General features: G+C 40.4%; 4 protein-coding genes and 1 long non-coding RNA gene across 9 annotated transcripts; 3 read left to right on the top strand and 2 right to left on the bottom strand.

Moving 5' to 3' along the window:
* Window positions 1-35,074: 35,074 nt before the first annotated feature.
* On the bottom strand, window positions 35,075-559,773 carry LOC136873928 (transcription factor CP2). Its single transcript, XM_067147290.2, has 16 exons — window positions 559,423-559,773; window positions 410,673-411,055; window positions 409,316-410,466; window positions 303,273-303,381; window positions 244,548-244,622; window positions 226,578-226,741; window positions 221,328-221,457; window positions 218,503-218,647; window positions 217,136-217,348; window positions 203,608-203,754; window positions 189,181-189,291; window positions 180,462-180,556; window positions 65,238-65,415; window positions 57,373-57,569; window positions 57,050-57,294; window positions 35,075-38,854 (listed from the first exon to the last, which is right to left on the bottom strand). The coding sequence occupies exons 3-16, from the start codon at window positions 409,911-409,913 to the stop codon at window positions 38,805-38,807; spliced, it is 2,457 nt and encodes an 818-aa protein (XP_067003391.2). The 5' UTR covers window positions 409,914-410,466; window positions 410,673-411,055; window positions 559,423-559,773; the 3' UTR covers window positions 35,075-38,804.
* LOC136873929 (probable inactive tRNA-specific adenosine deaminase-like protein 3) lies at window positions 507,842-613,302 on the bottom strand. 3 transcript variants are annotated; one of them, XM_067147291.2, is made up of 3 exons: window positions 613,197-613,302; window positions 602,789-602,876; window positions 507,842-510,065 (listed from the first exon to the last, which is right to left on the bottom strand). In XM_067147291.2, exon 3 carries the CDS (start codon window positions 510,043-510,045, stop codon window positions 508,777-508,779), a length of 1,269 nt encoding a protein of 422 aa, XP_067003392.2. In that variant the 5' UTR covers window positions 510,046-510,065; window positions 602,789-602,876; window positions 613,197-613,302; the 3' UTR covers window positions 507,842-508,776. The 3 variants fall into 3 exon arrangements, 2 of the variants coding, with proteins under 2 accessions (XP_067003392.2, XP_067003393.2); XR_010860201.2 differs by lacking the exon at window positions 507,842-510,065 and adding an exon at window positions 593,958-594,211; XM_067147292.2 differs by lacking the exons at window positions 602,789-602,876; window positions 613,197-613,302 and adding an exon at window positions 546,400-546,530.
* Window positions 613,303-675,028: 61,726 nt separating this feature from the next.
* On the top strand, window positions 675,029-786,747 carry LOC136874797 (G patch domain-containing protein 4). The gene is made up of 5 exons (XM_067148469.2): window positions 675,029-675,113; window positions 707,959-708,125; window positions 722,477-722,587; window positions 744,852-744,988; window positions 785,163-786,747. Exons 1-5 carry the CDS (start codon window positions 675,050-675,052, stop codon window positions 786,745-786,747), a joined length of 2,064 nt encoding a protein of 687 aa, XP_067004570.2. The 5' UTR covers window positions 675,029-675,049.
* Window positions 786,748-812,950: 26,203 nt separating this feature from the next.
* LOC137500917 (uncharacterized) lies at window positions 812,951-819,056 on the top strand. Of its 2 annotated transcripts, XR_011018271.1 has the most exons (3): window positions 812,951-813,046; window positions 813,518-813,780; window positions 816,190-819,056. It is a non-coding gene; the product is annotated as an uncharacterized lncRNA (long non-coding RNA). The 2 variants fall into 2 exon arrangements; XR_011018270.1 differs by having other exon boundaries at window positions 812,959-813,780.
* An 85,184-nt stretch (window positions 819,057-904,240) lies between these two features.
* On the top strand, window positions 904,241-1,006,898 carry LOC136874795 (coiled-coil domain-containing protein 13). Of its 2 annotated transcripts, none has more exons than XM_067148466.2 (9): window positions 904,241-904,307; window positions 933,301-933,439; window positions 945,054-945,307; window positions 964,580-964,690; window positions 964,776-964,879; window positions 994,439-994,517; window positions 997,932-998,072; window positions 1,003,170-1,003,324; window positions 1,006,583-1,006,898. In XM_067148466.2, the coding sequence occupies exons 1-9, from the start codon at window positions 904,305-904,307 to the stop codon at window positions 1,006,758-1,006,760; spliced, it is 1,164 nt and encodes a 387-aa protein (XP_067004567.2). In that variant the 5' UTR covers window positions 904,241-904,304; the 3' UTR covers window positions 1,006,761-1,006,898. The 2 variants fall into 2 exon arrangements, with proteins under 2 accessions (XP_067004567.2, XP_067004568.2); XM_067148467.2 differs by lacking the exon at window positions 904,241-904,307 and adding an exon at window positions 938,580-939,214 and having other exon boundaries at window positions 933,274-933,439.
* The last annotated feature ends 250 nt before the right edge of the window (window positions 1,006,899-1,007,148 follow it).

The raw sequence follows: 1,007,148 nt of genomic DNA, 5'->3' as shown, positions 1-1,007,148 counted from the left end.
ACAATCTCGACTCCACTCCTATTCCCGTTATTATCCCCGCTGTCCGCTTAGGTCTCTCACCCCATGCTCGCTTGGCAGTTACAGGAACCACCTGGTTTATTCACAGATGACTGACTTCTCAAAATGCTCCCTTTAAACTCTGCCGACATGATTCAACAAATACGATATTCTAACCAACAAAATGCACAGATATGCTTCAAGATGCCCACACTAATTATACGCGTCGCCAATTATACCGCTATGGATTTCTATGAATTTCTTTCCATTCTCAACATTATAAATATTCCTCGGGCTATCATATCCCGGCTTCAATGACAGGACTCTAACCTGATTCGCACATCTCATCTCAATTCATATAAAACATTCCTCGGGCTTCAGTGTCCCGGCTTCAATGACAGGTCCAACCTGATTCACAAAACTAACCTCTGTTTCCCAGCTCCACAATTATCATCGACCAAGAACTGGAATAAAATCCCCACTAGAAATCCCAACATCTAATATCGCACAATGCATTACTCATGAATAACTTCGCATAAATGATATCGTATTTAATAACTTGATTTTTACGAGAAATGACTGAAACATTCTACTAGATCTTTTTATTGTCAGTCAGACATAGTTTAAAATGGGCATTGAAAAAAAGAACGTTTCTCTCCGTGACCAAATTCATCTCCCTTGGCTCTCACCCGACAGCGCGCTTCCTCTCGATTGAAAATGAGTAACCATGGATTATTATTATTAACGTCAAATTGCAGACAGAAGAATTTTACATCGAATGAACATCTTACTTCGACATCACAAAATACAGGCAGTACACTCACACGGATGACGATCTACATTGGACGTGATATCACTTCGGAACCCTTATCAATAACTTTTTACAACATTATACGGCTCTCGCAAGACTTCAAAATTTATCCAAGTGGAAAATAAAACAAATGACTCTTTTAGTCGTACTCTCACATTTACAAAACTTAGTAGGGCGACCACTGTGTCGTATATCCCCATTCAAATACACTTTTAGAAATCACGATACGAGATATAAGAGGTAGTAAGATGGGAGGTCACCTACCTCATGTCGTCACGCCAGTATTCATCTTAGGGCTCACCTGTGACCCTGGCATTTTATTTAGCCATCATTACATTCATGGCTGTACATCTCATTATGTTTCTTCAGGTTTCCTGGAATAAAGCATAAAAAAAAAGAAAATACCCTTCACTTGTTTGCGGAGCGCACACGATGGATTGTAATTATTCCCGCACACGAATTACTTAATCACATTAGAATATTTCAGTACTTTGGCCGTCCTATCTGGTACACTTATTTCTCTCAAAAAAACTATCTCCCCATGGAGTCAAGACTTAGCCGCAATGGCTAAAATCTGCAGTCGAACTCAGTCTACTTTCGTTGATTTGATTTCGCAGAGCAGCTCAACAATTTCGTCCGCTTTGTATCACAAATGCCGGAGAAGGAAGCTTCGTCATGGCGTCCCTTCATATTTATAGCAGTTACCCCCTCTCTTCGGATCTCTCCCTTTGCCGCCAAGAAAATTTCTATAAATTTTCTGACTTACCTAAACTGCAATTTCAAGAGTTTTGAAAGTGACTACATGCTTGCTACATTTCTGACGGTAGTGTTCATGGACATTTAAAAATTTTACGGGTTCGATTTGTGAGATGATTGACCTCCTTTGATAGGCACTATATTTTTTTGACTTGGCGTTGTCACGCCGTGTACACGCGCTTTGAAATAGTTCATAAAAATGACTTGAGATTCTTCCGCCGTCGACACGTGTGGTTGACGTCACGTACCCCAGAGCGTGGGACCGAAGGTAATCACCCCCTCGTCACGTGTCAAATCCATGCTATCAAGAATCCAACTTTTAGTTTAATTGTTACATTATGCATAATGTTCTTAGGGCACAAAGGTCATGGGTTCAATACAGGGATGCTGTAGTAGAAACAGCAAAGGAGTGCCTAGGAACAACTGTTTGAAAAAATGGGAAATAAAGAACATCTTGGTGGAATGGTGAGGTGAGAGAAGCTTATAAACGTAAAAAGAAATGGCTCCAAACAAGGGCCGATGCAGACAGGGAATTGTACGCAGATGAAAGAAACAGAGCTAAACAAATAGTTGTTGAATCCAAAAAGAAGTCGTGGGAAGATTTTGGTAATAAGCTGGAAAGGCTAGGTCAAGCAGCAGGGAAACCTTTCAGGACAGTAATAAAGAATCTTAGGAAGGGAGGGAAAACGGAAATGAACAGTGTTTTGAGTAATTCAGGTAAACTCATAATAGATCCCAGGAATCACTGGACAGGTGGAGGGAATATTTTGAACATCTTCTCAACGTAAAACGAAATCTTCCTGTTGGTGTCACGACCAACCGAACTCATGGGAAGGAGGAAAATGATGTTGATGAAATTACGCGCGAGGAACTGGAAAAGGTGGTAAATAAACTCCATTTTCATAAAGCAGCAGGAATAGATGAAATTAGACCTGAAATGGTGAAGTATATTGGGAAGGCAGGGATGAAAGGACTTCATAGAGTAATAAGATTAGCATGGTGTGTTGGTAAGGTTCCTTCAGATTGGACAAAAGCAATAATTGAACTTATCTATAAGCAAGGGAACAGGAAGGATTGCAACAACTATCGAGGTATCCCATTGATTAGTACACCCGACAAAGTATTCACTGGCATCTTGGAATGGGCGGTGCGATCAGGGGTTGAGAGGAAGCTGAATAAAAACCAGTGTGGTTGCAGACCTCAGAGAGGCTGTCAGGATCAGATTTTCAGTGTACGCCAGGTAATTGAAAAATGCTACGAGAGGAATAGACAGTTATGTTTAGAGAAAGCATATGACAGGGCACTGAGGGAAAAGATGTTCGCCATACTGGGAACTATGGGATTAAAGGTACATTATTCAAATCAATCAAAGGCATTTATGTTGACAGTTGGTCTGCAGTGAGAAGTGATGGTAGAATGAGTTCTTGGTTCAGGGTACTTACAGGGGATAGACAAGGCTGTAATCTTCCACCTCTGTTATTCGTAGTTTACATGGATCATCTGCTGAAAGGGATAAAGTGGCAGGGAGGGATTCAGGTGGGTGGAAGTGTAGTACGCAGTCTGGCTTATGCTGACGACTTGGTCTTAATGGCAGATTGTGCCGAAAGCCTGCAGTCTAATATCTTTGAACTTGCATATAGGTGCAATGAGTATGGTATGAAAATTAGCCTTTCGAAGACTACTTGATATCAATAGGTAAGAAATCCAAGAGAATTGAATGTCAGATTGGTGATACAAAGCTGGAACAGGTAGATAATTTTAAGTACACTGACTGAAAGTGACAATGCAACACCAAGGAGGAGTGGTTCGAAAGGGATGAAAGTTGGGGGAAAAACAGAGACGGCACGGACGAATAATTTATGTTTATTTCAAACCGATATGCAGGTTACACAATGCGCACGGCATCGACTCAGTAGGATGTAGGACCACCGCGAGCGGCGATGCACGCAGAAACACGTCGAGGTACAGAGTCAATAAGAGTGCGGATGGTGTCCTGAGGGATGGTTCTCCATTCTCTGTCAACCATTTGCCTCAGTTGGTCGTCCGTACGAGGCTGGGGCAGAGTTTGCAAACGGCGTCCAATGAGATCCCACACGTGTTCGATTGGTGAGAGATCCGGAGAGTACGCTGGCCACGGAAGCATCTATACACCTCGTAGAGCCTGTTGGGAGATGCGAGCAGTGTGTGGGCGGGCATTATCCTGCTGAAACAGAGCATTGGGCAGCCCCTGAAGGTACGGGAGTGCCACCGGCCGCAGCACATGCTGCACGTAGCGGTGGGCATTTAACGTGCCTTGAATACGCACTAGAGGTGACGTGGAATCATACGCAATAGCGCCCCAAACCATGATGCCGCGTTGTCTAGCGGTACGGCGCTCTACACTCGTCTGCGGTGACTATCACTGACAGAACAGAAGCGTGACTCATCGGAGAACACGACGTTCCGCCATTCCCTCATCCAAGTCGCTCTAGCCCGGCACCATGCCAGGCGTGCACGTCTATGCTGTGGAGTCAATGGTAGTCTTCTGAGCGCACGCCGGGAGTGCAGGCCTCCTTCAACCAATCGACGGGAAATTGTTCTGGTCGATATTGGAACAGCCAGGGTGTCTTGCACATGCTGAAGAATGGCGGTTGACGTGGCGTGCGGGGCTGCCACCGCTTGGCGGCGGATGCGCCGATCCTCGCGTGCTGACGTCACTCGGGCTGCGCCTGGACCCCTCGCACGTGCCACGTGTCCCTGCGCCAACCATCTTCGCCACAGGCGCTGCACCGTGGACACATCCCTATGGGTATCGGCTGCGATTTGACGAAGCGACCAACCTGCCCTTCTCAGCCCGATCACCATACCCCTCGTAAAGTCGTCTGTCTGCTGGAAATGCCTCCGTTGACGGCGGCCTGGCATTCTTAGCTATACACGTGTCCTGTGGCACACAACAACACGTTCTACAATGGCTGTCGGCTGAGAAATCACGGTACGAAGTGGGCCATTTGCCAACGCCGTGTCCCATTTATCGTTCGCTACGTGCGCAGCACAGCGGCGCATTTCACATCATGAGCATACCTCAGTGACGTCAGTCTACCCTGCAATTGGCATAAAGTTCTGACCACTCCTTCTTGGTGTTGCATTTGCTCTGTCAGTCAGTGTATTTAGGATGTGTGTTCTCCCAGGATGCTAATATAGTAAGTGAGATTGAATCGAAGTGCAGTAAACCTAATGCTGTGAGCTCGCAGTTGCGATCAACAGTATTCTGTAAGAAGGAAGTCAGCTCCCGAAGGAAACTATCTTTAGATCGGTCTGTTTTCAGACCAACTCTGCTTTCGGGAGCGAATGCTGGGTGGACTCAATATATCTTATTCATAAGTTAGAAGTAACAGACATGAAAGTAGCGAAAGTGATTGCTGGTACAAACAGGTGAAAACAATGGCAGGAGGGTACTCGGAATGAGGAGATAAAGGCTAAGTTAGGAATGAACTCGATGTATGAAGCGGTGCGCATAAGCCGGCTTCGGTGGTGGGGACATGTGAGTCTAGTGGAGGAGGATAGGTTACCTAGGATTATAATGGACTCTGTTATGGAGGGTAATAGAAGTAGAGGGAGTCCAAGAGGGCGATGGTTACACTCAGTTTATAACGATTTAAAGATAAGAGGTACAGAACTAAATTAATCCACAGCACTATTTGCAATTAGAGTATTGTAGTGACATTTAGTAATTTCACAAAGGCTTGCAGACTGGTCTATAATTATGAGGCATGTTCATATGTACGTCAATGGAACTAATTATAACCTTATTGAAATTGGCACCTTGCATTCCGGGAATAGTGGGTTCGAACCCCACTGTCGGCAAACCTGAAGATAGTATCACATTTTCACACCAGACAAATTCTGGGGCTGTACCTTAATTAGGGCACTGCCGCTTCCTACCCACTCTTAGCCCTTTCCTATCCCACCACCGCCAGGACAGAAAAGGAAGTCCACAACCTACGTAAAGTTTTAGGAAGCCAGGAAAGATCCTACATATTGATAGTTAACAAAACCTAAATATTACATTCTAAAGGGATCGTAGAAATCTTTTTTAGACACTTACACACACACACACACACACACACACACACACACACACACACACACACACACACACACACACCGGACGATCACATGGTTGGAATTCTGCCTACCTCATTTTAGAACCCTCAGCCGCGTATTGTGCGTCGGAATTATTATTATTATTATTGATTATGATTATTATTTTATTATAATTGTACTGTGATTTCCGTGGTGCAGAGACAGGGAGAAGCGAGATGGGGTGAAAGAGGGGTGGGGGCGAACCGAAATATAAAGATCAAGTAAATTTATTAAAATTTTAGAATGTTTTATTTTCTCTTGTTATCCAATAAGGTAACCAGTAACGAATAACGAAAATAGAGCATTATTGTCATTATCATCATCATCACCGTACGAGTCGTTATCATCACTGTAATTACTATCTCTATAATGCGGAACCTGCGCGGGAGACACGCTACGAAGAAGCAAAAGAAAAAAAAAAGACGAAGAGAAGAAAAGGAAGAAGGAAAAAGGAATTTCAGGACCCTCTAGTTTCTTCTTATTCTTCAAACTTTTTTAAGAAGTAGATAAGGAAGAAGAAGAGGAAGAAGGAGTTTTTAGGACCCTCCTGTAAATCATTCTCTTCTTGTTCTTCAGTCTTCCTTAAAAAGAAGGAAAAAAGAAGTTAACGAAGTAGTAGAAGGAAAGGAGAAGAAGAGGAAGAGGAATGACAATTTTAAGACCATCCTGTATATTTTCTCTTCTTGTTTTCCAATCTTTCTGAAGTAGTGAAGAAGAAGAAGAAGAAGAAGAAGAAGAAGAAGAAGAAGAAGAAGAGAAAAGACAATGAGGAAGCAGAATTTTAAGACCCTCCTGTATATTTTTCTCTTCTTTTTCTCCAATCTTCTTCCTTAAGAAGAATAAGTTAGCGAAAAAATAGTAGAAAAAGAGGAATAGAAAACAACAAGGAGGAAGGAAATTTTCTTTTCTTGTTCTTCAATCTTACTTAAAAGAAGAAGTATAAAAAGAAAGGAAGAAGAGAAGAGGAGCGGCACGAAGGACGATTGTAAGACCCTCGTGTATGTTTTCCTAAAAAGAAAATTGTGAAGTTAACGAAAAAGTAGAAGAAGAGAAGAAGAAGAGATAACGACAAGGATGAAGGATAATTTTAACACCCTCCTGTATATTTTCTCCTTGTTCTCCAATCTTCCTTAAGAAGAAGTTAACAAAGAAGTAGAAGAAGAGCGGGAGGGAGGACAATTTTAAGTCGCTCGTGTATATTTTCTCTTCTTGTTCTCCAATCTTCCTTAAGAAGAAAAAGAGAAGAAGAAGAGATAGTTAACAAAGAAGGAAAAGAAGAAAAGAGGTGGAGGGGAGGAAGGAGAATTTTAGGACCCTTGTCAATTTACATAAATATTTCGATCAGAAGCACATGTATTATTTCTATTTATTGCACTATGATGTATTTCTCGCCAGACGGCTCATTGTATTGACAGATGTCGTTCATGAAGGTCTATTTCACGAAAGCAAGTCGTTTCTCTTGCAAAGATATTAGTAGACAGGTGTCAAATTTGAAGATCTACATGTAAAATTTCTTCCAACAGGGTTAACAATTTCTTTCAAAAGCTTTTTGTTTTCTAACAGGTGCTCAAGAAACTGAACACAGATGAGATATTTAAAACCGTGCAGAATCAACACTGTATCTTTCACTTTTTCAATCGTGAACTTGTTTCTGGCTTCAGACCACTATGCAAATATCGAAGAAGACACGTGAAATATTTGCATTGTGGAGAATAAAACGGAATTTTTAGCAACTGTGAGTGGCGTGAATCACTAGGCGACTGAAATATTTCCACCTCACTTGACTGATTTCTCTTGTTTCTTTTCATATTGTTTCAAAAATGACCGGGCGAGCTGGCCGTGCGGTTAGGAGGGCACGGCTGTGAGCCTGCATCCGGGAGATAGTGGGTTCGAATCCCACTGTCGGCAGCTCTGAAGATGGTTTTCAATTGTTTTCCATTTTCACACCAGGAAAATGCTGGGTCTGTACCTTAATTAAGGCCACGGCCGTTTCCTTCCAACTCCTAGGCCTTTCCTATCCCACCGTCGCCATAAGACCTATCTGTGCCGGTGCGACGTAAAGCCACTAGCAAAAAAAGTTTCAAATATGTTATCAAATTACATAATTTATCAAGACGTACCTATTAAGGTATGTCCATAATTCTTAGATCTGTTTGACAGTGAATTTTCATCTGAATTTCGATAAGTCATTCTTTTTTCTACTGGTTTAACGTCACATTAACACGTACAGGTTTTTAGCATCACAGAGATGGAAAAATGTTAGTTTTGGGAAAGAAGCAGCTGTTGCATTATTTAACGCACAGCTCCGATATATGTCGGGAGTAAAAATGGTAAACCACGGAAAAAATCATCTACAAGGTATATCTAAATTTTACCGACAAAAACAAATCAGAGATGATTTTCGTGTTATGTGTTTTATCCCGTCAATTCGATTGCACCATCGTTATTAAGATAATCGATGTTAAAGATGGAACTATAAAAATATTAGCGACCCCAATTCTACTGTAAGTGTTATTCTGCGTCTCCAAATAAAAAAGAGATAACTTTTCCTAAAAATCCACATGGATACTTCTTCTGGTCTTAAATGTGCAGGAAGTATAATAATCCTGTATCAAAGACGACTCCTTACAGAGTAGCATATGGTGACCAGTGTATGGTAATCCATCTTCTGAGAGCATGAAAACAAATAGGTATTATAAACACAGTTATACCGAGTTCGATAGCTGCAGTCGCTTAAGTGCAGCCAGTATCCAGTATTCGGGAGATAGTGGGTTCGAACCCCACTGTCGGCAGGGCTGAAGATGGTTTTCCGTGGTTCCCATTTTCTCATCAGGCAAATGCTGGGAAGGCACACAGCAGCTTCCTTGTCACTCCTAGCCCTTTCCTGTCCCATCGTCGCCATAATACCTATCTGTCTCGGTACGACGTAAAGCAACTTGTTAAAAAAAACACGGCTATAGTATTACAATAACGTACAAGAATTTACGTAATGCGTCTACTTAAAAAAAGGTTACCATGATAAGAATTCGGGGCATGAAAGCTTTATCAAAACTTTTCAGTATGTTTCAATACTCCTAGAAGGTTTGTGACAACGGTGGTAATCTTTAAACGCTTACTCTGCTCTTCAGTGATTATGAACGTTATATATGTGAAAGTCATAAAACATATAACGGAATCTACTGCATCCTTAAAACTCTAGAAATTTCCAACAATGACCTACTCACTTCCATGGTTTCCACTGCTCCCTAGGTTCCAAGGTAATGTTTTCTATCGCAGTTTTTGAGGCAGCATTGCTGCTCTTCGCACTACAGGAGATATCCGCACTCTCACAGAACCAGGAACGTCATGGTTTGCCATATCCCATCGAAAGCGCCACCGAACAACTGGAACCACGCTTCGGTTCACGGGCTATCCAGGAAGCTAAAGGTTCTCCGCCGGGGAGTGACGCAGGCGCTGGTGACACAAACAAGCAACTGGCGCTGAAGGATCTACCGTTAGCTGGGTATGGCCCCGGACTAAGCAGAATGTATACATATGAGGATAGCGATGTATATAGAGGTCGCAATCTGTTCCGAAGAATGTTACCAGATTACACTCAGGACTTAAAAGGAGTGGGGAATCCCCCCAATTACGGTTTAGAAATCATCGTTGCCAATATCAGAAAAACTCCCGGCCATTTTTCTTCAGTCGCTTTTCGGAAGTTGGAGCCAATAGATGCCAGGCAAGAACTATCGAACATATACCAGTCTGGTCCTCATAGTGATTCGAGGAGAACTGCTGAAGACACCACAGAAATTACTGACGACAAATCTATACAACCTCGTAACATTTCTCCTAATCTTGGACAAAATCACGTGTTAGAACCACCCGTAAAATTCTACGTTACGCGGGGTGAGATGGTAGCATTACCAGATAATATGTTTTACGGACAGTTTGAACCGAAGCATCAATACACCATTCCTTCACCCCTTAATGGAGTGGCCCCTCCAGGGTTCACGACAGTTCTTGCCAAGAATATAGTTCTATCAGAAAGTCCATATGAAGAAAACTTTCAGGTGAAACCAGAAGAAAGTGAATACAACGACGACATTCTTGCTCAAACAGGAGGAAGTATTCAACAAACTTGTCGACCAAACATGGGAGGAAGGACCCAGGGTACTACAACATCAGATGAAAATGAAAACTTTCTTAGGAAAACAGAAGGAAGAGAACAAGATAACTTTCGTACAAAAGCAAGAGAAAGATTACAAGGCAACTTATTTGCAAAACCAGAAGAAAGAAAGCAATATAACTATGCCACGACAATAGCAGAACGTCTTCGTACAATAATAGATGGAATAAGAAATAACACCTTTCATGTAAAGTCACGAGAAGGAGCTCATGATGATTTCCGCACAATTATGGGTGAGAAGGAACGGAAGAAGTTCCGTACAAAAATGGGAGACGGTGCAGAAGACAATTTTCCCTCAGGACCAAAAATGCAAGATAGCTTCCCGGTAGTACAAAGAATGCCAGACACTTTTCCCACAGGGCAAAACATGCAAGATAACTTTCCCACAGGACAAAACATGCAAGATAACTTTCCCACAGGACAAAACATGCAAGATAACTTCCCCACCGAAGAAACGATGCAAGACAATATTCTAACGGGACAAAGGACTCAAGACAACTTTCCCAAGGGGCAAGGGGTGGAGGATAAATTTCCCAAAGCAGAATCGGTGCAAGATAATATTCTAATGGGACAAAGAACTCAAGACAACATTCCCTCAGGACAAATAATGCAAAGCAACTTTCCCGTATGGAAAAGTGTGCAAGACAATATTCCCAAAGAACAAGGGGCACAAGGTAAGTTTCCCACAGGACGAAGGATTCAAAACAAATTTCCCACTGGACAAAGGATGCCAGACAACTTTCGCAAAGGACAAAGGATGCAAGGCAACCTTTCCACGGGACAAAAGGTGCAACAAAACCTTCCGACTGGAAAAAGGGTTCAAAACAAACTTCCCACAGGACAAAGGGTTCAAGACAACCTTCCCACAGGGCAAAGGGTGCAAGACATACTTCCCGCAGGACAACGGATGCAAGACAACCTTCCAACAGGACAAATGATGCAAGACAACCTTCCCACAGGGCAAAGTGTTCAAGACAATTTTCGCGTGAAGACAGGAGGAAGAGCTCAAAACCGTACACAAATGGGATTAGGCCTACAAGGTAATCTCCCTGTGAATACAGGAGATCGTCCAAGGATGGGAGAAAGGATCCAAGACAAATATCGTTCAAAGACAGGTGAAAGTTTTGAGGATCTTCTACGAAAACAGGCCCGCATGAACCTCACAAAGCCTTTTCCACAGAAGAACGTCTTGCATCATAACCTTGCGAAGGGCAGTAATAAGACACATACAAATGAGAATATGGGTAGAGAAGAGTTGCCTCGCAAAGGCAGCCCTACAGCTGAGCCCTTCCCTTTAACGAATATGGCACATAGAACACACAGCAAGAAAGGAAGCACACGACCTTATCCAACACCGAGGCCCATCGTATGGTACTCTAAGCACACGATCGCACTGCCTCGCAACAAAGAACCTCTGGTTATATTTCATCCTGTATACCCGCATTATAACTCGACCGGGAGTTACGAATATCTGGAACAACCTTCAAGCGACAGACTAAGTGAAGAAAAACTGCAAACCCAACCTCATGTAATATTGGTCTGAATGTTGGAATAAAAATAACCATTTTAAAATAAAAGGTAAAAACCGACCCAAGGTCGTAACAGGATTTTTTTTCGTTGGGGTTAGGATTTTTCGGAGCGGGGGCTTCAAAAAACGAACATTATTGGAGCAAATAAAACGTTATAGTTTAAGTTATAAACTATATATTTAATCCAATCAAAAATGTTCAAACTGTCTTTGAATAGTACTTACATTTTACTACTCAACAGGTTAAGTGGAAAGGTTAGTTAATTCATAGCTGTACAATGAGCGCTATATCCCATGCGTGCCATGCAAGACAAAAAGTTCTTTACTTTGTCTAAACATCAATCAAATTCCCAATCGCTCACTACTGATCTACATTAAGGGCAGTCGTCCAGGTGGCAGATTCCCTATCTGTTGTTTTCTTAGCATTTTCTTAAATGGTTGCAAAGAAATGGGAAATTCATTGAACATCACCCTTGGTAAGTAATTTCAATCCCTAACTCCACTTCCTATAAACGAATATTTGCCCCAATTTGTCCTCTTGATTTCCAACTGTATCTTCATATTGTGATCTTTCCTAATTTTGAAGACACCACTCAAAATTATTCGTCTACTAATGTCATTCCACGCCATTTCTCCGCTGACAGCTCGGAACATATCACTTAGTCGATCCGTTCGTCACCTTTCTTCACAGTATTCCCAGCCCAAACTCTGCAACATTTTTGTAACGCTACTCTTTTGTCTGAAATCACCAAGAACAAATCAAACTGCTTTTCTTTGGATTTTTTCAGTTCTTGAATCAAGTAATCATGGTGAGAGTCCCATACACTGGAACCATGCTCGTTGGGGTCTTATCAGAGATTTATATGCCCTCTCTTTTAGATCCTTACTACAACCTCTAAATACCCTCCTAACAACGTGCAGATATCTGTATCCTTTATTTATAATCCCATTTATGTGATTACCCTAATGAAGATCTTTCCTTATGATAACCTAAATAAGTTTTCACTATAATTGAAGGGGTCGGGGCAAAAGAGTGCCAAGCAACATTTTCTTAACTTTAAGGGAGAGCAGTTAGAAAGTTTGTTCAAATCGTGAAATCGTTGAAAAGTTCAGTAATATTCATTGTATGTGATTTGCAGGCATAATTTCTTTTGGGCTGCTATTTGTAGAGTAAAAGTCAATACATTTAATACCACGTCACAGAATACTGTGGCTTGGCACTTTATTGCCCCAGTGGGAGTGACGCTTATCTTAGGAATATTATTTTATGATAATGAAACAATGTCTGATATTTCAACTATTTTAATCAGAATTGAAAACTAACACCAATCTTCAATTAAAATAACATTTCCACCAATAATATTTAAATTGGTAACAGCGGAAATCGGGGTAGAACTGGCAACTGAAAAGAAATTTAAATAAATCAACATAAACCCATCACGGAAAAAGGTTTGTTTGTATCTTTTAACTCTGCTGTTTTTTTTTTCAAAATATGGACTTATAACTGCACATGCATAACATTAAAACTAAAAGATCAGCTGCTCCTTTCCTACACTTCTTCAACTTCATTAGTGTCTTCAAAATCAGGAATCAAGCTGAGATAAAACTGGTGATGGACAGGTGGGACGTAGTCCAGCAGTTTCAACACATCTTGCAGTTTAGTTTTCTTTATTTTTCGCACAGTAGTGTACTTTCGTTTCAAGCTCAACGTTGTGGTGTTGCCTCTTTTTCGCACCCTACAGTATTCTTGTTCTTAGTTTGATAAACCATGGATTACTTGCTTCAAATTTGATCAAATTATGTCTGTGAATTTAAATTCCATGCCACTTACACATGTTTTGTTACTGGTGTTTAGGAGTCCAACTTTGAATGCTACCAGGTCATAAAAGCCGTCTTGTTTCATGTCTATTACACTGAACTTCTTCTTTCTCCCACATTCTTGAATGATACATTTCTAGTCGGCAGCGTCGTACACAGGCGGTTGATTTCGTTGGTACTTCTCAATTTTAACAAAGTCTCTATCTGATAGCAAGAATGTGTGGCCAGATATTAAAAAACAGTGTTCGATCTCATTAAATCGTTTAGTGTGAATTAAATATGGCCAGGGTGCCATTATATTCCAGTTTTTATTCTGGCCCCCGCAGTTATCAAAAAAAATCACAAGCTTTTTAGCATCGACGGCGTTTGTTCTCAGATACTTCAAATCTGCACTACCTATTTCGTCACTGCCTCTCCTACAATACTCTCATCCCACAAAAACATGCACACTAAGTCTTTACCACAGGCATGAATGCCTACATTGTATGTCCACAATTTCCGTAGCTTGGCTATCCTTCAGGTGTCCTGTATCTCCGTTTTACAGAATAGCTCCAATACATCCAAATAAATAAGCATTTTGCTTATCAAAATCAGCGAAATCCCAAAACCCATTAAATATTGGCAATATCTGTTGTTCTTCAAGTTCAAAACATCTCAGGGGACAGCGACATAGCTCTCCAACTTTTGCTCCTGGAACAACTTTTCCGGTCTTACGCGCTACATATTCTCTTCCTTCGTTTCGCCTCTTCTTATTCATCTGTATCGTAATAGGTCTATTTCTCTTCCTAGAATTCGGGCCTTTCTCAGGCGAATGTTACGGTATCCTTGAATGATCCAGGATATCCTAAACAGTGCAAAACACCAAGTCTTAGTACGAGAAATACCCATGTTGTATCCTCTGTTATTTAAGTAATAACGATACTTTAACAAAATGACGCACTAGTTTTTCTGTTAACTCGTATAAACCTCTGGTCGCAAGTGACAGTGTAACCTTTCTTGAGAAAAATGATGACTGACAGCAACAGATTTAAAATTGGAGCAATATAGTGCCAAGCCACATAATGAATATTTGCGAATGTTGGTCAACAAAGGCCTTAAACGAACTTGAGTAAACGTTGAACTGAAAAATCCACTTGCTATAGATCCAAGAGTGTGTTATAACGGTTCCTAAAACGTAACCTAATGACTTAATAAGTTACATAACCCAAGCAACAATGGCGGAAACTTTAGTTATGGTCAAAATAATGCCAAGCAGCACTTACCTCACTTCCATTTTGAGAGGAAATTTCACATGCTATCTGAGGAAGATAGTCAGCGTCTACATCAGGATCACTGAGATATTCTTCAGAATTACTCGAAAACACAAGCTTCCTCCTACAATCCATGGTAATCTGCGTCTCCTGGTTGCTTGACACTGTTTTGCTCCGAGTATTTCCAAGAACTGTTGGGGGCAACAAGATGAAAGTCACATGCAGTGCCACTTGAATGTGTTTCTATGCAAGTTTCCAGTGTTTATTGATAGCTTATCATAATCCTCAACAAATGGCACCGACAGTTCAGTTTTGACAAAAATGTTGCTTGGCACTCTTTTGCCCCGACCCCTCCAATTATTAAAAATGTTTACAGGTTTGATATATTTTTGAAAAATCTTCCAGAGGTTCGGTAACATGAAAGTATTTATGTTCACTAAAAATCGATTATTTAAAGAAAATACCATCCATGTAATATTTTGTATGTAATAGTTCGTCTCTTTTAACATATTAGACTTCTGTGTGAATTGCATTCAATTACCGCTTACATTTGTAAAGTTATGAATTAAAATACACTCCATAAGGATCCACTTTTAGAATATTCTGAATTTTGTAAAGTTAAGCCGAAGTATTTTTCAATGAGTAGGTCTGCTATTATGAATTTACTACTTGTTTTTGACGTTGGTAATGATACCGAAATAGGGGGCCAGTTCACATATTTTGACATTTTTATATTACCACGTCATTCTTCAAGTCTGTCCGTCACAAAATATTTTTCAAAAGTACCTATTCAATGTTGTCTTTTGTCATAGTTTTATAAGGGATACGTTCATACTTTTATGAAATTTTAGAATAAATATACTTTACTAATACGTACTTTTAGAGGGGAAAGATTTTTTAAGGGATACGTTCATATTTTTATGAAATTTTAGAATAAATATACTTTACTAATACGTACTTTTAGAGGGGAAAGCTTTTTTTTTTTTTTTTTTTTTTTTTTGCTTATACAGAAAATTTCGGTAAGAAAGCGTTAATATTGCACACACGCATCAAAAAAGTTTTGCATCACCTCGGACAAAAGAGTTCCTGACTCTATAAAAAAAGAAAAAGAGGCACACGAGATACCATTTCAGTGTTATGTATTGCTCAACAAAACAACAAATGAAAGCCTCTACACAATAAGGCTTTGTTTTTAGTTTGAGTTTTGAATACAGCACACACCAGTACATTTAATACCGGGTAACACGTTCCCTTGCTTTGATGTATGTACTGTGTGTCCAATCCTTGTCCTATCTCCCTACGGGGTGGGTATGAAGTGAGATCAATCTTCGTAACGAGTTTTTACGACCGGATGTCCTTCCTGATTTGTCAACCTCATCAGAGGAATTAGAGATAAAATGAACGACGTTATTTATTTATCGTATGGTAAGTATACAAAATAAAATTTACAATATATACAAGGACAAGAATGTTGGTATCGTTCACATTTACAAATCAATATCCAGTTGCTGTAGCCATTCTTTTTTTTTTTTTTTTGCTAGGGGCTTTACGTCGCACCGACACAGATAGGTCTTATGGCGACGATGGGATAGGAAAGGCCTAAGAGTTGGAAGAAAGCGGCCGTGGCCTTAATTAAGGTACAGCCCCAGCATTTGCCTGGTGTGAAAATGGGAAACCACGGAAAACCATCTTCAGGGCTGCCGATAGTGGGATTCGAACCTACTATCTCCCGGATGCAAGCTCACAGCCGCGTGCCTCTACGCGCACGGCCAACTCGCCCGGTTGTAGCCATTCTAAGAAGGGAGGTGTAGCACTGATGACATCTCGGGCTGGTGCATCATACTTTCTCAGAGGGCACTCCTCAATACCCGGTAATGTGCTGCACTGACTGGAAAGGTGCTCCGCAGTCACAGGAAGGGGGTTCTCGAAGTCCTCATATGTAGCATGACATTACATCTAGCGTGGCCTGTTTTTAAATGGTTGAGTTTAGACCATTGGTGTCTCTTCAGGTGAAATCCTGGGAATCCAGTTGTGGGGTCAATGGATGCCTTGGTGTTTCACACGTGGAGAGCTCCAGCTTTGACACAATTTTTCCTAAATATTGAAGTCAGTTATGTTATGCCATATTGGGTTCCTTGATTTAAGACTAGAAGGGGGTAGGTCAATGGTGTGATATGATAATAGGAATGGAGAGGGTGGACGGTGCCGGCACATAGACTTTTCCTGATCGAATATCACCAAGGGATCTTCCCAAGGCTTTACGCCACATCCGACGGACGAATCACCATCAACAGCGTCATATGCCCTCACTCCATACGAACACCGTGGAGAGGTTTGGAATTTAATCCAGTTTTTTTATCACGTAATCTAGTGATTAGAAAGTGTATACCACCTCCTCTCCTACCCTGCCTTCCAACATTCTGATGGCGAACATTTTTCCGACCAGCGGGACTCGACCCGGCTAACCACGGTGCCAGACCATATAGACTTCACACCTTAACGATCGTGACCCCCAGGCGACGTCCCCTTGTTTTGATGCATGCCTGAATTCCTCTTGGCATTCTGCCCACTAGTTCATCAATGTAATGTTGGTCCAAATTGTCCCATTGCTCGATGGTGATTCGGCTTAGATCTCGCAAAGTGGTTGGTGAGTCGTGATGTCCATACGCAGTATTCTTTAATTTATCTCAGACATGTTCGATAGGGTTCATGTGCGGCAACATAGTAGCAACTCCAGTTGAACGATATCGTAATCACGTTAACGAGAACCGCACGATGGATGCGCGCATTATCGTCCAGTAAGACAAAATCTCCTCCCTAATGCTGGCGATGCGATGTCAATATGGGTCGGAAGATTTTGTCCTTGTATCGTACAAACGTGACATTGCCTGCATGACTAAGAGTGGCGTACGGTGGCCCTACACAATGCCACCTCAAAACATCAGGGAACCACTACCTTGCTGCATGAGCTGGACAGTGTGTCAGACGTGAAGCGTGACTAGATTGCCTCCAAACACGTTACTAGCGATCGTCAGGAACAAGGCTTATGCGATACTCATCGGTGGAAAGGACTTTATGCCGACACTGAAGAAACCATTCGGCATAATGTTGGGCCCATCTGTACCGCACCCCAAGATGTCTAGGTTTGAGAGCTGGGCCTCACCATGGACGTCGAGAGTGAAGTTGTGCCTCGCGCAACCTGTTTCTTACAGTTTGATTTGAAACACGATGACCTGTGGTTACCTGAAGATCATTACTCAGTATTGTGGCATTGGATTCAGGGTTATTACGAGCTAAAATTTTAAGATAACTGTCATCGACTGCAGTCGTAGCCCTTGGACGATCTATGCGAGGCAAGTTATCAACAGTTCCTGTCTCCATATACTGCTTCCATGTTCGAACCACATAACTTTGATTAAACGGTGAACTTTTGGTGGTTTAGGATAGATGTCATCACATAGTTGCTCTAGGGAGCCGGTGGTACTTGCTCCGCTCGGGACGGATGTTTGTCACGTGACATGAGAGCAGCAGTCAGGCGGGTTTGCATACCGTGGCCGTACTGTACTTGAGCCACTGGCCTACAGTACATACTACGTCATGCACTTCCCCTGCGGGGAGCAAACTGGCTCCGAAGGCATTTCGCTCTCGATTGACGATGCCTGGTTTTTTTTTTTTTTTTTCTTTCTATGGGCTTTACGTCGCACCGACACAGATAGGTTCCGGATGCAAGCTCACAGCCGCGCGCCTCTACACGCACGGCCAACTCGCCCGGTGATGCCTGGTTTAGGAGACCTATTTTGGATTGAAATCCACTATACAACTCTCCACGTGACGAGACATTGATGAGAGTTTTCTCAGCGAAGGCTTTGTATACATCGGGCATCAAGATACCCCGATCAGACTATACAAACGCAGCCTGCTAAGTAGAAGGGCTACTAGCCGATGTTTGACTGCTTTGAAAGGTATCATGACTCTTCAAACGGCAAATCGTGTCCAATGTATTTTTTGTTTGGGACCTGAATGAAATTCTCCCAGGCGCAAGATTATATTTTGGTACCAATCAATGGGCGCTAAAATATTGCATTCAATAAACTATAATCAGAAAGATGAGATCTTTTCCATCCATCGTAAATCGAAGGAATGTCCAGGCTCAAAAATGAAAAGAAAGATTCTGCGTGGACGGAGATACAGACCTCCTACCACTTTTCTTCCTGCTGTACACACTATGCTATTCGTTGTGGATGGAATATCAGCACGACAACGAGAAGTTCACGAGCTGCTCGAGACATGCGCTCTCGTTTCCCATCCCCAGTTGTCACAGGTATCTGGAGCCATGCTGCTTCCAGTGCATCCCACAGACACTGGAGGGTGTGCGCGCGAGGAAGAAGATGGATGACGGCAGGGCCATAACCAGAACCCCCATGAAATTTTTACCAAAAGAAAATAAACAGAAACTGACAATAAACTAAATAAACATTCAGAGACATAATTGTAGAACCAACAGACCTGTAAATCACTTGTATCAGAGTTTTTAAAATGACAAGTCATTCATGCACCCTAATTGTGTTTTACCATCATTTGTAAACTATAACCCACCTCCATCGGCCGATCCTGGCTGCGTTACTGGATGATGGACAGAGATGGACGAGTCGAAGATCTCCACGAAGTAAAATGAAATGGCGTATGGCTTTTAGTGCCGGGAGTGTCCTAGGACATGTTCGGCTCGCCAGATGCAGATCTTTTGATTTGACACCCGTAGGCGACCTACGCGTCGTGATGAGGATAAAATAGTGATGAAGACGACACATGCATCCAGCCCCTGTGCCAGCGAAATCAACCAATGATGGTTAAATGATTTTTTAAATTCCCGACCCTGCTGGGAATCGAACGCGGGTCCCCTGTGACCAAAGGCCAGCACGCTAACCATTTAGTCATGGAGCCGGACTCCACGAGGTAAAGCATGTTCCACAGGTCAAGGCTCTTTCTCGATGACCTTGTCCAGAATACTGAAGTTCTGTTCCAAGAGGGAGGTCGAGCACAAAGTCGCTGCCGAATGACCGCCGTGGAGTTCGATGGAAACTGGAACCGTGACGCCTGGATGGAAATGCAAAGAGACGGGGATCGTCATCTTCCTCTGTTCCCCCTTGCCAACCTGTCTGCAGTGCACGAGGCCACGGAATCTGCACCAGAGAGGACGCCATGTGAAAGAAAGCTGCGCCTTCCGGTGGTTTTAGCGTTCGGCCGACCTGTCCAGTTTAGTGGCTCCCCTCACTAACCCCCGCCCCCCACACAGACATCCGGTGCCCTGGCCCCCTCCCCGCCCATTACGTCCCTGAATGTGTGCCCCAGGACAGCCACTATATCATTTCAACGAACTTCAGTCAATAAAGTTCCTTGTAAACTGTTTTCAACAAGAAAATTATTGACTTGACAGATCTTACTTGAAGCCTATTTTTATCCTTTGTCCACAAACAGTTAATCTGTGAGAACTGTGAAACCTCACCTTTACTGAAGTGCAGAAGTTAACTCTCCGCAGTATGTCTAGAAGAGGAAGGACAACCTCCCCCTCCTTTTAAAAAAAATTCGTTACGTCGTGCCGACACAGATAGGTCTTATGACGACGATGAGATAGGAAAGGGCTAGGAGTGGGAAGGAAGCGACCGTTGCCGTGGGTTGCCCAGCAACCCCCACAAACAGGAAGAAGAAAGATTGAAAAAGATAAAGAAGGAATTGTTTATCATAGTTCTTAACACTAGAGCCCTCATTTTCAGCTTCCGCTTTACTGTCTGTGAGTTGTGACGTCATTTCAAGGTATTTTTGTCTCTACATTACCAACGGGGGTGGGGGTGGGGGGGGGGGAAGGAACCAGGTTATTGTAAATAAAGATTTTTTGTGAGTAAATTAATTCCATCCCCTGGTTTATGGAGATTGGACAGGTGAACTAGATGACTGCATGTAGGGGTGAAGTACAGTGGGGACTTTGAGGGCCCTGCGACCGCTACGATAGCTGTGAAGGCCTGTCAGCAACTCTGAAAAGCGGTGGCAATAGCTCTGGTTAAGACGCAGCACGTCATTATGCTTGTTAGGTACTGACCAAAATGGTAAATAATAATAATAATAATAATAATAATAATCTTATAGCATTAGTATAGTATTATTTGAAGTAATTCCACATGCTGTATATGAGTTGATTATGTTTATAAGTAAAGAAGACATTAGGAGTAGAATTTTGTAAATAATATAAATGTATTAAGGATGAGTTGTGTGTTTAACAGTAAAATTGTTAGTGTAAATTATTTACTACCGCATTTTAGGAAAATTTTAAATTTAACTTAGGTAGTGCTTGATAATAATGTAATTTGTATACCGTTTGCCACCGAGGCAGACACCTCATTTGCAAATAAAGAGATTTTGATTTGATTTGAAGAAACATTTGTTTTCTTGATTGCAGAGGTAACTTACTTTGCTAAAGATCGCTTTAACCAGTGGCGGTGGGTTCTCAGGAGCACAGGAGCACGTGAACACCCAGTTTTAATACATATTTACGCATTCATGGATAATTTAAAACTTTCCTTTCTTTCGACCTGATTTCGACAATCGATCGCACTCGACTTATATCGAAGCTCCGCTACACCGACAGTCGTTCGTTTTGACTGACAGTGCAGCGAGCACACTGGATAATGCGCTATTGTGCTGAAGACTATACGCATGCGCAAAGCAGATGACGTCATGGTTTTCTGCACTGATATTCCCATTAGCGAGGAGCACGGTAAGGTACATGCCTTGTCGTCTAGAGCCACCCTCAACCCAGTGGCAGTATTACACTTAACCACAAGGGTCCGCCACCTCCCCTATTACGGTTAGCCACAGCCTCCCAAGAGCTAACATTGCATTGCATTACCGGCAGATTTCGCTAGTACCCTAATTTTGAATAGGCATTTTCTAGCTCGTTGTGAACAGGTGTTTGTAATCGCGGGAAGAAGTTTTCTTTACCTTGTGACTGGAAAATCTTTTCAGGTGAAATTAATTTAAGTATTGTGTTCTGCTTCTGTGTTTGTATGGTTTGTGACCGTGGTATTCTTTGTGTAAGAGGAAATGAATTCGGTTCAGGTAACTTTAACCAATCAGGATACGGTAAGTTAGAAATTAAAAGGCTTGGACCGGACAGACCGGATTTGATTATCGAAAAAGTTACAAAAACTGACAAACGCGAGTATAGGCGTAAGTTTAAGAGAGACGTGTACGAAACACGCAAGTGGCTCTGTGGATGTAGATCTAGGAATGCGCTTTTTTGTTTGCCATGTTTATTGTTAAGCAAAGAAAGAAGTGTATGGAATTTAGTTGGGTGCACAGACCTTGCTCATTTGAGTAGAAAAATAAATAAACATGAAAATTCTCATGCACACAAAAACGCGAGTATTGAATTCTCAATCCTAGGCCGTGTCAATATCACCACGCAACTGGATTCCGCTTACTGTGAATCGATTAAGAAACATAATGAGCAAGTCGATGCAAATAGGTATATACTGTCTAGATTAATCGACTGTGTTAAGTTTTGTGGAGCTTTCGAACTGTCATTGCGTGGCCACGACGAAAGCGAAAATTCTGATAATCCTGGGATTTTCAGGGGACTAGTAAACTTTGTAAGCTCTATTGACAATGCAATGAAAGAGCATATGAAAGTGCTACCGTTTTTAAAGGTACTTCCCACACTATTCAAAATGAGCTTCTTGATTGCATGTTGAGCGTGTGCAGAGATGAAATATCTAATGAGATTCATGCCGCTCATTATTTGGCTTTTATGGCTGATGAAACGACAGATGTTTCTACATTGCAACAAATGGTAATTGTTTATAGATATGAAGTTGGAGGGGTTCCGGTTGAAAGGTACTGGGGATTTGTCAACCCGAAAGCTCATGACGCGGAGTCTATTTTTGGAATTGTTCATGCTAAATTAGAACGCCAAGTTGGGAGTCACAGACAGAAGGTTATTGGACAATGCTGCGACGGAGCGGCAGTATTAAGTGGGGGTAGAAACGGGGTGCAGGCCAGAATAAGGGAGATTTACCCTCAAGCGTATTACATCCATTGTTATGCTCATCAGTTCAATTTAATTTTACGGAAAGCGGCATCTATAAATAGTTCGTGTAGGATCTATTTTTCCAACCTACCAGCCTTTCCAGCATTCTTTTCTCGATCAGCGCAGAGAACGAAAGTTTTAGATTCGCTGGTAGAGAAGAGGCTTCCGAAGACTATAACCACCAGATGGAATTTCTCAGCTCGTTTAGTCCAAACCGTATATGAGAACACGGACAATTTAATAGAATGTCTCGAAGAAATTCGAAATTCATCTCATGTTGACGATGTTACGAGGCGGGAGAGCTCCGGGCTTCTGTACAGTTTGAGAGATACGGAATTTATGTTTTGGCTACAATTCTTTCACCGTTTGATGCCACATGCAGACATTCTTTTCAAATTACTACAGCACAGATATATCGATGCAGTTAAAGTGAAAGAACATATTTCAGAATTCCGAAGGCATGTTGGGAAAGTCAGAGACTGCACCACGGACTTGGACGCTGATATATCCTCCAATGATCAACTCGCTCAAAGGAGGCGAAAAACTCAGATCGTTCAGTAGCTCTAAAGAAGTATGTGATGTAATAACTGTTCACATGGAAGAACGATTTTCATTCCGTTCTCACTTACTGGCTTCTAGTCTGGTTGATGTACGTGCGTTTGGTGTCTATTCAGACTCTTTTCCAGAAAGAGAACTAAATACAGTGGCGTATATGTATCCCTGCCTAAATAAGACACAGCTGAAGACTGAACTAGAAGTATTGTATACGGGAAACGACTTCCAGAAAGCTGATGGGGCCATTTCCATGTTGCAGTTTCTGCTTGACAATGAACTAGATAGGGACACATTTCCCACAAGTATGCGAATTACTCCGAATTGTTGTCACAACCCCAATGACGACAGCGGAGCCTGAGAGGTGTTTTTCTACTTTGAAACGAATTAAAATGTTTCTGAGGAACACCATGACTGGAGAACGACTGTCAGCGCTGGCTATGCTTGCTACTGAGAAGAGATTTGTCAACATCAGTGACTTCAATCGTAAAGTGATTGAGAAATTTGCGCGATTGAAGAACAGAAGGATTGCTTTCCTGTACCAATAATCAGCATTTACGTGAGTTGCTAATCTATATTCTTTCCTTTAAATAAATAGTGTTGTTGGTTGTACTGCATGCTATAAATTGTTTAGAGAAGTGGCTATAATTTGCAAAATGAGAATAATTACCATGTGATACAGTAGAACCCTTACTAACCGAGATAATGTGGAGACTATTGGGGTCAATTCGGAAATATTTATTTTAAAAAAATTACCCGTAAATGCGGTACACATTCCTTCTATGCTTCTCGTCATATCCAGGTGAATTTCGTGCTGTTTAAAAACCAGGAATAGTGCTCGCATCCTTCAGGTTCACAGTGCAGTAAAGCTATTATGAATTTTACTATTGTTCTATGTTGTAACCAAGGTTGAGATTTACAAAACACAACTTTATTATTCGCTTCAAATGCAAAATACACTATTTACACAAATAAAACTGAAATTTAACTTGAAGCAAAATGAATTAGGAATCTTGAGAAAGAGTCTATCTTTTGTACACTATATACAAGTTTGCAGTATTTACATCCACTACCATCTAGAAAAGATAGTCCTTGTGATAAGAAAAGTCGATAGTCGAAAACTATCCGAAGTACTGACATAAATGTTTTTGGAAAGTCCTTCCTTGCTGAGTTCATAAAAGCAAGTTCAATGTTGGAAGAATTCTTACTTGGCGAAACCAAGGGAGCTTGCATTAATTAGGGAAATATAACGGTATGTAATAGTATGACTGGATATGGGCAGCGGAAGAGGAGCGGTGACCAGAGGTGAGACCTCGTACTGCCAGAAATTCAGTCCACCTGGCCGAAGCACATTTTCAAGAGGAGTAGCCTCCGTGCTCGACGTAGGGTGTATTCTGGAGCTGGACACCGGGGCAAGTGGGCATCTGGACAGCTTGCTTGCTTCAATGTTTTCATTCCCCACCCTGAAGGGGTGGGGCGGGCCACCTAGAGGGTGTCGCCCTCTCTCTGGCCAGGAGAGATGACGGGGTTGAGAAGGAGTGAAAAAAGAGGGAGATGGGGAAAAGGCGGTTTGAAATAGTAAAGGAGATGGGATAAAGGAAGTGTAGGTTCTCTAGCGCTTTATTGGCAGATTTGTATTTGCTGTGCTTTATTGACAAAGATACAATATATTAGATACAGAGCTTTACATGATGGTGTGACGGAAAAGATGGAGGGCTAGAAGATTGTAAAAAGAGGAGAAGTTAAGAAGGGAAGTGAGGATAAGGGTGAAAAGGTCCGGGTTGGGTAAGGGAGGCGTAAAGTAGTTGAGAGGTGGTGGAGTGGTGAGATGAGGACGAGGAGATTGGGGTGATGGAACGGGCCGGGGACGGCCGCGAGGCGTGGGCATACGGTGCGAAGGGAGTGGAGAAGAATGGGAGGGTTCAACCCGATGATAGCGGCCATAGATGTGGATTCCTTGATCGATGAGGCGCTGAACGTCGGCGTGCGTCGGCAGCTGGAGTCTCACCAGAAATGTGGGACCGTCGGAGTTATAAATACGGGATGCTTGCTTGACAGGTACTCCTGCCTGGCGAAGTGCACGTGTGATGGCAGCAGGCGGTACGTTAGGGTCCATACCGCGCAGAACACAGCTGTAAGTTGAGGTACGATCAGATGGCGGTAATGGCGAAGATGGATGTGCCGCATTTTCAGAAGGATCGGTAGAAGTTCCCTCGGTAGATGGTGGTTGAGACGTTTCCTGGTGACTTGTCTGCTCAGAGTTGGGAGGGAGAGGAAGAGAGGTCAGGAGAGGAGATGGATGGGACGAGGTAGTAGTAGTAATAGAAATGATGGGATAAAGTTGCGTAGAAGTAACAGTGATAGTGGGAGTTGTCGTGGTAGGGACCGGTACGGTAGGCGAAATGTTGGGAGAAATGGTAGTGAGGCAACAAGAAGGCGATGGAAGTGGGGGTGGATTATATGGAGGAGGCAAGCGAGTGGCAGGCGGAGCAGGTGTTTGAGCGCTGATGTTTGCTGGGGCAGGCGATACTCGATGACGTCTGCGCTGGATAACCACGCCGATAGTTTGGACAGAGTTGCATGTACTGGCAGAGTGGAAGTGAAGAAGTATCTCCGGTGCGGGAACAGAGCCGTAATAAAGACGAGTGACACTGAAGACACCGAGCGGGCGAAGTTCAGTAGCAATGTCTTCAACCGATAGAGCTGGGTCAACATCACTGACTAGGAGAGTATACATGGCTGGGGATGGCCGTCAACCCAACTTGGGGACAGCCGATATGCTAATTAGCTCGGCGAAGGACGAAGTATAGATGTGGCGTCCCCTCGGCCGATCAAAAATAAAGGATGAGACGAAGAAGCGATGCGTGCTGTGTAGTGTATCTCCTCGCCTCTTGCCCTCCTGTGTTGTCGACAGAGCTTCTTCTGTCTGGACAGGCTGGGAGTTCCTCTTTATAGTACACACACGATGGTTCAGGCACGCGCACTGAGGGCTGCGCGTCGAGGCTAGAAGAATGACACTTGGCGCGCGTGTAGCTGGCTGGCGGAGCGAGAAGGGAGCGCCGGACATACAACATTCTACACTAAGACAGCCGGCCCGCGGTGTAGAGGTAGCGTTCCTGCCTCTTACCCGGAGGCCCCGGATTCGATTCCCGGCCAGGTCTGGATCTGAGGGCTGGGTCGAGGTCTACTCAGCCTACGTGATTACAATTGCGAAGCTATCTGACGGTGAGATGGCGGTCAAAGCCAAAAATAACGGCCGAGAGGATTTGTCGTGCTAACCACACGACACCTCGTAATCTGCAGACCACCGGGCTGAGCAGCAGTCGCTTGGTAGGCCATGGAGTTTGGTTTGGTTCTACACTAACACCCAGGTGAACTTCGTGCTATTTAAAAACCAAGAATAATGCTCGCATCCTTCAATATTTGCAGTGTAGTAAAGTTATTGTGAATTTTACTTTTGTTCTACACTACGGTAACAAATTAGTTTCGTATAAAATTTATCCTCGGTTACAGGGGTTCTACCAAATTATTTGTGAAGAAAGAACCGTACAAGGAACTGTTAGTGAAATGATTTATGTACCTATGTTACTTTTTTGCTGATTTGAGACATGAACAAAATGTTGTTGTGAACTCCCTAAAAATTTTGTCACGAGCCGCCACTGGCTTTAACTACACCTGTTTTTACATGTAGGCCCTACCGTATACCAGAACGTTCTCTTTCCACCTTGAGAAGATTAAACACTTACCTGAGCAGTACTATGGCGCAAGGAAAATTGAACGACAATGCAATCATGCAAGTTCATAATCAAGAAACAAAAAATAAAGTTACCCTCGAAACTGTGGCGAATATTTTCATCAAACTATCGACTGTTCGGAGTAAAACATTCGTTATGAGTGAGCATTAAAAGTCGCGCAAAGATTTTAATTTTGTGCTAAAGACTTGCAGTTTCTCGTTTAATATTAAAACGACAAACTTGCTTTTCTTAAAACTCTGTTTGGTATCGTTCGACGAGAAAACTAGACTGCTTCTTTTTTTTTTTTTTTTTTACCAGAATTTGTATTTGTTTATTTTCCATCATTTTAATTCACATATACGGAATTTCAAATATAAAATTATTTCATGATTAAAACACACCTTTACCCTTTAGGCTTATGTGGATTTTATGTTGATTGTATCAATCAATCAACTGATCTGCATTTAGGGCAGTCCCCCAGGTGGCAGATTCCCTATCTGTTGCTTTCCTAGCCTTTTCTTAAATTATTTCAAAGAAATTGGAAATTTATTGAAAATCTCCCTTGGCAAGTTATTATAATCCCTAACTCCCCTTCCTATAAATGAATATTTGCCCCAATTTGTCCTCTTGAATTCCAACTTTATCGTCATATTGTGATCTTTCCTACTTTTAAAGACGCCACTCAAACTTATTCGTCTACACGCCATTTCTCCGCTGACAGCTCGGAACATACCACTTAGGACCGGTTCGACTAGAGGTGTGTCGGTACTGGCGTACCGGTACGCGTCACCTATTCTCCGAATGGAGCAGTGACAACCTGCTCCAGGATCCTCTTCTCTACCGGTCCACTGCTACTGTGACAGTCTTGCGCTGCGACTCGCAGTTTGCTGCTACCCAACGAGCTAGAAAGAGTCTAGCTCGTTGCTGCTACCGGTCCACTGCTGTCTGCTACTGTGACCAGACTGTGACGGTCTTGCGCTGCGACTCGCAGTTTGCTGTACCGGGAAGTGTTGTTACTGCTATTCGCAAACGGTCCAGTGACACAGCCATCGTCGTCCCGTACCGTTAGGGAGGTTGTGACAAGAACAGAACGGAGACATACCGGTATGGTGTTCAATATTTCATGCGAACGAAAGAAATCCACAGTAATCTACTTCAGCATTAAAACGTTTCTACAAATAATAATAATAATAATATAAAATTATTGTGATTATTATTAATGACTGTTTTCCTTAACATAGTCCGGCTCCATAGCTAAATGGTTAGCGTGCTGGCCTTTGGTCACTGGGGTCCCGGGTTCGATTCCCGGTAGGGTCGGGAATTTTAACCATCATTGGTTAATTTCACTGGCAGTGGGGCTGGGTGTATGTGTCGTCTTCATCATCATTTCATCCTCATCACGACGCGCAGGTCACCTACGGGTGTCAAATCGAAAGACCTGCACCTGGCGAGCCGAACATGTCCTCGGACACTCCCGGCACTAAAAGCCATACGCCATTTCATTTCCTTAACATAGTTAAAATATAGTTAAACGTCACTTTTAATAATATAGCTAATCATTTAATCTGGCGAATATGATCAATGAACATTTTAAAATCACAACAATGAATACTTTTTAAAACGTCAGATATTTCAAAATGATCATCGGCGATTTCTAAACAACATTATAGGTCATTCACATGTCAGAATCTTAGGGAAGAATTGCACACAAAATATTTTCATTTTCCTAGTTGGAAAGTAACTGGGTAAAAGTAATCGGATTACTTGTAACAATTGCATTAAAAAATACTTGTAATCGTTACTTTTTCCAGAAAGTCTACTTGTAATTTACTTCTTGAAATAAAATTGTGCCGGGCGGAGTAGCTTGGTCGGTACAGCGCTGGCCTTCTAACCCCAACTTGGCAGGTTCGATCCTGGTTCAGTCGGGTGGTATTTGAAGGTGCTCAAATAGGTACGCCAGCCTCGTATCGGTAGATTTAGAGGCACGTAAAGGAACTCATGCGGGACTAAATTTCGGCATCTCGGTGTCTCCGAAAATCGTAATAACAGTTAGTGGGACGTAAAGCAAATAACATTAGTAGATTTACTGGCAAGTTAAAGAACTCCTGTTGAACAAAATTCCGGCACCTCGGCGTCTCCGAAAACCGTAAAATGTACTTATTGGGGCGTAAAACAAATAACATTATTATGTATGTATTTATTAATTGAAGATAAAAAATATTTTCGATTCTTTCAACCTACCACCAGTGTGCCATTATCGAATCAGATAAGACAGGCGTGATCATGACATAATCGAAGAACAGAGCAAATCGTGCGTCCGCTGACTACGTAAGCCTATTGCGCTATGTTCCTCAGCTCCATTTGTGCTTGTGCCGGTTGTCACTGGACCGTTAGCGTGTCACCGCGGAGCCATGCTCCTCAGCTGGACCGGCAGCGTGTCACCGCGCTCTGCATGCTATGCCATGCTCCTCAGCTCCATCTGTGGTTGGATCGGTTTGTCACTGGACCGGCAACGTGTCACTGGAGCAGTTGGAGCAGTAACACATTATTTCCGGACCGTCACACCTCCAGGTTCGACCATCTGCTGGTAAAGTGGCTGGCAACTGCCCGGGAGGTAAACTACCTGGGGGTGTAAATCAGCTGGTACTTTGGCTTGCATGCAACCACCTCCGCGCAAGCGCTAGGTAGCTACCCGCAGCTAGACACTGATATATGGTGTTGGCTAGACTGATTTTCAGCGACTCCTCGCTTTCGAGTGTAGTGCTATCTATCGTCACATGTATGAAGCTCATTTCGATTGTCTTATTTTTCTGTGCTTCCATCTGCTGATTATCGCCAAAAAGCCTAATAAGGGGAGTCTTAAGAATTATGGACGATATATGTTAAGCTTTCGTGATTTTCAAAATCAGTACCTAATTGGGATTAAAATCTCAAGATTAAATTTTTTTCTTTCTTTCTTTCTTTCCTTCTTAATCTGCTTACCCTCCAGGGTTGGTTTTCCCCTCGGACTCAGTGAGGGATCTCATCTCTACCGCCTCAAGGGCAGTGTTCTGGAGCGTGAGACATTGGGTCGGGGGATACAACTGGGGAGAATGGTCAGTACCTCACCCAGGTGGCCTCACCTGCTATGCTGAACAGGGGCCTTGGTGGGGGATGGGAAGATTGGAAGGGATAGACAAGGAAGATGGAAGGAAGCGGCCGTGGCCTTAAGATAGGTACCATCCCAGCATTTACCTGGAGGAGAAGTGGGAAACCACGGAAAACCACTTCCAGGATGGCTGAGGTGGGAATCGAACCCACCTCTACTCAGTTGACCTCCCGAGGCTGAGTGGACCCCGCTCCACTTTTCAAATTTCGTGGCAAAGCCGGGAATCGAACCCGGGCCTCCGGGGGTGGTAGCAGCGGAATACATTTTCTTACGCCAGTCTAACCTGTCATGTAAGACAGCGTTTTTGGAAAGTATTCTCGTAGTAGACTGGTCAAGTCGCTCGCTCCGTAATAGAAGGTACGCAGGTTTACATCGTCTTTCTAATTTACATTTAAAAATTTATTTACGTTCCCTGCCATTGTTCTTAACTCTCTTTTACGCGCTTCCATATATTATCGGCACACTTTATCTTGGTGCATTTGTGTAGGGGGGTGAAGAGTAAGGAGGGAGCTGTCCTGGTTTCAGTAATGCTGCCAACTGAATAAAAATGAAATCTGAATTGAATCGAGCGATATTAAGTTTCTAAACCGTTATTATCTTAAGCCAATAACTGTGTCACATACACGTTATATAACATTACATAACATTTCTCGATGCGAATCTTGTTCCTAGCATGAATTCTATAGTTTGGCTTTGCTGTGTAAACAACAGTACTAGTATGTAAAGTGTACGCCAGATGGCGCACAACGACGCTTAAGCGATTCATAGTTTGTGTTTCAAAGGTTGCCAGTACAAATCTCGAAGATTGCCGAAGTCGAGCGATTCAGCACTAGGGTGTAAATGCGCCAAGATAAAGTGTGCCGATAATACGTATATACACACACACATCTTCCTTACGGACTTATTGCCTTTGAGCATTCTATCTGCATGCTTCTGTGAATTGATTAAGTATCTCCATGATGCTCTATTTGCAACTAGCTCTGTGACCTCGTTTACTCGTAGTTCCACGTGCTTCCATTTATTGATAATGTATTTCATTCTAATATTTAATTTTATGAAGATAAAGTTGGAAGGTACTGTAAATGTAAAGAACTAATCAGGCTAAATATCCATTCATAGGAAGAGGAATTCGGGAATGGAATAGTTTCCAATTTCTTCAAAATCATTTACAAGAAGACTATGTGAACAACTGATAGGGAATCTGCTACCTGGGAGACAGTCCTATATCCTATATTAATCATATCACTTTCTATAAGTAGCACACATATAAAGAATTTTCCTCGTAGACATAATATAGTGATTAAACATTTCAATGAAATATATTATTAACAAAATGAAAATATTGAATGAAATGAAATGCTGTGTGGCCTACTGAGAGGCCTGGTGCAGGTCTTTTGATCTGACTCCCATAGGCAATCTGCGCATCTTGACGAGGATGAAATGATGAAGACGGCGCATACATGCAGTCCCCATGCCAGGGAAATTAACCAATTATGGTTAAAATTCCCTACCCTGCCAGGAATCAAACCCAGGACCCCTGTGACCAAAGGCCAGCACGCTAACCATTTAGCCATGGAGCCGAACAAATATTAAATGTAAGAACAACACGCTTTAGATAGAAATGCTTGAGCACTTTTATGAACTCCTGTTTACTGGTTGTATTGGCAGGCAGGAATGTTCGTTCTACATATTTCAGGTTCACATTTTTTAGGCGAGCTGGACAGTTGTCGACAAAAAGCAGGATTTTGCAACTAGCTTTTACTATATTTTGGTCCAATTCTTCGAGCTAATTAACAAACAAGTCACTATAGTCATTCAGGCACGTGCTTGATTTTTATATTCACTAAGCAGATGTTTAATGTTCTTAAAACACCGGGGTCCAGCCGACTTCCCCAACATTAACAAAGGTCATTTTTCAGATCCATCGGCATTTGCAGCTGGAAGCACACTTACCCTTTCTTTGCTTAATTTCCCACCATGATGTTTCTCCTCTTTGAACACATATGACTTGTCAGGCATTAACTTAAGGAATAAGCCACATTCATCCGCGTTATACACGTCACATAGTTTTAAATGAGTCTAGGTAGCAGTTTCCTTTGCCAGTCCTTTACATCACTGTCCCTAACCGACTCTGATTTACCACTGATTTGACAATATACTATGCCATGCCTTTGTTTGAATCTGTCAAGCCAAACATCCAAAGCACTAAGTCTGTATTTAATTTGCCTGGTATTTCTCATGCTTTTTCTAGTATGATCCAGCCGCTTAATGGGATTGAAGCCTCACAGATTGGTGAACCAATTCAATAATAATTTCCTCCATGTCTTCATAGTTTCCCAGTCTCACATTTTTACATGTACAACCACCGTTCGTTGCGTCGGTAATAGCGCCCCTATTTTTTATTTAAAATGTTCTTAAGCTGGATGAAGGGATACCCACAGATCCTGGAAAATTCTTTTGATTCAGTGTAGAATTTTTGTTGTACTCGTGGAGAATTTGTAGTTTTTCCACATATAAAAAGAGATTTTTGCTTTGTCATTTTGAAATATTCACAACTGCACCAATGGGAATTCAGAAAACGACTAATAAGACAGGACAGTACTGAACTGTACTGACAAGTAGACTTGATTGTTTAATCCCTTTCCAGGAAAGAAGAGTACTGCTAGGTAAAATTTTGACAATGTTGGCTGGAGGATTTCTCCATTTAAGGTGTGAAATTTCTTTCATCTATTCGAAATATAATGACCTCCAGCACAGGGAGACCAACAACTTCTTCACCATGCCATATAAAACATCTCAAACACAGTATAGATAATTTTCCCCTCTTTTATAGACATGGAAAAGGCATTATAACCAGAATTTAGAAGCATTATAATAGGGTAAAATTATGCAATATTATATATGACCCATCCAGGGACGTTACAAAAAGGGTTTAATAACAGGGACAGCATTATAAACGGGGCGTACTGTACTTTGTATTAGCCTCTCAGACCTTGAGTCTGCTCCTTACTCAGTGTACTGCTGGCAATATATGAGCCCGTTGTACTGCACCAAGTGGCCACATAATTTCACAAATATAGGGCACTCGTATAGTCACCGGACTCTAAACTTGGAAAATCGTAGCTCACGTATATGACAGAATAAGTTGGCAAGCTTAGTTATGAGATGTTATCAGACATTGTAGAACCAGTTGTAGTGTTGTCAGAACAGCTGTTGCCTTGCACAGAGTGAGACATACAATGTCAAACGGGCGACAATGCATTTCATAGTTTCCCGGTCTCACATTTTTACATGTACAACCACCATTCGTGGTTCCAGCAAGATGGCGCCATTCGTCATATTGCTGACATCATCTTAGAGATATTGCAAGATTTTTTTGGTGATCAAGTAATCTCAAGAAATTTGTGGCCTCCTTGTTCACCAGATTTAACCTCTCTAGACTTCTTTGGGTGGGTGGGTATTTGAAAGAAAGATTATACAGAGAAAATCTGCATTTCTTACATGAACTCAAAGAAGCAATTTCTAAATATACTGGAGAAATAACACCAAAAATTTTAAGAGAAGTGTTGCAAAACGTGTAAATATGTGCCTGCAAGAAAATGGTTGTTGCTTTCAAAATCTATGGTGACCTGGAACAATGGAAACGCAATGTGTGGGAAGCAAGTAAGTGTTATATCTGAACATTCATTAATCTACACTTCCAGAATACATCCACTGGAGTTTTAAAAAAGTTTTCTTCACTTGAAGGTATGTGGAACTCATCATCATCATCATCTGGGTATCTGTCCAGCAGGCAGAGTAGGACTTTTGTGGATAATATGCCTCCATCGGTTCCTGGCATTATAGAGTTCCTCTCCTTTCACATCCTGCAGCGTTGTTCCTTTCTCGATAAGGTCTGCATTTATTTGGTCCAGCCACCTTCTTCTGGGCTGTCCCAACAGGTCTCCTTCCAGATACTGCCATTTCCAAGTATCGTCTGGGGGTTCTAGTCTCTTCCATCCTTTGCACATGCCCAAACCATTTCAACAGTGCAATGCGTAGTCTTTCTTCCATTGTACAGGTCACTTGCATGTCATTTCTAATGCACTCATTCCTAATTCTATCTCTTCTTGTTATTTGCATAGCAGAGTGCAAAAATTTCATTTCACATGCTTGCAGTTTGCCAATGTCTCTTTTCAATAACACACAGGTCTCCAACCCATATGTCATGAATGGCAGGAGGTTTTGAACATTGTTTGTTTGGCTTTTACAGGAACTGCTTTGTCCCTCACTAGATTTCGTACCTGATAGAAGAACGTGGAACCTTTTGTCACTGTTCTGGATTTTCAATTTAGCACTCCCCTGGTTTGATATAATAATTCCAAGACAGCTGAAGCTTTCTATACATTCAATTCTCCATGAAGTCTGAGGTGACATTCACTGGGTGTTCTACTCAATTTCATTGCTACTGTTTTCTTCTTACTCACAATTAACTTATATTCCTCAAATATGTTGACCCAGCAATCTAATTTCCTCTGGACTTCTTGCTCTGTTTGTGTATAATCACTAGATTTGTTTGTGAAATAAAACTTCAGAAGAAAATCATAAATTTTGAGTCTGGTGACTTGATGAACACCCTGTATTAGCTGGTCAACAGTGATGTCTTCATATGTGCAGTATGTTCTTAATCTACATCATGCATTGTAAATTTTGCACACAAACAAGTTCTAAGTTGTACAGTTTAACACCGATGTATAAGGAACTTAACATCAGTCATCGGCACTCAAAAAATTGTTAAACAAACAAAAATATAATAATTTCAAACTTAGGCAAATCTATGGTACAGAAGCCCATGAGGGCCTTGGCTTGACTGCTGTCTAATAAGAATGCCTACAGATATTGGAGAGCCACGTGGTCAGTGATATAAGTATAAAAGTGACAGGAATGCTATCCTTGCAACACGTGGCTGGTGCATTTCAAACTTCAGTAGCTCCAAATATTAAAATCTTAAATGACTTGACTGTCATCTCATAGTCAGGTCACTTTGCATCACTGAGAAGCATTATAAGCAGAAACAGAGAAGACTCAAGAAAGAGAGTTCCGTCAGAATAAAGGAAACACAAGTGCATTAGTTCGTCAAGATACAGTATATTGTAACCAATGGCATAACTACATAGATGACAATAATAAGCTTAAAGTGTCAAGAAACACATGTAAAGCAATAAAATCTCAAATTTTCAACAAGATTTGATAACAGGAGGAGCAATGCGACTTACTGTCTACTTAAATACTTGGAATTCTTAACAGACATCCTGGTAATAAGTTTGAGAAATAATGCATTAAAAATAAAACAATGACAATAAGCTTTCTGGCAAAATTCTACGTTGAACCAGATATGCCACACACCTACTGTGGCTTGATTAAAAATGGCCATGAGAAAATCCTTTCCCCCCCCCAAGTGCTATGAGTAAAGAAAGGGAAAAATTACAATTAATTCTGATCACAGAATGTTTAAACTACCAGGTTAGTCTGAAAGTTCTATTCCTATGGAAGAGGCTGCCCGAAAGTTGATAAGTCTGCTACTGCAGAACCCTGTCAAGAGAATGCTTACTGGCAAAGGCTTGCGCTCTTGTTGTTGAATCCGGACACAATTTCTAACAAAATACTGAAACCTTCAATTACCAGGAAGACTGCCCTTTGCCAAATGAAAATCAGAATTTTCCTGTTCGTTATTACCAGTGTGGAAATTTTCAAAAGACTGGTTCATACACACTTCTTGAAAGGAAAAGAATTCACTTCCATTAAACATTTGCAGGTGCACCTCCAAAATAGAGCTGTTCACTCCTATTCTAATCAAGGCCACATCCTTAACTGCAATTTCATAGTTAGTATAAGAACAAATTTTTGAAGAAAAATGTAAATGGTGATAGCACATGGATTCTTCAAATCAATGTTGTGATGTCAGGTGGGTAGTAGAGAAAATGAGACAAGGAGTTGCCAATGCAGCCTTACAGAAAGTAGCAGTGAAATCTTCACTTATGGGAGTTTTCTCAATCTCCAAAAACACAAAGATGTATTTGAAATTAGTGCAATGTATGCAAGTTTCTTGTACCATATATGCTTACTGTTATACAGTATTAGGTTTGGCAACCAGAGTACAGTAACAACGAACAAACTGCATCCACAGTTTACAATCTTTCACCTGCCCTTTTCATATGAAGTTCAGTTATACTTTCAAAATATGTTAACCTGCTATCTTCCAGCAACAAGTCACAACAAAGCAGAAATCAGTTTTGTTAGCCAAGCTGATATGTATGGCAGGAGTAGACAAGCCACATTCATTCTGAATTACACTTTCCTTTATATTACATTAACAAATACCTCCTTTACAATTCAAAAACATTTGTTTTCTAGTACCTGATCACATAAAAATTAGAAATCTCAATTGAGGTGAAAAACAGAACAAACTCTGGTACTATTAACAGGGACTGCCAAATACCTACATCACATGATTACATCAGCTCACAAATGGTAATGGCATACCATTTCTTGTCATCTTTCTTTAGACTTCTATAAACCTTGGTTTTTTTAATACTCTTGTTATTTATGGATGGTACGTGAGACAGTATCTTACTGCCATTCAAGTCATTTATTTCTGTGCATAAAACTCGAGATGAACTCCATGAACTTGCTTCATTTTCTTTGCTGTGTTAAAATACCTAAGTGTACAGGACTAGTATTAGTGAAATGGAAAAATGCACAGGTAACCTCTAATGACATTTCCTGTCATTATTGAAGCTCTATTCATCTTATGTGTGAGTTGGCAACACCAACCACAATTTTTGAAAATGTATTTAAGGAGTTCTGAGCATCTAAAATACCCAATTCTGCCATTATCAACCAACTGGACCATCAATTTGTTGTCCCCAACATTCCTTTCAACAGGTACTACAAAACAGAAACACAAATAAAAAAATATACCTGTCTTTACAACTAAACCTCCATTTATCTACTAAATTCTGCACAAATGTAGACACTCTGGAGGCAGGGTACTTACAACTACCACACAAATTGGTATCTTTGAAAATGGAGAATCCAACATTTGCACCACAACACTTGCAGTGTCCTATACACTGTAGAAGTAAATACTGAAATTTACAGCACGAGTGTGGTCTTGGCAACATCATCATCTTATTATTCTAAGAGGACAATGAAATAAATTAACCATCAATTTGTTCTCAATGCACAATTAACACCAACATACAGCATTTCAAATACTTGTATTTTATACTCCAACAAACATACAATATACCACTCTTTCCTCTTCAAGAGAGAGAGAGTGAACGTCACATAACAAAAACATTCACTACATTTCAGAATATTTTAAAAACTTTCTGCTAGAATATTTAAACATTTAAATTGAAACATTTAACAAAACTTACATGTTATAGCTGTCTGTCAACTACAGAGGTACCATTCCAAGAAATTACCATTGTAAAACTATACTTACAAAATTGTAGATATCCTTCCAATATTAATTTAATGTCAATATATTTGTAACATAAAAATATATGTATATAATTGCACTTTCAACATTGTAAGCAGAAACATACAAGTACTGAGGAGGACAAGCGGTAATTCCTTATACAGGCGCCGTAGCGTCCTAACATACAGATCAATCTGTCCACGTCTTTCTTACGTATTAAACACAGAAGGCAAACATTACCATTACTTCGTAGCTGAGTATATTTCCATATTACCAACAAGATATCTTTGCATCATGGCGTTGGCTTCCTTGATGCACTTCTTTAAAATCACGAAGGAGCTGTGTGATGGATGAGACTTTGCCAAAATTTCAATCAGCAGGAGTGAAAGACCATGTGTGAGGAGTGGACAAACTGTAAGGGGCTTAGTTACTTAAGTATTAGACACCACATTTGTGGTCACTCCAAGACCATGTTCCATGATTTGGTGCTTACATAAGGAAGTTTTACCGTTCTTTATCTAGTATCAAGCATGTAACATTCTATTTTTAAAATGTAACTGCTACAGGATAGCATACACAGGTACTTGCACAGCATCAGTTAGATGCTCTGATATATACAGAGACAAAAAGAAAGTGTAACAACAGTAGTTCCAAAGTGTAATTTGTAGGATATTCCAGGACTTTGAGTTACAACTAATTTTAATTTCAAATAAGTGTGTTTTGATATCATGGGTATATGTGGGGTCTTTGAGAACTACTGCTGGAAGATATAACAGCATTAGCAAGATCAATTTCCAACTGCATTTTACAATTGTACAAAACATGGTAAATACATACCATGATGTTTATAAATTTTACAATAAGTACAGTACTCCTGAAATTTCAAATTCCTGGAACTTAGCCAAATTTTCAGATAATAGAGGATGAGCAGTTAATATTTAAAAATTTCTTATTATCAAGATTCATCTAATAAAAAAATACATTATTTGTGTATATTTTACAAGATAACCAAAAAACTCTGCAGTGAAAGATTCCAATGAAAGTAAATATACAAATCACTGTGTTGTTTCATAAATATAAAAATACTACTGGTACCTTACACAAGAGTGAACAGATATACAATCAATTTTAAATTGTTCCAGTGACCCCCAGGTAGGGTAACATTTGTTCTCTCATTTTCAAAATACATACCAAAAAAAGGTGATCTTACACTGGAGGTAGAACAGACATTTTGCTCTAATACATTTTTCCTGCTCTACAATCATCACCAAGTACAGTACATATGGTTATAACCTAAACAGATCATAATGGTACAAATGCAGAAGAGAAACAAGAAAACACTTGTAATTCTTGTTTTAAATCTCTTCGCTCCTTAGTGTGGTGTTGGTTTCAAGAGGAGACGGTACTGCTCTCCCGAAGGATCTGAAATAAAATAAATCCTTTCAGAAAAGGGACTGGGATACACTCCATCAACACCAATTTAAAATACACTTTGAAGATTAATTAAAAGATCAACAAATAGCTGCAAGCTATATTCAATTTATATTAATTTTAAAATAGAAGGGTAACAGAAGCACTAGTTGGATGTGCAGAAAAGGTGTGTGGTAGAACATCAGGAAATGTGAAAGACAAAGAAACACACTGGTGGAATGATAGGGTAAAGATTAAAGTGAAGGAAAAGAAAATGGCATGGAAGGCATGGAAAACATCTAAGACTGAAGAAAGTAGAAGAAAATATGTGGAGGCAAAGAATTTGGCCAAGAAAGTAGTGGAGGAAGAAAAGAGGAAAAGCTGGGCCTTATTCACACAGAAATTGAGAGATGATACGCAGGGCAGCAAGAAATTACTGTATGGTATCTTAAGAAACAAAAAGAGAGATCAAGTAAACACCAGATTTGTGAAGGATGAAGGTGGCATAATTTTAACAAAGCCAGAAGAAATAAGAAATAGATGGAGAGAGTATTTTCAGAAGCTGCTGAACATAAGAACGGATGACAGTCATTCAATGGACGACCAGGAAAGACAATTAGTTGACGAAGAAATGGATAAAGAAATTACAATGAATGAAATTGAAATGGCAGTAAGAAAGATGAAGAATGGAAAAACTGCTGGAATAGATGAAATTTCAGTGGAGATGATAAAGGCAGCTGGAGCTGTAGGCCTGCAGTGGACATATCGGGTTCTCAGGAATGTCTGGGAGAATAAGGAGGTCCCTGAGGATTGGCAAAAAGGAATAATCATCCCAATTTTCAAGAAAGGTGATAAGAAAGTTTTGAAGAACTACAGGGGAATTACTCTAATATCCCATGTTGCTAAGATAATGGAAAGAATACTGGAAAGTAGAATAAGGTTGAGGGTTGAGAAGCAGATACAGGAAAATCAGTTTGGTTTCAGAAGTGGAAGATCAACAATAGAGCCCATTTTCATTATGAGACAACTAATGGAAAAGCATTGGGAGTACGGGAATGATATGGTGATGACATTCATTGATATTGAAAAGGCATATGACAGTGTCCCTAGGACGAAAGTTTGGGACAGTCTGGTGCAAAAAGGAATTGGACAGGGATTAATAAAAATGATCATGGCATTGTATAAGGAATGTTGTAGTTGCGTGCAAACACAAGTTGGCAGGACAAGTTGGTTCAAAATAACTAGTGGGCTGAGACAGGGAAGTGTTCTATCACCAATCCTGTTTACAATAGTAATGGATGACATCATGAGAACAGCAAAAGCAGCATATGGAGGAAGAGAAATGAACACGATGTTATTTACAGATGATATTGTGATTTGGGGAGAAGACGACAGGAAGGTTCAAGAACAGTTGAATGTGGTGAATGGGAAGATTGAAGAATGTGGATTGAAAATAAGTGTAGAAAAGAGTAAAACCCTTGTTATGACGAGAGGGGAGAAAGAAGGGAAAGGTCAGATTAGACTTGCAGACAAGCCCCTGGAAGTAGTGGAAACTTTTAAATACCTGGGGAGTGAATTAATGGAGAATGCTCGACTGGATGCTGAGATTAGTAAAAGGATTCAAGCTGGAAGTTGTTTCTATCATAGTGTAAGAAATATGTTATGGGACAAAGATGTGCCAATGGAAGCAAAGGATACTATGTACAAGATGTATTACGTACCCATAACAACTTATGGAGCAGAAACTTGGACAATGACAAAGAAGGATGAGAGTCGAATACAGGCAGCTGAAATGAAATTCTTGAGGAGTATGATACAGAAGAGTAGACGAGACAAAATAAGGAATGAGAAAATCCGGGAAGAAATTGGAGTGGAAAAAATGAATGATAGAATAGAGAAGAGCCGACTAAGATGGTTTGGGCACATAAAGCGAATGAGCGACGAAAGAATGCCAAAAAAGGTGATGGAAATGCAAGTCCAAGGAAGGAGAGGCCGTGGACGACCACGATTGAGATGGAAGGATACCATCCAACGCAGCATTATAGAAAGAAACCTGGACTGGGACACAGTGTTGGAGGAGGAGTGGTGGAAAGACCGAAGAAAGTGGAGAGGAACCATATTTGCCCCTACCCGGCTACAGCTGGATAAAGGGAAATGATGATGATGATGGTAACAGAAAAAGATAAAAGGGCTTTATAACAGTTTGACATTCTGAAGATATCTGTTTCAAACACATTAATGGGAGCCCTTTCACATTGTCAGAAGCCAATATTTAATTACCATCAATTTCATTCTCCTAGGAAGAGAACAGATATTCCGATCAGTACACAGCAAGAAGGGTGATCTGCAACCTGTACACAAATCAAATACCATTGATTTGCATTTAAGGCCTTTGCCCAGGTGGCAGATTCCCTATCAGTTGTTTGGCTAGTCATTTCTGAAATAATTTCCAAGAATTTGGAAATTTATCAAACATCTTCCATGGTAAATTATTCCAATAACTAACTCCTCTTCCTATAAACAAATATTTGCCCCAATTTGTACTCTAGAATTCCAACTTCATTTTCATATTGTGATCTTTCCCACTTTTAAAACACCACACAAACTTACTCATCTACTAATATCATTCCAAGCTATCTCTCCATTGACAGCTGATGATTTATAAATAACAACTTGAGAAGTCCCCTATTCTACACAACAATTTTTAAGGCCCCATTTTAATAACACCTGACAACCAGCGATGTATAAGGTTCCCCATGATAAGTAATCGCTTCAAAATCAAGATCCAAGTCAAGATTCTTTTTTAAAAGCATATTTTTAAAAGTGTATTTTAATTAGGACTGATATAAGCAAGAATATGTTGTTTTAGGTTTCACTGACTTTAATGTTTTTAATCATTGTGTACTAGATAAGAAGCTCACATAAGCTTAAGCATCAGGAATACTCCTTAAAACCTGTGTTTATTTTAATATTAATTTTAATCTTGTCATCATTTGTATAGCAGCTGATGATGTCTGAATATTGGATGAAACACGTGCCGTTAATGAGATAATAATCAATAGATGATTTTGTGTATTGAACAGATGGACCCTCAAGTGTACTCGCTTACACGTAGTATTTTTCAATACAGATTACAACAATGAGATTTGTAACATACTGCTCGGTCGAGCAGTTCGTCTCCTTTCTCCGAAGTCTTCCCAGCCCAAACTTTGCAACATTTTCAGAACACTATTCTTTTTTCAGAAATAACCCACAACAAATAGAGCTGCTTTTCTTTGGATTCTTTCAAGTTCTCAAATGAAGTAATCCTGGTGAAGGTCATATACTGGAACCATACTCTACATCCCTAAATACCCTGCAAACCAATCCTGTTTATGTAATTACTTCAATGAAGATCTTCCCTTATATTACCGTATTTACGCGAATAGTCCCTACATTTATTTTTAACATTTTGAGGCACGAAATTGGGGTGCAGGTTTTATTTGCGTCAAGGTTGACAACACGGTCCTGGCTTACCTAGTTTTCGATCTTGGGTGTACAGTTATGCTTTGTGTAACCGCAGATGGAAGAAAACTGTCGACATATGTCATATTTAAACGGAAAACAATTCAGACTTTTAATTCTAAACTACCTTTACGTTAAAAAAAAAAAAAGTATTTTAGAGAGTAATTTAAATTCACAATTTATTGGTATAGCTCCTTCATGCAAACAGTAATCAAATAAGTACTTTGGATATGGGTACTATGTTCTGACCCATTGCATACCTGCCAACTTTACAAAACCAAAAATCAGGAGATTTTGATATGAAAATCAGGAGAAATCAGGAGATACAAATGGTCAAACCTGCTTATTCTACATGTCTTGCACAATACAGGAGTACTATGGTATATATAATAACAGTTGAAGGGTACACGGGAAAAAGGGGGAATGTCGTAATAATTAAATTATAATTAAATAAGATAATTAAATTTGAAAGTTTCAACCTTTAATACTGTCTACAATAATCAATAATACATGTACATAAAGTATTATATTATGTAACGTTAGCCTAATGTATTGGTATTGTAAATAGATAATGAAAATATAGAATTAAGTTTTATAATTGAAAAAAAAAAAAAAATGGAAAATGAAGTAAATACACATTTGTTGCGAAAATAAAGGGGAATATCAGTCTTATGAACACATTATCACAGAAATAAAGGGGAATGCCACTTTTAACAAAACCTAACAAATAACCCGTCAATTAATAGTGAGGAAGTGTATCAATGAATGATCTTCCCTAATGGTCCACAATATGATCTAAGGAAAATTTTGCTGTAGAGATTGGATGTAAACCTGAAATATAAATATATTACATATTTAAAATCTCAATCTTGCCAGCATGTTTGCAAATGTTTAGCAACTTCATGTACACTAACTCTTGCACTTACGTTCATAAGATGCCTCTGGAAGAACAAACTCACTAACTGGTGTTTCTGGGAAGTGTGTAGTTGATTTTGGAGCATTTACAACAGGTCGTTCCCAATGGCCATTGTAACTGACTCTGTATTCCATGAATCATGGATGCTCAATGGAGATGACAAGTTCCCTTATAGGTCTTGTTTTAAAAGGGCAAACTTTTCTGTACAAGGGAATAAAAAATTTGGTCCACAGACGAATCATTGGTTGATCAACATCGATTACATGGAAAGGGAAGGGCTTATTTCTGGCACTTCTAAAATAATTCGCCGTTTTCTGGCATTTCAGCTGCAAATTTCTGATTAATTAGTGCCATGTTTCTATTGAACTCTAAGTACGAGTGCCCACGAATTGGAAATACTATTTTCACAGACTCGAGGCATTTGGCATGATGTACTATAAAGCGGAGAAATCTGAAAACAGTCCCGTTCTTGTTCTGTCCACATGCAGAATGACAGAAGATTGTCAAGTGTTTTATCTCGTCCCCAAGTTCACAAAATATAAAATGAAGTAACACAGAACACACTTCATCTGCTGCTTTATGTGCAGCTGTCTTTGAGTATGTATAGAATACCGAGTGTCCACTAGACAAAACAGGTATATTGAAGGAGAACAGTGACAGCTGTCTACGGTAATCATGTCGTTAGTGGATAAATTAGGTATGCATAAATTCTTTTGGAAATCCATCACTATTGTCACATACCAAACTGACATTCCCGCTTTGTTTCTTATTCTGTGGTGAGATTCCCCTTTCATCAATTGTACATGTATTCTTAAACTTGTTATATCATCATCATCATCATCATCATCTTCCTTCCAAGTATTGGGCCATGTGACCCGTTACGGTCTTGCATTTTACTTTTTGCAAGACTTGAAAGCAGTCAAATGTCCTTCCGACGGGTTGCTAGCCTGAAGGAAGTAAGACCATTGGTGGGGCTGCCACCTCTCAGCTAATGGACGAGCTGAAATCACAGCATTTCCTCCATAATGGATGTAACGGTTATACCGCCGTGACTCTGTCAACAGGGCTGCGAACAGGTTTTCATCTTGGGAAGGTGAGGTTGGCCTTTGGGCATGTGGCCCGTTACGGTCTTGCATTTTCTTTCCATCGCTTCATTGGACGTCCTATAGATCTCTGTCCTCTTGGCTGATAGTGTAGGATCTCCTTTGGTAGTCTTCCAGATTCCATCCTTTGAACATGACGTTTCCAGTTTTGTTGGTAATCATAGATGTAATTGATTACTGATTTCACATTCAGTCCCTTAAGCACATCTTCATTTCTTATATGATCCCATTTCGTATAGCCTGCTGTTCTGCGCATGAATGTCATTTCACGTGCTGTAATTCTGGAAATGTCTTGAGTTCTTATTGTCCATGCCTCACTGCCGTAGCAAAGGGTTGGTCTGGCTAAAGTGTTATAAAGACGTAAGCGAGTGTGTTTCTGGACAAGAGATGGCTTCATGATATGATTGATGATTCCTGTTGTTCTGGTAAATTTGGTTATTTTTGCAGAGATATCAATTTCCCCTTGGTAAGATAAATTGTATCCCAGATAATTGAATTCGTTGACTCTTTCCAAAATTTTATTATCTAAACTGATTTTACTCGGGACAGGGTCCTTCCCCTTAAAGGCCATTATTTTGCTCTTTTGTGGTGAAATGATCATGTCAAATTTTGAAGAGACTTTCTGGAGATTAAATACTGACCACTGAAGATCTTCTGATGATGCTACCAATGCAACATCATCAGCAAAGAGTATGGCATCTAGATGTGTGAGATATCTGCTGACTGGGATTGATCCATGCCTTTCATGCCTCCATTCCTGTATTATGTTGTTCATATAGATTATGAACAACAAAGGAGAAAGTCCACAACCTTGTCTCACACCTCTGCTGATCGGTTTCCATTCAGTCTGATGATTACCTAACTTTATTGCAATAAGGTTGTCACTGTACATGTTGTATATGTTATCTATTAACTGTTGTGGGACATTATCTTCTGCTAAGATATTAAGAAGTCTGTTTCTGTTAACTAGGTCAAAGGCTTTCTTAAAATCAACAAATGCTATGTGAGTTTTCAAGTTAAATTCCCTGCGTTTTTCGACTAAGATTTTCAAGGTAAAGTAAGCATCAGCACATGAGCGCCCCTTTCGAAATCCATGTTGTTCATTTCCAATCACATTTTCATAATACCTGAATAATTTTTCTCTGACAATATTTGAGTAAATTTCGTAACCTGAGTTGAGTATACTTATCCCTCTGTAATTTCCACAATCTTTCACACTGCCCTTCTTATGAAGAGGAATAACTATAGCTTTTTACCAATTCTCTGGTGGTCTGTTGCCATTCCAAATTAAATTGATGAATTTGAGAAATCTTTGCTTGAAGATGTCACTGTAATACTTGAATAATTCTGCATTTATTGAATCTTCTCCAGATGCTTTTCCATTTCTAAGTTTTTTGAGTATTAGCTCCAGTTCTTCGAGTGTAATGGTTTCCGAAGACTTGTTAAGAGATGTTGGCAGAAGAAATGGCTCAATATTTGAACCTCTCCAAAGGTTCCAGAAATAAATGAGAGGTATTGCATTAATGCGTATGTCTTCTTTTACATCATTATTTAGTTTCTTGAGTATTTTATAGGTCTGTGGTTGTCGTCTTGTTATATCAGTCTCCAGTTGTGAAACAAAGTTTTCCCAACTCTTTCTGTGCTTTTTCCGCACTTCCCTTTTTGCTATTGCTCTCTTGTGGTGATACTCTATTTTATCTTCTAATTTGCCAGTTGACAAAAATTTTTTATAAGCATTTCTTTTGTCTGAAATAACCTTTTCAATCTCTTCATCCCAGATTCTTAAACCCTTTTTCCTCTGCCATATATATTTCCATGACAATTCCCTTTACTTGGTTATACATTGTCTTAAACTATTCTCCTGACCATAAAGTATATATGGGTAGTGATAATTCATTTTTTGTTTTGCACTGACATTCCCCTTTTTCCCGTGTAACCTTCAGTTATTGTCTCAAAAAGGGACTGTTGCTATAAGAGGCTACAAGGCTAAACATTACACATCTCTATTCCGTCACAGAAAGTATGTTAGTGAGATGATCGGTCTCTGAGAAGCCTTCTGAAAATATTATGAACTCATGCTCCACACGTGTGAATCAGTCATGCACTTAGATGGCATTACTTAGCAAATGCATAGATTCATATATTGCAACAGGCGCCCGCGCGATTATGCAAAGTGCGATGCTATTTTTATCAAGTAATAAATTAAAAATTTGCCAGAATGGTCTCCAAATGAATCCTAAAAATCTCTAGAAAAGTCACTAGTCACTATCTTTGAAATTCTGTCACTACATTACTAAAATAGACCCCAAATCTAGTGACTAGTCTCTAGAATCGACCAGACTGATGTGAATGAACACGAACATAGCACGCGAGAACGAGAGATTTACAATCTATATACGCGTCGCGATATACAGGTTTCAATAAACATCGCACATTCGCGTGCATTTCTCATATTAATATACGTCGATATTTCACTTGAAAGTGGCCAATGAGCGAAGGACATTCAGCCACTGGCGTACAATACTGAAATGGCCGAATTTGAAAACAAATGTTTGAAGTTCACCAAAAAATAAGCTAAAATCGGGAGAAATAATACAATAATCGGGAGGTGGGAAAACTGTCGAAAAACGGGAGTCTCCCGCCTAAATCGGGAAAGTTGGCGGGTATGCATTGTCTTTAGTATATCCCCAGAAATCTTACAAAGTCCAGCTGCTTTACTAGTTTTCAACTTTTGTATCTTACTGTAATGTCTTTGTTACAGTTTAGGTAAATATCAAAACCGTTTTGAACTCTTTATTTCTTTCCAACCTGCACTTCCTTCTTAGTCTCTTTACTTCTCTGTTATAATATAGGAGGTCCTTACAATTCCTTACTACCTTTAAAGGTACATCCCCCCTTTTTTCACATTCCTCAACAATATTTTAAACTTATCAAACAGACTGTTTACATTTTTATTTACCATTTTCAACCAATCATACTTTTTTTCAACTCCTCAACTCCCATCATGCTTGACTCAACAATATGGTACTGCCTAACAGTCTTACCTTTACGACATTCCTTTCTACCATATTTACTTTTAATTATGACAAAGACAGCTTCATGATTACTAGTACCATCTATCACTCCAGTTTCTCTATAGAGCTCATCTGGTTTTAACAGCACCACATCTAGTAGGTTCCATCACTTTCTGATTCAGCTGTCCTTCCCTTATTAACTTATTCACCATTTGTAAGTAATAAATTTCGTTGTGGTCCATATTAACGAATGATCACTAACAAAAAGAGGGAAAGGAAGGTCCACCTATTTGGTAGGTTCAGATCACCCGCTACAATAACGATCTTTTCCATGTCATTCCCCACATAACTGATTATCTTATCAAATAATTCTGCATCAGCGTTAGTGCCAGCCTTGCTAGGTCTGTACACCCCAAAAACATCAGGTTGCCTCTTATCTTTAGAGATTAGTCTTACACCTACAATTTCATGTTCCTCATCCTTAACTTTTACATAGCTTACAAATTCCAATTTCACCATTATGAACAATCCCCCTCATATGGTTCCTAAACTGTCTCTACGATAAACACTCCAGTTCCGTGAGAAAATTTCTGCACCAATAATATAATTTCTCATTCAATCATTCATTCATTCATATCTTAAAGGCAAGGGCCTTGTCGCTGCAACCACATTTGTCTCTCCTCTGCTGAGCGTTTCAGGTCAACATATTTTTTCAAATTCAGCCTGTCTATCACGGAATCCAGATACTTCTTCCTCGGCCTTCCTCTTCCCTTCTTACCCAGAACTTTTCCTTCCAGCCTAGCCGTGAGGAATGTGTTATGTCGAAGTATGTGGCCAAGGAATTTGGTTTTCCTCTTTTCTACAGTGTTGATCAATTCCCTTGTTTTGTCTATTTCCGTAACAACCGTTTTGTTTGACTTTTTCTCTGTCCAACTAATTTTCAGCATCCTCCTCCATATCCACATTTCCATTGCTTCCAGGCGTTTTATATCCTGTTTTCCTAAGACCCATGCTTCGCAACCATACAACAAAACACTCCACACAACATTTTGGCAAATTCTTTCCTAATTTTAATGTTAATGTTCCTGCTTGTCAGAAGCTGTTTCTTGTTACTGAAGGCTTGTTTTGCTCGAGCAATCCTCCTCCTGATTTCTGTGGTGCACCTGTTATCCTGAGTGATAATGCTTCTCAAGTAGCAAAATGACCTACTTGTTGTACATTTTCATCACCTACCTTAATGTTTATTGGTATTTCCTCAGTTGATTTCTTGGCAATTAATACTTTTGTTTTTGAGGTGTTCAATTTCAATTTTGATTCTTATAGTGTTGATGTTAAAACTCTTAGCATTTTACTTATTCCCTCTCTGAATCTGCAATTAATGCAATATCGGCAAACCTTATTTGTTGTCCGTTAATTTTAATTCCTTTGGTTTTTTTCTTAAGCTTTGATATGGCCTCCTCAATGAACATGTTGAAAAAATTGGAAATAGCGCACAACCTTGTCCCACTCCCCTTCTAAAGGTTGCTGTCTTAACATTACCATTAATTTCTATTGTTGTGCTTTGATTTTTGTACAGGAGTAAAATGAGTCTTCTGTCCCTCCAGTCCAACATTCTTCATGTTCCTAAAGAGTTGTTTCCAGTTTACTTTGTCAAAGGCTTTCTCTATATCTACAAATGCAATGTATGCTTTCCTGTTAACACTCAATCTTCTTTCTAGAATAGTTCTTTAATGCTAGAAGAGCTTCTCTTGTTCGCTTCCCTGTTGTAAAACCAAACTGATCTTGCGATGTATATTATTCAATTTTCTTTTTAATCCTGTTCTTAATTATATTAGCAGTATTTTGGATACGTGCGATAGCAGAGTTAGTGTTCTATAGTTGGAACAGTCAGTAGCATTTCCTATCTTTGGTAAGGTAACTGTCCTACTTTAAGTAAAGTCTCCAGGAATTTTGCCATTGTAATAGCATCTTGCAATGATATTATACAGTTGTTGTTTCATTCTTTCTCCTATTCCCTTGAGAAGTTCTGCTGGTATGACACCCGGTCCGGTTGCTTTCTTGTCCTTTAATTGTTTTAGTGCTAGGTCAAATTCTTCACATGTGATTATTGGGCCTATATTGACTTCTTCCTCCATCTGTTCAGGTTCAAGATAGTCTGGAATTGCCATTACTTCTTCATCCCAGTACAGCCTAGGTCTTCAAGATATTCCTTCCAGCGTTCTGCGATATCTTCACTATCAATAAGTATCCTTTATAACTGAACTACTTGTTTTGGGTTTATATTGGAGTGATTTGATCATGCCATATGCTCTATCTGTTCTTCCTCCTATTATATCATTCTCTACAGTATGCGTAATTTCCTTCATCCATACTTCTTTTGCCTCCCTACATTTTGTCACAATGAGATTCTTTGTTTTTCTGTACTGATCTTGGCTTAATGCTGTGTTTATTTTCTTATACTGGTTTCGTTTCTGAATGAGGTCTAATATCTCTTCAGTAATCCATGGTTTTCTTTGCTCTAGTCTTCTATTCCCTAAAGTTCTATGTGCTATCTCAGAAATTTCTTGTTTCATCATTTCCCAGTCCATCTCACAATTATTATATTCCATGAGTGCATTTGTATTCTCTGCATATTTCTGTTTAATTTGTTTATTTTGCAAACTGTTTAAATCCCATCTGACTTACTTCTTTCTGATTATCTTTTTAAGTCTGAAATTGCACTTTGCCATCACAAGTGTGTGATCACTGTCCACTTCAGCGCCAGGATAGCTGTGGCTTGATTTGATTTCTATACCTAGCTTTAACTAATATGAAATCAATTTGGTATCTTTGCATGTCTCCGGGACTTTTCCAGGTATATCATCTTCTCAAAGGAACTTCTAACATGGTGTTAGTTATTACCATATCATACTGTTCACAAAAATCTAGTGGCCTTTCACCTCGGCTGTTTTTCTCTCCCACTCCAAATTTCCCTATTCCCATTCTGTCTCGTTCTGAGCCAACCACAGCACTGATATCTCCCATAATCACCAGATTTTCTTCATCATCAATAAGTTTTAGTGGCTCATCAAGACACTCATACAGCTCTTCAACCTCATCTTCATTACTGTTCGATATTGGAAAGTACACTTGTATAATGGTCATATCCCTAGGTTTTGCTTTGATCTTCACAATCAGTATTCTGTCATTTACATGATAGGTGTTCTCAATATTCTTTGCCCAGTTCTTCCCTAGAATTAGTCCCACACCGTATTGACCAGGTATTGTTCCTCCGCTATAGATGATCCTAAATGCATCACTAATGAAATCACCATTTCCTTGCCATCGTGTTTCACGAAGTCCTAAAATATCAATATTATTAACTTCTATCACTCTTTTTACCTCTTCTAACTTCCCGGATGTCATTAGTGTTCTGACATTCCACGCTGCGATTCTCATCTGTTCATACTGTCCTTTGCAAGGATTTTTCTGACTGACGACCTGGGAAGCCTTGCAAGTCCGTCTTCCCCTGCCGGATCTTGAGTTCCGATGCTCATGATCAGTAATTATTTGCTCAAGTAGAGACGATTACATGGTTGCATTACGAGGGATAATAATGCAGTGGTTTCCTATTGCCTTCTGCATCCCAATGCCGTTGACCAAAACAAGTTGGTTCATCCACCTTTAGGGGCAATTTCTCACGCCATGGGCAATAGGGTGCCCGAAACCTCCACCCGCTCACCCACCCTACGAAGAGAGCGTTGGCACTTGGCAGAGGGATCTCCTTATACCAGGAGACTCTCGGTCCCATCATTCATTAGCTGCCTGTATGTAATAACATTGTCATAACATACATCCTCTGCCCCCTCTCTACCACGGGGAGGTGAATGCCTGGAATTCCCCAGAATTGTAACTAGGACCATAGAGGCATTTCCTAGTTCCTCTGCCATGATTAAATTCCTATTAGGCTACAATATCTGGTAAATATATATCTATCAAATTATACTCTGCACTGCTTTACTTCTAAATTCATGTTTTGGCCAATTTTGGCTCTGTCTGGTGATTATCCGTAGAGCCCTGCGCGTATATACAAAATAATATCTGCATCCGCACTTTCTTCACCCGCATCCGCAGATGTTGTAAATATGTAACTACAGTTATTACATCCATGGTATTGAAACTGATATGTTACCATAATACAATAGGCCTGACACCTGGCACCAGAACACCTACAGTCACAGGATTATGAGGGATTTTCTCTTGCGACAATTACTGACGTATTGATCTTTGTTCCTTCCTTCCATTAATTGCAGGCAGGAGCCAGGTAGGCTCAGGTCAGATTTACGGCTTTATGGTCTCAAGGCTCTTTATGTATCACCATTCCCCCAATCGCCTAATCACCAGGAAAAATAAGAGCATACCTAAGTGAAAATCAATAAACGTCGTTATTTAGAAACTAAGAGCAAAATTATCCGCACTGCCATACACTTTGTATCCGCCAAGACACTAACTTCACGGATATCCGCATCTGTGCAGGACTCCAGTTATGTGCTGAAACACAGACATCCAACCAATCCCAAGCTGCCATTCATATCAACTTATGTCAGTAGAGTGTGATCTTGAAACCTAGCTGCCAACTCTAATACAGTAGAAGTCCGCTATAGCGAGTACGGCATATAACGAGAACCCCGTTATAACGATGACTTTTGTCCGTCCCTTCAAATGCCTATATTAAACTGTGTATTATGCTTCGGTTACAGCGAGAGCCCTGTCACTAACGCATTCGTTATTACGAGCGATTATATGCGCTCGATTTTATCCGTTGCTGATATTCATGCACCCAGTCATTATACTGCATGCGATCGATCGTCTTCAGTACCGTATAGCTTTCTCGCTATGCCCACCAGCGAGCTCTCTCGTCGACATTCAAAGGCAATGTCGGAGTAGTTTAGTAATACCCGTCGACTGCTCTTCCGCAAAGAAAATGGAAATGAAATACGAGAACATGTTTTCGTAATAAATGAATAAATAACGTGTCCGATAACTGTTGTTAACTCGTTAAAGATAAACGCTGAATAAACAATCGCTTAGTTTTGATGCTAAATACCGCAATTAAGTAACAACTAGATACACCTACACCTCAAGATATGGCAGAGTGCATCATTGATTACGAGGTTAGTTTATATTTTCTCACGTCCGTTAGATTACGGAAAGGCTATTATCATGTAAATTTATAGCGAGAAGGTTATAATTTCTCTACTGGCACTTGAAGTATGTTTTCATTATACGTACAGTACACATAAGTTAGGATAGGTGACGCTATTTGAATAACAAAACTGAAACGTCTGCCACAAAATGCGATCGATCATCTTAGGTACGGTATAGTTTTAGCGCGATGTGCATTTGCAAGCTCTCTCGTCAACATTCGAAGGCGATATTGGAGTCGATTAATAATACCCGTCGACTGCTGTTCTCTAATGAAAAATTCGAAATGAAAGAGGATAACACGTTTTCGTAATAAAAGCGTAAATAACGTGGCCGACAGCAGTTGTTAACTCGTTAAAAATAAAGGCTAAAGTAAACAATCTCTTAATTTTAATGGTATACCGTATACTGAAATTAAGTAAGAATGTGATATACCTTAAGATATGGCAGGGTACATCCCTGATTTCAGAGGATAGTTTATATTTTCTCGCATCTAGTTAAACTTTGGAAAGCTGTTGCCATGTCGATATTTAGAGTGGAGGTTATCATTTCTCTACATGCGTTTCTAATAGGTTTTCATGATACATATACAGTTAGGTTAGGTGATGCCATTTGAAGAAGAAAACTGAAATGTTTGCCATAGAAGCCTCTGGAGTGATGCCGTATTTCCCCAAATCGAAGACAACGTGTTTTTCTCAGAATCTCATGTGAAAAATCAACGGTCGTTTTGCATTCGCGGCCTGATAGTAATGAACACCACTGGCAACTACCGCAGTAACCACAATGTTCCTTTTCACCCTCCCCCCCGCGCGCACACACAAAATTCGTTGACAATAAACGACCGTCTCTTTATCATACATCGCGAGCCGTGGCAACAGGTTGTACAGCGCCTAAGTGTACCGTCACTGGATATCGGGCAATAGTGAAGAGAGAATGACATTCTATTATCCTCTACAAAAACGTTTCTCAAATCTGCAGAATGGCATCAAAACATGCGAGCCATCGAATTCTTAGAAAGGCCACGGCTACTCAGTAGCAGAGTTATAACGCGTCTGTTGTACCTGACGCTTAGTAAAATTAAGTGTTATAGACAAGACGAATATTTTCGTGATGGATCGTCGTATTGTAAAGATACGTGGAACAGGTATTGAAGGCAAATTTTCAACGGGTTCTCGTCGATGTTATTATGCCAATTTTAAGTTAATGGCTATTAAGTACTCCAAAATGTATAATAATTGTGCAGCCGCAAGAAAATATGGCATAGGCCTAACTAAAGCCAATATTCGGCATTACCGTGAAGACAAAGATAGCTTAAAAATGCGTTCAGTGGCCCGCAACAAGGGCGCTTTAAAGAAGTCGAAGATGAAATTGTGAGGTATGTGCACAAAAATGCAAGGGCGGAATTGCCATACCGCGGCTCAATAAACTCCTTCGTTGACTTTCAAAGCCCGCGATTTAAGACCTATACATCGCTAGCCGCTGAAGTTGGCCGAATCCGGCAAGCAAGACGTGCGTATAGCGGCAGCCAGTTATATCTGACACTGAGCGAAAGTAACAGTTTTATAGCAAGCAAGAATATTTTCCTGGTGGATCGTCGTATCGTAGAAATGCATGGAGTGTGTATTACCGGCACATTTTCAACAAGTTCCCTTCGATATTATGATGCCAATTTTAAGTTAATGGTTAAACCCGCTGAAATAAAGCATAATTGTACAGCCGCAAAAAGTACGGCATAACTAAAGAAAATGTTTGGCGTCTACAAATAGTCTAAAATGCGTACTGTATAAGAAAGACATTCATATTATTTTACAAAGCACTTTTTAAGCCTGATGAAAAATGTTTGAAGGAAAAAGTGGGGGTCGTCTTGGATTCGGAAAAATACGGTAATACATATTTTCAGAAAGAAATTAAACACACACTTTCACGTAGTATCGGATTTCGAAAAACAACAAACAAGTAAGCCGTTGTGTGGATATTATCCGCGAAAACTCAAGTTTTGAACAAACTCATTGCCATTTCATACTGATTTTAATGTGTATGGGGGTTTCCTCGACTTCTACAAAAATCGGATATAACGACAATCCGCTATAGCGAGTAAATTTTTCGCCGTTATGAATTCTCGCTATAACGGACTTCTACATTTACATTCATCACATGGTTGAATTATCTCGCTCAGCATGTATGGTATTCGGTACGGTTCCCGATCTTTTGCATTTTTCTTAATTAGTGTTTTTCATATTAGTCTTTATCTCTCTAGTATAGTACAGTTTAGCATAGCATAAGTTAGTACAATACAGGTTTAATAGTTCAGTGTATAAAATAGCTGCAGTTTTATTTACATCCGTGTATTAGTTAGTGTACCGGCCTCGTAGTGTAGGGGTTACGTGTCTGCCTCTTACCCGGAGACCCCGGGTTCGATTCCCAGCCAGGTCAGAGATTTTTACCAGGATCTAAGGGCTGGTTCGAGATCCACTCAGCCTACGTGATCAGAATTGAGGAACTATCTGACTGTGAGATAGCAACCCTGGTCTAGAAAGCCAAGAATAATGGCCGAGAGGATTCGTCGTGCTGGCCACACGACACTTCATCATCTGCTGGCCTTCGGGCTGAGCACCGGTCGCTTGGTAGGCCAGGCTCTTCAGGGCTGTAGTGCGGTGGGGTTAGATTGATTGGTTAGTGTACTTAGTTTGTGCATGTTTAGCATGTCTCAGTATAGTTTGGGAAAAACAAGTGTCAAGAAAGTGACTCTAACAGGCCCTAACCTCTTCCTGTGCCAACCATTAACGTTGAGTAATGTGTTATTTCCTCATTCTCTTTTACTCTTAATAATGTATTTTCTTTTTAGTGTCGGATGTCGTAAGTGTAGATTTTGTGAATTTGTTTTCAATCCCAATTCATTAGCTTTTCTTAGTATGGTATTACATTTTACAAGGGCTATTTACCACAGTCGTATTACATCACCTGTTCTCGCAGCAGTAGCGTGCTGTCAACAGAGGTAAGGCGATGCTCATTTGTTTTACAAAACGTCTATTTAGAAGTAAAGCCGCGCGGAGTGTAATTCTATTCCTTTCTTTACAATAATATTTCTACAGTTTAACACTCACAATTTTATGTCCTCCTTATTTGACTTCATGCTTCCTATACCGTCATCACTACTCCCTAGTCCATCCCGTTTCTTTAAGCATAATGAAAAAACTATCCTTTAAATACAGTATCAAGAAGAAACTACTGAACACTGCAGCCCCACTTGCTGAAATACCAGTTTTGATGGATGAAGAAAGCAAACTGAAAGCGCTGAGAGAAGATATTGGTATTTTTCTCCTGTCTTTGGTTGGAGGGTGTGAGGAAACATATTTTTACCTCTCATCATCATCATCATCATCATCATCATCATCATTTCTTCGCTCCAGCAAGCTGGGTGTGGTTGTGTACGAGCCTCCTCCAGTTTGTCCTATCCATCCACAGATTATGTTCATATTTGCGATGTCAGTTTACATCTCTGATTTCAAGGTCTTTGAAAATCTGCTCTTCCTAAACATCACTAGGTCTTCCTCTTGGTTTCTTTCCAGGAACACTGCGGTCAAAGTATGCTCGAGTAGTCCTATGGGGATCCATTCTTTTCGTGTGACCATACCATTGCAATCTCTTCACTTCAAGGCTCTGCAGCAAGGTTCTTTCCAATCCAAGCTGTTGTCGAATATCCACACTCCTTATTTTATCCAATTTTTTTCTTTTTTTTTTAACCTCTATTTACCAAAATTATTAAGAATACAGGTTATTTAAAACCTTTTTCATTCTTCCAAACAATAAGTAGGGAAGGAGACAGATGGTGAGTCCCTATTTCTCTAAGAGGGATTATAAGTCAACAACAACCAACGTCTCTTCAAATAGTAAAGGTGCAACCCGACCTTCAAGAACAGGGAAGTCCATTTTCACAGTGAAGGTGTGTCGCATAATTATGAAAATTAAAAAGCTTGTTTTAGCTGTTTTCAATACAATAAAATATTTTTTTAAAGAAGCAAATGGACATTATACCTTAAAATAGGCAAACGAAGGCAAAATTATCTTTCTAGTATACAAACTTAAGATCCTGAAATTAACATACATTAAATTGTTTGCATTATATTTGTAAAAATAAACCATAGATATTGTGCCTATTACTGTATGCAGTTTCTAGTTATAACAGTAAATCACAGTAATTTCAGCCATATGGTTGACTGTCTTTAGTCATTGACTCTGGAGATCGATGTCACTATAATGCTGTGGTTTCAAAAGCTCTCAAACAAGGCAATTCATTTAGTTTAGTTTAGTTTAGTTTAGTTTAGTATAAACAATACACAACATTACATACTGTACTACCAAAGCATACTGGCATTTTTTTAATATACTGTGAGCAACTTACTGTACTTGCCATAAGATTTACTTGAACTTAAAACCACTGCGTATTTTCACCCTCACCTTGATGAAAACAAATTACTAAACATACCTTGCAAAATTTCAATAGTGAACATGGCTTCATCCTTGAAGTTCCGCACCACTTCATCGGTAATGAGAACGTGGATGCCATTAGGTCCTTGCAGATACACGTCACGGACCTGATCTGGTACGACCCCAAGCAAGAGAGCCAATTTACCGGCCATCTCTGCACACGAGAGGCTGTCTAGGTAGAGAGCATGATAAACAGAGCTCTGCTCCACACATAGGTACATGGTAAGGCGAGGGGCAATAGTCCTGTCAAACAAAATAAGTATTATAATACAACCAAGCTAGGGCAGAGAAAAGTGTAACTTATCAAAATCTAATTCTTACTTTGAATGCAATGCATTGTAGAGGCGAATACCATCTGGCAAGCCACAAATCTGAATCAGATCATCACGTGAAAGACGTAACAAATCTGCCCCCGAGAAACTGGCAAACGTACGCAAGTAAGAACTAAAACGATGAGTCTGTAACCATTGGGCTGTCTGCTGCGAAGATGCTTCACTGGCGAGAGGTTGTAGATATAACTGCAACACAAAATGTTAAGTACACAATTAATTCACTTCCACCATCTCATAGACATTAATTTGCTTCTTGTCAATCAGCAATAATAAGTCTGTGGAACATTCTTATCCCACTTTACAAGAAATGAATATGCTTCGGCTATAACATTTTATTTCAATTCTATTTCAATTCCTCTCCGCACACTTAACAGAGTATTCCAAATTTATTCGCACACCGGCCACACTTTTTATACCAATTTTAAGCTCCAAAAATAGGGGGTGCGGTTGTTATGAGGAAAATTTTCAGACAAAATTTTTAAGAGACCTACAACCATTAAAAATATTATTGCAGAGATATTTACATAATAACAAAGAGATGCCGCTCAATTGCCAGTACAGCTTTTGACTAGTACATCATTATATCACGGCCAGAGACTGGTACATCCACTGTCAAATTAAGCAAGGCAAATATTGTGTAAAACCATAGTTAAAATGAGCAGTGATTTTAATACAGCTTCACTGAAGGCTGTGATGAAATTTAATGGTCTATCGTTATGAATGACGACGTCAAGTCACTTTGTACATCACGTGCTGTGGAAATATTAACTGCAATTTTATAATATTTAGCCCTTGAAACAAGTTACCATGTGCCTTTAAAACAATAATAACTGTACTAAATGCCAAAATAATAGTCGAAACTTAAAACATTACTCAGGGAACGTGCTCAAAGGACGACATGTTTTGACAGCTTACTTGAACATCATCACGATTAAAGGCGAGTGCGATTAATTTCAATCGTGTATTTATTTCTCTAAACTGCAAATCTGACGTCAAATTTGTAGTCAGCCGGATGAACTAGTAGAAGATGTGCACGCTGTGTTCCTGCGTCAGCTTGTTTGCATGCCAACTCTGTGATTCAGCCTTCTCTTTCTCGCGTGTTTTCGTGAAGGCCACTGTGAGCTTGAACGCATCCCGTGCTGAGATGGCAGTGTGCCACGCATTTATGACTGACACGTTACTGATACGGCATTGTCAATAAAACACAAAATTTATCAGTAACACAGTAGTGCATACTGTATGAAAATAGTAGGCCTAACGCTACCTGTGTTGTTGAACTTATCTCACGAAATACACTGACTGACAGTGACAATGCAACACCAAGGAGGAGTGGTTCGAAAGGGATGAAAGTTGGGGAAAAAACAGAGACGGCACGGATGAATAATTGATGTTTATTTCAAACCGATATGCAGGTTACACAATGCGCACGGCATCGACTCAGTAGGATGTAGGACCACCGCGAGCGGCGATGCACGCAGAAACACGTCGAGGTACAGAGTCAATAAGAGTGCGGATGGTGTCCTGAGGGGTGGTTCTCCATTCTCTGTCAACCATTTGCCACAGTTGGTCGTCCGTACGAGGCTGGGGCAGAGTTTGCAAACGGCGTCCAATGAGATCCCACACGTGTTCGATTGGTGAGAGATCCGGAGAGTTCGCTGGCCACGGAAGCATCTGTACACCTCGTAGAGCCTGTTGGGAGATGCGAGCAGTGTGTGGGCGGGCATTATCCTGCTGAAACAGAGCATTGGGCAGCCCCTGAAGGTACGGGAGTGCCACCGGCCGCAGCACATGCTGCACGTAGCGGTGGGCATTTAACGTGCCTTGAATACGCACTAGAGGTGACGTGGAATCATCGCAATAGCGCCCCAAACCATGATGCCGCGTTGTCTAGCGGTAGGGGGCTCCCCAGTTACTGCCGGATTTGACCTTTCTCCACGCCGACGCCACACTCGTCTGCGGTGACTATCACTGACAGAACAGAAGCGTGACTCATCGGAGAACACAACGTTCCGCCATTCCCTCATCCAAGTCGCTCTAGCCCGGCACCATGCCAGGCGTGCACGTCTATGCTGTGGAGTCAATGGTAGTCTTCTGAGCGGACGCCGGGAGTGCAGGCCTCCTTCAACCAATCGACGGGAAATTGTTCTGGTCGATATTGGAACAGCCAGGGTGTCTTGCACATGCTGAAGAATGGCGGTTGACGTGGCGTGCGGGGCTGCCACCGCTTGGCGGCGGATGCGCCGATCCTCGCGTGCTGACTTCACTCGGGCTGCGCCTGGACCCCTCGCACGTGCCACATGTCCCTGCGCCAACCATCTTCGCCACAGGCGCTGCACCGTGGACACATCCCTATGGGTATCGGCTGCGATTTGACGAAGCGATCAACCTGCCCTTCTCAGCCCGATCACCATACTCCTCGTAAAGTCGTCTGTTTGCTGGAAATGCCTCCGTTGACGGCGGCCTGGCATTCTTAGCTATACACGTGTCCTGTGGCACACGACAACACGTTCTACAATGACTGTCGGCTGAGAAATCACGGTACAGAGTGGGCCATTCGCCAACGCCGTGTCCCATTTATCGTTCGCTACGTGCGCAGCACAGCGGCGCATTTCACATCATGAGCATACCTCAGTGACGTCAGTCTACCCTGCAATTGGCATAAAGTTCTGACCACTCCTTCTTGGTGTTGCATTTGCTCTGTCTGTCAGTGTATTTTACCGGCCACAAACAAAAGATTTTAACCTATTTACAAACGTACAAAAAATAAAGAAAGTTTGAAACTGTACATACAGGCTATTTATTTGTAATTTATTTGTAATTTACCAAAACTGTAGGCCTTTCAATTGCAGAGGAGCTAGAATGTTTACATTTAAAAAGCTTAGGAAAAAATCTATACAGTATATAAAAGAGAACATGTCCTGACAGACTGACCGACTCATTCATCATTAATAATACCAATATAATGGTCCGTTATTGGACATCATAAATTTTCCAGCTAACTCATTCTTGGTTGCCTGCGTTTCGCCCTCATGTGCTAAGTTATGCTCATCAGTTGGGACTTAACACACCACCCAAGACGCAAGGCTAGTGCATACCGTGGAGGCCACTGCATAAGCTACTTGAAGCCACCAGCAGTGCCAATGCACTATGAGAGCTATGTCTCATTTCCAAAAAATTGATGCCTGCCTGGCTATCAGATAATACAAATGTTGATTCCCATAGGGAGTTTAAAATATTTGTCCCGAATGAGTAAATTTATAATACCAATATAATGGTCCGTTATTGGACATTATAAATTTATTATGTCCAAATGTTACAGACGTAAAAATTAGTATTTGGAATCTCCTGTAAAAGTATAGAAACATAGGTGATTTGTTGTCGGAAATTCCACTTAAGGGGAACTAAAGGGGGGGCGGGGGTGAAATTTTAAAATGAGCATGTCTACAGTATATCTCAAAAACTTAACATTACAGAAGTGAAAAATTGTATTTTTTTATCTCTATTAAAAAGAAAAATGTATTTTTTGTTTTCAGAAAAAAACACTTGGGTGGGGGTAAAAATCACTGAAAATGGGGTTGAATTTTTTTTAATAGGATACTGAAGATGTTACAGACGTAAATACCGTATTTGGAATCTCCTTTAGAAATAAAGAAATACACATTTTTTGTTTTTGGAAATCCACCTAAAGGGGGGGATTGAAAAATTAGTTGAATTATTTGTATGAAGATACTATTATTTCAAAAACAAAAGATGTTGCAGACATGAAAATTGGTATTTGGAATCTGCTTTAAAAGTAAAGAAACCTGTATTCCTTTGATTTCGGAAAATCCAATGAAGGGGGGGTGAAAGATGTGAAAAATTGAATTAATTGTATGAGGATACCTATATCTAATAAAAACTTCAGTTGTTACAGACGTGAAAATTGGTAACTTATTTGGATCTCCTTTAAAAACAAAGAAAAATGCATTTTGGGGTAAAAATCATCTTGGCGGGCAGGGGTGAAAAGGAGTTGAATTTCTTTTATGAGAACACATATTTCAAAAACTGAAGATGTTACAGTCGTGATAACTGGTTTTTAGAAGATCCTTTACTAATGAAGAAACAAGTTTTTTTTCCCCAGAAAGTTCACTTAAGGTGGGGAGTGTGAAAGGAAGTGAAAAAAATGTGAATTCTTTTTATGGTGATACTTATATTACAAAACTGAAGGTAACAGACATGAACATTTAAACATAAAAATTAACATCTAAACAAAGAAACATGCCATCTTTTTTTGGGGGGGAGGGAGGAAATCAACTTAACGGAGGTGGGGTGAAAAAGGAGTTGAGACCATTTGATTTTACTGTTCATAATGTACTTGATTCTGATCATAAACCGATTTTTTTAATCTTTCCTGGGTTCGTTTTCAAGAGCGCTCTTTTCCTTTGGAGAACTTAAAGTTAGAATATACAGTAGATTCTCCTGGCATATAAATAAATATTTGAACACATTTGAAATAAATGATAGGAAGGATATTGACTGTGCAATTGTTCACCTCTATAGGCACCGTGCATGTTGCTCTAGCGGCTGGGCGGAGAGCAACACGTGAGGCAGACTCCAGACTTGCAGTAGCTGTTCTGTTATGACTGAGCGTGTAGTTACTCTGATGATAATGGCAGAGAAAAGGAAGTCAAGTAAACGCAACTGTTGTGTTGTCAGAATATGTTCCAATACTTATGCAAATACAGGAAGTGAAGTACAATGTTATTGTTTTCCAAAACAAGTGATAGAAGTGGACCAAAGGAGGCGATGGATACAAGCAGTTAATCGAATGAAGTAAGCAGGCCTACACATACGTACTGCACATGTTTTGACTCATGGATACCAGTCGGGAATTTGAAGTTCTTCAGTAATGTTTTGCGTTAAAATATAACGTATGGAGGCAGTTTACGGCCGTCAGGAGTAATGACCAACATCACCGTACAACGTAACTTTTCGTTGCCGGTAGTTTTAATTAGAAGACTTGCCACTCCCTTGTAAAAAAGCAGTAGTGTTCCTTGCCATGTGAAAACACTCAAGGGTTTGGTCAGCATTGCCAATCTGCGAGAGAAGATATGAGTTCTGCTGCTTAAACCTGACCACATGCCTGTGAAAGTCTAACTTTATAGGAGCAGTCATTAGGCATTTTTCTGGCACAAAGACATTTCCACAGCGATGATAGGTTATTATGCCGCATAAACCAAGTAATCCACTTGCAACTTGCCTTGAATAAGTTTTCCAGAATATCGCGGGATCTCACAATTTCCTGTGATTTTAGTTGTAACAATTCGTGATCTCTCTCGCCCATTCCAGTAACACTTCCTCAACTTGTGCTGTTTTGGGCCATGAACGTTCTGCTTTCTCCAATTTCCAACAGAACAGAACAAAACAGAAAACTCACGACTCGCTACTTCCTTATTTTTTCCCTGCGAAATTCACCACGTTTAGCTCGAATTTAACTTTCCCCATGAGAAATATTTACTAACAAGCTCCACATGGTTGAGTTCAGACTGTGCGCAGAAGTTTATCTCCCGTATGCAGTTATCAGACTGTGCCTCTTTTAAGGGCTTTTGATAAGTTCACCTTCATACACCCCAGCGTCAGTGGGTAGGGTCGGACACATCCCACTCTGATGAGTCTAGTGTCAGACCTAAGATGAAACGCTGGTTAATAGAGCAAACACCTGAAAAGCCTTACGTCTGATATGTTTTTTGAAGTAGCCCTTCCCGTTTGTTACAGAAAAACGCACATTCTTGCGACAAGCACACCAACTGGATGTGCGGCTCTTAATCCGCGCAAAAATGTATGCGAATATTCATTCAAAAAAATTAGGTGTGACTGATATGCAAGTAAATACAGTATATGAACAAAACACATTTTTATTATAGATTGTTATGCCTATCAGCCTTTAGTCTGCAAGCCTCTGTGAATTTACTAAATACCACCTCCATACTCTATTTGTGCCCATCTCTGTGGTCTCATTTAGTTCCATATCTCGTATCTTTAAATTATTAGAACCTAAGTCTAACCATCGTCTTGGTCTCCCTCTGCTTCTCTTACCCCCTCACCCGACCGAGTCCATTATTCCCCTAGGTAATCTATCCCCTTCCATTTACCTCACATGACCCCAGTGCCGAAGCCAGTTTATGCTTACAGCTTCATCAACAGAGTTCATTCCTAGCTTAGCCTTAATTTCCTCATTCCAAGTACCCTCCTCCAAATGTTCCCACCTGTTTGTACCAGCACTGATTCTCGCTATTTTCATGTCTTATTTCTAAATTATGAATAAGATATCCTGCGTCCGTCCAGCTTTCACTCCTGTAAAGCAAAATTGGTCTGAAAACAGACTGGCGTAAAGATAGTTTTGTTCCAAGAGTCGACTTCTTTCCAACAGAATACCGTTGATCACAACTGCAAGCTCTCTCATTAGCATTGCTGCACCCTGATTCAGTCTCACTTACTATAGTACCATCCTGCGAGAATATACATTCTAAATACTTGAAATGATCTACCTGTTCCATTTTGTATTCCCAACCTGATATTCACTTCTCATTTTTTTCTCACTACTGACACTACTTTAGTCCTGGAATGGTTAATTTTCATATTAAACTCATTGCATGTATTTTCTAGTTCCAAGATATTAGATTGCAGGCTTTCAGCACAGTCTGCCATGAAGACCAAGTAATTGGCACAGGCCAAACTGCTTACCTTATTTCCAACAACTGTATATATTTCAGTAGATAATCCATGTAAACAATGAACAACAAAGGTGAAAGATTACAGCCTTATTTAACCCCTGTAAGTACCTTCAACCAAGAATTAATTCTAACATCAATTCTCACTGCTGCCCAATTGTCAACATAAACTGCCTTTAATTGCTTTTCAATCAATCACTACTGATCAGCATTTAGGGTGGTAGCCCAGGTGGCAGATTCCCTATCTGTTGTCTTCCTAGCCTTTTCTTAAATTACTGCAAAGAAATTGGAACCGTCATCCCATAATTTCCCAGTGCTGCTAACATCTTTTTCTTCGGTAGTCTGCCATATGACTTCCTTAGACCTAAAAAAAAAAAACATAACTGTCTATTCCTCTCGTAGCATTTTTAAAATACCTGACACATTCTGAAAATATGATCCTGACAACCCCTTTGTGCTCTGAAACCACACTAGTTTTCTTCCACCTTACTCTCAACCATTAACTGCACACTCCAGTGAGCACCTTTCCTGGTACACTGATCAATTAAATACCTGGATAGTTGTTGCAATTCTTCTTGTTACCTTGTAAAAGATTTTTCCCATTATTAGTTGGGGATTGCAATTCAAATGTTGAGACAAACTGTTTACATGACTTCACAAGCCATATGTTACAGCTGTATTAAAACAAGATCGTATTGAACCACATTAAAAAAACTGGCTTGGTTCTGCCCACTGCCTTCTAGATTACCACTGTTCGTAACTCTCAGAAGAGTTAATGTGTTAACCAACGTTTCTCATGGAAAGTTTGAAGAAACGCAAGATTCTTAACACCCTGTTAAACTTTTAACACTAAGTTAACAAACAACTTGATATTAATAGTATATATATTTAACAACTGTCAATGAAATTGGGCCTGTGCCTGCCTACATGATGGAAAAACTTACTTTTGGTGGTTTCGGGCATTATAGTTTGGAACTTTTCCTATTTTATCGATAAAGGATCTACTTTACCAGACGTTAACAGTATGAATTTTAAGCCAAGGGGCATTGTTTGAACCAAGAAAGTAGTAAAAAATAAAAAGCTTACAATCAGGTAAATACAGTATATGGTCAAGTGTTCTTATCACCAAAAGCCACATACATACCGGAACCTCCTGAGAACTAGGGAGAGCTGAATGTTCTGGGAGCACTGGATTCACTGCAGGTGGTGTAAGAGACACCAAGCTAGAAACCACAGGCTTTGATTCCTCTTTAGGAGCCACAGAGACCGGATTCAGGTTCGCTCCATTGGTAGGAGTGGTACTCGTGCGCCCTTGGGCAACACTGTAAACAAAAACAAAAATTTTCCTTTCTTTTTAAGTGGCATTGACACAGATAGGTCTTATGGTAACGATGGGATAGGAAAGGGCTAGGTGTGGGAGGGAAGCTAAATTGGCCTTAAGTAAGATACAACTCCAGCATTTGCCTGATGTGAAAATGGGAAAACATATAGTACTCGGTACATAAGGCTATAAAATTAAAAAGCAAATACCGTATCGCTGCCCTATTCTCTTTTATTAATGGCTCATCACTGCTGCTAACTTGGCTAGTTACATAGTGAAATCACAAGACATGAACATCAAAAAAACTAACCTCAATATAATTATTAATAATGGAGGTTCCCTTACCTACGTAAATGATCAATCAAGATAATCATAAGTCTGTTTTGAATATCAGTGAGGAATTGAGGAAATAAACACTCTCTCTCTTTCACTCTCGCTTGATTTAATGTTATATATTTCTGCCTTTATTTTGATGTACGCATTAGTATAACCGTATTCTTCGGTGTTTGCATTGTATTTACACAATTTTGCTCCCTTCTTGAAATCTGCTATTACATGTCAGACTTAAGTGAAACCACGCTGTAATAATGCACACAAGCAAATATATTACATGTACATATGTCGTAAGTCAATAAGAATACACAAAGGCTAAGTCTGCAAACCGTACAGCCATGACAAGGTTAGGTTGATAACAAAATTTTCTTCCATTTCAACTGAACTGATCTTTATAGAGGAGGTAACATTGCTTTCCTTTTTGAAAGAGTTTTTCTTGCTTCTTATACATCCTAGTTGAGTCCTATACATATGAAATGGATGAAATAAGACTGTATTAGTAAAATGCTGTGTTTGACATTTAACACCAACTGCCAGTGATAATATTTAGGACTCTGAACACTGATGATGATAATCAACCCAGTACTCATTTCTGGTACAAGCTGGCCATATCCCTCACTACAAATGGAACTCTCCTATCCTACCTCCAGTTATGGAGAACTGAGCCCACGTATTCCTTTACCACACTGATTAGGCAGCCCCTTTAACATTGATGACTTGTTGCAATCCTTCCTGTTCCCTCGTAAAAGATGGTTTCCCACTCTTAGTTGGGGATTGCAATTAAAATGTTGAGACAAAATGTATCGATAAACAAATTGCTTCACTGAAGTGAATTTTCCTACAAGAAACTCTTTACAGTCTAGAATAAATATTCTTTGTCTAACGGTTTTACAATGTTGGCCAAGATGTCAGGGAATTTCCACTGTCTCTTTGGGAATGGTTTAACCATTGTTCACTGAAGTCTACAAGAGTGAGAGTGAAAATAAAGACACAAATGCCATTTTTCTACGGGAAACTTGCCCTTAAGTTGCACCTCCTATCTGTAAATCATAGAGGCAAGTGAAAGAGAAACTCCCGATTGTAAAATAGATTGTCAATAGGTTTTAAATATGAAACACTCAAGTTTATGAAATTGAAGGAAACAAAACTGCAAACAAAGCACGAGTGTTTGAATGAAAATGGTTTTACAAAAATGAAACTCAAGTACACATTGGACTAATTGGTATTAGGGATAATAAATAGGCCTACTGTATATGTAGGCCTATCTATTAGCCTTTCAAAAAATAAAATTAAAAACACTATGACTGTATGCTTTATTATGACTAGGAAGATAAAAAAAAAAAATTCTAGGCCAAGGTGCTTCAAAAATATTGATATGTTTCAGAATCTTCATCCTCTGACATGGGTATACTAAACTGTTGCTCATTTAGTACCATCCATGTGTGGCTAAAGAAATGCTGCAGACCTGAACAATGTTACCTCCTGCTTTAAACAGACAATGATCACCGCCGTATGCGAACACCAATGACTGGCAGAAGTTGTTGCCTGATTACGAACTGTGTAACAAGTTTAGGCCTAAATTCCATAAACCTAAGTCCTGTTCAAAAGCCACATACCGTGGGCTATACTGGGTATAAGCAGAATGCTGTTTGTGTCACGTTTTGTGAACAGACTTGGGAGACATCTTCTAAAGTGCTACATCAACTCTATTCTAGACTACCACAACAAAGAGCAGAGACATGAATTAAACACAGACCACGCAGACTCCTTCATGGGAGACATCTTCTAAAGTGCTACGTCAACTCGATTCTAGAGTAGCGCTACACCAAACTCTATTCTAGACTATTGCAACAAAGAGCAAAGACAAGAATTAAACACAGACCACCCAGAAAGCAGTCATTTAACTACTAACACACAAGTTTAGGGTAGAAAGTGAGATGTCTGCACTGAAAAACTGCTGCAGTAACTGAATTTTTGCATAAACGCTATACTAAACTTGGCAAAGTACTACTCTTGTTTACTTTATGTGAATTCTAGTTAAGGATTATTCAGAGGGTAAGATATTTTAAATACAATACACCCACCTTCAGATTAATATTAGAAGAAGAGGGATAACTTTAGTATAAATATGAAAGAGAGTACTGGTATTTCATTTCTTGATTCTGATAGATACTGCACATGAAATAAACAACTATACTGAATCCAATACTATAGGCAGTGCAAATGCAGCTAAGTTTGCATTACTGGTGCTCCTCACGTTACGTGAGAGCATCTAGTACTGGCTACAAAGAAAGTATAAAACTTTCGATTCAATTCCATCATGGTTTTACAACAAAGTTTAACGCTATTTCGAACATTTTCATATGGTTACTTTGCCAAATACTAGCGTACCTATAACAGAAATCTAAGCCTCTCTGTACCATTTACTTAAATGTTACAGAAGATGAAACAAATAATTGAAATACAAAAACCGAGACTACCGCTAATAGCCCCCGTAAGAAACACCGAAGTTTCTTAGTGTACCATTCCTTGTTCTCATAAATATCTCGGCACAGATCAACTAAAACTTAACTTCTGAAATTCAATCCTGGAATCTGAATCTTAGGAGATGATCGCCTAACGGTCTTATCCTGTCGAAAAACTAGGACTGTGTCAAGGTCACATCATATGTTTAAAATAAATAAATCTTACAGTGCAATTGTCCGTAGCCTTCCACGTCTACGGATGGGTGTTCGTCCAGGTCGTTGCTTCAGATAGTAAACAATGCGGCGATCTCCGTAGCTACTCGTCCTAGGCCGGCGAAGAGTGACGGCAACCCGCTTGCCCAGCAACCTCAACTCCAGGCGACGCCCATTTGAAGCACTTGATAAGATGTGATAGAATCGTGCGTTGACAACATAGTCATGGTCTGCTATCGTGACCGTATTCACCAACACCAACATGACGATAGGTTGGATCCTTCCTTTATTCACGTTTAAAACAAAAAACAGAGGTCTCTATTGAGTGACTGTCATTCGACCATTTGACATCAAGAGTTTCTCATTACGGTATTATTATTGTTATTATTATTTTAGATGTGTTTAACTACTAGTCTTATACGAGAAGTTCATCTAAATCTTGAACGTTTTTTCTTTCGATGGAAGACTAAAAGATTTTTGACACCTTGATGAAAAACGACACTCTGTATGCCTATTCAATAAAATCACGCAAAAGTTTCTTCTACACGTTACCAATCCAAAAATGGCATTATTTCTTTTAAATCACGTAAATCTGACCACAATACCAGCGGCGTATAAAATCATGAAAAATTTACACATACTCTTCCTAGTTTGGATTTTCCAGATCCAAACGTCACGTGCTTATTTCGAGATTTACCCGGACCCAGCAATGCAATGCACTGTCGATCGAATCACCACGTCTTGCGTAGCCCGGAGCGTTCAGAATTCTTCATAAAATAATTTGAGCAGCACTTGTCAGAGGTGTACGTATAGTTTATTATGTGAGGCCTGCCGCATACCGGTAACGCCTGCCTCCCTCAATAACAACCGCCGTCGAGATGTCGTTCTTGGGTCCGTCTAATAACCACAACAATAGGCCGGGCCCTCTTCTTTTTGTTGCGGGACGGTTTAATTGCTTGTCAGCTAACGAAATGATCCTGACGGACGAAACAGCAGTCCTGGATAGCAGCGCCAGCCTTGCCAAGGAAGGGGACTCGAACCAGCATTCCCAGTTGTTAACGATGTAGCGTCTCAGTTTTGAAGATTTCTCACTCCTGTTGATGCTTCGAAAAGCAAACAGAAAATGAAAACGTTTTCTTGTAGGAAGAAGACTTCGTAAGCCACCGACAATCATTCGATGTTGCCACTGTTAAGTAGTAGTAAGGGATCAGTATTTCTTGTTTCTGGGCGTAGCACTCAGATGAGATGAATCTATACATATGCATCCACTAAATGTGCAATTTTTCTTACACTCGTCAATTTTCGAGTAATCAAACCACTAAAACTTAATTGATACATATACGTAAGAGAAAAGTTTCACTGCCACACACCACAACACTAAGCCTTGGAATAACAGAGACAACGAGCCCAATGGTTGTTATAGCTTAGAACGGCTTCCAACTGGCTGAACTGGCATGAAACTGGCACAAACCAGTTGTTCCCTTGCTGTGGCCTCTTGCTCGGATAATTCCGGCGCCGTTCGGCTTTGTAGCGAACGATGGACGACTGCCATTACGTACAGTCAATGCAACTCCGTCTTGCTGTTTATTTTATTTTTTCCAACACACTCGCTATACAGCATGTTTACCACATCGCACGGACGGCTTCTAACGAGCGGAAAAGAAGAATTACGAGAATCAAGAATAACCAATCGTTACAGACACAGTAAAATCCGATATAGCGAATACCCCGCCCCTTTGCCTCATTCACAATAAACATGCAACGTGCTTTAATCCACGTCGCAGATGGAGGTCAACAAACGAAACTGAAATTAACTGGTTAAATAATGCACGTTCGTATTACCCTAAATAATCCCAGTAGTAATATGAAGGAGATAAGAATAAAAATGAGCCAAAATTATCGCTTGATTAAGAAACTTGGCATGAAGACTACATTTACATCATAGCCACGGGACCTCTTACGTTTACGTGGAATCCGAAATAGATGGGCTTTACTTTTCATTTCTAAAACCCCCACAAGCATCGACCGGGTTTCAAACGGCGGTCGCTTGGCTATCAAGCTCCTCTGGAGACATTTTTCTATAAATATTGTATCAGTATAGTACGCGAACCTTTTCTTGATACCTGAGCTCCCTAGTGCTGAATCGGAACTTGGTACTTAACGCCCTTGAAAGGGCTTTGGCCTGCCCAGCGACCGCTGCTCAGCCCGAAGGCCTGCAGATTCCGAGGGACCGTGTGGTCAGCACGACGCATCCTCTCGGCCGTTATTCTGGACTTTCGAGACCGGGGCCGCCATCTCACCGTCAGATAGTTCCTCAATTCTAATCACGTAGGCTGAGTGGACCTCGAACCAGCCCTCAGGTCGAGAGAAAAATCCCTGATCTGGCCGGGAATCGAACCCGGGGCCTCCGGGCGAGAGGCAGGCACGCTGCCCCTACACCAAGGGGCCGGCTCTCGCTTACTATACAGTACTTTTTTTTTTTTTTTTTTTCATGTCGAGTAAATACATATGACAAGGTGTGCACAACCTCCGGTTCGAAAATGATCGCAAGTGGGGAGCGAAAGATCTTTACATTAAGTTCACTAAATATACATTGCGTTAAACGTATGAAATACTCCAAAATAAATAACGGAAATGGAGTGCTCGTTTTTGATTTTCAACTTGATGAGGAGAATATACTAATTAAAACAGCTGACAACTCCACAACAGGAAACCGTGTCGAACATGAAAGTCGTTAACATCAGAACATGAGGTAGACGACAGCAATGTTTTAACTTCCCTCCAAAAGAATCAAAGGAATAAGCTGAGAAAAATCCATATTGCGAACGAATATCACTTCAGCACGTGCCTTGACTAAAGGTCATTCCACCGACCTCGATAGCTGCAGTCGCTTAAGTGCGGCCAGTATCCAGTAATCGGGAGATAGTGGGTTCGAACTCCAATGTCGGCAGCTCTGAAGGTGGTTTTCCGTGGTTTCCCCATTTTCACACCAGGCAAATGCTGGAGCTGTACCTTAATTAAGGCCACGGCCGCTTCCTTCCCATTCCTAGGCCTTTCCTATCCCATCGTCGCCATAAGACCTATCTGTGTCGGTGCGACGTAAAACAAATAGAAAAAAAAAAGTAATTCCTACAACTCATTCCTGAAAATGAAATGTTTAGTGTTTATTAATGTGATATCTGTTCTTGTGGTTAACTGGTACGCACATCTTGGAAGTTCCACCTCAGCATCGATTAGTAAATTGTCCAAAAAAATGTAGATCCTCCTCCCCTTGTTCAGATGAAACAATATTTTCATTGTAACCCTTTGTAATTCTTTTACAACACTTGTGCAGGCCTTTCGAATTGACTCCAGAAAAGCGACCTGCGCGTCTATGAGAATGGAGCCCTACCGGTGATGAATTCTAATTGTTAATCGGAATTAAACAATTAAGGTTAAAATTCCTCACCCGGTCGGGAATCGAACCCGGGACCCCTCGGACCAGAGGCCAGCATGCTAACCAAATAGCCATACAGCCAGACAATCGTCGTTTAGAGACTAAACATCATGATAGTTTTATTTCTTTTGCTGGAAGTAAGCCACAGGAATGATTTATCCTCTCGTGGATTATCGATATTTCTTGTCAATCATATCTTATCACCTTCACAAACAATTAAAACAATTTTATTTTCTCATCTCACAATTGTTTTGGGAACTAATTTCAAAAATTCGAACTAGTTTACAGTCCATTAGAGACGTGGGGTAAGGAGAAATACCGAGGATGTTTGCCAAGTCGTATTTCCTCTTAAATCAACATTTAACACCATTAATTAGCACAAAGATGAGGAAACGATGTCACATTTGCATTATTACATTTTTAGTTTGAAACACTCTTTATATGGAAAACAAAACATGTAAAGGTAAACTCGTGTCCTCGTCCCGAGGTGGTGCAACTCTTTTCAGGCACATTCCCGATGGAGGTAAGCTGCATGTACCATTTTAACCACATACCAGCCCTCCTGCCATTCTTACATTTCTGGCAGTACTGGGGATCGAACCCGGGCCTTCCAGGACGGCAGCTAATAGTGCTAACCGTTACGCTACGGAGGCGGAAAACATATGAAAACATTGGATAAATGAAGAAGGTTGAGAAATAATAATCCTTCCACTGCAAATGCTGATTGTGTTCCTCAGCAGATTTAGGGGGAAGGGGGCTAGTTTCTATTCTCTGATGAATTTGTTTGGTCTCGTGGTTCATCGTATCGCTCTGCTGAACAGACACACACCACACCATACAGACATGAGTAACGTAATCCTTGTATGTATTTGTCCAACACTCTTGCCGAATATAAGAGGCTGGTACTTAGAAACTTTGCATAATCTTTACCTAGAAAATATCTCTCTTCAGTGGAAGTGACAGAAGTGAACATTTTGCAGTCGTCACATGACAGGCGAGACACTTCCAAGACAGCAACAAAAATGAAGACAACTGCATCATCAGGCTAATACATCAAATGAAAATACAACGGTAAATAGACTCTACGATCGATTTTAACATAGGTAGGCATATTGAACTTACGGCAGAGTCAACTATGATTCCCAAAACTATGTTCAAACTTGCGAGAACGAGGTAAATTTCATGAACATGTGTTGTCTGCCTAGAGTTCCAAATAATGTGCACCGTTCGATCGATAAAGAATATAAAATACTGAGGCCGAATAAATTAAATCAAACGAGAGTGGCTGCGTGGTTTGGGTCACGTAGCTATCGGCTTGCATTCAGGAGATAGTGAGTTCGAACCGCACTGTCGCCAGCCCTGAAGATGGTTTTCCGAGGTTTCCTCATTTTCACACCAGGCAAATGCTAGGGCTGTACCTTAATTAAGGCCACGGCCGCTTCCTTCCTATCCTTCCTTCCTTTACTATCCCATCGTCACCATAAACGCACTAGTATAAACTAGGAACGAGGGTTCAATTCCCTGTTAGGAAATTCAGTAAATTTAGAACACTTCACGAGTTGTACACTAGCGTGCAGAAAATCTGACCCATACCCATAGATCGCAATAATGCTTTTTCTTCTGCAAGGTTTCAGCATTTACGCAACTAACACTTGACCGAGCTCGATAGCTGCAGTCGCTTAAGTGCGGCCAGAATCCAGTATTCGGGAGATAGTAGGTTCGAACCCCACTGTCGGCAGCCCTGAAAATGGTTTTCCGTGCTTTCCCATTTTCACACCAGGCAAATGCTGGGGCTGTACCTTAACTAAGGCCACGGCCGCTTCCTTCCCACTCCTAGCCCTTCCTTGTCCCATCGTCGCCATAAGACTTATCTGTGTCGGTGCGACTTAAAGCAACTAGCTAGCAACTAACACTTGACTCCATTCAGCCCTTACTACGTCTCTCTATGGCTGGCTTGAAGTGAATTCAGAGAAATAAATACGAACCAATGAACGATATTACATTCGGAATAAAATGAAAAAGGGTCAGAAACAGCCTCCCTCAGTGAAATTTGCTATAACAGGAGTAAATAAGGATAAATAGGCTATATCAATGTTAGAGACTCGACCTTTTAGAAGGTCTTTTTAGGGGTTAGTAAGTAACATGTCAATCATGTTGCTAGAAGCATGCAAGAGCAAAAAGGAGGTTGACAGCAGAGAAAGCGGGGCTGTTAGACATTTCATTACCAGTCTAAATCGCCGTTCCAAGTTGATTTCCAAGTTGATTTCCGAGGGCGAAGTCTATCAGGCATGAATAGCGAGATCTTACATTTTCGTGGCCTGTTCGGAGAACTAGAAATATACAACAGATGAATGTTATTTAAAATCTGTAGTGCTTATTTCTAACTCGTGTGAATAGAAAGTGAATAGAAACTGACAGTACCAGAAATGTTACTCGAAAACAATAGCTGTAACTTCTTTAAGGTTCACTATTTTCTCAGCCTATTGTATATATATTTTATAACTTCGGGCCGGAGCACGTGTTGAGAAGATCTTGCATAAAATAACTAACGTAACGTCTAAAAGTCTTTATCCCCTTATCACATATACAATGCATTCCAGAAAATAACTATCCAAGTGGCATTATCCAAAACGCACTTTATGATAGTTATAAGTTGTTCTTCCTCTCCTTCTCCTTATTTTTCTTTTGCGAAATAGAAGCTTTTAAGTGTTTAACACTCAAGTGGTTTTCACTTGCGGTTAAATTTTTCCGCACGATGCTACACAGACATCGTAATATCTCGGACAGCATGTCAACTGCCATGACAGTCACAAGCCTTTGACCAGAGGCGGCAAGGTGGATAATAGGGATTGTGTATCCGTCATCGTTTTTCGGGCGGGAGAGATGGTCCATGAGCAGGAGACGATCACAAGACTCTCCTCTCAGCAATCCTGGTCAACCAACGCGATGTGCTATCAGTCCCAACGGCAGAACTCCATCCTTTCACACAAATGTCCGTAACTTAGATAATTTACAAACTAAGAAAGCTGTAGCTGACATCGTAATCATAGCTAGGGGTCGATGATTTTCACTTCAAACATTTCACATGTGTTGTTGACACCTTTAAAGTACTCTTCATTCGTACCCTGGCACTCCTGATGATTTGTTCGCTCTCACACCTGGTTTATCTGAATGGCTGAGAAGGATGGACTTTAAAGTTAGATTCTGCCTTGTGTATTCTATATATATTGTATAAAATCTCCATACGATTAAATAAATAAACATGTGTTGTTCAGGATTCGAACTGTGGCCACCTTGATAAAAAGCAAGTCACAATGACGCTCGGCGATCCCGCGCAGTTTACAAACGATTACAACAGTAGTTTTTATGTATTTATTTCCATCTTGTACTCCTTCTTCAAAACTGTGCCCATACCATTCAGCAATTTCTCTAGATCTTCTGCAAACTCAGATAAAATGACAATACCATTGGTACTCTCAGAGTTTTGATTCCTCTCCTCGAATTGTAATTCCTCTTCCAAATTCCTCTTTGATTTCTTTTACTGCCCGTTCTATATATAAAAAATGTAAAGGAGAGAGGACGAGCTGCAGTTTTGCCTCATTCCCTTCTGAATTCCTACTTCCTTTTCATAGTCCTCGATTTTTATGACAGCAGACTGATTTTTGTACAGATCGTAGATAATCCTCTTTTTTCGGTATCTGATCCCGATCACCTTCAGAATCTCAAATACAGTAGCTTGATCCAATCAACGTTATCGACTGCATTTTCTAGATCTACAAATGCCATGTACAGTACATTCTTTTTACGTCCTTACGTCCTTCTAATTCGGTCCTCTAAGACTAGACGTAAAGTCCGGATTGCTTTATATGTTCCTACATTTCTTCTGAAGTTAAACTAATCTTCCCTTAGCTCAGCTTCAACTCGTCATTTCATTCTTCTGTAAATAATACGTGTAATTTTTTTCAAGCGCGAGATACTAAACTAATGCATCATACATCTTACACGACCGAGCTCGATAACTGCAATCGCTTAATTGCGGCCAGTATCCAGTATTCGGGAGATAGTGGGTTCGAACCCCACTGTCGGCAGCCCTGAAGATGGATTTCCGTGGTTTCCCTTTTTTTTTTTACAGGTTGCTTTACGTCGCACCGACACAGATAGATCTTATGGCGATGTTCGGACAGGAAGGGGCTAGGAATGGGAAGGAAGCGGCCGTGGCCTTAAGTAAGGTATAGCCCCAGCATTTGCCTGGAGTGGAAATGGGAAGCCACGGAAAACCAACTTCAGGGCTGCCGACAGTGGGATTCGAACCCACTATCTCCCGAATACTGGATACTAGCCGCACTTAAGCGACTGCAGCTATCGAGCTCGGCAGGTTTCCCATTTTTCACACCAGGCAAATGCCGGGGCTGTACCTTAATTAAGGCCACGGCCGCTTCCTTCCCACTCCTAGCTCCTTCCTGTCCCATCGTCGCCATAAGACCTACCTGCGTCGGAGCGACGTAAAGCCACTACTAGTAAAAAAAATCTTACACACGAATCCATTGTGTTTCCTTCAGCCTTTTCATTTAGTCCTTATTATTATTATTATTATTATTATTATTATTATTATTATTATTATTATTATTATTATTATTATTATTATTACTATAACTATTATTGTTGTTTGATTCAATTCCATAGTCTGATTTCGTTATGTATTAATTATCGTTTGCTTCATTGTATTTAATTTATTATGTATGTGTGTTAGCATTGAAATAATGTAGAGTGAGAGTTGCTGCCTAATATCAGATATGGATATATTTTGTGAAATAACTTTAAAACATTGCAACACATGGTGTAATACTGTTACAGTAACTGTCGAGTCATCGCTCTGTCATTGTTTGCATTTAGGACCATGAGATAATTCAGGAAGTTCCTACTTTGCCTGAGGCTATTTCAACACAAACTGTAATACTTTGGAGCTGGGTGGGAGTGAGATCATGTACTCTTAACTCTGACGTGGGTGTTATACCATGTGACAGCTTGTGTCTATATATAGAGGAGTATCTTATAGCGGCAGTTCAGTTGGAAGGAAAGGTTTGCCATAGAGTGTTACGGTCAGATGGATGGAGCCTTGGTCGATGGATAGTCAATTGGAGTCAATTGGAAGGAGACGGTTGGTGAACAGTGAGATAGTCAGTCGTATGGAGAGTGAGGCCACAGTTGGTCAGTCAGTCAGTTGAAGATAGAACAGTGATATGGATACGTAATCGTCAGTGACCAAATAGATTAAATGTTCGGAGTGTGTTTTGTATATCTGTTCGGTCGAGTTCTTGTATTAGTTCGGTGACAGCCGAATACTGAGTCGTCGTAATACAGACGAACAGTTATCAGTGAATTACTTGCAAAGTTGATTGTGAAGTGTGAATATAATTTCAAGCCATGCTATATCTCGATTCTGAAACTAAAAGGATACTTCACCAAACTAGGTTTGAGATACCTACAGCTGATACCAATTCAAAGAAGTACGTCGTAATAACACTCAAAGTGCTCAAGGTACAGTCAAGTGAAACAGTGAGGGATAAATTTCTTGTACAACTTTTAAATGTCCGGTCAAGAGGATTTCAAATTTAATGCCTAGAGTTTCTTTCAGTTGTAATTTCAGAATTTTATATTATCATCTATATTATCGCAACAAACCTTGCCATTTAAATTATAAATTTAAAGAATATATTTTGTTTAGTATCAAATACAAGTAATTGTATTATTTCAATATTAGATCAGATAACCTCAAATTGTTTTTGCTAGTGCCTTTACGTCGCACCGACACAGAGAGGTCTTATGGCGACGATGGGATAGGAAAGTCCTAGGAGTTGGAAGGAAGCGGCCGTGGCCGTAATTAAGGTACAGCCCCAGCATTTACCTGGTGTGAAAATGGTAAACCACGGAAAACCATCTTCAGGGCTGCCGAGAGCGGGATTCGAACCCACTATTCCCCGGACTCAAAGACCTCAAATTGTAGTGGAGAAACCAAACTTCAATGTCCTTTTCCCGGAACCTATATGCTATGCTGTCAAAGTAAGCTTATTACTTCACACCCTAGAGAAATTCAAGATTCTCATTCTATTACCGTCACATTTATTTGTAGCTGGCGCCCATCAACAGTTGTACGTGTAATTATTTAGGTAAATACTAAGTGTGAGTACATAGTCCGACGACTGAATATTTTATTTCATGAATATTTTAATTCTGTTTAATTTTAAATCAGTGACCGACCACACCTTGCATTCCTCCTCTTTTTTTTTTCCCCCTCAACTTCTCACGGCATTTCATGCCATCAAGTTGTGATCAGAGTCCATGTCTGCTCCTGGGAAGGTCTTGCAATCCAACACCTAGTTTCTGAATCTCGGCGTAATCACAATAATGTCAGTTTCATGCCTTCCAGTGTCTTCAGGTCTTGTTCACGCATACAGCCGTCGTTTGCAGAGTCTGAACCAAGTATTAGCCAGGACTAAATTATGATCGGTGCAGAATTCTACCAGCCGATTTCCTCTTTCATTTCTCTGTACCAGTCCGAATTCTCCTACTGCATTACCTTCTCTTACTTGGCCTACCACTGCATTCCAGTCTTCCACCACAATTACATTCTCGTCTCCTTTTACATAGGTACTGTATTAAATCGTTTATCTCTTCATACATATGATTTCATCATCATCTGCCGAACTAGAAGGCATATAAATCTGCACTCTTGTGTTGGGCATCGGCTTGGTAAAATGAAATGAAATGGCGTATGGCTTTTAGTGCCGGGAGTGTCCGAGGACATGTTCGGCTCGCCAGGTACAGGTCTTTCGATGTGAGTCCCTTAGGCGACCTACGCGTCGTGATGAGGATGAAATGATGATGAAGACAACACATACACCCAGCCTCCGTGCTAGCGCAATTAACCGATGATGGATAAAATTCCCGACCCTGCCGGGACCCCTGTGACCAAAGGCCAACACGCTAACCATTTAGCTATGGAGCTGGACATTGGCTTGGTGACTGTCTTGATAACAATAATCCGTTTACTATGTTGATCATATAGCTTACCATTGTCCTATTTTTCGTATTCATTATTAAACTAACTCTTGGATTTCCCCCGTTGGGTTATGTGTTGATAATTCTGTAGTCGCCTAACCAAAAGTTCTGTTATTCCCGTCAACGTACTTCGCTTATACCAACTACGTCAACTTTAGTCTATCCATTTCCCTTTTCAGATTCTCTAACCTACCACAACGATTCAAACGTCTAACATTCCACGCTCCGACTCGCAGATGTCAGTATTCATCTTCCTGATGACTGCCCCCTGCCAGTTATCTTATAAATAAAATTCTAGGGTGTCCACTGTCTATAATGTTATTTATTTCACCGAATTTTGGTATGTTTATCTGTTTTAGGTCACCCGAGATCAAATAAGTAGTTTTTAGCTTTCGTGTCTGTCTGTCTGTCTGTCTGTCTGTCTGTCTGTCTGTCTGTCTGTCTGTCTGTCTGTCTGTCTGTCTGTCTGTCTGTCTGTCTGTTCCACCACCACGGGTAAACGGATTAATAGATCTCAACCAAACTCCATAATTAGAGTCTACTCATCCAAGATTAGGTTTCGACATGCATATCATTTAAAAATCACTGAATAAACTGGCGGCTTATAGGAAGACTAGAAGATGTTATTTTTTTCTTTTCTTTCAGTTTTCTCTCACACTAATGATTATATGTCGACCAAACGTCATATTTAGAGTGTACTCATTCAGGAGCATGTTCCAATATGCATATCTTTTACAAATCGCTGAACAGACTGGTGGTTTATAGGAAGACCAGAAGATTCCATGTTTAGAGTCTACATATTCAGGATCAGTATTGTATATGCATAAGTTATCATTTAAAAATCACAGAATAGAATAGGGGTCTATAGGGGACCAGAAAACGATGGTTCAATTTTTTCTTACATTATTGATTATATTTCGACCAAACATCATATTGAGAGTCTACTTATCCAGGAGCAGGTTTCGATATGCATAAATTCACTGAACTGGGGGTTTATAGGAAGACCACAAGAGCTTCTTTTTTCAATTTTCTCTTACACTATTGACTATATCTCTACCAAACTTCATATTTAGAATCAAATCGTCCAGGAGCAGGTTTAGATATGCATATAATTTAAAAACCACAGAAAAGACTGAGTGTTTCTAAGAATAAAAGAAGGGTTCTTAATTTTTTTTACACTATTGATTATATACTTATATTTAGAGTCAAATCGTCCAGAAGCACGTTTTGATACGCATATCATTTAAAAATCACTTAACAGACTGCGGATTTATCGGAAGATAAGAAGAGGTTTATTTTCAATTTCTTCTTACGCTATTGATTATATGTAAATCTGTAGACTATATGTGAAACGCAATTTTTGTTAAGTACATAATGTCGCTTACTCTTCAAATGACGGAGAAAAATACTATTTTCTACGGGCTTCATGCTCTGCACCTTTGCACAATTACAGTTATTTGAAGGATCTATAACAGGAGGAAATCGGTGGATGCATAATATTTCTCTCGGCTTGAAAATTAACTCCACCTAATGTATCTGAACACCGAGGAAACATGAGGTAGAACCTTCCTTCGGCGTCTGCCTGTATATTCTTAAAAGTGGAGAACTGGTGGACTTATTTCAACCAAACTATTTATTTGGAATCTATTCACTCCGGGCTGTGTTATCAGGTGCATATGAAGTCATGGTAATCACACAGAGTTGGTATTTATAGGAAGACTAACTATATTACCCGGCGCTGCCCGGGCATTTTAATGATTGTTTACTTTGAGGTATTTTGTTTGTTTGTCCAACCCTTGTCCCGTTTCTCTACGGCAGGGCCTGTCAGAGTACATGCGCCTGGTGCATGCATTGTGCACGGTGCAAAAGACGACTTCGCTTGGTTGATCAGAGTGCAGACCCACTCCTCGATTTGGAGCAACAGCGCTGTCTTTCTCTTTCCCCACGCCGGTCTCGCTCGCTCCGCCTGTCTCCCTCTTCCTCACTCGCTCCGAGCCGAGTTGAGCCGAGCTTAGCCGAGTAGCCCAGAGACGAAGCGTTGGTCCGAGCCGAACCGAATGGGACCGATGCACTGTACACAGGAACTCTGCGCCTCAATTTGCACGCGTGAGATTTTGAGCGTTTGAGAAGCCCTGCTCTACGGGGCCGGGTATGAGATGAGATGAATCTGTCGTGGCGGGTTTTTATGACCAGATCCTTTCCTGACGTCAACCTCATTAGAGGAGTTAATGAGATGAAACGAATGATGTAATACTGATAGTAAGAAGAAAGAGGGTTAAACCCGATGCCGGCACATAGCTTACTCCTGTCGAATAGCACCAAGGGGTATGCTCAAGGCTTAACGTCCCCATCCGACGGACGAATCACTACCAACAGCGTCATATGCCCTCACTCCATATGAGCACTGCGGAGAGGTTTGGAATTTAATCTAGGCTTCTGGCACGTAATCTAGTGATTAGAAATTGTATACCACCACCTCCCCTACCCTGCCAGCCAACATTCTGATGGCGACATTTTTTATTTATTTATTTATTTATTTATTATTTTTTTTTTTTTTTTGGCCAACGGGATTCTAACCGGCTAACCACGGTGTCAGACCGTTTAGACTTCAACGCCTTAACGATCATGGCCATCAGGCGGGCACTTTTAGGTACCGTATTTGATTACCTATTAATTATGCGTGAAGAGAATTTTTGTAGATTTCGTTATTGTAACGTTGACTGATTAAGAACAATTTTGTAGTTTAGGAGTAATTGTCATGTGTTTTATTTCAAGTCTTATAGATTATTTTCCTTCTCGTTAATCAAACTGATCTCGGTAAGTTTGGACATCTTTTTCATCACCACTTTTCGCCATGCCTACGCAGCTGAACTGATACTTAAACGGCATCCATAGTGCCACAATACAACTCAGCAACCGTGGAAACTATCGATTCGACGCTAATTTATGGTCGTTTCCGATTATTCTTGTACATCAATCCCTCCCCTGGGTTTGCTAGAAGGCGTTTCTTCTTCTTATTCTTTATCTGTTTACCCTTCAGGGTTGTTTTTTCCTCAACGGCAGTGTCCTGGAGCTTCAGACTCTGGGTCGGGGGTACAACTGGGGAGGATGACCAGTACCCCACCAGGCGGCCTCACCTGCTATGCTGAACAGGGGTCTTGCGGGGGACGGGAAGATTGGAAGGGATAGACAAGGAAGAGGGAAGGAAACGATCGTAGCCTGAAGTTAGGTGCCATCCCGGCATTTGCCTAGAGGAGAAGTGGAAAACCAGGGAAACCACTTCCAGGATGGCTGAGGTGGAAATCGAACGCACCTCTACTCAGTCGACCTCCCGAAGCTGAGTGGACCCCGTTCCAGCCCTCGGACCACTTTTCACATTTCGTGGCAGAGCCGGGAATCAAACCCAGGCCTCCGGGGGTGGCAGCTAATCACACTAACCACTACACCACAGAGGCAGACTAGAAGGCGTTTTACTCCTCCACTATCTTTTCGAGGGAGTAAATCACATTTGTGCGAAGTTTGGTTGGGAACTATTCTAGAAAATATTTTACACACGTACATCTAAAATTTTGGTAATTTTCTCTTTCACACCTTTTACTTTTAGGATGTCCGGCTCCATGGCTAAATGGTTAGCGTGCTGGCCTTTGTCACAGGGGTCCCGGGTTCGATTCCCAGCAGGGTCGGCAATTTTAACTATCATTGGTTAATTTCGCTGGCACGAGGGCTGGGTGTATGTGTCGTCTTCATCATCATTTCATCCTCATCACGAGGCGCAGGTCACCTACGAGCGTCAAATCAAAAATCTGCACCTGGCGAGCAGAACATGTCCTCGTTCACTCCCGGCACTAAAGACCATACGCCATTCCATTTCATTTACTTTTAGGATTTGTATTATCTGTTTCGAGTGGTTTTTTTTTTAAGTTTTCTTAATAGTGACGGTGCTTGATTGTTTATGAACTCTTCTGTAAATTTGTACATTTAGAAATATTGTTTTGTGTATAATTTTACGTTTTAGCATGAAATTATTTTGATTTACATTAAAATATTTCCTAGTGGCAGCCCAAATTATCTGGGAAGCAGCTGATCCTTTCAAACAATAATAAAGATAAGTTATAACGTAATATATTTACGCGTCGCATTATATATATAAACTGAAACTGTCAACAATCAGGCGAGTGACACCGAAAACTGTGTAAACAACATTAATCTCTGTGAATATGGACGTTTTCTTTATCACCCCTTCTAAATCACCATGCCGACGGGTGCTGAACTTGGACTTAAATGACATCCGAAGTGTCATTACTCATCCCAGTGACCGCGGAAACTATGGATTCGACACTAATATCGGCTGGTTTCGATTATTTTACATGTCAACCTCTCCCCTAGCGGTGTCTTACCCCTACAGTACCTTTTCGAGACAGTAACTCATATACGTACCGAGTTTACATAGAGCAGTGATGGCATCTTAAAGGCATCCGGAGTGTCGGTATTCATCTAAGCGACCCCGAAAACTATGGATTCGACAGTAATATTCGTCGTTTTCGAGTATTTCTTAGTATCATCCCCTCCACCAGGGATGCTAGGGGTGTCTTACCGCACGTATTATTTTCATACAGTATAGTAAGTCATGTGTGCACTAATTTTACTTGAGAGCTATGCTGGAATATAACACATGCATCCATAATCTCGGTCAGTTTGGACATCCTTTTTTCACTCCTTCTCAACCTCCATTCCGACTGGGCCTTAACTAAGACTTCAACGCCACCCAAAGAGTCACGATGTTAGGGGAGTCCTGCCCCCACAGTCATTTTTGTTAGTTTGTTAGTTAGTTAGTTAGTTTGTTTGTTTGTTTGTTTGTTTGTTTGTTTGTTTGTTTGAAAGCTATGCTGAAACATACATTCATACATTTTGGATATTTACTTTTTCACCCCTTCTCAGCCCCGTGCCGATGCGGGTGAACTTGGACTTAAACGACATGCGGAGTGTCACTGTTCATCTCAGCAGCGAAACCGAAATCTATGGATTCTACTTTAATACTGGTCGTTTTCTATTACTTTTATATTTCATCCCTTTTCCACTCCCGTTCAGAGGAATGCACACGCATAAATCCATAAACTAAGCCATTTTGGACTTTTTTCATCCCCATGCCGATGACGACTGAACTTGTACTTAAACGACATGCGGAGTGTCACTGTTCATCTCAGCGACCCCAAAACCTACGGTTTCGACACTATTTTCGATTATTTTTACATATGTCACACCCTTCCCGACTACAACCCGTAGGGGTGGCATACCTCCACAGTGATTTTTTCGGGACAGTCATATGTGTAGCAGAATCTCTTCTTGGCCTTGCCTACATTTACGCACGTGCTTACTTCGAACACCAGGCTATTCTCTCTCTCTTTGCGTTTAGGCCATCTGTGGACCACGGTGCTTGTGTTCTAGCTGTGTTTTTGTCTTCGTCTGCCCCTTTTAGCATACTGGATTGTGTTCTTAGTGGCCTCTTGAGCCTTCCTGTTGGCCCAGTATTCCTTCATTTTCTCGCTGAATTCTTTCCTGCGCTCCTCTGACCAATTCCCGGCTCCTTTGTGGCTATTCCACTGCAGATTCCTTGAGCTGACGTTGCCATGGTTACTGCAGGTCATTTCTTCAACCAATTCCTAGAGTAGTGTGATGCCAATATCTCCAAAACAGGTGGTTTTAGGCCTTTAAAACATGGTTTTCGGGGTTCGTAGGGCATTGCCGAGTTTTGTTCTACGCGTCATGTGGCTTAAAATGTCCTTTACGACAAACTGAACATTTCGCCTATTTGAGCCTATGTTAATGTGTCAAAGGGTCTAAATCTAGTGAATGGAGAGGGATGTTAAATTTTCTTATAGATGGGGTTACCCACAGTGTAATCAGAGGTAATCAGTCTCCCTGGCTCTCGGATCGAGTATTTCAGTCCCCTTGACAAAGAATACTGCAATGTATTCGAAACGTCGGTAAACTGCACGTAATGTACAGAAAACAACAACACGGCTCAACCAGCAAAAAGAAATAAATAATTCTGCACACCATGGAAGTTTCACTTCTAAGGTAAGTATACAAAATTTGGTTAAGATTGGTAGAACGGTATGGATTTGTATAAGGAACAGACGGACATACAGACATATATTCTGCTTTATATATATAATTCCCAAATATTATATATATATATATACTATTCCCAAATATTAAAAACAAATATTTTCATTGACATTAGGTCTATCAAAATATTGTATATAACAAACGTTTAAGAATATGTTATTTCCGTTCCTTTATGCCATGTACATTATTTATCGTACGACGGATAATAACGCAGAATGTTACGAAAAATTGGATTTTTATTCCAAGGCCCTCGGAGCATGTCGTGCATGTCACGTCAAGGTGGGTAACTGGAAAAACTAAAGAGACATTTTACTCTTTTCGGTAGAGCATATATTAAGACAGGTATCATCAACGCCAAGGTGCCGCGCAAGTGGTCGGAGATACAATATGCAATCCAGAGAACCACGGAGAATTTCGCACAACTTCGGACCAGGAACTGTACCGTACAATAAATTCGGAAATCGTCCTCATTCTCTCTCGTATTTGTTCAGCTTCATCTATTTTCGTTACTGCATCGGGCTATCGTAGGAAAATATAATTTTAACATGTCGCATTAAATGTGTGAAAAGAGCCATATTACTTCGCATAAATTCCTGAAGGAAACATGTAATCCACTGCAAATTCCCGTGCGAAGAACGGGTACAAATGCTAATTTATTGAATAAAAAATAACGTATGGCATTCTCCACCTATATAATGCGAGTCATATATTACTATATCACCGCTATTTATCAAAGTTAAGTTTAGAAGTTCAGACGGTATAACAGTTCTACGCAGCACACATTCCTTCATAACGTAATTGAAATAATTTTTAAACACAAAATCAGCCCATTCCCTTACGCTGATGGATTCAACCGCTTGGTGTATTTATATCCTTGCGTAGTAGTATAATTGGATGGTTCTGCGGCACCTCCGCCGCCGCACGCCTCCTCCTCCTCCGCCGCCTCCGCCGCCCGCGGGAAATTTGAATTTTGGCGGGAAATTTGAATTTTGGCGGGAAATTTGAATTTGTAAACAAAGCCACGTGCTTTTTGACAGCTGTCATCGACAACAACGCATCGCTAACCTCACTGCTGCCATCTTGACGGGCCTGAACCTCACTAGTACCAACTTAACCTAACTAGCATGTGGTAAACAAAGCCACGTGTTTTTTGACAGCCACGTGCTTTTTGACAGACAACAACGCATCGCTAACCTCAGTACTGCCATCTTGACGGGCCTAAACCTCAGTAGTGCCAACTTAACCTCACTAGCGCGAGGTAAACAAAGCCACGTGCTTTTTTGACAGCCACGTGCTTTTTGACAGATTTGTAAACAAAGCCACGTGCTTTTTGACAGACAACAACGCATCGCTAACCTCAGTACTGCCATCTTGACGGGCCTAAACCTTAGTGGTACCAACTTAACCTAACTAGCGCGAGGTAAACAAAGCCACGTGCTTTTTGACAGATTTGTAAACAAAGCCACGTGCTTTTTGACAGACAACAACGCATCGCTAACCTCAGTACTGCCATCTTGACGGGCCTAAACCTCAGTAGTGCCAACTTAACCTAACTAGCGCGAGGTAAACAAAGCCACGTGCTTTTTGACAGCCACGTGCTTTTTTGACAGCTGTCATCCGCCATCTTTAAACCACAGAGCACTGTGCTGCCCTCTTTATCGTAGTAGATGTAAAATTCGTCACCTGTCATCGGCAGTGCTGCCATCTTGACGAGCCTAAACCTTAGTACTACCAACTTAACCTCACTAGCGTGAGATAAACAAAGCCACGTGCTTTTTTGACAGCTGTCATCCACCATCTTTAAAGTACAGAGCACCGTGCTGCCCTCTTTTTCGCAGTAGCTGTAAATTCGTCACCTGTCATCCGCAGTGCTGCCATCTTGGCGGGCCTAAACCTTAGTGCTACCAACTTAATCTCACTAGCGCGAGATTTGAATCGGTAAACAAACCCACGTGCTTTTCTGACAGCTGTCATCCGCCATCTTTAATCAACAGAACACCATGCTGCCCTCTATATCTTTGAAATGTGGTGGCGGATAATTTGAAAAATGCTTTTTTGATAGCAGCCATCTTTGAGCACCGTGCTGCACTCTATGTGGTAGCGGCAATTTGAAAACTTCTAAGTGCCCCTGTTTGGAAACAAACCACGTGCTTTTTTGACAGCTACATCCGCCATCTTTAATCAAGGGAGCACCGTACCGCACTCTATGTGGTGGCGGCAATTTGAAAAATTCCACGTGCTCTTGTTTGGAAACAATGCTACATGCTTATTTGACAGCTACCGTCCGCCATCTTTAATCTATAGAGCACAGCGCTGCCCTCTTTAGTTTGAAATGTGGTGGCGGATAATTTGAAAAATGCTTTTTGACAGCAGCCATCTTTGAGCACCGTGCTGCCCTCTTTGTGGTGGCAGGCAATTCCACATGACAGCAGCCATCTTTAATTAAGAGAGCACCGTGCTGCCCTCTATATGGTGGCGGCAAATTCTACATGCTCTTGTTTGGAAACAAACCCACGCGCTTTTTTGACAGCCGTCATCCGCCATCTTTAATCAACAGAGCACAGTGCTACCCTCTTTAGCTAGATACCTTTGAAATGTGGTGGCGGCAAATTCCACGTGCTCTTGTTTGGAAACAAAGCCACGTGCTTTTTGACAGCTGTCATCCACCATCTTTAATCAATAGAGCACTGTGCTGCCCTCTTTAGCTAGATACCTTTAAAATGTGGTGGCGTCAAATTCCACGTGCTCTTGTTTGGAAACAAAGCCACGTGCTTTTTGACAGCTGTCATCCACCATCTTTAATCAATAGAGCACTGTGCTGCGGGCAATTTCGCCAGCTGTCATCCGCCATCTTTAATCCACAGAGCACGGTGCTGCCCTCTGTATTAGCGAGTAATTTGAAAAGTTCTGTTAGCTGTCATCCACCATATTTATTCAAGAGAGCACCGTGCTGCCATCTTTAGCTAGATACCTTTGAAATGTGGCAGTGGCAAATTCCACGTGCTTTACAAACTCACGCGCAGCTGTCATCCGCCATCTTACATCGCAAACCTCAGTGCTACACTCTTTAGTTGAAATATGGTGGCGGATAATTGAAAAAGAAAAATTCTACAGCAGCCATCTCTCGACGCTAATTGCACAAGATGGCGGCTATACATGACTCCTTAAAGGTGCTTATGCAAGATGGCCGCTATACATAGACTCCCTTGGGATGCTTGCGTAAGATGGCAGTTATACAAGGCTCCTTATGAGGGATGCTTGCGCGAGATGGCGGTTGCTCTTATGAGGTGGCTTAAGGGTCCTTGGCTAGAGATGCCCTACGGATGCTTGCGCAAGATGGCGGACGCAAGATGGCGGCTATACACGACTCCTTATGAGACGCCTTAAGGGTGCTTGCGCAAGATGGCTGCTGCTCTTAGCTTAGAGGCTAACGTGTCATGCTAGTTCGATTCATTAAATTTGGGGCTTAAATGCAAAATGTTAAATATCTCGAAAACGGTGCATCGTAGAGCAAAACGGACAAAATTTTTCCGCTCAATACCTCGGTTCGCAGTATGGGGAACAAGTAAAACATAGTCTAATGATGAGATCGACGGTTCGGTTCCTACTTAGGCCCTTTGGCATTCACTCTGTTTTAGCTTGTATTGAAGCAAGTCTTCGTAACATGATCAGGTCTAGCTATGGTAGAGAGTATAACGTGCCGTGCAGGTTCGATTCATTAAATTTAGGGCTTAAATGCAAAATGTTAAATATCTCGAAAACGGATAAAATTTTTCTACCTGATACCTAGGTTTGCAGTATCAGGAGCATAAGAAAAACATAGTCTAATGATGAGATCGACGGTTCGATCCCTACTTAGGCCCTTTGGCATTGGCAGCTATCTAATTCTACAAGATGGCGGCTATACATAGCTTCTTATGAAACAGCTTAAGAGCGCTTGCACAAGATGGCTGCTGCTCTTATGAGACTCCCTAGGGGTGCTTGCGCAAGGTAGCAGTGACAAGACGGTGACTATACACAGCTGCTTATGATACGGCCTAGAGGTGCTCACACAAGATGGTGGCTGCTCTGATGAAGAAAGTTAGCTTTGCATCGTGCAGGTATCTTTACAGCACTAAACCTCATACCTTTGAAATGTGGTGGCAGGTAATTTGAAAAATTCGACGTGCTTTTTCATAAGCTGTTAAGGCCTCCTCTTATGTCAAGGCATAGCTCTATCGAACGAGTTTAAACCTGCATCGGGATAGCTAGAGTAAGCGCGTGCTGCAGTGATGACGTCATTATGCATGTTTAGACTTGCAAATCACAGAAGAAACGTAACAAGGCTGGAATCGAAAACTGCACTCTATGCTGTTAACTTTATCATGTGATCGAAACATTGATTGAAGTATTTAGAACACGCAATAAGTAGAACCAAACACTGTACTCGATACAACATGTGTTTAGAACATGTCAGGGGATATCTTTGTTCTAAGAAGATTAGTTTACCGCACATTCCTTGGCTAAAGGGCTAATGGGCTAAAGGGCTAATGGGCTAAAGGGCTAATGGGCTAAAGGGCTAATGGGCTAGAGGGCTGAAGGGCTAAAGGTGCAACAACCTCATCGATCGCTATCAGCAAGAACGCTTGTACTTTGTTAAGTGTAGAAAATCAATCTTTATTGGTAAATGGTTTTATGTTCAGAACAAGGAATGGAACCTAGGGGTTACGTCTTACCTAATAAAATCCCCGAGGTGCGATGAGTTACGTTTTTCGAACTAGTGTTTGGAACACTGAACTTTTCAAGATGGCAAGAGTGAGGTTAGCAATGTTCTGTTGTTGGATTTTAAATTCCGCGCTACAACATGCATAAGGTGGCAGCCCTTGAGGTTTACTCCCGTAAAGATGGCAAGAGTGAGGTTAGCAATGTTCCGTTGTTGGATTTTTAAAATTCCCCGCTATAACATGCAAAAGGTGGCAGCCTTGAGGTTTACCGCCGTAAAGATGGCAGCAGTGAGGTTAGCGACGCTCTATTGTCCTTCAAAGTGAGGTTAGGGTTCGTCAAGAAGACAGCTGTCAAAAAAAGCACGTGGCTATGTTTACCAAACAAGAGCACGTGGTCGTGACGTCACGGTCACGTAGTATGCTGCCTCAGCATGCAAAGTTCAATGTCTACACCTACGTAGTTAACACTCTGCTATGTTCACAAGATTTTTATACATCACTATTCTTTATGCTTTAAGTTCATTCACATAGGCTATGCTAAGATAGCAGCACAAACACATGCGAACTTTGTACATTCTAATGGAATAAGTTTAGTACTGTGTGCGTCATGGATACATGATGTGTGCACGCATTTAATCTTGACTATACGTAATGCTGCTGCTTTGTTTACAAGATTTTTATACATTGCTATTCTTTATGCTTTAAGTTCGTGCACGTACAAGCGATACTCGTACGCTCTAGCAGGAGAAGTTTAGTACGATATTCGATACATACATTATCGATAGGTGATGTGTACACGCTTTAGAACATAGCTCATCTTTATGCTTTAAGTTCATGCACATGGGTTAGGGATACACAAAAGCGATTGCTACATGCTCTAGCGGAAGAAGTCTAGTACGATAGTCGATGCATGTAAAATCGATAGGTTATGCTAAGATAGCAGCACACATACATGATTTTAGCATAATCTAGTGGGAAAAATTTAGTATGATAGTCGTTTCGTGCAAAATCATTAGGTAATGTGTAAACGCTTTGAAACAAGGCTATTCTTTGTACTTTAAGTTCATGCGTACAGGTTATGCTAAGATAGCAGCACAATCTAGCGCAAGAAGTTTAGTACGAGAGTCGATGCATGTAAAATCGATAAGTAATGAGTACACGCTTTAAAACATGGTTATTCTTCGTACTTTAAGTTCATGCGTATAGGTTAGGCTAAGACAGCAGCATAGTCTAGCGTAAGAAGTTTAGTACGAGAGTCGATGCATGCAAAATCGATAGGTGATGTGTACACACTTTGAAACATGGCTATTCTTTGTACTTTCAGTTCATGCATCTTAGTTATGCTAAGATAGCAGCACAATCTAGCGGAAGAAGTTTAGTACGATATTTGTTGCATGCAAATCGATAGGTGATGTGTACACACTTTGAAACATGGCTATTCTTTTTACTTTAAGGTCATGCGTATAGGTTATGCTAGGATAGCAGCACAATCTAGCGGGAGGAGATTAGTACGAGAGTCAATGCATGCAAAATCCATAGGTAATGTGTACATGCTTTGAAACATGGCTATTCTTTGTACTTTTAAGTTCATGTGTATAAGTTATGCTAAGATGCCAGCACAATCTAGCGGAAGAAGTTTAGTACGAGAGTCAATGCATGCAAAATCGATAGGTAATGTGTACACGCTTTGAAACATGGCTATTCTTTGTACTTTAAGTTCATGCGTACAGGTTATGCTAAGATAGCAGCACAACCTAGCGGAAGAAGTTTAGTACAATATTTGTTGCATGCAAAATCGATAGGTGATGTGTACACACTTTGAAACATGGCTATTCTTTTTACTTTAAGGTCATGCGTATTAGTTATGCTAAGATAGTAGCACGATCTAGCGGAAGGAGTTTAGTACGAGAGTCAATACATGCAAATTCGATAGTTGATGTGTACACGCTTTAAAACATGGTTATTCTTTGTACCTTTAAGTTCATGTGTATAAGTTATGCTAAGATACCAGCACAATCTAGCGGACGAAGTTCAGTACGAGATTCGATGCATGCAAAATCGATAGGTGATGGGTACACACCTTTTTACTTTAAGGTCATGCGTATAGGTTATGTTAAGATAGCAGCACAATCTAGCGGAAGGAGTTTAGTACGATATTTGATGCATGCAAAATCAATAAGTAATGTGTACACGCTTTGAAACATGGCTATTCTTTCTACTTTTAAGTTCATGTGTATAAGTTATGCTAAGAGAGCAGTACAATCTAGAGGAAGAAGTTTAGTACGATATTTGTTGCATGCAAAATCAATAAGTAATGTGTACACGCTTTGAGACATAGCTATTCTTTGTACTTTAAGTTCATGCGTATAAGTTATGCTAAGATAGCAGCACAATCTACCTGCAGAAGTTTAGTACGAGAGTCGATACATGCAAAGTCGATAGGTGATGTGTACACGCTTTGAAACATGGCTATTCTTTGTACTTTAAAGTCATGCTAAGATAGCAGCACAATCTAGCGGAAGAAGTTTAGTACGAGAGTTGATGCATGCAAATTCGATAGGTGATGTGTACACGCTTTGAAACATAGCTATTCATTGTACTTTAAAGTCATGCTAAGATAGCAGCATGATCTAGCGGATGAAGTTTAGTTCGATGGTCGATGTATGTAAAATCGATAGGTGATGTGTACACGCTTTGAAACATAGCAATTCATACCGCTGCTCTGTTCCCAAGACTTTTAAGAATAGCTAATCCTAATGCTGCTCTTAACGACGTCGAGCTAAGGATTGATTACGTGACCGTGACGTCACGACCACGTGCTCTTGTTTGGTAAACATAGCCACGTGCTTTTTTTGACAGCTGTCTTCTTGACGAACCCTAACCTCACTTTGAAGGACAATGGAGCGTCGCTAACCTCACTGCTGCCATCTTTACGGCGGTAAACCTCAAGGCTGCCACCTTTTGCATGTTATAGCGGGGAATTTTAAAAATCCAACAACGGAACATTGCTAACCTCACTCTTGCCATCTTTACGGGAGTAAACCTCAAGGGCTGCCACCTTATGCATGTTGTAGCGCGGAATTTAAAATCCAACAACAGAACATTGCTAACCTCACTCTTGCCATCTTGAAAAGTTCAGTGTTCCAAACACTAGTTCGAAAAACGTAACTCATCGCACCTCGGGGATTTTATTAGGTAAGACGTAACCCCTAGGTTCCATTCCTTGTTCTGAACATAAAACCATTTACCAATAAAGATTAATTTTCTACACTTAACAAAGTACAAGCGTTCTTGCTGATAGCGATCGATGAGGTTGTTGCACCTTTAGCCCTTTAGCACTCTAGCCCATTAGCCCTTTAGCCCATTAGCCCTTTAGCCCATTAGCCCTTTAGCCCATTAGCCCTTTAGCCAAGGAATGTGCGGTAAACTAATCTTCTTAGAACAAAGATATCCCCTGACATGTTCTAAACACATGTTGTATCGAGTACAGTGTTTGGTTCTACTTACTGCGTGTTCTAAATACTTCAATCAATGTTTCGATCACATGATAAAGTTAACAGCATAGAGTGCAGTTTTCGATTCCAGCCTTGTTACGTTTCTTCTGTGATTTGCAAGTCTAAACATGCATAATGACGTCATCACTGCAGCACGCGCTTACTCTAGCTATCCCGATGCAGGTTTAAACTCGTTCGATAGAGCTATGCCTTGACATAAGAGGAGGCCTTAACAGCTTATGAAAAAGCACGTCGAATTTTTCAAATTACCTGCCACCACATTTCAAAGGTATGAGGTTTAGTGCTGTAAAGATACCTGCACGATGCAAAGCTAACTTTCTTCATCAGAGCAGCCACCATCTTGTGTGAGCACCTCTAGGCCGTATCATAAGCAGCTGTGTATAGTCACCGTCTTGTCACTGCTACCTTGCGCAAGCACCCCTAGGGAGTCTCATAAGAGCAGCAGCCATCTTGTGCAAGCGCTCTTAAGCTGTTTCATAAGAAGCTATGTATAGCCGCCATCTTGTAGAATTAGATAGCTGCCAATGCCAAAGGGCCTAAGTAGGGATCGAACCGTCGATCTCATCATTAGACTATGTTTTTCTTATGCTCCTGATACTGCAAACCTAGGTATCAGGTAGAAAAATTTTATCCGTTTTCGAGATATTTAACATTTTGCATTTAAGCCCTAAATTTAATGAATCGAACCTGCACGGCACGTTATACTCTCTACCATAGCTAGACCTGATCATGTTACGAAGACTTGCTTCAATACAAGCTAAAACAGAGTGAATGCCAAAGGGCCTAAGTAGGAACCGAACCGTCGATCTCATCATTAGACTATGTTTTACTTGTTCCCCATACTGCGAACCGAGGTATTGAGCGGAAAAATTTTGTCCGTTTTGCTCTACGATGCACCGTTTTCGAGATATTTAACATTTTGCATTTAAGCCCCAAATTTAATGAATCGAACTAGCATGACACGTTAGCCTCTAAGCTAAGAGCAGCAGCCATCTTGCGCAAGCACCCTTAAGGCGTCTCATAAGGAGTCGTGTATAGCCGCCATCTTGCGTCCGCCATCTTGCGCAAGCATCCGTAGGGCATCTCTAGCCAAGGACCCTTAAGCCACCTCATAAGAGCAACCGCCATCTCGCGCAAGCATCCCTCATAAGGAGCCTTGTATAACTGCCATCTTACGCAAGCATCCCAAGGGAGTCTATGTATAGCGGCCATCTTGCATAAGCACCTTTAAGGAGTCATGTATAGCCGCCATCTTGTGCAATTAGCGTCGAGAGATGGCTGCTGTAGAATTTTTCTTTTTCAATTATCCGCCACCATATTTCAACTAAAGAGTGTAGCACTGAGGTTTGCGATGTAAGATGGCGGATGACAGCTGCGCGTGAGTTTGTAAAGCACGTGGAATTTGCCACTGCCACATTTCAAAGGTATCTAGCTAAAGATGGCAGCACGGTGCTCTCTTGAATAAAGATGGTGGATGACAGCTAACAGAACTTTTCAAATTACTCGCTACTACAGAGGGCAGCACCGTGCTCTGTGGATTAAAGATGGCGGATGACAGCTGGCGAAATTGCCCGCAGCACAGTGCTCTATTGATTAAAGATGGTGGATGACAGCTGTCAAAAAGCACGTGGCTTTGTTTCCAAACAAGAGCACGTGGAATTTGACGCCACCACATTTTAAAGGTATCTAGCTAAAGAGGGCAGCACAGTGCTCTATTGATTAAAGATGGTGGATGACAGCTGTCAAAAAGCACGTGGCTTTGTTTCCAAACAAGAGCACGTGGAATTTGCCGCCACCACATTTCAAAGGTATCTAGCTAAAGAGGGTAGCACTGTGCTCTGTTGATTAAAGATGGCGGATGACGGCTGTCAAAAAAGCGCGTGGGTTTGTTTCCAAACAAGCGCATGTAGAATTTGCCGCCACCATATAGAGGGCAGCACGGTGCTCTCTTAATTAAAGATGGCTGCTGTCATGTGGAATTGCCTGCCACCACAAAGAGGGCAGCACGGTGCTCAAAGATGGCTGCTGTCAAAAAGCATTTTTCAAATTATCCGCCACCACATTTCAAACTAAAGAGGGCAGCGCTGTGCTCTATAGATTAAAGATGGCGGACGGTAGCTGTCAAATAAGCATGTAGCATTGTTTCCAAACAAGAGCACGTGGAATTTTTCAAATTGCCGCCACCACATAGAGTGCGGTACGGTGCTCCCTTGATTAAAGATGGCGGATGTAGCTGTCAAAAAAGCACGTGGTTTGTTTCCAAACAGGGGCACTTAGAAGTTTTCAAATTGCCGCTACCACATAGAGTGCAGCACGGTGCTCAAAGATGGCTGCTATCAAAAAAGCATTTTTCAAATTATCCGCCACCACATTTCAAAGATATAGAGGGCAGCATGGTGTTCTGTTGATTAAAGATGGCGGATGACAGCTGTCAGAAAAGCACGTGGGTTTGTTTACCGATTCAAATCTCGCGCTAGTGAGATTAAGTTGGTAGCACTAAGGTTTAGGCCCGCCAAGATGGCAGCACTGCGGATGACAGGTGACGAATTTACAGCTACTGCGAAAAAGAGGGCAGCACGGTGCTCTGTACTTTAAAGATGGTGGATGACAGCTGTCAAAAAAGCACGTGGCTTTGTTTATCTCACGCTAGTGAGGTTAAGTTGGTAGTACTAAGGTTTAGGCTCGTCAAGATGGCAGCACTGCCGATGACAGGTGACGAATTTTACATCTACTACGATAAAGAGGGCAGCACAGTGCTCTGTGGTTTAAAGATGGCGGATGACAGCTGTCAAAAAAGCACGTGGCTGTCAAAAAGCACGTGGCTTTGTTTACCTCGCGCTAGTTAGGTTAAGTTGGCACTACTGAGGTTTAGGCCCGTCAAGATGGCAGTACTGAGGTTAGCGATGCGTTGTTGTCTGTCAAAAAGCACGTGGCTTTGTTTACAAATCTGTCAAAAAGCACGTGGCTTTGTTTACCTCACGCTAGTTAGGTTAAGTTGGTACCACTAAGGTTTAGGCCCGTCAAGATGGCAGTACTGAGGTTAGCGATGCGTTGTTGTCTGTCAAAAAGCACGTGGCTTTGTTTACAAATCTGTCAAAAAGCACGTGGCTGTCAAAAAAGCACGTGGCTTTGTTTACCTCGCGCTAGTGAGGTTAAGTTGGCACTACTGAGGTTTAGGCCCGTCAAGATGGCAGTACTGAGGTTAGCGATGCGTTGTTGTCTGTCAAAAAGCACGTGGCTGTCAAAAAACACGTGGCTTTGTTTACCACATGCTAGTTAGGTTAAGTTGGTACTAGTGAGGTTTAGGCCCGTCAAGATGGCAGCAGTGAGGTTAGCGATGCGTTGTTGTCGATGACAGCTGTCAAAAAGCACGTGGCTTTGTTTACAAATTCAAATCTCCCGCCAAAATTCAAATTACCCGCCAAAATTCAAATTTCCCGCGGGCGGCGGAGGCGGCGGAGGAGGAGGAGGCGTGCGGCGGCGGAGGTGCCGCAGAACCATCCAATTATACTACTTTGCGTGACTTCCAGTCTTGTTGCAACTATATTTTTTGCACATTATTTTTATAACTGTGCTTACGTCGTACCGACACAGATAGGTCTTATGGCGACAATGGGATATGAAAGTGCTAGCAGTGGGAAGGAAGTGTCTATGGCCTTAAGGTTCAGCCCCAGCATTTTCCTCGTGTGAACATGGGAAACAACGGAAAACCATCTTTAGGGCTGCCGACAGTAGGGTTCGAACCCACTATCTGCCGAATGCAAACTCAAAGCTGCACGTCCCTAACCGCACGGCCAACTCGCTCGGTAAAATAAATTATCATTTGAGGTGACGTGAAGATAAAAAAAGGGAACAAAAATATTACGCAAATAACATACACTTTATTTTCTACCTGAAATTAATGCCTAAACATTCTGAACTCTAGCGAAATGTTATATCATCCGTTCGCAAAACATGACGCCTTGAAATCATGTAGCAACGTCGTTTTACCATGTAACTATGTTAATGTGTCGTGGGAATCAGGGGAATCAATGCATAAAAGTAGGTAACAGTGCAGTAATTAATGTCTTAAACACCGAACCGGATGGCGTGTGTACTCTGCTCTCTTCGTACTACCAGTATGTTTCCAGCAGAGTAGCGTAGCGGATGCGGTTAGGCGTTCGTCTAGCAATCAACGGAATGTCCCAGGGGCGGTTCGAATCCTGCATCGTTAAAATAGTTTTGCGTCGGTATGATGTTTGAATACGTAAACACAGGCCCACATTTGCCACATTCAAACAGTAGCATGACGCTGTTATTCATCTTCTGCCCTGCGCATACTCCGCTGGTTAGGGCCTGAATGTACTGTAATATCTTCTGTCATTCGTCATGTTTTCCAGAGAGGAATACGTTGACATGCTCCTCATTTATGGGGAAGCAAGGCTAACCGCGTGCGAGGCACTACGTCTGTACCAGGAACGGTATCCCGGCAGGCAACACCCAGCTGCTACGACATTCCGCCGTGTTGAAAGACGCCTAACGACGACAGGCGTGATTTACAACCAGCCACCAGTCCGCGATAGGCCCGTTACATCGGGTGAAACAGAAGTGGCCGTTCTGCAGACAGCTCGTAATAATCCACACAGTACAAGGACGACTGCACGACAGGTGAACACCGGCCAGCCATCCGTCTGGCGAATACTGCATGAACATAAATTTCACCCATACCATCTTGGGCTACACCAAGAGCTCTATGGGCGGGATTTCGAAGCTCGAATGGAGTTCTGTCGGTGGCTATTACACTGACTGACAGTGACAATGCAACACCAAGGAGGAGTGGTTCGAAAGGGATGAAAGTTGGGGAAAAAACAGACACGGCACGGACGAATAATTTATGTTTATTTCAAACCGATATGCAGGTTACACAATGCGCACGGCATCGACTCAGTAGGATGTAGGACCACCGCGAGCGGCGATGCACGCAGAAACACGTCGAGGTACAGAGTCAATAAGAGTGCGGATGGTGTCCTGAGGGATGGTTCTCCATTCTCTGTCAACCATTTGCCACAGTTGGTCGTCCGTACGAGGCTGGGGCAGAGTTTGCAAACGGCGTCCAATGAGATCCCACACGTGTTCGATTGGTGAGAGATCCGGAGAGTACGCTGGCCACGGAAGCATCTGTACACCTCGTAGAGCCTGTTGGGAGATGCGAGCAGTGTGTGGGCGGGCATTATCCTGCTGAAACAGAGCACTGGGCAGCCCCTGAAGGTACGGGAGTGCCACCGGCCGCAGCACATGCTGCACGTAGCGGTGGGCATTTAACGTGCCTTGAATACGCACTAGAGGTGACGTGGAATCATACGCAATAGCGCCCCAAACCATGATGCCGCGTTGTCTAGCGGTAGGGCGCTCCACAGTTACTGCCGGATTTGACCTTTCTCCACGCCGACGCCACACGCGTCTGCGGTGACTATCACTGACAGAACAGAAGCGTGACTCATCGGAGAACACGACGTTCCACCATTCCCTCATCCAAGTCGCTCTAGCCCGGCACCATGCCAGGCGTGCACGTCTATGCTGTGGAGTCAATGGTAGTCTTCTGAGCGGACGCCGGGAGTGCAGGCCTCCTTCAACCAATCGACGGGAAATTGTTCTGGTCGATATTGGAACAGCCAGGGTGTCTTGCACATGCTGAAGAATGGCGGTTGACGTGGCGTGCGGGGCTGCCACCGCTTGGCGGCGGATGCGCCGATCCTCGCGTGCTGACGTCACTCGGGCTGCGCCTGGACCCCTCGCACGTGCCACATGTCCCTGCGCCAACCATCTTCGCCACAGGCGCTGCACCGTGGACACATCCCTATGGGTATCGGCTGCGATTTGACGAAGCGATCAACCTGCCCTTCTCAGCCCGATCACCATACCCCTCGTAAAGTCGTCTGTCTGCTGGAAATGCCTCCGTTGACGGCGGCCTGGCATTCTTAGCTATACACGTGTCCTGTAGCACACGACAACACGTTCTACAATGACTGTCGGCTGAGAAATCACGTACGAAGTGGGCCATTCGCCAACGCCGTGTCCCATTTATCGTTCGCTACGTGCGCAGCACAGCGGCGCATTTCACATCATGAGCATACCTCAGTGACGTCAGTCTACCCTGCAATTGGCATAAAGTTCTGACCACTCCTTCTTGGTGTTGCATTTGCTCTGTCAGTCAGTGTACATAGGCTGGACAATGATGCAGCATTCGTATCGCATATCTTGTTCTCGGACGATTCGCGCTTTCACAATAATGGGAATGTCAATCGCCACAACATGCACTATTGGAGTCTGAGCAATCCTCACTGGGTGCGACAGGCGGCCCATCAAGTACGTTGGGGAGTAAATGTTTGGTATGGTACCTTGGGGGATCGCCCGATTGAACCTTATTTCTTTGAGGGCCATTGGACCGGCCCACGCTACCTGCACTTTCTGCGTCAGGAACTCCCACTGCTGCTGGAGGATGTGCTCTTGCACGATCGTTTGACGATGTGGTTGCAACAGGATGGAGCTCCACCACATTCGACGATGTGGTTGCAACAGGATGGAGCTCCACCACATTCGACTTTGCCCGTTCATAACCAACTGAACGAGGAACGCTGTATAGTACAAAAACACAGCTACGACGAGACTCGAACTCACGTCGTCGAGGTTCGCACACACGTATGGTGACCATTCGGCTACCGCCCCGGTTGACTGGGGTGTAACTCTCCAAGTATATAAATAGGGCCTATGCGTTGCACTGGAATCAGGGATTTATCAATTTTTCGGAAATTATTAGGTTGCGGATCTGACATGTTTAAGTAAACTGTGTTCGCCTTTTAGTGTTCTATCTCCTCCACTTAGTCCGAAGCGGATCCCACGTCATGACATCTGAGCTCATTTTCGAAATCGAAAGCGTATTGAGATAAAACACTTCTACACGAGTTACTGTTAAGTGCCCCCCAGGAGATACATCGAAGCTCGTTGAAATCGGTTGCCCGCAGGGTGTGGCTTCTCCTGGTTAGCCCATGCCTCTTTATTATAGTCATGGACGAATGACAAAGCACATACAAGATGAAGCCCTAAGGCGCCTGCTCTTCGCTGACAATATACTGTTTGTGAGTGAAAGGTGAAAGTGTAGGGACATTACACGGAAAGGTTAATTCCTGGCAGAATTCAGTAGAAGGAAAGGGGTTTGAGATTAGCGGAACGAAGACAGGATACTTTTCCATGAGAATATGTAATGAAGGATTAAACATTGCAAAATAATTAGCTAAAAACAATAAATACCTTCAAATATCTTGAATCAGTAATGTAAACATTGATAGGGATATTACGAATCAGACAATGAGATAAACCATAGCTGGGTGAAGTGATAGACAGCTATAGGAGTGATATATGATAGCAAGGTCTCACGCCACCTGAAGGGGTGAAATGTATAAAATATTTGTCCGTCCAGCTATTCTTGGAATGCTAAGCTACAAAGAAACTCCACTTGGCTGAGGTGAGGACGTTAAGATCGTCCCGTGGAGTGACTAGGCTTAATGAAATTCGAAATGACGTTATGCGAAAATCTCCCAGAATACCAATTTCACAGAAATTAAGGGAACACCGTTTAATATGGTTTCGCCGTCTTCAATGACGACCAGAGGACGACCAAAAGGACCTAGACAGCAACAATGCTGATGTAAACGAATTCCAAGATAGAAGGTACTGACAGAGGGCAACCAGAAAAGCCCACCCCATCTGAGTGAAGAGAAATAAGAAATGCACACAAGCGAGGAAGAGAAAGCATTTTCTAATTTCTCTTTGATACTGGAATAAAAGCCCGTCCAGAAACATATGATAACGTGTTCAGCAATCGTGGCGATTCAATTAAAAAATAAACCACTTTTCCCTTTGCGAATATCAAATGCTCATAAATATGTCTCCCAGCTAAGTTGTACTTTCTATTGAAACAATAATCATCATCACTACCACCACCACTTCCAGCTAATTTCAGATGGTAATCAGCCATAAGACATAGCCTGCACGGTTGCTAGGTAACAATGTCTGACCATCCATCCGGGATAAAAAAATGCAGTTGTTCTCACGACTGCAGCACGATCTATGGTGGTTACCAATGAACGAAGGTGTATCGTAACACTAATGTAAATCCAATGTCGTTAGCTGCAACATTCATTGCCTAAAATGTGAAGCAATAATCGCATTCAACAACACTTTTAATGGCTGAAGCAAGATGGTCTGTGCGGATAAAACTAAATGTAAGGGAAACGCTGGCTTCCGTCAGCAAGAGCACTGTGAGGATATCTGTCGGCCGTCGTCGAATGATCATATCTGCAGATGTTATATCTTGGGTCTTTTTGTGAGAAACAGTTTAAAAGAAAAATCGGTATGGAAATAATAGAAAGAATTTAAGAATACAGCATAAATAAAAAACAAGGCCGGCAAATAAATAAATAAATAAATAAATAAATAAATAAATAAACAAGAAATTGAACACATAACTCAAGAATACAAACCTCCGCTTTACCCTTACACAAAACAAACCAACAACACGCATATTTTCAACTGAGGAAAGGGCACGAAGATCGGAGCGTCTGAAGAAGTACTGGGAGGACCGCAAAGCCCGAACAATCCCTTCAAAGAGACCTGAACGTCGGACTGACTAAAGTGATCCTATGTGGTCATAAAAGAAGAAGAAGAAGAAGAAGAAGAAGAAGAAGAAGAAGAAGAAGCCAGAAACAAACAGTAAAAGGGGTATTACATTATTAATGATTATTCTAGCACGCAATGCACAAAAAACAATGAACTGGATGAGTTTCTTGCTGATGCCGCACTGCACTTTTTACACTTTGATATGGGTTCATACCGACAGAGGAGCGCTGATGGCGCGCCGGTACTGCTCACACTACCTATCCCTTCGGAGAACAGGTGCCACATACGGATAACTATGGTGGGTATCTACACCAAAATCTGTAACCTGATTCCTTTATAATTGCTCTCTCCAAAGGTAACTCCTGTCAGTTTACCAGGATGATTTTCAACGCTCATTGTTTAGCGTCCGTATCTAAAAATCCCCTTTCCTCATTGTATTCGGATTTCTCTATCTCGACAATGACCACTAAAACTGAACCCTTACTATAGGGACCGTGCGTAACAACAAATTTTCGACTGCAGCGCCCCTAGCGGAAGAGACGATTATTCATCGGTAGGAGAAACACCAGAATAACATCAGCTGTCGTTGTTTACTTATTGAAATGGGTTGCGAATACGTATAATTTGAATTAATCAGCTATGTCGAATGTTGTTATTCTTGTGGGTTTTCAGAAAATTATGTGGAGTTCTCAGTATTTTAGGAATTCTACTTTGAGGAAAGGAAGAGAGCTTAATGATAGCCATAACATATCTCAGGTGGAAGAAAAACTTTCAAAAGAAGTATCTGGTTTATGTTTGAGAGAGACAAATGTTAGTCGAACCCCATATAATATTAACATCAAGATAAGAATTTTAAAAAATCTTAATTTAGATCCTTTGTTTACATGAACGAATCCGATCCACGAAATATCACGGCATTATTTGTCCCAAATGGAAGATAATTATTGTTTTTACTCAAAGTGTAAAATCTGCGGTAAATTAGGAAAAAGTACGAAATATTTTACTTGAAGAGAGTAATATGGATACATACTTTACTACCTTACAACTATTTTTTCAGCTACGTCGCAGCGCTTCCGTACGTGTTTTGTTTGTCTAACACTTTCGTGTGTAAAATCGTCAGAGTTTCTGAATCACATTTTGAATTATCACTGGGTAAATATAAATTACAAAATAGTACATTTACATTTCCCTGGTCATATGAAAATGGTAAATTATCAGTCTGAATACCTATACTACAAACAGTTAGGGGAGATTGTGATTCAGGAACAGAATTCATGTTTTCTTGCATTTCACTTTGTCTCCCTTTCCTCCTCTTGTACCTGATTGTCAGATTCCTCTGTATTTCGCCCTCATTAGTTCTTCTTGGTAACATATGCAAAGTAGGTTTATATCCAGGGCTATCAGGGTCTCTGGTAGGTGTTGCATCAGTGAAGTGTCGGATGCAGATTCTGGAATTACTGGCAGGAACCCACAGTTTTCCATCCAGTATTGAACGTTTTAAAGAAGTTATCCATGCTTCCCTTATGATTTTATGGGCAGCTGCGGCTGGAAAAGGAAAAAGAAATCGTTCCTGGTGGGCTGTTTTAGTAGGTATAATTACAACCGTACACGGAACAGTTCACGTGGCATTTCCTGCGTTTACTGGTACGGTACTGTGAGTATCGTTCATGCTTAGAGAATATACTGAAAGAACCTAATCAAAATGTAGGCTACCTCAGTAAGCAATGTGAACAGTCAAAGACTTACAGCTAGTAAAATAAAAAATAAAAACACTATTCTATAACTCGATGCTGAAAAATGCTCCTACCGCTCCTACCAGTTACTTCAGATTAAGCCACCAGATGGCAGCACTCGCTATACGCACGGTCCCTACAGCTGTAATTCGTGAGCAGTTGATTCTTAACATGTTGGAACGTACACCATGGGACCTACTGAGCAGTTCCTCTCAAAATCTTTCATACACAAAGATTATTTCTGCGAAAAATAAGCATCGAAGGAACCCTTATGAAGAGAAATATAGGACTGTCATACTTCAATAATCTAAGTGTGGAAAGATAAATGCGCACTCGCTCACATATCCTTGAGAGTCAAATATATTTACACAGACAAAACATTAATCACATTTTACACCTTGTGATGTCCGACTCGTCAGCGTACTGGGCTTCAGTTCAGAGGGTCTCGGGTTCGATTCCCGGTCGGGTCGGGGATTTTAACCTTCATTGGTTAATTCCAATGGCCGGGGACTGGGTGTTTGTGCTGTCCCCAACATCCCTGCAACTCACACATAACACTATCCTCCACCACAATAACACGCAGTTACATGGCAGATGCCGCCCACCCTCATCGGAGGGTCTGCCTTACAAGGGCTGCACTCGGCTACAAATATCCACATGAAATTATTAATTATATTACACCTTATGATTCATTATTTCTTGTCTGGAAACTTCATCCTTATAGTGTTTTCTGTATCGAGCTAATTATGTAATCCATTAAACCTTACATCTCATTAAGTATATCTTATTACATTTTCATTCTTACCGCACTTTCTTTCTTAATCTGTTTACCCTCCAGGGTTTTTCCCTCGGATTCAGCGAGGGATCCCACCTCTACCACCTCAAGGGAAGTGTCCTGGAGATTCAGACAACAGGTCGGGGATGAAACTGGGGAGGAGGGCCAGTACCTCACCCAGGCTGCCTCACCTGCTATGCTGAACAGGGGCCTTGTGGGGGGATGGGAAGATTGGAAGGGATTGGCAAGGAAGAGGGAAGGAAGCGGTCGTGGCCTTAAGTTAGGTACCATCCCGGCATTTGCCTGGAGGAGAAGTGGGAAACCACACGGAAAACGGGAATCAAACCCATCTCAACTCAGTTGACCTCCCGAGGCTAAGTGGACCCCGTTCCAGCCCTCGTAACACTTTTCAATTTTCGTGGCAGAGCCGGGAATCGAACCTGGGCCTCCGGGGGTGGCAGCTAATCACGCTAGCCACTACACCACAGAGGCGGACAACATAACATCTAACTTTTCTTAAATTATATAATTTTATCGAGAAAAATATCATATTTTATTTTTCTGCTTCTAAAAATATGCTATGATGGGAGGGCTCACATGTTAAAATAGTGTGGTAGCAAATCACATCCTACAAATCACAGAATACTGGGCTAGGTGGGTTCAGCACGCCCAGCTCAATTTTCTAAGACATTTCGAAAACGGCCTTGAACAGCAAATAGCAGGGAGAGTTGGGAGCTCTGTTTCCACCAGTTTTTACCGGTTCTAAACCCACCAAGTGCAGTTTGCGCTGCATGTCAGAAGCGCAGTATACCCTTGGCAAAGAAAGGGATGAGCCTCACTAGTTAAAAAGAGAAATAAATACTGTAGTCCGGTATTCAAGTTCAGAGTCCGACTCCATGGCCAAATGGTTAGCTTGCTAGCCTTTGGTCACAGGGGTCCCGGGTTCTATTCCCGGCAGAGTCGGGAATTTTAGCCACAATTGGTTAATTCCCCTGACACGGGGATTGGGTGTATCGTCTTCATCATCATTTCATACTCATCACGACGGGCGTCAAATCTAAAGACCTGCACCAGGCCTCTCCGGAGGACACACGCCATTATTATTATTATTATTATTATTATTATTATTATTATTATTATTATTATTATTATTATTATTATTATCATCATCATCATCATCCATTTCAGAGCATATAATTTTGATTTATTATGGGGCATATCTTTCTTTCTTTAATCTGCTTACTCTCCAGGGTTGGATTTTCCCTCGGATCCAGCCAGGGGCAGTGTCCTGGATCGTGGGACATTGGGTCGGGGATACAACTGGGGAGGATGACCAGTACCTCGCCCAGGCGGCCTCATCTGCTTTGATGAACAGGGCCTTGGTGGGGGATGGGAAGATTAGAAGGGATAGACAAGGAAGAAGGAAGGAAGCGGCCGTTGCGTAAGTTAGGTACAATTCCGGCATTTGCCAGGAGGAGAAGTGGGAAACCACGGAAAACCATTTCCAGGATGGCTGAGGTGGGAATTGAACCCATCTCTACTCAGCTGACCTCCCGAGGTTGAGTGGACCCCGTTCCAGCCCTCGTACCACTTTTCAAATTTCGTGGCAGAGCCGGGAATCGAACCTGGGCCTCCGGGGGTGGCAGCTAATCACATTAGCCACTACACCACAGAGGCGGACGGGCGTATCTTCATTATGTCAAAGGTAGACAAGGTACACTGGACCCAGAAAGAGGGAGAAATACTGGCTTTAAAATAATCCCTCTGGGTAAGTTGCCCCAAGAGGCAGTTTTCAGGTTTCAGGACGCTGACGCCTCCCGTCCTCAGAGTTGCCTTTTCCTTAATCTTACTCAAATCCCAGTAAATTTCTCGAGCGGTTCTGTTTATCAATTATAGATTTCGTACTTTTACAATTTTTGGAGGGTTCAGGTTCTCTCTTTTACCCAGTAAGTTTGCCTTTGTCAATCCTACAACGACGTATCATAACCTGTGAGAACTAGAATGTACAGTTGCAAATGACAGCGGTGATTCCCCTACGAAAAAATTAATACTTCCATTAGGAAACAGTGGTAAACAATTTTAAAGATGGCCAATGCTACTCCTGAATATTCCAGGATGACAAGACACGAGAGATACCAGAGGTCATGCGGTATTTTACAAGTTCCTTCAACAATCTTCTATGCTCAGCGGATGCAAAAGTTTCAAGGTGGACGTGGGGACTAATATACGAGAACAACAATGGTTGTAGGTATGAACTTTGGGGGAAGTGTAGGTAATTAATAAATATTCATGTAATGTTACTGGTTCTTACGTCCCACTATCTAATTTAATGGTTTTCGGAAACGCCGAGGTATGTAATTTTGATCCACAGGAGTTTCTTTACGTGTTAGCAAATCTATCGATTCATGGCTGATGTATATGAGCACCTTCAATATCACCGGAATCGAACCCGCCAACTTGAGCTCACAAAGCCAGCACTCTACCGTCTGAATCACTCAGCCTGACAGAAACGCATCTATTCCCAGGGAAGACAAAGCCAAGCTGAGAAGTAAGTTGGATGAAAGTGTGGGTATAAATCTCGGTAAATGGTACGTTCTTGTGATACGAATGCATTATGTCGTAGAAAGTAAGAAGTGCAAAGAGACCGACCCATGTAATGACATCAAGTTAAGGTGTTCCAACCACGAGATACCACAGAGGCTTAGTAGTCAAGTGACTTGCAGACTGAACACAAAATGAACGCGCAGGCACCAACGCTCTTCTTAAAAAAAAAAAAAAAAAAACATCGAAGATTACTTTACCAGCAGGTACCCAGAGCATCACTTTGCAACAAAAGGCAACACCGTCGCGGGCTGATAAAAGATCGATTAGGTTACGTATAAACAGTGTATATTACATCTTATCTCTATTGTCACATAGACTCGAGCTATCTGTAGAGTTGTCTACTATTCTGGTGTGTATATGTGCGATATTAATGGCGACTACGACTTTGGCTTTAAGAACGGCAACAGCCAGGATTTAAAACGGAAAACTATAATAAGACATTTCAAGGATGGCCCCCAGAAGGCTCAGCCCCATGTATTGTGCCCCGCTTTACACCACCACAGATGGGTTTTCGGCTATGAGAGGGAAGTAATTCAAAGTACAGCTCTAACACTTGCCTGGTGTGAAAACGAAAAACCACGGAAAACTACTACTAATAATGTTATTTGCTTTACGTCTCACTAACTACATTTACGGTTTTCGGAGACGCCGAGGTGCTGGAATTTAGTCCCGCAGGAGTTCTTTTAGGTGCCAGTAAATCTACCGACACCAGGCTGACGTATTTGAGCATCTTCAAATACCACCGGACTGAGCCAGGATCGAACCTGGCCTCAACCCTCTGAGCCACTCAGCCCGGCGGAAAACTGCTGTATATTTTAGGGTTGCTGACGGTGGGGCTCGAATACATCTCCTGAAGGCAAGCTTTAGCGCCGGTCTCGTATAGCCAACTCGCTCGGAAGTTTAGTAATATCTCATTATATACAGTTATCTTCCAGGCATTTAGTTAAAGAGCGCGAGAACTACAGACTCGAGCCGCGTCTCCAGTAACTGCCATGCTAGATCCAAACTACATTAAACCGAGCAAGTGGCTGTGCGGTTTGGGTCACGTAGCTATCAGCTTGCATTCGGGTGATAGTGGGTTCGAACCCCACTGTCGGCAGCCCTGAAGATGGTTTTCCATGATTTCCCATTTTTACACCAGACAAATGCTGGGGCTGTACTTAATTAAGGCCACGGTCGCCTCCTTCCTACCCCCATCTCATTGTCGCCATAAGACTTATCTCTATCGGTGCGACATAAAGCAGAATGTAATATAATATATACTTTATGTTAGTACCGTCGGGGTTCTCCTTGGCGACCATTACCGTGACCACCGGTCTATCGGTGGTCACGCCATTACACTCCCTTGGATTACATACCATGTTCGAACATTTCCATCCTATGCTGTGCAGACAAAAGGACTATTAATTGCAGCTGGAGAGGTAACAACGGGCGATGTCCGGTTAGACACCGGTTCTCACCGGATCGTTGAGTAACAACCTTTCTCCTTGTCCATACAATGGAGTGAGAATGCTCAAATACTATGCTCAGGAGTTAAAATGGAAAAATATAATAAGACATTTCAACGATGGTTCCCAGGATTCAAATGGAAAACTATAATACGACATTTCAAGGTTTAATGACAATAGTTGGCAAAAGACTCATACTTTCCGCCAATTCTTATGTTTCAAGAAGAGCTATTTGCTTTACGTCGCACAGACATACAGTAGATAGGCCTTGTGGCGACGATGGGACAGGAAAGGTCTAGGAATGGGAAGGAAGCGGCCGTGGCCTTAATTAAGGTACAACTCCAGCATTTGTCTGGTGTGAAAATGGGATATTTCAAGAAGCAAATGAAACGGGCATGTCTATACTGTACAATATTCGAAATCTATCCAGGTTCATGCTATATTTTGTTATATCTTCAATTCAAATTATAATGTGTCCAATCAGTCAAATAGATTATACTTGCTTTCATCAGAAAACAGAAAAATTCCATTGGCTTATCTTTGTAGGCTTTGTCAAACTCCAAGCGTTTCTTCCTATCAGCCTCGCTTACTGTATGTAGGACTTGTTCTTCGGGAGTTCGGTCGCAGAGTGTAGCAGTGTGCAGTACAGTTAATACCAGTGGAAAGGGACATGATACAAACAAACCCGTATCAAAATGGCATCTCTAAAACAGCCACTGTCTAGGGTATTGTTATACAATCAGTGAGAAGTACAGAGAAATGATATACGGTACAGAAAGAGAGAGAAAAAGTGTTTTACACAGCTTACTTAAAGCAGGAGTACGTCATCCACAATAACTCAAAGGTTAAAAGAAATCGTGTAGCTATTACAGCAGGATGCAGCCCTGGTGTTCGGCGGCGTCTATCGTGTATAACGAACTGCATGTTACTGTGGTGGATCACAGTATTCAGTGCGAGTTGTAGGAATGCCGGGGACAGCCTGAAGAGCCAGTCCCCGAGTCAAGATAATTGACTATACGCCATTAAAATTCCAGGATACAGCAGGTAATCGAATCCGGGTCCCTAGGCCCAACGGCAGTACCATGGAGCCGAACAACTGAAAGTGGCATTATGCCGCTGCTTAATTCGGTGCATACAAGATATGAAAATACCGGCACAAACACTGGGTGGTTATAAATACTGTATGTCGAAGATGGGAACCACCACATCACACTATCTCATAGTTTTCGTAACAGTCAAATGGGGCCACGAGCAATGTAACTTTTTTTTTGTTGTTGCTATTTGGTTTACGTCGCACTGACACAGATAGGTCTTATGGCGACTATGGGATAGGAAAGACCTAGGAATGGGAACGAAGCGGTCGTGGCCTTAATTAAGGTACAGCCCCAGCATTTGCCTGGTGTGAAAACGGGAAACCGCGGAAAACCATTTTCAGGGCTGCCGACAGTGGGGTTCGAACCTACTATCTCCCGAATACCGGATACTGGCCGCACTTAAGCGACTGCAGCTATCGAGCTCGGTAACTAATGTTGTAAGGCATTACTTATGGAATTTCATGTTCTTGGACTCTTAGTACAAGTGTGCGCAATCGTATACCGTGCGTCCTCAATTTAAAATGGACTAACAAGACGAAGTTTCTAGGAACATGTCAGTAGGACATAACAGAGAGGCATAAGATACAATCCCAAATTGAAAGGCATCCCAATGATCCAGAATTCTTCTCCCTAGAGTATTTTTAGTATCTTATTTTTTCTTTACGTAGGAGCCTCCGTGGCTCAGACGGCAGCGCCTCGGCCTCTCACCGCTGGATACCGTGGTTCAAAACCAGATCACTTCATGTGAGATTTGTGCTGGACAAAGCGGAGGCGGGACAGGTTTTTCTCCGGGTACTCCAGTTTTCCCTGTCATCTTTCATTCCAGGAACACTCTCCAATATCATTTTATAGCATCTATCAGTCATTAATAAATCACTTTGGGAGTGGTGACCCCATCGTACTAATAGCCTATATATGATTCATTAATTACATCCCTGACCCGGTCAATGACTGGCAAACAGGTTGTAGGTTTTCATTTGCTTTACGTCGCACCGACACAGATAGATCTTATGGCGACGATGGGATAGGGAAGGCCTAGGAGTGGGAAGGAAGCGGCCGTGGCCTTAATTAAGGTACAGCACCAGCATTTGCCTGGTGTGAAAATGGGAAACCAAGGAAAACCATCTTTAGGGCTGCCGACAGTGGGATTCGAACCCACTATCTCCCGATGCCAGCTCACAGCTGCGCGACTCTAACCGCACGACCAACTCGCCCGGTTTTTTTTTTAGTCACTACCTAGAGTGCTGTTATGCAATCATTCCTTGATGGCCAACAATTAGAAGTGCAGGAAAAACTATTTACAGTGACTAAATATATATATTTTGCACAGCATTTCGTCTTCAAGTGTATGATGTGGTTGAAGACTGCGAAAATAGAGAAGATAATACGACCATTCTCCGTACCAAAGGAATAAGAAATTTATCGGTTACGTTTTTTTTTTTTTTTTTTTTTTTGCTTTACGTCGCACCGACACAGATATGTCTTATGGCGACGATGGGATAGGAAAGGTCTAGGAAGTGGAAGGAAGCGGCCGTGGCCTTAATTAAGGTACAGCACCAGCATTTGCCTGGTGTGAAAATGGGAAACCACGGAAAACCATCTTCAGGGCTGCCGACAGTGGGGCTCGAACCCACTATCTCCCGATTACTGGATACTGGCCGCACTTAAACGACTGCAACTATCGAGCTCGGTGGTTACGTTTTTTCAAAGCATGTAGAGCGTGTCTAAAAAAAGAATATGCAAAGTGACAGATCAACAAAATATTTGCAGAAGAACGCGAGTAATGGATAATCCCAACTTCCGCTGATTAATCATCCATCCAGTATGACACATACTGTAAATACCGTGACGGAAAGTTAAGAAGACAGCATTTGGTTGGTGAGTGATTAGACATCAGTGAGAAACATGCGGTCGAAAACATAGGAGGTACCGCAGTTGAATAGTTTCTTCACATTCGCGAGGTAAGTGCTGTCTTCAGAATGGACATGACATCGTCTTTCATTTTTACTGCGGTACGTCATGTGATGACTATTTTAAAAACAGATATGAGACCAAATCTACAGACAAACTGCGAATAAGTGGCCCAAAGGCTTTGTTTGCTATGGACAGAGAGGCGTCAAATAATCCACTCTACCATCTACTCTACAGCATCGGGCAAAAACTTTAGTACCCAAAGCATCCGAAATGTACTGCACAATGCTACACTTCGCAGCCGAACTCCGAACATAGGTTTGTGTGGCGGAGACCCAAATAAGAATTGAGAAATCAAAACCTCAATTCCACAGCGAAGCACGGTGGCAGGCACGTCATGGTCTGGGGTTGGTTGCGGTTTCTGGGGTGGGAAACTTGCCACTTATTCATGGAACCTGGACTTCCACGAAGTAAATTGAGGTGTTGCAGCATAATATCCCACTCAGTGCTGAGAAACTGAGTATTATACTGTAGATAGTTACAACTTCGAACATGACAACGATTCGAAGCAAATTGCCAGGGTTATAAAGTTGCGGTTGCTTCATACCACTCCAAATAGGCTTGCGACCCCACCGCAATTATCCAATCTCAATCTAATTGAGAATATGAGCCATTTACTGAGTATATAAGTCACGAAACTTTGCCGATCAAGGAAGGAAGACCTTGAGAAAGCCCTTATGGTAGAATGATCGAAAATGTCTTCCGAAATTACAAAGTTGCTGTATTTCATGCCGTGAAGACTAACTGGTGCAAAGGGATTGTAGTACACTATTAAAGAAGTGAGTGGTGATTTGGTGAATCCTTTGAGTTTAACTTATTGAGTGTGCAAATGCTTTGTTTTCATCACGAAAGCGAAGTTGGCTGGTTTTCTTCCATTATATGATAGCAAGTAAGTTATAGAAAGGACGCGCCTTGAAGTTTAGTTTACGATTGTTATTACATGTACTTTTAAACTGTTTTCATCGGGCGAGTTGGCCGTACGGTTAAGGGCGCGAATCTGTCAGCTTGCATCCGGGAGATAGAGGGTTCGAACCCCACTGTCGGCTGCCCTGGAGATGGTTTTCCGCGGTTTCCCATTTTCACACCAGGCAAATGCTGGGGCTGTACGTTCATTAAGGCCACGGTTGCTTCCTTCCCACTTCTAGGCCTTTCCTATCCAATCGTCTATGTCGGTGCGATGTAAAACAAAATTGTAAGAAAAACCGTTTTCTCACGTACCGGTACTTTAGAAATAATCGAAGAATGCTGGAAAGTACGAACTTGTTTTTCTCGCTGTCTGAACATTTTGAAGGATTGTACTAGGACTTATTCTGAAGAGCAAGAAAACCGTCTGTGGACACGAAGAATAATAATTCTGTAATCAACGACTTATTTTTCAAAAAATTTCAATGGTAAACTGCGTCGTTCACGATGTTGCAAAGTTAATCCAGAGAGTGCGATCAACTGACCAAACTAATATGATGATTTCAGCCTTTTCCGATCATGGTAAAGTCAGGCTCTGTTCGAAAAGTGCTATTACCGTCCATTTAGACAGTATATAAACTGGATTTCGCCACTGGGAGTCACTAATTTTTGGTTCCAAAAATTCTAATGATATTCAAGTCGAGTTCTATAAAGCTCCTGGAGCACTTTTGTAATGGTATTTAATAATTACGTTATTTGCTTTACGTCCCACTAACTACTTTTACGGTTTTCGGAGACGCCTGTAATGGTATTTAGTATCATTTAAGAATCTCATTTTAAGTTCCTTTACTGTTGTGTACTATGTATTTGATGTATGTTGTGTAATTCACCTGTTGCCATTTCTTGATGACAGCAGTACATTTGGCACAGGCCACAGCAAAGTGTAGCTTCCACAGAAGTCCCAGTCTCATTTATAGCTGTGACACTACGGAAGTTCCTGGGGTATGGGTGGTGCTGAGTAATGACATTCAGAGCACGACTAGTATGTCTGAGTGTTATGAAAAGTGTTGCTCATAGGGCCAGTCGTGCTGCAATAGCACTTTGTGGCCCAGTGAGGAAAGCAATGGCAAACTACCTCACTCATCTTGACTAGTACGCCTCATTAAGGTTATGCCATTGGTTTTTTCGGTTTCCCTATAACCACACAACCTTTGGTGGTGCTATTTGAGGATCCAACCAGCCTCTGGGCTGATGACCTAACAGACAGACATGTGTAGTTCGGCTCCATGGCTAAATGATTAGCGTGCTGGCCTTTGGTCACAGGGGTCCCGAGTTCGATTCCCGACAGGCTCGGGAATTTTAACCTTAATTGGTAAAGTTCGCTGGCACGGGGGCTGGGTGTATGTGTCGTCTTCATAATTATTTCATCCTCATCACGACACGCAGGTCGCCTACGGGTGTCAAATCAAAAAGACCTGCATCTGGCGAGCCGAACTTGTCCTCGGACATTCCCGGCACTAAAAGCCATACGCCATTTCATTTCATTACATTACATTACAAACATGTGTAATATGAAAAGAACAGAGCAAGTTGCAATATAGTCTTATATTTACCGGTACCTACATCACAAAAAATGATTGCGCCTAGTAACTTTTCATTTTTTAGTAATATCACATGTTCACTAACTATAATTAAGAATATAGAAGTTCAACATTCGGCGTGTATGATGAAATGAAGTTGAGTTGGGATGGACATGACACAGTGGATGGGGTGGGCATACAAGATAACATGACATATCGTCGTTGCCGGGACAAAACCTCCTATGTGATAATATTTTTGGAGATATACTGACCCGCAGCACAAACATTATGAAGGGCGAGAATGCCTTGACCATATTCACACAATATTGCACCTTAGATGACAGAACCTTACCGGCCAAAGTTCTAAGCTAAAATATTTCACATAGGAGGTTTTGTCCCGGCAGCGACGATATTTTCCTCTCAAGACCATGGCTACCAATCACAAACACAATAGTACAGACTTATACATCAGAGACAACAAGTATCACCATATCCTAATGCAGGAATGTACGGAAAGGAACGTAGAACTCTCTCTGGACCTCAGTTTGCAGGCAAGTACTCGTGTTCATTTCCCAGAGAGACTAATCAGTAAGTTCAATTACCTTCCGTAGCGAAAACCGTTTCTGAGAGCGGCCACGATCTGATCCTCCACCCTCGTAGTGCTCGGCAAGCATGTCAACGAGCCTCGTGAATTTCGATTAGTGACTGTGCTCACAGCCTTTTCTCTCACGCGAGGTTACGAGGTTCGACTCTTGGCTCTGTTAGTCTACCAATTTAAGACAGTTTACCGATCCCACAATGAGGTGGTAATAACGCCAAAGAAAAAAGAAAAAAAAAAGAAGAGGTATTGCTATGAGGACGATTTAGAACCAGCCTGACGAATAGTCTGAAAACGCGAGCTCAGCTTGGCTGCCCTGTGCCCCCTCCCCTTCAATGGCAGTGGTGAAGGAACAGTTCCCCGGTTTATTTCACCTGAGCTACGGCTGCGTGTGAATCAATAGTGTGTAACTTTCATGATATTTCCTCAGACCTTTCCAGATACAAAATAACGTGTCCTTAGAGAATTTCCCATTTTGTTTGTTTGTTTGTTTGTTTGTTTGTTTGTTTGTTTGTTTGTTTGTTTGTTTGTTTGTTTGTTTGTTGCTTGCGCATGGGCGCGAAAACTGCTGAACCTAGTCAGCTGAAATATGGTAAGAATATAGCTTGAAATTCCGAGTCGCGTAAGGAATAATATTGTTTTTGATATGTTTCACTGTTTAGAACTAGTGGGGGATGTACAGGGGTATGTCACTAATTTGGGCAATATTTGCCCTACATCTACAAAAATAACGGGTAAACGGTTGGCCTTATCGAAAAATGAAGTCCACAGTGTGCTCTTGAAACTACATTTTCTACAAGAAACGGCATACGCATTTTCCTCGTAACTCACGGTTTCCGAGAACATTCAGCTTTCTTGAGTGTTTAGCTGTGGACGCCTTCACTAATGAAACGGCAACTCATTTCGTGGGCAAGTAGAGATCACGATATGTTCATAATTCGTGGAAAGTCGTTGGTCGTTTGTGAACAGACCAGCTGAAAAATAAGCGCGCTATTCTGCGAAAAGCGTTTGGAGGCTACAGTTGAGAGTGCTAAGCGTGCGTTTGCACATTATTTTGAGAACTGCTTTGGGCTGTAGCTTATTTATTCAGCCATTTTTATTATCATCGACATGGCACAATATTTATAGTCCGTGTTATCTTTTTAGTATTGTTTGGGTTTGGGATTCATATTTAGTGGGTTTATAATTTACATTTCATTTTGCGTCATTATCATTGTCATCGTAACATACACTGAGTGACCAAAAGTCACGGGAAGACACTGATTGTGATGTTAATAACGAGTTTCTCCTCCGCGAGCCCTCAAAACGGCAGCAATACCGCGAGGCGTCGACTCTACAAGGTGTTGGAATCGTTCTGGAGGGATCTGGGACCCACGCATCTTGCACTGCGACCCACAACTGGTCTTGTGTATTTGGTGCGGGGTTCATGGAGCGTACACCAGCATCGACAGCATCCCATCCCAGGGCCAATCCATGGTCGCAACTTCACTGGAGTGCTCCTCCAACCACCTGCGTGCCACCACAGAATGGTGATATGGCGCATTATCCTGTTGAAACATGGCATCTCCATCAGGACACTCTAGGGCCAGAAAGGGATGCAGATGGTCTGAGAGAATGTCGACATACGGAGCTCGATAGCTGTAGTTGCTTAAGTGCGGCCAGTATCCAGTATTCGGGAGATAGTGGGTTCGAACCCCGCCAGGCACACCAGGCAAATGCTGGGGCTGTACCTTAATGAAGGCCACGGCCGCTTCCTTCCCATTCCTAGCCCTTTCCTGTCCCATCGTCGCCATAAGACCTATCTGTGTCAGTGCGACGTAAAGCAACTTGCAAACAAAAAAAATTTTAAAAAATCCACATAACATGCACCTGTCAGCACTCCCTGCAGCTGGACAATGGGGCCTACTGGCCTTCGGTTCAGAGGGTCCCGGGTTCGATTCCCGGCCAGGTCGGGGATTTTAACCTTAATTGGTTAATTCCAATGGCCCTGGGGCTGGGTGTTTGTGCTGTCCCCAACATACCTGCAACTCACACACAACACATAACACTATCCTTCACCTACAAATGGCACATGCCGCCCACCCTCATCGGAGGGTCTGCCTTACAAGGGCTGCACTCGGCTAGAAATAGCCACACGAAATTAAATTTTTAAAATCTGAACAAAGGGACTGCTCGTTATTGTGAAATTATTTAAAAGGTTTTATTTGACTGCTTCTCTGGTTTAACGTCCGGCTCCATGGCTAAATGGTTGGCGTGCTGGCCTTTGGTCACAGGGGTCGAGGATTCGATTCCCGGCAGGGTCGGGAATTTTAACCTTAATTGGTTAATTTCGCTGGCACGGGGATGGGTGTATGTGTCGTCTTCATCATCATTTCATCCTCATCACGACGCGCAGGTTGGCTACGGGAGTCAAATCAAAAGACCTGCATCTGGCGAGCCGAACTTGTCCTCGGACACACCCGGCACTAAAAGCCATTTCATTTTCTGGTTTAACGGTTAAGCTGCTGAACTGCCAACCATGAACCACTTATATGTTCGTACCGGTACTTAATTTTTAATTGTTTTTATTTTTCCGTTTGAAAAAATCAAACCGCACAACTGATAAACCTATTATTAACTTAGCGCAAAGAAAGCTTGTTGCAAACGGAGTTGACTGTTATTACAACTTCATATTGGCATTATATACTGCTGTCGAATAAATGTGAGACAAAAGTTAAATGTTCTGCAAAATACAGTATATGCAGAATACTATGTCAGGTACACTACACATCAAGAAAGTATCATTTTCTTACTAAAGTACAGTATTATATTTTGGTATAAATTTTCTTCTTCTTCTTCTAAATCTGTTTACACTCCAGGGTTGGTTTTACCCTCGGACTCAGCGAGGGATCCCAGCTCTACCACCTCAAGGGCAGTGTCCCGGAGCGTGAGACATTGAGTCAGAGGATACAACTGGGGAGAATGATCAGTACCTCGCCCAGGCGGCCTTACCTGCTATGCTGAACAGGGGCCTTACTGGGGACGGGAAGATTGGAAGGGATAGACAAGGAAGAGGGAAGAAAGAGGCCGTGGCCTTAAGTTAGGTATTTACCTGGAGAAGAAGTGGGAAACCACGGAAAACCACTTCCAGGATGGCTGAGGAGGGAATCGAACCCACATCTACTCAGTTGACCACCCGGGGCTGAGTGGATCCCGTTCCAGCCCTCGTACCACTTTTCAAATTTCATGGCAGAGCCGGGAATCGAACCCGGGCCTCCGGGAGTGGCAGCTAATCACACTAACCATTACCCCACAGAGGCGGACATCAATTTTAATTGTAATTATTTTAAAATAATCTGGTGCAGGTCTTTTCTGAAGAACGTGTCTCGGTGTTGCGAGAGACGGCAAGGGCAAGTATATTTTACAGCTGTGCTGTGTTACAATGAACACAATAAACTGCTGGTGGTTGCAACCAAGTGGCAATTCCTCTACGTACAAATAGTAATAAATATACATATATTTTGACTGATTATACAAAACCATGCAGAATCCGAATCCGAACTAGTTTGCTACCCTGTGTGTGGCGCCCAAAGGGCGGCGCCAGTGGAATTGTATGCTGGGACCTCCGACCTGATGTGGTCCTACGTCACTTACATACGGGTGGTACAATTGCTTGATACAACTTAGTTGTCTTCAACATGTTGTTTGCTGCAATAATTCCAGTATTTCAGTATGACTAGGAAGGATTGCGTTGGTTGAGATTTTGAGATGCGGTGGTGGGAAGTTTGAAATGTGGAGGTGGCGATAAATGTGGCCATAAGGGGTGGTTAATAGGTTGTAGACCATATGGAGGACAAGGGTCTGAGGGAATACTGGCGTATTAGGAGGCACCTGCCATCTGTCGTGCAGCCAGTTAGGTCTGGAATTGGTTTGTAAGGAGGGATAGGAGATATTTGATTAGTTCTTTAGTGGGAAAAGTTTGCGAAAATGACAAGTGTTTCTATTTAGGTTTAGACTAAGGAGAGACGGAATATCTGTTTTGGATGGTTGAGCTGTTAGGTGTTTATTTCCACTATAGTGAGCCCTGACTGCGTTTTTGAAATATGGGCAGCCAGGGTAGGAAGCTGCATGTTTTCCAGAGCAATTTGCACATTCTGGCTGGTCGCGTGGAACTGGGCAAACAGAATTATGATGAGGATCCCCCGCATTTGTTGCAGCGGGTCTCATTGGGACAATTTGCTGCTGTGTGATTTAACTTGAGACATTTATAGCACATACATACCAAGGGAGGTTGTAGGCGAGCTTTAGTTGAGGAGGTGTGGGTTTGATTCTCAATGGGTGCAGTGTTGATACCAGAAGACGACGCAGTTTGTGGTTGAGCGACAGGTGAGTTTTTAGGATTTGTTGGTATTTGGGTACCAGTTTGGGTGGTTAGTAACGTTTTCTGTGGAGTTTCTGACACTGGGGAGTCAGTTTGAGTGGTTTGAGAGGCATTAGGTTGGCTGCCTTAGCTACTAGTTTGAATTTCTTTATGTTTCATTTTTTCGGATTTTTCTTTTGGAATTTCCCTGGTTTGGGTGAAAGCTAGGCGGGTAGATGGAAGTGAGGTTTGTATGCACTTGTCCTCAGGAGCCTGGAGAGGTGTCGTTTGGGAACTACAGTTACGTAGTACCTGAGATATCGACGACGGTTCTTCTTCTTCTGATTCTCAGAATATGAAAATTTTCTTCTTCTTTGTCTTTTTCTGGTGCAGATGTTTGGAGAGAGTGCTTTGGTTGGATGACAAGAGGTTGGGGAGTGTCTGGAAGTGCCAACAGTCGGTATAGTATGTCTCGTAAGTGAGATTTTAGGATAGGGTTAATCATCAACATATTATTGTGTGATTCCTCTATCAGTGCGACGTGTGTTGTTATTAGGTCTGCTCAGTGGCGAAGCTATTAGTTTATTAATGGGTAGGCAGTAAATCTTACCTTAAAGTTTCTTGTACAGTAGTTCCAAACGTCTAGTTGTCTTGGTTGCAAAATGGTCAATCACTCGGTCCTTCAATACTTGATCACTCACCAATTTCTTCACAAGCATTTTCTCGATAGAAATGGTACGAAGACTGCCGAGTCTTTCATTGTTCATTGAATTACGCAAGTATGTTTTTATCCTCTTCAGAGTGCTCATACTCCCTTCAGTGGTCACAGGAAATGTTAATATTAAAGGAATCAATTTTGACATTTTCACAACCGGGCGAGTTGGCCGTGAGGTTAGAAGCGCGCAGCTGTGAGCTCGCATCCGGGAGATAGTGGGTTCGAACCCCACTGTCGGCAGCCCTGAAGATGGTTTTCCGTGGTTTCCCACTTTCACACCAGGCAAATCTACCTTAATTAAGGCCACGGCCGCTTCCTTCCCATTCCTTGGCCTTTCCTGTCCCATCGTCGCCATAAGACCTATATGTGTCCGTGCGACGTAAAACAAAGAGCAATAATAATAATAATAATAATAATAATAATAATAATACATTTCCACATACACTGGTTCGAGGTCATTGAGGACAATGTAATGTAAACGTTTTAGTGGACAAATGTTTTTCTATAACGAAATAAATCTTCATCAATTCACTTGCTAGTCTTTTCGTATTAAAACAGCGGCATATGTTCATAAGACTTTTCAGTTTAACAGCAGGGAAGCTCTCTTTGTAAACTATGAACTGAGTTGGATCCAACAACTCAAACTAGACGCTTTGAAAATCGCCAAACCGTATTTCCATTTGCATAATTAAGGTGTCAAGACCTCCATATGTTAACATTTTGAGCTTTTGGAATGTCCTGTCGCCTACATTTATCTCGTTATTTATTTTGCGACATTTTACAACGCAAGATGACACTGTATATTCTGATCGCAGGACCTTGAGGATACAGTGGTTTTTCTAATTTCATTATTGCACAGAATTGCATCAGGTGTGCTTTTATGTTGCAGTAGAGCAACGATATGGTCTCTATAAACAAAAATATATCTACAGAGACAGAGCAAATAAATTAATTGGGCCTTCTTGAGTATGTTAAGCAGCCCTACAGCAGAATTTACGACTCCCTGTCCCAACCCTCATCATTCTCTGCAATGTCTTCAAAAACCTGTCTTAGATCATCATAGTGTGAAAATACTGTGTGGACTGCTCTCGAGTGAAAGCTCCAACGGGTAGCGCATGCTTGTGGAAGTCTGAATCCTTTGGGTTCCAGAGGATGAGCTCTTTTTGAAGATCTACTAAAAATGAATGAAACGCTGTCAGATTATGAATGAAGAGCCTGCCTGATATTATTGTCTCGTTTACACAACTAACAGTCCATGTCTGAATTGTCACAAATACAGCCAATAATGCATGGATTGTCTACTAATTCAAAAGAAAAGCACACACTTAACAATAGGGTACTTCATTGTCACCTTCGCGCGGGGAGTTACTACGCTCTCAAATAGCAAAGAGGCTTGCCTCTCTGGGCTCTAGACCTAGCGGAGATAGAGTGCGGGCGGTAAACATACCCTTCCTCCACCACCCCGCGCCATTCACAAGCTGACGGAAGGGAAATAAAACAAAAAGTCCTGGGTGAGACAAGTTAGAGACTGCCTCCCTGTCAGAACAAGTAGTCTGCTGTCGCCATCTAGCGGGGCGATCAGCGAAGCACATTATCTGCTGTCATCATGTAGCACATAACAAAAAGAGATTATTGTTGACTTAACCCTTTGGCACTCAGCCTATATGCAGGTGTTTGCTCGAAGACACTCAGACTAATTTTTGTGATTTTCCAAAGCAAATTACAAAAATTCAACACGTAATGAGCTTAACACACATTAAAATAAAATTAATCACACTAACACAGGAAACTATGAGCATTTCAGAAATGAATATACTTTGGACGTATTGTTATTGGTTAAGCCCCCAAAAATTATTAAATTTCGAAAAAAAAAATTAAAAAAAAATTATTGTTTTCAATGACAGAAAAATTAGACATTGTTGCGTCTTCCTTCTTTACTCTTAGACGTGAATGAAAGAACATTCAATTCTGAATAATTTGATATCAATATGATGTGTGTGCTGCAATTTACTCATGAAGCATTGCACAAAGTTATTCAGTGTACATGTAACGGTCATCGATGTCAGGTCCTCGCGGTCAGATGCACGGTGAGCAGTTACGACCGTGTCACTTCCCACATAACGAGAATCACTTTCGGCAAAAGAAGGACATTACTACTGTCTAAATCATCAGAAAATTCAAGGATATCGGCCTCATTCGACTTTGAATATGGCCTAGCCATTACGATAAAAAGATGACGCAAGCACGTGCAACAACGGAGTTATGAAAAGGAGTAAAATTGTAGTTTACGAAGTACTTCGAACACACGATATACCAAAGAAACGAAATAAACTATAAACAAAACTCATAGCAAGATCAACTTGTTGTATTCATAAGCCAATCAAAACAGATCCACGCAATAACAACTTCAAATAACCACAACAAAAACTTTCACGGTCAACAGATTTCATTTGTCGAAAATAAAAATATTTTGTAGGGCTGGTGGAAATATCTGTTGAGTTAAACGCAAATTCAACGCTTTAAGGTACCGTCACGATCAACTGTTACGATTTAACAGCTACACAAATGACCAAAATCCGTAAATAAGACAGAGCCGATGTATCGGCGCCGTGAGCGTTTTCGCCATAACCTCTCGCGCCGATAGATCGGCGCGATGAGTGCGAAAGGGTTAACACAATAACAACGGCAGATACATTTGTTACGATATTTATGTTTAATCGTATTTCTTAGGGTAGGCATTGCCTCAAATGACTCCAAGTAGTTTCGCCACTGGGTCTGCTATAGATTCAAGTATTGTGCACATATTCAAAGGCACAGGTCCTTGGATACCCAATGGGATCATTGCTATGCTGCAGTTTGGTGATACAGGAAAGATTGAGTTATTCATGACATATCTGAATGGATGCTCATAGTTGTGATTTTCTAAGTCTGTATAGGAATAGGATGTGGTGGTAGTTTTATGAGATAGTGCTGGTGAAGGCGACCGTATCGATTGGGAGGAAGTTTGGCTAGGGGATGAGAGAAACTGGTTAACTTGGTTACGTATTTCATCGAAATCCGGGAAATCGAAGGGTAAGGGTTGAGCAGGGGCCTGGCTCCTCGATTCACCAGCCTTGCTCGATTTTCTGGGCTTGGGAGGCATGTTTGGGGTTTTCTTGGCGAAAGTGAGTCTTACTGGATAGGATTTTTTTGAGGGATAAAGTTGAAATACTGGAATCTGGAAGGTCTAACGCTATATAGCGGACCAGGTTAATGGTGCTCAGCTGGTAACCAGAGTCGTGTCAGGCTAGTTATTTAACGTGGATTACGCCACGGGGAGTGACATTAGTTTTTTTTTTTTTTTTTTTTTTTTTTTTTTTTTTTTTTTTGCGAGGTGTCTTGAAGACCCGGACCACTGCAGGCCCCGCAGGCCCTAACGTTACGCCCCTGATTTGAAGGCTGCTTCGAGTTCCGCCCAGTCCAAATTTCAATTTGCTATACGTCGCACCAACACAGATAGGTCTTATGACGATGGGATAGTAAAAGGTCTAGGAGTGAGAATGAAACGGCCGGTGGCCTTAATTAAATGCCCCTGCATTTTCCTGGTGTGAAAATGGGAAACTATGGAAAACCATCTTCAGGGCTACCGACAGTGGGATTCAAACCCACTATCTCCCGAACGCAAGCTCAGAGTTGCGCGAACCTAACCGCACGGCCAACTCGCTCAGCCTACATGGGAACAACTGAGGAGCTATTTGATTATGAGATGGCGTCACCAGTCTAGAAAGCCAAGAATAACGGCCGAGAGGATTCTTCGCGCAAACTACGTGTCACCTCGTTATCTGTAGATCTTCGAGCTGAGTAGCGGTCACTTGGTGGGTCAAGAAAATCAGATATGAAGCGCCATGGGGTTTGGTTTAATTTTTCAAAAATCATGACACCAGGTCACAGTATAGTCGATAAGCCCCTTAAAATTCATGACGATTCGCAACACTCGTGGAAAAAGACTATGCAATCGTCGCACGAGGATGGAAGGATCATTCCACAAACATGCTGTTTATTGCGTGCTTTTGCAGCTTCAAACAATCTAACTGATCGTTGTGCGAACTGATCGGCTGTGGTATATCTAAATAAATGCTATAAAACATTCATTAGAGATATCACATGGAATTTAAAGGTCGAGGTGAAAGGGGCATTCATTAGCAGTGCGCCTCCTGCGACCCAGGAACGCGTCTTCATTGTCAATGAATCGGTCAGATCATTGACAAATGAAAGCAGAACCACTGTTCAAATCCTGTTCTATGCAGATTTTAGAATTCACAGTTTCACTGTACCTATGTACGTATGTGTCTCGTCTGATACGATAATCTTATCGGACAAAAAAATAGTCACCCCTGGAGAAATCGTTACAAGCCTCATTTAATACTGTGTAACTCCGTCTATGGACTTGATAACCGCCTGAATTCGGTTAGGAAGCGAGTCCACAAGGTTGTGCAGGTACGTCACGTCCAGGTTAACCTGAATCCGCCCAGCGTGCCATATATGGCACGGCAAACTACACAGTCTTCTTGGACTCTTATTATTGTAACCGCGCGCACTGTATCCAACGCTAAAAGTTACAACTTTATTCTCAAAAAATTCAATCTTGGGCGGATCCAGGTTAAGCCACTCGCTGAGAATTTGATCGTGCAATTCCACCAAATTTTGGGGATGCTGATGTCGGCGTTTTACACGCTCTTCCAACATGTCCCACAGATTTTCAATGGGATTTTGCAGGCCAATCGAGATGTAAAAGAGTGGGGCAGTGTTCATAAAACCAGTCACATATGTTCAGGCCCGATGAACTTTGTTGTTGTCATCTTGAAAAATTCGGGGTGTCAACAGCATATTCATCATGCAGAATTTGATTGAAAGGCAACACCTGTCATCCAGAATGTTTATTTAAGCATGATGGTTCATGTTAGTGGTCACCTCAGCGAGTGGGCCCAATCCGAGATACGTGAAAAAAAATCACAAACCCACCTCCGGCTTGAACCTGACCTTGCACACATCCAGGATAAAATGCTTCGTTTGTCCTTCGGTGCATTCGACGACGTGCGTCATTCGAATACAAGTAAAAACGCGATTCGTCAGACCACACTACGTTCCGCCAGTCAGCTACTGTCCACGTTCGGTGATTTAGCCCACTGAAGATGCGCAGCTTTATGTGCGTGTGTGAGCAATGAACTCTTGCGAGGTGACCGACTCCAAATGTTCATTGCATGCCGTTCCCGTCGCAATGTTCTCTCGCTAACAGGTTGGGATGGACCTTCGTTCACTGACTACAATTCCTGTCGGGTTTGGAAGCGATTTTCATTCACGAGCCATGAAACGGGTCTCGGGTCCCTCTCAATCGGGATCTTTTTTTTTTTTTTCTATGGGCTTTACGTCGCACCGACACAGATAGGTCTTATGGCGACGATGGGATAGGAAAGGCCTAGGAATTGGTAGGAAGCGGCCGTGGCCTTAAGGTACAGCCCCAGCATTTGCCTGGTGTGAAAATGGGAAACCACGGAAAACCATCTTCAGGGCTGCCGATAGTGGGATTCGAACCTACTATCTCTACGCGCACGGCCAACTCGCCCGGTAATCAGGATCTTTGTCCGACCGCAATTCTGACGTCGTGTTTCGTGGTCACGTGTAGTACACCACTGCTTGCTGCGAAACACCAACAAATCCAGCAACTTCACGCACCGTATGTGCATGGGCACGGATGAACACGACTGCCCCTTTTTCCACTCTGTGACATCCTAACATCTACCCATGTTGATGTGATGTACACTGTCCGCTTGAAACATCGATATCTCACTGACCGCTACTGCCTAAGGGTACGTCCAAGATGCACGCTGGCTTTCTGAGTCAGACAGTCGGCGCCGAGTCGACATAAGTATGTCCTGTGTTTTTAAGCGGGACTGGCCATAATGCACAATGCACCTGCGCGCAGGAAGCCTGCGCACTGGTGGTCTGACTCAGATATTTACCGGAATGATTCGTTCATTCTGGTTTCAGACAACCTGCCGCGCAGGCTGTTCTACGTAAGCCTGTGTTCAAATTTTAACAAAATAAAACAAAACGTATCCGAACTCATTCTGAAATATTCAAAAATCTGTTTTCGTCGACAAGTAACTGTGGAAAAAGGTGTTTGTACTCCCCGTAAATATATCTTAATTCATTTATTGCGTGTATATCACTTCTCATTCGTTTTAACTTGGTTGTAACATTGTCACTTTGCAGCAATAGAGCTGCAGCCTGTTCTCTTGTTAGTTCCATGCTACACTGATCAGTTGTATTTCATATCTTTTCTTTCGTGGCAGCTCTGTCTGCGCTGACAACCAGCTTTCATAATGGCCACATCCCACCTGCCACCTGCCACTCGGAGTCAGACATTCAGCGCCGACTGGCTGACTCAGAAAACCAGCTTGCATCTTGGACGTACCCTTATGTTCACGTTGAGCACATAACTCGTTCGCTGCGCCATCTGTACAGACTTTAACGATCCATCCGTGCGAGCGCACTAGGGTGACTAATTTTGGTCCGGCGAGCTTTATGTTAAGCTGGCGACCCCGTGGTGTAGGGGTAGCGTGCTTACCTCTTACCCGGAGGCCCCGGGTTCGATTCCCGGCAGGTCAGGGATTTTTTTACCTGGACATGAGGGCTAGTTCGAGGTCCACTCAGCCTACGTGATTAGAACTGAGGAGCTATATGCCGGTGTGATAGCGGCCCCGTTCTAGAAAGCCAAGAATAACGGCCGAGAGGATTCGTCGTGCTGACCACACGACACCTCGTAATCTGCAGGCCTTCGGGCTGAGCAGAGGTCACTTAGTAGGCCAAGGTCCTTCAAGGGCTATAGTGCCATGGGGTTTGTTTGAGCTTATGTTAAGCATGTAGTCTGCCTGAATGACACACCTGTAAAAAGGGTGACAAACACAAAGCTTGTTCATTCACTCGTGTAGTAGAAGTGAATACATCTGCTTTTACTAATCTCACTCGCAACTTATTACAGTGACGAGCACGTTGAACTGTTACTCATCTATGCAGATACATGAGAGAAGTCATAACAGTCGCAACACCTATAAGGCATTTCTTAAGTGAAGAAAACCGACAGCCAATACTTTCTGAAACCTTGAACGACGTTTGTATTCAACTAGGGCACTTAGAAGGAAACCTCCAATTAGAGATATTCCTCTGAAATCTGGTCATAATGAAGATGTTCTTCTAGAACGTCCCTAATACTGGTACACAGATACTTGTACAATCAGAATATCAGGCTGTTTGTTATGTGAGTATTATATAACAATACATTTGATTCGCACAGGAGCTCCACAATTCGATTTGACTTCAACGCTCTGCGAACGTGCATTACACAAAGTGGGCAACGATGCAGCCTTATTTTATCAACAGTCCTATTTTCGGATGGAGTACGACAATGGTTTATGTAACATCCTATATAAAGGGACAATTTTCAGTCCCAAATAAGAATTCATTATTTGAAAATACGAAGAGGAAATAGATGGTAAGTAAAAGGAGGTTCTGTCCGGTAAATGAACCTGCCCCTAAACGGCCTGATTTCATAGCCATAGAGGTTCATGCACCTGTCGTCTTAGCCATGAGTTGGAAGTTCGCAGTCTATATGGATCTGTTCATAGGTTTCATGTACGCATCCTGTTATCACAGCTGTGATCGTTTCATGCATTCATTAATCTCTACAACTTAATTACCACTCGCGCTAACGATTCTGTTGATAATATCGAGCTTAAACTCTTACATCGTTGTAGTAATCCTGTATAGAAACAGGGACCGATAGTTTTAGGTAGTCTATAAACTAAAGGTTATATAAAATTACATTTAAAGGGGCTGGTGGAACACACTGTATATTCTGATAACCATCTTCCTCCTGTTTTGATCTCACCAGTTATTTCCGAACAAGTTATATAGGAAAACATCATAAAAAGAACTCCGGTAATCACGAGCGGAAGCGCCGAAAATCATTACGTTCTCAAATTAGGTTATGCCCGCAGATGTTCGTTACACAGCCAGGAAATGATGCACTTTCAGGGGAATCGCTCTAAGGATTGAGCAATCGTGATACATCATTCATAACGAGCTCGCAAAGTGAAAAGCTTTCCGTTTTGCAAAAACACGAATGCGTAATTTAGTCTTACTTTCACTAATTTGTAGCGATTGCATTACAAGCAAACTGGCTTATTGTTTGCATTATTCTCCCGCGGTAACATTGCACAGAAAGCGGAGAAAACTTGCCAACTCCGGCAATGACCAGACACACTGACGACACGACAAGAGACGTCACCAGGTAATGCAGTCACAACACGCGTTTTACAGCAGGCAATGGATTATAAAGAGGAATGAGATCTTATTCAAACTGGCGAGATTAGGAACGGGCTAAAATAAAGGCGCCAATATTAGCCTTACAGTGCAGAAACGAGCTACAATAGTTGAACATACGTGCTAGTGGGTGCTAGACTGGGATTTCTTCCTCTTTACAAATGTATATTCAAGACAACTCAGGCGGCGTATATACTACGAAAAAAATGTGTTTTGCAAACTATTTATCCCGTGAAAAAATCTCGATTTTCAAGAATTTGGAATAATATCCTGCGTTTATGTACATTTGAAAATATAATGTCACTCCCTGAAGTACTAAAAGTACAATTATTTTCAAACATATCTGCTTGTATTTACATATATATTATTTATACTCTTGTCTTGCATCGCCAGCCAAAATCACGACAGTATAAATAGGTTTAAGACATTTTCCACCCTTAATTATTTAAGTCCAGTCGAAGGTTCAAGCCGCCATATAAGTGAAGCTGTTTGGAAGACTAATTACGAATTTAATTTCTTAAGACTTTATTTTTCATGTGTAGCACTCGATCGGATCCTTTAGTTATTACAGTCATCTTCTGAAATAGAGCAACTTTTCTATAGACTACCAATTTAACGTGACTGGAAATTCTGATATCATAACCCACAGGACCTACAGTTTGACGTGACTAATTTCAAAACTTCCATTTGCATCGGCCGCTATTCGAACAGTGCCTGAGAAATTATTGTAAATACCATGCCCTCTTCTGGTTGAAACTGCAACTACATGACATTCAATACATAGAGTCTTAAAAAATCCCAAACACGTCGTGATGTGTTCAGTACTCTGTATAGGACGGCAAGATCATCTACTCGCTAATCTGTTCTCATCGCGTCTCGGAGATTGTTGTAGTCATCCGTTAATTTCACCCCATGTTTCAATTTTCGCAATGGTCGAGGATAGCACGGTACCGATGTAAAGAGATTCGCTGGTAATAACTCATACATTAAATTGTTTTCTTCGTGGTTTATGAATTTTTGAGGTTTATAAAAACGTTGCCATTTCAGTCTACAACCACGGGCGTCGGACGACCTATGCATCGCACAGACCCTCTTCATTTTCGTATGGGAGATACATCAGGTGTTCTTGAACGGAAATGTTATTATGATATATCCAAATCGCAAATTTTACATCGAAATAATTAAAGAGGTTGCTGATAGAGAGGAAATTCCCCCCTCTTAAATCATAGGAAAAAACCGAGCGAGATGACCGTGCGGATAGGGCCGCATAGCTGTGACCTTGCATTCGGAAGATTGTGGGTTTAAATCCCAACATCAGCAGCCCTGAAGATGGTTTTCCGCAGTTGTTCCATTTTCATACTAGGTAAATGCTGGGACTGTACCTTAATTAAGGCCACGGGAACCAACTTCTCAATACTAGCCATTTTCCAGTCTTGCGTCACCGAAAACTTTCGATGTGTAAGTGCGGCGTTAAACCACCAGCAAAAAAATCATAGGAGAAAAAATAAATATATTCGTAGGGAGGAAGCACAATGGCAGGAACAGCCATCGCTTCGTTGCCTTCCTTCATTTTCCTTCCTGTGTTGCTCTGGTGCAAGGCTCGTGTAATCACTCACTCTGTGAAACGCCGGCAGCTCACTTATGTAGTAAAGTCATCTACAGTATTTATTTGTTGCGTGGGTGTTTTTAAGCTTTAAATCAGTGCGCACTTGTCTTGTGTTGAATGAGAGTTGGTTGTATATTGCATAGTATTTACGTGTTTTCTATTATTTTCGTACTTTACAGAAGTTGTTATGAAGAGTTTGGTGCGGAGCGCAGCGATACGTCATGGCATAACTTGTACTGATAAAAAAATTGCCGTGTGTTTTATTCGTGCTTGACTTTGTTATTTAGCTGTTCATTTTAAAGCGCATTTTAAATTTACCACTATTTTTACGACCACATTTAATTTTTACTATTATTTTTGTGAGCGTAATGACAGCACCGTAGTGCCCCGCGATTGCCTGGGGAGATTTAGCAAATACAATTAAATGCATCCCTCGCCCCTCGCGGCAATTTTCTGTCCCAAATTGCGTTACACTTCAATGCTGAGGTTTTTACTTGCCATAGTGTACCTCTGATTCCGTACAAACTAAAAATAGCTCCTGTAAACCCTCCGTCTCCCTTAGTTCATAAAAGTAATTTGCTGCTTAGTTTCTTCCGCTTTTTATCTTGAACTTAAATACTGAATTTCACTAATATATGTGCCGCCGTTTACCCGTGATGGTGTTGAGCAGAGCCGTTCGATATGGCAACCTTGTTATCATAAGAGCAATGCTGTTTTCTTAACACGGAATGAACTATAGCAAGGACACCGAAACGCTGTACGTTTTCTCTAGCTACTTATCTACAGAGTATGTCCTCCAACTTTTCTATATTAATTATAAATCGTCATTACTTGTATTATACTACAATATTAAACTACAACCTTAATCAACGACATTCCTCCTTTGTTTTCTAAGCCACCAGCCACAATATTATGAAGATAGAAGGGCTGTTCACTATCAGATGATTACAAACTTTGTTTCTTCCGTTCGATCGAGTTGCCCCACGAGCCGACAACATGGCATATAGTGTATACCGCAGAGTAAAGAAGAGACAAATCTGGAGAAAGGAGGAATATTACAATAAATTATAACTTCATTAACTACTAGCTGATGTACCCGTGCTTCGCTACGGGATTCTCAGAAAGACTTGTCTTCGTGGTTTTCCTAACTGAAGTCAACTTAGACCATTACAAAACCTTCAGTAGGAGTGTAGTAATTAAAATTAATGTTATCATACAAAATACTCGATCAAATGAAAAAACGCACATTTTCACAATTTAACGAACAGTTCTACGGTGCCGATCTAACAGTACAAAGTTCCAGTGCTGGAATGACCAGGCCGCAGAAAGCCGTGAACACTCCTCTGCCATTATTCCGCTAAATATGCACACTGCTCATTCCAATCAGTGCCTCAGAGTAGGGATTGAATAGCTCGAATGCTATGATGAACCAGCGAGTTACGTACCAGTAATATCAGAAAATTTATGAACCAGGGGAATGGCATGCTAAAGAAGAAAGTTGTCCAACTCCTCATCTACTTCCCGCCAATATTCAGGCAGGCTGTTATACTCGACACGACCAGGCCAGTTGGCCGTGCGGTTAGGGGCGGCTGTGAGCTTGTATGCTGGAGGTAGTGGGTTCGAACCCCACTGTCGACAGCCCTGAAGATGGTTTTCCGTGGTCTCCCATTTTCACACCAGGCAAATGCTAGGGCTGTACCGTAATTAAGGCAACGGACAATTCCTTCCCATCCTAGACCAGCATTTACCTGGTGTGAAAATGGGAAACCACGGAAAACCATCTTCAGGGCTGCCGACAGTGGGCTTCGAACCCACTATCTCCCGGATGCAAGCTCACAGCTGCGCGCTCCTAACCGCACGACCAACTCGCCCAGTATTATTGTTATTATTATTATTATTATTATTATTATTATTATTATTATTATTATTATTATTATTACTATACCGGGGGTACACCTTCCCCGGCCAGATAAACTGCGCGCTTTCTATAAGGCCATCTAGGTAATCTACCTTGAACAGATGTTATGCAAGATAGTTTGTGTTCTCAACTGTTAGTTGTCTGTACCATAACTTTAATTGCTCCATCTTGTGAGGTAAACTACAATTAATCCTTGAAGAAATTTGTAATGTGGAAGTTTTTCAACCTGGTTCTCAGGATTTCGATTGCTTTTTCTTTAATGTATCTAAGTTGTCTACACTTCTGCTGCTTCCTTCTTCTATAGCTACTAACCAATCCGAAATTTGTAAATATTTTCGCTAGCCAATTAAAATTGGGGGTGTGTACAGAAATCCAGCCTATCTGTAAAGAGTTCTGGAAACTTCCCCTCAAAATACGATAAAAAAGCTGAGCGCTTTAGAGCCGTATTGTCATCTTCATCGCTCCAGTTTAGTGAGTGCGGCGTGTTCTTCGGGGGCAGAGGCCGCGGTCAGCGTTCGGAAGGCCCAGCAACTCAAGAAAATGGCAGAATTTTGTTAACATGTAACAGCTCTAGCAGACAGCTTGAGGGGAAGGTTTCAAACATCATGTAATGTAAGGGGAAAAGGACTGATTACCCTCTGTTGATTTCCATTCAACTTGGTATGGGGCGGCTAAAGTTTCTAATCATCTAAAATTCTTAACACTCTTTTGAATTTAATGTTTCTCATTTAGTCCCCCCGGCGTAGAATGGGCTTAGCTTCTGTATCTTTGGGCCATAAGCCCACCTAGGGTTTTAAAATATTCTAGAAGGAGTACAAGTGTTTCGGTTTCTAGCCTTTTGTTCATGGCCAATCATATTAAACCTTTTCTTTTTACATTAAGGCCATTTAGTATGGGCACTCATTGCCCCTGTTTATGCGGTAATTGTTTATGGACCAGTGTGTAACAAACTGTTAAGTAATAAATAAGCCCACATCAGGGCAACGATGTGTAAATACGGACATGATATAGGCTTTTGGGTTCATGCCGTGTCAAGAAAATAAGGTGAAATTCTTTACGTTTCACAGATAACTTTGTTCTGCGTCTTGAGAAGAAAATCTCGACAGTTCACGGGAAGGAGAAAGGCTTCTCAGACAGTGAGGTTTGAATTTAGACGTTATAACAGAAGTGGAAGTGGTACGTTCATTCGTCACCGGACGTGGTACAGCGCTAGCGTTCGAAGCCGAAGCTGACGGAACCATCCGAATCAGTCTGAGAGGGAGTCACATAACATAACAGGTGTACACTGTACACATATGACAGTATGACAGTGACACAAGCCTGGGATGAAACTTTACTTTAATTAAGAACAACCTACAGGTTGTAAGTGCGCTATTAAAAGCTGATGCCTCTGTGAGGCTGGCCTACGATTTAGTTGGAGCCAGACTCCCTTGTAGTGTGAAGGATAGGAGCAAATTGTGCTCTTGTAAATTTTGTACCTGCCAAGAGCAATCCAGCTCTTTTCTGTGGAAATTAGTATTTGTAATTCTCTAAAGTTATACCCGATATTTTTTGGACTTTAAGTCATGTTGTATGAGCTGAATAGCTCACTGTTATTCTTTTTAACTGTTATTTGTTCTATATTTTCTATCTATCCAATGTTAAACTTAAAAAGAAGGAAAGAAATAACGTTTCAAAATTTGCGTTAACTTATGCTGTAGTTAATTCCTTGTCCGGCCATTCACCCCGGCAGCTTCTTACACCTCTGTGATCCACAATATTTCCATTATTATTATTATTATTATTATTATTATTATTATTATTATTATTATTATTAACATTGGACCTAAAATGCTCCTAAAACTGACCAACATGTAACATCCACGCGCTCTCATTGGTACAGTACTAAATGCCGCACAAAAATCAAAGCGTTATCGAGTTAATAGACCTGTTTTTAAAGGTATTTAAATAGGTTATTTACTACATCATTATAGACTCTCATGTCTTTCAGCATTTTCACTAAAATCTGTGTCTAACCAGCGTCGCCTTGATCTTCCTCTATTTTCCTACCAGCCATGGCCGAGTCCCTTATTCTCCTCGGTAACCTGGCCTCCTCCATTCGCCTCACATGACTCTACTATCGAAGCCATTTTATACGTACAGCTTCATTTATCGTTCATTCGTATTCGTAATTAAGCCATATCTCCCCACTTCGATTATCCTCCTGCCATTGTTACCACCTGTTTCTACCAGCAATTATTCTCGCTACTTTCATGTCTGTTACTTCCAACTTAGGAATAAGATGTCTTGTGTCAACCCAGCTTTCTCTCCCGTACAGCAAAGTCGGTCTGAAAATTTACTTACATAATTTACTAAAACGGATTAAATTAAAAGCTGTATTAATGAACTTTAGAAGAAAGCAAGAAAGGAACTCGGGACGAGGCGGTTTCTAGTTGCGGATCAATATTGGACTTAGTACGTCAGACCTGTGGCCTTGAATCACACCTAGGTCCATCTCAACCCACGATTCGCACTTCGCATCACATACTGATAATAATTAAAGTAATTGGCAGACCTCGAATTTCAAGCACAGTGAGGTTAAATCCCAACATCACTAGACTCGGAAACAATATTTTGTACGCTCATTCCAGCTCGAAATAATAATTCATGAAAGCATTACCGTCATGTTTTCGCTGGATACGAAAAAGACAATACATCAGAATAAGAGAGGCCATAATAATAGTAGATAAATGTGATACTTGCAGAGGTCTATGAACAGTGTAAAAAGTAATTTCAATTTACACTGATATTTGTATGTGGGGAACATGTTTTTTCAGGGAGGAGTTTTCTGAGTTTCAAGGTTGAAGTGACGCTAAACACATGGCATATTATTATTATTATTATTATTATTATTATTATTATTATTATTATTATTATTATTATTATTATTACTGTCGGGAAATAATTTAGTAAAAGTAATCAGATTACTTGTAACGATTACATTCTTAGTAATTTTCACTTGTAATTTATTTCCTGAGCTCATTTTACCACAAAGTAAATTTGAACAATTACTGTGAATGATGTGTCCCTGGCCTCCGTTTAAAGCAATTTTATGTTGTATATAAATGCATGTTTCGGTCGTTTTTATTATTTTGGTCATAGTTTGGTCCTTTTTAATTTGAGCATTTTTGTTTAAACTGAGGCGTCGTTTTTAAGAAGGTTTATGTTATCTACGTCGAGTTTCAAGCGAAGAATTTCAAAATACTTTAGCAGATGTATTTTTCTTTCTTCTCCCGAAAGAGATAGGCAGCAGGTCCAGAAGACGTGATTCCGAGAACGTGATGCAGTACGAACGTACACCGACAGATACCAAAAAGGATGCTAATAGTTCGTTTTACTGGTTGCCCTTACGGAGAACAGAGTGAGAACTGCGCCTCAGGGCTACACTACTGAATGCACGTATAAAGTTTTAATTTACCTACTGTAGCTCTGCCAGCTTACATGATTAAATGGGTCTGCTGTATTATTGCTAATAATGAAATTCATTTCTTGTAATAACTTTTTGGCACGTTCATTGTTAGTAATACTCTAATACTTGCTACCTGTCTCAATGGCAGTACCAAAATGAGGCGTACTAGGCAAGATGAGGAGTGAGGTAGTTTGCCATTGCTTTCCTCACTGGGCCAGACAGTGCTATTGTAGCACAACTAACCCTATGAACAAAACCTTTCATGACACTCAGATACACTGGTTGTGCTCTGCATGTCATTAATCAGCACCACCCATACCCCAGCAGCTTCCATATTGTCACAGCCATGGATGAGACTGGACTTCAGCGGAAGCTACACTTTGCTCTGGCCTGTGCCAAGAGATGGATGCAAAAGTACTGTATCCATCAAGAAATGACAGCAGGCACACTTGCTACCTATCCCTGAAATATTTAAGTCGTATTTTATCTTTAGTTAGGTCATATTTAGCTAATTTTTAGGGCATATTTGCTTGCTTGCATATTTCGTATTTCTTTAGGTCATAAATTTCAGAGCCCTACTGATGACAGTGTTGTGCGTTCCTTAACGTCCCAGGGGCCAAGGTACCATTGCAGTAACTGAAAACACTCCTAACTTGTTGCCAATTCAGGTACAGTATAAGAACACCTGTTTCTCCTAATGCAGTCACGGGAAACCACTTCGATCAATAAACAACAGAGGTCGGGCAACTATAAACAAAACATTACTTGAATGTGCCGCGGCAGCGAAGGCAAGAACGGCAGCCTTTACTGGCGGACCGGGCCAAGGACATTCTCTTTGGCCAAGGACGCCTCCACTGTAGTCCAAGGTCGCTAAAATAGTCTTTCCATTCATTTCCATTTTACAGTAGTTGAAACAGGTTTCTAATGGAATGGTGTACGGCGGAAAACTGTACGACACAGTGGAATATTCTGGAATGCTAAATTAGTGCAAGACAAGAACACTCGTTACCCGTCAAATACCAGGCCATGGCAAAGGCACCCTCGGTCACCATATCTCGACCAGACCCGTGATATGACTGCTACCATTTCGCATTAGGTAATTCCTTTTCGGGCTAAAATTGACTTGGCACGTCTCTGAAGAACTATCGCAGTTGAAGTGACGCTAAACAGATGGCATATTCTTCTTATCATCATCATCATCATCATCATCATCATCATCATCATCATCATTATTATTATTATTATTATTATTATTATTATTATTATTATTATTGTCGGGAAGTAACTGAGTAAACGTAATCGGATTACTTGTAACGATTACATTCTTAGTAATGTTCACTTGTAATCGTTACTTTTTTTAGAAAAAGTAATATTTAATTGTAATATACTTGAAATAAATTGTACTTGTTACTTTCTAGTAATATTTTCGTGTGGCTATTTCTAGCCGGGTGCAGCCCTTGTAAGGCAGACCCTCCGATGAGGGTGGGCGGCATCCGCCATGTGTAGGTAACTGCGTGTTATTGTGGTGGAGGATAGTGTTAAGTGTGGTGTGTGAGTTGCAAGGATGTTGGGGACAGCACAAACACCCAGCCCCCGGGCTACTGGAATTAACCAATGAAGGTTAAAATCCCCGACCCGGCCGGGAATCGAACCCGGGACCCTCTGAACCGAAGGCCAGTACCATTCAGCCAACGAGTCGGACTACTTTCTAGTAATTGATATACACAGTATATATACATCTCAGGGAAGCAGAAACGGGACAAAGCGATGAAAATAACTTTTCAGTTCTGTTATAGCAGAAACGGTAACTGGTACTGTCTTACCTCCCCTGTACTTCGAAAGACATCATTTTTACACCTACGATGTTCTTAACATTAAACACAGGTGCCCTGTACGGCGTCTTTTCAGTAAATGCAGAGATATACTACCCCAACCCCCACCCCCTAAAAGATGTCGAGACTTAGTGATGAGGATTTTAAGTACCAATTATTTTATGGTAAAATAAATGGCAAATTATTTGAAACGTCAGAAATCATTAACTAAAGCGAAAATGATTTGAAAAGATCATTTCGAAAGTTCCAAACTGTCATGTTTAGTCCAATAATAATAATAATAATAATAATAATAATAATAATAATAATAATAATAATAATAATAATAATAATAATAATAATAATAATGACTTTTCATCCCACTAACTACTTTTACGGTTTTCGGAGACGCCGAGGTGCCGAAATTTAGTCCCGCGGGAGTTCTTTTACGTGCCAGTACCGACACAAGACTGACGTATTTGAGCACCTTCAAATACCACCGGACTGAGCCAGGATCGAACCTGCCAAGTTTGGGTCAGAAGGCCAGCGCCTCAACCGTCTGAGCCAATCAATCCGGCATATTTAGTCTCACCTAGTGATCATAGCCACTTAATGTCTCTATGCTTTAAAAACACACACAAAATTAGTAATATATTTTCCTTGCAAGCTATGGTATTGTTACAGCCCCATGCGTAAAAATTAAAAGATGTCCGTGAATTCCTTAAGATTAGCGTTAAGTAAAATAATTGTAATGTTACTGATTACTTGTTGAAAAAGAGTAAAACCTTCGTGGCTCAAACGCCAGCAAACCGGCCTCTCACACTGGGTTCCGTGGTTCAAACCCCGATCACTCTGTGTGAGATTTGTGCTGGACAAAGCGGAGACGGGACAGGTTTTCTCCTGGTACTCCGGTTTTCCCTGTCATCTTTAATTCCAGCAACACTCCCCAATATTGTTTCATTTCATCTGTCAGTCATTAATCCTTGCCTGAGAGGAGTGCGACAGGCTTCGGCAGCCGGCACAATTCCTATCCTCGCCATTATATGGGGCTTAATTTATTTCGTGGATGCCTATCAAACAATGTAATGTAAACAAAACACGTGAATACATTGTCATTAGGTCGAATGACTGGAAACAGGCTGTCGATTTTCATTCTCTCTTTTTTACTTGTTAAAAAGGTCATTTGTAATTGTAACTGAGAGAATGGAGCCGAGATGTTCGAATGTCACTGATGAACATACATCCTTTTTCGTCGCATCGACACACAGGGTCTTATGGCGACGATGGAGTAGGAAAGGGCTAGGAGTGGGGTGGAAGCGGCCGTACATACAGCTCCAGCATTTGCCTGGTGTGAAAATGGGAAAACACGGAAACCCATCTTCAGGGCTACCGACAGTGGGGCTCGAACCCAGTATCTCCCGAATGCAAGCTCACAGCTGCGCGGCCTTAACAGAACGGCCAACTAGCTCGGTACCTCGGGGATGCCTATCACATAATGTAATGTAAACAAAACACGTGAATAAATGGTCAACACCGAACCTAATCTAACATACTCATACAAATGCAGTGCCATTATTGCAGTAGCCTACGGTATAATAATTCCCTGAAGTGCGTGCACTGTCAGTTATCAATGAAGTAGAAACAACGTTAGATACCGAAGTAAAGACCTGGCGTATTTTAACTGTCATTTAGACGACGAAGTGTGTTCTAGTACCGCAGAATTCAGATCACATAATTATGTCTGACAAGTGTTTTAGAATAATTTCTTCCTTTCTCCTGTGAGATACAGGCAGGGTTGCCAGACGTCCCGGATTTTACGGAACAGTACCGCATTCTTGTTAAATGTCCCGCGTCCAGGGACAGTTCCTATCCATGACGGCAATTGTCCCTTATTTTAAACCTCGAGAGAAATACGCGGTCCGCCTCTGTGGTGTAGTAGTTAGTGTGATGAGCTGCCACCCCCGAAGGCCCGGGTTCGATTCCCAGCTCTGCCATAAAATTTGAAAAGTGGTATGAGGGCTGGAACGGAGTCCACTCAATCTCGGGAGGTCAACTGAGTAGAGGTGGGTTTGATTCCCACCTCAGCCATCCTGAAAATGTTTTTCCGTGGTTTCCCACTTCTCCTCCAGGCAAATTCCGGGATGGTACCTAACTTAAGGCCACGGCAGCTTCATTCCCTCTTCCTTGTATATCCCTTCCAATCTTCCCATCCCGCCGCAAGGCCCCTGTTCAGCACAGCAGGTGAGGCCGCCTGGGCGAGGAACTGGTCATCATCCCCAGTTGTATCCCCGACCCAGAGTCTGAAGCTCCAGGACAATGCCCTTGTGGCGGTAGAGGTGGGATCCCTCGCTGAGTCCGAGGGAAAAACCGACCCTGGAGGGTAAACAGAAGAAGAAGAAGAAGAAGAAGAAGAAGAAGGAGAAGAAGAAGAAGAAGAAGAAGAAGAAGAAGAAGAAGAGAATACGCCAGTGTTTTCACCTCTGATACGTAACAAGAGCTTTCTATCTTTCTTTCTTTCTTTCTTTCTTTCTTTCTTTCTTTCTTTCTTTCTTTCTTTCTTTCAAAGAAGATAGATTTCTTCACTCCTTAGTTTCTTTATCTGGTGTGAATTCGTAGATTTTTAAAATTGATTTTTTTTTTTTTTTTTCAATTCTTGGGTAGTCCGAGTCCACCGCATGTTCGTGTGAAATTGTCAGCTGTGAGAAATATTATGTTGACTTGATTAGGTCTGAGCTGTTCATTTCTGTAAATCTTTCTTCAATGCCATGCAAAGATTTTATGGAAACCCCACCAAAAAAACCTTGTTAACAGCACTTCAGAGAAATGAAAAATATATTGAAATGGAAAGAAATGGTATGAATAATGCACTAAGTTTTTCCCTTTTTGTTTTACGTCACACCGACAGAGGCAGGTCTTACGGTGACGATGGGATAGAAAAGGGCTAGGACTGGAATCGACCGTAGCCTTAAAACAGGCTTTAAAAAACCAGCATTTGCCTGGTATAAAATGGGAAACCACAGAAAAAAACATCTTCAGGGCTGCTGATAGTGGGATTCGCACCCATCGTTTCCCAAATACAAGCTCATAGCTACATGACTCAAACCGCGCGGCCAACTTGCTCGGTATTCCTACTGTAATTTTCAGTCTGTATATAAATGTTGAGGTGGTGGTGATTATTGTTTTAAGAGGAAGTACAACTGGGCAACCATCCTCTGTATAACACTAATCAGAGAGAAAAAAATGGAAGGGATCCGACACTTCGGCCAAAGGAAGACAAGGGCCACGAAGGGCGTGGAAATGCAAGACTTCCTAGGTCTCGATATCTAATACCGCGGGGTCGGAAAAGAACAAGAGTTCACCAAGGGAGGTTCGGATAGGATAGCTGGAAGTGAGGAGCCTGGCACCAGTAAGCGGAAGTAATGCCACGGCACAGCTAAAGGGCCCGAGGTCGCCAACCCACGCTCCCAAGTTCAGAGCCCTCGGGGCTTAAATGTTAAGACATGCATTAATAAACTGTACTATGATGTCAAGAAAATCATAAGCGTATAATTTTGAAACGAAGTTTATAACTTGTAGAATACGAGCCTGCTGATTTCCTCGATCGCACATCTGTCCCGTATTTTGATTTCAGGTGTCTGACAACCCTGGATACAGGTAACAACACAAAGTTACAAGCAAAAAGTTTTTATTTCAATCAAGGTCAATAGTTCGGAGGAAGCCTGGAGGACTAAATGCTGCCTAGTGCTCATGCAATGTATACTGCAAATTAAATGTTGATCATCAGCTTTTTGTCCACAACGACACCAGCAACTTGATAAAAGCATATCCCCTATAGTGGTCCTCCCACAACTAACTCCACTGACCCTGTCTAGAAAATCGCGATGCGGAGGAATGTCCAGCAGGAGCGAAGTCCTCCGAGACTGCGTTCGAGAGACTGTAAGTCGTCTTGGTGGACCTAGTTTGATGTTTATACAACACGATTTCACCAAAATGGACAAAAATATTCGTTAAGTATATATCGAGTTATACATACATTGTTATCGTTTACCACCAATCCGGTCTAGAAAGCCAATAACGGCCGAGAGGATTCGTCATGCTGACCACACAACCCCTCGTAATCTGCAGGCCTTCGGGCTGAGCAGCGGTCGCTTCGTAGGCCAAGGCCCTTCAGGGCTGTAGTGCCATGGGGTTGGTTAGTTAGTTTACCACCAATATTCTCCGAACCGTTGAATTAAATCATGTTTTTCTTTCTTCTAGACCGGGTGAGTTAGCCGTGCGGTTAGGTGTGCGCGGTTGTGACCTTGCATCCGATAGATAGTGGGTTCGAATCCCACTATCGGCAGCCCTGAAGATGGTTTTCCGTGGTTTCCCATTTTCACACCAGGCAAATGCTGGGGCTGTACCTTAATTAAGGCCACGGCCGCTTCCTTCCAACTCCTAGGCCTTTCCTATCCCATCGTCGCCATAAGACCTATGTGTGTCAGTGCGACATAAAGCCACTAGCTTTCTTCTAGATGAACAGTGGCAAGGCACTTGTAGGAGGCGTCCAACATGACACAGTTAAGCTTGATAAAGCTGTAATAACCGCTTAAACATGATTACTGATACCAGTGTACCCATTCTTAATTGTGCACATAGAACAGTGTAACGTTCATCTACGAATAGCGTTATGTTTTTTACAGTTTGCTTTACGCCGCACCGACACAGATAGGTCTTGTGGTGACGATGAGATTGGAAAGGGTTAGGAGTGGGAAGGAAGCGGCCGTGGCCTTAATTAAGGTACAGCACTCGCCTGGTTTGAAAATGGGAAACTACGGAAAACCATATTCAGGGCTGTCAACAGTGCGGTTCGAACCCACTATCTCCCGGATGCAAGCTCACAGCTGCGCACCCTCTAATCGCACGGCCAACTCACTCGGTTATGGCGTTATTAGTTGCCACCCTGAGAGGGCCGATCAGGGATTGGTAGGGTGAGGTGGGAGACGTATGTGGTAACGTAACTCACCCCCCATTGGAGCTGAACCTCCTCGGGGAAATTCTACTACTTTGGTGCCCCTTAAACCAAACTGTTAGCAGTCATTCAGTCTAAGGTGACATGCACTATATGGAGTAGACGTTGAGAAAGAAGACTCCCGGAGGAGAAAGAGAGTTCAACCAGGGACAGTCTAGGTACCATTGCTTACCTGAGGATGAGTACTTGCCTACTGTTGTTGACATCCAATTTGTTAAAGTTGGTTTAAAAGACAAAACATCTAAGAAGGGCGAAGAGGTTCGATCTCTAGTGTGTGAAAGTACGAACTCATAGTCCTCATACGATCAGGGTAGAAAAAAAAAGGACAAAATTGGATCAAAGAAAGTTAGACAAGGAATTGAAAGAGAAGAGTCTAACAGAAGTAAAGTATTTTGTCTTCCAGTTTTAACGTCGCACTAACTTAGATACGTTTTAGACGAAAATAATGAAGGAAAGGAAGCGGCAGAGCCTTAAGTTAGTTACAGCCCCAGCATTTGTCAGGTGTAACAATGGAAAAACAAGGAAAGCTATCTTCACAACTGCCGATAGTAGGGTTCGAGCCCAGCATCTCGCGAATACAAACTAACAGCTATGCGACCCGAACCGTGCAGCCATCTTGCTCGGTGTAGATACCTCCACCAATATAATCTAATGCGTGACAAGCTTCAATATCGACAATGTTGATTGATCTTTTACAGAGGCTAACATCTATGTCATCGCAATATCAAGCGCGGCCGTGATGTTACACATTTCTACGATATGCCCTCCTGTTGGAGATTCCTCTGCAACATGTGTTCTTCAATCAACTAACAACACAACTTCCGTCCTTGTCTGCGATACTTGAAGGTCGGTGTCACCCATGCAATATAAGATAAATGCAGGACTGGAGCCAAACAGCTCAAGTGGAAACAGCCGTGGCGGGATTCAAGAGGATTACTGATAAGCTGCAGCAAGGAGCAAGGATTCGTAACAACATGCAGCGTAACATTTGTACAGTAATGTCTTGGAACATCGTGGTCTACACAAGATGTTTAAGGGGAAGTATACAAAGGCAATTATCCCCTTTTAAGATCAAAGGGGGAAAATGGAACAGTTTCGGCGCTTCGAAGAATTAGGACATCAGCAAAGGTAAAATAAATTGCGGCTCCGGAATGGTCAGCATACTGGCCTTCGGTTCAGAGCGAGGTTCGATTCTCGGTCGGGCCGAGGATTTTAACTGCGTGTAATTAATTTTAATTCCTCTAGCTCGGAGACTAGGTGTTTATGTCCGTCTTAATACATTTCACTTCCTCTACAGAAAACACATCACACAACCAACCACTAAAGAAACACACAGTGAATACGTCTCTCCACATAGGACACCGGGAAGGGTATCCGGCCGTAAAACTGTACCAATTCCAATAAACTGTAAAAAGGGCCAGGAATAAGCGAAGGGAAGGTAAGGGCGTGAGAATGAACGCCCTAAACCTTCCGAAACTAATACCGTCGAGGTCAGAAGAGAACAAGACGAGGCGAACGGAAGTCAGATAGGAAATTAAAAAACGAGGAGTCTGGCAGAAGTGGAAGCAATACCAGACTCAGCTGAGGGTTCCGTAGTTACCCACTTAGGCTGCCAAAATTGAGAACACCCTGGAGGTTATCCCGTTTAGTCATCTCTCACAGGGAAATTCTGCCTGATAGGATGTGTGCTACTCCAATGAGATCCAGTGAGAATAGCACAAGGCAGGGGCGGCCATGATTTACTGTACTACCATGGTCGATAGCACCAAATTACACTGAGTGGCCGAAAGTCACGGGAAAAAAGTGACGTGTATGACCCTTGAGCGTTGCGGCTAGCCGCGGTGTAGTTGAGCAGTCTGTCACAGACACCAGCGTCTTGAAGATGGAAATACGTCGCGAGTTAACCGACTTTGAACGTGGGATGATCATCGGCACACGGCGAATGGGTCATACCATTGCGGAGATTACACGCGAATTCGGGTTTCCGAGGTCAACAGTGTCGAGGGTGGATCTTCAATATCGCAGAGAGAGTGTTACCACTAGCGTAAACCGCTGCATGGGAAGACCACGGTTGTTTAACGAACGGACATCACGTCGCCTCCGTAGAACCATACTGGACGCTCGACGGGCTTCTGGGAGTCAGATCACCACCCAGTTGAATGTTGGGAGTCAGGAACCCATTTCTACCAGGACTGCAAGGAGGCAACTGCTTCACCAGCCGACGACCACAAGTGTGTCCCTTCGCTGACACCTCGACACAGAGCTCAACGGCGTGCATGGGCCTGCTTACATCGGCAATGGATCATGGAACAGTGGCGGCATGTGGTATGGTCCAATGAATCCCGGTTGCAGTTGTATCGAGATGATGGGCGTATGACGTCTTCTCATGACGACGGTTCAGTCAGTGCTCCTGTATGGCTCTGAAATCTGGGCTGAATCCTTGAGATTTGCTTGGTATCGGAGAAGGATAGCTGCCGTACAACGGAGAGCAGCTTGACGTAATGCATGTGCATACCGCACGGTTTCCGAACCTGCAATCCTCACGGTGGCAGCAACAGCCCCAATAGACCTACTTGCATTGGAGCGACAAGAAATCTGGCGTATCCAGGGAGAGCTGGGAAAGAAATGTGCAAAGAAGCGTGCCTTCAGTCAACGGATGAGGTGACGGCAACTCAGATGGGGAAAGTGACTCTCGGGGTAAATGGACCAAGCGACTGATACCACGCTTGGATATCTGGGTTGAAAGGGTCCATGATGAAGTAAACTATTACCTCATGCAGCTTCTAACAGGACATGGATATTTTCGGAAATTCCTGCATAGAGTGGGCAGAGCGAATGACGCAGCATGCATATACTGTGAAGACATCGACGACGTATTTCACACCTTCTTTGTGTGCGGCCATTGGACGATACAGAGAAGATGTGTGGAAACTGAACTAGGAGAATTGACAACGGATAATATTATTTCTACGATGCTACGAAACCAGGAATCCTGGGATCGCGTGGCAGTGTATGTGGCGGATGTCCTTCGTCAGAAGAAGAAAGATTTGGAAGCGTACGAACGTTCGTAAAGGAGAAATGAAGAAAGAAGAAGTCTGAAAGACAAAGCACGATATCACCTTGAAGTAATGCGAGAGCGATTCCGAGGTGATGATACACATCGTGGGAAAAGGGTGTGTGGTTTTTAGTGGGTAAGAATCCCACACACTTGTGGAGTGTGGACCCTTCACAAGTGTCTTTTGAAGATTTTCCACAGTCCCTCGTAAAAATATATTATTATTATTATTATTATTATTATTATTATTATTATTATTATTATTATTATTATTATTATTATTATTATTATTATATGGCTTTCTTATGGTACATCGCTTCTGCTACTGGAATTTCAAGGTAGGTTTCGGCATAAGAAGTGTGGGAATTACCTTATGAGAGGTACTGGAGTAAGATGGCGTAGACGAGCAAAAAACCGAGTCGATTGGATATTTATGATCAAGGAGGTTAAGGTTCTCAGAGGGCCGCGACTCCATGAAATAAGTAAGTGTTGCTTCACGATAATGTTAGACACCTCACGTCTTCTGTGAAACAATGGCTCATCCGTGCAAACTGTAATTTCTTCGATATAACCCAGATATAACCCAGACATGGCAATCTGTGTTTCCTGAGGAAACACCTCACGTGTCAACATTTAGTTCCGGCGGCGAAATGCGGAGTGTCGTCCTGATTGCGAACAAGTGGATACCTGAAGGGGATGATTTGGGTTTGACACACATTAACGAGTCCAGATTGCGAACAAGTGGGAAATATCAAGTTGCCCCATCCGCTTCACTAGAAATGTTGTCTTGGATATGAACAAAATTCTAATTTGATGGGCTGCAGAAAAATTAACCCACAGTTGGTACACCAAGTTCTGGTACACACAATTGGAATACTGGGTAATACACAAAGAAAGTTAAAGGCATGTAAGAAAAAACCCACTTGGGGCTGTACCTTAATTAAGGCCACGGCCGCTTCCTTCCAACTCCTAGGCCTTTCCTATCCCATCGTCGCCATAATACCTATCTGTATCGGTGTGACGTAAAGCCACTAGCAAGAAGAGAAATAATAATAATAATAATAATAATAATAATAATAATAATAATAATAATAACCTGTTAATAATACAACTCTCACTAATCCACCATAAACAACTACCCCTCTAGTTATGTTATACATTAAAAAAGATAACCTTCTAAATGGTAAGATTGCCTCAAACTAAATTATTAAACATTTTCAATAAGAAAAATATTTTTTTAAAATATGGTTAGGTTAACTAAAACATCCCAATGTACCAGTTAATGTTAATACTACTAGAACAAAAATTACATATGAGACTGTTTTGAAAACTGTATCTGTTTTATGTATCTCATGTCAACACTAATGTCTTGTTCGCAATCAAGACACAACCAAATGCGGACCTATGTGGCAGATAGTCTCCTCTCTCCGCCCGGAGATTTCTTCCAGCAAAGCAAACAAAGGTTTTCCCACCAGTAGGAAAAATCAAGGCGTACGGTAACTGCATTTAACGGGTACCGGTACACCATTCATCTTTTAATTTGACTAAACCTTATAATAAAAAATAATAAAAAACCATGTACTTCAAAAGATAACACACAAGTTGGAAACTAATCTAAACTTAAACATTCTTGTTCAGTCCACACATCCTCATAAGATATCAGAAGTATTCTCGTCATTGGCTAGATCCATGTGGACGGAGGATAATTGTTCCTCAGGTGTCTTCACCTTTCATTAGCATAAAAATATGGCAACTATCCATGATGGTTAGGATGACGACCGCCACTCTGATGTAAGCGAGCCACTTGAGTACCAGCTAAATTTGCTGTAACCAGAAGAAATAACCTATATTCATATGGGACCCTTCCAAAAGGTCGAGCTACCTTGTAACAGTCCAGGCTTCTCCAGCCCTACTAATTTAATATAATATCATTTTACGCGATATCATTTGATATCAAGTTTATCCGCCATCGGCAATTATTTGTAATAACATATTTATTCAACGTCAATCATTTGTAATCAAGGCTTTTTGGAATCATATTGTATATATGATAACATCGTTTTATTATTTAAATTATTATATTATGTAGGATAAGAATTCATTATGTTGTAAATACGGTCAATATGTTGAGACATAGTTGTTTTCATTTCATCTCATGTTTGTGTATACGGAGGGTTATTCTTGAAGCTTGGGATTTTGCGTGAGTCATGGGTTTATTTTATGACCAAGGCTAGTAAACAGCGACCCGTGCGCGAGGCTTGCAAGCTGGTCAGCTATATCATCGCCACGCCTTCTGAACTTGTCGAGGAGGAAGAGAAAGGGAGTTGATGCTTCGATCTATCGAATCAGATACTTCGTTGTATATGAGTTTTGAGATTGAACTGTTACCAAGAGTGGGGGTGAGCCCGGATATATACTGATTCTCAACACGAGAACGGGACCTTAGGATCTTACAACCTTACAACCTAACTACGTGAACTCCATCACTACTACTTCTACTGTGAACATCTACTCTGAACGACGTGATTTGATTTTTGAAACAGTGTGTGGTCGCTCCGCGACATAGTTATTTTTGTACAATGTGTTGTCGCTTCGGTTATGTTATCGGATCTACGAGAAACGAAACAAGCTTATGGCTTGTGTGATATTCAGTAAATATTGTGGACGAAGAACTATGTTTAGTTCAAGTCTACGGAATTTTGGTACAAGTCGGTACCGTATAAATAGTATAGCTCAGTTGGATTGAGATTTCTACTAATATGGAAAAATTCATATCTCTGAATTTTCTCCTCTTACGATCAACGCTGATCAGTCTTTACAAGTATAGGGCCAATGTCTAATTTAAAGACTAGGCATGTAGGGAGTGCTAGTCCAGATAGCCCGTACCATATCAGAGAAGGAAGGAAGGATGTCCATGGAGCAAATTCTACATCGAGAAGAAGAGAACGAGTAACCACGGAAACCAGATGACTTCAACGGAAGCTGCAATTGGTGAGCTTCAATTAGATAAAGCAAGCAATAGTAAATTCAGTAAATTATAAATTCCTCCACGCTTTAAGGAAACTTTTCCGATTCATCTCATTTTTTTGTATAATAAATTCATTTGTATTTTATATTGCGTTAATTTTCTTTCTTAAGCGATACTTAATGGTTAATTATTTAAAATCCTACCCCTGTGATTTCAGTATAAGTCTCTATGCTAGTAAATATAAATTTTGGTTTACAGTTTTATTTAAAACTGTAACCATGGCGCCCAAACATTACATAGAGAAATGGGGAACCATGGAATGTTAATTGTTTCTATTTGCGTGGCAATTTGCGGGCAAGCCACAAATAGTTTATTTAATATTCATGTGTCCCAAGATAATAACTTTCATCTCCCCAAGTGTTTTATGACGAGAGGGAACAGTTACAACCTCACCCGCATGGTGAAGCGTCTGTTAACCGTGAGTTAGCCACATCTAAGGTATATCCATCATTGGTAGTTGTTTACTCATGGTGTCCCATTAGCCTCAAGCTGGTACAAGTAAGAAGTTTTGAACGCACGTTTCGTCGAATCTACCTATAATAAAGGGCTTATATGCCTTATTATCAGCTCATCATATGAGTACCTCTAAAAGTAGGCTACGACAAATCTGTTGGATTTTAAGAACGAATTCCCCGAACGTACCGATGGATCTGAGTCGGCTGTTGGAGGGATGGGAGGCAATTGCAACCCGAGGTCACTTGTTTCATTTGCTAGCAAAGCGTTCTCACAATGTGCAATGGCAATAACGAATGATGAACAAGGTTTAAAATAGCATTGGCTGATAACAGTTGTGTCTCATGATAGGCTATCTGTTGAGTGCATGTTGCAGCTAATACTAGTTTGCACAAGGACAGCAGAAAAATAAAGCCGAGATAAGACCAGCCAAGTTTATCAATCACCATACATTAAAAGAAGCTACCTCTTCCTACACAAATGAATATAAGAAATAGGAATTTCCTTGTGGCTGTATCAAACTATGGCGAAGAATTTGAAAATCTTGTCATGGAAAAACACTAAAACTCGTAGCAGCATAACATACACTCCTTTAATGGATGATCTTAGATCCATCTAACAGATATCGTAGAAAACTAGCGGAGTGAAGATGTATAACATGTAATGAATTTTGGAAACACAAGAGGCAAGAATTATGGAGACCGTGTAAGAGAAGGCCTGGCCAGCCTGGACACCAATAAAGTTATCTATATCTATCTATCTATCTATTTATCTATCTCTCTATCTATTACAGAATGCTAAATTTACACGAGATGAAGTAAACAAGAACTCTTACAGATGCTACTAAATGCCGTTAAAATGTACCCCGACATCTCGACATGATCCACGAACGACAGCGCAACCTGCCAACATACGGGAAAAATCCTTATGAACAACATGACGTTGGGTACTAAGCTAAGATAAAATCTACTGCTTTCAATAGTGTGCCATTGAAAGAGGTTTTATAGTACATTTACTTTCAAATTAGATCAAATATAAGTGATGGTAAAGACATGGTAATTAGTTTTCTAGATATAGAAAAGGATTTTAAAAGTTACTCATGTCTACAAGAATTATCTATTCATGACTGCACGTCGTGTCCCCCAGGTGAACAGCAAATGGCACCTATTTAACAGTATGAAAAATTCGTTGGATTTGTTGAGCGTTTCCCTGAACGTACCGATGGATCCAATGATTCGGCTTAACTTAAGAAAACTATTGCGGAAGAAAATGTTGATATCCTATTTATTTATTTATTTATTTATTATTATTATATTATAAATAAATAAATATTCAATAAATAGCGCCTAAAGAACTCCTCTATTGGCAAAACAGTGAAACTGAAACTATACGTGCTTAGAACTTGACTCTGAAGATGTCACCACTAAAATCTGATATAATTTTGTTATTGTGAAGTTTCCTGAACTGTGTGAATTTCTAACTTGTTTTGTTTTCCATTCGTCAAGAAGTTTGGACATTCTCTTATAGATGACACTACCAAAAAACTATGATCATTCACCCTGGTGGGTGGTATAAGAACTTATAATTCAACGAAGTTTTGTGTTCATAAGTTTTCTTTTTCTGATTGATGTTCATTTGTTTTTGGGTTGGCAATATTTCCTTTTTATTTCCGTCAGTTTTGAATCTAGCCAATCCCTAATTTCTGTAATTAATTTTCTACCAATCACACTCTTCTTCTTCTTCTTCTTCTTCTTCTTCTTCTTCTTCTTCGATTTTGAGTGTAATTTTTAAAGTGGCCAATAAAAGTGAGAGGGAGTGGCTAGTTTAATCTTGAATGGTCTCGAACTTTCCCCGAGGGTTTATAAACTGCGGATTTTCACGTCTCTGAGCCAATTGATCGTCATCTTACTGAGTGTGTGTGTCAAGCAGGAGGCGGGCGGCCTCTTCTTCAGCTTCTAGATCTTCTACAAGGTAATGGCCATATAACAACTTCATTTCTTGCTAGCTCCGCAGTTCAACCCGAGGGAAAGGTCCGAATCATTAACTATGTAACCTACTTTTCTAATAATGTAACACTCTGTCGGCTAATGTAAAAACTTCATAAAACCTGTAACTGTAAATCGGGGATAGAGAGTGAAGTACCCTCTCGAGCTCCCCTTCATTTTGGTCTGAGGTGCCACGTTTTTGTAATCTTTCGTTTCTGCAATGTATTAAAGTTATTTCCATGCGAGCAACCTCAATAGTTTGGGAATAGCCCCTGTTTCGTCGGCCAAGCGCCCTATACGTTTCAAAGTTTTTTTGGAGCTCAGTCTTCCACTCCATTCAAATTGTACTCGGGCCGTTTATTTAACCTGTTCTTTTTTCACTAAGGCCCGGTAGGTTGGGTACTAGATACCTCTGTGTAATGAGATTTCTCTTTGTAAACAGTACCTTGTAAGGCCAGGTATTATTATATTTTCATGCAATGTTGCCTTGAGTAGGCTTGGAAAACTGAGAGCCTGTTAGCTCTTTTTCAAAGTAAGACTACTGTATGCCTCTTGAAGGCTAGATGTTGTAATTTTAGGAGCAAGTGCTCATTGAATTAGGGGATTTCTGCCCTTGTATAAATTTGTGCTTTTTGTAAATTTGAGCTAGGAGCTCAGGAAAAGTAAAGCGAGGGCTTGAAGCCTCTGTTAAAACCACTAATCTTGGATTTTCCCCAATCTTGTTTAATGTTTGTTACTTGTACCTGTAAGAGCTGTTAAATTTTGTGTTCTGAAAATATAACCTTCAGTTTAAGTTTAAGTTAACATTGTAGTTAGACCCATTTACCCCAGCACCTTCTTTCACCTCTGCGATCCACAAAAATCCCCAGAACAAATACAATATAAAATTAGTACTTAAATTGATTTTAATAATTGTATTGTTTAGGTGACACTCAAGATCGAATTGTCGTCTTGAACAATAGGGGTATCAATAACATACTCATCATGCAGATGTTCTGAGTAGTGGAAAAAGGGGCAGTCGTTTTTCAAATACATGTTTAAATAAACAAGCTGGTTCATGTTAGTGATCAACTCAGTGAGCGGATCCAATCCATGATACGAAAAACATCCCCAAAACATCACAGACCCACTTCTGGCTTGAATCTGCCCTTGCACACAGCCAGGATGAAATGCTTCATTTAGCCTTCGGTGCACTTGACGACGTGCGTCACTGGAATACAGGTAAAAAGGGGATTCGTCAGACCACATTAAATTCCGCCAGTCAGCTACTGTCCACGTTCGATGATTTCTAGCCCACTGAAGACGCGCATCTTTATGTGCCTGTGTGAGCAATGGCCTCTTGCGAAGTGACCGACTCCAGATGTTCATTGCATGCAGTCCCCGTCGCAATGTTCTCTCGCTAACAGGTTGGGATGGGCCTTCATTCACTGACTATAGCAATTCCCGTCGGGTTTCGAAGCGATTTTGATTCACAAGCCCTGAACAAGCCCTGAAACGTGTTTCCGGTCCCTCTCAATCAGGATCTTTTCCGACCAAAATTCTGACGTCGTATTCCGTGGTCATGTGTAGTACACCACTGCTTGTAGACACGTTGAAGGGTCCGCTGCGAAATGGATGTGACCAGTGAGAGAGAATGTGTAAGCAGGTCCTGGGAGGTTACCCCAGTGACCGTCATGTCTTGACGGGTTTTAGCTAGTTTACATTTAATTCGCTTAGGCCTACATAAGCCTACATGTTATTTTTTGTAATTAGATATTAGGTATGTACAGTGAAAATTATGCATATACCATAATTATAGAATACCACATTATATGCATCCACGTAACTTTGCTCAAATGTCCCGGTTCATCTCTCTGTGAAGATACTATCCACGTCTACTTGTCTACTCCGAATAACGCACTGCTCGCTTCTAATAAAATTAGTGATATCAATGTTCCAGTCGTAAAATCAAGCAAAGTTTCTATAAAAACTGAAAGTGTGTAAACACATGGACTTTTCAACTCATAATTACATTTCTTTATTTTCCAGAAATCTGTAGGAAGACGTTGTCGTACTTTGCTGTCTGTAATAATAATAATAATAATAATAATAATAATAATAATAATAATAATAATAATAATAATAATAATATAATTCATTTTCCTTTAACTACATAACTTTTGGAGTTCAAAGGGTTGACCACGGACGCTACCTTCCCACATCTCTAGCCCTTTTCTATCCCATAAGTCACCACAAGACCTATCTGTATCGATGCGACGTAAAGCAAATGTGAAAACACTGCCTTTTTATTTCTGCTCATAATCATGAAATGTCGTATAGCTTTTAATGCTGGGATATCCCAGGACGGGTTCGGCTCGCCAGTTGCAGGTCTTTCTATTTGACGTCAGTAGGCGACCTGCGCGTCGTGATGAGGATGAAATGATGATGAAGACAACACATACACCCAGTCCCCGTGCCATAGGAATTAACCAATTAAGGTTAAAATCCCCGACCCGGCCGGGAATCGAACCCGGGACCTTCTGAACCGAAGGCCAGTACGCTGACCGTTCAGCCAACGAGTCGGACTGCTCATATTCATATTTTGTGGGTATAACAAATTGTGTCTTTCACATACTCAAACCGTGGTATATTGTACTAGGCAGTCTGTAGAAGCATACAGTTCAATGAGATCTATAGACTTAAGGCTGAATAATGATTAGTCAATACTGAAAGCCTAAAACAGAAATCCAGGGGAATGGTTTCCGTCTGGACTCCAGCCGGCTCTGGACTTGATCGTGTAGGAATGAACTGGTTATATCACGCAACACTTCCTAGCAGAACCGGTGGGCAGCTGCTTTCCGGTATCAACCGGTCCCGCCTGACAAAGATTACTGGCCGTGAATAACCAACCATCAGACTGTCGAAACGACCTGTCAGGCGACCTTCGATAGATCGGCGTGAACAACTAGCACTTCGATATTCTCAAACTCGGAAACGAATACGCAAATATTGATACGCAGTGAGAACGCGATATAACGGTTCCCCGTCTGAACTAGGTTATAGCAGTAGGAGTTTCCTTTTATGGATTTGGATATTACAATTAGACCGGGTGGAATGACCGCTCATGTTTACGCGCTGCGACTATGGCGCCGACCTCTGCATTCGGAAGACGTATGGGTTCGAACCCCACCGTCGGTTGCCCTGAGAATGGTTTTCTGTGATTTCCTATTTCCTGCAAATGCCGTGACAGTTCCTATTCGTACGCCACAGTCGATTCCTTCCATCTCCTTACCTAATTTAATTTATTTCATCTTCATTATGTCGGCGTCAAGAAGGGCATCTGACCGTTAAAAAAGTACCATATCTCATCTCATCCCCGACTCCGCATCAAGAAACGGGGCCAAGAGGTACACGAAACATACATACTGTATATTCAAATAAGCAATCAGTTCAACAAAGACCCTCTGAATGCTTCTTGTGTGTGTGGAAGTACTGACGTACACGTATGACCAACTGAATTACAGATAGCTGCTGTAATGGGGGAAATGGCGCTGTGTTCGGGCCAGCGAATGTAATACGAGGGCGTGGAATTTAACAGCGAGGACGCCAGCCATCATACGGGCTGTATAACAGTTGACGACAGGATAGGTAAGACATGAAACCTCAGCGCACATGATCGCTACAAGATTGTCGAAACCAGATGTATGGGCCACTCCATCTCTGAAATAATGCAGACACTGGGTTTTCGAAGGGCCACCGTATCAAGACTGTACCATGAGTACATGGATTCGGTGAGAACCACCACCGCGAGGTTCAACAGTCGACGCGTTGATGACATGATTCGCAGTCGGCTAGCTCGGTTCGTTGTTGTTGTCCAGCTTTGAATTGACAAGCGAGCATAGATGGAGTGGTCAGAGTGCTGCAGATCGCTTGTCAATTCAATGCTGGACAAGAACGACGTGTGAGCAGCTTTACTATCAAGAACCATCTCTCGCCGTGGGGTGCAGAAGAAGGCGTCCCACGAGGGTATTTCTGCTGAACATCCGTCACAAGGTACAACGACTGCCATGGGCAAATGAATAGGAACACAGCAATTGGACACTCGAGGCATGGAAGAAGGTCGCCTGGACAGATGAGTCGAGGTACCAGTTGGTACACGACGATGGCCGAGTACGAATGCGTCGACAACCACACGCGGCAATGGATCCCTCTTGCCAGCAGGGTTCAGGCCAATGATGGTGGTATCCTCGTAAGGAGACTGTTCACATGGTATGAAATGGGACCTTGGTACATCTGACAAAGTCCCTCATCGCCGAACGTTACAGGAACCTATTAGCAGATCATGTTCACCCTTTAGTTCGCCTCTAGAAACTTGCAGGCGACCTGCACCTATAGCAAGACAATGATCCAAGCCGTCGCTCCGGAAGTGTGACTGACTGGTTCGATGAGCACTTCACTCTATTAGCAGTTACGATATGGGAGTTATTGTCTATGAATATTAATTCTCCGAAATGTCATCAGTATGATTCTGCAATGAGTTAGAGGAAAATATGCCAATTCTGAGGGGGTTCCATGTTTCTCTGAATAACCATGAGAGGCGTACGAGGTAACTCCCATACAATGCCACCCCAAAATATCACCGGGTCTCCCCCTTCATGCAATAGGGAACATGCATGATCCGGGGTTTTAATTAAAAATATGCTAATCTGATTCAAAATTTCATGCAGAATTCAAAAATGTGATCAGAATGTACAAATAATAACTCCAAACGTGATAAAAATCTACGAAAATGTCACGTCACGCAAGCACGCGATCTCATTGGTCTGACGTCATCGTACAGGTTGACTGAATTAGCAGACGAAGTAACACATAGTGTGCTGTGAGAAGCAGGATACACTTCGCGTATTTCTACTTTACGTTAGTGTCTAGTATGGTTAAATTCGAGGTCTATACATTGGATAATAATCTGAGTGGTATATTTTAGACTTAAAATGAATCCTGCGCAGACAGTGAGGCAGAAAACTTATAAATGGTGTAGAGTTCCGATGTGCAATAGCACATCGCATACCATACCAAACAAATTGTTTATAAATGTTCCAAAGACGCTAAAACTAGGGAGAAATGGATTTTGGCGAGCCGGAGAAATGCTGGTGATATATCGGAAAAGTCTACAGTTTTTTTTTTTTTTTGAAGATTTTAACGTAAGATGAATTTGTTTGAATTTTCAAATCACTTTTCCATGTCAGCTGTTCTAGTGGTAAAACTTTAAATTTTAATGTATGATGCTTTATTTAAATGCTTCAATTACATCTTGGAATATGAAAGTAATGAACAGTGCATTAAATAATGCTGATTATTAAAGTATTCTCCAAACCTAACCTATGTTTTGGGTGATCCATGTCAAGATAATAAATCAAAGGGGTTATGAACCATTTTGACAGCTCTAATTCTACCAATATATCTTGGCATGGGACAGTTATGTATGTCTTTATTGAAGAGCTTAATTGGTAAAGAAATTTAGGCTATATCTAAATACTCTATAATGTAACAAAGAATAGGCGTGTACATCATGAAAGGAAACAACGTGAATTTAACAAATGTATAACTCTACACAAAACCAATGCTTGTCTGTTGGGGTCTTATAAGTTAACAATGCTCAATTATAATAATTATCATAATATTAATGAAATAAATAACATAATTGCACACAGGTGAAAACAGTGATGTAGGTGTTTAAAATATTATCCAACTTAGCCTAAGTTTTAGGTTATACAAGCAAAGTCAATAAACCGAAGGGTAAAAATACCGCGCGAGTTGGCCGTGAGGTTAAGAGCGCGCAGCTGTGAGCTCGCATCCAGGAGATAGTGGGTTTTGAACCCCACTGCCGGCAGCCCTGAAGATGGTTTTCCGTGGTTTCCCATTTTCACACCAGGCAAGTGCTGAGGCTGTACCTAAGGCCACGGCCGCTTTGTTCCCATTCCTAGGCCTTTCCTGTCCCATCGTCGCCATAAGACCTATATGTGACGGTGTGACGTAAAGCAAAAAAAAAAGTCACAGCACCCAAAGACATTCCTGTATTGAGCGACTAAAATGTCACCGGGACACTTTTCTTTCCTGATATGCTCAGCTTGTTAAAAGCCAAATGTAATTAATGTTATTGGCTTCACGCACCGCTAACTACTTCTACGATTTTCGGAGACGCCGATGTGCAGGAATTTAGTCCTGCAGGAGTTCTTTTACGTGCCAGTAAATCTACCGATACGAGGCTGACGTATTTGAGCACCTTCAACTACCACCGGACTGAACCAGGATCGAACCTGCCAAGTTGGGGTCAGAAGGCCAGCACCTCAACAGTCTGAACCACTCAGCCCGACTTGTGAAAACTAGATGAAGTCATATTTATCTTTATCATGTTTAACTTTTTCCCTCCACAAAGATATTTAATTCTCTTTTATGGGCCCTGGAAGTGGGTAGGCCAGTTGTCCCAACCATAAATATATATTTTTTGGGGAATGATAGATTATAGCCCTATAGTACTATGATCTTTCTTTCCTTCTTTCTTTCTGTCTTTCTTTCTTTCTTAATCTGCGTATCCTTCAGGGTTGGTTTTCTCTCGGACTCAGCGAGGGATTTCACCTCTACCACTTCAAGGGCAGTGTCCTGGAACGTGAGACTTTGAGTATGGGATGAAACTGGTGAGGAGGGCCATTACCTCGCCCAGGCGGCCTCACCTGTTATGCTCAACAGGGGCCTTGTTGGAGGATGGGAGGATCGGAAGGGATAGACAAGGAAGAGGGAAGGAAACGGCCGTGGCCTTAGGTGCCTGGAGGAGAAGTAGGAAAATACGAAAAACCACTTCGAGGATGGCTGAGGTGGGATTCGAAACCCTTCTACTCAGTTGACCTCCCGAGGCTGAGTAGACCCCGTTCCAGTCCTCGTACTATTTGTTTTCAACTTTCATGGCAGAGCCGGGAATCGAAACCGGGCCTCCGGGAGTGGCACACATTAACCACTACACCACAGAAGCAGACTAGTACTATAATGCTACCTATATGTTTATGTTAGTGCTGAAATCCGATTTCTTACTTTACTAATGCTGAAAGCCCGAAAATGTAATGTTGTTCTTTAATAGGGGAATCAGTCTAGAAGGAAATGTTGAAAGTGATGTGATATCTATCCACGTTCGTTGTTATCCTAATACTATGGATTACAGTACATTGCACGTATATAAAAGACGCCACTTACAAACTTGCTTGTTATCCGCGAATTTCTGCGGGCACAAAAGTCACATTTTTCAAGAATGATGACATCTACACATGGTAGATTGTCTGACTGTGCTGTTTCGAACCTTTCTTCTGTCATTTCGAAGTTATTCGCGATCGTGAATAATAAACAATCGGCTTTTAGCAACGGCTATGCACAACGGCTGATAGAGCTCCATGCGGTACTGGATCGTGACGTCACAGCGCGCCGCTTACGTCAGAGGCCGTTTCACTCGCCTTGCGGAAAGGCACTATTAAATATTTTTTTAATGGTAGAAAACAAGGCAACATACCACAATGTAATACGTTTACGTACTATTTCATTGGTGTACTTTTCAAAAAAAATATTTTTGAAAATGATGCATGTTCCCAATTCACTGAGACTCGTAGCATTTTTCGACGATTGTCAGTAACAAGCCTCATCAGTAAAGAATATGATCAGCATATCTGCATACTGATATGTCCATTTGTACCGTCAACGTGTATATGTTTCCCGAAGTTCCACAGTATTAAGTGGCCACCAAGAAATCAAGCAAAGACCTTAGGATTAATGCGAGGTGAAAATCGCAGCACTAACAGTCCGGTTATTTCAACCATGTGATGACGCCACCCTCAGCACTTAATAATGATTTATGACAATGTTGGTCCGGCCGGGCTGAGTAGCTCAGACGGTAGAGCGCTGGCCTTCTGAGCCCAAATTGGCAGGTTCGATCCTGGCTCACTCCGGTGGTATTTGAAGGTGCTCAAATACGTCAGCCTTGCGTCGGTGGATTTACTGGCACGCGAAAGAACTGCGGAATAAAATTCCGATGCCTCGGCAGCTCCGAAAGCCATAAAAGTAGTTAGTGAGACGTGAAACCAGTAACATATTATTATTAATATCGGTCGGAATAACTAATTTCTATGAATACAAGGAAACATATTATGTTCATAAACTTGTGATTTCACTGCAATTCTTAAGAGGGAACAACAAAACATTTTAATCACTTCACTAGCACTTACCTCTCCCGATTCTTTTACTATAGATAACTAACTTCACATTCGGTTATAACTTTAACACGACCACGACAAGCAGAAAAATAAAGCTTAACATGGAAGACGTATTCTAAATGAAGGCCTAGTAAAACATACACGTCTGTCTTTGTCACAGTACAGTGTTGACAACAGGGCGGCAATGCTTCCTTTCTGATTGTAGGACTTCAATTGGTATGCAATGTTGTCAACCGTTAGAAAAAAAAGTGCAAGGAAGTGAAAAAAAAAAAGAAAAAAAAAGAAAGGACTTCTCATCACTACCTAGTCTCATCCTAGTGATGTGTCAAAAGTGAGGATCATGTTGTGAATGTCTTGTCATGCAGTGTAGTATATCCTCAGTTGCACAACAGTTCGCCTACACTGAACTATTATAAACTTTCTTCCACTAAAGTTAGATATTTCTGGGGTCGCTGGAGCCACCCAGGCTCATTTTGGTTTTGGCCGGGGGTTTAACGCCAAGATGCCCTTCTTGAAGCCATATAATCTTTGACATGAAAATCTCGACCCAGGATTGACCGGGATTCGAACCTTAGCCTTCCGGGTGGGAAGCCAGCAACTAAGCTACCGAGCTAAGCACGCCCCCTACATTGAACTATTAAGTGTAGATTCCATTTCTGTGTTCGATTTCAATGAAATTACTTAGCATTAAAGCTAACAGGAATACGTTACTGAAGCGAAAGTCACTGAGAATGTCGTTCATTATCAATATGTATGCTGAATATTGAGCCAGAAGGCTGGTTGGATCCTCAACAGCTCCACCATTAGCTGCCACAGATGGCCTCGGCGTCACTGAAGAGGCATACTAGGGAAATGAGGAGTGAGTTAGTTTCCCCTTGCTTTCCTCAATGAGCCAGAAGTTGTTAACACATATCACGCATTTGTTCCAGGCCGCACCAGAAAACACAGTGTACTGTAAACACTAGGTCTCGCCACCAAATACACCAATATCAACAATCAACTCCAAAAGTCGGTTATTTCATTGGAGCTCTTGTTTTTCTCACGTTGCTATCTCTCCTTTGGTTAGCCGACAGCATCTTTCTCGATGGGTTACAGGTAAAGTGATCCCAAGTTCGTGGTAGCTGGCAAAAATCTAGACACTCCATGTCACAACCGTTGAAGAGCTTAGTTGGCGCACTCTCATGTCCAACAAACCAAATTAGCACTGACAGAGAAACTGCCTTGGTGAAGAACAGCAGCACAGTCGAAACTTCAAAACTGTTATATATTCTACTTGAACGGGACCACTTCAGAAATCATGCAACGACCTTAAACCAAGAGATTATTATTATTATTATTATTATTATTATTATTATTATTATTATTATTATTATTATTATTATTATTATTATTATTATTATTATTATTATTATTATTATTATTATTATTATTTCTTCGTTATGCCCTTTCAAAGAGCGCGTCTGAACTTATTCGTGGCCTGATGGTTTTGACCTTCTTATTCTCCCAAAATCTCTTCATGAATGCACTGTGTTGCATCTTGCGTTCAGTGGACCACTTCCTACCAGTTTTCTTTTTAGGATTTTCCCACGAATTCGTGCTTGGTTACTATAGTGCTAAAAGCTCCACGATCTTCTACGATGTCACCCGTGATGTTCATTTCTTGGAGGTCGGCCTTAAGTTTCTTCTAGCCAGTTTATGTTGTCCTTCTTTGAGCTGATTACTTTAAATAATATTTTGCTGAGTCTGTCGCTGTCCATTCTATAGGTATGGCCATAAAATTCCAGGCGTCTCTTGCGTACGGCATCAGAGAACCTGTCGGTTAATGAATCCAGGTCAGTTGTTCTCCTCTTAATCCACATTCCATTTTCTCGCGTGGGAACATAAATTTTCCGGAGAATTTTCATTTCTTGTCTTTCAATTTCTATAATTTTAGTGACCTCCAAGGGATATGGTTTCTGAGGCGTATAGAGCTTCCGGCAAAACAACTGTCTTGTAATTTTGCATTACGCGATATGACTCTCTTGCTGTAGTAATTCCACGTTAGTCTGTACGCATTATGGAGTTTAGTGGCTCTTTCAATGTTGGCCCTACTGTCTAGTTCCCGTGCTAGAATGATTTCTCCAAGGTATTTGAAGGATGACACCTGTGAAATTAGCCTTCCATCTCTAAGGAGTTTTTTGCTATGTTGATGTAGATTTTCCATGAACTGTTTTTTTTTTCGTACGATATTTGGAGGCCTGCCTTTGATGCTATATTGTGTAATCTCTATACGGCGTATCTGGTTTTACCTCTGGTCTTAGTAATGATTGTTAGGTAATCAGGAAAGGTTAAACATTTCACCTTGACATTACTTTCCAAGTTTCCGACGCTTACACCTTTGAAGTCCCTTTCCCATTACCGTATCTAATAACTTTGTCTGGAACTAAGTTAAACAGAATAGGGGAGATGCAGTCACCTTGACAAACGCCCGTACATATTTCAAAAGGTTCAGAAATTTCCCCAAGGAATTTCACTCTATAAGTCATATTCATGAGAGTTTGCCAGATTAGTTCTCTGGTTTTCCTATCCACTCTGAGTTCTTCTAGAGTATCAAAAACAGTCTGTTTGTCCACAGAATCATATGCCTTCTTAAAGTCCACAAAAGTGACGATCGTGCTGGTAGTTTGACGGGTCCTTAATATAGTCTTCCAATTCCATATTTGCTCAGCGCATGATCGACCTTTCCTGAAACCCGCTTAGTACTCGCCTGGATCCTGTGATTGGAAGTGCCTGCGGGATCGTTTCAGATTCTCAGATTTCTACTAGGATTGTATGAATTCTGCTTACGAGGTCATCTCCTAGTTTCCACATCTCCGTGGTGATGCCATCCTCTCCAGGGGCTTTATTATGTTTATACGATCGGATGATCTCTGCTGTTTCGTGTATTGTAGGGGGTTGTGAATCAGGGTTCGGCATGGGCTTTCCGAAGTTCAGTCTTTCTTTTGGAACATCACAGTAGAGGAGGTCTCGGAAGTAGTCAGGTACAATTGTGCAGTTATCTTTGGTGTTCGTTTCTAATGTTCCATCTGCTCGATGGAAACATAAAGATGGTGGCTGATAACCGGATAAATTCTCACGGAAGATTTTGTAGAAATTCCTAGTGTTATTTTTGAGGAATTCTTGCTCGATTTCTACGAGTCTGTTTTACTCAAACGCTCGTTTCTCCCGGCAGATTAATTCTGAGGTAATTTTCTGCACCTTTAAGAAGGCCTCCCATTTTTCAGTTGTTTCATGTCCATTCCACTGATTCTAACGCTTTTATCCGATCATCAATGGCTTTATCATAGGTCATGTTCCACCATCCATGTTTTCGTTTCCTCGGAGGCTGTCCTAGCTTCAGGGCTGTGGCCAGCCCTTGGGATCCTGCTCTTGTGTCTTGTAAGAAGATGCTTATGTTCTGTTTAAGGCATTCTGGATCAACTCTTTGAGATCTGTTGTGTTTAGGTTTGGATCGGCTGGTCGGAATCTCACTTTTGTGATAGATGGTCGTCTGAGTCGACAACCCCTTCCGTACTCTGACATTTTGGATCTCGCACAGATTATTTCTGGAGATTCCAACGTGATCATTCTGGAATTCCCCTCATAACGGGCTCGGCGATTTCCACGTTTTCTTTCTGTGTAGAGGTTTCACAAAGTATGTAGACAGAGTTTCAAAGCGAAAGTTTTACAAAAGTCTATAAGGCGTTCTCGGTTGTTATTCGTCCTCCGATGTGCCGAGTGATGGCCTACAATCCATGTGTGTTTCCTCTCTCTGCCAATCTGTGTGTTAAAATCAACTACTAAAATTCTCACATGATGTTTTGGAATCGTGCTAGTGGTTTCTTCTAAGAGTTCCCAGAAAGCTTCAGCTTTCTGCGAGTTTTTCTTGTTGTCATTGTTTGTGGGAGCGTGGGCGTTGACCAAAGAGTAAGCTTTGTTGCTCGATTTCACAGTAAGTACTGAGATTCTTTCAGATGGGGATGTAAAATCAAGTACTGAATTGATGATTGTCTTTTTTTTTTAGCAAAGGCTGTCCCTAGTTGTGGTAGCTTCCCGTAGATTCTGATGGCAGGTTTACCTCTAAATATCCTGTACTCTTCAGAGTGAAAATTATTTTCATCTCGAAACGCGTTTCCTGGAATGCGGCTGTTTGAATGTCAAACTTGTCCAGGGTATCCGTGAGCTGTTTAAGCTTCCCTGTTTTCCTGTTGACATTAATTGTACCTAAGTAGGTACGAAGAGAGTTTGAGAAACTCCTGATCCCCCAGAATCCGATGATAGGGAGAAACCGGACTAGGTGTGTCCGGAACCTGGGGTAGTTACTGTGATAACGTGTTATCCATCATGCCAATGTTGCAAGTTGAAGATACATGCAGGGGTGATCGTAATGGTATAATCACAAGATTACAACTCACATTACCGAAATCGAGATATGCCTCTTGGTGTCGTCTGGCTAAATTCTCTTTTGCGGTGGACCAAATATGTAATCAAAACCAACCCTCTTCCTTTACGCGGGCTTGGGACCCGCAACAGCAACCACTGAACTACTCGGTCCATCCAGTGACTGCTGCAGGCGGATATTATTATTATTATCATTATCATTATCATCATCATCCCGTTCTTTTGAGCTTGGCTGTGGAAATGAGCTTACCTGATCATTGGTTAGCATCGTTTAAATCTGTTATATCACTACCAGAATTTCATAACATATTTTTAATATGCAAAGTTTAACAGCAAATCCGAAAGAACGGACATTTCAGAACAGATAGGTTTCCTCGGGCCCAAGGCACATGCACTGATCTGTGCGAGAATTTCATGTTGAGCCACCAACTTCAGCCCATATCACCTACAGAGCGCTGGAACGAGTTTATTTCCAGCAGTTTAAAAATAATTCCGCCCACCCAGTATGTCCTTTCCTTCTCAGCGAAGTGTGATGGTGCAGTACAGGCACAGAAAGAACAGCAGAGAGGGACGCCGGGAACAAGCTCTTCCTAACTCAATTCATTTACTCACGCCCCCAAAATAGAACGGGGAAGCCGCAACGTTTGGAATTCTAATTTAAAGTTTTCTACATTAACTCTCAAACTGTCCTAAGACACCGTTCCAGTTCTGGGACAAGCACACGGGATTGATACACATCATCCTAACATGAACCTACCCTAAACATTATATACCTACCGATAAACAATAAAGAAACTGACGCATCTCCGGAGATGTGAAATATAAGGCCACTTCGAATATGCTCGGCTGTGTTTTGCAACACAGCAGGTAGTTCTCACTTCTTGTGTCAGTCGCTCTCACAGTCCCCACTCCTTTCTCTCTCCTCGTTACATGCACTTGCAAACAGTACTATGAAATTACGAGGACATGGCACGCTCCTATGTAACACAGTACCGAGCTCGACAGCTGCAGTCGCTTAAGTGCGGCCAGTATCCAGTATTCGGGAGATAGTGGGTTCGAACCCCACTGTCGAAAGCCCTGAAGATGGTTTTCGGTAGTTTCCCAATTTCACACCAGGCAAATGTTGGGGCTGTACCCTAATTAAGGCCACGGCCGCTTCCTTCCCATTCCCTTTCCTATCCCACCGTCGCCATAATACCTATCTGTGTCGGTGCGACGTAAAGCAACTGAAAAAAAAATGAACACAGTGGGGCAGCTGAAGGCTACAAAATTCGTGCCTACCATAACAGCTAAGGTTCGAATACTGAATCACATGCGTCAAGAGATCAAGTACTGACTCTGATCCAACATCACAATTCTAGCATTCGTGAAACAGCGTTTCAACCAAGGCTGCTTACAGATGGATACAGCAGTGGCGGGTGTCAGGGGATATTTGACGTCTACCGGTCACTGGTTTAAAGCGGGTTTTTACTAGGGAAGAAGATAAGTTAGTTGAAACTCGATGGGACAACCCGTTCTTAAACTCGACAGAGCTCCTGCAGACGAACAAGTTTCCTGGATGTCCACATACGGTCCGTAAACGATTACCAGAAACCGGACTCCAGTGGAAAAACGGCCGCCAAAGAGTCCCTCTCTCCTATAAACAGATGGTCGATCGGTGCACCTTTGCCAAATTGGAGTTAAATTGTAATTGGGATCATGTGAAGAGACTTCTTTCAGTTCCGTGAAGGTCGAGCCGGTTCATGTTTACAGGAAACGGAGAGACCGATACGACAAAATATGTATAGCCTAGTGTTCACGCAGTTGTAGCGGTCTTATAGTACCTTACAGTGTCTATTTTCGCAAAAAAAAAAAAGTCTTCCCAGAACTGATCAGACAGTTGAAATAAATGACAGCAGTTCATCTGACTTTGTCTTAACATAATTTGATTAGGACATATATTTTATTTACAAGAGTCTTTCGTCTCTGGAAGGCCTCTCTTGTTACATTCCTTCCACGCCAGCAACATGACATAGCTGCCTCAATCACAATTTTATGGATCCAGCATTCCTTCTAGTCATCTTCAGCTCCTTCATATGTGGGCAGCCAGCGGTTTGGAATGTACAATTTTAAGGAGAGTGAAGGAAATATTCAAGTTGGCATGTGTCCGTTTTGGTAGAGAAATTTGAGATTCTGATGAATGAACCATGGGATCCAATTAATTTTACCAAAGGGATAGGACATACCTTCTGATACATGCTTTTATTGAGATCTACTCTGAGGTGCTGAATGTAATCGATGAGAGTCTTATATGCTAATGCACTTCGCTTTCACTTCATGGAACAGTACGATATCTTGTTCCAGTTGATGGTGAGCTTCATTTTCTAACAACTGCAAGTCTTGCTCTACTTCCCTTTAAGCATTTGTGATCACCAGTTGTCGCTGAACTCTGTTACTGAGCCGTCTTTCCTATTTCTGCTGAGCAATCTGTATTTCGTTTGAAGACGTATAGCAAATTCCTCATTCTGCTAGCGCCAGCAAATATTCCTCAGTGTCTGGGTTTTCTCATATAAATGAAATTATCTTTCTATCAGTTTCATTTTATCCATCCAATGATGCTTCAGTTCAGCGGTATTTTCTAATCCTCTGAGAGTAGAACTTTGGCGCATGATCAGCATCACACACTGAATTTCGAGCAACACTCTTCTTAAGTTTGTTGGCTAAGAGCCTGTCTCTCGCTATGAAGCAGTGTTGTTGTGCTAAATTGGTTAAAATGTAGAGTGCTGGCTAGCTGTCCCAACATAGTGGGTTTCATCCTGCCTCAGTTCGATGACATGTGAAGAGGCGTCGCTTGTGGAAAGCTGTAATGCTAGTGTCAGTAGATCTACCTGTACATAAATGAGCTTTTGCGGCACAAAATACCCGGCTTCTAAGTGTCTTCAGAAACCTTGAGATCTAAAACAACTTTATTACAAGCAGCCTCAGACACCCTAGATTTACAATGACTCTCTGCAAGCTGAACCTGGCTGCTATCAGTATCGCTTTCCAGATGTCTTCATAAATCTGTCCGTATTTGAATCAGCTTCATGTTCAAAAGCATTTTGAGATGCCGTAGACATGGTCTGGTGTATTTAAGCTTTGAGCGATGATTTTCCAAGGGCAGATCGTTTTTTTGGTGGCCATAGTAAAAGGCACCAACTCTCAAAATTGTCAAAACCTACCCAATGACTCTAAATAAGTTCATTAATATACAACTATGCGACTAAATCAGCAAAATCATAGACTGCAAAGAAAAATTGCATGAGAGAAATAGTGCATAGTATCACTCAAAGAAAGGAGAGTCCAGGCTTTGGGATTACCACTCTCATACATACTGAGAAATTAGAGCAGAAATTAAGACAGTTAAGAAAGTTGACAATAACTGGAAGATATCTGAGGATAGTCGGATAGGACAAACATGTGAGTACCATGTGGATGTATTGAAAAAAAAAAAGAAATGTTTCTCACTAAATTCTAATCATGAGTAACGGATTTCTGAAAGCGGTAACAGAGAAGAAATGTAGGCGCAGCACATGTTAAGTATTCAAATAAGGTGATTTAAACCTAAAGAGGTAAGGCAGAGATAAGAAATTAAAGCAGAAAACTAAAGTAGAGGAGAAATACAGTAACAATTATAGCAAATGCCAGAAAACACCTTACGGTGTAAAATAATGTGCTGCACGCTGCGGTACTGTTCAAATACTAACAACCACGCTTATCACTACTCAAAGACGATTGTAATCTCCCATGGTATTCACCAAATATATCTCAGGATGGCAGCTTGACGCCTCTCTCACCTTCTACCTAACAACCATGAGTTTACAGGAATGATGACGAAAAAGGCATTATGCTACTTCCCTACGCTTGCCATGGCAACTGTAGATTCACTATTGGTCTGTGAGGGTGGCTGCCACAGTATGCACAGCAGAGCATGAAACCCGTAGAGACCGAGTAAGTTGGCCGTGCGGTTAGGGGCGCACAGATGTGAGCTTGCATTCCGGAGATAGTGGGTTCGAACCCACTAAGATTTGCCAAGGGAGCCTACTGTTATTCATATGGAAACATGCCATCTGAGTCAATGACCAACGATAGAAGTTTCCACACTACTAAAAGATGCCAACCTTTAAAGTGGTTATCCATAGTGGCAGTGTCTGCTGCAGATAATGAAAGGTTATGTTCAATCAAGATACATGAGAAATAGTACTGTATTCAGACTGTGTAACACTATTACTGTCACTTTTTGAAGCAGCTTGCCCTTCGATGTATCCAAATACTAATGTTTTTTTGTATTTCACATGGCGTGGACAGTCATCGCGTCCTCCGTGTTTAACTGAAAAATCACATAAAACACGTGTCTTGGTAAAATGTCCATGGTTCTAGGCAACTTTCCATGTACTACTTTCAGAAATACCGATTTGTTGTAAATTGTTTTTGTCCACAATCACTTGGCTCTTCAATGTCTTTACTTTTACACATCTTTCTATTTTATTTAATGGTGCTCTTCACTTCACTAGAATAAATGTTTGCACAATATGACATAAATCTGCAGCAATAGCAGGCAACGGAAGTGTTAATCAGCATAGGCAACTCATTACTAAATCAGAGGTAATAGAACAGAAACTGAACACACATGCTGGCAATCTGCATTCAACAAAGAATGTCAATGAATGTTACGCCCTGTGTTAATGTTTGTAGACAAATGTCGCTATCTGGTACATGAACTGCTTTCCAACAGTGAGTCTCCTGTTTACAAAAAACCTTTTTTTTTAATGTTCGTGACGAAATGAAGAATTTATTTAAGAGCATTATGATTTCGTGAAATCCGTAATAATCATAACCGCTTGCGTATTGCCATAGTATAAGTGAGAAAATTGTAGAAACTACGGAAAATCCATAGTAGTTTGCATCTCTGCACTACTAATACTTGCTTTCTCTAAAACTGTAAGATTGGTGATATGTCGTCCCAATTGTTGTTCAAAATGGAGCGCTCAAGCTTCTTTATGTCATGGTCATATAAGGTTCAGTCTTCACATCAATAAGGCAGTGTTAAGATTACTACACTTTGGTAGACCCAGAGTTTAATACAGACTGTTAAATCTTTCTTCCTGAAGATGCTCTAGGATAGTTGTCCAAGTGCCATACGAGCTGTCTGCCTCTATAGCGTAATGGTAAGCGCTATTAGCCGCCAACCCTGGTGATCTGGGCTCAATTCCTGGCACTGTCAGAAATTCAAGATTGGCAGGTTGGTACAGGATTAAAATGGTACACACAGCTCACCTCCCATGGGGGTGTGCCTGAGAAGAGCTGCATTCTCTCAGGACGAGGACACAAATTTACTTTTACTTAACATGAAGTATATATTCCACGTCCTGTTCCAAACTACATCACTTAGACAAAATGCTCCCAAGATATGAAAAGTGGTCAACTTGTTCATCTATAATATCTGAAATAGGGATATTGAATTCTGCAATGGTTATTCCTGGAGCAGGCTGTGAGAGTACCTTGCTTTTACTGAGCATTGATGGTGAGGTCAAAACGATCGTAAGCACTTTTGAAATAGTTGGCAGATTGTTATAACTTATCGGATGTGCACGCAGGTGATGCAATGTCATCAGCATACTGCATTTCAGTTACAATGGACAATTCGTGTGAGCAAAGTCTGTCCAAGTTGAAGAGTCCTCCATCAAAGTGATGCTTGATCTCTATGCCAGGATCATCATAATCAGCATAATCTGAGATGACTCATCTTGAACAGGATGATCAAAAACACACTGTTCTCACACATCGCAAACCTAAATCAGGTAATAAACTACAAAATATTAGCAGTAGTTTTAAAAAGTTTTGTGACATGATATTGTAATTTCAATTCTGCTCTCACCCCTATGATAATATGCAGAAATCTCAACTTAGAATTTTCATTAAATTCTCCAGTCCAATTTAGTAATGGTAATTAATGACAGGGCAAGGACTAATGTTCAAAAATAAAATGGAAAAAACATAATTCAACTATGCTCAACAGTGAGTGTACTGTAATGTAACGCATGGAAACCATTCCACAAAGCAGTTGACAATGAAAACTTGCTCTCTTTCCTGTCTGATCCTGATTACCTTTAGAAAGATTTTAGCAATCTATGTCAAATAAAGAGAACATGAAATAAAACTGTCAGTTACTATAACTTGGGACAGCCAGTCTTCTATCTTACTATGTTTTATAGATATTTACAGGAAGAACAGACATTAACAAAATCATTATGAACACTTTACCTATGGACAAATTATAATCTCAGCACAAAGGATTCGACTCTTCAGACACAGTCATTGTGCCAGTCTTCTGTATTATTATATCTTATAGACATTTATGTGATCCCTTAATACATGAAGAACAGACATGAATGAAAACATTATAATTAACACTTCATCTATGGATAAATAATAATCTCAGCACACAGGATTCAACTCTTCCGACACTGTCATTGATCACTTATCAGTATATTTGAGGTAAACTGTTATCTCACAAAATATCCTACAAACTGGGGTCTTGGTGACAAACCATGTTAGTAGATGAGTTGATGTGTACAGTGCTTCCAAAAGAGGATCGGAAACAATGAAACGAGGTAAAAGTCTTTGATATCTAGAACAACGTCTACCAATTATTAAATAATCTTCTGCAGTTCTTTTAGAGAAAATACTCTCTAAACGTTCATGTGATGAAAAACAGTAAGCAGTCTGGCTTATGCTGATGACTTGGTCTTAATGGCAGATTGCACCGAAAGCCTGCAGACTAATATCTTGGAACTTGAAAATATGTGCATTAAGTATGATATGAAAATTAACCTTTCCAACTGATGACAGTAGGTAAGAAATCTAAGAGAACTGAATGTCAGGTTGGGAATACAAAGCTGGAACAGGTAAATCATTTCAAGTATTTAGGATGTGTGTTCTTCCAGAATGGTAGTGTAGTTTGAGATTGAATCAAAGTGCAGCAAAGCTAATGCAGTGAGTTCACAGCTGCAATCAACAGTATTCTGTAAGGAGGGAGTCAGCTCTCGGATTAAACTATCTTAACACTGGTCTGTTTTCAGACTAACTTTGCTTTATGCGAGTGAAAGCTGGGTGGACTCACAATATCTTATTCATGAGTTAGTACTAACAGACATGAAAGCAGCAAGAAAAGTTGATGGTACAAACTGATGGGAACAATGGCAGGATGGTACTCTGAATGAGGAGATAAAGGCTAAGTTAAGAATGAACTCCAAGGATAAAGCTGTACACACAAACCAATTTTGGTGGTGGGGCCATGTGAGGCGAATGAAGGAGGACAGGTTATCTAGGAGAATGGACTCTGTTATGGAGGGTAAGACAAGTAGAGGGAGACCAAGAAGATGATGGTAGACTCAGTTTCTAATGATTTAAAAGTAAGAGGTATAGAATTAAATAAGACTAGGTTAGAAATAGAGGATTGTGGTGACAGAAAATTCACAGAGGCTTGCAGACTGAACACTGAACGGCACGATAGTCTATAATGAAGATGTATGCATATTCTAATTTATTATTATTCCTATTATATTAGCTAATTCGACAGCAAGAAACCATGCAAAGAATCAGGACTTTATAACATGCTTCACAGAAAATAAATATTTATTTGAATTGAGTTGAAATGGTTGATTCATCTACAACTTGTCTATTTTACTTTATTTAATTTGAGTAATTGCTGAACCAGTGAGTTATCTTTGGTGAGTATCTAACCTGCAATGCTATGAATGTTCAATTTAATGCTATGGCCATTGGAAGTTACTTTATTTTTCAACACATTTGAAACTTCATTTTACGCTTGTGCATGAAGTAATACTATGAAAAGACTGAGGCTCAAGACAGAGTAAAAAGAAACCTTTTCTTCATAATTCCTTTTATGTAATACAGTATAATGTTCCATGTAATGATTTCCTGCAACTGATGTTCTTGTACTACTGTATGTGGTATTTTCTGGTACTTATGCAAATCCTAATTAAGAAATACATGGCACATCTTTTCCAAACATGGATAATTCCACATGACAATCAATTAGATCACAGTCTTAAATGTTGCAATGGCTTTCAAAAATATAAAATCATAAATAAATAAGGTGCAAACATGTTTTCTTTTGTTTCCTGGCAATATCCATGTTTGGACTTGTATCGTTTCCCAAAACACAGTTCACATATATTGCCTATAATAATATTGAAGAAATAAGTTTTCTTACTGTGAAAGAATTTCTGAAATTTGTAATGTGGTTTCCAAGATTGCCTTCAAAAATTGTCTCTCTTTACAATGTTAGTATAGGTAACACTTATAAATGAAGATACACTATTTCATAATATTACACACATATCACAATAATGAACTCATGGCAAGCTAGTAACAACACTCAATCTCAAGGACGACACAGCTACGTTCAAGACAAGACTGAAAAATATAGCTCTAAAAGTATTGCTGTGTGCCACGCTGTGCCCTAAACTTGGCACGTTTACCAAAATTGACCGTATCCATCTGTCAGCGACATCTCAACCCGTATGCCAACTTCCAGTGATGTAATCATGAAGGAACTAGCAGGAAAGAGAATCCATGTTGACCATATAGCAAACATTTCTCGTGTGAGTTCTACCAGTGTACAGAGAACTGGAAACATATGGTTTGGACTATAAGGCCTGCTATACTATGGGCTGGCCAAATGACCTGAAAGCAATACCTGGCCCAAAGAACAGTGACAAGAGTGAATGTGTGTGGTTGTTTAACAAATCTAAGAGCAGAAGGATACATGGATAGTTACAAGGTAATTCCTATTAATTGTCTACTGTCACTGGTAGAAAACGAATTGAAACTGCTCCCTACTGTAATGGAGAATAGGTTCTGGAAATGGAGTGTCGTGATGCGAGACCCACAAAACTTCTTCAGGATCAATCAAACTCCAACAACCTTCTGTGGCTACATATCTACTCCAGAAATGGGCTACCAGATACCTGATTGATAGTGTAAGGCCGTGGTATTCAAACTTTTGGTTGGCATACCCCCAAAATCCAATTGTTTTACCTTTGTACCCCACCCCCCATGGGTATATAAATGATTGTTGTTGGATGCCATATAATATTGACTACAATCATTATCACCATCATCACCTCCCCAGCTTATCCCGCAGAGTTCCTGCACACACTGAGAGATAAAAGAGTTGTGGCCAGGGATTTGCCCTTTTTGACACCAGGAATCAAAGCACGGTCAGTAGGATGACAAAGCAGCTAAGCCACGACACCACTCTGTTCCCCAATAATAACAATAATGTATATTGTATTATAACCTTCCAATGGATTCCTGATCAGAAATTCAGGAACCATTGAAGTTTATAATAAAGAAGAAATCTACGAAAATCACATAATGGTATACGTCCAGTCATTATACATCCAGACACACTAGTAAGTCGAGAGAACTCGCTCAACTGAATAATAAATGGAATAGAATTTTGGAGATATAGATAAATTCATAAGCTCAGAACCTTGTGGTATACATATACGTAATTCATGCCCAAAAAAAAAAAGTAATGTCTGTGTAAGCAAATACTACTACATGCATAGCTCAATGAAAGAGTGAAGTAAATATCTATGTGTGACGTCTAATTTCTATAACAAGATATACGATGGAGGCCATGGAATGGATTGAATGATACAGGCTAGTTTGGTTTTATCTACGTTGGTTATACATTTATCTACTTGTCACAGAATAAATCCGAGTACTCGAATAGTCATCTTACGAAGCAATCGATTGGTACATAACCTGAGAAGATGAAACGGACTGTTAAGCGTGTTCCTTTACTTTAGTTCCCAATTATAAGAATCTTTCATATCAAAGAGCTTATCCATAAAGGTCAAAAACATATGGAAAGGAGGTTACCGGCTAATGATTTATGATGAACTAAAAGAACACAAGCTGATATTATTATTAAAAATCTGAATAGGGTTTTGTTTTAAGAAAACAATGTGTTTATGAGCAGATTGAACATCAACTAAGACAGGTACGATGGAAAGAGATCTGATTATAAATTATTCAAATCTGAATAGCTGATATCTAGGAAATATGAGAACTGAATTGTAAATCATAGGATGGAATTTAATTAAGGATAATAAGGCGAGTGTTGAGTTAAAATACTGGTAGATTTATATTGGTATATGACATTGTATTAATACTATTGTACAAGTTTTCATGATGCTGATGTATGTAATGGATTATTATTGTAAGATGTCAACCAACAAGACCATGCAGGGGCCAATGACCTTCGATGTTAGGCCCCTTTAAACAACAAGCATCATCATCATCAAGACCATGCAGGGCTAAACCCAGAATGGTGTCCTGGAGGGTCTGGAAATGTGTTGAAAGTATCCAATCCTTAATACTTAACAGCTGAGATGATGGAGCTCAATTTCCTTAATCCTGTCTGTCTTTTAGGTCATCAGCCCAGAGACTGGTTGGATCCTCAAACAGCACCACCCAAGGCTATGCAGTTATAGAGAAACCGCAAAAACCAATGGCAGAGCCCAAATGAGGCGTACTAGGCAAGATGAGGAATTACGTAGTTTGCCATTGCTTTCTTCACTGGACCAGAAGGTTCTACTGCAGCACGACTGATCCTATGAGCAACACCTTTCATAACACTCAGACACTATTCGTGCTCCAAATGTCATTACTCAGCACCACCCATACCCCAGCAACTTCTATATTGATGAGACTGGGACTTCAGTGGAAGCTACACTTTGCTCTGGCCTGTGCCAAGTGACAGATACAAAAATACTGCATCCATCAAGAAATGGCAACAGCATCAGCATGATAAGTACCTCAAAGGGATTGTCTTTCATTATTCTATTACGTAGCTGCTTTATAGTAGTTTATTTCCCGATGTCAGAATGCGACACGATTTAAAGAAGACAACTTGAGTGATATAATAGGATTGTTGCTAAATAATTTCACGATATCTTATGGAATGTGATGAGTTTGTTATAAAGATACTATGGGAATCCTCATTATCCGTGTGCTACTTATTTGGTTTTGCACGCAATCGTGAGTGCTACACAGGAATTTTACTAACATGTGTCTATTATATTTATGAAATATCATCTTCGTAAATTGATTTTCCAACAGACCATTTAATGCGTAGATATTTCGTATTGGAATGATAATAATAATGTAATCAACGTGTGTCAAGGTTGAGAATCTTCCACATTATAATTTCATGTCAGGTATGCAAGTCTTCACTAGAAAAATACTTATATTTACCACATTGATTATGGTGATTTTCACGCGCATTTTAAATGAAAGAGTCTTCTTCGGAGATGAATATGCTTGTATACTGTCGACAATAGATTAGGATTGAGCCTGACGCACATGTAAAAAAGATAGGAATATTGAAGATAGGGTCATCAATATAAATGAAAGGGTAATGTGTGTGATATTTTGTTGTGTAATAGTTCATTGGGAATAAAGCATTATGAATAAGATAATGCAATCTTCGAGAACCCCAATGAGATTAATGTGAAAGGAGTGGTGCTCGTCATGCGAAGGATTTGATTAATGCTGAGAATAGACAAGCATTTAAGGGTGGATAGTTGATTTTCGAAATGATAATTCCCGAAGTATACTGATGTAGATCATGTGAATAGTCGTTATATATGATAATCAGTGACGCGGTTATGAGGCTAAATTTTTGCATTTGAGTATTTAATTGTGGTTGGAAGATCCTCGATAATCACTTAGAAATGCAGATTATGATGTAACTGGACATGGTGTTAGTGTCATATCATGTGATGCCTAATTTAGTATTTCCTGCTAAGTAGTCGTTTATGTAGCACGTAGCATTCATAGTCATTGGTAGGAGGTTAGATTTTACAGGTTGTCACGGACGATACCGGATGCTATGGAATCATCATAATTCCAGATCATTCTTATTCTAGATGATATTGGTATTTAGATACTTGTTCATTTAGCTGCAGCAATTTAGAAGTCCAGGAGTATGCTGATCCCGCCCTACAACTTTGTTTATTATTTGTTAGAAATGAGCTACGATCTTTATTAATGAATAACACAATGTTGGATGTAGACTATTGTTAAAACTCAAGTTGTCAACTAGATTTCATTAAACCATGCAATGATTTTGATAGTAATAGAATACCGGAAGACATGATTTTTGGGCCAACAAAAACAGATATCAACGAATAAATATTTTCATATTTCTTGTCATGGATTGAATCAGATGATGTGATTAATTAAAGTCATGATCAGTTATTTAAGTCTTTAGCAAAGTCATGTTGGTTTTTGATGAATTATTTGATATACAAAGTTAATGTTAGAATAATCGCCAATATGTTTAACCAATTGTATAATGTTATTGCATTTGTTGCGATTGATACAGTAACCAACAAAGTATAGAGACATTTAATTATTTGAGTTTATTACCATTATATACAATTTTATGATTATCCGATCATGTTGTCAGACTCAATTAATATTACTGGTTATATTTTGTAGAGAAATAAGTGAATTAAATCGGAATCTTTGTTATTCTTATTTGTAGATTAAGATTTAGAATAATTTCAAGTAGTTATAAGAAAATGCATTCTTGTGGTGTTGATTAAGGCTCAACAGTAAACGGTGTGACCCTTAACCAATACTCGTCAAACTTACGTGCCCGTGAGTGGACTTTCATGGATCTCCGTTGACACTAGCCAAGGCATATCCATAATTTCATTCAAACCATTAGTCAACGTAACATGTAAAGTCACAGTACCGGTGTATATATTGTCATTGGGCAAAGGAAATCTCGTAACTATGTGATAGTACATATATCACACCCCTGAATTATATGTAGAAGTTATAGATATTATTGTCAGTATTCAATTTTTATTATTATTATTATTATTATTTCATTTGTATATTTTGCCATTTATATTGGTAAGCTGGAAGATATCCACATATGTAGGTATGAGTAATTTGTTTTGCACGAGTGGGAAAACATTGCTGTAATAACTCTGGTAATTTGAATGAGTCATATGGCTACCCCAGTGTCTGTTGTGATGTACTTGTGTCAGGAAATTCCATTACTCATGTATATATCCCAGCCTGATGAGATAAGCTTGTTGTTGTACCAAGGAAGTTTGGTGATTCATGTAAAACTCCCGAGTGTTTGTTATTCTCTTGGAAGCAAGGAGAAGTTCAGGGCTTGGTCTTGACTAGAGATCACTCATGATTGGTGGGCAAGGACCAATCCAGACGTATCATCTGAGAGGAGGGGGATGTTGATGTCTATAAAGGTTGATGATACGGCGGCAACCAAAAAGATGGTATGAGACATTGTAAATGAAACATTGTAAGGGTGATTGTAGAGGAGATTGTAAAGGAACGAGAAGGAAGATAACTACAACTACAACTACAACTACAACTGAGGCACTGTACGGGAAGGAAGTGGTGCTGATACACGGTACTGGAGTGACACGGCTGCAATGGACTGGACTTCAAACGTTTGTGGAGCGTAGTCTTGTTATGTTCGTAGAAAGTGGCTGATTGTGGAGAGTGCTTGCGCATTATGTATTGTAGCACTTGTGGCGGCCTAGCATTATATGTTGGTGAAAGCTATCTCAGACTTTCCATAAATTTATATGTTGAGGATCGACAGACGTGTGTATATATCTTTACAACAAGTGTTAAAATATGTGAACACAGTAGTACAAGGTACAGTATCTGTGTGATGTGATAACTGCCGATTATGAGAATCGGTAAATCGAACTGATATAGAGACAGTGAAGGGTATTTATCTTCATACATGTACATTGTTCATCGGACTATCTACAAATGGTAACTTAGTTCTCGCTTTCGTTTTCCCACGATTTTCATTATTATTGTTGTTGTTGTTGTAAATATGGAGTCTTCCAGCAATATTTTATGTGTGTATTATATGTATAATGTTGTATGTTGATGAGGTGCTCATGCACGGAATTTGTTCAGAATATAGTTAGCTATTTTAGAATCAGTGTTATTGATGAACCTAGGTGCAGTTCCTACCTAATTAATCGTTTTCAGGAGGTTAGGTAAGGCCTGCAGCAGATGTACCAGTACGCAGCATTATGTACACGCCCTGGGATATACAGTTTATCATGCTCTTATCTAAATTCGAGGGATCCATTCTGGTGAACTCTGGCGCCCATACTACGGACATTTCGGTTAATTATGCTTTTTAATTTTATTAAGTTTTTGAGTAATTTTATTTATATATTTTTATTCATGATTTTATTTATATTTATCAGTATTCATCAAAAATGTAACAACTACTTCGGAGTACAGTTTACAGAAGGAGCCCCAAACTGAGCGGTCAGCAATGGCCGGGAAACTGTTCCTGACATTTTCACTGCTTAACGATAGCTCAGTTATTCGACCATTGGAACCTTCTGTTCCCTTCTCAGGCAATGCGGCAAGCCTTCACAAGACAGATGGAAAAACGTAGTTTCCTCGTGAGTGGAACTACAAGGTTTTCATTGCGTAGCAACAATAAGAGCACAATTATATTAATGCAACAATTACTACTGTAATATATATATATATTGCTACTGAAAAATATTGAATTGAATGAGTGGATTTCAAAATTTAAAAAAAAAAAAATTAAAAAAAAAAAGAGCAATGCAGCATGGGTAAGCATTTTTACATACCTAGTTAATAGGAGGTAAACTGACACACATTTTAGAATTAATACTTCAGAAAGGGGACTCTGTAGTGGTAGACAAAAACACTAAGTCAAAACAAGATTTTATTGAAGATGTGCAGGCTCTACTCTTTTCTGAATTGCTCACTAAAATCGGTTAGAAGCTACGATAAATTTGCGTACCCCTCGAGACGACCCCACGTACCATATTTTGAATACCACTGGTGTAAGGAAAGACCAATGAAATGTTATATATTTAAGAGCAACATTATAAAAAAATATATAGAGGAAGTTACAAAAGGTTTTATGATCTAAAGAACGCTTATTTATAACCAATGTACCTCTTTAAACTACTTCAAGCAAACAGAAGTAGAAATTATTTTGTCCATTTGTTATGTCATACCAATATAATTTTAGGAAATTCACTTTTTAAATTAAGTAGTAATTCATAAAAGAAATTCCTAATGCTAAGTAATATTAGTGTTGTGAAAGTAATTTCTGATCTTTCATGTCTTAAATTATTGTAGTGTAATGGAGATATTACTGGTTCTCTTATTAACGATTCTCTTGTCTTATAGATAAGCTGCTGCAGTTAGCAGCGACTTACAAAGTATCATCAATAATTACAGGTACATAATCTAAATATTATGTAATTGATTGGCTAACTCACACAAGATACTGCAGGCAACTTGGCAGGAAGTACATGCACACATTAGCATTTAGGAGGCAAGTTACCACATAATTGAAAGAATAATCATCCATTATGTCTCAGTTAAGTGCTTTCTTATCTCCTACAAACCTTTGCGATTTCTTACGAGTTTCATACACATTGTTTTGCAAAGCCTGCCTGTTGGCCGTGATCGTTTTGGCATGAAGTATGTATGGTCTGACACCATGGTTAGCCTGTTGGTCGAAAAACATTTCACCATCATAACGTTGGCCAGCACGTTAGGAAAGGGGGTGGTATATAATTTCTAATAACTAGATTGCATATCAAAGTCCTCAATTCAATTCTTCTTCTTCTTACAATTTTCTTTATGTCGCACCGACTTATGGCGACAACGGTGCAAGAAAGTGATTGGAGTGGGAAGGAAGTGGCTGTGGCCTTAAATAAGTTACAGCTCCAGCATTTGCCTGGTGTGAAAGTGGGAAACCACGGAAAACCATTTTCAGGGCTGGCGACAGTGGTGTTCAAACTCACTACCTCGCGAATGCAAGCTCATGGTTGTGCAACCCTAACTGCATGTCCAACTTGCTTGGTGACTCAGTTTCAAACCTCTTCACAGTGTTCATGTGGAGAAGGGCATATTACACTGTTGATGGTGATTTGTCCATCACATGGGGATATTAAGGGCAGACCCCTTGACACTATCCAACAGGAGTAGGCTATGTGCCGCCACTCTATTTCACCCTCTCCCTTCCTACTATCAATTATCACATCATTCATTTCATCTCCTTAACTCCTCTGATGAGGTTGACATCAGGAAGGGCATCACATCATTAAAACTTGCTATGGAGATTCATCTCGCTTCTTACCTGACCCCACAGAGAAACAGGAGAAAGGTTGGAAACAAATGCAGTCTATTTTGCAACATTGTAATGTTCATTAATTGAAACATCATGAAAACAGGCTTTTTTACATCATTAATCCTTTGTGGTCCAGTTTACATCACATCAGTCTAGTCCAAATGATTCAATTTTTTCATTTTCTTCTTGGCCCTTTTATTCCCACTTCTTGGGGTCAGCACTGTATGTGGAAGTGACCAGTTTTAGGGCTGGATGCCCATCCTGGCACCAAGCCTATGAGGACAGATGTTTTGTGTTTCTGTGGTGGTTGGTAGTATGTTGTGTGTATATGAAGACGTTATTAAGATGATCACAAAAACCCAGTTGTCAAGCCAGAGTAATTAACCATACATGGCAACTGAACCCAGAACCCTCTGACCCAAGGCCAGTGCGCTGACAATTCAGCCAAGGAGTCTGACATGGACTGAACAATGATATTAACTGTTATTTAGTCTAAGATATCTAGTGATACATATTATGCCAGAAATGAAGATTCACTTAGTAATCTTTGTCTTCATTCATACTGAATCATTTATTTCAATACTATGCACTGTATAAACACAGCTGTAAACAGAAAATAATGTCTTCAAATCTGTTTGTAGTACCTGCACCAAGATGTAAGCAAAGCTGAGTGTAGCTGACTAACTGAAGCAAAACTGTGGCAATACACAGTCAACTGTTTCTCATACTATTTCCATGGAAAAAACTGAACATATTCCTTCATACTCGGGAAGTATCTCTGGGAACAGCACAAAGTTGATTTAATTATAAAAAGGTGGGAGTAGCTCAACAAAATAAATGTAAAGTGATGCTCGACGTTGGACCTGTAACAACAGACCCCGCTGTTGAGTGTAGGGTTAATTTGGAATTTTAGTGATAAATATCTGGTGTGCTGGAGCACAGTTGGTTGTTATTTGCATTCAGCTACAAGCAAAAAGGAGAGAGACCTCTCTCTTTAAAATCCCAGAGGGACTACACTACTAGAAGAGCTCGTACCTTAGTTTTCTACTGTTTGGCTCAAAGATCTAGATTATTTATTGAGATTACCATATGAAGGGTACAAACATAACAGCTAACCCATTCATCATTCACATGTGCTATGGTTACGCTAGCCAGCAACAGAGCTTGAATATCTAAAAAGACAAGAATATATTTTACTCACTGTGAATCTGAAGGACTGAAGGCTACTGTAGAAGCAACAGTGGACGTCACAGTGGGCACTACCGGATGTGGAACAACAATAGCATCTGAAGGAATCTATAAAGAAGAAACAAGTAGTTTAATTCAATTAACTGGGAATCAGTTTTTATAGCATGAAGAGCAGTGAGATTGTAGTGCGGTCAACGGAAACAACCATTTGGAAGAACATACAAATAGGTGGAAAAAATGGCAGAAGGATTGTAATGGAGGTACATGTAATGAACATGTAATGAATAAACACTTTTGACAAAATTGGGAGTATATGGTAATATGATGGAAATGGAGGAGTAGACTAATGGACCTAGCCATAGAGGACATGACAGACTTTGTCTTTAATTACTTCAAAGAAATAATAATGTTAAGAGCAAACAAAACATTAAGGAGATGTTTAAGAATCTTACTCTTACAAGGGAAAACCTTGACGTCAAATGCTGTGAACCGCATGAAAAAGTGCTTAGAATATAAATAGTTCGTCACACAAACAGCTGTCTGTGACTTTTCCATGCAAAACTCAGCAGCTGCCTGCTAAAACCATTAGATAGAGGCATGTTGTATCTGTACTGATGAGTATAGCTGCAGTATGAGTGTGTGGGGACCACATAAGTAATGTACTCTTTGACACTGAGTTGGCTTGAGTAGTCATTGGAGAGGAGTGGTGAACATGTTTTTAATGCCTTAGGGCATTTTAATGAACTAGATAATTATACCCTATGATTTTGAATATGAATAATATAAGTATAAAATAAATTAATAGTTCCGACAATTTGGTGACCCTGACGTGATAATCGCCTAACTGTACACATTCACTGAACTTCAGTAACAAAGTTTCTATGGTAAACCCCAACAAAGTCAATGAAAATAAACACGTTGAAAAGGTGAGTGTTTGGGCAGATAAACCTGAAATATGGTTTTGTCAAGTAGAGGCGCAATTTAAGCTTAGCAGAATTACTAAAGAGACAACAAAGTTCAATCATCTCATGGTTCAGTTACACCTCAAAGTTGTGGACAACATCTGGGATGTTGTTTCATCTAGTGAAACAAACAAATATAGTGTAGCTAAAAAACAGCTTTTGATCATTTACAAGGAAAGTGAGGAAAGGCAAAATAAAATTAAAAAGTTAGTGCGTGAAATTGAGTTACAAGGCTTGAAACCCAGTCAACTGCTTTGTAAAATGAAGGGACTAGCAGGACTAGCAGATAAACTCCTCCAGACCTTGTGGTTAGATAAATTACCCCAAGAAATAAGAAGTGTGTTAGTTATTGCAAATGGTGATGAAAGTAAATTAGCAGAAATCAGTGACAAGATTTGAGAGATGAAGACAAGTAATCATGTTGATGAGCCACACTGCCATATCAACCTTTTTCCTCAATGAAATAATGGACAAAATTAATCATCTGGAACAGGAAATGAATCTTAACAGATTTTGAAGTAGATCACACAGTCATAGCCGTAGCCATTGCAGGTTGAGGTTTCAGCATCATGGGAAGTACTGTAACTGTCATTACAGATTTGGCTCAAGGTGCAAACTGGAAAAATGTGTACCCCCATGCAAATGAAATGAACAGGAAAACCCCAAGTAGCAGCTGGATGTGCTGCCAATAAACTTCCACAAGGCTGTTGTAACTATAGCCTTTTTGTACAGGATCGTCATTCAGGGCAACATTTCCTGGTAGATAGCAGAGCATATGTATCTCTTGTACCTGTAACTAGAAAGAGTGAGCAACAACAATCAGACTTTAAACTCTATGCAGCTAATGGATTGCAGATTTTCACCTTTGGATTTAAATTGATGAACACTGATTTAGGGCTGAAGTGAACATTTGAATGGTCATTTATCATAGCAGAAATGTCCACAGGAATATTTGGGTGCAGATTTTATTCACTAGTTTGAATTGCTCATTGATCTTAAAAATAAGGAGCTTATCAATATGAATACCAAACTAACTATTCCCACTGAGCTAATGGTAGTATCAGAGGCAGATTCAATTAGTGCCATACAAATAAGGTGCCAGTTTTCTGAGCTTGGCATGATTGTGGTGACTATCATCAACACAATGACTGCACTGTGCCAGATCGTTATCCTGAACCTACTTCAAGTCTACTATCAGATACCAATGGCTGAAGAGGATTAACCTAAATCAGCTATAATAACACCATTTGGGTTATTTGAGTTCAATTTCATGCTACTTGGTTTGCAGAATGCACCCAGTATATTTCAACACTTCATTAACAAAGTCTTACGTGGACTAGACTTCAGTTGTGCCTACATAAATGGCACCTCAGTTGCATCTAGTTCACAAGAAGAGTACGCAAAACATCTTGATATTTTGTTTAGAAGATTAAATCTGTATGGGCTATGCTTGAATGTAAGCAAATCTACTTTTGGAGTCAATGAAATTGCTTTCCTCAGCTACTCTATACTTAGTTATTGGAGCTCATACATAGTGATTTGTGTGGTCCTATGGAGATAATCTCATCTGAATGATCAAGTTATTTTTTAACCTTCATACACAATTATTACAAAATAGCATCTATTAATTTTCTAAAAACAAAAAAATCATGTTAAAGATGCATGTTTAAAATTTATTAATTTTGTAGAGAGGCAGACAGGAAAAAAAGATCAAAACTATTTGTTCTGATAATGGGACTGAATATGTTAAACACAAAAATTCTAACAGGCAATGGAATTCACTGTCAACTTACTATACCATACACTCTACAATAGAATGGAGCTGCAGAAAGACTTAATAGAACCCTGAATGGAAAAGCTCGATGTTTATTGCGGGCAGAAGCAGTTTCAACCTATATCTACAATCAGTCACCGACAAAAGGTTTATCTCACGTAATAGTGTTTGAAAGTATTGCTATGGCCCATATACCGAAAGAAAAACGTCAGAAATGAAGTGCAAAGTTTGAAAAATGTATCCTTGTCAGATATTCAATTGCAACAAAAGGATATATACTTGTGAAGAAAAAGCCTAAAGAAATGATCATACGGAAGGATGTCGCCTTCATTAAGAATACAAAAGAAAAACGAACCACAGATGAAGAATCTAAGAACCCAACCGCAATCAACTGCATTCGAACAAATGAAACTAAAGTGGGAGAAGCATTGAATTTATTCACATTGTTAACCAGTAATGGTGTCCGACTCGTTGGCTGAACGGTCAGCGTTCTGGCCTTCGGTTCAGAGGGTCCCGGGTTCAATTCCCGGCCGTGTCGGGGATTTTAACCTTAATTGGTTAATTCCAATGGCCCGGGGCCTGGGTGTTTGTGCTGTCCCCAACATCCCTGCAACTCACACACCACACACAACACTATCCTCCACCACAATAACACGCAGTTACCTACAAATGGCAGATGCCGCCCACCCTCATCAGAGGGTCTGCCTTGCAAGGGCTGCACTCGGCTAGAAATAGCCACATGAAATTAAATTAAAAACCAGTAATGGTTCTGAAACTGAAGAAGAGGAATCAAATTTTGGAAGCCATTCTGACTTTGAACCAACACAAACGAATGTAGTTCACAAGAATGACAGAGAATTAGAATGACCTCTTCATTCAACCAGAAGCCAACCTCCAAAGAAACTGGAAGATTATATGTTATCTCTAAAATATCAGATCTTCAAACAGAAGAAGGGGCACTTGCTAGACCAGACGGTGAATAATGGCTCAAAGCAATGAAAGAAGAAATGAAATCTCTAAAGGGTAATCATACTTGGGAGCCAACCAACATTCCTGAAGGAAGAAGTGTTCGTGACTCCAAATGGGTATTCAAGATAGAACAAGGTGACAAAGATGAGAATTTGCATTATATATATATTTTTTTGCTAGGGGCTTTACGTCGCACCGACACAGATAGGTCTTATGGCGACGATGGGATAGGAAAGGCCTAGGAGTTGGAAGGAAGCGGCCGTGGCCTTAATTAAGGTACAGCCTTAATTAACTTGCATTATAAAGCCCATTTAGTTGTCAAAGGAAGTACTCAAAAGAAGGGTATAGACTATGAGGGTATCTATGTACCTGTAATATGGCACTCTTCAATTCGCTACCTCCTAGGATTAGCTGTAAAATATGATCTAGAAATCGATCACATGGATGTTGTCACTACTTTTTTTCATGGAGATCTATCAGAAGAAATCTACATAAGACAACCGAAGGGATTCAGCAAACAAGGTTCAGGGGATGAGGTCTGCAGACTGCTGAAGGCTTTGAAGCAAACAGGTAAAGAGTCGTATTAAACACTCAATTCAACCTTGAAGCAAATGGATTCTCTAAGGTTAAAAATAGATCCATGTATCTCCATAAGAACGAGCGGAACATAAGATCATCATAATTGGGGTCTGTTAATTTTTTCAAACAACATTCAGTTGAAAATTGACACCAAAGAAGGCAAAGAATTTCTGAATGAAAGACTTAGGTGAGACAAAAAATTGTCTCAGCATGAGCATTACTCTTGATAGATAACAAATAAATAAATGGCGTGTGGCCTCCAAAGAGGCCTGGTGCAGGTCTTTTGAATTGACGTCCGTAGGTGACCTGCGCGTCATGATGAGGATGAAATGATGATGAAGACAGCACATACACCCAGTCCCCGTGCAGGGGAATTAACCAAAAGTTTAAAATTACTGACCCTGCGGGAATTGAACCTGGGACCCCTGTGACCAAAGGCCAGCACACTAACCATTTAGCCATGGAGCCGAACATTACTTGCGATAGGAAGAGTGGAAAACTGTGAATCGATCAGTCAACCTACATTGAAGACTTTTAAGGGTACAATGAATGGTTCACCTTTACAATTCTAGAAAATTGTGTTTAATTAAAATGACATTAACAAATTTCGGGACATGTTTCATCCTTCTTTTTGGACATCATCAGCCGAAAATTCCTATAAGATTAGGAAAATAGACAGGGTCACAAATTGATACACATTAAAATACGTTTTGGGATGCCGAAAATGTCAAGTTAAAATACACAATATAATTTGAAGAATGTTCTTAGCTCAATTGCTTTTTTGTTCTGTTGAACTGAGGAGGATAAAATTATTGAACACACATAATGGTTCCATTAAAAGTTGTGGTTGATGATTGGGTTCTTCTTGTCTTGGAGTGATGTATTGTTAATAATTCTTAGTTTAAAAAAATTAAAGGGCAGGCAGAATGTTTGACTTAAAACGCATGAAAGGAGATAGACTGTGCATAGTTGAATAGTCATCCTCGTCTGCCCCAGAGAGGTGAGACTCGATGCGTGTGTTAAAGCTGATGCATAGGATGACTATTCAACTGTGGCACAATCATTCTCCTTTCATGCACTTAAAAGTAAAATATTCTGCCCGCCTTTAATTTTTTTAAACTAAGAATTATTAGCAATACATCATAATCATCATGCCAACACAAGGCGAACTAAACCATAGACCACAACTTTTAATGGAACTATTGTATGTGTTCAATAATTTTATCTTCCTCAATTCAATAGGACAAAAAAGCAATTGAGCTCCTACATTTTAAGAACATTTTAAAAACCATATCGAGGATTTCACTTGACGTTTTTGGCATCCCGAAATGTATTTTAAAGTGTATCAATTTGTGACCTTGTCTATTTTTCTTATCTTATAAGAATTTTCAGCTGATGATGTCTGAAAAAAGAAGGACAAAACACATCCCAAAACTTAGTAATGTCATTTTAATTAAACACAATTTTTTAGTATTGTAAAAGTGAAATCTTTGACTGTACTCTTAAAAAGTATACTATCGACAATACGCGCTTTGTACTGAAATTCATTTTATGCAACTACATTGAAGAAGTAATCCAAAACTTCAGCTTGAATGATAGCAGCGTAGGTAGCTTCTACTCCACGAGACAAAGGTCAGATACTGACCAAAGATATGTCTCCCAAAAATGTAAGGAAATCAAAGAGATGGTTCCCTAACCGGAAGCAGCTGGGAGCATATTGTATGCATGTCAGGGAACAAGACCCAACATTACTTACACCATAAGTCATGTCAGCCAATTTAATAACAACCCAGGCAAGGTACACTGGACATCAGTCAAGCAAATTTTGCGGTATTTAAAGGGAACGTTAGATGCAAAACTTGAATTTTCAAGAAATCTCGCAGAAGAAAAGCAGATATCATGATGGAGATAGGGGAAATGAGGAAGACAGACATTCTGCAAGAGCTTATGTATTCAACTTCCAGCGAAATCTCATGGAGAAGAAAGAAAAAGCGCACTATCACACTTTCTACAACAGAACCAGAGAACATGGCGCTTAGTTCGATAACCCAGGAGGCAATCTGGATACAAAATCTTTCAAAGGATTTGGAGGCCAAATTTGCAAATACATCTATTGTAATAGCATGTGACAATCGCAGTGCTATTGATCTATCTGAAACAAGTGCTTATCGAGCCAGAAGCAAGCACATACACATTAGGCACATTTTGTCTGAAAGATGTTAGAGAACAAGATCACTGATTAACAGCATGTTTCATAAGAACAGCTGATAGCTGATTCAATGACAAAAGCTCTTATAAAGGAAAAGCATCAGAGCTGCACTCGGAAGATGGTGCTGGCAATTTCACCCAAACCTGTTCTACTGGGGGTGTTGAAAGTGAGAACAATTTATTCTTGTTATCAGAGGGCAGCACAGGTCATTAACCTATTTGTTCTTAGACAGGTGCATACATTTACTTCAATAACCTCTATGGATACTATTGTAATTTGTTCTTTGCCGTGATTGTTACATTCTATCGTTCAATAAAACTTAAGTTTATGTTAGCACCAATTATCATGTACATTACTATAAATTCCTTCACTGTCACATGCAGAGTTCAAGGTCAATACTGAATGGTTCGTTAATAATTTGTAAAAAAAAAAAAAAAAAAAGAAAAGATCTTAAACCTAGGTTAGGCGCGTGGATTCCAGGTGTCATCCAGTCAGCTTTCGACAGCGATTATTAAAAACTCTGAGCAACTACGCATGCACAGCTTTGTGTACCTGTCTGATGATCTCTTTTCTAATCACCCATTAAGTCACAGCTGCAGTGTTGCAACAATGACTTTGCTGTTAGCCAGTCTATTTGCTTGGAGGACCACTGTCATCCATGCGTCGAAACACAGCCCTTGGTAAGTTATGCTGATTGAATGCAAACTGACCACTTCCATGAAGGATTCTCTATACAATACATTGTAAGTTAGTTATTGTTACACAAAACATGTCTGTAATATCATTGTCGTTTTACTGAAGTACTGCAAACCCACAGAGACGAGAAAGTGAGGACACTTTTTACAGAATGTTGCTTAGGTGCTGCTGAAACCTCAGATTGAAAGGAGAGTGAAACATCCTCACATTCCCAATGATATAAGAAAACAAGCCTAGTTACTCCTTGGATTGGCAATTGGATCGCCAGTCAAGGAACGCCAATCCAATAGAGGCCGCTGTCATCAATGTAGACGAAGTTGGAATAAGACAACAAGAAGATGGTGTACAAAGTGCCAAACTGGACTATCTAATTGATATCTGTGGTGATTGTTTTCAAGACTAGGCAAAGTTGAACATCCATAAACACGGAAGTTTTCACATTATTTGAAAATGATACAGGATCCGCGGCTCAGACATCAGCCTATCACCGCTGGGTTCTGTGGTTCAAATCCCAGTCACTCCATGTGATATTTGTGCTGGACAAAGCAGAGGCGAGACAGGTTTTTCTCCGGGTACTCCGGTTTTCCCTGTCATCTTTCATTCCAGTAACACTCTCCACTATCATCTCATTTCATCTGTCAGTTATTAGTCATTGCCCCAGAGGAGTGCGACTGGCTTCGGCAGCCGACACAATTTCTATCCTCGCCACAAGATGGGGGCTTCATTCATTCCATCCCTGACCCGGTCATTGACTGGAAAACAAGTTGTAGGTTTTATATTATTTTGAAAATAATACATATTTAGGACCAAAAATGTCAGTGAAAGTCAAGACAAAAATATTTCCATGTATTTGGCATCTTTTTCTTAATAGGCCCTGCCATACTGTTTGAATGATCAGATATGTTGTATTAAAGTAAAATTATCTGGTATTAGGTATTTACTGTAGTTAATAAATAAGTAGTAAACTTTCTGAAGTTAGTAAGCTGCTAATACAACATGAGTTACAGAATGGATGACAGGTGTCATCCACGTGCCTAAACCTGTTGCACATGCTGAACACAGGGTTAAATATCAATTTACTGTTAAAATAGAAGAACGAAGCAACAGAAAGACATTCACAATGAAATAACTTTCCTATTTATACATTTTACCATGTCGCTATGTATAAATTAAAACATAATGAGAAGACGTTTTAAAACAGGTTGAAATTTGTTTGTATAGTAAAATTAACTAACACAGAAATATGATGTAGAGAAAGGCCAAACAAGGATAGAAGGCACATATTCATCATTGAAGCAGAATATTATGAGATTTTCTATTGAGAAATAAGAGGGATTGAACCTCTGTTTAAATCTAAAGTTAAGGAAGATTATACACTGTGTAATGAACTGACAATTATTCAATAAAATTGGCTGGTATCCACCTTAGTTTGCTTTGAAAATAATTAATTAATATGGATAAATTACATCCCTCTTCTTTTTTTTCTAGATTGCTTATAAACCCTTTGTGAAAACCCTCACAATACAGTACAGTGCTTACTCACATCATTTAGTACTGTGCATTCGTAGGACGGCTGGAACTTCTCCTGCTCAGATGGTGGCCGCTTTAGGATCTTTTCACGGTCTTGTTTATGTTTGCGGTCTGCGCCTTTTAGCTGAAATTTAAATAAAAATGTGTGATTAACGACCATCATCATCATCATCATCATCATCATCATCATCATCATCATCATCATCATCATCATCAATGTTGACCTAATATATACAAGTATGATATGAGTGAGCGACATTCATTATAGTCCTTACTGGATACAAGCCATTATTTACTCAACACTTCTCACTGCCAATTGGAGTTAATAAAGTTCACCCTTTAAAGACAAGAACTAAAGAAGAAATACTCAATTACAAGTTAAGAATCTCAATTCCCAAGATTCCATTTGATGTCCACTGTACTTATGGAGAGAGTTGTCTGCCACCGAAAACTCACATTGTCTCACTCAAGTCTGTTCAACTTCAGATTTCATTGAAATTTTTTTATACGAACTGTGTAAACATTTTAAATTTGAACAGCAACCATGTTCATCAAGACATAGTGTCATAATGATGTTTTTGCAGAATTTGTATCAAGACATTACCACAACATTCAACCTATGGGCTTTTTGATATCGAATTGCTCGCATTTCTGTACCTAATGCCATAAGTTTTAGTCTTTATCTGGATATTCTATCTAACATGGAATGCTGTGTGTCATATTTTCATTTAGCAATATTAACTCAATATGTAATTCTGCAAGTTAAATAACATAGAGGGCTAAAATTTTAATTGAAATTTAGGACTAATTAAATTATGTATTAATCTTCAAACAAGAAGTAGCTGAAAGGCTCAGTAAACTTGTGAATATTTTTTTTTTTTAATGAGTTCAGTTAGATTTTGTTTAAAAGAGTGGAATGACAAAATCTAAATAATTTAAAAATCTCCATTAGATTGCGAGATATGACGATCCTAAGTTTTAGGTAGAAGATCGAGATCATTGTAGTCTTACGCCAGGATATTGTGCACCACTTCCGTCTGTCTACGAGTGTTTCTCAGTGTTAGCACATTGTTTGGAATGAATAATCATGACCAGTAAAGTGAAGCCTTATCAATTTGAACAAAAGTGCACAACATCTAGACTAGGAAATGAACCATTGGCATCTGTTATTTTGGAAAGACAGGAAAACATCGACTGGTGTAATTGCGAACATTGTCAAGCGATGTCACTGCCGCTGAAAATCTGCTGTTAAAGAGAATGAAACAATAAATTGAATGTGCTGAAGTATGACGTGTGTTGTTTGGCATGAGGACTTTTCTAATGTTGTCTTAAATTACAGTGTGTTTATTATCGCACATTGTATTCATATGGATAAAACGAATATCCCATATGTGAGAGAAGGACTGGCTATGAAAACTAATGCTAACAGGTGGTCATAGCCTTTCACCAGTTTCTGTACTGGGTCAATTCATGGACTCCTTTAGCAAGAGAGAAGATAAAAGTTATACCATCTTTGTTGTGAAGGAAATCCAAGAACAATATCCCCAAGAAGGATGTTCAGTACATACATAGGATTCCAGGCTGCTGAGGAGCAAGAACCATAATACTTTGATTAATAACAAATTTAAAAGTATTAGAATATTTCAAATATTCATAATATTCGTAGATGCACGTTTTGGAAGAGGAACAGATTTCATTTCCCTCATATTTAGCACAGGCACGGAACCTAGCGACTATGGGAATCAACATGTATATCATCCAATGGCCAAGCAGGCATCAATTTTTGGTAGTGAGACAAAGTCTCTCATGGTGCATTGGCAGTGCCGAGGGCGAAACGCTGGCAACCAAGAATGAGTTAGCTGGAAAATTTATAATGTCCAATAATGGACCATTTATACTGGTATTATAATTTTTTATAACCAAACTCAATATCTCTCTGGAGATTTCTGTCTACTGGGGAATTTGTGAAAACCTACACCTTCGTTCGATGTTTTCAAAATGCTTGCATGGTTACAACCATACAGAAAACAGTAAACCATCTTTTAACTTAGGTATCGTTTACAGTACTTAAATATGCCAAACCAACAGTTACATTGTCTGATTTTGCTACACCTACTAACAGCGCACAGGAGGCGGCTCACCAACAGGGATGTCACTCACTCAAGCGCTGTGGCCGCTTCCCGCTTATATCTCCTGAATCAAATATAATAATGCAATAGGGTTTTCAGCACGTTGATTAAAACTTAATCCTGCATTCAATGACTTAAGAAAATAAGAGTACAAAATAAATTGCCTGGGCCTTGAAGATGCCCCATATACAGGACGAGACATGTACTACTAGTTTATATACTAGTGATTAATTTCACTGAATATATTTTGTATTGAAAAGTTGGACTATTTCATCTATTCATTTGTACTATGTATTTCCAGATGGCATGATGCAAAGTGCCATCTGTACAATAGAGGTACCTTCTCTGCGCATTACATGACCATACCGCCAAAGTCGGGCTCGGGCATTTTGTCTACAATCGGGGCATTTCCCATGATTTTCCAGATTTCTATGCTGGTGACAAGATCTAGCCGAGTCAAGTCAAGTGCCCAGTGAAGCATGCGCATCTCCATGACATGAAGTGCTTGTTCATACTTTACTGCCGTTGGCCAGCATTCAGAGCCATACAGAGCGACTAGGCGAACAACAGTCCTGTAAATCTTGGACATCAGGTGTACTGGTATCCTACGATCACAGAGAACACCAGTAGTTTGCCGCCACTTTATCCAGGCTGCAGTTACTCATGCATGGGCATCTGGAATAGTGTCACACACAGCACTGACCAAAGAACCAAGATACTTAGCTGTTCTACTTTATTGACATACTGGCCATCTATCTGAATGGTTTCATTCGTCTGCGGACCGCACTCCATGTACTCAATTTTCTTGGTATTCAATCAAAGTCCATGTGTTGTTAGTCTTTCATTCCACTTCTGAATCTGTTCTCAAATTTGTTGATGCTCCTCAGCAGCCTGTAGGACATTGTCAGCATAAGGGAATGGCCATGGGAGTGATGACCGGATATCATTGGAGGTGACTGTGTCTATAAATAAAATGAAGAGAAGCGGTTACAGGGCCGATCCCTGGAGGACACCAACCAGAATGGGAAATGACAGTGAAATTCCAGCAGGGCATCGGGTGGCGCTGGTAGAGCTTTGATAGAGCAAATTTATCCAACGGACGTACTTCTCAGGGATGCCGTGTGATCTAAGTACATGCTAAATTAGTTCATGAGGAACGTGGTCAAAGGCCTTTTCCAAATCCAGGAAAGCTATGTGGAGTGGCCTGGTGTTCCTTTCCCAGTGTCTTTCCATAAGCAACCGAGCTGCATGTATGGAATCAATCATTCTACATCCTTTCACAAATCCACACTGGTTCGTAGTTACGTTGACAATACTCCGTAGGCGCTGATCTATGATGCATTCAAAGAGCTTCATAGCATGACATGGTAGACAAATAGGCTGATGGTTTGTGTAATCACTGATGTCACCCTTGCACTTCCAAATAGGCACAGTAATGCTTGTTGACCAGGGCGATGGTAGCACTTTTTCTACGATAAACTGGTTGAACAAGGTTGCAATGAGCTCAGCACCTTCTTGTCCAGGCATTTTCCATGCTTCAGCTGGAATATCATCAGGTCCAGTGGCCTCGCCAGGTTTTATTTTCTGCGTGACCTCCTGAACATTCAAGAAGTTGTAAGTGGGGCAGGTCCTGAGATTGGTGTTGCACTGTAGATTGGAAGATAAGCATTCTTCACTGCAGTTCTTGGAAAAGTGCCTATTCCAGTGTTTCAGGATTGCATTAGATTTTGGAGTACATTGTTCGCTTCATCCTTGATATACATCACATGACCAATATCTTGGCTAAGGCAATGACGTGATCAAGCCAAATGGTAAAGACCTTTTTCTCCTTCTGATGTATCCAAACACTCATACAGATCCTTAAGATGAGCAGCCTTAGCTATAGCTACAGCTTTTTTGGCTTCGGTCTTAACTCTCCTATATTGTTCGAGGTCATTATCAATGCCAGCATCTCGCCAAATTTTGTAAGCACACTTATCTTTTATCACAGCCTGCACTTCATCATTCCACCACCATGTTTGTTTATTTATATATGTTTTACCTGGTTTTGTTGTTTCCAGAATAGTAGATGTGGCACCATGTGTATGTTCTACGAGGTCTTCCCAAACCATATTAGCTGGCTGACCTGTATCTGAATGTGGTGCGCTGAGAAGGGCAGCTGCTAGATCTTCCTTGTGGTTAGGTAATTTCTACCATTTGATAAGATATGGTTCTGTTGTTTTCAGTCATGTTTCCTGCACAAGGTCAAGGTGAAAATTCAAAACTAGAAGTCTGTACTGAAGTGCAATGCAGTCTGATGGGATGACTTTGGCATCGGACACTCTCGAGCTCATACCGACGGAGTGACCAATATTCAACCTGAGTGCTTTGAACTAAAATGTGGTATTTTGGTATCAATTTTCATTGCTATAATTATTTTTTAATTTGATGCAGGTCTTTTGTGGAAAGCTTGTCGTGGTATTGAGAGATACAGCAAGGGCAAGCGCTCATTACAGCTGTGCTGTTTTATACTCAACATAATTATAATGACTGCTGCTAAATGCAACTAAATGGTAATAAAGAAATTTTTCTACTGATTTTACAAAAGAGCCCTGACCGTTTCTGGTGCAGAGTGACATTAGGCTAGATATACATTATTTTTGCGTGGAGTCTGCAGGGCCCCATAAAGGTCCGGGTTCACCTGCATTGCAGACCCTGCAGGCACTAACGTTATGCCCCTGAGTAGGTCTTATTTTGACTTTGTTGGATATAGACCAAAAGTATCACCAGAGATCTGTTACATAACAACGCACAACATAAGAGTGCCAAAATGGACTAGCATCCGGAGGCCAACACTCTACAACTGATTTATACAGGGAGCTAATGTAATGTAAACAATACCTTTGCCACAGAACTGTTTCATCCAACAGTGACCGACAGCTTTCCAATATATATATATTTATAAATAAATAAGAATTTTGACTGTACATTGCTCAGAATTTAAAATGAATGGTATTTCTGTATCGGCCATGTCCCAGTAAGAAGGAAATGCAATTTTTAATTTTCCATCATGTCTGTGTGTCTGTCTGTCTGTCTGTCTGTCTGTCTGTCTGTCTGTCTGTCTGTCTGTCTGCCTGTCCGCCTGTTCACACATCACGAGTAAATGGCAAACCAGAATTAAATGAAAATCGGTATGTGAAGTTGGGCAATAAGGTGCTACACTTTAGGCTATAAATAATTTCATTCATGCTGAGTGAAGGCCTAAAATTAAACTCTCAAAAATCTATGGTGGTCCTACCTATAAATAAGATATAAAAATGTTACAGAGAATAGAATTTCCGATCATTTCTGTGATACAGTTTTATTGTACCAACAATAAAAAAATTCATGAATTTAGACTTTTGTTGCTCAGTCCATATCAATACCAAGCATCACTAACATGGAAATATTGTTCAATCATGTTAACTGGCTATGGTAGTGGTTTTTATCATGATTGCCATTAGGTAAAAAAAACAAAAAAAAACAACATGGGGTTATCAGCCCATATCGAAGAAGAAAATTTTGAAAATCATTATAAAAGTGAGAAAAAAATTGTCAAGGAATGATTTCTTGCAGAATAAGACAAGAGGGAGTCATGAAATGACGAAGGACTTCCTTTACATTATATGCCTTAATATCCCAGAGTCGGAAGAAAACTAAATGTGAAGGCCTCCAATATCGAAAGCCCATAAAATTGATCAACAACATTACAATGACTATTGTTTGTTGTGGTGGGCTTTATTTCTTCTGCTATCACTCATCTCCGATAGATAGGATTATTGTTGCATCCCGAGTAGAACTGCCTGTCTGAATACTGGTGGGAAGTAGCTGGGGAGTTAGATAACTTTCTTTCTTAGCACGCCATTCCAATGGTTCATACATTTTCTGATAACAACTTGCACGCGACACATTTTTCATCATAGTATTCTGGCTATTTCATCCCTACTCTGAGGCACTGATACGAATGAGGACTGTGTAAACTTAACGGAATAAGGCAGAGGAGTGTTCACGCCTGTCTGCAGCTGGGTCATTCTGGCTTGGGAACTTCATACTGTTAGAATGCCGGTGTTGTATTGTTTGTGAAACGTAACAAACTGTGCCATTTTACATTTGATCAAACATTTCCTGCAATAGTATTGCCTTTAACCACAACAGTCCAGTCATTGTATTCTGATAAGAATACTGAAGTAATTGTATTGACCAGTCACAATTATAGGGTTGAAAGTTTCCACCTAATCAACACAACACAGTCGAGTCTAAACATAATTTTTCCGATATCGAAGGTGACATGAAAATTCTTAAAATAACTTCCAAAGGCACTTTGCTCAACATCACTGAGAATTTTACATACATATGGATCAATATGTCAATCCAAGTCACAATCTTAATAAAATAACAGAAAAAACTAATATTCTTTATAATGCAACTATTCCACTACTTAAAAATCAGTATTTGAAAGATATCATTAAACAACAACAAAAACACACTCTCAGAACCCTCAGGACACACCCCCTCCCAGCCAATCTACTCCAAGCCTCCCCTCTATTGCTCCAAACATTAGCCCTCACTGAACGAGGAGCAGTTTAGAGCATGCCTCCAACAGAACAACAAGCAACCAGCCTGGAAAACGAGAGAGTAAGTCATGCAAATAATTCTCATTCACCTTCAACACTCAGTAGACATTCTTTAACACTAGTTTTTCTTTTTTCATTTTAGACTTCCCATGCTACCATGCAATCCGTCATCAACAGTTCTCAATTAAAGCACCTATATCAAGGAATGTTCTCATCTAATCCAGCCACATAACAATAATCCATAAGAGTTAATACTGTACTGTATATCAACAAGACATCAGACTCAGTTTTATATCAATGAGCATCTGTTTTGAAGTGGAGTAAATTTTACCACGTTTTACTTAAACATCACGATAATATTGTACATTCATGTATTCTAACCACATATATTTCACTACAGATACTGATCTAAATACACTGACTGACAGAGCAAATGCAACACCAAGAAGGAGTGGTCAGAACTTTATGCCAATTGCAGGGTAGACTGACGTCACTGAGGTATGCTCATGATGTGAAATGCGCCGCTGTGCTGCGCACGTAGCCAACGATAAATGGGACACGGCGTTGGCGAATGGCCCACTTCGTACCGTGATTTCTCAGCCGACAGTCGTTGTAGAACGTGTTGTCGTGTGCCACAGGACACGTGTATAGCTAAGAATGCCAGGCCGCCGTCAACGGAGGCATTTCCAGCAGACAGACGACTTTACGAGGGGTATGGTGATCGGGCTGAAAAGGGCAGGTTGGTCGCTTCGTCAAATCGCAGCCGATACCCATAGGGATGTGTCCACGGTGCAGCGCCTGTGGCGAAGATGGTTGGCGCAGGGACATGTGGCACGTGCGAGGGGTCCAGGCGCAGCCCGAGTGACGTCAGCACGCGAGGATCGGCGCATCCGCCGCCAAGTGGTGGCAGCCCCGCACGCCACGTCAACCGCCATTCTTCAGCATGTGCAAGACACCCTGGCTGTTCCAATATCGACCAGAACAATTTCCCGTCGATTGGTTGAAGGAGGCCTGCACTCCCGGCGTCCGCTCAGAAGACTACCATTGACTCCACAGCATAGACGTGCACGCCTGGCATGGTGCCGGGCTAGAGCGACTTGGATGAGGGAATGGCGGAACGTCGTGTTCTCCGATGAGTCACGCTTCTGTTCTGTCAGTGATAGTCACCGCAGACGAGTGTGGCGTCGGCGTGGAGAAAGGTCAAATCCGGCAGTAACTGTGGACCGCCCTACCGCTAGACAACGCGGCATCATGGTTTGGGGCGCTATTGCGTATGATTCCACGTCACCTCTAGTGCGTATTCAAGGCACGTTAAATGCCCACCGCTACGTGCAGCATGTGCTGCGGCCGGTGGCACTCCCGTACCTTCAGGGGCTGCCCAGTGCTCTGTTTCAGCAGGATAATGCCCGCCCACACACTGCTCGCATCTCCCAACAGGCTCTACGAGGTGTACAGATGCTTCCGTGGCCAGCGTACTCTCCGGATCTCTCACCAATCGAACACGTGTGGGATCTCATTGGACGCCGTTTGCAAACTCTGCCCCAGCCTCGTACGGACGACCAACTGTGGCAAATGGTTGACAGAGAATGGAGAACCATCCCTCAGGACACCATCCGCACTCTTATTGACTCTGTACCTTGACGTGTTTCTGCGTGCATCGCCGCTCGCGGTGGTCCTACATCCTACTGAGTCGATGCCGTGAGCATTGTGTAACCTGCATATCGGTTTGAAATAAACATCAATTATTCTTCCGTGCCGACTCTGTTTTTTCCCCAACTTTCATCCCTTTCGAACCACTCCTCCTTGGTGTTGCATTTGCTCTGTCAGTCAGTGTATTTTACTAATGTGTGCCCATCTTACTGGCATGTACGTAAAGCCATATAGATGAAGCTTTTCCCTATTAACATTAGAATACAAGACCACGCACGTAAACTTTAAGTGCAACTTAATAACTAAAATATAAGAATGTGCAAATGAACTTCAAGAATGAAACTCTAGACATGAACTGTATGTAAATCTTAGAATAAGTAATGTTTTAAATCAATGTTTTTGCTAGTTTGTTACTTGATGTTCATGATATCTTTGGCAGCTGAAGGTAATCTCCTTATGAAATTTAAACTAGTAAAAGAAAGTAACTTATTGATTAGGTGGAAACTCCCAACCCTATAATTGTGACTGTTATTTCACGAATTTTGAGACTATGAGAAAATGTATATTTAATTTCATTCTGAAGAAATTATAACATCAATCCAAAGGCTTTTGTGGCAAATGTTTCAGTTTCTTATTCAAACAGCATCACCTAACCTAACCTAACCTAACCTAACCTAACCTAACCTAACCTAACTGTATATGTATCATGAACACATATTTGAGGAGCATCGTTTCAAATCATATTACGTACACAGATTATAATTTTACAGGAAGTTAAAAAACGTTTTACTTCCTAACCAAATAAGACATGTCAACATTCTAAACGGCAAAATCTAGGTATTGAGGTTATGTTCCTGAATCAGTCATGATTGAAATCATTTCCCAATACATGAAGGCGTCATTCTAATTATAAAATTTCACTTAATACGTTTTGAACCAATTCGCTGAACAAAATACGTTTTGATACAAACTTTTATTCACATAATACGATTTGAAATGTTCATTTGATTCCAAAGATTGTTATTGACTTTATTGTTAGCTACAGCGCATCATGTACAGTAAGTTAAGTTATTATTAACACATTGTTAATGCTATATGGATGTTTACAGTCTTGCAAGTAATCCTTCTTCGTCATGCAAACAGTCACAGTCGTCATTTTGAGACGGCCTACCAGTATCTGACGTTGAACCGATGTTCAGTGCTGAAACATAAAGTTGTAAACTGTCGAACTTCTTCCGGTTGTCTCCAAATCTGGTTTTCAGCAGGTTCTCGACGTACAGTTTTTAACGTCAGGTAATGCTCTCGGTTTATCGATTACGGGCGGTTCAGCCTTTTGCTTCGTTTCAAAAGGGTTACGAATCGCTTTGAGGGGTCATCAAACCTGTACGTCGGTTCCATCTTTATGTAATGTGGTACTGACCACTTTTCTCGCTTTTCTTCAGAATTACCGTCTTGTTAAAATGCTTGGCGAGGATCTTGTAGTCCCTTATAACCATTCTTTTCCTCGATGTTTTACAGTCCCCACAGACTGATAGATATCTGGGTATTCCTCGAGAGTAACGATGTCGGAGCACTTACGAAGAAACTTTTCTACAACACCAAAAGCCTTGTCTGCGTGTAAAAAGGAATGTTCTGTGACAGGAAAGATGACAACAATCATGGAAGTGTTAGCGGGTGCTTTGGTTTGTAACCATAAACTAAAGCATGGATAGTATGCGTTCTTGTTTTGGCCTCCACATCCGTCTGCGAACAGCCTGATACAGGTGATCGATTTATCGAAATGTACCTCATCTAAAAACGAAGTAACAGCTGATGACACCTCGTTTTGCCCTCTTTCAGCCTCAGTCTCATTCCATACATAAAATTTCGGATTCTGATTACTGACATCGCTAACACACAGTGCGCAAAATGATATTTGGAGCGAATAGAAGCGGTTGTGCCTGTTGCACATCAAAGCAGAAGAACATTGTGTCAGCAGGTCGTTCCCTCATAAGTTTGTGAAAAGCCTGAGAGCGAATTTTATCTGCTCCCACATCAGCTTAGTAAATGGTTCTTTTTATCGCTATCTTTATTATATTTAATCTGAAACAGCATTCGAGCGCAGCAACTACGACCTTCCGTGGATGGTGTCCCAAACCCAATGTTGAACTGTGTACGGAAAATATTCTGGAAGAATCACTTTTTCACTTTCAGGTCCGCGGAAACACTCTCCTGCGGGTAAGTAGCCCTCCATGGTGATCGAAAGTCAACAGGCATGCAAGCAATACCACACTGTAAAGTACGATATAAAAATAGCGGGAACAAACAACAAAAGAGCGGGATAAATACAGGCTGGGAAACATTATCGTGAACATAATACGTTTTGAACCGTTCGCCGTGGTGCACATAATACGATTTGCTCCGAATCATGGTTTTCAGCACTGAATTCCTATGGGAAAGAATACGAAATGACCCGATCTAACTCAACAGCGTTAAAGAGCATACCCTAATTGGCGGGAAACCATATCAAAACATATTCTGACCTCGACTGCGTTTAATACGTTTTGAAACGATGCTCCTCATTTCAAATACCCATAGAGAAATAATAACCTCCTCGCTATAAATTTACATGGGAATAGCCTTTCCAAAATATAACCCGATGCAAAAAAATTTAAACTATCCTATGAAACCAGTGACGCACTTGCTATATTTAGGGGATCACATTCTTACTTAATTTCAGTATAGAACATTAAAATTAAGCGATCGTTTTTTTTTTTGTTTTTTTTTGCGTCACACTGACACAGATAGGTCTTATGGCGACGATGGGATAGGAAAGGCCTAGGAGTTGGAAAGAAGCGGCCGTGGCCTTAATTATGGTACAGCCCCGGCATTCGCCTGGTGTGAAAATGGGAAACCACGAAAAACCATCTTCAAGGCTGCCAACAGTGGGACTCGAACCCACTATCTCCCGATAAGCGATCGTTTACTCCAGCTTTTATTTCTATTGAGTTAATATTGCTATCGGCCATGTTATTTACGCATTTATTGCAGAAACATGTTCTCCTCTTTCATTTCTAATTTTCTTTATGGAACAGCAGTCGACGGGTATTATAATCAACTCTGACATGGCCTTCGAATATCGATAAGAGAGCTCGCAAGTGCACATAGCGAGAAAGTAATATCGAAGATGTACTATCGCATTTTGTGGCAAATGTTTCAGATTTTACTCAAACTGCGTCACCTAACCTAACTTAACCATACTACATGTATCATGAAAACATATTTCAAGTGCCAGTAGAGAAATTATAACCTTCTCGCTATACATTTACATAAGCCTTTCTGAAATTTAACCAGACGCAAGAAAATATAAATTAACCTCTGAAAGCAATGACGCACTCTGCCATCTCTTTAGGTGCATCCCATTCTTACTTTATTTCAGTACAGTAAAACCTCGTTAATTCAAAGTCGTTGGGACTCAAAAATCGGACTTCGAATTAACCGCCAATTCGCAATTCAGAAGTACCAACCCTCGCTGCGTTACAAAATATCCTAAGGCCCATTACTGCATGCAGTTAACCTTGATTCACAGTTTATACCTTTCAAATGCCATGAAAAAAGAACTATTTCCAAAATGTATCCAAGAAGGTGCATTTACAGTATTCAAATAATGCACTTGGATATCTCGCTGGCAAACATAACCTCACGCAACGAAAGAAAGAAAGAAAGAAAGAAAGAAAGAAAAAAAAAAAAAGCACGATTCAAAGATGAGAAATCTATGCTGGCTCCCATGTGCAAGTACTTTTATTCATTGAATTACTATACTGTAAGCATTTTAGATGCCTTGTATTTACACAGAAAGTGCCTGATGTCCTTAAAATCGAACTTTCCTTTTTTTTTTTTTGCTATGGGCTTTACGTCGCACCGACACAGATAGGTCTTATGGCGACGATGGGATAGGAAAGGCCTAGGAGTTGGAAGGAAGCGGCCGTGGCCTTAATTAAGGTACAGCCCCAGCATTTGCCTGGTGTGAAAATGGGAAACCACGGAAAACCATCTTCAGGGCTGCTGATAGTGGGATCCGAACCTACTATCTCCCGGATGCAAGCTCACAGCCGCGCGCCTCTACGCGCACGGCCAACTCGCCCGGTCGAACTTTCCTATGACTATCCTTGTACGATTTCCCGCCATGGCACTTCTCTTGTACTTCAGAAATGTAAACACTTGCCGCGTCACAAAGTATTCTAAGACTCATTAATACATGCAATCACCTTGATTTACGGTTTAAACCTTTCAAATGCCATGGGAAAAAGCTATTTCCAACATGTATCCAACAAGGTGCATTTACTATGTTCAAATAATGCATTTGGGTAAATAACTTACAAACATAACCTCATGCAACGAAAGAAAAATATTACACAATTCAAAGACGAGGATAAATTATGCTGGTTCCCCTGTGCAAATGCATTATTTTTTGGATTTCTGTACTGTTTGCATTTTTAAATGCTTTGTACTGGCATGGAAAGTGCCCGACGCCCATAACATTGTGGCTTATCAATCTTTCCTATGACGAGGGGATACGGTTTCTCGCTTCCATGTGCATTGCAACGCACTACACACTTGTACGATTCTCCGGCTGGCACTTTCTCCTTTAAAACCATATGATCGTTTGGGCTCGCATTAAAATAAAGAAATGCAGTTTCATCAATGACAATAATGTTCGGTGCCTACGAATTTATTATATGAGCCACGTATTTTTTTTTTTTTCGTCAACTGTCGGCATCGCCAGTGTTCGCGGATTATGTTTTCCCGCACACTGCCCATTTCGTGATATTACGGCGTTCCTTAAAAGTTTGAATACAAAAGAATTCAGATTTCATTGAACTTAGTAATCATGAAGTGCACTGTAGATCTACCGAAGTGAGTGTAAATGCGGAAAGCTACGGTACCACTCCACGTTCCGGAACACGCATTCTATTATGACGCGGATAAATTTCGAGTTGAAATTACTCTGTAACATACTACTGTTTTAAAATGTAAAGGCAGTTTCGAATTAAAAGTCTAAATTTCGGTAATGGGGCCGACATTGTACTTCGAATTACGAATTATCCATATTTTGAATTAAACAATTTAAATAACATGCAAAACTGTATCTCATGTTTCCGGGAACGAGACCTTCTTCGAATTAGGCGAGATTTTGAATTAACCGATTTTGAATTATCGAGGTTCTACTGTATATAGCATTAAAATTAAGTGATCGTTTACTTTAATCTTTATTTCTAACTAGTTAACAACGGCTGTCAGACACGTTATTTGTGCATTTATTACGATAATATGTTCTGTTCTTTCATTTCTATTTTTCTTTACGGAACACCACTTGACGGGTATTACTAGTCGACTCCAACATCTCCTTCAAATGTCAACAAAAGAGCTCGTTAGTGGGCATGTCGAGGAAATTATACCAAAGATGATTGATCGAACGCAATATAATTGCTGGAATGCATTAATATCAGAACAGAAAAAATCGCACACGCTCAATCGCTCGTAATAACAGATGCATCAGTGACAGGTCTCTCGCTGTAACCAAAGGATAATACACAGTTTAATATAGGAATTTTCAAGGGACAGACAAAACCTGTCATTATATCGGGGTTCTTGTAATATGCCTACTCGCTATAGCGGACTTCTACTGTATATGCAATGATATTCAACCAAATTATATAATTTAAAAAAAAAGGTCAATCTTATGTCTTAACAATGTCAATAAATGCAAGCAAGAAAAAACGGGGTGCAGAAAGTATTCCTATAGCGAACAGGGACAGCCACCCCAGAATCTCATCTTCAAGCCCATGCTTCCACTCTTGCTACACCAGAGTAAAGAGGTTAACAACCTCTTGAATCACCAACAAAACTGTGTTCTCAGAGAGTAGTTTGCTCACCCTATAGGTGCCAAATTAAGTGGAAAGGGAGGATCAAGTATGTTCATTGTTCAATATTTCAGCAAACATTAGAGATAAGAGGCAATGATGTTCTCTATTCTACAGAACAGCAGCATAACACACAGCTCTTCAAGGAGCAAGTTTTCTGACTCACCTTGAACACTTTTATTTGACATGCAGCTGCATGGAGACGCTTCAAACCAGATTCTCCTTGAAGGAACGTCTCCACTTGGATACGGAAAGGCACACCCTTCTCACCTCCGTGCTTCTTTGGGGTGAACTCTGTACTGATGCAGTTCACCTGTAAAGAGATTGTTATATGTTTACACAGAGTTATAGGATATCTCCCTTCGAGCACAGAGAAGTACGGCCATTTAATGCGGCAATAAGGTCGAGGAATTCTGTAGAGATATTAAAGAATACAAACTTCATTTCCCTTGGGAATGAAATTCTGCACTATAAATATTAAAGCTTGGTCACCTGACAACTGAAAATGTTGTGCCTTGCTTTAATATATGTAATGTTGGGCGTAATGCATTAATAAGCGGTTATGTTTTAACATAGCTCGTTTATTACATGCTCAACATAACCCAACATCCAAAAAACTAAACATACTACACATAACCACAATACTCCGATATTCTCCATGATCGATATCTCGATACAAGAGGTTACATAACACTACAATAGTATATTAGCTGTTGTTTACTGGTCGTTGACAGGTTAGTTTCTATAATTGTAGCAGTAATGCCATATAGTGGGTGTAAGTGGCAGCAGAAGAGATAAAGCACATCTCAACAAACAACAATGGTCAGCCAGTGTAAATGGGGTTAGGACATTGTAGGCCATCACATTTTCTTTTCTTCCAGTTTGGTGAAACAAGACATTCAAGGCCTAGGCTTTATTAAGTGTAGATTATTAAAAGCAATCAAAGATACTTGTGTTGACAATTGGGCTGCTGTGAGAACTGATGATAGTTTAAGGTGCTTACAGGGGTTACATAAAGCTGTAATCATTCACTTTTGTTTTCATACACTGGCAGAAAAAGTAATCCCAACACCAAGAAGGTGTTGTACTGGATAAACAAAATTCGGGAGGCATGTTTGCACATCTGAAATTTAAATTTAAATTTACGCCCTAGTCGATGAAGATTGTTGCTACTACCACCAACATGACCTTGCAAAGCAAGTTTGCTTAAAATATGCACTGTACACTTCATGAGTGTTAGTCACTGTCCAGTGTTGACATTGTGAGGTAGGTGAGAGTCATAAAAGCTTTAAAGATGATGAAGAAGGCAGTATCAGCAGCTTACTGAGTTTGAACAAGTGCGTGTAAGAGGGCTCTGCACTACTGCAGAAAGACTTGGCAGGAATGTATCTACATTGCATCGGTATTGGCAGCAATGGTCACAGGAAGGCACTGTCTCAAGAAGACTGGGTTTCGGCCTCACATGGGCCACTATGGACAGGAAGACCACCATATATGCCTCATGGATGTGGTGGATTTTACTACATCTGCAGCAGCCATTAGAGCTTCAGTTGGTACCAGTCACAAAGCAAATTGTAGCAAATCAATTACTTGAGGGGCAGCTCCAAGTCAGACGTCATGTAGCGTTCATCATTACAAATTTTTACAAACTTTAGTATTCATGCCACTAACTCCAAATCACTGCCATCTGCGACTTCAGTGGTGTCAAGCTACAGTTCATTCGAGGGCGGAGTAGGGATATGTCGTGTTCTCAGATGAGAGCCATTTCTGTCTTCGCGCCAGTGAAGGCCATTGGTTGGTAAGGAGGAGGCCAGGTGAGCACTTGGAACCATGTTGTCTGCACAGTCGACACAATGGATGTATACCAGGAGTTATGGTCTGGGGTACAATTTCCTTTGATAGCTGGAGCACTCTCATCATTATCCCATGAGCCTTGACAGAGGATTTGTATTTCACACTGGTGATTGAACCAGTTGTGCTGCCATTTGTTTAAGGTATTGAAAGGGTTGTTTTACATCAGGATAATGCTCATCCTCATATTGTTGCTGTTACCCAATATGACGACCAGTTGCCTCGGCCTGCGAGATCATCAGACCTTGCGCCCATTGAGCACGTATGAGACATTATAGGACGACAAATCCAGCGTCATCCAGTACCGGCAATAATCATTGTTGATTTGGCACCTGTATGACATGACTGCATTCAAAATTGTGGCAACTACAGCATTCATTAATGTACCACCATGTAACATGTTTTCTTGTGCATACTTTAACCTGAGACCTGGAGACTTTAATCAAATGCATATGTTACCTAGACAATTGCTTAGCCTAAACTGCATTCCTCTAAACTAATGTCTTTTTGGTGTTGGGATTTCATTTTTTACCAGTGTAGTGTAGTGTACATGGATCATCTACTGAAAAATTTAACCCTCTCATGCATGATGTCCTCATATGAGGACATCCGAATTTTTAGGCGTTATTTATTCTCTAGAGTTTCTAAAGACGGAGTTTAAGTTATTAAAAGTTTATTTTAGGTTGGTAAGAGTGGAAAACATAAGTTTTAAGAGAACCAGCAGGTGTAAGCATTTAATTGGCATTATTGAAAACATGATATTCGTCGTTCGCCAAGTTGTGAGAAGTCATCATAGTTTCCAATTGTTTTGAGCTGTTTCTATCTTGAAAATGCCAGAGGTAAGTGTGTGGTTCTTCATTTTGTACATTCTACTGTCATTACCACTATAATTCAGCTTATTCTGGTTTGTAGTCTTAGCACAATATTGGTATAATACAGGCGTCCACATATGAGGACATCATGCATCAAACTACCAAGTGTTATTTTTGAGGTTAGCTTGTATTCTCAACTGCTTCATCCAATATTTATTTTCCAGGATTCTCCAAGTGGTGTATAATGTTATCAGATGAGCGAGTGATGTTTGTAGGACAAGAATATAGTAGTTTACAACAATCCCACCAGATATCAGTATTCAACTTACCCCTTGGGCTGAAACTGATATCTGGTTTTTAGGGACCTGCAGAGAAAATAGGCTGAAGGATGCTACTAAAAAATTGAAAGATGTCAAGGACCTAAAGAAAGAGGGTCGAGGAAGCTCATCAGTTACAACATCAACAGATGGCATCACAGTAATCCGGTGGGTTGATAATTCGGCAGTTCATATCATTTCTTCCTATGCAGGCTTAGAACCAGTTGGTAAGGCCAGAAGATGATGTAGAAAAGAGAAGAAATTCATTGAAATTGACAGACCGAAGGGTATAGAAATACATAACGGCCATATGGGTGGTGTTGATCTCAGGAATTCCTTGGTGGCTCTTTACAGGAATGATATATGGAACTGCAGATGGTGCATGAGGATTTTTTTACCATATGCTAAATGCCACAGTTGTAAATGCTAGGTTACTATGGAAAATGGACTGTAAGACCCCTATGGGCCTGCTCGAGTTCAGGAGTCGAGTGGTGACAGGACTCATCTTCAGTGGTAAGGCAGAAGTAGCACCACGGAAGAATGGCAAGAATGGCCCATCACCACCACTCAAGAAACAGGCTACACATACTGTGCCTGCTGAAAAGAGGATGGATGGAGCAGAATAGGTCACTATCCGCGGAAAACACAGGCTGGAAATGCTAACAGATGCCGTGACAAAAACTGCGCAAGTAAAACCCGGTATATTTGTGGAAAATGTAATGTACCACTATGTCCAGAGTGTTTTCAGAGTTTTCATACCTTTGCCTGAAATATGAACATGTGAAGTACATCAGTTACATATAAATGCCCCCGTAGGACCAGTGTGATTTTGCTGTACTCATACAATTGCCTCAGATGTAAAAAGTTCTTGTAAATACTAGTATAATAAACCAAAGTAGTAAATGTATCACGTGTTGACATTATTCCACTAAATGCATGATGTCCTCATATGAGGACATCAAATTCCCGCCAAGTATGGTAACTTCATTTTGTGTTTTAAGTTTGTATCATCTGATAGGGTCATTTTAACCAGGAAAATCACATTAAAATATTTTTAATTTATTTATTTTTAAATTCATGCATGAGAGGGTTAAAGTAGCAGAGAGGGATTCAGTTACACTGAACAGCATGAAAAATGCAACACTTCAATTTCTTTAAAAACTGAAATTTATTTTAAATTTATGACACTTTTATGACACTAATTCACTTTCTTATGATAGAACATTGTGGTACAGTCCCATCGAAGTGTCTAATGATGAAAAGAAAAGACTATTATAAACAAATTGAACAAATTAAGCCAGAGATGCACATTTTAAGGAAATATTGAGTAAGCTCATAAAAGTAATGCACTTCTGTTTTGACGTTATACACTTCACACTTTCACTTCACATACCTCGGAAATGATCTTGGCGACCTCTGTTTTCATCTTCAAAAGCGTGTAGTGCCACCCCTTGCACCAGTGACGGCATTCAACCTTTAAGGCATGCTCCTGATTAATACGGTAATGTCCTGTTGAGGAATCATCTCCCATTCTTCCAGGAGGGCATTCCGTAAGTCCTGTAGGGTCTCTGGATAGTGCTGATGAGCTTTTCTCCCCAGCTGGTGCCAAACGTGCTCAACTGGATTCAAATTAGGACTTCAAGCAGGCCAAGCCACAGCACAAATCCCTGTTTCATCCAAGAACTCTTGCACAATTATCGCAACATGTGGGCATGATTGTGATACATTAGTGTAAAATCATCACCAATAAATGGAGCAAAAGGCATAACATGCTCCAAAAGGATTTCCTCCACATACTAATGTGCGGTAAGGTTCTCATTCTCCACGAAGACAAAATCTGTCCATGCAGCTGTATTGATTCCTACCCACACCATCACAGAATCACTCTAAAAAGGCATCCTGAATGAGAATGTGCAAGGGGAATACCTTTCCTCTGGCCTTCTCCAGACTCTCTCTCTTCAGCCAGGTGATCGGAGGCCAAATCGCGACTCATCGGTGAACAACATTTGATCCCATTGTTGTACTGTCCAGCCAAGATGTTCTCTTGTGAAACGTAGTCGAGCTATGTGATGCTCTCTGGTGAGTTCCGGACATGCAGCAGGTCTTTTGGACTTAAGAGTGACTTCTTCCTGTCTTCTTCGAACGGTTATCTCACTAACACTGACCCCTTGAACTTGGTGGAGTCTATTTCGGGCTTCAACAGCGGTGATGTGATGGTTGCGGAGACTTGAAGTTGTAAGAAGCGGTCATCTCTCTCTGATGTTGCTCTTCTCGGGCCTAACCCTGGTCTCCTTCAAAAGCCTCCAGTTTCCCTGTACCTTTGTATAGTTCTGGAAATCATGGAAGGTGTCATCCTTAACACTTCTGCAACATAATGCATGCTGCGACAATCTTCTATCAAAGCAACAGCTTTCACAGGTTGTACAGGGCTTAACGGCATGTTTACTCCAGAAATCTGATTAAGACAATCACAGAAAGATCCTACAAACACGTGTGATTGAAAGGGGAACAATTGGACTGTGTTATGCATCACTTGACCAAGTGCAAATTCTCAATTTTCCAGATATCTGCACCACCTGGTAGCCAAGGCTTCAAACTACGTGGAAAAAAATATTCGTACTCTTGAACATCATTTATATAAAAAATAAATTGATTAGGACCATGCGCCAATCTAAATATCACCTGAAGATATTTCTGCATCAAATGACAAAAGAAACTCTCATACAGTTGAATTTTGCATCACCTGACTAAACGACATTTGGCGGTCGCTTGGTCATGTTACGCATATTGCTCTTTCCCGCCTTGTTATTCCTGTGACAACAGTGAAGTTTCTCCGTGATTGTCTACCGTCTTCATATCAACAAAATTATTTAGTGAGTGCTTATTAACACTATTCACTTCTGTTTTGGCATGGATCACTTTAGATCTTCCTCAAGAGCTCAACAAATCGTCGAGTTACCAAGGAAGGAAATCTACTTGCAAACATTATTACAGGTTAGTTGTTCAGCATATATCACAGTACCACTAGCATACATGATAAATGCATGCTACTTATGCATTGTTTTTCAAATAGTTTCACCATTCTATATTCTCTTCTCATTACGCAGGAAGATGAGCCGGATTTACATCCGCAGACACCAGCTATTGCAACACCCATTCACGAATCCCCAAAAGATGTAATTTTTTCCAGCAGTCTGACAGAGCTGAGTCCAATGAAATGCTGCCATGCTACCCAAAGTACTGTTCTGAGGTGTAATATAGCCACAACTGGCAACCTTCAGAATGATTATTCAGATTTAGAACTGAGATGCTCTAGTGATTCAAACTTTGTTGAGGGCAGAATGGATGCAACAACATTGTTGAAGGTAAGTACGATTTAGTTAATGGAAAAGAAACACCATCATATCCTATAGCATGGCCAGACAGATACTGTAGATCAGAGTCGGGTAACGTTTTTCTAGGAAGAAATACATTCTTACTCCACAATATAGTATTTCTGTTTTACAGAAAAATTCACAGTCTGACGATCAGCAGCAGCCCGTTCCTGCATTACTGGATGAACATCAATTATCTCATTCCCATACAGACGTTAGTTCCGATGATAGTAATGCTAGTGATGAACATGTTTTAGGCTCCAGCATCTCTAATTATGCAGCTAGCCAGACCCATTGTTCAACTCCTCAGCCGATGAATGAAGCATCTCAAATATCGGAAGCTCAAAACAATGATTCTCTGGGAGAAGGGAGACCAAGAAAAGATCGGAAAAGAAAATATCCACTTCAGAATTGAAGAATTAGGAAGATGAAATGTGTTCAAAATGAAACCTATATCACACAGCGGGGAAATCTTAAAGAACCCAAAGACTTTAGAGAATACATTTGTTCATGTAAATGTCTGAACAAGATAGGAATTGATGCATTGAAAGAAGAGTTTAAAAACTTCTATAGTACTACATCACATGATGCAAAAACAGCTCTTATTTGTGCCATGGTAACAACAAAAGACGTCAAACGGAACAGAGTAAAGGACTCCAACAAAAGAACAGCCACAAGAACTTACACCATCCGCGGTGTCAAAATATTCAAAAGTTTCTTCTTGCAAACATTTAGGATTTCCAGTGGAAAGGTTCATCTGGCAATTAAGAAGATACAATCACCAAAAGACGTTGTGGATCGTCGTGGATTGGCTGGTGGAAGGAATAAACTCCCTGAAAATAAACTGAAAGAAGTCATAGACCACATAAAGAAGTTTCCACGTTACAAATCTCACTATAGGAGAAGCGAAACACAAGCAGAATTTCTTGCCCCTGAAAAAACGGTCAATTTCATGTATGATATGGACAAGGACGAGATTTCAAATCCTGTATCAAAAGCAAGCTATAAGAAGATATTCCTCACGTTCAACAACAAAAGGAAGCGACTGAAAAAGGACACATGTAATGTTTGTGACACCCTGGAAGTTCAGATCCAAAACACAACTGGATGCAAAGAAGCCAAGAATTTAAAAACAAAAAAAGAAAATCTTGAACAAGCCAAAATTGCGTAGGATATGAGATCATCGGACATGTCAAAGGCAAAACAAGATAGCACCCTGGAAGTTCTTTGCTTTGACCTAGAGAAAACCTTGCCATTGCCTAGAATTCCTACAAATACAGTCTTTTATAAAAGGCAGTTATGGCTTTATAACTTAGGAATACACAGCGGTAAGGATGAAAGAGGACACTGCTATGTCTGGTTAGAGGGTGAGGCAGGCCGAGGTTCACAGGAGGTATCCTCATGCTTGATAAAATATTTAATGGGATAAAATATTTAATGGAACAGCTACCAGCTGTTGAAGAAGTCATCTTGTGGTCAGATTCCTGTGGAGGATAGAACCGAAACATAAAAATGGTTTTGATGTTAAAAGCTATCTTAGAACAGCATCCCACAGTGAAAAAAATCACTCAACGTTTCCCTGCTCCAGGACACAGCTTTCTCCCCAATGACAGTGATTTCGGGGACATAGTGTGTGCACTGAAACATCAACAAAGATTGTATACAGCAGAAGACTACATCAATGTGATGAAATTGTGTAGGAAGAGGAATCCCTTAGTTGTTCACAGAATGAAGTCTGAGGATTTTAAAAGTACAGATTTACTTGAGAAACAAATCATGAATCGGAAGACAAATAATTTGAGAGAGAAGATAAACTGGCTGAAAGTAAAAGAGATAGAGCTACATAAAGACAAACCATTTAGCATCTTCTTCAAGCAGGAATATAAAGGACAGCCAGTTGAGATAAACATTCAGAAGAAGAAAGCTGTTGGTCGTCCTTCACAATATGGCGTGACCCGCTATTTTAGCAATGTGTTAACACTTCTGTGGCTGAATGGAAAACCCATTTCAGAAGCGAAGCTCAGCGACATACGCTCTTTGATGTCACTTATTCCAAAAGATGCCACTGATTTTTATCGTAAACTCTGCAGTCATCCGGGTATTGAAGACGATATTGATGAATTTGATTGCCAGCAACTTGATTTTGTTGTTGAAGATGAAACTTAGATGAAGCTGATGATACTTCCCATTCCTGTGTCAGACTGAACATCCAGAAGTGTATTTCAATTTCTGTTATTAGTGATATAAAGTAGATAGACCGGCACAAGTGCAACCCATCTGTAAAATGTCAGTATGTAATAGTATGGATAATATGTTCCTTTATATGTGTGGTAATGGTATTGTAGAATAATAAACAGAAGTTTTGTTCAACATTACTCATAAAACTGTTTATACGTCTGTTTACCTAGATTATTACCCTTTCGTAGTAACAATCCCCAATGTAAAACATAAATAAAAGCATAACATTAATATGCATCTATATGCGAAATAGAGAGAATGAATTAGGGTACTTCAGAAAGTTAAAATTGACTAAGCGACATTTTATGGATAATCAGACACTTAATGACTTGTTATGCAGTTGGTGATTGGTCTGTAAATAGAACTGACCTTAGTCCTTCTTATGGTGAAAAAATCTGCCAATTCATTCAAGACTTGAATTTATATACTAACAAACACATTCACGTCAATATCTCGAAATGACAATTTGGCGCTTGGTCAAGTCATGCATAACACCATCCAATTAAAGGTACAACAATAAGCGCTACAAGAGCGGGAAAACATTATTGGTTCACATCCAGCAATGTGTTTTCCAGGTTGTGCAGGGAAAAAACAACTGAGGCTAGTGTAATAAACAATCAACACTTCATTGTTTGCTCGCAAAGCAACGCCAATAACATACCCCTTCTTAAAAACTGGTTGAAGTGCTTCACTTTGATTAAATAGAAAATTACACAATGATTACACATCATTTATTGGGTGTTGCGTTTCTTGTGCAGTTCAGTGTAGTTGAAAATGTAGTAAGTTTCAGACCAATTGTGCGTACGGGAGTGAACGCTGGGTGCACTCAGATATATTATTCACAAGTTAGAAGTAACAGACAAGAAAGTAGTGAGAATGATCACGGGTACAAACAAGTGGGAACAATGGCACAAAAGTACTCGTAATGAAGAAATATGGGCTAAATTAGGAATGAACTCAATTGATGAAGCTGTACGAATAAACTGGCTTCGGTGGTGGGGTCATGCGAGGCAAATGGACAGAAACCTAGCAAAATAATGGACTCTGTCATGGAGGGTAAGAGAAGTGAAGGGAGACCAAGAGAACGATAGTTACACTCAGTTTATAATGATTTAAAAGTAAGAGATATGGCAATAAACGAGGCCACCGAGCTACAGCCTGTCCCAGCGAACTTGGAAGACAAAGTGAACACGAGCAGCTGTCTCGCTCTACTGCCGCAAACATGTGCATGGAACGCTACTAACATTTGTGAAAAATAATAAATAAATAAACAAACAAACAAACAAACAAACATTGCTTATAGTAAATAAAATAACGAAAATCTAACTGAACATAACATATCAGCATAACTGGCTTAACGATTAGTCACTGTCTACGACAAAGCGTTCCATCATATCCTCTGCAAGGTCATCGAGTTTCCGCATGTTGACTTCCTCAGCATTGATGACATGTTGGTCACAGGACTTCCACCGATCTGGCGTGACATTCTGCAGCCCTTAAAACAACTGCACCCTAACGGCATCAATTGTAAACTTAACGTTATTTTGTGCCACGTGACCTTTAATCTGGCTCCACGCATGTTCTACAAGATTTAAGGAACAATGATAGGATGGCAATCACAGAACTTTTCTTCCAGATTCTATAGCGGCCCTACCTATGCAGTACTCATTACAAGCAACACCAATGCACGCTGGAATTAAAGGCAAAAGCTCTAATTTTATGCTGTTTACTTCATAGTGATTTCCTTTCATTTTAGCCATTTTTAATGTTTGCCTTAGTCCTAGATTTATTGGGTAATCTCTCAACCTTAAGGGAAGGATAAGGGGCATTATCTAACACTATCACAGCATTATTCTCGAGTTTAGGTAGAACATCTTTAAACCACTTTTCAAACACATTACTGTCCATCTCCTCGTGATAATCCTTTGTGGAAACAGTAGCAGTCCTCCATCAATGAACGCATTTTCACTTCCAATGTGAAGAACAATGAATCTCTTTTCCCTTTCTGGAGGGATTTTTTAAACCACTCCTCAAGAAACACCTGCTTACCAGACTTATTGAGGTCCTTCCACACTTTTGACGTAGTGTGTCCTGCACTTGTCAAGATAGTAAATAGGCCTAGAATTTGCACAAAATTTTATTTTCCACAAATACTTGCACCTCCACAACACTATTTCATCCTCAATTAATGCCCACTGGCGATTTCGTACAACGAATGTAAAATTCACGTGCAGAGTTGAGCGAAATAAATTAGGCAAATTATTCAGTAAATTTCATTCCTACAATATTTTCTTTATGAATACCATCTGTTGTAAAATTGTCATACTTCTCAGTCAACTGTTTCTCTTTTCTCTTTTCACCACCTTCCCACTAGTCTTTACCTCACTCCTTGCATGATAGTATATACTCTAGAACAGTGGTATTCAACCTTTTTGGTTGACGTACCCTCAAAATCGAATTATTTTACCATCATAACCCCGAAGTACGAGTATATTGTGATTATACCAGAAATACCAAATTATTGTTGCTGGATGCCAAATAATATTAACTAAAATAATAATTTTCTTCTTCCATACCTTATCCCGCTTACTCAGAGTCCCTGCACGTACTGAGGCAGGAAATAGTTTTGTCCAGGGATTTAAGGTCGCATGCCCTCCCTGACACCATGGGATTTTCAACTGAAAATCCTACCCCAGAAACACCAGGAATCAAAACAAGTTCACCAAGATGAAGGCAAGCAGCTAAGCCACTACACCACCCTGTTCCCAAATAATAAGAATAATGTATTGTATATAATAGTCGCTGGGCAAAGGAAACCTCATAACTCCTTCGGAGTAAAGTTTACAGAAGAAGCCCAAAACTGAGCGGTCAGCAATGGCCGGGAACTGTTCCTGGCATTTTCATTGCTTAATGATTGCCCAATTATTCGACCATCGGAGACTTCTGCTCCCTTCTCAGGCAATGCAGCAAACCTGCACAAGGCAGATGGAGAAACGTGGTTTATTCGTGAGTGGAATTACAAGGTTTTCATTGCCCAGCAACGATATATGTACAAGGATAATTCTTAACGCAACAATTACTACTGTACTACATACACTGCTATGGAAGAAAAATTGAAGTGAATGAGTGGATTTTAAAACAAACAATTAAAAAATGATCAATGGATCAATGAGTGTATGTATGTATCAATGGAATGTACATGAGCAAGTTTACATACCTAGTCCATGGGAGGTACAAACTGACACATATTTTAGAATGAATAGTTTGGAAAGGGAACTCTGTATTGGTAGACCAAAACACTAAATCTAAACAAGACTTTTAAAATGATCTGGCTCAACTCTTTCCTGAACTGCTCACTGGAAACAGAAATTACGATCATTTTGCGTACCCCTTGAGACGACCCCGCGTACCCCTAATGGTATGCGTACCGCACTTTGACTACCACTGCTCTACAACACAAGCCTCAATATTTTCACAGGAACACAAATAACACACAGTACTCACAATATCTTGACACGGAATGTCTCACTCACCATTGCATGTTACGTGACATGGATCATATTAGCCCGGAGCTCTTCCGGCTGCAGGGCCGCGCTCCTAACGTTTGCAGATATTGTAACAAGTATACTGTACATTTAAGTCAGGGCCTCTCAGGGTGCATGCGTCTGGTGCATGCACTGTGCACGGTGCAAAAGACGACTTCGCTTGGTTGCCAAGAGTGCAGACCCCCACTCCTCGATTTAGAGCAATAGCGCTGTCTCTCTCTTTCCCCACACCTGTCTCGCTCGCTCTCCCTGTCTCCCTCTTCCTCACTTGCTCCGTAGTGCTCCAAATCCGAGCCGAGTTGAGCCGAGTTTAGCCGAGTAGCAAAGAGACGAAGCGTTGTTCCGAGCCGACCCGAGTGGAACCGATGCGCAATGCACGGAGATCTTGCACCTCGATTTGCACACGTGAGATTTTGGGCGTTTGAGAGGCCCTGATTTAAGCAAACCTAGCACAACCAGATAACTCAAGAATACAGTAATAAGTTTATGCTTATTATTTCTATTCAATAATAAGTACTAAGAAGAAAACAATTCGTCTAATTTCTGATTTGTGCAGTATGAAATTCATACATAGCCAACCTTCCCTCTCACTCCTTCCTATGCTCTTTCTCCCTTCAGTACGTTTAACCCGTCTCACAAGTATGCTGGGATAGACTGTACTTACAAATAGGCAGATTGTGGAGGTGTTTAGTAAATGTACAGAGGCTTGCAGACTGAATGCTGAAAGGTATAATTATCTATAATATATAGGTAGGTAGGTAGGTAGGTAGGTACCCCTAAACTTAAATGCAGAGTTTAAAGAATACCTGTTAAACCATTATCCTGTGATATCATAACAAACAAACAAACAAACAAACAAACAAACAAACAAACACACACACACTGAGTTGAACTTACACTCCACCTTTGTATACCTATTCTGAGATAATAATGAAATATGAGGCAAAAATTGAAGTGTACAGACAAAATTATAATTTTATTTATAGAGAATTCTAGAACTAAGAACAATCCTTTGTACCTTGATTCAAGTGGGGTTTCAAAGAGGTTAAAATTGTCTGTGCAAGAACCCTTATTATTGGAGGCACTGTACAACCAAAATTATCTGTCAGGTTGGCTGGCATGAGAAAGATAATAATAATAATAATAATAATAATAATAATAATAATAATAATAATAATAATAATAATAATAATAATAATAATAATAATAATAATAATAATAATGTTATTTGTTTTACGTCCCACCAACTACTTTTACGGTCTTCGGAGACGCCGAGGTGCCGGAATTTAGTCCCACAGGAGTTCTTTTTACGTGCCAGTAAATCTACCGACACAAGGCTGTCGTATTTGAGCACCTTCAAATACCACAGGACTGAGCCAGGATCGAACCTGCCAAGTTGGGGTTAGAAGGCCAGCGCCTTATCCGTCTGAGCCACTCAGCCCGGCCGCATGAGAAAGAAATCTACAATATCTCTATTCATATATTTATGGTTATGTTTATGTTTATCTTACAGAACATGTGCATATAACCTATTAAAATACTTTAAACACAATCTACCTTGATGTAAACGCCTACTTCTTTGGTAGGATCCCAGAGGAACTCAACAGTGTTCAGCAACTGTGGATCTTGAACAACATCAAGCAAACCATACGAGAGAGGTACATCAACCTCTACAATGCGGTCCCCTGGTCTTGATGCCTGCCAAGCAGCCATTTGTTCACGCTCCATGTATTGCAAGCGACGTTCGTGAAAGCAGATACGGATAGCGCTCTGGAATTATACCACAGAACATATTTTATCATGGTTGCATGTTATCATTCACATAGATACTCAGACACAACAGCTGAGGGAGGAGTCAGTTCATATAAAGGCAACAAAGTTCACCAATTAGCTTAGTCCTAAAGTATGTTAAAATACTCAATTGCTGTGAAAACAGAAGTAACAAAATGAACATGGATAGCATACTAGTATGAGATATGACAAAAAAAAAAAAAAATTTAGAGAGAAGTATAAATTTTTTAAGTTTTCTGTAAAGTGGAATCACTGGATTATCATCACCTAGAAGCTGTGGGATGTCCTTCCAAATTCTGGTAAAATCAATCATTGATCTGCATTTAGGGCTGTCATCCACGTGGCAGATTCCCTATCAATTGTTTACCTATTTATTAAAAGATTTCAAAGAACTTGGAAATTTATTGTACATTTTCTTTGATAAATTATTCCAATCCCTTATTCCTCTCCCTATCAAAGAATATTTGTCCCAATTTTTCCTTTTGAATTCCCATTTTTCACATTATGATCTTTCCTTCCTTTAAAAGCTCCACTCAAGCTTACCCATCTACTAATGTCATTCCACACCATCACTCCACTGACAGCTTGTAATATAGTGCTTAGTTGAGCAGCTTATCTCCTTACTCCCAAGTCTTCCCAGCCCAAAGTTGGGAACATTTTTGTAACACTATTCTTTTGTCAGAAATCATCCAATACAAATTTGCTGCTTTTCTTTGATCTTTTCCAGTTCTCACATCAAGTAATCTAGGTGTTGGTCCCATACACTGGAACCAGGCTCTAATTAGGGTATTACCAGAGACTTATATGCCCTCTCCTTTACATTCCTACTACAATACCTTAATACCCTCAACCATATGAGAGATCTGTAACTTTATTTACAACCTTTAAATATGATTACCCCAATGAAGATCTGTCCTAGGTACTTAATGTGATCCCCATGATCACTCCATCATCACAGTAACTAAAACTGAGAGGACTGTTGCTCTTGGTGAAGCTTACATCCTGACTTTTCATCCAGTTCATACCATTATCTGTTCTCCATTTCAGAGCACTGTCGAGGACTTTTTGTAGTATCTCACAATCCTGTAACTTATTTATTACAGCCAGCAGAAAAACATACAACACTTCTCTACCTTGAGAATCTTCCCCCGGTAAGCTGACAGTTCCCCCAACTTCTTCAGCTTGATTTCATAGGACTGTCCCTGGTTCAGGTAGGTCAGAGTCTCTTCATTAACCTTGGTAGCAATGGACGTGGCTGCAGCCAGTACGTATTGAAATCTGCACAGTCATCAGATCTGATCGTTAACATCACAAAAGTTGTAAAATACAAGGGATTAAAATACAGGCTTCGCTCGTGCATTGCCCACGACATGAGAAACAAGAATAATCTTTGAGTGTTAGCATGATCATTAAAGTAAGCAGCAACTTACCTCTACTCCCTACCAACTCATTAACATTGACTCAATTCTGCACGTATCAGAATTGGAAAAGGTTGTAAAATGAGTTAACAATAACGTTAAACTGGGGAAATTTTTAACTGATTACGTTATTCTATATTTATATTTAATGATGAAAATGGAGTAAAGTAAATGAAATTGTCTTTTTGATATGACATGTTTCTTCCTCACTTTTACCTTTCATCTATCATTGATTGTCTCTAAGATTGTACAAAAATGAATTCAAAAATGAAATCAGGAATAGTTATCTCACAAATATCTCAGGTTATGTCCAATGATACAGAAGTCCAAACCAAACAAGTAGCTGTGCGGTTTGGGTCATGTAGCTATCAGCTTGAATTCAGGAGATAGTGGGATCGAACCTCACTGGCAGCAGCCCTGAAGATGGTTTTCCATGATTTCCAATTTTCACACCAGGCAAATACCGTGGCTGCACCTTAATTAAGACTACAGTTAATTCCTTCCCACTCCTAGCCCTTTACTATCCCATCATTGCTATAAGACCTATATGTGTCGGTACAATGTAAAACAAATTAGAAAAAGAAAGAACAGAAGTAAATTACCTCTCGAAAACATATAAATGTATTCATAATTCTAGGAAAATGGGACAATGGTTACTTGTCTAACCAATTCTTCTACTTTGCCCTGGCTGTATCACTCAGCATCAGCTCTTCTGATCCACAGAGAGTACGGTTTCCCTCTACTTCTGCATCTGGGCAACAGGGATGTCCTTCCTTCTTAAGGTGGTTTTAGCTGCTCATGACCATATTGCTCTTGGGGATCCGTCTGTCGCACAAAAAACGTCAGTGATTGCTACTTCATCTAGCCAACACTGGTGTGATGTTCAACACTGTTGTCGATTGTGGCATCAGTGGTAATGGCAGAGCCAAGATAATTGAAGCTGTCACTCATCATCCAGTGGTTCACCAGCTAGGAATACAGTGTTGTGCAGGACAAACAACTCTGGCTCTGTAAAATTGAAGAACATTTATTCTGTCTTCTTACAGGTGACCCTAAGTTCGTTTCTCTCCAGCAATGCTCTCCTCTACTCCAAAGCTGCCTCAACTTCTTCATGCACTTCACTGACCAGAATGATATCATCTGCATATAGCAAGATCCATGGTAGTTCTGGCATAAGCGGTTCTGTCAATTAGTTAATAATAATGTTAAACAGAATTGGACTCAGTGCAGATTCTTAATATATACCTACTTGAACAGGAAAACTTTCAGACACACCTGAACTAGTTTTCATTTTGGTAGAGGGATGAACATATATCTCTTGAATCAGCCCCGCATACTTTTCCAGGATGTTTTGGTGTCCAAATGCCACCCAGGCGATCTCTCGGGGAACATGGTCAAAGGCTGTCTCCAGGTCGATGAACACCATGTAAAGTTCCTTATGTAGTACATAGTGTTTCTCTAACAAAGATTTGTCTCAATGGCAAGTTACCAAATTTTGAGGGTGCGTGAAGTGAACTAACCTATGGGATATTTAAAAAAAACACCAGACAGACACTATTCATTGGATTAAATTAACTGATGTGTCATTAGGATAATTGTGGCCAGATAATAAATGTTATAAAATATTTGTAGGGAAAGAATTGAATCCTACTTAAAGTAGTCTCAATATTCTTGCGGTTACACATAAACTTAGTTTTGAATCACATGATGATGATGATGATGATGATGATGACAAACAGTAGCTTGACTTATTGCTGCCTGATTGCTCTTCTTCCCTTTCCTCAGAACATAAAACTTGTCTTGAAAACAATGAATGATAAGTGAACTCAAATTAGTTATTCAACTTGTAAAATAATGTGCTCTTCAATAACTTCAGACAAAAAGTCTTAATAAATTTATCTTCAAGAAGTTGGAGCTCTTTATTTTCTCAAGCCAACCCAAGCACAATGCAGGAAAGCAGCATATTTCAGTCACATCTTCTGAAATTCGAAACACCGCCAGATACAACTGATCAATAAAAGACGAGATAAAAGGGAAATATAGACAAGAGCTGAATTTATCCTGGGTGCGGAACCCCTGACAGTGGTCCGATATCCACGATCAACTCTGATATGGAAAACACAAAATAGGAAAAATTACCCCATAATGATTGTCAGCCTTCTGTGAGGAGATGGTACAAGAATAAGAAAAGTTACTAATGTTGTTCAAGAGGTTGGAGCTCAAGTTCTTCTTCTTATTCTTATTCTTCTTCTTCTTCTTCTTCTTCTTCTTCTTCTTCTTCTTCTTCTTCTTCTTCTAATGAAAGGCATTGTCTTACTCTTTTTCCCTTACTATCATTAACACAATATAAAAGATGTATCTGCTGGGATCAAAGTCAGAGGTAAGAGAGAAGGGAATCATATCATGATCATACGAAAACGTCCAAATATCTGATTACTTTCTGGAATGGTAACTGATTCTTTTGAGTATAACACAAATGTCACAGTTGTGACATAATGGTCTGGGCAATACACGAGCACCTTATGGCACATACAGCTTACCTGCAGTCAATGTTATCTTGTTGGCCATCAGAAGGCAAGGATGAAGATACAGGAGAACTCACTGACGAGTTGTTTTGGCTCAGGACAGTGGACAGACTGCCAGTAGTAGATCCCACCATAGCCTGACTACCTGTATGTGGAGAAAGAGAGGAACTTTACATGTAACACCATTTTAAATATCTCTTTCTGTTGCTCTCTCTGCCCACATTGTGTTTACCTTTCCTAGTTTTACTGAATGGTTGTACACTTCTCTGTTCCCTTAGAATAAAACATATATTCATTACCAGCCCATATGGAACAAAAATACAAGCCAATTTATGTCACTTTCCTGGGTATTTGACAGAGGAAAGGGAATAGTCATTTGATTAAACTAGAATTATTAGAATTATTATTTGATGACTGTGTGTACAGATATTTTTTCATCTAATTCTATATAATTATTTAATAAATTTGTCACTGTGAAGGAAAAGCTTTGTAACATCAAAACTTGATGCGAAGAGGTGGCTGCAGGAGAAACCTGAATCTGAAAGTTGGATGACGCATAGGAAAGCAGATCACAGAATTAAGAAAAGATAGCAGCAGCAGGCATTCAATGCTGTTGCTGCTGTCTGTCAGTACACACTACACAGATGTAATAGGAACAGTGACTCTAATGTGACATGAATCGGATCACTGTATCGATTCATTAATGTGAACGGAATCAAATGAATTGATTTAGTGAAATGAATCTAATATCCTATTACTAGTCAGCATGACCAGATTGAGGTGGTTTGGGCATGTAATGAGGATGGAGCCAACAAGGACAGCTTATGTTAACTTGGAAAAACATGTGGAAGGAAAATGGATGGTGGGAAGACCAAGAACCCACTGGATGGATATCATAAAGAGGGACACTGCAGATCGGGGAAGGACATTGGAGGACGCCATTAACAAGAGAATGTACTCAATAAAACAGAGTGGAAGAGGCTCTCCAACAGTACTCAGGAAACTGGAACTGTAAAATGATGATGATGACAACAGGTGAAAGAGAATAAAATACAACAGTAAACATAAACAGCTACATGTAATACTGGAGCAGCAATTACAAGTTACTACAGTGCATCTCTATCTTAAAAGACAGTATACGTTAAATGGGGCCCACTGATGCCAGCTTTATTGCACATACAAAATAGTGCAAGGCCAGGCACATGATGTGACAAAACTCTATACAGGCATGTTTTTAGTGAGAAACCTCAAAATTTCTGATTTATTTGTTAGTTACATGTAATTATACGTCATCCCTTACAAATCGAATGATGGTACAATTATTTAGGTATGATATGGTATCAACTTCGTTCTCTATTATAAGCTAGAGTCACTCTATAGACCTTCAACATCATTGCAGCAGATGATCACAATATGCTACTACAGATGAGTAAATTGCCCAGAGAACATCTGAATGATTTATATGAGGTAGAATATATATCAGCAGATATAGTTGGGATGGACAGTATGGAACACTCAATCGATTTTATAATAACAGACCGAGAATGGGAAAGATAAGTCATGAATACGAAGATAATCCCCAGTGAAAGTATGGAGGATGATCACAGATTATTAATTGTGGAATTAAAACAAGTAAAAATCCCTAAAATTGTATTGAAGAAACCAAAGATCAGGATTTGGGAATTGGAGGAGGAGGATAAAACAACGGCATTCCAAGACTGTATAAAAAGGAAGTTGCCTAACACGGAAATACAAAGTGAAGAAGAAGAGTGGGGACAATTTAAGACAGACATTCGTGGAAGCTGCATTTGTGGTATGTGGAAAAACAAAGGCAAAGGTTAAGGGAAAGGAGACACGGTGGTGGACAGACAAAATAAAAAAAGAAAGAAAAGAAAGGAACAAGGTTAAGAAAGAAATGGATAAAGAAAAGCAATATTCCTTGTTATATATGTAGGCCTATGCCTTATCTGTTAAATGAAACTTAAAGCTGCCAAGCTGTGATTGTAAAGGGCAGTCCCTCCTTGAGCCACTAGCTCACTGGGATATTCTATAATAAATAAATAAATAAAATAAATAAATAAATAAATAAATAAATAAATAAAAACGTATCAGGGGGATGAGTATATAGATAGAAAAGTTACATGTGGAATACAAAAGATTGAAACTACAAGGAAAGAGCAGTATGAAGGAAGAAAAGGAGAAGTGTTGGGGAGAGTTTACTAACAAAATTGGGCAAGATAGTCGAGGAAATCAGAAACTATTATACATAGTAATAAAATCAAAAAGAATAAATCAAGAAAAAATCAAGGCATTAGAGAGAGAAGATGGATCGATAGTGCATGACGAAAAGGATCTTCAGAACGTGATCGCAAAGTATTTTCAAAAACTTTATAAGGAGGATGACTGCTCGGAAGAAGAAGGAGATAAGAAAATGGAAACAATAGATGGAGAAAAAGAAGAGAACCCAATAACATGGCAGGAAGCATTGGACTACAGTGGCTATACCGAGCCCTCACTGCTATATGGAAGGATAAAAGGATACCTGAAGATTGGCGATAAGGAAGCATTGTACCGTTGTTCAAAAATGGAAATAGGAAGAAATGTGAAAATTATAGAGGTATAACCCTATTATCACATGGGCTAAAAATAATGGAGAAAGTCATAGACAAAAGACAGGGATATAATAGAAACACAGTTAGAGGAAAAACAATATGGCTTTAGACCAAAAAGATCAATAAGAGACTTGATATTTACAGTGCAAATGATAATGGAAAAACATTTGGAAAGGAACAAGGAAATCATCTTCGTATTTTTGGATTTGGAAAAAGCTTATGACACAGTTAAGAGAAAACATGTATGGGAATGCCTACTGAAAAGGAATGTACCAAAATCATTAATTAACAAGATAAAAATGTTGTATCATGAGAGTAAAAGCAGTGTACAAGTGGGGAGTGGTGACAAACATTTTATACAAAAAAAGGTCTCAAGCAAGGAAGTGCACTGTCACCATTATTGTTTATTATATTGATGGATGAAATCATAAAACGTGTAAAACAGAGTATCTGTAGAAATGAAGTGAATGCTTTGGTATTTGCAGATGGTGTGGTGATTTGGGGAAAGGGAGAAAAGGAAGTACAAAGGAGACTGGACGTTTGGAATGAAAATCTGAAGGAATGATAATTAGTGAAAAGAAAACTGTAGTAATGCACTGTGGAAAAGAGAAAAAGAGAAGCCAAGTGAACATAGACGGAGAACAGTTAGAGAATGTAGAACAGTTTACATATCTGGGTAGCATTATTAATGGAAGTAATGAAATCAACTCTGAATTAATAACAGACTAAGTAAAGGTACAGCATTTTATTGTCAAGGCAGAGAGCTTTTATGAGATGACAAAGTACCCAAGAGAACGAAATTAACATTATATAAACATTATTTCATACCAATTGTAACATACGGACTAGAAATGTTGGTAACTAATAAAAGACAAGATAGTAAGATCCAAGCAGTAGAAATGAAATTTTTAAGAACATCGGTTAAAAATACAAAAAGAGAATTCAAAATATTAAAATCAGAGAAGAGCTAAATATTAAATATAGAACTGTTAGTACAGAAGATTCAGAAAGCAAGGCTGAGATGGTCCCGACATGTAAAAAGAATGGGAAGGGAACAGGTAGCAAGAAGGGAATTGGAAAGAGAAGTCAAGTAAAAGAGACCAAGTTGGAAGACAGAGAAGAAGGTGGATGGATCATATTTGGAAGGACGTTAGAGAAGCTGGATTGGATCTGGTGGAAGTAATGGAGCAGGAAAAATAGAAGGACAGAAAGGAGTGGAGGCGGCTTGTTGACCACACCCAGGCAACTGGAGTGGGACACTGATGATGATGATGATGATGGTAAAGTTCAAAGCATGCATTAAAATTGAATGGCACATTATTTGTTCTTTGCCTGTTAAACCAAGCAAAGCTTTCTCAATGTCATCACTTTGGTAACAAAGCAAGAGTAAAAAAGGACAAAGCTAACTGCTGGGCATGTGAGTACGAGTGAAAAAAAAAAAAAGTGAAAGGCAAATGCTATATCAACTTCATTCTCTATTGTAAGCTAGAGACACTCTATAGACCTTCATCATCATTGCAGCAAATGATCACAGTATGCTACAGATGAGTATATTGCCTAGAGAACATCTGAATGATTTACATGAGGTAGAAAAATTGAAACGCTCCAAGAAGGGTGTATCATATCATAAGGAAGAGCTATTGCTTTATCCAGTGGAAAGAAAGAGCGCTACAAGCCAAGAGGAAACAAGGAACATCGACACAAGATATTGGTAACAACAGTCAACGGGGGATACCCTATACAGTAGTGTTATTGATATAAGGACAAGGTAGAAGAACATTTATTCTGAAAATCAGCTAATCTGAAAATATAGTGGACTTGTCATACGCAGAAGTCTTGACTGATATTGAAGGACAGATGGATGGACTGTAACTACCAAATGCCTCTATAATGAAGCAATACTTTGTATAGTTGTATACATGGAATCTTACTGATACAGCAACAGTGATTTATGCCGATAATCGAAAATTACAACACCCCTTATCTCATTCTAGTAATTCCCTTGTGTTGATTGCCAGTTTAAACATACCCTTGATTTGCAGCATCTAATGAGGTTCGGATAGCTAAAGGAGTAAGTTACAAGGCAGTATGCCTCAATTACTCGGATGCAATTTTTCTTTACTCCTCCCCTTTCACTTTTAACCTAGATATAACCTTTCTTCATAAGTTATTGTTTGTGTACCAGAATTTACTTCAAACCAATACGAAACTGGCTCATCAAGGGGCTGGTGTGGCCAGCCAATATTAAAGCAGGTTCTAACAAAATTAGATGAGAAAAAGCACTATTGGAAACTCAATGCACTGGTACAATTCCATGCTCTGGACTGTATCAGTTCCAAGGCACCACTGACTCCAAATTCAGGAGCAGGAACAACAAAGCCAAACTGACCCTGCTTGGGTGTTGATAAAACTGTTGAAAAGTAAGGATCAGTCTGTTTATTCTTGTAGAAAATTCTGAGAATATACTCAGCAGTGTGTTAACATCCATCACAGCTGATCGGCTAAAGACTGTGCTGGAAGAAGAAGAGTCTCCTCTACATAGTATGGCAATGCATATATCGATTGTCTATGGCAGAGATATAACCAATGTATAACTGCTGTATAAGGTTCCTTTTTCTACGTAAGTGCAACAAAAGTTAATTACACTACTTACCTGAGGTGTCAAGCTGGTGGCGCTGAGCCTGAGTGGTGGTTGATACTCCATTCCCAGAGAATGCACTGTTGCTGTGCTGCTGTAGTAGCTGGTGGAGCTGGGAGGCCACACCAGTGTTGGAGTCTGCCTCTCCCACCCCTGATGTTGGAGACTGCTGAGGCAACCTGACCAAAAACAATCCTCGTAAATAACATTGGAGAGAAGGGAAGCCAACTAAATACCCAACCTAGGGGAAATTTTGTTACTACATGCACAGGTAATTACAGGAACTTCAAGTGCTTTGTTTAGAGCAAACAATGCATCCGGAGGTATTCATTTAGACTGTAGACTTTGAATTGGAAATGTTAGTGCTGTCTGATGGAATGAATGCATATCTTTTATGCCCCTCTACAAATATCTTTACTGTGCTCTTTGGGGGTTACATATACTATATACATCTGCAAGTTGGATGTTTTATTCTATTAACAGAGCATAGTGTTGGATTGGATAAAGAGGTTTGTTGGCATGAGTGAATTAGCTAAGCACACTGTCCCCTGAACAGGACAATAACTTCATCAAAATACCTGTGACATGTTCTGTGTGTTAAAGTTGTGACTTCCCCTTTCGGAGAACAATCATTGAACGAGAAATGCAACCATGCAAGCTAAGGGCGCCAATCTTTAAGTTGATGACTTAAAGATAAAAATTTATAATCAAGCTTGGACGGACTCTTATCACAGGGGTGGGGTGACAGTGCACTAATCATTAAGCAGGAGAATTAGAAATCAAAAGGCTAATTAAGGCAGATTGATTAAAGTGAACTATGAAAATACTATTTATTATCTTGAATATAAATGACGACGGTTTAACGAGAACTGAATTTAAAATAGGAAATGAATTTAACAAAAAGTTGAATGACTCTACTTCGCGAAAACTTGCAATATTTTTAACTCGCTTGCTCACCATGTAGTCTTGTTCTGCTGGTCCTTGGAAAACTTCCATCCTTGTAGCTGGAACATCACCGGTCGTCTTTGAGATATCTTCATCTGCAGCTAAGTACCATTCCTGCCTTGCAAATTGCAACAACCACTAATTGGATGATGGCTTCGACACTAACACTCCCTATTATGCTCTATCCCATATATTGGAGATGAGCCCTAAGTCATAGTTAGAAAAACCTCCTTGGGTTATGTGGAGAGGATACCCAATTAATAATCCTTCCAACTTTACTGAAAATGTGCCCTGAAGTTTCATTTCTATCTAGTTTAATACTACCTATTGTCTTAGACTGGTACAAACCGGTCTAGTAGCCGAGCTGTACGTACTTCCTGATGAGAGTGGCTATACACCCCTCATTCAGAAATTCCTAAGTACCACATCGTGGTAACAAAGTAATTAATGTAGAAGTGATAAACTATCATACTAGTCCACTATGGTACAACAACCATAAGACAAGTTCACAGACCTACAGCGATATACAAGATCGTAGAATCAAGAAGAAGAATAATAACGATGAATGCAGAAGACGAAGAATCAAGAAGAATCAAGCCAAGAGCTCCAACACGCCCTTTTATAACCTTCTCTGGCGCTAATTACAGGTCGCTACACGTGGTCCAATCAGTTGACACGTCTCTCCCCACTCCAGATATTAGAGTTGATGGGTCTTAACCATGATATCAACTGTTCTTCTATTAGCCCTTTCACTCAGTATCCATGGCAACATGACGCTCCTTTGAAAATATAGGCGGTGATCAGTTTGAATTATTCTGGTCGAAATACGGTAGCTGTCGTTATAACGCTTGAACACGTGCTCGCTTTTCCCAGAATTTGATGTCTAAATTTGTCCTTCCTTCTTCCTCGGTGATGTGGCAAGATAGAGGAAATCTACTGCAAGTTCAATTTAAACGAATGTCGCAAGAATCTACATGAATATTAGGATATTCAGCCCTCGTTTACAAGTCGTAGTTACAAAGTAATGAAATGATAGTGAGCAAATGATTAAACATGAATTATAATAAAATTACATACCAAGATAAATATCATGACGTTAAATTCCTGAATTAATTACACATAATAAAATTAACATAATTACACTGTGACGTCTGGAACGTTACAAAGTATAAATGTAGAAACGAAGTTATGGGGAGTGTTTGCCATTGAAAGTGCACCCCCCCCCCCCCCTGCTGCACACACTCTTTCCTTTTGGCATTGTAAGTGCTTAAAAAGTGATGAAAATGACAAAGAGATCCGAGCCATTCTCAAAACATTATATTCCGGATACTGATGTGCTGCCAATCACCCCACAACTATACTTTCTTGACGGAGTGAAGTATGAACAGAACAAAAATACTATAGGATAATCAGCACATTAAAATGTTGAAGTGGAAAGACTCTTTAAACGATCACTTCCAGTTTTACACAAGGAAGTGGTTCTACTACTGAATACTGCTTCCACCAAGGTGCTTCACAGAGATGCCCCACTTCATCCACCACCAAGCTTGGTCATTACTTTCTTCAATTCAGACAGCAAATGACTTAACATTTTTCTGAGTTGTTATAAAACTTACACTATTTGTTGAATGCCTTATGTTTTTTCCTACCAGGCGAGTTGGCTGTGCAGTTAGGAGCCGCAGCTGTGAGCTTGCATCTGGGAGATAGTGGGTTTGAACCCCACTGTCGGCAGCCCTGAAGATGGTTTGCCATGGCTTCACATTTTCACACCAAGCAAATGCTGGGGCTATACCTTAATTAAGGCCACGGCTGCTTCCTTCCCACTCCCAGCCATTTCCTATCCCATCGTCACCATAAGACCTATCTGTGTCTGTGATATGTAAAGCAACTAGCAAAAGAAAAAGTTTTTTCCTTTCCTATATTCTTTACTTCCCTCTGACACAGTCAGGTCTTATGGCAATGATGGGATAGGAAAAGGCTGGGAAGGAAAGACTTGAAAGAAAGTGATCATTATCTTAAGGTACAGCCACAGTATTTGCTTGGTGTGAAAATGGGAAACCAGAGAAAACCAGGGCTGCCAACAGTGGAGTTCAAAGCCACTGTCTACCAAATGCAAGTTGGCAGCTATGTGAACCAAACCACATAGACACTCACTCGGTGTCTGTCTTACAATGGCCTGTCACTGTTTATCCTACTGTGTGCTTTCCACATGGCTTGATTTGTAAACTGCTTATTCCTTTCCCTAATTTAATATAAGCTGCTGTACCATCAGACACTTGCTGTTTGTCTAGCAAATATTTTCAAAATACTAAAGAAACTGAACTTCACACTTAGTGGTTTTACTCACGGTAAAAGCTCAAGGGGAGAACAGCAATGTGAACACACAGTTTCTATCTGTTACTGAAGTCAGTAGATGAATTAGCTAAGAATATTAATAAAAGTCTGCTTCTTACACTCACAATAGGTTATATTAAAAACACATTTCAAACCAGGAACTGCTAAAAGCCCACAAGCTTCTGGTTATACTGACTGAGTAATATCAATGGCAATGAAAAAGTTCCTTGTCCTTCAGTGCTTTCATGTTTATCTTTGTCTCCTTTTCTGTAGCTGCTTCTTCCCAGGTAGCAGTAACACTGTACCAGTAATTACCATACTATATTCTCCCCTCCCCAATTTTCTCCAATACAGATGTCTTGAAAATATGGTCATCATGAAATTTGCCATTATTCAATCACTCAATTAATATAAAAATGTATTTACGATTACTTATATAGCCTACTTCAAACCTGCAATATTAAAAAAAGCAAAAAAAACATGATAAGATAAATTTGATGCAAAGAAACAAATTTCATGAAAATAACATTTGCATGCACTAATGAGACTGGGAATTTAAAAGTAGCAAAATATCCACAGCATAATAGAACATAATCTCTACCACCAAACTCTGCATGCAAAAGGTGCAAGGGTCGTGAAGGGAATGAGACAAGAAAACACCCTTTATAGTTTTAAGCAGTGTGATGGTACATATCACACTCCCACACAGGATTATTATTATTATTATTATTATTATTATTATTATTATTATTATTATTATTATTATTATTATTATTATTATTATTAGTTTATTAAGGTATAAATATCTGAAACTGGAAGATATTAGTAATTTGTTTTTTACAGGCAGTTGAGAAACACACGGCTATTTCCAGGTTTTGAAAAACATCCAAGGGAAACTTTAGCGAGTCATGCGGAGAGTCCAGCCTGACACGTGCATTTCCTGATCTCGGGTGTGGTTGGAATATAGCCATGTGTTACCATGGCACAGTATATCTCTCACTCATGATTGGACAGACAGGCCGGCAGGAACTTGGATATCAAAAAGATGGTAGGGGGGAGAAATCTGAGATACTTTTGGAGAACACGATCGAGGAAGATTACTACGATGAATCTGCAAAATAACGGTGAACATTAACAAGTGTATTTTTGATTATGGATGAACAGAGCAGTGTTATTTGCTTGTTAATACTTTTACAACTCTTGTTCTAAGGTACTGATCTTAATATTCATATCTTATGGTAACTTACATTAATCTATGGCCCAGTTTCAAGGCATAGACTAACAGAAGAGGTACAGTATCCAAGTGTTATATCATGTGTTGATGGTGATAGCCGGCAACTAGTGTTGATACACAGAAACAGTGAAGGGCAATTATCTAAATATATTCTTTGCAACTGTTGGTTATCGGGCTCACTACAAATGGCAGTGAGACCTCATTGTTGTACTCTTTTCCTTTCTATTCTAGGATTTTTTAATATACTACCTGATGTACCCGTGCTTCGCTACGGAATTCTAAATTTTATACAGAATTCTAGGTTAGGTAGTGTAAACATTGTGAGCAAGATTGTATTAAGTTGCATAGCTCTTAACGTTGCCCTAGAAGCATGACGGGCATGTCACCAATGTCTTTTCTCATATGAAGACTGGGCTGAGTAATTTTCATTGTAATGGTAGGCCAGCTTGCCTACTGTCAGTCACAATCAGGTTGGGGAGTTTTCATTGTAATGGCAGACACTCACTCTCCGCCTGCCTTTATAGATTCTCAGAAAGACTCTCTTACTGGTTTTCCCAACTGAAATGAACTTGGGTCATTACAATGACGTCAGTAGGAATGGCGCGATTAAAAGCAATGCCTTCATATGAAATACTCGATCAAATGAAAAACCACACATTTTCTCACTTTTAACGAACAGTACTATGCTGCCGAACTAACAGTCCAATGCTACAGAGCTGGAATAACCAAGACGCAGACATCCGTGATCCGTGAACAATCTTCTTCCTTTTTTTGGGGGGGGGGGGGGGGGCGAGGGAGGTCAAATAGTGGATAGTCCCAGGGCAAAAACTATGCCTGTTTACTTATCTGTTTCCTGGGAGTACCCGATGAGTCAGAAAATCTCAATTTACTACACTGGCGGAGGAAAGAACTATCTGACATGGATGCAATTTTTCCTCCAAGCCAGAGAAGAAACCACATCTCTGCTAATTTGGAATAAAATTAATGTAAATTTAATGAAAGTGAAGAGGAAGAAGCTTTTCCTAAGAAATGGCTCTTTTCAGGGTTGAATTTTGAGTTATTTAGTGAATTGTGGTACTATAATTTGGAATAGGGCTAAATTGTAATTCCAGACCAGTTCATACTACTACTACTACTACTACTCCTACTACTACTACTACTAACTGAGCCTCTGACTTAAGTGCGTACACTGCTCATTCAAAACAGCGCGTCAGAGTAGGTATCGAATACTATGATGAACCAGTGTGTTACGTACCAGCAGTATCAGAAAATGCATGAACCAGAGGATTGGCATGCTAAAGAAGAAAGTTATCTAACTCCTCAGCTATTTCCCGCCAATATTCAGTTAGGCTGTTATACTCGGTACGCAGCAGTAATCCCATCTATCGGAGTTGAATGTTAGCATAAGAGACAAAGAACATTACAACAAACAACGGTCAGTGTAATGTTATTGTTGATCTATGTTACGCGCTTTCGATATTGTAGGCCTTCACATTATTAATTGTCTTCCGGTTCTGAAATAACACTCTTATCGTAGTCGGTATGGTAAAACTGAATAAAACATAAATGATCGGAAATTATATTCTCTGTAACTTTTGTTATGTAGTACTTTTCCATAGGACCAAGAGCATAGGTATTTAAAAATTAAATTTTAGGTGCCTTCCCCTAAACTACCATTTCACCCAGGGTGAATAACATTGTTTATAGCTTAAACTGTAGTTTCTTATTCCCGGCTCTATATACCGATTTTCATTAAATTCTGTTTACCCATTTTGTCGGGGCTCAGCGTTGATATGGACTTAGCAACAAAAATCCAAATTCATGAATATCTGTGTTATCATAGCCGGTACAGTAAAAATGCATAAGACGTAAATGATCAGAAATTTAATTCTATATAACTTTAGTTATGTAGTATGTATCGATATGACCACTAATAATATAAATATTTGAGAATTGAATTTTAGGCCTTCCCCTAAACTACCATTTCACTCAGCGTGAATAAAATAATTTATAGCCTAGATTGTAGCGGCTCACCCCCCGACTCTACATACCAATTTTTATTAAATTCTCTTCAGCCGTTTTCTAGTGATGCATGTACAGACAGACAGACAGACAGACAGACAGACAGACAGACAGACAGACAGACAGACAGAAATTACAGAAAAGTAAAAACTGCATTTTCTTGTTACTGTGGACATGATCGATACAGAAATACCATTCTTTTCAAATTCTGAGCAATGTACAGACAAAACTCTTATTTTATATATATAGATATACCGAGTCTTCCAGCAGTTGTAAATATTTGTTGAGTGTTTTGCTATTTTATATGCACTGTGTAGTGAGGAAGTGCTTATGTAGAGATAATGGTTAGATATGAATATAGATTGTTTATTTTCAATTATTGGAGAAGTATTGGAGAACCCAGGTGCATTTCCTACCCATTTATTTACTTTCAGTGGGTTAGGTAAGGCCCAATCAGCATAACACCATTCCATTGATTCCACTGTTGAATGTGCTTGTGAATGGTCATCTGCTGAGAGTGCTCTTGCATTATTGTAGTGATAAATTAGTTAAAACCTATTGAAATTGTTTAACTTCGTGTGTGTGTATGATCCATTTAGCGCTATTTATATATTGATGTTTATTGCTTGTTGGTAGAAATTGGAAGCAGTGATATTTATTTGAATTTTATAACAAGTAGATCAGTTGGGATTTGGTAGATTATGTTTTCTAGGTTAAGTAGGCTAGCTAGGTGTGCCTTGTTTCGAATTTAGGTTTAGGAAATACTTTAGGACATAATATTAACTTTAAATTATTTTTTTAAACATCTGTAGGTTTGTTGGTTTAACTTAATACAAAAGCAGATTATCATAAGGTGTTGTAACTTCCACAGCTTTTCCAGTATTTCGTATAGATATCAGTTCAAACTATCACGAATTAAATAACACAATACACCTGTAAACTTCAAACTTAAAATAAGTTACAGACAATACACGGTATTTCGCTGGATCTGTTGACGATTGTTGCTGCATTCCGACGAGATCAAGGAGTACATGCACATGGTAGTTGTGTAAACAAATACAAGAAATCAGCTGAGAACTGTAATCCGATAATTTGTAGTCTAAGTTCCCGGCATACTTTTGTACTTTGCACCTTCGTTTATTCACCTGGTAAAAGTTAATAATCAAATTCCTATATCCCAATAATATTGCAGTTCAAACCCCTGATGTAGTTCTGACAGAAATTATTGTAGACAACCTCTTATTTTTCATTATTTAAGGACACTTTCATTCCTCCATCCTGCATAATAGAGAAAATAATAGGAATCCACCAGCTGTAAAAATCATATAGGCTTAACCACATTTCAGTTGAGAATTGTAGTGTAGATATGGTATATTTAGATAGTGCTGTATCTTGCCTCCTATATTCGTGTGTATCTATTAGAGCGCAGTAAGATAAAATAGTTCTACTGTAATAATAATTGGTATAGGCATTTTGATTTGTTGGTAATCTTTGAATAGTTCTTGCAAATTTCAAACTTGCAATTTTGATTTCTGTTTGTGCTTAGGTAGTATCATATTGTAATTAGGATACGTCTGAACGTAGTTTAAAATGATTGTAGTGTACTGTAGTATGCGAGTAATATCTTATTAGAAATTAGCGTGCTTATTCTATTATTGCAAAATCTTTGTGTAGTATAATAGAGGTATCCATAGAAACTCTCATAATATAATTTTGTTGTTGTAATTAGGACAGGCTTAACTGCAGTTTAGAATTGTGTAATTCTTGTGTATTCTTTTCAGTATTCGTTAATTAACGGCAGTTTTTTTATCCTGTTAGGGTGTTATAGGATACAAATAGAGTACGACTAAGTAGTATTGTAGTGTAGTAGTATATTAATTACCTTATTGTAGTGTGATCTTTGTGTACTATCCTAGACAATATTTCTTTCCTTTAATTTTTCTTGCACATAATAAGTAATTTTATATTTTTTTCTTTCTTTTCATATTCTGTAAAGAATGGCTATGGAGTGCAAGTGTAGGAACTGTGGGGGTGGCCAGGCATTAAGGAGTATGAGGGAGGAGTTGGAGAGTTTGAGGGAGATAATTAGGATTCTCTCAGAAGACAGGAAGGAAGGTAGGCCTCCCTCCAACAATGTACAGCATACAGTAGATGTAAAAGAGGGATAGGAAGGAAAGGGGGAAAATGTAGAAGACAGGTGGTCTAATGTTCTAAAGGGAAGGAGATTGCAGGCTAAGGGTTCTATTCAGGATCAAAATTCAGGACAGGTGTCTGTGAGAAATTGTTATGACACACTGCAGGAAGAACAGCAAAGGGATGATGAGGAACAGGGACCCGTTACTGAGAATTGTGGAAGTAGGAGGAAAAGGTAGGAAAGGGAAATGTAGACTAGAGGATAGGAAGATACAGGTGGAGCAGGGACATGGGAGGAAGAAAAGGGAGGAGGAAGTAGCTTCTGCAGCTGTCTGGAAAGATAGGGCTGAGCAGGAGGGGAGAGGATCAAATGAGGTGGGTAGGGTTGAGGCTCTGGCCATGGGGGATTCCACTGATAGACATGTGGGGAAAATGTGTGGAGGAAAGGGAACTAGGGTAGAGTGTTATCCAGGAATTAGGTTGAGGCAGATTTTGAGGAAAGTAGAAGAGACGGAGGAGGGGAAGGAGAATTTTTTTTGCTAGTTGCTTCACATCGCGCCACACAGATAGGTCTTATGGCGACGATGGGACAAGGAAGGGCTAGGAGTGGGAAGGAAGCGGCCGTGGCCTTAATTAAGGTACAGCCCCAGCATTTGCCTGGTGTGAAAATGGGAAACCATGGAAAAGCATTTTCAGGGCTGCCGACAGTGGGGTTCGAACCTACAATCTCCCGATTACTGGATACTGGCGGGGAAGGAGAAGGTGGTAGTGTTTCACGTTGGTACCAACAACGTAGGGCAAGCAGGTGTAAGTACCAACATAGTTGGGAATGTCTGGGATCTGGTAAATGCAGCACAGGTGAAGTAGGAACCGGAGATAGTTACCAGTGGAATATTGTGTAGGAGGGATACTGACTGGAGGGTGATTGGCGATTTAAATGAAACCATGGAGTGGGTATGTTGAAAACTGGGAGTGAGATTTCTATATCCTAATGGGTGGTAGGAGATAGGGATCTGCTCTCAGTTGGCCTTCACTTAAACTGCAGTGGCACGTATACATTACGAAATTTGTTTAGGAGGGTTATAGGGAGGTACATTCAGGGAAACGGGGTAGTCTAGGGAGCGGTGATAAGGGTACAGGGATCTTGAAGTCAAGTAGTGATGACATAAAAATGTTAGTGTTGAACTGTAGAAGTACTGTAAAGAAAGGAATAGAATTAAGTAATTAAATATATATATTTTTACCAGATATTGTAATAGGAGTTGAATCATGGCTGAGAAATTATATAATTGATGCATAAATTTTCTCAAGGAACTGGAGTGTCTATAGTAGAGATAGGATAGAAATGATGGGAGGGGGGTATTCATTCCGGTGAAAGAAGAATTTGTAAGCTATGAAAAAGTTAAAGATGACAAACATGAAATTCTAGGTGTAAGGCTCATTTCTAAAGATAATAGGCAACTAACATGATGTCTATGGAGTGTACAAACCATGAAAGGGTAGCGCTAACGCTGATTCAGAATTGTTAGATAACGTAATCAGCTATGTGGGAAACAACATGGAAAGGAATCTGATTGTAGTGGGAGATATGAATTTACCAAATGTCAATTGAGAAGGTAATGCTAATGACAGGAAGCATGACCAACAAATGGCAAATAAGTTTATATGGGAAGGACCATTGATTCAGAAAGTGATGGAACCAACAAGAGTGAAGAATATCCTAGATGTAGTGCTAGTAAAACTTGATGAGCTCTATAGAGAAACTGAAGTAATAGATGGTATTAATGATCATAAAGCTGTTTTTGTTGTAGTTAAAAATAAATGTGGTAGGAAGGAAGGTTGTAAAAGTAGGACTATTAGGCAGTACCATATGGCTGATACAGCAGGCATGAGAAAGTTTAAAAAAAAGTAAAAATGATCAGTGGAAAACGATAAATAAAAATGTGAACAGACTCTGGGATGGGTTTAAAGCAATTGTTGAAGAATGGTTTTTTTATTTTTTATTTTTGCTAGTTGCTTTACGTCGCACCGACACAGATAGGTCTTATGGCGATGATGGGACGGGAAAGGGCTAGGAGTTGGAAGGAATCGGCCATGGCCTTAATTAAGGTACAGCCCCAGCATTTGCCTGGTGTGAAAATGGGAAACCACGGAAAACCATTTTCAGGGCTGCCGACAGTGGGGTTCGAACCTACTATCTCCCGAATACTGGATACTGGCCGCACTTAAGCGACTGCAGCTATCGAGCTCGGTGTTGAAGAATGTGAAAACAGGTTTGTACCTTTAAAGATGGTAAGGAATGGTAAAGATCCACTATACTAAGAAGGAGGAGCAGACTGGAAAGAAATAGAGTTAGAAATGGCTGTGGAAGTAAGGAGAAACTGAAGGAACTTACTAGGAAATCGAATCTAGCAAAAAAGTTAGCTAAGGATAACATGATGGCAAGCATAATTGGCAGTCATACAAATTGTAGTGAAAAATGGAAGGGTTTGTATAGGTACTTTAAGGCAGAAACATGTTCCAAGAAGGACATTCCGAGAATCATTAATGAACAAGGGGAGTGTGTATATGAGGATCTTCAAACGGCAGAAGTATTCAGTCAACAGTATGTAAAGAGTGTTGGTTACAAGGTTAGTGTCCAGATAGAGGAGGTGACTAATGCTAAAGAAGAATTAAAATTTAAATATGATAACAGTGACATTTACAACAAGATACAAAAGTTGAAAACTAGAATAGTGGCTGGAACTGATAAGATTTCTGGGGATATACTAAAGACAATGAATTGGGATATAGTACCATATCTGAAGTAGGCCTACTTATTTGATTATAGTTTGCATGAAGGAGCTATACCAAATGAATGGAAAGAGTGTTACAGTAGCCCTTGTGTATAAAGGAAAGGGTAATAGACATCAAGCTGAAAATTACAGGCCAGTAAGTTTGACATGCATTGCATGTAAGCTTTGGGAAAGCATTCTTTCTGATTATATTAGACATGCTTGCGAAATTAATAACTGGTTCGATAGAAGGCATTTCGAGTTTAGGAAAGGTTATTCCACTGAAGCGCAACTTGTAGGATTCCAGAAAGATATAGCAGTGACTGAATGGGTTGCTATATTTCTAGAAAATAGATCTCTGAGAATTAGAGTAGACAAAGCTTTATCTGATGCTGTAGGAATTCCTCAAGGCAGCATTATTGGACCTTTATATTTTCTTATATATATAAATGATATGAGTAGAGAAGTGGAATCAGAGATAAAGCTTTTTGCAGATGATGTTATTCTGTATAGAGTAATAAATAAGTTACAAGAATGTGAGCAACTGCAAAATGACCTCGTTAATGTTGTGAGATGGACAGCAGGCAATGGTAGGATGATAAACGAGGTTAAAAGTCAGGTTGTGAGTTTCGCAAATACGAAAAGTTCTCTCCACTTTAATTACTGCGTTGATGGGGTGAAAATTCCTTACGGGAATTGCTGTAAATACCTAGGTGTTGATATAAGGAAAGATCTTCATTGTGGTAATCACATAAATGGAATTGTAAATAAAGGGTACAGATCTCTGCACATGGTTATGAGTAGGGCTTGGAAGTTCATGCATTTGCATGTTTTTTAGGGCTTAAAAATGTATGCTTATACATTATGTTCACAAATTATGGATTTTCAATCATTTGAACATGCATTTATGGTGCATATAACTGCATATTTTCGAGATTTTGATAAATGCATCGTATTTTAATATTTTAGCGCCTATATGGCATATTTTAATCAGTTTAATGGTTTTTAAAGTAATTTTAATCAGCTTTTTTCATCTGGTTGATGTTGGCAGTAATGTAGTGCTTGATGGGGCAACTTGTCATGTGGTGAAGAGTTCAGTGAGAAAAGATTTCAAATAGTTCAACACATAAACACAGCAAAACAAGGAGAATTTAACTAGCAAACTCGCAAATAAAGATCCTGTTAAAAAACAACTATCAGAGTGTTTAGGAGGTAGGATTAGTGAATTTTCTTACGACTTGTGCCAAGCATTCTTAGCTGCTGATATTCCCTTGTATAAAATTAATAACCTCACATTAAAACATTTTCTTGCCAAATACACTCGACAACATGTGCCTGAAGCAAGTATCTACATTGCGTAAGACTTACGTAGGACATTGTTACAATAACATATTGTCATATTACAAATGGAATTAGAGGATCAGTTTGTGTGGTTGTCTATTGATGAAACCACTGATTCTGGGGGCCGATTTATTGCTAATGTAATTGTGGGTGCTTTTTTTTTTTTTTTTTTTTTTTTTTTCAAGTTGCTTTACATCGCACCGACACAGAAAAGTCTTATGGCAACGATGGGAGAGGAAAGGGCTAGGAGTGGGAAGGAAGCAGCCGTGGCCTTATTTAAGGTACAGCCCCAGCATTTGCCAGGTGTGAAAATGGAAAATCATCTTCAGGGCTACCGACAGTGGGGTTCAAACCCACTATCTCCCGAATACTGGATACTGGCCACACTTAAGCGACTGCAGCCATCAAGCTCGGTGGGCGCCTTAAATAAGGAACAAAAGACGACACCATATCTTCTTAATGTGTGTGAATTGCCGGCCACTAACAATGTAACTCTAACGTAGTGTGTGATGGACTCATTGAAATTATTATGGCCATCTGGAATCAAATACGACCGGATGCTTTTATTTGTTACCACTGCAAGTACTTATATGTTAAAATCAGGACAAACACTGAAAGGCATGTTTCCTAACTTAATTAATATAACTTGTTTGGCACATGCTCTCAATCGCATTGCTGAGACAATACGCAATTCTTTTCCATTGGTAGAGTGATTTGTGGCCTGTACAAAGAAAATTTTAGTTAAATCTCCTTCAAGAGTCAAGTTGTTTAGATCGACAGCAACCAATATCCCACTTCCTCCTGCACCAGTGTTAACACGATGGGGAACATGGCTGGATGGAGCTTTGTATTATGCTCAGCACATAGAAGTATTCAAAGAGGTTGTTAATTCAATGGACTCGAATGAAGCTGCATCAATAAAAACAGTGCAAAATGTTCTGTCAGGCATTGAGTTAGAAGAGAATATTGTTTTTTAAATGCCCATTTTTCTTTTCTGCCAACAGCCATAACGTCACTGGAAGCTGTAGGATCTCCCTTAAAGGAAAAAAAATTAAAATGGCGTATGGCTTTTAGTGCCAGGAGTGTCTGAGGACATGTTTGGCTCTCCAGGTACAGGTCTTTTGATTTAACTCCCGTAGGCAACCTGCGCTTTACAAACCATTATTCTCGTCGACGTAATGCGTCGTAATGAAGATGAAATGATGATGAAGACGACACATACATCCAGCCCTCATGCCAGCGAAATTAACCAATAATGGTTAAAATTCCCGACCCTACCGAGAATCGAGCCCGGGACTCCTGTGGCCAAAGGCCAGCATGCTAACCATTTAGCCACAGAGCTGGACCCTTAAAGGAAATAGTTACCGTTTTTTTTTTTTTAAATTATATCCAATCTAAATTCGGTTCCTGGTAGTAAAGGACAAAAAATGAAAGAAAAAAATAAATTATGTAACTTCAAAAAATCCTGGTTATAAACAGTTGTGCGATATTAGGGACTTTCACGAAGGAAAACCGTCTGTCACACCAAGAGACTTGCCTCTTTCTGTGGAGCAGTTATCATCATTTAAATATGCCCCAATAACATCTTGTAATGTGGACAGAAGTTTCTCACGTTACAAAAGTGTTTTGCGAGACATCAGACGATATTTTTCAGTTGAAATTTGTGCAAAGTGATGGTTGTGAACTACAATTCATCACTCAGCATTGACAGCGGGACCATTTCTGTTTCAACCTCAAAGGAATAAATGTAATTTTATTATTATCAATACTAACCTCACTTGTCTACGGCCATTTTTTCATTTTAATAGTGCATATTTATTGGCATATTTTCAAGTTTTTAAGAGCATATTTGCATGCATATTTCTTAGTTTTTAGGGCATGAACTTCCGAGCCTTAGTTATGAGGGTGTTTAAGGATTGTAGAAAGGATGTAAAGGAGAGGGCATATAAGTCTCTGGTAAGACCCCAACTAGAGTATGGTTCCAGTGTACGGACCCTCACCAGGATTACTTGATTCAAAAACTGGAAAAAATCCACAGAAAAGCAGCTTGATTTGTTCTGGATGATTCCCGACAAAAGAGTAGCATTACAAAAATGTTGCAAAGTTTGGGCTGGGAAGACTTGGGAGAAAGACGATGTGCTGCTCGACTAAGTGGTATGTGATACCAATATAGTTGGTCCGTTATTGGACATTATATTATTTCAGGCTCCCTATGGGAATCAACATCTATATCATAAGTGGTATGTTCCGAGATGTCAGCGGAGAGATGGCGTGAAGTGACATTAGTAGCCGAATAAGTTTGAGCGGTGTCTTTAAAAGTAGGAAAGATCAAAATATGAAGATAAAGTTGGAATTCAAGAGGACAAATTGGGACAAATATTTGTTTATAGGAAGGGGAGTTAGGTATTGGAATAACTTACAAAGGGAGATGTTCAATAAATTTTCAATTTCTTCAAAATCATTTAAGAAAAGACTAGGAAAACAACAGATAGGGAATCTGCCACCTAGGTGACTGCCCTAAATGCAGATCAGTATTGATTGATACCAGTTTTCAGCTCCATGAACATGACCCGAGTGGAATCTTTTATGCTCTACCATTTATTATAAGTTGTTATTAATATTCTAAATTGAGAGATCCTATGGTGACATCTAGCGCCCATTTACCTGCATTTCTGGCAAATTATTTACGTATTTATTCATTTATTTAGGATCGTTTCAACCTCCTATGGGTTACAATTACACAACTTCCTTGACTGTTGATGTTCTTTCTCTTTTACGCCAATACTCCTTTATTCTCTGGCTCGCTTCTACTCGTTCTTCATCTGAGAAATTATTATTATTGTTATTATTATTATTATTATTATTATTATTATTATTATTATTATTATTATTATTATTATTATTATCATTATCATCATTTATTTGTTTATTCACTCATTTTGAATTTTATTTCACTGGAAATTGCCAAGTGATATTTACACTCAAATATGATACAATAATTATATCAAGGAAATTTAATATTTTATTTACCGGTATACTACAGTTAGCGTCCAACAGTATGGCAGATATTTTAAGTGGGCCGGCACAAGGTTGCACTTGACAGTTGTAATTCATGTTGGCACCACTACAAAAATGAAATGAAGAACGTCACCCGTCAATCAGAATCACCAATCTACTACTTTTTATGTCAGATACAGTTACGCATTTTATTCATGTTAATTCGTATTTCATTCCGTATAGTGCTTATAATCTTTTATTTGCTTACACAAATATGAGCATTTAAATGAATGTTATAAGGTTTAAGCGAGCCACAAAATAATTAGGAACTATTTTCAGTTGCTTGTTGTTGGCAATATTGGTAGTATAGTGGTGCTATCTATATCTAGCTTGACTACCATATTGAAATGTTGCCGTTTAGTATGTCGTCGCTAGCACGTGGTCAGGTGTGATTTGCGCGTTTGTGAAAGGTTTCTTTTCTTTGTGAGATAATCGTGAAATTTTATTTTAACGAACGCAGTGCTATGTCAGGAAACGACAACATAGTTATGAATCGCGAAGTGATAATCCTTTGCGCCGTGGAGTGGCTCTTAATAGTCAGGCATTAGAATTAGTGGGGAGAACTCGTGAGTTTTACGAGGGGGAGAGGAAATGCGTACGCTTGTATAGCCGTCTCTGTGTTCCTGCAGATCAAGTTGTGGAACACATATATCAAACAATTTGGCTTCCAAACCGTACTGCTATTCAGACAGGTGTTCGTCTCCAAGAACAGAAGGAAAAAGGGACTGGGACTGGGGAACATAGCAGTAGTGGAAACGGGGCTGATAGTAGGGACTTGTTTCACAGCACTCCGGGAAAGAAACGAATTATGCTATATCCTGTAATAGGAATTAATTATTTCCAGCCTGATGTAATACAAAGACAAAAGTACGATTATTACAGCTCAAAGTCCCTTCTGCCATTGTTATGGACAATGCATCTTACCACTCCGTAATAATGGACAAGACTCCTACTTCGAGCGCCCGTAAAGAAATGTTAAACCTCATTGAGTGGTACCGGTACGGTATGGGGTGAAGTAAAACATTACGTACGCACTAATAACTAGTCCTTCACAATTACTGAAGTGGAAGGACTGCTCCGGGAGGGTATCGAATGGATGCGGCTTTGCGGAGGAAGAAAGTTAGACATGTCGCAACATTCATTAACTCGGGAATGGCAATACATGGCATCAGTAGTGACTGTCAGGAGTTGATAATCTGCCTAGGCGACGATGACAATAACAACGAAGGTGACGGTAGTGATAGCAGTGATCTGGAAGGTATTGAGCCTCTACCTCTATGAAACAGGTATGAAAATAAGGTTTCTGAATTTTCGTAATTTTTTTAGATTTTACTTGAAACCTTTTGTGTTAGCACCGGTGTATATTATTCTAACATTTATTCGTGTATTTAAAGTGAGATTCTTGTCGGCCGATTTCTTTCGTATTTTCTAACATCGCGAAAATACGAACTTCGTAGTAAATGCATCTCGTATCATTTTGTGTGATGAAATATTTTATTGTAAACTTAATCGGTGTGTTGAAAGTTCGATTTTTGTCGGCCGATTTAATTTGTTTGTACCGAGCTCGATAGCTGCAGTCGCTTAAGTGCGGCCAGTATCCAGTAATCGGGAGATCGTGGGTTCGAGCCCCACTGTCGGCAGCCCTGAAGATGGTTTTCCGTGGTTTCCCATTTTCACACTAGGCAAATGCCGGGGCTGTACCTTAATTAAGGCCACGGCCGCTTCCTTCCATTTCCTAGGCCTTTCCCATCCCATCGTCGCCATAAGACATATCTGTGTCGGTGCGACGTAAAACAAATAGCAAAAAGATTTAATTTGTATTGTGTATCATCGCGATGACATTAAAATAATTTCTCCTATGTTTTTAAAAACCCACGTGTCGTGCAATCAGCTGTTGTTGCGGCGGCAACATCGCTTCGTACGCCATTGCAGTGTGACCAACATTGTGCGCAGCTGTCATGTGCAACCTTACGCCGGCCCACCTATAGATTACAATTGTCTACCAACAGTAGGGCAATAGTTAGGGGAATATCACTGCAGTAAGCCATAACGTAAAAACTCAGTTCCTAAGTAATGTCAAGCTTCCTATCTAAAATAACAAACTTGAATCATACCAGGTACTCAATTAATATTAATTTTACATACCCATCATTATTAGCTGATGGAGATGGAGCTTCCTGCTTGAACACTGTCAGCGAAGGTAATGCCAACAGGGTCTCACTGCAACATGATAGATTATCACAATTAATATTACACTCCTAAATGAAGGCGCTTCCTAGTAATTAGCCAGTTTAATCCAGCCCACTTATGCTTGTCTATAAGGTTATTAAAAAACAATTACATTTTAATCTGTTCTAATATTAACATGCAACAAGTTATCAACAACAATAAGTAAATATGAAAAAAATACATCAATGAAAAGGATGTTATGAATAATTTTCTAGTGTGATCATTGATTGGTTGTCTCAACAGGCAGAAATGCTGCTAAATTCATTTTCTCTATAAGATAAGGTACAAAATCCATGCCCATGCAATGAGTTTTGTACAAACAATATTATGAGATATTTGTAGTAGGCCTATGTGATCAAATAGCGATATCAATCGAGAGTGATACAAATACTGGAGAGTTGCCATGGGGTTGTTGTAAATAACATATACAGAGTCCACCAAAAAAATGTATACTGATACACTCCTTATGGAACAAAAACTATTTATTATTATTATTATTATTATTATTATTATTATTATTATTATTATTATTATTATTATTATTATTTATGTATTTATTTGAAATATTGATCACACCTGTAGTATTGTTTTCAGTAAAGCATATGGTTACATCAACTGTTCAAAATGTTCGCCGTTGGCTGCCAGACATACAGCTGAATGACGAGCGGTCACCGCAACTACATCGGTCAACACTGCAATGAAGATTGCTGCACATGCCGCTGTAATCTCCTGGTGAAGGGCCTCCAGCATACGTGGCTTACATCGACAGTTTCCCACAAATAAAAGTCCATGGGGGTAAGATCTGGCGACCGTGGGGGGAACTCAGTGGGCCCTCTTTGTCCAATCCAATGTCCCTGCAGACTGTCATCCAGGAAAGTTCGTATTGCAAAATGGTAGCATGTACTTTTGAACTGATTCTCCCACTTTCTGTACCTGAGCTGATTCCCCCTCTTTATGTACAGCATAAATTATATTTTTCGTACCTGTAAATTAGTTATCAAAAAATTCTTTTAATTCACGATAATTGTTAAAATCACTCTCCTTCTTCTGTCTTGTTTCAAACAAATGTAAAACTCTGGGCCCAATGTACAGCAACAAATTATCCATTTGCACTTTTTTCTCACACTGATCCAATCTCGCTGCAAGCCTGAAACTATCATAATGTTGAATCCAAGCCGGCCAGTCATTCTTGTTAAAGGAAAAGCCGTTAGGTGATGGTTCTGGATTTACTACAATGGAAAGAGATTGTAGTTGAGTATTAATGCTGTGTTGAGATTTGAACAACGATTGCATTTGAGCCAATTGTTCTTCAAATTCTTAATTTTGCCTTCCATGGTCTAATTCAGTAATTTCACTTAGCTTACAAGGATAATTTTATCTACTGTAAATTAATAAATTTACAGCATGATGTATTTGTATTATAGGTTACTATATTGCAGGTGGAAGTTGTCCCAATACTGCATTATTATATTCGTACATTCAAAGGAGTTTCTTTATGTGAAACTCAACCAATGTAGTAACAATGCAGCATTGTGGAAAACAAAACCCCATATGTAGAATTTAATTCTTGTTTATCTTGAAAAGTTATTCTCTGCAAAATTCTTCTTTTCCATCACTTGGAACCATGTGTTAATCTATATAAGATAAAATAACATGTCCTGACTGCCTAACTGACTGACTGATTCATCATCGCCGAGACAAAACTGCTGGACATAAAGAAATAAAATTTTGGGGATACATTTATATTAGGATGTAGGTGCTCACTAAGGGAGGATTTTTGGATATTTCGTTGCTAAGGGGGTGAAAAGAGGGGGTGAATTTTCTAATGAGGATATCTATATCTCAAAAACTTAAAAGTTTACACACATAAAAATTGGTATTTGGAATCTAGTTTAAAAATAAAGAAACATGCATTTTTTTGTTTTCAGAAAATCCCATTGGGGAGGGGGGGGGGGGATGAAAAAGGGGGAAAAGATGTTGAACGCCTATTATGAGCAGACTTATATCTCAAAAACTGAAGATGTTACAGACATGAAAATTGGTATTTGGAATCTCCTTTGAAAATAAAGAAACATGTATTTTTGTGCTGTTGTGTAATCCAATGAATAGGGGGTGAACAGGAGTGACAAGCGGGGTGAATATTTAAACGACTATGTCTGCAAATTATCTCAGACACGTAATATATTACAGATCTGAAAACTGGTATTTGGAATTTACTGTAAAAGTGAAGAAACATAAATATTATTTTCGGAAAATCCACTTAAGCGGAACTGAAAAAGGGCCGAATTTTTAAAATTAGCTTATCTCAAACACTTAACATGTTGCAGACGTGAAAATTGGTATTTGGAATCTCCATTAAAAATAAGGAAAGATGTATACTTTGATTTTTGGAAAAAAAACCTTAACGGAGGGGGGGGGGTCGGTGAAAGAATTGAAAAATTAGTTGAATTATTTGTATGATTATGTATAGATACCAAAAATCTAAAGATGTTACAAACGTGAAAACTGGTATTTGGAATCTCCTTTAAAAATAAACACGCATTTGAGGGGATCAATTTGGCAGGGGGGGGGGGATGAAAACGGATATGAATTCCTTTTACGAGAATAGACATATTTCAAAAACTGAGGATCTTACAGTCGTGATAATTGGTCTTTGGAAGTTCTTTTAAAGAAACGGGTACCGTTTGTTTTTAGAAAATTCACTTGAGTGGGGAGTGTGAAAGGAAGTAATAAAATTGAATTCTTTTTCTGGAGAAACTTATATCTCAAAACTGAAAGTTACAGACGTGGAAATTGGTATTTGGAATCTCCTTTTAAAATAAAGAAACAGGCATTTCTTGATTGGGGAAAAAGAACTTAACGGGCGGAGGTGGAGTGAAAAAGGAGTTGAATTATTTTCATGAAGATACTTATATCTAAAAAACTGAAGATGTTACAGACACGAAAATTTGTATTTGGAATTTTCTTTCAAAGTAAAGAAACACGTAATAGCTTGTGTTTGGAAAATGCACTTAAGGATGGTGAATTAATTGAAAAATTAGTTTAATTTTGTATGAGAATACTCATATCACCAAAACTAAAGATGTTACAGACGTGAAAATTAGTATTTGGAATCTCCTTTAAAAATAAAGAAACACGGATTTTTGGGGGTTAATCATCTTGAGGGCGGGGGCGGTGAAAAGGAGTTTATTCCTTTTTATGACGATACATGTACCGGTATCTCAAAACTAAAGATGTTACAGTCGTGATAATTGGCATTTGGACGCTCCTTTATAAATAAAGAATCAAGTATTTTTGGTTTTCGGAAAATTCACTTAAGGGGAGGGTGAAAGGAAGTGAGAAAATGTAATTCTTTTTATGGAAAAAGATCTCAAAAACTTAAGGTTACACACGTGAAAATTTGTACTTGGAATCTCTTTTAAAAATAAAGAAAAACGCATTTTTTTGGAGGGAGGGGAATCAACTTAATGGGCTGGGGTGAAAAAGGAGTTGAATTATTTTTATGCGGATACCTATATCTCAAAACCTGAAGATGTTAGAGGCATGAATATTTTGTATTTCGAATCTTCTTTCAAAGTAAAGAAACGCGTGACCTTTTGTCTTCGGAAAATCCACTTGGGGGGGGGGGGTGAATGAACTGAAAAATTAGTTGAATTCTTTGTACGAGGATACTTATATCACAAAAGCTAAAGATTGGAATCTCCTTTAAAAATAAAGGAACACGTACTTTTGGGGAGGGGGGAATCAACTTAACGGGTAAGAAACGGGGGGGGGGGTAGGGGAGGGAACGGGTTGAAATACTTTTATGAGAATACTTATATCTCAAAAACTGAAGAAGTTACAGACGTGAAAATTAGTATTTGGAATCTCCTTTTAAAATTAAAAAACCCGCATTTTTTTTGTTTTTTTTTTTTGGAAAATCGACGTAAGGGGTGTGGGGTTGAAAATAAGTAAATAAGGAGTTGAAATGTGTTTATGAGGATACTTCATCTCAAAACCTGAAGCTATTACAGACGTGAAAGTTGGTACAGTATTTTGAATTTCCTTCAAAATAAAGGAACATGTATTTTTTTGTTTTCGGAAAGTCTACTTAAGGCGGGAGAGGGGTGGAAAGAAGTCACGAAGAAGTTTCTTATGAGTATATATTTATCTCAAAAGCTGAAGGGGTTACAGACGTACAGACATGAAAACTGGTATTTTGAATCTCCTTTAAAAAATAATTAAACCCGTATTTTTTGTTTCCAGAAAATCCAGTTGGGGCTGAAAAGAATTGGAAAAGCGGGTGAATTTTTAAAATGAATACCTGTATATCTGCATTATATGTCAAAAACTTAACATCCTAGAGACAAGAAACTTGGTATTTGGAAAGTCCTTGAAAAATAGTTGAATTATATTTTATGAGGATACTTATATCTTAAAAACTGAAGATGTTACAGACGTGAAAATTGGTATTTGGAATCTCCTTTTAAAAATAAAGAAACACGCATTTTTGCTTTCGGAAAATACACTTAGATGGGGCTTGGGGAAGGACTGATCACAGGGTTGAATTTTTTTTATAGGGATAGTTATATATATCTCAAAAACTGAAGATGTTACAGATGTGGGAATAGATATTTGGAATCTGCTTTAAAAATAAAAGTATTTATTTTTTCGACTTGAGAGAAGACTGATTCTCACATGTACAATTCTATGTCGCATGGTCGTTTTAGACCCAAAAGGTAATACCACAAACATGGTTTACGAAGAATTTTTGGGGTAAAGGAAAGTCAATTTTTGGGTGAGCTTTTATACTGTAGCAATTTTCAGATAATGTCTTAGTACAATGCCGAGGAACGATTACTTTCATCAAATTACGAAACCCACGCAAGCGAAGCCGCGGGTAATTGCTAGTTAGTCTATATAGTTTAGATAGGCAAGACAGGACAGTTTTACTAAAGGCAGGATAGATTACACAGAGTCCGCCAGAAAATTGTACACACTCTTTGTCAGACTGTATCAGGATATTGATATTGTTAATTATTTTGAAGTACAACAGAACCTCATTAATGAAAGTCTGGATTAAACAAAATAACTTATGAAATGAGCCATGACATTTAAACACTCTATTCAGTAAAAATAACGTGTACAGTACAGTATTTTAAATTTAAGAAACATAATGGTTATTTAGTATACAAGATATGTATTTTGTTGGGTATTCAGCCCGAAGGCTGGTTTGATCCTCCACAGCTCCGCCAACAGCTGAAAGAGCCTAGGCGTCACTGAAGAGGCGTACTAAGGAAATGAGGAGTGAGGTAGTTTCCCGAGCAAGGGGGATTGCTATTGCATATCAGTCTGCCAAGCCCACTGAAATGCATGAACCAACCGATCCTATGAGCGATATTTTCACACCATTCATAACAGGGACTGGCTGCATAAGGAATGGCATTACTAGCATCGCTCATACCTCAGTCACATACAAGATATAATACACTATAATACAAATCAGAAAATTTGTTGAACCTAAACTTGAGGAAGAGCAACATGGATTTAGAGTGAACAGATCAATGCCAGGCCTCATTTTTTCGATAAGAATGCTCTTTCACAACTAAGTATTTTTTTTATTTTCCACCTTGTCGATACATTCGTTGCTTTAAAGCAACTTATTGGTTAAAAGTGGTACATGTTTCATATATTATTAACATCTTCAGCCACAGTGGGCTTAAATCACTAATAAACAACAACAACAACAACAACAACAACAATAATAATAATAATAATAATAATAATAATAATAATAATAATAATAATAATAATAATAATTGTACCTCTACGACGCAAGTTCAAATCTTGCGCCAATTGAAACTTCTCTACTGGAGAAACCCGGAACTTTAACTGAACTAACTCTACTGGTTATCAGAAGATGTCTCTGTGTGTTTTTGATTTGCTTTTGTTTTTCATTGATCAAGAAGTGTGGACATTCTCTAACAGATGTCTACCAAAAACTATGATAACGAACTCTGGTGTAAAGGAATGAACCTTCTTGGAGAAATGTTGTATTCATAAGTTTTGTCTTTACTAAATTTTGTTCTGTGGTTTGTGGGTTGGCCATATTAATCCTTTCCTTCCGCCTGTTTTGAAGTTAGCCAATCAGTAATTTATGTAATTAATGTTCCTCCAATCATAGCTTTCTTCTTCGAATTTCCATGTGTAACTCTTAGTCAACCCATAAAAATTGAGGGGGTGTGTCTACTCATTCCTGAAAGGTCTCGAATTTTCCACGAGGGTATAAAACTGCTGATTTTCTTGTCTCCGGGCCACTCTTATAACATCTTGCTCAGTGTGTGAATATGTAGCAGGGGGCGGAAAGCACCTCGTTCTTCAGGCAGCCGTTCTTCAACAAGGTAATGGCCTTTTAACATCTGTATTTCTTGCTAGCTCAGCAGTTTAATTCTCGGGGAAGGTTCGAAACCTTTAACATGTAACCCATCTCTTTAAAATGTAAATCCCTTTTCACTCTATGTAAAAACTACAAATTCTGTAACTGTAATTCGGGGATAGAGAGTGCTTTACCCTCTCGAGCTCCCCTTCATTTTTGGAATTTGAGGTGACTACGTTTTCGTAACTGTTTTTCTCTTCCTTCTTAATGTGTTAAATTTATTTTGCAGACTAGTCACCTCCATAGATTGGGATTAGCCCCTGTATTATTGGCCGAGAGCCACTTAGGTTTTAAAATGTGTATTTAGGAGTGCAAGTCCACGCCTCCAATCCTCTCTGTACTTTGGGCCAGTAACTTAACTTGTTGTTTTTTTTTCTTCATTGCGAAGGCCCTGTAGGTTGGGTACTAGTTACCCCTGTTTATTTATAAGTATACCTTAAGGGCAGTTAAGTGTAAAGTCTGTTTATGGCCTTCTGATAGGCTTGAATTATTGAGAGCGGGGCTGCTCCTTCCTAACTTTGATCTCTGTGAGCCTCTAGGAGGCTTAACCTTGTAATTAGGAGCAAGTGCTCCTTGGTATGATGGGGTTTTCTGCCCCTTAGTTAAAAAGGTACCTTGGCAAAGTTGGGCTTGAAGCTCAAAGATGTAAGGTGGGGCTTGAAGCCCAGGACTTGTAACGGACATTGGACTTGTTCTTTCATTTGGAAAATCATACTTGTACCTGGATTTTGCCTTATGGTAATTTCACCTAGTGAAAACGTGTTTAATTGCCTCTAAATTTTTACTTTCCTGGTCTTGGACCTTATTGTTGGTTATTGGTTGACTTGCTGTTATTTGTTGAAGTCTAAAGCTTTGTTAAATCTTGTTAAGTTTGGATATTTTTGAAAATATAACCTTTATTGAAATTTTAAATTCATCTTGTGGCCTTGTAGTTAGACCCATTCTAGCCCGCACCTTCTTTCACCTCTGCCTTCCACGCTAAACTCCGTAACAATAATAATAATAATAATAATAATAATAACAATAATAATAACAATAATAATAATTGTACCAGGGGTACACCTTCCCTGGCTATTTAAACTGCGCGCCTTCTCTATGGCCATCTGTGACAACTGACTTGAACTTGCAAACTCCGAAGAAATTTCATCTTTTTCTGTTAGATGGCTCTACCATCGACTATTTAGTATACAAGATATGTATGTATGTTGCGTATTCAGCCCGAAGGCTGGTTTGATCCTCCACAGCTCCGCCAACTAAAAACTAACCTAGAGCTTAGGAAATTTCATTTTTGTTATTGGTAAACCTTTTTCTGTGGATTGTTTCTTGTTAATGTACCAAAGTTAGCAACACTTCAGCTGGTTCCTGCTCGATTGTAATCAACCTGTCAGTTACTTGGCAATGTGTTCTCTAGCCAATTAAAACCGGGGACGTGGACAGGAATCCAGCCTATTAGTAAAGAGTTCAAGAATCTTCCTCTTATGGTACTTTAAAGGCAGGGCACTTTAGGGTTGTCTTGTCTGAACTGCTCCAGTGCTCGGGAGTGCGACTTGACCTAAGGGAGGCAGCAGCGAGGCCTGCGTGAGGAAGATTAAAATTATTATTATTATTATTATTATTATTATTATTATTATTATTATTATTATTATTATTATTATTATTATTATTATTATTATTATTATTATTTACAGCTCTGCTATCGGCTGCGTGTGAGGGGGCGCAGCCGCTTGTACAACGAGCACTTCAACACGTGCTAAAATCTCAGTGCCGATATTTGCTTATTTTCAAATATTGTTTGTAATTTTAATCAGTACAGTTCCACTGCACATCGCGAGTCACTCGTCACATACAATCAAACGCGGCGAAATTGGTGAGTGTTCTTGGTGGTATTAGTACTGTGTGACAACCATCGTCACAGAACCCCCACCCTTATATCCCCTATCTGGAAAGAAAAACTGCAGGCAGACACATTTAAAGTTATATGAGCTAATGCACCACACAAGGACAGGAACTCCTTATTCAAGAACTTCAATGTTGGTAAATACGAACGCCGGTGCAATTGAGCCGATTCTGGATCTTTAAGATTTCAATCTTCTACAAAATATTCCTAGTTTATTTATAAGGTACCTCAGAGATATCATTAGACGACTATGGTTCAAAACTCAGTTACTCCGAAGATAATAATATACATAGAGTAAATAAAACCAGTTGAGCTCTATAAAGAAACTGAAGTAGTGGAAGTGATCCCGAAGCAGTTTTTGTCGCAGTTAAAATTACATGTGAGAGAAAGGAGGGTCGTAAAAGTAGGGCTATTAGGCAGTACCATATGGGTGATAAAAGAAGCATGAGGGAGTTTTAAAAAAGGTAAAATGATCAGTGGAAAGTGGTAAATAAATATGTAAACAGACTGTGGGATGGGTTCAGAGCAATTGTTGAGGAATGTGAAAATAGGTATGTACCTTTAAAGGTGGTTGTACCGGGAGCTACCCCACAACGCCGCACATTTAAATCTAGCGCCTGAAAGAACTCCTCTACTGGAGAAACCGTGAAATTGAAACTAGGCCAACGTATAAATTTACTCAGAAGATGTCACCACAGAAATCTGAGGTAATTTTGTTATTGTGAAGTTTCCTGAACTGACTGTATTTCTACTTGTTTTGTTTGCCATTCATCAAGAAGTTTGGACTTTCTTCCATAGATGTCACTGCAAAAGACTATGATCATGCAAACTGGTGCGAAGTGAAAGAAATTTTGATTTAAAGAAGTTTTGTATTCATAAGTTCTTTTTTTTACTAATTGATGTTCATTTATTTTTGGGTTGGCAATATTTACCTTTTCTTTCCGCCAGTTTTGAATTTAGCCAATTCCTAATTTCTGTAATTAATTTTCTACCAATCACAGTCTTCTTCTTCGATCCTGAGAGTTACTTCTGAAATCTACCAATAAAATTCTGTGGGTGTGTCTTGATTATTCATGAATGATCTCGAACTTTCCCCGAGGGTTTATAAACTGCGGATTTTCTCGTCCCTTGGCCAATTGATCGTCATCTTACTGAGTATGTGTGTCAAGCAGGAGGCGGGAGGCCTCTTCGATAGCTGCTAGAACTTCTATAAGGTAATGGCCACATAACATTTTTCTTTCTTTCTTTCTTTCTTTCTTTCTTGCTAGCTCCGCAGTTTAACCCGAGGGAAAGGTCCGAAATCGTTAACCATGTAACCTTCGTTTCTTAAAATGTAACTTTCTGCCGGCTAATGTAATTACTTCATAAAATCTCCAACTGTAAATCGGGGATAGGGAGTGCTGTACCCTCTCGAGCTCCCCTTCATCTTGGTTTGAGGTGCCACGTTTTGTTTTCTGCAATGTATTAAAGTGATTTCCCTGCGTGCTACCTCAGTAGTTTGGGAATAGCCCCTGTTTCATCGGCCTAGTTCCCTTTAGGCTTTAAGAATTCATATCTAGGAGTGCAAGTACACGCCTCCATTCAATTTGTGTTTCGGGCCATTTACTTAACCTGTTCTTTTCCGCAAAGGCCCAATAGGTTGGGTACTAGATACCCCTTTTTCAAATTTGTAAGTTGTGCCTTGATGGCGAGTGTTTGTAATTTTCTGATATTGCCCTGAATAGGCTTGGAAAACTGAGAGCAAGTCAGCTCTTTTCAAGTGTTGTAAAAGTGCCTCTGGGAGGCTTGATATTGTAAGTTGGGAGCAAGTGCTCCATGTATTGAGGGATTTCTGCCCTTGAGTAAATTTATGCTCTTTTGTAAATTTGAGCTAGGAGCTCAAGATTTGTAAAGCGAGGGGCTTGAAGCCCGGATTTTTAAACTGTCACTAAATTTTGAATTTTCTTGTCTTGTCTAAAATTTGTCATTGTCCCTGACGTTTCATTGTTATGAAAATTTGCTAAGGTTGAATTTAATAAAATATAACCTTCATTTTAAGTTCTAAATTCTTTTCTTGATACTGTAGTTAGACCCATTCATCCCGGCACCTTCTTTCACCTCTGCGGTCCACAAATACCCCGGAACAGTGGTAAGGAATAGTTAAGACCCATTATATTATAAAAGAGAAATAAAGAGACTAAGAATGACGTGCAGGTTGGAAAGAAATAGAGTTAGAAATGGTTGTGGTAGTAAGGAGAAACTGAAGGAACTTACTAGAAAATTGAATCCAGCAAAGAGTCAGCTAAGGGTAACATGATGGCAAGAAAAATTGCCAGTCACACAAATATTAGTGAAAAATGGAATGGTATGTGTAGGTACTTTATGGCAGAAACAGGTTCAAAGAAGGACTTTCCAGGAAGTATTAATGAACAAGGGGAGTGTGTATGTGAGGGTCTTCAAAAGACAGAAGTATTCAGTTAGCAGTATGTAAAGATTGTTGGTTACAAGGATAATTTCCAGAGAGAGGAGGTGACTAATATTAACGAAGTATTGAAATGTACTTACGATAACATAGACATTAACAATAAGATACAAAAGTAGGAAACTAGAAAAGCTGCTGGAATTGATAAGATTTCTGGGGACAAACTAAAGACAATGGGATGGGATATTATACCATATCTGAAGTACTTATTTGATTACTGTTTGCATGAAGGAGCTATACCAAATAAATGGAGAGATGCTATAGTAGTCCGAGTGTATAAAGGGAAGGGTGATAAAAATAAAGCCGAAAATTACAGGCCAGTCAGTTTGACATGTGTTGCATGTAAACTTTGGGAAAGCATTATTTCTTATTATATTAGACATGTTTGCGAAATTAATAACTGGCTCGATAGAAGGCAGTTCGGGCTTAGGAAAGGTTATTCCACTGAAGCTCAACTTGCAGGATTCCAGCAAGATATAGCAGATACTTAAATGCAGGAGGTCAAATGGACTGTATCGCGATTGACCTGTTTATGACATTTGATAGGATAGATCATGGGAGACTACAGGCAAAATACGTGCAATTGCATTAAACAAAAGAGTGACTAAATGGGTGGCTATATTTCCAGAAAATAGAACTCAGAGAGGTAGAGTGGGTGAAGCATTATCTGATCATGCGATCATTAGGAGGGGAATTTCTCAAGGCGGTATTATCGGACCTTTCCATGTTTTTTTACACAGAAATGATATGAGTAAAGTACTGCAATCGGAAATGAGGCTTTTTGTGGATAATTTTAGACTGTATAGAGTAGATCCTAATAAATAAGTTACAAGATTGTGAGCAACTGCAAAAAGACTCCGACAATGTTTGAAATGGACAGCAGGCAATGGTATGATGATAAACGGGGTTAAAAGTCACGTTGTGAGTTTCAATAATAGGAAAAGTCCACTCAGTTTTAATTACTGCGCTGATGGGGTGAAATTTCCTTATGGGGATCACTTTTAAGTGCAAAGCAACTCGATTTGTTCTGGGCGATTTCCAACAAAACAAAAGTAGCGTTACAAAAATGTTGCAAAGTTTGGGTTGGGAAGACCTGGGAGAAAGGAGACGAGCAGCTCCTCTAAAAAAAGCTGTTTCTTACGTGGTATGTTCCGAGCTGTCGGTGGAGAGATGGCGTTGAATGACGTTAGCATTCAAGGTGTGTTTTAAAAGGTAGGAAAGATCACGCAATATGAAGATAAAGTTTGAATTCAAGAGGATAAATTGGGGTAAATATTCGTTTATAGGAAGAGGAGCTGGATTGGAGTAATTTACCAAGGGAGGTATTCAATGAATTTCCAAATTATTTGCAATCATTTAAGAAAAGACTAGATAAACAACAGATAAGCAGTCTGCTACCTGGGCGACTGCCCTCAATGCAGATCAGTGGTCACTGATTGATTAATTGATTGATTGATTGATTCATTCATTGATAAAATTATAATTTTGTCTATACACTTCGGATTTTTTGCCTTATACATTTTATTTTTCTAGGATTAGGTGTACAGGCATCGTCTACTATGCAGACCGATGCAAACAAATGCAGAGTCGGCTGCCTCCTCCAGGGGGATGGGATTACTAGAAAAAGCGCAGTATTTTCCTCGTCCAGTAGTGGACAAATATTCTGTAATCAGGAGGCCTCCATTCTATCACAAGTCAACAGAGTGACCCGGTAACCCGCAGGCATAAATGCCTCCAGAAAAAAAAAAAAAAAAAAAAAAAAAAAAGCACATGTAATGGGCTACCGTGCAAACTGTTGCTTGCAAGTGTAAAGGAAAATGATCTATCGAAATGAGAAGAAAAGCATGAGGGAACGCTCACTCGGAGGATGAGAAGAAAATGAATCATAAAAAGGGAAATTGACATGAAAGGTTCGGCCTCGAAGGCCCTAATATCGCAGATCCGAAATAAAATAAAATGCGATGGCCTATAATGTTCTACTGTAAGCCACAAAAACTTACCAATAAAAACGGACTGACTACTGTTGTTTTCAGACATGCTTTGTCTCTTCTGCTGCAACTCTACCTCGCTCCATGGTATTAATGCTGCAATTACAAAAACTAGGCCATCAATGACTGATAAACAACAGCTAGTCGGAAATAGAAACATAATTCTTGTGTGTCTCAAACTGCACGAAAACGGTATGGTATGTTGCATGCTTCTTCTTCTTCTTCTTCTTCTTCTTCTTCCAGCCGTTTATTGGGTTCTGCGTTAGCTCTTTACCCAGTAACCACATTTTGTATCTTACGGCACAGTTGACTGTTACGTACTTGCACTTGTAGATTAGGTTATGGGATTTGAGTTTGTTGTTAGCATGAAGACTTTGTGAGGTTATTAACGTTTATTTATCTATTGTCTGGTGTCCGACTCATTGGCTGAATGGTCAACGTTGAGGCCTTCAGTTCAGAGGATCCCGGGTTCGATTTCCGGCCGGGTCGGGGATTTTAATCGCCTCTGATTAATTCTTCTGGTCCGGGGACAGGGTGATTGTGTCTGTCCCAACACTTTACTCTTCATAATCAGACAACACACTACACTATACAAACCACCACAGAAACATGCAACAGTGATTAAATCCCTCCATATAGGATTGGCGTTAGGAAGGGCATCCGGTCATAAAACAGGACCAAATCCACATGTGCGACACAGTTCACACCCGCGACCCCACAGGTGTGGGAAAAGTGGTAGAAAAAGAAGATTTATCTGTTGTCAGGTAGTAATTGTAGTTATGAGTGGTTTCTTCCATTTAGTAACCTTAACATTGTGTTCCTTCGTCTTCAAATGGTTGTGTAGTATGGAATATTAATTTTCTTATAATGATTAGATGGATTCGTTTGATTATGTTTAGACACACCTCATTTGTTATTAGTGCTACAATACCGGCTGAGTTGTTATTCTATTCATGAATTGCTGGCCTGAGTGGCTCAGACGGTTGAGGCGCTGGCCTTCTGACCCCAACTTGGCAGGTTCGATCGTGACTCAGTCCGGTGGTACTTGAAGGTGCTCAAATACATCAGCCTCGTGTCGGTGGATTTAGATTTTAACTTCATATTCGTCCATTCATTCTTCGTCATCAAGTTTTGAGTTCTGACCTGTGGATGAATTTTTGAATTTTAAATTGCCTTATATTTCGTCTCATTTCGTACCATTAGGGGCCGATTACCTAGATGTTAAGCCCCCTTAAACAACAAGCATCATCATAAAAATAGGCTTGAAGAATTTTATTAACCATGATTGGATTATTTTTCAAATTTGCGGGTACTAGGTCGAAGTTTGTGGTAATAATAGTAGGTTGGTGTGAATCTATGATGTACTGATATGAGTATGCCAGTAATGACTTTGTTTGAACGATATTCTTTCTGAATGGGATGAGAGTGGTATATGCTTTTAAAAGAGCAGGTATATTGATTGATTTTAATTCCCGCCTTTGCTGATATTCACTTAGAAGTTGTAGCTTAGGTAATATGGGGTGGTGAGAAAAAGATAACTTTTTTGATAAATATCAGGCAGATAAGTATTCTCTTCGTAAAAAAGTGGTTGCTCTGCTGTTTCTACTAATAATGCATTGGTTGGATTTGTTTAATGATGTGTATTGAAGTGTGTCTATTTTGTTAAGTTGTTACGTTAGTCATGTCAAAGAAATGACACTCATATTCCATACTTGCTCTGATAGATTTTTGTATAGGTTCAGCAATGTATCTGGATTTGAACCCGAATTCCTCCGTGTTAATGATTTGATAATTTGGATGTAATTCTCAATTTTATTTTTCAGTTGGCTGAAATGTGTTTTCCAATTACGTTTATTGTCAATACGGATTCCTAAATATTTGGTGCTGGATTGAATGGAAATGTGTTAATCCTCGTAAGAGATTGGGGATTTTTTGGATGTAGATTAATGCTACGCTCTTGGAATGTTTCATTTCTAAGCCATTATTTCTCATCCAAATGTCTATAGGAGTGAGAACTTGATTTAATGATTGGCGACATACATCAACATTGTTTTTGCGTAGGATAGATAAGTATGTCATCAGCATATTGTAATATCCGCGCACATGAGCTTACTATTTTTTCCAGTTCACTTGTATAGCCTATATGGTGAATAACATTCCGCTAAGTATGTCACCTTGTAGTAGTCCAACATTCGCATAGCATGTACTGGAGATGATTCGGTGATTTTTCGAATGAAATTCCGATTGATTGATTAATTAATTATATATAATTATATATAGGACTATGATTGGGAAATTCATTGTCTGGAGTTTTTGTAGTAGGAGTAAAGATCGACATTGTCGTATGCTCCTCGAATATTGAGGAAAATAGCTACTGTATCTTGTTTGCGGCATCGTACTAATAACTGCATATGAATGAAAAGGATACTTCTCCCTTTCAACCACGGATGACAAGGAGAGAGCATTCATTTACTGTAATACATCTTTTAAATAAAAAAAGTACTGAAGCTATTCCAAAAAACAAAATCTTACAAAAATAATTAAAATATTATAAATACATATATCCTTTAAATCCTTCTTGGTCGTAGTTTTAATCATTAAACTTAGACTTTTTGGGATACTTCCTAGACTTTAAACTAAGCCATGGAGTCTATAGGATACCTCCTCAGTACTAGCTACATGTATTTTGTCTCAGATGAATTCACGAGGCTGACTGAATCCCATTCCAGTCCTTGGATGGGCTGGAAATTGAAGCCAGAACCTCTGAGCAAGAGGCAGGAAAACTACCGTACACCACGGAGCAGAAATACGTTGTCGAAGTGAGCTGTTCATAAGGTAGAAGCACTGGCCTTTTGACTCCAGGTTGGTGGGAGCAATTCCGGCTCTGTCCGGTGGTATTTAAAGCAATTCGATGGTATTTGAAGGTGTTCAAATACACCAACCTCATCTTTGTAGATTCACCGGCACGTAAAATAATTCCTGTGAGACCAAATTTCGGCACCTCGGATTCTCCGAAAAGCGAAAAAATAGTGAGATTAGCGAGGTTTAGGGAGACCTTCATTGTCACGCCCCATGTGACCCTTCCCTTTTATCTTCTGATTACTGGGGATCAGAGGGAATGGTAAGTATTGTACTTCCTCTTAAAACAGTCACCGTACAATTACTACTGAAAACGTATTATTATTATTATTATTATTATTATTATTATTATTATTATTATTATTATTATTATTATTATTATTATTATTATTATTATTATTATTATAACAAGAACGATCATCCAACAGACTCTCACCAACACAATCTCAAAAGTGAAGTTCAGAGCAGGCCCCGATTTACAAATGGGCAGACTGGGCATTTTTGAGGGGCGGCGGCCGGCGGATCGAGTAATTAGGGCCTGCGTGAATTACGTCTTAAATTCATTACACTCAAATTACTTTTACTTTCCACAAATTATTCCAATTATTTCATTAGTCTGTATAAAACACTTTAAACTATTCTAGTTTTAAAACCTGAATTTAATCTATATATTTACATTTTATGAAAAAATTAAATGCATTATTTAACTCGTGCGGGTGCTGGGTGGGCAATTGCAGTTGGTGGCTTAGGAACCGTGTTGTTCTAGGAAGCCACTGTCCTGTTTGTCATTGGCTCGTGACAGTTCGTGTGCGTATTGTTGTTTACATCCGCTCACCATCAACCTGTCCGACTCGTTGGCTGAACGGTCAGCGTACTGGCCTTCGGTTCAGAGGGTCCCGGGTTCGATTCCCGGCCGGGTCGGGGATTTTGACCTTCATTGGTCAATTCCAATGGCTCGGGGACTGGGTGTTTGTGCTGTCCCCAACATCCCTGCAACTCACACACCACACATAACACTATCCTCCACCACAATAACACGCAGTTATCTACACATGGCAGATGCCGCCCACCTTCATCGGTGGGTCTGCCATACAAGGGCTGCACTCGGCTAGAAATAGCCACACGAAATTATTATTACAATCAACCTGATAATCTCACCTAGCCAACTCATTGTCTCGTGTAATTATTACATGTTTTTCAGTACTTAACCGTCCGACTCGTTGGCTGAATGGTCAGCGTACTGGCCTTCTGTTCAGAGGATCCCGGGTTCGATTCCCGGCCGGGTCGGGGATTTTAACCATCATTGGTTAATTCCAATGGCTCGGGGGCTGGGTGTTTGTGCGGTTCCCAACATTCCTGCAACTCACACACCACACATAACACTATCCTCCACCACATTAACACGCAGTTACCTACACATGGCAGATGCCGCCCACCCTCATCGGAGGGTCTGCCTTACAAGGGCTGCACCCGGCTAGAAATAGCCACACGAAATTATTATAGTACTTAACCAAGAGTAAAAAGTTAAATGGTGCTGAATACAAAAAACGCGCTGTTAAAAAGCAGAGTGATGAACTTGAACTTCTAAAAGTGCCTAAAATGGGAAATTTCTTTTCTTTGACTCGTTCAACTCCAACCTCGGAATCGGAATGCCAAGTTGACTTAATAAAACCTTCGACTTTGTCATCGGTTCCATTTAACTTTACACAAGAAGACTTACAAGGCCTAGATATACAGACTGATCAGCCCTGTGTTAATATTAAATTGAACGATGAGGCAGCCGTTTGGAACTATTTCACAATCACAACCTGAGGTAACCTTACCCTATTCATTTTCTATAGATAATCCTGCTACTTGGAATGTCAAGTTAAATTCAGTAGTTGACGTATTGGTGGATTTTTGAAATCTCTGCGAACTTACAATGATGGTAAAAGAACATTGTCTCGAAATATGTTTAAGAGTACTCTTCCTAAGGGAGACGTTGTTTTAAGAGATTGGTTATTGTATTCACAGTCAACTGGGAAAGTATTCTGTATTCAATGCTGTTTATTTCAACCAGACAATGAAAAATACATTTTTCTACCGGTTTTAATGACTGGAAACACAGCTACGAACTACTGAAACATTATGAACATTCTCATGATCACAGGCGTAATGTTCCTACGTACATCACCAGACAAAAACAGTTAATGCAGGTTGATAAAATTCTGTTTACACTGTATGAAGAAGAGGTAAACTACTGGCGAAGTGTACCGTATTCTCAAGAATAGTTTCTGTTGTACGATTTTTGGCAGTTGGGTGTTTACCTTTCCAAGGAGACAATGAGCATTTAGGATCAACTTCAAATAGTTTGTATCTTGGACGCCTCGAGTTGATCAGTGAATATGACCCTTTCCTTGCCCAGCATATCGGAAAATATGGTAACAGAGGTCAAGGGCACATCTCATACCTGTCTTCTTAAATATGTACTGCATCTGTTTAAGTTATGGGGTGTTATGTGCTTAAAACTGTAGTTGATGAAGTAAAAGAAGATAGGTACTCTCCCATCGTAGATTCGACGCCTAATTGCTCTCACACTGACCAGTTTGCTATTGTTTTACGATATGTACCTCAAACAGAGCCAAAGCCTGTAGAACGACTTACTAAGCTTCTGTCTGAAATATCACATACATCTGCTGGACTAGAAAAAAGCTGTAGTTGACTGTTTTGAGAGTTTTGAAATCAACATCAAGAATTGTAGGGGCCAATGTTATGATAATGCTTTCAATATGTCAGGAGCTTACTCAGGTCTTCAGTCCCGAATAAAGCAGCAAAGTCCCCTTGCTGAATACATACCGTGTGCAGCACATTCATTAAATCTTGTTGGTTCGGCTGCCGCAGAATGCTGCACTGCCACAGTGGTTTTCTTTGCCTTCGTCCAGGAGTTGTACAATTACTTTTCTGTGTCAACGTACAGGAGGAATATTTTGAAGCAATTCTTGGCAAAACACGGTACGCCAGTGTTAAAATCTTTATCAGAAACCAGATGGTCTGCAAGAGAAGACTCTGTCAGAGGTTTGTTAAAAGGTTATGAAGAAATACGATAATCGTTGAGGCAGCTATCTGAAGACTCCAGTGTAAAACCTGCTTGTAGACTTGACGCACAAAACATTGAAACTAAATTTCAGAATTTCTAGACCACTTTTCTGTTAGTTGTATGGAATGACATTTTGGAATGTGTTGACAAGTGTTCTAAAAACTTGCAGTATGAAAATCTTAATCGTGAAGGAGGAGTAAAAGAATGAAAACCTTGGAAGGATTCGTCATCGCGAAAAGGAATGAGTTTGACATTTATGAGCAATCTGCTTTGAAAATAGGTGGATGTGATGATCCAAGCTACTCAAGAGTAAGAGAACGGAACATTCATATCTGCAGATGAAACACGTGGGATTGAAGGAGATCTAGATGCAAGAACAAATTTAAAAAATAATGTGTTCCTTAAAATAATGGACATACTTATAGGAAACTTAGCAAGAAGGAAAGAAGCATATGAAAACGTAGCTTCTCTACTACTGACTTGCTCATCCGAATCATCAGAAGTGAAGAACGCTGCTTTGAAACTTAGTTCACTGTACCCTGAAGACATCGGTCAACATTTTGTAAATGTGTGTGTACACTTTCAAATATATGTTGAAATCGAGGGATTCCAAAACTTGCCTAAAATGTATTCTTATATTAAAAAAAGCAATTTATCAAGTACTTTTTCCCAACCTTGAAATTGCAGTTGGGATGTTATTGACCTTACCAATAACCAACTGTACTGCAGAAAGGGATTTTTTAGTTTTAAGCAGAGTAAAAAATGCCAAGAGGGCAACTCTTTTTAATGAAAACTTAAGCTCATTAGTCTTTATGTGCAGTGAAAAGATTTAACTTTGAAAACCAACTTTGATGAAATTGTTCAAGAGTTTGCCAGGAAAAAATCAAGTAAAAAATATTTTATGTAAAGTAGTATTATATATAAGGGGCTGCCTGGCCGAGGCGGTAAAGGCGTGCTCGGAACTCCTGAAAGGACGTGGGTTCGATTCCCCGTCAGGAAGTCGTAACATTTAAGAAACGAGATTTCCACTTCTGGAGGTGCACATAGCCCTGAGGTTCACTCAGCCTACACCAAAAATGAGTACCAGGTTAATTCCTGGGGGCAAAGGTGGCCGGGCGTAGAACCACTCTACCCCATCAAGTGCCGAGGTTACGAATAGTTGAAGCCTTTACCTTCCACCGCTCAAGGGCCTTCATGGCCTGTACGGAGATAAATTTGCTTTGCTTTCTTTGCCAGTATTATATACAAGTAGCCTATAAACAAAACTTATATTTTTAAATGTGATCGAAATAAACTACAATAAATTAATGACAATGTATATGTGTCTTATTTCTAAAGTTATTTACTTACACACAAACTATCAAACTGAACCAACGGCTCTTTAAATAAAAATAAAAACAGCCTGATTCTTATTTGGCTGTTGACTCTATTTAGCTTGATAAATTTAATTACGAAATTTTATTTGCATAATGTGCTGTTTTAAAAGTCATAATCTTGGAAACTGTAATCTTTAATTTGAAAATAAAATTTTTTTGAGGAACAGAAAAACGAGCGGGAGGGGGGGGGGGCGGCTAAATATTGTTGGCCCAGGGCGCTAACTACTTGAAATCGGGGCCTGGCAGAGGAGAGACTTCGGATGCCTTTGAAATACGGACAGGAGTTAGGCAGGGAGATGGTCTCTCACCTCTGTTGTTCGACTGCGTTCTTGAGAAAGTGATCCGTGAATGGCGCAAAGAAATGAGTTATGAAGTAGTCGAAAGCGGAGTTAGACTAGGCCACAAGAACGAGAACCTTTCAATTGACTGTCTAGCATTTGCAGACGATCTTGCAGTTTCCGCTGATTTCTTGGATGTGGCCACGAAGCAGATCAACCAGCTTCAAACACAAGCTGCAAAGGCGGGCCTCCAGACCTCCTTTAAGAAAACGAAATTCATTGCAAACATCAAACTGGCGCCAAGTGAACTTAGAAGGGACTCACGGAAAAGTCAAGCGGGTTGAAAAATATAAGTATCTTGGTGAATCGATAGAACCTAACATGTCCGAAAAAGAAGGTTTTACATCACACCTGAATAAAATTGTAATGGCTTACCATCTGACTAAAAATGTCTATAACAAAAGATGTATATCTCTGAAGCAAAAATCGAACACTATTGTACTGTCATCCGGCCAGAGGTTCTATATGCAGCGGAATATCTCGTCAAGAACAAAAAAGGTACGATGGATAAATTGGACGCGAAGGAAAGGAACATTTTGAGGAAAATCTTAGGTACAGTCAAGGATAATAGCGAGTTTAGGAGACGGCACAACCAGGAGTTGCACTGGCATGTGGAGGAAATAACCGACGTAATGCGGGAAAGGAATATTATTTTTTATGGACACATGATCCGAATGAAGTCAACACGGTTAACCAACCACATTTCCACTTTCCTCCAAGAGAAAAGGGGCAAAGGGGGCAAGGTTCAGTGAGGTACAGAAAGATGTGCAGGAGATTGGGATCTCATTTGAAGATGTCCAGGGGCGTGACCCACTTAAGAAAAAACTCAAAGAACATCAGAGTTTCCAACCAAAGCCGAAGCTGAAAACTGGAAAGGCATGGACGAAAGAGCGAAAGGAGCAACACCGTCTACGAATGAAGGAATACTGGACCAACATTAAAGCTCAAAGGAAACAGTTGAAATGACGTGGTCCTTAGTTGGCCGAAACGAAACAAGAAGATTAGTATTATTAAAATACAAGTATAGTAAAGGTGTAAGCAGTGATTGCCAAAATTAATCATTGGATTGAATCGAAGATATTTCAATAAACTAATTTAATGGTTATGTTTCTCAAACTAGGAACTTAAACTTCAATGCTTATGTAAACAATTCTTACATATCTCCAAATCGTTTAACTTAACAACTGTACGTCCAGGATTCCGAGATTCGAATCCTGGCGTTCAGCAGATATACTGGATCCCCAGTCAGTGAAATACCCGGCAGTTTCTAACTCACGCAAGCAGATGAATCTAATGACCAATGCTGTTCGAAGCAGCTAACACAAACAAGGCCAACTTATTACTATTTAGCTCTCAATTATAATTATCTTGTAAATTAATCAAGAGTTGACAGAGATAGTTGGGTTCATTATTGACTCAATTCTACTTGCTTTCCAATTCTAGCCCCATTTAATCACAAAATACACAGTCATGAAATTAATCCTGTAAGGTGTAGTCGTTGGTGTTTCCATTCTATACACATTTCCTTCCCAATTCTGGCCCTATTTAATTACAAAATACACTGTGAGTAGAGCAGTGGAGAATGAAAAGACATCCACTGTATCCCCTATCTGTAATTCCCCAGAAGCTCTTAACCTGGCGATAAGGGTCACAGCTGAGTCTGGTATTGCTTCCACTAACTTGTGCCAGGCTACTAGCTTTCATCTTCCTGTACGACCTCCTTTGGCCAACTCTCGTTTCCTTCTCATCCTGACGGTGTGAGATTAACGAGGTTTAGGGTGACCCTTCCCCTTTATCTTCTGGCTAGCAAGATATCCGTTCTTCCCTACGGTTTTAAACCGTCAAAGAGTTACATTTTGGAGAGTCCACTGCCAGCTGAATCTGTAAGATACACCCTCAGTTCGTACGTCAGACAGATTTGATGGAGTAATTATTATTTTTTTCTGATCAAGCACCCATTTGAACCCCATACGGAAGAAAATGAAATGGCGTACCATGGCTTTTAGTGCCGAGAGTGGCCAAGGACAAGGTTCAGCTTGCCAGGTGCAGGTCTTTTGAATTGACCCCCCTCCACTTAGGCGACCTAGGCGTTGTGATGATGATGAAATGATGATGAAGACGACACATACACCCACCCTCCCTTTACAACCCCTTAAGTTGATTTCCCCTCCCCCATGTGTTTATTTTTAAAGGAGATTCCAAATACCAATTTTCACGTCCGTAACATCCTTTGTTTCTGAGATATAGATATCCTCATACAAAGAATTAAACTGTTTTAAATTCATTTACCCCCCTCCCAATTGACTTTCTGAAAACAAAAGAATACGTGTTTCTTTATTTTTAAAGGAGATTCCAAATACCAATATCCACGTTTGTAACATCTTCAGTATTTGATATATAAGTATCTTCATAAAAGGAACTCAGCTCTTGCTTCACTTTTTTTTTTACCTAGATCCACCACCTTAAGTGGATTTTACGAAAACAAAAAAAACGTGTTTCTTTATTTTTAAAAAAGATTCAAAATACAAATTTTTATGTCTGTAACATGTTTCATGCTTCTGAGGTATTAGTATCCTCATAAAAAGAATTCAACCCCTTTTTCAGTCCTTTTTACAATCCACTTAAGTCGATTTTCCGTAAACAAAAAATATGCGCTTCTTTATTTTTAAAGGAGATACCAAATACCAATGTTGATGTCTGTAACATTTTCAGTTTCTGAGATACCAGCATCCTAATAAAAATAATTCAACCCGTTTTTTCAGTCCTTAAGTATTTTTTTTCGAAAACATACGTGTTACTTCATTTTTAAAGACATTAAAAATACCGATTTTCACGTCTGTAACGTTACGTTTTTGAGATAAACTGTAGATATACCGTACTCATTAAAAATTCATCCCCTTTGTCACTCCTGTTCACCCTCCATTAAGTTGATTTCCCAAAGACAAAAACATACGTGTTTCTTTATTTTTAAAGGAGATTCCAAATATCAATTATCTTTACTAACATCTTCAGTTTTTGAGATATAAGTATCCTCATAAAAGGTATTGAACATATTTTTTCACCCCCTTAAGAGAATTTTTCGAAAATAAAAAATACGTGATTCTTTACTTTTAAAGGTGATTCCAAATACCAATTTTCACGTCTATAAAGTGTTAATTTTTCGAGATATAGATACACTCATTTTAAAAATTCACCTCCCCTTTTCACCCGCTTAGCGACGGAATATCCAAAAATCCTCCGTTAGTGAGCATTTATATTGTAATAGAAATGCATCCCCACAATTTCATTTCTTTATGTCCAGCTCGGCGATGATGAATCAGTCAGTCAGTCAGTCAGTCAGTCAGTCAGTCAGTCAGTCAGGACATGTTATTTTATACAATAGATTACTGGGGATCAGAAGGAATGGTTACCTAGTATTGTACTTCCTCTTAAAACAATCACCGTACTAACTAATACAACCGGTATTTAAAAAAAAAAAACACTTTTTGGTTATAAACCGACTGATCGAAGTAGCCTTGTACATGTGTTTTAGTAGAAAAAACATTGGAATAACCGATCATGTCGGAATCAGTTCACTTACGGAAAGTGGTAAGTAGTGTATGACGTTGACCCATGAATTCGAGGTTAAATCCACCTGTCGACAATAGGCTACTTAAAATGAACTAAAGTGGGTTTTTTTTTTTTTTTTTTTTTTTTTTGCTTTACGTCGCACCGACACAGATAGGTCTTATGGCGACGATGGGACAGGGAAGGTCTAGGAGTGGGAAGGAAGCGGCCGTGGCCTTAATTAAGGTACAGCCCCAGCATTTGCCTGGTGTGAAAATGGGAAACCACGGAAAACCATCTCCAGGGCTGCCAACTAAAGTGGTGGGGTATATATTCTAAAAACACACAATTTCTACAGCACCCTGGGTTATCAGACAAAAATAGCACGTTCGAGAAGAGCACATGTCCTAACTCCTCAATAAAACGAAATGGCCCGCGACGTGGATAAGTTTTGAAAAAAAAACTTGGGCTGAGTGGCTCAGACATTGTGGCGTGAGGCGCTGGCCCTGGCACGTGAAAGAACTCCTGCGGAACTAAATTCCGGCCTCGGCGTCTCCAAAAACCGTCAAAGGTAGTTCGTGGGACGTAAAGCAAAATATTATTATTATTATTATTATTATTATTATTATTATTATTATTATTATTATTATTATTATTATTATTGCTAGAGGCTTTACGTCGCACCGACACAGATAGGTCTTATCGCGACGATGGGATAGGAAAGGCCAAGGAGTTGGAAGGAAGCGGCCGTGGCCTTAATTATGGTACAGCCCCAGCATTTGCCTGGGAAACCACGGAAAACCATCTTCAGGGCTGCTGACAGTGGGATTCGAACCCACTATCTCCCGGATGCAAGCTCACAGCCACGCGCCACTAACCACACGGCCAACTCGCCCGGTTGTTGTTATTATTATTATTATCATTATTATTATTATCATCATCATCATCATCATCATCATCATCATCATCTGTTTACCCTCCAGGTTCGGCTTTTCCCTCGGACTCAGCGAGGGATCCCACCTCTACCGCCTCAAGGGCAGTGTCCTGGAGCTTCAGACTCTTGGTCGGGGGATACAACTGGGGAGAATGACCAGTACCTCGCCCAGGCGGCCTCACCTGCTATGCTGAACAGGGGCCTTGTGGAGGGATGGGAAGATTGAAAGAGATAGACAAGGAAGAGGGAAGGAAGCGGCCGTGGCCTTAAGTTAGGTACCATCCCGGCATTCGCCTGGAGGAGAAGTGGGAAACCACGGAAAACCACTTCGAGGATGGCTGAGGTGGGAATCGAACCCAACTCTACTCATTTGACCTCCCGAGGCTGAGTGGACCCCGTTCCAGCCCTCGTACCACTTTTCAAATTTTCGTGGCAGAGCCGGGAATCGAACCCGGACCTCCGGGGGTGGCAGCTAATCACGCTAACCACTACACCACAGAGGCGGACTATTATTATTATTATTATTATTATTATTATTATTATTATTATTATTATTATTATAGTTTTGAAAAGGCTTGACCTGGGCTGATGAAAATATTACTGGAGTGACTCAAAGTATGTAATATCAATTCATTTGGATTTGAGTGATAGAGGTATATTTCCCAAAACAAAAACACACACACACATCTCCAGCAGCTATTCCGCGCGAGATTCAAACTGTCCAATATTACTATCAAATAACTGCACTGTTATTTTCCTTCATTTCGTGGTAAACAAGAGTTATTCTACAATATTTGGAGCTACTTAGTTTAGGTTCACTTGCAACGTTTGACGTGTGGGGGTCTGCTTTCCTAAAATTGCTGTCAAGTATAGCAAATGATCAAATCGACAAGTTTTGCTATAGAAATATAGCAATTTAAACGTGTAAAAATGGTATTAACTTAAAATTTAATGATCAAATATAAAATTATAATTTACCTTTTATGTAATTCGTCCACAAACTGGTGCAGCATGTCAAGGTAAAAGGAAGAACCATGCCGCGAATAGTCATACTCTCACGTAGAAGAAAGTTTGCATAAAAATAACTGAAATTATACATTCACGTGACTACGTATCGTATTCATTACAATCGAGAAATCTTTATTGAGTGAGGTGCACGCACAGGAAATACACAATACAATTTCACCGTTCAACCGGTGTCTTTACTACTGACGTAGCAACCGGTTCATACTGGTTTATCAACAAGGCCTTCTCTTCTCCACCGACCGACAATCACCCCCCACTACTCGATCAAGTGACACCCGCCCGAGAGCGCGGCGCATGCGCGAAAAGGGTGGCCAAACAAAACACAGTAATCACTGGTGTACGCGTACCATGACTCCAACAATAATCATTATTAAACCAGAACAATAAACCGCGATCATGGTCTGGGCTTTCGCGACTATCAGCAGAAATGATAGAAAATCAGGTCAAATAAAAATAAAAGACAAAAGTGGGCCACGAGCAACATGTTATCGTAAACTGGTTCCCGAGATGAACCAGTTCACTATGTTCACTGTACCTTTGTAGCCGAGGCCACTGTTCAGAGATGCAATGTTCAAATCCCGGTGTTGACAGTGTAAATGTACTAATCTGCTGAAGCGTTTTCATCCTCATGTTGAAGCAACTCTGAGACAGCAGCATGTTTCAGTAACTGGGGATCCCACACCGTAGCGTAACGGTTACCACTATCAGCTGCCGTGCTCTGGTGGCCCAGATTCGATTCCCGGTTCTGCCAGATATTTAAGAATGACGGGAGGGTTGATCCGTGATCAACTGGAATACTATGATGAAACAGTGTTACGTACCCGTAGCTGTATGAATACGTATGGACCAGAGGAATGGGAGGATGGTTGCCTAGTTGTACTTCCTCTTAAAACAATAATCACCACCACTACCAGAGGAATGGCATGCTAAAAACGGAAGTTATCTAACACCCCAGCTACTTCCCGCTAATACTCAGACAGGTAGTTTTACTCGGGACGCAGCAGTAATCCCATTTATCACAGATTGACTGGAGAAGAGACAAAGCACATTGTCTGACTCATTGGCTGAATGGTCAGCGTTCAAGCCTTCAGTTCAGAGGGTCCGGGGTTCGATCCCGGCCGGGTCGAGGATTTTAATCGCCTCTGATTAATTCTTCTGGCCCCGGGACTGGGTGTTTGTGTTTGTCCCAACACTTTCCTCCTTATATTCAAACAGTACACTACACTACCAACCACCACAAAAACACGCAATATTGATTACATTCCTCCATATAGGGTTTGCGTCAGGAAGGGCATCCGGCCGTAAAACAGGGCCAAATCCACATTTGCGACACAGTTCGCACCCGCGACCCCACGGGTGTGGGAAAAGCGGTAGAAAAAAGAAGAAGGGACAAAGCACATCACAACAATGGTCAATGTAATGTTACTGTTGATCAATTTTATGGGCTTTTGATAGATAGGCATTCGCATTTAGTTTTCTTCCGACTCTGTCATAGTAGGGCAAGTAATGTAAAGGGAGCAGTCCTTCCCCGTTTCATGACAACCCTCTGGTCTTATTCTTCAAGCGATCTTTTCTTTACGATGTTTTTCTCAATTTTTATCTCCTTCACAGTTTTCCTTGTCGATATGGGCTGATGACAATGCGGTTTTACACCTTAAGGCAATCACGACAAAAACCACCATCGCAAGGTAACACGATTGAAAAATACAAATAAAGTAATCCAAATAAACTTAATACAATAAATTCTAAGCTCAGCAATATAGACAATAAATGTTTACGTTCAGAACAAAAAGTTCATACTTCTATTAAAAATACTAAAATCAAGGTAACTCAACTTATATTTATTACCATTGTTTTAGTAGTTTAATAAAACCACTGGTCTTGTAAAACTCAGAGGAAAAAAATTCTTCTCACTAATCCCCAAAATTAATCTTTTGACACTAAACTACCCTCTGAATCATAAATTTGAGTATCCTTGTTTTCAATTTTCTCAAGAGTTTAATTTTTATGCATGTTAGCGATTTGGACTAAGCAACAAAAATCTAAACTCATTAATTCTACTGTATTATCACAGTCGGTATAGTAAAACTGTAGATATGACATAAATGATCAGAAATTGTATTCTGTATAACGTTTGTTACTTAGTATTTATTAATAGGACCAATAATAGCATAGATGTTTGAGAATTAAATTTTAAGTCTTCCCCTAAACCACCACTTCACCCCACGTGAACAAAATTATTTCTAGCCTAGATAGTAGTGCCTAGATAGTTAGGCGTCTTCTGACCCCAACTTGGCAGGTTCGATCGTAGCTCAGTCCGGTGGTATTTGAAGGTGCTCAGATACGTCAGCCTCGTGCCGGTAGATTTACTGGCACGTAAAAGAACTCCTGCGGAACTAATTTCCGGCACCTCGGTGTCTCCGAAAACTGTAAAAGTAGTTAGTGGGACGTAAAGCAAGTAACATTATTTATTCATTCTCGCTATGCCAATAAATACATACATACATACATACATACATACATACATACATACATACATACATACATACATACATACATACATACTGTACATACACCGGGCGAGGTGGCCGTGCGGTTAGGGGAGCGCAGTTGTGAGCTAGCATCCGGTAAATAGAGGGTGTGAACCCCACTGTCGGCAGCCTTGAAGATGGGTTTCTGTGGTTTCCCATTTTCCCATTAGGTAAATGGTGGGGCTGTATCTTAATTAAGACCATGGCCGCTTCCTTCCCACTACTAGCCCTTTCCTATTCCATCGTCGCCTTAAGACTTATCTGTGTCAGTGCGACGTAAAGCAAGTTGTTGGTAGACAGAGATATGACGGAAAATTAAAAAGTTACTGTGGACACGACCGATATAGAAATGTCATTGCTTTTTAATTTGAGCAATGTACAGACAAAACTCTTATTTGATATACCCATAGATTAAACCAACTCCTGCATTTCCCATGTCTGATTTTACATTTAAGAAAATGGAAATTGCAACACCATGAAGGCATTGGTTGTTTATGTTGATTTTCAAGGTATGGAACGATGCCATGTAGGTATGTAAACGATCAAAGTTTCAGACCCATTGGATTGTTGCTACAGGTCTCCCCACGTAATTGGTCGCGGAGGAATCAACTCCAGTATACGAACTCTGGTGTAGCGTAGTTGACTTGCAGTCTGTGCAGTGAAGTGTTCCCCGTCAAACATGCCTGGACGACAGAGAAGAGAACGCTATCAACAACTGTCGCCGTTTGAGAGGGCTCGGATAATTGGACTGTGTGAGGCTGGATTATCGCTAAGGACTGTCGCTGCACGTGTTGGTCCACAGGCATCTACGGTACAACGTGTATGGCAGAAGTGGTCAAATGAAGGTACCCACACTCGTAGACCTGGCACAGGCCCAGCGAGACGGACAACTGTGAGAGAGGATCGCCGCATCATTCGGATGGCCCGGGTGGAACCCCATGCAACAGCAGCGCAAATTCGAGCAGCTGTGGCACCCCACGTTACACAACAAACAGTTGGTAATCGTTTGCGTGCAGCTGGCTTACGAGCCCGTGTCCCTGCAGAAGGTGTTTCATTGACCCCACAACAGGCTCGCCTGGTGTCGAGAAAGATGGACGTGGGTCGACGAATGGTATAGGGTCGTCTTTAGTGATGAATCGCGCTTCTATCCTGCCCGCAGTGATCGCCGGAATCGTGTGCGCCGACGCACCGGGGAGAGAGGGGCCGCGCAGATCGTATTGTCGAGAGGCACACAGGGCCAACACCAAGCATTATGATCTGGGGAGCTAGTGGCTTTAATGTGAAATCACAATCAGTGTTTGTTGAGGGCACTATGACTGCTCGACAGTACGTTGATAGGGTACTCAATCCAGTGGTTGTCCCTATGATGGCGAACATTGCTAATGGGATGTTTCAGCAGGACAATGCCCGGGTTCACACTGCACGCATCTCCAGAGAAGCTCTCCACGACATCACAACCTTAGAATGGCCCGCCAGATCCCCGGACCTCAGTCCTATTGAGCATGTGTGGGACATGATGGGTCGACAACTGGCCAACCGTCCTCAGCCACCCACAGCTCTGGAACGACTGACCTCTGCAGTGCAGCAAGCATGGGCCACAATTCCTCAGGAAGCGATCCAGGGCCTTATTGACTCCATGCCTGTATTGCAGCTCGTGGTGGGCACATCCTGTATTGATTGTTGTCCAAACTTGCGGTCAGAGGGACCTGAAAGTGTAATCATCGAATCACAACCGAACACTCGTCCTGCATGTTCAATTGCAGCAATGTAGCACCACTCCTTCTGGGTGTTGCAATTTCCATTTTCTTCAGTGTATGTTGATAATTCTGTAGTCGCCTGACCAAAAATCCTGTTCTTTCTGCCAACGTACTTCACTTATACCAACTACATCTAACTTTAGTCTATCCATTTCCCTTCTCAGATAATCTAACCTACCACAATGATTTCAACTTCTAACGTTCTACGCTCTGACTCGCAGAATGTCAGTATTCATCTTCCTGATGATTGCCCCTTCCCATGTAGTCCCCACCCGGAGATCCGAATGGGAGAATATTTTACCTCGGAATAGTTTACCCACGAGGAAGCCATCATCAGCACATCATTCATTCATACAGAGAGCTTCATGTCCTCGGGAATTAGTTACGGCTGTAGTTTACCGTTGCTTTCAGCCGAGTAGCAATATCAAGAGCTAAGCCTCGTTAAATGTTATTTCAAAGCCATATCAGTCAATCATCCAGACGTCCACCCTTGCAACTTTCGAAAGGCTGATACCCCGCTTTCGATGAACCATTTGTTAGTGCCTGGTCTCTAGACAGATACCCATCCGATATAGTTGCACCTAAGGCTCAGCTATCTGCTTCATTGGGACGCGCAAGCTTTCCCACACCGACAAGGCCACATGGTTCACAGGGAAGGATGGTAAATATATAACTATTAAATGACCTATTTTTACTCCTTTCTTTACAATACTTATAACAGCTTAATTTTTTTATGTCATCCTTATTTTTCTCATCACTCATCACCGCTCCCTAGTCCACCCCGTTTTCCTGAATGTACCTCCCTATAACTATTCTAAACAAACCCTTAACTTATGCGTACTATTTCGGGTTCAAGTGATGGTCATCAAGCCACCCAGTAGGAGCTACAAATCTCACTCCCAATTTCACACATACCCACTTTATAGTCTCAATCCCCGATCACCCTCCAGTCAGTATCTTTCCCATGCAGTATCCCACTGATAACAATATCCGCTCCCTTGAGCTCCTCCTGTGCTGCCACAACCAGATCCCACACATTTCCAAGTATGGTGGTATCTATTTCTGCTTGTGTTATGTTGATGGCACCAACGTGAAAAACTACCACCTTCTCCTCCTCCTTTCTGCTGTCCTCAACATCTGCCTTAACCTAATTCCTGGATAACATTTTACCCTGGTTTCCTTTCCTCCGCACACTTTCCCCACGCTTCTAACAATAGTTTCTCTTTTTTTTTTCTAGTTGTTTTACGTCGCACCGACGCAGATAGGTCTTACGGCGAAGATGGGACAGGAAGGGGCTAGGAGTGGGAAGGAAGCGGCGGCGGCCTTAATTAAGGTACAGCCCCAGCATTTGCCTGGTGTGAAAATGGGAAACCACGGAAAACCATTTTCAGGGCTGCCGACAGTGGGGTTCGAGCCTACTATCTCCCGAATACTGGATACTGGCCGCACTTAAGCGACTGCAGCTATCGAGCTCGGTCCAATAATTTCTTCTTCAATCAATACTGCATTTAGGGCAGTCGCTCAGGTGGCAGATTCTCTATCTGTTGTTTTCCTAGCCTTTTCCTAAATGATTTCAAAGAAATTGGAAATTTATTGAACATCTCCCTTGGTAAGTTATTCCAGTCCCTAACTCCCCTTCCTATAAATGAATATTTGCCCCAGTTTGTCCTCTTGAATTCATTAGATCTTCGTTAGATCCCCTCCCCTGACGACTGCAGTAACGACTTCCTCCTCTATTTTCACCCTCTCGCTATTCTCTACGTTTTTTCCCCCTGCCGTTCCCTTTCCTCTTACTTCCCCCTCCTATGTTCTATGCTGCTCTACTTGCAGTGACTCTTACCCATTCCTCAACGATACCTCTGCTAAACTCTCCCTCATTTAGTCCTCAATTTCCTTCCCCTTAAAACATTAGCCCATTCCTTCCTCCCCTTGTCTACCAACCGTACCCAGTACATTGTTTGAGGTTGACGTACCTTCATTCCAATCCTATTTATCTCTGTCAAATTCTGTGTCCCTTCCCTCATACTTCTAAATGCTCGTTAACATACGTGCATTCCTCAGACATCCTTTAATATAATTGCTGTATTTATTTAATCTGGGAAATATTACGAAAGAAACAACAAACATAAAGTAACGTATTCTGTTTTTTAAAGAACCAAAGGAAAGAAATGCTGTTTAGTGTATACTACACAAAAACTACACGAGAGTAAAGCAAGCAAGATACTAACTAATAACATAACAACACTATAGTACTACTCAGGTATTTTGTGATTTTAAAAATACTAGGAATAACTGGGTAACTAATACTGTACGAATGTGATTTAAACTAAATACTTAGGCTGATTATTATTATTATTGTTTTAACCTAGACACTATGCTCTTACACGAATGGACTCTGCCGTTAAGTTCAATGCTGAAATATAGAAAGGATTACACATCAATAAAGCAAGCAAGATACTATTTAATAAAATAACTACACTACATTGTAAACTGCACTTACGCGAATCCTATAACGGGAATAATAGAACTGAAGTTAAAACTAAATACTCAATAGAGAATTATTATTATTATTATTATTATTATTATTATTATTATTATTATTATTAACTGATTTGTTTTCGGAATCTCCACTTAAGGGGAACTAAAGAGGGGGTGAAATTTTAAAATGAGCATGTCTACAGTAGGGCCTATCTATATCTCAAGAACTTAACATTGTACAGAAGTGAAAAATGGTATTTTTAATTTCTATGAAAAATATAGAAACATGTATTCGGAAAAAAACACTTGGGTGGGGGTAAAAATGACTGAAAATGGGGTTGAATTATTTGTATTAGGATACTGATATCTCAAAAATGAAGATGTCGCAGACGTGAAAATTGGTATTTGGAATCTGCTTTAAAAGTAAAGAAACACATATTCCTTTGATTTCGGAAAATCCATTGAAGTGGGGGCGAGGGGGGATGAATGAATTGAACAATTATTTGAATTAATTGTATGAGGATGCATCTAATAAAAACTGAAATTCTTACAGACGTGAAAATTGGTATTCGGATCTCCTTTAAAAACAAAGAAAAACGCATTTTGGGGGAAAATCATATTGGGGGACGGGGGTGAAAAGGTGTTGAATTCCTTTTATGAGGACACATATCTCAAAAACTGACGATGTTACAGTCGTGATAATTGGTATTTAGAAGATATTTTACTAATAAAGAAACAAGTGTTTCTCCCGGAAAATTCACTTAAGGGGGGGGGGGGGTTGTGGAAGGAAGTGAAAAAAGTGAATTCTTTTTATGGGGATACTTATATCTCAAAACAGAAGGTAACAGACGTGAGCATTGGTATTTGGAATCTCCTTTGAACATAAATAAACACGCCTTCTTTTTTTCTGGGGGGGGGGGAAATCAAGTTAACGGCAGTGGGGTGAAAAAGGAGTTGAGACCAATTGATTTTACTGTTCATAATGTACTTGATTCTGATCAATCAATCAATCAATCAATCAATCAATCAATACTGATCTGCATTTAGGGCAGTCGCCCAGGTGGCAGATTCCCTATTTGTTGTTTTCCTAGCCTTTTCCTAAATGATTTCAAAGAAATTGGAAATTTATTGAACATCTCCCTTGGTAAGTTATTCCAGCCCCTCACTCCCCTTCCTATAAATGAATATTTGCCCCAGTTTGTCCTCTTGAATTCCAACTTTATCTTCATATTGTGATCATCCTACTTTTATCAACGCCATTCAAACTTATTCGTCTACTAATGTCATTCCACGCCATCTCTCCGCTGACAGCTCGGAACATACCACTTAGTCGAGCAGCTCTTCTTCTTTCTCTCAATTCTTCCCAACCCAAACATTGAAACATTTTTGTAACGCTACTCTTTTGTCGGAAATCACCCAGAACAAATCGAGCTGCTTTTCTTTGGATTTTTTCCAGTTCTTGAATCAGGTAATCCTGGTGAGGGTCCCATACACTGGAACCATACTCTAGTTGGGGTCTTACCAGAGACTTATATGCCCTCTCCTTTACATCCTTACTACAACCCCTAAACACCCTCATAACCATGTGCAGAGATCTGTACCCTTTATTTACAATCCCATTTATATGATTACCCCAATGAAGATCTTTCCTTATATTAACACCTAGATACTTACAATGATCCCCAAAAGGAACTTTCACCCCATCAACGCAGTAATTAAAACTGAGAGGACTTTTCCTATTTGTGAAACTCACAACCTGACTTTTAACCCCGTTTATCAACATACCATTGCCTGCTGCCCATCTCACAACATTTTCGAAGTCACGTTGCAGTTGCTCACAATCTTGTAACTTATTTATCACTCTATAGAGAATAACATCATCCGCAAAAAGCCTTACCTCCGATTCCACTCCTTTATTCATATCATTTATATATATAAGAAAACATAAAGGTCGGATAATACTGCCTTGAGGAATTCCCCTCTTAATTATTACAGGGTCAGATCCTCATTTTTGCCAGTAGTCTCCCATGATCCACCCTATCAAATGCTTTGGACAGGTCAATCGCGATACCGTCCATTTGACCTCCAGAATCCAAGATATCTGCTATATCTTGCTGGAATCCTACAAGTTGAGCTTCAGTGGAATAACCTTTCCTAAAACCGAATTGCCTTCTATCGAATCAGTTATTAATTTAACAAACATGTCTAATATAATCAGAAAGAATACCTTCCCAAAGCTTACATACAATGCATGTCAAACTTACTGGCCTGTAATTTTCAGCTTTGTGTCTATCACCCTTTCCTTATAAATCGATCTTTTTTAATCTTTCCTGGGCTCGTTTTCAAGAGCCATATTTTCCTTTGGAGAAGTTAAAAAGTTAGATTACAGTAGAATCTCCTGGCATTTAAATAAAAGTTTAAACATATTTGAAGTAAACGATAGGAATTGTATTGACCGTGCAATTTTTCACCTCTGTAATAAGGCCAATAATGCACGGAAGTTTATCATTCGTATCGCCAGAAATCCCGCGCACTTGCCCATGCACGACAATGGTGCTGGTCATATTGTCAGCAAAGACAATGGCAGCAGATGTAATTTACCGTCAAGTAGCGGTCTTGCATCTTGCTGCAGGCTCCAGAACACCACCACCACCACCAATAATAATAATAATAATAATAATAATAATAATAATAATAATAATAATAATAATAATAATAATAATAATAATAATGTTCTGGGCCGTCGTCAAAATGTGCGGACCGCGCTGGAAACGGGTCCTGGCCAGACAATGACTACGAATGCAGTCCGGTCGCGGGTTCAGTACCGCCAAGGCAGCAAAGACGACACCACGCCGGATCTCCTCAAGGATTTGATCCATAATAAAAATGCTTATAGGAAAAGATGGCAAAGATTTAGGGACACAATTCACCGGGCGGAATACCTGGAGCTAGCCTGGGAACTATGAAATCGATTGCTGGAAAGAAAGATTGCAAAATGAGAGGAACTTTGCCGTAATCTCTCAGAAAACGAGTCAGATCGCGAATTTTGGCGGATTCTCTCAGAAAACATGTCAGATTGCGAATTTTGGCGGATTATATATAAAACATTAAGCATTCAATTATAAATTTGTATAATATCGTAGCGAAGCACGGGTATCTTGCTAGTTATTTAAACATGAGAGGTATGGAACTAAACGAAGCCACAGAGATAGTTACAGATAGAAGTTTGTGGAGGCATTTAGTAAATTCACAAAGGCTTCCCGACAGAACGCTGAAAGTCATAACAGTTTATAACGAAGATGTATGTATATTAATCATACGGTGCTCAGATACTTAGTACTGCAAGTGCATGGTGCTCATATGAGAAGCCCTGATCTGCATAATGATACGAACCAAATGGAGATATACCTCGGAGAGTACCAACAAGATAGTTTGAAGAGAAACAAATGTAGCTATTACGCGAGTTGATAATTTTTGTAGGTAGGTCTCGATACAAACGAGACTGACACGGTGCCCGTGGGAGTGCATCTCGTAACGGGGTTTATCCGTGAATTCGCGTATAGAAAACCGCCAAAGCTAAGCTCGATGTTACAACATCGCAGTAAACGCAAAGGTAGAGAGAAAAAGTCACTGTAGACCAACTTCTTATGCGTCCTTCCAGCTTGTTAGCCGTATTCTAGGCATAGTGAGAACAAGTCGCCCACACAGTGATAGTCACTTATTCGCAGTTGTAATAACTGCAAAATGTTCTAAGAAGTAGTAAGATACTGTATGTAGACATAGCAATACATTTTGCATCACCCACGAAATGACATGTAACACGAACCTAATTCATGTAACTAAATGAGGCTCAAAAAAATCACAAACAAAAACATGTCTCTCGAATGCAAGCGCTTTGCCCCAATGACTCATCGGTTAATTTTCTATACTTTGCCAATATAAGGGTCATTTCCATTATTTTAAGCGTTGCCCTAAACGCTGCTGATACTTTCTTAGATCTGCGCAAATTTGTGCTGGACAAATGTAGACAGTGAGACAATTAACATGTTATTACTAAAGGGATATAAAGTCTGATGTACAGTACTAGAAATAAGTAATGGCACACATAAATCGTCGACTTTCCAGATAGTAGCCCTTGTGAATGCCCAAGGACGAAACAGTACTATTTGCAAGGTGCCGCAGACAGAGTGACTTATTAGCAGTGCGTCGACCATTACTGTACCCCGTACCCAAATACATGTGAAAAGAGAACGAGAAAGAAAACGTGATTTCGTATTAGTAATAGTAACCACAACTCATCTCGTCAGAAGTAGTCAAAGTAACGTCTAGTGTGAGAGGGAGACAATGACATAAATAATACACGTATGGCTTCAGTTGGCTCAGAAGTAACGTGCTCGCTCATGAACACTGACCTCGAAGGTTCGAACCTCGCTGTTCACTTTTTACCAATCATTTCAATTACAATCATTCTATTTTACTATTTCGGACTAGTATTCTACGTGAAAGATACGCGCTCCAGCACCTGAGCTACGGGGACGCGCTGAACAAAGGAGATGTTCGCTTGTCGTGAAAGTTGGGAAATGATTTTTGCGGGTAATGAGCTAGACTAACACTAATTTTACAGCGAGGTGCTTAACGTGGTTTTAATATTTGGTTTATATTTCTCTTTCCTCTAGCTCAATAATCCGCGAATTATATTGTTGTTATAGCATTGTAGAAGAGTATAGACCGCAATTTTGTCTGTTTGACGTTTTTTAAAATTTGCTTTACGTCGCACCAACAAAGGTCATATGGCGACGATGGGATAGGAGAGGACTAGGAATAGGAAGGAAGTGGCCGTGGCCTTAATTAAGGTACAGCCCCGGGATTTGCCTGGTGTGGTAGGAAACCACGGAAAACCATCTTCAGGGCTCCCGATAGTGGGATCCAAACCCACTATCTCCCGGATGCAAGCTCAAAGCTGCGCGCTCCTAACCGCATGGCCAACTCGCTCGGTTGATGATACTGTAAAGCCAGTCAACATAATCGACCCGTTGCCTAGTTACTAAGGTGAGGCGCTTGTGTTTGTTTATTTATTTATGAAATACTTCCTCTCATGTAGAGGTTGCCTTTACATTTACATCAGTTTTTAGAAAGGGAACGGATACAATCTAGGGAACCTAGGGTTACCTAATTGTAACAATTATGTTTTCGTCTTTCTTTCTTAATCCGTTAAAAAACTAGGGTTCGTTTTTCCATCGGACTCAGTGAGAGATCCCACCTAGGGCGGTGTCCTGGAGCGTGATACTTTTGGTCGGGGGATAGAATTGGGAAGGAAGCGGCCGTGGCCTTAAGTTAGGTACCATCACGGCATTTGCTTGAAGAAGAAGTGAGAAACCACGGAAAACCATTTCGAGGCTGGTGAGGTGGGAATCGAACACCCCTCTACTCAGTTGACCTCCCGAAGCTGAAAGGACCCCGTTCCAGTCCTCGTACCGCTTCTCAAATTTCGTGGCAGAGCCGGGAATCGAACCCGGGCCTCCGGGGCTGGCACCTAATCACACTAACTACTATACCACAGAGGCAGACAATGATTTTTTTTTTTTTTTTAGAATTCAATATATCCGTGCGTTGCGAAATAAGACAACAAGCTCATCAAATGAATCAAAAACGATGGGGGAGGAATATGGTAGAAGAAATAAAATATAATCAAGTGCAACGAAAGACTGAAAACAACAGAATAGAGATGAAGATGAAGGAAAGGTGTGTAAAACGAAAAAGAAAAATGTGTGCGGGCCAGGCGGGGGCGTAACGAAGGACGTGCAAGAACGGAAGTTGAAGATACGAGAGTGAAAACTCCATATGACAATGATGGCAATTTCCCCTAACGTTGTGATTGGTAGAGACAGACATCTGCTTCCAAAAATTGGCGGCAAAAGCGGGAATTGTTCCCCTCACTTCAATCATCAGACCCACTACGTCGATTTCCTCTAGCTTTCTACGTAGATAGCGTTTTACCCTGGAAATAGGTAAGTATTTTAATTCTGTTATTCATTTTTCAACTACTTTTACGGTTTTCGAAGACCCGAGGTGCCCGAATTTTGTCTCGTAGGAATTATTTTACGTGCCAGTAAATCTACCGACACGAGGCTGACGTATCTGAGCTCCTTCAAATACCACCGGAGTGATCCAGGATCGAACCTGCCAAGTTGGGGTCAGAAAGCCAGCGCCTCAACTGTCTGAGCCACTCAGCCCGTCTCAATAGGATTCATATATCAGTGATAGGCAAGGAGAGGGTCTTAATGCCGAAAGTTTCACATTCTCTGCAAGTATGCCTACGCTGTACGTAATATTCTTTTTTGTTTATTGTTTTGGATGAAAACCAGCGTGGTTTCGGACCACAGATCAGGATCAGCTTTTCAGTATGCGCCAGTTAATTGAAAAAATGTTACGAGAGGAATAGACAGTTGTGTTTATGTTCCGTAGATCTAGAGAAAATATATGACAGGGTACGGAGGGAAAAGATGTTCGCCGTACTGGGGGACTATGGAATTAAGGGTAGATTATTAAAATCAACGAAGGCATTTATGTTGACAATTGGGCTACCGTGAGAATTGGTAGAATGAGTTCTTGGTTCAGGGTACTTACAGGTGTGAGAAAAGGCTGTAATTTTTCACTTTTGCTGTTCGTAGTTTACATGGATCATCTGCGGAAAGGTATAAAGTGGCAGGAAAGGACGTGTCGTCTCAAAACTCACGAGTCTCAAAACTCACGAATTCCAGGAAGAGGATTAGTAAGAACAGGTTTCTCTACCTGGACCAGTCTCAAAACTCACGAGCAGGGCCAGTTCTTCTTTGAATGGATAAATGTCCACCCTATTAGTCATGGGATAATGGAATACTTTTAATAATCGAATAACTTTTATCCGGTTATTTAAACAATCGAATGAGTTTCAAATATCATTCAGTTATATCGCACAGAATAATCGAATGCGTACTGAGTAATTTTTTTGGTTTACGTGTGTCGGGTAGACAATCTACTGAAATAAGCAAATAGATGAACTCTTACTAAAAATAGAAATACGCCTTTTTTCCCGAATGAATCTGCAAGTGTTGAAACTAAATGAGCGAATAAACTGTTTTGACCTTTAATATCTCTAAAAAAAATTCCCTATTGAAGTAAATGCCGCCTTCTGGCTGCATAATGGAACTAAGTCCCAGTACTACTAAATGACAGTTTGTTTTAACTAGCAATGGGCAATATACCTACTTTGATTTTATGTCGTCCGTCTGCATGCATAAATTGTTAGCATGCTGGCCTTTGGTCCAAGGGGTCCAGGGGGCCCCGGGTTCGATTTCCGGTCTGGTCAGAGTTTTTAACTTTCATTAGTTAAATTCCTATGGCTCGGGGACTGAGTGTTCGTGCCGTCTTCAGCATTGACCTTCATCTTATGAAGGGCCTCATCCTCACAGACGTACAGGACACCTATATGGCGTCAACTCTAAAGACCTGCACCAGACCTCCCCGGAGGCCACACGTCATTATTATAAATTTAAGTGAAAGGTAAGCAAATGCATTATATTAGCTTTAAGACAACAGAAAAATATTTTAATAATAATAATAATAATAATAATAATAATAATAATAATAATATAACTCGGTCACTTTCATTCACCAGCCATTATTTGTCCCCTGTGGATTGGGGTGTCAGAATAACATCCACAGTATGCCCTGCCTGTGGTAAGGGAAGCGTGAGTCACCGGGCACCTTATCCCTCCTGCGGTCATCGCACGCACCTGCTGTCCGGACTCCGGAGTCGTGAATTTTGAGACTCATTAGAATGTTCACTTTAGCAACCAGTTTGTAATCGTGAGTTTTGATACTATTTGTAACTAATTTTAGCCCGTGAATTTTGAAACTCGTGAGTTTTGAGTCGTAACCGAGAAGGATTCAGTTAGGTGGAAATGTAGTAAGCAGTTTGGCCTATGCTGACGACTTGGTCTCAATGGCAGATTGTGCCGAAAGCCTGCAGTCTAATATCTTGCAACTTGAAAATAGGTGCAATGAGTATGGTATGAAAATGAGCCTTTCGAAGCCTAACATGATGTCAGTAGGTAAGAAATTCAACAGAATTAAATGTCAAATTGGTGATTCAAAGCTAGAACAGGTAGATAATTTCAAGTAATTAGGTTGTGTGTTCTCCCAAGATGGTAATATAGTAAGTGAAATTGAATCAAGATGCAGTAAAGTTAATGCAGTGAGCTCGCAGTTGCGATCAACAGTATACTGTAAGGAGGAAGTCAGCTCCCGGACGAAACTAGCTTTACATCGGTCTGTTTTCAGATCAACTTTGCTTTACGGGAGCGAACGCTGGGTGGACTCAGGATATCTTATCCATAAGATAGAAGTTACAAACATGAAAGTAGCGAGAATGATTGTAAACGTTTAGTAAATTCACATAGACTTGCAGACTGAACGCTGAAAGGCATAACGGTCTACAATGATAATGTATGCATGTCAATTTGTTTTCTCCATGATAATAACAAAGGGGGTTAGCAGCCTTTCGGAAGTTGCAAGGGCGGTAGTCTAGATGATTGATATGGCCTTGTAATAATGCACAACATGGCTTAGCTGTGTTGATACTGCTAAACGGCTGAAAACAACCGGAAACTACAGCCGTAACTTACTCCCGGGGACATGCAGATCTCTCTGTATGCATAATGTACTGATTATGGCTTCCTCTCGGGTAAAATATTCAGGAGGTAAACTAGTCCCCCATTCGGATCTCCGGGTGGGGACTACACGAGAGGAAGCGATCAGCAGGAAGATGGATACTGACATTCTGCGAGTCGGAGCGTGGACTATTAGAAGTTTGAATCGTTGTGATAGGTTAGAGAATCTGAAAAGGGAGATGGATAGACTAAAGTTAGATGTAGTTGGTATAAGTGAAGTACGTTGGCAGGAAGAACAGGATTTTTGGTCAGGCGACTACCGAATTATCAACACAAAATCAAACAGGGGAAATGCAGGAGTTGGTTTAATAATGAATAAGAAAATAGGGCAGCGGGTAAGCTACTACGACCGGCATAGTGAAAGAATTATTGTAATCAAGATAGACACCAAACCAATGCCCACCACAATAGTGTAGGTCAGAGGATGATGAGGAAATCGAAAGAATATATGAAAATATAGAAGATTTAATACAATATGTAACAGGTGACGAGAATCTAATTGTGATGGGAGACTGGAATGCAGTGGTAGGCCAAGAAGAAGGAGTTATACAATAGGAGAATTCGGACTGGGACAAAGAAACGAAAGAGGAAGTCGGCTGGTTGAATTCTGCACTGATCATAATTTAGTCCTTGCCAATACTTGGTTTAAACACCACAAACGACGTCTGTATACGTGGACGAGACCTGGAGACACTGGAAGGTATCAAATAGACTTCATTATGATTAGGCAGAGATTCAGAAACCGGGTGTTGGATTGCAAAACTTTCCCAGGAGCAGACGTGGACTCTGACCACAACTTGTTGGTCATGTAATGCCATCTGAAGTCGAACAAATTGAAGAAAGGAAAGAAAGCAGAAAGATGGGATCTAGACAAGTTGAAAGAAAAGAGTGTGAGATATTGTTTCAAGGAACATGTTGCACAAGGGCTAAATGAAAAGGCTGAAGGAAACACAATAGAGGAAGAGTGGATAGTGTGCCATTTCACTGTCACGTAAAGTTCCGTCCGTAGTAAGAACAAAGATGGAGTCTTAAACTTCCGAATACTAAATATCAAAACGTCTGGCGATACCGCAAGCTAAGGTGACATTTACATCAGGCGCTTGAGAAAGGATTAAGATACAGGAGGCAGTGCAAAAAGAACGAAAGGAGAAGATTGTTACGGACAATTATTGAGAAAAAAGAAAACAAATTGGAAGAGAGCTACTTTTCAACTGAATCATATACGGAAGGCAACATCGTTTCTAAATAAAGAGGGTATCTACAAGAGATTCATCCAGCGGAAACAAGGAGTGGATTTTACTGAAAACTGCGCTGCAGATCATTAATAGAAGATTTTTATTTCGCTCCACGAAATTTAAATACTTGGAAATCCAAGTACAAGGCTACGACAGGCTTACCTCACCACAACCTTTGCTGACGTATTACTTGATATCGTCAAACCTAAAGAATTAAAGAAGTGGGATTTCAATAGTAAACTCTAGAAAGAATATCTGAACATAATCTGTTTGTTTCGAACGTCATATTCAATCATTACCCCAGAGTTCTAGTTGTCGATAAAATCAACTCTTTCAAGGAGACAATCTTTCGCTATAAGCTGATAATAACACAGCTTTTCCTATGATGATAAAGTTAATTAAAATTATATGTTATTCTGTTTCAACTAGTCCAGAAATGAGCAAGATGTTCTAAGAAGATGAAAGGCTAGACTGCCCAAGTGAGCGCCGTCAGATGATATTGCCTGCCGCAAGATGACCAAGCCCAGAGGAGACGTATTCGAGCCTTCCCAGTTTACATAGGGAAATGAAAGGAGGCGTGTCCATATGTCCTGTCATCTGGACATAACCGGCTACAGGAATTGCGGAAATTCAGATAAGTCTTTCTTTTAAACTAATGTATTAATGATTGATGTTCGTTTCTTTGTTCATTACAAGTTTACCGAGTTATTCAGTGTATAAATAATGAGACGACGTAAATAGTGGATTATGGACTAGGTTAGAGGTGGTCAGGTAATCTTCACATTCTAAATGTCAAATCCCTAGATAGGTGGTCAGTCAGTGATAAAAGCCTACGCTCGAAATATGATCCATTTAATGTGAGAAAAGTTGATTTCGCTAACGTGATGGTAAATGGTGTACCATGTCAAGAGTAAACTCAGGTATGTGTGTGCGATGGTTATAATCAAAGAATGTAAAATTAGACAATCCGTAGGAAATGCTTGCCAGATGAATATGTGTGTTTACAATAATTTAGGGTTATGACAGAATCGAGGTCATAATGTTGTGAATAAGTCCACAAACCATGGTAGAAATAATAGATACTTCGTGAGAGTGAGGAATAAAATATATTAGGTAAATGAAATATGTTGTATGTTTAACGAGTAGTATAATAGTTATTTAAAGAGATGTTGATATGAGATTGGTGATTAAGAATGGTGATAGTTATTGATTCGTCGTGAATACGATCATGGTTATGTAGTGGTTGAGTTTTATGGAATGGTAATGAGTTCGTTGTGTTTCCTTTGATTATTTCGTTAGTGAGCAAGCATAAATAGGTTAATATATAATCGGAGTGACACCTGTTGTTTAACCAGTATATCTGAAAGTACCAATAATTTCACGGTTAGGAGGATGAAGTCGAGCATGTTCATACCACCACAGATATTTTTCAATTCTGAATTTATTCTCAAGTAAAAGGAATGTAGTATACTTCTTAGGCAAAATCCCATATCACTGATGGCTGACTATAGGTGCATGAGTTATCACCATGTGACAGAATTTTCACACAAAGTAGACCACATTAGCCAATGCGTTTCAGATGGAACTAAGATAGTCTCCACTACAGAATATGATGAAATTGCACTAGTACTCATTTAGAGTAACCAGTATACTCAGGTTAAGAGTAGTATTTAAGCTTACAGGTACTATGTTAAATATTTATTGAACGTATGCATTAATTTAAAAAAAAAGACTTATCGGTATTCACGCAGCAAAATAAAGAAACAAACATTCATACCTCTTAAGATCCGGTACTTGTTATAATACTAGGAAAGGATTCTCCCAAGTTAATCTGAGTGTGTATCTGTATCACTATGAACTGAGAGAGAAAAGAATTACCATATTTAAGTAGGCCAATATAGGCTCGAACTAAGAGAGAACAATTAATTCAAAGGCTTCAGAATGTAATATGTATTATGATTCCAATTTTATAAGATTTGGTTCTAAACATGAAAGTGCGTCCTGCATATTTGAAAACCACCCTCAATCTACAGCTTTATATACAGTGTATTATAATGTAAATATTATTTCTCGTTATGCATCTGACCTTATTTTAACTTAGTATTTCCAATCTAATATTTTCAATTTAATATTTTTAATCTGGTATTTCCTTTTTTAATCTAATATTTTGAACCCAACATTTCTAACCTTATACTCCTAATTTAGCATTTCTGAGCTAAAGGCTTAGTAATATTTAATTTGATAATTTACCTTACGTACCTTAATGATCTTTCGTTGAATTTCATTCCTGACTTTAGTCAATTTTTCGACCAATCAAGGTTCTAGCACTTGATATATTACAGATACAATATTCTTGTTGAGGAGTATTTTAACTCAAATGATCATTCTATTACTAGGCACGACTGAGGTCGGAAATATTGAGCACTAGCGTACTTATGGTGAACTTCACCAACTTCTTAGTCCGATACTGACATTTTTTTTATTCCTTTCATACCAAAAAAGAAAACAAAGGTATTCTAAGCCAAATAGTGTTAATGGAGGATTTTAATGGAATATTTAGGAATTACATCAAACATTCTGATAGGAGATATATTATATTTTAGGAATTCAAGGCTAATCCCGTTGAGTATGAATATAATATTTAGATGAAGCCTGCAAAGTCCTTAATTAGAGTCTAAGGGAGAATAATTCAATGTCCAATACTTGGAATGAAAGGAATGCATAATAAATATGGCATGTGAAACATGAATTCTTCTTTCCATGTGTATCATAGTATAGCGACCTAGTTTTTAAGTGTGTATGTCGTAACAACTTGATAGTTATAAGGAATTCTAGCCAGTAACGTGTAGGAGACGTCCTTCGACGTGGTTTAGGGATTCCTTAGGTTTAATATGACGTGTTTTTCTCAACATTCGGAACTCATAGCCCAGGTAGATGATTATGTTAACCGTTACGATCGCCAGTTAAGCTAGCTTGGATCTTATGTGTCCTCCCCTGGACGCAGGGACGGCGCAATAGTCATGAAAAATGAAGTCGGTAGGGCTGCTGAAGAAATGTTAGGAAGGAAGAAAAGATCAACTAAGAATCAGTGGATAACTCAGGAGATACTAGACTTGACTGATGTACGACGAAAATACAAGAATGCTAGAAATGAATAGGGCAGAAAATAATTCAGGCGATTAAAGAATCAAGTGGATAGAAAGTGCAAGGTAGGTAAGGAAGAATGGCTGAAGGAGAGTGCAAGGATGTCGAAGGTTGTATGGTCCTGTGAAAGATAAATGCTGTATACAGGGAAATCAAGGAAACCTTTGGAGAAAGGAAATCTAGCTGTACGAACATTAAGAGCTCAGACGGAAAGCCACTTCTAAAGAAAGAAGACAAAGCAGAAAGATAGCAGGAACATATCCAACAGTTGTATCAAGGTAAAGATGTAGATAATTTGGTTCTGGAACAAGAAGAGTTTGTTGATGCTGATGAAATGGGAGACCCAATTTTGAGGTCAGAGTCTGACAGAGCTGTTAGTGACCTAAATAGGAACAAGGCACCTGGAATTGATGACATTCCCTCTGAATTACTGACTGCCTTAGGAGAAACCAGCATGGCAAGGTTATTCCATTTAGTGTGTAAGATGTATGAGACAGGAGAAGTCCCATCAGATTTTTGAATGAATGTTGTTATAAATATTCCCAAGAAAGCCGGTGTTGACAGGTGTGAAAACTACCGCACCATTAGTTTAGTATCTCATGCCTGCAAAATTTTAACACGTATTATTTACAGAAAAATGAAAAAAAAAAGTTGAAGCTGAGTTGGGAGAAGATCAATTTGGCTTCAGAAGAAAAGTAGGAACACGTGAAACAATCCTGACTTTACGTTTGATCTTAGAAGATCGAATCAAGAACAAGCCCACGTACATGGCATTCGTAGATCAAGAAAAGGCATTCGATAATACTGATTGGACCAAGCTATTTAAGAGTCTGAAGGTGATTGGGATCAGATACCGATAAAAAAGAATTATCTACAATCTGTATAAAAATCAGCCTGCAGTGACAAGAATTGAGGTCTTTGAAAAAGAAGCAGCAATCCAGAAAGGAGTGAGGCAAGGATGCAGTTTGTCCCCGCTCCTTTTCAATGTTTACATAGAACAGGAAGTAAAGGAAATCAAAGAGGAACTTGGAAAGGGAATCACAATCCAAGGAGTGGAAATGAAAACCTTGAGATTTGCCGATGATATTGTTATTTTATCTGAGACTGCAGAAGATCTCGAGAAGTTGCTGAATGGTGTGGACGAAGTCTTGGGTAAGGAGCACAAGATGAAAATAAATAAGTCCAAAACAAAAGTAATGAAGTGCAGTCGAACGAAGGCAGGTAATGCAGGAAATATTAGATTAAGAAATGAAGTCTTAAAGGAAGTAGATGAATATTGTTACTTGGGCAGTAAAATAACTAACGATGGCAGAAGTAAGGACATAAAATGCAGACTAGCACAAGCAAGGAAGAGCTTTCTTAAGAAAAGAAATTTGCTCACTTCAAACATTGATATCGGAATTAGAAAGATGTTTTGGAAGACTTTCGTGTGGAGCGTGGCATTGTATGGAAGTGAAACATGGACGATAACTAGCTCAGAAAGAAAGAGAATAGAAGCTTTTGAAATGTATTGTTACAGAAGAATGCTGAAGGTGAGATGGATAGATCGAATGACGAATTAAGAGATACTGAATCGAACTGGTGAGAGGAGATCGATTTAGCTAAATTTGACGAGAAGAAGATATAGAATGTTAGGACACATCTTAAGACACCCAGGATATGTTCAATTGATTTTTGAAGGAAGTGTAGGTGGTAAGAACGGTAGGGGTAGACGAAGGTGTGAATATTGTACCGGAAGGTACACCTCAACGCCGCGCATTCAAAATTAGCGCCTAAATGAACTCCTCTATCGAATTAAAGTGGAAACTACTACAACTGGAACTTAGAACTTTAAGCAGAAGATGTCACCACTAAAATGTTGAGTAATTTTGTTATTGTGAAGTTTCCTAAACTGAGTGAATTTCTCCTTGTTTTGTTTAGTATTCATCAAGAAGTTTGGACATTTTTCCACAGAAGACACTACCATAAAAACTATGATTATGCACCCTGGTGCAAGGTGAAAGAACTTATAATTTAAAGAAGTTGTGTACTTCTAGGTTTTCCATAACTGATCTATGTTCATTTATTTTTGGGTTGGCAATACTTTCTTTTTCTTTCCGCCAGTTTTGAATCTGGCCAATGAAGATTTTCTGTAATTAATTTTCAACCTATCACAGGCTTCTTGTTCGATAATGAGTGTAACGTTTGAACTCAACCAATAAAATTGAGAGGGTGTGGCTAGTTTAGTCTTGAATGATCTCGAACCTTCCCTGAGGGTTTATAAACTGCGGCTTTTCACGTTTCTTGGCCAATTGATTGACGTCTATCTGAGTGTGTGTGTTTAGCAGGAGGCGGGCGGCCTCTTTCGTCGGCAGCTAGAACATCTATAAGGTAATGGCCACATAAATTACATCTTTCTTGTTGTAGCTACCTCCGCAACTTAATCCGAGGAGAAAGGTCCGAATCTTTACTTATGTAACCTACTTTTCTGAAATGTAACTTTCTTCCGTCTAATGTAAAAATTTCATTAAATCTTTAACGGTAAATCGGGAATAGAGAGTGATGTACCCTCTCGAGCTCCCCTTTATCTTGGTTTGAGGTGACTACGTTTGGTAACTGTTTTTCCTTCTGTAATGTGTTAAAAGTAATTTCTATACGAATCACCTCAGTAGTTTGGGAATAGCCCCTGTTTCATCGGCCTAGAGCCCTTTAGGTTTTTAAGTTTTCATTGTCTTGGAGCGCAGTGTATACCTCCATTCCTTTTGTGTTTGGGCCAGTTATTTAACCTGTTCTTTTCCATGAAGGTCCCGTAGGTTGGGTATTAAATACCCCTGTATAAAATCATTTTTCAAATGGTAAGTTGTGCCTTGAGAAGCCAGCGATTGTAAGCTGATGTTGCCTTGAGTAGGCTTGGAAAACTGAGAGCCTGTTAGCTCTTTTTCAAAGTTTTTGTAAGATTAACGAGTGACTCTAGAAGGCTAAAAATTGTATTTTGGGAGCAAGTGCTCCGTGAATTGGGGATTTCTGCCCTTGAATCAATTTGTGCTCTTTTGTCAATTTTTAGCTGGGAGCTCAGAAATTGTACAGCGAGGGGTGTGAAGCCCAGGATATGTAAAGTTCACTAATTTTGGATTTTCCTTGTCTTGTTTTAAGATTGTCATTGTACCTGATGTTTCATTGTTACAAAAAATTGTTACGTCCTAAAAGAAATATAACCTTTGTTAAAGTTTTCAACCAATTCTTGATATCGTACTTAGACCCATTCAAGCCCGCACTCGTAACAAATATGACAAGAAGATTAAAGCAGATGTAGGATGCAATAGTTACGCAGAAATGAAAAGGTTAGCACAGGATAGGGTGGCATGGAGAGCTGAACAAAGCAGTCTATGGACTGATGACTCAAACAACAACAATGACAACGTTTTCAGGAATATTCGGTAACGTAACAGCTGTTCTCGAAATAAAAAGTTCAAACTGTCTGAAGCCATCTCTTCGTGATAATCTTCTGAGGATTTGGAACGGAAGGTAAGCAGAGCATTCGGCACGAACGCTCTTCCCGCTAGTGTTGGCTATTGAATGCATGATTCGAAGCAGTGTATCGATTCATTCAAGTGTCAGAGTGAATCGATTCACAGGAACGGCGAGCTCACGGCACACGATTCAGCTTACTCCCAGCGGACAGTGCTGATTGGCGCACTCACGGCTCACTAGCGGGACACTGGACGTTTGCTGGGAGCCGAGCTTCAGCTGCAGCGCGACAGTGGATCATGGATCATGGCACACCGAAAGAATCGTGCGCAAGCACGGCCAAGTGAGACACAAGCTACCATATGTGGACAGTAAGTGAGCCGACTGACGCAATAACTTAACCAACAGTATGCTGAATCAGAAAACCAGTGGGCTACTGTACATCTCGGGTAGCCTATACAAAATATGACGATTTTAAAAAAATCCTCTGCTGATAGAAAAATACATATTTTCAAAAATGACTGAGCGAGTTGGACGTGCGGTTAGTATCGCGTAGCTATGCGCACACATTCGGGGGATGATGGGTTCGAATCTCACCTTCGGCAGCCGTTACGATGGTTTTCCGTAGTTTCCCCATTTTCACACCAGGAAATGCTGGGACTGTACCTTCATTAAGGCCATGGCTACTACCTTCCTAATCCCAGACCGTTCATACCTGCGTCGCCGGAAACCTTTTATGTATTAGAGTGACTAGCATTTTTTTCTAAGAAAGGAGTTCATAGTATGAAGACCAGATGGCAGCAGCGAGCATTGAATGCTGTTACTGCTGTCTTACCAGTACATACTACACAGATGCAGTAGGAGCGGTGACTCTAATGTGCCATGAACCGGATCACTGTATCGATTCAGTAACGTGAACGGAATCAAATGAATCGATTCAGTAAAATGAATCGAATCTCCCATCACTACTTCCCGCACGCACTACAATGAAATGTGTCGACAGCAGGATCTGCAGCTGTGATTGGTGGCCTCAAGACCGTACCTTGCATTAAAACTTGTGTAGCGGCGGGGCAACTCACATCTCAAAGTCGACGAAAGAACTGGGTAGGTGGGTGGGCCGTGTAAGTGTTCAAAGTTATACTTTCTGGACTCTGATACACCTCGTTAATGGAACGGACGGTTTTCTGTAACTCCGCCTGTCAACATTCATTACCTATGGCTAAGAATAGCAATGTGATACAATGAGACGACCCAGCTGCTACCTTTGCAGTGTGATCCTCACCTGTAGACACGTGTATACGTCGCACCACTGGAAAGGAGCTTCCTTTACGCACTGCAATTAATTGTTCACAAGACACTGCCCATCTACTTCAAGTGAGTATAGCAAGTGGACCGAAGTATCAAAAGAAAAATACGCCAAAGAAGACTAAATTCAGAATGTAAATAAAAGTCCTACCTGCAGACCGATGCGGTCTTATTATTATTATTATTATTATTATTATTATTATTATTATTATTATCATTGTTATTATTATTATTATTAATTTTCCAAAAATTGTTGCTACAATTTGTCGACGACAGATGGAGAAAGAGCCCCCCCCCCCATACAGCTCTCAAGAGTTGTTAATAATAATAATGTTATTCTTTTTAAGTCCCACAACTACTTTTCACTGTTTTCGGAGTCGCCGAGGTGCGGGAATTTAGTCAAGTATGAGTTCTTTAACGTGCCAGTAAATCTACCGACACGAGGCTAACGTATTTGAGCACCGTCAAATACCACTGGACTGAGTCAGAATCGAACCTGCCAAGCTGGGGTCAGAAGGCTGGCCAGCGCCTCAATCATCTGAGCCACTCAGCCCGGCATTGAAGAGTTCCTTGCGATAAAAGGTTACCCCCAATGGCTTCATTATGGAAACATACATGACCTATGACAGATATGTGGGTCACTATAGGTCACATCTATCGATAAAGAATTACGTCACAAGCTTTAAGATGCAGAGCAATGATAGTCACAAGCGCATGGGCGTACAAACACCGAGCAATTTGAACTAATTCCTTAATACTCGTATTAGTTTTGTATTCCTTGACTATTTGTTACTGTTATTATTGTTGTTGTCCGCCTGTGTGGTGTAGTGGTTAGTGTGATTAGGTGCCACTTTTGGAGTAGTGATGGGACATTCGATTCATTTTACTGAATCGATTCATTTGATTCCGTTCACGTTACTGAATCGGTACAGTTATCCGATTCACGGCTTATTGGTCACCGCTCCTACTGCATCTGTGTAGTATGTGCTGGTAAGACAGCAGCAACAGCATTCAGTGCTCGCAGCTGCCATCTGGTCTTCATACTAAGAACTCCTTTCTTAGAAAAAATGCTAGTTATTCTAATACATCGAAGGTTTCCGGCGACGCAGGGTGGGAAAGGTTAGGATTAGGAAGGTAGCAGCCATGGCCTGAATTAAGGTACAGCCCCAGCATTTCCTGGTGTGAAAATGGGGAAACTACGGAAAACCATCTTAACGGCTGCCGACGGTGGGATTCGAACCCACCATCCCCTGAATGCAAGCGCATAGCCACGCGATATTAACCGCACGACAACTCGCTCAGTCATTTTTGAAAATATGTATTTTTCTATCAGCTGAGGATTTTTTTAATCGTCATATTTTGTAAAGGCTACCCGAGATGTACAGTAGCCCGCTGGTTTTCTGATTCAACATACTGTTATTGCGTCTGTCCACATATGATTGAAGTCTTGTGCAACGATGTGACATATGAACTGAGAGAATACTGAGCCGTTCTTCCCAATATAAAACAGGTACTTTTGAAAGGTCATGAGCATGACTCTTAGTCATAGGGCAGGCTAGAGTCGAGTTTAATTGTCAAATGTCAACTAAGTTATAATACTAAGATTCATTAAAATAATAAATAGTATAACCTAATAGCCTACCTACTTACTAGCTACTTCAGAATTATGTTGTGACTACCTTTTTAACACTGCAAATAAATCCATATATTATTTAAACCTCCCTGTAAGAAGAGGACAGTGAATGCAAATGGGTATTATTTTCAAATGAGCTGAGCTCGAGAGTCCATTATAGCATACGATTCTTTCAGTGTAGCATGGCTCACTGTATGTCTCGCTGCAGTGAGCCGATAAGGAGCCGTGCGTATCTTGTGTCTCACTGAGCCGTGCTCGTTCACAATTCTTTCGGTGTGCCATGGCTCACTGTAAGTCTCGCTGCTGCGGAAGCTCGGCTCTCCGCGTGTCCAGTGAGCCGATAAGGAGCCATGTGTATCATGTGTCTCACTGAGCCGCGCTCGTTCACGATTCTTTCGATGTGCCATGATTCACTGTCTCACTGAGCCGCGCTCGTTCACGATTCTTTCGATGTGCCATGATTCACTGTCTCGCTGCAGCGGAAGCTCGGCTTCCCGTCAACGTCCAGTGAGTGCGCCACTCAGCACTGTCCGCTGGGAGTAAGCTGAATCGTGTGCCGTGAGCTCGCCGTTCCTGTGAATCGATTCACTCGGACACTTCAATGAATCGATACACTGCTTCGAATCATGCATTCAGTAGCCAACACTATTTTGGAGGCCCGAGTCCACTCAGCCTCAGAAGGTCAAGTGTGTAGAGGAGGGTTCGATTCCCCCCTCAGCCCTATTTGTTTTTTAAGTTTTTTATTTTTGTTTATTGTGGCGATAATTTTGGTAATTATAGGATTTTATTTTATCCTCGAAGTGGTTTTCCGTAGTTTCGCACTTCTCCTCCAAACAAATGCCGCGATGGTACCCAACTTAAGACCACGGCCGGTTCCTTCCCTCTTCCTTCTCTATCCCTTACCCCCATAAGGCATCTGATCAACATCGCAGGTGAGGCCGCCTGGGCGAGGCACTGGTCCTCCTTCCCAGTTGTACCCCCACGACCCAAAGTCTTACGCTCCAGGACACTGCGCTTGAGGCGGTAGAGGAGGGATCCCTCGCCAAGGTCAAGGGAAAAATCAACCCTGGAGGGTAGACTGATTAAGAAAGTTTTTTATTTATTTATTTATTTATTTATTTATTTATTTATTCATTCATTCATTCGTGTCAGTAGCACAATATAGATTACAGATGCATACTACAAAATTAAATAAAATACATGAAATTACAATACTTAAATAAAATTATACAATTATTTACAAAATATCGGCCCAGAATTTGGCTACGTTGGCCACGTTAACAGCATGTATTTACATGCGATATTGTCATGCATCGGGGTATATCCTGAACGACGGACTAGCACTCACTCCAGTAGCACTATTGCAACCTCAGTATGGTTAAAAAGAAGGAAGAAATTATTATTATTATTATTATTATTATTATTATTATTATTATTATTATTATTATTATTATTGTTGTTGTTGTTGTTGTATAACAAGAAATTTGGGCTTGTTTTGAAGCACTCAGTCGTGGTATGCACTGAGCCATCACGCCCCGCCAGACGTAACGCCGGCGATTAGTTTTGTTCGGGACAACAGCTACGTGATGAAGGGATTCACGAGCTATTCACGGTCTTGTTAAGCAAAAGGTTATTTCACGAATTCGCTTCAGCATAGAACAGCGACGGTGGTTGTACCGGAGGTACACCCGCTCAGCGCATTTCAATTAAGCGCTTTTTAGAAGGCTATCTATAACATGAACAATGAAACTCATTTCGGAATAAGTCTGAACATTTATCGACAGATGTCTCTATTATAAACTTATGTGTGCCCTCTGGTGCGAGGATGAACTATCAATTTTCAAAGTAATTTTGTGTGTCAAGGTTTCCTAAACTGAATTGTTTGTAGACTGTTTCTGGTATTCTAAGGTTACTAGCTCTTCTATCTCTTCCCGCCTTCTAAAAGGTTCAACCAACCAGGAATTTAGGTAATTTATTTTGTCCAGAGATTTCTGGAACTTTCCTCTCCGCTATAAAAGCTGGAACCTGTTGAGCCGTGTTGTCTTTTCGATCGCTCCAGTCCAGCAGCAGAATGTGGACAAAGAAGATAGGTTGAACTGAAAGAAGACATTATCGAATGAAACCAAAGTAAGATTTGGTTCAGCTCTAATTACTTCCGAAGTCGGGAAAACACAATGTTGATATCGCTGAAAGCGCCACACAACATCTAATTCTCACATACAGTCTTAACTGCTAATGAACAATCTTGTTCACTGAATGTTTACCTCTGACAAGGGAACATCGGTAATGGTTAAGTCGCCGATCGCGATGAAACTTGGAAAACACGTACGCGTACACGTAAAAAAAGATGTCGGCATCAATTTTGTGTGCCAACATTCATTAGGGCGTTAACTATGGGGCCTAAAAATTCCACGCGATCAGCGATGAATACCTGCTGGCCAATGTTAAGCCGGCACACTGCGTACCTGGAGACACACCTCTGCACCTCCTCCCCTCCCCACTCCAATTGGTTCGCCATCGCACGTTTCCCTTCGCCCCGCGCTTGCCGGCTGCTTAGCTGTTGAACGGGACCGGCTCTATACTTTGCTTGTTTTCGTACTATAATTATTAAAATCCTTTAAATAACGTTCCGTTTCACACATAATGATAATAAATAACCTAAACTAATATACCCATATTTTATGGAAATATTATATTTTTATTCCTGCTAATTCCGGTGAGTTGTCACATTCGTGGGTACAACTCCGAGTTAAGTACCACCGGGCGTGGTCAAACGTGGGATGGGGTACCGCGTCCTACCTACGGTTAAATTATTATTTACTTCTAAAACGCCTTAAAGCTGTCGGTAGTGTCCTTTAGAGTGGGCATATGGAATTAATTAAATTAAATCACCCACCACTAAATAAATCTCCCACCTTTAAACAACGTTAAATACCTTTTTATGTAAAGAAATTACGTGCCTGGGTAGAGGATCTCAATGAATGTCCAGATTTTCTTTTTATGTCCTCTTCACCCCACCCATTTTGTGTACGCTATCAGTTGTGTCATAACGAAACGACATCCCAGACGACAACAACAACAATTATAAACTCCGGGTTTAAAACTACTGGTATTTTCCGTTTTGCGTACTCTGGTATAAGGAATAGGCCTATAGGTAGAATTATGTTATCTGTGCGTGTACTGAACGATTTATTTATGTTTTGCAGTGACAGGCACAACACATTTCAATTGCAGCAATGGTTGTCGAATATAAATAAATTTAATGCATAGGCAATTTTGATATGAGCATGACATGGAATGTAGTAAATTCTGACGTAATAAGAAAAGCCTTGAAAAATAAAAAAGATGTGCATTTATATACGCAGTAGATACACAGTAATTACAGGCAGACCTGTAGTCTTACTTTACCGGTTCTTTCAACAAGTACCGATATTGAAGTATCACACTACAGTCTTCTGGGTATAATGGTAGTTACATACGCAAAAAGTTAAATGGCTATTGTACGAACTGATACAACAACAAACAATTACAAGGCAACACAATAAATGACTCCGTATACATTACATCGAGCAAACTCCCCGTCAATAACTGATAGTAAACAAAAACAATCTTTGGTCTATTCGAAACATTAAAAAATAATGAAAAGAAAACCGAAACAAAACAATTAACAACAGGCACCATACGTTTTTTGCTAGTTGCTTTACGTCGCACCGACACAGATAGGTCTTTTTTTTTTGCTAGTTGCTTTACGTCGCACCGACACAGATAGGTCTTATGGCGACGATGGGACAGGGAAGGGCTAGGAGTGGGAAGGAAGCGGCCGTGGCCTTAATTAAGGCACAGCCCCAGCATTTGCCTGGTGTGAAAATGGGAAACCACGGAAAACCATTTTCAGGGCTGCCGACAGTGGGGTTCGAACCTACTATCTCCCGAATACTGGACACTGGCCGCACTTAAGCGACTGCAGCTATCGAGCTCGGTATCGTGAGATGTGAAAAGGAGCTAGGTAATGTTTATTAAGGTTTGTATGACGAGAACGGAGACATTCTTCATTGTCAACCGGTCCAAACAGGCGCATTCACTCTCCAATAACTTGCTATGGAGCACCTTCATCTGGTTTTCGTCCTACGAAGACGGACGTGTGTTCCTTTGGTGCTCCGATAGCACGCGTCCCGTCAGCGTCTCCTTTTCAGGAAGTATAAGGTGGCAGTTGCGGGAGGAGTTGTCTAGATTACTTCCAGGATGAACATGATGAAGTCCTGGAAGTTTACACTCAGCCTACTAGTGTTCGTGCGATCTATCCTGCAGATGAAATACCGATCTCAGCTAAGTCCAGAATGACAACAGCAACTATCCCGAGACAAACTCCACTTATCATGTCTAGGTAATCATGGTACGGGGTTGGAATATCCAGCAGAAGTGAAATGCAGAAGTGCTCCGAGACCATTTTCGAGAGGTCAGGGAAGGATATGGGGAGATCGGTAGTACAACTATTTCTAGTCTCTTAGAGGTGAAGCTTCCACGGTATGTAGAATTATTTAGTTTATTTTTCGGGTTGAGCCGTGTTGTTGTTATCTGTACATTACGTACAGTTTGCCGACGTTTCGAATACATTGCAGTATTCTTTTTCAAGGCGACTGAAATACCCCTACTCGATCCGAGGTAGTCAGTCTCCAAGGCTGTGACACATACCTTCCACAATTCTCACGAGACAGCCAGGGGGCTTACGTCAGCCAGAAAGGCTAGGATATAAAACACCAAGGTCAGGAACCAACCTTATAGTGTAATTACTGCCTGGGAGACTGACTACCTCGGATCGAGTAGGGGTATTTCAGTCGCCTCCGAAAAAGAATGCAGCAATGTATTCGAAACGTCAGCAAACTGTACGTAATGTACAGAAAACACGATTCAACCCGGAAAATAAACTAAATATTTCTAGTCTCCTGACAGAAAAAACAAACGGATCACAATTACTAATAAGAAACTATTTACATTGTAATCTACTAGTCCACACGAGACAGAAAAATACCTTTAATTTCCCCGATATGCTGTACGGTAAGACTGTCCCACAATGTGCTGGACTATTTGCCTTGAAGCTCCACAACCGCATTCTGCAAATTAAAGTTTTCTCGACTTATGCTGTAGGTCGGCGTATCTGCCATTGTGAGTTCGAATCCCTCTGATTTGCCCGTAACACACTGTAGGTTGCAAGGCACTGGAGACAAACATACTTGCTTCCAGACCTGAATCAGACTGAAGCTGTTGTCAGCTAGGATCCTCATTTAAGTGTATTTAAATGTGATATAATGAAGCAAGGATCACTGCTCTGATCACGAAGTCTACAGATTCGAAATCAGCGATTGTCTGTGTCCAGACAGAACCGTAATTCGCCTATTAATACCACTCGTCGCCAATCCGCACGCTAACGCGTTGTCTGTTCCTAGAAGAATTTCAAACTGCTAGTGGCTTGGATATGGTAAGCCTACTGGTGGACACAGACGTAAGTGCAGCGACGGCCGTGAAGAACTTACAGCCTATCGCACAATGAAACGATCCTCCCTACGGATGGTCTGCCCAGGGGCTGCTTGGCCGAAGCTGTTCCCCGTCAGGAAGTCGACAAATTTAAGAAACGAGATGTCCACTTCCGGAGGTGCACATGGAATTAAGGTTCACTCAGCCTACAAAAAAAATTAGTACGAGGTTAATTCCTGGAACAAATGCGGCCGGGCGTAGAGCTAACCATTCTATCTCACCAAGAGTCGCGGTTACGGATAGTGGAAGCCTTTACCTTCAACACCTCCCGGGGCCTCCACGGCTTGATAGTTTGCCGGGATCAACTCGAGCCTTCTCGACACCTGTGTGTACTCTCGCCTTTCCATTGCGTTCGACACTGACGCACAGTGTAGTCAGAACGGTTCAGGCGGTAAGCACTGAGTTGAAACGTCCAACTTTGCCTCTCTTAGTCCCCCAACGACACCGCATCTCTCAAACTCATCGAGCTGGTTGCCTACGTGCCGACGGGGCACGTTGCATGTTCACTCAGATTAGATCTGTGGCTCATACTGTTCCTGGGGCCGTGTACGGCCCCTAGTGGCACTTCCATGCAAGCAATCAGCATTACACAGAAATGGCACACAGGCCTGCCTAGGGCGATACTGTGGGGCAACATTCGATGCACACACGCGATTCGTTCATGGTGCGGTTTTTACTTTTTCAAAAGAGTGTACTTAAAATGTAAAGTTTTAAGTTATTATCTGGCCATGCAGTTAGAACCTGAAAGACGAGAAATGTATATGAATATGTCACTACTTTTATCGTTTCCTTTTTTGTACCTCCCTGCCGCACTCTAGCCTTCTTTTATCACGAGTCATCGCTGATTACTACTGTACTATGAGGCACAAGTAAAGGGAACACTGTATAAGAAGTTTCCACAGAGGCTACTCCTTTCTCTAGGACCATTCAATTACGAAAAATGTGTACTCACCTCATGTTGTAGGAATTAGTGGAAGTGGACAAGTCCACTCCCAAACCCAGTCCGCTGGCATCAAGTTCTGCTTCCAAGTCCTCCACCTGCCAGCCACCCAGCCGGGGTCCTGTAAAGTCCAAAAGCATAACATTGGAACAACAGAGGAAAATATAAGGACAGAAAAATACACTTCAAAGTATGCTAGCAATCTCATAGCAAAAAACGAAAATAAGTTTGAAACATACAGTATCTAGGATGAAAAAACGAGCAGTTACCACACAAAATGAACAAAGAATGTTTGATAACACACTGCAGTTACCCGTTAAGGGGACGTAAAGTTCGTCTAACATTAAGGCAGAAGGAGCATTACTGTTTTCAAGGTGCCATAATTGAACCAAAAAGCAGTAACGTTATTAAAAGCCAGGGGCCTGTTCCACGAACGAACTTTGCAACTTTTCAACTTTGCACTTTTCACTTTTCAAATTTCTGTTCCACCATGGTCTAGGTTGTACTTTTCAATTTTTTCGCAAAGTGAAAAGTCTTTGCGAATGAGTGATAGATCGAGTTTATTCCATGAGCAAACTGTATAGGCCTAATACTCTACGATTTTAATGCTTTACTTTTCGCGGCGAATTTGACGGTATAATTGTCGTACAGTTTACGTTTTTATCATGGGAAAAAAGGTTATTACAAGTAGCTGGCTGTGCTGGAAGTTGTCAAGGAGAAACGTGACATACTTTTTCGACAACTTTAAAGACAACCTCTCAAATTATGACACATCAATATTAACGAGAGTAGGCTGCCGTCAACACATTCACACACAGAAGGAAATTCACCCTTCATTAGAAATGCCGTCGCTATATTGAGTGGATTATCAGGCTAACGTACTGTTAGGAAATATTACATTTACTATAACATCTACGACTTTGGTAACAGTTCGCAAATAATGGTTTTGATGTCCCATGCATTGGTGTAACACCGTGCAGCTGGGCACCATTTACTAACCAATGTAAGCATATAAGAATTTGTTCTTTTCCGGAAAGGGATTGACTTCTTTTTGTTACATGTTTCAATAAATGTCCGATCATTTCAAGAATATAATGAGCCTGTGTTGGGGTAATACGAAATCGCTCGCGAAAGTTCGTCGAAGTGAGGTTATGAAAATTAATCTCGTCTTTGTACGTTCTCTTATTGGATTCTTCATCACTGTCCTCACTTGATGCTAATAAAAGCTCACGTCGTAACGTGTTTATATCACTAAACCAAATTCTACGCCGAGAAACTAGTGTACATACTTGTTAATTAGCATATGGCAAGGGAATCATCTCTTTGCAAGATTTATGAAAACTTTTCACTTCATTTCTTTGCACTTTGCATTTCTGTACCAATGGAGGAACATAACAGGCTTGAAAAGTGAAAAGATTCCTAACTTTTCACTTTTCACTTTGCAAGTTAAATTTGAAAAGTGATGGTGGAACAAAATCTGAACTGAAAAGTGCAAAGTGAAAAGTGAAAAGTTGCAAAGTTCGTTCGTGGAATAGGCCCCAGGTAGTAAGAGATACAGTATAATATTCGCCACTCAAGAGGGTACAACGAACGTAGAGTCGAGACTACAGAATCGTCTCCATGCATCTGTTTTTTGTTTGTTTGTTTGTTTTTTGCTAGTTGCTTTACGTCGCACCGACACAGATAGGTCTTATGGCGACGGTGGGATAGGAAAGGGCTAGGAGTGGGAAGGGAGCGGCCATGGCCTTAATTAAGGTACTGCCCCAGCATTTGCCTGGTGTGGAAATGGGAAACCACGGAAAACCATCTTCAGGGCTGCCGACAGTGGGGTTCGAACCCACTATCTCCCGGATCCAAGCTCACAGCTGCGCGCTCCTAACCGCACGGCCAACTCGCCCGGTCATCTGGTTTTCAACAGAGTTTTCTTTTATCTAATGTTGGTAGAACCTCCTTATAATCTGTTGGCCACACCACCCCTTTGATAAACCAGCCTCTTATTGGTTTGAAATGAAATCCGGCACCTTTGAACGAAGATCAGCTATACGTGAGAAATGGGAGAGGTAAAAAAAAGTTTTTCTTTTTCTTTTGTTTACACATTACTTTATGTCGCACTGACATAAACAGGTCTTATGGCGAAGATGGGATAGGAAAGGGCTAGGAGTGGGAAGGAAGCGGCCGTGGGCTTAAGGTATAGCCTCAGAATTTGCGTGGTGTGTAAAAAGGAAACCACGGAAAACCATATTCAGGGTTGCCGACAGTGGGAAGAAAACCTGACTATTTGAAACACATTTCCTTGTAAAGTGTGACTACACCAGGCCTGTGGAAAAGTATTCCTGAGCCGTGAGGAGACGTATTCCCTCCCCTCCCTAGCTGCAGAAACTCAGGGGCACATATACAAATAGGTTAGCTGTAGGAGTGGCGGGTCGTAAAGTCATATTAGTTAGAACTTATACTTTTCTTAATAAAGGGTATTTGGAAAATTCCATTACAAATTTATAGGGTAAGTAGAGGGGACTGAGTTGATAAGGATTTGAATACGCACCCACGTCCAGAAACGGTACGTTTCCTTGTTACATACAATTTTGTTCGCAGCCGATCGTCGTTGATCTCTGAGCGAATTGGACGGTCGATAACAAGACGAAAATCGTTTACTCGATCGATTAAGACGATGCTAACTCTTCTTGTTGAACCATCTGCGAAAGGCATCCTACTTCTTCGTAAACCTTGAGGATGTCGCATTTACAACACTTCGGTGCAGAAAACTGACTGTATATCACAAAGTGAATTCTAATGATAAAATACCGATCGTGTAATTTAACTGGTGGTTTTTCAAATTGTCGTTTTACAAAATCCTTCACTGATAAAGCTTATATTGCCGAAAGAAATACACTGAGTGGCCAAAAGTTATAAGAAGACACTGAATGTAATGTTAATAAAGTGTTGCTCCTCTGCGATCCCTCAAAACGGCAGCAATGCGGCGAGGCATCGACTCTACAAGGTGTTGGAATCGTTCTGGAGAGATCTGGACCAATGCATCTTGCATTGCTACCCACAACTGGCCTTGTGTAGTTTGTGCGGTGTTCATGGAGCGTTCACCAGTATCGACAGTATCCCATAAATGCTCGATTGGATTAAGATCGAGAAATCTGGAGGGCCAATCTATGGTCGTAACTTCGCTGGACTGTTCCTCCATCCACCTGCGTGCCATCACAGAGCGGTGACATGGCGCATTGTCCTGATGAAACATGGCATCTACATCAGGGTACTCTAGGGCCAGAAAGGGATGCAGATGGTCTGAAAAAATGTCCACATAACGTCCACCTGTCAGCGATCCCTGCAGCCGGACAATGGGGCCTAATTGCGACCATGAGAACACCGCCCAGACTAGAATTGAGCGACCTTCCGTCTGGACACAACCTTGTTGACACTCAGGATCCTTAGCTTTATGGTGCATATACCACATTCCCACGCGCCCATCAGTTCAACACAACTGGAACCGGGATTCATCGGACCATACCACATGCCGCTACCGTTCCATGGCCCATTGCCGATGTTCGCGGGCACATGCACGTCGTTGACCTCTGTGTCGAGGTGTCAGCAAAGGGACACGAATTGGTCGTCGGCTGGTGAAGCCTATGCGGTGCAGTTGCCTCCTTACAGTCCTGGTAGAAATGGGTTCCTGACTCCCAACATTCAACTGAGGGTGATCTGACTCCCAGAAGCCCGTCGAGCGCCCAGTACGGTTGTGCGGACGCGACGTGATTCCGTCCGTTAAACACCTGTGGTCTTCCTGTGCGGCGGTTTTCGCGGGTGGTAACTTTCTCTCTGCGATATTGAAGATCCACCCTCGACACTGCTGACCTCGGAAACCCGAATTCGCGTGTAATCTCCGCAATGCTATGATCCATGCGCCGTGATCATTCCACGTTCAAAGTCGGTTAATTCACGATGTGTTGCCATCTTCACGACACTGGTGTCTGTGACAGACTGTTCAACTACGCCGCAACTAGCCGCAATGCTCAGGGGTCATACAGGGCACATTTTCTAATGGGACACTCCTTCCCGTGACTTTTTTTTTTGCTAGGGGCTTTACGTCGCACCGACACAGATAGGTCTTATGGCGACGATGGGATAGGAAAGGCCTAGGAGTTGGAAGGAAGCGGCCGTGGCGTTAATTAAGGTACAGCCCCAGCATTTGCCTGGTATGAAAATGGGAAACCACGGAAAACCATCTTCAGGGATGCCGATAGTGGGATTCGAACCTACTATCTCCCGGATGCAAGCTCACAGCCGCGCGCCTCTACGCGCACGGCCAACTCGCCCGGTCCCGTGACTTTTGGCCACTCAGTGTATATACTTCAATAGGCTGGCAATACTTTGATGCTTTCGGTGAAAATATCTGAAGTGTAACACCTCTGTTTGGAACATACTCCAAGAGATGCCTCGAATTTTCGGGTGGGAATAGTTCGTACTCACTTTGAAGACTTGACCTGATAAGGAATCACACAGTAATAGGCTTTCACTTACATGTCATTCAAGGAATGACGTTCGTTCGTCCTTTATCCACTTTTGCTTGCCTCCACACGAACGTTTCGTAAACATGTTGCTTCAAGATTATTTGAAACATTTATGTCGAAAGTACCTTGTGTCTCTTGAAAACAGATATGTAACTTGTTAGCTAATCGTCCACTCATTGATAAAGCCACATCAATTACATAGCTGTATGTCGAGCTACGAACAGACTGAAACACAAGCTGTAGGTTTCTCTCCTCTGAGAGATAGTGTTGACATTAACGACATTTCATAATGAAATTGACTTCGTTCATTGTTCCAAACATGTACTTTGTCCAAAATTCCCTATGTTATACATCTGTACACTTCCTCCACAAACTCTTGTTACCTTCCGACGTGTACGAATATAGTAATATGCCTGGATGAAATGCCATATTCAGCCTTAAGATTGTCGATAAAAGTAATCAAAGCTCTAAAATTGTCCAGGCCATTTTAAACGCTTCTAATGCCTACATGTGCAGATGTCAATAACAAAGTAATTCCATATGTCAATGATCAATCAAATTGCGACATTACATGCTCTGTTAAATTTTGTAATTGTGACAGCCTGTCTCCTTTGAAGTGAGCTTCTCGTCGTTTGTTCGTCACACGCATTACTTGCAATCCATTCATTGCGCCTCATTAGTGTGCTGTAGGAGTTGAAGCTACATTGTAATAATCTTCATAAATGTTAACCACTATGCCATCACCAATATCTTCAAATACATTGGGCCTCGAATTTTCGGGTGGGAATAGTCGTACTCACTTTGAAGACTTGATGATTCTTGTTGCTCTGGAGACGAAAGTCTTATACTGCTTGAACAGCCATCTTCACATGCGGCTTTTCGTCTCCTTCAAATTCAAGATAGCTATCCAGCGTATCGCCATGCATTTCTGTGTCATCTCCATTATATTTCTGCATTACTGTGCTATAAGATATTCGCGAACTCCATATCCTCGATTCCGTCTGCGTTTCCACATTCAGCAAGCCTGTAATATTTTGACAGCATTCATGTGATTAATTCTCCTCATGATGCCAACGTACACAGTTTACACTGTAACCCGTAACCGAACACTCCAAGAGATGCATTCGTAATGTAGCTATACTTGTCAGAACACATACAACATGCCACAGTCTAATGGCGTTACGAGGCAACTGCTGAGTTTTGCATGACGATGTCACAGACATTTTTTTGTTTGTTTTTTGTGATAATCTATATTCTAAGCGTGTTTTCGCGCGGCTCAGAGCGTTTGAGGTCAAGGGTGTCCCTTGTAAATACAGCTATTCGACATCCAAAGCACGATTTACAGAAGCCATTTTGGAACTGATAACAATCGTTAGACATTTAGCAAAAGAGAAGAAGTATGTTAAATAACACGTAGGTTAACAAATTGTTAGCATTAACATTTGTTGATGGAACGCAATTCTGTTCATTCAGATTTCAAAACGATCTAACAATGCGTTCAGTATTAACAACTGTCGATGAAACCCGGCATCATAATCACGAACAACTTTTCTAGAACCGAAGATACGAGATGAAGATTCGTTTTCACGCTGACTGAAAGCTGAGTCTCACCGATATTCAACTAATATCCATTACAACATAGCTCAGGGCTGCCAGCTATGACACGACGCCTCAAATCTTAACCGACTACTAATAGTTTCATATCGAACATTTCTATATGGCGAGCGTCTCTCTTCCCGATCCAGAGATGACCATGAAGTGTAGACCTATGTTATGTTCAGGTCTCAAAATGACTTCATTCTTGTAATCTATAAACGTACAATAAAATCAAACCGGAAATCTTCGAAAATGAAAAAAATTACCTCAAAAGTAATATATCGATATTCCTCTTCAAGTAGGTAACAGTTTTTTCAGAAAATTATATTTTTAGCAAGACTATTTCTATGTCTCAAATGTCAAAGAACAGAAACATAATAATGTTCCACAAAAGTTTCACAATGCTGCGTAATGAAAAGTTATTTTGCCTTTCTGTCAGGTCTCGCTCTCATATTTACAGTTTTAATTGCCGATTCAGCAGTTCAAATGATCTCTCGTCATGTCCACCTATATGCATTAAGTCAGGTGACAAAAAATCACACGCTACAGATTAACGATAAATACCATCAAACAAACATAAAACCTCCCAATTTACCACTTTTTTTTCAGATTTAATGGGAAACCATTGACGGCGGCAACCCTGGTTATGTTGGATACACTCGCAATGAGCGATCGATTCTGGAAATGTTTACTCGACTCCAATGTGCACATTTCCGGCTGATATTCAATAGCACGTAGGCTCTAGAAGTCTAGATAAAGCGATGACTGATGTTCGCCATATTGGCACTAGATCCCATCGAGATAGCAGACCGAATTCACGGCTAGTGTTGCTATGGCTGCACCGCATTACTCGCGTTTATACAATATGCGGGCGCTAACACAATAAACGTACACGAAATATAAACTTTAAGATGTCCATTTGACAAAAAATGACTTTTGAATTATTTCCTTCCATGTACCATTCCAGGAATATTTGAACAGAACAAGCTGGTCAACACACTAATTTAATGGCTTAACGTTATTCCCTGAAAAGATTCGAATTTAGGTAATCCTGAAAATGACATACAAAGTATTAAGATATAGCTGAAACTATTATTCATTTAAAATTACTTTATTTGTTACTTTATATATAATATTTTGTGTATACAATATAGGCATTGGTTTGATTCCGCTTACAATTCATCAATAGAAATATCGTCATCAATTTCTAATAATTCATGCCAATCGCTTTCAGAATCAAAACTCGCCCATGAAGGCGTTAGCTGTTGGAAAACTAATTTGGACGATAGCAACTTTTTCCTTATTTCCTTTGTACGGAAAAAGAAGCAGCACATAATGTAATGAAACACTGATTTTCCCAGACGGTTATATCTGTGACCACTGCTGCATCCTAAGTCCGTGCGTTCGACAAAAATAGGACCTATACGGCCCAAGCATGCGAAAAAAATATCCCCCAAATTTTTTTGTCCTGATCGCAATTTTTCTGAGAAAACCTCGACCTAAATATGTGTACTCGAGTTTGGAGGTTGTTTATAACCAATAGGCTTACAGAAAATCCAGTTAACAGCATCATTTTCCTCGTTTCATTTCGCGTTAGGACATGTAGATTTGGGATTTTTAATGTGTATTTTAATGTTTGTTTTATCACAGGTGGAACGCAAAAAATGCCCGTTTGAAACGTGTTTCAACAATTCGTCAAATTTAGGACATTGTTTCTCAAAAACCCGATGTATGATTTAATCCAAATTTTAAAACATTATAGACCTACATTCATACATTTTGGAATTTTATGTTTTCAAGAAAAAAAAATTATATCAATTTTGCAAGGTAACTTTTTCTCGGCTCGGGTTGGTTGTAAAATTGCGTTCTTGGTCGCGTTGTGATCTTTATATATCCAATGGTTATGCTGTATGGCTGTGAAATACGTAAGCGAATTCACTTTGTATATGTTTGTATTGGGTAGAATGACATGATCAGTAACTGGCCGGAGCAGTTCCTGGCCCTGCGACGTTACCACGATAGCGCGGGACACCGCGCCTCGATCGGAGTTGAATCTGCTCATTACGAGTCGCATGTGCAGTAACATTTACTACGCCGTTTGCTAAACATTTTCCTCTGGTATTTAATAATTGCCTGTGATTATGATCATCATTAAAACAAATGGTATTAAGAGGTCATGAAAAACACTTCCCATTAGCTTCTCCCATGTGGGCTTTGACCTCCATTACCAGCTTTAAAATTTCTTTATTTTGGTTGCATAATATTTTTTTTAACTTTATACATAATATTTTGTGTGTATCTTACTATTTACAATATAGTCGTTGGTTTGATTCCGCTTACAATTCATCACTAGAAATATCGTCATCAATTTCTAATAATTCATGCCAATCGCTTTCAGAATCAAAACTTTTTAAAGACTGGCCACAACTGGCTGAACTTGAATGACTCAGGAAGGTGGTCTATTCCACAATATTCTTTTTCAATTTCTATGGAATGTTTAATATATTTTTGCCAGAGATCAGGCGTTACGGAACGTACGGTTTCTTCACATAGACATAGGCATAGCCAGGCTGCCAGTAGCTCGCTGTGAAATGAACGATATCGAACTGATCTGGGCCTTTGTAAAGAACAAACTTGCACAAATAAACCGAGCAAACGCTGAAGATAAGGGAAAACTGCATTATAGACCTATGCCAAGAAACCTTGTGTTCTGTAACGCCTGAGCCCTAGAAGAAAGTATAAAACATCCCATCGAAATTCGAAAAGAATATTGGGGAAAAGACCACCTTCCTGAGGAGATTCAAGTACAATCAGTTATAGTCAGTCGTAAAACTCTGATTCTGTAAGCGATTGGCATGAATTAGAAATTGATAACGATATTTCTAGTGATGAACTGTAAGCTGACGCAAACCAAAGTAGCCTATATATTGTAAACAGTAAGATATACGCAAATGAAAAATGTTAACCAATAATATACATCTATAAATAAAACAGAAACCGTATAAAAACCACAATAACCGGGCGAGTTGGCCGTGCGGTTAGGGGGGGGCGGCTGTAAGCTTGCGTCCGGGAGATAGTGGGTTCGAATCCCACTGTCGGCAGCCCTGAAGATGGTTTTCCGTGGTTTCCTATTTTCACACCAGGCAAATGCTGAGGCTGTGCCTTAATTATGGCCACGGCCGCTTCGTTCCAACTCCTAGGCCTTTCCTATCCCATCATCGCCATAAGACATATCTGTGTCGGTGCGACGTAAAGCCACTAGCAAAAAACCACAATACATTTTTAAAAGCTGACATAGAGGTATAAATAAAGCAAAAACAACATAAAACCAAAATACACTTTTAAAACTGCCATTGGTTTTCCAAAAACCGCATGAGAAAAGCTGATGGGAAGTGTTTTGCATGACCTCTTTATACCATTTGATTTAATGCTAATCACAGGTAATTATTAAATAGCGGAGTAAAATTTTAAGCAAAGGGCAAAGCAAATGTTACTGAACATTGTTATTATTTTCAATCTGCTTCAATTTGACTCTGCATGCAGCTAATTCAATTTTGGTTCTAATTAAATACCTACCAGAGCTTTTAACTTGTCTTCTCAAATTTAAAATAATTCTAGAATCATCTACGACACCATCAGCTACTTTAGATCTACAGGGTAAATTGTGATTAGGTTCTTTTATTTCTATATTATCGTCGCCATTAGGTGCTTTAGATGTGGAGGACAAATTGATTCTATTACACTATAAGCTTTTGCTGTTAATATTGCCAACATGTTCTTTGAATAATTCTCGTTCCAGTAGAGCTTTTTGAATTTTAAGTGACTTGCTTAAATAGGACGGCAAGTTTGCAAAAAATGTGTGGGACAGTTCTTGGCTTTAAGCTCCACCTTATTCTCGGAATTTCAACTTTTCCCCCAGTCAACAATAAACGAGTCCACCTTTGTGGCATTCACAAATCCTAGACTTACGCGAAGCACCATGTCTTTCCTTGCGATTGCTCTGGTCCACTTTGAGAAATTTTCATTTTCAGGTGGTGAGAAGAAATGCTTATCTGATCTGTAACCAGATCGACATCCCGGCACAAAGCACGACGTCATTTTCACACTCACTATATTCCCAACTATAGTTAATATACTTACAAATCACTCACGTAACAAAACACACGCGCACCCGGTACAAACATTGCCACCAACAGGTCCAAGCAATCGTTACGCTGCAGTGGCAACTCTCCGCATAATAACCATTGGTTTTCCACTGGTGATGGAAAGCGAGTCGAAGTACTCTCGCTTCCTATTTCTATTCGCTATGATTCAGGTACAGCAGGTAAAGCTAGAAACTTCCCCACATCACACACTACTGACTCCATATTCTCCCTATATATAAACATAAAAAGTATGGCCCGGCTCTTTGGCTAAATGGTCAGCGTCGACACCTTCGGTTCGGAGGATCCCAGGTTCCATTCCCGGCCGAATCAAGGACTTTAGCAGCGTCTGGTTAATTCTTCCGACTTGGGGACTAGATGTGTGTGTTTGTCCCGATACACATCCCTTCTTAAACATAGAACACACCACCCTACCAACCCCCACACAAACATATAATGGTGAATACATCCCTCCACATAGTGTTGGCGTCAGGAAGGGCAACGCTCGTAAAACTGGACTCAATAAATAAATAAATAAATAAATAAATAAATAAATAAATAAATAAATAAATAAATAAATAAATAAATAAATAAATAAATAAATAAATAAATAAATAAATAAATAAATAAATAAATAAATAAATAAATAAATAAATAAATAAATGTGTGTGCACGCCCACGCGACACACAGTTAGCACCCGCGACCCCATAAGGGTGTGGGGAAAGCGGCAGAGGAAGAGTTAGAGGAAAGGGCACAGGAAAAATCTACTAATCATAGTTCAGGACGACTCTCTAGGGTCTCAACTTACAAACTGGCTCAACCAAGGAGTGAGGACTCCCCACCCACCGTGAACCGTGACAGACGGAAAGAGACTGTAAGACGCAGTCAGATTCTGGCAATGACTTGAGAAATATAACCCAACGCTTCAACATTTAAATTATATTACATTATATCAATTGTCAATTGTATGCCTTTGCTGGCGAGATGTAGTGTTTACACTGCACTATGTCTTCTGGTATGGGCTATATTAAATTTGTTACTTTCATTGACCTGCCTCAGTCTCATCCTTGGCTTTGACAATATGAAAGTGACTGAGGTATGAGTGATGCTAGTAATACCATTGCTTATACAGCCAGTCCCTGTTATGAATGGTGTGAAGATATCGCTCATAGGGTCGGTTGGTGCATGCATTTCAGTGGGCTTGGTAGACTGATATGTAATAGCAACGGCTGGCTCGGTGAGGAAAGCAACGGGAAACTACCTCACTCCTCATTTCCCTAGTACGCCTCTTCAGTGACGCCTAGGCTATATGACAGCTGTTGGTGGATTTGAAGTGGATCAAACCAGCCTTCGGGCTGAATACCCAACATACATATATATCAATTGTTGCAAAGTAAAGCCATCTCCGTACACGCATGAAGGTCCTGAGAGAAGCGGAAAGTAAAGGTTTCCACTATCCGTAACCTCAGCACTAACTGAGACAGAGTGGTCACTCTACGCCCGGCTGCCTCTGCTCCTAGGAATTAACCTGGTACTCATTTTTGGTTACGCTGAATGAACCTCAAGACTACGCACTGCTCCAAAAGTGAAAATCTCGTTTCTTAAACACTTCTCAACTTGCTGACTGAAAGTCAAAACCACGTCCTTCCGGGTGAACCAAGCATGAGTTTACTTCCTCAGCTGGGCAGCCCCTATATGAAATTATTTTTGGAAAGATGAATTTCATACAGCTTATGTTCATATTCTTCTGATCTAACGACCATCAACACTAGAATTTACTGATTTAAAGATTACTTATTTAATGATTGTAAAATATATGATTTCTGAGATCAAGATTAAACGCTGAACGCGTTTAATTGCTCATCCTCTTTTAACACAGAGTTCAGTGCAGACCGCCACGTCAGGTTGCACGTTTTAAGAGAGCTGTGCCAGCGTCGTTAATGAGTGTGCTAACGAACCGTCTTTAACACTGCACGATGGTAGATAGGATTTCGGTCGACGCTGCAACACAAAAGGGATGGGGCTTTGTAAGAAACCGCGGAAAATGGAAACTTGAACGATGAAAATCCTAAGTGAAAGCATCGTGTTCAAAAACTTGATCAACCGAGCTCGATAGCTGCAGTCGCTTAAGTGCGGCCAGTATCCAGTATTCGGGAGATAGTAGGTTCGAATCCCACTGTCGGCAGCCCTGAAAATGGTTTTCCGTGGTTTCCCATTTTCACACCAGGCAAATGCTGGGGCTGTACCTTAATTAAGGCCACGGCCACTTCCTTCCCCACTCCTAGCCCTTCCCTGTCCCATCGTCGCCATAAGACCTATCTGTGTCGGTGGGCGACGTAAAAAAAATTAAAAAAAAAAACCCTTGATCAAATTGAAGGAGTACTATAATGTTATCCAAAGATATTTCAGCTTCGCCTCGTTAAAGAAACAGGTGTTGAATTCTGGGAGGTTGGTCAGTTCCTTTCCGTTCCTCCTCTAGCCAACAGCATGTGGCTATCCATCCAAATACTGACCACGTTTCTTAATAGGGCCTATAGCAGATTTCACAGGATTCGGTGTTTCTATATGGCTACGACGTCGGCAGTGAATTTATGTCCGTTACATAAAATGATCCCTCATATTCTGCAGCTGATATTATAAGAATGTTTGCAACTGCTGCAAGTAGTTTTTTCCTAATTGGCTTTACGTCGCACCGACACAGATAGGTCTTATGGCTAGGAAAGGTTTAGGAGTGGGAAGGAAGCGGCCTTAGTTAAGGTACAACCCCAGCATTTTCCTGGTGTGAAATTGGAAACCGCGGAATGCAAGCATGATGAGGAAAATCATCACTAATATGTTGATGGCACCCATTTTCTTGAAACGAAATCCTTCTAATGCCCAATCAGGTACTGGACCAGGGACTATACGACCCGTCTCGTTGCCTCCCCGCCTCGCCCCGCTTCTCCCGAGAGGGAGGGGCGTGGCGCGTATTGACAGAGATCAGTCCCTCTTGTAGAGTTGTTCAGGTCGCTCGGTGCAAGCAAACTGGTCGAAAAGCAGCTGGTCTCCGCTCATTTTATCTGCGGGTGTGGAGGTAGAGAGAATGTTTGTCAACCTTCTTTGGGCTGAGAAAGGGAGGTACTTTAACCTTGGGAATGTAATGTATTTGTTACGCTGCTGGGAGAGGCTACGGGCCTCATTGATTGGAAAGAGTAAGCTTTCTGAAGGAATGTTAAAGAATGAGACTTGTTTTAAATGTAATTCGTCATATTGTGTTTTATGGACATTGCTTACGAGGCTGAGCCTCGGTTTTCTGGTATAATCAGATTCGTTGGTTGGGCAGTTAGTATAATTTTTCCCTCATTGAAGTTGAATTTGTATGTGGCCTAAAGCCCCTGAAGTTGTTGAATATTTGAGAATTGGGTTGTGATATACTCCTCTCATGTTATGAAAATAATTTCGTTCCCTCTGGGAAGCTGGCTCCCCGGTTCCGCGGTCCTTTCCAGATTCTTGATTTCCTTACCCCGGTCACCCTGTTGGTGAGGGACCCCGTGACGGAGGGAGTTTTTCGCGTCCATCTTTCGCAGGTTCAATCCGCTCAGTGTATTTTCTCTGCTTTGATTCGTTGGCGAGAACCTGCGCAGTCTGTTTGTTAATTTCTGCGGGGATGTGTTTCCCCTATTGGTTTACTAACTCCTGGATTTGGAGGGGGGGTATATCTCTCTTAGTCTGTAAGTTTTTTAATTTGATATGTGAGCCCTCCTGCAGCCCTACCTTGCCTCCCGCCTCCACACCCGGTGCGCTAGCCTGGGTCGTTTCCTTCCATCTCGACCCTTCGACCTTATCGGCTTTTGTGAGACAAAACTGCTGGCCTTAAACGTCTGTGTTTCAGCATTATGGAGTTTTCACCTTCGCCCGTCGCTCCGTGAGAAGGGCCCCTCATGTGGGCGTGTCTTGGCGAGCACTGACTCCGTCGGCCATCCTTCAGGGCCGTTCTTCTACATGTTCTGTGCTGTCCAGCATCCGCTGCCAGTTGTTGCACGCATCTTCTATCTGGCTTTCTGCACGTTGGTGTGGCTATTTGCCGCGCGCTCGGCATTTTCACTGACTTTGAGCCACGCCTGCTTGTCTCACCTTGGACTTGGAAGCCGGTACCTCCTGGGATGTTGGCTCTCATGGATTTTCTTTCATCGCTTATTCGTCAAGCAACATATGTGTATCATTCTAATTTAATATTAAGTAAGTTGTTGTTGTTTGTGTATCGCAAGGGAGGACTCTTTCTTCAAGAGTTTTCAAGTGTGAAGCAAACAGTTACTTATCTATTGAAAGAATTAACTTTTTCAACAAGAGCTCTCATGTGCAAGAAATGAACTTTCCCAACCTTGTTGGGGACTTAGGGAGGGAGGTCTGTACCATGAGTTACGCTCCCTCGCCGTTCATTTCTGTTTTCGGCTTTATTTATTTGCCCAGATTTATCTGTGTGTGTGTATTTTATATTTATGTGTGTATTATTTTTCCTCGTTGCTTTATAAAATGTATTTCGTCCCTTCCCCCTTTATGACCCCAAGGAAAAGGGACATTATTTCCGCCCTGATGGTTTTTTCCATCTTAACGTTGGCAAGAGTTCCTCCGATCTTCACACCCGTCTCGTTGCCTCCCAGCCTCGCCCCGCTTCTCCCGAGAGGGAGGGGCGTGGCGCGTATTGACAGAGATCAGTCCCTCTTGTAGAGAGTTGTTCAGATCGCTCGGTGCAAGCAAGCTGTCTGGTCGAGAAGCAGCTGGTCTCCGCTCATTTCATATGCGGGTGTGGAGGTAGAGAGAATGTTTGTCAACCTTCTTTGGGCTGAGAAAGGGAGGTACTTTAACCTTGGGAATGTAATGTATTTGTTACGCTGCTAGGAGAGGCTACGGACCTCATTGATTGGAAAGAGTAAGCTTTCTGAAGGAATGTTAAAGAATGAGACTTGTTTTTAATGTAATTCGTCATGTTGTGTTTTAAGGACATTGCTTACGAGGCTGGTATAATCAGATTCGTTAGTTGGGCAGTTAGTATAATTTGCCCTCATTGAAGTTGAATTTGTATGTGGCCTAAAGCCCCTGAAGTTGTTGAATATTTGAGAATTGGGTTGTGATATACCCCTCTCATGTTATGAAAAGAACAGTGGAGATTTTGTATTATGTAAGGGCAGGTCCTACCCCGCCCCCATTGAAACGAAGTTTATTCTTGTTAGAATGCTTTGCAGTAATAAATATTTAGCATAGCAAATGGCCTCGGTTTTCACTGACTTCACTACCGCCCCTTTTGTTACGTGACTGGTACATGGCTCTGATCTTAAAGCCCACACCTTCCTTAATTCCACTTCCGCTGCCAATTCTTGGTGCAGATTTCACATCCGAATTTTCAATTTTACAATTTAAACGTGTTTTTAAGTGGAAACACAAGGCATTTTACAAAACCTCCAAGAGTGACGGAATTTGGGCAATTACTTTCAACTTACTAGAGAATATTTTCTTCCTACCCGTTTCCCCCTACTTTTTGTGATCAGCACACGCGTGTGGATTTGGCTCAGTTTTACGGCCGGATGCCCTTCCTGATGCCAACCCTATGTGAAGGGACGTATTCACTATTGCGTGTTTCTGTGGAGGTCAGTAGTGTGATCTGTTGTGTGTAGATGAACATGTAAATTGAGATCAACACAGACAGCCACCCTCTGAGCAATAGGAATTACAGATACACAGTTACAAAAATTGACCCAGCCGGAATTCTAACCTGGGGCCCCTCTAAACCGAAAGCCACAGCGGTAACTGTTCAGCCAATAAGCTGGACTGGACAAGAGAATAAATGGTTCAAATACGGCTGTCTTACCAAAATGTCCATTACTTCAACCAATCAATGATTTATATTTAAGGCTGTCGCCTAGGAGGAAATGTATCAAATGTATCAAATGACTAATTTATCGTCCTATAAATTTGCCCAATTTTTTTCCTACTGAATACTGATCTACATTTAGGACAGTCGCCCAAGTGGCAGATTCCCTATCTGTTGTTTTCCTAGCATTTTCTTATATGATTTCAAAGAAATTGGATATTTATTGAACATCTCCCTTGGTAAGTTGTTCCAATCCCTAACTCACCTTCCTATAAACAGATATTTGTCCCAATTCGTCCTCTTGAATTCCAACTTTATCTTCATATTGTGATCTTTCCTACTTTTAAAGACACCACACAAGTTTATTCGTCTAGTAATGTCATTCCGCGCCATCTGCCCGTTGACAGCTCGGAACATACCACTTAGTCGAGCAGCTCGTCTTCTTTCTCCCAAGTCTTCCCAGCCCAAACTTCGCAACATTTTTGTTACACTACTCTTTTGTCGGAAATCACCCAGGACAAATCGAGCTGCTTTTCTTTGGATTATTTTTTCCAGTTCTTGAATCAAGTAATAATGGTGAGGGTCCCATACACTGGAAGTATACTCTAGTTGGAGTCTTACCAGAAACTTTGTGCCCTCTCCTTTACATGCTTACTACAACCCCTAAATACCCTCATAACCACGTGCAGAGATCTGTACCTTTATTTACAGTCACATTTATGTGATTACCCCAAAGAAGATCTTTCCTTATATTAACACCTAGGTACTTACAGTGATCCCCATAAGAAACTATCACCCTATCAACGCAGTAATTAAAACTGAGAAGACTTTTCCTATTTGTGAAACTCACAAACTGACTTTTAATCCCATTTATCATTATACCATTGCCTGCTGTCCATCTCACAACATTATCGAGGTCATTTCCATGGCTAAATGGTTAGCGTGCTGGCCTTTGGTCAGAGGGGTCCCGGGTACGATTCCAGGCAGGGCGGGGAATTTTAACCATCATTGGTTAATTTCGCTGGCACGGGGACTGGGTGTACGTGTCGTCTTCGTCATCATTTCATCCTCATCATGACGCGCAGGTCGCCTACGGGTTTCAAATCAAAAGACCTGCACTTGACGAGCCGAATGTGTCCTCGGACACTCCCGGCACTAAAAGCCATACGCCATTCCATTTTTAATCGTGGTCATTTTGCAGTTCCTCACAATCTTGTAACTTATTTATTACTCTATACAGAACAACATCATCTGCAAAAAGCCTTATCTGTTATTCCACTTCTTTACTCATTTAATTTATATATATATATATAGGTAAAGAAAACATAAAGGTCCAATACTGCCTTGAGGAATTCCCATCTTAATTATTACAGCGTCAGATAAAGCTTCCTCCTACTTTAATTCTCTGAGATCTATTTTCTAGAAATATAGCAACCCATTCAGTCGCTCTTTTGTCTAGTCCAATTGCACTCATTTTTTCCAGTAGGCTTCCATGATCCACCCTATCAAATGCTTTAGACAGGTCAATCTCGATACAGTAATACAGTCCATTTGAGCTCCTAAATCCAAAATATCTGATATATCTTGCTGGAATCCTGCAAGCTGAGCTTCAGTGGAATTACCTTTCCTAAACCCAAACTGCCTTCTATCGAACCAGTTATTAATTTCGCAAACATGTCTAATATAATAAGAAATAATGCTTTCCCAAAGCTTACATGCAACACATGTCAAACTGACTGGCCTGTAATTTTCGGCTTTATTTTTATCACCCTTCCCTGTATACACACGGGCTACTATAGCATCTCTCCATTCATTTCGTATAGCTCCTTCATGCAAACAATAATCAAATAAGTACTTCAGATATGGTACTATATCCCAACCCATTGTCTTTAGTATATCCCCAGAAATCTTATCAATTCCAGCCGCTTTTCTAGTTTACAATTTTTGTATCTTATTGAAAATGTCATTGTTATCAGCTGTAAATGTTAATACTTCTTTACCGTTAATCACATCATCTATGTGGACATTATCCTGTTAACCAACAATCTTTACATACTGCTGACTGAATACTTATGCCTTTTGAAGATCCTCACATACACACTCCACTAGTTCATTAATGATTTCTGGAATGTCCTTTTTGGAACCTGTTTCTGTCTTAAAGTACCTATACATACCCTTCCATTTTTCACTAAAATTTTTACGACCGCCAATTATGCTTGCCATCATGTTATCCTTAACTGACTTCTTTGCTAGATTCAGTTTCCTAGTAAGTTCCTTCAATTTCTCCTTACTTCTACAGCCATTTCTAAGTCTATTTCTTTCCAATCTGCACCTCCTTAGTCTCTGTATTTCTCTATTATAATAGGGTGGGTCTTTACCATTCCTCAGAACCTTTAAAGGTACAAACCTGTTTTCACATACCTCAACAATTTCTTTAAACCCATCCCAGAGTCTGTTTACATTTTTATTTACTGTTGTACTCACCACCTATTTTGATCGGTCCTAGTATCTTTCTCAAGATTTTCCTGTCCTGGACCTCCAATTTGTCCAACAATCCTTTCCTGTTCAGTATCAAGCATTTTGTGGCGTATAGGACTTCTGGGGGGATAACTGTCTGGTAGTGCCTCAATTTGGTGTTACGAGAGTGACATTTCTTGTTTTAAGGTTCTTGGTCAGTCGATATGCTAGCTCTAGGCTGTTAATCCGGGTTGTTAGTGCTACTCTTTCTGACATATTAGGTTTCAGCCATTCTCCCAGGTACTTAAATCTTTTGACTTTCTTAATCTGGCCCTGTTCCAACTGTAGTTCGCTGTGAGTATCACTGATGATGGTGAAGTATTTTGTCTTTTCTAGAGATACCTGTAATCCCACACTGGCAGCCTAGTGTGTAAGTGCATTGACTGTTTCATGCTACTTCTACTGAGTTGGCCAGAAGTTCCAGGCCATCTATGAACGCCAAACAGTCTACTAATAGTCCATTCCGTTTGTAACCTAGGTAAGTAACGGTTAGTGTTATTAGCTGCCGTCCTCGGAGGCCTGTGTTCGATTCCCGGTAATGCCAGAAATTTAAGAATGTCAGGACGACTGGCATGTGGTTGAAAGGGTACCTGCAGCTCACCTCCATTGAGGCTGAGCCTGAAAAGAGCTGCTCCACCTCGGCATGAGGACACGAGTTTGCTTACTTACTGCTTGGAATCTTTTGTTCTTCCAGTTCTTATTTTGGTCATGATTTCTGTCAACCGCATTCCCTTCCCAGTTAACATTTGGTAAAATCAGATCACCCGTTACAATAACGTTCCTTTCTGTATCTTTCCCCACACAGCTGATCATCTTATCACATAATTCCGCACCGGGCGAGTTGCCCGTGCGGTTAAGTACGCGCAGCTGTGAGCTTGCATCCGGGAGATAGTGAGTTCTAACCCCACTGTCGGCAGCCCTAAAGAAGGTTCCGTGGTTTCCCATTTTCACAACAGGCAAATGCTGGGGCTGTACCTTAATTAAGGCCACGGCCGCTTCCTTCCCACTCCTAGGCGTGTCCCATCCCATCGTCATCACAAGACCTGTCTGTGTCGGTGTGACGTAAAAAACAAATTGTAAAAAAAAAAACAGTTCGGCATAAGCGTCAGCGCCATCCTCGCCAGATCTACACACCTTAAAAACATCAAATTGCCTATTATCCTTAGAGATAAGTCTCACACGTAGAATTTACCGAGCGAGTTCGCAATGCGGATAGGGTTACGTAGCTGTGAGCTTACATTCGGGAGATGGCGGGTTTGAATACCGAACCTGAAAATGGTTCTTTGTGGTTTTTTATTTTCACGCCAGGCAAATGCTGGGGATGTACCTTAATTATGGCCACTGTCGCTACCTTCCTAATCCTAGCTCCTTCCCATCCTTGGGTCTCTGAAAACCTTCGATGGGTTACTGCAACGTTAAACCACAAGCAAAACAGATGATACATAGAATTCCATATTTCTCATACCGGTACTGAAAAGTGTCTTAGCTTACGAATTATTATTTCATCTGTATGAATACTTCTCCTCCTATCTTTCCTGACCTGTCTCTACGATAACCACTTCAGTTCCCAGAGGAAAATTTCCGCACCAATAATATCACTTCTTAGCCACGATTCAATTTCTATTTATCTGGTAAGTATGTATCTATTAAATTAATTCTAGCTCTTTCTTTACAATATTTCTACAGTTTAATACTAACAATTTTATCTCATCCTTACTTGCCTTCCAACACCCTATTCTCTTATCACCCAGTCCAGGTTGTTTCCCTGAATGTACCTCCCTACAACTCTTCTCAACAAACCCCTAACTTATATGTACCATTGCGGTTCAAGTGAAGGCCATCTGTACGCAGATCCGTATCTCCTACCCACACATTAGGATGTACAAATCTCACTCCCAGTTTCCCACATACCCATTCCATAGTCGCATTTAGATCCCCAATCACCCTCCATTCAGTATTCTTCCTACACAGTAGGGGCTATCTCACTGATAATCACTGCTTTCGTAGACTTCTCCCGTAACTAGATCCCACACATCCCCAACTATGTTAGTACCTATTACTGCTTGTTCTACGCAGTTGGTACCAACGTGGAAAATTACCACCTTCTCCTCGCCCTCCTCCTTCCCTTCTGCTTCCCTCAACATCTGCTTTAACATCATTTCTGGATAATACTCTGCCATGACCCACCTCACTAGATCCCCTTCTCTCCTGATCTCCCTTAACTTCCCTGACATCTTCTGAACCTACTTCCTCCTCCCTTCTCTCCCTCTCAATGCCCTGTTCCATCTCCCTCTTCCTACCCTCTACTCTACGTTCTCCTTTCCTCTTGTCCCGTTTCGCCTGTGTAACAGTTCCCAGATCTCCTCATCCTTATGCTGTTCTACCTGTAGTGAATCATAGTGATTCCTCACCGAACCTCCCCTAAGCTCACTCCCTGAGGAAAACCCTTATCCGCCATTTTCTTCCCCTTAAAACATTAAGCCACCTGTCGTTCACAACTGCTCCCATTCCTCTCCCTCCCTTTTGCCTACCTACAGTGTCCTGTACTTTGATTGTGGGAGGTCTACCTTAATTCCTGATCTCCGTTACAAGTCTAATTATCTCCCTCAAACTCGCTATCTCTTTCCTCATCCTGCTTAGTTCCCATTTACACCCACAGTCCTTACACCTGTCTCTCTCAGCCATTCTTTTATCTCTTCAAAGAAGTAAAATAATATGGAAATATCAACAGAAGTAAAATAGGGCACACCTATTATATGAATATAAGTAGGTAGGGTATATATGTCAGACTACACAAAGATTTCATGACAATAACGCAAGCAAGGTACTAACTAATAAAATAAGTACACTGCAATTGAGGCGATCGACATAAAAAGAGCACACAGACCTACCTTTTGCGTAGAATGTACAGGTTTGTCCGCCATTTTCTCTAGTTAATAATGGTGAACGATTCAGCGGGATATGTTGAAAACTGATGTTGTTACACCTGTTTAAAGTTAGCCGTGAAACTTTTCCCAGTTCGTGTCACAGCTTCTCACAGTGTGACAGGAACTTTGGACTTATCAGACAATACATTAACCAGAAGGAAGTGATTGAGAATGCCAAGCCTTATCTTACCGCAATGTTACTGTGCCGCAGAAACCCGTCTCCATTTTTCAAGTTACAATAGACGTGGATCAGACTGGGATAAATATTTATCACCATTCTTTTTTTTACACGTCAGAATCCAGAAATAATATCCCATTCACAATTATGCAGTATGTGATCATAAACACAATGAGAGGTGGTCATGTGTTGTGTTCTCACACCTTCACTGCAAATTTCAACCTCTTTCGCATATGGAAATGTCCTTACAGACAAGAAAACTTTGGAAAGACCGCTCCCCTGGACATCAACCACAAAAAAGTGAAGGATATAAGGAGCCTGTACAAATTTTTGTCTGGAGACGATGTTGCGTTTATTGAGGAGATTTAATTTCGTGTGGCTGTTTCTAGCCGAGTGCAGCCCTTGTAAGGCAGACCCTCCGATGAGGGTGGGCGGCATCTGCCATTTGTAGGTAACTGCGTGTTATTGTGGTGGAGGATAGTGTTATGTGTGGTGTGTGAGTTGCAGGGATGTTGGGGACAGCACAAACACCCAGCCCCCGGGCCATTGGAATTAACCAATTAAGGTTAAAATCCCCGACCCGGCCGGGAATCGAACCCGGGACCCTCTGAACCGAAGGCCAGAACGCTGACCATTCAGCCAACGAGTCGGACATTGAGGAGATGATAAACCAAGACTGAGCAGTAAATGAAGTAAGGCCTTTTGATACACTGACTGACAGAGCAAATGCAACACCAAGGAGTGATGGTTCGAAAGGGATGAAAGTTGGGGAAAAAAGAGACGGCACGGACGAATAATTGATGTTTATTTCAAACCGATATGCAGGTTACACAATGCGCACGGCATCGACTCAGTAGGATGTAGGACCACCGCGAGCGGCGATGCACGCAGAAACACGTCGAGGTACAGAGTCAATAAGAGTGCGGATGGTGTCCTGAGGGATGGTTCTCCATTCTCTGTCAACCATTTGCCACAGTTGGTCGTCCGTACGAGGCTGGGGCAGAGTTTGCAAACGGCGTCCAATGAGATCCCACACGTGTTCGATTGGTGAGAGATCCGGAGAGTACGCTGGCCACGGAAGCATCTGTACAACTCGTAGAGACTGTTGGGAGATGCGAGCAGTGTGTGGGCGGGCATTATTCTGCTGAAACAGAGCATTGGGCAGCCCCTGAAGGTACGGGAGTGCCACCGGCCGCAGCACATGCTGCACGTAGCGGTGGGCATTTAACGTGCCTTGAATACGCACTAGAGGTGACGTGGAATCATACGCAATAGCGCCCCAAACCATGATGCCGCGTTGTCTAGCGGTAGGGCGCTCCACAGTTACTGCCGGATTTGACCTTTATCCACGCCGACGCCACACTCGTCTGCGGTGACTGTCACTGACAGAACAGAAGCGTGACTCATCGGAGAACACGACGTTCCGCCATTCCCTCATCCAAGTCGCTCTAGCCCGGCACCATGCCAGGCGTGCACGTCTATGCTGTGGAGTCAATGGTAGTCTTCTGAGCGGACGCCGGGAGTGCAGGCCTCCTTCAACCAATCGACGGGAAATTGTTCTGGTCGATATTGGAACAGCCAGGGTGTCTTGCACACGCTGAAGAATGGCGGTTGACGTGGCGTGCGGGGCTGCCACCGCTTGGCGGCGGATGCGCCGATCCTCGCGTGCTGACGTCACTCGGGCTGCGCCTGGACCCCTCGCACGTGCCACATGTCCCTGCGCCAACCATCTTCGCCACAGGCGCTGCACCGTGGACACATCCCTATGGGTATCGTCTGCGATTTGACGAAGCGACCAACCTGCCCTTCTCAGCCCGATCACCATACCCCTCGTAAAGTCGTCTGTCTGCTGGAAATGCCTCCGTTGACGGCGGCCTGGCATTCTTAGCTATACACGTATCCTGTGGCACACGACAACACGTTCTACAATGACTGTCGGCTGAGAAATCACGGTACGAAGTGGGCCATTCGCCAACGCCGTGTCCCATTTATCGTTCGCTACGTGCGCAGCACAGCGGCGCATTTCACATCATGAGCATACCTCAGTGACGTCAGTCTACCCTGCAATTGGCATAAAGTTCTGACCACTCCTTCTTGGTGTTGCATTTGCTCTGTCAGTCAGTGTATTATTCTCTGGCAATGTTAACAAACCAAGACTAAACAGAAAATTATATTCTCTGACAATACATTGTAGCCACTTAATTTTTCCACAAACTCATTCTTTGGTATATTGGATTATACTTAATTTAAAGTGCTGTATTTAGGTCTTGTTTATTGCATTTTACACTGAAAATCCTGTCTGCGTAAAAAGGGCTCATAAAATTGATTTAGAAGTTCTTATTTATTTAATTCTTGAGCTATATAAGTCATATTTTACACGAATTATTCATACCAGAATTAAATATTCTAAATATTAACAAACACCAAAGTAAGGAAAAGAAACACCGAAGAAAAACAAAGACAAATATTTCATTTTCTTTTTTCTCCTAAACGAGTTTTCACCTATGTGCCCTTTTTACGTCGACCGCCTCAATTATTCTACTTAGACGTATCCTAATTATAAAATACTCGAAATAACAGGCTAACTATAGAAATCTGTAGTTGCACCAAATACGTATATATAGATATTATTATTATTTATTTTATAAGAACTAGTGCTACTACACGCAAAGAGAAAAATCAAGCAAGATACTGCCTAATAAAAATAGCTACACTACAATTCTAAACTGCACTTAAGCCTATCATAATTACAACAGGTTAACTGAAACAATATAATTCCATAATTCCAGAGAGATGTTTTCCCCTACTACACAAAGATTATGCAAACAAAAATCAAGCACGATAATCTATACTGTCAATAAAAATGAGATGGTGTTTGTTTGTTTGTTTGTTTGTTTGTTTGTTCCGGATATAGGTTCGAAAACTACCGGACCGACTGAGCTGAAATTTGGTAATGATATAGTTTGAAATCTCAAGTCATCAAGGGTTACTTTTGATTTCGATATATTTCACCATTTATAAAAACGAAGTGCAGCATGTGGCCTTGAAGTTATATTTTCTACAAGAAAGGTCAGTTGAAATTTCTTCGTAAGAAACGGTTTTCGAGAAAATTCAGCGTTCTTGTATTTTTGATTGTGGTTCCGGGCGAAATAACTAAAGTAACGGGTAAACGGTTGGCCCTATCATAAAATGAAGTCAACCATGTGGCCTTGAAATTAAATTTTGTACAGGAAACGTCATGTGTATTATTTGTAACTAACGTTTTTGAGCAAATTCAGCTTTCTTGTGTTTTAGTCTGTGGTCGCCTTCACTAACGAATCGGTTACTCATTTCGCGCGTAGGCAGGAGGTCACGTGAAGCCATGTTCGTCATCATCTGTGTAAAAATTCATTATTCGTTTGATGACAAGCCAGCTGAAGTATGAGCGTGCTATTCTGTGTAAAGCGCTTAGAGGCTATACTCCCTGTCATGTAAGCTTATACACTAAGGATAAAACCTTACTCTTTCTCCCGTATTAATACTAAAGGTAGTGATTTATGGTTATTTTCTAACCGTTCGGTTCGACTCAGTGTCGCTAATCACACAGTTCAAGGACCCTACTTGCCGATACTACGTCTTACAGTCACTGTTAATCTTGCACGTTGGCACTATATAGTCTCTTTTTTTGGTGACTTGCGAGATTTATGTATTACCACTGCCGTATTGTGAAAATTACTGGTGTTACATTTGTGGATATAAGTGAAGTTTATTTTCTTTTTCTACAGGATTATAAATCTGTTTGTGTAATACCACGTAAGTAGAATTGTGGCATGTTCAAATAATACATTTAATAACGTAGGCGATGTTAAATGACGAAAGCAGTATTTTAATAACACGGTCTTATTTCGTCCAATTCGTGCACTTAGGATGCATAAGCAAGAAAAATCTGCAAGAACTCCTCCGAACAGGAAAGCAGCATTACCTCCTCTATAAAGAGCAGTTCAGTTGAAATGAAGGAAATTTCGTGATCAACCCAATATAACCTTCTCTTGTCATGATTTTACGGTTTGCAGACTTAAGGCTCGCTCCCACCTAGTGGAATCGAATCGAACCGAAGAGCCGAAATTTCCACTCGACCGCTCACATCTAGCGGAAGAGAATCGAACGGGATTGTACGGAAAAATGCAGGCCAGCAATGGACGGTCTGATAGAAGGTGTGAGAAGGCAGAAAATTACGAGAGATCGGAGAAGTATTGTGTGCATGAAATTGACAAGAGAACCAAACGGAGAGTATTCAAACTTATTTGAATGTTCAATGCGTGATGAAGCTACTGTAAGTCTCGACGGTAGGCCTGTTTTAGAGTTACTGTATTGTAATTTCAACAACTATTTCAGATAGTATAATTTAACAGAAAAGTTTAACTTTACAGGAGGAAATTCTACCTCACATGCAATGGGAGTCCGTGATAATTTTTAAAACTCCTTTAATGCAGTAGATTTCGTCCCGTGGCAGGATGAAATCATTAATTGAGGTAGCCTCAACATTATTTTTTACAATTTGCTTTCCTTCGCACCGACATAGATAGATCTTATGGCGACGATGGGATAGGAAAGGGCTGGGACCAGCATTCGTTTGGTATGAAAATGGGGAAACCACGGAAAACCAACTTCAGGCCTGCCGACAGTGGATTTCGAACCCACTATCACCCGAATAAAAACTCACACCTACGGGACCATAACCGCACAGCCAACTCTCTGTAGTATTAATTAAAGACCGTGAAGAGAATATATCGTCTTATAGAGTAACCTACTATTTCTTAGGAACACATATTCGACAGTTTGAAACCTAGGGAATGCCACTTACGAAATCGTTCACTGTAAATATAATAACCACTTAAAGATACATCTCATGTGAGATGTGATGTCAATTATCGTACTGATTGTATGTGGAGGTACAAACATTATTTTTTACGTTGTTGCACTAATGCTTGTGAGTCTTGTAGTAGAGAAAATTATATTTTTGAACTAAAGTGATAAGTTTTTTTGTGTCTAGTATTAATAAGTTAAATAAACTATCACAAAACAGAACGTTCCCGACCGTATCCAACAAACAGCTGAAGCTGACACACATTTGCCGCCAAATGGTCGTCCGAAAGATCTCAACCCGACCGTTTACGAAGTTTCACGAATCTTGATAATTCTGTTCGATTCCGCTCCGCCAGTCGAAAAATATTCTTGGCAGAGAATCCTGTTCCGTTCGGTTCGATTCGACTCGACTCGTGGCGATCGCCATCTCTATCTCCCATTTAAACACATGTTAAAAACAAATTCTGTTCGGTTCGATTCCATTCCATTCCATTCCATTAGGTGAGAGCGGGCCTTTAGACTTTTTGTATTATTGACTTAAGGCAAATGCACATGCAATATATTACAGCGTGGTTCCACTTCAATCCGACAAGGAATTTCAAGAAGGGAGCTGAATTATTTACACAAGGCAAACACCGAAGAATACGGGTAAAGCAATACGCATATCAAAATAAAGGCAAAGATATATAACATTAAATTAAGTGAGGATGAGAGAGAGTGTTTATTTCCTTTATTCCTCATTGAGCTTGAAAACCGGCTTTACGAATATTTTGACTGATCATTTACTTGGACAAGGGAAACCCCATTATTGATACTTACACTAGGTTAGTTTGTTGATGGTTATGTCCAGAGCCATCTAGGGTTAAAGCCGGAAGGTACGCTTGGCAACGCTGTACCTATCTATCAAGCGGAGGCCGAGAGAAAAAGGGGCGTGTCCAATTCTGAATGACTTCAGACATCTATATTTAGACCAACACGATGATTATAATAAATGCACACTCTTCGTAAAAATAATACTAAGAAACCAACCCACACATCAGTGAATGCATTCACTGTAGTTAGAAACACACATTTTACATGAATAAAAAGAAAATATTTTAAGAACAGTATTCACAAGCTCAATTGCTGTGAAACCGAGATCGATAGCTGCAGTCGCTTAAGTGCGGCCAGTACCCAGTATTCGGGAGATAGTAGGTTCGAACCCCACTGTCAGCAGCCCTGAAAATGGTTTTCCGTGGTTTCCCGTTTTCACACCAGGCAAATGCTGGGGCTGTACCTTAATTAAGGCTGTACCGGGCGGTACACCTCTACTCTGTTTATTTAAAAGTTGCGCCAGTTGAAACTCCTCTTCTGGAGGAAGTCTGAACTTTATCTACACTATTAATCTACTAATTTCTCAGAAGATGTCACTACCTGGAAATTTTTGAGTTTGTGAACTGTGTCATTTTTGATGTGTTTTTGTTTCGCTTGAAGTAAGAAGTGTGAACTTTCTCTTCTAGAGGACACTACTGAAGATCAACAATAGTGCGACCTAGTGCGAAATCAAAGAACTATTTTGTTGGAGAAATTTTTATTTCAAGAGTTTGTTCTTTGTTAAATTTCTTTCTGTCATGGTTTAAGTTGGCTGTATACCCCTCTTTTTCCCCTTATTTTGGATCTAGCCAATCCCGAATTTCTTTAATTAATTTTCCACCAATAATGTGTTTCTTTTTCCTCTATGTAGGGGTTTCTTTTCCCTAGCCAATAAAAACTTTGAGGGAGGGTGTTTTATTTCCCCTAACGCCTAGAATCTTCCGCGAGAGGTTATAAACTGCTGATTTTTGGGTCTCCGAGCCACTTCTGTTCCATCTTTCAGTGTATTAAGTACATAGCAGGAGGCGGGAAGCGCCTCTTTCTTCTTCAGCCGTTCAACACCAGGTAATGGCCTATTAATAAATTCTTTTCTTGCTAGGTCGGCAGTTTAACACTCGCGGCGGGTTCGAAGCATTTCCATCATGTAACCTTTTCCTAAAATGTAATTACTCTTTTCATCTTTTTCTTGTAAGGCTACATATTGGGATAGAGAGTGCTACCCCTCTCGAGCTCCCACTCATATTTGTTTTGAGGTGAACTTATTTTCTCAAACTATTCTTCGTTTATGTAATGTAAAGTGTTCTTCTCTAAGTCACCTCTGTAGTATGGGATTAGCCCTTGCGTTAGCGGCCCAGAGCCAGATTAGGTTTAAAAAAAAAAAAAAAAGTGTATTAGGAGTGCAAGATCGCCTCCTCTCAAATTGTTATTTTAGAGGTCATGTAATCAACCTTCTTTTCATGTAATAGACCTCTGTAGGTTGGGTATTTTACCCCTGTGAATACGTCCTTAAAGGACAGCTTGAAGGTAGAGTTTGGTGTGGCCTTTGAGAGGCTTAAATTTTAAGAGCGGATCGCTCTTTTGAAAATGGAGTGTCATATGCCTCGTGGAGGCTTTTCTGTGTAATTCGGAGCCAGGGGCTCCTAGGGATGAATGGGGTTTTCTGCCCCTCTGTTAAAACTTGTGTTTGTGGTAAAACTGAGCTGATCGCTGAAGTCAGGGCGTGAAGCCCAAAACCTGTAAATATTGTAACTCCCCTTGTTTTGCTACATTGTACCTGCCATGTCTGTTATTGCTTTGTTTTTGAAAAGAAAATATAACCTTGTTAAATTTTAAATTAATTTTACATGCACTATAATTTCGTAGCTTGAAACCCATTCACACCCGCACCTTCTTTTACGCATAACTACCGCTAAAACACGGTAACAAGTGGTAGCAGAGCGTGGTTGAATGGGTCTCAATTTAGCCCCTTTTGACGGCTAAACATTGCTTTGATTCGAACTCTAACAATTGTCTCAGTTGCTGGAATTTTTTGAGTTTTTCAAAATTGTTCTGTCATCATGCCCGGCCCTCGCGATGTTCTCCTCCTTAACTATTTGCGCAAAGAGGAGTTGATATATGAGTTAACTATCAGAAACGTTCAGTCTGGAGGCACGGTTGCAATAGACACTAACAAGCTTAGAGAGTCCCTTGATTTGCCCATTTCCATCCCCAATTTGGGAGAGAAAGAAATTGATGACTCTCTTTCCACGATTGTCGAGAATATTACTGGGCTAGCATCTGTAGTCAGCTTTTTTGATGAAAACGATCCGTCTCCTAATCAAATTAAGCGTGTGCAAGGCAGGCTATATCACTTTTCAAATAGAGTTAATGATCTGTTGTCTCTGAAGGTGAATGACGTTCAGAGGAAGCAAGCTAATACGCTCCTTGAAACTATCTCTGAATTGTCTAGTAAAGTCACTCAATTGTTAACTGGGGAAGTTCCTCCCAAATCTGATCAGCCCACCGTTGTGAATGTAAGTAGTGAGAAAGAACCTGCTAAGGGAGAAGGCAATAGGATAACCGTTGCTGCTCAAACTATCTCTGCCCCATTGGACAACGAGTCTGAACGCCGCACATCGTTGAACAATGTACGTGCTGAATTAACTTCCTTGCCATTGAAACCTTTACCTACTATGTCGCCCGGGTTTAGCAGCTTGCCTCATCCATTGGCAATGTTGCTCAGAGGTATATCCAAGTTTTCCGTTAATACCACCAGTGACGTAATTTCATTTTTAAGATTTCTAGTGGAATTTCAGGATCATGCTCTTGTTTTTTCTCTTTCGCCATGTCAAATTTTGCAAATTATCTATCCGTATGCTATTGGTATTCTCTCTGATAAAATCGTAAGAGCCATTGCCGAGCAATCATCTATTGAGGATTTCCATGCCCATTTGCTAGCTAACTTCATCCCGGCTAGGGCCAGGTCCTCCCTGATTCAGAAGTACTATTACCGTGTACAGCGCTTGGATGAAAACTTGGCTGATTTCATTCAAGATATCAAATTCTACACTAGGGTGTTTGCTCTGCACTTTCCTGAAGATCAGATTGTGCAGGCTATTGTAGAAGGTATTTCGCCATCCTACAGGTCATATTTGTGTTTCGCGGCGTGTCCGCAAACCTTCTCTGAACTTGAAGCATTGGCCGTCTCAGCGGAAGGAGTTAGATACGCCGATTCTTTGCGTGTCGCGAAAGAACCCCCGCCTTCCTTTAGTAACACTCGGCCTCAACCTCGCCGACCAGTCAATCTCCGTAAATGTTATGCTTGCGGGTCGCCTGACCATCTGCGCAACAAGTGTCCACTGATCAAGCCAAGTGGGACTAGGAATGGAGCTGGTTCATCACAAGGCTGCTTTAAATGTGGGGCTTTCTCACATATCGCCAAGAATTGCCCAAACTCAAATAGCACCCCCTCCTGCTCTGGTGCAAATTCCACCCATGCCAATAATAAAAAGTGACTAGCGGCTTCGGCTGAGTCGACTAATTCTGCTTTCCAAGGCTCAGCCCCGGGCAAAAGGGTCGAGAATTCAGGGAATGAGCAATCTTCAAATTCTTTTTTTGAATGCCCCAGAGAGTGTCTTAGGATTGCGGCGGATACCCCCGCACCGGTTCCTTTTCTTAGGATTGAGTTGAATAACGAGCCTATAACAGCTCTCTTAGATTCAGGCAGCGTTTGTTCCATTATTTCGGCTGATTGGTATTCTAAATTGAAATCTGTTTGTAAACTCCCTGACTATGACTCATCTCCTGTTAAATATGTTTCGGCTAATTCATCTCCATTAGAAATTCTAGGTTCCTTACTGGTCAAAATTCGTGTTTTTAAGTTTACATGGAAAGTTAAATTGTTTGTGGCCAAGCAATTGTCTTGCCCCATTATATTGGGAGCTGACTTTATTTCTCACACTGGTCTCGTGCTCGATCTCCAGAGTAGGTCGTGCACATTCAAATTTGCGTCCAATTGTAGAATTCCCTTGTTAAAGTGTAATTCTGTATCATGTTCATCTATTTCGCCTACCCAGGATGAGATGTTGTTAGACCTTAGACATCTACCTGAGGAGCAGGCTGATAGTATTCGGAAACTGTGTCAGTCGTTTCCCGAGGTGTTCTCTGATACTCTTGGTGTTACTGACCTTATTGAATACAAAATTGAGGTCACGGACTCGATTCCTGTCCGTTTTCCACCGTATAGGCTATCTCCACCTAAAATGAAGGCTCTGAAAGAAATCATCGATCAGATGTTGAAGGACGGTATTATTAGGCCCTCTAAGTCTGCGTATTCTTCGCCTATTTTTCTAGTACCGAAACCTCAAGGAGGTTTCAGGCCTGTCATTGATTACAGGGCTCTCAATCGGAAGGTGGTGTTACAATCTGTGCCCCTTCCCGACCTTCATTCTTGTTTTTCATGGTTTCGTAAGGCCAAGTTCTTCACCATCTTGGACTTAAATCAGGCCTATAATCAAATTCCCCTTGCCGAAGAGTCTAAACACCTTACAGCGTTTGCCACGGACTGGAATTTATACGAATACAACCGCGTGCCTTTCGGGCTCCCCACGGGGGCAGCTGTGCTCACTAGGCTACTAGATAGGGTCTTTTCCGACATCAAATTTGAGTACTTATATCACTACTTAGATGATGTCGTCGTATTTTCAGAGACCTTTGAAGAACATCTAGATCATCTGCGAGAAGTTCTCGATCGCCTTCGTAAGGCTGGGTTAACTGTTAAGTTGTCCAAGGTTGCCTTTGCTAAGCCCTCTATGTCATTCCTAGGGCATATTGTGTCACCCGATGGAGTAGCAGTCGATCATTCTAGAACACAGGCCATCCGTGATTTTAAACCTCCCAAGGACATCAAAGGTATCGCCAGGTTCATTGGTATGGTGAATTTCTTCAGGAAGTTCATTCCTAACTTTGCTAATAGAGCGGCGCCCTTAAACCTTCTTCGTAGGAAAGGCATCAAATTCGAGTGGGGACCTTCTCAACAAGCCGCTTTTGAAGATCTGAAATTAGCTCTCTGTAATGCCCCTGTTCTTGCTATGCCTGATTTCTCGAAGAAATTCATCGTCCAAACCGACGCGTCATCGTCAGCTGTAGCTGCAGTCCTTCTTCAAGAGACTGAACTAGGGAGGCGTCCCATCGCCTATGCATCTAGGACTCTATCGGTTCAAGAAGCCAAGTACTCCATATATGAGCTTGAAGGTTTGGCAGTCTTATTCGCCTTAGAAAAGTTCCGTCTCTATCTGGAACACGTCAAATTCGATCTGGAGACAGATAATCAAGCCTTAAGCTGGGTCTTAGGTAGGCCGCGTCGTACAGGTCGTATAGCCCGTTGGGCCATCCGTATTTCTGCCTTCCAATTCGATGTACGGCATATCAGAGGTACTGAAAATGTTGTTGCCGATGGACTCAGCCGTATGTTTCATAACGACGTAGAGACCCACGAACCGGTCGACAGTTCATCACCTTCCGAGTCCATACTATCTGGTGTTAATGCCATCTTAACAGATGCTCCCATGCTTTTTAGGGATATTGAGAAATACCAACGTGAAGATCCAACGCTGGCTCCTATAATGGAAACCCTTTCTTCTGGGGAACATGCTGTCCCTTATGTTCTAAGGAATGGTGTTCTATGTTGCCCTTCGAGGCATGATAAGTTGATGAAAGTTGTTGTTCCAGCGGTTCTTGTACCTATGATCTTCAAATACTATCATGAGACCCCATTGGGGGGGCACCTGGGTATCTTTAAAACTCGTGAAAAGATTCGTGAAATGTTCATATGGAAAGGTATGGACGGTGAAATTCGGGAACTTGTAAAAGCTTGTAAATCTTGTTTGATCAGTAAACCCACCATGTCCACTAAAGTAGGCCTTTTGTCTTCTCATCAAGCGTCGCGCCCCATGGAACGCCTGTATATCGATTATGTGGGACCCTTCCCCCAGTCAAAGGGTAATGCCAACAAGTTCATCTTTGTGTGTGTAGATGGTTTTACAAGATTTTCCTGGTTATTTCCGACTAAGCTGGCTACCGCTCAGTCCACCATTACTTGCCTAAATTCTATTTTTGCTTCTTTTGGTCCGTGTCAATACATTGTATCTGATAATGCTAAAGCTTTTACATCAAATCTGTTTCGTAAATTCTGTTTTGACTTGTCCATCTCTCATGTAACTACATCTGCTTATTACCCTCAACCATCTCTGGCTGAACGGGTTAACCGTAATCTCAGGTCCGCACTTATTGCCTATCATCATGAAGATCATTCTAGGTGGGACACGTCCCTGCATTGGTTAGCTTTTGCTTTGAATTCGGCGGTTCATGAATCTCACAAGTTTACTCCAGCTTCCTTGATGTTCAAGTTTGTTCCCAACTCGCCGCTCTCTAACCTCTGGTCTTTGAATGACATTCTACCCGAGACAATAGATCCGGATAACATTAAAGATCTTTGGAAGAAGGCTAAAGCTAATCTTAAAGTATCTCATGAAAAGGTTAGGGAAAGGTATGATCGTGGACGGAGACCCACCACCTTGAAGGTAGGTGACCAGGTTATGGTCAAAAATTTTGTTCCCGCGGGCAAGCTTGCCCCCAGATTTCATGGGCCTTGTATCATTCTCGATTTTCTTACGCCGGTTACCTTATTGCTAAGTAATCCAGCCACCGAGAGGATATTTAGGGTTCACCTGTCCCAGGTGAAACCGGTGTAATTTCTGTGTTAACTTGCTTCATATTATTTTGAAAGGATATGAAGGTTATATATTTTTTTTTTTGAGTTTCACTTTTAAGGCATTCTGCCCCTTCTATAGGATTTTGTTTCTTATGTAAGCATGTTTGTGAAACCTGCCCCGACCCATTAAACTGCCATCCTGTCTTTGCCACGGCCATTACCACGCTCCCGTCTCCTGCTCCACCTTACACTGTGGCTTCATAATAGTAAATGCCATGGATATCTACACGCCGCTGGCCCCTCAACCTCTCCACAAGCCTGTACCCTCAAAGAAGATGATAGTCCAACACAATTCTGCCGCCTAGCTTTAATGTTTCAGCGCCCCCGCAGCCGCGCAGCACCGTGCAGCGACTGGGGAGGGGGATGGGCCCCCTCCTCTCCAGCGAGGACGACATGTGCACGGCGAGCCGGAGCTCTCCCCCCGGCCAAGGCTGATGTGCGGCGCACGTCCTGCTACATGCCCGCAGCCTGTATCTGTTCACCGCGGGCGCGGCGTACTTCAACACCTCTGCTCCCCTCATAGTGCGGGCGAGCGGTATCTCAGGGTACTTAAGGGGTCCGAGCGGCCTCCGTTGGACGCAAGCTGCAACGGCCGGTCTGGCCATCCGACTCAATCTACATCAACTACATGGACAGTCACCATAAGTAATGATTACACTTGGGAATTCAACACCGTATTTGGTGGACATTGCCAAATTTTTCATCACCTTCAAGTATTAAAAGTTTATCTTCAGAAATTCAACTTCTAAAAACAGAAAGACTTTACTTCACCTGCAACAACAAATTGTGAAACTGAATCACACAACATTCTGAAAATCTTGTAATCTATTTTCATATTCACTTTATAACTTGGAACTTGTTTCAAACTGATTTCATGTGTCACCCCTGGAGGAACTTTTGGGGGGGGAGGTCTGTACCGGGCGGTACACCTCTACTCTGTTTATTTAAAAGTTGCGCCAGTTGAAACTCCTCTTCTGGAGGAAGTCTGAACTTTATCTACACTATTAATCTACTAATTTCTCAGAAGATGTCACTACCTGGAAATTTTTGAGTTTGTGAACTGTGTCATTTTTGATGTGTTTTTGTTTCGCTTGAAGTAAGAAGTGTGAACTTTCTCTTCTAGAGGACACTACTGAAGATCAACAATAGTGCGACCTAGTGCGAAATCAAAGAACTATTTTGTTGGAGAAATTTTTATTTCAAGAGTTTGTTCTTTGTTAAATTTCTTTCTGTCATGGTTTAAGTTGGCTGTATACCCCTCTTTTTCCCCTTATTTTGGATCTAGCCAATCCCGAATTTCTTTAATTAATTTTCCACCAATAATGTGTTTCTTTTTCCTCTATGTAGGGGTTTCTTTTCCCTAGCCAATAAAAACTTTGAGGGAGGGTGTTTTATTTCCCCTAACGCCTAGAATCTTCCGCGAGAGGTTATAAACTGCTGATTTTTGGGTCTCCGAGCCACTTCTGTTCCATCTTTCAGTGTATTAAGTACATAGCAGGAGGCGGGAAGCGCCTCTTTCTTCTTCAGCCGTTCAACACCAGGTAATGGCCTATTAATAAATTCTTTTCTTGCTAGGTCGGCAGTTTAACACTCGCGGCGGGTTCGAAGCATTTCCATCATGTAACCTTTTCCTAAAATGTAATTACTCTTTTCATCTTTTTCTTGTAAGGCTACATATTGGGATAGAGAGTGCTACCCCTCTCGAGCTCCCACTCATATTTGTTTTGAGGTGAACTTATTTTCTCAAACTATTCTTCGTTTATGTAATGTAAAGTGTTCTTCTCTAAGTCACCTCTGTAGTATGGGATTAGCCCTTGCGTTAGCGGCCCAGAGCCAGATTAGGTTTTAAAAAAAAAAAACAAAGTGTATTAGGAGTGCAAGATCGCCTCCTCTCAAATTGTTATTTTAGAGGTCATGTAATCAACCTTCTTTTCATGTAATAGACCTCTGTAGGTTGGGTATTTTACCCCTGTGAATACGTCCTTAAAGGACAGCTTGAAGGTAGAGTTTGGTGTGGCCTTTGAGAGGCTTAAATTTTAAGAGCGGATCGCTCTTTTGAAAATGGAGTGTCATATGCCTCGTGGAGGCTTTTCTGTGTAATTCGGAGCCAGGGGCTCCTAGGGATGAATGGGGTTTTCTGCCCCTCTGTTAAAACTTGTGTTTGTGGTAAAACTGAGCTGATCGCTGAAGTCAGGGCGTGAAGCCCAAAACCTGTAAATATTGTAACTCCCCTTGTTTTGCTACATTGTACCTGCCATGTCTGTTATTGCTTTGTTTTTGAAAAGAAAATATAACCTTGTTAAATTTTAAATTAATTTTACATGCACTATAATTTCGTAGCTTGAAACCCATTCACACCCGCACCTTCTTTTACGCATAACTACCGCTAAAACACGGTAACAAAGGCCACGGCCGCTTCCTTCCAACTCCTATCCCTTCCCTGCCCCATCGTCGCCATAAGACCTATCTGTGTCGGTGCGACGTAAAGCAACTATCAAAAAAAAAAAAATGCTGTGAAGAATTGACGGCTTCCTCCACTTAATGCTTTTATCCTCACTGCTGATATAACTCGTGTTCTTCAACTGCTTTCTATCATTATTTAAGACGACACTGGAAAATGTAGACAGTAAACAATCTTACCAGACCATTATTTTCACGCCCACAACGAGGGCGTTCAAACCAGAACTATTAATTTTCATATCTTCCTAAGGCAGCTCTGGATGGAGAGAAGAGATTTTTGATTTTCAAAATCCAGGTACCTAGTCTTCTGATAGCAAGAAGGTAAATATTCCTGTCACTGTTATGCAGACACACAACACAATCTGATGACACCACTAACCCACCTCTCTGAATTCTTCAAAATGGGATTTATCTGGTTTAATACTCTGCAGGAGACCTAAACAGTTGTCACAGTTTATCCTTCTGGATATTGTTTTTACCGTACATCCAGAAATGTATATTACCCCTGACATTTCAAAATGCCCACCAAAAACTTTACATGACAAAAGCGAGTCTTAATTGTTTATTACTTGCATATTGGGCCTAACAACAACTGTCTAGGGGCAGTTTTCCCCAAATGAGTTTAAACTAAGTTTATTTTAATCTGGTTTAAGTCGGAGTTTAAACTAACATTCATTTTTCCCCATATTGGTTTAAACTTTGTATCAAGTTTAAACTTGGTTCAAAGTTAAACCTTCTAGATTGTAGGTTTGAACTGCTGTTTATATTCAACCTTCTTGACATTTTATTAACGTATTTGTGATTTTCCTAGTACTGTAGAAGGGTTAGTTTTGACTACCAGTAGTGCGGCACTTTAATAGAAAACGTACTAAAATTATAACCTAGTAATAGCATTAGAAAAATGGGAGAATTTATTGAAGTCTTTGGTTAAATAGGAAATAATTTTGATGCGCAAGTGAGGTTAAGAAACCGCATTCCAACAATAGTTTACAATCTTGGAAAATCGGATGTAACGGAGTTTTTTGATGGATTTATAATTCATAAGCGAACAGCAAGGATTGTCTAGTATCGAAGAAGGATTCATTTAAAACGTCAACTGCAGGAAATAATGCTATTTCGCTAGAAGCAATTATTCTGGTTGCTTTAAGATATGATGCAGCAGGCATTTTTCTTATTAACAACGGGGACCACAGACCTTAAATTGCAGTCTCCTTATAATATTATATATTGTAAAATACTGTTGGTGGTATGAATACTGTAATATGAAGCATAAAAATATTCCTGCATAAGTCGTGTAATACGTCCGATCTTCATGCGGTGTCTGGTGGCTGTGGTCGCTAAAGCGTTAGGTCAGCATCGTCCGAATCCGTGACTAGACGGTTCGAATCCAGTTTGTCGAAAATACTTTTACCATCAGAATGTTGACCGGCACGGTAGGAGAGGCGGTGGTATACGTTTTCTAATCGCTAGATTATATATTTATAGGATCAGAAAAACAAAGTGTTTCATGCTTGCTAGTAAACTTGTAATAGAATAAATTATAGTTAAGAATGTTTCATCGTAACTATTGCCAGCATACCAGCAACAGAAATATTAATGCTATAGGGAGAAGAGTATTATGCATACAGTACGACATATCGCGAACTTGGTTATGTTATAAACGAATATGGAATCAAGTAATACATCTCCAAATAATACATCCTCAGTGGTCCGTCTGCTGGATCCAAGGTTTGTGAGATTTACCCCGGCCGAGGGCGATGGATTTTAATAGGAGATAGATCCCGAGCATGCTTGGAATTTGTTTACTTGAAATTCATATAAATGTTGATTTTCTGAGGAAAGGAATAGCCTACCGTAGGCCTATTGCTTAAAGACCAGGATTTTAATATTTCAACGTTCCCGTGTATTCCGTAAGACAACGCAGACATCAAAAGACACGTATTAGGCCCACGGTACTTGTTTATGGTAAAGCATGACAGAGAAAAAAAAGAAAAAAAAGCGCGTTCCAAGAAATTGTAGACTGCAATGGGTAAAATTATATGACACAACACTTCGCACAGATGTAAACAATTTATTTATCAGTAAAGCTAATATCCCGCCAAATTTCTTCTTTATTCATTACGTACGATAGCATTAATTCGCCACAAACAGCTGATATTATTACAAAAATGTCGGTCATTGAATTACTTGGCTCTGATTGGCCAATTCCAATCGACCATGCCTTCGACTATTCTTTCAGTGCAGCCAACGTTACCGCCAACGACAGCTCGCCCGTTTAAACTAAACGAGTGTCAGAAATTGGTGGAGAAAATGGACGCAAGTTTAAACTAGGTACTAAAGTTAAACGGGTTTCATTTATACCAGGTTTAACTCGATTTGGAGAAAATGGCCCTAAGATGGAATGATACATTTCTAATTGGCTACAACCAAACTGCACTTTTCCATACCACCACTAACGCAAGCTTAAAACTCCCTTAATCCTAATTTTCATCTCACTTTCTAGGACTATAAGTGTAGTAACATTATAGTTATAACCCCTAAGCTATCGGTACTTCTTTCTAAGTTATCACTTTGAAACTTCCAAACAGTAAATAATTTGCTTTCACAGTTCCAAACGAAAATTTTTGAGCAACTCTTCACCCTTTTAGTGCAAAGTTCGAATTGTTCCCTTAAAAATATGAGGTAAGACAAAAGAGTCTGTTCTTTCAATGATTACCTCACGAAACTCTATGACCTTGTCGAACATTTTTAATACATTTATCTGTACACATTCAACACTAACACTACTAGGAGTGGCTCCTATATAATTTAATAAATATTCATTTTGTTGAGACCACATGGATATTTTACCATCAGCTAAATAAGTCCTTTCTTTTACCGACACCTGATGACTATTAACATACATAGTGGTATTCATATCTTGGTGAATTTTGAGTAAATGGTTTACGTTTGGCAAATCATCCATCTTCTTATTTTCCCTGCTCTTCATTTCCAGTCTCCTGGATATGGCAAATATTTTGGCAAATTTGGAAAAATAACTGAACATACATTAGGAAGAATCTCATTAGGTTTAGGTGGTAGTATAGTATAGATTCCCGGCCGGGAATCGAACCCGGGACCCTCTGAACCGAAGGCTAGTCCACTGACCATTCAGCCAACGAGTCGGACAAACTCGTGTCCTCATCCCGAGGTGGTTCATCTCTTTTCAGGCACACCCCCAATGGAGGTGAGCTGCATGTGCCACTTCAACCAGAGACCAGGCCTCCTGCCATTCATAAATTTCTGGCAATACCGGGAATCGAACCCGTACCCCCGAGGACGGCAGCTAATAACATTACGGAGGCGGGCATTCAATCACTTATCTTGTTATATATAGCCTACTCGAACATATCCGCGAAAAAATGAAACAAAACACAAGATGAAGTTCACTACACATCAACATACACGTATAGCTCCCGCGCTTTCACCCTGGCCTCCGCTGCACGTTGTCAGATTTACATGACTGCGGCTTGTATGTTATGTCTCGTAATTTTAATTTGTAACTAGTCAAGCTGGCAGCAATGATGAACCATTAAAAAAAGATAATCGGGCGGCGCTATAGCCTTACGTAACGAGTACTATACAGTATTATTGCTGTGGCTGCTAAGCGTCCTTACCCTAACTGCTGTGGGGTGTACTGTATTTATTCAGCCATTTTCATTGTCCTCGTCATCGTATTACATTTACATTCCATTTTTATATCCCTTTTTAATACTGTGTAGGTTTACGATTCATATTTAGTGGGTTTATAATTCGCATTTCATTTAGCGTCATTATCATATTTACATTCCGTGTTTCTATCTTTTTAATATTGTGTACGTTTAGTATTCATATTTAGTAGGTATAGATTTCACATTTCATTTTGCGCAGTCTTAGAATCCACATCTCCGGACTGAGATCGAGGCCCGTGGTCGTCAAACCACGTCTCACAATAGAACATTAGAAAAGATTTGACTATAAGTAAAAACGGAGACTGTAAAAAATATAATAATAATAATAATAATAATAATAATAATAATAATAATAATAATAATAATAATAATAATAATAAAAGTAAAATAATAACTAATAACTAAATAAGAGAAATGCAATGAGATATGTAAAATGAAAACGTTGTAAATTCCAGTAATGTACGCTATACCCTTTTTCTCTTGCCTCCTCAAACTTGGCTACTATTTGTTGTTTGACGACACTTACTTGTGTGCGGTTTCCCCTCACCACGGTTACACCTTTCCGTTTCTTTGCTTCATGTTACAACACCACTCCAATATTACTTTTTGTTTTCAGTTTCGGATACCGTTTCTGAAACTTTTCATACGTACTGTATCCACAGCTATGATAATCGTCAACAAAGTTGTGTACTTTTTACTCCTCGAAGATTGTGACGACACTAGACACTTCGCGCTTTGTGGGAGGTGAAAGTTCATATTTACTGTGGCTGCTACCTTGGAACTGGAACTACCTACACCTACTGTATTCAATGCACTGCTTATCGTTATCATAACTACGACCTTAAGTTACAATGTCACTTTGTAAGAAGTTTTAATATTTGTTCATGCAAATGACTAAACCTCCACACCAGCCCCATTTCCATTGTGCACCTTACATCGTACGTTCAGGTGGTGGTGATTGTTTTGTGAGAAAGAACAACTTGGCAACCATCCTCATCATCGTATGTTCAGTTTCACCAATCGGAAAACATTAATTGGATTGATTGCTACTCGCCGGACTGAATATCTCAGGCAGTAAAGCGCTGGCTTTCTGAGCTGAAGTTAGCAGGTTCGATCCTGGCTCAGTTCGGTGGTATGGTCCTTAAATACGTCACCCTCGTATCGGTAGGTTTACTGACACAAAAAGAACTCCTGCGGGACAGAATTCCGGCACCTCAGCGACTCCGTAAACAAAACAAGTGACCTTCAACTGCATTCTAGTGCGGTTCTGCTTGTTCGAACCCGGGGGTGTTCCTTGTTTGATTTGATTTGATTTGATTTATTTATTTATAATCAACCAATTCTCCTCGTACAGTAAAACCACATGAAATATACAAGTTCGATCAACAAATCTGCACAACTTTCATTACGCGTACAGTCGTTCTAAAGAGAACAAGCGCATGGTTTTATGCACGTTCCTCACAGGTACACTTTTCTCACGAACGACTGAAAATATACGGTGGAAATATTTATTGTGGATATCCGCAGAGTTTGTATCCACGCGAGAGGTGAATTAAATTTTGATAACAACTAAAATTAAGTACGATAAAATAAAATATTAATTGGGAGGAACATACCATCCGCTCATTCTTTTTCGAGCAATTATACAGTTTTCCGGTACAGCTAATTTGGCATTACCCTGTTTTGTCCCCTTAATATTGCTATGTTACTGTACAACAGCCAAATACTATATACACCATGGGTATCCCTGAATTTAAATGCCGAGTTTCGGGAGAACTCAGGTGAACCGATTTCGCGTAATATAACAAACAAACAGTGTCAAAGGTAAACTGAACACACTTTCAACTTTTGTACACTTAATCAGAAGTTCAGTATGAGGCAAAACTTTGAAGTGTACAATCAAAATTATTATTTTATTTATATAGACATTCTAGTAAAAATGACTGTAAGCACAAGATTATAAAATGAGCCCTCCTTTCTGTTTCAATCTACAGAACGGTATTAGCACATTTATAATGTTACGAAGTGTTTAAAAAAATCACCAGTTCTACTTAGGAGCATTTCACGCTGATATTGAGCTAATGCGTAGGAGAAGACAGCTTGAAGAGAGGAAAATAAAACTTAATGTAATAGTAAAGATAAAGATTCGAGAGTAGACAGCAAACAGACCAGGCTGACCAACATGCCCTTTTGTACTTAGATAAGGTAATTATCAACAATGCCAAGAGCTCTGAACTAAAGGTGAACCTTTCCTTAAGAGCATCTTCCTCACGTTCTGTGTCACCAAGTCTATTAATGAAGTCTCCCACACCGGTTCTTTCTCTGGAGAGGCTGAAATATGTAGAAGCGACAATATACCAATTACCATCTGAAGACTCTGCTGTGGAAGCGTAAATATGAACTATATTAATGGGTACAGGTTTACATTTAACGAGAATTCGACCATTAACAAACTGTATTCCTTCACAAGATAATTTTATTTGGCACCAACTGCTATTCCATTACGACTTAAAAATTCCAGATTTGATGATAAGCTGAATGCCGCTAATCTCGTTGCGTAGTCAACATTTAAAGAAGTGGTGAATGGGTTTCTAGGAAACAAAAAAGTACGAAATAGTGATATAAATATTAACACTCTATTAAATAACTACAGGATGCCACTAAACGTTCATTTTCTACACTCACACTTCTTTCCTGAAAATTTGGGTGCAGTTAGTGACAGCATGGGAACATTTTCGTCAAGATATACTACAAATGGAACGTAGATATAAAGGTAGATGGGATCCCTCCTTGATGAGCGACTATTGTTGGTTTCTTCTGCAAGAAGATCCATCTTCGCATAAAAGAAAATCTCATACAAAAAGCTTCCAAACTGCTGCAGAATACAAAGTTTAAAGGTAGTGCACTACATCTATTCTGTAATTTTTGTATAGTAGATTAATAATAACTTTAAACTTCTGAATTTTAGCCAGGGGTGTCCAACCACACCTGTGAAGTATTACGATAAGTTTAATAAAACAGGGTACCATACCTAGAGAACTGAGGGTGGTGGAGGAAAACGGCTGACTGACTCTGGCCTAATTATTATAAATCAGGTACTTTCATGCCAGTTCTTTGATTTTATTAAATTTGTTCAGTTGTGTTATCTTTCTTTCTCAGCTAGTTATTGTACTTGTTTCACTTCCATATTCGAGATATAAGTTTTCAAAAAAAAAGTGTTTTGTGATCACATTTTCTCGTAATAAGAATGTGACTGTGCATAACTACAGTATAAATGGTGAGATCTTGCAGAGGTAAACGATCTGGGTGTTATGCTTGATTCAAAACTTTCATTCAACCGTCATATTCATAAATTTACAAATGACGGAGTTAAACAATTAGTGTTTATTATTAGAAATACTCGGGACCTTAGGGATGAATATACTTTTAAAATCTTATTCAGTCATCTTGTTAGAAGTAAACTAGAATATGCATGCGTAGTGTGGGCTCCTCAGTAGATGTGTACAATTAACGAAATAGAAAAAAATACAAAACAAATTTTTGCGATATTTATATTTTTTAAAATATAACAGATCATCATATCATCAAAGAGTTTCTTATTGAGCTCTATTAAATGAATTTGGCTTAATTCAGCTCAGTACACGTAGAATATCGGCTTAACAGATATTTCTTTACAAGAAAGAATCAACTTCAATACCAAGAGGGTAACTCTACGTTTGAGAGCATTTTACTGCCCCTTCTCAAGCACCTCACATCATAAAAATTCACCTGTTGTAAAAATGTGTGAAGTATATAACAGAATATCTTCAGACATCAGACAAATAGATTTTGCTTTCTCACTTCCTTTATTTTCAAAAAAATGGTAAAGCAATATTTACATTAAAATGAACACTTTATTGGAGGAAATTAATTCAGCACTGAAATATGACGTATGTAATGCCACTATTATTTTTCCAATGTATATGTGTTTGTGTATTTACTATTCTTATGAATATTTTTCCTATTTTCTCTGCTAATTTTCTCTCCTTTAACTTTGATATTTTATATGTTTGTATGTTTTATTGAAAATATGTTTAAATTATTCTTAGTATAGTCATGGCGATCTTGGTTTTTGTTATATATTATTTTGTACATATATGTACCATTTATATATTGAATGTATTTTGTACCATCCATTGTAATTGGGGATATACCCTGTTATGTATAAATAAATAAATAAATAAATAAATAAATAAATAAATAAATAAATAAATAAATAAATAAATAAATAAATAAATAAATAAATAAATTTTTCTAACTTATACATCAATGTTCGAAGTGAGTAAACTTCCTTTCTTAACAAAAGCCTTCCTTGCTTGTGCTAGTCTGAGTTCTATGTCCTGCTTACTTCTGCCATCTTTAGTTATTCTACTAGCCAAGTAACAATATTCACCTACTTCCTTAGAGATTTAATTTACTAATGTAATATTTCCTGCATCATCTGACTTCGTTCGACTGCACTCTGTTATTTTTGTTTTGGATTTATTTACTGCCATCTTGTACTCCTTGTCGAAGGCTGTGTCCATACCATTCAGCAACTTCCCCAACTCTTCTGCAGACTCAGATAAAATAACAATATCATCGGCAAAGCTCACAGTTTAGATTTCCTCTCCTTCGACTGCGATTCCCTTTCCGAATGCTTATTTGATTTCCTTTACAGTCTGTTCTATATAAACACTAAAAAGGAGAGGAGGACAAATTGCAGCCTTGCCTCACTCATTTCTGGATTGCTGCTTCTTTCTGATAGCAATCGATTCTTATCACTGCAGGCTGATTTTTGTACAGATTGCAGATAATTATTCCTTCTCGGTATCTGATCCCTATCACCTTCAGAATCTCAAACAGCTTGGTCCAATCAACATTACTGAATGCCTTTCCTAGATCGAAGAATGCCATGTTCGCGGGCTTCTAAGATCAAAAGTAAAATCAGGACTGCTTCACGTGTTCCTACATTTCTTCTGAAGCCAAAATGATCTTCTCCCAACTCAGCTTCAACTTGTCTTTCTATTCTTCCATGTCCGGCTCCATGGCTAAATGATTAGCGTGCTGGCCTTTGGCCACAGGGGTCCCGGGTTCGATTCCCGGCTGGGTCAAGGATTTTAACCATCATTGGTTAATTTCGCTGGCACGGGGGCTGGGTCTTCATCATCATTTCATCGTCATCATGACGCGCGGGCATCAAATCGAACGACCTGCATCTGGCGAACCGAACATGTCCTCGGACACTCCCGGCACTAAAAGCCATACGCCATTTCATTTTCATTTCATTCTTCCATACTTGAAATGGCGTATGGCTTTAGTGCCGAGAATGTCCGAGAACAAGCTCGGCTTGATAGGTTCAGATCTTTTGAACTGTCGAACGCAGGCGACCTGCGCGTTGTGATGAGGATGGTTAAAATTCCCGACCCTGCCGAGAATCGAACCGGGGATCCCTGTGACCAAAGGCCAGCACGCTAACCATTTAGCCATGGAGCCGGGCCTTCCATACATAAATGGGATCTTAAACAAACCTCGGTAAGCTGGTTATTAATAACACTATTTTCTTCAAGAAGAATGGTATAGTGTTCAGAGAAATCATTGTTACCTTGTAAGGTTGCGTCATTCATAACACAACAAATGGAGTTATGCACAACAGAATAACTTCTTATCTTGCCCGTGCCCCATATGTGCGATAACGGACAGTCTGTTCAGGTTTAAACCAGATAGGTTTGGCACTTACTGTTAACGTGCTCATACTTCCTGATAAATACACTAACGCTTCGCACTATCAGAAGAAAATTAGAATATCGAATTGAAGTAAATCTCATTTTGACGTCTGAAACAGCAACATCCGTGTATCTCCAACTTACGATAGCTGCTAACCTGGCCGCAGGTGGCGTTGACGGGTTAGGTTACAGCTGAGGTTCATAACCATTTCAGATTGTGAGCATCACCCATGTACATTACTAACAATGATACATCACCGATTTCATTGCGCTTTGGAGAGACGAAAGAACATTTCTAATTGTTTAAACTGATATGTACAAAGCTCTGGGCACAAATTACCCCCCCCCCCCCTCTCCTTTCGTTTTAGAGATTTTCACGGTTATTGACAATTGTATCGTGTCAAGTACTGTAGCTACTAAGAACCACTGCGCCTGTGCCATAAGGCGGCTCAGTGCTTGGTCGCGGGAAATACATTTTACAGACCTCGGTTCGAAACCCATTGCCCAAGAACATTTTTGTCTTTAATTATTATAATATTTGGTCTTTATTCATTATTATTATTATATTATTTAATACGGTAACATTATTTATTTAATAAAACTCACAAAATAACAAAGCGATTTAAAATAGTAATGCGTTGTTGTTTTTTGAGTCATCAGCCCACAGACTGGTTTGACGCAGCTATCCATGTCACCCTATCTTGTACTAACCTTTTCATTTCTACATAATAACTATTTCATATATATACATCAAAAACGTTTTGCATAATACGGATTAGTATAGAAAATAAACATTTAGCCTTGTGTGTTAGCTTCTACAATGCCATTCATGATCTTGTAAAGTTTATCGTTTTGAAACATGCGTGTGATCGTCCGCTGTTTCGAGACCAATTGCCCCCCACCCATTTCACCTTGTTGAGTAGACAGCACATGTCACGGCCTGTACGCATTCGATGCTTGTTAGTCACGTCAACATGCCTAGACGATCCATCACTGTTTAACCGGGCACGCATCGTCGCACTGATCCAACAAGGCCCAACTCAGACACTTGTGGCAAACCGTCTTGAAGTAAACCAAAGTGACGTGTCGCGAGTATGGAGGAGGTATCAGCGGACACATTTCGTGTCTGATCATCTCCGTACAGGTCGTCCTCCCTCCACAACAGTAGCTCAAGACCGTTCTGTTGTGATAAGCGCCACAAGGTGACCACTGGCTAACGCCACAACGCTCCGTTCTGACTTGCGACGGGCTTCAGGGGTACAGATTTCCACCCAGATTGTTAGAAATCGTTTGCATGCGAGAGGCCTACACACAAGGAGGCCCTTCCGTTGTGTCCCCCTCCTTGATCGCCACAAAACTGTTCGTCAGAGGTGGGTCCAAATACACCGCGAATGGGGACGTGCAGACTGCAGAGTGGCGTTTTGTGCTGTTCGCGAACGAAACCAGGATCGCCTTACATCCCTACAGTTGTCGAACAAGGATGTGGAGGCGTCAGGGATCTCGCGCCAGGTTGCAGCATGTCCAAGAAGTGCACGCATTCCGCGGAGGGTCCGTCATATTTTGGGCCGGGATCATGCTGGGACGGCGGACGCCGTTCGTACCTATTGACGGTATAATGACTGGAGAGCGTTATATTCGTGAGGTACTGCGATCAATTGTGCGTCCATTCCGTGAAGAAACCGGCGATGAATTTATTCTTGCGGATGACAATGCAAGACCACATCGAGCGGAGGTGGTACAAAACTTCCTCCAGGAAAGCTCAGCCCTCCCATAACCCGTCAAGAGATCATGGAGGCCGCCGTCGAAGAGCGGGATCGCCTGCCTCAAAAGGACCTGGACAATTTGATCTGCGGTATGCTACAGCGAATAAGAGCCTTGATGGACGTTCATGGTGGCCATGTTCCTTATTGCAACGTCACAGGATGGCAAGATCAAAAAAACATATCAATCCCTGTTTAACAGGCCAAATGTTTTTCTGTACGTAGTTTGTAATTTTATTTTTCCACATGAATAAAGTCTGCAGGATATTTGTCAGAATGCAGTCTATTTTGCAATAACCTAGCACACAATGCCGCATAAGCTCTGCATCATGGCAAACAAGTGTTATACAAAACTTTTTGTGATGAGTATACTTTAATGTGTTTGTCATGTTCATGCCCTTCATGCCGTTCTTACAGCTTACACTTCCGTCAAAAACTAACCGAACAATTCCTGGGTGTGAGGATGGTTGCCCAGTTTTACTTCACCTTCAAATAGTAATCACCACTACGTCAGCACCACTTTGAAGATGTGTCCTATCATTCTCTCCTTCTGGTCGAATTTCACCAAATCGTTCTCCTCTGACCAATTGAAGTCAGTATCTCTTCATCCGTTGTTCTATCTACCCATCTAATCTTCAGCATTCTTATGTAACATCACATTTCAAAAGTCTTCATTATCTTTCTTTCTGAGCTAGTTATTATCCATGTTTCACTTCCATACAATGCCACGCTCCAGACGAAAGTATTAAAAACATCTTTATAATTCCTATACCAATGTTCCAAGTGAGCAAATTTATTTTCTTAAGGGCTTCCTAGCTTATGCTAGTCTGCATTTTATGTACCCCTTCCTTCTACCATAGTTAGTTATTCTGCTTCCCAAGTACCAACATTCATATACTTCCTTTAAGTCTTCATTTCCTAATCTATTATTCCCTGCATATTCTGACATCGTTCATCCGCAAAACACAGTGGTCAACACGTGTGTGTTGCGTTCATGTTAAGAAAGGTGAAAAGAAACTTGATTAGTGACCATTGTGAAACAAAAATAAATAGGATAAAAAGCAAACATTATAACAATTAAAGACAATAACGTTTTGTAGGCAACAGCTTTCAAACTTGGGTCCGTAGAATGTGATTCCCGCGCCTTGGGAGCCGGCGGCCAACACTACCACTGATCTGCAGAGGGGGCTTGGCGTAGCCGTGATTATAATACGACTTGCGGCTCCCCTGCGGTTAGTCTACACTTCTTGCTTCCATTCTGCACGTCATCTAACGCTACGCTTTGGAACCTTATGCAGCAATGATAAACTTAGTTTTAGAGGCTTTTACCGCTTCCTGGATTGTGAATGTGGCACTACCTGTAACCAATCAGCGCCTGGCCTGATATGTACAAAAGAAACGTTATTTTCTTCAGCCAGTGTGTCTTGTACTCCGTCGGAAGTCATTCTCTCCGTGCATCGCTAGCGGGCAGGAGGGCTGATACGTGACTCAAAAACTCTTCACTCCACGACTCACCTCCTAGTTGAGGGGGATACGAGGGGGGATCAAATATAAACGGGATTTTATTTTTTATTTAAATTTATTTAATGAAAAACACAAGGCAATTGCAAATTATTTTTCCACATAGTGTCTTGCTTTGGAAAAGCATTTGTCCCAGCCTATGGGCAGCTTTTTGATTCCCTCAACGTAAAAAGAACAAGGTCGTGTCACCAGCCAGTTGCGCACGAAGTCCCCATTAATGCCCACTGGGTCAAAAACAACCCAGTGACTTTAAAATTATATTAGTAACTGTCTATCCATTGCCGACGTTTGTTACCCGGTCTGCTGCACTCTCTATAATGCACTTCGCACATTGTCACTCTTGGTACACTATAGGAAATTTTCATTCTTGAGCTAGATGTGCAAGTGTGTTGGTGAGTCGAAAAGTCTTCTCCAGCTAGCATGTCGAGCTTCAGAAAAACTTAAGTACAGCTGAATTTGTTTAAGTTTTATATCATTGAATAATATATTTTGCATTTGTATACTACTGAGATTATTTAGCATATATACAATCTATCGCACATCTTATGGTTTAATGGCTATAACTGGCCGAATTATGGATGGGTCGAAAACGACCCAGTGGGCAGGATGTAAAAGTAACATTTTTGTTGAAGTTGGGTAGTTATGAATATCATGCACTCTTATGATGCCATATCATTATTACACAATTGCAGCATTTATGTAAGATTAGAGCAAATATTTTAGAAATATGAATTCTATGATCACTGCTGTATTTAGGAAATCACAGTAAAAATATCACAGTCATTCTGAATATCTCATCTGTTACATGCCGTATTTACTGACCTAATTCCAATCCATATCTTTTCCTGTTAATAGTGGCCTATCGACTCATGAAGTAATAGCACTGCTAGAAGAGGAATATATTCCAGGTGATATCGATATCTACATCTCGCCTGCAGATGATCAGGGAGTCGACACAGATGGTGACTCCGGAGAAGATGAATGCAACGACCCAGATCGTTTGAGTCGTGGGCAATTGGAAGCCTCTGCAGAAATTATCAGTGGTGCGAATGAAACTGTTGAAAATATTCCTCCATGCTTCGCAGCTCCTTCGGCAGACAAAGAGACTGTCTTTACAGGTACACAAGGATCCAAAGGGGGACCAGTGCACCAGCATCCAAAAAAGGCAGGAACAAATAGGATATGGAAATTAGGGGATTCCATAACTGCTCCTCACAAAAACTTTTTACCATGTTGTGTACCACCGCTTACTGTGAGTGAAAAAAGTTATCCATTTGATTTTTTAAACTATACTTACATGACGAACTTATCCTTGATATAGTGAAGCACACGGTTATATATCTATGCAGTTTCTAAGAATAATCCAACTTTTGCAGTGTCTCTTGCGGATATGAATACATTCATTGGTATATTGTTATTAAGTGGTTACGCGGTACTGCCCAGACGACTAATGTATTGGGAGACACAAAATGATGTACATAATGATTTAGTGTCAAATGCAATGAGACGTAACAGTTATGAAGAAATTTTCCGATATCTTCATGTAGCAGACAACAGTAATCTTCCTGCAGGAGACAAGTCGGGTAAAGTCCGACCTATGCTAAAGTATTTGAATGAGTCCTTTAAAAAAAACTTTCCCATCCAGAAAGATCTCTCCGCTGATGAATGTACGATACCCTATTTTGGAAGGCACGGCTGCAAGCAGTTTATACGAGGCAAGCCAGTGCGCTTTGGATTCAAAGCATGGGTTTTAGCAAATCCTAATGGATATGGTGTTCACATGGATATTTATCAGGGTCGAAAGACTGGAGACGCGACGACACATGCCACTAAATTAGGTGAGTCTGTTGTTCTGGGATTTTGTGATGTTCTACAAGCCACTTACCCTAAAGCAACATTCTCCTTATATTTTGATAACTTCTTCTTTCCGTTAGGCTCCTTACCGAGCTTGGCAAGAGGGGATTGCATGGAACCGGGACCGTTAGAGAAAACAGAACTGAGAAATGTCCTTTGACAGACGCTAAGACATTAGGAAAAGAAGCAAGAAGCACATATGATTCTCGTGCGGATGAAGACAATACCATAATTGCTCTCTAATGAACATGGGGTACTACCACTTCAGCGAGCAAAGAGGAAAGGAAGAAGATCGAAGTGAGTCAACCCTTTTTGTTTTCTAAATATAACAAGGGAATGGGCGGTGTTGACCAGCTGGATAACAACGTTTCAAATTACAGGATCTCCATGAGAGGAAAAAAGAGGGTACATTCCAATTATTTTGTGGTTGCTGGATGTGTCGATGAACAACGCCTGGCTTCTGAGTAGAAGGGTAGGGTTGTCCCTGGATGCTCTAGGATTTCGAAGAGCTGTAGTCCGAGCCTTGTTAACAATGTATGGTAAACCATGCCTGAGTCCCGGACCTCATCAACATTTGCAGTGTAGAAGGAGAGTTGAAGATCCTATCCGGACCAATGCAGCTCAACATATTATTCTCACTGATCAGCCGCGTAGAAGATGTGCCCAGTACTCCAACAAAACAGTGAAAGCCTGTAAAAAGTGCTCTGTTCCACGGCATGACAAGTGTTTTGCAGCTTTCCATCATATGTAATTCCTGTGTATTGTGAAACCTCAAAAGGTTTAAACAGTGAATGTGAAACAACTTTTAAAACTAATTCAGAACAAGTGAACTCTGAGTAACATGTGTTATTTGTAACTTTATTAGATAAGAATATACTTATTTTGTTCAAGATTATTCCTGCATTTAAAATAATTAATCATAAAAGCTTGATCACAACTACATAAGAGGTCATGCCCACTGGGTCGTTTTCGACCCGTGCTATTTTCACCATACAGAATACGCAACACCGTAAAATTTGTACTAATTGTTATGTTTGAGTCTCATGTACAAAATATAAGCATAAATGATCAAAATAAGCGGGGAAAAAGTTACGGGCATAAATGGGAATACGACTTGCGGCTCTCCTGCGGTTAGTGTACACTTCTTGCTTCCATTCTGCACGTCATCTAGCGCTACGCTTTGGAAACTTATGCAGCAATGATAAACTTAGTTTTAGAGGCTTTTACCGCTTCCTGGATTGTGAATGTGGCACTACCTGTAACCAATCAGCGCCTGGCCTGATATGTACAAAAGAAACGTTATTTTCCTCAGCCAGTGTGTCTTGTACTCCGTCGGAAGTCATTCTCTCCATGCATCGCTAGCGGGCAGGAGGGCTGATACGTGACTCTTCACTCCACGACTCACCTCCTAGCTGAGGGAGATACGAGAGGGGATCAAATATAAACGGGATTTTATTTTTTATTTAAATTTATTTAATGAAAAAACACAAGGCAATTACAATTTATTATTCCACATCGTTTCCTGCTTTGGAAATGCATTTGTCCCAGCGTATGAGCAGTTGTTTGATGCCCTCATCGTAAAAAGAACAGGGTCGTTCACCAGCAGTTGCGCACGACGTCTTCCACACTCTGGTCATCTTCAAATCGTTGGCCTCCTGGAGCTTCCTTAAGCGGTCCAAACAAATAAGTGGAAATCGCATGGCGATAAGTCCGGGTTGTAAGGAGGATGATCAAGTGCAGCCCGGTACATTTCCTGTAGCTTGGAGGCAGTTAGAGCTGCAGTATGGGACCGCGCATTGTAAAATCAATTGGTCTCGTCTTTTGCGGCGATATGCAACCCTCGCCTTGGTCAACAGCTCGCAGTAGTAAGCAGCATTGATTGTGTGTCGCTCATGCGAGAAATCAATCAGCAAAATGCCTCGCCGATCGAAAGAAAAATCCTTGCCAGCTGACAGTCGAGTCCTGGCTTTCACTGGTGCTGCCTACCCTTTCTTCCGCCATTGCTTACACACACGCGTCCTTGACAATGTTTGATCACCGAACCGTGCAGTCAATCTCTGGCAAATTTCCGCCGCTGTAACTCCTTCACGAGCGAGGAATTTTATAATTATGCGTTGCGCAGTGAAGTGGTGCACCTGTTGCTCCGACATCTTGAGCGTTACTGACGAAACGGCGGGAAATACCTAAAAGCACGCTCTCCCCACTCTTAACAGTCTCGCCTAAGCATAGCAGAAGCGCGGGGCCAGTCCTACCAACTGTTGATCTTCAAAAAATCCCGTTTATATTTGATTGACCTTCGTATATTATGGACTTTTAACGTTGTAATTATGTAAATGTTAGAGTAAGACCTTTGGATTTTAAAATACTTCATGTAGGGAATTGCTAGCTCATTTGACGAATTACCACGCTAGTGTAGATTCGCCTTATAGTACGTACTTCGTCATGCGGGGTTAACTTAAAGCATCTTATCTAATTGTAAACTTCATAACGATGTGCGAGTGTTTTACCCTCGGTATCCAGCTCTCTTTTTCTTACTGCGACTAGGTATTTTCGAAACTTAAACTCTCATTAACCGTTTAGAATTTTAGCTTCCTCCCTCCTAGTCACAGCAGAGTTGGGCTTATGCACAGATTAAATTGGACACTCGTGCCCCATTACGTAATACTCTCATGTCTGCCTTTCGGGATTTTATGCTTAATCCCTAAACCTTTGCTATTTTTGGCTTTCTCTAAAACTATTTTTCTTCCAAGTTTGCAGTTAATTTTCCTTCGCCAATTATGTAGGTTACAGTAGCTGCTGATTTCTAAGGAGAAAATTCCAAGTAGGATTTCATTTCTGGAACTTTTTTTTTTTTTTGTTGCTAGTTGCTTTACGTCGCACCGATACAGATAGGTCTTATGGCGACGATGGGACAGGGAAGGCCTAGGAATGGAGAGGAAGCGTCCGTGGCCTTAATTAAGGTACAGCCCCAGCATTTGCCTGGTGTGAAAATGGGAAACGACGGAAAACCATCTTCAGGGTTGCCGACAGTAGGGTTCGAACCCACTATCTCCCGGATGCGAGCTCACAGCTGTGCGCTCCTAACCGCACGGCCAACTCGCCCGGTGGAACTATTTCGAGGTGGGTTTTTTAAAAGTACGAGTTTAATATTCGACTACCTCTGTGGTACGTGAATGTACCAGATCGAAATATTTTGTAAGATGGGGCTTGAAAGTCCACACTACGTAGGACGAATTCTTCACAACTTTCGTAATTTACTTACAGGTTCCCATTTTCAGTGAGACTGGTTTTCATCCTTATTAATTATACAGAGTTATTACTTGAACTCACTTTATGAAATTGTTATCGCATTTAAACATTCGTTATATACTGTATATACCCTATTTATTGGTTAAAAAGCAGAAAGAGTCAATGTTGCTAAATACATGGTAGAAAACTGAATAGTTGTATTGTTCTCGTAACTACGTCGTCCAGTCTTAAGGCCCTGTCGTTTCCATGAAGTCACCCTCTGTTGTAAACGTCATTAAAACGGGAGGATATTGCCGCCCTAAGCTATACGAGTACATCACTTTAAACCAAACATTTAAGAACATGCACTGATGAGTAGAAACATCTATGAATTCGAGGTCCACACATATTATTCTCTTGAATAACCTCAACTTTCATCAAGTCCACAATGATTTGACATGAGTTATACCAACTTAAACAACTGTTCATTTCATTCAAAAATACGAAAACGCCTATCATATTCGTTCAAAATATCTTGATTTGCTAACTGGAAAATTTTAGGACAATGAGGCAGGACTCGGCCAAGTCAAAATTGAGAGAGAGAGAGAGAGAGAGAGAGAGAGAGAGAGAGAGAGAGTTCTGAGTTACTTGCTGAAGAAAGGAATTCGAATTTTCTTTCCAATAAGATGAAATGGCGTATGGCTTTTAGTGCCGGGAGTGCCCGAGGACAAGTTCGGCTCGTCTTTTGATTTGACTCCCGTAGGCGACCTGCGCGTCCTGATGAGGATGAAATGATGATGAAGACGACACATACACCCAGCCCTCGTGCCAGCGAAATTAACCAATTAAGGTTAAAATTCCCAACCCTGCCGGGAATCGAACCCGGGACCCCTGTGGCCAAAGGCCAGCACGCTAATCATTTAGCCATGGAGCCGGGCTTTCCAATAAGATTAGACTATTGTTAGCATAACTAACTTAACCATTTTGAAGCAGCTGAATGAATGAAAACCGAGCAGTCGCTTAAGTGCGGCCAGTATCCAGTATTAGGGAGATAGTAGGTTCGAACCCCACTGTCGGCAGCCCTGAAAATGGTTTCCGTGGTTTCCCATTTTTACACCAGGCGAATGCTGGGGCTGTACCTTAATTAAGGCTTCCTTCCCACTCCTAGCCATCGTCGCCGTGAGACCTATCTGTGTCGGTGCGACGCAAAACAACTAGCAAAAAAGAAAAAAAATGAATGAAAACCTACAACCTGTTTTCCAGTCAATGACCGGGTCAGGGATGGGATGAATGAAGCCCCCAACTTGCGACGAGGATAGGAATTGTGCCGGCTGCCGAGGCCTGTCGCAATGATTAATGACTGACAGATGAAATGAAATTATAGTGGATAGTGTTGCTGGAATGAAAGATGACAGGGAAAACCGGAGTACCCGGAGAAAAACCTGTCCCGCCTCCGCTTTGTCCAACACAAATCTTACATGAAGTGACCGTTGCTTCCCATTTTCAAACCAGGCAAATGCTGCGGCTGTAACTTAATTAAGGCCACGAGCGCTTCGTTCCTACACCTCGCCCTTTCCTACCCTATAGTCGCCATAAGAGCCATCTATGTCGGTGCGACGTAAAACAAATTGTAAAAATAAAGATGAAAAAACCTCACTCAAGAAGGAGGAAAGAAGAGCTCAAGCAGGAAGGGAAAGTGAAAAACGGAAAAACGGAAATTACCACTACGATATACAGTGGCGGTCAAAATAATAGAGCCACCTCTACTGACGAGATGAAGAACTAGGATATCTATTAGTTCGCAAAATCTCCACGAGTGCCGTGTTGTCAGTCCCTTTTAGACAATATCAGGGAAGACGTCGCTGCTGTCTGTAGTCGTGCGAAAGGAAGCGTTTGAGCTAGACGTTCGAAAAGAAGCATAAAGGTAAGAATCTTATGGGTCAAAATAATAGAGCCGTTATACAGAAGTCCCGTTCAAATTGATTTTTTGCAGTTGTTTTGGGGGCTAGCGATATTATTTGTCAACAAACCTCCACTCAATATTATTTTGTATGTAAACTGACGTTTGGTTTTGTTTACATTCTTCTAGATGGGCAGAGCAGAGCATACAAGTGATGATGGTCGTATAGTAATGTTCCGGATGTTCAAAAGTGGGATATCCATGAATTAAATAGCCAAAGATTTACACGTTTCGCGAAAACGAGTCCAGTACGCCATTAGACTGGCAAAACAAACAAAGCCGCAGGTGGGGAACAGGGGGCGACCTCGTGTAACTACTCCTCGCGTAGACAGACTCATCACTAGGGAAGTAAAAAAACCCATTTTTGTCACCACCACGACTGAAAGCCATTTTGTTTAGCGAAAAAAATTATGTTCAACCATCAACTTCAACGATTCAAAGACGACTGAGATCCGCAAAATTGAATGGGCGCATTGCGAGACAGGAGCCACATGTTTGAAAAGCTAATGTTCGGAAAAGGTTGGCCTTCGCCCGGAGAAATGAACACAAACCCAATATTTGACGGAGGAACATCCTTTGGTCCGATGAATCCAAGTATAATAGGTTTGCCTCAGACGGAAAAATCTATGTGCGCAGCCCACCAAACCAGGAATTTAATCCCAAGTACACTTTAAAAACTGTGAAATACGGTGGCGGAAGTGTTACGGTATGGGGATGTTTTTCATGGTATGGCCTTGGTCCAATACACCGTATCAACGGCATAATGAACGCAGAAATGTACAACGACATCTTAGCAAATGTGATGCTGCCTTATGCTGAAGAGGAAATGCCGCTGAAATGGAAATTTCAGCACGATAACGATCCAAAGCATACTGCAAGGTTCATAAGGCAGTTTTTTCAAAATCACCATATCGAAGTATTAGAGTGGCCACCTCAATCCCCTGACGCATCATCCATCGTGAACTTATGGGAGATCGTAGGCAATAGAATTGACCGCTCAAAAGCTACGTCTTTAGATAAACTTTGGGAAGAAATCCAGAGAGCCTTGTATGCGATCAGCAGCGACGAATGCAGGCGTTTAGTCGACTCTATGGGTAAGAGGTGCAGGGAAATCCTCAAAAATAAGGGTTACACCACGAAGTACTAATGCACTCCTATGCAAAAACGACTGTTCCTGTAAATTTCATAACACTTAGATCAAGTACAAAATATTTGTGTCAATTGGCTCTATTTTTTTGACCCTGTGGTCTGGTATTATTTTGAATATTATTGATTAGTTTCAGTAGTGTTATCTATATAACTGACTGTGGTACAATGTGACTCTGTTGTAATGGTTCCTGTACAACGTAAAATTATGTTTCCATCATAGTACAAACATGTCTAGTAATAAATTTGCATTTTATTCTAAACCTTTGCCAGGTGGCTCTATTATTTTGACCACCACTGTATTTGCAGACGAAGCTCTAGGAAAGTTACAGTAAATAAAAGACACAGACAACTAAAATCAAAACATTAGTAATACAAATAAGACAAGAATGATTGGGATGATTTTGGAGAATACAAGGAGGAAACTGCCCCAGGGAAAAAACATTCTTCATATAAGCCTTAAAAGGACATAAAGAGGAAAGGAATGTTCCTTAAAACTTATCAAGGACAAAGGATGAAATGATAGGTACATCGAAAGAATATTTCGCAGAGCTGTTAAATGAGGTAATATAACCTTCAAGTTCTTTAGTCTGTCAAACACAATAGATAAATTCGTAGAACATTAGTACTGTACGTACTTGAAAAAGAAAACAGCATATTATTGAAAGAATTACGGGTGTCATATGTATGTATGTATGTATGTATGTATGTATGTATGTATGTATGTATGTATGTATGTACAACATTGTTTATTTGTGTTTATTTATCAATGATCATGAATGGATGGCATTATGAGCAACTGGAGAAGTAATTTGAACGTTAAAATTCTTTGCCTAACGCCGTTTTAAATTTCACATTCAAACCACTTTTTCTCTTGTTCATAATATCACCCATATATAATCAGTGAATAGTTTACGTCCGCCTCTGTGGTGTAGTGGTTAGTGTGATTAGATGCCATCCCCGAAGGCCCGGGTTCGATTCCCGGCTCTGCAACGAAATTTGAAAAGTGGTACGGGGGCTGGAACGGGGTCCACTCAGCCTCGGGAGGTCAACTGAGTAGAGGTGGGTTCGATTCCCACCTCAGCCATCCTGGAAGTGGTTTTCCGTGGTTTCCCACTTCTCCAGGCAAATGCTGGGATGGTACCTAATTTAAGGCCACGGCCGCTTCCTTCCCCTCTTCCTTGTCTATCCCTTCCAATCTTTTCCATCCCCTCGCAAGGCCCATGTTCAACATAGGTGAGGCCGCCTGGGCGAGGTACTGGTCATCCTCCCCAGTTGTATCCCTCGACCCTGAGTCTGAAGCTCCAGCACACTGCCCTTGAGGTGGGATCGCTCGCCGAGTCCGAGGGAAAAACCTACCCTGGAGGGTAAGCAGATTAAGAAGAAGAAGAATAGTTGACGTCCGCCTCTATGGTGTAGTGGTTACTGTGATTAGCTGCCACCCCCGGAGGCCCAGGTTCGATTCTTGGCTCTGCCACGAAATTTGAAAAGTTGTATGAGGGCTGGAACGGGGTCCACTCAGCCTCAGGAGGTCAACTAAGTAGAGAGGGGTTCGATTCTCACCTCAGCCAACCTCGAAGTGGTTTTCCGGGATTTCCCACTTCTCTTCCAGGCAAAAACAAACAAAACGTAAACTGAACCTATTTTCGACTTTTGTATGCCTAAACCAATACAAAAACGAAGTATGGGGAAAAATTGAATTGCAAACACAACATTATAATGTTATTTCAATAGATGTATAATCTAATTTGCAATTCAGTCGCAGACCCAATACATTATAATTACATAAATTTACTATTATTTAACGTCAATGCTAGTCATACATGTCATGAAGATGAATATTACGATGTATCGAGGAGTCTTAACAGAGACGTTCCTCCTAGAAGCCCATATACGTTGGCACGGTCATGTAATGCGCTGTCTCCTTCCCAAACCTGAGAAAGGACGTTACATCCATCACGCATAGGTGTAACCCTGCACCGTTAACAAGGAAGCTGGGTGGGGACACACCAGCTGCAACGAAACTTGGTAGAATAGTCAATTTGGAAACCATAAATGTAATAACAATAATCATTTTGCCATAAAATAATCTTCACGTACCGGTACCTAAAAAATTAAAAATTAAAAAAAAAAGAAAGACATGTGTTGCTGCAGTTATAACTGGAACGTGGCGTATGGAAGGCTCGATTGCAATGCAATTTGGTAAGATGATTAATAACACTATCGTTAATTTCACGGTAAAATGATTACTATCAAGTTTAGAATACCGGTACGTTAACTGATCATTCACCCAAGTTTAACTGAAATCTGGCTGGTCCAATCCGAATAGTTCCCTTCTAAGAAGATTGGGAAATAATATAATCCCTCTGCACGTTCAAAAGCCTTACCTATCCCCGCAAGTTTACTTTGACTGAGGAAGCCGGCGTGGTAAAGACGTGAGGTGAAAACGAGATGCATTTGGTCCAGAGGTTCCCTCAGCCTACAACAGAACTGAGTACCAGGTTACAAAGGAGTCTTCATAGTCTGTATGGAGATAGTCAGTGAAACTAATGATGACGTTGAGCAGCCTCACAGCTGGGTAGTTGAGCAACATGTGATAGCCAAATCGCGCCGCGCCGCTTGAGGAAGGCCAAGGAAGAGAAAGCTGCTCTGTTCCCCATCCAGTGTGTGACAAGGTCGTCTGGTCGCGCACCTTGCGTTTCCCCAGACTTCTTGCCGTTGAGTGACAGTAAGCACCCATTTTACACTGGAGATATCTACCGTGGATGCCAGCTTGTACGATCATTATGGTGGCATACGGTAATTTTGAAAAATAATTTTATCAGCCAGCCCCGCGGTGTAGGGGTAGCGTGCCTGCCTCTTACCTGCAGGCCCTGGGTTCGATTCCCGGCCAAGTTAGGGATGCCTACCTACATCTGAGGGCTGGTTCGAGGTCCACTCAGCCTACGTGATTACAACTGAGAAGCTATCTGACGGTGAGATAGCGGTCTCGGTATAAAAAGCTAAGAATAACGGTCGAGAGGATTCGTCGTGCTGACCACATGACACCTCGTAATTTGCAGGCATTCGGGCTGAGCAGCGGTCGCTTGGTAGTCCATGGCCCTCCGGGGCTGTTGCGCCATGGGGTTTGGTTTGGTTTTGGTTTATATTATCGCCCTTGCGTTCTCACTGTATGATTCCCTCTTGTTCCCACCCTAACTGTGGCAAGGTTAATGCTTATCACGATGTAAAGAAATAGCGTATGGCTTTTAGTGCCGGGAGTGTCCGAGGACATGTTCGGCTCGCCAGGTGCAGGTCTTTTGATTTGACCCCCGTAGGTGACCTGCACATGGTGATGAGGATGAAATGTTGATGAAGACGACACATACACCCAGCCCCTGGGCCAGCGAAATTAACCAATGATGGTTAAAATTCCCGACCCTGCCGAGAATCGAACCCGGGACCCCTGTGGCCAAGGGCCAGCACGCTAACCATTTAGCCATGGAGCCGGACATCACGATGTAAAAGCAATGAACAGGAACCATGTGGAAATAATTTCCCTCTGTAGCAATCGACGACAGAAAAGTTTCTTTTTGCTAGGGGCTTTACGTCGCACCGACACAGATAGGTCTATGGCGACGAAGGGATAGGAAAGGCCTATGAGATGGAAAGAAGCAGCCGTGGCCTTAATTAAGGTACAGCCCCAGCATTTGCCTGCTGTGAAAATGGGAAACCACGGAAAACCATATTCAGGGCTGCCGTCAGTGGGATTCGAACCCACTATCTCCCGGATGCAAGCTCACAGCCGCGCGCCTCTACGCGCACGGCCAACTCGCCCGGTGATGGGAAAAGTAGCACCTGGTCCCTACCTACAAGGATACTGCTGAAGCATACTGAAGCTTACCGAAAAATCGAGGCGAATCCGTGAAGACGCTAACTGTAGAGTCTTTTAATCTGGTGTCAGGGAATTCTCCCTTCTAACACAAATTCAGGCAGTTACCGTCTGGCCCTAACGCCTCGTACAGTTCCGCTGGCAGAATGCCGATGCCGTGCACCTGCTTATCTTCATCATCCTGGCGGTATGTAATAAGTTCATTAAATGTATTTTTTTCTAAAACGCACGATAATATTGGTTAAAAATCCATAAGTTTGAAGACTCGGTACGATACTTTAATTCGAGGTTGGAAATCTTGATCAAGCTATGTCATATAACGGAGGAATGCTGATGTGATGAGTTTCCTTCCAAACAACTACAACCTAGGGTACAAACAGACACCGCAGGCATCCAAGAAGAAAAACCAGTCAGATCTTTTCAACAAATGCAGAAAAATAAACCTTGAGAGTAATGTTTCAAATAACTGTCGCTGGACAAAGCCACCCAGCGTTCTGCTTTATTAGAACTGGAAGGGCTGGAAGTAGGCACACTCGCCGAGTATAGCCTAATATGACAATCTCATTTAGGCGAGTCTAAGCGCGGGCTGATGGCTTCAGTTGAATAGTCATAGTAAACGGCGATGGTCAAATGAACAGCTGGACTTCAGTAGTTCCCCCGAGCAACGCAAGGTACAACCACTTGCTGTGAATTCCTTTCTCGTTTATCAAATTATTTATTGTGCATTTACCAACTAGATTTTAGAATCATTCAATCGTTATAATGAACTGCCTTCTTTACGTATATCCAGGGGACCAGGACCAGGGGGGGTAAAAAAATCAACCTTCCCAACAGAACAAATATGACCAAGGCCACCGTAGTTTAGTTGGACAGAGCATCTGAAGAGAAATTGGAAGGTTGTGAGTTCGGATCCCATTGACATCCGGTTGGCTACTTCTGTTTCGTACTTAACATCTCTTCGGTATGTACAGCGGAGTGGCCGTCGGCTGTCCTGAGAATGATTTTCTGTGGTTTTCCATTTTCACCACCGGGCAAATGCCCGAACAGTTTCTGTTCATATGCCACAGTTGAATTCCTTCCACCTCCTTACTCAAGTTCATTCACCATCATCCATTTCATCTTCAGCTCCACAACTGAGGTTGGCGCCAGGAAGGGCATCCGTCCGTAAAAACGTGTCATATAAATTCATCTCACCTCGTCCCCGACCCAACAAGACTAAGGGGTAGACATACATCTCTTCGGTACGCACTAGCTCCTACAAGTACTGAACACGTTAAAAGATTATTTCGAGACGTCGCTAAAACTTTAAAACAAGTTTCGAATTCATTCGGAAAAGGATATCATACGAGGCGGTGAGCTGCTGTTCTCACCGTCAACTATTTTTGTTTCTGGGGAAACCATCGGATAAGTCGGCATAATTCGTTTCCCAGGCAGTTTATTCCGGCTTTCAACTGCTAATTATTTGCTATTTGTTTCGTGGGTTTTGTTATACTGAAGAAACATTACGAACAGAATGCATCCATCTTCAAACTTACCTCTTAGAGGAAGAACATAATAGTCCATTATTACCATTTTTAAACAAACTTCTGATATTTGTGGCATATCCAAATACCATCATCGGCAAATGCAAAACGGCTTGCTACTTTCCAACGAATCGAATCCCTCCCTAATAAGAAATGACCCACGTGAATGAAAAATAATATTTGTCATTGCTGCTATGCTATACGAGATATATGTAGAACAAGTAGAACTGTCCATTCTCCTCAAAGCATTTGTCTATTACTCGACGAACACTGAGAACCCCTTTACATTCTGATTTTTTTTGTCGTATTTCATCAACTTGTGTTGCCTTTTGACACCATTGCTTGTTTACAATTCTCTCCGCTTCCTTAAATGTGATCCTTTTGCTATCATCATTCTCATTTAAACGCTGTGATACAAAATATAATACTACTCTGAACTAGGTTTTCAAAATATTCCTTCTATTCCTATAATCCTTCCCTAGGATCTTCAATATGAACAACTAAGTTACCCACCTTTCCTCTAAAATTCCTTATAACGCCAGACTAACCATTTTCGCATTATTTTTGGACAGAAGAAGTGTTTGCTAATTCCTTTCCTTTTTTTTTTGTTCTGTACTTATTCGAAACCACTTCTGATATACTTTTCTTTTTACATCAACATGCCAGCATGCCTGCATCATGAAAGCACAATGTACGCTTTTCTCCATCTTTGTAAGCTACACTGCTGTTCAGACATCATAATTACTGTATGTTCTCCGTCGCTGAATGCCATCCATTTACTTGGAATATCTCGGAGTTGCTCTTTGAGGTTTATGCTTCGCATTTCTGTGCACTTCATTATCTGTCTGAAGACACAGCCGAGATCCGTAGTGTGTACTGTCTGTCTGTTGCTTTCTTAGATCTGTCTCAGCCTCATCTTTGGCTTTGACAATATGAAAGTCACTGAGGTATGAACGATAGTAAGAACGCTATTCCTTGAGTCACTATAATGAATGGTCTGAAATATAACTCATAGGGTTAGTTGGTGTATGCCTTTCAGTAGGCTTGACAGACTGATTTGCAAAAGCATTTTCTGGCTCATTGAGGAAACCAACGGGAAACCTCGCTCATTTCTCTAGTACACCTTTTCAGTGATGAGACCATCTATAATAACTGAAGATGGAGCTGTTGGGGATCCAACAACCCTTCGAGCTGAGGATTCGACATGCATACGTCTGGAGACAGATCGATCTCCGTTGAGCATCTTAGGCACAACAATACTAAATTAGTGGCATATTATAAAAATCATATATAGCCGAACGTCCCTTACAGGGTTAATTAAAGATCGAGCAAGTTGTGTTCAGAAGCCAGTCAACACGTCCTTTGAACAGTAGAGGGAAGAAACTAAAATTAAAGTATTGGTTCATCTCGCATTATAGCATTACTCTAAACAATTTCCATCTCTGACTGGCGGTAAATGTTAATAATCAACAAGAATGTTGACCTCGCGAGGAATCGGTAGACGCTTAGATCGTGATTATCCAAGTATCTCACGGGCTTTACTTGGCCATAGACAGACGTTATCACTTCTTGCTGAACATTCTCCTTGTGCTGCTCCCATCTGGTGTAAGTCAGCAAACAAGGTCACACAGAGGTTATCGCTCCTTGTTACATTGTATCTCAGCAGAAACTGGTCGTGTATGTGGCCTCTGATGTGACGATTTACAGATCTTACCAAGAGCAAAAACTCTCACCCAGTGCCTTCAGAACAGAATGGCATTCGTAAAAGAGAAAGTGCCATTTGAATTACGTGGCAAAGAGATAACTGGAATGTACTCTAATTTAGCCTAGAAATACAGAGGATTCTCGTGCATACCAGGTGGGAATTACAACACACCAAATTCAGTGAAGTCAAAAAGAGGTCGGACTGTTTGAAAAAACGTGGTATGTTAAACTTGGAAGTTTACATTACTTGTCGACTTTCTAAAACAGATGGGCGTAATTTTTCCATTAAAAAAATAAGAGAACAATTACTAATTCGACGGATTGGAGGTGGTCTGCAAAACTGAATGCCGGTGCTTTCCGCTTAAAACGCGCAGCTTTGCTCAAAGCAACCCCAAATTAAAGATTCTGAAGTTAGCAGGAATCCTGAAAAGTCCCGAACGCGTTCTTCATGAGTATTTACTGAAGACAATGTGGGCCTACATTTCTTCTTACTACGTATGGGTATCGACAGCTGCTTGGATATGAAAGGAATGGAGGTTCACAAAAGCAGTGTCTCTCATCTTAATGTTGTTCCGCTGCGCGTCAGGTCTCGCCTGAACTTTACACGACAATTGTGCCATACGTCCTGTTTCCATGCAATTTGGTGACTACAACGCACTCAAAATCATATGGACAGCTTCACCGTATAATATTTTAATATTGCTGGAAAGACGTGAAAACACGATCAGTATAGACATGATATTGTATAGGCTTTTGGGCTTGTGCCGTGTATCTTAAACGAGAAGCCTTTCTCCTGGACAGTCGAGAATTCTTCTGAGGACGCAGAGCACAGTTTCTGCGAAACGTTAAGAATTTCACCTTATTGTCTTGACACGGCACAAGCCCAATGTCTATAAGTACAGGCCGTGAAAGCATTAATGGCAACGATCAATTTCCATCCAAATATCAATTACTAATCAGGACGTGTGCTACTTCTTCTCTGCTAGGGGTCTAGTGCGCAATTTGCTTACTTCTACTCCTCTGTATCTCTCAGCTCTTTAGCCCAGCTATTTATTTTAAACTTCAGTATTTAGGAAGGATATCAGAGAAACCAAAACCAATACACAAAAAATGGATGGAGCTAAAATTCATCAGGTAAAGAAGTACCGGTATCTGAGAAGTATGATTACAGAGGACAACAGATGCATGATGGAAGTGAAGAGAAGAATAGCCCAGCCAAAAGGCATTTATGCCAAAGAGAAATATTTTAAATAATGAGCATATAGACATCGAAATTGGGAAATATTTTTCAAAATCATTTGTGTAGAGCACACTGCTTTATGGGAGTGATTATAATGATCGTCATTTTAAGGGGCATACCATCTACGTCATTGGCCTTATAGAACTGAAAGCTGGATATAAAGAAAACGGGAGAAGAACGGCTTTGAAATACCAGAAATGTAGATGCGGTGCAAAATGACAAGAACGAGCTGGACTGAAAGAAAAACAAATCTCATGAATTATTAAAAGAAGTAAAAGAGGACAGAAGGTTGCCAAAAGAAATGGAAAGTAGGAAAATTCTTCACGTAAATACATGTTTGTTTTTGTATTAGTTAAAGTTAAAATGTCATTGTTACGCTTACGACTTATGATATTTGGAGTGGATTAAGATACATTTCCATATTTGTCCATATTTCGAGGTATAGTACATATTTCCTTATATAGTTTAGAAAACTTGAGTATATTTACATTATTGAACATTTTATTTTAAATATGTTCCATATTTTTATGGTTTCAAACATTCCTGTCAGATAACCGTTTAAAATTTAGTTTACTAGCATATGAATTTCAAAGCTGGATTCTTGAATTTCTGCGGAGTGCTTAAAGAAAGTTTTGTGGCATGCGCATTCTTTTCAACCCCCGTGACAACAGATTCCTTACACCTGCCCACAACAAGTCTGATCCAGGCAATTAACAGAGCATTAGTGCCAATTAGATTAACCTGTTCTATTCAGTAGGCCTTATTCATGAAACTCCACCTTCAGTGTGGTTTTGTATTTGTTCGTTCGGTGTATTAAATAGTTAAATGCGACCAGATCTTAAGTCCTCACCTGTAAAATTACGATTGTATGTAAGTGATTTTTCGAATTAAGGACTGTCAACAGATGGTAATTTTTTTGTGCAATGCCTGCAAGAAAACAGTGTCAAGTTCTCAGCGATTCTTAGTGTAACAACACACTTCGACAGAAAAACTCAAGGCCAACAAATATTTCTATCCTATATGCAAGTGAATGTGAATAGTGAATTTAGTACGGATGTTTATATAGCCCTTATCGACAGAGATACCATTCTACAAGAGAAAACCCTCGCTTCACGGTGCGGAGTATACCAGACCAGTCAATATTACGGAAGAGCAATGTATCATTGAATGGTGAGCCTTCTATTAACATGCGAGGTCTTGGATACATTTAACAACAGCATAGCCGATAATCCATGGCAATTATATGGCCAAATGGTATTAGATATGAAAATGAACTAGTGTTTCTGAATGATGCAGCTCCGTATATGGTCAAAGCTGGTGAAGTATGGGAAGTTTTATATCCCAAATCGATTCACTTCACTTACTCAGCCCATGCTCTTCATTGGTGTGCAGAATTTATTCGAGCTAGATACCCTAAAATGGACCTCTTGATATTTTCCATGAAGAATGTGTTTTCGAAGGCTCCTAGCAAGATTCAGATTTTGATAGATATGTACCCTGATATGCTAACGTCATCCAAACCAATCATAACTCGATGAGGAACGTGGAAACTGGCAACAGCACACTACGCGGTTAACATTGAAGCCATCGAGAATGGCTTAATTTTTCAACTGAATCCGCAAAGTCAGTTGTTGGTGACAAAACAGTGAAAAATAGCATAGCTTGCATCCAAGCAAACTCGTGTGCAACACAACAGCATTAAATGCTCTGCAAAAGCAAGAAACCACTCTGCCCAAACGTCTTGCCATTCTAAGGGAAGTGACTGAACGTCTCAACTGCTGCAGTGGAAAGGTTGGGGAAGTTGCAAAAGTGAAGTTAAAGACAATGCTAGGCAAGAATCCATGATACAGTGATATGTGCAAAATCAGTGCAATTTTAATTGGTGAATCAAGTATGAAACTAGATCTGGATTTATCTCATGAAGATGTTGCAAGATTTAGAATGATCCATACAACTTCTTGTGGTGTTGAGAGGAGTTTCAGTTAGTACAAACCAATTTAAGAGACAATAGATGCAGTTACACTTTCGAAAATTTAAAACAGTGTTCTTTAACACACTACTTCATAAATAGGTAATTCTCGTTAAAAGATTAAGGTGACCCCCACCGAAAAAATTGTAGCAGCAGTTCAAAATAAAATCCCAATTATATATGTAAGAAGGTTAAACTTTTGTTATGCGACTTTCCTTTAAATTGGTGTGTCATGTACAGTATATAGCCCATATTTTACTCTATATTTTGAGAATTTATAGCCCACATGTATGTATTTAGCCATTTTTATTACATACAAATTCTAGCCCTGTTGATCACTAATATTTTCTAAGGCAAAGTGTTAGGAGAAAGACGGACTGGTCGACTTAGGAAAAAGTATCTGGAGTGTATCAGAAGGATAATGGGATGTGAAAGTTACACGAAGCAGAAGGTAGAGAAGAGTGGTCATATCGAAAATGCGGAGCCTTCAGAAGACGAATTAATCTCGGAAATATCAAAATACTCACTATATCAATTCATACGATTTCCGAATTCTATACTTGGTGTGTGTTAACACCCTAAATTGCTAATATGATTTCGAAGAACAGAAGACCTCACGCTCCATGACACTGCCCTTGAGGCGGTAGAGATGGGATCCCTCGCTGAGTCCGGGAGAAAAACCAACTCTGGAGGGTAAACAGATTAAGAAGAAGAAGAAGAAGAAGAAATTTCTCCTTTGCTAGGTCCATGTATCAATTTACAGTGATGACACACAGGTAGGGGAGAGCCTTGTTGACCATAAGGAGACATTTCAAGTTATTCGGTGTTCGTAAAAGTTTTTAAGGATCTTTAGGGTTATACGTGTTATTTGGGTTGCCTATCTCCGAAAAACAATAAGGGTGGCTCACCAGTCCCATATTTTTTCGGAGATAGGCAACCCAAATAACAGGCACAATCTAAAGATCCTTATAATTTAGTTTTATGAACACCAAATAACTTGAAATTTCTCCTTACGGTCGATAAGGCTCTCCGCTACCTGTGTGTCATCACTGTAAATTGATCCATGGACCTAGCAAAGGAGAAACTACTGTGCACATTTCCGCGCCAAATACTAAGGACCATTCTGCACACATGCGATTTACTTTCTTTCTTAATCTGTTTACCCTCCAGGGTTGGTTTTCCCCCCGGACTCAGCGAAGGATCCCATATCTACCGCCTCAAGGACAGTGTCCTGGAGCGTGAGACATTGGGTCGAGGATACAACTGGGGAGGATGACCAGTACCTCGCCCAGGCGGCTTCACCTGCTATGCTGAACAGAGGCCTTGCTGGGGGATGGGAAGATGGGAAGGGGTAGAGAAGGAAGAGGGAAGGAAGCGGCCGTGGCCTTAAGTTAGGTACCATCCCGGCATCTGCGTGGAGAAGTGGGAAAGCACGAAAAAACACTCCCAGGATGGCTGAGGTGGGAATCGAACCCACTCAATTGACCTTCCGAGGCTGAGTGGACCCCGTTCCAGCCCTCGTACCACTTTTCAAATTTCGTGGCAGAGCCGGGAATAGAACCCGGGCCTCCGGAGGTGGCAGCTAATCACACTAACCACTACACCCATGTGATTTACTACGCCTTGAAATAAAACAGGTACCCGTAATACGATCGAATTAATAGGTTATGCCAAGTGTTCTGTAATGTAAAGAAGTTAAATGAACACTGTAAAACATCAATGAAGACTTTGACACGGATATTAACTTTAGAGGTGAAACGGCCATACACTAGTACTAAACCTCTAGCAAGTATCATGTATTCCGACTTCGTGGCCGAATCGGTTAACGGCTGGAGCATAAGCTGTGTGAGTATCGGTAGTGTAGTGGTTCGAATCTAGCATAAGGCAAGTGTTTTGAACGACAGAAGTGTTCCATTTTAACGGGGATACAATAATAATAAATATATTTTTCCTATTGGTTTTAAGGGATGCGCTTTGATTTGGCGTCTTTCCCTTAAGGATGGGTGAGAGAAGGATTGGGAAGGAGATCGGCCTTGGTCTTTTATTAAGGTACTGTCCCGGCATTTGCCTGGTGGTGAAAATGAGAAACCGAAGGAAACCATTTTCAGGATAGCCAGCATGGAATCCGAATCTACAACCTCCCAAGTCCAACGTACACAAATAATAATCAACACCTATGAGGTCACATCACAGCACTTACTCATTTCCTCGCGATGTATCTATCATGAGTACGTCGAGTTTTATAGAGGAAGTAGGTCGTATTAATATACATACCACGTGCTCCGCAATGGTAAACGTTGAATGAACACTGTAAAGCGTCATTGAAGACTTTGACACGGATATTAACTTTCGATGTCGAACGGCTGCACTTAAGTAATAATCCTTTAGCGAGCGTCTTGTACGTTGTATTTGTGGCTGAGTCGGTTAAATGCCGGTGACACAAGGTGTCTGAACAAGGTAACAGGCAGGTTCGATTCCAACCTTACGCATGGTTTTTAAGTTTTGACCGACAGATCGCGCCCCATTTTAATGGACACACAGTGTTTATGTACACTTATCAGGTCACATCACAGCACGTATTCATTCACTCACGATGTATTCCAGTGACGAGTACGTTGATATGTTACTCATTTATGGGGAAACAAGGCAGAACGAAGACCAGCCGCAAGGTCTCTATAAAGAGCATTTTTCTGACAGAAGACTGCCGAATACCAATACGTTCCGAAACCTTGAACGGAGATCGCGGTCAACTGCGACGCTTGGAAGGCTAGCTTCTGATAGAAATGCTCCTGGTCCAAATGAAGAGGCTGTTTTGGACGCTGTCCATAATAACTGTCATATTAGCACTCGGACATTTGCCCAACACACTAACATCAACCGATCATCAGTCATGTGTATATTGCATAACAATAAATTTCACCCATACCATGACGTGACGTGACTTCGATAGGACAGAAACATTTTTTCAATGGGTATTACGCAGGGTGACCAGTAATGCAGCCTTTATGTCAAGAGTCCTGTTTTCAGACCAATCACGATTTCACAACAATGGCGTCATGAATCGTCACAAGATGCACTGTTGCAGCGCGTAGAATTCCCATTGGATAATACAGGGTCCATTTCGGGTGCAGCGGAGAGTATTAGTTGATGAAGAACGTGACACTGCGCGAGCGATTACGAATGTGGTTTCAACAGGACGGAGCTCCACTTCACGGATCAGTAGTCGTCCGGAACTATCTTCATGCTTCATAACCAAATACATGGATAGGAAGGGGCGAATCCGTTCACTGGCCCACCAGATCACCCGATCTAATGCCACTTGACTTCTTCCTGCTGGGTCACTTATATCAGGCAGTTTCTGCACAGGATCCTGAAGATCCTGGTCACCTTCGGCAACTGATCACCGAGGCATGCCAATCCGTTACACCTGAATGTTACAACGTGCAAGGATGTCTTTTAAAACGTCGTGCTGAAATCTGCATAAACCAATGTGGTCAACATTTCGAACACTTGTTACAATGAATATGCAAAGTACACTACTTCCTACCTACAGGCCAGCATGTCGTAGTCCAACATGGCTACAGAACATCGGATAAAAACAGTCCTTTTCACGACCAAATAAAAATTCACTCGTTGGAATAGGATGGCATGTGGTCATATTACAGTCACTGTAAACGGCGTTAATCGAAAAACAAAAACGTACGAGCCTGCGAATCGAACCTACTACGACATGTTGGCTGATACAATAGCAGTGATACGAAATTTAGCCACCTTAGCTACCGCGAGCCGTGATACATAGCTAGCACGTTGTAGTCCTTATAGACACGTCCTGTAAGACAGCGTTATTCGCAGCTGTAATCGTTTTATACATTCAATACAGTTGTAAAAGAGCAGATACTAATGTTTTTTCGGATGACTGTGATGTACGCGTTAGTTGGAATAATAATAATAATAATAATAATAATAATAATAATAATAATAATAATAATAATAATATTTGCTTTACGTCCCACTAACTCTAACTACTTTTACGGTCTTCGGAGTCGCCGAGGTGCCGGAATTTTGTCCCGCAGGAGTTCTTTTGGGTGCCAGTAAATCTACTGACACGAGGCTGAGGTATTTGAGCACCCTCAAATACCACCGGACTAAGCCAGGATCAAACCTGCCAAGGTGGGGTCGGAAGGCCAGCGCCTCAACCGTCTGAACCACTTAGCCCAGCGTTAGTTGGATTACCTACCTCCGAAAAAAAAAAATAAGGGGCTGGTGAACCACCCGGTATGTATCGTATATTTATATAGAAGCCGGCCCCCTGTTGTAGGGGTAGCGTGCCTGCCTCTCGCTCGGAGGCCCCGGGTTCGATTAACGGCCAGGTCAGGGATTTTTCTCTCGACCTGAGGGCTGGTTCGACGTCCACTCAGCCAACGTGATTAGAATTGAGGAGCTATCTGACGGTGAGATGGCGGCCCCGGTCCCGAAAGCCCAGAATAACGGCCGAGAGGATACGTCGTGCTGACCACACGACCCCTCGTAATCTGCAGGCCTTCGGGCTGAGCAGCGGTCGCTGGCCAGACCAAGGCCCTTTCAAGGGAGAGAGAGAGAGAGAGAGAGATTGTAAATTTCTTCCTTTAATGTGTTTTTATAACTATGTACAGTTTAGTATTGGGCCTGTAGTGTGTATATAATCCGTAATATATTGTTGAACAGCATATACATTGCAGTGTTATAAGACAGGGTTTGGCAGAATAGCAGGCTTCATGGCCTGAGCCCACCATAAAAAAAGGCATTATAAATTAATAAATACAATAATTAATTCCATGTTAAAATGCAGGCATCCCACTTTGAATTTTGCTGCGTGGAATCCAAAATCTAAAAATCAAACTTCAAAAACCTTAAGTACTAGCACATTTTAAAAGGCAGAATTTTATTTTTCGCACAAAACTAAGTACTAATTGATATACTGTATAACATGTCAGATGCAAAATGTCTGTTCACTAGTGCTTCTAGCTCGAGGACTGGATGTTTTGTACGTCTTCACACACATCTTCATTTACACACACCCCATCACACTACCAACTTCCAAAGAGACAATAGCGAATGCATCCCTCCACATAAGGTAGGCGTCAAGAAAGAGATCCGGCCCTAGAACTGAGCTTAATCCACACATAGTGTCGATCCCAAGTAACTGAAATAATGTCAACAATAAAAACAAGAATAAGAAGAATAAAGACGGACATGCAGCATTGTATTTGCAACACCAGGTAAACAGGTCGTCCCTACTTGTCTACAATACAGAACCCTCCCCCAAATGAACGGGAGATCAGCACTTTCCGGCGTAGTTTACAAGTGGAAGATGCACTGTTTCTGTTGCCAGGTAACAAGAGTGAGAATTTGATGAACATCGTAGCAAAGGGTGACGACGGTAGAATAACACCGATGGTACCCCTACCTGTCGTAAGAGGCAACTAACAGGGCCCCAGAGTTTCTTAACTTGGGAGCGTGGGTTAGCGACCACGAGGCCTTTAGCTGCGTCCTGTCATTGCTTCAACTTACTTTACCAGGCTCCTCACTTTCATCTATCCTATCCGACCTCCCTTAACTCTTGTTCCTTTCCGACCCCGACAGTATTAGCTTTACGAATTCTAGGGAGTCTTTCATTTCCACGCCCTTCGTGGCCCTTGTCTTCCTGTGGCCGATACCTTCATGTCTCGAAGTGTCGGACGCTTTCCATTCTTTCCCTCTGATTAGAGTTAAGAGGGCATGATTGCTCACTCAGACCAACCAACCGAGCAAAGGACGGGTAGCCATTGGTACATCTCTACATTCTGGAGACGGAAAGGGAATGGTCCCCGCCGTCGGCTCTCCTGAGAGTTGTTTTTCGCGGTTTTCCATTCTCATGTACTAAGGCAAATGCCGGGACAGTTGTTAGTATAGGCCACGACCGCCAACACCCTCATCTTCACCATTCATCTCCACCACCATCACAAATCTCCGGGCCTGAGATACGGAGTCACCATCTAAGAGGCCCACCTCCCCGTTCAGGGGAGGAATGATAACAGTTTAGTAGTACTGTAGAGGTAAATCATTGGTATAGGCAATGCTAGTAACATCGTAGTTCCTTATGTAGCCTGTCCTTGTCGCGAATGGTGTGAAAGTGTCACCCATAGGGTCGACCAGTGTGCGGAGGGCTTGTCAGACTAATATGTATTAGCAATGTTCTGATTTAATGAAGAGAGCAACAGAAACTTCCTCATTCCTCATTTCCTTAGCACGCCTTTTTAGTGAAGACTAGGCTATGACTGCTATTGGGGAGCTACTGAGCATCCAACCAGCCTTCGGACTGAGTATTAAAGAAGTAAATGAGTGGTACTATTTGGATAATAGAATAACCACTGATGATAGAAGTACAGATGACAATATGTAGAGTAACCCACCAAGGAAAATATTTCCGAAGAAAAGAAATCTGATCACCTCAAATATAGAATACTTGAAAGACTTGTCCAAAGTTTTGGGTGTGGAGCATGACATTGTAGTATGGAAGTGAAACATAATAACAGGAAGAAAGATGATGATGATGATGATGCTTGTTGTTTTAAGGGGCCTAACATCGAAGGTCACCGTCCCCTAATGGTACGAAATGAAAGAACAAAAATTTCAAAGGCATCCACTGACCAAAATAAAAATAAAATATGTCATGAAGAATGAATGGATGGATGGACAGGAACCCAACAAGAAACAAAACAAACAAACAAACAAAAAACAGTGGATCGGACTCAATACAGATCGAAAATAACATTATTACCGGTCAAGGAACCACTTATAAAGCACAATGATGCTTGGTGTCTAAAGAGGGTGCAAAATCCACGTCTAAGGCCCCACATAATGGTACATGTCGCGAGTAAAATAGAACCATGGTATGTGTCATGTTGGGGTATTAATCAGAAGTAGCGAATACTCACGGTGTTCCACAAAAGATGGTACTACTGTACTCACAAGTATTGCAATACGTACAAGTAACGCAGACCTATGGTGTGTCTCACACAATGGCGCAACTCATAGCCAACGCAAATCGAGAAGGTTCCTCACCTAGGTGTACTAAACACGGGCGCCGGTATTCCCGTGGTGTTCCTCACATAGTGGGTACTAATCACAGGCAACGCAGACCCACGGTGCTGCTCATATAGGGGTACAACTCACAGGCTACGCCCAGACCCGCGGTGTTGCTCACATGGGTACGACGCACGGGTACTGGAATCCACCAGGCCAGGCTTTTACTGTTACTAATCACAAACCTATTTCGTACCGAATTTAGTGGTACTACTCGCAAGTACAGGCAACCTATGGTGTTCCCCGCGTGATGGTACGATTCAAAATTAGTTTCATGGTTCTAATTCAGTCAGCCCTCGGTCGCCCCTTTTAGACGCCTCTTACGACAGGCAGGGGATACCGCGGGTGTATTCTACATGTGCGTCCCCCACCCGCAGGGGCTAAGGAAGAAAGAAAATAGAATTCCTTGAAACGTGGTGTTACTAAAAATGCTGGAGGTGTGATGGGAATATTACTTCAGATATAATCAAGTTAGTGAGAGGAGAACGATTTCGTGAAATTTAAGTGATGTACTCGTGCAATATACATCAGTGAAGTGTGTGATGTTATATTCTTACAAGAACAAGTGTTCTACCCTCGGACGGATGATGACCTCCTCTTTGTGGTACATTTTGTTTTTTTTTGGGACTTGCTCCACTTCCAGTCTAATATTTAATATCTGATCTAATATCCCAATTACTTGATCGGTGGAGTGTTGTTGCATGTCTCCAGGCCAAAGCAAAGTGTAGCTTCCACTGTACTCTGTCCCATTTATGACTGGCAAAGTAAGGCAGCAGCTGAATTATGGATGGACTTTAACACGACTGTGTTTTGGATGTTATGAAAGGTGCTACTCATAGATTTAGTTGTGCTCTAATAGCACTTTATGGTTCAATGAGGTGCTATTTGAGAATCCAACCAGCTTCTGTGCTGTTCACACACACTCTTCTTACCATCTCGATATGGCACTCATCTTACCTTCCACATTCCTTCACCTTTGTTTGATAACTTGTGTGACTGTGCCGCCTGCACACGAGCGCTTGTATATATTGGGAAGGAAGGATTGTGGCTTATGTGCTATATTCAATAGGAGCTTTTAAGATGACCAAGAGTTGCATTTGAACCGACTTCCCTAAGAAGTAAGGCAACTTACACGCCGCTTCAGAATTCGTCAATCAAGTTTGGAGCCGACATTCTATGCTCAGGTTGAAGGATGGAATCCTGTCACATTCAATTCACACTAAGGAGAAATGTGCGGGTGGCACGTTTAAGATCGTTTGAGCCAGAAGTTACGACGTCCGTTCAAACCGTAAAACGTTGAGACAACATTACGTATAGCCTGTAAAAAAAATAACGGAACTTCGATAATACCGCGCAAACGCGAATTCTTGGTGGTTTCTGGTAAGTGGCACTGTCTAGTGGTATCCTTCCTAAGTAACTAACAATTGTCCACGTTATTCTGAAACAGTTAACGCTCAGCAGCTGGTTGTTTGCGATTGTGTTTAGTATATGTTGGGATTGTCGAGATGTCTGAATATTAAGAGCAACATACCCACATCGTTTCTGCTTCAAACTGAGGAAAACGTTCACAGGAACGTATCAAAACAGTTTATGGCGATTCGCCGAGACCGAAGAAACTTGAAGGTGTTGTGGAAAGACTGATGTTGATATCAACAGAGTTGTGCACCACGAATTTTTACCTGATGATCGAGCGGTGAACTGCTGGTATTATCTCCAAGTCTTCAGAAGTTTGGGAGAAAATGTCAGAAAAAACTATCAGATTTGCAATTTTCGGAGTATCCACCATGACAATGCGCCAGGTCACGCATCGTTGTTGATTCGTGCATTTTTTATGAACATGAAGATAAGTGAGCTCTCCCATCCACTTTACTTACTTAACCTAACCCCGGGAGAGTTATTTTTTCTGTTCCAAACTGAAAGCCATCTGAAAGGACGGCGATTTCAGTATATTGAAGAGATCAGACTGAAATCGTAAGCGGAACTGCGCGCGATCCCACTAATTGCTTACCAGAACTGGTTCTGCCGTATGCAGCAAAACAAACGACTATGAAATGTTATTTAATTGCATTGGCACAGTATGTGTTCAAAATGTGTACCATAACGTGCCAGACATTGATCATAACGTTTATAAAGATCAATTAATTCTTAATGTTATTTGTTTTACGTCCCACTAACTACTCTTTTAAGGTTTTCGGACACGCCGAGGTGCCGGAATTTAGTCCCGCAGGAGTTCTTTTACATGCCAATAAATCTACCGACACGAGGCTGACGCATCTGAGCACCTTCAAATACCACCGGACTGAGCCAGGATCGAACCTGCCAAGTTCGGGTCAGAAGGCCAGCGCCTTAATCGTCTGAGCCACTCACCCCGGCTTTATAAAGATTACTGAACATGGTGATGAAGAAAGGTTGCTACATGGACAAAAAAATGACGTTATCTTCTCGCGTAATTCGGTAATATTTATAAATGGTTCATCCGTCTTGAAAATCAACATGCCCCATGCGTAATGGATTCTGTATAACGACATCAGCCCTAAAAACAAGTTGTTTGTCGGTTGATGTAGCCATCAAGGTGAATATGGCTTTCATTTTAATACCATATGTTGTAAGCCTACAACAAATAAAGTATGAGAGTATTCCAAAGAGACAAAGCTAACTAGGCTGCAGATAAGCCCATAGGGAGTTATTTTCAAAGTACGGTTATTTTTTAACATGCGTCGTATGTGTCGACACACGTGATCCGGTTAGCTTTCAAAGTGATACATATGGAGTGAGACAAAGAGAGAGAGAGAGAGAGAGAGAGAGAGAAGAGCAAAGTTTAGTATTTGTCATAACACATTTAAAACTCCTCGGAGGGTTTGAGGTGTCCGATTCTACATAGCCCCTGATCATACAGGCCCGTAATGATCCCTTGGTCGAACAGTTGCAGTGTGGAACATGTCCAGGCGCTACTCAACTCCGCTCAAAATACTCCACTGGAATGGCATGACGGAATACAATATGGCCGCGATATTTCTAGCCTCTAATATGATGACTTGATGAGAGACTGAAGCTGGCATTATTATGTTAGTGTATTGGTTCAGGCTGGAAAGTGGTCCCCCAGGATTACAATGGTATTCGCCTTCTATTCCGACACAATCGGCAAGGCCAACAAACGGGCGTCTCTTTACAATTTGCTGTACATCGCACCGACACAGATAGGTCTTATCAGCGGCGATGGGATAGGAAAGGCCTGGGAATGGGTAGGATGCAGTCGTGGCCTTAATTAAGGTACAGTCCAGCATTTGCCTGGCTTGAAAATGGGAAACCACGGAAAACTATCTTCAGGGCTGTCGACAGTGGGGTTAGAACCCACTATCTCCCGGACGCAAGCTCCAACTGCGCGTCCTTAACCGCACGGTCAACTCACCCGGTCGGCGTCTTTTTAAGGTCTGACGTTACAACCTGACTAATGTATGCTCGTACGTGTTTTGTCAAGTTGTGGAGGAGGACCACTGTAGGAAAGTTCGCTTTTACCTCAACAGTTTTAAGTTAACAACGGATATTCAGTATTCATTACCCATACACATGGGAAAAATACAAATATTAAAAATAAAAAATAGAATTCCCAGAAGGGAGGGTGTGATCCCGCTGCAACACTGGGGCGAAACGTAGGTAATTTCACGAGTGGAAAGGTCTAAAGAGCTTGAATACTGTAACAGCATTAATAAAGTTCCTACTAATTCAGAATAAAACATTTGTATTATTCTGACAAGGCCCCATTCGTAATGGAAGAAGGAAATCCCCTAAAATTCCACCGTTATTGACCAAGTCGCGGCCATTCCCCTCGGTGTCAAGGTCGCGGCCAGGCGGCCATCACTTGGGCGGCACGTGACGTTTCGTGACGCGACGGCTGCCATGTAACCTAGCAACCAGTGACGTCATAGCCTGCTGTTTATGTTCCCTGGCGCTGGCGAGTGAGCGAGACAACACGCCAATACTAATATCCTTATCCTGCCCAAGACCATACCTAAGGTGTTAGTAGTCGACTACGACGGACGTACCTCAAATTTCCTTAAAAAATTACGAATTGTATTTATCGAGTGTTTTATATTTGTAGATACGTGAACTGTATAATAAAATGCGGCTTTCTGTTTTTATCAAAATCACATTCCAAAGGTCTTAAATTTGTATTTTTAAATGTCCTTTCTACCTAGAGGCCGGCCCCGTGGTGTAGGGGTAGCCTGCCTGCCCCTCGTCCGGAGGCGCCGGGTTCGATTCCCAGCCAGGTCAGGGATTTTTCTCTCGACCTGAGAGCTGGTTCGAGGTCCACTCAGCCTACGTGATTAGAATTGAGGATCTATCTGATGGTGAGATGGCAGCCTCGGTCTCGAAAGCCCAGAATAACGGCCGAGAGGATGCGTCGCGCTGACCACACGGCCCCTCGTAATCTGCAGGTCTTCGGGCTGAGCAGCGGTCGCTGGGCAGGCCAGAGCCCTTTCAAGGTCGTTAAGTGCCGTGGGTTTTTTTCCTACGTAGAGACGCCATACCCCGTCCTAATTCGAAGCAGACCGAGCTCGATAGCTGCAGTCGCTTAAGTGCGGCCAGTATCCAGTATTCGGGAGATAGTAGGTTCGAACCCCACTGTCGGCAGCCCTGAAAATGGTTTTCCGTGGTTTCCCATTTTCACACCAGGCAAATGCTGGGGCTGTACCTTAATTAAGGCCACGGCCACTTCCTTCCCACTCCTAGCCCTTTCCTGTCCCATCGTCGCCGTAAGACCTATCTGTGTCGGTGCGACGTAAAACAACTAGCAAAAAAAAAAAAAAAAATTCGAAGCAGCATTTTATTCCTTCACAAATGGGTAGTTAGAGGTGCTACATTTATGTGCATACCTTTATTTTGATGGCAATTCATTAGTACATGATTAGCAGGCGCCGTTATCTGAAGAACCATATAGTAACGATACTATAATTACGAAATAACAATGTATAGGACATATTTATAAAAGAATGGGGACGATAGGTTCATGTCATAAAAGGGAAAATACTATAGCACGGTGGAGCACTTGGAGCCAGAAATAGACTTCTTTCATCTGAAATAGGCAGGTTGCAGGACTATTGTCGTAAGGTAATACTGAATACTGTATGAGCAGCATTTCTTCTCAAGATTTCTACGTATGAGTAGTCCAAACATCATATATAGGGCTGTTTACTCAAATAAAGGAAATCTATACACATCAAGGTCTTCCAAAAGAAGTGGTGCTCCTTATCGATCAATGTGCAGAGATCTTGCCCACCCTGATTTTCTGAAAGGGTGCTTGCATGGGAAAAAATCAGTATGTTAATGAAACGTTCAACAGTATAATTTGGAACCGGGTGCCTAAAGGCGTTAACTAAAATGCAGAGGTAAACTTTCATCTATTAAAAAAAAAAAAATCCTCCTCAATTTAGATGTCAATATACGACTATACACTAGAGGTAAATTCTGTACATCAATACTGACTTTGTATCAACACAGGTATGAGTACATGATGTGATAACATTTCATGTGGAAAATGCAAGAAAAGTCAGGATACTAGAAAACCTAGGGATTCAACGGGCGTATTTCAGTTGGCACGTTTCATGCTTTCGACTCTCGACACATTCAAATGGAAGACAGGTGTTTATGGTAGAAGCTAATGTAAATAAAAAGAAAGAGACAAGCGAAAATAATTCCAGAGGGCAGGGGAGAGCGGAAGTAGGAATATACAGAAATAAGTACTTGCAGTACATTTAAACATAATATATCTAAATATGCCCTGTTTCTTTCACTATATAGACATATACGATCAGAGGGGAAATGTCCCTAATATTTTTGCTCAACTTTTGAAGAATGAAAAGAAAATCTTAAGATAGGCAGTACGTTAGCCCCTTAACATTGACACCGTCTTGCTATCTTCAAATTTAAGTTTTAAGCACTCAGTTCGCGATTTGGATAATAGTTAACTCAATACGGGAAAGCAATCGACCGCATTACTATGAAATTCAACATCTTACGCTGATACTTTATGCCGTACCACATTGTAATAATTAATTATTAAACACTGCAATTAAATGCATATACTTTCGATACGCACAAGGAGACGTTTGCGACAGTAAATGTGCAGCCCAGTTTAGGCATCCCCATCAAAAGAACCCAAATTATTGTAGATCCTACAGAACGGATGGCTGGCGTTAGTTGGAACATTTGGTTAAAGAAGTTCAGGGTTCGATTCGCGGCCGGCTCAGGGATATTAATCTTCATTGGTTATTTCGTCTTGTTCGGGGACAGAGAACATTCGATTTCGTCCTACGTACGACCCCATCCTCACAGACGGACATGTCGCCCATGGGTGTCATTTCGAAAGACCTCTCCGTAGGCCATATGTAATAATAATAATAATAATAATAATAATAATAATAATAATATTATCTCTTATTATTATTATTACTACTACCACCTGGTACCTAATGCGTTGGAAACGGAATTGGTAAAAAAATAATGTTCTTTATTTAACGTCTATTCGCCGACAAGTAGTCGTACACATGCACTACGTTAGTGTTCATTAAAATAAGAGGGATTATTAATAGACGAGTTTGCTACGGTACTTCAAGCACAGCAAATACTGTATCGGATGGTGTCTGTCCTTCGCTAGATACGTGTCAGCGCGCGCATTGTTGTCCGGGCGCCAACGACCAATCCAATGAGCGGTCAAGGCAAAGGAGAACCCCCGTTTGTAAACATAATTTCAGTAAATATGCTAGGCTTAATGTAGCTACTAATATAAGACACGACCCGCCATATTTATCCAATGACGTACTGGAATGAATTAAATTTGCGATTTCAGCGGGTTGTCTACGCGGGTCGAGACGTGTAACTTTTAGCTTGTATTCGGGAGACAGTGGGTTCGAGCCCCACTGTCGAAAGCACTGAAAATGGTTTTCCGTGGTTTCTCATTTTCACGAGGCAAATGCTACGGCTATGCCTTAAGGCCACAGTCGCTACCTTCCCAATCCCAGCCCTCCTATTCCATTGCCGCCATTAGACCTCTCTGAGTCGGTGCGACGTAAATCAATTCATGTCAGCGGCGAAGTTCAAGGACAATACAAGAGAAATGCATACATTGACTAATTAACAACTTATGGACATTGCACTTGGAAGCAATCCAACGCATGAAAGGGAGGGAACAAACTTCCGAGTGCTCGAATGACCAATCAACAAGAGACTAATTACATACTTGCCTGAATTGGTCTAAAAACGGGACTGGTCCAAAAAACTGAGTCGGTAGTGATCCTGACTCACTAGACGGGTGAGTAAGACGAGCTGCGGTGAGGCCCAGTTAGCGAGTGAAACGCAGGACCCGGTTGTAGCCCGAAGTCAAATAAACAGTGCTGTCAAATAGAGAGAGAATTGGTATTGGTATTGGTATGAGCGACGGAAATAACAGTCGCCATAGTGAAATTCGGTGCCTTCTTTTGAAGAAATCTCGAAGAATTTGGAGTGTAAAATTTATTTTATCACTATAGCACTCAATCCTTAGAAGTAGGAGTGCGAGGCTGTAATCTGCCTTGCTTTAAACTTTTCTTTTTTTTAAGTAACAGTGCCTTCCTTCCTCAATTTATTCAAGACAACCTATATTATTTTCCCCAAATAAGTTAAGAATGTTTCTTCGAAATACTCTACGATCATTCATACTAACATATTAGGCCTACAAAGAAATCCTTAAAATATATACAGTCATGGGAAAAAGTATACGTACACCTTAAACGTTAAGCAATATTGTCGTTTGTAATCGACGCGTTGTCCATAGGCCGCTAGAAATTTCATCACTTTCCTATATTTCGGTATTTCACGAAACATGACTATGAATACGTACCGGAAATAACAATAGTACTTTGGAAATGCTTGTTTTAACAAGCATATCATCCAATGATTTCGAAATATAGACGTATAAAAAGTATTCGTACAGGTGTAAAATATTCAGATCTAAAACCTTGATGACATCACTTGCAACGCAGGTAAGCAGTAAAGGTCACGTCTTTTACCAAGTCAGTTGTGCTTCAATCGTTGTAAACAACAAGTGATACAGTCTATCAGTAAGATGGGCAGCAAAATGAAAGAAAGAACAGAAGAAGGGAGAATGATTATAACTCGGGCTCATAATTCCTGTAAATCTCTCTCGGAAATATCTAAATTTGTGAAGAGACCAAGATCTACAATTCAGGGAATTATTGACAGGTATGGTGAGAGAAAATCTTTCAAAAATGCACGTAGATGTGGACGTCCATGCACACTAGACGAACGAACTGAAAGACTATACATCAGGAAACTTAAGAAAAATCCTAGAAACAGTGCTGCAAAACTGAGGTCTGAACTAGGAAATGATTTAAAACTTCATATCTGTGCTTCCATAATTCAAAAGGTTTTATATACGAATGACTACCATTGTAGAAATGCCAGGCGAAAACCTTTAATTACCCCAGCAAATAGGAAGAAAAGACTACAATATGCTGCAGACTATAAACATGCTTCTCTAGAATTATGGTATCCAGTTATATTTACGGATGAAAGAAAAATTCACTACTTTTCAAGAACATTGCAAAAAGGGGCGGAGGAAAAAGAACAGAACTCGAAGGAAAAATCTGCTTCCTTCAGTGAAGCATGGTGGAGGTTGTTTAATGGTTTTTGGGGTGCATGAGCTCAGCTGAAGTAGGTTCCTTAGAATTCATAGATGGAAAGGTGGACCCTAAATATTGTACTGAAGTTTTGAAGAAACGTCTAGTATCTAGTGCCGAAAAAATGGGACTTCTGGGTGATTATGTAGTCATGCAGGATAATGATCCAAACCATACGGCCCTGGATACACGACTGTCGATTTTATAAAACACACCCACATATATGGAACACCCCCCTACCAATCCCCGAATCTGAATCCGATTGAAGATGTGCGGGATTATCGTAAAGAGAGACTGGGCACAAGAAATATTTCATCAAAGCCAGCTTTGAAAATGGCTCTCTTGGAAGAATGGGGTAAGATTGACCCCACCTTCACCCCCAAGCTAGTTCATTCAATGCCTAGGCGGCTTGAGGCCATTGTAAAATCAAAAGGATTGCCAACAAATACTAAATATGCACTAAAATCAGTGGGGAATGAAAGTAAAACCGGACTGTACGAATACTTTTTATGAGTATGAAATCAAGGCATTTTCATTTATTTATGCATTACTGGCAGGGACGTCCATCAATTGTATGTTTTATGGTGTATATGTCTTTACATAGTGTACAGAAAGCTAACCTATTTATGTTATATAACGTACATGGCAATAAGTGTACTAAATAAAGTATTTTTTGTTTCAGTATTAAGTGTACGAATACTTTTTCCTATGACTGTACATCTGAATGATGTTCTGTTTGTCTCTTTCACGTACAAGCTACCTGACCCATCGAACACAACGTTAGCAAGCTTATAGCTGGTACAAGCGGTTAAAATATACTTTACTTACAATCCTGCCGTATTTTACGGGGACCATACAGTGAGTGAAAGAAAGTGCGAACTAATTCAGAGGAAAATGTACCCTGGGACCCTTAAAAGTGAATACACAGGCCAAATGGTTAGTCCTATTGACAACTGGAGCCTGCTACGTGTACTTTTCAATTTTCTACAAAAAAAAGTGTTTGTTCCTAATATTTCCCCAGAAAATATGCTATTCTTCGTTTTGGCGCACGCTTTAACCGATGAGAACCAAAATAACGGGTTAACTGTTAGTCCTACAAACAAAAGGAGCATACACAGGCCACAGGATTTAGAATAACATTTCCAATACGAATGCTTACATATACGTTCTTCGTAACTCAACGATTTGCCAGAAAACTGCGTTGTTTTACGTATTAAAGAAGCATTTCGAGCTTGCAACCCAAGGCGCTCATATTCATTGCAGAGTCTAAAAAACCTTAGGTAAAAACCATGGACCAACATTGTAAAATCTTCTGAAAATGAAGACCACAGCAAGGATTAGAATTTAATAGTAATCCATAATATATGCTACAATATGTATTTTCAATTAGTAGAAAAGCTTTAGATAGTGTTTTAAGAAATCACACACGCTTTCTCTGCGGCAGATTCAGATCGTATGGTTTCAAAAATACAGACGTTATAGTCCTATCCCTGGCAGTGGCAGCTTCAACGTTGACCACTTAATACATTCGATTTCTGAAAACAGAACGAAGTGACGAAAACTTCTCCACTGTGTGGATACATTCAATAATTTTTATGTTTTACCGTGGTTTCCCATGTTCACACCAGACAAATGCTGGGGCTGTACCTTAATTAAGATTACGGCCGCCCCCTACCCATTCTTAGCCCTTTGCTATCCCATCATTGCTTTAATACCTAACTTTGTCGGTGCGACGTAAAGCAACTTGTAAAAAATTATATAATACAAAAAGTATAGCTGCGAAGAGACTCGAACTCACGTCTTCAAGGTTCCCAAACAAGTATGACGACCACTCGGCCACCGCTCCGGTTGATTGCGGTGTAGCCTTCCAAATATATACGCACTGCTTTGGAATCGGAGATTCATCAATTTTTCGGAAATGCAGGCCTGACATGTTTAAATAAAATTTCATTCGCCTTTTAGTGCTCTATCTCCTCCACTTGGTCCGAAGCGGAGCCTGCGTCATGACATTTCACCTCAATTTTTTCGAAAACGGAAACGTATTGACCTAAGCTCTACTACACGAGTTACTGTTAAGTGTCCCCCAAAAGGTGCATTGAAGCTCGTTGAAATAGGTTGAACGCAGGGTCTGGCCTCTCCTTGTTTGTAGAAGAAGAAATTGAGAACCTGAGGAAGCCCAACTACCACCGACTTCAAATTCATTTCCGCTTCCGAACTGCTCTCCGGTATCAAGAAACTAGAAAAGGGAACATCTCCAGGGTTGGACCAAATATCAGCCACTTTTTTCTAAAACCTTGCCAAAAATGCCCTGACGTGCACTGCTCGCCGGTATCAAGAAACTAGAAAAGGGAACATCTCCAGACTTGGACCAAATATCAGCCTTTTTTCAAAAAACCTTCCCAAAAATGCCCTGACGTGCATCGTCAAACTCTTCAACTATATCTTTCGCTTCGTCCACTTCCCTTGCCATGGAAACTGACCAAAGTTACAATGCTACGCCAAACTCCCTCGGATCCTGCATTCCCACAGAACTGACAACCAATTTTCCTACAATCCATCCTCTCCAAACTTTTCGAAGTCCTTCTTCTCAACAGAATCAACGTCATCATTGAAGACAAGCATACCCTGAACGGCGAGCAGTTCGGCTTCAGAAGTGAGCATTCTATCACTCACCAACTCGTGAGGCTCACCGAAGAAATCACAAGAAAGTTCAACCATAGGAGGCACACGGGAGTCTCTTCTATATATATCGCGCGTGTTTCACAGGGTATGACATCAAGGCCTTATCTATAAGCTCAAATTATTGGAACTCCGCTATTTTTGATTCACCGCATCTTTAGCTGCCTTGCATACAATTTAAGGTGGAGGTCAACGGCACTGTATCGAACCCCCACACCAAAGGAGCTGGTGTCCCGCAGGGTTGGATTGTATCTACCATACTTTTCAATTGATATATGTCAGACATACCCCGTCCACCGCGTGAGAAAATTGCATGTATGCAGATGACATTGCTACATCCTCTGTATCTAGGCAACCACCCAGAGTCCAAAACTACCTCCAAGAAGCCCTCTCCACTTTCGAACCCTGGCTACCAAAGAGGAGAATCAAAATCAATGTCGTCAAGAGTAGAGCCCTTCTTTCTCCAGGAGCACTATAACTGGCCCCCAACCACTAGACTTTTTCGGTGAAGTGATCCGGTGGTCAAATGTAACCAAATGTAACCTTGGACAGAGAGTTGACATTCAAAGAGTATGTCATTCACATTTCGGCCCAGGCCATTAAGCGCCTTTCTAAAATTAAACCACTAATGAAAGCCGGCAATAGGCTAAACCTAGAAAACAGAGACTCGCTGTACAAATCTTCCATACGGCCAATTCTTTAATAAGCCACTCCAATCTGGTGGATCGAAGCCAAAACTAATCTTGACAGAATTCAACGCATCTAGAACACAGCCCTACGCATGATTTCTGGCACGCTATGGTCTGAACGGAATCGAGATACCCATGACAACTTACACATGAATGAAATTTACACCAGAATCCAGAAGATAAACAGGAAATTCTATTCTGGTGTAAATTCGAACCTCAGTGAGCTAATTTCCTCACTGGACAACTACGAAGCCGACGGCCTCGGATACAAAATGCTTAGATCCCCGCTCAACTAAACATCCACCCGCTAGGGTGCAGGTCACATTCTGGACAGCTCAATTCCGTTCAAAAGTAACACCAATTCCAAATGTATGCAGCTAAGTGGAAAATAACTGTCACGAAATTGCACTCAAGGCCTACGAAGTGCTGTAATAGCTCAATATATTTTTTTTTCACTGCAGAATCTAATTTATGAGCTGCAGGGAAGAGAGTTGCTGCAGAAATATTTAAAGAGCTTTTATCAGCGTCTCCACAGCGAACCACAAAAATTAAGAAATGGAGGGGATCGAGTTCTTCATCAGATGTTGTCTAGTACAGCGATAAAGTGGCAATGACATTTTTCCTCGATGCCAGACAGACTGTACATCAGCATAAACTTTTTCAGTCTCAGGCCAAAACAACAAAGTGCAATATTTATCCTCCTTATTACAAAATGATTCAAAACTTTAAAACGTTGTGTTATCCAAAAGCAATTACAGTGTCTCAAAAAGAATTTCATCCGCACTGGTGATTTTTTTTATTATTATTTTTTATTTTACAATTTGCTTTACGTCACACCAACACAGATAGGTCTTATGGCGACGATGGGACAGGAAAGGCCTAGGAGTTGAAGGAAGCGGTCGTGGCCTTAATTAAGGTACAGCCCCAGCATTTTCCTGGCGTGAAAATGGGAAACCACGAAAAATCATCTTCAGGGATGCCGACAGTGGGATTCGAACCCACTATCTCCCGGATGCAAGCTCACAGCCGCGAGTCCCTAATCGCACGGCCAACTCGTCCGGTACATTTATTCCTCTTATTAGCGCAAATATGAATCAATATGTCAAAAGTTTATAAGTTCGGTTACAGTCATAAATATGGTTTTAATAGAATCAAACGGAGCCATTTTGATATCTCTATTTTAATTTAGCGTTTACATATTCAAGTGTAATTTTCTCTACGGGGATTTCCTACGGTCGACAGCATTGATTTTTCACCTCATTCAAAAACATACCTGTATTATTTATTTCCATGTCCTCCACATACAAAGATCACTCATTTAGGACCTTATTTTTACAATTTTGCTTTACGTCATAGCGACACAGATATGTCTTAAGGCGACAGTGGGATGTGAAAGGACTAGGAGTGGAAAGGAAGCGACCGTGGTACAGCCCCCAGCATTTGCCTGGTGTGAAAATGGGAAACCATGGAAAACCATCTTTGGGGCTGCCAACAGTAGGATTCGAACCCTACATTTAGTATCAATTGCAGGTCTGTTAACAAGGCCAACTTCAGTGCGATTGAAAAACGAGTCAGCGAGCGAAACAGTTGGGATTTCTTTATCCTATACTGTATAGTTATAACAAATGGCTGGCGAAGACTTAAAATTCATGCTTCACAACATTCCTTGAACAGTCAAGAACATAAGCCAGCACAGATTTCGGCCCAAGTCAACAAGTCGAAAAGTTATTTCCGTCCAGTTAGATAGGAAAAACTGCCCACTGTGCGAGGGATTCGAACACAGCATCTCCTGATTGCAAGCTCACAGGACCCTAACCGCACGGCCAACTCGCTCCTTAAGAGAAAGTCTTGCTGATCAAATGCTGTAATGACTCGTCGAGGCATGTTTACACAATGAAAAGGCCTCAAGCTATAATCTGTGCATGCCATGTCCAATTCTGTAGGTTTATTCATTTTATTTTCCGTGTAAAATTATGCACTTGATCAACTGTAAGTAGTTGCGATTAGTACCATAATGCAATAACGTTTGATCGCAACGTTGAAAATGATCCGAAAGCACCCTATGAAATTAATTATACTACCGTTACAATTACAGTGTACTCTTGCGGATTGTGTTACTTCCACGTACATTCATCGGGTGACATTGCATTGCGTTCCGATGTCTCTGTTTAAGGAGACTACTGTCTCAGCGGATTTCCTCCAGAACCACACAAAAAGCATCTGGTGCAAAAAGCTCTTGAGGTGCATACTTCTACGGTTCTCGAAGCCACCGGTAAATCTACCAGCACGAAGCCAGCGTCTATGAGCACATTCAAATACCACCGGACTGAAGCTACGATGGAAAGCGCCCTACGGCCTGACGAGGAAAGTGTGTGTGTTCGAACGCTCCAAATTGCATCGAAATCGGTAGGAAAATTTAATTATGGTCACTGACAGCGGCTGTAGGTTTCTTTCTTTCTTAATCTGTTTACCCTCTAGGGTTGGTTTTCCCACGGACTCAGCGAGGGATCCCACCTCTACCACCGCAAGGGCAGTGTCCTGGAGTGTGGGACATTGGGTCGGGGGATACAACTGGGGAGAAGGACCAGTACCTCGCCCAGGCGGCCTCATCTGCTATGCTGAACAGGGGCCTTGTGGGGGCTAGGAAGATTGGAAGGGATAGACAAGGAAGAGGAAAGGAAGCGGCCGTGGCCTTAAGTGAGGTACCATCCCGGCAGTTGCCTGGGGGAGAAGTGGGAAACTACGGAAAACCACTTCCAGGATGGCTGAGGTGGGAATCGAACCCACTTCTACTCATTTGTCATCTCGAGGCTGAGTGGACCCCGTTCCAGCCCTCGTACCACTTTTCAAATTACGTGGCAGAGCCGGGAATCGAACCCGGGCCTCCGGGGCTGGCAGCTAATTACACTAACCACTACACCACAGAGGCGGACTGTAGGTTCCTTTTCCGTGTAAAATTACGCATCTGATCAAACGAATAACTTGAAGTACTTGCGGTATCATTATGCAACGTTGAAAATAACCAGAAAACACCTTAAGGAAATTAAGTATATTATCGATACAAGTGTAATACCATCGTTATAACGCTATGTGTGTTATGAGTGTAGTTGGCGCAATGAAGAGGATGGCATTAAAACGAGGGCACGTTTTAAAACATTAATTTGAATGACTTATGCTACGTAGTGATATACTATACAGGGATTTTCTGGAATAGTATTCATTCAACATTTAATTTATATAGGCATTTTGTATTCGTACAATAGTACCATGACAGATGCAAATTTTATACAGTTATCATACGCAAAGTAAAGTACATTCATTCACGTCTGAAAAACGATTTCAATGGAGCTTACAGATACACAGTCAGCTCCTGCCAAGCTCTTTATCCTCAAATTGCTTTGTGCAGGGTTCCAAATCTATTCTCAAAACAGCCTGCAATGATAAACCACAAGAAAGAATGGGTAAAAGCCATGTTCCTATTTGAAGATATATTTTCCGGGTTCCTGCTGATGATTTTAAGTCAGACTTTTAACACCGTACGACATTTCTGTGCGAATGGCGGGGGTGGCATTATATCGAGATAGTTACTATGCTAATCTCATCAGGAATATGTGTTCGCTGCTCATCGTGGGCGATAACAGAGGGCGGCAATGGCACATCAAGGCGATTACTTACCTAATGTAGACATTCAAGTGTTAATATGGTCGAGACGTGTCTCCGTATATCTTCAGTCAATATCAAAATGAAGACGGAGCTTTTCAATAGAGTGGTCAGTGCACAATGCAGCGTAATAATAATAATAATAATAATAATAATAATAATAATAATAATAATAATAATGGCGTATGGCCTCCGGAGAGGTCTGGTGCAGGTCTTTCTCTAGTAGACGGCCTATTAGGCGACCTGCATGTCTGTGAAGATGAGGGCCCTACCTAGGATGATTTCGAATGTTGAATACGCCACACACACCCAGCCGGGGCCGATGACCTTCGATGTTAGGCCCCTTTAAACAACAAGCATCATCATCATCACACACCCAGCCCCCGAGTCACTGGAATTGACCAATTAAGGTTAAAATCCCCGACCCGGCCGGGAATCGAACCCGGGACCCTATGAACCGAAGGCCAGTACGCTGACCATTCATCCAGCGAGTCGGACAGCGTAACAATGAGTACATGTGATAATAGCCAGGTCACTTCACATACCATCTTAACGCTGCGACTAAACGCCATAGAATAATGCTACTAACCGCAACTACCTGCAGTTACTAGTTTGATCAAAAGTGTCATTTTACAGGAGAACACCCCAGCCGTTTCAAGCGACATACAGTATGCACCTATTCTATTCGTACGGGCTGATTGTCTTAGTACCTCAACGCACTGCCAGAAAATAATAAACTGAAATGGACTTTATTCACCGAAAATATATTAAACAAAGCCTTCAGAAGACATATATCTACTATATCTGTTTACAATCATGTTTACAAAACATACAGCTTCTAATAAAGAAAAGTGTACCAATAATCTTGTATCTTTCCTATTCGTACAAGCAAACTGAACATTTGAAATAAACAAAAAAATGAAGGGTTCATGGAACATGTTAGTATCTAGTCGAATGTCCCGTAGCCTTTATAACTGCCCGACATCGTCACCGCATGGAATATACTAATTTCTTGAACATGTCCGGGCTGATTTTCTCTCATTCCTGAAGAATCACACTTTCAAGTTCCTCTTTCGTACGCACACATTGCCTACGGATATTCCTCTTCAACGTAGCCCAAAGATGTTCGATGGGATTTAAATCCGGAGACTAGGGAGATGTTCTAAGCTGATTAGGAATGTTCCAGATCAACCATGTCTTATCAATGTCAGCAGTGTATTTTGGGTCATTATCATCCTGGAGGATATAAACAGGTGGCATATCCATTTCTTCGGCACTCTGCTTCACGTTTGTCCTCAGGATTGCAATATAGTCTGCCTTGTTGATTATTCCGTCAATGAAATGAAATGGCGTATGGCTTTTAGTGCCGGGAGTGTTCGAGGACAAGTTCGGCTCGCCAAGTGCAGGTCTTTTGATTTGACACCCGTAGGTGACCTGCGCGTCGGGATGAAGATGAAATGATGATGGAGACGACACATACACCCAGCCCCCGTGCCAGCGAAATTAACCAATTAAGGTTAAAATTCCCGACCCTGCCGGGAATCGAACCCGGGACCCCTGTGACCAAAGGCCAGAACGCTAACCACTTAGCCATGGAGCCGGACATTCCGTCAATGAAATGTATGTTACCCACACCTCTGGCTGACATAAAGCCCATAAGCATTACAGACCCACCACCGTATTTTACAGCTGTGAGTGTATATGCCACATCATTGTCCGTACACATTTTTCTCCATATTCTGTGGATGCCATCTGATCCGAAAATGTTTATTTTTGTCTCAACAGACCAGATAACATCATTCCCGAATTCGTTCTCCTTATTCATATGCTCCTTAGCGAATGTCAGTCTAAGCCATCTGTTTTTTTTGCTTACGTATGGCCTTTTCCGAGGGATTCTTGTTGCTTGTTGTTTTAAGGGGCCTAACATCGAAGGTCATCGGCCCCCGAGGGATTCTTCCATAGTACCCATGCCGATACAGGATCCGACGGATGGTGGAGTTGCTGAGCTCCTTTCCAGTTCGTTCCTCCGTGAGTTGCCTCAATAATGGTGCACTTAATTTGGAATCGAACTGAAAGGGAAGAACGGCTTGTTGTTCGGCTGATAAAATCAAACACTTTCTCCTGGGCACCAATGGCGTGTTGTTAATAGTGCCTTTGTATTTAAATTAATCAACCACATATTGGCACCGTAGAGTGTGTTCTATTGACCAACTGTCCAATCTTTCGTAATGAAAATCATTTCAAGTGGCAGTTTAAATATAGTGTTCTTACGCTTCGCATTTAACTCTTCACTCCTACCCATGTCCACCACTGATATACTAGGAAGGAGACTAATGCACTTGACCAGTCGTACACCGTCACTGAGACTTTTCCGTGCATAGCAAACAAACGGTGCGCATCATTCTGTCCATGTGTACGAATACAAGAGGTACACCCGTTTGTCGATGCCGACACATCCATATCAAATCTTCCTGCCTGTATGTAAGTAAGTATGGTTTTGACTAACGAATTATCATTGACAAACCGTGTTTTTGCCCGTAATGAACGTTTTATTTCTGTTTTTCAATCGTTAATGTGAATATACGAGACTTGATAAGAAATTGAAGCCTGTACGAATAACAGAGCCACATACTGTATTTCAGCTTTCCTGCCAACGTTCATGCAATTCGAAGCGTTCGAACACGAATATTTCCTTCGTGAGTCACTCAGCCGATAAGCTCAGCTTGTCAAAGGAACACAATTGGTTCGAGTAAACACTGACCCTGGGCCTACAGTGGCATTTTCTGTTAGGATAAAAGGCGAAGTATAAATTTATTAAACTAACAGTCGAACAGATCACTTTATCCTTATAGTAGCGATAAAATAAAAATACTTATAATCGACAGACAAAGCATGTCAAACCACATGAAATAAGAACAAGTTGCAGTCAGTTGATCACATAATAGAGTATACCTGAGATCATTAATAACAAACTGTGGGTGGATGAAGTGAAGATATAAAAATGAGAGCTGGCATGGCTGATAGTGTGATGGGACAAATGACTAAAATCTGGAAAAGTCATATGACAACAGACAACAGAGTTCGTTAAGTTAAGACTCTAGTGTTCTCCGTATTACTGTATGCATCAGAATATTAATCCCTAAAAATAACGGACCTGAAACATATTGATACCTTCGAAATGTACTACTGGAGGCTGATGCTGAGAATCCTTAGACTGACATTAGTACCAATCAGTCAATAATAAATGAGCTCAAACTGAAAGTACGCTAAGTACAATAGTAGCCTACCAGGTGTATGCATGAGTTTTTGCCAGTTTTGTGGTAAAGAAAACACGTAATTGCCGGGCTGAGTGACTCAGACGGTTAAGGCGCTGGCCTTCTAACCCCAACTTGGCAGGTTCGATCCTGGCTCAGTCCGGTGGTATTTGAATGTGCTCAAATACGACAGCCCCGTGTCGGTAGATTTACTGACACGTAAAAGAACTCCTGCGGGACTAAATTCCGGCACGTCGGCGTCTCCGAAGACCTTAAAAAGTAGTTAGTGGGAGGTAAAGCAAATAACATTATTATTAAAAACACGTAATTTTCAAGGGAAATTAATTTTTGTTTATTCAAACTATTAATTAAATTAATGTTATTTGTTTTACGTCCCACTAACTACTTTTTAAGGTCTTCGGAGACGCCGAGGTGCCGGAATTTAGTCCCACAGGAGTTCTTTAACGTGCCAGTAAATCTACCGACACGGGGCTGTCGTATTTGAGCACCTTCAAATACCACCGGACTGAGCCAGGATCGAACCTGCCAAGTTGGGGTTAGAAGGCCAGCGCCTTAACCGTCTGAGCCACTCAGCCCGGCATTCAAACTATTGGCCATCAGCTTCTACATACTTCGTTCATCTTTCAGGTAATTTTGCTATTTTTCTTTACGTCGCGCCGACACAGATAGGTCTTATGGCGACGATTCTTTCAGGTAAGTTATGAATACCATGCCAGAAAAACTGCTTGTCTTTTGCGGCAAACCATTCGTCGAGCCATTTTCCAACTACCCCGATATAGCTGAAGCGTTCCTCTGCGAGCGCGTGTCCCACTGATGCGAAGAGAAGGCGCCAAGTCGGGGCACTACGGTGGGTGCGGAAGGATGTCCCATGCAAGGGATTTCAAGGTGTCTTTCGCTGGTTTTGCTGTGCGAGACGGTGCATTGTCGTGTAACAAATCACTTTGCCATGCCTTCTTGCCCATTCCGGTCGTCTTTCGATTAATGCGTGATTTAAATTAATCATGTGTTGGCAATAGCGTTGTGCATTAATGGTTTCGCAGGGCTTCAAGGGTTCATAATACACAATATCACTCTGGTTCCACCAGACACAAAGCATGGTCTTCTTGCCAAAGCTATATGGCCTTGGTGTTGAAGGACCGGCTTCGCCAGGTGACAACCACGATTTTTCTCCGCTTCGGGTTTTCAAAATAAATCCATTTCTCGTTACCGGTCACAATTCGGTACAGAAATGATTTTCTTTCGTGGCGTTGAAGCAGCATTTCACAAGTGACTTTGCAATTTTCCATTTGCCGTTCATTTAAATCGTGTGGGATCCATTTATCGAGTTTATTGGTCTTTCGCATTGATCGTAAACGTCTGCTGACTGCATCTTGTGACACATTTAATGCTTGTGCCCATTGCTGTTGAGTTTGAGTTGGGTCATCATCCAGTACTTCACATTGAAATCACCACGTTTAAATTGTCGAAATCATGTCTCATATGTTCTAATCGACCGAGCGTATTCACCATATGTTTCTACCAGCAAACGATGACTTTCCACGGCTTTTTTTCTTTTGATTAAATAGGAAAATTAATGCGTGCCACAAATGTTCTTTTTCAGGCACAAACGTCGACATGATCACTAACCGATGCAACACAGACGCTAGTGTTTGACAGACTCAACTTGTGTATGTTGGTAGGTTAATGTCAGACGAACAAACTGTGTCAAATTCATACGCTGCGTACTGTTCGCTGGCGCCTTACGTCGCACCGACACAGATAGGTCTTATGGCGACGATGGGACAGGGAAGAGCTAGGAGTGGGAAGGAGGCGGCCGTGGCCTTAATTTAGGTACAGCCCCAGCATTTGCCTGGTGTAAAAATGGGAAACCACGGAAAACCATCTTCAGGGCTGCCGACAGTGGGGTTCGAACCCACTATCTCCCGAATACTGGCCGCACTTAAGCGACTGCAGGTATCGAGCTCGGTGCGCCATCCCTTGGTGCAACCGCAAAAGACTTATGCACACACCTGGTAGAGCAGTGCATTACCAAGTACAATATATATAATTCAAGGGATGGTGAAGGACAAAGACAGAGTAGAGCTCCTACAAAATACGTGGATCAATATGCGAAGGGAAATTAATTACCATTGGCAGTCGGTAACAGAGGCTAACAATATACAGAAGATATTACAGAATCTTTCCAATCTATTTTTACCCCCGAAATCCATTGAACAGGGACGTTCCACGTTTTGAAATGATCAGTTAAACTTGTACTAACAATCCGACTCTTTCTAAGCCTCCGGAAATAATAACGCTTGGGAACAAGGAAGGGCGTTATTAAAACAGTAGAACTTGGTTAATTCGAATTCATGAATAATTCGAACATTTCTCACGATGCCTTGGCGTTCCTACACGACACAATGTTAAAACTTAGTTTTCAATTCAAAAAATCGTATTGTTTAAATCGAGGTAAAAATATCATATTATAATAATTCTTGTAATATCAAAACATGCTGTTTAAGGATGGTGCGACGCTGCCTGAGTGGAAACGAATGTTAGTGTAGAATCGTGCTGGAAAAGGAACTGTCCTCCAATGCAGGCGTTCACGGCCGCAGGTCAAAAAATCACGGCAAGAAAGAACCTATGGTTTATTGGCCTGTGAACGTGAAAGCCTTAATTTGCATTATACCTCAATGGGAGTACATTTTTTTAAATAATGGAGAACCATTTCTCCTCTAGCAGGTTAGCAATTCTTATTCGCTAACTAGGCAGGACGGTGTACACAGTCACCCATCTCGAGCGACAGTTTGGATTTCGAAGAGGATGTTCAACGGTCCAACAACTCATCAGAATTGTAAATGTCATTACAAAAACACTGAACACAAAGAGAGGACGAGATATCCTGTACCTGCACGTAGCTCAAGCGTTCGACCGGGTATAACAGAGGGTCCATTCTACAAGTATTCTACAAGCTACATATGAAAGGCTTCCAGACTGTCTACTGGAGGTTAATAGACAGTTATCTCACCAACAGGACATTCTATGCGGAGAAAGCTGGAGAAAAATGGGCAATCCGGCAAGTGAGTGCGGAAGTAGCTCAAGGCTCCATACTTGGCCCCTACTTCTTTTTACACTTCTGCGCCGACACTCCCACTACTGACAGGACGGAGCTGGCCTTATACGCGGACGATGCTGCTATAATATCAGGAGCTACACGAGACCTACAGGAGGCAATAACTCACCTTGAAATGTGGTGCAACATGTGGCGAGTTAAGATTAACGCTCCCAAGTCCACAGCCGTGTACTACACCAAGAGTGGTGGTGGTGGTGGTGGTCATTATTGTTTTAAGAGGAGAAAAACTAGGCAATCATCCTCTATATAACACTAATCAGAGAGAAAATATGAAAGGGATCCGACACTTCGAAAAATGAAGATATCGGCCAAAGGAAGACAAGGGCCACGAAAGGCGTGACAATGAAAGACTCCCTAGGATTCGCAACCTAATACCGTCGGGGTCGAGTTGACCAAAGTAGGTCAGATAGGATAGATGAAAGTGAGGAGCCTGGCACAAATAGGCCTAAGTGGAAGTAATGCCAGGACTCAGCCAATGGCCCCGTGGTTGCCAACCCACGCTCCCAAGTTGAGAGCCCCAGGGGCTCCTTTACTCGCCTCTTACGACAGGCAGGGGATACCGTGGGTGTTATTCTACCGCCCCCACCCACAGATATGAGCAGAAACTCAAGACAAAATAAACCTTTAACGGGGAAGAGATACCCTGCTCAACGGAGGCCCAGTACCTGGGGGTCATGCTATGCTAGACCAGACCTTGCAGTACAAGGCCCATTTCGAATATCTCCTAGAAAAGTTACGAAATCACCAATCCGCTGAATGCCTGCTGAACAGGGAATCAGAGACAGACATGAGAAACAAACGCCTCAACAGTGTGGGGCACGGATAAGGAGTGCTATATTAAGACGTTACAAAAATACCAGAACAAAGTCCTCCGGACAATCGTCAATGCTCCTTACCATCTGGGAAACCGAAACATACACAAACAGTTCCGGATACCCACCATCAAGGAGGAAATAGTAAGGGCAGCCAAGCATTTCTACAGGCTTGGACAGGAACACGCTAGCAAGACAATCAGACAAACCCACGAGATGGACGCTAGTTTATAAGCATCCCAAACCGCTTATTAACGAGCAAAATCAATCAGATATGTACAATTGTAAATACAATTGTGTGTACAGGGTGGTCGGAAACAACGTGAAACGGGTATATAAGCGTTAGAGGGTTAGTCATACTGGTAAGTAATTTGAAAGAAATAATTCGATATCTCACACCGTTGTCATTTAATCAGCTGCTTAAGTTAGGCAATCAGATCACTTCGCGGGCGAATTCAAATGGGCTTTGCGAGGCGGTGTACGTGGCATGAGAGCACCAGTCGAAGAATGAGACTTCGCCAAAGGAGGGGCTTGAATACAGATCTCCGAGCTAAGAGGGTAGCGCCAAAGCAAGTACGTTACGGCGACACTGGCTGAAAGCAACAGTGTGTTTGTGTTTGATGCTGATTTCTCGGCATGGCTCGCAAGCTGTTCTTAAGTCAAATGCTACCAATCTTCAAGTGATAGCAGTCGTAAAACGATGTTCAGGTTCGCGGTAACCTATCTCCTTCCATCCAAAATTCTCCCTTCATCAGCGCACATCTCTTGGCCAGAGAAAGGGCGGAACATTTTAGGTGGCCCACTCCAACCCTTTAGGGTGGGGAATGAAAAATTTAATGACGGTCTGCCACTGTTGCAGTGTCTTGGAAAGGCATGCTGTGGGCCGGCACCCCCCCCCCGCCCCAAACCCCTCACACACACACACACACACACACACAGAGAGAGAGAGGGAGAGAGAGAGAGAGAGAGAGAGACTAATAACCCATTTCTTTTTTGCTAGAACTGTAGTTGTGAAGCTAAGAAAAAGTTCAAGCTCTGGCCATCTGAGAGTATGTTCCGGGAACAATCTTCTAGATACTTTTTGCCGGGCTGGGTGAGACGCTGGCTCAGTCCGGTGGCATTTGAAGGTCTTCGAATACGCCAGCCTCGTGTCGGTAGATTTACTGGCACGTAAAATAAATCACGCGGGACTAAATTCCGGCACCTGGGCGTCACCGAAAACCGTAAAAAAAGTTAGTGGGACGTAAATCCAATAACATTATTATTATTGTTGTTATTATTATTACCTTTAACTTTGAGTTTCGATACCAGGAAAATCCGCTCTTGAGGCCTAAACTCAGAATTTCACGTGGAGTTGACTGGCAGCTGTCAGCAGGTGAAATGTGTGCAGGACTGATACCAGCCTGGTCCATTTAAATTGTGAAGTGCATTGCGTTATTCAGAACTGTTTGCGAACCGAGCGAGTGGTTGCGCGGTTTGAGTCACGTAGCTGTCCACTTGCATTCGTTCGAAGATAGTGGGTTCGAGCCCCGCTGTCGGCAGCCATGAAGATGGTTTTCCGTGGTTTCCCATTTTTACACCAGGTAAATGTTGGGTCTGTACCTAAATCAAAGCCATGGTCGCTTCCTTTCCACTCCCAGACATTTACTGTCCCATTGTTGCTATATGACCTATCTTTGTCGATGCGACGAAAAGGAAATTTAAAATAATTGTTTGCATGCTTCTCCCCATCACATCTCTGCTTAAAAGAAAATGTAGTGTTATTGTTTCACCATATTCTACCGTCATTAAAACTCGAATTTAGCCTCCGTGGCTCAGCTGGCAGGGCGCCTCTCACCGTGGTTCAAATCCCGGTCACTCCGGTTTTCCCTTGTCATCTTTCATTCCAGCAACAATCCCCAAATCATTTCATTTTTATCTGTCAGTCATTAAGCATTGCCCCAGAGGAGTGCGACAAGCTTCGGCAGCCGGCACAATTCCTATCCTCGCCGCTAGATGGGGTTTCATTCATTCTATCCCTGACCCGGTCGAATGACTGGAAACAGCTGTGGAGTTTTCATTTTCATTAAAAACTCGAGTAGCACTAAAGAAGTGCATAGACCGTTTTGAATTCAAGATTCGTATATGTACGGTGATGAGTGGTATTGTTTAATTCAAATCGTCATCAATTCGATTTTTTTCTGGACCTTTCAAATTCGAATTAACCAAGTTCTATTCTCGGGCTCGGTTTAAATCGGATCCGGTCTCAGAATCTCGCGCCATGCAGACATCTAGAGCCAAGGAGTACCGATATCTTCATTAAGCTTCATTAAGACTTCTGGTTCTTAAAATTGGGAGGGAATTGAATACTATATTGTAGAAGGGTTAGGTTTAGTGGACATAGAAATGAAGTACCATCTCCTGCAGGAATGTCTAAGGAAGAAAACTTCGCGGTGAACCGTGCGATCAGTTATTTTTAAGAAAAGTCTCGTTAGTGTTAAAATTATCGGAGTAGCGCAGGTGGAGGAGAAAGGCTCTAGAGACATATTTATCTTCCTTCAATACCATAACTCATGACTATGATCTACGAATATGTTTCAAAACTGGTGACAAAAATCAAAATAAATTACTGGACGTGAAGTCCGAGCACAATGTTAGGAAACTAACCGTTCAAGCTGTAGAACTTCATGCCTCTTCTCATCCCATTCAACTTGAACTTGAGGTGTCTTCTTTCATGATGCTGAGGCATTCTACACACAACACAGCTGACACACTATCACATTCTTATTACACACCCACACACACTAATCTTGTTTCTGATCTACTATCACTATGTTATTACACGACACACCATGAGTAATACAGAGCACCAGAGAACACTTCAAACCGACTCTCCTCTCCGAGTGATAAGAATTGAAGAATTCCCTTCTCTGCCTCTGTCATCATGGAGCAGATAAGCACCCAATAGCAGACATAACTCAATGCCATCTAACGACTACACACTTAACTAATACACAACCGACTTCATATTTTGTCGCAAGCGATAACGATACAAACAAATTAGGGATAGGTAATGATCATATGTTCTGGCTTTTCCTGGTAGATGGCTACTTGAGTTTCTCTCTGTCCGACTTCAAGTGAAGTTCATAACTTAAAATACTGGTCCTTTCTGATAAAACTCTGTTTTGACCTGCCATCAATCATCATGAATGGCATGAACAGCAGGGAAACACATTACACCCACTCGTAATTATTATTATTATGATTGTTATTATCCCAGTCACTTTTACGGGTTTCGGAGACGCCGAGATGTCGGAATTTTGCCCAACAGGAATTATTTTACGTTCAAAAATCTAGCCACATGGGCCTGGCGTATTTGAGCACCTTCAGATGTCATTGGACTGAGCTGAAATCGAACCCGTCAACTTGGATACTGAGAACCAGCGCTCTGTTACCTGAGCCATTCTTCCCGGCAGACCTACCCGTATTTCATTTAAAATTTCCTAAGGAGTCACATTTGAGATTGTGCCAAGGCACTCACCACTAGACGGTAGTGCAATTGTAACAATGATATTAGTACTCAGGTCACCATAATACAATCAGGTAGCACATATTATTATTATTATTATTATTATTATTATTATTATTATTATTATTATTATTATTATTATTTCGTTATGCCCATTCATAGAGCGCGTAGGAACTTGTTCACTGGCTGATGACTTTTGCCTTCCTTTTCTCCCAAAATCTCTTCATGAACTCACTGTCTTGCCTCTTCCGTTCTTCTGACCACCTTGTACCAGTCCTGCTGCTAGATTTGACCACAAATGTGTGTTTATTTACTGAGGTCTTGAAGACTGCGATTTTTCATGATGTCTTCCCTGATGTTCAATTCATTCAGGTCTTCTGTTGTTTCATCCAGCCAATTCCTTCTCCTGTTTTGGGAATTTATAACATTGAATTATTATTATTATTATTATTAATGTTATTTGCTTTTACGTCCCACTAACTACTTTTTAACGTCTTCGGAGACGCCGAGGTGCCGGAATTTAGTCCCGCAAGTGTTCTTTAACGTGCCAGTAAATCTACCGACACGGAGCTGTCGTATTTTAGCACCTTCAAATACCACCGGACTGAGCCAGGATCGAACCTGCCAAGTTGGGGTTAGAAGGCCAGCACCTCAACCGTCTGAGCCAATCAGCCCGGCATTATTATTATTATTATTATTATTATTATTATTGAAAAGGTTTAATTATCACGATAAATTATTGTTATGGTCTTAGAGATGATATAGGCTATTGCTATATAAAAAGTGATCACACCACGGGATTAGTTGAGTTTCGATTAAATTGGCCGACGTCTTGAGCTGCTGCTTCATTTACAAGCGCACTACTGAAGAAAAAAAAAAAAAAAAGGAGTGAGTCAGCTGCGAAGTTCCAGGCACGTAGCCTGTTTTCGAGAGATGGTGAATTCGAACCTCACTCCGTAGTTTCCCGTTTTAACGCCCTAGTCCTTCCTTCCTAGTCCTACGCTTTTCCTCTGTCATTGTCGCCAAAAAAAGAAGTCTAAGTTGGTGCGACATTAAACCGCTAGTAAAATTAATAAAAAGAAAAGCGGCCTACAAGTACGTTGTCGATCTTCTGACTCAATAAATTCTGCCCGATGCCACAGTGAACGGCAGTCTTCAATTAGGCAACATGGCACGCATAATCACAAACCTCAAACTCATCGGTGGTGAAGGAAATAATTAAGGAGGCCATTCAATTTTTAAAAAAAATGTTGATCGTCAAAGGAAATGACTGCCTATTTCATTTGGTGCAGCAGAGATAAAACAGTACGTGCAGTGTCGAGGTCTGTACGTGACTAGACAGCAGCTCTCTAGCACCTTCGGACACATGTCCCAAGTTCTTAATATATGTTAAGAAAAATATAATACATTTTATCTGTTGCTTTTTCCCACATCTTGTTGGGCTTGCGTGCGTAAACTGAGTCGCATATGAGGACTTGGACCTGTTCTACGGTTGGATGCCATTCCTGACACCAATTCTATGTCGAAGGATGCATTCACCGAGCAAGTGGCTAAGCGATTTGGGTCACGTAGTTATCAGCTTGCACTCAGGAGATAGTGGGTTCGAACCCCACTGTCGGCAGCCCATTTTCACACTAGGCATATCGCGGAAAACCATCTTTAGGGCTGACGACAATGGGGTTCGAATCCACTATCTCCCGAATGCAAGCTCACAGCTGCGCGCCCCTAACGCACGGCCAACTCACTCGGTAAATTACTTCTCAATGAAGATGATAATTAAATATCGTAACATTACACTGTATTCTGTTCCACCGCAGTAAGCTGTTCAAGAAATATTATGTTCCACGGGAGACCCTGAAAAGAATTGACGTGCTTACATACTGAGCGGCAAAATTACCGCCGCTTGTCAGCTCATTTGTAAGGAGTTTGAGGTAAGAAGTGCGCTTTTAACCTCGTTTATGGCTACTGAAATTTCAATCTGTCCAGTGTGTAATAAAGGTGAGTTTGCTTTATATATAGTTCTTTAATGTAAGTAGTAAAACTTTTATAACACAAAATGGAGCGACAAAAAGTTCTGGCACTCTGGTTACTCCGTACCGGGCGAGTTGGCCGAGCGGTTAGCAGCGCGCAGCTGTGACCTCGCATCCGGGAGATAGTGGGTTCGAACCCCACTGTCGGCAGGCCTGAAGATGGTTTTCTGTGGTTTCCCCATTTTCACACCAGCCAAATGCTGGGGTTCTACCTTAATTAAGGACACGGCCGCTTCCTTCCCATTCCTAGACCTATCTGTGTCGGTGCGACGTAAAGCAAAATAGCAAAAAAAAAAAAAAAAAAAAAAAAAAAAAAAAAAAAAAAAAGTTATTCCATCACCGAAGGAATAGTCAATGACAGAAGCGCAGAAGTTGCAGATTTTTATACATTATTTGAAGAAGCAGCCTACAATGCAATGGGAATAATAATAATAATAATAATAATAATAATAATAATAATAATAATAATAATAATTGTATCGGTTGGTACACCTATACGCCATACATTTGAAATTTCCGCCTTAAAGTACGCCTCTACAGCTGAAACTCTGAACTTTAAAACTGAATTAATTCAACCGTTTATCTGAAGATGTCACTGTGTTAATTTCGAATTGTTTTTGTTTACCAATTATCAAGAAGTGTGGACATTCCCTCACAGATGTCTCTACCAAAAACTATGATCATGCACCCTGGTGCGAAGTGATGGAACTTTTCTTGAAGATATTTTATACTCATAAGTTTTCCTATAACTAAATTTCGTTCTTTCATTTGTAGGTTGGCAATATAAATCTTTCTTTCCGCCAGTTTTGAACTTAGCCAATCCCGAATCTCTTTAATTAATTTTGGACCAATCGTGTCCTTCTTCCTCAATTTTGGATCTGTAACTTTTAGACGACCAATAAACGTCTGTGGGTGTGTCTTAATTATTCATGAAAGGTCTCGAATCTTCCACGAGGGTATAAAAACTGCTGATTATCCGGGCTCTCCGCCACTTCAACAACATCTCGCTTAGTGTATGGAAGTATAGCAGGGGGCAGGTTGCGCCTCTTCCTTCGAGCAGCAGCTCTTCAGCAAAGGTAATGGCCCTTTAACATCTTTATTTCTTTCTTGCTCAGCAGTTTAACCCCCGGGGAAGGTTCGAAACCTTTTCAAAGTATCCTACCTGTTTAAAAATGTAACTGAGGGCCGGATTATGTACACATTTTCTTATTACTTTAACTGTAAATCGGGGATAGAGAGTGCTTTACCCTCTTGAGCTCCCCTTCAATTTGGATTTGAGGTGACTACGTTTTCATAACCGATTTTCTTCTCTTCATTAACGTGTTAAATTATTTTTCTTGTACGAGTCACCTCTATAGTATGGGAATAGCCCCTGTGTATCGGCTTAGCGCTACTTAGGTTTTAACAAGCTTTCATGTAGGAGTGCAAGTTCTCGCCTCCATTCAGCTTTGTATTTTGGGCCATTAACTTAACCCGTTTTTGTTTTCCTTCCTGCAAAGGCCCAGTTGATTGGGTACGAGATACCCCTGTTCCAGTATAAGTTGTGCCTTGATGGCAGTTCAGTGTAATAATCTGTTACTGCCTTTAATAGGCTTGGACGATTGAGAGCGGCTCAACTCTTTCTGGTATTTTGAAAGGTGCCTCCAGGAGGCTTGACATTACGAGGTGGGAGCAAGTGCTCCATGTAATTAGGGGTTTTCTGCCCTTTGGTAATTTGTGGTTGTGAGCCGTGAGCTCAAGGATTGTCAAATTGGGGCTCGAAGCCCAGGATTTGTAAAGACACCTTAACTTGTGTTTTCGCTTGTAAAATTTATTATTGTACCTGAATATTCATTGTTATTTCACCTAGTGAAAAATTGTTAAATCTTGTTGTCTATTGAAAATATAACCTTTATTTAAATTTTAAATTCATCTTTCGGACTTGTAGTTACACCCATTCCAGCCCGCACCTTCTTTCACCTCTGCTGATCCACCACAACACGGTAAAAATAATAATAATAATAATAATAATAATAATAATAATAATAATAATAATAATAATAATAATCACAGTAGACAGTTTTCAAAATTCTATCAGTGCATATAATTCTGAGTGTGTTCATTTTACTCTGAATCTTCGTCACTGACTGCAACCTGTAGGGCAGTGAAGCAACAGTTTGTATCATCGTTGTTACCAGTACAAAAGAAAATGAGAGACATACATTTCTTTTTTACAAGTTACTTTACGTCGCACCAACACAGATAGGTCTTATGGCGACGACAGGATAAGAACGGACTAAGAATGGTAAGTAAGCGACCGTGGCCTTAATTAAGGTACAGTCCAGCATTTGCCTGGTGTGAAAAGAGGAAACAACGGAAAACAATTTTCAGGGCTGCCGACAGTCTGGTTCGCACCCACTATCTCACAAATGCCAGCTGACAGCTTCGTGGCGCAAACCACGCAGTCACTAGCTCAGTAAGGGCCTAAAAATCCGAGCTCTACTCTTCCTTCTTTCGAACATTCACTCTTATTAGCATTAACCTCAGAAAACCCAAGCTTTTCTTCTTGGCACAATTCGTGTATTTTCAGTTACCGCTAATGACGACACACAAGAAAAAATGAAGGACAGAAAAACACTACCACGATAACATGAGCAAATCTTACCTGCATCCTGTTTGCGGGATTTCTCTCTCAGTTTGGCCACCTTTTCCTCCAACAATTGGAGCTGAAGTTGTTGTTGAGTCTGCTGCTGCTGCTGAGTCTGTTGCTGCTGCTGTTGTTGTTGCTGCTGTGGTTGCTGGGGAACCATCTTGACCTGAGAGGCTCCGTCTTCGGATTGGTTACATATTTTTCTCTTCCTAGAGATAGCAGCATTGTTACTGGCTACAATTTTACTGTTGCTGACCCCGGCGATGGTAGCTGTGGTGAAGGCCAACTTGAACTCATTAGGCCATGCGAACATATCTGCTGATGTGTCGTCTGTGATTACTTCGGGATTGCTGCAATCTGATCCCGGGCTTACATGGTTGGACCAAATCTGTCCAGGTTTATTACTGGCAGCCTCTTCATCTAGGATAGCCAAGATCTGTTGACCTGACTGCTGTTGCTGCTGTGGTTGTTGTTGCTGCTGCTGTTGTGTGTTGCTTTGATTTCCTTGCATCTCTTCCTGTATAAAAGGTTGCTGATCATGAAACGGTAAATCCATGATTCTAGCCACATCACTCAATATGACCTGAAGTTCCATTCCTTGCAGTATAGGCATCTGCCTTAGAGAATTTGAACTTAAAGAAAGGGATTAGCAAGAGCTAGCTTTACGATCACTTTTGGAAGTGCACATCTAGTGCACTGTCAGATTACTTAATTTTCAGTGCCAGTCTTACTTTTCAGGCAGTGAACAACCTAGTTTTCATACATCAAAAGCACACAATGCAAGAACTGATGAAAGAACTCTCCAGATATGACTTCCTTCTATAGGTTGGTCTAGTTCTTCAATCATGTGTACACTTGGTCAAGGAGAGAAATTAATTTCACCTAAAAGTACTTGTTCACCAATATCGACTTCTCTCCAGGACAGTAATTTCCTTTGCACTAAGAGCTAGTATTCTTGATTCCTTCCGCACCAAGTTACACTTAAGATACCGTTCAGTTCCAATGATGAGGAATAAAGATTGCATAAATTCCTTGTGAGATTCACTAAAAGAAGACGCAGGACAACAACGACGATGGTGACTACGATAGCGACAACTTCTACAGCTTCGATCCAAGCCGCCAAGAGAACTTCCAACCCGACACACCACCATCACCTCAGAAGCACACTAGTCCCGAGAAAAAAAGAAACGAAATTCTCTAAGTTGACAAGTCCAAGATACAGAGTGTTAAAGACACAACTCTTGAAAGTAAAAAACGTAAAGAAAATAAAGCAACCCCATATTAAACAGAATAAAAGACTGATCTTAACTCTAAAAGCTATAGTTTACTGATGCTTCATTTCAAGAAAATATTCAACACAAGAGATATATACTTGTAAATGCAGGCACCGCTGAATTTCTCAATCACTTTGCAGGCAACGGCGTCTTTTGAGTGTGCGTGTAAAGAAATCCTCGATGGAACAGTGTGATGAGCAACAACACGCTGAACAGCTGATAGGAGTGGACGTTGAAGTCCACAACCTCCAGACTAAAGCTTGGAGTAATCAATGAAGAACCAGCTCTGGCTACACACGCTGCCGCAGCCCAGGTGCAACAACGAACTGCTCCTCTTTCTCTCGCGCTTCGGGATCCAGAAGCAATGACGGCCAGGTAGAACTCGACGGCTAGCCTTCAGCCGCTGGTGTTCGCAGGCTTGGTACAGAGGCGGTTGGTCGTCACAAGAGGTACGGTGCTCGTCCAAATACATTCAGCGGTTCTGAAACATAAGACAAACATAGCCTCATGAGCATACAGTTACGACAGTTTGTTTGATACAATTCCTTTTGAATCTCCCTTGTAAAGTTACCATCAACCTTAATTGGTTCAGAAAGAAACATGATTGACAAAATCTACATTTCCAGTTCAATGTGGTGGCTTTGTTGCTCCAATGATACTGAGTAGCTCAACTTCTAACTGCACAAATGAATAATTAATTCAGTGTGCTTACTGTCGTGTGTATTATTACTAACGACTCAAAGACGTGTATAATTACAGCTAAACCGGGCGAGTTGGCCGTGCGCGTAGAGGCGCACGGCTGTGAGCTTGCATCCGGGAGATAGTAGGTTCGAATCCCACTATCGGCAGCCCTGAAGATGGTTTTCCGTGGTTTCCCATTTTCACACCAGGCAAATGCGGGGGCTGTACCTTAATTAAGGCCACGGCCGCTTCCTTCCAACTCCTAGGCCTTTCCTATCCCATCGTCGCCATAAGACCTATCTGTGTCGGTGCGACGTAAAGCCCCTAGCAAAAAAAAAATAATAATAATAATAATTACAGCTAAAATGAGCACAATAAACACTCTTTAAAACTAAACTTTCCGGTTATTGAATATTATACCAACGCAGGAAATGAAATGTCGTATGGCTTTTAGTGCCGGGATATCCCAGGATGGGTTCGGCTCGCCAGGTGCAGGTCTTTCTGTTTGATTGCCGTAGGCAACCTGCGCGTCGTGATGAGGATGAAATGATGATGAAGACAACACATTCACCCAGCCCCCGTGCCATTGGAATTAACCAATTAAGGTTAAAATCCCCGACATGGCCGGGAATCGAACCCGGGACCCTCTGAACGGAAGGCCAGTACGCTGACCGATCAGCCAACGAGTCGGACACCAACGCAGGGAAACCTTCCTAAGGCACTTCCGTGATACAGACAGATACGTCATGGCAAAAGTGTATCATTTAAGAAGGATCTCCTTTTTTCTGTACCCCGGTTAAAAACATAGATTATACAGTTTAATTTTGTCTTAACGATAATTTTACAACGCAATTTTACATTCGGATTGTACAAAGACTGTACCATAAAGACATACAGTACTTATCTTTTCCGGCACAACACTGCCTGAAAGAGTAGAATTATAGTGTGATGAATTTACTTCATGTGGTCGTAATGATCATCTTAGGGGAAGTTTCTGCATTACGCAGTATGCTACCAGTCCTTACTAATTATTTTCTAGATCTTAATATGCCTCCGACATAAATCTGACAAATTCTTAGGCTGGGTCTTAACAAGCTTACTGGCACTTCAAAGGGTACTACAGCACAATCATTGCGATGCTCTGCTCTTAGACTTGTATATCCAATTACCGAATACTGCTTCCCCAAATCATTTAAAACAGCGATCATTTAGCTGAACAGTATGATGCGGATCATTTCTGGGACTGTCAAATTTACTGCAACATACTGGTTACCATTTCTTTCCCACGTCACTCCACCAGATTTGCGCCTTTCGAATGTGGCATTTTTGAGAATGCAATAAATAACATCTCACCCAACACTTCTAGCAATCCGTAGGGATATCAAGTATCTTAGTATCAATGGCCTAAAGTATCGCCACCCACCTTATCTTTTATTTAGTGATGGGACTGATGGCTATTAGTGCCAGGACTGTCCGAGGACATGTTCGGATAGCCTGGTGCAAGCCCTTCTATTTGACACCCATGAACGACCCGCGCGTCTGAGTGTAGGACGACAACAACGACGTGGGGAGAAGGTGAAATCCGGTGTCGACACATTGCTTACCCTTGCCAAATAACACGATTGAATAACCACCAACAGCGTCACATGACCGCCCTCCATATGAACATTGCGGAAAAGTGATTAGCAATAATTGTATAGCCTACCACCGCCTCGCTCACGCTGTCGGTCAGCATTCTGGTGGTGAAATGTTTTCAACCAACGGGACTCGAACCGGCTAACCACGGTGTTAGACCATATAGACTTGACGCCTTCACGATCATGACCACTGAAATGAAATGTCGTATGGCTTTTAGTGCCGGGATATCCCAGAACGGGTTTGGCTCGCCAGGTGCAGGTCTTTCTATTTGACTCCTGTAGGCGACCTGCGCGTCGTGATGAGGATGAAATGATGATGAAGACAACACATACACCCAGCCTCCGGGCCATTGGAATTAACCAATTAAGGTTAAAATCCCCGACCCGGCCGGGAATCGAACCCGGGACCCTCTGAACAGAAGGCCAGTACGCTGACCGTTCAGCCAACGAGTCGGACATCATGACCACTAATCAATGGGAACAACCAAACAGTTGACAGAGGTAAACGTCACTCCGAAGAATAGAAACAGCAGTGGTCATACTGTATGTAGCTCCCGACTGATTTAGAGTTTAAGCTGTTCGTCTTGCAGGAGGCAGGAGTTACCCATCACTGAACAAGTTTCGCACTAAATATGACCACTGTGCATATTTGTTCCATAAGAGAGCTTTCGGAGCTCAACCGAATGTGACTGTAGATCATATTATCCTTGCTGAATCTCCGCTGCACTCATATCAGGGATCACAAACAAACATTGTGAAGGTACCATCACCCCTAATCCAGTGGCTGAATAAACTCAGTGTGCAGCTCTGAAGTTGTGATTTTGTACTTTCGGCAAGTTTATTGGCGTCTCGCTGCTGTCGTATATATGGTTAATTATTCTACAGTGGAACCTTGGATTGCGAGCATAATTCGTTTCGGCAACATGCTTGTAATCTAAAGCGCTCGTATATCAAAGCAAGTTTTCCCATAAGAAACAATTGAAACGCGGATGATTCGTCCACAACACAAAAATATTTATTCGCATACCATTTCTAAAACAAAATATAACGTAAAACATATTAAAGTGAACTTTTTCTTACAATAAAATCATTTTTGGTGTGAGGGAGACGAGAGATGACATGAGACGAGTTACTGTGTAGCACGAATCTCACGAACGGAATCACTGCTGTCTGTTGGCTCACTGGAATTCTTTTCTTCTCGTGCAACTTTAACGAGGAATCTGTCCAATGACTGCTGCTTTTGCCTCTTTTTAAGGATTTCACGAAAATGTGACATTGCATGCCACTGAACTGATTCATCGCTCACACTGCTACAGCCTTATTCGGGTGGTGTTTGTGTACACAATTTTGCACCGTTTCCCACATTTCGCACTTCTCCCGAATCTCAGTTGATTCCATTGACATTTCCTCCTCCTCTTCCCCGGACGAGATCTCCATAACCTCCTCCTGTTGTTCGCGATGCAGGTCGATCAGTTCGTTGGTGGTCACTTCCTGGCTATGTTCTTGCACCAGCTCTTGAATGTTTACGTCATTCACCTCCAGCCCCATAGTCTTCCCTAAGGACACAATTTCATCGACAATCGGCGGCTCATTGTCATCAACAATCCCCTCAAAGTCACGTCCAAGAACACAGTCAGGCCACAGCCTTCCCCAAGCGGAAGTGAGAGTTCTCTTGGTGACTCCATCCCAGGCTTTACCGATGATCTTCAGGCAGTTCACGATGGGAAAATGATTTCTCCCAAACTCTCGGAGGGTACGGTTTGGTTCTTCGGTCACTTCGAAGCATCACTCAAATAGTGCTTTGGTGTATAGCTTCTTGAAGTTCGAAATAACTTGCTGATCCAGAGGCTGGAGTAGTGTTGGGAGGAAGGAACTTAACCTTAAAGAACTTGAATTCCTCCAATAAGTCGTCCTCAGAGCCTCAAGGCCTGGAGGATGAGCAGGAGCATTGTCCATAATCACCAAGACTTTGAGCGGCAGATTATTTTCTGAAAGGTATTTCTTCACTACAGGACCAAGGACCTCGTTCATCCATTCAACAAACGAACAGGGGAGGGGAAATCGTAGGCACACGTGACGCTCATACTGCGGAACCTCACTCGCTTATCAAGTTACAAATTATTTTAAATATTTGCTCGTCTTGCAAAACACTCGTAGACCAAGTTACTCGCATTCCGAGGTTTCACTGTATTTCTTAATCTTGTAAAGCAAAGGCATCTCCGTACAGGCCATGAAGGCTCTAGGAGAAGTGGATGGTAAAGACTTCCACTATTCGTAACCTCGGCATCCAGTGGGATGGAGTGGCTAACTCTATTCCCGGCCGCCACTGCTCCCGGGAATTAACCTGGTTAGCAGTTTTGGTGAAGGTCGACTGAACATCAGAGCCATGTGTCATTCTACCTAGGAAAGGAAATCACGTTTCTTAATTTTCCGACTTCCTGAGGAGCAATCGAACCCACGTCCTTTAGGGTGGACGAGCACGCATGTACTACCTCGGATATTCTTAGTCCTGTAGTCATAAGCTAAATTAATGAATTAGTTCAACAAAGTTGGCATCTTACTGCTGTATATATGGTTACTTATTCTAGTTCTTAATTCTGTAAAGCAAAATACATAAAAATCGCGTATTATAATTCATTTTCTGACGCAAGTGGCAAATGATCCAGTGTTTGTATCTCACATTTTATTTTCGGACGAGACACGATTTCATAATAATGGCTCCGTGAATCGTCATAATATGCACTACTAGAGTGTTGAAAATCCTCACTGGGTAAGGCAGGCAGCATTTCAGGCACGATGGGATGTAAATGTCTGGTGTGGTATACTGGGTGATCACCTAATTGGACCATATTTCTTTGAGGATCATTTGACAGGAGCCCGGTACCCACAGTTTCTTCAAGACCAACTACCACTGCTGCTAGAGGATGTGCCCTTGGGTGAGCGTGTAACCATATGGTATCAATACGACGGAGCCCCCCCCCCCTCACATGTCAGTAGATGTTCGCAACTACCTGAACGTTACACATCCCGGTCGATGGATAGGAAGGGGAGGACCAGTCACCTGGTCTGCCAGATCGCCCGATTTGACGCCACTGGACTTCCTATGGAGCTATTTGGAGGATATAGCGTACGCTCAGCAGCCGGAAAATCCTGAAAGCCTTCGAAACCTTATTACGGAAGCTTGTGAAACCGTAACACCTACAATGTTACAAAGAGCCAGAATGGCAGTTCAACGGCGTTCAGTGAGTGATTAAAGGCGATTGTTGCTTGGCATACGGCAAAGAACACACCATAACGACATCAGTGACGTTGGATAGGATGCCTAACAGCATAAAACGTCAGGCGCGGCTGACTCATCCGGTATACACTGATCAGCCAGAACATTATGACCACCTTCCTAATAGCCGGTGTGTCCACCTTTGGCACAGATAACAGCGGCGACGCGTCTTGGCATGGAAGCAATGAGGCCTTGGTAGGTCGTTGGAAGGAGTTGGCAGAACATCTGCACACACAAGTCCCCTAATTCCCGTAAAATTCCGGGGAAGGGGGCGATGAGCTCTGACGCCACATTCAATCACATCCCAGATGTGTTCGATCGGGTTAAGATCTGGCAAGTTGGGGGCCAGCACATCAATTCCAACTCGCTACAGTGCTCCTCGAAACACTCCATCACACTCCTGGCCTTGTGACAAGGCGCATTAACTTGTTAAAAAATGCCACTGACATTGGGAAACATGATTGTCATGAAGGGGTTTACGTGGTCCGCAACAGGTGTACGATACTTGTCGGCGATCATGGTGCCTTGCACGAGCTTCACTGGACTCTTGGATGCCCACGTGAACGTTCCCCAGAGCATAATTGATCCGCCGCCAGCTTGTCTCCGACCCGCAGTAGAGGTGTCAAGGAGCTGTTCCCCTGGAACGCGACGGATTCCCACCCTCCCATCAGCATGATGAAAAAGGTATAGGGATTCATCAGACCATGTAACGTTCTGCCACTGCGCCAACGTCCAGTGACGATGGTAACGTGCCCATTTCAGTCGTAGCTGCCAATGTCGTGGTGTTAACAATGGCACATGCTTGGGTCGTCGGCTGCGGAGGTTCATCCTTAGGAGTGTTCGGTACACTGTGTGTTCAGACACACTTGTACTCTGCCCAGCATTAAAGTCTGATGTTAGTTCCACCACAGTTCGCCGCCTGTCCTGTTTTACCAGTCTGCGCAGCCTACGACGCCCGACATCTGTAATGAGGGGTGGCCGCCCAACCCCTCGACGTTTGGACGTGGTTTCACCTTGGTTTCGCCACTTGTTGAAGACACTCACCACAGCACTCCTCGAACACCCGACAAGTCGTGAAGTTTTCGAAATGCTCGTGCCGAGCCTCCGAACCATCACAAACTGCCCTCGGTCAAACTCAGACAGATCGCGCGCCTTACCCATTCTACCCACGGAAAGTACGCTCACTGACACTAAATGCACCCGTGCGTGTGTCTGACTAGCAGTCATTCCTCGTCAGGTGACGCTGCTATCGCCTGGACGGTTTTATATCGATAGTAAGTAGGTGGCCATGATGTTCTGGCTGATCAGTGTATTACTGATGGTGGTTACGGTAATTTCTTGTTTTACGTTGTTTTTACCCTCCAGATTCATTTGATGCTTACGATATTTTTCCAGTATGTGGAGTAGAGTCCGACTGACGTATAAACATAGTAACATAGTAGCCTCTCCAGGGATGATATGCTAGTTTACGAGCTATGTACTCTGCAGTCAGGAATTTTCTTTATTATAGCGTTTACTCTTGAATAAAGACTTGCAATTGGAGCTATACAAAGATATCGTCCTACTCTTGCCTCGAGATAAAATGGCGAGTCATAACGGATAACCATAGCAATGGTTAAAGATGGTGTCCATATTCACTAACGTATTTACTAACCCCTTGTATTGGGAGCCCAAGTTTCTGGATCCAACCTCAGTACAAGTCGAACCACATTTAGATGGGAGTGACATTCGTATACAAGACGTTAACATTAAAGGTGTCAATATTAAGTTCAAATATTTATTTATTTATTTATTTATTTATTTATTTATTTATTTATTTATTTATATCGACAGAGCCAACTGTCGGCTACGAATACGCAAGGTACATGACATTTATGTCCTTTTCCTTTCATGTTCCCCGAAGGTTTTTCAACCTCAGGTCCCTCCCCTATCTTTTTTCTATCGTGATGTTCCGCAGTTTAGCTAGTTGTTACTCCAAATTATTCCTCGATTACGCAAAGTTCTATCGAAAAGTTAGTCTGTCTTGAATTATTAGAATTAGTATTGTCTACACGAAAATTGTATTTTTCTTATAGAGAATGTCCGTGATGTGAATTTGAAACACTACACACTCGGAATGATACATGCTTCATGCCTGAGATGGATGGTATACATCATAGCTCCTTGTTATTTGGTTATTTGTCTCCAAAGGTCAAGCTGTAAGCTAATAGATTCTAATTTGCTGTCCGTGAAGTGAGTGGTCTTCCTCTTCATGGTGGACGCCCGTTCCCATAGAGATATAAAGTGAGATTCTTCACATCGTCAGTCATTAAGTAGTCTGGTCCGCGACGTGGGCCAGCTGCCAGAGTCCACCCTCGATGAGCCCCATGTGGAAATGTGACTCCGGAACATAGCATTCATGCGCGAGTTTCACGTAGCAAGGATGGGACAAGAGATGTTATAATCGGTACTGTCATGAGTCACTCTCACAAATAGAGCAGCATCACAGTGCCTTAATTATAAGAATGTTACATCTAAATTTCAAAGCACAAGAAACAAAAATGCTCATCCTCTGCATGTTACAACTCCAGCCACGTATTTTCTTTCAATGCTAAGTTTGATTTAGAGGTCACATTTATCTTTCGAATAATTCTTTTATACTGCATTTAAAAGGTTTCATTTATAGTAAAAAATCTGTCTACATATCTATGTATTCACCGTAACTTCATTTCCTTACTTTCAGTTGGACTGGTAGTCCTATTATTTTAAAATCAGAGTATGGCTAACTAGAATGAATGTACTGTAGTTATTTTATCAGACAGAATCTTGCTTTCTTTATTAACGTTAACTCTTTATGTAGTAAACAGTATTTTCTTCCTCTGACATATATTATTCACAGAACAGGCTATTTTATTTCTGTTCATATTTACAAATTATTAAATATTTCTTTGAAGATAAAATAATGGCTGCGGAAGGCAATGTAGGAACTGTAGGAATGAGTGATAATTAAGAAAAGTGGAGGAAGAGAGAGCGAGTTTGACAGAGATAATTAGGTTTTAAGGAGAGAGGGCAGGTCTCCTAAATACTGTATATGTAAAGGATAGAATACTTAGGCAAGAGGAAGTGGAAGGAAGGGGAGAAGATGTAGAAGACATGCGGGCAAATGTTTTAAGGGAAGGAAAATGAGGGCTAAGAATTCTCCTTAGGGAGTGAGTTCAGGAGAGGTATCGATTACGAATCGGTATGAGTCACTGCAGGTAGAAAAGCATAGGAAAGATGGGGAACAGGGAAGTGACAAATAGAAAGAACGAGGCAACAGGAAAGGGAACGGTCTAAAAGAGCAACGTACAGGATAGTAAGAGGGAGGTGGAACAAGGCCGTGACAGGCAGAGAACGGAGAAAGAAGTGGGTTCTGCAGGCGCAAGGGAAGACCAGGAGAGGACGGGATCTAATGAGATGGATGGGGCTGAGGTTTTCGTCATGAGCGACTCTATCGTTAGGCATGTGGGGAAAGTATTTGGCGGAAAGGAAACCAGGGTGGACTATTATCCAGGAATTAGGTTAAGGCAGAGGTTGAGGAAAACAGAAGAGAAGGAGGAAGGCAAGGACAAGGTGATAATATTTCACGTTGGCACCAACAACGTAAAACAAGTAGGAATAGGTACGAACATAGTTGGGGATGTGTGCGATCTGGTTACGGGAGAAGTTTACGGAAACAGTAATTATCAATGGGATACTGTGTAGGAGGAACACTGAAATGAGGGTGACTGGGGATTTAAATGAGACTAGGGAATGGGTATGTGGGAAACTGGGAGTGGGATTTGTACATTCTAATGGGCGGGTAGGAGATAGGGATCTGCGTTCAGATGGCCTTCACTTGAACCGCAATGGTACATACAGTATAAGTTAAAGAGTTATAGGGAGGTACATTCAGTGAAACGGGCTGGGCTAGGAAGTGGTGGTAACAGTATAAAGTGCTGGAAGGCAAATAAGGATGACATAAATTTGTTAGCATTAAACTGTAGGAATACTGTAAAGAAGGAATGGAATTAAGTAATTTAACAGGTGTATATTTACCAGATATTGTAATAGGAGTTGAGGCTTCTTAGAATATAGATTCAAAATATCTGCTGGTTTTACAACCTATTGAGTCGATTTTCACTCGTTTATTGTCAGTTCCTGTTTATTTTATTTTGTAAAATTCCTTGGGGCAGGGGCGTCTAACACCGCCAACATGTATGTGAGTCAACACTGGTGTGCTTGGTTAAGCCTAGAATGGTAACAATTCGCCTCATAGACGTACACGCAAATGTAAATGCCCGCCAAAGCGAGTGACCTTGACAAGGCATCCCTACCCTCCAGCTATGCTTCAAACAGCCCTCGGTGAGTAATAATCCCTCTTAAGTAATGTAGTTCGGCTGAGAGGCGCATAGTTACCATCAATCGGTGTGATTCTTTCTAGTTTATTTCATGGGAGTTTTTATCAAATTTGTTGTAGGCTATTTTTCTTTTACTTGAGTTACTTCTGGAACAAGAATTTACTTTCAACAAGCTAGTAAGACTGTCTTGAGAGTCTAGTTTTTTTACTGGTGTTTATTTTTATGTACCACTTGTGCCTTGTATATCTTGTGTTGGAAATAGAATAATTAATTCAAGTTTCAGAAAGAAAATATCATTGAATTCACCTCTATACTTAGTGATGTAGTTAACATGAAGAACGTTTGAGAAAAGAAAGACAGGAGACAGTACAGACGTTGTTTTGCGCCGTGTGCGCCTTGGAAGCTTATAGTTACCAATAAGCGTTAAATTTCCTTGTTACCATTCTAGGGTTAAGGCTTCATTCACCGTGTTTAATTTAACAGTTATATATATACTCGCTTTCGCTCGTTGGGGGCTCCGGCCACAAACCCCCAATTCCTCAACATTACAAGTGGTCTCCTGGAAAATTACTGTGACGAACCGGTACTTCGTTACGAAAAACGGATTGCGCCACCAGACGGCCCGTATATTCGCGTACATATTTGATCCTATAATATTTTCTCGTACCGTATATTCACGATTTATAGCAAAGATAGCGTTTGGACGAGTTGCAAATTACGTACGATTCTCACAAGATAAGAAATTATTTTCCTAACGTAACGGGAAGCTACAGTCTTGAAACTTGGTAGGTTTATCGTGGTTGAAACGCTCTATATTCCCGTTATTTGATGTTTTGTCGTATTTGCATCGAGTTGACCGTAGATTCGTTTAGAAACTTGGATTAGGAGTACAGTGTTTACGTATTACTTCCGTTGCTAGAATCATACATTTTGCTCACATGTGACCCACAAACGTTCCAATGAGCCTGCCAAATTTAATGATTCTATCGGTCTTATAAGTGTGCAAAACAGTTAAATTAATTACGGAAAATGTAAAAAAAGGCCGTTAAATCTGAAAAATGCAGCTCTATCCAAGGCATAAGGGATCAAGTTTGACTAAAATTTCCGGGACCGAAGTTGTAGATCTCTTCATGATGGGATCCGAACGTCTTGTCCATTTGGCGGTACGACTTACAGTTTAGCCACCAAAATCCTCGAAACGTTAGTTAACACCATCATGAAAATTGCTTCCAGATTTCGATAATTTCTGGAGATAAAATCGTTAAACAATGCAACTCTTTCGAATTTCTCCGTCGGTTGCAGGCCAAAGTTGTAACTGCGACAAATTTTAATTTTCTGGCGCACTGCAACATATCGTCCACAATTTAGTTTAAGGGAAGGGAAATAAAAATAACAAAAAATCAACATTTGGAACTTTTCCACAATACAGCCTAATAGCTATCATATTGCCAAATATCAAGTTTCTAGCTCATGCCGAAGTTGGAAAACGGTTTTATATATATAATATAGAGCCAGGCAATGTGCACGCTAAATAGTGCAGACTTTGATTTGGAAATTTATTGCGACAAAACGGTACGTCATATCAAGGTATGGATTGCGCCATCAGACGACTCCTTTAGTCGCCTACATTACTATCTTAGGCATATTCTCGTATCTCGCTTATTTATACCAAAGAAGGAGGTGAACGTTTCGATCCATGTCAAATTTCGTCCGCTTTAAACAAGTTGAAAAATGATTTTGCCAAATTAGCAGACAGCTACAGTCTTGAAATTTGGCACGCTGGACGATGATGCAACGACCTACAATTTTGGTTATTTGAGGTTTTGACGTATCTCAATGGTCTTCACCATAAATTGATTAATAAACATACATTATGCTGAAATTAGGTTAGTGTTTCTACATATTCCTTCAGTTTCTCATACATTCAAGGCAGCTAGAATAATGAAAGTCGGTCTACATATGGCTAATGGTCGTGCCAGGGAGCGTGCTGAATTTAGTGCATCTATCTGTTTTATGGGTGTGTGAATCAGTAAAAAAATATCTGAAAATTTAACAAAATTGACCAAAACCGGGGAAATGAAGCTCAATCTAAGGTAGAAGAGGTCGAGATACGACAAAAAGTCATAGGACCAAAGTTGTAGATATCTTCATTTTAACATCACGAAGTTCAATCCGTTTATGATAGCAATTACCGTTCAGCCACAAAATAGCTCGAAACGGAAGTCTGCACCGTCAATAAATTTGGCTTCATATTTCGATTTTTCAGTGGGTAAAATATTCAAAATTTGAACTTGTCGCAATTTCTTCGTCGGTTACAGGCTTGGAGCTAGAGCACTGCCAAATTTTAATTTTGCGGGGCACTGCATCATGGCGTCTGCCATTTTGTTTGGGGGAGGGGGCAGAAATTATAATTTGAATTTTTTGGAATTTTTCCGTAGGTTGCAGGCTAATAGTTATCAGATTGCCGAATTTCAACTTCATAGTTCATCTGGAAGGGCCTAACACGAAATTTGAGTCTAAATTTTGATTGGGCGGGGAGGGGGCTAAATATGAAAAAATTTGAACTTTTTGGAATTTTTCCTAATAGCTATCACACTGAAGAATCTCAAGTTGCTAGATCATCTGGGGGGGGGGGGGGATAAATATGAAAAAATTGAACTTGTTGGATTTTTCCTTGGGTTGCAGCCTAATTATTAAAAGACTGCTGAATTTCAAGTTCCTAGCTCATCTGGAAGGGTCTAACCCGAAATTTGAGTCCGATATTTTGATTCGGTGGGGGGAGCTAATATGAAAAATTAAAAATTTTTGGAATTTTTGCTTGGGTTACAGCCTAATATGTATCAGATTGCCGGCTGCAAGGGTCTAAAACGAAATTTGAGTCCGATAATTTGATTGGGCGTGGGGGCTAAACATGAAAAATTTGAACTTCTTGGAATTTTCCTTGGGTTACAGTCTAATAGGTATCAGATTGCCGGCTGGAAGGGTCTAACACGAAATTTGAGTCCGATAATTTGATTGGGCGGAAGGGTGTAACACGAAATTTGAGTCCGATATTTTGATTCGGTGTTGGGCTAAATATTAAAAATTTGAATTTTCGGAATATTTCCTTGCGTTGCAGCCTACTAGCTATCAGACTGCCGAATTTCAAGTTCCTAGCCCATGTGGAAGGGCCCAACCCGAAATTGGAGTCCGATATTTTGATTCGGTGGGGGGGGGGCTAAATATGACAAATTTGTACCTTTTGGAAGTTTTCCTTGGGTTACACCCTAATAGCTATCAGATTGCCGAATTACAAGTTCCTAGCTCATCTGGAAGGGTCCTACCCATAATGTGAGACCGATATTTCATTCGGTTGGGGGGGGGGGAGCTAAATATGAAAAATTACAACTTTTTGGAATTTTTCCTTGGGTTACAGCCTAATAGGTATCAGATTACCGGCTGCAAGAGTGTAACATAAAATTTGAATCCGATAATTTGATTAGGCGTGGGGGGGGGAGCTAACATGAAAAATTTGATCGTTTTGGAATTTTTCCTTGGATTACATCCTAATTGGTATCAGATTGCCGAATTTCAAGTTCCTAGCCCATCTGGACGGGTCTAGCCCGAAATTGGAATCCGATATTTTGATCCGGTGGGGTGGGGGTGGAGCTAAATATGAAAAATTTGTACATTTTGGAGTTTTTCCTTGGGTTACAGCCTAATAGCTCTCAGATTTCCGAATTTCAAGTTCCTGCCTAATCAGAAAGGGTCCTACCAAAATTTGAGTCTGAACTTCATAGATTTTTGTCTTGGGTTGCAGCCTAATAGCTATCAGATTGCCGAATTACAAGTTGCTACCTCGTCTGGAAGGGTCCTACCTGAAGTTTGAGTCCGACATTTTGATTCGGTGTCGGGGAGCTAAATATGAAAAATTACAACTTTATGGATTTTTTCCTTGGGTTACAGCCTAATAGCTATCAGATTGCCGAATTACAAGTTCCTAGCTCATCTGGAAGGGTCCTACCCGAAATTTGAGTCCGATATTTTGATTCGGTGGGGGGAGTTAAATATGAAAAATTAGAACTTTTTGGAATTTTTCCTTGGGTTACAGTCTAATAGGTATCAGATTTCCGGCTGCAAGGGTGTAACACGAAATTTGAGTCCGATAATAAGATTGGGCGTGGGGGGGGGGTGCGGCTAACATGAAAGATTTGATCTTTTCAGAATTTTTCCTTGGGTTTCAGCCTAATAGGTATCAGATTGCCGAATTTCAAGTTCCTAGCCCATCTGGAAGGGTCTAACCCGAAATTGGAGTCCGATATTTTGATATTCGGTGGGGGGGGGGGCCAAAATATGACAAATTTGTACTTTTTGCAATTTTTCCTTGGGTTACAGCCTAATAGCTAACAGATTTCCGAATTTCAAGTTGCTGCGTCATCAGAAAGGGTCCTACCCGAAATCTGAGTCTGAACTTTATGGATTCTTTCCTTGGGTTACAGCCTAATATCTATCAGACTGCCCAATTACAAGTTCCTAGCTCATCTGGAAGGGTCCTAATCGAAATTTGAGTCCGATATTTTGCTTCGGTGGGGGTAGGGGAATTAAAAATGAAAAATTAGAACTTTTTGGAATTTTTCCTTGGGTTACAGCCTAATAGGTATCAGATTGCCAGCTGGAAGGGTCTAACACGAAATCTGAGTCCGATAATTTGATTGGGCGGAAGGGTGTAAGGGTATAACACGAAATTTGAGTCCGATATTTTGATTCGGGGAGGGGGGGCTAAATATGAAAATTGTGTACTTTTAGGAATTGTTCCTTGGGTTATATCCTCATAGCTATCAGAATGCCGAATTTCAAGTTCCTCGCTCATCTGGAAGGGTCCTACCCGAAATTTGAGTCCGATATTTTGTTTCGGGGGCTAAATATGAAAAATTTGAACTTTTTGGAATTTTTCCTTGGGTTATATCCTAATAGCTATCAGACTGCCGAATTTCAAGTTCCTAGCTCAACTGGAAGGGTCTAAACAGAAATTTAAGTCCGATATATTGATTCGGTGATGGGGGGACTAAATATGAAAATTTTTAACTTTTTGGAATTTTTCCTTGGGTTGCAGCCTAATAGCTATCAGACTCCATAATTTCAAGTTCCTAGCTTACCTGGAAGTGGACATTAATGTCAGTCAGTCAGTCAGTCAGTCAGTCAGTCAGTCAGTCAGTCAGTCAGTCAGTTAGCCTTGTGGCTTTAGATACTAGCAAATGTACCCGTGCTTCGCTAAGGTATTCTACATTGTATTCGAATACCGAAGTAAATACTGTACATGCAGCAAATAAGATTGTTTTAAAATTGCATGTCTCTTAGCGTTATCCGAGAAACAGCATGGGAAGGTCCCCATACGCTGTTTCCAATGTGAAGTGTTTCTTACGGATTTGTGATATAATGGCTGGCTCACTTGCCTACTACCATTCACAATCGAGTTGGGAAGTTTACATTATAATTGCAGGCCCCACTGCCTACTGCGTGGTCACAATCGATTTGGGGAGTTTTCGTTACAATGGCAGCCTCCTTTTCCTACTTCCAGACAGATAACAGTCGAGGAGTTTTTATTATAATGGCAGGCAACTACCCTACTATCAGTCGAAATTGAGTTGTGCAGTTATCATTATAATGTCAGGCCCCTTTTCCTATTGCCAGCAGCTTACCGCCAGTCACACCAAGTTGGTGAGTTTCCATCAAAATAGCAGGCCATTATGCCTAATGCCAGTCACATTTTAGATGGGGACATTTGTTTATAATTGCGGGCACCCTTGCCTACTTCCAAACACAATCGGGTAGGGGAGTTTTAAACAAAACTGCATGCTCCCTTGCCTTCTGCAAGTCAAATCGAGAAGTGAACTATTCATTACAATGGTAGGCCTTCCTTACTAATGCCAGTTACACAGGAGTTAGAGAAGGACCCCATTCCTACTGCCAGTCAAATTCGGTGCGGGGAGTACTGATTACAATAGCAGACACATCCTTTCTCGATCGCTACAAATCGACATCAGTGAATATATATACCGGTAAGTTAGATCGACATACGAAAGTATATGCTTGTTTACAATATTGCAGACCTTCATTTACAGATTAACTGCTGCTAAACGTATGTCATATCGACAAACGATTATACCATAAGACGCCGGATTTAGTGGCCTAAATGGCTAGTCCTATGATATATCATCTATTCTTGGATCAGATTGAGTTAGAAACGTTGAAAAGGGTAAAGTATTCGTAAGATTATCTCACAATCCATTACTTTTCGGATAATTATGTGACAGCTACATACATAGCATTTGGCTCACATATGGCTACTGGGTGGGCCAATTTTCGTGAAAAGTTTAATGATTCTATATTTCTTATAAGTGATTGAAAGTATGAATTATGCATGTGAAAAGTCCAAATTTACTTAACATCGATTAATAGAGAAAAATCAAACGTAAAAATGATACAGATACGACAAAAAGTCATAAGACCAAGGTTGTAGATCATTCCAGATTAAACGGAGATTGTGCAATCCGTTATGTGATAGGACCTCTCGAATGTCTGCACCATCATTAAAATTGCCTCCATATTTCAATATTCTTCGGGGATAAAAAGTGAAAAATCGAAAGATCTTGGAAGTTTTCCGTCCGTTACAGGCTAAAACGTATAATTTTTTCAAATTTCCATTTTCTTTTTCGTCTGGCAGATTATGCCGCAATCTGGATTTTGGGCGAGGAGGGTAAAAATTAGAACTTTCAGGAAACTAAACCAAAAAATATGCAGATGGTGATCATTAGCCCTTAAACGGGTACTGTGCGAAAATTTCGCCCAAACAGTCAATGCAGAGGCACACAGTCGTTACGATTTTATTTATATTGATAGATAAGGAATCTGTTCCACGTACAACACCTTTTGGGTTATGTCCGCTGGACTTAACCTGCAAAACTGACCATTCATGATATCTCCCTTATTAATCCTCCTGACGAAAATATGCACATGAAAAAAAGTTTTAGAGATGGAATTCCATCACGTTTTGTCGATTTCCAGTCAGGTTGGTCTTGTACTGTACATATTGTGGAAGAGTAAAATCACAATTTCGTTTCCCTATAAACCACCAGTCCATTCCGGGAACATGAAATGTTATTGACCTTTAAAACCTACCTTTGGGCAGATGGATGCTAAATATAAAGTTTGGTTCGAATATCTTCAGTAGTTTTCAAATTGTAAGAAATACACTTTACACGCACCCGCTCTTGAGTTAAGACTTGTACCGAAAAACGGTGCGTGCACATGGGGCTGTACCTTAATTAAGACCACGGCCGCTGACCCCCAGTCAGTACAGGGATTTAGAAACAATATTTGCCCTAAAACCTACCCAAGGACATGTGGATTCTAAATATGAAGTTTGGTGGAAATATATCCATTATGCCGCGTATATACGGAGTAATTAAGGAAAACAATAATACAGTTAAGAAAATGAAATTAATAGAAAATGGATTATAACTGAGGATAGGCGGATAACGGCAAATATGTAAATGCAAACTGACTGTATTGGAAAATGAAATGCCCCTCAAAAAAATATGCTGGTGTGAGTTATGGATATAATAAAGCGGTAACAGAGGAGAAATTTAGGCGCAGTGATGCTTAGGTAAACAGATAAGAAGATGACTAATGGTGTTATTAATCTATTCGAAGGCGGTTATAACCTCCAACGATATTCCGCCAATATCCCCCAGATAGGCCGATTGCCGCCTCTCTTGCCTTCCACCCAAGGAACAACCACGAATTTAAAAGCATGACGAGGAAAATGGCAATACGTTATGTACCTGCTGGCAAGCAGTCAGAGACGTTGCCATGGTAACCTGTAGGTTCGTTGTCGGTCTGTCGGTCACTCAATGCAGAGCATGATACCCGCAGAAAATAGTAAATTTCTCCGTCATGTGAAGAGTAAGGCGAGTAAGGCACATTATGAGCATAACGAAAGTTGTTTATAATGAAGAGACGTTTCACGTACGGTCCATGGAGTTTACAGAAAATCATAGTATAAGACCGTTCTGGTTTTCCTATAAACCCCCCGTCTATTCAAAGATTTTAAAATGATATGCATATCGAAACCTTCCCCAGGATTAGTATACTCTAAATACGAAGTTTGGTTGAAATCTATCCAGTCGTTTCGACGTGATGGTGGAACAGACAGACAAACAGACAGACACCATAAGTAAAAACCACCGACTCGGTCTTGAGTTGACCTAAAACGAATAAATATCTGAAAAATAGGCAAAACAAAATAAATTACAGACAGCGGACCCCCTACAACTTTATTTATATAGATATATATCGTTTACATTTTTAATAAGGTTAACCGTTAAGGCTGCGTACTGACGGGATAGGACAGGGCTAGGAGTGGGAAGGAAACGGCCGTAGCCTTAATTAACGTGGCGACAGTGGGGTTCGAACCCGAACACATTTTCTCATGTATCATATCAGTAGAGTTTGCCCCTCGTGCCACACGTATAACCGAGGAAGCTGTTATGAAACTCGTGAGTAAGTTTGTCTCTCTATTGTCTGCGACGTGCGTGTCTAGTTGCTCTCTCCGTAGGAGAGTGTGCTTGGCAAGGAACAGTATTAAAAATATACAACCCCCACACATTACAGCCTAAGTGCCAAGGTTATTTTGACTGTCATTGTTGCGAAGGCAGTTTTCTCTGTGTCTCTTGAACACGGTTACATGAATGATGTCGATTACACTAAGATCTTCATAGCAGACAGTTTGACTTAACTGCAATCTATGATATCTGCATCGAAAGGATTTCGGAATGTTCCCGACATAATTCCTTTCTTAAAACAACAAAGATAGAAAGAGATTGTTTCGGATTTGGATTAACGTTTAACGTTGTCCTAGTCCAAGTAACGGATTATACTTTTCAGTTTTCATCATACGATAAAACGTATTTCGGATTCCGATTCAGGCTCGAATGAAAATTCATCAGCTAAAAATTCAAGTGACATTTCTTAGAATATTCCTAGTAATAGTAGTGAATCAAATTTATATAATCCCGAGCTCGATAGCTGCAGTCGCTTAAATGTGGCCAGTATCCAGTATTCGGGAGATAGTAGGTTCGAACCGCACTGTCGGCAGCCCTGAAGATGGTTTTCCGTGGTTTCCGATTTTCACCCCAGGCAAATGCTGGGGCTGTACCTTAATTAAGACCACGGCCGCTTCCTTCCCACTCCTAGCCCTTCCCTGTCCCATCGTCGCAATAAGACCCATCTGTGTCGGTGCAATGTAAAGCAAATAACAAAAAAAAAAAAAAAAAAGTTTATCTATTAAACCAACCACAAGCTCAAACAAAGAATCTGAAGCAGACCGAAATACAGTATCGGGAAACAAGCATGATATGAAATGTGAGGTAAATTTAAAAAGTCATCAAGAAACACTTTTAACCATTGTATTGTCCATTACAAAGTTTAGAAACTCTATTGGGGACGGAAATATTCGAATTTTGGTAAGGTTTATGATAATTGCATAAGTCGGAAAAATTAAGAATCGTGATTTCGCCTTCTGGAGCCGCACATGGTCCTGAGGTTTATTTAGCCTACACCAAAAATGAGTAGGCCCTACGAGGTTAATTCCTTGGGGAAAGGGAACCCCGATATAAGAGCTAACCACTCTAACCCACTTACCAGAAACATTTTCCAGGTTTGAACAACCAGAATCCGATTTGAAGGTCGCTTACGCTAGTCGAGTGTTGTGTTAGGGATGAGTTGCCAACGGAGTCACCTGGTGTGAAAATGGGAAACCACGGAAAATCATATTCACGGCTGCGGGCAGTGGGATTCCAACCCGCTATCTTCCGAAAGTACGCTGATAGCTATGTGACTCAAGCAGGGCAGCCACTTGCTCGGTGTTTTCGGAACTGCTTGGATTTATAGTTCATGACCCTCCTCTTATAACTTGTGGTAAATGAAATAGGTATGACTTTTAGTGCCGGGAGTGTCCGAAGACATGTTCGGCTCGTCAGGTGCAGGTCTTTAGATTTGACACCAGTAGGCGACCTGCGCGTTGTGATGAGGATGCAACGATGATGAAGACAACGCATACACCCAGCCCCCGTGCCAGCGAAATTAACCAATAGTGGTTAAAATTCCCGACCCTGCCGGGAATCGAACTCGGGACCACTGTGACCAAAGGCCAGCACGCTAAGCATTTAGCCATGGAGCCGGACATAACTTGTGGTACGATACGATAATACAAGAACAAGGAGAACATTATCCACCAAACAAAATATGTTTCGGATAGCATTTTGGCGTTGGTGATAACTAGGGCCCGGATTTTTAGGTTCTTAAAAACCACGTTTTAGTTTTTTAAATAGCTCAAATAGTTTTTTTAGGTTTTTATCTTCCTGAAATAGTTTTTAATGATCATTTCCATCATTACTGAAGTTATACTATTCATTCAATTTTTTTGTACTTTATTGTAACCTTCATGCCTCTCCAGTACAAAACTATACCACTCATTTCAAAATATGGGACAGAATGGCTTAATGAAAGCATTTCAAACACATCATACCAACTGAAATTAAAAATAACATAAAATATTTATGCGCAAATACAATGAATGGTTCAATGTAGGTTAAATTTTTGTCACTTCCAATGCATCAAGAAACATTTTCAGAAGCACAGAACACAGTTTTCACTTGCTGTTACATTGTACAACTAAATACATTTCCAGATTTTTCAGAGTAAAACTTTTTCTGTTATCTCTCAAAATATTCTTATAGCAGGAAAATGTACGCTCCACACAACAAGAAGTCCTTGGAGCAAGCTTCATTGAAGCAATAGCTCTCGGTCCCCATGGTACCTCGCTAGCAATTTCTTCTCCCTGAAGTATTGCAGACACACTGTTCACTGCTGAAAATCGAGGGTTCCGCTGTAGAATTTTGGTGAGCTTGAGTGAATAGGCTTCACCCACTGGTCCTGGTATTTCCTTCTTCGAAATGGAGTCCACAACTTCTATTGAATCTTTTAATGGCAACGATGCCGACTCAACACGCTCAATAGCTGCAAGAAGATCAGCAAAGTGTGCCATAATGAAGGCAAGTGAAACAGCGTTCTTGTTCGTGAGAGCTGTTTTTGCCTACACTATGCAGAGTGCATCATCGACATCAAAAGAATTTATAACATTTTTAATGTCTTCAAAGTGATTGGCATAGTATAGGGCTGCATTGAGCCCTGTCTCCCGAGTGATTATGGGTTTGGGAGGAAGAAGAGTTTGAGGCAACATTTCCTTGAATGTGAGAATGCAGCTAGGAGCTTTAAGAAACACCTTTCTCACAGAATAAACAACACTGTTTACTCATGGACAATTATTTCTAACCTCTTCAGCCAATCTGTGTAAGCCATGGCCTATGCAAGTTACACGCAGCATGTTAAGGCAGAAACTCTTCAATACTTCACCAGCTTTGATCATATATGCCGCACTATCACTCAAAAGAAGTAAAAACTTGCCATCCTGTTTTTCTCTTGCCCAAAGAATGCGAAGAGCATCTCGGACGGTGCAAGCTATGGTGAGCGTATTCCACGGCACTTTTGCCGAAACCAGCGCTTCACATAAACGGGTATTACCGAGCTCGATAGCTGCAGACACTTAAGTGCGGCCAGTATCCAGTAATCGGGGGATAGTGGGTTCGAACCCCACTGTCGGCAGCCCTGAAGATGGTTTTCCATTTTCACGCCAGGCAAATGCCGGGGCTGTACCTTAATTAAGGCCACGGCCGCTTCCTTCCAGTTTCTAGGCCTTTCCTATCCCATCGTCGCAGTAAGACATATCTGTGTCGGTGCGACGTAAAAGAAATAGCAAAAAAAACCTTACTTTTCATTATAGTAATGGGGATTTTTTTTATTGGAAGTATGCTAAATAATTCCTTACCTGCTTTTGGCAGACTTGGCAAAATTATATTTTGTCATCTGTAGTAAAGTCCGGATCGTTACCAATCCACTGGCGAATCAACCAACTTCCAGAAGACTTGCCTTTAGGCATCGCTACTTCTGAGATGCGTAAGCTTCTTAAACTGCCTTCAATAATAAATTGATTTGTAGGGAAAATTAATTTTAGTCTGTCGCATAATAATGTGTATAGAGCTAAACAGTGAACAGCGCCGTAGCTGGCGGTAGTCGTCCGTACACAATGAGAGATGCACTGAAGCTGGCAAGTTAGGCGGGCTTGTACCTGATAGATACAGGTCAGGGGGTTGTCTCTTGATTTGTGCTGTACCCTAGTGGAATAGTAACGTATCACGTTGTTTCGCTCGCACTACAAACCACTTCCAGTTCCAAACCATGAAGTCATTTCAAAAAGTCTTGAATAATGTTTATTTTTAAAAAATCATTCAATTTCATTAATATTTGGTACTTCTATTTCAAAATAACGTAATACTGTCTTGAATAGCCCATTTAGTTTTTTTTAGATTTTAATGTCTTATTTAGTTATCTTTAGGTTTTATAAGATTCGAGTAATTTACTCCATTGGTAATGAAATGGATAAGTAAGTTAAAATACTGCAGTTAACTAGCAAGGAATAAAATAGTTTAAAACCTAAAAATCCGGGCCCTAGTGATAACAGTAGGTATAATAATAATAATAATAATAATAATAATAATAATAATAATAATAATAATAATAATAATAATAATAATCTGACAGTACAGTTTATATTTAACTAATAGCCGGGCTGAGTAGCTCAGATGGTTGAGGTGCCGATCTTCTGACCCCAACTTGACAGGTTCGATCCTGGCTCAGTCCGGTGGTATTTGAAGGTGCTCAAATACGTCAGCCTCGTGTCGGTAGATTTACTGGCACGTAAAAGAACTCCTGCGGGACAAAATTCCGGCACCTTGGCGTCTCCGAAAACCGTAAAAAGTAGTCAGTGGGACGTCAAGCAAATGACATTATTATTATTATTATTATTATTATTATTATTATCATTATTATTATTATTAAATAACTTCAATGAAATAAAACGGATAAAGCGGCGAGTGCATAGTATGTTTTACAACAAACATTTTACCTATTATTGTGCATTAAGTGCAATATTACAACTAATGTTTTACCAATTATTATTTATAGACCTAATATCAATAATAGATTCTAACAGAATACTATTAAAAGTAGCCATTATAAAGTTCGAGTACATAAAAACAAAAGTGAGTGCATAGAGTATATTATTACAACAAATATTTTACCAATTATTGTTAATAATAATAATAATAACGCACAGTGTGCACCCGTGTCCCCACCATAACGCAGATAAAGCGGTGGAAGAAGTAGAAGAAGCGGGTATCTTCCATAGCCTAATATTTTCTTACTAATCCATGTGAAACATGAGCGAATGGTAATTTGGGCGTAATTCGTATGGCTCATTCATGTAACTTCATTCATGGTGGTCACTATCCCGGTTTAATTTTTTGGACACAGTATAACCAACATGTATGTGTTTGGTTGCGGCTTCATTCACCGTGTTTATTTTAAACAGTTTAATTGTTTATTTTTATTTATTTTTCATGGCTTTAGCATTGTTGGATTTGTTTTCATCTGTCATGGTTTTAGCCTTATTAAACTCAGAATGATTCCTCATCGATATCTGTTTACCATCTTCCTGATCTCGACAAATAAAGACATGAAATTAAATGCCCGTGGTCTATTATGCCGACACTTTCTAACTTGACTCGTTGTATTATGCTCGTCGTGTTCGTTAATGATACTTCATACTTCAACCCTCTTAAAATCCCACAGAGAAAATGAGAATAAACATATTGTATTATTCATGTCATTTTTCCGAGCTTTGCTATATGGAGTCGCGTTGCGAGGCTTCAAGCGAACCGACCCCGATGTTTGAAGTCGATCACTCTCGATTCCAGGCTTCAGTCGCGCACATCCTTAGTGTTAGTGATTGGACGTAGTACTCGCGCATAAACCAAGAAGAAGAAGAAGAAGAAGAAGAAGAAGAAGAAGAAGAAGAATAAGAAGAAGAAGAAGAAGAAGAAGATATTTATGTGTTATCACACGTCTTGTTGTCTGTGTATGTAGAGATACAAAACACAATCATTCGACGAATAACTTCCAATCTAATTAATGTTTTAAGATTGGTGAAAATGAAAATACGGCATAAGGTACACAATGAAAATGGTGTTGGTATGGATGATGAGTTTATTCGCATGTTCTCTAACGTCCTTAATTATGAACAAACATGAAAACTTACAAAGTGAAAGTGTCGTAACGTTAAATCGTAGTTATGAAAACGATAAGCACCGTATTGAATGCAGTGCGTTCAACAGAAGAATGTAGAACCACTCATAAAGAGCAAAGTGTCAAGTGTCGTCGTTAATATTTACTGAGAGAACATTAGACAATATTTCTGACGATTTTTTTTTTTTTTTTTTTGCTTTACGTTGCACCGACATAGATGTCTTACGGCGACGATGGGATAGGAAAGGCCTAGGAATTGTAAGGAACCGGCCGTGGCCTTAATTAAGGTACAGCCCCGGCATTTGCCTGGTGTGAAAATGGGAAACCACGGAAAACCATCTTCAGGCCTGCCGACAGTGGGGCTCGAACCCACTATCTTACGATTACAGTCGAGGATACAACACATATGAAAAGATATTGAAGAGGTATCCGAAACTCTAAACAAAAAGTAATATTGAAGTGGTGTTGGAAAATGAAGCAGAGAAACGGATAGGTGTAAACCATGGTGAAGGGAAACCGCACAAAACAACAAACTGTAGCCAAGCTTGGTGAGGCAAGAGAAAAAGGGTATAGCGCACATTACTGGATTTTACAACATTGGGCAATTGAAAAAGCCAGAACTATCGGACTTTTAAGTTTCAAACCTTCAATACATTTTATTTCATATACCTATGTTTGTTCTATTACTAAGACGCTCGTGTAATTACATTTCCAAAACGATGTCTCCTCCATGCCTCTCTGTAATCCTGGAGGAGTCCACTGCTCAGCAGTCCAACGGTGCTTAACAAACCTACGGATACTATGGATGAGCCTAGAATCCTACGATGTTTAAATATTCGTAGAGCTTGCCTTCCTTGTTCACACTGCTGAAGGCTTCTATTAAATTAATCATTGTTCTTGTTACTGTGTTACCAGAATATGGGCGTCGATGATCCTTGCAAAAATCTTGATACGCGCAAACGGAACATGATAATATTTCACATATGCCCTTTATTTTGCAGGGGTTATGGCGACTGGACAGTCGTACGTACAATTTTCGCAAATAACTTTCATTCAAAGGATATAATTTGGCCTTTCACCTTTTTAAGTTCAATAGATTATATTAATTTCAAATTAATCTACTCGTTGAGTATGTAGAGTCCTTGTTCCTAATCCTGTGTGAACTGGAAGAATTTTCCATGTTACAAGATCGTTCCCATCAACTGACCTTTGATAACTTCCTTCTGAAGGGCAGATTTTGTGAACGATTCGAAAAAGTGTTTTCCCGCGACAGTATTCAATGCATAAACGAGAAGATCCGCCTCTGTGGTATAGTGGTTAGTGTGATCCACCCCGGAGGCCTGGGGTCGATTCCCGACTCTGCCACGAAATTTGAAAAGGGGTACGAGGGATGGAACGGAGTCCTCTTAGCCTCGAGAGGTCAACTGCGTACAGCGGGGTTCGATTCCCTCCTCAGCCATCCTCGAAGTGGTTTTCCGTGGTTTCCCAATTCTCCTAGAGCAAATGCAGGGATGGTACCTAACGTAAGGGAACGGTCTTCCTTATCTATCCCTTCTCATCTTCCCCCCCCCCCCACAAGGCCCCTGTTCAGCATAGCAGGTGAGGCCGCCTGGGCGAGGTACTGGTCCTCCCCCAGTTGTATCCCCCGAACCAAGTCTCACGCTTCAGGACACTGCCCTTGAGGCGGTAGAGGTGGGTCCGAGGTAAAAACCAACCCTAGAGGGTAAACGGATTAAGAAAGAATAAACGAGGAGGGGAGATGTTAAGAAGTTCGCCCTCCGTACTCGCAAACACGTCGCTCAAATTCTTTGCTCGATTTTATTCGATGCTTGTTATCAAAAGGAAAGAAGTGTGAATTCAATAGAGTTATCTAACATAACTGCTCAAAGTCAAAAAGAAACAAGAAAACTTTCGTCTAAAGCTGAGCTTCGCAGCGCACCACATAAAACGAGATGGGTCGCAGATGCGAACTGTGTCGTACCATGTGCATTTGGCCCTGTTTTTATGACCGTATGCCCTCCTTGATCCAATCCTGTGTGTTCACTATTGCTTGTTTCTGAGATGGTTGGTGATGTAACGTATTGTGTGTATATATGAAGAGGTATATATTGAGACAAACACAAACATCTTGAGAGGAATTAACCAGACCCTCTGAACCGAAGGCGGCACCGAAGCCTTAAACCAGGAGTGAGGCAGTTCACTGGGCCAGAAAGCACTGTTGCTGCACGACGGGCACTCTGTGTAGCACCTTTCATGAGAGCCAAACGCAAGGAGCTTCCATACTATCACAGGCATAAATGAGACTCAGACTTCGGAGAAAGCTACATTTTCCTTTGCCTGTGCCAAGAGACATAGGCAAAAATACTGTACCCGTCAAGATGCAGTTTTTCCTACCCGCAATGAAAATGAAGTATGTGAAAAAAATTAAATGTGCATGCACATAATTCAGAGAACAACAGAATTAGGGCGGTTTTATTCTCTTTCTAGATAAATACGATGTTCGTGAAAAGCAAAGTTATCTCCGTACAGGCCATGCAGTCCTTCGAGGGATGGAAGGTAAAGGATTTCACTGGGGGAGGAGAGGTAGAGTGGTTAGCTCTACGCTCGGCCGCCTTTGCCCCCAGGGCCGTGTGCATCTCCGGAAGTGGAAAATTTTTCTAAATGTTTCTACTTCCTGAGGGGAAATCGAACCCACGTCCTTCTGGGTGAACCGAGCACGCCTTTACCGCCAGGCAGCCTTTAAGACGTTTGTGGCACACTTGTTTTGATCATCGCAACAGCTGATGAAAGTTCCCACTCGCAGTACACAGGCTTTAAATCGTTGGATATTATCCAAACGAACATTGCGCAATATTTAGCTGCCAGTGCGTCATGTAGTTGTGCAGTAAGGTCAAAGATGTCCTCTAGCTCCAGCAAGCGAGCTTGATATCTTTACACATAGGACCGAGCGTTGTACATCGAATGTGACTAAAACATTTCCTCTGTGGATCAGTGGTAGAGTGCTCGCCTTCGGATCCCAAGATCGTGAGTTCAAACCCAGTAGAGATAGTTGGATTTTGAAAGGCGGAAAAAAAGTCAATTTGGCATTCGATGTCGTTCTTTGTCGGTATGAACAATGCAACTGGTAACACATCTGGTGTTTTAATTAAAAGTCAGTCATCGATCGCCCAACAGAGACCCGCTTCTTTGCTATCTGACAGAGTAAAATGGAACTTCGAAACTGACGCGAAATTACCCTAGATGATGTCAAATTAAAATACCTGTACACGATAGCGTGTTCAAAGGACTATGTCACTCACAATTTGACATGACAGAATGCAATGTCGCTGTGAACGTGTAGTAAGAAAGATGGGGCTGAACTTCAGCGTGTACCCACACATTACACAATTTAACGTGCCGATTTGAAACGCCACCAAATTCCACCAACCACAGATTTTTTAAAATTTTTATTCTAAATTTTTGTTCGGGGCGTCGACCCATGTGGATCTTTTGCCCCTACTGGCATACTGTATGAACCTGCGTGTAATTGGAATGGTGGTAGTGTGGAATGTTGTGTGTGAGGAAGTGAAGATTAAGGACGTCACAAACACGCAGTCCCCAGGCCAGGGATATTAATCATTACAATTAAAAACCCCTGACCCGGCCGGGAATCGAACCCGGGGCCGCCGGGTGACAGGTGGACGCGTTGCCCCCTACACCGCGGGACCGGACACCATAGATAGGATCGAACCCTTTGACTTGGGAAAAGGATAACAACTAACTGACCGTGCCATTGAGCTTAGCTGATTTGGAAGAAATTTAAGGTTGAATAGTACATGTGGCTTTACGTCGCAACGACACTAACTAGGCGTAGGAAGGAAGCGGCTGTGGCCTTAATTAAGGTACAGCCCCAGATGTGCCTGGTGTGAAAATGGGAAACCACGGAAACCATCTTCAGGGTTGCCGACAGTGAGGTTCGAACCCACTATCTCCCGAATGCAAACTCACAGCTGCGCGCCCCTAACCACACGCCCAACTCACTCGCTAATAATGGGATACTGAAGGTTGACAGAAGATGGAGCAAAGTAGGAGATGACCATGTCAGCATAACTGATGTTACAGTGCTCACACGGGGTTGAAGACTTGTAGCTGAACAAAATATTATATAGTACAACAGTGTGCAGTGTTGTAAGAACTGTGCTAAGAAAATTGTATTTTCAGACTCTGAAAAAAGCTGATTCTGATCCATGGCGAATGTACGGAAAATGCAGCACAAGCCTGTACGTTGTTTGCAGAAAGGTACCCGGACAAAAAACACCCGTCGCGCAACAATTATTTGAAACAGGTAGTGTAACACCACACAAAGGTGTCCGTAACAAACCCATCACAGGAGAAGCAGGTGAAGTTGGTGTGCTAGCTTGTGCTGCCGTGAACCCGCACACTAGTTTACGTGCTGCTGCTAGGGGCAGTAGAATGAGTCCAAGTAGCGTAATACGCATACTGCATCGACACAAATGTCACCCATATAAAATGCCGCTTCATCAAGAAGTACATGGAAATGACTTTCATTATCAAGTGAATTTATGGGCATTGCCAGAGAATGCATTACAGTTCTACCTCTTTACCGATGAAGTAGGCTTTACACATCACGGGTCAGTTAATTTACGAAACATGCATTAATGGTCCTCGGAGAGTCAATGTATGGTGCGGGGTAACTGGCGACCAGCTCATTGGACCTAACGTCATCGAAGGCATCCAAACAGCTTGAAAAGTACATAGAATTCCTACACAATTATTGCCAACTTTGCTAGAAAATGTCCCGCTGGAAACTCAGACAAGGATGTGGTATCAGCATGTGGCATAGCACTCTGCAATTTACACTAGGCAGACCCTTGACAGAATGTTCGATGGACGTTTCACACAACGTGGTGGGCACGTAAACTGGCCGACCCGTTCTTCTGATCTTACATCCTTAGACTTCTTTCTGTGGGGAAGGTTAAAAAAGGAGGTCTACCAGAATTCGCCTACAACTCCGAGGACATGAAACATCGCATAGAGGCAGTCTGCGGTGGGATTACAGACATGTTGCGCCGTGTTATCCATTCATTACGCGACCGATTACAAATGTATGAGGAAAATTATGGGCAACACGAACATTTAATTGTGTAATTGTATGTGTACAATTCTCTGAGAAAGGTATTCCACATAGAGCATAGAATTCTTATAGCTGAGACGGGCAAAGCGTACCCAGCGGCATTCAAAGAGTTCGGCAAACGTTTGATCTTCCTGGCCACTCACTTGCCTAGCAGGGGGTGATTTATGACGGCAGTGGGCTTTAAAACGGAAGTTCGCATTCCCCTTCAGAAATCCTCACAACTCTGTTGCCAATGCACCTCTTGTTAAATAGACGTCAGTCTCTTTTTTCAGCTCAGACAATTCACACTTGCTTTGTTCGCTGTTTGAAAGTTTTGGATTATTTCTTTGCTTCGTTAATTAATATTTGTGAAGTGTGTTGCTTTTCATTTCACTTCATGCAGTGATGTGGAGACCATGGGAATCACACCTGGAAATTCTACAACCGGGGAGAATGACCAGTACCTCGCCCAGGCGGCCTCACCTGCTATGCTGAACAGGGGCCTTGGTGGGGGATTGGAAGATTGGAAGGGATAGGCAGGGAAGAGGGAAGGAAGCGGCCGTGGCCCTAAGTTAGGTACCATCCCGGCATTTGCCAGGATGGCTGAGGTGGGAATCGAACCCACCTCTACTCAGTTGACCTCCCGAGGTTGAGTGGACCCCGTTCCAGCCCTCGTACCACTTTTCAAATTTCGTGGCAGAGCTGGGAATCGAATGCGGGCCTCCGGGGGTGGCAGCTAATCACACTAATCACTACACTACAGAGGCGGACAATTATTATTATTATTATTATTATTATTATTATTATTCCAGTCCCTAGTTCGTGATTTTACTTTTCCTTTGCTGGGCGAGTTGGCCGTGTGGTTAGGGGCGCGCCGCTGTGAGCTTGCATCGGGGAGATAATGGGTTCAAGCCCCACTGTCAGCAGCTCTGAAGATGGTTCTCCGTGGTTTCCCATTTTCACACCAGGAAAATGCTGGGGAAGTACCTTAATTAAGGCTACGGGCACTTCCTTCCCACTCCTAGGCCTTTCCTAGCCCATCGTAGCCATAACACCTATCTGTGTCGGTGCGACATAAAACAAATTGTAAATAATTGTTGTACTTTTCCTTTCTTAACTGAAAGCGAGACACTGATATCTGCAGCATGAAATTACGTATAATATTTTAATAGGCCTACTTTGGTATCAATTTAAGTTTAGTCTTTGTCGAGTTTATTTGCCAATTCATTCTTCCTGTTTTTCTTTCTTTCTTTCTTTCTTTCTTTCTTTCTTTCAACATCTGCGACCACCGCACGTGTTAACCACGAAACAAATTATTCTGCGATATCGGTGTGTGCTGTGGTTCATGATCAAGTTTTTATATTTATATTTTTACTTTAGAATAAATTAAATGTTAACATGTTTAAATAATCGACGCAAAATATGACAACCTTGCTTTTGACAGAGCTCACTTGCCTTTTAAACGACACGCGCCTCTTGTGTCCAGAGGAAAGAAACCGACTGACAACCCTCATTATCACTAGGGCGGGCAAAATGACAACCCTCATTATTACCAGGGTGGGCCAAGTTTTGAGATCAGAGGATACCGCGTGGGTATGCTTTGAGCGTCAGGACTATACAAGAACAAAGTTAATACATTGTTGGCATGTGCATGTGATGCACTGATTATGTTTATTTCTTATAAAACAGCCCATACTACTAAGTTTCATAATCACCGTTCTGCCTTCGTCCCATATTCTCCGACAGACACATGATTGAACTGCTGAGAACTATATCTCAAGCGTCGACTTTACATGACAATTACTGTATGTTGTATGTTGGGTATTCAGCCCGAAGGCTCGTTTGATCCTCTGCAGCTCCGCCAACAACTGTCATAAATAGCCTAGGCATCACTGAAGAGGCGTACTAGGGAAATGAGGAGTGAGGTAGTTTCCTGTTGCTTTCCTCGCCGAGCCAGCCGTTGTTATTACATATCAGTCTGCCAAGCCCACTGAAATGCATGCACCAACTGAACCTATGAGCGATATTTTCACACCATTCATAACAGGGACTAGCTGCATAAAGAATGGTATTACTAGCATCACTCATACCTCAGTCACTTTCATATTGTCAAAGTCAAGGATGAGACTGAGACAGGTCAATGAAAGTAACAAATTTGATATAGCCCATACCAGAAGACATAGTGCACTGTAAACACTACATCTCGCCAGCAAAGGCATATTACAATTACTAGGGAATGAATTTACGTATTACATTGTAACAAACGACATTATTAATTTCTCTTTTCCTGCTTTCAATCATGATAAAGATAATAGAGGTTTGCATTATAAATACGTAAGTTTATGTTGGAAATTGTATTTCCATACATTTAAAATTAATTGTATATACTAATTTCACGAGCCCTAGTCGATTTTTTTTAATGCCTTGTTGTTTAAGAAATATTGCTGGTGGTAATGTTATACGTATATTATAGTTAATTTTGGAAGTAAGTAACTGTCTATTAATACTATAGCTATGGGTCATTCGAAGATGGATACGAAAATCATAAAATCACAGGGGTGGCTTTTATCGACTTACCTGCTGCATATGATACAGTTAATCAACGTATACTGTTGCGCAAATTATACAACATGACAAAGGATTACAAGATGACTCAAATCATTAGCAATCTTCTCCAAAATCGCAGGTTCTTCGTCGGATGCAAGCTCACAGCTGCGCGCCCCTAACTGCACGACCAACTCGCCCGGTCACAAGCTACTGCCCTGGTCTCTGCTACTGTCAATAATCAACACCTGATTAATGGAGATGGTAGCCTAAGGTTTGGGAAATTAGGTCACCCCCAAGCCTATACAGATGCCGGCCCCAATGCTATTATTATTATTATTATTAAATAAAAACGTCGAATTTTACGTACGCCTCTGTGGTGTAGTGGTTAGTGTGATTAGCTGCCACCCCGGAGGCCCGGGTTCAATTTCCGGCTCTGGAACGGGATCCACTCAGCCTCGGGAGGTCAAGTGTGTAGAGGTGGGTTCGATTTCTACCTCAGCCATCCTCGAAGCTGTTTTCCGTGGTTTCCCACTTCTCCTCCAGGCAAATGCCGGGATGGTACCTAACTTAAGGCCACGGCCGCTTCCTTCCCTCTTCCTTGTCTATCCCTTCCAATCTTCCCATCCCCCCGCAAGGCCCCTGTTCAGCATAGCAGGTGAGGTCGCCTGGGCGAGGTACTGGTCATCCTCCCCACTTGTATCCCTCCACCCAGAGTCTGAAGCTCCAGTACACTGCCCTCGAGTCGGTAGAGGTGGGATCCCTCGCTGAGTCCGAGGGAAAAACCGACCGTGGAGGATAAACAGATAAATTAGCTTACTCGGGAGATCAATGGTGGCGAACGGCCCATGATCACGGGTTCGATTCCAACCAACACTAAACCTGAATGATAAGATTTCATTTTAATAGATCTAGCAATAAAATGAAAACTATATTGCTCCTATAACAGCAGCCCTGCAGTGTCTTCCCAGAAGGATGTAGAAAGAAACGGAAGCAAAATATCAGCACTCTGTTATCCATACGATTAAGTCAGAAGAATGAGGTGAGGAAGTATATGGGATGAGTAACGCATGGTTGATAGTAAGCAGTGGCGATCTGACGGAGCGAAGCCTAGCCAAATACAGTAGAGACAATACGCGACACTTCCGGATTTAGCCTTCTTAAAATGGGAGAAAATTCGGAAGTGGCGTGACCTGGAAATTCGCGCTAAATTCAAATATCGATGGAAATGTATATACGGAAATGGATAAATAAATTACATCTAGAAAGAAAGTGTTACTAAAATATTAACTTCAAAGTTGCTAAAGCAATTCTGGATGAATGAAGAATTATTTAACAGGTTATTATTTAAAGACTGAAATTAGACATATAATGTGAAATGGACTGCTGTGAAAGGGCTTGATCTTTCATTTATGCCTTACTTTTTTAGCTTTAGCATACCTGCCTGATCTTTCACGGCTAGATTTGTCTTTTTTTCTCATTTAAAAGCATTGTATCATCACATTAGGACACCTGTCAATAAAAATATCGGCACACTCCTTACACATATGATTCAATGAATTTACATTTAAGAACTGGGCAATTTTCCTTTTAACTTGAAGCCTACTAACAGAAAGAAAATCTATAAATTTAACCGCAAAAACATACTAAAATTTCCTTATAAGCAATACTTTCCTTTACATTAAGGTAAAGCAAATTTGCATCGTCATATTGTTTCAACAAAATATGTACATTTCTTAAATCACCCATGTTTTCTTCAGTACTTGACAACGCATTGCGGCGTTCCAAATGAGGTAACTTGGAACACAACCAGCCACACACATATGCATATGCATTTTCCTGAATTAAATCAAAACCCACTGATCACACCTACAACAACACGTCGGTATTGAAGGTTAACTGCTGCACTATACAATAAAATAAGCTCATTATATTTTAGGCCAGTTAAAATATGGGTCGCGCAGGTCAGAAATTTATGAAGTACTATAAAAATCTCTTTGTAACTGGAAGAATATATATGCAAACACAGTATCTACTTACATTTTCTTGTCACGAGGGAAACGGAAGAAAGACCGCGAATCCTTCTGCACTTCATAGTTATTGCAGCCAAACGCAGCACATATCTTTCCACTCATATTGGCAGGAGATATAAAGGAACGACACACGATACTATTTACTTATGTCAACTTAATGCAAACGCATAAATAAAGCCCAAAACTTCACAAACAAATACACGTGCTCTTATGACAGAATCAGTAACTCCAGGTCACTCCGCTAGATAGAGCTCTAATCGCTGTCCCTCGATATCTCGCGGAGTGTCACGTATTGTCTCTACTGTATTTGGCCTAGCACACCTATCACCCCAGTCTCCGCTCCAATCCGATATACAGCAGCAAGCCGCATATGGCGAGTGCACGGGGGGGGGGGGGGGGGTAGGGGGCGAGAGTCTGGGGTCCAATATCAGTCTCCGATGCCTTGCTCTCAGATATACGTGCGACGTTTTTTCTCACTGCTTTCAAGTTTTGTAAATGGAACAAAGTGTCAGATGCTTACATTATAATGTGCTTTAGATTTCCATAATTTTCAATTGGGGTTTGGGCTTCAGTGATAGCCTTGGTAGCCCTCAGTATACGCCACTGTTTATATTATAACTATGTTATTAGGCACTCGAGAACTTACTAGAAGGTATTTTGTAACATATCTTTTTAGAAGCCTAGCCAGGCACATATATAAGGAGGTGATCTTGATGGTACAGACGAGTTACTACTTAGTTGGAGTTATGGTTTAACAGAAATTATACTTGCACTGCCTTCGTAATGTACAGGCCGTACTGTACCTCTGATGACGTCACGCAAAGAGGCGAACTGTTTCTTCCGTCCGACCTGTGCAATGCAAGGATATGATACGTCTGTAATTATGAAATATTCACAAATGTTGTATTAATATAACAGGTGAGATCATAAACACCTGTAATCGCATCATAACTCATAAGTCAGTTCTATGTAATTTTAGGGAGAATTAAGTTTGAAGTATGATCTACGCGGTCAAAGCTTGAGGGTTTTACTCGTCAATGTACCCAATAAATACAGTAATGGTTATGCATTAATACAAATATGGAGACAACAAACGTACACTAATAATAATAGACTTTACCTCCATACCTCTAGATGACCATAAATACAGTAGCTTTCTTGATTTGTTCTTGATACTTCTGGCATTATTCTTCAGACCCTTTCTTCCAAAAAACATTTACCATTTTTTGTTTAGGAATAGCCCATGTTTTCCCAAATATTAATGCAATGACCAGCAAGATCTGTTAGTTACTTCCCACATTCACGGAAATTGCCGAGGAATAATTTCTTAGTTATTACTTAAGTAGTAATTATTAAGTTGCATTGCTTCTAACATCTAAATGTATCTGCGAGCAATAGTTTAATTTATAAAATGTTAAATGTATGCATAAAAATGCTAGAGTCATTTAACAGAAGGTTACGATTTATAAATTGCATTTAATTCTACATTTTTAGACCGTGTTTTGCTTTTACTCGCATTAATTTTGAGGAGAAAATGCAGGGCGTACTCAACATTACTAACCCAAGAAATAACAGTATGCGAGTTCAGTGTTTTACTGTCCACTTTTATGCTTGTTCTGTATCAACAATAAAACGCCCTGCTGTAAATCTGTGTAACAAGAAAGTCAAAAGCAGAACTCATCATCAGTTCGGGAAAATGAGGGAAACGTACTCCTTTATTCTTTGTAACAGGTACAAATTCGATTGGGTTTTCAGTTTTCATAAAGGCAACGTGCCTTCAAACGAAGGAAAAGAAAATATTAGTGCATATTTGCTTGTATAGATTTATTTTCGCCGTAATACGCACACGTCCTAGCATTGTATGGAGACAATCGTGTGAACTTTTACACACTGTATTTAAATTCAATTATTAAATTTTCCACAAAAACGTGTTATACGATAACAATTAAATGAATAAATTCCACGAGAAGTATTACGCCCTTTAATTTATATCACTCATCACATGAAGGTACTATACCTAACTTAAACTATGAGGTATCATTACCTCAATAACAGCTGTTTACGTAAATCCTGATGTGATGAATTTAAAGAACAGTCAATATAAATAAAAATTGATATCTTACAAAAGTCACAATTTCCCAAAGAATGCTCCTAATTCTTATGAATTACATTCACAAGTACAACTTACAACATTCGCTTAGCACGCCTCAATTGCAGCGGATGGGCTTGACACGCTTTCTACAGTACGGCCTGTATATTACGAAGGCAGTGACACTTGTGACCTCGTGTTGTGGACGACATGCTTGTCAGTAGTCATCTGTTTCAAGGCTGTAATCTCCATGTGCTCCGTGAGAGGCAGTTGTTAAAATGGTGGTTTGTTGCGACGGCAGTTAATTAGGTTATGTGCGTGTTTAATGCGTAATGTGTAGAAAAATAGTTCTAAATAAATAAGTGTACCAACTGACAGCATTTTGTGTGCGCATTTGTGGAAACGTCATCTTCTAGGATCATATCCTTAAGAGGGATTACTCAAGAACACCACATAACAGAATTAGATCCCCCCCCCCCCCAAAAAAAAATATCGCAGCCGATTTTCCTCAAAGGATTTTGAAGTTTATGAGGAAGTTACTTGTATTGTTGAAGGTGGTAGTAACCGGCGGGTTGACAGCACAGCTACTGACCGTCATAAGAAGACTGTTTACATACTAGACTCCTGTAAGATCTGATCTATCCTCCAGTCAGCCAGAGAGATTGATTTAGAAAAGAAGACAATTTATGAGCTTACAGTTCAATATTTCAAAGAACTTTACCATATTAATAATATTAGAGTAATTGGACTATTAATAGGCGCTCGGGGAACAATCACAAGATTCGTTGCTACCTTATTAAAATCAGTAGGGTTCACGTAGCTGCCCCCCTCTGTGGGTGGAGGCGGTAGAATAACACCCACGGTATCCCCTGGATGTCGTAAGAGGCGACTAAAAGTGGCCGCAAGAGCTCTGAACTTTGAAGCGTGGATTGGCGACCACGGTGCCCTTAGCTGAGTCCAGGAATTGCTTCCACTTACTTGTGCCAGGCTCCTCACTCTCACCTACCCTATCTGATCTCCCTTGGTCAACTGTTGTTCTTGAATGACCCCGACGGCATTAGAGCACTCGAGGCCTAGGGAGTCTTTCATTTTCACACCCTTCGGTGCCCTTGTCTTTGGTCGATACCATCATTTTCGAAGTGTCGGATCCCATTCTGTCTGATTAGTTTCATATGTTATATAGAGGATGGATGCCTAGTTGTACTTCTCTTAAAACAATAATCACCACCACCTCACGTAGCTGTCAGCATGACGGGAGATAAAGGGTTCGAACCCCACTGTCGGCAGCCCTGAAGATGGTTTTCCGTGGTGTCCCATTTTCACACTAAGCAAATGCTGGTGCTATATCTTAATTAAGGCCATGACCGCTTCCTCTATCTGTGTTGGTGCGACTTAAAGCAAAAAAGAAACCTGTCCCTGCACCAAAAGTATATTTAAAAAATCTCTTTCTCCACTTGCTGATGATGCAATGGCTGTCATAAATTGAGATTTTACATCTTTTTCAGATTGCCATATTTCATTATGCTTGAACATTGTTAGACGGATATTTAAAACAATCAAATTATGATTTAAGTAACGGAACTAATTTGTTTCAAATCATGATTAAAGATTAATAATAACAATGTTATTGGTCTTAAGTCCCACTAACTACTTTCGCGGTTTTCAGGGACGCCAAGTGCCGGAATTAAGTCCCGCAGGAGTTCTTTTACGTGCCAGTAAATCTACCGCCACGAGGCTGACGTAATCTGATAACTTTCAAATATCACTGGACTGAGCCAGGATCGAAATTGGGGTCAGAAGGCCAGCGCCTCAACCGTCTGAGCCACTCAGCCCGGGAGATAAAAGATAAAATCAGTGAATCTTGACTAACCCTGGTGGTAGTGAATATTGTTTTAAGGGGAAGTACAAGTAGGCAAAAATCTTCCTTAAATCTTGACGACACGGACGAACCTAAGAGCACAGTAACAATAATCAATTCAGATATATTATTACTTTCAATAGTTTAGCCTTAATTTACGTAAACTCATACAACACGCGAGTTTAGACGCGTTTCAAACTTACATCATTTCGGAAACAGTATTTTCTAATTCATATTACATCTATTTTCAAGTAGACAGAATGAACATAAAATATGATTCATAAATTTACAATTTCAAACTCGTGCAACATAGATTTCACCACCGTGATCAGCAAAATAAGAAACAAAGAAACCAAACAACAACTTCATTGTACTTGGTGGACACAAGTCCGGGTTGCACACGACTTTATGCGTGGAAAGATATGAGAAGTTTCAAGTGTTACTTTAAATTCGATTCATCAAAAATCCTCAAATGTCCCCCAAGAAAATCCAGTGCGACACATCCAATTAAGGAGCCACTCAGTCCGCTGCTGACTTTCGAAGAGAGGGGACCCTTGAAAATGCCGAACACAGTCTTCAGCGAATCGTCGGGAGACCACATCCCTTCTGAACCACGGCCTACAAGCCAGGAAAATATATATACAGGTTAGCAGTTATACAATGTAAGTAAAGTTAGATGAAATGCTTGCTGTATCCTTGACAGCCAGTGTACACCTGTAATTTGGGCAGAATTCTCATGTTCACCAGAACTTACCATAAAATTGCTGTGAATCTTTTCACAGCAAATTTGAATGGACAGTTTTATCCTCCACACAACAATATATTCCAACTGACAGATGTCCTCAAGGAGATTCAGTGCGATGTATAACGCCAACATACTGTCGTAACCACTTATCAAACACTCCTCAATACCCACTCCAGACATATCAACTCTTCTCACCCAGAAGAACTGGAAACAGGATTCTCCACCACGTTGCACCGACTATACAGTCGCAACCAACGTACTATTATAAGCTGAGAAAAGCAAACTACCTATCCGCTGTCATGGGTCATATTCTATCCTCTTTGCATAGGACCCTCATTGAGGCCGGCGGTCCCAACTTTCTTGTGTCATTTGTGTGCGGGGGCACACAAGGGGTTCGCAAACGAGCTTCGACTTGGCAATCAAATTAACGGAGATAGAACCAGACCTAAATAAACATTTCGCAAAATATGTGCAGAAGTGGATTCTGAGGTTAAAAGAAGGCAGTATAACTAGATATCCATCCTTGTAACACGTCTGTTTTAATTGTTTACCATCCACGATTTAAACATAACTTTAGACTTAATTTCATTATAACGTGTCATTTATTTATTTTACCTTGAAACTGGTTAAAAACGGAAGGGAATTGTTGTTTACTGGAGAACTAACTCCTGTACTGGCCCTTCAAGAGTTTGGGAACCAAGTTGAGGGACTCGTCGAAAATGATTGGGAATCAACTAACGGATAATGTGAACCAACTTCAGTCCAGCCGGGAAAGCAGATGAGATGATTTAAGAATGCGTTCTTGTTATTGTGACCTTTTTTCTAGTGATTTAAGGTCGCATAACATAAAGGTTTTCGGCGACGGTAGGATGGGGAAGACAGCGGCCGTGGCCTTAATTTAAGGTACAGCCCCAGCATTTACCTGGTGTGAAAATGGGAAACCACGGACAAAAATCCTCAGGGTTGCCGACGGTGGGTTTCGAACGCACCATCTCCCGAAAGCAAGCTCACAGCTATGCGACCCGTTATTATTACAAAAAAGGAACAATGAATTATTTTGTCCACATGACACGTGCCTTGGCACATGTTCAACATGGACTGAAGCCTGTCAGTAGCCGTCCTTTCCAACAGCATTTTGCGTGCTTCGCATCTTGGACCTGAGCCACTTCAAAGTGGTCCTCCTGGTGTAATACAAAGGTCTAGTGATGTGTGTGAGGTTTCTCAGCCAGACTGTGTTTCCTTTCTCCCTGCTGATCAGTGTTAGAAAGCCGTGGGTTCGAACCCGACAGAGGAAGTAGGAGTTTTGAATGGCGAAAAAAATCTATCAGGCACCACATACCGTATGGAGTCATCATGTTAAAGATCTCAGGTGACGAATTCGGTGCTTATCCACCAAAATGAAAACTCAGCAATAGGTCGCCCAACAGAGCTCTTGTGTCTATCATTTGGTAGAGTAAAACTGAACGTCGAAACTTGACATGCAGGCAACGTAATACGTCTGAAGTTCGGTAAAGTTTTTACAGTAGATACGCGCGTTCCTTTATCAATGCATGGTGGGTGGTAGTGTAAGTTTAAATATGATGCCAGAAAAAAATTACCGGGAGAGTTGGCCGTGCGGTTAAGGGCACGGAGCTGTGAACTCGCATCCGGAAGATAGTGGGTTCGAATCCCACTGTCGGCAGCCCTGAAGATGGTTTTCCGTGGTTTCACATTTTCACACCAGGCAAATGCTGGGTCTGTACTTTAATTAAGGCCACAGCCGCTTCCTTTCCCATTCCTAGTCCTTTCCTGTCCCATCGTCGCCATAAGACCTATCTGTGTCGGTGCGACGTAAAGCAAATAGCAAAAAAAAACCTAAAAAAAACACGGTAAACGAGGTCGGAACAGTGGTAGTTCATTTAGCTTTTTAGTTTCATATTTGACTGTAGTTTCATTGAAAAATGGTGTTTGTTCTCGGAGGTAGTGAAGGAACTTCTTCACGTCTGTTATCGGTGACAATGTTCACTAAATCAATTCAATTAAACATGGATTTCTAAAATTTTCGATGATAATGTGTGTCATATAGGGTCTGTATCAAATTATGAAGCTTAGGAATGGTCTCCGTTATTGACCGTCCAGTATCAGCGATCACGGAGTCTTATTCAACTTCAGGAGAAGGCAATTCTAGCCTCGGTCAGTAATTAGATCATATGGGTTTGTAGCCCTTTTCATAAAACAGCAGATTCGGAAAACTAAACAGTCATCCCCATACAGTTCATGATGTCCCTGGAAAAATGGAAGGAACTAAGCGGGTTACCCGTATGCCTTGTCAATTCTGTCACCAAGAATTGATGGGGTTCTCGTTACTGCTGTGTGAGTGAAAGCCCGAGTTACGCGCCTCTCTGGATCCGGAAGAAGACATTTCTACTTTCTTCAGCGCAAATCGAGCGGAGCAGGACAGAAGCGCGAAACACCATAAAGTAGTGGGAAATAATCAGCACATATGCATTCGGGTAATGGTCAGTTTACTATACTAAGATGTGACTTTCATGAGTAATACTGTCAGGATCGAACGAGTTGACTAGGCTGTTTGAGTCACGTAGCTGTCAGTTTGCATTCGGGAAATAGTGGGCTCGAAACCCACACTCGGCAGCTCTGAAGATGGTTTTCCGTGGTTTCCCAAGTTTACATCAGGCAAATGCTGAGGCTGTATCCTAATAAAGATCACGGTCGCTTCCGTCCTAGTCCACTCCTCTCCCATAGTCGCCATAAGACCTACCTGTCTGTGTCGGTGCGCCGTAAAACAAATAGCAAAAGTGAAAAAAAAAAAAATCTGGAAGAGATGTGGCAACATACGGTATATAAACACTCCAGTAGAGAACATACTCAGTTGACTTCAGTCTTTACTTAGTGATCTGTGGAACATCATGGATAGGTCTGTTGCGTAGGCTGTTGTGAAAGTTTTAGTGAGTTTATTCTCCACATTCGAATTTTTTGTGCGTAAAATAATTAAAAGCGTGGACTACTTAATTTACTCAGAGTTACACAGAAAAAGTAGAAATAGTTCATGGAGATGTACAAACAAATAACGCAAATGGGGTAGTTTCTGAAATTATTGCTGGAATCTAGTAACAATAACAACACAACTATACTGAGAGAACTGAAGCTGACTCTTAAGTACACATTTATAAACATGTACATAGGCCTACACGCAAAGGAAACAAAATGTTTGAGCATTAATTTTTGTTAATGAACTTCATTAATTACAATCAGAAACGACGGAGCTCGATAGCTGCAGTTGCTCAAGTGTGGCCAGTGTCCATTATTCGGGAGATCGTGGGTTCGAACCCCACTGTCGGCAGCTCTGAATATGGCTTTCCGTGGTTTCCCATTTTCACACCAGGCAAATGCTGGGGCTGTACCTTCCCACTCCTATCCCTCTCCTGTGCCATCGACCCATAAGACCTATCTATGTCGGTGCGACGTAAAATAACTTGTAAAAAAAAAACAGAAACGCATTTAAAGATTAACTGCCGCCGACCAAGCATCAAAGAGAAGAAAACAAAAAGTGGAAGTTCCTAAAAAAAATATAGCGTTCAAGTTTCAACCAAATGAAGAGTAGATGTTGCCACTTTTCACAGCAGGGTGATTACCATGTGTTGTGTCTGGCTCCATGGCTAAATGATTAGCGTGCTGGTCTTTGGTCCAGTGGATCCCGGGTTCGATTCCTGGCTGGTTCGGGTATTCTAACCTTCATTAGTTAATTCCGATCGCTCAGGAGCTGGGCGTGTACGCCGTCTTCATCATTAGAATTCGTCATATATAGGGCCCCATCATCATATTCGCACAGGTCGTATATACGGTATCAACTCGAAATACCTGCACCAGACCTCTCCGGAGGCCACACGTCGTCGTCATTATTATTATTATTATTATTATTATTATTATTATTATTATTATTATTATTATTATTATTATTATTATTATGTTTTGTTACAACATTACTGGCTCTGTGTTATTCCTCAAATTTTCGCGCTTTTGGACTGCCATTAACGTGATGTTCGTGCTTATCAGTTGCACTCGAATCGAGTACGCCTTCAATGAACGAATCAATCAATCATCATTGATCTGCATTTAGGACTGTCGTCCAGGTGGCAGATTCCCTATCAATTATTTACCTGGTATTTTCATAAATGATTTCAAAGAATTTTGTATTTTATCGAACATTTTTCTTGATAAATTAGCCCATTCCCTAATTCCTCTTCCTAGAAATGAATACAATATTTGCCCCAATTTGTCCTCTTGAATGGCAACTTTATCTTCATACTAGCAGCAGTGCCCGTCACGCCTGGTATCTATTTGTGTCACCCACCTCCGAAGAGATGGGTGGTATGATGGGTACCGATACCGGTGCACTCCTGGCGCTCCTCTGTCGGTCAGGTATATGTGTTATTTCGTTGACGGGACAATCACTTAGCACGTGCATGATGACATTTTTGTTCACTCCTCATACTGCTCGCCAGATTCTGAGGCAAATAAGAAGGCATGTCTCTCCCTTTCAGCGGCGTGTCGAGACATACTCCCTTTCTTACTCTCTGTGGCCCTTTGAAGTTTCATATATACTGCATTATTGGTGATTTGATTTCTTCCTTCGGGGATATAAGAAAACCAAAGGTCGAGCCACTGTCCACGATCATCCTGTCCGCCCTCGCGCACATTTCGCTTCTGGTGCTGTTGATTTTTTTAAAGAGGAAATACAACTGGGCAACACTAATCAGAGTAAAAATGTGGAAGGGGTCTGACTCTTGAAAGAATTAAGGAATCGGCAAAGGAAATGAAAAGAACCACGAAGGCCATGAAAATGAAAAACTCCCTAAGGCCTCACAAACCTAATACCGTCGTGACTTGGTGAAACAGCGTTTTTTTTTTTTTTTTAATTTTGCTGAGTACCTACAGTTTTGTTAACAATTCTTAGGCCACAGCCGATTCCTTCCATCTTCTTACCCAATTTCATTCATCATCTTCATCAACTCCTCAACTGAGGTTGTCGTCAAGGACATCCGGTCGTAAAAAAAGCCATGTATATTCATCTCACCTCATCCCCGACCCCGTATCAATAAATGGGATTAAGAGGTAAACAAACAAAACTGGCAGATGTACAAAGCCTCTAAAACGTTTTCCATAGCAACTCTCTTTACAGTCTATCTCCATAGTGTCAGTTACCGGTTCTTGGACTTAAACTTTCACACGACTGCCACTGATATTTCCCTTATTTATCAATGCATCAGAAAAAGTATATAACAAAAATTCTAAATAAATGTTGCCATGAACCAATTTTGAGTAAAACCAACGGTAAGAGACAGACGAAAGAATTTTATGCTTCAGACTCCTTCTGAAGCACCCGTGCTGATAACATTTTTATAACTTATATTGCAGCTAGGATCCTACTCGACCTTATTCTAAACTGAAATACCAAGTTTCATTCAAGTTAATTCACCCATTTTCCCGCGATTCTGTACTTCAGACAAATATTAAACTGAGCTCGACATAGGTCATTCATGTCAGAATGCAATATTTACCAATGGGAATGTTGCGGTTTAAAGAATGCTATCATATGAAATGCTCGATCAAATGAAAAAATGGCACAGTTTCCCACTTTCCACGAAAGTGGACTCAGTTCGAGTAGAGTTGTCAGCGAGTGACAGCTGGAGTTGAGAGGGGCAGTCTGTGGAGTGTTCGTTTCTCGAACTGAGAATTGTCCTGTTTGTCTGTCGTCGCGTGTGTGCCTCTTGGGGCCGACTGCTGTAGTAGAACATTGGGTGTTCTGGTGCAGCGTGAAGGGGTCACTGTGTGCCGACATGTGTAGGCTGCGAACGTAGTTCCACCGGGCCTGCGGACAGCGAACCTCATTCTGAGCTACGAGACTGTCGTGCGCCGGCTGCGAACTGTGACAATGCCAACAAGTGTGACTGAGCGGCTGAGTGAGTCTGTAGCGTAAGTGATCGGATTCTGTATATAAACAGTGAGAAACTCAGAGAGAGAGCGCGCGGACTGTGTATGTGTCCTGTGTATTTGCTAAGTTGTGAGCTCAGTAATCCTGTGTGTTAATGTGTAGTCTTAATAATTAGATAATACATTTTAGAAATAGAACACTACCAGGTTTTGAACTTATTTATTTACCCCGCCAACTCGTTACAATATATACATGCGTACAGTGCAGACAGAAATGACGGAAAGTTAAAAATAGCGCTTCCTTCTTACTGTGGACACGACCTATACAGAAATACCATTCCTTTTTAATACTGAGTTATATATAGATTTTTTTCTAGTGGCTATACATCGCACCGACACAGATAGGTCTTATAACGACGATGGGATAGGAAAAGCCTAGGAGTGGGAAGGAAGCGGTCGTGGCCTTAATTAAGGTACAGCCCCAGCATTTGCCTGGTGTGAAAATGGGAAACCACGGAAAACCATCTTCAGGGCTGCCGACAGTGGGATTCAAACCCACTATCTCCCGGATTCAAGCTCACAGCCGCGCGCCCCTAACCGCACGGCCAACTCGCCCGGTGAGTTATATATAGATGATGATCATCCTTCCTTCCTTTAAAAGTTCCACTCAAGGTTATTCGTCTACTTGTATTTATTTATTTATTTATTTATTTACTTATTTATTTATTTATTTCGAATGGCAGAAATATAAAAGTTTACAGTGATAAAACGGTATTTACAACTATATACATTTGAGTAGTCTTAACCGAGCTCGATAGCTGCAGTCGCTTAAGTGCGGCCAGTATCCAGTATTCGGGAGATAGTAGGTTCTAACCCCACTGTCGGCAGCCCTGAAAATGGTTTTTCGTGGTTTCCCATTTTCACACCAGGAAAATGCTGGGGCTGTACCTTAATTAAGGCCACGGCCGCTTCCTTCCCACTCCTAGCCCTTTCCTGTCCCATCGTCGCCATAAGACCTATCTGTGTCGGTGCGACGTAAAGCAACTAGCAAAAAAAAAAAAAGTCTTAAAACATACAGAATTAGACTTAGATTACATGATGTAGTAGTGTCAGATTTCAATGTCCAACATGCTTAACCATCGTACAGCTTTATCAGTGGCCTCATGGAAATCCTGCATTGTTCCGTTGAACTTCCAGAGTGGTCAATCCATAGCGATATACTGGAGAGTCTGGGGCACTGTCACAGTAAGGGTTCTCAGTTACCTTCCACTTGTGCTTCCAGTATTGACATCTGCCATGTTGGGTTCTTATTCTATTTAACGAAGTTCAGATTTTTCAGGGTAGGTTGAAACGAGAAGGACGGTTAACTGGATCCAGGATTAAGCCTACTTTGTCTGGGTTTGAAGAGAACCACATACTGCGCCATGTTTGGTTCACGTTAAATTGTTTTTGGATCAGTCCCTCACCCCACCTAGTACCCATGATGAATCTGAGACGTTGATGCGAGCAGTCCCGATGTGCTGGCAGGAGATAATTTTCACGGCATTTAAGCCATTCTCTTTTCAGTGCCATTTGTCTGCTAAGATGAGGGGGAGGAATGTTAGGAAGTACTGGTAGCCATTCCAAAGGTGTAGACTGGATGGTCCCTGATACAGTCCTCATTGTGTTATTCAACTGAGTATCGATTTTCTTTATGTGAGCACTATTAAATCATACTGGACTACAATATTCAGCTGTTGGGTAAACTAAAGCAAGAGCTGTTGTTACTAAGATAGATACAGTTGTACCCCAGTCTGTTCTGAGAATCTGTGTGGGTTTTTTTTTTCTATTTGTTTTAGGTCGCACCGACACAGACAGGTCTTACGGAGACGATAGGACGGGAAAGGCCTAGGAATAGGAAGGAAGCGGCTGTGGCCTTAATTAAGGTACGCCCCAGCATTTGCCTGGTGTGAAAATGGGAAACCACGGAAAACCATCTTCAGGGCTGCCGACAGTGGGGTTCGAACCCACTATCTCCCGGATGCGAGCTCACAGCTGAGCGCTTCTAACCGCACGGCCAACTGGCCCGGTGAGAATTTGTGTAGGATGTTGTTACGGGTTTTGACCTTTACAGATGTCCTGTTGAAATGTTCTCTATAGGTCAATGATTGATCAAATACAGCGCCTAGATATTTTGGATGAGGATTAAACTTCAGTAGCTGTCCATTGAATTGTACTTGAGAGATAAGCCGCTTGCAGTGAAAGCAGGTGATCTCGGTTTTGAATATGTTTGGTTTCAATCGCCAAGCAGTGAAGAACTTATTAAGTTTGATGAGATAATCTGTAAGAGTAACTTCAGCTGTTCTAAAATCACTGGACCGTACAGTTACAGCAACGTTGTCGGCATATATAAATTTTCTAATATTTGTGGAAGGTAGGTTTGCCGTCTATAAGTTGAAGAACAACGCGGCAAGGACTGAGCCCTGAGGTAATCTATTGTTTAATAAGACCTACTTATATTACCATTTTGATGCACTTGAAACATTCTTTTGGATATCATGTTGTTCAGTAGTGAGGTGAGGGTCTTGCAAGGAATTATTTTCAGGAATTTCAGGATTATTCTCCGCTGACAGCTCGGAACATCCCGCTCAGACGAGCAGCTCGCCTCCTAAACACCGAAGTCCCCCAACACAAAGTTTGCAACATTTTCGTAGCACCTTTTGTTGGAAATCACCCAGAACAAATCGAGCTGCTTTTGTACAAACTGTAAACATGTTCTGATCAATGTCTCACTACTAATGCCCTAGTTTTCACTGGTGGTATACAAACTTAGTACACATTTTAAAAACTACTTTTAAGTTGGCCGTGCGGTTGAGAGCGCGCAGCTGTGAGCTCGCATCCGGGAGATAGTGGGTTCGAACACCGCTGTCGGCAGCCCTGAAGATGGTTTTCCGTGGTTTCCCATTTTCACAACAGGCAAATGCTTGGGCTGTACCTTCATTAAGGCTACGGCCGCTTCCTTCCTATTCTTAGGCCTTTGCTGTCCCATCGTCGCCATAAAACCTATCTCTGTCGGCGCGACGTAAAGCAACTAGCAAAGAAAAAAACTTTTTTTTATATATTCTTATTGCTTCAAGAGGTCCAAATTTAAAGTTGTAATATCAGATAATGTCGACTGAAAAATAAATTACAAGTACGAAAATTGTGTGTTTTTTTTTTTTTTTTTTTTTTTAACAGCTTTTAATCAAACATCTGCATATCTTGAAATAATGGCCGTAGAAACGTCCCTTAATGTTCTATGTACAGCACATTTACACACGTTTAAAATTGATCCGCCGGGCTGAGTGGCTCACACGGTTGAGGCGCTGGCCTTCTGACCCCAACTTGGCAGGTTCGATCCTGGCTCATTCTGGTGGTATTTGAAGGTGCAAAAATACGCCTGCCTCGTGTCGGTAGATTTACTGGCAAGTAAAAGAACTCCTGCGGGACTAAATTCTGGCACCTCGGCGTCTCCGAAAACCGTAAAAGTAGTTAGTGGGACGTAAAACAAATAGCATTATTATTATTACTAAAATTCATCCACACAATATTTGCTCTTAACACCTTAGTTTAGCAGATATTTAACAACATTCGACGAAAAGTCACAACCTTAGCAACTTTTTGATAAAAACATGATTGTTTGAAAGCTTGTATCCCAATCACTGCGTAAGCTACAAAGCTGAATTTGGGCTCAAATTGTAGCAAAATTACTCTATGTTAAATTTGGAATGAATGTATGTTTTGTTAGACCAGCCGTTTATGGAGATATTTTGGAAAAGGAGAGAAAAGGTCAAATATTTTGATGTTTTTCCAATGACAAGTGGGGCGCGGCGGCGCCCCAAGGTCGAAAACTTGGATTTTATATTTCAGGCTCAACACTAATGACGTACCAAAAATGAATGAAAATGAAGAATGAAAACTACCGACCTTTCACACAGCAAACCCCTATATTCAGCACGATTTTACTGCACTAAATGAATATTCACGTGATTTAATGAATGACATCCGAAGTTTCAAATTTGTCACAGTTGTCAGTATAATTCATTTGTGCTCCACACTTGCAAAACTACTTCTTACTCTTACTCATTTGGAAACAGCGCGAATGCTCTCTGTGCTGAGTGACACCAAAACTAAAAGGAGGAATTAAATGGGACCAGAACTTCTTAATTCAGTTTTAGTTATCAATTATTTCCCGAAGGTGCGAGCAAAGACAGTAGAACTTCTGATATCTCGGATCAGCCTAAATCACTCCATAACGAAAATATGGATAACTTCAGGAAAGCATGACCAAATTCATCTGGTGAGATCAAAAATACTCCTTTAATCAAACAATAGTTAACATTTTGATGAAAGAAAACACGTTCAGTCTTAATATCTAGAGTAAAAATAATTTCGCAGGGACTGAAGATAAAATTTAGGGACATTCTGGTTTGTTATGGGGTCACGACCTAGAAAAGAATTGCTAACACCATTGCATTCTCCTCTCGCAGCGAGTCGGTAATCAGAACTCATGACGTAACAATGAATAGTGTGCTCGGATAATTAAGAAAGGGGCCATATTTTATTTAAGGAGATGATAAACACTAGAGTAGGCTCTCTTATTCCTCAGTCCTCATTCTGTCGAGAAACGACATTAATCCAGCTGCGAACAAAAGGAGATGTCACTACTTGTAACTCCAATCGTGAAACGCGTGCTTACAAAAATACCACTAATTTCTATATTTATCGAGGCAGTAACATAATAAAAATCTCATTCAAAACATCCGAACAACTACATAAAAGCTCCTACGATTACCACGCTGACATGTTCAGCGACCTCTGCGGCTAGCAACACGATACTGCCACGCGCTATCTCTTAATTTGACTTACAAAACAGCTGTCCAGACGAAGAAAAATTGTGTCTGTTGAACAACACGACAAGCATAACCGTAGCTCATCGTCATCGTACAAGTTATCAGCGTTAAGGAGGTGCAGGTTGGAAAGAAATAGAGTTAGAAATTGCTGTGGAAGTAAGGAGAAATTGAAGGAACTTACTAGGAAATTGAATCTAGCAAAGAAGTCAGCTAAGGATAACATGATGGCAAGCATAATTGGCGGTCATACAAATTTTAGTGAAGAATGGAAGAGTATAAATAGGTACTTTAAGGCAAAAACAGGTTCCAAGAAGGATATTCCAGGAATCATTATGAACAAGGGGTGTATGCGAGGATCTTCCAAAGGCAGAAGTATTCAGTCAGCAGAATGTAAAGATTGTTGGTTACAAGGATAATGTCCAGATAGAAGAGGTGACTAATACTAAAGAAGTATTAAAATTTACTTATGACAACAATGACATTTACAGTAACACACAAAAGTTGAAAACTAGAAAAGCAGCTGGAAATGATAAGGTTTCTGGGGATATACTAAAGGCAATGGGTTGGGGTATAGTACCATATCTGAAGTACTTATTTCATTATTGTTTGCTGGAAGGAGCAATACCAAATGAATGGAGAGTTGCTATAGTAGCCCCTGTGTATAAAGGAAAGGGTGATAGACATAAAGCTGAAAACTGCAGGCCAATCAGTTTGACATGCATTGCATGTAAGCTTTGGGAAGGCATTCTTTCTGATCATATTAGATATGTTTGCGAAATTAATAACTGGTTCGATAGAAAACAGTTCGGGTTTAGGTAAGTTTATTCCACTGAAGCTCAACTTGAAGGATTCCAGCAAGATATAGCAGATATGCTGGATTCAGGAGGTCAATTGGACCGTATCGCGATAGACCTATCTGAGGCATTTGATAGGGTAGATCATGGAAGACTACTGGCAAAAAAATGAGTGAAATTGGACTAGACAAAAGAGTGACTGAATGGGTGGCTATGTTTCTAGAAAATAGAACTCAGAGAATGTTAGAGCAGGCAAAGCTTTATCTGTCCCTGTAATAATTAAGAGGGGAATTCCTCAAGGCATTATTATTGGACCTTTATGTTTTCTTATATATTTTCTTACATATATATCAATGCTATGTGTAAAGAAGTGAAATCTGAGATAAGGCTTTTTGCAGATGATGTTATTCTGTACAGAGTAATAAATAAGTTACAAGATTGTGAGAAACTGCAAAATGACGTCGATAATGTTGTGAGATGGACAGTAGGCAATGGTATGATAAACGGGGTTAAAAGTCAGGTTGTGAGTTTCACAAATAGGAAAAGTCCTCTCAGCTATAATAACTGCGTTGATGAGGTGAAAGTTCCCTTTGGGGATCATTGTAAGTATCTAGGTCTTAATATAAGGAAAGATCTTCATTGGAGTAATCACATGGTTATGCGGGTATTTAGGGGTTGTAGTAAGAATGTAAAGGAGAGGATATGTAAGTCTCTACCCCAACTACAGTATGATGCCCTCACCAGGATTACTTGATTCAAGAACTTGAAAAAATCAAAGAAAAGCAGCTCGATTTGTTCTGGGTGATTTCCGACAAAAGAGTAGCGTTACAAAAATGTTGCAAAGTTTGGGCTGGGAAGACTTGGGAGAAAGGTAACGAGCTGTTCGACTAAGTGGTATGTTCCGAGCTGTCAGTGGAGAGATGGCGTGGAATGACATCAGTGGACGAATAAGTTTGAGTGGTGTCTTTAAAAGTAGGAAAGGTCAGAATATAAAGTTGGAATTCAAGAGGACAAATTGAGGCAAATATTCGTTTATACGAAGGTGAATTAAGGATTGGAATAACTTGCCAAAGGATATGTTCAATAAATTTCCAACTTCTTTGCAATCATTTAAGAAAAGGCTAGGAAAACAACAGATGGGGAATCTGCCATTTGGGCGACTGCCCTAAATGCAGATCAGTAGTGATTGATTGGTTAAATCATATCGTTCAAAAGCATGGAGTACCTTATCAGAAAACAGCACTAACACTAATTCATAGCGATTTATTGAAAGGAACTCTCGTGTCCGGATCTCTTCTCTATACTTCAGCAACTTTTTAAGACTTAAATCTTACTTTGCTGGTTGTCCTAAGTGTAGAAGCAAATGAAACGTAAGCTGGCGTGGTGATCGCCATGGTATTTCTCGAATTTCCTAAATCTTTTCAACTGTTAATATTGTCGATTATTCAAAAGCTTTTCTATTTACCATGGAACCCAGAACTATGAATATATCTGGAACGTTCAGCGAGTTGTATATTATCTGGCTCCAAGGGAGGCTAATAAAGCAATGCCCAATAATATTATGACCAACATACCTGCAAGAAATATCGTATGAAGAACCAGGTTTTGATCGCGATAAGTGCAAACGCAAGAGTAGGGTTGCTGAACTGGTGGACAGGAAAGGAAAGAATAGTTGAACAGTTTCACCAGTTCACGGTCCAATTAGCATCATTTTATATAACCAGTATATTCAAATTTAGCACAATGTAGAGCCCAAACTCCGTGCTTTAGGAGGAGGCGACGCCGTAGCGCAAGTTACAGTCCGTGCGTTTACGTGTGAAGACCGCGGACGGGAAGGAAGTTTTATTTCAAACTTACTGGTAAAGAAACCGGAGATAGCGTCATCCAGCCCGGGAGAGAGAGAAAAGTGATCGCGCGGGGATGACAGAGAGATTTGAATTTTTTCACGTGGAGCAAATAGTGCCAACTACGCATAGCCAAATATGAGCACTGCAGCCCTGGCAGGAGGTTATTAGATCAAGCTATTACCCCACGAGCGCCAGTTATACCATTCATTGGACACTAAAATATGTTGATTTAATTTATGGAAGGCTACTTGCACCATTGCGGTGAGAAGCAAGCAACTTTACGGTTTCTTCACTCAAATTCTAACGACCGTTGACGTCAAACGGCTAGTACACAACGACAGTTTGTAGAGAGAACGGGGATGTACCACCCGTAACGGAAACAGGCCTTTTCTATAAAGGAGAGCCGGCCGAGGAGCTCAGCCCTTGTGACTGACAGACCAGTGCAAAGTGCATATCGCTCGCGTGAAACCTCGAGACAACTTGCCTAAATTAGAGTACACCGGGCGAGTTGGCCGTGCGCGTAAAGGCGCGCGGCTGTGAGCTTGCATCCGGGAGATAGTAGGTTCGGATCCCACTATCGGCAGCCTGAAGATGGTTTTCCGTGGTTTCCCATTTTCATACCAGGCAAATGCTGGGGCTGTACCTTAATTAAGGCCACGGCCGCTTCCTTCCAACTCCTAGGCCTTTCCTATCCCATCGTCGCCATAAGACCTATCTGTGTCGGTGCGACGTAAAGCTCCTAGCAAAAAAAATAATTAGAGTACATTAAACAAAGTGATAGTAGAGTAGTTAACAGGATGTAAACTAGCTCGCCCGAGCATGTACTGTGAAACGAGGATAGCTAAATTAGATCTAGTTCGCCATTTTTTTGCGGTTCGCGGAATGTTATCTGCCTAATCAACTTGTGGTGACCGGTTTCTTACTGTAATAGGCTCTACTTGTGACAGGACTAACTCATACGCAAGGGATTATCTAAACGATCTCGCCTAGGTCACAACAGTGTGCGCATATACATACAAGGCAGCAAGGAAGAATATTTACTTGCAGCAGTCAGTTTCCAGGACGTGCAGAGAAGACAAGAAAGAAGCAGTGACGGGCTGAGGCAATGGCGGAGGATATCAGATGAGTTAAACTGCAAACGCGCCAGCCATGTGTTTTATTAGCTTTGCTTAAGAACGTATGAGGGTAATACTGTATTAGTTTAGTGGTTGTTATGCGTTTCTTATGTAGTTTCTTTAAGCGCCATTTTTGAGTGCTAGGGTTATTGATGTCATTGTCTTCAGTTAGATTCGGAGATAAGATCACCTCTAGTGTTTCGAACGGGGAACCTGGTAGCGAATACCATGTAGTTAATGCCAGGACGTGCATGAGTTGCATGAAGCATGTTGGTTATGTAGACCAAAGATATCCACGAAACGTCAGTGTAATATTTGTCCCAAATGGAACGTAATTGCTTTCACACCAATAAAGTGAAAATTCCGCGGTAAATTAAGAAATACCGTCGTTACTAGAGAAATATGTATACGTACTTACGGGCCGCAGACAGGACTCCTTTATGTTGTATTCCGCTGTTCGTGCCGTCTTTTCTTTCCTTCTCGAGGTCCAGGGCTTGCACCGACGAATGAGAGTGCTATGTCTGTGAATTGTCATTATTTTTGTCCATATGACTAGCGCGGGCAATTCAAACAGCAAAGTAGCATAATCCCTGGACCAATAAGTATATTACTTCTTTGTTTAAATGAAAATAGCATGATCCCTGAACCAATGAATATATCATTTTATGATTGAGTTAGGGCACAAAACGAATGAGCAACATGAAGAAAACGACACCTAATTAATTCAAACAACTTCAGTGAGCAAAGACATCACAAACGAAAGTGTTAGACAAACAAAACACATACGAAAGCGCTGCGACGTAGCAGAAGAAATAGTTGTAAGGTAGTAAAGTATGTATCCATATTATTGCCTGCAAGTAAAATATTTTGTACTATTTCTTAATTTACCGCAGATTTTACACTTTCTTTGAGTAAAATGAATTATTATATTCCATTTGGGACAAATATTACAGTGACAATCCGTGCATACCTTTAGTCTACATAACCAAGCTCAGCTTGGAGCGAGACCACTGAAGTAATTTCCACCGTTGTGATGAGCGAGGATCATTTAGAATTATATGCAACCGGCCGATCCGTAGCCGAGGGTGTACTACCGCCACGAGATAACAGTTGAATTAGCCGTGTGAGGGCTTAGTTACCAGGCCGAGAGTGAGCCGATACGTTCATGAGATTAGCCGAGAGAAGGCTTAGATAATGGGCCGAGAGCGAGTTCGAATCTGTATATTCGAGATGCGAGACGCCAGAAGCACTAATAAGTATATGTGTGAATTACGGGTTAGTGTGAGCCCTGACGTGGCGTTTATTGTGATGCAAATGTTGGAATGCGAAGAGGGCTTATTTGTGTCGCTTTTCTGCCGATGTGGCAGGTGCTCATTTCTGTAAGCCACAAGGATAAATATTTGTGAGGAATTCAGGTAGTTCCATATCAGCGACCTGAGACGTGGTAAATGAATATGTGTACACACGGTACAGTTATCTTTCTGATCGACGCAGTTAAAGCTCCATTTCGTTACTCAATCACTTACTGTACAGCTGATGATGACAAGCCTAGTCGACCGACATCTGCCATGTGCGCAGGATACAGTTGGTGATATCCTGAGTTCGCGACCAGGATACAGGCGAAGACATCGAGTGTATTTATTTCTTTTTTCTGGATGTATTTCATTGTATATTGTTTTGTTAGTGTGTGTGCATTTCATTTTTTCTTTGTTATTTGTGTGCGGCGTTGAATAATGGGAATACAGCACGAGCTGGATTTGTGCTTGCGAGGTACCGTCCTCTCTAGTTACCCAGGCAGATCCCGTGATATTAAATTCAGTGCTCTTTTGGGGGATGTGTGTCAGTCCCAAGACAGTTTATTTTATATGTTTACCGACTGGATTGGGTTTGTTAAACTGGGGCGATATATGCGAGTCTATTATGTCAGTTGCAGTGTATAGTTAATATGAGGCTGCGTGCCACCCGTAGGTTTGAATTCATCTGTACACTCTGCAAAAATACAACGATACCACCGTAATTTCCACTCACGATGTTTTTGATTTGGGTTCGAGACCCGTGCTTCGACTCACACTTTGTGACGTCAAATTTCCTGTATAATTTTGTAAATTTGATATTGTTAAAAAAATTATCTTGCAAAGTTATCATACTTTCCCATACGTTTTTGATGATAAATTGGTTCCACCCTTTATTTCATGACTTCTCATTCAGGAAATATGTATTCTAGATCCTGTCCTATTGATTTGAAGTTAATTTTAGATAGATTTTGAGACCCACTTTTCAGCCGAACGTTCCACGCAGCTTCTCCGCTGAGCTAGGCCAAAACTTAGAGGACAGGGGAAGGTACACAGTATAATACCATATTTTGAATTGTCTGGGAATTGAAAGTTAGCTGTTGGAAGTAGCGAGTGCCCGATTCCTCTTTCAATAATTCGCCTGGAAATAATGTGAATGAGCTCTTTGCAGGCGCCCCGTATCTCCTTACAAATTTTAGAACAGTACACCTAGTACCTAGAGACAGGCACAATAGTAGATAGTTTCCACAAAGGCAAGCCGAAAAATTCATAGCCGAGGCAGGATTTATCATTATACCCCCCCCCCCCCAAAGATAAAGTTAAATGCAGAGACAGAATTTAGTTTTATAGTTAAAACAGTGAGATGGAAACTTCTACGATTACGAATGTTCGGCTAGGAAATACAAAACAGCGGACTTTAAAACTGATACATTTCATTAGTTTGAAGCTAAAATAAATGTTAAGAGAAGTGATCCACTAATGTTCTCTAGTGTGAAGGATAGGAATCTGAAAGGTCAATACAATCTTGAAAATAATTAAACAAACAAAATATTTTTAAAACATTATTAATAATGCTACTTGTTTTACGTCCCACTAACTACTCTTTTACGGTTTTCGGAGACGCCAAGGTGCCGGAATTTAGTCCCGCAGGAGTTCTTTTACGTGCCAGTAAATCTACCGACACGAGGCTGAGGTATTTGAGCACTTTCAAATACCACCGGACTGAGCCAGGATCGAACCTGCCAAGTTGGGGTCAGAAGGCAAGCGCCTTAACCGTCCGAGCCACTCAGCCCGGCTAAAACATTATTAGACTACTTGTTCTTAAGAGTCAAGATATCAAATATTTGTATAATCTACTTGAGAATTGTGAACGAACTGTAATGATACTATATTATTTATCTGCCATTAAAATGTACCATATGTATAGTCATAAAAAAAATGAGCGCAAGGCCAATGAACCAATGCATTACGACCACCCAGACACGAAATATTTAGCGCGCCTGTAGCGGGAAAGAGTAACACGTGCCATGCTGGGCATGCAAGACAGGTCTACAGTCTTGCTGTTAGTAGTGCAACCGGCGCCAGAATGGTAAGTGGAGGAAAATTGTGATGAGACCGCGCCTTGGTACCAGTATCTCTGAAAAGGAGCGGCTTGTAGGCTGCTCTCGTGCCATTGTTGTGAGCACGTATCGAAAGTGTTGCAAAGGTGGGCAAACAACGTGTCGTCCACCTGCGTGTCGATAGCGGCTTATTGTTACCACAGGTCAGCGGAGGCTGTCGCGCATTGTTCGGAGCGACAGTTCCAGAAATCGCCAACAGGCCACGCCAAGTTTCCCAGTACACAGTTCATCGAACACCGCAGCGCATGAGACTGCGGAGTCGACGATCCAGTCGTAGTACCCCAATGTTTACTGCACTCCACCATACGCAACACATGAGGTGAGCACAAAATCAACGCCACTGGATGGTGGATAATTGGAAAGAGGTCGCATGGTATGATGAATCCAGATCCTCGTTCACCACGTCGACGGCCGGGTGTGTGTACGCCGACTTCCATCAGAGGCTATGTCAACTGTCAATGTTTTAATTATCATCATGTTATTTTGTACTTCCTCATAAAACAATGATCACCACTACCACTTGTTGAGTATAGGTTTAATTAAAATATATTAAAATTAATTTAAGTCCATTTATTATATGGTAGTCATAGAGTATGAGTTCAATGAATTTTAACGGATACTAAAAGTCGATAATAATAATAATGTCCTGCTCCATGGCTAAATGGTTAGCGTGATGGCCTTTGGCCTAGGGGGGTTCGGGTTCGATTCCCGGCCGGGTCGGGGATTTTAACCTTCATTGGTTAATTCCAATGGCTTGGAGGCCGAGTGTGTGTATGTCGTCTTCAGCATTAGAATTCATCACAGGTAGAGTTTCAACCTCACCGAAGCGCAGGTCGCCTATACGGCGTCAACTCGAAAGACCTGCACCAGGACTCTTCGGAGGCCACACATCATTATAATGATTAAAAGAAGAAGAAGAAATCCATTATCACATAATGCGTAAAGCATTAACGTAAATTTAAATATTTCTAAATGAGCGGTAATTAGGTAGAGAACTTCACAATCTTGGGTGTATGTCGAAGCTTTCTTCAGGTGATGGTGTGAGACGAGGCCGTCTCGTTTTGTCCGCTGTTACAGTATTTTGTACTGACAGTGACGTTTAGAAGCCCGGCAGGTTGCAAAGGAAAACGCAGGAAGTGTTGAAGAGGGGTAATCCCTTTTGTTAACGGTCTGCAAGTGCAAACAACGAGTGAGGGACAGCTGGAAGATATAAACATCCTATCTTCTGAGGTAATAGAGTATCTCGGAATTCGGATTTCATGAAAATGTACGACGGTGTCCCTTAGAAAATAGATGCAGATTTCAGTGGTCAACTCGGAAAATATGTAGGGGAAGCTGGCGTCTCTGTTATGTTTCATGAAGAGTGACATGAAGCTCACTCCGATTTACGTCAGCATGCTATTCACGTGATGGCACACTGAAGAACTCATCTTCGTCACAGTTACTTAACTGGAGTAGAGTCCTGTAACTTAATTTGATACACCCGGAAAACATTCATGCTCAGACAGGCTGGCTTCCCAAAAGTATTTACTCTTAAAACAATTATCACCATCAACATCTGAAGTGTTTCTATTCCTGTTTTAGTTTATTAAAAATTCTCGCGCACTTTGTAAGTTCGCCCCTTTTGTTAGATGTATGTATTCAGTATTACGCGTGTTGAACGTAGTCCATAATACATCGTCTTGAACTACACCAACAGCCAAAGAAAGCGTAACACTTCGATGTTTTCAAATTATATGGATTTAATGAACACACAAATTATACTCTGATGAACAACTGAATTAAAGATAGCTGCCATTTTGGCAAAATGGTGCTGTGGTCGGCCCGATGAATGTAGTAGTTCGGCGTGGTACATGACTGTGATGTCGTCAGACCTTGTACTGGGCGTGTGAGTTAGTGATGGAGACGGGGCGAGTAGAACTGTAGAGTAACTCGGTTCTTCAGGTTTACGTGACGACACATCGGAGCACCGATTCAACTCGAATACTCCGTATAGCGCTGCGGGTGCTTCAGTAAACCTTCCAGCCAGGCTACACTCGCAACACCACTGTGCTGTTGTTCAGACTCCAGACTGAGATGTCTGTTCTGTATGTGTTTCCTTATACTACATATACCTTTGTTTATATTTTCTACCGATATTTGTAATAAGAAAGAAGCAATAATGCCATGAAAGTCCTCCCAAGCATGGCAGTATTTTACTAGCAGTCCAGGTAGAAAATCCGCTACTTGTAAAATTTGCAATCAAATCTATTGTGCAGGTGGAGGAACGTCAAATTTATGGAATCACATAAAAAGGGCGCATCGTAAGGACATGGTACAAATACAGTTGCACACCGTGAAAGTAATTCCATTCCTACGTATGGATGAGACAGTGCAGGAAAAAAATAAGTTGCATAGGAGTTTGACTACTTTTGTATGCGAAAACATGCAGTCACTGAGGGTTGTAGAGGATAAAGCCAGACCTGTAGCTTAGATCCTTTCCAACAGAACAAAAAAGAACTAGGCCACCATAGCTCAATTGGTACTACCAACGCGACCTCGGATCCCACTGGTGTCCGATTGGCCATTTTTTTCTGTGCTTAACATATCTTCGACACGTACCAAATGTACGTAACACGACCTAATAGGTTGAAGGTCGATGTCGATTACAATGCGGTCGTGAAAATTCAATATTCATTGACCCTTAAGTGAACTTGTTCTTGCTTACCTTAGCGTACCTGCTATATTTGTGCCCGCATAGGAGATGTTTTCATATGCTGGACAAATTCTTTCAGACCGAAGGTCGTCGCTTTCTGCTAAACGAGCTGAAACACTGATATTTCTGAATGGAAATTCCTCCTATATAACACATGTTCCATGCAATGCAGAACACTAACGGTACTTCCCATACTGTCTGTGTACAACGTGTTGTGTCTTCATTTTAATGCTTGTCACAAGATGAAGAATTGAGTTCATTTGTATAATTTACTTATTTCCATTACTGATGTTATCTTAACAGATTTTTCGTTTAACTCCTTACCACATAGTTATAAATGAAATGTTTGACATTATATGAGTTTAGGCACATTTCAAAGCACTAGATTTCGTTTCGTCAATTATCACATTATGGAATACGGTACGTTTATCCATGTGCATTAATATTTATTGCATTTATGTATTCATTTGCATGTTTATTTCTTTATTTATGTCTACTTGATATGCCTCATATTAAGCACAGATTTGTAATTGCACTGTTTGTTACATTATGTGTTAAATTTATATTACATTATAAAAATTGTGCAAATAACAAATAATAGAAAGTATGGAGCATTGTACAACTGATAATAATTGATAAGCTTCTTTATAAATGTAAACTGTAGCTTAGAAGGTCAATATAAAGTTTAAATTTACCGCTATAAAGTTGTACTCGGTTTAACCGAGTAATGACGTCACAGTACTTGCTCCGAACCGAGCCGCTCCGTCCCCACCACTACTGTGAGTAACAGGTGAGCACAGGATCGGTAAGAGGCGAGACCTCAGCGCGTTTGATCGCGGCTATATTTTCGGTACCGTATGTACGGACTATTCCATCTCGATAATGATGATGTTTGTTGTTTAAAGGGGCCTAGCAGCTGTAACGAAACGATATGATAATTAAAATTTTAAAATATATCCACTGACTACAATTTAAAATAAATGATGATGAAAAATGATTATGAGATTAAAATAATCAGTGGATCTCATTCCCAATGCCTTATTTTCTAATAAAATTATAAAAAATAGAGATTACATTGGAATAAGGCATTACCGTAAAGTACAGAGATATTTATCATTCAAATTAAAAGTTAAAACAACACATTAAATACGCAAACACGTATTCCATCTCGGAAGTCATGCAGGAAATGGGCCCTCCATGAGCCACCGTGTCCAAAGTGTACCACGAATACGTACTGTAGATTCGGACAAAACCACCATAGCCGGGTCAAATGCAGAGGGGCATGATGATGGCAGTGATTACCGTCGACTGACTTGGATGGTAAGAGTGGAGAGACGGGTCACAGTGCAACAGATTACTCGCGAATTCAATGGTAGATAATAACACATACCTGCCAACTTTTAGAACCCCAAAATAGGAAGATTTTTTAATTCTTGGATTTCATCACATATATTCCACCATGGTCTAGGTGAAAAAAGGTCAGGATAAAAGGCATACATATCTACAGTTACAATGCGAATTGACCATTAAATTTAAAATCTTAAGCTAAGAAAACAAAAATGGTTACAAGAAAATGTACCAAATCATTCTCATTTATGACACATACATTTCTCTTCATAAAATTAATCATTAATATATTTGTCACACCGATACACGCAACAAAATGCACAATACCGTATTTTCTTGCGTAATTAACGCACTGTTTGAGGAAAATACAGGCGAAAACTTTGGATGCGTAAATTACTGAACGAATTCAGATATTAATAAATTATTTACAATTCATTTACATGTAAAAGATACATCAAATGTAATATAAACAAAATTGGTTCAACTCATTTGCGGTTATCGTCATTTGGCGTAAAATTCCAGCGTGAGATTTTTTCTATAAAGTCAAATAGGGTACATCAGGTAAGTTAGACACGTGGGTTTGAAGTACCGACACTGGAAAATATTCTTCCCATCACGAGCTGACAATACGACCTGAACTGAAATAAACATCAACTATTAAAAGTACAATTCATGTAATGTCATAACAATGACATACCGGCATAAAAAGAAAACTATCCAACACAAGAAGAGCCGGGCATCGAAGGAGGGACCCTGCTACAGTACCCTAAACCGTTCGTATCCAATCTTGTACAAGTGACGCGTCTATCCACCCTTTTTCCTGAATACGAACGTGGATCACTCGCGAAAATTTTGCTTTTGGCATTGTTTTTCGTTTTGGAGCAATGTAAGGTGCAAGCTTTCTGCCATCAGCTGTTACAGCAAGAATTGCAACACATCGTTGTGTTTTGCTTCCGGTAGCGCGTACGATAACACTGTGTTCCTTTCTTATCGATTGTTCGACTTTGTGGCATATCGAAACTGATTGGCGTCTGACCTGTGGTTCCTATAAGGGAGATCAAATATTTATTCACTTTACGCTTCTCAATCACAAAACGATGAAAATGGTTGAAATCATTCGTCATTTTTTGGCATAATGTTGTTTTTCATCGAAGAGAAAGTCCATCTCTCCATAAAATTAATCAAGCCTTGGCTAACCTTCAAATCCGAGACACTGATTCCATGTGCAGCGGCTCATTCTTTAAAATACAGCATTTCGCGAGAAACGGCTTATCCAGCGTTGCGTAACAAAATCATATATTTAAGCAGATCTTCCTCTACTTGCGGAAACTAGCCGCTTTTTGGTCCGCGAAATGCTTTGCGAGCGAGACTTGTTGGCCGCTTGAAGTGCACTTCTGTTACAGCGGTAGCGCACGTTTCATTTGGACACTGAATACTTGCTGCCCGTTGTCCTATTCCCCTATGTTTCTGCGTAACAGATCACCGCGAGTCTGTATGATGCAGTATTACTCGAATACTGTGGACTGAAACATTTTTGAGATCACACAATGTCCCGTACCCGAAACACTTGTAAAACTCGTGCAGTGGGATTTCCTGCCGACTATTAACAGCATGTTGCCCTGTATTTGGAATGCCCGCTTTCGCAATAGGAAGCCTGCTACTTGAGTAGTTTATATCTTTATTTCGAAACCCACCCGGGGCTGCGTGATGGGGATGTTCGAAGTTGTGGGTGCATCAAATAGGCCTACGTCGACATTTCTTTTTCTCCACTTTGGTCCCAAAAATATTGGGATGCGTAAATTATGCAAGGGTATTAATTACGCGAGAAAATACAATAGTTTCCTTTATCAGACGGTAAAATTAACGGAAATGTATAGGTATTTCTGAACACTTGGGAGATAACGTTTGTTATATTTTTTTTTACCATAACGAGAAAAGAAAATACCAGAAACCGTCACCGACACAACCCCCTTAAAAACATTCAACTCATTAGCATTATGCATTTACAACTCATTAACATTATGCATTTAAATATGCGAAACTACCACATACAAAACATATGTCCCATGCATTATTAACATACGATTTTGACAGAAAGGGGGAGGGGGCATAGAAATGCAAGTAAAAACACGTGGCCTACAACTCCGACGAGACTACGCACAGAAACGATGTTAACAGCGCGCGAACAATACAATAACAAACTCATTCTTTCGTCCCGATTAACTGAGTCGCTACCGCGCGCTAGCCTGTCTTGCTTGCAGGACGATTGGCCCGATACACGAAGGCGAAGGACGAAACACTCACGAAATAAAGCATCAAATAAATACGCTTGAAAATGAGGTTTCGTAAATTACAAAAGCACATAAGAATTTAGCCTTGACCCTAGGGGAAGAGTATTGGCCGTACTAGAGGTTATATTGGTCAAAAATAGGAAGAAGTAAAAATAAATCGGAAAATCGGAAGACGAGTTAAAAACCGGAAAGTTTCCGGGTAAATCGGAAGGGTTGGCAGGTACGATAACAAAGAGTGAGCAGCCATACCATCCAGAACCACCTCTTCGCAATGAGGAACTTGGGTACCACTGTTCACCTCACGTCACAAGACAAATAGATATCGCCTGAACAAAGAAGTAGTGGTACCAGTGTGTACACGCCTATGGCAGGGAACGAGTGCGTCACCAAGCACTCGAGGAGTGAATTCTCTTGTCGGCAGGGTATATCATCGTATGGGGACCGTTCACGTGGGATGAAATGGGACTCCTGGTACATCTGACAACGTCCCTCACCGACGAGCGATAAAGGAACCTGCTGACAGATCATGCACTCCATTTGTTCACCTCCAGCACACAGCAGTTGATTTATACGTACAGTAAGACACCGTCCAGTAACTCCCAAATTGTGGTTGATTGATTCAATGAACAGTCCATGGATATGAGGATCCTTGCCTGGTCCGTAAGGTCACCAAACCTCAACCCTATTGAGCACACTTTTAGGATGCTGCTCCGAACAATCTCTGTGCATTACGGGAGTCTGTGCAATGGCCATGGAACAATACCTATGACTTCCTACGCTTCCGATATATTGCGGAGTCCCTGCCATGCCGCAATGCCATCATTATCAGGGTGAAAGGGGATGCTACACGCAACTATCTAGGTATCTCGGTATCTCTAATTCAATTGCTCATCAGAGTCAATTACAATAAATCATTAACTTCTTCTTCCACTGCATTTCCTACAACTTGGTGAAGTCGCGAGTGCGAACTGGGTCACACAAGTTGCCTTGGCCTTTTTTTTTTTTAAATGGCCGAAAGCCCCTCCTGACACCAGCTCTATGTGGAAGGATACATTCACTATTGCTTGTTCCTATGGTGGTTGATACAGTGATGTGATGTTTGTATAGGAAAAGGTGTGGCCTGAGACAAATACAAACACCCAGCCCCGAATTGGAGGAGTTGAAGTGGTCAAAATACCTAAACCGGCCGGGAATCGAAACCGGGACCCTCTGAACCGAAAGCATCGATGCTGACGATTCAGTTAAAGAGCCAGACATATAATAAGTATAAAGATGAATAAAAATCAAATCATAATGAATATATTGTAAACATGCATTTCAGAAACTCGATTTTTCTTAAGTGTTACGCATTTTTCATCAAGTGTGTGTTCATCAGACTGTATGTCAAGCTCCAGTTCTATTGGGACTCTCAATATCTTCAGGAGATAATTTTCTATGAGTGCGCTAATAACCCTCCAGACTCAATGTGATTAGCATTTTGTAAGCTTCATTATTAAGCCATAAGTTATCCTAAAGGCATATTTTTTGTAATAATAGTATAGAATTTTAACGCAATGCTATTTTTCTGTATAAACTGTAGATCAGATAATCCAGTTGTCTTTATTTCTCAGTTAACAATATAAAGATCTACAAAAGCCGTTTTCGGGTGTGAGTGAGGTAAGACGTACCATCGGAAGTGAATTCTCGAATAATCAGACACAACCTAAGATCGATTCACCTGTGACTTATTTATTAATCTAGAATACGTCTGTAATTTCGTTTCCATACTTGGGCCGAAGAGCGTAACAAAAACATGAAAGTTTTAAAACATAAATATTCTAGGCAACATGTGTGACGACGGTGTTCAGTATGTCCTCGAAGGACCGGCCTCCGGCGTGGTAACACGTTGCGTAAGATGCCGCTTGATTCGAATCAGTGAGTTCTACAACTATACGGCGAAAAAGACATCAAACAAATAATATTTGTGAAAATTGTGCGAGGATGAGCGAAAAATGTCGTTCCTTCGCTAAATGTAGCGGCATATGGACAATAAATGGCTTCAAAATCACCGAAACGTATTCAAAAGCATACGGTGGCTTGTCAGATTTCCAGAAAGTCCAAAATCGCCAATGCCGTTCGTCAAAAGGCTCATCGGGACCGTTTCAAAGTTAAGGCGGCCGAGCATCGTGAAGCAAGTTCCACGACAGTGGAGCCCCAGACAAGCACATCCACCTTCCCAGTGGTGGAAAATGATTTGGAACTCATAGATGTAGATACTGATCACCCTGATGGTAATAAAGAATGTCCGATGCGTTCATGAAAGCTCCCATGACTCAGCGTAGAACAGGACAAAACAACTTTATTCAGAATAAAGTGAGGCTGTCCTCTTCAGGAAATGCAATGATGCACAGATTTTTATCAGTAATAAAAGGTTAACAATAAAGCGAAAATTAAATTTATTTTTACATTATTGTTACAGTTTTTAACTACAGGAGGTTTTACATTTGGTCTCAAATCTCGTATATATATGGTGACTGATGATTCTGATAGAATTTATTACTGTGGTTTCGCAGGTGCCTATCAATTCCTGTCCGTCTAGTTAAAACTTAAAATTTAAAAAAATTGAGATCAGCATCTCAGACTGTTTCTCTTGCTCCAAAAAGAAGACCATAAACCTCAAATTCGCGATTTCCATACAAGTAAGAGAAATTTTTGTTGTAATAATCTTCACACTTCCCATATGTTGCTAGTTTCTCTCTTCAAAATGAAATAGACTCTTCAGAATCATTGTTTTTAAAACGAATAGTCGGGTCCACAACGAGGGCTTTATAGCCATTTTTGTGAAAAGCTACGATATCACTGAAACTACGGTATCTCTATCACAATCCACTGTGAAGACTTCTTGAAAGCAGCCAAATCCTTTATTAGCCAGTAGTTTCTTGTGTTTATGCTTGACTCGGGTGGTGAGAGTTGATAAGTAACCAATTATGAGAACAGCTGCCGATTACATGGAAAGGGGTTTCTGTCTCTCTACTGCAGGGCCTCTCAAACGCCCAAACTCTCACGCGTGCAGAGCGAGGTGCATAGGCTCTGTGCACTGTGCATCGGTACGCTTCGCCTCAACTCGGCCTGACTCGGATGGTGTAGTGTGCTGAGAGCGACGAAGCGTTTGGTGGTAGACGACGTGTTTATCAGTGAAATAGACAAGCGCACGACAACAACATAATAATGGAGCAACCTGTTTCGAAGAAAGCAAAGGCTTCCGAAAGTCCATTTCAATCGAACTGGGAACTTTCGTATTTTTTTTTGTTTGTTTGTCGTGACGATAACGCCAAATGCTTAATCTGTGGGACGATAATTATGTGCGTAAGAAAATCATCTATTGAAAGACACTACAACAGACTACATTCGGAAAATTATTGTGAAATCATAGGAGACGTCAGAGAGAAAGAATTAAGGAAGTTGAAACAGCTTGAAGAAGAGCATTCTATATCCACAAATGAGTTTTGTTCCAGTACTGTAGCATTTTCATTTTGGTTACGGGTTCTGCATTTTTTAAAAATTATGTTTACATTCCTCTCAAACATGTATGTGTATTTCTAATTCACTTTTTTAATTTTTTTAATAACACTGGTAACCTTGTCCCATACAACTGTGCGTCTCCGCTCACCACACGTAAACATTTCGCAGTGGGGGAGAAACAGCAGTGAAGGTGAGGAACGCGGAGACAGGCCGAACCGGGAGACAGGTGTAGGGAGAGAGGAGTGGGGACCTGCACTCTGGTCAACCAAGCGAAGTCGTCTTTTGCACCGTGCACAGTGCATGCACCACGCGCATGCACCCTGAGAGGCCCTGCTCTACTGCATCTGCACAGAGGTTCGACTCACTGCTCACACCAGTTACTCCACGAAGGCTTGCACTGCTGGTATTAAGTTTATTGCTGATGTTGATACTCCACCTTTCAGTGAAACGATTTTGTTGGTCTTTGGGAACACTTGAAACTTTATAACACCTACACTCTGCCATTGCTGATCACTCCATCCATGAAATTATTTAATTCTAAGATCCTGACGCATTGTTTAGATGTGCTGAAATAGTGCCACATTCTTCCAGACAAAATTGCATTTCACCATCAAAGTCTACAATTTTGTCTACTAAAGGGTAAGCTAATGCCCTTAACTTCTGCATTACAGAGAAACGTTTAAGAAATTATTTCCAAGTAAAATTTATAATTGCTAGGTACGCCTCTTAGCCGTCGAAATGAATAGAATATTTGGGTAGATATTATCCGCTGGAAGCAAAATTATATTTTTGACACTGCTTCTAATCATGAGAACTATACAATTAGATATCACAAATAGAATTTTAGAAAGAGCTGTCATTTGTGAGGGGGAAGGTCAGCACTGGAAAGAGGTACCGGTTGACAATCTACAGTTTCTGGTTAGGCTTCAATAACGGGGAGACTGTTAGGCTCTTTTCTTTTAAGATTGTCATGAAATGAGTTAGTACGTCTCTATCAAATATTACTTCACGAGATATGCTGTATCCCAGATATTTAATTCTCCCTCCAGCTCCAACAGCCTTAATTGTGCTCCCATTAATGACAATCTCTTCTTGACGGAGCATCCCTTTAGAAATGCCTATTGCATTTCATCTGTTCATATTAATGTTAAGTACATTTTTAAATCTTGGCAAAGTTCAATGTTTCTCACAGCAGAAGGTAGATCTCGGCTGGTCATCTGCAAATCCAGTTATACACACAACATCAAGGTCATCTACTAATATATAACCAAATTTATTCCTGAAATTAAGGTTACATATTTCCTGATAAAGAAAACTTACGGCGATATTAAAAAATCAGATGTGACAAGGGACCACAATGGACCACCTTATGGTATAGGCCTACCTCTCGTAATTTCAATGGATTCTCACCTTTTATCTCCAACAGAAAGAAAAATAATATTATTCTTTAGTAAATTTACTACTCAGCGCAGTAAATTTCTTGAAATGCCCATAGTCATTCAACTTCTTTGGATGTGATCATGACCAACGCTATCAAATGCCTCAGAAATCTAAAAACATTCGCCAGTAATACTGACGTCAGTCTTTTTCCATATGTACGTTGCTTCTCATATCACAGACTCACTGTGCATTGACTGTCTTGAAGATAAGTAAAATTGTTTAGAATTGAAAAATAACATGTCACAGACAACATCTCAAACCGATTGCCCATACCGACTAGAACATAGGATATGTTATTTCGATAATACCTATCATACAGTACGTATTCTACGTCAAAACGTTTGGTCATTACATCCGGCAGAGCCCCATTCGATTTTTTTAAATTTACATTTATTTGAAAGTTTATCTTCCTGGCGTCCAACGTTAATTTTATATGGTCTCAGGACTTCACAAAAATTAAGCATACGGGACTGATGACATGAAACAACAACAAAACCATGGATTTTAAGTACCTTTCCTCTCATTGCCAGTTAACCTCCGTTGCTCCACAAGCAGTGGGCGTGACTCGCATTCATTACATCACCGTGACAAGTGCGTGAGACGTGCTGCCCACGAGGGCGGAGTTGCAAACACAACATGCAAAAAACACCTGCCGGTTACTCACCTTGCCAACATTACACTCGTCAATTTTCGTTGAGAAAAGGCACATCATCAAGGAAATGTTCCCTTTTCAAAACATGACCCACATCCTTGGAGGAACGAGTAACACTGAACTATTTTATGATATTATTGTACTTGTAAAAGTATCACCTAATGTGAATTTTCGATTAATTAAACAATACAACACTTTTTAACAGATTAATCACATTGAAGTTATTAATGAGACACTTAAGCGTGCTGTTCGTAAACACAATGGTTCACATTTGTGGTATAATACATGAAATATATGAACAATTCCCGATCAACTACGAAAAGTTTTTCGTTCTAAATGTTTAGTACTGGTCACACGACATTTTTGTTTTATCACTGACTCGTCTCATCAGAAACTTGTCCATTCTGATCTTATTACCTCAAACACAAAATAAGAATGAAAAGGCATTACGTCTCCAAGCGTATCAACAACTGACTCCATGAGAAGCTCTGCTGCATGGATTCTTATCCGTAGGGCCTATTATGAATCCCTGATGGCGGAGGATAAAATACATGCACGGTACACAAAAGACGACTGAAAGGACTCCTATCCAACTCTTGTTCTTTCTGACGCTACCGTAATAGGTGTCCGGCTCCATGGCTAAATGGTTAGCGTGCTGGCCTTTGGTCACAGGGGTCCCGGATTCGATTTCCGGCAGAGTCGGGAATTTTGACCATAATTGGCTAATTCCCCTGGCACGGGATCTGGGTGTATGTGCCGTCTTCATCATCATTTCATCCTCATCACGACGCGCAGGTCGCCTACGGGAGTCAAGTTAAAAGACTGGAAGCCACACGACATTTCATTTCACCGTAATAGGTTTACGAGTTCTGTGCTACACTTCTTCTTCTTGTTGATATTTTCATTCTTTCTCTAATTTAGAGAAGATGGTTATGTCATTTGTTTGACTTCGTTTACACACGACTATTCTCAGCGGTACACATTCTCAGTTGCTCGACCTTACCGGGAGAGTTGGCCGTCCGGTTAGGGGCGCGCAGCTGTGAGCTCGCATCCGGGAGATAGTGGGTTCGAATCCGACTGTCGGCAACCCTGAAGATGGTTTTCCGTGGTTTCCCATTTTTACACCCGGCAAATGCTGGGGCTGTACCTTAAAGCCACGACCGCTTCCTTCCCATTCCTAGGCCTTTCCTGTTCCATCGTCGCCGTAAGACCTCTTTGTGTCGGTGCTACGTAAAACAAATTGCAAAAGTTGCTCGACCCAACAAAATGAGAACGGTGGTGCGATACGTATTTAATTTCGTGCGTCTCGTCGATAATTAAGAGACAGTTGTTTTAAGAACCACGCGTTCATCTCCTGAGCTTAACGCTGCGGGCCCCGTTCTCGGAGGAGACGTTCAAGAACCCATTTTTAGGGCCAAATTCAGACAGTTCGATGCCCCTTCGGACTAAAAGAATCAGGTTTGAGTTTTGTCCACACTAGGAGTTGCCTTGATATTTTGTTGAGACCGTAACAAATGTCTGCATTCAGTCACCCTGAACTTAACACACAAGTCGAATTCCTCAATGTAAAACGTTTTAACGGAAAGGAAGAGCGATACAGAAATCAATGGCGGAGATGGTGCATTTAAATACTATCAACTAGGCCTATATCAGTATATTCAAGTGACCACAAAGACCCTATTACACTTGAGCCTTATGTATAGATACGATATAGTACCAGGCGTTGACAGGACAATCGCTTAGCATGTACATGATAACATTTTTGTCCTTCCCTCCCATTGTTCCCCAGTTTCTACTGTACAAACGTGGGCATGTCTCTGCCTGTCAGTGGCTAGTCGTGAAACACACTTCCTTGCTCTTCGTCGCCTTTTGCAGTTTCATACCTTTTTGCGCTAATGCTGATCTTAATTTGATCTCTTCTGGTACAAAAGAAATCCGAGTGCCTACTCGGTTAACTTTCAAAAAAATACTGAAAGGTGTACAAATCCTTCTAAAATGTTGCCAGAACGATCTCTATAGCAACTCTCCTTACAGTCTACCGGATCTAGGACATAAACATTCACATGATGCCACTGATATTCCCTTATTTTCCACTGTAACCGAAAAAAGGTATAGAACAAAAATTTTCCATGAGCTATTTTCGTGTAAAACCAACTGTAAGAGAGATACATCGAGTTTTATGCTTCAGGCCCCTTCTGAAGCAACCTCTCTTGGTGACATTTTGGACAACTTATAGCTAAGATCCTACTCGGCCTTATTCTAGAGTGAAATAACCAAGTTTCATTAAAACACAACGATCCATTTTCTCGTGATGCTGTAACAGACACAGACAAATATAAAACTGAACTCGACTAGGGGGCATATTTCTATGACAAGTCATATTTTTTCCTTAACATTATATCGCGTAGTCTCGTATTTGAACACGTTTCCAAGCATGATAAAATTAAACAGGTTATATTGGGCATATGAATGCATATTTAGAATTTTTTAAACTTTCTGGCATATTTTGAACAAAATCTCGTTATAACGATATATTTTGGTCATTTTCATTTGAACTTCGTTTTAAAAAAAAATCAGAGTAAGGTCTAGAAATTATTTTTAGGATTGACTGGTATATGCCTTTGCTGGTGGGACCTAATGTTTACAGTGCACTATGTCCTCTGGTATAGGCTAGAGCAATTTTGTTACTTTCATTCATCTGTCTCAGTCTCATCATTGACTTTGACAATGTGAAAGTGACTGAGGTATGAGCGATGCTAGTAATGCCATTCCTCATGCAGCCAGTCCCTACTATTAACCCTCAAACACACGCGTATGGGGTGGAATCCACCCCCAGGTCATTTTATTTCCTAGTGAAATGTACAAATAACTCTCCTGTGCTCTCCCCGCTCTTACATCTTTCTGGCTGGATCCCCGCAGACAGAGTCATTCTTATATAATCTATCTTAAAATCTCCAAATAATACAGTAATTCATATTTTACAATACAATGATATGTATGATATATATGATATGTATGATATATGATATGTATTTGGCGCGTGTGCTTGAGGGTTAATGGTGTGAAAATGTTGCTCATAGGGTCGGATGATGCATGCATTTCAGTGGACTTGGCAGACTCATATGTAATAGCAATTTCTGGCTCGGTGAGGAAAGCAACGGGAAACTACCTCACTCCTCATTTCCCTAGTGCGCCTCTTCAGTGATGCCTAGGCCATCTATGACAGCTGATGGCGGAGCTGTTGAGGATCCAATCAGCCTTAGGGCTGAGGACCAAACATACACAGACTGGTATATACTTCCACTGAATAACAATTGAAAATAGTGTATGGAATGTTTCTAACAGGTATTATTTGCTGATTGGGTCAATTCCTGGAAACCGGGCTATTTTTTTACAGAAACAAAGGCAATTCTGTTGTTATTTGTCTGCAGATTTCCAGGATTTTTCTCCAAATGATTAATATATTTTGTCCCATTTTGGGTTACCCAGTTGCCGTGTTATGTGAGAGCTGAAGAGAAAGAACCATGTCGTCAGCTGAAAAGTTAGTTAGTCCATGATGATAGAAGGTATTGAAGCCGGAACTTCTGGTGGAAAATATAAAATCCATGTGGTAGTTCGAGATATTCAGGGCCTTTTTAATGAGATCAAGTGACTGATGAATTATGTGCAGCCACATTGAAATGAGTGAGCGAATTAGTTATGCGAATGAAAATCTAGAAAGTCTCAGTTGAGATTTAAACAGACGACGTGTTAAAGAAGGAGAGACCCGCGTGTAGTAGTAGTAGTAGTAGTAGTAGTAGTAGTAGTAGTAGTTTTGCTAGTTGCTTTACGTCGCACAGACACAGACAGGTCTTATGGCGACGATGGGACAGGAAAGGCCTAGGAATGGGAAGGAAGCGGCCATGGCGTTAATTAAGGTACAGTCCCATCATTCGCCTGGTGTGAAAATGGGAAACCACGGAAAACCATCTTCAGGGCTGCGAGCTCACAGCTGCGCGCTCCTAACCGCAAGTAGTAGTAGTAGTAGTAGTAGTAGTAGTAGTAGTAGTAGTAGTAGTAGTAGTAGTAGTAGTATCTTCAATCGTTGCAGGAAATGAGTTCAGATCTCGTTGATATCCACCAACAGTGGTTTCCTACGGCAACCAGATGTATTCAGTGTATTATTTTTCTTTGCGTATTAGTTGTGTCATCCGCATTCTCGGTCGTTTTGGACATTTTCTTTGTCACCCCTTCTCACCCCCATGCCGAAGGGGACTGAACGAAGACTTCAACGACATCTGGAGTGTCACTACTCATGTCAGCGACTCCAAAAACTATGGATTCGACAATAATATCGGTCATTTATGATTTTTTTGCATTTCACCTCTTCCCCTGGGGGTGCTAGGGGTGTCTTAGGCCCTCCCCGGAAGAAATTCTTCCGGACAGTCATATGTGTACCCATTTTTTAAACAGATATGCTGGACCATACATACACACATACATTCGCAATTTCGGTCGTTTTGGACATGTTTTTCACCTCTTCTAACCCTCAAGCCGATTGGGGAAGAACATGGACTTACACGACATCCGGAGTGTCACCATTTATGTCAGCGACCTCGAAAACTATGGAATCGACACTAATATCGCCTGTTTTTAGTTCTTTAGTTCTTCGTACATACAATGACTTTTGTATATATATATTATGATACACAGACGAACACCTCGCATGAATTGTCACATCGTCCCTTCCACAGAATATCTAATTAAGTAGATGATATATTTACAAGTTTAACCAATGTCAGTTGTGAGCTTGAGTCAGGCAATCTAACTAGGCCATAGCGACGACTAGAACTTGTTCTCGGGTCGGAGGGAACTACTGTATATATTAATTGTACGGTGGGCATGTTTGGGGTTAAGGTAGGCCCGGTTCCTCAGCTAAGTAACATAAGGCGCCTAAAGTATTGAACGTAACACTAAGAGACAAGGACAATGTGGCACTGTTTACAGAGGATCAAATGCTCTGTATCGTATGAATCATGCGAACGAGAACATTGCGACAGCCATTACCCAACAAAAAAAAAAAAAAAAAAGTGACGGGTAAAGCCGTTAAGCTGACGCCAGTAAAATAAGAACTAGAACACGGTTGTAGCAATATTACTCAAAATTCCATGTTTTACGACACTACATGCAGGAGTGAATCGCGAAATTCGGGAATATGTCTTTTGAGGAGTTGCTTTGGTCCCAAAAGAATCCTTGGCCGCAAGTATTTTGTTCGTTACATACTGCGAAATGTCCCTCTTTTCGCGAAAATCCTGTTTAAATCACGAAGTCGACAGTTTAATGCATGAAATTTCTCAACATATATCTTTAAATAATGAAACTAATATTATGATTAGTATGTGCTAAACCCCGCCGGCCCCGCGGTGTAGGAGTAGCGTGAGGCTGCGGGCTCGATTACCGGCCAGGTCAGGGATTTTTACCAGCATCTGAGGGCTGGTTCAAGGTCCACTCAGCCTACGTGATTACAACTGAGGAGCTATCTGACGGTGAGATGGCGACCCCTGTCAAGAAAGCCAAGAATAACGGCCGAGAGGATTCATCGTGCTGACCACACGACACCTCGTAATCTGCACGCCTTCGGGCTGAGCAGCGGTCGCTTGATAGGCCATGGTCCTTTGAGGCTGCTGCGCCATGGGGTTCGGTTTGGTTATGTGCTAACCCCACCATCAGGCACCTAATCGATAGAAGATATTCATGAACGTATTAAAACTGCGTTGATTGAACAGTTTGGTGATGAGAGTTTTAGTAATAAGAAGTACAGGTTCTCTCTCTGACAGTGAGTAACATCATACATAAATGTGTGATTGAATCTTCTTTCAAGATTGACTTTAAACCACAACCTGATTCGATTGGACAGTTGCTTGTATTTTCACCAAGAGAAATAACACCGAACGTACGTCATGAGTCTCATCAATCTACAGGATATATCATAACTATGCCGAAAAAAAAGGATGCTCTTCGTGTTATGTAAAGAACGATGGTGCAATCGGATTGGCGGAGAAAATTTTTATTTTCGAGAAAATGACGAACTTGCCGTATTTGCTATGCCAGAGAGTCACCCGGTGTCTGTTGCAGACAGAGGTAATGCTCAGTGCGAATGTACAGTACAAGTTTCACGTTCGTTTCGCATAGTCACAGCAGGCAGTGTAGTTTGTTCTGTACCAATAGGGAACATGCATGATCCGGGGTTTTAATTAAAAATATGCTAATCTGATTCAAAATTTCATGCAGAATTCAAAAATGTGATCAGAATGTACAAATAATAACTCCAAACATGATAAAAATCTACGAAAATGTCACGTCACGCAAGTACGCGATCTCATTGGTCTGACGTCATCGTACAGGTTGACTGAATTAGCAGACGAAATAACACATAGTGTGCTGTGAGAAGCAGGATACACTTCGCGTATTTCTACTTTACGTTAGTGTCTGGTATGGTTAACTTCGAGGTCTATACATTGGATAATAATCTGAGTGGTATATTGTAGACTTAAAATGAATCCTGCGCAGACAGTGAGGCAGAAAACTTATAAATGGTGTAGAGTTCCGATGTGCAATAGCACATCGCATACCATACCAAACAAATTGTTTATAAACGTTCCAAAGACGCTAAAAGTAGGGAGAAATGGATTTTGGCGAGCCGGAGAAATGCTGGTGATATATCGGAAAAGTCTACAGTTTATTTTTTGAAGATTTTTTTTTTTTTTTGCTAGGGGCTTTACGTCGCACCGACACAGATAGGTCTTATGGCGACGATGGGATAGGAAGGGCCTAGGAGTTGAAAGGAAGCGGCCGTGGCCTTAATTAAGGTACAGCCCCAGCATTTGCCGGGTGTGAAAATGGGAAACCACGGAAAACCATCTTCAGGGCTGCCGATAGTGGGATTCGAACCTACTATCTCCCGGATGCAAGCTCACAGCCGCTTTTGAAGATTTTAACGTAAGATGAATTTGTTTGAATTTTCAAATCACTTTTCCATGTCAGTTGTTCTAGTGGTAAAACTTTGTATTCTCCAAACCTAACCTATGTTTCGGGTGATCCATGTCAAGATAATAAATCAAAGGGGTTATGAACCATTTTGACAGCTCTAATTCTACCAATATATCTTGGCATGGGACAGTTATGTATGTCTTTATTGAAGAGCTTGATTTGTAAAGAAATTTAGGCTATATCTAAATACTATATAATGTAACAAAGAACAGGCGTGTACATCATGAAAGGAAACAACGTGAATTTAACAAATGTATAACTCTACACAAAACCAATGCTTGTCTGTTGGGGTCTTGTAAGTTAACAATGCTCAATTATAATAATTATCATAATATTAATGAAATAAATAACATAATTGCACACAGGTGAAAATAGTGATGTAGGTGTTTAAAATATCCAACTTAGCCTAAGTTTTAGGTTATACAAGCCAAGTCATTAAACCGAAGGGTAAAAATACCGCGCGAGTTGACCGTGCGGTTAGGAGCGCGCAGCTGTGAGCTCGCATCCGGGAGATAGTGGGTTTTGAACCCCACTGCCGGCAGCCCTGAAGATGGTTTCCCGTGGTTTCACATTTTCACACCAGGCAAATGCTGAGGCTGTACCTAAGGCCACGGCCACTTTGTTTCCATTCCTAGGCCTTTCCTGCCCCATCGTCGCCATATGACCTATATGTGACGGTGTGACGTAAAGCAAACAGCAAAAAAAAAAAAAAGTCACAGCACCCAAAGACTTTCCTGTATTGAGCGACTAAAATGTCACCAGGACACTTTTCTTTCCTAATATGCTCAGCTTATTAAAAGCCAAATGTAATTAATGTTATTGGCTTCACGCCCCGCTAACTACTTCTACGATTTTCGGAGACGCCGATGTGCAGGAATTTAGTCCTGCAGGAGTTCTATTACGTGCCAGTAAATCTACCGACACGAGGCTGACGTATTTGAGCACCTTCAACTACCACCGGACTGAACCAGGATCGAACCTGCCAAGTTGGGGTCAGAAGGCCAGCACCTCAACAGTCTGAACCACTCAGCCCGACTTGTGAAAACTAGATGAAGTCATATTTATCTTTATCATGTTTAACTTTTTCCCTCCACAAAGATACTTAATTCTCTTTCATGGGCCCCGGAAGTGGGTAGGCCAGTTGTCCCAACCATAAATATATATATTTTTTGGGAATGATAGATTATAGCCCTATAGTACTATGATCTTTCTTTCTTTCCTTCTTTCTTTCTTAATCAGTTTATCCTTCACGGTTGGTTTTCTCTCGGACTCGGCGAGGGATTTCACCTCTACCACTTCAAGGGCAGTGTCCTGGAACGTGAGACTTTGAGTATGGTGATGAAACTGGTGAGGAGGGCCATTACCTCGCCCAGGCGGCTTCACCTCTTATGCTCAACAGGGGCCTTGTTGGAGAATGGGAGGATCGGAAGGGATAGACAAGGAAGAGGGAAGGAAACGGCCGTGGCCTTACGTGCCTGGGGGAGAAATAGGAATATACGAAAAACCACTTCGAGGATGGCTGAGGTGGGATTCGAAACCCTTCTACTCAGTTGACCTCCCGAGGCTGAGTAGACCCCGTTCCAGCCCTCGTACTATTTGTTTTCAACTTTCATGGTAGAGCCGGGAATCGAAACCGGGCCTCCGGGAGTGGCACACATTAACCACTACACCACAGAAGCGGACTAGTACTATAATGCTACCTATATGTTTATGTTAGTGCTGAAATCCGATTTCTTACTTTACTAATGCTGAAAGCCCGAAAATGTCATGTTATTCTTTAACAGGGGAATCAGTCTAGAAGGAAATGTTGAAAGTGATGTTATTTCTATCCAGGTTTGTTGTTATCCTAATAATATGGGTTACAGTACATTGCACGTATATAAAAGACGCCACTTACAAACTTGCTTGTTATCCGCGAATTTCTGCGACCACAAAAGTCACATTTTTCAAGAATGATGACATCTACACATGGTAGATTGTCTGACTGTGCTGTTTTGAACCTTTCTTCTGTCATTTCGAAGTTATTCGCGATCATGAATAATAAACAATCGGCTTTTAGCAACGGCTGATGCACAACGGCTGATAGAGCTCCATGCGGTACTGGATCGTGACGTCACAGCGCGCCGCTTACGTCAGAGGCCGTTTCACTCGCCTTGCGGAAAGGCACTATTAAATATTTTTTTAATGGTAGAAAACAAGGCAACATACCACAGTGTAATACGTTTACGTACTATTTCATTGGTGTACTTTTCAAAAAAAATATTTTTGAAATTGATGCATGTTCCCAATTGACTACTGTACTACGTTTGCGGCAGAAATTGGGGAGAATGGCTCCGTTTCGGTATACAAACAAAGAAAGGCTTTAAGGCGCAGCAAATGGGAACGCGAGAGAAGCCCCACTACACCGTTGAGAACAGTGAATCGAAGTAGGAGGGGGGGCATATTGAATATCTACTGCAACCCTGTCCAACGCGGCGCCCACGGGTGCCCTTTTACGGCGCCCTTCGCAATTAATTTCCAAAGTAAATTTTACTTAATATTTGAAAACAATACTTTTGCATCTCAATAAATATTTTTACTTTTCTCTTAAAAATACCGTTCTCAAAATCAGGAAATTTGTTATATCCGTACCTCCAAATACACAAAGAGCTTTGAGTAAGCCATAAATGTGATCTAGGCCTAGCTGACTCGTGTCCGCAATTAGTGAAGAGATAGAAGAAAGGTTCAGAAAGAGAGCTATTCGACATGTAAGTAGTTGCGACAAAGGGAAATCCTCCACAAACCTCTCACTGTGGAGGGGGGGGGGGGGGTAGCACCAGGTATAAGGCCGCATATTTATTCTGCCAAACAGAACCGCTTCCTTATGATTCACTTGATTGCATTGCCATAAACTACCTACCATGATAGAGTTTCACCAGGACGACAATGGGACACCCAATTTGCCCACAAAGTAACTTTAATCCCAACGAAGCTGTGCCGTAAACAATGAACAAACGATTTATGAAAGTCTTGCAATTGGAACGTTTCCAGTTCCTAGCTTTCAGGCGAACATTCAGCATTACTTGTGAGCTTATGCAGGGCTTATGGAATATGTTTTGAGTGCCTTATGTTGTGATAAGTTGTACATTCAACATGTTTCGTGTGCTTTCCTTCATCACTATTTAAACTTTAAAATATTCAGTTTATAATCAGTTACATTTAATTAAACATAACTCTTCTTAACATGGCTAAAAGGCAAAGAAAGTATAACTTTAACAGTGAATGGGAGGACCAGTATTGCTTTATTGAAAACAAAGGAAAGTCTGTGTGTTTATTGTGTAATGCTAGCGTGTCTGTTCCTAAAAGAAGTAATGTACAGCGACATTTTTTGACTAATCACAAAAAAAATTACAGTGAATTTCCTGTTAATTCTGAATTAAGAAAACACAAAGTGAAAGACCTAAAATCTAAATTAGCTTTGCAACAATGTGCGTTTAAGAAGCCAGTTCAGCAAACGCGTAACAATAGCTTCTTACAAAGTTTGTTACGTCCTAGCTAAAAGGAAAAAAGCTGTCAGTGATGGGGAAGTAGTGAAAGAAGCTATGCTAAATGCCGCTGAATCTCTGTTCGAATATCACAAAGATAAATCTCAATTGGTATCTTCATTCAAAGGACTTCAGCTGTCTCACCAAACTGTTGCTAGGCGGGTTGAACAGATTTCTAATAACATGGAATCTCAATTACATCAGAATTTGAAATCGTGTGAACATTTTTCACTCCAGTTTGATGAAAGTGCTGATATGTCTGACACTGCTGAGTTGTGTGTATTTGCTAGAATGGTTTTCAATGATTTTACAGTAAAGGAAGAATTTGTCAAGCTATTGCCACTTCATGGACGTACTAGGGGAGAAGATATATTTAATGCTTTCGTTAAATTCACCACTGTCAAAGCTTGTCGCTGTAACAACAGATGGGGCACCGTCTATGACAGGTAGAAATAATGGATTTCTTTCTCTTTGCGCTAAGGATGAATAATTTCCAAAATTTATTTCTTATCGTTGTATTATTCACCAAGAAGCTTTATGCGCAAAGGTTTTAAAGTTCGATCATGTCATGAAAATAGTAACTCGTGCCGTGAATTATGTAAGATCGTCATCTACTCGTCATCGATTGTTCAGAATGTCAGATTCGGAGTATGGTGACGCCATCCTTCATGCAGACGTAAGGTGGTTCAGTGGGGGGGGGGCACTCGAACGGTTTTGCTGCCTGTTGGATGAGATACGAGACTTCATGAAATCATATCCTGGGAAATATTATCACGAAATTAATGATATATCTTGGCTGATCGAATTAGCATTCTTGGCAGACATCACCTCAAAATTAAATGAGTTAAATCTCGAACTGCAAGGAGAAGATTATAATATTTCAGGTATGATAAGTATTGTTAATGCATTTGAAAAGAAACTTAAGGTATGGATTGTCCATTTAAATAGAAATTCCCTTTCACATTTTCCAAATTTGAAATCTATGGCAGATACAGTAAATGGCGGCAAACGTGATTTTTCATCTCTTGCTAAACATCTTGAAACTCTTGGGTCCGAATATGGTAGCAGATTTAGCCAGTTTTCAATGCTTGAACCAGTGATCATGTTTGTCAGTAATCCCTTCGCTTCTGTTGACGTTTGTGAGCTTGGAGGGAGGGTGTGTGAAATATTCGAAAATTATAATCCTGAAGAATTAGAAACGGAAATTTTAAGCCTTCAGTCAGACCTTTCTTTGAAATCCTCCTACGCAACAAGTGGCAATTTCTGGCCTCTCGTGGACAGTAAAAAATATCCCATTGCCCGCAGTGTTGCTCTGAAGATGCAATCTTGTTTTAGTTCAACCTATCTTTGTGAAGTCGCGTTTTCGACTATGAACGTAATAAAAAACAAATACCGATCCTGCCTGACAGACTAACACCTGGATGACGCGTTAGGAGCAGCCTGTTCCAGTTATACACCAGACTTTCCTCAACTTGCAGCGAGCATGCAGTGCCAGATTTCACATTAATTATGTGAGTAAATATATTTTCATATAATTTTTAATTCTAGAATTATACATACATACATACATACATACATACATACATACATACATACATTATCATTATAGACTGTTATGCCTTTCAGCGTTCAGTCTGCAAGCCTCTGTGAATTTACTAAACGCCGCCACAATCCGCGATTTGCAACTAGTGTTGTGGCCTCATTTAGTTCTATACCTCTTATCTTTAAATCGTTAGAAACTGAGTCTAACCATCGTCGTCTTGGTCTACTTCTACTTCTCTTACCCTCCATAACAGAGTCGATTATTCTCCTAGGTAACATATCCTCCTCCAATCGCCTCACATGACCCCCACCACCGAAGCCGGTTTATGCGTACAGCTTCATCCATCGAGTTCATTCCTAAATTAGCCTTTATCTCCTCGTTCCGAGTACCCTCCTGTCATTGTTCCCACCTGTTTGTCCCAGCAATCATTCTTGCTACATTCATGTCTGTTACTTCTAACTTATGAATAAGATATCCTGAGTCCACCCAGCTTTCGCTCCCATAAAGCAAAGTTGGTCTGAAAACAGACCGGTGTAAAGAGTTTCGACTGGGAGCTGACTTTTTTCTTACAGAATACTGTTGATCGCAACTGCGAGCTTACTGCATTACCTTTACGACACCTTGATTCAATCTCACTTGCTATATTACCATCCTGGGAGAACACACGACCTAAATACTTGAAATTATCGACCTGTTCTAGCTTTGTATCACCAATCTGACGTTCAATTCTGTTGAATTTCTTACCTACTGACATCAATTTAATCTTCGAGAGGCTAATTTTCATACCATACTCATTACACCTATTTTCAAGTTCCAAGATATTAGACTGCAGGCTTTCAGCACAATCTGCCATTAAGACCAAGTCGTCAGCATAGGCCAGACGACTTACTAAATTTCCACCTAACTGAATCCCTCCCTGCCATTTTATACCTTTCAGCAGATGATCCATGTAAACTACGAACAGCAAAGGTGAAAGATTACAGCCTTGTCTAACCCCTGTAAGTACCCTGAACCAAGAACTCATTCTACCATCAATTCTTACTGAAGCCCATTTGTCAACATACATGCCTTTGATTGGTTTTAATAATCTACCTTTAATTCCATGGTCCCCCAAAATAGCAAACATCTTTTCCCTCGGTACCCTGTCATATGCTTTCTCTAGATCTACGAAACATAAACACAACTGCCTATTCCTCTCGTAGCATTTTTCAATTACCTGGCGCATACTGAAAATCTGATACTGCCAGCCTCTCTGTGGTCTGAAACCACACTGGTTTTCATCCAACTTCCTCTCAACGACTGATCGCAGCTTACTTTCCAAGATGCCAGTGAATACTTTGCCTGGAATACTAATCAATGAGATACCTCGATAGTTGTTGCAATCCTTCCTGTTCCCTTTCTTATAGATAGGTGCAATTATTGCTTTTGTCCAATCTGAAGGTACCTTACCAATACTCCATACTAATCTTACTACTCTATGAAGCCATTTCATCCCTGCCTTCCAACTATACTTCACCATTGCAGGTCTATTTTCATCTATTCCTGCTGCTTTATGAAAATGGAGTTTATTTACCATCCTTTCCACTTCCTCAAGCGTAATTTCATCAACATCATTTTCCTCCTCCCCATGAGCTTGGCTGTTCGCACCACCACCAGGATTATTTTCTTTTACAATGAGAAGATGTTCAAAATATTCCCTCCACCTCTCCAGTGATTCCCTGGGATCTATTATGAGTCCACCTGAATTACTCAAAACACTGTTCATTTCCTTTTTCCCTCCCTTCCTAAGATTTTTTATTACAGTCCAGAAAGGTTTCCCTGCTGCTTGACCTAGCATTTCCAGGTTATTACCAAAATCTTCCCATGACTTCTTTGTGGATTCAACAAATATAGTAAGGGGGTCTAATAAGGCCCACTTACAGATAGACTGCCGTTTGCTCTTAAAGTAAGAGAGTTACAAGAATTTGTTTCAAAGAAACGGCAAATGCGAAAATCAAATAGTGGGCCTTAATACCTGCTGGGCCTTATTACCACAACCTATCAGTATTATTGGACTTTCTCCTAAAGTGTGAATAGAATAAATTATTATTATTATTATTATTATTATTATTAGCGTATGGCAAGGAAATTATATACATAATATACAATATATACACAATAACAAAAACACTGATTCACTTCAGGCATTATTATCTCTTATATCTGAATGTCCAACTTTTCAGTCCACTGTAGTGCTTCCGCTGTTGGACATAGGAAGTCTTCCAAACTACCTGGATAAGCCCGTACAACTATAGTAAGGGGTCTAATAAGGCCCATTTACAAATAGACTGCCGTTTGCTCTTAAAGTTTTCTGGTGCTGTGCATACACGTTCACATACACATAATACATGATGGAAATATTTAAAACTTATTCATTGTGGACATGACCGATACAAATAACATATTTTTTAAATCCTGGCCGAAGTACAGACAAACATCTTATTATATTTATACAAACTTGTTTCTTTCAAAAAAAGGCCGTAAGTAAAAAAGTAATAAATTTCATTCAAACACCAAACTTTAAGCAGTTCTACTAATTTAAAAGTCCTAGGTGCAGAAATTTCGTAGATATAGGGAAATGATTATCGAAATTTTAACATTAACGAGATAGGACATTCCAACTTCCCTTAAATGGAGCAGAGAAGTACCGCAGCTACTAGGTCTAAAGCCTAACACATAAAAAATGTGAGTTTTAAGGTCGATTAAACACGAGCGCTAGGGGATTCGATGAGACGAAGGCTAACAAAATTACTGAAAAATATATCTCTGCTACGGTTAAAAAATAAAGAGCAATCTTGAGAGTGGGGAAAGAGAATAGAATTCTGTATCACTTAAACCAGAATGCAGTGGGTCACGGATGTGTGAGGCAAAGGCATTGATTTTCACTCAGAAAAGAACCGTAACAGCTGAGGAGTAGTTTTGGGAACAGGCTACTTAATTACTTAGAATGAGGTTACCACTCGACACTCTTCTACAGAAGTCACGAAAGAGGTGATAAAGAGCTCGATGAAATTGAGAATGCAATCGACATTAGACGTATTGCTGACTGAAATCGAGGGTGAGAATTTATGAGGTAACGCCGTCTGGATCACGAAACAGATTGCAGCATACATTCCTTAATTCTAAACTATATTCTATCATTATTTCAAGTTATTTACATTAATATACCACCTCCTGTGACGCAGAGTCCGCTTGTTCGATCACGGAACACCGATTCCTGCACGTCACTAGGACACATATCAAACATTTTCAAGTTTTGGTCGACTTTTGATCACCGGTCTTTAATCATAAAGCGACTACTATAGGCTCCACAGTTTAAAGGTTTCTTAATAATAATAATGTTATTTGCTTTACGTCCCACTAACTACTTTTACGGTTTTCGAAGACGCCGAGGTGCCGGAATTTTGTCCCGCAGGAGTTCTTTTACGTGCCAGTAAATCTACCGACACGAGGCTGACGTATTTGAGCACCTTCAAATACCACCGGACTGAGCCAGGATCGAACCTGCCAAGTTGGGGTCAGAAGGCCAGCGCCTCAACCGTCTGAGCCACTCAGCCCGGCTAACGATTTCTTAAATTACATTTCAGCCATGCTTGACACCTTTTGTACTTTGAATTAAAGCTAATTAACAGCATGCATCGGGAAGGGAGTGAATAATCACTACCGATCTGCATTCATTTAGGGCAGGTGGCAAATTTCCTACCCGTTGTTTTCCTACATTTTGTTAAATGATTTCAAAGAAATTGGAAATTTATTGAATATCTCCCTTGGTAAGTTACTCCAATCCCTAACTCCCGTTCCTATACACAAATATTTACCCCAATTTGTCCTTGTGAATTCCAACTTTATCTTCATATTGTGATCTTTTCTCCTTTTGAAGACGCCATTCAAACGTATTCGTCTAATAATGTCATTCCACGCCATCTCTCCACTGACGAGCAGCTAGTCTCCTTTCTCCCAAGTCTTCCTAGCCCGAACTTCGCAACATTTTTGTAACGCTACTCTTTTATCGAAATCACCCAAAACAAATCGAGCTGTATTTCTTTGGATTTTTTCCAGTTCTTGAATCAAGTAATCCTGATGATTATCCCATACACTGGAACCATACTCTACATGGGGTCTTACCAGAGACTTGCATTCCCTCTCCTTAACATTCTTACTACAACCCCTAAATACCCTCATAACCATGTGCAGAGATCTGTACCTTTTATTTACAATCACATGTATGTGATTATCCCAATGAAGATCTTTCCTTACATCAACACCTAGGTACTTACAGTGATCCCCAAAAGGAACTTTCACCTCATCAACGCAGTAATTAAAACTGAGAGTACTCTTCCTCATTGTGAAACTCACAACCTGATATTTAACCCGGTTTATTATCATACCATTGCCTGCTGTCCATCTCAGAACATTATCGAGGTCATTTTGCAGTTGCTAACACTCTTGTAACTTATTTATTACTTTATACAGAATAACATCATCCGCAAAAAGCTTTATGTCTGAGTCCACATCTTTACTCATATCATTTATTTACATACATAAGAAAACACAAACATCCAACAATGCTGCCTTGAGGAATTCCCCTCTTAATTATTACAGGGTCAGATAAAGCTTCGCCTACTCTAATTCTCTGAGTTATATTTTCTAGAAATATAACCACCCATTCAGTCACTCTTTTGTCTAGTCCAATAGCACTCATTTTTTCCATAGTATCCCATGATCCACTCTGTAAAATGTCTTAGACAGGTCAATCGTCATACAGTCCATTTGACCTCTTGAATCCAAGATATCCACAATATCTTGCTGGAGTCCTACACGTGGAAAGGAAATTGACCATCACATCACTGACGTTCGTTAGGATGCCTAGCAGAAAGAGTCCGGCGCAGCCGTCTCATCCGGTATGGGCCGTGCTCGTAGCCTAGTATACACCCTCGCTGTGATTGCCAGTATGGCATTAATACTTTAACTTTGTTCTTGTTTGGGCCAATATGACCTTTACTCTCTTTATTTGCTGTATACTTTATGTAAGAGAAGTGAAAATATGTTCGACAGAACGCTAACTATGCTGAATAGTATATTCAGAATTAACTTCGTTATTTGTAATCAGTCGAAGTACACTCGGGTTGAATATGTATTTTTTTTTTTGTACTTCCTACAATGATAGGCTTCCTAAATCATAAAGAGTATACCATAACACACATTGAATGTATGTTTAAACATGAGTTTTCTGGAGTTAATATTTCTCGTATGCAGTACTACCGGTATACAGATGAATTCTTTAATGACCAAGACGGTTAAATTACAGTATGGATTCTTGAGGATGCCCACACTTTTGAAATCTCAACAAAGAATTTTGATCTAGTTCCTATCGCTCCGCTGAAAAGTCCCACAAGCCTTATACAGGAGATGTTACATGATCCTTGGTAGGTTCATAGATGACTCGCTTCTCCGCGTCTACCTCTGCTGGCTGACTACAGTCGACCTCGCATCTAATGATGGGGTCGAGAATATATTCAAAGTCCTTTTCTCGGTCAAATGCGATTATATCCATTCTCCGGCTACTTCCACCGTCAGCAACACATCGCCACCTCTTCATGTACCTCGTAACGTTTCTGCGAAAATGCTGCTGCAATTCTAGATCTTATTTGCTGTGCCTAACATTCCTAAGCAACTTCCCCTCGTGGATATTAACCAAGAATATGAGCTAGGGTTTCAGGTTCACTGCGGTGTCTGCAGTGCACTCCATTCCGGCTACGTCCAGGGAGGGCCCGTACGGGAACCACGTTGTATTGCGTTTTCAGCGCGCCTTTACACTCTGATCCGGAGAGTCCATTTAGGGTGTCGATCCACCGGTTAGCTAATGTGCATTCCTGATAGAGAATGGCTCCTTTACCGTGAGTTCTTAATGCACACCATTTGCTATATTCTTATTGCCTTGGCTAAACAAGTATTAGGATGTGTGTTCTCCCAAGATGGTAATATAGTAAGTGAGATTGAACCAAGGTGCACTAAAGCTAATGCAGTGAGCTCGCAGTTGCAATCAACAGTATTCTGTAAGAAGGAAGTCAGCTCCCGTAAGAAACTATCTTAACATCGGTCTGTTTTCAGACCAACTTTGCTTTACGGAAGCGAAAGCTGGGTGGACTCAGGATATCTTATTCATAATTTAGAAATAACAGACATGAAAGTAGCGAGAATGATTGCTGATACAAACAGGTGGGAACAATGGCAGGAGGGTACTCTGAATGAGGAGATAATGGCTGTTAGGAATGAACTCGATGGATGAAGCTGTACGCTTAAACCGGCTTGGCGGTGGGGTCATGTGAGGTGAATGGAGGAGGATAGGTTACCCATACGAGAATAATTGACTGTTATGGAGGGTAAGAGAAGTAGAGAGAGACAAAGACGACGATGGTTAGACTCAGTTCCTAACGATTTAAAGATAAGAGGTATAGAACTAAATGAGGCCACAGCACTGGTTGCAAATAGAGGATTGTGGCGACGTTTAGTAAATTCACAGAGGCTTGCAGACTGAACGGTGAAAGGCATAACGCTCTATAATGATAATGTACGTATGTATGTTTCTCTTAACTTTCATTCTTTTGGGAACTTTAACTTACCTGTCTTCAGACCTATATTTGCTCTCTGCAAAGTTTGTGAAGTATATAAATTTTGAAAAGTTTTGTTGCTGAGTTTTGTAAATATGAATTACAGATCATAAACTTGTTGCTAAACAATTTCGATCCACTTTCGCTTCCCCTCTGGCTAATTCCTTTCCCAAGGGTTCTATGCTAGTAAATTCTCAGGAACTAATGGAGATGAATGATACTGAATGAAACTGGGTAACGAGGTGGAAGAAATCGGCTGTGGCCTATGAATAGGAACTGTATCGGCTATTGCCTGAAAATAGAAAACCACAAAATTGCATTCTCAGGATATCCGACGTTTCGAACCCAACGCGCGCGGAGCTTGGCTACACAGTCGTAGTGCGTTTACATGTGCGATCATTCCCTTCGGTATTTCAACCAGCAGTTATTTAAACATAAAACTTTGTTGTCCAGAAGGCATAGTCTTCTGAACAAGAATATTTAGAAGATGATTTAAAGAACGATACGGTAGATGTACATTATTGTATTCTCTGTGGTTGCTAAACTGTCATTTTGCATCCGGGAGAAAATAGGTTCGAACCCCACTCTCGGTAGCCCTGAAGATGGTTTTCCGTTGTTTCTCATTTTCATAGCGGGCAAGTGCTGGGGCTGTACCTTAATTAAGGCCACGGCCGCTTCCTTCCAACTCTCAGGCCTTTCCTATCTCATTGTCGCCATAAGACCTATCTGTGTCGGTGCGACGTAAAGCAGATAAGAAAAAAAAAACTGCCATTGATGGCAGTAGCGTAGCTAGGACCGACTGATGGGAGAGGGTGTTACGGTTACAAAATGATTATAGGAAGGACATAATGAAGGTGCTTGCGCATGAGTGTCATGATAACACTGATACAAGTGAAATATGTTGATATTCACATTGCAGTACACACCAAAATCTTACATTAAAATACATAACAAGAACAACATGGTCAAGGTAAACACTTTTATAGTGAATGGTATGTTCGGATTACAATCTAAAATTCAACTTTTGGGCTTCTTAGAAAATAAATTCAAGAGATTTGTTGGTTTTACAAGTATGCCTCTGTGAATATTCAAAAGAACCAACCCGCCCAGTCAACTTTCACTTGTTCATTGTCAGTTGCTGTTTATTTTCGTTCGTAAAAATTCCATGGGGTGGGGTCCGAACCTCAGTAACACCTTCCCCCCTCTCATCCCGTCTAAGCCCCTGATTGACAGTCATTACGTATTTTGACTGAGTCACGTGTTTACGGAACTGAGCCACACACTGTTGTAAATGTATTTTTAATTACAATTTGTTTTATTTCGCACCGACACAGATAGGTCGTATGGTGACGATGGGATAGGCAAGGCCTAGGAGTGGGAAGAAATCGGTCGTGGACTTAATTAAGGTACAGCCCCAGCATTTGCCTGGTGTGAAGATGGGAAACCACGGAAAATCACCTTCAGGGTTGCCGACAGTGGGATTCGAACCATCTATCTCCCGGATGCAAGCTCACAGCTGCGCGCAGCTAACCGCACAGCCAAAATGTATTTTGACAATAAACCATCACTCTGCTCTACCTTTGTAACCTGCATGTACCTTATAGTTCCGTAGTATGTGACAGTGAGAATAGTCTAGACTATTACAAATTGTAAACATGTGCTAAACTGTAATTAGTTGTTTAAATGATAACGAATATCTGAAAATCAGAATGATTGTAACACTTGAAATCGATTAAATTAAATTATGGTTTCCTTTTGGGCACACAATTTTTTATATACAGGCATTTGTATAAGTGGAGGTACATACTTCCGCTACTGCACCATCACTGCATTGTCCTACATAAGAAGCTTGCAGTGGTGTCTCAAACCTGGCCAGAGAGTAGGCGTAACCTACTAGGTGGGCCGCCCTACCCCTTCAGGGAGGGGAATGAAAGCTTGTAAGTAGTAGTAGTGTCTCAACAGCGCACTAGCCCCAGGCGCAATCCCACTGATGAGTAGGTCCCATATTCTTTTGTAATTTCATATTCTATTCCTTTACTTCTAAGACAACTGAAAAATATCGACGAATTGTCTTTCTGATAGGGTTATACCTGCGTTTCATTTAACATATTTGTACACATATAGTACATATTTTACGATGAATGTAACATTTTCGTACATACAGGGTCTCTCATACAAACTCAGACCGAACGCACGGTGTTTGTACTCTGTGCTATGTCGCACGGTGTTTGTACTCTGTGCTATGTCGCACGGTGTTTGTACTCTGTGCTATGTCAGCTGCCTCAGCCGAACTTATGTCGCGTGCGGCCGTCCTGCTTTAAGCTTGTACACAATTTTATATGAAATCTTACCTTATAAAAGATGCTGGAAGTGTCGTCCTTCTTGGGTTATACAGGCACTGTATCCGGTAACTAGTGATGGGCAACGCTCTCGAAACCGATTCTCCTGTGCTGCAATTTGTGCGACGTTCCAGTAACACTGAGTGTATGCATGATAGTGTATCAGCATATATTGCGTGAAATAACGTTCTCATATGGAAACGTGTGTGCCGATAAATTTCGTCAAAAAGCTGGAAAGGTACCGCATGTTCAACTAAGAACCTTTTAATACCATTAACGAATGTGAAAAGAGGAAGTCAGAATATTACACTGTTCACGACTTATTTAAGGTCATCTTAGCTAAATAACCCTGCACAATTTGTGAATAACTGCAGATAGGATGAACACCTACCCGGATACTAGAGGCGTGCACTATTCGAACGTGGGACGGGGCAAGATGCGCCTTTCTGCATATGCGGCCACCATTACGCGTGAGTGGAAAGTATAACCTAAATTGCCCGACTTTGCTCCAATTCTTTAGACAGGGTAGTGATGCTCAATGTTCTCGAGACCAATATTCTTCAGTGCCGCGATCTATGCGACGTCCCAGTAACTAAGAGCGTAAACTTCATAGTATAGCATCAGTATTCTCATATGGAAACGTGTGTGTCGATAAATTTTGTCAAAAGCCTCGTCAAGTACTGCATGTTCAACTACGAGCCCCTCAATACCATTAACGAAAGTGAAAACACAATGTCAGTATCTTAAATGGTTCACGAGTTATTTGAGATGGACATCTTAGCTGAATAACTCTCTATAATTTGTTAATAACTGTAGAAAGAATGTACGCCTACCTGGATACATCGTAATTGTTGTCGACAGGATAGCTTCTTATGACACAGGCCGGGCCGGAGGTGTTCTCTGTGACGATTCTCCTTCAGCGATATTATGCGTTTTTAAGTGCCGGTGCATCCCAGAAGTATTTCTGCTGACGTAATTTTCTTCTTTTGAGTAAACAACATAGCGGGCTGTGCTATGTGGCATATCTTCAATATAACCTACATCCACCACTTACGTTGCGTTTCGGACATCGTCTTAAAGTTGTCGTGTACAATTACACACAATTACACATTGAGCCGTCATATATGGAATTATGACGCGAATACTCTATAACATTACACGGAATGATTTCCTTCGTCCCCAAAATATTGGTAAAACACAAGCTGTGGTCGTATGATATTGAATTTGGGGTCTGATAACGATGTACTCCTACCTGTCGAAGAATTGGAGCAAACTCAGGCATTTAAAATTACACTTCCACTCATGCGTAATGGTGGTTGCATATCCAACAAGTCGCATTTTGCCCCGTCTCGAGTTCGAATAATGGACACCTCTAGTATCCAGGTAGGTGTACCTACAATAGGTGTAAGTTTCTCCGCGTAGCTTACTCATTCGTATACTTACCGCTGCATACAATGCCAGAATGCGTAACCTTTATAATTATGTTATACTGTGTCAAAATAGACTTCGGTAGAAATGACGGCCCTAGTCGCTTGTTGACATGTATTTACGGAATGGAGAAGGTCCGGGGTTGGCATACTCGGCAAAAACAACATTCAGCTCTGTCTATCTGTAGACCTACGACACGCTGCTCGCCACATAATGTGGGAACATCACTCTCGAGACCCCATCTCAGACTGCCCATCGCTACTGGTAACCACATTCTGGCTGAAGCTAGCGAGTTCTGCCACTGTAATGTTTCTGATTTCATCCGTAATGTTTTCTTTCAGTTTCTCCAATGTGTGGGGATTAGTTCGATGCACTTCTTTTTTCAGTTTACCCCACAAATAAAAATCACATAGTGTTAGATCTGGAGAACGAGGGCAAAATAGACCAGCACTGATCACTCTGTCCGCAAACACTTCCAATATTGTAAGAAAGGAATCTTCTGCTATATGAGCAGGGGCTGTAACTTGTTGAAACCACCCACGCGATTTTTCTTCTTCTGTTAACTGATCGAAGAACGGCGTCAAAATGTCATCTTGGTACCTCTCTGCAATTACTGCCGCCTCGAAAAAAAGAGGCCTAATTATTCGTCTTGCACTAACAGCATACCGAACACCAATCTTCCTATCATAATGAGGGACTTCATAAACAACATTAGGATTTTCTACATACCAACAGCGAGAGTTATGACTGACTGTTCACACGACGATTAAGGTGAAACCAGAACTTTTACATACGACAATACGGCGTTGCAATGATAACTGTCTCGCCACGTTAAGAGCTGAGATTCAGACTGGCGACTAATGCTTGCCAGGTCGAACACGTACTGGCTGCTTGCGAGGTCAGGGACCATACTGCAGCTGCCGTAGCACAGAGTACAAACACCGTGCATTCGGTCTGGATTTATATGAGACCCTGTATAGTCTAGGCAATATTCACTTCATTTGGTAAGGTTTATTTTTTCATTATCAAGACATAAGGAAGTTACCTATAACATAAATTGTGTAAAATACTCCGCGATTTACAGTGCAACACGCATGGTGGCCATGATAGTTAAGGCGTCAAGTCTATATGGTATGACACCGTGGTTAGCCGTCTCCTGATGAAGAAAGGCAAGGTTCCTTTCGAAACGCGTTGAGAGTGTTTTTATAATTAATTACACGGCATAAGCCCCAAAATATACCTCATGAATAGCTGTAACTCATTTCACCGTCAAGATCGTCTTTTCATATATATGCTGGCCAGGCTTCCAAAAAGATACGTTACAAAAAAAAACCTTCTTGAATACTCTAGAGTGCCCAATACATGTAAACCCCGTTATACGCGGATTCGTTATCCGCGAATTTCGTTTTAAGTCTAGTGCTGTCATCTGTTAACAGTATGTGGAAACTGTAATGCCCTAAGGTGGGTACAGACATGCGTTTCGAACTCTGCAACGTACACTACATTGTGCGCCAGTTGAACGGTGCAAGCGCATCTTCTGTTTGTCGAGACGTGAATCGTCAGTTCCGGTCAGTAGAGCTGTGTAGTTGCATTTGACAGGTTTCGTATTTAAAATGCCGGGTAAAAAGAAAGAAGTGTGTACGAAAGTCGTATTCGTTAGAAACATAGTTAGAAGTTTTGGATCACTATGAGAAAGGTGAGCGTATTGTAGCCGCTTCCAGTCACGTTGGTCGAAAAATGTTTTACCATCAGAATGTTGGCCAGCAGGATAGGAGAGGTTGTGGTATACAATTTCTAATCACTAGAATGCGTGCCATAAGCCTGGATTCAATTCCAAACCTCTCAATTGCGTTCATATGGAGTGAGGGCTTATGTCGCTGTTGAGAGTGATTCGCCCGTCGGATGGAGACGTTAAAGCCTTGAGCAGAACACTTTATGTTATCTCGACAGAAGTAGGTTATTTGCCGGCACCGGGTTCCACTTCATCCCTTTTTTACTGACATATATCACACCATTCATTTCATCTCATTAACTCTTCTGATGAGGTTGGCGTCAGGAAGGGCATCCAGCTGTATACACTCGCTACGAAGATTCATCTCACTTCACACTCGACCCCACGGAGAAACGGGGCAAGGGTTGGATTTACAATGCATTAGCATCCTTTTTATGCATCGGAAGTATTCTAAGTAGCCCTTCATTTGAGTAACTATACTTACTGTCAAAATAGAAAAGAACAGGCTACGTAAATTATCTAAAGCAACAATTATAACTTTATCCTAAATCATGGTGATATTTAAAACAACTTTATCGTCTCGTATCATAACCAAAAGTCATAATAAAAGGAATAAACTAATATTTTTGTAAATTTAATGCACTAATACTACTAAATATTTATGAACATTACATACTTAATTATTTTATGAATATTGCATATTTAATTACATATTTCTCTGATATTTACTATCTTTTTATGCACTTTGACATTACATAAAAATCAGGGCCTACTGATGAGCCCTACACTGGGGCGAAACGCTGGTAATTTCACGACTGAAACGGCCTAAGGGCCTGAATGTTTCTGGAGAAGTTGCTTCTTCGGCTACACACTCCACGCATCACGTTGCCACGCCTCCTTCCTTCCTGCCAACAGTAAACGTGGCAGACCTGCTTTCAAGTGTCTTCAAAGATGGCAGGTCATCCACCAGTCTATGTAGTATAAAATAGGTCGTCGGTGTGAAGCGGAGTTCAACCAGTTAGAGTTTGGTGAACACGATCGCTACCCCAGCTGCAAGAAATAGTAAGCAATCGCAGTCCCGCCACATCACCATTTCCAAATTGGTATTCACGGCACCATCATAACAAAACCTACAGCAGATTTTAAACAATGTACTTATAGTTTCACCCGGTGACGTTCATAATCGTAGCGTTAAGTTTTCTCAGAAATATAATGTGTTTTAACTGAAAATCCTAACTTAAACTGACTGAACAAAAGTTAGCAGGTATTTAACTCGCTTACTGCGTGTAGATCAGCGATGGCAGACAGATGTGAGGAAAGTATTCCTCATGACGAATTACACTGTTATATTCACGAGGAATGCCACGGAACTCGCGAAAACTACACCTATAATCCAAGAAGAACACTACAAAAATTCACAATCCCTATCACCAATACAGGCAAACCTATTTGTACACAGCAACAAAATATGAATTTCTTGTCCTTCGCGCTTGGCTCTGCGTTCACGCTGGGTAACCTAAATATTTTCCGCGTGTTCTGAAAAAAAACATTTTCTACACGTGTTATGAATAAATATATCCCAAAAACTTCATACATGGCCGAAATCAAAAAATATTTTTTTATTGAAACTAAGTTCACAAACTAGCCCTGTTTGTATTAGAAAGACGATGTGCAAGTGGCTATACTGTTAATATATTGTTCTTTTCCTTGTAGCCTCTTGTGTGTGACGCTAAACACTTCGGGTGTTAACTGTTACAACTGAGGAGTGTCTGTTCAAAAGGTGCTATTTCCACCTCACAAATTTTTAGAATTTCGTCCATATGCATTGCACTATTTGAATACTATAGAATGTCATGAGTCATGAGCAATCCACAACAGAATTATGTAATCCTGGGTATGTTCCATGTGCCTTTTATTAAACGTTTCCTTGCGTTTTTCCACACGTTTCTTAGGGTGAAAATAGCGTATTTTGAACGGATACTCCGTAACTGATTAGTGGCGCGACCCTACCATTAGCTAGCTGGTCTGTCGCCATAATGCGCTGTAAATCTCTAGCTCCAGATAGGCCAATGGCCCACAAACATACCGTCGAGCCAGAGCAAGGTGGCTTGAATTCCGAATTCCGACCTTTTTTGCACCTGTAACGAAACTCAGGTCGCTGGTGAGAACTGGAGTGCTGCGCAGCGAGCGGATGGTTGGAACAGCTGTACTTAGCTATTTGAAGTTTTTTTTAACTTGATAAACATTCTATGGAATAATATTAAAATTGTAAGTGCAAAATTATTTGCCCAGCAGCGTTGTGGTAGATAGAGTTCAGTGCACGCCACTGCGTCATAGTATGAAATAAAATAAAACTTCTGTAATTTTAAGCTCACCGGGCCAAAAAAGTTAGTCACGCTAGTGCGCACGCACAGATGGATCGTTAAGCTTATATACATGGCGCAGCGAACGAGTCCCGTGATCAACAGCACACTTACTGCCTCTACATGAGCATAAGGCAGTGAGACATTGACGTTCCAAGCGGAAAGTGCACGTCAACGTGGGTAGATGTAAGGATGTGAGAGAGTAGCAAAAAGGGGCAATCGTGTTTGGCCGTGCCCCATACGGTGCGTAAAGTTGCTAGATTTGTTGGTGTTTCGCAGCTGACTCTTCAACGTGTCTACTTGCAGACGTGTACTACACGTGGCCACGAAACACGTCAGAATTGTGGTCGGAAAAAGATTCTGACTATGAGGGACCGAAAACGCGTTTCGCGGCTTGTGAATCAAAATCGCTCCCAAACCAGACAGGAATTGCTCCAGTGAGTGAATGAAGGTCTATCCCAACCTGTTAGTAAGAGAACACCATACAATGAACATTTGGAGTCTGTCACCTCGCAAGAGGCCATTGCTCACAGAGGCACATTAAGCTGCTCGTCTTCAACGGGCTAGAAATCTTTATTATTATTATTATTATTATTATTATTATTATTGCTATTTGCTTTACGTCGCACCGACACAGATATGTCTTATGGCGACGATGGGACAGGGAAGGGCTAGGAGTGGGAAGGAAGCGGCCGTAGCCTTAATTAAGGTACAGCCCCAGAATTTGCGTGGTGTGAAAATGGGTAACCACGGAAAACCATTTTCAGGACTGCCGACAGTGGGGTTCGAACCTACTATCTCCCGAATACTGGATATTGGCCGCACTTTAGCGACTGCAGCTATCGAGCTCGATAGAAATCATCGAACATGGACAGTAGCTGACTGGCGAAACGCAATGTGGTCTGACGAATTACGCTTTTTCCTGTAATCCAACGACGCACGTTATCGAATGCACCGAAGGTCAAATGATGTACTACATCCCGGATGTGTGCAAGGTCAGACTCAAGCCGGAGGTGGGTCTGTGATGTCTTGGGGGTGATTTTCGTATCATGGTTGGTCCCGATCAATGAAGTGGCCACTAACATGGTCCATTATATTTATTTAAACATTCTGAATGATCAGATATTGCCTTTCAGTCAACATCTGCATGATGAGTACGCTACTGATACCCAGATTTTTCAACATGACAACAGCAAAGTTCATTGAGCTGGACACGATGCGACTGGTTTTATGAACACTCCCCTCACTCTATTATATCTCGATTGGCCTGCAAAATCACCTGACTTGAATCTATAGAAAATCTGTGGGACATGTTGGAAGAGCGGGTAAAACACCGACATCAGCACCCCGAAATTTGGTAGAATCGCGTGATCAAATCCTTAGCAGTGGCTTTACTCGGATTCGACGTACTTGCACAACCTTGTGGACTCACTTCCTAACCGGTTATCAAGAGGCGGAGTTACACAGTATTAAGTGATGCTTGTAATGATTTCTCCAGGGGTAACTATTTCTTTTGTCCGGTGAGCTTAGATTGCGTGCGCTTTTTTACCGTACAAGGAATAATAATGAAGATATTCGCGATTATTACATTACACAAACTTCAGAAAAATGAGTTCTATCAAAATACATTACATTACATTGTTGTTTAAAGGGGCCTAACGTCTAGATCATCACACCTAGAAAAATCAATTGCCGATTTTATATCTGATATATGAACTTATTATTGGCAAGTCCATCAACGGCGAAAATCGCTAACATGGACATATTCTTCAGTCGTCATAGTAACGAGTTAACCGGAGAAGGTGGTGTTATTGTCGTGGTTGTTTTTACAAGGCACAAAACCGCGTGTATATCAATCCATTTTGATAATTAAACTAACGATTATGGATAAGAAACTAACAAGGAATGGCCACTCGAAAAATGAGGGAGAAAGGTATCGCAAAGTGGCTTCCATGTCAACAGGAAAGGTACCTAATTAGCCTTTCTTAACCCTATGCTTATAGGCTGCTCAAAAGTACTTTAATGATTCACTAAATTTTCAGATAATATATAATCTTAATTACCAAATAGTTATTAATTTAAACAAAATTTAAACAAATGTTGCCAAGATAAATCAATTATTGATAGAACATCAATAAAGAGCTTAAACACAGCACAAGGTAGATGATATACGAGAAAATACTCAGTCAAGACGATTTTATTTCCTTCAAGCAATGTAGAGGAGGAAGATAATGGGAAGGAAAAAAAAACATCAGGTAATGCAGTACTTATTATCATACTTGTAATATCACATGTCAAAGTTTAGACGTTACTAGTCTAATCCTGCCAGGTAAGTTAGATGCAACACTAAATCACATCAGTAATAGTTCAACTTCCAACAGATAAGTTCCTTCGATGGAAGGATGTCAATACTTCAGCGTCCGTTCTCAATAAACAACACACGTAATAACACGATTATTCTTTGTTTGATATTATGTTGTCAAATACGATAGTCGGGATCTTTTCTACTTCCTGCTAAATTAAGTAGGGAGGAAAATTGTTAACGAAAAGGATCTACAAGCTACTGTAAAGCGAATTCCATTCCACGTTATTATTTAACACATAGAAATTTAGGCAGAGGTACTTATCCTTCTTCCTGTAGAAGGCACTGAGTTTTCCATAATTTATTAGTTTGTGCTTCGTAACACTGGTTACACTGTTACTCTACCAGTCGCTTGGAATGACCTCATTCTGCTGCAAGAGGCTCACAATGGTTGATGGATATAATGTATTGTTATTTCTCTTCCAATCCTGACAGTCCTCATTCTTTGAGGGGTTGCAATTATATTTCCTAAAACACTGATCCAAGCAAACGTTCTCTTATTTATGATCACAGAGATACTGGCATTTCAAACAATGTAAATCAGGAGTATTCCTTGTCCTTAAACTCAAGAGCCATTACATGGGACGACGATATTTACTCCAATACTTATTACCTCATCCATGAACAGTTAATGCTTAAAACAAGTAGTCAAGATGTTAAAATGTCTCGTTTTCCAGGCTTAAAGACGGTCTAGCTCCGAACAAAGACATTCTACTTAATTCTATAGAGCTATCTTACGATGGCCCTGTACTACCACAGCTCATTTCATTACAAGTATTTCCTGCAACTCCCGGCATCTGTCCTCAAGAAGTCCTCGGAACACCTCATAGTGATGATTCAAGCCAGGCAACACATGCATTTTGACTTTGGTTCCTAACCCACCGTGCGGAGCCGAGCAACCGTAAAACACTCTGCGCACCCGACTATGTACCAGCGCCATGGCGCACATGATGCAAGGTTCCCGTGTCACATAAACATCATAGCCTGTACACAAATACGGACCTGTCTTAGGAACACATTCCTCACCCGGTTTCCTCTTCTTCCTCGGTGTGTCCGTTACGCTTCCATCGGCTTTTTTCCTAGAGACAATGTATTGACCTTCAGGATGCTGCCATGCCCCTCCCCCTTGGCTTAACGCGATGAGGTCTACAAGAACCATAACAGCGTGTTTCAGTGGATGAGCTGATCGCTCGTCATAAGCTAGCGCCAACAACTGTCCCGAGCCCGGGTCCACAACTCCCGCGCCCACGGCAGCCCCTTGGCTCGCCGCCTTCTCTACGCAAAGAGCCATGTACTTCTCGTGCTGCTGGCATTCACTTGAAGTGAACAACGACCCCGATAACACTTTCTCCAGGTACTTGTTCTCATGAAAATTACAAGGCCAGAGAGCGAGCGCATTTTTAAACTGGTTCCTAGTCTTTGGCGGCGCAGCCGCCACTTGTCGTACCTCAGGTTCTCCTCGCAAACCAGTGACGTCTAGCCCCACACCTTGCAGTCTCTGCAAGCACGCCATGCCGGACTCTCCCTCAGTTAAAACGTCCAGAATCACAGTACCATCCTTAGCAACACGCTTAAGATGATGCAAACCTGGAAGAGGTTTTAAGCGACATAACTCCTGGATCAACCGTGAAATATGCTTACGATCCAATATCACATCTACGAATACTTTCACCAAAGGCAGATCTTTTAATAGCTCATCCGCTAGAACAGGTTCTAGGTGGTGCTTAGTTGTTTGTGCTTCAACTACATCAGACGAGATTCTTTGGTCTTTCTTTCCAGTAAGTATTTCGCCAGTCGAGACATCCCTTTTATCTGTGGTATCCTTTGACGTGACCTCAACTTCAGGATCTAAACCGGAGCCATCTCTCCTACAACTCGACGGAACTTTTCGACGAACTTCTCCATCCAGGGCGAGAAGAGTTTCACAAGTCCTTCCAACCAAGGACGTTTGTTCAGTGCCATGGGAGTCCACAGAATCGTTCAGGTGGCTGGGGGAATGGTCCAATTTCATCTTCTTGGGAGTGTTCATGTTCACGAAGTAAACTTCATCTGCAAACACAAGAACACACGTACGGATGACGTGTTATTACTTACGAGAAGTTCCCTTTGATAAGACTTGCAGGTATGGATACGTTTATAAGTACATATTTCAAAATACACATTCTGTTTCTTGTCAACATAAGACAACAAGAAAATTCGGTCAAAGAAAAAAGTTTTCCCCTGACAGCCAAACACATCTATCTCTTCTAGGTAAATTGTTTACCTATGACTATTTTACTGAAACATCAATTAGCATGCCAAAGGAGATTCGGAGCAAAACTGTCCTAGAGGAGGCAAAACCAAAAATACTCGACAGTGTTTCAGACAATGTAAAAGAGAAGGACACGTTTTTCTATTGGCCGTACATCTTTATTCCGTATATTACTACACTTCACCCTACCGAAGTGCACATCGTATAAAGACGAAGACGAACAAAAGTCAACAAGTTGTAATACACAGTAATCTGCGAACACATCGATAAAACATTTAACAATGTGCTCTTTGCATTTATACCGACCACGACAGCAACTCTCATGTTTTCTTCCGTCACTATTTCACAACTTCCTTTCTACAAGTTTAAGTTCCAGCAATCAAAAAACTTGTTGCATAAACATAAAAAGATGCATTACGGAAACTGCGAACTTTCACATACTGTATTTAAACTCGCAAGTCTTTACATTGATGAGCAATTAAATTAAAGATAGCTGCTGTTGTGGAAAAACGGCGCTATGGTCGGCCAGGTAAATGTACGGCGTAGCCCGTGACTGCGATGTCGCGAAACCTCGTCACAGCCGTGTAAGTAACGACTGACTACAAGGTGGGCACGACACGAGATCTCTGCGCATTTGATTGCAGCCGGATTATCGATGCCAGGCGTATGTATCATTCCGTCCCCGAAGTCGTGTACGCATTAGTCTTTCCACGGGTCACCATGTCAAGGGTGTTCTATGAGTATATGGATTCGGGGAAAACCATCACCACCATTGTCAAATGCCGCGGAATACAACGTGTTGATAACGAAGGTCGCCGTTGGCCAGCTCGGATGATAAGAGGCGATAGACGGGCCTAGAGTGCAGCAGATCACTAGCGAATTCAATGTTGGACTACAACGAAGTGTGAGCAGTCATGTCATCCTAAACCATCTCCTCGCAATGGGGTACGAGTCACCGAACCACAGGGGTTCCTCTGTTCACCGCACGTCAGAATACACAATGACTGTCACAGGCACAGGAACGCCACCTTAGGACTTTTCAAATATGGAAACAGGTCGTCGTGACAGATGAGTCAAGGTACCAGTTGGTACACGACGATGGCTAGGTGCGAGTGTGTCATCCAGCACGTGAGACAACGTGTCCCACTTGCCAGTAGGTTACAGATCAGCTAATGGCGGCGGTATCCTCGCACGAGGACTGTTCACGTGGGGTGAAATGGAACCCCTGGTATATTTCCCAACGTCTCTCAGTGGCGAACGTTATAGGAACCTGCTGTCTGATCATGTCCACCCATTTGTTCGCCTCCAGCACCCTGCAGGAAACCTCTACGTGTACACTACTCGTCATGTAAACGCGTACACTAAGAGCACAACCTTACACTTTCTCCCCTCTCAATACTGAAGGTAGTGATTACTAGTTATTTTCTAACTGCTGGGTTTGATTCAGTGTCACTAAACGTACACTGTCGGGACCCCACTCGCCAATACAACGTCTTACCGTTCATCTCGCATGTTAGCACTATGCAGGCCTAGTCATAATTCTGTTGTAACTTGCGAGATTATACGCGTGAGATGACGAACGCACAACGCTCCAACCCACTATCTTCCGAAAACTGGATATTGGTCGTATTTAAGCGACTGCAGCTATCGAGCTCGGTCGTCTTGAGTTCCTGTCCATTTAATGACACAGTACGGAATTCACATCATTGTATAAGATCTATGATTGCTGAAGACCTAAGAGGAAAGCATTATACAGTCTACGAGGAGGTACATGGATTGTCTCAGGCTGGGTCAAGCCGCCGGACTGACATGATAGCTACGGTATACCACCGGGCTCAAGTAAAGGGTTCATAATAGACCCCATAATTAGAACCGAGGCATCATCAACTCAACCACATGAAGTACACAAGGAGAAATGTGGTATATATGAGCCTACAATTCCATATTACGCTGAGAAATATAATCTGAACTCCATAGAAGTTTTAGGACCGATGATAGGAGGAAAAGGCATCACACATCTCACAACTTTTGTAAAAAAAAATTAATTTGGATAACCAATTTATTAAGGACACTGGGTTAGCAGCCCTGAAAGACCCGTTAAAAATAGTACGAAATCATTTATACTCTTAGCTATATCTTTGTGCTATAAGAAGATCCTCGTGGATTTCAAAATTACTGACTGATACGATTTTTATTAAGTAATAAGTAGGCTATAATATGGTATACCTTATGGTATACTTATTTTATACGACCCTTATGGTTGTCAATCAACTTTTTATGTAAGCTTTGTCTTTCTGGCAGCCTACAAATGGAGGAAGCAGAAATAAAAGGATTTTTCTCTCTCTCTCTGTCTAATTTAACTGATATCTAAGAAGTAATGACAATTTGCAAGAACTTCTCCAAAAATGAATCGCCGTCATCATATCATAAATATCTACGAGGAAGTGAAAAAAGGAAGATATAGCAAACATACACTGCAATGATATGCCAATGATAAGAGTTGCAACATTATCGAGGGTAAGAATGTAGTTTAATCTAGTTTCTGACACAATGAGAATCAGTTGAAATGGAAAGAAATTTCGTACGTAGTGTGTTTGTGTGTATTATTACAGCGGGGTTTCATTTCAGTCCAAAGAATAATAAATTTCAAGAGGGGGTCATCCATATACGTACCGTACGGTGCTAATAGTGAAAAATTTAAGATGTTTATGCATTTCTATTAATGTACCCTGCGAGAGAAACAAGCCGCTGCCTATAGAGCTTTCATCATCGAAGGTAAATTACTATTCACCGCTTACCTCAGGTCTGAAAAATGTCCATGGGCGAGTGGTAGTACATAAGACAGGAGGTGAATTTACTTTTACGAGAGACGGTTCATGTTCTAACACACCTCCACTCACCACTGTCGCTAACACGTGACACCTGACCTTGTTTACTATACACTGCGTTGTTCTTTCCCTCTGTAAAATTTAGTCCAGAATACTGTCATCTTAAATATGATTACTAACACGTTTTTTTCTGCATTAGATATTAAAAAATCATTTGCTAAACAAAATGATTTGCAAGAAAGTAGCACGTGTGTTATCGCGCGACCAAACGCAACTAGCTTAACAGTAAAGTAGAAGTCATATTACTGCACTGAACTAGCGGTGCTTGAATTCTAAGGGAGAGAAAAAAATGCTGAGCGATGACATATTTACTGCAGTAGGCGTATGACACATACACTACATAACGTGGGAATTAAAGCTTATTCATTCTCACGTCGATAACGATGCCTGCTCAATGCTTCTACAGCAACAATGAGTGACAAAACGAAACCTTATCTCTCTAGAAGGAAAAGTGAATTTTATTCGAGAAGCTACCCTAACCAATAAAAATCAAAAGCACTTGCTACTGGTCTTCCCTTATTGTACATTTACTTTTGTGACTACTTATAAATAGCGTTATCATACATTTTTCTCAATTAAGCACTGTTCACAGAAATGTTCCACAAAAATATCATGGTGGGGGAAAAAGTCTATTATAATTCCAGAGCTGTAAAAGCCCGTTTAAACTTTTAAAAATGTAAATACAAGCAATTCTAGGTAGTACTTCAAATTCCTAACCGCATAAACAAGTTTCTACTATGCATATGTGTGAATGCCAGCTTCGTGTTCTCGGGTGGTAGTGGGCAACCATCCTCCCTTAACACTAATCATGGGAAAATGGTAGAGGTCAAATACTTAGAAGAATGATGGTAACCAAAAAAAGAAGAGCATGAAAATGAAAGACATCAAAACTAGAAAAGGGACACTTTGAATATTTCAACACTTAAAAAATGGAAAGACCACTACTAGTACTCTCTACATAAAAGTTGAATAACATATGATTATAGTGTATATAATTATTTTTGAACCGAGCGAATTGGCCGTGCGGATATTCCACAAAAGAGAATCCCTAGATTCCACAAAGATAATTCAAATCGCATCCGACTCTTTGGTTGAATGGTCAGCGTTGAGGCCTTCGGTTCAGAGGGTTCCGGGTTCGATTCCCGGTCGGGTCGGGGATCTTAATGACGACGATGTTTGTTGTTTAAAGGGGCCTAACAGCTAGGCCATCGGCCCCCTAATGGTACGAGGTGTAACGAAATAAAAATTAAAACTTCGATTGTATCCACTGACTAGAATCTAAAACGAATGGTGACGAGATCTGAAACAAAAATCAATCAGTGGATCCATTTCACAATGTCTTAATTACTGGGATGATGCTTACTATCCAAAGAGGTCCAAATCAAGGTCACCGGCCCTTCACAATGGTACTAATCACTACTAAAACAGAACCATGGTGGTCCTCCTACAGTGGTACTAATCACAGGTAACGTAGACTCATGGTATTTCTCGCATCGTGATACTAATCACAGACAATGTAAAACCATGGCATGTCACATACAATGGTACCACTCGCAGGTAGCACAAACCCATGGCGTTTCGCGCATAAGGACACCACGAACAAGCAACGCAGACCTAGGTGTACTAAACACAGGCGCCGGTATTCCCGTGGTGTTCCACACTTCGTGGAACTAATCACAGATCACGTATACTCGTGGGGTCGCTCACATAGTGGTAGGTACTAATCATAGGTAATGCAGACTCACGGCCCATCACACATTATGGTAACACCCACAGGCAACACAATCCCATCCCATGGTGTTTCTCACATAATAATACTAATCTCTCTGGCAACGCACACCAATGGTTTTCCTCAAACAGTGGTACTAATCACGGGCGCCGCCATTCCCACGGTGTTCTCGCATGGTGTTGCACATAAAGTGGTACTACTCATAGGTAACGCAGACCATACTGAACACAGTGGAACGGCCCAGTGGAATAAACACGACGACCTCTTTCAGAAGCAACACTCAGACCCATAATGTTCCACACAGAATGGTACTGCTCCTATATAATATGGACCCTCGCAAGGTGGTACTAGTGGCAAGTACCGCACGTAATGGTACTAATCACAAGTAATCTCATGGTTCTAATGTCATCATCCCTTGGTCGCCCCTTTTAGTCGTCTCTTACGACAGGCATGGGATACCGTAGGTGTAGTCTACGTCTCCGTCCCTCAGACACAGGGGGTAGAGAGGGAAAAAGGAAAAAGAACGGATCCGACACATCGAAAAATGAAATACAAAACAAAGAAAGACAAGGGCCACGAAAGGCGTGAAAGACTCCCTTGGCCTCGAATGCTCTAATACCATCGGGGTCGGAAAAGAACAAGAGTTGACCGAGGTTTTTTTTTTTTTGCTAGGGGCTTTACGTCGCACCGACACAGATAGGTCTTATGGCGACGATGGGATGGGAAAGGCCTAGGAGTTGGAAGGAAGCGGCCGTGGCCTCAATTAAGGTACAGTCCCAGCATTTTCCTGGTGTGAAAATGGGAAACCACGGAAAACCATCTTCAGGGCTGCCGATAGTGGGATTCGAACCTACTATCTCCCGGATGCAAGCTCACAGCCGCGCGCCTCAACACGCACGAGTTGACCAAGGGAGGTCGGACAGGATAGATGAAAGTGAAGAACCTGGCACAAGTGGAAGCAATGCCAGGACTCGGCTAAAGGCCTCGTGGTCGCCAACCTAAGCTCTCAAGTAGAGAGCCCCTGGGGCCCTTTTTAGTCGCCTCTTACGACAGGCAGTTGATACCATGTGTGTATTCTTCATCAGCGTCCCCCACCCACAGGGGGTGGGGATTTTAATATCACGTGATTAATTCTTCTGGCTCGGGGACTGGGTATTTATGTTTCTCCCAACACTCTCCTCATATTCAGATAACAAACCACACTACCAACAACAACGGGAATACGCAACAGTGATTACACCCCTCCATACAGGGTTGGTGTCAGGAAGGGTATCCGGCCGTAAAACAGGGCCAGCCGGGCTGAGTGGCTCAGACGGTTAAGGCGCTGGCCTTCTGATCCCAATTTGGCAGGTTCGATCTTGGCTCAGTCCGGTGGTATTTGAAGGTGCTCAAATACGTCAGCGTCGTATCGGTAGCTTTACTGGCAGGCAAAAGAACTCCTGCGGGACTAAATTCCGGCACCACGGCGTCTCCGAAAACCGTAAAAGTAGTTAGGGAGACGTTAAGCCAATAACATTATTATTATTATTATTATTATTATTATTATTATTATTATTATTATTATTATTATTATTATTATTATTATTATTATTATTATTATTATTATTGTTAAAACAGGGCCAAATCCACATGTGCGACACAACTCGCGCCCGCGACCCCACAGGTTTGGGAGAAGAGGAAGAAGAAGAAAAAGAAGAAGTTAAGCATGATCACATCAACATATTTGCGCAAACAGCTGTGCTTAATAACGAAGATTTGTAAATCTATGCACAGACGTTTGCTCACCGAACTAAAGCTAAATTATGCAGTGCGACTTGCAAGTACGCAAACAATAGAAGATTCATATAATAAAATCTGGAAGAGCCCGAAGGTCCTATGGAGCTCCGTAATATCTATTATATTAATTCCACATGGGCCATACTGCAAATACTAAGAAGAAGAAGAAGAAGAAGAAGAAGAAGAAGAAGAAGAAGAAGAATATGCACATATTTTTATGGCAACGTTATATTCGCGTAACACCACTAATAATAATAATAATAATAATAATAATAATGTTATTGGCTTAACGTCTCCCTAACTACTTTTACGCTTCGTTCTCCCTTAGCCAACGCCAACGGCCGTAGCCGTGTTGAAACACCAGATCCCGAGAGATCTCCGAAGTTAAGCAACATTGGGCGTGGTCAGGAGTTGGATGGGTTGCCACGCGCTGTTGGCGGGGGGTAAGGGAATGGAGGAGCGGAAAGGAACTGGCCACCCTACCGCACGTAAACTCCGGCTCAGGACCACCTCTGCGGAGGTTCGGACCTGCCTTCGGGCAGAACAACCCTTACTTACTCCCTTAGCCAACCGTCACGAGCGGAACAAGTAGTGTCTGCTCCCTAGAGCAACGAGCTGATGACCCATGCCTTAGTACAGGGATGGCGAACCTATGACACGCGAACACGACTGTTGTGGCACGTCAGACAACATACTAACATATTTTAATGCTTTTAACAAGTAATAAATACGTCGAAAATCTAGCAGCTTTGCTTATTACGCGTTAATAAAGAAGTATGTTTCAATCTTTCCTATCCCATCGTCCCCATAAGACCTATCTGTGTCGGTGCAACGTAACAATTCTATGACCATATTTCTTCACAAATTTTATTAGGTTAAAGCAAACATATACCGTATTCTTAAAATTTACCTGTTTTCAAAAATATACTTTTCTGCGAAGTTTGGAAAATAAAATCATGAAACATTCAGTCAAATGAATTCATATGTAATGCTATCTAATACTTAAATGAAATGAAAATGAGGGGTTTCTTGATTATTTTAAAGGAAATTAACCGACGGCACACTAGAGAGTAAAAAGCAATAAACAAGACCTTAACTGACACGCTACCGGGCGAGTTGGCCGTGCGGTTAGGGGCGCGCAGCTTGCATCCGGGAGATAGTGGGTTCGAACCCCACTGTCGGCAGCCCTGAAGACGGTTTTCCGTAGTTTCCCATTTTCACACCAGGCAAATGCTGGGACTTTACCTTCATTAAGGCCACGGCCGCTTTCTTCCCACTCATAGGTCCTTCATATCCCATCGTCCCCATAAGACCTATCTGTGTCGGTGCAACGTAAAGCAAATAGCAACACACAAAAAAAGACTGACACGCTAGTAGGTAAAGGTTTGCCACTCCTGCCTTAGTAGATGGACCACAACCTGTTGCCAGCTCATTGTGTTTGTGAATATCTTCTGAATAGGAGGTATAAAATAGGTGTGTTTTACGTAGCATAAAGAATATTATAGCGTGTAGTTCTTCATGCCTAGAGTAAAGCAAAGCATGGCGTATATATTAAATAATTGTTTCCCGTTACGGTGACAAAGTTTTCTCCAGGGATGGGAATATGCTTTTCTGCAAGTTATGCGAAGTAAGAGTGGCAGCTCAAAAGAAGTTTACCATAGACCAACACGTGAAGAGAGAACACATTTGACGTCTGTGTACCAAGTGCATGGCACCATATTCGAAATATTGTGAATTAAAACAGTTGTGTTTACATCTCCTGAAAATTATACTTTTTTGGACATGACGCCTTTTCTAATTCACAGGCTACGTCATAATAAATAAATAAATACATAAATAAATAGACATTCGTTTGTAAAGAAGAGGAGTCTGGAAATGGCTTAAAAGGACCTTCATACTAAAACAGATTTAAATTCGTAGTATTGGGACGTTATTCTACCGACTTAAGACAGGGATTTTAGGGGCGCGCAGCTGTGAGTTTGCATCCGGGAGATAGTGGGTTCGAACCCAACTGTCGGCAGCCCTGAAGATGGTTTGCCGTGGTTTCCCATTTTCACACCAGGCACATGCTCGGGCTGTACCTTAATTAAGGCCACGGCGGCTTCCTTCCCACTCCTAGGCCTTTCTTATCCCCTCGTCGCCGTAAGACCTATCTGTGTCCGTGCGACGTAAAGCCAATTTTAAAAAAGACAGGTATTCGACGAAGAAGAGCTTAGTTTGGAACATTTCGTTTTAGCAATCTTCACAATACATATCGTATTCATCAGACATCAACTTTCAAGTGTACGAGTATATCCTCGCGGTAACTTCACTCAGATTTTGTGATGTGTAGGAAGGGTTGAGCTGCTTCTCTGGGAACTTATTGCCAGCATAATATGTGGTGTCGTCAACACGACCTGCTGACGTCAGCAGCGTGCTTTATCTGTTGGCCGGACTGTGCCAGTCTCTCGTCTGTGTGTGGGCGATTCCGAACTTGTCCCGTGCTTTGAAATGTGTGGAGGTATACGTTTTTAGCTGCTCTGTAACAAGGGATACATGATCACATTTTGTGAGGTGAGTGGAGTGACAAGACCACTCCTTTATTCATTGTATGGGCAGCGAGAGTGCCATGCAATCCCCATGTTCATTGCAATGACCGTGAGGGTCAATGCGCGAACTTTTTGGCCCATCGACCTTAATGGTCTTGAGTGGATATGATTGGTCTATTTAAAAGACTGAGTTATGTGCCATTAACGAAAAATGTACTCGTCGCCAACTTTGGGAAGAAGTATGGAACAACTACGGATAGAATTTAAAGGTCCTATAAAATAGAAAAAATCCACTTTAAAATGCAATTATGACCTAAAAATCTCAAAAATGCCCTATAAATATATATAATGCCCTTTTTCAAACATTTTATTTTAACAGAAGTTTTTAAAGGTAAATTCAAGATTACATTATATAAATCAATACTTTCTTTGCTATTTGCTTTACGTCGCACTGACACAGATAGGTCTTATGGCGACGATGGGACAGGAAAGGGCTAGGAATGAGAAGGAACTGGCCGTTGCCTTAATTAAGGTACAGCCCCGGCATTTGCCTGGTGTGAAAATGGGAAACTACGGAAAACCAGTTTCAGGGCTGCCGACAGTGGGGTTCGAACCCACTATCTCCCGAATACTGGATACTGGCCGCACTTAAGCGACTGCAGCTATCGAGCTCGGTAATTAATACATTTTAGCAAAGATGCCGGCTCTGCGGTGTAGGGGTAGCGTTTCTGCCCCTTACCTGAAGGCCGCGGGTTCGATTCCCGGCCACGTCAAGGACTTTTACCTGGATCTGAGGTTTGGTTCGAGGTCCACACAGCCTACGTGATTACAGTTGATGAGCTATCCGACGGTGAGACAGCGGCGCCAGCCTAAAAGTATAACGACCGAGAAGATTCGTCGTGCGGACCACACGACACTTCTCAATCTGCGGGCGCTTGGTAGACCAAGGCCTTTCGGGGCTGTTGCGCCATGGGGTGTGGTTTCACTTTTAGCAAAGATATAGTTTATTTAATGAAGTCACTCAAATAGAATTTTTATTTATTCTATACACAACTGATAAAGGTGGGTTTTTCTTCATTTTACTGGCAAATATTGAGTGTTCATTTCATCATCCCTGAAATGCAAATGCACAATAAACATCATTTTTACATTTTCAAAAGAAAATGACTACCGATTGTCTATTGACATAGCCTTGACCTCGGGTGTCCTAATATAGCCGAGCCTGAAGAAAACTGTGACGGCCTGCAATGTCCCAAGCGCATAAACATGATCATGATCAACAATAACATTCTACTGACTACTGTTAGTTGAGATGTACCTGGCCGCTTTTGCTTCCATGCATCTCCAATATATGGCATTGCTGTTAGCTGGTGTGTATATGTGCTGTAATAGTGTATATAGTTTCGCAGTTAGTGCACGAGGCCGTGTGTTATAGAATGGATAAAAGAACAGAGTTGCGTGACGAACTAAAAAGCGTAAGTGTATTTCTCGGACTGCAAGGGTATTCTCTGCGTAAAATTGGATGCAAAGTAAATAAACCGCATTCCAAAATACACTGTGGTGTTGAACAAATTCAGATATAGAGGAGCCACAACGAATTTGCCAAGGAAAGCAAAAGAAAAGATACTGAATAGGCGGGATGAATGTTATATTGTGAAACAAGAAAAACGAATCCACAGTTAAGTGCGCCAAAGATTCGCGTAATGCTGAAGGAAGTACGGAGAAGAAAATGTCAAGTCATAAAATTCGTAGTATATTGTAGTAATATGATTATCACGGTAGACGACCACGGAAAAGGCCGTTTCTTGCTAACAAAAATTGATGAACCAGAATGTTGCAGAGAGTTTGAAAACAAGGATTGTACGTTCTGGAACAAAGTTATTTGGTCAGAAGAGACCAAAGTATCTCTATACAGTTTGGATGGAAGACTTATGTATGGAGAAAAGTAAATACAGCCAATATACCTGCAAATAAGCTACCCATCCTAAATCATCGATTTCTATCAAATATGATTGCATATCAATTGCATCATGGACAGATGAGGTTATTTAAAGATTTTAAAGACCAATGTCAAACAGAGTGCATTAAAAATGGGGTTGGGGTCTTGCTACATCTTTCAGCAAGATAATGACTCCAAGCACATAGCTGATATTTGCAAGCAGTGGCTGATATGGAACGTACCAATGCAACTGCGAACTCCTGCCCAATGCTCTGATTTGAACCACATAGAACATTTGTGGGTCGATCTAAAAAGAAGGGTTCATGCAAGGAAACCTCAAACACTTGAACAGTTAAGTAGTTAACAAAGAATGGGGTAAAACCGACCCTAAAAGATGTGATAAACTGGTTCATTCCATGCAGCGAAGGTGCAAGGCAGTTTTCAAGGCCAGAGGACATTCATCGGGGTATTAAATCCAAGATAACAAGTGTTTTTGAGTGAACTTTTCATTTTCTTCTGTAAGTGTACATTGCTTTTATTTGTGTTAAATTGTAAGATCACAGAGCTGTTTTTTATTATTTACATTGTTTATTAGTGTATCTATTGCGATATGGGCAATAAAATACAACAAATAATTGTATACAAAAATTTAACCGTTATTTCGTTGCAATAAGTTGATATACAAACAAGACTGTTATGCACTGTATCTGCATGCGGTCATTTCCAGACAACACAAGCACACACAAGCATACAGTGGGCCATTTCCAATAAATGAAATAGAAGATGTTCGGAAAATTCTACACTGCATACCTACAGATCACAAAACATTTTATGTAGAGGCATATTTTTTTCGTATTAACAATATGCGTGACAAGAAATACTTTGAAGCGATTTTGAGATATCTTAACGAAATCATATGACTCTGGTTAAGAAATGAGTTATACTGTTTTCGGGAATTACAACGAACTAAAGCGACAAGGCCGGTTTAAAGCGAAATTTACTTATTTTGCGATAAGTGCGAACATGCAGCGAAATTCATGGAAAATAACGATCTTGAAATTGTATTCCAATATCACTCACGTGTGAGAAGGGAAACAGAAGACAGAATAAGGATTTCTCATTTTGATATTAGTATCTCTTCGTATTAAATTCTAAAATCCCTTTATGGAACGGCCATATAGGATGCAAGCTATGGCCATGTAGCGTGAAAGGGTAATTTGTTAAGAAATCTTTATTAAAGCTATATTACACAGTAGTTATAATCAAGATTACATAAGGAATAATGAATGATTAACAATATAGTTTCTCTTTATTTATCATTCACATAAATAATTCACAAATCTCACGAATTAAAACTTTTATGAATCATTTTCGGAAATAATGCGAAATTAAAGCGATGGGGTCAGCCCATATCTATACAACATAAGGAGAACACGCAATCCCGTTCAAACATTTTTCATTAATGTTGAAGAAGACTTTTTCCCTCAGCCCAAAAAGTTCTGGTCATTTTTCTCCAAAGCCACATCTCCACTGCCTCCAGATGTTTGTGGTCTTTTTTTAACAACATCCAGCTCTCGCAGCCGTATAGAAGCACACTCCAGATGAAAGCTGTTCCTTAATATTATGTTGTTGCTTTTTCACGCAGAATCATTTCCTTACATTTGTTGACTTAACAAGTTATTTCTTTCCATGAGAATATTGGTTTCCTTCGCTTCTTCCACCATTGTTTAAACATCTATATACATAAAATTATAATGTTGTACGTACACTTCAAATTTTAGCCTCGAACTTCATTTTCGTCTCGGATTAGGTATACAAAAGTGGAATGCAAGTTCAACTTAATTTTTGTTTGTCTGTTTGTTTGTTTGTTTCTTACATAGCGGGAAAACGGCTCAACAGAATTTAAACTCTGTATTTAAAGTTAGGGATAGCTAGATTGTGCGCTAGGCTATATACTATGTGATTGGTATACAGTGGCATCGCGATATTAAGGGGACCAAAACAGGAAATATCAAATATCTTTTTATAGTTCACGCGTTTATACTGTGCGAGGACTAATAACCGAGAAATTCACAATTATTACATGTTCGCCGCAAACTTCCAAATATCTCCAGAAATATTAGTTCTATTTAAAAATGTGTAAATGACAACAGTGATAGGTAATCTAATTTATAATCATATATATGCATACGCTTTTACCGTACGAGCTACACTGATGTAGAAAATCACGATCTTTTTCGAGCTATCCTGAAGTAAAAAATCACGACCTTTTTTTATCGGCGAGCCTATCAACGGTGAACGTTGCCAACATGGATACATTGTTCACTCGCCTCGTAACGAACTAACTGGCGATGGTAAAGGTTGTTGTGATTGTTTCTACTATTCGTCTCGACACAGCACCCGGCCCGGATAAAGTGTCGATTCGAGTCTTGAAACATCTAAAGGCAGGAAAATGTATCGCATGATTCGTTTTACAATTGCGCCAGATGCTTTTAGGATTGGAAGAACAATCCTAATTTTTAAATGTGGGGCCGAAAATAATTTTTAAAATTGGAGGCCTAAACCGATTTTTTCTGTTATAAGAAGAATCATAGAACGAGTTCTAGACAAGAAGCTTCGTAATTACATAAGTTTTTCATCCTATCAGAGAGTATTTGTTCCATCTCCCGGTACCCACATAAATACATATTTGATCAATGGCTGTATCAAAAAAGCTAAGTCTATGAAAATGAACCGCTGCAATGCTTTACTAAATGTCACTAAAGCCTTATCTCTAGCTTCTTAAGAATGCCTGAAAATTTAAGGACTTGAGTTGTTAATGTTAGTAGATAACCGAATTCAAATCGAAGTAGGTCTCAATAAGTAAAAAATCATCTAGCTAAAAAGAGGAGTTACTCAAGGCAGTCCTATTTCTCCTTGTCTGTTCTTTTTTGCTAGTTGTTTTACGTCGCACCGACACAGATAGCTCTTTCGGCGACGATGGGACAGGAAAGGGCTAGGAGTGGGAAGGAAGCGGCCGTGGCTTTAATTAAGGTACAGCCCCAGCATTTGCCTGGTGTGAAAATGGAAAACCACGGAAAACCATCCTCAGGGCTGCCGACAGTGGGATTCTGTTTAGCTTTTGCCGATGACATAGTCCTGATAGCAAAAGACGAACCCAGTATCAGCAGTATTATCTTCCAAATAGAAAACTTTTTAACATCAACTGGTCTAAGATTCAATCCAGTTAAAAACAAATTAATTTGTATTAGAAGCGGAAAACTGTCTCTTACTGAAATTCTCACTATAGACGGGTCCATTATACGTTCATTGATATCTAATTAAGAACATTTTAAATAGCTTGGAACTAATTTCAATGATGAGAATGTGTTCGACGAGGCAACCAAAATTGCTGACTTAACGACAAACATTACGAAGTTTTGCACATCTCCTTTGCTGAAACCGGATAAAAAATATATCTATCATAAATCTATATATATAAAATAACATGTCCTGACTGGCTGACTCATCACCGCCGAGCAAAAACTACTAGACAAAAAGAAATGAAATTTTGGGGATACATTTGTAATAGAGTGTAAGTGCTCGCTAACGGAGGATTTTTGGATATTCCGTCGCTAAGAGGGTGAAAGGTGGATGAATTGTTTAAACGAGTATATCTCAAAAACAGACGTAAAAATTGGTACTTGGAATCTCCATTAAAAATAAATTAGGGTACGTATTTTTTGTTTTCGGAAAATTCCATTAAGCGGAATGAAAAAGGTGAATGGTTTAATACCTTTTATGAGAATACTTATATCTCAACACGTATTTTTTGTTTTCGAAATAAACAGTGGGGGGGGGGGTGTAAAAGGGACTGAAAATGAGGTTGAACTCTTTTTATTAGAATACTGATATCTCAAAAATCGAATATGTTACAGACGTCAAAATTGGTTTTTGGAATCTCTTTAAAATTAAAAAACGTATCTTTTGTTTTCGGAAAATCCATTTAAGGGTAGGGGGTGAAAGAATTGAAAAATTTGTTGAATTATTTGTTTGAGGATACTCCCAAAAACAAAAGATGTTGCATATATGAAAATTGGTACTAGGAATACCTATTCCTTTGGCTTCAGAAAATACAATTAAGGGAATGGGTGAAAGAACTGAAAATTAATTGAATTATATGTATGAGGATACTTATATCTAATAAAGGCTAACGTTGTTACAGACGTGAGAACTGGTATTGAGAATCTCCTTTAAAAATAAAGAAACACGAATTTTGGGGAGAAAATCAACTTGGGGGTGGGGGTAGTGAAAAGGAGTTGAATTCCCTTCATAAGGACACATATATCTTAAAATCTTAAGATGTTACAGTCACGATAATTGGTAAAATCCCTAATCTTACCAATTCTAGACTACTGCGACACTGTACTTACGGACATATCTCAAGACAGTAACAAGATGCTTGAACGGAGTTTGAACACCTGTATTCGATTCATATTTAAGCTGCGATATGGTTCTCACATTTCACCTTATTACAGGGAGTTGTCATGGCTTCGTGTTCATGAGCGTCGCAGTCTCCACATGTTGTCTCTTCTGCATGGAGTTCTAAACACAGGTGTACCGAATTATCTCTCTTCAAAATTTAATTACCTCTCCTCCTATCATAACCACGATACACGATCTGGCTCCTGTTTAACAATATCTCTCAGTCACTCCAGGACCTACAACCGTTCCTTTGTAGTCACTGCCGCGAGGCTGTGGAATACCCTACCTGCTACCATTAGGGATTTGCGTTCTCGTAGGAGATTTAAGATGGATTGCCGAAATCACTTTCTGAATACCTCTAGCTGACTTTTCGATGTGTGTAGTGTGAATGAGTGCGTGAATGAGCATATATTCATAATAATTAGAAATATATTTGCCAGTTATAGGTTTTTTTTTCTGTGTTTCCGTCTCTTATTATCACTAGTGTTAGTTTTATATTTATTATCATGTACACTTAGATTGTAGTGTTGTACATTCTATAGTAGTTTTTTATTACAATCTCCAAATTTTCTATTAGTACCATATTATTTTAAAAGATCTGTTGCATTTAAATATTATATGTACGTTAATCATTTTAAATATTGTGGTTAAGTGTAAGAGAGGGCCTTGAGCCCTAACTTCGCCACGAATAAAGACGAATTACTTACTTACTTACTTACTTACTTATAATTGGTATTTGTAAGCTACTTTATAAATAAACACTTTTTTTGTGAAAAAAGATGAATTCTTTTTATGGGGATACTTATATCCCAACAGCTGAAGGTTACAGACGTGAAAATTGGTATTTGGAATCTACTTTAAAAATAAAGAAACATGTATTTCTTGCTTTCGGAAAATCCATTGAGGTGGGAGTGGGGGTTCGTTGAATGAACCGGTGAAAGTGCCTAACCTCTTAAAGCAATCACATCTCAGAGTCTAGAACAAGACAGGCAGTAATTCGCCAGTTGCCCGTACACAAAAACCTTGCACTAGGCTACTCAATCTTGAAAACCACGGACAGGAACTGCCAAACACTTGCCTCACTCAAGCCAAACTAAAGCTAATAACACCAGTGATGTCATATTAGTGTCCAGGGGCACCATTAGCTTATCATCAAGGATGTCAGAACTCGAATCGCGGCGAGTGCACACACGTATAAAATGTTACTGGTTTTCCGTCCCACGAGCTACTTATACGATTTTCAAAGACGCCAAGGTACCTGAATTCTGTCCCGTATGAGTTCCTTTTACATGCCGATAAATGTACCGGCACGAGGCTGGGGTATTTAAACAACCAGAATGGAACTGGGATCGTACCCGCCACCTTGCGGTCAGAAAAAGCCAGCGCTCAGCTCAACGTATACATGTATGTTTCATGGCCGTGGTTTGGATTCCAAGCATAACTGAAGGCACCGTTGTTCACAGCCGCAAGTTTAGCACTGGCGCAAACCTGCGACCTTGCTTTCAATGAGCATCACGATTAATGTGTTCTCCTTCAGCTGCTTTTCCCATTCTCTGGTAGGGTCGCGGGTGCGGTGTCGCACATGTAGACCTGGCCTTGTTGGTTGGTAGTGTGATGCGCTGTGTATATGAAGAGGTATGCATTGACACAAACACGAAGACCCAGTCTCTGAGTCAGAAGAGTTAACCAGACGTGACTTAACTCCCAGATCAGCAGAGAATTGAACCCAGGACCCTCTGAACCGAAGGTGACGACGCTGACCATTGACCCACGATCACAGGATATAGTTTGATTCAGCATAATGCTGTAACAGTATAACTTCAGTGACTTAATTTTTTAAGATACGCTGGAGAGCTAAAGATTCTTAAGTGGGTCAAAAAAAGTACTAAACACCAACCACCTGCCGGTGAATTCTATTCCGCAATCCTGGGAATAATACTGCTCGTTAATAGGTCTGTCTAGTGCCGTAAAAGGAACTGGCCTAATTTCTCTTTTTTCACAGGAGCCTCCGTGGCCCAGGCGGCAGCGCGCCAGCCTCTCACCGTTGGGTTCCGTGGTTCAAATCCCGGTCACTCCATGTGAGATTTATGCTGAGCAAAGCGGAGGCGGGACAGGTTTTTCTCCGGGTACTCCGGTTTCCCCTGTCTTATTTCATTCCAGCAACACTCTTCAATATCATTTCATTTCATCTGTCATTCATTAGTCACTGCCCCAGAGAAGTGCGACAGGCTTCGGCAGCCGGCACAATTCCTATCCTCGCCGCTAGATGGGGGCTTAATTCATTCATTCCATTCCTGACCCGGTCGAATGACTGGAAACAGGTAGTGGATTTTCAATTCTCTTTTTCACAACCACGAGTAATAGAAACAATTCGAAATAAAGGCCGAAATATTTTCACAATGTGAGTAATAAAGATGGCAGTCGTGGCGACTATTGGTCTAAGAGGAAGTAGAAATGTGTAACCATCATCTGTTAACACACACGCAAAAAGAACGTACGAGCCTTCGAAGAACGAGGGTATCGACAAAAAGAAAGATGAAGGACAACGAAGGGAGTGAAAATGATTAACACCCTAGGCCTCGCGAAACAAATTCCGTCCGGGTCGGAAGAGAACAAGAGTTGACCAAGGAATGTCGGATAGTAAAGCCGATGGTAAGGAGTCTGGTACAAGTAACTGGAAAAGCAATACCAGATTCAGTAAAGGAACACGTGGTCACTAACCCGCGCTTCCTAATTGAGAGCTCCTGGGGTTGAGTTTAATGAAAGAGCTCCTTAGCTGGTAATGCGTACAAAAAGACGTAAAAGGATACAAACGATGTTCGTAAACAATGGTCGTAAACCTCAATTCCTACGCGTGTTGTTTAAATCTTCAAATACTCTCCTAAGGAACAGTTCATTACAAAATAAACGGTTATGCGGGGTGTGGACCTCTGTGTTTGAAGAAAGGTAATGTGGATAAAACCCGAAGTTATGTTGTCCTGCCATGGCCTTGAATGTTACCATGGGAACGACAAAACAAACGCGACGACCTTCATTCCCCGCAGCGCAGCTCCTACTGCCTCATGATATGGAATTACTAACCATCTCCAGCGTGGTCAACGCAAATAAGGTAACCATAAATATCCATGTAGACAGACTTTTGCTTCTAGACTTTCACCCTTATTGCGGGCTTTGAGAGAGCAATGTTTCGTGATCGCTGACTGTTTTAAGGGGAAGCCCCACGAGGTAAACAGCCCGTGTAAATCCCCAATGTAAGAAAAACGCAAGTTATCCTCGAAAAAAAGAGAGGGGCCATTTAGGCCAGTTTTACACTACCAAAGAAATGCGTCAAAGCTTTTTTGTAAAATATCTCGGAAATGGCAGATCTTAAGCTCAGGTGAAATATTACTACAACGGAATTGCTTATTCCAGAGAAAGAGATAAATGCTCATAAAAGTCTATTTATGAAACAAAATTTTTCACCTTTAGTGACATCTTTAAATGTATGCTGAATATTACTAGATTTCATTGAGGAATTCGGGTAATGTACTGCAGACTTGAATAACGTCCTCCCATTGCCACAAACGGCGCAGAGTGCGGCCCAACACCCATTTTGCGGGAAAAAATCGACAGTAGCGTAATATAATCCGAAGGAGCAGACTATGATGCTGAATCGAATGATTCCATTTCCGGAATGCTAGGACTAACGGCACTCAAGATCCACACACAAAGTGTTAATTTTGAACTGAGTGAACCTGTGAAGCATACAATGGATGATTCTAGCCAGGAATGTCTTTAAAAATATTAAGAATATTCGGATTTCAACTCTGTTTAACACAATACACAAATAAATAAAAATACAGAGAAATGAATTCCAAACACAATATTTTATTATTTTAAATTATAAACACAGTAGCTGCAGATTTATGCCAACGATACAATTGATAAAAGGAAAGAGAGAGGGTGACAAAACAAGTCAATATATTAACAATTTAAAAAAAAATTATATTTATAAAGTGAAATGATAAGTATTTTTCTCAAGTAGGGAAAAAGGATGTTCATTCTATTCAAAAAAAGTCTTCAAAAATCTCTATTTACAAACTGAAATTAAAACTTAAGTTTTTTCAAGTGAGAAGATGAATTTTCATTCTATTAACTTTTTGCTACGTTTCACCTCGCACAATGGGTTTTCCCAACGCAGTCAACCATCTTAAAACGGTGCTGTGGCTACATTTTGTGCCGTATTGCAATAACAATTAGAGGGTAGGCCTAAGTAGTTTATAGCAGTAATTTGGCGAAAATAATTAATCACCGGAGATTCATTTATAAGTCTAGATACTGTATGCGTAATTCGAAGAAAAAAAATCACTATTTTCCTCAAATTATCCCCCTTGGATATATATTTGTTTGCCAGTCAACTGTTTGTTGCATGCCCGAGTGTATTCGTAAAAGCTGTACCGGTAACACGTTGGTTAAATTTTTTGAATAATATAAAACGGTACTTTACTTTTCTATAAACCGCAGTAAACTCCACGAGATTCACTTTTATCCGTTTTCAATATAATTTATCCATTACAAACAATTTTGAATTGCAAAACCATTATCGCAGCCGGGTCCTACGGCTCATTTATTCTAGGAAGGTTGTGTGTACTCCCAGGATGGTAATATAGTAAGTGAGATTGAATCAAGGGGTCGTAAAGCTAATGCAGTGAGCTCGCAACGATCAGCAGTATTCTGTAAGAAGGAAGTCAGCTACCAGACGAAACTATCTTTACATCGGTCTGTTTTCAGACCAACTTTGCTTTACGGGAGCGAAAGCTGGGTGGACTCAGGCTATCTTATTCGTAAGTTAGAAGTAACAGACATGAAAGTAGCAAGAATGATTGCTGGTACAAACAGGTGGGAACAATGGTAGGAGGGTACTCGGAATGAGGAGATAAAGGCTAATTTAGGAATGAACTCGATGGATGAAGCTGTACGCATAACCCGCCTTCGGTGGTGGGGTCATGTGAGGCGAATGCTAGGGGGTTTACGTCGCACCGACACAGATAGGTCTTATGGCGACGATGGGATAGGAACGGCCTAGGAGTTGGAAGGAAGCGGCCGTGGCCTTAATTAAGGTACAGCCCCAGCATTTGCCTGGTGTGAAAATGGGAAACCACGGAAAACCATCTTCAGGGCTGCCGATAGTGGGATTCGAACCTACTATCTCCCGGATGCAAGCTCACAGCCGCGCGCCTCTACGCGCACGGCCAACTCGCCCGGTGTGAGGCGAATGGAGGAGGATAGGTTACCTAGGAGAATAATGGACTCTACTATGGAGGGTAAGAGAAGTAGAGGGAGACCAAGACGACGATGGTTAGACTCTGTTTCTAACGATTTAAAGATAAGAGGTATAGAACTAAATGAGGCCACAACACTAGTTGCAAATAGAGGATTGTGGCGACGTTTAGTAAATTCTCAGAGGCTTGCAGACTGAACGCTGAAAGGCATAACAGTCTATAATGATGATGTATGTATGTATGTATGTATGTATGTATGTATGTATGTATGTATGTATGTATGTATGTAACGTGTAGAAAATAGGTCAAATTGTCGCTTTCATGAAATTTTATCAAAAATGGTGACACTTTTAAAGCAACGAACTTACGAAGTATCTTAATCCATATTTAAATACGTTACGTAACTTTTCATGTCCTCGTACTGCATTCTTGTGATTTTCCAGGTAAGGATTGGACGGCCAATTAAAACTAATAGGGATAGGTGAGAAAATCACATGACTCGCGCAATAAGGCAAGCTTACAAATATATGTACAGTAGTTTTACTGATGGCGATATTGCTCGCAATAGGGCACATTCCGAACTTTATCTCTTTTATAATAATCAATCATATTTTACTAACTACGGAAACAGATCATTTTTTTGTTTTTTGTTTTTGTTTGTTTGTTAGAATTTGCTAATTATTATCAATGAATTACAGCAACGTAAATCTAACAACCAACATTCTGAGAAAGTAGCAGGACAACCCTTGTGTATAAGTGATGGTGTAGTGCGTGGGATACAGAGTACACGACACGTGCCGAGTCCTGCCCTGGGTGAACAAAGCTACCTTGAGGACGGCGCATTGCATTCCTCCCGGGGCCTGCCAAGTGACGTCCCAGCCTCCCAAATATAACGCTCGCGGGGTCACCGTTCTCTTCACTTCTTTGTAACTAAACGATATGTTTTACTCGACCGTTTAAGTAGTCACGGTCATTCAATTATTTCCTTGATTTAATTACAAACTCCCAATTTATGTGAATGGACAAGTGAAATGATGGAATTCTGGATGCTGTCAGCTTTCTAGGTAATGTGTGTTGGTAAAGGCATGGATATAACAACCATATTATTATTATTATTATTATTATTATTATTATTATTATTATTATTATTATTATTATTATTATTATTATTATAAGTTGCTTTACATCGCACCGAAACAGACAGGTCTTATAGCGACGACGGGATAGGAAAGGGCTAGGAGTAGGAAGGAAGCAGCCGTGGCCTTAATTAAGGTACAGCTCCAGCATTTTCCTGGTGTGAAAAATAGGAAACCACGGAAAACCATCTTCAGGGCTGCCGACAGTGGGGCTCGAATCCACTATCTCCCGAATGCAAGCTCATAGATGCGCGCGCCTAACAGCACGGCTAAACTTGCTAGGCAACAACCAAATTCAAGTAAGTGAAGACTGCAGTAGCAAAACGCTCGAGCTGATAATCTCAACGCCAGTGGAGTAGTCACGGTTATTCAATTATTACGTTGATTTTATTACGAAATCCCAATGTTAATGGGCAAGTGAAATAGAACATAACTATTGCATGAATGCTGAAAATACCACCACGAAATAGTCGTCGTATGACTTTCAACTACCAGTCAGTTCATGAACAGGTCAAATAACTACCTGGGGAGGTCAGACTAAAAGGAAAGTTCACGATCCGGTCAACTGCGGAAGCCCAGACTGATCTGACAGCTGAATTTTAAAAACCGTACGAATAGGTGCATAGTTTGCAATGGCCAGGAACTTAATCTAATTAGGCACCTCAGTTATTATTATTATTATTATTATTATTATTATTATTATTATTATTATTATTATTATTATTATTATTGTACCGGGCGGTACAACTCTACTCTGTTTATTTAAAAGTTGCGCCAGTTGAAACTCCTCTTCTGGAGGAAGGTTGAACTTTATCTATTCTATTAATTCTCTACTTTCTCAGAAGATGTCACCACGTGGAAAATTTTGAGTTTGTGAACTGTGTCACTTTTGATGTGTTTTTGTTTCGCTTGAAGTAAGAAGTGTAAACTTTCTCTTCTAGAGGACACTACTGAAGATCAACAATAGTGCGACCTAGTGCGGACTTAAAGAACTATTTTGTTGGAGAAATTTTTATTTCAAGAGTTTGTTCTTTGTTAAATTTCCTTCTGTCATTGTTTAAGTTGGCTGTATACCCCTCTTTTTCCCCTTAGTTTGGATCTAGCCAATCCCGAATTTCTTTAATTAATTTTCCACCAATAATGTGTTTCTTCTTCCTCTATGTAGGGGTTTCTTTTCCCGAACCAATAAAAACTTTGAGGGAGGGTGTTTTATTTCCCCTAACGCCTAGAATCTTCCGCGAGAGGATATAAACTGCTGATTTTGGGGTCTCCGGGCCACTTCTGTTCCATCTTTCAGTGTATTAAGTACATAGCAGGAGGCGGGAAGCGCCTCTTTCTTCTTCAGCCGTTCAACACCAGGTAATGGCCTATTAATAACTTCTTTTCTTGCTAGGTCGGCAGTTTAACACTCGCGGCGGGTTCGAAGCATTTCCATCATGTAACCTTTTCCTAAAATGTAATTACTCTTTTCATCTTTTTCTTGTAAAGCTACATATTGGGATAGAGAGTGCTAACCCTCTCGAGCTCCCACTCACATTTGTTTGAGGTGAACTTATTTTCTCAAACTATTCTTCGTTTATGTAATGTAAAGTGTTCTTCTCTAAGTCACCTCTGTAGTATGGGATTAGCCCTTGCGTTAGTGGCCCAGAGCCAGATTAGGTTTAAAAAAAACAAAGTGTATTAGGAGTGCAAGATCGCCTCCTCTCAAATCGTTATTTTAGAGGTCATGTAATCAACCTTCTTTTCATGGAATAGACCTCTGTAGGCTGGGTATTTTACCCCTGTGAATACGTCCTTAAAGGACAGCTTGAAGGTAGAGTTTGGTGTGGCCTTTGAGAGGCTTAAATTTTAAGAGCGGATCGCTCTTTTGAAAATGGAGTGTAATATGCCTCGTGGAGGCTTTTCTGTGTAATTCGGAGCCAGGGGCTCCTAGGGATGAATGGGGTTTTCTGCCCCTCTGTTAAAACTTGTGTTTGTGGTAAAACTGAGCTGATCGCAGAAGTCAGGGCGTGAAGCCCAAAACCTGTAAATATTGTATCTCCCCTTGTTTTGCTACATTGTACCTGCCATGTCTGTTATTGCTTTGTTTTTGAAAAGAAAATATAACCTAGTTAAATTGTAAATTACTTTTACATTAACTTTGATTCCGTAGTTTGAAACCCATTCACGCCCGCACCTTCTTTCACCTCTACCTACCACGGATATCTCCGTAACAAGTGGTAGCAGAGCGTGGTTGAATGGGTCTCAATTTAGCCCCTTTTGACGGCTAAACATTGCTTTAATTCGAACTCTAACAATTTTCTCAGTTGCTGGAATTTTTTGAGTTTTTCAAAATTGTTCTGTCATCATGCCCGGCCCTCGCGATGTTCTCCTCCTTAACTACTTGCGCAAAGAGGAGTTGATATATGAGTTAACTATCAGAAACGTTCAATCTGGAGGCACGGTTGCAATAGACACTAACAAGCTTAGAGAGTCCCTTGATTTGCCCATTTCCATCCCCAATTTGGGAGAGAAAGAAATTGATGACTCTCTTTCCACGATTGTCGAGAATATTACTGGGCTAGCATCGGTAGTCAGCTTTTTTGATGAAAACGATCCATCTCCTAATCAAATTAAGCGTGTGCAAGGCAGGCTGTATCACTTTGCAAATAGAGTTAATGATCTATTGTCTCTAAAGGTGAATGACGTTCAGAGGAAGCAAGCTAATACGCTCCTTGAAACTATTTCTGAATTGTCTAATAAGGTCACTCAATTGCTAACCGGCGAAGCTCCTCCCAAAACTGATCAACCCGCCACGGTGAATGTAGGTAACGAGGAAGAGCCTCCTCAGGGAGAAGTCAATAGGATAACCGTTGCTGCTCAAACTATCTCTGCCCCATCGAACAACGAATCTGAACGCCGTGCGTCATTGAGTAACATCCGCTCTGAATTAACTTCTTTGCCCTTGAAACCTTTAACGACTATGTCACCTGGGTTCAGCAGCTTGCCTCATCCATTGGCAATGTTGCTTAGAGGTATCTCTAAGTTTTCCGTCAACACCACCAGTGACGTAATTTCATTTTTAAGATTTCTAGTGGAATTTCAGGATCATGCCCTTGTGTTTTCTCTTTCCCCATGTCAAATTTTGCAAATTATCTATCCTTATGCTATTGGTGTTCTATCTGACAAAATAGTTAGAGCCATTGCCGAGCAATATTCTATTGAGGATTTCCATGCCCATTTGCTAGCTAACTTCATCCCGGCTAGGGCCAGGTCCTCCCTTATTCAGAAATACTATTATCGGGTACAGCGCTTGGATGAAAACCTGGCAGACTTCATCCAAGATATTAAGTTTTATACTAGGGTGTTTGCTCTTCACTTCCCTGAGGATCAAATTGTACAAGCTATTGTGGAAGGTATTTCACCATCCTATAGGTCATATTTGTGTTTCGCGGCGTGCCCGCAAACGTTCTCGGAACTTGAAGCATTGGCAGTCTCAGCGGAAGGAGTTAGATACGCCGATTCTTTGCGTGTCGCGAAAGAACCCCCGCCTTCCTTTAGTAACACTCGGCCTCCACCTCGCCGACCAGTCAATCCCCGTAAATGTTATGCTTGCGGGTCGCCTGACCATCTGCGGAATAAGTGTCCTCTGAGCAAGTCAAGTGGGACAAGGAATGGAGCAGGGTCATCACAAGGCTGTTTTAAGTGTGGGGCCTTCTCACATATCGCCAAGAATTGCCCAAACTCAAATAGCACCCCCTCCTGCTCAACTTCTGGTGCAAATTCCAGCTATGCCAATAATAAAAAGTGACTAGTGGCGTCGGCTGAGCCGACTAATCCATCTTCCCGAGACTCAGCCCCTAGTAAACAGGTTGTAAATGCAGAGAACGACCAGCCTTCAAATTCATCTTTTGAATGCCCTAAAGAGTGTCTTAGGATTGCGGCGGATACCCCCGCACCTGTTCCTTTTCTTAAGATTGAGTTAAATAACGAGCCTATAACAGCTCTCTTAGATTCAGGCAGTGTTTGTTCCATTATTTCGGCTGATTGGTATTCTAAATTGAAATCTGTTTGTAAACTCCCTGACTATGTCTCTTCTCCTGTTCAATACGTTTCGGCTAATTCATCTCCATTAGAAATTCTAGGTTCCTTACTGGTCAAAATTCGGATTTTCAAATTTACATGGAAAATTAAATTGTTTGTGGCCAAGCAATTGTCTTGTCCCATTATATTGGGAGCTGACCTTATTTCTCACACTGGTCTTGTGCTCGATCTCCAGAGTAGGTCGTGCACATTCAAATTTGCGTCCAATTGTAGAATTCCCTTGTTAAAGTGTAATTCTGTATCATGTTCATCTATTTCGCCTACCCAGGATGAGATGTTGTTAGACCTTAGACATCTACCTGAGGAGCAGGCTGATAGTATTCGTAAATTATGTCAGTCGTTTCCCGAGGTGTTCTCTGATACTCTTGGTGTTACTGACCTTATTGAATACAAAATTGAGGTCACGGATTCGATTCCTGTCCGTTTTCCACCGTATAGGCTATCTCCACCTAAAATGAAGGCTCTGAAAGAAATCATCGATCAGATGTTGAAGGATGGTATTATTAGGCCCTCTAAGTCAGCGTATTCTTCGCCTATTTTTCTAGTCCCGAAACCCCAAGGAGGCTTCAGGCCTGTCATTGATTACAGGGCTCTCAATCGGAAGGTGGTGTTGCAATCTGTGCCCCTTCCCGACCTTCATTCTTGCTTTTCATGGTTTCGTAAGGCCAAGTTCTTCACTATCTTGGACTTGAATCAGGCCTATAATCAAATTCCCCTTGCCGAGGAGTCTAAACATCTTACAGCGTTTGCCACGGACTGGAATTTATACGAATACAACCGCGTGCCTTTCGGGCTCCCCACGGGGGCAGCTGTGCTCACTAGACTACTAGATAGGGTCTTTTCCGACATCAAATTTGAGTACTTATATCACTACTTGGATGATGTCGTCGTATTTTCCGAGACTTTTGAAGAACATCTAGATCATCTGCGAGAAGTTCTGAATCGCCTTCGTAAGGCTGGGTTAACTGTCAAGTTGTCCAAGGTTGCCTTTGCTAAGCCCTCTATGTCATTCCTAGGGCATATTGTGTCACCTGATGGTGTAGCAGTCGATCATTCTAGAACACAGGCCATCCGTGATTTTAAACCTCCTAAGGACATCAAAGGTATCGCTAGATTCATTGGTATGGTGAATTTCTTCAGGAAGTTTATTCCTAACTTCGCTAATAGAGCGGCGCCCTTAAACCTTCTTCGTAGGAAAGGCATCAAATTCGAGTGGGGACCTTCTCAACAAGCCGCTTTCGAAGATCTTAAATTAGCTCTCTGTAATGCCCCTGTACTTGCTATGCCTGATTTCTCGAAGAAATTCATCGTCCAAACGGACGCGTCGTCGTCAGCTGTAGCTGCAGTCCTTCTTCAAGAGACTGAACTAGGGAGGCGTCCCATCGCCTATGCATCTAGGACTCTATCGGCTCAAGAAGCCAAGTATTCCATCTATGAGCTCGAAGGGTTGGCAGTCTTATTCGCCTTAGAAAAGTTCCGTCTCTATCTGGAACATGTCAAATTCGACCTGGAGACAGATAATCAAGCCTTAAGCTGGGTCTTAGGTAGGCCGCGTCGTACTGGTCGTATAGCCCGTTGGGCCATCCGTATTTCTGCCTTCCAATTTGAGGTACGACATATCAGAGGTACCGAAAATGTTGTTGCTGATGGACTCAGCCGTATGTTTCATAACGACGTCGAGACCCACGAACCGGTCGATAGTTCATCACCTTCCGAGTCCATACTATCTGGTGTTAATGCCATCTTAACAGATGCTCCCATGCTTTTTAGGGATATTGAGAAATACCAACGTGAAGATCCGACGCTGGCTCCTATAATGGAAACCCTTTCTTCTGGGGAACATGTTGTCCCTTATGTTCTGAGGAATGGTGTTCTATGTTGCCCTTCGAGGCATGATAAGTTGATGAAAGTTGTTGTTCCAGCGGTTCTTGTACCTATGATCTTCAAATACTATCATGAGACCCCATTGGGGGGGCATCTTGGAATCTTTAAAACTCGTGAAAAGATTCGTGAAATGTTCATATGGAAAGGTATGGACGGTGAAATTCGAGAACTTGTAAAAGCTTGTAAATCTTGTTTGATCAGTAAACCCACCATGTCCACTAAAGTAGGCCTTTTGTCTTCTCATCAAGCGTCGCGCCCCATGGAACGCCTGTATATCGATTATGTGGGACCCTTCCCCCAGTCAAAGGGTAATGCCAACAAGTTCATCTTTGTGTGTGTAGATGGTTTTACAAGATTTTCCTGGTTATTTCCGACTAAGCTGGCTACCGCTCAGTCCACCATTACTTGCCTAAATTCTATTTTTGCTTCTTTTGGTCCGTGCCAATACATTGTATCTGATAATGCTAAAGCTTTTACATCAAATCTGTTTCGTAAATTCTGTTTTGACTTGTCCATCTCTCATGTAACTACATCTGCTTATTACCCTCAACCATCTCTGGCTGAACGGGTTAACCGCAATCTCAGGTCCGCACTTATTGCCTATCATCATGAAGATCATTCTAGGTGGGACACGTCCCTGCATTGGTTAGCTTTTGCTTTGAATTCGGCGGTTCATGAATCTCACAAATTTACTCCAGCTTCTTTGATGTTTAAGTTCGTTCCCAACTCGCCGCTCTCTAACCTCTGGTCTTTGAATGACATTCTGCCCGAGACAATAGATCCGGACAACATTAAAGATCTTTGGAAGAAGGCTAAAGCCAATCTTAAAGTGTCTCATGAAAAGGTTAGGGAAAGGTATGATCGTGGACGGAGACCCACCACTTTGAAGGTAGGTGACCAGGTTATGGTCAAAAATTTTGTTCCCGCGGGCAAGCTTGCCCCCAGATTTCATGGGCCTTGTATCATTCTCGATTTTCTTACGCCGGTTACCTTATTGCTAAGTAATCCAGCCACCGAGAGGATATTTAGAGTTCACCTGTCCCAGGTGAAACCGGTGTAATTTCTGTGTTAACTTGCTCCATATTATTTTGAAAGGATATGAAGGTTATATTTTTTTTTAGTTTCACTTTTAAGGCATTCTGCCCCTTCTGTAATATTTTGGTTTTAGATGTAAGCCTTATGTAAAACCCGCCCCGACCCGTTAAACTGCCATCCTGTTCTTGCCACGGCCATTACCACGCTCCCGTCTCCTGCTCCACTCTACACAGTGGCTTAATGAATACCATGAATATCTGCACGCCGCTGGCCCCTCACTCTCTCTACAAGCCTGTACCCTCAAAGAAAATCATAGTCCAACACAATTCTGCCGCCTAGCTTTAATGTTTCAGCGCCCCCGCAGCCGCGCAGCACCGTGCAGCGACTGGGGAGGGGGATGGGCCCCCTCCTCTCCAGCGAGGACGACATGTGCACGGCGAGCCGGAGCTCTCCTCCTGGCCAAGGCTGATGTGCGGCGCACGACCTACTACATGCCCGCAGCCTGTATCGGTTCACCGCGGGCGCGGCGTACTTCAACACCTCTGCTCCCCTCATAGTGCGGGCGAGCGGTATCTCAGGGTACTTGAGGGGTCCGAGCGGCCTCCGTTGGACGCAAGCTGCAACGGCCGGTCTGGCCATCCGACTCAATCTACATCAACTACATGGACAGTCACCATAAGCAATAATTACATTTGGGAATTTAACAACAATATTTGGTGGACATTGCAAAACTTTTCTTCACTTTTAAGCATTAAAGGTTTATCTTCAGAAATTCAACTACTACAAACAGAAAGACTTTACTGCACCTGCAACAACAAAATTTTGAAATTGAAACCAACCAAATTACTAAAATCTTATAAATGCTTCCGCAATTAATCTTAATATCAACATCATTACTTGGACTTTGTTTCAAACTGATTTCATGTGTCACCCCTGGAGGAACTTTTGGGGGGGGAGGTCTGTACCGGGCGGTACACCTCTACTCTGTTTATTTAAAAGTTGCGCCAGTTGAAACTCCTCTTCTGGAGGAAGGTTGAACTTTATCTATTCTATTAATTCTCTACTTTCTCAGAAGATGTCACCACGTGGAAAATTTTGAGTTTGTGAACTGTGTCACTTTTGATGTGTTTTTGTTTCGCTTGAAGTAAGAAGTGTAAACTTTCTCTTCTAGAGGACACTACTGAAGATCAACAATAGTGCGACCTAGTGCGGACTTAAAGAACTATTTTGTTGGAGAAATTTTTATTTCAAGAGTTTGTTCTTTGTTAAATTTCCTTCTGTCATTGTTTAAGTTGGCTGTATACCCCTCTTTTTCCCCTTAGTTTGGATCTAGCCAATCCCGAATTTCTTTAATTAATTTTCCACCAATAATGTGTTTCTTCTTCCTCTATGTAGGGGTTTCTTTTCCCGAACCAATAAAAACTTTGAGGGAGGGTGTTTTATTTCCCCTAACGCCTAGAATCTTCCGCGAGAGGATATAAACTGCTGATTTTGGGGTCTCCGGGCCACTTCTGTTCCATCTTTCAGTGTATTAAGTACATAGCAGGAGGCGGGAAGCGCCTCTTTCTTCTTCAGCCGTTCAACACCAGGTAATGGCCTATTAATAACTTCTTTTCTTGCTAGGTCGGCAGTTTAACACTCGCGGCGGGTTCGAAGCATTTCCATCATGTAACCTTTTCCTAAAATGTAATTACTCTTTTCATCTTTTTCTTGTAAAGCTACATATTGGGATAGAGAGTGCTAACCCTCTCGAGCTCCCACTCACATTTGTTTGAGGTGAACTTATTTTCTCAAACTATTCTTCGTTTATGTAATGTAAAGTGTTCTTCTCTAAGTCACCTCTGTAGTATGGGATTAGCCCTTGCGTTAGTGGCCCAGAGCCAGATTAGGTTTAAAAAAAACAAAGTGTATTAGGAGTGCAAGATCGCCTCCTCTCAAATCGTTATTTTAGAGGTCATGTAATCAACCTTCTTTTCATGGAATAGACCTCTGTAGGTTGGGTATTTTACCCCTGTGAATACGTCCTTAAAGGACAGCTTGAAGGTAGAGTTTGGTGTGGCCTTTGAGAGGCTTAAATTTTAAGAGCGAATCGCTCTTTTGAAAATGGAGTGTAATATGCCTCGTGGAGGCTTTTCTGTGTAATTCGGAGCCAGGGGCTCCTAGGGATGAATGGGGTTTTCTGCCCCTCTGTTAAAACTTGTGTTTGTGGTAAAACTGAGCTGATCGCAGAAGTCAGGGCGTGAAGCCCAAAACCTGTAAATATTGTATCTCCCCTTGTTTTGCTACATTGTACCTGCCATGTCTGTTATTGCTTTGTTTTTGAAAAGAAAATATAACCTAGTTAAATTTTAAATTACTTTTACATTAACTTTGATTCCGTAGTTTGAAACCCATTCACGCCCGCACCTTCTTTCACCTCTACCTACCACGGATATCTCCGTAACAATTATTATTGGAGCTTCCGTGGCTCAGGCGGTAGCGCGCCGGCCTCTCACCGCTGGGTTCCGTGGTTCAAATCCCAGTCACTCCAGGTCAGATTTGTGCTGGACAAAGCGGAGAAGGGACAGGTTTTCTCCGGGTACTCCGGTTTTCGATGCCGTATTTCATTCCAGCAACACACTCCAATTTCATTTCATTTCATCTGTCATTCATTAATCATTGCCCCAGAAGAGTGCGACAGGCTTCGGCAGCCGGCACAATTCCTATCCTCGCCGCTAGATGGGGCTTCATCGTTCATTCCATTCCTGACCCTGTCGAATGACTGGAAACAGGCTGTGGATTTTCATTATTATTATTATTATTATTATTATTATTATTATCATTATCATTCGTGAAGTTCCGCACCATTCTTTAAAATACGGACCACCACGGATATCTGTACTTGATTTTAACTTCGGCCTAGTCCCATCAGCAGCTCTTTAAATGCCTTGTCATGTTTTTAATTTCAATTTTTATTATTTCTGCCATATATTCATAACTGAAAGTAACGGCGTTCTGAATCCTAAGAGTGAAGGCTCTCCAGATCAGTAGTAGTGTTGGCCTCCGAATCCCACGTTTGCGGGTTCAACTATGGCAATTTTTTCAAGGGTGGAAGGACGTCTATTTAGCACTACGATTTCGGCATGCACAAGATCTCTCGTGACACATGTTTACCGAACAAAACTACTGAACACTCATCTACAGATAGCCCAACAGAGATCCACTTCACCGAGCGAGTTGACCGCGCGGTTGGCGGTTGGGGTCGTGTACCTGTGAGCTTGCATTAGGGAGATGGTGGGTTCAAATCCCAGCGTCGGCAGCCTTGAAGACCCATGGTTTCCCCATTTTCACACCAGGCAAATGCTCGGGCTGTACTTTAATTAAGGCCACGGCCCTCGATATCATTGCTTCGCCAAAAACCTTCAATGAATTAGTGCGAATTTAAACCACTAGCACAAAAGAAAAAGGAAGAGATCCGTTTCCCTGCCATCTAAGGGAAACGTCGAAACTGACACGCGGGTAGCCTAGATGGCATCAGATCAAAATGCCTGCACACAGTTGAGACCAGACGATTGTTGTTGTTCTTTTTCTATTATTATTATTATCATTATTATTATTATTATTATTATTATTATTATTTCCAGCTCCATGACTACATGGTTCGCATGCCGATCTTTGGTCCGAGAAGTGCCGGGTTCGATTCCTGGACAGGTCCGAAGTTTTAATTTTCATTGGTTAATTCCCCTGGCTCGGGGGCGGAGAGTTTGTGCCGTCTTCAACATTATAATTTATCTTAGGCAGGGTCCCATTCTCACAGACGCGTAATTCGCCTATGCCGCACCAAATCGAAAGACCTGTACCAGGCATCTCCGGAGGGCACACGTTAAAAAATTATCATCAGCCACGTCATAAAAACTTTTATGAGACTATTACATCAAACAGTAAAACAGGGACATGATTTTCGAGGACATCATTTTCAAAAAATTCTTGACATCGGCATTCCATTGTATTTTATTTGTTCTGATTTTCCGATTATTTCGTCCATTCTTTTGTATTTTGTCTTCCCCTTGATATCTGCAGGGTTCAAATGAATCCATTTTAAAAACAAGCAGATGATTTTCAAAAAAGTCCTGACGTTGCAAATGAGGAAATATTATCTTGTCAAAATGCATGAAAATATAACTTTGAGGGGAAAGTGTCACCACCAAATATTTGCCTGTGCCTCTACTAGAGAAAACCCAGCCACTGGCCGACTCATGGAGTCTGGTTTCAATGATTTATTGCTGACTCCATATCGTACGCTGTCGGCATGTAAAAGTTCACTGGCGACACATCTGGCGTCGCATGTTCGGGATTTTCCTACTAAAGAAAAAAAATACAGACCATAGCACCGACACAGATATGTCTTATGGCGACGATGGGATTGGAAAGGGCTAGGAATGGGAAGGGAGGGGCCGTGCCCGAGGTCTGGAGCAATATGATATTTCTTTTCCTTAGATAATTTAATATATGTGTACTTGCCCCAAAATTTATTAATACATCGTGCGGTTAGGGCCGCGCAGCTGTGAGCTTGCATCCGGGAGACAGTGGGTTCGAATCCCACTGTCGGCAGCCCTGAAGATGATTTTCCGTGGTTTCCCATTTTCACACCAGGCAAATGCTGGGCCTGTACCGTAATTAAGGCCACGGACGTTTCCTTCCAATTCTTAGCCCTTTCCTATAACATCGTCGCCGTAAGTAAAAATTTACTACAACGATTTATACTCTTTGCCATATGTTTCGATCAATTGAGTAAATATCTGTGAATAGCAGAGAAACATACAATTATATACGAAATGAAATAATTCATAAATTGGTTTGTTCATTTTTTTATTCATCACAAATTTCAAAACTAAAAGATTAAAACATTGTTTTCAAGAACACATGAATTAATAAAAGCAGAAGGATTATTGTACACATTTAACTTCTTAAGGCTTAGTGGATATCCTTATCTGTTAGGCCTATCACAAATTAACTTATCATCACCATCCACTCCCGCACATTGTCCATGAGCCCATTGTTTTCACATTTGACACATAACCCAAACTTCGCCACGCAAAGATCGTAAAAAGGTATCACAGCAATCATTCTCAATTATCATTATCATCTTTATCGGAACTCTCATTCCTAGGTGACTGCTTCGTCTTCTTACCATTTCTTTTCGTATAGCTCTATCTTCTTTGTTTCGGCTTTTTGTCCTCATCTCTCTTCCTTTTTCCATCCACTAAGACATCTTTATACGGGCTATTGGTCAAAGCTGCCGCAACACCTCTTTAAGCATAGAGGTATCTTGATTTTAGGCATGGGTCTAGCGTCAGCTGGTGATACTGAACCAAATTATGTTTTACCAGCCGTAGACCCAGATCTAGATGTTCCACTCGATCATGGTTGGGGAGAATCGTGATCTGGAAGGTCAGGTGCTCAACAGAAGTTGTATTAGGTGATACAGGCCTTGCCGAACCACCAGACGTGACATTTTACCTCGAAAATCTCAAATGGAATAATCAGGAATACATCCCGGTCTATCTTGGTGAAAGGCGAAGCAGCTTGAGTGCTGTGCCATCACGCCCTGTTGCGGGACTGCACTGTAATAATAATAATAATAATAATAATAATAATAATAATAATAATAATAATAATAACAACAACGGGGCATTACGATCTCCATGGGGTATAATGCACTGATCGTGTTGTCGCATTTGCTCCTATCACAGATAACACAATGCAAGTACGAAATGCCATGCATTCAGTGTAAACGAAATGAAGCGTCAGCAAACATCTGCATTAAATGCTCAAGACAGTTAAATACTCGTGAATAAATTCAGTTGTAAACTGTGGGACATTAAAAAAAAAAAAAGATCTGTTACCTTAGATCAAGATGACTTGAAACAGCGTTCTCACGCATAAACTTTTCAAAAATAAAGCACAGCGAATCTACCTCAACACAGATATAACCTCAACTGAAGACTCAGTCTTCGAATTCTCCAAACGATGGCACCACCAATCGAGCAGATATCTACAATGATCGTTTTTTCCCGTTGGATCATTTAGCCCTGGTATCCCCTACATCTATAGTCCTTCGGGTACATCTTAGAATTGCCAGAGAATTCCTTGTTCTACCACATCTTGGGAAGTGACACATTCCACCAGTATTATACATGAGAGTGGGTGTGAAAGAAACCAGGTACGAAGAATACAGAAAAGAATGGCCAATGGCTCCTTCGAAGCGGTCATTTAGACGGATCGAGCTACCCTGTTCGGATGGACATAAAATATTAATTTCTTTTCTTCGGCCACTTTTCACACATCTTCGGCTAAGCGATATTATTATTATTATTATTATTATTTACAATATTGCTTTGCGTCCACCGACAGATATAGGTCTTATGGCGACGATGGGACGGGAAAGGCCTAGGAATGGGAAGCAAGCGACCGCGGCCTTAATTAAGGTACAGCCCCAGCATTTGTCTGGTGTGAAAATGGGAAACCACGGAAAACCATCTTCAGGGCTGCCGACAGTGGGGTTCGAACCAAGTATCACCCGAATGCAAGCTGACAGCTACGTGACCGAAACCGTGCAGCCACTCATTCGGTAGCAGTATGTTTCGAAGTATCGGCGAAGACGTGGCGTGAAATGACATTCGTAGACAAATAAGCTTGAGCAGTGTTTTTAAAAGCAGGAAACATAATTTACTAAGGGAGATGTTCGATAAATTTCCAACTTCTTTGAAATCGTTTAAGAAAAAACAAGTTAAAGTTAGGTAAACAACTGATAGGGATTCTGCCACCACGGCGACAGCCTAAATGCTGATCAGTGGTAAACTATAAAATTTAAAAAAAAAATGTGACTTGGAGACGTAATATGTAAAAACGCCACATTTCTGGACATTGTGAACCAACGGAGATCAATCCTTCCCGCAATCCGTAACCGTCGTTCACATGGTGGGGTCACACAATCCGCCACTCCAGTTTAATGAGAACTGTGGCAGTGGGCTTCAATGAAATATCTTCCTTAAGCAAATTATATATTATATCCAGGCACAGAAATACGTATCACTGAAGGAAGTTGCAAATAACAAGATGATCTGCAAAAGGTGTTACGGCAATTGTTCAATTTTACGACTGCAAACTAATTATGATAATAATCAGCTATCACTGGCAGTTTCATACCTCGCCAAGTAAAGTAAACTCATGTTCTCATCCTGAGATTGTGCATCTCTTTTCAAACACACCCAAATGGAGGCAAGCTGCATGTACCATTTTAATTACATACCAAACCTCCTGCCATTCTTAAATTTCTGGCAGTACCGGGAATCGAACCCGGGCCACCGAGGACGGCAGCTAATGGTGCTAAGAGAATCGTTACGCTAAGGAAGCTGTCTATACTGTACCTCGCCGAAATGATGAATGAAGATGACATCTTCAACCTTCGTCTTTTAAAGGAAAGCTCCAACAGACTGAAATTCAGCGCAAGATCGCAACATACTGATGGTAAAACGTACCGTTGTCATGTTGATTATACACCACATTCAACTGGGTATTCGGGTATCAAGCGAAGCTACTACTGCGAGTGTGCTAGAGTAGAACGCAGCCCGGAAGGCGGTTTGAAGAGGGTTGCGCAGTAACATTCGCGCGCTTTGTAGTATGACGTGTTTTCCGCTGAGCCAATAGAATCATTTCAGTAAGAGGTGCCTGTTTGTGCGGGTCACGAGTGAATGTTTAGAGTTTTATTTGTAAATATCATAATCAACGAATTTAGGGAACTATTTGCATGTGTACGATAGATCCAGGAAGAGCAAAAAGACAAGTATTCCGTCGACAGGCGAGGGAAATGGTATTTAAAGTGTATTTGTATTTGGTAAGCATGCAGCAGCAGGCGTTCATAGGCGGAGAAGGTGAGGAACGCCATGTTGCCACGCTTCAAAAGAAGACAGGACCTGCGTGTGGTATCGGCCTGCAAACAGTACAGAGGATAAAACAAGCTTCGGAAATAAAAATAATGCGGTGTTCAGGTCGCCAGAGAAGAACCCTTAGAGGAAGAAGCCAGTGACGGTCCTCGATGATTTCAATAAAAATGTTCTGCGTACAACAAAATTTGATATGTATAAAAATGGCGAATATCCTACGGCATTGAAACTGGACCATCCATTTACCTTCCTTAATATCTCGAAACTTTTCCTCAACACTTTCGCGGGGTTTGATGTTAAAAATTAATTTGGACTTTCACGAAACTTTTAAGCCCACAAAACATATAGATCATCGCTTTGGAATTCAAGATATAACTGGATGAAAAAATGTTTACACATTCATGTTGTTATGCTGTCTGCCCTTCGCCTTTAATTTCTCTCACCTTATTTTTACTTTCCTTAATATCTCGAAAATTTTCAACACCTTCGCGAGGTTTGATATTAAAAATTAATTTAGACTTTAAGAAAACGTTTAAGCCCACAAAAATATAGGTCATCGCTTTGGAATTCAAGATATAACTGGATGAAAAAATGTTTACACATTCATGTTGTTATGCTGTCTGCCCTTCGCCTTTAATTTCTCTCACCTTATTTTTACTTTCCTTAATATCTCGAAAATATTCCTCAACACCTTCGCGGGGTTTGATATTAAAAATTAATTTGGACTTTCACAAAACTTTTAAGCCCACAAAACATATAGGTCATCGCTTTGGAATTAAAGATATAACTGGATGAAAAAATGTTTACACATTCATGTTGTTATGCTGTCTGCCCTTCGCCTTTAATTTCTCTCACCTTATATTTACCTTCCTTAATACCTCGAAAATTTTCCTCAACACTTTCGCGGAGTTTGATGTTAAAAATTAATTTCGATTTTCAGAAAACCATTAAGCCCCCCAAAAAATTATAGGTCATCGCTTTGGAATTAAAGATATAACTGGATGAAAAAATGTTTACACATACATGCTGTTATGAGTAGCCACATTGGCATTACCGCACCTCATACTTCTGTCTCTCTCTGCGCAACGAAACCGCCTTCCGGGCTGCGTTCTACTCTAATGGTAACAGAACCATATGGTGGCATTCCCACATCGCCACTATAATACACAACCTTTACTATGCTTGTTATCATTCATAAATCGTTCGTCCAGTCCACGGTTTTTCTGTGAAGGACACAAAAATGTCCAGTAATCTATGACAAAAGCTACGATGATTAAACAGAATTGCTGCTTTTCTTTTGTTGTGTCTGAGGACGATAATCGGTTATTGCATGCACTGTTCAGCGATCTATTGTGTTTATACTGGTTAGCTGTGCAAAAACACAATTGTGCAATCTGACGCATATGTGTCAAAAAAGCTTTATTGTAGTTTAGAAACAGTACATTATTTAATTACGGTACTATGTAGACGAACACAGGACACGCTGCTACTCTGTCTTTTCTAGGGCAGGCAACCCGTGCTGCAACGACGGTTTTTAATAGGTATTGTTTTCACTATGCCGCACCCGACGGAGAGGGTTGTGACTGATACCACACAGGCCTACTAGGGTTTATGAGGTACCAACCACAGACAAATGATGTTAGTCACTCGAATATTTCTATTTGTTCTTACCACTATTATTCCATCAAATACAAGGGCATTTGGCCATCTAAATATCGGAATTCCATCATGGTCCCTTAACCAAAGAAAGTAAATGCAACCAATTGTAGTGTGTACAGAACAATTAGTTTGGTTCCTCAGGTATACAAATTCATGCTCCAAATCATAAATAAAAACTAGAAAAGGCAGTCTATGACTACATCCAAGAAACATGTTTGTTTCCATTGAGCAATTGATACCCCGAGATGACAATGGCACTCAAACAATTATCGGAGAAGGTATGAGCAGGAGCCGAAATCTGTACATATGCTTAGTTGATTATGAAAAGAAATTTGATCGTTTCCTGGCATAAATTATCCCCGTTATTAAGGAATACAGGAGTGGAAGAATAACTCACCTCATCATATGGGACCTCTACAAAGCTCAAAATGCAGATGAATCCTGAGAGAAGGCCTTACTAATTCAATCCCTATCCGTAAAGGAGTAAGACAAAGAAGTCTTCTCTCCCCGATTCTGTTTAATGCTTCTGAAAGTTGATGATTGTGGAAGCTCTGGAAGACACAAGTTTAGGAGTGAAAATCAATGGAATAACCATAAAAATCATCATGTTTCCGGTTGATCAGGCCATTCTAGCAGGCAGCCCATGTACCTTGCAGGCACTGCTGTCAAGAGTTGCATCAACGGTGCAGAACTACGGTATGAAAATAAATACCTCAAAAGGTTTGATAATCTCGAAATTTCCAAAACCTCTTCGATTAAAAATTGATGATTCAGATATAGAACAATTCAAGTCTTTCACTTACCTAGGTCAAAACACAACATAGGGCGGAAGACCACTGAAGTTAAATGCTGTACTGTTCAAGCGAAAACAGCTTTCATGCAGAAGAGCTTACTGTGCACATGTAAAACTTAGTATTTCCCTTAAAATGAGAATGCTATATGCATTTGTATGGACAGTTGCCTTTTACGTCGGTGAAACGCTTACAAAATTGCTTTTTTTATGCTTTCAAATAGGTCGTTTGATCTCCCTAGCGTTTTGACCGGCCATTTAAAATCTTGTAAGCTTTCGAGGAAATATATGCTACTGTTAAGTTAGTGCGTTTCTGATCTGGAAGTCAGCTTTCACTCGCCATTAACTTACGGAATGCCGGGCTGAGTGGCTCAGACGGTTGAGGCGCCGGTTTTCTGACCCCAGCGTGGCAGGTTCGATCCTGGCTCAGTCCGGTGGTATTTGAAGGTGCTCAAATACGTCAGCCTCGTGTCGGTAGATGTATGGGCATGTAAAAGAACTCCTGCCGGCCCCGTGGTGTAGGGGTAGCGTGCCTGCCTCTTAACCGGAGGACCCGGGTTCGATTCGCAGCCAGGTCAGGGATTTTTACCTGGAGTTGATTCGAGGTCCGCTCAGCCTACGTGATTAGAATTGAGGAGCTATCTGACGGTGAGATGGAGGACCCGGTCTAGAAAGCCAAAGATAACGACCGAGAGGATTCGTCGTGCTGACCACACGATACCTCGTAATCTGCAGGCCTTCGGGCTGAGCAGCGGTCGCTTGATAGCCCAAGGCCCTTCAAGGGTTGTAGTACCATGGAGTCAAAAGAACTCCTGCAGGATTAAACTCCGGCACCTCGTCGTTCCGAAAACCGTAAAAAGTAGTTAGTGGGATGTAAAGCCAATAAGAGTATTATTATTAACTTACACAATATCTACAAAGAGTACCAGGGCCTACGTACACCAGGAAATGTACATTACATAAAATATTCAATATCTCGGCAACTACTTGACCGATTATTTATTAATTTAGGCCGTTGATTTTAATATTCGTCAATTTCAGTCCCGAATATACATTAAGCAAGAACCCTTCATTTTATATTCTAGATAATAATCTTCCTTCGATTTAAAAAAGACAATGATTCCGAGGTATATGTTACTAGCCATTTTAGACGCGGTGCAATTAAAACAGTTTGACATTTCTCCTGAAAATAACTCTGTGAAAGAGAATACTTTATATCACAGACATTATTTTCCAAGTATCGGCAATCATCCAATGTTTATACACTCATTTCTGGTACGGTACTATATATGGAGAGCTAATGTGGCGTATCGCCAGCCCAAAGGCTTAGAAGGCGTGCAAACCTCTGGATTCGTTTCACAGCCTTTCCAGGGATTTTAATGGGCTTTATAAACGAAAAAAGAAAAAAACTCTGGATTTTAGGTTTATCTGATAGAACACATCTTCCTTCGTCTCTGTGCCAATGTTCATGCAATCATTCCCAGTTTTTATTTTTAGATATGTTTTTGTTTTAATTGAAAAGGTGTATGCTCCAGTCAGGATAGTGGGCGTGGCATATGGCATAATATGAGCTCAACACTGCCTGTACGCGGCATGATGTTTGTTATCTGGAGTTGCATTATTAACTACACTCATGTTCATAAAAACTAGAACACTTTGAAAGACTAGAGATAGGAGTTCATATTCACAGGACATGTGCATTAGTATGTTCTGAAGAAATGATTAGCATTGGAACCATGTCGGCCCTCAGGTTCAAGGTCCACATCGATTTCTCGGCGCACCACCACCGACTGATTAAATGTGCCTGCGGCTCTCGTTGTCGCTATAAACCGAAGGTAATGGATCAGTGTGACTTGAGCAGATGTGCAGGATGCCTCGCAGACGTATGCGAGAACCGTACCGTCAAATGAGTGAGTTTGAAGGAGGGCACATTTTTGGCATGAAATGAAATGGCGTATGGCTTTTAGTGCCGGGATGTGTCCTGGGACTTCGGCTCGCCAGGTGGAGGTCTTCAGAAGACCGTAGAACACGACGAGATGGGTCTGGTTGCACCCCCCCCCCCCCCCCCAGAGAAGATCGACGCCTCATCCGAATGGCAATGCAGGATAGATCTGCGTCCTCCTCGGCTCTGGCGCTACAGTGGAACACATCGTACATTATCAGGATTGACAGTCCGTCGCCGTTTATTACGGCCTGGGTTACCGGCGCGTCGTCCACTTCTCCGCCTAACTTTGACTAATGTGCATAAACATGCTAGACTGCAATGTATGGAACGACGTCACTAGGAACAGGAATGTCAGCAGTTAGTGTTTTCGGACGAATCCAGGTTCTGTTTGTTTGAAAATGATGGCCGCATTTTGGTTCGACGCAGACAGGGTGAGAGGCATCACATTGACTGCATTCGCAAAAGATATACAGAGCCAACTCAAGGCCTAATGGTGTGGGGTGTTATTGGATACAACCACAAATCACAGCTGGTGCGTGTCCGGGGCACTATGCCCAGTTTGACCTACGTGAATGTCATCCTGCGACCCGTAGCCATACCGTTTCCGCACGACACCCCAGACGCCATATTTCAGCAGGACAATGCGCGACCACATGTTGCTGCACGAACACGTGCCTTCTTCTTGTCACGGGATGTCAAGACTGTTACCCTGGCCCGCCCACGGCGACTAGCGGATAGGAAAGGCCTAGGAGTGGGAAGGAAGCGGCCGTGGCCTTAATTAAGGTACAGCATTTACCGTGTGAAAATGGGAAACCATGGAAAGTCATTTTCAGGGCTGCCAACAGTGGGGTTTGAACCTACTATCTCCCGGATGCATGCTCACAGCTGCGCGCCCCTAACCGCACGGCCAACTCACTCGGTAAGATAATGTATCACTTAAATGTGGTAAATAAATATCCTCACACAACATAATCGGCTGAGAATATCGTCTCATCAAAGTCAACTTCTGCACACTGTGGTAATAGTCCACGCAATAGGGGATTTTATCTGGAAAAATTCATGGTAGGTAGTTCTGGAAATTGCCTTACTTTATGTTTTCTGGGTCGCTGAATCAGAATTTTTAACTTCCTACCACAACCCCCAGAAATTTTGAGAAAACCCCTCAACAATTTGGCCTGAAAAATAATTTCTTTTGGTGTATTTTTTGGGAAATAATACCTAGAAATATGGAAAGTAGATTAAATAAGCAGCAAGAAAGCCCTATAACATTTTGACAGAGGACGTACGGGGAAGGGGTTGCGTGCGGGCCTCGGAATATGGGCCTCGGTGTCGCGGGGGCAGGGCTGCATGCGGTAAGTTATGCATTTCCACTCATGTCGTTTACGTTCGCTCTCCGTCTCCAGCCTCCACTCTTTTAACTCTCCTCTCACCACTACTCTATTCTTCTTTTCATCATCTGGAAGTCCCCGACCTCCCACCTCTTCCCAAACAAGACATACCGAGCTCGATAGCTGCAGTCGCTTAATGCAGCCAGTATCCATTATTCTGGAGATAGTGGGTTCGAACCCCACTGTCGGCAGCCCCGAAGATGGTTTTCCGTAGTTTCCCATTTTCACACCTTAATTAAGACCACGGCCACTTCCTTCCCATTCCTAGCCCTTTCCTGTCCCATCGTCGCCATAAGACCTATCTGTGTCGGCGCAACATAAAAAACTTGAAAACAAAATGCATTCATTATCATTATACACTATTATGCCTTTCAGCGTTCAGTCTGCAAGCCTCTGTGAATTTACTAAACGTCGCCACCATCCTCGATTTGCAACTAGTGTTGTGGCCTCATTTAGTTCTATACCTACCTCTTATCTTTAAATCGTTAGAAACCGAGTCTAACCATCGTCGTCTTGGTCTACCTCTACTTCTTTTACCCTCCATAGCAGAGTCCATTATTCTCCTAGGTAACCTATTCTCCTCCATTCGTCTCACATGACCCCACCACCGAAGCCGGTTTATGCGTAGAACTTCATCCATCGAGTTCATTCCTAAATTAGCATTTATCTCCTCATTCCGAGCACCCTCCTGCCATTGTTCCCACCTGTTTGTACCAGCAATCATTCTTGCTACTTTCATGTCTGTTACTTCTAACTTACGAATAAGATATCCTGAGTCCACCCAGCTTTCGCTCCCGTAAAGCAAAGTTGGTCTGAAAACAGACCGATGTTAAGATAGTTTCATCTGGGAGCTCACTTCCTTCTTACAGAAAAAACAAAACATAAGATAAAGAGGAAGGAGTACTTTCCATTTTAAAACCTTGTAAATAGGGCTTTTTTTCAGTCAAAGTTTGGAATTTATGACAAAACCCAAGAAAATGCATACGTGCAATAATGTTACAAGGCAGTGGAAACATGATATAGTAGTGCAGCGCTTAGGTCGTTGCTCAAGTCTAACCGAAAAGGAAGGAAAATAAAGAACAGAGATGCTTCTTTCGTTCGTATTAATTTCATCTGTACCGGTCAGGACTATTTTCGTGAAAACTTAAGATTTTTAAGTAAAAGGTGGAGGGTGGAGACGGGAAAGCGAGCGTAAACGACATCAGAGGCGTCTAGTATCAAAACAGGCCAAGTCATAAAATTTACGAAAATGAGTTTTTCACAAGAAGTACTGTATAGCATTATCAGGTGAAACAAGAATATGCTTTAAAATCGTCCATGTCTTCATGTTACAGAGCACCGAATTCTTGGTCGTGCAACGGAATGAGCCAAGTCATGCAGGCAGATCAAGTGCAAGAAAGAGAACAAGAGACACTCTACAGTGGAAATCACAACAACGAAAGCGAGAGTGGTAAGAATAATATTTCATTTTATTTTACTACAGATTATCAAAGTTTCTCGCACAAAATTCTCTTCGTGTAAAAGGTGAGGTATTTTACAATAATGATCTTGGGAAGTACCGAAGTTTGTGTAAAAGAGGAAAATCGCAGGCTCAAATGACACCTCACACAGTGGCCCTGTCTCTAAAACAGAAGACATTAAAAATCTCCTGCAGAACCACTTTGGCTCAACATGGCAAGATCATCCATCACTGCAGTTTTAAAAACTATAATATTAGGAAGTGAAACAGCTTTCACTGCTCATGAGAGTTCCAAAACCGGCTCTGAAGTTTGCATCAATAGTCCACGTGAAATGCCTGACATTGTATTATTAAAAAGAGCAAACTGAGACTTAAAACCACAATATCACTTAGTATGTGTGAACAGTACCTATCTTAATAATGATTTTATTAATGTAAGTGACTATTATTGCTTATCTTTTCTTTTACTGTGTTAAAGATCTACCTGAACTACATACTTTTAGTGAGAGAAATCCTATTTTGTATTCTTCTCAGTTTCCTGATGTTCTTCTTCATATATTATTGTCCCATGTATGCTGAAATGCTTTTTTGTAATTGCAATAAAGAAAAGTACCAGTAATTACAATGTCAATTTATTTTCATTAAATTGCTTTTTTCAATAGGGTTTGGAATTTAAATTGAATAAAGTTTTAGAAAAAAGCCTAAAATTACACAAAATTGCAACAAAAACGTCCAAGCCAAAATTTATATTAACAAAAAAAAATGGGTTCATTACGAGTCAGATTTCTCAAAACAGCGGAACTTCAAAATTAAGCCACTAAGGATATAACAACGAAAAAAATGTTTTTGACTATCATTGCTTTGCCTCTACAGGTTTTTCATCCATATTGAAAAATATGCCTTCAGTGACTTGGCCGGTTTTGATACTAGACGCCTCCGCGTAGTTCGGCGGAGTTGCATAACTTAGGGCATCAGCCCCGCAGCGCCGAGGCCCATATTCCGTGGATCGCACGCACCCGGTTCGTCCCACGTCAAAATATCATAGAACCTTTTTTGTTGCAAATTTTGTCTACTTCCCGTTTTTCCGGGTATTATTTCCCAAAAATACACACAAAAAAGGCTTTTTTAAACCGATTTTGGGTGACTTTCTCAAAATTTCGGAGCGTTGCGAGAAAATTTATTGGTAGGAAATTAAAAATTTGGATTCAGCGAACCAATAAACGTAATATATGCCAATTTTCATAACTACCATTAATTTGTCCAGGTCCCTGTAGGGTCTCTATTGCCTGAACTATAAACAGAATAATTAACAGGTCACTGCTGAAGGTACCTATTCGGTACCATCACAGAATATGAAATAGTAAATGGGGTCAGGTAGGGGATGTGTCTGCAGTGTTGTATCCAAAACTTACGCTTGCTCTGCGGTTCGGTGACAGAGTGTCGGCCTCCGGATCACAAAAAAAATGCAGGTTCAAATGCGACAGGGGTAACCGGATTTTCGAAGGGCGAAATAAAGTACATTCGACTTACAATGTAGGCTTGGAAATGATCTCTAGTGACAGATTCGACGTTTACTCAACAAAATTAATTTAAAATCCAGCCAGAGATCATCCAAGTTTTCTCTAGCATATGGCAGAAAAAATGGAACGTCGAAGTTAAAATTGGCAGCCTAATCAATAGCGGCGATTAGAAATTAGAAGTGTGTGTGTGTGTGTTGATTGGGGGGGAAAGGGCAAATAATGTACAGACAACAAAAAGTACCCGAGTTTGTGGGATATAATGGGCGGAAGGGAGAAGGGAGAAGGGAGAAGGGGGAGGGAGTGTAGCGAGGTATATACATCAAAACTGAAGAAAAGCTACAAAGTGGTAGGTTTTTTTGATGCTCTCTGAGCGAATTTCGACAGAGAGGTAAAGGTTGACAATTTACCAACCTAAGTGCGGTAATAATAGCTAATTCTTTGAGACGTTGATTCAATACTATACAATAAAACTTTCACCAAAGGAACAATATCGCACATGTATTACAATTAAATAGAAGTACGGTGTGTTGACTACGCACTAAGAACTAACAGACACTAAAGAGATTGCCAGACTGAAAAATGCGCGCGGCAAACGGGTGAATCATCTCAGTGTCCATGACACTGGAAAAAAAAAAAAAAAATCCCTGCTTCCCTTCCTCATAGAACATGCAAAGTCTCCACTACTTGCTTTCGCGCGATACAAATCGGTTAGTCGCGACGAACGACATTTTGTGCGTGTTTCCGCGAATAATTTTGTTAATAATTAAGGAAAATAAAGGATAAAATTAAGCATACCTAGCCAACAGCTGGAAACTGCATATGATGACGATGAAAGGAAAAAATTCGCTAAGACAACAGGGCTTGTACAAATTGCTTTTTTTTAAAATAATTCCTAGTTTCAGCCGGCTAAAATGGAATAAAAATGTGATATCTTCTCCACAAGGTGGGGGGCGAGACTACGATTATTAAACGTATTCACTATAGAAAAACGTTTCAGCGTTCAGTCTGCAAGCCTCTGTGAATTAAGCGCCTCCACAATCACCTATTTGCAGCTAGCTCTGTTGTCTCGTCGCCCTGGTCTCCCTCTACCTCCCTTGCCCTCCTCTGCCAAATCTATTCTCTTAGCTAACTCATCCTTCTCCATTCGCCTCACATGACCCTGCCACCGAAGCTGGTTTATGCGTACAGCTTCATCCAACGAGTATATTCTTACTTCTGCCAATCTTCCCACCTGTTTGTACCAGCAAACATTCTCGCTACTTTAATGGCTGTTGCTTCGAACGTATGAATAAGATATCTAGTTACCCAGCGTTTACTCCCGTACAGCAAAATCGATCTGAACACAGATGCAAACATAGTTTTGTCCGAGAGTAATTACGTCGTTATTATTAATATTATCATCACAACTTGTAACCCAGTTCAAACGGACACTGGAATTCTTACAACTTATAAAAACGAAAATCAGAGTTGAGTCGAGTATATGAAGGCCGCCACCCGTTATTCACATTAGGCTTTGTCACGAATGCCTACTATAAAAATGTTATTTAAAAAGTAACTTTCCCTCTCGAAACTTGAACTCTCGGACTTTCGACGAGGATTTCCTTGTTAAAAATTTTTCAGGTTCATAAATGACCTCTGGCAATGTTTGATCGGCGTAAAGCATATGTTAAGTCGTAGGGAACGACTTCATGTTTATTAAGGTCAAGTTCAAGATCACAAGCAATCTGTGAAGATTTGAATTTCCAGACGCAGGATACGAAAGAATGCCTAAGGAAATGTAATAATCAGGGGGCGGATTTCTATGACCTAAAAATGTAAGAAATATGTATGCATTTATGACCTAAAAACCATAAAAATATGACCTATAAAATTAAAAATACGACTTAATGAATAGCACCTACATTACATACAGAAAGACTTTTATTGCGATTACTACAGGCTGAAATTAATGCACAGTTAACAGATAGATTTATATATTTTTTTTTTTTGCTAGGGGCTTTACGTCGCACCGACACAGATGGGTCTTATGGTGACGATGGGATAGGAAAGGCCTAGGAGTTGGAAGGAAGCGGCCGTGGCCTTAATTAAGGTACAGCCCCCAGCATTTGCCTGGTGTGAAAATGGGAAACCACGGAAAACCATCTTCAGGGCTGCCGATAGTGGGATTCGAACCTAATATCTCCCGGATGCAAGCTCACAGCCTCGCGTCTCTACGCGCACGGCCAACTCGCCCGGTGATAGATAATTTTAAGTACCTAGGTTGTGTGTTCTTCCCGGATGGTAATATATTAAGTGAGATTGAATCAAGGTGCAGTAAAAAGCTAAAGCAGTGAGCTCGTAGTTACGATCAACAGTATTCTTTAAGAAGGAAGTCAGCTCCCGAACTAAACTATCTTTATATCGATCTGGAAACAGACCAACTTTGCTTTACGGGAGCGAAAGCTGGGTGGACTCAGGATATCTTATTCATAAGTTAGAAATAACAGACATGAAAGTAGCGAAAATGATTGCTGGGTCTGATGTCACATGATGTAACGGGGGCGTACGTGAATGGAGTTAAATCGCCTGAAGAAAATTCCTGGAAAGCTGCAGAAAAATAACTGCAGAACTGCCTCTGCTTCCGTGAAAACAATAGCCCGGTTTCCAAGAAATGACCCAGCTAGCAAACAATAGTTCGTAACTGATAAAAACATTCCATACCCTACTTTTCAGTGGTTCTTCACTAGAAGTATATTCCAGTCTATCCCGAAAAATAATTTCTAGAGCTTACTCTGATTTTTACAAAACGATATCCAAATGAAACTTCACAAAATATGTCGTTATAACGAGATTTTGTTCAAAATATGCCACAAAACTAGACAAAGCCTAAATATGCATTTATATGCCCAATAAAACCTATTTAATTTTGATATTCATGCTTGGAAACAGCTATAAAATACAAGACTAGGCCCTATATGATATACTGGTAAGAAAAATAATATGACTTGTCATAGAAATCCACCTCCTACAGTAGTAATAATAAACCACATGTAGTCTCTGTACAATTTCTTCGTTCCTAATGTTGCTAAAAGGTACTGTACCATGCTATGAATACACTCTTAAGAAAGCAGAACAACACTACAACCACATGAATATACTGTAAGTAGGCCTACCCCAATACGGAAGGTAAACATAAAAAAGAAATATGATACCGACAGATCGCAGATCGAAACAAGAACTAGAAATCAGAACTTACGAATCGGAGAAGGAAGGTTGTAAAAACGAAATATAATACCGAACAGAAAGAAGTTATTACACCTACCGCGTAAAGTCACGTGTGTGGGCTTTGAAAGATGACCAAATATTTTGTATAATGATATTCTTAAAACTGATGACTGTCTAACAACGAAATTGACTGGGTAACTCATGCCTATTACGCACGTTCCTCAATATTGTGTCCGACCTTCAACCCTTGGTTATCTCAACACATCACAAGAAGAATAAGAAATGAACAAAATATGTCCACTAATATTAAAGCAATAAACATTGTTCCGCGGAAGACTGGCCGAGTGAAATGACAACACTTTTCATCATATTAAAATACAGCTTCACTGCAATTCTAACGTCGATTCAGCGATATCGAATCCCTATTTTTACCTTTATATTGGAAATGATATTTTGCGGAAATTACACAACGAAGGAAAATAGAATACTAATCACAACTGTAATCGTTAACATAAAAGAGTACATGCTTTAGAAAAGCTTACCTTGTAAGACGACTAGAACAGAGCAACCTTCAAATCCTTGATAAAGAAGTCACGTGGTATCGCCGTAATGTTTGTTTGGTTTTATCACCACTTTATTGCTGACGTTCTTTCAGATAACTGCAAAAAATGCACTGGTTTTCGTTTCAATTTATGAAGTCTAAATACGAAATTAAAAGACAAAAAAACTAAAATGACACTTCACGGCCAATACCAAGAGATTTGCCACTTTTCTTCTTTCTCATGCTATCACAAGCACTAACAACGTACACTAAACTTGATCATCTGGCTCGGTATCAGAACACGGTGCTGAGTTACCACTGCTCTGTTGCCACGGAGACTGAGAGAGTTTCGTCTGACTGCCTCGTGGGAGCGCTAGTGATCACACTGTAGCGTGCCAATTGGAAACGAAATGACGGAATTTTCCACGCAGTACGCGCAAGTCTATTCAATGAATGTTTGACACTTCGCGCACGCCATATCGTAATGTGACCACCGGAACAGGAATTTAACAGCTCGACTCACTTTACTCCACAAGGGCTCCAACTTGACCGGAATCAACAAATTTTCACAGTATGTCCCAGAGGTTAACCAGCAAGAGCCTGGCAAGTTTTAACACGTAAAGGTCCGCACAGTAAACCTCCAATGATGGGAAGAGTACAAGAATAAAGTAATTTGGCTCGATCACAGTTACTTGAGAAATATTTTAATCAATTACGATTATATTTTTAAAGTAATCAGTAAAATTACAATTACTTTACAGAATGTTAGTCTTAAGGAAATCACTGACTCTCATCGCCTGGGGCTCGAGTAATACAAAATTTTGCAAGGAAAATGAATAATATTACTTTATTCTGTACGGGTTTGTTTGGCATAGATGCATTAAGTGTCTATCGTAGCGCCTTAGTAGCGTAACGGCTAGTGTCATTAGCTGCCGTCCTAGAGGGCCCGGGTTCGATTCCCGGATCTGCCGGAAATTTAAAAACTGGCAAGAGGGCTGGTATGTGGTTGAAATAGTACATGCAGCTCACCTCCACTGGGGATGTGCCTGAAAAGAGCTCGGGACTAGGACACGAGTTTACCAGGTGAGACTAAACATGATACCTTGTAATTTACCCATCATTTTTATTTTGGTTTTAGCGCTTGAAATGATTTTTATTTAATAATGTTATTGATTTTACGTCCCAACGACTAGCTACCTTTACGGTTTTCGGAGACGCCGAGGTGTCGGAATTTTCCCCGCAGATCTTTTACATGCCAGTAAATCTACCGATACGAGGCTGACGTATTCGAGGACCTTCAAATACCACCGGACTGAGCCAGGATCGAAACCCGCCCGAGCTACTCAGTCCGGCGATTTTCCATTTACTTTGCAAATAAATTAATTGGTTCTTAACGTTCTCACCGCTAATCCTTGACGTCTTTACAGGAGGAAATACATCTTTGCATTTACTGATATGACGTCCTACAGGGGAACTTGAAGGAATGTCTGTGTTAAATTTGAAGAACATAATTGGAATGCCTTTGTAAGTACTGAAATGTTAAGAAAGTACCTCACTGGTAAAGTTACTGGTTCTGCTGTAGTAGAATTGAAAAAGTTATCTTCATCATTTTCTTACGTGTCTGCTTCCGTGCCATATATCATTTACTAGAATGTAACGATTACAATTTTATTTCTAGAAGTAAATTACAAGTAAGAATTGTAAATAGTAAAAGTAACGATTAGAAGTGAAAGTACTAAGAATGTAATCGTTACAGGTAATTCGATTACTTTCAATTACCGTACGCGCACCTTTTAGCGATACATGGACACCCCAGTGCTGAATAGGTCGACCTCGGGTATCTTCGAGATTCGTAATGGCAACCTTTGAAACACAAACTATGAATCGCTTATGCATCGCTGTGTGACATCTGGCGTACACTTTACGTACTAGTACTGTTGTTGTTTACACAGCAAAGCCAAACTATAGAATTCATGCTGGGAACAAGATTCGCGTCGAGAAATGTTATATAATGTTATATAAAGTGTGTATGACACAGCTGTTGGCTTCAGATAATAAAGGTTTAGAAAATTCATATCAATCGATCATATTATCGATTCAATTCAGATTTCATTTTCATTCAGTTGGCAGTATAACCGGAACCGTGAGAGCTCCCTCCTTCCTCCACACCCCGTACAAAGAAATATCGCTAAAAGGTGCGCGGACTATGCTTCCAACTCTGGTAATCTCCAATACTAAAGAAGGATCTAAGACAAATGCAGTATTCTACAACAACTAAGAATAAATTGTTATCAAAATTACGAACAAGGAAAAGAAACGAACCTTGCTCACAATGCAACGAATAACTTGGCAAAAATCGACGAAAACGAAATGATCCTTTTCTCTCCATTCTAAACAGCCGAGACTTCTCAATTTTCATTACGGGGTCGAAATGTGTATGAGTGTGCTGCACATAATTTTTTGTCATCAACTGGGGATTACCTCTGAAAAGAAACCCTTCACCTTCATAGTTCTTAAGCAACTTAAACAATAGCTTTGCTGTAAGACACACAGTTTGAGAAAAATTACATATCATGTAGACAATACACTAGTAAGGAAGTGCACAAATCTCCTTTAACACACCATTTCCAGGAAAACGCCATCTAGTTACACGGATTAAAGGAAAGTTATGCAAAATTCAGCAATGAAGAAGCTGGTGGGCATTTCTTTCCCACGACAATCACCAGTAACAGTTTGCAAATAATGAGGTGATATTTGTTAGAAATAACTTTAATAAATTATTACCCTTACGGTCTTGATCTCTAGCAACTTCCGCAGAATAATTTCCTATTGTGGTGAGATTTTCGAATCAGGTTTGGATTCTGTAGCTCACCTTTAAGAAATTAAATTACTTATGTTAAGAGCATGTTTAAGCTTTCATTAAGGAACAGATGAACATCGTCAAAATAATATGGGTACCAGGGCAGGTTCTGTAAAAGTTGCGCCGAGTAAAAGTTGCGCCGTGAAGATCATGTCCTGACTGACTGACTGACTGACTGACTGACTGACTGACTGACTCATCATCGCCGAGACAAAACTTCTGGATATAAAGAAATGAAATTTTCGGGATACATTTATATTAGGGTGTAGGTGCTCACCAAGGGAGGATTTTTGTATATTCCGTCGCTGAGGGGGCGAAAAGGGGGTGAATTTTTAAAATGAGTATATCTATATCTCAAAAAACTTGAAAGTTTGCAGACGTAAACAATTGGTATTTGGAATCTACTTTAAAAATAAAGAAACACGTATTTTTTTGCAGAAAATTCCATTAAGGGGGAGGTGGACAGGGGGAAAAGGGGTTGATCACCTTCTCTGAGGAGACTTATATCTTAAAAAGTTAAGATGTTACAGACGTGAAAATTGGTATTTGGAATCTCCTTTGAAAATAAAGAAACACGTATTTTTGTGTTTTTGGATAATCCGACGAATAGGGGTGAACAGGAGTGACAAACGGGGTGAATTTTTAAAGGCTATATCTGAAAATTATCTCAGATACGTAACATAATACAGATTTGAAAACTGCTATTTGGAATTTCCTGTAAAAGTAAAGAAACCTATTTTTTTCGGAAAATCCACTTAAGAGGAAGTGAAAAAAGGGAGTGAATTTTTAAATTAGCATATCTACAGTATATCTAAAAAATGTAAGATATTTTAGACCTGAACATTGGTATTTGGAATCTCCTTTTAAAATAAGGAAACACGTATTCTTTGGTTTTTTGGAAAAAACTTGACGGTGGGGGGGGGGGGGGAGAATTGAAAAATTAGTTGAGTTTTTTGTATGATAATAGGCTATATATATATATATACCAAAAATCTAAAGATATTACAAACGTGAAAACTGGCATTTGGAATCTCTTTTAAAAATAAAGAAACGCGCATTTTGCAGGGATCAACGTGTTGGGGGGGGGGGGGGTGAAAACTGAAATGAATTCCTTTTACGAGGATACATATATCTCAAAAACTGAAGAAGTTACAGTCATGATAACTGGTATTTGGAAGCTATTTTAAAGAAACAGGTACCGTTTGTTTTTGAAAAAATTCATTTGAGTGGGGAGTGTGAAAGGAAGTGAAAAAAATTAAATTCTTTTTCTGGAGAAACTTACATCTTAAAACTGAAGGTTACAAGATGTGGAAATTGGTATTTGGAGTCACCTATAAAAATAAAGAAACATGCATTTCTTGGGTGGGGGAAACCAACTTAACGGGCGGGGGTGGACTGAAAAAGGATTTTAATTCCTTTCATGAGGATACTTATACCTCCAAAACTAAAGATGTTACAGACATGAAAATTAGTGTTTGGAATCTCTTTTAAAAATAAAGAAACACGCATTTTGGGGGGGGGGGGGATCAACTCTCAAAACTGAAGATGTTACAGTCGTGATAATTGGCATTTGGGAAGCTCCTTTCTAATTAAAGAAACAGGTATTTTTGGTTTTCGGAAAACTGACTTGGGAGGGGAGGGAAGTGAAAGGAAGTGAAAAAATGTAATTTTTATGGAGAAATTTCTATCTCAAAAACTTAAGGTTACAAACGTGAAAATTTGTATTTGGAATCCCCTTTAAAAATAAAGAAACACGCATTTTTGGAGGGGTGGGGGGAATCAACCTAACGGGCTGGAGTGAAAACAAGAGTTGAATTATTTTTATGATAATACTTATATCTCAAAAACTGAAGATGTTAGAGGCATGAACATTTGTACTGTATTTGGAATCTTCTTTCAAAGTAAAGAAACACGTGTTCTTGTGTCTTCGGAAAATCCACTTAAGGGGATAAATAAATTGAAATATCAGTTGAATTATTTGTATGAGGATGCTTATATCTCCAAAACTAAAGATGATAAATACGTGTAAATTGGTATTTGGAATCTCATTTAAAAATAAACACGCACTTTTTGAGAGGGGGAATCAACGGGTGGGAAGGGGGAAGTGAAAAAGGAGTCGACTTACTTTTATGAGGATTCTTATATCTCAAAACTGAAGATGTTACAGTCGTGAAAATTAGTATTTGAAATTTCCTTTAAAAATAAAGAAACACCCATGTGTTTTTTCGTAAAATCGACGTAAGGGGTGTGGATTAGAAAATAAGTAAATAAGGAGTTGAAATATATTTATGAGGATGCGTTATCTTAAAAACTGAAGCTGTTACAGATGTGAAAGTTGGTATCTTCAATTTCCTTTCAAAATAAGCACGATTTTTTTTTGTTTTTGTTTTCGGGGAGTCCACTTAGGCGGAGGGGGGTGGAAAGAAGTGAAGAAGAAGTTGAATTATTTTTATAAGTATACATTTATATCAAAAACTGAAGGTGTTACAGACGTACAGACATGAAAACTGGTATTTGGAATCTCCTTAAAAATAATGAAACACGTACATTTTGGTTTTCGGATAATCCAGTTAAGGGGCTGAAAAGAATTGGAAAAGCGGGTAAATTTTTAAAATGAGTACCGGTATATTTACATTATGTGTCAAAAAATTAACATGTTAGAGACAAGAAACTTGGTATTTTGAGAGTCCTTAAAAAATACAGGAACATGCACCTTTTTGTTTCGGAGAAGTCACTTAACGGGGGGTGAAAAGAAGTGAAAAATAGTTGAATTATTTTTTATGAGGATACTTATATCTTAAAAACTGAAGACGTTACAGACGTGAAAAATTGGTATTTGGAAGCTCCTTTAAAAATAAGGAAAGACGAATTTAATTTTCGGAAAATACACTTAGATGGGAGTGGGAGTGGGGGAAAGACTGATTGAGGGGTTGAATTATTTCTATGGGGATACTTTTGTATATCTCAAAAACTGAAGATGTTACAGATGTGGGAATAGGTATTTGGAATCTCCTTTAAACATAAAGAAACATGTATTTATTTTTTCGACTTAAGAGAAGACTGTTTCTCGCAGGTATAATTGTATGTCGCACGGTCGTATTAGCCCCAAAAGGTAATACCACAGACATGGTTTACAAAGAATTTCTGGGGTAAATGAAACTCAATTTTTGGGTGAGATTTTATACTTTATGAATTTTCAGATACTGGTAATGTCTTAGTACAACGCCGAGGAACGATTACTTTGTTCGAATTACAAAATCCACGCGAGCGAAGCTGCGGGTAATTGCTAGTTAATATATATAAAATGTTATTAACTCTATCAATGTTGGTTTCTTGCACATTTAAAAGACCTGCATCGTATTTATATCAGTGGGTGAAATGTGTATAACTACGTAGTTTGACTTTATTTACAAACCAAGTGTGGAAACATGGAATCAGCTTTTCAGTCTCATGAAGAATATCCACAGCCTGTTTGTAGCTAACTGACAGGGTCAGGAATAGAGTGAATGAAGGATGAAATACCACTAAAGGAAGAAAATGCTGCCGAGTTCGAGGTCTGGCGTGCTTTTCTGGACAAAGATTAATGGACGCCAAATGACATGATAGCGAATTTGTTGAATAAAGAATGACCAGTGAAAACAGAAAAAAACTGTCTCACCCTACGTTTCCCCTGACATGCACCCGTTATGAAGTGATAGGGGTCAAGAATGAACCATAGCTACTGCCAAGGAAAGGAAATTGTGTGCCCTGGCGAGGCCTGTCGCATTTCCCTGGGTATAAAAGATTAATAAATGACAAATTAAATTGTTTCAAACAGTGATGCTGATGTAAAGATGAAGAAATCAGAAATAATATTTTGAAAATCCTGATAAGGGGTAAATAGGCAGTGGACACTGTCACATTCTGAAACACGAAACTTCCCTGTGGAATTCCCAAACAAGACCTCTCGCTAATGAGATCCTAGAATGATTAATGACCACGGCGCAACTTTTACTTGGTGCAAGTTTTACGACACCCCAGGGCATGCAGGTATAGAAGGTATAGAAGATAAACTGGCCAGGAATGGGGCAGAAACATATTTTGTAGGCCCACAAACTGTATGCGGGATTTCCTATGGACAAGCCCGACACTACATAGGAAAATGGGTACCAAAGAAACAAATGGAGAACTGGAAAAAATAATTCAGGATGCAGGCATGCAAAGTAACTGATAAAAGGCCAAACAAGAAGCATACTAAAGAAATGTTGAAACTCAGCAGGGAAAATATAAGATGGGTAGTAGGACTGTTGACAGGACACTGCCATCTGAAAAAACACCTACACAGAATTGGAGCAATAAGAGACAATATATAGAGAAAATGCAATGAAGCAGGAAGGAATCAGCTGAACACATACTTTTTGTATGAGAGGCCCTGGATAGAATCAGATTCTGCACTCTACAGTAGGACTACCAGGTGAACAGAGAGAAAAATTCCAAGAAGACCCAATAAGAACAACCTGGAGCTTTGTGAAGGGAGCAGGGATATCTAGGTGGGAATGAAGGAAAAACATGGTAGCAAAAGATCTTAGAGGTCGACGCTAACTGGGAACTAATATTTAGAGGCCCCATGAAGAAAATAAGAAGAAGGGACAGATGAAACTAGAATTACAAACTGTACTTATTTAGTCAATTATCATAAATTCACTACTATAAAGCAATTTACATGCTTGATGAAACTTCTACCGCTGCATTACAAGTTCATAATAGGTAATCATCCATCGCACGCTGGGTATGTTACTGTACTATGTAGATATGCATGGCATTTTGTAGCTTCAGCTGGACAATGTTTCTTTCCTTCAGTTTTCAGCAACAATGCCTAGATTAGTTGAAATCGTGAAGGCATGGTTTGCGGAATTCTCAGTCAAGAAATCGAAAAATTTAGAAAATTCGTGGGTTCACCCGTAAGTCACATAGTTTGCGGATCTTTCACTGAACTCGGTTCGAGGTAGGCCTAATTACACACACACGAGCAGCCAAACAGTATCCGGAACTTTTAACGACAATGTCCCAATGAAGATTTCCGCGAAACAATATTTTGATGATGATGATGCTTGTTGTTTAAAGGAGCCTAACATCTAGGTCATCGGCCCCTAATGGTACGAAATGAGACGAAATGTAATGACAAATTAAAAGTCCAAAATTCTCCACTGGCCAGAATTCAAAACGTGAGGATGAAGAATGAATGGATGGATATGAATTTAAAACAATCAGTGGATCCGACCCGCAGTGCCTCACATTCACAGAAACTGACGTAAAACAATAGTATTACTGACCAAGGGACTGCTTCTAAAGCACAGTACTGAATCGATGATGCTTGCAGTCTAAAGGGGTCCAAAATCTAAGTCATCGACCCCTCATAATGGTACTTATCGCTAGGAAAGTAGAACCATGGTATTTGTCATGATGAAGTACTAATCAAAGTAGCGTAGACTCGCGGTATTGCACGCATTATGGTACTACTCACAGGTAATGTAATTCGCACATGTAATACGGACTTGTGGTGTTTCGCACATTCCGGCGCCATTTAAAGGCAACGCAAAACTATGGTGTTCATCACATAAGTGACTCGTACTATCCCGTGCTGTTCCTCATATAGTGGGTACTAATCATAGGCAAGCCAGAACCATGGTGTCGCTCATATAGTGGTACTAATCACAGGTACTGTAAAAGCCGACAGCGCGCTCTCAGTGGGGGGCTGACCGCACGGTGCTCCTGCGTGCTACCAATCACAAACTTATTTGGTACCTAACATAGTGGTACTACGCGCAAGTAAAAGCGACCCATTGTGTTCCCCGCGTGGTGGTACTAATCACAAGTAGTTTCATCGTTCTAATACAATCAATCATCCCTTGGTCGCCCGTTTTAGTCGCCTCTTGCGACAGAGAGGGGATACCGTGGGGGTATTCTTCGTCTGCGTCCCCCACCCACATGGGGTACACAATATTTTGTAGATCTTATTATCTTGGTCCAATTTGTAATATTTACTTTTCGCATACACGACTCAGCACGAGTATTACACTTTAATTCGGATATATAATTTAGAAGTTAAATTTTAATTTATAAAAGTGATTTTAACATGTTGTAATTGAAGATACTCATTTTGCCAGACTGAGTAGGTAGCTCAGACGGCAGAGCCCTGGCCTTCTGAGCTCAAGCTGGCTCCTGGTGCATGCACTGTGCACGGTGCAAAAAACGACTTCGCTTGGTTGACCAGAGTGCAGACCCCCACTCCTCGATTTGGAGCAATAGCGCTGTCTCTCTCTTTCCCCACGCCTGTCTCGCTCGCTCCGCCTGTCTCCCTCTTCCTCACTTGCTCCGTAGCGCTCCAAATCCGAGCCGAGTTGAGCTGAGTTTAGCAGAGTAGCCCAGAGACGAAGCATTGGTCCGAGCCGAGCCGAATGGGACCGATGCACTGTGCACAGGAACGCTGCGCCTCAATTTGCACGCGTGAGATTTTGGGCGTTTGAGAGTCCCTGACCTAGACATTATCCTTTTTTTTTAGAAGTTGCTTTACGTCGCACCAACACAGATAGGCCTTGTGGCGACGATGGAACAGGAAATGGCTAGGAGTGGAAGAAAGAGGCCATGGCCTTAATTAAGGTACAGCCCCAGCATTTGCCTGGTATGAAAATGGAAAGCCATGGAAAACTATCTTCAGAACTAACGACAGTGGGGTTCGAACCCACTATCTCCCGAATACTGGATAATGGGCGCACTTAAGCGACTGCAGCTATCAAGCTCAGTCTCATTATCCTTGTAACCAACAATCTTTACATACTGCTGACTGAATACTCCTGCCTTCTGTAAATCCTCACATACCGGGCGGTCCACCAGCCCCTTGCGATCCAGTTTTATGCATCCCTTCAGATTTACTACAATTCTCGAAGACAAAAGTCCCTCTCCCTAAACCGGGGTAATATAACGAGATGTGTGTTTACGGGCTAGAAGAAAGCACGAATCGTGAGCGTCACTATTAATTCATTATGGGTAACTCGAATGAACACGTCAAACAAGTACAGATACGCAGAACACGTACTTTAAAACAGGAGGTGGACGCACAGAACGGTACTGTATAGGCTGGGAAGTGGGCGCCGCAGGTCTAGTGTCGCAGTAGCTCACATGGCAAGCGGGCGGGGAGATATGTGATAGTGGACAATGCTCGAGGTAGGAGGTTCGAATCCCACATAAGAATTTTCTTTAACAGCCAGTTGCCTGGGATGTGGTAAGGTTGCATACTTGATAGCTTCCAAGGACTGATTTGTTTATTTGACCCTGTAAACGACTGTATGTATCGGTGCATTGGGTATGGTGCTGGGTTGGACAAGGATGTGGAGATAATGGTATGTGACCAGTATAGGCTGGGAAGTGGGCGCCGTAGGTCAAGTGTCGTAGTAACTCACATGGCTATCTAGCGCTAGGATGTGTGATAGTTGACAGTGCTCGAGGGTTAGAAGGTTCAAGTCCCATGCAAGTATTTTTGAAGCCAGTTGCCTGGGATGTGGCAAGGTTGTATATTTAATACCGGTATTTTTCACAGACTGATTTGTTTATTTGGCACCAAAAAGGGCCGTTGGTATGGAGCTGGGTTGATAGAGGCTAGGAAACATGTGCCACTATTTCAGTTATCCACGTCCTTTGACGCAGCACCTACTCGAACTGATGACGTCCGTGGTCGATACAGACCTGCGCGCGATGTAGTAAGGACCGTCTGGCCCGTTGCAACATCTGTGGAAAAACGGATCGGCATGCCTCGGTGATGAGCTATTTAAGGTGAAAAGGACTGGCCGGTTCCTGTGCATACACCAGTTGTTTTACATGGCCCCATAGAAAAAATCCAGGGGTGTAAGAGCGGGCGATCTGGCGGGCCAGGGGACAGGTCCTCCTCTTCCTATCCGTTTATTAGGATACGTCGCATGGAGATGGTTCCGAATGACCACCGCCGAGTGCGGTGGAGCTCCGTCATGTTGAAACCACATCCTGCAGCGGTCAAGGAGTGGCACGATGTTCCAAAAACGGTGGTAGTTCATCTTGGAGAAACCGCACATAGCGTCGGCTGATCAGATGGCCCACAAAGAAATGGGGACCGATGAGGTGACACCCATGATTACACACCATACATTCACGCCCCACTGTGCCTGGGGGATTATCCACACTCCAGTAATGCATATTATGGCGATTAACGGTTCCATTGTTGTGGAATCGTGATTCGTCCGCAAATAAGAGAGTCACTAGAAAAGCAGGATCAGTGTCCACATGCTGTAGGATCCACTGACAGATCGCCACCCGGACATCAACATCATGACAATGGAGCTCCTGATGTGAGTGCAGATGGTACGGGTGAAACAGGTGGGTATGCAATATCCGCATAACAGACACTCGGCTGATGTTCGTCTCCAGTGCAATGGCCCGTGTGCTAGTATGAGGGTTACGCCGGATAGCGTCAAACACGACCTCTTCATTGTTAGCAGACGTCATGGGATGATCTCGAAGAGGCCGTATCCTTCCCAGGGATGCAGTATCCCGCAGGTGTCCTTCCACACTAAAAAATGTCATGCCCGTCGGTTGTCGTCTGTCCGGATAGCGTTCATCGTACAGGCGTTTTGCCTGGTATGCATTCTGTCTAGGTTCTCCATAGATAAGTAACATATCCACATACTCGTCGCTGGAATACATCTCGAGGCAGTGAATAAACTTTGTGTTGTGAATTGCTTCGAAGGAGGGGAGTTCGCGCAGCTACATACTTACCTGCCATCGCATGTTGTTATCGTTCCAATGGGGCATACTTTGCCCTACCTGTGGTCTACGAAGCTTGGAACATGTACGGCGTAGCTAACAGGCCACAGACCATCATCTCCTCATCCTCGTCCAACCCAGCACCATACCCAATGCAATGCAACGATACATACGGTCTTTTACACAGTCAAATAAATAAATCAGTCCTTGGAAGCTATCAAGTATGCAACCTTACCACATCCCAGGCAACTGGCTGTTACAAAAAAATTCTTATGTGGGATTCGAACCTCCTACCTCGAGCACTGTCCACTATCACATACCTCCCCGCCCGCTTGCCATGTGAGCTACTGCGACACTTGACCTATGACGCACACTATACACTATACAGCCTATACAGTACCGTGCTCCCGGTCTGGGCGTCCACCTCCTGTTTAAAAGTACGTGTTCTGCGTATCTGTACTCGTTTTGAGAGTTCATTCAAGGTACCCATAATGAATTAATAGTGGCGCTCACGATTCCTGCTCTCTTCTAGCCCGCAAACACACATCTTGTTATACAACCTGTGACAATAAAGTTTGGTGAATAGTTCTGTACTGTACTATCAACATAGATGAACAATGCACGACAATGACCCTACTGTCCTTCGAAATAGTCCCCTCCCATAACTATGCACTCGAGATCGGCGATACGTCCTGGGAACTTTGCAAGAAGGCTTCCTTTGGAATGGTGTTCAAAAGCCTCGTCACGTTTCGTTGGATGTCAAGAATATCGCCAAATCTCTTTCCTTTCAAAGCGAGTTTGATTCGTGACTTTTCGACTCTGACCTTTTACCGACGAAGCGATCCCGGAGAATGCCATTCCATGATTTGCCGTTTCATTTCAGGGTCGTACCTGAGGCACCAGGTTTCATCCTCGGTGACAATACAGTTCAAGAAATTTGGTGACACATCCGCCGTTTCGACAAAATCCTGTGAAGCCTCTAAACGTGCCTGCTTCTGATTGTCAGTCAAGTGATGTGGCACAAGACGAGAACACGTTTTCCTCTTCCCTAACTTCTGGGTAATGATTTGTTCACACGCATTCACGGTTAATCTGCAGTTCATCCGCTACCATGCGCACAGTTAATCGCCGATCGTTCGTGTTTAATGTCCTCACCTTCTCAATGTCACTGGCGGCGGTCGCCGGTCTTCCGCTACGGGGGTTGTCAGAAATATTTTCCCGGTCTTGTCGAAAACGGGCGAACCACTCGTACACACATTTCAAGGACAGTGCTTGATCTTCATAAACACGTACCAGCATCGCATGCGTTTCTTTCGGTGTCCTGCCAAGCTTAAAACAAAACTGTACATTGATCTTTTGGTCGTTCATGTTCCTGTTCGCAGTTCAGAACCAACGCACTAAACACGCACTGTATCAAACAGGCCTTACAAGGCACACACACGATGCTCAACTGAACAACGTTGGGAGCAAGTGGTCAAAACCTGTTGCTACGTAGGTGCAGCGTTGTGTGTCGCCAGTGTTGCCGGATCGACCGTCCTGACTTCAATCATCGAACTTTATTGTCACAGGTTGTATTACCCCGGTTTAGGGAGATGGACCGATGTCTTTCAGAATTGTAGTAAATGTGAATGGATGCAAGGGATCGCAAGGGGCTGGTGAACCATCCAGTATATATATTGTTTACATTCCCCTTGTTCAGTAATGATCCCTGGAATGTCCTTCTTCGAACCTGTTTCTGCCTTTCATTTTTCACTAAAATTTGTATGAGTGCCAAGCATGTTTGCCATCATATTATCCTTAGCTGACTTGTTTGCAAGATTAATTCTTTTTTTAGTCAAGTTCCTTCAATTTCACCTTACTTCCACAAGCATTTCTAACTCTTTCTTTCCAACCTGCACCTCCTTATTATTTTTATTTCTCTGTTGCCGGGCTGAGTGGCTCAGACGGTTGAAGCCCTGGCCTTCTGACGCCAACGTGGCAGGTTCGATCCTCGCACAGTCTGGTGGTATTTAAAGGTGTTCATACACGTCAGCCTCGTGTTGGTAGATTTAGTGACACGTAAAAGAACTCCTGCAGGACTGCATTCTGGAACCTCGGCGTCTCCGAAAACCGTACAATTAGTTAGTGGGACGTAAATCAATTATTATTATTTCTGTCTGTTATAATATAGCGGCTCTTTACCATTCCTTGCCACGTTCAGAGGCACATACCTGTTTTCACATTCCTCAACAATTTCTTGAAACCCATTCCAAAGACTGTCTACATTTTCATTTACCATTTTCAAGCGATCATAAATTGCTTCTTAAAAACTTACTAACTGCTGTCTATTTACAAATCTCTCTTCTTTGTGGCACAGCCGGCGGTCCGATCCTTTGCTATTACCTGGGGACGGCTAATCCTTACTTTCACTTTCCTAAGTGTCCGATCCGTTGGCTGAATGGTCAGTGTACTGGCCTTCGGTTCAGAGGGTCCCGGGTTCGATTCCCGGCCGGGTCGGGGATTTTAACCTTCATTGGTTAATTCCAATGGCTTGGAGGCTGGGTGCTTGTGTTGTCGCCAACATCCCTACAACTCATACACCACACATAACACTATCCTCCACCACAATAACACGCAGTTACCTACACATGGCAGATGCCACCCACACCCAGGGTCTGCCTTACAGTAGCTGCACCCGGCTAGAAATAGCCACACGAAATTTAAAAAAACATAACTTCCCCAGTCACCTCATACAGCAGCTGTGTGCAGACAACTAGATTTGAAGACAGGGCTCCGGGCTACACAACACAATGACTATTCCTTGGTTCGACTCCAGAGACAGTCTAGTAATTCACACAGTCACATGTAGCTCAATAGTAGGATGATAATCACAACAACAAATATTAACACAGGTCCATTTACTTTCACACTCTCGATAGCGGCTGACGCACGGCAGTCCTCAATCCAAGTACACACATACAGTACTCTAAGGCAGTGCACGGTCTTCTGTCCCGTCGTTTTCAGTCCGGCTACTCGCTGGACACTCCGGCGCAACAACCATACCTCCTCGGCGCTCTGTACTTTCCCAGTACTATACTGAAATTCAAGTTAAGAGCTTAGGAAAGGTATCCTTCCGCATGTGAGTACATCCCCTGTTCCCCCTTCCCGTCTCGTCACCGTTCTCCATCTCCGCCACAACCAGCTTATCATTAACGCCGTGCGTCCATCTGACAAGTACAGTACTTCATTCTGAAATAGTGAAGCATCAAACGAAATCACTGCCTTTCACATAGCTGTACTTTGATTACGTACCATACCTATTTATTCCTTTATTGACCATGTAAAACCTACAGATTACTGACGAATTCCGAGGCATGAGAAGCAAGAATTATTTTTGTTTCATAATGCGATTTGTGTGAGGCACATGGAGACTTACAACATACGTATACGATTCCGCTCTCGTGCAACGACTGTCAGTGGCAGTTTCTCATAGTTAAAAAAGCTGAAAAACTCACCGGTGAGTGGGATTGCAAAATACAATGCTTCCAGGAATGTTGTAAATATTGTAGTCTCGTCATTCGGAAGGTAAAAACGAACTCATGATCCTCTCATGACAACATTTCTGTAGATAGAGGGCGGTTGCGAATATAAAGTAAAGTACACATTATTATTATTATTATTATTATTATTATTATTATTATTATCATCATCGAATACGCCAAAGATCCTTTTCCCATACCGTGTTACGGCCCTTCCTGTTTTATTTGCGGCGAGTGCTGAGCTGACACATCGTTCTTTCCCTGGAGACTTGGATTTTCCATTCCAAGCGAGCGGCGTAAACACTGTACACAGAAACGCCGATCAGCTGCGCGGACTTTTTCACGTCTTCCACAGTCCACAGTGGATTCTAATCTCGTAGGCTACTGTAAACGTTTAAAACAATTTGGTTTAGATTTCCTACTTTATTTTCCTGTACTTTTGTTAGCTTGAAAGTATTTCACAGGGAACTCAAGCGTCACAGCATCACACACGTCTTGCTCACAGCTGGCAGCCATTATGAATACTGAACAGTGAACACGCTGTTGCAGCCAGTATTGCCAACAGTTTTCTTGGATCCATCTTCAACGTCCCACCTATTATGCGAACTTGTCAACAGTGGAATGAACTCGAACAAACTTACTAAGTACACAGTGCAATAAGATATCAATATCATATTAAATTATTATTATTTTGCTACATACACCACTGAGAACAATAACTATTCACAGCCATCTACGTATGAAATATAAGAGTTGGTAACGAACCCGAATAACATACAACCTGTGATATATCTATATAAATAAAATTGTTTCTGTTTGTCTGTTTGTCTGTCTGTTTGTCTGTTCCACCATCACGTCGAAACGGCTGGATAGATCTCAACCAAACTTCATATTTAGAGTATACTGACCCCGGGGAAGGTTTCGATATGCATATCATTTTAAAATCTTTGAAAAGACGGGGGTTTTATAGGAAAAACGGTTTTCCTCCATTTTCTCTTATACTATTATAGGCAAAATATCGAATTTGTCGTATAAGGACTAGACAAAGCTCAATTTAATCCTCTTGACGCAAAGAACAAAACTCGGTAAGCCCTACGGGCCCGAAAACCATGTTTTAAGGCCCTAAAACCAACCGTTACGGAGATATTGGCACCACACTACCCCTGCTCTAGGAATCGGATAAAGAAATGAACTGCCGTAACCATGGCAACGTCAGCTCCAGGATTCTAGAGCAGTGAGATTATGCATGTACGTTTGGGCATAGCTGTCAACCAAAATAGGTACAAATAAGACTTAATATCTGGGAAAAAAATATACTGTTGTGTAAGGCACTCATAGGACTCCTTTGGGCGGGGATGGAAAGGGGGTGAAGAACGAGTGTAAAAATCTTACTATATATAGAAATGGAAGTGTGTGTGTAAATGACACATCTCCAACTAAACCACTGGAGCAATTTCAACCAAACTTGGTACACGAATCACTTACTATCGGGAGACGATCACTGTGGGGGGTAAGCTATCCCTAGCGCCCTTAAGGGAGAGGGTCAGGGGGGTGGTAGTTACAATAATAATCGAGAATAGTGTCGAATTCATAGTTTTCGGGGTCGCTGAGTTGAAAAGTGATACTCTAGAATTTTTTTAAAATCCAGCCCCCTTTTAGGTTGGGAGCAAAGGGTGGGGGGGGGGGGTGGGGGTGAGATATAGAAATAATTAAAAACAGTTTCGAATCCATAGATTTCAGGGTCTCTGAGATGAATAGTATTACTCCGGATTTTTTGCAAATCCAAGTGGGGAGCGAAGGGGGTGAGATATAAAATTAATCGAAAAACTACATATAAAAATATTATCTTCTTCTTCTTACTATATATAAAAATTGATGTATGTGTGTGCGTGGGTGTGTGGGTGTGGGTGTGTATATGACACATCTCCTCCTAAACCACTGGAGCAATTTCACCAAACGTGGTACACTTATCAATTAGTATCAGGAGACAAACCGCGTGAGGGTAAGACACCCCTAGCACCCTTTTGGCAGGGGGCGAGGGGAGTGGTATAAAAATAATCTTATAAATAAAGTTGTTCGTTTCTGTTTGTCTGTTTGTTTGTTTGTTTGTTTGTTTGTTTGTTTCTTTGGCTTAAGTGCGGCCAATATCCAGTATTCGGGAGATAGTAGGTTCGAACCCCACTGTCGGCAGCTCTGAAAATGGTTTTCCGTGGTTTCCCATTTTCACACCAGGCAAATGCTGGGGCTGTACCTTAATTAAGGCCACGGCCGATTCCTTCCAACTCCTATCCCTTCCCTGTCCCATCGTCGCCATAAGACCTATCTGTGTCGGTGCGACGTAAAGCAACTAGCAAAATAAAAAGAATAAAAATGTTTGTTTGTTCCACCATCACGTCGAAAGGGCTGGATAGATCTCAACCAAACTTCATATTTAGAGTATACTCACCCCGGGGAAGGTTTCGATATGCATATCATTTTAAAATCTTTGAAAAGACGGGGGTCTATAGGAAAACCACAACGGTCTTCCTCCATTTTCTCTTATACTATTGATTTTCTGCAAACTCTGTGGACCGTATGTGAAAGGTCTCTTCATCACAAACAACTTTCGTTGTGTTCATAATTTACCTTACTCTTCAAATGACGGAGAAATTTACTATTTTCTGCCGATACCATGCTCGGCATTGAGGGACCGACAGAGCGATAACGAATATATGGGTTACCATGGCAACGTCTCTGACTGCTTGCCAGCAGGGAAGTAACGTATTGTCATTTTCCTCATCATTCCTTTAAATTCGTGGTTGTTCCTTGGGTAGAAAGCAAGAGAGTCGTCAATCGGCCATTCTGCGGGATATTGGCGGAATATCATTGGAGGTTATAACCGTCCTCGAATAGCATAAGTAATAACACAAATATTCATCTTCTTATCTGATTACCTAAGAATCCCTGCGCCTAAATTTCTCTCCGATTACCGCTTTCTTATATCCATAACTCACTCCGGCATAATTTATTGAGGAGCATTTGATTTTCCAATACATTCACTTGGTATTTATATATTTGTCGTCATCCGGATGTCCTCTGTTATAATCTATTTTCTATTAATTTCAACTTACTAAACTGTATTACTTTCTTCCTTAATTACCACGTATGTATGCGAGTGCTAATCCCGAATGCTGTACACTCTTTCCTTTGAGGAAATATTCTAAGCTATGCAAATGTATAACTTCTGGCCCAGGAAAATTCCGAAATATGGATGCAATTTTAACGGCGGTGCAGACCTTCGTTTCGGGGTAATTGGTGGCTAATCAGTAAGTCGTATCAAAAGTCACAAAGCAAATTGCGTTTCATTTTGGAGAGATCTACAACTTTTGTCCTGTGACTTTTCGTCGTATTTCTATCCCTAATACATTAAACACAAGTTGATTTTGTACTTTTACACGTATATGTTATCATTTGGCACACTTATAGGAAAGGTAGAATCATGACATTCGGCACGCACATTGACATGACCATTGGCAATGTTATAGCCAAATTTTATGATTCTAGCTGTCACATGAGAATCAAAAATATAAAGTAGCATTCAAAAACTGTACAAGATTTCACCCCATTCAATGACTCTAACTCAATCTAACCCATAAATAAAGGAGATACGAGAAGATGTCATAGGACCAACCATGTAGAGCACTGAAAGGGGCGTCTGATGGTGAAGTCCGTTTGTAGATACGTCGTACAGTTGCAAAGCAGTAACTATCGAAATAAAGGTCTACACTTCTAGAGTATGTCTGTACATTGACAATTTTGGCGAAATTTCCGTACAGTTATCCGTTTCAGGTGTAATAATGACCATCTGCATATATTCTGTTTTGGTGTCTGTCTGTTTGTTTGTTTGTCTGTTTGTCTAAAACTTGGAAACTACTGGATATATTTCCACCAAACTTGATATTTAGAATCCATCTGTCCTTTGGTAGGTTTTAGGGCAAGTATTGTTTCTGAATCCCTGAATTGACTGGGGGATTATACGAAACCGAAACCGTCATTTTGCAACCAAACTTAATGTAAATTTAGCTGCCGTAATGGAAATTCATTTCTAGGCCTTTTTCCTCATGTGCATCATTTCAATACGAGGATTAATAAGGGAGATATCATTAACGGACCGTTTTCCGGTACAAGTCCCACCGGACTTAACTCAAGAGCGGGTGCGTGTAAAGCGTATGTTTTACAACTTGAAAACTACTGAAGATATTTGAGTCAAACTTTATATTAACATCCACCTGTCCAACGGTAGGTGTTAATCGTCAATAACATTTCATGTTCCCGGAATGGACTGGCGGTTTATAGGGAACCGAAATGGTGATTTTACTCTTCCAGAATGTATACAGTACAAGACCAACCTGACTGGAAATCGACCAAACATGATGGAATTCCATCTCTAAAACTTTTTTTCATGTGCATTTTTTCGACAGGAGGATTAATAAGGGAGATATCATAAACGGTCCGTTTTTCCGGTTAAGTCCAGCGGATATAGCCCAAAAGGTGTTGTACGTGGAGCAGGTTCCTTATTTATCTATGTAAATAAAATCGTAACTACTGTGTGCCTGTACATAGACTATTTTGTCGAAATTTTCGTACAGCTACACGCTTAAGGGGTAATAATGATCATCTGCATATTTTTTGGTTTAGTATCTTGAAAGTTCTACTTTTTACACTTCTCACTGAAAACCCAGATTGCGGCATAATCTGCCAGTCGAGAAAGAAAACTGAAATTTGGCAAAATTTTACGACTTAGCCTGTAACGGGCGGAAAACTTCCAAGAGCTTTAAATTTTTCCCTTTCTATCCCGAAGAATATCGAAATATGGAGGCAATTTTAATGATGGTGCAGACCTTCGGGAAGTATCATCACATAACGGATGGCACAATCCCCGTTCAATTTGGAGTGATCTACAACCTTGGTCGTACGACTTTTTGTCGTATTTATATCCATTTTACGTTTGACTTTTCTCTATTTCTCGATCTTAAGTAAAGTAGTACTTTTCACATACATAATTCATACCTTCCATCACTTAGAGGAAAGATAGAATCATCATACTCTACACGAAAATTGGTCCACCCAGTAGCCATATGTGAGCCAAATGCTATGTATGTAGCTGTCACTTAATTATCCGAAAAGCAATGCAATGTGAGATAATCTTACACAAATTTTACCCAAGTTTCTAACTCAATCTGACCCATGAATAGATGAGATATCATATGACCAGCAATTTAGGCCGCTAAATCCGGCGTCTTATGGTACAATCTTTTCTCGATATGATGTACCGTTTAGAAGCAGTTAATCTGTAAATGAAGGTCTGCAATATTGTAAACAAGCACATACTTTCGTATGTCGAACTATATATATTCACTGATGTCGATTTTGTAGCGATCGAGAAAGGGTGTGTCTGCTATTGTAATCAGTACTCCGCACACCGACTATGACTGGCAGTAGGAATGGAGTCCTTCTCCAATTCCTGTGTAACTGGCATTAATGAGGCAGGCCTACCATTGTAATGAATAATTCACTTCTCGATTTGACTTTCAGAAGGCAAGGGAGCATGCAGCATACAGTCTTTGGCTGTAGGCAAGCGTTCCCGCAGTTATAAACAGATGTACCCATCTAAAATGTGACTGGCATTAGGCATACTGGCCTGCTATTTTGATGGAAACTCATCAACTTGGTGTGACTGGCAGGAAGCTGGCTGTCAGTTGGAAAAGGGGCCTATCATTATAATGATAACTGCACAACTCAATTTTGACTGGTTGTAGGGAAGTTTCCTGCCATTATAATAAAAACTCTTCAATTTGTAATATGTCTGGAGGTAGGAAAGGGGGCCTGCAATTGTAACGGAAACTCCCCAAATAGATTGTGACCGCGCAGTAGGCAATGGGGCCTGCAATTATAATGTAAACTTCCCAACTCGATTGTGAATCGCAGTAGGGAAGTGAGCCTGTCGTTATCATCACAAATCCGTAACAAGCACTTTACACTGGAAACAACGTATGGGGACCTCTGCATATTGTTTCTCGGATAACGCTAAGAGACATGCTATTTTAAAACAATCTTATTTACTGCATGTACAGTATTTACTTCAATATTCGTATACAATGCAGAATACCGTAGCGAAGCACGGGTACATTTGCTAGTTTTCCATATTTATACAGGGCCAAAATTTTAATTCATCAAGTCAGTTCACCAGAATATCTAACCAAACTGAAGGGAGCTCCTGACTTCAGGAACAAGTAACAAACCTAGGGAACTATTTGGCGCTGCGGAAGCCTTTTCACCGATCAGCTAACATCAAAGGGACCGCTAAGGTCTTAAGTTGACTCTCAGTATAGTCAGGTAGCTGTACTTGTTAGTACATCTTCGAAAGAGCATTTGTCAGAGCTGAGCACTTTTCAGTGCTCGCTATTTCTCTTTCAGGAGCTTTATTTTCAGGAGGACCAGGATGGAGAAGCCGACCCTACCAGTGAGACTGGTCGACCACGACTACGAGGCAGCCTTCGAGAAACTACAAGACGCGCTCTACACGATGGAAGCCCCCACTATGAACGCCCGGGGCTGGTGGTGTTCAACCGGTGGGGGGAGGACAACCACCAGGGGACGCTGAGAGTATTCGACCACCCCAACGCGGTCGTGGAGTCCATCGGGGAGCCAATCCTGCAGATCATAGGCCATATGGTCCCTGCCTGGGCGATCATCATTCGCCCTAATGACGCAGCTAGCTTCAAGGTCTACGAGGAGCGCGCGTCCCAGGAGTTCCAGGTTGCCGGCTACCGGTACCAGGACTCAGGGAGCATCTGGACGTCTCAGGCTACCAGGAGGCAGCCTCGCAGACGGAGCCGAGGACCGAGTACGACGGCGGCGCTCCCGAGCGCCGCGACGGCGCGACCCCAGTTAGAAGGCTGTACTCTACGAAGTACACGCAGACCAACAAGGCCGCCAACCAGGATCGTCGACCACCTACCAAGGCGAAGTGGTCGCAGACGCAGGCCTACCAGGAAGGGCATGTTACCCGGGCGCAAGCCAGGAACGCGCCCGTGATGGTGGACAGCAGCACAGCAGTGGAGAAGGACGCCCCCTGGCGTTCTGAGACTGCTGCCCAGGCCCAGCCTGCCTGCATGTCTGTCGAGCTACAGACCTCGATATGCGCCCCTCAGGACAGGGAACGCAGTCGAGTGTTAGCACCGACCGACGCCGCCGCCGCCAACCAGGAGATGGAAGATGACGGCGACGCAGCGGAGCCACCAGCTACCCCGGGGTCACCAGGCCGGGAGGAGGGTCACCAGGACGAGGCCTCTTCCCCTGCCGAGAAGCAACCCCTGGAAAGAAGAAGAAGACGACGCCGGACCAGGAAGCAGAAGGCGACGCCGGCCCACCAGGAGAGGGCCGCCCAGCCGCAACCCAGGACTGCTTCCAGGACAGCAGTCTGCCGAGTAACAAATCAGGAGGAGGAGAGGACCTCAGCGGGTAGGGGCAGCCAGGTGAGATGGAAACGTCCCCCTCAGCAGCTCTTGCAGTGTTTCCGCTGTCTGAGGTGGGGCCACCGGCAGGAGAGCTGTGGGCTCCAAGTGAAGTGCAACCGTTGTGGGGGTGATCACCACTACACGGCCTGCGCGACACTTAAGGAGGCGGCGGTTTGCGCCAACTGCGCGGGGGGCCACCCGGCCTCCCATCGCAGTTGCCCAGTCTACCGGGCCATGGCGCGGGCAGAGAGGAAGGAGGCCCGGCGTCATGGCCCACCCCCTTCCACGAGGCCCCCGCCTCGGCGGGCTTGGCCTCATTCTCCGGAATCGGAGACTGGGTACGAGGGACCCCAAGGAGGTGGTGCGGTGCGGCAGGCCCTAGTGGTACTTGACGCATGGCTCCGCAGCCGGCAAGGCCCGCGCTAGTCACGGCAGTGCCCAGATGGACTGATCCCCTGGCAGATGGAACGGCGAGACTATGGTTAATGGCTAGCTGGTGCATGATACCTCTTCTCAACTAACACTACCACTGGACCTTTCCCAGTCCACATCCTTGCATGTGCTATCACAAAATGTCAGGTTTTACATGTAGGCTCTTTCTGCCTATGTGGTTTTTCCCTGACCCTTCAATACCACACCTCAACACTACCTTACCAATACAAACTCTTGCCGTGGTAGCGAGTCTAACTCGGAAACCGGCAGATACTCCTTGTATCACTTTCCCACTCTTCCCTGCTATCTCTTTCTTCTTAGAAATTAATAGCATGTTGGAGGCCATGTTGATTGAGTCGATGGTCACGGCGGGGGAGCGGGCTACGGGGGCCCCTCGTAAAAAAAAAAAAAGGTCACTAACGACAGTCAACACCTCTGTCGCCCTCAGCCCAGCCACCGATCCCCAAGACACTGGGCCGATTGCAGAAACGGTATTTAGACGATGTTTACGGTTAAACGACGTCCAATCATGGCTGCCGCATTCTAAAGACGGTGTTTATCACATAGACACTGTTTAAAACCAACGTTCAACCGGCCATGTATAAATGCCGAGAATACTGTTTAACCTCAAATTTGAGAAGTGAATCACAATTAGAAAAAATGAAATGGCGTATGGCTTTTAGTGCCGGGAGTGTCCGAGGACATGTTCGGCTCGCCAGATGCAGGTCTTTCGATTTGACACCCGTAGGTGACCTGCGCGTCGTGATGAGGATGAAATGATGATGAAGACGACACATACACCCAGCCCCAGTGCCAGTGAAATTAACCAATGATGGTTAAAATTCCCGACCCTGCCGGGAATCGAACCCGGGACCCCTGTGACCAAAGGCCAGCACGCTAACCATTTAGCCATGGAGCCGGACATCACAATTAGAGGTTATGTGTTATGAAACATATGACACAGGGGACAGTCCGGTAACTGTCAACTTGACTACAATTCTTGCCAACCGATATATTTTATTAATTTTGGGATAATTTCCCTGGATTTATAGGTCACTTCGACTACATCCATATCAGAATAACTTGTCCCGATCGTCAGAGGGCTGTCACATGCATCAACCAGAAGGGATTCAGTTATTACATTTACTGCCAAGTAAGCACAGTTAATAGTGGCGCTCGCTCTCTCTCTCTCTCTGTGTGTGTGTGTGTGTGTGTGTGAGAGAGAGAGATTTTTTGCGGATAATCGTCGCACTAATTCAGTTATGTTTTCGGAAACTATGATATAGGAAAAGGAAACGACTGGGAAGGAGGAGAAGGAAGAGCCCCAGCATTTGCCTGATGTAAAAATGGGGAACTACGGAAAACAATCTTCGGGGCTGCCGAAGGAGCGTATCGAACGTATAATCTCTAGAATGCAAGCTAGGTACATCTGTATGGCCCGTACAACTCATTCGGTTACACAGTAATAGTTCATCTTCCCATTCCAGATGCTTTTTCGATTACATTCACCGTACACTTCCTCGTACGGTGGCGTGTCGCTTTAGTGTCGATAATATTACGAGATTTTATTTTCATCGAAAACAATATTCTTATCAGTGGGCAAATTATGCTCATGCTTAGCCATATTTGAGTAATGTATAGGAAGACGACAGCTAACTAACGTTTGGAGATTTACCAATGAATTGCATGGGTTGCGACAAGCAGAGTTGCATGGAAGATACTTCTATTTCCATTTTCGAACCAATATTGAAACTTTAAAACGACGCCTAGCTCAACACCGGCTGAACATTGTTTATGCAATGGAAGATCGTGATCGACTAAGACGTTCTTTAGGTACACTCATGAACATAAGTGTTCACACAGCAGTAGATACATTTTGACATACGGTATGCACATATGGGCAATAGCAATTGGTTTTTAAATATTGCATATTTAAAATAAATATATATTTCAAATAAATGTATTTCGTTTATAACTGTATATTTAGTTACAGAATAACTTTACTAAAATATAAAATGAAGATAGTCTTCTAGTGGACATAAATGTTCCCACAACTTAGGCCTAAACTACACGTTTGTCACCATTTGTATACGGTTTAGTAACGTGTGTGCATTCCCTTGTTGCGAATACCACTTCTTAATCTGTTCGGCATTGAACCTACTAATTTTCTTGTGACTTTATCAGTAGTACTCCATTCTTGCAGAAGCAATTATTTCAGCTGGTTTTCGCTGGATATGTGGTGCTTTCTGATTCGCCGTTCGAGTCCATCCCATACATGATCAATGAGGTTATGGTCGGGAGACTTGGGAGGGGTTTTCAGGATATGAGGTGTATTATAAACAATCCACTAACGAACATTATTAGCAGTGTGGTTCAGGTCGTTGTCCTGCTGAAAGTAGTAATCAGCCTGTAGATCCAGCTTTCGGCACTATGTCGTAAATAGTTTTTCAAAATATCCAAATAAACGTACTGGTCTATTGTTCCATCTATAAACACTAGGTCCCCAACACCTGGAGCCGCCATGCACCCCCACACCATAACACCTCCACCACCGTGTTTAACTGTAGCCCCGAGGTTGGCTGTTTCAAACTCTGTATGTATGTACCTCCACGCCGACATTTTTCCATCATGGCGAAAAATGTTAAACTTGTTTCATCAAAAAATTAACTTTTTTTCAGAAGTCGTCATCTTTCATCATGTACTCTTGAGCAAATGCTAATCTCTTCTTTTTGTTTACTGGTCTGATAAATGGCTTCCACCTGGGACTTCGGGTATGATATCCTGCTATATGAATATTTACACGAATGGTCTTAGTATATACCTGTTTACCATGGTACTCCTGACGTTCTGCTGCAATTTTGGAAAATTATATTTTTTCGGAGTCTTTTGCACTGTCTTAATTACCACCTTTTCTTCTCTCAGAGTGAGCTTTTTGAGGTTTTGTACTTCTTAATGATACTGCATACTGTGCATCTGCTTCGTTTAATGATTTGTGCAATTTCGGCATATGATTTGCCTTCTTTACGCAGTGTTACTATTATTTTTATTTCTTAAATTGTAGTTTCCTTTCTAATTTTCACCATTCCATCCTTAATCACAAGTATCCACTTCTAATGTAAACAAGGCTGGTAACTATGTTCACTCCTCAATGTTCAAATCAGAACCGATGTGTACTGCTCTGTTTTGTGGATAGATGTCATCGGTGTGTGTAGACTTCTGTCGAGGCATACCACCACTTCTCGGCCTTATTTTCCTCGTCTCTTCATGTATGAACAAGATTTTACTGCACATATTTTAGCGCACGTATGCATAATGCATCATTTCAATTTACGATGGACCGAACAACGTGCGCAGTTTGCTACCGTGCCAATTTTATACTTACTAATGGATCAATGAGCCTCTGTGTGAACACTTATGTCCGTCTGTGTATATTTCCAGCTTCCTGTACTCTTATTACCGCTCCCTAGTCCACCCCGTTTCCCTGAATGAAGGTCCAAAAGCCTCGTGAGAAAAGCTGGTGGGTAGTGTTTTTCACGACCTCTTAATACGACTTGCTTGAATTAATGAAGCTAATCAGATAAGTATTAGTCATAGTTTCTGCAATCGGCCCACTGAGTCTCACACTGATTCCACCACGGAGTCCAGCACTGGCCCCGAGTCCAACACTAACTCTGAGTCCACCACTAACTCTGACTCCACTACGGAGCCCAACCCTGACTGACTGTCCGCTGCTAGCCTCCCTTTATATAGCTCGGATGGTGGGAGCCAGAACATTCGCGACGTGGCTAGAGGCGGAACATCCTCGTTGAATCTCCAAGAAATTCACAGGTAAGCCAGCCGGCGAGAACAATACCAGAAATGTCAGCCATACCCTCCAGGCCGGCTGGGAACTGTCCGGTCGGCTGACTACTAATCCCTTCCAAGAAGTACCGAAAGGGGCTACCGCAGGGCTGGCACGTAACAATATATTGGCTGCAATAAGTCTATTATTATAATTACTTAATTCTATTCCTTTCTTTACTATACTTTTTACGTTCAACACTAATATTTTATGTCATCCTTACTAATTAATTTTCAGCTTCCTGTACTCTTATCACCGCTCCCTAGTCCACCCCGTTTCCTGAATGAAGGTCCAAAAGCCTCGTGAGAAAAGCAGCTGGGTAATGTTTCTCGTGACCGCTTAATACCATTTGCTTGAACTAATACACTAATCATAGATAAGTATTAGTCCGACTCATTGGCTGAATGGTCAGCGTAGAGGCCTTCGGTTCAGAGGGTCCCTGGTTTGATTCCCGGTCGCGTCCGGGTATTTTAATCGCAAGTGATTAATTCTTCTGGCTCGGGAACTGGGTATTTGTGTTTGTCCCAACATCTTCCTCTTCATATTCAGACAACGCACTACACTAATACAGAAACACGCAGTGGTGATTACATCCCTCCATATAGGGCTGGCGTCAGGAAGGGCATCCGGCAGTAACACAGGGCCAAATCCACATATGTGTGACACAGTTTGCTCCCGCAACCTTACAGATGTTGGAAAAGCGGTAGAAGAGAAGAATCAGACGTATTAAATACCTGAGAAACGTTTTGAGCGAACGGCGAAGCAAATGTTACTACACTATAAATATTCAGTTTATTCAGCTCCGAGCGAGGCGCGGCATGCCCTGACACGGTGTTCCGCGCAATCGGGGAATTGTCGCACGGCTTTCTTTGTACCGGGTAACTACTGATCCATATCCTTCTAACCGCTAAAAATACAAAAGGATATAAAAAGAGTGAATTCATTTATTTACGTATTTCACAGTCATAGAGCAGAATCATTTGATATACAGGGTGGACTTTTTGACGAATCTCCAAAATAATACTGTTAAAAGTATTTGCTATCTCTTCGGGGTTCTTAATCATATCATTATTTCATGACAATGTGATATTTCGAAGTATTTTAATAGTGTTCCCGGTTTCATTCTTTATTACATCCCACATAGCCTGTTAGATGATCTGGCAATGAGTTTATCATTATACATTTCCTTTGCTAGTCTTATTATTACTTTCCTCAATATACTGGTGTATTTTTTGTAGTACAGTAGACCTATACGTGGAATTCAGGTGTCTAGTTTTGTATATATATTCTGTGTAGTAATTTATTCTTTACCGGGCGAGTTGGCCGTGCGGTTAGAGGCACGCGGCTGTGAGCTTGCATCCGGGAGATAGTGGGTTCGAATCCCACTGTCGGCAGCCCTGAAGATGGTTTTCCGTGTTTTCCCATTTTCACATCAGGCAATGCTGGGACTGTACCTTAATTAAGGCCACGGCCGCTTCCTTCCAACTCCTAGGCCTTTCCTATCCCATCGCCGCCGTAAGACCTATCTGTGTTGGTGCGACGTAAAGCCATTAGCAAGATATATACTAGCAATTGTACCCGTGCTTCGCTACGGTATTCCAGATTGTACACGGATATCGAAGTAAATTACTGTACATGAAGTTAATAATTTTCAAATTGCATGTAAATTGGCGTTATCCGAGAAAAAGCATAGGGAGGTCCGCAGACGATGTTTCCAATGTAAAGTGCGAGTTGTGGACTTGTGATGATAACGACAAGTGCACTTGTCTACCACAATTCATTATGTTTTAGAAACGTTGAATAGGGTGACATTTGTGTAAGATTTTCACACAGTGCATTACTTTTCAGATACTTATGCGACAGCTTCAAACATAGAATTTGGCTCACATATGGCTACTGGGTGGGCCAATATTCGTGTAGAATTTGATGATCCAATCTTTCCTATAAGTGAATCAAACCATCAATTGTACGTGTACAAAGTGCAAAATTTAGGTAAATCCAGAAATAGAGAAAAATCCAGCAAAATCTACAGCTCGTAGAGATCTGAAATTTTGAACATAGGTAGATGGAAAGGGGTCCGAATGCACCTCGAAGCCGGAATTTTCATTTTCGCTTTCGTTGGTGAGTTATGAACGAAAAACCATCGGAAAACGTGCATTGGAATATGACAATCCAACGTGCTGTCACCAAGATTAAATGCATAGAGTCGCTGTCGCTAGGCAACGTACATAAGATAGGTAGAGAACACAATATCCAAGGAGCCATTTTACGTCCAGGACGTAGGAAGCTGTTTTTGGTCTTATATGGTCTGAGGGCATATGACGGTGTTGATGATGATTCGTCCGTCGGATCGGGACGTTAGGTCTTGAGCTATTCGAGAGGAGTGGCATGTGTGCCGCGCACAGACAGACAAACACTTCCTTTTATATATATAGAAGAGAAGAAGATATAGATATATAGAAGATAGAAGAAGATATATATATTTCTACATGAGTTTGTAAACCTTGTTGTTATCTAACCACAATTTTTGTTACCTTTTTGTTTAGTGTTTTAAGAGGAAATACTATATCAAAATAGTGTTTAAATACACAAACATATTAAATTTATTATTAGTGATTTAAACCCACTAGGGAGCGTTCATGACTAGTTCTTTTTTGGATGCTCCCTTTCGTTCACAATACCTCTTGAGCCCTGCTATTAGTTTTTCCTTCCTTTCTTGTGAAAGAGGTTTGGTAGAGGAGACAATGAGTTTACCACTTCACACAATTTGAGGCGGTCTGAGACATCAGTGTAAGAAATCCCAGCGAAAGCTAAGTCTTACTTTACTTCACCGAGCCACATGCTTCCAGTCTTGTCACTTTTGATGAGTGGGATTATCTTCTTCGTAAGCCTACCGTTCTCCGTTCTCAGAAGGTGCCCATAAAACTTTAGCCGCGTACGTTGCATGCTCGTGTTAGCCATTACTAACCGTTGGTACAGTTCAGAGTTCACCTTCAGTCGGTAGGTTCCATCCGGGAGCACTCTTGGCCCATGAATTTTCCGGAGGATACGTCGTTCGACTTTTTTCCAGATCGTCCATGGTGCCTTTCCCGTTCATCAGTAAGGTCTCCACAGCATAAAAGAAATGGGGTTTGACAACAGTCTTGTAATGGAATAATATTGGCTTTCTTCGAAATGCACTTCTTGTTGTAACGGTTTTGAGCCAGTTGGTATGCTGCGCTGAGTTTGGCACATCTCTCTAAGGTGGAGGTTACGTCTCTACCATTCACCACGATACCGGAATCGACTGACTTTTCCAATCTTTCCATAGATGGTCGTTAAAGGGGCTTACCCGGAGTGCTAACTTTCGAAGTAATTGGTCTTTTCGTATGATATTTGTTGTCCTGTCTTCGCCGCTGCCTCGTGTAGGAATTGAACAGCAACTGCAGCACTTTTAGAGTTGTTGGTTAAGATAGGAGATTATCGACATCTCTGATTTGGATTGCACCGAACTCCGTCGCACTTTCAAATCATTTTTGCTCGGCCGGGTGGCTCACCATCTATAACTTAGCTTCCCGCCGATACAATCAGCATATTGGACCGACACCTAGTTGGTAGTCAGCCTCTCCAGCACCATGTCTAGCTGCGTGCTCCATGATATCGATCCCGCCATCTCTGACCAGGACTTACTTGCCAAACTCCAACTGGCACACGCCCCAGCCCGAGGTGTCTCAAGGATACTGCAAGACTTCGTTCCTACACGTCGGGTCCTGCTACATCTCCATTCAGCTGACGCCGTTTCACATTTTCTCGCCAGCGGAATCTACTTGGACCGCCAGATCCATCGAGTGACGTCTTGCCCTTCGTACTTTGCCGACGAAGCACCACCACAGTGGACTCCGTACCACCATCTTCCTCTCATTTCTACACAACTCCCATCACCACCACCAGCAGCACCACCATCACCACTACCGTCACAACGACCACCACGCCCTCCATCCCTCTCTATCCTTCTGTTCCGGTCACAACTTTTATAACATGCCATCCTTCTCCTCTCATGACTCCTTCCCTCCCTGTCTGCCCTACCCCTGAAGGACCTCAACACCCGAACCAGCCCACTGAGACATCTCCATCTATAGCAGCAGCACTGCCTTCGTCATCACCATCTACGCACGCCGCCGACGCAACAGCCTCCACCGCACCACCATCCACGCAGTCCTCATCGACCTGTCACACCATGTACAGTTGCGTGATCCGCGGAGTGGATCCTGCTCTCTCAGCTCGAACGATTCTCCAGGAACTTCAAGCCGAAGGCGTCCCAGCCCGTCGCGTCTTTCGGATCAAGAACTCCTCCAGCCCGACGTATATGGTCCGCGTCCACCTTCCAATTGCCGAAGATGTCCAACGACTTATTGCCAATGGAGCTTACATCTATCGTCATCGTCATAAAGTTGAGCCCTCTATCTCTCCACCTCAACCTATTCGCCAACATTTCAACCCACCATATTGCCGCCCCAGGCCAGCCCCTCTTTTTCAACCTGGTACACCCGTCTGGCCACGCCTTTCCCCACCTAGTTTCTTCCACCAACCACCTCCAACGCTAGATAGCATCCGACTCCTCATCACTTCCCTTAACAATATCACAACAATTCTGCAACTCCTCAGATTCTCCATTTCCACCCTATTACATTCATTTCAACTTTACTCCTAGAGCACAACTTCTATCATTCCCATCTCCCCAGCTAAGAAGACCCACCGTTACTTCACCATGACTTTTCACATCGCTATATCCATCTTCTTCTTCTATCCCACCTCCTACTTCTTTTTCAAATCTCCCGGCCTGAGAGATCGCGACACGATCTAGGGGGCCCGCCCCGCCTTCGGACGGGGAATGAAAACCTCTCAAGCAAGCAAGGATAGGATCGCCATGTCATCTGCGAAGGCCAGGCTCCTGATCTCGATCTTCCGTGTTCCGTTTCCAATAGCAACCGGTTTGATTCCGATATTGCTCAATCTAAGCTCCCAGGTCTTTATGACTTTGACGAGCACCAGACTGAAGAAAATAGGCGAGAGGCCATCTTCTTATCTCGCACCAGTTGCGATCTTGAAACTCTGAAACAGTTCTCTTCAGAATTTTATCTTGGAGATGAGGGTGCGTGTGTTGTAATTCACTCTTCGTTCTCCCATCACTGAGGAAAGTGTCTGGTGGTCGAGAGAGTCATAAGCCTTTATGAATTCGACAAATACCACGGCGCTGTTCACGACTCTTACATGTATTAAATGGAGGATAGTTTTCAGGTTCAAGATCTGCTCGGTGAAGAATAGTCCTCGCCGAAATCCTTCTTGATATTCACTAATCGTGTGGCCCACACTGGCTCTCCACATTGTCCTGTAGAAACCTAGACACCCGGGCGAATTGGCCGTGTGGTTAAGGGCGCGCAGCTGTGAGCTTGCATCCGGGAGATAGTGGGTTCGAACCCCACTCTCGGCAGACCTGAGGATGGTTTTCTGTGGTTTCCAATTTTCACACAAGGCAAATTGTGCCTTATTTAAGACCACAGCCACTTCCTTCCCATTCCTAGGCCTTTCCTATCCCATCGTCGCCATGAGACCTATCTGTGTCGGTGCGACATAAAACAAATAGAAAAAAAAAAAGAATCCTAGACAGAACTTTGTAGGCTATTCACAACAGCGATATTCCCTGGTAATTGTTGACATAACTTCGGTCGCCTTTCTTGTGCAGTGGTTGTATTAGAGCTGTCTTCCAGTCATCAGGTATCCTGCCAATCTCCCAGCAGTCAACCAGGATCCGGTGTATGACCTCTGCGATCGTAGTTCCGCCTGCTTTAAGGGCTTTCACAATGACGCCATTTTTCTCAAGTGCCTTGTTATTGTTGAGGCAGTTGATGGTGGTATTTATTTCAGGAGGTGGTTCAGATGGGAGGCAGACATCTACTGTGTCTACTACAGGAAGTCTTTCCTTGGGTTCATGGCAGCTGAGCAAATGGTCAAAGTAGTACCGGTATGTCGAAAGTTGCACGTTCCCACGGTTACAGGTAACCAACTTCCCTTTTGGGTTCTTGAGGTGAAGACATGGTAGATTATATCCTGAGAGCTCCTCTTTGAATGCCCCATAGAAGTTTCTGGTGTTGTATCGTCTGAATTCTTCATCCAACTTTACTAGCCTCGACCGATCATAACATCTCTTCACGCACCTAATAGTCTTACTTGACAGTTTTCGTACCTTTGTGAAATCCTCCCAGTCTTCCTTTCGCTTAGTCGAATTACAGTTCATCCAGACTGTAGCTCGCTCGTCGACGGTCACACTCAATATTTCACCATCTGTGACGTCGTTTCCTTCGAGGTTGTCCGAGATTGTTCAAGGACTCGCATACTGTGGACTTCAGTTGGTTCCAGTTACTCATCTCTCGTTGAAAGATGCCAGTTGCAAAGCGTTCTGTATTATCATGGAGGAAATTGAAATCAATCCTTAGTGGGGCTGCATTAGAGGGTATTTGTTGCTTGGGTAGTAACCTGGTCTTGATTTGGGTGAAGCAATGGTCGGAGTCGATGTTCCATTCTTTACGAGCTCTCACGTTCATGATTTCTTTCCTGTTTCTTACATTGATTGCAACATGGTAGGTTAGAAATGAACCAATAGCAGCGTTCGGCGACTGCCAGGTGGTCTGGTACTTGGGTTTTCTAGGAAAATCTGTGGATATGATCCTCATCTGGGTTCGGCGACTGCCAGGTGGTCTGATACTTCGGTTTTCTAGGAAAATCTGTGGATATGGTCCTCATCTGATATAACTTACACAGTTCTATTAAGCGCTGGTGTCTGCGTCTATGCGCTGTATAAGGTTCCACTATGTCTTGGTATCTTCGTTCTTTTCCCAACTTGGCATTGAAGTCGCCCACCAGGAGCTCGATGTGGTGACCGAGGATCTCACCGACCTCATCTTTTAGCAACTACATTTTCTAATTTATAAACATCAGACCATAACTGTTAAAATATGCAATATTTATTTCACTGAACGATCTGTGCTGTATGTTATTGAATTTTCATTATTGATTAATAATGTTATCGGCTTTACATCTCACTAACTACTCTTTTACGGTTTTCGGAGACACCGGAATTTAGCCCCGCGGGAGTTCTTTTATGTGCCAGTAAATCTAACGATACGAGGCTGACGTATTTGAGCACCTTCAAATACCTCCGGACTGAGTCAGGACCAAACCTGCCAAGTTGGGGTCAGAAGGCCAGCGGCTCAACCATCTGAGCCACTCAGCCTGGTTTTCATAAATGATTAATTCAGTAACATGAATGCTCAATATTTGAGCATGATGGTCACCAAAATCTGGACAATAGACCTCTACCGTCTGATAATGTTTGTCTGTATTTATAAAAATCTGATTGGGTTTTTTAAATAACTTTTATTATTCTCCTAGGGTTTTTTTACTGTGGGATTAAGCCCATATGAATTTACAAGCTGTGTTAATAATTCTCTGCTTTTGTCATATTTTAAGAAGTCCACATTTATATCCCCACACATAATTATATCATTACTCATTTTATGTACATTATTTATTAATAAATCTAATTTTATATGAATAAATGAAATCTTCCTAATAGTATACATTATAAGCTTTAGTTTTAATCTTTACTGAGGAGAAGTCAAATTCCTGTTTAGTAATAAGATAACTGTTAATTTTTGGTAATGAGACAAAGTCTCTCATAGTGCATTGGCACTGCCGGTGGTTCCAAGTAGCCTAAGCAGTGGCCTCCACGGTATGCACTAGCCATGCATCTTGGTGGGTGTGCTATTTACCAACTGATGAGTCCAACTTAGCACAGTGGAGCAAAACGCTGGCAACCAGGAATGAGTAAGCTGGAAAATTCATAATGTCCAATAACGGACCATTTATATTAGTATTATAAATTTACTCATTCAGGACAAATATTTCAGGTTCCCAATGGGAATCAACATCTATATATTTATCATGAGTCAAATAAATCCCTTTTCATCAATAAAAGGGAGTAGATTGGACAGTGGAGACTGTATTCTGCAAGGTAATTTTACAAATTTCCCTAAGGAACAAAATATGTTCACCAACCATGAGCCGAAACAGGTTAGAATTGTTATTAGAAATGTGACATTTCACCAGCAATGAAGAATGCTCCCCTGGATAGAGGCTATTCAAATTATCTGCTATTAACACAATGCTAGTGAAAGTACAAGGAGCTACTAACACCTGGCCGTACAGTCTGCATTGATGAATCTCTGACACCCTTCCATGGAAGACTGATAATAAAACAGTTCATTCCAAACAAAGCACACAAGTATGGGGACAAAGCTTTCAAACTTTGCTGTGCAAAAAGGATATACCTAGAATATAATTATATTCCGTGGCTCAGGCGGCAGCGCGCTGGCCTCTCACCGCTGGATACCATTGTTCAATTCCCAGTCACTCCATGTGAGATTTGTGTTGGACAAAGCGGAGGTTTTTCTCTGGGTACTCCGGTTTCCCCTGTCATCTTTCATTCCAGCAACACTCTCCATTATCATTTCATAGCATTTATAAAGGGCACTTGGAAAGTTTGTTTTCAATACGCAAAAATGGTTGGCTGGACACCCCTGTTATGGTGAGGGATGAAAAGAGGGGTGAAAAGCGGTCTAGAAGACAGCAAGGCACGACCTTCACACCAGTTGTTACCAAGCAGTGGATTGCAAGCAAGTTAAGATGTCAGTGTGGTCTAAAAGTGAATATTGCGCAATTATCCGCTACAATTTTGCTCGTGGATTAACTGTTGACCAGTGCCTGGAGGAAACGACTCCTGTGCTGGGGAAAGTCTGTCCACATCGGACAACAATTTTCCGCTGACATAAAGAATTCCAGAGGGGAAATTTTGAGGTTGAAGACGATCCTCGTTCTGGGCAACCGTCTGAATCAGTGACTGAGGGAAACATTGAAGCTGTGAGGAAAATATTGCAGCAAGAGAGGTGGTTGACATATCGGCAGGTAGAAGAGACGCTCCATATCCCTGCACAAGCTATTCATTCAATTCTACATGACCATCTCCGTTTTAGAAAGGTTTGTTCCCTTTGGGTGCCCCATTCACTTTCAGAGAAACAAAGGGCACATTGAGTGAAATGGTGCCGAGAAATGCTAAAACAGTTTGAAAATGGAACTTCACATAACGTCAATAGCATCGTAACAGGTGACGAAACTTGGCTTTATTATTACGATGTCCCAACAAAATCCCAGAACAAGGTGTGGCCGTTTGAAGATGAGGCTACTCATGTGATTGTGCAAAAATCAAGGTCAGTGAAGAAAAGGATGATTGTAGTATTCTTCACTAAATGGGGCATCCTGACTTGGGTTGTGCTAGAAACACAAAGGACAGTTACTTTCAAAATAATTCGAATCGCACGAACGTGAAGTGGTACAGTGAGACTTGTATGCCTCAGGTCATCCAGGCTCTCAAGCAGCTCCGTCCAAGGTCACGGCTCAACACTGGGCTCTTACATCACAACAATGCTCCAGCACATCGTGCTAATACAACAATGGATTTTCTTGCCAGATCAGGGTTTACTGTGCTTGATCACCCTCCATACAGTACTGATCTTGCTCCATGTGACTTCGCACTCTTCCCAGAAGTGAAGATGAAGCTGAAAGGGCAGCATTTTTCATCCGACGAGCAGCTTCTGGCAGCATGGGATCAAGAGTGTGAAAATGTAACCGAAGAAAAGTGGCAGAGTTGGTTCAGTGACTGGTTTTGACGCATGGAGAAGTGTATTGAGTGTGGTGGAAATTATTTTGAAAAAGTCTAAAGCGTTCATTCACATCGCAAAACTTTACTAGTACCCTTTGTATCAGTCATTAATAAATCACCTTGGAAGTGGTGGCTCCATTGTAATACTAGCCTGTATATATATGGTTCATTCATTACATCCCTGACCCTGTCAAAGACTGGAAAACAGGTTGTAGGTTTTCATTCATTCATTCATTCATTCATTCATTCATTCATTCATTCATTCATTCATTCATTCATGCAGAAAAAGGAAGAGATGGAGCGTGTTTATGAAACTTGAAAAAGATTTGTCTGGTGAAGGAAGAACCATAGTAACTGACAATTAACACACCTACATCACTGCTTGATCATCAGATGCATCTTTTGGGAACTATGAGAAAGAATAGGAAAGGTAAACCTAAAGAAGTTTTTGATAAACTGAAGAAAGGTGAAGTGATTGCAAAAGAAAATGAAAAAGGCATAACTGTCCTCTAATGGAAGGTTAAAAGGGGATATGCTTATCTTGTCGACAAAACATGGTGATGAAACTGTAGAAGGAGAAAGAAGGCATGGTAACATCTGGAAACCAACAATGATTATGGATTACAATGAAGGGAAAGGTCATACAGACTTACCGATCAGATGAGCAGTTATGTTTCATCTCTAAGGAAGACTCTAAGATGGTACAAAAATATGGCAATTGAGCTATTGAGCTACTTTTTGGTACAACGTTGATCAATGCATATATCCTGTACAAAAAAGTAACAGGAAAACCCATATCCATAATAAAATTCAAAGAAAATATTGTTATGGAACTCCTGAAAAAACATGAAGAACTCAAATGAGAGGAAGAACAATGCCCACCCAGGCCGAAAAGATCTGCAGTGCATACATTACAATGGAAGGAAGGTGCAACAGGAAGGACGAAGATACTAAAAGGGTTGTACCAGAAAAAGATGGATGGACTTATTGCAAAGAATGTTGTGAAGAAAGTGATTACATACTGCCCAGTGTGTATCCAGCAGTCTCATTATTGCCTGCCACGTTTTAATGAGGAACACAAGTTAATGTTGTAAACTATTCTGGGTTGTGAAGTGATGGTACCATGTTTCATCATTTCCATTCATCATTTCTTTCCACATTACAATCTATGTACGTGTACATTTTAATGCTGATAAGAATGGCTCTCGAAATGTTGCCAGTCCGCAAAGCAGGCTTCCTACCACTGGTGCATAGCTCCTTTTAAATGTAACCTTGCTGCTTCAAATGCTACTGACTGTATTCATAGGTGTCAAGATTTTGGATAGCCAGACACTTTTTGCATCCAAGCTTTCTATGGCATGAAAATCAGAAAGACTTCTCAACCAAATTCGCCATAACACTATAAACTGCTAGCCCATTTCTTGCTGCATAGTATATTGCATTTAAATATATCACTTGCTGGTTTTATGGGATATCATCTCATAAAACTCTGCAACGTTGACAGATGGTAGTTGGCCTTATTTAATCATCATATTTTGTCGCTGGAAGTGCACAAGTAATTCTCAATTCGTAGGCATCATTTTTGTTCTCGTTCATCTTGCAGCTCACTGACACTTGAAGTGGAACTTTTTGTATAAATATACCAATTATACACTGTATATTTATATATATAAGCAATACACTCATTGATGTTTCAAGTTCACTCACATGGAACACTCTTAATCAAATAACAAATGGCTAATCACTTTCCCCATTTAAAAAAAAATCATTGTATTTACATCACTTAAGAAATGAAATAGGACTACACAGCCACAAGATCAGACTGGACATGAAATATCACTATATAGATGCCATTTTTCTTCTTGGTAGTGATCTCTGAATGTCACGACCATTCGCACAATTCCGTGAACAACACTCTGCCACATACCATGATCTTCTGCTGTGTGTCTTTCAAGTGGCAGATTCATCAGACCCTTTATCTGGTTGTACTGGTTTGGGACATGTACCTTCAGCCATTTTCCATCAACTCTACCCTGGATGATATGCTTCTCAATGTCATCTTGCCAGATGACTTGCTCAAATATTTCAATGTTTGGGAGTAGGTGTGCATCAGGGGCAATCTTTATCTACTTCAGAATGGATCCATTTGATCTTATTATTAATCGTGATTTCATAGCATTCTTCGATAGCATGTCACCTCGAAGGCTTTGATTCTCCTATGGCATGCAACTTTTACAGTCCAAGACTTGGAGCCATATGTAGAGATAGGAAATACTAAAGCTTAGACCAGACATTTCTTTGTTTCCGTGATAATATGATGATCTTTCCATATTTTTGGTGGACTAGACAGTGCATTCTTAGCCATACCTATTCTTTTAATTTCACCTTCACAATTTTTTTACTGGACATGCATACTCTTAAGTAGATTACGTCTTTCTTGAAAACTATATCCTGTATAAGCTGGAAGAGATGATGCAATGCACCCTCTCTATCCACTACCATCAGCAATGTAGTATTGTCTCTGCAGCGGAGGTTGGAGATTGTCTTGCCGCCTATTTGAACCCCACCTTTCCAGTCCTCTGAGGCTTTTCTGATGATCCATTCACCATAGATGTTGAAGAGGAGTGGTAACAAAACACATCCTTGTCTGACGCCTTGCCAACCTTAAAGAGCTCTGATAACTTCCCATCAATTCTAATGTATGCAGTTATTTTATCAGTTGTACTTAGTATTGCCATTTCTTCAAGCACTTGCCAAAGATGTCGCATTAGAGTAGAAAATATGAAAAATCATTAACATTAGTTTTAACTTTGTGACCTTTGTTTGCATACCGCATTATATTTTTTGCGTGAAGAATTAGCTTATTATGGAATTTTTGGAAGTAAACTATTTTTTTTTAGATCATGACTTTCTATTCGAAGATAGCAGAGTATAAAGATGTGTGCTACCGGGCGATTTGGCTGTGCGGTTAGGGTTGCGCAGCTGTGAGCTTACATTAGGGAGATGGAGGGTTCGAATCCCACTGTCGGCAGCTCCGAAGATGGTTTTCCGTGGTTTCCCATTTTTACATCAGGAAAATGCTAGGGCTGTACCTTAATTAAGGCCACAGCCGCTTCCATCCCACTCCTAGCCCTTTAGTATCCCACTGTCGCCATAAGACATATCTGTGTTGATGCAACGTAAAACCAGTTGTAAAAAAGGCGTGCACATTTCCCCTTCTCCTCTTTTGGCTGCTCTGTCTTCCCACACTAACCTGTCATTGTGTTTAGCCTATTTTGTGTTCATTTTCTATGTTCCTAACTTCATATAGTCGCAATGAAGGCCGAGATTGCAGGGTGGTTGGTGAGAGGTGACGGTACTAGCAGAATGGTGGCAAATTGTGCGGGCCAGTAGCAAGCAAATTAGAAGTGCCAGTAAGTTGCTAAGGCTTGAGATAAGGGAATTTCTAGAAGAAGCTGGTAGCTGATTAATAATGGAGCAGGCTCACAGAGTAACCAAACTACGAGAATCATTCTTGGGTTATATAAAGAGCACAACTGTGGGGGCGGTGAGTCAGTTTGGAGTGGATCAGTCGTGAGTGACCGTAAGCAGTACGAGAAGGTTGTAAGTCCGTGATGAGTCATTCATGGCGAGTGAAATTGTCAGATGGCTACACAGAGTAAAATGAGGTTTATTCATTGTGAAGTGAACTGTTCTGGAACAAGGCTGCATTATGAGAAGCCATGTTGGGAGCATGAGTTCTACATGCCAAGGGCAGAGTGTGAGTGAAATAAGAGAAAACTGTGTTGAATGGAAGCAAAAAAATGCAAATGAACTTGTAAATAATGGTAATTAGCAGTTTAATAAGTGGATAGTAAAACATGCTACCTCTCTGTGTCGTGATTTTAGTTTTATTTGTTATTTGTTTGTTTTCTCCACATCTTTTGCATATAATATGTATCTAGTAATTTAAGTTTGTTATGTATACAGTGCATCCTGTATTAAGTGACCAATGACGGTTCCATGAAAATACAGTCTTTTAGAGGGGCGGTGACTTGAAAAGGGTAGGAATTTTAAAATAACTTTTAAGCAATAATACTGAACCATTAATATGTATATGATTTAAACACCTATAGTATTTAATTGAACCTGGCAGTAGGTATAAAATGCCTTTGGGTGTGGCGAGCCCATCGTAACAGTAGCCTATATGAACTGAGCAGATATGGTCCCAATTTCCTAGATGGAGGCCTAAGTCTACTTCATGTACTAGCACTAATGGTTCCCTGCCAAGAGCCACTTGAAATGTGTGAACTTTTGCTTGAATACGGGGGTAATCACAATGTTTGGGCAAAGATGGAATACAGTGAAGATGACAAAGCCTTTGATTTCACAGATGATGGCGATTGCAAGTGTAATGGGAGGAAGGTGTTGCATGCTCTCTTCATGCGGCCAGATGCTAATTTAGACAACGTTACAAATGCTGGTGGAGAAGGGGAATGCAGATTGTGAGGCACTCTACCTAGGGAACTCTCCGCTCACACTCGCGATAATGAGGGGGAATGTGGAGCTCGTCAAACTACTACTGGAAACAAGAAAGGCAAACCCCAACCAACAGCTGACGTCAAAAGTTGCAGTGTCGCTAGGTGTACTGATGAATCAGTCAGGCACGGACAAGCTACCACCAAACAATGTCATGGAAATGGTTTAACATTGAAACATTGTGTCGGAAGAAGGAGGGTGGAACGACAGAATAAAGTGGAGAGGAATCATATTTGCTCCCATCTGCTGTCAGCTGAAAATGGGAAAATGAGGATGATGATGATCGGTATTTAATTGCAACTTATTAACACTCTCTCTCTCTCTCTCTCTCTTAAATGGCACTACAGTCCTTGAAGGGCCTTGGCCTACCAAGCAACCGCTGCTCAGCCCGAAGGCCTGCAGATTACGAGGTGTCGTATGGTCAGCACGACAAATCCTCTCGGCCATTATTCTTGGCTTTAAATATTAACACTGGTTCACATTTAATACAATTTGCGTTCACTATTCTGGTCTTTATCACTATATTTTAAAATAGTAATAAATTGGGTTCTTATTTTTAATAGATTTAAACAAAATTTAATTTTCCAGACTTCCTCTAAGGGTATTAAAAAGTCTATTGATATGTTCAGTATCCATACAGTCCTCTAGCAAAATCATTTTCCTTTTTACATTTTTGATGTTAACAAACACTTCCTCTGGAGACAATGTATTCTGTACAGGCAGTTCTGTGCTGACACAACCATCCTCATCGTCATCATCCTTACCAATCCGGAAGGTCAGCAGATTTACATTAGCATTACACTCACTTAAAATATCATCCTTCCAATTAAAAAAATGGTCTAAATAGAGTTTTACCACATTTACATTTTTTGGCTAGTTTCCTTCCTGATAGTTATATATTACTACACTTTCACTCTTCTAGGATTAATAAACTTCTCATATTGCTACACATTTTATTGTCACACCATGTACAGTAACATGAACTAACTCTTATGGTATGAAGCCTCTTGCCCGGGTTTTAATCCGGCAGCGAGTAGCAATCTATTCTTGGAATTTCCTAATTGGTCCTGGCTATTTAAACTTCTAAGTGATAAACACTACTGCCTTAAGTTTCCTTCCGAACTGAAAGCAGGTCATCTTTGAAATAGGAAATTTGAGTTTGCAATCCTCCTGGTTACTGTATTTGTGCAAAAGTAGATCTTATCTTACACAATACAAAAATGGTAGGTAATATACTGTTATTACTGGAAAGAAGATGATGAGGGACTTGCAAGTCACCAGTTCACTTACTCCTGCAAGCTATTTTATACCAAACTATTAGATGAGCCAATTGAAACAATTTAAACACTCAACCATACAACACTGGACAGTCAAGTACTTTGGAGCGCATGCTTTAATGACATGGTCGCTGTGTTGTTTTGCAAGGTAGACAAATGTCATTTCAGTTTTGTGGTAGATGTATGGTGTACAGTGGATTTAACACTGAGATGGTCTTTTAAAATAAGTCAGACTAAGAAAATGCCTGGTTATTGGTCAGAAATAGAGGTGATCTTTAAATAACGGAACAAAATACAATACATTTATGGGGGTTTATATTTTAAAAGGAAGCATTAGTATGGACCCTTGTTTCCCTTTTCTACTGTAACTTTTCTCTTGTGGCTAGGACTTTCTAAATTTAACCTTTTCTTTTTTTCTTTTCCAGCTCTAGTTTTCCATTTTTCTACTCACGAAATAGGTTTGAAATGCCCATGTCCTATTGTTTAATAATGTAATACCCTAATTACTCACCAGGAGTCACAAGTCTCAAGTTTTCTTTGTGTTTACTGACCAAGAACTATATGAGTTTCAGCAAAGTTGCGTGATTATTATCCAAAAAAGGTACACAATAAAATACTGTTGTGGTTGTAGGTCAAATCTTCTAAGTAAAAAAAATATCTGTTAAAGGAAGGGAATAACTTTCAAGGCATAAAAATGGAAAAACTCTAGATCTTGCAAACATACCATCTGGTCAAAAGAGACAAAAACTGACCTTGAAAGATGAAAGAGTAAAGCCTGGAAGAAACAAGGTTAATGAGCAAGGTACAGTTAATTGATAACACCATGGTACTACCATATAAAATGAAAATAAGATTCTCACTTCTGTAGTTGTAATAAATGTGGTCATGTTTCTCACCTTTACAGACACAGCAAGGAAGAAAGAAAGTCCTTCATAAGCAGGTTGTTAAAGACTGGCAGGTCTACCTGGAGCTCTGGCCTATAAACTGAAAAGGAAAGATCTGAATAAGAAAGTTAAAAATGCCCCTTCAATATGCTAACAAATACTATGTCAAGGACGTGTGAAGACTTAGACCAGATTTACATGTTGTTGTCTGGATCTGTCTAAGAAATGAGATGGAAGAAATGTCCTGATCTTTAAGATAGTAAATGTAACTTGGTAGACTTGATTCAGAACATGTGATATCTCTGCATGGTCTATAATAGGCACATGACTGAAACAGGGTAAGCTGGGCTGAGTGGCTTCGACAGCTGAATCCAAGTTGGTAACTTCGATCCCAGCTCAGTCCAGTGGTCAAATATGCTAGCCTCACATCAGTAGATTTACTGGCATGCTGAAGAACTCCTGTAAGACAAAATTCTGGCACCTTGACATCTCCAGAAACCTTAAAAGTAGTAAATAAATAAATAAATAAATAAATAAATAAATAAATAAATAAATAAATAAATAAATAAATAAATAAATAAATAATAATAATATAATAATAATATTAATAATAATAATCTGTTGCTGCTTCTTCATGGACGCAGTATTTTTACATAAATGTCTCTTGGCAGAGGCCAGAGCAAACTGTGGCTTCCACTGAAGTCTCAGTTTCATTTATGGCTGTGGGCAGTATGGAAGCTGCTGTGTGATGACATTCAGAACACAACTAATACATCGGGGTGATACAAAAGGTGACAGTCATACGGTCAGTTGTACTTCAATAACACTTTGTGGCCTGGAGAAGAAAGCAATAGCGAACTTTCTCACTTCTCATCTAGCTTAGTATGCCTCATATGGTAGGTACTGCAATTGGTTTTTATGGTTTCCCTAAAATCACATAACTTTCAGTGGTGCTAGTTGAGGATCCAACCAGCCTCCAGACTGATGACCAGACAAACAGTTTAATATTTTTTTCTGAAACATTTCTAATGTACTCAACTATAACACTGTCAACAAGAGCATGGGATGCAAGTCTTTAAGTAGGTTTTGAGAAATATTCAGACTCACTCTGTTGAACAGTTTGAGTATATTAATAATTTATAGTGTTACGAATAAAACACTGTCTGCTTTATCGATCTAATTTAATGTAGGTTGACCCAATTAGTACCACACACATAATTATATTTGAGAACAAATGACAACAGTTTCCTAATTTATGGGTTTGATTCCAGCTGAGGTAGTCAATTATTTTATTTATTTATTAGTGCATTTTTTACAGTGACGAAGTTAGGGCTCGAGGCCCTCTCTTACACTTACCCACACACTGAGTAAAATCTTAAATAAAGTGCTAAGATAGTTAAAACTATGTAAATTAATAGGATTAAAAATGAATTTAAATAAATTACTAACTAAATTAATATTAAAACTAATTTAAAAACTCTTAAAACTGACTAATCCTCAGGTATGCACACATTCATACATCACCCATTCAGACGCAACCGGAACAAGTGGATCCAGCTACATCCGACTGGACAATTACACACAATACTCATAAATCATCCCAAGGGTAGAACATCACCATGGTTCCGGTTCTGTAGCTGCCGTACTTGCGACATAGGTGATCATAAGCACTTTTGGATGAACACATTTATATAAACTATTCAACCTAATGATTGATCCATACAGTTGGTGAAGTTCCAATTTGCGTTTTGGACAATTTTTAGTCAATGTATGATAGTTGTAATTACTTCCTTGTCACAAATTTTGGATTTTGATTAATGTACACATTTTAAACCTATGTACAGCACAACTTTAAGTAAAAAACTTTTTAAGCATAACACCATTGTATTTAGTTTTAAGTTCAAATGTTTAATTGGTTTAAAGACTTGACCTTAAGATTATTATTAGGCTGAAGATGCCCAAGACTAGGGTGAAACATGTACCTAATTAGTATATGTAATTCATGTAGGATTTAATCACTACAAAATATAATTGTATTGAATAGGTGGACACAGTAAATGTTATTCTTGAAAGAATTTTACTTTTTGTTATCTTCAATATGGAACAGATATGAGACTAGTTACTTGTAAGTTGGTCTACTAGTCGCAAGTTAACGGGTTCAAAACCGACTGAGGTCGGTGGCTTTTAAGGGCGTTTAAAGGTGATAACCCCATGTCGTTGGCTTCTGGCATGTTAAAGAACTACTATGGGATGAAATTCTGACACCCCAGTGTCTGTTAAGAACAGACAAACGTTAAATGACTTAGATTATTAATAACTTTTAACTCAAAGTTTCCGGACTACGGTTCCTTATCTCAAATTGATCCATTTGCCATCCTCCATCAACCCTGAAAGTTTGTAACATCATCATGGATACACCCTGTATTTCTACATATACCTTGACTTCAAATTCATAAAATCTATTATGAATGTAAAGGTACTCAGGCGATTTAAAAAAAAAAAAATGAGAGAGAGAGAGAGAGAGAGAGAGAGCCCTTGCAGAAACCCCACTTGAACAAGTTGTCCTTTGGCTTTGCCACCCTGGCATGGAGATAATTCAAGGCCTTGCAAGAGCTGCCCACTCTTGATCAGAAGTGGGAGGCAGTTTTTCATCAGGTCTGATCTTTTTCACCAGGTGGTGGCATCTCGCACACCACTTCATGATTCTAACTGATGTTGGGATGGTCCTAATTTGTGGTGAAGAGGCTTTTCATGGATCTTAAACTCCTTATTGAGTAGTAACCAGTCCGATTTTCAGTTTTCCACTATGGAGCCAAGACTCTTCGTGCTACAGATCTGAAGAAAATCAATTCTTTTAAAATATGGTGCTGGCAAAGAATGTGGACAGCATTTTGCACCAATGATTCCATTATAACCCAGCTCAACCTCAGAATTAGATTATCATAAATATGTAAACAAAGAGTTTTAGAATTCTCTGGACACACTATGTGAGGTGGGAATGACAGCACAGAAAATCATATCATTCTCGGAAATGTTCCCGGCAAGAAAGAATGTGGATGAGTTCCTTCTCAACGGTCGAACATTATCAAGAGTATAACTGGGCTGAACATCTCTGCTGCAGCATGTCTCGCCAAGGACCACAAGAAATGGAGATTAACTGACCAATAGCCTCCTCAGAGATCACGATCCTCAGAATTGAGTGAAAGACAAACGAGAGAGAGAATCTCCTTCTTGGCAACTGATGCAGTGGGTGTCGCATATCTTGGATGATTTTATCACCTTCCACCACAGCCACAAGGAGGTCTGCATTTATAATGACGACTACGCAACTAAATTAGGACACTGCCATTATAATGAGAACTTTCAAAGTCAAATATGACTGGAAGTAGGAAATGGGGCCTGCCTTTGTGATGAAAGCTCCCCATATCGAGTGTGACTGGCAGTAGGCAAGGGGCCGTGCGGTTAGGAGCATGCGGCTGTGATCTTGCATCCAGGAGATAGTGGGTTTGAATCCCACTGTCGGCAGCCCTGAAGATGGTTTTCCGTGGTTTCCCATTTTCACACCAGGCAAATGCTGGGGCTGTACCTCAATTAAGGCCACGGCCGCTTCCTTCTAACTCCTAGGCCTTTCCTATCCCACCGTCGCCATAAAACCTATCTGTGTCGGTGCGATGTAAAACAACTAGCAAAAAAAAAAAAAGTAGACAAGGGGGCCTGCTATTATAATCTAAACTCCCAAACTCGACTGTGACTGTCAGTAGGAAATAGGGCCTGCTATTGTAATGAAAACTCCCCAACTCGGACTTTACATGAGAAATGGCATATGGTGACCTCTCTGTGGTGATTCTTGGGTAATGCTAAGAGCAATGCAAACTAATTAAATCTTACTCACAATGTGTATAGTACTGTGCATGATGTAGAATTCCGTAGCAAAGCGCGGGTACATGAGCTAGTCAAATTATATATTCCACAGTGCTAAAATCATTGAAAGAATCTAGAGAGAATTAGAAGGCAAGTTGAAATCTAATTGTATATACAATAAGGTTTTGGATTCAAAAGCGTGAGATGCTAGTGGCTTTACGTCGCACCGACACAGATGGGTCTTATGGCGACAATGGGATAGGAAAGGCCTAGGAGTTGGATGGAAATGTCCGTGGCCTTAATCAAGGTACAGTACTCTTAAAAGATTAGATCGAATAAAGTAACTATATAAATTAGGTTAAATGTGTGAGGGGCATACAGCTGCACAAACCGCAGAAAGAACACAAAGGATGTATCATACTTCAGACAATTTTTTCTTCAAAGTAAGCATATTGGTGATTTGCAGAGTTGTGTTGCCTGTGTTTGTAACAGAATCCAGCATATGTACAATAGGCCAACTTTTCTTTACTTGTAGGTTCCCTTTGAAAAATAAGGAACTGACAAAACAGTGAAAAGCGATAACCTGACATGCCTAGCAGTGTGGAGCAGATGGTAGAGCACTGGCTTTCTGAGCCCAAGTTTGCAGGGAAATGTACTATGGCTTTGCTGTTTATTTTAAGTCACACAGACAGACAACAGTGGGATAGGAGGAGCAAAGTTTAATTTCTGTGTGCTTCCAATTCTATATTTATGCTGCGTGTGGTGTGTGTATGTATTAATCTTACGGGTCCTACAGTTGTCAACTGAAAGGTCCACCCATTCAACAATTTTTATATCATATGTTTAATCATGCATTATTTTTATAGAATACATGTTTCATCTCTTACCGTACAGGAGACATCTTCAGTTCCATGAAAACTTAACTTAAAATCACAAAGATAACAATCACATTAAGAACATTTAAAAACATTATTTGCAAATATAGTTTTTAAAATAATTAAAGTCTTTAGTCTGGCAATTGTTGGAGTTTATAGTATCTATGAGTACTATGAGCAAAATGTGCATTCTGCATATTTTGCATTTTTTCAGTATTTTTGGATATGGTCTAATATTTTTTGGCAACAGTACACACGTAAGTGACATTTTAAAGTTGCAACAGAAAGCTATTCGCACTATTGCTGGCGTTCCCTCTTTACACTCACTATGGACCACTATTCACTGAGCTGTCTGTCTTAACAGCAATCAATTTATACGTATATAATCTTCTGGTATACGAGGGTAATCCCAAAAATAAGGTCTCGTATTTTTGTATAAATACAAAACTCTGTTCGTGTGGCTGTTGGTCACAACATTATGAAGAGTGTTTCCTGAGCTCGCATATCACCGTGCTGAGGCACTCAGTCTTGACTTGGCAGACGTTGAGAATGGAGCTCCCGTTGGATGTTAGCGGCAAGTGCATGGATGTCAAAAATATTCGTAAGTGGTGTGGAGAGTTTGCAGCCGGTCGGACTGAAATCCATGACGAACAAAGGAGCGGGAGACCATCAATTTCCATCGAGACAGTCGTGAAGGTTAAGCAAATCATGCGTGAAGATCGGCGGATCAGGCTGGATGATCTCTGCACTTTGGTTCCTGAGGTTTCCCGAAGCACCACTCACAGAATGTTAACAGAAAAGTTGAAATACCAGAAGGTGTGTGCAAGATGGGTGCCAGCACCGATGACAAGGTGAAAGATGATGTTCATAACTTCCTGAACAGTATGGCGGCGAGCTGATATGATATGGGCATACAAAAACTGTCACAGCACCTACAAAAATGCATCAAACGAAATGGTGATTATGTAGAAAAATAGCTAAATGTTCAAGCTGTAAAATTATGTAAACCATTATAGAAATAAACAGGTCTATGTATTTATAAAAAAATAGGAGACCACATTTTTGGGATTACCTTTGTACATGAAGAGTAAGCCCAGTAATGATTTGCCAGTATGTTGGAACACCATACCTAATAATAATGTTATTTGCTTTATGTCCCACTAACTACTTTTACAGTTTTCGGAGACACCGAGGTGCCAGAATTTAGTCCTGCAGAAGTTCTTTTACGTGCCAGTAAATCTACTGACAGGAACACCACACCTATGGTACCAAGTCATCTTATTATCTTGATATGCCATGATGTAAGTTAAAGAAAACTCAAAAATGTCATATGGCGTAATAAATTGTGTCAAGAATTTAGTCAGCTCACATTGAATATTTTCAAATGACACCTTTAAAAATGGTTTTTGGTAAAGCCATGGTACTCCACTGCTGCCAAATGCACTGAAGAAGACTGGAGCAGTCTACACCAACTTAGAGTGTTAATTCCTTGGTTTCTATACCTTCAGATGTGATATGGTCTTCTACCATATTAGCTTAAATACAGTGTAGGTATATCTATGTGATTCCATTCGAATGGCCACTATATACACTGAAATAGATTAGAGTCCTCTGCCAGATGTTCCCAGGATTCAAAGCCGAGATGGACTGACTGAGAGCATGGATAGACAACAGCATCACTGCACCGCCGATGGACTTTTTCTTTTTACAATATTTAATTTGTTGTTATTTGCATATGTGTCAATTTACTTGAATACAATTGTGTAGTTTTTAAAGAGCATAAATTTATATTGATACAGAAAACTATCCATTGAAATGTAAGATATTTTGAGTTGTACTGTATATAGTTTTATCACTGCAGTAAGTTCATTTAGTTTATATGGAGTATATCTGTATATTTTAATGTATTAGGACAAAGGTTTATTAAACGTATTATTTAACGCCAAATAAAATATGATTCAATGATTCAATCTTGTAATCTATGTGAAACACGCACACTTAAAATTCTGTAATTATAATCTAAAGTCAAATGAAGTGCAGCGGTTGTTAAAATATCCAATGGACACAATGTATGTGGTTTGCATAGAGATATTTACCATTTGTTGGTCATGCTTTCTGTCATTATATTATCTCCTCAGTTAAAATTCTTTAAATTGAGATCACCCACTACTATCACATTCCTTTCTGTGTTGTTCACCAAAAAATTAATCATTAATCATCTTTACAAATTAATTCCATGTCGGCGTCACCCCTTCCTGGTCTATACACCCTAAAATCATTAAGTTGCCAATTATCTTTAGAGATGAGCCTTAAACAGAGAATTTGATATTTTTCATGCTTAACGTTTTCATATCTTTCAAACTCTTCTGTCACCAGTAGGAATACCCTCCAGTTCTGAGAGAAAATTTCTGCATCTATAACATCACTTCTTAGCAATGATTCAACTCCTGTTACAGTAACTGATAACTATGTATTAAATTATTAATTCTATTCCTTTCCTTACAAGTTAACCCAAGCAACTTTATATAATCCTTATTTAACTTCCATATCACTGTACTCTCATCACAACTCTGTAGTCCATCCCATTTCTCTGAATGTACTTCCCTATAACACTTCTAAATTAACTCCCTTATTTATACATATCAATGCAGTTCAAATTAAGGCCATCTGAGTGCAGATCCCTACCTCTTACCCATCCATTATGATCTACAAACCTCAATTCCACATACTCACTCCATAGTATCCTTTAAATCCCCAGTCACCCTCCATTACATAGCCTTCCTGCATAGCATCTCACTGATATGTCTCTACTCCCTTAAACTTCTCCTGCACTGCCATAACCAGATCCCACACATCCTATGTGTAGATTATTCCTAAAGTACCAAATGCTTCCTTTTTCCCTCTTTCAAATTCGTAAAGGGCCCAATAAAGTAGGGTTTATTGGGTTGCCGCAGCCTTTTGCTGATGCAATTAAGTTATTCTGCTACCCCGGGCCGATTAAACCAAACAAGTTTTTTTATAAATCGCTCCTACAATCGCACCTTTTTACCCCGTGATAAAGGCAAATAAGCCTTCCATGCTAAATATATCAATTTATCATACCGAAATCGTGGGGGGGATTAAAAATACGATCATAAATATAAATTTTAACATTGTAATACTCTATATTTATAAATATAGTTATATTATTTATACAATGAAAATGTATTGTTTTATTTTAAACTATATAAATGGAGAAATGTTAATGGAATTAAACCATTAAAATAAAAAGTTAGCAGCTTTAATTTGATCAACACATTTCTTTCATTGGAAATAAATTTCAATAATATTATTAACAGTAATATACCTCTATTTTGGTTTCAATTAAGGTAAAATAGGCCCGTGTGTCTACGTCTATTCCTACAGTAAATATATGGTGTGCCCATACGACGAATCCGAGGAGTCCAATTGCTATTATTGCGTAGAAGAGCGGTAATAGCTACGGCTCACACAAATAAAGGTGTTTGGTCTAGTGATATCCCAGGATATTCCTGCTTGCGTTATATTGTTAGTACCAAAGTGAAAAACTACCACCTTCTCTTAACCCTCCTCTTTCCCTTGTACTTTCCTCGACATCTGTCTTAATGTAAATCCTCAATACCACTTTATCCTGGTTCTCTTTCCTCCATACATTTTTCCCATGTGCTTAAAAACAGTTTCCTATGTCTGGTAGCTCGAAGCAATGCACATGATGACACCATTGCCATGGTAACCAGCAAACGTCCCTTGCTAGCAGTCGTGGCCCCCCCTGGAATTCTAAAATGGTTGATGTTCAATTGTTTAATATCATACCAGATTATTTCATAAACTGAACTTACTGACAGTCATCTAGGAACTCTTATAAGCAGAAATTTCTGTAAACAATTTAATGTTGCTGACGTTATATTGGTTTTTATATTCAAGAAAATTGTTAATGTGCACACCCCCCCTGGAAAAGATCCTGCGGGCGCCCATGCTAGCAGTGAAGTTCAGCAGTGGCCTGTATCATTCTGGCCACATGGCACAGGCCATGTTGTGGTCATGTCCAGAGCTGCTTGTACGGCTCCTTCAAAACATAAGGCCAGAAAATTGTGTGATAAACAGTGACTTTATTATTTGCTAGCATGCACTTAAACTCTAATTTGGTACAACTAATATGTATGTGCACTTAATTTGATTATCCCTGCCCTCCCAAACACATGAACCCATGAGCCACCACTGGCATCCAGTCATAAAAACGTATAACAAAGATTCATCTCACTTCACACACTGCCCTGTAGCGAAACAAGAAAAGGATTAAGCATACACATTAGTTTACCTTCTTAACACTGTATCTCAACAATATTCTGCAACACCATAGGTCATTGCTTTGGAAATAATGTTTCCCACTGGGTGAAAAAATATGTGCTCTTGCACACTTATGCTTTTTTTTTTTTTTTTTTGCTTTGCTTTTGAGTACCAATTGTGTAACCTCAACTCCTCTTGGCTCAATCCCTCAATGAGTTTTGGAAATGTTACAATTTTCTAGCGATCTTGGCAGTACCTATCAGATTCTCTGGTATCAAGTTTTAAGTTCCTATAGTACGCAAAACTTTTCTTGAGCCCTGAGCTCCATAGTGCAGAATGGGAACTAGGGTTCAAGAAAAGGTTCGCGTACTATACATTGTCTGGAAGTGTCTCAACTGACGCCCTCCCTCGCGTTTACTCGGTTTCAACATGGCGGCTAGAGGTGGTTTTAGCTTAGGCCTACTACTGCTCAAAGGAGCAACCCTCAGCTTTCTATTCTGTATATTATATTGTGGCAAGATTTTCTTTTGTTTATTGATTAACTGCTCGACTTTCAGCGCTCATCGTATTTACTTCCAATGAACTATTGCCGACTACACAACCCCGGTACCATGGCTGTGGGGCGAGGTATGTATGTCAACACCGCCACTGTTTTCTATATTGGTATGCGGACATCCTGGGCCCTGGCTAGAGCAAAATAATATTGGTCCAACATGTTAGGGGTGTTTAAGGGGTGTTTAAGAGCCTTTCGAAGGACGCAAAGCGGGAGGCTATTTCGTATTAACCTCTGACTCGCATTGTTTAGGATTGTTATTGTGCGGTGGCTGGTAGCGAAATCTATGTTTATTAATTTCTGAGAATGTAATATTGCATGATTTTTCAGCCAAAGCAGTGGTAGTAGCTGCAGAAAATATAGAAAATCGGCGTGCGCTTCGTTATATTAGGTACTTGTGGGGTAGGTCCCAGACATTCATAATACAATTATTCCTCTTTGACATTCCGTAACGAACTGTCTCCTCTACAAGTAATTCGAGATAAGAATAGCATAATTTATCTTTCGCTAGTATACCATTAAACTTTCGGGGCCTTTAGTGAACTTCATTCTTGCAGAAATTCAGTAAAGTGATGGCAACATTTTGCAAGGTTAGGGAAGTAGTCACATTCTGTCGAAGTGGAAGGCACGGGAGGCAACACCAACGAGGACAGAATTGAGGGCAACACATACACTATTCATCAATTAGCGATTCGTACAGTGAACATAAAAAGAAAATACACAACATTATAAAAATAGACCGGTAAAAGCCCTGATTAAAACAAATACTGGATCAAATGAATTTATTGGCCGTGATGAATAATACAGAAGAAATAACATACATTACCATGTAATGAACTAAAAGCAAAAGAAGGTAAATTTCAATTTTCTTCAACGAACGGTCCGAATGTCGCACTCGAGCACATTTTTAGACGATCTACTACCGGTAACATACCATCGACGATTAACAACGACCCCACAAGATCGAATCTCGGATGGTCATAACTCATCGTTCGATAGGTCGATCGACAAGATTTGAACGAGACCAACTCCAATATTACATCCAGGGAAAGCATGGCGGACATCGGTGGGCGATGTGAGAGGTTGAGGGGAAGGTTATACATGTTTATTCCGACTCACCTAAAGAAAAGTTCATAAGTCGAAGTCATGAAATGCAACTCACTAACTCAAAATATGAATAATTAAGCACCAAAAGAAGCGTTATCGCGCATTGTAAGTCAAAATGTAATTTCAGAGGGGAAATAACGAAGGGAGAATGATTGTATCAAGGTCAGGTTGAAACAGACATACTGTATAAAAATATGTCACATATGAAACTCCGGTCAGCAAATAAGATATATAGATGTCAACAAAGAAAATTATTAACCCTACATGAAATACAATGTAACACCACCATTAACCACAGCCCATTATGTAAAACACGCAAACAAATTTCTCCAAGAATTTCAACCCTTCAGAATACACCTGCATTATTGAGTAGGTACAAGCGATATTTGTATGATACACTTGGCCATCTAAAGAACTCGTCACCTTAAAACTCACCAGGTTGGGGTTAGGTTTAGTCTACCTACCCACGTTCATTGTAAAACGTTGAATATTAATTACACCATTCTTGCATCACAGTTTAAGATTAATTTAGTCTCTAAATAATAAACCTTGGTCATGATTTTCCGGATCTTTCCGGGACTAATTTAATTTTCTTTGGTTGATAGGGCAAATGCTAGGATAGGCATCATTAGTTTTAACTTCGGAAGTTTGCGCGGCACTCGAATTAGATCACCAACTTCTATGGGTATATAATATCTTCCCTAACAATACATTTTATTTCTAAAATGATAAAATGATTAATGCACACAACATTATTTTAGGTCTATCATTCGGTTCGAAGCTTTCCTTACGGATGCTATTAACCCAATTTTGCCTAAATACTAGGTCTTTTGGAAACGGGAACTCTGAAGCTTCTGCCCCAACACTTACTTACATCCAGATACACCGCACATTAAACTATAAACATATTGCATCGGTACTTTCAGAGAAGAACACGAGAATCAACATTAACTTAATCACCACCGATATAGTTGGAATAAATAAGCTATTTGAGAACAAACAGCTTCTTACGGCACTGAAAGGGGAGCTATAACCTTCTTAAGACTATAAATAAACATGATGTACGATTAATAATATTCAAATTTCTGTAAATATTTGGCAACAACATGACTTACAGAAATCAAACGAACACGTGCTAGTTACCTATGCAATATGTTTATAGTTTAATGTGCAGTGTGCCTGGATGTAAGTAAGAGCTTCAGTGTTCCCGTTTCCAAAAGACCTAGTATTAAGGCAAAATTGGGTTAAGAGCATTCGTAAGGAAAACTTCGAACCGAATCATAGGACTAATAATGTTGTGTGCATTAATCATTTTATCATTTTTGAAATCAAATGTATTGTTAGGGAAGACATTATATACACATAGAAGGTGGTGACTTAATTCGAGTGCCGCGCAAACTTCCGAAGTTTAAACTAATGGTGCCTATCCAAGCATTTGCCTTATCAGCCAACGTACCTTACTACAAAGAACATTAAATGTCCCAGAAATCATGACTGAAATTTATGATTTAGAGACTAAATTAATCTTAAACGGTGGCGCAAGAATGATGTGATTAATTTTCAACGTTTTAGAATGAACATGCGTAAACTAAACCTAACGCCATTTCCCGTGGAGTGAACATGAGGATTATGTTTTTTATATAAAATACAATTATGCCATCAATTCTGGTGAGTTTTAAGCTGACGAGTGCTTTAGATGGTTAAATGTATCATATAAATATCGCTTGTACCTACTCAACAAAACAGGTGGATTTTGGAGGGTTGAAATTTTGTTGGAGAAATTTGTTTGCGTGTTTTACATAATGGGCTGAGGTTAATGGTGGTGTTACATAGTATTTCATGTAAGGTTAATATGTTCTTTGTTGACATCTATATATCGTATTCGCTGACCAGAGATTCATATGTAAAATATTTTTATACTCTGCTTCTGTTTCAACCTGACGTTGATATAATAATTCTCCCTTCGTTATTTTCTCCCCTAAAATTTCATTTAGACTTACAATGCGCGATAACGCTACTTTTGGTGTTTAATTATTCATATTTTGAGTTAGTCAGTTGTATTTCATGACGTTCGACTTGTGATATTTTCTTTAGATGACTCGGAATATACATGCATAACCTTTCCCTCAACCACTCATATCGCACACCGGTGTCCGCCATGTTTTTTCTGGATTACGGTCTGATGTAATTGTAGTTAGGCTTGGTTGGTCTTGGTTCGAACAAGGTTAATCGATTGGGTAAAGTCGGTTCAATGCAATCCAGCAATATTATCTCCATAATGCTGGACGTTATCTGACTAATTTTTTGTTAGAAGGGCCCACTGATTGAGGTCAGACTTGAAATACTTCACTTCGAGACAAACTGCCTTTAATTATTAATATCGCTCATTGCATGCCTAGTTGCGTGCCATCTACAGAACCTGTGTACAACCATCTGTTGGAATTAACAATTTTCTTCTGTATTGAGTGTCATTTAAAATTTGATATGATGAGAAAATTAGTTCGTAGTGTGTGTACTATTTTTATATCTGGTAGTGTTTTTGATTATTCAATTGTTTTATCTAGAGATTGTGTCGCCAACTTTATCACACCGAAACTGCGCTAAATTTATATTTACTCTGTGACTAAAACTGTGATTTTTTTGTTTTTTGTTTTTACTTGTGCTGAGTAATGGCGCAATGTGTTGTTGAGTGTAGAGTTGAGTTGAGACAGAATGTTTTAATAAATTTTTCTAATCAATTATATTATTGCGAGTTGTGCCCGAATTTATTTCTGATAGGTTATGGGCCCAGTGCGTCAGTAAGTCGTGAGTAAAGCCCCATTCACAATGCAAACGTAACGTAACGTAAACTTAAAATTAACGTTAACTTAGAAGTTAGCGGCCATGTTATCTAATGGAACCATTCATAATGCGCCGACGTAAACTTAACTGCGAGTCCGTAAAATTAAGGGATTGCAAACTCCAAGCTCTTGCGGTTAATTTTACGTTAACTTTAAGAACCAGCCAATCAGAGCAGAGGTAAACATTGTGTGTTGTGCATGATATAATGACTTCTTTCGACGAAACGCTTGTACTTCTCTTTCAAAATAATCTTTGTGTGTATGTATGATAGAAGGAAAAAAGAAATACAAATACGCTGTACCGAAAAAATAATAGGTGGAAATAAATATCTTGTAGCAATGAAATCTGAGGGTAAATGGGGGGAGAGAAGCTCGCAGCGCTGGCGAACGGACGAGACAATCACTGTCATAAATAAAACAGTGTCCTGTATATTTCTTAACGTTATGACGGACTACTAGTTTACGAAAACGATATCATCCATACAAATAGATCCAAACATCTCATCGGGGTGTGATAGATAGGGTCATAGATGTCGGTACAGGAGACCTCACATTTCTTTTTTTATTAGAAAAGGGGAAGCGAATCGTAAGAAAGGCGAACAGTTCAGGTTTCATCCGCATGTCCAAAACGAACTGATGAGGGTCATTTCTTACAGTAGATTCCCGAAATCACCCTGAGATAACCTTCTTTGATTCAAGGGATGAATCCATTTTCTGCACCGTTGTTTAGATCGCCTTTTCAGGTATCGTAGGCCTACACAGCTCCCACGAGCAAAGCAATAGATGTTTGAAGTAATATAAATTCCGCTACCACGTTGTTTGATTCCATCGAGGTATTGAAACATAAAACTGCGAGATAGCCCAATACCCGACTTCCGTGCTAATAACATGGCAGTGTTTTGACTGGCTGCTATGTACTCTTTACGTTAATGTTACGTTCCACCATTGTGAATACCACACATTTGACGTTAATTTTACGGTTACGTTACGTCGTTAAGTTTACGGTTATGTTTGCATTGTGAATGAGGCTTAAAAATGGCATCAGTTGCGGATACGCTGAAGATTGAGAGACTTGGGCCGAAAAACTATGTGGTGTGGTGCAAGCGAGTGAAGGCTTTCCTATTAAGAAAGAAATGCTGGACTGCCATCGATCCCGGTTACGACGATGGTGAAGATTTAACTACACACGAAGATGGCCTAAATGCCACTGCACTTAGTTACTTGACGGAGTTGGTAGAGGACTGTTACTTGAATGATGTAACCAGACATGAACGAGCAAAGCATGCCTGGAACAGACTTAAAGCAATCCATTTCAAGATTTCTCCTTTTCAATTTATGAGTACCATGGACGAACTGGCAAGCTGCATCAAGAAACATGATGAACCTGTTTTGGAATATCTGAATCGAGTTGAGCAATTTGTGGAAAAACTGAGACATCAAGACTTGGCGGCCTACATACTGAGAGGTTTGAAGCAGGAAAATTACAAACACATTGCCCAGGTGATGGAGTTAAATGAAGAAAATCTATCGTCAGAAAATGTGAAGATTAAATTGCTGCTGGAAGAAGATAGACTAGAGAGAGAGAAGGATGAGCGTGAGAAGAAAAATCAAGAATTGAGAAGCTATGTTATGAAGAACAAAGGAAAATTCCATGGTTTTGAGAAGTAACACATTTTTTCTGGTGAAAAATTCTGCTGTTCTGATAGATACTGTCATTGTTGTGGGCATCTTGCAAGAGAGTGTCCAAAAGTAAGAGAAGCCAAGTCAAGAGGAAATGTGATTTGTTACTCTTGTGGCAAGGAGGGACATCCTTCGTTTAAGTGTAGAAACTCTGAAGCTAGTACAGGTGACAATAGGGGCTCAGACGGGAATGCCCATGACAACAATAAGCCACAGAGAAAATTCAAGAATAAAGTTGCCACTTATGAAGAGGAGAAAGAACCAGTGACAGAAGAAAAGAAGATTGGAAATAGTACAGTGATAGTGAAATATGCTGTGCATTTGATGAGAGGACCTGAGGACAAAGAATGTAAACAGGACGAAAAGTCAAGCGATGCAAACACTTGGATTGTGGACAATGGTTGTAACCATCACATTACACATCACCGTGAGTTGTTGAACAACTTTACAAGAAATGTGTCAGGTTCAGTGGAGGTGGGAAAGAAAAGTGTCGTATGTGATGTGAAAGGCAGTGGGCCCATAGTATTAAAAATAAGTGATCAGTGTGGTGGATGGAATTTGAAACTAACCAAAGTGCTGTGGGTTCCAGATGCATCTGATAATATTCTGTCATTGAGGCAACTTGAGAAAACTAATGTGCGTTTTGAGATAGACAATGAAAAGCTGACTGCTTATGACAAAGGGAATGGAGATGAACAATTGTTCAGTGCCTGTGCAAGAGAAGATGACATGTATATCATCAAATGTGATTGGTATGAACTAGAGAAATCTGACTGTCAAGATAGTGATGGTGAACAGGAATCTATGTGTGCAATTGCTTGCAAGATGGTAACAAGAGAAATATGGCATGGCCGTTTTGGGCATGCTGAAAATTTGCCTGACAGTGATTTGATTAGCATACAGAAAGGTAGTGAGAAGTATGAAGTGTGCATGAAAGGCAAAGGTAAAAGGGCTCCTTTCCCAGATAGACTAGTGAAATCACCAGCTCCCTTAGAACTTGTTTACTCTGATGTTTGTTATGTAAAGCCTGAAACCATGGGAGAGGGGAAATATTTCCTAACCTTGACAGATGACTATTCCAGATACAGTGAAGTGAGTGTGTTAAAGCACAAAAATGAGGCTTGTGAAAAAATAATTACATTCAAGAAAAGAGCTGAGAATATTCAAGATAAAAAACTGAAATTGTTCAAACAGATGGGGGAGGAGAATATTGTAATAATGACAGTTCTTTGTTGACAATGGTATTGGTCACAGGCTGTCTTTACCAGGCGAACACCAGAAAATGGGAGTGGCAGAGAGGCTGAATCAACAGCTTCTGACTTTAGTTCGGTGCATGTTACTGAATGCAAGTATGCCCTTGAATTTTTGGGGTGAGGCGATATATACTGCCTGTTACATTAAGAATAGGTGTAAAGCATCTGCTATTGAAAACAGTGTACCCTATGAGTTGTGGTTTAACAAAAAATTGTCTGATGAGGAAATTTGTAGGATGAGAGTATTTGGATGTCGTGCCTGGGCATATGAGGAACATAACAAAGCTGAGAAATTAGAGTCTAGAGCAAAGGAATGTGTCTTTTTGGGTTATCCTGACAATAGAAGAGGTTATAGTCTGTGGGACTTGGAAAACAAGTGTGTTGTTTTGTCCAGAAATGTAGTATTTGAGGAGAGAGTGTTTCCCATGAAAACTAAGGAAGGCCCTGCTACTGTGTTACCTGTTAAGTCATGTAAGAAACCATTTGTTGTAGATTTAAGTTTGTTTGACTCTGATAATGAATCTGACTTGGTGCGCAGAACTGATGAGCAAGTAATAAATGAGCCAGAGATAGGTCCTGAAATCAGTGTGAATAACACCAACGCTGAACTGCAGGAAGAACTCATAATTCCTGAACTACGTAGGTCACAGGGAATCAGAAACAGACGAGAGTGTGTGGATTGCATTGGATGTAATTTGCATCTTGTGCCTGCTGTAACTGACAGTTTACCGAAGAGTGCCAAGGAAGCTTTGACTGGTCCTGAATGTGAAAAATGGAAATCAGCAATGGAGAAGGAGGTAAGTAATTTTGAGAAAAATGAGTGTTGGGAATTGGTAGAGAGACGAAAGGGAAAGAATTTTATTGGGACAAAATGGGTGTTCAGAATTAAAGAAGGACTTGATTGTAATGAGAACATTTACAGGGCTAGGCTTGTAGCTTTAGGTTATAAGCAGGTAGAAGGTGTTGATTATAATGATAGTTACAGTCCTGTTTTGAGGCGTCAGACTGTCAGAATCTTGATTGCTCTTGCGGTTGTCAAAGGTTGGAATATTGAACATTATGATGTAGATGCGGCATTTCTAAAGAGTAACATTAAGGAGGAAGTGTTTGTGGAGCAACCAAGTGGTTTTGAAAGAAAACCCAACTGTGTCTACAAGTTAAAGAAAAGCATGTATGGTTTACACCAAAGTTCAAAGGACTGGGACATTTGTTTTGATGGTGTTTTGAAGTTAGTCGGTCTTAAGAGATCTATTTGTGAACCATGTGTGTACTTCGGTAAAAATATGCTAGTTGGAGTGTATGTTGATGATATGATAGTTATTGGTATTGTTGGAGTTTTGGAGTGGTTAAATCAGAGTTGTGTCGCTATCTAGACTTCAAGGATCTTGGGCAAATTAAGAGTTTTTTATCGATGTCTATGACTGTAACCAAAGATGCGGTGTATGTTGATCAGTGCAAATACATTGATAATATGATACATGAGAATAACTTAGAAAATGCCAAAGGGTGTGTTGCTCCGTTGGATGTAGGGGAAAAGAGGATTTCAGGGGAGGCTGATAGTTGAAATCAGACTTTGTATCAAAAGGCAGTAGGCAATCTACTTTATATAGCCAACAATAAAAGAACGGACATATCCTTTGCGGTCTGCAAGTTGAGCCAGTACTCTCAAACTCCTAGCGTAAAAGATTGGTAAAGAATAAAGAAGGTGTTTAGATATCTGAAGAAAACAAGAGGTGGGAAATTATGCTACAAAGCTAGTGATGATTCAATGAGTGTTTATTGCGATGCTGATTATGCTAACTCTGAGGACAGGAAATCTATAACTGGGTATGTGTGCAAATTTGCTGGTTGTCCAGTTATATGGTCTAGTAAGAAACAACAGATTGTTGCTACTTCAACTGTGGAGGCTGAGTTTCTATCAATGGTGATGTGCACAAAGACAATGTTGTGGTTGCGTAATTTTTTCAATGAATTTGATGATTGTAATTACGTTAAAGTGCCAATTCTAATTCTTTGTGATAGTCAAGGTGCTATACATATGAGCTCAACTCATGTTGTGTCTGAAAAAACTAAACATATGGATGTTCGCTATTTGTTTGTTAAGGACATTGTGGCCAAGTGATTGGTAAAGTTTGTGTATGTACCATCAGGTGAAAATGTGGCAGACGTTTCCACAAAGGCATTGTCAGGGGAGTGAACTTCTAAATTTAGGAACTTGTTAGGACTTGTTGATTAGTGTCCACATGTTTATCTACGTATGTTGCTTATTTTTCTTATTTGTGTTTATGGTCAAATTTTTATGACAAGGGGAGGTATTGGAATTAATAATTTTCTTCTGTATTGAGTGTCATTTAAAATTTGACATGATGAGAAAATTAGTTCGTAGTGTGTGTACTATTTTTCATATCTGGTAGTGTTTTTGATTATTCAATTGTTTTATCTAGAGATTGTGTCACCAAGGCACACCGAAACTGCGCTAAATTTATATTTACTCTGTGACTAAAACTGTGATTTTTTTGTTTTTGTTTTTACTTGTGCTGAGTAATGGCGCAATGTGTTGTTGAGTGTAGAGTTGAGTTGAGACAGAATGTTTTAATAAATTTTTCTAATCAATTATATTATTGAGAGTTGAGCCCGAATTTATTTCTGATACTATCTACACGTTATGAATGACGTCCAGCGCCATCTAAAATCGAAGACGGAAACTACCTGAAGTTAGCTACTGATTGGAACCATAAGCCCCATTACCATTAGACTTTCACCCCGCTCGCCGTTCGGCACGACATAGTGTGGTAGTAATATCGTGCGCGGCGTGTTGGTTACTGGTGTTCTCGAATGTGTGTAGTGAGAGTATAGTGCGCTATGGCTGCCTCCAGTGGGGGGGGGGGCTTATGCCCCTCACAGGCGATCAGTTAATAGTGGATAAAGAAATCGAAATGCATATGGATGATGAATCCATTGATAGTGGGTCTTCTGAATCTGCTTCTCTAAACCAAACCAAATCAACCATCAGTGTTCAACAAGGACAAACCCCTTTAAACAAGGATCTTTCTTCTGATGAACAGCATGATCAGCGTAGTGCGGCATCCCCTTCGAACACTATACCTGAGTATTATAATAAGTTTCATTATGGTCCTTACATCGTATTCTTGGAATCAACCGTGGACAAAAATATAGGCTAATTACACCCTATGGCTCTCGGACGAAAGTTTCATGAACAGGATTTAAATGTAAAATCGCTGCAACGAAAAGGCATAAATCGTATTCAAGTCACATTCCATACAGCAGCTCAAGCTAATGCCTTCTTACGTAATTCAATGTTAGAGACGCTAAAAGTCAAAGCATACATCCCCTCTTCTAATGTTCTCCGTGTAGGTATCATACGCGGGGTTGATAAAAACCTCTCAGACGATAAAATTCTCCAAAAACTAGAAACGACAGCACCTATTAAAGCAGTCCATCGACTTAACCGAAAACTCGTACAAAACGACACAACTGAGTATCTACCTACAGGATCAATCAAGGTCATATTTCGTGCACAAACTTTACCACAACAAGTAGCGTTGTACAAAGTATATTTCGACGTAGAGCCCTTTATCTTTACACCTATCAGATGTAGGTAATGTCAAAGATATGGACATACGGAAAAACATTGTAAGGCACATAATCATAGATGTGGTAAATGCGCCCAACAGCATGCCACTAATCAATGTACGGAACAATTCACCAAGTGTGCATATTGTAAAAGGGAACATTTGACGAGATCTTCAGAGTGTCCGGAACAAAAATATCAAGTTCAACTGAAAAAATCATGAGTACAGAATATATTTCATTTGCTGAAGCGAAAGCCAAAGTAGCACTTCCAGTTTATTACCCAGAACAAAGCCCTACACATTTCCCTCCATTATCTCAGGAGATTACCCCGCCTCCCACAGAAAATCCGAGAAAAAGGAAGTTTACACAGGTAGTAATGCATTCCCAGCCTCCTGCGCCAGCGCCAGGATACGATAAAAGGGGTTATATGTCAATTATTCGCAACGAAAATACCCCTATAGAACTACTTCCTTCTCAACCTAGTACGTAATCAGCAAATGTGACAGTGCAACCTATTACATTCATCTCACAAAATCGAGTTAACAGAGACATGTCGGCCTCACAGGTCCCAATATTCCACCATATGAAAGAACATCTTCAAAAAGAAATTCAGCGCATAATTCTATTTTTAATTCAATCTTTGGGAAATGAGTCCCAACTCACTCACGTAATATACAAATTACGGGATCATATAACTGACATTTTAACCGTTTATGATCAACATTCTTCAATGGATTGTTAGGAGTGCAATTCCAAAAAAAACATGAATTACAATTGCTTATTCAAGAATCTCAGGCCCATCTTATTATGATGCAAGAAATTTGGTTTACACCTAATTCTCGTTTTAGCATACCGGGTTATCATATTCTAAGACAAGATGGAGACGGTTACGCGGAGTAGCTACATGTATCCATAATTCATTTAGCTATAGGCCCTTAACAATTAATGATCAGATTCCTCAAACTTATGTCGTAGGTTTCATTTATAATAATATTTATTTTATTAATCTATACTGTCCTCCAGATGTCTATATTACAAAATGTCAATGGTCACAATTTTTTTCGCAATTTGATCAATTTCCAAAGTCTTAATATTCGGCGACTTCAATAGGGATGTAGGCAGAGAAAGTTCACGCCAGATAGCGCTCGTGTACTACTGGGTAAGCGCAAGGCGATCGTCTTATGTTTCTCCCTGTCAGTTGCGAGTAATGTATAGAATGTGACCGAGTTTTCTGAGCTAAAGCCGATTGTATCTTCTCTAATTTTACTCCAAGACTATATTAATTAATTATATATATAGGTATATCCCCTAGTATATTACGGACGATTTACAGCGTTTAAGCCTTAAACAGCTGCAATATGAGCCACGGGCCAGAAACGTTAAAACTAGCGGAAGGAAGGAAGGAAGGAAGAATTAGTACAGCGGCAATTAGAAAATTCTAACGCGCTTTATTATCCAAATAATGAATAGGAGTCAGCATGCCTTTGAGTACTGCGCATTGATAAATATATGTACATCCACAAGACTTAAATCATAAATAGATATTTAAACACGCACTTGCTCCCCTTGCTTATAAACTTCGATTCATGTATTTTTTTAAGGTTGATGGCTTACATGAAACTGCAGATACAGCCTTTGTCCACCACCAAAAGCATGTGAATATTCGTGAGTTTCCCAGTGCCGGTTCCTTTGAATATTTGACCATCAGCCATAAGGTGAAGATCACTATCACAAATTTCCATCTGATGGATTATTTCGTATTTAGAAAACCGGAAATAGATGGAGCACCTGTTTCCAACTACAAATCATTGTGTTATGCTGGATACAGACTTTTCAGTGAAAAATTTGCTTTGAAAAGGTAAATTTCAGTCGGGTGAAATTCTAAAATACAGTGCTCTGAAATCCGAGTACACAAATCATAAGACCTATAATGTGAAGCTTATTTTAGGAGTACCTGGTGACTTTATAGGAGGGAATGTGAACGTTTTGCTGGAGCAGGCCCCAAGGCATGTTATAAGCACATTGCTGCTGTAAGCTACGCATTAGAGCACTTTCCCAAGACTGGTATTATTCAGTATTCAAAAACATGCAGCCAAAATTTATAAACTTTTCAGCATCCCCCTACCAAACAGTTGAGGCCAGTTAACCCTATGAAAGTGGAATGTTTGCCCTTGGAACAAGTTTTGCTATTATAATCTCAGCTGCACCATTTATAACTCTAGTCGAGGGGTATTTCTGTCTGAAAGCAAGGGGGCTGTTTTCAAGGGCATTTTCTCTATCAGGCCTAATGTTCAGTTCTTTAAATTGTCAGTACATGAAATTGATCCAAACATTAAATGTTCTCCCAACAGTAGTTTTATGGATTCCGAAGTTAAGGCCTAGTTCTTTGTCAGATTTGTTGGTCCTTGGCTTCGTAACTGTCAAGAAGAAACACAGTCTGGGTTCAAGAGGGAATATCTGTAAATTATATATGTTTTCTCCCAGAACAGCAAACACCAAATTACCGTACAATGTTGGACGTCTACAAATTCTGTATAAAGCAATATGGCATCAGGATTACGCATTGTTTGCTCAACAACTAAATTACCTGTAGTATTTTTTGAGTGCTGATGTCTTTGAAAATGAGAGCCACAAAAATGTAACATTCACTTCTTCCGGTATATTCACGACTTCTTCCCGTACTTCAAAGGAGGTGATTTCTTCATATTCCGATATTGTAGGTTTATCGTGGTAATCCGGCAATTTTCTGGTGTATGGCCTCTTCCTTGTTTTTGTTCTGATCGTGGTCCACGGAAAAAGCGATGGAACAGCGCCCGGTTTTAATCTTTATCTCTCACCTTTAAATACAAACGCATAAATTCGGTGGTTGTTATCAAAATGCCTAATCAGTTGGTAGGTAGAAGGAATTATTTCCCTTCGTAAATCGCACTTACCCAACAAAGCTTTCGTGAAGTCACCGGGTTGAAAATAATGGAAACACACTTTAATAATTTCGGTCAGATTCTTCTCACCGAAAGTTTTCCTTCTGATAGCATGTAACCATTTCTTCCTCATTCCTTTATTTTGTGGAAACTGGTGAAACGAAAATGAGCTTCCCTGATTTTTTCAAAGAGGAACACTGCAATAGCTCGGCATAGTCACGAAAATAACAATTTAAGCAACTTAAATTCGTGGATATTTAGCGGCGTGAGTGCACAGAAGACAAATGAAGAGCGCATTGCGCTTACCCAGTACAACAGCAGTGCGCTCTATCGGTGCTAGTTCTATACATCCCTATTGTCATCATACAGAATGGGGAAGTATATCTGATACTCCAAAGGGTTCAAATTTGCTTTACACGTCTCATCAACATAACTTTACAATAATTAATGACGGTTCCCCAACTCGACTGTCTTCACCAGGTTCCCCTCCCTGTGCCGTGGATTTAACGCTATGCCGTACACCCATGGTCCCATACACTACATGGCACACGTTAGCTGATACTCATATGAGCGATCATTTTCCAATAATCATCACTTATGGTCTTGGTAAATCCCTAATAACGAAGCAAACAACATATCAAGTAAGTAATATACGTTACTTCAAAAAAATTAATAATCATGCATATAGCGAATACCTCAATCATGTATTACTACGTAAACGAGGTCGTACAATCACATTTTCCACCCTTCTCACATTTATGACGCAATATTTAAGTACGTATCACCCATGTAAACCAATCATTTCAACTTCACCCCTACCAGCTCAAAAAAGTAAATGGTGGGATATGGACTGCCACGAATTAATCTGTCGTCGTAAAAATTGTTCCAAATTTATCGACAATCAATGACTCAAACTAATTATTTACAATTAAAACGACATATTGCTAAAACCAAACTTATTTTAAATACTAAAAAGCGAAATGCCTGGAAAACGTTTCTATCATCATTAACTTCACATATCCCTGCATCTCATTTATGGAACGCTGTACGCATGATAAAAAGAACTTTTCAACGTCAGCCACAGTATCATTTTTCAAGAGCCGTACTCGATTCCTTTCTTCAATCACTTACCCCTGATTATAAGCTACCCCCATTTATTTCAGCAGTAAACACACCTCATTGTTATTTCTCTATCTTAACACAACCAATGACCTTAAACGAACTCCAAACTGTTATATTAACGACAAATGGCTCTTCTCCTGGACCAGACTCCATAACATATAATATGATCAGATTACTTCCCTCACAGGCTCAACTCCTTCTTCTCCATTACTTTAATGATATTTTTCACACAGTATTCATCCCCGTACACTGGAACAATTTTTATGTAAAACCTTTATTAAAACCTCATACACTACCGGATATTCCAGAACATTTTCGCGGGATAGTACTGAGTTCGTGCATACGTAAAACTTTCTGTAAAATTTTACTTCGACGATTAATATGGGTGTTAGATTGCTACAATCTTTTTCCCAAGTACCAACTCGCCTTTATAAAAGGTCGCAATACCCAAGATCCTATTAATATATTAATCCATGACATTTAGTTAGCCCGGTGGGGACAGCAGACAACCATAGCCATATTCCTAGACATAAAAGGTGCATATGATTCTGTATTGCTACATATTTTATGGAAAAAATTATCCATGAAAGGTTTTCCTTTTAAATTCATTTCCATTTTACATCAATTATTTACTAATCGCACATTAACACTAAAATCTCCCCACTACCATATACCGAGTCGCCAGACTTCTCATGGCTTGCCTCAGGGCGCAATATCAAGTTGAATATTATTTGCCTTATACATGAGCGAAGTAGAAACAATGAAAAACACCATTAGCTCGAGTATTGGCCTTTGCAGAGGATTTTGTGATTTACGTTTCGCATAAAAACATCGATGAATGTCGACAAACGATTTCACATGTTATGATCAAGGTATTGCAGTGGCTAAATATTCATGGTCTACAACTTTCGATCTCAAAGTGTGCAGCAATGATATTTACATATAAACGTACATTTTACAATAGTCCCATTTGTTTCGACGGATTTAGCATTCCTTTTACTAATTAGCACACATACCTAGGTGTACGTTTTGATCGTAACCTTAATTGGAAATCTAATATTCAAACCTTACGTAGAAAAGTTGAAGGTTGCCTTAAAATTCTACAAACAGTTACCAGGCGCAAATGGGGAGCAGAACCATCAACCGCATTAATGCTTTACCGGGCTACTATACGCTGCTATTTGGATTATAGTGCGTATTTAATTGATATAGCACCTAAACTACTTTATCACAACTCGATATAATACAACACCAATCATTAAACGACCTTGTATTGGAGCTCTTAAAACTACCCCCGCAAATGCACTGCTAGTCAAAACCAGTGAATATCCTCTCTTCATTAGACGTTTAATGTTAGCAAAAAAATATATCCCGAAACACCTTACTCGATCAAATTCCATTATTATACCCAAACTTCAACTTCTTTACGAATTTCATCATCAACGCCCTCCAAAAACGGCAGATACCCAGCGATATATCTGGCTTACGAAGAGTTGCATTTTTTTCGCTGCTCTGTACTAAGAACACCACAAGTAATAATGCACGCATATTCATGCGAAACCCTTAATTATTATTCAATCTTCCTCCTTGTCACCTCACCCCTCACAAAGTACTGCATCAATTATGCAAACAGTAAACTTAAAATATCTCCAAGCAGAAATGACGTATATATATTGTACCGGGAACAACGGTACGAAACTAAGTTCCCGCAATTAAAGTTAAAACTTCGCGTTACGCGCCGGCCCAGCAGCGGAAGACAGACTGGAACAGCAAGCAATAGCTGTGTGTGACGTAGAAAGGAGTGACGTCACAACCTGCCTCCTCGTAACTCAGAGTGAGCCTAGACTAGTATGGAATGTTCCTTGAGATTCTTCGGATAATAACTAGACAAAATCAACCACATCATCGTGTAGCCCGATATTTTATCTGCATTCCTGCAGGGTTTAATAAAAATCCGACATGAGACGACGAAGTTGTGGAGCGAGATGTGAAGGCATGTTTTGGGCGTGAATCGTGTATAAATGGAGAGCTGCTTCGCTTAGCAGAGGAACTAAGTACACGCAGACCAACAAGGCGACAACCAGGGCGAAGTGGTCGCAGACGCAGGCCTACCAGGAAGGGCCTGTTACCCGGGCGCAAACCAGGAACGCGCCCGTGATGGTGGAGAGCAGCACAGCGGTGGAGAAGGACGCCCCCTGGCGTACTGAGACTGCTGCCCAGGTCCAGCCTGCCTGCACGTCTGTCGAGTTGCAGACCTCGATGTGCGCCCCCCAGGACAGGGAATGCAGTCGAGTGTTAGCACCGACCGACGCCACCGCCGCCGCCAGCCAGGAGAAAGAAGAAGATGGCGACGCAGAGGAGCCGGCAGCTACCCCGGGGTCACCAGGCCGGGAGGAGGGCCACCAGGGCGAGGCCTCTTCCCCCGCCGAGAAGCAACCCTTGGGACCGATCGACGCCACCGCCAGCCAGGGGAAAGAAGAAGATGGCGACGCAGCGAAGCCACCAACTACCCTGGGGTCACCAGGCCGGGAAGAGGGCCACCAGGACGAGGCCTCTTCCCCCGCCGACAAGCAACCCCCGGGAAGAGGAAGAAGAAGAAGACGACGCCGCACCAGGAAGCAGAAGGCGTCGCTGGCTCACCAGGAGAGGACCGCCAAGCCGCAACCCAGGACTGCTCCCAGGACAGCAGTCAACCGAGGAGCCAATCAGGAGAGGACCTCAGCGGGTAGCGGCAGTCAGGTGAGAGTAAAACGTCCCCCTCAGCAGCTCTTGCAGTGTTTCCGCTGTCTGAGGTGGGGCCACCGTCAAGTTAGCTGTGGACTCCAAGTGAAGTGCAACCGCTGTGGTGGTGATCACCACTACACGGCCTGCGCAACACTTAAGGAGGCGCCGGTGTGCGCCAATTGCGCGGGGGGGCCACCCGGCCTCCCACCGCAGTTGCCCAGTCTACAGGGCCATGGCGCGGGCAGAGAGGAGGGAGGCCCGGCGCCATGACCCACCCCATTCCAGGAGGCCCCCGCCTCGGCGGGCTTGGCCTCATTCTCCGGGATCGGAGACTGGGTACGAGGTACCCCAAGGAGGTGGAGTCGTGCGACAGGCCCTAGTGGTACTTGACGCATGGCTCCGCAGCCGGCAAGGACCGCGCTAGTCCCAGCAGTGCCCAGACGGACTGATCCCCAGGCGATGGAATGGCGAGGAATTGGTTTATGTTTTGTGCATGTTACCTGTTCCTAACTAACACAACCTCTGGTCTTTTTCCAGCCCACATCCTTGCATGTGCTATCACAAGATGTCAGGTTTTACATGTAGGCTCTTTCTTCTTTCTGCCTATGTGGTTTTTTCCTGACCCTTCAATACCAAACTTCAATACCATATACCTAATACAATATCGCCTGGTAGCGTGTTTGACATGGAAACAGGCAGATACTCCTTGTATCACTTCCCACTCTTCCCTGCTATCTCTTTCTTCTTCTTAGAAATAATAGCATGTCGGAGGCCATGTAGATTGAGTCGTTGGTCACGCGGGGGGAGCGGGCTTCGGGGGCCCCCCCGAAAAAAAAAAAAAAAAAAAAAAACTTAGCAGAGGAAAGGAGCAGCTGACTGTCGTAGCGAGAGGTCGTACGTGCCTGTCGCTCCGCTCTCTCTCTCCTCTCACCGAGACCTTCAAGACTACGAGAGACTACACTACCTGTCCCAATCGGTTACCGCTTCTCGGTACCTAGGGCTAGATAGGGAATCTGTAGGCCAGGGACCCGCTTAACAACGGATCATCCCGCGTCTACTAGCTCGCTTTAGAATGTCCCCACACAAAAACACACGGCAACAGACTCGTAATCTCCAAAAGGGCATTTGTCATGCACTTAGGAAAGAGCAATTTGTCAGCGAGTCTGGAGCCACTACAGACATATGCGACGAACTTCAAGAATTGACGGAGAGTGAGGAGATGCCGTTATCACGGCTCCCTACCCACTCTACGGCCGTCAGTCCACCAGCGGAGGGAACAGCGCTGTTCTCACAGCGCAACCCCCCGCCAACCACCCACAGTACGGTGGGGCTGACCAGCCCTATATCACTACACAAGGGCACTTTTAAGGACTACCTCCATTTCCTGCCTTCAGGTAGCCCTACCCAGGCCGCCAACGGCCATACCATGTTGTGCTCCACGGTGCTGTCACCGCAGTTAAGCAACATAGGCCTTGGTCAGTGTTTGGATGGGTGTCCACAAGCGCGCTGCTCAGCGCTAACGGCCCCCGCTACGGCCACGGACCCGGCCGAGCGGGGACTGTTGGCGACCCACCACTGCGTGCCCCCCGTGAGCAGTGAGCGAAATGCGCCAGAGGAGCACAGAACAGTCACCCCTGATTCTGTGCAAGTAAACCTGACGCACGAAACTCACGTAACGGGGTGCGCCATGCAGTACTTTGCGCTCACCACCACCACGAACACAACAACCACCACCACTACCAGGACAACCCCCATAGCCACCCCGTCAGTAGCCACTGGCAAGCACATACCTGTGCAGCTGCTGCCCACTCGGCCGGCTGGCTCTACTCGAGCCGAGCCCCAAGAAAGGAGCGCGCAGCGCGGGGAAAGCGAAGCAGGAGGCCTGACGTTATGTGCGAGTGAGCGGGAACCGGGGTTCGACCCTGAAGTGCCGGAACTCGCACATGGGAAAGTGACTGGGAAGATACCTGAACATAAACAGGAGGCCACCTCTCTCCCTAACACAAATCTTGCCCCCAAACCCAGCCCAGTGGCAAGCCAGCCGGACGCCGGGAAAGCGGGACCCAGTCCCGCCAACCTGTGTGATGAGGCGGCGCCCAAGGTAAGGAGAGAGGGCAAGAATAAACGAACTGGGCGAAAGGCCCAAAGTAAAGTTCAACCCCACCACAAGCAAGCTAGCAAATCGAACTCCGACTCAGATGAGGAACAACTGGTGATAGATGCATCAAGCACATCCCAGGATGCCGACTCTGAAGGCTCGGAGGGAGAGGAACCGTGCGAGCGCGTGGCGACCGAACCCGAGGTCCCAGCCACCCGGCCGGGAAACCAGGGCGACGGCTTCAGGGAGGCAAAAGGGAGGAAGAGGGGGAAGGGGAAAGGCAAAGTAGCCCAGCCCCTGAGCCGCAAGGCTCAGAAAGGCGGGGTACGTAAACCAAGTACCCAAGCCGATAGCAACACAGAAACATCTATCGGCCCAACCCAGCCTCAACACGCCACCCACAAGAGGCAGGCTCGGCTGAGCCCACCTCAACCACCACCACCACGAACACAACCAAACACCCGTAAGGTGGCAACCCCCCACCCCTTACGGTGTACACCAAGAACACCAAGTCACTAGAAGAGGAGCTCCTCAAAAAGCTAGCGCATGATCAGAGAAACTACTACTTCTCTAGGCCGAGAGTAGATGCGCACGAAGCAATCCGGCTGCATATGACTAGCTTTGAGAGCTATGAAATCGCTATCGAGGTGCTGAAACGGCTGAATATTAACTTTGTAAGAATATTGCCCAACAGCACTATGAAGCGATTCGTAGTGAGAACTCCCATTAACGGAAGTAATGCGGATGAAATCCAACTTGCCCTGAAGGCGCAGGATATCCCCGCATTCTCCGTGGTGCGAATGAGACCAGGAAATAGGCCTGCCAAGGGCAACCTTTTCCTAGTTGCCGTGGCGGATACCCCAGGAGCGGACAACATGCGGAAAATGAGGATGCTCGCGAACATGCTGGTGTCAGTCGAGCCGTACCGCCCCCCAGCCACTGGCCCCCAATGTGGAGTGTGTCAGAGGCATGGCCATCCAGGGGCGGGGTGCCGACTGGAGCCCAGGTGCCGCAGATGCGCCGCCTCCCACTTGTCTCGCGACTGCCCCCATGGCAACGACCCTGCGTACTCCAAGTGCGCAAACTGCGGGGAAAAACACGCGGCTAATTTCAGAAACTGTCCCAGCCGCAGGACACTCGAAGCCGTCAATCAAGGCCAAGGGCCAAAGGGTAATAAGCGTGGCAACCCTAAAGCCCAAGCAGGCCCTTCAGGCAAAGGCGCATCACGCAAAAATAAACCAGGCCAGTCAGGCAAAAAGGACCCTTCAGGTCCTGCAGGTCCCTCAGACACAAAGGGCCAAGAACAAGGCCCTTCAGGCACACAGCGCCCATCAGGCATGAGAATATTAAATTTTAAACCCCTAAGGACGGTGGGTGAACACAACCCCGGGCCCTCAGCCCAACCAGCCCCCACCACCGTTCAAACCAAGAACTCCAATCTAGACAAAAAGAAGGCCCAGACCCAAGCAAGAAATCAAAGGCAGGCTAAGCCCACGCAAGCTCATCCCGAGCAGCCACAGGCCCCCCCCCAGGCCAGCTCCACCCCCCGCAGTGAACCTGCCAATAGTAAACCGGCATTCGCACCACCGCCCCCAACGCCCGCCCCCTGCACCACACCAATCACAACACCTACACAAGAACAGGCACAGAAGCCAGAAGGGAAAATGGTAGTAAAGGCGTTCAGGGAAAGGATCGAAGAAATCCTGAAAACCTTCTTCCCGAACCTGAACAATTATCAATCAATCAATCAATCAATCAATCAATCAATCAATCAATCAATCAATCAATACTGATCTGCATTTAGGGCAGTCGCCCAGGTGGCAGATTCCCTATCTGTTGCTTTCCTAGCCTTTTCCGAAGTGATTTCAAAGAAATTGGAAATTTATTGAACATCTCCCTTGGTAAGTTATTCCAGTCCCTAACTCCCCTTCCTATAAATGAATATTTGCCCCAGTTTGTCCCTCACGGCAGCCATAACCACTGGGGTTATGATGGCCAACATGCTACCATTCCCCTGGCTGAAGGACCTGATTAATGCCATTGCTGACCTCCTGACCCTAGATGGCTGAACAACCAAACGAGGACGATAATAATAACAATAATAATAATAACAATAATAACACGCAGGAGCTTCGAGTTCTAATATGGAACTGCCAGGGCGTCAGGTCTAGGAAATACGAACTCGAAGCCTTCCTAGCCGCGAACACTATACACGTAGCTCTCCTAACTGAAACCTTCCTCCCACCGGGGAAGAAGTTCACTATAAGAGGCTACAAAATACACAGAAGCGATAAGGCTAATAGAGTCGGAGGAGTGGCAGTTCTGGTAAGGAAGGACATCAAACATATGGAAATAGACTTACCAGAACTGGTCGAGCTGGAAGCGTGCGGAATTGCCATGCCAGTGCGAGGAACACTCGTCAATGTAATATCGGCATACTCCAGACCTAAACACCTTAACACACAAGATTTAGAATCGGTATTAAGGCAAAATCGAAACACGATCCTAGGAGGCGACCTAAATTCGAAACACGCCAGCTGGGGGTGCCTGAAACCTAACGCAGACGGCGAAAGGCTGTACAACCACATGCTATCCCAGGACTATGTGGTAACAGCCCCCAGTGAACCCACGTTCCTAGCACCAAACGAACAGGTCGACGACATACTGGACATCGCCCTACTGCGAAATATTCCTCAAAGACACACCATAAAGGTCATTAACGACCTAGGGTCGAGGCATCAACCAGTAATATTTACACTGGAAGCGAACCCGGAGGAATATGAGAATAACCCCAAGCGCCGACTCAACTATAAAGCAGCCAATTGGGGTAAATTCGAAAGAAAATTAGATTCACTCCTGCAGGGGACTGAGGACATACAAATAGTAAACCCAGCCCAAACGGATGAATCACTAAGAACACTCGTAAATGCGATCCAGGCAGCCACAACTGCGAGCATTCCGGTACATAAACCTAGACAAAACAGTAACATTGAAATACCGGCCCACATTAAAGATCTAATACGCCAGCGCAACAGACACAAGCGCAACTGGGCCCGACACCACCGCGATGAAGACCGGATACGTAAAAACGAACTCAGGGTCGAAATCGAAACCGAAATAATGGAGTATAGGTCACGGATCTGGAATAACAAACTGAGTACATTCGACACAAATACCAGACCGGTGTGGAACTTAGCGAGACATTTCACGCGAGAACCACACGTGATCCCAACAATTAAGGGACCCAACGGACCAGTATACGAAAATCAAGACAAAGCAGAGGTGATAGCCGACTCACTCGAGGAGGCCTTTAAGCCCAATGACGAACCGTCGGACCCCGCCTTCATTAGGCAAACAGAGGCCAAGGTAGCGGAATTCCTAGCAAACGCACCTATGCCCGAGGTTAAGAAGACTAATATCCACGAAATTAAGTGGATAATAGATCACCTTAACCCGAAGAAGGCACCCGGCCCAGATGAGATTCAAAATATAATAATCAAAAAGCTAACACCGAAAGCCCTCGCACTACTCACTAAAATATACAATGCAATGTTCCAATTGCAGTATTATCCGGAACAGTGGAAAAAGGCGAGAATTCTTGTATTCGGCAAACCAGGCAAGGACAAATCTAACCCCAATAATTATAGGCCCATCAGTCTCCTGGACGCCCTCAGCAAAGTATTTGAGAAAATACTGCTGAAAAGGCTCATAGCACATATCAAGGAAAGAGGAATCATTCGAAACGAACAATTCGGTTTTAGAAACGGCCACTCCGCCCCGCAACTGCTTACCCGGGTCCTAGAACAAGCGACCATCGGACTAAACAAGCGGAGGGACACAGGCACGGTATTCCTTGATATCCAGAAGGCATTCGATAAAGTCTGGCACGAAGGCCTATTAGCGAAATTAATAGACCTCGAATTCCACCCAGGGTACATAAGATTAATTAAATCATACCTGGAAGGCCGAGAGTTCCAAGTAGATGTTCATAACACGCTGTCAAGCACGCGACCAATCAGGGCGGGCGTAGCCCAGGGGTCACTTATAGGGCCAATCCTGTTCATTCTATTTACGAATGACATGCCGACAGCGGAACTCACTACCACGCACCTCTACGCGGATGACACTGCTATCACAGTACAACACTTTCAGCTAGCATGCGCCCGAAAGAGACTACAAGTAGCACTGCGAACTCTCGAGCCCTGGCTAACCAAATGGCGTATCAAGGTCAACGTTGACAAATGCCAAGCTGTGTTGTTCACTAGGAAGAACAGACGCACACGTATGCCAGCTAACATAAAACCGCTCAAACTATTTAATCGAGATATAGCATGGCACGACAAGGTCAAATATCTAGGAGTAGTCCTAGATAGAAAACTAACCATGCTATATCACATTAAAGACATCCAGCGGAAAACAAACGCACGACTGGCACAGCTCTATCCGATACTGAATAAAAGATCCAGTATTAACAAGCGAGTAGCAATAAACATGTACAAGGCCCTAATTAGGCCGATAATAACGTACGCAGCTCCCGCCTGGGGCTACACTGCTATGACAAACCTGGATAAGCTGGAACTAATACAAAACAAATGCATTCGAGCAGCGGCTAGACTCCCGTATGACACACCAATACGCCACCTACGCGCAATTGCGAAAGTCAGCTCGATAAGGCAACACATACGAAATCAAACACTCCGAATGTACAAGAAGTCATGGGGTAGTAAGGTCAACCCACTAGTCAGTGGAATAGGACGCTATGACGTCGATCTATACACCAAATACCCCACACCGAAACACATTCTGTTCAGGCACAGGGCCAGGAGGCCGGGGGCCCAAAACCGCCCTCGCTCTTAAACTGACACCAACCCACAATACCGCACCACTTAACACTCTGCACACACACCGCAACACCTGTATATATGTGTATGCTTGTTTACAACATACATCCTTTCCCTAGATTGTGTTATGTTATTACTATGTTACAGATTTGGACAAGCGAGCGAGGATTGAGAGAAGTAATACAACACGACGAAGGCAGCACAGCCAAGAAAGAGACGATCCAATCCAACCCGCTCCCACCAACGACAAAGGAGTGGAAAAAAAACCCACGCCTGCTAATATCATTAACTATTAATCTACTAATTGTACTTGTACTTGTTCTACAGGACACGAGAGCGGAAATGCGGCCCGCACTCTAAAGAAGAAAAGTAATAATGTATATATAATAGGATGTGTGTATATTTGTGTATATATTTACAGAGACAAGTGTGTGACACCAACACCGTAAAGAAGGGACGTCATCAGGCGGGAAAGAAGATGCCCCTTACAACAAGTAAGGCTTGGCACTAATCCCCTTCTCCTTAAAAGGAGACTTGGCACCAGGGACTGCTGGCTGCTGGACCAAGGGACTAACCTGTGGCCCAAAGCCCAGACGCCAGCGGACCCGAGCCGCACCAGGCAGTGACAAGTAGGACTGATCCCCCATAATAATTGACAAAAGCTAGGTAAATGGTTATGATTGCATGACACATATTCCTAACTAACACAACCTCTGGTCTTTTTCCAGCCCACATCCTTGCATGTGCTATCAAAAGATGTCAGGTTTTACATGTAGGCTCTTTCTTCTTTCTGCCTATGTGGTTTTTCCCTGACCCTTCAATACCATACTTCAACACCATATACCTAACACAATCTCGCCTGGTAACGTGTCTGACATGGAAACAGGCAGATACTCCTTGTATCACTTCCCACTCTACCCAGCTATCTCTTTTCTACTTAGAAATTAATAGCATGTCGGAGGCCATGTAGATTGAGTCGATGGTCACGGCGGGGGAGCGGGCTACGGGGGCCCCCCGTAAAAAAAAATCGCTTAGCAGACCAGTGTGTTTCGCAGTGGAGTTCATGCTGCTAGCAGCGAGCAGTCGGCTCGCGGAGACTGCGAAACGACGTGTAGTGATTGTCATATTTCGTCGAGTCCTGGACTTTTACTCTGTAGCGTCGAGTGTGGACTTATACAAGTTTCTTTAAATCGTGAATGATAGAATTCTGCTCCTATGGAGAGTGATATAAATTGTGCTTCATCAAACTCTTAATATTACCAAGTGATTGTTTATTCTGAATGTATGTCTAAGACTTGCAATTATTTTTCCAAGTGCTCATAATTCAAAGTTAATGTTGTGGACAGTGATAGGATTTGGAACAGTCTTTGCTCCTTACAAAGTGATTGAATATTTCGGGAAATCTCATTGACGTGACTGTGCTTTAACTTAGAATTCCTCAAGTGGCAAACATTAACAAGTGATTGAGTACAGAATTAACTTACAATTTTCTAAACTGTGTAAATATTTTGTAGATGATGGACTGTAGACTGTGTATTTGAACTGTGCATTTTTAATTCTAAGAAATGTGCATTTCCAATTCTACGAACATTCGAACTAAGGACTGTTGGTGAATGACCAATATCACTTTATTTTTTTAAGATGCGTGAACAAGATTAACTTCACGAGTGAAAGATTCTTATTTCATTTTAATGTAATTGATTTCATTGAACAGTGTTCAGACTAAGAAATATGTCGTGTGGAATAATTTCAGATTATGCTTAGTAACACTTGAAAAGAATTCAGATATCACCATTATTGTCCAATGGTTAAAAGTTCATGTTCAAAGTCATTCAAGCATTCTCAAAAGAAAAATCTCCAAGACATTTAACACACAAAATTACCCCATATCATTGATAACACTTCTTATTAGTGAGAAGTTAAATCTTGTTAGAAAGTTCACTGTAATATTAATAGTTATTCCACATAAAGCACTGGAAATGTATCTGAATTAAATTACTAAGTCACACGATTTTAGTGCGATTTTGTCTATCACTGCACTTCTTAATTATTACTAGTAATTCAAAATTGAGCTTAGAATGGTTAAGTGTCAATTTAATGTCTACTGCACTCATAATTAAGTTCTGATATTGCTGAAGCACTAATTTCTAACTTTACTGCACTCCAAATCGGCCCCGATACGACTGGGGCGCCAATTTCTACCCCTCTCCTCTGTAACAGTAAATTTGGTACTTTGGTAGAGATGAGACGCAGGGCGTGTACCAGTCGCTGAAGTGCATACAGAGGGAGAGGGTTTTGTTTAAAAGAAATCCTAAAAACTTTGTTTTCAGAGTTTATTAAAAGATTGAAATTAATATCACCTCTGTACAGCGTATACAGTCGAAAATTTTCCTCGTCCTATGGCTGGCGATGTCCTTGGATTCCGGCAGCTCCATTTTCCATAGCAGCGAACCACCATTCGTCCCCCGATGGAAGTTCTAGAAGATCTATTCGGTGCTTTGTAGATCCATGGCGTCGAGGTAGTCCTTGTAAATGGTGAACATGAATGAACATCGTTCAGCTCTGGGCGAGTTAGTGCAAAGGCTGCTTCTGCACAGATGATAGAGTGTTTATAAATGCTTTTAACAAAGTCCAAACACAAATGTCTCGGTGAAATGTCACTTAACTTTATCACGTGTCAAGTGAAAGAAACATTCACAAAATAAAGTCCACTCGGAACTGATTTAAAGTTACTGAAAGTTTGTTGCACCTATTACAACGTGAAGTAAGTTCATTGAAGCACTGTTCAATTTAAATGAAATAAAGATGTTCCGCTCGTGAATCAAACTCGTTCACGTGTTGAAACCAAAAGACGAAATTAACTGAGTACTGACAGTCCTTGGTTTTGACTGTTCGTAAACTAAATGTACACTGTTCATTAGAATGGAAATGCACTGTTCATTAAAATAGAGATGCGCTGTTCACACCTGCACAGTTCACAGTTCATGACCACAGCTTACGGATTGGTAAATTAAATTTGGATTAAACACAGTTTATAACTTAAAGTATCGAGTCCTCGGCAAGGAGCAATCAGATTCAAGTCCATAAAATTTCAATTTCGAACACTCGAAAATGTTTGCGGGTCTCGGACACTCGTATAGAGTAACAGTCAATAAATAATGTCCAGACGATACACAATTCACCTCACGTCCTATCGGAGTAAAAGGTTGTCACAATATAAGGAAATCTGAATAAGTCCACATTCAACGTGACTATATTAAAGTCCACGAACTTGAAACTTAGCAGCGGCTTCACGCTCGATTACCACACCCGCGAACTGACGGTGCGAATACTACAGTCTAATGTGCTTATAGAAATCCCGGCCACAAACTGGTATCACATTCTGCAGCGCACTGCTGCTCACTATAACATGCTGCAACACACACTCACATTCACTGATCTGCTGAGCGAAGCAGCACGTATTTATATTTGATCCGAAACTCGTAGAACATTCTACATTAATCCAGGCTTTGTAGTGCAGCGAGGCATGCTGTGACGTCACCCGCTCACTACGTCACACGCGCGCAGCTCTTGCTCGCTGTCGAGTCAGTTCTTCGTAAGCGGTCCGGAGCATAACACGTAAGTTTAAGATTTTCATAACGGGGACTTAGTCTGTACCGCCGTTACCGGTACAATATATATACAGATGAAGCGAAGTTCCAACATGGGGTAGGTGCAGCAGTCTTTGATTCCAATACACGTACAAGTTTTCAGTATCACTTACCGAATAATATAACTATCTTCATGGCTGAACTCTTTGCAATTCGACAAGCTCTATCATATGTGCAACAACATGCGTTTCCAAAAGTAAACATTTTTACGGGTTCCCAAAGTGTTCTCCACGCTCTGCATACCCCCACGCAGTCCTACAATGGATATTTATATGAGGTTAAACAAATGCTGTATCAACTCGAACACTCCGGAGCCTATATTACTTTAATATGGATTAAAGGACATTCTGCTCACCCAGGTAATGATCAAGCTGATCTAGCCGCTAAAGAAGCAAGTAACTCCTTATCAGATCCCCTTCAAATCAAAGTTCGTATTACAGATAATTTTCCAATTATCACACATGAAGCTCGTCAATCTTGGCAAAATTTATGGCAAAGCTCGGCAAGTACCAAAGGGAAAATCTTTTATCAGTTGCAAACCTATATTCCTACAAAACCATGGTACTTAAACGGATCCTATACTCGACGTCACATAATTAATATCATACGATTAAGATTTAACCATGCATTAACGCCTGACTAAAAATACCGCTTTAACACTTCTAACCTCCCATACTGTGTCTGTGGAATATCCCAACGGAGATAGTAACCACCTGCTCTTTCAATGCTCTCAATATGCTTTCCCTCAACGTAGTTTATTCAAGCTATTAATAATAATGAACATACCCCTGCCAACAAGCATCAAATGTTTATTATTTGAACCATCAACCCAAAAATTTCACTTTTAAACCAGTTTCTTGATCATACCAAATTAACGTTGTAAACAAACGACCTTCTTTTGTTTTAGCAGCTATTATACGTTTTACACTCCTACATTCTTTGTAACCCTAACCTTCAAACACTATGCCTCGCTTTTGAGTACAACACCTAGCCGACTACAGTTACAAGCCGGAGTCATGTAAGTTTGGCAACGTCCAGTGGAGGCCAAGGTGAAATCACGGGATCTATCAGTGTATGTTGATGCCTAGTGAACTTCGTCTCGTGTTTAGTTTAATTTTTCACGCATAGGTTCAAGTATATATAACAAGATAATTGATAGAATATGCATACGTAGAGCCTATTATTGAAATAATGTGAAGGCTAAGCACGGCTGAGTAGCTTGGACTGCAGAGCTGGCTTTCTAAGCCCAGCTCATTCCGGTGATATTTGAAGGTGCTCAAGTATATCAGCCTCGTATCAGTAGATTTACTGGCACGCTAAAGAACTACTCCGGAAAAAAATTCCGGCATCTCGGCGTCTCCCAAAAACCGTGAAAGTAGTTTGTGGGACGTTAAATCAATAACGTTATTTTTGAAGGTGCGGATTGCATTTTGGCTTATTAATAAAATGTTATGTGTATTTGCAGATGCCCAGAAAATGATGTGTTTCCATGTATGGTAACAACTATAGCATTAAAAAGGTTTTGTTACCTAGTTTAGTTTTCCTTCCGACTAGAAATTAAAACAAAAATGTATTTGTCATTTTAAAGTAGATAATGAACCTGGGAAGGATTTTGTCGTATTCATAAAACCTGTCGCATACGAAAGTTTTTCAACAGGGGATACATTTATGATGGCAAAGTCAACGTAACTTTACTACCACCTAAACCTAATCAGCTTCTCCCTAATGCATGTCCAATTATTTTCCCAAATTTGCCAAAATATTTGTCATCGAAAAGTGTTAAAAGAAAATATCCTGAAGGTAAATCAATAACTCCTGAGGGACTGAATTCCGGCACCTCGGCGTCTCCAAAGACCGTAAAAGTAGTTAATGGGACGTAAAGAAAGTAACATTATTATTATTATTATTATTATTATTATTATTATTATTACTATTATTATTATTATTACTATTATTATTATTATTATTATTATTATTATTATTATTATTATTATTATTATTATTATTATTATTATTATTATTATTATTATTATTGTACCGAGTGGTACACCTCCACGCCGCTAATTCAAATATTGCGCCAGTGGAAACTCCTCTACAGGAGAAAGCCTGAACTGTAACAAACTGAATAAACGGTTTTTCGGAAGATGTCACTACTGTAAATTTGGTAATTTTGAAGTGTTCTAAACTGTGTCTATTTTGATTTGTGTTTTTTTTGCTCCGTATCAAGAAGTTTGGACATTCTCTAACAGATGTCTCTACCAAAACTTTGATAACGCACTCTGGTGTAAAGGAATGAACTTTCTTGAAGAAATTTAGCATTCATAAGTTTTGTTTTTACTAAATTTTGTTCTGTGGTTGAGGGTTGGCAACAGTTATCCTTCTTTCCGCCTGTTTTGAATTTAACCAATAACTAATTTTTGTAATTAATTTTTGACCAATAGTGTCTTTCCTTCTCGATGTTGATGTGTAACTTTTAGCGACCCAATAAAATTGAGGGGGTGTGTCTACTCATTCTTGAAAGGTCTCGAATTTTCCACGAGGGTATAAAAACTGCTGATTTTCTTGCCTCGGTGCCACTTCAGTAACATCTTTCTTAGTGTGTGGATAAATAGTAGGGGGCGGGAAGCGCATCTTTCTCCAAGGCAGCAGTTCATCTACAAGGTAATGGCCTGTTAACATCTTCATTTCTTGATAGCTCAGCAGTTTAACTCTCGGGGAGGGTTCGAAACCTTTAGTATGTAACCTACCCTTTTAAAATGTAAATTCTTTTCTGTCTATCTACAAATTACAAATCTGTAAAGCGGGGATAGAGAGTGCTTCACCCTCTCGAACTCCCCTTCATTTTGAATTTGAGGTGACTATGTTTTCGTAACCGTTTTTCTCTTCCTTCTTAAAGTCTTAAACTTATTCTGCCGACTAGTCACCTCCATAGATTGGGATTAGCCCCTGTATCATCGGCCTAGCGCCACATAGGTTTTTAGACAAAAACTTGGTGTAGGAGTGTAAGTTATCGCCTCCATTCATTTTGTATTTTGGGCCATTTTTCTTAACCTGTTTGTTTTCTTCATGCGAAGGCCCCGTAGGTTGGATATTAATTACCCCTGTTTCCTTGTGTGCCTTAAGGGCAGATAGAAATGAAGTTTGTGGTAGCCTTTGATAGGCTTGTAAAATCGAGAGCGGGACAGCTCTTTATTGTGCTGTGGTAATATTGCCTTAGAGAGGCTTGAGATATAAAATTGGGAGCTATTGCTCCATGTAATTAAGGGTGTTCTGCCCTTTGGTATCTTGTTATTATGAGCTTAGAGCTCAGAAATTATTTTTGGGGCTCGAAGCCCAGATCTTGTAATTACCCCCTAAATCTTGTGATTTCTTTGTATCTAATTTTGGCTTGTTGTTGACTTGTTAATTTTACAAATTCTATGTCATCATTGTTAAGTTTTGAAAATATAACCTTTGTTAAAGTTTTAAATTAAATTTTGTAGTTGAGACCTATTCCCGCCCGCATCTTCTTTCACCTCTGCTGCTCCACAGATACCTCGGAACAATTATTATTATTATTATTATTATTATTATTATTATTATTATTATTATTATTATTATTATTATTATTATTGTACCAGGCGGTACACCTCCACGCCGCTAATTCAAATATTGCGCCAGTTGAAACTCCTCTACAGGAGAACGCCTGAACTTTATCAAACTGTACTAATTCAAAGGTTTCTTGGAAGATGTCACTACCGTAAATTTTGAAGTGTTCTGAACTGTGTCTATTTCGATTTGTGTTTGTTTGCTTCATATCAAGAAACTTGAACATTCTCTAGCAGATGTCTCTACCAAAACTAATATCGCACTCTGGTGTAAAGGAATGTACCTTCCTGAAGAAATTTTGTATTCATAAGTTTTGTCTTAAATAAATTTTGTTCTGTCAGTTGTAGGTTGGCAATATAATCCTTTCTTTCCGTCTGTTTTGAATGTAGCCAATCAGGAGTTTCTGTAATTCATTTTCCACCAATAAGGTGTTTCTTCTTCGTCTGGTGTATTAGTTTTTGCTGTTATCCAATAAAAACGAAAGGGTGTGTCTACCCATTCCTGAAAGGTCTCGAATGTTCCACGAGGGTATATAAACTGCTGATTTTCTGGTCTCCTCTCCCATCTGTAACGTCTCTCCTAGTGTGATTATGTAGCAGGGGCGGGAAGCGCCTCTTTCTTCGGGCAGCAGTTCATCCATAAGGTAATGGCCATTTAGTAACTTCATTTCTCGCTAGCTCAGCAGTTTAACCCTCGGGGCAGGTTCGAAAACTTTTCTCATGTAACCTATCTTAAAATGTAATAGACACTTCGTAAAACTTCGTCTCTTTAACTATAAATTGGGATAGAGAGTGCTAAACCCTCTCGAGCTCCCACTCCTATTGTTTTGAGGTGACTTTGTTTTCACAACCGTTTCTTCCTTTCTTAATGTAATGAAGTCTTCTTATACAAGTCACCTCTTTAGTATGAGATTAGCCCTTGTGTATGCGGCCTAGTGCCAAGTAGGTTTTAAAGGTGTATTAGGAGTGCAATCAATCAATACTGATCTGCATTTAGGGCAGTCGCCCAGGTGGCAGATTCCCTATCTGTTGCTTTCCTAGCCTTTTCCGAAATGATTTCAAAGATATTGGAAATTTATTGAACATCTCCCTTGGTAAGTTATTCCAATCCCTAACTCCCCATCCTATAAATGAATATTTGCCCCAGTTTGTCCTCTTGAATTCCAACTTTATCTTCTTATTGTGATCTTTCCTACTTTTATAGACGCCATTCAAACCTATTCGTCTACTAATGTCATTCCACGCCATCTCTCCGCTGACAACTCGGAACATACCACTTGGTCGTGCAGCTCTTCTTCTTTCTCTCAATTCTTCCCAACCCAAACTTTGCAACATTTTTGTAACGCTACTCTTTTGTCGGAAATCACCCAGAACAACTCGAGCTGCTTTTCTTTCGATTTTTTCCAGTTCTTGAATCAGGTAATCCTGGTGAGGGTCCCATACACTGGAACCATACTCTAGTTGGGGTCTTACCAGAGACTTATATGCACTCTCCTTTACATCCTTACTACAACCCCTAAACACCCTCATAACCATGTGCAGAGATCGGTACCCTTTATTTACAATCCCATTTATGTGATTACCCCAGTGAAGATCTTTCCTTATATTAACACCTAAATACTTACAATGATCCCCAAAAGGAACTTTCACCCCATCAACGCAGTAATTAAAACTGAGAGGACTTTTCCTATTTGTGAAACTCACAACCTGACTTTTAACCCCGTTTATCAACATACCATTGCCTGCTGTCCATCTCACAATATTTTCGAGGTCACGTTGCAGTTGCTCACAATCTTGTAACTTATTTATCACTCTATAGAGAATAACATCATCCGCAAAAAGCCTTACCTCCGATTCCACTCCTTTTCTCATATCATTTATATATATAAGAAAACATAAATGTCGGATAACACTGCCCTGAGGAACTCCCCTCTCAACTATTACAGGGTCAGACAAAGCTTCACCTACTCTAACTCTCTGAGATCTATTTTCTAGAAATATAGCAACCCATTCAGTATCTCTTTTGTCTAGTCCAATTGCACTCATTTTTGCCAGTAGTCTCCCATGATCCACCCTATCAAATGCTTTAGACATGTCAATCGCGATACAGTCCATTTGACCTCCAGAATCCAAGATATCTGTTATATCTTGCTGGAATCCTACAAGTTGAGCTTCAGTGGAATAACCTTTCCTAAAACCGAATTGCCTTCTATCGAACCAGTTATTAATTTCACAAACATGTCTAATATAATCAGAAAGAATGCCTTCCCAAAGCTTACATACAATGCATGTCAAACTTACTGGCCTGTAATTTTCAGCTTTATGTCTATCACCCTCTCCTTTATACACAGGGGCTATTATAGCAACTCTCCATTCATCTGGTATAGCTCCTTCAGTCAATAATCAAATAAGTACTTCAGATGTGGTACTATATCCCAACCCATTGTCTTTAGTATATCCCCAGAAATCTGATCAATTCCAGCCGCTTTTCTAGTTTTCAACTTTTGTATCTTATTGTAAATGACATTGTTATCATATGTAAATTTTATTATTTCTTTGGCCTTAGTCTCTTCCTCTATCTCGACATTATCCTTGTAACCAACAATCTTTACATACTGCTGACTGAATACTTCTGCCTTTTGAAGATCTTCACATGCACACTCCCCTTGTTCATTAATTATTCTTGGAATGTCCTTCTTGGAACCTCTTTCTGCCTTAAAATACCTATACATACCCTTCCATTTTCCACTAAAATTTGTATGACTGCCAATTATGCTTGCCATCATGTTATCCTAGCTGCCTTCTTTGCTAGATTCAATTTTCTAGTAAGTTCCTTCAATTTCTCCTTACTTCCACAGCCATTTCTAACTCTATTTCTTTCAGTCTGCACCTCCTTCTTAGTCTCTTTATTTCTCTATTATAATAAGGTGGGTCTTTACCATTCCTTACCACCCTTAAAGGTACAAACCTGTTTTCGCATTCCTCAACAATTTCTTTAAACCCATCCCAGAGTCTGTTTACATTTTTATTTACCGTTTTCCACCAATCATAGTTACTTTTTAGAAACTGCCTCATACCTACTTTATCAGCCATATGGTACTGCCTAACAGTCCTACTTTTAAGACCTTCCTTTCTTTCACATTTATTTTTAACTACCACAAAAACAGCTTCATGATCACTAATACCATCTATTACTTCAGTTTCCCTATAGAACTCATCTGGTTTTATCAGCACCACATCCAAAATATTTTCCCTCTGGTTGGTTCCATCACTTTCTGTATCAGCTGTCCTTCCCATATTAACTTATTTGCCATTTGTTGGTCATGCTTCCTGTCGTTCGCATTTCCTTCCCAATTGACATCTGGCAAATTCAGATCTCCCGCTACAATCACATTTCTTTCCATGTCATTTCCCACATATCTGACTATCCTATCAAATAATTCCGAATCCGCATCAGTGCTACCCTTTCCCGATCTGTACACTCCAAATATATCAAGTTGCCTATTATCTTTAGAAATGAGCCTTACACGTAGAATTTCATGTGTCTCATCTTTAACTTTTCCGTAGCTTACAAATTCTTCTTTCACCAGAATGAAAACTCCCCTTCCCAGCTTTCCTATCCCATCTCTACGATACACACTGCAAATTACCCCTCCAGTCAAGTTGGTATTTTGGGCCATGTAATTAACCTGCTTCTTTACTGAATAGGCCCAGTAGGTTGGGTATTTATTACCCCTGTTCTTGGTATGCCTTGGGGGCAGTTTGAAGTATAGTTTATTGTGGCCTTTGATGGGCTTGAACCTTGAGAGCGGGGTTTCCTTTTCCTGAAATTTGGTTTCTGTGTGCCTCGAGGAGGCATAATATGGCAATGAGGAGTCAGTGCTCCTTGGCATGATTGGGGTTTTCTGCCCCTTTGTTTGAACTTGGTATATACGTAAAGTTGGGCTTATAGCTCAAGGTTCGTGAGTGTCGGGCTCGAAGCCCAAATTAAGTAATGAACTAAAATTGTACTTTCTTAATTTTTTGATCTGCTACTTGGTACCTGTTATATTCTGTTATTTATTTATCTTGAAAAGAAAATATAACCTTTGTTACAGTTTTAAATTAACTTTAATTTCGTAAGTTGAGACATATTCCACCCAGCACCTTCTTTCACGTCTGCTAATCCATAGATACCTCGGAACAATTATTATTATTATTATTATTATTATTATTATTATTATTATTATTATTATTATTATTATTATTATTATTATTGTACCGGGCGGTACACCTCCACTCCGTTAATTTAAAATGTGCGCCTGTTGGAACTCCTCTGCTGGAGGAGGGCTGAACTTTATCTACGCTGTTAATTCTTTACTTTCTCAAAAGATGTCACCATGTGGAAAAATTTTGAGTTTTAGAACTGTGTCACTTTTGATGTGTTTTTGTTTCGCTTGAAGTAAGAAGTGTGAACTTTCTCTTCTAGAGGACACTACTGAAGATCTACAATAGTGCAACCTAGTGCGGAGTCAAAGAACTATTTTTTGGAGAAAATTTAATTTCAAGAGTTTGTTCCTCGTTAAATTTTTTTCTATCATTGTTTAAGTTGGCAATATTTACCCCTTTCTTCCCCTTGTTATGAATGTATCCAATCCCGAATTTCTTCAATTAATTTCTATCCAATCAGATGTATCTTCCCCCAACTTGAATCTGTTGCGGGGTCCTATCCAATAAAGAGTTTGTGGGAGGGTGTTTTCTTTCCCCTAACGCCTAGAAACTTCCGCGAGAGTATTTAAACTGCTGATTTTTGGGTCTCCGGGCCACTTCTGTTCCATCTTTCAGTGTGTTAAGTACATAGCAGGGGGCGGGAAGCGCCTCTTTCTTCTCCAGCCGTTCAACACAAGGTAATGGCCGATTAATAACTTCTTTCTTTGCTAGCTCAGCAGTTTAACTTTCGGGGCGGGTTCTAAGCGTTCTACCATGTAACCTTTTCCTAAATGTAACTACTCTTTTATATATTCTCTTTTAAAGCTTCATATTGGGATAGAGAGTGCTAACCCTCTCGAGCTCCCACTCATATTGTTGTGAGGTGAACTTAGTTTTCTCAACCTATTCTTCGATAACGTAAAACAAGTGTTCTCTTCTTAAGTCACCTCTTTAGTATGGGATTAGCCCTTGTGTTAACGGCCTAGTGCCAAGTAGGTCTTAATCAAAGTGTACTAGGAGTGCAAGTTTGCCTCCTCCCCAAATTGTTATTTTAGAGGTCATTTAATTAACCTTCTTTTTCATTTAATAGACCTCAGTAGGTTGGGTATTTTACCCCTGTGTATATGTCCTTAGAGGACAGCTTGAAGGTGAAGTTTGGTGTGGCCTGTGATTGGCTTACACTTTGAGAGCAGATTGCGCTTTTGGAATTCAATTTTTGTATGCCTCGAGGAGGCTTTACTGTGTAATTCGGAGCAAGTGCTCCAGGGTTTGATTGGGGTCTTCTGCCCCTTGGTTAAAATTTGTATATCGGAAAGTTGGGCTAGTTGCTCACGAATTGTGAACTCAGGGCTCGAAGCCCAAATTCTGTAATCTCTGTAATTGTACATTTCAAATCGTGTTTCGGCTACTAAGTACCTGTTCTTTGTTATTACTTAATTTTGAAAAGAAAATATAACCTTGTTAAATTTTACAGTAACTTTGATTCCGTAGTTTGAGACTCATTCACGCCCGCACCTTCTTTCACCTCTACCTACCACCAAAACACGGTAACAAGTGGTAGCAGAGCGTGGTTGAATGGGTCTCAATTTAGCCCCTTTTGACGGCTACACATTGTTTTGATCCGAACTCTAACCATTTTCTCAGTTGCTGGAATTTTTTGACTTTTTCAAAATTGTTTTGTCATCATGCCAGGCCCTCGCGATGTTCCCCATCTTAATTATTTGCGCAAGGAGGAGTTGATATATGAATTGACTATTAGAAATGTACAATCTGGAGGCACGGTTGCAGTAGACACTAACAAGCTTAGAGAGTCCCTAGATTTGCCCATTTCCATCCCCAATTTGGGAGAGAAAGAAATTGATGACTCTCTTTCCACGATCGTCGAGAATATTACTGGGCTAGCTTCTGTAGTTAGTTTTTTGATGAAAATGATCCGTCTCCTAATCAAATTAAGCGTGTGCAAGGCAGGCTATATCATTTTTCGAATAGGGTTAACGATCTGTTGTCTCTAAAACTGAATGACGTTCAGAGGAAGGAAGCTAGTACGCTCCTGGAAAATATTTCCGAATTATCTAGTAAGGTCACTTTATTGTTGACTGGGGAAGTTCCTCCCAAATCTGATCAACCCACCATTGTGAATGCAGGTAGTGAGGAAGCGCCTCCCAAGGGAGACGTTAATAGGATAACCGTTGCTGCTCAAACTATCTCTGCCCCATTGGACAACGAGCCTGAACGCAGTGCATCGTTGAGTAACATCCGTTCTGAATTAACTTCCTTGCCATTGAAACCTTTACCGACTATGTCACCCGGGTTTAGCAGCTTGCCTCATCCATTGGCAATGTTGCTCAGAGGGATCTCTAAGTTTTCCGTTAATACCACCAGTGATGTAATTTCTTTTTTAAGATTTCTAGTTGAATTTCAGGATCATGCCCTTGTGTTTTCTCTTTCTCCATGTCAAATTTTGCAGATTATCTATCCGTATGCTATTGGTATTCTTTCTGATAAAATCGTAAGAGCCATTGCCGAGCAATCATCTATTGAGGATTTCCATGCACATTTGCTAGCCAACTTCATCCCTGCTAGGGCTAGGTCCTCCCTTATTCAGAAGTACTATTATCGGGTACAGCGCTTGGATGAAAACTTGGCTGATTTCATACAAGACATTAAGTTTTATACCAGGGTGTTTGCTCTTCACTTCCCTGAGGATCAAATTGTACAAGCTATTGTGGAAGGGATTTCACCACCCTACAGGTCATATTTGTGTTTCGCGGCGTGCCCGCAAACTTTTTCTGAACTTGAAGCATTGGCCGTCTCAGCGGAAGGAGTTAGATACGCCGATTCTTTGCGTGTCGCGAAAGAACCCCCTCCTTCGTTTAGTAATACTCGGCCTCCACCTCGCCGACCAGTCACACCCCGTAAATGTTATGCTTGTGGGTCGCCTGACCATCTGCGCAATAAGTGTCCACTGATCAAGTCTAGTAGGGCAAATAATGGAGCTGGTTCAGCACAAGGCTGTTTTAAATGTGGGGCTTTCTCACATATCGCCAAGAATTGCCCAAACTCGAATAGCACCCCCTCCTGCTCAACTTCTGGTGCAAATTCCACCTATGCCAATAATAAAAAGTGACTAGTGGCTTCGGCTGAGTCGACTAATCCATCTTCCCGAGACTCAGCCCCGGGTAAACAGGTTGTAAATTCAGGGAACGTGCAATTTTCAAATTCATCTTTTGAAGGTCCCAAAGAGTGTCTTAGGATTGCGGCGGATACCCCCGCACCTGTTCCTTTTCTTAAGATTGAGTTAAATAACGAGCCTATAACAGCTCTCTTAGATTCAGGCAGTGTTTGTTCGATTATTTCGGCTGAATGGTATTCTAAATTGAAAACGGTCTGTAAACTTCCTGACTATGTCTCTTCTCCTGTTCAATACGTTTCGGCTAATTCATCTCCATTAGAAATTCTAGGTTCCTTACTGGTCAAAATTCGTGTTTTTAAGTTTACATGGAAAGTTAAATTGTTTGTGGCCAAGCAATTGTCTAGCCCCATTATATTGGGAGCGGACTTTATTTCTCACACTGGTCTTGTGCTCGATCTCCAGTCTAGGTCGTGCACATTCAAATTTGCTTCCAATTGTAAAATACCACTATTAAAGTGTAATTCTGTGTCATGTTCTTCTATTTCGCCTACCCAGGATGAGATGTTGTTAGACCTTAGACATCTACCTGAGGAGCAGGCTAATAGTATTCGCAAACTGTGTCAGTCGTTTCCCGAGGTGTTCTCTGATACTCTTGGTGTTACTGACCTTATTGAATACAAAATTGAGGTCACGGATTCGATTCCTGTCCGTTTTCCACCTTATAGGTTATCTCCACCTAAAATGAAGGCTCTGAAAGAAATTATCGACCAGATGTTGAAGGATGGTATTATTAGGCCCTCTAAGTCGGCGTATTCATCGCCTATTTTTCTAGTCCCGAAACCCCAAGGAGGCTTCAGGCCTGTCATTGATTACAGGGCTCTCAATCGGAAGGTGGTGTTGCAATCTGTGCCCCTTCCTGACCTTCATTCTTGTTTTTCATGGTTTCGTAAGGCCAAGTTCTTCACCATCTTGGACTTGAATCAGGCCTATAATCAAATTCCCCTTGCCGAAGAGTCTAAACATCTTACAGCGTTTGCTACGGACTGGAATTTATACGAATTCAACCGCGTGCCTTTCGGGCTCCCAACCGGAGCAGCTGTGCTCACTAGGCTACTAGATAGGGTCTTCTCCGACATCAAATTCGAGTACTTATATCACTACTTAGATGATGTCGTCGTATTTTCAGAGACTTTTGAAGAACATCTAGATCATCTGCGAGAAGTTCTCGATCGCCTTCGTAAGGCGGGGTTAACTGTTAAGTTGTCCAAGGTTGCCTTTGCTAAGCCCTCTATGTCATTCCTAGGGCATATTGTGTCACCCGATGGGGTAGCAGTCGATCATTCTAGAACACAGGCCATCCGTGATTTTAAACCTCCCAAGGACATTAAAGGTATCGCCAGGTTCATTGGTATGGTGAATTTCTTCAGAAAGTTTATTCCTAACTTTGCTAATAGAGCGGCGCCCTTAAACCTTCTTCGTAGGAAAGGCATCAAATTTGAGTGGGGACCTTCTCAACAAGCCGCTTTTGAAGATCTGAAATTAGCTCTCTGTAATGCCCCTGTCCTTGCTATGCCTGATTTCTCAAAGAAATTCATCGTCCAAACGGACGCGTCATCGTCAGCTGTAGCTGCAGTCCTTCTTCAAGAGACTGAACTAGGGAGGCGACCCATCGCCTATGCATCTAGGACTCTATCGGCTCAAGAAGCCAAGTATTCCATCTATGAGCTCGAAGGGTTGGCAGTCTTATTTGCCTTAGAAAAGTTCCGTCTCTATCTGGAACATGTCAAATTCGACCTGGAAACTGATAATCAAGCCCTAAGCTGGGTCTTAGGTAGGCCGCGTCGTACTGGTCGTATAGCCCGTTGGGCCATCCGTATTTCTGCCTTCCAATTTGATGTCAGGCATATTAGAGGTACCGAAAATGTTGTTGCCGATGGACTCAGCCGTATGTTTTCAGACGACGTTGAGAACCATGAACAGGTCGACAGTTCATCACCCCCCGAGTCCATGCTATCTGGTGTTAATGCCATCTTAACAGATGCTCCCATGCTTTTTAGGGACATTGAGAAATACCAACGTGAAGATCCGACGCTGGCTCCGATAATGGAAACCCTTTCTTCTGGGGAACATGTTGTCCCTTATGTTCTGAGGAATGGTGTTTTATGTTGCCCTTCGAGGCATGATAAGATGATGAAAGTTGTCGTTCCAGCTGTTCTTGTGCCTATGATCTTCAAGTATTATCATGAAACCCCATTAGGAGGGCACCTGGGTATCTTTAAAACTCGTGAAAAGATTCGTGAAATGTTCATCTGGAAAGGTATGGACGGTGAAATCCGTGAACTTGTAAAAGCTTGTAAATCTTGTTTGCTCAGTAAACCCACCATGTCCACCAAGGTAGGCCTTTTGTCTTCGCATCAAGCATCGCGCCCCATGGAACGCCTGTATATTGATTATGTAGGACCATTCCCCCAGTCAAAGGGTAATGCCAACAAGTTCATCCTTGTGTGTGTAGATGGTTTTACCAGATTTTCCTGGTTATTTCCGACTAAGCTGGCTACCGCTCAGTCCACCATTACTTGCCTAAATTCTATTTTTGCTTCTTTTGGTCCGTGCCAATATATTGTATCTGATAATGCTAAGGCTTTTACATCTAATTTATTTCGTAAATTCTGTTTTGACTTATCCATCTCTCATGTAACTACTTCGGCGTATTACCCTCAACCATCTCTGGCTGAACGGGTTAATCGTAACCTCAGGTCCGCACTGATTGCCTATCATCATGATGATCATTCCAGGTGGGACACGTCCCTGCATTGGTTAGCTTTTGGTTTGAATTCGGCGGTTCATGAATCTCACAAGTTTACTCCAGCTTCTTTGATGTTCAAGTTTGTTCCCAACTCGCCGCTCTCTAACCTCTGGTCTCTGAGTGACATTCTACCCGAGACAATAGATCCCGATAACATTAAAGATCTTTGGAAGAAGGCTAAAGCCAATCTTAAAGTGTCTCATGAAAAGGTTAGGGAAAGGTATGATCGTGGACGGAGACCCACCCCCTTGAAGGTAGGTGACCAGGTGATGGTCAAGAATTTTGTTCCCGCGGGCAAGCTTGCCCCCAGATTTAATGGGCCTTGTATCATTCTTGATTTTCTTACGCCAGTTACGTTGTTAGTAAGCAATCCAGCCACCGAGAGGATATTTAGGGTTCACCTGTCACAGGTGAAACCAGTGTAAATTTTGTGTCAACTTGCTTCATATAATGTGAAAGGAATATGAAGGTTATATTTTTTTTTGAGGTCAACTTTAAGGCTTTCTGCCCTTTCTATAATATTTTGGTCTTATATGTAATCCTCTTGTAAAACCTTCCCCGATCCGTTAAACTGCCATTCTGTCCTTGCCTCGGCCATTACCACGCTCCCGTCTCCTGCTTCTATACACACTGTGGCTTAATTTGAGTAAATGCCATGGATATCTGCACGCCGCTGACCCCTCAACCTCCTCACCAAGCCTGTGCCCTCAAAGAAACATGATGGTCCAACACAATTCTGCCGCCGAGTTTTTATGTTGCAGTGCCCCCGCAGCCGCGCAGCGCCGTGCAGCAACTGGGGAGGGGGATGGGCCCCCTCCTCTCCAGCGAGGACGACATGTGCACGGCGAGCCGGTGCTCTTCTCCCGGCCAAGGCTGATGTGCGGCGCACAACCTGCTACTTGCCCGCAGCCTGTATATGTTCACCGCGGGCGCGGCGTACTTCAACACCTCTGCTCCCCTCATAGTGCGGGCGAGCGGTATCTCAGGGTACTTGAGGGGTCCGAGCGGCCTCCTTTGGACGCAAGCTGCAACGGCCGGTCTGGCCATCCAACTTAGCCTACACCAACTACATGGACAGCCACTATAAGAGATGACTACACTTGGGAATTCAACAACAAATTTGGTGGACATTGCAAAATTTTTCATCACATTTTAAAAGCTTATCTTCAGAAATTCGCCTTCTACAAACATAAAAACCTTACGTTACCAATTACAACAAAAATTTTGGAACTGAATTAAGAATTTCTCAAATACTTCTGCAATTTATTTTAATATCAACGTCAAAACTTGGACTTTGTTTTCAAACTGACTTCATGTGAAATCCCTGGAGGAACTTTTGGGGGGGGGGAGGTCTGTACCGGGCGGTACACCTCCACTCCGTTAATTTAAAATGTGCGCCTGTTGGAACTCCTCTGCTGGAGGAGGGCTGAACTTTATCTACGCTGTTAATTCTTTACTTTCTCAAAAGATGTCACCATGTGGAAAAATTTTGAGTTTTAGAACTGTGTCACTTTTGATGTGTTTTTGTTTCGCTTGAAGTAAGAAGTGTGAACTTTCTCTTCTAGAGGACACTACTGAAGATCTACAATAGTGCAACCTAGTGCGGAGTCAAAGAACTATTTTTTGGAGAAAATTTAATTTCAAGAGTTTGTTCCTCGTTAAATTTTTTTCTATCATTGTTTAAGTTGGCAATATTTACCCCTTTCTTCCCCTTGTTATGAATGTATCCAATCCCGAATTTCTTCAATTAATTTCTATCCAATCAGATGTATCTTCCCCCAACTTGAATCTGTTGCGGGGTCCTATCCAATAAAGAGTTTGTGGGAGGGTGTTTTCTTTCCCCTAACGCCTAGAAACTTCCGCGAGAGTATTTAAACTGCTGATTTTTGGGTCTCCGGGCCACTTCTGTTCCATCTTTCAGTGTGTTAAGTACATAGCAGGGGGCGGGAAGCGCCTCTTTCTTCTCCAGCCGTTCAACACAAGGTAATGGCCGATTAATAACTTCTTTCTTTGCTAGCTCAGCAGTTTAACTTTCGGGGCGGGTTCTAAGCGTTCTACCATGTAACCTTTTCCTAAATGTAACTACTCTTTTATATATTCTCTTTTAAAGCTTCATATTGGGATAGAGAGTGCTAACCCTCTCGAGCTCCCACTCATATTGTTGTGAGGTGAACTTAGTTTTCTCAACCTATTCTTCGATAACGTAAAACAAGTGTTCTCTTCTTAAGTCACCTCTTTAGTATGGGATTAGCCCTTGTGTTAACGGCCTAGTGCCAAGTAGGTCTTAATCAAAGTGTACTAGGAGTGCAAGTTTGCCTCCTCCCCAAATTGTTATTTTAGAGGTCATTTAATTAACCTTCTTTTTCATTTAATAGACCTCAGTAGGTTGGGTATTTTACCCCTGTGTATATGTCCTTAGAGGACAGCTTGAAGGTGAAGTTTGGTGTGGCCTGTGATTGGCTTACACTTTGAGAGCAGATTGCGCTTTTGGAATTCAATTTTTGTATGCCTCGAGGAGGCTTTACTGTGTAATTCGGAGCAAGTGCTCCAGGGTTTGATTGGGGTCTTCTGCCCCTTGGTTAAAATTTGTATATCGGAAAGTTGGGCTAGTTGCTCACGAATTGTGAACTCAGGGCTCGAAGCCCAAATTCTGTAATCTCTGTAATTGTACATTTCAAATCGTGTTTCGGCTACTAAGTACCTGTTCTTTGTTATTACTTAATTTTGAAAAGAAAATATAACCTTGTTAAATTTTACAGTAACTTTGATTCCGTAGTTTGAGACTCATTCACGCCCGCACCTTCTTTCACCTCTACCTACCACCAAAACACGGTAACAATTATTATTATTATTATTATTATTATTATTATTATTATTATTATTATTATTATTATTATTATTATTATTATTATTATTATTATTATTATTATTATTTGCACTAAAGGAAGAGAGTTAGGCCTTCTCAAAAAGTTTCGTTTGGAACTGTGAAAGCAAGTTATTTACTGCCAAGTATGTTTTGTAGTGATAAGTTAGGAAGAAGGTTTACTCAGAACCTCTACTTATAGCTTAGGCCTATTTGTTGTAACTACAATGTTACTCGAACTCAATGTTATCATGTGATTTTTTGTGTGGACATTTTGAGATATCAGGGGCAAAATGCTGTACATTTCTGTGTAAACACTAAGGACAATATCCAGAAGGATAAGCTGTGACACTTGTTCAGGTCCCCTGCAGAGTAATGAAACAGGTGATCCCTATTTTGAAGAACTTAAGATGTGGGTTAGTGGTGCCATCACATTGTGTTGTGTGTGTCTACAGAACAGTGCTATACAAACACTAGCTGGATTATGAAAATTATAACGAATTTCTGTTCTCTCTATCTTGAGCTGCTTTATGAAAAGATGACAATCAACAGTTCTGGGTTGAACGTCGTAATTGTGGGCGTGACAATAATGATGCGGTAGATTGTTTATTGTCCACATTTTCCAATTTCGTGTTAAATAAGTGCTGAAAGCAGATGAAGAACATGAGTTATGTCAGCAGAGAGGGTAAAAACGCTAAGCGGAGGAAGCTGTCAACGCTCCGCAGTAATTGAGCTTGTGAGTACTGTTCTTAAGTGTTTTGTTTTTATTCATGTAAAATGTATATTTCTTACTTCAGTGAATACATTTACTGATGTGTGTGTTTCTTTGTACCATTTTACGGAGTGTGTGCTTTTATCATAATCAACGTGTTGGTCTAAATGTAGTGAATATGGTTGAAGTCATTCAAAATCGGACTCGCCCCCTTTTCTCTCGGCCTTCGCTTGACAGATAGACACAGCGTTGCCAAGAGTACCTTCCGGCTTTAACTGTAGATGGCTCTGGTACAACCGCTAGTTAACCTTTGGTGTTAACAATAACATTATGAATTTATGTCTGAAAAAAGTCCCATAAGAATGAATGAATGAATGAATACTGATCTGCATTTCGGGCAGTAGCCCAGGTGGCAGATCAAATCAAATCAAATCAAATCAAATCAAATCAAATCAAATCAAATCAAATCAAATCAAATCAAATCAAATCAAATCAAATCAAATCAAATCAAATCAAATCAAATCAAATCAAATCAAATCAAATCAAATCAAATCAAATCAAATCAAATCAAATCAAATCAAATCAAATCAAATCAAATCAAATCAAATCAAATCAAATCAAATCAAATCAAATCAAATCAAATCAAATCAAATCAAATCAAATCAAATCAAATCAAATCAAATCAAATCAAATCAAATCAAATCAAATCAAATCAAATCCAATGAAATCAAAATCTCTTTATTTGCAAATGAGGTGTGTACCTCGGTGGCAAATGGTACACTAAAATACATTATTGTCAAGCACTAAATATTAAATTAACAAGAGCCGAAGAAAATTTTTCTAGAATACAATATTATACAATTTACGCTAATAATTTGTTCTATTAAACACACACATCATCCTTAATACATTTATATTGTTTACAAAATTCTACTTATAATATCTTACAAACATAGGCCTAGTCAACTCATACACAGTATGTGAAATTACTTTTAATAATAATATACAACTGGTATAAGATTAAAATTAACATTGAATTTATTTACATATTTATATTTTACCCATTTTGGAACCTAAGTAGCATAACGACCTGCTGCGTCTTAACCAGAGCCTCTTTTGCCACCACTTTTCAGAGTTTCTGAAGGGCCTTCACAGCTACCGTAGCGGTCCCAGGGCCCTCGAAGTCCCCACTGTAATTCACCCCTACAGGCAGTCCCCTACTTGGGCTGTCCAAACTCCATAGACCAGGGATGGAATTAATTTAATCACACACATTTTTTATTTACAATATCCTGCACTGGTCGAATGCCCTCTAACATTTCATTTATTTTCTCTGTTGTTGTTTATACTCTTCTTGAATATCTGTACAGATTTTGGAAAAGGATCAAACACTACCCCTGGTAAACTGTTCCACTCCTTCACGCCCTTCCCAATGAATGAAAATTTACCCCAATCGCTTCTGCTAAAATTCCTTCTAATTTTGTACTTGTGGTCAGTTCTACCAAAAAAATTATTTTCCAACTGAAGCCTCTCACGGATATCTCTCCATGCTTCTTCTCCTGTATAGGCTCTATATAATCCTATAAGTCTAGTTTTCTCCCTTCTCTTACTTAAAGTTTCCCAACCAAGTTCTTTAACATTTCTGATACACTACTCTTTCTCCTGAAATCCCCTGTTACAAACCTTGCTGCTTTCCTCTGCACACCATCTAGATCTTTTATTAGGTATTCTTGGTGAGGATCCCAAACACTGTTTGCATATTCCAATAATGGACGAACTATACTTAAGCAACTTTTTTCCTTTAATTCTTTGTTACATCCTTTAAGTAGCCTCAATATGACATGTAACGATCTGTATGCTTTCCCAACAGTGTCATCAACATGACCCTTCCAGTGCAAATTAATTTCAAATCTCACACCTAAGTATTTGCACTTGCCATCTTTAGGGATAACTACCTCATCCAAAGTATATTCAAATTCAGTTTTAAAGCTCCTGTTTGTAAATGTTGTAACAGTTGATTTGCCTCCATTAATCTTCATATTATTTTTTTCAACCCATTCTTGGATACTCTCAAGGTCCCTTTGTAATTCTGAGCAATCCTCAATGTTATTTATTTCCCTATAAACAATTATGTCATCTGCATACAATCTTATTTTCGATGTTATATTGTTCCCTAAATCATTTACGTATAATAAGAAAAGTAACGGACCGATTATACTACCCTGTGCAATTCCCTTCCAAACTTTCTCTTCCTGCGATACGTTATTTCCTACTTTGACTTTCTGAACCCTTGTATTTAGAAATGTTCTTATCCAACGTATAACCCTTACGTCCAATCCTATTCCCTCCAATTTATTTAACAGTAATCCATGTTCCACTCTATCAAAGGCTTTGGAAAGATCTATGGCTATGCAATCTAACTGGCCTCCTGAATCCAACTGATCTGATATGTCCTGGTGAAATCCCACCAGTTGTGCCTCGCAAGAAAATTTCTTTCTAAATCCATACTGGCTCCTTATGAACCAATTTTTATCATCACATATCCCTCTGATGTACTTTGCTATTTTATTTTTGCTAGGGGCTTTACGTCGCACCGACAGAGATAGGTCTTATTGCTATTAAACTCTCCAGTATTTTACAAACTATACTGGTCAGGCTGATTGGTCTGTAGTTCTTTGGTTTCCTTTTATCACCCTTTCCTTTATAAATTGGTATTATTATAGATTCCTTCCATTCCTTTGGTATTACACTATTATTTATGACATAGTCAAAGATAAATTTTAAATAAGGCACTATGTACCACCCCATTGTCTTTAATACCTCCCCAGTAATTTGATCACTTCCTGCTGCTTTTCCTTGCTGAAGCAGTTGGATTTCTCTGAAAATATCTTCATTGTGAATGAGGAGCTTCTTCTTTCCCTTTGTGTCTCTCCCTCTCTATCTTCTGTTATGGTTTCTAAGTCCTGACAATCTTCTACTGAATCTCTGAATTCCCTACTAAAGAGGTTTGCTTTCTCAGTATCTGTTAAATAGTGTTCACCCCCTTCTCCCACCGCTGTAGGAATTTGGATTCCTTTTCCTTTTTGATTCCTAATATATGAATACAGCTTTTTCCATTTCCCTTTGTGGTCATTACCCTCTTGAAGAATGCCATTCATATAGTTCTCTTTTGCTTCCTTTTTCACTCTATTCAGTTCTCTCATTAGCTGTTTTCTAGTTTCTAGTTTCTAGTTTCTCTATTCTCCCTACCCTCTTTGATTTTTCTGTTTACTATTCTACATTTTCGTTTTAATTTTGTTATTTCCCTCGTATAATAAACAGGGTCTGAGGTCATTTTACCCTTCTTAACAGGTACAAATCTCTTCTCTCCTTCCCAAATGATTCCTTTAAATTTAGCCCAAAGTGTATCCACATTACTCCCATCACTTATCCAAAAACTGAATTGTGATTTAAGGTAAGTCCCAAATTCATCAACTTTAGTTTTTCTGTACAATTTCTTGTCTTGTGTGGCCCTCTTATGAAGCCTTTTTGGTACCAGTCCTACATCCATTATTACAGCCTTATGGTCAGCTATTCCTTCAATTACCTCAGTTTTATCAACAATTTCCCATGGTTTAACCAGGAATACATCTAGTAAGTTATTGAGACGAGTCGGTTCTTGTACTACTTGTGTAAATCCTCCCTCCCAAATTAACTTATTTGCCAGTTTCTGTTCATGGGCTTCACTTGCAGCTCCATTCCATTCAACTTCAGGCAAGTTTAGATCTCCCCCAAATATTACCATATCATTATTATTGTTTTTATGCGTATAATCTATTATTTTCTCAAATATTTCCATGTCTCTTTCCTCTCTTCCAGGCCAATATGTTCCTATAATTCCCACCTCCTTCATATTATGACAAACTAATTTTTATCCCTAATACTTCATCCCTTTCATCGGTAAACCATTCATGTGAACAATAAGTTTCCTTCACCAGAATAAACACCCGCTCCCTTTTTATCTCCTCGGTCTCTACGATAGACTGTGTACCCTTCTGGAAATACTTCTCTATTACCCACCCCTTCTCTCAACCACGATTCCACTCCTATCACCACATCAGTCTCATAAGATTCCACCAATGTACCGAATTTGAATTGTTTATTTACTACACTCTGACAGTTTACCAAGAGCAATCTCAGACCTCCTTCCTCCCTAAAACTTGACTGTTGCAAATGGGTAACGTTGGACTCATGAGTTGAGAAAGTCCCTGGAACCCAGATCCTCGTACATAGATCTTGATTTAAGGGTCTGGGTTTTCTGGCAAGTTTCCCTGTATGTGCCATTTTAGCGGTATGGGCTTTCTTAAGTACAGATTAGTTTGCAAATCTCTGTTGATAATTGTAGCAATTTGTCTACAGAAATTTGCTTTTCCATTACCATTCAGATGTAACCCATGACTAGTGAACATTTGCCTGCCAAGACCTAAAGTATCTACTACATAGACATTTCTAAAACTCTTACATAATCTCTTGACTTTTATATTTACATCATGTACAGCTTTGTTCACACATGAGTCCTCTAAAAGGTCATACCTAGGTGGCACATAAACTACAATTACTTTTGAGTCACGTAGTTTGGAAATCTAACCTCTGAGAATCGTAATTAGTTCCTCACCTTCATTTGCAGCAATGTCATTTGTACCACTCACAATCACCAAATAATTGTCCTTCTCTAACACAGGATCACAACTTGAAAGGACGTCTTCAGTTTTGGCACCTGGTTTTATTAGTCCTAAAACCTCAGTTTCTGGATTCTGTAGCTCATCCTTGATGCCTTCTGCCATATTCCGCCCTTGACTGTCTGCGTAGAGATGAATCTTTGGCGATCTTGACTTTCTGTTGGTTTTCTTCTTCTGTAGGTTACCTCCGCTGGATTTAAAATTATTTGGAAAAATTCGTGTGTCTTCTTCTGGAACTTGCTGCAGTAACTGGGATCTATTTTGGCACCGCAAAGAGTTTTTTCCCGGTTTTAAGTTGTACGTAGTTTCTCCCATATGTTTAACATTAGCCCTAAAATGGCTATGCGTCACTTCCGTCCACGGCCATCTTTCTTCTCCAATGTCTTCTTGATCTTCCAGTTTCTTTATTCTGTCCTTTAAGCTTTTATTTTCATGTTTCAGAGCTCATAAGTCTTATTGTAGCACACGTAAAATCTTAATTATAGTTTCGTATGTCTCTCTTCCTTGTTGTTCTGCCTCACTATCAGTTTGTTTACACTCGGGACACAGCCACTCACCTTCTTCAATATCAGTCCTATTTACAATATTTGCACAACGAAAATGGTACCGTAGCATTCATCACACTTACGGCACAGAATCCCATTTTTAACTACTCTTCTGCATTTGCCACATTTTCACTGCATCTTACACCATTATCTACTACGGATATCGCAGACTCACACACAGTAGATGCCATCTTACTTCCTTTAAAGCCAAGATTCCCTATCTGTTGCTTTCCTAGCCTTTTCTTAAACGATTTCAAAGAAATTGGAAATTTATTGTACGTCTCCCTTGGCAAGTTTTTCCAATCCCAATCTCCCCTTCCTATAAATGAATATTTTCCCCAGTTTGTCCTCTTGAATTTCAACTTTATCTTCATATTTTGATCTTTCCTACTTTTATAAACGCGATTCAAACTTATTCGTCTACTAATGCCATTCCATACCATCTCTCCGCTGACAGCTCGGAACATACCACTTAGACGAGCAGCTCTTCTTCTTTCTCTCAGTTCTCCCAACCCAAACATTGCAACATTTTTGTAACGCTACTCTTTTGTCGGAAATCACCCAGAACAACTCGAGCTGCTTTTCTTTCGATTTTTTCCAGTTCTTGAATCAGGTAATCCTGGTGAGGGTCCCATACACTGGAACCATACTCTCGTTGGGGTCTTACCAGAGACTTATATGCCCTCTCTTTTACATCCTTACTACAACCCCCAAACACCCTCAAAACCATGTCCAGAGATCTATACCCTTTATTTACAATCCCATTTATGTGATTACCCCAATGAAGATCTTTCCGTATATTAACACCCAGATACCTACAATGATCCCCAAAAGGAACTTTCACCCCATCAGCGCAGTAATTAAAACTGATAGGACTTTTCCTATTTGTGAAACTCACAACCTGACTTTTAACCCCGTTTATCAACATACCATTGCCTGCTGTCCATCTCACAACATTTTCGAGGTCACGTTGCAGTTGCTCACAATCTTTTAATTTATTTATCACTCTATAGAGAATAACATCATCCGCAAAAATCCTTACCTCTGATTCCACTCCTTTACAAATATCATTTATATATATAGGAAAACATAAAGGTCCGATAATACTGCCTTGAGGAATTCCCCTCTTAATTATTACAGGGTCAGATAAAGCTTCACCTACTCTAATTCTCTGAGATCTATTTTCTAGAAATATAGCAACCCATTCGGTCACTCTTTTGTCTAGTCCAATTGCACTCATTTTTGCCAGTAGTCTCCCATGTTCCCCCCAATCAATTGCTTTAGACAGGTCAATCGCGATACAGTCCATTTGACCTCCAGAATCCAGGATATCTGCTATATCTTGCTGGAATCCTACAAGTTGAGCTTCAGTGGAATAACCTTTCCTAAAACCGAATTGCCTTCTATCGAACCAGTTATTAATTTCACAAATATGTCTAACATAATCAGAAAGAATGCCTTCCCAAAGCTTACATACAATGCATGTCAAACTTACTGGCCTGTAATTTTCAGCTTTATGTCTATAACCCTTTCCTTTATACACAGGGGCTACAATAGCAACTTTCCATCCATCTGGTATAGCTCCTCCGACCAAACAATAATCAAATAAGTACTTCAGATATGGCACTATATCCCAACCCATTGTCCTTAGTATATCCCCAGAAATCTGATCAATTCCAGCTGCTTTTCTAGTTTTCACCTTTTGTATCGTATGTAAATTTTATTACTTCTTTGGCCTTAGTCTCCTCCTCTATCTCGACATTATCTTTGTAACCAACAATCTTTACATACTGCTGACTGAATACTTCTGCCCTTTGAAGATCCTCACATGCACAAATAATTCCTAATCCACGTCAGTGCTACCCATTCCGATCTGTACACTCCAAATATATTAAGTTGCCTATTATCTTTAGAAATGAGCCTTACACCTAGAATTTCATGTGTCTCATCTTTAACTTTTTCGTAGCTTACAAATTCTTCTTTCACCAGAATGAACACTCCCCCTCCCCCTCCCCCTCCCACCATTCTTATCCTATCTCTACGATACACACTCCAGTGCGGTGCGGTGAGAAAATTTCTGCATCCATTATATCATTTCTCAGCCATGATTCAACTCCTATTTCAATATCTGGTAAATATATATCTATGAAATTACTTAATTCTATTCCTTTCTTTACAATAATTCTACAGTTCAACACTAACAATTTTATGTCATCCCTATTTGATTTCCAGTTCCCTGTTCCCTTATCACCGCTCCCTAAGCCATCCCGTTTCCCTGAATGTACCTCCCTATTACGCTTCCAAACAAATTTCCTAACTTATCCGTACCACTGCGGTTTAAATGAAGGCCATCTGAGCGCACATCCCTATCTCCTACCCACCCATTAGGATCTAGAAATTTCACTCCCAATTTCCCACATACCCACTCCATAGTCTCATTTAAATCCCCAATCACCCTCCAGTCAGTATCCCTCCTACACAGTATTCCACTAATAACAATGTCCGCTTTCTTAAACTTCACCCGTGCTGCATTTACCGGATCCCGCACATCTCCAACTATGTTGCTACTTATATCAGCTTGCCTTACGTTGTTGGTACCAACGTGAAACACTACCACCTTCTCCTTCCCCTCTTCCCTCTCCTCTACTTTCCTCAACATCTGCCTCAACCTAATTCCTGGATAACATTCTACCTTGGTTCCCTTTCCTCCACACACTTTCCCTTACGTGTCTAACGATGGAATCCCCCATGACCCTAGTCTCAACCCTACCCACCTCATTTGATCCCCTCCCCTCCTGGTCAGCCCTGTCTCTCCTGATAGCTGCAGAAGTTACTTCCTCCTCCCTTTTCTCCTTCCCATGAGCCTGTTCCACCTGTCTTTTCCTATCCTCTACTCTACATTTCCCTTTCCTAACTTTTCCCTTCCTCCTACTTCCACACATCTCACCAACAGTTCCCTGTCCCTCATCTTCCCTCTGGTGTTCTACCTGGAGTGACTCGTACCGATTTCGCACAGACACCTCTCCTGAATTCTGAACCTGAATAGAGCCCTTAGCCTGCAAACTCCTTCCCCTTAGAACATTAGACCACCTGTCTTCTACAACTCCCCACTTTTCTTCCCCTCCCTCTTGTACACCTACTGTAACATGTGCATTGTTTGAGGGAGTCCTATCTTCCTTCCTGTCTTCTGTGTGAATAACAAGTCTTATCTGACAAATACGAGACGATAATACATATATAGAGTGACTGGGTAATAGTTCAAAACAAACCCAAACAAACCTATCCTCAAGAAGAAGAAGACTTTCACCCGGGTGGTGCATACTCTTTGATATGCTCGCATCAGTTCGTGTTTGTTCGCCGTGCGATACACTAGCTAGTGAGTCAGTGTTAGCAAATAGCTTAATATGATAATAGTGGAAACTCCAGCGAGAAACTGGCGACAACGCTTCTGCGTGCCATCTAGCGGTACGAGAGGCTAACTACTCCTCTTACTGCTGTCAGCTGTGTACGCCAGAAGTGTCTTATTTGTACTTCAGATAGTTTTGTGCTTGTTATGTATCACGATTTTGGAAATGGCAGGAAGAGGAGTTATTTGTGCTGTGTATGGGTGTTTTCATTACAGAAGACAAAGTGATCGCAAGCCGTTTTACAGATTTCCTAACAAAAAAGTGCTGTGAGTATAGGCCTACCTGTTAATGTTTACGTGCCGGTATTTTTTTCTATTTATGGGAACATACTTTCTTTAAATTATTGTTATGATTAAACCTATGAATTTAATCGATTTTTAGGTGTAGGCCTACTCAGTGGGTGATGAGCAGAAGGGCAGATTTAGATGAAGGTATGAGGGTATGTTTAGCCACCAGGGTCCTCAGTCATTCTGTAGCTTCTGGAATGCTAGTTCATGTGTCATTCAATTCTTTGCAATCAAGGGCTGCAAACTCTGCAGAGTTTATAGAAATGTGTGATACTTTATCTGATATTTTTAATTCTTCAAGTCTCAGTAGCCCCAAAGAGTACAGGAGACCCTTAAACAATGAGTCTGGGCAAATGAAAAAGCTGGATGAAATTTGTGATTGTCTAAAACAACTCAAAGTTTTGAATAACCGCAAAGACAACCCTCTCTGTATTCAGGGTTGGATAGACAATATTTCTGCACTGAAACTATTGTGGTCTGAATTATATAGTGATTATGGTTTTCATTATTTGCTAACAAGGAGGCTCACACAGAACTGCATTGAAAACATTTTTTCCATCATCAGAGAAAGAGGAGGTAACAATGTAACTCCAGATGCAACAACATTTCGCAGTGCCATAAGGAGTGTTATGATAAATCAATTGATCTGTGCTTCTGATGACAGCAATTGTGAATCTGATGTTGCAGACTTTCTACTGACTCATGATGATGTGATGAAGTGCAATTATGATGCTAATGTCACTCGACAGTGTGAGTTAAGTGATCAGGTAACTGATTATGACTATGATATAATACAGGAAATGCAGACAATTATGTCATGGGCTGGGCATGTAGCAAATTTCCCCATGCTGAGTGAAGGGATGTATTGTAATCTTATGATAATGATTATAGCATGGGAAACTGGCACATAGAAATGAAAAAGTATGACAATTCTAAAATTATGTTTCCGAATATTTGTGGGGGAAAGTTAGATGCTAAAATATCAAGAACATTTGAAGATAGTTTCTTTTTAGTTTTTGTTAGAAAGCAAAGATGGGATTAGAAGAAAATTAAATGACAGGTTTTTGTTATTGAATGAATGTAGTGTAGGCTTATGTAAAAGCTGTGTAAAATTACTGACTGACAAGTACCGTATTTCAAAGTCCTTATAAAGGCATATGTGAATAGGACCTATGATTCAACAGTGAATAATATTGCCTGTAAAAATACCAAGTTTAAAAATATATTGCATGTGTGATTTGCTCCTGAAGACTGTAGGCCCTAGTCATAACACGACGATCTAATGTTTTAATTTGATAATACATTTGTTTTATTCTTATCACTGGTTCATTCAGATCAACATCCACTTTTTTCCTTCCCTATATTATGTTACAAGAACGACGCAAACGTCTTAAAATCTGTATTTCGTCGGGTTGGAAGTCGAAATGTGTAGTGTTTGAATGGCGCGTTATGTTAGTGTTCCCTGCGAGCCGCTAGATGGCAACACTACGTACTGTCGCCGCTGCTCTGCGTACTAAGTGAGGAGAGTTTCCACTATTATCATATTAAGCTATTTGGTGTTAGTCGTGTACGGTATTGGTGACTAGTTTTCCTTGAGTGTGAGTAGTGAGTGGGTGGTATGCCATGGCTGCCTCCAGTGGAGGGCCATTGCCAGAGACGGGTGATCAGATAGTAGTAGGACGTGAAATTGAACTTCCGATGGGAGAAGAATCCATGTCTGATAAATCGTCTGATAACGAGCAACTGCCGTTAACTAATTCAACCAAGCGTGACCAACGACATTTAAATACAGGAGAACAACTTCGTTCTAATGACGAACAGCCTAATCAACAATCAACAGTGCAACAAGAAGTGCCTACACCTGATTATTATAACAAATTCCATCATGGGCCATATATAGTGTTCGTTGAATCTAGTGTAGAAGGAATGTTGGTAGGTTACATCCCATGGCCCTTGGTCGCCGTTTTTATGAACAAGACTTACATGTCAAATCCATTCAGCGTAAAGTCAGAAACGAATCCAGGTGACCCTTTATAATGCCACGCAGGCCAATGCTTTTTTTTTTTTTTTTTTTTGCAAAATTGGCTTTTAGAGACATTGAAAATTAAGGCGTATATTCCCTCGTCCCAAGTATTACGAGTGGGAATAATACGTGGGGTTGATAAGGGCATCTCAAAAGAGGAAATTCTCAACCATGTAGAATCTGTAGCACCAGTTAAGTCCGTGCAAATGTTAAATCGTAGGGTTGTCCAGGACGGTGAAACAACGTATCTGCCTACCGCCTCTATTAAGATTGTTTTCAGTGCTCAAATGCTACCTCAACAGGTAGCTTTATATAATGTTTATATAGAAGTTGAGCCGTTAATTTTTTCACCTATCCGTTGCCAAAAATGTCAGCGATATGGACACACTATAAAACAAAGTCAAGCAAAAAATTTCCGATGTGAAAAATGTTCCCAATTACACGAAACTAAAGACTGTACTGAACAATTTCTTCAATGTGCATATTGTAAGAAGGACCATATTAGGGGATCACAGTATTGTCCTGAGTATAGATATCAAGTCCAAATTAAAAAGCTTATGAGTACAGAATACCTCTTATTTCCGGAGTCAAATGCTCGAATAGCACTCCCAGTTTACTACCCAAATCAACAGCCGAATCAATTTCCTCCATTACCACGTGAAAATCCATTACCACACGACAATCCATCACCACCAATAGAAATCCACGAAAGCGCAAGTTTACTCAAGTTATATTACAATCTCAACCCTCCATACCTGAGCGTGGTTATGATAAGCAGGGTTATTTAGCCATTCTTAGGAATGAGCATGCACCTTCAGAACGACCAACTCCGTTATCGAGTACAACGGTGGCACCTGAACCAGTGTTACATACACAAAATATTCCGTCTCAGCAACGCGGTCAGAGAAATATTTCGGCTTCCCAAGCCACAAGTTATATTCCCACGAAGGAATACCTTCACAACGAAATTCAACGTATTCTAATAATGTTGATACTGCACTTAGGGCACGAACCCCAACTAAGTAATGTCATCAATAAATTGAGGGATCATATCATGAATATTAGATCATGATCAGATTACTGCAATGGAACAGTAGAAGTGTCATTTCCAAGCAACATGAATTGCATTTATTAATAAATGAGACTCAGGCTAATTTCATATTTTTACAGGAAACGTGGTTTAAACCTAACTCACCTTTTCGATTAAGTGGTTATCAGGTCATACGACATGATGGTAACGGTTATGTCGGTGTAGCCGCGTGCATTCAGAAGTCCTTAATTTATACCACGCTACCTCTTCAGTATTTTATCCCACACACTCATGCGGTAGGAATAGCTTATAATAACATTTGTTTTATGAATATATATTGTCCTCCGCACATTTATGTCACCCAAGGACAATGGGCACAATTTTTTGCTCAATTTGCACACTTTCAGCATATCTTCGTTGTGGAAGACTTCAATTGTCATCACACCGAATGGGGATGTACAGCAGATACGATAAAAGGGTTAAATTTATTATTAACAAGCTGATGTACCCGTGCTTCGCTACGGGATTCTCAGGAAGACTAGCTTGGTGGTTTTCCTAACTGAATTCAACATGGGCCATTACAAAAACGTCAGTAGGAATGTAGCGATTGAAAGCAGTGTTATCATATAAAATACTCGATCAAATGAAAAACTGCACACTTTTTCACTTTCAACGAACAGTACTACGGTGCCGATCTAAGAGTCCAAAGTTCCAGAGCTGAAATAACCAGGTCGCAGACTGACGTGAACACTCCTCTGTCATTATTCCGTTAAATACGCACACTACTCATTCCAACCAGTGCCTCAGAGTAGGGATTGAATAGCTCGAATGCTATGATGAACCAGTGTATTACGTACCAGTAATATCAGAAAATGTATGAACCAGAGGAATGGCATGCTTAAGAAGAAAGTTATCTAACTCCCCAGCTACTTCCCGCCAATATACAGGCAGGCTGTTACACTCGGTACGACCAGGCGAGTTGGTCGAGTGTTTAGAGGCGCCCAGCTGTGAGCTTGCATCCGGGAGTTAGTGGATTCGAACCCCCTGCCGGCATCCCTGAATATGGTATTCCGTGGTTTCCCATTTCACACCAGTCACACCAGACTGTACCTTAATTAAAGCCTAGGCCGCTTCCTTCACACCCCTATTCCTTTCCTATCCCATCGTCGCCATAAGACCTACCTGTGTCGGTGCGACGTAAATCAAATTTTAAAAACCTCGGTACGCTGCAGTAATCCTATCTATCGGGGATAAGTGGAAACAGAAGACAAAAAGCACATCACAACTAACAATGGTCAACGTAATGTTATTGTTGATAAAGTTTATGAGCTTTCTATATTGCAGGCCTTCACATTACTTTTCTTTCGACTCTGTGATATTAGGGCGTCTAACAAAATTATTTATATCGTAGACTATAGTTACTTATTCCCAGACTTTACATACCTATTTTCACTAAATTCTGTTTACCCATTTTCTCGTGACTCGGAACTGATATGACTTAGTAACAAAAATATAAATTCCTTAAATACCTCTGTGATTATATGCGGTACGGTAACAATGTATAAGACATAAGTGATCGGAAATTTAATAACTTCTTACATAACTACTACTAAATTACGACATAACTAAAATTATGTTAGTTTTGTAGTATTTATCATACCTTCCTACCAGGTATCCCTTGAGAACCTTATTTGAGAAATAAATAACTTATTTGAGAATTACATTTCAGGCCTTCCCCTAAACTACCATTTCACTCAGCGTGAATAAAATAATTTATAGCCTAGATTGTAGTGGTTCATCGCCCGACTTTACATACAGATTTTCACTAAATTCTCTTCAGCCGTTTTCTCGTGATGCGTGTAGAGACAGACAGACAGACAGACAGACAGACAGACAGACAGACAGACAGACAGACAGACAGAAATTACGGAAAAGAAAAACATGCATTTTCTTGTAACTGTGGACATGACCGATACAGAAATACCATTCTTTTCAAATTCTGAGCAATGTACAGACAAAACTCTTTATATATATATATAGATGTCTAATCGACACCAGTTTTTCATTTTAAATGAAGGCTCCCGACTCGTCTTTCACCTCCCGGATCCCCACCTAGCGCGGTGGACCTGACGCTTTGCCGTACGAATATGGTTCCCGTTACCACATGGAATACTTTGGCAGACACTCACACCAGCGATCATTTCCCTATTATCATAACGTATGGATTTAGACAATATGTCCCTACATCATTAGCCTTGCACACAGTAAGTAATGTCCGATTATACAAAAATTTCAATTCACGAATTTATCTTGCATATATTACTCATACTCTGCAGCAGGAGCGTGGTAAACATATAACTTTTACATCATTAGTTGATTATATGACCCAATACTTTAATACATTTCACCCTTGCAGAACTATCAAAGCATCTAGTCCTCCCCCTGTTAACGTCATTAAATGGTGGGATAAAGACTGTCATGATCTTATAATTAAGAGAAAACAACTATTTAAATTATACCGTCAGTCTATGACTCAACACAATTATTTGCAATTACGAAAGCATATCGCAAAGACGAAACTCATTTTAATACCAAGAAACGTAAGGCTTGGCAAGCATTTATTTCATCATTAACCCCTCAGCTACCCTCAGCAAAATTATGGAATGCCATTCTTATGATAACGAGAACGTTTCAGTATCAAGCTAAATATTCCTTTCCTCGTATGTTCTTAGAAGTATTTCTGCAATCGATCACCCCGGTTTCGGCTATTCCTCCATTTTTACCTTCACCATCCCTTTCTTCTCGCCAATTCACTACATTGTTACAACCAATAACCTATAATGAGTTTCAATCCGTGATATCTAATGTCAATAGTTCATCGCCAGGACCGGATGCTATTACGTATAATATGCTGAAATTACTTCCTCCCCAAGCTCACGTCTTATTACTACAGTATTATAATGATATTCTTACGTCTCTTCAAGTACCATCACAATGGAATAATTTTTTTATAACCCCAATATTAAAACCCACCCAACGTCCAAATGCACCGGAAAATTTTAGAGGAATTGTATTAGTATCATGCATACGCAAAACATTTTGCAAAATTTTACTGAAAAGAATGGCGTGGACGTTAGAATATCACTCCCTGTTTCCTAAGTATCAATCTGCCTTTATGCAAGGACGCAGTACACAAGATCCTATCACTATATTGATCCTTGATATTTTATTAGCTAAATGGCGGAAGCAAACTACTATCGCCGTTCTCCTGGACATCAAAGGTGCTTATGATTCAGTTATTGCATATATTATGGGAAAAAATATCTAGTTATGGATTTCCCTTTAATTTTATATCTATTTTGCACCAATTATTCACAAGCCGTAGTACTTTAACAGTCAAATCTATTCAATATCAAATTGATAGTCGTCAAACATCGGACGGTTTACCACAGGGGTCCATCTTGAGTGGAATATTATTTGCTTTATATATGCAGGAACTCGAAACTATTGCAACACCTTATGCCCGTATGTTAGCTTTTGCAGATGATTATATCATTTATTATTCCCATACTAACATTGACAATTGCAGGAACACAATATCACATGTCCTGAGTCTTGTTTTTCGGTGGCTAACTTCTCATGGCCTCCATCTTTCACTACCTAAGTGTGCAGCAATGGTTTTCACTACCAAACGAGTTTTTGACAAAAGTCATACCGGTATTACATTCGATGATTATAAAATCCCCTTTGTCCCCCAACATTTATATTTAGGAATTTGTATAGATCAAAATTTAAATTGGAATTGTCAACTTCAGCGGTTAACTAGACAGTCAGAACGTTGTATCCACATTTTGAAAACAGTAACTAGGCGTAATTGGGGTGCTGACCCCTCTTCTGCTTTACAGTTATATCGCGCTACCATTCGATCTACATTGGACTACAGTGCACATATAATTGACTTAGCACCCAAACAAAATCTTTTACACTTTACGTATAAGTATTGGTGCACTTAAAACAACACCTACAAACGCTTTGTTGGTTGAGGCCACAGAAGAACCTCTTTATATACGTCGATTAAAAATTGCGAAAAAAATCTGCTCAAACATATCGGTAGATCGAACTCTATTATATTTCCTAAACTGAAATTATTGTATGAATACTATGTACAGCGTCCCCCAACAAATCACCGATACCCAGCGATATATATGGCATATGTTGAAATGCAGAATATTCATGAATCCATCCTACGAACACCCCGCTTAATTATGTATTCGTACAGTTATGACATTCTTACATTCAGACCGTCCATAATTATATCTTCTTCCTGTCAATTGACCCAATATTCACGCCAAATCGACTCGTATAACCCTCCTCATAAAAAAATTAAGTGATTATTACATTCACAAGATTATAATATATTTACCGATAGGGCAAAATCACATAATGGAGTAGGAGCAGCCTTCTCTGATTCTCAAGTACAACTGTTTCAAATATCCTTTACCGAATAGTATAACTATATTTACAGCCGAACTCTATGCGATTTATCAAGCACTTTTATATGTTCAAAGACTGAGATTCCGGAAGATAAATATATTAACTATTCCCAAAGTGTTCCCCAAGCGTTACAATCTTTTTCACAAACTTATAATATGTATATATACGAAGTTAAACACCTGATCTATCAACTGGAGAAGTCAGGCTTTTATATAACGCTAATCTGGATAAAAGGGCTTATTAATAATTTCGGTAATGATAAAGCCGATTCGGCAGCTAAAGAGGCAAGTAATGATACCTCAAATCTACTACAAATTAAAATTCCGATTTCAGACCTATATTCACGTATTAAGATGGACGCTAGTCAGGCGTGGCATACACTATGGCGACTTTCTGCAGGCACGAAAGGACAACATTATTACCAATTGCAGCCTAACATTCCGAAACAACCATGGTTTTTAAAGGTACATACACGCGTCGACATATTATCAATATTATACGATTACGTTTTAATCACTCTTTAACCCCCACTTATAAACATCGTTTCCATATCGATAACAGTCCATCTTGTACTTGTGGATACATTAATGGCGATAGTGATCATTTATTTCTTCATTGTCCACAATATGCACCTCAACAACGACTCTTAATTCGGAAATTAGTAAGTATTCACGTACTTTTGCCTACGCGAGTCTCAGTGTTGTTATTTCAACCACCACCACTGATAATCACAATCCTCAACCATTTTCTTGACTCTACTCAAATCCGGTTGTAATTATGCTACATTAAATTATTTGTTTCCCTGCGTGCATTGAAGTGACACTTCTATAGGTTGCAAGGGCTCCGCCCACATCTTTTCTTATTTAGATGGTGTTGTAGTATTTCTTAATATTTCATATTACCTGGTATACTTGTACACATAAAGTTTACTCGAGATGCGTGTGTATCGTAAAGTGAAATATAATGTATGGCTTGAGACTGGGAAACAGAACACTCAATCCCATACAGTCTCCGCTTGAAAGAAAAAAAAGAATGTGCTCGCACCGCACGACGCACATGGCTCCGCATAGGGGCATGAATTTTGCACGTGCTCAATTAGAAAAGTACGGCTGGACTGAAGGTAATTTATTTGAATAATACTGAGGTTTATAATAATCGAGGTGTTATGCAACTGTGATACTTACATCAATTCATTCAGCAGTGCAGTTAAACACCATAGTTTTCTAAGATAATTTGAAAATAGTAAACTCTCTTGTGGTGTTGTAAATATTTAAAATTAACACGTTCGAAGTAGATGTAATTTTTGTTTTTAAAGTTTGGTACTGATAGTGCCGATAATATCAATGGCTTGCTTAACATATTGTAATTGGACGGATCGAGTGCATTGCCTTCACGCGTTCTGCCACTTTGCCGATCTAACAGTGCGAATTAACCTATAAGTACCGACGTCTTAACTTTTAATAGATTTATTAAACACAAAGTGTGCAGACTGATTGAGAAAAAATAAATTTAAAGTGTTTAACTGGAAAGTACCACATACAAAAAATATTACACTTTACAATTTCTTTGCAATCATTTTTTTAAAAAGGCTAGGAAAACAACATAGGGAACTGTCACCTGGGCGACTGCCCTGGAGATCAGTAGTGATTGATTGACTGATTGACCACATGGGTGCATGGGACCCATTTTCGAAAATTTGCTACTGACAGCAGAATGATTGAAATAAAATAGGCACAAAACTTTTTATAAATTTGCTTGGACAAAGTGGAGACAGGACAGGTTTTCTCTGTGTACTCCGGTTTTCCCTGCCATCATTCATTCCAGCTCCATTAACATTTCATTTCATCTATCAGTCGTTCATCGTTGCCCCAGAGGAGTGCGACAAGCTTCAGCAGCTGGCACATTTCCTATCCTCGCTGCTGGATGGGGGGCTTCATTCATTCCATTCCTGACCCGGTCAAATGACTGGAAACAGGCTGTGGATTTTCATTTTTATTAGTAATTTAACATAAGATTATTTTAAAATATTAATAGTTAGGATTTCTTGCAGATGTTTAAAAATGGTTACGCCAGTAAATCACTCTTGAGAAATAATTGCTACTCGTAAACCTGTTTGTGTTTCCTTACCGTATTTTGGTTCTTTCAAGTAATATGTATAAAACTGAAAATGCACTTAATTGTCATATTAAATGAAAAACTAAACACGATCTGATGTGAATGGAAGGGTATCACACAACAAGTAATAATAGCACAGTTTGCTAATTTCTACCACTTACTTTGGTCTTCACAGTGGCACAGAATCTCTATTGTCTACTTAACATCCAAACTAGCCTATTCTTTGTAGCATTTTGGACACACCACATGGCCACGTTTACCGCATAGCAGTGTCTTGCACTTGGCACACTCTCTACAAGACTTGATCTTTCTTTGAAAGGCATACTTAACTCATATTCACTTTCTGATGCACTTATATCTTCAGTATCACTGGACGTCTGATGTTAAAGTTCTAGGATTTGTTCATCATTGAGATTGCCCTTCATAATTTAAAAAAACAACTGAGCATATTTAACAAAAAGTGTTACACTTAAGACACACATGGGTTCAGAGGACCCAACAACTGTCATTTACAGCAGACCGAGTACGACAATGAACTGAACACAATGTGGCACTTCAAAGCTAACTGAAGTGTGGGAGCATATATAGTAGCCCAGCTGTAGGCTACAAACTGCTAAGACAGGAAACTGAAAACAGTTTTGTCTCTGGACACCTGTTAGTTACGGGTTAACTGTCATTGCCAGTTATCGTCTTTAGCATAATGGGAGATTGGTAGGGTTCTTAGTGTGCACTCGAACAGGTAGTCGGAAGAACGTATCTAATGCTGCTGGTTTCTGTCGTCGCTCTTGTAACTTCTTACTAGCTGGGATAGGCAGCAGGTTGTGAGTGGTCATCAGGTCCTCTATGGAAGATGTAGTTTCTGCCTGCTGGTCTATGAGATTGGTTGGGGCAAATTTTGAGATACAGAGGTAAGGTAAGTGTTTATTCTGCCCGAAGGCAGGTCCAAACTCTCTTAATATATCTGGCTTTGACTCTAAGGCTTTAAGATTTTTGTATTTCTTATTTCTATAGCACCGGCATATGATGCCACAGGGGTGACTTTGAGTGTGAACAGTGACATTGCAGACCTGAGGGAGAGAGATTTGAGATTGCGGATGTCTGTTCTTAATATGCTTCGTGAAAGCGAGTCCCGTAACCTGTTTTGTCACCTCTAAATATTTAAACGACTTAATTTGTAATACTGATCATGAGGTCTGGTCAGCAAGATAGCAGTAAGTACAGTGAAACTCTGTTAAGAAGTTTTTCAAGGGACTGCAAAAAAAAAACTTCTTAAAAGGGGTAATGCCCAAAAACTTATTCTGTACTTTGAAATACATGTGAAACACACAGCCAACAGATTTCCTTGTTTGTGAACAATACCGAAATAGGCCGATATATAAGAGCTGCTTACAGAAAGCCACAATATAAAAATTCGATTATCATGACAATATTTTTTGAGATAAAGTAAAATAATTGAACATACCATATTGTAAATATATTTGATAAGAGAAGGGAACATATTAAGTTATATAAAAACGTTGCAAGGTTTGATTATTTTAGCAGGCAGAACCATATTCTTCCACACTTCACTATCCTCCGAACTTACACTCTCTGCTTCGCAACAAATTGTTTTGTAAACGAAAACCAAAAACCCCATGGCACTACAGCCCTTGAAGGGCCTTGGCCTACCAAGCGACCGCTGCTCAGCCCGAAGGCCTGCAGATTACGAGGTGTCGTGTGGTCAGCACGACTAATCCTCTCGGCCATTATTCTTGGCTTTCTAGACCGGGGCCGCTATCTCACCGTCAGATAGCTTCTCAATTCTAATCACGTAGGCTGAGTGGACCTCGAACCAGCCCCAGGTCCAGGTAAAAATCCCAGACCTGGCCGGGAATCGAACACGGGGCCTCCGTGTAAGAGGCAGACACGCTACCCCTACACCACGGGGCCGGCTTTATAAACGATGCCGGACTCGATTTTTAAAGCGTTCCAGCCACCCGCTCGACGCGGTAAAAGGTACCCTTAATTTGCATGAGGCTTTCTCCTGCACAATAGTCCCACTGAAAGGTATGTTTAAACTTCGCTGCTGTTTAAACCATATTAGCAGAACTTGTTCTATTTCATCGTACTTTTCAGATTTAACTTCCTTACAATTTGCTGAAGTATTCCCTGCAGAAGCAGAGATCTCTTCTTTCTTCGCTATAATACCGTTCAAAGTAGACGGCGGCATCCCCAGCTCCTTTGCCAAAGCAACACGAGAAAGTGTAGATGACGCCACTTTCCTTATAATCTCCACTTTGTCTTTTATTGTTAGTGCCATTCACTTGATCTCTTTCCTCTGAGTTGCGCTCATTTTCACTTAAAAAAAGCTTGTACGTTGATATTACAAGTACAACTAACTTCACCGACTCCTATTCATACTAATTACGATGCTACACTATGGTTGGCAATCCGTAGCTTAGGCTTACAAGAAGCAAAGACAAGACGTGTTCTACAGTTTGTTAGCATGTGCTTTCTATCTTCCTCACACCCCTGACACCTGCTTCAAGGATAACGGCAGCAAATAGGAAATCTAGCAACTTACTCTTCTTAGATTCTTAGAACCTAGGCCTAAATCGCCCCTGCATTCCTACTGGTTATCACGGCAACGGGCGTAGTTTCTGGCTGTTTCACAAGTACCGCATGGCCAAGCCAGTATTGAGTTTATTTTCCCGCTTCAATCCTCTTCATGCTATAGGTAATGAAGAAAAGAAACACAGGTTTGAAGTTGCAGAAATTAGTGCATGGAAATGTATCTGGGATATTACGTGGTAGAGATAAAGGCGCAGTAGCAACGCTACCACATCTAAACGTAAACAGTTTCTTTCCCCGCGAGAATTTTATTTTATGTCTCCTCATCCTTGTGCTACGTTCTAATAATGCGATGTAATAATTACGAGTGACACGATAATACAATGTTTAGCTCGTATAAAGGTAAAATTAAAAATAACTTTCAATTTTATGCCAACACGTGGTATTGCAATGCCTATGTGTGCCTCCCTCAACACCCAGTTGGCTATCAACATTCGTTCAACTTCGTAAATGATCGGGATCTTTCGGCCGGCTGTTTGGCGGCATGTGTATCAGCTGGCTGCTGGCAAATCGGCTGTTTCCTGCATAGAGTCGCAAAGTTGTTTTTATTCACCTCACTAATATTAGACACGGAAAATCTTATCAGTTTAGTTCAAAAAAGTAATTTCCTCTACGGCAAGGCCCATAAGTATTATTGCAACAACGCAAGACAGAATGCCTGGAAGGAAATAAGCAAGGGAATGAAAAATCAGACAGGTTAGAATATTCAGTTTTGTGGTAGGTTAACAGGAATGTTGTGGACAAATGCACTTTACGGTTTTTAATTAATGTTTAGGCCACCTCAATTAATGACTTCACCCTGTCGCGGCCCGCAAATTACTGCATTAAAGTTTTATCAAATCATCCATTGCGTACTTTGTTTCTTACGTAGAATCCCGTTCGATTTTATTCCGCTAGATGGAACGGTGCAGTGGAAATTTTGACTGATGGGTTCGATTCGATTCCACAATAAATATGTTGGAAGATAGTCCGCCTAGTCAATACTATTCATTTATTTACCTTTCACCTTAACATCTAGTACATGTTTCGAGAATATTATGCATTCTCTACCTCAGCTAGTGGATTAAAATTCAGTATACAATAAGACCTGACTAAAATACGGGGGCCCCCATTAAAATTCAAAACAATGAGCATGACAATGTAACACTTAAAAATTTTGGATAGTACAAACATAGAATTAAAATCCCATTTTGTCAAGTACAAATTAAAATCACAATATAGTCTAATTAATGTCTAATTAAATACAACATCTTGTGATGATATGAATTCACAGTGTCCTTGAAGTTGCCTTGCGTAGTTCAAAAATGTTGAGTTAATGATGAATGAAATTGCATTAAAACTTGAAGTCCTGCCGATATCCACCGTTAATGGGTGTTAAAATGTCTATTTAAATTAAAATATTGGACACAGCGTCGTATAATGATGTGAAATTACGGTGTCCTAGGAATTTTTATAAACCATTTTAACCTATTTTCAACCTGGCTGCATAATACATCTATCAACCGAAGATAATGGCAGGACTCCAAGTTTTAACGCAACTTCATTTATTCTTGTACAAATCCAATTGAACTACGCAAGATAGTATTATAATTCCTAGGACACCGTAATTTCACATCATTATACGACGCTGTGTCCAATATTTTAATTTAAATATACATCATTTTAACACCCATTAACGGTGGATATCAGCAGGACTTCAAGTTTTAATGCAATTTCATTCATCATTAACTCAACATTTTTGAACTACGCAAGGCAACTTCAAGGACACTGTGAATTCATATCATCACAAGACGTTGTATTTAATTAGACATTAATTAGACTATATTGTGTTTTTAATTTGTACTTGACAAAATGGGATTTTAATTCTATGTTTGTACTATCCAAAATTTTTAAGTGTCACATTGTCATACTCATTGTTTTGAATTTTAATGGGGCCCCCGTATTTTAGTCAGGTCTTATTGTATACTGAATTTTAATCCACTAGCTGAGGAAGAGAATGCATAATATTCTCGAAACATCTACTAGATGTTAAGGTGAAAGGTAAATAAATGAATAGTATTGACTAGGCGGACTATCTTCCAACATATTTACTGTTACTAAGTCAATACGGATCCAATCCCGACCATCATGGTCAAGATTATTAATAATCGATTCCACAAGTCGAGAGTGAGCATCTGCTGTCCGTGTTGTCATAGCATGACGTCATATGGCCGTGGCAGGCCCGCACATGTTCCGTGACACCAGACACACACCGCGAGCGCGCGAACGGTCTAACACAGGAGACTGGAGGGTTCTAACCACGGGCTGCTTTGAGCGGACGTTTTCTATCTCAAGGGGCTCTAAAATCTGAACTGTTTAAGCGGGAAATATATTTACAACAGAACACTTTAAACGGGAAAAATATACATATATCTTAATGCAACTGATCAAGGGACCAAGAATATCACACTTCTTAGGCGGGAAAACTTCTTATGCGGGAACTTCTTAACCGAGTTTCACTGTATTTTACTTTTTAATATATGTATACGTTCTGACATTGTCTAGAAACGTTTAAGTTTTCTGATGAGGAAGGGGCAGAAATAGTAATGAAATAATCGTAATAATAATTTGACTAACAATCTTCTTAATTATGATGAAAGGTAACAACACAAAAATATACCACATCGATAAAGAAATTAAGAAACAAGGGATATATCACAAAGTAGCATGATTAATTCTACTGAAGTCTCTTCGAACACTGATATAGAGCTTTCATTTGGGAGATGGTGGGTTCGAATCCCACTGTTGGCAGCCCTGAAGGTGGTTTTCCGTGCTTTCGTGTTTTCACACCAAGCAAATGCTGGGGCTGTACTTTAATTAAGGCCATGTCTGTTACCTTCTTATTCTGACATTGCTGAAACACTTCAATGTGTGGGAGCAACGTTAAACCCATAGCAAGAAAGAACATTGATATGACTAACCTGAAATGGTGGAACTGCAAGGTAAGATGTTAATAGTCTCCATGTTTAATCTTGTTAAGTGCAGCGAGCACACACTTTACTAGTGCACTCCTCTCGCACTGTGGCACTAGTATGAGGTTTTCCTCTTCTTGTTTTGAGTGGATGGATGCCCAGTTGTACTTCCTCGTAAAAACAATTACCATGTTGTTTGTAGCTTTTCATTTGTGGGTTGTAGTTCTTCCGGTATTCTCATTACTCTGCAGGTGCAAGCTCTCAGCTCGAATATAAGATGAAGATCATTTACTCTTCTTTTCATCTGCGGTTTCACAAAAGAGAAGGCGATATCCAACATGAAATCTAACCTTGTTCTCACAGATTCTTGAAGGCATTGTACATGACAAACGCATTACTGCACTGACGTCCAAGACCCCGTAGAAAATAGCCATGGGCCATCGCTATGTGTGCCATCCTGTGCAATAAATCGCACACTTTTTATCCCAGGTTTCTATGCCTTCTTTTTTGCAGCTGTTGTAAATGTGATTTCAGTCTCAGTAGTCTCAACATCAGTTGCACTGTCATGGTGCATTGATGACTAGAGAATCACAGCTTGCCTCTGTTTTGGACTTCTAACACTTAAGTAATGTCTCTGGTAAAAGGAAATAGAGATGATCCTACTCTTCTCGACTTTTATGGCAAAAATACTGGTGGAATTTCCTGTTTATTATTTTTTTAAGAGTTCCTACCTACGTCAGGTCTTGTCTTTAAGACATTTCACGACCTGTCGATCCAAATCCGTTGTTTGCAGTTATATTTCTGTTAGATCCATGTAGGAGGGCTCTGAGTGGAAGTACTGCTTCAATAGGTTTTGAAAGACTATTGTTCTATGCTAAGTGTTGATGCGTCCGAGTTCTTACCGCAGTAGATGTGCCCATTGTAGAAATAACTGTTCCTAGCATCTGTAAGGCACATCAGTTGTAGTCCATACTTGCATGGCTTACTGGGCATATACACTGCTGGAAAAAAACGTGCAACATCCTCAAGGACAAGATCGTTTTATTCACAAGCGATGTGACAGGTAGTTTATCATTGCAGGAGTATATGATTACAAATTCAGACCAAATGAAGCACACGTGTCACAGTAAAGGGTGCCCAAACAGTTGCATCAATACACAGTGTACCTCCCCTCTGATGGCAATACAGCATGTATTCGCGCATGCAAATGATCATAAAGGTGCTCAATGGCATTCTGTGATAGATTGCCCCTAGCAGCTTGCACCTTTTGATGCAGTTCAGCAATGGTTCGTGCAGGATCTGGAGAACGCTAAGTTCTCGCTTCACGATGTCCCATATTCTTTCAATTGGCGAAAGATCTGATGATATTGCTGGCCAGGGCAGCTGTTATACACCTTGTAGAGCACATTGTGTCACAATAGTTGTATGTGGACATGCATTGGCGTATTGAAAAAAGCACATCGCCTTCCTGTTGAAGAAATGGCAGTAGCATGGGTACAACAACCTGTGCAATGTAGCGGGCACTGGTTACGTTACTCTGCAGAAACATCAACTATGACCGTGAGTTGTAACTGATCGCACGAAGTACGAAGGGTATTCATTTTGGTACGCACTAGGGCCCTATCTGCTTTGGCATCAATCTCCTTCATCTTCTTCTCCAGTTTCTCATATGCTGCATCCTTCATATTCCTAATTTTATACACCTCACTCTTCACTTTCCACAGTTCAGGCAACTCGTGATAAACTGAGATGAACTCTCGCCAGAATTCTTTATTAACGTTTTTTGTTGACACCATACAAAACAGGACTCGGGTAGATACAGGAAAGGTCTTCACATGGCCAACTGTCTTCATACACTGCCATCGATGTTCACACCACTTGTCAAACAGAGAGTGTTGCGCAGATTATTTCGGTCTCTCCCGATTTGTTTCAAACAGTTGTGCAACTAGTCAATCCATGCCATACACCATCAAAATGTTTGTGCAGAGCACTTTGTTGCGCAAATTGCTTGATCGTGTATGGGGGCCTTTACAGAGTGGGACTAATCACGGGTGCCAGTATTCCCATGGTGTTCCTCACTTAGTGGAACTAATCACGGGCGGCCATGTATACTCATGGTGTTGCTCACATAGTGGTACTAATCATAGGCAATGTAGACCCACAGTGTATCACACATTGTGATAACGCCCATAGGCAACACAAACCCACGGTGTTCCTCACATAATGGTACTACTACTCTTAAGCAACACAGACCCAATGGTTTTACTCATAGAGTGGTACTAATCACAGGCACCAGCCAAACCCATGGTGTTTCTCACTTAGTGGCACTAATCACAGTCAATGTAGACCCAGGGTGTTTATCATAGTGATACTACTCATAGGTTACACAGACCCATTCTGAATACAGTGAAACCGACTGGTGAATTACACTCATTAACCATTATCACAAACAACACCCAGACCTGTAGTGTTTCTCGCATAATGGTACTGCTCCTATGTAATGTAGACCCATATTTTTCCTCGCAAGGTGGTACTAGCCGCAAGTAATGTCGACCCATGGTGTTCTGCACGTAATGGTACTAATAATAAGTATTCTCATGGTTCTAATTTCATCATCCCTTGGTAACCTGTTTTGGTCGCATCTTACAACAGGCAGGGGATACCGTGGGTGTGTTCTTCGTCTGCTTTCCCCCCCACCCCCACTCACAGAGGGTCCATCAGGTTTTTCTACCTCACAATCTCAGCCTGAAAGTTGGAGCCCCTATCATGCTGCTAAGAAATCTTTGTAATGGCACCGGACTGTAAGTGAAGTCTTTACAAAGTAACTTGATCGAAGCAACCTTCTTCACGAGATGTGGTGCGGGAGAAACAGTTTTCATGGCCCCCCTCCATTCCTTTAATTTCCTCAGACTACCACTTCCTATTTAAACAATTTCCTGTTAAACTGTGCCTCACAATGACAATAAACAAAGCTCATGTGCAGTTTTTAAAAGTTGCTGATGTGGATTTAAGGAATGGTTTTTTTTTCCCCGTGGCCAGGGGCGAACAAAAATGTAGTATACGAGAAAGTTTTATAAAACAACCTGACTTCAACACCTTGGACAAAATAATTTGAACAGTAGTAAAATTCAGTTGTGATTGGCAGTAGTCGAGAAGGCCTGCCATTACAATGAAAACTCCCCAACTGAATTGTGACTGGCAATAGAAGGGGGCCTGCCACTATAATGAAAACTTCCCATCTCGATTGTGATTTCAACAACCACCTTGGACAAAATTTGAACACAAGTAGATAAGAGGGTCTGCCTTTATAATGACAACTATGAAATTCAACCAAAGTCGAGTGTGACCAGAAGTTTTATAATGAAAACTCCCCATCCTAGACTTTAGATGAGAAACAGCATATGGTGACCACCCCTTGATGTTTCATGGGTAAAACTAAGATCAGTCCAATCTAAGAAAATCTTACGTGTATAGTATTTTACATAGAATTCCGTTTGCACTGTAAAATTCCATAGCGAAGCACAAGATACAATAGCTAGTGATTCATAAGTGAAAGAGCTTGATGCTGTCATTTTCAAGACCAACCTCCTATATCAAGTTTGTTTGGACATCGTGGGTTTTTTTAATGAGGTACTTTTCAACTAAAGCATAATTTTGTTCCAGGATTTGTGGTTGCTTAATTTTAGGGGCTTTGATCACTGAACTATAATAGTTTTGTCATGATCTGGCTTTAAGAAAAGGTACCATCAAATGGGAAACATGCAGACAATAGTAGGTGCAAAAATTACAGAGAAATTGACTTAGCCTACTCTCGGTTGTGGGAGAGATCACTGCTCAGATATTTAAGATCTCGTCTGCAACTAACGTGTAAGGAGACTAGTAGAGAACGGAATTGGTTTCAGACCAAGTAGAGGTTGCACTGATGAAATATTCTTGGTTCGACAAACCCTGGACAGTGGTTTCAGTAAAAAAAAACTGGTGCAGTATTTGCCAATTTCAAAAGCGCTTTTGATAGCATTCAGAGAATTCTATGTGGAAGACCTTGCTTGCAGTTGGCATACTAAACAAGATTGTAAGTATCATCCATGATTACTACGATGTACTGTTAGCAGAATATAAGTTAACGGAAGCACTACAGGGCTTTTTTTCAATCCAAACACGAATGGAACCAGGCTGTGTACTTAGTCCTATGCTCTTCAACATTGTGGTAGGTTGTATTATAGGAAAGAGTATGGAAGATAGAACAGAATTACTTGTGGTGCAGATGGGGTATCGTTCCAACATGCAAATTATTCTGACACGAAGAAACAGAGGCATCAGCTCATAGTAATACAGCACCACAACTGGACCTGATAATAAATGCAAAATCTGTACAGATGGGAGTAAAGTACAACTGACTAAATGATGAACCTGCTGAACAAGTAGATTAAAAAAAAATATTAGTTAAAAATACACTCAACAAATCAACTAAATATAAAATAGAGATTAATTATATGTTAGAAAAATGCAACCATTGTGAGAATTTGTGCACTCTGTTTTCAGCAGTCTCCTATGGTTGCCCACCACCACACCATAATGTGTATAAAGTAATACATAAAAGTAATTGCAAAAGACCTTGACATTGTTGTGATATGGGTAGCAGACAATGCTGTGATGATAAACAGGGTGGAAAGTCAGGTTGTAAGTTTCACCACAAGGAAGAAAGTCCTCTCAGTTTTAATTATTTTGTTGATGGAATGAAAGTAAGCTAAATCACGGGGATCACTGTAAGTACCCGATAATACAAGGAAAGATCTTCATTGCAGTAATCCATAAATGAGATTGTAAGTAAAAGTTACAGGTCTCTTCATATGGTCATGAGCAGGGCCCGGATTTTGATGAGCTAAAAATGTTTAAAAAATGGCATAAAATGACTGCAAATATCCCGTAAAATGACCCAGAAACTTAAAAAAATGACCTTAAAATTTGAATGGAACTGACATAATTTCATCACACAAAGATTGCAGACTACGTCATTGTATGTTGAAATGATTTTAATAGGTACCTCATCTTCATTTCCAGTTTCCATCTTCTTGGGTCAGGTTGTGAATCGGTGACATCCATTGCGGCCTGTCTCTCCACCACTCTTCTCCTTTTTTAAGTACTTCTTCTGGTTTTTCTCCCCTCTTCTCTATGCACTCCCACACTGAATCTGTCCACCTCTTTCGGGGGTCTTCCTTGTGGTCTCTTTCCTGTTAACTTGGCACTCTCTCTTCTCCCATTCTCATAATATGCCCATACCAATTTAGCTCTGTTGTTTCTGTCCTGTCTTGAAGTTTCAAGATTCTTGTCCTTTTTCTTATCTTTTCATATAAGATAATTATTATTTGACAAATACAAATTATTTGCACACAAATACTGGTTATTATTTCAGTCTATTGTTTGGCTCTCCAAGTTCTGTGTTCTTTTCTTCAAGGTAAATAACACTTCATGGTATGTTGAACTTTAAGGCTGCAACATCTCAAGAGAGAATTTCACCGTTAGGTACTCAAATTCTTTATCGGATTAGAGGTAATAAGAAAAATGTGTACTTAAAATACATGACAGGCTATACAGGCTTCCCACACTCTGCGTTACAGTAGATGACTGCGACCCTTCATAGATTCTCACAGGAAAAAGAACGACGATTGTCGAATAGCACGTTTTTGTACTTTGAAAAGCTCCTTTCATCGTCTGCGGATACTATTGGAGCATACTTGAAGTGCACTAAATCACTGGATCTAAGTTCTTCTTCAGTGCCAATATTGCTGAAATCTTCACCCGCCTAGATCCGAGAGATGGAGCACAAAACATTAAAACCCGAATTCTTGTCAAGAACACGTTTCAGTTTGTCTGACACTGCCACACCAGAATCGCCACAAATGCATTTTAATCTGCCTATGGCTTTTCTGATTAAATTGATAACTTTTTCTAGAGCCACGCCTCTCTCCTGAAGGAGTGTAACGACAAGGAACTATCTCCCTCCATCTGCGTATCCGAAAACAATTCTTGAGCTATCTGAATGGCCTTGGTATCTTGTACATCAAAAGAATCTGTTACATGCTTCACTGTCTGAAAGTGGTTACAATAGTAAATACAGGCGTCGATCCTTGTACCCTACCATGTGATGCAAGGCTGCGGTGGTAATGGAATGTCGGGTGCTTGAGATCTGAAAAGTTCCCTGCGTGATGGAGCCTTAGTAAATGCCTTCTTAGTTAGGAACACAAGCTTGTCAACTTCAGGGAAATTTGATCTGACTTCTTTGGCCACTCTGTGAAAAGTGTGAGCTAGGCAGGTTACGTGTACCATTTTTTAGTAAAATGCTTTGATTGCTTTGGCAGCTTTAACTATGTTAGGCACTGCATCAGTCACAAAGAGCAGAAAATCATACCTTACACCCTCATTCCATAGTAGTCCCATCGATTTACTGAAGAGGCGACATATTGTAGAATGGTTCACAGATTGCAAAACTTCTTTCGTGAGCAAAATTATTTTGGACTATTTTTCCAGGCCTGTCTACTTCTAGTGTACCCACGATAACATTGGCAATGTAACGGTCCTCTACATCACTGGTTTCATCGATTGAAACAAATATTTTGTTTCCACAGACTTCTTCTCTGATAATGCTTATTGTAGGATGCTAAAAGGTTTGTTTTGTCACCTATTCAATACATATAAATTTTACAATTTAGGAATTTATTATTGATTCCACTTGAGACATGTTTCGCCCTTCATTGAGGGCATGCATCAGTCAAATTATCTCCTCAAGGCAAAAATCAGGTACCTGGTTAGTAGTTGACATGCACAAATTAATACATATTATTAATACACATTACAAAAATAAAGTATGAGAAACAGTTGTACAATAGTGATGGTTGAACATATAGGTTTATAGAATAAGAAGTCAGCACCAATGCGTAAAATTAATGCTTATTGTGTCGTCATAGCATTAGGATACATAGTTCTTTCTCAGAGTAGACTCATCTGGAATTGCATGGGCTGTGTACCTTTCTAAGAAATCTCTCAGTTTAATATTGTTCAATTTCCAGAGTGGAATGTTCAAAGAAACCAAAGCTTCACACAAGTCTTTACAAAACATAGAGGAAATATTGCCATCGGAGGATGACTGAGAGTAACAGTTAAGAACCTTTTTGTTTGCTACTATTTTGGACTCCATGTTTGTGCTTCTCTCGACCGATATGTCGCTGAATGGTAAATCTCCTATCTTCTGCCAGTTTCACTTCACATATTTTGCAGAAAAGTATTTCACCATCGGTGGTAAAAATATCCTTGCCGAATTCCAAAATTATTTGTTTGAAATGAGCAGCCCTAGATGACTTTAACTTCGGCATTTTAAATACACTCGAAAAACAATCGCGGCCGACAACACAAATCCACTTAGCACACGTATGGTTGCACTGGGGTACTCAACCAGACTGGCATTACTGGGCCTACTGTTGTTTGTTTTACTACCCCCTCGATTTCAATATCGCTTCTGGATTATTTCTAAGCGCAGGTGTGTCTCCTGGAATGTGGATGTTCCAAGAAATATGGGTTGAGCAAAGTTGTGAAGATTCTCATGTCTTTGTATTCATCCTCACTTTAAGTTCCATTAATATCTAGTACCATTTACAAAAAATGCATCATAAACCATTAAGAATGTGAGAAAATGACTCAAAACATATAAAATATTCTAATAAATTCCAAAAAGTGAGTGACCTAAAAATTAGAATTCTGAGAAAAATGACAAATTAATAAATATGCATTTCTGTAATATGGGGGCCATGAACAGGATTTGTATATAAGTTAGCAATGTCTGTGGTGAACCATTTAAAAGATGACATGTCATCAGAATCTGGGCCCTGTTTATGAGACTATTTATTGATTGTACTAACAGTGTAAAGGGGAGTGTGTAAAAGATCCAAAGGAAAGCAGCATGACTTCTGGGTGATTTCCGACAAAAGAGTAGCGTGGAAAATTCTAAATTCCCATGGAGAGAATTAGATATTTTTCACCAATAGAAGCGTTACAAACTGTTGCATACTTGAGCTGGAAAGATTTAGGAATAAGGAGTCAAATAGCTCAACTAAGTGATATGTTCCAAGCTGTGAGCTGAGGTATGGCATGAAATGACATTTGTAGACGAATAAGCTTGAGTGGAGTTTCTAAAAGTAGAAAATGGTTATGACGATAAAATTGGAATTCAGGAGGACAAATTGGGACAGATGCTCATTTATAAGAAGATGAGTTAGGGAGTGGAATAATTTATCAAGGGAGGTGTTCAATAAGTTTCCAAGTTCTTTGAAATCATTCAAGAAAAGACTTGGTTAACAACTGATCTACCGCCTGGGCGACAGCGCTAGTACAGAACATCGGTGATTGATTGATCGATCAATCGACTGGAGATAAGTGCTCAGTGGAATAATTAGCAAGAATGCTAAGATCTTAACAAATCAGAATGGGTCCATTTGTGATTGAATCATTTTTTATGAAACAATAAATTAAAATATTATTGTAATATTAAAGAGGAAATATTGTGCTTGAAATTGAAAAAAACAGGAGTACTCTAGATAATTGCATAAAAATACAAGAACAAAGGTGACAACATAATAAAGTATTATTTAAAATTGCACAGAAGGATAAACGGTACCCAATTTAAAGTATTACATTGCTCAAAGTGAATGCAAGCAAAACATATAATGCTATATAAAATGTACCATACTAGTGTTTAATATTAGATTAATCAAGAAGCACTAAGGTAATTGAGGATGATTATTATATAATAAGTAATAAATTCAGCTGATGTGAGTAGAACGTGATAGAAAAGTCGCAGGTAATTTAAAAACAATTTTCACTATGATAGAGTAGTTTTAGAATTATTTAATGCTTACTAGTTAATAAAACCAAACTGAAAATATCTTGATGAACACCAATTTAATTTAAAACTTAGTTTCAATTAAGTCCCAGTTATGGACCACCGAAAGAAACACTATGAATAGAAGTCATATGCACACATTACCTGTTGTGAAAATTTAAACACGAGCTAGCCTACAATGGTAAGAAAAAATAATTTTTTTTTTTTTTTTCCATAGAATAATATTCACATTTAGTTTAATCCTAATCCAGGGGGAATCCAAGAGGGTTTCCCAGTCTATTTTCATACATCTCGAGAGAGTCCTTGTTGGCTTCCATCATTTCTTAAACTTGCGCGCAGGTTGCCAGTTCTAGTATGAAACTTTAAATAGCAATTCCTGTTGTACGTTGTTTTAAACGAAGGCATGAGGCCTGATATAAGGTCCCAAAGTAGATATTAATCTCTTTCATCTTCAGGCAAGAAGAGATAAATTCACTGGCCACATCTTGTAACATAATACCTTTCTTACTAATCTGCTGGAAGGGAAAATCACGGGGAAGAAAGACCGAGGATGACCAAGGAAAAGTTTCTTCAAGAAACTATGAAATGAAACGAGGAGCTGTGGCCGTAAGAATGTATAAGAATACTGCAAAGCTACTGGCCTTGATGACATTCACGTGGAACAGATCAAGCACTTCGATGAAAACACAAAAGAGTGGCTTGTACAGCTTTTCAGCAGTTTCTTGTGTTGCAAACAAATTCCAAAGATATGGCAGAAAACAAAAGTCGTAGTCCTTCTGACGACTGGAAAAGACCCATATGACTCTAATGGTTACAGACCACTTTCATTGTTACGCCATTCAAGTTATGTGTTTGGGAGAATAGTCCTTAAGGACCCCATACATAGGTAAGCCTGTGCAACCAGTCTCTAAAAATAAGCCTCTGTGTGTATGGCCAAGAAGTCTGCAGCAAAAGTCTCCAGCATTCTGGGGCTGCTTGAATTCAGATGAAGACTTTGTGGTGAAAGCTCCCTCTAAAAATGGTTGCGGAAAATGTAGATGTAACATATGAATATAAAACTGCAAGCGGTCATACTGAATCCGTTTCAGGCAACATTTACACACCGTTCGGTTGCACCCTGTCAGTGGTCTAGGGATTGAGTTTGATTTGCTTATTTTCACCTATTCAAACCAAATTGAGATGGAAGAAGTGACTTGTTCTATCGGCTTGAGGAATTATTCTCATGAATTCCTTGCGCAGTTCATTGTATTGTTCATGTTGTTGCGAAATTAAAGACGGCAAATATGGTGGCGGAGAATTTCATATCCTTGTAATTTTGTCCTATAATGAGAAACCTTACTGTAGTAGGAGCAGCTCTTGTGAGTGGGAGCAGACCGTTTGTATATTTGTAGCTGTAGTTAAAAATCGACTTAAAAAAAAAGATCAAACAAATATATGTGTGTGTCCAACCCGTGTCCCACTTCTGTACGGAGTTGGGTATGATGTGAGATGATTCTTTATAGCGAGTTGTTACAACCAGATGCCTTTCCTAAAGTCAACTTAATCAAAAGAGTTAATAAAAGGAAATGGATGATCTTGTATATGGTAGTAGGAAGGGAGAGTGTGAAACTTGGTGCCAGCACATAGCCTACTCCTGTCGAATAGCACCAAGGAGTCTGCTTAAGGCTTAATGTCCCCATCCAGTAGATGAATCACGATTAACAGCGTTGTATGCCCTCACTCCACATGAACACTGCGGAGAGTTTTGGAATCTGAATTGAATCCAGGCTTTTGACAAGCAATCCAGTGATTAGAAATTGTTATAGTACCACCTCTCCTACCCTGCCAGTGAACATTCCGATGGTGACATTTTTCTCGATCAGCTGGACTTAAGCTGGTTAAGCACTGTGTCAGACCATGTCGACTTGATGCCTTAACGATCATGGCCACAGGTGGGCTATTAAATAACTATATGTATAAATAATATTTCACTTTTCTGTTTAGTGCTTACATTTTCAAATTACCAAATTCTTTAAAACATAAACACAAGCTTAGAGACTTTCTCTATGCTTAATTACGTACTTTTGATTGCACTAACCCAGGCTCTTACAACCCTTGCTGAAGAAGCCTGTGCTGTGAGTAACTGTTCAATAATGAGAAAGATTTTATCATTATTTTGACTTTTCCACCACTTGGTTGTAACCTCTGATGTGACATCTTTCTAAAAAAAGTAACTATTGGAAAGACGAGGCTTTTCTACTGAAACTTGGCAATTAATTGAAGAAGTAGCCTTGATGAAAATTTAACTTAGCAAATCCAGTTGTTGCTTCCTTTTGTTCTTCAGTAAAATCCAATGCCAAATTCTTCTCTTTTGGATCTAGCATGTAACATAAGAAATGAGCAGATGTGGGAGCCATATTATATTTGTTTTTTATTTTTTTGTGATATGTTTGTACTTTGTAGCTTCAAATTCTCTGATGTGACATCTTTCTCAAAAAGTAACTATTGGAAAGACGAGGCTTTTCTACTGAAACTTAGCAATTAATTGAAGAAGTAGCCTTGATGAAAATTTAACTTAGCAAATCCAGTTGTTGCTTCCTTTTGTTCTTCAGTAAAATCCAATGCCAAATTCTTCTCTTTTGGATCTAGCATGTAACATAAGAAATGAGCAGATGTGGGAGCCATATTATATTTGTTTTTGATTTTTTTGTGATATGTTTGTTCTTTGTAGCTTCAAATTCTGTTTGAATATCAGTAGAGATTTGGTTGCAGGTACCCGTTTCTACGAAGCAGTAAAAGCATATAAATATGATGCGAAAGGTTCCTTTATGTTAACCAAGGACCCACCAATATGCCTCTAGAAGTATTCTTACTTATATGCATGTATGTCGAACCTCTCTTCTGCGGACACCGTTGGTTCTGTGGAAAAATGTCCGTTATGAGAGGTGTCCACTAAAATAAGGTTGTTTTAAGAGGAACATCTGGACAACCACGCTCTATACACACTTATTAGAGAGAAAAATGTAAGGGGACCAACACTTTGAAAAATGAAGGTATCAGCCAAAGAAAGACGAGGGCCACGAAGGGCATGAAAATGAAAGGCTTCCTAGGCCTCGAAAAACTAATACCGTTGGGGTCGGAAAAAAACGAGTTGACCGAGGGAGCTCGAATAGGATAGATGAAAGTGAGGAGTCTGGCACAAGTAAGTGGTAGCAATGCCAGGACTCAGTTGAGGGCACCATGGTCACCAACCCACGCTTCCAAGTTCAGAGCCCCTCAGGTCACTTTTAGCTGCCTCTTACGACAGCCAGGGGATACCGTGGGTGACATTCTACCACCCCCACCCATAGGGGCAGTCATGGGTTAATAAAGCAATAATTTGTGCAGTGAGAATCAGACCAATGTTCTTTTCACTTGCCAGACCTAACCTGAAATCAAGGTAGACCAGTGGCCTAACCAAAGCAGATATAGTCTTGTCCAGGAGATACGGGAGGCCTGTAGGCTGCTTTGCAGCTGTAACCTGAGAGCATAAGTCCCCAGAGCCCCACTTTGCATTCTGTGCTAGTGTAATTCAACTTTTATCCACTTTCAAACATAGAGTGTGCTATTGTACAATGGTTCTGCTGTCTATTGCGTCACTGTTTACTGCTGTCCTGTGTACTGAATTGTGACCTCATCCGAGCTGCACCATGTCCAATTTCTAACATCTCTTTTAGGTACCTGCGATAGAATCTTTACGGAAGATTCTTCCATACATGTAGGCCCTACTGACTCAGAAATGGTACAGTTGTTTTTCTGAACAACATCAAGGGCACTAGCAATATGCTTCAAACAACTAAGCATATTCTCTATATTCTGTTTTAATATGTTGTGACCTACCTGTCCTGTGAGACGTTCTAGTAGTTCGGTCACCAGGCTGTTAGAGTTGGTGTATTACCTGTCCTGCCGAGTGGTACAGTAGGGAGGTAAATTGTAGGTGCGAACTCTGTCCTGCAACTCCCGAAATAAAAGATGGATTAACTTCACTGTCCTTTATTACCCAGGACGGCTGTGTACACTATTTACAAGTTCCTTTACAGATTCTGAATAAGTCGGTCTGATGAGAGCTTGCTTCACGAGCCTACCGTATGGCTACGCGCTAAGTCCGAATTCTGCCCTGTGGCACTTATGTACAACTTCACTGTCACGACTGACTGCTCAAAGGAGCCTGGTCCTAAGAGTATGAATTACTGGTCGAGAGAGAGCGCCGCGCCATCTTGGCTTAGGGTTATATCTGCTCTCCTAGAAGCAAAGGTCGGTCCCTTCCCACTACCTTAGGGGTTGGGTCCATGGGCGTTACCTAGCTGCTTTCCTTGTAAGTGGCGCCCTTAATTACTATTCTGAACTAATTGTCTCAGTAGGTGCTGCCCTCTGAGCACTACTGTCTCTGTCCTACTCTTGCACTCTTGTTTCCTTGTCTCTACTAGAGCACAACTGTACTGGCTTTGTGCTCTTTGTCGGCGAGCCGCCGGGTCCTAAACCAACTATTAGACTCCGCTTGTTGTCAACATGTTATTGTAGGTGGGTTTTGCAAACTCTCTGCCTGACTAAGACTCTACTACTAGTAACTTACTGAAATGTTCCTTCTTTCCAATATAAAGTCTCAATATAATTACTGGTTATTACTCTGCTGTGCACGACATCTCCCCCCTTAGGGAAGAAATTGATGCAACCTTATGTTGAATCCATTTCTGTCCTATACTATTCACACTCTGATGTCGCCTGTGCACAAGGATCGGCGACCCTGTGGTGAAGGGGAAGGTTGTTCTCTAATCTGATTAACACTTGTATCTATTTCTACTGCTTCTATAGATCTCACAGGTGTACTAAGGCGTCCCCCAGTAGGCCTGGAGTGTAATTCCATGATTTCCTCAGACATCTCCGAGCGTCTCCGGATCTGCCTGGGATGTTGGAATATAGTTAAATCTTCGTCTGAAATCTTAACCTTATCTCCCTTCGTAATAACCGTTTGCTTTACACAAATATTTGGGGGATGAGCCCGTGCATCATCGAACCATCTCTTTGCTGGAAACCCTAGTTTCGGACAGCAACATTTACAACAACATCCTAAAATTAAACCTATGATACTAATAACTATCCACACAATATATTTGTACACATTAATATGCTGATAGATCATTTGTCTTTGCATTTCCTCTTCCTTTTGTTTCACCATTTCTTCCACTTCCTGTGTCTTATGGGTAGCCCATTTTAAATCGTCAATGTGATTTAACAGGTTATTTAATGACAACTTATTCATTTCAGGTATCTGTTCTAATTTGATTTCACTACCTATCCTTTCGCAACAGTCATAATCAAGCGTTACTTCTGGTACAAAATTTTTACTTTGTGTAATGTTCACTTCACCTACACCGTGTATTTTACTATGCGGGCCATATACTGTTCAGCCTGCACCTAAAACGAGAATACCAGTGCCTGTTAACCTAATATCACTGGTGGTATCTTTACACATACATGTTACTTCGGTTTCCACTGGGGATACATATATATATATCTATTCGCTCTAATAGGTATCCACACGAGCTGTTGAACGGAAATTATCTGGAATCTGACTAACTCCAATGATGAGCTTGACTGCGCAACTGTTTTTTTGAGTGCACACTGTATTAATAGGGAATTATTATTATTATTTTTTTCTTTGCTACCTGCTTTACGTCGCACCGACACAGATAGGTCTTATGGCGACGATGGGACAGGAAAGGCCTAGGAGTGGGAAGGAAGCGGCCGTGGCCTTAATTAACGTACAGCCCCAGCATTTGCCTGGTGTGAAAATGGGAAACCACGGAAAACCATTTTCAGGGCTGCCGACAGTGGGGTTCGAACCTACTATCTCCCGAATACTGGATACTGGCCACACTGCGACTGCAGCTATCGAGCTCGGTGATGGGGAATTTAACATGACATAATTTCGAACTGGGTGTTACTACTTTACATTGCTTTAGCTGATCCTTATCTAATTGAACATAAGTTTGTTTTTCCTTGTCAAAAATAAGGATATAATCCTTGGTCTCTTGAAGATAAACAAAACGGTGTGGATTACTTTTCATATACGTGGGGAATGGAATCATATGATATAACGTATAAGTTACTCTATCTGTAAGGGGTGTCTTGATGATGTACACTAGATAGTTCTTATTTGCGAACGCTTCCACTGTGGCTACTTTGTAAATCAAGTAAACGTAAGCCGATTTTAAATCAAATGGCAGGGGCAATCCTTTAGGGAAATCTCCCTGAGCTTTCTAATAACGTTTGAATGATATCATCTTGTGAAATTATTTGCACTTGAATGACTCCTACATGTGCATTCATTATACCTGACAATACAACACTTTAATGCTCATACAGTTGTATGAGAAGGTCTTCAATCTCAATTAAATGTCTATTTACTGAATTTTCCAATTCCACTTGTTTAATTGCTTCTGCAATCTGAAGGGTGCTATTGGCAAGATAAGATCTAATTTCTGCAACACTCTGAGTTAATCTTTGCTCATTTGCTGTGACATCATAAATGGTGCTGTCCATAGATTGCAATGTTGATTTTACGACTATCATTTGGTCTTTTGCATTTTTCATAATTGATAGTTGTTCTAACTCACTAATTTTTGACTCATATTTTTCTGCATCTTCCTGACTTAATGTTCCAAATAACGCCCTTGGGATGGAACCTACTGCATTAATTAAGCCTCGCTTTCGCCTAGTGTTATCAATTTCCCCTATTGGTTTGGTAATCCGCATAATTAATTCCTTTGATTCCTTACTTCTCTCTAATTATGCACTTAGCATTTTAACATCCTGCTGACACGTTAAATTAGTACTTCTTTCTAACTGTGTACATATTAACTGAGTCCAGTGTATGTGTCTTTTGACATTCGAAAATACATTATTTAATTTATTTAGATTCACGTAGGTAACTACTGTCCATTCAGTATGGTATAATTGTATCTCGCCCTGATTGTCGAAATATGTCCCTGGAGTGTTCTCATATGGTGTCGCTTTAACATCAGTACTTCTCCGGTTATTCCGTAGCGGTGTGACATCACGGCTATCACTGCTAACAACGATGGAGAACAATCCTAGCATTTGTGCTATACCTTCTACCTGTAGGTAAAGACAGGATATTTGTTACCCTTCTATCTGTGGGTACTTTCGCTTCCCAATTCTCATTTCACTCATCTACAAATACAATTTCAATTGGTTTTTATGTACTTTAACCCTTTTTTCCTTTCTTGTTCATCTGTAGGGTGCAGTTCACCCCTGAAACATCTACTATCTTGTAAGGACCTTCGAAGAGTGGGCTTAGCTTTCTAGATTTTCCTCTTCGCAATGCATCATTGCGCAAAAGAACCTTGTCACCTACCTGAAAGGTGATCTCATTCTGCTTCTTGTCATAGTGTTCCTTCTCTAATTCTTTTCGCTCAATAAAGGTTTTTCTAGCGGCCTCGTGATTTTGCCTAAGCTGTGCCATCTGTTGCTCCACCATGTTCTGGTGTTCGTTGTAACTCATCTCGGGTGGCTTTTGCAGCACACCTGGGATATTTGCTTTCCTTCCAAAAATTAATTCGTAGGGTGTGAACCCTGTACTGGTGCTCTTCGTGGTGTTATACACAAAGCTAGCTGTGGGCAAATACTTGTCCCAGTCATTTTGCTCCCCTGAGCAGACATAATGCCTTATATACTCTGTGTGAACCTTATGGGATCTTTCTACGCTACCGTTCGACTGCAGTCTAAAGGTCGTGGTATGCGTTTTACACAGCGCTTTAACACGTTGAGTGCCGAGCCGATTGTAGCACACTATTTCACTGGTGCCAGGCATGTTTTTGAATAGTATTCCACTGGTGCCAAAGCGATTGTACGCGTTGTAGGGTGTTTATATGATCTTGGGATGTATTTAAATGTTGTACTAAGTAAATTTTATCTCACCATACCAAGGTCATGTGTGACGCCATATGGTGTCACATCAATTTTTACGAAAGATAAAATATAGCGTGACGCCATATGGTGTCACAGAATTTTTCGACATGGAATGTGCAATATGAATTTCAAATACCGGAGATTTATTTACTAATTCAAATTAATGCAATATTTATGAAAACCTAGTAAAATGCAAAAAAAACTACTTAGCCTACATTACATTACACATTGTTGTGAACAGTTTTCTGATAACTCGAAACAATGAAAATATGAGTCGGCACGATTGGCAGGCAGTGACACTTGCATTGCAACATAAGCATTAGATATTAAACAACAATTAACCTTCAGTCACTCTTTGTTTTAAAATGATTCAAAGCACTTCAGACAAAGGAAAGCTGTGTCAGGACAGGTTGTGCAGACAGTTGACACCCTTTTTGCGGCAGAAGCAGCAGCCTTTCTGCCCATGACCTTGCATAGTTGCTGATAGCAGCTTCGACACCGACCTCGAGCTTTTGTGCAATATTGAAAGGAAGAAATAAAAGACAATTTTATAATTAGTATTGACATCCTTCGGAAGTGCAATAATGTTGAACTAGATAACACTTACCTGGTACTTTTCTGTACTTCCGTCTTGTTGGCTTCCCCAAGGTAGTGGTTCTCTCTCTTAGGAGTACGTCTAACAGGGTCGTTAGTTAGACAAAGTAGAGTGCCGACCACATTCCTTCGAAACTTCCCAAGAGACATTTTCTGATGTCCAGTAACCTGCGTCTTATTGTACAGAAGCAGTGCATTTACAACGGCAGTACCAAAAAGAATGTCATCTGCAATTTTGTGGTACCATCGGATAGTTTTCCTCATTGCATTATGATACGAAGAAAGTGTGTCCGCAATATCTATTCCTCCTTTCATTTTATTGTACGTTATTACCATTTTCGGTTTAACCACATCTTCGTGTTTCTTGTTTTTTTTGCCCGTAGCAATGACATCATTAGAATATTTGGTTGGCATAATCAGCACGTCCCTCTGATCTCTCCACTTCATCACTGTCAATCCATTTCCATTCTCCATTGCAATGAGTTCTCCCTTTTTAAGCTTTGCATTTACAACATCCTTTGGTAAACCGTTCCGATTTTTCCTAAGTGTGCCAATAAAATGTGTCTTACGATCTAGTAGCACCTCAGCTAACTCGATGAGTAATAATTGTCGGTGCAGAGAAAGCGACCACTGTCCAGATATGGGTCCATAAGTTGCATTACAACTTGAGTAGCCATGCTCAGTGTATTCTGAGCATTCAAGGTACCTTTACCGGCGTATACTATAGTTTTGTAGGTGTAGCCCGTGTCGTCGCACAGCTTAAATTGTTTAACACCGTACCTGTGTGCCTTACCAGGTATAAATTGCCGGAATGATAAACGACCCCTCCATGGAATCATTGATTCATCAACTACGAGGTTTTCACCTGGAGTTTTGACACTCTTGAAGTTCATATGCATTATATCTAACAGTGGCTGAATCTTGTGCAACTTTCCAGCTGAAGCATCGTTGGGACCAAAGTGCCAGAATCGAAGTAGTAACTGAAAACGATTTCTTGGCATTGCCTTACCAGCTACACTATTTCCGTATACAGAAAACTGGCTCCAGTAATTTGATAATGAAGGCATTCTTACAAGACCCATCCACAATCTCAAACCTATAAAAACTTTCATTTCCTCCTTTGTAGTATCTACCCACTCCTTCAGACGACTAGACCGCTTAATATGCATAGACGCTAGTGTTTGATTTGCATTGATATTAGTTTGTAGTACCATCAAATCAAGAACTTCGTCTGTTAGGAACAGTCTGTAAAACTCATATGGTAAGGCTGTAGAAGTATCAATTTGAAGATTTAGATGTTCCTGGCTTGTAAACCGAATATCTTTCTGTGCCCCTACACAAGGACCCCAAACATCATTGTTGACATGATTGTCTGCACCAGCATCGTCCCCACCTATAATATCACTATCAGTATCGCCATCGTCTTCCGCATCACTCCATCCGTCATGCTGTCACTCACTGCACTTATCATCACTAGCGTCATATTCACTGCCATCAACACTTATATCTTCCTCTCCATCAGAATCCATCAGTAATTCACAAATATCCACTTCACTAATTCTCTTCTTTGCAAGTCGCTGACCATTTCTACTAAGATTATTACCAATATCTTCCATTTTTCTTATTTTTGCACAACTATACAAACTGAGTGATAATACGTACGTAAACGAGGAATAAACAATGCCTGGCGCGCTTTAACCTGTGACAATGACCACTGGCCAGTCACTGAATTCATAAGAATACTGTGGCGCCACATGGTAGCACACAAGCAAAATACAGAGCTGGAATAGACCCTGGAGTTCGCTCTTCACGTAGTACCAATTTTACGCGCATAGATGTCACAGCTGATTATCTACGGCGCATCGCCTGAAACTCTACAGTGCCGCCATATGGCGTCACGCTAACTCTGATTTCAAGACCGGTGTGACGCCATATGGCGGCACATGGCACCCCATGTGTTAAACACATCACTCATGAAATTACTGCCCTGGTCAGTGAAAATCTGCTCTGGTATCCCATAGATACTTATCACATTATTGATTAGCATTCGTGTCACGGTTTCTGCCTCATGGTTGGGCATGGCACTCGCCACTAGGTACTTCGACAGCTGATCTTGGCATGTCAGAATGTACATGTTTCCAGCCTCCGTCAACGGAAGAGGTCCAACCACGTCTAGGGATATCTTCTCAAAGACCATGCTAGGAGTATCCATAATCATCATGGGAGCCTTGACGCCTGGTCTGGTCCCTTTATTCTTTTGGCAGGAGGTACATGTGTGTACATAGCGCTCAATGTCCCCTTTCATGCCCTTCCACTGAATTAGTTCACGTACCCTAGCGTACGTGCACGTTATTCCTTGGTGCCCCCCCCCCCAGCAGGGAATCATAACACTCTTTCAGAATGGCTAGCTTTTCGGCTTTGTCTAATTCGTTCTTTTCCTCAGATGAGCTATTCTTGGGCGAAATTTCCTCTGCGTTAGCATCCTCGGAAACCTCGCTACTGTCCGCTTCAAATCCCTCTGACGTAGTATCCTCAGGTTTTGAAGGCAGTACATCCTCTCTACTCTCATCTGAGGTCTGAGTTTCTCCTGTTGTCTCTGGATGAGACCTGCGCTTAGGCGAGTTTACCACTCGCGCTTGGCACTTGGGAGCAGTGGGAGTCCTACTCAGGGCATCGGCATTGCAGTTCCGTTTTCCCTGCTTATATACGACGTTAGTCGTATTCCACCAGCTTCAGCCTGAACTTTAGCAGGCGTGAAGACTGATCCTGCACGTTGAAGACCCACTTCAACGGCTTATGGTCTGTCACCACAGTAAATTTTCTCCCAAACAAGTACAGTGTGCAGTATTTTACTGCCCACACTATTGCTAACAACTCTTTCTCAGTTACGCTGTAATTCATTTCTGCTTTGTTAAGTGTTTTGCTTGCATAGGCAATTGGAAGATCTTTTCCGACAGGTCCTTGTGACAGTACTGCCCCAACCGCTTCGTTGCTTGCGTCAGTGGTAACAACGAAAGGTTTTTCAAAGTCCGGATACTGCAGTATAGGTTCCTCAATTAACTTTTGTTTCAATGTTTGGAACACTTGTTCCTGATCATCTCCCCGCACAAAGGGAACGTCCTTCTTCACTAACTGATATAGTGGTTTTGCGATTTTGCTGTAGTTAGGTATGAATTTCCTATAGTACCCACTCAGTCCGCAGACCTGCTTGATCTGGCGGCTAGTGGTCGGCCTCGGAAAGTCCTTAACGGCCTGTACCTTATGCGGGTCTGGTAAACACCTTTGTCAGTAATTACATGTCCTAGGAACGCTACCACGGCCAGGAATTCATACTTATCTGGCTGGAGTTTCAACATGTTCTCTCGCAGCTTTTGAAATACGTCTCTTAACTTTGTGGTGTGCTCCTGGATCGAGCTACCGTACACAATGACGTCATCCAGGTAACACAAACATTTTGTACCTGTTAGCCCTGTGAGCACAGCGTTCATCAGCCTCCTAAACATGGCTGGCACGTCCTTCAAACCCATAGGCATTTTCTTGAATTCGTACTTGCGCCCTAGCGCAGGGAATGCCGTCTTTGGCCTGTCTTCAGGTTTTAGTAACACCTGGTGATAGCCACTCGAGAGATCTAAAGTTGAAAAATATTTTGCCTTGCCAAGGGCATCTAACATTTCTGAAATTAATGGAAGGGGATAACTGGTTCCTATCGTTATCTCGTTCAGTTTTCTAAAATCGATCACGACCCTCCATTTCTGTTTCCCTGAGGAGTCTAATTTCTTTGGTACCAAGATCAAAAAAGGTGTGTTCCAACCTGATATGCTAGGTGTGATTATCTCATCACTTAGCATCTTGTCTATCTGAGCTTGTATCTCCCCCTTCTGTGCTTCGGGAAGTCTGTACGGTCGTACATTAATTGGAGGTTGATCTTGGGGTGTAGGGATCTCATGCTGTAGTACGTCAGTGTAAGTCAGTTTGTCTCCCTCAAGGTGGAAGATATCATTATACTCAGCACAAATGGCATATATCCCTTCTTTATCTGCCTGCGTGAGGTGATCAACTCTCAGACAGTCTATTACCCGCTGTGATCGGGGTTTCTGGGTGGCCCGTTCTCCATTCGACACTACTATTCTGCACTACTTTCCGCACTTCTGCTAGGCAGGTTTTATCTACCTCCTGTATGTGCACTCGTGGACTGCGTAAAGTCACCTGTGTATTCATCATGCTAACCACTGCTTCGTTGTGCTCTGATTTGGTCATGCACCCTGCGAGGTACACCCCTGGTATCACCTCTTCCTTCTTAATAATTCCCAAAGGTAGATTTGGATCTACTTCTATGACAACGACCTTTTGGGTCCTTGGTTCGAGACGGATCAGCTTCGACTCTCGCGGCCCCATAGGGTATTGTTGCCCTCTTATGGTGACATGGCCCTCCTTATAATTAATTACGCTATCTGTCAGGATGTGTCGTCCAACTATACCATCCTGCGTCAATTGAAAGTCACTCCCTACGACATGAAATGTGTGACTTGTATTTCCAACGGCAAATCGCACATTACCCTGGGTGTAAATTATTCCTTTACTTACACCCATTAATTCAGTTGGTTTGCTCCTGTCAATCAGGCTTTCCTTGGGTACCGATTGCCTCTTTACTAGGCTGACATTGGACCCAGTATCTATAAAAAATCTCAACGGTCTTCCTTGGTTTGTGACCTGGATCAGCACTGTGCCTTCTATATCGGAATTCATTGGGAACTTTTGGTCTGCGGGCCTCCATAACTGTCCCCTTGCTACGGGCCTGTTCTAGTTTGCCGCCTCCGCGGCTTTCGTGGCATGTGTACTGCCGCCCCCTTTTCTGAACCAACAGTCTTGGGTTCGGTGTGACCACCTATCACAACGTTTGCATTGGGCTCGGTATCTTACAGCCCTGTCCCCTGTGCGATGACCCCGAGTTTGGCCTTTCATGGCCTTGTTACCTGCGTGCTTACCTTGGGTTTCCGGCAATTTCTTTGAATATGGCCCTGTTGGCCATACGAATAGCACCTATGGCCATCCATTCGCATCACCGGAGTGCGTGCACCTTGTCGACCATTTACCTGTATGTGCCCTTTCCGGGCGCAATGATAAGTTCTGTTTTCACCTGCCACTGTGTTTGGTTGTGCGTACTGTGCGCACTGTTCCTCGTACTTCTGTTTCCTTATCCCTTTGTTTTTTCCTACATTCACGTTCAGTGTGCCCTGTCTTCCCACAATAGGGACATTTTAATTTACTGGTTGTGCCCCCTGTAGCTGTGTTGGAACTAGCGATCTGTGTGGTGTGAGCCCCTTGCGTTCCTGTGTTTTTACAATTCTTTGCTATGAGGCCTTCTTTATTACAATTGTAGCAGACCATCCTAATACTAGCATGTGTTGGCTTAGTATGCCACTTTGGTGCTGCACTGCACTCCTGGTCTGCGCTTGCTAAACCCTGAGCTATGTTTGTGTTGTAGGCCCTCTCGTGCCTTCTTTGACATTATTACGCTTTCTTCCTGTTGTGCAAATGCAACTGCCTTCTCAGAAGCAGTGCCCTTTTGTGACTGTACTCTGGCTTGTATTCTAGGATTGGCTAACCCTTGTATGAAACTTAGCTACACATATTTTTCTCGTAATTTTTCACTGTGCGTCGCGATCTTCCTCTAGTTCATTTTCAAGTATTGCCTCAATAAAAGAAGCTGGCAATGTCTATTTTATGTGCCCAATTCGCGACTGTCTCTCGCGGGTCCTGCGCTGTTTGGAAAATTTTACATATGTACAAATCTAATGTGCCTTGCTGGCCATAATATTCTGTTAATGCCCGCTTGGCTCTTTCCCAATTAAGTATATCACTTCTGACCAATACTTTATCTCGGGCTCTGCTCGTAATCTTTGTTAATATATACTTTATAACTCTTGATCTTCATCCTTTATCATATGAACAGCAGCATCTACGTTTGCTATAAACTTATGCAATCTATCTGGTTGACTGCCATCAAACTCTCGTCCAATGAGGCGATGTCCTTCTACTTCTGTTACAAAAGGCCCACTCATACTTACTGATTCCTCGTCCTCGAGCATCTCAGTGCCTTGGTCTGCTGGTACTGAACTATTTCGTCGTGCCATTTGAAATAATATTCAGCTTACCTTAAATCTTCAATGCTGTTTCACTGCTGGGCTGGATGAGTAGTCGGCTGTAGTGCTGCGTCTCCACCGGATGGCGTCGTCTGCTGCTGGACTGCTACCCCTCTGCTGGGCTGGATTAGTAGGCTGCGGTAGTGATGCTCTTCTGCGATGCACGTCACTCGAACGAAAGATGCGCGGTTTGGACAATCTTCTGTGAAGTCGCGGTTTTCTCACACGGAATTCTTCTATGAAGTCGCGATTCTCTTACGGACAATCTTCTACGAAGTCACGGTTCTCTCACGTTATTTTGGTCAATTGACTCTGTTTGAGAATCGAACTCGGACCCCACACCTGAGGCCTGTCGTGACCTACCTGTCCTGTGAGACGTTCTAGTAGGTCGGTCACCAGGCCATTGGAGTTGGCGTATTACCTATCCTGCCGAGCGGTAAAGTAGGGAGGTAAATTGTAGGTGCGAACTCTGTCCTGCAACTCCCGAAATAAAAGATGGATTAACTTCACTGTCCTTTATTACCCAGGACGGCTGTGTACACTATTTACAAGTTCCTTTACAGATTCTGAATAAGTCGGTCTGATGAGAGCTTGCTTCACGAGCCTACCGTATGGCTACGCGCTAAGTCCGAATTCTGCCCTGCGGCACTTACGTACAACGTCACTGTCACGACTGACCGCTCAAAGGAGCCTGGTCCTAAGAGTATGAATTACTGGTCGAGAGAGAGTGCCGCGCCATCTTGGCTTAGGGTTATATCTGCTCTCCTAGAAGCAAAGGTCGGTCCCTTCCCACTACCTTAGGGGTTGGGTCCATGGGTGTTACTTAGCTGCTTGCCTTGTAAGTGGCGCCCTCAATTACTATTCTGAACTAATTGTCTCAGTAGGTGCTGCCCTCTGAGCACTACTGTCTCTGTCCTACTCTTGCACTCTTGTTTCCTTGTCTCTACTAGAGTGCAACTGTACTGGTTTTGTGCTCTTTGTCGGCGAGCCGCCAGGTCCTAAACCAACTTTTAGACTCCCCGCTAGTCAATACACAAACAAGCAAAAATCCGCTTGTTGTCAGCATGTTATTGTAGGCACGTTTCGCATACTCTCTGCCTGACTCTCTCTACTACTAGTAACTTACAGAAATGTTCCTTCTTCTTTCCAATTATTAAAGTCTCAATATAATTAATATACAATACTCTGACATTACAAGGTGTCCCGTATTACTGGTTATTACTTCGATACTAGTTTATTTCCCTTGACACCTTGAGATCGAATCTCGGCTGCCATTCATCTGACAGTCCCCTCCGGTTTGACCCTTGGGGAGGTCGGTACACGACAATTACAAAATTGGTAAACGTGTGTTTGCACTGCCTAATCAATAGTTTCACAATTGTTTCTTCACAAATTTGTATTGAACTTCGCAAGACGTGTGTCCAGGCAATCTTCCATGGTATTCCAGCATACTTTACTTCTGAACAAGTTTCAGGGTGCCAAATTTTCTTTAATGATTAGTAGGAAAATAGTTGTTTGTGAAGTACTTCATTACATTTATCACATGTTCTCTCACATTTGGAAACTGAATGTCATTTGCTAGCAGATTTCATCCATAAGTGACAGCATACAGATAATTTTCAATTAGCAGACACATTTTTGAAATGTTGGCAGCATTATTTGTAACTACAGAACAAACTATGCTCTTTAAGTCATCCTCACATTTTTGAATGCTGATATCACCCACTTCTGCCAGGTAATTGGCAGCGTGAGCCTGACCAGATGTGTCAGTATTGTCCACTAAATAACCATCAAATCCTAGACACATACTTAGATTTTCCAGAATAAAGGAATGAGTTTTCCTTTTCATAAATGGAGGCCATACGATTATTATTATTATTATTATTATTATTATTATTATTATTATTATTATTATTATTATTATTATTATTATTATTTCCAATAAAGACCCATTAATTTCCTTTCGGTTTGAAGGGGGGAGGTGGGTAACCTGATGAAAGTTGTATAAGTTGCACAAATTGAGGATGTTCAACACTATGAAAGGCAGTATTTGTTGGTAATGTAAAATGAGCTATTTGTTCATCCAAAGACTTCTTCTGCATTGATGTTCATTTAATCACATATAAATCCAGTGATGTTGCAGATTTTTTCATCTTACCTAGGACGTATTGTGGTATTTCATTTCTCGCATTAGATGATGATGCTGCTATACTGGTAGTGGAAGTGGTGAAAGCACAAAGTGGATGTACTAGGGCTTGGTGTTTCTGTTGAAGTTGTGGCTGAAATTGTATCTGAAAAGAATGTTCTTGTTAATACCCTGTTCCCGGATTGATTAGCTGTGATATATTACAGTATATTATTTGTTCTTACTATTGGACCAGAAGACGCATGCAATACATGCATTAATGCACATTTTGTACGCTTCCTATAATATCCTGTACTTTTACAATTAACACAGTTCTGAGTCCAAGCCGTATACTGACATTTAAAACTTGCATTTCCTTCTTATTCTCGATATGAATTGCAAAAAGAAAATATAAAAATTCAGATCAAAATACAGACAAAACTCTTATTTTATCTATATAGATGACTGATTTTTAAAAGTGTAAATCAGGGGTCGAGAGCTAGTGGGGCACTGTGAAGTTTGCTCTGAAATGTGGATACTATGTTCAGAGATTTGTGTATGGATCAGTTGCTTTGTATTTCTAGGTAAAGGTTTGGGAGTAAATGAAAGTGGTATTACAGAAGCATTGAAGCCCAAACTTAAGTTTGACACCTCTGGAATTGGCCACGACGCTGCAGAACAGTTTACTTATCATTGGTGGGAAAACGCCTACAACGAAGCAGCAGGAAACCTTGAAGTTTGCAGAAATGAGGTAATTTTGTGACAAAGACTTTGGTCTTTTGAGATGTTGAGAGAATGAAGATCTGACAGTTTCCGTTAACTTCCTTTGTTCTACATATCAATAGAACGGGCATTCCATTTAAACTCATTTTTTGAAATCATCACAGGATATCCAAGGTTCACATTCAGTTCTCGACAGTAACTGTTCTCTTTCCTGCTCTTCCATGCTGCTTTACAAGCCCATCACTGTTCCAGAGTGAGTCAGTCATGCAGGAGCTCTGATGTGCCAACAACTCATGCTACGTCGTCTCTGAAAGATCTTATTGTTAGCCAGTTTGGTAGAGCCAGTTTTATAAGTTCCTTTTTTCCTCATGCATTTATAGATGTCAGAATATTCTCACATAGGTATTTAACATAGTGTAACTACTCATTTCTACAAAGTCCTTTGTTGGATGTACGTTACTGGCTTTTACCCGTAGCTGTGCTCTCATCGAACAGGTTGTGCAAATCCAAGTGACTGTGTCCATAGTTTTGTAAAAAGTTACAAACACAAAAGTGTGCAGTGAAATGTATATGGGTAATCCTTGGCATCTTGTAATTGAAGCAGAGTAGATAAAATGTACAGTCATTCAGAAAAGATTAAGAGAAAGTCACCTAAAAACTGCTGATGAGGCGCTTGGAACAGAAGATCTGCTTTCTAATATAGTTGGCTCGCAATGTTCAGGGAGGAGAGAGTAGTCGCACTCGCACCTTGAGGAATGTCATCAAACAGTAGCCATGTGCATTTGGACGTGTCTAGCGCACGAGGAAATTTTGACGGCTACAGTGCAAGTTAACTACGCTGATCAAAATGAACAGAACTTGCAGATACAGAATTTCAAATCTCATTTAATCACAACATTAGAGGTTATAATTTTACAATTAACTGATGATAAAACCAAACCAAACCCCATGGCGCTACAGCCCTTGAAGCGCCTTGGCCTACCAAGCGACCGCTGCTCAGCCCAAAGGCCTGCAGATTACGAGGTGTCGTGTGGTCAGCAAGACGAATCCTCTCAACCGTTATTTTTGGCTTTTTAGACCGGGGCCGCTATCTCACAGTCAGATAGTTCCTCAATTCTAATCACGTAGGCTGAGTGGACCTCGAACCAACCCTCAGGTCCAGGTAAAAATCCCTGACCTGGCCGGGAATCGAACCCGGGGCCTCCGGGTAAGAGGCATGCATGCTACCCCTACACCATGGAGCCGGCTAACTGATGATAGAAAAATATTATTATAGCTCTATGCCTTACATAAATTGTATGCATAAATCGTAGTTACCTGCTGGGCAAATTTTGAGAGTTGAACCTTATTAGCTGTATTTCCAGTGACATACAACTTAAATTAGCTTAGTATACTGAAAAAAGCATGATACTATAACAGTGGCCGATATTGTATTGCAGGATCTTGAACATTAATGCTTCCCTTGAGTTGCAACGGTCACACCAGCCTCTCGCATCGGTAGCTTAGGCAACACATCTTATACGTCAAGCTTTCGTAAAGAAACTTTAAAAGGATATAAAATCAAAATCGATTTGGAAATCATTTCAAATGGGCTTTAATTTTCTACTTTTTCAGTTTTTCAAACTCGAGGTATAAGTTAATGTGTGTATCCTATATACCATAAGCGTTCTCGTAGCATAATGGCTAACACGCTCACTTCGTAGTACGAGGTACGCAGGTTTGAGTCATTATTATGATGAATTTTTTAAAATTTCTATTATTTGTGTTCTTTATCTGTATACCTCTTTTCATACGTTCTTTTGTTAATATATTTCATTGAAATATTTAATCACAATATTATGTCTACTAGGAAATTGCTTTATATGTATGCTACTTATAGAACGTGATGTTATGATTAATAGCAATAAGGACTGTCGCCCAGGTAGCAGATTCCCCATGAGTTGTTTACATAGTCTTCTTGTAAATTATTTCGAAGAAATTGGAAACTATTTCATTACCGAATTCCTCTTCCTATGAATGGATATTTATCCCGATTCGTTCTTTACATTTACAGTACCGTCCAACTTTATCTTCATAAAGTTAAACATTAGAATGAAATGCTTTTTCAATAAATGGAAGCATGTGGAACTAAACGAGGTCACAGAACTAGTTCCAAATAGGGCATCGTGGAGATACTTAATCAATTCACAGCAACCTGCAGATAGAATGCTCAAAGGCAGTAAGTCCGTAAAGAAGATGTGTGTGTGTGTGTGTGTGTGTGTGTGTGTGTGTGTGTGTGTGTACGTATATGGAAGCGCATAAAAGAGAGTCGAGAACAACGGCAGGGAACGAAAATTCATTTAAAAATGTAAATTACAAATACGATGAAAACCTGCGTACCTTCTATTACGGAGCGAGCGACTTGACCAATCTACTACGAGAATACTTTTCAAAAACGCTGCTTTACACGACAGGTTATAACTGGCGTAAGAAAATGTAATCTCGAGATTTTAATTCCAATTAGGTATTGATATTGAAGATCATAGATTAAAATCATGAAAGTTTGACATAAATCGTTGTCCATAACTCTTAAGACTCCCCTTATTAGGCTTTTTGGTGGTAATCAGGTGACGCAAGCACAGGGAAATAAGGCAATCGAAATGAGTTTCATGCTTTTGACGATAGATAGCACCACACTCGAAAGCGAGAAGTCGCTGAAAATCAATCTAGCCAACTTCATATATCAGTGTCTAGCTCCAGGTAGCTACGTAGTGCTTGCGCGGAGGTGGTTGGACACAAGCCAAAGTACCAGCCAATTTACACCTCCAGGTAGTTTACCTCCCGGGCAGCTGCCAGCCACTTTATCAGCAGATGGTAGAACCGACCCTAAATTTACTAAACTGATAATTTACACTTAATTACAAGTTCACTCGTGTGAGTTTTTCATTTGACATAGTTTTTCTCATGATCGTAATAATAACTCGTCAAGCCATCACACTGCATACTGGCATGTCAAACTCCTGTTCTCTTCATGGATTCTCACAGCTTAGTGCTGTTCTAGAACAATTCACAACTAGCAAGACTTATTGAGCTCCACGTAACCAACTGATGGACTCGCTCTCGATGAATGACTTGTCACGGACTCGCAACTGTCTGTTTATGTTCACTCACGATTGGCACACTTGAGACTGACTGACATGTCAGTTGAGCTCTTTATGTAGGTCAATAGAAGATTCTAGTAGTTTCCAATTCCAGATCATTCGGGGTGCCTCATCCATTGTTAATCACATTCCAGCTTCTTCTGGGACAGGGATGGCCAACCTTTACCGACTAGCGTGTCAATTAAGGTCTTGTTTATTACTTTTTATGTACTAGTGTGCCATAGGTTATTTTCCTTTAAAATCATCATGAAACCCATCATCTGACTTCATTTAGGTAATAAATGGCGTATGGCTTTTAGTGCTGGGAGTGTCTAAGGACAATTTCGGCTCGCCAGATGCAGGTCTTTTGAATTGACTCCCGCAGGCGACCTGCGCATCGTGATGAGGACGAAATGACGATGTAGACGACACATACACCCAGTCCCTGTGCCAGCGGAATTAACCAATTATGGTTAAAATTCCTGGCCCTGCTGGGAATCGAACCGGGGACCCCTGCGACTAAAGGCCAACACGCTAACGATTTAGCCATGAAGTCGGACATTTAGGTATCATATCGCGACTGACTGTTTCATGATTTCATTTTGCAAACATGACTGAAAAGTACATTTTTTAAAACAGGTAAATTTTAAGAATAGTTCGACTCATTGGCTGAATGGTCAGAGTTGAGGTCTTCAGTTCAGAGGGTCTCGGGCTTGTTTCCCGGCCGGGTCGGGGATTTTAATCACCTCTGATTAATTCTTCTGGCCCGGGGACTGGGTGTTTGTGTTTATTCCAACATTTTCCTCTTCATATTCACAACGTTGAAACAGTCTCTGTTCTGGCAGCTCTTTTTACCATCAAAGTTTTGGAAGAACTGAGCTGCTGCCTGGAGTGAGGGTGAGAGACAAGACTGATCTGAAGATAACTGAATACATCCAAGGAAGAAATTGTTGCAGTATTTGAGGAAAAACGGGACCAGTTCTGAAAGAAATGAAGTTGCAGATCTTCAAGTTTCAAGAAATCCTCTAATCGAAGCAGACGTCCCGTTCAACAGTACCAGATTGGAGACCCAGTAAAAATCAAACGTTCCCAGACAAGACCTGGTCTAAAACTGATGACGATGTTCCTAGGTTCCTACTGTATCACAGAGATGAAAGACAACTGCACACATTCATTGTCAGCTGTGAGGGTCATCATAATGATCCCAGATCAACTACCACCTGTACGGAGTTTATAAAGCCCTAGCTGGATGACATGCAGGATGACTGAATGTAGGAAGTGAAATTTTGGTGGTTATGATCCCGCAGTTGATCAAGGAGGCCATGACTGGTGAGGTATTACGGAGACTCATTGGACAAGTTGTGATTAATAATGAATTGAAGTGTACAATATTATTCTTCAAAATATTTAACTTTTTGTACCTATCTTGTAAATAAATGTTATTTTATTCCTACACTAATTTACAAGGTTGTGCCCTACACGTTCATGCGATTACCGACAGCTCTTTCATAACAAATGGGCTTCTCTCGTCATTGACTCAATTTATAAGATTTGTTACACCAATTTCAAAGTTGAAGTAGTATCCTTCTTTTAGTACATCTTGTCATAATTTAAAATATACTTCCCCAATGTTATGTAATAAACCAACTATTGCTCCACTATTGCATGAAAATTGTAATCTACTTAAAATATCTGCCCTACTGCTGGATGCTAATTGTAATATAAATAAAATATATAATTTCATTGATCATAATATTTATTGTTTGTACCCTAATTGAGTGTAAATATCACTTGGCGTCTTTCAGTGAAATAAAATTTAAAAAATAAACAAATAAACGATGATACTTAAGATATAATAATTTTGTGTGGCTATTCCTAGCCGACTGCAGCCCTTGTAAGGCAGACCCTCCAAAGAGGGTGGGCAGCATCTGCCATATGTAGGTAAATGCGTGTTGGAAGATAGTGTTATGTGTGGTGTGTGAGCTGCAGGGATGTTGGAGACAACACAAACACCCAGCCCCCGAGCCATTGGAATTAACCAATGAAGGTTAAAATCCCCGACCTGGCCAGGAATTGAACCCAGGACCCTCTGAACCGAAGGCCAGTACGCTGACCATTCAGCCAACGAATCGGACAATACTGATGATAACAACTTAATAATAATAATATATAATTTGCCGAAAATGCAGGTAAATGGGCTCCAGGGGTCACCAAACGATCCCTCAATTTAGAATATGGTATTAATAACAACTAATAATAAATGTTAGAACATGAAAGATTCCACTTGGGTCACGTTCTCAGAGCTGAAAAACTGGTATTCTGCTGATTGGGCCTTACCTAACCTCCTGAAACCCAATAAGTGCCTAGGAACTACAACTAGATTCTAAAATAACTTCTCCACTAATTGAAAATAAACCACCTATATTCAGACCTAACCATTACCTGTACATAAGTACTTCCTCGCAACACAATACATATAAGATTGCAATACAGTAAATATTTACAACTACTGGAATAAAACTACTAGAATAAAAAAGAAAGCAGTGGGAAAACGACAAGGACTCTACTACCATTTTTAGTGAGAACAAAAAGCAATTGTTACAAAACATTTAGGTAAATGCCCTTCATTGTCTGTTTATCAACACAAATTCCTAGCTGTCACCATCAACATATGGTACACTAGCGTCAGAAAGTTTAGACTCACCCATAAATTTTCACTTACCATGAAAGATAGGGGCTATTTGTTGAAAATCAACATGAAAATACCTATGTTTTTAGAACTAACTAGTTTTATTACACATTTCACTAGAATTTCCTTTACATTGATCATTCACAGGGAGCTAGAAACACAATCACAACATCTTAAGCAATCACACTGCCTGTTCATCAATGTGTCCACCCTTTGCTTTGATTACTGCTCTACAGATGCTGGCTGTTAATTTTTCCAAAGTCTCGGTATTTATACATCCCCAGGTTTCTAACAGACATTGCCACAACTCCTCCACACTGCCTGGCACCTTTTCTTTCACTTTCCTGTCAAGTTCTTCCCTCAAAAGTTCATTAAGTGACCGATCAGGTGATTGAGAAGGCCAGACAATTAATTCCAATTTTCCTTCAGCTTGTTTCCTTTCCAGATACTGCTTGCACAAATGCAAGGTGTGATTAGGATCATTGTCCTGCTGTACAACAAATCCTTCACCAAGCAGCTTCATTCCAGATGGCACAGCATTGCACGAAATGATACGGTGATATTGTTTCTTTTTCAGTACTATCTCTACTTTCACCGAATCACCAACTTGATTATTTCCAAAACATCCCCACATCATCACATTTTCTCATCAATGCTTCACAGATGGAATTATGCAGGATTCCATAACCCTTTCGACGGGGCGGCGACGAATGTATTGGTGACGATTGGAACTGAATTTTTCAAATTTAGATTCATCCATACAAAGCACCCTTTTCCATTGTTCAGCGGTCCAGTTAGCATGCATTTTGGCCCATTGTAGCCTTTTCTGCTTGTGTACAGTTTTCAACAATGGTTTCCATGCTGCTATGCGACCAAACGACCCCGCCTCAAGCAGACGATTTTCAGTGTAGTCACAGACACAGGTTGTTCTCTTGTTTTATTTATCTCTGAGCAAATATATACCGCTGTATGCCTTCTGTCATGCTTTCTGAGGATTAAAATACGGTTATCTTCAATTTTAGAAGTCTTCCTTGGACATCCACTGCGTGGTCGATCCTCATAACTACCCGTTAATTTCATTGCACCTATTTTAAAGCAATAAGAGCCCATTTTATACACTTTTCCACCTAAATAGACGCCTAAAACTTAACTTTTTGAGACCTAGAGATCCGATGTCTAGTAATAATCAGCCAAGTATTCATCACTTTACAGACTTTCCAGGGGTGTCAGGAGAACTGAGAGACAGATATTTAGATAATTCTGTTTCAGAGTTGTCTGTATTTTTGGAGTTTATGGACCCGTTATTTTCTCAAATTGCACAGGAAACAAATATTTACACTACAGAACAATTATCCGATCCAATAGGAAAAAAGAATGGCTGATGACTAGTGGTTTGACACTAATGAGGATGAAATTAAGGCGTGCTTTGTCCTCTGTGTTCTGATATGCCAGGTTCATAAGCCTTGCATCCAATGATATTCGAGCAATGATAAATATGGTCCTGGTCCTCACTGATGATGTCCCAGGGAGCCAAACGTAGGCGTAGGTCCTTGGTAAACTTCCCAGTCTTTTCTTATCCTGACAAGCAATCTAATCAGGTGCTGCGTAGAGGACTGGGTGTCGACATGAAGTGTGAACGTGTTGTATTCTCATCCTGTGTCTATGTTCAGTTTTGTACTGGTAGTCCTATAATGTTAGGGCCCATCTTGTAATTTTTGGAATGAGATCTTTCTTGCTAATTGTTTCCTGGAAGGCAGAACACTTGGTAACAATCTGGAAACATACCCCCACCAAATATACACTAAGAAATGTTGAGTATGGTTATGATGGCCAGAACTTCCAGCTCGTAGCTATGGAAGTTTTCTTCCTGTAAAGTTGGTGTTTTGCATAGGTAGTACGCGGGTTACAGTTGACCATGATCTGGGCATTTCAGGAGCATAATGGTCCATAACCCTGTTTACTTGCAGGAATCTCTGTTCTGTATGAGGGATTATAAATGGTTCAAAGCTGGGTTCCTGGACAGCGCTTCCTTGAACATCAAATTAATCCTGGTTTTTCACAGTAGATCAATTAAGGACTTTTCTGTGATGGAATATAGTTGGGTGCAAACTTCCTAAAATTACTCGTTAAGCCTAAAAATACCTGTACCTGGTTAGCAGTGTTTGGCTCTGTTGATGGATATAGTTGTCCGTTCTCCACTAGGTATCTTAAAAAATCAACTAGGTCTTCAAGAAGAGGCATTTCGTCATCAATCGCCATGATCAGGGCTTCACAACTAATAATTTTTTATTTTCCACCTTGTTGATACACTAAATTGCTTAAGGCAACTTATTGCTTAAAAGTGGTACATGTTTCGTATATTATAAACATCTTCAGCCACATAACACTGTTTAGATGAAAAACTCATGTAATTAATCTGATGCTTGTATTCATGTAATGAATTTTTCATCTAAACAGTGTTATGTGGCTGAAGATGTTTATAATATATGAAACATGTACCACTTTTAAGCAATAAGTTGCCTTAAGCAATTTAGTGTATCGACAAGGTGGAAAATAAAAAAATACTTAGTTGTGAATCTGTGTAAGTGCGATACAGACCATGAAGCTGATTTCATGTAATGATCAGGGCTGTCGCCTGGATGGCAGATTCCGCATCAATTGTTTATCAGTTGGAAATCTATCGATGATCTCCCTTTGTACATTATTCCAGTTCCTAATTCCTCTTCCTATAAACTAATATTTGCCCAGATTTGTCCTTGAATTCTGACTCTTTCATTTGACAGGTTGGAACATACCACTTAGTTGAGCAGCTTGTCTCCTTACTCCCAGGTCTTACCAGTTCAAAGTTTGCATCATTTTCATAATCATATTCTTTTGTTGGAACTCAGTTTAGAAGAGATTGTGTCTCTTTCCTTTGGATCTTTTCCAGTTTTTCAATAAAAAGTATCCTGATAATGATCCCAAACACTGGAACCATACTCTGTTTTGGGGTCCTACATTATTCTTCTTATTCAGTTCTATTCCATATTCTTTGGCAGTATCCAGGACCATTTTCAACCAGTGCAAGGCTTCACACTCATCTTTAGCAGGAACTATCAGGTCATCCATATAAATCAATACTACGAATTAAACACTGAGGTGGCATCTAGCTTGTAGCTAATAGCTTGTTCCTACCTCATTGAGATTGTAAGCTCAGTATCATATCAGTAGCTTTTGTTTTTGTTGGTTCATATGAGGAATTTAGTTCTTCAGTCTGATGCTTGTATTTATCCATGGCATTAGCAGGTATGTTCAATGGCTGGTTTTCAGATTTCGCTTTGGAAATGCTGATGCCTTCTCGACCGAAAGTGAGATCGGACGTGAGTACATATACCTCCAGGAAAGAAGCAGTTAAGTATTTCTTATCGAAGACTAACATTTGCATGTCATTCAGCTTCATTATGGAAGAATTTATCTTCAATTTCTGTCACCCATTTATGAACAGAGAAACCACCTCTGTCATCAAAGTAATGAATAGAGTTTCTACGTCACGGGATGTCTGCGTAAATCCATGGGCAGTCCCGTGATACCCTCTTGAGTGGTGTTCTGTGTCTTCATCGCTTCACTTGTCTTCCACGTAACTCCATGGTTGATTTGTTCCCTGCTGCTCCTATCTACTTACAAGGTTCGTTTGGTTTTGCTCATCTTGATTCTGACTCTATAGCTTTTTCCCTTTGCAACATCTTCACTTTTGCTTTCTTCTGTGGAGGCCTCAACATTTTGTGTTTTTTATTTCTTATTCTTCTTGTTTACTTTTGTGGTGAGACCTACATTCCGTTTGCTTTTGCTCTTCTTAGTTTTGAATGTAGGGAATGTATCCTCATCTTTGTTAACATAATATTCTGTTCCTTATACTTCTTAGGTTTGCTCTCCTTGGCTGTTACCACTGGAACTTCAACTATCTTGTATTTTTTTTAAATTTACGTTCTCCCTACTTTAGCTGCTTACTTTCTTAATGTCATCATATTATCGTAGTCATCAACACCTTATCTCTGTATATTAGATTCCCTTTGTAATATAAGTTCTCACAATACACACTGTAGACAATGCTGTCTAGTTCCGTGTGATACTAGGATTGTTGAACAAGAGTTTATTTTCATCGGTGTTTAGTATTGTTCATTATGAGGTAGAGTCAGCACGGCGGTAATGACTACGAGAGTTTTAAAGCATTTGTAGACAGTGTTTTAGTTGGCGAGTATGGCAATGTCATTTTGGAAAATTAATCAGAGTGAGGGTAGTGTTGACAATGGTGAAAGAGCATTGAAAAAAGTGAGAGTGAAAGTGCTGCACCATGTCCTTCCAAAAGCGTGCAGCCTGTGAGAAAAGAATCATAGTGATTAGAAATTGGAGAATAACTGCAATAATCCTTATATAATTATATATCCATTTTGTGGATACAGCGGTGTTTCAGAAATATTTACGAAAAATTTATAGAGTCTGCCCACCGTCCAAACTTTCGATGTACACGGGTACACGGATCTGCTCTCTTCGAAATTATTTCAGATGAAACATTTGTGCCACAGCCAGCAGTCATTCACAGTATGAAGTATAGGTAAGTCATAACTTTCAATGGGATGAGTGCAAAATTTTAGTGAATTATCTTCATTGGTTTGTATTTTATGCATGTTTTTGTGGGACAGGTACACTGAAACAATGATTCCACAGTCAACAATGTAGCCATTTATTGTAACTTGAATGGGTTAATACATGCCATCACCTTGATTCACAGTTAAACCTTTCAAATGCTGTGGAAAAAAAACTATATTTCTGAAATGTATCCAACAAGCTAGGGGCTGCCTGGCCAAGGCGGTAAAGGCACGCTCGGTTTGGCTAGAAGGTCGTGGGTTCCAATCCCCGTCAGAAAGTTGTAAAATTTAAGCAACTAGATTTCCACTTCCGGAGCTGCATATGGCCCTGAGGTTCACTCAGCTTGCACCAAAAATGAGTACCAGGTTAATTCCTGGGGGCAAAGGCAGCTGGGCGTAGAGCGAACCTCTCTACCCCATTACGTGCCACGGTTAACAGTGGTGGAAGCCTTTACCTTCCACTCCTCCAAGGGCCTTCATGGCCTGTACGGAGGTGACTTTATCTTTATCCAACAAGGTGCAAAAAGGGTAACTCGGAAGACAAGCCATACACTGGCAAACGTTATTCAAAGACAAGGAGAAATCTCTGCATGACGCAATACATATATAGTAATCCAATTAATAAAGCACTTGCATAGCGGCGTCGACAGGACTGTCCAATTGGAAACCCAGGGCACGACAAAGCATACTTTTTGAAACCGAATATATATTTAATACAAATATCCAGGAGAATAAATACCTTTGTACAGTACCTGAAAACACAGAAATGTTTAACCCGTTCACTGCCAAACCCGTACATGTACGTTATTGAATGCCGTGACTCGTTCGCCAAACCCATATATATGTTTCGGTGCAGTGTGTACCTCACCGATCTTAAAAATGTACGCGATATAGTGTCATGCTTTGAGATTCCGTGGAAATGCTCAAGGAAGTTCTGTACGGCAGATATACCCCTCCATTTCGTGTGTTTTGAAAACGATCTGGTGTTATTTCAGCTTCGTTGGAGTGGAACATCTTTTCCGCTTATGTGTAGCCATCATGGCGTCTTGAAATATACATTCATCTCTTGTTGACAAAGAAATTGAATGTTTCCTCATAAATAGTGATTCTGGAGTGCTATATTTTGATAATGAAGATGGAGAATATCTATGGGACGATATTGAACTACAAGAAAGTGCGAGACAAAGTAGTAATGATGAATCTCGTGCGGAATTGTCACCCCTTCCTTAGATAAATTATTTTTCTCCAAATGTACATTATTTTGATAATACCAGTTCTTGGATCAACAATTTTATATTTCAGTAATAGTATCACCGAGCGGAGTATCCGTGCGTATTAACATGCTACGTCTATGGAGCCAAGCTCTGCACTTGGCAGGCGAGTGGGTTGGAACCCCACCGCCAGCTGTTGTTAGAATGGTGGTTTTTTTTTGGTTTCCCTTTTGCACTCCAAAGCAAATGCCAGGACGGTTCCTATTTCATAAACCACAGCCGATTCCTTCCACTTCCTTACCCAGTTTCATTCACCATCATTCCTTTCATATTCATTATCTTCTCAACTAAGATTTGCATTGGGAAGGGCATCCGGCAATAAAAATATGGTGTAAAATATAATCTCACTTCATCCTCGACCCCGTATTGGGCTGCGGGGCTGAGGGGACGATATGCATTCCATTAATTGTATCAGTAAATATGTATCTGTGAAAGTGCTTCTTCCTTTTTAAAAAACCAGCCCAGAGGGCTCGCCTTGTCATCAAAACTCGGCAGTGAAAAGGTTTAATGGCCCAGTAGTTATATTTTGACACACATTAGGCTTATATCCATTTAAAAAATGTATGAGAGATTGCTTCTTCACCTTGTTTTTTTTAAACCCTAGCAACAAATTGCTCCATACAGTCCATAGCCTTAATTGTCACTGCCTCAGCATCACTTGCACTTATCTTAATAGTCCAACCCAGCTAGAGCAGCAGGTACATAATTTTTCAACGGAATAGTTGTCGCCTGCGCCATATCCTCGTGTTCAGCATCATCTGAAGCTGTATCTCTCTTGGGCATCATGTAACCACAGCTGATGAACATGGTGGGATCCCGCTCATCTGAAGTAGTCTTCGCATGGTCGATGGCGATGTGGATTTTTGTTGGAACTCATCACCTGCTACTTCATTTAAGGAACCAAATCCATACTTGACGAAGCAGTTTGTTATTGTTGATGGAGTAGTGTCTCAGGCAACTTCCGCACACCGCATAACGTCCATCATGTTCCGCTTTCTCCCACTGGAATATTTGTAATAACTTCACAGCCACTTTCTGTGGGCATGTTTCAGAGATGATTTGAGACCTTGATTTAATGGCTGTAAGTAACTTGTAGTGTTGAAAAAATGAAAATCCACAGCATGTTTCCAATCATTTGACCTGGTCAGGAATGGGATGAATGAAGCTCCCATGTAGCGGCGAGGATATGTATTGTGCCGGCTGCCGAAGCCTGTCACACTCCTCTGGGGCAATGATTAATGACTGACAGATGAAAATTGGAGTGTGTTGCTGGAATGAAAGATGACAGGGAATACCGGAGTACCCAGAGAAAAACCTGTCCTGCCTCTGCTTTGTCCAGCACAAATCTCACATGGGGTGACCGGGATTTGAACCACAGACCCCAGCGGCGAGAGGCCAACGCGTTGCCGCTTAGGCCACAGAGGCTGCAACTTGTAGTGTTGGCTGGCAGAAAAAAGATGGTGCACATGTTTTAAAAGAAAATTATGCTTGTATGCAGCACACAGATCTAACAGAAGTAGTTTTCTACCCTGGCATGCCATTTTGTGCCCAAGGCACACCAGCCACTCGCCTGCATAAAACTGGTAGAATAAGAAAGGTGTGTGATTTCCATTATTGCCTATAGCTTTTCACTACATGCTGTTGTTCTGGAGTTATTAGTGTTATTAGTGTATACTTTACAAAGTGTCTTGGCTTTCTTGTGAACAGGCAACAAGATGTAAGCCGAATGCTGACGGCGGTGTATATATCAAAATCCAAGAGTAAAATAAGGACAAGACTAAAATTTCCATTGTCAGTAATTGAAGCTTTTGAAGGTGGTTGGATGTCAGAAAAGAAGCTTTCACCTCCACGTCTGATAGATCCAAATTCTCTGAGAATGCTACTGAAAGACTTCTGGGACATAATTTTAAGCAATCTGCTGTGTGTAGCTATAAAGATGGTGAACTGTTAAGAAGTGCAAACGAGGGATTCACAAGTTTTAAGTGGTAGAGACTGATGAGGGAGAAATATGCACATTTTCATCAGTAAATACAAGAGAGCGCTTCTTTTTTTTTTTTTTTTTTAACAAGGTGTCCCTCCCTCCACACCGTCCTGAAGTTTGTGCCTAAATTTGTTATGTAACTTTTATTGGTTCAAATCCGAAAGACTGTAATTCATTTTATTAATTTCCTGGAAAATGTGTTTTCATCCTCAAATCAGATTTTAGTTGATGTTATTTGTTATCGGCGTCAGTATAACCATCCTTTCTAAATATTTTGGTGTAATGTTCAAATGTCTGGCTTTATAATTGGGGGTATTATGATTCATCATCTTCAATCTTGCATATTGGGCCAAGTGGTGTTCTTAGCATAGCTAAATGTAAAGAGGTGTGGTACTAAGAGGGTTAATATTCACAAGTTAATGAATTTAAATTGTAGTTCCTTCTGGGAACTTAATTTTTGAAATGAAAGTTATTCATGAAACCACTTGGTTGCTCTATATATAGACTTACCCCAGAGAAATGTTATGAAAATTATAGTAAGCTAGTTAAATTAAACCAGATATGGTATTCATTGCCAGATTTTTTGTGTCAGTTGAGAAGCTAGCATTTTCAACCAGGTGGATTAATAAGTAGGGTTTTTCTCATGAATACAATATAATGTCATTTCTGAAAAATCCATTCTGTAATGTTACAGGACGGAGTTGCAGTGAAAGTTCATGACGACTCCTTTGATATCTCAACAAGAAAATACTTAGCCAAGTCTTCTAGGACTAGCAGTACCTTGTTATATGGGAATTTTCTGAAGGTGAGTTACTGATTTTGAAATACAACAAATTGGTTTTCTGATATCACTGACTGGTAAATTGCCTAAAAAAGTTTTGCATCATACTTTTTCTGTACAAAACCGTCCGGCTCCATGGCTAAATGGTTAGTGTGCTGGCCTTTGGTCACAGGGGTCCCAGGTTCTATTCCTGGCTGGGTCGGGAATTTTAACAATCATTGGTTAATTTCTCTGGCACGGGGCTGGGTGTACAGTATGTGTCGTCTCCATCATTTTAACCTCATCACGACGCGCAGGTCGCCTACGAGCATCACCTCAAAAGACCTGCACCTGTCAGTCCCTGTCGAGAAAAACTACGGGTACACGTTATATGATTTGAATGGCAACGTAAGAAAAATTCCTTCTAAGAACTGACACATTTCCATACAGATAGTAATAATGGATATTCTGTTTCAGTTAATTTAAATTCTATGCCACTTACACAGGGTTTTTTTAACTGGTGTTATGAAGAGACTTATTTTTATAAATTTATTTCATTAATTGAAGTTGTCAATTTCAGAGACATTATCTGACTGGTCGGATGATTATGTATTGTTAAAAGTTGTTACGCATGTAACAGTCATATTCTTCATCAAGTTATATGATATCACATAGGCAAGACGTATCAAATCCAATAAAGTATTGAAAGCACCAAGTTCGTTTACTTCAAAAACATTAGCGCCAAACAGCACGGCTCTCAATAACCTGAGATGTTCAATACACTCAAGATCATGAAATGTGAAATGCAGAAGTGAAAACAATGTGTTGCCACTGAGGTTAAGCAGCGGGATAAAAAGCAACACATCTCAAATTCATGGAATCGTTCACAGATATTGCATTCTCGTTTATAACGAAAATCAGTCCACTGAGGACAACACCTTCAATGGAGTGCAGCATATATCGGTTATCAGGCAAGTACGGTTCAGGGTTACATACGTACAAAGAAGTAAAGACAAGATTTCAAGATTTACATTCTTATCACTGCTCATTGCAAGAGTCTCTTTGATATATATTCCATCCTTGCTATACATACTCTTAGATTCTTGCCTCTTTCCCTTAGCACATGTTTTCGTAATAAAAACATGCACCGATCAACGTAGTAATAATAATAATAAGAAAGTAGTAATTGAAGTCTATTGATCCTCCTGTTGTAAAAAAGATCCAGTTTTCTTTGTCATATAACCCTAACCTCAATTTAGTACCACAATTCCTTTGAATTTATACGTAACCTTCACGCAATCCCTTCAAACTTTCATAGCATACTGCCTCTTCCTGCAATACTCTCATCCTACAGAAACATGCAACCTAAATCTTTACCAACCGGGCGAGTTGGCCATGCGGTTAGGAGCGCGCAGCTGTGATTTCACATCCGGGAGATAGTGGGTTCGAACCCCACTGTCGACAGCCCTGAAGATGGTTTTCCGCGGTTTCCATTTTGACACCAGGCTGTACCTTATTTAAGGCCACGGCCGCTTCCTTCCCATTCGTAGGCCTTTCTTGTCCCTTCGTCGCCATAAGACCTACCTGTGTCGATGCGACGTAAAGCAGCTAGCAATGCAAAAATCTTTACCACAGTCATCAATTCCTACATTGTATGTCCACAGTTCTGCAGATAAAATGCTAGTGAACAGGTAAGTTTAGGTGTTTGTAAGGTCTGCTTCATATTACATGAATTGAAGAATTTTGTTTTGCTAACTCACAGTATTCAGCCGTCTTTGCTCTCAGTGGATCTGCAGACTGGAGATGAAATTCTTTCTCACTTTTGTAAGATTTCTTTTTCTTCGGTACATCTCAGGGGACAGGGACACAGCTTACCGAATTTTTCCCTGGAACAGCATTTTCGGCCATGTTCGCTACATATTCTCTTCCTTCTCCTCTTCTTATTCATATGTATCTCTCTCTTCCTAGAATTTGGTTTTTTCTCGGGCGAATGTAACGGTGGTCTTGATAAATGATTCGGGATATCCTAAACAATGGAGAAAAACCAAGCCTTAGTACGAGAAATACCCATGTTGAATCCTCTGTTATGTAATTAATAATGATTACTTTAACAAGAGTGCCACAAAATTATGCACTAGTTTCTCTGTAACTCGTACAAACCTCTGATCGTAAGTGACAATACAGTCAAAACTGGTTAGAACGTTTTTGTTGGGGACTGAAAAAAAACTTCTAAAGAGTGAACGAGCTAAAAAAAGAAAAACCATTATGCTGTTTAATTTAAGGTTAATTTTGAATGTAAAAATAATTGCGATGAAAAGCAAACAAAACAGTTTTTACAATTTTAATTAATGAAATAATATATTTAAAGAACACCAACAAAGCAAAACATCAAGGAAAATCTTTTTACACACACAAACCATACACATTGCTTACATTTATGTTTAAAGTTATCGTAGGATTTTAGGTCTTATGGCGACGTCAGTTGATGGTTATTTACAGTTATTTACAGCGGTGTCCAATGACTTGCATATGGCTAACACAACACCACTCCGATAGATTTGGTGATGAACTACGGGGTCAACATTTACCAGTTCCTGTTTACAATTGAATTATTAATGATTAGCAGTATTAGAACTAACAGTTCTGTGTATATTAATACATGAGAGAGTCTCGATGATGAGCATACTCAAGATGGTAGGACCTAGTTATTTTCAAATTTACTCATAATTTCATCCCAGTTTTTAATGTCAATTTGTATATATTTCTTTCATTTGTTTTATGTCAGTTGTGTGCATGTACATTTGTTTAGTTATTAGATGTTTTACATTAAGGCTGAAGATGGCCAGCCCCAGCCAAAACTCGTCCCTGATTAATGTAATTTAGAATATTGCATATTATAGTATTGAAAGGTGGATCATTACTATATTAATAATTATAATGTAATTACAATTCAGTACGGATCAGAACCATGAAGTTTATAACCTATGATTATATTTGTAACTCTGATCATGAAACTGTGCTTCCAATTTGGTTTTCCTAGACCTCCTTTGAGCAACTGGCTTAATGTCTATTAGACCAGATAAGTAACTACTCTGTTCGTTTCTAGTACTGAGCAGATTAGTCATGAAGTAGCTTTTTTCTGTTGTCCTCAGAAATGTTTGTAAAACACTGCAACCTATTGCACTGACAGTCTTCCCTTTGTTCATGAGATTGTACCTTAAGTTTCTTTGTTACCTCACTCACTCGACTGAAACTAGGTCTCTCCTTGGTTGATGCCATCCTTGTGTTACCATTCTCTTCTTCAAACATTGTATGCAAACTATGCGATAAACAACAGTCATGAACAACTAACACACTGTAAGATGAAATAACTATCAACTCAGTGTCGTGTAAAACAGTGCTGCCACATACCAAACTGCCATTCCCCCTTTGTTTCTTGTTCTGTAGTGACATTCCCCTTTCATCAATTGTACATGTATTTTTAAACATGTTATATTTCCGTGACTATTCCCTTTAGTTGGTTGGACATTGTCTTAAACTATTCTCTTGACCATAAAGTATGTATGTATGTATGTTCAGTCCGTCAGCGATTCCGCTGGTGGGATCCTCAACCGCTCCATCAGCTGTCATAGATGGCCTAGGCATCACTGAAGAGGCGTACTAGGGAAATGAGGAGTGAGGTAGTTTCCTGTTGCTTTCCTCACCGAGCCAGAGTTACTATAACATATCAGTCTGCCAGGCCCACTGAAATGCATACACCAACCAATCCTATGAGCAACATTTTCACACCATTCATAGCAGGGACTGGCTGCATAAGGATTGGCATTACTAGCATCGCTCATACCTCAGTCACTTTCATGAGACATTTGGTGACACGCTTTGCAATACACAGCTTTCATCACCGTATCTGTGCCAAGAAGTCCTACCACCGGGCCAGCCAGGAGTGTGTATGTGTACTGTGCAATGAACAGTGTGATACATATCACGTAATGAAGTGCAAGAAGAGAACAGTCTCTCTGAAGCAATTTTGCTCTGAACAAAGTGCTCCTTGGGTGAATTGTAATTTACTTGATGTAATATGTAAATTTTGCACATTGTACACAATAAAATTTATTATTAAAGCCCAGGATAAGACAGAGACAGATCTATGAAAGTAACAAAATTGCTCTAGCCTATACCAGAAGACATAGTGCACTGTAAACACTAGGTCCTGCCAGCAAAAGCATAAAGTGTATATGGGTAGTGTTAATTCATTTTTTGTTTTACATTGACATTCCCCTTTTTTCCCTGTGTACCCTTCCTATGCAGCAGAGTCCCATTAATCCGGCCCATTAATCCAAAAGTCCGGTTAATCCGAACTGAAATATTCAATTTAAAAATAAATTCTTATTGAAATGAAAGAACATATTATAGAATGAAAATTTACTTGCATTGTATTAGTCATATTTTACTAGAATAACTTAATGTAAACATAATTACACATCATAAACCATCAATCACTGGTCGTTTATCTTTACACAGTGTGTTAGTTTCTTGTGCCGTAGTGATTGGGACCTACTCGAAGATGCAGTGTTAAACCAGCGTCTCATAAACATCACATTAGTGGGCGTAGCAGCGGAGTGTTGCTCGACGTAGCATACGGCAAGTTCTAAGGTGGCCGCGGCATCTGAATGTTACACTAGTTGTTCATTGTGGTCTTCTTCGTCGTCACTCTGTTCCTCATCAACTCCAGATTCTTTCTCCACCATAGCTACAATTTCTAGGACTGTTTATAATTGATGACAGTCAGCTTCCATCCACTTGCTAATGTCATTTTCATTGTTGTTTTCTCCTCTACAGGTTCTGAACTACCCTACTGTAATTTTATACAGTATTTTATTAATGTAACTGCTAAAGAATGGACATTTCAAATTACAGTATGTGCTGTACTGTATTGTAGAAACTATTTTCCTCAGACGTTTTAGGAGCTGGCCTTCCGACCCCAACTTGGCACGTTCGATCCTGGCTCAGTCCGGTGGTATTTGAAGGGGCTCAAATATGCCAGCCTTGTGTAAGTAGATATACTAGCACGTAAAAGGGCTCTTGCAGGAGAAAATCCTGGCACCTAGGCGTCTCCGGAAACCGTAAATGTAGTTAGCGGGACGTAAAAACAATAACATTATTTTTAGAAAATATATTCCGGTTAATCCAAAAATGTTGTAATCCGAACAGACTCTGGTCCCAATTAGTTCGGATTAACGAGACTACTGTATTTATTTTTGTTAGTGTTTTTCAGTCTTCTTATTCAGTCTGCTAAAGTTTTTTAATTTTATGGCTATCCAAATCATGTGTGTAAATTGTTTAGTATGCAAAATGTGTTCAGTTTTTATACATAAGTATCTTTTAATATTACCACAGTCTTGATGAATGAAAACCTACAACCTGTTTTCCAGTCTTTGACCAGGTCAGGGATGTAATGAATGAATCAGATATAGGTTGTTATTACAATGGGGTCGCCACTCCCAAAGTGATTTATATTAATGAGTGACAGATGCTATGAAATGAGAATGTAGTGTGTTGCTGGAATAAAAGATGGCAGGGAAAACCGGAGTGCCCGGAGAAAGACAGTCTTGATATTATGTATATTTATTGTGTGTGTACATGGTGATCAGTGTAGGCTGTCATTGATGTACTTTGGCGGATGTTTTCATACATGCGAAATGTCAGTTAATGCATAAATTCCACAGGATCTCCTCATCTAGCTGAGGAGCGCCCACAACATGGCGGTACGTGCATGGACATATCCTCCCCAGTCGCACGCTTCTGCTCAGCCAGCGGTGTAGGGCCCTGGATAGGACAGCCTACCACCTCCCAAATGCAAAAGCTACCTACGATCAACAGATTGCATAGATATAAATCACAAATTCATGATGGGAATATTTTGCATGGAACAGAATAATTAATAGCTGGGAACCACTAAGCATAATTAAAGAACAACCAAAATAGCCAGTTCAGAACTCGGCGACAGTCGCTACTAACCGTAACTAAACAAGCCTAAAAGTAACATTCAGCTAATAACTAGTTGGCTAATTATGAATAGTAAAAAGAATAGCTGCACATGTGGAATGAAATAAATATTCTCTGACAATACAAATACTGTACACACACACACACACAATGGTAAAATAATGTGACACAAAACCCACTATCTCCTGAATGCAAGCTTTCAGCCACTCTGCCCAGTCGCTCGGTCATGGTTTAATATAAATACAAAATGAATTCACATTCGGCACTCTATCTTCAATATTTGGCATTTATTACTTGTTTACGAGTTCCTTCAATCATTAACTTTTAATTTCAAAACATGAAATTGTGACATAGTCCTTTTAAAATGGTATTTTAAGTAGACATTCAACTCACAGAAACATTATCTCCATGATTACTGTAATAAATTCCTGTAATCCACTCATATTATTCAAATAAGTAACCTCTTAAATTATTGCCTTTGTCTTCTCTCATTTGGGGTATCTCAGATGTACCGTATTTACTTGCTTATAACCCCTCCCCCTCCTTTTCAACCTAATTTTCATCTTTAAAAATTGGGGAGGGTATAATACGTCAAGATTTTGTATAAGGTTATGTAGATTAGGTTGGCATGGTTTAAAAGCAGAAAGAGGAACATCTAACGTCTTCAAATCAACCCCCACAACAGTTGCTCTATTTACACAAAATGTGATATTAGCACATTTAAACTGTTTTGTATCATACATTGCTACAGCTGATTGTTTACACGACTAAGTGCTGCACTATAGCAACACAGTGCACCGTGAAACTGAGTTCAAGGCTACGCAGCATTGCAAGGTCATCGTATGGCAACTGTCTGAAATTTGAAATATTTGGTTCTAATACTGCCTCTGTAGTGTAACGGTTACTATCTGTATCTGATGAGGAGTCACGGCAGCTTTTTAGGTACGGCACTGATACTATACTCATTACTAGAGCCCGGAAGTTCAGGCATTTATTTTTGCTAAAATAGGCATGCAAATATGCACTTAACATTTAGAAAATAGGCAGTACAATAATTAAAATAGGCATTTTATAATGACAAAATGTGCACTAAAATAATAAAGATGCTTTAATGTAAGCTACGTAACACACATCTACATCACATTTTAGTACTGAATCCCCCTGTGGATGCGGGTAATAGAATAACGTCAACGGTATCCCCTGTCTGTTGTAAGATGAGGTGACTAAAAGGGGGACCAGGGACTCTCAACTTGGGAATGTGGGTTGGCGACCACGGTTCCCCTAGCTGAGTCTGGCGCTGCTTCCACTTACTTGTGTCAGGCTCTGCGCCCTTACGTTTCCTGTCTGATGTCCCTTGGTCAACTCTTGTTTTTTCCGACCTAGATGGTACCAATATAGGCTTGCAAGACCTCGGGAGTCTTTCATTTTCATGCTCTTCGTGGGCCTTCCCTTTCTTTTGCCGATACCTTCATTTTTCAAAGTATCAGACATCTTCCATTTTCCTTCAGATTAGTGTTAACCCATTCACCTCACATTTAAACACCGTAGGAGTTCACTAAGAAATCACATTTAAATACCGCTCTACGGCCGTCGTCATCACACTATTATTAAGAAAATCATACAAAACCAACCAGTAAATATTCCTTTCTGAAAATTTGCATGCATGATAACGAAGTACTGAACTTACCAATGCCGCTATTTTAGTACGTTTGCTGGGTGTGGTACACCTCAAAACATTCTTCTAAGTGAAGAGCTACGCCATATTTTTTGCACTGCCAGCAACTTTTGCTTCTTTTACCCTGGTTGTAGCACACAATACACCTTCTTGTGACTTTTGATTTCTTCTCTGTAGGGGGAATATGGATGGGGTAGTGCTCGCTGAAGGTCGACCTCGAACCGAGTACTCCGGCAACTGAACAGTCTCTAGTAGCTGATGTGCAATACTAGTTCGGAAGTCCGTGTAGTTCGTCTTTCTGTTAGCAGCGATCTTGTGATACACAGTGAAGGAATTGAAAATACACATATCTAGGAGGTAGAAGAATATTTTCCTATACCCTTTCACTGTGCGCCGCATGACGGGGAATAGAGCTGTAACCTGATCCTGAAGGTCAACACCACCCATCCCCTTCTGATATTCAAGGCCACACTTGGGCTTTATCACTTCTTCCCTCGGGGTTTGTCCTCTCTTTCGTCTGAGTTTGCCTGTCCCTGTCATGTCAGCTGATTTGTGTTTAGTGGTGAGAAAGCAAACATCCTTGTTATCTTTCCACTTCACACACAACATACTGTTGGCAGCCCACGTCTCATACTCTCCACGTTTTAGTTTCGTCTTACTGATATCGCGAGGCATGTCTTTTTGGTTCTGTCTAACAGTTCCAATTGCATTCATCTGCTTGTCATGTAGCCTTTTGAATAAATCTGGAGAAGAATACCAGTTATCTAAAAACAGTGTATGTCCGCAGCCTAACAAGGGTTAACACATGTTGAGCACAACGTTTGTACTTGCTGGTAGACTTGGATCCGTTACATTATCACATCACCTACATAAATTTTGAAAGACAGACAGTAGCCAGAACTTGATTCACGAATTTTGTAAATTTTTATTCCAAACCTAGAACGTTTAGACCTATTACACGGGACATATGAAAGGCGGCCTCTGAATTTCATTAGACTTTTATCTAGAGCAATGTCTTGTGAAGGAAAATATAATTCTGAAAATTCGGAACAGAAATGTTGTAATATAGGCCTAATATTTCTTAGTTTGTCACTATCGATTTGCTCATCGTCAACAAAATGTAAAAATCATGAAATTATAATAAATCTTCCCCTGCTCATGGGTTCACGAAAAATAGGAGTGTTTATACACCGGTTTTTACTCCAGTATAACTGTATTCTTGATTTTCGCACTTGTGACATTAGTATAACTAACGCAAAATATGCCCTAATTTCGTCGGGTGTAGTCTCAAACCATTTGTCATCGTCTTTCAACTTTTTTCTGTCAGGATTGCTCAACTGTTTTGCTGCATATGAATTTGTCTCGACAGATATTTTGTGAAACAAAGGGTTCATGTATTCACAAAAAACTGAGAGTTCAGATAGTGGCTGTGTTTCAAACTATTTCAGTAAGTTTTCACTAACCCCACTGTATTCACTAAACTATGTACAACAGGTTTATTGTCAGTCAAGTTAGTCTGTGCCGAGGTGCGAGCTCGTTTCAGAAGACTCGGCACACCGTCGTTATTTGCATCGTTTTCCGTGTCATCAGAACTATTATACGCATTGCTAGTACTCGAACTAAGGACTTCAGAGTCTATTTCATCGTCACAAACATCACTGCCTTCAATATCACTCTCTAAAACACTATCTATTTGCTTCCGTATTCCTTCCTCATCAACACCAGCACATCTGCTTGACGCCATGACGGCAACTGACAAGAGCGAAATTATATGAAAAAAGATTATCTTATCTCTCGTTCCGGAAGTGTGTGAGAACCTGGTGAAAAGGAAAAAACCGAAGCCACATGTGTAAACTTCAGCTCAGAATGCATACAAGTTGCGTCTGTGGGTTAGTGACTGAACTACATGGATTGATGTACAGCTGTGCATCGCCGCGAGCAGAGCTCGTCATTTGATTCATATGCCATGAATAACTATGACGAGCTAGGGTCGTCAAATGATGCGATTGGGTTAATAGGATGGTTACCAAATTGTTCTTCCTCTTAAAACAATAATCAGCATCAGCACTTAATTTTACGCAGAAGAACGGGACCTGGCAACCCTCTCCACCACTTGGCTTGGGCTTGTAGGGTTTTCGGTAGAGATTAATTTGTATAATATGAAAATATTGTTTGTGTAAATGTTATTTGTTATCCATTAACTTAAAATCATTTTTCTTTATTATTAATACCGTACATTGGAATTATATATTTTCTTTCAATTCATTAATTTTAATACATAAATAACAACAGAAAATATCCACAACAACTTAAAAAAGACAAAAAAGGCAATAAACCATCAAACAGGCTACAGAAGCTGAAATAGGCAAAAAAAAAAAAAGGCAAAATAATAACTGGTCGTACCATTCCCAAATGTATGGAAACATGTTCGTTTCTATGTGACACTTCGATATATCCACTCAGATAAAAAAAGGCATTTTGTCTAACTTCCGGCCTCTACTCATTACAAACATTAGTCCTGAGAGATGAAACAAATGAATGTTCATTATTAAACTACTCCTTATGCTGTACTTATAATGATACTACATGTGTAATTAAAGGACAATTGCCTACCATTTAAGAACGTTGGAACTTCACAACAGCACCTCAGTTTGCAAGAGTCACCACGGACAGAACAAGCCTTGAGTCTTGAGGTAGGCGCATGTTTAGTAACCATGCTTACCCCTCATATCCCTTACCCCGCATGCACAAGACTTCTTGTCAGACAACCATAGTAGCACTATTAGCTGCTGTCCTCAGAGGCCTGGGCTCGATTCTCGGTACTGACAGAAGTTTAAGAGTGGCAAGAGGGCTGGTATGTGGTTGAAACGGTACATGCAGCTTACTTCCATTGGGGGTGTGTCTGAAAAGAGCTGCCCCACCTTGGGATGAGGACACGAGTTTACCAACTGATTTTTATAAAAAAATTAACTAGGCATTAAAAATTCATTTCTTCTTACCTTTTCTGCAAGCGTTTCAGATTACAACTTATAAACTTCATAATGGTTCCATACTGACAATGTAATATAAGAAATTCAATTCTAATGAAAGAACTTAATAAAGGGTCCACTTAAGCAATACTTTTCAGTTATTATAATAAAAATGCTAGAACATCTGAACATCTTTCAGCCCATCATTTGGCCATCTTCAGCTATTCCACAAAATTAAGTGAATATGGTGAATATGAATGTTTATTAAAAGTGAATTATCAATGCAAAGATACATGTTAAAAGCCACACAATAATGAAAAGCCTGTTAAAACTACATGTTAAGTAACGATAAAAGTGTCCATTTGATGAATGTTGCATTGCTGATCTTAAGAAGGAGGATCTTCGAGTAATTGGTTCTTGTCAAATTGAGTGATCCATATAAAGGCATCGCTCCAATGCCAGTAGTAATAGAGCTGAAAGTATCTACAGTGGAACCTCGATTATCCGTTCCCGGAAACTACGTTTTCCTGAATTATTAGTTCAGATTACGTGGTCCTGCGAGCATACTTATTAAATCACGTCATAAAAATCCTGCATTATTCGTTCCTTGAAGAAACTATTTCCCATATCAACCGTCCAGAAATTTCAGTCCAGTCAACGCTAAATCCTGGATAAAGCGCTTTGCAAGAAACTGCATCTCACGAAAGAACGGCTATGGCCTACGTATGGATCTTGGCATTAACGTCACGTCATTCTGTTAATTAGAGCAGGTATTGTTTTTGAAAAGCAGTCTGCAGTGAACTTGCATAAGGGACTCTCTTAGCATCGCATTCGGGTGGTATTGTTTAGAGCGTCCTCAGGAAGCAGAGAGTAGCCACATCAATTGGAAGGAGACAGAGCGAATTTCGACAGTTCTACTTGAAGACTGAACGAGTTTCGTCATATGTTCGTACTTGTAATATGTCTACATTGTATCCACTGTTAGATGTTTATTTTATAATTATTTTTCCCAGTTGTATCACCGAACATGTTTTCGGCATTTTCCTCAGGGCATTGTATGGTCACTGGGCTTTCAGGCAGGAATCAAAACTGCTCCTTAGCACAAATTAGTATTTTAGTACTGTTATGAATAAAACTCCATCTGTTTGATTACTCTAATTTATTTCAGGATGGCCTAATAAATGCGCGCGCGCGCGCACACACACACACTAACACACACACACAATTAAACACAAACAATTCTAACCAGTTATGAATGGCCACACACTAATTACCATCTATTTACAAATCTCTCTTCTGTACACAGACCGGGGAGTCCCGGCCGTTTGCTACCTGGGAACGTCTATAATCCTTACTTTCACTTTTCCCCAAATCCAGTCACCTCATACAGCCACTGTGCGTAGACAGGCGAATTTGAACACAGTACCCCTGGCTATACAACACACAACGACTGTTCGTCGGCTCTACTCCAATGATAGTCCGGTACTTCACACATTCACATGAAGTGAACAACAATCAGCAACAGTTCAACAGTATCCAACAGCAGGACGATACAACAGGGAATATTAACACATGTCTAATTATCCTCACACTCACGATAACTGCTTCAATCGCTGATTCACGGCGGTCCTCAATCCACAGAAGTACACACACACAGTACTCCTAAGGCAGTACGTAGTCTTTCGTTCTGTCGCCTCCAGTTACACACACTCACTGGTCTCTCTGACACTACAACAAGCTATTACATAAAATCAATTTCATGGTCTGTATCGCACATTAACAGATTCACAACTAAGTATTTTTTATTTTCCACCTTGTTACAGTGTAACAGATGAGTTTGTCCACTTTTAACCAATACGTTGCCTTAAGCAAGTAATGTATTGACGAGGTGGAAAATAATAAAATACTTAGTTGTGAACTACAACAACCGCTCACTCGCAGGGGCCTTGTATTTATACCTTGATGCTGGGCCACTAGAACATTCAGTGTTCGGCTGGAGATCGAACCTTCCCGTCGCATCTTCCAGAAAGCGCATAGAGAAACTAGAGGAAGGGCCATGGCATGTCCATGGGCGGGCTGGGAAGTTCCCCAAGCTGACCTAGTCATCCCATTTCAGGTAATAGTGAAAGGGCTGCGACAAGGTTGACGGGCGCTTGAGCATGTAACAATACTATCGTATATGATTATGTTATAGAGACCAGAACAGATGTTGCACCTTTCATACATAAGGGCATGTGACGTCTTGGGATTGCCTATTACCGTTTTGGTCTTAATATATAAGACTGGGAATTTTATGCTTTTTGTGTTAAAATATAATAAAAGCAACAGTCATTTTATTTGCACAATGTTGCATTTAAACAGTTCATATCATTTCCCACTAGTACTGACTTGTGCATTGAGCGCGCTTTCCAGCTGAGTTCAAGGTCACAAATAACCATCATTTATGAAGTTTTGATGATAATTTTTTTCTTTCCAATTTGATTATGATTAATGACGGGCAGAATTGAATATAATGCATTCAAGAACTTATGACAATAGATACTTACTTTCAAAACCATATTCTCGAGTTCAGTATAACCTTTTAAAGTCGATGTAAGCCAAATTTACACAGTACGAAATTTCCAGAACCTGACTTTGAACAATATACCGGTGACCAAATTACAATGGAAGATTTAAAAATGAAGGGATTTTGCCATCATGTTGGGCGGTTTTTTGTCTAATGTGCTTTATTTTATTAGATTAGAGAATTAAAAACAAATGGTGGTCGATTGTTGCTTGGCTTGGCGAATTTAGATTTTTCTAAGAGTTTGGTGATCAAGGTTGCTGAACTGAAAAAAGTTTTCACGGGAAACTGACGAAGTTCCCCGGTAAAACTGAATGTAAAGTATTAATATTTTTAACTCGCGTACTGGAAATTAAGATTTGAAGCCATCCCTGCGGTCTAACTTGTTTGCCTTTCACCCAGAGCACCTGGGTTCAATTCCCGGCCATGTCAGGCATTTTTACCGGGATATGAGGTCCTGTTCCAGGTCCACTCAGCCTACGTGATTACCTTTAATTGAGGAGCAATCTAATGGTGAGATGGCGGCTGCAGTCAAGATAGCCAGGAATTACGGCAAGAAGATTCGTCACACTGACCCTGTGTCACCTCGTAATGTGCAGGCCTTCGGGCTGAGCAGCGGTCGCTTGGTAGACAAGGACTCATTGGGACTGTAGTTTGGTTTGGTTTAGGAGTGTTTGCAACATTACAATTTTACATATTTCTTTTTTGTGACGTTTAGCCAAATTGTTGATGGTTTCCATTCATTCCTGAATTTTCCGTTTTCCCGTGTTGTACATTTTTTTTCCGTGGTCTCTCCAAGAACGGAGGATCGAAGTTCCACTGTAATTCTAAGGACCTTGACAAATGTATTATGACGAGATGTAAAAGTATATTACTGATTCACAACTTAATAGCATGTTGAAAACATGTTTTTTTTTAAAATATATTTGCCAAAATCTAAAAAGAGGAATAAAAGAGAAACTGAAGAGAAGTATTAAAACATCTTTCCTGAATGACAAGGTGCAAAGATGGATGAGAAGTAAAAAATGAAGAAACACTTAGGCCGGTATTCATAGTCAGCGACTCATTTCTCTAATAATGGGTGTGACGGGAAATAAGAGAATGTGGAGTGTAGGGGGTAGTTAGTTGAACTCATTTTGTGAACATTTTTGCCATCTGTTGTTGATTATTTATGATTGTCAATTCGTGTGATAAAATATTGTTTCCTACGATTTCATTGAGGTTGTGTGTAGGGTTACACTTCAGGTCAATATGAATATGTAACTTTTCTAGAATGTTGGAGTTTTCCCTTGCTTGCTGTCTGAATAATTTCCATGTCCTGATTGATGTTTTGAAAAATTGTGGTTGCTTTCATTCATGTGAATGTACATTGCTGAGAACCTATTATATTTGTTGGCATTTACATGCTCATTATAACATATGTTGAAGGTTCTGCCAGTTTGTCCTACATATGGGGCATTGAATTCAGCGCACCTTAGTTTATAGACTCCCGATTATGTATAGTTTTTTTTTTTTTTTTTGCTAGTTGCTTTACGTCGCACCGACACAGATAGGTCTTATGGCGACGATGACACAGGGAAGGGCTAGGAGAGGGAAGGAAGCGGCCATGGCCTTAATGAAGGTACAGCCCCAGCATTTGCCTGGTGTGAAAATGGGAAACCACGGAAAACCATTTTCAGGGATGCCAACAGTGGGGTTCGAACCTACTATCTCCCGAATACTGGATACTGGCCGCACTTAAGCGACTGCAGCTATCAAGCTCATTATTATTATTATTATTATTATTATTATTATTATTATTATTATTATTATTATTATTATTATTATTATTATTATTATTATTATTATTGCTATTGTTGGTGTGGTGTTAGGGTGTTAGACAGTTCGGGCGTTGGTGTTGCTGGTCTTAAACGTGATGTTAATATTGACAAGTATTGATTAGATGAACCATTTATTAAATTATTTTATTAGAATAGAATGCAACTGGAGCTAACATTGCCAGTCTTTTGCTCTCGGCTCTACAGGAATTCTGCGTTCCATTAAAAAACTGCCTAGCTCTTGGTGCTGATAATGCTCCAGTAATGGTAGGATTAAAGAATGGTGTGGCAGGATGTTTGGAGCAGGAATTTAGTATTATAATCATTGTTGGCTGCTCTTGTCAGCAAATTAATCTTATTGTGGAGGAGGGTGTGGCCTGTAAATATAGACAAAAGTATAATTGATATATATATATATATATATGGAAAGGAGTGCAAAGAGGAAAGAAAAGTTCGGAGAATATCAAACTACACAAAACAGATATCTGGAAAATTTTTAAACGTGTGCCTACTCAATGGTTTTCATTATGAAGGTGCTTAGAGAGGATCTTGCAGCAGTGGGACTCTTTGGTTACTTTATTCAAGAGCACAAATGTGAGTAAGGATTCTCTGATGGGAGCTTTGAAGACTTACAAAATTCCTAAGCACAGTCTAAGTGCAGATATGTCATGTTCAACTGAAAATGTGAAGCATTGTAATAAGATTTCTCCACACTCAGTTGAATGGGAAACCCAGTCCTTAATTTCAAGGAAAAAACTACTGATGACACTACGAGCCAAGCTTTGTCACATGAAGAATTATTGTTCATGTTTCTTTCATCAAATTTATGTATATCATTTTGCCTTTTTTTGGTCAAGTTTTGTGGCTATCTTTGAGAATCCAATCCAAGCGTAGCTCTTCAGTCAGGTATGCTGCACATCCACTTATTGAGGTCAGTTTTGGAGGAAATGTTGAAGAATGTGATGGCAAGGTTTGATAAACCACACGTTATTAAAAACTTCTCTTCTCTCTCCTTGATGTAGATTATCATACTTTAGCAAATGAAGAGGATGATAGGGAACTCGTATGTTTGCTTTGGTAAACACTTTGAAGTTGGAGAGAAAGTATGTATTCTTTAAGTCTGTTAGAAAGTGTATAACCTAAATTTAATTCACAGATATCTATGTTATTAGTGATCCTATCAATAAATACTACATAACTAAAGTTATATGGAATTAAATTTCTGATCTTTTATGTTTAATACATTTCTTTTGTTTTTGTATTAGTTATTACAACAGACACATTCATGAATTGCTCAAGTCCATATCAATGCCAAGCCAAGAGAAAATGGGTAACAGATTTTAACGAAAATCGGTATGTGAAGACTGGGAATAAAGCACTACAGTCTAGGCTATAAATAACTTTATTCACACTGGATGAAATGGTAGTTTGGGGAAGGTGCCTAAAACTTAATTTTTAAATACTCAAGTTATTATGCAATTTAATAGAATCTTATTCGCAACCTGTACACGACTTCATCTAGAATTCTGTAGCAAAGCATGGGTACACCAGCTAGTATGTAAATAAAGTTATGAATTTTCCCGTACCTTGTTTACTTGCCTATAACACAACACCTTCCTTAATTTTAGATTATTTTCGGAGGAAAACATAGTCGCAAAATATCTTTCATGCAACCAGTCAGCAAGTACAACATTTCAGTTAACGGTAAATCCCATGCTTCTTCACCACCTGTGCATTGGCTATGGCTACTGTGTAACCCCCGACAGGGGCATGAACCAAATGAGAAAGTTTATTCCATTGTCCATGGAGAAGTCCGCTGGGTTTTGAAGCATAGAGCACTCAGAAGCCTCTCATAGCGAGAAAGGTAGATACCGTGGGATGTACCAGGAAATCCCCTAGGCAGGATTATGCTTCCTATGTGAAGGTAGTGCTTTTTGGTTTAAGAGGAAGTACAGCTGGGCAACAATACTCTCTTTAATCTAATCAGCCCTTCAGAGAATTAGGGTATTGGGGAAAGAAGGGCTGCAAAGGACTTATAAATGAAAGACTTCCTTGGCTGCATAATCCTAATACCGTTCAAATCGGATGTGAAATAAAGTTTTGATCAACAGAGGTGGGATAGGGAAGATGAGAGGCTGGCATGAATAAGTGGAAGCAATACGAGGCCTGGTAAGGGCTGTGGGATCACCAGTCGAAGCTGCCATGTTGAGAGCCCCTGGAGATTACCACTTGTAGCCTCTTACAACAGACAGGAGATACTGTGGGTGTATTCTATCATCATCCGCCCACAGGTGGGAGCTTTCCATCTTCCCCTGGACCTTATTGTGTACAATTCGTATCTGTGGGGAATCTAAGAAATGGTTTACAAGAATAACCCACAAACTGTAGAAGAAATTCAAGAATTAGGACAGAAATTAAAAGAGTTCATAAATAGAGATATTGCGAGCAAGTTCATATTTTTTTTATTTATTTATTTATTTATTTATTCCTAACTTACATTTGTGGCGAAGTTAGGGCTCACGGCCCTCTCTTACACTTAACCACTATAAACAGAATTTAAAAATGTAAACATACAAGTAAGACATAGAAATTCTAAAAAAAAATAATACTACAAACAGATAATTCTAAGACTACCGGTAAGTTAGGCCTACATATCAGTACAGCAATTAATGTGATAATTACTAATAATAATAATCATAACAATATTAATAATAATAACAATATTAATATTAATAATAATAAATGAAGAAAACCCATACACAACATACACACAATGACTCACACAACTCAGTTTTATGTTACCAGGAAAGATTTTCTGCAGGCAGATTTGAATTTATGAGAGGAAGTAAGGTGCCGAATGTCCATTGGGAGTGTATTCCAGAGTCTCGATGCGGTAACTAAAAAGGATTGATTGTAGGAATTGGTTCGACTTAGTGGAATTTCAAGTAAGGAACCAGAACGGGTACTAATTTCATGGAATGAGGAAAGGAAACGAAAATTAGAAGAGAGGTAAGTAGGAGTGTTCGTCGAGAGCACTTGGTAAACAAGTGTCATTAGGTGATAATTTCTTCGTTCATTTATGCGTAGCCATTCCAATGTTTTGAAATATGGTGTAACATGAGTGTCATGTCGCAGTTGGAAGGCATATCGTATGCATGAGTTTTGTGCTCGCTGAAGTCTCAAAGCTTGTTCAGCATTTAGATTGACTAGTACTGTATCACAGTAGTCTAAAATTGGGAATAGTAGTGCTTGGATTAATTTTAATTTAAGTTTTTGAGGAAAAGAATTCTTGTGACGTTTCAGGGGATATAGAGCTGCATGAACCTTTCTACACACATTTGTTACGTGTTCATTCCAGGTCAGATTCTCATTGATGGAGATTCCAAGATTAGTTACATTTTTAAGGTACGGTACAGCAATGTCATTGATTATGATTGGAGGAGGATTGATATTGCTTATTACATGTAATAATTTAGAGTTTCCTATGATAATACTTTGTGTTTTACGAGGATTTAGGAGTAAGTGGTTGTTTTTAGCCTTTCAATATCCGAATTAATGTGCTGAACTGTTTCATGTAAATTGTTTGTAGTGGTGTGTTTGTATATCTGCATATCATCAGCATATAAGTGGTAGTTGCAATACTGAAGTGTGGAAGATATGTCATTAATATGCAAGACGAACAGTAAGGGCCCTAGAACAGACCCTTGAGGGACTCCGGATGATTTTACAGCCCATTGGGATCTTTGATTGTTTACCACTACGCACTGGCGACGATTTGTAAGGTACGACTTAAAAAAATTAAGGGCTATCGGGCCGATATGCAGAGAGCGTAGCTTGGATAATAGTATGTCTATATTTACCGTGTCGAACGCACTACTAAAATCAAGGAGTGTCAGTATCGTCACCTGCCGTTTGTCCATTGCTAGTCTTATGTCATCTGTTACCCGAAGAAGTGCAGTCGTAGTACTGTGTCCCTTTCTGAAGCCAGATTGCAATGGGTCAAAAAGAGAATGCCTGGTTAAGAATTCTACTAGCTGCTCGTGTACAACTCGTTCAAGAACTTTCGAGAGAGGGGGGAGAATTGAAATAGGCCGGTAATCAGATGGCGCATTTGCTGTGGTACCGGTATGCTTTAATATTGGGGTTACTAGAGCATCCTTCCATGCAGTTGGAAACGTCCCGGTGGTGAGACAATGGTTTACAATGTGGGTAATAATTGGTAGGACCGCGCCAATAATGTTTTTTATAAAGCCTATTGGGATGTTATCTGCTCCTTTAGCTTGTGACTTAACTGAATTTAAAATACGCTTTACATCATTTACACTGACAGAGTGAAAAGAGAAATTATTTTCGTTTTCTGTAAGGTCACTGATTATTTTATTTAGATTGATATGATTTTGAGGTTGAGATTCCTTTATTGGGTTAGTTACGAAGTGAGAGTTAAGTGTATCGAGAGATATAGTTGGCATATGTGGCTCTTTGCATTTTCCAACACCCATAGCTCGAAGTTCATTCCAGGTTTCACGTGCATTTAAATTCCGTGTTACATTTTTAATGTGATTAAATTTGCTATTGCGAATTAATTGCTTTGTTCTGTTACGTAAAAGACGATATTGTTCGAAATCTAATTCATTATTTGTTTCCTTGTATCGGCGGAACATTGCGTCACGGCGAGCCATTGTTGCTTTTATATTGTTTGTTAACCAAGGTGCAGGCGAGCGAGTGACTCTAGCTTGCCTAACTGGAGCATGTTTGTCATATAGTCCTATGAGTAGAGAGTTAAATCTTCTCACTTTCATGTCTGTGTCCTTCACCTGCTTTATATCTTCCCAAGGTAAACTGTACGCATCATTTTGGAGTTGTTGTAGATCGATATTTTTCAGATCCCTATAACTAATGTATTTAGCTCTGTATTTTGGTACACGTAGAGAGTAGCACAGGTAAATTAAGTCATGAGTTGATATGCCAGGTACAGGAAATTGACCGTACTTCAGAACTTTATGCGGGTTATTTGTAACTAGGAGGTCAATTCCATTATGGCTTGTGTATTTAAGTGTATGAACATGATTCGTTGCATCAAGCGGTAAGATCATCATGTCGACGGAGGTAAGTAGGTTGCTGATTCGTTCTGATTTGCCAGTCGGGGCTAAGATATTTGAGTTAAAGTCACCAAGAAGTAGTATATGCTCGTAGGTTGGTACTAGTTTGAGAAGGTCAGATTCAAGGTCAGAGATATTAGTAACATTCGGTGGTTTATAGACAACTCCTACCAATACTTTTTGACGGTTAATTATGGTCTCAGCAAACATATATTCTGTATGTGGAGTGATGCCAAATGATGATCTGATAATTATTCTACATTTAATATCATCTCTACAATAAACTGCTACACCTCCACCACGTCTGGCAGTGCGATCATGCCGATAGAGAGTATATCCTTCTAGATTTAAAAGGTTAGAGCTAATTTTATCGGATAACCAGGTTTCAGTAATACACATAATATGCATGTTACAGGTTGATATTATCGAACGAACTTCATCTATGTGACTGAGGAGTGAGAGAGAATTGATATGGCAACACTGTAGACTTCGCGAGAACTGAGACAGAGATTGTTTCAATAACAGTTCAGTAGGCTGAGGGTTGGGGACAGTTGGTGAAGGTACACGAGAGTTATTTTCGTCTTGGAATACACTCGGATCAATGACACTCAGGAATGCGTCATCTACCGTAACAGTAGTTTTAAGGACACCAGCTGCTGACATGTTTAAAGAGTAGGTGACTCATTCCTGGAACAAACACTGATAGCACACACACACTGACAGACACACGCAGATAATTAAATTCACATAGCATATGTTTGAACATTTCAATAGAAAAATAAGTAATAATAATAATTAAATAAGGATACTAATAAAATTACACTAATATACAGTTGAAGAGTTAGTCTAGAGTAGCATTTAGCTAAGGTGCTGTGCTCCAGGCTTTAAGTGCACCTGCCGGCGAGAATTTCAGAAATAAGTAGAAGAGAAAGAGTTTGTACGTGTGGGTAGAACTGGTGAATGCTATACGACTATTTTAATGAATTTGTTACAAATGAAGAAATAGTTGAGAAACTAGAAAGCTATTTCACAGTAGAATCTACATACACATGGTGAGATACTACACTATGGTATTGCTCATTTACTTGAGAGCGTTCAGTTCATCCATTGTTGTTATGTTGTGTCTGGTTTCCCCTCTTTTTACAACAATGCGTCCCTGTATGGTCCAGACATTTCTCACTCCAAATTTATCTACAGCCGCCTTTAATATGAGAGTGCGAGCCGCAGTCAGGTCCTCCCTGATAGTGATTCCAGTGCCTGCTAACCTGCGCTTGTTACGGAAGACTTCCTCCCTTTTCCTATAGCTTACGAATTTCACTATTATAGGGCGTTTCACTCCCAGCCCCGGCCTGTCAACTCGGTGAGACCTATCAATATCCTGCACGGCAATGTCAAGGCCAAGTTTATCTTTAAACAACCTGACTGAAAGTTCGTCCGTATTCTCATTAGGTGATTCGGGAATTCCGAACACACGCACACTTCCTCTACGTTGGTATTGCTCCAAAGCATCAGTACTCCTTTTGAGTTCATCCTGTACTGCTTTCAGTTCAATTTCCCTATTTTTAATATCAATTTTAAGTTCATTGATAATCTCAGTGTTGAAGTCCAGGGTGGCCTTAAGTTGTTCAGCCACGGCCTTTGTGACACTTTCAGTTATTGCCTCAACGATAGCCGAGAGAATGTCTTTCGACTGTAGGGCTTCTCTTACCTGCTGAACAATGCTGTCCGCTAGGGTCGCCTCACTTCCGCTGCCGGCTACAGGTCCCGTCTCGGTCCTGGTTCCCCGGCTGGCCGCATTCCTCTTGTCTCTTCCCATACTTAAATTTTGTTTATATTTGAAAAAATCAACTGTACAGCACAGAGTGATGATGTGAAGTAAGCAACACACACTTTTTAAAGTTGAAATTCACTATTTTCGTAACGAATTACGCCTGTACTACACCTGCTAATGATCGAAAACTGGGAGCACACACACACAGCACTAACAGCGTTCCGCCATGTTTCAACATAGAGCTAGGAGATTTTTTAGAAGGAACCTAGTATAGAATTGGTATAATACTTCTGCTCTTCTCAATAGCACTCTGTACAGTACAACTCACTACACTGATAACTCTTATGTTTATCTCCCCCTCACAATTCAACTGCAGTCTTTGAAGTTAGTTTTTTGTTTTTACTTGCAGACATCAACTTTAACTGGTGATGGCCATATAGTTCAAGAGTGTGAAGAAGAATCAAGTCAGCCCATTAAATCAGTTTCTGCTATCACTCTCACGGACGAAGAACTCCTTAAAGCTTGTGGAGGTCTCACTGCACACAAGTAAGTCGTGTCTTCCCACACAGGCCACTCTTGGCACAAGTATTGACAGGTCTTCAACCAGGAAAGTTTGGCCAGACTGAACCCCAAATGTGTGTAATTTTTGTGTATATACGGTCTATTCCTTTGTAACTGTATTTCTGTAGGTTCTGACAAAATAAATTTAAAAACATGTTACTTCAACCTCATCTGTACATAACCCATTTATATGCAATTCGATGTTGTATGTACTAATTTTCTAAAAATCCAATGTATGTAATGCACCTGTTTTAAATACAACATGAGTTGGGGTTTGTAGATGTTACCTCAGCGCTCTTCTGTACTTATGCAATGGCTGCTCTCTTCTCAGTTACATCTGCAGGTCAGCTTCAGGGGAGTGCGAGAAGGGTTCTAACTACAGCTAAGTCTATTAAAGAAAACAGACTGGTCTCTTTTCTGCTATTTATTCACAAAATATATCAATTAAATGAATGGAAAAATGAATAAATTAATCAAATTAAAAATTTTGGAAACAAAAGAAAGTGCCTCACAACAATAGTGTAAATTTTAAGTTCAAAAAGGCTTCATGTAATTCTAAAATTCTACAACTGGAATATAATGAAAGCTGGGTTACAATTCAAAAGCTTAAAACTTAAATTTTGGAAATCATAAACTACTTGGAATTAATTAAAGATTATAAATTAACATATTTACTCGCATATTATACCCCTTTTTCAATAACCTCAAATTTTGTGTAGAGAACACATGACTTCTAGGCTATGAAGAACTATAAATTTTACATGTAAACATTGTACCCTATTCTTTAACCCATAGACATTTGAATGTACTGAGCATGCACATGTATTCCATTTTTTCATGCATAAGATACAGTTTTACGCTACTAAGATTTATGCATGTAATCCGCAACATACTGAATTTTAATCATACCCTTGTTTAATGTGATGAAGTGCACCACTCAGAACAACTACTTTTGTAAGTTTTAATGGTGTGAAACGGCCTAAACACTCAGGGAAGTGTAAAGCCACCAAATACTTTCATAGTCGTATCTCATTACACTTTTCTTCCTTGTCTTGTCTTGCTTTCAACACAGTCACGGCATAGTTTAGGGTTATAAGCCTTGTGAAATGTTCCCAGTGAACTCGTACAGGGTGAGTTGGGGTTTATTCTGTGAATAACTGATTGGCAAAACTGTTCCTTTCAGTTGCTATCTCATCCTATAAAGAGTTGTGAATCACATGTTGAGAAACCTGTAGAGGGGAGGGAGGGTCCTGTTTATGGTGGGTTTTATTCCAGAATTTCATATAACATCATATTTGGATGGTTTATCACCTGTTTTATTCCATTCCCAGCCATCTTCCTTTGTCTTTTTGTAGGCAGGATGGATTTCATTATCATCTGTCACTTTCAAACGCACCATCACACTCAGGTGAAATTTTTTGTTATGCTGCTATAATTTTCACTGCTAGTAAATTAAATCGTTTAATTTTCTAAAACTACATCATTGCTCAATTCACTCTGACTATCCCATAATACAGACGTCATCACGCAGTTGCTCTAGGGAGCCGGTGTTACTTGCTCCGCTCGGGACAGCTGTTGGTCACATGACAAGAGAGCAGCGGACAGGCGGGTTGCATACTGTGGCGGTACTGTGCTTGCCGCTTGGAAATGTTATCATATGAACAACGGCTATAATATTAATAATAATTTGCAGCGTGAATCATATGAGATGAACAGGACACAGATTACAGAGTATAACAGGACAAGACAATTATTCATTGACAAAGGAAATATACAGCAGTGTGCAATATTTCCTGAATAAATACATTTTCACGATTAACTGTAGCTTCGGGACACGTACATTTACTGAAAGAAAATACAATTTATGTGATTTGTACATATTCTTTGCACTCTCATTAACATACATTTCAATATTTGTATGGCATTTATGACTATGACAACAAATTAAACACACGAACTGAAACTTATCAGTGGTGTACTCCTCCTTCACGGGACTTTTGGGCTTGTTTAGATAGTAGTGTGTCAATGTTTGGCACTATCGTTTGTGTACTGGCAAGTCGCAAAACACATTTCAAGTTTTCATTGGTGAGCCTACTTCTGTGTCTAGATTTACAAATTTTCATTAATGAAAACATATATTCACATAACTAAGATGATTATTTAAAGTCAAAACTTCATTATTGGTTCCGTATTGAATCGAGATTCGAAAGGTCCACTTATTCAATACTGAAGAAAATTATGTGATACATTCTACAAGTCAGTTAAAACTTCACATTTCATTTATTTAGTCATATGGGACCGGTTTCGACAAAATTGTATGTCATCATCACCCAAGAAAACAAAACAAGAACATAAGAAATGCATTAAAATTTACATCTCTAGTAAAAATATACCAATAATTTACAATCTTAGGGCTTGTAATGTTTTACTTCATAAGAACACTGAAATGTCATAGGTTGCTGACTTATTCTTACAAAATAATTATCCTATGTTACAACATCATCAAAACATCACCATGACTACTATACTATTACTTTCATGGAGTCCATATTAAGCAGTTAGCAAAGAGTATGTTAACGCCCATGGAGGCTCAAACTCCTTAGCTGTGTAGCGAACAGGTACTGTCAATTAGATAATTCTCCACACTCCCCACCTTGAGCCGTATCACGGTTGCTCAACTCCAATGGATGTACCAGTTGAATCGGTCTTCAAAACACACTTCCCTCTTTATCAGTCAGCTCACAGGCCCTGATCTTCCCATCGTCCTATGACGAGTTTGGAGATTCTAGCTAGCTTTCAAATTTGCCTTGGTAGTTTATCGTCGCTTAGCAGCGCCAGATCTCCTTGTTGAAGAAGTGGAGGATTCTGGATCCGTTGCTGAACTTCATGGAAACGATTTCGATCAAATAGATACTCGTTCCTCCACTGCTTCCAAAATGTGTTCAGTGCAGACTGTTTTCCTATTCACATCTGATTCATTTGTTTTCTTACTATCCTCAACATTGGTCTTTCTGTCTGGTAGCCTTGTTGTGTTATCACCAATAAGAAAATGTCCTGGTGTCAGCGCACAATGCTGAGGATCGTTTTCCACATACGTCAAGGGTCTACTGTTGATTGTTGCTTCAATTCCAATGAGAACTGTGTAAATTTCTTCATCATCAAACCGCCTGCTTCCTAAGGCTTTCTTCAAACAGCTTTTCACTGTTTGTACCATTCTCTCCCAGAATCCTCCCCACCAAGCAGTGCGTTTGACTATATATTGCCAATGAATAATTTTACCATTCAAAAAATGCACAATCTCTTCTGTTTTCAGGTTTTCCCATAATGTGCTAAGTTCTCTTTCAGCTTTCTTAAATATTTGTGCGTTATCCCACCAAATTGTTCGACATAAACCTCTTCGTCCAATAAATTGCTGTAAGGCGCGAATTAATTTCTCCGTACTCCTATCTGTCACAAGCTCCAAGTGTACAGCGCGTGACAGCGCATGTGAACATTGCAATGTATCTTTTCCATAATATGCCTCCATTCTTGGAATATAACGGACCTGCGAAGTCCACACCAGTGGTCTCAAATGGTCTGCTAGGAGTTACGCGTTCTGCCGGAAGAGAGGGTTCAACTTCCGAAGCTGCCTTTGCTTTCAGTTTTTTGCACGGTAAGCACTGTCTAATGATTTTCTTGATGATCTGTCGTCCTTGAAGTATCCAAAAGTCTGTCCTTAAAATACTCAACAAAATTCGAGTCCCTACATGAAATTGGGTTTTATGTTCTTCTTCTACCTACAGTTTTGTGAAATGGTGGTCACCATTTAAAATAATGGGATGTTGCTTGTTTTCATCTAAACTGGCAAATTGTAAACGTCCACCAACTCTTAGGATGCCACGTTTGATGAATGGAGAAAACTTTCTAATTTTGGACTGCTTGGGTAGTTCTGACCTTTTCTGTAGTGCTTGTATTTCTTCTGAGGACGATTCTCTCTGTGAGAGTTTAAACCAAAACAGCTTTGCAGTTTGGATTTCATCTAATTGGAGTGGGCCTAACGTTTTTTCTTGATAGCGTGTATTTTGTGTAAATTGCCAAATCCATGCTGTGATCCTGAGAACTTTGGTTAATCTACTATATCTTGTAATATCGAAAATCGCTTCTGTTTAGCTGCGGTAGCATGGGAAACTGTTTTCTTTCGTTCTGTTCCTGTTTTATCAAGTTCTGTTTTTGATATTTCAACTGATTTCGCCAATACCCTTCTGGTTTTACAAGCTAGTCTGGACCATGCCACCATGAGTTACTTTCACACAGTTGATTTGCTGTTAGCCCTCTTGTTATATGATCTGCAGGGTTTTCCTTGCCGGGGCAATGACGCCACTGTGTTGGGTGTGATCTTCGATTAATTTCATGTATTCTGTTCGAGACGAACACCTTCCATTCCGACAAGTTTCCTCTTATCCAGTGTAATACAATGGTTGAATCGGTCCAGAATTGGACGTGGTGTAATTCCAAGTGTAGTTCACGTTTGACATACTCCGAAAGACGAACTGCTATGATAGCTCCCATGAGTTCTAGTCATGGTAAGGATATTTTCTGAACTGGTGCAAGTCAATTTTTGGCTGTGATTAATTTGATCCTGACATCTTTGTTTATGGTTGTCTTGATGTAAACTGCTGCGCCATATATTCGTTCGCTGGCATCACTGAAAATGTGCAATTCTCTGGTCTGGTCTGGCTTGATCCAAGATCCTGTATGTATGCTTTTTAAACCTTCTAGCCAGTGGTTCCACTTCTGAATTAAATCATGTGGCAAAAGCTCATCCCAGTCGAGGTTTCTCAGCCAAGTTTCTTGGAAAATAATCTTTCCTGTAATTGTTGCTGGTGATAGGAGGCCTAATGGATCGTAAATTCTTGCTGCAGTCTTCAGGACAACTCTTTTAGTACAGGGCATGAGTGCTGCTGTAATGGTATTCTCGAACGAGAAGTAGAATTCATCTGTATCCGTATCAGTTGGAATGCCTAAAATAGATGTATTTTGGTGGACCACTTCTTTCGTTTCTCGCCACATCTGGTTCATTGTTATGGAGTTTGATAACCATTTGGAAAGTGGAATGCTGATCTTGTTGAAATAATTTTTCATCTCTGTATAAATGTCTATCAATTCTTCATTTGTGTCTCCGCCTGCTGCCAGATCGTCAACATACACGTTGTCTTCTAGAATTCTTAATGCGTTTGGATATTTGTCTTTCATCACCGTTGCTAGTTGTCTTAAAGTTGCTGCCAGCAGATACGGGCTGCATGTCAGCCCAAATGGGAGTCGACAGAAACGGTATATTGTGGTCTCGGTTCTCAGCCATCCTTCTTCTGAACAAATCATTTTAAACCAGAAAAAACTAGTGGAATCTCTGTCTTTCTCATTCAGAATCAACTGTAAAAAGCTCTGATTCCCTTCTGCTGCAATGTATTTATTGAACGTTCATAACCGAAGTAAGGTTGCTGTTGAATCTGGATTCAGATTGGGGCCAGATTCTAAGTTGCTGTTCAAAGACAATTCGCCTTTCTCATGTGAATGATCATCTCGAATTACTGCATGATGTGGCATGAAGAATGCTTTGCCTCTTTGTGATTCCTCACTACAGAATTCAACTTGTTCGTTCTCAATGTGTTTCTGCATTGCTTGTACATAGCGCTCTTCGTATTTCTTATCTCTTGCGAATCACTTCTTCAAACTATCGAAATGCTTTAACGCAATATTCCTGTTGTCGTGTAGATTAGGTTCATCCTTTTTCCAAGGTAGGAATACTGTGCACCGTCTTTCAGTTATCACAAATTGTTCATTGGTTGTTGTCAAGATCTTCTGTTCCTTGGCTGTGAATTTGCGAGTTTCGCCATCCCTAATTCCGATGCTTTCTAGCTCCCAGAATCTCCTCAATAGGTTGTCTGTTTCTGAGTGAATGAAGTATGAAGTTGTTTCTTTTATCGAAATCCCAGTGCGACTTTCAAATAGAATCCAACCAAAAATACTTCTGCGAATGGTGAGTGAGTCTGATGAGCGGATGATGTCATCTGGGAAGATACGTTCATGGTAATCAGCGCCAACTAATATTCCAATAGAGATATTCTTCGATATTTCATCTGCATCTGCAAATTTTAAACTGCTGAATTGTTGCCTAATATCCATTGGGACTGATCTCAGAGCTTGAAAAGTATGTGTAGCTTCTAAAGCTTCTATCTTGATTGCAGTTCCCGTGGCTGCTCCTGTAAGTTGAAATCGTACTCAGTTGCGTATTGTTGCTTTACCGTGATGTTCAGACGTTGAAATAATTAAGGACTCTTTTCCAATTTTTCAATGCTGGGGCTGTACCTTAATTAAGGCCACAGCCGCTTCCTTCCCACTCCTAGCCCTTTCCTGTCCCATCGTCGCCGTAAGACCAATCTGTGTCGGTGCGACGTAAAACAACTAGCAAAAAAAAAGTTTATCTGTTAGATCTTTGACGATAAAACTGTGTTCACTTCTGGCATCAAGTAGTATTTTTGTCATATGCTGATTGCCATTGCAGTCAAAAATCCACACTAATGCTGTGTTCAAAAACATCTCATGCAATTGTGTATTCCTTGTCTCTGTAGTATGGACGGCTGTAACAGTTGTTTCTTTCGTAAGTGACTCCCCTCTGGTTATTGTCGTTATTGTATTCAAGGGTGACTTGCAAATGGATTTATGATGTCCTGTGTTACTACAGACTCGACATTTCTGATCTTTCTTTCTACAGTCTTTCATTTTGTGGTTTTTGCCTAAACAGATGAAGCATCGTCCATCTTTCCTTAATTTTTCTGATCTGGCTGCAACTGAGACTATTTTATGGCATTCGTTACTCCAGTGGCCTCTTCTATCGCAAACGGCGCATGTGATTGGGTTTGTTTTTGCATCGCTGTACGTTAGTTTAGGTGGATTATTTTGCTGTTCTGTATGCTTACTCTTTTTTATTTCTTTCTTGTATTGACTGGTGTGTAGATTCATTATTGTAGAGAACTCTTCTCCTAAACTGTCACTGAACTCGTTCAACTTCTCTGATTTTTCTGTGCTGAGTACCCATTTGTCCAGGAAATTCATCAGGGCATCCAAGTTACCATCATCACCCTGCATAGTGTACCAGGCGAATTTGGTTTCATCTGGAAAGGCGCGTAAAATATCTGCAGATAAAAAGGAACCAAGCATGCAGGCATCAAACCCAAGTCCTTTAAGAGCTGCAATATTCATCTGGCAACTGTTATATATGCTTCTCAACTCTGTAGTAGTTGGATCTGAATTTTTTCTCAAGGTACGGAAAAATCGATATGTTCCCGTTGCTGTAATTTAATGTTGTCGAAGCATTCCTTCAGCTTCTGAAGTGCGATCTTGTAATTTTCCTCTGACATTTTCAGCCCACTGATGAGATGTCTGGCTTCTCCTTCTACCAAGTTCCATAGATAACAGATGTTTGTCAACTGGCGTAATTGCCGAATTATTATGAATTGCTGATTCAAATTCCTGATAAAATCTTGGCCAGTCTGAAAAGGTGCCCATGAAAGGTTTAATTTCAAGCTTAGGTAAGCGTGGTCTCACAATTGCAAACTGAAGAATAGTTATTTCATTCTTTGTGTTTGATTGCTGCTGGGGAAACCTAATTTCTGTGATCTTCTTGTTTGCTATTGCAATTAGTTTTCGGCCTTCTATTTGATGGTTTTCACACTCTTCTGCAGCCCGTTCGTCCGCATCGTCTTCCTGTAACGCCTGTATCCGTTTCTGAATTTCACTCAAATCTAGTAGTAGTTCGTGTAATCTTTGCGCTAATATTTCCATTTAAGTCTAGTTTCCGACAATCTAGTTGCTGTTCGAATGCGTCTTTCCGTCTGTAAAATGTTTGCATTTGAAGCTGTAAACTGAGCAGTAGGTGCGTTAATATTCGTATTTTCCATGTTTCACTGAACTGAATTATGCACGAATACCGTTAACGAAAATAACACGCTCTACTTACATGGACATAACCGTATTCCTGTCTTTAACCTATATCTGTAATGTAATTGGTATTTCACTGCAACTTGAAGTTACACTGCATTCGTAAACAGTCCGTATTATGTTTTTACGACGGTTAAATCTTAAGCGTTGGTTTCGTATAGTACTGATCCTGTCAACAGAGGCTTTACACACTTGTAATATTCACTGTGTTTGCGACGCACTTTGAAACGTACACTGATGTTTCGTAACACTTCAGGTGAGTCTGTTCGTCACGTACATAATTACGTATATTCCTTCAAATGTATATCCGTTGCTTAAGAAATTGAATGTAAGTAGAGATCTTACTTGCGTTAGCTGGTTTCTTGTTGATACGGCGATGTTGCTTGATGCTGCTTACTGTTGTGCGTCCGTGTCTTTCTTGCCGCTGATCGTTCCACAAACGGGTTTCGGCGCCTTTTTGTAATGTTTTACTTCATAAGAACACTGAAATGTCATAAGTTGCTGACTTATTCTTACAAAATAATCATCCTCTGCTACATCATCATCAAAACATCACCATGACTACTATACTATTACTTTCATGGAGTCCATATTAAGCAGATAGCAAAGAGTATGTTAACGTCCATGGAGGCTCAAACTCCTTAGCTGTGTAGTGAACAGGTACTGTCAATTAGATAATTCTCCACAGGGCTAAAATGTTTATACAAACGTGAACTGGTAATCGTATTACATCGGTGTATATTTTATATGATGAGGTGTACACCATAATAATTGTAATTATAATTGTAATACGTTTTGTAGTAAAATGTATACAATTGTCAATTTTTCAGTACTAAATAAGTGTAATATTTTTGTTTACACACAATTTAATATATTATTAAAAATAGATGAGTACTGTAATCAAGTTTCATGAGGCTAAAACACAGGTACTGAATTATAAGTCGTTCCACAAAAGTATATACAGTGATGGTGTTAATCTAATTGGAATACACCCTTTGTACTTAACAGAAATAATGATTAAAATATAGTAATTGCCAATTTAAACAGGTAGGTTGAGTTTATAGATCGCTGGTGTCTTGGCATTAAAAGCAAAGTACTAAAATAGAGCTTTTATATCAGCTTGTTTCACTTTAATGTCCATGATTGTCATAATAAAATATAATATGAGGTTGATTAATATAAAATGACCAAGGCTCTTGTTAAAACAGTGTGTCAAAAAAGGATCTTATATGAAAAATCGGTGGTTACATAGGTGGGTCTAGAACGGTCTCGAACCAAGACGGAACCTTGGTCTTGGTCGTCCGTGAGAGTGATAGCAGAAACTGATTTAATGGGCTGACTTGATTCTTCTTCACACTCTTGAACTATATGGGCATCACCAGTTAAAGTTGATGTCTGCAAGTAAGAACAAAAAACTAACTTCAAAGACTGCAGTTGAATTGTGAGGGGGAGATAAACATAGAGTTATCAGTGTAGTGAGTTGTACTGTAAAGAGTGCTATTGAGAAGAGCAGAAGTATTATACCAATTCTATCCTAGGTTCCTTCTAAAAAATCTCCTAGCTCTATGTTGAATCAATAAATAATACAGTAAAACCTCGTTAATTCAAAGTCATTGGGACTCAAAAATCGGACTTCGAATTACATGATTTCGAATTAACCGCCAATTCGCAATTCAGAAGTACCAACCATCGCCGCGTTACAAAATATTCTAAGGCCCGTTACTGCATGCAGTTAACCTTGATTGATTCCCAGTTTATACCTTTCAAATGCCATAAAAAAAGAACTATTTCCAAAATGTATCCAAGAAGGTGCATTTACAGTATTCAAATAATGCACTCGGATATCTCGCTGGTAAACATAACCTTACGCAACTAAAGAAAGAAAAAAGCACGATTTAAAGGCGAGGAGAAATCTATGCTGGCTCCCTTGTGCAAGTGCTTTATTAATTGGATTACTATGCTGTATGCATTTTAGATGCCTTGTATTTACACAGAAAGTACCCGACGCCCTTAAAATCAACTTTCTTATGACTCTATCCTCGTACGATTTCCCGCCATGGCACTTCTCTCGTACTTCAGAAATGTAAACACTTGCCGCGTCACAAAGTATTCTAAGACCCAGTAATACATGCAATCACCTCGATTCACAGTTTAAACCTTTCAAATGCCATGGAAAAAACTATTTCCGAAATGTATCCAACAAGGTGCATTTACAATGTTCAAATAAAGCACTTCGATAAATCACTGACAAACATAACCTCACTCAACGAAAGAAAAAAATAGCACAATTCAAGACAAGGATAAATGATGCCGGTTCCCCTGTGTAAATGCATTATTTTTTGGATTTCTGTACTGTTTGCATTTTCAGATGCTTTGTACTGGTATGGAAAGTGCCCGACGCCCTTAAAACATTGTGCTTATTGAACTTTCCTATGACGAGGGGATAAAGTACGGTATCTCGCTTCCATGTGCATTGCAATGCACTACTATGACCCCCATCCTTCACCATTGTACGATTTCTCGGCTGGCAATTTCTCCTTTAAAACCATAAGACCGTTTGGGCTCGCATCAAAATAAAGCAATGCAGTTTCACCGGTAATGACAATATTGTTCAGTGCCTACGAATCTATTATATAAGCCAAGTTTTTTTTTCAACTGTCGGCATCGCTAGTGTTCGCGGATTCTGTTTTTCCGCGTGATATTACGGAGTTCCTTAAAAGGTTGAATACAAAGGAATTCCGATTTCATTCAACTTAGCAATCATGAAGCGCACTGTAGACCCACCAAAGTGAGTGTAAGTGCGGAAAGCTACCCCTCCACGTTCCGGAACGCGCGTTCTATTATGACGCGGAGCGAATAAATTTAGAGTTGAAATTACTCTGTAACATATTATTGTTTTAAAATGTAAAGGCAGTTTCGAATTAAAAGTCTGAATTTCGGTAATGGGGCCGACATTGTACTTCGAATTACGAATTATCCGCATTTCGAATTAAACAATTGAAAAACATGTAAAACTGTATCTCATGTTTCCGGGAACGAGAGCTTCTTCGAATTAGGTGGGATTTTGAATTAACCGATTTCGAATTATCGAGGTTCTACTGTATATGAACTTGCTCGCAATATCTCTATTTATGAACTCTTTTAATTTCTGCCCTAATTCTTGAATTTCTTCTACAGTATGTGGGTTATTCTTGTAGATCATTTCTTAAATTCCCCACAATAAGGTCCAGGGAAAGATGGAAAGCTCCCACCTGTGGGCGGATAATGGTAGAATACACCCACAGTATCTCCTGTCTGTCGTAAGAGGCTACAAGTGGTAATCTCCAGGGGCTCTCAACATGGCAGCATGGATTGGTGATCCCACAGCCCTAACCAGACCTCGTATTGCTTCCACTTATTCATGCCAGCCTCTCATCTTCCCTATGCCACCTCTCTTGATCAACAATTTATTTCACATCCGATCCGAACGGTATTAGGATTATGCAGCCTAGGAAGTCTTTCATTTATAAGTCCTTTGCAGCCCTTCTTTCTCCAATACCCTAATTCTCTGAAGGGCTGATTAAAGAGAGTATGGTTGCCCAGCTGCACTTCCTCTTAAGGAAGCATAACCCTACGAATATTGTTTGTCCAACCCTTGTCCCGTTTCTCTGCGGGGTCGGGTACGAGGTGCGATGAATCTGTCATGGCGGGTTTTTAATATTCAGACCTGATGTCATATATTATGCCAGGGTAATTAATTGATTTCAATGGTTGTATTTTAGCTAATGTTGGTTATGCTGTTTTCCGATGGGATTGGAGATTTCACTCACACCCCACTCTTCGTTGTCGTGTGGGCTTGTGACTGAATTAAGCCATTCCTCCTGCCTGGGGGACTTCCTGGTTCATCCCACGGTATCTACCTTTCTCGCTATGAGACGCTTCTGAGTGCTCTTTGCTTCAAATCCCTGCGGACTTCTCCATGGACAATGGAATAAACTTTCTCATGTATCCTTTATTCCTTGGTTTGTGCCCCTTATGTCCTTGTTTTCTTTTCTTGGCTAATGATGACATACGATTTTGTCGAAACCGGTCCCATGTGACTAAATAAATGAAATGTAAAGATTTAACAGGCTTGTAGAATCTATCACATAATTTTTTTTCAGTATTGAATAGGTGGACCTTATAATTCCTTGTTTATTTGTAACTAAGATGATCTGAATATTCTTACAATATGAGCGTTAAATATGTACACTCTGTAAAATCTCTCCCATGGAAAACGAACATAAAATTCATTCAAATTGTTTGTGTTTCCAAACCTATCTTTCATTTGAGTATCGCACTGTAAATCAGTCAGTTCTAGCTGCAGTTCTGGTCTAATAGTTTGCTCATCCACTGAGAAGGGAATACCGAACACCTGCAGATCTTTTTATAACGCCTGAATATCATGGAACCTACTCTCATAGTGGCATTAAAACCTCTTTATATTCTTCTAATGTTATTTTAAAAATGTGATTCCATATTTTATTACATATTACACATTTTGCGGTGTTATTTTCTTGAACTATTAAATACTCTTCTTCCCAAGAAAGTTGGAAACTTGTTTGGCATCGATAGGCTATACTCATATCACGTCATTCGTTTCATCTCATTAATTCCTCTGATGAGGTTGACGTCAGGAAGGGCATACGGTCGCAAAAACTCACTACGAATGTTTGTCTCACTTCATACTAAAACCCGTAGAGAAAAGGGATAAGGGTATGGTATTATCATATTATGCAATATTGATACAAAATAACTGAATGGCCAGTCATTTGTCTCTGTCATTTGAGCAGAAGGCCTACCACACAGTAAACCTGAGTAATCCTGATCACTGCTCTCATTTGAATTATCTTCTTGTGCTGTCAGCTTCCCTGCTACCGGCGTCTCATCACTCCAAGTGACGTCATCTTCACTGCCATCTAGTCAGCCATGCACTGCAGTCAAGAGCATTTGGAGTCCCATCTTTTTGAAACTTTTAAAAGTAGTTTTATTCCTGACTGTAGAGTCTAAACAGAGTGAAACTATTCCCAAATGGTTCCTGGAGATGGTCTCTGATATTCCCAGTTGGTGTACGTGTAGCAGAAGCCACTCCTTCCGAATAAAGCCGCACTGTAGAGAGCATGCCAAACCACCAGCTGATAACTAGCGTATGTTGCAAGTTGTACTTCAGAATGTAATACATAGTGGCTGGAAAAATTATTTTGATAACTGCTGCTGTTGAAACCGAGAAACTTATTTTAAAGTATATTTCATGATTGTTCTCTACATTTTTTTGCTATTTGCTTTACGTTGCACCAACACAGATAGGTCTTATGGCGACGATGGGACAGGAAAGGCCTAGGAATGGGAAGGAAGCGGCCGTGGCCTTAATTAAGGTACAGCCCCAGCATTTGCCTGGTGTGAAAATGGGAAACCACAGAAAACCATCTTCAGGGCTGCCAACAGTGGGGTTCGCCCGGACGCAAGCTCACAACTGCACGGCCAACTCGCCCAGTGTTCAATACATTTATCACATCTGGATTTACCTAAACAGTTGTAAATGAGAAAAGAGAGACCGCATTGTTTAGGTTAGGTGTGCTATCGCCCGGATAGTGCTAAAAGTTCCACGACAGAAAGAATAAAAATCAATAACAGGAAAGTTTATGGATTTATGGATATCTGCAGGTGTGGCGGTAATGCATTTTATTATGTTTAACTTCGTACGTTCGTTGACTCCATTTTCATTTTTTGATTTGATAATTAATTACTGTTCAATTATCATTCGGTTTCAAATCCAATTGTAATTACGAACTCGATCACAGTTAATGTATGATGTACAATCAAGAATTATGACAAGGATGTTTAAATGAATTATGACAACTTGTAACGCGATTGGAATTACACACGATCCAAATCACTTAACAATTTATTGCACAATACTAAAAGGAAGGTATAGAGGTTCCACCTTTTCAATACACTGTTATTAGCCCTTTCCCGCCCTTAGCGCCCAAAAGCGCCCGACTGTTCACTTTGCCTTCCAGTCCTTAGCGCCCGGCTGCATTACCTGCACACGCTAGCGATCTGTGCAGTACTTCTGGATTTTTTTCGGCAGTGACGTGTTTATAAGGCAATTATGAACGCGCAAGTGCAATCTACAAGGCTTAGGAAATAAAAAAAGAGCGATTATCTGTGTCTTGACATAGCCTAGGCAACGGTCTTGAACTTTCACGAGCGCGGGTCAGTTGTTTCGTTCGTAAACATGGCAGGATTGAATACAGCGTGTTCTGAAACTGAGCTGAATATAGGCGAAGAAAGTGACACAGAATCGTTAAGTATGGGTGGAGGTGAAGTTTTAGTGAGTAAATAACATATCAACAAAGATAATTTTAGTAATAATAGTGATATAAGTGAAAACGGATATCGAGAAATCGGACCTGATGGCGATGCCGCTGCATTTCAGGTAACACGAACCTTTTGTTTCGTTACTCCGAATTATTGTATGGATTACGTTGAACCAGTCCACAATTCGGAAAGAGTATTAAGAGACACAGATTGTTTTTACGTATGTTAGGAGGAGACAGACTATTTAGTGACATAACAATATATATCAATGCACCATTCAAACAGGCACATTCCAGCAAAATATATACAGAATGGGAAGGCACTTGCCCAGATGATATAAAATGTTATATACATGAACATCATTCCACTTCCAAAATCACATGATTATTGGTTTAGAGGGATTGAGACAACATGAGACTGTAACAGATGCAGTCTACCTCAGTGTCGATTATCAGCAGTAGGGTGGTGGAGGTTTGAATCAATAACCTTATGACACTATGAATGGAGAAATGGATGTGATGGTATATTTTCTAATATTATTGAAAATTTGAATACATTGTAATCAGTAGTTTTTATTATATTTAACTTGATCTGAAACAATGCGCTCTGTTTGTTATTTCTAAATAATAGGTTGAAACCTGGGGATAAGCGGAGTGAAAATGTGGTCGGGAAAGGGTTAACTTGTACTACATTTAAAGTGTCATCATCAGCCGATTAAGAGCAAGCTCTGATTTATTTATGGGCTATATTTAATCCTCGCTCATATTTTATGTCATGCTTTTGGATGCCAGACAGTGTATCTTTGATAATCATAGTACTATTTGAGGCTCATTAACAGGTTCAGTATATCAAATCTCTCTCATATTTGTCCCTGTCATCTTTATTTTTTGGAGATCATTTCTCTTACATGTGATAAATATAATTTTTGATCCGTATTGATGATATTTGATTGGAATAATAACAATAAGTTAATTTATTAATTTGACCACCTAATCAGTACAATAAGTCTTGTCTTTGTTGATTTACATTGACATGTTAACTAAAATGGTACGTGTTTCGCCTTGTATATAGTCATGATCAGCCATTGCCTTAACCTTGAAATAAAATCAGGTACCTGATTTACATATGCATGAAATAAAACAAATTTTTAAAAAGCCTTGGAGAGACTTGAACTAAAATTAACATGGTAAAAGACTTGTAATAATGTTGGTTTTAAAGATATTACAATGAGTGAGGAAATATACAATTGGTGAATATTTGTAATATTGACATTAGAAGGCTTCTATTATAATTAAAATGAACAAAGCAACAGTCTGTTATGAACAAGTGATAAGATTGCTATGAAATTATGTTGGCCGACCAGCAGTTACAACGAAAATGACGATCAAAATAATCAAAAAATAATGTTGAAGGATGGTCAAGTGACCTGTAATTATTTGATTACATGAGATAAGAGTTGAAAGTCAATGGCATATGGTGAAGTTGTGGTTCACTTTGATCAAAAAATACGAAGTTGTAGTTGAAGGTTGAAGAACGATGATTAAATTGGACCTCTATAGACCATCTCAATTTGAAGCAATGCTAAAATGTTGTTAAGAATATGGGTTTATCGACATTCTAGTCGAAACGGCAGTGTGACAGTTGAATCATTTGACGATGGTGAGGGTAATTTGTTACGTTATAAATGTAAATAACGTCAATAACGTTTAGTTATTAGTACAAGGCGAAACATATACCATTTTAGTTAACCTGTCAATGTAAATCAACAAAGACAAGACTTATTGTATTGATTATGTAGTCAAGTTAATAAATTAACTTATTGTTATTATTCCGATCATTTCTCTTGTCGCATAATTTAACTTGTTCTTCGGCAGAATAATATGGTCTCACATTAGGAGTTGCCATTTACATGTTTCTCAAATCTCCACTTTAATTAAGAACCCGGGACACAAAGCAATTTATCTGTCAGTTGTATCCTGCTCAACATTCGTTGGCTGAATGGTCAGCGTACTGGCCTTCGGTTCAGAGGGTCCTGGGTTCGATTCCCGGCCGGGTTGGGGATTTTAACCTTCATTGGTTAATTCCATTGGCTCGGGGGCTGGATGTTTGTGCTGTCCCCAACATCCCTGCAACTCGCACACCACACACAACAGTATCCTCCATCACAATAACACACAGTTGCCTACACATTGCAGAAGCCACCCACCCTCATCGGAGGGTCCGCCTTATCAGGGCTGCACTCTGCTAGAAATAGCCACACGAAATGATTTTTTATAACATTTCATTCCTTGCCCACCTCATTCTCAAATCCTAACATCTCTCACCTGTTTGGCACGTCAACTTGTAACACAATTGGACATACATATCCCATGTTGTTCCGTCTATATGATGGGAATTTCACATAATGTAATTCCAAATCCCCTAACATTTTATCATTGTTATTATCGTTAGTCATCTCACAAATTCCATCAGATTTTAAGAGCACAAATAATCATCTTTGAGTGTATGGACTCGTTCATTAATATTTATTATTATTACTGTTACGGAGATTCCATGGTGGACAGAGGTGAAAGAAGGTGCGGGCATGAATGGGTCTATCTACTACTATCAAAAGATTAATTAAAAGCTTTAAAATTAAAGTTATATTTCTTTTCTCCTCTCGATTTTTTTTCAAATGCAAAGTATTAACAAATCAAGTCGCTCAGCGACGGAACAAGATTTCAAGTACAGTAGTTTAAATACAAACTATTAAAAATCAGAAAATCAACAAAATTTTTCAATTAATCCTCTGAGCTTGAAGGTCCCAATTTTACATGTTACTTGAGCACCATTGCTCCATACACTCAAGAGTCAAGGAGACAGATCTCCCACTTTCATTTACAGAGTTTTATTTATTTACATAGTTTACGCCCACATTGGAGCACTTAAATCAATTCATATATACTACAGTCTTCACAATAATTATTAGTTGTAATATTTTCTCAACTTCCTCTTCTCTTCCCAGAACTTCATTGTTTCTGACCTGGCCGCCCTCTCTTCATCTGTAATGGTGTGCTGTTTTTGTTTGGCTGTTTTTAATTTTAGTCTTGTATCTCTACTTCTCAGAATCCTCTTCTCTTTTCTCTCTGCAATTTGTTTCATTGTTATAATCAGTTCTTCTAAATCATTCTGGACCTCAACGAACCAGCTGTTCTTGGTTTTACTTTTTTTAAAGAAATTGAAAAATTGTTTCAGTAGTCTGGTCTCTGGTATTCTTACTATGTGGATGAAAAAGGCAATTCTCCTTTTTCACGTTGTATCCACAATTGATTCATTTTCCTGGTAGACTATTTCATTAGGCAGCAGTCTCCATTGTTCATTGACTTCATCATCATCATCATCATCATCATTTCTTTGCTCCAGCAAGCCGGGTGCGATTGTGTACGAGCCTCCTCCAGTTTGTTCTATCCATCCACAGATGCTGCTCATATATGAGACAACAGTCCACATCTCTAATTTCAAGGTCCTTCATTATCCGTTTTTCCCAAACGTCACAAGGTCTTCCTCTTGGTCTCTTCCCAGGAACATTGTGGTCAAAGTATGTTCGAGGAGTCCTGTGAGGGTTCATTCTTTTCATGTGTCCATACCATTGCAATCTCTTCACTTCTAGAGTCTCCAGCAAGCTTCTTTCCAATCCAAGGTGTTGTTGGATATCCACATTCCTTATTTTATCTTTGTTTCTTGTAGACAAGAACGGAGGAACTTCATTTCTGTTGCCTGAAGACGACTCTTTGTTGGTCCAGTGAGTGTTGCTGCTACCAGAACATGCGTCAATATAGGTACTAGATATATTTTGTGCAAGCTGATGTTGGATCCTAACAGAAATCTTTCATCCCAAAGTATTTGACGTACAGCGTGATAGAATTTGGAAGCTTTCTGTATTCTGTTACTAATATATAAGTAATAATAATAATAATAACGTAAATGTTTCCACCTTTTCAATACAATATATTCACAAAATTACAAAATTATACGGTACTAGTTTCGACCCATCTAGGGGTCATCATCAGCCGTATTGGAGCAAAGATCATTTGTGGCGAAATCCTAAGACAATATTATTTTAAAGAATAACAAGTGAAATGAGATGTTATGGTAATAGTTAATAATACAAGGAATATACATACTAAGAGGTTTTTAACAAAGAATAAAGTATAAATGGGGTGTTGTAAAAATTATAATCATGGAAATCAGTAAGTTCTTGTATTGAAATGAAATATGGCTTAGGAAGAGGGCTTAAGGTGGGGCTGAAGGGTGCGGGAGAAAGTGTAATTGTCTTGGAAAAGTACCTTTGATTAAATTTAGGATTGAGTTTAGGTTGGCTGCATTATTGTTTCTGAGGAAAGTGATAAATAGATCGAAGAGTATGTTGGGTTTCTCTGAGATTTCATTGAGATTGTGACTGGCATTAAAGTATTGGTCTAGGTGTATGTAGTAATTTTCCATTATGTTCAGTAAAGGGCCCTTGTTTGCTAATACGAGGATGTCCATGTCTTGTTCAATATTGGTGAAATTATGGTTATAATCTTGCATGTGTTGGCCGATGGCTGAAAACTTGTTGTATTTTATTGCGTTAGTGTGCTCGTGGTATCTGATAATGAAGTTTCTCCCGGTTTGCCCGATGTAGGTTTTTTTTTACAGGTGGTACATTTGATCCTATAAACTCCTGATTTTAAAAAACTGCTGGTCTTGTTGATGTGTGAAGTATTGTATAAAACATTCATGTTCTTATTGTTGGTTTTGAAGGCTATTTTAGATGTTGGTTAACTTGTAGATATCATTGTTGAACGTGAAGGTGGAAAATGTTAGAGGTTTGGTTATTTCTTTTTTGAGGGTAGTTTTTGGGCGATGTTTGTGTTTATTGATTATCCTTTCTATAAAATGATTGCTGAAGCCGTTGAATTTTGCGATTCCGCGGATTGTGTTGAGTTCGTTTTTTAGATCTTTATTGGATATAGGTATGCTGAAGGCTCGGTGAACTAGGCTGTTGTATGTGGCTCGTTTGTGGGACTGGGGGTGCACTGAATCTTGGCGAATGGTGGAGGCTGTTTGAGTGGGTTTTCTGAAAATTTTATAACTGAAAGAATCTGAGTTTCTAGTGATGGTTAAATCTAGAAAGTTGATTTTTTGATTTGATTCAGATTCTAGTGTGAATTTGATATGAGGATCAATATTGTTGAGTCTTAAGAGGGTGGTGGGTGCGTTAATTGATTTCTCATTCATGATTACAAAGACATCGTCGACATATCTGGCCCAAAAGAGAATGTTTTCGAATTCATTGTCAATTTTGGTGTATTCGAGGAAGTCCAGGTATATTTCTGCTAAGATACCTGAGGCCGGTGACCCCATTGCCAAACCATTTTGTTGATATATGACATTGTCAAAAGTGAAGAAGTTATTGCCAATGATAAGTTTTAATATTGTGATAAAGTCTTGTATCTCTAGTTTGCTTAAGTGGCTGTTTTTGTTTAAATTGTTTATAATTATCGGAATTAATTTTGATACTTGTATGCTTGGGTACATGTTTACAATATCAAAAGAGTGGATGGAGTGATCCGGTTGCAAATTGAACTTGTTTAGTTTTTCTACTAGCTCAGATGTGTTTTTAATAGACTTTTTGGATAAGAATTGATAATTTTTTCTTAAGAAACATTGGATGAATTGTGATATTCTGTATAAGGGGCTCGGTCTATAGTTGATAATTGGCCGGATGGGAATTCCGGTTTTGTGAATTTTGGGACGAGCTTTAGCAGTGGGGAGTGCTGGGTTCATATGTATGAGTTTGGATTTTTCTGTTCGGTAAATAAAAATGAAGTGTTTTTAAGAGTTTGTTTAAGTAGTTTTTGAATTTTTTTGGGTGGGGTCTTTTTTGATTATGGAAAATGAGCTGTCTGTGAAAAAGTTTTTTGTTTTTTCAATATATACTTTTTTATCCATGATAACTGTTGCATTGCCTTTGTCAGCTTTGGTTACGATGAGTTCGTTGTCTTTAATTTTCTTCTTGAGGGCGTATATGCGCTTTTGTTCAGCAATTTTTTCTTTATTATTGAGGTTATTTGCGGGGTTGGTTAAATTGTGGAGGATATCAGTCAGTTTCCTTTTAACATCGGTTCTAACCTCATTTTGCGTGTCTTCAGCATACCTATGTCCAATAAAGATCTAAAAAACGAACTCAACACAATCCGCGGAATCGCAAAATTCAACGGCTTCAGCAATCATTTTATAGAAAGGATAATCAATAAACACAAACATCGCCCAAAAACTACCCTCAAAAAAGAAATAACCAAACCTCTAACATTTTCCACCTTCACGTTCAACAATGATATCTACAAGTTAACCAACATCTAAAATAGCCTTCAAAACCAACAATAAGAACATGAATGTTTTATACAATACTTCACACATCAACAAGACCAGCAGTTTTTTAAAATCAGGAGTTTATAGGATCAAATGTACCACCTGTAAAAAAACCTACATCGGGCAAACCGGGAGAAACTTCATTATCAGATACCACGAGCACACTAACGCAATAAAATACAACAAGTTTTCAGCCATCGGCCAACACATGCAAGATTATAACCATAATTTCACCAATATTGAACAAGACATGGACATCCTCGTATTAGCAAACAAGGGCCCTTTACTGAACATAATGGAAAATTACTACATACACCTAGACCAATACTTTAATGCCAGTCACAATCTCAATGAAATCTCAGAGAAACCCAACATACTCTTCGATCTATTTATCACTTTCCTCAGAAACAATAATGCAGCCAACCTAAACTCAATCCTAAATTTAATCAAAGGTACTTTTCCAAGACAATTACACTTTCTCCCGCACCCTTCAGCCCCACCTTAAGCCCTCTTCCTAAGCCATATTTCATTTCAATACAAGAACTTACTGATTTCCATGATTATAATTTTTACAACACCCCATTTATACTTTATTCTTTGTTAAAAACCTCTTAGTATGTATATTCCTTGTATTATTAACTATTACCATAACATCTCATTTCACTTGTTATTCTTTAAAATAATATTGTCTTAGGATTTCGCCACAAATGATCTTTGCTCCAATACGGCTGATGATGACCCCTAGATGGGTCGAAACTAGTACCGTATAATTTTGTAATTTTGTGAATATATTGTATTGAAAAGGTGGAAACATTTACGTTATTATTATTATTATTACTTATATATTATTCTCAGTTCAGTACGGACCAAAAACATGAAATTCATAACCATCAATTCTGTTACTAATCTCTTGATGTATGGTATTGTCTGATGACAGAACACTACCTAAATACTGGAAGTTGTCTGTGATATCCATCTCCTCATCTCCAATTCTTAGATGAACGGTTGGAGAGTTTCTACTCATCACCAAGCCAACTGTCTTCGTTTTGCTGATTTTGAGACCTAAGCTTGTAAAAGCTTCATGCCAGAGATCCAGTCTAGTTTGTACTTCCGCTTCTGTCTCACCCCATACCATTACATTACCAGCAAAAACCAGGGCATTAGTTGTTGGGTCCTTTCTCTGAACCGCTTTTAAAACTTCATCCATTATGATTATGAAGAGAAGTGGTGAAAGACAACTTCCTTGCTGGACTCCACTCTTCGTTTCAAACCAACCTGACCTTCCATCCTGGACCTGGACACAACACTTGGTTTCATCATATAATCATACTTGTGCTATGATGTCATCGGACACTTTCTTATGTCTCAAACATTCCCATATATGCCTGCGTGGTACATGGTCATATGCTTTTTCGATGTCTAGAAGAACAGTTATAAGTGCTTTACCTTTCTCCCAATACTTCTCATAGAGCATTCTGGTGGCAAAAATGAGGTCCATAGTTGATCTATAAGGTCTAAATCCATGTTGTTCCTCCTCAAGTGTAGGTTCAACATATTTTCTAATCCTCCTCTCAAGGATGGATTCGTAGATTTTGAGGCCATGTGACAGCAGAGTTATACCTCTGTAGTTGGTACATTTCTTTCTATCATCTTTTTTCAACAATGGGATGATGACTCCTTGCTTCCAGTCATTGGGTATTACATTCTCTTTCCAGATTCTATTTAGTACCCTATACATCCACTGTTGTCCTACCTCTCCTAGTGCTTTGATCATCTCAACACTTAATTCATCTGATCCAGTTGATGTGTTGTTTTTCAGCTTAGATATTGCTGTCTCTACCTCCAAATAAAATTAAAGGTTGGAAGTAAACAAAAAGCTGTGTTCGTTGCGCGTGTGATTACTACTGAACGTGGCAACACTGCGCCCATTTTCACCACCCGGCCTGCTGTTAATCGCACGGTCCGGCGTACACAAAACCTCCTTTCAATATTACTCTTCATAAATTCGGTACCACACTGTACGGTTACAGTTGTTGTAGTTTCTGATAACCATAACTGAGTGCTTCAAAACAAGCCAAAGTTTTCTGCTGTACGTTTATCCTGGGCTGGGAAAGAGTTGCTTTAGAAAAATAATAAGAACATTTTTCGGGGTGGTTGAAAAAAATTGTAACTTGAGTATTACACTACAAATACATGTGGTTATAACACATAAAAATTTCATTGCCATCAGACAAGTAGTTTTCCTTGTATATACTCCTAAGTGAGCGCTTCCTAGAGAAGAAGCCAAAAACCCGCGCAATATTTATTACAACCACAAATAAAAAATGTTTAATGAACGTCGAAAACAATGTGTCTTATATACGCTAATGTAGAATTAAACAAGGAAAATATTGGTATAACTTGCATTGCAATAGGCCTATTAGTTCGTTTGTAATTAAAGCCTAAACTCGAGTGTCCATAATAAAAAATCTGACAGTAGTGGTATTTGTACTGCCAAAATCATAAAGTTCGTCGTCTAATGGAGTGACATTTTCATAACAGTTCAGCAAAGTTTCAAAGTGCCTTTGAAACTCCTGTAATATTTTGGTCTTATCCCTAGTCACCTCACCATTAGGAAGTTCTACAGATTGGATAGATTCATTTTGAGTTCTTCTATTCTTAACAATACTGTATAACAGTTTATTTCTATCCTGTGTTATTTTGGTAGCCAGATTCTCCTTGCATTTCTGCTTTTCAGCTACAACCAACTGTTTGACCTGTAATTTTTTCTTTCTGTAAATGACAGCTTCTCCTCTATTTCATGTTGATCTTGCTTGATATAAGGATTGTCTTTAGGTTTTCTTATTTGACTTTTTCTTCTGTACCAACCAAAACCTTCTTTAGAGTATCCCATTCTTCATCTACCAATTTCAGTTCTTCTCTTGGCAACAACCTGCAGACACCTTCCCTGAATTCTTCCTTTACACTTGGCTCGGTTAGTCGCCTTTTTATTTTTGGGACTCTTGTTACAGACTTTGGGAGATCTTTCCTCTGCAATAACTGCAACCAACAGTCTGTGGTCTCCAACAAGGTCTTCCCTTGTAATGACCTTAACGTCATTGACATTTTTCCATACATTACTGTACCTGTACCTGTTTTATCATCCCAGCTATATCTTGTGATTTTATGGGAGTCCCTTTTCTTGAACCAAGTGTTACTCACTATCAGGTTGTTTCTCATGCATAGTTCTAGCATATATTCTCCATCTTCATTTCTGTTTCCCATTCCATGAGGGCCCAGTATGGATTCATATCCTGTTCATTGTGAGCCAACTTGTGAATTAAAATCACCCATTACAATTAGTTTGTCATACTCAGTGTGTTCTTCCACGTTATTAAGGAAGTTGGCCTTTTCCTCTTTTAAGCATCCTAGGTGTGGAACGTAGACTTGGATCTCGTACGTTTTCCCTCCTAAATTCACAGATAACTTAATTATCCTTTCACTAACAAACTCAACTTCACTACAAGCATCTATGTCTTTATGTATTAAAAATCCTACTCCATTCTTAGACTCTACTTCATTTCCAGACCAGTAGAGCCTATAGCCCAATCTGATATTCATTTTCCCAGTTTTCTTCCACTTTGTTTTACTCAGGCCCATGATCAGAAGTTTCCTCCTTTCCATGAGGTTGACCAGCTCTTCAGTTTTGTTTGTCAATGTCAGGATATTTAAGGTTTCCTCTCTGATACTTTGTCTTTGTTTTGTTTGGGTAGCTGGTGTAACATCGGGCTGTAAACCGTCATTCGCACCAAACTGATGTCGTTGTGAGTTCCTACATCCGAGGCTCGTATTATTCTTGATAGCAACTTCTTCAGTAATCCCTCTGTTGACCTGTTGAGCCTAACACAGACGGAGATTTTCTTTCAGGGTTTTCTCCCTTAGCCTTTGGTGTCCAGTCACCTCGACCTACAAGACAGCATGTTGTACTCGTATTAATCCCTGAATACAGGGCTGCCTCTTCTGCCATCTCTACCTTACCGAAGTCCACCTTCTCCGCTGTAGAAGTCGTTGAGGTCTTCACTCATAACCCTGAGCTGGGACCCTTACCAGATGTTACACACTGGGTTAGTGTGCTCTGGGACTCACATAGGCAGGGGCGCCACTCCCTGGGTAGGACTGCCACCGAAAAGGGTCCCTACCTGCTACCTGCATTGACCTTCATTGACTTGATGTTTTTTTATTGATGATTGTCCTAATGATCCTTCTGTCTATTTTTTGGAATTTATCTGTTGTTGCTATGGTATTCAACTTAAACAGAGTTTCGCTTGCATAAGTTGCTTCAGGTTTAACTACTGAACCATAATGTTTAAATTTGGTGTTTATCGAGAGAGATTTCTTATATGTTGACCATGTGACTTGTGCTTGGCTCAGTTTTGTTGTTCTATATTCTATTGAGGCTTTCTCATTTAGGTTCCAAGTTATAATTTCCCCAAGATACTTTGTACTTTTTTTACAACCTTAATTTGTTTATCGTTTAGTTGAATGACAGGGGTGTCAATTTCAATGGTCGGCATAATTTCTGTCTTTTCAAATAAAATTTGTAATCCCACTTTTGCTGCAATGTTTTCTAGTTGTTCAATTTGGACTTTAGCCTCTTCCACATTATTTGCTAGTAGTGCAAGATCGTCTGCAAATGCTAAGCAGTTTAGTTTTATATTTCTACCTATCTTGATGTTCGGATGGCATTTCTTTCTCCATTCTTGCATGACCTTCTCCAGTACATAATTAAACAAAATTGGTGAGAGGCCCTCCCCCTGTCGAAGTCCAGTTTTGATTGTAAATGGCTCTGACAATTCTCTTCTAAATTTAACTTTTGCTTTAGTATTCTTGAGAGTGATTCCAATAAGGTTGATCTGTTTTCTGTGAACACCAAATTCTTGAAGGGTATTCAATAATGACTCCCGATGAATACTATCATGAGCTTTTTTGAAGTCGACAAAAGTGACGACTAGGTTCTTACTTTGAGCTCTGATGCTTCATAATCCACTTAAGACTGATGACTTAATCTGGACAACTTCTGCCTGGCCGAAATCCTCCGTGGTACTCTCCAAGTTCTTGGTCCATTTGTTCCTGTATTCTTGAGTGAATAATTTTGGAAAAGATGTTGTATTTGACATCAACAAAGGATATCCCTCTATAATTATTGGGATCTGACCTATCACCTTTCTTGTGTAGGGGGTCGATTATTGCTGAGTTCCATTCCTCAGGCATTTTTTTCGGAGTTCCATATGTCAGTAATATATTTGTGCAAGTTTCGGAGAGTTTGATCATTGGCATTCTTCCATAATTCTGCAGCCAACTTATTTTCTCCTGCTGCTTTATCATTCTTGAGCATGTTAATGGCTTTGATCACTTGCTCATATGTTGGTGGTATAACCTTTTCTAGTGGTGTTTTGTTTTTTGGTTTAGTGTCAAACTCCAGATTTCTCTTGGGTCTTTGTAGTTGAGTAATTTTTTGAAGTAGACTGCCAAGATATTTGCTTTGTCTTGGCTGATATGTGCCATTTTCCCATTTTCATTTCTCAGCATAAGTGTTGGTGGAGTATACTTAAACTGATACTGTTTAAACGTCATGTAATAATCCCTTGTTTTATGTTGCTTGAATGATTCATCTATTGTTCTGAGCATTTCATTCTAATGATTTCTTGTAATTCTTCGAATTTCTTTAGCCGCTTGTCTTCTAGCATTAGCTAGTTCTGCTCTGGATTCGTCAGTTTTTCTTTGTTGATCATTTAACCATGCTTTGTGTCTTGTTTGAATTGCCTTATCACACTCCTCGTTCCACCAGACATGTTTCTTCCTCCTTTTAATGGGAGCAAGTTCTTCAGTTACTGATTTCAATTTATTATTTATCACCTCTAAGTCATCACTTAGTTGTGTTTTAGATCTCTCCAAGTATACTTCATTATTCGTTAAATAGGTAGGGTCATAATTTCTCTTCTTATTGGATTGGGCCAAGGCCAACTAGATATACAGGCCATAAGGCTCCCCCTCCACTTCCGGCGCTACGTCACACGAAGAGCCATCCGCTTCATTTTTCTCCAGTGACTTGTAGGCTGATATGAACCTCGCAACAGTAAGGCTATCAATGGTGTTGAATGACTTAAAAGTGTGTGAACATTGTGAATTATGCCCACGTCGTGTTGTGTACCTGGTTGTAGAAGCAACTATAGTTCAGAAGAGCCCAGTATTTCAGTGTTTAAATTTCCTACTGATTTGGTTCGGAAACAAAAGTGGATCCATCGAACAGAATTTGTCCCTTCAGCAAGCTAAGTTGTGTGCATAAAACACTTCGACGAACGTTTTGTAATTAGGGAGGATTCTGTTAAAAGACCTGATGGGTCTATTTTAACAGTAACATTTTGATCACACAGTTTAAATTATTTAGAGTACTTATAAGAGATAAATTTGAATCGAGGTTTTTACATGGTGATTCTCAAAGAAACATTCTGATTTTGCTTGTCAACAAAGTTCTGGAAAATGAAAACGTCATGTTTGAAACATGCAGTGATTGTAGAAGTAGTTTTAAAGATTACGTTGACAAATGTATATACATCTTTTGTAATATATTATTGAATAACTATAGAAAAGTTATCGCAGACAAACTCGTTGCTGTATGTATGTATGTATGTTTAGTCATCAGCCCGAAGGCTGGTTGGATCCTCAACAGTTCCGCCATGAGCTGTCATAGATGGCCTAGGCATCACTGAAGAGGCGTACTAGGGAAATGAGGAGTGAGGTAGTTTCCCGTTGCTTTCCTCACCGAGCCAGAAGTTGCTATTACATATCAGTCTGCCAAGCCCAATGAAATGGATGCACCAACCGACCCTGTGAGCAACAGTTTCACACCATTCATAGCAGGGACTGGCTGCGTAAGGAATGGCATTACTATCATCGCTCATACCTCAGTCACTTTCATTTTGTCAAAGCCAAGGTTAAGACAGACAGATCAATGAAAGTAACAAAATTGCTCTAGCCCATAACAGAAGACTTAGTGCAGTGTAAACACTAGGTCCCGCCAGCAAAGGCATAACTCGTTGCTAAGAAGAAGAAATCCTCAAGTAAGGATAGCCATAAATCGGCGAAGAAAAGGAAAATTAAGAATTGTTAGATAAGTTTTAAGTTGAAGCCTAATTTCTAAGAAAGGTTCCAGACTATTGTTGTGAATTGCTATCATGTATTTGCATAGTAACATTAAAACTATTTTTTATACGTATTATGGGTTTTAATCTTTTGCATGAAACCGTGTTCCGTTACAAATGACAGATGTCAGCTTAATTTTACGTAAATAAATGTACATAAACTGTTCCGCTAGTTTTCCCCCGCATAAAACTGATGTAGTGCACAAGCCTAAAAAAAACCACAATTAAAGGCGTGTTCAGTTATATCGTTAAGGTTCAATAAATTAATAATATCATGGAAACAGTGAGAGCGGGCCGTATACTCCCATGCTGAACGCCAGCCACTGGCGTGACGTCACGGCCCGAGCCTTGTGGCCTGTCTATCTAGTGCGGCCTTGATTGGGCAGGCTTATATTTTCTCTTTGGTGTCAACTTGATTTTTATTTTGGATACGTAATGATCTGAATCAATGTCTACTCCATGGAGAACTCTGACATTATAAATTTCCTTATGATAATCTTTATCCATTGCAACATGATCAATTTGGAATTCCCCCAATTTTATGTTAGGACATTTCCAGGTCATTCATTTGTGTGGTCGCCTCTTAAATCTGGTAGTTTCCAAAATAAATCCATGGTCTGTACAAAGTTCAATTAACCTTTGACCATTCCTGTTTGTTAATGAGTTCCTCCCAAAATTTGTCCACTTCTTCTCTATCCTTTCTGTTTTTATCATTTGTAGGTGCATGTACATTTATCAAGGTGTAGGTTTTGTTTTCTACTTTAATTGTTAAGGTTGCTGTCCTCAAAGTGCTCGAGGAGAAGTCTTCTATTGAGTTTTTCTAACACTTCTACCAAATGGAAAGTGCGTCAATGCTCTGTGAATTGCCTAGGAGACTGCTCTCTGAACCTCATACATTTACTGCCTTATTGAGGCAACCTTCAACGACCAGAGCATCATTGCTCACTACAACTTACACTTTCCAGGCCTCTCGAGGCACAACCTACATTTTATAATACAAACAGAATTCGCTGTCTTAAACTCTCAACAGTCTAACCACTTAACATAAAGAATTTTTTTACAGGCGTATCGAATATTCATTCTACCGGGCCTTGGTGTGAAGAAAAAAACACAGATTAAAGTTACTGGCCCAAAAATCAAAATGATGCGGAAGCAGACATTTGCACTCCTTGAAATTTGCACACAAGACTAAAACCCTATTTGGGCTTCTGGCCCGAAGTTACAGAGGCTAATCCTATTCTACTGGGGTAACTAAATGGAGAAAATTTAAGTTACAAATCTACAGATAGAAAACGGTACAAAAACATAGGCACCTCAAATACAAGTTGATAGGGAACTCGAGAGGATGTTACACTCCCTATTCCTGAATTTTGGATAAGTTTCTACTCTGGTTTTGAGATCTACATTTGAAGGTGAAATTTACATTATTGAAGATTGGAAATTAAAACTTACATAATTAAAGACAGGAAACTTCCCCCTTGAGCTAGCTTTCAGAGGCTATCACCTAGTTGTCAGTCCGGCTCCATAGCTAAATGGTTAGCGTGCTGGCCTTTGGCCCCAGGGGTCCCGGGTTCGATTCCCGGCAGGGTCGGGAATTTTAACCATCATTGGTTAATTTCTCTGGCACGGGGGCTGGGTGTATGTGTTGTCTTCATCATCATTTCATCCTCTTCATGACGTGCAGGTCGCGTACGGGAGTCAAATCGAAAGACCTGCACCTGGCGAGCCGAACATGTCCTCGGACACTCCCGGCACTAAAAGCCATACGCCATTTCACCTAGTTGTCAAATGGCTGCCATTAACTTACTGCGCTGGATTGCTCGATGAAGCGCGAGATGCCCCCACCTCCACTATTAGCGCACACACTTAATAAACTGGATGATCAAGAAGACAAGGTAGCTCGAAAAATTGCCAGCTCTTATACTCGAGAGGAAGGCTCGAGAGAGATTTGGACTAAGGCCCGACACACGCCCCATTTTTATTGGATAATTAAATATGTACAAGAAAACCCTGATTGGTTGAAAATTAAATACCCAAAATTTCCCTTTGGTTAATTTTGAAGTTGGCGGAAAGAGATCGAAGTGTTGACAACTGCGATGCACAAAAAACAAAGACAAATCAACTCAGTTTAGAAAACTTTAAAATAACAAATTACTTTATAATTTTAATAGGTCCTCTTCACACTAGAGGGCATAACATATGTTTTATTTGTAGAGACATCTGTGAGGAAAAGTCCAAACTTCTTGCCCAAGTAGTTGCAAATTTATATTGAAGATGGCATTTTTCAAGGCGTTTCAGATGAATGAACGAGGCGAGTGTACCCTCGCGGTACAATTATTATTATCATCTCCTCTCACTTCGTTATGACTATTATCAGGGGTCGAAAAATACCGGGCGCCCAGTCACTCTGAACATTTTTACCTGGTGACTGAATTTTCAAATTTGGCTTTGAAAATTTATTTTTTGAAATCCGAAGTTCCCTGACGTGTTCGTTCCCACCACTTTATAACGTAACAAGTCATGTGGTGTTTCGTATTTTATCTGTAGCTCATATATTCTAATATCTGCAATAAGAGCTGCCTAACGGTCATGGGAGACATCGTTGTAACCTGTCAAACAATTAGCTTTTCATATGGACATATTATAATTCCATTACAGATGATCAGTTATCGGTAGCGGAATACAAGGATCAGACCAGAGTTTTGGCGAAATGCAGATAACTATTACGGTACGTTAAATAATTCCACAAACACTACATTACCGCCTTCCTTCCTGCAACTAGCCGTTCCTAAACTATTGCCGCCAAAGCAGTGCTGATAAATTCCCGTGGAATTCGTTCCTTGCATTTAAAACAAACGGAATGACGTGTTTATCAATTGTATTTTCACTGAACATTATTTATACTTTTAATTTAATTACAGCATCTTGGTATTGAACGATTTGCACTTTAGAAATACGCTTGTTTTCATTCCTGTGCGGTTATGGAAAATTGGTATCGTTGCATCAGACATCGAAGCCCGCTAACTCGAAAGCCATTTAACGCTGGTGATTTATTGTAGTCTATTACGTGTTTTACCTTTCTGTTTTATACTTGAGAAAATTGGAAAAATGAAACGAACAAAGCCGCACAAACTTGATGCAATGTGAGAAAACACGTGATGGAAGTGCCGATTGTAGTGTTCAGCACGACAATGACCAGTGTGAAGTTTATGGTGTTCAAGACAAATGATATGCCCAACATTTAAAATACGTCGACATTTCAATTATCAGGCAAACGGAAATTTCAACAATCGTGGCTTGAATTACTACCGTGGCTGCTCTATGAAGAAGGAATTGTGAAGTGCAACTTTCCTAGTATTGCCAACCAAAATTCTAAAGGTGTATCCAGATTTCCAGGACCATTTAAACTGGAAACTTTTAAAAAACACGAAAATCCTATCCTCACTCGAAGTGTCAGGAGGCTGAAAGTTTCAATAAAAATCCCGAATGTGCACCTGTAGCCAAGTGCGCAAAGAAAATGGATGCTATTTTATTACAACATATGAATGCATTGTTCATGGCATCTTATCATACTGCAAAAAATAACATCCCCTACACTGATTTTAAAGGTTTGGTTGCTTTGTTAAGCAAATTGAATGTTACTTATTGAGAGAAATATGTGAATGATAAGCAATGCAGAGAATTTATTTCATACATTGCCTCAGATCCTTTTGAAGATTTGATATGTGAAATTAAGGAAGTTCATATGTCAGTATCTTACTCGATGGATCAACAGGTAAATCTGATGATGAGCTGATTCGTTTTCTAAAAGAAAATAAGGTGAAGGATACGTTTATTTCTATTGTGTCACTGCAAAATGTGATGGCTATATGGAAGCTCTATAAAGAGAATTGCCCAATTAGGGCTTGGAGAGCTCTTCATGGGTACAAAACTAATAGCTATAGGGATTGATGGACCATCATGTATGATTGGTGTCCGTAATTGTTTAGTAACAAAAATATCTGGAAAAAAATTGAGAACTCGGGAAACGTTCATTGTGTTGTGCAACAACTCCAACTCTTCGTTCTTCGCTCACTGAAAAATGCAAAACTTAAAATCGTTGATGAAATTGATTTCACACTTGGGAAATTATTCAAGTTTTATCTACATTCGCCAAAATGACCGCGTACTGAAGAAAATTTTGGAGTTACTGGAATGTGAAATATCTAAATTGCGGTACTTACACCAAGTTAGATAGGTAGCAAGCAAATTAAATGCTTTGCATGCAGTTGTCAAAGACTGGGAATGCTTAGTGGTGCGTTTAGATAATATTTCTGAAAGGAAAGGTGAAGAAAGAATCACAGCTAAAGGTCTTCTAAAGAAGATCAAGGACTTCAAATTTGTTGTCACAATTCACTTCATGTATGACATCTGAGTATATTCGAAAGACTTTCACTTGTATTTCAGGTGCATGATCTGATTTTATGTCAGATAAGAGTGCATGTAAATAATGCAATTTATTCATTGCAGCAACTTCAGAACGCCAAGGGCCCAGTGGAAGAAAAGTTTGTTTCTGCTACAACACTTTCAGGAGTTTTCAGTGGAATACAGTTATCAGGTGTATCGGATAAGAATTTCACGAGCGACAAGAAAGATATTTTTGCAAGTGGGACTAACTTTCTGAAAGACACATTTCTTCAAAATGAGGATATTCAAAGTGCCACTGGTGTTTTTGACGCATATTCCTGGCCATCAGGAAAGCAATTAGAAAATTATGGCAACTGTGAAATAAAGCTTCTTGGCACTCATTTTTCGAAACACCTCCAAATTGAGGAGAAAAACATAGAAGACATACTGAGCGAGTGATACGAGTTCAAAGTAGTCGGGAAAGATCTTCCACTGAATTATCTACTTGAAAAATCGCAGACCGTGAAAGAACGATTTCCGATATTAGGAAAGCTCTTCAGTATATTGGCAACAATTCCTGTATCAACATCATGTGGGCGAGAGTTGAGCACAGTGAATATTATTAAACACAAACTGCGAACCTAACTTGCCAGGAAGAACTTACGTGATCTGATGATATCTTTGAATGGACAACAAAATGTATTGATCGTTGGTATTGTGGTAGGAAATCAAACAGGCACGTGTAGTGTAATTTTAGAAGACGCTGGCATTGAAAGTGACTGGTGACTATTTGTGTTAGTATCTCTTGAAGTATAAATTGTTTTCATTCCATTCTGCAAAAAATATGCTGGCTTCTGATAAAAAGGGGCTGGCTACTGAATTATTTCTATTTTTTCTGCCCCTGGCTATTATTATTTTTACAACTAGTCTGAACTATCTTCTATCTTGAACTAAATTTATTACTGTCATTTATGTACGACTGATCAGTTCATGCATTAAACTTTGACACTAAACATCATATCGGTTTATAAAGGAAAACCCACTATCGGCAGCCCTGAAGATGGTTTTCCGTGGTTTCCCATTTTCACACCAGGCAAATGCTGGGGCTGTACCTTACTTAAGGCCACGGCCGCTTCCTTCCAACTCCTAGGCCTTTCCTATCCCATCGTCGCCTGTGTCGGTGCGACGTAAAGCCCCTAGCAAAAAATATAAAGGAAAAATATGTCCCCCCTTTTTTTACCATTATGCCCATCAGTATTTATTTGTATCATCCCTACTTGGAGTGACCACCACACATCCACATAGATCAAAATAAACAACATTTGACTCTGGAATCTCGAAACGACAATCAACGACCTACAAAACTTTGATTCGCCAGAAAATCGATTCATTCTACCAAAAGTAAAAATTATGTAAAAACGAAAATATGAACACATATTGAGAAATAGCCGGCCCCGTGGTGTAGGGGTAGTGTGTCTGCCTCTCGCCTGGAGGCCCCGGTTTCCATTCCCGGCCAGGTCAGGAATTTTTCTCTCGACCTGAGTGCTGGTCCTTGGTCCACTCAGCCTACGTGATTAGAATTGAGGAGCTATCTGACGGTGAAATGGCGGCCCCCGTCTCAGAAGCCTTGAATAACAGCCGAGTGGATGTGTCATGCTGACCACACGGCCCCTCGTTATCTGCAGGCCTGAGCAGCGGTCGCAAGGCAGGCCAAGGCCCTTTCAAGGGCGTTGAGTGCCGTGTTTTTATTTTTTTTATTTTTTATTTTTTGCTGAAATTGAGAATCATACCTACACTAATTATTTACATAAAAGGCATGTTGGACAAGATCACTTACCCCTCAAGAACATTGATTCACATCTCCACAGCTAAGTCAAGATCTCTCCACGACTTGGTTTAAAACTACATCACAGCTAATCCAGTTCGATGGTATGACATTTTCCGTGTAGCACATATAATACACTTATACACACTTCATTTACAACAATATTGATTCATATTTTATTTATCACGCAGACACACTTTTGACAACACCTATAATTTACACATTCATTTTTCTCATACAATTAAAATAGGCAGTAGCTCTTAAAGGCTTTGCAGTAAAAGTAGAAGTTGTCTAAAGCGCCCGTGCAGCTGGCGGACTCCCCTAACAGTCTTCAATCACTCACGGTTCTTGGCAATAACAGAAGTCTTTTGTGTCTTCTTACCGCTAGCTAGACAGTTCCGTTCTGTTCAATTATATCTCGTATCAATCACCTGCTTTTCTGGAGGCTGAATAATTACAAAGAAATTCACAGTACATGTAGCACCCCACTCCTATCAAACTGTACTTGACTTCTTCACATGACCACAGTTACATCAAGTAACTGGAGGATAATAGTTCAAATCCACTTGAATGTAGAATATTACCCTGTTCACACTTTTTAAAACAAGTTTTTATGGCCCTCATACACTGTTTGGACATCAATTATGTGTTGTGATGTCACTGTGTAATTGTTTAATACTGTGCATATCTTACAGGTCACTTTCGGTTTGCTCATCCAACTCAAAACTGTTCTTAACTACTTCAGCTTTACTCACTTGTGTTCCAGTATAATAAGCGTGGTACGTCACTGACGACAGGCTACACGGCTATACCAACAGTTTAACAATTGAGGTTGTTTCAAACAATGGTTCTGACAATTTTTACGGATGAAGGTAATGCGGATACGCTGCTGTTGACTGGAAGATTGAGATACATTTCCATAGGGGGCGGTTCTGTTTTGTCGTATCTTCCCCCTCCTTCAGGACTCATGGTCTGGTGACATTAACTCGGGGGTTCACAGATCACAAACTGTGTTTTCTTGTGGCTATTTGGTTAATTACCCTGTCAGTTAAAACTTGTTCTCGCCTCAAATGATCCGTAATAATTTCAAAGTGTACCAGGAGAGAGTTTGTTTGGGTCCGATCGTAGCTTACACAATATTTCACCTCGGTGTGGGTCGGAACTGTTTCTTAGTGCATGCATGACAGGCAAAGAGTTCTATTGCGTCTTAAATGAGCTGCTTGTAACTAGATAGCAACACGATGTTCTCATGCATACTTATTCATCCAACTCATCAGCTGCACCATAGCCTGGGAATTTAGTTAATTTTCACTATGTGACATTAGCTATTCAGTAATTGAGTCCGCAGCAGAAATTGTGTCACGACATCTGGCTACATCTGGCTCTTTTACCTGCATGCAGCAGTTTGTTGGCCCGGGTTATGTTCCTTTTTATATTTCAATTCCGGGTTAGATTTTTATCTAACACTACACCTCGGTGCAGTGCCTGTTCTTCCATATATATATCTTGTCCAAAGAGTTTCAATGATCTCTTTCCCTCTAATTTCCTCCTTTGAAAAAGGGACCAGAGTTATCTTGTTCGGGTTGTTCTTCCCGACACCGGTTCTCCACAAGGTTAAGTGATCTTTGCACGAGGTCCTGGGTAACACTTATCACCTTACCTCGTACCAAAATCACTAGGTCATCTGCGTATCCTTGTATAAAAACGTTGTTCGTTCAGCATAGCTATGGTTTTGTTCACCTCGACGTTCCACAGCAGAGGAGAAAGAACTCCTCCCTGAGCACATCCTCGGCTGGTCCTAACCGTCAGCGTTTCTTCAAACAGGATTGCTCTTATCTTCCTTCCATCTAAAATGGATTTAATCCATTTAACGACGGTTTATCTCACCTTGCTCTTTTCCAATGCTTTGATCATAGTCATAGGTTGTATTGCTGAAGGCTCCTTCTACGCATATCTAGAAATGACGCAGTGAAATTTTATATTCTAGGCTTTCTTCTAGTTTACAAACCAACTGGTGGAGTGCTACTTCAGTGGATCTGCCAGGTCTGTATGCTGACTGATTTTCATGTAACTTTAAGTTTAGTTGCACCGTTCTTCTGATATATTTATCCAGAATTTTCTCCATTGCTTTCAGCATCAAGCAGCTTAGACATAATGGTCTGTATGCTTTGGCTTGGGCATAATTTGCCTTTCCAGATTTAGGTACGAATACTGCTTTAGCTTCAGACCATGATTTCGGCACGTAGCCTAAAGCTAGACTAGCTCTGAAAATTTCCGTCACGGCATTGACGAGAATCTCCCGTCCTTCCTGTAGGAGTATCGGAAGTATCTCATCTGGACCCAGAGCCTTTATAGGATGAAACGTTTCGATTGCCCATTTTACATGGCTATGTTTTATTATTCTGTTGGCACAGTTCCAGTCTGCTCTTCGAGCTCCGGTCTCTGTTCCAACTGTTTCTTGTTCTGTCACCTCCTCCGTCTCAGGAAAGTGACACACCATTAGTATCTCCAGTGTGTCCCTCCCTGCCTGAGTAAATGACCCATTTGGTTTCTCTAGTGTCCCTACTTGATTTATGTGGGTTGCTTTCAGAACCTTCTGGAGCCTTGCTGTTTCATTGTGTGATTCCACTTTCTCACAGAACAGTCTTCAAGATTATTTTTTTTTCTTCCCGTATCTCTAGGTTATACTCAGTGAGTTTCCTCTGATATACGTCCCACATACCATTTCTAGATGATATTCTATACAACATTCTAACCTCTTTTTTCATTTTGGCTAGTTTCTTGTTCCACCACCTTACTTTTTTGGTGTTTTTCTTTTCTTTGAGAGGACAATTTTCATGGAATGAGTCTATAATGGCCTCTTCTAATAGTTCCACTGCCTCATCCAATTCTTTCTGTCCTCTCACGTTAGTTGGAATTTTTTGTACAGCCTTCCGTAGAACTTCTCTGTGTCTGTCCCAGTTCTTTTTGGGTCTCTGTACATCTCAGTCCCACATAGTCTCGCACCTATTGCAAATTGGATGTGCTGATGGTCTGCCAATGATGGTTCCTCCAGTCTTTAATAAAGTTTGCAATATGCGTAGTGCTTAGTGTAATGTCTGTTACCTGCCTATGATTATTTGTAAATGTAGGCTTGCTTCCTAGGTTTAGTATCGTCAACTTAGTTCCAGTAATAAACTCTAGTAAAAACTCGCCTCTTGCATTGCAGTTCGTGCTGTCCCATGCCGTGTGGTGTGAATTTGCATCTGCTCCAAGGACTAGGTGTTCGCCTTTCCTCTTTGCGTTGCAAATTAGGTTCTCAACTTCTTCTGATGGGGGCAGATTAGTTGAGTCATATGGGAGGTATGCAGAGTCTATGGTTATTTCTCTGGGTCCCTCTCAATTTCCAAGTTAAATCTTGGCCACGGTTAAGTCCCGTGAACAGTGTTCCTGCAACATATGACATTTTAATTTCCTGTTCACAAGAAAACATGTTCTGGGTATTTCCGATGTTGTATCATACATCAGTTTACCTCCAGATTCTGCCAATCCTGCTACTCTGCCCTTGACTACCCATGGCTCTTGGATAAGGGCCACGTCAGTAGCCTCGGACTTGAACTTCTTGGCGAAATTGGCCGCAGCTGCTTTTTTAATGCTTGAAGATTGGCCTGAAGGACCTTCAGCTCCATGTTTATCCACATTGGGTTTTGTTTTTCCTTTGATGACTTGAAACTTGATCTGCCCAAGTCTGAGCTTAGCCTTAGGGCTTCTCTTTTTGAGCTCTTCAAAGTCTCTTTCACCAAGGGTTAAAATGACTGTCCTTCATCAATTGAAATGGCATTCAACACTCTCCACTCTTGTGTTAGAAGTTTGGTATTGTGCTGATTGATTCTGACAGCAGTCTGCTCTACTGGAGCTTCTGTTGCCATTTCTTGGTTTGAGTCGGTGACAGCCTGTCCAATTGGGACTTCTGTCCCCATTTTTTCATATTGGGTTTGCTCCCAAATCTGCTCTACTGGAGCTTCCTTGGCTTCCCTTGATGTTGAAATTTTTGAAATTGGTTTGTTATAAGCATCCATATTTCAATCAATCATAGGGTTTTTGCCCCTTCTATGGTCCTGAGCAGCATTCTCACCATCTGTAGTGAGGCATACAGCCAGACATTGTCCTCCCGCAACTCAGGCTCTCCGTAGCAGAGACCACGCCCCTCAGTCGTCCATCCAGCGGTCCGCCCCTGGCCTGAACCCAGCCAGGTTTGTTCCCCCTTCAGTAGGCCTACTCACGTGGTCTCCACTTGGCATTATCATGACTGAGTTCACAGCCATGACTTTCCCCCTAGGTTGGAATCACCCCTTTCCCAACGCGCGGCTCGTTCGGGCTACGTAGAGCAAAGTGATGTGTTCGTTCCAGCACTCTGCAGTGAGCCTTCACCTCAGTCACCAACCACACTTAACCTGAACCACCGTATCAGCCATGTAGAACCACCATGGATGCCTCTCTAGCATGTGTGGGCAAAGCCTCCACTTCCAAGCCTTGCCTTCGGCTAGTAACAATCACAGTGCCTCAAGACATTTTCTGGCAATACCTGTTTTTGGTTCGCGGGGGGGGGGGTATTTTATTTCCCTCAGACCCTCCAGACAAGTCCGGAGGACATCCCTATCCGCCACCTGGGATGTGCCCGATAGGGGAACAGGTAAGTAAACCCCCACGGGTGGCAGATGTCTAGATTTCATCTGGTTCCTATTCAGAAAAGGGGTGTCACAAGGAGCAGGAAGAGCCAGGTTACTCGGGATCTAATTATACTCATAGATCAAGGCAACTTTCATGCGTAGGTCGGGTAGTATGATGTTGCTGAGGACGGGGAGCTAGTAAGTGGGCATAGATCTGGTAAGTCCACTGATAAGTCTTGTGTTATTGAGTTGGGTATCAATTATCCTTACATGGCCATACTGGAGCACAGTGTTCAGTTACAGAACACCTCAGAGTTTTTTTGCAGAAGCACATTAAGTAGTACCGCAAAACCTCTGCAGGATATTATTCTGGCTTCCAATTTTGGCAGCTGTATTTTCAAGATGTTTCTTGAAAGATAATGTGTGGTCTAGGGTGACACCTAAATATTTAGTGTATTATATCTCAGCACTGAACCTTGAAACGACATGTACTGCACTATCAGCCATTCTGTTGTTTAAGTGGAAACATGATACCTCAGTTTTGTCCGGCCCCATGGCTAAATGGTTAGTGTACTGGCCTTCGGTCACACAGGCCCGGGTTCAATTCCCTGCAGGGACGGGGATTTTAACCATAATTGGTTAATTCCATTGGCTTGGGTGCTGGGTGTTTGTGTTGTCCTCATCATTTCATCCTCATCACAGCGCGCAGATTGCCTACGGGTATCAAATCGAAAGACCTGCATCTGGCGAGCCGAACTTGTCCTCGTACGTTCCCAGCGGTAAAAGCCATATGCCATTTCATTTACCTCAGTTTTTGTTGCACTTAAAGCCTCCATTTGTGGAAATATCTTTGAAGCCCTGTTAAATCATCGAGTACATTCTCCATAATGTCCTTGTTCCTTATAGCCAGAGCTATAGTTTCAGCATAACAGAACTTTCTGGTAGGCCTGAGAGATAGAACCTTGTAGAAGTCCATTGTTCAGCTTCTTTTGATTGCTCATTCTTTTTCCTAGAATGACTTGGAAAAGTCTTACTGAGCATGTTACCGATTTGAAAGGTAATTCTTCAAGATATAACTTGCGACAGTTTGTAGAGTACCAAATGTGTTGGCCATGCTGTTAAGGGTGCACAGTCGAGAGCTTGCAGGTGATGCCTGATGCACTCTTAGTATCTGCATAGGATTCTGATGGTTTTATATACTGCTTATTCGCAGAACTATTTTACTAATGTTTATGGATACAGTATTGTACTACAGAATAGTTTGAAAAATCTATGACAAGTTTGGAGAGTATAGTGCAGTTGTTTATTTCAAGGTCAACTCCCTGTTTTACTCTTTGGTCTTATTCATTTTGTATATTCACCTTGTTACGGATTTCATATGATAAGCATTTAACACTTTTTTGTTCCAGAGGGGCACGACACGGTCTGACGTTGAGTGGAAAGTTGTCCAGAATTCAAGAGCAGGAGCAAAAATTACTTGGCTCAATGAAGGACAAAGAAAATGCCATTGAATTTTTCACGGGTGACGATTATAGTAATGAAAAGGATAAGAAGAAGAGAATAAATAAAGAGAATGCAGGCATTGAAGATTTAGCTGCTGTTGGAAGTGTTGAACCTAAGAAGAAAAAGAAGAAGAAAAAGAACAAGGAAGTCGGTGAGCATTCAGAATCTAACGTTGCTGGTCATGTGAATAATGAGGATGCACCAAATGTTGATGAGAGTGTACGGTTTGAAGAATTAGCTACTGATGGAAGTATTGAACCTCAGAGAAAGAAGAAAAAAAGGAAGAACAAGGAAGTCGATAAGATTTCAGAATCTAACGGCGCTAGTCACGAGACTAACGAGGATGTATCAAATGTTGATGAGAGTGCAGGATTTGATAATTTAGCTACTGCTGAAAGTATTGAACCTCAGAGGAAGAAGAAAAAGAGAAACAAGGTGGTTGGTGGTGAACTTTCAGAATCTAACATTGCTAGTCACGAGAATAATGAAGCTATATCAGATGTTGACAAGAGTGCAAATATAGAAGATTTAGCCACAGTCGGAAGTACTGAACATAAGAAAAAGAGAAAGAAGAGCAAGGAAGCCAGTGTTAATGATGAGAACGAGAATATGCAGGCATCAGATGTTGAAGAGCACAGAAGGAAGAAGTATAAAGAGCTTAATGAATCTGTTGATCAAAACTTATCAGTGGATGTAGATGAATTGACAGTTAAATCTCATAAGAAAAAGAAAGATCCACATTCACTAAATGGTGTGGGTACCAGTAGTGTAAGTAATATTCCTGAAGAATTGGGTGATACAAACAAAAAGTTTAGGAAGAATGAAGAACAGTGTACTGAAATGGAGAATGAAACCACGGCATCTCACAATGTATCAAATAATATTGATTATCCTTCTCATGCTACTAAGAAAAGGCCTCCATTGACATGGAGGGAAACACCAGAAGGTTGGATATGTTGTCGCTGTGCGGCAGTCGAAGATGCTGATCTTAATAATACTTTGAGTAATGGTGATGTTCATGCACCTCAGAAGAATAAAAAGAAGTATAACAAGGATAATGTTGAAAGGTCAAGTATGGACAAGAACATTGTTGACGAACCCGATTCTGTTTTTGATGGTTCGAGTATGTTTGACGAGCATAATTCTGAAGAGTTATCTCAGTCACGAGAGGGTGTTGATCAAACATCGAAAGAAGAAAAGAAGAAGAAAAAGAAGAAATACAAGCAAGAAGTTGGAAATGGCGAGCAAACAAATGGCGAATGCCATGTTGACACTACATTAGAACATCCTACTGAAGATAGTATATTGGGCATCACTAATGAAGTCATAGACAACTCTTCCAAGAAAAGGAAGCAAAAACAGAGGCATTTGGAAAATGGTGATGAAACTAATGATGTTTTAGAAAATATCTCTGGTGTGTCACCAAAGAAAGACAAGAAAAAAAAGAAATCGGAATCAGAAAATGCAGCACAGGATAAAACTGTTAGCTGAGTAGAATATTAATTTATATTACACTCTTTTTTTCTCTTGAAATAAAGAAAAAATACATATTTTGAACAGAATTATTCATGTCAACCATTTTAATTTGTTAAGTATGCAGGCTCAGTAACGGTGATTAGGAAGCGCTCAACCCCCCTCCACTTTGTGGAGGAAACATTATATTTTTTATTCCATTTTAGCTGCCTGAAACTAGCAATTATAGTCATTTTCATTTCCTCTTGTCCAGCTCCTGCCAGGTCAGGGTGTTGATGGCACTTCTCCACCGTTGCCTCCCGCTACTTTTCAGTAAATATATTGCAGTCCAGTCTTCTTTTTCCATCTTGCTCTGGGCCTCCCTTTAGCCCTCTTTCCTCCTATGTTAGCCTCCAACACTTGTTTTGATATCCTTCCATTGTCATAACCTGTCTGTCCTATCACTCAGTTTTTCTACCCCTATCTTTTTCTGACCTTAACATGTCTTACTCCGTATCTTCTTGTCTTCCCTACCAATGGGTGAGCTGGCCTTGCGATTAGGGGCATGCAGCTGTGAGGTTGCATCCGTGAGAAGTGGGTTCGAACCCCACTGTCGGCAGCCCTGAAGATGGTTTTCCATGGTTTCCCATTTTCATACCAGGTAAATGCTGGGGACTGTATCTTAATTAGGGTCATGGCTACTTCCTTCCCACTCATAGGCTCCTATCCCAACGTCGCCTGTGTCGGTGCAACCTTAAGCAAATTGTAAAAAAAAATGTCTTCCATACTATACTCCAGGAATTTCATCTCACTAGCCTGAATTCTACTTATTTCTTGCTGTCAAAGTCTGATTCATATATTAATATAGGGGTATAGTACAGCTGAATTATTTCTTTACATTTCATAAGAACTTCTGTTCCACACCAGATTCCTTACATTCTGGTAGAACGTATTTCCTGCTTGTACCCTTCTGCTGATCTTATCCAACCTTGCATCTTGCCTTATTTCACTTCCCAAATAGAAGTATTTGACCACCTCAAGGTTTTGTCCCCTGATATTAATGACTTCTTTTTCTTTTCTGTCTCCTCGTGTTACCACCACTGTTTTGCTCTTCTCCGAACTTATTTTCATACCATATTTGTTAATATTGTCATTTAAAGCATCTAGTTGAATTTGCACTAATGTATTGTTGACTCCCCAGATCACGGTCATCTGCAAACAATATTTTTATATCCCCTCCATATCTTGCGTTTGTTTCCTTTAGAATTTCATCCATAATCATTATAAACATAAGTGGAGACTATACACTTCCCTGTCTTAGTCCAGTTTGGTTTCTAAACAAATCTCTTCTCCCCACTGGAGTCTGGACACAACTAGAACAATTCTTATACATTGCTTTCACTAGTTCCCTTGATTGCCTCCACATCCTTTTATTTCCAGGGTTTCCACACATCTAACCTCTGGATCAGGGAATTCCATCAATAATCTTATGATAAATATAAGGTCTATCGTTGACCAGCCCTGCTCTTCTAAATTTCTTTCCACCCTTCCTCTCACCATTTTTATTATTCTCTCCAATATTTTGGCTGCTTGTGATAGTGTAATTTGTCAATAATTGTCACATACCTTCCTGTCACCTTTCTTAAATACTGTTATTACACTTTTGCACCAATTAACAGGTACTTGCTTTTTCTTCCATATAGGTACAGCTTAGCAGCCAATATAACTAATGTAGACCAATAGCTCCTGCTGCCTTTATCATTTCCACACATTAATTTCATCCATCTCTGCTGTTTTTCCTGTTTTCATTTAACAGTCATTTCAATATCTCTCCATGTCTGGATTATCCTCTACACTCTTTTCTGCATCACTTCTGACATTCAGGAGCTTATCAAAATCTTTCCACCTGTTCTTTATCTTTGGGGCTGTTATTACATTCTTCCTTCACTAGTTTTGTGTAGATTGTTTTTCTCTTATCCTTTATCAATGCATACCACATCCTTTCTCTGCCATTTACATCCATTTCCAACTCTTGTGTGAATTCCTTGCAACCATTTTTTCTTTCCCTCATTTGCAACGTGTTTACACTTTTAATTTCCTGATACATAATCTTACTTCCTATCTTTATTCCATTCTTGCCATGCTTTCTTTTGTTAAGCAACCTCTTTCACCTTTTCATTCCACCGAGGTGTCTCCTTTTCCTTCAATCACGCCGAAGTTCTGCCACAAAAATCTGCACAGCTTGCAAACGAGTTTATAAATTTGGTCCATCCTTCTTCTACAGGGATGTGCTGTTCTAATTTCTCCTGAGTTCCTTTATCTTTTATTTCCCATATATTTTCTTGTCTTATTTCTTTTACTCACAATTTTACCTATTCAATTTTGCCACCACTACTCTGTGGTCTCCATCAAATATCTCCCTCAGTAGTGCTGTTACACCCATTAGCTATTTAAGATTTATTTTCTCAACCTAAAAACAATAACCGTTTTTGTCCTTTAACCCCAGCCATATCTAGTGATCATTCTACTGTTTCTATATCGTACGCTTCCCACAGTCATTCCATTTCTCTCGCAACAATCAAATTATCTCCATCACTTTCTTCATATCCACTTGAATAATCACTTTAAAATTCTACATTTTCAACCTGTGCATTGAGGTCTCCCATAACTATCACTTCCACATCGGTGATCACTTCGAGTGTCTCCAAGAATTCCACTATATTTCCCTCGCTATTTCTAGTTTGGGGTGCATAAACTTGATGAAATATTTCACTCCTTCAGTCGTACTCTGATTATTCTATCACTAATAGTCTACCCTATCCACATTTTCATCCAGGATTTTAACAATCACTCCTACTCCATGCTTTGTCTCACGTCCTTCATTCCAGTATAGGCTGTACCCCCTACTCATCCTCTTCACTTAATTTTCCCTCTACTTGACCTCACTGAGTCCCATGATTGCAACATTCTCCTTCCATAAAATCAATCAACTTTTGATTTTCCTCTCAGGGTCATAACGTTTATTATTCCCATATTCTTCATATTAAATGCTGGTTGCCCACTTATCACAGCTCCCCCAGCAAAAGAACTGCACATCGCTTTTAGCAGGGTACGCCCTAACCTTTTCAGACGTTGATAATTATCATCACTCAAGGTACGTAAGATATAAGGTAGGGATCACGGGAGAGATGCGCAGTAACAAAGCAGAGCTGTGATGTCACGCAAGACTCTCGCGGTGAAGCCGCCTTAAAGGAGGTAGAGGTAGTTCGAATACGAATCGCTGTGCACATAGAAGCTAGGAGCTAATAATACACGATAGTAACATCTGTGATGTGTAACCGCGTGTGTTTATTTTATGTGATTAAACGTAAACAGCAGTAATGGTGTACACTTTTCAGTATGGTTTGCAGGCTGCACAAATCGTAGCACGCACACGAAGGAACGAAACGTACACTTTCATTTATTCCCTAAAGCCACTGACCTAAATAAACGGTAAAAAGTAAGCAAGACAAATTGAAAGCTATTTTTCTCAGGTTCGAGAGTTCCGACCGCTCTGACGCAAAGGGTGAAATCATTGCTTCTCAACCTCAATGTTTCCGATGTCATAAGAAATTCCAACTGTTCTCCAGAAGATTATGAAACATTACGTGCAAATATGTTATATGCTACTGAGGAAGTCGTTCAAAACTGATATCCTGTGCTAGTCTAAGGCCAGCGGTGAGTTCACAACATCCTATTCTTTACCGGAGGGTGAGCAAGGGTTCGTTAATGCCGTTGAAGACCTTGTGGAACAGCTCTAGGACAGTCGCGAAACCAAATATCGTGAAGAGCTGTTTGAAGATTTCACTAGCTATACGGCCTTTAGGGCAGTGGCGGTTTCTGGTATAGCGCAATGAACCTCCAGTTTATAGCAAATTGTAATTACTTTTTACAACTCCCTTGTAAATCTCGAAACTCTTGCTAAGCCCGTCTATCCGTAATATAGTTGTACTGGCTTTCAATTCATGTGAGCTGCGCAATTTTCATTCCTGGATACTTGTCTGAAATGACCCCCCCCCCCCCTTGCTAGGCGATGGGAAAGGATTGGCGAGGTGCGGGGGGGATATCGCAGAACCTACTCGTGTTGTTGGGGTTGGAAAACTGCCTGCCAACTGTTTTCCTTACAGGAATTACCTAGGCAGCAGAGAATAGTGCACATAATTAGGGCTAGTGTTGAACAGCACCATTACTACCAAAAGTCACATTAAATTGCTAAATTCCAATGTATATCGTTTCCCAAATACATCGATACCTACTAAACATCTATTCGTTTGCCTTCTTTGGAATAATTACTTTTTGGAGAGCAACTTAACTAAAAAATCATCGAGGCAAAGAGCAGCGGGAAGATAATACCAATGAAAACGCTAAGTGCCTAGCCATTGAAGTTTTTAAAATGGTTACCAACATTGCGAACATACATCCCTAAAGTGTCCTCGTGTTTTTCAAGTGTGATGCTAGTTTTTGCCAAAGTTTGCAGTACATAATTGAAAGCGTGTGAGTGTTTTCCTGCACTGCTGTGCCGGGTAAAAGTTCAGCCTTACTCACGCAAGTTTATAACATAGTAATCATGGCTGACGGTGGCCGAATGGACACTGCCATTGGTTGAAGGCTAGTCCAATGAAATGTCGTTCCCATAATTCAATACAGGCAGAAATTATGACCAACCTAGGCGATTAAAAGACTTAAGAGTGAGGCAATGTAAAAGAATAACCATATGAAACAAATAAGATTAACAGTGTCCCCGTTCGCACGTCCACGACAGATTACAAAATGGCGCCGACCGAAGGTATGGGCCATGTAATCTATTGCAATCAAGGAATAGTCACCTGTTGTGATGTTATAGAGGGCCATATACGTCATGGAATGGTCAAGTATTCGAGTAAAACGGACAGTGGACGGTCTACAGTATTGTTTTCAAAAAAATAGAAAAAACATTATTAAAAAAACTTCATCTTGAATTTTCACGACAACGAGAGCGGACGCAATCATCGTCAGCGGAATAATTCTTGAGCAGAAGCAAAGGATCGCGCATAAGAAAGGAAATATCTCAACGATTGAATAAGAATAAAGAGTAAGTTTTCGTCAAGATTCAAAAGCAGTTCAGACGAAAATAGACGTACTGAAGTCGTTACATACGTAATTGCGGATACGTCGAAGAGCTACGAAGAAAAATATAAAAGTAAATAAAATTAAGGATTAAAGACGTCAGAGAAGAATAGCATAAATGGCTGTATACTGCAATATAATCTTCAACTTTGAGACTGACAAGAAGATGATCAAGATGATGTGCTAAATTAACATGATGGACCGACCTGGGAACAATTCATCTTACCATACGACCAGGCAATGACGAGGAAGGCGACGGGTAACCATTCGACCGAGCCATGACGAAGGAAGGCAACGGGAATCCGGATAGAACTTCCAGAACGAAGGAGCGGATGACGTTCTAGATGTCTAACCCGTGACCGAACCGAAGACCCTACTACATCCATTTGGGAACGGAACAGCTGGACCAGGGACAACCATGAGCGAGCTAAGTCATTCATAATATTTTGTCGCATAATTTTTGGTTTGCCTACACATGTACCTTAGGTATGTGCCGATGGGCTAATTGTAGACCGATAAATATGGCAATGCAAGTGAGGATTACCAACGATGTGTGAGATAATTAAGTTCGTAGTTACGATTTAGTAAATTAGCAATAGTTCATGCTATATCGACCAGAATACTTGTAGGAAGCGTGTGGTTTGAAGAGAAATGTGAGACAGCTGATTGAAATGACATACTGGGAGATTATAGAGATTTCATTGAAGTGATGCTTAAAGTTGACGTCACGAATGGTTGTGCGCGGTGTAGAAAGAAACAAATGAAATTACGCATTGTTTGGTTCATAGAAAGGGCATTGAACTCGTCCGTAGGTTATGAGAAGCTGTGACTTGTAAATATTATTAAGAAACTGTGTGGTATTTTAACGTAGGCGTGAAGTTGGGAACGCGATATATTATTATGGAGGCTACGGTGTTAATATTAAATGGATGTTGTAATAAGAATATGATTATGGTAATCGGATGAAAGTTTCGAGTTATATATATATATATATATATATATATATATATATATATATATATATATATATATATAGTGATATGAGATGGTTTTACGCGATGCAGGACCTTCGTGTGCCTGCAAGATAAGTCATGCCACACTACAAGTTTATTTTATGATTTATTTGCGTAAGAGTGCCCACACCGCTGGAGCTACACAAGCCAAGGTACGAAATGGATTTATTAGTATAGATGTATGCTCGTGACGTAATCGTATGTCAGTGTAGATGATTCATAATGAACATCAGAATACTACGATACTTTGAATAGTTGTAGTTAACCAGATGCATTTCGACACACCAATGTATATGAGATAATGTTTTCTAAACCTCGCGGCATAGCGCTTCATAGTAACTGCATAAGAGAAAAGTAGCTTGCATTGTAGTAGAATGTTATTGCAATATAACTAAAGAAAGGGGCATTGAACCTAAAAGGACATGTGTAAGACAGCCAAAGATTATGTTGAAATTAGTTAGATAGCTAGATCGATTAATATTCTCCGTTTGAACGTACATTTCTTTAACGAACTTCAGCTAGGGAAAAGCTAGAGTAGGAGCCGTATTTAACAGGCACTAGGAAAGAATGCCTTAGTTCGTAAGTAGTTATCCACGCACAACGAGATCGTTGCAACAAAATCATGACTTCGGATTTCACTAAAAAATTATCTTGATTCCTTAGAACTATTTTCGATTTCCTTTGATTTATTCAGGCTTAATTTACATGTATGTTAATTTAGTCAGACTTAACTTATTAGTGTATTCGAGATGCATTTCGGTTGGATATTGTATCCAAGTGAGACTGGTATAATCAGACTAAAAAAAGTGAACTGTCGGAACTAGTTAATTGTGTCGATGTTATACTTACATTCCAATTCCGAGGTGGACCTCAGATGTGTCCAGTGATCTATTGTAAATGTGTAAATATTTAACTTCTACTTCACAAAGGAACTGATCATTTTAATATTTTAAAGTACTGAATATTATTTTTCATTTTATTTTGCGAGCCAGCGCTGACTCATTCTCCATACGTATTTTCAGTCAATTTTAAGTAATGCGTTGCATAATATGATTAATAAATATCTTGTTATTTTCTATAATTGCTGGTGTCATGAATTCTTTAATTACTGACTAGTTTGTAAGTTAATTAATAGTTAAGAAGGTACCGTGTAATTAAGTGTTCATTTAGCCATGGTAAGTTCTCTCGAGGTTAATACTCGGAAAAGGTTGTCGACGATGATTATTATTATGTCGTGAGTATCGATAGGTGTCACCCGTGAGTTGGGATTCTCTTGAACTCACGTTAAGCGAATTCTACAGTAAGATTACATGTCTTACTTGCCATAAGAAAACCCTGAGATATCCGCTGAGCGACTCCATTTCGTCAAAGTAGGCTGCCCAACGACGAGTAAAAAAATGGAGGTATCGGGTAAAGAATGTTATCCGTCTGCGGTAACAACAGTATCTGGCTATCTTGAAGTATGGCAGTGACATTTCATAGGGCAAATCTTCAGGCGATGGCACAGTCCATTCGTGCCACCGCCAGCCGATTATATAAGAACATGTTGAAATAGTTGAGACCAGGGGGTGTATTCCGGCTTCCCGCGCATTTGGTGGCGAACGGGTCAAGTCTAACGTGACGTCACTGGGAATATTCAGTCAGCTTTTGAACTCGCCACTCGCTTTGAAGTCTTGGTTGTGTTGAGCTTGTGTGTGAAACATAGTGCGGTCTATGTTATAAAATCTAACTTACCGGTGTAAACACTTCGTTTCTCATTTATCAGGCGATTGGTTTCTTTAGTGTTCTAAGTATTTAAGTGAAATGAGTAAAAATAGAACTAACTGTGCCGTTGCACTGTGTAATAATATTGGTTACAAAACTCGGGACATAGTTTACCATCGATTCCCAAAGAATGAGGCACTCCAAAATACTTGGGTAGCTCGGTGTAAGCGAATGGACAAGATAAATATATATATAATTTGCAAGTTGCTTTACGTCGCACTGACACAGACAGGTCTCATGGCGACGATGGGACAGGAAGGGGCTAGGAGTGGGAAGGAAGCAGCCGTGGCCTTACTTGAGGTACAGCCCCAGCATTTGCCTGTTGTGAAAATGGGAAACCACGGAAAACCATCTTCAGGGCTGCCGACAGTGGGGTTCGAATCCACTATCTCCCGAATACTGGACACTGGCCTGCAGCTACCGAGCTCGGTGATAAATATTAACAATGCAAGAATATGTTCAGAACATGTTCTTCTGGATGATTATGAACGAAACTTGAAAAATGAACTACTGGGTCTCCCAGTACGGAACATTTTGAAATCGGACGCTGTTCCTTCCCAGAAAATACCGAATTGGCATGGAAATAAACCTAAGGCTAGTGCAGTAAGTCACATTAACTTTCCTTAATCTCGGCTTTTATTTTATGTTTTTTTAAAATTTCAAATTACACTTCAGACTTGAAATGCTTGTTATTAACAGCAACATGCTCAGAAACCAACAATACCGGTACCTTTCTTTTCAGTTTAGGTTATGACGGAGCGAGAACACCGCAGTGACACGAGATTAGTTAGGAAAAGGGCCGTAACGGCATAAGACATCTTATCACCGAAGAAACTGAAACTAGACCAGTCAACCAACACAGAACCCGCTCCTCATCCAGATATATTAATGAAAGACCAGGAAATTTCGGAGCTAAAGAAAAAAATAGTGATTCTGCGGAAGAAAAATACTCTCCTGGAGCAAAAATTTATGATGATGAAATTACTTTGACAGATGGGACTACTGTGACACAAACTCTAATAGAAGATCTCCTAAGGCATCAGAAAAGTTACCTTTCAATATTGTACACCATATATCAGAGGTTCACCTGAACATTACTGGACGTCGTCCTCAAAAATGTCAGAATGGCTGCACAGCTGTTTTCACGCCGCACTGCCCAAGCAATTAAATATATTCTACACAAACATAACGAGGGGAATATTATTGAATTGATAAACGATGTATTCGATGTTTTGAACTCAATGGTCCTTAACGACGAAAAAGCTCCCCTTAGAATTGGTTATGGCCTCAAACATCGAAGTCAAGAAAACACTTTTAAAAGATTTTTTGACATTTGCTCGAATATGTGGCTGGGGAAAAGAAGCAGTCTTTTTTCGTTTCAGAAATGGTTTTTAATATCCGTAAACTCCCTTATTGGACTCTATAGAGATGGGAAAGGCATTGGGGTAAAGTACATTTTTACTTCCAGCCTGAATCAAGACGGTCTGGATAATTATTTTTCTAGACTTCGGGGTCTCGGTATATTTTATAACAGTCCCACTCCTTTCGAAGTGGAGAACAGAATGCGCCTCTTAATACTAACTGGGAACGTGAACGACATGCCTCTATCTCGTGGAGCCTCTGTTGCTGAGGACAGAAGTCAAATTTCTACACTTTGTGACCCCCTGCCACCTTACGAAGGAACGGAAGAAGAATTCTAGAATTTCCTTTCCAGCGAACTTTGCATCGAAGTGACTGACAACCGGTCCGATGTTCTAAGTGTTGATGGAAGTGATGGAAACTTGCTACTTGATACAGACCTGAGCAGTTTAACGATTCCCAACGAAGATGTAACAGAGGATGCTTTAAAATACTTGACAGGTTACTGTCGCATACAAGTGTAAAAGCATTGACAGTTCGTTGGGAATAAAAACGTATATATGTCGTCTTGATCCGAAACTATCCTCTGAAGAAGACTGGATCACTATTATTTCTAATTCCCCTGAGTGGTTGGCTACGACAATGGAGTTTGAAGTTATTTTTGCTTCCTTCCACGGACAAGGTATTTCAAGGTGCTACAAAGTAATGGAAACTTTAACATTGACTATACACTCGACATTTCCCAAAGTCGATAGGAAAATCATTTTCTTATATGTAAGGACAAGGACTTTCATTCGTATCAGACATTTGAACAAAAAGGCTAAATGAGAAGCAATGAAGAAGAATGCAGTAAAGAAGAACCTACTCTGGGTTGTTTCGCCTTAACAGCCATAGATTACATTTCCTGCTTTAACATAAAACATTAAGCTTTAGCCGATGACAATGTCGCTAACTTCACCTTTTGAAGGATATTTAAAATATACCGTGGCAAAAACAGTCCACTGAGCGCGGTAGCCTGCAGATAGTGGAAGGATAGCCTTGCGAAATCCTCACCCGTCTTGTCTGAAAAAGAAGAAAAATGTTTAAGAATTTTTAAGAACTACTAATTCATTGTAATATGATTATTAACAAGAAACATGTCTAAGGCTTACGAGGCTGGAACATACATTATGCACTATAATTTGCTCTACAATAAATATTTTCTCTTATTCATTAAACATTATCATGATTTAAATATATGTTCTAAGTCATAAAAGAAAAATATTCCAATTTGAAAGCGCAAAAGAAACGATAAATATCACTTTGCATTCAACATTTAATGCAAGAGAATATAACAGATCGCAGATGTGTTCTTCCCGATGACGTCGCAAGCCGCTGACCAATAGCAGCACACATGCCCGGAATGGCCTACCTGTTGAGTATTCTAAGTTCCTTGAGTTGAGACGTTTCGATGCAGTAATTACGATTCTAAACACTGCAAACCATACAAAGAAAGTATTTTTTTCTAGCACTGGCATACCAACCACATTCCCGACCCCCTTGTACTCGGCGGCGACATGAAAAAACAACACGATTGAACTTTTCATTCGGTAATAATTAAACTTGTAACATTAATAACGCATCCATCGCACGATGCCATGTCAATAGAATTAGATATGTTTTCTGTATCAACAATGGACAGATGCACTGCTGCCTAGATGTAGAGGCGCTATATACGAAGAAAGACGTAGTAGGCTTTGATGCTATCAATCGTATCATTTCCTGACCAGTAACCCCCACAGAATGCCATTGTATAGTAATGTGAAAAGAAAGGTGATTGTGGTCCAGGGCTAAGTACCGTAACATGTGAAAAGAAACATAATTGTGGTCCATGGCTAAGTATCCTAACCTGTGAAAAGAAAGTAATTGTGGTCCAGGGCAAAGTGCCGTAATATGTGAAAAGAAAGGTAATTGTGGTCCGGAGCTAAGTACCGTAATATGTGAAAAGAAAGGTAATTGTGGTCCGTGGCTAAGTACCCTAGCATGTGGAAAGAAAGGTAATTGTGGTCCAGGGCTCAGTACCATACTATGCCCTACCCTAACTGGGGGCTTACCCCACCAGAGCCCCTTTGCTAACAGATGGACTAGTTCCTAAGTACAGTGGTTGGCAGCTTTGTGCTTCGTCATCGGCGAGTCGTCTGCGAGAAATAAACATTGGACAGTCATACCGCGCGTAGATATTGCCGATGCAAGCGGTAACCATGGTACTAATGCTGCGTGAGATGGACTGAACTTTTAATCTGTGCAGTTCAATAACTTAATTTTTAGGACATAAAGAAGTCAATAGTTCGTATGTGTGTGTATTTTTGTGCATTATAGTTGCGTCCAAAATATTTGTGCTCGGAAAAGGTAAGTAGCTGCATACAGAAACGGGAATTCGCCTATTTTATTCCCGTGTTCAGAAATGTAGGCTCTTGAGATATAAATCCGTCTTGGGGTCTTTATAGCTATATTTCGTTGGTTTTATTGTGCCTATGAATACCTATTTCAGGTCTTTGTGCCTGTTTGGAGTATAATTGCCTATTTGATGCCTTTAAACTGTATTTAAAACCGATTTTCTTCCAGTGCATTATATTGTAGCTAGTGTGCCCTGCAGATTATATTCTCAATATCTGTTTACCCCACGAACATATGGGAATTCTCAGAAGTCACCAGAAATAGTTCTAGGGAAATTTCCATCAGGAGAAACAAGGAACTATTTGACCTCGAAGCCTTCAACCCCTCCAACCTCCTAAGACATTTGCGAGAACCAGTCAATGTCGAATTATGTTGCGAAACCCATATGCCCTGTACCTCAATCAATCAATACTGATCTGCATTTAGGGCAGTCGCCCAGGTGGCAGATTTCCTATCTGTTGATTTCCTAGCCTTTTCCTAAATGATTTCGAAGGAATTGGAAATTTATTGAACATCTCCCTTGGTAAGTTATTCCAATCCCTAACTCCCCTTCCTATAAATGAATATTTTCCCCAGTTTGTCCTCTTGAATTCCAACTTTATCTTCATATTGTGATCTTTCCTACTTTTATAAACGCCACTCAAACTTATCCGTCTACTAAAGTCATTCCACGCCATCTCTCCGCTGACAGCTCGGAACATACCACTTACTCGAGCAGCTCTCCTTCTTTCTCTCAATTCTTCCCAGTCCAAACTTCGCAACATTTTTGTAACGCTCCTCTGTTGTCGGAAATCACCCAGAACAAATCGAGCTGCTTTTCTTTGGATTTTTTCCAGTTCTTGAATCAGGTAGTCGTGGTGAGGGTCCCATACACTGGAACCATACTCTAGTTGGGGTCTTACTAGAGACTTGTAAGACCTCTCCTTTACATCCTTACTACAACCCCTAAACACCCTCATAACCATGTGCAGAGATCCGTACCCTTTATTTACAATCCCATTTATGTGATTACCCCAATGGAGACCTTTCCTTATATTAACACCTAGATACTTACAATGATCCCCAAGACGAACTTTCACCCCATCATCGCAGTAATTAAAACAGACGAATTTTCCTATTTGTGAGACTCACGACCTGACTTTTAACCCCGTTTATCAAAATACCATTGCCTGCTGTCCATCTCACAACATTTTCGAGGTCACGTTGCAGTTGCTCACAATCTTGTAACTTATTTATTACTCTATAGAGAATAACATCATACGCAAAAATCCTTATCTTGATTCCACTTCCTTAATTATATCATGTAGTCCAATAATACTGCCTTGAGGAATTCATCTCTTAATTATTACAGGGTCAGGTAAAGCTTCGCCTACTCTAATTCTCTGAGATGTATTTTCTAGAAATATAGCAACCCATTCAGTCACTCTTTTGTCTAGTCCAATTGCACTCATTTTTGCCAGTAGTCTCCCATGATCCACCCTATCAAATGCTTTAGACAGGTCAATCGCGATACAATCCATTTGACCTGAATCCAAGATATCTGCTATATGTTGCTGGAACCCTACAAGTTGAGCTTCAGTGGAATAACCTTCCCTAAAACCGAACTGCCTTCTATCGAACCAGTTATTAATTTCACAAACATGTCTAATATAATCAGAAAGAATGCCTTCCCAAAGCTTACATACAATCCATGTCAAACTTACTGGCCTGTAATTTTCAGCTTTATGTCTATCACCCTTTCCTTTATACACAGGGGCTACTATAGCAACTCTCCATTCATCTGGTATAGCTCCTCCGACCAAACAATAATCAAATAAGTACTCCAGATATGCTACTATAACCCAACCCATTGTCTTTAGTATATCCCCAGAAATCTGATCAATTCCAGCCGCTTTTCTAGTTTTCAACATTTGTATCTTATTGTAGATGTCATTATCATATGTTAATTTTATTACTTCTTTGGCCTTAGTCTTCTTCTCTATCCGGACATTGTCCTTGTAACCAACAATCTTTACATACTGCTGACTGAATACTTCTGCCTTTTGAAGATCCTCAGATACACACTCCCCTTGTTCATTAATTATCCCTGGAATGTCCTTGGAACCTGTTTCTGCCTTAAAATACCTATACATACCCTTCCATTTTTCACTAAAATTTGTATGACTGCCAATTATGCTTGCCATCATGTTATCCTTAGCTGCCTTCTTTGCTAGATTCAATTTTCTAGTAAGTTCCTTCAATTTCTCCTTTCTTCCACAGCCATTTCTAACTCTATTTCTTTCCAGTCTGCACCTCCTTCTTAGTCTCTTTATTTCTCTATTATAATAAGGTGGGCCTTTACCATTCCTTACCTCCCTTAAAAGTACAAACCTGTTTTTGCATTCCTCAACAATATCTTTGAACCCATCCCAGAGTCTGTTTACATTTTTATTTACCGTTTTCCACCGATCATAGTTACTTTTTAGAAAGTGCCTCATGCCTGCTTTATCAGCCATATGGTACTGCCTAATAGTCCTACTTTTAAGACCTTCCTTTCTATCACATTTATTTTTGACTACGACAAAAACAGCTTCATGATCACTAATACCATCTATTACTTCAGTTTCCCTATAGAGCTCATCTGGTTTTATCAGCACCACATCCAGGATATTTTTCCCTCTGGTTGGTTCCATCACTTTCTGAATCAGCTGTCCTTCAAATATTAACTTATTTGCCATTTGTTGGCCATGCTTCCTGTCGTTCGCATTTCGTTCCCAATTGACATCTGCCAAATTCAGATCTCCCGCTACAATCACATTTCTTTCCATGTCGTTTCCCACATAGCCGACTATCCTATCAAATAACTCCGAATCCGCGTCAGTGCTACCCTTTCCCGGTCTGTACACTCCAAATATATCATGTTGCCTAACGAAAGATAACGAGAGTAGAAGTGTAATTATCGGAAGTATTACTGAAAAGTGTCAATAGAGTCAGGGAAAGGTGCTAAGTGGAAGTGAGTGTATGAACAACGACAAGGAAAGAACAGTGGTCGGACAGTGCAGTGGAGAGGCTGAAGAACAAACGGGTGATGGGGGCAGGGAGAGTGAGCAACAAGAAGCTGGGAGAGCTGAGTGTAGTGGTGTAGTGAGTAACAGAGGTGCTGAGAAGATTGATCAGCAGGAAGGTAAAACAATCATGAGTAAAGGAAGAAATAAGAACTTAAATGACTTCTGGGGAATAAATACAAGGAGCAAGAACAGCGGGGGAGACTTAGAAGAGAGAGAGGGAAAGTTATAACTATATTGGAAAAAAGGATGTGTGAATATTGAGGGGGTAATGAATAAATTAGGGAATAAAAAGGTACGGGAAGTAAAAGAAAGTTTCGATATTGTGGCACTCTTGGAGACGTGGCTGGATTCAGGGAGGGAGATTTCATGGAAGGGGTTTGTGATAAAATAGAAATATAGAAGAAAGGAGAAGAATAACGGCCGCGCCCCAGGAGGGATGATAGTTTTAATAAGGGAAGAAATTAGTGATTTGGTAGAGGATATAGAGACGGATATGAAAGAAACTATATGGCTGAGATTGAATATGGAGGGGTTGAGGGAGAAAGGAAGAATATAAATCTAGCTTTCGTTTACTGCCATCCTAGTAGTTCAGCATATACAAATAAAGGCTTTTTTGAAGAGTTATTGGTGGATATTAGCAGAATAAGAAAAGTTCCCAGGAGAAAAGGATATGTTGTTTTTCTGGGATTGGAATGCGAGAATAGGGGAGCAGAGCCCTGTATATAGTAGGGAGGATGGATTGTGTATGCGGAAGAGTAGAAGGAGTGAGGATAAAATTATAAACAGTTATGGGGAAAAGCTCCTTGAGATGTGCGCGGTGGGGAATTTGTTTATTCTGAATGGATGGATGGAGGGTGACAGTGGGGCGAAATTGACATATGTGACTGAGAAGGGTGGTAGTGCGATAGACATGATCTTAAGTTCGGAAGGAGTGATTGAGGATATTGTGAGAATGGAAGTAGGAGACTGGATTCAGTCACACCATTTCCCAGTGTGGGTTATGTTGTAAAGAGGGGAAGAGAAGGGTACAAGGAAGAAAGCTGGGACGAAGGATAATCACGGGAGTAGATATAATAAGTACAAATGGACTAAGGAAGTTGGACGGGATTGGGATAGGGTAGTAAAGGAGGAAGTACAACTGAAATATGGGTGGGAAGGTGCATTAGAAGAGAATAAGATTTGATAAAGCCTTAGAATTGCTACTACATCTGATAATGATGATAGCGCAGAAGGTGCCATGTGGAAAGAGAAAGAAGAAAGAGGGAGAAGCATGATTTAATAGAGAGTGTGAAGAAATGAGGAGAAAGGTGATGAGTGCGTTAGGAGAATACAGAAAGAAAGCTGGGGGCCAGGAAAGGGAGACTTTCTGCTATTTGAGGAAGGAGTATAAAAAAATTGAGGTAAAAAAGGCGTGTTGAAGGAATAAATTGAAACCATAAATAAGGAGTGTAAGTCTAACAACCTTAAGAGAGTATGGGATAAGATAAATAGAATAATGAAGGGTGGAAGGATTATAGAGAGAGTGAGTATTGAGGAAGATCAATGGGTGAGGCACTTTGAGGAATTACTGGGGGAAGAAGGTGGAAGGAAGATGGAGAAGGGAAGGGGAAGAAGTAATCTGGAAATATAGGAGAGTGGCAATATATGAACTGGACAAGGAAATTACAAGAGGGGAAATCCTGGGAGTAATAAGTAGAGTTAGAGGAAAATCGGCCGGAGGATGTAATGGGATAAATAACAAGTTCTGGAAAGAAATGAGCAAAAATGAGACTATGAGGGTATAGTTAAACTATTTAACAAGATCTATGAGGGAGGTAAGTACCCGAAGGAATGGGAAATATGAATTGTATGCCCAATATACACTGACTGACAGAGCAAATGCAACACCAAGAAGGAGTGGTCAGAACTTTATGCCAATTGCAGGGTAGACTGACGTCACTGAGGTATGCTCATGATGTGAAATGCGCCGCTGTGCTGCGCACGTAGCGAACGATAAATGGGACACGGCTTTGGCGAATGGCCCACTTCGTACCGTGATTTCTCAGTCGACAGTCATTGTAGAACGTGTTGTCGTGTGCCACAGGACACGTGTATAGCTAAGAATGCCAGGCCGCCGTCAACGGAGGCATTTCCAGCAGACAGACGACTTTACGAGGGGTATGGTGATCGGGCTGAGAAGGGCAGGTTGGTCGCTTCGTCAAATCGCAGCCGATACCCATAGGGATGTGTCGACGGTGCAGTGCCTGTGGCGAAGATGGTTGGCGCAGGGACATGTGGCACGTGCGAGGGGTCCAGGCGCAGCCCGAGTGACGTCAGCACGCGAGGATCGGCGCATCCGCCGCCAAGCGGTGGCAGCCCCGCACGCCACGCCAACCGCCATTCTTCAGCATGTGCAAGACACCCTGGCTGTTCCAATATCGACCAGAACAATTTCCCGTCGATTGGTTGAAGGAGGCCTGCACTCCCGGCGTCCGCTCAGAAGACTACCATTGACTCCACAGTATAGACGTGCACGCCTGGCATGGTGCCGGGCTAGAGCGACTTGGATGAGGGAATGGCGGAACGTCGTGTTCTCCGATGAGTCACGCTTCTGTTCTGTCAGTGATAGTCACCGCAGACGAGTGTGGCGTCGGCGTGGAGAAAGGTCAAATCCGGCAGTAACTGTGGAGCGCCCTACCGCTAGACAACGCGGCATCATGGTTTGGGGCGCTATTGCGTATGATTCCACGTCACCTCTAGTGCGTATTCAAGGCACGTTAAATGCCCACCGCTACGTGCAGCATGTGCTGCGGCCGGTGGCACTCCCGTACCTTCAGGAGCTGCCCAATGCTCTGTTTCAGCAGGATAATGCCCGCCCACACACTGCTCGCATCTCCCAACAGGCTCTACGAGGTGTACAGATGCTTCCGTGGCCAGCGTACTCTCCGGATCTCTCACCAATCGAACACGTGTGGGATCTCATTGGACGCCGTTTGCAAACTCTGCCCCAGCCTCGTACGGACGACCAACTGTGGCAAATGGTTGACAGAGAATGGAGAACCATCCCTGAGGACACCATCCGCACTCTTATTGACTCTGTACCTCGACGTGTTTCTGCGTGCATCGCCGCTCGCGGTGGTCCTACATCCTACTGAGTCGATGCCGTGCGCATTGTGTAACCTGCATATCGGTTTGAAATAAACATCAATTATTCGTCCGTGCCGGCTCTGTTTTTTCCCCAACTTTCATCCCTTTCGAACCACTCCTCCTTGGTGTTGCATTTGCTCTGTCAGTCAGTGTATAAGTAATATATTACTGTGCGAAATGAAATATGATAAAATATAATCAAATATAATAAATATCATGTGTAGTCAGTGAACAGTGAATAGAACTTCAAAGAGATTATCTCAAATTGTTTTAGGTACGGTACCAAACTTGAATAGAATGCTGTACTAGTTATTTGAGTTACTTGAGAATGCCGTCTGGCAGAATTTATACGAACCTTCGAATAGTTCGAACCTGCAATGCCTGTGAAATAACATTGTCCCCACAGCATAAATGACCGCCATTTCTGGTTTTTAAAAAAAATTGTACTACATACTTTCTTAAAGCATAGGCTTCAAAACAAAAAGAGAACAATGTTTTTTTAAAAAAATAAGGTTCCTAGAAGGAAACCATAATTTAGTTTTATCGATTGCGTAATGTTAAAAACATTTAAGACTTTTATATCTTTTTTGATATAGGCCAAAGGCAGGCATTTATATAAGTGGACGCACATGCTTCCCCTAGTGCTCCGTCACTGCATTGTCCTACATAGGAGACTTGCAGTAGTGTCTCAACGGCGCACTAGCGCCAGCGTCTTGGAAAGGTGTAGCATTCCAACTGATGAGCCCACTGCTACACTGGGGCGAAACGCTGGTAATTTCACGATTGAAAAAGTCTAAAGACTTAATGAGCTTAAATGTTTTTAATAACTGCTGTTTGTAGAAAGTGAAACACTCAGAAGCAACGGTCTGAAACACGCCAAATTCAGAGGACGTGTAGAACAGTGGAACCATAATACGTGATTTAAATTGCATAGAAATGGCGTGCACGTAGGCCCAGCAGTGCCCTTCTATGTGTGATCGGCCAGGGCAGTGTTACGCAACGCTCAGTCAGTGCGGAGCCTTCATACGAAATGGAAACGTGTACCTAAGTGCCACTATGCCTCACCGACATCACAGGAGGGAATATCAGTATGTGAGTGAGTTCGAATGGGGCAGAATGGTACGGCTCCGGGAGATGGGTCTGTCGTTCCGTGACATTGCGGCTCGTACAGGGTACGCTGCTTCAACAGTGAGGCTTATGTGGAACCAGTGGAGAGAAGAGGGCCGTACACAGCGCCGACAGGGTACTGAACGATACAGTGTGATCACAGCGCGAGATGACCGCCATCTTGTCCGCTTGACCGTAACGGACAGAACAGCTTCGTCCACGGTGTTGGCTCGACGTTGGGGTACTGCAACGTGTGTGGGGATGTCTGCATCGATGGTTCGACGCCGTCTTCTGAGGTGCGGACTGGTGGCACGCATGCCATTGCGCCGGCTTCCATTGAACAGCAACCACAAACGCCGTAGCCTGCAATGGGAACGTGATCACAGACACTGGCGTGCTGAGTGGCAAAATGTAGTGTCTTCGGACGAGTCCCGCTTCAACTTGTCCGACAGTGATGGCAGCATACGCGTTGGACGCCGCCGTGGTGAACGCCATCGGGAAGACTGCATTGTTGAGCGGCATAGCGGACAAACGCCGAGTGTGGTGGTTTGGGGAGAAATTGCCTATAACATGCGATCTTGCCTTCTACGTCTCGAGGGCAATTTGAATAGCTACCGCTACATCAGGGAGGTTTTAGAGTCCGAGGCACTGCCCCTCCTGCAGGCAGTTCCAGACGCCATATCCCAGCAGGACAATGCCCGGCCGCATGTGGCGAGGAATGTGCAAGCCTTCTTCGAAGAACAACGGGTACCACTGCTTCCCTGGCCTGCCCTATCGCCGGATATGCCACCCATTTAACATATCTGGGATATGGTCGGTCGGCACCTTGCGCGTTCAGGTCCTCCTACAGCCACTGTTGATGATTTATGGACGCGCCTACAAACGGCGTGGCAGAGTATTCCCCAGCAGCGCTCTTTGATTCCATGCCACGACGTCTACCGGCTCTGATTACAGCGCGTGGTGGCGCTACGCCGTACCGAATTTCCACGGTCACCGTGCATGAACAGTTCTGTAATTGCAATCATTTGTGTCTTGTCATGTCCCTAGTATGTGCAATTAATTGCATTGTGATCACAGCTCTCAGTCTTAGTGTTTCACTTTCTATAAACAGCAGTGTATTATTCAAGTTTCACATAGATCGATATTTAAATGACATCGATCATTTAGCTATAATGACTAGGTCGACAATAGATATTCGAATAAGAAAAGAACTAGAAAAGGGGGAAAGTGAGTAACGTTTGAATATTTCTTTCCAGCTTCCAGGCAACTCGCAAGACTGGAAGAAGGTTTCAGAATACTTTAGTCGTATGTGGAACTTCCCTCATTATGTAGGTGCAATGGACTCATCCAAGCACCTTTCAATAGTGGATCCGAGTTTCATAACCACAAATCTACGTTCAGTATAGTATTGTTTGCTGTAGTGGATGCAAATTACAATATTTTATTCGTGGACGTTGGCTGCCAAGGAAGGATCTCCGACGGCGGGGTGTTTGAAAACAGTCGTTTCTATGAAACTGCCGGTATCTGAACCTTTGCAAGATCGAAATAAAGCATTGCCTTATTTTATTCTTGGTGATTCTGCATTTCCCTTACTTGAAAATGTCATGAAACCATATCCCCGGGCAAGGTTACACTAACATTGCAAAGGAAAGAATTTTCAATTACCGCCTCAGTAGGGCACGACGGGTCGTGGAGAACGTTTTTGGGATTATGGCGTCAGTGTTTAGAGTTTTGAGAAAGCCTATGCTCATTGAACCTGACAAAGCACAAAGTGTGGTGATGGCTATAGCTCACTTGCATAACTTTTTACGTCACGGTTCTTCTCGTGCTTTGTATACACCACATAATTCCCTCGACACTGACATAGACGGCCACTTAAATCTAGGAACCTGGCATGATGATCAAGACATGACATCATTTCGTCCATTGAGAAATATACCCCGCAGTTCTCCCGCGAGATTTAAAGGATTTCGAGATGAGCTGGCAGACTACTTCATAAAAGAAGGACGTGTACCATGGCAAGAAAAGTACTCTTAAAACGTCACAAATAAACTAAAGAACTAACATTTCACTTACAGTATCAATTCGTTTCCTGGGTTTATCCCGATCCATTATGAATGCAAGTGCAGGAAATGCAAACCATAAGCTGCGATACACTTCTGGTGTTCCTGTAAAAGAAATGTTGTTTATTGTAAAATAACTGATATATCTTTATACGTTAACATATATACTGTATGATGTATTGAAAAGAAACATTAAATTTAAGCCATATATGTTCGTGTTAACACATATACAGAACTTACCTCTCCCCGTTCCTTGAATTTTGTTCATTTTGGCTTTCTCTCTTCTGAACGATGACAGTAAAGTGATCATTTTCTTCTTGCATATTTCACCAGTTGAACCCATAGCCTTACCAATTTCCCTCCAAGCATCAGCTTTTAAATTCTTTTTGAAATAATTCGGATCTGAAAGGTCCCATAATCATGTTGAATTGCGATATAATTCTATTAAATTGAGACAGGATTCCTCCGCCCACTCCATGACCTCTGCGCGTGCTGATTACGAGATGTGCCTGGAACACGTCAACGAACACACTGCGCGTCGCTTTGTGTTCGCCGGAATATCGATAACCAGATGGATCACAGCGCGCCTCACTGCGAACGGTTGCAGCAACGAAGCTCAAGGCGTACTCATTAGAAAAATATGGTTGCAGCAACCGTTGCGTTGCATGTTGCAGCCTCCTAGTGAGTACCCGCCTTTATCTGAGTATGAGGTGAGGAAGTACAAACGATGAGGAACGCATGTGTCAATTCGGAAACTTCCGGATAACTTCGAGTCTTTTAGTTATCTCGCCTCCGTTAACAGTGGCGACCTGACAGACCGAAGCCTAGCACACCTATCCAACCCGGTTCCCGCTCTTGTCGGGCGTTCAGCGGCAAGCCATGCGAGGTGTGGTGAAGGGAGAGGGGCGGAGTGCCTGGTCTGCGATATTTTACTCCGATGCCTTGCACTCAGAAATATGAGCGACGTGTTATCGCCTTGCGTTCAAGATCTGTAAATGGAACAATGTGTCAGATGCTTACATTACAATGCGCTCTAGATTTACATCGTTCTCATTTGAGGTTTGGGCTTCACCGATAGCCTTGGTAGCCCTCAGTATACGCCACTGTTGTATAGAAGTGAAAGAATGTACATGCTGCTGATTCTTGTTACTAAAACAAAAAAGGAAAGTTAGCTTCTATTAATTATCTTCCTACTCAGATAGCTGTGAATGCATCCATGTCATTTACAAGTAATACAGGGTTATATATACATGAACAATAGATGTCCGACTGAATTCTAAACTCCCGGGCTGGGTATCGAACTCGGTACCATCTTATCGAAAGTGATTAGGCGGACCAATTAACCATGGACCCTTACTTGTATTCAGGTCCTGTGAGGAAATGAAGTGCAGACGGCACCGTAGAGACCAATGTAAACCATTTCATCATCGGTTAGAGTGTTTGATTTTGGATGCGGTGCTCATTAATATCATGGAGGATGGTGATAGTGGTGGTTATTAAGTGTAAGTACATGTAAACAATCATCCAACAAGACCCTCGAACTGTATTTATTTAATAACTCGCTCTATCACCGAAGAGCACGCAGATGACGTAGTTCCACGTACACGACGGCGGAAAACTCTTGGTGTGTATAAACAGTTTGGTCCACTTCACATTAGCTATTCTTATCACACTTGGGCGCGTATTGACCGAGTCGAGAGCTGCTCGACTTAGTGGTATGTTCCGAGCTGTCAGCGGAGAGATGGGTGGAATGACATTAGTAGACGAATAAGTTTGAGTGGTATCTTTAAAAGTAGGAAAGATCACAATATGAAGATAAGGTTGTAATTCAAGAGGACAAATTTGGGCAAATATTTGTTTACAGGAAGGGGAGTTAGGGATTGGAATAACTTACCAAGGCAGATGTTCAATAAATCTCCAATGTCTTTGAAATCTTTTAAGAAAATGCTAGGAAATCAACAGATATGGAATCTAGCACCTGGGTGACTGCCGTAAATGCAAATCAGTAGTGATTGATTGATTGATTGATTGATTGATTGATTGATTGATTGATTGATTGATTGATTGATTGATTGATTGATTGATTGATTGATTGATTGATTGATTGATTGATGTCACGAGGCGACACCCAGGGCGAAATGTTAACAAATGGAGAAGACATATTATTAATTATTTTTTTATTTTTCCTCTATATATAGTGCTCTGTACACGCTGTGGGGTACGTGCTATTGCGGCTGGAGGAAGGGAGTCTTGGTACTCATTGCCTCAGCCATCCCATATTACCGAGCTCGATAGCTGCAGTCGCTTAATTGCGGCCAGTATCCAGTAATCGGGAGACAGTGTGTTCGAGCCCCACTGTCAGTAGCCCTGAAGATGGTTTTCCGTGGTTTTCCATTTTCACACCAGGCAAATGCCGGGGATGTACCATAATTAAGACCACGGCCGCTTCCTTCCACTTCCTAGCCCATTCCGATCCCATCGTCGCCATAAGACCTATCTGTGTCGGTGCGACGTAAAGCAAATAGCAAGGAAAAAGTCATTCCATATTAGACATCGTCCAACAACGGACCCCGGGCAATACCGGCTACCACCAGGTGGGTATTGCCGTAGCTGCTTGGTTCGGCTACATAGACCCCTGATCGGAGTGGGTGGCATTCGGGGAGGATAATTTCGGGCATGGCTCCGAAAAGTTTTCGACCTGCCCAAGATGGTCCCCCACCGAAGTTTTTAACTTGTGATTCCTTGCGAGGTTCAACCCCCTGGGAACAAGCGCAGCGTGAAGGAATGGGATCAAACTTCCCTAGGTTTCTGATTGCTATCAGAATTGAAGGGAAAATAGTTATTCGTTTGCTTTTATTTCAATGTTCGGTACCTAAATCCACAGAACACCAATATCCTAAATCCTCTAAATTTGAATATGATTACGCTCACTTGAAGACTCAACATGGCGGCTCAGTAAAGTAACATACGTGTCTTGACCTCCCTAAACTGACCTTGGGTCTCGAGGGAGAGCATTGCCAATCACTACTAGAGCATCCATGACCGATTTGTAATACACCACAGTTACCTGTTAGTTACATAAATTCACTTGTAACTTTAACTGCACTGTTAACTTTAACGAGTTGCCGGAAACTTAATTCCAGATTTATAAACCCTGTTAATAAACAGTAGGACCTACAGATATAGTCATATTTAGTATCGCTCGTCGTCCAATAGATGTTTCTACGCAAATCCTTTTGGTTTTATTGTGGTAATAATATCTAGTTACTTTCACTAGCAGAAGTTTTCCCTAATGAAAACTGGTTGGCAAACATGTACACAGTCATCTCAATCAGTCTGATTCAGCATGTAATAATCTTCCACAATATGAAAATATGTAGAAATTAATAATGCAAAAATTAGATATATGTTCCCTTCTTTCGTATTCATAGTAAGCAGACATCGTCTTAAATTTCACCTTGATCGTTGTACTTTGGAACATATCATTCAAACACTGAAGTTCTGCACTGATGGTGTGAATATTCATTCGTGCTTGTTGCAACTGCTGCAGTTTGTTTTAGTAGACTGGAAATATCGGCAACTCCCACTTAAAACACGCATATGCTGTTTTTCACTTCAAGGATGCTGGATATGTATGGCAAGATTGCCGTTTCTTTAATTTTTCTTCCGTATCTCGACGCCGAGTCTTGCGTGCAAAATGTTTTTCTTGTTGCTCGTATCTCTCTGGTAACTCGCTAATTTATCATTCTTCTTTGATATGTAATTTCACCTGATCAGGTGTTAAATTCTTCATGAATTCCATTCTTTTCTCGGGCATTCAGTGTACAACTTGAACAATACGAAAGCGTTACAAACTGCGATCTCCAATAGTCAAAACAAAATAGCAATATCCCTACATTTTTCGTTAGTAGTTCCCTAATGTACTCCTTGAAATGAGGATTTGTAGTTCTTAATAACTGCAATGGACCAGTAATTTACGCTCACCACGCAACATGCATTGACAAAAATACTCTCGTATTTGCTGACGTGAGATCTGGCAGTCCACTTGAGAATTTCAATCGAACGTAGCGAGTTAACCCTGCCTCAGGGTGTGAAGTCTGTTGACACATAGAAAGGTGTCAGCTCCCTGCAGGATTTTTAATTAAAGAAGTCCAGATGTTTTATGTATCTTGTTAGTCTATGAAACCTCACGTCACCGGTTAAATAATGTAATAAAATTTAAAAAGAAATTAAAAAATCTATGTTTTTTATTCGGCAAGGTTATATTAAATGTATACCGGTACCTAAGATATTTATTATTTAGAACAAATATAAGTGTTCCGTAATTTCAGATTGGGTGTACACTAACTGGTGGTGGGACTCATGATTCAAAGTCTGACGAAAGAGATCTTAATATTATAGCTGCAATGAAAGATCAATTTGAGCCCGCTGAAAACCTGTTTGATTCAAGTTCTGTTATATTTGACGATTCAATTCCTATAGCCTCTTGGAAAATACATCTTCAGTAGAGGCGTCACGCTCTTCGGAGATTGTAACTGAAACTGGTGGGGGAGATGACAAAATGCAGGTGGAATCAGTGACTAAAGGCAATGGTAACGTGGAAGTAAACGTACCGACAGAACTATTGTCGACTCCAACACACCCACGGATGTTAAAACAACAACAAATATCTATAAATATGTTATTATATTATCACTTATTATTCATTATCACTTACTAATGTTTACGAAACTAATATAAAACCTTGTACGAAAAAGTAATGAAGTGACGTCTCATATCGGTATTTGTTGGAACCAGTTCTACGACGTGCATTCAAGTTCTAAGGCCTCCGATTTTTTCTCCAGACTGGAAAGAAATAGAAACATGTGCATTGTTTTAAAATGAGCCCGCATTCGTTGTCAAAACGTCACAGAGATGGCAGCACTATACGACAGATGGTTTTTTAGCGCCAGCCGCGAGAATGAGAACTGTTTTAGACATGGGTACGTCACCCGCATAGGTCCTACCCTTCCGAGGGCCCAGCTCAGACTGAATACTTTAGCCCTGCACTCGCGGGGGCGCGCTGTTGTACATCACGTCACTCACCGTAAGCCCACGTGACGAATACGGCAGCTCCTATTGGTAGAAACATCTCCCGATTGCTATTGGTCAATTTGAGTTTGACAACTTGGACCACGTGGCACGACCACGTTTGTGACACTTTGCTTCACTTTGATTTGTATGCATTTATCTGTTATCTTCGTTTTCGTGTTTGAAGAAAAAGTACAAGATATTTGAGGTAAGCATCCTTATGGTTCTTGTTTTACTAATCTCCTGAGGCCAGAACATGAAAATATACCACACCAAGGCAAATGACTTTCGGATAAATTGAATCATATTCGCCTAGTCCTAAATTTGCTATTTATTTTATTTAACGTTTGAATATTGTTTGCGGGATATTCCATTCTATTTTTAAAACAAAATCCTATTAAAAGGATAGTAGGCCGCAGGAGGTTAAGTAGTTATTAAGTTGATGATTGATAGCTGCTCATGTTCCCAAAAATTTCTTTTTGGCTGTCGCTGTTTTATTACCTTTTTGCATGGTGGTTACATAAGTCTACTTGAAACAGACACCTTAAAATTCTGTTGATGTAATGTTATATTTTTTATGATAATCCACTATCATTTTGAGGGTATTGAAATTAGCAGTAAAAATATAAACTGATACAGTGTCCTTTATTACTTTCTTCTATTTCCTTTCATGTCTCAGACCATGCACGAAACGTGTCAGATCTGTGGCATTTACACAGATAGCAAAGAAGGCCAGCAACAGGGAATCTTATTTCATCATTTCCCTGTTGGTAGACCGGATATTTGCAGAGAGTGGTTGGACGTTGTGGGGGGTCGAATGCTTGCGGCAGCTTCCTCCGAAGCAGCTGAAGAACCGCACTGTGTGTTCTAGGCACTTTCGCCACTCGAGCTATCCAGGACCGCTATCAAGGTTGCTGTATAAAGATACTGTCCCGGAAAGAGGTAAGTAGTAGTAGTAGTCGTTGTTATTAATTTCACAGTACTGTGACCTATCAAATTTTCCTGGGTTTCATTTCAAATTGCTCTCCAGAGGTAATGATGATAAATTCATCAGTGCCAGATGAGGGGGAACCTCGCTTCTCATAATGAAATTTACTATAATGCCTGTCACACCTGGTCTTGCCGTACCTGTAAGTTGAAATTGGTACATCTCTTACAGGCCTAACATTTATTATTAACAGAATAGTGCAGAAATGTGCAAATTTTATAATTTTTATAATCCATCAGTGGCTTTACGTTAGCTGAATTGTGATGGTGAGGTATTTAATTGAGCTCGCTATATTAACTCCCTCTTTATCTGAAAACCATTTGCACCGTTTTGTCCAGGTTCATTTTAAGGGAACCTGGTACACATTTTTTTATTTTCCACAATTTTTGAGCAATCACAATGAAACTGTTGTGGAATATGTAGGACTATTATAGAAATAACATATCTTATTTTCAGCTAAATATCCTTATTAGTTTATGAGATATGATGTACTTTGTGTTTATGATGCTCGCAAAACAGGCAACTTTCAAAAAGTTCCCTGTGGGATGGATTTTTACCTGAGAGTTTGAAAACTTCTTCCTTATAACATAAAAAAACTCAAGGATGGAATTTTCAATTCACCCTATGTCGCTTAATTAACTCCTGTTTCAAGTTTGTAATTGTATTTTATATGTAATTTTCCACTAATTTTCTGTTCATTTTGCCTCATAAAATGAGTATATTGTAGAAGAATGAAAAATCTATCCTACAATTTTCTTGGTAGGTCACATAGAAGCTACATACCAACTTTGGCAAATATAGGTTTAGATTTGATCTGCATGGAACAGTGCAGGTTACAAAAAATGGTATTTTGAGTTAAATGAATTTTAGTTCTAAAACCATTAAAAGTTTTCATAATGGCCTTTCCAAATCTCTTAAAATTCACCAGCACTATAACTCCTACCCTCCTGCTTCTTCTTGGCTTCATCCCTGTGTACCTTTAGGAGTTTCAGTTTTTCCTGGCTGTTTTCTTTTGTTGGGTGACTGACTGCTGACTGTGAAATTTTCTTCTTTCATCTCTTTGTGTGGCAAGTTTGGTGGATGCTGGTGAAAGTTTATAATTCCTTACAGCCATTTTCATTTCTTGTGTTGCACTACATCTAATGTTGTATTCTGCAACTGCATTAGAAACAGCTATTCCAAGTCGTTTTGAGGACACAAAGGTCTCTTCTCATGGGCGCCCGGAGGATCTTTTCCAAGGGGGGGCACATCAACAATTTTCTTGAATATAAAAACCAATATAACGTCAGCAACATTAAATTGTTTACAGAAATTTCCGGTTATAACAGATGCTAGATGACTGTCAGTAATTTCAGTTTATGAAATAATCTGGTATGATATTAAACAATTGAACATCAACATTTTTAGAATTCCAGGGGACGCAAATACCCCCCCTTGCCCCCCCCCCCCCCCCCTCCCTTGCGGGCGCCAATGGGCACTTTTTCCACATACATGCATGAAGACTTTCATTGGCAATTTGAGTATCCCCTTTACAACATCTAGACAGAAGTTCAGTTGATGCCAGCCTTTGGTATACAGAGAAAATTTTCAGCAGCATTGCAATTGTGAACTGAACTGACAATTTTTGTGACTTTGAGGGGTTTGACCAGTTGCGATACTCTTATTGTAGAAGCACCATGATTCAGGTCTTTGGGGGCATTTCTTATGCTTAGGATCTTCTTCTGTGGAGGAGTAATAGTATAGTGTGGCACATATTGCAGATTTCATATTATCTACAGAGGGAATATTTGCACATATTGCCTGCCTATAATCATTTGTGAGCTTCGCAGTAGTTGCTTCCTTCAAACTTCCAGGTCCCCTTCCCCCAAGTGTAGTTCCTTCATGGTTGACTAAATTGTAGGATGAAGTAGTTCATAACATAGCTAACAGTTGGCAGTATATATTGCAATATTAAAAAATAGTATAATCTCAATGCTACTGTAAAGAGGGAATTAATGGTAACAGAAGGAACACGGATAGCCGAGCATACAGAGGAGAGGAGGCGTGGTTGATAATTAAATGACCGTGCAGAACCATTTAAAAACGACCGTAACTACGTCAAAAACAGTCACAGCGGCACAAAACCACATTTGTTATTTAGAGGATGGTTAATATAATTTATTTATGCCAGAATTCAAATTTCAACAATTTCATCCATTTAAAAAAATGTGTCCCAGGTTCCGCTAACTTTGTTGTCTTCAGAATATTTTTCAAGCCTGACCACAGTTGCTTAAAGATCATCTTTGTTCTGAGAACCTTTATGTAGGTCATCAGCATATACCGTTATACCATTCTTAGTGTGTGTGTGTTTTTTTTTCATATAGGTGTGCCTCGACACAAGGCTGGTCCACGGCCAAGTCCTTCCGCTGCTATGACTGCTGCTGCTCACACCACCTGCACCACCGGCACTCCTACTGCTTCTGCTACTACTACCTACTACCACCGGTGCTGTTGCTGCCACCACCATCTCCATGCCTGCCGCTGCTACTACTGCTACTGCTATGGGTAATGGTGCTGCTGCTATTACTACCATGACCTCCACTCCTGCTGCTCCTGCTTTCACATATAAATACTATAAAACTGTGAATTTAAATGATAAATCATTAGCAAAATTTCATCAATTACATCGGAGATCAAATGTTTAGCTTGACCACTACATAGTCACGAGCTGGGGTCTGGATTAGCGTGGAATCACATGCGAGCCCTCTGTTCCGCATAACATCACAAACCTGTATGGCAGTCCACGTGCCCACAGCAACTGAGTGGGAGGCCTAACTCCACTGTTACATGATTTGGAAGGAGCTATAGAACACTAGAAGATCAAAGTAGGCCTACTCTGTTATATCTTGTTTGTGATGATAACATTCAAATAGTTCAATTGTGCAGTTAATGTTTACCTGTCTGATATTTTTGTTAACACCCTGAGGGGAACGAATTGAAATTTATTTTCATATTGAAGTTTTACATAGTATTCCCCACCTGCCTACTCATTCTTGCCACCCGGCTGACAAACATTACTGGGGAGAACACTGGTGCTAATGTTATTAATGTTCATTTTACATTCAGATTAAACAATTTCAATTTGTGAATGCTAATGATTGTTTATCAATATATTTAATTTTGTTTTACAAAACACCCAGCAAGGAGGCTGTGCAGTGGGGTCATGCATCTATGAAATTGCGCTTGTGCAGTGGTGGGTTCGAACCCCACTGTCGGCAGCCCTGAAAATAGTTTTCTGTGGTTTCCCATTTTCACACCAGGCAAATGCTGGGGCTGTACCTTAATTAAGGCCATGGCTGCTTCCTTCCCGTTCCTAGGCCTTTCCTGTCCCATTGTCGCCATAAGACCTATCTGAGTTGGTGCAACCTAAAGCAACTAGCCTTATAATAGTTGTCCCCCTGTGGGTAGGGGCAGTAGACTAACAGCCACGACATCCTCTGCCTGCTGTAAGAGATGACTAAAAGGGATCCCATGTGCGCTCTGCACTTGGGATCTGGGGTAGGCGACCACGGAGCCCTTAATTGAATTTTGACATTGCTTCCGCTTACTTGTGCCAGGCACCGCACTTTCATCTATCCTATCTGATCTACCTTGATCACCACCTGTTCTTTTCTGCTCCTGATTGTATTATGTATGGAGGCTTAGGGAGATTTATTTTCAAACCCTCCATGGCCCTGGTCTTCCTTAGCCGATACCATCATTATTCCTAGTGTCGGCCCCCTTCTATTTCTTCTCTCCGATTACTAATATATATTGGGGGTGGTTGCCTAGTTGTACTTTCTTTTAAAACAATGGCCTAGATGTTAGGCCCTTTTAATCAACAAGCATCATCATCTTAAGCAAGGAGATTTGTGGTGAGGGCAAGATGTTTGGTGGCCATGGCATATACTAGGAACTGTCCCATCATTCGCCTTACTGCAGGTGAAAGGAAAACCATTCTCAGGACAGCCAGTGGTAGGGGAACAGCCCGTTTCTGTGTCCCAAATGCAGAGGTGTAGAAACATGGTGGAACCGTGGCCACCCCTCCTCTGCTTGGTTGGCCGGTTGGAGTGCATGTTATCATACCACAGATCAGCCTATCTGCAACCACCGACATAGATTTCTGCCTTCATTGTACAGTAGATACAAATGGCACTGTCTGAAGTGAGTTTCCACTGTCTTCAACTGGCATTTTGTGTAGGTCACAGCACAGTCCCTTGCACACCGTAATGTTGTGGAAGGTAGCAGCATATTGTTCATAATACTGTACTAAATTATCAAACAGTTCCTTGGATGTAGCTCTTAATAGGTGGAGCTATGTTGTGACTTGGCATGGGTATGTTTTGTGCTGGATCAGCTGCCATATTATTGTACGTAGATCCTGATGCTACATATTTCTGTCAATTTATTGGAACTCCTCTCCTGCGGATGGACTGAAAGGAAGCATTATTTGTACCTCCTGCATGTTGTATGAGGGAACAATCACAGAATCTGTAAGCGCTCTCTTGTCTTTTAAACTCACAAATGTATTCATGATTCCATCCTTTTCCATGTACCAGAAAAATTTAGATATATCCTACTGTCACACAAAATAGAACATTTCTAACTATTGTAAATAGTGCAGATCAATGAATACAAGGGATGCACACAATTTTGTAGCTTGACATTGGTTGTCATCTAAATGCAGATGACTGATTGAATGATATGTTGTGTTTTGATGCAATATGTAGGAACAGGGTATGTGCTATCATGTCTTGGTTTCTTCAAACACTACTCTGCCAGAGATTTGCCATCCTCTAGTAGATGCAAAAGAAGTAAAAATCTCAATATTTCTCAGTGTGTGGCCCTAGGTGCCTCATTTGACAGACTGAAAGATATATCATATAGTAAGTTCCTTGGGAAAATAGGCTACAAATGGTGTTGCTGAAAACTTTTGACATGTCAATGCAACGTTAGACTGCAATAAGAGAGAAAAGTATTATGTTGTAACTTGTCAGTTCCAGTCGTTCTTTCATAAATGAATGATTTTGTATTTGTGTTGTATTGAATAGTTTTCTGGCTGATGAATATTAATTGATGATTAACACTGCTGCATGTAATGTCAAGAGATTATGATATACTATGATCACTAAAACTTTTGTGCAAATTTCTACACCATTTTATACCTGTAACACTGTGGATAGTAGGTAGAATATAGCTCCATAAATCAAAAGATCATGTTTCATTTCAATTTACCTTTGAATCCTACAAACTCCCTCCTTATCATATGAGTTTGCTTTAATCATTTTGGTTCCTGTGTATGGTTTTCTTTCTTACATTGTATTTATATTTTATTTTCTGCATAAGTAGCATATCTTGATACTATTGATTGTTACGGTTGGCTTAAGTAGTGTTAAAGAGGACTGATGTACGAGGGGATGTTAGTGTCTATTTCTGTTGTAGGTCTTAATCTGAGATAAGGATTGCCAATCCCACTCACCTTCTGGACACTTCCTTCCTCCCTTTGTGAGTTAGCTTCCTTTTCCCTCAGCAGAAACAAAAAAAAAAAGCAGCATAGGCAAGGCCAGTCACTCCCATCCTTCGTGGCTTTGTGAATTAGTAAAAATAAAATATAGCTCCATAAATCAAATAATTATAATAAGCAGCACAATCTGGTAAGCTTCTTTTCTCCAGCAAAAAAAATATTATTAATAACAATAAAGCACAGGCCAACCTCCAGGTGTATCACTGTTCAGAATGCAGAATTTCAGAAAAAGGTAACAGAACGAAGGAAAGAAAGAAAAGGAAATGAAAGAAAAACATAAAAGAAATAAAAAACGAAAACATAGATTTAATATAATATTTAAGAGGGGGGGAGGGGGGCGAGAACCTGGGTACCCTCCGCGCGCTAAACGATTTAAATCGCCCGCCCGGTAATTTTAGTTCAGCCCTGCTCTCGTCAGGGGCGCTAGCGTGCGATTCCTGGCGATCTTTGCGCAGCCGTTGCGTACAGAAGTGAAAAATAACGTTGAGAGTCATCTCTTACTCATTCTCTTTGGTTTTAGATACTTAAAATGGCGACGTTTTCCTTACTTGAACAGCGTGCAATCATTCGTTTTTTGAATTTGCGTGGTGTGACACCAATTGAAATTCATCGACAGTTGAAGGAGACATGTGGTGATGGAGTTATGGATGTGTCGAAGGTGCGACAGTTTAATGAAGGCAGAACATCGTGTGACAACAAGCCGAAACAACCTCGGGCTCGCACAAGCCGGTCTGACGACATGATCGAGAAAGTGGAGAGAAATGTTTTGGGGGATCGCCGAATGACTGTTGAACAGATCGCCTCCAGTGTTGGCATTTCCGTGGGTTCTGTGCACACAATCCTGCATGACGACCTGAACATGCGAAAAGTGTCATCCAGGTGGGTGCCACGAATGCTGACGGACGTTACGCAAACGTTTCTTCGTGAAAACAACTTTGAAGTGATTCCTCATGCTCCCTACTCACCTGACCTGGCTCCTAGTGACTTTTGGCTTTTTCCAACAATGAAGGACACTCTCCGTGGCCGCACATTCACCAGCCGTGCTGCTATTGCCTCAGCGAATTTCCAGTGGTCAAAACAGACTCCTAAAGAAGCCTTCGCCGCTGCCATGGAATCATGGCGTCGACGTTGTGAAAAATGTGTACGTCTGCAGGGCGATTACGTCGAGAAGTAACGCCAGTTTCATCGTTTTCGGATGAGTAGTTAGTTAGAAAAAAATCGGAGGCCTTAGAACTTGAATGCACCTCGTAACATAGAGGTAACTACAGCACTAACTGCAGTTACTAGTCGTTCCGCAGATAACTGTGCAAAAGCCGATAACGGTTGTTTCGGAAACTTATCACCATCTTCAGATAGGCTAACTGTAATTCCATAAACCAGCAACCAGTGTTATTGGTACGTCTCCCTTTCGTACCAAATGTGCCGTATGTATTATAATTAAATCATATCAAAGTGTGTTATTTTCCCTATGAAGGAGGTATTGGTTGTGGCGTATGATACTGAAGAAAACGTTAAATTATTTTGATGTATATGAGTTTATCCTTTTGCAAATGCGGCTCTCTAAACGGGACAGCCGGGCATGCTAGTCAGTTCGCAGCACAATTCAGAGAGGTACAGGATAGACGAGAGTATGCACAACAGTCAACACGTGGTATGACTCGACGTAATTACTGCGAATCATTCGTCAGAGTTAAGTGATCATCTTTCTGGAGTGCATAGTGTTACAATGTACGTGCATTGCATTGTTTTTGGTTCTGTATCGTGTGCCTATATTGGTTTCGTGTGTTCAGTATTGTTTTGCATACCGTATGTTAGTAGCGCCTGTTAGTGGCATGTGGCATGTGGCCACCACTTTGAGCAGAGAAAAATTGTTATTTCATTTTAGCCACCTGGCTTTTTGTTTCAACAGACTGAAGAACCAGAGTTATTAAAAATCGCCTGAAACTAGAAATTATAAAATAACCAAATTTGTATAATCCTTATTGTTTTTCAGCTAATTCCTTCCTTTAATTTCTTTTATTATTGAGAAAAATACTTAGCGAAAATAACCACAAAAATGTCGTTCTTTGCGGCTAACAGATTCATACAGCGCAGTAGTGTATAGTATGTGCTGTGAGGAAGGATACGAAGGGTATTTGATTTGCCATGGACATGGACACTGAGGTATGATTCACCCGCGTGCTGTACGAATTCATCAGTGCGGTAGTCTCAGTCAGTCAACATGTGTGTGTAGTTCTGTCTGGTGTCTGTTATTTCGTTCGTGTGTTGTCAAATACTAAATGATTTCAATTGTGTAATTATATGTGCAATTGTTGATTGTATGTGACCGAGCTCGATAGCTGCAGTCGCTTAAGTGCGGCCAGTATCCAGTATTCGGAAACAGTAGGTTGGAACCCCACTGTCGGCAGCCCTGAAGTTGGTTTCCGTGGTTTCCTATTTTCAGACCGGACAAATGCTGGGGTTGTACCTTAATTAAGGCCACGGCCGCTTCCTTCCCACTCCTAGACCTTTCCTATCCCATCGTCGCCATAAGACCTATCTGTGTCGGTGTGACGTAAGGCAAATAGCAAAAACATGATTATATTTGGTGCGTACTTGCTGGCGAAGCGTTTTCATACGTGTAAAAGTGATTTTCCCTATGATGTTACATTTATCATCTTAAATTACCGCCGTTTGTATAATATTAGTATTAGTATTTATTTATGAACAAACAGGCTTTCCGCCCCAATACATGTTCACAAAGCAATAAGACTATTGAAACATAATATTAATAATTATAATAATAACAATAATAATAATAATAGTGAGAATAGGAATAAATAATTACAAAAATGGTAATAATTAGCTGTAGCAGTCATCGGCTCGAGGATCCAGCAAACTCATCACTTGTCCTTATGCGTAAAGCAACTTTCGTCACATTCATTGTTCCCTGACCTACTCCCGATCAATACCAAAACATCGACAGTCAGCACTTACATTCTAACCAGCCATAACACAAACAAAAGTCCTTACCTTTATGAAATCACATATCATTTACTCAACTCCACCCACTTAACTATGTACTCAACACCAATACTCTCCTTCCTATTAAAGTTTATCATACTAACTCCATCCATTGCATAATATCCGATTATTAAACACACTTCCCATAGATATACATCCCTATTCCAAACACATACCCCCTTGTCCACCCTCTAACTCACCCTCCTTCATTCTGCTCTCACAGGACTTTTTTTACCGCACATAAATACCTGTTCAACTCGCCTCCGCTTTCCCACTGCTTAATAATCCATCTTAAAATAGATTGCTCATCCCCTCTTCCCAATAGTTTCCGATGCTCGGCACTCAGTAATCTATGTCTTATCTGACTCATTTCTTTACAGTCACTTAATAAATGAAAATCGTCATTCACTGCCCCGCAAAATATACACATGTCTTGTCCCTTCCTTGCAGCCACCCTTTATTCCTATGCAATCCCATCAACCACCACATCATCCCATACCTTTTTTGACCTGTCCACGTATCTAATATGTATCCCTGCTACCTCCTCTATTTTAATAAAAACATTCAATGAATTTCTCAGTCTACTTTCCCCCAATAATTTCTGCCTATGAATGTCTCTAATCCTCCTCTCAAGCGTCCTCATCCCTCTAACTTCTGTCTTCGTCCAAACCTCCCCCAGAGGTGCCCTAATCCTATTATCTCCAAATATCCCTTAATTTTTTCTAGCCATCCGCCTTTATACATGCTCTTACGTTTCTCTTCATACGCTGCCTGTAAAACCCTCCCACCTTCCTGTCTTTTTAAATTCATCCAGTATCTAACTATTCTTTTTACACCCTCCGACTCCAAATCAGTGGCGGCGCGTGACTTTCGTCACTGGGGGTTCAAGAGAAGGAAATATCCTCCCCCCCTCAATATCTCCTCTCCCCCCTGTCACCTGTGCCATGACTAAGTTCAGAGAATGGGCATAACAGTGCACATAATGTGCATGCCTAAAATCTTCCCTGATTAGAACTTGCACCCTGAATGGTGACCACTCATTACATTTGCTCCATCGTAACCTTGTGAAATCATCTTATCTCTATTATCCACAACTTCGCTCAAAGAAAATTTTAAACACTCTGCTATTGTCTTAGCATCATAACTAGAGGGTAGAGGAAACCCCAGAATATTTTAACTGGCTTACTGTTGGGAAGAATGATAAAAAATTGTGCTGTAGTTGATATATCGGTGGTTTGATCTGCGATTACCGAAATGAAGTGCGCTGTGGTGATTTTTTTTCTCACGACAGATTTCATACATGCACGAAAGCAAATCATTCTGAATGTCTTTCGAGGTGCCTTTGAAAACAGTAGCTTTGGATAGATGGTCCCTTAATGCAACGTCAATTTCAGAATTAAAATTGACGGGGCCTCGAAATATGCCATGATTCGATGATTCACTTGTTTCGTCATGCCTACGCAGTGCCATCTCAAACGCGCCACATACTTGACACAGCACATAACGAATTTTCCGTACTTGGTCGTTGTCTCTTTCCACAGACTGCCTGTAAGCACAGTCAAATTACTGACGGTTATCGTGTCTTCCCAGGGGATAGAATTGTAACTGGGCAAGCATATGAGATTTAGAACTTCTGTGTTTCTTTATTATTATTTTTTGGGCAGATATCCTATATCTACCACTCCGACTTTGGTCCAAGTCACTTTGCTTTCATCACTCATGAATCATAAAAAAGGAAAACAAATCAACATGTTAGTAATTTCGCACCCACAGATCCACTCGATTATTTTATACGGTATAAATCCAATCTGAATTTACGCACGATTTCATTACTTTTACTTTTAGGATGCCTCGTTATATCAAATCAGGCATTGGGCGTCCGGCATCCTTAATCTTAATCTTAAGTTTACGCTCAAGAGAGAGAGAGAAGGAAAGGTTGTCTTCTTAAGTATTGTATCACTCTTCAAACTTATTATGTAGCTCCTTACCTTTGCCGGGAACAAAAATTATGGACGCAACTACAGTGCACAAAAATACACACACGGACAAAATATTGTAACTTCTTTATGTCCTAAAAATTACGTTTCTGAACGGCACAACAATGCAGAAAAACACTCACACGCTTGCACAGCGTACAATAATATTACGAATTATGATAACTATTACAAACTGTTGTAAACACTAGCATCACACTTGAAAAACAGAGTAAACTTTAGGGATGCATGTTCGCAATATTGGTGACTTAATTTTAAGAACTCCTGTGGCTAGGCAATTAGCGTTTTCTTTGGTATTACATTCCCGCTACTCTTTGCCTCGGTGATTTTTAAGTTAATTTTCTCTCCAAAAAGTAATTATTCCAAAGAAGGCTACATTTGGGAAAATACATCAATTGGAATTTGGCAGTTATGTGACTGCTGGCAGTAATGATGCTCTTCAACACTAGCGCTAATTATGTGTACCATTTTCTGTTACGTAGTTGAATTCCTGTAAGGGCAACAGATGGCAGGCACATACTCCAACACAAGGTCAGTCTACCTTGCCCCAACACCCCCGACAACACGACTAGAGAGAGTGGCATATTGCGCATGCGTAAACCAAGGATATCTGTTTCTGCGATATCCTGGTCTAGTCTACGTGCCGGCCGATGTCCCCCCGCACCTCGCCTTTCCCTTCGCCCTGGTACGGACGGAGAGAGCGCCGTCGAAGGGGGTTCATTCCAGACAAGTATCCAGCCACGGAACGTGCGCAGTTCACACGAATTGAAAGCCAGTACGAGTATATTACGGATAGATGGGCTAAGCAAGAGCTTCGAGATTGACAAGGGAGTTATGAATATTAATTATTTGAATAAAATTTGATATAAACTGGAGGTTCATTGCTCCATTGCGCTATACCAGAAACCGCCACTGCTCCAAATCCTCCCCACACATTAATTCCGCCCCTGCATTTGCTGTGCACCTCGGCAAACCCATTACTATCTTACCGAAACTACTAATAATACTTCTTAATTCCCCTCTTTCCTCATCCAGCCCCCAAACTTCTGCGCCATACAATACCCTCCCGAAAATAACCGATCTTAGCACTAGCCTCTAGGCTTTATAACTAATACCCGGGTATTTAGCTAACAAGTTTCTGACTGAGGCTAGGGCTGCCAATCCTTTATTTTTTACCCTACTAATCTGATCGTTCCAGGTTCCTTTACTGTTAATAATAACTCTTAAATATTCCAATTTCCTTACTTGTTCCAACATTTCTCCTTGAAGTACCCATTTCCCTTCAATCTTTCTTCCTTTGTTTACCTGGGCTACTAATATTTTAGATTTATTGCCATTAATTCTCAAGCCCCATTTCCTCGCAAACAGCGACACTGTATTTAACGCTCTCTTCATCCCTCCTGAAGTTAGAGTCATCAATAACACATCATCTGCAAATATCAGCCCCGGTACCCCCAGGCCATTTATTACCGGCACGGTCCAATTGTTTTCCCCGTGCCCCTCCAAAATATCGTTAATAAATAAAATAAACAATATTGGCGATAACTTACACCCTTGCTTTAAACCCACCTTGGACTCTAAGGGTCTACTCAGTCTCTCGTCTCCCAATTTTACACAAAACCTGACAACCCTATATATTACCTCCACTGCCCTCAACATCTTTTCCGAAATCCCCACCCTGCCTAATTTCTCCAATAGAGCCTCTCTATTCACCTTATCAAACGCTTTCTCAAAATCTATTGCTGCCACATAAACCGTACTTCTAGCCAGGCTCTTATACTTTTCTAAAGTAGTTTTTACTATCATTATATTATCCACTGTTCTTTTCTTTTTCCTAAATCCCCCTGGAAATCTGTCAATATTTCATTTTCCTCAGCCCACTCGCTTAACCTGTTCGCCAACACCCCAGTATATATTTTACTTAAAGAGTCTAACAGAGATATTCCTCTATAATTATTCAAACTGTTCCTACTACCCTTACCTTTAAATATTGGACATACAATTCCTGTCTTCCATTCTTTCGGGTACTTACCTCCCTCATAGATCTTATTGAATAGTTTAACTATGCCCTCTATCATTGTCTCATTTTTGCCAATTTCTTTCCAAAACGTATTATTTATGCCATTACATCCCCCGGCCGACTTACCCCTAACTCTGCTTATCACTCTCAGGATTTCTTCCCTTGTAATTTCCTTGTCCAGTTCATAAATCGCCACTCTCCTATTCCTCCAAATTACTTCTTCCCCCGTCCCTCGCCATCTTTCTTCCCCCTTCTCCCCTAGTAATTCACCAAAGTACCTCACCCATTGAACTTCCTCAATGCTCTTTTTCTCTATATTACTTCCAACCTTAATTATTCTATTAATCTTTTCCCATACTTTCTCAATGTTGTTAGTGTTACAATCTTTATTTATGGCTTCAATTTGTTCCTCTAACCACGCTTTTTTTAACCTCACAAATTTTCTTTTTATACTCCTTCCTCAATTTGCAGAAAATCTCCCTTTCTTTCTGTACTCTCCTAACGCCCCCAGCACCCTCCTCCTCACTCCCTCACACTCTCTATTGAACCATTCTTCACCATCTTTCTTATTTCTCTTTCTACATTCTGCCTTCTGCGCTATCATCTTTATTGGATGTAGCAGCAATTCCAAGGCTTTATCAATATTATTCTCCTATAACGCACCTTCCCACCCAAATTTCAGAAGTTGTACTTCCTCCTTTACTACCCTATTCCAATCCCGGCCCACTTTCTCTGACCATTTATACTTATTATATCTACTCCCTTGTTTATCCTCCGTCTCAACTTCCTTCCTTATACACTTCTCTTCCCCCCTTTTCAACATAACCCACACTGGAAAGTGGTGTGATTCAATCCAGTCTCCTATTTCCATTCTTACAATATCCTCTATCACTCCCTCCGAGCTTAAAACCATATCTATCACACTACCACCCTTCTCAGTAACATATGTTAATTTCCCCGTACTGTCACCCTCCATCCATCCATTCAGAATATACAAATTCCCCACAGCGCACATCTCTAGGAGCTTCTCCCCATAACTGTTTATAATTTTATCCTCACTCCTTCTACTTTTCAACATACACATTCTATCCTCCCTACTTTATACTGGGCTCTGTTCCCCTATTCTCGCGTTCCAGTCTCCGAATAACAACATATCCTCTTCTCCTGCCAACTTTCATCTTATCCTATTAATATTCACCAATAACTCTTCAAAAAATACTTATTTGCATATGCTGAACTACTACGATGGCAATAAACGAACGCTAGATTTATTTTCTTCCTCCTTCCCTCAACCCCTCCCATATTCAATCTCAACCATATAGTTTCTTTCATATCTGTCTCTATATCCTCTACCATTTAACTAATTTCTTCCCTAATTAAAACTATCATCCCACCTGGTGCGCGACCCTTATTCTTCTATTTTCTTCTATATTTATATTTGATCACAAACCCCTTCCATGAGATCTCCCTCCCTGTTTCCAGCCACGTCTCCAAGAGTGCCACAACATCGAAACTTTCTATAACTTCCCGAACTTTCTTATTTCCTAGTTTATTCATAAGTTCCTCAATATTCACACATCCTATTTTCCAATATAGCTATAATTTTCCCTCCCTTCCTCCTAAGTCTCCCCTCTCATCCCTTGTCTCCATTCCTCCTTTTTTCACCACCCTATTCCGTTCCATGTCCTCCGTATCCTCCATCCCTTTACGTACTTTTCCCCAGAGGTCTTTTAAACTCCTACTTCTTCCTTTATTCAGAATTGCTTTACCTTCCTGTCGATCAGTCTTCTCGTGTCCTTTCTTGCTCGCTACATCACTACACTCTGCTCTCACAGTTTCTTGCTGCTCACCCTCACTGACCCCTTCACCATTTTGATCTTCTGTATCCATATTGCACTGCCCGTTCTCTTCTGATATGATCTCTTCTCCTTCCACGTCTTCCCTCCTCTTTGTAGGTTCTTTCTTTTTTCCATCTTTCCTTGTCATCTCTCCTCCCTCGGAAATAAGGCCATTGTCCATCTCCTTTAGCGCCACTGAATGCTCCCTAACCCATCGCCTGTTCGTCACCACCAACCTCTGACCTCTTATTCGGGCCTTTAGCCCCTGATTTCTCGCTCTCCATAGGTGCCTGTTCAAGATCTTCATATTTTCACTTGCTTCTTTTCCCATGTCTCTTTTCACCCCTACTTTCTGTCCCTGTAAATTATTACTGTTACCTAACACAATATCTGCCATTAGGGTAGAGAAACATTTAACCCTTATTGGCCTCCGTCCTCTAGTTTTTCCAACTCTCTCTACATCATCAATGTCTACTTCACTGAAGTTTATCTTCATTCTGTCTCGTATGACTTCTACCACCTTGGATATCAGGTCAATCTTGCCCTCTCTCACCTTCCTCCACACCATATATAAATATGGCTTTCTTCAATCTCTCCTGCCTGTACCGCTCCCCTTCTCTATTCGTCTTCATCACCTCCTCTTCCAGGTGTTTCACTTTCCCTCTTAATAACTCGATTTCCTTCTCATTATTGTCCACTCTCCTGCTCGACTCCTCCGTCTTCGTTTCTAGCCATTTCTTCATGGATCCTAACTCCTTTCTCTGCTCCTCCATCATGTCCTTTATTTCCTGCACCTTCTCCCATTGACACTTTTCCTGAATTACCTCACTCACTACCACCTTGAGTGCTGCCAAGTCCTCCATGCTAAATTTTCCGCTGGTATTTGGCCTGGGTTTAATTCCCCCCACCACAATAACCAGTAGCACCGCTAACACTGTCACTACCAGCACCGCTTCACTCATTTTTACTCCTTCTTTTCTCAACACCCGTCTATTTTTGGTCTCCTTCTTCTGCTTCGCCTGCCATTTCCCGATCGCGGCCCGGTACTGCTCAATACCAACCATGCTCGCAGCACGCACTTCACCACGTGACCTCGCTCCTCGGCTGCTCGAGCTAGACTGTTTGTATAATATGTACGTGATATTTTCGTGTTAGCCAATACTAGCAATCCGGTTACTTCGGCCACCATGTTTTTTAATATTACGGTCTGAGGATTGGGGTCGCTGTTGATTATGAGCAATCTTAGCCAAAGAGTGGCGTGAGTTAGTACGTACATTTTACAATAGATGGTGCTTGATTTGGTCTTCATCAGCGAGCTTTAAAGAAGACTATAGACAATACAGTAGAGACAAAACGCGACACTCAGCGACATATCGAGGGACATCTATTAGAGCTCTCTCTAGCGGATTGACCTGAGAACTACTAATTCTGTCATAAGAGCACGTGTATTTGTGTGTGAAGTTGTTGGTGTTATTTAGGCGTTTTCAGTGAGTTGACATAATTAAATAGTAGCGTGTGTCATTCCTATGAAGCAGAGAAGAATGCGCGTTCCGTTTGCCTCGTGACAAGAAAATGTAAGTAATATTGTGTTTGCATATCTTCCAGTGACAAAGAGATGTATATAGCACTTCATAATCTTCTGACCTGCTCGACCGATATTTTAACTGGCTTAAAATATAATACGTATATTTTATTGTATAGTGCAGCAGTTAACCTTCAATACCGATGTGTTATTGTAGGTGTTATCTGTGGGCTTGATTTAATTCAGGAATTTATTGTATAGTGCAGTAGTTAACCTTAAGTACCGATGTGTTATTTCAGGTGTGTTCTGTGGGTTTGATTTAATTAAGGAAAATACATATGCATATGAGTGTGGCTGGTTATGTTCCAAGTTACCCCATTTGGAATGCCGTAATGCGTTGTCAAGCACTGAAGAAAATATGGGTGATTTAAGAAATGTACATATTTTGTTGAAACAATATGATGATGCAAATTTGCTTTACCCTAATGTAGTGTCATTATGGCAAGTACTGCTTATAGGGAAAGTTTGAATGATTTTGAGGCTAAATTTGTAGATTTTCTTTCTGTTAGTAGGCTTCAAGTTAAAAGGAACATTGTCCAGCTCTTAAATGTAAATTCATTGTATCACGTGTGTAAGGAATGTGCCGATATTTTTGTTGACAAGTGTTTTAATATGATGATACAATGCTTTCAAATGAGAAAAAAGAAAAATCTAGCCGTGAACGTTCAAGCAGAATTCTAAAGCTAAAAAGCTAATGCATGAATGAAAGATCAAGCCCTTTCACAGCAGTCTATTTCACATCTTGATTATATGTCTAATTTCAGTCTTTAAATAATAACATGTTAAATAATTCATCATTCATTTATCCAGAATTGCTTTAGCAACTTTGAAGTTAATGTCTTAGTAACACTTTCTTTCTAGACGTAATTTATTTATCCATTTCCGTATATACATTTCCATTGATATTTGAATTTAACGCGAATTTTCAGGTCAAGCCACTAGGAGCACCACTTCCGACTTGTTTCCCATTTTAACAAGGCTAAATCCGGAAGTGTCGCGTATTGTCTCTACTGCATTTGCTATAGAGTATCTAACATGGTTGTTACAGCGCTCTAGGTGGTGCCAAAGCGAAATAGCGACGCCATAGATTAAGCGCCGTCCATATAATTTCTTCCGCTTATAGTGCGTTACTTTCAACAGATTAGATCGAATAAATTGTGCTATCTACGTGTGCGGCATTCAAATGCATACATTTTTAGAGGAAATACAAAAAATATAACATTTTTCAATCAAGTTTGTTTACTAAAGTACGGTACACAGTTTTGTGCGATTAGCAGAATTACGTTGCCTGTGTAGTACAATCCAGCACGTGTAGGATAGGTCTACTTTTATTTCATTGTAGGAACTGACCAAACAGCCAAACACGATAAACGGTATCCTGGCTGGCTGATTGGCTCAGACGGTAGAGAGCTGGCTTTCTGAGCCCAGGTTGGCATATTTGGTATTTGAAGGTGCCCAAATACGTCACGCTTGTGTCAGTAGATTTACCGACCTGTAAAGGAACTCCGGAGGGACAAAACTCCGGCACCTCAGCTTCTTCGAAAACCGTACAAAGTAGTCGGTAGGACGAAAAAAGCAATAACACTATTTAATATTAAATGTTAGGAGCCTCCATGGCTCAGGTGGCAGCGTATCGGCCTCTCACCGCTGGATACCGTGGTTCAAATCCTGGTCACTCCATGTGAGATTTGTGCTGGACAAAGCGGAAGGTAGGACAGGTTTTTCTCCGTATGCTCCGATTTTCCCTGCCATCTTTCATTCCAGCAACACTCTCCATTAACATTTCATCTGTCAGTCATTTATCATTGCCCCAGAGGAGTGCGACAGGCTTCCGCAGCCCGCACATTTCCTATCCTCGCCGCTAAATCGGGGCTTCATTCATTCCATTCCTGACCCCGTAAAATTACTGGAACAAGCTGTGGATTTTCATTATTAAATGGTATTATATAGAACACAGTTCCCCGGCATTTTGAAAATAAATATAAAGAGAACAACGCTGATACTAGACGCTTGCTGTCCAACGCCACACCTACAGTTTTCTGAATTTCCTAGTCACCTCATCCCCTCTGCAAACGATACGGAGTAATATGAGTACTTTCTGTTCTTCATCACCAATACAACTGGGCAAGTTGGCTACGTGGCTCGCGGCATAGCTCTTAGCTTGCATTCGGGATATAGTGAGTTCTACTCCCACTGCCGACAGCTCTGATAGCTGGTTTTCCGTGGTTCCCATTTTCACATCAGCAAATGCGGGGGCTGCTGTGCCTTAATTAATGCCACTGCCACTTCCTTCGCAGTCCCAGCCTTGATCTATCCCATCGTAGCGATAAAACGTGTCTGAGTGGGTGCATGTAAGGCAAATTTAATAAAGCGGCATGCCCATAATCTTCGTCCAAAAAGTGAATTAATCAGGAAAGTAGCCTAAACTTATGTGATTTAAGATCATTAACACAAGAAGCACTGTCCCTCTTCTAAACAATTATTTCAAATTTTTATCCTATAACTTCCTGTTCTGATTTTATGATTATTATTTTGCTAGTGGCTTTACGTCGCACCGACACAGATAGGTCTTAAGGCGACGATGGGATAGGAAAGGCCCAGAAGTTGGAAGGAAGTGGCCATGGCCTTAATTAAGATACAGACCCAGCATTTGCCTGGTGTGAAATTGGGAAACCACGGAAAACCATCTTCAGGGCTGCCGACAGTGGGATTCGAACCCACTATCTCTCAGATGGAAGCTCACAGCCTCGCGTCCCTAACCGCATGTCCAACTCGCCCGGTATTATTACTATTATTATGGGATAATTTATAACACCATTGTTCACTTCAAAGCTTGTACTCCACTACTCTAGAATACTTTTTTCGTAAATTATTATTATATTGTTACGTCCTAATAACTACTTTTTCGGATACGCTGAGACGCCGGAATATTATCCCGCAGGAGTTCTTTTACGTGCCAGTAAATCTACCGACACGATGCTGATGGATTTGAGGACGTTCGAATACCACAGAACTGAGCCAGGATCGAACTTGCCAAATTGCTTAGTGTCCGGCTCCTGCTGAATGACCAACGTGCTGGCATTCGGTTCAAAGGGCCGCGGATTCAACCGAGTTGAGGATTTTAACTGGGTAGTTGACAGTTAATTCCTCTGAATCGGGGACTGGACAATCTTCTTCCTCTGTACACAGCAGAACACGCTACAAACTACCACAGAACCACTCAATAGTAGGACATCACTCCACCTAGGGTTGGTATCAGGAAGGGCATCCGGCTGTAAAATTGAGTTGAATCCATATCAAATGCCAAATCCGGGTAACTGGAAAGAGACAAGGAATTATATTATTATTATTATTATTATTATTATTATTATTATTACTATTATTATTAAAGTTATATGAATTATGTCTTGATGTTGTTATATTCTTTTGTTCAAGGTTTCCTGTTCTATATTTTCATTCTCTGTAAGTGGTTATATTTGTTTAATGGCAATGTATTGTGATTTATTTTCTAATTACTTGAATTGCGTTAATTTTCCGTCTGTATACAATATTTAAGTATAGTATGCGGCCTGAATATTGTATTTTATGTCCTTTTAAACAGACATTATGCATCTTTGAGTGATTCCCTGTTCTTGCTTCACCACAACACACACTTGGTTTGATCGCTTACAATATGGCGGATGCGGCGTTCAAGTAGATTCAAATATGGCGGTCCAATAGCCACTCTACTTCGTCCTCTTAACATGTTGTATGATCGTATGAACGACCCGTTCAAAACATTTGGACGAACTCGTACCAGTTCAAATAAGCGAGTCGTTGCCATATCAAGAGCTACTAAGGAAGCGAAATAAGAAGAGAGAAGAAATACTGCTGGAATTCTACAGCTCGCCTGCTATGGTGGACAAGTCCTAGACCAAAGAAAACCAGAAGCAAAGACATGTGATAGCCAGACTTTCAGTACACGGGAGAGGCGGAAAACTATCGATAGTAATCGCCATCGATATTTTCCGATATTATGAGCTCTACTATCGATAGTAATCGATAGTTTTCAAAAAGTGGAATGAATCATATCATTATGCCCGAAGATAGAACTATTATTGAACACAATCCACAAAAAAATCAGTAGAAAGCAAAACTATTTTATGCTATGTAATTTCTGAAATTCAAATCGGAGTCACTCATAAATCTCTTCAGTGGCACGTCCGAGACATTCTTGGGCTGCATGCGGTTGCCTATAACGTGACCGCCCGAGAAATTCTCGTTCAGCTGCAGTGTTCATTTTGCGATTGCCCGACATTTTCTCCGGTATTGTAATATCTTTTGAGAAATGTTTTACAGCATTTTCAACAGATGGCAGGAGAGTTTTCAGTTGCTTTCATGAAGCCCTTGACCTTAAATGTGCCTTATCTTCTCTCACCTACGTACAGTCTCTAACAACATATAAATCTCATTTCTTGTCCCGTATCGACGTCAACTCAACTAAGGTTAGGTTGAAAGCAGAATCCCACCTTCCAAAATGCTAAATGGTCTTTATGCCGGCACTGAAGTCGCAGGTACGCAGAGATACTTAAATGCACACCTATGAATTAGAACGAACTCCTCACCAGTTCACTGCAAACAACAGTACAATTTCTGTTAGTGCGAAAAACAAGCCAATGAGGGAAAAAACTATCGTTGACTGTCGATAATAGGCAACTGACTATCGATGTATGACGATGGTGGTCGCTATCGATAGTTTTCCGCCTCTAGTACACGGCTTTCACTACAAGCTGTGTATTAACAAGCGATATCACAAACCAGACGTAGATTGCGTGTGTGTGTGTGTTGTGCGGCAAAAATTGTGACACATACCACATATTAAAGTGCACGAAAAGAACAAAATCAATCACAGACTACAGTGAGGACTAAGATTAAGCAATATTCTATACCTAAAGCAGCTATTTATACGGATTCTCTCAGTGCCGTCCAGTCGCTAATGTCCTTTCATCTTTCTTTTAACTGGTATTCGTATCATGTTAAAAGTCTCATTTATACCTTGCATCAATCTGGGGTTGTTCTCACCTTCGTCTGGGTCCCTAGTCATATGGGTAGCTATGGGAATGAACAAGCGGATTTATTCGCTAAGCGAGCTGCTCGTGATGGGAAATCCCTACATCAACTTGCCGTTCCTTTACCCGATTTTTACCCTGTTCTTAAACATTCTGCTTATCGTCAGTGGCAAGAAGATTGGACTCGTTCTGCTTCTTATAAAGGTCGCTTTTATTACAATATCCAGCCTTGTATTCCTCCCAATCCTTGGTATCTGAAGGGTAACTATTCTCGCCGTCACATTACAAGCACTATTCGCCTTCGCTTTAATCATGCCCTTACTCCTCTGTATAAACATCGATTTAACCTCTCTCCCCATTCCTGCTGTCTATGTGGTACTCCGATTGCTGATGTAAATCATTTATAATTCCAGTGTCCTGTATGATTCTTCTCGTCTGGCTTTTATTTCCCGTCTTGTCAGTCTCTAGAAATCTCTCCCCACCAACGTCTCCTGTTTGCTTACCGATAAGTCTCCTGCTATAATACGAGCTATCAATCAATATTTGGATGATTCTCATATTCATTGGTAAATTACTGCCCTTTTCATTTTCGCACGGTTACATACTCCTGCTTCCACTGTTTTTTTGTTTCTGCGCACTTCCTTTGTTATGTTTCTCGTTGCTTAAGATGTGTACATAGACATGTTCAACTCTGTTCTTGCGTTGCCTACGAGTTACACAAGGCCGGGAAATACCGCACAGTAGACACGTCCTCGAGATACTTTCGGCAAGTGCCGCTAGAGTTCTCTTTACTGATCTGTCTCGCCCGCTCATTACAACACGTTCGAATATGAAAAACTATAAAAATTCATTAAAACTAGTAATTTCAGAAGGCAGCAAACAGATATGAGATCAAAGATAGACCAAGAGTAATTGTTTGACTTATTTTCTACAACGTATTTCTTACAATATGCTTAAACGAAATAAGTAATTCACGAAAGAAGCAGAGAAATCTGATAGCGAGTTTGTCACGTCTTACCGATACCTTTTATTGTGCCTCAGAGTATCCGATAAGCGAATCGAGATTGCGGTCATAAATAACTTTCTGTTTAATAGCACTTTCACCAATTATCAGCGATCCAATCTTTTCCTCCGCACATCTGATATTTTTGACATTCGTATTGAAGCTGCTGTTTGGTGGGCGATGTTATGCCCGTTACGCAAATATTTAGCGTCGTTTCACCGTATTTCTCTTTTTTCTTCCCGTAAAATTAAATATGTGTTCGCCTCTGTGGTGTAGTGGTTAGTGTGATTAGCTGTCACCCCCGGAGGTCCGGGTTCATTTCCCGGCCTTGCCACGAAATTTGAAAAGTGGTAGGAGGGATGGAACGGGGTCCACTCAGCCTCGGGAGGTCAACTGAGTAGAGGTGGGTTCGATTCCCACCTCAGCTATCCTCGAAGTGGTTTTCCGTGGTTTCCCACTTCTCCTGCAGGCAAATGCCAGGATAGTACCTAACTTAAGGCCACGGCCGCTTTCTTCCCTCTTCCCTGCCTGTCCTTTCCAATCTTCCCAACCCTCCACAAGCCCCTGTTCAGCATAGCAGGTAAGGTTGCCTGGGCGAGGTACTGGTCATCCTCCCAGCTGTATCCCCGACCCAAAGTCTGGTGCTTCAGGACACTACCCTTGAGTGGTAGAAGTGGGATCCCTCGTTGAGTCCGAGGGAAAAACCGACCCTGGAGGGTAAACGGATGAAGAAAGAAGAAAATTAAATTCGTTCTAACGGGAATAAAGCTCCTAAATGACCAATTTTAGCATGCTTTTCAATTTGGTTTGCTTTTTGGTCAAGTTCAGATACCGTAAAACTTTTTTTCTGATTTCATTACCCGTATCCTACTTCTCAATTTACAGGTTATTTTCTGTAATCTGGTATTTAATTTTCTCATCCATATTTTTTAGATTTAACAGAGATACTCGTAGACTTTCCTTGATATAGAAACGAGACTTGTACTCCTTTTTCGTTTGAGGCTGACGTATGAAGATATGGTATGTTCATCGTTATCTGAATCGGGAATTTAACTAAATTTTGATGACAATACATCATTTTTGGGAGCTGGACGCTTCCTGCGTTTGACATTTTCCTGTTTGTGAACAGGTTATACAATGAAAACAGAAGGAAATTTGATTGATGTGCTTACACTGAAATCTGTTTTGTGAGAAGAATTGCTAGGTACCTAAAGAGATCCTACTATATCACCTTGCCTAGAAATAGTTTTCTTCCATTTCTCCCTTAAACCGCACTCGGAAGGGAAACTATGGAACGTCAATTTTCATGCTTTTTTTAGTGTCTTCCGAAATACAGAGACGTACACAACAGTGCACCTTCTTCTCAACCTCACAGACACTCACCGACAGAAACAATATTCACAATAAATTGCACAAAATCAACACAACATCACCATTACTCCGCATATCACAATGTTGAAGTCCACCAAGAACAGAACGGAAACCTGACATCTAGCGGCCAAACCGTGAACACGGTCGGGCCGCTTTTTCAGCGACAAATTAGTATCTATGTCCCGGCCTTGTATATCTCGTATGCAACGGTTCTTGTAACCTTCTTAGTGAGAATAATTGCGTGCGATTTCGCATTAACAGTGTAATATCACGATAATAAGTGCTGTGACTGGGTGAAATAATAGAGTCCATAACTTCAACAACAACAACAACAACAACAAGGACTAAGATGCTCAACTGAGCGTAGTAGTGATGGGCTAGCGACGGAATCGAGTAGAATCGAGTAATGTGCTCTTAGAATCGGTATTACTCGACTCCAGACTCGAGTCCAAGCATACTGGTGTCGCTATCTGTGGACATGCCTTAGAACTAAAATCTACTGTACTGGAGTGCACGGCATTCAGGGTCACCCACAGAATATTTTTGTGGTGTGGAGTGCAATATGTTTTCCGCTGATGATTGATGTTGTTCAGTCATCGGTCGTCAATAATTCGATTGCTATGATTATTATTATCATCATCATAGGCACTAAAGGTTGTGACTTACTAACAAACTGTCAGCTGTTTAGCTAGAACAGAATGACGTTCTGTCCGCTGATTTGCTGCGTGAACGTACGTCACATTCTGGACGCCTCATCTTAATACCCGACATTATATCTGCCGAAAGTAAGATGTACATATAAACTGCTGTAATTCACCTGTTCCCCCGGACGATTGTAGGCTTTGGCACGGTTAGCAATAGGCTATGGTTACAATAAATCTGTCATACTACCGATCATATTAGCACATCTACGCCCGTGTATATGCATAATGGCTACATGAGATATAATTTACCAGTAGCGAAGCAATACAATGTGTGCAGAAATACCGTCTATAGTCTACAAATACCGGGCGAGTTGGCCGTGCGCGTAGAGGCGCGTGGCTGTGAGCTTGCATCCGGGAGATAGTAGGTTCGAATCCCACTATCGGCAGCCCTGAAAATGGTTTTCCGTGGTTTCCCATTTTCACACCAGGCAAATGCTGGGGCTGTACCTTAATTAAGGCCACGGCTGCTTCCTTCCAACTCCTAGGCCTTTCCTATCCCATCGTCGCCATAAGACCTATCTGTGTCGGTGCGACGTAAAGCCCCTAGCAAAAAAAAAAAAATATAGTCTACAAATAGCACATGTTACCGGGCGAGTTGGCCGTGCGCGTAGAGGCGCGCGGCTGTGAGCTTGCATCCGGGAGATAGTAGGTTCGAATCCCACTATCGGCAGCCCTGAAGATGGTTTTCCGTGGTTTCCCATTTTCACACCAGGCAAATGCTGGGGCTGTACCTTAATTAAGGCCACGGCCGCTTCCTTCCAACTCTAGGCCTTTCCTATCCCATCGTCGCCACAAGACCTATCTGTGTCGGTGCGACGTAAACCCCTAGCAAAAAAAAATAAAATAGCACATGTTTAAAATACACTAATTACAACATACATACCGTGACAGGGATTTGAAATAATAATAATAATAATGTTATAACTTTTACGTCCAAGTACGTACATTTGTATGGTTTTCGGGGATGCCGAGGTACCGCATTTAGTCCCCCGGGAGATTTTTTACGTCCCAATAATTCTACCGACACTAGGTTGACGTATTTGAGCACCTTCAAATACTACCGGAATAAACCAGTATCGAACCGGCCAAGTTGGGCTATGAAGGCCAGATAAGCTATATTATCAATAGTAGAATAGATGGCATATTCAGTGAAGTGTGTGCGAGACGCCGTAAACGGATATTTTCATATCTTATTATGCGTATTAAGTGGCATTATTATCGTTCTCAAGTAATTATCAAATTTAGGTTATTCCTTTTCCGCATTCATTCAGTTTTTTCATATCGTACCGCGCTGTCGCAATCCCATAAACCCTCAGCGACCGCTTGTACGCATGCTTCATCCATCTACGAGCCGGCGAGTGAGCGAACGTGTGACGTCATGCTATCATCGAGCCTTCGCAAGCGAAGCGAGTCCGAGCCTGGACTCGAAAGAATCGAGTACCGCGATTCCAGGCATCACTCGCGCACATCACTAGAGCGTAGCTTCTTCTTCTTATTATTAAAAGCGAGTCGTTCAAATGAACTAGTTAGTTCATGAACGACCCAACTCTATACAATAGGATATTGTTTCTATGGCAACAAGAGTGGTTTATTATTATTACAAATGGTGCCTTGTCTCTTATGTGGCTTCATTTTTTGAAGTAGTTTAGATATTCACTTTTTTTTATTCTCAGTCCTACAGATGCCAAAGAAAGAGGCAGTGCCCCAAAGGAAAGTCATTAGGGTTGTAGGGAAAGATGAGAAAGAAAGAAAGGCAAGCGAGAATCAACTGTTTCAAGTTACTGAAACTGAATCTGATGATAGTGATGACAGTGGTGATGATGATGATAATGACAATTTGCATCTCAAAGTAAGTTGTAAACACAGCTGCTTACTCATTCAAGTCGCTGAATTGGATTCGTATTAAACGTTTCTTTTAATTGTTGCACACTTTTTAAAGCCATAACCTATACTACAATTCAAACCCCATGGCGCAGCAGCCTCGAAGGGCCATGATCTAAAGCGACCGCTTCTTAGCCCGAAGGCCTGCAGATTACGAGGTGTCTTATGGTCCATCACCTATAATGTGAACTGATAATACATGGACAGTCTGAGTTCTGGTGATGGTGAGATCACTACATGTCTGGAAAACATGCATCTCGTAGGCAGTTAGCTTTCTTGCATATAGTACGGTATCTATAAAGATAACTGATTTGTCTTGTGTAACTTTGTAGAAGCTGATCTTTGTTATCTAGAAAAGTAAATTCATAACCAAAAGTTCTTTCTTCTGTATTGAAAATACTAATTCGTTTAAATGAGCAGCAGACAGTCGTTCTACTATTTATGTCTTAGACCTACCTCTTGACCTCTTCTTGAGCATTTTCATTTTTTTTTTTTTTTTTTGCTAGGGGCTTAACTTCGCACCGACACAGATAGGTCTTATGGCGACGATGGGATAGGAAAGGCCTAGGAGTTGGAAGGAAGCGGCCGTGGCCTTAATTAAGGTACAGCCCCAGCATTTGCCTGGTGTGAAAATGGGAAACCACGGAAAACCATTTTCAGGGCTGCCGATAGTGGGATTCGAACCTACTATCTCCCGGATGCAAGCACACAGCCGCGCGCCTCTACGCGCACGGTTTCCATTTATTAAAGGAGAAATGCACACGAATATACAGTGAGTCTCAATGACACTCATACACGATCTAATTTACTTTGTTTCATTATGAACAGAAAGTTTGGCGAGTTTATTTATCATATTTTTATGTGCAACGTAACGTGTAGGCCTATATCTTGAATTATTCTGTCACTACTTGTTAGTTATCTTGTCCATAAATTAACACAAGTATCTCTGATTCTTTGGTATTATGCTGCTGCTGGAGGTCAGAAGGAAACTCATACAGACCTCAATGGACAGGTATAAACACCATACTTTTGACTGTCAAGTGCAGTAATGCAGGAGATAAGTTCAGTCTATCGTCAAGCGTTGCGAAGTAAAGCCACATTGTACTGCAATAATGAGCCACCAGAGAGGCCAGTCTTCGAAAGAGGAGAGAGAGTTGAAGATTTTTCATTGTAAAACAAAAATCATTGAGAGAAATCAGCAAAATTGTGAACAGAAGCCATTCAACTATGCAGTGTGTTATAGATAGGTATAAAAGTACCATGCAGATTGAAAATAAGTATGCAGTATGTTATAGATAGGTATAAAAGTACCAACCAGATTAAAAATAAGGACAAAGTAAGTCAGAAAAGAATCTTAAATTCCACAGATGAACATTGGATACTATGAGAGGTTAAGAAGCATCCAGTGATTAGTGCTCCATAACTTACAGTGATGGTTAAGGAACATAAAGGGAAGAAAGCCAATCCAGAAACAATTAGGCGCATTATCAGGAAAAGTTACAGGCATGGAAGAGTAAGTAGGAAAATGCTATTGGTCAACAAACTGAACAGGAAAAAGAGGCTACAGTTGGTTAGAGAGTACATCGGAAAATATTTTGACTTCTGGAAAACTGTAACATTTGTAGATGAAAGCAAATTCAACCACTATGGATTTATTTAGCTGATCGCAGATTTCTTGTTGACTCGGTGTACTGCTTGTCAGGAACATCTAGCACTCGGGTCTGTCTCCACATCATCCAGCCATCTTGCATTGGGCTGGCCTGTCATTCTTCTCTCACCAAAATGTCTGTTAGAGCCTTCTTTGGATACCTTTCTTCTTCCATATGTTGCACATGCCCTAAACATCTAAATCTTTCCATTTTTTTTCTGCACCAAGCTCGATAGCTGCTGTCGCTTAAGTGCGGCTAGTATCCAGTAATACTAAATTCCCATGAAGGGAATTAGATATTTTTCCACCAATAGAGCATATAAAAAATCAGATCAAAAATTGGATGTATGGCTTTTCAGGCGTTTGCTCTATTAACCAGCATTTCGTCTTAGGTCTGACACTAGACTCTTCAGAGTGGGATGTGTCAGACCCTACCCACTGATGCTGGGGTGTATGCAGGTGAACTTATCAGAAGCCTCTTATGTGGCACAGTCTGATAACTGCATACGGGAGATAAAACTCCACAATGGAATTAATGCCTGCCTAATCCCTTCATGGGAATTTAGTATTACCATTTGGAATTGCTAGGCGGGCATTAATTCCATTGTGGAGTTTTATCTCCCGTATGCAGTTATCAGACTGTGCCACATAAGAGGCTTCTGATAAGTTCACCTGCATACACCCCAGCATCAGTGGGTAGGGTCTGACACATCCCACTCTGACGAGTCTAGTGTCAGACCTAAGACGAAATGCTGGTTAATAGAGCAAACGCCTGAAAAGCCATACATCCAATTTTTGATCTGATTTAGTATCCAGTAATCGGGAGATAGTGAGTTCGAGCCCCACTGTCGGCAGCCCTGAAGATGGTTTTCCATGGTTTCCCATTTTCACACCAGGCAAATGCCGGGGCTGTACCTTAATTGAGGCCACGGCCGCTTCCTTCCAATTCCTAGGCCTTTCCTATCTCATCATCGCCATAAGACATATCTGTGTCGGTGCGATGTAAAGCAAATAGCAACAACAAATTTTTTTCTGCAGCAACTATGTTAGGCTCTTTATATGATGATATTTAACTTCATCGGTTCTATGTCTCCATGTCTCTCCATCTATCACTGGTCCACTTATTTTCCCCAACACTTTCCTTTCCCAGATATTCCGTTTCTTCTGCATAGTCTCAGACAGTACCCATATCCGATTGCTGTACATTAAGACTGATTTGATCGTCGGTTTTAGAGAGTGAGTTTTAATGTCGTGCTTGGGAAAGAGTACAGTGCTCTATGATCTTAATACAATTTGCTATATCTTCCTCCACTTTGTTTTCTGATGTGACTGCAGAGGAGCCAAGGTAGTCTATATGAAGCTGCTTCAACTTTGACATTCTCTCCATGTCTTGTTATCCTTTCAATTAAAATTTGTTCACTGATCTTTAAACTCTCCAAATGCTGATTTAAGAGCTTCTGTACTTCTGGCTGTAATTACATCATTTGCATAGGCTAGGATTTGTGTCTACTGTAGATATTGCCTCCTGGGTTTGTGGTTATCAATCTACTGCTCTCTACATCTCTAGATTATATAAAACTGGACACAATGGTTCGCCCTGCCTTACACCTTCTTCCATTGAATATGATCTCGACAGATATTCTTGCTCTTCAACCTAACTTCCACTATTTTCCAGGATCATTTTAGTTAGTTTCATTTGTTTCTGTGGGAAATAAAAAAAATATCATTGTTCCCTAGACTGCTGACTTCTTTACTATGTCATAGACCTGTTTAAAGTCCATGAAGAGTTGTTTTAGTCATCCATTATATTCATAGCCTTTCTCTAGTATCATACATACTGTAAAGATATGATAAGCAGTTGATTTTCCAGGTTTGAAACCAGCATGATGCTTGCCTAGAGCTCTTTCTGCTCTTCTATTTTCTCTCTTAGTTATAGTAGTAGAGTATTTTGTACACAATACTCAGTGTAGAGATATACCTTGGTAAATGTTGCTCTGCAAACGAGACTCTTTCTTATAAGTAGGATAGATAGTAGCTAGCGTCTAATCATCTAGCATGTTTTTGTGTTCCCAAAATCCTCATCTCATGTATTTTCCTTACTAATATTTCACTGCCATTACCATTTCTTCTGTCATATGATCATTTCTAGGAGCTTTATCCTCAAGTTGTTTGATTATTTCTCTTATCAGTCGAGGGTGCCATAGGATCTTCTGTGTCTTCTCCTCTAGTTGCTTCATTCCTTTCTTCATTTACTCTCTGTCTGCCTGACAGCAAGCCTTCAAAATGTTGTGCTCATATTTGGGGATCTTCTTCTCTACAACCAAAATATCTGCTTCATTCTTCAGCAAATTTCATTTTCGGTTGGTACACTCTTGTGTTCTCACTCTATGGAAGAATTTTCATCCCTGTTAAATTTCAGAGTTATTCTGAAGTTTATCATCTCTTTTCATTTCCTTCTTCTTTTTTTAAAATATTTAGAACCAAAGTTTTTGCTATTCTTCTCTTTTCTTAATAAACATGTTTCCATTATTTCAAGTGGGTTTACAGATGATGGTTACCTAGTTGTACTTCCTCTTAAAACAATAATCACCACCATCACCACGTACAAGTGGATCTTTTTAAGAATTCTTTGTCAAGCTAGGTTCTCACTGCTGGATACCGTGGTTCAAATCCCGGTCACTGCACGTGAGATTTGTGCTGGACAAAGCGGAGGCAGGACAGGTTTCTCTCCGGGTACTCCGGTTTTCCCTGTCATCATTCATTCCAGCAACACACTCCATTAACATTTCATTTCATCTGTCGCCGAGCTTGATACCTGCAGTCGCTTAAGTGCGGGCAGTATCCAGTATTCGGGAGATAGTGGGTTCGAACCCCACTGTTGGCAGCCCTGAAGATGGTTTTCTGTGGTTTCCCATTTTCACACCAGGCAAATGCCGGGTCTCTATCTTAAGGCCACGGCCAGTTCCTTCCCAGTCCTAGCCCCTTCCTGTCCCATCGTCGCCATAAGACCTATCTGTGTCGGTGCGATGTAAAGCCAATAGCAAAAAAAAAAAAGAAGCATTTCATCTGTCAGTCATTTATTAATTGCCCCAGAGGAGTGCGACAGGCTTCGGCAGACGACACATTTCCTATCCTCGCTGCTAGATAGGGGCTTCATTCATTCCATTCCTGACCTGGTCGAATAACTGGAAACAGGCTGTGGATTTTCTTATTTTGTCAGACTAGGTCTCTTTTGTTCAAGGGTTTTAAAACTTATAGTTTCATCCCTTTGTGCAGTTTCTCTTTTAACATATCTTTATATTCTTCTCTTGCATTTTTATGCTCAACAGAATATAGTCTGAATCAATAGGTTCTTTCCAACACGCAGTTTGCTGTCAGTACATGGACGCATGCATATACCGCTCTATACGCATGCGTTGACTTTGTATCGGTTCCGGGATTGATACACGATTGGGTTGTGTTGGAATGGATTTTCGTTCATGTACTCCAAGGAATAGGAGTAACGCAATTACTGTACTAACTTGGTGTAATGCCAATATTTTCCCATATTGCCCGTAATGTCTTTTATGATGCTCACTTCTTTCATATCAATTTGTAATATATTGAGCAACTCCTCAGCTAATGCGGAAATGCTCGAAAAACCCATTTTCATTATACTGAGGAACAGTTTCTTCTGAAAAATACTTCGTATTTCAATTATATTTTGTTTCACATGGTGCCTTTTGTGCCTTCATAAACTATAGGCCTAACGTAACACAATACATAAATAACTAAAGAAAGATGTTTAATTACCGTCACCTAAATAATTTTCATTTATTTTTATTTTTGCAAAAAATAGTACCTCCTCTTCTTCACTGGATGAAGAGTGTAAAAAATCGTCGTCACTATCCATCCTAACCTCAGTAACCAAACAACTGATTAATTTATTAATTGGAGAAGAGCGCGCAATGTGCATAAAAACAGCTGATTAAGGAACTCCAAAGAAATCAGCGTACAGCAGGAGGCAATGATACAGTGTTTCTGCGCATGTCACAGAAATGTACGGCTCAGTACATGCTTTAGACTGTGGACTAGTTCCGACCGCCAGGGATCAATGCGAAGATTTAGTTGGAATGCCTGACTGCAGTACACGGGCGAATACATGAACGCAATTTTTACTGTGTTGGAAAGGATTTTTCGTACTGTGCATGCGCAAGGAGACCATGTACTGGTACAGGGACTGTGTTGGAAAGAACCTGAAATCTGCACATTTATGATGTCAGAAGCATGTTTTGAATCTGTTAGCATTTGAACTATCTGATTCCTTGTCAGTCCATCCAGTGATATCCAAATCCCCTTATGGATGTCTTTGGGTGAGTGCAAGTACTTTTAATTGTCATTTCTTTACTAAACGCAAAAGCTATCAAGTTCTATCCATTAACATTTGTTTTAGGAGTGCTCATTTTTTTTCCCTCTGCCTACTTCACCTTTACAATTCCCCAGAACAATTTTAACACCATACTTCACTAACCTTTCCGAGGCTCTGTTTTATTTTGAAAGCAGCTTTTATTTTTTTTGCCTATTCCGTTGACTTGCTAGGCCTATCTCAGTTTAGAGTTTTACTGTTGAGGTGAACTCCCTTAGAAAAATGGAAGAAAACAGTAAGTAAATAAGTAAGTTGGGGAGATGAGCAGAAACATCCTCAAAAATATTAGAAGCTTAGTGTGGAGTAAACAGCAAAAGAGAGATATACAAGATGTGCTTTACGTTGCACCAACACAGATAGGTCTTGTGGCAACAAAGGGATTAGGAAAGGCCTAGGAGTTGGAAGGAAGTGTCTGTGATCTTAATTAAGATACAGCCCCAGCGTTTGCCTCATGTGAAAATGGAAAACCACAGAAAATCATCTTCAGGGCTGCTGACAATGGGGTTTGAACCCAGTAACTCCCAAACGCAAGTTCACAGCTGTGCGTCCCTAACCTCATGGCCAACTCGCTCAGTTCACATATACGCTTCAAAAACTTGAGTAATAAGGGGAAGAGAGGAAAACTGGATCCAGGCCAGTGAGATGGAATTTCTGAGAAGTAGAAAAGAGGTAAAAAATGGATAAAATAAGAAAGTTAGAGAACTGGTGCAAGTAGAACCATAGCATGATAGAATAAGTAATCTAGGCTAAGATGGTGTTGGCACATGAAGAGAATGAAGAAGTGGAAGATACCCAGGAAGATCCATGAGATGGGAGTGAATGGCTGGAGACCAAGAGGAAGACCAAGGGACATAATATGGCCATATTATGGCCAAAAGGAGTGGACACATGGCTAAAGAAAATAGGGGAGGACTGGACCAAAGTAACGACGGAGAGATGGGAAAACAGAAGATGATATAGAGGCTTATGTTCTAAACAGACTCAGCTTTGGCTGCAAGAAGAAGAAGACAACTTCACTAATCTATTAAACAGTTGTTGTAGTTTTTTATGAAATTCTTTATCTTCTTCAACTGCATCCTCAGTGGGACCATATACACTGATTAACAAAAGTAAGAGAATTACCCTGTCAGTCTTAAACAACAAATGTGTCATATTCCATCATGCTTTGACTGACTGACTTACTTCTTGACCATAAATCCTGTTCTTGCTGTGCTATTTTTTTTTCTTCCCCGTTATTGATCAATATACAGGGAAGTCTCTCCTCTATTGCAAAACAATGTAATGGGACGATGAAAAGGAGGATAGTAAGTTAAGAAATATAATCCAATATATTACTACTGTTCATTATTACAGATTATGAAAGTTCGAGGACACAGTATAGTCCGCGCACCTTTCAGCGATATTTCTTTGTACGGAAGGAGGGAGCTCTCACGGTTCCGGTTATACTGCCAACTGAATGAAAATGAAATCTGAATTGAATCGATAATATGATCGATCGATATGAATTTTCTAAACCTTTATTATCTTAAGCCAACAACTGTGTCATACACACTTTATATAACATTATATAACATTTCTTGATGCGAATCTTGTTCCCAGCATGAATTATATAGTTTGGCTTTGCTGTGTAAACAACAACAGTACTAGTACGTAAAGTGTACGCCAGATGTCACACAGCGATGCATAAGCGATTCATAGTTTGTGTTTCAAAGGTTGCCAATACGAATCTCGAAGATACCCGAGGTCGACCTATTCAGCACTAGGGTGTCCATGTGGATGATAGGAAAACTCGGTCCACCTTTTCAATACAAAAATGTTATAGTTTATTTATAACATGTATTTGTACTTGGAACTAGTTTCAACGCTGATTTGCATCATCATCAGCCAAAATGTGGGAATAGGCAAGCATTTAGGCATTTATATTATACAAGGCGTTACATTAAACAATACACATCTTACAAGGAGATAAAAACAGGGACGAGTATAGAAACAAATGAATCGTTGAGAAAACAAAAGTTATACATATTAAAAATAACCTTAACCACACATCTTGCAGTGCGAAAGTGTTCTTCTTGAATGATTCCTGAATATAAAACACACCTGTACCCATTTCTGAAGAGCCAGCAAGCAGGACAAAGTAAAGTGAAACCTTAAGAGTTCTCATTTTTCTATGTTCTGACTAACTAATGAAGTCTCCCTTGAGTTCCTGATAAACATACAAAACAGGAAATTCTCCTTCACTCTCAACAATAGCTATAAAGACCAACGGTAAAATTTCATTTTAAATATTGTGCAGAGACGTGAAAGCATGATTTTGAACATGATATAACTCCTTCATATAACCCAGTTTTTTACACAAGCCACGGTTACATCGCTAAAAGGTGCGCGTACGGTACATCGTATTGTGTTTCCAGTAGAGCAGGACATGAAATCTGAAGTCAGCAGCCACTCTAAACAGATTGGTCTTTACTAAACTTATTACTAACAAATATAATCAAAGTTATAAAATATTATTCCTCCGTATTTTAGTTTTTCATACACAAGAAAAATATTAAAAACAAATTTCTGTCAAGATTGTAAGTGCACTTTGTGTGGACAGAAGTGTAGTAGATATCACATCATAACATGCACGAAAAGAACCAGAACAATTACAGACTATAGCAAAGACTGAAATGTGAAATTTATTTAATGCTCAAACTTGAGTGTACATTTCTCTATTAATTAATATGTGCTGGTAATTTATCTAGGCACAACGTGCGAAGGATTTTATCTGTGAAATTCGTTCCTGATAATTCACACATTTTATACAATAACATGCTGTTTTTGAGATCCCCAAGCTCAAGCTCGCTTATACCCCTGTGGGTGGGGGTGGTGGAATAACTTCCACGGTATCCCCTGCCTGTCATAAGAGGCAACTAAAAGCGACCCCAGGGGCTCTCAACTTGGGAGCGTGGGTTGCCGAACATGGGGTCCTTAGGTGAGTCCTGGCCTTGCTTCTGAGTACTTGTGCCAGGTTCCTCACTTTCATCTATGCTATCCGACCTCCCTTGGTCAACTCTTGTTCCTTTTCTGACCCCGACAGTATTATGTATGGAGGCCTAGGGAGACTTTCATTTTCATGCCCTTTGTGGCCGTGTCTTTCTTTGGCCAATATCTTCACTTTTTGAAGTGTCAGATCCCTTCCATTTTTTCTCTCTGATTAGTGTTATATAGAGGATGGTTGCTAAGTTTTACTTCCTTTTAAAACAATAATCACCACCACCACCACCACCACTCAAGCTCACTTATCAGTTTCTTGATCTGACACTCTTCACTCTTGGAAAATATTGCTAATAATCTTTTCTTGCAGCACTATACTTATTAACTTCTTTGGAATTAACTAGATCCCATATATTCTCCGCAACATTTTGATGCAACTGTACTAGGAGATAATTAAATGTTGTTATCTTCAAAGTGATTCCTGTGATCGTAAACTGAGCTTCAGCTTGTGCAAGCCAGCAAGCTAGAATATAATGCATAGAGTGGCTATAGCAGCTCTATTAGCGCTCCAGGTGGAGGCAAGCAACACTATGGCCTCTATGATATAAATGTACTAGCTAACGACAAGAGCTGTCTGGAACTGTCTGAGTAATGTTGCATGCGTGTCAAGTTCATTGTTGAAAGAAATTATTTATGGTTTGGTTTTATTTATTGAAGACCGAGCTCGATAGCTGCAGTCGCGTAAGTGCGGCCAGTATCCAGCATTCGGGAGATAGTGGGTTCAAACCCCACTGTCGGCAGCCCTGAAGATGGTTTTCGATGGTTTCCCATTTTCACACCAGGTAAATGCTGGGGCTGTACCTTAATTAAGGCCATGGCCGCTTCCTTCCCAGTCCTAGCTCTTTCCTGTCCCATCGTCGCTATAAGACTTATTTGCGTCGGTGCGACATAAAGCCAATAGCAAAAAAATATTTATTGAAACATGAATATGCTTGCATTCTGTTTTGTATGCTTTTGTTCGAGCAAAACAAACAGTGTATCTTCAGGTAAGTTCATTTCTTTTCTAATTATAAAAAGACCACGTATATTGAAAGATTCACCATTGTAAAGCACAAATTCTCGTCACAGGTTCTCACTAAAAGACAAATAGCTGACTGGGCAGTGGGTGAATAACATGAAGAGAGGCAAGTGGTTTCCCAAGCAGCAAAGTACTTTATGTTGAGAACATTTTGAAGAGCAGTTATGTGTCCAATCATTGTCCCGTTTCTCTACGGGGTGGGGTATTTTGTTAATGACAGACGTTTGCTGCCCAAGGCATTACCAACAATTTAGTTTTGCTCTTCTCATCTATATGTAATAGTGGAGGAAACAGAAATATTCCAAATGCAGAGCAGTTCAGATCAGTGTACAGGAAGTGTTTACTGGGACTGATTGACTCATTAACCACTGCAAATTATAAATCATCAGGAAGTGATATGCTTCTCTTGTCTGTGTACTATGGTTTCTTCTGAAGACAGCACCTCTACTGATCATTATCACTGTGCTACAAATTACGAGTCACTCACCAAGCAGGCCTTCTCTGCAAATGTTGAGTACATAGCAGGAAATGTCATCCGTGAGGTGGGAAAGAAAATGAAATGCCACGACTCTCTGAAGGTTAGGTTTGATCAGCATTCTGAAGAGAAGAAAAGACTTATAGGTAAGATGTAAAATATAGTGTCTTTATCCATCTCATAATATGAAATTACCGAGCTCGATAGCTGCAGTCGCTTAAGTGCGGCCAGTATCCAGTAATCGGGAGATAGTGGGTTCGAGCCCCACTGTCGGCAGCCCTGAAGATGGTTTTCCGTGGTTTCCCATTTTCATACCAGGCAAATGCCGGGGCTGTACCTTAATTAAGGCCACGGCCGCTTCCTTCCAATTCCTAGGCCTTTCCTATCCCATCGTCGCCATAAGACCTATCTGTGTCGGTGCGACATAAAGCAAATAGCAAAAAAAAAAAATGAAATTGGTATGTGGCTGAAAAAATATTTAGAAAAAAAAAAAAGATAACATCAACTGTATGTTAAAGTTACAGACTGAAGTTCTCTCATCAGTTGCAGGGCAGTTGTTTTACAGTGACGATAATTTATTTCCTGCTACTGAGTTCAGTGAGGAATCCTATTATGCCAGCAAGACAAAACTTACCACAAAGCAGTTTCCGACAAAAGAGTAGCATTACAAAAATGTTGCAAAGTTTGAGCTGGGAAGATTTGGGAGAAAGGAGACGAGCTGCTTGACTAAGTGGTATGTAAGGCATAGAATCTCAAGGATAAATGGTATGTTCCGAGCTGTCAGTGGGAGGACATCAGTAGACGAATAAGTTTGAATGGTGTCTTTAAAAGTAGGAAAGATCACAATATGAAGATAAAGTTGGAATTCAGGAGGACAAATTGTGGCAAATATTCGTTTATAGGAAGGGAAGTTAGGGATTGGAATAACTTACCTAGGGAGATTTTCAATAAATTTCCAATTTCTTTGCAATCACTTAAGAAAAGGCTAGGAAAACAACAGATAGGGAATCTACCACCTGGGTGACAGCCCTAAATGCAGATCAGTAGTGATTGATAGATAGTGATAGTACCTTATTTTAAATTAGACTGCACCTCTTTAGATTTACTCTCTTTAGATACAGAACTATTATGCAAGAACTGAAAAGAGAAACCATGAGACAGGTGTACACAAATTTACAGCTTTTCATAGGACAATGAAACAGCTAGAAAATACGTATCGGTTCATGTAGGGAATCTCAGCTTAAGGAAAACTGATACGCATCAAATGGTTACACTTTCCATCAGATATTTTCATCAATGACTCAAATAATTTTACCTAATGAATAAGATCTGTGTGAAAATGTCTAATTTTTCTGCTCAGTTCTGCACTTGCTTACACAGCACTTCGCCTAATGAGGTACATTTAAGACATGGCTGTTGCCAGTTCAACTTTCTTCATAGATGGCAGCGTGATAGTCACTCTATGTATTAAGGTCGTTGATTCAAAACAATTTCCGGCTTCTTGGTCCAGAATGGAGGAAGTTTCATGCTTACCTTATCGACTACCACAAAATGTTCTTTATTACCTTCTCCTGACTTTGTGCCTTCTATTACGTTATTTCTTATTAAGAAAAGGAATTCATTTTCCACCTAATCAATACTTTGTTATGAAATTTATTGCTTATACCTTCCATCATGTAGGGGTCACCTATTGAAGGAGACTAGTATAATGCAGCACTTATAATTTATTTTATACTTCAATATTTTTTTTACACTTGAATGCAACTGTCAATGATTATCTCGATCCTAACAATAAAACAATCTCCAAAGACATCATAACCTTCAGTCCATTCCTTCTCTCCAAGGAGTGCATAATGTCAAGGAGTACCTACATTACTCATGTGGTCCCCACAGTATGTGTGTGTTTATATAAGTATATTAATAGCATACTACTGGTAAAACATTCTTTTGAAAGAAAATCTTTCATATACATATTTAAGCCAAATGAAGGTTCCTTTTTGAATAGCATATACAAACCTATGATTCATTTCTTGTCAATGCTGGTGGATGGCATCTATTCCCAATATTTGCATACTGTGAGACTATTGTCTTATAATAGTCAATCAAAATAGCCTAACTAATCTTTGTTGAATTTCCTTTTAACAAGAAGAGGTGTATTAATATCTTTACATTTCCTTTTTGCTGAACATCAAAGTGATCTAACTTCTACACTGTTGCAGTCTGATTCACTTTCATTTTGTTTCAGAGATGCTTATGTTTTGCACATGGGATACAGTCCAGTCATCACTAACTTTTTCATCATTAATATTAGACCTTATGTTAAAGAACAGGTTATTGATTAATTGCTATAGTATCCGTCTCTTTGATTTCACCATCATTCATAACCACTATGGGATATGAATGCATAAACTTACTCTACGTAGTATTCTGGATCCTTGCTGTCACATGTAATTTCAAACAGATTAATAAATCGCTATATAAAGTAGCAAAAAACCTGTGCTTTGCTACGGCTTTAAACAGAAAGTTATTATTCAAAGTTTTACATTTTGGACAGTCCACTGTTGGCTGAGTCTGTAAAATTACACCCTCAGTTCGTACGTCAAACGGTTTCGGGGGAATGATTATTTATTTTCTGATCTAACAGTCATTTGAATCCCGTACAGAAGAATTGGAATGTTTTAAACCCTATCTTATTTAACATCTGGGACGTAAAAGCGACCAACCTGTGAAATTTTTGATCTTGTTCATCAAACAGGAATGGAGAAATGAATGGTTTTAATATTTATTAACATCTAGAATATAGAAAACCACCCTTCATGTAAAATTTTAAGTTCATGCCCCGAACGGTTTTGAAAGAATGGATATTGTGTTTTTGATTCAACTACCATCTAAACCATTTAGTGGTGAAATATTTTGAAGTATACAATATTTTACACCTAGGAAATAAAAGAAGAACCTTCTCGTAAAACTACAAATTTCTATGAAAATATTTTGTATTTCACACCTAGGATTTAAAATATATACTGTTGTTTGAAATTTTGCCTTTGTGCGTTAAACCATTTCGGAGAAAGGAATGAATATATTTGTTTTAGGATTTTAAGCCCCATTCAACTGTCTGGTGGTTTAAATTTGTTTCAAACCTTCTGTTATTTAACTCCTAAAATATAATTTGAAATTTTAACTTTGTAATTTAAACTGTTTCATATAAATGCATATTTTTGTCATCATTCCTCATCCCCCAGTCAGAACCCCTTAGGGGTGTATTGTTTTAAGACAACTTCCTATTTAAAATATAAGACAGAATTTTATGTTTATAGAGGGCAGCACCAATCTCTGATAAAAATCGAGATGGAACCTCAATTATTATTTAGGCCTAGTATAGGGTATGTATTAATCTTGTTGAATTTGATTAGTAATTTGAGAGGTTTAGATATTTAAACATTAGACATTCAACTTGCGCAAGAATACGTAGATGGTATACGGAATCAAAAACTGTTCTTCCAGTCATGTACTAAGTTTAAGATTATTTCAGTTAAACCCCTGAGTTTTACTAATAAATTTCTTTGGTAATAGAGAAGAGAATGGAAATTCGGTTGAGTACCTTGGCCGTTGTGAAGACTTGGTTTTAGAACTTCAACAACTTCTACATGGTTTCAGTCCTTATATACATTAAATATTTTGAATTATGTAATATTTTGAGACCTACAACATCCAAAGTTCTTGTAAAATTACAAACGAATATGTCAAATGGTTTGGAGGGATGAATCATTTTGTTATACTGTAAGTTTGCACACCCCCAAACAAAACCCCTTAGGAGTGTATTTTTAAGACCTGATATTATTATTTAAAATTTAAAACGTATAGGAGCAACCATCATATGAAATTTTAACCTCGTATGTCAAACGGTTTCAAAGAAATGAATATTTATGTCATCAGAACTCACCCTCAGTTAAAACCTGTCAAGGGTGTGTTATTTTAAGACCACTTCTTAGTTAAAATGTAAGGCATACTTATGTGAAATTTCATCCTTGCTCGTCAGACAGTTTCAGAGGAATTAATATATTTTTATCTGGGCCCAAACCCCGGTCAAAACCCCTTAGATAAGTGTTGTTTCAAGACCACTTCTTATTTAAAATCTAAGATGCACAGGAGCAAGAATCATGTGAAATTTCAACGTCGTATGTCAAACGGTTGAGAAATAAATATGTTTGTCATCAGACATCACCCCCCAGTCAAATGGATATTTTTGTCATCTGGCCTCACACCCTCCCACAGTCAAAACCCCTTGGAGTGTATTGTTTTAAGACCACTTATTTAAAATTTATTACATGTAGAAGCAGCCTTAATGTGGAATTTCAACTTAGTAAGTCAAACAGTTTCAGATATATGAATAATTATGTTTTCAGGCCTTACCCTCCCAGTCAAAACACCTTAGGGGTGTGTTATTTTAAGATCACTTGTTATTTAATATCTGCGACATATAGGACAACAGTCATGTAAAATTTTAACTCGTATGCCAAACGGTTCATCAACCCCTACCCCACCAGTTGAAAGCCCTTAGGGGTGTATTATTTAAAAACCATGTTTTGTTCAAAATTTAAGATATATAGGAGCAACTGTCATGTGAAATTTCAACCTCGTTTGTCAAACAGTTTCAGGGAAATTAATATTTTTGTTTTTGGATATTAACCCCCACTGGATTTTGATTTTAAACTTGTGTTAGTGTTAGTGTTGGTTTATAAAGGAGCAATCATTGAGTGATATTTCAATTTTGTTCAGAAAACTGTTACAGGGTAATGAATATTTTGGTTTTGAGAGTTTTACCCCCGTTTCATCGCCTTAAAAGTGGCTGCCTTAGTGGCTGCCTACATTGTAATAGCAATATATCCCCAAAATTTCATTTGTTTATGTACAGTAGTTTTGCCTGGGCGTTGATATACAGTCAGTCAGGACATTGCCTTTTATATATGTTATAGTGGAAGTTTCAGTAAAGGTATATCATCACAAGTGATGGTGCATCTTCACTGACCTTTTTAGTGAAAGTCAATTATTAACACCAATTTTACCAAACATTACATATTCACTAGGGGTAGTGCACCATCGCTAGTGCTGGTACACTTTCACTGTCAAGAGGTAACGAATGTGAACTATGGTGCTGCAATAACAACATAGTCATATTTTGAAAGTTGCATTTTATGAGCTGTAATTTGAAAATATAGTCATATTACATAAAATAGCATGAAAGTATAAGGTATGAACAGAAAAGAAATAATTTGCTGCACTGAAAGTTTATGAAAAAAGGAATAGAATTGAACATCATGCGGAATATCATTCAGTTCTTCATCACAAATGTAGTACTTAATCTTGCCTTCGTCAGTAACAGTATTCATTTCATTATTCCATTCATTTCGAGCACTTCATATCTCTTCAAAAGCTTGTAGTCGTTGCCGTCACTCTTTCGTCCAGATTTTAGTGATTTAACCTTGCTGATACGTGACTCGTACTTTTCTCTGTCCATGAAGACACAGTTATAATTGGAGTTTCCCTGTTCCACTCTAAGATATTTGTAGAAATTCACTGATTCAATCATACCTGCACTGCTCTGCTCTGCACATAGAAATATTGAACTGACAAAATTACATTCATGCTGATGCCTGGTACCGTATTGTATGAAGGTGAGAATAGAAGGGTAGAAATAGTAATTAAGAATAAAGAGCACAGACACCTGTCAGGCAACTCGGGGGACACCTTGTTAGTCTGGCCCTACACTGAAGCCAATCCAGCATGGTAACCCTGATGCTAATAGGAGGTCATGTTCATCAACAATCTGCTATTGTACACATCCACTAACCAGGGCTAGTGATGGTTCACCTTCACTAGTGGATGTGCTTTATTCATTTTATGGTAAGCTTTCACAGATAATTTTAGTGGTGGTATACATGCACTAGGGAAGGTTTACCTTCCCTAACCATCCACTTCCACTATAACATATATAAGTATCATAATAAAAATAGTTCAATGCCTATTTCGCTTCTTTTCAAGCCCACTCCCCACTAAGTGGACTTTCTGAAAACAAAAGAATATGTGTTTATTTTTAACGAAGATTCCAAATACAAATTTTTAAGTCTTTAAGATCTTCAGTTTTTGATATACTGGTACAGGTATTCTTCTCTTTACGCAATTAATTTGTTCGAGTAATCATTGCGTAATACGAAAATGCGTAAAGTGAATGTATTATAATATGGGTTAGATAAGAGATAGGGGCTATTTCAAGGAAAAGATAAAAAACCTATGAGTTTTATACAAGTGCAAGTTTTTTCATTCATGCCATTAGTACCGTGTGAAACTCTATGTACGTACATAACTTTGAGAGTTTTCAGTCTGATGGTGAAATGACTGGGTCTCTTGAGTCTGGATTATCCATCTCTGGTTCTCTTGAAGGTGCTAGGGCAGTAACATTCGTTCCATTTTCTCCATAATTGGTGCCCTTATTTATGCTATCTTAGATGACGTCATTCTGGTCATACTTTTGTTGCAACTTCCTTTCATTTTTTCTGCTTGACCTCTTATGGTTCTCAGGGTTGATTCTGAGATTCCTGTAGCTCTGACATGTCTACAGTTCGCTCATTGCATTCATATCACTTTATAACTTCTAGCTTTTCTTCAAGTGTTATTGATTTCCTTTGCTTTTTGCTTTTGGAAGTATTTTGATCACCTTTTCTTTTCTCCATAACTTTTTTTAGAAACAATAAAACACAGCTTGCTAACTCAATGCTGTCTTTAATACTGACCACATGCTGCCAATCAATCAATCAATCAATCAATCAATCAATCAATCAATCAATCAATCAATCAATCAATCAATCAATCAGTCACTACTGATCTGCATTTAGGGCAGTCACCCAGGTGATAGATTCCATATCTGTTGTTTTCCTAGCCTTTTCTTAAAAGATTTCAAAGACATTGGAAATTTATTGAACATCTGCCTTGGTAAGTTATTCTAATCCCTAACTACCCTTCCTGTAAACAAATATTTACCCAAATTTGTCCTCTTGAATTACAACTTTATCTTCATATTGTGAAGTTTCCTACTTTTAAAGATACCACTCAAACTTATTCATACCGGGCGAGTTGGCCGTGCGCGTAGAGGCGCGCGGCTGTGAGCTTGCATCCGGGAGATAGTAGGTTCGAATCCCACTATCGGCAGCCCTGAAAATGGTTTTCCGTGGTTTCCCATTTTCACACCAGGCAAATGCTGGGGCTGTGCCTTAATTAAGGCCACGGCCGCTTCCTTCCCACTCCTAGCCCTTTCCTGTTCCATCGTCGCCATAAGACCTATCTGTGTCGGTGCGACGTAAAGCCCCTAGCAAAAAAAAAAAAAAAAAAAAAACTTATTCGTCTACTAATGTCATTGCACGCCATCTCTCTACTGACAGCTCGGAATATACCGCTTAGTCGCGTAGCTCATCAACACTGAGACAACGCAACATAACACAGCTACTCAGTGCTCTCGTTGAGACTGACTACACTCTGCCTAAGTGAAATCATTCACAGGGTGCTGCAACGTGTATTTTAAAAATACTGTATATAACTATGTATATTTTTTTACATCACGTTACAGTGAAAACGCGTAAAGTGAGAATGCATATAATGAGGGATGACTGCATAAGTTGTTGTTTGAGTCATCAGTCCATAGACTGGTTTGATGCAGCCCTCCATGCCACCCTATCCTGTGCTAACCTTTTCATTTCTACGTAACTATTGCATCCTACATCTGCTCTAATCTGTTTGTCATATTCATACCTTGGTCTACCCCAAGTATCCTCATAAAAAGAAAAGAATTCTACTCCTTTCTCATCCCCCACTTAACTTGATTTCGCCCTCCCCGCAAAAAGAAACCCCTCTAGGGACCCCAAGACCTTGACAACGATGAGGGGGCTTGTGTGCTTGTTGATCCCGAGGGCTGTGCCAGTTCAGGGTTACCAAGCTGGATTGGCTTCAGTGTAGGGCCCCACTAACAAGGTGTCCCCGCTGAGTTGCCTGACAGGCGCCTGTGCTCTTTATTCTTCATTACTGTTTCTACCCTTTTATTCTCACCTTCTTAAATTTCATTCCTCTTTCTGTCTAGCCAACTTCTCTGCCTCAGGTAGAAAGATTAGAATGGAGGTTTTATCCTCCCCCAATCACAAATTTCAGGTCGTGGTGAGGTGATGCATGGGTACTGGGAGAGTAGTTCTTGGCGACCCTTTCCAGATACTGGGTGCCCTCTGGAGAATCTAGCCTTGCCTTTGGTATTTAAAAAAAATGCTATTTGTTTGGGGCGTCGACCCATGTGGATCTTTTGCCCCTACTGACACCATATTGTTTGAACCTGTGTGTAATTGGAATGACGGTAGTGTGGAATGTTTTGTGTGAGGAAAGGAAGATTAAGGACGTCACAAACACCCTGTCCCCAGGCCAGGGATATTAATCATTACAAATAAAAATCCCTGACCCGGCCAGGAATTAAACCCGGGGCCGCCGGGTGACAAGCGGAGGCGTTGCCCCCTACACCACGGGGCCGAACTGCCTTTGGTATTACTCATGGGCTCTGTCGAATATCGACTTCATATTTCCTGAGTACTCGTGGGACCAAAAACGAAACCTCTCTTCTTCTTCTTTAATTTCAAAGGGTGGCACCCTTCAAAAACCGGCGTCCAAGATTGCTAAGAAACGTAAGCGGTATACCAGTTCCAGTGGATTATATAAGTGATGAACGTCTTCCTCAATTCCTGGTTGCTTCCAGGGTTGATGGTAAAAGTTCCCTTGACGAATGTTCTTTTATGATAAGTAATACAATCGAGGAAATTGTTGCTGGTGAAGTCGACGAGATGCACAAGCTCCGCGATGGATCCATACTAATAAAGACATCTATGGCTAAACAGTCCATATGGCTACTTAAAGTCAAGTTATTCAGAAAGGTAGAGGTTAAAATCAAGAAGCACCAGTCCCTGAACTCCTGCAAGGGAGTTATATTCCACAGGGATTTGGTTAAGTCTTCCGATGATACTATGATCCAGTACCTAGCACAGCGGGTGTAACCGACGTGAAGAGTTTGAAGAGGCATGTGGGTGATAAGCTGCTCGATATGGGTGCTTTCATCCTTACCTTTGATGCAAAGACCGTGCCTGAACGGATAAGGTGGCAATGTATCGTCTGTGTGTTCGTCCATATATTCCAGCACCAATGAGGTGCTATAACCGCCAAAAGCTTGGTCGCACATCATTGCGATGTACAGGTTCGGCGACCTGCAAAATGTGTGGGAAGTGCAAGCATGCTGGGGTTGACTGCACACCACCACCTGTGTGCGTCAACTGCCCGGGTGTGCATGCGCCAATCTCAAAGAAGTGCCCCACATTCAAGCAGGAGAAGAAGATCCAGGAGATAAAAATGCTGGATAATCTTTCTTATCCAGACACCCGGAGGAAATTCAAGTCTGTGGCTGCCCCAGAGTTCTCCATCACTTTCGCTGAAAAGGTCGCGAATATACGGATCACTCCACAGAGTTTTGTATAGAACACCAGTACTGAAAATGCAATGAAAAGTCAAAGCCAGCAACAAAATGTAGTAGTTAAAGAAACTGGAGTTTCACTACCTGAAACATTGAAACGTGCGTTATTGCCGACTTTGCCTAGGAAGGGCTCTTCCCAGGAACGTTCGGTTGTGAAGTCCTACCCCAACAGGGTGGGGGGAAAGACTTCCCCGAATAGGGTTGGAAAGTGCAGCTCTCCTTCCAATGCCCAGGCCATAAAAGAGGAGAAGAGGAAGTGCCTCTAAAATATTGGAGAAGGAGCCTTCTCCAACCCCATGGGGGTCACAGGATCCCTTAAGGAGACTGGTAAGCCATCTGTTGGCTCTCCTTCAAAGATTAAAGAAACGGTGGGCAAGAGTGAGAGACTCGGATGGCCTCCTCTCCGATCCCTTTTTGGGGAATCCAGTTCTCCCAGAAAGAAGGTCCACCGCTCCAAATCTGAGAGTTCATAATCTATGGAGTGTTCGGTCTCCAAGTCACCCTCAACCAAGGAGACATTGGAGACCGAAGCACTCATTGTCGTGGATGGTGATGATGAAAAATTTGAAAAGTTCAGTAGCTGCGGTAAGTGGAAGGTAGTTGACCGAAAGAAGGGGTAAGCAATTGTCCTAATTTGGTTGCACTACAAATCCACACAATGGCACTATTGCAGTGGAACTGCAGTAGTTATCATCACTGTCGACTAGCTGAGATACGTCAACTGATAATCATCTCTGTTGCCTCCATAGTCTGTCTACAGGAATCTCGTTTGAGACCTGGGGGAGTTAGTATCCTAGTTCGCTCAGACATCCTCAGCGAAGAAGTACCGCTCCGTACTCAGCCAGATGCAGTTGCAGTTCATGCTCCATTGCCAGTAATGATAACGGTGTGCAACGTGTACATTCCACCGGACTACTATCTTCAAATGCATGCACTACAAGATTTGATCGCTCAGTTACCTCCTCCTTTCCTCATGCTGGGCTCGAGCGGTTGATCAACCTGTTCGATTTTTTGCGTGCTTAATACAGGGGAATCAACACATTTCAGCAGCGCTCATGGCACATTCTCACATCTGGATGTCACTTTGTGCAGCTGTTGGCTAGTTACTCTGCTTCGGTGGGAAATACGTGATGACCTCTGTGATAATGATCACTTCCCGATAATTCTGTCCCTCTTGAATCAAAGACAGTCCGAAGTACCCAAGCGCTGGTTACTTCGGAGGGCAAATTGGCCAAAATTTTCCAAAAGCACAATGATGATCAACGATGATATGCTGGGGTCTGTTGATGACCACGTTTCTTCTGTTAATACTGGAATTATAGCTGCTGCATAGGAAACAATTCCTTGCTCGTCCGGTATTCCTCGACGGAAACAAAGTCCCATGGTGGACCGACAAAATTACAGCATAATACCATTATAAATGGTCCGTTATTGGACATTATCTATTGGACATTATAAATTTCCAGCTAACTCATTCCTGGTTGCCAGCGTTTCACCCCTATGTGCTAGGTTGGGCTCATCAGTTGATACCTAGCAGACCCACAAAATGCTGGCTAGTGCATACCGTGGAGGCCACTGCATAGGGTATTTAGAGCCACCAGCAGTGGCAGTGCACTATGAGAAACTTTGTCTCATTTCCAAAAATTGATGCCTGCTTGGCCATCAGATGACATAGATGTTGATTCCCATAGGAAATCTGAAATGAGTTAGGGTGCCAGCCTAAGAATATTTGCAACTTATTTATTGTTCTGCAGATTTAAAATGTTGGATCCACCACTGCAATCCATGATGAGGGCTGAATGTGTTATAGATGTTCTGCATGACCCACACAGAAATTGGAGCGATAGATGATCTTCAAGACCGGCAGCTGAACACATCACAATAGTATGTGTAGGTTAGGCTTTGTATGCAAATTGTGTGAAACACACAAGTTGCGTTTCATTTAAGTTTGTGATGTATGCACAGTGTCGCCTGATTCTTGCGTGAATCAATTGTGTCACAAGGTAACACGTGCTTTGTTCTTCTGTGTAACATTCTGTAATATACCATATTGAGAATATGTCCTTCCAATCCAAATATCCGGTCCGGAGGACCAGTGAATAATATGTTAATAATACCTATTAATCAGGAGAGAGAAATTCAGTTGACCATATTATAGTAATATTAGGACATGATCTGCTACAAGTATGTTTTACTGCCATTACTAAAAAACACACACACACACACACCTCTCTCTCTCTCTCTCTCTCCTCTCTCTCTCTCTCTCTCTCTCTCTCTCTCTCTCCTCTCTCTCTCTCTCTCCTCTCTCTCTCTCTCTCTCTCTCTCTCTCTCTCTCTCTCTCTCTCTCTCTCTCTCTCTCTCTCTCTCTCTCTTCTCTCTCTCTCTCTCTCTCTCTCTCTCTCTCTCTCTCTCTCTCTCTCTCTCTCTCTCTCTCTCTCTCTCTCTCTCTCTCTCTCTCTCTCTCTCTCTCTCTCTCTCTCTCTCTCTCTCTCTCTCTCTCTCTCTCTCTCTCTCTCTCTCTCTCTCTCTCTCTCTCTCTCCTCTCTCTCCTCTCTCTCTCTCTCTCTCTCTCTCTCTCTCCTCTCTCTCTCCTCTCTCTCTCTCTCTCTCTCTCTCTCTCTCTCTCTCTCTCTCTCTCTCTCTCTCTCTCTCTCTCTCTCTCTCTCTCTCTCTCTCTCTCTCTCTCTCTCTCTCTCTCTCTCTCTCTCTCTCTCTCTCTCTCTCTCTCTCTCTCTCTCTCTCTCTCTCTCTCTCTCTCTCTCTCTCTCTCTCTCTCTCTCTCTCTCTCTCTCTCTCTCTGCCACGAGCAACTAAATGTTAAGTTCGGAACACTGCAAAACGATGGACCGATTATGCATGATAGCTTGGATGTTGCAGCATTTCATAAATTTTGGCAGCGTATGTGAGGAGTATCTTCTGCCATATTATTTGTCAAGGTGGAACTACCATTTTGGCAGGGAGGCCAGGAATGGGACTTGTACAGAAAGTTCCAGTTGGCAGCTTAGCTCCACTATGGTGAATAGTATGTAAAAGGTTCAGCGTAGATCTTGATACTGGACCATAAGCCATACTGCCATAGTCAATCCAGAAAAGGACCGTAGCCATGTTAAAATGTAGCAGCACAGCATGGTCAGCCCCCCACCATGAAGTGCTACTGAGAAACATTAGCATGTTAAGTCTCTTCATGCAGGCTAACTTCAACTGACCCATGTGGAGCTGCCACGTTAGTCACTTACCAACTTACCAAAAAGGAGACCCAGGAATTTGCAGGGATCTACCACTGGTAAAACTGTGTTTCCTAAGCGGAGCTCTGGTTCAGGATGTACAATCCGACGTCGACAGAAGTATGTATATATATATACACTGTTTATTGTGAATGGGTTAAAGAACCATTTTACTGAATCCTAACCCTGTTGGATTATTAAACCGTTTTTTAAAAGAGGGTTTTCCATATACTTAAAAACAGAAAGGGCAAATAGAAAAATGATGATGATGCTTGTTGTTTTAAGGGGCCTAACATCTATGTCATCAGCCCCTGATGAGACGAAATGCAATGAAATAATAAAATCCAAAATCCCCCACTGACCAGAATTCAAAGCGTGAGGCCAAAAAATGAACAGATGGATATGAATTTAAAACAATCAGTGGAGCCGACCCGCAATGCCTCAGTCTCAGAAACTGACAGAAAACTACAGTAATACTGACCAAGGGACTGCTTCTATAGGTCAATACTGGATCGGTGATGCTTGCAAGCTAAAGGGGTCCAAAATATATGTTATCGGCCTCTCATAATGGTACTTATCGCTTGGAAAGTAGAACCATGGTATTTGTCATGGTGCGGTACTAATCAAAAGTATCGTAGACTCGCGGTATTCCACACATTGTGGTACTACTGACAGGTTATGAAATTCGCAAATGTAATACAGACCTATGGTGTTCCGCACATAGCAGCACCATTTACAGGCAATGCAAACCTATGGTTTTCATCACATAAGTGTACTAACCACAGGGACTCGTACTATCCCGTTGTGTTCCTTATATAGTGGGTACTAATCATAGGCGAGCCAGAACCCTGGTGTCGCTCATATAGTGCTACTAATCACAGGTACCGTAAAAGCCTGACCGCGCGGTGCTCCTGCGTGCTGCTAATCACAAACCTATTTGGTATCTAACATAGTGGTACTACACGCAAGTAATAGCGACCCATGGTGTTCCCTGTGTGGTGGTACTAATCACAAGTAGTTTCATGGTTCGAATCCAATCATCCCTTGGTTGCCCCTTTTAGTCGCCTCTTACGACAGGCAGAGGATACCGTGGGTATATTCTTCGTCTGCATCCCCCACCCACAGGGGGTAAAATAAAAAAAAAAAAAAAAAAAAAATTGTTACTCTTCATTCATGGTCTGGCACCATTAAATATTTGAATGATGTTGTAAACTTTTATATGGAAGTTCTTTTTGTGTCGTGTGTAAGGGGTGATCAAAAAGTTTCTGTTCAATGGCCGTACAGTCCTGAATCGGGATGCCAGTCAGGAAAACTCGCTGTGAGCATTGAGGCACTCATACCACCGATGCACCAGGTTGAAGAACCCCACGTGTTAAAACATCGTGTCCTGCTGCGTGAAGAAGTCCATAACCGCCTGCTGCACATCCTCATCCATCAGAAAGCGTCAACCCTTCAAGGCCTGTTTGAGGGGATCAAAGGCATGATAATTGCATGGGGAGAGATCAGGACTATAGGATGGGTGCTCGAGTGTCCGTAATGGATGAGGCTGGCCTCCCAGATTGACCGGCGCCTTGTGGCAAGATGTGACCCACATGGAACTTATTGCACCATTCCACAATGGTGGTTTTCGACAGACATACACAGTCTTCGTTCTCCAATGGATGTCCATTGGTGTTTGTCCTTCAGCAGCCAAGAACAGAATAACAGCACGTTGGTCCTGTTTGGACGCTTTTGGTAATAATGTCACCATAATTCAAATGGGTGCATTTAACTTACGCACCTGGGCACGACACGGCTGCCACACTAATCCCTTTACCCACATGTCTGTGCTTATATTATCGCATCAGAGTCGCGCTTCATTGCATGTTTACTGCAGCAACACCCTCAAACGGAAACTTTTTGAACATGCCTTAAATGTATATTGGATCCTTGAATATTATCTCTATGCTCCCATTTGAAGGAGGCATGATTGAAACTTTCTCGTTCCAAGATTCGTTCCTCTTTTTTCTTGTCCTATGAAGCCTACCAGCTACTATCCTCTACATGGCCCAAGCACTTGATTGCAATTGTTCTCACTGCGTTTCCAGTCACATGTCATCAATATTGTGTGATGCCTATTTGATGTTGTCATGGCAATTGGTCTTTGCAATACTAAATCCTTAACTCCATTGAAACCTATGGATGTATAGAGGAGAAATTACCAATCGTCACCAGGGTGACCCCTGATTGGGTTGGAAATGGCTTCTTGTTCTCCAACATTTTAGGGGAGCACTGGGGCTTCACCTTCTCCCCCTGTTTGTTCTGGGCATTGGTAGGAGGGCTGTAAGACCTTCAAGCCCTAGTTGCAGCAGATAATAATTTATATGACAATGGCGAAGACTACACTGCATATGAGAAAAGGCAATGGTAAACCACTTTTGTAGATTGCAGTATTACCAAAAGAACTGCATGGAATATGACTGAAGTGAGTTAGGATGATATAGTGCCAGAAGATTTGACCCTGAGGTTGGAAGGCACTCAATATGTTACTGAGGAAGAGCCTCGGATCCTTCAGAGTACTATCCCTGTGGGTGGGGGCAGTAGAATAACACCCACGGTTTCCCTTGCCTGTCATAAGAGGTGACTAAAAGGGACCCCAGGGGCTCTGAACTTTGGAGCGTGGCTTGGCAACCACGGGCCCCTTAGCTGAGTCCTGGGATTGCTTCCACTTACTTGTGGCAGGCTCCTCACTTTCATCTATCCTATCTGACCTCCCTTGGTCAACTCTTGTTCATTTCCGACCCCGATGCTATTAGGTTTCCGAGGGCTAAGGAGTCTTTTATTTTCACGCCCTTTGTGGCCCTTGTCTTTTTTTGCCTGATACCTTCATTTTTGAAGTGTTGGATCCCTTCCAATTTTTCTCTCTGATTAGTGTTATATAGAGAATGGTTGCCTAGTTGTCCTTCCTCTTAAAACAATAATCACCACCACCACCTCCTTCAGAGTACTGGTGATGCTAATGATGTAGTAAATGCTGCTGATGCTGCCATTCAGAAAAATAGAATACAAAGTTGTTTGGACAGATTAATTTTGGCCGCATGGAATGTGTGGTTTGCGTATCAAGGTTAATTAGAAATTGTGAGAAATGAGATTACTCACTTGAATATTGATATCTTACGAATTACCGAATTATGATGGACTGAAATTGGTTATTTCATATCAGAACACATAGTACTCAGGACATGAGGAACAGAAAGAGCACAGTGTGGCTTTTGCAATCAACCAGCAAACTACCAGAACTCTTCTGGGTTATGCCATAAGTGATCGAGTGATGATTATAAGGTTCCAAGGGCAACCTCTCAATATGACCATGGGCCCAACAACTGAGGCTGAAGATGATGATGTGATGTATTTTATGATCAAGTACAAGCGGCTGTGGATAAGACGTGCAGACAAGCTGTGTTACTTCTGATTAGTGATTGGAATGCCAAAGTTGGGAAAAGTAAAGAGGGAAATGTTGTGGGTCTGTATGGTTTATGTGTTGAAACAAAGCTGGAGAGTTGCCTTATCAGTTTCTGTGAATCTAATAACCTTTACATTGCCAACATGTTTCAAATAACCAGCTGTTGTCTGTGCATCTGGACATCACCTGATGGGAAAGACAGCCACCAGATCGATTACATAATTGGGTCTAGAAGGCAGCGAAGTTCCATTACAGCAGGAAAATCTTGGCCAGGTGCAGACTGTGGATCAGATTATGAATTGCTGATGTGTAAATTACAAGTCAAACTTAAAAGAAACACCATATTTATGCTAATAATCCCTACATATTAAAAAAAAAAATACTTGAGGTAAGAAAATTGGGGTCCGGGTTTTATTTGCATCAAGATTGGCTCACCTAGTTTTCGATGTTGGTGTTAGTTCGCTGCTAGCAAGGAGATAACATATGTGCAGTAAAGTAAAGGAAGTAAATGTACGAACTATTATGAATACAGTATATACTAATCTGAACACAGTTGCTATGATGGGAAATGTGTGTAGTTGTGCGTGGGACCAGTGTTGCCAATTCAGCGGCTTTCCTGCTAGATCTGGAGGCTTTTTATCTTAAGTTAGTGGGTGAAAATCAACAACAGCGGCTAGCAGTTTTTCTGGTGGTTCTAACTTATGAGTAGCTGGAATCTAGCCGGAAATATCATTGCTATTAAATATGATTTTATTTTATAATGCGTATTTTTGCACAGTTTTTAGATACACTACTACAGTATAGTCTTTCTATTGCAGGATGCTGGATACTGCTGCTACACTCGTAGTATAATATTGTTTTTACATTTTGTTGTATGTGTCTCCTGCACTTTGTTAATTTATGTACTGTTTATAATTTTTATTTGCTGTTTCATGTACTGTTTATAATTTTTATTTGCTAATTTACATACTCTTTATATTTTTTATTTAAATCTTTATAACTTATTCCGATAAAGTATTAAAAAAACCACAGTATCCAATCAGAGAATAAAGCAGATGTAAACAAAACCACGTGACTTCGATTCAATTCTCAGCCCAGCACTTGAGGATGTAACACACACGGATAGTGTAAGACAGCCAAGTACCGGGAGCCAACCGGCTCTTGCGGCCACATCAGCTGAACCAGCAGCCAAGTAAGCTGGTCCCCCGCCGAAACTATACAACACACGGCCGCCAAGTGTGGGAGCCATCTGGCTCTCTCGGCCATCCCAACTGAGCCAGCAGCCAAGTGTACTGGCTCCCTACCAAGTCAACCAATCAATCACCGTCTACCTGACTGACCGACCAACCAGAACCTACATTCTGCCAGCAGCCAAGTAAACCGACCAAGTGCCAAAACCAAGACCCTGTGCTACAACCACGCCAAGTCAAGTCCCAGTAGCACGGAGACACATCCAGTCCTGGCCCAAAGTCAACACAGCTGGCATACTCCCAGCCCAGCTAACTTCAGCTCCACGAATGCTAAAAAAGCAATTTGACCCGGTGTCCTGTGTTCGTGTATTGTCTGTGGCATTATCTACTTAAAATCTAGCCCTGACACGACTCAGGCAATGGATTGCCACTTAGGTTGGTCCACCAAGTGCGTTTGACCCTTCTTGTGTTTCAAACGCACCCCTTCATCCCTCTTACAGGTCCCCCTGGCAAAGCTTGAGTACCCATGGATTCTCTCTCCCTAGGTCATCAAAGGGAACACCAGGGTACCCATGGACTTGCCTCCTCGGACCGTGATATTCATGGTTTCCCTGTATAGTGGAGTGGTTCACTGTCTGGCCTGTGGTACCCCATCCATTGGTTCCGCCGATGTGTCCCAATCAGATCACGGACGGGATTGGCGTGGTTGGCTGGGGGCCCTTCCTCTCAGGGTATCATGCCCTGAAATTCCCACCCCCTAATATGATCCCCTTCAAAACTCGACAATTTTGCCCCTAACCAGACAAAACCTCCCCCCTCCTCACTTCAGGGCCACCTTGGTGGATTGAGTAGCCGAGATCCTGTAGCCAAGACAACTTATTCCCACCAAATACCAAGTCGGTTAAACTTAAATTTCTAATACCAAGCCAGGAATCCCACTCACTCCTATGGCAAACTACCAAATGCTACCTTCTTCCCTTTAACAGATAAGTTGCCAATAGATATTATAAAATCACCCACACCTTGAAGCACCAGAATGTTAGGTGGTCGCCGTGGCGGGTTCACTGCCAATATGCCAATAATTAATGCTGTCCTTCAAAATTCTAACACCCGCACACTAGTATTACACTTGTAAATACACTAATTTCTATAATACCAGTCACTGCACGTGCCAATCGGTACTGTCCTGCTTCAGTCCCAAAAGCAACTTTAGGCGTGGTCAATGCGCAAAACGAGTCGAAGGCACTATCAAATAATGTCAAACAAAAATACTTCCTAAACTTCACAAATTATTTTAAAACTCCTAAAACATTTTAAAACTACTCAAACTCACACACTCATAAGTACGCCAAGAGAGGAGCGCAAAGGCACACCGGTATCAGCACATACCAACCACCTATCTCTGGAAGTATTGAGTGGAAAAATAATATTAGGCCTACTATTCTAAGCTTCTAGTGAATATCTTAAACATCCAATATCTGCTCGAGGAAATCTCCTACTTATTTGCTAGTTGTAGCAGCTGCAGTGATCACGAATGCTTGACCTTGATTCTGTTTGGTGCAATGGTTATGTACAGAGTGGTTCCTGCGTGTGTAAAACATAAAGAGAGGGAAACCTCTGAAAAGGAGAGAGAAGACTGTTGTGTTAAATGTATTTAATAAGTTTCTGGAAACGTATCCTGACCATATAATTGATGATATAGCAAAACTAACATCCGAGTTTGCCTGTGTGTCTGTTTTAAGTGTTTACATTACTCAAAAAGAATTATCCACCACTGGTTGTGTTACTATCCGAGTAGAAAGAAACCGCATGTAAGAAGTGTTTTAGATGTGGTGTGTGACAAATTTGTACTTTAGGAAAGGATTCTAGTTATGCAAGAGAAAATTAATCTTCCAATCTACAGGGAATCAAGCCTCTTGCAAGTTCAAATTGATGAAATACCTGTCACGTAAGTAGGCCTACTTGTTAATTTTCATGACAAATGTATTTTATAGCAGTGATAATGTATTTTTATCACCTGAAATGTGTTCAGGCAAACCAGCTATATCTGTAAATTTACACGTTTGTATTTGCATAAAGGCCATGTGGAACTTGCGGATTGATATAAAATATTTGTTTATGCCTATGTTACTCTTTCGATGGAGGGAACTTTGGTTAATTTCATTTTTTTCAAAATGAGCCTTCCTAAAATTAGGTTGCAGGGATTATTCATGTAAATACGGTATTAACGTAATCCAACACCTGCGATACAACTTTGGAAACATTCCAAAACTATTTAAAACATCTGTTAAGAATCATTTTGATATCCTAAATATCCTTGATCAGGAACCAGAGGAACTTTGGTGTGAAGTTAAAGACATCGTTAAGGATGAATGTAACAAAATCTTGCTGAGGGTTGAGAAAAAGAAAACATCATATTGGATTACAACAGAAAGTTTTAAAATATCAAACAGAAGGAAGGGAGCCAAAATTCTGATGGGTAGAGAATTAATTACTCTGCTAATTAGAGATTTCCAGAGAAATGTTCACAAAGATAAGCAGCAGTACTATAACATCTGTCCTGATTCGGAAGAGTAAAACAAAACCAAAACAAAAAAAGATAGCATGAGAAAGGTCTTCCAAGAAAGAAGTTTCAACCAAGAATAGCAGTCAAGGATGCCAATGGAAAAAGATTAGTGATTGTGAAGGGAACAAATAGAGATGGAAAGAGTATACAGCTGACTTATATATCCAAGAGAGAGAAACTGACAACTCATTCGAAGAGACTAAGTTTGATCTGGAACTTCTTGGTTTGAAGATGAAGTCAGAATAGCTCTAAAGTCATTAGCCCAACGAAAGGTCTCAAGAACAGGTGGAATTGTAGCTGAAATATGGCAAGCAATGGAAGAAACAATAGTTAAAGTTTTATCTGTAATATATCAACAGATTTGGAAACCCTCAACTTGGCCCACAGATTGGAAATGATCCATTTTCATTCCCATGCCAAAAAAAGAAGAAGATCTGTTGGACTGCTCCAACTATTGCACAATAGCTCTGATACCGCATACAGTGAAGGTTAGAACCATACATGGAACAGGAAATGTCCGCTATTTAAGCTGGTTGTAGAAGAGGTAGAGGAACCAGAGACATCATTAGTGATGTATGATGGAAACAGCAAAGGAATACAAGCAGGAGTTGTACATGTGTTTTATAGATTACAGGAAGGCCTTTGATAGCGTAAGTCATGAGAATGTATGCATATAGATGGGCATACCTGAATATCTCGTAGAACAGAATGTTGAAATTAATAAGCAGGCAGCCAGATGGCATCAAACTTAAATGCCTGCACACATTAATTGAGGTCATACAGTGATGATGATGATGTGGTGGTGGTGATTATTGTTTTAAGAGGACGTACAACTAGGCAACCATCCTCTATATAACACTAATCAGAGAGAAAAAATGGAAGGGGTTTAACACTTAAAAAAATTAAGATATCGGCCAAAAAAAGAGAAAAGCCACAAAGAACGTGAAAATTAAAGCTTCCCTAGGCCTCGAATGCTCTAATACTGGTGAAATCAGAAAAGAACAAGAATTGACCAAGGAAGGTCGGATACGATAGATGAAATTGAGGAGCCTCGCACAAATAAGTGGAAGCAATGCCAGGACTCAGCTGAGTTGCCAACCTACCCTCTAAAGTTCAGAGCCCTTGATGCCCTTTTAGTCACCTCTTACGACAGGCAGGGGATACTGTGAATGTTATTCTGTCTCCACCCACCGAGAGATGATCATGATCATTATTATTATTATTATTATTTCACTTCACAACTAGCAAGCCTGGTTGAACTCCACAGAGCCATATGATGGACTCACTCCTCGCTGAATGACTCACCGTGGACTCGCGACCGTTTTGTAACTAATTGCATTCACCTGCGACTGGTTCTAGATTGACTTTTGCTGGCTCTGCTCTTCTTGCAGACCAGCAGGAATTCTTGCAGTTTCTATTTCCAAATCATTTGGGGTGCCTCTCCATTGTTAATCAGCTTTCAACTTCTTCTAAGGAGCTCTCTTATCATACCTCAGCTATTCGCTGGTGGTATTATTTCATTCCTTGTTGGTCCCGCACACATCGTTACCGCTAAGATGGAATTGTCGCCTCTCCCTGGTGTTGTAACCTCCCCTCCACTCTTGGCCTTCATTATCACTCTAATATTAATTAAATTGCACATTAGAAAGTATAACGTACTCTGCACCAGTTTTTTCGCACTGAACATATTCTATCCTTAGGAAACTGTGTCCAATATTTTTAGGAAATAATCTCAGATGAATATTTTTTTTTACCTGGTAACACAAATGAAAAACAATGAGCTCATAGAGAGCTTCTTCCTGCAATGTTATCATTGTTGTTGTGTGTTCACCCTTTAAATATATACAGGTGAAATATTCTGGCTTCCTCAGAAGTTGTCAGTTTCTTTACGTCAGGAATAATTGGGCAGTGTGGTTTTTGATTGCCTGGGAGCTGGGTTTTTGTGCTGTCCCTAACATCCCTGCAACTCACACACTACACACAACACTATCCTCCGCCACAATAACACGCAGTTACCCACACATGGCAGATTCTGCCCACCCTCATTGGAGGGTCTGCCTTACAAGGGCTGCACTCGGCTAGAAATAGCCACACAAAATTATTATTATTAGTTCTTGAGGTTCTTACTGCTGTCTTCAATATTTCTACATGAATAGTCGATCCTGCATATGTCATCATCACATAGATTTCATTTTTAAGTAGCCAAAATACACATATTTCATAGAGTGTGAATGGTAGCCTTTTCTTCAGAAGAGTTTGAGATGTGCTTTATAGGTCAAAAATCTTGCAGTCTTTTTCCAGACTAAAACATTATATTTTCCTAGTATTTCATAGAACTAAGAGGATACAGTGATTGTATCTATATGCCTGTACTCCTTGTCGATATTCCCAAATATATGATGTTGTGGTAAATAACTGTAGCCTCTAACAGAAAAATACTTCATTTTTCAATGAATCTCATTAATGTAGCAGGGTTTATAGGATTTTTATTTTGTGAGGGGCAGAAGTGAGAAAAGAGTTAAAAGATAAGAGTTTCATACTGTAGTGTCTGAGAGCTGAGAACTTATGTAGACAGTTGTAACACTCCCAATAGGAAGTTTATGAAGTGGCTAGCATTTCAGACAGGGTTGAGTGGTTCAGGTGATAGAGTGCTAGTGTTCCATCCGATGGTATTTGGAGGTGCACCAATACGCCAGCCTCATGTCAGTAGAGAGGCAAGTTGGCACACAACTTTCTTGCTACTGTACGAGTACAATCACCCATCTGCTTTTACTTTGACAACTACTGAAGTGTAGTTGAATGGTCAATAAGCTTTCTACTTGTTAGTAAATCATCAATGCCAACTTGACAGTTACACTGTAGAAGGTTTATGATAGAAACACTTTCATAAAGATGATTTTCTACAAGAAGCAATAAGAATCATTGTACATTTGATGAAACCTACAAACATTGCAATAGAAATATGTTCTTTAAAGATAGAAATATAGGGTTCTTGAATAAGAATCATTGTACATTTGATGAAACCAACAAATATTACAATAGAACATGTTCTTTAAATACCATATAGAAATATGAGGTTCTTGAATTAAAGTAGCCATTCCTAGTCATTAGAATAATTTCTTGTTGCTAGTATTAGCCTGGTACAGCCTTTGTAAGGGAGACCCTCCGATGACGGCGTGTGACATCTATCATACATAGGAAACTGTGTGTTGTTGTGGTGGAGGATAGTATTGTGTGTGACATGAGTTGCAGGGATGTTGGGGGCAGCACAAACGCCCAGTCCCTTAGCCGAGGGAGTGAACCGTCCATACTAGCGCCCCTCATATCGTTCACCTCTCATGATTTGCCTGATGTACCTGAGTTTTCATTCCTGGATGGTTGTTAGAAGCTTTTTTTCTTATTTAAGACGTTGAGGATTTCCTTATTGGTCTTCCTTTCTACCCTCAATATTTGAAGAATTCTTCTGTACAAATACATTTTGAAAGCCTCTCTAAACAGCCTTTGAAACCATACAGAAGAACAGGGAAAACATAGCATCGCAACATCTGAACTTGGAGCTGAAGTTTGAGATCTCATATGGTTGAACAAATTTTTGGCTTGCCCAATCCTGGATAAGATTTCATTCTTGGGATCGCGCTTGCTCATTCACTGTAGTCATAAGATATTTCAAGGATGACACTTGCTGAACAATTGTATTGTTGATGGGCAGGAAGGCCTGCTATGGTGTTTTCAAAAATACAATCAGCTTGGTCTTGCCATTATTCATGAACAGACCACCAAATGCTGAACCGATCCTTACCATCTTGTTATTAATAATTTGAAAATCAGTAAGGCTACTGGCTAACGCAACTGTATCCTCAGCAAAGCAGATGTTATTAATGACATTGCCTTTGATCCTGATGCCTAGGTTAACATCCTCTACAGCTTCCCTGAACACAGCCTCAGAGTAGATATTAAAAAGGAGAGGGGACAGGACACAGCTCTGCCATACACCTCTTTGCATAGCTAGGTCCTCATTTGTGGCTGGCTCCCTCTATTTTGACCTGTGCTGTTTGGTTCCAGTAGAGCTCAGTGATGATAAGTAGATCACCAGCATCATCATCACTAGTTTTAAAAATCTCTGCAAGTTTTCAGTGAGATATACAACGGAAAGTTTTTTGATGAAGCACGTATACATGTTGATATTCATATCCAGGCATTTCTGAGTCAGAGCTTTCAAAGAGAAAAGAGCCTCGTGAGTTCCCAGCTTGTTTCTAAAACCAAACTGAGTATGAGCAATTTGGTGTTCACATTTTGCATAGATACAAGAATTATGAATGATGTAGGAATACCTTTTAAACATGCGATAATCATCACAATGCGATGCACTAGTTGTTTTAGGCAGGGTAACAAAAATTGATCTTAACCAGTCAGATGGAATTCCCCCAGCCTTATATACTGCATTGAATAGTACAGTCAGCAGGTCTAGGCCTCTATCATCACCTTGAGCAGTGAGTTTGAGAGTTTCTGCATGTATCTCGTCCAGAACCACAGCTTTACCTTTCTTGTGGAGTTTGATTGCATACAATACTTCCTCTTTTGTTATGTCAGGACTTGCTTCATTGCATTCATTAATATTGGGTGGTTTGTCTGGTCAAACATCTTCAAACAGATTCTCAACACACTCGTGGGTTCAAATCCGGCACAGGTATTTGGATTTCTGAAGACTGGAACAATTTCCTTATTACCTCTTATGTTGTACGATATTGGTATGTAAAAATCTTGATGACATTTGATATTTACCAAACAAAATTAATCAAAACTCAGCCATAGATCGCCCATGAGAGATCTAGTTGACTGTTGCCATCTAGTAGAGTAAAACAGAACATCAAAATTGACACAGAGGCAGCTTAATGGCATCAAATCAAAATACCTGCATAGAGTCATGAGTTTTCAATGGTCCCCAGATTTCCCTCAATATTTTCCTTTCTTTCTTCTCTTTCTCTTTTGTTTCACTGGTTTTCATAGAGAACATGCATTCTGTGGCATACAGACTCTGATTTGATTAATGTGTTGTAGTGTTTGATTTTAGTTTTTCTTGAGAGATTCTTCTTATTGTAGGTATCTTTAGTCAGTTGATATGGTAGTTCCAGTTTTCTTTCTCTTGATCTGTTCTTTATGTGGGTCAAAAGTGGAAAATGGAAATGACCTGCTGTGGTGCGGTAAGCGCATACAATTCTTTCATAAAGTCGCATGTTGTTGTTGCTGTTGTATTTGTTGTTGCATGAATTGTTGCTGTTGTATTTGCCATTGCATGAATTGTTGCATGTTGTTTCTATTGTATTTGCTGTTGCTTGAATTGTTGCTGTTGTATGAGCCGAAGTATCGCTCCTAAAACTGGCCTGTATTCACCATGATGTATGTTCTCTATGACAATTTCGGCGTTTGTTTCGGTGAGTGTATTGCGTATTTGCCTCATCATCAGTTTCATGTTGTGTCCAAATAAAAGAATATATCGACAGTAAAGCAACTTTAATTTATTAATAATAGAAATAGCTCAAAGTTGTCTGTCAGAACAATCTCGTTATATAAGTTCAAAAACTAGTATATTGGTTTCACCTAGTCCATACCTATAAGTTCATTTACAATTCAAGTTGTAAAAACATCATATTAGAACAACAGGACAGTTCAGTATCAAAATGACCAGGTGAGTTGGCCTTGTGGTTAGAGGCGCGCAGCTGTGAGCTTGCATCCGGGAGATAGTGGGTTCGAACCCCACTATCGGCAGCCCTGAAGATGGTTTTCCATGGTTTCCCATTTTCACACCATGCAAATGCTAGGGCTGTGCCTTAATTAAGGCCACGGCTGCTTCCTTCCCAGTCCTAGCCCTTTATTATCCCATCGTCGCCATAAGACCTATCTGTGTCGGTGCGATGTAAAGCAAATAGCAAAAAAAAAAAAAAGAAGTATCAAAATGGAGGGAGGGATAAATTTGGAATATATGGACCATGGCAACATCACTAGGATACTTCACCAAATCAAAGTCCTGTAGTTCTAACATTATTCCACTCAGTGGTCTGGCTGGCATTAAATTAATTTAATCTACATTTGTAAATTTGTAACATTTTAGAAGTTTCTATATGAAGTGGGAAAACAATTTTAATGTATCAACTGTCAATATTGTTACGTGAAACAAATTTTAAGGAACAGAAGAAACATCATCTTTATTTATTACGTAGAACTGTTCACTGTCATACTCATTCTGACTTCATCACACTAAATCAAGCGACTCTTTCATCTGATGATGTTTCAACATGCATTTATTTTAATTTGTATGTACATCATATGAATGTAAATAAACTTATAGGTATTGACTAGGTGGAACCAATATACTAGTTTTTCAACTTTTATAATATAATTGTCAATATGAATCCAAAATTAAATTTATTTCCAGAACAATCTTGTACAAAATGTAGTGTAACAAAAGTTTCTGGTGCTGAATGCCTGAACAACTTTCAGTATAAAACTTACATCACTTACTGATGGGACCTGGTGTCCACATATATCAAAATATAAGTGTTGGTGTGAACTTCTGTTCAAGTTCATAAGATGGTGTACGACACTTGCCACAGTTCACATCAAAGGAAAACAAAGCATTTTACTGTATTGACTTAACTGTCCGAGAACTACTATATACACTGTATTTAAAGGAAGAACTAATGACAGTTGCTAAGTTCAGTTCTTGAATGTCTCTAAGTACAAGTCTGTGAATACACACTGATTCACACTGACTGCCTGTCACTGCTGAGTTTGGTGAATGTAGAGTCTACTGCTGAAATGATAAGTTCCACTAAAGCTTTGAAGTGTGTTGGAGAACTCCTAGCATCCTGAAACTACTGTCCCATGATGCCCATTCAGTTGTTCTGTAGTCAGCTTTTTATACAATTTGTTTTACGTCGCACTGACACAGATAGGTCTTATGACGACGATGGGATAGGAAAGGCTTAGGAGTGGGAAGGAAGTGGCGGTGGCCTTAATTGATGTACAGCCCCAGCATTTGCCTGGTGTGAAAATGGGAAACCATGGAAGACCAGGGCTGCCGACAGTGGGGCTCAAACCCACTTACCTCCCGGATGCAAGCTTGACAGCTGTGAGCCCCTAACCACATGGCCAACTCGCCCGGTGTTCATAATCAGAGCTTGCCACGGGATGACGTTCTCTTGATCCTGCTCGTATATGCATAGCCTGGGCGTGATGTAGACCAGCAGGTTGCTTGTTCGCTGGAAGTGACCTCAAACGCCAGCTCAGCAAAGGAATAGAAGGAGTCTTGTGTGCTACACAGAGTTCAAACCTGGCAACACAACAGCTATCAAAAGGCACACAAGCTTGGACCACTGTGGTTTGCAAATAAGATGTGCAGTACTTGCCAGTATTGCTTACTGAAGAACCTGCCATTTCCAACTTCCTAACTAAGGCCAAGATTGTGTCGTTTTTTGGAAGAATTTATGCACCATATTCTCTTTGGAATGCACTTTGTGTAGCAGTTGTAGTTTTTGTTTGAGTCATCAGTCCACAGACTGGTTTGATGCAGCCCTCCAAGCCACCCTATCCTGTGCTAACCTTTATTTTCTACGTAACTACTGCATCCTACATCTGCTCTAATCTGCTTGTCATATTCATACCTTGGTCTACCCCTACCGTTCTTACCACCTACGCTTCCTTCAAAAACCATCTGAACAAGTCCTGGGGGTCTTAAGATGTGTCCTATCATTCTATCTCTTCTTCTCGTCAAATTTAGCCAAATCGATCTCCTCTCGCCAATTCGATTCAATATCTCTTCATTTGTGATTCGATCTATCCATCTCACCTTCAGCATTCTTCTGTAACACCATATTTCAAAAGCTTCGATTCTCTTTCGATCTGAGCTAGTTATCATCCATGTTTCACTTCCATACAATGCCACGCTCCACACGAAAGTCTTCAAAAACATTTTTCTAATTCCTATATCAATGTTTGAAGTGAACAAGTTTTTTTCTTAAGAAAGCTCTTCCTTGCTTGTGCTAATCTGCATTTTATGTCCTCCTTACTTCTGCCATCGTTAGTTACTTTACTACCCAAGTAACAATATTCATCTACTTCCTTTAAGACTTCATTTCCTAATTTAATATTTCCTGTATCACCTGCCTTCGTTTGACTCCACTCCATTACTTTTGTTTTGGACTTATTTATTTTCATCTTGTACTCCTTACCCAAGACTTCATCCATACCGTTCAGCAGCTTCTTGAGATCTTCTGCAGTCTCAGATAAAATAACAATATCATCGGCAAATCTCAAGGTTTTGATTTCCTCTCCTTGGATTGTGATTCCCTTTCCAAATACCTCTTTGATTTCCTTTACTGCCTGTTCTATGTAAACATTGAAAAGGAGGTGGGGACAAGCTGCAGCCTAGCCTCACTCCTTTCTGGATTGCTGCTTCTTTTTCAAAGCCTTTGATTCTTATCACTGCAGACTGATTTTTATACAGATGGTAGATAATTCTTCGTTCTCAATATCTGATCCCAATCACCTTCAGAATCTTAAATAGCTTGGTCCAATCAGCATTATCAAATGCCTTTTCTAGATCTACGAATGCCATGTACGTGGGCTTGTCCTTCTTGATTCGATCCTCTAAGATCAGACGTAAAGTCAGGATTGCTTCACGTGTTCCTACATTTCTTCTGAAGCCAAATTGATCTTCTCCCAACTCAGCTTCAACTTGTTTTTCCATTCTTGTGTAAATAATACATGTTAAAATTTTGCAGGCATGAGGTGCAATAGTTTTCACACCTGTCAGCACCGGCTTTCTTGGGAATAGGTATAACAACATCCTGCCGAAAATTGGATGGGACTTCTCCTGTCTCATACATCTTACACACTAAATGGAATAACCTTGCCATGCTGGTTTCTCCTAAGGCAGTCAGTAATTCAGAGGCTATGTCATCAATTCCAGGTGCCTTGTTCCTATATAGGTTGCTCACAGCTCTGTCAAACTCTGACCTCAAAATTAGGTGTCCCATTTCATCAGCATCAACAGCCTCTCCTTGTTCCAGAACCAAATTATCTACATCTTCACCTTGATACAACTGTTGGATATGTTCCTGCCATCTTTCTGCTTTGTCTTCTTTACCTAGAAGTGGCTTTCCATCTGAGCTCTTAATATTCATACACCTAGACTTCCTTTCTCCAAAGATTTCCTTACCGAGCTCGATAGCTGCAGTTGCTTAAGTGCGGCCAGTATCCAGTATTCGGGAGGTAGTAGGTCGAACCCCACTGTCGGCAGCCCTGAAAATGGTTTTCCGTGGTTTCCTATTTTCACACCAGGCAAAGGGGCTGTACCTTAATTAAGGCCACGGCCGCTTCCTTCCCACTCCTAGCCCTTTATTATCCCATTGTCGCCGTTAGACCTATCTGTGTCGGTGCGACGTAAAACAACTAGCAAAGAAAAAAACTATTTCCGTGATTTTCCTGTATGGAGTATCTACCTTTCCTAGGACAATACAACCTACGACATCCTTGCACTTCTCCTTCAGCCAGTCTTCCTTAGCTACCTTGCACTTTCTATCCACTTCATTCTTTAATCGCCTGTATTCTTTTTTGACCTCTTCATTTCTAGCAGTCTTGTATTTTCGTCGTTCATCAAACAGGTCTAGTATCTCCTGAGTTATCCACTGATTCTTAGTTGATCTTTTCTTCCTTCTTTTCTTCAGCATCCCTGCTGACTTTATTTTTCATGACTATCCACTCTTCCTCTATTGTGTTTCCTTCAGCCTTTTCATTTAGTCCTTTTGCAACATGTTCCTTGAAACAATCCCTCACGTTCTTTTCTTTCAGCTTGTCTGGATCCCATCTTTTTGCAGTCTTTCCTTTCTTTAATTTCTTCAGCTTCAGATGGCATTTCATGACCAACAAGTTGTGGTCAGAGTCCATGTCTGCTCCTGGGAAAGTTTTGCAATCCAAAACCTGGTTTTTGAATCTCTGCATAATCACAATGAAGTCTATTTGATACCTTCCAGTGTCTCCAGGTCTGATCCATGTATAAAGTAGTCATTTGTGGTGTTTGAACCAAGTATTGGCAAGGACTAAATTATGATCAGTGCAGAATTCAACCAGCCGACTTCCTCTTTCGTTCCTTTGTACCAATCCGAATTCTCCTACTGTATTACCTTCTCTTCCTTGGCCTACCACTGCATTCCAGTCTCCCATCACAATTAGATTCTCGTCACATTTTACATATTGCATTAAATCTTCTATCTCTTCATATATTCTTTCGATTTCCTCATCATCTGCTGAGCTAGTAGGCATATAGACCTGCACTATTGTGGTGGGCATTGTTTTGGTGTCTATCTTAACGACAATAATTCTTTCACTATGGTGGTCATCGTAGCTTACCTGCTGTCCTATTTTCTTATTCATTATTAAACCAACTCCTGCATTTCCTCTGTTTGATTTTGCGTTGATAATTCGGTAGTCGCCTGACCAAAAATCCTGTTCTTCCTGCCAACGTACTTCACTTATACCAACTACATCTAACTTTAGTCTATCCATCTCCTTTTTCAGATTCTCTAATCTATCACAACGATTCAAACTTCTAACATTCCACGCTTCGACTCGCAGAATGTCAGTATCCATCTTCCTGATGATCGCCCCATCTCGTGTAGTCCCCACCCGGAGATCTGAATAGGGGACTAGTTTACCTCCGGAATATTTTACCCGGGAGGAAGCCATCATCAGTACATCATTCATACAGAGAGAGCTGCATGTCCTCGGGAGTTAGTTACTGCTGTAGTTTCCGGTTGCTTTCAGCCGTGTAGCAGTATCAACACAGCTAAGCGATGTTGAGTATTATTACAAGGCCATATCAGTCAATCATCTAGACTGCCGCCCTTGCAACTTCTGAAAGGCTGCTACCCCCCTTTTGATGAACCATTCGTTAGTCTGGTCTCTCAACAGATACCCATCCGATATGGTTGCACCTGCAGGTCAGCTATCTGGTTCATTGGGACACGCAAGCCTCCCCACCGCGGCGAGGTCACATGGTACGCAGGGGAGGGTGTAGCAGTTATGAAGTTCAATATCAAAATGGAGGGGGAAAAATGGAATGTATGGATCATGGCAACATCATTAGGATACTTCACCGCACTGCCTTGAGAAGGACAAGCAAAACAGTTTTCAATATCACTTATTTTTTGTTATTTCAGGAGATAAAACCTAGTAAGAATGGTGGAGATGCTGACCTCCACGTTGGCTGTGTCTGGGAGGGAGTTGATGCACATGAGTTTCCAGAAGATGTTATGTTTCCAGAGGAATACAACAGATTCCTTCGGGATAAACTTGATGTAAGTAGGCACTATTCTCCCAATGTACAGAGTGATTAATAGAAAATAAGTGGTTTTTAATACTATCTCATTTCTGTTTGGCGAGAGCTACAAACTTGCAATAAGTTTCTAGATATATAGTATCTGCAGAAGAATTGCTTATCCTAGATGCTGTAAATGACCTCCTTCTGCCTGTAAATACATCCGTAATCGTCTCTGCATATTCCTGGCAGTTTGCTGCAGTACGTCTGGGTCAGTATTGTTGATTTCAGTGACAATATCATTCTTCAAATCTTTAATTGTTCTTGGCTGATTGTGATAAACTGGATCTTTAAGGCAACCTCACATGAAAAATCTGGTGGCATAAGGTCAGGAGATTTGGGAGGATAAAGTATGTGAAATTATTCGGTCATCAAAGAAACTTTTGATTTGGGGGAGAAACTCATTTGACATGTAATGTAGGAATAACCTGTCTCCTGAAACTAATGATGTTATGATAGACGGACCTGGACATCTTGCACTGTGTTTTGCGAACAAGATGTACGGTGCTTGCTAGTATTGCTTACCAAAGTACCTGTTATATCCAACTTCCTAACTAAGGCCAGAGTTGTGTCTTTCTTTCTTGAGGAATGGGTGCACCATATTCTCTTTGAATTGCCCTTTGTGTTGCAGTTACCAGGCAAGTTGGCCGTGCAGTTAGGAGCGGGCAGCTGTGAGCTCGCATCCGGGAGATAGTGGGTTCGAATCCCACTGTTGGGAGCACTGAAGATGGTTTTCCGTGGTTTCCCATTTTCACACCAGGCAAATGCTGGGGCTGTACCTTAATTAAGTCCACGGCCGTTTCCTTCCCATTCCTAGGCCTCTCCTATCCCATCGTCGCCATAAGATGTATCTTTCTCAGTGCGACATAAAACAAATAGCAAAAAAAAAAATCCTTGCTTTGTATGCTCTCTGACTATGAGATAAGAAGAAGGCTTGGGTAAAAAAGATGGAGATGCAAGGCTATGAGATGATTCTCGTATCTTTTAAATGGTACTTCAAAAAGATTTATGATTTTCCCTATGTGACTCTCTTCTTGGAATCAACGTACATGATTACTTAATATGTTTGGATTCTTATCCTTCAAACTTCAGGTATTTGTTTAAATTTCCTTTTCCTTGGCTTGCCACAGTTATGCTAGGTTAGTGTACTATGTGATCCCTGTTCTATACGTAGGTATTTTGTTCTTTATGTTTGTTGTGGCGGACCTATTTACATACCTTCCCTTTTTCTTTGTGTTTACTTGATATATATTCGTTCCTACGTAGGGACGAAAGGTAACACTGATCCTTTTTGATAGGGGGGTGTGTGCAATGTGGTTGTTCGTGGATTCTTTTACATTTGAGACCTGTTTACATCCTCTTCGACTGCGACGTCTGGCTTGAGCCCATGTTGTGTAATATGTTTGAAATGTTAATGCTGTACGATTTATGTTCGCCATTTCATGCGATATGAATATGTTTCATAGCTTATGTGTTGTTCGGTTATTGTGATGACTGGGTGAGCCTTGCCTACGTAGCGGCCACCTAGATAATCTGATCTTTAACCTCGGATCAGGCTCATAAACCATCAACTGACTTTTATCATGCTGTTATGGTCATTATCGTAACTTGCCTTGATACTACATTTTATTCTACTTTGCACATTTGGTCTCTATGTGCATGTGCATTGTGTGATTGTCGGATCGGTGTTATTTTTTGGTGCCTTCTGAATATTTTCCTTTAGCTTTATTATTATTATTATTATTATTATTATTTGATTATCTTATCGATGTTCCTGAGTTGCTCAGCCATGGTATTTACCTATTTCGGTTTCTTATTTTCTATTCAACTTATCATATTTGACTCATGTTTGTTTTGCTTTGGTAATTATGGCAACACCCTTTTATCCTCCTTACAACCTCCTGATGTTCTATAATTATTCTTTTCTGCCCGCTTTGTTTCTACTACTTTAATTTCTGAGAGATTCTGACTCTTTGGAAATTGTTGGATGCTCTATGAGAAGGTTTGATGGGATGTGGGACTACTTTTGTTTTATCTGGAGTGGTGACAATATTTCTTTCTTCTTTAAAAGCTGCTATATTATCTCTAATCGATGCTTCGTTCTAATGAAAGAAAGGCTTTGCAACAAACTTTACGTACCACTGTCTGGTATTAACTGAACCAATTGGTATTGCCCTTCCCTATGCCTCTGTTTAATAAGATAAATTCAAGAATTTTATGAGATGGTTATTAATGAGGTGAAAGACTCGTATGTATTTTAGAATACTTCAAAGACTATGTGCGTGAATAACTGTTTCCCTTATGTCTCCTCTTTGTTTATTTTGTGGTCATCTTTTATTTGTTCTGGCAACCTTATGATAGTAAATCCTATTTATTTTAATCTGTTTTCTGCTTTGGGTTCATGCCTTTTATACTTTTAGTCATTAGTGTAAGAGGCCCGGATTCAGTTCCTGGCTGTCTATAGCCAGTTTCGACCGGTCCACGATATTTTGTTAGTAGCTGAGGTGAGTAGGTGGAAATGATAGAGTGGAAGATAAAGTAAAGGAAAAGAAAAGAGAAAAGAATTTGCAGAAACGTAGTAGCTGAAGAAAAGAAGAAAATTTGGGAAACATTTACCCAGAAAGTAAAAGAAGATTTGAACTGTGAGGGGGGGAAAAATAATAAATTTGGAGTTACAAGACCGTAGAGCAGTGATAGCAAAGTTGGAAGGTGAACACAGGAATTGTGAAGAATAAATAAGGTGTCATGTGGCAAAACTAGAAGAGATAATGAACAGATGGAGATAATATTTCTATGAACTTCTGAACGTGAGAAACCAGATGTGGAGAAGGTATCCAGGCAGCAGGAATAGAAGTAACAGAGAAGGAATCAAGCATTACAATGATAGAGATGGAATGGGCGATTAAAAAATGAAGATGGGAAAAGCTGTGCGAATAGATGAAGTAGTCATAGAAATGATCAAGGTTGCGAGACCAGTGGGACTCCAGTGAACTAATAGAATACTCAAGTGTGTATGGAGAGAGAAAAAAGTTCCTGAGGACTGGGAAAAGGGGGTTATAATACCAATATTCAAGAAAGGACATGATAAGTTGTGCAGTAACTGTTGATGAATCACCATCCTCTCTCATGTTCCCAAGATAATGGAAAATATATTGGAAAGAAGAATGAGAGAAAAGGTTGAAAGTCAGTTACAAGAGAAACAATTTGGATTTAGAAACGGAAGGTGAACAGTAGAACCCGTTTTCAATCCGAGACAGATCATGGAACAGAGGTGGGAATATGGGAATAGTAATGACTTTTATAGACTTAGAAAAGGCACATGACAGCATCCCCAGATCAAAAGTTGGGGAAAGCCTGACACACTGGGGCATTGGAAAGGAACTTATAACATTGATAAAAGGAATATATGATAATTATTGTTATGGCTGTGTGGCGGCAACAGTGCATAGAACAGAATGGTTTGGAATTGACAATGGGCTAAAATAATGGAGTGTGTTATCATCTTTACTGTTCATAATGGTGGTGGATGGCATCATAAAGGCAGCAAGGGAAGATTGTAGGGGAGAAAGAATGAATGAAATGATGTTTGCAGATGATGTGATTTGGGAAGAAGATGAGCATGTACAACAACAGCTGAATGTACTGAATAGAAGGATTGAACAATGGGGATTGAGGATCAAATGGAGAAGTAAAAGATAATGGTGATAAGTATCAGCTGCGCACTCATTATTATTTAAAAACACTACCTTTCCTGCCTCCTGGTGGTGAAATAAAGAGTTACAACAAACTGTCACATTGTCAAAGATGAATGTAGAATTCTAAATAATGTATAACACTCAAAACATATAAACATATGGGCACTGAACATCCAGTAATCATCCATTTTATTGTTGTTTACTTTTAACTTCCTTTCTTGCATTCCTGTAGAGAAATGGGTTGTGAAAAGCATCGAGATTCATATTAAATAAAATCTAATGATGCAAGGGACTGAAAAGTGATTTGTACTTTTTGTTAATCAAAAGATGATGATTACTAATGATCTGGCATTGGTATCAATTTGTATTAAACTGGAGCTAAAATCTGGTGTGGGGAGGAAGTTTTTTTACACGCACGCACGCACGCACGCACGCGCGCGCACACACACACACACACACACACACACACACACACACACACACACACCCTCTCCTGGGCCTCCTCTTGAAATCATCACTGGTCATAAGTTAGTCATCCTAGAAATGTTCCTGTTCCTCCATATAGGATACAGTTGCTTTCCTGGTACAATTTAATAATGAGGCATACTGAAATTACTGAAACAGTTACACTCTCATTGTGTATGTGTGTTTTATGCCTTATCAGTAGATTTACAGTCATTTAGAACTACAGGCGTCCTTCCTTTCTCTTCCTTTTAATTCTGATTCAAGTTTTATAAGATGTTTTATTTTAAAAATTAAAAATCTCTGATTTTTAGTGGACTTTATCCCATCAGATGAGACATTCTTTACCAGGCAAAATTGCAGTCACATACATCATCCCATGATCCAGAGTGCATTTCTTCCTGTCCTTAAAGCAATGATATATTCATCCCATAGAAGTGAAAATTACTTATGTTTTATGTTGTGATTTGTTCAGATCTTGACATCCCAGAATGGTCGCTTGCAACGATCACTGGAAGAACTGGAAGCAGAATTAAAACAACTGAAAGAAAAACAGTTAAAAGATCAAGATATTCAACTAATATCACCTTTAGCAGGCTTGGGACGTGCCTCAGAGTTAGCGTCTAGTAAGATCGTTGAGCTTAGCAAACGTGTACGTGAGCTGACAGCTGAGGTAGAAATACTGCGCACTCGATGTCGTACAGCTGAGTCCAAACTTGCCTTACAACAAAATAAGCTGGAAGATGTGGCAAAACAGTCCCAGGAACTAAGTATGTATTTAACTACTATCAGCTTTCTGAGCTTCTTTTCAGCTTAACATTTTAATGCCAAAATTATATTTTTCCTCTGTTTTCTTTGAAATTCCAAATCACTGTAAATGCATACTATAACATGACTACATAGTATTCAGCTCATACTTTCCACTGTTTTGTCGGCAAGTGCAGTGTTCATATGATCACACTAGGCGGATGTGTTAACATTTTAGTCTATATAATATTTATTTAATATTTACAAATTTTATGTATTGGTATTGGTAAGTTATGAACAAAATACATTAAAATAAACTGAGGATGATAATTCATAAAGAATATGCACTAATGACACTAATTACACTACATAAATAAAGCAGTAAAAGTCCCAAGATTATGTACATAATTACAAGTGATCTAATTCACAGAAATGAGTCAGTAGGAATAAATATTTAAGAATTGTGTACTTTATACAGTATGAAAAATGACAAAGCATGGAGCACAGACACCAATATTGCATTTTATGCACCCAGTGCGAATAGTGATGGAGCATTCCTTTCCTGCACAGCATCGTAAAGTGCAGGGCGCTATGAGGTGACCAATTTCGTCAAGTCGTATGTCATGAGTGACACTGCTCTGCTGAATGCTATATCTTGAGGTGATGGGGCAGCCTCTTCCTGTTGGCATTATTTTAAATTTCTGGAGATATGTTTGCACGATATGGTAATGAAATTGTAGATCTGACAAATCACATCCAAACCTCTTTAGAAGGAACAATGAATTGTGAATGTTCAGGAGCCACGTGAGCAGTGACCACCACAATTTCTTTCCACTTATACCTCCTCTGCAGTATGACACATTATGGTCAATCCTATCTGTTTTACCCATTCCACTGTTGGAAGCTCCAAACATAGCCAGTTGGTTGATACATACTTTCCTTTCCTCTGCTTGGGAGTATCGTGTTATCCAACTAACAAGACTTAAGATATCCAAGTTCTTTGCCATGTCATATGTCCCTCAAGCCTATCTCTTCGGTTCATTTGAAAGTGTGATCAGGCAGTCTTCAGGAATTCTCTTGAGTTGTCCCTGTAGCACCATATCCACCAAATTTGAGATGAATCAACAATGCCATTGTGATAAAAAGATTACCTTTGTGAGTTGATTACATAATAGTTGGTAAGTACATTTGACGTATGTTGTTGCATTAAAAAGTTTGGGAGATATGGTTCTTCAGAATTTGGATTGAATGTTTCAAAGCAGTCACTGAAACTTCTCGTATTAATGTCTCATCAAGTTAAATGATTGCAGAACTTGACAAAGAAGAGAGGAATGGTTCTTCTTGCACCAACCATTGATCCTATGACCTCAGTATCATCCATTTTGTATTCTTGTTGATAAAATGGGATGTCTCAGTCTCACTTAGGTGTTTGATCAGTGAAGATGGTCACCCGAGACAGAACCAAGTGGGAGGTCTTGGATTCAAACTCTTCATCTGGAAGGCGGACTATAGTGAAAGTCCTGAAGGAGTGGGGAGATCCCACAACATATGCTTACCACCGAGTTGACGACTCTATCATTAGTGCCTTTCGTCTCCTCTTTAATGAATTGATGCTTCGTCTAATGAACACAGAATCAAATGCTTAGAAAGAACTCAAGAACGTGGACTGGATAGTGTCGCTCGAGGAGTTGGAGGTGAGGATTACCATCATGTATACTCATGGTGTGCTGAGTTTGATAGGTATGTCTGTGGATAAACTATGGTCGTGTTCTTGTGGACAGCAATTCATGAAGGACAGATAGATTTCGAGAGCTTCTCAGATTCCTCCATTTCGATGAGAAATCAACCCAAGCTGAGCGCTTGCTAGCTAACAAGTTCGATCATGTCTCTGAAATCTGGGACAAATTCGTGGAAAATTGCCTTCACTGTTACCACCCAAGTAAAAATATTACAGTCGATGAACAGTTACTTCCCAGCAAAACCAGGTGCAGATTTACCCAATATATGACAAACAATCCCGACAAGTATGGACTCAAATTCTAGATTGCTGCAGATGTGAACTCAAAATACACCTGGATAAGCAGCCACTGGGAGAGTACGTTGTACTTCGCCTCATGGTGCTGTTTCTAAACCAAGGGAGAAACGTGATGACTGACAGCTTTTTCACATCACTCCAATTTGCTAAGAAGCTCCAGGAAAAAAATACTTCATTGGTAGGAAAAATCAGCCCATTCATTGGGAAATCCCTACTGAGATGAAGAAGTCCAAGTCTGAATTGTACTCTACAACCATCTTGTGATAGACTGGGAGTCCACAGTGCACCTTGACAGTGTACCAAGGGAAGAAGAAGAAGAACGTCCTTCTTCGTAGTACATGGCACACGCAAGTAACAATGAGCACAGAATGAAAGAAGAAGTTAGAGTCTGTAACTTTCTACAACAGCACAAAACACAGGGTAGATGTGGTCGACCATATGTCCCGTAAATATACCACCAAGGCTGCATGCAGGAGGTGGCCAATGCATGTATTTTACAATATCCTAGACCTAACAGGTATTAATGCTGGGGTCAATTACAAGCAAGTAATGGGTAGGAAGATAAAGCAGAAGTAGTTCATCCTCTAGCTAGTACGTGAACTAACAAGGCGGGACAAACAAGGGCAACAACAACAGCAACAAGCAGAGGAAGCTGTGGGACCATGTCCATCTAAATTTTTTTTTTTGCTAGTTGCTTTACGTTGCACCGACACACATAGGTCTTATGGCGGTGATGGGACAGGAAAGGGCTAGGAATGGGGAGGAAGTGGCCTTGGCCTTAATTAAGGTACAGCCCCAGCATTTGCATGGTGTGAAAATGGGAAACCACGGAAAACCATCTTCAGGGCATCCGACAGTGGGGTTCGAACCCACTATCTCCCAGATCTAAAACGCAGAAGAAGTGCCAAGTTGGTCTCTGTAAAGGCAACAAGTCTAGCGATGCCTGCAGCAAGGGCTCAAAGCATTATGCGGAAAATATGCATGAAAAGTAGAAGTTTGTGTTTAGGGTGTTTTTAATTTTCCTAAAGTATTTCTGAAAATATATAATTGTTGCAGTGTGGATGACCGACTAAGAAAAGGTGTTCTGTTGGTTAATTTTGTGAAAACTCCTCAGACAAACAGAAACATGGTGTAGTTGTTTGTGATTATTCATGTGTCCATGGGTAATATAAAAGGTCCATACACTGATGTCAGTTCTTTGTGTATAAAATAAAGTTGTAGAAACACAGTAGAAGAAAATACATGTCTTATTGTGTTCTATTTTGAACGTTTCCAAGCATTTCTTATGATAGGTCAAAATGGCCCTGTACCACTGTTCTAGGAATGTTAGATTCTCCGCCGTTCTAGTGTTCTCTGTTTTATCGAAATGTTTTCTAGTCCAGTTGCCTTGAAATCTCTTAGATGTTTGACTGCATCATCTACTGGTGTTGCCAGATCAAAAAATAATATTTCAGAAGATGGGAATTGAAAATTTTGGAAGATGATGCAATTACAAATTCATTCTAATTTCTTCCATAGCATTCATATAATCATAATAGTTCCTTCAAATTATTCAATTATTACTTAATTCAGACTAACTAATTGAAAGATCTGAAACAGAAAATTACCAAACAGAAATCTCTACAACCTCTACTCTGCATAGAACAAAATAAAATAAGGAATACAAAAGCTTTCGATGGCTTTGTCCTCCTCTGGTGGTGGGCTGCTAGCGATCACACATTGGAACATCCATCTCCTCTATCCTTTTACAGCTCCATTGTGTTTTCCATAAATACAATCCATATAAGATTCTTGTGGTTCTTTGCTTCATTGGTTATCTTTAACTCAAAATGTATCTTCTTTAACATGTCATCTGCTCTTCACAGTATATTTATTTAAGACCACTAATGACAACACATGCCTTATCGCTCTCAGAGCTGTTGCTGTCTATAACCATTCACAAATCCTGTGGTAAATGTTCCTCAGTAACGTGCATTATATTCTCGTACACTTAGTACAATTTCAATTATAATCTTAACTTTCGAAAATTTAATTGCATATTTTAGCTTGTTCATCGGCCGCAATCTCAACTCTTCACATCAAACGTTTTTCGAATTTTTTCATGCATATCTCGAAACAGTACTCAAGAATGAAAGCTAAAGAAATGCAGACCTCAGAAGAATGCACAGTAAATTTCTGTTCGAGCTCTTCTATAGGTACCACAAGTACACTATTTCCATGTCATATAAGGTTATTGCTCCATGCTCTGCAATTATTTCTTTGCTATAATACAATTTAACTATCAGCTATTTCTAGTTCAAATACTGTAAATGAAAGATCACAGTACCCAGGACAATTTTCTAAGCATTCCTGTGGGACTAAATTCTGGCACTACCGAGCTCGATAGCTGCGGTCGCTTAAGTGCGGCCAGTATCCAGTATTCGGGAGATAGTAGGTTCAAACCCCACTGTCGGCAACCCTGAAAATGGTTTTCCGTGGTTTCCCATTTTCACACCAGGCAAATGCTGGGGCTGTACCTTAATTAAGGCCACGGCCACTTCCTTCCCACTCCTAGCCATTTCCTGTCTCATCATCGCCATAAGACCTATCTGTGTCGGTGCGACGTAAAGCAACTAGCAAAAAAAAAAAAAATTCTGGCACCTCAGCATCTCTGAAAATCATAAAAGTAGCTACTGGGACGTAAAGCAAATAACATTATTATTATTATTATTATTATTATTATTATTATTATTATTATTATTATTATTATTATTATTATTATTATTGTTATATTATTATTGTTGTTGTTGTTGTACCAGAGGTACACGCGTGCCGTGTATTTAAACTAAACGCCTTTTAGAAGGCCATCTGTATCGTGTACTTCAAACTGTATATTGAAAGAAGTTTGAACGTTTATCGTCAGATGTCTCTACTGTCGACTTGTGTGCCCCTTCTGGTAGGAAGATGGACAATTAATTTTTCAAGAGAATTTTGGTATTCATAAGTTTTCTAAACTGAATTGTTTGTAGATTGTTTTTGCTGTTCTAAGGTTACTAGCACTTCTATCTCTTCCTGCCGTCTTAAAATTTTTAGCCAATCAAGAATTTTTTATATTTATTTAATCAACCAATTGGATTTGTGGGTGTGTGCAGGGCCTTGGCCCAGAGAGTTCTGGAACCTTCCTCTCTGCTATAAAAGCTGTGACCTCTTGGGCTATGTTGTCTTTTGATCACTCCAATCAAGAGGTTTAGAGTGTGTTCGTAGAGGAGGCAGGGGACAAGCCTTGCCCATCATCGGAAGGCCCACCAGCTCAAAGTAATGGCAGACATCTTTTAATCATGTAATAGTCTCAGAAAGCTAACTTGAGGGGAAGGTTTCAAAATTATTTCTTAATGTAAAACTCAAGCTTTCAGTGTAAACTTTCAAACCAGTCTAAAGACTTGAATCTAACTCAGGGAATAAATAGTGTGAACCCTCTTCAATTCCCATTCAACTTGGTATTGGGGTGACTATGATTTCATAAACTTTAAAATTTATCTCCTGTTTTTGGAATCTAAATTTCTCTCTCCATCTAGTCACCTCTGTAGTGTAGGCTTAGCCTCTGTAACATCGGGCCATAAGCCCACATAGGGTTTTTAAAGTTTCAGTGTGTAATTTCAAAGGCATGCAAGAGTTCGCCTCCTAGCATTTTGGTTTATGGCTGATATTTAATCCTTTTGTTTTTTCACTAAGACCAGGTAGATTGGACAGTTGTTGCCCCTGTTAAATGTTGACTATCCATATTTAAATGTAACTTAGGTTGTCGAGCAAGTAAGACAGCGAAAACTGTATTGGGCCTTGGAGAGGCTGGAATGTTGTAAATTTTTGAGCCCTGTCTCCTAACTTGTAATTGATTGGAGCAGTAGTGCTCTTTGTAATAGTGTAACGTTTGAGCTACCATACTCATCTCTTAAAAGTCATTATGCCTGTTGTACCTGATTACTCTTAGGTTTCAAATAACTATTGTTTCTAAAGCTTATGAGCTCACCTTTTGTCTACCCAACTGGTATTTGGTATTGTTCATTTAGATTTGAATTGAGAAAAAAAAGTAAAGAAATAAAATTTCAAATTTTAGAGTTTAAATTGATCTTTTCCCTGTCCACCCATTCACACCTGCACCTTCTTACACCTGTCTAGTCCACAAAAACACGGTGACAGTTATTATTATTATTATTATTATTATTATTATTATTATTATTATTATTATTATTATTATTATTATTATTATTATTATTATTATTATTATTATTATTAATTTTCTAAGCTTGCATTTCTTGCAGTGTCAGTTTTTTGTTTTATTTGTACAACTGGATCCTATTCCTATGTTAGCCAGCATCTTAGCTACAGTACTTGAAATGTGACACTTTTCAATGTTATTTCCATTCAGGGTGATAACAAATGTACCGGACGAGTTGGCCATGCGGTTAGGGGCACGCAGCTGTGAGCTTGCATTCGGGAGGTAGTGGGTTTGAATCCCACTGTCGGTTTTCCGTGGTTTCCCATTTTCACACCGGGCAGATGCTGGGGCTGTACCTTAATTAAGGCCACAGCCGCTTCCTTTCCACTCCTAGCCCTTTCCTATCCCATTGTCACCATATGACCTGTCTGTGTAGGTGCAACGTAAAGCCACTAGCAAAAAAAAAAAAAAAAAAAAAAAAATAATGTTGGTGATTTTCTGCTTGGTAATTATTGTGAATGTTGTTTCGTAAATGTTTATTTTGAGGCCAAACTCCTTGCTTGCTTGCTTGCTTGCTTGATTCCCAAAGGTAGGAATTGTATGCAGTTCATCCTATCATTCAGTATAGTTTCCTGGTTTGACAACAGATTTTTCAGTAAGTGAGTCTATAGTCTGTAAAGGTAATCTGTTGATTCAGTTCAAATTTTATCTGGCCTTAGACATTGATTTTACACTCCCCAAACTTTGTAAAATCTCATACAAATGGTGTAAAGAAGAAAAGAAAAACAGAATCGGTGGAGGTATATTCACCAACCTATGGTATATCCTGTATTCTAGAACTTCTCTAAAATGTACTCCTTAATGTTGACATTTTGGATGTTAAATCACTTACATCAGTCACCATATAGGATATTGTTATTGTATCTAATCTTGAGAACTTATAATCTGAACAAAAGTTGGTACTTTCCAGTAGCTGAAGAGCCAAAGGCAAAGGATGAAGTGAAAATCTTGACAGAAAGACTACAAGCAGCAAATGCAAAGCTGTGTGAATGTCGTAACCAGAACCAGTCCCTGCGGCAAGAACTCAAGTTGGCTCATAAGGTGAGTGTACTTGCAATTTCATCTTTTAATTAAGGGAAAGAATTCCTTACTTTATCGTATATTTGAATAAAATCTCACTTTGATAAATTTGATCTTGAAAGAACTTGTCAGAGAAGTCGGTAGTCAGTTGTGAAACTTACCAGTTTTATCATTTCTCCACATTCTGGTACAGCTAAATTATCTGCTTTAACATCTTCCATCGCAGAAATTGAAGCAAATTGGAATTTTACACTCATTGAGAAGAAACCATTACATTATATCCTGGGTGACCACGTGTCCTAGTTTTGGATGCTTTGTTTCTGTGTCCCGAGAAACTTCCTCGGAAAGCAAAAATGTCCCAGAATTTTAAAGCATAATGAGAGTAGTTTGTAGTGGAACAATACCAACTTTCTCTGAGAAGTCATTGCCTTGTTTATTATTCCAAAATAGATGGATTTTAATGTTCACAATAAAGATTAATGGTACTTATTAACAGTTTCTCCCAAAATGCTTTTGTTGTTTTAGTTCTGACCTTTGAAGGAAATGCACGGAGAGATTTTTTTCCGGTTTGACTGTTAGATCCATTGACTAGTTAGTACCTGCTTGTTGGTTGTATTTGTGGCTGTAATGGGCTGTGAGTTTTCATTAAATTGTCAAAAAAACGAAAAGGAAAGTGTTCATTCAGTGATAAATGAACTCTAGAATTCCCATACCTTCAAGTACAAAGTTGGAAGACATAGTAGAGTATAGGCTTACGTTAGTTTTCAAGTCAGTGGTAGTGGGTAAAGATGAATAAGAATCTGTGGCAGAAGAACAATCTTTTATGTATCACGCCATAAAACATAACCACAGTTTTCATTTGATGGACTGCACTACTTCTATTATAAGGAACATTTTTAATAGAAGCAGCTTTACTTGTGGTCGCACTAAATGTGAGAAGATTTTAGTGAATGTGCTGTCTTCTTTTGTGAGGAAAGCAATTGTGAAGAAACTAGAAGCAGCTAGATTCATTTCTATAATGACAGATTCCTCCATCTAAACATCTGTTTTATGTATGGTGCATCATTAAGTCAGATATGGAATGAACACAGATTACTTCCGAGGTACCATGTTGGCTACAAAGCTGGAACGACTGGTGTGAATACTGCATGATGACTGACTCGAGGTCAGTGGGGAAGGTTGGACCGTGATATGGTGACACAGGAGTACCCAATGAGGTTTCTTTATTTGATTTAACCAATCACCTGTAATAACCGTAAGTTTTACAAATTGATAAATAAGAACTTATAATTTAATATATTACAATCTGAAAGTTGTTCTTGACCTTGTGAGATATTTTATTCCTTACTTAGGAATTCAAGCAAGGATAACTGAATTTAGTAACCCTGGATGTGAAAATGCTGAAACCCAGGTAACATATATTACAGGAACACTGAAGAAATATGACTTCTTGTACAAAGTTATGGTGTTATCAGCTGACAATACTAATACAAACTTTGGTGGTGAAAGGAAGAAATAAAATTTCTTATAACTTGGGGCAGAAAATTGACAAACATCTAATTGGAATTGGCTGTGATGCATTTGTCCTTCACAACAATATTCAGACAGTAGCAGATTCACTTCCAAGTAGATTTTGAAGTCATTGTATACAAGATATTCCACTGCTTTAATACATTCATTATCGGGACAGTTATTGAAATCATGCTAAAACAAGGTGGATGACATTATTGCCAGCTGTCAAACATTTTTTAGAAATATAGCATGGTCTGAAATATTTCACGTCAGTAGATTGGTGCTACTATATGCTAAAAATTGGGGCTTGGAGTGGGAAGGAAGCAGCCATGGCCTTAATTAAGGTACAGCCCCAGCATTTGCCTGGTGTGAAAATGGAAAAGCACAGAAAACCATCTTCAGGGTTGCCAATAGTGGGGTTCAAACCCACTATCTCCCAGATGCAAGCTCACAGCTACGCACTCCTTACCACTTGCCAACTCACCTGGTAGAAAGGGAAAAGACATCAATGATACTTGGACTCCTGTGCTTCACATCATATGAGCCCATGTAATGAGATGTTTGAATCTAAGTCGAGGTGTAAAAATGGACATGTTATTGTAGGTGATGACAGGGAATTGGAAGTAGATGGTATAGGAACAATTACTGTCAAACCATCAACAGGATGGAAAATTAAACCTACTGGTTTGTTGCATGTACCTATTTTTGAGACACCTCTAATATCAATTGGTCAGGTGACTGCCAAAGGATTTAAAATTGCATATACTAATTATGTAGCACTGGGAATGGGTCATAAGGGAGAGATATTATATACTGCTGTGAGTAAGGACGATTTTATGTTATCAGGTTATGAAGGAATGTGTATCTCTCATTACAGGTGGTGAATGTCAAATTGTTACATAAGAGAGTGAGGAAGCAGTTGAAAGTATAGCATACAAGTGTTCAAGTGATGTTAAATTGTGGCATGATAGGTTTGGTCATGTGCATCAACAAGCATTGTTTTAGATACCTATGTTGGAGTTAGAAAGGGCAAATTGCTTTGAGAATTGTTCTGTATGTATTCAGGGAAAACTGTGCAACAAGGGAAGTCCTAAATCCTGTAAGAGAAATGCAAGGGAACCTTTTGTGGCTCAAGGTGATATCGCACGCTATCTAGCTATTGTTGTAACAATATGTGTATGTGTATGTAGAGTCTGGGGATTGTTAATAAAAGGATTAGGTTATAATAAACACGGTGTTGTTCCTCCACATTTTTGGCACCGAAACCTGGGAGAATTTTGAGAGTTAACACGAATCACAAATACTATCGGCTTCCGAAACACCATTGGTCATTTCTCTGAGGAGAAAACAGTGGTAATGAAGTTCACTTCTGAAGGATTATTGAAAAGGTAAAGTACTAGCCTCAAGTCATCATGTTTAGCCTCAGCATGACGGATAAGTACAAACTTCACCCTCTTTCTTAATGAAATATAATACTTACCGGCATGCAAGTAGGGCTGGGCTCCATATTTTTCCTTTAGTAATGATTGGAAATGGTATGCGTTTAGTGGTATAAATGCCTGAACACATCATTTAATTTCAAAGGTGCCATTTTGTAACAGAGAAAACTTGGCACCACAAATCCACGCTGGTCATCTTGACTATTGCTGCCATCTATCACTTTTCTAGGAACTGAACGTAATATGACTGAGGGAAGATCTGTAATTTCTACTCCAAAATACGTACGAGCAAGAACCCAGCATTCACATGACTGAAATTGCAGGATGTCTTCCAAAATTAAAACATAAATGAATAACTCATCTAGCAAATGCCACACACTTCATAAATCAAATAAATACGTTTGATCATTCCACACCTGTTGATGAAATAGAGCATTTCAGTGAATGCTTACGCAAAGCTTTGGACAACTTACTCGCTCTAGATAACTCTGTTCAAGATCTGCTTGACGACTTAGAATACAATACAGATACAATAGCATGGGAAGAGTATACTTACAAAAGCAAACGAGCTATTAGAAGGGCAAAACATCTTCTGGAGCAGAGTCAAGTTGGAAATAGCATGAATGTCGCCACCCAACCTTCTACAGATCCAACAGCTCACGACACTGTCCTAGAAGTCAGGTTACCAATGATAAAAATTACAATCTTTTTCAAGAAAAATTGAAGAATAGTCCTGGTTTTGGGAACAGTTTGAAGCATCTGTAGACATAAATCCATCACTCTCTGCCATATATAAACATATCTTCCTGCGTGGATACTTGGAAGGGGAACCAAAGCGGCTAGTTAATGGGATAGCCATTACAAGCGACACATACGAACAAATTAATTAGATTCTGATATCACGCTATGGGGATAAAAATAGAATTATCCAATCACATCTGGATTTCTTAGAAAATCTTTAGTTCACAGCTTCAGAGAGCGTGGAAGTACTAAACAATATGTACGCCCAGTGCCTCAGGCAAATTCAACCCTTGTGAGCATCAGGAGAGGACGTGGTCTTATACAGAAGGATACTCGCTCCTAAGCTTCTGCATTCCTTTCCAGAAGGCATCTGTCGCCGTTGGCTCATTCAAGCCAAAAGACATAACACACAGGAAGGGAACTTCTTGAGATTAATTGAATTCCTTAATGAAGAGGTCGAAGGGACTGTCAACACACAAAAGATACAAGGAGATGTTTCTCCTGCAGCATCTTAGATACCTACAGCCGCCACTTTTCAAGTGAACATAAAAGCAACCAGTACCGCAAGAAGAAGCAAGCGAGAAATCGCACCATGGCACCATTTTGTGTATATTGTGAAGATGAAGGGTACTGCGTCCAAGACTGTCAACAAACAAAAGACCCCAACGTTAGAACTGGTAAACTCAAGACGGCAAAACGTTGTTTTGTTTCCTGTATCTCAGGAAAGGTCACAATAAGGATCGGTGTTTCAAACGAGGAAAGGCATCCTGCAACCAGTGTAAGGCTCTCCATCATGTATCTATCTGCAGTAAGGCAGACACCCTCTCTACTTCCGTTGGAAAAATAGAAGTCACTGCCTCAAACTTCATATACCTGCAGACTATTTGCATGTGGATCAAAGGACTGACAGGAAAACTGAAACTTACCCATTGTATCCTGGACACTGGTAGTCAGTCTAAATTCATTCATCATTCACTGGTACTCAACATAAATCATAGCCAGACATTGGAGTTTACCATCTTTGAATCACCTTTGAGGACTTTCACTTCAAGAAGGAAAGTCTCATTTGATATGATGGGATTTTCGATTAATGCTAGTATTTCAGTTGGTGTTTTTGAAAGTCACAATACTTATATGCCACAACTGACACCACCACACAATATAATGGTCCTGGCTTCACTCAACAAACTCAAACTAGCAGATCTGCAAGAAGAAAGAGATTTTCTGATAGAAGTTCTCATAGGTGCAGACCACTATTGGAATATTGTGACCTTGAAACAGCCATTCTCTTATTCTATTGCCTATCATATTTGGATATATCGTCAGCGGAAGCAGATCCGGTGTTACAGTCATCCAGATAATGGTCCATCGTATTTCATTTGCTGTAGATGAAATCTCCAATGACAGTGTACGTCAGTTTTGGGAATTGGAAGCCATTGGCATTAAGGAACATCAAGGGCAAACACTGTCACCCAAGGATCATGCCATTCTCCAAGATTTCCATAACACCTACCGTAAGGAAGATGGAAGGAGAGTTGTCTCATTGCCAAGGAGAGAGGGTGTTCTTTTTCCCCCCAACTTCACCACAGCAGAAAGGCAATTCTCATCATTAGAAAATAGCTAACTAGGTAACCCCAGGGCACTACAGACATGAAGGGCCTTGGCCTGCCAAGCAACCGCTGCTCAGCCCGAAAGCCTGCAGATTACGAGGTGTCATATGATCAGCATGACGAATCGTCTCGGCCGTTATTCTTGGCTTTCTAGACTGGGGCCGCTATCTCACCGTCAGATAGCTCCTCAGTTCTAATCATGTAGGCTGAGTGGACCTCGAACCAGCCCTCAGATCCAGGTAAAAATCCTTGACCTGGCCGGGAATCAAACCCGGGGCCTCCGGGTAAGAGGCAGGCACGCTAGCCCTACACCATATGGCCGGCTATTAGAAAATAGACTGCAAGGAAATGATGAGCTAAAGTCCATTTACCACAAACACATGTTAGATTATATACCAAAACCAAACCAAACCCCATGGCACGACAACCCGTGAAGGGCCTTGGCCTACCAAGCGACCGCTGCTCAGCCCGAAGGCCTGCAGATTACGAGGTGTCGTGTGATCAGCACGACGAATCCTCTCGGCCGTTATTCTTGGCTTTCTAGACCGGGGCCGCTATCTCACCGTCAGATAGCTTCTCAATTCTAATCACGTAGGCTGAGTGGACCTCGAACCAGCCCTCAGGTCCAGGTAAAAATCCCTGACCTGGCTGGGAATCGAACCCGGGGCCTCCGGGTAAGAGGCAGGCACGCTACCCCTACACCACGGGGCCGGCGTAGATTATATACAGAGAGATCAAATAGAGGCTGCCTCTCACAGCAACTGTTCTGGAGAAGTGTTTTACCTAATCCACCACAATGTGAAGAAATCCAATGCAAGTAGCACAATATACAGTTGTCTTCGATTCATCCTCCCACAAAATAGACTCTCCATCACTGAACTACATGCTGGAAATGAGCCCTAACCTGTTACCCAAAATTCTAGGGACATTGTTAAGATTTAGAAACACTCCGAGACAATTGTATGCGATGGTCAACAAACATTTCCACAATTAACACTCAACAAGGATGATAGAGATCTTACAAGATTTCTATGGTGTCGTGTCAGTAGAGGGTGGACGGAACCTATGACACATCAAATGAGCTGATATCCTATCGCTTTAAACACGTGCCCTTTGGTTTGACATCTAGTCCATTCTTCCTGTCGGCCACTATAAGGGAAAAAACCACACTGAATTGGGACAGGTATACAGATGCATCAGAGCTAGTTGACAAATCTATGTTTATGGTTAACTTCACAGCAAGTGTTAATTATGGCACAAAGGTAATTGCTATATATCGGGAACTTACCGCACTCTTGCAACAGAACTCCCATTCTCCAAGTGGGCGACCATCTCGGAACAGTTAAAGACATTATGGCGCAAGGAAAAGCTGGAGGAAAGAAGAGTGATAAGCATTCTGGGAGTAGACTGGAGTACTGTTGAAGACTGTCTCTTCACCAACAAAGAGAAGATTGCTAGCAATCACATGCACAAACCAAAAATCAAGAGAAACATTTCTTCATGCCACCACCCAGTTTTACGATCCTCTTGGACTTTTTGCACCAGTAGGAATTGTTGCTAAATTAATACTTCAGGATACCTGGCTCAGAGATTTAACTTGGGAGGAGTTACTACCTCCAGATATAGCAAAGAAATGGCATTCATCGATTAGCATACTTCACTTCCTGTCATCTATATACATCCCCAGATGGATCGGGGTGGGACAGACAGATCAAGAATCATAATTTTGTGCATTTATTCTGTGATGCACCTGAGAGGGTATATGAAGCAGTTATTCATGTAAGGTCAACACGAGACTATACCAAGCCTGCTTGCATAGTTTGCAGAAAAAAGCAGACTAGCGCCTGTGAAGAAGGTGGCGCTTCCAAGATTAGAGCTGCTCGACGCACTTATAGGCACGTGCTTCCTGTGCTACTTCTGTGAGGAAATAGGTTTCGACCTCGGCAGGACCACTCTGTATTTCCTTGGAGGAAGAGCTGGAATTAATTTTAATTTTATTAGATAATTCACGAGATTTAATCGTGAAAATATTTAGCTCATTTGAACAGATAGTTGTCGAGTTAACTTCGATTTTCAACACAATCCTTGCACAATTATTTATCTTAAATTTTCATCTTAATGTTGACTCAAAGCTAATTTTAACGACATAATCCAACAGAAAGTTATTTTCTTGATAATTTTCAGCTGAGCTAATGCAATATATATGTATTTGATTTTGTTTCCAGATTTATATCAGGATATTTTAAATTCTGTCGACGAGCATTTCCAATAATCGAGTCAGAACCAAGCCATATCAATTCAAAATCTATGATGTATACAATTGAACATGTGTTAGAATGGATAGGAATTATTTTGTTACCATCCCTTTTGTTTGCTATATTTTGATGTTACTTCAAGAGCAATTTAATTTATATTAATGTAGCAATCATTCCTCATTATGTTATGACAGTTCACCAGGATGACATATTATTTGAATAAATTGTGATGATACTTTACTACTGTTATTATTTGCCAAATCCTGTTCATATCCTTGGATCCACATATGTTTTGAAACCTATCAATTCCTTACCGAGCACCCCTGAGGTGTCTCCTTGCAAACCGATGACTAGCTGCATTTTCTTGACTATATATTCGCTAAACAGGCAGAGTTCGGTGGTGGTGGTGATTACTATTTTAAGAGGAAGTACAACTAGGCAACCATTCTCACAGGCAGAGTATACAAAGAAAAACTTCACCATCATTTACAGAAATCTGCGGTGAGACATTTGAGGTCTGCACCATATAGCTTGGAACAAAATGGTTTAACTGAGAGGTTATAATCATACAGTGTTTGGTATTGTAAGATGTTTGATAGTGTAATCAGGTGTACTAAGAGGTTTTTGTGGGAGGCAATCATGACAGCTGATGTTTGAGAAACAGGTGTCCCTCATCAGCTCTAAGTTTTCAAATACTGTACCATTTGAGTTATGGTGGAGGAAGAAGTTAAATCAAGATGAGGTTGCAAGACTTAGATTTGGGTGCAAAGCTTGGGCTGCCATAGTCTATGGAAATAAGTTGGATTCCAGGGATGAATAGTTTTATGTTAGGATGTGAGCCAAACACCAATGATGGATACAGAATTTGGAGTATAAAGAGAGGAAAGGTTATAATCAGCAAAAGTGTATTATTTGAGAAAGGTGTACTTCCTTTCAAGGACAGAGTTAACACTACACCTGAATCAGTTGTATCTGAACTGTGTTATTGGATGATGAAATTAGGATCGATATAATGGATGTTAAGGACCCGATGTAGCAGACCATGGTATTTTTAAGAAAGAAGCTGTAGAACATTGTGAAGTTCAAAACTTAGATGAAAGACAGCTGAAAACCAAAATGAGGAAAGGATACATAGGTCAGAGAGACAGAGGAAGACTAAAACTTGCAGGAGCTGTAATGTAATAACAAATGATTGTCAGGTATGGATATCTAAGGTTGTTAATGAAGCAATGTCGTGTGCAGATACTAGGAAATGGAAAGAGGCAATAAGGCAAGAAATGGAGGTTATGAAACAGAAGGATGTATGGGATATCATGGCAAGGCCAGAAAGTGAGATGGTTGTAGGTTCAAGATGAGTGTTTGTGGTTAAATACAACGGTGAGAGGAAAATTGAACGGTATAAAGCAAAACTTGGCAGCACAAGGATTCAAAGGGAAAATGAATATGAGTTATGAAGAGACATTTAGTCCTATCATTTGTGTGCAAGAACATTGAGGAGTTGAACACCTAGATGTTACCAGTGCTTATCTTAATAGTCTAATAAGTCTAGATATATACATGAAACAGCCTGAGTTGTTTGAAGTAGGAGACCCTATCACGAATGTCTGTAAATTGAATGGGCTCCAAAATTCAAGTAAGGATTAGAATGTATGTGCTGATAAAATTATGCAGAAACTAGGATTTTTACATTATAAGAAAGAACAATGTGTATATGTAAGGAAAAGTATTAATATTGGATAGGTATTAATGATGCCATTGCAAGTGGAAAATCAGAATTTGTGGTTCGTGCCAAAGTTGAACTGACCAAAGAATTGGACATTCGTGATCTTGGTTAAGCAACTAACATATTGGCTGTAAATATAGAACAGTCTGATGGTTAGTGTGGCATTATCTAGGTTGCATTATATTGATAGTGTGTTGAGTGAGTATTTAATGGAAGATTGCATTAGACCTGTATATTATGTACAGTGTTGTCGGGGAAACCTAAGCGTGTACTTGCCATTAATGATGATGACATTTTTTATTCTAGCTTATACAGAAGTGCTGTAGAAAGTCTTCTATATCTTTCAAATAACTATAGACCAGATGCTGCATTTGCTGTCAGTATTTTATGTCAAAAATTTGAGAATCCCGCTAAACAAAACTGGAAGAAACAAAAATATGTGCTTAGGTATCTGTATGCTATGAGAGATGTAAAATTGCATTTTTGTTTTGGTAATGAAACTGTCCAAATGTATTGTGCTGCTGATTTAGAAACTAGAAGGTCTATAAGTGGATATTCAGTTATTTATTCACAAAGTGCCATATCATGGTGTTGCTCATTCAAGTGCAGGCAAAGTATATGAGTATGGCAGAAGCAACTAGGGAACTTGTATGGCTTAAGCATATTCTCATTGAACTAGTGCAAGAGATTATGATTGCTACCCTGTGTGAGATTTATTTTGATAATGCTTCATCTATTAAGTTTAAATACTGATGTGAGTGACAGATATTATGTTTCATGTTTGTAAAGAACTTGGATTTTCAGTGGTATCCTCCTGTTCTCTTACACCAATTCTTCTTCTAGGGGAATACTACTTATTTTCCTATGTGATTCTTGAAATTGAGTGAGATCTATTTTATCTGTGTTATAAAAGTTCCAGGTGATGATCATGTATGTACCTCCACCTCACTAACATCCATTGGTATTTTTCTTTTCATGTTATCTCTCGGTAGAATGGCACTAGCCCAATGCAATAAGGGAATCTTCAGTTCCAGAATAGGTTTGTAGTTGGATATGCTGCCATCTGATGGTACGTACCCATTATATGGAAGTAATTGCATGGTTATCAAGTTATCAAGTTTAAGTATTGTACCAGTTCCAAAAATGTGTTCTGGCAACTGCCAGAGGGTGTCAAAATGTTCCATCCTCATCTAAGAAGATATAAACGTTGTCCTGGTGAAATTCTGCATGTAATAGGTTGATTGGTTCTCTTGTTTTGGAAGGGTGCCACATGCAAACTGGGGGTGTCCTGCATTTTATTATTCGTTCTATGTCAAGGTGGATGTATCCGTTCCAAGCTGTAACTCCACCCAGGAAGTTCTGACTTAGGAAACGGGATAATGTCAGTTATTTTCTTTAACAGGTTCCACAAGTCCAACCCCTCGTCTACATCATGGGAGATAGGCAACGTCATAAAGTAGGGAATAGGCTGTGGAGGTGAAGTACAGTGAGGACCATGTATGCTCCGAAACCACTATGATAGTTGTGAAGGCCCTACAGGAATCCTGAAAAAGATGACCGCTAATGGGGCTCTGGTGAAGTCATGACAGGCCTAGCATGTCAGTGATGGATATTAACTCGCTTTCAAGGAAACAAGGAACAATAAGCCGGATGGGTGTAACACATGATGATTTGGTACACTAAACATACAAACATTGACTGGAAAAGTACAAGAGGTTGTAGACATGATGGAAAGAAGAAAAACCGAGCTTGATAGCTGCAGTTTCTTAAGTGTGGCCAGTATCCAGTATTCGGGAGATAGTGGGTTCGAACCCCACTGTCGGCAGCCCTGAAGATGGTTTTCTGTGGTTTCCCAATTTCACACCAGGCAAATGCTGGGGCTGTACCTTAATTAAGGCCACGGCTGCTTCCTTCCCACTCCTAGCCCTTCCCTGTCCCATCGTCTCCATAAGACCTATCTGTGCCGGTGCGATGTAAAGCAAATTAAAAAAAAAAAAATATATAGAAAGAAGAAAACTGGATATATTAGGACTGGCAGAGACTAAATGAAAGGGGGAGAGTAAGAGAGAGCTGCAGAATGGTTTTTGGTTGTACTGAATAGGAAATTATGAAGGACAGCAAAATGAAGTAGGAGTGGTGGTGATAAATGGAGTGAAAGTGGAAGTAAAGAAGGGGATAAGTAACTGGTTGATAAAAGTTAAAGGAAAAAGCTGGGAAATAGTGTAAGTATATGCTCCACAAGTAGAATGTATGCAACAGGATAGAGATGACTTTGAGGAAGGATTGGAGAGACAGATGAATGGCCAAAATAACACAGTAATGGGAGACTTGAATGCCTATGTAGGCTTGGAATGGACGGGATATGAGAACATACTTGGAGCAAAAGGAGGGGAAACAGAAATAAGGAGAGGAAAAAGCTACTGGATTTGTGCAAAAGAAATGGGATGATCGTTGGGAACTCATGGTTCAAAAAGAGAGAAAACCATAAGATAACTTGGTACAGCAGTGAATGGTCCAGGAACTCCATTGTGGATTACATGATCTACGACTGTGAAATGAAGAGGAATGTTACATATGCAAGCGTAATACCATCAGAGACCCTAGACATTGACCACAGACTGCTGGTAATGAAACTGAGGACAATGAAGGAAAGAAAGAAAGAAAGAAAGACAGAGGACAGAGAATCAAGAGAGACGGGTCAAAATATGAAAACTGAAGAAGGTGAAAACCAAGGAAGAATACCAGGAAAAAAATAAAATTTAACTCTCCAACAGATAGCACAAAAGCAGGAGAGGAGGAATGGGAAAGTTTCAAGAAGACATTAGTAAAAGCTGCAGAGGAAGTTTGTGGGAGAACTAGTACCGGGGAAAGATGCAAGGAGACCCCATGGTGAACAGTAGAGTCAGTGTGGGAGATGGGGGGAGAAGAATTAAGCTTTTAGAGTGTAGTTTCAACAGAAGACAATGGAGGTAAGACAAGAATATAAGACCAACAAATAGAAAGATAAAAAGGTTGCAACAGAGGAGAAGAAAAAAATTGATGGAAAAGTGGACAAACATGATGCAAGAAGATAGCAAATGAAATAAAAAAGTACTTCGTAGAATGGTCAAGAGTAAGTGGGAGGCATGAGGGAAGATGTTAAAGATAATGTTAGATAAAAGTGGAAATGAAGACCAGGGAAAAGATAAACTCAAAGGAATGTGGAATAAGTTTTTAGGTGATTTATTAAAATCCAGAAGGATGCTGTTGGAGGTCTTGCCTAAAATATCTTCTTTTACTCTGTGAACAAAGTATCTTTGTTTGTGTTCATTTGTTTATATATAGTCTCTGGAAATAAAGAAAGGAATTGCTAGATAAAAGAGTGTGTTTCATTAACCTCAATCTCCCATCATGATCATGATTCAAGGCAGATGCTTTGAGGAGGAAAGTATAAGCATGGAGGAATGAAGAAACATGGAAAAAGACAATATGGTGAGAAGTGGAGATAACACTGGACAAGATGATAAGTAAAGTGAGTAATGAGATGGTGCAGGCAGCAGGTGAGGTAGGAAAGCAGTGGCTTTATCGGGTGTTGAAAGTAGTATGGAAGAATAGGAAGAACCCTGAAGATTAGAAGAAGGGGATAATCATACCCATCTTCAAGAAGGGGGATAGGAAAAGGTTTAAGAACTATAGGGGAGTCACATTGATATGTCACTGTGCAAGGGTGTCTGAGAAAATTCTGGAGAACAGAATCAGAAAGAGGTTGGAAAAAAGTTATTAGGAGAGCAGTATGTCATCAGATCAGGAAGGTCGACAGCAGACCTTATATTTGCAATAAGACAACTACAAGAGCATCATTGAGTTCTGCTGATGGCCTTCTTGGTCTTTGAGGAACCATATTGTCATGTGTGCAGAAACAAGGTATGGGAAGCCTTACAGAAAAAAAAAAAAAAAAAAAAAAAAATTAGTGCCAAGTAGCAGACAGTAGAAGGAGTGAGGGAGATGTACCATGGGAGTGTCAGTTATGTGAAAGTAGGGAGGAAAGAGAACAGACTGGTTTGAGCAAAAAAGTGGATTAAGACAAAGAAGTGATCTGTAACCTTTGCTCGTCTTTGTAGTAATGGACGAGTTAATAACAAAAGTGGCAAGAAAAATTGGGGAAGGAAAAATGAAAGTGATGATGTTTGCAGATAACTTATTAGTCGGGAGGAAAAGGATATCCAGGAACAGACAGATGCATGGGAAGACAAGGTGGAACAATATGGAATGAAATTTATTGCCAAAAAGAGCGAGATAATGATCACAACTGGAAAGAAGGAGAGACAAGTGAGAGGGATAATGCTCGGAGGGGAACAGCTTAGGAAGGTAGAGAGTTTCAAGTACAGTACTTGGGAAGTATCGTACAGGAAAGTAGAAGAAATGATAAAGAAATAATTGAGCTTGGAAGACAAGTAAGAGCGTTCCTGAAAACTGTCAGAAGCCTGGTTTAGAGTAAGGATGTCCCTCAGAAAAGCAAAAGAGTGATGTACAGTATGTACTATGTACCTTTTCTGATATATGCAGCAGAAACTTGGGTAATGAGGCAGAGATCTATGATTAGGATACAGGCAAGTGAAATGAAATTTCTGAGAAGCAGGATAGAAGTGACAAGAATGGATAAGATGAGAAATGAGAAGGTTAGAGATATAGTAAAAGAAAAACTACTACAGAACAAGATAGAGGCATCTAGACGTAGATGGTATGGACACATGAAGAGAATGACAGAGGAAAGGATATCGAGGAAGATGCTCAAAATGGAGATAACAGGGAAATGACGAAGAGGAAGACCTAGAAACAGATGGATAAAAGGAGTGGAGGAGTAGAAGCAGAAAAGAGGAGAAGACTGGACAAGAGTGAAGAGGGAGAAGTGGTGGGAAGGCAAGAGATGATGGAAAGGCTTATGTTCTAAGCATTCCTGGCGAACAGCTGGAAACTGCGTATGATGATGATGATGATGATGATGATGATGATGATGATGATGATGATGATGATGATGATGAAGAAGAAGAAGAAGAAGAAGAAGAAGAAGAAAAAGAAGAAGAACACGTCCTGACCTAACCTTTTCACTTGCAGGAATTTTGCGGGGTAGTATTGCATCTTCGATGATTGAATTTAATCGAAAAAGCACTTTTCAGGGTTATAGTATGCAATTTGTTGTGGGAGCAGGCAGCATTAACATATTGCTTGTCAAGTATCTCATGTCATTGTAATTTACTTTGTTTGCCTATTTCTGGGAGAATGGCGCTAGCCCAATGCAATAAGGTAATCTTCAGTTCCGAAATTGATTTGTAAGAGGATATACAGTACTGCCACTGATGGAATATATCCATTATATGGAAGTAATTTTATGGTCATGTTTTTAGAATCCTCTTGATGTCCATTAGCTTACTTGTGTTTCCTAATATGCTACTGTTTAACCTTTATTTCTAAAATTTCAAATTCTTTTGATCATCATCGTCTTCATTTTACAGTTCCAGTTTCCTGGGTACTGTCGGCGAGCCTCTTCCATTCTGTCTTATTGAGATACATTCTGTTGTTAATGATGTCCTCCAGTGTCCTCCACCGCTCTGCAATGTCCATCTTTATGATGTCCATCCAGTGGGTTCTTGGTCTTTCCACCATCCATTTCCCTGCCACATGTCTTTCCAAGTTAACATATGTTGTCCTTGTTGGCTCCATCCTCATTACATGCCCAAACCACCACAGTCTGGACATGCTGACCCGATCTAACAATGATGTAACAATCCCACCTTCCTTCCTAACCACATCATTCCTTAACTTGTCCAGTTTGGTTTTTTTGAATTGTGGACTTAAGGAACTTCATCTCGGATGCCTGCAACCTTGATGAGTCTGTCTTAGTGATGGTGCAGGTTTCAATACCATAGGATAAGATTGGTATGAAGTACTGATTGAACATCACCAGCTTTGATCTTGTTGGTACTTTAGGATCCCAGAGAAGTGTTCGTGCTTGCTGGTAAAAGTGAGAGCTCTTCTTGCCACCTCCTTTGTGGCTAGTGTATCTCGAGATATTACACTGCCGAGGTATGTACAGCTTTCCACACTTTCTTTTTTTTTTTGCTAGGGGCTTTACGTCGCGCCGACACAGATAGGTCTTATGGCGACGATGGGATAGGAAAAGCCTAGGAGTTGGAAGGAAGCGGCCGTGGCCTTAATTAAGGTACAGCCCCAGCATTTGCCTGGTGTAAAAATGGGAAACCACAGAAAACCATTTTCAGGGCTGCCGATAGTGGGATTCGAACCTACTATCTCCCGGATGCAAGCTCACAGCCGCGCGCTCCACACTTTCTAGTGGATGGTCTCCTAGCATGATGTTTGCTAGTCATCCCTCTCTGTTTATTGCCATCACTACTGTTTTGAGTTCACTTATCTTCAGATTGAACTCCTGGAACTTAACCTTCCATTCATTGAGTCTCGACTGTACTTGTTCCTCAGTTTCTCCCCAGATCATGACATCATCAGTGAAGGCCGTTGCATTTAGTTCACCAGAGGTTTTCTTGATGTTCTTCATTATGTCATCCATGATGGTGATAAACAATAATGGGGAAAGTGCACTGCCTTGCTGGACTCCACTTTCAGTCTTAAACCAGGATGAATGTTCGTCACCCAATCGCACACAGCTGGCACAGTTCTCATACAGCATCTGAACTTTCCTCACCAGTCCCTCTGGCACATTTCTTTTTCTCAGGCATTCCAATATCTTCTCTCTTTTGATATCACTTTTAAACCTGATGGTATTTATTTGGTGCACGGAACATCACTTGTGTTCTGAGGGCAGGACTAGCAAGCAACCTCATGTGCTTGCGAGCACAGCTGTCAGGGTGATTGTTTCCCTTCAGTTATTTTTTAAGGTAATATCTTAATGTAATATTTATTGTTTTCTAGTCCTAGACCTCAATGGTCACATTATTTGTAAGGCAGGCAACGAATTTGGATTAATAACATAAATATCATCTTCAAATCATTTTGTGAGTGCCATCGAGCACTGCGTCATTGTCTGTTAACACATTGATGACGTGTATCCAAGATATCGACCTCAAACTTGGAACATGTACTCACTAGGTTTCTTTGTAGTCTGTACGTTGTGATACTTTTCAAAACAATGCCATTTGTGGCTCCATTTAATAGTCTTTCTAAGCACAGTGTAGTATGAATGCCGTGTCTGTGCCGTTCGTGTACTCATTGTTTTCAAGTATGCAAGGATTTCTCTTTATGGCTACTCCCCGTTTAGTGTTAGCCATTAATCATTAGAAATATCTAATTCACTGTTATTTGGTACCTATTATAACCGGTCTGTAGATAATTAATCACAGTTGTCGTAGCCGTCGGCAACTGAATACGCCACGCCATGTTGACATCTGCACTGGAGCTCCAGAAAATAGCTCTACATATCCGACATTATTTTGTTAAATACATGAAGGATTAAAGAAAGAAAGATGTATGGATAATTTATGTTCCATGAATACACCGTTTGCAACTCAGGAAATACAAGGTGCATAAAAGCGAGAATTCTCATTGCCTGTCACCTACTGTCGGCTGTCACCTACTGTCAGCTGAGAAACTACGAGAATTCTCAGAGCTCATCACCCATATGGCACATCAGATAATGAATCTGCATATAAATGTGGAAATACTTTTTCGTCACATAGGGCACGTTGCCATTGGCGCGATATCTTGTACAATGTTTCTCGGTACGTAAGAACACTCATATATGTACAAAGTTTCCATTGCTACAAAGATCGTACAATTAAAAAAATACATCGACACTAAAATTTATGATCCCTCTACTCCACGACATGATTCCAAGTAGTTAAAATTATAGCCAAAAGATAGCACAACAAGCTACAAACAATGCCCGTGCATAAAAACGGAGATCTCTGGGGCCCATCAACAACCACTGGCCGCAGTACTACGGAGATCTCCGGGGCCGGTCGTCAGTGTGTTAATATAGTTTGGCTATGTATATTTTAACATCAAATCTTTGAAGGATATTAAGGAACTGTATGTTTAATGAACAATATTTTAAGGAACCTGATTGTCTTATTCTAAGTGGAAACACCACCAAGTTACATTCCTAGCAGGGCTGTCCAGCATCTTGCATATCCTGTTGTCTGTCTATTCATATTACTTTTAGTCATCCTTGTTTATCTTTTCCTTGTATGCATTTATTTTTACAGCATGTTGTGATTGTTATGAGCCTTTGCTTGTTTATTATATTTTTCTAATGTGTATTATTTTACCATGCGGTGCATTTTGGTAGCATGGTGTGGTTGGTACATTTCAGCTTTTGAATGAGGTAGTCAAGTTTTTTGTAGGTTTTGAAAGAGAATATATATGTACCTCCACCTCACTAATATCCATTGGACCGGGCGAGTTGGCCGTGCGGTTAGAGGCACGCGGCTGTGAGCTTGCAACGGGAGATAGTAGGTTCAAGCCCCACTGTCGGCAGCCCTGAAGATGGTTTTCCGTGGTTTTCCATTTTCACACCAGGCAAATGCTGGGGCTGTTCCTTAATTAAGGCCACGGCCAATTCCTTCCCACTTCTAGGCCTTTCCTATCCCATCGTCGCCATAAGTGTCGGTGCGACGTAAAGCAAGTTGAAAAAAAAACTATCCATTGTTATTTTCTTTTCATGTTATCTCGCGAGATGCAACAAAGTTGATAAACTATTTTGAAACGTCTTTCTTACTATGCTTGAGCCTGTGGTTGTTTTGGTTATGGCTAATGAGGTGTAGGTGAGTCATTTGTCATAATTCCATTTGTATTTTTATATGAAATTAAATTGTGCATTGATGGTGAGCCTTTTGCTAACCAAATTAACATTGTGTTTAAGTGACATTATTACATTATGTGTGTCAAGTTCAAATTTGTTTAATTCTACAAATTTTCATTTTTTAATTTCTGTATTCATAATTCAGTTTAACTTTCTCTCCATCCATGTGTATTTGTTTGCCGTAATGTTTGATGTATGGAGTAGAAACTTGGATAATGAGGTAGACTAGGATACAGGCAAGTGAAATGAAATTTCTGAGAAGCAGGATAGGAGTGACAAGAATGCATAAGATGAAAAATAAGGTTAGATATATAGTAAAAGATGAGCCACTACAGAACAGGATAGAGGCATTAGGTGTAGTTCATGCTCCATGTTTAGCTCTATTTTGATTCACACCCACTATCTATCACCAGCTGATCTACGTATCTGTTGAAGATGTGAGAGTGCTGACTTACTTCGAGTTGTGCGCACATTTATACATCTTTAATTATCTCATATCGCATTCTTGTTCTTCTTCCAGACTACATAATTTTAAGTGTGTGATAATTGTTATACTTGTGATCATACGTGTGACAGTAAGTTTAAACATAGTGTTTCACTGCATTTGTGTGGTCATTCTGGTTATTCTGCATCAAATTGTTTGTCACCCTTGGTAATTCTTAGAGTAGTGTTTTCGAATGTTAATTCTTTATCGTCAGTCGTGTGTTGTGGTAAATTATCTTGCAATTTTTCAAATTTTGTTTTTAATCATCTGGCATGTAATAACATTTAATTGTGCATTAAAAATTCAAGTGTAGTAATCACTGTCATCTGTGTTATTTTGATGATTACCAAGGGGCAAATTTTAATGACCTAAAAATCTTTGAAATATGCAAGCAAATATGATCAAAAAATGTTTAATATGACCTCACATTATAATTGACTAATTTAAGCCTATGAATGAACATTTGTCATTTTTGTTTTTTACATTCATTTTCTGTTAATCATAAAGTTCTCTTTTATCTTCAGATATGGTAGCACATATATCCTGAAAAATCAAGAAATAATTAGCAATGGATGATGATCTGATAGTTCTGAATTGGCAAATTTCTATAAAAACGACAATGAAAATATCCATACTTGGTCTTAGTATTCCTTTCACCGAGCTCGATAGCTGCAGTCGCTTAAGTGCGGCCAGTATCCAGTATTTGGGAGATAGTAGATTCGAACTGTACTATCGCCAGCCCTGAAGATGGTTTTCCGTGGTTTCCCATTTTCATACCAGGCAAATGCTGGGGCTGTACCTCAATTAAGGCCACAGTCGCTTCATTCCCCCTCCTAGCCCTTTCCAGTCCCATAGTCGCCATAAGACCTATCTGTGTCAGTGCGACTTAAAGCAACTAGCAAAAAAAAAAAAAAAAAAAAAAGTATTCCTTTCCAGCAGTGAAATTGCACTGGATGATCATGTGCATTTTCAAATTGTCGAACTCAAACCCTCTTCGATAGTCTGACAGAATATTTCCGTACCTGGAGAAATTCCGCTCGATGTCACGTGATGTTAAGGGGGAAAATTTGAGCAAGGTAATCTCCTCCAGAGAAAATTGCTGCTAAAATCCCCAAATGTTGTATGGTGTCCACAAAGAATGTCAATTATCTTACAAAGCATAGAAAACCTTCATATGAGGACAGCACTCTTCGCAGTTTTTCAGAAATTTTTTCAGCCACTTCACCCTTCCCTTTTTTTAAACCACAATGTTTTTCACAATATCCAGTGTGTCACTTAGTGGAAGCCCCAGTTTCAAGACGAGTGACTGCTCTTGGTGTCACACTGAAATTCAGTTATATGAACGCCAAATTTCTGGCCAAGCTGGCAGAAGTAAACAAATTTTGCACAATCCTGATAGATGATGAATCACAAGGATCAAATTCCTGAACAACCGTCTTGAAGGAATCATAATTGCTGCAGTAATGCTGAAGAGCATCGACCCAAGTTCCCTAACGGGTCAGGACAGGCTGATGTGGAAGAGGCAGAGTAGGAGCAGTTTCTTTCAAGTTTTGAACTTGCAGGGGAGTCTTCAGGAATATTTTCTTGCCATTTGCAATTAACTTATCTACTTCAGGGTAGTTGATCCAAACTTCTTTGGCCACTCTATGCAAAGCATCGGCAAGGCATGTTACGTGGACCATTTTCGGATAAAGTAGATTTAGTCCTTTGGCTGCCTTTGTCATGTACGGGCGGGATCAGTTACAAGAAGTAGTATGCTGTTTCCTTTTACCCATCTGGCCACAGTAACTTCATAGCATCATCAAACAGCACTACAATGGAGGAATGACTTCTCTAAAACTGCACACGTCAGGAGAAACACATTACCGGGCAAGTCATCTTTCAGAAAGTCAGTAATTATGTTAGCTATGTACCTCCCATTCATGTCATTTGTTTCATCCAATGAAACCCATATCTTGTGGTTGAGAACTTCAGGTTTTATCTTCTTTAAAACTTCATAGAGACTCGAGATATAAAATTTTCTCAAAGCTGATTCTTTGGGAATAGGTTGACTGATATACTTCTCTAAGAAGGACCTGATGGGGAATATTTTTTAAGGGAATATTTGAAGTAACCATCATCCTGCAGAGATCCTTACAGAATTCCAATCTGTTGTCTAACGGAAAAGTAGCTGCACATGAGGCCCTTTCAAAAAGCAAACGCTGCCTATTCTCTGCCGCGGAAGATTTTATTAAGCACTTCTGATGTTTAGTTGTAGCGCAGTGTTGTTGCACATTAAAACGTTTCTGAACACATACCTTCATTTCACACAGTTTACAGTATAAAACAACACCATCACTACTAAAATTCTGCTCTCCAAATTCCTTAACAAACTGCCTTAATTTCACATTCTGTGAACACTTCGGTTTAGGCATGTTGAAACTATACTGAAGAAGTGGTCTCAAAACAGCAAACCAGACAGTCCTCTATTTTCTAGGAAACAGAAATACCAGTTCATTACCTACATATGCACCCAAGGATGCCTTTCTCCTGGGTATTGTCAATCACTTTGTGCTCCTCATTAGGAAATTCCAAGAAGATCTCTCGTACATAATTCCAGTCACCTGCTTGCTACCTGCCCATTCCTGTATACAGAGTGATATTCAGCCCATAAATAGACTCCTTAACTATTACAGCAAGATTCCCTTGCTGAGTAGCTTGCCACAAAAATTCACTCAATATGAAAATCCTTAGAATATGCAAGGAAATATCACATTATTGCACGTCAAGTAAAAATATGACCAATATCTTAGATTTGTCCAAAATATGACTTTTCAAACAAAAATATGACATTTAATTAAAATATGCCCCTTAGCGATTATATTATTCTTTTGCGGTGAGATTCTCATGATATTATTTTGCTTCTGCTGCCAGTGTTGTGTTCATTTAAATGTTTCTGGTGTGTTGTGTTTTTCTCATTGATTCTAAATTCCTGTTCGCCAACCTTGTAACATTTTGTGTTGTACTTTGTTTTGGTCTTCTACTGTACTTTGGTTTGATTCTGGGTAAGTATTGTATTACTTATGGCATTTCTAGTCAGTGTCTAAATTCCTAATCAGCTAGGGGATTATGGGATCTTAACCTATCAAAAAAATGTCCTTGATCAGCTATTGAGCCTTTATATCGTGTATTTTTCATGACTCCATTTCATATATTTTATTACAGCCCAAGAATTCCTCTATACTGTAGGGAAGGTGTCTATGAGGATTGTGAGTTAGTGTGTTATGAAGGTTTAATTCCTTGTTTTCGTACATTCTTTTCTCTGGGACAATTTTTTAAGGGTGAGTTGTGTTCGTGCCACCATATAACTAAACCAGGTAATGCTGACACGTACAAAAGTAACTAATGGATTACGGATGTGCACTTATGCTCATGATGTTTATCTGAAGTCTGACTTCTCTTGTAGTTTTTTTTCTCCTTTATTAGATGGTCAGATGTAGGATCTAGTCACTATGCCACTACGTGGAAATTCTGTCACAAAAATTCACTCAATAAAAAAATCCTTAGAATATGCAAGGAAACATCATAGGAGACTACTGGCAAAAATGAGTGCAATTGGACTAGACAAAAGAGTGACTGAATGGGTTGCTATATTTCTGGAAAATAGAGAATTAGAGTAGGCGAGGCTTTATCTGATCCTGTAATAGTTAAGAGGAGAATTCCTCAAGCCAGTATTATTGGACCTTTATGTTTTCTTATATATATAAATGATATCCTCCCCTGCGAACCATGTGACCTTGCCACGGTGGGGAGGCTTGCGTGTCCCAATGAAGCAGATAGCCGAGCCGCAGGTGCAACCATATTGGATGGGTATCTGTTGAGAGACCAGACTAACGAATGGTTCATCGAAAGGGGAGTAGCAGCCTTTCGGAAGTTGCAAGGGTGGCAGTCTAGATGATTGACTGATATGGCCTTGTAATAATACTCAACATGGCTTAGCTGTGTTGATACTGCTTCACGGCTGAATGCAACGGGAAACTACAGCCGTAACTAACTCCCGAGGACATGCAGCTCTCTCTGTATGAAAGATGTACTGATGATGGCTTCCTCCCGGGTAAAATATTCCGGAGGTAAACTAGTCCCCCATTCGGATCTCCGGGTGGGGACTACACGAGAGGGGGCAATCATCAGGAAGATGGATACTGACATTCTGCGAGTCGGACCGTGGAATGTTAGAAGTTTGAATCGTTGTGATAGATTAGAGAATCTGAAAAAGGAGATGGATAGACTAAAGTTAGATGTAGTTGGTATAAGTGAAGTACGTTGGCAGGAAGAACAGGATTTGTGGTCAGGCGACTACCGAATTATCAACACAAAATCAGACAGAGGAAATGCAGGAGTTGGTTTAATAATGAATAAGAAAATAGGACAGCGGGTAAGCTACGACGACCAGCATAGTGAAATAATTATTGTCGTCAAGATAGACACCAAAACAATGCCCACCACAATAGTGCAGGTCTATATGCCTACTAGCTCAGCGGATGATGAGGAAATCGAAAGAATATATGAAGAGATAGAAGATTTGCAATATGTAAAATGTGACGAGGATCTAATTGTGATGGGAGACTGGACTGCAGTGGTAGGCCAAGGAAGAGAAGGTAATACAGTAGGAGAATTCAGATTGGGACAAAGGAACGAAAGAGGAAGTCGGCTGGTTGAATTCTGCACTGATCATAATTTAGTCCTTGCCAATACTTGGTTCAAACACCACAAATGACAGCTTTATACATGGATGAGACCTGGAGACACTGGAAGGTATCAAATAGACTTCATTATGATTATGCAGAGATTCAAAAACCAGGTGTTGGATTGCAAAACTTTCCCAGGAGCAGACGTGGACTCTGACCACAACTTGTTGGTCATGAAATGCCATCTGAAGCTGAAGAAATTGAAGAAAGGAAAGAATGCAAAAAGATGGTATCTAGACAAGTTGAAAGAAAAGAACGTGAGGCATTGTTTCAAGGAACATGTCGCAAAAGGACTAAATGAAAAGGCTGAAGGAAACACAATAGAGGAAGAGTGGATAGTCATGAAAAATGAAGTCAGCAGGGCTGCTGAAGAAATGCTAGGAATGAAGAAAAGATCAACTAAGAATCAGTGGATAACTCAGGAGATACTAGACCTGAGTGATGAAAGATGAAAATACAAGAATACTAGAAATGAAGAGGGCAGAAAAGAATACAGGCGATTAAAGAATGAAGTGGATAGAAAGTGCAAGGTAGCTAAGGAAGACTGGCTGAAGGAGAAGTGCAAGGATGTCGAAGGTTGTATTGTCCTAGGAAAGATAGATGCTGCGTACAAGAAAATCAAGAAAATCTTTGAAGAAAGGAAATCTAGGTGTATGAATATTAATAGCTCAGATGGAAATCCACTTCTAGGGAAAGAAGACAAAGCAGAAAGATGGCAGGAATATATCCAACAGTTGTATCAAGGTGAAGATGTAGATAATTTGGTTCTGGAACAAGAAGAGGCTGTTGATGCTGATGAAATGGGAGACCCAGTTTTGAGGTCAGAGTTTGACAGAGCTAAGAGCGACTTAATTAGGAACAAGGCACCTGGAATTGATGACATTCCCTCTGAATTACTAACTGTTTTAGGAGAAACCAGCATGGCAAGGTTATTCCATTTAGTGTGTAAGATGTATGAGACAGGAGAAGTCCCATCCGATTTTCGGCAGAATGTTGTCATACCTGTTCCCAAGAAAGCCCGTGCTGACAGGTGTGAAAACTATCGCACCATTAGTTTAGTATCTCATGCCTGCAAAATTTTAACACATATTATTTACAGAAGAATGGAAAAGCAAGTTGAAGTTGAGTTGGGAGAAGATCAATTTGGCTTCAGAAGAAATGTAGGAACACGTGAAGCAATCCTGACTTTACGTCTGATCTTAGAGGATCAAATCAAGAAGGACAAGCCCCCGTACATGGCATTTGTAGATCTAGAAAAAGAATTCGATAATGTTGATTGGACCAAGCTATTTAAGATTCTGAAGGTGATTAGGATCAGATAACGAGAACGAAGAATTATGTACAATCTGTATAAAAATCAGTCTGCAGTGATAAGAATCGAGGGCTTTGAAAAAGAAGCAGCAATACAGAAAGTAGTGAGGCAAGGCTGCAGCTTGTCCACCCCCTCCTTTTCAGTGTTTACATAGAACAGGCAGTAAAGGAAATCAAAGAGGAATTTGGAAAGGGAATCACAATCCAAGGAGAGGAAATCAAAACCTTGAGATTTGCCGATGATATTGTTATTTTATCTGAGACTGCAGAGGATCTCGAGAAGCTGCTGAATGGTATGGACTAAGTCTTGGGTAAGAAGTACAAGTTGAAAATAAATAAGTCCAAAACAAAAGTAATGGATTGCAGTCGAACGAAGGCAGGTGATGCAGGAAATATTGAATGAAGTCTTAAAGGAAGTAGATGTATATTGTTACTTGGATAGTAAAATAACTAACGATGGCAGAAGTAAGGAGGACATAAAATGCAGATTAGCACAAGCAAGGAAGAGCTTTCTTAAGAAAAGAAATTTGCTCACTTCAAACATTGATATAGGAATTAGAAAGGTGTTTTTGAAGACTTTCGTGTGGAGCGTGGCATGGAAGTGAAACATGGACGATAACTAGCTCAGAACGGAAGAAAATAGAAGCTTTTGAAATGTGGTGTTACAGAAGAATGCTGAAGGTGAGATGGAAAGAACGGTAGGGGTAGACCAAAGTATGAATATGACAAGCAGATTAGAGCAGATGTAGAATGCAGTAGTTATGTGGAAATGAACAGGTTAGCACAGGATATGGTGGCTTGGAGAGCTGCATCAAACCAGTCTGTGGACTGATGACTCAAACAACAACAACAACATAAATGATATGAGTAAAGTAGTGGAATCAGAGATAAGGCTTTTTGTTTATGATGTTATTCTGTATAGAGTAATAAATAAGTTACAAGATTGTGAGCAACTGCAAAATGACCTTGATAATGTTGTGAGATGGACAGCAGGCAACGGTATGATGATAAACGGGGATAAAAGTCAGGTTGTGAGCTTCACAAATAGGAAAAAATCCTCTTTGTTTTAATTACTGTGTTGATGGAATGAAAGTTCCTTCTGGGGATCATTGTAAGTATCTAGGTGTTAATATAAGGAAAGATCTTCATTGGGGTAATCACATAAATGGGATTGTAAATAAAGGGTAAAGATCTCTGCACATGATTATGAGGGTATTTAGGGGTTTTAGTAAGGATGCAAGGGAGAGGGCATATAAGTCTCTGGTTAGACCCCAACTAGAGTATGGTTGCAGTGTATGGGACCCTCACCAGGATTACTTGATTCATGAACTGGAAAAAATTCAAAGAAAAGCAGCTTGACTTGTTCTGGGTGATTTCCAACAAAAGAGTAGCGTTACAAAAATGTTGCAAAGTTTGGGTTGGGAAGACTTGGGAGAAAGAGGACGAGCTGCTCGACTAAGTGGTATGTTGATATAGATGTTGATTCCCATAGGGAATCTGAAATATTTGTCCCGAAGGAGTAAATTTATAATACCAATATAAATGGTCCGTTATTGGACATTATAAATTTTTCAGCTAACTCATTCCTGGTTGCCAGCGTTTTGCCCCCCTGTGCTAGGTTGGGCCCATCAGTTAGTACCTAGCACACCTACCAAGACGCATGGCTAGTGCATACCATGGAGGCCACTGCATAGGCTACTTGAAGCCACCGGCAATGCCAATGCACTATGAGAGACTTTGTCTCACTGCCAAAAATTGATGCCTGTTTGGCCATCAGATGATATAGATGTTGATTCCCATAGGGAATCTGAAATATTTGTCCTGAATGAATAAATTTATAATGCCAATATAAATGGTCCGTTATTGGACATTATAAATTTTCCAGCTAACTCATTCCTGGTTGCCAGTGTTTTGCCCCTGTATGCTAGGTTGGACTCATCAGTTGGTACCTAGCATACCTACCAAGATGCATGGCTAGTGCATACCGTGGAGGCCACTGCGTAGGCTACTTTAAGCCACCGGCAATGCCAATGCACTATGAGAGACTTTGTCTCACTACCAAAATTTGATGCCTGCTTGGCCATCAGCCTACGCAGTAGCCTCCACGGTATGCACTAGCCATGCATCTTGGTAGGTGTGCTAGGTACCAACTGATTGAGCAAAACCTAGCACACAGGAGCGAAACGCTGGCAACAAGGAATGAGTTAGCTGGAAAATTTATATAATGTCCAATAATGGACCATTTATGTTGGTATTATAAATTTACTCATTCGGGACAAATATTTCAGATTCCCTATGGGAATCAACATCTATATCATCTGATGGCCAAGCAGGCATCAATTTTTGGTAGCGAGACAAAGTGTCTCATAGTGCATTGGCACTGCCGGTAGCTTCAAGTAGCCTATGCAGTGGCCTCCACGGTATGCTCTAGCCATGCGTGTTGGTGTGCTAGGTACCAACCGATGAGCCCAACCTAGCACACGGGGGCAAAATGCTGGCAAACAGGAATGAGTTAGCTGGAAAATTTATAATGTCCAATAATGGACCATTTATATTGGTATTAAAAGTGGTGTGTTCCGAGCTGTCAGCAGAGAGATGGCGTGGAATGACATTAATAGACGAATAAGTTTGAGTGGTCCCTTTAAAAGTAGGAAAGATATGAAGATAAAGTTGGAATTCAAGAGGACAAATTGGAGCAAATATTTGTTTATAGTAAGGGGAGTTAAAGATTGGAATAACTACCATGGGAGATGTTCAATAAATTTCCATTCTCTTTGAAATCATTTAAGAAAAGGCTAGGAAACAACAGATGGGGAATCTGCCACCTGGGTGACTGCCCTAAGTGCACATCAGGATTGATTGATTGATTGATTGATTGATTTGATTGATTGATTGAAATTTTATATTGTGCTAGAAAGATCTCCTTCAAACCTTTTTTGATTTTTCTTGTTATATGCTGAGCTATTTATTTATTATAACTTATTAATGTAACTCTCATTCAATTCTGTTGTTCATACTCAAAACTCATAATTTCCTTGGAAATTTACATGATGATGTTGTCTTTGTTAAAAATGTCTTCAGTTTCTTGGTTTGTCAGTCTAATTGTATGAGTTTTTGAATTTCCATGCCTTCAAAAATCTAAGTGCTCAGTCTGGTAGATTATGGGTCTTTAGGCTGAATAGTGAAATAGAGTTGTTACCGAGGCTTGTCATCGTTGTTCATCCATGTTGTTGTCATATCTAGGTGAGTATGCGTTAGTTGTATTTGTGTTCATTTTTGGGGCCTTGCATCAGCAGATTAGGAAACTTCCGGATTTCAGGTGCTGGGGGAGTTTATTGCTCTCTTGAAAACACGATATTAATCCTTGAATGTAGCCCGATGTGGTGAGATAAAATCAGTTGTATTGAGGGTATCTTTCCTCTTTCATTCATTTTGTACAGTCCTTCTTATCTTGGATTATCTCACAGTGTTGTTTGTTGTGCATTAGTGATGGTAATTTTGTGTAATTATTTGATGGACCATGGAAGTACTTTCGCTTGTGGTATGTCATGCTGAAGTCTGATTCTCGTTGATATGAAGGTTTCTTATTGTCTTTTCTTTATTTTATCAGCAAGTTAGATTTTGGATATGAGCACTTCTGTGCAATTCCAGGAATATTTTCCATTTTGATATTTCATCCGGCTGTTAATTTTGTAAACATTATCTTTTCTAATTTGTACTCTCTTTGTGAAAATTTGTTTCTTGTCAGTGATATGTCATGTATAATGTAAGGTGTGATAATTTTTATCAGTAACAAATGTTTAAATGATCAGTAAGTACATAATGGTACAATGTGAGTGTGGTGTGAAGAGCGGCCACCTAACATTTTATGCAAACAGCAGTGTCAGCTAAATTTATTACTTAATATTATTTTATCATGTGTTTTCAATACTTGCAAGATTTAAATTTGTTTCTTTCTGTGTTATTGATTATAGCAGGAAATCAAAGTAAGATAAAACATTAATTCAGGTTAGCCAACTTGAGGGAGATATAAATTTTGTGTATCACACTTATTATGAAATGTTTGTGTGAGGTGTATGCGTGAATGTAGTTTTATTTATTAATGCTGCTGTTTTGTAGAGGGTACCAGACCCTCAGAAAGGGTGAAGGAATATCTTGTAAGGGTGCTGCATGGACACTGGTACTGACTTGAAATCCTGAAGCATTCAACCTTAAATACAGTTGAAGGAATGTCTATCAAAGATCTTAAGGATCTTTTATCAAGAAATATTTCAAATCAAAGGTTTTTATTCACAATACCGATCACCTTACGATTTCATTAATACAACTGTTAGTTCCCACGAACTTTATCATCAAGAATTTATGTGAACAATTCAACCATTTTTATTGACTATATGACTTGCAACTTTAACAAAGTCTGCTAATAATGTATTTTTGTCTTCTGATATATAAAGTTTTGTAGTTGACTTGAAATCCTGAAGCGTTCAATTGTAAATACAATTTAAGGAATGTCTATCAAAGATCTTAAGTATCTTTTATCAAAAAATATTTTAAATCAAAGGTTTTTATTCACAACAATGATCATGTTATGATTTTACGAATACAACTGTTAGTTCCCACAAACTTTACCATCAAGAGTTTAATGAACAATTCAACCATTTTTATTGACTATATGACTTGCAACTTTAACAAAGTTTGCTAATAATTTATTTTAAACGTCCTTGCATATAAAAGTATTTTCAATTTGTCTTTCCAATCTAATAATGTAATTTTTGTCTTCTAATACATTATTGTAATTTATTTTAGCTGTTGATGTCCCTTAAGGGAGGAAACATCTACTAGATGTAATAAATTATATATGCATTCAATAGGCAGACAACTTAAGTATAATATTTAAGTTATTCTTAAGTATTCGTTACGTGATTTTATAATCAATAGAGGTTTATCTAAAATGAAGCTGTTAAAGCTTGTTGCATGTAATTTTGTGGGGCAGTCGCACACCTTCAATGATTGAATTTAGTAGAAAAAGCGCTTTTCAATGCTACGATATGAATTTTATTGTGGGAGCAGAAAACTTAACATATCACTTATAAAATATCTCCTGTCATTGTAATTTTCTTTGTTTACCCGTTTTCGTTTGACATCACATTTTTGAAGGACATTAAGGAATTTTATGTTTAATAAACAATATTTTAAGGAACCTGATTGTCTTTTTCAAGAGCACAAGCACCACCAAGTTATGTTCCCGGCAGGTTTGTCCAGTGTTTGTCCACATCCTGTTGTCCATCTATTAATATTACCTTTAGTTGTCCTTGTTTTGTGAATTTTGTTTATCTTCCCTTTGCTCATTATTATGTTATTGTTTTATGTGTATAATGTTACCACGTGGTACAAGTCCTGTTTCTGAGGATGTAGCAGATTTGTTTACAAAAGTATTGTCAAGGGTGAAGACTCAGAAATTCCAAAAGGATCTTGGACTGTATTAGTTTGTTTGAAATGTATAAAAAGGGGGTAGTGTTGGTATCAAGACTGTTTTCATACATATTTTGGGTATTTTGTTTTGTTTACAAGTTCTTAGGTTATGTTATACTATTGTGTATCAAAGTTGGTAACATATTTTCATCATTAGTTTTATTTTTTATTTTGTAAATTGCATTCCTGTTGTTAGTTGTTTTTTTATCTTCTTCTTCTTTGTGGTGTGTGTTCATCAATGTGGGGCAATAAAAGGATTTAATATACAAAGTCATTCTCAAGATTATTATAACCAACACTCGTAATATTCATGCACCTTTTTTTTTTTTTTTTTTTTTTTTTTTTTTTTTTTTTGCCATAAGTTTCTTTGATTTTCCTATACAAAACATTATCTTACCTTTCCTTCAACGTCTGTACGCTTTTCTTTCAGCCATTCTTCCTTAGGTGTCTTGCACTTTCTTTCTTCTTCAGTCTTTGGTTAGCTGTGTTCCTTTTGCTCTCGTCATTTTTCGCTTCTTATACTTCTGCTGTTTATTAGTCGGGTCTAGTATCTCATGAGTGTTCTGGTTGTGTTAAGAGGAAGTACAACTAGACAACCATCCTCTATTAATACTAATCAGAGAGAGAAAATTGAAGGGTCCGATACTTTGAAAAATGAAGGTATAGGCCAAAGAAAGGCAAGGGTGATGAAGGGCATGAAAATTAAAGTTTCCCTAGACCTCAAATGCTCTTAAGACTGTCAGGGTCAGAAAAGAACAAGACTTGCGCTAGTGAGGTCGGATAGGATAGATGACAATGAGGAGCCTGTCGCATGTAAGTCTAAGGAATGTCAGGACTCAGCTAAGGGCCCCATGGTCGCCACCCCACTCTCCCAAGTAAACTCCCCCGGGGCCCTTTTAGCCGCCTCTGACGACAGACAGGAGATACCATGGGTGTTATTCTACCGCCCCCTACAGACGGGATAGTATCTCATGATTAACTACTATTTCCCAGTTGACTTTGCACTTTTTTGCTAACTTTTTGCACTACTGGTCTCATTCTCTTGGACTATCTGCTCTTCTTCTGTTATGTTTCCTTCAGACTTTTCATTTAGCCCTTGTGCAACATGTTCCTGGAAAAATTCTCTCATCCCATTTTCCTTCAACTTATCTACATACCATATCTTTGCATTCTTTCCTTTCTTCAGTTTCTTTAACTTCAGAAGAAGGTCTTGCAATACAGCATCTGGATTCTGAGTCTCTTCCAAACCATGATGAAGTTTATTTGGTCTCGTCCAGTGTCTCCACATATACAGACATCATTTATGGTTTTTGAACCAAGTGTTAGCAAGAACTACATTCTAGTCAGAGTAGAATTCCACCAACTGGCTTTCTTTTCCATTTCTTTGTCCGCATTCACATTCTTCTACTACATTAACTTCTCTTCCTTGACTTACCACTTCATTCCAGTCATCCATCACAATTAGATTTTCATCTCCCTTTACATAATGTATTAAATCTTCTATCTCTTCATAGGTTCTTTCAGTTTTGTCATCATTGGCTGAACTAGTACTGTTGTGATGAGTGGTATCTATCTTAGTAACACAATTCCTTGAACCATAAATGCTGAAGCCTATTATAATCCATTCTCTGTGCCGATTATAGTAACTTACCCGTTCTCTATTCGTATTCATTATTATTCATTATTTCCCTTACTGGTACTTGGTTTTGTGTTGATAATTCTGTAGTTGCCTGACCAGAAATCCTGCTATTTCTAGCAATGTACTTCACTTATACCAACTACATCTAAGTTCAGTTTATCCAATTGCCTATTTGGATTCTCTAACCTTCCACAATAATTCAAACTTCTAACATATCATGCTCCGACTCACAGAATATCAGTATTCATCTTCATCTTCAGAGGAACTCTCCTTCGTCATGAACTTTTAAATTTACAATTCATACAGGTCGATCTGCATATATTCTTGTAACATGTGTGTTTTTTCTTCCTATCTTAATAAAGTACAAATGTTGTCCCGTTCCCGTATGGCCCCAGGGAAATGCGAAATTATTTCCGCCCTGGTGGCACCCTCCAAATTGTGTTGGCAGGCCTTCCTCCGACCTGCGCACTTGTCGTGTTCTCTCTCCACCTTGCCCCTCCTCGCCTCTGCCGAGGGATGGCACGGTGCTCGCAGTAAACTTCCTTCAGTTCGCTTGGAGCGAGCAAGCAGCTTGGTCATCTAGCCGCGAGCATGGAGGTAGGAAAGCTTACCAACCAACGTTAGGCTTAGGGAGGGAGTTGCCTTATATTAAGAATGTAACGTATTTGTTCTCTTGTTAATAGAGGCTAAGAGCCTCAGTAAATAGAATAGTAAGAGGGTTTGCTTCTGTAAAAGTTAATGTGTTAACGGGGTTTCTTTTAATTCAACATGTTGTCACTAAAAGGAGTTTGTTAAGAATTGAGAATAGAGAGTTGTAATATTTGAATTGTTGGAGGGCAGGTCCCCCAATGAATACGGACTTTATTTGTGCGCGCTTATTATTGTAATAAATGTTCAGCATTACAACGACTCGGTTTTCGCTAACTGCGTTATGGCTCTCCTTGCCCGTCACTGGTATTCAGCCTTCGGTCTTGAAGCCCGCACCTTCCTTATTTCCACATCGCTGCCAATTTTACTTGGTGCAGCAGTCTGGTAGCAGAGCGTTTATTTGTGCTCCTACCAGTTCTTTCGGACAATTTTGAGTGTGCGTGGTCTCTCTCTCTCTCTCTCTTTCGGTTACGGTGTTTCTCGTTCAGCTTGGTGGCCGGCGATATCTTTATCATGGCTACTCGAGACGTGGCATATCCTGGGTCTCTTAGAAAAGAAGAGTTGTTATACGAACTGTCAATTCGTAATGTAGAGTCTAAAGGGACAGTTAAAGCGGATGAGTTATTATTACGAACTAATTTAGATAAAATTGTTGTGGTACCCAAGCTCTCTGACGGTGAGGCTGCGAGTGTGGCGTCCCTTATTCAGGCCAATTTGACTGAAATATCCTCAATTATGGATTTTTTAGAGAACGATGTAGCGTCTCTCCATCAGTTAAAACGAGTCCAAGGGCGTCTAACCCATTATGTTTATCGGACGGAAGATTTACTCTCCTTAGAATTAAAGGAGGAACTAGTAAGTCAAATTGGAGCTTTGAAGAAAGGTTGAGGCTTGGTTGGCCGCACTCTCCATTAAATCTAAACCTGTCACTCCTTCTGTTAATCGGGTTGACGAGGAACCCAATAAGGTTATTGGTAATCCTGAGTTGGATGGTGTGCAAGGCTTGCTGGAATCGCAGCAAGGTTCTTTACCTAGGATTCTCCCCCAGGCTAATCTTCCAGTTCAGCAATCGATCTCGCCTTCTGTGAATTTGCCCTTTTCTAGTATCCCTCACCCGTTAAGTAGTATGTTGAAAAACGTTCCTCGTTATTCGGTAAATTCTGCCGATGATGTAGTTACCTTTTTGCGATTTTTGGTGGAATTTCAGGATCATGCTCTTGTGTTCGGGCTAACTCACGTTCAAATATTGCAAATTCTTTATCCGTATACTACAGGGGTGCTTTCCAATAAAATAGTTAGTGCTATTTCTGATCAGTTGTCACTTCAGCAGTTTCATGCTTATTTGCTTACTCATTTTATTCCGGCTAGGGCTCTCAGCTCTCTAGTGCTGAAATTTTATTTCAGGGTTCAACGCTCGGACGAGCCTTTAACAGAATATGTTACTGATGTTAAATTTTACGCTAGGGTGTTTGCGTTACATTATACAGAAGAGGAGATCGTTCTCACGATCGTAGAGGGCATTTCCCCGTTATACCGCTCCTGTCTTTGTTTTGCTGCTCAACCTCACAGCTTTGCGGAGCTCGAAGCGATAGTGGTATCGGCTGAAGGTGTTCGCCATGCGGACTCACTTCGTATTGCTAGCTTGCCCCCGGTTGGTTCTAATGACAGGGAGTCTGTGGTGGTTCGTAAGCCTAACTTATTAAGAAAGTGTTATAATTGTGGTGCTTCTAATCATTTGCGTAATAAATGCCCCTCTCGGTCTCGTAACAACAGTCAGGGTGCTAGTGCTGGTTCTAGGGTAGAGGTTCCGCCCAGAACCAGTAATATTGTATGCTTTCGGTGCGGGGTCGCAGGTCACCTTGCGCGACATTGTACCACCCATTCAAATAGTTCTTGACTACAGCGGGAGGTGGTGCAGGACAATGGTACCGCCTCGCCTTCCCCTGTTATTAATCAAACATCTTGTTCGTTTGGTGAACCGGCTCCTATTTGCCCTGTGGGCTGTTTAGAGATATCTACGGAAATTAAAGGTTTGAGTCCGTTGGTTGAGGTCGAAATAAACAATGAGCCCGTTTCGGCCCTTCTTGATTCTGGTAGTGTGGTGTCATTTATTACTGAAAGATGGTTTGCTTTACATAAAGCTGTCTGTAAATTTCCTCATTTATTTCCGGTTTTGCATTCGTTTGTATCAGCCAATTCTTCCAGAATTGAAGTCCTGGGACTGGTAAAATGTAAAATTCGTCTTTCCAATTTTACTTGGAAATTTTCCTTGTATGTTGCGAGTAATTTACCGTATCCTGTCATTCTTGGTTCAAATTTTTTCGAACATTCTGGTTTAGTCTTAGATATTCAGGAGCGTTCATGTTGGTTTAAGTTTTCACCAATGAATAAAATACCTTTGCACATTAGTAATTCTGCTTCAGCGTCGTCGGTATCGCCGCCTCAGGACGAAGTGGTGTCAGATCTTAGCCATTTGACTGAGGATGAGGCGCAGCGTATTAGGGAGTTGTGCGAGGCCTACCCGAATGTGTTTACTGAGAAATTGGGAATGACGAATATCTTAGAGTACAAAATAGAGGTCACGGATTCGGTCCCTGTCAGATTTCCGCCCTACCGTTTATCTCCTCCTAAGATGCAGGCATTAAAGGAGATCATTAACAACATGCTTGAGGAAGGGATCATCCGGCCCTCTACTTCGGCTTACTCTTCCCCCATTTTCCTGGTGCCCAAGCCCCAGGGTGGTTATAGGCCTGTTTTGGATTACAGGGCTCTTAATCGTAAGGTGGTCTTGCAGTCTGTCCCGCTCCCGGATTTACATACGTGTTTTTCATGGTTCAAGAGGGCGAGGTACTTCACTGTCCTGGACCTCAATCAAGCTTATTACCAGATTCCGCTCGCCGAGGAGTGTCGTCATCTGACGGCCTTCGCGACGGACTGGAACCTTTATGAATTTTGCCGGCTGCCTTTTGGAATCTCGACAAGCGCCGCCGTTCTCACGAGACTCCTTGATCAGTTGTTTTCCGACATTAAATTTGACTTCCTTTATCACTATCTTGATGACGTAGTTTTGTATTCGGAGACGTTCGAGGATCATCTCCAGCACCTTGATGAAGTATTGTCACGCCTGAGGAAGGCTGGCTTGACAGTCAAATTGTCCAAGGTCTCGTTCGCCAAACCTCAGATGTCCTTTTTGGGGCATATTGTATCCTCTAACGGTGTCTCGGTCGATCACTCCCGCACTCAGGCCATTCAGGATTTTCCTCCTCCGCAGGATGTGAAAGGTGTGTCCCGCTTTGTCGGAATGGTTAACTTCTTCCGAAAATTCGTCCCGAATTTTGCCAGTCGTGCGGCCCCTCTTAATGCACTCCGGCGTAAGGGAGTGAGGTTTCAGTGGGGAGCTTCTCAGCAGGCTGCTTTTGACGATCTCAAGCTGGCCATTTCTAACGCTCCGGTGTTAGCTATGCCGGATTTCACTAAGGTCTTCATAGTGCAAACCGACGCTTCTTCGTCAGCTGTCGCAGCCGTTTTGCTCCAGGAATCTGAGTTAGGGAGACGCCCCATTGCTTATGCTTCACGAGCTCTTACCCCTTTAGAAGCTAAGTACTCCGTGTACGAGCTTGAAGGTTTGGCTGTTCTTTTTGCTCTAGAACGCTTTCGGGTCTACCTAGAGCATGTTAAGTTTGAGCTTGAAACTGATAACCAGGCGTTAAGTTGGGTGCTTGGGAAACCACGGAAAACTGGTCGCTTGGCTCGTTGGGCCATTAGAATTTCCGCCTTTCAATTCAACGTCCGTCATATTCGGGGCTCTGAGAACGTTGTAGCGGATACTCTCAGCAGGATGTTTTCTGAACAACCTATTCTTGATGACGAACCAGGTCCTTCTGAGTCCTCTTTAGCAATATCTTTGGTTGGAGCGATTTTATCTGATACCCCTCTCTTGTATCACGATATAGGTAAATTTCAATTGGAAGATCCGCTCTTGGCTCCTATCGTCCAAGACTTGAAGGATGGGAAAATTGTCGATCCGTATGTATTGAGGAACGGAGTTCTTTGTTGCCCCTCCCGTCATGATCATAAGATAAAGGTTGTAATTTCATCTGTGTTGGTCCCTATGATCTTTAAGTATTTTCATGAAACTCCCCTCGCAGGTCATCAGGGAGTATTTAAAACAAGGGAGAAGATCAGAGAAAATTTCATCTGGAAGGGAATGGACGGAGACGTTCGCGAACTTGTCAAGGCTTGTAAGATTTGTAGGATTAGTAAGCCATGTGTTAATTCTCGGTTTGGGTTGCTATCCTCTACCCAAGCTACCCGTCCTATGCAACGTCTATATATTGATTTCGTAGGACCTCTCCCGCGATCGAAATCTGAATCAAATAGGTTTATATTGGTCTGCGTGGATGGCTTCACTCGTTTTACATGGTTATTTCCGACGAGGATGGCCAACGCTGAAACAACCATTAGATGTTTAAAAACCATATTTTCATCATTTGGTCCTAGCCAGTATTTGGTTTCAGACAATGCTAAAGCCTTTACGTTTAATCTATTTAAGAACTTCTGTTTTAGCCTGTCGATTACTCACGTCACGACTTCCCCTTACTACCCCCAGCCTTCGTACGCGGAGAGAGTTAATAGGAATTTACGCTCGGCCCTCATTGCTTTTCCATCACCACGATGTTCAGAGGTGGGACACCACTTTGCCGTGGCTGGCTTATGCTTTTAATACTGCGGTGCATGAGGCGCACCAGTTTTCCCCTTTCTCTCTTATATTTTCGTTTCTTCCGAACTCGCCGCTTTCCAATTTGTGGCATATTGATGATTTGTTGCCTGAGAGGGTGGATCCTCTTAATATTCGCGCGAACTGGAAGAAAGCTAAAGAGAATCTTCAGGTCTCCTACCAGAGGAAGAAGGAGCGCTATGATAAGGGGCGTCAGCCTACCAGCCTGGCTGTCGGGGATGAGGTATTCATTAAGAATTTTGTTCCCTCTGGGAAGTTGGCACCCAGGTTCCGTGGTCCTTTCCGGATTATTGATTTTCTTACCCCGGTCACCCTGTTGGTGAGAGACCCCGCGACCGAGGGAGTTTTTCGTGTTCATCTTTCTCAGCTTCAATCTGCTCAATGAACTTTTTGCTTTAATTGGTTGGCGAGAACCGATACGTCTGTGGTGTTCATGTTTGCGGGGTTTGTTCCCCTGTTGTTTTGCTAACTTCTGTATTTTATAGGGAGTTGTATTTTACTTAGTCTGTAAGAGTTTTTAAATTTGGTATGTGAGCCCTCCTGCAGCCCTACCTAGCCTCCTACCTCCACGCCCGGCGCGCTGACCCGGGATTGTCTCCTTCCACCTTGACTCTTAGATCTTATCGGCTCTTGTGAAGACAAAACTGCTGGCCTTAAACTTGTATGTTTCAGCATTATGGAGGTTCCATCTTTGCCGTCGCTCCGTGAGAAGGGCCCCTCATGTGGGCGTGTTTTGGCATGCGCTGACTCCATCGGCCGTCCTTCCGGGCCGTTTTTCTGCATGTTGTATGTTTGGCGCTGGCTAGCATTCGCCGCCAGTTGTGGCACGCGTCGTCCATCTGGCTTATTGCATCTTGGTGTGCCTGGTTGCCGTGTGTTCGGCATACGTCATTCATTTCGAGCCATGCCAGTTTCGTCCTCACTTGGACTTGCAAGCCGGTAGCTCGCCCGGCGATTCTCCTTCAACTTATTCTAATCTTCGAGATGTGCATCTTGAAATATGGATTTTCACGGACTGGCTTTTATTGCCTTTCGCCAAGCTAAAAGGTGTTTACCTAATGAAATGTTAGGCCAGTTGTTGGTGTATCCTAAGCAAAGACTCTTTTTCCAAGTGTTTTTAATTGCTTAAGCAAACTGTTATTTATTTGTTTGGAAAAAAGAACCTTTTATCAAGAGCTCTTGTGGTGTCTAAAGTAGAAGACTTTTTCCAACCTGGTTGGAAACTTAGGGAGGGAGGTCTGTACCAAGAGGAACTCTCCTTCGTCATGAACTTTTAAATTTACAATTCATACAGGTCGATCTGCATATATTCTTGTAACGTGTGTTTTTTCTTCCTATCTTAATAAAGTACAAATGTTGTCCCGTTCCCGTATGGCCCCAGGGAAATGCGAAATTATTTCCGCCCTGGTGGCACCCTCCAAATTGTGTTGGCAAGCCTTCCTCCGACCTGCGCACTTGTCGTGTTCTCTCTCCACCTTGCCCCTCCTCGCCTCTGCCGAGGGATGGCACGGTGCTCGCAGTAAACTTCCTTCAGTTCGCTTGGAGCGAGCAAGCAGCTTGGTCATCTAGCCGCGAGCGTGGAGGTAGGAAAGCTTACCAACCAACGTTAGGCTTAGGGAGGGAGTTGCCTTATATTGAGAATGTAACGTATTTGTTCTCTTGTTAATAGAGGCTAAGAGCCTCAGTAAATAGAATAGTAAGAGGGTTTGCTTCTGTAAAAGTTAATGTGTTAACGGGGTTTCTTTTAATTCAACATGTTGTCACTAAAAGGAGTTTGTTAAGAATTGAGAATAGAGAGTTGTAATATTTGAATTGTTGGAGGGCAGGTCCCCCAATGAATACGGACTTTATTTGTGCGCGCTTATTATTGTAATAAATGTTCAGCATTACAACGACTCGGTTTTCGCTAACTGCGTTATGGCTCTCCTTGCCCGTCACTGGTATTCAGCCTTCGGTCTTGAAGCCCGCACCTTCCTTATTTCCGCATCGCTGCCAATTTTACTTGGTGCAGCACTAATGATTGCCCCCTCTCATGTAGTCCGTACCTGGAGATCCGTAGGGGAACTGTTTTTCCTGGGAGGAAGTCATCATTAGTATATCATTCAGTTGTACATAGAGAGAGAGAGAGAGAGAGAGAGAGAGAGAGAGAGAGAGAGAGAGAGAGCATGTGCTATGTGTTTCCCATTCCTTTCAACTGTAATGTAATGTAGAATACCTGTTTTGTTTATTAGGCTCTTGTCAATGAAGTAGGAGACTCGGTGCCATTAGTAACCGTCTTGAACAACTCCAACTGGCGAGGACGAGCTCAGCAGATATTGGCCCTGCAGCAGAAGGTGGCTGAACTTCAGGAACAACTCACAGATAAGCCTGGTTGGTACACTATATCCTGTTACAGACCTTGAATTTAGTATGCAGCCTTCAACCATTGGCTCACCTTTTTGTTGTGTGGAGGTAGTTTTACTTTCCAATGCTGTAAGCAGCCCTGTACTTTTTACTTACACTCTCTTTATAGATAGGCTATTAAACCTGTTCCGACCTGAAACCATCTTTTCATGGTATGACCAATGTCCCTTCTTCTAACAGGATGGTATTTTTAGGACAAGCTTTTAAATTCTATTATCCTTAGAATGTGATCCTTCCAGTGTACCTTATTAAGTAAAATTCTTTCATTTACAGAAAATATATTAAGTTGTCTAATGTCTCCTTTTTTTCTTTCTGTTAAAAATCTTCATTTCAGATGGCTGTATCTTTTTCTTCTTCAGGTTTTTATTCCCACCTATAGGGGTTTGCCAGTGTGGATCCCTCTCCTCCATGTGTTACCGCTACTCTCTGAAGCCTTTCTGCCTCATACACTCTTTATCCTATTGTTCTCTCGTTCCTCCTCTGCTCCTTTCCTCTGGTGGCTTTATTTTCAACACTTTTCCCATATTCATTTTGCTGTTTAACATGCCCATAACACGTGAAGCCAGTTTCTCTTACACACATTGCCTTTGGAATCTAGAACAATTTGTTTGTAGTGAAAAATCATGCTACACATTTTGGCAGTCCGATGGATATGTATGAATCTGGTAAATGTCAGATAAGAATTACTTACTAAAGTGCATTGTTTCCACTTTGCAATTTGGTAGAAGAGGCATTATGGTGTGAGCCTGTTTTGCTGTGGTTTCATCTTGGTCCACTGTTTTTTTAAGTTCCTTGAACCATGAATGCTGAAGCCTATCACGCAATGTTGGACAGTTCTATGCTGCTTACTCTATGGCAACCATTTGAAACTGGCCCTTTTCATTTGAAACGTGACAATGTACCTGTGCATAAAGTGAAGCTCATAACCGAGTGATGTGTCGAATTGGTCTTTGTTCCATTAGTTTATAATCCATTTCTTCTCTACCATGGGCATCATCTTCTGTGAGCCTTATCCTATGATTATTTTCACACTTTCAACTGGATTTCTCTTCCTTCAATATTATTCTTCATGTTGTGAGGTTTGATCTTGTATTCAAGTTGGATATTTGTATTTGTTTAACTACTTCTGATACTTCTTCATCCCATATTTTTAGTCCGGTCTTCTTCCTAAATTTCTTTTTCTTTACCTATGGCTTCATCAGCCTCTTTTCTTATTCTGTATTACAATATATTAGAATCATTCCGTATTTCCTATTACTAGTTAGATTCTCAGCTAAATGCTGCTGTAATCAACTCTAGTATAGTTGTTTTATTCTTTCACCTTGGAGCAGATGTATCTTGGTCAGTTTTTCTTTCTCCTTCTCCACATTGCAAGGATGATTATTTTTGAGATCACCAACTGTAGTGTCTATCCCATCTGGACCTAAAATAACCATTGCTTAATCAATAATTTTCCTTTGTCATCTTGCTGCCCAAGTAAAGTTATAAATAATAATAAAAACTTTAGGTAGACCCTCTGTGGCTCAGGCGGCAGCGCGCCGGCCTCTCACCGCTGGGTTCCGTGGTTCAAATCCCGGTCACTCCATGTGAGATTTGTGCTGGACAAAGCAGAGGCGGGACAGGTTTTTCTCCGGGTACTCCGGTTTTCCCTGTCAAATTTCATTCCAGCAACACTCTCCAGTATCATTTCATTTCATCTGTCATTCGTTAATCATTGCCCCAGAGGAGTGCGACAGGCTTCGGCAGCTGGCACAATTCCTATCCTCGCCGCTAGATGGGGGCTTCATTCATTCCATTCCTGACCTGGTCGAATGACTGGAAACAGGCTGTGGATTTTCAATAACAACTTTAGGTAATTATATGATGCAAATTTTTTTAGTGATTTACCATTTTCATTCACTGTAAGTTCACCTTTATTTTCTGTTACTTCTCTTATTGTTTTCTCAGCTCAAACATTAAAGTACCGAGCTCGATAGCTGCAGTCACTTAAGTGCGGCCAGTATTTGGGAGATAGTGGGTTTGAGCCCCACTGTCGGCAGCCCTGAAGATGGTTTTCTGTGGTTTCCCATTTTCACATCAGGCAAATGCTCGGGCTGTACCTTAAATAAGGCCACAGCCACTTCCTTCCCACTTCTAGCCCTTTCCTGTCCCATCATTGCCATAAGACCTAACTGTGTCAGTGCCACGTAAAGCAACTTGAAAAAAAGAAAAAAATTGCCAGTCATGGCGGAGGTAGCTACATTTTTTAAGGGCAGAGGAAAGTCCATTCGGCACTCCATGTTGTACAATGTCAGCATATGAATATCTCTGTGTTTACCCTACAAAATAAATGATGTCACCCTATAGAGTTCAAGTTATCAGTGTTGCCTAACTGAGTTATGTCATCTAATAATATCCATGTATGTGGCCACCATAGTCTGTCTACAGGAATCTCATCTGAGACCTGGACATACAACAATTTTGAGAAGATATTGTCTTTATTCCAAGGATTGAGTAGCTGTGGATGGCAGAGTGACTGGTGGCATTTGTACGCTAGTCCGTTCCTACATCTCCAGTGGAGAAATTCAGCTCCATAAGAAGCTGGACGCAGTTGCAGTTCACACTCCGTGTACCTTCCATTGGACTACAATCTTCACATGCATAAGCTACAAGATCTGGTTACTCAGTTACCTCCTCCTTTCCTTTTGCTGGAAAATGTGAACGCCCGTAACACACTCTGGGGCTCTCCATCTTCCTGCACTAGGGGGAGAATGCTAGAGTGATTGATCCATCATTTCAGTCTTTGTGTGCTGAACACTTCAGTAGCACATATGGCACATTATTTCACCAGACTGTCATCTTGTGCAGCCGTGCACTAGTCCTCTGTTACAGTGGCAAGTATAACCATTTTACCATTCTTTTCTCACTCTTGAATCAAAAGCAGAACAAATTGCCAAAGCGCTGCCAAATTGGCCTGAGCTCACTAAACTTGCTGTGATGACCAGCGAGGTGCTGGGGTCTGTTGACTACTACATTTGCTCCATTACGATTCGAATTCTGGCTGCTGCAGAGGAAACAATACTTTCCTCATCCAGCATCCATTGCCAGAAGCAGATCCCATGGTGGTTGGACAAAATTGCAGCACCCATATGTGATTGTCAGTGAGCTTTCAAACATTATTGTTGGAATCCTACATTGGCCAGTCATACTACATTTAAACATCTGTTCATTAAGTACTGTGAACTATGTGCTAGGAGGATTTTCTTCAAACGTTTGGTTTCCGTATCATTATCCTGAGCTGTTTATTTCAATTAAATTTGTTTTGTTGCATCGCAGGTCATTAAGATTTGTTTTTCAGTTATCTTAAATTCGTTGTAAAATGTTATGGTAAATTGCAGGCGTTACAGTTCAGTAAAATATATTCAATAACCCTTAATTACTCAATTTTAATTTTCACCAGTGTTTATTTTCATTAGTTTCGGAATTGCTGCGCCTTCTAAATTAATTACTCAGTTTGCTCGATTATGGTGTCCTGTGGGCAGAGTAAGATTTCCAAATTCGGTACTGAGCTGTGTCATATCTGTCTGTCCATAATTTTGTAATTATTATTGTAAATGTGGTGGATGTCATGTGTATTTGTCTTGGATGCCTTGGTAATGCATGTGAATTGAGACTTAGGACTTAAGGTGCTGAGGGTTTGTCGCCCTCCTGGGAGTACTATACTGGTCCTAGAGTAGTTTCATGTAGTGTGATGAAATCAAGTAGTATTGAATATGTTTGAATTTTTCTTCTGTTGATACTTCTTGATTTGGGGGTCATCATGCTAGTGAGTTTGTGTGTATTGTGTTCTTGTATTTTTATGTGATGGAGGATAGATATGAATGGTAGTCTTGGTGTGTCATGCTGTAATCTGTTATTTCCTGGTGTGATGGTGTTACTTGTGTCTTTTTATTTTCTATAGCAGTTAGTCAGATTTAGATATGTGAATTCTTCAACTATTTTAAATTTTCATTTGGATACACCTCTTGTCTGTAAATTTAATGTGATCTTCAATTTAGTATTCGGCCTTAAATTGCATTTTCTTGTTTGGTATGATAACACGTGCTACATAATGTGACTTATCAGTACTAAAATTTTAAAGTAATGCATGATGTTACGATAAAGTGGATAGTAACTTACTAATCTCAATTTTGTTACTTGTGCTTCGAAGGGTCATGTGAGCAATGTTGCAAGCTAATGTAATAAGGTGTAATTATCACTCTAGTTTGGATTCACTTGCAACATTCAAAATTTAACATCCCCATTCATTTTACTTTTGTGAAAATTAAGAATGCACCTAAGATTGGTAACTTCAAGTTGAATTTGAATATTAAATGAGGATATGATTAGTACATTAATTTGACCTAAATGGTAAAGTTTTGTGTGTGTAGCATTTCAATTTGTAATGAAGGTCTAGTATATTTATTTCTACTAAAATTGTGAGCTTACATGTGGGTAATGAAGGTCTAGTTTGTGTAATTTCATGTAACTGGAGGATGTGTTCTCTTTGTGCTGACCTGTCATACCTGCTGTGCTCAAACTGTTTGGAAGTAAATTGTGTGTAAGGTATTTTTGTGAACCGAAGTAATGTGTTTGTATAATAATCCCTTTGGCATATGTTTCTTGGTAATTGAATTTCTTTCTTTAAATTTTAGGTTATGTAAAGTTTGCTGTTGCTTTTCTTAAAATGTAGGTTCACTTAATTGTAATATGGGTCAATGGGTAAACTCTAGTTTTATTTCTAAAATTCTGGTTTGTTTTCTTTTCAAAATTTTGCTTACCCTAGAGGTTGGTGGAGTCCTCAGTGAGAGAAGGGTGTGATAGCTCTGTGAGCTAGACATCAACAAATTTTGAAAACTAGTTACTGTAAAGTTTATGAATTTTAAGTTTTTAAGAACACTACAGTTAGAAAGAATTGTCAAGTGACCACTCTTCAAGTCTCATTCATAAAGTTGCTTCTTCATCTACCAAACCTTTTGGGTGCTGTTCTTGTGTGGAGACTCTCTTCTGCTGGTTGTGTGTTATGTTCCAGCTTGCTGCAGTTATGCCATACTGGGCAATACATCACTGTCTCATTTTCCTTCACTAGATGGGTGAGCTGGGCTGAAGGTTACCAGATTTCCATGGTTGGACTGAAAGTGTATGGGAGTTTGTTGGCAGCCGGCCGTGTCAACAGCTATATAAGTCAGCGAAACCAGAGGTCAAGCTGGAATACTTCAAAGCCTAATGGACATTCCAGTTGAGAATGGCATCAAGATGGAAGTGTTGTGTTACAAAATTTAAAGTTTTATTGAACCCTGGCTCAATGTAAACTGGGGGAGGATGTGACGTGTGCTGCGAGAGTTTATATAGTTGGACTTCTTCAAGTAAAGTCCTTATCATTTAAAATTGTATAAAATTTGTTGTCGAAGATTGTGGTACACCCTGTACCGCATGTGCCGATTTTCTGGGACTTGCACATTCGAGATCTTTCCAAGGACAAGACAAGAAGCATCAAATAAAAATGTTTAAATTTGATTGGGTTAGATTAATCAGAAGGTAACTCATGTGCGCTCATTGGTCATTAATTTTGTTGTGACATTTCTGATTGCACCATCTGGCATCAGCTACCTTCGGGAAGCGCATCGCAGGGAGGTTGGTTTTCTGACTTTGGCTTGGCATTGTGTAGAGCGGACGGGTTGTCTGGGAGCTCTGCGCTCCATGGGGACTCTGGCTTCTCTTGGGGTAAGCAAATCTTAAATTCCCTAATGTAACTTAACTTTATTTCATTTCACCCTTATTAATTTGCCACAGGAGTTTACCTCTCAGTTTTTCTGCCAGTAAACAAATGTAAATTTCTGATGGTGTAAAAAAGGCTTTACACCCATGTTCACTTTGCTTTGTGGCAAGCCTTTTATAACATTTTTGTAATCTAAAGTTAATTTGTCATTAAGCTTGGCCTCAGTAGTTCTGTTTCCTTTTATTTTATTTTGACCTGTATTTTTGTTGAAGGTGGTCGCTTCAAATTAAGGGTATTTTCACATGAAATTTTAGCACCAACAAGATTATAAGACTGCAACTCAATTACTTCAGAATTTCCTTTTTCCATTTTGTATTTTATGTTAAAGGTAAAGTTCCATCTCCTGACTATTGGCAGTGTGGTTTTCGCTCCCATCAGTCTGCCACCGATCATCTGGTTAGACTGGAGTGCACCATTCAGTAAGCCTTTCTTCAGAAGGAGCACCTAATCACTGTGCTTTTCGACCTAGATAAGACTTACAACACAACCTGGCAGAATGGGATTATCTCCTCCCTACACCAGTGGCCATTCCAGGGAAATATGTCAACATTTAATGAGAACTTTATGTCCCTCCATCTCCTTCATGCCCGTGTAGGAAATGCATATTCTTATTATTACATTCAAGAAAATGGAGTGTGGGATCTGTACTAACACACTGTTCGCAATTGCTATCAATGTCATGGTGGCCACTGCTGGGCCTGCAGTCATTCCATCACATTATGTAGATGATTTAGCTGTACATTTCAGATCCAGAAGGGAGGCGGTTACCGAGAGACAGTTACACCAAACTGTTGACCAAGTTGATAGATCGGCTCTACAACATGGTTTTTGATTTTCAGTGGCAAAAGCCTTAGTTGTACATTTCTGTTGATGTCGACTTGTGCATCCTGAACCAGATCTCCGCTTGCTAAACAGTGTCCTACCAGAGGTAGACACCTGGAGGTTTCTGGGTCTCCATTGTGATAAGAAACTACCATGGTAGCCCCACATTCGTCAGTTGAAGGTAGCCTGCATGAAGAGACTTAAATTACTCAGCGGCACTTCATGGGGGGCTGACTGTGCAGTGCTGCTACATTTTTACAAGACTAAGGTTCTTTCCTGTATGGACTGTATGCTGCTCTTAGACAGTATACGTCGGTGTGGAATTAGGCTGGCAATCAGAGCTTTCTGTACTAGCCCCATTGCCGGCGTACTCTTTGTATCAGGAGTTTCAACTTTGCGAAAAAAGTGGCAGCAGTACTCCTCATGTACATTGCCAAAATTCGTGAAATCCTGCTACATCCAAACTATCAATGTCTCCCTTCCGAAGTACCTCTGTGGCTAGTTCCATGAGCTGATATACGGCTAGATGTAGTCTATGGACCAAAGGTGCACACAGATGCCTGTCTTCATTGGAGGTATTTCCAGGATTTCATTCACCAGTATCTGGATGCATGACTTGTCTTGATGAACATCCTCACAGTGCAAGGATCTCTCTGACCCAAGACAGAGCCTCAGCCTGCAGGAGACACTTGAACTCGTACTAGTTGAAGAAAAGAAAACTGTTAATATTATCATTCACTTTGTTCAGAGAGTTTGGTTACCTAGATGTGCTCCTCTTAAAACAAAAATCACCACCACCATGGGCATATTCTGTGTTTATCCTACAGAAGAAATTTAAAATTCAGCAGTATGTCACCCAGTAGAGTTCCAGAGTTACAGCTTGTTTGCTTCTGATGATGTCAGCACCAAGTTCTTGCTTGCTAGTGTCCGTAGCATGTATACTGCGGAGCTCTTCGCCATTTTAGAAGCTCTGTAGTTTGCTCTGAATCACGAACGAGACCTCTTTCTCATGTGTACTGACTCGTGAAGTTCTCTGCAGTTGTTGATACAAGCGGTACTTTTACCTTTTACCATCTAGAGCAGTGGTTCCACCTTTTGTGGCCCATCTCCCCTCTCTGGAGGTTGACTAACACCTATTGCCCCCTTTTCATTTTCATTGTATGCCTAATTTTAATTTGAAGTAAAGTGTAAATAATAAAGCAGTTTTATTATTTTAAACAATTTTATTACCTCACTCCTCATTTCCCTAGTACGCCTCTTCAGTGACGCCTAGGCTATTTATGACAGCTGTTGGCAGAGCTGCAGAGGATCAAACCAGCCTTCGGGTTGAATACCCAACATGCATATAAAAACAACCAAAGCGGTTTGTACCGGTCAGTCTTAAATAAAATAGAAAAAATTCAGATGTACATTTTTTTACACATTTTTAAGAACAAAGAAATGAAATAATTAACTAATATCATTGACATACATTTAAAAAACAGGAATACATGTTTTCATTTATAAATTGGAATCTGGAAAATTTGAGGAAGTTGACAGTTAAAATTTGAAAAAAAATTAAATTTTGAAAACTTTGTCATTGTTTTATTCTACCTTTTCGATGACTGCCTTGTGCTTGGTGGATTTCAGTTAAAGCTTGGATATCCGACTTTACGTTCGTCAAGTTCAGGCGCAAGTCTCCTTTGAGGCAAATGTCCAGCTTATTTCTTTGTTTTGTGAGGAGCTGGACAACAGAACTAAATCTTTTTTCAACTAAATATGTTGATGGGAACGGGATGAGAAGTGGTTAAATTTTTTCCCCGAAGTTGTGGATAAGTGTCCATAAGCTTCACCCAGGCTAACTCATAACCGTTCTGCTAGAAAATGATTTTCACCTCACGGTTATACTTCAGATCTAGAAACTCCATCTGCAAAGAGTTATCAAGCTTACCCACAGCTTCAAACGAGAATGGATCTAGAATCCAATCCGAAATTTGTAATTTGGTCAAATCTTCAAATTTTGATTCCGTGTCAGTTTTTAACTGGTCAAGGTGATCAGAAAAAATTAGGATTTTGTCTTCTGGGGATTCAGGAGTCTAGATATCTGACACTGAGCACTTTTTAAGGGTCAGAAACTGAATCGGCTCTTTACGGCCAATATTTACCTTGTGAATATCAAACTTGGCAATGAGTGATGAAATAATTCCTTTGGCCTTGTAAAGTTCATCTTGTTTGCTTGAAACCTTATATTGACTTTGTTCGTTTTTTTCAAAACCTTGCGTTGCTTCAAATTCTAACTTAAAACAGGATCAGACATGTCGAGAAACTCAGTAACCATGTCAAATAATTTGAAGAAACGGCGCAAACAGTTTCCATTGGAAAGCCACTTCACGGCCATACGTAGAAGCAAGCATTCATATTCCTCATCATTTTCATGGTTAAGTTGTCGGAACAGACGGTCATTGACGGAATTAGCTTTGGTATTGTTGACGCCAGTAATAACCAGTTGTAGGGTTTCATGCGCTGGCCCCATGGTGTAGGGGTAGCGTGCCTGCCTCTTACCCGGAGGCCCCGGGTTCGATTCCCGGCTAGGTCAGGGATTTTTACCCGGACCTGAGGGCTGGTTCGAGGTCCACTCAGCCTATGTGATTAGAATTGAGGAGCTATCTGATGGTGAGATAACGGCCCTGGTCTAGAAAGCCAAGAATAACAGCCGAGAGGATTTGTCGTGCTGACCACACGACACCTTGTAATCTGAAGGCCTTCGGGCTGAGCAGCGGTCGCTTGGTAGGCCAAGGCCCTTCAAGGGCTGTAGTGCCCTGGGGGGGTTCATGCAGGACATCACTCAATTTTTTTGCAGCTAAGTGTTGATGATGAATGATACAGTGAATAGTGATGACCTCTGGCACTTCTTTCTTAATATGGGCTAGAAACCCATGATGACCTGACATGGCAGGAGCACCATATGTTGCGCAAGCACTCACGTTTGTTAGGAGAATCTCTTTTTCCTCGAAATAATCTTGCACCACTTTAGAAATCGACGATCCCTTCGTATCTGTGATCAGAGTTCTAGCAAACAACATTTCCTCGGTAATTTCCTTTTGTAGGATGCTAAAGGGTTTAATGTGTCACCTATTCAATACATATAAATTTTTAAACATTAGGAATTTATTATTAATTCCATTTGAGACATGTTTTGCCCTTCATTGAGGGCATCATCAGTCAAATTACCTCCTCAAGGCAAAAATCAGGTATCTGATTAGTAATTAAATTATAAACATTGAGATACATTACAATGGGAAAAATTAAGCAACCAAGAATTTTTTTTTGCACTGGTGATACAGTTAAACAATATAGTTTATAGACATAGTAGTCGGCACCAATGCGTAAAATCACTGGGTATTTTAGCAGAGTCCATGTCAAGAATGGTCTGCATAGTGACCTTTGGTTCAGAGGGCCCATGTTTGATTCCTGGCCAGACTGAGGATTTTAGCTGTGTCTGGTTAATTTTTTTCTATTTGCTTTATGTCGCACCGACACAGATAGGTCTTATAGCGACGATGGGACAGGAAAGGTCTAGGAATGGGAAGGAAGCGGCCGTGGCCTTAATTAAGGTACAGCTCCAGCATTTGCCTGGTGTGAAAATGGGAAACCACGGTGAAACCATCTTCAAGGCTGCCGACAGTGGGGTTCGAACCCACTATCTCCCGGATGCGAGCTCACAGCTTCACGCTCCAAACCGCACGGCCAACTCGCCCGGTGGTTAATTTCTTTGGTTTGTGGTCTGAGTGTTTGTATATGTCCAAAAACACCCATAATATAAATTTCCAAGTTATTTAAAAACATTTATAAAAAAAGAGACCACGTAAACAACTGATTACACCTTTGCTGGCAGGACCTAGTGTTTACAGTGCACTATGTCTTCTGGTATGGGCTAGAGCAATTTTGTTACTTTCATAGATCTGTCTCTGTCTTATCCTTGGCTTTGACAATATGAAAGTGACTGAGGTATGAGCGATGCTAGTAATGCCAATTCTTATGCAGCCAGTCCCTGCTACGAATGGTGTGAAAATGTTGCTCATAGGGTCAGTTGGTGTATGCATTTCAGTGGGCTTGGCAGACTGATATGTAATAGCAACTCTGGCTTGGTGAGGAAAGCAATGGGAAACTACCTCACTCCTCATTTCCCTAGTACGCCTCTTCAGTGATGCCTAGGCCATCTATGACAGCTGATGGCAGAGCTGTTGAGGATCCCACCAGCAGCATCGCTGACGGACTGAACATACATACAAACAACTGATAAGGAAACTTGTGATTTCTCTTCCAGCTAGGGCAGCAGGGCCTGGGGAAGGCTCTTTACCTCATGTGTTCTACAGGCTTAGCCAAACTGGATGTGTATGATGTATTACCTTCTGTATTATGCAGCATCATGCCCCTCATCATCCAGGCGTCAAAAAAGGTGCCCAGCCATAAAAAAAACTGGGCAGTGCCAACCTTTAATAATTGGGTGTATACAGGCAGAAAGGATAGATTGATCAATGGATATACAGTGTAAGTCTGCCCTGTTCTTTATGGTGAATGTGTCTCAACTAACAAACAAGAATAGCTGGGGCTGTACCTTAATTAAGGCCACGGCCGCTTCCTTCCAACTCCTAGGCCTTTCCTATCCCATCGTCGTCATAAGACCTATCTGTGTTGGTGCGACGTAAAGCCCCTAGCAAAAAAAAACAAAAAAAAAACAAACAAGAATAGGTAATAAATCTACCTAATGAAGAGGAAGAAGGTATAGTTCTTTTTTAGAGCATGAATTTCATATCTGCAATGGACACTGCAGTGGTTCCTTCTCTTAGAGGAAACTTGCAAGTTCTCATCCAGGTAGGGCAGCAGGACCTGTGAAAGGCTCTTCACCATGCTGTATCCTCCTGTGTTCTACAGCTTAGCCAAACTGGACATATGTGATGTATTACTTCTCGTATGTTACAGCATCACTCTCATCGATTGAGAACCGCAATCTTTCCTCCATGCGCCAGAAGGAGAAAGAGCGCCGCTTAGCTCAGGAACAAACTAATCAGGAACTCAAGGATACAAAAGCACTTCTAGAAGAGACCAATAGAAAACTGGAGGGATTCAAAGCTCGTGCAAAGGCTCTGGAGACAGAGATGGCAGGACTGAAGACTCGTCTTAACTCTCTTCTCGAGAAGGCCAAACATGATGATCAACTGATTGCATTACTCAGTGTGAGTAGACATTTCTCTGTCTCTCCAAGGAAACAGGAAGCATTTTTTGCACTTTTATAAATACTCATTTTTGTTAGGAATAAATTTAAAATGTTTCTCTTAAATTTCTGAATATTTAAGTTGCTGTTTACCCTTAAAGAGGATGTCACATGGGTAAAGTCTAGTTTTCAAAATAAACTTTCATTGTATTAGTTCGTGTTCAGTACAAATCAAAGTACACTTAAGTACAGAACAAAAATGGCCTACCAAAAATCAGTGGGATCCAAACCCACAACCTTCCATGTGATCCATGGTGGCCTAGGTCATATTTGTTCTGTTGGAAAGGATCTAAGTTACAGGTCTGGCTCTACTGCCATCACACTGTTTAGTTTCTTGAAAAACTATAATGTTATAGAAAGACAGGAGCAAGAATAGGAACACATACTAGTTAGGATGAACACAGTGTCAGGTCAGTGTGAGCAGCAGAAAGAAGAGGTAAGGATAAACACTAAAATATAAAAGGATCAGGACAATCTCCACCTCTTCATACACTGCTATCTTCAAACAGACTCCTGTCAATCTCAGTTGTTCTTCATACATTTCTTTTCAATCTCTCAGCAGGCTTTCTTTTGTCAGTTACTTGGTTGGGTAACCAGTTACATCCTCATTCATTTCTTCTCAGTCCCCTGAGTATAAAAAACACTGGCATCTATCTACATAAAGATAATGTATAGAGATGTAGAGATTGTCCCAGTCTTTTTTTTTTTTCCTTCATGTTTGTTTCTCTTTTGCTCCCTGTTCCCACACCAGCCTGTAATTGTGTTTATCCCATTATGTTCCTATCGTTCTACAGTAGAGTATCTATTATCCAAAACAACTCGAGCTGGGTGTGTTTGAATAAACTTTTTTTTTTAAACCGATCATTTGCAACAAAAATTGATGTCAAACATAAAACTGTATATATTTTGTATCACACATCTTACAAATAACCTCACATAAAGTAATACATTAAAGTAGGCCTACAGTTTAAGAAAAGAAGTCCAAAATTTTCTTTTACTTCAGCGCTGAGACTTTCTTTTTGCCTCTAATTCTCACAAACATTTTAAAGACAGCAATTTGGACAGCATCACATTCTTCTTGTTGTTTTAACCAATTCATAGCAATCTCAAGTTAGTGAAAAGCTTCCTCACATCACAGTCATAGTTGCCAGGCTCTTCCTTTTTGTCACACGTTACATACATTGTGAACGGCATAACAACTACAGCACTATCTGTCACAAGCAAAGGTTCATGTACCACGTGAGGTTGGTCCTGTAGGCTGGTTGGCAGGGAGGGGAAAGTGCTCCAGCGCTACAGCACTAGCGGCTGCTAGCAGAACTTATACATGAAACTCAAATTTGAATTTGTTAACAGCAGCGCTTTCAGTTAACCGATATTTTGGTTGTCCGGTATTTGGATAATCAATGCTCTACTGTATATATAACATACCATAAAAACTTTCCATGTCAAACACACAACAATTTCAATATCAATTATAACACTGTAAACATACTAGTAAAAAATACACACTATTATACAAAGGATGAATGTTTCATTCTACAAGAATATCCTCAGTTTCTATCAAATCACTTAAAATATGCGTCTATATGTACAGTATTGTTTATGTTGCGTAAACTTGTCAATGATAGAGAGTTACGTGATAATACGAACACGTCTTGACAAAAAATTATTTACAAGTATTAACGTAATTCAAAAAACTTCTGTACTTATCTGGACTACCAATGTTAAGTCCATTGTCTCCAAACACTATTTCAGGACTGTGGTCATGGAGAGGCTAATGGAAAGAGGAGAGGAGAATCAGGGTAGGAGTGAGTGGAACGTTGTGGGGCCTTCCTATTGGATGTTATAATTTAGCCTACTGTACCGCGGAGAGGGGAGGGGGAAGTAAGGGCGGAGCGAATGGAGCGTTGTAAAATCTTCCTTCATCACAGGAGAGGGGAGAGAAGGTTATTAACTTTCTTCATGTTATAATGTATTTTATGTAATATGGATGAATGCAAGTAAATGATTTTAGGTTAAATAAAGTATGGAATTGAAACAGAGAGTATCTATTAGATATTATTTTTATGATAAAACCATACTCTAAATGCTGTTAAGCACTAATTTAAAAAGTAAGTGTTATTATGTAAGTAGAGTAAATGTGTATGGTCATTTAGGTTGGTAACTTTTTCCTTCTGTTTTTTTTTTTTTTTTTTTTAATGTGAATTTTGATTGCTTCCTTTATATTCAAAGATTTATTTTAATTTCGATGTGTAAAATTTTTAGATCTGTGTTAATGTCTGTGAGATGGTGTGAACTTTCATATATGTGCTCTCCAAAGGCTGAATGCTGATTATATCTGATTGCATTTTGTGTTCTTTGTATCTTATGTGGAAATTACAGGTTGTTTGACCTATATATGTGGCATTGCAGTTCGGTTCTTGGCATTTGAGTTCATAGACTCCTGACGTGGAGAAAGGGTATTTTTTATTTAGGTTGCACTTGCTGATTTGTCTCTGTAGTGTGTTGTTCATTCTAAAGGCTACTTTTATACCTTGCTTTTTGAAAATATTAGCTGCTTTTCATATGTTCTTGTTAATGTAGTTGAGAACCATGTATTTTCCCTGTCATGTGTAGAGGTCTCCCATTTATATAAGTCGATTTGTCACATGTTTGTTCATTTCCATAATTCATACTGTAGAACTTCCAGTGTGGTTTGACCCTCACTCATGCCTTTCCAGTGTTCCTTCAGTCTTCTTATTCTTCAAATTGAAGATGCGGTCATACCTTCCATCAGTTAGTCGGTTAGGTAATCCATCATTGTAGGGATTAAAATTAATAGTTGTGTGAAAATTGGTGTGCAGTATGGTAGGACTAGGCTGAGGAAAAATATAAGGGGTTGGGACTCTTTTGTGCCACTGCACATTAACATCTGTAAAACAACGGGAAACTACCTCACTCCTCATTTCCCTAGTACGCCTCTTCAGTGATGCCTAGGCCATCTATGACAGCTGATGGCAGAGCTGTTGAGGATCCAACCAGCCTTAGGGCTGAAGACTGAACATACAAGGTACTATTAAGCTCAGGTAACAAATACATTTATACTATAAAAAATCTAAAAGAAGAAATCACTCTCTCACTACAATCCCTCACTGTCCCTCCATCTAACAATTTGCAACATCCTCACATAGAAATAACTGACACCAGAAAAGTGAGAAGACTACTAAGAGAAAAGGCATTGAGTGATCTAACTTGCAGCAGAAAGTAAAAAGTGTATGTTTTTATAAGAAATATACTCCTGCCAATTCCTGGATTCGAGACCATGAAGTCATGTTATGTACTGAATGCGGTGAGGCAATTAAGATTGACAGTGAACATTTCAGCAGTTGGATTGGTACTTGGAAGATCTCAGAATGTTTCCCTTTGTAAGTGCTGCCTCAAGGAGATTGAAACTCTTGCGCATGTTGTGGGATCTTGTCCTCATGGTGAATTTTTAAGGAATATGAATCCTCATAACATCCACATGTTAATTGCAGCAATGCTGAAAGATCATGGTTTCAAAGAGTGGCTTGGCGGACAATGGAAGCCACAGAAGGATCGACATCGTTGCCTTCAAAAATAAGAAGATAGGTTACATCATTGACCCAACTGTTCACTTTGAAAGCTAGAAGTTGCAACCCACAGATGTCAACCTTGAGAAAAGGAATATTTACATACCAACAGTTCCTTAGTTCCAGCTAGAGGAAAGCAACATAGTGGGTCTGATGATTGGAGCGAGGGGAACAATTCTTATTTTTGCTGCCAATTTTTGGAAACAGATCTCTCTTCCAGTGACAACGTTAATGGAAATTGCCATCATTGCCTTAAGGGGTTCATTAATAATTCTAAGAAATCATTGTTACAATTAGGTTATCATCTAAATTTCTCAAGATTGTATCTATTTCTTTTTCAAAAATTAATGTAAAAGTATACTTTGCCACAAGGCAACCTCTGCATGAGAGGAAATATTTCATAAATAAATATAACATTGGCAACAATGCCTCTTTCAACCTGCTTTTGAAATGTCTTAAATGTGTGATATCAATTGATCAATCACTTCTTCCTGATCTTCATCCCATTTCATTTGGGATCAGCCCTCCTAGTTTGAATTTGCCAGTTCCTCGTGTCCCAGGTTATTATTGGATTTAGTTGGGCTTTCTGCATGCCCTTATCTGTAATAGATATCTGAGTGTGACAAGATCTGCCTTGGCCACTTGGCTGAGATTTTATTTTCATTACTGTCCGAATTATATGGTATTTTTGGGCTTCTCATCAATGAACTAAACAACCAACCGATCAATCAAACAATCAATCACCACTGATCTACATTTAGGCCTGTTTACCTAATCTCTTCTTAAATTATTTCAAAGTAGTTAAAAATTTATCAACCATCTGCCTTGGAAAATTACCAATCTCTAATACCTCTTCCTATAAACGAGTATTTGCCCCAATTTTCTCCCTTGAAATCCAACTTTATATTCATAATTTGATCCTTCCCACTTTTAAAAGCTTCACTTCAAGCTTATTCATCTGCTGATGTAATTCCAGGCCACCGGGCAAGTTGGCCATGCAATTAGGGGCGCGCAGCTGTGAGCTCGCATCCGAGAGATAGTGGGTTTGAATCACACTGTCGGCAGCCCTGAAGATGATTTTCCGTGATTTCCCATCTTCACACCAGGCAAATGCTGGGGCTGTACCTTAATTAAGGCCATGGCCGTTTCCTTCCCATTCCTAGGCCTTTCCCGTCCTATCATCACCATAAGATCTATCTGTGTCGGTGCAACGTAACGGAAATAGCAAAAAAAGAAAAAAGTTCCAGGACACCTTTCTATTGATAGCTTGACACATACTGCTTTAAAATAATAACGGTTAGGAGAGATTCACCAAATCAATACAGCTTTACAATCACTCTTGGTGATCAATTATATTTACAAAAAGCACAATACATGTTTCGGCTCCTAAGAGCCATCTTCAGCTGTTACAAATAGTCTAAATTAAAATAGCCATAAATAAGATATTGGATGGTGTGAGTAAAAATAAGTCTAAGCAAGTGAGCGTGTGCTCACTGAATGTCTGAATATCTCCCTGCCGATCAGCTTCCACTCCACATTTGCGGTGAATAGAAATGTAGAGCGGAAGCACAGAGTAAACTTGAGTGTCTGGAGCAGCCACTCAGTGTCACTGATCAAGGTCGTGCACGTACCATGTATATAACACTCCGATGACTTCCGGATAGTTCAATGCTCAACATGGCAGAAGACAGTGTGGAATTCCAGTCCGCTTTTATCTCTATTTTAAAGGAACATACAGTACGATTCTGTTTACAAAGTCACAGTCACTGGATAAGAAGCACAAGAAAACAAGTGTAATAAATGCAGTTTAGTGTGAAACTACTTGCTAAATATAAATTACATATTTCCGTCCAACATCTTCTTCTTCTCCCTCCGCTTTTCCAACATCTGTGTAGTCGCGGGTGCGAACTGTGTCGCACATGTGGATTTGGTCATGTTTCATGGTCAGATGCCCTTCCTGATGCCAACCCTTTATGGAGGGATGTAATCACTATTGCGTGTTTCTGTGGTGGTTGGTAGGGTACTGTGTTGTCTGAATATGAAGAGGAAAGTGTTGGGAAAAACACAAACACCCAGTTCCCTTGCCAGAAGAATTAATCAGATGCGATTAAAATCACCAACCCGGCTGAGAATCGAACCTGGGACCCTCTGAACCGAAGGCCTCAACGCTGACCATTAGCTGATGAGTCGGACATTTCCGTCCAACAACTGTTGGTAAAACATTAAAAAAACATGAAAACACGACTGCAATATAAAGTAGAATTAAAGCGTACTGGAAACAAACCTACATCAATAAAACAATGGGAGAAGCAGCTGATGAATGTCATGCAGGGGGGAGAATAACCCTACCATCGGCCATCTGAAAGGTAGGAAATAATAGCCTGAAAATTATGACATTAATGAATTGAGGAAAATGGTATAACATAAATAACAAAAATTAATTATGATAAAAATAATATATTGAAAACTGAATGTATTTTTTTAGGAGTCAGGAGTTGTCATCCCTTCAACTTCCAACAGAGGCATCATCACTCTGCAAACATCGGAGTTCCTCCAAATTCGGGAGTCATGGACAGAGTCAGGCCGTAATACATCTACACTGGCTGAACTCTTCCTTTCCTTTCCAAGTGGCCTGTACATTAATGCTAGGGACACCTTTTCTGTAAAAGTAGTCATTCCCATGAACACATGACTTCTGAATTTGTACATAAGCACAGTCTACAGTTCCGACAGCATAAGGGAAGCTAAAACGTTCTTGCCACTTACCTGTGCTTCTAGCATCTAAGCAATATTTGTTGGAATTTCTTCTAATAATCTACTTTCATATCTATTCATGTCAAAACCTGCAAAAATGTTTTTGACACAGTGCTCTGAGATGTCTTCATCAACTCCACTCTGAAACCCAGGGTTTCTTGGTGCGCCACCTCTTTTTTCTTTGGAGTGCCCAAGGAAATGCTCCTCTAACCATTCTACATGTTCCTTACTGGACCTGTATAACACTTTGTAATCAAGTTGAGATGATTCTATGCGAAGTTTATATAATTTTCTTTTCCAATTAACCACCATCATAAACTCTGCCATACCAAGCTCGATAGCTGCAGTCTCTTAAGTGCGGCCAGTATCCAGTATTCAGGAGATAGTGGGTACGAACCCTACCATCAGCAGCCCTGAAGATGGTTTTACGTGGTTTCCCATTTTCACACCAGGCAAATGCTGGGGCTGACCTTAATAATGGCCACGAACGCTTCCTTCCCACTCCTAGCCCTTCCCTGTCCCATCATTGCCATATGACCTATCTGTGTCGGTGCGACGTAAAGGAACGCCTTCCCCCTATACTTCACCATTTCAGGGCTAATTTCATCTATTCCTGCTGCATTTACAACAATGAAGTTTATTTATCACCTTTTCCACTTCATCCAGCGTAATTTCACCAACATCATTTTCCTCCTCCCCATGAGCTCGGTTGTTCATGACACCACCAGGAAGATTTTCTTTTATGTTGAGAAGATTTTCAAAATATTCCCTCCACCTGTCCAGTGATTCCCTGGGATCTATTATGAGTTCACCTGAATTACCCAAAACACTGTTCATTTCCTTTTTCCATAAGATTCTTTATTACTGTTGAGAAAGGCTTCCCTGCTGTTTGACCTAGCCTTCCCAGGTTATTACCAAATTCTTCCCACGACTTCTTTTTGGTTTCAATAACTATTTGTTTTGCTCTGTTTCTTTCAACTACATACAATTCCCTGTCTGCATCAGCCCTTGTTTGGAGACATTTCTTATAAGCCTTCTCCCTCAGCACATTGCTGCTTGATGGCATCTAATGTCTTGAACGTCTTCCTTTCTGCATTATTTGTATCCGACGTATTTATCATGCCAGTTTTCAATGTTGTTTCCAAGCTATACCAGCATGATCTCACATCTACCATGTCATTAAATAAATATTTACTTCGTAAATGACTGAATGTTGTACTTCTTAATTTGCTTCAGCCCATTTCTGCTTTATCATAGCATCTGTGGTGTAGAATTCAAGCTATGTATGGCCCTGTTTCATCCTCTATAAAGAAAGGTTCTGTACAGAGCTCATACACTAATCTTGATTACGCGTTCATAGGTACACATAATATTCGCTTTAGGAATCTTGCCTTTATTTTCTCTTAAGTTCTTATCCCCAAAATTTCGATAACTAATTGCCGTAGGCAATGGTATGATGATAAACGTGGGTTAAAAATAGGAAAAGTCCTCTCAGTTTTAATTACTGCATTGATGGGGTGAAAGTTCCTTCTGGGGATCATTATAAGTACCTAGGTGTTAATATAAGAAAAATTCTTCATTGGGATAATCACATAAATGGTATTGTAAATAAAGGCTTCAGATCTCTGCACATGATTATGAGCGTATTTAGGGGTTGTAGTAAGGATGTAAAGGAGAGGGCATATAAGTCATTGGTAAGACCCCAACTAGAGTATGCTTCCAGAGTACAGGACCCTCGCCAGGATTACTTGATTCAAGAACTGGAAAAAATCCAAAGGAAAGCAGCTCAAGTTGTTCTGGGTTATTTCCGACAAAAGAGTAGCGTTACAAAAATATTGCAAAGTTTGGGCTGTGAAGACTTGGGAGAAAGGACAGCTGCTCAACTACGTGATATGTTCCGAGCTGTCAGTGGAGAGATGTCATGGAAAGACAACAGTAGACGAATAAGTTTGAGTGGTGTCTTTAAAAGTAAAGATATGAAGATAAAGTTGGAATTAAAGAGTACAAATTGGGGCAAATATTCATTTGTAGGAAGGGGGAATTAGGGATTGGAATAACGTACTTAGAGAGATGTTCAATAAATTCCCAATTTCTTTGCAATGATTTAAGAAAAGTCTAGGAAAACAACAGATAGGGATCTGTCACCTGGACGACTGTCCTAAATGCAGATCAGTAATGATTGATTGATTGAATAAAAACATTTTGTCTTAGAGGCTAAGTGCTTCTACAGAATAGATGCTAGCTTCTCAATGAACAATCTGACTTATGTCCTTCTACCCTCAGCTAAATTTTAATGAAAAATTGAAGGGTATGTATGGGTACTTTAAGGCAGAAACAAGTTCCAGGAAGGACACTCCAGGGATCGTTAATGAACAAGGGGAGTGTGTATGTGAGGATCTTCAAAGGGCAGAAGTATTCAGTCAGCAGTATGTAAAAATCGTTGGTTATGAGGATAATGTCCAGATAGAGGAGATGACTAATACTAAAGAAGTATTAAATACCTATGATAATGACGACATTTACAATAAGATATAAAAGTTGAAACCTAGAAAAGCAGCTGAAATTGATAAGATTTCTGGGGATATGTTAAAGACAATGGTTGGGATATAGTACCATATCTGAAGTACTTATTTGATTATTTTTTGCATGAAGGAGCCATACCAATGTTATCCCCTGTGTATAAAGGAAAGGGTGATAGGCATAAAACTGAAAATTCAGACCAGTCAGTTTGACATGCATTGCATGTAAGATTTGGGAAAGCATTCTTTCTGATTATATCAGACATGTTTGTGAAATTAATAACTGGTTCGATGGAAGGCAGTTTGGGTTTAGGCAAGGTTATTCCACTGAAACTCAACTTGTAGGATTCCAGCAAGATGTACCCGATATCTTGGATTCAGGAAGTTAAATGGACTGTGTCGTGGTTGACCTGTCTAAGGCTTTTGATAGGGTGGATCATGGGAGACTTGGGAGAAAGGAGACGAGCTGCTCAACTAAGTGGTATGTCTCACTTAGTTTACAAAAGGAGTATATTTATTACCCCACCTATTCAATACAATTAATGCCATGTTGTGTGGTTAAATAAACATAGTAATTCTAAATTTTAATGGGACATGTTTAGCCCCTCTTTTATTGGACATCATCAGCCCTATTTAATCCTAAAACAAGCATTGTTTAGAGGACATTGACACTTATCTATATATATATATAAAGTAACTTGTCCTGACTGACTGACTGACTGACTGACTGATTCATCATCGCCGAGCCAAAACTACTGGACATAAAGAAATGAAATTTTGAGGATACATTCATAATAAGATGTAGGTGCTCGCTAAGAGAGGATTTTTGGATATTCCGTCTCTAAGGGGGTGAAAAGGGGGGTGAAAGTTTAAAATGAGTGTATCTATATCTCAAAACGTTAAAGGTTTACAGATATAAAAATTGGTATTTAGAATCTTCCTTAAAAATAAGGAAACACGTATTTTGTTGTTTTCGGAAAATCCCAATGGGAGGGGTGAAAAAGAGTGAAATAGTGGTTGAATGCCTTTAATGAGGATACCGGTACTTATATCTCAGAAACTGAACATATTACAGACCTGAAAATTGGTACATTTGATCTCTTTTAAAAATAAAGAAACACGTATTTTTTGTTTTTGGAAAATCCAATTAATGGGAGAGTGAAAATGGGGAGGGGGGGAGATTTTTAAAATGAGTGATTCTATATCTCCAAACCTTTAAAGTTTGCAGATGTAAAAATTGGTATTTAGAATCTTCATTAAAAATAAAGAAACACGTATTTTTTTGTTTTTGGAAAATCGCAATAGGAGGAGTGAAAAGGGGTGAAAAAGGGGTTGAATGTCTTTAATGAGGCTACTTATATCTCAGAAACTGAAGATATTACAGACCTGAAAATTGGTGTTTGGGATCTCCTTTAAAAATAAAGAAACACGTATTTTTTGTTTCTGGAAAACCCTATTAAGGGGGGTGAAAAGGGGGTAATATTTTAAAATGAGTGTATCTACATCTCAAAACTTTTAAAGGTTATAGATATAAAAATTGGTATTTAGAATTTCCTTTAAAAATAAAGAAACACGTATGTTTTGTTTTCGGAAAATCCTAATAGGAAGGGTGGAAAAGGTTGAAAAAGGTGTCGAATGCATTTCATGAGTCTGCTTATATTTCAGAACCTGAAGATATTATAGACCTGAAAATTGGTGTTTGGGATCTCCTTTAAAAATAAAGAAACACATATTTTTGTTTGTGGAAAATCCAATTAATGGGGGGGGGGGGTGAAAAGGGGTGATTTTTTAAAATGGGTGTATCTATATCTCAAATATTTTAAAGTTTATAGATGTAAAAATTGGTATTTAGAATCTCCTTTAAAAATAAAGAAACACGTATTCTTTTGTTTTCGGAAAATCCCAATAGGAAGGGTGTAAAAGGGTTAAAAACGGGTTGAGTGCCTTTAATGAGGCTACTTATATTTCAGAACCTGAAGATATTACAGACCTGAAAATTGGTATTTTGGATCTTCTTTAAAAGTAAAGAAACACGTATTTTTTTCGTTTTTGGAAAATCCAAATATTGGAGGGTGAAAAGGGGGGTGAATTTTTTAAAATGAGTGTGTCTACAACTTAAAACTTTAAAATTTACAGATGTAAAAATTGGTAGTTCGAATCTCCTCTAAAAATAAAGGAACATGTATTTTTTGTTTCCTGTAAATCCTAATAGGAGGGGTGTAAAAGGGTGAAAAATGGGTTGAATGCCTTTAATGAGGATACATATATCTCAGAAACGAAAGATATTACAGACCTGAAAATTGGTGTTTGGGATCTCCTTTAAAAATAAAGATACACATATTTTTTAGTTTTTGGAAAATCCAATTAATGACGGTTAAACAGGAGTGACAAATTGGGATGAATTTTTTGAAAGACTATATCTACAGAATATCTTGGAAACGTGAAATGTTACAGACGTAAAAAGTGGGTGTTTGGAATCTCCTGTAAATGTAAAGAAACATAGGTGATTTGTTTTTGGAAACTCCGCTTAAGGGGAACTCAAAAGGGGTGAAATTTTAAAATGAGAATTTTTACAGTATATCTAAAGAAACTTAACATGTTACAGAAGTGAAAAATGGTATTTTTTATCTCTATTAAACATAAAGAAACGTGTATTTTTAGTTTTCGGAAATACCACTCGGGTGGAAGGGGGGGGTAAAAGTGACTGAAAATGGTGTTGAATTCTTTTAATTAGGCTACTGATATCTCAAAAATGAAGATGTTACAGACGTGAAATTTGATATTTGCAATCTGCTTTAAAAGTAAAGAAACACGTATTCTCGGAAAATCCCTTGAAGGCGTGGGGGGGGGGGGTGAAAGAATTGAAAAATTAATTGACTTAGTTCTTTGAGAATACATACATCTAATAAATATAGTTACAGACGTGAAAATTCGTATTTGGATCCCCTTTAAAAACAAAGAAAAACGCATTTGGTGGGGAAACCATCTTGGAGGGCGGGAGTGTAAAGGAGTTGAATTCCTTTCATGAGGACACATAAATCAAAAACTCTGAAGAAGTTTGAGTCGTGATAATTGGTATTTAGAAGATCCTTTACTATTAAAGAAACAAGTATTTTTTTGAGGGGAAAATTCACTTCAGGGGCGGGGGAGTATTGTGAAATGAAGTGAAAAAAGTAAATTATTTTTATGGGGATACTTATATCTCAAAACTGAAGGTAATAGACGTGAACATTGGTGTTTGGAATCTCCCTTAAACATAAAGAAACAAGCATTATTTTAATATTTTTGTGGGGGGGGGGGGGTGGCGGTAAATAAACTTAACGGCGGTGAGGTGTAGAAGGAGGTGTATCCAATTGATTTTACTGTTATTAATGTACTTATAAGTATCCTCCGTTGCTCAGGCGGCAGCGCGCCGGCCTCTCACAGCTGGGTGCCGTGGTTCAAATCCCGGTCACTCTATGTGACATTCGTGCTGGACAAAACGGAGGCGGGACAGGTTTTTCTCCGGATACTCCGGTTTTCCCTGTCATCAGCCATTCCAGCAACACATAATAATAATAATAATAATAATAATAATAATAATAATAATAATAATAATATTCCGGACTGTCGTCAAATGTGCGGACCGCGCTGGTAACAGCTCCTGGACAAATGACTAAGAATGCAGTCCGGCCGCGGGTTCAGTGCCGCCAAGGCACCCAATATGACACCACGCCGGATCTCCTGAAGGATTTTATCCATATTAAAAATGATTATAGGAAAAGATGGCAAAGATTTATGGACCCAACTGACCGGGAGGAATACCTGAGCCTAGCCCGGGAAGTACGAAATCGATTGCTGGAAAGGAAGATTGAAAAATGGGAGGAAACGTGCCGTGAAATAATAGAAAACCAGTCAGATCGGGAATTTTGGTGGATTCTCGCAGAAAACGAGTCAGTTCGCGAATTTCGGCGGATTATATATCTAAAACAATAAGCATTCAATTATAAATTTCAGTATAATACCGTAGCGAAGCACGAGTATCTTGCTAGTAATTTATAAAAATTGAACTGTGATTTCTTAAGGTAATAACACTAAGGAATGGTAGTTATAAAATATGATGTTGAGACATAACATATACAACACATGTTAAAATCATTGTAAACAAATTTAAAATCTTTGTCCAAAAGAAACTTTGTATCATATAAAAATCCAGAAACAGCACATGTCTGACACTGAAGTGGATCCTCTTGTTAAGAAAATTAGAGCATATGCTTGCTTGGGATAGTTGTCAACACAAGTCTTCAATAGACTAGAATGGTTGAAACATCGAGGTTGAATTATGTTTATTTTTTGCGAACTGGCGCTAAAAATATTGGCCAGGAGAAAAGGCGAATGTTTTTAATTATCTTATTAAGTTGATTGATCCAAAAACGATCGTATATAAACAATGCAAAAAGACGTTGATGTGCGGTTGAAGCTGCTTTTGAGATGAATATATCAGAGTATTTAACGGGTATGTTTGACTGTCTCATGAAAGTGTAGTCCCTCTAGAAGATGTAGAACACCGAGGAAAAGAATGTGGTAATACTTTGATGAAACAAAAAAAAGTGTTTGACGTGTATGTTTAATTCGTATATTAATGCCCAAGAATTATGTATTATGTAAAACGGGTACTTACCCATTCGCTGTAACTACAGTCTATCTTAATGTATTAGCAGTGTTGGTCGGTTTGGAGTTCCTACTCCTTATGTTGTATCGATGTGAAAGAGGAGGAGAATGCTGAGGGGAAGCGGAGGTAGGCGGAGAATTACATGTCGATGTCAATGTGGGAGGGGGATTGTTTGGAGGGGCAAGTGCAGGCTTAGTATTCGGTGAGATAAGGGGAGTTTTTGATTCAAAGTATTTAAATATTCGTGGGACTCTGTTCTGATTTGGATTGGCTATTTTTAATAACTTAGGCATTAAAGTATATAAGGGACTATTGACTTCTGTATCATCGTTAAGGTTTTGATCTTTATTATATGTTTCATCCAGAAAAATATATATATTCTCTAATTCATTTAAAAGTTTACCTTTGTTTGTATTCTTGATTATTGTGAGATCCTTTTCTATTGAAGTAAAACAGTGACCAGTTTCCTTCATATGAGTTCTCATTGCCGAAAATGATTTTTTTCCGCATTGAAGTGTTCCATGTACCTTATAAAGAAGCTTCGTCCAGTCTGTCCAACATATGAAATTTCACACTGCGAACATGTTAACCTGTAGACCCCTGAGCCTGAATATTTATTGTTATTATTATTAATTTTATTATAATTGAAAAGTACAGTATATTTTGTGTTGTGTTGGTTGTTCTAAAGGCTATTTTCATATTATATTTCTTGAAATGTTAGCACTTTGTAGGACAACTGGGCTACTATATGTAAAAGTGGCGTACTCAGTTCTTTTAGGTTTGTCTAGTATAAGATTTGTGGATAACTTGTTTTTAATCTTATGAATTAAGGGGTTTACCATTTTGATCTTAAAACCATTAATTTTGGCGAGGTTCCTTATGTAATTAAATTCTGCTTTTAAGCTAGTATGGGATAATGGGATTCTTAACACTCTGTATATCAAACTATAGAATGGTGCCTGTTTCTGAGAACCGGGGTGTAGTGAGGAAATATTTATGGTTATGGACGAATGTGTAGGCTTTCTATGAATTTGAAACTCAAAGGTGTTATTGGTTCAGGTGACCTTTATATCTAAGAAATTTAAGGAGCCTTTGTCTTCATCTTCGTTGGTGAAATTTACGTTAGGGTTGATATTATTTAAGCTTTTTAAGACTTTGCTGCTATTGGTGACATTCTTATTGATTATTACAAACGTGTCATCCATGAACCTCAACCATAAAAAAATCCCTTTAATGTTAGTTCTTATTTTTGTGTGTTCAATCGTGTCCATGTAAATATCAGCTAGGATGCCCGAAATTGGTTCACCCATCGCTAAGCCTTTCTGTTTATAAATTTTCTTATTAAAAGTGAAATAGTTATTGTCCAAAAGAAAATTTAATAATGTCATGAACTTGTTGATCTCCATTTTACTGAGGCCACTATGTTTACAGATATTATTATACATGATGTTGACAGTGTCTCAGGTTGGAATATTTGAGTACATGTTAATCACGTCAAAGGAGCATATTGTGTGATAAGGTTGTAGATTGAACTTATTTAGGATCTCACAAAAATCAGTGGAATTCTTTAAAGGTTGATTGTTATTAAATGTGTAATGTTTCTTAAGGAAGCCATGAATATTATTAGAAGCTTTATAGGTTGGACTGTTAAGGCAGTTGATAATGGGACGTATTGGGATGTTATTCTTATGTACTTTAGGAAGGGCTCTTGCTACAGGGATGTTAGGATTCATGTTTATGAATCTTTGTTGGTCTTGTTCGTTAAAACAAAATATAGATTTCTTTAATAATGTCTTTAAATTATGCTGTATTTTTACTGTCGGGAACTTATTAACTACCGTGTAACTATTACTATTAAAAAAGTCTTCCGTTTTTTGAATATATGTTTCTTTATCTAGTAGAACTATTGATCCCCCTTTGTCGGCTTTAGTTACAGCGATGTTGTTGTTTTCTCTCTTGGTTTTCAAGTTTTGTAGTAATGTGTGTTGATTAGGATCAAATTTAGTATTCAGATCTTCTGCTAATCTTGGAAGTTTTTTCTTTAATTCTGTTTTTATGTCGTGTATTTTGTATGGTCGTTTGGAAACGTTGGTTTATATTTCGGCTACTGTGTTTATGATGTCTACCTCTTTATTTTGGTTAGACCAATTATCCTTAGGACCCTTATTCAAGAGCTCTATCTCTTTAACCCATTCCCGTACAGAGACGGATGTCTCCGTTCTGGCTCTCGACCGCACTCCGGTACAAAGACGGATCTCTCCGTCCGCGCATATTGTGTATTTCCAGACCCGCTCCTAGACGGTTTCCTTTGTGAAAGGGTTTGATGTTAGTAAGGTAACCTCTTGACAGATTGAAGCACTGTTTTATTTCATTGATGTATTCGATAAGCACTCCTGTGCAGTTATTCTGTTGAAAGAATGACCTGTATCTTAGCAACCTCATTGTAAGCGAAATCATGGCTGCCTCCAAGTTGAGTGACAAAGCGATTACAAGGGAATTTTTAGAAGAGAGTGACATTGATATAAAAATAAGCAACGAAGAATTTAGTGGCAATGAAGATAGTGAAAATAGTTCGTGTGACAGTGACGTGAGTGCTGATAGGAGTGAACAAAGTGCTGTTTTGCCGTCGAGTATGTCACTGAATTTTAGGCCCACAACTGATGCCACACCAACGGCTTCTAATCATATTTTACACAATAGGGAATGAAACTGGGAGCACGTAAGTGATACTCCAGAGTATCATTCATACATCGTAACTGGTGAAATAAATAGTGTAGCTGTAAAGCATGCTTTTTCAGTGTCGGTGATAATATCATGTAAAGTCATGAAAACAAATGGTACACCAAGGCACAAATAAGTTCAATTAAATGGTACGTGAATGGGTTAATCTCTTTATCTGAAAACTGTGTATCCGTCAAATTTACTACCGTAGGAGTGTTGGTGCGTAAAGAGTTTATCTTCTGTTTATCTGTATTCTGCTTAGAATGTTGTGTTTGAGATACTCTTAGTTGCATTAGTTTTTATCTAGTGTCGCCTGTTTGTGAGATCCTAACTAAGTTCAGTCTACAACCTTATCACACAATATGCTCCTTTGACGTGATTAACATGTACTCAAATATTCCGACCAAAGACACTGTCAACATCATCAATAATAACATCTGTAAACATAGTGGCCTCAGTAAAATGGAGATCAACAAGTTCATGACACTATTAAATTTTGTTTCGGACAATAACTTTTAATAAGAAAATTTATAAACAGAATGGCCTAACGATGGATGACCCAATTTTGGGCGTCCTAGCTGATATTTACATGGACACGATTGAACACACAAAAATAAGAAATAACATTAAAGGGATTTATTCATGGTTGAGGTTCGTGGATGACACATTCGTAATAATTGATAAGAATGTCACCGATAGCACCGAAGTCTTGGAAGGCTTAAATAATATCAATCCTAAAGTAAATTTCACCAACGAAGATGAAGACAAAGGCTCCTTAAATTTCTTAGACATAAAGGTCACCCAAACCAATAACACCTTCGAGTTTCAGATTCGTAGGAAGCCTACACATTCATCTGTAACCATAAATAATTCCTCACTACACCCCGGTTCTCAGAAACAGGCATCTTTTTATAGTTTGATATACAGAGCGATCAGAATCCCATTATCCCCTACTAGCTTAAAAGCAGAATTAAATTTCATAAGGAACCTCACCAAAATTAATGGTTTTAAGATCAAAATGGTAAACCCTTTAATTCATAAGATTAAAAACAAGTTATCCACAAATCTTAATCCAGACAAACCTAAAAGAACTGAGTAAGCCACTTTTACATATAGTAGCCCAGTTGTCCACCAAATCGCTAACAATTTCAACAAATGTAATATGAAAATAGCCTTTAGAACAACCAACACAACACAAAATATACTGTATTTTTCAATTATAATAAAATTAATAATAATAACAATAAATATTCAGGCTCAGGGGTCTACAGGTTAACATGTTCCCAGTGTGGAATTTCATATGTTGGACAGACTGGACGAAGCTTCTTTATAAGTTACATGGAACACTTCAATGCAGAAAAACCACAATAAATATTCGGCAATGAGAACGCATATGAAGGAAACTGGTCACCGTTTCACTTCGATAGAAAAGGATCTCACAATAATCAAGAATACAAACAAAGGTAAACTTTTAAATGAATTAGAGAATATATATATATTTTTTTTTTTTTTTTGGACAAAACATATAATAAAGATCGAAACCTTAACGATGATACGGAAGTCTAGAGTCCCTTATATACTTTAATGCCTAAGTTATTAAAAACAGTCAATCCAAATCAGAACAGAGACCCACGAATATTTAAATACTTTGAATCAAAAACTCCCCTTATCTCACCAAATACTAAGCCTGCACTTGCCCCTCCAAACAATCCCCCTCCCACATTGACATTGACATGTAATGCTCCACACCTACCTCTGCTTCCCCTCCTCCTTCACATCCATATAACACAAGGAGTAGGAACTCCAGACAGACCAACACTGCTAATACATTAAGATAGACATAGTTACGGCGAATGAGTAAGTACCCGTTTTACATAATACATAATTCTTGGGCATTAATATACGAATTAAACATACACGTCAAACACTTTTTTTTTTTTTTTTTTTTTTTTGTTTCATTACAGTATTACCATATTCTTTTCCTCAGTGTTCTACATCTTCTAGAGGGACTACACTTTCACGAGACAGTCATACATACCCGTTACATACTCTGATATATTTGTCTCATAAGCAGCTTCAACCAGCACATCAACATCTTTTTGCATTGGTTATATACGATAATTTTTGGATCAGTCAACTTAATAAGATAATTCAAAACATTCGCCTTTTCTCCTGGCCAATATTTTTAGTGCCGGTTCGCAAAAAATAAACATAATTCAACGTCAATGTTTCAACCATTCTAGTCTATTGAAGACTTGTGTTGACAACTGTCCCAAGCAAGCATATGCTCTAATTTTCTTAACAAGAGGATGCACTTCAGTGTCAGACATGTGCTGTTTTTAGAATTTTATATGACACAAATTTTCTTTTGGACAAAGATTTTAAATTTGTTTACAATGATTTTAACATCTCAACATCATATTTTATAACTACCATTCCTTAGTGTTATTACCTTAAGAAATCACAGTACAATTTTTATAAATTATAAGTGTCAATGTCCTCTAAACAATGCTTGTTTTAAGATTATATAAGGCTGATGATGCCCAATAAAGGAAGGGCGAAACATGCCCCCTTTAAATTTAGAATTACTATGTTTATTTAACCACACAGTATAGTATTAATTGTATTGAATAGGTGGGGTAATAAATATACTCCTTTTGTAAACTAAGTGAGATTGCTGTTTTCAATACAGAACAAAAATGAGAGTGATGGTTTATAGGTTGTATGTTCCGAGCTGTCAGTGGAGAAATGGAGTGGAATGACATTAATAGACGAATAAGCATGAGTGATGTTTTTAAAAGTAGGAAAGATCACAATATGAAGATAAAGTTGGAATTCAAGAGGAGAAATTCATTTATAGGAAAGGGAGTTAGGGATTGGAATAACTTACCAAGGGAGATGTTCAATAAATTTCCAATTTCTTTGGAATCATTTAAGAAAAGCCTTGGTCGGTCAGTTGGTGGGTTGGTTGGTTGATGTAATGTTTTCTCTTATTGTAGAATGAGATATCCACAGCCGAATGTAAAATGAAGAGCCAGGACCAGACCTTTCAACAAGACATGGAGCGAATGAATGCTGAACACGAAAGGCTGGAGCAAGAGATCTCGAAGGTAAAGTCTCAAGGATACACACATCTTAAGCTGATCTTCCCTTTAAGCTTGTAATGATGTTTACTCGTTCTTTTTTTTTTTTAAGGAAAAGTGTAAAGTGGGGCAACTCGAGGCAGCCTTGACGGACAAACAAGCCGTTATAGAGCGACTCACTCAGCAGATTCAGAACCTGACCTCTCAGCAAGAGTTGTAAGTGCTATGTTCCTAAATTTCTTAATTTAAATGAATGTTGGTCATCAGTCCTGTGTACTGGTTAAGATGCCCCATAAATTAAAATAATGAAATGTCCCAGCTTTATCCTCAATGGAGTGAAGAAAAACCTAGGTTAATCACTGTCAGTATTGAGGATTTGAACATCAAAACTCTGGAGCCTGTCTAATTGACCTTCTGTATTGGGTTCACACAAATTCCTCAACCTAAGGGTCATGGAGTTCCCACTCTACCACTTAATGTAGGTTAAGAAATAGATATAGGAATGAGATGGAGAGCAACAACTTACTATGTAAGCATGCGTGAATAGAGTACATAGAATAGAAAAACGTGACTCTCAGATTTTCGGCTGCAGACTTTGGCATAAAGGATAGAATAAGAATGTTAGTGGTCATTGTTGACAGGTAGACACTGTTGTGAGGTAAAGGAAGGAGGGAGATAGGCGAGGCAAGGCAAGGCAAGAGAATAAGAAGCAGTTATCTAATGTTCACTAGTTGTGAAACTTCGGAATCTCTAAGGGCAAGAGGGTGGGAGGGTGGGAAGATGGGGGCAAATGTTTAAGGACTTTGTTTCTTCAAATGTGGTTTGATAGTGCTGGGTGTGAATGGGGGCAGGAAGATCCATGTTGTGGGTTTTGCAGGTACTGCACTGTTGATAGTTAAACCAATGTAAGAAGCTGAGCAGAGTCTGCACTGAAGCTGGTAGATTATAGATGAAGTGGAGTCATGACAACTTAGATCTTCAAGTACATTCTGGACAAATGATGTCAAAAAGACCAAGAATCAAAGTAAATTTGTGAAGAACTTCAGGAAAGTTAATGCAATCCATGCTCTGCACAACTCTAGCACTGTGAGAAAGAGATAATTTGATTGCATGCTACACCGTGTTCCAGAGTAATTGCAGAGATAAGTTGCACACTGAAAAATCATTGGAAACGTCCGCATTACAGGTGGTGCCCACATCTGTTGATCCTTGTGATGAACACTGATATCCTGCACCCTTCTCTACCATAATGACATCATGCTAGCTGCAGGAAAGAAACTTCAGACCCAAGAATGGAACCATCAATTGGCACAATATGGGCAGTGACTTTACAAAAGTAAAATGAAGTATATGATGTCACGCCTGCAAGAAATTGGAACAATCAAAGTCGATGGTAAGAAACTGCTACAAGTGACAAAGTTGAAATATCTTGGATCTACTGTTGCTAATGAACATGAGAATTATTGCAGCCTAGATGGAATGTCAAATGACAACAGGCATCAGTATATGAAAGACTACTGGAAATCAAAGAATTATTGCATTGCCAATCATCCTGTTACACTCACCAGCACCAAATATGAAAGAAACAGAACATTATCTAAGCATCATGGAACCAGATACTGAAATGGTTGACCAGCAAAGACAACAGTTTGCTGTTATGCTAATCCAGAAAAAAATATGCAAAATTCAACTATGATGCTTTGGATATGTGCTGTGGAAGGAGAAGCAGATACAATTGCAGAGAAGAGCTACATGTTGGAAGTCACTAGAAAGAGACTGAAGGAACAACCTAAGCAACAATAGGCTTATACACTACACAACAATGTGAAAACAGCATCTCTAGAAATCAAGATGAACAGTATACGTCATACCGAACTGTGAGACTGTCGTGTGCAGGCTGTGGACTGAGGATTGCGATAGTGGCAGTGAGAGTAACTGTGGTACTGAGTGAAACTGGGTGTGAACTTGTGTGACTGAACACTGAGAACGCTGAGAGAGTGCAAACTTGTGTTGTGCAAGTTGTGGTTCTGGTGTGTCTATATGTTAGTGTGTAAGATTAAGTAGTTAGTTAATAAATTTTAGAAGTTAAGTGCTGTCAGTGATTGCATTTATTTTACTACCCCGCCAACACGCAACAATATAAATAGAGTTCTTTCACGCATGATCTTGTACATCTAATGACGCCTACTGAATATTTCAAGCAAGATTGTGGTAATATTTCTTTTCAATTTTCTTCATTAAGAAAGAAACTTCATTATGTCTTAAAATTTGGTTCTATTACTTTCTATTAACTGTCAAATAATGCACCTTATACTGTATATACACAATGAAAGCAGTGAGTGGGATTTGGGCTATGCTAGACTGGTCTCTGGCATGAGTATCCCAGTACTAAAGAATTTGCAAAGCACTGTTAATATATAAAAGCCTTGATTGGCACAATGGGTCCAATAACACACTCAGGACCGTAGTCAGCAGAAGAGATCTAAGCTTCTGCTCGTACTGCCAGCCGTGGACTAATAAACATTCTTCAAATGTGGTTTGATAGTGCTGGGTGTGAATGGGGGCAGGAAGATCCATGTTGTGGGTTTTTCAGGTACTGCACTGTTGATAGTTAAACCAATGTAGGAAGCTGAGCAGACAGAGTCTGGACTGAAGCTGGTCGGTAGATAATAGAAGAACTGGAGTCATGACGACTTGGATCTTCAGTAACGGCAGCAAGGTCTGACCAATGCGCGCTGGCTTTCTCCTGCTGTATGGTGAAATGGCGAGGCCCAATGCAGTGACATCACTCATGGTGGGGCCAGACTAGATCGCTCTCCCTCCGGTCTTGCTGTACAAAATGGCGAACATACCACGATATTTAGCGCCTACGGATTTTTGACGCTTAGTGTTACTGCTCGTTGATGGAAGTTGATCTAACATTTTACTTCATAGAAATCATGTTCATGTGGCGTTGTCTCTGGTTTATCTTCTATTTTTAGAACAAACATCTCAGCATTTTCTAGCACGTTAAGGACAAGTAATTAAGATTTCCGTGCCTGTAAGGATATTTATGTGCAATGTGGAAGTTTGTAATGTCCAGCTATTCCTCCATTTATACTAAATGATTACTATTTATCAGAATATGCGAACAGGCGATCCTGTATGTGAGCCGATTGAAAAAGAATCAATTATGTAAACCTGAAAACCAATTCCAGGTTTAAAGTCAAACAACAATAATTGCAAAAGTCATGTTTTATAGAAACAAACACAAACTTCAAGGTTGTCCATTTAAGCAAGAAAATTGCCTTTATTACTGGCAACAATGGAAACATTTTTGTAATATTATAAACATTTATCTTTATTACATTCAGTGAATGCACTTAGTGGGAAGAACAACACTCATTTGGCAGTGTCTACATTAAAGAAAATATACAATGTCGTCTTTTGACACGAAGGTTAGAAGCTAAATATAGTGTTACATTTAAATTGAAAAAACTTTGTTCTTCTAGATCAAGGATGGCGAACCTTTTCTAACTAGTGTGCCATTTTAGGTCTGGATTATTATTCTCAACTGTCTACTGTGCCACTTGTTATTTTCATTTGTAACGGATACAACCCCCGCCCCGCCCCCACTCACCACTGCCACCACCGACTTCCATTCCTAATTCCAAATTATGTTTCATAATATGTTTTTACATATATATATTGTAAAATACCAAATACATTTGATTGCATGTTTCATGGTTGTATTTTGCGAATACCGCAAAAATACTTAGTAGTTTTGTCATTTATGTTAGGTTCATAACTTGTCTTCAGAACGTTCATTGTAGAAAATAGCTGCTTGCAGGCGTATGAAGACCCAAACAAAGTAAGTAGTGCAGTAGCAAGTTTATTCATGGTCGAAATTTTTTGTGGGAGGCTGTTCCACTGTGCAAGTATTAAGTTCCCCGGCTTCTGGAAAGAGTATTCACCATCAACAGCACACTCGATTTTCACTAATGTTTCATCAAGTTGTTACGAAATTTTTCACCCATACATGCTTGCTTAAAATTCAGTTAACTCCATTTCTAAACTGTCAATATCTAACTACGCCAAAAAAAGACTCATTTGTGCAATATGAGTTTTTGAAATAAAGTGCGATAGTTTCTCCAAATCTCGAAATTGGGATAATTTCTTGGCAATTATTTGTCTTACAAAATTCACAACAATAAACAGTTACTCACTAAGAACAATTACGCGATGCTGGCAACCACACACAAGCCAAACTTCACTAATTCACTGATATGGGCGAGCGAATTGCTCGTCGGCCGCATCTGACATTTATTTTTTTAAATTTTTTTTGCTAGGGGCTTTACGTCGCACCGACACAGATAGGTCTTATGGCGACGATGGGATAGGAAAGGCCTAGGAGTTGGAAGGAAGCGGCCGTGGCCTTAATTAAGGTACAGCCCCAGCATTTGCCTGGTGTGAAAATGGGAAACCACGGAAAACCATCTTCAGGGCTGCCGATAGTGGGATTCGAACCTACTATCTCCCGGATGCAAGCTCACAGCCGCACGCCTCTACGCGCACGGCCAACTCGCCCGGTGACATTTATTTCACTTGACCTCCGGACCTATCAGTGATGCAGTATTGCCATAATGCACGTTCGAATTGGAACTAGAATTTAGAATTTCGGTGCTTATTTCTTAAACCTGAAACACTATGTACGATGCACGTGATATGTGTAATCTATAGAACAAAACGTATATAAAAATTTTAATATGTGCACGTGGTGTGCCACCGAAATCATGTTCGCGTGTCACCTAATGACACGCGTGGCATAGGTTCGCCATCCCTGTTCTAGATTATATCACTCTTTCCTATTTTTTATTGTCTTAAGCCATGTAGCTATCTTTCTACTTTACTAATTTTCTTAAAAAGCTAACAAAACACAAGCTATGTAACCTGATGTTTCTTCAATCTCCTCTGCATCCTTTGCTTGTAGGCTATGATAGAAACACTGATACTGCTTACAAAGATGCAAGAGGTCTTTCATATTTTTCATATTTTAGCTGTAGAGGGATTGAATACTTGTGTTTGAATGCAAGTCTCTGTATTGAAAATCCTCGTGTTGAACCTTCATTTTGAGAAACAAGTCAGCATTACTTAAAGTATGTGATATGTGTCATTTCATCAGTACCGAAGCCATACAATATCCAACCAGTGAATGTTCCAACCATTTATATCTATTTTCTTATTCTTGAGTACTTTTTTTCTGAAGATCCTTAAAGTAATTCCAATAACATGATATTCCCCTGCCATGGATGTGTTCTTGTGACTGTACAATCCTGAAAGATCAAAAAAGTCTACAGCTTTATTTTTTCTGTGTATACATGCATGCATGCACACTGTCACATTCCATTTGGCAGTGTCTACATCCAAAGAAAAGGTGGTCAATTTGTGGGATATTAAGGACAAATTCTGTGTAAAGGAACATTACTGCAGCTGTAGAATTTCTATTATGACACCAGAAGTGTCAGACATAAATGCAAATCCTTTCCCATCCTGTACATTGCTCATACATTAATACAGACAAAGCTGACACCATGACCAGCTGCTGCTTCATGCCATATAAAATTGTCAGTTTCTTTCATGATTGTGTTGTACACTGTCGAGTTGTATACAGATAAATGGCTTTTATAACAGAATTCTTTCACATTTGTTTTCGAACAATAACAAGCTGCTTCAAAGTCATATTCACAGAAATGTCGCTCTCCTCACTCGGTTATTTCTTCAAAATTATCTTTATACTGCCAAGCATAGCCTTTTCTTTTTATATGGTTTAGATCACCTTCTTATGACTTTTCTTCTGTTGTCATTCCCCTGAGGGTGGGGGGTAGAATAACACTCACGGTAACCCCTGCCTGCCATAAGAGGTGACTAAAAAAGGCTCCATGGGCTCTTAACTTGGGAGCGTTGGTTGGCGACCATGGGGCCCTCAGCTGAGTCCTCGCATTACGTCCACTTACTTTTGCCAGGCTCCTCGCTTTCATCTATCCTATCCAACTTCCCTTGGTCAACTCTTGTTCTTTTCCAACCCCAGTGGTACCCCAGTGGTATTAGAGCACTCTAGGCCTAGGGAGTCTTTCATTTTCACGCCCTTTGTGGCCCTTGTCTTTCTTTGGCCGATATCTTCATTTTTGAAGTGTTGTATCCCTTCCAGTGCCGCCTCTGTGGTGTAGTGGTTAGCGTGATTAGCTGCCACCCCCGGAGGTCCGGGTTTGATTCCCGGCTCTGCCACGAAATTTGAAAAGTGGTACGAGGGCTGGAACGGGGTCCACTCAGCCTCGGGAGGTCAACTGAGTAGAAGTGGGTTCGATTCCCACCTCAGCCATCCTGGAAGTGGTTTTCCGTGGTTTCCCACTTCTCCTCCAGGCGAATGCCGGGATGGTACCTAACTTAAGGCCACGGCCGCTTCCTTCCCTCTTCCTTGCCTATCCCTTTCAATCTTCCCATCCCTCCACAAGGCCCCTGTTCAGCATAGCAGGTGAGGCCGCCTGGGCGAGGTACTGGTCATACTCCCCAGTTGTATCCCCCGACCAAGAGTCTGAAGCTCCAGGACACTGCCCTTGAGGCGGTAGAGGTGGGATCCCTCGCTAAGTCCGAGGGAAAAACCGAACCTGGAGGGTAAACAGATGATGATGATGATGAAGATGTATCCCTTCCATTTTTTTCTCTCTGATTAGTGTTATATAGAGGATGGTTGCCCAGTTGTACTTCCTCTTAAAACAATAATCGTCACCACCACCACCATCTTCTGTTGTCAAGTGTGTTCATATTTACATATATCATCATCATTCCCCTTGCCCAATTTGATCTTGGATTGGATTGGGGATCATTAGAGGCATCTGTCTGAGGTGAAAACATTTCCATAATTTTGTCATTTAAAAAATGGTATATTTTTCACTTTTTTATTTTGTCAATAATTTTCGTTCTTTTTTAGTGAGTTTACCATCCAGAGTTGGTTTTTCACTTGGACTGAGGGAGGGATCCCACCTCTACTGCCTCAAGGACAGTGTCCAGGAGTGTGAGACTTTTGGGGGATAAAACTGGGGAGGACGACCAGTACCTCGGCCAGGTGGCCTCACCTACTATGCCCACTGTAAGGGGGGGGGAGGCTGGGAAGATCAGATCAGAAGGCATAGACAAGGAAGAGGGAAAGAAGTGGCCGTGGCCTTAAGTTAGGCTGGCTGATGTGGGAATCAAACTCTCCTCTACTCAGTTCACCTCCCAAGGCTGAGTAGAGCCAGTTCCAACCCTCGTACCACTTTCCAAATTTTGTGGCAGAGCCAGGAATCAAACCCAGGCCTCCAGGGGTGACAGCTAATCACACTAACCACTACACCACAGAGGCGGACGTCAATAATTTTGCTAAATTTTATTTCCACTTTTCAGTAGTAAAAGGTAAACTGAAAGGTAATCGACAGCATGTTTGCATCACCAATAATATGTAATATGTGTTTTTAGCAGAAGTGTAACTTTCATAACTTCCTGTACGGTACTGTAGGAATGTATGTTTGTGCGACAAATTTACTCAGTCCTCCAGTATACTGTATACTGTACTTAAGGTTCATTTTCCTTTACATTTTCACATAGGAAAATGAACACAACGAATGTTGTTCTGAAGGAATGAGTACCCATGTGTGGCTGGGAGGCGTGACCAGTCTTAAGGAACATAATGGATAGGAAGAGCCTTGTGACATACAAGGTTTAGTTTCTTCACCGACAATGTATGAAATCATGGATGTTTGGAATCCTGTCACTTTAACAAGTAGGACCTAGCCTACGTACATAACTTACACATCAGTCTCAAAAAAAGACAGAGATAGGATGAGTTCCATATCACTGGGAGTCAGAGCTGTTCTCTTGTCAGACATTATATTACAATAAATTGAAAAATACCTCTCACTATCAACATTATGTACTGGGATCCATAAAGTCTTCACTGCAGCTTCCACAAAAACACCCATACTCTGATTTCATGGAAATTAGAATGACGATCACATCAATGTATTTACCTGCTCTACATGAACTACCAGTGTGACGTACCCACTTTGCCCACAGATGTATGACAAATTTATAACGTGGCGGGTCACTATAATATTAAAATAAATAAATGGTATGTCATTGTTTCTCCAGAAACAGTATCCCAAGGGCGCCAGTCTTCAAGCTTATGGCTTGAAAACAAAAGTAGATAATTAATAATAATCATAATAAATAAAAATACGTAATGAGACTCAAAAAACTCCCAGGGGTGGGGTGAACGGAACACAAATCATTAAGTACACTAACTTGGAATTTAAGGATCATTAATAATCATTTCATAAAATACATATTAAAACAGCTATTTATTAAGATGAAAAACGTGACGTAATGGCGTATTAACGAAATCTGAACTTACGGAAGCAAAAGAAAAAGTGAATGAAATTAACTCTAAGAAAATGAACTGTTGCGCGAAGACTTGCAGTAACTTATGCCATAAGCTCACCAAATGTAGACTCTGTTGTCTTGAAGCTGAAGATGGGTGGATCTCTCGTACAGGCTGCCTCATCTGTTGTTGAATTCCAGTCCTACATCCACATTTCCTGTCCTTAGAACTTCCTACTGTACTCCTTACATAAAGTCGTAATGAGTCCTAATTTTAAGTGCAAAACCACCATGGGTTATGTTCATGGAGAGAATACACTTATATTCTTCCTTATTACAGAAAAGTAGCGTAGCTAAACTCATAATAAAAGCTCTGCTCCCCTATATCAGTCAGAACCGGTCTCCCGTTGACTACCTCTCGTCATTGAGATAACAAGTCCCAATGAGAGTAACTTTTGAGTAGAATATACTCAGATGCGAAGTGAACTAAGTTAAAATCTTCTCCGATGTGTAGACGTAGAATCGTAGTAAGAGTATCTTCCAAGCGTGAGAATCAGGATCAGAATGTCCGAATCTCCGAATACGAATCTGAATGTGAGTCTGAATGAGAGTCTGACTGAGAATGTTAAGTCTCCTCTCCAGCCCTTGTCGGTGGTATATATCGGTTCAAAAGTCTCCTTCCATCAGCCATATCACATGGTCCAGTAAGATTCGAGGTCTCATCCCTTCTCCGATGTATTGCTGTGGATCCATCACGTTGCTTCATTATGTTCATTCACATAGGCTGAACTTTCCCGCTGAAATAAAGCGTCTCGAAGCTGAGTTTGAAAAGTGGGTGTTAATAATGTATCAACTGTCTTTTCATGGGGTGGAGAGGGTAATATCTCTCGTAACCTCGATGACGTACTTTTCCTGGAACTGGGCTGAAATTAGCCTGCTGACTCTGGTCACCTCACAACGGCTATTGGAAAATTTACTGCAAGTTTTAAATATGCGTGATGTTGAAATACTTTACCCAATAATTTGTTCGTTCAGAATACGTTATAGCCGCGATACAAAGAAATGAAATGATGATTGAAATGGATGATAAAAGCCCTATATATATACATATTAATTTAAAATGACCTATCAGTGATTAAATATATACATATTATCAATTAAATATATAGTTCAATAATTAAAAACATTCAGTGATGTCCCAAACATCACATTCGTCCCTCTGAGCCTGAAACAAGTAGTACTTCGTTGAGGGCTCACACCCACACATTGCCACTTACGTTACACTTGTTTCCAAAACAACTGTACATTCATTCATTACTGTATACAACACAACACTATTTTACAAAATTACAACTTGATGATTCCACCTACAACTTAATAACAGATAATATATAACACTTCAAAATTTCCATTAAAACACAATATTACAACTTAGCGAGTTTCTGATGTCTCACTTTCTCAAATGTTCGTCACCTCTTGCTGATTTTATCAATCCAGTGTATGCAATACTTGACAATTCAATTTAGATCTGTACAAAATTTACACAAACAAAATGCATCGTATTACTCTTTCAAGTGTTTATACGTTCTTGCTGTATGACTATCACTTCACACACGCTAACACATTCACGTGGTTTTAGCCTAGGGTATAATTATTGCAAGTCTTTATGATGACTTCTTATTGTCTACGGGGAATTTACAAATTTTAAACTGCAATATTAATGATCCTCGTTATATAAAATCAAATACTAAATTACCCATACATGGCGTTACGTAAAGAGAACAGACGTAACCTTGGTAATGAACTCGTGTCAATCGTATACACACACATCGTGTAGCAAGCAAAACAAAACTTGGGAAACTCCACCTACCAGAGAGCAGTCACTCCACGCTGCGACAGGTGTATATTATATAAGAGATAAGCGTGGCCTGGCTCACTGACCTATATTCCAGCACTATGGAAAATCCATCGGACTCGTAATATATTTACGTAAACTTCTAATGTTGTACGTACCCATTAAAATGCAATCGCCGTCAGATAATTTATAAGCACAAGGTCCTAGTTTCTTATGTATACGATAAGGTCCTTGATATAAAAGGAAAAACTTTTTTGTGACTTTATCTTCACTGTTAGATAACATGGGAACTCTCAAAAGAACAAGGTCACCTATCTCAAATTCATCCAATACCTTACGTTTTTGCTGCTTCTTTTGAAGGTTGCCAGCTTTTACTAGGTTTTCTCTGGCCAATCTAACATAAAATTCAGCATTACGCTGCGGCACCTCAGTAATACCCAATACTCTCACCAATTCATTTTGTGGCTTAGTACCGAAATGAACTTGCAAAGGTGTCAATCTAGTACTTTCGTGCTGAACGGCATTGATCCATGTCTCTATAAGGGATAAATTCGCTACCCAAGCGGAATGCCTCTCGTGAACTAGTGACCTAAACATGCGCGCTAGCTCCTTCATCACCCGTTTCCCAAACCGTTTTTCTACTATTTTAAGAAATTCTAATGGGTTAGTTTGTTTCCCATTGAACTTCGGTAATTCGATTTCCTTACTGTAAATCCCTCCATGACTTTGTCTCTCACAAGGGAACATCCACAATGGTGAAGTCGCCGATCGCGATGAAACTTAGCAAACACATTGAGGTACATGTAAAAACAATGCCAGTATCAATTTTAGGCGCCAACATTCATCAGCGCGTTAACTAAGGGGCCTAAAAGTTGCGACATTTCAAGTTCCGCGCGAACAGCGATGAATTCCTCCTGACCAATGCTTAGCCGGAACACTGCTTTGTGCCACACCTCTGCTCCTCCCCCCCCCCCCCCCTCCGCCCCGCCTGGTTCAGCACCACTCGTTTCCCTCTCCCCGCGCTGCCGTCTGCTTAGCTGTCGAACAGAACCTGTGCTACACTGCGTACGCTATCAGCCTTCCTCATAGCTCTCCCTTGGAATTTCCACATTGTATAGGCAGTTTACATTTTATGAAATATTTATGAAAACCTTTGCGACGAGTCCTTAAGGGCAATGTCACTGAGCGTGTCAAAAATTATTTTTCATCTTCAAGCAAAGCACGGAAGTCACGGTGAAGAAGGTCCGCTGAACTTTCGGGAGCTGCAGCTTTATGAAGCGATTGAGGGTGAGTGTTAAGCAGTCAACTATTGTCAAATAGCTTTTGACGCTCACGGGGAGATGTCACACTGCGGACATAGGCCCTAATAACGTAGATTGAAGCGTGGTCTTTTGCGCTGCATGTGAAATTGTAGGTTTATGATATGTTGATACCGATAACTCATCATTATGTGTGAAACGGAACGTGATTTAAAGGATTTCAATAATTATAGTTCGTAAAGAAGCAAAATTAGCGCCGGTCTCGTTCCACAGCCAAGCAGATTGCAAGCGCGAGGAGAAGGGAGGGGAACGTGCCGGGGAGAACCACTTAGAGGGTAAAAGGCGGTGCAGAGGGTGTGTCTCCAGACGGGACGTGTGTGTGCCGGCTTAGCATTGGCCAGCAGGTATTCATCGCTGATCGCGCGGAACTTGAAATGTCGCAACTTTTAGGCCCCTTAGTTAATGCGCTAATGAATGTTGGCGCCTAAAATTGATGCTGGCGTTGTTTTTACATGTACCTCAATGTGTTTTCTAAGTTTCATCGCGATCGGCGACTTCACCATTGTGGATGTTCCATTGTCAGTGTTACCTTGCCTTTCTCTTACTTCTCGTCGTATGCGTGCTTCTGCCATCGCTATGCGGTTATCTACATCTTTATCTCTTCTTTCAATTTCATTCACTACAGTGTTCTGTTTTTCTTTCAATGTCTTAATTTCCACTGTATTGCCTTCTACTATCGCAAACTTTCCTCTTTGTTCCCTAGTGTTGTCTTCTATTATACACTTAACGGTATCGATCTTGTTTTGTACCTGATCTTTAAATTCTTTTATTTCTTCCTTTTGGATCTCAACTTTATTATTAATACTTGCCACCTGTGTCTCTAACTCCTTTCTAGTGTTGTTGCTTTCTTTTTCCATTAATCTCAACAACTCACTCCTCTGCTCTACAAATTTCTTTTCTACCTCTTGTTTGTTTTGCTCAGTTATCTCTTTCTGTTCCTCTATCTGCTTGTTAAATCTTTCATTTTGTTTAAATAATTCTTGTAACTGTTTGCTATGTTCGTCCATCCTTTTATTAGCTTCTACCTTGTGTTCATTCAATGCCTTACTTAATTCTCGTTTAGTTTGTTCTACTTCATTTTTGATTTCTGATTTAGTTTGTTCCAATTCCTTTTTTATTTCAAATTTATTTTGTTCCATTTCATTTTTTATTTCAGATTTACTGTCCTCTATCTTACTCAACATTAACTGCATCATTTCAAGTAACTGAGTATTATTACCCTCACTGTTAGGGCTAACCTCCGCCTCGCCCCCCATCGTACTATCGTCTAAATCTAACGTAACTTCATCATTCCTACTCTTATTCCCTTCGCTATCTTCGCTCCTAATATCAGTTTCTTCCTCTACACATTTATCTAACTCTTCCTTAGAATTACTTAAAGTACTACCCTTCAGCACGTGTCCACTACGCAGCGTCATGTCTTTCTCCTCTTGCTCGGCCATGTTACCCCCAAAATCAAACACACAAGAAAAATATACTGTGGATACACAACAGTTACCCCCAAACTACTGATTTTATCCTTCTATACCAGTACTTAATGATTTACGAGCCCCTCAGTTGTGGCGACAATATGTGACGTACCCACTTTGCCCACAGATGTTTGACAAATTTATAACGTGGCGGGTCACTATAATATTAAAATAAATAAATGGTATGTCATTGTTTCTCCAGAAACAGTATCCCAAGGGCGCCAGTCTTCAAGCTTATGGCTTGAAAACAAAAGTAGATAATTAATAATAATCATAATAAATAAAAATACGTAATGAGACTCAAAAAACTCCCAGGGGTGGGGTGAACGGAACACAAATCATTAAGTACACTAACTTGGAGTTTAAGGATCATTAATAATCATTTCATAAAATACAAATTAAAACAGCTATTTATTAAGATGAAAAACGTGACATAACGGCGTATTAACGAAATCTGAACTTACGGAAGCAAAAGAAAAAGTGAATGAAATTAACTCTAAGAAAATGAACTGTTGCGCGAAGACTTGCAGTAACTTATGCCATAAGCTCACCAAATGTAGACTCTGTTGTCTTGAAGCTGAAGATGGGTGGATCTCTCGTACAGGCTGCCTCATCTGTTGTTGAATTCCAGTCCTACATCCACATTTCCTGTCCTTAGCACTTCCTACTGTACTCCTTACATAAAGTCGTAATGAGTCCTAATTTTAAGTGCAAAACCACCATGGGTTATGTTCATGGAGAGAATACACTTATATTCTTCCTTATTACGGAAAAGTAGCGTAGTTAAACTCATAATAAAAGCTCTGCTCCCCTATATCAGTCAGAACCGGTCTCCCGTTGACTACCTCTCGTCATTGAGATAACAAGTCCCAATGAGAGTAACTTTTGAGTAGAATATACTCAGATGCGAAGTGAACTAAGTTAAAATCTTCTCCGATGTGTAGACGTAGAATCGTAGTAAGAGTATCTTCCAAGCGTGAGAATCAGGATCAGAATGTCCGAATCTCCGAATACGAATCTGAATGTGAGTCTGAATGAGAGTCTGACTGAGAATGTTAAGTCTCCTCTCCAGCCCTTGTCGGTGGTATATATCGGTTCAAAAGTCTCCTTCCATCAGCCATATCACATGGTCCAGTAAGATTCGAGGTCTCATCCCTTCTCCGATGTATTGCTGTGGATCCATCACGTTGCTTCATTACGTTCATTCACATAGGCTGAACTTTCCCGCTGAAATAAAGCGTCTCGAAGCTGAGTTTGAAAAGTGGGTGTTAATAATGTATCAACTGTCTTTTCATGAGGTGGAGAGGGTAATATCTCTCGTAACCTCGATGACGTACTTTTCCTGGAACTGGGCTGAAATTAGCCTGCTGACTCTGGTCACCTCACAACGGCTATTGGAAAATTTACTGCAAGTTTTAAATATGCGTGATGTTGAAATACTTTACCCAATAATTTGTTCGTTCAGAATACGTTATAGCCGCGATACAAAGAAATGAAATGATGATTGAAATGGATGATAAAAGCCCTATATATATACATATTAATTTAAAATGACCTATCAGTGATTAAATATATACATATTATCAATTAAATATATAGTTCAATAATTAAAAACATTCAGTGATGTCCCAAACATCACACCAGCTAGATCCCTAAACACTGTGTATGGTTCAAAATACTCTGACGTTGAAAGTTCTCGTACAATGGGATTTTGCTTTATTAAATGAGAGAATTAAAAAAAAAAAAAAAAAAAAAGCATATCTTCTTCAAGAAAGTCTTCCAGTCTGGAATCCAGGCCTTGGCAGGGGCTGATGTGTGCACTGTTACTACTTTGGTGTAAGTTTATGTTTTCTTCAGAATTATTATTAAGTTTTCATTGTCAGGATGCATGAAAAATTTACCTCTACTTCAAACTTCTCCATTTCATAAAGCTCACTTCAGTCACAGTCATTTGTCTACCTACCAAGAGAGAAAAAAGCATGTGCATGTCAATAATAGCAGTATAAGGTGTTGTAGTTAGTTTAGCAACAAAGAGCACTAAGATGAGATAATGTTCTATGACTCTCTGATTTCTTTCATACAGAAAACATCAAAGGGAACTAAACTAAGTACAGTTAATGTTTTCTGTTACTAAGTAAATTGTTTTAAATAACTCACAAAAGGTCACAACATATAGTTGGGGGCAAAGGAGAGCAAAGATGATTGATTATTTTCTAGTAGAAAAACAAAACCACAGAGAGCTAATAGATGTAACTGCAATATATGGAAGAGCATTTGATGGGTCTCTCAAGACTACCATTGGCTAAGATAAAGATAAGAAAGGAAAGGGAGGAAATTAGTGACCAGAGGATAAAAACATGGAAACTGAAAGCACCTGAAGTTAAACAAAACTTTTATGGAGAGATGAAACAGTGTATCCCTCCAAATGATACAGGCCCTTTGGAGGAAGGGTGGATGCACTCCAAAGAAGTATTTGTGAAACACGCAGAAAATACCTGTGGTAAGAGCATCTGGTAGGAAGAAAGAGAATGATACCCCTTGGTGGAATGAGAACGTGAAGGAGGCAGTGAAAGAAAAGAAGCTGGGAAGGAAGAAGTGGATGACAGATAAGATGGAGGAAAGTAGAAATCATTATAAGAAATGAAGAAACGGAGCCAAAGGTTTGTAAATTAAGAAAAACATAAAAGTTGGAGAAGCTTCACAGAGAGCTTAGAAGATGCAAAAGGAAACAAGATGCTATATGGCATAGTTAAAAGTAAAGGAAATGGAGAAAGGATGTTAATAAAAGATGATAAAGAAGAGATCCTTATTAATTGCCACAATATTAGGACCAGATGAAAAACATACTTTTCTAGACTTCTAAATGCAAAAAATAGCTCTAAAATGGTAGTGTAAGAGAGTAAAAATCAATATATAAATCAAGGGGAAAAGAAATCAGAATAAATCTTATATCTGGAGATTGAAATGGCTCTGAAAAAGATGAGGCAATGGAACGCATCAGGAATAGATGAAGTAACAGCAGAAATGGTACAATCCTCAGGCCATGTGAGAATAATGCATAATGGAAACAGAAGGAAGTTCTAGAAAGCTGGAAGAAGGAGATAATAGTCCATCTAGTCAAGAAAGGAGATACAAAGATGTGTGATAATTGAGACTATCAGCGCAACAGTGGCCTAACTATCAGTACTCTGGCTTGTGAGAATGTCAATTGGTAGATATGGATGTTTGAAATGCTGGTGTGTAAGGTAGTGTTAGTGGTACATAGACATGAGTGTTATACAAATAATGTTGTACGGTGTATGGTGGTCGGGCATACACGTAGTTAATATTAATAGTGGAATATTGGCCATTTTGATGTGTGTTAGATCACTATTGTTTCAGCGTACTTGGTCATAATACACTAAACATGTGGAATAGTCCATATTCATTTATAGGAAGGGGAGTAAGGGATTGGAATAACTTACCAAGCGAAATGTTCAATAATTTTCCAATTTCTTTGCGATCATTTAAGAAAAGGTTAGGAAAACAACAGATAGGAAATCTGCCACCTGGGCGACTGCCCTAAATGCATATCAGGATTGATTGATTGATTGATTGATTGATTGATTGATTGATTGATTGATTGATTGATTGATTGATTGATTGATTGATTGATGCAAAACAAACTTTATTCATACACATATGGCATTAAACTTCATCATCAGCATCATCATTTACAGCAATTGAGTCTGCAAACTGCAGTGCAGATGTCTTCAATTTATGAAAATAGTCATGTTAAACAGGAGGTATGAATTGCAGCAAGATCATTAAGTCTTTCTTTTTCAACTCACTAGTAGTGTGACCATTAGGATATAGCAAGCCCAGACCCTTCAATCCATGTTTTTCAAAACTTACTTCTGCAAATGAAACATCTGGCTCATGGGAATACTAATACATTATATGGGGACATGAAGATTTATAGCAAAGCCATTGTACTGTATATTCAGTCATTGAACCCTGAAATTTTGTGTAGACACTTTTTGGTTACTTTTTCTCTAAACGTAATGTGGAAATGAAGTCATTGATTGATTGATTGATTGATTGATTGATTGATTGATTGATGCCTTTTTTTTTTGTACAGTGGTAAATACGTTCGTGTCTGGCCCTGTGGTGTATGGGGCGACGCGTCCGCCTGTCACTCGGTGGCCCCGGGTTCGATTCCTGGCTGAGTCGGGGGTTTTTAATTGTAAATGATTAATATCCCTGGCCTGGGGACTGGGTGTTTGTGTCGTCCTTAATGTTCCTTTCCTCACATTCAACACTCTACACTTCCTCCATTCTAATTACACGCAGGTTCATGTCACATAATGCAAGTAGGGGCAAAAGATCTCTATAGGTCAATGCCCTGAACAAATAGCATTATTTAAAATTTTAAAAAAATTAAAAATGACATTCATCCAGTCAGAGGGTGTGTATATATCAAGGTGAAATTTCTTGTTTTTTTGCGATGATACCAAAGTCCTGCTGGATTTCTTCTGGTGTGAAATATGGATGAAGAACCATGAATAGTCACAATAAGGCCATTTTTATATTGTGATTTTTCCCACCACATTGATCTGAGTACATAATCAGTCTGTTCGTCTTGACATTTTTAACTTTTGAAAGGTCACACCCGTGGTAGTTTGCAGCACATTTTAATATTGATTAATAATTTTGTTGCTAATGGTGGTAGGGTTTTGGTCACTCATTTCATCTCTCCCCCCATTCTCTCACGCCTGACCTTGACCATCGTCAGTGTTTTGCCTGTTGTGTTCCGGGTTGGTTTAAGTTTTATTTCAGTCTCATATTTGCTGTGACATGTTGCCTTCATGCGACCCCTGGTGTTGTGCATTTTTACAAGCCTCTGAATTTGAAAGTTTCATTAAGTAAACTTTATGAGCTTTTTGATGGCTTTTAGTGAAGTAGAAATCTATAATAATGAATTTTGAAGAGGGACAGAGGAAAATTAAACAGCTGTTGGAATCTGTTACTGAGCGGGTTTCATGTGACATATAACAGTGACGTAGATGAACGTAAAATTGTAAATCATTTTGAGAATGCTTTGGAAGAAAGTTTAAATGAAGAGAATGAACACAATTTAGATGAAGGGGAAGAACAACTTATTGATGAAGAACTCAAAGAAGAGCCAGAAAAAGGTGAGGTCCTTTCTAACCCTATTTATGGTGGCAGAGACATACCAAATCCTATGATCTAATCGCACTAGAAGGCATAATATTGTTACTCAACTTCTATGGCCAGCTAGAAATAGAAGACTTGCTAAAACTGAATTAGAATGCTCAACGCTATTTTTCCTAGATCACGTTATACAAAATATTGTCTTGTAAACAAACCAAAATATAAATTAGGCAAAGGAAATAGACATTGTGGAAATAGAAGCATTGGTAGGTCTGCTATACTTGCATGGTGTAGTACATTCTGGACATCAAAACATTTTTGATTTGTGGTGGGACGATGGTTTTCGAATTTAAATTTTCTATTTATGAGTATCAGTAGATTGAGATTTTTGCTGAGAAATGTAAGATTTGATTACAGAGACATTAAAAGTCATTAACAAAGAAGATTGGATCATGCTTCAAACATTACATTAACTCACCAGAGGTTGTGCATGCTTTAGAAACTATCTCATAAAGAAACTATTTAAAATAGGAAGCTGGAAAGATCTGCCTTGCCAATAACGCTTTATATTAATCAATCTTATTTATTCTCTAAAAACAATGTGCAGTACATGTTTTGAGCAAAACAAACATGTTCTTCCTCAGCAATAATATAAACTTATTTCATCTGTCATGTCTAAGTTCAAAGATTTATTACATCAATGAATAAGACAATGTAACAATTTTGACTTGTTTAGTCTGATTTTAAAAGAGAACTTTTATATCAAGACTAATCATATCTGAATAATATTCTATTATCTGATTGCACAGGAAGATGTTTATTACTAGGGTATTGGTGAAGATAATAGAGAAGTATGATAGAGTATGTTAGAAATGACAGATATTTATTTATTTTCAGACCAGTTTATATTTTATCCTATTATCAGTTTATTTTTGTTATAAATTAAATTTATAAATAAGATAATTTCATCTTATTTAACATCATCTTAATAATTACTATTTTTATATGTTAGTCATTCCAAATGTATAATTAATATACTTTTTATAGGGTCCAGTTTGAATACTTTGATTATTCTTGTTTTCACTTGTCATACAATATTGTATTATGGGCTTGATCTTTTGCTGGCTTGATCAAGAAGCAGTTGCCGCCCTAAATTCGTCACAAATGATCGGCTTTTTGTGTTCAAGTGTCTGGTTGTTCGCTTTGTAAATTACATAGTCATTTATTTTCCCAACATTCAACATGAAGAAAAACATTGTCAATGGCCACCGGTTTGATATTCTTGCTACTCTGTATTGTTTCTGCATAGCATTACAAATATCAACCCCAGATTTATATTAGTTGTGAAAGGTCACCATACTGAGCTTACCTGAATCTTAATCAATCTCCTCTGTCTTGTACAGTGTTGAAAGCAAGAGAACAAAATGTTTTTCTTGGGCTCGTAAGAAATTACTGTTTCATTGTATGTTAACACAAGCATTAAACTGTTGAATGGTTGTTTGCTTCCTTGTGGTTCTGTTGTCAGCTCTTCAGCAATTAACTTCTTATATTTTATGATGGTCCCTAGGAGAGTGAGATTTTTTCTAGCAAGTCTTGCACCAAGGGAATGGAAGTAAAATAACTGTCATAAATAACATTTCATCCTGTGTTCGAGATAGATAACGTCAGCCTGTTGATAACAGCCCTAGCAGAGTTTTCTTGTTCAAACAGTCCCCTTCTTTGCTTATAAATTAATATTTCCATGCTATAAGTGCAGAAAGTCTTTTATTCTGACATTGTCCACACTTTTATACCAAACTTACCAGGCTTTTTTTTGGCATGTAGACTCTAAAAGTACATTTCAAAAATTGGTAACATCACTTCTATAGTAACAAATTCACTATGGCTATAGTTCTCCTTAGACAAACTGACACTCATGCAATTCCTTTGATTCTGTAGAGCTACAGCTGATGGACAGAGGTGACGTGGAAGTTCAAGAAATAGAAGCCCATATTGAAAATGCCGGTGGTGACAATATTATACCCGCTGAATGCGAGGGAGCGCCAGCCGAAGCGATTAGTAGAGAGGGTGATCTTGTACAGGACGATATAGAGTCCATTGTACGAGAAGATTCCATCGTCGGCCTGGAGTACTTCACGTCCATAATCAGTGTAGCTGAGGACCCAGAACTTAGTCTACAATTAGAGAGGACAAAGCAAAATGTTCTTAAAACATTTCCTCGTGTTTTTTATGAAAAACCGGGTGAGATTAAAGGTTTTGAGTACCATTTAAATGTGACCAACTACTCCCCGTATAAGAGGAAACCGTATCCAATCCCAGAAAAGTTCCAAGATGAAGCCAGGGTGCTTATTCAAAAGATGAAGGGAGACGGAATAATTTCACCCTGTGTGACACAATATATCATTCCACTGGCAATAGTAAGAAAACCCAATGGCAGTATTTGCTTAGATGTTCATGCTCTCAACGAACGCTTAATACTTGAATAAGACCATCCTCCTCTTCTCAAGGATATTATTCGCAGATTTCACACAGGAAGAATTTCTGTAGTTGTCTAGATGGAACCTCATCCTACTACCTTATCCACCTAGATTCTGAGAGTAAACTCTTTACTGGCTTCATGTTTGAAAACATCACTTATGTCTTTAATCGTCTCCCCTTCGGAGTTAAGAACTTGAGAGCAGTGCTGATTCGAGCATTAGAAGAGCATCTTTCAGATGAAGTCAAAGCTATCACAACTATTTATGTTGATGATATTCTGATAGCCTCAGACACCCTACAACAACATGTAAAGGATGTTCATTTAGTATTGCGAGAACTTCAGGATAAGAACTTCAAAATCAATGCACAGAAAAGTCAATTATTTCAAACTTCAGTCTTATTTTTGGGGCATATAATTGGTGGCGAAGGTATGCAGCCCAATCCAGCCAAAATACAATGCAATGCATAATAGATTTCCCAAGACCTCAGAGAATAAAGAACGTAAGACAGTTTTTAGGTCTTTGTCAATTCTTCGTGCAACACTGTCCAAGATACACCAAGACTGTGGCATTCCTTCAACAACTGCTTCTGAAATGGACTGAAGAATGCGAAAAAGCCTTTAATGCTATGAAAGACATGCTTAAGAAATACGTTCTGTTAGTTTACCCCGACTTTTCTCTGCTGTTCTTCATAGAGCGTGATGCCAGTACAGTCGGCATAGATGCAGTCCTGTATCAGACTAAGCCAGAAGATCCTGACCATCGACTCTTTATTTCTTTTATGAGTCGAAAATTGAGACCCCATGAGAAGTCATATACTATTACCGAATTAGAAGCCTTAGCCGTTGTGTATTCCCTGCAATACTGGAAGGAGATTGTTTATGGCTATTCCATCACGATCTTCACTGATCATAAGGCCTTGACTTTCATCCTATCTTCAGATATGACCAATGAGAGGGTTACGAGATGGGCTCTTTTTATCCAACAGTTTAATCTAACAGTCATCCACAGACCAGGTCACAAGAACATCTTAGTAGATGCGCGTAGTCATAATCCACCGATGTTGTTCTAGCTCAATACATAGTCGTCAAAGATTCCATTGAAGAACTTCTACGTAGACTACAGTATGTCCTGCAAATGCAACGTAGAGACAGGAAATGTCGTGAATTAATCAGGATTTTCACAGGGTCAATTCCCAACGATGACGATGACTATCCCCTTATTCAACACACGTCACAGAATTATTGCTTTCATAATGGGCTGCTAATGAAATACAGTTATCAAGACAAAGGTAAGCGCCATATTTATGCACTGCCTAAAGTCAGGAATGCAATTATTTGGCATTGTCATTTGATTTCAGGGCATACAGGCACTGACAAAGTATCTTGGGAGTATCTCAGGAAGGACACACGTCGAATTTTATGGTATTGTGATCTTTGTCAGCGTGTCAAACCTAACATTGCAAGTTATGAATCTCATTCCGTATTGACGGTTATCACTTTACAAAAGAAAATATTTATAAAATCCTCCTATCAACACAATTCAAGTCATCTGTTAGATGAAGCAAAGTCTATACATGTTTCAGCCTAATCTCAAGGCCATCTTCAGTAGTAAAACAATGATTACATAATATACAAACAAATTAAAAAACGTAATGATGTGAAGTGACAGTGATCATGATTAGTGAGTTAAAAACACATTGAGGTACAAAGTCCTCTCGTCTAATAGATCTTGCTGACTGTTAAATAAAACACTATGCTGAGGAGTGTAGTGAGACCGTCAATACCACGAATAAAATGTGTAACATCTGTAATGAGAAAAAAGGAATATATGAGTGGACGAAGAACAAGTTAAAAATGATGTACGAAAAGAAAACTCATATGACTTACTTGTAACTAAAAGTTGTCGTCTCGAATGGAGATGACCTTGTCGGTCTCAAGTCACATTGACAACTAAGCCTGTGTCTGGCTTACTGTGTATCTGTGTCGATGTGGTTGGGAGGGGTAATGGAGGGGGAGGGGCAGGGAGGGAGGGAGGGACGTTGTGATTCGCGGAAGGAGGGTGTTGATGGAAGGGCGGGTCTTGTTCTAGAATGTCGGTAGTGAAACTCTTTTTTTTATTAATGAACTGTTCGCAGATGAGCGGGACAAAAGTTTCCAATAAAATATTTTTCTTTTCGTTGATTTCATTTAAGTTATAGACGGGATTGTTATATTGATCGATATCTATATATATATTATCTAGTATATTAAGTAAGGGACCTTTCTGTTCGTAATGCAGGATCTTTAAATCTTGATCAATTGTTGTGTATTTATGATTTTCTCTCTACAATGTTCGCTCATGGCTGAGTAGCGATTATACTTTAGGGCATTACGAACAGAAAGGTCCCTTACTTAATATACTAGAGAATATATATATAGATATCGACCAATATAACAATCCCGTCTATAACTTAAATGAAATCAACGAAAAGAAAAATATTTTATTGGAAACCTTTGTCCCGCTCATCTGCGAACAGTTCATTAATAAAAAAGAGTTTCACTACCGACATTCTAGAACAAGACCCGCCCTTCCATCAACACCCTCCTTCCGCGAATCACAACGTCCCTCCCTCCCTCCATGCCCCTCCCCCTCCATTACCCCTCCCAACCACATCAACACAGATACACAGTAAGCCACACACAGGCTTAGTTGTCAATGTGACTTGAGACCGACAAGGTCATCTCCATTCGAGACGACAACTTTTAGTTACAAGTAAGTCATATGAGTTTTCTTTTCGTACATCATTTTTAACTTGTTCTTCGACCACTCATATATTCCTTTTTTCTCATTACAGATGTTACACGTTTTATTCGTAGTATTGACGGTCTCACTACACTCCTCAGCATAGTGTTTTATTTAACAGTCAGCAAGATCTATTAGACGAGAGGACTTTGTACCTCAATGTGTTTTTAACTCACTAATCATGATCACTGTCACTTCACATCATTACGTTTTTAAATTTGTTTGTATATTATGTAATCATTGTTTTACTACTGAAGATGGCCTTGAGATTAGGCTGAAACATGTATAGACTTTGCTTCATCTAACAGATGACTTGAATTGTATTGATAGGAGGATTTTATAAATATTTTCTTTTGTAAAGTCAAACCTAACAGTTATTTGATGAAGGAATTACCGAAACCATTGATTCCAGAGAAGCCCAGAGATATTATGGCACTCGGCCTATATGGCCCACTTCCCAAAGCGACCCGAGGGAACAGACATATTACTGTTGTAGTCAATTGTGTTCTCAAAGTATATCATGTTGTTACCCATCCAAAAAGCAAATGCTGGAAACATCCTAAGGCGGTTGAAAAACAACATCTTCTCAGAGATGGAGAAACCCGAATACCTCTAAATGGACCACGGGATACAATTCACATCAGCCGAATTCGAACAGGCTAGATGAAATGGGGATCCGCCACATAATGAATTCTATACGGCACCCTGAAGCCAGTCCTGCAGAACGGGTGATGAGAGAACTAGCAAAGTTCTGTAGAATCTACTGTAGCAATAATCATTGGAGATGGATAAAGGTACTGCCTATTATGCAGCAGATTGTGAATTCTACAACTCATGAATCCACCCATGATATTCCTCTCATTTTGCATCGTAAAATTACACCCGAGAGACAATGGGATACAATTTTTTAACTCCAACTGACATCATTCCCCAACAAACCAAGATTGACAAAGCTCTCACACGGTTAAGACATGCAGCCATCATTAGGGAATGATGCCATCGGAATAGAAAATTTTGACAGTCCTTGAGTGAAGGAGATTTAGTTCTGATCAGGAGACCAGCTCCTTCCAATCCAGAACAGAGAATATGTGCAAAGTTCTGTCCGCTGTATTGGACCATATCGCATTCATGCTATCTTGCAAAATGGTGCTTACCAAGTTGCTCGCTTAGACAATATAATAGAAGGAATCTACAATGCGTCTAATTTGAAGAAATACATTAAGCAAGAGGAATAGATCAGTAGTAAAGAAAATCCTTCGAATTTTCTTTAGTCAGCATGGGAGGAACATGTACCAGGAATGCCTAAGGGCGTATTTTTTTTCCTGGAACATAGTTCATTATGTCGCCAAGTATTTGCAACAGGCCAGCACGGAACAGCTGATTACAGCATGCAAGCCAACGAGACGGCGTGGAAACTCAGAGCGAGTGAGAGGGTACGTCATTGGCTGTGACGTAATCACCACGTATAGCTGACTCACTATCGTCTGGAACATTCCAGAAACCTTTTTATATCTCAGAAACCCATTGAGATATTAAAAAATGAAGCATATCACCGTAAGGCCCTATACTTGGATGTCACCCTGTTAAAATTTCAAGCCAATAGACGCACAGGTTACGGAGATATTGTAGTGGAAAGAAAACACATTTTTCTGTGAGTGAACAGCAGTGACCTCAACTGCACATATAAAAGAGAGCATTCAGAGAGGTAGAATCAGTTATGCATCGTAACTCAACCACGACAATGTGTCGTGCTGGCACTGTGCAGGTCATGAACCTGGAACTTTGTCGTTCGTAGTGTTGTACTATTCGCCGGACTTATAAAATGTTTCAACAGTGCGTCGATACTTTGAAAATATCCAGCATGTGTCGAGATTAACATATCTACGAGATTAACTTGGAACTTGTAAAATTTTCAGCCTGTATTAATGTGAACTTTAACTTTCGAGAGTGATAACTCGGGACTTATAAAATTTACCGCATCTAATAATGTGACTAACATTTGACCAGTGCTACTCAAGACTCATAAAATTCGTATAAGTGATACTCAGGACTTAGAAAATTCATGACATTAACATGTTCAGTGATAAAATATATCAGATGTCTTATTTGTGTACAATGAATCTTAAGGTTATTTTACCATAAATTAAGGAAATATCAACTCAATTGAAGGAAATAAAACAAATATTATTTGTTTAATATTGGTGCAGTGAGCAACCAGGAACATTTAAACATATTTTTGTGTGTGCTGAGCGATCTGAACTTTCACTTCTCTTTAAATTCATTTTCAATCCAATACCATGAACCCAGAAAGACTGTGGCATTATTTTTCACAAAATAGAATGAGTTGTACTGTGAACTTTGAAATGTGTTATAAAGATAGAATTTTGAATCGTGGACTGTGCTTTGAAACTTCGAACTGTGCTTTCATTTCAAAGTGAATTCTTTGCTAGTCAAGTATCTTTACTTAGAACTATACTTCTAATTTCAACTTCAAATGATAGACTGTGACATGAACTGTAATACTTACTGCTATTTTACTGACTTCCAAATAAGTAGTATCGTGCTAGTTCAATACTCTTATAAGTTAATCCATCAGTTGAACTTTCTAGTGTCAATACAATCTAACACATGACACAGAAATCTTGACCGAGTGTTGCCATTATCATATCAACCTGAACGTGGTTCTTTGTGGGAGATGGTACATTACGACATAAATGGAGCTCCTCAGTGCTGTTTGCTGTACTACATTTGACAAGTTCCTGCTTAAATAAAAATTCAGGTGATATGAGTGCCTTTAATTTTAAAACTTCTTAAACTGGAGAGACAGTGATAAAATTTTGAAGTCATCTCAAAGTGATAAATAATCCAGTTGAGTCACTAATTTGTAATAGACTTCATGAACTAATAATAATAAGAATAATGTTATTTGCTTTACGTCCCACTAACTACTTTTACGGTCTTCGGAGACGCCGAGGTGCCGGAATTTAGTCCCGCAGGAGTTCTTTTACGTGCCAGTAAATCTACTGACACGAGGCTGTCGTATTTGAGCACCTTCAAATACCACCGGACTGAGCCAGGATCGAACCTGCCAAGTTGGGGTTAGAAGGCCAGCGCCTTAACCGTCTGAGCCACTCAGCCCGGCAGACTTCATGAACTAATAACTATTTTTATTCAAGTGTTAATTCAAAGAACTCAAAAATTTCAAAAGTATTCCAGAAATTTCCAGTGATATTTTTTCAAGTGATAATAATCTTAGAAAGACTGTAGGCATTTTTCTTAGACAGACTGTAGGCATTTTCTTATAAAGACTCTAGGTTTCAAGTGTTAACTTCTTGAAGAAAACTTTAAGTTTTATCTGATATTGAATTTTCAAAGACTCCCTTGAAGCAACATTTATTTCATGAAGAGTGATTCTTTTTGACTTTCATTTGCTACGAACATTTATTGAGAATTTTCTTCTGTGCAATAATAATTATTACAAAAAGGAAATACAATTAATTTGGTTTCACATGCGAAATAATAAAGTTTTCTACGCATCATATCAACTGAATAAAGCTAGCCATAGAAACAGAACATCTATAATTTCGCACTGTGAGTACCTTTCTCTGTACCGGCTCCTAAGAACTGAACACTACCTAGGACCCATCTCATGCTCCTTTTCCAGCAACTTTTCCTGGTACAATATATTTCTCATTTCAAGATATGCCTCTCCATGTCTCTTGTCCATATACTAATTAGTATAAATTTATGTAGCGATTTTCTTTCTGCCATTTTTCGGACAGCATCACAGGCTCTACCACCCCTCTAAGTTAGTCGTATTTAAGGACAGGAAATGGTGCAGTATGTCTTTATAAAATTGCTGGTGACTGCCTTCCACATATTGGATAATTTTGTGAAGGTCCTCTACTTTTTCCTTTTTTTAAGGATACCTTACCAGTTGGGTAGTTTACTTTATTTGATAGTTCTACATCTCTTCTTAGGCCAGCATTGAATGTATTTTTCACTAGACAGTTGATTAACGGCATGGCTACAACATAACCAGGTGAATTTGAATCATATACGAAGTGATATAGAGAGGTGATGCCAAAATGAACACACTGTTTTGATGAACTTTCAATGGAGACAGCTGTTCTCTTGTAGAAGTTGGTCTACCAGTCTTTGAAATTAAAAATTTCAATGGAACTATCTACTTCTTTCGCTATGAATTTGTGTGTGGTGCTACTTTGAATAATCAACTCTGTTAATTGATGCATAGAATGAATTCTATCTATTTTCCTTAACTTTTTCTTTACAATACTAAAATCATGATCACAAGGGAAGAAACTATGGCCTCTTATGGGAAACAAGTGTTGAATTTAAAAAAATCTTTTTTATGTTAATTAATATTAGAAGCAGCCTGGAAAGAGGGTGATTTTTTTTTTTGTCCAACACAATTGTCAATGATCAAATGGACTTCTTCAGTATGAGCGGGCTTATTATTTTGTAAATTATCCCATAAAAAAGAACAAACTTTGTCAGGACCTTTCCTAGCTTGCCCCTCATCACATAAGTAAAATATAGCTTTGTTTTTCTTCATATCATGAATACAGAACAAATTAACAGTCAACTGCCTCAGATAAAAAATGTTCTTATTATCAACCCCAGCTGGCTTATAGTTGATAAACTAATAATCTTTTTCAAATCAAACTCAAAATTAGCTCCTAACCCAGCCATAAATATAGTATAGCCGGCCATGAGCAATAGAAACTTAAACAACCATGTATCAACAAATGCTTTATTAAATCGAATTAACAAATAAACCTTTTGGAAGTGAAATGTTCATCATTTAATCAAAGGACAAAGAAAGTACATTGTTATTAAGCCCTTTTAGTTCATCCAGATATTATTCTTTCAATGCAGCATAGAACTTCTTACTTCTCCTATTATGTACAGCAAGTTCTGCTACAGCATATCATTTAGCAGCATCGTTAATATGTGGTGATTTTAAAGCTTGAGCTTTTTGCATGTGCAACAGCAATCAATTTGTGGCTAACCGAATTTATAATTAAAATTCTCCTCAAAATTTTACAGAAGTCACTATAACTGACATTCATGCATGGGTACTTTTCTCTGAACAAGTTATACATTATTTTGACATTCAGATCTGCACTTAGATAGTGATCTACTCTTCCAGCATAGTGTGTTTCTTTCAATGGAAAGGAATTTATGTGTTCATGGATTTTTTTTTTTTTTTCTGCAAGCAAGGATAAACTTTTTTACCTCTCTTATCAGTTGGGCTTTTCCTGTGTAGCTTCAAATCTCTTATGCATCTAACACAGTTTGCAGTCACAGCATAAAGTGAGAGAAATGACGTCAAATATACCGAGATGCATTGAGTATCCAATTGTGCATGATACTTGAAATAATGACTTCTGTGTAATTTTCTTTCCTCTTGTCGTAGACGTGTATGTGCAACACCTTCTATATCAATTAATCCTTGAAGAAACAGGTCTTGTTTGTCTTTTGTTTTGAGTATGTGCACTTGATTGAAGATTTCCAAGTAATCATCATCACCAATATGCTGCTTCTAAAATGAAAATGAAACTTTTATGAACAATTGTTTACTTTGGTGGTAATAATATAACAATTTTTTTTTCTTTTCATATTTACAGTGAAATTAGTGACAGTTAAATACAGTAAAAAATAAATTATGCTTACATTCAAATTGACTATATTATACTAATTCATTACAATAATAAAATATTATTACCTGAATCCATATCCAGCTGTTTTGACCTCTATTTTCATTCTAGAGTAACTTGTGTAAGCTTCAGTCTAGCATCTTTTATAATATTTCTCTTATATGTTTGAAGATTGGCTTTCCTTTTTTCTTTGGGGGACCGTCCACCTTCACTTGAAGAACTCATGATTCTGAATTATTATTTCTAATGCCTACAATCCACAACATTGCAAATACCACTGACTGTAATTATTAAATACAACCAATAATACATAGTGCCAACTTGACCATACAAGAAATTTTAAAAGGGCTGATATCGTGGACATTTTCCATTTTAACAAAATATTGTGAAAAGGGTTGTATTTCACATGAGCTTAGAAGTAAGGTTATATTGGCTTTTCAGCACAGAATGGTGTATCTACCCATCTAGTTTTCATAATCAGTGTAAAAGTGAAAAACCCAAAAAATGTGACATCTGCCCTTTCAACAAATGCCATTTCTTATATTCCATAAATCAAATCATCACGTGAGCAAATCGGTGTGTAATACTTGTTTAAGAGACAGGTTTGGGAATAAAGAATTCTTAAATATTTCATATCTGTTTCAGGATTCCTAATCGCCCGAAAACCCGTGATGATGACAGCACCCCAAGAAGCCCTGCCTCTAGCAAACCTTCCAGCCAGCATGTTAGTATCTTTGAGGCCCCACTGAGGAGCTGTAGATCTTAAGAGTTACTGGGATTTAAATATGTACATCACTGTAGTAGTGATGAGGCTGCATGCATGATGCACTGGTGATTTTATTACAGTAGGTTACTCCATTTCTTCACCACAACATGACCTGTTTAGGGTCTGTTGCCTTACGTTGTCTACTCATCGTAATTTTGATCTTCATTGGCCTGTCTTATCTGATTTATTACACTGTTTTAACATTTTTATCTTCACCAAGTTGGTGGGTTTAATCGAGGTTTAATCCAGGAATCATCCTCCTCCTTTCCCCTTATCAGCTCCTGCCAAGTCGGGGCATTTTGACACTTCTCTACCTTCCTCTCTCCTTTCAACATTCCTCTTCCATCATTTTTTCCCAGTCCAGGTTTCTTCTTCTGACACTCCTCTTTAATAAATCAATCCACCTTGTTTATTCACCTCAGAAATCTTATTAAGTTAAAAGTACCCTTTACAATTTATCACTTGCATTAATGGTTTAGGAATTATCATTGTGTTAGTGAAAGCAAGGAATAGTTGAAATATTGCAAGAGGAGAAAGGAGCAAACTTAGAGGCAGGCAGCCGAAAATACCTTGGTAAAATGTAGCACTGAGTAGCACTGGGTATCCACAATTAAACTGACAGTGTTCAGCGCAGCACAGCACGGGCTATAATCATTGTAGGAGTCTGAAATTTTGTTGATATGCTAACTAAGCAATGCTTTCAATACTTATGCCACAAAAATTATTAGTTTCAAGTCTTGCCACCAGGTGAAAATATGGTGCTGTAAGCAGGGGTAGTGTTACAGAAAAAAGGCAGGAAAGATCACACACATTTATTAAGATTTATAATTACAAACACTGTTCAATATAGCCTCCTAACTCAGCAAAATGCTGCATCCATACCACAGCATGGTCAACAGTTGCCCACAGCATATTGGGTGAAATCAGAATGACATGTCGTTGTATGCAGACATGTTTCTGATGGATACGATCTTTCAAATATCCTCACAATCAGAAAGTCACGTGGATTTAGGTCGGGGGATCTTGAAGACCACGCATCTGGAAAATGCCCAGAGATGATGTGGTCGTTACTGGTGACTTCACCGGGCGAGTTGGCCGTGCGCGTAGAGGCGCGCGGCTGTGAGCTTGCATCCGGGAGATAGTAGGTTCGAATCCCACTATCGGCAGCCCTGAAGATGGTTTTCCGTGGTTTCTCATTTTCACACCAGGCAAATGCTGGGGCTGTACCTTAATTAAGGCCACGGCCGCTTCCTTCCAACTCCTAGGCCTTTCCTATCCTATCGTCGCCATAAGACCTATCTGTGTCGGTGCGACGTAAAGCCCCTAGCAAAAAAAAAAAAAAAAAAAAAAAAAAAAAAAACTGGTGACTTCTCTCAGCAAATCTTTCACCTGGTGAGCAACATGTGGTGTTGCCCCATCTTGCATGAAAATAACGGTGTGGTCACAGTTGTGTTTTTGCAAAAGTTGGAATGACATGTTGCACAAGGAAATTCCTATAACGTGCAGATGTCACTGAACACCTAACAGGCCGTTGAAGGGTCATCTCCTCATAGGGAAATGCACCAAGAATGAAGGAGCTTGTAAAACCACACCAAACAGTCACGTAAGCTGAATGCAATGACTGTTCCTGCAAAACATGTGGAGGTGTTGAACCCCATATGCGACAGTTCTGTGCAATCACTGCACCTTCTAGAAAAAAATTTTGCATCTTCAGTCCACAAAATATTCCCCGGCCTCATATTGTCCACTTCCACGCATGCCAAAATCTGAAGGGCAAAGTCACGGCGTTGTGGAACATCTTGGGAGAAGTTTGTAAGGGACTGCCTGGCTGAGGCGGTAAAGGCATGCTTGGTTCACACGGAAGGACGTGGGTTTGATTTGCCGCCAGGAAATTGAAAAATTTAAGAAATGAGATTTCCACTTCTGGAGGTGTACATAGCTTTGAGGTTCACTCAGCCTACACCGAAAATGAGTACCAGGTTAATTCTTGGGGCAAAGATGGCCGGACGTAGAGCTAACCACTCTACTCCACCAAGTGCTGAGGTTACGGATAGTGGAAACTTTTAGCTCCCACCCTCCAAGGGCCTTCATGGCCTGTACAGAGATGACTATTCTGCTTTGCTTTGCTTTGCTTTGCTTGAAGTTTGTAGTGATACCTGTGTAAAATGCACTGCAGAACTATTCATTCACGTGACACTGCTCTAGCTCTAGTTGCAGAAATGGAGGCATGTTCTGTAGGGTCAGCTAGAGCAACATCATCGGGGATGGGCTGCCGTTCTCTCCCTGGTGCGACACTTAATTCACTTGTTTCCTCAAATTTCTTAATCATGTTCTTTAGGCCTTAAATTGACATGGGGCGGGGATTTTCCCACAGTGCGGCTTTACTGTTGCTGCCATTCTGGTACAACAACATCACTAGCTGTGTATGATCTCAATAGCCATTACATCTCACACAGAGAAGTTCAACTGTCTTAAGTTTCAACGAATATTCACTTCACAAAAGGAATCGTCATGCATTACCAAGCAACAACAAAGGCACTGACACAACACAATACCATCAGAAAAATATTCTGGCATCAGTGTTATGGAATATTGCACGTTCTGACTGCCTAGAGTGCCATAATTTTGCCTAGCGGCAAGACTTTGAACTAATAATTGTTGTGGCATAATTCATGAGCTCATCGCTTAGTTAGCATATCTACGAACTTTCAGACTCCTACAAACAATACAGCCCATGCTGTGCTGAACACTGTCAATTTAATTCCCCCTATGGGTGGGGGCAGTAGAATAACACCCTCAGTATCCCATGCCTGTCATAAGACACAACTAATAGGAGTCACAGGGGCTCTGAACTTTGGAGTGTGGGTTGGCGCCTACGGGGCCCTTAGCTGAGTCCTGGCATTGCTTCCACTTACTTGTGCCAGGCTCCTTACTTTCATCTACCTTATTCGACCTCTCTTGGTCAACTCTTGTTCTTTTCCGGCCCCGATGGTATTAGGTATCGAGGCCTAGCGAGTCTTTCATTTTCACGCCCTTTGTGGCCCTTGTCTTTCTTTGGCTGATATCTTCATTTTTTGAAGTGTCGGATCCCATCCATTTTTTCTCTCTGATTAGTGTTATATAGAGGATGGTTGCCTTGTTGTACTTCCTCTTAAAACAATAATCACCACCACCTTTCAGTTTAATTATAGATATCCAGGCACATACGCTGGGAGGAAAACAACTTATATTGTCTACAAGGAAATCTTATAAGACCTATCACTATAAATTCAAAATTGCTCCTGTAAGAATTTGTGAGGCCAACTCTTGTTTTAAATTAACTTTATGGTTCAGAGTGTTCTGAACTACAAGATATATTTTTGATATGCATAGGATTGTATGCAGTCTCCCAGTACAAGCGAGTGCCAAATTCTGAGCCAGGCTGCAGAGGCTGAGCGGGTGAGACTTCTAGAGCTATTGGCTGTCATGAACCGTCGCCTAGATGAACAACGCTGTGTTGCAGCTCAGGCAGAGGTTAGTACATACACCATCTTCTCAGTCAGTAACTAGGTCTGCCAGAGTGGTGACATCTCTGGTCAAATTTTGTCTTGTTACACTCTGCGAGTATTCATTGGACAGTTCAGAATTCTATACTTATCACACAATTCATTTCTGACCTCAAGTGCCTAAGAATTAATCCCCTAGGAAAACTTACAGGGTTTACCATAATCCTTGTTCTTGTAAAGGTGAGAATCTAGATAAACTAAGCATGTCCGTTAACATCCAGAGAGTATTCGGAAACTACCGGTCTTAGAAATCAGTCGTCACTGGTCTGTATTTATGGCTGTTATCTAGATAGCAGATTTCAGTACTACTTGAGCAACCGACCAGTGTGGATGTGTGGTAAGGTGAGTGCAGTATAGTATGATTGGTATTGAGCAATATCACGCGGCGATCGGTGGCTGGCAGCGCAGACAGAAGAAGACGATGGGGCATGCGGCGAACAAGGGAGAACTGGGGAAGATCGGCGAGGCTCTCTTGGGAGCGACAGTGATAACTATGCTATTAATTATAGGGGGCGTGGAGATTAATTCAGGCTCTGACATGAGCTGGGAGGACTGGGAGAGAATCAGGGGGCTGATAGGAGATGCCGTAAAAACATATACGGGAGATGCACTGGTAAAGGAATTAAGAAAGGAACAAGCCAAGGGATTTGAAGATATGAAGACATGGTTCAAGGAACAGTGAGGAATTGTGGAAAAAAGAATAGAGGAGAATGAGAGAGCAACAGGAATGCTAAAAGAGCAGGTAAAAAATCTGGAAAAGGAAGTGGCGTCTCTGAAGAATGAGCAAAGTGATGGACCTCATCCAAAATAAGCTGAAACTTAACTTCAGTGAAGTGGATATGGACGATGTCGAATGAGTAGGAAAAGTGAAAGGTAGGAGACCAGTGAAAGTGAAGCTGATGTCAACCATAATGGCGGATATAGTGTTAAAAAACGCCAGGAACTTACAAAGTGAAAGGATCTGGATAAACAAAGACTTGGGAAGAGAAGGGATTGAGAATATGAAAATCTTACAAAAACATTTAGGCAGAGTTAGACATCAAGGCCTTAAAGCGTTTATTAAGGATCAAAGGTTGGTGGTAACAAATGGTATCTGGTGGCATGTTTGGTCTGTAACAAAACTAAAAGGTACGGAGGAAGAGCTGAAACAGGAAGAAGAACAATCGAAGCGGCCAAGAGATAGACAGGAGTACGCCCAAGAGGAGAGAAGAAACGTAATGATGGCTGAAGCGCCGAGACAAGAAAACAGTGCAGTGCAAGACAGTGTGAATGAAAGATCAAATGTGCAGGTTCAGGAAGTGTTATCAGATAGTGTTCCAAAAGGAAAAGAGGATACATTGATTGCCGACCTGGGGCAGGGACAAGAAAGAGAGAGACCTTATGACCAAGGGGAGAAGCAGAAGTCTGAAGGACCTTTGGGGGAAAAGAAATATTTAGAAGATAAGGAGAGGAAGGATGACAATAAAGCGTCAAAGAATGATGGAAGGGAGGTAGAAGCTGAGAGCGAGAGGGTGACGAGAAGTAAGAATAAAGATGGTGGTTTGGGAGGTAGGGAAAAAAAGCTGTAAATAGGCTGGAAGATAGGCTTTGTTAATATTGAAGGTGTATTGAGTAAAATAGGCAATATAAAAGTGAAAAATTTAATAGAAAGCTTTGATATTGTAGCGCTTTTGAAAACAATGCTAGAAGTAGGCAGGGAGATGACTTGGGGAGGATTCATGGTGAGGCACAGGTCAAGGAAGAGATTAAGTAAAATGGGCCACGTGCCCGGAGGAATAGCGTTGCTAGTCAAAGAAGAGTTGAACAAATGTATAGAGCGTATTGAGAGTGACATTGAAAGAGTTATGTGGATAAGATTTAACATGGGGAGAGGGGCAGGGAGAGAGAAACATGTATGCTTGGCTTTTGCCTACTGTCACCCCAAGGAATCTCCATATGCAAATGATAAGTTCTGTGAGGAATTATTATTAGAAACTAGTATCTTTTTTTTTTTTTTTTTTTTTTTTTTTTTTGCTAGGGGCTTTACGTCGCACCGACACAGACAGGTCTTATGGCGACGATAAACTAGTATCATTAGAGGGAGGTATGAGGAGGATGGAATATTGTTACTTGGAGACTGGAATGCCAGAATAGGTGAGCGAAGTCCGAGGTATAGTGAGGAAGAAGAGTTGATAGTAGGATCAGGAAGAAGTAGTAATGATGAGGTAATTAATAACTATGGTAGAAAACTTTTAGAATTATGCAAAGTCGGGGATTTCTGCATTCTGAACGGCTATTGGGAGGGGGACAGAGAAGGTAAAATTACCTATATTACTGAACAAGGGGGGGGGAGCATTATTGATTTACTAATGAGTTCAGAGGACTTGCTAGATAACATCAAAAGCATAGTGGTGGAGGACTGGATCAAATCGCACCACACTCTGGTATGGGTTAGTTTGGTGAGGAGAGAGGAAAACAAAGAGGAAGAGAGAAAAAGTAAGATAATGTGGGGTAGTGGTTATATTAAATACTAGCAAGATACCCGTGCTTTGCTACGGTATTATACTAAAATTTTTAATTGATTGCTTAACGTTTTATATATAATCCTACGAATTCACGATCTGACTCGTTTTCTGAGAGAATCCGCCAAAATTTGCGATCTGACTCGTTTTCTGAGAGATTACAGCAAAATCCCTCACATTTTTCAATCATTCTTTCCATCAATCGATTTCGTACTTTCTGGGCTAGGTCCAGATGTTCCCTAAATCTTTGCCATCTTTTCCTATAAGCATTTTTAGTATGGATCAAATCCTGAAGGAGATCCGTCGTGGTGTTGTCTTGGGTGCCTTGGCAGTACTGAACCTGCGGCCGGACTGTATTCGTAGTCATTACCAGGCCAGGACCCGTTTCCAGCACAGTCCGCACAATTTGACGATGGTCCAGAACATTATTATTATTATTATTATTATTATTATTATTATTATTATTATTATTATTGTTATTATTATTATTATTAATGTTTTGGACCCCACAGCAAGATGAAAGACCGCTACTTGGCGGTAAATTCCAATTGCTGCCATTGTCATTGTTGACAATGTGACCAACACCATTGTCGCACATAGGCAAGTGTGCAGGATTTCTGGCAATATGAATGACACACTTTCGTGCATTATTGTCCTTATTATAGAGGTGAACAATTTGATGGTCAATCTCATTCCTATCGTTTATTTCAAATGCATTTAAATTTTTATTTATATGGCAGAAGAATCTACTGTAATCTAAGAATGTTCTCCGAAGGAAAAGTGGCTGTTGAAAACGAACCCAGGAAAGATAAAAATGATCGGTTTATGATCAGAATAAGTACATCGAAAATCTACAGCCTGTTTCTAGTCATTCGACAGGGTCAGGAATGGAATGAATGAAGCCCCATCTAGTGGTGACAGTAGGAATTGTGCCGGCTGCCGAAGCACTCCTCTGGGGCAATGGTCAATGAATAACAAATGAAATGAAATATTGGACAGAGTTGCTGGAATGAATGATGACAGGGAAAACCGGAGTATCTGGAGAAAAACCTGTCCTGCCTCCGTTTTGTCCAGCACGAATGTCACATGGAGTGACCGGGATTTGAACGACGGTACCCAGCTGCGAGAGGCCGGCACGCTGCCGCCTGAGCAACGGAGGCTCCTTGTAAGTACATTATGAACAGTAAAATCAGTTGGTCTCACCTCCTTTTACACCCCACCGCCGTTAAGTTTATCTACCCCCCACCTGCCCCCAAATAAAAAGAAGGCGTGTTTCTTTATGTTTAACACCAATTTTGCAGTCGGTCGGACTGAAATTTATGACGAATAAAGGAGTGAGAGACCATCAATTTCCGTCGAGACAGTTGAGAAGGTTGAGCAAATCATGCGTGAAGATCGGCGGATCACCCCGGATGATCTCTGCACTTTGGTTCCTGAGGTTTCCCGAAGTGCCGCTCACAGAATTTTAATGGAAAAGTTGAAATACCGGAAGTTGTGCGTAAGATGTGTGCCAGCATCGACGACGAGGTGAAAGATGAGGTTCATAACTTCCTGAACAGCATGGCGGCAAGCTGGTATGACATGGGCATACGAAAACTGTCACAGCGTCCACAAAAATGCATCGACCAAAATGGTGATTATGTAGAAAAATAGCTAAATGTTCAAGCTGTAAAATGATGTAAACATTGCAGAAATAAACAGGTCTATGTACTTATAAAAAAGTAGGAGACCTTATTTTTGGGATTACCTTCGTATATCAACTTTTGCCTTTCACCTACAGAAATATCTCAGATCTATTTTATTTATCTCTACAGGTCAGTCGGGCTGTAATGCTTCACTGCAAACACTAGCATTTCTTTATTGGTTAAAGGAGTTATTTCATTTTGTCATGTCCCACCTAACCTGGATGCAGCAAACCTGGAATTAACTTTGTACTTTATTATTTGGGGAAGTCTGAACTTAAGTTATAAAACGAGGTAACTGCAGCCACAGACCATTGCTTCCTCCATGGGATACTGTATCTATAGTACAGTAGGTAACTTGAACAGACTTTCCCTTGATGCTTTCGATCACTATTAATATGTAAAGAATAACTAACGTTCCCTCTTCAGTATTCTTCTAACACTGACTAAACTTCACCCTTGAGGTACATTGCAATGAGAAGAAAAATACACCTACAGTATGAAGAGTTTGTAGGATTAACCAAGAGGTAGCATGAGGACTGATTTGATAAAAATGATACAGGAAATCTAAGCCTCATAGACCAAAATTTTTTAAAAAAACATACAACACTTGGGAAAATGATCCCAAATCAGCTATTATGGTTAAGTTTATATTAAAAAAGAAAGTCAAAGCTTAAGTACAGAGAAGAATGTGGATGTTGAAAAACCAATGGGGGACAACTAGATTGTTTTCACTGCCAGACTAATGCAAGGAAAATCCAAAGATCAAAACCAGCCTCTTTACATGACACTTATAGATCTTGTGAAAGCTCAAGTGAAATAATAATTTTCAATCGTATTTTGTTTCTGAGATTTATTTGCTGGCAATCTAATATTCTGCAGGAAGCATTCAGAAGAGAGCGCCATAAAGCTGCCAGGTTGGAGACAAAGGTTGCTCGGCTTGAACTGGAGAAAGTTGGAACCGGTAAAGTACCAAGCTATGGGAACAGCCGCCGTATGCAGGAGAAAGAAGCAATAGTGGAGGAGTTGAATAGCAGGTGAGTTGTTGAAATTGAACTAGCATTAGATCAGGTAAGAAAGCTAACAGGAGTGAAATATATGCAAGTCTAGAAAACAAATGGAGAGCAGCAATTTATCAAGTAGGACTTCGTGGGTAGACTTCACATAAAAGAAAGACATGATCCAAAATTTTCATCTGCAGCCTTCATCAGTGAAGGATAGAATAATAATGATAGAGGTCATTGTTGGCAAGTAGATGCTATGTGAGGTAAAGAGAGTGGAGAGGGGGACAGACAGATAAGAGAATGGAGAAAAGGGAGCAGTTATCTTATGTTAAGGCTGGGTGCTTCAGTGGACTTGAGCACTAGTTGTCCAATTTCAGAACCTCTAAGGGCAAGAGGGTGAGAAGTATGGGGGGTAAATGTTTAACTGTGAAAAATTCATCAAATGTGATGGTGCCTGGTGTGAATAGGGACAGGAAGAGCCTCTATGGACTGTGTGTTAACAACCAATCTCATTTTCAGTATCTGTGTCTTGTTCATCTGCCGGCTTTGACATCCTGCCAGTATCTCTTAAGCCCATTGTCAAAAGCTTGTTTAGAAACAGTCTTTTGATATGACGCACGTAGGCGACCCACGTGTCGTGATGAGGATGAAATTATGATGAAGACTACACATACACCCAGCCCCCGTGCCAGCGAAATTAACCAATTAAGGTTAAAATTCCCGACCCTGCCGGGAATCGAACCCGGGACCCCTGTGGCCAAAGGCCAGCACGCTAACCATTTAGCCATTCAAATACCGTTACTCCTTCCCACACATATCATAATCCTTCATAATGTTCATCATTTCTTAATTATGGAGTAAGTTTTGTACTGTTCAGATGTGAGGTTAAGTAATGACAACAATAAATTGTTATAGCTAAATATTGGGAATTCCAACCTTTTATTTAGTGCTCTCATCTTGTACTATCCCAGGAAATCTCATGGGACTTTGGCCCAGAATTAAGTTGAGATTGATATTACTCAACTATCCTCAAGTTTTCCACTGCAAATGTTACTCTGCTTTCAACGGTCTGAGCATCGAATCCCTAGATAGTGTCTATTGACAGTTGTTTTTTTTCAAATTTTGTTCCTTATATCCTGTGGAGTGCCTTATATTCTTAACCTTACAAAATTGGAGGTAATATAACCTTAACTAAACCAAACATCTGCCACACAGCTAACTGAGAGCTGTGCTTGGAAGAAGAGCGTGTTAATTTTCATATGCTTGAAAATTATAGCAGAAGAAGATACCAGCCTGTATTCTGCAATAATCAGCTAACTGCAAGAACTTAAGATAAAGGTTCTGAAATTGGACAACTAGTGCTCAAGTCCACTGAAGCACCCATCCTTAACATAAGATAACTGCTCCCTTTTCTCCATTCTCTTATCTGTCTGTCCCCCTCTCCACTCTCTTTACCTCACATAGCATCTACTTGCCAACAATGACCTCTATCATTATTATTCTATCCTTCACTGATGAAGGCTGCAGATGAAAATTTTGGATCATGTCTTTCTTTTATGTGAAGTCTACCCACGAAGTCCTACTTGATAAAGATAAAGTTGGAATTCAAGAGGACAAACTGGGGCAAATATTCATTTATAGGAAGGGGAGTTAGGGATTGGAATAACTTACCAAGGGAGATGTTCAATAAATTTCCAATTTCTTTGAAATCATTTCGGAAAGGGCTAGGAAAGCAACAGATAGGGAATCTGCCACCTGGGCGACTGCCCTAAATGCAGATCAGTATTGATTGATTGATTGATTGAAACTTCTTTGATGCTTCTAGTTAATTTGTAAATCTGTCTTTAAATGGTCAGTTTTTTCATTTGAGTAGTGAATAAATAAAAATCAGATAAAAAAATAGATGTATGGCTTTTCAGGCATTTGTTCTATTAACCAGCGTTTTGTCTTAGGTCTGACACTAGACTCTTCAGAGTGGGATGTGTCAGACCCTACCCACTGACGCTGGGGTGTATCTGACTTTTGATATGCTCTGTTGGTGGAAAAATATCTAATTCCCTCCATGGAAACTTAGAATTTCCATTCGGAACTGCTAGGTGGGCATTAATTCCATTGTGGAGTTTTATCTCCCGTATGCAGTTATCAGACTGTGCCTGTTAAATAGGCTTCTGATAAGTTCACCTGCATACACCCCAGCGTCAGTGGGTAGGGTCTGACACATCCCACTCTGAAGAGTCTAGTGTCAGACCTAAGACAAAACGCTGGTTAATAGAGCAAACACCTGAAAAGCCATACATCTAATTTTTGAACTGATTTTTGATATGCTCTATTGGTGGAAAAATATCTTATTCCCTCCAAGGGAACTTAGAATTTCCATAGTGAATAAATAGTCAAAATTTTGAGATTTTATACTGTTAAGTCAGTGGGAAGGAAGGAACTACATTAGCAGAGACATAGTGTACAAGCAGGTGCAAGAATGAACTAATGTAGTCAATCCTTCAAAAGAACTGAACCTACTGGACTAGCCAATCACATTACTCCTCACAACATTTCATTATATCAGCACTTAAAACAAACAACAGACAAAGAATATCATCAGCAGTTGCTATAACAACCTCCCAATATAAGGCTGTACTTGAGGTTTCAAAGTGAGTGAGAGAGAGAGAGAGGGAGGGAGGGAGGGAGAGAGAGAGAGAGAGAGAGAGAGAAGCTTCTCAAAATGGACAACAAAAAGCAGCCACAGAATTCAGATGAAACTGGCATACAGACATTAATCTTCTGATTCTGATGGCACTGATATTCCTTTATCTTTGGAAGATACAGATCTGTTTGTTCCAGTACAAGATTCCACACCAGGGTACAATTATTCTGAGTGCATCTTTTGTTGTGAAAAATTCAAATTGAAGATTCTCTAAATTCTGGATCAAATTGGTGCATATCACATGAGAATATCATGAGTGTACTACTACTTTATGTGTATACAACAGTGTGTTATATCTTTGAGAATACTGATATACAAAAAGACTTTGTTTTCTATCAAGATAACAATAAGTAATTTATGTTAGAAAGTAATAAAATATATTATTCTGGTATTCATATTGTTATTCAATTCTTAGTGTTTCAATTTCTTGACCTTCGTTTTCTTTAAAGATTACAATAGCTCATTTATGTTAGAAAGTGATAAAATATATTATTCTGCTATTGTTATTCATTTCTTAGTGTGTCAATTTCTTGGCCTTTAATAATATTACACGTTGCACATTCACAAATTTCTCATCATTATCTGTTCAGGATAGAACTCATGGAAGAAGAGATCTTGGCCCTGCGAACCAGAGTTCATTGCATACAGCAGGAGAAGCAGGATGATCTCCGTACATACACATCACTTCTGGAGCAGGCTCGCTCTGCATTCCTCAAAGCACAAAGATCACAAACTTCTATCAAGAAGAATAAGACCATATCACTGTGATAAAGGACTACACTCACATGTATCTGAAACAAAAATAATAACTTTGTTCTTGCAGACTTTAAAAAAAATATTTGTAGAAATGTGGACCTTGTCATATGTATCATTCTTATGATATTGGAATGTTTAATATTCTGCTGAATACCAACAATAAAAAAAGAAGTATATTCATATGCAAACATCCAGGAGGTGAGTACAAATTAGTGAAGGGCTTATTCTTGAATCATGGGCTCAGAGGAAAATAGGACTGAAAAATGGATGGTGCTTCAAAATGAAATTCCTTTTTATGGCACTGAGAGCAAGGAAGATTCAGGTGTCACTTTCAAAGAATTACAGTATGTTTAGAAGTTTTTTGCTATTATTACGGTGGAATTAGGGGCATTTAGAATAA

Source organism: Anabrus simplex, chromosome 5 (assembly GCF_040414725.1).
Source record: "Anabrus simplex isolate iqAnaSimp1 chromosome 5, ASM4041472v1, whole genome shotgun sequence".
NCBI classification, from domain to species: Eukaryota; Metazoa; Arthropoda; class Insecta; order Orthoptera; family Tettigoniidae; genus Anabrus; species Anabrus simplex.
This window is presented reverse-complemented; position numbering and strand designations above follow the sequence as displayed.

Coding starts and splice junctions, on each gene's coding strand:
- LOC136873929 (XM_067147291.2), bottom strand. CDS start 510,045: ATGAACACTCCCAAGAAGATGAAATTGGACCATTCCCCCAGCCACCTG.
- LOC136873928 (XM_067147290.2), bottom strand. CDS start 409,913: ATGCCTATACTGCAAGGAATGGAACTTCAGGTCATATTGAGTGATGTG. Junction 217,349..218,502: donor ACCGGGGGAAGATTCTCAAG/GTAGAGAAGTGT, acceptor GTATAATTCCAG/AGCGCTATCCGTATCTGCTT. Junction 189,292..203,607: donor GTCAAATAAAAGTGTTCAAG/GTGAGTCAGAAA, acceptor TTTAAATTTCAG/CTAAAAGGCGCAGACCGCAA.
- LOC136874797 (XM_067148469.2), top strand. CDS start 675,050: ATGGCTCCGCATAGGGGCATGAATTTTGCACGTGCTCAATTAGAAAAG. Junction 708,126..722,476: donor TTGAAGTTTGCAGAAATGAG/GTAATTTTGTGA, acceptor GTAATGTTACAG/GACGGAGTTGCAGTGAAAGT. Junction 722,588..744,851: donor TATATGGGAATTTTCTGAAG/GTGAGTTACTGA, acceptor TTTTACTTGCAG/ACATCAACTTTAACTGGTGA.
- LOC136874795 (XM_067148466.2), top strand. Junction 945,308..964,579: donor AACTGATTGCATTACTCAGT/GTGAGTAGACAT, acceptor CTCTTATTGTAG/AATGAGATATCCACAGCCGA. Junction 1,003,325..1,006,582: donor GTGGAGGAGTTGAATAGCAG/GTGAGTTGTTGA, acceptor TTATCTGTTCAG/GATAGAACTCATGGAAGAAG.